This window comes from Cygnus olor, chromosome 16 (assembly GCF_009769625.2).
Source record: "Cygnus olor isolate bCygOlo1 chromosome 16, bCygOlo1.pri.v2, whole genome shotgun sequence".
In the NCBI taxonomy this organism is placed as follows: Eukaryota; Metazoa; Chordata; class Aves; order Anseriformes; family Anatidae; genus Cygnus; species Cygnus olor.
In genome coordinates, this window is record NC_049184.1 from 3,481,968 (window position 1) to 4,635,400 (window position 1,153,433).

Genomic DNA, 1,153,433 nt, shown 5'->3' on the forward strand with positions numbered 1-1,153,433 from the left:
CCTGCAGAGCAGACAAGGGTATCTCCAAAACAATGAATCCCTGTCAAAAGATTTGTGAGCAGCCAGCCAAACAATTCCAGCCACAGAAAGACAAGAGCAAGAGCATCGTTCCCGAAAGCGCTGCGTTATTGATTAAGCATTTGTGATCCGTAAAATAGTGTAACGACGTGAGGCTGGCTGCAGAACGAGTCCTGCCGAAAAGATCTTCGGTTATTGCCTCTGATCCTCAAGGACAAGGGTAAAATACATTTGGTACAGAGCAGGAATTAATTTCTATAATAATGGTTTTTGATGACTCGTAAAGGTTATTTTATGATTAGCCATCTAATTATAAAATGGCCAACAATTTCATCTTACCCGAATCTGCATCAGCTAAATTATGAAATGCCCTTGTTTTATGCAAATTCTGGAAATATTGCTTCTCTAACCTTCCAACCCCACTGTCTGTCAATAAGGCCTGCGTGGAGCATAAATCTTAGGGCAGTGCCAGAGCTTGATTCAGCTGCAAATAAACCATGTGAATTAATTCTGCGGGACCCCTGGAGGTGGGGAGGTGGGCAGCGGGAGGCCGCTTGCTTCTGGAGGAGGCTTCTTTGGCCACCAGAGGGGCTGGGCTGGAGATGTCCTCCTGCTCAGGCGGTGCAGGAAGACTCAGGCTCTTATCCCTTAGAAAACAGCGTATGGGAATGTGTGTGTGTGTGTGGAAGACCTGTGCAGGAATTGCAGGGCTGTCCTCCCTGTGCTCCTGGTGATGCCGCGGGGTGGCGGTTCTGTGGCTGGAGCCGAGGAGCCTCCCGTGCCCCTCCGGTGGGCAGGTCCCAGCCAAGGGGTAGGGAATGGGCATGGGAACCTTCAGAGCTCTTGTAGGGACTCTCTGAGCATGCCTTTATTGCTGCTTTGCTTGAAAGAGATGCTGGTTCCTCCGACCTGAATGTGGTGAAAGAGAATTGTTTTAAAAATACACGTGCATGTTCCCTTTTGACAAATGATAAGGCAAAAGGAATGTTGCTCCTGCCTTTCGGTTACAGATCCCTAAAGCTGAACGCCTCAGCTCCTGGTGGGAGCCAGCACTTCGCACTTTCCTAGGTTGCCACTCCTAGCATGGAGGAAGGCAGTGCTGAAATAAAAGGCCGGGACTGGTGCTTCTTGCAGAGCAGGATGGGAAAAAGAGAACACAACATGTTTGCCATTCGCCAATTTCCATTTGCCAAATCAAGTGTGGTTTTATTTTTTATTTTTTTAATATATTTTTTTTTCTTTTTGCTACCATTCCTCTTCCTGTTAACACCTTTATGAGGGGCTGTGCCTGTGTCCTGGGGCCCATCCAGGGCCGGGTGAAGTCCTGCAGGGCAGTGAGGACCTGCAGTGGGGAGCTGGGGGGGATGCCCCCAGGGATCAGCGGGGACACCTCCAGCTGGGGGTGGCTCCGGGACAGCCCCGTCCCCTCTGCGGCTGGGGAGCAGCCTCTTGGTGCTGCAGGGAGGGAGAGTGGCAAAGGGGAGAGGTTGGGAAAGGGGGAGGAAAGGAGGATTGTAAACATTAGGTCCAATTAGATACGTGCACAGCTATCAGATCCTATTAAACACTCCTGGTTTAAGACCGGGCCCTATTACATGGCTGCGGCATCCAGACAAAGCCCTGTGTTAAGGGGGGCTGCTTTGAAATCCAGACACAGCCTCGTGAAGCTCCGGCCCCGTTGCAATTCAGAGCCGGCACCCAGTGGCGATGGGTGCCCGTGGTGGGCTCCGGTCCCCCCCGGTGGCCTGCAGGGTGCTGCTTGGTGCCCTGGGGCGGCCCCGGGGCTGGGCAGAGCCGTTTTCTCCCAGTCCCTTCTCTGGTACAGGTCGGTCAAGAGCCCTCGAGATGCTCTTGCAAATGCTACTGGCGTCAGTGCGATTTGTTTCCAGGGGCTGTATTTGGTGCCGAGCCTTGGTGGCGTCAGGTAGATCCTAACTAGTGCCGGCTGCTTTCTTCTCTAATGGAGCAAGGGGATTTTGCCACTTGAATGTTAGCGTGTGAAATGTTAGCTTAGAAAAAAATATTAAATAGATATCTATTAAACATTATATAGCAGTATCCTATTAATATTAAAATTTTAATACAATGTAAATGTCAGAGTGAGTTCTAATGATGAAACCTAGATGAAATGTATTTACCTTGCTGTTTCACTTACAATAGCAAAAGATTTCCAAGTCAAAACAGATTTTTTTTTCTTTTCGCTTTTCACCAGAAGCGATGGTTCTTTGTTTCACCACCAACCCTTCTGCAGGAGGCTCTGCTTCTCCCCACTGCCGACCAGCCTGACTCAGAGACCCGGGAGCCAGCAGGTCTCAGTGTGGGGCTTACGGACACCAGGCTTCCCTCTCTTTTAATCTCTCTATCTGCATCCTTTTCTGAGGGAGCAGCAGATGAAAGAGCCCACCATTGGCATCAAACCCCTATCAAGTGCATTAAAGGGAATGCTTTTGGCTCTATGGCTTGCTTTGAAAAGAAACAGTGGTCAAGTGAGCTAGGAAGGCACAGAAAAGACCCCAGCTAGCTTTGCTGCATTTGCGATGTCCGAAATTTGCTCTCCAAAGTCATTAAGACGCAGGTGCTCCAAGAGGATGTGCGAGGTCCCATCAGTGCAGCACACGTCCTGCAGCCTCGGGGCTCCTGCGTAGCCGCAAACTGCCCGAAATCCCTCGTCTGCTCCGAACAAGGCACGGGCTTTGGGGCTGGCAGGGGCAAAGGCAGGGGTGCAAGAACGTTTCAGAAGGAGAGCCCTGAGCTGCGGCGTGCTTCAGTTGCTTGGGAATTTGGAGACACGAAGGCTAGCAGCAGAACTGACATCTCCTGAGGTGGGGGGTACAGCGTGGTACAGCGTGGTGGCTTGCACCTGGAGCTCAGCTGGGGTTACAGGGGAGCTGGAATTGAGCAGCAGCAAGGACAGGGCAGCCAGCAGCACACAGCAGATTGAGCCAGGCTTTGTGGGAAGCTTCGTGTGCGTGCAGGGTTGCTGGAAAAGGTCCGTTTTAAGGCTCCCTGCCCTCCTGCTGGTGCGTTGGGGCCAGCTGGGCAGATGTGCATGGGGCAATGCAGCTGCTGCTGCCAAGCTTGGCCCTGAGCAGACCTGCTGCTTTGATTTCCCCCTCCTCACTGCATGCCATAAATGAGATGCATCAGGAGCAGGAGCATTGCTGCCTGGGTTTGGCCCGGGCTGGTGTGATAGCAGAGCAGGGCGATGCACAGCGTGGTGCACGCAGGGGCCGTGCTGCATCCCTGGGAGCAGAGAGCAGGAGGTTGGCTGGGCTCTCCCACCTTCTAGGAAATTGCTTGCCCTGTATCAGTCTCCTTGGCACCAGCATTTAATAACGGGGCAGATCACACATCGTGATTGCAAATATCTTAAACAGGGAGATGCAGAGATTTCATACTGTACCGTGTGCGAGCTATAAATCCCAGCCCTTGTGTCCAGACACGTGAAGGTTGGTAAAACCAAATAAAAAATGAAGTCCGTTCAGCAGAGCTGGCAGCGTGAGCTCGGGTGTGCTGCAAACCCCGGGGGCAGGGGCTGCTGTTCCGTGCTCTGTCCCTCCCTGGAGGCTGCTGGAGCACCACGGTGGGAGCTGGGAGGCAAAGCTGCTCCAGGGCATCGTGTACCGAAATTCCCTGTGTGAGCATATCCTAGGGAGGAGGTGAGCCGTGCTGGTACCTGGGGGACCTGCTCTCCATCACATTGCAGCTGGATTTGGGCACGCAGAGGGTTTAGCACGCAAAACCTGGCCACCAGGGCCAACATGCAGCAAGTGCAAAACTGCCAGGTAGCTCCAAAAGATGCTCGTTAGCCTAGTGCTGTTCTCTGGCTGCTGCAGTTATTTTTGGGCCCTGTTTCTCTACTGCATGACCTGAGTTTTACCACTTGAGGCAATCAGACTGATGAAAACCCTCCTGCAAGGTTGTTTAAACCCCAAATTAAGTGGAACAAAGACTGCTGAAAACCGGCCATCTCTGATTTCCAGGATCTTACTTTGCAGCGTGCTTTGAAAAGTCGAGGCTGGCCGCACGCCCCCATGGCTTGTCCCCGTGCACAGAGGTGGGAAGATGCTGAGGAAATATTTGGCATCTTTCACCTTTTTGTGCTCCCTTTCCAAGTCTGTAGCAGATTGTTTCACCTCCACAGGGGCAGCAAGAGCCGGTCATGCGCTGTCAGCTGGGGTCACCCAGGGGGATGTGATGGGAGAAGAGCTGGCCCTGCGGGCACCTGTGCTCCTGCATGCACCAGGGAGGATGTCCTCGGAGCCGGTCAGTGTAAATCCACTGCTGTCTGACTTCTCTGCGTATCCTCTCGTCCTTGTGCTGCTGAGGAAATGCAGCCACCAGCTGCTGGTTGCGACAATGTCTGGTTTTCACCTGCTCAGTGTTAACTTTTTTTCTCCTCTTTTTCTCTTTTCACTTCCTGATAATTGGTGGTGGGTTGCTGGGGGGAAGCACCTGTGTGACTGGGGAGGTTCAGGCAGTCAGTAACAGGCGGGATGTTATCTGTGCCTGGTGCTTTAGGAGGCTGCGATAACCCAAAGCTGAATAAACCCAAATAACCCAAAGCTGATAAACCAAGGCTGGGCTGGTGCAGCGGGAAATTTGGGACGTGTTGGGCAACGAGCGGCCCTCTGCTGTTGGGATCGCCGCTGCTGGTCGGCTTTGCAAAAAGAGATGTGAGAAGGAGGAGGTGGGGAGCTGGGTCCCCATCGGGGCTGTTCCTGCAGGCACAGGGCAGGAGTTGCACAGAGCCAAGCCTGGCACCATGGTTCTGTGCTGCCCCTGTGAGTAACGCAGCCCCTGCAGGCCAAGCAGGTAAATCCCAGGTGTCAGAACAGGTGGTGATGTATCCCTGCTGGCGTAGAGAGGTGTCTCTTGCTTCTGCTGTGCTTTATTAACAGGTATCGGGGGTCTGATCACCGTCAGCCCCACACATCACCCCTGCAGAGGGCTGCTCGTTGCTGGCGGGCAGCGTGCGCACCGAGCAGCAAAGCCCCTGCCCTGCCACAAGGTCGCTGCTTTGTGAGGTCGCTGCTGTCAAACAGGACCGTGTAGCGGTGGGAGACGTTCCCTCAGGTGAGAAAGCATCCCGAGGGGATGGCTGCCCCCTGTTTGGGGGGTTATTGTTTGGGGTTATTGTTTTACTGGGGGTGGCAGTGGCTCTATAGGCTCACACGTGCTAAGGCTGCCCCGTATCGAGCTGTGCTATTGATCATCGCTTTGATTCCTGCTGGTTTATTTACTTGCTTGGTAATAATTTGCTTAATAAAGCACTGCTATGGTGATTACTGAGTCCCAGAAGCTTTTGATTTCCGATTGCGTTCCCAGCTCCAAAGTCACTGGAGTTTCTGCGTTCCCTTTGGGGTATGGTGGAGGGTTCACTTGGCACGATTTGGGGTTATGTGAGCTCACCAGTGGCCGATACATCCATAGGTTGCAGTAGATGAAGCTGGCGAGATGGTGCAAGTCAAAGTACAAGAAATTAATGTAAGGTGAAAAGGGCCACGTTTCATCCTCCCTGGCCCCTTTTCCCTGCAGGTGTTGTCAGCAAAGACTTTGTCAGACAAAGGCTTTCCTTTGTGTCAAAGAAAACCACGCCAAAAGGAAAGTCAGATCTTCATCAAAGCGCACAGCCTGTCTTTGGGGGCCGTTTCTTTGTGGGAGCAAACGCCGTGCGATTGATGCAGAAATGCTCCCAGGTGGGGACAGCTTCCTTCGCAGCCGTGCAGCACCCACAGGTAGGAACTAACGCCGATAAAAGAAGCAGAACTGGAGCTCGCCTGGTGCAGGCATGCCGGGCTTTGTCAGGAAAGGACGATGTGATGTGCAGGACCTGCACGGGGTCAGCAAGGGAGTGGAGATCATCTCCAAGTCTTTAACCAGGTTTAAAGGGTACAAGCACAGCTCCATCAATTGTAAAATCAGCTGGCACAGGGAGGCGCAGCCCAAGCCTGGACCCCACTGGTGGGCAGCATTTGATATTTTCTCATCTCATTTTCTCATTTAATATTTTTCCTGAATTTCCCATTAGCGGGGAAGAAAAAAAAAATCCTATTTAGCTGTTTCAGTCTAATTTGGGATGAAAATGAAATGCTGAAATATTCCTCTGCCCCGAGGCGGCGGCTGGCCGCTCTGTTACTGGAGCTGCGTGCGCGCTCACAGGCCGGCTGCGTGCCAGGGCTGCGCCTGATCTCGGTGTCCAGCCCGTGTCCCCCTGACCCCAGGAGCTCTGCGGGGCCGGGGTGAGGCACAGGGGCACGATGGAGTGTCCCCGCTGCGGCACTGGGGTCTCTTCCCCCAAAATGCCTGGGCCGCGTGGCCCCTGGGTGCTGTGCAAAGCCCGGGTGCTTTTGGATGCTTTCTGGTGCTTCGCTGCCTCTAGATGGCAGTGACCCAACGCACAAGGTTTGGAAGCAGGACAGCTTCTGAATTAATTTTTTCCCCCCTTTTGGGTTATTTTTGTTTCGGAATCCTGTAATAATGGATTTTTCAGTTACGCCAACGAGGTGATCAGCAGATCACAGAACCGATCGATGTCGCTGCAAGTAAAGAGCCGCTCGGGGCCAGGCTCTGCCCCGCTCTCCTGCTGGGTCCCCATCCCCTCGGGGTGTGCACTGAGCAGGGACATGGGCACAGGAGGCAGGGGTCCCGCTCTCCTCGAAGCCACCATCCTCCCCTTGTCCCCGGTTCAGTGGTGAGAAATGCAGCAAAGGCGGCAGCGGCGTGGGCAGCGTTCCTTGTTCTGCTCTCGGTTATCCCTGCTAGCAGCTTTGCTCTCCAAATCCCATTTTCCGCCTATTCCCACGTCCCTTGAGTCAGGCAGCAAGGCTCTGCCTTAAATCCTGAAGTAATGGGGGATCTGTGGAGCTTGGGGATATGAACACGAGCAGGTTTTCCTCCTTCCTTTTCACAGAGCCCTGCTTGAAAACCTCTTGTTCTTGTTTCCACTGCTCTGGCACGTTCACGACCACACAGGGCCGTGTGCCGTGGGGCTGGGGCACCTGCGGGGCTGCACGATGGGATGACGGACTGCGGGGATCACAGGCATGAGGAGGAAGGAGGAACATTTCCCATACAGGAGAAAACAGAGCTCAAGGGGAAACGGGATTGCAAGTGGTCCAGGAGCCCCATCCCGTCCCCTCCCTGCAGCATCCATGCCCCGAGAATCCTCCTCCCCTGCAGGGATGGAGTTGCACTTATCCCAAAGTGGGTCTGGCCTCTGGGGAGGACTTTATCACGAGACCCAGGCATCCAGGGTGCTGCAGGGATGGGGCAAGGACCTGAGCAGCCGCTGCAGCACTGGAGCCAGGTGGGTTTGGCCGTGCCTCCCGCTGCCTCCCTGCCCCGCGAGGCTGCGGGACTGCTCCAGCCCGGGGGGATTACTGCTGTGATGGGAGATAAAGCCCCAAGGTCACCCGGGCCGACAGGCTGCTTACGTTCCCTCCTAGGAAATAATCCCAACACTTTCCGTAGGTTTTTGTCTGACCTTGTGGATAATAACGTGTGGGAATGGAGCTCAGTGACACCAGCATGCAGCAGAGCAGCTTCCCATGGGTTTGTTTGGGATCTATTGGGGTCCTGGGGGGCAAGGAGGGGTTACTGGCCTGTCCCAAGGTATTCATGGACAGGGGTTAGAAAACAGCTCTAATTAAATGCCTGCTGTTTTTGCTGGGCAGCTTGGAGTGTGAGGTGGGGAGGATATATTTGTATTTCTTCATATTTTCCAGCAAGCTGCCTAAAGGACACTGTGGCATTGTTTATGCATATTTTAAAGGACAAGCCAGGGGAGATTTCTGGGAAACTGGGGCTATTCCCCGTGCAGCAATGGAGGGAATACTCAATTCCCTCCTTTCTAGCACAAATTAGCAACTGCGTGGTGCCTGAGCAGGAGGGAATACAATTTGGATAGGAAAGTTTTATAAAGCAGGCGGCAGCTCTTCTCCCAGGGACTGCCGTCCTCATGGTCCCTGTTTTTTGGAGCTGGATGTGTGCCTGGCTGCCTCACGGCGATGTGCCCCTGGAGCTGCTTCCCCAGCACCCTCGGGGCAAAGCGAACCCAAATCCCAAATTCTACCATGGGCCACGGACAGGAGCGCAGGCGGGGTGTGGGATCCGCTTTTGTGGGGTTATGTGAAAGCCTGCTGGGCTTCTCCCCCATCCCATGAGCTCTGGAAAAGTCTGATGGGCAGGCTTTTAACTCTTGGAACTCACCTCATTGCCTCCAGCAAGAAAGAATCACTGAAATGCACATTTTCAGGAAGGTTTGGGAAGGGGCACGGATGTCGTTCTAAGAAACACGGATGCTTTGCTTGGATGAGGGCTCATAAATTGTCTGGGGGATGGATGCATCTACTGGGAAGGAGGAATGTGGGTAAACCACTTGCACTATTTTCTTTTTTTCAGACTTATCAAGGACCCCAGAAACATTGCTGTTAGTATATGCAGTACGTATTTAACTCTTCCTTCGGCGAAGCTCAAAGGAAGGGAGCGGGCTCGCTGCGTGTCCCAGCACAGTCCTGTGGAGCTCAGGTCCCTGCTCTGATCCCAGTAAGGTTCCTTCTGCTCTGCTGATTTCCTGCTCTGCATTTTTTTTTTTTTTTTTTTGCAAGGTCTTTCCCTTTCTTGGAGATGTGAGGCCTCGTGAGCTGCAGATGTTTTCCTTGCCACCCCGAGAGGTGTGTGCCCTCGGGGTGGTCCCACCACTCCTCTGGCAAGGCAGCAGCTGCCGAGTTATTTCCAGGGCAGGGTGTGAGAAGTGCCCTAAAATATCAGGTTAAAGCAGCCAATGGTTAATGGCTTGCTGGTAATTATGCAAAATAAAAATAAAGAAAAGAAAATAAAGCAGCAGAAGCAGCGGGTTTGCCAACCTGCCGCAGCAGTGGGAAGTTTTTGGGGTAGCATGGCAGTGACAGAGCTTTGCATGCCTGCGTGTCCCCAGGGAGCAAGGTTCAGTGCCCTGGGCTCCCACGGGGAGAAAAAAATCCTGCAGCCAGAGTGATAAACACGAGGAAAACCAAACCAGAGTGTTTACATTGAATCGTAAATAAGCAAGCATGGGCGAGCTGTCTACACAGGTATGTAGCTTCGTCAAGAGACGCCAGCGGCCGGTGACGTGCTGATAATGGCTTGCGTGTAATAACAGGATTTAACAGCCACAGAAAGGGGGAAGGCAGTCCTCTGTTGTCAGGATGGCGAGGCAGCTTCTTCTTGTGTTACACCTTTACAAATCGCTGGTGAAAGGAGGTGCGGGGCAGGGCTGGCACCCTTGCAGCTGTGGGGCCACTCCCTTGGGCGCACTCTCAGACCCATTCCCAGCTCGTACAACCCAAAACACCCCGCACGGCCAAAGTGGGTGCTTGCTCGATATTTATCTCACCGCCCATGGGGATTTCAGACCTTCCAACCCTGCTATGCTATTGCAGGCTTCCCTCAAAGCTCTGTGTGCTCGGGATGTACAGACATCAGCAGCTCCCCCCTTCACAGGCCCTATCAAAGGGGTCTGAAGATATTGTGGTACCCACAGGGGTGAAACTTGATTAGCCAGGGCTGTGATCAATAATTAATGATGGTTATTTATTATTTGTTAAGTGCCAACACTTGTGTTTGCTTCCAAATCCCCCGACGTATATATAGCCTTGTTCTGCATCCCTCGGTTGCATTTCTATACTGCTTGTGGGTCAGAAAAGATTTCACAGAAAAAATATTAAAAAAAAAAAAAAAAAAGGTAATCCTTTGTACGGAAAGAACAGACACATCCCACTGCTGTAAAATGAGCTGTAAGCGGGGAGAAACATTCTCTTCTTTTTTTCTGGCAGTTGGATTTTAGAGCCAGCCCAAGATGGCCTAACCCATGGCTCAGAAGTTGATGCAGGAGCTGCACCAGTTCATCCCTGCCCTTCCCCTGCCTCACGTGAAGCCGGGGCTGGATGTGCCTCAGAGCAGGGCAGCGAGGGGTGTTGCAGCTGGGTTTATAAGATGTGAGTCCTTTGGGCACTGGGCAGAGCAGATCCGGTGCCTCTGAGGTCGTGTCAGTGCTGGGGGCTTGCGATTCTCCCTGGGGCAGGAGGTGCAGGAAGGACGTCAGCTGCAGAGGGACGCGGGCAGTGGGAGCGATGTCTGCCGGGCACTGAAATGCTGACGATGTTCATTTTCAGAGGGCAAAGGGAAATGCAGCCCCTGCTTTGCTTCCTGGCAGCAGCTTTGGGCAGGAGGAGAGGTGAGGGGAAGAGAGATTGGTGCTGGTGACAGCAGGGCAGACAAAACCCTTAAAGGCTCAGGAACTGGAAGGAACACGATAATTGGAATCCCTGCCTGAAACCTGGCTTCCTCTGGGCATCCTCTGTGGGCAGGAGCAGCTCACGCGGGCACCGGCCCGTGCCTTGCTGCTCCGCGCAGCATCCTCGGCACCTGCTGCTGCCGACCCTGCACAGCGCGTCTGCTCCCTGTCCACCCCATAAATCCCACCTGCCCCCATTAATCCCTGCTTCCCCCTTTAGCCCTCAGCCTCACTTCTGGCCTCACGGCGCTGCCTTAAACCAGCGTGTATATGAACAGGGCCAGCACGTGATGGATGCAGCTCACAGGTGCAGAACGAATGCGGGCTGGGCGTCAGAGACGTTTGTTACTGCCCGACTACAAACAAATCCCAATTTTAAGCAAACCCTCATTGCTCAGTGGCCCTATTGTTATCTCGCTGGTGCTGGCGACTTGGACAAATCACTTAAGCTTTGTGCTTGTGGTTTATAGTTTGTGCCAGCGAGCTTTGTTAGCATCCCATCCGATCCGCGTGTCGCGCAGAGGCAAAGTTAATCTCCTCTCTGTAGAGAGAGCATTTGGTACGTACAGAGTATTATTTGGCACTGAAACACTCTATTTAATCCCTGTTTTGATGCAACAAGAGTGGGAATGAAGGGTTAATGAACCCTCTCCTGAGAGATTAGTCTGGTGTTTTTAAGGCTTCGTTAGTCCCGCAGCATTTATTAAAGGCTCTTTTTTTGTTTGATTGTTGTAATGCTCCATTCAAAGAAATCCCTCCTGGAGAATTCTTTCAATTTGATCTCCAGCACAGAAATAAACTAGCTTATCTGTGATCTTTTAATATCATATTCAGGGCTTTTAATAAATGTGAGTTTCATCGGTGCCTTTTTTGTTACGTTCTTTTTACTTTTTTTCTTTCTTTCCTTTTTTTTTTTTTTTTTTTCTGGTGAGATAATTTAATATTAACACATCACACCTTATCACCCAATAACACTTAGTCCCCGTAATCTTATGACAGGCTAATTTCTGTAGCAACATCCCCTGTGTCAAATCTGCTCCGTTCCATTACTACCCCGGCTGCTTGTGGAGCTCGGGTTGGTAATGAATATTCTGGCTTCTAAGCTTTTATCTAAGGATTATGAAATGAATTTGGAGTTTAGCTTGAGGGAGTTACAGCTTCATCTTGCCTACTGGAGTTTGTTCGGATCGTTGGAACAAATGGCAGCTTTTAATGCTAAAAATATAAGATGGAGAACCAATAATATACATGCGCAAAATCCCCGGGATGGGCTGGGGCGTTAAGCGCAGGATTTGGGAAAAAGGGTTAATTGAAAAGAGAGCTGGGGAGGGGGCAGAAGGCGCTGCCTGGGTCCTGGGGAAGGTGAGCGCGGTGGCGTAGCCTAGCTGGGGGATGCAAGGTGAGGGTTTGGTGGGGGGAAGGAAGGGAAGGGGCTGATCCTGGCTCTTTCAGGCGGCTGTCACCCATCCGGCAGTGGCTGGGTGCGGGCAGGGTGGTGGCAGGGTGGTGGGGACCCTGCCAGTCCCCTCCCCATCCCACTGCGTAGTGGCTTGGTGCCGCTGCCCCGCTAACAGCTCCCACTTAATTTAATGCGTGCGGCTCAGAAGGCTGGGGCTGAGGTGAGCTCGTTTGGCATAATTAGCAGATGTGTCAGGGATGTGAAATTCCAGGTGGCGTCACTGTCCTGGAGCCATCACACCTCCGCCAGCCTGTTGGCTGTTGATGCTGCGAGGATAGGAAATGCACCTGCTTCCTCAAGCAGAAAATAGACTGTTAAAAAAAAAAATTGGCGGAGGATAAACTGCTATCGTGTCTTTACATTCAGCATATGCTCCCCGCACGGCGCGGCGGTGCCACCGCAAGCAGGAGGGTGACAGAAGCTGCGAGGGGAGCTGTCCTTCCTGGCCTGGAGCTTGGGCAGGCACGGGGGTGCCCTTGCTGCTGTGCCGACTGGTGCTCTTCTTGGGACAGGGGAGAGGATTAAGCTGCTCCTGGTGTTTCTGTGGAACTTCTGGTTTTCCTGTCTGTGCCCCTCACCTCTTGTCTTGGCACTGGGAGCCACTGGGCAGAGCCCGGCTCCGTCCTCTCGCCTCCCTGTGGGTGTTAAGGGACATTTAAAACCCCCCAGGTCTCTTCTCAGGCTGAGCTGTCCCTGCTCTCGCAGCCTCCCCTCGGAGGAGGGCTCCGGCCCCTCGGTCAGCTTGGTGCCCTCCGCTGCCTGTCCCCACTGTGCCCAGTCCCTCTGGGCCTCCCCAGGACAAGAACCGGGCACGCGTCCATGGTTTGTGGGGCAGAACTCCAGTGGCTGTGAGTGCTGCTGCGTGCCTCTTGGGGTTTTGTCGGTGGCGCCACTTCAGACCTCCCAAGCAGACCTTCCCAAGCTGGTGTACGTGCCTTCCCAATTCTTCCCATGCAAATACCCCACGGCGTGTCCCCATCCAGGTGCTCCTGGCCAAGGGCACCCATGGGTGCAGGTTAGGGGTGAGCACAAGTGCTGCTGGGCACCCCTGCCTGGGAGCACCCACTGGCCGCCACAGGCAGGAGCAGCTCTGCGGGGAGATGAGGCTGAGAGACGGATGGGAATGGGATGGCCATGGCGGAACAGGGCAGGTTTTTGTCCCGTTTATGCCCGAGGTACCAGAGGCATTAGCCAGCTCCGTCCCACTCATCCACACCGTGGAGTGCCCAAACCCACCGCTGCCTGCCTCTGCCTTCCCCAGCGAAGGCCGAATAATAAATTCAACAAAAAATAATTACCTTATCATAAATTAGGTATTAGCATATGAATTAGAGTTTAACATATGAAAGGGCTTTTGATGCCGGATAAAATTAATATAGAAAGCGACCGTGGCGGAATAAAAATCATGCCTTAAAAGCCAGCTCTGCCCAGCGTGGCCGGGGGCTGGGAGCGGGGGCATTGCCCCTGACCCCCCCCGCCGTGGGATGGTCTGGGGCTCGGTGCTGCGTTGGAGGTGGCCGTGGTGAGTGAATGGAGACACCCTCCTTAGGGCACAGCAGGCTGGAGGTAATTCGTGGAGATAATCCCCCCGTTGGTACTCTGGTGCTTGCCTCTCATTTATACGGACACGCGGTGCTTTAGTTTTGGTCTGCAGCTTTTGTCCAGAGCAAACCAAGCTTTCATTAGGCTCGGAAGGCACAGCGACTCGAGGTGGTTTGGGTATCAAGCAGTTTAACGCACTGCAGTGTGCTGGGCTGCACGTGGGCGCTGGGCGCGCTCCTAGCCTGACTCAGGTGGACGAGCTCTCCGCAACTTCGGTTTCTGCTCTAAATTGCAGGAGAGGTCACCAGCTGTTGACCACTTCCAGGCAAATCCCCACGTTTCTCAGTCCCTGCAGGGTTCTCCGCTGCATCTTCAGCTCCCTTGTAGAGTTTTGCAGTAGATACCAGCCTCCCTCCAGCTGTGAGCATCTCCTGGACATTATTCCCCCTCCATGCTGGCCTGGGTCTTGTTCATATTGCAACAAGTTCGTGGCTTCATGGCTGTTCCTTTCCTCTCTCTTTATCTTCTTGTCTTTTGTTTTGGCGTCTGTGTGAGATCAGAAATCCCTTAGGCTGTACGTATGCCTAAGATAGTAACATAATTACACCTTCCCAGCCGCTGTCTCCAAGTGTGCTTGCCATGAGCATCCATTGAAATAAATGCAGATTTGGGGGAACTTAAAGGACAAACAAAGTGCTTTTTGTCTGGCTATCAGCCTGAGTGCCACATGCTGAGACCACGAAGGTGTTCTGCGTTTACTACATGTATTGGTGCCCTTGGCAGGGAGAAAACCTCAGGAGGCTTTGCTGGGATGGCTTTGAGGGGCTGGAGGGGGGTGTTTGCTGCCCTGCCCAGCCCCTCGCTTCAGCTGGTGGGGCTGCCTGCTCTGGCGGCTCGGCATGAAGCAGGGATCTGAAGAGCTCACCTGAAAAATTCATGGCCAAGGCAGAGCAAGCCAAATAGAGACACCCGCCTTCTGCCCTCAGGGTTAACTGCCTGCCGCTGAAATACTAATTGCAGCGAGCTGTGTCTATCAGTTAGAGCAAAGAGGGCTCGCTTCCTGCAAGGATGAAAGCAGGGGAGAAGCTTGGATCCTCCGGTGAGATGCTGTGCAAAGGAGATTTCTGCTAATCAGCAGAGGGACAGCACAAGTGGGACCGAGTGTCCCTCATCTGCCTGCAACCAGCAGCTCCTCGGTCACCCAAAGCACCCGGTGGCAGCCGGGGGCTCCAGTTCTTACCCGCAGGACCCTCGTCGTGGCTGCCACCAGCAATTTTAATTGCAGTAGGGTGATAGCAGTGGCAAAAAGTGGGACTTCACGCTCACGCCGGCTTTGGGGATCTGGTGTTCAGGCTGTTACCTCCCTTTTTGTTCTGAGGAATGATTAATTGCCTCCTTGGACAAGGTTGTCCTCTAAATTATGCTAAATTAGTGGTAATTTTTGTTTGTCACTCTGTACAGCAGCGATTTGCTGTTTGCAGACGCTGCCGCCTGAGACTGCTTTCGGGGATGCTCGGCTCTGGCCGAGGGGTCCCCAGGGACCCCACCTGCATTTTTCTTTTGCAAGCAGGAAGGAACAGGTCTCTGCCAAGTTATCTTTTTGCTTTGTGCCTGCCTTGTTTCCCTAAATTCTTAAGTTACCCCTCATGAAGTTACCAAAGCACTGTATAAGCACCGTGTGAAGTCACATCCCTGAGATACTTCTTTCCACCTGGTTAAATACTCCAGGATTGAATTTTTGCAGACTTTTACCCAAGCTCCTGGTCAACATATTTCATGGCAGTGTTGGGTGAGCATCACCTCGATGTGCACAGCCTGGTCTTCTGCTGGAAGGACTCTCACAACCACAAGACTGGGTCAGACGTGGCTGTGCAGAGCATCCAACCTGACATTACATTGTACGTATTCGTATTTTCTTTCCTTTTCTTAGGTTTTTTTTTTTTTACTCTTCATTTTCTTGTTTGATCAAATATTCTCTGTGAAGGCTATAGGATGTTCTCTTTCCTTTGCTGCTCTGCTATTAAGGGTTTTGTTTTTAATTTCATTCAGTCCAGACTTTTTTCACCTAAATCAACAGAAGTATCTTTGACTGGTGCTTGATTAGAGCGGCGTTGCAGTGAGACAAACCCTCTCTACAAAAATTCTCAGTCCACTGTAATTGTGTTTCATGCGGGTGCGTTGCAGCCCTGTGTGTTCACACAGGCAAGCACATGAGCAGCCTGACTCTGCCCATGCAGGAGTTTGCCCAAACCCTCTTCATCCGATGGCAGAGGGTGTTTTTCTTTTCTTTGGCAGGGGATTTGTTTGTGTTTCCTGGTCCTCGTGGAGCTGTGATGGGACTCACAGCTGAGTGATGGGTTGTGCTGTCCCCACTGTGCTGACCCTGCGTCAGACGTGCAGGTGTGTGGTCATGTGGCAAAAAGGTACAATTACCTGGAGTTTAGGGCTATTGCAAAATATTGAGTTTTCCTATCTCTTGCCCCCTTTGGAAGCCACGGGCCACCCACAGGTCTGAGATGGGACCTCAGCAATGCCATGGGGTGTTGGAGCTGCTGGGGGACTACCGATTCAACAGTCCAGGCGCTGATTGCTGCTCCTTTTGAAGACAGGGAAGTGGCACAGAGCAGGACTTGGCTGTGAAGCCTGGGGCGATGCAGGGAGGTATTGGGGCTCTGGCACCACAGGACTGCTCGTCCCTGTTGAGGAGGTGCTGCGTACCTGGGGGGCCTTCCAGGCACAGCCACCCCCTCAAAGGCAGCCACCAGCTTTGACTCCACGATGAGGATGCTCTGCTATTTGTAATTTTTTTTCCTTTTATTTTTTTCCCCCTTTTCATTGGAGCCAGTTGCCCATGATGGCGTTTCTCCCGAGCCCCTTCCCACTGCCTCTCCCATCCTGCTTTTGCAGCCTTTATTCCTCATGGCCGAAAGCCGACGTTAGCAGCAGTCTCCTTTGATCAAAGGGAGCCTTATCTGGTCCCCAGGACAAGCGCATGCTGGGGAGATGACAGAAATTAGGTCAGCCCTCGTCGGGCGGCTGCGGCTGCCTCCTGCCTCGCCTGGGGCACGGGGCTGCTCTCCTCCACCTGTCGGCCTCCCCGGCTGCCTCCGGTGTCCTCGGGAGCTGGAGGCCAGCCCAGCTCTTTCCCTTTTCTCTCAGGGTTATCAAACGTCCTTGTTAAGGGCGATGCTGCGAGGTGGCGGGATGGGGCTCACTGGGCTGGCAGCCGGCAGTGGGCTGGGCTGGAGGAGGCTTGCGGGGGTTTAACGGGGAGGCTGCATGTCCCCCTGCCTCGCCCGTGGGGATTTCTGCAGCCCTGTGCTACATCACGGCTTTGACCTGAGCAAGCTGGGAAGCCCAGGGGTCTGATAGATACGGCTGTCTTACATCTGTGGGGTGGCCGTGTGCCTTTTGGGGTGCTGGGGCCTGCAGGGAGGAGGGAGCCAGGGCTCAGCTCCAGGAGCCCACCACAGCCCCGACCTTCTGTGCAGCTCATTAACAGCAAACGCTAAAGAGAAGGAGGGCAGAGCCATTATGGAGCAATTTATATATAAATGCCTGAAGGATCAAATAAAAGCAAGCCCACTGGCATTGATTAGTGAAATAAAAAAAGGTCCATTATTGAAATTTCCTGTATGTATTTGTGTTTTTTGTTTGTTTGTTTTTTCTCTGTCTTGGCAAGACAAAGCATGCTGTCAAACCACCTGTATGGCTTCTTGATTCTCCAGCTGCATCCCGGCATGGTTTCGGGCCAGGATTTCCCCATGCTGGGTGCAGAGGGGAGGGTCCAGACTCTGGGCTCCCTCATGTCCCCTGGGAGGGACATGCCACCTCTGCTGCCTGCCTGGGACACCAAGGCAAGTCCCCAGGGAGCTTTTGCTGGCCCTACGCAGCACTGGGTGGGCACTGGCCTGGACCTCATGTCCCACTGGGAAGGGGTTATGAAGCCTTCATCCCTGAGGGCTTTCCAACCTGCGGTGTTTCTGCTGCGAGGTTTCACCTCGCAGCCGGGGTCTGTTCCTTCCAGCAGCGACACAAACGGGGTGACACACTTACAAGCTGTGAATGAGACCATTTCGGTGATGGCCCCAAGTGGTACAGCTGGCGCCACTGCCGCTGGAGTAAGCACGCTTGTGTTGTGGTATACTTGATAAAGGAGCTGATTTTCTCCTCCCAGTGCTGCAGTATCTCTTGGCATGCTCAGGCCATGCACAGGTGAGTTTGGGGTCTCAAGCTTCAGCTGAAGGCCAGGGGAGTGCCTAGCTTGTGTCACAAGCCTGGATGCAGCTGGATTAGAGACAGAAAAACTCTGCAAAGATTATTTCTGGACTTGTACACACGCAGAAAGAGCTTCCTACAGTAAAACACACCCCTAAGCAAATGCTTTTGCACCAGCAATTGTGTCAAAGCCCTAGATCCTTATTCATCCATCCCAGCTGCTTTGTGAAGCTGCCCAAGCCCATGAACCCCCCCCACATCACCAGCACCAGCTGCAGCTGTGCTCTGGTGGAGCATGAGGACTGGCTGAGGAGGTTCAGGGAGGATTTTTGGCCTCCATCTCGCTGGTCTGGAGGAGGATGTTTGTCCAGCTGTGTGAATGCACTGCGGGCCATCCGCAGCCCTTCCCTCCCGCAGCGCAGTGCCTGGGTTCAGCGGGGGAAGCAGCAACACAACCCTGGGCTTGGGACTGTGGGTAGCCTTATGCAAATTCATGTAAATGGAATGAGACCTGCCCCACTGGAACGGCGATGGGATCCGTGCCTTTGTCAAGTGTTAGCTCCAACACGGTGTATTTCTATCACGCTTCTTGACACGAGGTGTCTGGAGGATTCTGAGGCAGACTTTCAGCAGCTGTGTGAGGGAAAGCTATTCAAATGGGAGTGTAGGAAAAATGGAAAAGCGCTAACATTATAACATCACTATCAAATATGTAGGAACTGGAAGAGATGTGTTCATTATCTCTCAAACCATTCTCCCTGTATCAAACACAGGATCTTGCTCCAGGATGCTCATTCCCATGGCCAGGCACTGAACGGCCAGGCACTGAGCACCCCGAGCAGCCGTGGTGAGCAAATTCGTGACCTTGGCCCTCCCCGTCCTGTCCCCCTAACAGCCAATTTACCTGTTTTTGTAGCTTGTACCAGAGCTAGAACTAATTCCCTGCCTCTCCAAGGGGTGTGCTGAGAGCAAAAGCGAAGCAGAGCCACTGTCCAGAGCTTCAGTTTGCTTCCAGGAGCCCCCATCTGCTAGGAAAAATAGTGAAGGGCAGGAAAAAAAGAATTTAAAACTTGCTTTTTGTGTGAATCTGGAGTGTGCAGAGCCCAGGGGTGTTGGCCTGAGCAGGAGGCAGGGCAGCATGCAGGGCTGGTGTGTTAATGAGCTGGGTAACAAGGAGCCAGATTTCCCAGGGGCTTGGGCACTTCTTCCCTGTGTACCTGCATTGACCCTCGGAGGTTAGCTAGAAAAAATCACAAGAATTCAAAGAACCCATCCCAGAGAGAGCATTCAGGGCAGAAGACTGAAATGATGACACATAATCATGTAAGGCAAGATGTCGATAAAGAATGACGCAACACAGATCTGGTGTGGTGAATCCATATCTAAGCACAAGCCTCCACTTTTATTGTGTTCTTAATATATCCCAATCGATACAAGACAGATATGATCGTAACGTTTAATCCTAAGGAGATAAAATAATGCCTGTTGACAAAGTGGTGATCCTGCTGTGATTCCCGGCCGTCTGCCCATGGGAAGTGCTGCCCCATCCCGTCCTGGCACACTTTCTGATCCTAGAGCTTCCTCCTAGCTTAACTAAAGCTGAGCTCACCTCGGTGTTTGTGTAAGCTGAGTGACTGCTTGCATCCTGCTCTTGTCTCCAGTGGTTACCTGACGCCATCTGCTTTATTACACCAAGTAAAAACCTTCGACTACAGATGTGGAGAGGACGAAACACCCTCAGCATCCAGCTGAGGTTTGCTCCTGCCCTTGTTGTCCCTGGAGGGGTGGGGTGACCTGCTGCAGCATCCTCCTCTCCTTCATCCCCACCCCTCATCTCCCTGTCATCCCCCACGCTCTCCCCATTGTCCCCCCATTGTCCCCGCCAGTGACAGGTGGCAGAGCCTTGGCAGGTCCCTGGGGCCACCCAGGTCCCAGGAGGGGATGAGGTGAGGGGAAGCTCCGCGCTTTACTTCTCCCAGCTGATTTCCAGCCCACAGTGGGGGACCTGGAGCGGTTCTTGTCCCCAGTGCGGTACCTCCTGGGGCACAACAATCAGTCAGTCCCCAGCTGCCATCTACCTGGGAATTAGCGTGTTTCCTGAGGATTAGCCTAATTGTCTAATTAAGTTACATTGCCTCTCCTCCTGCTCCACATCCACTGTGACATTGTTGTATTTGTAAAATAACTTCAATCTCTGGTATTTAAAGGCATTCAAGAGGCTTGTTTTGCTTTTACATCCATTCCTTTTCCAAGCAGTCCTTGCCGACACAAAACTCCCGAGAGCCAGGGCTGGGGCTGTGGCCCTGGGGCTGTCACCTCCCTCCCTGCCCAGGTGCCAGCCTCTGACCCCGTCTTATCTCTCTGCTCGCCTCTGGCTTCAGAGAGAGAGCACAAAGGGGATGCTCCTCTAGAGAAGATGCTCTATGAAAATACCTCGACAGGTGTTTTGGGGTTAGGGAAAATGCAATTTTCTCCTCCAGTGAGTGTTTAACACCTATGTTTGCAGAATCCTCTCCTGCAGGAGGCCGCAGCTGGCTTTTATCACATCTTATCTCTTATCTTATCTGGGAACTGCTCGGTGTTGGGATGGCAGTGTCCAGAGTTAAATGGGAGTTTAAATATGCATCCCGGTGAAGACAGAGTGCTTGCTCTTTACTCTTGGCTAAGGACCTTTAGTGGTCGTGGCGACGTTCAGGTGGCAGCCTGGCAAAGCTGCCACTGTCACCCAGGCTGAATTGCTGCTGCTAATGATCTGTTATTGATTTTTGGATTGTTTTTTAAAGTCACGTGAGATTTTTTCTCTAAGCAGAATGAGAAAATCTGACCCCCAAGAGGAGTCTTCTCAAAAAAAAAAAAAAAAAAAGGCAGAAAAATTAAACCCATGAGCAAACCATAAATAATGGGGAGAGCTGGCTGAGAGGGCTTTGATGTTAAAATGCACCAGATATTTGTGTTCCTTGCCTTGCGATTTTCCTGTGCTCCCTTTGCTAGCCTCTCCTGGGCAGGATTTCAGCACTGTGCATGGCTGGAGCGGGTGGTTGGGTTTGTTGGGGGTGTGCTCCTGTCGGAGCCTTCTGGGACAGGCCAGTCCAGTAGGGCCTTACCTACGTTTTGACGAGTTCCCAAAATACGTGTGTGTGTGCACGTGGCTGTGTTGGACTTGGATGTCAGGATGGATGGAGGCAGGGGTTTGTGAGTGCCCACCTGGTGGCTGTAACTCTGGCTTCTTGTGGAGCTAAAGGATTTCAGAGCAGGAATGAGTGTGTGCATGTGTGTGCACGTGTCCACACACTTGGATGGGCTCTGCACAGCCCGTCTGAGTGCAGCCTCTGCATTGAGAGCCAATTCCAAGCTGTATTGGTGCTGTTCTGCTCCTCCGAGTTGGTCACACAACTAAAAAGATGATGGCATTCAAAAGAAATAATTTATAAACAGCAGATATTTCATAAACTATGATAAAACAAACAAACAAACAAACAAACAAACAAAAAACACAAGCAGAACACCAGCCTTCCCAGCGTGTGCATGTGCCTCGACTTGGAAAAAGGTATCTAGACGGAGCAGCTGCTGAGCGAGCCAGGGGAGCAAGCTCGGGACCAGCAGGGAGATGCTCACACGGTGCCAAATGCCTAATGAGAAACTTCCAAGTGATACAAAGAGGGCAGCTGAGGGAAATTAAACTCATGCTTTTTTTTTTTTTTTTTTTTTTTTTTTTTTTAATAAGCAGTGGGGTGGTGGGAGGTGGGGATGATATGGAGTGGGGAGATGCACAGTGCGGAATGCAGAAGGATGACGGAAACAAGAGCGAAGACCTTAATTTTCACTCCCCCTCTATGCATGCCCCGGGCCCGTTGTGGTTTTGTTCTGCAGGCTGTGCATTTGCAGGCGCTTTATTCATACTTGCTGCTTGCAGTTTCCTAGAAAGACAAAGGATTCCCACAAACCTGCTGCTGTCGTGCCCAGGATCAGGGCTGAGAGCTCACGTTTGTACTCAGCACCGCTCCTGGGCTCCTGTTTTTATGGCTGAAGTGCTGATTGGAGGCTCTCCTTGGAGAGGTGCTGTGCGTCAGAGCTCTGTCAGGCAGGATTGGGGCTGTTGCTGTTACCTGCTGCTGCTTAGGATTCAAGCTTGGGCCTACATGGAAACGTATTTCTCCTGTTTTAAGGAAAACAGATTCCCAGCCTGAAGATATCTGTCATAACTCTGTCTGCATGGGCGCAGAAGGAATCCCTGCCTGCCTGCGATGCCCATGCATGGGTTGCATTTTGCAGAGCTGCTGCAGGACCTGGAGCAGCCTCCCACGTTGACAGATTTATTTATTTATCTATGCCCGTGGTTTTGTCTAATTGCTTTCTGAATTTTCGGATATCCATTTGTTAGCCTCAGCCAAGGAAAGGTTAATGAATTAGAGCCTTTAAAAGCACCCAAAGGCCTTTAAAAGAAAGTATTCTCTAATATTCCCTGGCCGTCATCAAGAGCTGCAGGGTTGCTTCGAGCCTGGTCCGTGAGAGTGTTGGGCTACCAGCCCTGTCCCCTGCCGACCCTTTCCTGACCAGAGAAGTGGGGCTGGCTTCTCTGGATCTGCCCAGACCCTGCCATCCCCATGAAAGCCATTTTGTTCTGTGTCTGGAGCATTTAATTTCCTTTTATTTAGTTATTTTCTGTCAGACGAGAGGTTGGACTTTTTATTTATTTATTTATCTATTTATTTATTTTCCCCACATATGCAGCCTGTAATATAACAGCTGCATATTATGGAAGAGTTTCACAGGGCCCAGAAAGTGAAAGGGAGAAGAAATCCAGAGTAGCAAAGCTTGGCAAGGGTGGGAGCGCTGAGCACGAAGGCAAGCCCACCGGAGGAGAGGGCTCCCGAGGGGATGCTTTCAGCCACATGGTGTCTAACACCAGAGGGGACAACTTACACAGGGAGCTCACGGGTGAGCAGTCAGCTCCCAGACCTGGAGGTTTGGGGTGTAATTGGGACGTTCTCCCAGAGCCCCCCATGATGGTGGTACCCTGGCTCCAGGGAGGAGGTATGGGCACACAGCCCTCCTGGTCTATACAGCTGCAGGAACCTTAAATGCGTGTGCACATTTAAATCACCTTTAAATGCACTCTATGGCAAGTGCCATGGGTCGGGTGAGGTTCACGTTGCACAGCTCGTGCTCGGCCCTGTCAGCCTGGGCAGACAGCAGCGATGCCCCAGCACCACAGCGAACGGGCACAAGCCCTCAGGACCACGAAGACGATGTCTCCTGGAGCTCTGCATGTCTCTCCAGGCTCTGCTCACCCTGATCAGCCTCACCTGGGCCTGCTGCCATCCACCCACCTCCAGCCCTTGGCCTGGGGCTGTATTTAAGCTCCCAGCTCTGCTCCTTGCCCCGGCTGGGTTGTGCTTGGTTGTGCTTTGTGGTTGCCTTTGGAGCTGCCTCATTTTGAGGGATGTTCCTGGGGACTGTCACCATCCCAGAACCAGCCCTGCTTGGTTCCTGCCTTCCTGCAGCTGCTCCTTGGTGTTTTATCCCCAGGTAGGTCAGGCCAGATTTTGTAACATCTGATTTTTGTTTGATACCTTTTAATGGAGTGACTGCTTGTGGTGCTGTGCGGCCCCTGCTCCCTGGAAGGAGGAAGCTGCCCAAGCAGGGAAAAGCTTTGGCTCAGGTTTCTTCTCCTTATTTTCCTGCTGCTGTTTGCAGCCTCTGAGGATGAAGGGGTTAGCTGCTCATTCCCATTCATCGCTAAAAATCCTAAGTCAGGAGCTGATTTCCAGGGCTCAGAGAGAGATTGTGCCTCCTGACTCCAGCTGCTGGCAGAGTTTTAAAGCACCAGAGGCTGCTGGGATACACTCAGCAACATGGCCACTGCTGGGGGCTGGGACCCACCATGGGGAAAGAGCTGAAGAAGCACAGAATGTGACAATAAAGATGAAGAACAGAGGTAAGGAGAGCTGGAAGCAGCTGGAGGAGAATTGCAATGAGGTGATGAGAAGCCAGCACTCAGCAGCTGCTCTGTGCACCCAGTAGCCCAGCACGCTGTGTGAGGCACTGTGTGCGTCTGGCTTGGTTACTTTAAATAAGTATTGTAATAATGTGGGGGATATTGCTCTGCAATGCATGGTTAGACATTCAGGTGGGACGCTGGTGTTCTAGCTGGGGTGTTGAGGTGCTGTTTGGGGAAACCTGCTGTGATTTTCACGGCTGCACCAAGGCTGTGACCAGCCTTGAGAGTGGCCACTGCGGCTGTGCTCAGCAGCAGGCAACCCCTCTCCTGGGAGGCAACAGGCTTGGAGACCCCCGTCCCTGTGGGAGACCCCAGGGCTCTTGAAGACCAAGAGCTGGGGATAACAGCCAGGTGCCTGAAACCATAGGGGAAGGTTTCGTGTCCTAGTAGCACAGCCACAATGGGGGGCGGGCCGGGTGCTTTGCTGCAGTACAAGTGTGGGATCGCTGCAGGCTTTATTGCTCCTCCGTGCCCCCTTGCAGGCTGACGTCCTCCTCCTGAGCTCTGCCACCAGCTGCAAAACCACCTGCAGGGGTTGAGGGGAGCCTGGAGACCAGCGATGAGTTAACCACAGCTCCTGGGCCTCTGCCCACAAGCACAGCTCTGTAATTCTTCCCCTGAAAAGTACTTGTTTATAGCCTGATTTTTCACCACGTTACCTCTGGTCTCTGTGGCCAAATGCTCACAGGCTTTACTTCTCAGAGCATGGTCAAAGAGGTGATCCTCCTGTTTCTGCTCTTTTGCTAAGGTGACGATTTTCTTCTGTAGGAAGAATACAGGTTTCTGCTGCCAGGGATTTACTGGGAAACTGAGCTGTGGGTTGGCCTCCAAGAGCTGGGCAGGCACCATAAAATTCCTCCTTCACTGAAATCCCCGTCTGATTCCTGCCAAATGCATCCAGAAGCTCGCCAAGCTTGCCTTACGCTGCGAGAGGTGTTTCATTGCACAGAGCTCTGGATGCCCAGGGCCTGGGTAGGGATGCTGTAATGCCACCAGGGCTGAGGGGTGGCTTACCCTGTGACTTGAGAGATTTGTCCTCTGCCAGCTTTAGAAGTTCCATGCTACCAAGAAATAATGAGATACCATCTATGTCCCTGGTGCAGGCAGGGGTTAAGGATTGTTCCTGCCCCAGCTGAGCCTGGAGGGAAGCAGGGCCCCCACCCAAACACTGCTGTTCACTCCAAACCTGCCTCTGGGATGTGTTGATCCACTCCTGAAGCTGTTTTGCCCCACTTCTTTCTGGGGCCTGGGCTCTGAGCTGGAGCCCTTGCTAATGCAAGGGCCGTGTTCTCCCCTGTACACCCCCATGGCTCTCTGCTGCCTTACCCAGGGCTTGGAGATGTGCCAGAGCAGCCTTAAAATAGAAGGTAAAAGAGAGAAGGTGCAAAAACTCTTTAAACCACTTCTGCGTAGCTTGATCTATTTTTAGTCACAATTTGATAAATGAATGTAGGTCAAAAAGTGGGGGTGTTCGCATCTTTCTTGCTTTGCACAAAATTCAAGAGAAGTGGAAGAGCTCGGGAAAGGACAAGATGCGCAGCAAGCACAGAGTTTGCTTCTGCTTGAAGAGCAGGTTCCTCACGTGGCAGGCAGGGATGTGTCGACTTGTATTTCCTTGGAAAATTTTCCCTTGTACACTTGTATAAAGTGTTACCCAAACCACAGGTTTCTACCTCATTTATGGAGATGGTACAGTGGTGCAAAGGTAACTTTTGAGCAGGATTTGGGTCTGGTGCAGACCTGCGTTGCCTGTGGCCAGCAGCCCATTGCCTGACTTTGCTCTGAAAAGCAGACCAAGCTGCATGCACCAGGGTGGCAACCCCAGAAACGGAGCTGAGGGTGGGATGTGGCCCTCAGCCACAGAGAGCTGCAGAAACCTCTCCTCGAGCCACCCCCTTCCAGCAGGATCAGGTGTTAGTTTGCACCAGCAATAGCTTAACTTGCAGAGTCAAAAATGAAGTTTCAAAATTGACCTGTGAGCAGCCAGTCTGCCCCTCTACAGCCTTGGGGTATGCATTTCAGTAAAATAAGGCAACCTAGAAGACCGAGTGCTCCTGCAAGGTTTGTGCCAAGCTGGTTCCCCATGCTGCTGCAGGAGCATGCCCAGGTGGGGCTGGGACCCTCGGTCCTCTCCCGCAGGGCTGTGATGCTGCTGGAGGGACCTCAGCTAGTCCAGCCTGCGTCTGCTCAGCTATTAATGCAATTAACCCTCTGGTGTCTATGATGAGAGATCATGGGCCGTGTCCCTCTTGAGAGGGGAATGTCCTTTAGCACACCGGGGGACTTTGTGTGCTCCTGGCTCTCCCCCTGGGGGTGCAGGGCTTGGGCGGACGTCGCTCCTGGGTGCGGAGACAGGCTGGGAGGGGGCTCAGTCCAAGCAGCTCTCCAGTGGTTAAGGAAGAACAGCAGCCTTCCCAGTACGTGCAAGTGTTATGTTCCTTATTATATCTGTTAGAAGTTATAATTTAACCTGCACTTAAAAAAAAAAAAAAAAAAACAACCAAAAAACTCCCTAGAACGGAGCTAGACTTAATCTCTTTTTTTCAACATGTTATTACTTGAAGTATAGTGCTGTTTGCTGCAGAGTGTTTGAGACACCCAGCAGAGCCCAAAACGTGCCGAGGAGCATTCCTGGGGCAGGGGGCCACTGCAGGAGGCTGGATGGGGTACGGTCCTCTTCCTCTGTGGAGCACTGAAGGAGGGCCTCGGTGTGCACCATGCTAGAGAGGGGCCTGCTGAATGCATGTGGACATTCCCACCTGGTGGACACAGACATAAAACTGTCTGGTTTATTCCTCTGCTATATGTTTCTCTTCCCCAGGGAAGTGTTTGAGGGTTGAGTTTATGCTGAGGGGCGAGAAGTGGTAGAGGGAGCAGGAAGGTGAATTGCTTTGAAATGGACATGAGCTTGATCTAGCCTCAGCTGGGTATAGAGAAGGTTTTTCACCAGGCTTTCTTGGTCTTGGAGACCTCTGGAGAGAAGGAAGAACCTCGGTATTGTGAGGGAGCGCAGCTGTATGAGGGACACCTGTGCCTCTTGGTCAAGAGGAGACCTGAGGATGGGTGTTCCCCTGAGAGGGCAGGGAACTGCCACGGGCTGCTGCAGAGGAACGAGCCCTGAGTGCTGTGTCCTGGAGTGATGCTCAGAGCTGTGTCCCTGAGCAGCCCCCATCCCATCGCCCCATCCTGCAACGAAACGCCTGATGAAATACCTCCTTTTAGCACTCCGTCGCCTTCAGGATGCTCGCTCGTTCCCCTGCTAGCTTTCAGGCGTATGCAAATGTAATTAATGTGTTCTAAATTTAATCCTGAGTACACACGGGAGAGAAAAGACACCACCTTCTCCCAGTTCTCCCCAGTCCCCTTCCACCTAATGACGGTGTGCAGTAACAGGGCTGGAGGAAGGAGCACTGACACCCAGCTGTGCCATTAGCAGGCGTGCTCGCAGCTCCCCGCGAGGCAGGGCAGTCGCTGCTCTGGCTGCTCTTGGACTTGGAAGTGGCTGGGACCTGCAGGAATCCTCCCGCCTTGCTCAGGCTCCAGCAAATGTCACCGCCGTGTGCCTGGGGAGCTGCGTGTCCCTTAGCACCTTCCCTGCTGGAGTTTCTCAGTTGGTGAGGAGCCATCAAAGTGCCGAATGCCCCAGTCCAATGCACTCTGGCTGGGGATGCATGCCAGGAAACCAAAGAACAGATTTTTTTTTTTTTCTTTTAAAGAAAACGAAGACCATTTGATGGAGGCTGATACAGTCCTTTCCCAGCCAGCTCACGGCCACCTTTGCTGGTGGGTGCAGTGCCCAGGCGGTCACTGCAGGTGTGTTCAGCCTGCCCTGAGCCTCCTTTCGCAGGTCAGTCCTGCTGCCTTGTGGTGCCCAGCCGTAGGGCCTCTTGTCCCCACTCTCACAGTCGTGTCCCGAGCTGCCTGGTGGCTCTGGGACCGGGGAAGCACTGGGAAAGGCAGCAGCCATGTGAAGTTGGGTGGGAGGATTCAAGAGCAGCAGACTTTTTCTGCTTTGTCTCATTTGTCTGTGGCCACTTAAAAATATTTACTTACTGGGGGAATATGTCACGTTGTTGTGCGTGCAAATTGCGTGCTTAATTATGCATTAACCTGCAACAATGGCTTTCTATCTAGGAGCATGAAAGCAGCTGGGGCGGGGGGGAGATGTGTGGCTGTAAGGGTGCAGGGTGGCACCGTGGGGACACGATGCCACGTGGGGCGGCTGCTGGGGACAGCCACCTCCTGTCCCCACGTGGCTGGGTGAAACCACTGCCCTCTGTGCATGCAGCAGCCTGGTGCTGGGTTGCACAGACCTGGCTGCACAGCACAAGCGAGAGTCGGGGGCTTCCTCGCTAATCCCCCCCCTTCGAACACTCCCTCTTGTTCCCTCATAGGGTGTTTTTCCCCTTGAAGGGGCAAATACAGATGGCCCAGCCTGCGTGCAGCGTGGTCTCAATGCATCCTTACGGTGTTTTCTGTAGATGCTCGCACAACAAAAGCCTCTGTTGCTTGTGGATGCTCTGTGCAGGTGTTTGCAGGCCACTCACTGGCCACCGATGGCTAACAAAGGGCTCAGAGGTGCCACCAGTGATGGCACATGCCTGTCTGGTGGCAGGAGGTACTGTCTTGGTCTCTCTTTTTAGACTCAGCTAAAGCAAGATGAATGAAAATCAGTGTGTGTGCTGTAAATTCCGTGTAGTTAATACAATACAATATTTTAAAAGTACCAAATAATAGAAAAGCAAGTAGGGTAAGAAGACAGTAATTGATGGATTGCTTTTGAGTTTTGTAGAGAGAATAATTGTGTGTGCGACTCCGAGATGAGGCACTTAACAAGCTGACATCATGTTCTGCAACTCTTCCATCCATTTAGTCATGAAAATCACTGTTTTCGGTGTACCTGGAAAGCTGCACCGGAGAACAGTGCAGCACATTCATTATCGAGCCTTGGAGGTGCTGCCGTACACGAGAAGCAGCAGAGAAGGCTGCGGATGGGACTTGTAAAATGCTAACCCCGTGGTTCTTGGAGGCAGGTGCTTTGTCATGTCCTCGGGTGCCGGCTCTCTCCCACTGCTACCAGTGCCTGCTAGGGGGTAGGACTTGCTTCTCCTGGTGCTAGGAGATCATACTGCCCTGGGCATCGCTTTCTTGATGAAAGCGTGATGACGAATGGTGCACTAGCTGCTAAATTCATGAAGTCTCATGGGATCTGATGCTCTCTATGCCTAACACTTTGAGCATAGCCTACCGGGGAGTGCCTGCCTGTCCCAGCAGAGCCCTGCTGCGGGGTGAGGAGCATGATGCATCCCTTGTGTTGGGCTGTCTGGGGCGAGGGGAAACACCTCTGACCCTAACAGCCGGCAGTCTGGGTGAGCAACTGGGCGATGTGCAGGTGGTGCGGGATGCTTTTATTGCCTGTGGTCCCAGGACCGAGCTGTCCTGAGCCAGGCAGGGGTGGTGGTGAGTGCTTTGATGCCCAGACAGGGTAAGTGGCTGGCAGGGAGACTTTTATTTATTTTATTTTTCCCCACCTCAGCTGTCCTAGTGATAGGGTGGTATTTACCAGCACAGGAGGATTTTGGACCTGCTGACACTCACATCCTCAGCCTTGCTGAAGGAAGCACGGGCGTACGTGCAGGCTCGCTGTGTAATGAATACTTAAATTTCAGGAAGAAGTTCCCCCTGGAGGCCCAATTTAGTCTCTAGGAGTTAGTGTACAAAATACCATATTCTGTGATAGGTGGCAAATAAAGAGCTCTGACAGCTCGCGGAGCAAGGAGGTCTATCAAGGGAAGACGCAGCACTCAATTTTCCCAACTTAAATGAGTTGCCAGACCTCCTGGGCAATGATCTCGTTAACTGGAGCCACACGAGCATCCCTGAGAAGGCAGGGCCACGTCCTGCTGACCCTGCCTGGGATGGGCGGCTGGGTGAGGTCCCACCAGCACCTTCCCGTGGCAGAGGAGGGCTGGGTGGGGGGAGTCATCTGAGCTGCCCTTCAGCCTGGGCCTGGCTCCGTGAGAGCTGCTGGGACTTAGAAGTGCCGGCACATCGAGCCCTTGTAAGCGAGTGCTGGCAGGTGTGGATGCTCAGAGGCCTCTCAGTGGGAGCCAGGGCAGGGCCTGATCCACGTCGCTGTATAGGAGCCAGCTAGTTTGCATCCATGGAGCAGGAGTGTGGGACGAAGGCCTGCTGAAAATTGCACTCCAAGGAGCTGCTTTTAGGAAAAAAATCAGGGCACTATGAGAATTTCAGGCACAGGAGCAGCTACTGCAGGGACACTGCTGCTCCTGGAAAGGCTTGTCTCTTCGCTTAAGATTGATTACCCCACCTCAGCAAGTGTTATTAAACGCAAAAATACAAGGATGCGAGGGAATAAACTCTCGTGTAAAAAAGCCAAAGATTTATGCTTGAGCTTTTCCACCCAGCCTCCGTATTTGTTTTACTGCTTGCTTGAGAGGTTCAGTTATGGCCTGGGAGAGCGGGGCAGGAGGCAGAGGGTGGGGAAGGAAGCTGTCACCGCTGTGACAAGGCACGGTGCTTCGCTGGGGCGCGATGCCTCCTGGCTGCCCTGGCAGCAGTGTGGGGGTGAGGGATGGCAGCAGCGGCCCTCCTAGGGCGTGTGGGGCAGAGGGTGAGGATCTAGGGCTGGGAGTGTGCCTGCAGGGACACGCATGCCTCGTTACCTGGGTGCTCTGCTGTTCCAAAAAAAAACCCCAACCACCACCAAAAAAAAAACCCCTTAAAGAACAAATATTAGCAATTCTTAGTGGAAAAGAAGAATAATCTCTTTTTTTAAAGTAGAGAATTTGAACTTTGTAATACAGCAGGTGATGGGGTCTGAGTTACAGACGTCCCCTGGACTCGGGATGTACCTTACTGCCTTAAAATCATCTCAGTTCTTCCTACAGCCGTAGGGGAAGGCGGTGTGCTCTTCCCATCGCAAAACAACCCCTCATGGCAGGAAGAAATGCTCTGAAGTAGCCAGGTCTGCGTGGGGAGCCGGCAGGAAGGGGCAGCCCCTGGGCAGAGCTGCTCCTGCCGGGCTGAGCAGGATGGAGCAGCGAGAGGTGGCTGGTCCTGGCCGCTCTGCCCAGCCTCGGCCAGGGGCTGGGGGCCCTGAGGACGTGGCCCCATGGGGACACATCCCGGGGCTGTGTCCCCCATTGCCAGAGCTGGGCTCTCTGTTCTCCCTTTCCCTTCCTCTGCGTCAGGAGGAAATCTCTTTGGTGCAGCTTTGGGCTAGAGCATCATCTTGGAAGTAATATAGCCAGCCTAAGTGATAACGGGGAGGGGAAATAAAAAAAAAAAAAAAAAGCCGAAAACAAATGCTCAAGATAAGACTTTCTGCTGCTGTTTGTCTGCACAGCAGCTGCGTTTTGTTCTGCATCCTCCTGTTTCTCACCTCCTTCATCCAACAGTAATTTTCCTGAGGTTAAAAAGGTGGTTGTTCCTGCTCTATACAAATGTACTTCTGTCTTTCAGACTTTCACTTTTAAAAAAAAATATATGTAATGGAAAAAGCACACGGAGTAATTTATTGCAGCTGTTTCTGTCCTGTCACCAGGGAGATGCTGTGAGAAGAGCAAGAGTGGAGCCGTGGGGAGGTGGGAAGGCTGGGGGAGAAAGGGAGAGGGAAGGAGTGGGTAAAGGGGGCCCAAAGCCCCCCACACCTGTGTGCATGTGTACATACGTGTATCTGGGGCTTGTCTGTGCCTACACCCACATATACGTGCGTGCTGTGTTGTATAACAAATATCTAAGCACGACAGACCATCTCAGGGTGTGTTTATTATCACTGTTATTGGCAAGAACTTTTTCTTCCTCTGACGCCTCTATAGCGAAGGGGGGAAAAAAAATCTATATTATTGTTTCATGCCATGTTGTACAAGATGCCAGTACACAGGTTAATGAAAAACAGGCATGAATTTGGATAGATATATAAAGGTCCCTTGAGTGTTCAGTCATAAATCTTTGTAGCTGGCAGGCAGAGCAGACGTAAATAGGCCTGATATAACCAGCTGTTTTACATACAAATGAACGCTTGCCTTTTATTTAGGTGACAATATTATTATTTTGAATCCAGGAAGAATATTAAGTAAATTCTGTTACGCCGTCTCCATTAGGAGTGATCCTTGATCTCCAAGCTGACTGTGGTGTTGCCTCTGGGCTCTGTGTAAGGCTGTACAGGGAAAGGGGGTGTGTGATGTGTGTGTGCATTATCCCTGACAGTAGCAGGGAGCTTTTAAATGTAAATAAATCCTCCCTCAATGCGAGCAGCCGGGAGTTGCTGGATGCTGGCATCCCGATCTGCTTTTGGAGCCCCAGCCCTGCTCACCCTGCTGTGGGGCTTCCCTGCGGTGCCACCCCGTTCCTTGTAGCTGCTGGGAGGCCCAGAAACAGAAGACCAGGTGTTTTTCTCATTGTCCCCTGACCCCAAAGCTAGGAAAATAATAATAATAAAGCACTTAGTGCGCTTCGCTGTGCGTGGACGTTTTAAATGTGTTTTACTGCAAAGGGTGAGCAAAGTGATAAGGCTTATTGTATGAAACTGTAGCAATTACCAGGACAAGGGGAAAGTTTTTGTTTATTGGCTTTATGTGGGCTGTTCTTTGAGCCATTTATGTGTCTTTGCATAAGTGGTATTGAAATGACTCTAAACACTTATTTTTTATTTATTTTTTTGATAGCTCACTGACCACTGCTACTGGGGTTTTTTAATTGCAGGGCACAGCATCTCTGTGCTTTTCTGGGAGCTGGGGCTGGTCATTGCTCAACTTACTGTTTTAACGTGTTTGATGTTAGGTCACTCTTAGGACAGTCTGGCATTTTTGAGGCTATCTAATAAGGTCCATGGTCTAATATCATCTCTGAAAGATTGAATGCATGATTTCCTCACTGTTCTAGTCTTCACGCCCACAAAGTCCATAGCAGGTAGAAAAGTTTAATTATCTTTGCAAATAGTAAGAAGGAAAACTTGAGTGGTGTGGTCGGGGCTGCACAGAGGATCTGGGGCAAACCAAAGATCTGAGCCCAGTTCCCCCCCATCCAGGGCCCAGTCCCTCCCTGTGGGCCATCCTCCACCTACAGGAGTTTGTGTGATTTCATTTTCCCATCAAGCTGTCTTTGCCGGGATACCACAGTACCCAAAAGAACCTGTGCAAGGGACTGAGCAACCCAAGGAAAACTTTAAATCTAAGAATCTATTCTAACCCATTGCTGTGCGCTGAGGGCGCTGCCATGTAGAAAGGATTTTGTTCATCCTGACTTGCTGCTGCTCTGTTGGATAAAATAAAGTAAGCTGGGCTGCCTGAGACTCCTTGAATCCTCTCTTTCTGCCCCAGCAGTGCCTGCTGCAGTGAGCTGACTTTTTTTTTTCCTCCTGCCCACACCTCTTCTTGCCCAGCTGATGCTGGGAGGTGGATGTTGTGCAGGAGATGCCCTCCCTGCTGCCTTTTCTATTTTTTTTTTAGCACTACCAGATGCTGCCTTTCTTCCCCAAGCATAGTTCAGGCTATTTCTCACCTCTTCAGATGCACAAAGCAAAACCCAGCGTAGTTACTTTGCTATGGGACCTTGGGGTTATTTTTTGCTCTTGGCTCACCTGAGCCATAGAGATGTAGCTATTGAAATCTATATGAAGGAGAGCTTAATTTTAAAACAAAGACTTCAAACAGTCAGAGCCAGCTAGCTTAGGGGACTGTACTTTCAAAGGAGGGGGGAAAAAAATAGGCATTTGAAAGCAGATCTCCCTGATTCTATATTAATCTGGAAAATTATGATAAAAAATAATTCTGGAGAACTGCAGTATTCTGTCAGAGCCGAGGAGCTCGGAAGTGGAGAGTGCTCCTGAATTTAAAAGCCCTGGTACTTCTAATTTTTTATTGGAGTTTTGTCTGTTCAGACAGCACCAACCCGGAGGTGGGAGGCGGGCTGGGGGCTCGGCCATCGCATCGCTGCGTGAGCAGCTTTGTGCTGGGGCTGAGCCCCCTGCTAACAAATGCTGGGAGCTTTCCTTTCCTATTGCGTGGGGTCTGGGGATGCATCACCCACCAGTGGGGCTTTAAACCAACCGTGGGGCTTGGCCTCGGGGGGGTTGTCTGGTTTGGCTGTGCTTCATTGGTGCAAGGGGAACGCAAGCTGGTGATAAAAGGGCTGGCAGGAGGAGAGGATGGTGGTGCTGTGCTGGGCAGTGCCCCCGAGGCCAGCACCACCTTCCTGGCACCACCACTTATTCCTCCTTTATTTGCATTTAATGTGCTATGGCTGAATAGAGATGTGAGTCTGCGTAATGAGCACAACTGCAATCTGTTTGTACAGCAAATGGGGGGTATTTTTTTCCTCTTATATGGTGCCCCATAGCTTCATTGCATGGGGTGCTCCGGGACTCGGCTCCGCATCTTGTGTGGGTGCTTTTCTGTGTCTGTCGGCACTCTGGTGTGGTTTCAGCCCTGGGTTTCTTGCAGATTTCCCACAGTAGATTTCCTTTGGTGCCCAGAGGTCCCGCCCCTGGGCATGCAGGGGGGGCAGTCTGAGCATTGCTGGCGTGGAGCAGGCGGTAATTAGGGCATCGGGATCTGTGCAAGGGCTGCTGTCACTCTGCGTGGAGCATCTGCTGGCACTACTGGCTTCAGCTCTTCTCGATCACATACTCCCTGCTGCTGGCTTCATTTTTTTCATGGGGTGAAAAAAGCCCAAACCCAAACACCGCTTTTGGTGGTGACCCTTCTGTACCCCAGCAGAGCTCATCACCGTGGGAGCAGAGCCAGGATGGTCCCTGGGCACTGTGTGAGTTACCTGCGGGCGCCCCGCTGGAGGAGGCGGCAGGCAGGGCTCTCTGTGCCACGGGAGTTAAATGCTGCTCTCGTGCACGTCGCTGTGAGCACGTGGGGAAGTGGTGAAGGAGCTCCAGCAGTCGGAGCCGGCAAAGGGCTGCTGCAGAGGCCTGTAGCTGAACAGGAGCTGCTGGCATCAACACCTGCAAGTGGGTCAGATACGTGGCTGGCTGATGGGAGGTGTCCCTTTAGGGACAGCAATCAAAGCCTTTATCTGAGACTCAGAGGCAAGGGGAATCTTGAAATTCTGCCCAGAAATAGTGAGAACTTCTGCAAGCTCCAGGAAGATCAGCAGGGCTCATGCCACGCTGGGTGTCCCCACAGCCGTCAGGGGGGCTCCGGGTGCAGCTCACCTTCTGCCAAAGGGCCAGGACTTGGTCATCTGTGGCCATGCTGCTGTTGGGTTGGCTGGGGTTGCCATCCTTGCTCCAGAAGTGATGGGTGTGGATGAGTTCAGAAATTAGAAAACACACAATTCATTATTTAGTTTTTTTTGGGGGGTGGAAGAAGTCATATTTACTTGTGTGCTTTTCTCCGGCAGCAGCTTTTTTTGCACTGAAGATGGGCACCTGAGCAAACTCCCTTGGGAAAACCTGCTGGGGACTGCCCATGGTGTTTGTCCTTTCCATAGCCAGCCCCGGCCCTCCTCTCGTTTTGGAGAGGCAGATGGAGCCCCATCCTGCACCTAACAGGCTGTGATAGATGTTATTAATTCGCTGTTCTGCATCTTTCAGTGTAACCCTCATAAAACAAGCAAACAATAAACCTGCTGTTCTTCCAACAGCGCTGGGGGTTTTCTTGGTTTTGTTTCTCTGTCCTGATGTTTTCTCCATCCCCCTTCCATTAGTTTAAAGAATTCACTGGTAAATGCTTGAGATGAAAAAAAAAAACCACAAAAAAAAACCAAAAAACAAAAAAACAGCTCACCCACTGGGGGCATTAGAACGCCCCCTTATTGACATCTGCCCTGTGTCTGCTCAAGACTGGTGGTCTCCAAGGCTGGGGGCAGAAGGTGAGTTCTCCTTTTGATTCATTAAAATTGGGAGAGCATCTTTTAAGATAAACTCCTTCTCTTGTTGTTCACTTGCTCACTGCTTTGCAAGAGATATTATTTCCATCTCAAGGAGGTCTTGGATTCCCCCTAGTTCATTCTAGAGTCTGGTTGAGCCTCTAGGGAAATGAGGGGCTCCTCCACGACCCCTGTCCTCCTTGTAAATTAATTTGGGTGATCTCTCCCACGTCCTGTGTTGCGGTGGTGCCTTTCACCAGGGAGTTCAGTCTCCTGATGAGAGGAGGATGATGCTTGGCGTGTTTTGGTGGTACTGGAGCTTCCCCAGATGTGCACCAAGCCAAAGGGTCATTTGTGCCCCTGTGGGCTCAGGGGCTGAGTTAAGCAGGAGGGGAGGGAACACTGAAGTCACCAGAAATTAATTTTTATTTCTAGACCTATCTGGTCTCCAAGCTAGGTGACTTTTGGATGTTGTTCCAGGCTGCTCAGGACCTGGGTTGTAGGTTCTGCCCGAGCTCCCTCCCAGCCCTGTTTCTGTGGGTGTTACTTGAAAGGACACTATAAATTAAGCAGTTACTCAAGTCCAAACCAATTTGCTGTACTGTCCATTTAATTTTCTCTTCCGAGACGATCAGCATTGATTTCTGAGGTCACCCTTCACTCCTCCAGTGCTGTGCACATGCACGTGCCTCCAGTGACTTCTGGAACGGGGTCTGAAGGAAGACTTCCTTCACAAAAGCTTGGTTGCTTTTCTTCTTTTTTTGATGCAAATTATTTTTCTGGTAGATCTCGATGACCTGGCAAAAAAAGCTTCAGACTTCAATACCGTTGCTTAAAGGCAGCAACAGGCTGGTGCAATAGCAAGAGCAGAGTGCAGAGCAGGGCTTGCTGCCTGCCTTGGTTGCCCGTTGGTTTCCACCATTCTGCAAATTTAGATTCGGGCAGGCGGCTCAGCTGGCTGGAGGCCTCTTAAGAAAAATCTGGGGTTTTGCAAAAAAGCGTTAGCAATTTGGCGTTGTTCCTCCTGGTCCAGTGTTGTAACGATGCATCAACAGAGTGTTTTGTTTTGTGTGTGTTTGTATGAGGAAAGCAAAGCTCTTGCTCCTTGTGGTGTGAGAGATGCTGTGGCTGTTTGCAGCAGTGGAGGCACAGGGCTGGGCACACTTTTGCACCCCTGCTCTGGCAATGGGCGAGCACCTGGCGGTGCTGCAGCAATAAAAAGGAAACCTCTCCAACCTCCACTTCAAACGGGGAAAGGCACAACGAGGCTTTTGGTCACCTTTAAAGCACAAAGTGTGGGGTTGTCACCCTGTTGCTGCTGCCTGTGCAGGGCAGAGAGGTTGGGGACTTCCTGGTGCGCGGCGTCCACCCATCCTTGGTGGGATGCAGGAGAAACGTGGGGTGGGGGGGTGAAGGTGGTGCTCTGCAAAGCATTGCACTGCACAGAGGGAAGAGAGTTAAATTTAAAGTTAATTTAAATTTAGTTATTAAAGTTTAATTTTCGTATATTAGGGTTTCAGGTGCTTTTGCACCTTTGCCATCCCTCTTGGCCTGGGTGCAGCTGCCCTGGCTGGTAGAGCGGGCAAACACCCAAGGCATCTAGATCTGGGTGTTGGATTCTCTTTTCCTGACAGCCCCAAAGTGTGTTCTGTCTGCAAAGCAATCTTCATAGGAAATGTGGCAGATAAAAATAGATTACTATAATCAGATTAAAAAAATCAGAATAAAAAAGTAAAAAACAAAACAAAAACAAACAAAAACAACAGCAAAAACCAAAACACACACACACAAAAGCAAAGCCCTATACCCCCAAACCAGGAACATGGTTTTCCTTCCATATTCTCTGAATAAAAACCTGGTGCAAGAAGATTTTAACTGTTAGCTCCAACATATGGGTAGTCTTAGCCCCACTTACTGGAAACAATCAGCTCAATTTTACTGACTGCATATAATTATTCTTTTGTATAGTAAATCAGATTTAAATGCAAAGCATGTTTTAATAACAATATTTTTATTACCTAGCACACATGAAGAACCTCTAATAGAAAGTTATATGAAATGCTGATCTGTTAATTTGCATTCGGTTCCAGCTTCTGTCGAAATACAGTTTGACACAAGTGGAAAAAATAAAAATAAAATCATTTAGTAAATAGTAAAGGCATCAATTCGCATTGATTGTCATGGCAAAAAAAAAAAGGGTAAATTCCGACTCTGCATGAATGCAGGTATCTGGCTTAAATGCCTACAGGTGCAGCAGGCACTGCTGGTTAAGAAGCAGTGAATTGAGTGTAAAGGCAAGATTTAATTGCTGTTCATTTTAATGATTTCCCACCTATGAGAATAAGCCTTTCTGCTGAACAGTAACTCAAGAGTGCAAACGGAAAATGGTATTGAGACCAGTGAAGCTTGCTGATTTGAAGCACTTTTATTTAAATCAACCCTCCCTGTCGGGAGGGAATAAAAGCTCTTTTGGTGATCGGTGCACGCAGAGGGCTCGGGGCAGCTGCGGTGCCTCTGTGGGGCGGCAGGGGAGGGATGAGCCTCAGGGAGGATGCTCCTGTCCCCTCCATCCAGGGCTGGAAGTGCCACATTTTCCCCAGCTCCAGGACAGCAAAGAAGGGTTCCAGCCCTTCTGAGGGCAACCAGTGAGAGACAGCAACTAATCAAAGGGTGCGTGATAGATTGCTGCTAAAGGAATAGAAACCCGCCCGCACTGATGATGAATATTGCAGCTGCTTCCAAAGTACCTCCCCAGGGCAGCTTGTGCAAACTTTAGGTATGCAAGAGAAATAGCTGCGCCCAGCAGAGCCAGCCCATGCGGTAATACCCAAAATAAATAAAAAAGATAAATTTAGAGTAATAATAACAAAACCAACCGAACCACCTCCACCAAACAAATGAACAAAGAAAAAAAAAAACAAAGATAAGGCAGTGCAGCAGAGTGGAACTGGTCTCTTATGGCTGTTGCCAAGGATGTTGTGCCTAAGTGACCCGGAGGTGCCAAGATGGGGGAAGTCCAGCTGGGTTCGAGCATCAGCTGCTCCATCCAGCTTGTCCTCCTCGTGTCCTCCTTGTGCCTGTTATGGTTTTTGTGTTACGTTTGGCCAGAAATTTCTACGTGTGTGCATAACTGGAAGGAGGAAGGCAGCCCATGGGGCAGCTCTAGCACTCTCTGTTGGTCGTGTACCCAGTGCTTGGGGACGCCGCCCTCGTTGCTTCCCCTTCTGCTCCTGGCTCCCTGCAGCATCAGAGGTTGGGATCTGTGTGCCTTGCTTTCCCGGATGGTTTGATAGAACAAATATTAGCTGGGAAACCTCCTCGCTGGAGGTCTGGGATGCTGGAGATGCTTGGGGCGAGGCAGGGATGAGGCTTTGTAATGATGGCTTTGTACCTCCTCCAGGTACAGAGCAATTGGGGGAAGATCCTACAGCCCTTTTGGAGACTTCTCTTCAGCATCAAGGGTAAAAATGGAAAAGTGTCTGCTCGCCTGTCCTCCCAGCTCCTTTCCTTCCCGCAGCAAAGAAGCTGAGGGCTTTTCCTCCTTGGAGCCTCAAGCACCAAAAGAAGTGCAAAACAGAATGAATCACACAATCCTTAGGGTTGGAAAAGACCTCCGAGGTCATTTGGTCCAACCAGCCCCTGCCAATAGCAGGTCCCTCTCACCTGCCTCTCCCCCCCCATCTTCGGGAGGTGTTTTTGGAGGCTCCTCCTCCTGCCCTAACAGTTCAGTCCCAGAAAAATTACATCCCCTAACGACGGTGCCTGTGAAATGCTATGCTTAATAAAATGTGTCGCACATCAATAATTTAGCTGCTTGTGACAACACGGCCTGGTATTCTTGGTAATTAAAAATGGATGAGATGGCAAAGTATGGTAGGTGTTACTTTATTTCAGATTTCACTGTATTTAAAACAGGGGCTATCAATTTAGAAATACCATAAAAATCGAGCAAGATTGCGCTGTTTTAAATATATCTGACATATTGTCCCATATATTTTAATTATTAATACGCAACACAGCCAACAGGAGTCTAAATTCTACCCACCACAAGCTCTAGGCAATCGTTACAAGGGGTTCTGGGTAAGCTACGGGGAATGGAGATAAACCTCAGCTAAGTAATCTCCTTCCCTCCCCAGGCTCCCTCCAGAGCCCCCTCTGCCTCGCTCCACGTGGAGCCATTTACACCCGCACTAAGCGGGGATAAAGTGAAGCCAATCTGAATTCTGCACTGCCTTGCCCTCAAGGTTGCATTTTACATCTGTTCGGCGTTTGCAGAGCCCGACTGCAGCCTTATCTCAGCTGGTGGAGCCCTGGCATTACAGCAGGGCGGTCAGATCCTGCGTTTGAGATTTGGGGCTGGGGGAACGGTGGTGGTTTTAGTGTGGGAAGAGGAAAAGAAAATCAGCTGCTCCGTGCCTGAGTGAGTGCAAAGCCAGGAGCTGCTGCTGAAGCCCTGCTGAGATGGAAAGGTAGGGAACAGACGTGTAAACTGAATAAGAGAAAGCGGAGATTTGGGCCAAAACCAGTATTTCCATCGGCCACACAGAGGTGCAGCATGCGCGTGGAAATGTGCAGAAATTCTTGGAGCTTGCTCCCTGTCGGCAGTTCCTCGGCTGAAGTTGTGTTCTGGGGTCAGTGCTTCTCCCAGGGTCACCGACATCGGGCTCCCTGCGGTGTCTGCAGAAGGTGGAGGCTTGGCAAAGCCCCACGAGGTTCAATATTATACGAAGGGCTAAAATAAAACAGTATGTTTCTTCTTCTGTTTTTTTTTTTTTTTTTTTTTTTTGGCCCTTGTTCCAAGCTGTGTCCTACTGCTGTGGCCCTCTGCTTTGGGATGAAACATGTGAAACAAATGGGTATCTAATATTTCTTGGGGTTTTTATTTAAGGCTGCCCACGGGCTCAGGAGGTCATCACCCCTGTGTTAATTCAGTTTAGTTTTGCATGTGGGCCCTGGTGGTGCTGCTTTCGGGGCCGTGTGTGTGCGGCGCTCAGTGTGCCCAGCCAGCTGATTCCTGTGCTCTCCCAAGGAGAATTCGTTCCTGGCGTGATGCAGGTGGGTGTTTGGTTTATGCCTTCATGCCCGAGGATTTACAGGGCTGTGCTGTTAGGGGAGCTGTGTGCGCGTTCAGAGCAGGCTGGATCCCATTGCTGTAGGGAGGAGCGGGAGGAGCCCAGTCCCACCTCTTCCTTTTACCCCTTTTCATTTTTGGGGAGTGATTTGTGCCCTCTCCCCGGGGCTCGCCCAGCTGCGCACATGCTGCTGGCTCTGGATCAGCATGCCTGTTACTCCTCTGAGAGTGCCGTCTGTAGGTGATATTCTAGAGCAATCAGTATGGAGTGAAAACGGGTAGCTTTGGCTCGGTGTGCAAATGACGAGTGCCTCATTATTGGCCCAAAGCTGCTTTATTTTTATTTTGGAGAAGGGGTAGAAAATGTCAATGTTCTGCTTTTCTTTTTAAATGGCCTCAGATTACTGTGGCAGTTATGGAAATGTATTTTATTTTGTGTTTAGCACCATCTTCATTAGGCACCAGAGCAATTCTCTCTATATAGCCAAGCACATCACAGAGAATTAATCGGCCTGTTCAGAGCTCATATTTTCAGAAGTCACTAATAGCGATGAGTGTGATGCTTCCTTCAAATGGCTTTATTTTTCCTTTAAGAAAAATAAAAGCCAGTAAGATAAATAAAGTATAAGGTAAAGAGCATCCTTCTGATGCGCAGCACACATCTTACTGGGCGGCCAGGCAGATATCTGGGTGCAAGGCTGGAAGTTTGGCATCCTCTCTGGGCATTGGTTTTGGTACTTTGAAAGCCCTCAAATTCAACAGGTTTTATTGACGCTTACCCTGAATGCACGTTGTTGCATTTCAGACGTTCGGTCTCGTTTATCATCTCGTTTATCGTTCAGTCGCCTGTTGCCTCCAGTGTGCTTGCAGCTCTTCCCCAGCTGACATTGTCTCCAAACTGTTTTACCAGGTCAAACAGTGAAAATAGTGGCCCAGCGCAAATCCTCGCCCAGTGCATGCTGCTGTGTCCCTCCAGTTTGAGGGAACATCATTGAAAACTGCTTTCTGAGCATGTTTTCCACCTCCTGCACAACCGCCCTAACTGTACCCCTGTGGCTTGCTTCAGACAACGTCCTGCCAGCCAGCCCCTGGCTGGGGATACCGTGTGTGACAACCACTGCCTGACCTCCCTGCAAGTCCTGCTGCCCTGTCGTAGCAAAAATACTCAATTGGCTCGATGTGATTTGTTCTTGACAAATCCATGTCGGCTGCTCCTCATTGCCTTGTTATTTTTCAGATGCTTGGAGAGTGTTTGTCTGATGATTTGTTCCAATATTTTTTCTGGGAATTGGAGCTAAGCTGGCTGGCCTGTAATTCCCCACTACGTTTGCCATTCTCCGCTCTTCTGGGACTTGCCACTGTCCCTGAGCTTTCAGCGATAAGCGCTAACAGCCCTGAGATTGCCTCCGCCGCTTCTAAGTACCTGGCAGTGAACCTCAGCAGACCCAGCTGATTTTGAAAACATGTAATTTATATAAATATCTTCCGGACTATTGCTTCCCCCTTGTAGTCCGAATTCTTACCTTTTTGTCATCAGTAACAACTGAAGTATCTGTATAAATGAATCAGTCACTTGTCATAGGGAGGCATTAGCCTTTGCGGTGACGGCTGGTAACTGAGCTTGGCTGAGTTACAGAGGAATTCTTCCCTTTGCTAATGCCTTATTACTAATTACTAACTTATTATTATTCAGGTTCCTTATAAGCTCTATAGAACTATGTATCTGGACCTGTTTGTTTGTTTTTTTTTTAAATATATATATATTCATAAATGCATGTCCTATTTGTTTATACTGTCCATAGCCATTTGAATCAGTTTTTACAACCTATGTTCACCTATCCTGCCTGTGCTCCAGGATGTCATCCTCGCCAGCTGCTTTTCAATAGCATATATACAGGGCTTTTTGTACTGTTTTTTAAGGTTCAGAAGCGGGTGGGCCTGAGGGTAGGAAGATTTTAGGCTGGAGATGGCAGGAGTGCCCTGAGGTGCCCCAGCATCTCGGCAGTGCCCTGGCAGGTGCCGGCAGCCGAAGGCTGGGGTGTGCTCCCTGCCTTACCCCACCAGCCACAGCACCTCGTGGGCAAGCTCATGGCAGCGAAATGTGCTGCTCTTCTCAAACACCTCACCTTTCCAGGTGCAAACACGCCTTTAAAATAGGCTGGAAGAATTTTCACTTTGGAACTCTTTGAATTTGCTTTGTTTGTCTACTGTTTTGTGACACTGTGTTAATAGTACAGAACAGATTCCACCAACAACGGCGTACGATGACAAGCTGTTAAATGAATCACAGTAATGTTTTTCTTGCATTAAGGATGGCTGGCATCTGGCTTGCTGAATGAAACCTCAGCTTTTTCCCGTGTTTCAAGGCGTTTCCCATCTAGTTTGCAATGAAATGGCTTGACAGTTCTCAAGCAGGCAGCTCTTTGATCTGTGTGTCAGCTTGCTTCAGCTTGCTTCATTGGAACAAACGGGAGATGTTTTGTTCTAGAGAAGCATTTGGTGTGTGCCGTCCCTGATATTTTAGAAATAGATAAGTAAAAAGCCAAGTGTTTCAAGTCATACATTCTGTTATGGCAGACTTGTCAGTCACAGTAACGAGTAGTATTAGGTATAGTGGACTTGTCAGAAAACAGCAAAAATACAAACAAATCTGTAGGACAGAATGACAATGAAGACCTCACAATTCTGAAATGAAGTTTTTATAGAAAATTTGAGACTAGATGGTGCCATGTCATTTCATGATTTCTTAATGGCATTGACAGAAAGGAAGATCCTTCAAACGGCTTCAGTTTCAGTAAAACTGAATCTTTTTTAACAGAAGAACATTTAGATGAAAGAACAAAACAAAGAACAAACAAACTGGTTCTTGCCTCCAACATGAGATGGAGTGTGACCACTGCGAGGCTATGGGGGTGCTAACGACTGGATTGTGTTGGGAAATGATTTATCCTGTGGCTCAGTCTCCTGCTTTACACGCTCATAGGAAGAGCCCAGCTCTCCATGGAGCAGCCTTGCTGGTGAACCGGGTGTTTCCTCACCCATACGAGTGCTGCCCTTGGGACAGAGCCAAAAGAAGGCTCAGGGCACTGACCTGGCTGTCCTGAGGGTGGTGGCACCATCATTTATACCTCTGAGGTTGGCAAGGTGGTCGCATTTCTTTTGCATAAGTCTAAGTGTTGCCTGTAGCCACCTTTCTGCAGGAATCCCAGCCTCTGAACCGCTGCCTGCTGGTGCCTCCTGGGACCTCTCGGTGGTTTTCCCTGGTTGGGAGAGGCCTGGAGGGAGAGAGGAGAGAGCTGAGAGAAGGGGAAACATGAACACAACACCCCAAAATAAAGGGAAATTGCCCCGTACTCCAGTTTGGTGCCATAGCAAAAAAAAAAAAAAAATAATCCTCTGATGATGTTCTATAAAGGATGATGATCAAGTAACTAATTAGTACCATTTAAATATATTTCTGCAAGACTGATTAAAAGATGAACCCCACAGAACTGATTCTTTATCTCTGCTTTTTGCAGTTCCTACACGTTGCAGAAATCCACTGGATTTGTTCGATCCCTGCCCCACCTGGTTGCTTGTGCCAGAGAAAATTTGTGTGTTTCTTTGCAAACAATGTGCATTGGAAGGTGGTGGTTTGATGAAATCATACTCTTCTACATGTGCAGCATGCAGAAATGGTATTGATTTGACAATTTTACTTCTGAGGAAAAAAAAGGCAGTATTTTGGAAGTTGACTGGATTCAAATGACAGGTTTTGATATTTTTAGTTTGAAATAACCTTTTATTTCAAAATACAGGCAAGCGAGAGGGAGGAGTCGTCAAGAGCCAAAACTGAAGAGGAACATGTCAGTTGACATGAGATTTTTTTTATTCCCTTTGGAAGGTATTTCACCATTTAACAAAGGAGAATAAAAAGATTTCTAATTTTCACCTGGGACAAAAATCCCAGCTCTGTCTTTGTGGGGAATGGCCAGCCTTACACAGGATGTTAACCAAGAGCAAAAGAGCTGCAGATACAAAGAAAAAGGGTTATTTCTGTGCTGTAAGCCCTTCCTTACCTTTGTTTTCCATGCAGTTATGGAGAATGCTTATTTTGAGAAGCCATCAGGATGGATTTAGAGCTGTTGTGACCTGGTGGCCATCCTTGAGACCCCAAGCAGCCCCCTTTGCTCCGAAGCCTGGCATCCTGCTGTCATGCTGCCAGCTGGATTACAACTAGTGCAAAAGTCTTCAGCTTTTTAGGCTCGGCACGTAGCGAGGCATTCTGGGGTTTGCATGGGAATAGAGATGTAGTAACGACCGTGTGCGTGAGCGTTTGTCTCGTGGGTAACCGCTCAAGCCAGCATCGAGCTGCCAGACGTGTGCTGTGTTCAGGTTATGCAGGGTTGGGAAGGATTGGGCCTGAGCACCACCGCTGGTGGGACTCCGCAGGGCCCATCTTAAGCTTGCAGGCTGGCTGGCTCTGTAAGCAAAATAATAATGAAGATAATTGCTCATAATTTCCACCGTCTTGTTGGTATCCAGAAGCCAAGCTGAATAACCAGAGAATCCTAATTTCCTTGGTATGATGATGCCCTTGTCAGGATTGGGCAAGCAGCGCAAATTGGTTTCCTTTCCTATTCCAGTCAGGCTCCTAAAACAGCTCCTCTCTGCTCTTACCTTTGATGAACAGGCCGTCGTTATTAATACTGATGCTTGTGGTGCCAAGGGGCTTCCGCCGAGCAGGGCTGCTTCGTGCTGAAGGGCGCACAGGAAAGCCTCCAGTGGCGCCTTGTCCCTGTCCTGTCCGGGGCCAGGACACAGCAGAAAGCTGCCCCGCAGTTCAGAGGTGGGGTTCTTTGTAATGGGGTTGTTCAGCCCAGGCTCTAGCTGCGATTTGCTTGCAAAAAAAATAGCGTGGAAAAATAAAAAATAAAATAAAAATGCACCCCTCCTTTGAGATGGGGATGGGGGATCTGGGAACGAAGCGGTGGCTGTGGCTGGCTAGGTGGGGCAGAGCTGGGACAGCTGGGACCAGAGGGGATGGGGCTTGTCTGGGTCCTGTGTGGCACCACTGCAGAGCACACAGCTGCAACCTTTTTCTTATAAGGCCAGAAAGGTGTCCCCTTCTTACAGTGGGGAAGGGAAGCTGTGAGTACCCTGCTGCAGAAGGGCACGTGGAGATATGGCCGTTTGCTGGACAACTGGTGTTTGGGTGTGTTTGCTCTGCAACTGGGGGGCGCACAGACGCTGGGAGCAGGTTTGCACTTTACACCCTTCCCCTCTGTCTGCTGCGATGCCAGCATGAGATCAGTTCCCTTCGGTCTTGAGAAAAGTGCTACGGGATGATTGTGAGCCATCAGGAGAGCATCCTTTTCATAAGGGCTTTTCTTTGCTATAGCTCTCCAAATATATTTAAGATCTCTAGCTCTTACCTTTGACGGTCTGCCTCCAAAGCCCCAAACTAGAAAATACATAAGTGTGTAAACAGCCTCACCCACACAAGGACCTGTGTGCATTGAGACATAACCCTCAGCGAGGGGTTGGGCTCTGTTGAGGTGCTTTTGGGGGCCGTGGGCTGATGCACGGCTGTGTCCTGGGACAGATCCCCCCTGATTTAGACCCTGGTGCCTTCGGCTTGGTGAAAGGAGCTCATCTGATTTACGGTGCTGGGAGATGGAGCAGATAACCACAACGAATAAACAGGCTCCTCTCTTCCTTGACGACCTGGAGGTATGAACTCATTTTAAGTTATGCTTTCACTGCTGCCACTATTTATTTTTTTTTAATTATTATTTCCAAACTAAAAAGTATAACAGGGGAAAGATAAGCCTGAAATCCATTAAAAGCTTTTTTTTATTATTCTTTTTATTCTGTGGATTTTTAAAATATTGTCTCACCTTGATGTTGTTTGAGTTCTTGGTGGCGAAGCTGAATTCTAATTGTGCTCTAGTATCTCTGCTGGCCAGCTATATCTTTCAGGCTCATATCACATGGAAGATTAAAAAAATCATCCCGATTTCATTTTTAATCTCCCTCTCACTTCGAACAGTTCATCCTTTTGGTGATACCTAATTACCCAACCCCTTTCAGATAACCACATGATGTGTGTGTGTGTGTTACATCTGTGATTGCAAACAGAATATCCGATCCCCGTGGAATAATCCATTGAGGAATGAGGGTAATTAGTCTCTAACAAATACAAATTTGGAAACATCTGTGCAGGCTTAAGCTTAGGGAACTGGACTTGGGAGCAGGTTTCAGCAATGGGAAGAGAGTGAGAAGGCAGAGCTGGAGGTACCAGGTAAATATTGCAATTAAATTAGTCAGCTTGAGGAAATTAAATCAAGGGAAATTGGAGTGTGTCATATTTTTCGATCTGGATTTCTGACTGTTATGAGATTTTGAAGAGAGACAGTGAAGAAAATAGAAGCTAATAAGTTTTAATTCTTTTCCCAATGACTCAGAGGAGGGCTGGATGAAGCCCTTTCTCATTTTGTGATAATTAATGTGACTCCCATGGCAAAGGGAAGTGCAGAAATTGCTCACAAGTCAGCTGAACAGCAGATTTTCAGACAACTTCTCTTTGTTTCAGCTTGCACAACAGTGTCCTATCTACAGGGCAATCTTTGCTCCAGAAAGTTGGGGGCAAACTTCTGGCAGCTGGTGAATGTTGCTGGAAGGGGCAGATCTTGGGCTCAGGTGGAGATTGGCGTTAGCTAATAAGCACAGCTGGGAGCTGGAGAAGCAGAGACACCTGAACCTTCTGCTGTGTTTTAGGAACTGGAGACTGCCAGTAGGGCAGCAGGGTCTCAGTTTGCTGGAGTTGTGTCTGGGGGTGTTTTTGGGGGACAGGCCAGAGTTGGTTGCTGATGAAAGTGCAGTGCTGCTTGCACCCTGCCACCTCTTCCCACAGCTCACCTTGCAGTAGCTCTGGGATGCATTGTATGCTTCCAGGAACCAGTTCAGCTCATTAAAACAGCAGGAAAAACTAGGGCTTGGCAGGATAGGTGAGCTGAATCAGCTTGGGGAGGGTGTGAGGGCTCCGGGGTGTCCTGAGATGGAGGATGGGGCAGAGCAGAGGGGCAAGTCCTGTCAGACTTTAAGGAAAGAAAGAACTTCCCTGACCTTTAGCGGATTTAGATCAAGCTCTTTTACTTGTGTATCAGCATTACTTATCTGACTGTTTGCCAAGGTCTGCATAGGGAAAAGTTGCTAAGCATGTGGTTAGTTTAAAGCGCGTGTTTAGGTATCGATAGATATGAATAGATGCCTAGGGGCATTCACGAAAAGGGCAGTTCTGAGTTGTGAATGTGTGGATCTAACTATTCCTTTAATAAAAAGTGTATAAGCTGCAACGAGTGCCTTTGTAGCAGTGCCCATGTAGCCATAAGTAAGTCATATGGTCAAAGCTGATTTTAAAACAGGCCAAGGAACTTCTCTTAAAGATTTCTGCTTTCAGTTTCTAATGTGACTGAAGTTTATGACAGTTTGGGTACAGCTTTGGTATCCTCTTGCAAGCCAAGAGGACCGTGGGCTCCCGTTATAACCCACGGCTCCTGGGCTCTTAAACTCTAAAGAATGGAGCAACACTTCGTTAGCAGTGCAATTCATTTCCCTGGTGCTGTACAGGAGAAAATGGCCTGATGTCCCCAGCAGATTTCAATTCAGCAGTGAGAGAAAAGGAGGCCAAAGGCCTTTACACAAAGCAGATGAGTTACTGCTTCATTTTTCATTATTATTCAAGTAGACAACGCCACACGGACAGTTAATATAGAAAATGGGGCATCTCCTCCTCCATGGAGAGAGGGCTGAGGAGGGACGGGATGTCGGAGACTCTGGCAAACCCAGAAAAGCAGCAGCTTTTCCTGTTGCTGTGCACTCTGGTTAGAACAAACGAACAAGAGAATTTGTAATTGGTATCCAAGGAGGTGTAAATTAGCCTTTCTGAAAAGTGTTACCACCAGCTCCTTCCTGAGCCTCCTTTCTTTTTGCTCTGGGATGATGTGGGAGAGGAAAACCACTGATGTACGTCTAACAGCGTTGTGCCTCCAAAGATCCACAAGGACCAAGCAAAAAGAGCATGTAGCAAAGCTGCTTAAGTTAGAAAGTTGGCAAAGCCTGAATGAGCTTGCTGACAGGGCAGGGAGAGGAGAAGGTGGCAGAGTGAAAGCAAAGGCTTAGTGTCTCCCTCTCCCAAGCACCCAAGCGGTGGCACCCAAGAGCTACAGGAGAAACGCAGTGGAGTCTTGCTACCTATGAACTTCTTTTGCAAGAGGGGGAGAGCAATGCACGGAGATACTGGGTGACCTTCTGATAGGCAGCAAAGCAGGCTGTTCTCCCTTAAGTGTTTTATTTTCACTTTGTTTGTTAAATCTGTTGATAATGCGAGTGGAAAGGCTTTCAAGACTTTGCGTCTACAAAAGGGAACTCACGTTCCTTAGATGAAGCATGTGCTGATGTTGATTCTTTGATGTTGCTCTTGTTCACTTCTTGACACAACCTGTGGGTAACTGTGGGTAAAATACCTGAAAGGCAACTTTGGGGTATTTTTGCACTCTAGAGGAACTTTGCTTTTGGGAAGAATAGGCTGGAAGAAACTTGAATTATTATTTTTTAAATGGTCAACTCAATCTCTTAGACTTTTTATTTGAAAAGACCATGATTCCAAAAAAACGCGTGCAAAATCTTTCCAAAACAAGCCATGACCTTGGCTGGGAGCCAGATTTGTCTTGCCCAAAGACATTTATGTCATTGCCTTAAAATGAACTAGATATGCTGCTCCTTGATTAATCATCAAGGTAGTGAAATGCTCACTTCCACAAGGTGACGCTCTTTCTGGTCCTCAGCTGAACTTGCAGGGAGAGCAAATAGGCCCAGATCCCCTTTTAAATCGACAGCAGAGCAGGTGAGGACGTCTGCTCTTTGTCCTAGTGTGGCACAGGGCAGCAGTGACGTCCCTTTGTTCCTTGCTTTTATTCTTTGCTCTGGGGGAGCAAAGCATGGACTTCAGTTCCACAGCTTCCTCTCGTGTGCCCCTTGTTGGTCTCTGTTGTGACAAATGGGGACAATCTGGGCTCTGAGGTGGGTTAGCACCTCATTTTGAGCAGCTGAGCTGGGGGGCCACCAGCTTGGTGGGGTGAGGAAGCTCCAGGCTCTCTCCCCAGCCTTGGCTGGCACTTTTTAGCTGATCCCAAATCTTTGCAGGCAACTGCCTAGGTGGAATCAATTTTGGTATCCATTATATACTAACTCCTGCTTGTAGAAAAAGAAAATAAATGCTTGTGGGATCACTGTGGAACAAAGTGAGGGGCTAAGTTTGTTTTCATGCTGCCCCAATGATTTAATGTTAATACATGCCATGAGATTGCTATTTATTTCTATTTGCACTTTACTGCATCTCAGGTATTTATTACAGGCTCTGAGAGCTATCTCTAGCTGCTTTAAACAAATGAATCACGCATTGTCTGTGGGATGCTCCCCAGGGTATGGAGCAAGCGAGGTACCATGTTCAGGTGGTGTAGGTCCCCGGGCAGCCCGCTGATTGATTTCTGCAGTGCTGGGGATGAGCAGCATCCCTGCGCTGCCGGCCGGGGCAAATGACCTGTCAAACTCGATGCATTACCTGGTGGAAATGCAAACCACATGGATGCGCAAAGAGAAGGCTGGGATGGTGCAGTCATCCGGGAAGGGCAAGCTCGCTTTTGGAAGTGTGTTGTTTGGTTTCTCCGTGCAGGCTGAAAGCGAGAAGGTTTTCCTATGGTTTCTGAAGTTCTGCAAATGCCTCTGTTAGTTTGGGCCTGACTTTCTTGGCTGGAGGAGAGTTAACGTGTAGCGGATGCTGCACTGAGAAGACAGAAGCAGGTGAATTCCCCAAGGAGACAGTGTGCCTAAATGAAACCAAAGGCTTAATTGAGACAATTAAATGGGAAAGTGGAGTCATCTTCATTACTGGGAGTCTTCAGGATAGGTGCCCTTTGGGAAGGATGGTTTAGTGCGCTGTCTCGCATCAGGGCATCAGTGAAGGCTGTGGTTCACATGGCTGCAAGCAGGTTTTGTGCTGAGAACTGTTCTGTCCCACTAAGAAAGAAGGAATTTCTGCTCGTTGCTGCACTTCCCTTGTTCCTTGGTCTTTGGTAACTAAAAGTGGTGACATTGGGAGCAGGAAGAACACTGCATGCTTCCCATCTCCTCCACTTACAATGTCATTTCTTTGTGAATGTTTGCAAGTAAAAATAGAAAAATAAAAGATGTTGAAGCGAACCCTAGATATGATCTGTAATTAGATTAAGACCCACAGTTATGGAATAATAAATTATCTAACTACCACGGTACAGCTTTACAACGCTTTTAAGATTGATTTTTGCCTAAGGCCCTGGGAAAGTGACTTCAACAAAACTTAAAGAGATTAAGTCTGATTATTAAGTAAAAATACTTTTTTGATGCCCATTCCAGACTCACAAGCAACTCTTAACGACCCTGTTAAAAAGTGATGCTCTGTGCAACTTTGGCAGCCGCTACATTGCGTGGAGCATGGCTTGGATATATGTGGCCAGGCACTGGGGAAGCAGAAGTCCCTGGGGAGCTGGGCTAGTCATCTAAATCTGGGTGAACTGTAGCACCAGTGGGTGCAAGCAGCCTGTTTGGGGCTGGAAGGGGACCAGGAGGCACGTGGATGGGTGGCTGGCTGGGTAATGTTATTTCTTTTCAAATAGATTGACTTGAGCCAAAGGGTCTAGTCTTGCTCTTTAGATAGAGATAATGCCATTTTCATTAACGACCCATAACTCCAGTCCCTCTTTTTTTTTTTCCATTATCTTTTATTTTTATTCTGCTCTGAGAACAAGCAGACTGTTTGGTTTAGGACATGCTTGCCATCCAGCTCCAGCCTAGACACTGTGGTGGTTACACTTGTCAGGGTCTCACAGAATTCATAACTCAGGGCTCTTTTACCTGTGCCCACAGCAGGAGTTAGCAAGTCAAATGCTGACCTGGAAATGTGACATTGAGATTTTTTTTTTTCCCCACTTTCAGTCCTTCTAAATTAAAATGCATGTCCTGGTGTTTCAAGTACGGGGACTCTCTGCAGTCCTGCCATTGTGTTACCTCTATAACTCAGAAGTGATTTGTGGCATTGTTCATCTCCAGTCTGCTACTCCTTTCAGGCTGAGCCATGCAGGGTCTCACCGTGAGATTTTGTTTCATCTCCCCCCTTTGTGGTGTAAATCAGCAGCACATTTGTCCCCAGCTGGTTGCTCTCCCAGCCATGCCAAGGGAGAGCTCATGGTGCACAAACGGGGAGCCCAAAACCAACAGGTCACTGCATCGCTCTGTGCATCGCTTCCCCCAGTCTCCATCCAGCTACTGCCCAGGCACCTGCTGTGCTGGAAGGGTGCTCGGGTGCTGCGTATGAGAAGATAAGCCCCTACTTGGAGTCTCCCATTTTCTGGGGGCTTTGGACGATAGAAATATGTGCCTGGCTCATAGAAGTGTTAACAAGCAGTAATTAGACCATGTTTGTGCAGGGCTTTGAGAGCTTGGTGCTATTATTTCTCACCTGCGGTGTAGTTAACAATCCATACACTTTTTTTCTTCACAGCACACTGCAAAGAGCGTTTAGAAAGGATTCACTATCTGCCACGCAGGAGCATTTGGAAGCTATTATTATTAAATTAATCCAGATGGCTTGACAAGGCCATTGTGTAGTGCATTGGCCTCTTACCTCTGGACATGCAAGAACACTCAGTCTCATAAAAAAACACATCGCTCCCTATCCATCTTCACTGCGAAACTCTTGGGTCTTGCCACTGTCCAAAGCCAGCCTGGCTCACAAGAGCAAGGGGAACCAGCATGGGGCAAGACACGTGGAGAAATGGTCCTGCCTGGGAGCTGTTAGCAAAACTCATCCTGATGTCCACACAGTGGTGACTTCCAGGGCCTTGAACCCTGGGCTCTGACCACACGTGCAGTGTCTGACAGCTAAATGCAGCTTGTTAATTGCCTGTCAGCATTCATTACTTAAAGGAGGTGAGCAAAGCTCGGAATAGCTTCTTCATGAAAAATCAGTCAGTAGATGGAGCTTTAAATGTACAGCAGGTATCTACGGGGGTTGGCAGATCTCTAGGAAGGCAAAGGGGCTTTATTTTGATGATGCTCGCTGCAGAGTCTGGCAGGTGCTTGTGGCTGAGCTGTACGCAGGCTGTGTAGCACCTGGCAGCAGAGCGTGTGGGAGGGGACGTGGTTTTCCTGCTGGGCAGGGGCTGTTCTCCCGATCTGTAGTACTTAAATCATGGCCAAGGAGTCAGCAGAGCCATCTGAAAACAAATCTTTATCTGTGTATTATTTGACATTGGCAAAAGTGACTTTTACCACCCTGCACACCCAGCTGAGCTTGAATGGTGCCTCTGAAACTCCCTGGCCTTTTCCAACAGTTGGTAGCCCCAGCAATTCCGTGTCACCTCTGGATTTGGCCTCCCCAGTTGTAGCCCAGGAGACAAGCTTGGTGGTGGAGCACCGTGCTGTTGCTGCCCTGCCGTGGTCACTGCTGCCAGACCCGAGAGAGGAGTTAAAGTAAAATAAAGGCTGTGGCTATGAGAGAGGGCAGTGGGCGATGGAGGGGTGGTGGGGCTGCCCCACGGCAAGGCAGAGGCTGGTTGGGCAACTGGGCCCTTTCTCCTTCAAGAAATCAGCTCTGGCCTGGGGCTCTGTACACCTCAGAGCCGTGTCACAGCAGCAGTCAGGATGTGGTGCTGAAGACAGTGTAGGTGGGCTCAGCTGTGTGCGCTGCAAAGCTGCTAGGAGCACGGGGAGGTGTCGGGCAGAAAAACCCTTGTGTCCTGGCGGCACCTCAGTGTCCTTGCCGGGCTTAGCAGCGGTGGTGGCAAGGCCGGTGCTGGCACCCCTTGCGCAGCCCAGGCCAAAGCAACTGCTTGTGAAACGTGGGTGGTTTTCTTTGCTTGCTGGTGGAGAAGAAATTCCAACCTGCTTCTGCAAGGATCTACATCTCCCCGCCTCTCAGGCGGTCCCGTGATGGGGTTATACGCTGCTCAGTCACAACTTGCAACGCCCAGAGTGCTTGAAATGGAGAAAAGTGAACAAATATCCCTCTGCAAATAGTTCCCAAAGGTGTTGGCAAGTTTGTGGTGAGAGACAGCACGTAATTCAGGGGTCTGTGATTCGGTGGTGTGGGATTTAGGTGCAGTGGTCAGTATGCGATGGGCTGGGGAAACGAAGGCCCCAGGAGGAGTTTGAAGGCCTCGGTCCTACGCTGGGTGCGGCTTCTGCCTGCGTGGAGCTGGAGCGGGCGTTTCTTTTTAAGCAATACTGAGGACAGGAAGGTGCTAGCAAGTTCCCTATGTGCTGCCTCTTCCAGAGCGTGTGGCCTTCTTCACAACTTCTAAGGCTGTCACAAGGTGGCAAAGCCAACGTGGAGGAGCGGGGCCCTGCTGCTGGCAGCGCTTGCTCGAGGCTGCTGCGAGCTGTCACTGAGACTCCTGCCTTGCTGCTGCCGCGGCGTGCAGGGGGAGGATGAATTGCTTTTTCTGTGAGTATTAAATATTTTATTTTGTGACCTTCCTCTAATCGGATGCTTTATCTCAACCATATATTAAAAGAAAAGTAATAAAAAAAGGATTTTAATAAACGTAACCTCCTTAAATTGTGTAATTGTCACTTTCCTAGGACATTAGGGAAGCTGTAAGGGGCAAAAAATATGTACAGAGCAGTTTTTGGTGCATTGATAATTTATTGTCTAATAATCTCTTCTCTTTCTTGCTATTCCCAGTTTTCTCATTACGGGTACATTGCAGAACGCCCTGTTGCTAGCAGCGGGTTGCTGTGCTCCTGCTGAGCCAGATCTGCTCTGTGCCGGTGTCAGGTGATGTCCAGCCTTCCTCCCCAGCCGTGAGCAGCTTTTCTGAGACGTAAAAAGGCAGCAGGAGGCTCAGATCTGCGCCCTTGAAAGCCTCCCTAGAGGAGCACAGGTTGCCCCCCATGCTCTTGGGTTAAGATGCTCCCGGGACCACACGTGGTGGGGACTGGCCATCATGTGCAGTGCTGTGTCCAGGCACAATTTCCCTTCCTGCGGCTGTACCTCGCAAAAAGGTTTTGCAGGTGCTTTGCAGCCTTGGGAGGAGGAGAGGAGCACTCCAAATACAGACCAGGTCAATCTGCACCTCTGCAAGCCTGCGGGGTCATGGGAAAGGCGAAGCTTGACAAGAATCCCCTGGGCTACATCCTAGTGTCCTGGGGCCATGGCTGTGCTGAAAGGAAGCACAGCTTGAACTTTGAAAGAAGTTGTGATTCAGGGGGTATAGCACACCCTGCGTGGATGTCACTGTAGAGAGGGCAACTAAGCGTGGAAGCAGTATGTGACTCTTCATTTGTCCCATTCCTTTCCCCAGCACTCCTATCTGGGCATAAGCAGGGTAGAAAAATGTACCAGAGCAGCTCCAAGTGTGGTTAGGCTCTGATCCTGAGCTGCCAGCAGGCAGGACTGTCCCCAGCTGCAATGAGCGTGCATATCCTCAGGAATGCACTGCGTGCTGGTGGTTTCTGGGAAGCTGCTAAGCTAGTTAAGGCTTGGGTCTGGATCTGCCCCTGTGGACCCCCTGTTTCTCCCAAGGAACCTGTCCCAGATGAGACATCCTTCAGTTTAAGGTGACTAATCTGATTGATAATGATGTGAGTTTGTTTACACTGTGTCGACCATTGCACAGACACGTAGAGAGCATGACATGCCTGCTTGGAGAGCTCATGGAAACCCCAAGCACAGGCTGTGCATCTGCTGCAAAAAAACTTGTGCTTGGGTGGAGGCAGAACCTAAGATAGCTGAGGATAGCAGGATCCTGGAGGAGACAAGGCAACGCTTTTGCTTTCTCACTGCTGGCTCCTGGAACTGCCTGGAGGAAGCTGGAATAAAAGTGACCTGCCTTGGTCTTCACAGGGATGTGGGTTTACCAAGTTGTCTTTCAAAATGTAAAAATGTGTCTGGTTTTGGAGTGAAGAGGTAGCTCCAAGACAGGTGATATGACGGGAAACAGAGGTGCAGATCGCAGGTGTGACTTCTCTTGCCAGCTCCCCATATTTTAAAGTGGAGAAGTCTCTCCTTTTACAGTTTACCTTCGTATGAGGATTTGTGTGACAGCTTTACCTCCCCCTGAGAGCTTCTCCCAGAGTTAAATACATGCAGCAAGTCACTTCTAAATCAGAAGGTTATTAATGAAGAGTGAGCATGGGTCAGATAGCTGATGCCTACTGCAATTTGCTATTATTTACTGCATTTGGGAACTTACATGAAAGTTTTACCATCGTTAAGCTTTGGGCTGGTCAGATTGATGGATATGATTTGATTGAAATTGTGTAGAGGGTGATTACAATAAGGAGCTAGGAAATTAAATGAAAATGCTACTGGTTAGGAACAAAATGCAAATGATTTGCTTCTGTTCTTCAAAGCTTTATGTAGGCTGATTTGCATCGGCATTGCCAGGGAAGGGCATGGTGCACAGGAAACAGAAGATTACATGTGCTGAAGGCAGATAAATGTGCTGCGGCTATGAGTTATCGAGCAGGAGCTCAGCTTTGACTGCCAGGCAGGCAGATATTACTCTTCAGAGAGCAGAGCCCAATAGCTGTGCCTATCAAAGAGGAACGCAGGCTGGTGCGGGGGCTGGTGGGGGAACTGGGGGACCTGGGTTTTGGCTGTACCCCGCTATGTGGTCACCGGGTGCCCCATCCTCCCCCAGTGCCTGTGAGCGGCCTGCAGGGCTTGGTGAGCTGCCGGTGCTGGTGGCAGCCCCTTGGCTGGTCCTGAGGGACTGCAACCTGGCCCACACCCCTGCAAGCACTGGGCTGGGAGATAAAAGCTCCAGGAGCCTTTAGATCAGGTTGTGTTGATTCAAGGTAGCCATTGTCTATGTTTTCTGAGCAATATTAAGGAATCGAGGTGAAGCGTGGCTGTGATTTGGTTATTCTGCTGTGGTCCTGAGATAGGAGTTAAATTAAAACAAAGTCTTTTTATTAAAATAAATCTCTGGATTTCAGGCGAGCAGAGATGTGCTGAAAGATGTGTCTAGCTCCGTCCTCAGGCTGACTTCTCAAAGTGGTTCTCAGTTTGAGATAACCCCCTGGAGGTACACAAAGGCGTGAGCTGGTAAGGACGGAGGTGTCCCAGCCCAGAGATGTCCCATTGCCCTGGTCACAGGGATAACCAAAGGACAGGGTCTGGGTGTGCAAGCTGCTGGGGCTTTGTGGGGGTTTATTTAGGAGTTATGCCTTAAACACACTGCAGGCAGCCTGCCTGATAGCTGGGGAAATAGTTGTCTCAGGGATCTGCTTTGCTTTGAAGGCACAAGTGGATCAGTGGCCAAGTTCAGACCCAGACCTAAATTCAGCTGTGGGGTGAAAGGACTTGGACCTTATCACTGCCCAGCCTGCCACAGAAATTGCTGCCTCTGCCCCTGCCCTGCTCTCCCCTCCATTCTTGTGATTTTAAAGTATGAGCAGCCTTATTATTCATGAGAAGCTGGGATGTCTCTCCCCATCAACAAATGGGATGCTGATAAAAGAGTCAATAAGGCTAATGTTGTTTTCAGTCACTAAATTTGACTCGAAGCTGGCCTAGGAAAAAAGGAATTCATCTCTGAATACATTAGTTGATGACTGACAGGAAAATATTGCAAATGATGTAGTTGGTGTGTACGACCTGGCCGGGCACCTCGCTGTGGGGTGGGGGAGCAGCGGCCCCACGGCCACGTAAGGGAGGTTTGCGGCTGGCAGAGCCACCCTGCAGCTGGTCTGGAGCAGGGGAAGAAGTCTTCTGGAAGAGTCAGTGAGAATGACAGCTAGAAAAGGTAATAGATAATATTGGCAGACGAGAGAGCAATGGAGTAGGGAGAGGAGGAATAATCCATGAGGCAGCTTGTGATGGAGACGGCGGGTCTCGGGGGATGGCCCAGCCTGTGTGGGCTGGATCAGCTCCTTGCCAGAAGGACCCTTTATTGAGCTTAAGACTTACAGAAACAGCTTTCTTCGGACCCTGGCCCCATCTGCAGCCAGGAGGGCAGCGGAGCAGTAAGGTTCAGAACAGACCTGGAGACTTCAGGTCAGATTTTCGCTCGCTCCAGTAAGGGTTTGGTGAGCTGATTCTGGCTCGGTTTCCCAGAGGAAAGACGTGATGTTTCTCCCTCCCTTTAACCCACCTGCTTTGCATGCTAGGGCTATCAGAAGACCTAAGATTTCTCCAGAGAGCCCCAAGGGAGAGCTAGGATGGGCTGCATGCCCTGCCTCGTGGACCAGGGCACGCGCTCGCTCCTGTTCCTGCTGGCTGGATTCCCACCACATGCATTCCCCGAGGTTGCTAATTTCTTCTCCGGGCTGTGTCCCCTGGATCCAAAATGAAAGCAGTGTAATTGGATGCACCACCATAGTGGCCAATGACAAAAAGCGTTTTTCTGAAAGCATTTTTCCCCCCTGTTGCTGAAAGATTACATCTGATGTTATAAACCAGCATCGCTCCCAGTTGGTACCACCGCTAAGTAATTTACCCTTCTGGAAAAGCTTCTTGTTATTGCAGCATGTTCACTGCAGCCATCTAGGTGAAATTATTTCTTTCAAGCTAGGAAGAAAAAAAAGTCAGGATTTTTGTCTTGTATCGTCCAATATATAAAAACCCTTGGAGAAAAATGAGATATAGATCCAGACCAAGAGGGGTGAACACCCATTGCTAAGTTTGGCTTTTAAAATAAGAGAGAAGCCAGGGGAGCAGGGTGCTGGGGGCAGAGGCGTGCGGGCAGCCCGAAGGGATGCTGACCCTCCTCGGAAGGAGCCTACGTCAAGAAACCTTGAATTATGCGATGCCAAGTAGGATTAGTGTAGGATTTATTCCTGACCATAGGTGGGTGTTTCAGAGGAAAGAAACCAAAATATCATCGAAGTTGCCTCAAAGGTTTGGTGAATGAATGTTTGTAGGAGAGGGGAGGTGTGATCTGATTGCATCTGATTGTCCTTAATTTCACCTTCCTTCACGCAAAGAGGAAACTTTTCTCTTTCCCGCAGACTCTTGTGCTTACTTTCTCTGGCTCTGCTTTTCCCCTGGGGACCTGGACATGATGTGAGATGTTTGTAGGAGGTGTCCGGCTGTGCCTACCTGATGCTCACAAATCTGACGCTGCCCTGGGTTCTGATTTGGGGGCAGCAACCCAAAAGCAGCTCGGTGTTCAGCGCCTGCTGCCGGTGTCCTGTGTACCTGTGCTGGTGCTGAAGTCCCCTAAATCTGGGAGTCCTCCAGGACAGGGCAGATGGAGCCAGGGTACTGGGGCCAGATCCAGAGGAGTGCAAGACCCAATGTCGATCCATATCAGGGTGCAAACTGGAAAGGCTTCTCTGGTGCAGAGCTGCTGAGGTCCCAATGTCTCCTGTGCTTCCCTCTGATTTGGGGTTGCACCCTCACGGGGCTGATTTCAGCTCTGAGGCCCCAACCAGACCTTGCTGCTCGGGGCTGCTGCCCCTGGAGCACCGGCATCGCCAGGCTGGCTGGGAGGTGTGTTGGTCGTGGGTTTTGTTTTGCTTTTGGTTTTGCTATGCTTCCTTACCAGCAAGAACAAAGGCTGTGTGAATACTAAATGCAAGCGTGTCTGCCTGTCAGGCTGTTCTTGTCACTTTCTGAACAATTGGCCAATTTTAATGCGTTTTGACAGGCAAGAGCTCAGAAAGGTAATATATTTCTGAAAAGCTCTGTAAAAATAGCTGGACAGGTGAAGAGGCTCTTCCATGGGCTCAACAGAGAGAAAACCTGCAGCATGAACTCGCATCTTGGGGGCTGCCAAAAAATCTGTTTGGGGCTTTCCATGAGAAAGTAGGACTTGGTCATTCTGCTGGCTATGCAGGGCCATGGTAGTTACCTAAATTAAGGTGGATACTGATAGGCAAAAGAATCAAGAAGGGGCAAGACCATGTTCACTGGGACGAGGAGGGAATAGTGGGAGTAAGTAATTTTAAAGGAAAATGAACATCTTGCAGTCCTTTAACCCTTCCCGTTCAAGGACTGTGTACCTGTTGTAGGAAGCTGCTGGGTATCTCTGTCACCTCTGTACAAGTGCAGAAATGGAGGCAGAAGGGCATGGAAAGTCTGTGCCAGCATCTGACATGGTTTCTGAGCACCCTGGTTCTCATCTCGGAGCCTCAGCCACAGGACACTCTGTTTTCTTGCAGCCAAGGAGAAGTTGGAGGTAGAGGAAATTAAGAAACTGTTGGTAGCTGCCATTTCTCATGAAAAAATTGAGTGGTATTGTCTATTTTTATAATAGGTTTTTCAGAAAGTCTGCCAGGATTGATTTCAAAACTGTAGAATTAGAGAATCTCTGACATTGCCAGGTCAGTTGCTCCGAAGGTTAATAATTTCTATTAAAAACAACCCTTTGCTTCTCACGCAGTGTTTGGGGATGGGGAGTGAAGGCACGGGTCTGCTCTCCTCTGTGCTCTTTGCTTTGCTGGCTGCTAAAACCAGAATTTCTTCCAGAGCCTCCACATACTGACAGTGCAAGTGCACAATTCAGCACTGCTCCCCAATGCCCAGATGTGATGGGGGCTGACCTCCCCACCTAAATAAATCTAAATAAATCTCCTCTGCCCTGCTAGGAGCTCACATGTGAAATCCCTGCAGCAGGGCCGGTGGCAGCCTGCCCTCCTAGGGGAGTATTTTGCAAGCTAGAAAAGAAAAGCTTAAAACCATCAGGATGTCTCACTGTCTGAGAAAATCTATCTGAGATTATTCCGAGCCTTGTTCCCAATCAACCCGAGGCGACGGGAGAATTGCATGCTCCTGTGATTTAATCAAGAAGGACGCAGCGTGGTCCAGCCGCTGTTCGGCTGCTGCTCAGAGCACAGCTGTGGCAGCCGGGCAAGCCCATTCCCAAAAAGCAGCAAACAGGCCTTGGGGGGACCAACCACCTGAAAAAAAGCTTAGGCTGCACCCTGCTTAGCCCCTCCGCTCACAAAATGGCCAGCTAATAACAGGCAGATCCTCAAATCACCATTGAAGGTGTTGTGAGGGAATGGCCTCACTCTGCTAACTTTCAATAATCGGCGAAGCACCAGCAATAGAGTTTGTGCACTGCGGTGGAAGAGATCTATTAAGAGTACTTTCCAAGTCTGTGCTGCTGGGGAGAAGAGTTAATTGAAACTATAGTGCTTATTTTAATTGTGTCTGTCCATAAGCTTTAGCTGGGATTGCTGTGCCGAGCTGGCTTCCCCACTCTGATGGCTTCGGCTGATGGTACAGTATCAGCAACTTTGGATTTATTTTCGTAAAGCGCAGCAGGACTTCGGGGCCGACCAGAAATCAGTCCTTGCAGAGAGACAGGGCTGCCTTCATCCTTTCCACAGCGGGCTCTTAGGGCAGTGGGGTTTTCCTCCATCACCGCTCCCACCCAGGGGCAGGGGGAGAGGTGGGCAACTAGCACCGAGATGTGCCAGCTGGGAGCCAGCCACAGCGTGGTTCTGTGGCAGGTTTGGGCTCACCACCGCCAGCTTTAGCGGCCGAGTGGCCCTGGCTGCTCTTGGCCCAGCACCGAGCTGTTTGCCAGGTGGATATAAAATAAAAAGGAAACCCAAGTCACAGTTCCTGTTGGGAAATCCCAGTGCCGGGGAGGTCAGAAAACAGGCTGCACGGTCCCTGTGGTGGGGTCCAGGTGGGGTCCATACTGATCTACGGGGAGAGGCAGCTGCTGCATAGTGATACCTACAGCGGTTACATTAACGAGTGAAGTTTATCAGTGTCCCGTGCCAGTCCATATCTCCACGTCCAGCCATGCCTCCCTCCAGGTAAATAAGGATTTTGCCCTCCAGGAGGGTCTGGCTGCTGCTGTGCAGGAGTGCTGCTCCCCATTTCCAGCCAGAAAATATCCACCGTGCCGCGGGGTCGCCTTTGCAAGTCACCTCAGCCCTGCCACCTCGCCAGGTGCCCGCCGGGTGCCTTCGTACCCCAGCTTTGCTCCTCGCCTCCCGTGCCCTGCAGGGGAGGTGGCACTGTGCAGGCAAGCCCTGTGCTCGCTCAGCCCGCGCCGGCACGGGGAAGGCAACCTTGTGCAAATTGCACTGAGTGTAAATTATCCCGATTTCAAAAGGGCTCTGCTGTGCTGAGAAAACATAAACTGGTTTTAAGGCTACCCGGGAACCAAGCTTGCTGTTTTAAAAATCTGATCACCTTGAGCTCGGGACCCCTGGGAGGTTTCCAAAGTCTCCAGCAGAGCCTTGCTTTGTTTGCGTGGATTAAAAATGTAAATATATTTAGGCTATGAATGCAGAATGGGGAGAAAAGAAAAGATTAAAAAATATTATGCATTTCCGATTTTTAGATTTATGCTCTTTCTCATAAAAGCATGAATGACATTTATTTGGCTGGCTGCATAATCCATGTTAACAAGACAATTAGTATGTGCTGAAAGTTATTATTTTCCTCGGCACGTCAAAGTCAGGACTGCTGCTGGATTTGGAATGGAGCCTTGATTCATTTCTTCTTTGTGGTAAAAGATAATATTGAATTTTTCTCCAAAGATCTTGACAGCATGTAATTAATACTTTTTTTTTTTTTAAACTTTTTTTTTTCTTTGGTCTGCCTTAAATAAAATGGAGCAAAACACAACAACCTAGCTGGGGAAAAATTCAGACCAAAATGAACATTTCTTTCTTAATTGTGTATTGAGTAAATTCCTTGCTTCCGAAAAGCAGCAGATTGGCAGCCACGGGTGGCTGCAACTCCCTCCTCGTTCCCCGTGCAGGTACGGGGCCCGTGTGTTCTCCAGGCACCGTGATGTCCCTAAGGGATGCCTTTGCTGGGGTTGCTTAGCTCTGCTGGAACCAGCTCAAAAACATTTCAGTGGCTGAATCTGGAGTCTGGAAAAAAAAAGCCTGGCTGCTGCCACGTTAAGTGATTGTGCATCATTTAAAAGAGCGCAGAAATCCTGCGGTCGCTGCTCGCTCCTGCCGAGGGGAGCAGCCGCTGCTGGGGTGGCCGCTGGTTTCTCCCCATGCCCGGAGATGCTGGGGCTGGATAAAAGGCCAGGCACAATGCCTGGGGATGCAGGCACTTGTTTGAGAGCTGCTCTGAGCAGAAGGGTGTGGGGATGCTGGAGAGCACCCGGATGTCTGGTTTGGGGGTTTCACATTCTTTTTTAGTATAAGGCTTTGTTTCCTGGTGGTAGGGGGAAGCAAAGCCTGGCTTGGCTGGGGAGCGGTGGCGGCTGAGGCCAGGAGGAGGCAAGCGCTGGAAATCCAGAAACGTTCCATTTAACTTCTGTTTGGTCTGACAGCACTGACCTGTGCCGGTCCTTCCCAAGACCCTGCCCAGAGCAAGAGCGGCGGTGCCGAGGAAGGGAACCCAGCCTGGCCAGCAGGCGAGTTGCTGCATGAGAACTTCATATAAAAAGGTGGAAAGGGCATAGAGAAACAGGGGGTTTATTCTATGCGAGGGTCTCCCTCTGTCCCTGTTAGGATGCTGGCTCTCCTGGGAAGAGGCAGCTCAGGGCACTGCCATCCTCATGGCTGCCAAAGCGGGGCGAGATGGGGCCAAGCGCCTCTGGCAAACAGCAGCTGTGGCGGGGAGCTCGATGAGAAACTTCAGGGAGGTGAAAAGACTTGGGGTTAAGGATGACAAATGGGAGTGCTCTGGCAGCACGTCAGTCTTCACAGCCATATTTCAGTTCCCAGATGGGTGCTTTTTATTTAGGGTCACCGGCGTTTCCCAGCTGGCCACCGCTGCGGCTCACGTGAGCGTGGGGCTGGGTTTGCCCCCTGGACACCCAGAGGGGCAAGCAGAGTTGCAGCATTTGTTTTCTTGTGGGCCCAAACCAATTCTTTTATCCATGTTCCCTGATTTTTCTGTGAATCGTTTGTTGATGAGGGATTTTCGTTGTCGCAGAGTGGGTGCCCTGGGCACAGCTGCATTCCCCCACCTGCCCCCCCCGGCTCTGGGAAAAGTTGTGGGGTGACAGGCACACATCGGCCCCGAACAAATGTTAATTGCATTCATCAAGACGAGGTTAAGCCACTTCAGCTGATACCTGTTGTTCTGGGCTGTGTCCACCCTGAACATCCACACAGACCCTTTCAGGAGGGGCGATTTCTATTTTCTCTTGCTGTCCAAACACAAGAATAAATTAGACCCCAACAACCATAAATGTAAACAATTCCTCCAGTGTTTTTCTCATATCTCAGCCCATCTTTGTTATTATTTCTGTAATGAGCCATTCTCTGTCTGCTGTATGGAGCTAATGCCTTGCTCCATCAGTCGCTGTCCCACCTTCCTGCAGCACCTCGGCAGCAGGAGCCTGCATGGTGAGACTGTTCTCCAGGCGTTTAGGCACCAGCTTCACGTGTCTGTCTGTCCATCCTCACCTGGTCCACCCCTGCCTCATCAGGGGAAACCGGGGTGCTGGTGGGGATGAATCCTGCGCCTCGCTGCGCTGTTGTTTCAGGGTGTGCCTGGGCAGAGCCACAGTGGCGTGCAAATGGCGGAGGGGGGCTTTGCTCTCTGGTTCCTCTCCTCCCCACAAATTTGAAACCTCTCTGCAAAAGGAACAGCCGAGGAGAACGCTGCAAGAGCAAGGCAGCCACTTGAGCCATGCTGAGCGGTGGGCAGGGGAAAAGCCCCTCTTTTCCCATTTATGTGATGATAGCTTCCAAAGAAAGCAGGGTGGAGGCAAAGAGCTGTCAGGTCCCTGCTGGGTGCTCCAGGAAGGGTCAGTTGTTGTTGCCGCAATTCTTTTAAATGAGCAGAATGCTACTAGCGTATTTTTTTTTCTTTTTTTTTTCTTTCTTATATTTTCACACTCTGGCATCACTGTAAAGGAACATGACCAAAAGCGAGGGCAGGGTTGCCGTGCAGGGACCCTGTGTGGGTGAGCTGGGTTTAAACGTGTCGCCAGCCGCAGAGCCTGAGCAGCAAAACCTGCTGCAGATTTGGACAAAGAAAGCAGAGCACGGAGCAGCCCTGCTCTGCCCGCCCAGCACCCAGTGGGGCTGCTCAGCATCCCCAGCAGCTCCTGACCCGTCCCACCTCTCCCCAAAGCTCGTTAGTGCAGCACCCAACCTGGCTCAATTAAAGGCACTTGGAGCAGCTCTGCACAGATGTACCCTAAGGGGAAAGCACGGCTTAGTTGTTCTGTGCAGCAGTTTGGATACCTGTAAACAGGCATGCATCCTGCTAAATGCATCCGTGGTAATGAGCTCTTACGTAATTAATATTTCAAGCATTCCCATGCTGGATTGATATACTGTAAATGAACAGTGTCAGATGACAACGGAAATTAGATAAGGAGCAGCTGGAAGTGATCTGCATGTAGTTAAGATCTAGCCCTGCTAGGAAACTGCTTTTATTAGCAGCAACCTGAAAAAAACTTCAGGGATTTTTGGAGCGGTGCCTTACCTGCGGGGCGAGAAGAGGGGCTCGCCGTCTAGCTCCCCAGTGCCCATCATCAGGACCAGATCCTTCATTAGCACCAAGCAGCATCCTTTGCGGCATGGTGCCAACCACGTTCGTTAGCTGCTTGTAATTGGCCCATGATTTGGAAATTGCATGCAGGATATGGGGGCAAAAGAGCTTTTTCTGAAATTCATAACGAAATGAGGAACTGGGTAGCTGAGTGCAGGGATTTGAATTTCAAGTGTGGATGCTCTGCTTAATGAAAGGTAGGATTTCTTCAGTGACTACTGAGGGTTACCGTCCGTGGGTTCCCTGAGCAAAAAATACAGCTGTGCCACCTGCATCCCAGTGACAAATTTGCCCATTTCTCTAAGTTATTACCCACCTTGGTGTATGGTTTGCAGTTCATTTTTGACATGTTATTTGTAGACTGTGGGTTTGGTTCTAGATCTTTGATTGCTAATAGATTATTCGGTTTATTATCATGTTTTATGTTGTGTGTGTTGTGTCTCCCTTGAATATTTGCCAGATTTCCATTATTTATTTCAGAGGAGATGCTATGGTCACTTCAACATGAGTGGTAAACAAAAGTTTGAAGGCTGGCTGATTTGTTTCTGTTAGGATGAGAAAGCAGTGATATGTAGCAGCTTCATTTTTTATGTAGCCTTCTTTTTAAATCATTCATCTTTTTTTTTTATATAAAAAAAAAAGGCACATCAGTCTCGTTTCCTTATGCACAATAGGGATAATTCAAGAAGATTTTCGAGCCAGAATTCAGTGCATCTGCTACACCAGCGAGTTCTGTGACAGGAAAGTTAAATGGCTCATGCCCCATACCTGGAACTTCCCTTGTCTTACTGCCCCTGAAGCGTGGAGCAGAGGGGCAGCATCCTGCCCCTGCCTGCCTCCTCCCACACCTCCGGTGGTCTCCTGGCCTGCAGGCATCCTGGCAGGTGAAGAGTGCCTGGCATAGCCTGAGTCTGTCTTAGAGACAGGCTTCAGGGTGCTCGTTTTGTCCCAAATTTTGGAAAACGCAGCTGGAAGATATGATTGTCCCATATGATGCCATCTACAGGATGGGATTTATGTCTCAATGGTCAGACCTGGAATATACGGGAATTATGATTGTTATAGGAGGCTAGGAGCTGCCTCCCACTTCACTTCTGATAAAATATATTCTGTTCAATCTTGGAAATGTATCTATTCTATGCAATACATGTGTAACATTATGGGCTTCAGGTGTCTGTGAATGTTTCTGGGCCCAAAATATACCTGCTGGCAGCCATTAGCCACCTGGAGCTCATGTCCTGTTGGGAAGCAAAACAATTCTTTAGTCCTTTACAAGGCACGGTATCAAAAAGAAGTAATTTATTTTCAGTTTGGATGAAGAGCACTTGCAGAAGAGAAACCCCTGTGATAGTAAAACTCATTTTACCAAAAAAAAAAAAAAAAAAAAGGAGAAAGAGAAAAATGTTCCTTGTATAAAATGTAAACTCCTTGCTGTGGAAAACTATTGAGGCAAGTAGATGAGTAAGATTATAAAAAGGATTAGATACGGATTATCCAGGATTAAAGCAATGAACTCTCTTGGATAAAATTCAGAAGAGATTTTCATCCTAGTGTGTTTAGGTCCTAGATAAGCTATTACTTCACGTTAGGAAAAAACACACCTCTCCTGCATGGCAAGGATCAACAGATTGTTTGGGTTTTCTCCATTGCCTCCTTAAAAAAAAACACCAAACCCTAAAGTGAACAAGGGCTGAGTATGAAGAGGCTGAACATGAGTGAGTGGCAATATGGTACCTGGTGGCATTCAATGTAGTTCAATATACAGTGAGCACATGGGGGTAAAAATACTGTTAACTGTATGTGTGTGGGTGTATACACACATATTTACACGTGTGTATGTGTAGCGATGCACTCTGATGGGCCTGGACCCAACCAGTGGCCTGGGATGCTGCATGTAGAACAGGCTGTCCCTGAGAAAGAGCCAGCTTGGTGCTCAAAAGCGATCAAAGAGGTAAATCAGGTGCAAGGTGTCACTGAGGAAGAAGCAGAAGGAAGCAGGTCTCCTCCCCACTGCAACAGCTGCTGCTGCCGCCCCTGCGCACAGCTCTGTGGGGTGCCTGGTCCAGGAGTGCAAAGGGCACAGAGGGGCTTCTTCCCCGGGGACTAGCAGTGAAGGGGCCAACAAGTCCAAGCTGGGAACAAAAAGGTGGAGGGGAGATCACGGTAGTGCTTGAGAAAATCAGGAGTGGCTTGACTTGGAAAGAGAGGGTCGCTGCCACTTCTAATGCTGTGCAGACTGCAGGTTCCCAAAACCCCAAAGAAGGGGCTGCTGCAGGCTGTGGATTGCTGTGGTGTGGATCTCCTGAGCACAGACATCACGATGTGAAAACCTGTAAAAGGCTGGCTAGCAAAAATGTACAGAGGAGATAAATCACAAAGGATTTCCCAGCCTAGAGGGCCACGGCCCCTGGCTCAGCAGTCCCTTGAGCCAGAGGTTCAAATAAGCCAGAGGCTTTGCATAAGCCATTCTCCAAGGCTTCCAGCACTGTCCCACTAGAGCAAAGGATGGTTTTCTGTGCAGGTTGATACAGAGCTGTAGTCCACAGCATCATCTTCCCCAGCTGTTTGCTCCTGGAACTGCACTGGTCCAAGCCATCAGCTCCATCCCTCTGTCTAATAAAGGAGCTGTTGCCTGGTTGTAGACAGTGAAAAATAATTTTCAGATGTTGCTGCTACTCTCAGCAGGGTGTAATAGAAACTCATTACTGTTCACAAGTCTAACTTAATTACATTTTTTCTTGAAGGATGTTATGCTGGCTCAGCGGGAAAGGGGGACTCATCTGCATACATTCAGGGTCTGTCTTCTCAAAACTTAGTAATATCCATGGTAAATGCTGAAGAAAGGTGGGAAATGACTGTAGGACCTCCTCCTGATCAGTGCAAACTGTGGCATGGATCTGCCAGACTCACAGGAAACAATATCCTGTACCCAGATCAACTGAGAATGAGACATCACCTTGCTTCTTCTATGGTTATTGTTTTCATCAGACAGTCACAAAAACTGAAAATTAGTGTTTTCTCCATTGCTTAAAACTTGAAGGCTTAACCTGGTTTATTCTTATTTCCTTTGCAGATAGAAATGGTGCTATTGAGAGGAGAAAAGAAAAGAACTGGAATTCCACCTGGGGTGATAAAAGCAATCTCAGGTTACCTATAGATGACGTGAGTATAATTTGGCTTTGTGTGTGTAGGGCGTGTTCTGGTATCCTGTTGGGCACTGACTATGGGGTGCATTGCTGCAGGTCCCTGAGCAGCTGAGAGCGGGGAGCCCTTCTCCACGGGCAGCTCCTCCAGAGGCTTCACCTCCAGTGGTGCTGCGGCATCTGGCCTGGCTCGCTGCAGTTGGGAGATGAAAATTCCCATGCTCACAGTGCCTGTGAGCATTTTATTGATGGTTGCCTATTCTGAGGGCCAGCACAGCCCCATGAGGAGCTCTCAAGGTCAGCCCAGGAGGGCTTTGAGGTCTGGCCTCACTCAGGGAGGCGATTGCTGCATCACAGTGCACGGGGTGCAGGAGATGAGCTTTGCTTGCAGGCTCCAAGACAGGAACAAAAAGGAGGTGAGAGGGGAAGAACCCACCCCTATAATTAGCTGTGTAATTAAGCTTCCTCTTGGGCAGGGAGCGCTGGGCCAGTTCTGCCTCCCATGAAGCGCGGTGACAATTCCGTCACCTCTCACTTAAGAGAAACAAATCGGTGCCCAGAAGGCTTTCTCCAACAGGGGACACGGATACAAAAACAATCCTTTTTGCAGGCTTAGCAAGTGTATTTGGGGTTAAAATGGATGGATTTAGCCACTGATATGGGATAGTGGATTGCCTAGTGATGCATGGGGTCCCAAAGGGGAAGAGAGAGAAAGTCTGAAACAAAGCAAAAGTAATTAAATAGAGGCAGAGCAGGCAGCACTTCTGCGCTTGATAATCTATGCAAACTACAAGGGTTCTTGTTCAGACAATCAATAAACCAGCCCGTTTCATTTTATTTTTGTGTGGTTGCATGTACTGGCTATATTGTGATGGAAACATTGTGAAGAATTGATTCACAGATAGAAATATATGTGGGTTGCTTGTGGTTTATTAAGAAGATCAAGATAACAAGTGCTGCATTATTGATCAAACCCAGAGGGACACTTCCTTTTTTTCTTCTTGTCGATGAAATCCAGTTGTAATTATTTTTTCCTTTTTCTCATTCTTCCTTTCCTCTCACCCCTCCCTATCCCTCTGGAGATGCAGTAACAAAGTAAGTGCAAAAAATGTCAGTCGGGGCTGGCAACGGGCAGGAGAGGGGTAGAAAGGAGACAAGCAGAGAGATTGGGAGGGAAGAAAGCATTTGTCAGCATGTATGAGAGTGCTTTTCTGCTAATGTTCATCACTGAAGCTTAATGCGGACAGGAGCTTAACAGGAGCCCAAGCAGCCTTTTTTATTTGCACTTCAGGAATCTTTTACCGTGGATTTAAATCGTTATTTATAGCACACCCAGGCCTGCCCACTGGCTCCTGTGCAGAGCTGGATTTACCAAGGATGGGCATTGCTGTGGGCAAGGGGAGGGGACAGCTGGTGTTTCGGCAGAAGAAAATGGAAGGTCTTCTCCTGGGGCCCTGCAGAGACTGGCCGGTGTGTGCTCACCCCTCCCGTGAGCTGGAGACCAGCAGATCAGAGCGGGCAGACCCTACAGCTTTTCCTTTTCCATCTCTAATTCTTGCACGTAGCTGTGGGTGCCTTGGCTGCTCTGCAGTGATGGGCACTCCTCGGGGACAGTGTCCAGCTCAGCCACAGGGCTGGTAAGTGCCAGTTATGCAGATCTGCTGTGAAGAAAACCATCAGGCCTTGGGCCACTTGTTCCTTCTCTTCTGTCTTTGCTCCCCCTTGCCTTCCTCTCCTGGAAGCAGAGGAGAGCCTGCAATTCTGCTGATTTGTCACATACCAGGGACACTATCAGCTGGGCAGCTCACTGCTGCTGTACAGCCCCTGACTACATCAGTGCTGCTTTTCCAGCTGTCATGATGAACCTGGAGCCACAGGTGGCTGGGCACTTCACCGTCACATCCCACCAGGACTGACTGCTATTCCTTCTGCTCCTCTCTTTGTTGCCCAATTTGTACAGGTTCAGCTCTCTCACCACTTACATCCCACAGCCCCCTAAATTTGATGAGACTTGGCTGGGTGTAACTGGGCTGAGTGCCGTTTGTATGTCCACACAAGCAGTACATGCAAGATACCAGGGGAGCAAAGTCAAGTGTAGCTGTGACAGGAAAAGGCCAGAATTAAATTGGTTTATATGCCTGCCTCGTGCACATAAGTGTTATGACCATGGTCATGTTTCAAAGCTCCCTGCTAGCACTTTGTGTCCCTGCCAGGAAGGATGAGATGCTCTGACACTCCCAGGGAGAGCATCACCAGCTGGTTTGGGTTTATTTTTAGCTTAGGAGTGATTCTGTTTGTTTGTTTTTTTCTTGTTTTCTGAAATACCTGACTCATTTTGGCTGAGCTATTTCAAACCTCTTCAGCCTGATCTGGGCACTCAAGATAGAAAATGTTAGCCTCGCAGAGAATTTGGCATTATAATGCAAAGCAAACAGGTCTAGCAAGGGGCACTTCTACCGGGGTGGTGGTTCTGCTCCTGATGGTAATGCTTGCAGCCGAAATATGTTTATGTATAGAAGAAAAATAAAGGCAGATGTTGGTCCTTAAAAGTCCAGAGTTCCCTTCTTACTTGAGAACAGACAGCGAAGTAGCCAAATGCTAGAGTAAACCAGTGGCCAGGAGCTCATAACACGACAAAGACAGATGGCACTGCACATTAACCTTTTTGTTGGGCTCAGCTTTGGCACGAACACCTAAAAGGCTTAGGAGAGGTGTTAAGACCCAGTGGTCACTTGAGGTTTGTCCTCCTGACAATGAAGAACAAGGCAAATCCTGGAAGCATTTCAGGCTTCCTCTCCCCTGCACATTTACGCTCCTAATTTAGGTTGCAGTCCCAGGAAGGTAGACTTACTTTCGCCTAAACAAAATGACTACAGCATGTCCTATAGCAGCTCCAGCATCACTAGCAGAGGTGGGAGAGGGCATGAATCAGAGAAGATAAATTTTATATTCAAAGGTAGTCTAGCAAGTTCTTATGGCACTTAATAGCTGGCATACTCCCACTGCAAGGGAAGCAGAAAGCAAATTCAATCATTTCTGTTACAAAAATCCCACCGCTCTTTATTATGTGCACAGATGGTGTCTCAGGAGCTTTGCTGCCAGTGCTCTGCATGCCTAATGCCAGGCAGGGAGCATTGCTTTTCCAGCCCAGGTGACAGTGGGAAAGCTTTTTTTTCATTTGCTCGAACCTTGTGGATTTCCATGCACTCCCATTTATACATTTCATCTAAACCAAGCAAAAAGTCCAAATATTACTGCGGACTATATTTAGTGGAGGTGAAAGCAGAGACAGAAATGAGAACCGATTATGTACCATGGAGGTGAAAAGCTGTTGCAAACAGAAAAACAAATAGAAGGGTATTGCGGGACAACCAGTACAATGGGAAATGGAGTTGCTTTATCTTAAATCCTTCCACATGTATCCTACCCGTAAGGGTAAAATGTGGAACCAGCTAGACCTTTGGAAATGTTTCTACTCCAGAAATGGAATAATCTCACTTAAATGCCTTCTTGTTTTTGATGGAGGCTTCTTAATGCAGCACTGCCTTTTGCAAGAGCTGCATTTCTGCAGCTATTTATAAACTCCCCTAAACTGGCCTTTTCTAAAAAGCACCATCTCTTTTGAGCTGGTCACTGTGTGCTGTAGTTGTGTATCATGAGTTTGTGTTACTTCACTGGCAGCTGGGCTTGGGATCTTCTTCTGAGTAAAAGTTAGAGGACTGTAGAAAGGTCAGATCTGCTCAGCCTCTTTTTTTAAGTGCCGTACTAAGACTACCATTTACTTTAAGCAATAAAACACTCTGTAGGTTTATGCATTCCCCCTCCAGCCTGAAGCTCTTCTAGCACTTAACAGCTGTTGTGTTATGATGTACAGCACCACTAGGACACAGCAAATCACTATCCCAGGTTCAGAGGTAGGAGAAAAAGCCACAGAGGACCTGACTGGCTTTTGAGAATCACAGATCTTATCTCAAAAATGCTTTGGGCCAGTAGGATCCAAGGTCCTCCAGCTGGCAGAATTTGCCATAGCTCCATCTAATTGCGTGCTGGTAGAATAACTACTGCCAGCTGAAAAATGGGATGGGCATGGCTTTTCTTCTTTTTTATTATTATTTTTTTTCTTCTTCCCCTTCTCCTCCTTCTCCTTTACCAGAGGAGATAAATACCCTCATGCTGTAGTTGGTGGGCTTTGACCTTGGCTGTGTAGGTTGTGTGTTGTTGAGTGGAAATATGCTTTAGAGGGGAAGATGAAAACAGTCAAAAATCCAGGCTACGTGAGTAGATATTTTGGGTTTTATGCACATGCCGGGAGTATCTTTATATTCAGGAGCTGGACTCGATGATCCCTGTGGGTCTCTTCAAACTTGGGATATTCTATGATTCTATATTTAATATGTTGGAGGTCATAGATTTAATGTGTGTGACATCTTACAGGACTGTGGCCCAACTGAGATATACTGACTGCAAATGATTTCAGGTGGAACAGCTTCTATTGCAGAGCTTCTGACCCTTGGTCAATTGAAAAACAAAGGATGTAGCACAGAGCCTCTGAGCTGCCTTCATCGTTCATCGCCTACATCTGGGCCAAGGTAAAACTGAGCTCCTTTGGAACTTTAGATAGAGTTTGAAAAACAGACCTTGAGTTTTTGATTCACCAGGACCAGTGCCTCTGCTTCCTGTAGCACGCTCAAGAATTCAGGTTTTTCTCATAAAGCAGGCCTAATGGTCTCCAGGTTGACCAGCCAGAAATGGCAATATTAGAACTTCCTAAGAATTTTATCCTAGATCTTTTACTACCAGCATTTGCTTCCAGATTGCTCTGCTGATCTTAATCAGTTAATCAGTTCTATTAGACAATTGCAGAGTGCACTATGGCTCTGCAATCTTTTTGTGTTTACTGCAATGTCATTATGCTCAGTGCTTTATTTTCCTCTTGGTCTTTCTTTTTGTTTTCTGTTGTTTGTGGATTAAAAGGCGTAGGAGTTGTTAGCCGTGCTCAGTTTGCCCTGCCCTGTCTTGGAAAACTGAAGTGGATGCTCAGGGAATTGAGGGGCGGTCATTTGCCTTAGCATAATTCTGCTGACTTCTGAAAGAAGTTTAACATTCCTCGCCTTTCACCTTCAATGCCACTAGCAGAGCTGACCTGAGATGCTGGCCCAGAGGAAGTTAATAAGATAGCTTGCACCACGAAGCTAAAGGAGTCGATAGTAATGAATATTTAAGTGGTGGAATTTTCCACTGCCATCACTGAACTTTTTTTCTACTAATTACTGCCATTAATAAAGTCCTGCCAACACCTGACTAATGAGGACTCAGCACCAACTTTACTTAATCTATGGCCTTTTGTCTTCTTGGTTGTGCAATGCGTGTGACAATTGCCAGGTTGCTGAGACAGCTTAAGGAGAGTTTGGGGATGGAGGTTTTTAGAGAGTTTAATAGAAAGCGGAAGCTGTCTTGCAAGAAGTCTATGTTGATGAAAATTAAACTGAAATTAATGTTTTCTGGAGTTCAAGTAAATGCTAGCTCTTCTTGTCTCCTGTCAGATGTTCAGAGAGATGGCTGATGTTGTTTCCTGCTTTCTAGGATGACTCTTGATGTCTGAAAGAGGAAGAATTTCCTGAGTTTGCTGACTGCTCCCGTCCTCTCCCTGCAGACACCTGTGAATATCTGCTCCAGGGAGAAAAGAGGTGAGGACACATGATGCTTTATGCATGCAAGGTTGGTGGCTCTCTACTGTATGGTAGCAAATGGTGAGGAGATGGAGCTCTGCTTTCTGCTGTCAGAAATCAGAACGGAGTCTTGAATTCTTTTGTTTCAGTTTGATTTACTGTACATGCCAGTTAAAGAAATGAAGTGCTCCCAGGAAGAAACAATTCTCCATTTGCTTAATTCAGAGCTCTAGGTTGAAGCTCTTATTTCATTTCCAACACAACTAACTCTTTTTTTTTTGTTTTTTTTAAGAGTGTTTAGGCAGAGGTGGAGTTCCTATAGTGCATGCAAGATCTTCCCCTGCCCCTAAAGATGCCTTACCACAAAAGTTGGTTTGTTGTGTAAAATTAGCATAGCTGCAGTTTATTGGTGAATCTTTTCAAAGAGGCAGTTTGTAGCTGTAGGATCATGATTTTTCTCATGCTGTTAGCTGGTATGTAACACACTACATGCAGTCAAATGCCTGGTATGTGATCCTCATAGGGAGGATGGTCTGTTTTGAAGGATGTGGCAGTGACCTGGTGGGAGCGCCTTCCATCTGAATTTTGGATGGCTTTAGGGGAGGCTGTGAAGAGCAAGCTGAGAGATGGAAGTCAAATCCTTCGCTCGGGAGCAGGTCTGAATCGTCTGAGTGTGTGGAATCACTGCCACCCTTGAGAAAAGCTGGGGGTGTAATTGCAGAACTGAAAAGCCAGCCTGACTTCAAGAGATGGGGTTTGGGACTGTGAATTGCAGTTGACACCAAGCTCTGACTCCTATCATTTTAGAGTTGTTTCATGTTTAAACACCGCAATTGCTGTTAAATGTGAGTTCTCTGAGCTTTAATAAAAATAGCATCACATTAACCTAACGAGTTTTTACAGACGAGATTGATAACATTTATTAAAGGGCTTATATAATGCATTTGTCTGCAATAAAGGATGATAGGACTCGATGACCTGAGAGGTCTTTCTACTCCCAGTGTTTCTCTTGCAGGCGGACCAGCCACGAGAGGGCAACAAAGGCTTGTGGGCTGTAAACAGGCTGTAATTAAAAATAAATTAACATATAACAAATCTGTCAGCTCAGGAAAAAATATTGCTACTGTTCACTGGAAGCTGGCGTGACAGCCTCCCTTATCAGCACCTCTTCACAGGTGCCTGTGGAGAACGAGGCTGGGTGCTGTCTGGAACTAAGAAGGAAATGGGCATCAGTCATCCTTTTCGTTGCAATAATTACCACTGGGAGCTTTGGAGAGAAATGTGTTCCCTGAAGTTGTCTTCTCCTTTTCAGGGGGTGACCAGAATAGTGTATCCCAGCTTGTGAGTCACTGCCCTTAGAAAGCAGGAGGGCTAGAGAGTGGAGAGCCATGAACTGTTCGTGATGATTTCCAGCCTTGTTTTCTCCTTAGTAATAATAATCAAAAGTCAAAAGACGCTTGTAATTGAAAAGAGCCTGATGGTGATGGGCGATTTCGCTGGACGCAGTGGAGCACAGGTCAGTGGTAGCAGTGTGGTTGTGGCTGGACCCTGTAGTATTGCCTCTATAGCAATCATGTAAGGTCTCCCTTCACAAATGCATTGGGCGTTTTTGCATCTCTGGAGTCCTTGGAGGTGGCAGTTAAAACAGCTTTCTGCAACTATTGGTGCTACAATTTCTTTAATCTCTGGATTCGTCTCTTCAGGTTAACATCCATGTAACTTTCGGGTTTTCTTCCCTGGATCCAGGAGCCCCATATAATTTCAGGAATTCCCTCCTATACTTGCCAGCGATTTGTGTGGGCTGCTGTGATATTGCAGTTGTTCCATATCCCCATACGGGCTGCAGTTGCCAAAGATGTTACCCTGAGGTGCTGGAGGGTTTTACGGGGTTTAATCCTATGCATCCTGTTGCCTAGCCTAAGCGCTGGAGAAGTGGTCAAAACTTGCCTCTGCTGTGCTAAAATACTCATTGCTAAGGCATGCACTGCTACTGAGAGTTTGTGGCTTGCATCTTGCATTTTTCTCTGGTGTGTTTTGTTGTTGTTTGCTTGGGTTCCCCCCCCCCCCTTTTTTTTTTTTCCCATTTTTCATGGAGCTCAAATGATTATCTCCCTTTGAATTTCATCAGCAGTTAATATACAAGGATTGCCCCAAACACTAACCAACTAACAGCTCCTTGCTTGTTGGTAGCTAGAGTAGTGGCATGAGGCAGGTCAGAGGGTTCCTTAATGGACTTAAAATCCTTTTTTTTGACAGAACTGAATAAAATGTACGTTAACATAAAATCACTGGAACAGCCTCATAAGGGCTGTGGTAGAATCCCCATCACTGAAAGCTTTCAAGATGCAATGGGACGGAGCTGTGGCGAATCTCGTCTAGGCTTCTTTTTCCCACAAAAGACTGGACTTGATGATCTTTTGAGGTCCTTCCAACCTGGGCTGTCCTGTGGGAGAAAGGGGGAAGATTGTAGGGAAAGGGAGGACAAAGAAAGGGTGCAGAGGGGGAAAGGTGGGGACTGTTGCTTGGGAAAATGGGGAAAGTAACTGGAAAAGAGGTGGTGGAAAGTTTATGCATCACATGGTGGACACTTTTCTGTCCTTGGTGGTCCAATGATGAGCAAAGTATCTGTAAATATTTAGTATGGAGGGTCTGGAGGGGAAATTTTCTGCAGCCTGTTTGTCTGGGGCAGTATTTGACCCTCTCCTAATGCGGTATGAATGCAGACAGCATACTGTCAGTCAGCTACCCGCGGCCAGCAGGGAAAGGACGTGACAAGGATTGTAACTGCAAAAGCTAAAGATGAAAAACTACTACTTCCACAGACTTGGAAATAAAAGCTTCATGTGGCGTTGTTTATTTCCTTGTGCTGTGTCTTTGTTTTTAGAGGGGGAGAGAAGAACAAGGTTATTTGTGGAGGTGTTAAGTTAAGCAACTGAAAAATCTCTGACTTGGAGTTGCTGCTAGTCTCTTCTCATTTTGTTTTTTTGACCCTGACACATTCCTCTCCAGCATCTTCATAGGCTAAGGAATAAAACATGACATAACTAAGATGTACAGTGTGCTTTTTGGCTAAACCGCGGGGCTGGCAAAACATTACCATCATTTTTCTGGCTTTTATTTGAAATCATAAAGAGTTAAGCGCATCAGTTTGCTGTGGTTATTTTTTTCTTCCTTTCCCTGAATAAAAAATGAAGGAAGAGCTTGGCAGTTAATTTAATAGTTTGTTGGGAAAATATACTGATCTATGACATCATTAATTGAAATGAAGGGCAGAGAACATTCAGAGCTGCAGGAAAAAAATATAAAGGAATGTTTGGCAAATGACATAAAAAATGAGATCTTGGGGCTCAAAGTTACTACTAAGATAGTTTCACAAGACTGTTCAGTGCTGAATGTGAAGGAGCAGGAAGCAGAACAACAGGAAGGGGTTTGGTAGAGGTTCTGATTTTGAGGTTTATTTTTTTTTCCACAGAATATCACAAATTAATAGATATTTGTCAGTTAATATTCACAGAACCCTTTCAAAGTAGCAGCCTTTCCCTGTTTTAAGGATTACGCAGTAGTTGCTGAGCCAGTTCCAAATGCAAGCATTTATTAAGGTAGACACTAAATCCATATGTAGATACTCAATATCTATTTTCAGTATTTTACCTTTGAAGAATGACTGCAAATAAATGATAAAAGGTATCTGCAGGTGTCTGGGATGGTTCTTTGAGCATAGCTTTAGACATGTCTGAGGACCTCAGATGCAAGATAGACCATGATGGGCTCATTTATTATAAATCACATCTGACTAATAGTACTGTAAATCCAAAGTGCTGCTGTTAAAGCTGGCTTATTCATCTTCACTTCTTTTGGTTATTCTTAATGGTGCTATAGGACTAAATAGAGAGTTCTGTGGTTTCACAGTACCTGCAGCCATGTAACAGTTCTTGTTTTTCCATTAAACGTCATGGAAGAAGGTAGCATCTACCGTTAAGACTCGATGTCATTTTTGTGAGTGATATCTGAGTTCAGGGAGAGAGGGAGGAATATTCACGTGGTGTGAAGGTGAAACACGTCCCCGTGGGCCAGCAGCCCGGAGCATTTCTTGGAGGTTTAACATCGCTGCCTGCGAGCTGAGTGCTGAGACCAGAGGGGCTGCTTGGGGGAACCAGGTTCCGCGATCGTGTTCCCAACTCTTCTGACTTTGAGGGCTTTATTGTCCCACTTCAGCGATTACTGACGATGCTAGATGTCTCAATTTGTTTTGATAAGTATTGTGCCTCATACTTCAGTGGCACTTCTTGTCTAAAGGCACCTGTACCTGGGCAGTAGCACATGAACGGCTCTCGTGTGCTGCCTGTGCCTTGCAGACAGGGTTAATGCCTACCAAGAGTAGATGGAGACAGATGTCTAGGAAACATAATTGTACACCTGTGTATCTTTTTCAGAAGATACTCTCCTTTGAAATTTAAAACTTTAAGGGGTAGGATGTTAGCACAGAAATTAATTTTTAGACATCAGTGCTATCTGGTTAGAGTAATTGCTTATTATCTACTTCCCCGGGGTTTTAAGCTCTTGGAAATGACTATTTGCATCTCAGTGCGTGCTTAAAGGAAGGAGAAAATTGCACTCTATCATTTCAAGGCTCTATTCTGGCTCTCTGATATGCTAGGAGGAAAAAAGAATTTAGAAAAATCTTTCTCCTGACCCATCTGTTCCAAGGAGTAGCAGAGTCTGAGAAATTTCTTTGACTGGTGGGGATGGTAGCTAGTGGACTATGAGATTTGCCATTATACCTGGCCTATCTTGGCTAAGCCCTGCTGGCAGCCCAAAATGATCCCCATGGGCCCTACTAATCTGTTAAGTTTTTTTTTTTTTTTTTTTTTTTTTTTTTTTTTTTTAATAAAAGGCAGATCAAATCATCATGTAGGTACTGTGGAAACTTGTCTCATCAGAAACCCAAGACAGGCAGAGAAATCTAAATTAGGAGCAAGCATTAGGCCTCTGGATAGGAAGGTGATGGTTCTCCTTGTGTCATCAGCAACTCAAATTTGCAGTGGGTTGTTGGAGGAGAATATGAGATCCTGTTTGTGTATATCCCAGCCCTGGTGTCAACCGGGCTTTCAAGCCTTATGACCAACAGGTAGGTGGCTTCTGGTGGCTGTGTGGGAGCTGGGTTACAAAAAGATGGCCCAGACCATTACCACCAGGCTCTCTCAATGGAAGAAAGTGGAGGATAAGGGTTAGTCTCAAGAATTGTTTGCTGAGAGTGTGTTATAAAAGCTGATAGAGACCAGAAGCAGGGTCAGGACCTGAAGTGCTATCCAAATGGATAAGTCAGAGAGATGAAAGTGTCAGCTAGGGAACCTGAGCACACAGAGGGAGAAACCGCCCCTGGATCACACGTGGAGTCTGGGGTGTAGGGAAGGGTCTGCATCAGGATCCACCAGCTATCCAAGGCTAGCCATGCCCCGGGCTCACCATGCTTACTGCAGTGCGTGCATCCTGGGACGTGAGGTTGGGAGTGATGTGGGACACAAACCCTGTTGTTTCCTCCTGTGTTGCACTTTCAAGGTCGGAATCCAGTATCGTTTGTGGTCTCTGATTTTTAATGTTGTTTAAGCAGTGATTAAGCACGGTGCAGGTTTGTGGGCTGGAGCCCCACTGGAGTGTGGGTAATAGAGAAGTTTTTGTCTTTCTTTTTGTCTATTTATTTGTTTCTCAGTCTAGAGTAAACACTGCTATAAAATATGCTGATGTAAAACAACTGCAAATTGAGGCATTATTTCATGGTATTTGTACCACAATTTTATTGCATTCATAGTTATTTACAGTATGTAAATAAGCTTCGCAGTGTAGAAAAATGTTCTGCTATAACTCAGTCGGTTGAGCATTTTTAAAAAAAAGGTGGGGGGGGAAATCAACCCAAACCCTTAGATGCAAGTAGCAAAACAAGATTATGGACAATATTATGGATGTCTTTTTTGTTACGGGATTAGGTCTGTTTGAAAATAGTACCCATTTCCTGAAACGCTGAAATTTGTGTACTTCAACTACCTGCATTGTGTTATAAATCCATAATGACTATTTTCCATCAAATATTGTGTTACAACTTGAATTATTAAATGCTAAATGGCTGCGTATAGATTGCAAAGCAATGAGAATTTCCTTCCAGTTGAAAGAGAGACCTAGTGTGGGTAAGAATATAGCTTTTGATGAGCATTGCAGCATCTGCAGACTCAAGCAATTATATGCAGATGGTGCACAGGCAGTACAAAGATAAATGAAAGGTCCTTTTAAATCCTGCTTGCAGTATTCCCTACATGAATATGGACTGCGATGTGATTGTCTGGCTTTCTTAAGGCTTAATTTTCATCCCACTGAATGTAATGGCAAAACATCTATTAATTTCAGTGGCAGCAGGGCAGGGTACTTTGGCTCTAGCAGTCTAAAAAAATTGTGGAGAGAGAGGTAGCAAACTACTTTGGCAGAAGAATATTGCTTGGGTGGCTGTAGTTTGAAGAGACTGTTCAAACAGGGAAGAGGCTTCTGTGTTAGCCCTTGTGCTTTGTATTAGCAAGTTGGGCGTATTTCCAGGACCATGATCTAGGCTACTGTTAAGCTTTTCTTTTTCTCTGCGGAAATCGTGATGTTTCACAAATATAGCATGAAAAGAAGCCATTATAATGCAGCAGAAATGAGAGATCCATTCTGGCTGACCCGACTAAGGGAGAGTTTTGAAAACTAGGTGAAGTTTGTTTGATGGATCCAGTGCATCTACTGCCAATAATGGACCAGGGACCTCCAGGAGGTCTGTCCTGCACAGCCATACGTGTTTGGGGGAGCAAGTGGCCAACTTGGAAAGGGGTGAATGGTGTGTCCTGTAGCTCCATGCGTGTTCTGAGGTTGCAGGAGGGTGTAACAGCTGCTGTATGGGATCTGTGGGCAGTCATAAGAGTGTGTTTAAGGAAAGCAAAGTAGCATGCCAGGCTGTCGTGGGAGATGCTAGATATCCTTCTGGGGTATCCTCCAGCCACTGTGTGTTTCGTGTGCTCTGCAGGGGTACAGGCAGGATGTGGTTGCTGTTAAACAAGAGCACAACACTCTTCATCCTGCATGAACTTTCAGCTTCCCTGCAAAATATTTAGAAAACCAAACAAATCCCTTTTGTCAAATTTAATAAGTAGCCACGGTATGGAGATGGCTCTTTTTGCCACCTCTCCTTTCCATTTCTCTCTGCCTTGCCTGCAGAGCTGACCCAGCATGCCAGGAGCGTGCTGGAAGCTGTGCTGTCTTGGAGGGACTTCAAGCCGATAAATCTCCTTTTTGACCAGCAGCTTTCCCACTGCTTTGCCCACCGGCTGGATGAGCGCACCTGAGCTCAGCGTGCTGTCATGCTGGTAGTTCTGGCTGGGAGTTTGGCACCTGAAGGTCATTCCCTTGGAAACGGAAAACCTTGAGGGCCTGAAAGGTAGCAAGAGCAAATGTGCTTAAAATTCAGCAGGGAGAGCAGGTGGAGATGGCCCTAGGGTCCCCAAGGGTTGGGAGGGTCTGCCCTGTTGTGCTTGTTTTAGTCCTTGCTATCCTTCTCCCCTAGCTTCTGCTTTAAAGCCCTTTGCGAAGTGCACAACAAGATGCTCCAGTGGCTGTGCCGTGCCCTAGGACAGTGCCAAATGTCTTACACCAACTCTGCTTCTGAACTTGGCTTCTAATGCGTGGAGGTGGGTGACCTGGGTGACCTGTGATGTATTCATGCTGATGTCTTGAAAGCAAATATATATATATTTTTAATGAAATCCTTCTGGATAAAAAATATGGAAACTAAAAAGCCTAGCCCTGAAACCAGCTTCCTACTCCCTCATTAGACTTGTGTCACCACAGCAATGCAGAAAAGAGTTTGAAGCGGTTTGGAGGCAGCCTTTGAAGTGCAGAAGGAAGCAAAGCCATTCCTTCGTTAATATTTTTTCATGTGGCACCTAAATGGCCAGGTGCAGGGCTACGTTTCCTTTCACCCTCAACTGCTTTCTTCAAACACTTTTTCTTCCTTTCCCTGGTTCCCAAGAGTCAGGGAAAGCACCCTCATTCCAAACCCAGTGTGCTGGGCTCTTAATTGGTACCAGAAAATAAAACAGCAGAGTAAGACGAGCTCTATCCAGGGCGTTTCTCTTTGTGTTTTCAGTGGTTGTCATGATCAGACCCCCAGTAATGTTCAGTAATGAATCAGAACCTTGCAGACGTGAAATAAATTAGACTTGTGAAAAGAACTTTGCCATAGAAGCAACATAAACTTTGCTATATTACCCTGAGGTGCCCGGTAATTGCTGTTGATTGTGGGGGGAAAGTCATCCAGAGGAGAAATGCAATTTGTTGCTGTGGCTACTAGCTCCCAGATTTATTATCTCTCCTCTTTCTCCCTGAGTGTTGTAAAATACACCACAAATTCAGCAGCTTCAATGGATTCTTTTTCTTTAGTGGCTGTTTTTTGTGTGTGTATTTTAGAGTAAATTCCATCTGCAGATCCACGACACTGGTGAGCGCAGCATCACTGTGGGCTTGTGCTGTGATCGGTCAGTGCTTGGTGCTGGCATCTGTCAAATGCAGAGGGACTTTGGTCCTTGTCTCAACATTGGTGCCAGCGCTGGTGTAGCCAGGGGCTGGCGAAGCAAGTGTCCCTGGAAGGCAGCCCTGTGCCGACCTCTTCCCTCCTGGGAGAAAAGCTCTGATGCTGCCTTGTGTCCCCTTCCCAGTGCTGAGGCTGCCAGGGGTGGGTGGGTGCTGAGGAGCGGGCTGGGTGCCCTGGCTGGGTTTAGGTCCATCTCTGCTATGCCTCCTGCACCTCTCAGTTCCCTCCCAAAAGGCTTCTGGATGATCTCCTTGACCTGCTTTCTGGCTGGCTGGGGAATACCTCCTGTGACTCTTCATCACCAGGGAGAGAAAGGGATAGGAGCAGACGTAGGAGTCGTTTCCAGCAGTCTCCTGCAGGCAGAAGGGGAGCATTCCTGGTTGGTGGGACTGAAGCAGCCATTCCTCTCTTCCTACCAGTGGCTCCTCTCATCTTCCTAATGTCACGTTACATTTTCTGGAGCGAGAACCACTGTACACAGTGGCATCCCACACCGGTGAAAAGGACCACTGCAGCCCAGGCTTTGCCACTCAAACACTAAGTTTGGTCATAGCAAGAGAGACTTTTCAATTTTTCAGAAAAAGGTGATTATTTCATTTTGCATACTTTTTATACTTTGTGTGTGTAGATGAATATATTTCAAAAATGTGCACTATATTTTAGGCATATAAAACTGGGAAGGCAGCATGAGACAGGGAATGTTCTTCCAGTGTGGGACAGCAGCATGTAGCACCAAGGAGACAAGGGGAGCCATTCCTTGCAGGATTTCCTTGCCAGGGAAGTCCCAGGGCTGCTTCTCCTCTTCCTCCCTGGGATTTCTGGGTGCTCCTTGGTGAGCCCTTTCAGCCCCTGTAAGGCTGAGGAGGGTGACAGCACTGTTCCTTCACGTGCTGCGAGGTGGCCAGGTGTTACTGTGATGGAGTTAAAGGTGACAGATAGGCCATTAGGGATGTTACTGCTTTTCTTTAATCTCATAAAATCATCTCTGGTGTCAGAAGATGACGGCAGTGTATTTCTCCTCTTCCTTCATCTGGATCTGCTTTCCACTGTTGTGATTTCGCTTTTCATGGGATGAATCTGAACACATGTCCTAAAGATATGGCCCACAGGATGGAGTCTTGTAGAAAACATGGCACAGAAGCTGTCATACCAGGAATGAGAGCTAATGCATCAAGAGAGCATACTGTTTTCTTCAGAGTCCAATTTGTAGCACAGCAAACAGGGAGAAGATGCTGTAGGCTCTTGCATGGTCTGGGAGTTGGGAAATCTTAGAGATCTCCTTGCCAGGAGCCTGGGAAACTGGCTCTTGATGCAGGAGCCCCCTTGGGTCTGAGACTTCTAAGAGATTCTCACTGCTTTAGTAGTTAAACTCCCAAGTATAATATCTTGACTAAACTTCCTGAATTATAGTTTTATTAAATGTAATTTCTTTATTTCCCACCCTTCATTATGGAAGAGAGTTTTTGGTTAGGTTGCCTTTGGAAGAGAAATCCAGTAGGCTGCAGGGAACAGCAAAAATGCTTCTCATGGCAGCTGCATAACTTGGCTGGAGATATGGGAAACAAATCTTTCCTGGATAATACACCTAACTTTCCCTTTATTGCATGTGAGTACTGGGTTCTTGTCAAAACATCCTTCATCTTCATCTGTCAAAGGCAGAGGCTAAAATCCCCCTGCTTGCCACTGTCTCATGCTGTTTGCCTGTTGTTTCTTTATGGTTTCTTACTGTTTCCTGCCTTGTGGATCCCAGCCTGAGTATACATCTGTTTTCAGGCAAGTCACGTTTGTTGTATCGTATCAGCCACTCTGTGACCTCTGTCTCCCAGCCTAATGCTTTCATCCTCAGTCCTGTTGCTTTGTGCAGCTCCCGGTCAGGTCAAGATGTGCCATTTCCAGCCCTGCAAACAATGAAGCTTTTGTCTTTTTGCAGCCCACTCAGCACTGCGGCTGCGTGCTCCTCCTGGAGAGCCAGGCTTTTTTTATCTCACTAACCATGGGGCTGGGTTTTTCCAAATGATTCAGATTTTGAACTGGTCAGGCAGCAGGAGAAATGCCAGTTTGTTGAATGTGCTTCACCTGTTAACGCCCTACGACAAACTTCATAGACAGGTTTCCAAACATGGGGAGCACAAGGAAAGTTTAAATGTGTAGATTTTTTTATATACATAAAATATGATAGTGATTTGCTCTGGTATCTTCATGGCAGCATGAACTTTTCTGCAAATGCATTATAGCCACTGAGTGCTGTATACTTGCCGAAACACGAGTGTTGATATGAGGCAGGGAATGGCTCTGCCACCCACAGCCAACGTGGCATGTTGACTTATGCATGGGAAGTTCACGTGAGCCAGAAAAATGGTCATCATCATGGTTCACTAATTATCCCAATTACTGGGAAGCTTCCTGATTCAGTGCCAGCTTTTCAGCTTGCTCCCTGATCCCTGTTTAATGATGGTGTGCTCCCGTAGTTAATTTTATATTTATGGCCCCTGCCATCATATTCCTTGGGTCTGTTAAATTTTATGTACTCTCAAACTGTTGGGTTCATGGTGGCCTGCGTGTTACTCTCGTGTTTGTGTACAACTGTATAGTTGGGTACTGAAACTGGAACCATCCAAGGATGCTAGGTTCTTACAGAAAAAGATCATGAAACATAAAACTCTCGGTATAAAAACTTGAAAGTTGGCAAACATGAGAGGTGTCTTAGGACTTCCCCCTCTCTCAAGAATTAGTGTCTAGTTCTGGTTTAGTAAAATGCTGTTAAAGGTTACATAAAAATCTTTTTCTTCCACTTAAAGTAGGCATTATTTTTTGTAGGAACTCAGTGTAAAAATCTGTGCATTTTGTCAGCAACCTGGGAGCTTTTAGATTCTTGTTTGGCTCATAGTTTTTGTCAGATACTAAGTGTAGCTTTTTAAAATAGTGCTGACATGCTATAATTTATGTATGGTCATGATCAAATACTATTTAAGCTGCAGTGGTAGTAAATTCTTATTTAATGTATCTAAAAACAATGACTTTTGTCTCGGGTCTCAATAGGTTCATAGGAAGAATTGCTGTTATAATTAAAATGAAGGCATTTTTTTCTATTCCAAATGAAGTTATTAGTTCAGTAATAGGTTTTTAGGAGAAGCAGAGATTACTGTTATAAGCTGGACTAATATCTTGTATAACAGAAGTCATAGGATTTCACTCGGTGTTATATCTATCCCAATAACTTCTGGTTGACCTGGAATGAAAATGTGTGTATGTCTATATAAAATTCAATCTTCTTTGAAAGATATGAAGTGATGGAAAACCTACCACATCCCTCAGCAATCTGTTCCAATTTGTAAAAATAAGTTCTCCTAACTCTTCTTCCAACCTTCATTCAGATAAGGTTGGAGCCATTTAAACTGCCTGACTCATCACTCCTTTGCCTGAAAGTGTTTTGTAGTTGCCAGCACTTCCAGCTGCTGTTCAGGTCGCTCTTATACTTAATTTCAAGTGTTCTCTGGAACGTCTCATTCTCTGTACAGCCTCTGGGGTTTTGTCATATTTGAAAAAATCAAAGAGTATTCGATTGGATTCACTAACAAAAAAAATCTCGTACAAGAAAACAGAGGACATCTCAGCAACTATCTGAAGGTAGAAAAACGCCAACTAACCTTAAACACTGCTGGTGAGATGCGTAGCAGAAGTGCTGCTCGTGACTGTGATTTTCCAACTGTAAATAAGAGTTGCTTTTGAAGGCCATGCATGATTAATCCCAGCATCTCAAGCTGTGCCTTGGTGCCTCCATCGGGGAGGCTGCCCTGGTTCCTGGCTGCTTGCAGGCTGCTCTCTGCACCGCGGTGTTCCCCGGAGTCAGGAGGGGAAACTGTTGGCATTGGTATTACTTAAGTTGCACTGCACTGCACTTCACACAGCTCCTGAGGCTGACCCCACCAACATCAGCATCACGCCTTCAAACTGCCGCGGTGCCGGCATGCCTGCTCTCAGTTTGCCCTGCTACTCCTCAAAAGCAAAGCTAGGTCACTTCATTTTATTGCACTCAACATTTTGCTCTGCACTTTTCACTTCGTTCTGATTCTCTCCAATTTTCATCTTTGCTTTGCTTCCAGGCCCTCCCCCTCTAGCCCTACACTTCTACTTATCCCTTATCCTCGTGCTCATGCTAGCTGTCCTTTGCCTTATTTTTCTCATAGTTCAATGTTTCCTTGTACATCTGTATCAGGTGATCTGTGCCTGCCTTATGCCTCCAGGCACTTCCATCAGCACAGTTTCTGAAAATTTTGTTGATGCTTCGATTGAGTTACCCAGCTGATGTGGGAGCTCGCTACATGAATTTCTTGTGTCTTTTCTTAGCTGGTCGCATTTTTTTTTGCTAAGCGTGCAGGGAAAACAAAAAAATTGTTACGTGGCACAGGTGTCAGTTTGTTTAGTCGTCTTCTACCTGGCTTTACCAATCTCTGTGTTGGCCGATGACCATGATAACAACATCTGCCTGATTCTAAAGCTGAGCATGTTATGATCTGAAAACCTGGGTATACGGCTTAACAAAATTTTAAAATGCTATTTTGTGTGTTTGAAGCAAAGTGTTTTTTTCCTCGAGCACTACAATTCTAGAACTAGAAAAACCCATCAATAGAATATTTAAACCCATAAATTATGTTGCTACCAAAATTGGTAGCCACTGCTGCTGCTTCCACATGAATTGCAGAGCAGGGATGCTTGCATTAGTTGACGCAAGACCTGCCCAATACCACATCTGCCAAAATACAAACAACGCTCTTATTTAACAATTTGGAACTGTCAAGGGATGCGCTGATGGAGCGTGCAGGCTCTGCATAACGTGACCCTGGAGTCTGATGGGCTCCCAAAGAGCCAGACCTGCTGTAGAGGCTCGGTGGACCTCCAGGGATGATCGCCGTGAGGAGCTCTGCCTGCAGCCACAGCGTGGTGATGCCTGCAAGATCCCCGTGGTTGCAAGGCTAAATGCAGTTCTGGAGAGGAGGCGAGTGCTGGTGTTCAGCCATCACCACTGAAGCTGATGGCATCCCTTGGGCTTCAGTATTTAAACGGCTGCTGAAGTATTTTATTGTACTTCTCTGCATCTCTCAGTAAAATAGAGCTGAGACTCGGACTCCCTTGAAGATCCCAGCCTTTGGCTATGCAGTCCTGAAGCGCTCTCCTGTTGATGGAAGTCAACAACAATAATGTTAGAGAATTCAGCGGAGATGCAGCTGCTGAAAATAAGCAGGGGAAGTCAGCATGGGATAAAGATTTAAGGAGAACTTGCTCATTTCAAGTGATAGACTGCTGCATCTCTGGGATTGTGCCATCCCAAGGTACAGTAAAGACTGACTCTGCAGAAGCAGCCATGATGGATGATAATGAATGCTTCTTTGCATAAGGTTTTCATTTTCTAGAGAGAAACATTTATTATTGTGAGTGATAGTGTGGCCTTTGATTTTTCACCTGTTATTTGCTAATCCACTGACAGATCTTAACGCTTCAATTCCTAGCTGTTCTTAATTATCTAAAAGTTCCTCTTCAAAGATGACTGGCATTTGGACAGGTTGGACATCCTGGCCCACCAGATGTGCTGGAAATCTGTTTCAAAGGGAAAAGCAGAAGAAAAGCAGGGAAGGCAGCTTTCAGGTGATGTGGAGTCGCTTCCTTTGGACCTTGATGCCAATGTCACCTTTGCCTTTGTTGTTGCAGTCCCCTGGGGCTTGCTGGTGCTGCCGAGATCAGCACGATTCCTGCAAGACCACAGTTAAGCCAGGGCAGGTTCTTGGGCACTTGAGTGGAGGAACTTGGTCCTGGTCTTTGTCTAAAACCCATCTTTTTCAAAGAGACTTTGGTTGCAGCTCCAAAGCTATGGTGTTGCCATCTCAGGAAAGGAAGGGGGGAAATAACCCCCCACTGAATCATAATCTTTAAATCACAAGATTTGGAAAACAAACAAAATATGATGAATTTTTATTATGTCTTTTGGCTTTTAATCTTCTTACTCTTGTGTGAGATTATTCTTCCATCTGAAATTAACCTTAACTGCACGTTCCTCTGACAGAGATAAGGATAATCCTTTCTGAGGGGAGTTACTGCACATTAATTGCCTGTCTTCACTCTTTTTCTTCATTTTTTTTTCTCCATATTCACCTATCTTTTTTGTGGTGCAGAGACCTGCACTGGAGCTACAAAATGTGTCTGCAGAAAATGACCAAAAAAAAAAAAGTATAACTACTTCCCACATATTATGTTTTCTGATTATTATTCAATAAAAAATTATCTCAGTGGCAAAGAACTTATACATAAGAGTATAAGAGTGTAATTGTATCATCAACCACTTTCTAATTGCTAGAAAAAAAATTTAGCCAAAACAGAGCTTTCTGCAACTTAGTGCTATAATTAGATTTAGAATTTTCAATATATTTTATAAAATATTTCTCACATTCAAAGCACTTAAAATAATTTAAAATCATTTTCATTTCTTCATATGATTTCTGTCAACTGCATGATGATAAATTATTCAGTAATTACAATAAATATAAGCTTAGTATGTGTGTATATATATATCATTGTAATTAACTGTCCATATAACTAGAAGTAGCATATTTTTGTTTTATTTCTCTTTTGATTTTGTGGCTTTAAGAGTTGCTCTTTGCTTCAGACCCAACATCTGTCCTGTAGCTTAGCCCCATCAGTAGGCAGTGCCTGATTTTTTTGCTCTTAATTAACTCTGGGAAGACTTTATTCTGTGGTTGTGGAAGCAGCTTGGCTCCTTCACCTAGAATCATAGAACCACTAAGGTTGGAAAAGACCTTCAAGATCATCTGGTCCAACCATCAAAAAAAAAAAAAGTGAGGTAGTCACTTTGTTGATCTGTTAGACAGTCTTGTTTTCTATTTTGCAATTATGGAAGAAAATCATATCCATAATGTTTGGGATATTTTATGTATTTTCCCTGGAGCGGGTATACTCCTTCCTCCCCCTTCTAACATCTCATGTCTCTCTTTAGGAACCATGATGCTGGTATGCTCTTTGGTTAGCCTTTAATCTTCCGTTTTAACTAGGAGGAACAGTACTTGGACGGTGGCAAGGCTACCCAACCATGCTCTGTTCTTGCTGCCGGCAAATGTCAGCTGTCCTCTGCTTGAGCAAAATGCCCCAGGAGCTTCGTGGTGCTTTTGGGAAGCCTTAGCCCGAAGTCTTTGGTGGCAGTGGTAGTGGGACAGCACAAGTTCAGGGAGCAAAGCGAAGGAATGGAGGTGGATCAGAAAAACAACTGCAATGTTAAACCCATCTAAAGCTGACAGATTTTTTATTTTTTATTTTTATTTTATTTATTATTTTTATTTTTAATTTCATGGGAAGGGGAAGGAGAGGGGGCTCCTGATACTTTTCTTCAGCTGACTGAAGAGCTCATGTCAACATTTGCTTTTTGAAATACAGTGTTGGTGCGTGTGTAAAATGAGCTTTGAAGTGCAGAGCTGACAAACCCCAGGGGAAAGCATGTCTTATATTAACAACTGCTGGTACATTTCAGGAACCTTATTTTAATGTTTAGTGCAAGCGTTTTCCGTGAGAGCATAAAGAATTGCTGGGCTGAGAAATCCCCTGGACATGGCAGGAGGCTCTGGTGCCCACTTGCCCTCCTGCTCCCATCTGTGTGATGGTTTGGAGCCACTGGAGGGGTGGGAGGAGGACCAGCCTGTGATGGCAATCGCTGCCGAGTTTCCCTGGATAAGTCATGGTGTGTTGTAGCTACCTGCATTGTAGGCTTACGATGTGGCAGATATTCAGGGGGACTTTTCATTTTATTGAGTGCTGAGGTGACTTAGGGCCCAAGGCTGACCTTGGGTTCCAGTGACTTAATGGGTTCTGGTTCTTCAAAAGGTGCTTAGGTGCTTCTGGAAAATGTGTTAACTAAGCAACAATATTACCGTGTTATTCATGTATACCTCTGCAGATTTATTTTAAATATATTTTTATAATGCAGCAAGTTAACCTGTTCTTTCCTGTCTTCAATCTGCCTCGCACAAATGTGGATACATCTGGGAGATGCAGGACTGTAGCCTCTTCTTATGCCCCCCCAGCAGTGCTGTGCTTCCTCGTCAGTCCCACAGGCCTCCAGTGCAGCGATGGTGCTGTGCGATGGTGCTGTGCTGGCAGCACGTGGCTGGAGCAGCACCCCCATCCCCTGCTGGTGGTTGTTACTGTGAGCAGGGCTGGAAGCTGGAGTGGGAAATAAATTATTTTTTTAAAAACGGTCACAGACCTTGATGTTTAGGCTCTGCAAATCAAACTCTGCCAGGGATGGTGGTGCTGTGACAGGAGGTGCACATTGCTGCCGTTCTCGGTATGAGGCCGCTGGTCTCCAGCAGGCCCTGTAGGTGTTGGTGTCACGGCCCCACTTCCCCACAGCTTCGCTCCTCGCTGCACGTCTCAGTCCCTCCTGCTGTGGTGGGATCTGTCTGTGTTTTCTGAAACTCAAGTAAGTTGCTGTAATCCTTCCCCATCATTGAACTTCTGAAACACGAGGAAGTTGCCTGCAAGTTGGAAGTGCTCCCCGTGGTCAGGGCTGTAAAGGTAAGGACGCACGGGCTCCTTGGCTCCAGGATTACGATCATGGGCTTGCTGGTGGGGCACAGGCCACAGCATAGCCGGTCTGGCTCTGCCCAGTGTCTCTGTATCTAAAGTATAAACAGTGCAAGGGACAAAACGTGCTTGCAAATTGTCAGGGCAGGGTGAACGATGTGGATTTCTACCTGCAAATTTTCAGTTGTAAGTCCATAGGTACCCCACAAAGCTAATAGCCAGAGCCACCAGGAGATGTGGACCTAAAGCGATCTCCTGAAAAAACAGGTGTAGTTTCAGCTCTCAGGAGTCCTTGGACCAAACACTGAGGTTTCAATCCAAAACTCCAGACCCACCGCTAGCTAAGTGCTCTCCTTGCAAGTGTCTCAAATTCAAAAATTATGTATGACCTCACAGGGGTTTATTAGAGAGATTCTCGTCTTAAGGTTGTGGCAGACTAAATGACTTCTCTGAGGCTGGAGAAAGAGGTCAGTATGAATGCTGTGATTAGACATTTGCCATTCTTGGCTTTGAGATTTGGGGATCAGAGAGTGGCTGATACAGAATGAAATACGAGCATGCTGAATTTTTTATGTTGCAGTTCAAGTATATTTGGGCTAGATTCATCAAAGGAATAACTGGGAGAGATATTTTTCATTTGTAGAATCTTAATGAATACATGACATTGCTATTCATTATTTATCTACTTTCACATTTTAATTAATAGTTCTACTGGCCATTTATGATTTTTTTTCTATATTTATAGAAAGACATCACTTCAAGAGTATTGAATTGTGCTGCTGGTTGTTACCTTTTGTAAAACTTCCTTAGTATTAGGGAGGACTAAATTTTGTTGTAACTTATAGGAGCATAAATGAAGGAGAAAAATGTCATATTTTTCTATTCCTTTGAGTCGTGTCATAAGTTTGTGGTTTTCCTTCCCCCAAATGCTTTTTACAGTGCAGCTGACATAAATTAGGCAAGGAATCTGGTGTTTCTTGTACGGATAGGAACCACTAGAGGACACCACCAGACGACTCATGAAGCAGATAAGCACAGCTATAAACTGAAAAACTGGGAAAAAAAGGTAGGGATGGGGAAATGCTGTTTCCTATAATTCCCTGGGGATGGATGGAGCTAATCCAGCATTTCCTTATTGTCAGCCAGCATGCAGAGGTTGGGAATGCACAGGTCCTTGCAAAACCTCTTCATCTCCTGATGCCAGAGCATATCTGCCTGGAGGAGCAATTCATTGCCTGGGCATGGAGAAAGTCTCCAAGCCTTTTCTGGCCAGAGCTGTTTCAGTTAGCTCAGAGGCTGCAGTTGTTGGAGATTCACCTGGTTTTGTTTTGATGTTTCCTAAAACATTAGGCTTAAATGAAATAATTCAGAAGAGGGCTGGGGTAGTGACATCTGACTTGGTCATAGGCTGAATCTGCTGCAGCCTGGGATGCTGCTGCAAGCATGTCTGAGAGCCTGCTGTGATGCATGACTGGAGCAGAGCATGGGGCAAATCCACGGCAAATGCAAAAAATCTCTCCTGGAGTAAGCCCTGGGGCTGTGGGACAGGGTTCCTGGGGAGGTGCAGAGCTTCTCCCATAGACCTGGGGAGGCTCTGAGACGTACACAGCAGACTTCCCTTGCAGGTTCTCCCGAAAAGCAGAAAATTCAAGAGCTATGCAAGGTTTATAAACTTTGAAATGACAAATTTAAAGGCCATGTAATGATGTCAACAGAGCTGTTAGGGCTGGAAGCTAACACCAATGTGAGAATTTACAAACACACACACTCTTGTGTGGTACCCATACAAACATTTCTTCCACTTGTGGAAGAGCATTCTCTGTGTGGTGCTGTGTATTTTAGAGGGGCAAGGAGTGCTGAGGTTTTCTTAAAGGTCTTTTAATCCCACAAATATTATGTAAATTGGGTGAAATCTTGGCTCTGCTGGAGATCAGGGCAAAAGCTCCACTGATTGCTTCAGTTGCAACAGGGTTTTGTGTTTGGCCTTTAACTTCCCCGCCTTATTCTCTGCATTGATACAGCTAAACCCCCAAATACCAGGGATTTCAGAGAGTGAAAAAGCATCTAGGAAAATGTTCCACTTATCTCCAAAATGCATTTTTAAATGGCTTTGAGTTTGCTTCTGAAAACCAAATAGCATACGCATGGAAGTACCTGTCCATCAAGAGCTGTTTTTAATGCACGAAGCTTTGCCCATGAGTGGCAGGGCTATGATGAGCCTGAGGGCATTTCTACAAATAATTTTAACCAAATCCACCAATACATTTCTCAGTATTTCCCCCAAGATGGCAATAAATAAATAAATAAATGTTGTGGTTATTGATTGCATTGTGTTGTTTGAAATAACCAAGTTTATTTTTGCTGTTAAACTTCCAGAGGTTTTCAGGCCTAAAGTTATATGTATAACAGAAGATTTTTAAAATGATTTCCAAGGTAGAGCTTTTGTGCTCTCTTTTAATTACCACACTAAAAAGCTAAAAGTTCAAAACCTTTTTTTTCCCTTATTTGAATGAAATGAGTTTGAAGAACATTTAGGTGGATTCTTAATGAATGTGCAGGAATGATGTGGTTTTCAAAAATATTACTCATTTTCTTTGTTCTCAGTGGAAGGTAGAATGGAGTTTTTTTCTACTTGCATCATAGACGGGGAACCCCCTCGGTAAATATTCCTCCACCAAATGCTTATAATCTCCTGGGTGCTTTGTGTACATGAAAAGTTGACCTAGCAAAAAAAAAAAAGTGTGTCTGTGTGTGTATATATATATACACATAATATACATATATGCAAACTTTCTTGAATGGAAAACTGTTTTTTTTGCTTTTCTCTGAGGATGGTGTTTGCTTTCCATGAGAACTATTCTGCCTTTCTTTAACTTGAACCGGAAGTTGGGGTAAAGCAAATCCTTCAAGATGTGGCCCTCAGTGGAGCAGCAATAACTTCCCCCAGAGGCTGTTGAGTGGCAGATTGCTCTTCAAAACCTTCCCAAATATGCTCACAAGGCATTTCCTGAAGAAGCAGAGCATTACCTGCTCGCTGTAGACCCAGAGCATCGTCTCTGCTTAGACTGCCACTGGGGAAAAAGCAAAGCCAGCCTCGGCACGGTCGCTGCCCCAAGGAGGTTGCATCACATCGAGCAATTTTTATATATATATTTTAAATTACTTTTAATGAGAGGTTGAGCTTTTTCTTATCTCTAGCCATGCAGTGCTCACGTCTCTGTGCCCGTCCCTTTTGCACGCCACCCGCAGCCCGGGCGGTGGGAGCCGCAGCATCCCCGCGGGCCGGGCTGCGCCCTCCGGAGCGGCTCCTGTCGCTCTGTCCTTCCGTGGGCCGGTCACCAGGGGGGGACAAAGCCCCGCGGACGCCGCTGAGCAGTGACACCCCCCCGCCCCCTCCCCCCCCCCCCCCCCCCAAAAAAAAAAATCGCCTTCAAGGAGCGCCGAGCTGGGAGCTGCAGGTGCCACTCGCGCCCCGGGGTGCCCCGGGGACCGGCCCCTCCTGCCATTCCCTGCCCCAACCCCAGCTTCAGCCTGGAAGAGATGCTTGTGCTTTAAAAACTAACAAAAAACCCCAACCGAGCAAGCAGAAAACACCACCTGTCCTTGAAACAGCTGTAGGTTTGCTGGGGTAAAGGAGATTGAGTTATGTTGCAAACTCAGTTTCAAAACTGATCGGTCTTCCCTTCCTAACGTTGCAATCACAGCGCTGCTTAAAAAGGGCTGTTTGTGTGCATAAAGGTAGCTGCTGCCCTTTCTGACCTGATTCATTGAAAGCTGGACTGGAGCTGATGCGCAGGTATTTAAGTTGGCACTGTTGGTCCAGAAGGAAAAAAATATATATAACTTTTGGCATTGAAAATGAGAGGAAAGGCAAATTTGATGAGTATTTGGCTTTTTCAGTAGCTAGCTCTGCCTGATTGGAACCTGTAGGGAAAACAACACAATTATTTGTGTGAGATTGAATTTCACTTCCAACCAAAAATATGAAAGCTGTCACCTGTGCATTCACTCTAAGCTGTGGTCATGGGCTGGAGGATGCTCCAGCAGTGACACTGGCAGGTACCTGAACCAGGGTGTGCACACAGGAGTCTGTGTCCTCCTGTCCTACACACATCTCCTAAAGTGGGGGTCACCCAGGTGGCAGGACTCAGCTCCCTCCCAAAAAGAACAGGGATGGGCAATGTGGGTCCCCGAGGGGTTTGCACCGCAGGCTGCAAGCCTGTATCTGGCTGCTTGGCCGGCCAAGCCTGCTTGAGCAAAGTCTGTTGTGAGACCCTAAGACGTACGAATTACATTTGGCTTGGGTCCATCTCCTCAGCGCCGGACAGCTTGCTGGTGAATTAAGTTTTTTTTTCCTCCAGGTCCTCAGAGTCAGACCCTCGCCCGGATCCAGCTGTCCCTAGTAATTAAATTTTAATGCCTCAAGCTGGGAGTTTGCATTGGCATTTGAAGCGAGGTGTGCGAGCAGCCCAGCGTGGTCACTGCAGGCTTTGAAGCTCCCTGTCTGACACCAAGGATGGGAGGGAAGGTGCCACCTCCTCAGTCCCGGCTGAGCTGGTGTGGCACTTCGCCACCCATCTGGGGAACCGAGGGCTTCCTCTCCTGCAAGTGGCAGGGACTAGAAAGCTAATGAGGGTTTACTCTGAAGAAAGATGTGAGTCTGAGGAATGCATTACGTTTTTCTGAGATGGCCACAAAGCGGTGGATGTCTGTCCTGGGTGTTTGGGGCTGTCTGGGAGGAAGAGGAGATGTCCTCCCTCCTGGCACAGCCTCTGGAAGGAGCCCTAGCACGGAGGCAGCTCGTGCTGTGCGTGTAGCGAGCTGACGTGGGCTATAAATAGTCGTTCTGTCACTTCGAGTCAAACGGTTCTTCCTCACGTTGTGTTTTGCTGATGGATCTAATTAGAAATGGGAACGGCGGTGGTTGCTCGGGCTCTGCGTGGATGGCATTTCAGGAGCTTGCTGGCTCCCATGCCTGCGGTGGCTCTGCCCACAGTGCTGTTGGGACACCCGAAGGCATCTTCCCAGCCTGCGTGGTGGCACCTGCGGAGGTGGCCTCAGTGCAAGTGTCAGGGACGGGGCACGGGGCCACCCACAGCCCGTCCTGGCAGCCCGTGGAGCTGGAGCAGGTCCCCGGGGCTGTGGCCAAGGGGGGCACCAGACGGGCAGGTCCCCTGGCTGCAGGGAAAGGAGCAGGAGCACAAAAGGGAGGTGACAAGAAAACCAACCGCACCGATCTGCTCTTTTCCTCCTTCTCCTTAAACCATTTCATTGTAATTACCGTGCGAACAGAAGGCCTGGGTAATTATTCCGTGGTATTGTGGGTGTAAATTTAACAAGTCATTCCTGCGCAGCTTCGCTGGAAGGGAAGACTTTTTCCTTTGAGTTTTTCTCCTTCGCTTGGTGCTCCCTTGGTTTCTGTATGGGTGAAGCACAGCCAGATGATAGGCCGAGTGGGAAATGGCTCCAAACACAGAGGAGTGGCGGGGACTGGCACTGCCATCAGCCAAACCCTGGTTGCAGGAGGATCTGAGAGCAGCAGCAAATGTGTTTGCAGATGCAGGATGTGACGCAGCCCGAAGCACAGGCTGAGGGATGCCAAATGTGGTTAGAAGGCTTTGCAAGGCTTCCGAGAGTCTCCTTGTCCCTACCCAAACCACTGTGCCTAACGAGATCAAGGGGACACTCGAACGAACAAGTCCCATGTTGAAGTGCTGGGGTTTATATGAGGACCCGAGGGAGGACAGCACTGGGGTTCACCTTGATGGAGCCCTGGTGGTCAGGGTTATTGAGTTGAAGCACCAGCCTCTTCCTCACAAGCTGGCAGAGAACAGGTGATGGTGAAAAGTATCTTAGCGATGTTCTTCTGCATTATTATTTCTGACTTCAGCATATTGCACAAAAAGTCATGGATCCCAGCTCACATTCCTTTATTGATAGAGAAGTTTGCATGGAACTCTGCGTTTCTCCTTTCAGCTGGTCATAATAATCTGTTTTTTTCCTGTTCAGCACTAAGCACAGCAACAAATCAGAGCAGATGAGGCTCGATGAAACCATCCTGCAACTCAGGATGAGAGAGGTGGTTACAAACAGCTTTGAATATGTGTGTACTTGTGTGTCTGTGTACAATATAGCTGAACAAACCTCCGCTGCTGTTGGCGCAGCAGAACAGATGACTTGGAAAAGGCTCTTGAGTAAGTTATAAATTGTTTCCTGTCACCGTGCCGCCGTCTTGTTCTGCTGCTCCGCTCTTTCCTATTGCATTTGTTTCCTTCCTCCTTCCCTTTCCCTATATTAAAGCAAAGCTGAAAGTGCCTGTGCTGGAGGTGCCTGTGCTTATGCCTTGCTCGCTGTATTGTTATTAAATCCCCCCGGGTGCGGGCTGCCCAGCTCTCACAAGTAAACCAGAGCCCATTGCTGAGCTGCTGATTTTCTGCTGGTGGGATAAAGATGCTGTCTGAAGCAGTTTTTTCTTTTCGGTTTATCTTTTATTTCCCACATGTACACTTGCTGGCATAACATGTCCTGCTGAGTATTAAGCCTGACAGTCCTGGTGGACCTACCTGCACTGCCATAGCTGATGTTTTGTTCCAAGTCCCATGTCATCCAAAAATCTGCCCGGCTTGTCATTCTGAGGTCCCCATGGAAAGCTGGAGGTATGTGGTTGTGCCACAAAGTCCTGGCTGTCCTCTGGAGTGTTTGAGGGTCCTTGATCTACACTTGGTGTCTGCGTAAGGACAGGCCTCCTGCATTAGGAAGGACTGGCAGTGGAACTGTTGAAGCTGAGTAGGTTGTGCTTTGGGCTTAATAAAGGAGGAATGGGGTTATGCTTTTCTTTCTCTTCTTTTCATTTGTGAAGTTCACTGAGTCCATTTTGTCCTTGGACCATGCAGGAGATGAGTGGAAAATTAACATGCAGAATACTCATCAGGGAAAACAAAACAAATAGTTTTGAAGGCAGAAAAAAATTTAGTTATGAATGGGAAAAGTGCTTTCAATAAGGGATTATGAAGTATGTTGACAGTATTTGAATTGGTAAAGTGTATGGGAAACAATTTTTTCTTGCAGGAAATTGTGTGATAATCTGGATGCTTTTGCTAACCAGTTAATTACTGTTGTTCACTTGAACAAGTTAATATTTTTCTGCAATCTTTTTAAAACAGTTTGTCTGACTTTAAGTATTTTAGTTGAACTTTAAATATACCTTTCTGTCCTTTTTTAAATCAAGAAAACTTATGTGACTCTTCTGATCACTTTCAATTTAATAGATGTGCATTTTTCAAAGGGAAGTTTGCATTAAACTTCTACTGGTGGCCAAGAAAAGCGACTGGCTTAAGTCCTGCTTGTGTTGGTTACCCTGTCTGTGGAGTAAATGGAGAAGCAGTTTTGTAGGCGACAGGATGAGATGGTGAAGAGAGTGTGAGATACAAGTCCCTTATACTGTTTAGATGCTGCTGTTATTTTCAGAGTTTGGGGATTTCACCGTGACTTGTTCTGGATTTGAACCTCCCCAAAGTCTGGAAGCTGCTTGCAGTCTGGCTGGGGCTTATCTCTGCAGGAGGCGAGCAGAAGCGCTCCGCGCTGCTGCCGTGCCTTTTAAATGTGAGCGCAGGGCTCTCTTGTTCAGTGCCTTGGAAAATAACCGATGACAAAAGAGATTTGGAGTTTGGATAAGATAAAAATTAAATTGAATATTTGTCCTGAAACAACAACGATCTTGAACTTTTCAGGAGATTTGAAAAGTTATGCTTGTTTCTAAGATAGATTTCCAGTTTTCTTCATCTTTTCTTTCTCTTTTGTCATGGCAAAACACCACAGGAGGAAAAAACACCACACATGGCTCAAAGCCTTTGGACATTTTTATAATTTGTAAAGGAAGAGATGGCTCCTCAAGGCTGCTAATTTCCAAGATGGACCCAAGCTGAAAAGTTTGTACTGTCCCAGCCTCTAAAGGCATTGAAGTGTGTACTCAGCTTTAAGCCTGTGATTCCATTTACCTGACTGAGCAAAGTCAGTATAATTAACCACATGCAAGTGCACCCCTGAATAGGAATTGCATGCTTCAGACCCAGGTCTGTATCTTTGAGCCTTCTTGCTTGAGTGAGTCGGAGTTTATTCCTCTTGGACCAAGGCCTAGTGCCTTCCTCCTTGGGGATGATTCCCATAATTCCTGTGTAATTAGATTAGCTCTGACTAGACATACCTACAACAGGCAGAATAAATTGTTTCTAACCTTCCCAGATCCTATGGAAAATGATGCCTGTGGTCCTGCCACATGGGAGCTTGTACTCTGACAGATCACAGATACAGAAAACAGCCTTTTTAATCACAGAATCACAGTATAGTTTGGATTGGAAGGGACCTTAAAGATCATATAATTCCAACCCCTCTGCTATTGGCAGGGACACCTTTCAGGAGACAAGGCTGCTCAAAGCCCCATCCAACCTGACCTTGAACACCTCTGGGAGTGGAGCATCCACAGCTTCTCTGGGCAGCCTGTGCCAGTGCCACCACCCTCAGAGTAAAGTATGTCTAATGTCTAAACTAAATTGCCCCTCTTTTAATTTAAAAGCCATAAAAGCCATTACTCCCTGTCCTGTCAGTGCACTCCCTGACAAAGAGTCCCTCCCCAGCTTTCCTGCAGGCCCCCTTTAGGTTTTGGAAAGCCACTGTAAGGTCTCCCTGGAGCCTTCTCTTCTTCAGGCTGAACAATCCTAACTCCCTCAGCCTGCCTTCATGGGAGAAAATGAAAGAGTTGTCATTTTTAAAATGAAGAGTTGTATAGCAGTAATAGCAGATCCAGTGAAGATTAAGAAAAGAGGCTGCATTAAATGAAAAGGGGTCCCTGTGTGTACCTGTATCCCCTAGGGCTCAGCCTGGTGGGCTTTGCATGGAGCCAAGGTGATGGGCTTCAGAGGATGCTTTGCAACCTGGCACACGTTTCCCCAGCTCTCCTGATTTTGCAGGGAGCCTTGGGAACTCAAAGTTGTTTTATTTTTCTTTTATTGTCTGAATCCGCTGAACTGAAGGCCAGAAAGAAAGAGGTTGGGGCAGAGACTGAAATAGACTGTTCTTCATTGCCTCTTGGTATTTATTTAGAAGGAATGATGCATTTTATGACAAACCTGTTAATGAATATACCCAGTAGGCAAAAAGAGCGAGCAGGATGAGGAGATTGCCAACACACCATAGTCATAAATGTTTGTAAGCAATTCAAAGTTACCATGTGATAGAATTAGGTGAGAACTTAAGCACTGAATCAGGGTCTAAAAACCTAGGGTATCAGTTGCAACATGCTACCTAGTAATCAGCTACAGGTAAATGCATCTTGCTCGGGTTGTATTTCTAGTTAGAACACAGTGCGAAAATTAAAGAATTATCATGTTTGGGGCAAATAAAACATTATGCTTTCATGCAAGTGACTGTCCTTATTTAATGTCTTGCTTTGTATTTAGGGTAGCTGCAAAGGCGCATCCTATACGTGCTCAGTAGAGCCAGCTGAATATGTTCAGAGTAATTCATCAGATAAATTCACGTCCATGAATAATCTGCATTCAGAGCACGACCTTTACCAAGCTGTGCATTTTCCAGGGCTCCAAGCTTTCAGCTGATGCTGAGTGGAGACAGAAGCAGCACAGGGAAACTTTCTCCCATCTCCACTGTTCCAGGAGCAGGACAGGACAGCCTCAGCCACAGGGGATGCTCCACAAAGGAATGAAGGATTTTATGAGCATTTGAGCACTGGGAGAGGTTGGAGGTGAGGGAGCTGCTCCCAGAGCCTGCTCCCAGCCAAGGGTGCTGCTGTTGCCTCTTGTCCCTAAGCCTGGGCTGCAGAGATGACCCTGTCTGGTCGATGGATGGTGTTGGAGTTGTTAACTGTTGTCTCATGGTTGCTGGACGCTGGGAAATGAGGCAGTGCACTCCATCCAGCTGGTGTGCATCCACATATGTTCATTCATCAAAACAGCTGGCTGCTTACCCCAGCACTAACCTGATGGGGAAAACCCTACAGAAGCAGCTCGCCGCTGATGGCAGCTCTCGCTGTGTGAGCTGAACTCATTTTGCACACCTTAGTGCATTACAGAGAAGAGGATAAAATTAAAATAGTGTCAGGTGCCATGGGCAGAACTTAGAGGAATACAGATGAGAGCTACAAGAGGTTGTAAGCCTCGGTAAGTTTTACTCCTCAGGCCAAAAATGAATAGCAAGTAAAATAGTCAGAAAGCAATGGGGCTACGCTGTGTCAGGAACAAGAACTGCAGATTTCCATTTAGCAAATATTGGTAAATGCCCTTGACCACAATGAGCAAGAGAGGTACATCGCCTTGCTGATATGGATTTAAATCACTCTGTGTTAGAAATTAAATAGCAGAACAGCTTGCATGATGTTCCTATAATAGTCAGCTGTGGAGAGGTTTCTGTCTGGCCTGTGTTGTGCTTGGACCTTTGCTTAATATTAAATAAGTTTGGTGATAGTGATTTTTAAAGTGAACTTTCACATTTTTAGTATTCTAGTATCAGTTGTTTTCAGTGGTTTTACAGTTTTGTACTGCTGTCACATAGAAACATCTTATCAATACTGCAATGTTTTTTTTGCTACTTGTTTTTAAGGTTGTCTGCAAGGTTTTGCATAGCTCACTGCTGTGGGAGTGGGGCTCCTTTATGACATGTTCCTCAGATCCTCTGGCTCATCTGGGTGAGGGACAACTTCAAAGGAGTTGTTGAATTATTTGGCAGGGGCCACAGTTCGTTCAGCTCTGGGGGGGACTTTAAAGGTTTGATAAAGCCGGTCCTGGTGGAGCCACTCCTGCGAGATGAGCAGGAAAACTCAGTGTTAGGGTTGGCTTAGATGTGGGGTGTACTTTGCAGTTCCCCCTCTGGGTAAATGCAGTGCCTCAGTTTCCCTGTCTGTAAAATGGGGGAGCAGTAATTATCTCTCACCATAACAATTTCCAGAGTGGATGAGAAGCTCAAAGCAAAAGATGTTGCTCTGTAGGAAATGTATGTGAAGGAAAATTGAAACGGATACAGTGCACACTGTATACAGCGAGGTTTATTTGATATTTCAGCTTGTTTGTTCTTTCATTAGGCAATTGAACGATAGCCAAAGAATGGAGAAGATCATATATTTTTTTACGGGATATTAATGTTCCTGTGGCTTTGAAGCCAATTAACTAGCAGCAGGTTTGTAGCGAAGAGTGGAACCGCTCTGGATTCTTCCTGTTGGGGCTTTTATGACTGCTACAAAACCATAACTGAATGAGGCTTTCATTATTTCATTTATTTTTGAATTTATTTTAGGTTGCTGAAGAATTAATGTGAATAATTTTCCTGTTTTACCATCTGCTTTAGACTCCATCTCAAAGGGTTCCCAATGAGCGCGGCACGTAAAACCATTTAAAAATGATCCTCTCCATATTTCCTGCACTCAGCAGTCTGCTAATGTGGCCAATAGATCTAGGTGATGGGGCTGCATGATTTAGAGAAGATCATTAGGGTTATGATGAGCTGTGCAACTGTCTTGTTTATTCACAGTTAGCTATTTTATTGCAGTGCCCCTTGTTTCATGAAGAGTTTTGCATTTAACCATTTACAGAGCAGTGCCAGAAACATCCAGCTGGTGACTCTTCCACCCTGGGCTCAGGAGGGCGAGTTGCTCCACTACTTTCCATTTTATTTCGCTCGTGATTAGACTGGAAACATTGAGGAGCTCTGGGGAGCTCCCTGTAAGTGATGAGAGGGTAAGCGCACGTCTCCTGCTGGCTTACAAAGGGTTGCTTGCAAACAGTTGATGTCCTGGCTGTCCAGTCTCTGTCTCCATGTATTTCCCACCCTTCTGGTCTCTTGGGTCTGAGGGTTTTGCCTTTCAATCTTTGCCTTGAACTGTGCCAAAGCCTCTATTAGATGTCCGTCTAGTGGGGCAGATGCCCACTGTCTCTGCGAGGAGAAAGAGGAGAGGAAGGCCGACGTATTTAACCTGTCATGAAAATTATTCATGGCAGGCAAGTGGCTGAGCAGTGTTTTGCAAATTCCCATGAATAATCCATCGATTGGTCAGCACTGGTGTGGGAGTGCTACACCAGCTGTAGGATGATTCACAGACCCGAAAGAAAAAAAGTACGTATCTTAATTTCCTTCATTTCCCGTAAGCGATAGGAGTGGAGGGATCCATGTGACCGTGCCCTCAGTGATGTGTGCAGATCGGTGAGTTCCTGAGGGGACAGCTTGATCTTAATGAGGTGATGTGGCTGTGGGACTGCACCTAACTCATCCCCTGGCGTCGTGGGAGCAGGAGGAGACGAATGTGCTGCCTGCCTCAGCTCTTCCCCCCTGTTCTGTTTGTGGTTCACAAGATAGATGGACGGCCATGTACACAAATATACGTGGATTTCTCCCTGAAGAATGATGTCACGGCAGGTTTTTTATATTCAGGGTAAAATATTATAATGGCACGATTTCCTTCCTTCAAGCAAGAAAATAGTTGAGCAGATCTATTCTTATGAAAAGCCTGTGAGTCTATTACTTTGCTGGGAATTGGATTGTATTTTATTTTTCTTGAAAGAGGCTGCTTTCCTCACCTAAAAAATATCATATTTTGGCTGGCATACAATTTTTACCGTGTTTTGTAATACAATGTATAAAGGACTCTGAATATTTTCACTTTTGATTATATAGACAGAAAGTCTTAGCTTATATTTTGGATTACTGGCATCACATAAATTAAAAACCAAAACAAATGAAACAAACAAAAAAACTCTTCCAGCTTTCTATTTTTATAAGCTTTTGTATTTACTTGCCCTTTCCTTGGGGCACCTATATCAGCCTTTTACTCACCCTGGCAATCCACGTGCTAAAAAAGGTGCTTGAAGATGGCCCCGTCCCCAGACACAGCCCTCGTGGTTTGCAAACCACACTTTGTGTACAGGTTCCTTAATGCTAACATAAACCTGCTGCAAAAGCCTTGATGCAAAGCCAGCAAGTCAAAGAGAGTCCAAACGTTGACCTGTTGGGCTTCGGCTTGGGTTCTTTACGTATAGAGGCAAAAGAGGCCAGGACTGATCAGGAGGCTGCGGTGGCCAGCGGGTGGGTGGATGTGGCTGCAACACGGGGACATTGGAGTGTGGCCTTTCATTTCACATTAGGATTCTTCTCGTATTTGTTAGATAGAACAATATTAACCTTTTGAATTTATTTAGAAACTCATTAGTGCTTCTTCTATAGTCCATTCTTTTCCTGATTAGCTCTCCTCATTACAATTCAAATTTCTTTCTGCTACATTTACCACATTGTCCTGCTTTCTCTCATCTCTATTGTTGCTCGCCTTAATTTATTAAAGCAATGAAAAAAGGCGGGGGGGATCGGTTGACATAGCAGCATCCCTTGGTGCGCCAGGAGGAAGAGAGGAGATGACTCCCCCACGTGCTCACCGTGCCCGGGCTGGGGAGCGCCTGGGCACCGTCCCTTTGCCGGTGTGGTCCTGCGTTCTCATTTCAGTTGTGTTCTCATTTCAGTCGTGTTCTCATTTCAGTCGCTCCCCAGTTTAAGGGGTTTTAAATAGAATTCACTCTGAAAGTTTGGTGTCCTCATCACAGCCTGGAAACATACGCATTTAATGCCCCACTTTTGGCATCCTGTTTTTAAGGTCATTTGAAAAGCATCTTGCATACCTTTAGTAGCATTTCTTTTGTGTTTTTTTCCTTTTTTTTTTTTTATTTTTCCTCAGGATCAAGATGCAAGTCTGGGAGCTGCTGTAATTGCTCTCGAGTTTGCATACCTCCAGTGCAACGTGAATTGGTATTTCTGGTCTGTTGTAAGAGACCTAAGCTGTTCTATGTTTTGGGGGAAGGTGATGCAGGGATGCTAAGCTTCAAATGTACATTTAGAAATTTTCTGCCCTGCTTTGCAACATATTTTCTGTTAGAAACAGGAATCTTTGCTCTTGCTTTATCTTTTAGCACAGTACTTGTTTCTCAAGAGGGATGCTGCTGTATCCCATGTGCTCGTGATTAAAGATGCATATGCTTTTGACAAGAGATGATTAAATGCAACCAGATGACTGTAACCATCCCAGTCCTTGTGGTTTTCTGATTATTGGTGTATTTGAACATCTCACAAATGTGAACGAATGTGTTTTCACAGCAGCTATCATAAAACAGGGAAGTTCCAAAGAAATTTATTTGAGGCACGAGGGGATTAAGTCACTCAGCAAAGGTTATAGAGGGAGGTTTTGGCAGAGCTACAAAGGGAATTTAAATTTCTAAATTTCTAGTCCAATGCCTTAATCATAAAATCATCTTTTCTCTGAATTCTTTTCTGTCTGTTGTAATTATAGTTTTGGCTGGTTTTATGTCCTTTATAAAAACCTGTCTTTCACACATCTTTTGAAACTAAAAAAAATAAGAAGATAAAACAATCATAATTTTCCAAGTGTATAATTTTGGACTCCAGCAGAGGCCTAAAACAAGTAAGGTAATTATTCCACTCAGCTCAGCACCGTTTGGAGAATTAGGCTATTTTGCGAATAGTGGTTTTAAAATAAGACACATGAACTGGAAAAAGTTCAATGAGCAACACGTAAAATAAATGCTTGCAAATATCAGCTGAAAGAGGAAAGATGCTGTCCGAAAGCCTTTGGCGTGAAGGTGATTGGAAGAAGATGAAAAGACTGATCATAATGGGGGAAGTTAAAAAAAATAAAAAATAAGAGAGAGAAAAAAAAAAGGAAAGATTTGATGATTTCCTTTAGGATATGGGGAAAATGCCAGGGCACACTATCTGGGCTGCTCTCATCCCCGGTGCAAGCTAAAGAAAAAGACTTTCCCCAAGGATGAATTTGGCTCCTGGGCAATTGCAGGAGGTTGGGCAGGGGAAGCTGCCAAGAGGCGGTGGGGCCAGCATCAGTGGAGTTGTTAAAGTCTAGACTAGACGTGCGTTTGTTAGTGATGGTTAATTAACTTGTTCCTGGCAATCAGCCACCAGGGCAGGAGGTGGACTTGATTTGCAAGTCGTGATTGCCAGGAAAGTCACCCATAATTGCCTGAGAACTTGTGGCTTTCTGCTTTTCACCTCTGTCTTGCGTTCCCCTGTAAATATTTGTGTATTTTTTTTCTCTCCACAGGTTCTTCACCTCATATAACACCATTTTTATGCTTATTACTGTTGATGCGATTGAACCTCTACCACAGTCTGATTTTGGATGCCTGTGCCCATGGAGACTGGAGAACATCAGCTGTTCATAGAGAGAGCAGAACTAGAATTACCTTTGGCTGCAGAGGGGATCTGGGACGTGGTGGCTGAGGAGAGCACAGTGTGCTTGTACGCAGGATAGTTTTATAGTATTTTTTTTTCTAAGTAGTTTCCAGGCTCTAACAGCCCCACCGGACCAGTTTCTACTCCTGTTCCTTATGCAATCCTTCACTTTGGTTCCACGTCCACTTTTTATTCTGCAATATCTGAACACCCCCTGGTGTATGTGCAGTAGCACCACTGCCATGCTGCTCAGTGCCTGGGGACAACACAGGGGCTGCCCACCGGGGTCGGAGCTGCTGGAGGATCCCACAGCAGCCTCCCATCCTCGGCTGCTCATCAAACTGTCCCTTGGATGGAGCACAAGGAAGAGCGCAGGCTTGGAGTCCCCACGTAGATGGGAAAACACTGAAAATAATTTCTGTTTCAATGGAGGCATAGGGGTGCGTGTAACAAGGTAGACTGGGCAATGCGCACGTAATGTGGAGCCAGAATCTAAAAACCAGGAGGAAAGGAAGTTTCTTTCTTTTATTCTTCTTTGTGTTCCTGGAGGCAGGACTCTGATGGAAGTTGTCATGCTGCAAGTTTCTGCTCAGCAAATGTCAGACTGTTTACTTTTAAGCAAAGCAAATCAGGAAAGGAGGGAAAAGGCGATAATGTTAATTGACTTTTATTACTTCTTGTATATAGAAATTAAAGGCAAGGTTAAGAAAGCCTGAATCCCTCATTGGGTCCTTCTAGCATCAGGTTTACCTCTGAAAGGAAAGAAATCTCAGGTTATGATCCACACTGAGGCACGGGCATGGAGAAGTCCCAGGGAGATTAATGCTGTGATATTGCAGCAGGAGAGGTTGCTGGATCCATGGTGAAGTTGTTGGGTCTGGAGTGCTTTAGTGGAGGCTGTTGCATTTTGATGGGGGACAGTCTCTGTCAAAAGAGAGTGGTGAAAAATCTGTGAGACAGTAGCAGTTGCAGATGTAGGAAGAGATTTTGAGGAGTGGGTTGTTGCTGAACTGAAGAGGAATAAAAGCAGGAGAATGACATTAGCATATAATTTCTGGCAGTTGTTACAGCGCATAATAACTTCAATTTAAAAGCTTCTCATTTCCCTCACTTTGTGCCTTATTAAGTCTCCAACCTATATTTAATGGTAGGAATATCACTTTTGCTTCCCTAATTCTGTGCATGCAATTGATCTCTGTAACCTGCTAGATCTCCACTTGGATTTCCAAAGTATACGAGGGCTCTCACTTGTGTCTCAAGAGGTGCAAAATTATAACTCAGCCCTCTTTTGTGGTGCATGTGCTACTTTGGTCCTTTGCTTCCTTGTGGTAGGAGCAGAGTAATGGAAGAGTGGTTTTGATGCATCTCAGATATTTGTCATGTTTCCAGGGGCGTTTTCAGCATGGCAGGTTTCCCCTATATGTATATAAGTACAAATTTCATATTTAAAAAATAAAATAAAATCCCACATTTAATTATTTTATGACACAAACTGTTTTCATAAAAATGAAGCTTGTGCAAATGCATCATTTGGCAAGTTTTCTTTGAATCCATAGGCTACTCACATTTTGTATAGATTGGCCGTTTCTACCCTTGCTGAACAAGTCAGTGCCAACTGCTGCTTTCATTTTCCTGTCTGTAGTTGTGCTGTAGATCTCTTCCAAGATATATTTTTTCTGATGTGACTCACCCAGCTTCGTATGGGAAAGTGCAGCTTATTCAAACTATTCTAAATCTATTTATCGAGGCAAATATTTGGACATCTGAAACAGTAGTAAAGTGCTAAGAAGTCTATCAGGGCAGGAGAGCACACAAAATCTGTGAAATTTTAAGTCGCTACCTAGTGTGCTTTATCTGGAGGCATTAATTGGCAAAGAGCAGTGTAGAAATTTTGATTCATACACTCACACGTGCCCATGCAGTGAGCGAAAGCTGTGTTTATGTTTGAGCTCCATTTTCCCAGCAATAAATTTAGGCTTACTGCGCTGTCAGATGCTTCACCACCACGAAGGGGCTTTGACGTTAGGTAGCTGCGTTTAGACCTCTCCTGTGTCACTGGTTCAGTCTCTAAAAGCCATGAGTTGTTGTGAGCTGATGGCTCTCTAATGGAGTCCTCAAAACCAGCTCGCAGCACAGTCAAACTCTTGAAATTATGTTTTATCCAGAATAAATTTGGTCAAAAATTCCAGTTTAAATTTTGTTCAGTTTCAATAGGTCTTGACAATTACATGCTCTCATCACGGAAGAAAGCTCAGGAGAAGATCCTCCTGTCTCCCAAGCAAGACTAACCTCTAGTTTCTAGAGACTCGCACTCTAAACCATTGTCAGAGGCTACTGGAGCCCGAACAGGGTGATGGGAGGTATAAATGGCCATGTAAGTGGTTAGGAATTTGACAAGATTTCCTTGCTGATAGGGCTACAGATGTGAAAGACTGGGCTTTGTTCTCCTGTTTTGGTTTTAAACTTCTGGCTGCCTGAATTCAAGTATTTCTTCATGATTCTGTAATGAAGTCAGAGGTCTGAATTCATGTGTTGTTTTTTATTTGCATTTTTACTACAGTTAGTCTCATTTCCTTGTTGCTAAAGGCCATTAGTGAGGAGTTGGATGGCTTGTCTAGGTTTCTGCTTTTTGTAATTTTCCAAAGCTCTATACATAATAAATCAGGCACACATTTTTGCTTCTGCAATTAACTAATCCACAATGCAACAGGAACAGTAGAATTGATTGAATATGTCAAGATTTAAGCCTCAAGAAAAAAAAAAAACACACCAAAAATAAACCTATTTGTGGCGGTGCTTCTCAAAATGGTCCTCATTCTTACACGGATCTAGCCATAAAATTAGGACAAGTAAAGGATTTTGCCACTACATCACCCTCCAGCCAGTACTAACCTGTGCTTGAAATGAACTTTTGATGTGAAACATTCATCTCTGCAGCACACATGGCTTCACCTTTCTATTCATCTCACCTACAGATGACAACTCACCTTGCTTCCATTAAGGTAAGATGCAGTCCAGCAGCAAAACTATCAGACACGTTGTCTAGTGTGGGTATCTTGACTTGCTAGTTACCGCTCTTCCATGGCAAGACCCTGTAATTTTGCCTTTGTGAAGACCCTTCAATCTCATTTCTTTGCCTTCCTTCCTCGAGTAAGGAAGATTGAAGCAAAGGATGATTGAAGACCCTTTCTCAGAAACATCTCTGAAGCTGCTGACTGGCAGTGAGCTGGGATATTTAGTCAAATGTGCATTAAGCTGCATTTCATAAAGGAACTGTTTGAGCTCAGTCTGGCCTCTTTTCTTAAATAAGAATTTGAAAGCTGCATAATGGGCTCTGATGGCACCGCACCCTGAAAATAAAGCTGCATACTAGGCTCCCTCTATACCAGTAAGTACTGATAGCTCAGAAGCTGCTAAACTGGAAACTATTTACTTACACTATTTTTGTCATTTATATGGCTAAAATACTGTCCTTTCTTGTGATATTTTACCCCATGACCCCCACCTTTTTCTCTCTCTCTCTCTCTCTTTTTTTTTTTTTTTTTTCCTTTAATGTACAGAAAGCCCTGGGTCACTTCTGGGTGTAGCTCCTGTTCTGGTATACTTCTGCGCCTTGCTGGCATGCTCAAACCTGAATTCCTTCTGCAGCTCAGCCTCAGCTAGCTTTTGCAGTTCTGCTTTGGAAAATTACGCCACAGAGACACTCTGCTCACACCCTTAAATGTGTAAAAGTCCTAGAAACCAGTCCTTACAGAAGGGTGAACCTGCAGGGAAAGAGCAAGAAGGTTCACATCAGCCTCCACATTCTTTTTATGCAGGAGCACGTCAGGGGACACTGCCTGTCACAAAAAGCATGTGAACTTCTCCAAGAGAGAAGTTACCCCTAGGGCTGGGTGCTGGAGGGAGCTCCTGCAGTGCTGCTGCACACTGGCCATGAGGTTTTGAGTTTTCCTTACAGAGGGACAACCTAACAAAATTCATATGGACAAAACTCATAATACAGTTTAACTCACTAACCAGCTATTTTCATGCAACATCCTTCCTCCTAAAGAAGACAAGTCATACAGCAGATGGAGTGCTGGAGTCCTCCTTTCTTCCAAAGGGGAAGAGCACTGGCAGTTCTGCTCTTTGTAATGGTTTCCCAGCTCCCATGTACACCTGCAAAGCATTGCCTGCAGCAGAACTTCAGAGACCATTAAAAGAACATTTTTTGCAACAATGAAAAATTTTATATGTATTTGGTGAATGTGAGAATACTAACTGAATGTGATATTAATTGTCAGTAAAAGATCAAATGTGACTTAAAAAGTACGTAAAGGTATTGGAACTTACAAATTATCTGGTAATGTTGGAAGCATAAAGCGCTAAAAATACATAATTAAAACACATACATTTGAGGAGGGAAAAATTGAAGTATTCTTGATTTTAATAGATGTATACTCTACTTCATTCATATTGTTTTGAGTTGCAAACATCTCATGTGTGCTGTATTTTCCATTTATTAAGCTTTGCCCTATTGCTTGTTTGCTACACTCAGAACCTGCTTTCTGGGCTGGAATTGCAGAATGGTTTCTGCTGAAGGTGTATGCAGAAGTTGGGGCCATATCCCACCTGAAACCAGGAAAACAGCAGTCATCGCAGTGAGGACCACACGTTTTTGTGCCCAAACACCAAATAGGAGATGACTACTCAGGGAAAGTCAAGGTAAGTTTTGCCTGGTCACGATGATGAAAACCAACCGATGACTTCAGCATTTAACACCCAGAAAGGTTAGGACGTGAGTCACACTAAATTTTCTTGTGCTTGGGTTAATCCCTTTGGCACTGCCACGGGTCTCTGGTGCGTGGGCGCTGTTTCAGGGCTCTGTTTCCCTGGGAGGTGATTTGCCTTCCCCTCTGGGGATCAGCTGGGCATTACTCATTGCTGTGCTGGGCCCCCTCTTTACCCTCTCTGGATAAATGGCTTTGGAAGAGGAGGGCAGGGCGGTGAGTGTTGGAGGGGTTGGGGCAGGCTGCTGCTGGGGCTGGCTGATTTACGGAGCTGGAAGGGAGCACTGGGGGCCAGCCACCATGCTAAGCAGGAGGCCAGTTTGTCTTGTTGCACCCCAGGGCTGATTTGTCATGGTCATGGATGAGGTTTGCTCCCCGGACATTGCAGCAGCTTGTGGAGGCTGTGACAGAGGGAAGTAAAGGTAAGCTCTCATGGGCAGGGTACAAGAGATCACTCTCTCTCTCTCTCCTATCTCATCAGTTTGTTTAGAAGCACTCATTAAAAAATGCCATCATCATGAGACAGGGTTCTTTTATGATGCTTTCCTCTTTCTGAAAGAAATGTCAGAAATCCTGCTTAAGCAGGAGATGAAAAGGCCCTTTACCTGCTCTTGTAGCTAGCAGAGAAGATCAGAAGGCTGCAGCCCCTTCCATGTCAGTGCTGTGCTGTTGTCAGGACCTGTGGCCTTACCCGATCTATTAGCATGGTGGTGTGAACATAATCCCTCCTGATAAAGTTTTCTGGGCCTGTCTGGATGTTTGAGTACTGAAAGGGGAATCCTATACGAACCTATGGAAACCAGCAGGTGTTTTTCCACGATTGGCTCATGCCAGGATTTCACCCTATGGTGTTTCACTTCCTTTTTGTGAACTTTTCGTTTCCTTTTTTTCCTTAAAGATGATGGATCGAGGCTTCCGCAGCCAGTTCATCTCTCAGTTGGCCCCTATACCCCTGGAAAACGAGAGGAAGGCATGCTGAAAAGAAATAACACGGTAACACCTTCTTGGTGAACTGCAATTAACCTCTGTGTCTTTCGTAGCTTAAACCAATGTTACACGTGAAAAAAAAACGGCAAATACTTTTCCAAAGGCAGTCAAACACCATTGTTCTTTATCAGCTCAGCTCTTTGTTGCCTGGGGCTATCTGAATCATTCCTCTTGCTAAAGCGCAAGGATAATCTTCTCTCTTTTAGCGTGAAAAGTTTACATTTACAAGATGCATGCGTGAAGGACTAAAAGGGGCATAGTTTGGCTGCACAGTAAAATGGTAGATTGGTGGTTTCATGACCTCATTACCCTAAGCTGGTTGTTACAAATCAGCCTCATCATAGCTCCTGCTGCTGCTAAAAACCAGTGGCCGGGTCTCTGCACACTGACACGTGCTGCAAAATGTCCACTTTGCACCTGTTGCTGGGTGTGCTGGTAACAGCTGCCATGTAAAATAATAATTAAAAAAAAAAAAAGTTCTCTTCCTCCAGTTCACGTTACTAAATTTCAGTTGTGTGGGTGTTTGCCTGTATTCTCCTATTTTAGTGACTCCTAAAAGACCTCATGGGGCAACAAGGATTATCAGGGATGTAATAAATAAGGATGAGATGCTTGGGGAGCGCAGTCTGGGGCACAGCAGAATAAACCTGGGAGTGGGGTGGGTCTGCCCCATCAGCCTGCCCTCCTGTTAAAGGAAATCTTCCTCTTCTGTGCACGGCCCTGCTGAGAGGCATTCCTCTGCACGCCTGGTTCACCTGCTCAATGTGTCACAGTCCTCTGCCATGCTCCTAAACAGGACGGGTTATTTTGGATGTGGGTAGCTAGTGAGGGCTGTTACAGTAAGACAAGGCTTGTGGGGAGAGGCAAAACCTTTTATTAGTTAAGGAGATATGGCTGGGGGGGGAAGAAAAAAAAAAGCATCTTCTGATGTAGAAGCCTGTCTGTCATATGCAGCTGGCTGTTTTTGAAGACAGTGTTATCCTTCATGTGGTGACTCTGGGAGATTGACAGGTAACAACAGCAGCCAGATTGGTAAAAGTTTCTGCAGATTTGCTGTCAATAGCACCTAACTGGCTTTCCCTGAGAATGTTTTTCCTTAAATCTCTTTTTCACTTCAACCTTAAGAATGGTTGGAATATTAGATTTTATTGATGGAAGAGTTGCACATGAGGCTTTGCTTTCAACCACATTTTCAATGGAAATAAGTCTGCTGCAACCTGGCTTCTTTTTCTGGTGGTGTTAATCAGTTTTGGGCTGGTTACTCCATGCAAACTGAAAAATAATAACAATTTTGTGAAAAGGGGGGGCTGTCCCTGAAACATGCCATTTTGTAGAAAGCTCCTCTTTTCTTTGGGGGTGGCGGGGGAACACTTGACTGGAAAACTTTCAGCCTGTCTTGGTTTGATTTTTGCCTTTTCTCGGTTTGGCTCTGGTTCCACATCAATTTATTCTCCGTGCCCCCTTCCTCCCCATCTGCCACTCTCTAATGGGAAATAAATCTCCAGGCTCTTCTATTCCTTGCCCTTCTGTAAGTCTTCAGTTCTCGCTGACTGACTGCTGGAGATCATACGTCTCCTCTCACAGAACACTAAAAGTACCATTCATATTTTTCCCCCCCCAGAATTCTTTTCGGCTGGTGTCAGATACAGAAATGCTAAGAAAATTAACTTCAAGGATTTAAGGAACCCCAAATCCTTCCAGTTCTATCCACAGTAATGATAGGATTTTTTTTTCAACAGAGGTTGGGTGCTCTGGCATCTCTCCTCCCTCCAGCCCCTTTCCTGTCTCACACCCAAGCCAGAGCATTTCAGTCCTGTGTGTGATGGGACAGAGGCTGGGTGCTGTGCAGGCAGTGGTGGCACAGCACCACATACCATGTTTCCCAGTGTTATGTTTTCCAGCCCAAACCTCTTCTGAAGCAGCTGGATCTGGCTAACCACCAGGATGAGCTGGGATGGGCCTTGGACCATGGCTTTCTTGGAGCACAACAAGCCCACACCAAATGTCAGCGTTGGTCCTTGGTGGGATTGGAATTTTGAAGTGCTTTGGAAATCCAGTTGCTCTTTTTGAGAGCTTAGGCTCCCCAAAAGCTGCTGTACCTGAGCTAAGTGTCTACCACAGGTCAAGGCCTTGGCCATGAAGTCCTCCTCTCCCCAGGGAGCACATCTCTTGGCACGCTCAGTGGATGCAGTGCCAGCTTGGGACGGGCTGACAGATCCCCGAGTGCTTGCATGCACTGGGCAGAATAATGGGACGTAGTTATGAGTGTGTGCAAGGCGTAGGGAGGTGTTGCTGTTCATTAACCTCTTTTCAGTGCAGAGCTGCTCTTGAAGTCATCTTCCTTGCTTGCATCTCCCCTGGGAGGACAAGCTCCCAGGCGGCACGGAGTGACTTCAGCTGGGGCACGAACCCATGGCTCCTGGAAGCACCTCGGCTGTGCCAACCAGACAGAGCTCCAGGACACGGCGTGCTGCGGGGAGCCACAGTGCTGTCAGGGTTCAAAGGCTGATGAGCCATCCTTCCTCTAAGGAAACGCATCGCAACCTTTCGGGCCACCATTCACACCAACCTCCTGGCTTTCCGATGGCTCTGGTTCATTTTCATCTCCTCCAAATATCTCCATCTGTTCTCAGAGGCGCTGAACTGTGCTGTGAGTGTGGGATGAAATGCAAAGGGAAAGGGGAAAAAAAATATGATTCCTGTCAGGTAGATGAAAACTCAGTTTCCCCCCTTCTCCTTCCTGCCTCCTGGAGAACACACCGTATGTGGAAGGTGACCTTTTGTCTCCTTTCTCTCCGCCCGAGCTGAGAGAGATTCGGCTGACACATCCGATGACAGATAGATACCAGCATGAGCAAATTGCGCTTGAACTTGCTCCAGAGAAAATTGTTACAAGGCGCGGGCACAGGCTGGGCTGCATTAGGGAGAGCACAGATCACAGTCAAATGTTTGTGTCATTTGCAAACGCCACTGCGAGGGGATGTGGGGGGGAGGGTGAACAGATGAACGTTTTGAACTCTAAAGGTTATTGTAGAGAATATGAAATAGGGCTCTGTGTTTGACTTTTGAAGAATATTCTCAATGTGGGGAAAGTTCAGGTGAAATCAGGTTAATCCCTACCACCTGGATTTTTTTCTTTCAACTTCTGTTTTATTTTTTCTTTATTTTTATTTTTTTCATTTTAAAGTTGATTTCTTGTTGGTACACCCCCACTGCAGAAGTTCCTGAAATCTTGATGTTCAAAGTAAAACTTTGGTCAATATGCATGCTGTCTTGCTGGTATGAGTAGAAGCCAAGGGGAATAGATTAAAAAATAAAAACAAAAAGAATCTGTTTATGACAATAAAAGTCTGATCACAAATCCCAGATGCAAAAAAAAAAAAAAAGAAATTTAAATGCAAGCACTTTGAAAGCACATCCTTGCCTGTCCAAATAGCATTTCCAGGCTGACCTATATGAATGGTTTCAGTAACTCATTAATTCATCAGGATTTAATGAAGAATTGTGTGTTCTGGCCACCTCCATCTTTCTGCCATTCGGGTCTTCCTGCAGAAGAACAAACCTGAACCCTGCCAAGCTCTGCCCTCAGGGTGGCAGAGACTACCTTCCCAGGTCCTTATTTAAGAGACAAAGAATATTTTAGGATTAAATTTATATCATGTTAATGATTTTTTCCCCTCTCTCTCCGTGTCTGTCATGGTGATCCCATGCCTCTCCATCCTTTGACCTCGGACAGACAGTCATTTATGGGGCTGGTAATGTTCACTCATCCTTCAGGATGCTCAGAGCAGTGGCTCCGCTCCCTCCGCCAGGCACCTTTTGAATCTCTTCGGGCCTCATGCATTAAAAACCTGGCCTCTGCAGCCTGCAGGACAGCGAGAGATGGATGGTGCTGGCATGAGGCCACATCGAAGGACAGAGGCAGGATCAGCCTGCCGTGGACAGGCACAGATGAATGGAACCTGCAGGATGGGCACGCAATTACCTCGTTTGCCAAACTCATTACAGGCAAGTTGCAAATTTCCAGCATGCTGCCCCTGGCCTCGGAGACAAAGCTGTCAGCTGGTTAATGAATAATTCCAGGCCAAATTCAGGTAGGGCTGGAGAAGGTGGAGGTTTTGATGAAGTTGGTTGGCTTGGCCAGGCTGATGCCAGGGTCTCTGGCCCCATGCATGGTGGCTCAATCCCCAGGAACACCTGGGACAGCCTCCGACCTGTGAGTTGCACGAGAGCCCTGAGGTCACCCTGGGTGTTTGCTCTGAAACCTGCTCGAGCAACATCCTGCAGTAGTGTCCTCACCGCTCATGCTCTGAGCCTTGCTGATTCCCAGGAACAAACTACAAGTCTGGGAGCAAAAGCCAAATCTGATCCTATGCCACTAGCATTAAAAACCAGTAAAATCCATAGCACGAAAAAAACCCTTTTGTCTCAACAAAGAAATACAACAGTATTTGGATGATTTGGGGAAATGCCTGTATTTCAGATGCTGGATGCTGTTTTGGCCTTGGCACATTGGTTAAAGTCCAGTTACAATTTCTCAGGGAGGTGCGTGGCCACACTTTGAGAGGGAATCCAAGTAACATTCCCTTTGTATGCCATAAAAATCTGCAGAAAAGGAATGACTGGTAGTGCCCAGCAGTATGTTTCTAAGCCCCAGGACTGCTGCTTCGTATTCCTGATTGCCACCTACAGGCACATACCCATTAACTCCTGACCCACAAGCGTGCAGGGCTTTGTGCCGTGGTACCCCTGCCCCACAGCCCCTGGATGGCTGGCAGGCAGGATGAGATGAGATGAGATGAGCATCCAGCTCCCGGGGGGCTGCCCGCAGGCTCGTTCCTCTCGCAGCCACCAGCCGTGGGGCTGCCATTGCTGAGGTGGTCCCAGCCAGCAGCCTGTAGCCTGAGCAGACAGCCTGGGGAGCCGTCTGAGAGACAGAAACATGCTCTGAAATGCCTGTCATGGCTGTGAAGGCTTGTTGGTGGGACATGCCCCCGTGATGGGCTGCTATGGGAAATGACACGTTGATTTTGAAAGCCTTTCATGTTCCTCGGGCATACCGTCAAAAACCACATGTTTCTCCTTAGGCTGCTGAAGCGAAAGAGAGTATATTTCATCTCAGCTAGTAAAACCCCATTTTATTTTATTTTATTTTAGTTTTATTTTGTTTGTTTTGGGTTGCTGCTGCTGTGAGAAAACAACCCAACTTCCCAGAGTGTACCAGAAGGCTGCAGATGTTTCCCATCATCTCAGGTTTTCCTCAGAAGCTTTCCTGGGTGCATCCCACCTCCTCTCACCCTTGCTATGGTTTTAATGCTGGTACCATGCGCTGATTGTCCTTTCTCCATCCCAGGGCCTGTTGTCACCTGGCACCCAACCTGCTTTAGGTGAAGGTGGAAGCTCCAGCCCCAGCCAGGAATTGCAGGACCCCAAAGTCAGCACCTGCTCATTGCACCCAGCAGGGGTCAGGGACTCTCAGGCAAGCTCCTGACCAGTTTTTCATATCCACCACTTAATTTATCTGCTAGTTCAGATGAAGCCCCAGCTGAACACTAAGGAAATGAACCAGGCTTCATTATTCAGCTGCAGAAGGCAGACACCAGAGCTATCTGTAGAGTTTCAGTGTGCTCAGAGCTGACTCCAGGTATTTGGAAATGCCTCACCTGATATTGTGTGTGTAACTTGAATTTGGCCCATGTGGTTGCATACGTGCACAGCAACGTGCAGCCTTTTCTGCTGAAATTTTGCTTTGTTCCTTTCTTGGGCATTGGCCATGCAGAGTTTCTCCCTGTTCTTCTGGGGTCCTTCACCACCCTCGTGTGGGATCCAGATTCACTGCTTCCTAGCTGTGCTTCTCTGTGCTTCATGGTCATGATGTGTTTTTAAAAGATAACCCAGAAGCATCATACATCCTCTTGTTTTACAGTTGGAGAACCAAGGAACAGGAGAGCTGTGAAAACTTTCCACTCAGGGTTGTTTTTTTTTTCTTTTTTTTTTTTTTCCCAGCTTGAAAATTGCTGAGGCTGATTATTTATCTGTTTACAGCACTCATTTTTTCTAGTGGGTTTTCACAGGCTTTTGTAAATTCAAATCTGGCCCTGAATGTCTCAAATTGTGGGATGTTTACTAGGGAAGAGCTTGAGACTGGGCATTTTTCTGCCTTGTTCCTCTTACAGCTTTATTGGCAAGTGACACCAGGGTCATCTTCCCATCAGAGCCCTGATCCGTGGCCAGCCCAGCCCCCGCTCTGTGCTGAAGCTAGGGCCTCGGGGCGTGTTGTGAAATGCTTCTGACAATTAGCAGTGAATTCGGAGGTGTTATTTCCCTCCTGCACTTGGCTCAGTGGTGTCTGTTCCTTACAGCTCACAGCCCACAAACTGCGAGGGCTTTGGTGAACATGATGCTCCCCCATGGCTCAATTTTGAGACATTCAAGCAGAACTTCACCGCCTGAGCTTGGGGATGATGTATGGGAATTTTGTCAAAATCTTGTTACTGAAACTGCTGGCTTGAGCTTATAATGTTTCCTGTCTGATTATGTACATGGTTGGAGAGTTAATTTACTCTGTAATTAACTGCTTGCCGGTTTGCCCTTGCCAATCTTCCCTCCCGATGTTGTATTTTATGACAAGGGGCTTAGTTTTGCAATGTGTATCATCTCCCCTTCATTTCTCTTTCTAGGCACCATGTAACTTGATTTTGGGGAGGGTGGCTGAGGCAGCCCACCCAGGCTGCAGCGTGCTGTGCCATACCATGCATGTTGCTGGGCCACTGAAGCAAGGCTTTGCTGGTCATCATTTTTTCTTATCTGGAGTTCTTGCAGAGTTCTTGCAGTTCTTGCAGAGTTCTTCTAGGTTCTTGCTTGAATTTTGTGCATTCAGTGCCCTGTGTGGTCTGGGCTGGAGTAGAGTAAGGTTTTCAAATGTCTGTGACTTCTTTGGCTGGGAATAACCCATGGTGATGGCAGGTCAGAATCCTCTAGTTCAGTTATCTTCTTCCTTCTTGAACTCCAATATATGTTTTAAAACCAATCTAACAGCTCACCCAAGCAGCTTTGAAACCTATCCAGCCTCATGGCCTTGTTCCTCTTCTACCTCTTTCCTTCTGAGCCTGCTCATCTCACTGCATCCTCCCTCACCTCCTTTTCCTGTGTCTGGCTTTCAGCTGCTCCAGGCTATGATGAGCCACCACTCAAGCCTGCCAGCAATTTCAAAGGATTTCTTGAATGTCAGTATCATTTAGGATGCTTTTATCCAAAAATATATTTGCTCCAGGAGGACTTCTGTGAGTTGGAAGGCACCAGGTGGCATTTTCAAAATGGTCTGTGCAGCATAGGGGCTCAGGTCCTAGTGAACAACAGTAATGAAGGGTGTCTTGATCACTTATATGCTATTTAAAATCACCGCCTGTTGTCTTGAAGAAGTGAAGGCAAATGATGGAACATCAGTATGCAAGGATTTGCATTTCTTTCCTGTTGTCCAAACCAGAAAATTATCTGTTTATGTAGACTGTGGAGTTGTTGCGTGTTGTGGTTACTGAATGAGTTTTCTGTTAGCTACGAAGTGTGGCTTGGTGAGAAATATGTTGGAGATGGAGGCTTGGGATGGAGTGAAGGTGTGGTTTTCCAGCCCTCTGGTCAGGAGGTTGAAATGACTGCTTTCAGGACATACCCTTCTTCCCCAGAAGAAACAAACCTTAGAAGTAGTTTCTAAAAGCTGTGGTTCTCTCCAGGACTGCAAAGAACCAAGCTGTAGACTGTGGGTTACGTGAACGTAAAGCTGCCCTAGAGCTGCTGCATGACAGACCAACAGCCAAAAACCTCTCCCTACCCCGCAGCAATCACGCACCAGTGACGAAGTACAGGTTGTGAGCCAGTGAGAGGGTTGCTTTAACATCTGAGCAGGTGGAGCAGAGGATGGCTTGAAACCTTCCAGTTATGGGAAATCTGACTCATGGAAACCATTGGATAAATTTAAATACATTATTCCAGGTTGGAGGAGGAAACCATCTGGGTAAGTAGAGGGACTTGCGTGTCTTAGTGAGGGAAGAGCCCATTCAAATGACAAAAGAACTGTCCCAAGCCTGAAAATCTGACAGACCTGAGATAAAAAGACCAGTTTGAATGTTATTGATTTAATGTTTGCATTTCAAGAATCCAGCTATGGAAAATAATATTTAAAACATTTCAAAAAATCATAAAAGACCTTTGCTGGTATTTGCCAGCTGTATGAAGCAAGAAGACCTCAAAATTTCATCAGAACTTCACGTTATGAAATCCTTTTTAGAGACTTTTGAAGAGATCTTGCATTTGAACTCCAAGTTCCATGAAAGCTCTGCTTTGAACAAAAAGCTGGGAGAGAAATGGGAAAATCTCCCCGTGGTCAGATTACAGTGGGCTGAAGCAGGTAAGGCAGTCTGATTTTAACTTGGTTTAGAGAGTCAAGACTCTGGTCTGCAACCTGGCTCATCCCTGTGGGCCAGGGTTAGTGCCCTGGGGACCCAGGTGGTCTTCTCATGGGCTTCCTCCACCTGTGTCTGCCCGGGTTCCACAGCCACTGGGTGCACAGCCTGGTGTCCTGGCTCTCTCTCCTGGCACTGGCTTCAGATGACATGCAAGTGGTGTGATAGCAGCACGCCTGGGTAAACTCCAGCCCCAGTCTCGGCGTGTCACGCAGCAGCTATTAATTTCACAACGAGTGGGTCCCACGTGGCAGGATCCCTCCTGGACACTGACTGAGGCCAGGCAGGGAGGTGGCAGCAGTGGAGGTGGCGGGGAGATGAGACGGTTGATGCGAGTAACAATGGAAAGGGGGGTGTTTGTGACTTACCCAGTGCCTCTGTGAAGATGAAGGCAGTTGGGGGAAGATGATCCAAAGTGGCTTGATGCCTCTTGCTGTGGTGATGGATTGACAGCCACAAAGTGTGTAATGAAAGCACCCTCTGTCATCATCTCCTGGCAGTGAATGCTGGTCCCGATGCTCCTGGGGGCTCGGTGACTCCAGCAGCCCCCAGCAAGTCTCAGCTGTGCCCAGCGTGGAGCAGTGCAATTGCTGAGGTGACCAGGGGAACCTAGGCCTGGTGCCCCAGCATCCAGATTTGCAAAAACTCCATGCAGATACTGCTACCCACGGGGCTTCCTGCCCACCCTGGCTTTAGACAGGAATGGCAATTTGAAGTTTTATTATGTTTTTCACAAGCATAGATCTCAAAGCCCTATGGTACAGACTCATCATTACCATCTTACAGATGGGGTCGCTGAAGCATAAAGAAATGAAATGACCTCCCTGGAACCATTAACTGGGCAAATGATAGGGCTAAAAATAGAGTCTAGATATTCAACCTTTCAAGCAACCCATCACCATGCCTAACTCGGAAGAAAGGTTCCATGGAAGTTAGTTAAAGCAGGTAACAAGTATTCAACTGCGTGTGGTTACTGAACCAGCTTGGTAAGAGGTGTTCAGGAGTACTCCACCTAGGATGCTCCAATAACCCAGCACATTTTTGGAGAAAAAACAGTTGACAGAAAAATCAGTGAGCCACATATGGCTGTGCTGTACGTCAGTCACATGAACCCTAATACATTCAGAAGTTCCAAATGCCTTTTAAAGCTAATGGTCTGTGCACTAATAGCTCCTGGCCCTGGCATCCAGGCTAGCAGCTGGTGCCGCTAATTGGTAGCCCGGAGGATGAGCACGTGGGCAGTGGGCAGGCGACTGGATTTCAGGAGCAGCAAAAGGATTGGGATTGCTGCCTTGCTAATTCTGTCGTTCACTGTAGTCTTTAATCAAGATGAAAAGTCAAGAGACCGTGAGGTGCTGAGAAACAACAGCTTTGCCTGATTACGGGAGCCCAGCTCGCTCGGCCCTGACAGACATTGCCTGGAATGGGCAGGCCAGCAGCAGCTTGTGAAGCCACCCGAGCTGCAGCTGCTCTTCTTCCCCAGCCGTGTCTGCTGGACAGCACTAGAAATAGCATCAGTAAATAATATGTCTCTGGCCTTCTGGGGGATGTGGGGTTTATTATTTGAGGTGTGGATGTCAAGTCACATAAAAGCATCCAGACCCCTCCAGCCAAGCCCAGCAGAAATAAACATGCTGTCTGATAAGGGCATTAGCATCTCTTCCTTTTCTCCTTCCTGGTCTCTGCCTTGTGCAGTGTTGGAGGAGCATAGCCCTCAAAGCCAGGGCCGTGGAGAAAGAGCAAAGAGCACTAAAATGGCTAAAGGAAGTTGTCAGAGAGCTGAAGCCATTCGAGGAGATGCCATGCGTTGCTGAAACCAGCACAGAGGGATCCAGCCTGTACCTGGAGGGCAGTTTTGGAAGATGGTGTGATGTCTGAGCTGTGCACAGTGATGGGTGCCACCTGGTCTCTTAATGGCAGGAGGTGACAAGGCATCCTCTGATAACCCTGATAATTAAGGTTTTGGTATTCCCTGTGAAGCCTAACAGACAACCTGGAATTAACCCCTCTGAGCACCATTTGTTTTTGTCCTCTTGAGAGTGGAGCTGGCCCAGAGCTGTTTGTTGCAGAGTCCCTGCAGCTGCTGAGAGTCTTCTGATGATCTGCAGATGTCTCAAGCCCACTCCAGTCTTCTGGGTGAATCAGGATAATTCCAGACTGGAAATCACTTGGGGTTACTCTCCCTGCTATGTTGACTGATGTTTTGTTACCCCAATACTGATCAGATCTCAAAGCTCTTGCTCTCTTCCCAGTTACTTCATCTTGTTGGATCCAGGTCATACAGTGGAGATCAGAGCATCCCAGTGAGATGATGAAAGAGATCACCAGCTCTAAGCATTCACGTAATTAACCTTCCCACCATTCCCCAGAAATATCCTTTTCCATTATACTTGTGACTGAGTCTGAACCTTGCTCCAGATGGCAGTGGGCTGAGGAGAAGAAATTTTGCTGTAGTCAGAGCTCACAGATACACAAAAGAGAGAAATTGTGAAAAATTGCAATGACAAGGTTGTTTGGATATCTTGTGATGTTCTGGCTTTAGAGAAATCCATGCCTAATGTGCCTGCATGGCAAGGTAAACTAAAGACCATATAATTCTATTTAAGCTTAACATAGCAGAGGAAGAAACCCATGAAACCCACATCTCCTGGACTCCTTGTTGTCTGTGAGCATTGGGGCGTACTTTTACATGTGCTGCTTAGTCACTTGATGCTAAAGAATTTAGGATAAAGTATTTCTGGGATTTTGTTGGTTACTACAGAACTTAGGGCACTGCCTCTGCCTTATTCATACTTTCTTTGAACCATACCATGATCAGGTGCAATTTCAGGGGGACATGGAGGAGAAACACCTCCTGGTTTCTTGCACCTCCCTGTCCTCCCTTCCTGAACCCATGTTGCTGTAGAGAACCCACTGCTTGTTCCTCTAGTTGTTGTGAGGCTGAGCTTGAGAGAGAGGAGGCAAGCCCCTTCCAGAAGCCAAACTGGAACTTTATATAGACTTTTTCAGGCAGTGACAGGATGAGAATCTGGTGTATGAAGTGCTGGGGTGAACTTCTTATCTTGGGCAAGGCGTGCACAAGTGGGTAGTGTCTCACTGAGCTGGAGGCTCAGAGGGGAGTAAGAAAGCACCTTCCCACTTGTGGGATGTGGTGCGGTATCACTCTGCGTTGCGGGATGGGTGTCTCATGGGGGCTGAAATCCTGACCTGGATGACAGACAGGGAGTTGGTAGAGTCTGGACAGACCTGAAACTGTCTCCATACATTCATTTCCCACCTCTTTGCTTCTACTTCATTTTGCATCAGCATTTGTCACCGCTTTTTCTCTCTTCTTCTCCCTAAATCCACTCCCCCCCTGTTCTTAACAATCCTATTTCCAAGCCTAGAGCATGTAGGAGTGCTTGAACTTAGGAAATATATCCTATTCTGTTCAGTGTGGGACTTCCTCAAAGGTTAGCTGCGTTTTCAAACAGCATCATCTGTAGCAGTGCATTGAGGTTTAGAGTGTTGTATATTAAACATGCAAACAGATACTTTTCCCAATAGCTGCCTCATCTTTCACCAGATATTAATAATGCAGGGAGTTCTAGATCATCTGTCCCTGTCATTGCTGTTGCATATTGATATAGTCACAGTGACTAGCTGTTAGCAAAATGTGTGAAGATATTCCCTGACCTTTTCCCTTCTCCCCACCAATAAATCCCGTATTTATCGTGGAGGCAATCAGCACCGTATCCTGGCAGCAGTATTTTGGTAACATCCATACTGTGGACTCTGGATACAATCAAATATAGGCCTCAATACTTTTCAGGACGGTCACTTTGGTGCAGATCTCTGTGATCCCCTGACTTATTCATAAGATCCTCCTCTTTGCCAAACAGCAAAATCTAATTCCCGTTCCTGTCTCTGATCTCTGACTCACATCACTGCAGGGTACAAGTATCCATCACCAGGCATGGCCCTGCCTACAAAGCTGTAGGATGGCAGAGAGGAAACTTGAAGAGGTCTGGGGGGTTTTAGTCCACCCCATAACCCTGGAGTTGCAGGGGGCCCCCACAGGATGACCCAGATTTTTTAAAGACCGAATTTGTGGAGAAGCGAAGTGGTTTATGTCTCCCTTAACAACTCTCCCTATTGCAGAGGTAGGAGGGAGTTGTAAGGCAACCCTCTATTTTTGTTCCTGAAATTCAGGCTCACTCGGATACCTGTGGGTGACAGAACTGAGGTGGATAGCACCCTATTGCGCTGCTGTCCATGTGAGCAGGGCTGGACCTCGTGGCTGTTCACAGGCGTGCAGCCTGTGTTTGGAAATGTGGGTCCTGGGGTGCTTCCTGCAGCTGGCAGGCACAGCCACCGCCTGCCTGCGTGGGCAAACACTGGCAGCTGCTGCTGCAATGCTCCAGTTCCCTTCTCCCTGAAAGCCATAGTGCAGTGCTGCTTCCTTATTCCAAACAAAATATTTGTTAAAGCTCCTCCTTCAGTCTGTTATTTTTTCCGTGTTGACGGCGCTGGCAGGATGTGGGCTCAGGGTGGATTTTCCCTTGCTGGTGTCAGGCAGGAGCTGAGCCCTGCTTGCAAGGGGTGAGCACGAGGAGACTCGTGTCCTCGGGAGGCAGCTGATGAGAAAAGTGACCTCGCTGGAGAAATGCTCGCTGGCACCCATGGGCAGGGTCATAGCAAGGGTGCTGGGAGCCAGAGCTGGGGTGGGAGTGCTGAGAGGCACCGTGGGCTTTCTGCAACGCTGAGGACAAGGACTGAGTCTCCTGGAGCTCTTCCAGTAGCCCCCAGACTGGTGTAATTAATGAGACATCCCGCTTTATGCAATAATGTGTTTTGTGTGACTCACCCTAATGAACAAAAGCAATTCTATGTGCCTCCTAATGGGACTTCTGGTCTTTATGTCCCCATGTTTGCTGCGAATTATTTAAGGCATCTGGAGGGATTTGTGAGTAATGAAATCTCTGCTGATTCTGTCTCGCCTTACATGACTCCAACGATCTGGTCAGTAGTTTAAGGTCTGTTTTGGGCTTGTACTTCACCTGCAGACCTGCCAGCTTGCAATTTAGTCCCTGTTCTTGTTCTCTGCTTTCCTTTAGCTCTTGACTGCATTTCCTTTTGCCTTCCATCAGCTTAAAAAATGTGTTCTTCTGTATTACATGTCTGCCTTGGGTTTGCTGAGGCTGGGCCTGTCAGAAAAGGAAGCAAAGCAATTTAGCTCTTAAATTTAAGGATGGTAGCAGTATTCATGGCATGATCTTATTCAGGCAAGTGTGTGCAGTGCATGCAAGGTGTGCCAAAGTGCTTTCCATAAGTCAGCTCTTGGACCTCACAGACCCTCTCCCTCCCATTGCAGGCAGAGGATGAGGGAAGAAAGCACGGGACTTCTTGGCTTTGATGGTCAAAGGAATAAGCAGATCAAGTGTCTTCATGGGTGGAGATTTTGGTAGTCATGTCAGTTTTGTGGTAGGTTTATTTATTTATTTATTAATCTTTCATGTTCACTTTTTCACTCGGTGCCCTGAGGTTGCATTGCACTTTGGACTTTGCAGTTGTGTGAAGACGTTCTTCTAGATGCAGCCTTGGAACAGGGAGGCCGAAGGGGACTTTGGGGAGATTAAAGATTGCTTTGAGAGAGTGAATGAGAGGAGACAGCCGGTATTTCCCAGAGCTAAGAGCTGGTGCAGAGCCTTAGCACTTGGTAACAGCTCTGAATCTGCCACTGCCAATGGCCAAAGGGGATAAAACCGAACATCTGCCAGCTGTGACTTTTGACCAGAGAGGGATGATCCTCCTTATTCCAAGGAATGAAACTCTGATTTAAAGAACTTCAAGCCCTGCTTTTGCTGGTATTAGAATGACACAGATGTTAGGGTCATGCCTTTATTTTTAGGAGCCTGCTTGAGATTACAAGCCTACAACAGAGCAGTCGAAAGGGAACCAGTTTCCCTTGAAGGAAGTGAGTTAAGAGGCTTTTGTGGAAGCAAAACTGAAGGGGTGAAAGTTGCAGTGAGACACAAATTGCACTTCCATCGGACACAAGTGCCTCAAGTTCTTGACCTTTTCTCTGATTCAGTGCACATTGCCTAAATCCTAAAGTATCCAACTCATGAAATGTCAGGAAATAGTAGTTTAGGGGACAACATCTTGAAACACCTCTTCTCAGAAAGCAGTGGCTGCTAGAAATGGTTAAGGTAACCAGGTGCAGTGGGATATTTTTATCTTCTCTCCCTGAGTAGGAGGATTTAAGAAGACTTCAAAAAACAGAGCCAATTTTATTTCTAAGCACAATAGTTTAAATAGGTTGGGATTTTTCTACAGCCATTATAGACCAGACCTTTGAAAGATCCAACCCCTTTGTCTCACTTTTAAGGTCCCAAAGGGGACTTTAAAGCAGAAGCCAATGGGGTTGGCACGTCAAAGTGGGTGAAGGGGACATATCCTGGATGGTGGTGTGGCATTTGGCAATGGTTATTTATTGCTAGCAGTTAAAGAAACCTGGAAGTGTTTTTAAGTTATAGCAGGAGCCAAATGAGGAAGAGTGGTAAAAGCTGCCCTTCACCTCCATTTCCCCAGCATTGCTGAGCCCCTGATGGCAAGGCTCGGAGGAGTGGCTCCATGGTAGCCTTATTCATACATCTGTCTGGTCTCACTTTCTCATTCCTTCTCTCTTCAAAAAAAGCCCCAAGAATATGAATGTCTGCATGTATAGTTAAAAGGAATACAAATAGTCATGCTAATAAGACTCGTATGTATTCATGGTGTCCCTTTCCCTACTAGGGAAAAATTCGCTTCTGTAACAGACTGCAAATGCTTTGTCTGGTAGACTATTGTGCTGTGTGAATTTACAAGTATTCGTTAGAGATGACATGGTCATGTTCCTGATGAAAGCAATAGAAACGTGTGATAACACATGAAGAAAATCCCCCCCAGACCCATAGACAATAAGAACAGGAATCCACCAAAGCATGACTGCCAATTCTTCCCAAGATGCAAAGTTTAAAAAACATTTAGATGGAGGCACAAACAGTGCAAGCAAATCCATTTCCATGTGCAAAATTTTCTGTTAGTAATTGTAAATTGGACAGTGAGTTGAAATTCTCCCCAGTGGAGAAGGGGAAAGCACAAAGGCTTCTTCCCCTCTAAAATCTTGTTTGTCTCTGTGGTACTTACAGAGCCCTCATTAATGAAGTATTTAAGCATGTTACAACCTTATTGCAGCCCCTGAGAATAACATTCATTTTACAGACAAATTAAAGTGCAGGAGCTATGTTAACACTTACCTTGGCTCAGCTGTCCTGGGAACAGCAGCCTGCAGTTTTCCCAAACTCACATCTGCTCATCCACGGTGCCCTTGTGGGCAGGCTGCGCTGCAGACCCCAGTGGCTGTGGTGGAAGGTAACAAGATCTGCTTAGGATCCTGGGGCCATTTTATTTCCCCAGCCTCAGCCATCTGGTGGCTTTGACAAAGCAGGTATGTGGGGGTCAGGCACGGCCCCGGCAGCCCATCTGCCTTGTAATCAGAGGGTGAGCACCCAAACCCCCTCCAAGTGAAGAGCACAGTCCTTGGGGCTGGCCTCTGTCCACGTCTTGGGGTGGTCTGTCACTTCAGAGCAGATGCAGATTGAAAGTGCAGCTTCTTCAAGGTTATATGGACTGGCTGTGGGCAAATCTGGCTTCAAGTCCTTGAAAGCCCAGCTAAGCAGCAATGTCATAGGTCCTCGGCTCTGTCTGCCAAACGAGGGGCCCTTTTTTCCTTGCACAGGTCTCCCAGGTACGGGATGCAGGCAGAGTGCAGCTCAGGGGCGATGCTCAGGACACAGCCCGTTGGGAAGAGGAGTGGGTTCCCCAAGGTGAGATTTGGCTCTTCCCAGGCAAGAGCCCCTCAGAGCTGAAGAGGATCAGGGACCTCGCAAGGAGGAGGACACGCTGTGGGGCCTCTGCCCACAGCCCCCAGTCAGGATGTCCCAGGAGGGTTTTTTCCAGTTCTGAATTCCTATAGCTATCTATCCTCTTTTCAGAGAAATCTTACTTCAACCCTGAATTGAGCTGTCTGGGGACAATTTTCATTCTCTTTGTGAATGCCCTCTTGCTTCCAGTATCGCAGGTGGCTGAATGCTTTGCAGATGAATCGAAGTGGAGGAAGAAAGCCCTAATTAGCTGCTTGCTTCACCGTTTCAAGTCATGACAAAGAGGTTCCGAAGTTGTGGCTCAAAGGTACTCCGTAAATAAGATAACTAAATACAATGCTTTTTTATCTCCATTAAATGATATGTTAGATGGCTTTGAAGAAAGTCTGAAAAACAACAAGGCAAAGATAGAACAGTGATGTTGGTGACTTCACATGGAAGTCAGGAAATTCCCTATTTATCCCACAGTGCTTCCCTGGACTGCTTTAAAAGCCAAGAATTAAGAATCATCATTAAATACCATCCATTTTCCATTTCTGGCATATATTTAACAATAAATTGAACATGAATTTTCAGTCCTCAACGTTCACTGAGTATTTCAGTCCTGAGATTTTCTGCCCAGAGGGCTAAGGATAAGACAGTTAGTTCAACAGGCAAGAGATTGTGTAAAATAGGAACCAGTGACTTCAGGCAGAAGTTTTCTTGTGTATTTGAGCGTGAAGCTTGTTTACTGTCACTGACTTGAAAACTTTATTTAACTAGTGTGTGCCTCAGTTTCCATTCTGTGTCGAGGAAATAAATGTTTGTACACCTTTGGTAGTTCACAGAACTAAATAGAAAAAATCAACCAGAAAAAAAGAATGTGGTACCTAGAACTTGCAGAGTTGACACCTCTGAGCAGTCCAAATGTGGTGTCACTCTACCAAAGGTGGCATCCTGCTCTGGGGACCTCTGGGGACCTGGGGGAAGGGACAGCACAGACGGGGCTGCACAACCTGACCAGCTTGACCAACTTCATGGCTGCTGTCGCTGCCTTTCATTCTGGTTCAGTTTGATCACATTCTGTTTTGTGTTGTTTCTTGTTGTTTTGCTTGCCTATTTTCAAAAATTCAGTTCCTGTCCCAGCTAATTCAGAATGAGGAGCGCTGGGGAAGCTTTCTGCAGCGTCTCTAAGCCAGAAGAGAAAGCAGCATCCTGCTAGGGAGGGAAACACAGTCTGGGTGTAGAAACACCTGAATGCTGCAGATGAAGTCCAAATTAAAAAGCTTATTAAGGAGCAGGGGAGAGCTTCCTATAAGGAGAGCAGTGGGAGCCGTCACTGGCAGGATACCCTGCGCTGGCAGGGGGAACAGTGACTTTTGGATGGCTTCTCGTCTCTAACAGGCACTATATTAAATTCACCTAAATTCCACAGCAGCCTTGGGCTATGAAATTAAACAGGTCTGAAGGATGCTGTGGGGAGAGTAAATGAGGAGAGTTCATGGAACTATTTATTGCTGTAGAATATATGCTTTTTGGAGCATGATTATGAAGAATATAAAATAAATTATTAGCAGACTAAAAATCAATTTCCTTTCACGTACAGTTATTCTTGGTTGTGGTAATCCCTCCTCTCAATAATTTTAAAATCAAAAATTGGTTCAAAGTTTGCTCTTCACTGGGAATATATGTCTCTACGAGGCATTGGAAATCTTCTTTACTACTTTCCTATAAAGACCAGTTGACAAATATATTAGTCATCATGGGAGTGGGAAAGTATATTTATATTTTTCAAGACATAACAGCAGCTCCCCCCCTTCCTCCAACTTTGGCATTCCTTTTTTTCTGAGCTTTTTGTTGACACCTGGAAGGGAAATAAGAAAACGGGAGGAGCGTGTGGGGCTCCAGCAGCAGAGCTGCACCTGGCTTGGGGATTGGGGCCAGGTTGTGCAACATCGTTTGTGTACAGCTGTTTTTGTGTGTGCCTGTCACAGTTGCAGACAGAAAGGTATTCTGGGTGGGGGCTCTGAATGCTTCTCCAAAATTATTTTTTATACCCACTGTATGGCTCTTAAGTCGCAGGGAGTAAGGGGATTGAAAATGGCTTTATAGTAATCGAGACTCAGGCCCTACAGCTCACAAGAAATTTGTTAGCAAACTCACCAATGTTGTAATTAGAGGTGTTCAAGTGTTTGTGTATACAGAAAATGCATTTTCTGTAATAAGATCATTTTTTTCCACGGAAAAAAAGTGATTTTAAAGGAAGTGCATGGATATTTCTGTTTTGTCAAAAAGATTTAAATGGAACACATCATTCCTGACTAGCAGATCCGGATCGACCTATCCCGGCATATTAAGCCAAATCAAAACATGTCATTTTCAGTTAATTCAGTGTTTCTTTGTGTTGGCCAGAGCTGGCTGAGTGCCTGCGGGAGCTGGGGTTCAGATGCTCTGTGCTGTCCTCCCGCTGCCCGACAGTTCAGGGGCTCTCGAGCCCCTGGGGTGCAGAGCAGGGCCCCAGGGCGGCTGGGTTGGACAGAAGGACAGACGGCCAACGGACGGAGATGGCATTGAGGTGGAGAGCCCAGGCTGGGCACATAAGCTGCTTGGCTGCTGCAACAGTTCAACCAGGCAAAGCAAAACGTTTTGATTTATGTATGTACAAATCTTTCTAAACAAAACACATTAAGGTAATCAGGTTTTCTGATGGATGGGAGCTGGGGTTTGCAGTGTTCTCTTACACTTGCCTATGACTCACATTTGATATACCTTTTCTTTGCACAAAACTCCCTCTCTGCTGCCTCTTGCTGTCTGGTTGTTTGAGCTAGCACTAGATGGACCAGGAGCCACCACTTACCCCTTTTTTTTTTTTTTTTTTTTTTTTTTTTCAAAAACGGAATCACTGTCAGATTCAACGTAGCTGAACTTCTCTTTTAATCTCCTAATTTTCAAAGCTTCACAGATACATTTCTGTGCCTTTGTTTCTGGGAAAAGTTTGGGTTCCTGTCTTGATCTGTATGCTCGTATGGTGTGCGTGATACTGGAAAGCACACCACCTGCACTGCTAATAGTAAGTATCTAACAGAGACAGAATAAATAGTTCGTGTGCATCTTGTAGACTGGGAGAGTCAGATCTACCTCTAAGTCACTCTTCTTTAAGTGAGTAAAATACTCTCTCTCTCTATGAATTTGCATGAAGACAAACCTGAAATATTGCCATGCCTGAATTAAGTTGACTGAGTCCATCTAATTAAGCAAAGGCTTTTCCTTACAAACATCATTTGTAAACACCGGTTGCATTCAACTGAAATGTGAAACATCAATTGACTTTAACTCAAGCTTTGCCCTCATTGAGGAGGAATGCTCATAGAGTTGCTCATGGATTTTGGTTTTGTTGAATCAAAAATTTAGCAGGGCGTTAAAGGTGTGAAGGACTGGGATGGCTGGCACGCACTGGGATTACCTAAGGGTGATGCTGACTTCCCTTCCAGGCCCACTGGGTGCTGAGTGCGATTAAAGGCACGCCAAGGAGGGCTGTGTGCTATTAATTCTATAGAGGAAATGTCTTGCATTATTCATCAGATGTATACAGCCTATTCTAAGAGCAGAGAAAATAGAGAAGCACCTTTAGATGTATTGTAACATCTGTGAGTACAGCTGGCTCTTTTTCTGTGTGTTCTTCTTATTATGTGCAATTTGTATGTTTTCTTCTCCGTCTTCAGAAAAAAAAAAAAGAAAAAGAAAAGAAAAAAGAAAAAATCTCTGAAGAGAAGAAACTTGCAAAGCTTGTTATTACCAGGGCAAAACTCCCACTCCTCCTGTAGAGACAGGAACGGCCAAGCTCTCATTCAACCTTGGCTGTAATACCTGCTATCATTTGTCAGCCTTCACGTAATCAGGTAATTTACTATAATTCCTCCACTTTCAATCAAGCCTGGTGAGCAGATGGCAGAATTCAAGCCCATAGGTTTTGTCGGATGCCTCAGCCCGGCTCCAGCCCCGGTACCATCCCTGCCCTTACGGCAGAGCCCAGCTCCGCTTACACCATAGCTGGGGGGCCTGGGCCAGGCAGCCCCACCTGGATGGAAATGACATTAGGCACCTTATTCTTAAATTGCAGGAGCAAAAATTTGACAGTGTCTCCAGCACCAAATAAATACTTTCTGAGAAGCGTGTGTGAGCTGTTGCTGTTTCACAGGCACAGTGCTGCCATGTGGCATCTCAGCAATGAGGAGCAGGTACATGGGGATGAAGGAGAACAGACATTGGGATTTTGTATGGGATCCAGTCTGTGAAAGGTTTGGCCAGAAAATGCAATGCCCAGTGTCTCTTTTCTCCTGTCTCTGAGTAGCAGCACCAACCTTCCCCACTGAAGATGTGAAGCCTAACGCACAAATGTCCATGAAATGTTCAGATGAAAAATAGTGAGCAAATCTGAAATGTTTATTATTATTATGCAAGATTTTAGCAGCCCTTCCCAGGCGGCTACTCCAGAAATAATGTTTGACTTTTGAAACAGGAAGGCCTTGTGTGCACTGCCTGTATGCAGAGGGAAGGCGGACCAGCTTCTCCCAGGAAGCTTGAGTCAACCAGCATCCTCTGGGATGTGCTGTGAGGGCTGCATCTCCATGAAACACAAGCTCTCCTTCCAGGTTTACCAGGCGTCAGCAGATTTGTGGATGTTTTTGCCCAAACTGCTGAGGGCTTCCATCAGACAGAAGCAGTGTCGGATCAGATGGACTCACTGCTTTAGGACTTCTTTATTAAGAGCTGCTTAAAGATGTGTAATCCTTTCATGCCTACTCCCAGAGGAGGGCTGGAAGCGGGTGCTTGGCTTGTTGCATTAGCATCACTTTTCTGATTCAGAATTGCTAAGCACCCCAAGAAACAATGGGAGAGCTACCTGGAAAACCTAGGCACATCGATGCAGCACAAACATCGCTGACAACCTGGAAGGCTTGCACCATGCTTGGGATGAACGCATGGTGTGTGGCACTCGTCTGTTGCTCCTTGCAGCTGCTCGAGGACTTCTCCTGTTGAGAACTGCCAGTGCTGCTGGAGCACCACGGCTCTGGGGTCTGCTGAGCACCAAAGCCTGGTTAGAAGGGCTGAAAGGGCCTCCTGGGAGAACTCATAACTCCAGCACTGGTGTTTTGGAGTGACTGGAGCACTGTAAGTGAAGAGCAAGAGGTGCAGTCCTGCATGGGGGCACGGTGACCCAGATGCCTGGCTGAATTGTGGCAGAACTGTGTTCTGCACACGTGGGTGCTGAGCTTGGGAGCTCTGCAGAGCTTTACCAGGCTGTTGGAAATGTTAACCAGGGGCAGAGAGAGACGTATTTTGTCTGGTGGGAAGAATGAGAGAAACAGAGAGGGAGATGAGCACATTTCTGTGTTGCTTTTGTTGCGCGTGTTCATGTTCTGATGGATGGTCCTTCTGCTCCCTGGTGCCCATGGTGCCCATGGTCCTGATGTGCATGGTTTGAGGGCTGGCAATGACCAAAGGCTTGCTCTAACACCCCTTTCCCCTCCCTCCTCAAGCCGTGGAGATGAAAGATGACTCCTCAGCTCTGATAGCCATTGTCTCCTTCTGCAGGTTCATCAGGTGCGACAGGGACTCAAGCTTGTCTGAGCCTTGATGATAAGCTCTCCTTGTTAAAAGCCATTATATTCGCTACTAGCTGAGTATAATTCTGACTGACTACTGCAGTTCTCCTCTGCATGTAATTGAATTCATATTCATCATAAAGCAATGAAAAATAAATTGTGTGTGTGTTTTTTCCCCCTCATAAAGCAAGGCATGCCGCTGGCTCTGCCTTCTCTGTAATCTTCCCCTTTGCAACATATTGTAATAGAATTCATGGGAACAGAACAGTCGAAATAGATTGAGCTTTTTTGACCCACCTAGCAGAAAAAGAGCTTTATTTCAATGCTGAGGAGGAATTGATTAATTCAGTTGGCTTCGGGGAAAAGCTAAAACCTTAGTTTAAGATGCTTCAACACCAAAGAACAGAGCTTGCTCAGTTGCAGGCTGAGGTGGTGTGGCAGAGGCCCTGTGCCACTAATGAGTTGGTTTGAGTCTGAGGTCTTAAAGGCTTAATGTGTTTCCACACAAAGTCTCCCAGTTCAAGCCTCTGTACTTTGTGTACTTCCAGCAGATGAAATATTCCAGTTCAAAAGAACTTCCCAGTCCTGCGTGTGGTACCGTTGGGACCAGTTCAAGGAACCCATCGTCCCAGAGTCCTGGTGGTCCTTTGTGCTGCTCTGCTAGACATCTTCCTCTGAAAGAAGCTCTCTAAGTTCTCTATAAAACCCTCTCACCTGGGCATCCCACAAATGACAGCAAGTTGGTGGGGAGCTAGCCAGCTGAGGCTGTTGCCTCCTCCCCACCTTTGTTTAACCTTTTGTTTTGTTTCTCTGTCTTTGATAGGATCCAGAAACCAGGATCTGATGGTGCCTGTGAGCTGGGCTGCTACTGCACTGTAGAAGTCCATCAGAAATGCTCTGACAGGAAGAAAATATGTTTTCTGCAGCCCCTGGCTCCCTGCCAGCTGTGGGATAGCTGCTACAGACACAGACTAGCCCAGACAGTCCTAATACATCATAATATTAGTGAGTTTTGTTCAACAAAGGGTTCAAATGTCTTTCCAGTTAATTATTAATTTCATTACAGCAAAATCATTAATTACATTTTAATACTGAAAGACGATGCTTCGGCAAATTATGAAGCGAACATTAGGACAAGGAATAAAGAGGAACTCACTGGTGATGAGTCCTGAGAGCTATGTGAGTGCTCTTTGGGAGCTGCAGAGGCTGTGGTCCTCTGCGAGGCTCCCACTTCTTTGCTGGTCCTTTCTCCACTGCCTCCTCCCAGCATTTAAGCTGACAAACACGTAGGATGTGGGTGCCAGGCAGGGCAGATGTGTGAGAAACTGCCCTGCATAGGACATAGTTTCCATCCTAAATCAGTGCTATTGCACCCCAGGAATTTCCCATCCTTCCTTAACCTCACTCAGGTTGGCTGACCTCCCAGAAAGCCCTTCTCTCTTGCAGTGAAACCTCCTCGAAGCAATGCTAAGATAATGTAGGGCAGGATTTAGTCTGTGGGCTCCTGAGGAAGACCTCTGCCTCAGATGAAATCTGGACCCATGGCTGAGGAGCAACATCTTCCTCTCCCACCACTAGGAATGAAGGTACGTGGCCATATGATGGGGTGAGGAGGGTTAATTCTTGACTACACTGCAAGACAATACTAGCAGCACCCTCCTCTGGGGACCAGGCCTGGGTCACCTTTGCTCTGGGCGGTTTGCACTGGTGGCTGTGTCATACCCAAGGGAAGAGCTGAGGCTGTGATGATCTAATTACAGTCAACAATTGTTAAAATAATTAATCTGTTTTCTGCCTTATGAGGGAAGTCATGAATTAAAACCTGCAAAAGGAAAATCTGATGCATGATACGGTAACCCTACTGGGCATTTGACACTCTTCTGTAAATTAGAAGTCTATTTTGAAGGCTGTTCCTTGGAGTATCATATTCTGCATAAATACTCTCTCTGTTTTCACCCTTATAGCTTTGATATTTTCTATAGCTCAGTAAACATTTGCCACAGCAAGTAGGAATTACCACGCTGGATCAGAGAAGTGGTTTCCTCAGGTCAGAAACCCATCCCTGCTGGTGGCCAGCAGCTTTGAGAGGGGGCAAGAGGAAACTGCAGAGGAAGAGGTGCCAGAGAGAAAGATGATGTCAACGTGCACATTAAGTATCAGTTAGTAGCTGTCATCTTAGAGGATTTCTTACACAGTTCTTTCAGAGCATGTCCTTTGAAAATGTCATTTATTCCTCAGTTTTACTGAAGGGGAAACTGAGGAGTAAAGAGGTAAAATAACTCCTCTGAGATTATCCAGTCTGTGAAAGACAGTGGGGAAGAGAACCCAGACCTCCTGTGTCCCTTTCCAGTATTTCATCTGTTAGATGTTACTATCTCCTGATTCCTGTGGGTTTTGTTCATATGCAGGTCCTTCTAAAGCCATTACTTCTGCTTTTTTTTTTTTTAACAAATACTGCTATTTTTTTTTCTATACAGCTTTTGAGACAGCATGATCAAAACCAAATGCAGTGCTCAAGTGAGATCATGTCGTTGGTTTATACAACCGCACATTGATATGGGCATCCAGATGCTTTGCTTGCTTTGATTCCTTTGAGTTGTCTCATGCTGGTGCACAGTATTTTTTCCAATGGCTTACAATTAATTTAGACCCCAGCAGGAGGTCTTGATTCTTTTCAAGAAATGTTGGGAAAAAAAAAAGAAAAGGAAAATTCATTCAAGTAATGGCTGTGTCTAACTGACAATGGCTGTGTTCTGACAATGGAAGTGAACAATCTCAGCTTCCCCTCAAAAAAAGAAAGCAAAGACAGATATTTCAACTTCTGATAACTTCAAAAAGGGTGATCAAGAATGCACACAGATGCATACAAATTGCTTATAATAATATAAGCATAATAGATAATTGCTTATAATGTGATTTTTAAAAATGATTTCCTTTTTTTTTTTAATCTCGTTTGCCTCACCTGTCAATGAGACTGGATGGATAGGGTCTTCTTTCCAGGGTGCTTCAACTGTGCCTATCCGCAGGCTTTAAGCTAATGCCCAGATTTGTCCAGACCTGCTGAAGTCCTTAAAGCACTCTCCAGACCCGTCTGGGCTTGAAAAGGTCTTGTTTGAACTCTGGTGAGGGGTTTCTTTTGAAGACTGATGGACAGAGATGCAGAAGGTGGCCCTGCAGAATCCCTGTCACAGCTACTGATATAGAGGAACAAGGTTTGCCAAAGGGAGCTGCTGGCAGTGGCCACCAGCAGGACATGGACAACTGAGGTCTTCAGCAGAGCAAATACAGAGCAAGGTTGCAAATCAGAAGGCAGGTTCACTGAGGGCAGCTCACTTTGGTTATGGAGATATTTACAGGGATATTTAAGCTCTGCAACAGAAGGGGTGCAAAGTCTGCTTGTGCAAGGGCACCCATGTTAATAGTTCAACTGACAGGAGTGGGGATATTACAGCAAAAGGAGGCTTCAGGGGGACTTTTGTCTGGAGAGAAGGCAGAAACTATTCCTCCCCTAGCCACAGTGGGATTTCTGTAGGGCCTCAGTATATCTCGTGCTTCTACTCGTCTGTGAAAACTGGCTTATGCTGAGGATACTGATGTGTTTGTGGATGTATATGTTATGTTAGTTCACCAGAAGGCTGGTCAGGAAATGAGAAGGAGACTGGGAAAAGATTTAGGAGGCAGCCAACTCTGAAATGTTGCAAGGGTTGTGGAGGGCCCGCATGCTTGCTGGTGCACCAGGTCTCTGCCCAGAGCTTGGTGTCAAGTGCTGTGTGGCCACCTATCCCTCACACGTGTCAAATGGGGTTCTTCCAGGCCAGAGAAGAGGGTTCAGATGCCACCATGTGTAACTCAGAGGAGCAATTTAAAATCAAATGTATTTGCAGGGTGAGTGTGTAATCTTATGGTTTGGTCAGTGCTCAGGTGGTCATATTTTATTTTATTTTATTTTATTTATTTTATTTTTTTCAATAGCCCTCTATTCTCCCTAGCAAATGGGCACTTCCAGCACTGCTGCAAACCAGAGACTGACTGGATGGAGAATCCAGTGACTGAGCTGGAAAAAAGAAGCAGGAGCCCTAAGGCCCAGCTCCTGCAGATCATGGCAGGAGAGGGAATTACACAAAGTCCTCTCTGACCTTCCGAAGTTTGGTTTAGTTTGATGTTTAGGAGGTAGTGACAGAGCACCTGGGATTTCCCCTGAAGCCACGAGACGGGTTAACTACAACAAATAGGCAAATAGCCAACCTGATGCTCCTGTCCTAACTCGCAGGACGTGTATCCTCATCGGGGACAGCAGCAGGGAGACAGCCAGCCATCCTCCTCAGAACCGCAGTGCTGTTCAGGAAGAAAACCAGCACTTATCCTCAGACGCTTAAACTGATTGCATCCATGCTCTGCCTGGTCAGCCTCTGAATACCACTTCCCCTCGCCTGAGTCATTTAATCACCGCTGCCAATCAGCACCATTGAACAGAGCAACAATACGTCTCAAAGCTCAATCACCTTCATAATCGTCTCACTGTCAGCACATGTGTCTCCCTGGAGGGCAGAATTACCGACAGATGAGATGCAGGGTGTTTTTGTAATTGACATGTTCCCTCGGGTGTGTGTGTGTCTCGTGAGGACATGTGGTTGCGTGCACATACACGGGTGTGTATGCTGTGGTTTTAAATGTAGGTGTTGGGAGCAGCATGCCTTCAGAAAGGGAATTATGTATTTAAACAGAATTTGCAGCTTCTTAACTGGTCAATCAGTTGAGAAATACATAGAAACAGCAGTGGTGTGGCGAGGCTGACAGTGATTCTGGGCAATATTTAAATATTAAGTGGGTCCATGTGGAGATGAGTCCATGAGAGACGATATGCTGGAAGGTCTGCGTTGTCATCGCGTGGTGCAAGCTGCTCGTGTTTCTCTTTTTAAATTCAGCAACTTTATCTGGAAATTAGCTCATGGTGAGGGGGACTGAAATCTGGAGAACCTGGAGAACCATCTGGTCAATCACTGGACAGTCCCTTCCAGCCTGCGTGGATGCTCCAGGGAGGCTGGGCAATCTCCCTGCCTACCGCCCCATCTGTCACCCTTTCCTTCCCAGCAGAATGGATCCCTGAAGGCCTGCAATTCCTGTAGAAACTTCCAATTTCAAGAGATGGTGATTTTCCTGCAAAGAACCATTTCAACTGAAAAATTTCCAGCACTAATAGCTATCCCTTCCTTATTCTTTTTCCGCTTTCTCTCTGCTTCATCCCTCCTGACAAGCAGCAGCCGGAGATAAACCTTCTTCACCTTTGTGCCCTGGAGCAGCCTGTCTAGCACCCTTCACAAGTCCCACCTTTGCTTTCCAGGAAAGTCCAAGCAGCAATGTCACCCTCTAGCTGAGATGTGACAACAGGCATCCGGCCCCGCAGCACTTGTGCTGAATGGCATCGCTGGGATCATTAGCTTTTGACCCACTACATAGTGCAAGGCTGGTGGTGTAAAATACTCTGTTGTGATTCATCACCCGCAAGTCTAGGTACTAATTATAATCCGCCTCTTATGTATTCCAGTAGCCTATAATTTTAATCCCAAACATTTGTGTGTGTAATGAGGCAATGCTTTTATGGCATATATCCTGGTGTAAGCCTGTGATTTGTATCATGCTGGAAATACAAAATCAAATAAGAGGGAATAAAAATAAAACAACGGCAAACTTTTGCCCTTTGAATTTGACATATAAAAAGTGTTATGATGACTTTAAAGTTTGCGGGGAAAACAAGTGAATGTGCATGTCTCCACAGCTGTGTTTCTGGTTTTATACATTTATATAAAGGTAACATTCAAAGCCTAGGCTTTCTTCCCTGATGCTCAACAAAGCAAATCTTGATATCCATTGACCCACGGGAATGCTGTGAGCAGGATCAAATTGGAGTCATTTCTGCCTTTGACTTACCAAGACAGAATGCGAGCACAAGTGCCTGCATGCAGACCTGCCTCCGGCTGGCTGTCCCAGAGGCTCCCAGCAAAAACTTGGCTGTCACATCTGGAAACTTTGGGGCTGCCACACAGCCAGTGCTGGGACCCAGACCGAGGGATGTGGAGTTACTTGCTGCATACATAATTTTCAGGGTACAGATGCTGCTCCTGTTCTGTCATTGCCACCTCTAACAATGCAATTCCTCCAGTAACCGTGATAAGGCCTGATGGCCATGTGAGCTGATGGACTGTGGGACATGTGGGCAGAAGATTGAAGAGGTGGGAGCTGTCAGGAAATGTGCTCTTATTTAATCTGTACCAAATCAGAAAAATTCCCCCACAGGGTGGAAGATCATCATGAAGGATCTGGGGGGTTCTGGGCACCTTTTCAGTGAGGAATGGTGACATATCCGGAAAGGGGGGGGTCTGTTTGGGAGCTGGATGCCACGGTAAGAAAGGGAGATGAGATGAGGAAGACCAGTGAGCACGAGGGCAAAACCCTGTGAACTATATCCTAAAATTTCATGCGCTACAACCCACATGCACACACTGGATGAGCTGTGAACCTTAGGAATGGTTTTTGGGGGAGGCTGGTGCCGTGGGTCCTGCTGCAGCATTGCAGACTGGACTGGTGCAAATCGCCTCAGCCCCTGCTCATTGCCTTCCCTCAGCTGGGGCTTGAGCTGAGCCAGCCCCAGTGCCAGCAGAGCTTCCCCTGGTCTCGTGGTGGCACATGCTGGGAGGTCAGCAGTGTGGGACCAAGGCTGGAGGCTCAGCAGCAAGGAGCCGAGGGCTTGAAGTGCTGGGCTGTGCTCTTCTGATGGCTTTTTTAGGTTTGGGGGAAAATCCATGGTGCGTTGGACAACCCATCAGTTTAACAGGCAAGTAATCTGAACAAGTATGTGGCAAAGGAGAGGAGTATGCTTTGTTGGTTTATGTTTTTCATAAAGAATATATTTGATGAAAAGCTGAGTTAACGAAAGAGGCAACAGGCAGGAAACAAGAAAAAACAGTGGGGTTTGAGCAGTGGATGAAGAAACCAGCTTTTCTTTGAGAATGATACTGAGAAGGAAAAGAGAAAGTACTGAGCTAGAAACAATCAAGGTTATATGTTTTAAAATAGCAGCAAAAGCAATAAACTATTCCTTTTGGCTGCTTCTTCAAGCAAGCCACTTTGGATGGAGGTTTTTCCATGTAATGAAAATTATATGATTTCATCTTGTAGATTGAAGTGGTGCAATAATCATGTAGGGAGTATTTTGGTGTCTTGCATGGGTCATTGAAAAACTGCCTGGCAAATTGGATCACGAGCAATAGGGAACATTCCTGCCACAGCAGGAAAATGCTCTGGATATAGCAAGTGACCAAAGGGCTTTGAAAAATCCTACTGCATGTAGTAATTGTTTCTACTTACATTCACAGAAATATCTATTTTATTTTCTCTCTCTGACTTGTTGTTTTTATTTTTTTTTAATAATAGCCTTTCCTTCGCATTCAATAACCCTTCTTATACCTTCATTTTCCCTCTATATTAAGACCTGATGATCCATTAAGGCAAATCCTATATTTTGAATTGCATCTAAATTGATACTGGAACATGGACTGCCTGCCTCAAAACCACTTCCATTCTCTTCTGCTGGAGATTAGATGGATTTTCTTTCTGAAAACAAATGAGAAATTTGATTATATGTGTCATTCAAACTGCAATTCCATCTTATTAAACAGTTCCAGGCAGTTGGTGCTGGGAACATTGTAATAAGGACTCCAGCATCTGAGACTGTTTGGCTGAATCTGTTGGCCAATTCCATGCACTTAGTCAGGAAATTTTGGCTGTGGCTAAGTGTGCAAACTGAAAGGCATATGAAACAATGAAAATACGTGTTTTATTATGTCACTAATATTTAAAGTGCTTTAGGGTGGCAGCTGTTCATTTCTGCACATTCCAATGCCTTAAGGAGAATTATTCTCCAGACTTATTTTTGTCAGTGTGTGCCTTGGTGTTGCAACACCATTTGTCTTCCCTCTCTAACATCCCAGATGTCCCTGAAGTCACTGAGAGAAGAAACCACACATGAGATAAATGCTGGCTGAGACTAAAAGATTGTTCGAGTGTGCATTAATCTTTTTTCTTTTCCCAAACAGGTGCCAATTCATCAGCCCAGATCCAAGGAAGGATGTGGGCTCTGCATTCTTTGTTTCCAGGCATTAGACCTTTCAGAGAGACCCAGAGTGCTGGGAAGGCGCCTGGCTCCATACAGCACCTGAGGAAGGTGAGTCCCCACCTGCGACAGGAAGACCTGCATTTGTCCATGGAAGGCCCACAACCTGCAGTGCTTTCTGAAGGAAGGTGCTTCCAATTCTTTCCTTAAAGTAATATAAATCTGTCTTTTCTTAATTCATATATAAATGCACATCTCCAGCCACTCCACAGATTTCCATGGAGCAGCCTGGGCTGCAGTTTGAGTTCATGCTAAATCAAGGTTTTTGTGCAGAGAGGGCCGAGATTAATGGAGGTGGAAGGTGAATGCGAGCAAAACGGCAGTATAATGTGACTGTGGGTTTGTGGAGGTCAGATTAAAAAAAAGTAGTACAGATTATTTTGGTTAGCACAGGTCTCACTCAGGTGAGGGCTGCCTATACACACCTGCTGTGCAAGCAAGACAAATTTCCACTGCCTTTTGGTTAGTTGATCCAGCTGGGTGGAAGGTAGATTGCTGCTCTAAGGGATGGGGGTTGTTTTTGTTTCTTTTTGTTTGTTTGTTTGTTGTTTATTCTGTGGTGTTTTTTTTTTTCAAAGGCTAATCACTACTGAATGCAAAATGCAACAGCTGCTGCTGATGAAAGCCACAAAGGGACCAGTGCAAAGGGGATGTGTGATGAAGCTACGCACTCCATCCTGGTTTAGGGGTTGGTTGAGTTAAGGAGACTGCAGTCACCAGAGGCACAAAACCAACAGTCTCAGCACTTTTGTGGTTTCTTCCTGTAATCTTTGCAACAGCTTCCAGGTTAGACCTAAGGTGTTGGTTTTCTCTTCCTCTCAGCTTCCCCTAAAGCCCCATGCAGAAGTACTTTCCTCCAGAGCAGGCTGGAAAGCCTCAACTGGTGATTAACCAAAGGTGCCCACTGCAGAAAAACCTGCTCTGCAAATTGCTCCAACTTTCTCCACCCTAGGCAAAGAGTAATTTTTAGGAACCTTTCTTGTGGTTTGAGTAAAATCCCATTAAAAGGCCACCAGAGGGGGTAGCTTCCACTGCTGCACAGAAGACCCAGAGAGCTGGTGCCAGCATGGCACACATTACTGTTATTATTTATAGTACTCTACCTATACTTATGTAAGTGGTGCTAATTAGTAGATGGAATTAGCCAACTGCTCTCGGCAGCATAATTGTAAATAATTTCCTAACGTTTCACTCACTGAGTAATGAGTTTCTCCTGGAAACACAAAAGATGAACTAATGATAATCTGGCAGTTTCCAGCAAGATGACAAACATTAATTATATGGGATTAGGATGTGATCCTCCAATTTAAGTCAGTTTGGCATTTCTAGGCAGAGTTGGATCTAAGAACTTTAGTGGACTCGCTCGTCTGCAACATTTTATGTTGTTTTATTTTTCTTTTTCCTAATTTTAAGCTGCCTTTTAGCTTTATGTTTTACCCATATATCCAGCCACCATCAACTGCTTTGTGGGCAGAACTGCCAGGCCAGGCTTTCTGACAAGATAGTCATATAATTGTGCATGAAAAATATGTACAGTGTCAGGCTAATTTGCGTTTAAAAATGACTGTGCCAACAGACTGGCCCAATGACCGTTCGGGGCTGGAGCTGGGCTCTTGGTGCCTTTATGATTAGGCAGATATGGGATGCTTAAACGTGGGGCATGCAAAGTACTCAGGTTAGCTCCAGAAGAGCGGTGCCAGTAATACTGGGACACAAAATATTCATTGACCAAGGCCATGTCAGCAAACGGGACCTTTGATGCTTTTCAAGGGGCTCTGCTAACTGCTGAATGTCCTTGGAAACTTCCTTTGAGCTAAGATGTGAACTCTGGAGCTAAGGTGGAATCCTAATCGCAGGGACAAGCTTCATCTACTGATGCAGCCTTACTTCTTCCGGATCCAACAAAGTTTTTCACACAAAACACTGACCAAATCCATCTTTCCATCTACATCTACAGAGATGTCGATATGAAACTGGGAGTAAGGATGCAGACTCGAGCTAAAGAAGTTCATTTTAAAATTTCAAACTGAGTTCTACTCATCCTTATGTATTCTGAATAAGATGCAGGCCAATTGCAGTTTCCACATTTGTGGAAAATGGAATTTGGTATATGGTAATCTTACTGTTTTCCTCATATTCACTAGTTTTCTATAAATAATAAAAATGCATGATAATCACCACTGGAATTGTTCACTAAAATGAGAAAGGAGACTTTATTCATTAAAATAAAAAGAAGGATATTCATAGACACTGGCTGGAATGAAATCCCCAAGCACCAGGATATTCAGAAGCAGTGTTTGGTTTCTGAGCTTGTGCAAACAGCCAGTTTCTATTCCTGCCGCCGCTGTTTGCCACTATGCCATCTTGGCCCTGTAACAATGTCTTTTAATTTCTCCTTGTGTCCTGGGGATAACAACCTGGTGCCATTTACACAGCTCTCCACCACCCTCTCCAGGTCCCAGGGTGGTGAGCAGGGATGTGTGATGCTCAGTAATTGCTGCTTCACTGCTGGTGGTTGCAGGCCTGAGCCACCTGCGTGCTCCTAATCCAACACCTGGGCTGCCACTGCTTAACCATTTGCTTTCAGGTCCCACCAAGGCACTGTGGAACTGATGGCTGTTAAAATTGTGTGGATCTTAAGCCTTCCTCCCAGACCTCTTCCAGTGCTGCACTGGCTGTGCCCAGGTGGCCAAGAAGGCCCATGGCATCCTGGCTTGTGTCAGGAATAGTGTAGCCAAGCAGGAGCAGGGAGGTGATCGTCCCCCTGTACTCTGCTCTGGTGAGGCTGCACCTTGAGTGCTGTGTTCAGTTTGGACCCCTCACTACAAGAAGGACATCGAGGCCCTGGAGCGTGTCCAGAGAAGGGCTACGAAGCTGGTGAGGGGCCTGGGACACAAGTCCTGTGAGAAGAGGCTGGGGGTGTTTGGTCTGGAGGAGACTCAGGAGAGACCTTATTGCTCTCTACAGCTACCTGAAAGGAAGGTGTGGGGAGCTGGGGGTTGGCCTCTTCTCGCAGGTAACCAGGGATAGGACTAGAGGGAATGGCCTCAAGTTGCGCCAGGGGAGGTTTAGGTTGGAAATGAGGAGACATTTCTTCTCAGAAAGAGCAGTCAGGCATTGGGACGGGTTGCCCAGGGAGGTGGTGGAGTCACTGTCTCTGAGGGTGTTCAAGGAAAGGTTGGACGTGGTGCTTAGGGACATGGTTTAGTGGGTGACATTGGTAGTAGGGGGATGGTTGGACCAGATGATCTTGGAGGTCTTTTCCAACCTTAGTGATTCTATGGTTTGGCATGATTCGGTTATATGCTAGAGGTCAATGATCAAAGTTTCCAAAATACTTTGGTGCCCAAGTCCTATTGATTTAAAAGGGAATTAATGGCTTAAATGGTTTTGAAGATGTGCCTCTTGGGACCTGTCTGCACAGATACATCTGCAGGCTCAGCCTTAATTACCAGATTCAGCCACCAGTGTCTAAACTAGGGAGCAGCAAGGTGTACCATCTCACACCGTGAAAAAGAAGGCCCCAACCCAGCCTCAGGAGCTGAGGTTTTCAATTCAAGAACTGTTATCAGTTATATTCATGTCTGCTGCCTGAAAGCCATTTGGACCTTTATATTTCCCTTTGTAGCAGGTGGGGTCCAACAACACTGGGTCTGCTCTGGTGTTCACAACTGCTGCCAGCTGCATGGTTTCACCTGGTGCTGCAGGGTGCTGAGCTCTGGCACTGCACCAGCCAGATTCCCACACCTGCCATGTGCTCCATGATCTTCATCCACACAAATAAATAATGGTATTAACTTCCCTTCTTGTGACTTTTCAATCAGTAGAAACATCTCTCACCTCAATTCACCTAAGTAAGTGTCAGGAGTTGATCTTTGGGCCAAAATTGGTATCTGAAGTATGAATGTGTGAAAAAGCTTTACTGATAGATTTTGTTATTTATTGGCAAGTAGAATACAAGCTGCCAGAGAGCTGGTTCAGCTGGAGGTTACTTAATCTCTTCTTTGTTTTTGTTGTTGTTGTTTAAATGTAATAATTAGATATTGAGTTAATTTGTTTACTGTGCTAGCCTCAGTCACATCCCTCCTTTGGGGCCAATCTTTTCTGACCCCTTAAAGTTGCTAATAAAAGCAATCTTTAAATTTACCTCTATCTTTCAGTCTCCGTCCACTCCTCAGCCCTCCTCTGCACAGGGCATTGCCTGCCAGTGAGTCCCCAGGCACATCTTGCTGCGGGCTCCTTGTAATGCTGCCAGGCTTTAAGTATCCAGTATTCATAATGAATATTGCATTCATGAATGGGGATGTATTCAGCTATATGAAAGACCTTAGATTTTAGATTTATAAATTGAATGCATTCCTATAACCGAATTTAGCCTGTTTAACAGAATGTTTACCCACATATTTTTCAGACCATTAACTAAACCTCCATGTATTAACCAATTAGTTAATGAGAAATGTTAATAGGAAACAAAGACATTTTTCCAGAAACCTGAGAAATTGTGAACAATGAAATAGCAAATCAAAATAAATCAACCAACTTCAACCCTGCTTTCCCAGTATTTGTTAATACACAGGACTGTAGACGTTTTCTCCAGTATTTATCTTTCTCCCTTTATCTCCAACTCAAAGGGATTTGTAGCTTGGGTGACTGTAATATACTGCACGCTAACACATTTGGCCTGAAATTTCCAGTAAGGCCGGCAGGTCTTTTTGGCTTTCTACAGGCATCAACTACTAAGTCTTCTAGGCCTTTCTGTAAATCTCAGTCTTTAACACTGGCAGATATCAAAGCATGTATATAAATTTACTATTGTAGCTTTCTTTAACCAATCAAAAATAAGCATGACAATACGACGTTGCCACTGCAGAATATGGGCTGCTACAAAGAAGACGTGTACTTGGCCTTGAAATTAATCACTGATTTCTTCCAAATTTTTCAAGTTCATAAGGACTTACCTAGAGAGGAAAAAGCCAAGGGGGGTAGAAAGAAGGACGGTTTGTAAATGGAGACAGATCCTACTTCAGATGTCATTCAGGAGATATCTGGTTTCACATTGGTCAGGTACAGTTTGTCTAATCCGACTTCAAAATCGTTGTTTGCCCCTTAAAATAGCTTGGTTGCATGAGACAAGATATGAGTCTTTAGGAGGCTGGCAGAGTGAAGAGAGGAAGAGAAAGAGGAAGAGAGAAAGTCAACAGATCAATAAAAGCACTTTAGGATAATGGCTCTACCTTGAGCAGACCAGGTCTGGATTCCAGGCCAGCCCCGGCACTGCCAGGAAACGTGCATTTGCGTGAATGAAACGTTCAATCTGCTGCATCGCAGCAGAAGGCTGAGATACCGCTTGTGTCACCATCCTGCTCCAGAAGTGTGCTTCCCTTCCAGCTTGTCCTTGGGCACAGCTGGTGTCCTGACCACGGTCACCAATACCAGAGACAAAGGGTGCCTGCAGAGAGTGAAGATTGGGGTCTTCTAAATGTGAAGAAGGACAGTAAAGGAAAGCGTTCGGACAGCTTTCAAAAAATGCTTTAAACCTCCACATCAGTATTTGTTAGGCACACATTTGGAGTATCACTTTAGCTACATGCCTTAGCCAAAGAAAGATGGTAGAAGACTGCTGAGACTCCTAGGAGGAGAGACAGGCAGCAAAAATTCAGACAAGTCTGTTAGTTTTAAGTCATTACAGGTTTTTATTGGAAACGTGTTGTGCATTGCTGCACAACACAGCCTGTGAGGGCTGCATCTTTGTTCTTTCCATTGCATTCTGTGGTTTCAAACCACTGCGCGTTGTCAGCCAGTAAAGCAGCTTCTTGCTGGTTTGGACGTCTTCGAGTATTTCTTTGATTCTTGTGGATTTCATTGGTGATCTTAAGCCTGGAAGCTGCGGAATTGATTTTCCTTTTAGGCTGGCGCAATGGCTCTCCCTTCCGTGGCTCCTGAGGCTTAGGGAGCACCTGGTCCGCAGAGAATTCACTTCTTCGACACTTCTGAATTGGTGCACCAGCTCCAAGGTGATGTGGACATCTTACAGCATGTTGCTGATTCTTGATGATTGCATTAATAGCTTTGATTCTGGAAGCGGCTGAAGGCATTGTATATTTTGGCTGGCATAGCACTTCCATCTTCTGTGCCCCTAGAAATGGCTGGTCCATACAGCCTTCAACTTTTTGACACTTATTTTCACTTCTCCAACGGACAGATTCTGTGCATCTGAGAAACTGATGACAGAAAATACACACATTTAGAGAATGAAAACAAGGAAAGAAGAGATTGTCTTCAGCAGAGAAGGAAAGGAAAAGCAGAAGTGCTTATCGACTTCTTCTTCAGTTGTGTTTGTCACATAGTAGAAGTACTTGCTGAATTACAGACTGTACTAAATACTACTTTATGTGCCCCTGATTGCTAAGCTCCGTTTATTCCCACCACTTTCATGGGTTACATTTTAAATTGCAACTCCATAGTGAAAATAGAAATTCAGACTGTATTAGACAAACCGATGTCTAATCTTACGCATTTCTAATTTACACAGGAAGATACCTCTAACTAAAAGCACAGACCTTTCCATCTTGCACAGATGTTGCAGCCTCCCTGTCATTGTGAAGAGCCTTTTCCATATTACAAATCTGTGTAGAAATCTTTGGGACCTCCCCATTCATAGTTGCATTGACAACTGTAAAGGAAAAAATACAAAAGAATACAAAAAAAAAAAAAAAAAAAGGAACAGAATGAAGAAAGTGAAGAGAAATCAGTTGTTGAGGGACATGGGACATGGTATTGCTTGCTGTTTTGCCATACCTGCATTGCCCGGGCTCAGAGTTGACTGAGGTCTTTACCTAACTAACCTTTGCCTAGGTCTTCACCTAATTAACCTAATACGTGAATTCTAATACCAGGACTAAACTGCAGAAGCAGCGCCTCAACACAGTGCTCATGGTCTCCAGGCCTATTCTGCTGGGCTATAAATCGAGCCTTTATCATCCACAACTTTGTCTATACAGGGGCAAGCGTTTGTGTGCGTTTTCAGACAACTCTTAAAATGCCCAGTTCTTTTCAGCAGTTCCACACATATTTGAAGCCACCTTCTTATCCCAAACTCCTCTCTGTGTACCAACATATAAACCTGTTTCTTAAGTCCCATTGAGATCAATAAATGTGCTTAGCTGCAGAAGGAGGCAATGAATAACTTGGAGCAATGTCCCATATCTGTATCCTAAGAGCAGTCCCACATTTGTGGGAGTGAAGACAGTTGCCAAGGACTTGGTCCATCGTGCTCCTTTGTGAGTCTTCACTCTCAAGCCACGTCTTACCTGTTTCATCAGCGTGCTGCACCACTGTAGAAGCCTTGTCTCCGTTTGTCTCCAGAGTAACCTTTTCCTCGTGAGAAACCTGTGCACAAAACCTTCGCTTTACTGGGGGATTTAGTGCAACACGTAAGAATTTTCCATATTTCTGCCACCGTCTTTGAAACATTGCAGAGAAGCATGAATGGGAAACCCCATTCATTACCACATTCAAACAACACTGTATAGGACACCATTCTAAAACCATTATTATGCACTGCCAAATGAGGACGGCTATCAGCAGAACATCATTATCTTGCTGTACCAAGTAGTGTTGGAGTAAGACACAAAGCAGATAAAGATCAGCATCTTGGTATACTTGCCAAATGATATAATTAATTGGTAAAGTTACCTCTTCTGTTTGAAAGGCGTCCACGGGGCTTTCTTTGGAAGCCATTCCACTGCAGTCAGCTTCCCTGGTGCTGGTTGATACCAGGGGCTGAGTGGTAATTGAGGTCTCCTGAAGACAAATACAAAGAATTGCATAATTAATAGTAATCTGGATTTTTGTTTCTGCCTGTGAAGGGCTGTCACAAATCCATTCTACTTTAAGTGGTGTAACCCCAAACGGTTCTTTTATGGCAGTGTACCCTGATGATTTAGCGGGTTACAAGCACCGCAAGGGACCCTATGTACCAAGAAGTTTGAACTTGCGAAGGTGGGTAAGGCTTGAGGAGGGCAAGTCAGAGCGTGACGTACACGTGCAAGCTGTGTCTGTGTAACAGCTGAGAGAGCCACACAACACGAGGAGGTACAGAGTTAACACCCTAGCGAGTTGAAAACAGGGTGCAAATTTTTCCACGTCTTCTCTGTTTAATGAGGATATGTGTACTAGTTCTGGAATAAAGCAACTAATAGTATTTTTCCCTCAAGCTCTTTAGCATGGAAGACCTCATTTGTGAGTATTAAAAATGGCATTGTTACCTGTGCAGATTTCTGCTGGTGCTGGGAACGAGCAACAGTGATCCTTGAAGAGGTGGTCTGCCCGTTCTCAAACTGTCTCCTGACTGCGGCCAGGCCACCAGGCGCAGTGCAGGACTTGATTTCCTCTGAAATCTAGAGTGATTAAATAAGGCCAGGTGTTTTCCATTTGTAGTATGAACATACTGTCCATTTCAACAAGAAAGGGCAAGGTGTTCTAGAGTGTAAATGAAGCAGTTCATATGTTCTCAACACGGTTCAGTTAGGCCAGGCTTCCTACAGTTCTTCCTTTTGGGGAGAGAGAGCTAACTGCAGCATTGTTTGCAGTGTCAGGAGGAGGGAATTTCAACCTTCTCTGCCCAAGGAACCGCAGGAATCTGCTCTGAATACGCAAAAGCGATTAGGGAATAAAGAAGCCAGTGGGCAGGAATTGTGTGGTTTGAAAACACTTGGACTCTTCCTGTACCTTATCTTAAACAGCCGCTATTTTATAATGCAGCAATTTCAAATTCTTCAGTTTGAGCAGCAAGAGCTCTAAACTCACTGTGCTTCTGAATATGATTTTATTATTTGTCAATAAAGAATATTTGTTGTGATAAAGAAACTGCTGTTTTTTGTTATCATGAGCAAATAGGATAACCACATTGCTGATCTCTCTCACGCCTATGGCCCTCATAAATGAAGTTCAGGCAAAGGTGGACTAAAAAGAAGAGTAATTCCATGAATTAAAGGGGATTGTCCAAAAGACCAAAAGCATATAGCATGAAAAATATCATCTGGTAGACAGAGACTGAAGGATGACTATGTTCGCTATGTAAGTTTCCTAATTTTGGATTTAAATTTTGATCCACCCCATGATCCATCTGATAGCTTGCTTGTAGAAATAAAGACAGTTAGGATCTGACCCTGTGCAAAGCAAACGTAGAATTAAGAAGATAATGAGACATTGGTATCTTACATTAGCAAAGGAGTTGCTCTTCTCTGCCTTGGATGCTGCAGCCTGATAAAGAGACAGTTTATCCTTCAAGGAGACATTCTCCTGGAAGACCAGCGGTGTGTTGCCAGTCTTGGGAGGGCTCTCTTCTGGTAGTCCTCCTAGAGGTTTGCGACCACCCACTGAAACTAAAAACAGACGTCATGGTTGGGGAGAGGGAGATGGGTGCATGTGTTTCAAATCTTGAAAGAAAAGCAGTAGGCAAAATGAACAGTACTGCCAACTTTTTAGCAACTGTGTCGTACTTTTACTTTAGAACACATCAAGAACAGAGCATTCGAATTTGTGGATTGTGGAAAGCCACAATCAAAAGTTAATGTGTTGTTATGGAAGCAACACATCACCAAATCCAAACTATCTTCACCAACTGAGAATAGGAAGTTACCACTTTTTCATAATTGATGAATGCTGCCCATATTTTTGATATCATAGATTTGGGTTGTCTTCATCAAAAGTTATCTTCTCTAAACATAGGACACCATTCTGTTGTGTTTTGTTCAAAAAGTATTTAATGGGCTTTGGGTACTCCTCCATAACACAAAGATAAAATGGAGAAAGCTGGGAAGCTTGCTTTGCATTGATAAGAACACCATGTTCTTTTCCTGGGCGGCCTGGGGACTGCCCTGATGACATGAGTGTGTTTGTCCCTCGTCACAACAGAGATCGAGTGCACTGAACTAAAGCGAGAAATCAGATCAAAGTGGTAAGACTAACCTTCAGCATTGCTGTTTTGTCTGTTTTCTGAGAACATCTCGAAGATTGCCCTCCTCCTTTTAACGCTGGACTCCGTTATGTCTGAATTGCTCCCAGGCTGACTAGTCCGAGTTGGTGACAGTGAGCTCACCTCACTTTCTGCTCCCTGTTAGAAGATGTCAAGGGGATGTGAGTTGGAAGCTACTGGTAGGAGACTGATAGGGTTCTCGGGGGTAGAAATGATATGAAGAAGCAGCAGATTGGAAGGGGGTGCTGTTCTGGCACTAGTGTTCTCCACGATGCTGTATGGTGAATTTCTGTGGCACTGCAGGTTGTGAATTGTGGATTCATGTGCTGCTTAGCTGATAGCTCATCGCACCATCATGCTTAGCAGTATCTTGCACTTTCCATTTGCCGTGGTCTCCTTGCAAAACAAGGTTATTTGGCATAGTTGCACATGCTTTCCTCATGTTGACAGAAGTGCTAGAATCACAAGTCCGCAGTGTTAGTGGGGGAATCATTCTCAACTGCAGAACCTTCTTGCACTCACCTTCGTGCCACCCAGGCTCTCAAAGTGGCTCTGAAGCTCCTTCATAGCAATGGGGAAGGTTTCAATCTCGCGAGGGCCGCCCAGGGGCTCTTCCTTGATCATGTCCACGCTCCCGCTGTCTGCCAGGACTTTTTTCACAGTGCTGACATGGCAGCTTTTCTGTCGTGCCAGGGACCGTGGGGCTGGTGGGAGCTGGAGCACCAAGTTGGGTCTTGGAGCACTGGCAGACTCCCATTTCTCCATGAGGAGCTTGACAGAGCCCCTCTGTGGGGTCAAGTCAGGCGACTCCATCGTGCCCTGCCAATGCAACAGGTACATCATGCCATAGCTTGTATTTCAGACTGAGCTTCAGATGCTGCTTCTGCCTCTATCTGGTGACTAATATTCACTGGCCGTGTTTAACTAGAGGATCTCGTCTCCACTAAAGACTCCCTGAAAGTGCACGTGAGAGCTAGCTGCACGCTTCGGACACCATCACTTGAAGAGCTTGCAGTTTCTTCTGCAGGTAAGCAGAGCCTCAATTATCTGCAGCATTTCACTTTTTTTTTTTCTTTTGCCCCCTTTTTTCGCCTATTTATCACATTAACAGTATCAGGCTTTGCACTAGACCATCTATGTCCAAAAAAATGCATGAACTTGTGCATTTTTAAGGAGCTAATCTTACCGCTAGGGTCTTCTCAGTTGAGTTTTCATCCTGTGACATTGCTGCACTCATCTCGTGCCTGTTAAAAGGAAGGCAAATTTAAACATTCTCTTATTCACTGGTCACATTTGGCTAACAAACGTGAAGCTTGATCAACAGTTCACAGTATGCATTGGAGAAAAGCCTTGTCCTACCTTGTTCGTCACAACTGCACTTCCAAGAAGTGATGACTGCAGGAAGAGGCGCTGCCTTTTAACCTGCCTGTCTGCATTATGGGCACATAATCAGTCCACCGTTGCCAGGGTACTGTCTCCATCTATGGGCGTACGGAAACCAAGACAACCAAGCTGGCACCCCGGCTTTCCTTACCCCAAAAGACCGGCCAGAGACTCCCCGGGGCAGAATCATGCCCAGAAAGAACTTGGTGCATAACCATGCCCAGAAAGAACTTGGTGTCCTTAGAGACAAGTTCTTGGGCGGACCATTGTGGTAGATACTAAGAGCCCTCAGAGACAGCATCAGTTTTTCACTTTTATTCTCCACTACTTAGCTAACTTCAAATTCTCTCTTAGAGCTAACCAGCAGAAGTGTTTGACCAGCTCTGGCACGCCGTGCTTGGTTTTCTTTCACTTATGCATGTTGGCGGTTTTGTGTGTGTTTGGTTGGTTTTGATAAGTAAGAGAAATATCAAAATGTCAGGTAATTTACCCTTGGGGATGTTCTTTCTTGCTGTAGTATGACGCAGGCTTCTGACTTTCAGGCTACAGCTCTTTGGCCAACAAAACTATCGAAGGACTCTCTAATAGGCCAACCCATTCTTTCTGAATGGGGAATTAAGGGAGAAATCCGACATGGACATTTTTGGACCTAGAGAGAGAGAATCAGCAAGTGAACTCAGAAGTTTGTAGTTGCAATGCCCTACCTGGAATTCACAAAGCAACTCGGTGCTCAGGGTTGGGCTGAAAGGTGACGCAGAAGAATCTGCTGCCCGTCTGTGTTGGGGTACCCTCTGTTGTGTGTTTGCGTTCAGCTGACAGTTACTAAATGTCCTTGGAAATACACTGCAGGGGGAGAGAACAGAAAGAGCTTCCCACAGTGTTTCAACCAAAGCCCTGTTGCTTGAGTTTAAATAATTATTTCTGAGTTAGGCGCTGGAGTTCTGTAGATGTGCTAAGTTAGACATATTACATTCATAATTGTTCCCGACTCAGCTGGTGGGTTTCAGAATGGATTTCTGAGCAAGCGAAACAGAGCCACGAGGAGGAGGTTTCATCGCCTTATGAGGAAGAACTTCTTTACGGTTCAGATGACGGAGCACTGCAACAGGCTGCTCAGAGAGGTTGTGGAGTCTCCTGCTTTGGAGATACTCAAAACCCGTCTGGACATGATCCCATGTAACATGCTTGAGGTGACCCCGCTTGAACAGGGGGGTTGGACCAGATGATCTCTGGAGGTCCCTTCCAACCTGTGACACATTCTGTGATTCTGTGACAGACTGGAGTGAAAGGAAGTGGGTACAGAGGTACATATATTGACTTGCCGAGGCGATCGGCTCCGGGGCAGACACGTTCTGCAGCGGAGCCGGGGATTGGGACAGGCAGGGCTTTTTTTCCGGCATCGAGGCCACTCGAGGCAGCCGAGGGAGCCGCCAGGATCCGGCAACCCTTGTGAGGGAGGCTGATGATGCGTAGGCGGAGCCAGCAATGCCCCTCTACCCTGACATTCGAAAGCAGCCCCTTGGGAGCGCGAGCGACCAGAGCGCAGGGAACAGGGCAGGCAAACAGGGTGTGGCACGTCAGAAGGGCGGGGCGCGGCAGTTTGGGCAGCAGTGCGCGTGGGCAGGGCGCGCTCAGGCAGGGCAGAGCGTTCCCCCCCGCCCATAAGAACAATTCATCTAACGGCTGTCTACCACTAGCTAGGCTGCAATGGTCTACACTAGGCAGAGAGTTCTCTCTAGAAAGTCTGTAACCACCCAGACTGACTGCCCGCTCAAAAATGCGGCAGTTCAGGTCTCTGGATGCAGGGAGTGTCTGAGCTTGTTGCTGCCATCATTGCATCGTTGCATGCCTGAGGGAGGCAGAGGGACTGTGTGTGTGAGGTGCGAGCAGGTGGATGACCTGGTCCGCCTGGTGGCAGAGCTCAAGGAGGAGGTGGAGAGGTTGAGAGCCATCAGGGAGTGTGAGCAGAAGATAGACTGGTGGAGCAACTCCCTGCAAGGCCTGAAGGAGAGGTTCTGCGGTGAGACACCCCAAATGGGGGTGGACCCCCTGCCCTGTCACTGTCAGGCAGAGGGAGGGGACCTAGGAGTTGAGGAGGAATGGAGACAGGTCCCTGCTCGACCTCGCAGGCAACGCTTCCCCCCCCCCCCCCCCACCGGCCCCACCTTCCCAGGTGCCCTTACACAACAGATTTGAGGCCCTGGAGCTTTAGAGATCGGTGGGTGAGGATGAGGTAGAAAGTCTACCCAGGAGGATGCCTAGGACGAAGAAGTTGATTCCACGCCTCAAGACTGCCTCCACCAAGAAAGAGAGAAGGGTAATCATTGTAGGCAACTCCCTTCTCAGGGGAACAGAGGGCCCTATTTGTCGGCCTGACCCTGCCCGTAGGGAAGTCTGCTGCCTCCCTGGGGCCAGGGTGAGGGATGTTGCCGGAAAGCTTCCCAACCTGGTTTGCCCCTCTGATTACTATCCTCTTTTGATAGTCCAGGCTGGCAGTGATAGTATTGAAGAGAGAAGCCTGAAGGCTATCAAACGGGACTTTAGGGGACTGGGACGGTTATTGGATGGAGTACAGGTGGTGTTTTCGTCTATCCCAACAGTGGCAGGGAGGGGTACAGAGAGGACATGGGAAGCCCACCTGATAAACACGTGGCTCAGAGGCTGGTGCCAACACAGAAATTTTGGTTTTTTTGACCATGAGGCGCTTTACTCGGCACCCAGCCTGATGGCCGCAGACAGGTCTCACCTATCTCTAAGGGGAAAACGGATCCTAGCCCAGGAGCTGGCAGGGCTCATTGAGTGCTTTAAACTAGGTAAGAAGGGGGACAGGGCTGAAATAAGGCTTGTTGGAGGTGTGCCGGGGGAACGATGGCAAGGCCGGGGGAGAAGGCAATGGCCCAGCTGAAGTGCATCTACACTAATGCACGCAGCATAGGTAACAAACAAGAGGAGCTGGAAGCCATCGTGTAGCAGGCAGGCTATGACTTGGTTGCCATCACGGAAACGTGGTGGGACCACTCTCATGACTGGAGTGCTGCAATGTCTGGCTATAGGCTCTTCAGAAGGGACAGGCAGCACAGAAGGGGTAGTGGTGTGGCTCTCTATGTTAGAGAGTGTTTTGATGTTGTGGAACTTGAGGCTGGGAATGATAAGGTTGAGTCTCTGTGGGTTAGGATCAGCGGGAAGGCCAACAAGGCAAGCATCCTGGTGGGGGTCTGTTATAGACTGCCAAACCAGGATAAGGAGATGGATGAGGAGTTCTACAGGCAGCTGGCAGAAGTTGCGAAATTGTCAGCGCTTTTTCTTGTGGGGGACTTCAACTTCCCAGACATACCCTGGAAGCACAACACAGCCCAGAGAAAGCAGTCTAGGAGGTTTCTGGAGAGCATGGAAGATAGCTTCCTGACGCAGCTGGTTAGTGAGCCTACCAGGGGAGGTGCCCCGCTAGACCTTCTGTTCACAAACAAAGAAGGACTGGTGGGAGATATGGTGGTCGGGAGCTGTCTTGGGCAGAGTGACCACGAAATCGTAGAGTTCTCTATTCTTGGCAAAGTCAGGAAGGGGATCAGTAAAACCGCTGTCTTGGACTTCCGGAGGGCTGACTTTGAGCTGTTCAGGACACTGGTTGTCAGAGTCCCTTGGGAGGTGGTTCTGAAGGGCAGAGGAGTCCAGGAAGGCTGGGCACTCTTCAAGAAGGAAATCTTAATGGCTCAGGAGCGGTCTGTCCCCACGTGCCCAAAGACAAGCCGACGCGGAAGAAGACCAGCCTGGCTGAACAGAGAGTTGTGGCTTGAGCTTAGGAGAAAAAGGAGGGTTTATAATCTTTGGAAAAGAGGGTGGGCCACTCAGGAGGACTATAAGGATGTTGCGAGGCTGTGCAGGGACAAAATTAGAAAGGCCGGAGCTCAATCTGGCTACTGCCGTTAAAGATAACAAAAAATGTTTTTATAAATACATCAACACAAAAAGGAGGACTAAGGAGAATCTCCATCCTTTACTGGATGCGGGGGGAAACTTTGTTACAACGGATGAGGAAAAGGCTGAGGTGCTTAATGCCTTCTTTGCCTCAGTCTTTAGCAGCAAAACCAGTTATTCTCTGGATACCCAGTACCCTGAGCTGGTGGAAGGGGATGGGGAGCAGAATGTGGCCCTCATAATCCACGAGGAAATTGTTGGTGACCTGCTACAGCACTTGGATGTACGCAAGTCGATGGGGCCGGATGGGATCCACCAGAGGGTACTGAGAGAACTGGCGGAGGAACTGGCCGAGCCGCTTTCCATCATTTATCGGCAGTCCTGGCTATCAGGGGAGGTCCCAGTTGACTGGCGGCTAGCAAACATGACGCCCATCTACAAGAAGGGCCTGAGGGTAGACCTGGGGGACTATAGGCCTGTTAGTTTGACCTCAGTGCCAGGGAAGCTCATGGAGCAGATTATCTTGAGTGTCATCACGCGGCACTTACAGGGCAACCATGCGATCAGGCCCAGTCAGCGCGGGTTTATGAAAGGCAGGTCCTGCTTGACGAACCTGATCTCCTTCTATGACAAAGTGACACGCTTAGTGGATGAGGGAAAGGCTGTGGATGTGGTCTACTTTGATTTCAGTAAGGCTTTTGGCACCGTTTCCCACAACATTCTCCTCAAGAAACTGGCTGCTCATGGCTTGGACTGGCGTACGCTTCGTTGGTTTAAAAACTGGCTGGATAGCCCGGCCCAAAGAGTTGTGGTGAATGGAGTCAAATCCAGTTGGAGGCCGGTCACTAGTGGCGTCCCCCAGGGCTCAGTACTGGGGCCAGTCCTCTTTAATACCTTTATCCATGATCTGGATGAGGGGATCGAGTGCACCCTCAGTAAGTTTGCAGATGACACCAAGTTAGGTGCATGTGTTGATCTGCTCGAGGGTAGGAAGGCTCTGCAGGAGGATCTGGATAGGCTGGACCGATAGGCTGAGACCAACTGTATGAAGTTCAACAAGGCCAAGTGCTGGGTACTGCACCTGGGGCACAACCCCAACCAGAGCTACAGGCTGGGAGATGAGTGGTTGGAAAGCTCCCTGGCAGAGAAGGACCTGGGAGTATTGGTTGATAGTCGGCTGAATATGAGCCAGCAGTGTGCTCAGGTGGCCAAGAAGGCCAACAGCATCCTGGCTTGTATAAGAAGCAGCGTGGCCAGCAGGTCTAGGGAAGTGATTGTCCCCCTGTACTCGGCTCTGGTGAGGCCGCACCTTGAGTACTGTGTTCAGTTTTGGGCCCTTCACTACAAGAAGGACATGGAGGTGCTTGAGAGAGTCCAGAGAAGGGCAATGAAGCTGGTGAGGGGTCTGGAAAACAAGTCTTATGAGGAGCGGCTGAAGAAGCTGGGATTGTTCAGCCTGGAGAAGAGGAGGCTCAGGGGTGACCTTATTGCTCTCTATAAGTATATTAAAGGAGGCTGTAGCGAGGTGGGGATTGGTCTATTCTCCCACGTGCCTGGTGACAGGACGAGGCGGAATGGGCTGAAGTTGCGCCAGGGGAGGTTTAGGTTGGATATTAGAAAAAACTTCTTTACTGAAAGGGTTGTTAGGCATTGGAATGGGCTGCCCAGGGAAGTGGTTGAGTCACCATCCCTGGAGGTCTTTAAAAGACGTTTAGATGTTGAGCTTAGTGATATGGTTTAGTGAAGGACTTGTTAGTGTTAGGTCAGAGGTTGGACTAGATGATCTTGGAGGTCTCTTCCAACCTAGACGATTCTGTGATTCTGTGAGTCTGTGATTCTTCGGAGGATTTTCCTCTGTCTTGAATCTGCACTAAATATGTCCCCTCATGCATTTGGAATAATGAAGATTTGCAGAGTCTTTGCTGCTGCAAATGCCAAATCCCCGATTCATTTGCAGCAGACGTGCTGAGGTGTCGCAGGAGGAGGACCGCTGCTGTGGCTGTGACCATGGGACACCAGGAGCCTGCAGAAGCCGAGAGCATTCATGGAGCAAGGAGATCTCCCCTGCCCTTAAGGCCCCTTGCTGACACTCAGGCAGGATGAAATGAGAAGTCACCAGTTTCCCCTTTCATGCATTTTGCATCCTGGGGCTCTGTGCAGGGCGGTAGCAGGGAATGGGGATTTTGTGCAGGTTTTCCATCAGCAGCTCCTCCTGGCTGGGGGGTACCTGCTTCCCTAGTCCTGAGCCTGTCCTTTCTTGGCTGGGGACAGGTCTTTATATGCTTTCTTGAATAAGAACTCAGACCTTTAATGCTCATTGCTGAACATCTTTCATAAACATGCAGGAAAAATTTACAAAGTACACAAAAACCAGGACCTTAATTCTTATTTTTACCTGTTGGCATTTTCTGTTATCTCCTGTCTTCTATTTGTGTTCCATTTCCCTGTTTTGTGCTCATCCTGAAAGTACCTAATAACTAAATTGATTTAGTCTCGACCCATACCTAAATGAGAACAGTCCAATCTCAGAAGCTGAGCTGTCAGTTCATTATATGTCTCTTTAATTGAGTTTGTTTGGATTAAGGGAGCTAGATTCCTTACTTGTAGAAACTGTTGACACTAGAAGATGATTTGGACTTCAAATCCATGTGCATTTTATTGTTGTATGTTATTTACTGGCTTGTTGAGCACCTTTAGTTAAATGTCACTGCATGGTGATGGATAGCCATTAATTTTGCATTAATGAACACCCCATCAAATGTGTTCTGGAGTCTGGCACTGGGCTGTCTTGCTTCAGATACCAACTTGCTTTGACCTTGGGTGTGTAAGGAAAACATCCTGTGTCTTAAACGAGCACCGTAAGAGAGTGGGTTGATGATACCTACGTCAAATGATGCTGTGAGACTTCATCAATTCACACTTTCACAATAGCACTCAGAGATCTTTCATTGAAAGTGTAGTATGAAAACAGTATTTAAATCTGGATGGAGTTGTTTGATAACCCTTGGCATTCTGGGTGCTGAACACTTCCCCAAATAAAGGCTAAACATTTGTAGGGGAGGACAAAAAGGTCTGCAAATATTTACTTACACTTCTAAAAGCTCTCAGGATACATCTGCAGAGCAAAGTACTTAGTACTGTGCTAAATAGCCGAAGGGGCAGCAGAGGTAGAGCACAGCAGTGCAGAGCAAGATCCCAGACTAGCAAAAAGGCTTTTTTCAGCATGATGAAGATGCAGTCCTGCCTCTTCCAGGTCTGGCCATCCAGTGCATTTGCATTTGCTGGATGCCATTTGCAGGCATCCAGGCAGGTCAGGTTTTCTCTGTGGAGCTGCCCACAAAAAAAGAAAATTGAAACTGAAACTCCTGAACAGATATTCTATGGCAGGGGAATTTAAAATTTATTTCATTCATGTCCAAGCAGGGACTGGAGGAAGAGTCCTGTGTGGGCATCTGCCCTGGGGCCCATGTAGGAACATGACTCATGGCAGGTCAGAGAGGCCTGGGACATTTGGATAAAGAGTGAGTGGCCGAACAACAAATGGTCCTGGTATGTTCATTGGCATTTTTGAGCTGAGTGTTGTCTTGGCTGGCTGAATGCTTATGGATCGTCTGCCTGCCTAATGGAAAAGTATTTATTGCACTTTTGTTTATGGTCAGTATCTCCTAAGATTCGTTTTCTGGCTGCCATGTGGTAGTGTTATGCTATGGTGTTTGGACTGTGGAAATAATGAGGTAGTATTTCACGCCTTTGCAATACAGCTCGAAGCCCCAGCACTCCTGAGCACCATGGAAAGATACCGTGAACCCTCGAGGGCCTGGGACTTCATTCCAATCCCTTCACTGAATGTCTCGTCTTTATAGAACCTGGAAAGCTTTCTTATAAAGATATGCTTCTGAATCAGTCATGAGGTAGTCAAAATGGTCTTTTGATTCAGCGCCCAACCTCGGTGCTGATGGGCACGTGGAGAGACTGCGAGCAGGGTGGGTGAGGAAGCCTCATGTAGCCTGGCAGTCAGAGCCACCGTAGGCACCAGTTTATACCACCTGAGGATCCAGCCTGTGCAGTCTGGTCGAACCTTAATTTCTGCTCAGATTCTACCTTCCATTAGCACTCTGTGAGTATTTCTTTGACAGGAGAAACTTTTCACTGTCTTAAAAAAAGCAGCTGTGTTTTGGGTAAGGCTACTGCGTTCAGTCCACCTGCACACCCGCATGCACTCCCAGGCATGCATAGAGCTTAATTTTGCATAATCACACTGGGTTTTAACCACGGCAATATATTCAGATCTTTAGACACCCGAGTGTCAGATCCAGCTCCCTAAATGCCTCCCTCCTGGAAAAGCAACTACATTTCTGCAAAAATTAGAGGAGAGGAGAGAGGAGAGAGGAGAGGAGAGGAGAGGAGAGGAGAGGAGAGGAGAGGAGAGGAGAGGAGAGGAGAGGAGAGGAGAGGAGAGAGGAGAGGAGAGGAGAGGAGAGGAGAGGAGAGGAGAGGAGAGGAGAGGAGAGGAGAGGAGAGGAGAGGAGAGGAGAGGAGAGGAGAGGAGAGGAGAGGAGAGGAGAGGAGAGGAGAGGAGAGGAGAGGAGAGGAAAGGAAAGGAAAGGAAAGGAAAGGAAAGGAAAGGAAAGGAAAGGAAAGGAAAGGAAAGGAAAGGAAAGGAAAGGAAAGGAAAGGAAAGGAAAGGAAAGGAAAAGGAAAGGAAAGGAAAGGAAAGGAAAGGAAAGGAAAGGAAAGGAAAGGAGCCATTTCTCTTACCCACCTTCTTTTCTGTGCAAACCAGAATGCAATAATTCTCCCAAGCTTTCCCCACTTCCACCTCCTTGGGCTGAGCCAGGGATAATTTGATCTCCTGCTCTCAGCATCACTTTTAAGAGACCATCTCTGAAGAAACAATCATGCCCAACAATAATTATGCTTTCAAATTAATAGTCGCTTGTTACTGGAACCTGACATACTTCATCGAATTTTGGTGCTGTTCCCTGTAGTCTGACTGAAGATGTGTGCGGCTGACATCTGTCAGGGAAGATGCAGGGAGGGCTGGTCCTGCCTTGGGGCAAGAAAATAAATGAGATGATCTCCCGAGGCCCCCTTAAGCCCTGTGCTCCCTCCTTGCAGGAGTCGCACACGTGCTTTGCCAACCTCTTTGTATTTAACAAGAGAGAAGAAAAAGCCCTGTCATATGACAGTGAAATGGCACTGCCACAAAGCTGAGAAAACATCGTTCTTCAGTAGAAATGAAGAAGAAAAATGCAGCTGTCTGTAATTCAAAGTTTTTATGGACACTGGAAGGTGGTCTCCTTTCTATCCTCATGTGATCCGATACCTGAAGCCATTTAAATGAGAAACTTAAGAAAGTTATAAGAGAGGAAAATATTTTACTCATTTACCCCCCCTTTTTTTTTGAACATAAATTCAGTTGGGGTACAATAAATATGAAGAACTTTAATACTCTCTCTCCCTCTCATCTACATTCAAAAAAAAAAAGGAAAACATTTAGGGATGGAGCCAGAGTATGATCTTGATTAATACATCCAGATGTAACGCTGAAGTAAATCTCATGCTATAAATACAACTGCTTTGGGCTCCCACTTGTGTAACAGATAGAAATCTAACACAGGGGCTCCAAAAAATTCTCCTGCACCTTCCAAGGCTCAGTCAGGCCCACATGCAAAGTCCAAAATAAATTGAATTTACTGGAAAATTCCCAAGATTATGTCTAGAGTGATTCCAAGACTTCTCTGTTTTCCAATTCAAATGAGCCCTATTACACATCGGGAATGTCTGGAGGAGAAATACAGCCTATTTCATAAAGCCTTATTATATATTTTAATGCACACAAGGTAAACATGAAAATGTCTCTTGGGCATTTTGTTGTTTCAGTTGTATAATTCCATGTGCTCTTTGGTTACTTATGAGAAGTCTAAAAAAAAAACAACACTTATTTTTTCTCTGCAAGGGCTACATCTGCCACGTCAGACAATGTACTTCATGGGTGTGTTTTAGTCACTTGGTTAGCTTTGATCTGACAAAAGCATAACAAATTGGGATGAATCAAGTAATGTCATTCAGGAAACAACCCCCAACCCAGGTGGCAATGAGCTTGCTGCAGGCAGCCATCCACCCCAAAACTGATGCTAAAAACTTTCTTTCCTGGCTTCGCGTAGCCTCCGACATCAGCAGATATGAGTTCCCCTGGGCTTTGCTTCCATCGCCAATGGATGTCCAGAGCCACGTATACATTTGTGTCACCTTTGCACCTAAGATGGGCAGTGCAAGGAGAAAATTTGTTGAAGAGATTTGTGTTTCAGGGGCCCAGTTCCTCCTTCACACAATGCAGGGAAAAACATTCAGCTTCTAGAGAGATACCAGAAACAAAATACATGTTCCTCAAGCACTGCATTAGTGATAATAAAGTATGCAAATAAGTCAGTTACTATCATAGTGCCCTGCGTGCATCAGCAGGCTCTAATCACCCTGATGAGCCTCGCCTGGGCCACCAGCCCTTTGCCCAGGGCTGTATTTAAGCTCAGGCCCTTAACCCTGCTCTTCTTTTGGAGCAGTGCTGTGTATGTGCTGTGCCTTGCTCTTTGCTGTCTCCAGCCTGACTGCCTGCTGTGGTCTTGGCACTTCCTCACCCTCGTGGACTTGCCTGGTGGTCTGCAGGTCCTGCTCTGCTTTCTGTGCTTGGGTGGCTCTAGCTCAGCCCCTTCTGCAGAGCATCCCACTTGCTGTACCCAGCAGGTATCTTCTGTGATGTTTCCTGGTGCTCCTGTAACTCTGCTTGCTAGGACAGAAAGCATTGGGGCATCGCAGGAGCAGGTATGCAGACCTGTGGAGATTCAAATGCTGGGTAGGGAAACACCCTGACCTCTGGGAGGTGTCCTTTCCATGTGCAGTGTGAGAAATCCCCATGGGTGTGGATCTCCACAAAGCTATAGTGAAAAGCAGGAATGAATGGTAGCAGTCCCCTGAGCTGGGAAAGTGGTATTTTAACACTTCCCTGGCAGTGAGCTGGGCACGGGGTGGTGGTGCTTTGTCTTGGTACTGCTGGAGGCTGGTGACCTTCTAATAGGTTCACTTTTTAGTGGCAGTCGCATTGCATAGACAGCTTCCTAAATGCAAAGCAATACCCCTTTCTTTAAGGGGCAGAGAGGTACAGTACCAGAGCGCTCAAACATCTGTTTCATTTTGCATTTTCAATTCTAGCTCAGATAATGGGAGCTTTCACACAGGACTGAAAAAACAGCAAGAGTCCCCATTATTTACCAATCTATAGAGGTATAAATCACAGAGCTGGTAAAGCCCTATTCCTGTGTGATTTGGGTTTTATGGGTTATTAGTGTAACTGGCTTATGATGCTCTTCTTTTCACATAAAAATGGCAACGCTTCATTTATTGTGGGTGGGATTGATTCCCCTCCCAAGGGGTCCCCATTGAACCTAGCATTATTTGCACCAAGCATGGGAAGAGAGGTGTGATTTCTTTAGTCCTGTAAAACCATTCTTTAAGGCTTGGCTTTGTGTTTTCCACTGCAGAGCTTCCTCGCAGGCTGATAGTTACTGTGGCACTAGCGGCTCCAGTAGGAGCTAAAGGGCTTGTGGAGGTGGGAAAGCTAAATATCACTGCCCATGTGCCTGCTTAGTTGTGCTGAAGTTAATGCTACAGGCAGTGCTGCCTAGCCTGTGATTTGTAAGGGAGTTTCAGGGTATGTTGGCAATATAAAGAATAACTCTTCTAAGAATCAAGGATTTCTTTTAGCTCCTTTAAACATCTCTGAGTGAGTTGAAGTCCTGCAGCATGAATTCTTTGCTTTTTTTTTTTTTTTTGGCAAGTGGTTGGGAACCTCAGGGTCTGCCTCTGCTGCCAGCAAATGGCTGTGCGATGGCACTGCAGGGTGCAGCTCACCTCTGCGGCGGGTCCCTGGGGGTCTGCAGGTGCAGTGTGTTCAGGCAGGGGTTACACCTGGGTGTGCAGACTGCCTGCTCCAGTACTCATGGGAAGGTGCTGTTAAAGCTCTTCAGGGATCTTTGTTTAGGATTTTTGTTTTTGCTCTTTCACCTTGGTAGGTTACAGGACATCTGATGTTCTTGGGTCTAGCGTAGGGATGCACTGTAGTTTCCTCTAACCCGAAGCCTCACATATATGGCGTAAGATCCCTAAGTGATTGCTTACTTAATAAATTTGTGCAGCTGTTCAGCATATGGATTTTCTCTTGTGTTCTTCTAGAAAGGGATAAATTGAATAGCTTCCAAAAACCTGTACTGCAAACTCTGTCTTACTTTAAAAAGCAGATCTAAAAGGGAGAATTTTGTCAATAATGTTCTCTGCAGTGGAGTCTCATTGAAGATGCTTAAAGGTCTTCCCAGATAACTTTTTCAGTGTGAAACAGTGACAGATAAGGTAAATAAGAGGATAAGTTATAGGAGCAGTGAGAGGGGCAGGAAGGAAGCTGCAGGAGCGGAAAGAGTGATGATTTGTCTTCAGTTGAGTCAGTTCTGATGCAGCTTTGATGCTTTTCACTCCCCCACAAGGGGAATGGCAAGGGCTGCAAATATAAATATTCATTTTCCTTCTCCAATAAAACTGTCACTGGACAAACCAATCTCAGGAAAAAAACTGCTGTTTTCCAGGTGGGGAAGCAGCTCTGTGGTATGAACCTTGTCCTGAGAATCAGGCACTGAAGGTGATTTTTTTTTTTTTTTTGGAGTAGAGTTGGCCATACATTGCACATAGATTACAACACCCTGCTGAGCAGCAGTGAAGCTGCACAAGCTGGTGATCTTGCAAAGTGGACAGCAAAACTGAGGGTACTGGGGGCATAAAGTTGGCAAATAATTGCACTTCTGGCATGTTTCATAGCAACACCAAAGATCCTCTGTGGTTTTATAGTCAGAGTGTGGATTATACACAAGCCTGCTCTATAGTTGGTGAAGAATTACACCCGAGAACACAGAGTGAGCAGGCCAAAAACAGCTAGTGGACTTCTTTACTTGCTGTGGTCTTCTATACTGGTGGTCAATGTTTTCATTGATCCCTCCTGAAAGCCTGTCCTTGATGAAGGTGTTAAACTAAAACACAGTCCTACAAAGCTGATGAATCCTTCCTACCCAGTTTGGCCAGGGGGTGAGTCTTCCTTCCCATCACTGCCTGTCTCAGAACAGCCACCAGTTAATCCATGTTTCTTCTGAAACACAAGATGCAGGTTGACATGACCGTGCCAGCACCTTCTTCACCATCATCTTCCACTTGGATTTTCTCCTGTATTTTGCTGTAATCTTAGTCAAGTAGGGGTGTCTTTATTCTGCCAGCAAAGTACTGTCAGCTCATTCTGTGCTCAGCAGTGAGTTTAAATGATATTCACTAAACTCTTCAAGTCAAAAGCAGCAGCGAAAAAAGTTCCCACACTGCACTCACACTTCTGCACATACTGACTGTTTTGATTCTTACTGCAAATGGCTCTGCTTTGGCATGAGGCATCTTGCGTCCTGCTGACTGGCTTGAGACTGCACAGGCTTGGAAAAAGACGTTTTCAATGGCCTCTCCTGCACTGCAGTTAAAAGGGCAAGGTAAACACACAAAGGAATTTTTCTTTCCATTAATTTTTTTTTTTTTTGGATCGGATCTTATGTACATCAGTTGGAGATTGCTTTTGTGTAACCTGAAACCACTCCAGTGCTCAAGAAAAAAAAATCCCCAGCTTAAAAACACTGCATGTTATTGTGTTGGACATAGCATTCTGACTCCTACTGTGAAGGTCAAAAACCGAAAGCTTAGTCCCCCTGCCAAGTGTCATGCTAACAAAAGCTAACACTGACAGCCCTGGAAATGAAAGCTCAGCTTATGTGGTCCAGGTGATGTCAAGTTGGTCTTTCTCATGTGTGCATGTACAGAATGAGAGCCCTGACTTAGCCTTGAAAAGATCTCCTCTGGGGGTGAGCAGCCCTGCTACAAAGGTGTCCATTCCCTCTGTTTGGCTCACAGCTCTGGCAGAAGCTGCGGGTCACCCTGCAGTTGGAGTTCTGCAGCATCAGGACACGAAGGGATGCTTGGAGACCTCCTTTGGCTGGTTTCACAGCTCCCACACAGGCACTGGGTTGGATTCACAAGCAGCTCCTACTGACTTCTAGTTTTTGGTCTGAAAGTTCAAATTTTTACACCCTCTTGCAAATATTTTGTGTTGAATTGGGTGAAACTCATGACAGGCAAGGGAAAACCACACAGACTTTTTCAGTCTTCTGACTCCAAGTTAAGGATGTTCAAATACTTCATTTCTCTTAATGCAAGGATCCTTCTAATTTCCAGCCTAAACTTACTCTCCCCCCAGGCCATCATTTTTCATTTGTTCTTTTGTCACTGTTACATTTTATATCTGTGGTGAGGACAAATTGTAGATTTAATTAGCATTGCTGCGAAGTTTTGCACTAGGTACAGATGGAAAAACTCACTTGCAATAATCACAATATAGTTACTGCTTTCATATGATTAGCTGAAATTACATTGATTTTCCTCTTCCCATACTCTGTGTAAAAGTACCTTTTTATCAACAGCATACACAAACGTTACTCTATGGGGGGTTGCTAGTGTTGCTCTGATTTAAAACAAACAAAAAAAATAATAGCTTGTTTGTAAATATGCCTTATCATTTATAACACTGTCTATTACTCCCTTTGTGACAGTTTGGAACAAAACAGCTGAGGAGGACATAGAGATGTGTAAAATTACAGGAGGGAGGGAGAAGATGGATAGAGATTGATTGCTCGCTATTTCCCCTGGTGCAGGAATTAGAGGACTTCGCATGAAGCCACAGGAAGAGGTGATTCTTCATCTCTCACACCTGGGTTAGCTCACCTCCAGGGAACAGGGCTGCAGGCACGGCAGAGCTGTGATGGCAGCTGGGGCTTTGCAGGCCTGGTCTGCAGCAGCCTGGTTGCAGCTGACACAGTAAGTTCCCCCCTTCCAGACATGCAATGAGCTTCTTCACTTTATTACGTGCATATATCCTTCCTCTGATGCTATTCATATACGTAACTTGTCTAAATGGAAGTAAAGCCCTGAGGTTAAGAAGTGTTTTAAAGCCAGAAGACTTACAGGGGTGGATGGGAGAAATTTTAAGAGCATGAAAGCACCTCCATTGATTTCAGTAGCAGTCGGCTTTGTAAAAGTACCCAATTTACAAGTGTAAATAAATTATTTCAAGTGTGAATCATTGCAGTTGTATATATCGAAATTCCAACTAAAGAGGGTTCTTTTTGCTCTGACAACTTAAAAGCATTTAGAAAGTACTAAAGAGCTATTGTTTGTGCTATCACAGTAAAATAAAGAAAACAAAGTTTACTGAAGCTATTCCAAGGTTAACTCTTGCTAGCGACATGTCATCGTTCCCACATTTTTCCTGAATAAGCTTGATTAGAAAATGTCAGAAAATCTCTTTTCTTCCCAGTACAAGCCTGTTCCCGTGGTCCTGCTGTTAGGCAGGGGCTTGTGCAAGTGCCGTTCCTCCCATCCCACCTTTGATGTCATTGTGTCAGTGCTGGCTCACCGTCTGATGTTACATGACTCGGGGCAGAAAGCCTACAAGTATTCAAGGAGAAAAGTGTTGATCCTCCACCAAACATGGAGAGAGGCGGATATGATGCTCCTAGGCACAGCTGTTCATTTGATGCTCAGGAAAGAAAAAAAAAGGAAGGAAAAAACAAAGGTTTCTATGCTGATGGTTTTCTGCAAATGGACTTTCTCACAGCCCTGCTTCCTTTGCTAAATCTTCTCTGAGGCAGAGCAAGGGGAAGTTAACTCAGTAGTTTACTCTCTGAGTAAAATAAAATCACGTAGTGTTTCTGCATGCAGATTTACACCAGTACAGTCTTGTTGGCTTCTTCTAGAAACTCCCACTTTCTCTGCAGAGAGCTCAGTAACAGCTCTGGCTTTGTAAATACAGAAATATAGCTTTGGTGCAAATGCTTATGAGCCTCTGCTGCTTCATATACAACTTTGGAGGTCTGGTTAATGCTCCAAAGCACAGCATCAAGACCAGTGTAAACTTCACGGTTAATGACTGGTAGTAGAATATATGCTGGTATTTTATTTTATGAAGGATTGCTGGAGTGGGAAGTAGGATGGAGAAATAGAATTAATGTGTGTGCTCCGGTATTAAGGGATGGCTGTGACTGAGGAAGCTCCTGTGAGTGAGGAAATGGTGGTCTTCACTCATTGCTGGCCTTTCTCTGGCCAGGTAAATTCAATTACTTGAAGATAATGAAGTCCAACTCTGGAAGCAATTATGTGGGATCAGTTCTCATTGAATAGATTGAGAATTGTTTCTGAAAAATCCTTTGGGAATCTAGAACTGGCATTTTCAGGGCAATATAGTAGCTGGCCTTTCCATTTGATATCGGTGGCACATTGGTGATATAATAAGTGATAAGGTGGGTTCACAGGTGGGGATTTCTCTGGGAGTTTTATGGATTCAGCTAAGGAGGTATTGATCTGCTCAGTAAATGCTGAATTTTTTGAGATTCTTCACATAGCTGCAGTTGGGAGAGCTGATGTCCAAAATATTAGATGTTTCCCTGATATGTGCAATATATTTTAAAGACTATAGAACTATTTATATCTTAGTAGTTTTTTCCATGGTATAGGCCAGCTTGAACATGAACTAAAGCCACAACACACTGTAAGGCTGTCCCACGACTTCCCATTTTAAGACCTTTTAAGCTGCTTTTAACTGAAACTTTCTCTGCTGGGAACCTCTCTGTCTGAATCCTTTTTGAAAGGTCTGGGCAAATGTGACTGGGCAATAAGTCAATAGAGAAAGTATTACTTTGTGAGTGTTAAGGGTGTCTTCTGGTGCTGGTGAAGGAAGAGAGCTATATGCTGGAAAGTGGTCTTGGAGTTTAAGGGTGACCACAGCCACGACAGCTCCACCCGACCCACAGCTGGGAGGGGGACAGCACTGTCCTGGGAAGAGGGATTCTCCGTCACAACCTGTGCCCATGGCCTGGATAAGGAGCCCAACACCTTCATGGAGCAATCCTGGCTCTGCAGAGAGACCCAGCTGCTGGGCAGAGGGCAAGCTGAAGGTTTGGCACAGGGGGCACCTGTCGAGATGCAGGGGGAAGCTGGCACAGCACGGGGGGGCCCCAGAGCAGGGCTCCACAGGGGTGGAATATTTCACTTTGGGAGAAATGGACAGTGGAAGCAAGAGGTTTATTTTTAGTATTTCTGTTGGGCTGGATCCAGAAAGCCAGGTGAGGCTCGTTCTGATAGGCAAATGTGTTTTAACTGGCTTCAGCAAACCCATATGTACATCCGAGGAGTTATGTTTCCCCAAAGTAAATTCTCCTGATGTGAGCTTCCAGTCTGAAAAAGTGGTTTAGATACAGGACCTTCTTGGTAAGCACATCTGCTCTACAAATTTGTGCAGCATCACATCTGCCAGATAATTTAGCAAAACCTGCAGAGGTCTGGGAAGGGAGGAAAAAAAAAAAGATGGATTCATTCCTGGCTTGCACAGTGCCAACAGAGTGAACTCAGGACAAATTGTGGCTTGAAGCTACCTAGAAAATACCTTGATTTTATCACCATACCTAGCTTTTATTGCCATGCAACTGGGTAGTTCTGCTGAGCAGCACATTGAGGGGAAGAGGAGTGCCAGAAGAGAGACCTGAGCTAGGATCTGAGCCTTAGGGACACCAAGGAATATCCTGCAGCCCTCTGAGTACAGGATCACTCTGCTTCGACCTTAAGCAGTGGTTCATGTGCTGTTACAAGGCTTTTTTGTAAGAATCTTCGTAAAGGAAAAACCTACCACAACTACTACCAGCACTCAAACTGTGTGCCTGAAGACCAGCTTCTCACTGACTCCTGTCTGACCCCAGTCCTAGGGGCATCTCAGTAGCTTCTGTTCCAGCTGGTCCTTCACCAGACTGCAGCAAATTCCCTACACCTGGTGCCATATCTTGGCTCTGCAGCTCATCGGTATCTCTGGGCTGATCCCTACATTTCCCCTGCTCTACAACCCAATCTCCAACATGAGTGCTGGAAGCTGACAAGGAGGAGGAAGAGGAAAGGTGCCATCATGGGAGCTTCAGTGGGGGCTTTGGGGCAGAGCTGGAGGGAATGAGAAATAGGTTGTGTTGTCAGTGCAGAGATTTCAAAGGGTTTCTTGTAGAGCTGTTTCTTCTGCCATCTCTTCCCAGTTATGCACACACCCGCATGCAAGTGCTCCTGTGTCACTGTTTACTACTTAGCCTGTGACAGGGAAAGTATTTCTCTCCTCCTAGGCTACAACAGCCGACAGTTAGCCTTCAGTAGCATAATGACCAGCCAGTGTGAAACTGTTAAAATTGCCTCATAAATAACTCTTAATGCACAGAGAACCAGGAGTTGTTGTTGCTCATAGATAAATTACTTGCTGCCATTATGGAGCATTAAACCATGGCTAATACGGAGGTCTCTGTAGGGGTTTCATTAAACACCAGAGGTTTCCTATAGATTTAACCACTGGGGAGCTACACAGCTCTTGCTGCTTGTCAGCTCTACTGTGTTAGAGGTTATGCACTTCTGCACAGGAGGACCAGGGACGCTAATGGACAGGAAAATACCTCCTAATGAAAAAAAAAGAAATAAAAAATCCCAATATTGCTAAGATTCAGTGACAGAATATTGTTTGTAGCAAGCTTTTTGTTCTCTGTATAGTTTGGAAGGTGTTTCTTTTTGCACTGAGTGTGATCGGAATTGGATTTCTTCCAGTCAAGAAGCAGGAGAAGGGTAACAGTGCAGGATGGTTTTTAACATGGCGGTTTCCAAATCTCTGCAGTTAGCTAGGTTGGAAGAGACATGCTGCGATGTGTTCGTGTGTTGCCAGCTGCAGATCAGAGCTCCTGTCGAAATGTCTACCCATGCCCCCATCGCGCCCCCACGCTGCCTGGTAGAGGCACCCTCTGCCATCTCCTCACCTACATCCCCATGGCTGTGCGATCCCCCTGGCCCAGGGCTTCAGCCACTGGCTTCCTTCCACCCAACCGTTGCCACTGAATGGTGTTAGAAGCCCCCAGGCTCCCTGGGATCAAGGGAGATGAGAACTGAACCCCTGCGTGGTCTGAATTCTCCACCGGCTGTGGACTGCATTGCGGTGACGGTGCTGTGCCCAATGTCACTGCTCCCGGACAGGTGCTGGGCAGGGCAGCTTGCAGCGTGCAGGCGGCTCGTGTGCGTTCGTGCTTGCAGAGCACGGATGCCCTCCTACAGCTAAGGCCAGAAGAACAGATGGTGCCCACCAGACGAGATTTGGGAAGGCTTAATGACCACTATGAAAGTATTTATAGCTTCCTCTTGTAAGAAACTTTTGGTAAGCAATTACCACTGGTACTAACTGTATTTCTAAAGTGTGCTTTTCCATTTTTATGACCTTTTCTATTGCTGCTGTAATATACATAATTTTAATACTAAAATCTTTAAATCACTATTTATTTTTTAATATGCTCAGTATTAGTGTTATATCGAATATATGTTGTCTTTGGCAGTCTAGTGAAATTGTTCTTATTCTCAAAGCTATTGTAGCTGTCATTCACATGTAATTAATGTGACTACACCATTGATGACTCTACTGACATTAATTAGAGGTGTGAATAGGAATTCACACCCAGCAATGTTCCCCATTGGGTCTCCATTTCTCTCATTCCAACCCACTGTTTCAGCTGAACAGTGGGTGGACAACAGCAAAGTAAGCACATAAGTGTGATCTCATAGTGGCTCCATGAGCCCTGCATCCACGGGAAAACTATAGCTTTTCTTCTGTATGGTTAGTACCTGCTGAAAGTTGTACCATTTTATGGGCTGAACAATTCACTGTGCAGTGTTTAGATAACTGAATGCAAAAAGGGGAGAGCTGTCGTGTCACCAGCACAGCCCTGGTGACATTCAGCCATCCCTGTCTTTCTGTGTTTATATAGGAAAATTGATGAATAAGTGAGCCTTGCTCTTGTGCCTTTCTGTGCAAGGAGAAGGTGTAGCTGTGGTTGGGATACTAGTGTTACGTTGGATGAGTGCAACCACTGTCACCATTTTACAGGTGTCAGAGCACTAGCTGTTGGGAGGGGATTGGTATTGATTGGCAGATAGTCTGAATCTTATTCTATGATTGCTTAAGCTCTCTATAGACTGACCAAGCATTCATCTGAGAGTTGTTCAGGGCACCCATGCTCCAGCCACCCACGTGAGCTGAGCTGGTCCCCATGGCAGGGTGGGAGTGCTCGTGGTGCACACCTGCCTTGGTCTGCTGGCTGGAACCTGCCCCTGCTCCCTTCTGGGCAGCAGAAAGGGCTGTGAATCACACTGGAAAAGGAAAAAGGATCAGGATAGGACATGGCTGGGCAGTGCTTATGAGTCTCATGGTTTAGGCATAGTTTGAGCCTCCCTCTGGAATAACCAATTTGTTTCATTGATCATCCAGAGAAACCCAGCTTCTGGCATTTGGAGACTAAATTAGGTGATGTGATTACTCCTTTAAACCCAAATCAGATGCTAATCCTTCAGGCACCCTGATCTTTCCAGCTTCTCTTCCATTGCATCCTCAAAGTACAGATTAAAAAGGTGAACTATTATTACTTAAACAGTTTTAAAACTCTGATTATTCTCCTGACTCTCCATTTCTGCCTCAGCAGGGTAGAAATAATGTCCACTGAGTCTGGAGCAAACCAAGCCCCTTCCAATAGAAAAAAGCCATGTGAGATCTGATGGGAGAAGATAGATGGACGAATAATTAACTGTGCTACGAAGTAATCAAGAATTGTAATCCTTACCTGCATCTGGGCTGTGTTTAGCTGATATGAGGAAAACATCATTCAGTTTAACCAGTCCCACAATATCCCCCAGCGTCCTGCCAAGCCCTGCCTGAGATTTTGTCCTTGGTTCCATTCCCTGGGCTGAAGGGGGCAGGGTCTGGCCTGGTGTTACCAATTCTAGGTGATTTTTTCCAGTTGTGAAATACTTATGTACAAAGCAGGTAAAGAGAATGTGTAGAAATACTGCAAGTCTTCAGAAGTGTTTTATTCTGGTATCTGCATAACACAGTCTGCCCTGGTGAGGTTATTGCAAGGAATAACTTATGAAAGAGCATTCAGTGGCCAGTTATTTTAAAGTGCTCCCAATCTTGTTTAGTTGTGATAAAGAGGATAAATAAAGAAATGCACATATTCACATCCACACAAAAGCCAAAATCACATGTGGCAGAGATAGTCAGAAACAATAAAGTCCAAGATTGAAAAACGAAAGAGAAGGACAAAGCCTTGTGGTTTAATATGAAGGAAAATATATGGCAGAATCTTTCATCTCTGACCATGTTTGCAGCAAAGTAATAAGATACATTGGCTCTGAATGGAAAAGATAAGAGACTAGGATAAACAAGCTTCAGTACAACAATCATGGGAGCTAAATTATTGCCTTGTTTTTATTACTACGGGCACAGAAAAGCAGTGGGAAGATGGAGCTGCAGGGAAAAACTCCAAGAGCCAGCAGGATGGGCTGCTAATACTTGGGTATGTTTTTAGAAGGCTGAATGTTTGAGATTTTCCTCCTGCAAAACCACTGGAATAATGCTGCCTATGGATTGCTTGAATGCCTGGAAACAGTGGCTGTAGGTTACGAATTGTTGTACTTTAACCTGGCAGGCAGCTGAGCATTGCAGAGCCAGGTGGGGGAGAGAATCAGAAAAAGGTAAAACTTGTGGGTCAAGATAAAGGCAGTTTAAGACAGGAAAGGCAGGGAAAATAATAAAAATGAAAAAACAAAACAAAAAAAAAGTGATACACAATGTAATTGCTCCCTGCCAGCTGACTGAAGCCCAGCCAGTCCCCCCCAAGTTTTATTATTCCCCATGGTGCCCTGTGGCACGGGATGTCCCTTGGGCCAGCTGTCCTGGCTGTGCCCCCCAGCCCCTTGCGCCCCCCCTGCTCGCTGGCAGGGCAGCATGAGAAGCTGGGAAGCCCTGGGCTCTGTGCAAGCACTGCTCTGCAGCAACTGCAACATCCCTGTGGTATCAGTGTTGTTATCCTAAATCCAACACACGGCACTGTACCAGCCACATCAAGTTTATCCCAGCTGAAACCAGGACATAGATATGAATAAAAATGTTGGGAAAAAGGGCCTTCCTGAAGCAAACTTGTAGACCTGTGCAGAGTCTGGAGGTTTCTTTCTCTCATGTTAATGCTAGGGAAACAGAAATTAAGCTAGAATGATGTTTTCAGATGTGGAAGCATACTGCTGAGTTCCTGACTTTTCATGCAGTTTCCTAAACAAGTAGGCTGATTTTTCAACATGCTGAGCATCTCGTGAAGCCAAGTGGAAATCTGGAAACTGATGGGTCATTAATGTGAGAAGGGGCTGGGATGAAAGGCTCCATATGAAAGTTGCTGTCGTGTGGTTGCTTTGTCTCTATTGACATCCAGTCTGCCCCTGGACCGTAAGCAAGTGTAAAGATACAGGTATTGGGCAGCACTACTGGGCTTCTCAGGCTCATATATCACAAGTCTGAACTTCTAAATTTTACCTATTATAATAGCTAAGGAAGAGCTTCACCTCACTCCTAGGACATGAGTTTCTGTTTGCCTGTGTTTCTTAGCTGGCTGCTGGGGGAAGAGTCAGGAAGCTCGAGGAGGTAGACATGTCAGGTGCAGCAGGGAGCTTTAGACTCACAGCGAAACATTTTGGCTTTGAGCCTCTTTTGGTAGCAGGTCAGACCAGACTTTGGCCAAAACTTCTGTGCTTTGTCCAACCCAGTTTAGGGGATGTCTGGATCCTGAGGCAACGTCCATCCATGCTCTTAATTCATTCCTGACGTGGTCCCGTTGTCTCCACACCAGTCCCCAACACCCACCATTGTGCAAAGTCCCTGACGTTGTGCTTCCATCCACACTCAGTGTGCTAAGAGGTACCTGAGGATGCAGTTTTCTGCGTATCATAACACAACTTTATCTCTGGGTGAGGAAACTTCGGAGCCCAAATTGTGATGTAGCTGATACTGCCTTCCTGTTATGTCGTGTCTTCTGTCACAGCAACTGCAATCTCCCAGGTTCTTTCTTACAGGGGGTCTCTATTTATCAGGGGAGAGAGAATATGACAAATTCAGCCAAATTTTGTCACAAGGAGCATGTAGAAGATTTACCTAAAGAGCAAATCTTCCTGCTTTCCCCCTTTCCCACTAGTGCATTTGAAGATCTGGCCTCTCCATCTACCCGAGGTAGGATTGCTCAATAACAGCGTCTAAGTGCTTTCAATTTGGGCCATAAAATATGTGGATTAAAACAGCATTTCAAACACAGTCTGAGAAAAAATAATAATAAAAAAAATAATTAAAGAAAAAAGCTTCCAAAGGGACTACTGAGATGAAAAGAGTTCCTGGAACTGAATGCGTTTATATCAAGTGGTGCACTAGCACTGACCAATCTGGGCAGCAGTCCCCGAGGTTAGGAGCAGCTCCAGCCTCTGAGGCTGGATGGACCCTTCCTACATTTTTTAAAAGCAAAGCCTGCCACACCTCATGACCTGTTGTTCATGCCAGGATTATTTGATCCCAGCATCCCAACACATGTCGCTGTGGTATTTCCAGGAGTGACTTTTCCATTAGCTCATGATGCTCCTTTACCTGATAGTTTCTCTTGTTTGAGCTTATGTCCACGATCTACAGTCACTCTTCTAGGACAGGTTGGCTGGCCTCTAAAGGACAATATAGGTAAGTGTGGAATGTTATATTTGGGTGCTAAAAAACAAAGGGTTTTTTTTTAGGCAGATTTCCTCGTTTACTGAGAGTATCATGATTTCAGGCATCTCAATTCCAAAGCACTAGAGCTGAACATATTTTTTCATGTGAAGTGATTGTTTCTATGACATCAAAATATTTAATTCCAGTTTCATTTTTTAAAACCTTTTATTTCTTTTGAAATGCCCATTCAAGAAAAAAGCTAAGCATTTCATTGTACACCACCTCAATCTTATCAGATTGCTTCTTTTGTAAAACAAAGTTTTGTGCGGTTGACAAGCACGTTTAAATTTAAATAGCTTCTTTCAGTTTGAGATTTCTTTAATGAAAAAAAAATCCTGTGGGTTCTATTTAAAACCTGCTGTTATGTGCATTTAAAAAAAAAAATCCAACCAAAAAGTGTCATGAACCAGAATGTGTTTTATTCACCCCGACATAAATTGCAGGTATAACAATGCCCGTGAGAAACAGTGAACTGGAGAGAATTTTTCAAGCACTTCACTGTGCCAAGAAAACTGTATACTCATCAGTTACTACTGCCACAGCTCAAGATTTTTGAAGTAGAGATATTAAACAGTTTACAATAAAGTCCAGAGCTAGAAATCACCTCGTGTAATTCTGAACAGGAGGTGAAGACCGGGTTCTCTGAGAGGTTAACAGAGATTCCTAGCCTGTGTGCAATGGCATTCTCAAAGAGGACTTTAAGGTCCTTTACAATAGCATTGGTTGCTTTCATATATAGAGATATGGGGTGGCAGAGGGGGGGGACGAGAAAAGAAGTGGGTATAACCAATGCTGGAAATCAGTCTGGCCCTCAGAAGTCAGAAATTGAGGGCATAATTTCAGGGAACTCCAAATTGTGGGTGATAACACAGATCTGGGGCTTCAATCCATAATTATCAAGCCTGTGAGGGTTTGCCTGGGAACAAACTTCAGTTTGGAGCATCACTGTGATATGCTCCCCCACAGTCAGGAAGGTTATTCCTCAGATGCTTCTTCCCTCAAAGACTGGCACTAAGCATCTTGACATTAAAGAGTGTATTCTAAATATATTGAAATATATATATTGCATACACTGGAATGTGTATTTCTGAATAGCATAAAATCCTGATGGTTTTCCAACATTTTAAATATAGGCTCATTAGACTGTTTTGCAGGTGAATGTTGTGAAGTTTGGGACGTATCTTGTTTAGACAGAGGAAGGTTGGATAAGGTATCCTAATCGCTTGGAGATTTCATAGTGATTCCCATCTAGACTATAAGTACTACATACCTTTGCTCTCATGCCTGCACCTAATCATTTTGACTTCAAATGAGACTTTCTATAATTACAAAGAACTCTGCAAATGGGGACGTGGAGCAGGGACCACAAGATGCATCACTGGAAAAAAGTCCTGGCCAAGTCTGCAGTAAATCTTAATGCTGGCTCCAGGTGTGACAAGCTGGATTTTTGCTTGTTGACACTGTTGATTCAGGCTCATTTATTTTCATCTCTAAACAGATTTCTAAGTTTTACCTGGACTGAAACTACTTCCAGAGAAGGGGTGAACATCAATGGTAAATGGAAATTATTTTTAGCCAAATTCTGGAGTCTTGATATACCTCAGTTTTCACTTTCTCAGCACATTTGTTCAATTTTATTAGGTCATTTAGCAAATAATTTTAATTTTCTGCTTAGATCTGAATTTCTGAAAGTAATGTACTGATGTACAGTTAATGAGTCTGCTAATAAGCTCCACGAAAATGTGATTTGCAAATCATTCCAGGACATAACTGTCACTCAGACCCTATGCCAATTAGCATAACCATTAGCAACTATCCCTAAGAGGTCCTTGAAATTTAAATGAGATTTCCTAAGATCCCTTTTACTAGGGACGTTGAAGATTCTGCCTCATGGGGAAAATGAAGCCTGGTAAAAAGCAATAATTCATTAAAGGCAGAGTACGTCTTTATACGTAAATGCCCACCTGGGTTTCTGAGAAGCAGCAAACACTCGGTGTTTGTTTGCCCTTACAATGATGTCAAGATGTGCCATGGCTGACTGCATCCCTGAGCTGCAAGGAGTTGCTGCTGAGACAGGAATACAGCAATAGAACATATGGCTTTTGGTACAGGTATGAAAAAATGTTAGAAATCCAGTGGCATTTAGGGAGCAATATTTTACCCGTAATGGTCCTACTGAATCTTGGTGGATTCAGTGAGCTGGTGGTCTTAGTGTCTTGGTGGATTTAGCTTTCTTGCAAAACAGCTGTATAAAGGTTGCGTCAAGCTGTGGCCGATGTCGCAATGCTCTCAGGTGCTGCAGGGACCAGAGTTCCTCTGGGCACAGAATTTCACCTGGCTGCAGTTCCTCCCAGATGCACATCCCAAAGGCTGTGCTCTGACAGCTCCATTCCAGAGAAAGCACTTTTGTCAAAACATGGCTTGTCTGATCTGTCCTTCTCCTGTCTCCTAGTTCGTTGGGTTCCCAGAACCAATTCTGTCACAAGTTTTAGGAAGAAACAGAGCTTTGAGGCTTTAAGATAACAACCTGACGGAGGTCTTGCACAGCATTGCAGAGATATCTTGCTGCTGGGAACGCTTTAGCCAGATCTATCAGGCAAACACAGCACTGCAGATGGGATGCAAAAGCTTTTGACTCAGGAGGAGACTGCTTTGGTTTAGGGGTATAAAACAAACAAAAGCATGAAATTTTAGGCAACTTAAAAAACCTAGCAGAGGTATTAGTGTAGTCACTCCTCTTTTAATCTTGCCTCATCTCATTTACAAAATGAGAAATCCTCATGCCTGCACCTGATTTCTGTCAGCTTGAGCCAGATGGTCCTTCAAGGCTCCCCATGGCCAGAGCCGGCTCACAGAGTGATGTCCCCGAGCCATATCCTTTCCTCTCAGCAGCCCCTCAGGATGCAGGGAATCACCTTTCATGCCACATGTGCACCCCAAAGCTGCACAGCTCTGCTGATGTCTGTGTATGTGTGTGATGGAGCATGTGACACATATGTGGTATGTATATACATATATACAGCTCTAACAGGTGATGTAGCATTAGAATAGGTTGCCCAGAGAGATTCTGGAGTATTCTTCCTTGGAGATCTTCAAAAACTGCCTAGATGTGGTCCTTGGCACCCTGCTGCTGTAGGTGGCCCTGCCTGAGCAAGGGACTGGGCCAGATGGGTCCCTTCCCACCTCAGCCAGTCTCTGTGAGGCCTGCTGCATTCATATAACCCATGAGGGCATGGCCTTCATGAATTTGTCAGACATGAAGCTGAAAGCTCTGCCTGTTTGATTTTAGCAGCAGCTGTAGAGTGTGATACGGAAGGATGGAGCTGGGCCCTGAGGGCGAGGGTGCAGAGGCCTCCTGAACTCCTGGCTGCCAGCCTGACCCCAGCTCACTTTTAGCTGAGCAAGCGGACATGAAGCAGAGGAGTAAGGGAAATAAAGATCTAGCAGCTGATATGGGTCATCTGGGAGAGATTCAGCCAGCTAAGCAAATGAACAAAGCAGGTAACAGGCTCAGGTAAAAGAGGGGATAAAGTTCATCAGGACCAAGGTACTGCCTGTAGCATCAAGCCAGGACCTGACTGATTAGAGAAGGCCTCAGAGAGCTTTCCAGGCTCTGTTTTCACCTTTGCTTCTGGAGCCTGAGCATCTGTGGGGGGGATATTTGCACAGCCATGTCCCCCTAGCCCATGTTATGTCTTGCCAAGGCTCTGCTGGGCAGGAGTAACCCTTCCTGAGCTGTCAGACAGCAGCTGTAGCTCACCAGACACCACAGCTCAGGCTTGTCAAGACCCAAATATCAGGGCTCCTGATTTAATAAGGGCACCCTATGGAAATTCCCTTTTTTTCTGTAGCAGGCCTAGGAGGATGGTTCTTTGAACCATTCCCAGTTCAGGCCTTACACTGTGGTTGTTGTCATCTTGGACGTGTTGGCTATTGATGGATGATCATTTGCCATCTTTTTTTCTCTTGAAAGGAAAAGCCAAGGGCTTATAAATCATATTTTCATGCAAGAGACCAGGTACAGATTTTTTGGTATTTGCCCATAATTGCCTTCTCAGTTTTTGTTAGACAAGAAAGGATATTAACGGGATTGCGCAATGGCCAATTAGTTTTAAAGGTCTTTAGTTCCATTACTTATCTGGAATAATTTGTAATCTTCCTTTGACAAAGGCAGCCGAGGAACCCTTTTTGATAATAACACTAAATCAGGCTGCTAGAGCACATACCGATTAACATATACAAGGGATGTTACACCAAACAGAAATTCAATTTAATAGATCTCACAGCTCCAGCCATATCCCAATTATATTTCTATTCTTCTGCAGACTTCTCTGTTTTACCCTCTTATCCCCATCTTCAGAGGTCTCAGCATGAATTTATCATGTTTCCTCTTACTCTTGTTCATATCCAGCTTGCTTGCAACCTACCACTTTTTTTCATAATGTTCTCTGATCTCTTCTTTCTGTACTGATCCCTTATGATAATGCTAGCTGCAGAGATGAAGGTCATCGTGTCACCAGGAAGGTGGGAGACGGCAAGTGCACACTCGGGCCGTTTCCTACCTCCTAGAGATATGGTAAGCATGCTGACTTGCTGTTGGTAGCTCATTTGACAGTTAGAAGCTGTACTGGTAGAAGACGACCAGTTCAGAAGAGGACTTCTACCACCAACTGGGGCTCAGGATCCTGGGGAGAGGTGGCAGCCCTGGGCCATGGCCCTGGGAGGACTGGTGGGCTATTCTGCAGCTTGAGCAGAACAGAAGAAATTCAAGAGCAGACGCCTTCACACTCAGACATGGCACCAGCTATTTGCTCAAGCCCTTTCCAGCACTGCAAGCTATCTTGGGCATTTTCCAGCTGCCAGGCTTCATCTCTGTTTTAAACCATTAGAAAGAAAGATGAATACCTGTAAATTGATGTTTTGGAAGAAGTATATCACTGCCATGCTCTAATACAAATAGGATTTTTATTTTTTATTTTTTTTTTCCTTTGACTACTGGAAAGGGTTTGAGACAAAAAAGCATTGAGAGGAAAAAAGAAAATGAGCACAGGTTGAAGACTCCCTAAATAGAACCAATAGTATCCCCTAATAGGAAGTAAAATCCTCATTAACGAGCTGTTATTGTGCTAAATAGTAGAGGTTGAAATCAGTTCAGAGGAGCTGAGCCACTGAAGTGCTTCTGCAGACAAAGCACGTTCTTGTGATGGGACCTGCCCATCTCTGCCAGCTCCGAGTACTCCTGAGCTTCCTCTAGGCATAGCAGCATAAATTGGTTTTGTCAACTGAGAGTGCTGTTTTCAGTGGAGGTTTTCTCCTCTTTATGGTGTGTAGATTGCATCAGCTTTTTATATAGCGTGGGAGACAACTAAATGCTGTCCAAGCCCCATTTGGCCATAGCTGCATCATGAAAAAGAAGACAAGGCAACTTAGCAGCCAAAAGTGTCAGAGGGGTTTAAGTCTGTGTCTTCGTCTCTCTCTCACTCCTATAAACCTATGCTGGGGAGGGCAACGATGTGACAATACTTCTATGTTTCATTTTATTTCCTTCTGTTTTTTATGTATTTGTTCATAAGCCGGGAAAATTTCTTAACAGCACTTCTGAATGTCAGCCATCTGAATGCAATGCCATGGGGAACGAAGTTGGCTGTCACCTCTCCCTTGCTGATAGTGAGCAGCTACCTGCACACCCAGCGTTCAGCTGGGGTTGGGTTCTGGTGCCTGCTTCATGCTGACTTCTGGCTCTTTCTGTAGGTACACAGGCAACGAAACCTGACAATTTATAAATAAATAAATAATCAATCATGCAGAAAAGTGTTGAGTCAGCGCATCTCTATTACCTGGTGGGTTTGGAGGTTTGTTGTTTATTGTACAGATGTATGAATTCAGAGCAATTTAAACATATCTGTGTGCCAGTGAGCTGGCAGAGAAAATGAGGATTTAGTTTTGACTTTGAGTGCAAAATGTTTTTTTCTTGTTGTTGCTTACCTGAGGAGTGACAGGAGCATTTCTTCCCTTTGCCAGCCTTCCCTGGGCTTCTCTAACTGAGCAGTGGCTTCTCTGTGCCAGAGACCACTTCTGCTAGTAAGCCTGCCCTGCACAGTGCTTTAGTGCTGGGGGCCAGATGCCTCTTTTGGGACCCACCTCTCTCTGAGCATCCCAAGATGTGTCTGGGCACTTGGGGCCAGGTGGCCACACAGCCAGAGTGAGCTGCTGGTGGAGAGGTGCCATTGGAAACGGGCTTCAAGGCTCCTCCATGCAATGCTCCATGTGTGGCTTCAAGTGTTGTCTCATGCATGAGGTACCAGCTTTGCAGAAAGTACAAATGCCACCTCTGTGTCTTGAGAGGGAAAGCCAGCTGCAGTCTGAATGGTTTCATCTGTCCCCCTGGATGTGGCCCATGGGCCACTGCCGGGCTGTGCTGGCCCAGGCTGCACAAGAGGCACTGGCTCTCTGCCCACACAGCCCTAATGGGGCAGTCTCTGGCTAACCCAGTTGCCTGACAACACAAAGTTTATGGGTTCATGCCTGTCTGCCATGTCTCCCTAATGATTTTTAATTCATCAGCTGATTTCAAGCACATCTGACATCAGGTAGAAGATCTCAAAGATAACTACACTTCTGCAGGTTTCATGAAAATAGACTGTTAGGTTAAAAAAATTTTAAAAATGGAAAAGAAAAAGAATGACTATGAAAGTGCTGACAGAAGGAAAGGCTTCTTGTTCATGAGCTTAACCCTCATAAGGCACCTAAGATCACTGGGTTGCATATCATGACTGCAGAAAAAGCTTTGGCCAATAGTCACGCTTCACAGCCATCGGCAACTCCAAACTCCAAAAGCTCCACAACTGTAGGAACCAGGCTTTATCAGTGCCACACCTCATGAAGTTTCTTATTATGCCCCGTGCCTTGCAGGATTTACTGTCACCTGGTCCATGTACGATGCAGAGCATTGACTTGGGAGTCATGAATCCACAACCTCCCTTTCTACCTCTTCCATGGTGACAAGGTGGACTGATTTCCATCCAAGTGATTTAAATGAGCCACCAGGGAACCTCGATTTAAATCATCAATGTTTGCTTTTTACATTGGCAGGAAAGGCAGCTTTAATGATGTATGGTCCTACTGCTGTGGCTGAAATCTAAATTCCTGGAATATTCCAGCTAGATAATCTCTAAAGTTCATGTATTTACCTCTGGCTAGCGAGCTGCACACACGAGGGAGTGAGTTGTTGGCAGGCTGGGCTTGGAGCTGCAGCACTTGTATTGGCAGCCTGAAATAGGCAGCTCGGCATGGGGCTGCCAGGCAGGGAGGTGTGCAGGACCTCTTGGCTTCTGCAGAGCAGAGGACAAAAAGGGAGAGGGCTCCCAGCAGAGGGAAAGTGCAGGCAGGGCTGTGGGAGGAGGAGGAGGAGGAGGGTGTGTGCCCAAGCCATGCCCACAGTGTGGAGCAGGGACCTGCAGGGGCAGAGAGCAGTCCGGATGCTCACATAGGAGCAGCACGAGTCGCGTGCAGCCTATGAATTTTGGATTTCCAACCTGGATATGAAGGTATTCAGAGCAAAATTTCAAGTCTGGATGGATGGGCAATTTATAGCGTAAACGTGTTATGAAATGAAAAATGGTGTCTTTTTCATGGAAAACCTTGACATTTCTTGATACATAATTAGTACACAGATGGTTGATACTCAAGCTTTCTCTTTTCTGCTAGGTAGAAGACTGCTGTATACCTAGACAAACTTATCTGAACAAGTGTGTTGTTTCACCATATATTAACCAATTCTTCATCTTTGCATTTTGCGGCGGTAACTGACATACTTTACAAGTGAAGAATCAGCTTCTCCCATCTAATTGTTCCAGATTGTACTTGGATAGGTAGTGGGAGTCATGAATGTGAAAAGACAGTATTTTATCTCTGTGTTTTATTCATTAAATATCAGTTCATCAAAGCCCTGTGTGCGAAAGACAATGAAAGAGGGCAGTATTTCTGGTCATCTTGTGATGTGACTGTAGGAAAGATAGACCTTTTTCTCTCACCCTTATTTTATACTCTTGCATTGAACGGATTCCTAACCACTGGTTGAACAAGCTGAAATCAAGAAAAATAGTTCTTTATTACCTTAAAAAGTGACGGTGAGTTTATGCACTTTGTGAACATCAGTTCTGGGGGAGCCAGGTTAGTCGGTCCGACCTCCTCTTATCAGCAGTGACAAGCATGGGGCATCCAGATGGAGCACTTTTAGCTTCAAGTCTGTAATAAATCATAGGAAGCTTACACAGTCAATGTTCTGTCTTTGAATACACATGGACTTTTTTTTTCTTTTTAAAACAAAAAGTATTTATGGTTTGAATATCCGATAGTGCTTTTGAAAAGTTGTCTTTTAATTTCACCTTTATACCTGCTGGTGAGCGTTTGCAGCCGATTTATCTTCTTTCATATTTCAATTTCTCCATCCACAAATGTGTGGATGGATGTGCTTACCATATGTGTACAACCCAGTGGGATTCCCTAGGTCTAAACCTTCAATTAATCCTAACTACTATTAGTTCTTTATTGCAGAAGACACTTTTCACACTGTCCATTATCGAAGCAGCATGCTGCACAGCTCATTGTCTCCTTTCTGTTGCATGCAGCATCCCCTGCCATTCCAGCTCATGCCGAGATGATTAGCACCACCTGACACAACAGCTTCCTGAGGAATTTTGTGAATGTAGTGAGCTTCAGAAAGCCTGGCAGCGAGGAGAAACACAAACACTCCTCACCCGCACCTCGGAGGGTGCTTGATGCCGTGCATTTTGAAGCAAAGCACTCGATGAAGTGGAGTACCCTGGTCTTCTCCATCTCCTGGCCCCATCCCTGTAGCCATGGCAATAGTGTGTCTTGCAAAGCATGGGGCTGGCACTGAGCATGGCGCATGCCTCTTATCACCGACAACAGGTAATCAATCGGAGGAGTGGGAGTCTTTTCTCTCTGCCGTTGCAGCAGTGCAGGGTGTGGTGGAACTGGCAGCGCTGGTCCCCCTGCGCCATTCCCCTCTCCTCCTCAGCTGCCTCCCCTCCTTGAGCCGTCCTTCACACAGGCACCAGCCAACAGGAGGCGAAAAAAGACTAATATTAATAATTGAATTATGAGTTCCAAAGCCAGGAAGCTTGACTGGCCTTTTTATCACTGATATGATAATGTGGTGAGCAGAGAAGATACCATCAGAAGTTGCTTTCATCTCTGGAGATATTTAATAAACTAGATATCTATTTTGGTCTCAGCAAGGATTCTCATTGAAGGCTTTTCTGAAAGTCCTAATCATTCTGGTTCATATGTGTAGTTTGAAACTTGTTAACACCACGGTCCCCCTCCTCAGCAGGGTTCAGCAGCACAGGGCTGTAATTGTGGAGGAGCTTCAAAGAGCTCTGTTCCTGCCTCCTTGTGATGCTGAGGGAGGCTGGGCATCAGCGCTCATTTACCAAGCTACCTGTTAGCAGCAAACATAGCTATTAAAGGATATCTATTTCAAACACTGTGACCAAAGAGCAGAGTAACACTTTGGCCTCTGTGACTCTTTTCATGTGTGGATCTCAAAGTGCTTTGGCGTCACTAATTTGAAGCAGAAATTTTGCTAATTAGCGTGGATGTCTGGGATGGAGGGCTGTGTTTTGCAGATCAGCTATGACATGCACAGTTCTGATTTACCACCAGATGAAGGATATCGTATGGCTTTGTTCATTTGTCTAAAAAAGCGCAGTTCACTCTGGTTACAGGGAAGGATCAGCAGCAGTGCTCTACACCATCAGGTCCCTCACCTGAATGGGAAGCTGCAGCTCAGTTTTGAAATGTGTGTCCAATCCCTCTCTCTCCCCAGAGTTACATGGGCGTGGAGGAGGTGACTGATCTCTAAGTGGAGACCTGATTTTTCCCCTCTGCCATCTCTAGTGTCAGTCACTGGCAATTTTTCTGCAGATAACTTGGGTTCTGAACCTGACCTAACAACCACAGAAAGTTTTGTGTGCTGTATGTTGAAAAAGAAGATTTTGCAGAAGCCGTTGATGAGGGAACATTTTGGGGAAGGAAAGGTGGGTCCAGCACCAGCGCTTATTACTGGTTGCTGGTGTTTACTGGCTTGTGCAGGAGCTGCACTCACTAACTGACGATGGGTTTTACAGCACAGGCCAAGAGGGACTGCAGTCCCCTGGGTGCAAAGCCAGACCCGCTGTGCAGCCTGCCCTGCCCAACAGCTCCTTAAACCACTGCAGCACTTGGCAGGGCAATGTGGAAGACAACAAGCTGCTACTTCACCTAGAAAAACTAGTTTGCATTCCAATTCCTTGGCTATATCCTTTGTTTTCAGCATCTGAAGCAGAAGTTTGCTAAACAACACCAAGATCTGCATGGGCAGCTGAGAGAGAAGAAGTCTCTGGATCAGGAGGGCTGGAGATCTTGACGGTGTTTCAAAAAATCATTATCTCTTCAAAGTCTGCCCCTGGGGATACCAAAGCATGACTTTAAATGCAGTTGTGCAGCGATTCAGCTGGCAGAACTGCTGGCTTTGCTATGCCTGATTCAAATCCTTTGCTTCAATTGCTAGACCCAACAAGCAAAGCTTAACAAGTCCCCAAAAAATACAGCAGTATAATAATGAAGAATGCTGTGCAGCACATAGCAATAGAAAAGCATGGGTAATGAGGGACTTAATATGGAACATATCATTTGTCAGATAATTTGGAAGCACATCTCAAAACAGTGCATAAGAATGGAGTTTGCTGCACCAGCTGAAGTCACCCCAAATGTTCTTTCTTTGTTGCAAATCCCTTTTTAAATCTAAGCCTTCAGAAAAGAACCTGGAACCAATAAATGACATAAAAGAATAAATGTTCGCAACACATATTTTGGGTTTGGTTCAAACACAATATTAGAAAGCTGAATTAATTATGTTTGTATCAAACCCAAATATATTTTATGAAACAATGAGGACTCTTAAATGACTAACTGCTGCCCAGAATATATTTTCCCTGAACCAAACTGGATAACTGCATATCCCTCTTAAATTGGTCAGGAGAACTGGCTGCCAAATGACAATTCTGTGCCCCATATTTATTCACCATCTGTGACTTCCACATCAATTTGCTCATTTTAAAAATCAAAACTTGATTTTTTTTTTCTCCCCCCACCCTTCTTTTTTCCCTTCTCTGCCAGATTTTCAGGGTAAATCCAAAGCCTGAAAATCAAACTATGTTGGTCTTCCTGCTGCGGAAATGGTTTCTGCTGTTGATGCATGAGGCATGGTGGAGTGGGGCTGGTTCCTCTGCAGCTCTGCTGGCTTTGTGGCGTGTGCAGTAGTCAAGGCTTATTTATGCCAAGGAACATAGAATCATAGAATGGCTCGAGTTGGAAGGGATCTCAAAGCCCACCCAGTTCCAACCCCCTGCTGACATGGGCAGGGACACCACCCACTACATCAGGTTGCCCAGGGCCTCATCTAGCCTGGCCTTGAACACCTCCAGTGATGGGGCACCCACAGCCTCTCTGGGCAGCCTGTGCCAGGGCCTCACCACCCTCTGAGTGAAGAATTTCCACCTAACCTCTAATCTAAATCTCCCCTCTTTTAGTTTAACCGCATTCCCCCTCATCCTGTCATTATCTGACCAAGCAAAAAGTCGCTCTCCATCTGTTTTAGAAGCTCCCTTTAAAAACTGACAAGCTGCAATGAGGTCCCCCCGGAGCCTTCTCCTCTCCAGTCTGAACAGCCCCAGCTCTCTGAGCCTTTCTTCACAGGAGAGGTGCTCCAGCCCTCTGGGCATCTTCGTGGCCTCCTCTGGACCTGCTCCAACAGCCCCACATCCTCCTGGTGCTGGGGGCCCAGAGCTGGACTCAGGGCTCCAGGTAGGGCCTCAGGAGGACTTGTTGCACCTCACTAGGTTCATGTGGGCCCACTTCTCCAGCTTGTCCAGGCAGAATGTGAGGAATTCCCTCAAGTGACCTGTCTTTCCCAAAAAGAATGGTAGAGATTGTAGGAGGTAAAGAGGAAAGGGGACGAGTAACTTTGCCTTTTTGTGGCATCCTTTACCAACCTGAAAAGCTGCTTTTGCTTAATAAGTGCCAGTTTATGATGGATGCCACCAGCTCCTAAAAGGAGGAGAATTAGGAAAAATTGGTTCTGGGTACTAGTGATCCAACATCACTACATTCCATCTACTTCTGTTCTTAAAAAGCACATGATGTTATATAAACAAAGTACTCGTGGCACTGCATAGCAAGCCTCTGAGTACAATCCCATGCTTGTTATCCAGCAGGCGTGGGCAAGGAGAGGGCAGGCCCTCTCTGGGACAGGGATTAAGCCTGGAGTGTGGCACTTGCTGATTATGCTTTTTTATCTTGTAAGACAAGAAACATTGGGGCACTCAGGGACATTAATGGCAGCTAAATCTATGACAGGAACCACAAAATGCTGCTTCATGAAGAACGCAATCAGTCAATGAAAACCCTGTGCTGCTGGGAGGTCAAGGAGCCAAACCTGGTGCTGGATTTAGGGGTGATTCTGGCACCATGTAGTATATGTGTAGTTACAAGCACTCATCAGAGTAGCCAAAGTTCAGGCTACAAAGGAATAAAAGAAACACAAATCCTCAAATGGAATTCCTCATGCTCTTCTATCTCCTTTTTTTTTTTTTTTTATTGCATCCATCCTTTTGCAGCATTGCACTCCTGTTACTATAGTAGCAGACCGGTATTTTCACCCTGAGCTGATATTGGCCACTCTCAGAGAGTAATCAATCCACTACAGCAAAGCCAGCACTCCTGCATTTGAGAAAAGACAGCTGCTATCAAATTGTCAAAGTAGTTCAGGCTGGGCTTAGGGGTCTCAAATTGTAAATAACACCAGTACATTTACATCCCGAGCAGAATTTATGATCAAGCTGCAGATAGACACATTCTCTGGCAATTACACGTTACTGCTAGGCTGATCTCTTGCAGTTGCGGAGGGTGGGTCAGTTAAACTCTCTTTACATTTGTTTGTTTGAGCTGGAAAGCAGGGCTGCCCAGTGCAGGTTTTACCCGAGTAGCTTGACACGACGCCGAGCTTCATCCAGCCTTCTGGTTGTGTTCGACGTGGACTTGTTTTGAAGCAAGCAGGCAACTCTCTCTCTCTCCACACAGCTTGCATGAAATGCAGCCCTGAAACCTGGGCTTAGGTTTTATGAACCTTTCCAAATTGCTCTGTGAAACGATGTAAATGTAAGCATTTTTGACAAACCTCAAGAACTGATGTGTTTTGCTTTGGTTTTATGTCACGCTGCAAACACTTTTGATGGCTTTAAATCAGAAACCTACCTGAACTTTCTTTGCTATAGACATGGGATGGAAACTTCACAAGAAAGAAGGTTGTCTTGTGCCTTTTCTGGCACTTAGCAGGCTTTATGGGAAACATCAGCAGAGCCATTTTTTTCTCGGAAGTATTTGGATACTTCCACTCCTTCCTCTGTTAAGGCTATTTTTTAACTGTAGATATGAATCAGAGCCTGTCTTTTGGATGGAAGGCTCATGTGGTTGTCCTTTATGTTCACCGTGTCTACAGGGCTCCTCTGCATATGGCAAGAGGCACATCCTCTGGAGGCAGCAGCTGGTGTGATGGAGACTAGGTGAATGTGGGAGCTGGGGTGCTGCTCACCGGCCTCAACTGGGCTCAAGTCAGTGGGCGAAAGGAGACTAAGGAGGAAGGAAGCACTCTCCCAGGCAATTTTCTGGGAGGAATAAAATTACATAAGGAATGATTGACAAATTAGAAGCACTCTGAACCTAATTTTAATGTGTTTGGATCTTAGGGAGGAGAAATATGTTAAGTTTCAAATTACCCCCTTCACCAGTTGCTGCCTTCTCTAAAATCAAAATCAACCTAGGCATTTGGTACTAAATCTTAAAGAAATAAATTACTTTCTAGGGTACACTGCATTCTTAAAACAGCTTTATTTGAAAGTCCAACTGAGCAAGTTAATTTAAGTGGTGACATGGTCCGTGACAGCCAAGCACTTGTTATTGAGTCCAGTTACATATATGAGGACAAATCACACTGCCAGGTAAACTTAAGCTAAGTCTGACCTTGGGCTCTAATTCAAAGCCATCTGATGTCCATGAGAGACTTTCAATTGACTTAATGGCTCCTGAAGCAGCTCTCGGGCAACATCAGCAATCAGTGGTGGCCCCGGCTGATTTACTAGCCCCAGTGACCTGTGCTCCCAGAGGAGAAAGTGCAATTTCCTCAAGTCCTCTTTCCCCCTCACCTTGCCAGCAGCTGTTCCTGTGCCAGCCCTAGCACCATCCTGCAGCTGGAGGCAGCCCTCTGCCCGGAGGGAAGCTCCTGGGGGAAACCTGGTGTCTCTGAAGGCTGTATCTTATTCTGTGTCTACGTATTTACACGCATTATTCCCAACAACAGAACTTCAAAGGCACAAAGAAGACGTGAATCCTAGCTTTAGAGTGCCTTCAAGCTGGACTGCTCGGTCCATCCTTGAAGCTCTTGCCCATGACTTCAGTCCTTGCAGACCTGATGGCAATATAATGTGTCCATTTTAGTTAACGTAAGTGATCTGAAATAGCCAATTCAACATCCCCATTTAGTAATGAGACTTATTGAAGCTTATGAGCTGCCTTGGCTTGCAACACAATTAAATTTCAGGAAACAGAAAATATTCCAGTGAGGCTGGTGGATTTGTAATACTATTTGTGGCTTAATGCATAATAAAAATCTGCCACTTAAGGTTTAATATAATATGCAACAGTCCTAAATGACCAGTAAAAAACATTATGCAAATTTTTAAGGAAGTTATTGCCTCCTGTAAATGATAATTTATCAATGGCTTGTATACAAAGGGCTTTCCTCATGGTTATGAACAAACGAAAATGCAGAAATGAGCAGACCTAAGTGGGTTATAGAAACAGGAGGTCAACACAAACTGTACAGTATGAATGGTTGTGAGCTTTCTTGTCAGCCAGGGGAGTAATATAATGCACCATTATTTTTGTGTGCTAACAGACTACATTCAGGCCCCTTAACAAGATTTACTTAAAAATAATGAGATTTTTAAAACATAGCATCTTCAATTTATTTTTTTATTCTTCCTCTCTTTTCCACTTTGAGTATTTACCAAACATTTTCAGACCTATTTGTAAATACGAGCATTAGAAAAAACAAACAAACAAACAAAAAAACTTTTATTGTCAGGAACCTTCTCGTATTCGCATTCAAATCTGAATTATGAAGCATAACACTGCAAGATTCTCATTAAAATGTCCAGCATTGGGGTGCTCAGGGGCCCTCTGGGGCTATCCGCTGCCGTGGCCACCTTTAGGAGAGGCAAAGCTGCTCGGGTGCCAGCTGTGGGGGACGGAATAAAACCTCAGCAATTCCCAGATTTCTGGGGGGTTAGAGCCCATGTGGCTAGAGCCGCACCCCAAGAAACACTCCCACCATAGCCAAGCGCCTAACATTATAATGGGCTTTGAAAAATGGTTTGACTATTATGGAGCCCTTTTAGCAGTCACGCCATCAATTCTGTATGAGGAGATATTTTATTTTAAATGTGTTATGAAGACACGAAGGCATTTGCATTGTTAATTTCTCAGATGTCAAACAAACACCATTATTGCAAAATGAATGCAGCTACCCAGCTGAGAAACAGACCCATTCACTGCAAATAAGCGAAACTTAAAAAATGAATGAGTTCTACTGATTGCAAGTATCATCAGAAATTAATAATACTCTAGGAATTTTTCACACAAAAGATAATGAAAGTGTTGTAACTATTTGTTTCCAGTTGTCGATCTCCATCCCTCTCTGAGGTGCAGGGGATCATCGCCGGCTCCAACGTTAAGGGTCCTGGCCATGGGTGCTGGAGCAGCCAGGGGGTCATGACGTGGCCCTCAGGGCAGCTTTGGGCTGCCCTGACCAGCTGGGCTCCTGTGCGGGGCACTTCTTTGCTGTCATTATTTCATCCATGCTGGATCCTTCTTGATTTGCAAGTATCTGTGAAATGTCAAAACCTGCTTTTTCAGCCCCATTCTTCCTCTTTCCTTCCTCTCGAGCCTGGACCAGTTTTGTATCCCTCTTTCAGCTGCTGCTGCACACACTGCTGTTTCTTAGGTCCTTTTCTTAAGCCCAGTTTCTTCTTCCCTCTCCTACTCCATGGCCACGGCATTCTTTATGTCTCTGTGTTTGCAATAACAACTTCAGCTCTTGGAAAATTAGGTGAGATGAACTTGTTATGTGACAAATTAAACATAAACAGCTCCAAAAAGCATTTTGAAGTATTTGTCTGTGTCTGCATATTCATCTGCCAGATGAATCACTTGAGTTATAAAAAGTGTGGAAGAGAAAAATCTAATGGAAATGATAATATGATTACTGCCCATAATTCTCACAAATCAAGCATATCAGTTACGCACAAGTAGGCTGTCTGAATGTCTGTGTGCTTTTTTTTTTTTCTTTTTAATTTTATTATTTAAAACTGATTAAACAACTGATTGTAGGACCCTGTATGCCTTTCCACATAGTTAATACTTGATGCGGAAAGCAACGGCTAGACACTTATTTATGACTATGCAACAGTTGAGTCTCACAGAGCTGAAGGCTGTGTGCCCTTCTCTGTATCATCTTGTTTCAAATATTGAGAAAACACAAGAGACACATTTATTTGCAGAGGTACTTACAGAGGAGCTAATAAACTGGTCTCCATGTCAACCTGTATTTTACTTATTTATTTGGCCTTGGTTGGAAAGCCTTTTTCTCTGTGTGTTGAGCAGAACAGCTAAGGAATTAGCAGCTTTATTGTACTTTTAATGATACTATCAAAGCATGCGGCTGAAATAGAGTGATCACCTTGCAGAATTAGTGACAAGATTCAGACTTAATGTCTTTTATCGGGAAATCATAATGCACCCAGCAAATGCTATTTAAAAAATGTTCAAGTACAGAGACAAAAGCCCACTGTAATGAGAAGTTACTGCAGGAAGAACGGATATTAATTGTTAACAAGGTTATAAATCCTTATGTTCATGGACTGAACACATAAGGTAGGTGTTTAAGAAGGTATTTATTCTTGGTATTAATTTTTAAGCTGAAATAATTCATTGCAAAACAACCTAGTTATTGTTCCAAACTCAAACATTTTTTGGAACAAAGTGAGTTCCAGCTTTGTCCGCCTTGCTCGCCAGGAACACTGTCCTACTTGGAGCAGGCTCTAGCACACAGCACAAGGCAAGACATTATGAAACCCTCAGTCCCAGCAAAGAGGGCACTTAGCTGCAGCACCACGAGGCAGAGATGGAGGTTCTCTGCATCATGCTGCATTGAAGACACAAAAGATGAGTATAAAAGCTTGAAGAGTTATTTCTGCTATAGACTGAACTATTGTTAGAGTGCTAATTTCTACATCTATGCTTTTGTAGACTGAATAGCATCCTAAGAAGATGTTCAAGTGTCTCCTGTAGAGGGCCCCTGAACAGTCCTTTGGACTAACCAAGGGCTTGTCTCTACATAAGGAAAATGGTTGGTTTAAATTTCAGAGCAATCCCTATCTTTCCCTGGATAGCGTTTTGACTTACTGAGAAGCAGGCAGCTCATATTTGAGAGTAATTAAAAAAGGAGGGTTGTCTGACAATGGAGCTGTGGGACACTCAGAGGGAAAGCAAAATGTTCATATTAACTAAGGTGTAATCCGTATCAGCTAGACTACTTACACTACTCCAGTTGTGTGATTCAGTAAGCATAGTTAGCCAAGATGATCAGTTATAACCTGATTCAATGCACACTTTTCCCACCTGCTTTTAGAACAGACCCATGGTGAAAAGTAGAGCCAGAGAGCAGTGGAGCTGGTCATGGGCACATCCAGGCCAGCACATCTGCTCAGTAGTCGTCTTCGGTTGATTTCAGTAGGGTGAGGATGGGAGCTATGGGGCTCCAAGTTTGTTATTTCAGATGAATTTCAAAAATAGCATCTTTTCATTTGTTTTATTTTGCCATAAAGTCACTGGCTGCATCCTGCCAAAAGCCACTGGTAATGAAGCGCAGACTGAGTGCAGTGCACACACATTAAATATGTAGCAGGCTCATCCTGACCTGGGCACCAGAACCTCGGTACTACACATCATGTTCGTGTGCCATTGCGCTAACAGGAGCATTTTGGAACCGCTCCATTTCTGACTGAATCCAGATTTTAAAAGCAGGCTCCAAAAGGTATCTGCTCACTTAATTCATTTGTGGTAATAGCCTCAAATGAGAGGCATTCATTTCCTCTTAGAGTAACTATATTATGAAATTCTATTGTGAATGAGGCACTTGAAGGAAATCTTAATTATTTTTTAAAGCTTTACTTCCTCTCAGTCAGGCAGATTTGGAGGATACATTTGCCCTCATACAAGTGAGCCTTTTCTGTAGTTCTGAGCAGACTTTCCCAAGTTTTATTAGACCTACAAATTGCTTAGCCTTTCTGGGGGGAAAAAAGATGAAAAAGAAAAGAAAAAAGGCCCACTCAGTTTTGTGAGTGTCACTGCTTTCTCCTAGTTGATAAAATGGGTAAATACACTATATTTACATAAATAATTTCTTTTCTACAAAAAATTGTGCTCTTTTTCCCCCTACAATATTAACAGATGTAACTCGACATTTTTGATAATGCCTAGCACCACCCAAGTGACAATAGGACTTGACAGCAACTGGGAACCGTAATAATTTCATGAACTCTCTTCTGTTGTCCTACAGCCCAGCAAATTGCTGTGGGCTGTACAATGCAACCACTGCTTGCCAGGTGTCTTCTCCCATCATCTGTGCAAATGTGTGGCTACATTTATTAGCTTTCTCAAGGGCTATGCTAACATTTTACTTTACTTGTGGGTTGGGCTTGGAAGTGCACATGCAGACAGTTCAGAAAAAAATATATAAATCAAACAACTGCTAGTATTTTCTTTGTACTAGACAATTATTTGCAATGCTTACATGTGCTTTAAAATGTTTATATGCCAAATTGCAGGGAAGACCTAGTGCAGGGATGATCAGTCTTGACTCGGGTAGTAGATTGAAACCTCCTACTGGTGCTGGCCAGGATGCTGAGACAGAGCCGTACCTCCGTGCTGTTCTTTATATTGCCCAGTTTCAAGGGAAAATGCTCCTGATCTGCCAGGTTTAACTCGAGTTAGCTTTGCAGGGACATCCAAATGTCTTTCACTGAGCCGGTCTTGATTTTGCAAGAGTTTTATAACCAACTCGCATAGCATTTTTTTTTTTTTTTTTGCTAATTTTTAAGCTATGTGAGTCATCAGAAGATGCATTTTGCAGTTTAGATGTTTGTAGTCGGGGTGCTAAGATCAGATTAATGGACTTTTTTGCACCCTGATGGTCCTTAGCATATCCACTAGCATTTGCTGTAGTGCAGCACTTCAATTAGTCACTGCTGGCAAGGAAACCTAAAATGGTGCCACTGAGCCACGAGGTTTGGCTTCTCTGCTGCTGTCAGTTTGGTCCCGCTCTTCAGGGAAAGGTGGGCTAGCAGCTCACCAGCTCCCTGTGTGGTTGGGAGCTGATGAGATGGAGTCTTTTCTGAGTATCTGAAGCCTTGGAAACTGCTAATGGACCAGTAGGTGATTTTCCTCCCATCAGGAAAACCATTTGTGACACCAAAGGGCCATTACCTGCTCTCAGGCCCTCCCAGAGCATGTTCCTGGGCAGACTGAAGGAAAAACTGGGGCAGCTCTGCATGGCTTTATGTTGTACAGGCACTATTTTGGCATGTGAATGCAGTGGAAACTTGGCGCTCAGACCGCGGCACGCCATCTGCATGCTGCTAAAATATCGCCCACCGGCACTAATCTTTATGTATCAGTTTAATATTTACATTGCAATTCAAGACAGACATTTCTGCTACTTGCATTTAAACTGGAACAAGGAGGAAAAGCAAGCTAATTCCTGGCTTTAGACTTGTGAGCAAATCCTAGTTGCAGCCCTGCACATGCACAGGAACTGGCTTTCAGAGAGCAAAGAGGGGGTCTTCCTCATTCCTGCTCTGTGGCATGCATTAGCCTGCTCTCTCCAGGGACCAAGAGCAAGTGAAAAGTCTACAGAAACACAGTTCCCAGTGGAAAAGTGCTTTTTCATCAACTCCCTAGCATGCACCGTGAGAACTCAAGGCCCATTCCCTCCAGCACAGTGGACAACCACTCCCATGCAAGACCCTGCGTTGGGCTAGGAGGAGCTCTGGCAGCTCAGGAGTCTGTCTCTTTTTGTCTTCCTGACTGTTTTGAGCCCTTGTTATTAAGCTTTTGCTGCCAGAGGGCTCATTGCATTTATTTGATAGATGTAAGTACGTCCAGCTAAGGGAAAGGTGAGGGAGATGGGTCAGGGAGGAGACAGAATTTTCAGCTCTGGTTTCAGTGACAAAAAGGTACAGACGTGTTTATAATCCAGAGGGTTTTTTATTTTAAAAGTGCTTGAAAGATTAATGGCAGCCTGGAAAAATCAATAGTAACTCATCACAGGCAAAATCTTCTGGAACACAAAACCCCACTGGGGGGACAAAGCAAAATTATGGCAATCTGTAGAAGGGCTAATGAGCCTGTGATTAAAATGGAGAAGCAGCTGTGTCACCCTGCATCTCTACCACAGGCTCCCTGGGAAAACTGGCCCATCAGAGTACCAGATCCTGAAAGTGATTTATACACCATTAAAAATAATAATAATAAAAAAATATATAGGCAACTTAGACCTCTAAATATGATAAGAGAAGGATGGCCCATAATGTCTTCCTGCCTCAGTTTCCCCTCTCTAAAATTGTGAAGTTTCCTTTGTCTCCTACTGAGTCTCTTTCAGACTGTAACCTGATGCAGAGAGATTTTGCTTCCTGAATACACAGTGCTTCTCCCAGGAGAACCCTGGTCTTGGCAAGTGCCTTAAATTTCCAAGTGGAAACTCTGTCAAATGAGTTGCTTAAACCTCATCAGGGAAAAGCACAATATTAAAGATAGCTTCGAACTTGTTGGACATGGAGTTGTCTTACAACATTTTACAGCAGTCATTAGGTGTTCAGGGTGCTAGCAAGTTATATGAATTGGTGAGATGATCTTTCTTCCAGGAGGTCACCTGAAAAGTGGTAGCAATTTAAAACCACCAGATAACCTTCCTAATTTCTGTGAATGCACAATGAAGGCAGAAACAAGGTTGTAGAGCATTTCTGGCACCACCCCTATGCAAGGTCCTGTTGGGAAGGACAGAAGGAAACTGTGCATGTGTTGAAAGCTATTCTAATAATATTTATCAGAAGAAAAAGCCTTACAGAGTCAGCTGCCAGGGCTGAATCAGAATGTGTCAACATCCTACTGCCTGCGATCTACATTAGATCTAAAAGATTTGGCAAGAAATTTGGATCAGAGCAATTACCTATGTGGCTATTTGTTAAGGGTTGTCTCAAACACAGCACTCAGAGAAATTGAACTGTCAGAAGCTAATACAGGAATAATAAGAGGACATTTCATCTCCATTGGACACCAGAGATGAATTGTAGGTAAGACTGAATGGGAAAAAAAAATAAATTGAATATGTATTTGGCTTTAGTTTTTGTTAAAGGACTATAACATGAATAATGAATATTTTAAGGAGAGAAGACTGGGCCTTCAATTTCTTTCAATAATATTAGTGTTGTATATACTGTTTTGAATAAAATACATTTCATAAAACACCTACACACAGCTCTGCAATGCATTATGGATGGCCCCTCTTGAGAAATCTTACATTGCTTTCAATTTTGACACAGTGATATAGTAATAATAGAAAATTCAGGTATAATATTCAGCCTGCATCTTCAACCCTCCCGCCCCCCCCATTTGTTATTCTTCGCCACACCAGGTGAGCACAGATACACTTTTCTGATGCTTCCTTAGGCAGCTCCCATGGCACTGTGGTTCCTGCTGGAGGAGGTATCTGATGCAGCAGGAAGGTCATGTCCTGCATTGTGTGGACTGGGCGGGGAGGATGGAGGTGAGGTTTTCACCAAAAGCCTCCCAAAAGTGAGTTTCTGTACAGGAAGAGGAGGTGCCATCAAACACAGACACGCTGTGCATGATACGAAGTTGAGTCACATAGCCCAGGAGTTGTCCCTATGGAGTGATGGAGGAAACCAGAGTGCTTGGACGTTGACTTTGCCCTTAGCCCTCTCCCTTGTGCCCTTCCTGAGAAACCTTCTGCATTTATTTCCTGTCGGTGTGCTCTGGGCTCTTATCTGCTGTGTGGGGTGGGCTCTTGTATTAACAGCAGGGCAGATGCATTTGGCTTCCTGCTTTGCATGCACAGCCTAATTTCTAGGCAACTCAATTATGAGGGAAATGTTGAAATGCTGTGGTAAACAATCAGGCTTTTAAACTAAAAAGAAATCTGTTACTGAAGAACAAATGGCAAATCAGGCAGTGCCATCCACCCTCAGCCGGATCCAAACCATGGGATTGAGCAAAGATAGCAGGAGGGCAGTAAGACAGGAGTAGGGTTGGAAGTGGGAGACGCATCCCTATCCCCTCCATGTGGGACTTCATTGAACCACGATTTGCAGTGTTCATTTATTGCTCCCGTGATAGACTGATGGCACCTCGGGCTGCATATCTCCACTGGTACAAGTATCTCTCGGTGTGCTCCATGCTGGGGTCCTGACATGGAGCTCTTGGGAACCCAAAGTGGCTGGTGCTGCTTCTGTGCTTCTGCAAAGCAGTCCCAGCCCTAGCAGGCTGAGTTTGTGCTCTACATGTGCTCTACAACATGGAGGGAGAAAAAAAAAACCTGAAAATGAAGGCAAAGGCAACCTAGGTAGATGTACCTTGCTTCTGCTCCTAAGGATGGCATCTGCTGAGGACCTCCAAAAGGAGAGGAGCAGTTTAATATTTAGAAAACTCTTTTTCCCTGATGCCTTTAGAAATGCCTGTGTTACCTGAGTGAGAACTGTCCAGGTCCACAAGCCTCTGAGTGGATAGTGGATGTTGGATAGTGCGTATCTATGCGGACAGTCAGTGAGCCATACAACCACTCATTTTAGTCAGTCAAAGTAAAATCAGCAGAAGGGAAATGTACACCATCAGGCTCCTGTACACCATCACATACAGTGGCAACTACATTAACTGTTGAGTTAATATGCAGTCATGTATACAGGTTTGTGCTGCAGGTGTTTATTCCCCTGCTGTTGATGGAGCCCAGCAGGCGGAGGAGCAGACCTGAGGCTCCTCTTTGTCCTTCAGGAGCGATGTGACACAGCATGGCACCTGTGGACCTCCTGCTTCTGGCCCAGGAGGGCAAATGAGCACTTCTGTGCAAGTGAGAATAATTACAAATAATTATTCATTATTTTGATTATTCTAGTTATCAGTTGTCATCAAATACTGTCCTGTTGTGAAAGTATTAGTCACCCAAGTGGGGAGAATAGGTAATAGGAGTGGCAAGTCTCCAGGCATGCAATGGATAGTAAGTATTCCAAAATAAACTGACCCCATATAGTATATGGCAGATAAAAATAGCAAACAGCCAACAAAACCAAATCAGCTTTGGAAATGCTGTTACAAGGAGCGAAAAACATCATAATCATGGAACCTAAGGACCACACCACAGAAATTGGGCACTAAATGTACCCACAGACCCGCATCCAAAGGTAAAAAGCAGCATTCCTTCAAACAATTAGCAATCACAACATTATGTTCTTACCCATTACTGTCAGCCATGCCCAAGCCACCCACCAGGTAAAATTACAGTGTTAAGATCACAAGTGTATATCAGCTGATTAGCTGAGAGCTCCCTGAGAGCTGTGCTACACGGGAGGACAGCGTGTGGCTGAATTGGCACAGGAAAGAAAGCACATCAGCCCTTTGGGGCAAGTCTGCACACACACACACACACGCGCGCGCGCGCGCGTACAGAGTGTTGAAAGCACAATATCATGGAAGGAAGCCACTTCTAGAGATGGGCAGAGGGAGTGCCCAGGGAAGAAGGGAAAATGGGGTGCTTCGGAAAGCAGGAATAAGGGAGGCTGGGAGTGATAGGAGCTCTCTGATTTGCCTTTGCCTTGTGCAGATCACCAAACTGTAAAGTTTGGAGAGCTGGTTTGGGACCTCTAGACATCTCCAGGGTACTTAGCCCCGCTCCTCATTGAATTTCATCCTCACTGCGCCATTCGTTTTGCATTGCTGCTGCCTCTCCAGCAGTCCCCACTTGTGTTGTCTGCCGTGTGTGTAGATGTGGGAAAAGGGAAGAGCAAGAGTAGAAGGAGGGAGAGAGAGGAGAAGAAAGGAGGTGGGAGTGCTGCGTGGCCACAGGAGAGCTGCATGGAAAGGGGATCCCACAAAGCCCCATTTTCCTGGGAGCTGCAGGAGATGACCCAGGCTATTGGGTATTAGTGCCCTCAAACAGAACAGGTTAATAAAGTGAAATAGAGCTCCTTTAAATCCTTCCCAAAAGTAGGACAGATTTTTTTATTTTTTTTCTGATGAAATGGAAAATTTGCCTCTCACAGTTTGGTATTATTTGTGAAAAATTATCTGTGGGGAAAAAATATAATTTGCTAGTCAGCTTTCTTGCTGAATCTCTCTCCCTGGTAGCCAGCTGTCTGTCAACTTTTGCTAACATCACCAGATCTAAAATTATAGTTGTGGGGTAGATTTTGCTGCCTGCCTGCAGTTCACAGGCGTTGTCCAGCTAGATCTCAGCAGGGGCTCATCCTCTCTAGTGCTCTGTCTTGATGGCCATCAAAGCAAGATGCTTTGGGGAGCTGGCTCTGGTCTCTGTTTCCTTATTTCTTTCCACTCAATTCTTCCCCTACTTTCTTTCCTGCATCTGTCAGTCTTACATTTTCCTTATTTCACTGCCTTATTCCTTTTTTTCTGTCCTCACTACCTCCTTTGCTAAATCATTCTTTCTCTTCCACCTCACCATCTCAATAACCATATCCATTTCTGCCCCAGTCCTGTGGAAAGCTCCGTGGTCTTCGAGTGGGGAACAGAGCCCCTTCTCCAGCTTCCATGCCTAGCACGAGCTCCCAGTAATGTAAATGTCTAGGGACCAACTGGAACTGGGAAACAAGCTTCGTTTCAGGTCTGCACAAGGACATTTAGAGCCAGCACTGTTTGGCATTATTGTTTGAAGTGCCAATAGAAAAGCCAAGGACTGAGCAGGCCATGGATGTTTTCATAGCAATCTGACTCATTGTGATGATATATATCTTAGAGTAGCAAATGCACTCCTTGAGATAGCTTCGGTCTAAGTTGAGTAAAGGCAATAATAGACCTGTGGCTGCAAGAGATTCTGATATTTTTTTAAAGAACTTAGACCAAATAGACAGACAGTATTTCAATTTGTTGTTTTCCAGATACTACTGAAGCTTAATGAATAAATAAGTACAAAATTAAAGGCTCATTACCCACCCAAAAAGTCCCTGTCATTTGTTAAACCTTTTAGAGGAAGCAAGGAAAAGGGAGAAGTGCCCATTAGAAGGATAAACATATCACAGATCTGAATGTCAAATTAAATTGAGCAAAAATTAATTAACTCGGTGAGCATTAGAAGGGAGAGCCTGGTGTCAGCAGAGACGATGTTTACCTGCTCATGCTTTCTCTGCTAGCTCAAAAGGCACTGGAGGCTGTGAAGGAATTAATGTGTGCCAGGTGCACGCAGCTCACTTTCGTGAAAGAAACCCGTTCCTCATTTCAGAAACCACTTTTCTTATGTCTTGAAGAAATTGTCTGTAAATGGGCCTCTCCCTCGAGCCAGATGCTCTGAGAACTGAGACTTCTCTCAAGCTGCTCTCCCAGCTGGGGACTTATTAACCCAAAGTTCTCCCTGTAATTGCTGTCCGAGTCATTTGAGTGAGTTTTGGATCAGGCCCCCAGTGCCAGCTGGTTTATGGCTACAGCTTGGCTTACAAATGATGCCCTGAAACTGAACTATCTGTAGCTGAGAGTTAATCCCCTTGAAATCAATAATTCCTGATCCCTGAAGCTGCTGTTTCGGTGATGGACGGCTGGCAAGTGAGAGCCAACTTTGTGAAATCATCCCTTTTTCCTCCCCTCTCTGAAACAAGACTTCTTCTATTATTACACCAGCTGATAAAACAACTGTAATCAACTCTTTTCTGCTCCATAAAATAGTTACTGCTAATTACTAATTATTGGGAATAAGCTTCCTACCATATCTGGAAGCATTACAGTGACTGAGAGTTGACAGTGATCATTACTTTTGGAAGAACCACTATTCACTTGTAAGGGGTTACATATGGTACACTGAAGAGTTTTTAACTGATGTGAGCCAAATAATGTTTGAAAAAGAGGTTGATGATTGTAAGATATTAATACATACACATTCTAACACGTGTTTGCATATGTGACTATTCACAGCAAATTGAAATTCAAGCCATTGCATCCACTAGATGCTTACTGGCCATTTGCATACAAAAACACTTGATTTGTGTAGACAATCACTGTAATTTCATGGGCAAAGAGTTGCTGCCTTGTGCTTTCCTCTTGCAGAAGTTGTTTCTGGGCATCAGTAAGTGCTAGCAAGCAGAATACAAACTCACTGGGAAGTTGAACCCCTTTGTGGGGAATGAGAAGTTTGCAGTATTTCTTCTCTGTCACTGCTTCTGGGGAGAAGAATTAATAATGATCAAACTAAAGTGACCCAGCTACAAAATAATGTCATGTCCAGGAACGCTCACTCTGTAATCTTTGTATAAAAACTAATATCAGCAGCAGAGGGGAAAATCAACCGAATGGATAATGCCATATCAGAAAGTCCTGTTAAAGAACTGAAGAGTACATTTTTGCATCAGTCCCAAGATGCTAATATCCTCTGGGCAGCAGTGAGGGAGCTGTAGCCTGGGCCAGTGCAGGACTCCAGGCACTCAAGTCCCACCTCTCCATCCTGGGTTGTCCTCAGGAACAGTGGAAAGTGGGAAAGGTCAGATAAGAGCTTACCGGGATACTCATCCACAACCTGAACTGGAGATAGGCCAGAATTTTCATGGAAGTTCAAAGAAAGGACTTATTTTGTGCTATTTCACCTCCCTTTCATTGATATTTCCTAAGGTAGCCAAATTTCTGGAAGTTTTAGAATTCATTTGGGACATCAAGCCTACCTCTACAGTCCCAAAAACATACCCTCAGATGAAATTGCCAAGTCATTACGCAGCTCAAGAGAACCCCAAGACTGAAGATTTGCTTCTACTGGTAACAGAGACCCACAGATTGAGTATGCTTTGTCCGTCTGAATCAGCACTTGTTTATGGGGTGTGACGGTGGCCAGATTCTGTTCCAAACTTAATTCAAAGGTGATACTTTCTGTATGAAGGAACACAAAAACTAAATGCTCCTTGCCAGGTGTTTTAATCAGGTGTAGGAGCGCATACAGGAAGAAAGCAAAGTTCTTGTTGCTTCTGGGTGCTGATATAAACCTGCAGCGGTCATTGGCTTCACGACCAAGACACTTGAAACCAAGACACTTGCATAGAGTTCGAGCACTCACAACCAGCTGCTTTATCCCCTTCCCCATTTCAGCTGTGGACACTGAAATGAGCAGTGCCCTCATGACCCAATCCCTCTGGGAACTCCTTCCTCCCTTACAGGAGAAGTATTTTCTTCCAGGATAGGCTGTCATCAAATTGCTTGCTACCCCTTTACTTCTGTAAATGATGCTCTGGTGGCTGCTTAAGCTCTTTTCCCTCTGAGCCATTCCAATCTTCTCCACACTCGGGTATTCATTCCTTCCTAGGCACATGCCTCCCTTCTCTGTCCAACCTTTCCCTCCACTCTTCCTATAAATCCCACTGAAAGCAATCCCTTCCCTTTCTAAATCTATATGAAGAAGCACATAACACTTTTTCTCTTTCTATTTCATTATTTTGCAAATGCATTAAATAAAACACCATCTTGAAGTCTGAACAGCAGCCTGAAAGCACTTTGAGCACAGGCTGGGTGTTTTTAATCCCTTCATCACATCTATAAAATAATACACAGTATTAACCAAGGTGCAAGCAACCCACTTCAAAAATGTACTCTAGTTTATGTCTTTGCAGCCCCATTAATTCTACTACTTAAATTCCCCTGAGGAGAAACAGAAAATGTTCTTTCCATGTAGAAGAGAGGAAAATCCATCCATTTTGACTTTCAGGAACTAGTACAAACTGTAGATAAGTCTTAGTTATGGCAAGTGAGGCATGGACAAGAGCTCCATCAGTGGTAAAGAGCGTTTACTCCCATTCAGGTGTGATAAACTCAGAGCTTTTTTGTTGTGATTTGCCATCAAGAGCAATGAATGAAAGAAGCTGTAGCACAAAGTTAAGTTTGATGCAAACTCCCTCTTTATGCAAAGGTTTGGGCTTTTATATATTTGGATTAATTTATCAAATTATCTTGCATTTTTGCAAGAAAAAAATGGAGTTTCAAGAGGAAACTGCTCATAGTGTAGTGGGTTCTGGATATATATATTTTTAATTTGGCTAACATTTTTGCTGTAGAAGTAGAAAAAATAGGAAAAAAATGTACTTTCAAAACTGCTTATTTTTTCTCCAACTTCTAAAAATAAAATTGGCATAGATTTTACAAAGTTAAAAAAAGGCTTAAATAATGAAGCAATGAAAAGCACATTACAATTTTTAAGTTTGATGAAGGGTTCTCAGTTGATCCAAAACATTTTTAATTCAGATTGTTTCCTGTTTTTCAAAAAGAGGCTAGTTTCATTAACTCTTTCTCTCCCCATCCCTAACAACAACAACAAAAAATCTCCCAAAACTCAAACCATATTCTGCCTCAGTTTGACTGAAATAACTTTTTGTCCGTGCTATTTTTTTATTTTACCTATGAACCCTCCTTTATCCTGCCTCTGGACCAGCTCATGTCAAATCCTACAGTTTATGAAGACCTTGTCTGACAGCAGAGATGAACTCTACCTGACTTGAAGAGTGGAGCCAGGATCTCTGGGGGTTTGGGTCCATTTTCCAGATACAAGTTTGAATCCAGAGTTGACGACCTATCTTGATCCATACACATCTTAAGTTTGACTCGGCCAAAACTTCAGCTGGAAGCTTAATGGAATATGAAAACTCTCTACAGCTGTAAACACAAGTCAGCCATCGATCTGCATTGTCTTTATTATTTTCTATTTGTTCCAGCCTGGAAGAGTCTGTATAACGTGGAGCTGAGTCCAATAAGCAGAGATAGTCCCCAAATTCGTTCCTGTGGGGTGCTACGACCTCAGCCAGTATTTAATTTCCTTGTGACTATCAACTGTGAAAAGTGTCTTCAGGCAAAAACTCCCATAGGTATGGGATGGTTAAAAGATGTCTGTGGTCTGTGGAGACAACTCAGATAAGTGAGGAAATGTGCCCCAAACAGATTATTCTTCCCAGGTACTGTAGGTGACAGCTGAGGACATCTCAACTGGCAAATCTAATCCCACCAGCTATCTTTCTGTACGGTCCTTCATGCCAGTTGTCTTAGGCAAGTTCAGATAATAGAATTATAGAATATCCTGACTTTGAAGGGACCTGCAAGGGTAGAGACCAAATCCAGAAAACCTGTTTGAAATCCGTTTCTTTAAAACTTCTAACAGGTTCAGCCTCACAATTTGCCAAAGGGTAGTTAATCAAAAGTCTGAGGACTACTGCTCCTGAGCTCCGACATGTTGAACAGACGTGGAAGAATCACCAGCTTGACAGTATTTATAACCAGTCCTGAGAACCATAAATCACAACACCATAAATCCTGGGGTAAGAGGACCACAAAAATGTCCAGGAACTGAGCAAGCAAATAATCATTATAATAATTAATAGTGATCTTGTATAAGATGCTCTTTTTCATTAGTAGATTTCAAAGCACTTGACAAAGTGTGTTATTACAGACCTGGTCAGCATATTTTCATCTAAGCTGTTTTCCACTGGGACATGGTGTCTCAATAAACCTGCAATGTCCTATTATGTGCTGCCCAGTACTGCTAACACATGCTGAAATGCTGTGCAAAAATAGAATGATTTAAAAACATTTTATTTTTCATCTGAGCCATAAATTATGTTTGAGATGATATTTTCAGAAATAGCATTTTAGGGAGTAGGAAGGAATTTATAGTTTACAACAGATCTTGTAAATAGCTGGGTGTTGTTCCAAGCCAGAAGAAAACATGTCTTAAAACATTTGCCACAGAATTATCCGCCAACCCTTTCAGCAGCTCTTGGTAAAACAGGGACAGGCCAGGAACAAAGTCCATGTCTTGCATGTCCTTGACCTCCGAGGCACATTGATGCCTCGAGCTCACTGTTCTGTCAAGCAGATGCCCTCACTGCACGTTTGCAGCTGACAGTACCTGGTAGAAAGGGTGTCCTTTGATAAGTTTGCTTTGCACGCTCCTAATTATATTTTGCAAAAGCTAAAGGGATATCGGTGCCTGTTAATGAAATCAAAGACTCTTAAAGCCCTTTGTGCCCTAGGGTTATACGTTTATAATTTACAGAGATTTTGCTACACATTCAATCTTGCCTTGCGGAAAACATTTTTTTTTCTTTTCTGAAATGCTGCTGCATATGCAGTGTACAGATAGCTTTTATTTATGTCTTAAAAGACAGTTGTTAATCAACTACAGCAACCAGTTGCAAAATACTTTGAGCCAACTGGATTAAAGTGATTATGGGATTATTAAATGGATTAAGTTCTATCGATAACTGGTTGTCAGCCAGAAGAACTGAAGTCCTAATCAGCTAGAGAAAAAAGACCACTTACAATTGTGGTTCACCTTGAACTTATCAGTAACTTCTGCTTGTTTCAGTCACGTTTCTATAGCAACCAGGGTAATTGACATTAATTACCATATTTTGTCTGTGGTTATTTTGTGCTAATTTCATTTCTGAATTGCTTTGAATTTCTAATGCGAGACCATAGTAACAGTTTTGCACTCTGCTTTTTATAAGGTTGTGTGGACATTAAGATGCCCGCCCAGTATAGCCTATTGACATCCTATGTACATACACGGGGGTCTGAGGGATTGGCGTTTGCTCAGCTAGGAGAGGAGAAGACTGTGGGGATCTAACATCAGCCCCCCCCAGGACCTATTAGAAGGTCATCAAGAAGATGGGCCAGGCTCTTCACAGCAGCAAGTAGTGGGAGGATGTCCTGGTTTGGGCTGGGATGGAGTTAATTTTCTTCCCAGTGGCTGGTACAGTGCCGTGTGTTGGATTTAGGATGAGAACAACGCTGATACCACAGGGATGTTGCAGTTGCTGCAGAGCAGTGCTTGCACAGAGCCCAGGGCTTCCCAGCTTCTCATGCTGCCCTGCCAGCGAGCAGGGGGGGCACAAGGGGCTGGGGGGCACAGCCAGGACAGCTGGCCCAGATGGCCCAAGGGACATCCCGTGCCATAGGGCACCATGGGGAACAATAAAACTGGGGTAAAGAAGATGAGGATTGACAGGAATACTGGGAGCTATGGCATTTGTCTTCTCAAGGAACCAGTATGTGCAATGAGCCCTGGGGGAGGGGGGGGGGGGGGGGGCGGGGGGCAAATACCTGCCTGCCCCGGGGAAGTAGCAAATAAATTCCTCGTTTTGCTGTGCTCACGCACGTGGCTTTTGCTTTACCTGTAAACTCTCTTGGTCTCACCCTCGAGGTCTCTCAGCTTTACCTTCCTGATCCTCTCCCCATCCCACCCACCTAGGGAGAGTGAGCAAGCAGCTGGGGGGGTGCCGAGTTGCCTGCTGGTGTGAAACCACAACAGAGAACAAGAGACAAAGGGAATTTTAGGAAATGTTACCCTCAGCCAAGGGAATTTCATGTGCTATAAACCGATCACAAGGAGAAATAATTAAATTTCACCTATTTTTATTAATTACGATTCATTAAAAATACAGGATAATAACCTAATATTCTCATTTTGGGGGACCTTGACTTGATGAAATGTTATGTGTCCCAGAGTTCCTGTGACATTGGTGGAAGTTGGAGGCACATGTACCCTGTCTGAGTTTGTTGTTGAACATCTTTAATAAGTTTGGGCTTTTCATTTGCTAGAGAGAGACCCAAACTACTGTAAAATGCTTTTTCTCCTTTCTGAGCTAGTTAACATATGCTATAAAACTACCGTAAAACATAGCTGCTGTCAGGCTGGTGGGAAAAAAAAAAAAAAAAAAAAAAAAAGTTGAATCTAACCCAAATTGCAAAATTTGGATTTTCACATAAGCATGAAAACTTCAAAGCTCCTCTAACAGCAATGGATGAGACTGTGTTAAAATTGATGAAAAAAAAGAGGATCCTGCAACTCTTTGTCACTGAAAATATTGCCAATGCACTACAGAGATGCAAGTTCCAGGTCCAAACTAGAGTTTAGATTTCTTGTTCAAAAATATCAGATAATACTGTATTATTCTAAGGTGTGCTGGAAAGAGACTTTCTAATGTGTGTATACATGCACATTGTTGGGCAAAAAGATGGTGTCTCAGGCCAGGAATAGTACATGACAGAAATATGTAGAGACGTGCCAGTTCACCAAAAGCATTAAAGGTTATTATGCTGGCAAAAAAATAAAAAAATAAAAAAATAAAAAAAAATAAAAATAAAATAAGTTACCTTAGTAATAATTTTTGAAGAACATCAGAATGCATTTCCTATTTATTTCTGATAAGCTGGGAGGTCCTGAGGTTTACGTAAATGACGATACTCTATCATTTTAAGTCCAAAACCATTTGTCCTACCAAGCTAGATTCCAGGCTGGGCCATGATTATTGCCTTCTTCACTGTGAAGGAAAAGATGGGATTTTTCACCTTTGGATGCAGCTGGAACACCGTGAAGCTCTGTGGTGTTACTGTGAGGGAAAGGTGTGACCTCAGCAATGATGTCTTCTGCAAAGGTCCCTTCCTTTAGCTGGCCTCATGCTTTGTCTTCCTCGTATATATCAGTAATCCCTAAGTCTGAAAAAAAAAACCCACCATTTTTGCTCTGAGAACTAGGTTTATGGAACTGCAGAGCCCCATGGACTTCGAGATGGTAGGAGAGCTTAAAAGAAGTATTGGGTAAGCAACAGACCTTACAGAGAAGACAAATGTTCCAGCCTTTCCTCTGCTTAGTGCTTTGTGACATAAATGTCTGTGCAAGGATGTTCTGATACAGCCTCATTCTCTTATGGTAACAGATCATAACTCCTTAGTCTTAGCAAAAGGACTCAGAGGAGCTTCACAACAGAAAATGAGCGAGGAGCACTTCCTAGAAAAGCAAGATTTAGGCAATTAAGTATTTGGTGAGACTTCACTGAGTTTTCAGGGTATTTAGATGAGGCCTGTCTAGTTTTACTAGTAATTTCAATTATTTTTTAGAAGCGACAATTTTTGGTGTTTGGTGGAGCTTGTGCAGCTCCCAAACAAATTACAATCCCAAACCTTGAAGCAGGGGCACTGAAAGACAGTGCATTTATGGAGCTCAGGCCTTAAGTTGCTACAGTCTCAGAGAGACCATTAGTTTTGCTTGGAAGTCTTCACAAGTATTTCCAGAGTCTCAGTTAGATGATTGCCTGTACAACTATATGGATACGTGGGTCTTCCTGAAGTGGTGCCTCTAGGTCCCAAAAACCATGGCTGTACAAGGAAGAGGAAGAGGAAGGGAGGAGGCATGAGACGCCAAACTGAACCTGTTTGGAGCTGTGGCCTGGAGTCATTTCGCCACTTACAGCCTTGCTTGCAACCTTCTCCCTCGTTTGAATGCTTGGAGATGGCCTTTGTGAGGTGGCAACAAACCCCAAAACTGCCCTGCAGATCTCTCAAAGGAGCACCTCTCTGGCTGTAAAACCAGAGCAGCAGACCCAGCTGATGGGTACCAGAAGAGAGGAAAGTGACACAGACTGCACAGAACTGCTGAGTGCCTTCCCTAAGCGAACAAACACAGCTATTAAAAAAAAAAAAAAAAAAAAAAAAAAAAAGTATACATTTCATAATAACAATTCAGTGCTGCAGTCAGATTCTCTGGTGTCTGAGTGATGGTTTATTAACTCAGACATTGAGCATAGAGAGCACTTGCAGTCTTTGGCCTTACACTTAATAACTCACTAAGCATGAATGGGTTCAGTAATTCACTCCTTGTCTTGTGCGGCTGCTCAAAAAAACACCCTCCTTGGCTTGAAATTTATGGCTTGTTCTTGCAGGACTGTGAGCACCTCCTGCAGGTCTGGGACAGCCCCATGCTGCTGCTGACCTGAGCCAAGTGCTGCAGGTGGGTGAGCACCACCAGGACCAGCACCCCTCCCTTAGCTGTGCTAGCATGGGGTATGTCACATTTCAGTTAGGCTTTGGTGAAGATTTGGGTCTGATTATACCCCAAACCTGCAGTTTGGTCCTCTGTGACTTTTAGTCTCCCCTCTTCTTTCCGTGTCTGATAGCGTGTGATTGTTGATTATAGCAGTCTGGAGAGCAAGCAGATTGTAACAGTGCAGAGACAAGAAAGTAAAGCATAAGCAGCTGAAGGAAAGAGTGCGCACATCAGAGGTGCATGCAATAATAGTTTGCTTTCTGGAGAACTTTTTGTCAGACTCAGTCTGGGCTGAGTGAGAGCAGCACACCCTGCACCGGGGTGGCAATGCTCCCTCTCTGTTTTAACTCGGGTTCTCCAGCAAAGTGAGGCCAGGTTTGGCATTTGCGATGGCTGCAAGGCAAAATCTGGAAGGGAGGAAAACACAAACTTAAAAAACCCTCCCTCTGATACTTAATGAACACAGAGTGCTCTACAACCCAACAGTGCAACCAAGGGCACGGCGAGAACAGCAAACATTATTTCTTCCATACCCCAGAGGGTGTCTGGGGTCCTCCCTGAGCATCCCATGCAATGCTGCAGTGACATATGGAGAAGGATCAGGCCACTCCTAAGCACTTTCAGCTAAAGCACAATCTTTTGCTGGCAAATTGTGTTGCCCTTGAAAAATCCAACTGAGATACAAGGCGAACTGCGCAGCAGTGCAGTCAACAGGCTCTGCCTACAGATGCGTTGTCACTTGGCACCAGGAGACCACAGCCCTGCCTATGAACAGATGTGGGCAGATGAAAAGTGACTCTTGAGGGGAAACTTGAGATCCTCCAGTATAAACATAAGGCAATTAACTTTGCCTATGATGTTTTTCTGCTGTCCTTTTTCCAGTTTTTAAAGATGGGAATGCCGAGTTGAGTGACAGGCTCTTCCTGCCTGCACTGGACCCTGTCTCTGTTTCCTTGCAGTAATCTCTAAAATTGGCATTTTCAAAGAGACTGAGGAAGTGAGAGTCCCAAAGGGAACATAAACATCCAGTACCCTCGGGACAGCCCAGGCTAGATTATCTATGAACATGAAAGCATGGAGCCTTGCAAACCTGCGAGGCAGCAACATGCTGGATGGCTGCAGACAGGAGGGATGTGATTTATTCAAGGTCATTCACAATGTCAGGTGCAGAGCTGGGAAACAGCACTTGTATCATCAACCTCCCAGTTTGTATTTCAATCACCGAGCATCCTTCCTCTTGTGAACACGGGCTCTGATTCTTCACTCGACCAAGCTTGGTACAAATCAGAAATAATGCCATGCAGGTCCCCTGTGCTATTTCGTGAGCGAGAGGAGAGTTGAGGAGTGTCTAATGCTTAGATTCACCAGGGATTTCAGCAGGAGTCGGATGCCTAAATGCCTTTGTGAATTGAGGCTTGAGCGTCTTCATTCATTAATGAAGCAAAGAAAAAAAGTAGCTGTAATTAGAGCAAAAGGAATGCCAGAAAGTAGCTGCATGAATAGTCTCATATTGAAAAAGATTGGCTTTGAGCTCACTCGTGCTCATTGGCATGAAAGGGAGTTTTGTTCATCGGTGCACACAGGAGCACTCTGCAAATACAGGAACCATCACAGGCAGTCCTGCAGCCATTTGGAGGGTGAACCTTTCAAACCGGACAGCCTGAATGGAAAGCCTGAATGGAAAAGAGTCAGTCCCCATGGGAGCACACGTGCAGTGGCAGTGTCCGCTGCAAGGGCCAGGAATGGGGAGCTCCATCTGCCATGTGTGACCATCCAGAGCTTTTGAAAACCAATTATTAAGGGCTCGCATTCAACCCACACGACAGTAATGATGTGGAAGGGATGAGTCTGAATAAAGCTGAGCAGTGAGGGGAAAAAAAATGACATCTCGTGACCAGTTTATGGGTGGGAGGATTCTTGACTGTTAGAAAGAGCCCATGAAGTCTTAATCACCTGGCCCAATTTAATGGTGAGCAGTGCTCTACTGGGAGCAAAGGATGAGAGTGCAAAGCAACACCTGCAGCTCCCCACTTCTGCAGCTGGAACCTGGCTTGCTTTCGCAGCAAGACTTCAGTAGATCATACATTAGCCATGGGTCTTTGGAACACCTTTGCTTCACCAGGACTTTAGTAATAGGCACCTCTTGGATTTTCTGGGGAATTATTTCCAACACAATGCTTGTGGACAACATGTCCTCTAACCACCTGGAAAATAGTCATCAGTCCTTGGTGAATCGTGTCCTACCAGGCCACATCTAATGAGATTTGCCTGTTTGGAAACCCATAATGAAATATATCATTGGCCAAATGATCTCTGCAACTGCAGCCACAGCAGTGGTGGGTGCCCTCTGTTTGCCCTGTGAGCCCCATACTCATGCATACACACTGCTGTCAATAAGCCGAAATTCTCCTGCCAGCTATGGTGAGGTGAGTAGAAAGAAATTAGGCACCCAAGGGGCCTCATCAGGCAAGAGCTTTGCTATCTGCAGTGGATGTGGGAGCAGGATGATTTGCCTTCAGCACAGAAGCCACTTGTTTATTGTTATGTGGGCGTAAGGCAACAAAACCATGAGCTGGGCTGAGACTGAATGTTAAAATTATTTTGAATAGACACTTGCAATGTCTGGGATGCTTTGATGCTGGCAACTGTGATAAATTATTTGTAAAGCTCCTGTGATCTTAGCAACATAAACTGATTGTGATTTAACCAGTAAAACAAAGATCCTCAACTAGATGGTGTGGTTTTGTACGTAAATCCAACAGGCTCGGTTACAGAAAAGCACATTTCAGGAGTTCTTTGCAGCTATCCCCAGGACAGCACCTGCCCCACCAGCTGTAACCCCATTCTGCCAGTCTGGCTGGTGCAGGTGTGGAAGGGCCACCTGCTGCCAGTGGGAGGGCAGCTTTGGTTTTTTGGGGGCAGAGCCACAATGGGAAACAGCTTTCCTCTGAAACTCTAACACAGGGGGAACACCAAGCAGACTTTCAGAGTTGCATCCCTTCTTTGCCTATGAACTAGGGATAACGGTAAAATGGTAAATGGTAAAAACTATAAGAACAATTTCTTTAAATTTATTTTAATTAAATAATTTGATTTTAATGAATAGCAAATGCTAACATTGTCTCTTGATAGCTTCTGGACAAAACCTGTGAATTTCTGAGGGAATCAGAGTCTGGCTGGTGAGATCTAAATGTACCCCACATAACAAGTACCAACCCCTAACTAAACCTGGGCTCACCTGACGGCAAACCTTGGCATTTGTGCAAAACCGAGCACCTTTGCTATATTGCCTTCTGCCCAGGTGTGTGGCCTTGTTTGGGCACTCAGAGTTCTCTGGGTAAAAGCATAATTTGTGGATGAAACAGCTTTATAAATGTGCACCAGGAAAGAATCTGCTTTATAATCTTGTCACTGGGAAAGCCTCTGCAGCATTTGAATCCACAGTCTGAGAAATGAAAACAGTGCAAAGGCTGAAGCTGTGAACCTCACTTTGTTAGCTGGAATTTGTGCTTTTTGCCATCGTGGACAAGGACAAATGACCTGAAAGGCACAGAAGACATCATAGGTGCAGCACAGATGGGCAGGCAGCTGGGCTCTTTGCCTTGGGGCTGCAGAGGGATGAGAGATGCTTCTTGCTGCCTCCAACCGAGCCATCTTTCCCTGGAGGAAACACCAGCCTGTGCCACGAGCTCGCAGGGCTGAGGCTGCAGCCAACAAAGGCTCTTCTTTTCCTCCTAGATTTAACTCCAGTCCACTGCTGAACAGGATGCTGATGAGGGTCACTAGGAGGGGACAGACGAATGTGGATGCCTTAGGCTTCCCCAGCCGTTTGCATAGAGACCTACAGCAATCAGCCTTGCTCATGGATAGAAAGGTTAACTCTCCCCCACCAAAAATATTCGCAAATATAATAGAGCAGAAATACATACCTTCAAGTAGAGTGTTCTTTTCCTGTTGCCTACACAGTAGATTATAGTTAATTAAACCTCTGCTCACATAAACAGAGCAAGAAAGGATGTAAAAGTAATGAGCTGACAACACGGTCTGTATTATGTTGGGCTTCTAAGAGAATTTAATTTGGAGAAGAATTATGCACCGCCTGAAAGACAGTCCATTAAACTGAGCCAACTGTCTGGAAAGAGATAAAACAACCCCCCCAAAAAAAAAAGTGCTCTGCCTCCTGTGAAATAAATAGCACACTGTGCCTTGCACTCACCTCGTGGGCGGCAGGGCTGCACGTGCTGGTGCCAGCGGCTGGGAGGCTGCAGCCTCCCCACGGGGATGGAGACCGCCTGGCCTCTCCCACCCAAAGGAGGTGAGAGCTGTGGCAGCAGTGGTGTGAGAACTTGTGAATACAGCAGGGTGGAAGATGGCTAAGTCTGGAGAAATGGTGGTGGTATTTACTCTGGTAAAGCCCTGCCCCAGTGTTATATCCCATGAATATCTTCCTGTGCTTAGTGCCACACCTCTGTGCTGAAAGTTTCTGGTCTAAACTTAGTGTGGTCTGCAAAGGAGAGTGGTGGTGCTCTCTGTTATGATCAGCTGTGATAAGTGTTTTGTTTTACTATTAATTTTAATCATAAGGAAAGTCAACAGATCAGCACAGTACATAGGAGGTAAACTGAAGTGGTCCATCCTGTACTCACAAACTAAAGCAGCAGCATCCAAATCCAGCTCTCAGCCAGTGACTGACAGAGCAGGTGGGGAGAGGAGGAGGCCTGTGACCCAGGTGGGGACGGTAGATGGCCACCTGGAGCAGAGGAGGGCAGCAGGGACCTGCCCCTCTCTGCCCCACAAATATCCCACATGCCTCCTGGGGACTCACCTGTTCCCACGGGTTAACACAGACTTACCACACGTGACGCACAGGTTCTTCTCCTGGCTGTTGCTGGCATCTCCCTCTTCCTGTACCACTCACAGGCTGTTGATTTTATTTAAAGAAAATAAATAGAGGGAATCAGCAAAACAACATGGCAAAACATGCATGGCAGTATTACCTAATAAGCAAGCCTGTTTGCTCACGGGACTCATTTTCCAGTTGTGATCTCCTTGAGACAACTGACAGCTATTTAAAATAATCAACATCTAAATAAATCTTCTCTTTAAAAATAATAAAATGTAATAATAAAAATTAAAAAATAAAAAGGGCTTTTGAGCTAAAGTGATTTGCACCACCTATGGATTTTCCCCAAGTTATTTAACTGTACAAGGTGAGAGGTTGTGTCATTTAATCTCTTCTCCTTCCCCAGTCCGACCCTTCCCAGCAGCTGTAAAGTAATAATCCCTTCAAATGCTTTCTTCGAAACATTTTGCTTAAGCCTTGGGGGGGATGTTGATGAGAGATGAGAAATTAAGGGATTTGTTTTCTTTAATTTTGGGAAAATGGGAAAATAATTTTGAGTGGAATGAAAACAGGGTTTTTTGTTTTCTCCAAGCAAATTATAAAAAAAAATAAAATCTTTAACTCAGATCAAATGAAACTTTCCATATAACATCTTCTCCAGCCACTCTTAAAAGGAAGTGCAAAAATATTTCTAAGTAAATCTGAACCAATGTTAAAACACATATCAACTAATGCAAGGAAAAAACAGAAAGATACAAGCACAGACAGGGTTATTTTCATCTCGGTAGCCACAAAGTGATTCACCTTAAAGAGTTTTCTGTCATTTACCCCAGGATTGGTTCTGAATATGCCCATTGATTTCAGGACAGGTACTTCAGGTGTGCTGCAGTAAATTAAAAAAAGTAAAATAAAATTGTTTGTTTCCTATGTCTTTGTGCATCCCTTTTCCCTTTCCTGTGCTTTTGGAGAATTTCAGGTGGAATTACACTATAGAAGGGCTGAAGCCATGCATTGGCCCTGAAAAAGCAAGGACCAATCTGAATAGAAAATGAGTGAGAACATTTCAATTTGACGCACCTTTGCCAGCTGCCCGACAAGAAGACTTGAGGAAGAGCACAGCGTTGCATGCTCCGGATTTGCACAAGATTTGTGAATGGGGATGCTCTATCTGCTCCCGCGCAAGTCCTCTTGCTTTTGTTTGCTGCCCGTTTGGGTGGGCAGGGCTGACTGCTGTTCCAGGAGCATTATCTCTCTGCTTCCAAAGGGATGAAATCTGGCAGAGCCCATTTGTTTTGTACATTGACAATAATCCCTTCGTTTCTGAGAACCGCAAAGGCCTTTAAAATAAATACCAAACCCGAGCAAAATCAAACTGTCAACATTTAGACTGAGATTCTCAGAAAGCTGAGCACTCCCTCAGCAAAGCATTTATAACACAATCACGAAAGGCTGAATGCCCCCCCCGACAGGCTCTAATCAGCCCCTCGCACGCACAGCTGCCTGCAGGAGGCTTGGGGACACGGCCCTGTTCCTGCACCCCACCGCTGCCAGCTCTCTTCGCTCCATCCAGATCTCTTAGTTTCTCCCACAGATAAATAAGTATACGCTAGGAATGTGCTGGGGTGTTTTCAGAGATGATAGACATGGTGGTGTCTTGTAAAGCCTGATGTGCAGCAGGTAGTGGACCGCACAGGCTTGGGGGATGCAGTGGCTGCAGCAGAGGAAAGAATGGGATGCTGCTGAGCACAGCTCAAAGAATAAACCTTTGCTGAAGAACATACAGAATAACTCCAGGTTTTTCTCCTCTTCTTAGAATACTTGGCCAGTCACAGCTGTATCAGGCCCTGGCAGCCCTAGAGCTGGATAGAAATGAGAGCATGGCGTGGAGCAGCGGGTGGCAGAAGGGGTAGGGGGGCCCTGGGTGGGCTGCACCCATCTGCTTTATACCTCCACAGCTGAGGGAGCAAAGCTGAGACGTGCAGATGACTTGCCTTGTGGGATCGAGCCTGGGGACATGCCGACACACTTTTCAAGGCTCTGGAGGCTGCAAATAGACTGAGACTACTTCCAGAGAGCAAGCTACACAGGAGCTGTATGACATGAGTTTGTGGGGCCACATCTGTGACTGGATGTCTACACAGCAGCTGCTGCTTGCAGGCTTGGAAGCCAAGCTGGGACAAGCTCTCTGATGTGACCTGGCAAATCTGCTCTACTTTGTATAAAGGGTTGTACAGAAAGAATCTAGCTCAGTTTCCCAGCCTTGAAAGCACTCACTCATGCCCAGATCTCTTCTATCCATTTCTTCTATCACTTCTTAGTCACCTCCCATCACAAAAGGTATTCCGTTCATCCTTTCCTGTTTGCTGTCCCCACTCAATACGGGGTTGACGCCTTCCAATATCCCTTTTTTTGCAGTCTTACCTCAAATTAAGCTCAGGGTTTCTTTGGCTTCCCTGCAGCTGGGTGTGCTGAATGAACAACATTACGGTGATGGCATGATGCTCAAATGCAGCCCCAGCCATCGGAGAGGGAGCCCAGGCTCTTGTGCATCCCTACCAACGTTATCCTGAAAACAAACAAAATTCTTGGCTGCGATTATTCCAAAAACCATAAACGCTCAGAAAGCTCCTGCAAAAATGAAGCATCTCACGCTGCTCGCGCTAACTGGAAGCCAGTCGGAGGCTCTTACCAATAAACACTGATTTGCACTTGGCCTCGGTGTGTGAGCCGAATCCTTCTGGGCATCTGCGTTTTGTTCCTGCGTGGTCTCCGGGCTGCCTGCGACTACTCTCCAGACGCTGGCACGCTCAGTGCCGCACCAAAGCTATCGGACATCCTGTTAGATCCTTCGCTTGCCAGGCCATTGTCTTGTTGTTATTAGCGGGGGATTAGAAGTTTAAGGCCTGAGAGCTTAATGGCCTCAGCGGGTGGAGAGCATGGCACTAGCTGTGAAAATGACAAAAATCAATAGCTAATCCAGTGCAGTCAGTCAACCTTTTCAAAGCCTCATCCGTATTGATTTCCAAGTGCTGCTCTTCCTGTCCCTTGACGTAATCGGTCTGTTTGCTCAGCGGACTGACTTGCTCCCTTCCGCTCTCCCTCCATATTTTTGGGCTTTTTACACTTGGAAATGGATTACTTGGATCCCCCCAGCTTTTCATCTCTCCGGCTGCTGTCAGAGGAATGATTAAAGGTGAGGCAGGCTGGGCAACCATCTCCCACAAATCAAGGAAGAGCTGACCTGGAGCGTGATGGATGTTGCAGGAAAGGAGCAGGCAGGCTCTGATGTGGGAGGAATGGAGGACATCTGGTCAGGTTAGATAGCTACCATCCAGGTAGTGAACACAGGAGAGAAAAAAAAAGTCACTCAGAGTGATATCAGAGTCACTATTCTGATGGAAAAGTACCTGTGGCATTATATGAATTTAGGGATTAGGATGCGAGTGCTTTGGAGCAAGTTATTCCCCTCCTGTGAGGATAACAGACTTCCTTCTCACACCTTGCTCCAGCTATTTGCAAGATAAATTTTAGGGGCATCTAAACACCCCTTTCAAAACCACCAGCAAAAGAGCTCCTGTTGCTAGAAGCAACCCAGTGTAGTGGTGCTGAGCTGGGCACCCTACTGCTGTGCACCCACAGCTCAGCACTGCCCACCCCTGAAGCACAGAGGCACTGAGAAAGCAGAAAGGCAGAAGGAAACCATTGGCACAAGCTCAGAGCAGGCTCAGCTGTGAAGGTGCAGTCTTCTCAGCCTGGATGATGGCCTTCCAGTGCCATTAAATAGGGGTCAGCTTGTAGGAAACTTGAGTTGTTTAAAATAAGGACAGCAATTAATGGATGCATTTGGGGATGCTTTGAACAGCCTCTACAACCTGAATCACCCTGAAGAGTAATATTAGAACAAACATATTTAAAACTGGTAAATTAAAAAAAAAATGGCTAAGACAGTTCTGCAGTGGCTGAGCCACACAGCCATCCCCACTGCAGCCAGGGCACCTGCAACGCTGGGCTCACTGTTGTGCATCCAGCCCCAGAGGCTGACCAGTGGCTGGCACTGCTTTTTGAGCTTGGTGGGAGCTGTCCTTTCGAGGACTTGCTCACTCCCCACTCCAAGCTGACCTGGCAGTGTTCACATAGGCAGATAACAAAGCATAATTTGCTGTAATGTTTTTCTCCCCAGGCTGCTTCGTTGTGCCTCAAACACAGCAGACAAATTCTGTCTGTCAAATCCAGTTACGTTTTATTCCATCTCTTGTAGCTGGGATCAAGGGGCAGACATTTATCAGACAAGCAACTGAATTATCAAATTACATTCCTAAAACAACTGAACAACAAAAAAAAACCCTCTGCATGTGACTTTATCTTGGGGAGACCTGAAGGGGGGGGGAACACCCAGTGTTTTTCCTTGAAAATTACATTGAAGCATCTGCCATCATTAGAGCCACCAGAATGACTCCAGAAGAACAGCAGCTACCAAAGAGCAAAATATTCTCAGCAGAGGCCCACTTCTTAACAACGCTCTTAATGCTCTCTCTTCTGTAAAAAATTATGCCAGCCACAAAAACACATCGCCAAATGCTCCTGAATCAACAGGTTTCAGTAGCAAAGCCACCCCTGCACCTGCTGCTCTGTTTTGCCCCAGGCTAACAGGAAAGGATAGCTTTGGGCTCCCCAAAGACAGCACTTTATTACACCTGCAGATGGGACAATCTGGCAGCAGAGGCCACTGCTGGTTCCTGTCCTACCCAGTTTGTGCTAATAGCCTTGTCTGGAGTCATCTGGTACAGAAATTAGAGGAGATGCTGAAGGTAAGCTTTGCAGAGCCATACGGCAAGGTCTGCTGGCCAATATGCATTTGTTTTAATGAGAATTCAGTGAGCAAGTCCCATAACATCTTCAGCTGGCATGATCCAGCACACCAAAGAGAAGGAATTAGCCTGAAACAACGCCTGCCTTCATAGGCTATCTGGCAAACTTCTGACAAAGCCTTTTCCCTATAAAACGTTTCTCTCAAGAACCCCACTGAGTGTGCAGCAGCAGCAGACCACATGGTGCAGCAGGACAGGCTGTGGGTTTTGCACACATGCCCAAATGCCAAACCATTGCCTGTTGGCTCCCAAACCATTTCAGTGCTGCACTGCAGCCAGGTCCAGGCTCCTCATCCCAGCAGTGCCAGTCCTGGTCCCTGCTGCAGGCATCTGCTGCTTCACATCTCCCCTGTGGCCCCCAGGGTTGCTCCCTCCCTTTTGCATGACACTAGCAGACACTCCTCCTTTGGGACTTGCCAACTGTATTTTCTGATTACGAAGAGACAAGTCTCTCCAGACAAAGCATGATGTGTTTGCCAACAGGAGCAGAAGGGTGGCTGGAAGGAACAGAGACATGCAGCAGCACTCACCCTACTCCTGAAGCTCGGTAGCTCCTGTAGGAGCCTGCCGTGGACTGACTTGTCCATGGAGTTCACATTGCCCAGGGAACCGGAGCCTTTGCTCCTCTCCACCTGCCCACCTGCTGGGGCTGGCAGCCTCCCTGCCCACTGCTCTTTCTGCGGGCTCAGCATCCCTCTTTGATCCTCAGCTCAACCCTCGGCAGGCTGTGCTTCAGCAGCCTGGAGGGAGAGGCAGACGCAATTCCTCATTAGCAACTCCTCTCTTTATTCTTGTAGGACTTGTACATTTACTGGTCTTGCTTAGCTTTAACAGTGCTTTCGATCTCACTCCCACACTAGTAACTCCTCGGACAGGAAAGGAAGATAGGCAAACAAAACCCATTGAAAATAAATGCGTTTCCTCCAACTGCAGGGGAAACAGCCCGTGCTGGCCTGAGTGACTTGAGAGGTAGCTTGTCTTTGGATCCAGTCTGTGCCAATATGGGCTCTGTGCCCTCAGCCCCCTTTCACCCACCTTCACACAGCATTTCAGGAGCCTCATCACCTTCAGCCTCCTGTGGTCAGGCTTCCAGCAGAGCATGCTGCACAGCATTTCAGCCTCTGCGCTCTCCAGAGACCAGATAAATGGAGCAGAGTTATAAGCAAAGGTGGCTGAGATTGATACATGACATAGCCGATGTGATCTCCTCTACAGTGTTCAAGAAGGTGCTGTTTGTCAGCTGAGATGCCAAAGCAAAATCTTGACTACTTGCAATAAATAAAAATCCTTTTTTTTTTTTTAATATTCTGCAAAGGGAAAGTTCTTATCCCAAGGGTAATGACTACATTTTCCTATGAGTGGCGGTGTTAACCTTGTTGTGCTGACTACATTTTAGTCTAAATTATTGCTAAAAAGTGAGATTTTTTTTTAAATGATGACGACCTTTTCCAGGAAAACTTCGTAGTTGCTGCACAATGCGTAAGTTCTACAGTAAGGATCACCAACAATACCTAGACCAGGCTAGAAAATAACTTTATGGCTTAATAGGACAAAATGGTCTTGTTGAAGTGCTGAAAATTGGATTTCCAAATCTATATTTCGGCACTACATGGAAGTACAGCTGATTAACGAACAACGCATTTCAGAGCCCATTTTAGCCACTTACATTTGCAAATTCAATCTTAGTTTTCCAGTGGACATAACTAACGGTGATGGGATTAGTTCACCACTACATAGCAGTAAATAGGTAATTACTTTTTCATGCATTCATTAAACATTTAAGCAGCATTTATACATATAAGTGACATGTAACAAGGTGTTTTTAACAGGTTCATTTGGGATTCAGATTGCAAAGATGTTAATTGGCATTTAATAGTTTTGTAATTGATCTCTGTCATCTTACCGTGTGGAAAAATGCTAAAATGTATTTCAGCACAATGGAAAACAGTACAATGTAATGTAATATTAAACATATCATCAAGATACACATTTATTGCAGCTACATAAAGCTAAACTAAGCTATGCAGGAAATAATTTGCTAATTCAAAACTGTATTAGTCTTCAGTATTTTGTTTCCAACCACCCACAGAATTTTAGGAGGCAACGATTTCACACGGCAATTAAGAAAATGTGCTTATATGTAATAATGGGTCTCTGCAGTCATATAACACACACCTAGCTCATTGCTGGGTTTAATAAATATATATCAGTATATTTACAGAAGCACAAACACTGACTTTTGTGAGTGGCAATGTCTACGAAAAAGCTCTGTTTGTTATTATAATCATCTGATGCTTATACATTATAGCTCTCTTCAGTGACCCAGAGCTACATTAGACTAAGTTGAAAGCCTCTATATTGCTCGTCCAAGTATTTCTGAACAAATACACATGTATTTTGCCCAGGTAAAATATTTCCGGTACCTTGGAGCAAGGCACTGAGATTTACCATGAGGCTGGCTTTTATAGCAAGATACATCATTTGTCTTTTTTATGGCAATTGAGCATAATTCAGGACATAAGGGGCACGGTGACCTAGGGAAGATGGAAAGCTGTTTCCACTCTACTACAAAAACAGTAAAGAAGGAGCTTTAATAAGACTTGACTGGAGTAATTATTTCCAAACATCACCACACATTACTCCTGCTTACCTCACAGTGAGCAAAGCATGCAGGTAAGGCAATTCGTGGTCCAGCACAGGGTGTCCTTGAAGCCCAGTCCCTGAGATAAGCACAAGGCTACCTGCAGGAGGACCAGAAAGTGCCCTGCGCAGAACAACGGCTCTAGAGGAAGGGCCTGAAGTAACTTCACCAGTTTAGCATCCTCCGGATCTTTAACATCAGCAGAGACAGGGCCTAATTTATCCAAAGGTGCGTGAGCTGGATTGCTGCTCTGGGGCTGCAACACGTGGCAGCCTCGCTGGTTGTTCTACCCGATAACATAGGGTGCACTGAGCTGTCAGAGGCAGCACTGCATACCCACATCAAACCATCTTCTGAGGCTCTTCACTTAGCTCACTGCATTGAGCTGTGCTCTGATTTTGGAGTTTTCTCCCCAACATAAATAATCTGTCCACAATGACTTTTTTTTTGTGGCTTTTCCCTCACTGTCTTCTGGTCCTGCAGAATGAGCAGCCACTCCTCATCACCCAGAGATTTAACGTGAAAAGCCATAGGGCAACAGTGCTTGCAGAATACTGTTTGTGTGGTTTTTTTTTTTTTTTTAAAGGGGTACTGTCAAACTGAATCTGTACAGCCTGAATTAGACTCTTTTTGTATGCGTTGTGAAATTCCCATTATTTGCCAAAGGAAATCCTAGTAGAAAGGATTGATAGAGGTCAGTAAAGAGCTGGAGGATTAATACATCTGAGTCATTCGTTTCCCATCTGCCCTGTGTTAGTGTTTAGCCGATTAGCTGATAGAGAAAACATCTCACATAATCTGGAGCTTGGGTGTGATGTGAACATGTTCAAGATTTTAGCATTTACAGATGTCTAAGCCTGGTTTCCATGCCTCTGAGACAAATGCACTCACTCTGCCACACACATGCAACCTACCTGAGCAACTAATTCTGAAAGACAAACACAGAAGTGCTTACCCACTGATGGCCATTTGTTTACTTTCAAGAACTCCTGAACGTATTAAAATATTGACAAGGCTGGCAAGTACCAGGATTGTTTGGGGAATGCTAAAAGAATCAAAAATTCATTATGATTTGTGTTTATTTGTTCTTGAGTTGTTTGCTTTAACTTTTTATGAATGCTAGCGAATGTTTAGGTGTAGGCATTTAGAAGAGCTTTTTATGCAAACAAATTATTGTAATTAACTGCTCCGGTAATACCACTGTAAATGAAGAGTAACCCAGAAACAGTCCAAATATGTAGACAACTCATCAGGATACTGCTTTTCTCAGCAATGGTCTTTGGAAGTGGAAACTTCTAAAGATCAGCAGATATGGACTGTTTTCAACAGCAGAAGGATTTGACTTGGGTTGCAGACTGGGCAGAACACAGACCTGAAAATATACAGGAGAAAGCTGCAATGCCCTTATCCTCTTCTCTGGCTCTAGTTCATACCATTTTAATTGCAAGAACAGGAGTACAGCAGGCCTCTGTTAATCTGAGGCCTATATTGGTTGTTCAAGATGAAGGGGAGGAATAACATCCAAAATCAGTGTCATGGATGTAATGGGGACAGCTGGAGCACCCCTGCTACCCACAGCTGGTATCGAAGGGCACACATGATAACCAGGCAGATAGTCATCCACAAATACATGGTGTAATCAATATCATGTGTGAGCTGTTAGCTGAGCTTGTACAGAGGTCTACCTCCCTCTTTTTAATATTGCCAGATAGGAACTGAATGGGCTAATGAGGAGAAGCTGTTCCTACTGGGGGCTGTTGGAGCTGAAGCACATTAGTGGGGTCAGATGGAAAATACGGAAGTCATTCCTTAAGCTACAAACATACAAACGTGGGAGCCTAATGCCTCATCCTGTCTATCAGTGGCATTTCTCCTCCAATGATCTGGAGCTGGGCTTAAGCATTGGCCTTCGTTTTATATTTACATATATACCTATACACATACAAACACAGTGAGCAGTTTCCATCCACAAAGCTTTCAGGGCATAAATAATGACAGCATCATTTCCCCCACTGACCAGACAACATCGGACAGATGGTCAGTACAACACAATCCATACTGCCCATCTTGAGCTCCTGACTGCTCTGGGGGAGAATATTATTTTGTAGATCAGATGAAATGCTCATTCTGTTGCAGCACTGTGCAATGATATTTATACTAATGCAGTGTATACCTGCAGTAGGGTGCTCTGAACCAGACTGTATGTTGTTGATGATTGAGATATAAAGTCTGGGCAAACCAATAATAGAGTCTTGGCTGAGATGGACAATTGCAAACTCTACAGGTTTCAGGAATTCAGAAAGTCACTGACTTTCACTCCATTAATGGAGACTGGTAAATTCTCATAGGCAAACCTTATTTATTCCTTGTGCTGGTCTATAAAATTCTGGTTAATACCATGGCATTTCACAGATGTTTTCTACTCAATGGGCCATGGATGTTTGTACTTCTGCCAGTTGGACGGGTGCTCTAGGGGAGGGACAGGTTGTAACAGATAAAATAAAATAAGCATACCCATGATGTAGGGTAGAGGACAAAACCACTTATACTTTGTTAGACTTGTCACAAATTTAAGAAAAACACACACCTGGGCATGCTCCTGGTAATCAAATCAGAAAGGTCACTTAACTAAGATGAAAATCTGAAATTTTTAATTAAAAAATCTGTTTGATGATTCCTCTCCTGAGTTTAGCCCATTCCTCAAGATCTCTGCACAGTGGACACTAGCCATATCCTCGCAGGTAGAATTGGACCAAAAGAAATATAGGAGAAAAGAAAGTGATCCCCTGGTCAGATTAAAGAGGTTATTTTCTTGGTGAGTGCTCTGTATTACTTCTCACTGCCCGCACCCTTGTGCAAGTAGCTATTGTAGTCTGCTGCACTGGGTGTCACTGCTCGAGAGCACTTATGCTTGGGGAAAAGACTGGATCGCAGTGAACCTTCCCCATTTTCAGAGTTTGTGCAGAAAAGCAGGTGACAAGACCACCAGTAGCAATGTACTGCTCAGTGCTTTGGTGCTTTTCAGGTGCCTAGTTGCGAACCTTTACTTCTGCCTTTCTGAGGCCAGCATCCCAGTAATTCATCTTGCCTCCCTGAAGCCCCAAACCTCCATTTAGCAGCGTTTTACCCCATGAAGGACCATCCAGCAGCATAGAACAGCAGCAGCAGGGGACCTTTCACAGAAGGGGATCATTAAACACTTGACTTAAATGAAACTTAAAGTTGCTTTGAATACCAGATTTCTTCTCCCTGACTCACCAAACATCTGCGATGCTACCCCCAGGTGGAGAGCTTCCCACATTTCTCTCATCTGATTTTTGTTACCTCCATATTTCAACTGTGACCAAAGTGACTAGTGCTGAATATGACAAAGTTTGGGTTTTGCATTCTGATATCCTTTGAAATGCAGACAAGTACTCTGGCAGAATTTAAATATTCACTGGGACATTGTCCTTAACAAACACCAGTATGAAATGCTCCGGTGCTGCCTTCTGAAGGATGTGCCACAACCTTCACATGTACGAAGCGTGCAGGTTAAATGTAAATAATTATCAGTTCTCAGATTCTTATCCAGTCAGGAGAGATGCCAAGAGCTTGTGTGTTTATCTTCAGATCTATTGGGAAATTTCCCAAGAGCGTGAGCTCTCAGACATTTAGTCAAAACATCTACTGATGACTGTCTCCAGAACATTCAGTAGCAATTTGATTGACATATTTCTCATCAACAAGTTGGCTTTGTTTACACATCTCTGAGAAGTACATAGGCAATGACAGAAAAAAATACCACCAGACTTTTCTGTTCTTAGACTTTCTTCTTCTGGCAAGAGGGGTTTTATTTCAGGAAACGTTACCAGCCCAGATTTGCTAGCATTAACCAGCTGGGCCGTGCCGAAATGGCCATGCAAAACAGCTTGCAAATACTCCTCGAGGAGGTTTCCAGCAGCTCTGATCTGAAGCAGGATCAGCAGAAGGCAAAGAAAGCCACTTTTTTTCCTTCAACCCACCCCTGCTTTCTGCACTGAGCATATTTTTGCTGCTTCTGATAATCACACTTTTAAGTAAGTAGATTGTGTCTCCCAAAAACATGCATGCAAGGCCCAATACACTCCTAGAGCTGTTGGATGCTTTTCTTTGCTCAATTGCACACAATTGTTTCTTACCAAATTGTCCTACCCTAACATCTCCCCTCCTTCCTCAGCAGTCTTGCCACTTCTGAAATCCCAACAGAGTGCCCAGGCTCTGCCTCCAACACATCACCACCTTCATCACCAGGAGCCTAGCTTATCCATCTCAAACATTCCTATAATGCTGACTTACCTCATGGGGCTGTTGCAGAATTTATACATGGACACACAGAGTTTATTTTATTTATGGTTACAGTCATTCGTCTATCTATGCTTTGTTGTAGCACCTCTCAGTACAGTACCCAAACATGCACAAATCCAGCTGCTGGAGGGAGAACTCTGTAGTTCTCTTCTTACAACATTAATTCATGCAGCAGAACCCTAACCAGTCTGAGGAGAACAGTGAGTATTGTCATGAATTCTAACTCTGAAACGCTATTTCCCATCTACTGTCTTCTCTGGATTTACTTTTGCCTGGGTCACAGATTTAATAACACACAAAACAAAGCCACCAGGCTTGGAAATGCACAGTGAGAGGAGTGCAGCTGTAGAAACTCAGACAGAGGGGATCAGTAGATGGCTAAACACAGAAAAACGCCTATTAGAACATTAGTTTGGAAAACATGGAAAGTTGAGGAAGGAAAGCAAAGAGAAAGCAAAATAAGGCCTCCTCCTCCTCCTCTCACCTCCCTTTCAGCCCAGTGGGACTCAGTAAGCAGATGCCTTCTGCTGGTAGGACAGCTCCTTCAGGAAGGTTCAGGAAGGGTGGAGGCTGCTCGGCTGAGGATGCCCTAGGAAGGCTTCTCAAGCCTACAGCATCAAATAAAACCCTTCCAAAGAGATGGGTGAGGTAGCTTAATCAGCCTTGTCTACAATCACACTGTGACGTCTTTTACCCCACACCAAATGGGTTTCCAGCTGCTGCAAATCTCCCAGGTGTGAAACCCTGAATCAGAGCTGGTGGCTTGCTTTCTGGAGGAAGGAGGCATTTGTTTTTCAACCCACACACCTGAGAGTTGCACCACGTGTCAGCCTAATGTTGAGAGCACCAGAAACCATTCTGTCAATTATTGCTCTTGGTCAGCCCTGGGTGCTGTCTGCCTGGGCATCCCTGCTTGCTCAAGCAACAGCACTCAGGTGCCTGTCCCTCAAAATAAACCAACAAACCCCCAGAGTTAATAACCTTGAAATGCTACAGCAAAGTCTACCATATTATCCAGCAATTAGCAAGATTTCTGTTTTTAAATCCAGCTAGCAAGAGTTCTTGAAAAAAAATAAATAGCTGTTTTGGAACAGAAAAAAAGGACAAGCTGTTTCAGTCATCATTTTATTACTGCCTCACAAGGGAAATCAGTGAATCTACCAGTGGTTCGTGCAATTCTGTTGCCAGCTTCTCAGAAAGGAAATGTCATGTATAGCAACTTGTTTTTCTGTTGCAGCAATTAAAGTACATAGGAGGCCACAACAAAATCAATACAAAACTGGTAAATCCTTAATGAATGACAGCAAAATACTGATCTTCTTGCCTTAAGAAATGCCTGTCTATCTAAATGCCACCATTTTCAGGGTTCAGCAGCAGAAGGCTTTTCTGGTTTATCTTTGAAGGGTCTGCCATATTTTATCTTGCTGTATGGATCACCAAGCCTCTTGCTTACTGTGTTTGAATTTGCTGGGAGGAAATTATGTTCAAGTGCAAATTTTCAAGGATTGAGACAGCCCTCAGGCGAGCGCAGTGGATGCTCTGCAAAGAGCATGCCGGGGGCGCTGCTGGTGGAGCCCCCGTGGGAGCCCGCCGTGGAGCCAACAAGGTCTCCTGGCTTTGCTCTGGATTTGGGCTCCCACCGTCCTTCCCCCTTCGTGTCAGGATGACGCTCATTTCGGTTCAGCCACCTGAGACTGGCGAGAATGCTTCTTCTTCCAGCGAGCCATGATTGGTGGGCCAGAGATGGATAGCAGCTTCCAACCTCACAACTAGGATACGGCAATTTTTAAAATTAAAAAGATTTTTCAGCCAGTGAGAACTGCCTTTGCACATGAATTTGTGGCATCTCGCTAGCCCTTGGAAGGTTTAGAAGGCCCCGCTACCCTAGCCTTCTCCACGGGGCTGTCCCTGTAGTATCCTGTCTGTTCCAAGCCATCCCTACAAGGTCCTGTTTTCCCACTTACATTTACTTTCAAATCACTTCTTTGCTTCATTTCTAACAACCAACCAACCAAACAGCCTGAGTCCCTGTAGTACTTTTGTTTTCCAGGACTGAGGAGTATTCCCAGCTAACAGTGCACATATATCCCCTCCCCATGGTTATTTATCAGTAATTTACTTGGGTAGAGACTAGCTCTTGCCTCTTACAGCCCCTACCTGCTTGAGAAGCGACAGGCCATAAGAGTTGCAGTAAGCCAGTACAGCGTGATCTCAGTGCCTAAGTCAAATACGGTACACATAAATAACTGCAGATCAGCCCTGTAGCCTTCACAGATGTAGCCTCATTTGTTGCCTGATTTTAATTTTTTTTTATTTTATTTTACTGTATTTTTAATTTCCACCTGGTCTACCTTCAAAACTGTGACCAGATGCAGAACCAGCTAATGCTTTCGATTGTGGCCAGGAATTCTGCTAATTCAGTGCATGTTACAGCATTTGTGTATTTTTTTTCTTTGGGGGGTATTTTATTTTATTTTATTTTATTTATTTTATTTTATTTATTTTATTTTATTTATTAACAGCCAAGTTGTTTTCTAGTGCTGGAATGGCTTGATCTGCTGTACTAAATGCTCATTGTGTCTGTCACATGCTTATCCTATTTCAGCAGCCAGAAATCAATGGGAATTGATTTGAGAATGTCCAATCTTATCAAGTATCGAGTAGGGCGCTGGGACAATTGCTGAGCTGATGGTATAACATATAGATTTTAACAAAGCATGTAGCCCCAAGTATGACAACCTTGTTTAAAAAAGGATGTTTGGACTCCAAGGTGTTAAATATGTTTGTTTCTTTCTGTGCCCTCGGCTTTCAGATGGTGCCAGTTTCCATACCAGCTCTCTCAGTTAAAAGCAGAGTATAAGCACACGCTATGGTCCTAGCAGAAAATTACGTAGGGAAGAGAGAAAGTGTTGCATTTAGAAATATAAATGCTGCCAGCAAATGCTATTTCAGCAATTACCTATGTTTAGTAATTATGCTAATGATGATTCTCAAAAGGCTGTTATTTGCTCAGCATGTTCTTCATACTTTATCTCTCTACCTGCCTAACCCTTTATTTTCACTGTAGCTATTACTGGTTGTTTGTCAAGTTAAGTGATGTTTGCAGTGCCAAGTGTTGTCAAGGTACTGTTGCTTTAGCTGAATTCCTATTTTTCCAACACTGGCTGCTGTGATTTTCTGCTCATCACTGCTACGAGGCTTCGGGGATTGGATTTCACTGCTTTCAAGAGGCCTTGGGTGCTGCAGGTGTTATTGGTACTTTGGGCTGCAGGATGAATGAATGAGCAGCTCCTGGGGTTGGAAACAACACATTTGACAAAGTGTGATGGGCGCCAATTTGTAAGCATTGAGCCGACACGCGAGGAACCTGTGTGCTCCTGCCCTGCTGTATCAACGTGCTCCACAATGAACCATGAAGAGCCCCATGGCACACGCTCCCATGAATATGCCCACACCAAAATCTGAAGGGCAGAGATCACGTACCTGGAGGAACCTGCTGAGTTAGATTTGAGGAGATATCCAGTGAGATGTGTATACGTTTAGATGTATAACTGATTGACAGCCCACAGCCTGTACAGGGATATCTGTGTGTGTGTGTGTATAGATATGTGTATGTATATATGTGTGTATACATGTAGAAGTACATGTGTACATATGTCTTGTACGTGGGTAACAGGAAAGTGCTTGGCTACCTGTAGGTGCAAAGCAAGATGAGACTACCGAGGGCAGCACACCTTCAAGTGGACGAAGCCAACGGAGTGCTATGGGTGAGCCCCAGAGGCCATCTCCCCGGGGACAGGCAGTCTGCTCGCCGCTGGCCTCAGCAAGGTGCTCGCCCAGAAGATGTGGCGACAGAAAGCTGTAGGGTTGTGCCTGGGCAGGGAAAGGGAAACGCTGATTTGGGGGAGGAAAAGGGAGAAGTCTGACCACGGAAAGCCAGTCCGCATGCACGAGGCTGGGACACAGCGCATTAAAAGGATCCTGTTTTGGAGGCAGGGCCATGTCAGTGCTATGCAATGCTACATGGTGCGTTTCATTATGAATTGGTATCAGTGCTCAGCTCTCCCTAATGTTAAGCCCGTGCTGCTTCCAGGTCCTAACCAGCCTCCTGCCTTCCTCCATGCTACTTGACCAAAATTTTTACAGCAGTCCCCAGTTTTGTCCCAGGTCTGCAAACCCATTTCTAGACATTTCCCAGGCAAGATTTGGGATTCAGTACTTTAGGGCCATTTCAACAGGCATCCTGCAAAAAGTAGCCTACACTGAAGGAGAAGAGAGTTATGTGGTACGAGCACGAGCCTGCCAGCCTCGCTGTCAGAGACTAACAAGGGATATATTTAAGCTACCAGTATAGACATGGCTTTTGAGAGCTCGACTCCTTGTTCCAGCCTCTGCATAACATACAGCAGCCTCAAAGACAGTGTGCTAGGTTGTACACATTAATAAACTAATTTACTATGCAAGCAGATGCTGGTGTCAAGTAACAATTGTACCTTGCTTGAACTTCATGGACTACAACTTCTTTCTTTATTGATTTTTTTTCTGGTAATTTTCTACCATGTTCCTGCGGTTCAGGGAACAGATCAGGAGCCCTCCTGTGGTTAATTTAGCATCTATTAGCTTTTTATCAACTTATTTGTAAATTAATTGCTAGAACTTCCTTAGAAGGAAGAAATTACATCTGATCCTCTGCACTCTGCATGGAGCGAAACCCAACCTGCCGAAAGGAGCAGCGCTCCCACGCCGAGATGTGCAATCTCTGCAAGCAGAAGTGTTAGCACAGAGCCAGCTTGTTTAAATGGTCAAGATAAGCAAGGTGCAGATAGGGCTGACTTGGCATATGTGCTCATTAACTGAGATGTGGGAGCTTTGAACTGAAGAGAGAGGCGATTAAGCTCTAATTGTATCTTCTTTAAGGGGGCATTTTGAACAGCTAACCCTTTTGTAAGGTGGCTCTTTCTACACATATCACGTCTTCCTATGGATAAACAGCCCTTTATCTCACTTGACTTTTCTGTTTTCTTTTCCTTGTGAAATGCTGGATCTGATTTAGGTTCTAATGTAACACCCAGCATACAGTGACTCAAAATTCAATAGATCTTTCTTGTTGTCTCTTTCCTTTCGGAAAGCCCTCATCAATGAAACCCTTGAAGATGTTTTAAATGACCCATATAGAGTAGTGCTCTTTAACTGTGTAATCAGAGATGATTTACTGAATTCATTTCAGGGTGATTGTAGCATGTGTTAAAGGATTGATCAAGAAAAAGAGGAGAAAGTCACTAAGGTTTGTTTGCCTCCCCCCAGAGGGCAATGCAAAGATGTAGAAACACGAACTGTGTATGCCACTATCATTCTGGAATACGGCGTATCCATTAAAAAACAGAAAGCTCAATATGTCAGGTATTTGGAAACTTTCCACTCGCTGCAGGACCAGCAAAAAACACAGACAGCAGTGACAGATCATGTGGGCCTGCTTCCTAGACTGGGTACTGAATCATACGTGCTACTTGCACACTCATTTTTTACTTTTTTTTCACCAAAAGCATCTGCAGATGCAGTTATCTGCTTTGCATATCCATTAGGAGCTCAGTTTAGGTGCTGAAATGTGCACCTCTCTTGTATTAAAGGCAGGTTGTCCCTACAGCATAGTTTTTTTGTTTTGTTTTGTTTTTTTAATTTTTTTTTTTTGTCTCAGGGCCAGCAGTCACCCTACAGACTTGTACAATTTAATTAGGTTAACAAGAAGGAGCAAGAAAATATACTGATCAGTTGCAGATCTCAACAGGTACACTTTAGATTTGCTCCATCAACTTTGGCTCAGTACAATTGTGCCTGTTCCAGCAAATTGAAGAAGCTTAAATCAACCTTTTGCCTATCCTGTGAGAGCATCTTGGACTGGGAGTGATCTCATGTGTCACATATATTAGCTTCTGCAACACTCAGACCCAGGAGATTGCTGTAATCACTTTCTCACTGCTGTTTCTTGGCTTCATGTATTTAAATCAACCTTGGAACATTATACGATTGAATCTTCTTTTAGCTTAATCAGTTTCAAATATTCATTTGTCTTTCTTCTCTGACTGTCTTTCTGTGCCTACTTATCACCTGAGCTGAAGCCAAGACCAAGTTCTCAGCTGTACATATCTCACAAATGAGCTTGTGTAAAAGAAAAAGGAGAGAGAGAGGGAGGGAGCTCCAGTGGTCTGTGTGAGGATTAAGGATTACTCTAACAGCATTGAATTTACAGGAGCTTGAAAATGTGGGGGAGATCTGATTCAGGAAAAAAATGTGATAATTTGTGGCCAGAGGGAATCAGCGAGGGCTTTAGCCAAATTGGAAATTACCTTTTGGTGCTCCTTTACTACAATTCCCGTAACTCCAATTACAGTAATACACTCAGTTGTTTAACTCTTGTCTTATAGCACCAGGCCTTGTGCATGACTTAATCCATCCAACACCTCTTAATGAACTCATTATTCTTATGATGCCTAAGTACGCACGGAGACTTGCTCTAATTTGAGGACCAGTGTTGAATAAATATATGTTTAGGAGACAAGGGGGGCTATTATAGCTACATAAATACAAAACTTTATCCTTGGGGGGATAAGTACATGCCATCCAGGTGGCAACAGTTAACTTAGTAGGAGGAAATGATGCACAGGGCGATATTGGGGTTACAAAGAGATTTGGGCATTTGGGGTGTGAGGCAAAACTGAATACTCTGTCTGACCTGGGCTGAGCTGCAAGTCCTAGTGGTACACAAAAACTCTGAGCTCACACACTGTGTACTAAGCTCTCTGGGACTTCCTAATATTTATCTGAGCTTGAGCCAGCTGGGCAGTAAAGCTGAGCAGAAAATGTGTTTTTTTTTTCCTCTGCTTTTTGTTCTTAAGTACCTGTATCCTGAGGTTCCATCAGAATGCCCCAGACGAGATAAATTGTTTTGAGCTCTGAATTTGTCTTACCAACAGGAGTACCTTGTTTTGTCATGTTTCCAGGAGCACCACCGTACCCTCTCCTTCTGATGGAAGCAGTGCATAACAAAAATTGTAGTGTTACTGTGTGTTTTGCACTGGAATTCTGCCTGTGAAGCCAGAACTGAGGGGCTGATGGAGGTGAAGCTATGATCACGCACTAGCTCTGGTCCACGCTGTGTGGATATTGAATGCTGTGCCTCCATGATGTCTTTGATTCTGGGAGGAGGTTCATTTTTTTTCAATGAAAACTGGTTTTGTTTGTTTGTTTGTTTGTTTTCTAGAGAAATCTATTTTTTTTAGTGAAGATCTTCATTTAGTCACTGAAGTGAGGTTATTTTTCTCCAGGGAATGACCCACATGATCCATCTCAGTCTCTGCTAGATCAAATCTGGATTAAGCTCTTTGGTTCTCTCATACTGCCTTTCCTTTAGGACCCACTTCCACAATACATGGGTTTTCCTCTTTATAAACAGACTCTACATTGGGTTCCTTCTATCAATGTACTACCCTGCAGTTCTCAATTATTTTCTGTTTCCCCAAAGAAGAGGATTGCTGCCACTCATCTTGGAGTCTTCACACCTTTGCTCCTGGGATGTATTCTCACAATCTCCTGCCCATCAGAACTGTTAGATTTTCGAAGAAGTTCAAAACAGGAAAAAACAAAACAAAACAAAACAAACAAACAAACACACACACACAAACTTTGGTCCACAGTTTTGAAATGTTTCTTTCAGAAGGTCTCTCCCACTCTCAAGGAGCAGCCGGTAAAGCCGCTGCAGGATTTGCAGCCTCTGACAGCCTCCTCCTTGCCTTCGCCCTCTGCTCTGCTTTCAACCAGTTCAGACTTTCTTTCCTCTTTTTTTTTCAGAAATCCCCTGCTGCTGGATGGCAGCAGAACAGATGCTACAGAATTATGTTTTAAATCTATCTTTAGTCCCAGGCAAAACTCAATATTCAGGGGCATGGTTGGGTCAAAATTATTTCTTCATGGCCTTTGGGTATTCATTAAATACATACAGCTCTGGCATTATTATCCCTTTTCAGTGATGTTATATTACTTTCAATAATAGCTACAATTTAGAAAGTGCAGATCCACCAAAGCAAAAACATACAATAAAAGGTTATAGCTAAACTGTAGCTCCATGAAGTTAAGGGGTAAAAAAGGCAGAGACTTTATGGTTGCATTAAGCTACATGGTACGTGGGAGTTTCAGTACATAGGTCTTAATTCTGGAGAGCATTCAGCCTATGGAAGCCTACATCCATTCCTCACACAGACACCAGCTCAACGTGGTATTGTTTTTTTATTAAAATATAAGCCTTTTTCCCTCGTTGGGGTCTATTAACTTCCACATGTTAAACACATGCTCAAGCTTTGTTCAGGACAAGGATGCTTAGGGTGTTTTCTAAGTAAAACCCCGAATGAAATGATCAAAGTTTCCAGCTGGTCACAAGAAAAGCAGCACAAAGACAAAAAGGTGAAATTATTAAAACATTCAAAGCGCTCAATCCACTTCTTTAAGTGAAATCAATACTATTTTGAAGCAGTGAAAATTGATGTAAAACCTTCTTGCACCGAACTTCTGAATTTCCCATTCTGGAGTGGGTGTCTAAACACCCCTGTGATTAATACCTTCATGACTGCCCAGCCAGATAGATGCCTGATGGAAGACAGAAACATAATAGCCATGTAAATAAAAATGTCTTTACTAAAGGCCCTACCAAGGCCGGGAAATTTCCTGGCCTGAAAGAAAAGCAGCAAAGCTTAATGGAGGAAAAAAAGTAATTGTCATATGAGTATTTGTAGAGATGAGGCTCAGCAAAAAGTGCTGAATAGTCAGAAAGTTGTGGGAAGCTTTGTTGCATATCCAAAATAGTGTTTTCCAACATTAATTGAAAACACGGGTTATTATATGGGGCTGCTGACAGAGCACCCACGAAACAAAACACTGGTCATCTGGACAGATGCATTGGGGCACCAGAGATGCTACTCAATATCACTTAAACCTTGTACGCCAGTTTCCTGATATTGTCATTCGTCTTTTATTGCTTTGGGGTCTGGCATGGGCTTCATGCCATTCAGCTCAGCGATACCTATGTGCACATAGTAATCTTCCAGGGTGAAATTCAGCTCACTTTGTAACAACTCAGCGAATGTGAGCTGTTTCCACTGGACTCAGAGTGCCCTCTCCAAGTGAGGACTGTGCCTGTCACCTTCACAAGCTCACTTCATTGTTCTCACAAGAGACCTGCGGCTCGATGCTCGCTGAGTTACCCCTATGCAGACAAGAGAGGCCCAGGTGCGCAACCCAGCAAGCACGCAGGGAACAGAAGCAGCGCCGAGAGACGCAGGACCCTGCCTACGGCCTGAACAACCGACTGTTAAAATACATCAGCCTGATTTTGCAAGCCAGCTTCTAGGCTAAAACATGTGTGAGGGAGTGCAGATGGACTTCGGCACTTAACAGGCAAGCACGAGAGACGGGCAGCTCAACAAAGGGAACCTGCCTGCAGACAGGGTAAAACATATCAAACCCGCCTTCTGCTCTCTTGATATTGCCAGCTTTTGCTGCCCATCAGTTACATTTTCCAGCAAGCTTTCTCCTTCTGTTTTGGCACGTTAACGTGCTGCCCATGGGAGGAATGCAAAAGGCTGTTGTTCTCTTCCAAATATCTCATTACATTTCACCTATGACGAGACGCCTACAAAATGCTTGCTAACAGCAAGGCAGGTTGTGCTGTGACAGCCACTTGCCACCCCAGCCAGGACTGCTTTACCTGCCTCGTGCTCCCCGTCCCCACCACCCCTGCCTGTTTTGCTGGCCTCGACTGAAGATGCTGTGTTAGTGCAGTTATGTGCACAGCTTAATGCGGCACAGCCCCGACCCGTGAGGAGCCATTAGAGGCTACAGCAGTATAAATAATACATAAATCATTCATAACAATCAATAGCTATATTCCTCAAATGCTTTATTTCCAATGAATAATTCCACCAGTTCAAGTTGTCAGGCATGGCAGCGGGCAAAAAAGGCTGCAAGCGGCTCTGAAAACTTCCCAAATTGTGGCTTCCCGCGGTTCTTTTACCTATGGTAGCTTTTGACGGGCTTTCAAAAGCAGATGAAGAATACAGGAAATCCACAGGCAGCGTGGCTCTGGTGCAGTGCTGACAGCCCGCACTGGAGTCAGGAATGGCATGAATAACAGAGAAAATGAGTTGGCAAAGATAAAACGATTTCCCCAAAACTGAAGAGAAGGAGATACACACAGAAGAGAAAAGGGTAGACACCAGGGGAGTTAAACATCCAGGATATACATGTGCCTCCTGAGGTTTACATGCTACTTCCTGCAGTTTCAGAAAGGTATCGGGGAGATTGAGATTATACTAAGAGATTTGGAGGGGAGTTATTATTTTACTTTTTATTTTTTTCTCAAATCCTATAATCTGATACTGCATGAAAACCCTTCAAGCGTGGTTTCAGGACAAACTGTAGCCAACACATAGAAGTGTGTCGTGGCCTGCAGGGCACCAGCAGTGTCTCATGGCTCCCAGCCCAACAGGGAGCACCTGCCAGGCCACACCAAACTCACCCGCAGAGGGAGGAGGCTGCAGCTTCTGAGGCCCTGCCATGGTCAAAGTCCTTCTCCTGCTCAGTCTGGTCCGCGTGACAACAGCTTTGCTCATCCAGCCTCATTCACGGGGCAGAAACCTTGGTGCTCTGACCATTTGCGCTTTTTCTGGAGTTAAGCTGGCTCCAAGGCTGTGATAAGTCACCGACCTGCTGTGGCCAGAAAGAGCTTTTGTGTTTGGATTATGAAGAGCAGCACAATGCAATGCAGTCTCCGCCGGGAGCCCTCGGTTTAGGTATCAGGGAGCAGCAAATCCAATCCGAACAAACTTCTGCACTGGCATAGCATCAGTTCTTGACCTTGCCACTACAAAAATGCTTCCTAAATGCTAATTAAGCCCTGCAGCTCCTCTGAATGGTGGGTAAAGAAGCACATGTATATTCTTCTACCAAGAAAGCTTGAGACACTCACAGCTTGAAAAATTTGGCTAAGGTGACATTGTGAGCCTGTGGCAGACACAGTGTCTCCTGCTGCCGGTGCGTCACCTGCTACCTTTGTGTTTTGGTCCATACCCATAAAACCACTACATTAGTAAGAAATTAGTAAGAAAAGGCTTCTCCCCAGCATATCGCCATTTGTTTCTGAGGCCAGTCACACATACTCACAAGTACCTAGCTTTAACAGACGTGGTTTCATTGTTTTGCTGGATGGGGGTTGTTTTCTTTTTTTTTTTCCTGGAAAATCAGTGCTGGCCAAAGTGGTCAGTTTCTGGAAATGGGATATAGTATGAAAACTTTTTTTTTTTTTTATGAGTGATACAAGTTCTTTGTGATGCTTGTGCTTGTTGGTCACAACCTTATTAGAAAAATTGCTAAGGATTTGGCAACTGCGTTTCAGTTCAAAGCCTCTCATTTATCTGCCTCTGCCTGCCAGCATGGTGACACTCCATCACTTCTGGGAGCCCCTGACACCTCCTATCGACTAAGTGCCACCCCCGCTGCAGCCACTCCAGAGAGAGTGGTGACAAGCATCCTTTACCCCGCAGATGGACCACAGAAGCCACATCGTCACGGTACCTCTTTTGCAACACCAAAGAAGTTTCTGTAACAATTTCAACAAGCAGTGCTTGCAGAGGCCATTTTTTTAGTCGGGAGGACATCATCCACAGTGCAAGCAGAACGGGATCTCGGCGAGCAGGCACTGCCATCCTGCTCTGACCTACACAAAGCTAAATTAAGTCTACCTACTGGCCTTCTCACAACACTGGTGTGACTCCACATATGTTAACACTGACGCCTCCACCATATGCCCTCCTCTATTTATTCCTGTGCATCCTGGGGAAACCCAAGCAGTCATTCCTTAGCAGTTCCTCATCTGATTGCAATGCTTAGGTCTAAAAGCAATGAGATGAATTGCAGTCTAAAAGTGGCTAGGGTTTTTTTTTTTGCTTGTTGACTGCAAAGGGAGCCTAAAGGATCAGTGCAGATGTAGATGTCTAAAGCTGGGTGAGCTATCTCCTCTCCCACCTGTGTGCCCACATGGAGTGCTACGCAGAGACATCAGCCTGTGCCCCAGTCACCAAGTGAGGCACATTAACGCTGACTCTGCCCAAATTAACAGAGCGTGCATCGCAAAGAACAGGCTAGTTGTCCAGCCACATGAACGAGGAAGCACAACCCCCAGGAACCAAGCAAGGGGTTCCCAGCTAGACAAGCCCAAAAGAAGCAGCTTCAGGCCAAGGTCACGCTATGATGCAAAGACCTGCTGTGCCCCAGCAAGAGCTCCTGCCTCCCACTCACCCTTTTTCACCACTAAGCCACATTTTCTATGTAACTGCACCAGTAGCCTCTGCCAGGCTTCTACCATTCACCCATCATCCATCGACAGTCTGTTCTGATTTCTGAAGTACTTTTAATCTTCTCTGACACCCCTAATTTTCATGTTACCCCTTTACTGAGGCAATTAAATCTGCTTCCAACACATTCTTTTAGGCTTTAAATTTATATTTTTAGTACTAGTTTTCCAATTGCCCTGGCTCCTTCACAGTTGCAGCACTTAATTCATGTTTATGTCCAGCTCACGTGGCACCCTCACCACTTGGGTTATTTCCCTCAGCCACAACTCCCTGCAGAATCTAGACTGCAGCCCAGATTTGCTTTGCACCTCCACCACAAGAAACATCGAAGTGCATGACCAAAACTGGGATGATTCCTTCAAACTTTGATGGTTTGTGTTCTATAACATTTTACAAGAATTATTAAAAAAAAAATCCTATGATGGTTATAGTTCTTCTCATTATAATGCATGTAAATTCATAATCCAGTGAGTGTGAAAAATACACAGATAGGGAGAGAGAAAAAATCCTAATGAAAAACTCAACAGAGCATGCAATGCTTCTGTCTAGCATTTTTAAAAAGTTGTCCATCTTTATGGTCTTCAGAACCACTTATAGTTTATAGCAGAACAGGTCAGTGAATGCTTTTTCTTGCATGATTTGGATAATAATAATAAAAATAAAGCTAACATGGAAGTTTATCCATTGCTGCTGGAGTGGGTTGTCGCAACAGAGCTTGGACCTCCACAGCAGAAGGCAGCCCCACCTGGCTGCTCCTCCTTGCCCTGTGAGTGCAGGGCATTGGCACAGAGCAGCCAAAAATGCTGGATTGTGCAGGGAAGCTCCAGCAGAACTCCTTTACTCCCCCCCATTTGCACTCGTAGCTGCTAACCCCCACCTTGGGATCGCTGGGCACAAACACTTGCTGCCTGCTCGCCAGCAGCAGAGCTGCAGCTGCAGTTCCCCAGCCCCGGCCATCCATCAGGCTGTTATTACCACCGTAAACACCGCATTTGTCAACAGCTAATGTTTTGCACAATCAGGGTGTGATGGATTAGGCTTCATTTGAAAGGAAGGGTCAGGCTTATGAGGATTAGATCAGCGTGCCTTGCGAGAGTCCCGTGGGTGCTGCCTGGTCATGACAAAGTCCCAGTCCAGCAGTTATTTTCCCATCTGTAGGACAGTGACCAAATCCCTCAGGGAATAGTTCTGAAGCCACTTTCAAACCTGGCTGTGAGGGATGTTTATCAAAAAATATGACTATTTGACATTTATGCAATGCTACCACTGCTGGACCCTAAAGCAGCGTGTGATAATTCCTGACAGCCAGCCACCATAGGCTACACAAGCGGGACCAGCCACACCACAGCACCTCGCTTTCTATCTACCCTCAGCTTCTGACATCAGGCACAGAGCCCTGGGAGAAAAAGGAAAACAAAATGTGCAAATCTCGGTTCTGCTGAGCATCAGAGCAGATTTCCTGATCACACCCAGCAGTGCTGTGTGTCTGCTGAACGCAGGGGACGAGGTCATCCTCTCAGTCTGTCTGCAAAGACCTGTGCTTAGGGAGATCAAGAAGGCCTTGGTGATGCTCAGCACTCCTCATGCTGCACGTCTGCCCCCAAAATGTTTTGTCAGACAAAGCAGGGGGTGCTGAGTGCCTGTGTGTTCCTGCTCCACGGCAGAGCTCAGCTCCATGGGTCAGTTTTGTCCCAGCACGGGCGTCTTCTCAGGTCCTGGGGCAGAGCTGATGCGTGGCTCTGTTCTTACATGGGCTGCAATGGGTCTTTTACAGAGAGGCAGATTTACTGAAGTCGGTGTTTTTGTGGGTTTATGATCATTTTTGGTGCAACAAAATCATAGGGAAAGCCGCAAGTCTCACCCAGACTAGCTCTACCAAACTCATATTTTTTGACTCAGAGGAAACATGAAATCTGGATTACAAAATGGACTTGTCTGAAACCACACCTGTGTTACTAAAAACACATCTCATCTGCCTTCTGCTTTGATTTTATTTGCAGAGCTCTGCTGGCAACTTTTTTTTTTTTTGGGGGGGGGAGGGCGGGAGGTTGTGGGTTTTTTGTTTATTTGTTTTTTCTCTCTTCTTTGGATGGCTCAAAAGGCTGCCCCAAGGAGCTGTGGGTGCCCCATCCCTGGCAGTGCCCAAGGCCAGGCTGGATGGGGCTGGGGGCAGCCTGGGGGCAGCCTGGGCTAGTGGCAGGGGTTCCTGCCCATGGCAGGGGGGTGGAATTAGATTGGCTTTAAGGTCCCTTCCCACCCAAACCATTCTGTGTTTTATGATGGCTTGGCAGCTTCATTACCCACACTGACTCCCTGGGTTCTTCCCTTGGTTGCATTTACCTTCTTCTCTGCTCCACAAGTCCAGTTCCCAGTGGCTGGAAGAGCTACCAGCTGTGGACACGTAGCCAAGAGAAGGCAGATTCACAGCAAAAACAAGCAAGAAAAAAAATCAAGAAAAAGATTGAGTTACATTAATTCTTCTTTACCTCAGCTGGTGGCTGAGGCAGGAGGGGAGTGTGGAAGCCAGCAAGCAGCACAGCCCATTTTGGCCTTCTGTCCTCGGCTGGTGGGCCAGGCTTCCTCCCATCGAGGGCTTGGGGAGTGTTTGAAAGATCCCAAGCAAAGCTGCTCTGGCAGAGCACGATCGCTGCCGCAATGCCTGTCCCTGCCCAGGGGCAGGGCTGCACACTCGGGCAAGCAAAATGGCCTGGACGTGCTGCCCGTGCCTGTGCCAGAGCCTGCAAAGTGCGGCTGGCTGCGGTGCGTGGGATGGGGAGTGCACAGGCTGGATGGCAGCTCCCCAGCAGCAGCCCTCCCTTCTTGGAACAGCAGGAGCTGCATGTACGTCTCACACCTCGGCCGTCCCCACTCCAGCCCCATGCCACGCATCCCTTGGCCTCGCAGGGCTTCAGTTTCCCCTGCACGGCCCAGACGTGCAGAGCATCGCTGGGCCCCAAGGTGCGAGGGCTTGGGGAGCATATATTGCTGCTAGAGCATGGCAGGTGGGGATTCGCCACACCATCCCGTAACAGCCAAACCAGACCTTTTAATCACTTCCCACAATTAATGAGAATGTTTTTACTAGATATTAGGTGAACACTGATGCTGTCTTTTTTAAATTGGATCGGTGATATTTAGCAGCCCGTTGTTATTTAGAACCAAGGGCTGCTATATTAGTATTGTCATCTTGTCATCAATTAGCTTTTAATTAACATGAATTAAATCTTTTTTTTCCCCTAACTGGGGAGGAAGAAGAGCGGAGTAAACAGCAGGTGTATGCAAAGTGGCCCCAGCCACAATTTCATGGAGCAAACTATGAGCCACCAAACACTGGAGGCACTTTCCAATGCACACAGTAACCATTAGGAACATGAGGAGCTGAATTAATTTCTAGTGCCCTCTCTACAGATTTGACCTAGAGCCACTGCCTGGAGCTGGGATTCCCCCTCTGCCCCCAGCACAGCCAGGCCAGATAGCCACTGAGCAGTGGGGTTTGTGCACTTAGCTTGTGCAGCTAACTCATGAAGTTTGAGTGGGGAAGTCTATCTAGAAAGGGGAAGTCTACTCTGATGTGAGTAAAACAAGCACTGAGAGAGAACAAGGTTTTTCACCTTAGATTTCTCACCTTCTCTCCCATTGTTAAAAAAGTAATATGTCCGGGGAGGCACTGTCGTTGGTTGTTTTTTTTTTTGTTCATTTGTTTGTTTTGTTTGTTTGTTGCATTTTTATGCTCAGCCTGCGTGAAAATTTCTCTACTACTCAACTGTCATACATGGGCCAGCTCCCCTGTTAAGCATTTGCTATGGATTGCCATTTGTGCAAAGCTCTCACAATGGAGAGTGATGCTGAATTTTTGAGTCTATTCATGGAGGAAAGCTCTGGTTAGAAGAAAAGTAAAAACTGGTCATTCTGTGGAGTTTGGGTGCCTGGCCTGGAAGTATGCTGGGGATGACAGGGTGAGGGATGGTTGGAGGAGGTTGGAACCGTCCTAGGGGATTGCTATTGCAGTTTGGAGAGAGGGTTTTAATCCTTTGGAGGAGATACACTAGGCATGGAGCCACTTGTTTCTTCCAAGTGAACCAGCGATTATGTTTCTGTCTTTAAGCACCATTTCAAGGTGAAGGAGAGAGACAAAGCAGGAATTTGGGGGAAGAACCCAAAGCATTCCTAAACCCTTTTGTTTTAAGCATTTCTGGTGTCTGCAACCTTAGATAAACATGGTCGGAAAAGCTTATATGGTTGTACAAATCAAAGTCCTTACCCTGAAAGTAATGCTGGTTGTACCTCCGCTGAATCAGTCTGGTCACTGGAGTTTCCTTGCAGGACTGGTCCAAAACTCCTCACCCATCTGGGTAAGCCCATCATCTCAGCTTGCCCACAGCAGCGTCCCCATCAGCCTGTCTTGGATGCAAGTCCTGAAGAAGGACAGAACTGAAGTCAGACACAGTCAGAATTAAATAAAAATATTGGGTTTCTCCCCACCTCTTTTTGCCTCTTGAAATTACCTTTCAGTTCAGTCCCAGACTGAATAATTCAAAGCTGATGGGAAATGAAAGTCACGGTCCGTGGAGAGTTAATGGCTACCTAAGAGCAGCAAAAAAAAGTAGGGGGAAGATTTATCCTTCCCTCACCCCTAAATGCACCTGAGTTGAGAAGAGTGATAAATCAACTGCTCTGCTGATAGTTTCTCTTTCAGAGCAAGCTTATCATTCCATTTTATCCACCTCATCATCTTGTGGACCTACAGACTGGCAACAAATAGGCAGCTCCAGAAAGCCTCAAGTTGACATTAAAGAGAAAAATGTCTCCCATCTCTGTGTTTGTTTATGCACACTGATTCCACTCCAGAGTCATCTGTACAGCATTCCCCTCTTGCCACCCATCTGAAATAAAATAAAAACCAAATAAATCCCAGCAGCCTGAAGTTAGGGAAGGCTCAGCAGTCCTGAGCAATGATGCCGGACACAGACTCGGGGGAGCTGACCTGAGAACCTGCCCAGAGAGATTTGCTTCAGCAGCTCCCCGGGAAGCATCACCCCCAGCTCCCCCCACTCACAGATGACTGTGCCCATCCTCTGCTTTTCCCCCAGGATGCGTTGCTGGGGAAAATGAGTGATGAGGACAGAAGGATGTTCCCTCCCCTTCTGCCTCTTGGTTTCCCTCTCTAGACTCAAATTTTGTCATATCCGCTCTCAGACTTGTCTTTTTTACAGATGCAGGAAAAGTGTCCACCTAGCCCTGCACGTTGCCGAGGGTACCACCTGCAGCCTCACCCTCTCTTTTAGCTCAGGAACTTTTTTGAGACTGACGTAGCCTGTGGATTCAGCAGCCCCCAGCGCATCCCCTGTATTCTTTGCAGAGAAAAATTCAGCTCGCTCCAAGCCAAAGCCCTACAGCAACACTAAGCCCTCAGGCTGGCCCTGGTTCTGGCCTTTCATCCCTGTTAGCAACTGCTATCAGCAAAATTAAAAGCGAGGTGCTTCTCCTGGGGATTATAATGTATTTGGAGCTGTGACCTTGCATTATGGTTAGCCACACTTGCGAGCCTGTAACTCTTCCTGAGTTACTTGTGTTGTCTGCATTACTGTTGTGCTCATTTGTCCCCCAGGCTCTAACAAACATCTCTGCAAGAGCCTCGCCAGCTGTGAGCTCACCGTGATGGCTGCTTTACGGGGAGGAGAGGAGCAAAGAGTCGTATTTGGCTGAGGCTGCACAGGAAATACAAAGCAGAACATAAAACTGAAGTCTGCAAAGTCTCATCTTAACATCACATTGCCATGTCATACTGAGGGTAAAACACAATTCCAAACCTGTCATTTGGAAATCTGCTTATAAATAAATATTCATATATTAAGTAAACTTTTTATATTGGGATTTTCCTGTGAAGAGCCTAATTTGGTAGGCATTTCTGCAGACACTTAGCTAGGGAGTTACAGGAGACACTTCCCAGTAAATAAGTTTGATGCACTGGACACGTTCTGAATGTAAAGCACCAGGCTGTTCTAGTTTGCTCTATTTTTCTCCCTCTTCATACTGCTGGGTTGAAGTCACTCACACCTTTTTGGTTTCCGATGTAGTGTTGCTGTAAGAAGTCCCATTGCCTGCTTTGCTACAAGAAGTGCGAACTTTTATCTCCCTGCTGCAAGAGAGCAGTAAATCAGAGCGAGCTGACAGCTTTGTCTCGCAGCCTGTTATCCATAGGCGAGAGGATGCCTCCCCCGAGATCCCATTAGGTGTACTGTCTCCACCACTAAACTTTCAACAAGCACATTGGCAGAGACCTGCATGTCAAAGAGAGTCCGCCAGCTAATGATCACTGGGAATTCACTGTCTCGTGCTCCTTCTCTCCTGCACCCACCTCTCCTTCCTTTCTTGCTCACACTTTATTCTCAAGTTTATTAAATATAGGCTCTGTTTAGTGAAGTTTCATCACTTAGAGCCCATGTAACTGCTTCTGTTAAACTGATGCTGTGTGTGGTATTGCAAGCAGGAGCAAAGCCTCCTCTGCATGGGCAGTTATAGGACACCATGATAAGTGACTATAAATCCTATCTTTCTGTTGCTGATACTCAGAAAGAAAGCAAGGCAGAGTGACAGGGTGAAATAACTGGATGCAGCAAACCCTCATTAAGTCTAATAAGCTGCTCGCCTCCCAGGTACAATGCAGCCATCATTCACAGGCACAGAGGGAAGGCACATGTGGAGCTCCTCTCCCCCTCCCCAAAATTACAGGCACATCCCCAAGACTGAACCCATCAATGGGTACATGCAGTGGGGTGTGCGGGGCAGCTGCAAACTGAAAAAAAAAAAAAACAACACAAAAAACACCAACTTCTTCGGAGGAGGGGAGGCTTCTGCCATTGATAATATACCTGTAGGACACCACTGCCCAAGGCTCCTCAATAAAGGACGTGCAATGGAGCCTTGCTGCAGTTAGCAGTCCCAACCTTACTGACTGGCTGTCAGCCCAGCCTCTGAGGCCCCTTCCTCTCCCCCGTGCTGGAGGACAAGAACAAGATTTGCAAATTTCCCCACGAACCTGAGCAGAGCTGCGGTGGGTGTAGTGGCCCTGTAGCACCCCGTCTCAGCCACAGCCTCTCCTTGCAGGAGAAAGGATGGTGACCTCTTGTCAGGGAGCAGTTACAAGAGCAGCAGCATGGTGACGGCAGCAGATCCCATTTGATGACCATTGCGCATGTGGTGAAGATGCTGGAAATGCACTCACTCTCTGGGAGGGGAGCACACCTTGGGAAAAGCGCAGCAGGTACCTAAAAAAGCCAGTGTACTCGTGGCAAATGCGCTAGCCGTTTCCATCAGTGGATGTGGCACACACAATAGCTAGCACAGTGGATTTCTGTCTGAGCGCTCCTAGCTCAATAGGGCAGAAGCAGCCCTCGATGAGAAAAGCAGCACAGGAAGCATTTCAGGACTAAGAAACTAAAACTATGAAAGCCCTTACCAAGGTCAAAACAAAGGTGCCATGAGCAGACGTGAGAAGAAAGGGAGGGAGAAAAAGCTTACAAAGCATTTCCTATTGCTGTTTTCTAAAACACGTGAGAAGTTTTAGTCTCTAGGAGCCTGTGGAAAAGAAGTTTTTAGCTATGTCTCTGCTTCCACAAATAGTTTTCCAAAAATACCAGAACCCAGCAATTACCACTGGAATTATTCGATATTTATTGTCATTCACATGCTGATGTAGACAAAAGGCACTTACTAGATGTCAGCCAAACCCTGGACCTCTTTTTTTTTTTTTTCCTCTTTCTGTGCTCTGGAGAAGCAGATCAAATGGAAATCTCTATCCCTGCTATATAACTTCCACTGATTAGGCTCAGCAGGTGCAAGACAAACTCCAGAGCACACTCACTCCAAATTTTACACTCCACTGATTAATCCAACCTGACATAAGTCAAAAACTCACAGAATAGTTTTGGTCCTACATGCACAGCATCATTGCAAGCTAGCAAAAAGTGCGTTAACTTTCCTTGTGGGCTTTTATACATAAGTGCTATCTGCAAAGCCAGCATTATGGCAGGGACAAGCCTTGCAGTGGGGGGTTCAGGTCTTAAATCCAAAACTGAGGTTGTGCCCCTTCGCGCGGCACAGTAATGCTGAATGACCCTCCGAGCACTCATTAAAGTAAAGCCCAGCGGATAACAGAGAGAACAAGGCAATTAATCCCTGCTGGAGCCTCTGGAGCCCAGTGAAGAGGAAAGAGCGAGTCAGTAAATGATGCTCCCTCCTGACAACATTTCCTGAGGTTCAGAGCCAGCTCAGAGGTGTCGCTGCATGTGTGTCCCTTCGCAGAGTGCAAACAGGGAGGAAAGCAAAGCCCCGAACATAAGCATGCTCTTCTTCACCGAGATTTATTGCACGTAGGGAGTGGAAACGAGGATGAACCAAGGGGTGCTGAAGAGAGAGAGAGGGATGTAAATAAGGCTGTTCTCAGCCAGGCTGGGCTGTCACAGCCCAAAGAAGAAAAAAAAAAAAAAAAGTTGTTTTCACATCCCCCTTATGAACCTCGACTGGCTTCATCTGAAGGCTCACACCTGGCAGCGTTTCCCACCCACTTTCCCATCACTTTGCACTGAGATGTGTGGGAACATGGCAGAGACACACTGGGCTGCTCCCTGAGAAGTGAAACAGCTTGAGAACCATTTTTCTCAAGTTTAACAGAGTGGGGAAATTATTTTCACCTAACTTGCAGTGACTTCACAGGACAAACAGTCATTGCCTCTGCTGCAGAGTCCCTGGGGCAGCCTATCCCAAGAGAGCTGGATTAAGCAAAAGACGCAGGAGGCACTGTAGCTGCAGAGTGCAGTGGTAGCATTGCCTTGCAGCAAATGCAGCAGCCTGTTGATACATGCTAGCATGAGAAACTAAGCCTTTCCAAGGTGCAAATTGGCTGTGAAGAGTAAAGTGCTCTCTGACTTCTCTGCAGCCTGAAATATCCCCAAAATACACGAGAGAGAGCAGGGAGCTATAGAGGAGACACTGAAAAGCAGAGGGAGATGGGCATGTGTGAAATGTTTCTCTTTCTCTGACACAGTGGCTTATTTGAATTGAATTACTTTACTAAACTACTTTTTTTACTCCTTGTAGCCACTCTCCAACCGAACCAACACCCTCAGCCCACAGGAAAGCCCCCACTAGCCATGGACTGCAGGGTGCCCAGATGCCCACGACAGACACACACCTTCCTGAGGAGTTGTACCAAGAGCTCTTTTCCTCAAACCCAGCCACTCTGAAGGCACACAGACTTTTCTAGCACAAGCCTGTCCCACCAACACATGAATGAGATCCCAGACGTCCCAGCATCCAATTCCCAAAGCCCTGTGGACTCACCTGGGCTGGTTGGCTTCTCTGTAGCTCGCGGTGATGGAGACGAAGCCAGTCCTCCTCTAGTGTTATTTTACACAAAAAAAATAGAGTTGCAAGGCACAATCCTGACCTTGACTTAACCCTTTCTAGAGATGTGTGTCAGAATAAGAGCTGTATTTCTAAAACTCCTAAGTGGGATCCAGAGGGAGGTTCAGATTTGGCTGGGAGGTGTGGCTCTCATTTGGCTCTATGTGATCAAGAAACAACCCCCAAAAAATTACAATTTAATGTCTTCTATCTTGTGTTTTGCTGACAGCTCCATAGGGGACCTCAGGAGCAGAGTAGCAGCAATATTGCAGGCACAGCTGTGAGCAAAATGGATTTTTCAGTTCATTTGGAAAATAAAACAGAGCTGTTCTGTGTTGACCTGAAACATTTTTTCCACTATAATGAGAGAAAAGGAGCAAAAATTCACCTTCAATCAACTGCAACATCCTGTTTGACCCAAAATGAAAGCTTTCATTTTGTTTTCATGGTACTCAACCATTTCTTAATTCATGCTAAACTCAAAACAAAAAACATTGTCAAGGAAAAAGGTTTTGCCTCTACCAAAATAGATTTCCTTACCCCTCCCTCTCATCTGGAGCTCTCTGCACTAAATGCAAGTGGAGCTTGTGAACTATTTTGATTTGTTTTTGAACTACATGGAAAGTGAAGGGAACTCGTACTGCCGGTCGAACCTCCCTGGCCCCATAACCTTGGCTGAAGCTAGCGGATCATTAACAGCGCTGCAGGCACCTCCTTGTGCAATGCCTGCCTTCCCCACCACGGCTGTAATAACAGGAGCAGCTCCCGCAAATTAGCAGTTTTAACCTCCTCTCCTGCCCCATCCAAATATCTATAATGAAGGCAATTCTCAGCTCGGGAAAGGTGAACCCTCTTTCCGCTGATGGCTACCTGCTAATCAACTGCAGAAGTGCCCCCTGCTCTACATCTTAAAAAGTGTTATTAATGGCTTGGCGTCCCCTGGAGAACAGCGGGAGGACTGAAAGTAAACTGTCAGGATATGTCAGGATTTGAGGCGCCGAGCAGCTCTAATTGAAATCTTCTCTGTCATTTGCTCATCAGGAATGTAGAGCTTCTTCTTTGAATGAAACATTAGACACCGGCCTGACAGCTCCAGGTGGAAGATTATTCGGCAGACTAATCGCTCCCTGACAGCCCCTGTTCCTCCCACATCAGCATCTATTAACCTTCATTTTATTCAGACCCTTTTATGTCTTTTTAATCTGTGGCTCTGGGTGTTTTGGAGCAAGAGCTGACCAAATCCCACCTGGGACAGGTGAGCTGTGTGCTTCATCACAGCACAGCTAGGATGCCAATCAGCTCTGCTCTCTTGGATGGAAATCTCCAGGAAAGAGGTTTCCTTGCAAAACTATTAATCTGGTTGGGAAGGAGACAACTCTTTTGCCAGCAGTTGTAATGTTATCAAAAGATTTGCACTTTTGGGGTGTACAGTTTAAAGCCCCAAGTCATGGATGAAGAAGTCACTGTGAAAAATTCAACTTTAATTTAATTTAATTTTTGTGATAAGTCAGTAGTGAACCTTTATGTTTGTAGAGAAAAGCTGAAAACCAGATGCGAGTGCACCCTCAAGGCTCAAACACTGGAAAACAGATAAAAAGAACCCAAAGTTTATCCTCTCTAAATCAAGACTGGGTGTCTCTTGAAAATTGATGCTATAACTCAAAGAGGAGTTACGGGTTTGATGCAGAAATTATTAGCTGAGGTTTCCTGAGCTGTATTATGCAGGGAGTCAGGCTAGATGATGATAATAGTCCCTCCTGGCCCTCAGCTCCATGAATCCTTCTCCTGAGCGCTTTGCCATTGTCCCCAAATTGTCCTTCCCTGTGTTATACGCTTGGGTCCAGACTCTCAGAGGCATTCAGATGTCTAGCACCAGGCAGGGATTTTTCAGGGGGAAATAAAGGCATTTTAGCCCTCCATAACCTTCCCTCACCCGTTCCAGTTCTTTCCATTCACTCCGAGCCCCCAGGCAGACCCAGGGAGGCAGAAAACCCGTGGCAATGAGCAGAGCGAGACACTTTGGGCATCGAATTAACCCACCCCAGTGACACAGGTGCCTGTCACCAGCACCACGCTCAGGTTCCCCTTGTGGATCCCACAGGTCTGCCTGCCCCTGCTCAGCTGCTCCAGACCACCCACTCCTGCCAGCTCCATGACAGACGCTCCCCAAGTAGATGGGCAGCCGAGCGGCTGCCTGGAGCTCTGTAGAAGGCTCATCATTTCAGCTGCCGTCTCTATCCCTCTAATCCCACTTGGAGCTCCTCCTTGGGTGCCTTCCAGCTAAGCAGCCTCCCCTGCAGCATGGTGAGGCTGGCCGGCTGCTCCTGGTTGTGGGTTCTTGCTGCACCACCTGCTGCTCCGCTTGACTCCTGGCTGCACCGTGTCCTTGCGCCATCCATGTGCCCAGATGCCCAGAGATTCAATCCTCCTTTCTCATGCGATTCTAGCAGATTTTGCTTCAGCCTTGGTCCAGATTGCCTTTGCTGCCTCCAATTGGCTCGGCAATGCAATAGTGGAGCCATCTCCCAGATACATCTCTCTTGTGAAAGGACACCAGCAGGCCTACCCCTACACTCTGCTGCTGTGTGCGAAAGTCAGGACCAATGAAATGTGCCCCGAATCGTGTCGGTGGGGAGGAGACACAGCCTTCAAGTGGTGATGCTGTACTTCTGCAAAGTAGTCCTGGAAACCCGTAATTCAGCCGCCCACCAGGGCTTCCCAGCCCCATTAATAATCTGAAATAAGATTGAGCCCCTGCCCAGCAGAGCTTCCAGCAAAGTCAGATGAGCCAAAGCAGAATGTGGATAATAGTTGAGTGTTGGAAGGAGTGAGAAAGCCTGGGTAAAGGGCAAGAGATGGAAGGATGGCTGGAGGGAATGTGGGGAAACTGGATTTGAGAGAAGAGAGAAAAGGCTGCCTGGTGAAAAGGTGAGGAATGTCCAAAGCAAGGAGAGCATGACTGAAGGTGTAACAGCACGAGTGAAGAGTGAGGGAATAGGAGAATGAAAGGGCTGTGAAATACAATAACTAGACATACAAACAACAGTCAAGTTTCATTTTCAATATGTAAGGCTGTGTACATCAATACAAAGGTGGTCTACTGTCAAGACATAAGGATGAACACCCCTCCTCCAGGGAGAAGCTGCTGACTTTCCAGAGGAGTTCTCGTGTGAAAAGGCTCCATCACCATCCATCCAGTCACTGAGATACATGAGCTCTCTGATGAGCCAGGATCAGGTGAGGGGGAAGAGAAGGGCAGTAAGGTGCCAAGATGAGACTGCTACATATACAAAGAGCAAAGGTAACCCTTAATCCAAGCACTCACAGAAAGCTTCTGGAGATTCTTTGCTTTCCAGACCTGTATTTATCAGGCAGGGGTCAAGGCACAATGCAGTGCAACTTGAGGAGGGCAGCATGGGATGGAAAGCTAAAAAATAAAAAAAAATTGTTGCTTCATGGATCACAGATATGTTTCCTTACAGTACACAATTGCCACTTCCCCTTCCATCTCCCATTTCCTTAAAGGGAAGATGCTAGAAATTAAATTAAATTAAAATAAAATAAAATAAAATAAAATAAGAAAAGCATTAAGCTATTCATTTTCAGACACCATCACATCACATCAGATATCTATATATCAGTTGTTTCATGGGAAATATTCAGATTTTACACTGTTAAAACATCTCAATCAGTTAATGCATGGTACCGAAAGATTTTTAATTGTTAGGCTTGTCTTTATTTAATAGAATATATTTAATGGAGTCTGCAAATCTGCTGAAATCACGGTTTCCAGTATATAACAGAGCACAAAGGAAACTGGGGGTTTCTCATGCCAATTAACAATCAATAGCCCTGGATCTGGAGGTCTTCTCCCACGTCACAAGACAGAATTGGATTTTGGCTATGCAGCTAGTGAATAATTGCACCAACACACACACACGACCCCAACAAAGGAGCCCTGCTTCACCAATAAAGCAGACTGGGCACAAGCTACCACAGTTGGATAGAGATCCAAGTTTTCCCACAGGTCAGTGATACTTAAGGGCTTGAATTTAATTCCAGCTGACTTCTAACATGGAAAGAGAGGATATTGAAGGAGCACTCTTGGATTTAGGTGTGGCAGCAGTATATTTGCTGTTGGAGGAGGACAGAAGCCACCTGAGAATTATGAGAGGAGGTTAAGCACGTGTATCAGGCACAAGCCGACTGCAGAAGATAATTTACTTGCTTCCAGTGACAGTGATCCCAGCCCTGCCCCCTGCATATGTTCAGAGAAAGGATGAATATGTTTGCTGGCAGTTGATGTTGAGATCTGAATTACAGGAATTTGACATGCTATGACCCCCTGCTGAACAGTAAACCTAGAAACAGGGTCAGGAGTACTTACTGCGAGGTGACTTTAACACTGCCAATTCTATCTGCATAGTAAGCATTAAGATTGTAATCATTATTTATAGCCCCCACAATGCAGCTCACCTGAGTAATGCAAGTAAAGAAAAGGCTTGGAAAGACAACTATTGAAGCTTATTTACAATGGTTCCATTGGATTGCAGCACTCTCCAGATGCATGTTAAAATGGCAATAAAGGAGGCAAAAGCATTTTTAAAATCTGCCGTTATAGCTTTGCATTGGTGACATGTATTTAAATCATCTGCATGCCATCAAACATGGGTTCCAATTTAAATGTCACTGTGGAAGCTTTCTCTCATCCCCTCACAAAGCCATTTGTCACCTTCCAATTCATGGCAGTGAAAGGAATTGAGCAGAAGATTAGACAAACAAATGAAAAATCTATGTTTTTAATGTAAAATACAACCCTTGAAACCTCTTACTGTATTTTTTTTTAATATCACCATTCAAGAAAAGGAAGGAAAGAAAACTAAACACTACTATCATTAAAGGAAACAATAGACAACGCAAAAGCCTTTCTCTTTGCTTAAATGATGGAACAAATAACCAAGTGAAATAAGCATTAAAGCTGATCAGCTGGCTGCCCAAATGCATGTTTACCATTCAATTTATTACCATGTTGTGATGAACTTGAGTAAGTTACAGTGGAAAAAAAATAAGTGATAGAACTTTTTCCACAGTTCTTAATATTATCATCAAGAAAGCAGTATAATCTTCCAAAGTACAGAAATGGGTTCTTATTTTCTGGTAATCTGACAAAGTATCTTATATATCCCGTTATTTTTTCCAAGAATTCCCAGTTTATGCCGCCCCAAATTATAACATTCCTATAAATGTGAAAATCTTTGACACCCTAATGCTTCTTTTGAACAGTAATCTCATTTTTGTCTTAGGCAAAATACTATAAACATAATCCATAAGTAATATAATATGGTCCCCGTAACTGAAGACACTATTAAACCATTGTTTCATTTTTATGTTTTAATGGCAACTATAGAACAGCCATACAAACATGGATTATATGATAGCAATGATAAAAATAATGGTTACTTACAGTCAGAGTGCCAAATGTGTGAGTCCTAAGTCATCCAATATTGCTCCTGATGCCAAAATATAACTTTCTGCCTTTTCACCTTAAGGGAGAAAATGTTTCAAGTCAAAATAATTTTAAGACTGGTTGCTGGTAGACACAAAATTTGTCTGCAGTTCTTTACTATCAACTGTGTATTTGGTTTGCCTTATCAGAATGAGAGTTTTGAATCTTTCCCCCAAAAGCCCAGATTCTGCAGTCCTGTGGTTGAGATGAGTATCACTGTTCTTGCATAAAAATAATCAAGACTGTAACTTGGACCCAGATGGAAAATAAAATGCCTAGAAAGTGTACATCTCAGGTTATAATACCAAAGGATGCGTTAAAACCATTCAGAATGTCCTTTTCAGGAGTCTCATCATTTGACACCCAACCCAGGCTTTGACGGAGCCTTGAACCATGGGTGCACTCACAAAGTCTACTCACTTGAGCAAAATTACTTATAAGCTTCAATTTAAAACCAGCTCAAACTAGGAGGTTTTTGTTCTAGTAATGTTACCAGGCTTTGGGTCAAGATTAAATTTCAGACAAAGTAAAAAACACAATTTCACCACCAGAATAAAACATGAGTCAAAATCAGTGCTGGAAAGGGGATTGGGACCATGCTGCCTGGTACACAACTGCTGCCACTGGTACAAAGGCAGAGGCAGGAAGGTGTAGAGCTGGGAGTGCCCTCTCTATCCTATTGTCACTGATTATGAAACTGCACCCAAACACTTGGTTTTGCTAGTATTGTGGCCCTAATTCATCCATACTTCTTAGCACATGCATATAGCTCAATCTGTCCAAAGCTGTTTACCTAAATTTACAGTCTCCAGGGCTAAGCTGAATACTGAAAACAGCCATGCCAACTGACTTAGTCCTGCTCAGCCTTCCTACTCAGAGCACCGCCGTAGCTGCTAGTTTTTGCAATGCAACTCTTATGGTGTTTGATGTTGTTGTTGTTATATGTTTTTGTTTGTTTGTTTGTTTGTTTTTCCATCAGGGACCTAACTTTTTTAACACATAAATTAAGAAATCAGTTGCTTAATTTGCAATCACTCAATTGGCATATCTGTCTTTTGCCGTTTCTACACCAGTTACAATTTGCAGCAACAGAACAGCAAATGGCACTGATGTCAGAATACATTTTTCCACAGTCCACAAATTAAAAATTCTCACAAGTAACCTGAACGTGTGTGTGAACATACTGGTTAGCTTAAGAACACAGTTTTAGTTCTTTGCAATCTGCTGAGGCATTTGTGAATGAATTTGGCATTCATAGAAACAAAAGATTAGATGTCTAGATCAAAGACGAGCACGAGCAGGTCCCATTCAGCATTCCCAACAGAGCTGGATGAATAATCCACTCTGCGAATTTGGCCCCTTGTTCTGTTCTCCAATTATCCACAGGCAGATGGTGATTTTGTTGTACTTACTCACTATTTAAATGATTTGCTGGATAACCTCAGTAAACAATTCTCGCTTGGTAGGTTGCCAGTGAGCAGTTCGCCGAGGATGTTCAGTACTTGCTCCGGTTCTGTAAGAGTCAAAGATCACCTGGGATCACTGTGGTCTTTGCTGGGATGAGCAGAAGAAGCCTTAGAGACTGGTTTCCAATGCAAAAAGCTGTGATTTGAGTTTCGACATTCCCTTTCCAGAAATGATTTTGTAAATTGCCCTTTGACCCATGAGCATGTCCAGCAGTCATCCCAATGGCCAGAGTTAGCCTAAGGACACAACAAGCACTTGAGCTCCCAGTCCAGCTGCTGCCCTGTCCCTCACCAGTCTCCTACTTCCCTTTCCTACCCAAACCTGAGGCTTTGGGCTCTTCCTTCGTGTGGCAGGCACTCATCTCTACAAACATGGAGGAAATTTAAAGCAGCTTCCCTGTTCTGCAGGAAGTTATGCCAATGACCTGTGACTGGCTACACAGTCTTTTAAAATATTTTATCCTCCATTAAGAGGAAAGCTTATTAGACAAAAGTTACTTTAAAAGCAATCAGTTGAAGATGCTTGCCAGCCCGCTTCTCCCCATTGCCTGGCTCCTTCTGACTCTCCGCAGCCTCTCTGATGACCCATGGCTCCACAGGTCCCCAGCCTCCTCCTCCGGCTGGGAGAGGCTCTTAGATGCTGAATGTTCCTCTCACTTCCACGTTCCCCCACTTCTGAAAACCCACACTTGCTACTTACAGCTTATCAGTATTAAAAGACAGATGCAGGTCCATGAATCCAGAAGGTTATCCATTGTCTGTCAAGCAGATGGCTGAATAGATAATATCTGAGAAGCTGTTTAGTTTCATGCTTGAATTCCACTGCATCCAAGTATCAGCAAAATATTATAAATATTCCAGTGCTCCAAGATAAGCTAAATCAATAAAGTCATAGAGAAATTCCCATTGGGTGTAACAGCTTGTATAACTGTATCTGTCTTACCAGGCAACCTAAAATATCCATAAAATTACCTCATTTGTATATTTTGGGATTATTTGCCTAACCTGGAAGACTCCACTGATCACAAAGATTCTTTTGAAATGTGCAAACCTACTTATACAAATATTTTGCACATTGATTTTATACTATATAAGTTCCCCAGTGCCTGCCAATGAATTGTGAGCCTACCCCATTTTCCAGATATGGATTTTCACCAGGCAGAAATAAAGTATGAAATGACATTAGAGTAGGTTTTTCTTATTTTATGGTCCATGAGAAAAATCACTGATCTCAGGACTTAAATGTTGGCCAGCAAAGCAAATGACCATTCAAAGGAGAATTATAGAAGCGTAAGGCATTGCCAATAAATAACACCGATACTGAAAGCACAGAGTTCTACCAAGCACATCAGAGGAAAAAAAAAAAAACAACATTCTTACCACTAAGATCCTAAAAAATCCAAGCAGCATCAGACAAGAGGACAAAACTTGATATTCCAGAGACTCTGAAAAGGGCATTCAGGTTTCTTGATCAATGGCCTGGAAGTCATCATATATACAAATGCAGAAACATTAGATAAAGCCAGGAGCTAAGGCTCACGAGGTTCCTGTTGAGCTTAAAAGTAATGCAGAGATGGGCCGAGCTGGCAGTTTCCAGTGTAGCACAGGACAAGAACTGAACTGGCTGAATTAGTGAAAATTCAGGGTTTGCAGCTCTGCATTGCATAGGTGTGGATGTTGAGTGGGAAAGACAAAGTTACTTCTTCTCCTTGAAGGTTTGGAACTGCAAAGGTCTGGACAGTCGTGGGGACCCATCAGCATGTTCTCATGACTTGGCTTCGCAATGGCTTTTAGCAATTTAACAACTTTGTTGTTAAACAGAGGCTTCTCACAGTATCATACTCTCATGCTTGTGCCTGATGGAGCAAGCTGCAGTGGAAGCCAGCATATATTTATGGAAGGAGGACTCAACTGTTGAAGTCTTCTCATTTGGATGCTAAAGGTAAGTATATGAAAGCAGGAATTCACACCGCCCATTTTCAGATGACTAACTAGCCTAATTTGACTTTCTCTGTAATTAAAGGAGAAACTCGGCCTGCTCTGAAGGAACATTTCAAACAGGAACCTAATTTAGCTGCCTTAAGTCACACTGTAGAGGAGCTCTCCCTGCTACCCATTGATTATAGAGGGAACTAGAGGAGATCAGGTAGCTAACTTAATTGATTAAATTAGATGTCTGAAGTTGCGTGGTACGAATGCCCTGCAAAGTGCCCTAGAACAGAAGGATTAGCACAATTTCCAGGGCTGTGTAAAAGACGTTGAACTGTATCCAACACAAATTGCAAAATCTTTCCAACAGCTCCTGTTCTTTGATTGCTGACGCTGACAACAATTCACTGCAAGAAATATAGTTAAAGTGCTGTAGAATGGCTTAGCATTGAAGCAAAATACAAGTCACAATTAACACTGAATCCTGGATAAATTTTTTTTTTCTTCTTAGTGGTACTGGAATACAAAGTAGAGCAAGGGGGTGATAGAACAGCATAACGGATGTGCTAAAAGGGAGAACTCGTGGTAAGTGTAGGTGTTTGAAATGGAAAATTTGGATGTTTGATAAAAAGTTTCTAACCATGTTGGAAGATGAATTCCTCCTTCTAAGATAAAAGACCTGGTGAAACAAAGAGTAAATAAATACAATTCAAAACAAAAATAATAAGCATAATGATTAAGCTTTCAGCTTCTACTGCAGCCTGACAACTGATCTGACAAGTTAACACAAGGGATGGAAAACAAAAAAGTTGTTGTTGTTTTTGTTTTTTTCCTCTAAAAGAATGAGAAAATGATTTTGACAACACTGCAAAGTTTCCTATTGATTTCAATGCTACTAGCTCATGAGCGGTCTTTGGGTAAGAACTTTTAAATGTATTTTTATGATCAGAGAGTTTACCACTCCTTCAGAAGACATAAAATAACATTTTCTTCCATAACTAGATACCATATAGCAGCTCCCTTCTTTCTTCTCACTTTGGTGTACCTACTGCTTGGGTAAAAGGTCTGGCCTAGGTTCAGCTTTTTTCTGTGTTCCTACAGAAAAAAATACTGAAATATTATGTTTTTAGATACACGTACCAGTCTGCATTAGCTTTGAGCTGTTTGGGCTAATCAAGCTCCCTCGGCACTGCAGAGACACTATGCCCCAGAAAAACTGTCCCAAGATGGCCTCACTTTCACAGCTCTTCTCTTCTCGTTTCATCCCTGTAGAGCTGCAGCTTACAGAGATTCATTTCACAGAACAACTCTCAACTGACAGATGTGGCCACCGCGTTGTCCCTGTTCACTGGAGCAAAAGCATTTTTCTGCCTTCTCCAAGTCCTCCAAGTCCTGTTACTGGAGATGAAGTTTCGATGTCTAAGGCACTGGAGCAGTTGCTGCTGCCTATGGAAGATGGAAGCACTAAACTGTTAAATTAACAGCTGCAAATAGCTCATGGAATTGGGATAAAAGCAAATGAATGTGACTCCGACACATTCCTCCTGAGCAAGGCAGGCCCCCACGCAGCCCAGGGCAGAGGCACCGGCGCTCGGGGCACAGAGCAATCAGCCTGCAAAGCGCCCTGGCAGGGGCTGTAACTCCACATACTACCGCAGCCTCCACCTCCGAGACCAATCAGTTTGGATAAAAAACACTTATGGGGTGAAAAAATTGTCTTGCAACTGATGGAGAAACCTTAAAAAACATTGTGGAAGTGAGATTTTTAAGCCCCATATTACTTCTCAGCTGGGGGTATTTTTTTCTGGACTGTTTCACCCATCCCTACATGATGATATAAAAGTCAGCGCTTCATTGAACTTTCTAATAGCCAGGACATATTTCCTGTGCAACCCCAGCGCTCGCTCTCGCTATGAGCTTTCTCCTAAGCAGCATGACACAACATATTGTAAAGGGAAAATGATAATTAGAAGGAACATTCGAGCAGAGGAACTTGTCTGGAAAAATGCTTTAGTTAAATGAAGCGGTAAAGATTGTTTTTAACTTAATCTGTTAAACACACACACTCGCATGCACAGACGCAGATCTATCCCAGTACGAGAGTGTCTGCTCTCCACAGACTTGCAGCTCATAGATGGAGGACAAACACAGAAGAGGAGGGGAAACGAATTCTCATTTTGATTTTACAAAGGTTAAATTGAGGTTGAGAGACTTAAAGGCACACCAAGTACCCAAACTCAGGAGCGACGTGCTGCACGAGACACACGTCCCCATGCTGTCATGCAGTGCTGGTGCTGCCTGCTCCTTCCCCCCAGCCCAGGAATCTCTGCAGGTAGCACGAATGCACACAGTTCCCCCCAAGGAAACCTGCATCACCAGCAGGAACTGAATGCAGGTTAGATGCCTGAATCTCACCTGCGTCACACAGCCCTCCTTCTCAAAGGCTACTGTTAAAACCATTGGTATTTTCAGACAAGCACGTACTAGGAATGGGAGCTAAAGAAATGTCCAATATGAATTACAAATACTGGAGAGAGAAATAAATAGAAAATATTGTCCTGAGGTGAAAAGAAATAATCTGTTGCCCTGACAGGCAATTTCTGTTCAAGTCTTTGGCTAATGGGAGCAATGGCAGGAGATAATAGCAATCAGAAACATCCAATTTTTCAATTAAAAATTCCCAACCATATTCTTATTTCTTTCTATTACATATTGTGAAAATTCCTAGATAGGTAATAAGGTTTTACTTAAACTCATATCTAAATCCATATATACATATCTCTTCAATATAATGCCAGGGCTTTAAAAATCCTCAAGCCCAACCACAGCGGCCTCTGAGTAGCAAAAATATATTTCTGTGGCTTGCTAAGCATGAAGAATCACATCAAACACCTTTGAGTCTGTTTGCTGTCTCCACCATACTCTGTTTTTCCTCTGGGATGGTAACTGAGCATCATTTGTGGTGAGGTTACCTCTGTGGTGCTGCCTCAGGCAGGAAAAGCCCTGGCTTCCTGCAGCATCTTTGCAACAGCAGCAGAGTCGTGGGGCCAAGTTGCTCCTCAAGAACCAAAACCTGGTGTTTGCTCAAAGCTTCTTGAAAGAATGACAAGATCGGTTTGCTGATGAAAGAACATCTCTGTTCAAGAGCTGGTTGAAAAGCATTCTCAGATGATAGAATCATCTAGGTTGGAAAAGAATTTCAAGACCGAGCCCAGCCACCAGCCTGACCTACCAAATCCCATCACTAAACCATTTCCCTTAGTGCCACGCCACACATCTCTTAAGCATCTCCAGGAATGGGGACTCCACCACTCCCCCGGGCAGCCCTTCCCAATCCTTGACCACCCTCACCGGGAAGAAATCCTGCCTGATACCTAAACCTCCCCTGGTGCAACTTGGCACCATTGCCTCATGTCCTACCACTTGTCACCTGAGAAAAGAGCCTGATACCCTCCTCACTGCAAGAATCAAGAAGGTTCTCACTGTGGAGCTTTAGGAATGAGACGGTGAAGCAATTAGTGAGTGATTACGACAAACAGAAGCAAGCAAGCAAGCAGTATGGAAATTGCAGCAGGACTGCACAGGAGACGGAGTTTTCCTGCTGCCTGTAGCTCTGCCTGAGCCTTCCAACACAGTGCAAGGAAAGATTAATAAGTCAACGTACGTATTCCTCCGGAACAGAGATTTTTTCTCTTTTCTGAAATAATGTAAGATTTCTTTGCTGGTAACTGTCTGCTTTCCTCTTTCAGCCCTTGGTTCCCTTTTGTCTTCAGCACAGGGAGAGGAGCATTTGAAAGAGCTGGAATTCAGTCCTTTGCTGGGAGGCACAGGGCAGGGCAGCACAGCTCAGGTCTGCTCAGGCTCCTTTCAGTAACACTGCACAGGCAGGTTGGGACAGGACAGCTGTGGGGCAGCGGTACGGCCACTTTGTCTCACGCTGGTAATCAAAATCTTTCCAAGTAACATTAAAGCTGCCAGAATGAATAAGAACCAGTGACCGTTTCACCTCCTGACTTATCTCAGAAAACCATCAAAGAAGAAGCTTCATGGGAAAATACAAAAACCAGCCACCCAGGAAAGTAATTCAACAGATCCATAGCATAATATAAAATATGTCTAAAAAAGGGCCATGAAACTCCTAATACATTCAGAAGCACCCCTCATGATTAACTATTACAATTTTGGATATCTTAATGGTCCTCTTTGGATCTAGCCATTAAAACTACTCACTTCTGCACAGGAGAGGAAATGAATGTGGTATTCTGGGCAAATCTCACCCTCTGCATTCCCCTGCCTATTGCTCGGGGGATTGCCTTGCCCAGGAAGACGTTGGAGACTGGGTACTGTTCACTTATCCTAATGCCTGTCTACAAACCAGCTCCTCACATCTAAGTGATTCGTTCCACCCTGAAAAAGCAACCAGTTCCTTGGGGCCAAACTAGAAGACAAGAGGATAACCCAGCAGTGTGGATGTGGACCCTGATTAAGCAGCCTTTCTGGATGGAGAAACTATAGGCGATCCTGCATTAGGAGGGTACGAGTGATGGGAGGTAATATTCCCAGCAGAATCTCTGTAGCAGACTATCAGCACAAATGATACATTTCTCCTTGTTGGATTTTATGTTCCCGGTAAATTTTGTTTAGGTGGGAAGTGCCACCTTCATAGTCCTGGAGGCCCAGGCACTGTTGCAGAGTTTCTTTCTTTTCCTGACACCACCTATAAACAAGCATGTGTTTTTTTTTTTTCCTCCCCTCCCCCCCACCTTTTTTTCTTCCCTTTAAAAGGGAAGAAAACTTTGTCCTACCACAATGGTGCCTAAATTCACTCTTTATGCAGGCAAAACATGTTCATACGTGGGAGAAATGATGCTTCTGCTCAATGACAAATTCCCAGTACTTTTAGTCATGCCATAATTTCATAGTAAGTGTAACCACTTGGGTTTAGTTGTATCAGGACATTAGTATCCAAGTAAAAAATCAAATACCTCCCTACAAAGGGAGCATCTGGGTGCTGCAGGTTGGTTTATTTTAGTATTGATGCAAGTTTCCTCATTTGCCCTTCCAAAACCAACTTTTTTTTTCTTTTCTAAAAGAATCTGTTTCAGGGTGTACTGTAACAGCACCCACTGCCAGCACTGCACAGCCCTCATTTTTAAGCTGGGCTGAGTAAAACATAGTTCTGAAAATATATCTAGCCGTGTGGATACCAGGTTGTCTCTGAAGGCTCAGAAAGTCCATTTTCTGCATCAGTGACAAAAAGACAGGGCACAGGATGGTCACTGACTTTAATAGGAGCAGGACAGGCTGCAGCTTAAAAGGAACCTGCTCCAGATGATGCGTCTGAGCTTGTGATTTATTATTAGTCTTGCAACACCAGTGTTGTAACAGATACTGCTTTTGGGTGAAAGTCGACGGGCTGTCAGAGAGCTGTTGAATGTGTGCACAAAGCAGGAGTAAACAATCTGACACCCTCTACCCAAGAATATTTACTGCTAGAGCCATGGAGAACCATCAAATTTACATTTTCCAACAGAAGTAAGATTCCTCCTATCCTATTAGAGCATTGCAGATTTACTCAACAACAGGTAGGGAACTTCAGGCCCTCAGCATTCATTGTTAGGTTTGGTTTCTGGGTAAAACACTAAAAATAAAATTCAAGTTCAATAACCACTCTCCTTGCAAAACATGTGTCACCTATAAATATCCATCACATATGGCTATGTGCTACAGCTCTCTCGTTTACACTTTGTCTGCAGGTGGCAAACTAAACCCAGAAAATAAATATACTCTAACAGAAGAGTTAAATGTTAAAGAAAAATTTAAAGTCAGACAAGCATTTTCACATCAGAGGAAATCTGACTTAAGTACCATCACCTTCACCAGACTACCACACAGAAATGTTCAAAAGGACTTGAGCCAGTGAAGATCCTACTGTGATTGACTATAAGATTGACTGTAAAATATCATCCTCCCTTTAACGGTATCTTTTTCCCTACCTCTACCTCCATGATGCCAGTGTAAGTAACTGTACTGCTGTCTGTGTTTCTGCTCGTAAGGGAGTCCTGGCTGCTCCTTCGCCTTCCTACTCCTTGATAGCCAGGAACGGCAAACAAAAGCAGTGTATTAAATTGAGATGTGCTTTCCTGCAGACATCACTCATCTTTAAATGTAAAGGACAGTGACTAATCTCTTCCATTCTTTCTCTTTTATTAGGGAAATAACTGTCTGTACTGGACAAATTGTAGAAGTATAATATAGAAAAGAATAAGTAGGTATGTGAATAAATGGAATGAGTCAACATAGCTTTTGTTGCGTCAAATTGTGATCAGAAATCTACTGGAGTTCTTTGAGAGTGTTTATGACCTTGTAAATAAAAAGGATTGGTCACTGTAGCATAGATGGATTTCAAAAAAGGTTTCATTAAAGTTCCTCAGTAGGGGTCTTAAAGAAGTGAGACCACCCCTGGATAAGAGAACTGCTTGTTTCATGGACTAATGGCTGGTTATAAAATAAAAAACAAAAGGTAAGGATGACTTTCGCTGGTTGCCAGTGAGGTCTTAAAATGATGTCTGCTAGAGCTTGTTTTGTTCAACAACTCCACACGGCCTCAAAACAGGGAAGAACACTAATATGGCAAATTGCTGATGGTAGAAAATTATCTGCAATAACCAAAGCTGAAGTTCATTTCAAAGAAGTGCAACAGGCTCCCATGACACTACGTAATAAAAATGGTAGGAGAAAATTACTGGGGGGGAATCTATGACTTGATAGCTCCTGGAAATCTGAAAGTTCAGGTTAAATAGACCAGGATTATGCAGCTGGAGTGGATGAAGATGGATAAAAGGTGAGATAAACCTAAAAAATTATCAGTTGTGTGGAGAAGATGAACATGAACTGATTATTCAGTTTCTTAAAACAAACAAACAAACAAAAAAAAAACACAGGAAAATACCTAAAGAAATGTGTTGATAGTGGGGTTAAAACATGCAATTTTTTTTTTTTGCACAAAATAAAGAATTACTCTGAGGATCACTCATTGTCACAAGATATTTCAGAGGCTGAAACCAAGAACAGATTGGAAGAAGATCCATCAAGATAAGTTGTTATCGTGCATTGTTATTACACACATTACCTATTTATCTAACTTTCTTTAAAAAAAAGTGTCCTTCATTTTAATGGAGCTGTAGGTGTGAACTAGTCAGTTGTTCTCAGCTGAAAGGATGAGGCTATGGTAAGGTCAAACTTAGCATGGGAGACTGGGGATGGTTATCTATAGAGGCAGGGGGGCTAAAGAAAAGAAGATGGAGTCCATGCAGAGTGACCGTGAGCCTGGCATCTGCCCTATTTCAGTTCTAGCTCTTCCTTTCCTGATCCCATAAGAGCATTAGCAGTTTCTTGGAAAGGTGCTTGGCTGTAAAGGGCATCCAGAAAGCACCCTGCTCCTTATCAAAGACCACTGAAGTCAAAGGGCGTTCTTTTCTGCAGCATTCTGGGTTTGCGCTTCAGCTCCCAAAAAACATTATCCATGGCAGATAACTGCCTGGGAAGCGATGCTACTCTCTCTCAGCCATTAATTGCAGATCCAAATCAGCTGCCCAGATAGCAGAGACAAGAAATGTTTGACGTTCCCTGAGGCTGGGTTAGTTCTTGTGCTGAAGCTGCACACAGTCATGTGATACCCCCTCCCTGCTGCCTGCTCTGCACAGCTAAACTGATCAGACTTGGGCCAGTTCTTCAAAGCTTCCATATGTTTCTGATATCTGCTGAAAACCACTCCCCTGATAGTTGTCACTTGTACATTATTAACGAACAAAGATACCATCTTTTTGCATGCTAGCTATCCGCTCCATCCCATAAGAGGCTTTCTTTTTTTTCCTCTTTTTTTTTTTTTTTTCCCCAGAGTTATTTAAGAGTGTGTGGGTTGCCTTGTCAAATTGGTTGGGTAATGAAAGGGTATAGAAAACAGCCTGAGACCTGGTACTGGAGACATGTAATTATTTCTGATTTTAAGAGAGCTTGTAAGTTGGATTTTTTTTCCTATTATTTGTGCTATGACAATCATATCTGAGTGTTTACCTTTTAGCCTTATCCCATATTTAACAAGCTAAAAAGATGGATGCATTAGCAGGGTTTCTAAGGGGAGAAGAGTGTAATAGAGTTTCTAGTCCCCTTTGCAGCTATGTGAACCTTTCAAAAGCACAGGCCACAGATGCTTGCAGTTTGCCTGAGTGACTGTTTAAGTTTGTTTTCATTCCGTATTTTTTCTGGTGCTGAATATTGTGGAACATGAGCATCATGGCACAAAGCTGTGGTCTGACAGGGCCCTTTTTACGCAGCAGTGTCAACTCCGTATTAATGGCTAGCACAGCTTATGCAGGAACATACACCTTTAAATTCCAAATACATCTCCACTTTAATTTAGCTGTGGCAAAACAGAAGATCAGATAACTCTCAAGCCAGACAAGAACACTCCAGGTACCAGAGGCCATGTGTTTCCCACCAGATAATTGAAATCCTCACTGTAGGCTGGGGTGAGAGCCAACCTCTCTGCCAGGAATTATTAGGAACAAGATATCAGTGTTGATCTACAAATGTACATTAGAAATGACAGTGATTTCCACAATACAGATAATACTACTCCATATATCCACTTAAAGGGGAGAGAGCTAAGTAAAGCTTTAAGCTGCGTCCCTATATTCCCATGAGCCTAGCTGGTGTTCATTTTGGATTGCAAGGCAAACATTGTAGTATTCATCGAGACCTGCAAACATCAATCAGCTCATGTTTCCTGCAGTGTGAAGCCCAAGGATGAACCCTTGCCTTTCTTTTTCCTTTATCAGTCTCCTATATCTTGAGCCAGACCAAAGTTATTAAACATAGAAAAATATCTACGCAGAGTTACCAAAACACAGTTTGACTTTCAGAGGTGATCTTCTGCAGCAAGTACTATGTGTTGGACTGACCATTTTGTGCTTTCACAGCATCTAAAGGTGAGGAGATATTTTAGATGCCTCATTTCAAGGTCATAGGACTTAGAGACATTAATTCAAAAATCTGTGACAGTTTCAGTGCAGATTTCCCCCCACCACATCCTGCCCCCATAATACACTTGGGTGAGCTAACGGGTAAGTGACTTAAATCCAACAAATATTGAAGTCTGGATGAGTTCACTCACTTTTACTTGTTTGTTTTTAACAAACAGAAAAACAAAACCTTGTTTTTTTTTTTTTTCATTCTTAGGAAAATAATTGACATATGTGATGCTGGAAAATTTCTGTCTGAAAATCCACACATCTGAAAATCTAAGGATTTTAAGGCACTGTATATTTATACCTTCAGCTGCCACTTCAATTAAAATGCCCTGTTGCTGTACAAAAATAGCTTGCCTGTAATTTGTCACCTGTTTTGAGCTGGATTCCAGTTACGTACTTCTGCAACTGCACTGAGAACGGGTGTCAAGAGGCAAGCAACAGCCTACATAAACTGACGATGGTTTGTGAAGGCACACAGTGTATTTAATTTGCAGGAAAATACACCAGAGCACAGGGCTGATCACTCAGATTTTGTCACTGAAAAGCAGAGGCTGTTCTAGACGTTGCCTGGTAGGGAACAAAGGAGGAAGAAGGCCTCAGAGTTAAGAAAAAAAGCAGATTGCATGACTAAACTAGGGTGAAAATGAGCTGTGATCCATTGGGAGCAAGAGTCTGGCACTTGCCTTACCTTCACCCGTGCTGTTTCCTCTCCTGCTGCTTGAAGATAGCCAAGAGCTTCCTTTTTAATCAAGGACCATTGGAAAGCACCAGCGGGCTCCCACTCACAACGCGTTGATTGGCTTCCAACGGCAGTGACAATTGCATCCTGTAATCAAAATAGCAATCATTAATGGCACAATTATTCCCCCCCTCCCCGCTCCACACGCGTGCACGCACGCTTGTACCACTGAGTAATGACTCCAAGACACAGACTACAAACAATGCAAAATGCACGCCTGGCTCTGGGAAAGACAGGCACCGGGCAGCCTGGTTTTCAGAGCATCAAACACTTCAGGAAAGCAGGTGTTGATGGCAGGGTCTGCAGACCAAGGACCTGACTGGAAATGTAAAGGAATTGAGATGGGGATCCGAGGTGATGGAATTGGTTTTGGGCAGCATCCCTCCTGAAGTTTTGCTCCCTCCGGCAGCTTCTCTTCCCAGCACTGAGAGTGCCCCATGGCTATCAGAAAGTAATATTTGGGGGGTGACTGATTTTCTGACTGGTCTGAACACACAGTTGGGGTACTTTATTCTGGAGATGCCTACCCATGCTGTCAGCTTTTCCTTTTTGTTTTACTTCCTGACCTGCTTTCTGCTCCCTGATGCTTCATTACTGCATAGGCTCTTCCCCATCTACACCCCGCACACGGATAGGATCTCTTCTCCCACTCTGGACCATGTGCTGTCTTATTTGGTTATTCTCCTCCATCAGTGGCTCAGGAGTCTGCTACTTTAGCACAGCTGCCTTTTCCCTTCGCTTTGAGAGTAAAATAAATCTCTGTAGAAACATATCCAGCTGAATGATAAATTCTTTTAACATTAATACTTGTAAACCAGAAGAAAAATAGAGGTACTAAAGAATCAACTAAATGACAATTTCCCTTCTCAAATTCAATTTCTTGCTAGAGCTGGATGGACAGTGGACTTCACAGTTTGCTATAAAGGTAGAAATAAAATAGTAATACTAAAACAAAAAAAAAGTATGTAAAACATGTATGTATTTTACATTGGGTTGTATTTGATGAAATAAAAATTAAAATAATTTTCTTGACAGCCAGTATATAACATTTCTTTTGCAATTTGGTTTCATTCAATTCTCAGGTTATTTTACTTTAAAAACATTTACAATGAAGATTAATTTTTAAAAGTTGCTATTTTAAGACAAAGAGGTTGCAAAGTTACACTCTCAAATGTCAAAAAAGAAAGCTGTTGACAGTCTCAAAATCTGCAAATATTTTCTTGTTCCCCAGCAAAGATTTGCAATGAGCTGAAGCCCATTTTGTGCATAAATCTCATCCCTCTAATTTTCAGTTTAGTTTTTTAGATTTACTCCTCATAACCAATCATTCACTCCTAATGTTTATGCCATTTTTCTCCCTTTATAAGCATCCTTAAACATCCTTGAGGGAATCGAAGTCTGGAGGAGTCCAGCTTAGAGCAATTAATCTAAGAGATTCTCTATAAATACAAATTGGAGCTCTTTGTGGAGCAGTGAAGATCCCACTAGCAAACAATGCCCATTTCCAGTAGGCACAGATAATGCAGAAGGTCTTACCACTCATGTTTGGTGACAACAACTGGATATTGAAGCAACGGACATTTGCTCATCTACCACTGGGTTGGAACCGGGACCTACAGACAGGAAAAGGTTTCAGTATAACGGGTGGGTAACTGGAGGGGCTGAATCTATTGATGGCTGCAACATTCAACATTCCACCACCACTAAACTACCTTCATAACAGCTTGATAAAAAAAAAAAAAAAGCGAGAGAGAGAGAGAGAGAAATTGTTATTTTCCTTTTCTGGGAAATAATGAAGCACATCCTAGATAGTTTATGAAATGCTACTCATGTATAAATCTTTGAATAATAAATTCATGGATTCCATTTACTCTTCTGCAATGCATTTTCTGGATATGCTCTCATGGCATCATATTTTGGTTCTTTCTTTCCTTTCTCACCTGATTTGCAAGTGTCTGCTGGTAAAGAAGACACTGTATAAAGTAATCGGTGTAAGACACAAACACAGGTCCCTCATGTTGGGAAAAGCATTTCCTTGTCAGCCTGCATCAGACTGACTTATCAGCAAATCGTTAGCAAGAAGTAAATCTCAAGAGTTTGGAATTTCATTCAGTTCATTCCAGATAAATGTTTAATTGTGTTTGTCTTTAGTACTTTTCTCCGGGATTATCCCAATATATTTGGGATATATTTGGTCTGGAAATGAGACTGAGGATTTGGGAGTCTGAATCAGTTTGGCAGAGCACACAAACCAAATGCAGAATAAACCAGTGATGCTCACTTGTTGCACTTGGTAGCTTGTCAAGGCATGGTGTGATTGGATTTAGGACCTACAGTGGAGGAAAGCAGAAAGAAAACTTGTTTGTACCTACAGGAACTGCACGGACAGACTCATTAGGTCCAGTTGCCGTTTTTATCAAGACTCGTCTGCCCATGGTCATTTAAAGCCAGTTTGAGGGTTGCTTTTATTATTGCCAGACAGAGGCAAAGCAACCCTGGTGCAAAGAAGAGCCAGCCCCGTGGTTCGCTCACAACTGAACAGGGCCAGCGTGGAAGCTCCTCCACTAAGGTCCTGCACATCTCCTTCCACCCACACCTTCACCATCATCCCTCAGGCAGTCCTGCTTCCAGGGAGTGGGTGTTTTTGGGACTGAGACCGAGTACAGGAAAAGCCAAGCTTTCCAAACCCCAGAAATAGTTTGGGACAGTTTTAAGAGCTTCTTTTGTCACAGCTTGCCCACCTGTCTTTAGAGCCCTGCAGCAGAAAGGAGGACCTAAGGTTTAAGAAGAGGAAAAGTCTTTCCCTGCTTGATTCTATTAATAAGTACTTTTTTTTTCATTTCTTTTTTTTCCCCAGGCACAAGCACTTTTATTGTCAGCAAGTGCTTTTGACCTATATCAGGGATTTCAGCCAACGATGGCTATCAACCAGGGCACATACCAACTCTCAAAGAGCATAACGGCTCCCTAAGCCACAATTTTCCAGCAGCTGGACTGGTGGAAAGAAGTCCAAGATCTTCACAAAAGCAAACACTGTCTTACAGAGGCTTTGCCTTAAGGGGAACTGTGCGCTGCTACAGCCACTTCAGTCACAGGGTCCAAGGCAATTCCCAGTGCAGAAAAAAATAAATAAATCAAAATAATAATTGGCTGGCTCCTCTACTACATGAACAGACACAAAAGCACAAACGTGCAGCACCGCCTTTTCTTAAAGTGCATTATTATTAATGGGAAATAGCAGCCAGATCCATCATGTTCAGCATGCCCCACATCACCGCTTCACTAAACACCACAGATTATATCCCTATAATTGCCTTCCTGAGCTGTCTAGCAGCCTCGATTCATTTCCATTAAGGCTCAGAAGGATGAGATCATTTAATATTTCTCCATCACCCCCTTTATATTCCCCCCCCCCCCCCCCCCATTTTTGTAAATTTGGCAATTATGTACTCACTGCCATCCCCTCAGTCACACAAGTTCAAGTTTAGCACTTGGTATTGCAGTGCAGCAACTGAAACAACAGTGAAGTAAAGACTGAAATTTTCACTGTGTGCTTTCCCCTTAACTTGAGAAGGAAATTTTATATTTGCGTGCAGCAAAATCAGGCGCACAACAGCTATATTTCTGCGCACTTTGCACAGAACAGCTCAACGGACTAGTGAAGAGGAGTGAAATAACCCATGGAAGAAAGCATGTAGCCTGATATCATCCAAGAACCAGCACCAAATTTATAAGTCTGCTGATTTTTGGCTTTGGCAGCTGCACAACATTAATTAAAAATGTTCTGGATGTAGATAAAGTTTCTGCACTCAGAAGTTATCATTAATGCCTCATCTGCGCTGAAAGGTGAACTGCACATTTTTTGATAAAATGGATAGAAAGCTTTGCCCAGATTCACCAAGCATCTGCATCTGCCTTTTGAGGATTCATTCCCCGAAGTCTGTGTCATCTCCTGTGCTGTAACTGTGCACGAGGAGTGTGGTTGTCCTCCGGCCCTGAAAGAGCCTCCACCTGTTCATATCGACAAGAATACTTGGATGGGTTAGGATGAGATTGGATTCGATGCCAGGATCATCTCATAGAAACATAGATGTTAAATGAGCAATCCCCCCATCAGACATGTACAAATCCTTGAACTTCTGCCAGTCTGGAAGGATTGCTAATATCTGTATTACAGCTTCAGTGCTGGCTTTGTCTCTACGCAGACACTCACTGATGCTCTGCTTTTGAAAACGTGATTCAAAATGCCATGTTGCCATTTCTGCTCCCTTCCTTAATTTTCTGCATATGAGTTTTTAAATTCTGATTTTTTTTTCATTCTGATAACTGGAAATCTCATAAAGGAGCTATCAGATATTTTATATCTCTCCTGTTCTGGCAATTATTACCCTTTGATACAGAGATCTTTGATGTTGCCACTACTTAATTTTTTTTTCATTCATTCCCCATGTCCTTGCTGTTAGACTCTTCCCTGATCTGAACCCATACTCCCCCAAAATGATGAACCCGAAGGGTTCAGGTGGGGCTTCTTGTTCTCATTCCCTGCCTGTGAAAGAGCCAGATAAAACCTGGACCTAAGCTCTGTCATCCCTGGGTGCCAGCTGATCACATCAAGCAGTTAAAGCCCACTTAAATGGCCTGCTGAGACAGCTCGGAGAACTTCATGCAATCCAGAGGATCCCCATTAGTGCAGAAATGAATGGCCCATATTGGCAGCTCCATGGGGGACACGAGCAGCAAAACTTTGTGCGCTATTGGTATATGAAAGAAGGCACAGAACAGGAAACATGAATACCAAGAAAGACAAGTCTTACAGGAAAGGGATTTGCATGATTCACCTCCAAAAATAATTAAATAAAAATAAATGACCTAGCACAGACTTACGCAACACTCGGCCAGCTCCTAATTTTGACTTCAGTGGAATGTAATGATTTACATCAGCTGGATGTCTGTCAGTATATAGACACATTAGGATCTGACAGAGAATTATCAGTTTGCCCATGCTTAAAATACCCTGGAGATGAGGAGGAATTCAGGTATAACAGAGCTAAAACATTAAACTGCCTCTTTGAAGCTCCAGGATGGAAAGCCACCCTCTAAGGACCCAGTTGTACATCATTTGGGGAGCAGCACGAGATCCCCTTGGCTTCAGATCCCTGACAGAGGTGTGAGGGCATTTTTAAATCGAGGTACTCAGAAGCCAGGGTCTGCTTTCTGTCCTTAGAGGTGAGACCATTCCCTGAACCCTGCCATCCCAAGGCAGGAGGGAAAGGTGAGAAGGCACATCATTTCCCAAGGACAGACATGAAGGAGAACAAGTCAAAGACGCAGGAGTGGGCACACCGACATTTATCAGCCCGCATGCTAATGAGAGGAAACACAAGAGGTGTTAGAGCAAGTGCCATGGAGACAAATGTAGCAGGAGGCTCCACAGGAGCTCCACAGGGATGATCTTCCTGCAGCCCCCTGCTGCCTCCTGCCTCAAGGCAGCACCAAGGCTCAAGAGACCCAAACTGTGTCGGGCTGTCTCATCTAATGGCTAACAAGAAGGGGCCACATTTCCACTGCATAAAGCCTTTTATTTAATTTTTAAGGCAATCAATAAGCCCCTAATTATAATGTTTCCTTCCTTGCCCTTGCTCAGATCTGTGTCAGCCGAACAATATCACCAAGTGGAATAGACACAAGTTTTACTAGTCCTTCAGGGCTATTATGCCAAATGAGGAATTGCTACATATCACTCGCAAACAGCTGCTAATGTTTAATTTTTTACGTAAAATGCTTTGGAAATAGAGATGCAATGCACTGAGCAGCTGTTAATGCTCTGTTTCGCTTGTGCACGGGCTGTAGAGTGGAGGGCAATGCTTATCTCCAGCATCACTGCTGCCACACTGGAGTGAATACAACAGCGTAGGGTGAGGCCTCATCTAAACCCTTGCTCATATCAGCTCCAGCTGTTGGGCTTTCAAAGAGTCCTGGAGTTTGGGATCACATTGCAGAGAATTTCCAATCTTAAATCTGTTGTCAAAAAGAAGAAAAAAATCACTTCCAAGCAGGGAATGCTTTTTTGTCTTCTTTTGTTTCTGCATTTCAGAAGGAGATGGATTTTGTTTCCTGTATCACAGGAAGCCAAACTGTTTTTTTTTTTTTCTGCTTTCCCACATGATTTTTTTTTCTGATTTCACTTCACAGCTTTCCAGGTGGGGGCCAATGGCTGAATGAAGCTGGACAGCGCCAGCAGTCTCCAGGCACAACTGGCTTTCACCTCTTTCTCTAGGAGTACATATGAAATCAAACCAAAAACAAACCAAACAAATGAACAAAAAAAACCCACAACACCACCAACAAAAACCAAGCAGCCAACTACAGGTCTCAGGAGGACAGAGAAAGTGGAATTAGTCACCCTTTGAAATATGGGGGCCATGACAAACGAGAATAGATGGGCTTTGATGTCAGGAGGAGAAGCTGGCAGTTGAGCTCAAACTCTGATAGCTTCTTCTCAAAACCTGGCTCAGACTGACTTTCATCTTCAAAAAAGCTTCAAAAAAGCCTTTGAGGGATGTCTCCATTGAAAGGTGAAGCATAGGGAAGGAACTGGAGAAAGGCAGCCACATCAGCAAGTCCAGCCTTGCTCAGCCTGTGAATCGACGCCAGCCAAAACCTGCGTGTTTGCTCAGGGAATCTGCACATGAGAGCTGGAATTGGGAAGCTCAGGTTTGGAAATGGCTGCTGATGCCCTTTAACTAAGAAGAAACTCTTCTTACTGTCATCTTGACACTATTTGAGCACAATATCTGAAACTATATGGCCAACAGATTAATTAAGCGTCCAGTGAACAAACCCTATAGGGAAGGTTTATCGAATCAAGGCACAGAGCAACAAAGTGATTTAAGCAAGGCTATAGCTAGGGCTGGTCCGCTGAACTCATTCTCTGTGCATGAGACAAAGCTTTTTTTTTTTTTTTTTCAAGAGCACTACCACCATGTCTACCTTTTGTACTGCAAAGCCCACAAAACTTATTAAAACAGGTCAGCTAATGCACAAGCATTCTGAACCGCTTCCTGCTAGGTTTCTTCAACTAAGAGAGCAGAGTTTGGCTTTAATGCCTCAGGGCAAATGTCTTTGAGCGTGTGTGTGTGTGCATGAGACAGAATAAATTTGATCAGATTTGGTGTGACAAAATTATCAAGGAAACATTTGCATTGCCATTTATGCAGCAGGCTGCACGATACAAAACAGACCGAGAACATGTTCAGGGTGTCAGGCAGCTGTACACCACAACTAATGGGAACGGACGTGTGAGCTGGAGAATGATCATACTCATTAACAGTGACATCCAAAACTAACATGGACAGTGCCTTCTCACCAAGGGCAACTAACGTGTCTGAAGCTCCTCTGACTTGAGCCGTTTCTGCAGTGGAGCTCAGGGCAGCTGAGGTGCTGTAGATGTGTCCTGACATCCTCCCTTCCCTGTGCAGGACCCTCATCTCCGGCTCACTAGGCAACACCCTCAAGATACGGCCACCACAGAGATTAAGGAGACCTACAGCCTTTTGTTTCTTTGTGCCCACTTGGGACCAGGACAGCAGAAAAGGAACTGCAGCCTATTTATTACCTTCACTGTTTAAAATGCACCTGGAAGTCAGAGCAACAGATTTGCCCCATTGGCAAGCAAGCACTCTGAGATCACAGGTGATCCTTTAGGGTGTGACATGCTCTAGTGGTTCTAGGAAAATTTAAGTGCACTACCTTTTTCATTCTACTTTTGCACTCAATTACAGGACTGAAGAGAGTGCTTCATATATATACAGGAGATATTCTGAATGGGAAAAAATGTAGAATTAAGTCATTTTACATGTCACTACATTGCCTAGGTTTTGGTATAAGAGCTCCCTTAAAAAAGAGGTTCTGTCAGACCTCAAAATCTGGGCATTTTGTATGAGTATGTGTGTGTGTTAGTGGCTCCTTTGTCTTCAACCAGTTCTTCCTTTTTATTCCTATAAATACACCAGGATTTGGCAGGGAGAACTTCACAGGGTGGAACTGAGTAATGGCTTTCGGGGTTTCTATAAATTAAGAACACCTAACTTGACAATGTACATGTCGTCTTTATCAATTTACTCTCCAAGCCCATGCCAAGTGTTCTGCAATAAACTTCCTCTCCATTTCACACCTAATCATGTGTGGCATAAATCCCACAGATCAGAGGCTGCTCATAGGGCTGAGGAAGGATCAGCCTGGGGTGGTTGTCTTCAGATGTGATCAAGCTGAGACAACCATTCTCTACTTCTCACCCTCAAACATAGCAAAGAAACCTCAATCCAATGATTAATCAGGGTCTGGGTTATTTTCTAATCCATATGCAAAGCATCTGGACACCCCTATTTGGTATGCTGTCTGCCACCTTTCTTTCTGCTTTGCTTGTAAACAAGCTGCAGGTGAAGAGTGCTGCTCAGCACTTTTCTGACTTTATCCCACTTTTTTTAAATACAGCATAAATGTGATTAACACATCGGTCTGATTATCTCCAAAAGGGTTTGAGAGGGAGACTGCCAGACAGCTTTGAGTCTTTGAAAATCCTATTAAGGTTAAAGAAAGCAAGTAGGGTTGATAGAAGCAAGTGAGGATGTGGAAGATTACTACGATAGCTCGGGAGAGGTGTGGGAAAGGAAGAGCTGCACCTTCATACCCTGCCTCTTCATGTCACCCCAACAGAACACGTTATCACAGAGCAATGTTAAATCTGGCCCTTTCTTTGATGACAAAGGTAGGTGTTGTACTAGAAACAGACTGAAATCTCCTCTCTTGACCTCATGTGTCATGTTTTCTCCTTTGCTCACAAATTACACTTCTTACAAGCTTTTGACTTCTTTTCTGAGCTGAAAGCCCCTAGTCCAGCTTTTTTTTTCAGAGAGCCGATAGCACGTGAGGGGCAGGGCACGTGAGCATCTTGTGACACCACACACAGATACTTTCAGAGGTGTTTGGGTATCTACAGTCCTGAAACATGCCTTTCTTGGATTCAGGGGGCTGACTCTGCAAACCTAGCACAGCATCTGCACTTCCATCTGGGAAGCAGCAAAGAAATCTGGACTAACATATGGGAGTCACTGCTTTTTTAAATTTCCGACATTGATAGTTCTGCATCTGAATTTTCAATAGCGGTGTCCTTGGACTGAAGGGTGAACTCCATTTGCCCTTTCTCTGTTGGATGAAATGGACTTTCAGACCAGTACTACATTGATGGAGAGTCAAGGCTCCTCTGTGGCAAGAAAAGTTGTGTACTCCCTGCCGGGAGGCCACACGGTGCTGCTGGGGCTCACTGCTGTCCTGATGCAGCTGTGTAAGAGCTCAGGACAAGAAACAGCACAAAATCTCAGTGCTTTAGTCACATGGAGATGTAGATGTGACAATAAGGATGTTCCCTGTACTACTTAAACAAGATGTATCTTTAAATCAGTTCTTCATAGACCTTTAGGAAAGTTTTTTTTTTTTTTTTGTCCTTTTCTTGCCCCATGCTCCTCTTATATTCCTTTTCTTCAGATGTCTAGAATAATCTATCACGCTGTTAGTGAAGTGCAATTGTATAGACATAGATACGCATGTGTGCATATACATGTCTACATATATGTATGTGTCCCATTGCAAAATTTTTACATCCTTGCAATCTCCTGGAAAATTCCCCAGCAGGCATTAAAAGGTAGAAATCTCCAGAAAGGCTAATAAATCATTCTAAGTATGATGTTTGTAGGGGAAGACATTTTAGAGATGATAAAAAGAAGCACATTTCAAAATGTCAATGAACCCACAGAAATGGTGAACAGCCTTTCAGATGTCTGCCTACTTATTAGAGGCGGGCAAAGTCAGGTACCTGAAATATTTGACTGGGAAAAGTCAGAGTATAAATGACTGTGTAGCCTTTCCAAGCCTATAAAAAGGGAGACAGGGATCAGAAATGATTGGGGGAAAGAATGAGTCTCCCACAAGCCTATTTTTCAGCATCTGGAGTTCAGCTTGTCCCTGAAAACTGCGGGAAGCATGGCACAGAGAAGTAATTGCTCATGAGAAATTCTTTTTGAATACATAGGACAACATTACTGGGCAGCCAGGTAGCAGGAGGCACAAACACCACACCCATCTGCTTCTCAGGAAGCTGTTTGTATCAGTTTCTACATTTCCATATATTTCTGTTATATAAATTAATACGTGGGAGGAATGTCACCAAAATCAAGGGCTTGGTGTGTCTATTTAGACTTCCCAAATCCCAGCATCTCTCATATGACCATACATGGGAGGCATAAGAAGCACTGAACATAAACACAAATGTAGGATATAATTGCAGGAATGAGATGTGATGATTACTGTTGCTGATCATACATTCATTATGTTTCTGCTTTTGAGTGCTATAGGGAACAGGAAGCTCACTTCCCTCCTCAGCACCACAATTACAGAGCATTTTACAATAGTATCCTTGCTCTTTTTTTTTTTTTTTTTTCCTTTTCTTTTCTTAATGATTGGTAGAGTTACCAAGTTACCATTTGGAAATGAAACTCCTACAACCTTTCATTAAAGGAGATAGGAAGCCAAGAAGGTAGCATTATATATGGCATTTTTATGAAGCATTAGGCACAAAGTGATAGCCATATTATTGTATATTAGAGAGCCCTGAAGGATGCTCAGCCAACATGATAGCTTGATTGCATGTACATTCAAATAAATCTTTTTTGGAAAGGAGATATGAGCTAATGGAACAGCTAAGGGGCCATGTTCTGGCAGGTGAAGGGTTGATTTTTTAAGCAGAGCTATGACTGATAGCTTTAGTTTCCTAAAAATATGGCTTAGTTTTGTAAGACAATTGAAACATTCACAGCTATTTTCTGGTACACCAAGGACCTGATTCTTCTCTCACACGTAGCACTGGTCCCTGGGAATTTATGCCTGATTCATACCCATGTAAAAGAAGAGAAACCCCAGCTGTGTGCTTCTTTATACAAGGTATTTACGCACAATTTTAAATCAGCCCGTATTCAGTGAAGACCAAAGCAGATCTTAGGCTTTCAGTAAAGATGCTTGCTTAAGTGCTTTGCTTAATAGGAATGAACTACAAGCCAGGGCTTTAGCAGCTGCTTTAGGTTTTAGTACCTGCACCTTCCTGATGAACCTTGCTACAGAGAAAAGACGTTATTTCAAAAGAAGGTATCTGTAGTACAAAGCTAAACTTAGCCTCAGTCTGCAAAAAAATTCATTATTTGTCTGCTGCATCTCGACATAAAAATACTTTATATTGATGCCCATCTACCCACTAGGAAAAAAAAAAAAAGACGAAGAAGAAAAGCAACATATTAAATCACAACTTTAGCAGACTTTCCTGACTGCATCTGCAAAAATTCTGTCTGTTCTGTGAAAGGACAATCCTCACTGAGACATACTCCAATAGGAGTCCATGTGTGAGCTCCAGAGCTTACAAACTGCTGTTTCAGTAAACCCAGACACAAGCATGCCCTTCTTTGGCACAGCTAAGATATGCTGGTGCATTTTATAGATGCAGTTACAAAAGCCAGCTGGAAACTTAATTCACAGTGTTTCACATTAAGAGCATGTTGATTGTAATTAAAATAATTTATATCTTGCAAGGGCAGTTTTGTAATGCTCTCACTTCCACCAAGGGCCATGAACTGCAGCAGCAATTAGTAGGAGACCTGACTGATAGAAGTTACAGTTTCAAAAGGTCAGAGACAAGTTTTCATCCTCACAGTATCTGAATACAGCATCAGATTTGATAGGAGCTAAAACCTAGATAAATGGGTTCATGTTTGTAACTGTCAGATTGGACCCAGGTAAACATACGTGGTATGAACAGACCCCCGATTCCTATACAATAGCCAGTTCCAGGGGCTCATAGATCCTGCTGATGAAACCCCCTGAAGGGCTAAAGCCCTTCCTGGTGGATGCCTGCGAAACCACCCACACCCTGCTGGAAGCACTCCCGCAGTCAACACACAGGGGCTGCCCTCGCCCATCCCAACACAGCAGCCCACCTAGCAGCTTCTGTAAACACACACATAAATACTTTTTAAGATAAAAAAACAAAACAAAACAAAACAAACTTCTAAACTAGATTTGTTGCACTGATAGGTACTTCAGGCTTAGAACATTTTACAATATTCAAAGCTCCATTAGGTACACAGTTAACTATGGATAACTGGGATTTCTGTAATTATATCTGGACCTGAGCTTCCTTGTACTGAAAAAAGCATTAACAATTAGCAAAACAACAAAAGAAGAGTGCAAGAAAATGAATATACGATTCTTCTAGTTCTGTGGTTATGAAGGAAAGCTAGAAAACGCCACCTACCTTTAAGGAACCACTGGGGTACCGTAGAGTATTCCAGCGACTCAGTGCTGGGGGCCCCAATGGGAAACCCCAAGGTGGGGCAGCAACAAATTGCACAGCTCCTGATGTTCCCTAGCTGATGAGATAAACGGGAATGGATGTGTCCTGGGAGGAGAGGCAGACCTGTACCCCCACAGGCAGCACCACCAGGTCGTCCTCTGGACTATGGAGCACCCCGGACCGTCACCACCCATTCAAGGCTCTGCAGAGGTAGGCACAGAAGTTGTTACAGAGGTCACAGGCTCTCCACCTTCCATAGATACTTTCTTATTCATTTGGGCATTGTTGCTCATGCTTAGTAATGACTATGACCAACTCAAATTCTGCTTTCTTGTACAGCTGCTATAAAAACAGAATCAATCCTCTGCAAGTTTTCTTAGGTTGATAAGAATGTAGCAGGCAGAAAGGTCAACTACTTTACTCTTTTCCCTGCTGTTCTCTGAATGCAGCAGCAGAGAAAGCATAAGAAGTCTTTGACATTTCTTGTATTTCTTTATTTACTTTTGTTGGAAGTAAAGCATTCCCCATTTAAATCCCAATTTCCTTTCTCCTTCTGCAATTGGGGTCACCACGGCAGGGGTGAAGGCAGCGTGTATCTGGCTACATACAACAGGCACCAGGTCAGCAGAAATAAAAGACAGCGCTCAACACATAACTATAATTGTTAGAGCAGAAATGCACCGACCTAAATGGAATTTCACCTTGGGAGTTTCGGCTGAATTGAGTCTAAACAGAGGTGAAATTCCCCAGGCATATGGCAAGTCCTCTGGCTGGTGTCGGCAGAGACCCGCATCACTTCATCAGCCCTCGGAGGCCACCATTAACTCTACGGAGTGCTGTTATTAGGGAGACGAGAACAGCTGTAAGTGTCTCTTAATGCCAGTGGGGAGCTGGGGAGTGCTAAACTACTGAATGTTTAATATAAAAGGAAGAGGAATATAGCTCCACTGAATTAGTTTAGGCCACGGAGGTCTGTTTGTTTCAATTATCACTGGTATAGTCAAGTCCCCTGAAATCCCCCATTAGCTCCTATCGTGTTCTTTTATACAGAGGGACACAGGTCTAGGCTGACTGGATCAAATACCTCTTGCTTTAATTAAGCTTTTTTTTTTTTTTTTTTTTTTTTTTAATAGCACACATTGGATCAGATACCAAAAAAGAGAGTGTGAGCACTTAAAAATAAATGGGTCAAATGCGTCACCGGTGTAACTCGATGGGATGTATCGATACTTTGTTTAGATCTAAGCTGCTGGGCAAGTGAAACAGCAGTAAAAAGGGAAAAGAACAAATAACTGGAACTAAATAAAGAGCTGCCTTACCTCTCTTCCTGGCTTCCCTTCCACAGAAGGTCAGCACGTGATGTTTCCACTCTGCAGTGAGGCATTTGGGGAGAAGTAGTTACATCTATCATCTCCTACCTGTTAATGCTATTTACCAAACCCTTCCTAGGAAAAGGGTTAAATTCACGCCTGGTGCCTCCCTCCAAGCTCTCATCCATGCCACTTAAGTAGATTGAAAAAAATAGCCTCCAAAAAGTAGCATAGTTCCCTGTTTCTTTTGCCTGGCTGCTGCAACCACCTAGGGAAAGGTTTGAATTTGTTTTAGAAGTTCAGGATTGCACCTCAATTAAAGTTCAAAAAACATCAAATAAAGCCAAAAAGGCAGAGTTCAAGTGCTCTGCTCCCTTCATGCATCTGACAGAGCTCTGGCGCGAGCTTTGCTCCTTGCCCTGGGGAGGGAGGGACGTGCGATCACAACCCGTAACGCTGCAGAGGGGCCGGTGCTGAGGGATGCAGCTCGGAGATTTCAATGGCCACATGAGCGTGCCAGCAAGCCAGGCTCCCCCCAGCACTAACACACAAGGAGAAGTTCTCACTAAGAGCGGAAGGAAATTCTTTCCTTTTACACTACCAAACCTCATTATACACAATCCACTTGCAAGCCCACAGCTTGCTCTGCTCAGCCTGGCTGCCAGGAAATGCTGTCTTATTTCAAGGCTGAATTTCTCCAGGCTCGGTTTTCCAGCCTTCTTGTTAGACTCTATTTTGCAAGGTCAAAAAGCCTTCGACTCTCAAGACTCCTCTCCATGTACATGTTCTTAAAATGAATGGTAGAATCTCCTCTCAATCTTCTAATGAGCTAATGAATAGAGTTGTCTGTGCTTCAGGTCATGTAACTCATTTCCCAGCATCTGAATCATTTTCATAGCCTTCCTTTGAGGTCTCTGTAAGATCTTCATGTTGCTTGCCAAGAAGCCACGTCGGAATTGCATGCAATCCTCCAGCAGTTATCAGAGCTGTCTTGAGGACTGAGGTTTCTCCCCTCATTCCCTTGATGCTTTCTTTTCATGTGCACACAGGGCTGCCCTTTTGCTGCAGTGCCAAGAGCTCGCATTGCAGCTGCTCTCCATGATGACCCCAAATCCATCCCAGAGCCACCATCTTCCAAGATGGTCTATTCTATGAGTCTCTCCTATAATTTTCCTTCCCAGGTGCATCAGCTGAACTCCGATGACATTCAGCCTTAGACCTGGTGCTATTTAACCATAAGCACTCAGACCACCACCGCTGAACTGAGCAACGTGACCGCTTCTGCAGGAGCCTCTCCTGCTGCTGTCAGGGCTCTCCCCGCAGCAGATGATGAAGCAACACAGTGTAAAGGCTGGACTATTTTGGTGAACCAGAACAGGGTCCGCATTTCTTCATCATAGACTGGGGCATGTCAGTGGCTGACTCCACTGAGAAAATAGCAGAGACCTTCACGGCATGGGAACGGGCAGCCTGGGGAAGGTGCAGGCAGGCAGGAGCTGGAGCTGCTGCAGGTATCTCACATCAAGCCTTCCTCACTGCTCATCCTGGTGCCAAAGGAACAACGAAGAGGAGCTCAGCTTTATGTGTGGATGTGCACGAAAACTGCAGGCAGAGAGCTGGTGCTAATTACCAGTCTGCTTTCTAACAATAAGGGGGAAGGCTTCAGTGCAGGGGGGCCTTGGGTGCTCAAAGGCTGGAGGAAGAGGAAAGCTCACCATAAACCAACACAAACATGGTCAAGCATCCAGTAACTCTGAAGAGAATTTTACCAAACATTTCCCTTTTCCCGAGATTTCTTTTGAAGAGAAAAGAAGAACAATCTTGTCCTTCTGCGGAGATATGTTCCAGTGAATAGACTATTTTTTACAGTAGCTGATGCCCCTGCCAGCCCACAGGAAAGCAAATTGAGTGATTAGAAGCATCTAAAAACTATTGCTGCAAGTGAAAAAGGACATAGAGCAAGGACAGCTATTTTTAAGCTATGCAGCAGTGTTGCCTGCTGATTCCACAGCACCGAAGTTATAATTTCTTGTTCATCATGCAGTTACTTTTTCCTCTCTTCAGACCTGTAACCAAACTTGTAATCTGTGCCCTGTGAATTGCTACGGTGGCTACCAAAGAGAAAGAAAACACAAGTCTGAGAAAAAGATTCATGCACTGGCCTTTAAACTGCGGAGTTTCTGAGCGCAAATTGCATTTGCAGATCTTAATGATGAATGAGAGGAAGTCCTAGGTTATGCTGGCAAAAAAAGGCCAGATGATTTTGGACTTACAAGGGATCTAGAGGAGGGGTGACTGCACTAGCTAATGAAAATACACGTCAAGCACATCGTGATGACGGAGCCAAGCGTTTCTGTTCATCAGCCCAGGTTCTCCAGCTAAGCACTGAGGCCAGGGAAGAACCAGAAGCCAGACTTCAGGAGACGGCAAAAACTTCTAGGCACTGCTCGCAAAAGTGGCCGGCTCTAAGGTCGGAAACATGTCCATGTTTCCACAGGTGGAATTTGAGCAATCCCTTAAATCCCAGGGAAGCAGAGGTGAAGTTGAGTGCTAGCCTGCTGGATTTTTTTATCAGTGCTGAACTGCAGGCACTTCTCTTCAGCCTGTAGTAAATACAGAGGATATCTCATTAGCCCAGTTTAAAAGTGGAGGAGGTAAGAGAAGATATATCCACCGGTGTTAAGTGGAATAAAGAATTATACACAAACAGCGCAAGCCTACAGCAGCTGCAGTCAAGAAAACAAATCAACCATTTATTACTTCTCCTTCAGTGTTCTTAAACATTTACGGAGTGCCATCAATAACCAAGTTAATTGTGAATGGCTGCTTGTGTATTTGCAAGGCCTGCTTTAACCTGCACAAATCAGAACTGCCATGAAAGGGACTTTTCATCAATGACAATAATTATATGGCCCTTTAACTGCTTTCTGCATACCTCATGGCATGATCCCGTTCAGCGAGTCACGCTGGGCTTTGTGCGGTATTATCAATGAGTGGAGCTGAAGAAAGCCAAGCAAATTGGAACAACTTATTTCTTTGTGTTTGTGCATGCTGGATGAGTGCCCTCTCTGGAGAAAGGAAACAGACACCATTTTGCCAGGCAGAAACTCGTCAAAACATTAACAGCAGAGCAAACAGACATGCTCAACGCTCCCTGCCATTTAGCAACGTAGAAATTAATCCTGAGTGACCCCATTACTGCTTGTGGCACCTTTCTTAATTATCTAAACAAACAATAAAAATAATAATAAAAAAGAAACAAACTGCATACTTGTGCAGTGACCTAGTGTCAGGAATGAGGAATTTGTCTCCAGACTGATTTAATCATATCAGAAAGATGGATGCCAGTATTCATTACTGTGACAAAATGCTTATTGCTTAATCACATTATCTGCCAGCTTTCAGCTAGGCTGAGACAAGTTTATCTGACACTGACCTGCACTGAGGATCTTATGGAGCTGCCTCCTGGCTGGGGCTGCCCCAGGTGCTTGGTTTCATCAGGATGTTTCTGGAGTCTCTGGGGATGCACCATGTACACCCCTTCAGATTTAATCTGGCTGCCTTATTTTATTTATTCCCACCCTTTTGGTTGGCTGGCCCATGTGGATGCAGCCTTTTCACCCAGATGGATAGAAAGAGGGCAGCAGCAAACAGGTACCACACAAAAAAGAGTTTCTGATTCCCCCTTCAAATGCATTTTTTTTTTTTTTCTGTGAAGCCCCCTTACTTCCTGAAGACAAAATCCGAAGAACATTGTTATTTTTTTACTGACTCACCACTTTAACAGGCTAACCCCCAGTGACATCCTCCAGACTTCCTCCAGTCAAAATAAGAGCTCATAGAAAAAAAAAAATCTGTTTAAGGTGTTTCTGAAATGTTTTCCACATTGGTGACATTTAACAGATTTTTGTGTTCTGCTCAGCTCTGGTGAGAAATGCAGAGAACAAAGCAAGCTGGTGCTCTGACCGGCTGATTTAAGTGAGGATGAAGATACCGAGAGTCTTTCCAAGAAGTGGCCAAGTGTTAGGTCCTGCTCCTAGCTAGCAGGAGAGCTGCATCCCACCCAGGATTTCTGTAACTACTGCACAGAACATGAATAGGTCTTCTACAGACCTTGCTGAATGAAGCCGTAAATACAAGCATGTCCTACAGACTGCACATCCTCAAGCTTATAACTTCTGTTGGAGCTATGACACATCTTTCACAAAGACATTTAGCCTCCAGCTAAAGACTTCAAATGATGGAGAATCCACCTTGCCGCCGGGTAATTTATTTCAGTGGTTAATTACTCTCACTAAAAAATGTGCGTCATATTTCTAGTCTGTGTTCGCCTAGCTACTGCTCTAGTGCAAGTTTTTAAATGAGTTTAAATGCATGCTGGAACAGGACTTTGGGAGTTAATTAATACTGTTTGGATAGCCAGACAGTGGAGACATGTTCAATAAAGCTGACATTTATGTATCACTATCAATTCACAAAGATGAAACACACTGAGCTCCCTGCAAAGCAACAGGCTCGTGCATTTTTAGACATCCTTGTAGAATTTCAATAAAGTCATAACAAATAATCTACTTAATTTCCTCCCAAACCTGCTCTCTATAATATCAGGGTAGAACAGTTTTATTTCTCATCATTTAGGGGAAAATATTCACTCCATAGTCCCTTGCAAGCCTGAGCTGAACAACATTTATCTTACCATTTTCATTTTTTTTCTCCATGATTTATAAACTCTGATGTCTTTCCCTAGAGATGGGCATGAGTTTTGGATTCCTGACGTTGATTGATTCATGGGGAAAAAGTATGTAACATTTGATCTGACAAGGCAAACACACGCACTCCTTGGGCAGATGTACCATGGAGAGAGGTAATATTTGGAGCCCTGGACAGTTCTGTTCAGATGTTATACGAGTTCAGATTCTACACGAAATGACTGTGAATATGCAAAGAGAGATAAAGTAGTGGGAGTAAAAAATCCCCCCAAATACTGCACATGCTGAATAGCTCTGGCCAATTCATTTACTGCAATTCTTCCTGCAATTCCATACCTTGCCTAAAGTGAACGGACAGGATCCAGATCAGTTCAGACCAACAGATCTAGGACACAACCTAAAAAATGCTAAGACATGCAACCTTTTTTAAAACCATCTTTTTTAAACCATCAATGCAAATGCAAATATCTTTTTTCTTCCCCCTACCAACAAGTAAGTCATTGGAAAAGTAAGATTACAGGGAATTTCACACTTTCAAAGGAAAAAAAAAAAAATCAAATATCTTCTGCCTGTTGCCAGTCTGTGCTGAGGTGGCCACTAAAAAGGGAACTGATTTTTCTACTTCACAGAAACTGATAGTAGATATCAACATTTTCCTCCTGTTAGCTCACCATAAAGCTTGAAATTCAAGTCTGTTCTGAAACCTCAAGATTCTGAGGGAAATTTTTAACTTTCTTGGTCTGGGCCAAATCAAATAATTCAATTTAATTAGAATCAGCTCAGTTCATTCTGTTCCTCTCTTGTTTTGCTTTTTTTGTATCCATAATATAATTATGGTTAAAGACAAATGGATAAAAGCAAGTTATTTTGCCCCAGGAAAAAAAAGCAATAACCATAGGTTAAAAACTTACCTTCAGATTATTAAAAAAAAAAAAAAAAATCAATAGCAATTTCTTTCCATGAATGTCTTCATTCACCTTTAATGAACAGACACATTCCAAACTAAAAGGTTTGTTCAAAACCCTCCCAACCAACCAGCAAATATTTCTTTCTGTATTTCTAAACTCTTTTGTCTACCTCTGCAAGTGCCTGGTGTGGTTCTATGACAACCTCCTCTCTTACCCCAAAAAATTCAATGTGCCCATCATTAAATGTCGAAGAATTTCAGCATGCAAGCGTGTATCCAAGTAAAAATGAGTTCAACAAACATCTCCCTTCCATTTTACCGATAGTAACCTGACAAGCCTTCCAAGGGGCTGACTCTGACGCAAAACAAATGCGCACAGCCCTACATCGTCATTTAAAATGCAGTGTTTTTAGAAGTGTGGGTGTCTAATGGGGCTTGGGAAAGCCACATTTTCCTTCAGCTACACCCTCAAAGTAAATCAAGAGTGTTGAGTAAAGAGGAACTAATTCTATTTTGCTTGCTTTCAATAAGAAGGAAAATAGTCTCTCCTCCCCTTCTCGCCCCAAGCAACAGTCTTGGCAGCAAAGAATATTTTTTTCATAAAGCATAATGCAGGAGCAGCTCTCATTCACTCCGGCAAATCCTGTTTAATCCCTGGATTTGTATTGTTTGCTGACTAGACTGAGAAATTTGGCTGCATCTAATCCTTCAGCTTCTGAAGAAAAATGGCTTATTTAAATATTTAGCTGCACTTTGTCAATATCAGCAGGGCAGGGGTGATGGATGACAGCAATTATGCTGGGTGCATCTCCATTAACATGCCACTTTTTCCAGGTATGGAGTCTGCCCCTCGTATGGTTTGTTTAATGATCAGGACTGAAAAGGAATTTTAATGACCCCCTTAGCAGCTCACGTTGATTTGAGGTTGGATGTTATTTAGTGGAGTACAAGTATCTGGGATGATCAGAACAGTGCATTAGATGCCTACTTGGCAAGCGAGTCTTCTCCATACTTCATGACTCCCTAATTTGCAGCAACTAAAGCACACTACAAGATAACTGCATGTCCAGCCATAAAAGTTTAAGTAGCTCCCAGTGCTCTTCAATATAAGGGATTACGCTTTTAGTGCATCGTGTGATGGGAGCTTACAACACTTAGCATCAAATGTCTGTCAGTGGTATATTTCTGTCCTTAAATATTTTATATAGAGGAGGATGGATGGATGGATGGATAGATAGACAGATAGATAAATAAGGGATAATCTTAAGGACGTGTACCTGTACAGATGTCTCCCACACCTTGGGCTGGCGATAGCAATGTGCTGACTCCACAGGCATCAGGCAGGCATTTACCAGGGGTGCAGCTTGGGTCCAGATATGGGCTGCCTAGTTTGTCCTTACACACACCTTGTTCTCCATTGCTTTCCAGACTGTGATGTGAGAGCCCTCACAGCCCCGTGAAGAGATGCAGTCTGTATGGCAGACACAAAGCTGAGAAGGCGCAAACACTCTTGGGCTTTCTCGGTGCCAGGAAAAGTAAGTCCAACACAAATCTGAAGCCATCCACTGTTTTTCATCCTGGGCATGATCATCATTCATATTAGAGTGGCTACAGTCCTACCTTGCTGACTACTGTAAGGGTAAATGCAGAAGAGACCATAAAGTGATGACAACAGGGGTTACCTATGTACTCATCACACTAACTTGAGTTTGACCATCAGGTCTTCTTCCCTGGCCTCAAGTCTTTTCCCCTTATGTCTGGGCCAGGGGTCCTGTTCCTGCTACCACTCTACCTGTTATTCATAAGATTTTTCCATGTAGGGTGACTTTATTTGACTGCTATTTGGAATATTCATTTTTGCTTTTTCGTAAGCTCCTGAATGCACATAAGCCCCATTTGAACTTTTCCCTCTCGGCCAGACCAGCACACAAGAAAGAAATAGTTGTTCTGGATGGATTACCATGTGTTACTGTGAAATCCGTAAGGTAAGGTGTGCTAAGCTAGTAAACCCCAGTTTCTTTCTGTGCTTCAGGTGCATGTGGCATAAACCACATGAATTCAGTCAGACGCCCAGAGGACAGATAAAGGCAACTGAGATCCTTGTGTATAATAACATTCTCAGGTAATGGACATCCTTTTAAAAATACAGTGTGCACTATAAGCTGTATATTAAATTGAAATACTGAGAGCACTCCTGACCACTAATAGGGCAGTAACGAGGGATGCCTACAGTGCTCAACTCCCTCAGCACAACTGGGATCTGGAGCCAGAAAAGGCAAGTGCTCAGTGGCCCCTCTGTCTTTTGGATGGGGGAGGAAAAAAATATAAAAATAATCTATTCAAAAACTGCTTCTTCACAAACGCAAGCTGCACCAACGTGTTTGTTCCTATCTATCTCTTCTGCTGCAAGGCATTATTTGCATTGGAAAGCTCCCTGTACAGAAGGTGTGACGGGCAGGTTTAATCAGTCAGCCCACAGACCTGACCTCTCTCCGCTTCAGCCTTCGCTGAAGAGAAACATACAGAGGCCACCTTAAAAAATAATTAAAGGCAGACCACAGAAGGGATCCACACAGCACTGCCATCTATTAATGGAAATGATGGATGCTCTGTATTAACCTTTCCACAGTCGTAGCCCTCCACACACGCTAAGAAGCAGCTGAGCGAGTGATTCAGTGAGGTTACCTCTTGCAAATTGTATTAATAATTCACTTGTCTGTGTGAAAAAATCCCTCCTTCCCAGGCTGAAGGCCTGGGCTAATCTCATGTTTCGAGGTTCAGATAGCCATATGCTCCTCCAGACAAAGCCGAAACAGAAAACCCGGAGGCAAGCAACCACCTTTCCTGGGCTGGGTGCAGCATCACAGTGCTGCCCAGCCTTTCTCGTGGGATGGTAGAAACCGAAGCTGTCTGTAGCCCTAGTGCTTTGCAGCCTGGTGATAGCCCCCAGAGCTGGCACTCATTAAACCTCAGGAGCAGATGAATAGCTCAGCCCTGACAGCATCAGTCCCAGCAGCTGGCACTCGCACGCAGAGTTTGTGATTGCTTTGTTGACCACAGACCAGAGTTAGAGAAGAGGAAAGGGATGTACGACTGAATTAATCCTTTGCTATAGACAGATCTATTAGCTTTACCTCTCACCGCCTATAAATTTTCTATGAACAGATCACCAAACCCTCAGGTTGGTTTGTTACTCGGAAGTATTTAAGCAGTTTCTATAACCTGCCTGGCTCTCCCTGTGCACGGACACCCAGTAGGGTCAGTGGCACATCCACCACACTGGCCTCAGTCAAAATGGAATGATGTCCAGCTAAAAAGCAACCTGGTGCTGAGCAACGTTAATAAATATGCAGACGTATAATGAATACATGCCCCTGGTAAGTATCCCCTGGGGCTCATGGCTGCAGCCACTAATGGCAGCAGAATGATGGGTGCTATACAATTGCTAGCAAGATTGCGATGCTCTTTTGAGTTTGTACTCCTTTGCTGAATGTTTCCACCTGTTTTTTTTGTGGCAATCTGTAAAGTGTTAAATTTCCTTGCCTTTCGCCTACCTACACAGTCCAATTTGGAATTACCTGCTAACAGTAATTTAATACACTACTGAAATTTCATACCTTTTTTTTATGCACTTCTGGAGCAGTCATTTGACAGCATGTGAAGTGGAAGCCAAGCACAGCTGAGACTGAGAAATCCTGTCGTCCGAGTTAAATGGGGGTGGCAGAAGCAGGGAATCTGGGAAGATTCAGAAGCAGCTTTCAACTCCACACCATATCTCCCTGCAAGCACAGAGAGACTTAGGGACCAGGGTCACTAAAAGCACAGATCTGGAGTTTTAACCCCGAAGAAGAAGAACATTATGGTCTTAACCAGGAAGGGCTTAACATGATTGGAAACTGCAACTCTTACTGTTTCCAGCAGCACTGTATATAGAGCTGTTATACCACCCGAACAAGGTATGAAGCAGAGGAATTCCCCATGTGACAAAGAAAACAGAGCGCAGGATCTGCTCCAATTTACCTCGGTGACGATCAGAAAAGAAAAGAGGATGGTACCAGATTGCAGGGCGGAGAGGTAAGAAATTATTGCTTACCTGAAATGGTGGCTCAGCCCAAGGCACAGGGAAAAGCAACGTGTGCCATTTTCACCAAGGAGCAGTAAGTCTGATATGTTTTGAGAAGTGATCGTGCCCATGTAGAAACATGGGGACCAAGGTCCAGACCCAAGAAGGAAGCAGCCATAGGGGGTGCCCGGGGGAGCTTTTCCTCCTGTGGCTCCAGCTCCTTTGGATGCCGTGCAGTTTCCCTCAGACTCCCCAGGTCTGCCACCTTCCCCCTCTGTACTTTTTATATATTCTTGTTTAAAAGTACCTCCTTGCTCTGTTCCCTACACCCAAACCTCACCAATATTTGGTACCAACTCTGTTGTATCAAACTATGAAGTTAATAGGCTAAATTTCAAACTGACTCTACAACAGAAATAAGTAAATGCAGTAAAACACCTCCTCCTCCTGAGGCACGTAGAGCAGGCAGTGGCAGAGCAGATGACTTTTCCCAGCAGATCGTAAACCATGCAGAGGGTCCTTTGCAGAACCTCTAAGAGTTTAAAGATGCAGGGAGCGAAGACAGAAACCTGGACGTTTTTGTTTATTCAGCAACACGTGCCAAAGCCATGGAGGAACTCCTCACAGCTAACAGACCTTTGAGGCCACAAATACAGAAGAAGGCTGTGAACTGATGAGTTTCTTGTTTCTAGGTTTGCCAGGCACTTGCAGGACCTGAGGAGTGCTTGCCCACAACAGGACAAATGTGAGTCACCTGTGGCAGCTCTGAAATTCTTTACCTTTTTTTTTTTCCCCCCCAGTCTTGTTTAAAGTCAAATCTGCACCTAAATGTGAGAGTTGTGGACTTGGGAATCTATTTTCAATGGCTGATTATTTGAAGAAAACTATGCCCACTTTCACCTCACTTCGGAAGAAATATTTTTTTTTTTTAAAGGGGCAAAATTATATCACAATCCATTGAAGAATTCCTACTCAGCAAACTGCTCAGAGCACCACCTCACCATGAGCGGCTGTCATCCTGGTACCATTTACTTTGCACAGGTCCGCTGTACAGAGCTTTGACCCTATTAATTTGGCTCTGGCTCTATCATATGAAGGAAATCATAAGACAGTGGCTTAAAAGGGAGCTCATAAACTGCCAGCATATTATTCACTCATTTAGATGAAAATACTAATGATTTTTTTCCCCCAGAAAACCTGATGGTTACTTATAGGCACATTTAAAAGGGAGAGAGAGGTGCAAAACCAGAAGAACTTATTACCTTGCTGACATCAGTGGGAAAATAACAACAAGTAAAAATGCCTGAAGCCCTTCAGCAAAAACACTTTCAGAAACAGGCATTAACATTACAAACACTGCAGCGATGACAGAAGAAGGATCTCACAGATGTGGCGTTTATAATTTGAATTGTGGTGTGAGCACTGTTTATGAAGACTTCAACGAATACATGTCAGAGCTCTAATTTGGGCCTTTCATTTTCACTTGGAAATCTAAAAACAATTATGTTTGTTCTCTCTCTGGCTGCTCCCAGGTACCTTTCAAGTCAGTCAGTTATTTTTAATAAGAAAACAGTATTTATTTTTTTTTTGTCATGAGAAGTTCTGAATGGAGCACTGTTCAGAATAGCAAACAAATAGAAGCATCTTCTTCTGGAATAACCAGCAGGAAAGTTTAGCAACAGCTGGTCTGACTTTGAGCATTTTTACCAGCCAGAATACCCTTTGCAGCCCAGGGCTGGATTTCTGGGGGCAGGAAGAATGACTGTTTGCTAACTTCATTTTAGAAGTACTTGTCTGACAGAAACAAACAACAGAGACAGCCAGAAACAGTGGGGTAGGTTCACCCTGATTTTGCTGTGAACGCAGATCCTCTTTCCTCCCTCACCACTACAACCCTCCCCAGGCACCAAGGACAGCAAAGCTCTTTCCTCCACAGCCACCTACGCTTTCCTCTGCCCTCTGGGCCATGACCAGGGCTTTACAAAACACAGAAGAACACAGCAGTGTGGAGATCTAAGGAAAGCAAAACATGTGACTGCCACAGAAGAGTAGGAAGAACAACCAAGAAGAAAAAAGGCGAAGAGCCCTCACGGGGAATGCTCTGTGCTGCCCCAAGAGACTCGTGACACGTTGCGTAGGTGGACAGGCAATTAGACAGGTCGCCCTTGAGGACGACCCATTTAGGGCCTGATTGCTATAGAAAGTCACTGCTGAGACAGGAATTAACTTGGTTTTATGTCATGCCTTTCACAGCCAAGCTATGGCTAAGTACCTTGAGCAATGAGATGCACCATGGTTTGTGACTGCTGGGAAGAAAAGGTGTTATGTGCACAGCAGTACTTCGCAGGCTGCCTCTGGCATGGAGCTAATTCTGCTGAGCAGGAGGATGCTGGAGCTGGAGACAGGAGCAAGGCAACTTGTTCTACTGCCTCTTGCGAGCATGCTCTTCACAGCCTGTCTCCTCTTCCCCTAGAGCTGCCATGCAGCAGCAGCAGTCCCACTGCAGGGCCAGCACAGCCATCTAAAGGGAGGGAATGAGGAATGCGTCCAGTCTAGGTCCTGTCCAAAAAGCTGAGGCCTGAGCATCCCACTGAGCAAACGTGCTTAACACCTGGGAGTGTCCACTGTCACCCACTGGAGCAGTGTGAGCAGTTCTTAGATCTGGTTGGCCCTGCTCAAGTGACTCTTGGATCATTTTCATGAATGATCATCTGGGCTTTTCACAGGTGGGATGGCTGCAGGCAGAATTGCTGGTCTGCATTTGGAGGGAGAAGCAACATATTCCCCCTGCATCTGATTTCCAGTGTGTGTTGGCTTCTCCAGGGATAGACCTGCACGACCTCGACCTTACCTGCAATCCCAAACAAATCTGCTGGAAGCAAAACTGGCCACAAACTTAGGCTGGGCTGTGTGAAGCAAGGCTACGTATGAATATAACAAACCAATTTGTTACCCTGTATTAAACCCTCTGTGATTTCAGCTGAGCTTGACTTGATATGGGGTTTCATCAAGCCCAAAGTTCAGGGTAAATATGGCAAAAATATGTGCGAGAAAGCCTGCAAGTCAGAATGATTGGCTTTGTCTTGGATGAGGAAAAATACACAGGCTGCACTCTGCAGAGGAATGGATGTAAATTATTATAAGAAAAATCTAGCAGCTTGTTTACAGGGAGTGTTACCTAAATTATGTCAATATTTCTCTCATTCTTTGTCAAGCCCTCCTTCAAATGCAAACAAATTCCTTTTCCAACCCCTTAGCTTTCAAAAAAAAAAAAAAGCAACCACGTATCGTCTTAAAGTGCCAGTTGATTACCTTTCAAAGTGTAAATATAGAAAAAACACCTCTCTTTTTGTTAAAAAAATGAACACAAAATAATAATAATAATAATTTTAAAACAAACAACCTGCAGCATCAGAACATCCTTAGTATTTCACCAGAAACATGAGGTTGGCCTTCGCTCGTCACTAATGACAACTGCAAAGCCTGCCTCGGCAGGTTAGCACAGGGGAGCTCTCACAGCTTGATGTGCACAGGGGTTAATTAATACTCTCTGTGATCTGAGATTAAATTTATCCTAGAGGATCACTCTACCTGACATGTCCAGGGCCATTTTTTATGCAGTCTCCTGAAAGGGAACAAAATTACAATGGATACCCTCTTCTGCTTCAGTAAAGTAAAGCAAGTAATGAAGGGAGTTGTTTTTTGCTAGACAATCAGGAGGTACAGCAATAACTCTTCTCAGCAGCCAGAAAGTTCTGGAGGTATATTGGTTTCCTGAGCCATCTGAATAAATCCTGGGGGATAATTACAGAACAGAGAAATCAGACATAAATCCTGCTTAATTGACAAGAAGAAGAAAAAAGAAATGTGATAGTTTTGTTCCTCCTCCTGCTCTCCACAGCTTGTTCTTAATGTCTTTGGGACATCTGGAAACCAGAGAGGACCAGACCCAGAAATCAGCATCTTAGCAAGAATCTACCTCAATGTAAAGCCGACATGGGAAAAACCCCTTTGGGAAAAGACCTCTACCTCAATCTTTGGTAATGGGTTTACAAGGAAAACTGACAGAAGAGAAAAGTGGTATCAGCCTCGATTATCTCAGAGCTGTCGTCCCCATCATCACCCTCCTGCTGCACCACTCAGCCCACACTGCCTGCACCATGGTCCAGAGTCACGAGTTTTCCAGCTATGTCCTCCAGGCACTGAGGGGCCTGGGAAGAAATGGCTAGAAAGGTGTGCAACTTACTGTGCAGAAACCAGCTTTTTAAGGCAAATTCCTTGGAAGCAGAAAAAGCTGTGTGCAGCCTCCCTTCATCAATCAGTCTGTAGGTAATTCAGTGCTGGAAGGGGCAGCGTGTCCTGGGAGCAGGACAGCCAGCTCTATTCTTGCTGCTGTCACTAACTTCTACACACGCCCCTTTAGGAAAAATGCACCGAACAAAAGGGGCTGGCAATGAACTGGCTGAAGGTGGGCTCAGCGCTGCACACGGAGCATCTACTCCCTGGCACTGACATTTGAGAGTCTCAAACTCGCTGCTCCTGGTACATGCAGCATGGGGCAGAGGGAAGTGCCGAGTCGAAGACCTAAGGCCAGGCATCCATCTGCACAAGCATCTCTGCTGTACTGGCTACCAGTTGGTAAAGCAGCGCATCCTTGCCTTGCTTAAGAAGTCCAGGATGAATGATAGCAGGGACCAACTCTATGACCCCCAGCGCCAGTAAAAGATGTCTCCATCCTGAGCTCCACAAGCTACTCGCAGTAACAGGGTTGTAGCCTTGGAGCTGAAGGAAATGGGATTACATTTACTAAGCCAGCACAACCCACTAAGACTGATTTGACACTACCCTGGCACAGAAGAAGCAAGATTGCAACAAGCCTCCTGTGAAGGCAGCGTGGTTTTGGTTTGTCTCCCTTCAACCTGAGGGAGCACATTCAGTGCGACTTGGAGCCAGAGACACGCTGCAAGGTCCCAGGGCACACCTTCTATAGCCCTTTGGTGCTGGCTTTTCTTTTTGGTGATGTGATGGCTCTGTGAAGCTTCTTCATACATTGAGAGCTGAGGGATCTTCAGCAAAGCCACACTGCAGTGCTCAGAGCAGTGTTCAGCCCATCTGGGCACATATCTCCACTTCGGTAGTGCAACAGCCATTCATTTGTCAGTCACAATCTAATCTGATTCTTTTGATTACTGCTATTTGCCCTAGAGATAGTCTTGCAAGCTGCTAGCTATGATGATAACCTGCTATCCTGTGTTGTCCTGCTGCCCACGTGGAGAGGGCAAGCAATGAAGGGACCCTGCTGTCCTGCCTGCAGGGAGTGGGCACTCCCTGCTCTCACCTCCACCTCTTCCTTTCCCATCTGACCTATGAAGATTAGTCAGACACAAAAGGTAAGAATGCACATTTTCATTACTGCCATACAGGCTCATTGTACAGACAAAGCAATAAAATGTCCTTAAAATACATTACCATGGAAGCTGAGAGAAGAAACAAAAGACTGCCTACACTAGTACTGACCTTTAACCACTGGGACCCAGCAGAGCCCTCTGCTCAACTTGCAGTGCACCAGCGCATGGAAAACCATCCAGTTTTAAATGGCAGCCTGGTACCAGACTCACACAAATGTGTTTTACACCAGCCTGGCCCCAAAAACAGTTTATTAGAGAAAAGACTGCATAATGACAGTTATACTTCCCTGAACATTACAGAGATGGATCCAACAGCATGCAAGAGAGCAATGCAGCATGCCTCACAGCCCTCAGTTACAGATGGGCAGGCTAAGGCAGAAAGGAAGAAAGTCACTTGGTTATGTCCACACAAATCATCTGAGAAGAGAATATGGGGCTTTTCCAACCTTAATGATTCTGTGGGTTTCTGCATAGCCCCATCAAGCGTACAAGCCCTGGGATTGCTCTTCTTCATCAGGCCACTTTGCACCCATTTTATATGGAACAACCCTGAATCACACGGAAGGCATGAAGCTGAAAACTGATTGGTGGAGGGAATTAGTAATCAGTGAATACAGGTCTGAAAATTACCACCTGAGTCTTCAAGTCCATCCCTGGCAGTCACAGGCACTCGTGTAATCAATCATTTAAATCCAGTAAGGTTCACAAAACATCCACTCTGCTGCGCAAGACAGCAAAGAGATTGCAGGGCAACTCATCGCAGCTTCAGTCCCATGCACAATTTTCTGGAGCCAACCCTGCTGCAGTGCAACCTTTCGTCTGCTGCACCACAACCCCACGCACCTGCAAAGCAAAACGTCACCCCACACCATGATGCCTGCAACTGTCTTTGCCTCTTCCTCTCTGCCCCAGCTGGCAAAGAGAAGCCCTTTCCCTCAAAAAGATGCAACCTGAATGTCAATAAATGCAAATGTCAGCATTGATACGATACAGACACGTGAGCAGACTTCTTTCTCCATGGCTGGGCAGAGAGGTGTTGGCAACAGTTGCCACTCGTTCTTGTAACTTCTACCATAGAAGATTAACTTGTGGTGCTTAGGAAGAAGAGAAACCAGATGGCAGGAGGAGGAAAACATCTGGAACAGGAACCAGGATGTGCTTTCCTCCTTTCTCTCCAATGAATCTTCCCTGCTCACACTTCTTTTGTTTGTTTGCTTGTTTGTTAATAGATTACCAGATTTGAAACCATAAAGTAAAAAGGGAAATTTGCAACCTTGTCACCAAAATCAGTGGGATTACTCAGGAGTTTAAGTGCTGAATGAAAAAGAGATGGAAACCCAGCAAGGTCCTCAGAGCAAATACAGCTTCTTCTGCCCCTCTCTGTTTCTCCCCTTGGTGTAATGCAGTGAGACAAGACTGCTCTTGCTTACTGTGGCGATCCCAGGTCTCCCCTGCCATTCACATGAAGACCCCAATTCACTTCACGCCAAGTGGATTCACTCTGGATTTCTAGGGAAGAGTGGGTTGATTCTTTTTCTTCCTATTTACATTTTCAGACTGACATCAGCTGCTGGATTAAAAAGAGGATCCAGTTCCCAGGGCAGCCACAGAACCCCAGGGACAGAGCCTTCTGCCTGTGAACACTGGAAGGAAATCCCATCCATTGCACTCAACGTAGGATCAGATCTGGGACAGCAATGGCCACAGGATTTTCTTTACAAAGCAATGTCTACTTAAAACCATTCCCCCCACCCTCATTTTTCTTTGACTGTATATATATATATATTGCTGCACCTAGACTGCACCAACATAGTCCCTTCTTTTTTTGTGGCCGAACACATTTCATCTTCTGCTGAATCCTGTAGCATCCTCATTCCTTTTCACTTTGCTTTCTCCCCATCTTTCCTTTCATCTCAGTTTTATTCACTTATCTATTCCCTTTTCACTATACTTTCCTCTTTTTTATGTGCCTTCCTAGGTGAGTGTCTGGTTCTGAAAGCACACTCACGATGCTGTGTACTCTGGGAAGTTATATTAGCCTGTATTCTTTCAGTAATGCCAATGCTTTTAAAGAGGCAGCCTCGTTTTCATTAAAGCAATTTGCATTGCATTACCCGCATTTGCATTCAAATGCACTTATCTGGATCCTAAAACATAGGTGTATTTGGGAGTAGATTAACAGTATGTTTGTAAGTAGTTTAAAATACAGCAATCATAAAAATTCCAGCAGCTTTGGGAAATAGTCTTGCTGGCTTTTGCTGCCTGGGCTCTGTGCTAGTCTGTGCACCAGGGGTCCCAAACTGTTTGTGATAATGGAACAAGTCGTTTAAAAGAGCTGTCACAGTGGTGGATCATATGGTTTCCAGTGAATTAAGCAGAGTTGCTTAAATTTGATTATCCCTCTCTCAGTTAGTGCACCTAAAAGTATTGGGGAAAAGTTATCCAGCATCCTACTCCTTCCATTAAGCCATTTTGTGAGTCCAGCTTTCGAACATGGTTGACAAAATTAGTGCCTTTATTGCTGCTTTTGTATGTTCTTCCTCCGTTCCTGGGCTATCCAGAATGGAGGTTATAATGGCCATACCTGTTTTAGGTATTCATATTCACATGCAACAACCAAAGCCTTTCAAAACAACAACAGCAGCAGCAATGATAGCAAGACCAATTTCCTAGATATTATTACCCATCCAATTTAGTACAAGTAAAAAACGAATTAAATCTAAATACAAACCTATCCTCAGCACCCCAGTCAAACTGTAATTCCTTTTGAGCATCCTCTAAAAATACACCTCTCTCTCTCCATGCCCTGGACACACAAATTTAAACAAACAGCAACTTTGGGGTGCCTCCAGAGGAGACAAGGCAGCACAAGCAATGTTGCTATCTGCACAGGGGCTGAGGACTTTAACACACAGGCCTTGTAACCACAAACCGGTAAGCTTGCACAATGCCTATCGTACCTGGGAGCCCAGCTGGGTATGGAGTCTCAGACAGCATGACTGGTTTCTCCAGTTTGAGATCATCTCTGAGATTGGCTTCAGTCGATTAAATTGTTTTGCTGATGAATGAAAAGGTGGCAGCTCTTTTCTTTGTTGCTGTGTTTTTCATGCCAGAGGCAGAGAGAACAAATATATAGATATCAAAAAAACAACAAAACACACCACCAAAAACAAAAACAAAAACAAAAAAAAAAAAAAACAAACCACACACACAGGTAGTCCTGTGTGTCTGCGCGTGCTGTGTTAAACAACTGCAGCACAGCTGCTCAAAGGTCTGTCCCCACATCCCCCTGCCACGCTGTGCATTAGAGATGCAGGGCAATGGCTGGGATGAGCACACACACAGAAGTGGCCACTGGAAATTGGTGTGGGATGGGGAGCAGAAAAGAGAACAAGGAAAAGCAGAAAGCTGGAGCACAGCCAATTTCAAACCGAGATGGATGGTGCTCCCTGCTTGTGCAAGACGAAGGAAAAAAATCAAAGATTAATTTGTGAAGGCCCAGCAGGAACTGTGCATGCTGGGGATTGGGGTGGAAATAAAGTATGTGAAAATACAGTTTTACTGTGATATGAGAAAGCCAATAAATCAAAGCATATTAGCAAGTATCAGATGTACGAATAAACTGGCAGAACCGTTATGTTATACCAATTTCATGTAGTTGAATGCAGATTGAGCAAAGTTCTTTTCTGCAAGGGATTTGCTGGTCACAAAGCTTAAGGCTCATGTTATCCTGAGGAGAAAAAAAAAAAAAAAACAAAAAAACCAACAGAACTTTCATCCTTTATCCACCTGACTAAAAATGTGATTGCTTATTGGAAACTAGAATGAAACTTACGGACCTAGGTAATAACACCTACTCCAGCATGCACATTTTATTTCAGTCTGAGTGAATAAAAATACTTCTTCAAAATGTTGGTGTGGTCTTTCCCCCATTGCGCCTTCAGAAGAGCACACATTTGCCCAAGCAAATGTGCAGCAACATAATGAAGAATTGGCATAGGGGCTGCATCATCAGAGATGCAGGAGAACATCCTTTGGAGTTATTAGTGAGTTATCTGGACACACGAATGAGTGAAGCTGAAGGTGGGCACGGAGCGAATGGCTGAGGGGCACCTTCCCGCCCTATACAATGAGCGACGTCCAGCAGCTATGAGCAGGTGCTGGAAACACAGTGCTCTTCTTTGGGAGCAAGCCGGCAGAGACAGATGCTTACATGTCTTTAACAGTGCAGAAATATCACAGAATCACAGAATCTTCTAGGTTGGAAGAGACCTCCAAGATCACCTAGTCCAACCTCTGACCTAACACTAACAAGTCCTCCAAATACGATGCTCCTAACCATGGTTGAATGAGACAAAACTATCTTTCCTTCAATTTCCTGCTAAATACTCAACTATCTAATGCATAGTTGTGTGGCATCTGTGTGGAGAAACAGTGTTTTATAGAATCTTTTTATAAAAGCAGAAATGCTACAGAGACTATGCAAAATTAAGCATTAAAAAGTCCCTATCCTGCCCTTTCTTATTATCATTTACATAAGGTTGATTTTTTTTTTTTCCCCAAACTGCTGACTTTCTTCTACTGGGAGTTCTTTTAATTACGTTTATAACATGAGGATCATTATTCCTATAATACAAAATCTCTTGATCAGAAGTTGTTGTTTTAATTCTCCATAGGCTTGAGCAGTAAAGAGACATTCCATCCATGCCTTGTTGAACTAAGGTGCAAGGCAGAGGGAGTGAAAAACTTGTAAACTCCCAATTACTTTTTTGCTATTTTAACAATGCTAATGAAAAGGAACTTGTGGAAAAGGCAGTGTTCTGTCCTTTGGGAGAAGAGAAAGACTGAGGTTTGCTACTTCTTGGATTTATTTCGTAAACTCCAAGGCATCAGAATTTGGTAGTCACTTCTGAAAATCTAAGCTTTGAACTCCTGCCAAAGCATCTCCAAGGGGAGCAGGCTGCAAACAGGATAAGAAGTGTTGTGAAGTCTCCGTAACCTTTATTAGGAAACATGCAGTGCTCTATAGCCTTGTCCCAGAATGCTACAGGTGGGAGGCTCAGTGGTTAGGGAACAACACTGGGACTGACTCAAGACTGATTTCCAGCTTTTTCAGAATCCTCATATACCTTAATGAAAAGAGCTTCCCTTTACAGAGGTGTCTCAAGGACAACTAAGAACTTTATGAGCTGTTCAAACACTGTATTGATAAAGGCCTTGTAAGAAGTTAATAAGAAGTATCTCTATAACTCTGCATGCTGGTGTTATCACAGAACACCAACACGTCTGAACAGGAAAAACAAACAAACGAAAAAAAAAACAACTTCTTTCCTCCCAGAGCATCACTCAGGGGCATTTCTGGACCTCCTACACCATGACCTGGCACCTAGAGACAGACTGAGCTGACACATTCCGATCTGGAGGTGATGTTCCATAACTCCACAGAAGAAAAAAAAAGCACACACACAAAAATAGGATTTCAACCCAGTGTTGTAGGAAACACTTTTTCCCTACGGACAAAATGCAGATGATTGCTATTGTCAGCAAAAAGTAACTGCGAATATATATTCTGATGGCCTGGATGAAAGCCCAGGAAAGCCATCAAGAGCTTCCCAGGGCCCAGACTCACCTCACATAATGTCAGCCACGTAAACAGTTTGTGAAAGCCCCATGGGCTCCTTCAGCAATTGGTGGAGGAGAGGCACACGTACCTGGCCATGCCCACACTCCCTCAGCATCAGAAGTGGCTTGAAGCTGATGCCTGACCGGGGGCTTACCTGGGGTCTGGAGGTGTCTCTCAAGCATGCTCTGGAGGGCAGCCTTCCTTCCTGTTCTGGGTCATTCCTGTGACAAAAATGAGAAAATAACAGCTCTGGTTAAGAATACAGCAAATTTCCATTTTCCAGCTCTGTGAAATACATGGGAGCCCATTTGATTTGATATCCACAGAAGGTGGGAGTGACCAGGAAAAGGAGCAGTTCAATTTATTTATAACTAACCATTTTGTTTAATGCTGACGTTCAGTACAGGAAGAGTTCAGACTCTTTATTGAACTTTGAAACAAATTTTGGCAGAATTCACAAAAATGCTTCCTGAGAGCAAGTTCAGTTTGTATTTAATGCTACCTCTGAACTGATTTTTCTTCAATGACGTTATTGCAGCCTTTTCACTTCCCAGGCCATTTAAAAGGATTTGTCTCTGAATACTGTGGATGCATCCAACACGAAGTGGTCTAACACCACAGGTTCAAGAATCATGCAGCTGAGATAAGCATCCTCTTCATTTGTGAAGGACAATCACATTTCAAGTTCCTGTGCATGCACTGAAACCTCTTTCTTCTGTTGGTATTTACCACTTGCCCTGTGCCATCATTTAGCTTGCTGGCAGAGAGAAATTACCCTTAATACCCAGAATGGAGTCTTCTGCTTGGAGATCAATAAACAGCAAACTGGAAACATGGATTTAGACCAATACACTATTAGTTCTCTGGTAAATTCTCTCCACACAGGATGGCAGAAGCACAGTTATTACCCCATCATTACCGCTGTGCCCCCACCCAGCCATTACAAAGCTACTGGTATGACAATGGCTGGTGACACCAAGTGCCATCACATACCGGTAGGGCTTCTAAGTGCTCCCTTGGGAAGGCAACTGCCCACTTGCACGAGAGTCCTGGTTTATTACTGCTTCCTCACCCTTGTTTTATTTCTCTCTAAAGCACCACTTCAGCCTTTAGAACAAACAAGCAGATTTTTAAAATAGCCAGTGCACTTTGCCCTCACCCACTGGCTGTCATTTTATATGAGGTAAACTTTGCAGATCTTCAGTCATTTCCTCAGAGAAGACGTAATTCCTGCTTTCAAATCTTTCCTGGCTTTTCACTGGCCTTATGGCGGCCTGGACAAAAATGCTTCCAGCCCTGCGGCCTTACAGCAGAACAGGGGTTGGGCAGGGAGGGTGAAGCTGTTTGTACGGGAGGAGCTACCTGGCACACAGGGAAAAACAAAGCTGCCTCCCCCACCATTACCTTGGATGGAGCCAGTGACATTTTCATGGGACAGGCCCCATACTGCCTGTATTGTGCTTTAAGGGGATGTGACCCTGCGCCCTCCCCCTGCCACCACAGGCCCCGTGGTTTCCTCAGCCTGTTCCATACTTCATCTCCGCAATTTGGATTTTGGTCTCTGCTACCTCCCAGTCACCTCAGCCAATCGCGCCCACCAGGACCTGAGCAGTCTGGCCTCAGATCACCTTCTTTTGGTGCACAGTGGGTCGCGGGCACTGGCAAAGCGCAGCTGCCATCTTAGCCAAAGCCACGGCTCTCCCTGTGCAGACACATGCGGTGCCCTGCTCTAAAGGTGTTGCTGTCCCAGTCACTTCTAGCAGCCCACTGCAGGGAGGTCCTGCCCTGCTGGCCCTGAAAGCATCAATGCTTTCGAAGCATCAGTGTATTAACAGCCAAAAAAAACAGCTTGTCTCAACCTTGCACCTAAACCAAGCTTATGGATGAATACAGCTCTCAAGGACAAAAACTGCACAAGCTAGAAAATGCAGGGTCTTCCCACAGGAACGCTGTTACCCCATTTGGCTGTAGAAGCTCTGTCCATTTTTCATCGTCTCTGTTGTGCTGCCTCTACTTCCCCCTTCAAAAAACCAAGGCACCACGCAGCAGGACTGAGGCAGTAGTAGAGACAGCCAGGGGCCCCTGAAACTTGCTCCTCATCTGTTCTGCTCTCACGGCTGTAAGCACCCCAGGAACAGGAGGTGAAGCCCCACCTTGAGCCCCCAGCAGCCGTGTGTTGCCTCCACAACCCCCAGCCATAAGCACCTCGCTCCTCTTTCTGTGCCTCAGCCAAGGCTGAGCTGGCAGACAGGAGGAGTTACTTCCTCCTGGCTCTGAAGGTCAAATATCAAAACAGAATGATGTAATGAGTATTTCCACATTAGAGAGACAATCATGCTTTTTTTTTTAGGAATTAAAAAAGTGTTTCTAATCAAAGAAAAAATTATTAGATTTTTTAAGAAGCCCAAAAATTTAAAAAATACAGAGGCACAATTAGTTTTTTTCCCCCATTTTGGTGTTGGCTGAATGCTATTTGTACTGTGCCATTTAGAAGATCAAGCAGAAAAAATAAATCACTTTCACTGTTTTGAAAGTTCAAAACAATAAAGCCTTTTAAAACATCAGAATATTCTGATTTCTTTTCTAATGAATAATTCTGCATCAGTTGAATAGTTTGGCATAGATTTTTAAAGCATCAGCTTTTGCAGAAATGGAAATCTGACTTTTTTTTAAATGTTCTGACAAAAAAAGTTCACTTGTCAGCGGAGAACACTGCTCTCAGAACTGCAGTATGTACTGTCCTTCTTTATAGGATCTCCCTACTATACATTTTAGATCATACGCACTTCGGAGACTAATGAAAAATTGGAATACTGTTTTCAAAGACTGTTTCACAGGGACTTACCTTTTGCTAGAAATGAACTTCATAAATTTTGAACCTCACATAGGCATCAGCCACATAGGGAGGGATGCAGTGAAGCCCCTAAAAATGCAAGATGATGCCTGAGAGCAAATGCAAGCACCAAATTGATATTCCAGTACTGTACCAAAAGTGTCCCCTCTCTCATGAGGTGTTAACCCAACTTTGGCCACTTAAGACTGTAAGAGATGCTTTGCACAAAATGGTTCTGAACCATGGGCTCCTAAACAAATTCCAGTTGTGTCTTACTGTGTTCTGCTTTTCTATAAACCCCCCAAAATCATTTTAATTCTTTGTCCTAAATGGCTTACGATGCTTCTAAGTGATCTTTCATAATTGCTATGGTTCCTCTTAGCTGTGCTCCAGAGGGAAGATAACCAATTCTTGTATATTTTTAGTGTAAATCAAGAGTAATTCCCTTGAAGTCAAGAGTGCATAAAAGCAAAGTGAGAAGACAATTAAGTCCTGCTGTTTTCAAAGTGCTTTGGAATCTTTGGGAATAGGAAGGTGCTATATAAATCTAAGATATTATTATATTATTTATTAGTGTATAATAAATCCATGTAGCACAGTAACACATGTACAAAGTTTAAATACTAGACACAGGTCAGCAGGTTCTCCATATGTCTATTTTCTCTCTCCCTGGAGAGCTATGCCTTGTATAACGAGAAATGAGTAGCAAAATAAAAATGTGTAAGGGCCAATAAAAACAAGCTGGTTTTTAGCCCTTATAACTGAACAGTTTGTTTCAATAGCATCTTCACGTAATACTTCAATTTTTTCTTGCTTCACAAGTCCACAGAGTAATGATGGACTACAACAGAAAGCTTCAGTGCTAATTTCAGAATGCCTGAGTCAGCCACTTATCTTCATTTATCCTCTTCTGCGGGAATCTTGTTTAAAAACAAAACAAAAACCACTGCAAATTCATAATCCTAAAATAAATAGATCCCCCCACCCTCTCCGAGTTTTGCTGGAAATTAAACTATGTCACACTATCTTCCTGCAATTTCTTATTACTGCCTTTATCCCTAGCTACAGTTAGTGCCAGTAGTCATATTGGTCTTATTGTTAAAGCACTAACAGCTCATATTTAGCAACTAAACTATGATTTATTTAAAGATTACAGCATGCCAAGCACAACAGACCTTTCCTTTCACAGTAGCTTGCAGCTTGTTGTCTGTCCCTGTGGTATCAAGTCTTGTTTTCCAGTGTGGAAACCTACTCGTTAACTTTGTTTTCTTACAGAATAATCGTCATGCAGCCCAGGACTTCCCACGTGTTCTTTAAGTGGCAGCAGGCACAATGGGTACACCTGCCTGCCATCCCCTAGGAGGGCCGTAAGCCTTCCATCATGATGCACGGAGACTTGTTGAGCTCTGAATGTCTCAAAGACTGAAGGTTTCAAAATTTCCTGACTCTCTTGATGTCCTCCACCAGACTCACGCCACTATGCCAATATCTTCCTCATGTGGAGGCACAGTGCTCTGTGCTTCATTAAGGCAATTTACTCTAATGACCTTTGTCATTCAAATAGCCACAAATGGCATCATGAGTGCCAGGCCCTGATGCATGGACAAGACAGCGCAGGCATCCCAGCTTTCTAGGGGATGCAGGCACCAAACCAAACAAATGTAAAGGTAAAACTGATGTGCAGAGGCTGCAAGACACACAAATGATTCACCTCATATAACAAAAGGGTCAGAATCTGTCTCCCTGTTTGGAACAGTCTGGAATCGATGAATCTTTGGCCTGTTACTATATTCAGGAGAGCCAAGTAACTGCTGGGATATTTCTTCCCTGTGCCCTGCACTTCTGCATGTCTTAATATTAGCTGTGCTTTCTGGAAATAGCTTCCATTTTGTATTCTGTTCAGATAACAGCAGAGCAGAGCAGAGGAGACATATGCTGTGCTGACAGGAAAGAGATTGTTGGAGCTGCTCTCAAAGCTGGAAAAGAAAATAAAAGCAGCAGAAGAGGAATATGTTCCCCTCAGAGGAGTTCGTCCCCTTAGAGCATGAACAGATATGTACTATTCTTGGTTATGATTTGTTCCTCACTTGAAATCAAGCACAAGTTTTGTACTGCTGCCCATCACTGTGCTATCTCATCCCCTGACTCTCCACATGGAAGCAGCTTTCAGAGCAGTGACTCCACTGGAGATCTTTCCCATTTGAATCTGTCCAGCCTGCATTTTGTGCATGAATGAAAAAGCTGTCGATGTCTACATCAGTCTCTAAAATTTTCTGATCTCTCCTGTGTGATATGTCATTGGGCAGCTTCTTCCAAATAGGAATGGTTTTCTCCTCCTCTCCTCCCCACAGCACATACTGCTACGCAATTCTGCTCGGGGTTCAGAGCAGCTGGCATCTCAGTGGCACCAGGCCATTAAAATCTCTGATCAAATCTGTATTGTAAAGTGATGGCCAAGTACAACACGGGCAAATTGTCATCACCACCTTTCTACCAAGGAACTACCAACATGTTCCAGATATCTTGAATGTTGCATAAGAAGAACCTGGAAATGAGTCAAAGGATGGATCACCGCACTTTAAGTCTGCAAAGTTTGAGCCAATGGCCATCACATGAAAATGATAATAAAACACAGAAGCATGCTGGCATTAACAGAAATGTGTTCAGAGGGGTTTGAATCAGGCCCAAGGTGAACTCTACAGTGCATCCAGCCTCAAGGTGACCTCTCCAAGTTTCCTCTTGTTTTGTGTTTGTTTTTATTTGATTACAGAAAATTGAGCCACAAATATTCCTGGGTTAAAAAAAGCATCTGCATCAGATTTGGCTAGCAGAAATAAAAAGGGAATTGAAATTTGAACTGTTTTAAATATCACATTTTATGATATATGGTCTCCGACAACACATTGTCTTTCTGTGGAGTCTTCTGTGTGTGGTCCTTAAATCCCTTTTCATAAATAAAGCCATCTGTCTCTTTTGAACTATAGTAGCTCTAATTTAAAAAGTCAGTATTTGCCAATGTCTACAACTCATTAGCTCCAAAGCTGTGAAAAACTTGCATATCTGATGCACCATTCAGCAGCGTCTGGCAATTGCTGTGTTTTTAAAATTATGCCCATTAGTTGTAAACACCCGTTTTTATGAAAGATGCATTGAGCCATAGATGTAAGATTAAGAAAAAGAGCCTAGCACTCAACCTCCTGTCCTCTAATGAAAAAAAATCACACTTGGGGATCTACCTGGATATAAGTGCTGTGACAGATAAATATTTAGTTTATTTCTATGCATGTGGTTAGCTTCCCTTACAATAAAGAGATAAAGGGACAGAGAGAATAATTCTGAATAAGAGAGAGATTTGCCTCTGAATAGACCTCATTACCAGGATTTCTGGGGGCATCCCAGGTTCTGTAAGAGAGGGCTCTGAAAGAGCTGGGTGGTTGTCCGCAGGAAGACTGGCAGATGGAGGACAAAAGAAAACATCCATCTGGGAACAATGTTTTTCCCATCAAGATGCATTTCTCCAACAATACCTTCTCCACAAAACCTTATGATGCTTAGTTGCCAAGATCAAAACCGGTAAGTACGTTTCGATGACAGAAATATTCTCTGGTGTAAGATTTTCTGAGGTGCTGAAGCACTTTGCTGCCTCACCAGCAATTCCCCAGGACAAAGCAGAGTGCCTTCTCTCCGCCTGCTCACCTGGCCCTTTGAAGTAAAGCAACAATCCAATCTGCATTTCTTTGAACCAAAGTAGCCGTGCAAAGAGGATCGCAAGGCTAATGCTTTTGTGGACTAGAAAAGATGATGGAAAATTAGAAAAAAAAAAAAAAAAAGGTGGGAGGAAAAAGCATATAGTGTATCCAACTATTTAAATATACTACTTGTATAGGAGAGCTCTTCTAAAATCGGATTCCAGCAACATGACCCTGCAACAAAAATTCACAAGGCCTTGCACACTTACAACTTAGAAGCAAGTTTTAAAAACCTTTGGTAAGAGAAAATAATTCCAAACCTTCCTCCTGGGTACGTGGGAGCCAGGAGGTCTGTGTTTTGATGTGTTTCAACAAACACAGAGCAGATTCCCAGTGAGATTAACAAAAATTAAACATATTCATGAGTGGTTTGTTGAGCTGGACTTTGTTACAGGAGATTTTAGAGAAATCACTTGTTACTTCTTAACTCCTCAAACATCTGCAACTTGGAACTGATGCTGATATATGACAGTATCGTGCCTCCCACGGAGAGGTCCAAGGTATAAATAGCATTTCTTTCACCTCTTCTGAAATCTTCAAAGGAATTTCTTAAGAAGAAAATAAACTTGCTCTAAACAGGGATAAGCCCCACAGCCAAAGCCTACTGGAGGAAAAAGAAAGACCCTCCTTGATTTCAAAGGGCTTTGAATGATACCCTGAATGTGCTTCTGAAGGCTCTCTGAAGACATGGAGTATCATGAAAGGGGGTGCGTGTGTGTGCCTGTGGAGGAAGGGGATTAACTATCGGCTCCATCTAAATAGACAACCAGGCAATCCTGAACAGGCCTTGTGGAGGCTCGGGGGCTTAAGGCAATCCTTATCATACAGCAAAGATGCAGCTGGGCAGGCAGAGATGCTCCTACCTTGGAGAACAGCAGCTTTTAGTGGAGGAGAAAGACGTTCAAAACGGTCTCCCTCCTTAACCTCCTTTCCCTTATTACTCTCTGTCTTCCAATTCTCTCTAACACTTTATTTATTTATTGGTAGCAGATTCCTTTTCTCGCCATGAAACAAAGTTTTTTTATAAAGAAATCTGGGATAGAAAAAGCAAGTGCATGCCACCTGCTTCCTCAATGACCTATCCTGCTTCCAGGGCTGACCACATATGTAATGAGAGACTTCTCAGAAAGGAAGGAACGCATTGCAAAAGGTTACAAACCTCCATTTGGCACTAAAATTCTGGGCTAGATCTTCTGAATATGGGGCCAGCAAAATTACTTTCCTCGCACTGGGTAAAATACTGACGTGAGTTGAGACAAACCTCCTTGAAAACAAATTGTACACCCTGATTTTAGAGGGCTGCAGTGAGACTTCCCCTGGCCAAAGCACCCCCATGTTACAGCCGCACAGGCTGGCTCGTGCAGAAATGGAGGAATGCACTTGGAGGACTTCACTGAGGGTGTAGCAGGGTTACAGATGTCAACTGGTGGGATTGTTGCTTGCTGGAGGGTTTAAAAGCAGAATACAAGAAAGCAAGGAAGCGTCAGAGACAGCTATAAAAATACCATGGGAGGGAGACCTCAAAAACACTAAAAGGGAGTCTGGTACTGTGGGGATTCAGTCTCAGGTAATCACTGAATCACCAAATTGTAGGGGTTGGAAGGGACCTCAAGAGATGATCAGGTCCAACACCCCTGTCAAATCAGGTTCCAAACCACCAGATTCTTCTGTGATCAAAATTACTATTACAAATAAGAATTCAAGGGTCGGCTTGTTCCAAGGCAACCACCTCAAAGTCAAAGAAGAGGGAAACGAGTTTGTAAAAAGCATATTTTTTTCCCATTAGATTTGGCAAAATCTTTTCAGCTGGCATTGCTGTTAGCAAGGGAAAAGATGAGGTGTGGATGAGCCTACCTGCTGCTGAAGCCACAAGTCCAGGATAGGGAATGGAAGTACCACGTACCCATCACTCACAGCACAACAGCAAGGAAGGGGTGGCTCGGAGTGCCTGCCTGCGCTGTGCCTCTCCTGTAGGCACAGGCATTTCTCTCTCCAGGGCTATTAATAGAGCACCTTTTCAAAGACAGAGAATTCTCTTCAGAAATAGGGAGATAATGAGCCTGTATCCACTCAACGTTGTATTTAGATAGAAAAACAAAACATATAACGCTGTCAAGATTTATAGCAAATACATTATAAAGGGCACTAGGACATTTGTATAAAGAACAGAAATGGACCCGCAGTAGAAAACACACTTTACTTTTATGACTTTAACTTTAGGGCATGAAAGACACCTCATTAATGATTAGCGGGATACAGATGAGCCATAACAGTCTATATATCCTTATAAATGATATACAGGGAGAGCTAAAAGACAGCAAACTACACTGTCTGGTGCCAGGCTGCTTTTTCCCTCATCACCTCTTTCTTTCTCAGTCTTCCAGCTCCAATAAGGCAATTAAAGCTTAAATTGACCAACCGTGTATTAACTTAATCAAACAACTAGCCACTTGTGGTGGGTGGCATGGACTGGACAGGAGCATGACAGCAACACCCAGGGACCTGGAAGGAGCCCAAGGCCCCATGATGGTGCAGCACACACCGTGGTGCTGACACTGGTGCGAGTGCTGCCAGCGGCCCATTGGCATGGTGCCGGCTCGTCCCTCGGGAAGGATCCCCCCTCAGCCAGCTTGCAGCCACCTGCCTGGTTTTGCTCCTTATCTCTAAGACTTAACTGATGTCCGATGAGATGTTCTGCTGCAAAGCAAGGTCCTGCCGCTGCAGGAAAAGAAGGTGAACCTTCTGCTGAAAAGAAGCTTTTATGCTTTCTATAAATGTTTTAATTTGGGGTTTTTGCTCCTGTTCCTCTCCTTCTTTCCTAATTTCCAGTGCAGAAGAAGTAACTCTATTTATGGCAGTCTAAACCACTGCCTGTATTTGCCAGCAGGAGCCAGCTAAGCACACACGTACGGCCAGTTATTGCTGACAGACAAGTGACGTAATTAACTCATTAAGTCACAGTAACTCGGTATCTTTGGATCATTTGATTTTATGCTAAAAGACTACCCATTCATCAACGAATTTACCTCCTTGTGGACAGGAAGGAAGGGAAGGAAGGGGGCGGACAATAAGGCAGAGCAAAATTAAGTGACTCGCTCAAGGTCATAAGAAACCTGCAGGACCGGCACAGCTGAGCTCAGTGTTGGACACCAGCTCAGAGACTTAGTGCCAAGAAAACGCCGCCTCTAATAATCAGACAACCATGCATTTCACATCAGGTGGCAAACCACCAGTTTCCCTTCAAGACAGGGAAAAAGGTGGTGCTAACTATGGGCCCTAGCTGCAGCTCAAACCTTGGCTAACCCCTCCAGAACGGGGCTCACAGAAAGTCTCTGATTTCTTTGCGGTGATCTCTGCCTCCAGCAGAGCAGCTGGAGTAGGAACGAGTCTCGTACTCACTCTAAAGCTGTGATAAAGTGGGAGGAGAGCAACCAAGTGCTTGCCACCTGCTGTGGGGCACTGACTGGAGAAATCCCATCCCCAGGCGCATCGCCGCAGGCTCTTCCATCCTTCTCCCTGCTCACGGTACTTCTGATGCAGAGGTTCTCCAGGCACAGCTGAGCACAATGGGGGTCAAACCCATGGCAGGGATGGACAAAAAAACAAGGGGTCAAAATGAAAGCAAATTTGTTAAGTATATTCTTGACTTACACAGCAATTAATTTTACCAGAGGAAAAAAAACAAAATCTTTCCAACCATGGCAGCTCAAAGTGGAGAAGCAGAGCCTACACCATGCATCAATCTCCAGGTGTGTGTTTTAGGGGGGTCCTGCAACTATTAACCAAGTTAAAGCAGTCCTGAGGCTGCTGTAACGCAATGCAGCTCTAACAATGCAACGAGGCATCTGGAAAACCTCGCAATCCTGCATTGCCTTCTGCAGTTTCTTTGGCCTGCAGATGACGGACAGGCTCCCAAACTAAGGTCAATGGCTCCCCAGGGCTTCTCGAAAGCTGCTGTTGCACAGGCACCTTTTGATTTTGGAGCTGAATTCTCCATTGCCTTGCTGCGTAATTCTCTCTTTATGGAGTTTTTACCTTGGGGGAAACGGGTTTTATTGCAAAGTCAAAAGGTAATTTTTGCATAGACTCCATTACCTGTTTATAATTAAAACCATAAAATCCCTTTGTAGGAGGCTTAATAACTTCCCCCCACACCAAAAGAGCTTTTCATAAAAAAGACTCATTAAAAGTACTCACAGCTAATGCTGTAAAATGAGGAGAAATATGTAAAATTATTGGGATTTATTTCCCCATTACAAAAAAAAAGGTGGTTTTCCCCCATTCATTTTTGTAGCTCAAAGCGATACAAAAATGGCAGCCAACCTTAGCCTTTCTGGCCCTCCTCCCTCCCTTTTCCCTCTTCCAGGAGATTGTGTGCCCACCTTTGGGACTTAGCAGCACCAAGAGAAGCAGCAGTGATACCTGGCCATGAGACAGCTCTGGGAGGCCCAAGGCCAGCTGTTCCTACCAGCTCCATGTCTGGTTCACTTGTCTTGATCTCACTCCATTCCCAAGCACGGCAGGGCAACGTGAGCAGCGTGCACAATTCCTCTGAAGCTTTTTGTCATTTGGGACCCATGCAACTGAAAGATGGTTTTGATTTCTGAAGGCTATTAACATTTATATACATATATATATATTTGAAGGGCTTTAAAATATATGGATGTAGAGTAGAACTGCGTGTTTTATTTTGTGGTAACAATTGTCTAGGAATATGGATGTGGAGGGTTACCTCAGCTTGGCTATCAACTGATCACGTGCTGAGCAGCAGACCTCAAGTGACCCCAATAGTGTGCACGCTCCTTCGTCACTTAGGTAAGCCCACAGTCCAAGCAGTGCGTCGGCACAGAGACAGCTTCAGAGCCTTTCCTGATGGCCTCTGACTGCACTGCAGCTGCGATCCAGGATCTGTTCATCTGGGCAGCAGAACAAAAGCTGGAGCATTGTGCATTTTCTCCAGGACAGACAGCCGACTGGTCATGGAGCAGATCACACTCCAGACATCCTCAAGCTGCATCTGAGCAAGATTCTTGCTTGTTGTGTGACTAAGAGATGCTGCCCTATCAGCCACACGCAAGTGTTAGCAGCCTCCAGCTCCCCAGGTCTGCTGGAGCAAGGCAGCACAGCCCCACTACCAAAGGCATTTCCAAATCAGTTTACAGTGGGATGAAAAAGAAGCACAAAGATGAGAAAGTTGGTAATGTGCAAGAAATACCTCTAATAGTCAAAGCTTTTATGGTTGTAATATTAAGTAAAAAATATTTTAGAGTACAGGAATTAGAAAAACAAACAAACAAAACATAACAATTTGATTACACTCTCACTCTGAACTGGTCCTGGGCTAGTCATTGTCCTCGGAGAGCTTTGTTGGTCTTCTTCCATCTTTGAAGAATAAAAAACATACAAGGAAAAATACAACAACAAAAAAACTTTTAAAACTACATGGCAAAAATAAATCCAAACCAAATATCAAGCAAGGTTTCTAAAAAGTTATGGGTATCATACAAGCAGTTTGAGCTGCATGGATTCATGACCCACAGGCATCTCAAGCAGAGACCAAACAAGCCCTACCCTACAACTATCTTCATGTTTTCTGTTCCATTGTCCCTTCAAACGACCTTATCTCCAGCTCAGATTTCCAGCCCGTGTTTATTCTTTTTCCCTTGCCCTAAGTAACATGTCCTCATCATCAGGAGCACTTGATAATGTCACCTTGGCAGCAAATTATGTAGCCAAATGAGCTAGAATTGGATAACTTAAGTGCTAGCACAGCAGAGGCCTGTCCCTGCTCATGCCAAGTTCATGGGTTAATAGGCAAGTGTCATCGCCCTACCCTCCTGCACAGGAAAGTGGATCTATTCGAGCCCAGGAAAGTCCAGACCCTTGGGAGCCTGGCATAAGACGTATATTGCCTTTAGCAGAAGCAGAATGAGCAGAGACTGTCTGAACTCAGGAAGTTTGGAAGCATTATTTGGAGAAAAACAAGCTCTGAATTTTGCCTCCACTCACAGGTTAATGACTACATAGCCTTGTTTAACTACAGAATCGTTGCGTCTTTTTCCATCCCTCCTGGCTAATCACTGATTTTTTTTTTTTTAATTGCCTTCCTTATTTGCAATCATGTCTCTAATATCTCTATTTTCTTTTTTTTTCTTCTTGTAAGTCCTTTTCAGTCAGAAGTGCTGACTCATGGGGGAACTGAGGTTAAAGAAACTTTATTTATGTCAAAGAAATTGATCCCTGGTAATTTAAAGCCTTCCTGCACCACTATTTATCTTATGCCTCTTACTCCAGGTCTTTGTCTCACATCTGGCCATGGCAGGTGGAAAGCCATGCATCTGTCAGAACAGCAAAGCTGTCTCATTGCTCATTTTTGGCCTCCTTGACCTTGCTGCTCACCTTACTTTATTAGTGCAGTTCTTTAGAACTTATGACAAAGCGAAATATTCCCCCCTTGATGCCCTCCCTCGTTTAGTCTAGTAGCACTTCAAATGTCTTTTTCAAGTTATAGCAACCTTTCACCTCCCTCTGCCACCTTTTCCCCCTTTTTTTTTTCCAGGTGACACTTGAAGCCCACCTCTTGCCTTTTAGATTCATCCCGATGTCACTTTGGCATACAAATAGCTGTTTTTATGTTAATCCCACTGATTTTTTCCTTCCCTCGTGGGCTGAGTTACTTCTAAAGTCCTTGTAACCCATCTTCATCCCTGTGGTAGAGAAGCAAACAGGACTTACTTCACCACTCGAGACTCCTTTGTAAAGGACCGCCGACCATGACTGAGGGTTTCTTCATTTTGTGCTGTCCTCCTCGATCTCAAGGAGTTTCTACTCCTTGAATACATGCCCGTTGGCTATCTTTCAAACTTTAAGGCTTTATCTTCATAACCTATGCTACAATGATCCCATCACTCTGCACTCCCGAGGGAAAGTAAGCCAAACCAACAAACTGTGGGCTGGCAGCATCATCCCTTCTTCCCCACAGGACCTCCTTGCTCCAGAATGTCTTAAATGTGATGGGAGAGCAGTGAGCCCATTAATACGGGCAGCCTTGGGGCTGTGCCTGCACGCCCATGTCCCTGAAAGGCAGAAAACCTGTCCCATTTGCTAACTGATGCAGTAAGTCAGCTGCTCCCAAAGCAGCCAGGAGATGCTGCAATGATGGCTGTAAAAAAAAAATGCTTTCTATCTCATTTATCTGTCCCTAGTACAAGAAGGTGCCTCGTAATGTTGGTTTGTAGCCTGATGGTTTTTCTCTATTATTTGTAACTCACTCTTCCAGAACCTTCAATGCAATCAGCCTTGGTGGGTTTCCCCATCAATTTATCTTTCCCTATGGCTTAACTCTCTTGTGTACGCAGACTTTAAAGACTCTGTAGGAGGGACAATGCCCTCCTGTCTGTACCGTACCCAGTTCAACAGGACTGGGATCCAGGTGGGGCTCATCAGCAGCAATGGCGCAATAATGATGAAAAGCCCTCTCCAGCTGCACTTTGGGTCTCAAGCTTTCCTTGGAAGGATCCTGAAGAATTCATAGAGAAATGTGTGACACGTTACATTGCAGTAGTGAAATTTATCAGCTGTACACAACAAAAAAAGCAATCACAGTGAGAGAGAACTAAAAATTAGATGGGGTTAACGGGTCTGGTGATGGGGGGAAGAATCACTCAAAGACATTAAACAAACCAGTCGTGTTACAACATCGCTTTTGCTGCAAGTTATTTGTAGTTAGGGTGTTTATACTTGTTTCTAAAGAAAAGGACATTAAAGTTAATAGAATACAGTAAACACTAGAGGAAAGTCTGAAACTATTTGAAACGCTACGCAGCTGCTGTTATTATTTATGGGAGAAAGTCCAGCTTGCGGATGGGAATTCAGAAACTTTTAGTTATGAGCCTGGCTTCAGAGATCTGCCCCTGCACCAAGGGAGCTGGGAAAACTCACACACACGTGGCTCAGCTCAGCTGCAGGCAAGCACTAAGGATGGACTTCACTCATCAAATGCACGAGGTACCACCACGTTCAATAAAGCTGATATATCATTTACAAGATGCTGTGAGATAGAATATGCAGTAATCACAACCAAAGCACAGCAAAAGAGAGACAGGACAGGTATAAAAAATTGCAGACATATTAGCAATTTGTCATAGACAAGGAGTTTACCAAAGTTGGAAGAAATGGAACAACGTGCACTTTCTGTGGCTTCAAACCAAGTCAGACGTTGAGCTCTCCATTCCAATTTCAGGGAACTAAATAGCAGTGATAATTGATGAACAGCACTGAGACGTCTTCCCATGCCTTTCAGTCCCTGATTCTATCTTTCTGGTAGGAGAAAATTTCCCCAACAAACAGTTTATCGATTGTCTGTTACACATTTTTTTCCTCAGAAATTGTTAGAATGCCATCCAGACAGCAGACAAGATCCTAAACTGGAAATTGAACTAGGGAAGAAAGATCGCTGACTGCTGCAGCGTTGGGTCTGACATTCAAGAATCCAGACCCAGTTGTTACCTCAAGAGCCAATGATCCACACCACGACATTTCACCTTGCTGCCTTTCCCCACTCCTAACAGCAAAGTAACAACAATGCCAGCCTCCATATTCCACAGCCTTTGCTATGAAGAGTGCCTAAACCAGAAAGGACCGCATTTGGGGATTGCAGAAGTGACTGCAATACAAAACAATAAATAATAATAACAGGCAAAGGGTGTTGTAAGTTCTGTATCGTGCACTCTGCCTCCTGTCTTGGATGGCTCCATATTTTCATTTTTTGAGTTTTGTTGTCGGACCCTTGCAGTCTGCAGCAATATTTATTTCTCCCTCCATAAAATGCCTTCACGTAGCACTAAATGATGCTCAGCAACGTGAACAAGTAAGCCAATAAAAGTGTCAGTAAAAGACGTGCAGGTACCGAAACACAAACTTAGGGTGATTTTGTTATTATTATTATTTTTGAAAGACTAAGCACTAACATCTACTAAGTTTTACACAGTGTGGATTGGTGCTCTTAAACTTAGTAACACCAGCTACTAAATTGCACTTAAGCCACAACTGCTTTCCAAAAAAGCCTGCTTGTGATGGGTTCTGCCCAGACACGTCCTTCCTGCCCCCCTCAGTGTGTGGGGAGGGAGATTCCTTGGCCACTACCCCGGTGGTCACACACGGCTGAAAATCTGCCCCCTTGCACATCTCAGCCCGAGCCCAGCACCATAAGGCCACGCCACTTTCATCCCAGCCTTGCACCCCAGTGCAGCACCTTGTTACTTTTGTCCTTTAAAAAGAACACCCTCAAAATGAGTAGGAACCATCTCGTTTTTCCGCACAAAGGAAGGTGAAAGCCCAGAACAAACAGCTTCCAACAGGATCCCCAACCACCCCGGCGTGCGCAGGGCGATGTGCATACAAATGGTGCCTAATTAACTGCTTAAGGACAGATTAGTTGCCATATGGTGCCAAGAATGATGGGTGTGCTTCCAGCGCGGAATTGACAACAAATATGCCATCTGATGAAGCACACCGCCGGGAAGATGAGCTGCCTGCACCCCGGGGAGCAGAGGGGAGGCGGGCACGTGGTGAGGTTTTCAGAGCTGCTGTGGCCGAGCACGAGGCGAGGGAGCAGGGGACTGCAGGCACCCGGGTGCTGAGGCTTCAGCTGCTTGTGCCTAACGCTGCCCCAACCACCTAGGTCTGAGAGTTGTCAGCAGTGACCGTGTGGCGAGAGGTTCTGCTCTGCTCTTGTCTCAGTGGCAATTACGCCGCACCCCGCAGTAGTTCAGGGACTAAGACACCAGCTAAGGAGGCCAAGAGGGAGGAAGAGATGGGTCTGCGTACTGACCTATTTCTCCGCCCAAGCCAGATGCCTCTCACAAAGGAAGTCTTCCAGTTTGAATACCGGAAAGGGAAGGGATGCCCTTGGCTTCCATCCCTGGGGCAGGAGCCTGCCCTCGAAGCCCCACCTCACCCTGCAGTGCCCTTTGCTGCATGAAGGCTGACCTGGGACAAGTAACGTTGTTCTGCAGCTCAGAAACATGATGGGCTCAGTAAGGGTTCAGCCACACAGCACGGACGGTGTCTGGGCAGAAGGAAGAAAGGATGGGGAAGGATCACACCTCTGAGCTGTGACAAGCCGTTTCATCAGCTCAGCCGCCTTCTTCAGCAGTGCCTTACCCTGCACGTGTTAATCAGGAGAAATCGTTTAATCTTTCTTACCTCCTTTTTCTCTAAAATGGGTTATTGATATATCCCAGCCTCGCACGGTTTGGCATGGATAAATCCATAACCAGCACTCTGTTGTCATGGTTATGGGACTCTCCGAACGGGTGTGTGCGAGAAAGAAATGCAAACTGTAATTCATACAGATCCTCTCTTTCTAAAATCCCAAATTGCATCAGTTGAAGTTGAAGCAAAGTCCCTGCAAATCAATGCTAAGGCTCCACTGTAGTGCAGATCAGCTTGTTGAAGCCTGAGCTCCAATATTTCCCCAGAGCATTCCCAACACCTGCTGAAACTGACAGCCCTGAAAGCAAGAAGGACCCTGCCCCCAATGTTGGAGCAGCAGATTATTCTGCAAGCATTATACTACTGAAAATGGTGTTGTAATGAAGAGTAGCTGACAAAACAGTCACTGTGAGCACCAGAAGTTCAAGAGACCCTGTGCTTTTATAGGAGCAATTTACGCAGGGCTTTGATTACCTCTGAAATGGAACAATCTTGAGTAGGAACTGAGAGCTCTCCTTCTGCTCTTGCTTGGACCGCAGTAGGAGCTGGAAAACCGAGGAGATGGCTTACATGTTAAACTGAAGCAAAAGGAAGGACCCTCCCGCCTTCACAGAGTCTGTTCACCTCCTCCTCCCAGCACAGCTTTAAACACCTGCCTGCAGCCTGCACCTCATGCCACTCCCCTGCATACACAAAGTGACATGGCAAGCGGTGTACAAACGCCCATCTGCCTCCTACTGCCATGCAGCACTCGAAAAATAAGAAAGAACAAATACCAACAACACTGATGATGCAAAAAGACACGATAACACCGGATAAAAATCCCTGATGCTGAAAGTGGACTACAACCCACTGAGATCTCCAGCTTTGGCACAGCTCTGGAAATCTGAACTACAGAAGCCTGAGGAGCTAAGAGCTGAGAATTGCTAGGCTAGACGAAAAATCTACTTTAGTGCAGAAAATGTTAAAGCAACTTCTAAACCACAGCCGGGAGGCACCTAACTACTGCATTGCAATGGGCCATTGAGCATCACAGCAGCCCCAAAAGGAAAGTAGCTGGAGCGCAGAGAGGAAAATGGAAAGGGGCAGAGAGAACTGCAAGGTAAGAGACTTGCTCCTGCAGAAGACATAGCACACAGACACACAGCGTGCCTCTTCAGCAGAAAGCCACCTGCCCTGACCATCAATCCAGCCTTTCAGAGCCCCACCGCTCTGTGCAGACGCTGCATGGTCGGGAGCAGGTTGGGAGTCAGCCCTCCACGTGCCGTGTGTCACGACTCAATTATCGGCACTAAATGCGGGTTCCACTTTGTCACCGCTGGGATCACGTTGTGGGTTTTAAGTAGACAGAAGCACTAACAGACTGAACTCCATCAAGTAGTATACTAGTCTCAAATAACTTCAAAATTATTGAAGTCAGGCATACGATTAGCTCCAGAGGCAGGCAAAAAAAAGTTATTACAAGATCAGCAAAATCCCACAAAACTGCCGCTTTTTATTCAAACGCAACTCTATCAAAACGCTTCACACAGCAGACTGGATGCCATTTACAACACTTCACTGAGAGAAACAACGAACATGTTTTTTAGAAGATAAGGCTTTTCACACTCTTCTTTATTATCATTACACTAATTATTCTGGGATAGTCATTCCTTTCTTGTTCAAGAAACATGGAAAATTCAGAAAGAAAATGCAGTACAGTATTCCCCCCTCCCTCATCCCTTTCCTTCTGAGAGAATGGTTAAAGGCTCTCTCTTAGGACTCTAAAAGTAAGACACTAAATACAGTCAGACAAGAGATTGTCACTTATATTCAGTGTTTTTACAAAATCCAGTAATTTATAGAAAAGCAAAGTTCTTCAAAATGACCTTTTAGGTACTAGACATTTTATCTGAAGTGGAAGAAAGAGGAAAAAAATCAAGAGGACTTTCTCATGATAGTATGAAGTGCACTTAGTAAGAGAAAGCTGTTGAAAATACTTATGCTCTATTTTAGGCCTTTCTGCTGTTGCCCATCACCATGGTATCAGAACATCTGAAATGTAAAGCAGGCGAGCGACCTCGGGGTCCCCGTGGGGTTTCTGGCTCTTTCTTGTTTTTGGCAACCACAGAATCCCATGCCAAGTGAGCCCACGTGTGCTTGCTTCCAGTGAGGGTGACAGCATGTAGCATTTTTCTGCAGTGCTACGTATGAGGAAGGACCTACAGCAGTTCTTAAATTGGTCAGAGTTTAGCTTTGTCCATTTACCTCTGGAAGTATTTTCCATAACCAGGCCCTTTTTGGACATGGTACCTACGCTTCAGAGTTTGAAAGTGGCATGTTAGCTTCTCTGAGGCCCATGTAGATGTCTTGAGGTGCAAATACATGATTTACTGTAAATACCTCATTTCGAGGTCTGAATGGGTTAATTTTCTTCTTTTGGTAATTCTGTGAAACTTCTCAAATGGATGTAAATTCATGGCATATACTTTTTAAAGCTTTTTCTTTTACCATAATAAAAACCCAGTCCCTGTCACACTTCTGTGTCTCTCCTAACGTGACAGCCAGGACCATCACTGTCACAAGTTACACGATGTAGCTATTATTACAGCAAACATTACGTCTCAAATGATAGGATTTTGTGGTCATCTGGTTGTGCTGTGCAAAATTCTGTTTAAACAGAGCTAACGATGAAACATTTAGAACCATTACATAATGCGTCAAAGAAATGAAAGAAAAAAGTTATGAAGACCACCAAAAAAAAAAAAGGTGTGGGGGGGAGGTGGGGAGAAGTACCTGAGGACATTCGACATTCTCCAGTGCAGCTCTTACCTACACAGCAGTTCTAATTTCTCCGACAACTCCTACCAAGGCTTGTGGTTAGAGCTGCACAGATGTCCTGAGCTAGACCATCTTATCTGGCTGCATCCACATTGCCACACAGTCCTGGAAACCAAACTTCTGCAGATGAGTTATCCCACCGATTGTAGGGACTGGCGTAATGCACCATCAGCTGTATGCTGGGAATGCAGATATGGTGCTCTGACAAAGCTCGACAGCTGCTTGGTAAATCCATGCAGGCTCCTGCCTTCTCCTCCTTGTAACCCTTCTGCCTGGCCGCAACTGGCAGCGTACAGATCTGCATGCAATTTCCAGGGACTCAGCAAACTAAATTGCTGGCTCAATCCCCCACCAAGAAATCTGGGAAAATTAAATCAGACCGGAGTCCTCTAGGTCATGCACCAAATGTCTCCGTGCTGCCCTGGGAAGAGCTGTGGGCATCACAGAGGTCTCCTACCTGCTGGGCTCAGGGCAGGCAGACTCCAAGTGGTGCAGGGTCAGCACGGGGAGGTGCAGGGGCAGCCCAAGGGGGCTCACCCACCCCATGCAGGGTGCCTGAGGATGGCAGACAATTAGACAGGACAAACACCTCACTTCAGGCCCCCAAGTTTTCTGTTGCACCTCAACTTGTATCTTCTCAGCAGGGCTTTGCACAAGCTTCTTGACAGATCACAGAATTCTTCTTTATCACCCACTCTTAGATACCACTAACACAACACGTAGCAAACAAACACTGTGTCCTCAGAACAAGGCAACAACCAATTACTGTAGTTTATATATTCAGTGAAACTATTAACACACCAGTATTTCAAAAAAAAACCGAAACCTTCTGAGAGTGCAGGGAGAGTTATACGTAGAATGTTTAGCCTAAGGTTTTTACCATTTTTTGGCACTCCATGCAAAAGTAGTGTCTACTTAAAATAATTGCAAAGCTGGTGTAATTCGTTCGGAATCACCACAAAATAAGTCCGAGTAGAAAGAACTTCAAAAAATTTAGAAAGGAATGAAATCGATGCCTTGAAGACAAATGTAACTGAAAAAAGTGTAAGACAAAATCATTACTCAGGGAAGACAAGTCAAATTATTACTGCTTTGATGCATACAGAAAAGCATCTTGATAACTGCAAGGCAAACCAAGGTGTCGCCATTATTGCTGAAGAATGTGTTATCAGAAGAGAACTTTGTCCCCGCATCCTGGGACCTTGGATAGTGGTGATTTGATTGAGCTGGCCTCAAAAATGGGCGACCACACCTGGACCAGAAAGGCAGAGGAGCTGATGAATGCAGCAGCAAGGGTGCAGCTCTGGAAGAGCTCCCTGAAGGCCGAGCCCTGCAGCTCCACACATCTCCGAGCAGATAACTACAGATCCGGGAAGCTGAGGGGGAGCAGGTATTTCTGCACGTCCAGCCATTACATCAGCTGTGGCATAACAAGTTGATAACAAGGATGTATTTTGAAGACGATAAGGTAAGAAGAGCCTAACACCAAGAGTCAGCTCCACAAAAAAAAAAAAAAAAGTATTTATACGAGACTTATTTCAAAGTTACAAAGAATCTAAAGGGAGATTATAGAGAAGATGGAGAGAGGTTTTTCTCAGAGGTGGACAGGAGGGAAAGGGCAAGAAATAACAGACACAATTTGCAGCAAGAGAAAATATCATTGCATATAAGAAAACATTCACAAAAGTGGTGCAGCACTGGAACTTGGGCCCAAAGAGTCTGTGACATCTCCATTGTGGAGATCTTCAGACCTGGACTGGACAAGGTCTGCAGCAACCTGATCTAACCTTGAAAGTAGCCCTGCTTTAACCAGGAGGTTGGGGGAGACACCTCCAGAAGCCCCTTTCTGACCTAAATTAGTCTGTGAGCTGCTTTGGAAAGGTGGAAGGAAGCAGCCCATCTCATGCATGTGCTTAGATAACCGTAGCTTTTCCTAAGCACGTCCAAGGATACCAGAGCTCCCGGTGGAACTGGACCAGCTCGGACAGAGAAGCCGCCCAGGCTGAAGGAGCTCACACACCCTGTGAGCTCCCAGCATCTTACCTGGCAGTTCAGCTGCCCGTTTCAGGCCCCGTTTTTCCTGCAGCTCCTTCCTCTGATCTGAAACCCCAAGACTCACAGGGGACCCAGCTGCTCTCAACCATGGTGCTGGACTCTGTGCACTGGGAGCCTCCGGAACGGCTGCTGCCCTGGGGACAGGAGGGAAGCTGCCCATTTCTACACAGTAATTCTCATCAGCCATGGAGCTACATCTCTGTTTTAGCACTAGATGTGCTAAGGTGCATCCAAACCTCGTGTCTCGCTGTATATTCAGAGAGCAGGCCATTTTCTGGCATCACCAGTCCCCCTGCCTCTTTACAAAACACTGCTGACAAAATGTTTCCTGTGGTCAAACAGCTGTAAAATGTCTTTAAAAACATCAAGCCATCCATCATACTCACTCCCAAAATAAACGGTAAACTAAAAAATATTCAGTAAAATTAGGTGGCTTTCATTGGTGTGAAACAGTATTATTCAGTATGTCCTGATCCTCAGGGCAGGGGACGGGCAGAGGAGATTTCTCACACCGACACCAAGCTGGAGCGATGCGGAGCAGGACCAGAGCTGTGCCAGTCCAGCAAATCCCCCTCCTGCTGCCCCCGTGCTCCTGCCCAAGCTCCCCCCATCCCTACATGGGAAGGACTCATCTCAGCTGCCTCCTGGCCCCGGTACTGGTGTCCCCTCCCCTGCAGACACAAAAGCCATTTTGAGGCCACTGTTCACTGCCTGAGGTTAGAAGGTATCTGTACACACCTAGCGCTGATTCCCTGTTCATGTGCCCACTGACACCACCGAGGCCACGTTTGGGAGGTTTATCAGACTGACCACAGCTCATCCAGCTTTAGATGATGGTCCTGCTGGAGGTCAGGCAGCAAAGGCGACCCTCATGTCCCCACACCTGCCTTCGGGCTGGGGCTGTGGTGACAACACACACAAGATTCCCCTGCATGCCCACAGATGTCCTCCCACATTGCTACTTGCGTGCCTGATGTAAGGAACTTCCTTGCTGACAAATTCCCAGGAACAGCAGCAAGAGGAGAAGCGGGGATGTGCAGCCTGCAGAGGTTGCACTGCTCTGCATCACCTCTCACTCCCCTGGGCTCCTGGCACTGCTTCAAGTTCTCCAGGCTCCATCGAGGAAATCTGGGCAGAAAGCACATGCCAAGTTTTTAGCTTGGCCCGGCTGACCAGAGCACTCAGGCTCACTTTCCAAGTCTGCTCATTTTTGCAATTTAAACCAGACTCCCGGTGTTGTTCCTGCCCATCTCTTTGTGGCTAAAGACTACAGCCTGCTCTCTGCTCGTCTTTCCAGGTCTATGCCACGACACAGGTGCTCCGGTGGCATATGGTACTGATAAGACTGCGCAAAAGGGATTTGCGTTAAGGAACAAATAGCAAAAACTCCGCAGATAAAGAAAGAAAGAAACCAACCTCCTTCCAGCGGTGGCAGAGAATGGCACGAGGCCGCCGGAGGTGGGGTCTGCCACCTGGGATTTTCCATCCCAGCAAGCCACCCGGGCAGGTTTTGCTCTTTTCTTTCACCGCTTTTGCTCAAAAGCTGAAGAATGGTGAAGGGGCACTGGAACATGACGAAGCACTGCCCCAAGAGACCTCACCGCCTGGACTGCGGTACCTTTCATCGTATATTTAGGATTGCTCTCCGGTTCCAATACATTTAAGGTTGGAGGGAAGCCAAATGAAGGGGCTAGGGTTGTCTTCCCAGCTCTCTCCTTGTGAAAGCAATTTCCTTTATTGGCATCTTCAAAGCAAAAGTAATCTTTCTGAGGGAGATTTGGCAAAAACTTGGAAGGTTTTTATAGCGATGGGGCCAAAGGTTTACAAAACTCCATCGAAGGCACTGCAGTCCAAGGTAATAGGTAGCTATAGGCTCACGGGAGAATTAATAGAAGGAAAGCTGGGTTTTCAGTAAAGGAAAAGGCAGAAACCTTTGTTTGGTTTTCAAAATTGATTTTTCCCTGTACTTTTCCTTTCCAATGCTCACATATCAACACCATCAAACACCAATATTTTAAAAGGGAGACGTGATCTTGAAAACAGTCATTTCAGAAGGTTTGCCATGATTTCAAGCAAAGAATTGTGCTGAAAAGTAATTCCTGCTTACCCACCGATCCCATATAATGCTACATTTCCCATCATTAGCATCTGGATATGGAGACAGTTCAGCATGACAGCTCAACGGAATGCTATTCCCAAGAGTCCTTTTGTATTTAGGAAAGAGTCAGAGCAATGGGGGACAAAAGAAAAACAAGACTGTGCAGAGCCTAACATTTCTAACCAAGCAGAGTAAATTAAAATCAGCAGAAAATGAAAGACGGTCCTTACACGTGGCACAGCAGAGTCCTTCCAGCGCAGATGTGGGACCCCCCATTCTCTGGCAGAATCAGCTCTTCCCCTGATCATTTGTGCTAGAAGCCAGGCTGAGCTGTCATCCAGTGAGTTTTAAAGCCAACAAATGTTCCCATCTCCAATTGTTTTTCATGCCTGCAATTGCAAGTGTATTCAGAAGAGAAAGCAGGCAGACAATAGCAGAAGGATTATATTTCTTAGGCGTACGTGCTGCAGGGATCGTGAAGCTGGGACAGAAGCTGAACACCTCTTGGCAACTGTATCTCATGGAAGAAGCCAAAATCCTCATTCCTTCTGGACAAAGGGAAACTGCAGGATTTATAAAATGCTATTGTTTATATCCTTTAAAAATAAAACTATGTCATTTTCTGCTTCGGCTATAGTTTAATTGGTACATTGAGCTGAAAGGGAGCAAAAGTGAAGCTAGCAAAACTTTGCCTGGAGCAGCAGTTTTGTTCTTAACTATGCTCATTACTTCATTTTTAACATCTCTTTCTCCGCTGATGTGACAAAAGAAGCCATCGGCATCTCCTTCTCATTACTTAGCTCAAGGATTTCCCTCCAAGACCAGAGGTAAGAGGTTCACCCCACCAATGGGGGTCTCTGGACAGATAGGGGCTGGATCCCGCAGTGCTGTCAGTGGCAGTGGTGCTGGCAGCACCAAGCAGGCACTCAGGGTGGACTGAGATGCTCTGGCACATTGGGGTAGCCTTCATGTTGCCTCCCATCTAATTAGACATCACATATTTGTGCTTTGAAGTATCCACAGCTAGATAAATAGATATGCTCCTATTTAGCTCGTATTTATTCTTTCCTGATTCCCACCATTTTAGCAGCATTTCCAGGCTCTGCCACCTCCTGGGAACATCCCAGTATTTCGTTCCAGGAACACAGCGATGGGGTAATGCACTTGACCTTATACATACAGTCTTTTCCTTTACCTTTTCAAGCAGTTTTTCAAATATCTTGACAGAAAATTCTGGCTGTTAAATTTCTCAAGGAGCACAGCTAAACCCGACTTTCATGTTATTGTAGTACTTTTGCAACCAGAAACTACACTAATACGTTTATTTTTTTCCCATGGCATTACTATGACCATGGCTAGACTGTACCACTTGGATTGTACAAGCAGCGCATCAAACACAACTCAGAACTTTGCAGGTAACCCGTCTCAGAGCATGCAGGGAAGAAGGAAAAGACAGAGGGTACACTTGCCAGGAGGCGTTTTGCTGAGTGATGCCCAGCATGCACACATGACCTGGGGACGTTTGCTTTGTGCATATCTGCAAAACCTGAAGCGGTCACAATTTCACAATATGCTCATGTTCTCCTTCGGGTGGAAGTCAGCATCTCCAAAGTTTTTAGTTCTGTTAGACTCCCACTCGGCTGCAGAGCCAGAGAAAACAAAGCCTTTATACTGCTGGAATTTTGGCAGAAGCCCAGGCTGCCTGCTGTTACCTGCTCACACCGACCCAAACAAGTCTCCGAGCAGCAAAACAAATCCACCTGCTTCCAACTCATTGCACATTTTTATCTCCAAGAGAAAGGTAAAGGTCAGTTTAGGCACAGGTGTTAGGTTAATGCCTCCTTGAAGGAAAGATTGCATCAGGGAACAGTGGACTTTAGTTCATTTAGAGGACACTAAAATCTGCAATATCCTGAGACTAGAAGGTAATTGAGGGAAAGTAGCAATGACATTTGAGGCAGCCAGATTCACTTGGTCAGGCTGTTCCTGCTTGCTCAGATTCCTCCCCTCCCTTCTGAATACTTTTGATTTTTTTTCTGTTTGTAACTGCAAGCACACTACACAAATCATCCTTTCAAACTTGTTCCTACCTTGATTAAAAAAAGAAAAAAGGTGTTTTACAATTCTAATGCTGTAACTGCTGTGCGTATGCCAGAAGTTTGTTCCTACTGTGTCAGCCCATACAACAGCTCAGCCTTATCTGCACAGCACAGAGATTTGAACAGGTTTAAGAGAGCTTTCAGAAATTTAAATTCTCTGTTTACCACCCAGTAGCCTCCTCTGCTTCTCAGCACACACCGTGCTGACAAACAAACACAGCCCCCTCCTAGTGCACACACATCCCCCCAGAAGGAGTGGTATGAATTAAGGTCAAGTCCTAACTCAACCCAGCTTGAAGGAAGTGCCCGGCGTGGTGGGCACTAGATAGAGCAGAAAGGAGAAAAGGTTTTAGGTCCGTGTGATTTCCCACAGGGAACGGGGAAGTCGTAACAAACACTAAATCATCGTCACCTCTTCAGCCAGGTCCTCACAGTGCTTGCTAAGGGAGGCAGCAGCCATGCTCAGAGGTGTCAAAACAAGCAGTGATGTTTGGAAAGATTTGGGAGAAAATTCCAAAGACATGAAATTGTGGCCTTTTCGATGACAAAAGACACAGCACCCCACGTCTCTTCCAACAGGGATCTCTCCAGCACACATCCACCTGGGCTAACTCTTCCCCAGATAACATACACAGCTTCGAGCTTCCTAGAAAACCCTGCGTGCAGTAGCATAAAAGCTGTTTACGTATATATATATATATTCACACAAACACTTCTCTATATACACACATTATATAAGTAGAGTTTACAAGCTGTATATATATATATATATGTATGCCCTATATAAATCTATATACACACACATATATATACACATACAGTATATGCAACTGATACAAGACTCATTAATTACAGAAGTTAAACTTGTGAGAAAAAATTAAGCCTAAATTTCCCAACAGTGAAGGTGCAAAATGCCAGTAGAATTAAAATAATATTTAATCTAAATGATCATGAGTCTCCCTTTCCAGGAGCCCAGGCTGTGGGAGCATCCTACGCAGTGATGTTACCTTGTCCATCAGTGAGGCGGGGGGGAGGCTTGAGGCAGCTCTGATGGCCAAAGAAAATTGCTTCCCAATGAAGACCACCAAACAGCGTAAGGAAAAAGCAACAGAAAATGATTTCAGTGCTTAGGTCATTTCAAATTGGATAGAACATGTTAGCAAAACATTTCATTTTGATCTTTCCACTCCATGGGAATTCATTTACCAAAAAGGTTAAATCTGTAATTTTTTTTTAAAAGCTTGCCTGTTGGGTTCAAAGGGTGCAGCTTGTTCTTACCACTACCTCAGACCTTGATGTGTGACTGATAACTTCTAAGCCTACGCGCTTTTTTTTTTTTTTTTTTTCAGAAGTCTGTGAAAATGCACAAAAAATGCAAGTAATTGCATCCTGAGGTGATGGAGTTATCTCCCCCAAAATCCAGGCAGATTCCCTGGAATAAACTTTCCTCTCTGAACTCCTCCTGGTCCCTGCCTGCAAAGACTTACCACTGCTTACACAGTGTCGTACTGGGGCCACAGTGGGAAAATCATTTTAAAAGCAGCAGTCAAAAATGACGGAGCAACAGCACTGAAGCAATGGCAGTGTTTTCCCCAGCCTGACGCATACAAAATTCTGACATCGTTCAACATGCTTGCAGACCACAAGCTGTTACAATATCCGGGATGGATAGAAATCCATTCTCTTTTAGCAAGCTGGTATCTGCTTGTATTTCCATGCTGCTGGAGTGTCTTTTAAGCCTAGCCTTATCGTTCCCAAACTGCTCTTTTCAAAATTAGTCTCCAAACTTGCAAAGCAGATTCCTAAAAGCAACAGTAGCAGCAGGAGTCTGCCAATGAGAAAACGAGAATTATTTGCATGCTTATAGCCCAAACTGAGTTTTGAGTTAATACTTGCTCTCTGCTTGATATTTTTGCAGCTGTTCTGCTTACCAAGGGTGTGAGGCTGGGAGAAGGAGCCTATTTGCCTTGGACACTGCACATTAGTTGTTGGCAAGAGGCTGTGATGCATCTGAAAGGTGCTGGGCGGGCTGGAGAGGGGCAAAGGGGGCTGCCCTGAGCCCATGTGGGATCCCACCTCTGGCAAACACCTGGGAGGAGCAGGCAGGAGGTCCCTGGCCACCTTCAGAGGTGAGTAAAATGAGAGAAATCCCAGAGGGATGAAATTTGTTGTAGCCCTGGAAAGCACTGGAAGTTGTCAGGACCGAGGGAGGAGCCTGCTCCAACACCACTATGGGGAAAGGCACTGTTGGGTCAATCCCCCCTCATCCCCAGACATGCTCACTTCTCATTTCTCAACTCCTGAGCTTGGGCCAAGCCACCAATTCACACGTCAGTCCTGACCCTGCTGCAATGTAAGCAGATCTGCACTGAGAAGGATTTGTATTTATATAGGTAGGGTTTTTTTTATTTCAACACCTGCAAGAACAAGGACACTTATAGATGATGGAACTTGGAGTGAAGCAGATTAAAATAAAAGGGTGGTATACCAGTAACACAGCAAGCAGTTAATGTATGGAACAGCTACCATTCATTAAAAAATGCTTGCAGGCTTTAGAATTTAGTGTAAAATTTTACTAGGAAAAAAAAAAAAGAAAGTGGCACTTACATTTTTCTGCACCTGGATACAAAACATCCATGAGCAACACAAGACTGAAGCAATGGGCCTCAGCTTTGTGTAAAAGATGGCTTCACGCATTTCTGGAGAACCTCCATGGCCAAAAGCAGTAAATCCCCCCACATACCTTAGATGTTACCAATGGTGTGGAGTAAACTCAAAATCGGATCTGTAAACACAAACGTAATTTCCACATTCATGTAATTTAACGAAGATGCAAAGTAGAAACAAAAAATATTTGCTTATTTTGGCTTTTGGTACTAATTTTGACTCAGTCCACAGCTAATCTATCCTTCAAACTACAACCAACAGAGGAACTATTACTGCGTGTTGTGTTGCTTCTTGTCATACGAACATGCTGGGAGCTGGCTGCTTACTAGAGGTGTATTCACACAGTCAGCCATGTGGTGTAATTACAGCTCAATGGCATGTACACAGAAGCACAGAGAACTGGGGTTGCTCATTACTTCCTTTGTTAAAGCCTATTTTTTGTTGCAAGATAGTTCTTATGGCATGAGAATAAACAATAATTTTCTTTCTTTGCACGTCATCAGCATTTTCCTAGACAACTCGTTCCTTCATCGTCAGCACTCACGACTGTACTAACGCTGCCAATAACCCCTTCCAGTAGCTCTTAATTTAGAGGAGTATTTGTGCCCAGCTTTTAGCAGGAGGACAAGGTGACAGGAGACATGCACGCACACAGAGTTGTGCACACAGTCATATCCCTGCTCTGCTGATGGGACAGGCTGATTTGCAAGAAAGATGCACAAAACAGGACTGTCTAATCCTGAAGGGAGACACCCGCTGGATGTGCTGTCGGCATGCTCCAGCACTGGGTTAGAAGCCCTACATAGGTCCTATGGATGGAGAGAGCACAATTCAAAACGTTACCTGGAAGAAAGATCGCTGTAGATATTGCCTGATACATTGCCTGATGTTGCCTGGTACATTGCAGGTAACTGGGACCCTCTCCTGTCTGCTCAGCGCACTCCGTCATGAAACAAGTGAAATGATAGTCCTAGGAACACCTTCAGAGATTTCAAAGAAAGGGATGTTTAGTACAAGCTCTTCAGCCTCTTGATCCTATGTGGACCATCCTATACGTGAGCACACTGAGGGAGTTACCGCTAGCAACTTCTGGCCTTACTTTTCTCCAGAAAAATGTTCTGCATCTTTCATTAGTTTTTATATGCAAGCCAGACTTTCTTTCACAGATGTTTTAGAGGGAACCATTTATACAAGCACAAGCAATAAAGAGCTATTTTATCACATTGCCGGAAAATCCATCATTGCAGCATATTTTAACAGCATATCATTTACAAGGTATTAATAAAGGAGAACTAAATATTATATTACTTCTGGTATAAAGAGTCCATTATAGGCGTTTATAAACAGATCACTAAATGTTACGAACTTAAGTAACCCTATTGACCTGCACCATAAATGCTCTGTAGCTATTGATTCACCATATACTAACACTTAGTGGATAAACTTTTACAAGCGAGTTACAAACTCTCTCTTCATAAGAAATATGACATCCTCCCAAACACACACAGAAATGGCTCACACACACATACACAAACCACAACAAATGCACAAAACCAAAACACAAGAAAGAACAAAAGCCTTTTTTTATTTGGTTTACCTCCTGTAAAATTAAAGTTATACATTGGTGTACAAAAGTAAAACACAGAACAGCCCTTTTCTTCTTCTTTTTTTTTTTTAAGAAAAAAAAAAAAAGTTTTCATAATTTTTCAAATGTGGAACTTGACAAAAGAGAGGGAGGACCTGAAACGGCCAACCTAGATGGATCAGAGGAAGAATTTCCAAGAATAACCAAGAAGCGTTAAATCTGTTCCTTCTCTCTTTATGCCATTTTATGACGTAATTTGCTTGCAGTATATTCAGTAACGGAGGGAATGCAACTCATCTAACCAAAGAGATCTCAGAATTAGCTGTCCAAGTTGGTACTGGTCACCTGTCTAACTCGATCAGTGGAGAAACCAGGAACATCCAGAGGACAACCCAACACATTTGCCTTAGATGGCTCTATCCAAGGCAGCTTCACGCTCCGGAGAGGCCTTTTTCTCACCATCAAGGCCATTGTCCAGGTTCCCTCTCTAGAGCTGGATGACTATCATGTGGACAGTCATGCCTGAATAAGACAAGCCCCATTTTTAACATCTGCTTCTATACAACAGCTGCATATTCAGCTCAGCATAATGTGTGGTATTTGAAGGTTTAACCCGTGAAAATGAGAGCTTCAGCTTAGGCAGAGTGGTATCAATACAAAGATACTGGTTATCATGGGAATGGATGGAAAAGTAGCAGCTGATACTTGAAGGCATTGACTGAGCTGGATTAAATCTCTATGGGTTCGCACCCTGCAATGGTAACACTATGGAGCAGGGTGTGAAGCACTTCGAACCCCAGGCACTTCTGGCTTCTGCATTCCCCAGCACATAACCCATTGCTGTCTTATGCCGGGAAGACAAGAAAAGAACAGAAGGGTAAACGTGTTTCTAAATGCTGGCACTTCAATGTGTATCCTTATAGGACCACCTGCAATACGTCTCTTTCTCTGCTGTTTACATTCCGTAAGTGCAACCTGTTGTTAATATCAGGTGCCTGTAAAATATGAACCAGGCTCAAGTACCAAGACGAACTGTAATAAATCACTACCAATATACAACTGTTTCTATTAAACACTCAGGACTGCACCAGTAAAGTTTCCTCTCAAATACTGGTGTGGAGCTTGCTCTGGCATCAACTTTTTCCTCTTAACTGGCTCCCCACCATAACAATAACTCTGTGATTGAACACCTTTATTTGAGCCAATACCTAGTGCAGTTACAGAATAATTCTTCATACCAATGAAGAATTACAACAAAGTATTTGGAAAAGAAAAAAATGAATCTATACAGAAATGAGTACAAAACTATGCTTCCAAGATAGATTTACCACGCTTTAAGAAAAACAAGAGCTACATCATCCTTGTTCAGATGCCTGATTTTTATTATTTTTCTTCTTAGTGAGGCTAATTAACAATGTAAAAGATATCAGTTCTTACCATTTGGGTTGTATGAGGGTAGCAAGACAGGACTTTCTTATTCTGACACTAAGCTGTGAATGTGCTTGTGCTTGCATTGGGGGAACAAAGCAGTGTTCAGAGCACAGGAGCCTTGTCTACTTTCTTGCCTACAGCCTCCTACTTTGCATAAACTGACTTGGATGGCAAGCACTGCCATGTGGCTGTTGATAAATGAGGGCAGAAGACGTCAGCCTGCTGGTAAACGTGTGAAAATATTTGTTACTGACATCCGTATCCTACATTCAAGTTTGGCATGCAACACCTGCACACAAAATACCCTCATGTGCCTGTCTATAGGAAACACCAGAAAAATCGCAGTAACATTAGCGATCTCTATTCAGCTCTTGAATACCAAGGAAACGAGACAGTAATACCTGTTAGAAGGAAAACACTGCAAGAATATGCTTAGCTTTAACTCATGCTTCAAAGACCATAATTTTAAAAAATACTCAGCTCACATACACTGGCTTTCTGCGAGGGCTGGCTCAAATTTTTCAGCTAAATTCTTGGCAAATTATCTTTGCTGCTGTTAAGCTACTTCTGAATGATAACCATAATGTAAAGCCAGCTGCCCATCAACGTGACAAGAAGCTTGTCTGGATTTTTCATGTGCCATCACCCCGCCATTGCTAATAGTATTACTTGCTATATATTGTCCCCTGTAAGTGCAAAGAAAAGCACAAGTACAAGAGTCTCTTAGTAAAACATTAATCTCAGATCACAGATTTATTTTATGGATTTGCAACACAGCCCATATTACAAACATTGTCTGGGAACATTTACAAGAATAAATAAGATGGACTCGCAGTTGTAAAAAAAAGATTACACTTCACTGTAATGTACAGTCAAAAAATATATCTGATATTCATTGACTTGACATTATTTACCTTCCTTCTTTTAAGCTAGAAAGAAAAGACACTGAATGCACAGTGTTGAGATTTTTGTATTTATAGTTTTTCCTTTTTTTTCCCGTACGTGCTTTATCTATCAAACATCCAAACTGTACAAGTGAGTTTCACCAGTAATCCATAAAGGCCAAAGGAGGGGAGATGGGGGCAGAATTGCAACAGCAGAGACTTGCTCTCATGCAGCATTCCTCCCTGCTGGCAGAATGCATCCAGGGAGCTGGATAGGATCCTGCTGATCCAGATGCAGCTGCAGCATTGCTGTCTGAAGTAGTAACAAGTCTGGTAACAAGTGATGCTAGTACATTTTAATTTCAACAGGATTGGCGCAGAGGGGAAGGAGGTGAAGGAGATTAAATCAATACAGGAGTGAATTTTGTCAATGCGGTTAGTCAGTATGGATTAAACGTGTCAAGGATGCAGCCGCAACGTTCGGCATGGAAGAGCAGCGTAAGTGCTGAAGACATAAGAAAGGGCTACCAGGGGTGATGAGGGGGATGATGCCAGTTCTGCTCCAGGTACACCGAAGTCCAGCACATGAAGCGTTAGAGCTAGTTACACTTTCAGCAATGCAAACAACCCATCATCATCTGTCCTCAGGAGTCTTTTAGAATAGCTGAATTCATGAAAGCTTATAAAGTGTTGGCCACACTCCCACTTCCACCCCTGCGAATGCACTCCTTTCTGTAACTTTGGGTAAGGAAGATTTCCTGGAGGTCCCCACTGAAAGATGATGTACTCACACAAGGAAATAAACCTCTGCAGAGCAACATGCTTGAAGCATCTCACAAAGACCCCCAAGCAGTAGTGTGCCAGGATATCAGATATCCCAGTAAAAAGTCTTCACTGAAACCCTGTCATTTTGCAACAAGTACTTCTGCTAAAGTGACCCCTATTCTGTTGGTAACCTGTATCGAAAAGATCAGGACTGGTTCCAAAGGTTACATCTACAGTGTACCTCCACCTTGCAACAACAAGCAAATCCTTGCTCCAGACGGAACTGTCTCCGACTACACTGCTTAGAAACAGCTCATGCTGAATTGACTTGCAAGAAAAAAGTTTTCTCCTCACCCCCCCACCAGGAAACACTATGGGAACACCAGCATCTGTCATTCAGTCTGCTGCACTATTTTGTTTTTTAAGGGTTAGGTTGAAAACAGAAAATAAGGGTGAAAAATCTGTTAGAGGCACTGGGACAAGGCTAGGAAGGCTCATTTAGATCTCTGGTTTTTTACAAACAGAACAAGCTGCCAGGTTTTCACAATTATGCTACTCCAACCTGAAACTGTAGGATATTCTAAGTGTAGTCTATTGGTTACAAGGGAGGCATTTAGAATCTGTTAACACAGGAAAATAAGGATTATAGACTAGAGGCCACTGGAACTCAGCAAGATTTTTGTCTTTCCATAAAACTCAGTATCACCAGGATTTGGTCTTGACGTATAAAAATGCATGAATTTACTTAACTGCTATACCAAATTGTATATTCTTCAAATACGTATGAGGAGGAAGATGACTAATATTTTCCAAGTCAATAAACAGATACTACATGATAGATTTCCCTAGCGGCCCTTGCAGAAAGTGCGCTTTGCTTGCTTGCTATGCTGTAGGAAGAACTACGGGTATTTTGGGGAACAGGGAAAGAAAGGGCACTTGCATTTAAATTGTGTATCATGTATGTATGGCTACAGAAGACTGCAATCTAAATAAAATATGAACACAGGAGGGTTAACAGAGTACTCATTACTCACTTCTGTATACCTAACTTTAATTAGCTGGCTTCCTCAGTTCCTGCTCCTGAAAAGGTCTGTGCAATGAACATGTAATACTCTCTTTTACCACTTCACAGTTTTCTAAGAGGTATACTGAGTTTTAGACCCAAGAGTCACGCTGAATACCTTTTGTCACATGGTCCCATTTATGTTTCTAATGGGTTGACTGAAGCTTGTTCACTTCAGACAATTGGAAGGATCTCAAATGAGAACCAACAGGTTCATACCAAGTTCAGAAGATGCCCTTTCCAACAGCTAAAAGGTAACTTGACTGCCAGTATAACACAGTTGATTGTTTAAATGTATTATAGGACAAAGAAGTTTTCTGAGTGCAACATTTGCACTGTATTGCACATGCAGGAATACGCCAGGACTGTGCACAGCTCTCTGATGACTTTCAAAGAACCCTGCGAGCGTGACAGATAGGGGCACCTCGTACTTGAAGGTTCCTCTCAAGAAAATCGCCTTTTATCTCTGTCCCTCAGGATTTATTCCCTCCGCTACACTGACTGCTCCATCTCTGGAGAGCTTCACAAGGTGGAATGTGCTACCACCTGTTTTTTTTATGATCTTGGCATGAACTCAGAAAAGTAGGAATGACATAAGTAAACCCCTGCGAGAATGAGAGGGAGAACAAAGTGGAAGTTTCCTACCTGGTTCAGGACTCCATGTAATCTTCCTTTACCTCCAATGTTTGTCTTTCTCCAAAGGACATTTCTTTTCCTTTCCCTCTCTTCCAGATAGCAATTGGTTGAAATGCCTTCGGAACCGCCCGCTGCAGGCAGGAGCCTCTCTCCTTTCTCTGCCTTTACAGGACTCACAAGCAGTGACCCACGCTGACTGGCCTGTGGGCCTAATTCTAACCTAATTCTAAAGGACCTGTGAAAAGTAAGTGGAAAAACAAGTCTAATATCTACAAGCCTAAATCTACTACTGTGGGGTCTATATTGCCACTGGACATTTTTACAGGGCATTTAGAGATCCAGACTAAAAGGTAGAAACCTACTGACACACAAATCCATGTTTCTCTGCCCAGAAGCTACGCTTTGGGATTCCCTCCTTTGCCCTACAGAGTTACATGGACCAGACTGATTAGGGGTCGCAGCATTTCCCAAGATATCTGTCTACTTTCTGGGCGCGTGGGTGTAACATGGGTTGGCGCTGAGCAGGAGAGATGGGGTACAGGAACTACAGCTTGATTTTGGGGGGGGGAAAGGTGACAAAGTCTATGGCTTTTTCATACGTGTAAAAATCTTTCCTTCTAGCCGCCTGTTGACTGTGGACTAAAATGGACAACTCTAGCTCACATAAATGGCTGAAACGTGAATAAATTAAGTGGGACCAACCAGTGTTGGAGCTAAGCGTTGACAAAAGCAGACAGAACTCTGTGCAACTTGGCTAAAAAATTTCAGTCATGAACTGAAATGCCTCCTACTCCCCACAGACTTACTGGATCAGAGAATACCAGTTATTTCAATCCACAGACCTAAACCCGCTAAATCCCCATCTGCTTGTTTGCCACCTGTTTCAGTTGCCTTCATACGGACACTATGCTCCCATCCATGGTCTCTTTTCTTCACATTAATAAACAAGTACCTCAGGTCTACTTACAGGTCCTCAAATACCTTTTTCTTTACAGCCTTTTTTGGGGGTCTGGGGGTGAGGAGGTGCCAGCAAAGGATGCAGCTCCTGCAGAGATCTTAATTTTGAAAAAAATAAAAAATTTAAAAAAAGATTTTCAAAACCTACTGTACCTTGCAGGGTGTTTAGTCTCTCTGTCTCTTTTCTGCAACAACTCAGGGTCTCCTTTCTCCAGCAGCCAGCCTCGATATCTCTTGCTTCAGTTACACCCCTTAACAATTTAAGATGTTAGTTACCCTGTGTATGAGATAGTCCCCATACCCCCAGCCTTCTTGACTTATTTCCAGTTCCCTGAATTTCAGATTACACTTCAGATCCATACTATGCTATCAATAAACAATTCTCACCCAACTCCGCCAGGATGCTGGAATGGGAATAAACGTTTTCCTTATCACCATTCAAATATTGTCAAAATCATATTTTTCCCAGCCTAAAATTCAGTCATTGAAGAATTCACCTTTTCTACCTTACATTACTGCTCCCCAACCACAGCAAGTAATACTTCGGTTGGGAAATTTGTCCCTGACTGTTAACCCTACGAGGAGTGAGAAAGCCTCCTTTACCTCATCATTTCTCTTTCCCAGTGAAAACAAACCCAATGCCCAGGATCTTGCTTCAAACACGTTACCTATTTTGCTACTGGCTGTTCTCTATGGTTTAAAGAACCTCAGGATAACAAGGTTATTTAGAGCGGCCTTCTTTTCTTTCCCTTCATCATTAATTTACATCCAACATATATGCATTGAGTAGCAAAGAACAGTGTAAATCCCTGAGCCAACACAGACCCAGGTCAGCCCCCTGAAATCAATGCAGCTGTGTGCTGATATAACAGTTTGGGTCCATAAGCAGAACCACCTGTAGTGTTTGCTGAGCATCCTTCAATGCTGATTGTCAGCTGAACATTAGAAGAAAGCTGAAACACTGAACTGAGCTGGCACGTAATCAGTTGTGACTAACAGTTGGGCTGTGCAAACTCACAACATTTGCATTAAACTTGTTTCTTGAAAATACAAGGTAAGGTGTAGCTTAAACACCTTTCACTGCTAACATCACTTTGCATTCTCAGAGGGCTACAAGCACACGAAACACGTCAGCTGGTACTTGCCACTGACCCTGTACTAGTATTTTTCAAACCATGAAAATATGTTCAGACCTACCTCAAGACCTTAAACAACTTCACTGCAAGAGCTATTCTGCTCTGCTCATCTAACACCTGCTTCTCTCCATGTATACATCCCTCCTCTAGGCTTACTTCTGGCTTTTAAATCTACTTTCCTCTATGCTATTGTTAAGCCTGGAATCACCTCTGACACTTATTTTTTTGGTTATATTGCCATTTCTTCTACCTCTCTATTCCCTTTATCCTGGGTATTAACCTCAGAGCTTGAACTAGTCCTTCAGTAGCTAGAGGTATGCTAGCTTCCACGTAAAATTAACAGAATGTTAAATACTAATTAATATTTCCAAAGCTTCTACAGGGAGTGAATCTCTCTGGCTTTCTGGAGCTGGTGAAGTCATGAACATTTCACTGGTAGTTCTTCCTTACCTTCTTTCAACCTGGGCAGTTGAAAAATCCCATCCTGGGATCAGGATTCCCTCCTTCCTCTTCTTTGCAACTGGCCCCCAACTACTGACCTATGCTGTTACAGCAAGCTGTGGTTACAGCAATTATGCCTGGAATCCAAACAGTTGTATTTTGCCTTCCTTCTAACTTTTATGTCATAATTTTGCTTTGTCTTCTATTCTTTTGAGGAATTGCTTGTGTAGCTTAGCAGAAAAAAAAGTTAAAGAAAAAAAAAAGTAAATCAAACAAGTAATTTGTTTCCTGTAACACCAGACATTCACCTGAAGCCCCAATATAAACTAAAGGGGATTTCTGCAGGCAACAGAGAAGACCAACCTGAAACAGAACAGAGGAACTTGTGAGGGGGTTCTCATCAATACTTTGTGGCACTCTAGCTACATCAAAGGATGCTGTAGTCCACCACATTTAAGACCTTCAAGATTTTCACTTGTAAGAAGCCAAGAATCCAAAGCTTCTTGGAAAGAACATGAGCTAAACAGTTCAGCATCCTCTGCAAGCCCCTCCTCTGCTTAGCAGGAAGGAGGATTATTGCTGTTCCATTTGCAAATACCAAGCATCCTTTCTTAAGTCTGCTGCAGGTCCTGACAGAGATAACAACTTTTTGGTTAGATACTGGTCTATTTACGTCGAGTTGCTTTTATCAGATTTAATTTTCATACTTCATTGTCAAGTCAAAGGTATAATTTTTTAGAAAAGAATGTCTATGAAGCAGAGGTGCCTTTTCAATTTACACGTGGAATTAGTACATTTTTTTTGAGCTTCTGGCATTCTCTATGCCAGGCATTAACACAACAGAGTTCCCAGCACAGTCTCTGAGTATTTACTTGGGGGTGGAAAACTACTAAGTGGTAAGAAAGTGGAGTTTTCCTTAAACTCTTACATTCAGTCTAGCTTTTAACAAGTCTGTATTTGAAGAAACCTGCATCTCCCAGAATCTAATTTACACACAGAGCAACCCTGTATCCCCGCACCCTCAAGAAAAATAAACAGCTAAACTGAAGTACTGAATATTGCAGTCCTTGTTCATTTAAAATTCTCTAAGATTATCCTGCAGACCTTAGTGATCAACTACTTAAGCATACTCTTCTAGAAAAGCAATTTCTTAGCTTCTAGGAAGTCAGAATGAGATCCAGAACCATGGCAAAACACACCTGATGTTTATTTCAAAGAAGTAGAGCTGCACGGGCATTTCTGCAGAACAAAACAAAAGCTGTGTTGCTTAAGATGGAAAGTTGCTGTGCTGGTCGAAGACTTTTCTGAGCACATGTCAGAACAGGTTTCTGTGTATGTACATCACCTTTCCTACAGCCTGGATGGGTTACCATTTTGAAATTTGCAGGGGCTGGAAATGTGAATAAATCACCCAGCTACACCTGATCGTAAAACAGTTTGGAAACAGTGAGGAAACCTCGATCAAACCCAATTTTAAGATTACCTTCAGATTCTAAGTTCTTGAGCAGGAACCTTCTTTGTTCTCTCTTTGCACAGTGTCTAGTTCAGCAGGGTCCTGTCAGGACTAGGGGTCCTAAGTTCTACGGCAATACAAATAATAAATAAAAAAATAATAATACATAGTATATGATCAATAACACCTACTTTATACCCTGTTTTTCAAAGATACACTGCACCCCAGCAAATACTTGAAAAATATGGTAACAAAGTTACCAAAGTTGCAAGACAAATGCAATTTGTTTGATGCAAATATTTAACCTTAGGGTTTAAGTGGCTGGGAAACTCATTAATGCTATTGCTTCACCAGCACTGAAATGAACACGGAGTAGAGATGTAACCAGTTCATGCACACAGCCTTGGGAGTCTAGCAGAAACTGGGAGGAAACATGTAGAAGCCGAGGCAGTGAATCCATGAACAACTTCTCATCTCCATCATCTATTTTCATGCTAAGAGGAACCAGATACAGAAATATAATTCCAGTGATTTTTGGTGTTGGCCTTTTCATTTGGAAAATAAAACAAACACAGGTAAGGTAGGCAAATTGTAATGAAACATGTCATAGATCCCCTATGGCTATCTCATTTTTCCCAAATGACTGCTGCATGAAATTCAAAAATTAAAGACTGAGATTTGAAAATAAAAATATAACTTAAAAAGGAAACATTTAAAAGAGAATTTCCTAAGGGTTTCATTCTTTCCCCACTCTGCGGCAAGGAGAGCAAAAATACAATCCCAAAGAGGAGAGAAGTCAGAGGGGATTAGAAAGTCCAGTCTTTCAGTCTGTCTCCCATTTTGCTAATTCGTACAGTAGGTTATTTAAGAAGCGGTAGATGCTCCAATAGAAAGCAGGCAGCAGCAAACACAGGCATCATCTCCTCCTTCCAGCGAGGTCTGTGCAGTCTCAGTCTCTTGCTCCGGGAAGGAGAGGTTTTCCTTCCCACACTTGTTACTGCCTTCTAACGTGGGAGAGGGGAGAAGCGTCTGCCAGGGGTTGGGGTCTACCATGTCGGAGGCTCCCCTCCCTTCGCTGGGCTAAAAGGAACTCAAGTATTCCAGTGCAACCTCGTATACAAATTTATACTGTTCCTGAAAGACAAAACAGAAGTCAGTGATGCTGGGATGCAGATGAACTCTTTGAAGCCTCATTCCACAAGCTGCCAAAAATACCTCCTCTCTCCTTCTTAAACATTTGGCAGGACCAGGCAAACATTAATTGTATTTCTATGTGATACTGAACAAGCATTACTAAGAGATGTTATCATCAATGGAAGAGAAAAATGCTCAAAGAGACAGCCACCCTATGGACTATTCATTAGTTCATGTTCCATGCCCTCACTGCTTTTGAGGAAGAATTTAGTGTGATCGATTGAGATGTTTGAATTCAGGACAGTTTCATCTCTCTGGTTGCAGGGAGCATGGTCTGAGTTTCAGACTCTTCTCCCTGCCTGGTTTCAAGGCATGTAACAGCAATAAGCACCAGGCTATATGCATATGCAAAAGGACAAATCCTACCCGCTTCCCATAGCCATGGTGACAGCAACTTGGGGTTTGGCCTCCTGGAAGCAGCTGGGTGTGGGATGCTCTGCTCCCCATGCTGCTCAAAATGAGAAGTAGTGGGACTGAGGGACTCATTGCATACGCTAAAATAGGACTGAATTTAATTCTGCTGGCTTCATATTATGCTTGGGTTTGATTCATGCTGGACTAAGCCATGAAATTTTGTACCTATACTGAAGTCCCCCTGCATATGCTGGGTGGGGTGAAGTGTAGAAAAAAAACTTACCAGTGACTCCACCATGTTGGACTTGTTATTCCGTAACGTTTTCACTATGTGGAACACGTCAATGATATTTTGCTGTTGAATCATCTCACACACACTGCAGATGGCACAGAAGGTGCCACTACGTCCCCCACCGTTCCTGGGTGCAGAAGAAAAGAGGCAACAGATGAAGCCAGGCAAGGGAAGAGAGCACTACTTACACAGCAGCACGTACACCGAGAGAGCTCTGTATTCAGCAATCTGGTTGACAAAGTTCATGGGTTTGTGGAAAAGCAGTTCTGCAGGGGCAGTGTGAGAGCTGACAGCGCTGTGGCACGAGGGAAGGGCTAAGCTCATCCCTGGCAGTGGCAGAGAGGAAGCCCTGGGCACTGCCATGCTCCTCTTCGCTCCTCTGGGGCTCCATGGTCAGAGCTGATCACAGCAGAAAATAGCAGAGACTTTTTGGCTACTCCTCACCACAATCAGTAAAATCTCTGGGCCAGGAGGTAATATAGCACAATATTCAACTTGAAGTGTATTACAAATGTAATTTAACTTCGTTTTCCCCAGCTGAAGCCTGGCAAGCAACCAGATTTCCAGATCCATAATCGGTCCTTGTCAGACACATTTTGTGAGGCTACAGACGTTTTCCAGTCCTACTTACAGGCAGTGAACAACAGTGCGGCCGTCTCGCCCATCGTACTGCTCCTGCCACTTCTCCAACCTTCTGACCACCTTCAGGAGGGAGCGTTTGGAAGGAGGGGTGTCCCTGTATGCTGGCCAGCCAATGTATTGCAAGTGCTGAACTATGCGATATCCATCTTGGGGCTGAAACAAAGAGCATTTTCAAGATGCTAATGGGAATGTGGCAGGAAGCAGGGGGTACCAATTACATGACATCTTCCCCTCTAAATTTCATATCATTAATGCTAGCATCCTCCAGCTCTGGGTATGTGATGTCTGAGTCGCGAATGAAGACTTTGCAGTATTCTGCATGATAACCATGATCTCAGATACTACAAAGTCAGGCAGAAAACATCTGCTAAGGATCCCTTGTTTTGTTTCCACTAGAGAAAAAAGTCTCATCAAATTGTAAGAATATACTTTCCTGGTAGCCTCTGCTGGAGGTCAGGTGTGCCATAAAAATTAAAGGCAAAGATGGCCCTCAGAAAAAATCTCTGGGGACCATGGTAGAAAGGACCCTCACAAGGATTTTAGCAGTGGCTGTTGGTGGTGAATACAGACAGGTGCAGAGAAGTACGACTTCACAGCATCCACCCTGCCAGCACTGCATTTACAAGCCAGCTTTGGTGTGAGTCCCAGGGCCGTACTTTTATTAGCTGTAGGACTTCATGGCTGTCCCTGGTTCAGAGGCAATTGGCTTGGGCTATGGGGTGGTGAATAGGTAAGTGATTTAGCCATTCACGTAGTTAGACCTCAAGGTTCACTCCATAATGGCGTAATTGAACTGCTGCACAGGCTCTGACCACACAATCAGAGACAGATGTGTTAAACAGTATGGAAATGTAATTTTTGGAGCCTGATTCCACTTCTGATTAAAAAAAAAAAAAAAGGAACAACAAAAAAGAAGAGATATAATCAATCTGGGGAACAACTAATGAGAGAAAAATTCCCTGCTGAAACCCTCCCTCTCCCTGTAGCCCTGAAGTTGCATTGCCTGGGTCCAGCATGCAGATAAACTTTGTTTCTATCATTTCAGCTATATTGGAGATGAGGAACACAGACAAAAAGTTGCTTACAGAAACAGTAGTTGCTTATTTATAGGAAAACAGTGGCCACTGAGAGTCCAGTCAAGCCAGTAAACAATGCATTTGTCTTCAGAGACGATGCACAGTAGGTAACAGATGGAGAGCATTTGACACTGTCTCAGTTTATTTCCTATGATACTGATGGTTTTATATTGGCTACTAAGTGATTAATTGTTCTCAAATATACATAGAAAAATGAATTCCATTTAAATACAGATTTTCACCTCATATCATCCACTTTCTACTTGCAGCCAAGAGCCTTTTACCAATATAGACTGATGCAATTAAATGTTAATTAAAGGAAGTAGCTACTACATTCTGCAGTGGAATTCTGTTACTAGGTGAGATATTCAGCATCTCTAAACCATAGTCTAGGTTCTGCCTCCTCCCATTCCCTAAATATATATTTGAGAATAAATAGGGAATCTGATATTTTACTGATCTTACCCTGGCCATGTTACAGATCCGGAATATCCGGTTTATGATGTCTTCATCGATATCTGCTGAAACAAACTCTACTTGAATGGGGCCATAACAACAGGACGTCTTCTCTGGCCAGTACTGCATGCAGAGCTAGTGAGAACACGGAAAGGAAAGCAGAAAGCACCTTAATATTAACAAGGCAATGCATGATCGGTCTTCTTTCACTTCAAATTCATAACCAGCTCAAAATCCATAGCAAATCCCTTATTACAGAATGTATTTGCTCAGAAAATACCTCCTTCTAGCTCTGTGAAACTTCTTTATATCATGAATGTGAAGACAAAAACAAACATATTTTAGACATTTGACTTTTTTCCTTTTTCAGTATGAACACAATTTCTGATTGAATTCTGGGATGTAAAGGTGCAGAAAAGTGGCTGGCAAACAAACAGGGCATAGATTTAAATGAGCATTAAAAGACCAGTGTCTGCAGGTAAGTGTAGTAGGAATCACATAGGTTTGAAGTTAATGAGGAAACTGTACACACATCAACAAAATTAATCTTAAGCAAAGTGGAATTTTTCTGTGCAATGAACTTTTTGGCATTCTGACTCTGCCAGCGAGCAGGGGAGAGAAAACGAGTTAGCTCTGAGAGCAATCAGAGCAACTTCAACTTCTGGGTGAACCACAACTGCACCTCTGAAGTTTGTAAAGTGGGCTGGAAGTCATTTTTCTTATGCTGATGCTACTGAATTCAAAGCATAAAAAAACCACACTACTATTCACAGAAATTACAATCTAAGTATTTCAAACCCGTCTGGAAATAGATCATGGCAAGAAAATATTTTGCATGAGATCTCATTAGCAATTTCTGCTGAGATTGTATTTTTCTGTGTTTTTTTTTTCTTCCTATTTTCAAGTGTAATTTTTCAGAAGTCTTGAAACCCCTAGATGCTCACTTGAACTTGATCTCAGGCTTTTCAGGTTCAATCACTGTCAGTAACATTGTCATGTGTGTGCATGCTACTGCATTAATTCTGTATTCCTGTTATTCCTTTGATCATATGGGATTGAATTGGGTGGGATGAAATTGTATGCATCTTTGCCCTTGTTAGTTTTTCAAAATTAAGAAGCAAGTCAAGACCACATAAGCAAATCCTCCTTTGAAGGTTGTCTTTACTCTTCCTCCAGACTTTCAAGCAGCCTACAGATTTCCTCTCAAAGCATTTGTCCAATAGACAAGGAAATGGAGATGGGAGCTGAACAGGTGCTTTAGGAAACAACCTCAAGGTGCAGCAGAAAGAAGGGAAAGATTAAACTTTACCTGAATTAAAAAAAACCCTGCTTCTCATAAAGCAGGTCTGTGAATGACCATCCACCCAAACGCGTATGCTTGCTTATACAGTGCTTAAAACAACCTTTTATGTTCTCTGAACTTCAAATGGTTTATTTGTACTTTTTTCTTGCATAGTACATTACAGGCTCACTGACCTATTTATTTTAACCGCATTTTTATTTATTAACCACTTATTTGGTTTTAACTACAGCTTTTGTGTAAGTAACTTCTTTGTGTTTTATTCATGTAGATGAGTAAAACATCCTGCTTAAGCACACAAGTGTGGCATTTGCATGCAACCATACACTGACAGTTTTGTTGTGCTTATGGTGTCGTGCTTGGATTAGGCAACGATGAGCAGCTAGATAATAACAACATTGTTGTACAATAACAGTGCAAGCATAATGTCGTAACACAGTTAAGCTTCCTTTTCAGAAATCTCACTTTCACAACTGATAGCAAACTTTCACACCCTGCCTTGAGAGCTCATAAGATACAAACTTCAAAGCTATCCTTAACTTCCAGTGCTAGCTGGGTGTTTTTGGCATTGGCTGCAGACTTGAGGTAGGTGACACCATGCTAGAATAACTGTCAAAGTGACTTAATTCACTGCCAAATCTCCTTTTCCATGCCTGAAAAATACCTCATAAAAACTGAAATTTTCTAGGGAAAAAAAAAGCAGGTAAAGTCTTCTGCAGAAAGATAGTCGGCAAGAATAACACTGTCTGAGGCTGATAGGTTTCTGAGAACGAAGTGTGAGAAAGTACGCTTGGTTTCCAGAAAACGCTCTGTTTTTCTTTTAAAGCGTCTGAGAAAAAGGAAAAGATGAAATCCGCCTCCGGATGCCATGCCAAGACTCAGAAGCAGGCTGGGTAAATCAGGCAGGAGGCAGCAAATGCACAGGACCTCCAGTTCTTCGCACAGAGGGCTGAGACTCAGCAGGTCACCAAGAGAGCCCACTTCTGAGCAGAGCTCTCACCACAGACAGAAATGAAATCCCACAGCTTCCACCCTGAAGGGAGCTCCCCTCAATGACCAGGTGATTGGTTTCTCCATTACCATCCAAAAAAAAGAGACCAATAATCCTGCTGCCTTCGAGCGTGGTAAAATTTTGAAGACAGCGAAGACACAAATGAAAAATTAATCCATGAAGTACCAACTACTTGAGAGTTCTTCTCCTGTTTAACAAGTGCTGTAATGGGTGAATTAGCAATGCCAAACGTACTCTTCACACAAATTGCATGATTACGCCTTTTTGAAAGCTGTTATCTTCTGCCACTCATCAGCAAGGTGGCTGGAAATTCTGGAACAGGAGCAACAGCAATGGCTCCTCCCCCTGCAAGCTCAACTTCTGAAAATAACGGTGTGTTTGGTGGTCAAGAAACCAACTTACACATGACACTTAAAAAATAATAATAAAAAAAAAAATACACAGCACAATGTGCTTCTCCAAAAATGGTGCAAACCGCTCCTCTTAGTACTACAGAATTTCATTGGAAAGCTCAGGGAAAAGATCCTTCTTAGGTTTTCAGTGTATCTCTGGGTTTTATTCTTCTGGAAATGCTGGGTGAACAGGCAAGCATGAAGTACATATTTTTAGGGAGGAAACAGGAGAAATGGAAATCGGTTTGGGAGGAGAATTTATACGCAACAAAGGCAGCATACTAGATATCTCATCCCTGTTAAATGCAGTGAGAATTAGCTGCCTTAGAAAGAGTCAAGCATGTGGACCTGGTCCTTTATCCTTCTTAATACCCCAAACCATTACCTATTACATTCTGGTTCCCATCCTTTATTTTATTTATTGACCACAAGAAAATGGCAGCAGAAACCCTCTTAAAACCCTTTGGATCTGAGAATAAAGCTACATGACTGAATGATGAAAAATCACTTACCTGTGCTGCATCCATCTCATTCAGCATCACGACAGAGGAGCAGTTATAATCAAACACCAGCCTCCAGAAGTCTGCTACGGTGTTGGGCAAAGGGTGCTGAGTTACAATAAAGGCAGCAGGTTGCTTGTGGCTCTAACAAAAGAATAAGATTAGTTAAAAAAAAAAAAATCAATCAACTTTTATTCAAATGAATATTATACCCGGGAGGCTATGGCTAGGCAATCTGAGCCATTTAACCAGATTATACAAATCACATATCTTTCTCCTTGTTATCACTGTGCAATGAATGAATGTCTCATAATGGGATTCTTTTGCTCCCAATGAAGACATTTCATTAAAGAAGCGTCACAAGAGCAGAGATTACCTAAATCAATTATTTATATTTTGAGACTCAGCAAATAATACTAATTCTACTATTACTACTATCAGTAATAATAATAATGGGAAACAAAACAGCTGGAAGCAAACGCTCTCCTTTTTGCTGCAATGGACTCCAGTACCTAGTGGAGGGATTAGCCCCATCTGCCATTGCTCCTTGGTGGCATGGTGCTCCGGAAGTGGCACAGCTGGGTCACAGCCATCCTTTAAAAGGATAGGGGGGAGTATTCAGAGTCTGCACCACTGGCATTCAACTTCTGTTCCTACTCTTCCACCTCAAAAAAGCCTTCTGCCCTCAATTTCCCTAACTATGAGGGGGGGAAACTGTGGTCCTAACCTCTGCGGGGCTGTGTTAATGAATGTTTGAGAGGCACTTGGAGATGAAAGGACAGAAGCTCAAAACTATCGCTTTCCAACCACAGCAGGCAATGGTCAGACGAGCCTACAAATGCTACATCCTTTGTGCTGTACTTCTGTGAAGCAGACATGAATCAAAAGGTACAATGCTTGGTTTTAAAAAACAAGCAAAGACACAGATTAAGATTTTGGATTTAAAGTAAGTAAATAAATAAATACCCATTGTATTAAGATGGCAGCTGTGGGGGCTTGCCTTTTCTCCTCCACATGAGCCAGCTGTGAGTGCAAGTGTGAGTGGCCCAGGGAGTGTCCCCCTGGGAGGGGGACACGGCATCGTGCCCTCCACTGCTCTGTGGGGTGGCTGCACGCATGGGCAGGGTGATGGGAAGTGAAAAATTGATGGGAAAAGGAAAGCTGTTGGGAAATGATCAGTCTGGAAGGGATTTCCCTCTTTCTTCATACAAAGTTTCTATATACAAAAAAAACGCAATTAGGAATTTTGTATGGAAGGATACAAGTATTAGCAAAGTGCTTTGTGGTAATGAGGGCCAAAATGTGCAAGCACTTTCCCAGTCCCTAAGAAACAAGAGAATTGATTCTACAGATTTGCTAATGCATGAAACACACTTTAAAAAAAGAAAAAAAAAATGTTCCTTGGGCATATTTGCAGTGAAGACATCACAATTTTCTGAAGAAAAAAAGAAATTCTCTAAAATTAGTTCTATGATCATTTGACTTAACCTCATAAATGCAGTACTATCACTGTTCCCCATAGACTGAAAGAACAGACAAATTTAAAAAAAAAAAATAATAAATGACCCTATTCAACATCACTTGGGAAAAAATGATGACGCTTCACCCCAGACTGTATTTACAGACACTCCAACTGCAATAATTAGTGCCTTTAAAGGCATCCCTATCCAAAGGCAGCTAAGCACCACAGCAAAAAGAAACCATCAGCATAAGTCACCCCATAAAAATGACCTGTGCTGTGAGGTTCTAGCCTGTAAACAAAGCGAGGGAAAACACCTTCAGACAGATTCACATCAGTTTTACTCATGTCCTTCAGCCCTGAAGTTTTCTGCACATCCAATCCCTGTACTCCCATATTCTTAACTGCAGTAGCTCAAATAAATCACTCACTCCACACTGCAAACTATTCTTTTCAAAGAGCTGACCTGGCAGCTCCCCGTGAACGTTTCTTTTCCAACTTATGCATCAACCAGTGGGAAGAGTTGGCCCACCACTTCTTTGTTCGTCTGCCTTTCTAACATACAACCTCAGACTGCATGCTCAAAAGCTTCTTAGACAAAATTTTTGCAGCAGCCTGAGGCAGAATGACATAGACTGTGATTTACCACATTACCAAGTGACACACTTCTGTAAAGCAGAGAAAATCCATGTGGCTTTGCCCAGCCTGGACAGATCAGACTCAAAAACTGCAGGGAAAATAAAAGTCCTTTTGCTTTGGATCCATTTCTCTCAGAAGAGAAACCCAAGAATGAATAAACCTGGTGCAGACTAGCATCAGTGGGGCCCGCGGAGAGCTGCTTACATCCATGAGTGCAGCATTGATGTAGTTACTTGACTCGCCATCCACCGAGATGAGGAAAGGCAGGCACCGGTCCAAGGGCAACACATCCATGCAGCGATTCTTGTCATGGTTCCTTGGCAGAAGCCCGATGCTGCAATCTTCTGGCCGAACACGTGGTGTCACAATATTGAGAGTCTGTGAAAGTGGGGAGGGAAGAAGGGAAGGAAAGACAGAAGCAGGCTGAGTGTCTTTGAATTCACATCCAAAAAGGATGCCATCTGCACAATATGTTTATTCTGAAGGTACTTAGAAGAGCAGATCTTTGTGATCCCAGAGAATGAAAAAGAACGAGCACGGGGGAGCTTGCTGCTGTTATAATACATCGCAGTTTGCACATCCTCCCGAGGTGCTCTTCCAAACACCGCAAGCTCCAGCAGAAATGCAGGGCACTAACCACCTTCTAACGATTTCCAACTGTAAAACCCCACAGCAGTTAGTTAACGCTTCTGCTCTTTCTAGAGGTTGGAAATAGCCATCACCGTTACAAGCTGCAGCTTTGACCTGGTCATGGAGTGAAACCTCCTCATGTTTCTGCCATTCCTGGGGTGGACAAGTTGCAGCTTTGATCTGCTCATGGAGTGAAACCTCCTCACGTTTCTGCCATCCCTGGGGTGGACACACACGTCGTGTCCCTCCAAGTGCACCCTGTGCACGAGCACCTTGTGCTCGCCCAACCCGTCTGACTGGGTTCATGTCCTCTGGTGATTCCTCGGTCAAACTATTGATTTGTCTGAACAATACACACAAAAAAAAATAAGAGAAAGGAGGTGTGTGTGTGTGTGGAGGGGAGCTTTAGTTTGCTTGTTTGTTTTTAAACAGGAAAGTCGAGCTGTTGCCTCTATTATTTAGATTGCTCCTTTCCTTGTGGAGAAACACACGGTATGCTTCTGTTACCTAGCCATACCTTATCTCCGGGGTCTTGCTGCCGGTCTTTTACCCTTTATCTATCCTTCCCACAGCTTGACAGAATGTGTTTCTTTAAATGTAATTTTCTTTTGTATTATCCACTACGGATGCCTCCTGACAAACCAGTCCCAGGTTACTCAGCAGGTGTCAAAAACAGCAAATCCAAGTGAACTCATCTTAACACTGTCACTTAAGCTGTGGTAGATCAGTGGCTATCTGATGGCATTCCTCTTTTACTTGTCATGTTTTCCTCTCCTAAGCAAAGCCCACGCAGTCAAACAGTGAAGTCCTTTGCAACCACCAGATGAACACAAAATATTTAGGGGCCAACAATTTTTACAAAAAGATTGACTTCTACAGGGAGGTTATGAATGGAGAAAGGACAAACATATAGGGACATACACATAGTAAGTAAAATTTGAAATAATATAGTTGCTCTAAATTATGCATAAAGTAGATGCATAATTTTTGTATTTATGCAAAAACTTTATTCTACATAAAGTCCCCTTGTTTAGAGATGGGAAGCATCCAGTCTGGCAGGGAAAGCAACATGAAATTTGAAATCTCTGACAGTGCAGATAATTAGGCAGGTGACTTGTTAGTGATTTACTCCTGTCTATTTTATGTCCTTCCCCTCACTCCCTTGTATTTGTGCTTACTCAAATTATGAAAGCTCTCCTGAATGAGCTCTTGTATGTTTAGGCGATGTGTAGTGCATGAGAAATCCATCCAGTCTTACCTGAGGGACAGTGAGACCTAAATAATACAAATTGCACCAACACATGTAGTTAGATCAAGTGGTTCATAAAGATTGTAGAAAAAGATACCATCTTCTGCATTAAATTCAGACAATTAGGGATGGAGAATGCTCCAAGCTAAAATCCTGTAAAAATAACATTGTACAACTAGACAGCAAACAAACTTCTTATGCAAAGTACGGAGGAGCATTTCCTTCCCAAAGGAGCTGCCAGCCCCTGGCAGCTCAAAAGAACAAGCACACGGGCAACAAATCTCACTTCGTATCATGACAAAACAAGCACACTGAATGGTGACATTTTTTTAAATAGCATAACAGCATTTGATGAAGTTAGGCTTTGGTTCCTTCACGCCAAGCATCCAGAACCAGAAACACTTTTACAGATCTGATATCACTTGATAAAACCAGATTTTTTTTTAATTGAACTGTCATCAGTTGAGATCCACATACTTTATCTCACTATATCAACCCTGATGATTCTCTGCAAGGTTTCAGATAAAACACATTCTCTTGTTGCATAGAGAGGGAGCAAAAGAGGCACCTGACTCAGACTGGGGCTCCTGAAAAGGCACTTTGCTGGGAAATGGAGGGACATCTCCCACAGTTAAAGGAATCTCCATCTTTTCACTGTTGATTTAGAACAGACTCTTAATAAATAGCAGAGGTGTCTCTCTCTCTCTCTCCTTTCAGTCCAAATCACCTTCCTCCAAATTGCCCACAATATTACATTTTTCCACATGCTGGTGTTAGTTGAAAATCCTGAAGGGACTTAAAGATATACTGGGAATAAGGGTAGAAAGTTCAGCTCACAGTTCTGGAGGGTGAGTTCTCTGCTGTGCAAGAGGAACAACTCCACAGAGCTCGTGGCTTGTGTGTCCCAAGCCTCAGTTTATCAGGGTGGGATAAGCAGTGGTGTTAGCACAATGTGGAGTATTCCTCATTTCATCGCTTGCCCCAGGTAAACAGTGCTACTCCAGCACTTGCTTTATTATATGTCATTCCCGTTCTGACCACCAGGTACTTGTAAAAACATACAGAGTGAACTGAGGGCTTCAGTTCATCAAGAATTAGTACTAGAGAAAGTAATGCTCACTGAGCTCACTCTTCACTCTCTCTTTGTATGGAATTACATCAACAAGTTGATTGTCAAGACTCTGAAGCAACATACAAGCCACAAGAACAGTGCATAAGGCACCTTGAAGCATAAACGTTTCTGCATAAATTACAGAAGGAAATGAACAACTGAATATTTGCTGAAATGAGAAGTACAATGTTATCTGTGAAAATTAGTATCCTTGCTCTATTGAAGTGATGGGAAATGTTCCTTGCCAGAGACTGAAAAACCCCAAGCTTAAAAACAAACCTCTGCCTGATCCAGTAGTAACACAACAAAAAACACCTGAAATCAGACCTCAATTCAGTGTCCCCCTTCCCTGCTGTGATGGAAATCATAAAATGACACACAGAAATTGTGAAACACCTTCAGTACACCAGCTGCAATGACTGAGATAGATACATGAAATTACCTGAAACTCATCTTTTATCTGGCTGGAATTAGTCTGTGGATCTAGTCTGCTGATGTTGTAATATATGGATCTGAACTCACAAACTGGAATGGCCGTGTTGCCGCAGAGACATGCCTCCAAAATGGCATCATGGACAAATACATACTGCTCCTGTACAGGGGAGGGGATAAAATATTAAAGTTGTATTTTCAATCTAGATCATGAAATATCACACTTTTTTTTTTCCTTAAGTCATGCCTGCTATGCATATTTGGTGCTGTTTCATGTGGAGACAAATTATACAATGTGCTATGTGACAGCTTTGTGAGCATATTTAATCCATCATTGAATGTGAGGTCTCATGTATTCATTTCAAATTTACAAGTCAAATGGGAAGTCACCAGTCTCAGAAATGCTGGGACTAAATGGGATTGGGCCAAGGAGGAAATCAGGGTGTAAAGCTTGTCTGCTGGCAATCGCTAGGCAATGGTCTCTTCATTGCCAGGAATGGATTGTGCTTAAGACCTATGATACCAGCAGCAAAAATTACAGGACTAACAAGTCTGTTCCACCTGTCTTTTCAAAACTCTAGAGAATCTGGTTTTCTGGAAAAAGTTATTTCCCTTAACAATGGGATATGGGAAGTCCAGCAAAGTTTAAGTCCTTCTCTGTTCCAGATGACCGCTCTGTCCCTCAGGAGGGGAAGCACACATGTAAAGCTTCTGTAGAGGAATAGCAGTCCCATGGGAGTTTGTGTAGCTGCTAAATGGTATGTGATGGAGCAGCTTGCTTCATTGGCACCCTAAGCTTAAATCAAAGATGCTTCATTTTTTTTAGCTTGCAATTTATACAAAATGGGTACTATCTGAGTCTGCAGTACACCTATGAATGAGCCATGAGAGGATTCAGGAGCTGGCTTTTCTACTGTGAGAATAAAAGTAATCAGCAATGCTAAGAACTAAACTTCAAGGTTTGCCCTCCTGTCTCGAGACCCTGAGTAGTTGCGGGTGAATGTGATTCAGCGTACATCTGGCTATGTTTAGCAAAGAAAGTTGTGTATAATCTCATCACAGAGGAGGCAAGTGTTGACTTAATGAAATGCTGGGCTCCTGTCGAGCAGAGGAGCCGACGGGAAAGCAGCACATGGTAAGAGGAGACCTGCTGGCACCTACCTCCGTCTGCACCAAATTGACCCTTTGGGAGCGCAGCTCTCGCACACAGTTAAATATATCTACCACGCCTTCGTTCTCTGCCATGTCAAGCATGATGTCGATGGCAATAAAGCACCCTGTTCTCCCGGCCCCGGCACTAAAAAAGAGAAGACAGTGAGGGCCTGCATGATCAGGGGACTGTGGAGAGGCAGGGCTTTATGGAGGAGAAAATAACTATTACAAACACAGCTGTCTTCTGGAAGCTGCTCCCCTCTCGTGTCCAGTTAAATTGGCTTAGGATTTAAGGGAATGAGGTAAAAGAATGTTTCTTGAAAGGGAAACAGACCCAGGAAGGGGGAAAGAAAGCTTTGTTTTCCGGCAAATCAACAGAAACATTATTCAGAAAAATGTTTATTTTGGTTTTATGGGTCAGTTCACGTGCGCACCTCTCATCAAACTGTGGGAGAGCAGCCTTCAGGTTGCAAAAAGATACAGCCTGGGAGGGCAGGGGAGCTGGGGGGGTGCTTTTCCAAGGGTTTTCTTTCCATGGGACTTGGAAAAGGCATGCCCATTTATTCAAGTGGGCATGATGAAACGGTCCTTTGCCTCAAACACTTCTTTTCCCTTTTTAATCAGGAGGAGGTTGGGTCCCAGGCAGGCTGATTTCGAGTTGTGGATTTTAAAATTACAGAGAGGGGAGCCTGAGGCTACTCAAACCCTTCAGTTTAGAACTCCCAGCTGCATGTGAGAATCGGACCATCTCCTGCAAAGTGTGTTGTCATTGTGTCCTCCTTCCCTCCTGAAAAATCATCCAAAGCTGTTTAGGTGCGAAGGATAGAAAGAGGAGAACGTCTCTTCACATTATGCTGAAGAAAGAAGGAAAACTCAGCTTGTACCAGGGAAACTTCAGTTGCATGAAAACTCCAGCAGAGCCAAAAGCAAGGAGATATGAATGACCATAAATTAATGGACCAGATTAATCAACTGCTGAATAGAGAGAAGATATTTTTCATTTGCAGAATTTTAATGAATAAGTGGCATTTCCTCTCTCTTTATCTCTCAGCTTTTCAGAATTTTAACAAATAGTTATAACATTTCTATATTTAGAGGACCCTGGCACTTCATAAATATCGAATAGTGATAATATCCAGCCAGGCATCGGTAGGGAGAATTTGGTAATTACCACTTAACACAAGTCATTAAAATTCAAAAGCAGATAAATAACGGAGAGGAAATGGCATTTATTCATTAAAATGTGAAGGATGAAAAATTTCTCCTTGCTTTCTTGGTGACGATGAATCAGGTTCAGACTCCTTCCAAGGCCAGACCCATGTCACAGCATCAAGGCAGCAAATTCAAGCCCTGAGATCTCTGAAAGAATTCCCTTCTGCCAGCTCCTCTGGTTTAGCCATATTTTATTATAAATCTGATTCATCACTTGCTCATTAAAAAAAGAAAAGAAAAAAAAAAAGAACAACCACCAATAAACAAAAAGAAAAACAAAAACCACTCCAAACTGTTGAAAGATTTAGCTGATTTTCCTTTTTAAAACGATTGTGGGGCATATTCTCGCTCTCTCCTCCTGATCTCAGAGCGTGGCACTAAAAGGTAGGTGCCTGTGGGGTGCTCAGGGTGAGATCTGGGGGCAGCCAGCTCTGCTCTGTACCCTCGTGCTCCGTCCATGGCTCCTTTCCAGAACAGGTGCACTGAGCTCTGACCAAAGCACTGCACAAGTAGCTGCTCCAAATCCAAACTTGTTTTCTGCAGCCAGGCACTCTGAATTTGAAGTCATATAATAACGAGAGTTTGCTTAACTATGGTGTGTTACAGGAGCAATCATTTTATCTGGAAAGCCAAAGAAAGGACACCTACCTATGTCCAACACTCAATAACACAGAAAATTCTTTCTGAGGTCTGTTACTGTCTTCCGATTCACAATGCATCATCCACATAAATTATATAAACTACTGATCTAATCTAGCATAACACCTCCCCCCAATTTTTCCTTTGCTGCAAGTTGCTGGTGATAAGTATTAGGAGAGTTGGAAGAAGTCAGGAGAGCTGGTTTCTCTTCCTGGCTCTGATGGCAGCCCTGGGAGTCTCTGCTCTCCCTCCACCATTAGCATGTCTGATTGCATCTCTGACTGTTAGTTCTGCATGTCAGGACACTCTCCTACATATGCATGTACTGCCTTGCACAGTAGGGTCTTAAGCTCAGTTGGAAGAAGATGGTGCTGAAAGAGCACACACCAGTAGCAGCAGCAGCCGGGGAGGTAGCCAGCATGCAAATCAATAATCTGAATTTTCATGGCTGTAAACCAAGCAGTCAGTTTTCCTCAGGCATTCGCCTCTTATTTAGCTGGAAGACACTGGACTTGGACTGGTTTTCAGTCTGAAATCCCCATTCCAGATCCTGGGCTTTGAGAAAGCTAAGATGCATATGGCAGGTATCCAAACCAAGGAAGACAAAAAAAAACATTTGAGATAAAACCTAGTGTACCCTAGTACAAAGCTGAACTGCAGTGCATGTGGGTACAGAAAAGCAAAGTTGCTTTAAAATTCCCTGTCTGCAGACCTCTTTTTTTTTTTTGTAGGCATCATCCCTACTGCCACGTGAGGTTTCTTGTAGATAATGACTAGACTGGCTGTCCCAGATATTTACCATTTTCCCAGCTCTACTATGAGCATCTAAGAGAGTATGGGCCACCAGAGAGTCTTCTACATCCGAATAGCCCTCTCTGACCTACTTATATCATCTCCAGTTCACGCCAGCTAAGCTCCAGAGCTGCCACTTTAGAAAAGAAAACTGGATTCTACTTTGTTTCCCTGGGAGGCCCACAAATTACACTCTTAAACAAACAAAACATGGTTATTATCAGATGAGAAGAAGGAAAAAAGCTGAAAAAGCTGATGGATGAAAGGCTCAGACAGAGAGTTTGCATACCTGCAGTGCACAACAATAGGTCCTGCTTCTGGGGGGTTGAGAAACTTCACTTGCCGAACAAAGCCTAAGAGGCCCGTGGCATAGCAAGGAACCCCATGGTCCGGCCAGCTGGTGAAGTGGAACTGCCGAATCTCTCGGATCTCGTGGTAGCCTTTCTGAGGAGACAACACAGCCTCTATTTTTCTTCCATCAGACTGCAATCAACATATTCTCATCAGTGCTCCCTTCCCTCGTGCAGAGGCCTGAACAAGCAGCTAGCTCTAATTACACGCAGGAACATGTCCTATACCACTTTTCACTCCAAGAGATTTCAAGGTGAAGGATCGAGATGCATTCCAACTACAAATGAACCGGGTAACACACAACCGAGGACTATGAAGGTGAATGTCAGCACCTGTGTCAAACCTGTGGTCTTAGGGTTCAAAACCAGCTGATTAGGACCCTTACAGAGTGATGTCAATCCCAACATACCAGGCCTGCACTTATCCAGTCTGCTTTGGTGATATCTCCAAACCATCACTCTCAAATCTTTCTTGAGGCATCGAAGCAACAGACTGGGGAATGAACACCTAAATAATACACACACCCTAGGCAACAGGAGATTTTCTGCTACCTCCTACCAAATAGGGCAGAAACTGATACTCAACCCCATCACTTGGCCTTCCTGGTAAAACCAAGTTAATGGTGCAGGAAAACTGACACCACTTGTATACGTCCTGCCAAGGGTAACACAGAAGTGTCAGTTAGCTGTGACATTTTATTGCACAGAAAACGTATGTGAGAGTCCACTAACCTGTCAGATTTTGTCATTAGCATTTCTTACCAGGTTTTTTAGTGATTCAGTGGAAGGTGGACCTGGTATGTTAGTAAACTGGAACAATATTCCCATTGTGGTTAAACTTAAGTTGTCTTAGTAGGAATTTTTGAAAAGCTTTAAAACCACTTAGTGAGTGTTTGGAGAGTGATTTGGACAGACCTGGAATACTCTGATATTTAGACATCTGATTTCTAATTATATATAACAAATCTTCCGAATCCTGCTGATTTAGGGACAATTTTTGTAGTCCAGCCTGTATCATATTTTATTTCTATTGAAAAGGGATCATCTCTGGCATCAATTTAACTGGTATCTTTTCTTCATCTATAATTTTCCACTGTGAAATGGGATAGTTATTATTCCTGGCATACAGTCAACTACCTGCTGGCTTTTGGATGCATTTAAACTTCATGCAATGTGGATTCTACTTTTGTGGCTACATCACAATATTTGAGTAAAATCATTTGTCCAAAATTGTAATACCTGTCAAAAATTTAGGTTTCTGAGGTGAAACCTAGCCATACTGTAAATGTTCCTATCTCCGTATCTCTGGATATGCTTCCCAGAGTTCACGTCAGATCAAAAATTGTGTGTTATAACAAAATTTTAGCTGACTGAAGATTTCCTTACCTTTTGTACAGTAAATGTGCGTATGACATACTCTGCCAGTGGTTCTGTCTCAATTAGTGTGACTTTAATATCGCCATAGACCTCTGTGTCATCTGGCCAGTACCGAACACACTTCACCTGGCAGGAAGGAAAGAAAATGTTGAGAGAAAGTCATTCAAGTTAAGACAGAGCTGACACATTTTACTCCACTTTCAAGCTGAAGATGACACAAAGTGGACTTTCTCGTGATGTACAGACCATGCCAAAACTGAGTAAATAAATGAGATCAAAACTCCCTTACCAAATACAGAAGTTTCCTCTGTAGTGAATACAAATTAAAGTATTCATTTAACTTTCTTTTTTTTTTTTTTTTTTTTTTAGGATAGCCTTTCTTAAATTTCCACAGAAGCCCAGACCATACGTCAGGTTTACAGAACACCTGGCAGTCACTACCATCACCACCTTTAAGAAAAGAAGTGTTCTTGCTATTGTTACTGTGATTTCAAATGGTCTCTGTACAGCTAAAGAATTTCAGTTCATAGGGACTGTGCAATACTTGCTGATGCATTAAATTTATTTGAGTTTAAAGCATCCCTTATGAGATAAGGACACAAATTTGACATTTACGATGTGCCTGATCTTAGGCTCCTGAAAGAAATCTCCTGATCATGTGAACACATCCCAAGCTTAGCTACTTTCAGAAGCCATGTGCAAAACCAAATAAAAAATAAAAACTGCGGCTGTGAAGCTTTAGAGGGGACATATAGGATAACAAAAGCTATCAAGCTATTAAATGCTGTAGCATGAAAGGGTGAAGCAGCACCTAAAAGCTGACTAGTTACTGCAGAGCAGCTTTCATATTCCAGTTCTAGTCATAAACGGAAGAGGATTTATAAATATAAAACATTATTAATTTAGGTTTTTTGTTTTTTTACACAAAAGAGTTTATTTCAAATTGAAGTGTCAGTAGAAAGTAAAATAGAATAAATAACAATAAATGAACAGAACCAGGTGGCATTCAACCATGAGATCTAAAGGAAATCAAATAAAAAGCAGCTGAATTACTAACAGTTGTGAATAATCAATTGCTTAAATTTTTTTTTTTTTTTTTTTTAGTACAACAGGAATCGAAGGTGAGAAACAGAAGGACAACATTTTAAAGTGATGGTTTCTGTCTGAGAATCTGTCTAAACCAAAGAGACTTCACTACCAGGAGTGGGGAGAATACACTAAGGAAAGCACACCCCAGGTGTGCCTTTTTCTTATCCCCTAGAGCTGGCCACAGTGAGCCCGTGCCCTTTGAGTTATTCACATTTGCTCCCACCCTGGTCTTTGGCAATCGCTCTGTGCTTACACAGGGACTCCTGGTCCACCTGCGTCCAACAGAGTGAAGCTGTGGATGGTGAGGAGGCCCAGGGTGCTGGGTGGCCCCAGGATGCAGCTGTGCATGGTCTCACACCACCATGGAATAGTGATATTCTGAAATGATTAGAAACTCTTGGCTTTGAAGCGTCATTTAAAGAGCTCTTTTGATCAGCTCAAACACCAGTCACATGTCCTCTCCCCTCTGGATTTTTTGTGGGTAGGGAAGTATTCAAATTATACAGATAAAGAATAATTATTTTAAAAGCTCATTTTTCCCTCTGTACTGAAAAGGAGACAGCTCCTCAGCTAGCATAAATTTGTGTAACTCTGCTAAAGTCAAGACTTACACCAGAAACAAGATCCTTATTAGTTTGGAATGGATGCAGCTAAGTATTACAAAATCTAGCATTTTAAAGGAAAAAAACCCTGAGTGGATTAATTCATTCCCTCACTACAGTAAGCAAAAAGCATTTCACTTGCTGAGTGTGCCTGCAGCAGCAACATGGCGCTATACTCAGCGCTGGTTTGGTTGTATTTGCTGGGAAAATGGTACCCTTACCCTGCCCACTTCCACCAAGTTGGTGACCATGACAACACTTGCAGAGTTTTCTTGCCAAATCATTCTCCAGAAATCCTTCACTGTCTCTTGCATTGGCCCTGGGGCAACAGAAAAGACAAAAGGACATCTTCAGAGAGTGTGTTTAATGCCAACAACCCATTTCAGCTATTTCCTAGCCACTGCCCTGTTCCAACATGATCCTCCTCTCCCTTTCAGGACATCTCTCCACAATTCAGGGTTATAGACACTAAACAGCCTAGAGCTCTTTGAGGCATCAGACACCTCGTCCTTCCTCGCAGCAGGTATTTAAAGTTCTAGCATGCTGGAAATGGAGGTGATGGCTGTATTGTAAACAGTGGAGATAGCTCCTGCAGGAAACCACATATAAGCAATGGGAGTTGGATGCACCATGCAGTCACTGTGGAATTAAGGCTGTATTGAAATTTTTTCATGTGATGCAACACAAATTCCTCTATTTCACATTTTAATATTTACTAATTATGAAGGAGAAAACATGCATAAATCCACCATTTTTTGAAGTCCTCCCAGAGGAAAAAATTTCAGGCTCCAACAGCCAAACAGCAACAGATTTATTAGACTAGAGGCTCTCTCTGACTTTGTTTCCTTCTTAACCTCTATGCTGCAGGTGAAATCCTTCACCCAAACTTCACCCAATCCTGTCCAAATTCCATCCTCCATGTTCTTTGCATTGCTGCATTCCCCATACCCTTATAAACCCATACACCAATTTCATTCTGATATGTTCCTTTACTCCTTCAACAGGGACAAACCAGCGAGAAAGTCACGAAGTGGAACTTAAGAACGGGGTTATTTATAGTAACAACACATTTGTAGGGAAGGAAGGAATGCAGCAAAATGAGAACAAATAATGGTAGAGGAAGTGGTCACAGCAAAACAGTTTGCCCAGCGATGCAGGAAAACAGCATCCTAGTATATGGAACAGGAGTAGGGAGGCTCATCAAACAACATTGATAGCTCTCAACATTGAATTGTGTTGGTTAGCTTCTTCTTCTTTTTTTTTTTTTTTTTAAACCCCTAAAGGCAGAGGAAATTTCAACTAATTTACAGAAGATGGTGTTCTAATGCATTTTCTAATAGTTCCCACCAACAAAAATTCATCAGTCCCAGGCATATTCATACTGCCTTCCCCAAGCAATTTCACTCCAGAAGGTAAACCCAAGCTCCGTTAAGTCCCTTTTAGTTTGAAACACATACTTCATGCACAAAGGGCACATTATAGATCGCACTGCCACCTCTAAGTCTTACACCTGCAGCTGAGATTTTGTGTTTGAGTGTCTTAAACATCTCGGAACTTCAGATGTTCCCAGAACAGAAGATGTCACCCTAGAGATAACTCCTACAGCAATTTAAAACAGCAGAGGTTTTACAAATATATAGACATACAAGAATGAACTTGCCTTGAGTTGCAATGTAATGACGAGGCCGGTGGTACCCCTGGAAAAAAAGAAAAATATGGTGATGGTCTGAGATCACAGTTAAACAAAGCACAAGAGCATGCATTTTATACCTTACAGATACCAACGACTGCCATACACTTAACGATGTACTAACAATGGTTGTTGAACACATGAAAATAAAGAACTAGGCTGCCCGGTGAGATTTTAAGTGATGGTATCTCACTCAGGTTGAGTAATAAAAACCCCACAAAATCAGAAGATCTCATCATAACAAAGAGAAAACAGGAACGGTGCAGTTTTCATTATTTGTTCAAAGAAGTAAAAGTGCCATAACAAACCCATGGTCAGCTTTGAAAACTAACACAGAAAAAACTGCATCTTTGTGTTTGAAAAATAAGAAAGGGGTGGGTTTGCCCCTGTATGATAACACTGAATGCCAGTGGTATGTAACTTTATGAAGTGCATTTTTCAATTTCTTCTATTAAAGAAACTCTTCTGAACAGCACCATGTTCCTAAGCATTAGGAGATGCATGAAAGAAATACATGTTCATTTGACCATTCTGTGTGTGTGCAAGAGTTTGCTTTTTAAATGTTATTTTACAATACTCAAAAAAAAAAAGTCAATCCACTTATGCCTTCTGTCCTACGACTTTGTACACAGTCAATAAATATCAGATATCTGTTAATGTTATTGTGAGGGGCTGATATTGATTTTCACATACATCGTGCATTTAGCCCACATTCCACTTATGTTTGTGGATCTGTCAGACACAGGAAATCTCCATCTGTCTAGACTGGTCAGAAAGAATAAACTGGAGGCCAAGAACCTTCTCCCTGTCACAACATGATGTCTGTATAACTTTCAGCTGTCATTCATATCAGACCGGCAGTCTGTCCCTACATGAGATGCACCAAATTGGTAAGCAGACTTGTCAGCAGGAGTGTTTGTCACTTCAGGAATGTCCATGAGCCTTACGTCGATGTAATTGGCGTTGATGTAGTCAGAGTGAGGGTCCCCATCCAGCAGTTGCAATCTCACCCTTGAATGATCATCTGAAAGAAGGAAAGAAAAAAGTGACAGTAACAATAAAGAGGAGTTTGTCAGTGCTTTATTTTACCTGCCGATTCCTTCAAGTGGGTAATTGAACACTTACAATAGTAAAAAATGAAAGTATCAGAGCTATTCCTGCTCCTACGTGCCCTTTTGTTTGTACTTAAGATGTAATGTTTAGATCTTTAAGTTAGTGTTCGTTCAAACTCAACGTTCATTAAATTCACTGCCATCTCTATAAATTATTACAGAGCTATACACAGACCACAGATGTTGCTTGGTTTGGGGTCTTTGCAGGAAGAGTATCTCCCTTACCAGAGCCATCATCACCCTGGGAAGTAACAGCCTCCTTGGATTCGTCAGGTTCACATAAACTGAGGCAACAACTAACAGTCAAAACTAGGATAAAAATGAGGTTGTGACAAAGGTATAAAAGATTAAAGGAGGATAAAATGACAAATGAAATCCTACAACTAACAAGTGGGGCAACCCAAGGAACTGAAAGAAAATACCAAAGGAAATCAGAGCAATGCTCTTTCATACAACCCACAGAAACCACTGCAGCAAAATGACAGCAAGGCAAAGTGTGAAGCTGTGTTCAAGACAAAAAAAAAGTTCATATTTTTAAGGACATTCAAAGTTACTTTAAATAAGGCAATAAAATAACAGGTATCAGTCTTTTGATACTCTCCCAGTATGTTCTGCAGTTCAGGCACAGAAAGGAAGCACCCCAGTGGGCAGATTATGTCATAATTGTCCACCAAGGGAATATTTCGATCTTCCTCTGGAACAGCTGGTGCTGAGCTCTGTCAAAGGAGGTACTCAGCGAGCTGGGCCATTGATCTGATTTGGTCAGGCAATCCCAGCCCCGGTATCCAATTCATTGCAAAAGTGTTATCTAAGAACCAATTGCTTGGGAAAGGCAGCTGAGTTACGGAGGTCACAGCCAGGCCTGCTGGGCTCATTTCTGAAGGGTTTTATAATGAAGCAGAATACAGATTCCATTAAGTTTGTTTCCTCCCTACTAGCTATGTAGACAGTAGCTCCTACGCAGTAAAGCATTAATATTTAGAAGCACTTTGCAAAATATGGACGTAGGCATGATTTAGATTCAATTAAAAAGGATCATCACAATAAAACATAAAAATCTGAGGTGTGATTCTGCAGTAACTCAGTCAAAAAGGTTTTAGTTGTGACTTAATTAAACGTGGAATCAGATAATAATTGTGAAGACAGATGTACATACAGTTCTGAAAAATGGGATTTGGATGTATATTAAATATTCATTTGCTCATGTAAAGCAATGATTCTCATACTCTGCTCATTGTTTGGGTGAAATTTTCACACCCAAAAAAATACAGCCACATTGTTGTATTTATCAAATGCCATATTTGCATTCCAAAATGGTTTTGCTGGTGAATCCTTCAAAAGCTCTGCTATATCTGTATTAATAAATACAAACTTTGCAAATGCAGGAGGTATCTTTCTCTAAGTGCTGATGTTGCTCCCAGCTCCAGACAATTACCCATGCTCAAGGCAAGCACACTAGGAGTTGCACTAAATCATGTGTTTAGACAGACAACAAAGGAATTTATACTTAGAGCAATTCACACAGACAGACAACGAGCTGATTAAGCTGGACATCTGATGAAATACACAAAATCTCCTGTAGACAATTTCACACTTGCAATTCAAGGCAGGAAACTAAGCTAGTTAAGAATCACACAGAACAAAAGCAAAGAAAAAAGTCCCTAGAGCTAATGGTTGTGAGGAGAACATTTGCTAATCCTTCCTGTGATGCCACAGTATAATAATGTTATGAAAGTCTGAGCTTATTGCAATAATATAACTTGAAAAGTCATGAGAGCCAGAATGACCCTAATGACAGGTGAAAAGAATCTCAAGTTAATTGTTTAAGTGGGACCAAGACACTGTCTACGTACAGTGTGTGGCTGAAGTGCTCTGAACAGCCCCTTAAGGAAGAACGAACTTCTCTTCAGTTAATAGAGCCAAAATCACAAATCACATTTCAGCTCTTTGAGGCACTCCTAAATTAGAAACTTAAAACAGACAGGATGAATACATCCCCAAGGGACCTCACTGTGAAAGACCTGAAAAGGATATAGAATAGGTCTATGAATTTAAGACAGTTATGCATAAATAAAAGGTGCTCTGTAGCTATTAACAAGTGTTTCTTTTGTTCACTTGAGCCAAAGACAGTTGTCCTATCTATCTATAAAGAACAGGAAAGGATGAAGAAATGACCATTGGAAATGAATGATTAAAAAAAAAAAAAAGATATTCAGGTTTAGGTCATCTTATATTTTGGATTCAAAAGAAAAATGTTTTTAGCTGAGCTTTGCTTCAGGTGGATAGAATCTACAGTACGTCATCTCATGTTTTATAAAAATGAGACAATACATGTGGGAGATTTATTTCTCTGAAGAGTGTGAACGGTGCAGCAGAAAAACTGTATATGTGTACATATACACAAAATATTAATGATGTGTAAATGGTGTCTTTAATCATAAGTTCGTAAGTTTAGGAGACCGTTCTGAATAAACGTTCATGAACTAACTTACCTTGTAAATCACTTTCTTTCCAAAACTTTTTTTTTCTTTTTAAATCAAGAGCGACAAAAAAACAGTGCAACTTACTATACTATTAACAGCGGTAATAATTGTCTTGTACTCAGTCTTTTCATTTACAGACTTTAAAGGGCTTTTTAAAGAATGGCAATTATGTTCATTATATCTACTCCCAATGGCTAGAATGTATTCCTGATTCCACATCTTTTCCACTAGACAACACTAGCCATACAGACAACATATTTAAGCATACTGAAATGTAAAGTGTTGCTCAACTCTTCTGCACATTCATCAGACGTCATAAAATCACCATGTGGTACAAATGCATCATGAGAAACTTTAAAAAAGGAGAGTAACAAGACAAATTGTATGTCTGTAATATTCAAGGCTACAAAAAATGGGAGTAGATTTACAGATGTATATTTGATTTTGTTTCTCTCTGTTGGGTATAGTTGGTATGCAAGTTAGCAGAACTCTGAATTTGTATGAAGAGTACTTTGACTGAAAATTGGTCTTAAAACAGATTTCAAAAATGACAAGAATTTCACTGAAAAACATTGTGCTCCCATTTTAGTACAAAGATGTTATCATTCGAAACTTCTGTCAAAATTCCCATTAGTGATCATTTGAAATATCATTGCAATTTTTCCACATACCATTTTGACACCAGCACTGGATTAATCTCATGCAACTTTCGCCATCTAAATATTATGCAGCTAGTCTAAATTGTCTGTCATGGTTCCCCACATAGTTGATGGACAAATGCAGACATCTTTTGCAATGAATCAACACAGTCCTCCAATCCCATCCCCAGCGATCCCACATTGTGCCTTGGCAACAGGATAACAGCAAGGTGTGAAACCTACCACACTCCCAGGATCACATACCACGGACACTGCACAGACAAGCAAGAACTTAGGCACGACAGAAGAAACCATGAGATAAAAATGCTTGGAAGATAAGAGATTTGCATTCTAATTCCAAAACTGACATTTGTTGTTATTGTTTTTTATGCATTATCCTTGTTCATGGAGAAGAAGTCCATTCTACCTACGTTTCAGCTGGGAGCTCTGTTATCCTTCTCTAGTGTCTGTCAGTTCCACCACAAAATCCTGATTAATTTGCAGTCTTCCAGCCCAAAGCATATGGCAGTCAGAGCACAAAGAAAATGAAGCCAGTTTCTCTACTGTCTTTTGTTACCAACTCCATAGTTTTTAATGGACCATCACAAAACGTTAGTCATTGCCTAAGTGGGAAGATGGTGGAGCTCCACTGCAGATGAGAGAACTGTCTAAAGAAGCACTGGTACAAGCATCCCTGTGAGTGCTAAGCTCCTTCTGTAATAATATGCTCAGAAAAGGGATAAAACAAAAGGGAAAGATGGTGCTCTCCTGTAAGTTAAAGTAAAACACAACCCTACGTCTCTATTTTCTCAGCTCTCACCTGAGTGTTTTTACACTAAATTTGGGGATGAGGAGAAATAGAAGTAAAGATCCCATATAGCTTTTGGATGTTTTCTTTTCTATGTAATAGGTCCAGCTCAACTCGCGAGTACAACACCTCTCCCCTAACCATCACCTGCTGATGCACTTTGAAAGCCTCAATATCAATTAAAATTGCCCTAAAGCAAATTTAAATAATTAGATTCAGTACATATATGCATCTACTACCTGCCCTTGCTCCCTAAGCTGGTCTGCAAAGACAAACTCACCAGTTTTTACAACTAAAGCACCAGTGCATAGACCATGGACCCTGTTGACATATCATAAACTTCAAGTAGAGCACTCCCTAAAGCATGGTGAATCCATGAAATTACAGCAAAAAGAAACCATCTTTTCACCATCAGCAACGGATCTCTGTGGTCATACAGACACCAAATCCATTCCCTGGCTTTCCCTTTTCTCTAAGATCATGCCAAAAGTTCCAGACTGAAGGGAGCCCTGAAAAGTCAGGGTTTAAAGAATGAAGAGCTTAGGGCTCTCCTGCATCTCCTCCCAGTGAACTGATACACCTGCAGTTTTGGTTTGCAAATCTAAGGAGAGCAGTTGTTGGGGCTGATCTAGATTTTCACAGAGGCACAGCGTTAATACAGGGAAATACCACTGGGAAAGTGGTGAGCTGAGTAAAATGGTCCTGTAAGTGTACTACTACCCAGGAGGCCGTAAAGACAAGATCTAATCTGCTGTGAATCACTGAGCAATGCTACTTGTTGCAAGACCTTATAAACCCACATTTTAACAGAAATCTCTGAAGCAGTTACAAAAGTTAGATTCAAAACCTGACTATTCAATTCAGTCCCCAGAAAGCACGCACTATGTTGTTTCAGGACTAATGACATGGTGACTGTGGTTAAACAAATAATGTTAATTGACATCTGCAACATTTTACCAAATGCACCAGTAAGAGCAATCAGTACGTACTCTGGGTTTTACCAGCAATTGCAGCTCTAGCACAACAAAGCAGCTAAGGGTATAATTGTTTTCCGCCTCCTCTCCTCTGCTCAGGTGTTTGCACAGTCCGTACCCACCAAGCACAATTCATTTTCATGATCCGCACGGAGGGAACTGCTCTCCTGCTATTTTCAGCTCTGCTGTCAATTCTCTATTCTGGATCCTGTCACTGCCTTTACTCGGGGAAGTTGCCCAACGTTACCCACCAGTATGGTTTGGCTCAAGGCTTAGCCAAAGACAGCAGTGATAATTTCACACTGGTTTTACAAAACATCTGATGAACATTATGCCCCTTCCTTGGGCATCCTCTCTTCCTTCTCCCCAGCACCTTCAAACAGAGCAGATATCTCAATCCATTTTACTTCATCACTCTTTATGGCACGTTACTAAATTCTCTGTGCCATCTTTTATAAGTTAGTCTCCTTCTCGTAGTCTTTCTTTCATATTTATTTGAAGTGAAGAAAACCATCCCAGCCTTGTTATTTACCTTCAACCCTTCTGCACCCCTGCTCTCTTTCACGACCTTTGCCTTCCCTACTATGCCTTTCCATCCTCTCAACCTCGTTCTGATTTTTTCCCCAATAACAAGCCCTCAAACCTGAGCTTTTCTGATGTTTTGAACTATGCAGATACTTCTTTCTTAGCTTTGATTACATTTTGCATTTCCCTATTCAAGAGCATCTCCTCTTATCTATATTCCTACTGTATTTATATTTATAGCAAAAGGCTAACATCATTCTTTGTTAGACAACAATTAATCTTTGTGAACACCCTCCCTTTGGATAACAACCCATTTATCTTCCTTGATTTTGCTTCCTTAATTTCTTCTCACGTTTCACTTGGAGTTCAGTGTTTTCTTTGTGACCACCTTCAACACAAATTAAATGGTGGCTCTTGCACAGTCTTGCCTCTTTTCACCTCCACTTTGACATTATGTCAACCGCTTCCTCAAAATCCTGCAGAGACACACAGTCTTTCATGCTTCTTTCCTTATATCATACTATGGCACTTCCACCTTCAAACAAATGTGTAGTTGTTACAGCTGGATGATTCATCTCTCAGAACAATTTGATCTAAGCTAATTGTCTAGACATGCAAATGGAACCTCTGTCTGGAGGTATCTCTCTGCCACTAGCAACACGGGAAGCTTACAGCAAGGCTGTGCTTTTTGGCAGCTGAAGATAAGGGGGATGATTTCCATGTTATCTGTAATATTCTAGTAGCACCACTTCCATTTTCCACACGGAGAAACAAAAAATTATGGGAACTGGTGGCCTGCTCACAACCAAGGCAGAAAGGCAGCAAGCAGAAGTGGGATCAGATCAGGGCTCACAAACTTCTGACCTTCATTTCCAGACTTCACCTTTGCCATAGGATTTCTGATCTGTTCTATGCCATTACCCCAAAACTGTTACATGAATCACTTCTTTCAAGTCTTAAAAGAACGAGAGGAAAGTTAAGGTATGTGAGAGAGATTTCTTTGTGACAAGTTTTTTGTTTGTTTGTTTTCCACTTCTTTAGTAAAGTCTGTTTGTCCTACAGGAAGTACACATTTAACCTGAGAAAAAATATACTATTAAATATGTCACTCCATGTGACTTAATTTTGCTTTTGTAGTGTTCCGTAGAATTATCCAGTCACATAAATCTATGGCATAACCATTTATATCCCTATTTCTTGTTCTGATGGTCTCAGGCCTGGTTTCTCCAATTTGATGCTGCTCAGCAACCCTTAAATAGGATGATTTATCACACCTCTCTTCCTATGTCCCAGTCATTATAGCAAATAATGAAATACTGGGGTAAGCTTCCTGGAGAGTTTTTGGAAAGCTTAACTTTGGAGATCTTTAGGAAAAGGCGTCACAAAGATCTGATAAAAATGACAGAGGTGGAGCTAGTCCTGACTTGGAGACTAAAACTGACCTCAGTGGTTTTATGGAGTCTTCCGTGCCCTGTAGTCCTGCAAGTGTTAATATCCCTATAACACCACCACTAATTGGTTACTGAAAGAAGTAAAACTAAGAAGCTTCCAGTGCATTTTCAACTGCCTTACTGTGATTCTGAACCAGAAGCTAAGTTTGTCCTAGTCATCAAACCAGGTATAGATAAGTAACAACTGCTCCACTGGTTACTGACCGCAAGGAAGGAGAAAACCTGACATCTATCTATATCTTTCATATCTAAAAACCTGATATATCCACATCTCCTTTTTCACTCCCGCTTGTGGCGCTGAAAGATCTGGGTTAAGTAATAAAAATGCATAGAAAATGGGCATCGTCATCCACTGTGAAAATCTGACAAACGGATTTAGTCCTTAAATTACAGACATCAAATACAAAGTAAGGTAGATTTTACAAGTATTAAAAAGGGTAAAACCATGCGTTGATTTTACATAGAGCAATAAAAAACCATAAACCAAAAAAAAAAATAATCCTAGAAATAAACATAGCACGTAACAATCCAATTGAACTACTGAATGCTCAGCAATGTAAACCAGTTTTTAGTGAGGTTCTCAAGCACACCCTGTTCCCACAAGATGCTTATAAAACCATACAGAAAGCTCAGTGCAATGTGCATTAACACCTACAGGAGATTATGTTTCCGTATCTATTCTTATTGCGGTTTTCGTCTTCCTTGGCTGTGTCCCAGGATGCCGTCTGCCCCTCGGGTAGTGCCTGCAAAATAAACAATAGTGGAGTGTTTATAAAAATCTGGCCAATGCCTTCAGGTGGATTAAGATGACAGACGAGGGCAAAAATAAAGGCACTGCATAATTCAGTAGTCCACTAAGCAAACAGCTGTTCTCGAGGAAAGGGCACATCTACTATCGCAAAAAGCAGAGCTTGGTGCAGTCCATTTGCATCTCTTGGCTTTTGCTAGCTGAGAATCATTTTCCTCCTGCGAGTTCAGATCTAAAAGGATCAGGAGAATTTGTTTCTGGCTGCACAGACACAGGTTAACCTCATTTCTCCCGTAGAATGGGGTTTGTGGAGATTTCACATATGTACACTGCAAAGAAAACCCAGATGGCAGAAACACGGGGCTCAGCCTCTCAGTTCAGCACGTACAGTGGTTTAAACTATTTCTATGTTAGCGATGGGGTGATGTAATACAAATCACTAGCTCGTTTTCTCTGAGGAAAAATAAAAAGCTCAGGGTTTTAGATTATGTCTAAAAACAAGAGGCAAAAGGAGGTAAAACATACTCACGAACTATGGAAATAAATCATCATTTTCCCCAAATTTGCCCTTTTGGTTGAGAAAGGATGGGTTAAGGAAACCAGCAGCAGACAGCGCTGCTTTACCACGCAGCTTGGTCCTAGAGCTATTCTGAACACAAGCGAACGAGCCACTTTCTCCTTGACACTAGTCCAGGAAGGATTGGAGAGGCAGAGCCAGGAAAACGGCAGCTGTGCCGGGGTCTGGCTGGAGGACAGTCCTGCCTTCCTTGGAAGATGGCCTGGACTATCCACCCACAAGCAGGACGACCTCTCTCCCTGTCTCAGGACCGCCGGGGATGCCAGCAGCAGCAGCTGAAAGCAGCTGTCACAGCAGTGCTCGGCTGGAACCGCAGCGGCACCGGCCGGCTGGGCACGGCTGGCACCACAACTCGAACAGAAAGCCACCAACGAGCTGCAGACAATTGACAGCAGCTGCACCCAGCCCAGCCACCATTTGTGCTGAACACACAGGTGGGAAAAGAACGGCTTCCACTGAGTTTTCTCTATAGATCTGCCTCCTTCAAGATCTACTCCCTAACACGAGCCTATATTACTAAAAACAACAGCAACGTTACAAATTGCATTATTTATGGTCCCCGGGGAATTGCGGAGTTTTTATACTGCTCTCATTGGGGAATCATATCTGCCTTAGCTAGCAGCAGGTAGTTTGACACAGCTGTACTGGAAAATGAATTTATATTCATCTTCACAAGCCATCCAGGTCTATTATGGTGCCTGAATGCAATAGCAGAGAGACACAATTATTAGGATCTACAACACCGGCATTGCAATTAAACTTAATATGAGCAATCCCCTGGCAGACCAGATAGTTGCGAATTTCCCCCAAAGGGGTTCCAGGACAGAAAATGTCGGGCAGTGCAGCACTGCCACAAGCCTTGCTGACAAAAGACAGGGACAGCGAGTTCCTATTCAAAAGCCCAGGAGAAAGAGTAATAACTGTAATTGGTGAGGGCTTTGATCGCACATATATTTCCTTTACAGACAGCTGTTTCCAAATAGCAGCTCATCTCCTGAGCACAAAAAAAAAACCACAAAACAAAACACAAAACACAAACCAAAACAAAAAGCAAAACAAAACAAAACCCACAAAAACCTACACACAATGACAACAAAAAATCCCTAAGTAAAAGAAAAGAGGTGAGGAAGGTTCATTTTCATCTTCAAATACTAAGGAAAAAAGTGCCTTATTTTTCTACTAATATCAAATTACAGCAGATTGACCAGAGAATGGCAACAGTCAAACATGTAATCACAGCCATCTGAAAAGGGAAAATAAATAAGTAAATTTCTCCCTCATCACGTCCACATGAGGGAGGCCATCTTGGCCAAATAAAATATGTTTAGGTCCAATAAATCCCTTCTCAACCAACCTTGTCCTTTCAGGTGATTTGAACATGAAAGTCTCCATTGAAATTCATATTTTTATATTTGCCTGAGATAGCCTCCAAAGATTTCAGAACGTGCGATTTTTCATCTCACTCAAAACCAGAGCATTCTCTGTGTTTTGTGAAACTACCCATCTCTGAAGAAATGAAGGGGGGTTCTGGTTGGTGAGGAACAAAAACTGCCTTTGCAGAGTGCACCCATACCCCTGCTTCTATAACACGCCAGATGAACAAATCGGAGTAACTGCACACAGCCAGGTGGTACAGCATTGACAATTTTGTTGTGATACCACTAAAAACTGAGAATTGAAACTGCATTTGAAATACAAAGGCAAAAATATCAATTATAATTAATATAATTTGCATCCAGAAAAAGAGGAGCATTCCTAATGTTTTATTTCTTGAGTTTAGGTTTGTACAATACTTATTTCCATGATCTCAAAAAGGAATATTTCTGTTTCTTTCTGCAGCATCATTAATAGCAAACCAGGATAGATAGATCTCTTGGCTATCAGTATTTGACCCATGTGTGATGCTTCTACAAGAAACACTCCCAATTCTTCTTTGTTCAATTTGTTAACTGCAAAATTCTGGTGTTTAAAAATCTGGGTTTAATTTTTAAGCTTTTCTTTCTTTTCTTCTTCTAGAGAAGTTTGGTAAAATTCATGCTGAAATATCATCTCAGGAGTGGAATTTATGCTATAACGAAGCTTTTAAAACTAAAATGATCTAATTTTTATCTGAAATTGCAGAGCCATATCTCTAAAAGTCCCCTTATCTCAATTAAAATTTCCAAGCACAATGGCCCAAACATAACCAAAGAGTTCACATTCAATTGAGACTCAGTGCAAGCCAATAGACATTTCCAATGGATGCATTTAGCTAATTTGCAGTTTGTTTTTCATTTAAGTAGGAAAACCTGAATCATTCATTTGCTCTGATGCACCCCGATGCTGCTGTATTCTTGCCAAAGGCAACACTATCAATTAAAAGCCTTGCTGCTCATCTCAGAGCTCACAACATAGTCCCGAGCATTTCCCTGCAGCCTCCAGCTTCTCAACACGGGTGGCAAAACTCTTCCCATGACTCTGCTGTGACCCAGGATAAGAAACTGCTTTGGCTGAAAAAGAGAAAAAAAAACCAAACACCCCAGAAAGCCCTGAAGAGAAATATTTCAGCCAGTTCAGCTCCCCAGTCTGGTACAGAGCAAGGACATACAAAGCATTAAGCCAACACAGTCCAAGGACAGCATATATAGTGACAACCCTACTGCCAAACATTTTGTAATGTCACATGATAGCCTGAGCTCCCGGATCTACTCTTTTGACCAGACAAAGGCTGTGCAGCCAGCCAGAAACGAGCGGGTTAAAATCCAGAGGTGACTTCAATCCCCTGAAGCCTGGCAGTAGCAAGATGCCTGAGGAAGGAGCCACAAAATCCAAAATAACTAACAGTCTCAGTAATGCAGCAAGTGAAATGTACGTTAGTGACATCCTAAATCATATTTGAGAATGAGTTTGGATACTTAAGCTTATTATCTCTGCAGCCAGTAATTGGTGCTCGCAGTATGGCTATGGGACCAGTCTAGCAGCTCACAACAAATCAGGGCTGATATGTTCTGAAAAAGGAACAGGTGACAGTTAAACAAGCCCCGTGTAAATGTTTATGGCCGTGCCTAATCCCAAACAGTGCCATCTACATCCAGTGTCAGTGATATATTTTTCTCTTGGGGTGCACACATTTTATTGCTAAAACAAACAGCAGTCACTTTGGCCTCAGGTGCAGCAGGCAGACCCCAAATAACACACATGCTGCAAGTGCTAACAGGTTCCCATGTTCACACACACAGTTATCAGCCAGTTCACAGAAGCAGTGACACCACTTACACAACCACATCTTGGTTTTTACCTCGGTGTGGAGTTAGATGTAAGATGCAAGCACCCGAAAAATTTTCCAAGATGCCCCCAGTAAAACACATTACCTGTGCCCTAGTGCTCTGCAGGTGAAGGGGTACCAAACAAATCTTGAATGCAATTCCCTGGTTCCTCAGTGGAAATGGGAACGTACAGAGATAAGAGATTGTCATGTATGACTGATACATTCTGTTCAAAGTGATTTTTCATGAGAGTAAAATTGTTTGCTAACATGTCACTAAGTAGGCTCTCATTTATGCTATCAATCTGCAAAGTAAACAGAAAATCAGCTTCTTAGAAGAAAAAACATACAGGCAGATGACACTAATATTAGTGTTTAAAAACAGATTTTAAGAGACACAAAAATAAAATTTCAGGTCTTTTCTTTTTAAGCTTTTATCAACCATTTTGCAAAATGTTTTGCAAAGCAGGCTTTCCAGCTTTGCATTCCTCAAGATTTCAGCCAACTTAAAACTACCCTTCCTACCTTCCAGGATTTACAACAGTCCTCGACATCCTCCCTGCAATTTGCAGTATTGCTGGTGGTGGCTGAAAGCTGCTTGGAGCCAAAGTGCTACCTGCGGCCCATGCTCTGAAATCCAAATTCCACCATCTAAAAGGACTGCCACTTAGGGCAATTGCCTCTGATTGAAGGGTAGAACAGCAAAAGTGATTTAAGAGCTTGTGGCATTCTCCAGGCTATTTCTTGTAAAGAAAGGAATTATGCAAATGTATATAATGTCATCATCATTATATACGTATGTAGATAGCACTTTCTGGGAAACGCAGAACTTGTGGAGCTGAAAGTTGCATTGACATTTTTCATGCTAATGTGTTATTTTGATAATTACCAATGCCAGTGCCAGAAAATTACATATATGCCAGCACCTGTTTTCTTCTTGAACATCAAGAACTAGATCTTAGGGCATCTGTAATTGAGCTGAATTCAGCTTTGGGTACTACTCATGGACGTGGAGGCCAAGGGGGGCTAAGTAAATCTCCTAAGAGAATTAATACCTTTTTTCCATATTAAACCAAGCTCTTTGTATTGATACTTTGATTAGTGTCCCTGATTGTGGGGAATGAGTGACTAGCCCTGGTTAACATACAGTTACCAGGATCATTTGTTATGACAGTCTTTGATGCTGATTAAAAAAAATACTCCCTGGTGACAACCAGGAAAAGATTGCCTCTCAATTACAGCAAACCCCAGCATCAATGATATAAACCCCATGGACTCCAAGTTGCAGGGTGGGAAAGTGAGCTGTTTTCATTAAGTAACTTATTTTTCACAGCTGTTATGTTATTTTTAAGTAGTTTTAATGCCACTATGCATATTAATTACTTATTGCCTTCCCACAAGCTTACTACATTCATTATAATTATCGCTTGCTACAGCAAAGTCTCACATATGTTTGATGCTATTTCCCTCTTCTGTTCTCTCTCCTCTAAATGTATATTTGTCTTCCAACTCCTCCCCAGTGCCACACTTCTTCTTGGCATTTGGATTAAATTCCTGGTCACTCCAGCTATTTGGCTGCAGGGTGGAAGGGCTGCTTTCATATTTTCAGCTTACTCCTTGCCCCTGTCTTCACACAGAGTTGCAAGAGTAGGTCTGCTGAACATATTCTGAGCCAGAGGTTTAAGCATACTGGAAAACTTCATCTTCATTTAAGCTACACAAAGCTGCTGCCTTTGCCTTTACAGTTCTGTGTGCAGGTCATTAAGCTGCGATTTAACTTGATCAATTGCTACAGAGTATTTGGGGCTCCCAAAAAAAGCAAAAACCCTTCCTTTTCATAAACCCTGCTTTGCCCTATCGTCAACTAAAGCACACCAATAAGTAAGGGACTATGGGACTCCAAATCCTTCATGGAGTTCAGCACCTATTAAATATTTACTCTCTGCTCTTTATTGGAGAGAGCGCACACGAACACAATGTCATTCTCTTACCACTGTATTAAATGCATTTCCTCTGGACCAGAGAGCCACCAAAGATTGCTAGTGCTGTAAAATCCTAGCCTTATAAACAGAAATAAGATGGAGGAAGGAAAGGATTAGGAGGGTGAGTGAATTTAAGGAAAATAAGCTTTTCTAAATGGTTATCCTCCCCTCCCAAGCATCTATCCCTTAGGACTGCCACTCCTCAACTTATTCACGTGAGTGAAGGTTCCTCTCACCTCATACTCCTCTTTAAATCCATAGCCCTGTCCTCGCTTCATCTGGGTGATGTGCTGCAGCAAGTCGGCCACTCGGATGGCTGGCTGGAACTGCCCCCGGGGGTAGGACATTTCCACCGGCTCACAGCTCCGGTACGGGTGGGTCTGGATAGTCAGGGTTGGCTGGGTCATCTCTCCATGGCTACTGTCTGTTTTAAAGACAGGGAGGCAAAACAAGCTTTCACCTATCTGTGAGTTCCACTCTCATTCCTTCTCCACTTCTTTGTTTCTCCACCACCCCATAGGTTGGTGCACACAAAAGAAAGTAAAGAAATAAGTAAGAAACACACTTGCCTACAGCTGCCCAGAAACACTAACTCACATTCAAATATTTTTTGAGTCAAGGAGACAAACCCAGAGATGGGACGGGAATAAACAGCCTGTCAGGCACAACAAGCATATAGCACGTATAGTGAAATAGCGAATTTGTGAGTTCTGCGTAACGACTCCCCTCGAGTTACATACCTTTCTTCACAGACCTGCAAAGAACAGGACCAAAAGATACATACAGATGAGCAAGATATTCAAGCGAGATTTGAGGTGTACAATATGAGATAAGTGAAAGGGGTCCAAGTTAATAGCAAACAAATTATTAGCATTTCAAATAAACCACAAAGGATGTTAGAAGCAAATTAAACTGCTCTGCAAATTCAAGTCTAAAATTTACATCAATTGCAAAGATGTGATGTTATGAGAAAGAATAAAAGAACACAAAAATAGTTTCCTTGCATGCACAATCTTAAAATTCAGATGTATAAATTTAACATAAAGCATTCCTTTTTGATAGAAATATTTTTAAAATCTCTATCACTACATAGACGGAATTGTAACCTCTTATACTCCCTGCAAAACTGCAAATACATAGCAAAATACTCCTGTTGAACTAACAGCAAATAACATGAATAGCCAAACAATTGACTACCAAAATATTTATTTTTAACAAGAGAAACTAAGAGTAGCTGAAAAATTTAGGTTTTTATCTACCAGAATTGACCAGATTTATAGTTGGCCAAATAAACTGCTGTTTTTTTCCCTATGATTACAGGTATCTAAAGATCATAGAACCATAGATGGTTGAGGTTGGAAGGGACCTCTAGGGTCCATCTGGTCCACCCCCCCACCCAAGCAGGGACACCTGTGCAGTGGTGTCCAGGGCCCAGCCCAAGCAACTTTTGAAGATCTCCAAGGAGGAGACCCCACAAATTCTCATTGCAACCTCTGCCAGTGCTCTGTTACCCACACAGCACAGAAGTACTTCCTGATGTGCTTGGGTTCTTTGGCCTTAACATCCTGCATCAATTCTTTCTGGTCTTAGCCAAAGCCAGCCTGTCAGCAAAGAGAAAATATATCTTCCTCCAACCGCTCAAAAAAAAAAAAAAAAAGTTGACAATCACATACACAAGGCTCATTTCATACAGAAAGCTTACTGAAAAGGAGCCTGAACACTATCCCCTGTCAGCAATACTACAGTCATGCTTTAGAAGGGATAAAGAATGAATAAATCAAGTTGCAATTTCAGGGTGATTTTTAGAGACAGAAATATGGCCAGTGTGCTATTGTAAACATTACTATCCTTGAGAAATCACCATGAAGATTTGATCACAAGCAGTCAGGATCTCTGCTCTGTCCCTCATTGCAAAATTGGGCAGGAGCAGACAGATTAGGGCATTAGAGCGCCTTTTCAGCAGATGGCAAAACAATGACATGACAAAACATGACAAATAATGCTTTAGCTGGTTTCCTGTTATATTGGAGGGAAGATATCAAGACAGGCATATGCTCTATTTTGAAGTTATAGGACTATGAGAAGGAGAAAGGAATGACAGCAGTGGACGCACGGCCACCGGGCAAGCTGTGAGATAAACGAGACTGGTGGCTGAATGATCACAGATGCTGAACATATCCTGCTTCTTCTGAAACAAATTACCATCAAAGTGACCACCTGCTTTGAAGATCAGGCTACTGGATTTAAGGATTTCTGAAGCCCAGTTTCTCATAAACATAGTCACGTTCCTTGGACACTCCAAGATTTATAGAGCTATGTTTCTAGCGAAGCAACCCTCACATACAAAATGTGAATAAATTTGGGATTTAAGGAAGAGTAACATCCAAAGCATTTGTATGATCATCCCTAATGCTCCAACTAATGACAGTGTGAGAACTCTGAACAGAGGGAATTTCAAGGCTTATTAATTCCCCTAGTTGGATTCGCTTTCCCCGTGCATCTTTCCTCCCCTATTCCCTATTAACCTCCTGTAATGGAGAGGAAAAGATTTTTACTGCGGACCATTTCCGACAGACGTACTATGCTTAATTTTCCATCATTAGGTTTAATACAAACCCAATTTCACAACTGGCTTCTCTGAAGAACCTACATGTAATGCCACATTTTTATCAGCCCCAATTAAAAAACATTACAATATCCCTATTCGAGGGGGAGTCTTAAAACTAATGTGTGGTTCTAGTGCTAATACAGTCAGGGCACACGCAGAGCATAGGCTACTTGTAAAATGGAGCTCAGATCAGTCAGCTCCTTTGTGGGATATTATTCGTTTGTCTTCTTCAGATCCTTTAATTCTGGTATATTTGGCTCTCTTCTCCCAACAGTATCCTAGGGAGAGGTGAAAGCCAGAAAAGCAGCCCCCTTTCCAGAATAACTTCCTCCACCCATGTTCTGAATCTGGAAGTAGAAGATGCTCAGCAGCAAAGAAGGGTCTGACTCTGGCCTCTAAGTTTACAGTGACAACTGTGCTTCTGGTCTCTTGGGTCAGACAGAAATATTACAAAATCCACTGATTGTCATAACAGCTCTTGCAGTGTGGTCTGCAGCATCACCTTTCACCCAGCCAAGTGTTTCTCCTAAGAAAAACCCACGTCACACAATCTGGGTCATCCTGCTCTCAAGCCTAGAGCACACGGAGCTGACACTGGGAACATCACCTCTGCTGGATTTCTGTAACAAAAGCATCTTGAATGCCCTCTGTGCGCTATCTGATCCAAAAGAAAACCACAGAAAATCGGCACAGAAATTTGCACCAACTCAGGAGGGCTGCTGGTTCTTTCCACAAGCATCTTATCTGGACAAGGAAAAGATTGGAGGGGTTTTTATGGAGATAAATTACAACGTATGAGGTGAGTCTAGTGTTCATATGTTCTGCTAATAAAGCCTGATGCATGAAACATATTGTTCCTTCCCGGTCTGATCACACCACGAGTCTGAACCTAAGCATGGTTAATGAGGCACTCAAGCAAGGCACTACACCTTCTCTCAAGATGTGCTGTTTACAGCAATTTGTGAACAATCCAAAACGCAGGGAAGGAGGGGATGTAGCAGCAAACCCAGCTCTCACCAGGACAATCAACCGAGTCTTCAAATGCTTACAACCAGGCTATGCTTTTCCTGCAGGCTGCAGCAATAAAAGGCATCTCGTGCCTTTTGGCACTGCTACTACTGGAAAAGCCAACCAAAATACCAGCCCCTCAACCCCTCAGATTCTGCTTTAATTGTTGTACTGATGGGAAGTCACAGCACTCTTCCATAGTCCCTCCTGTCTGTCCCCTTCTCACATCCACCCTATTCTTTTGCAAATAGGGATGAGGTTGTAGGACCAACTGTCCATGACCTCCGCTGAAGTTATTCTGGTGCCTCTAGAGCGCTTGTGCCTTTAGTGAGTTTCAATGAGAAAAACAAATCAAGAAAACAGATTTTTTTTTGGAAAGATGCTTGAAATAATTAACTGAAATTGAAATACTCATAGTATTACTCAACTAGTAAACATAGAGTCATGCATCAGGTTTTTTTTTGGATTATATTTCATATGCCCATCTTATTTCTAGCAATATGTCCTCATTCCGTTGATAGGAACACAAACCACCACACCTGACTGCATACCGAAGATGGGCTACAGCATCGAGAAATAATCCAAACCCAAAGATTGCAAGAGATGGTGATTCCATCCTGACCCTAAAAGTTGTGGCAATAGTTAATTACCCCTGTTGTCTAAACATTTCTTAATTGCAATTTGATTTTGTTTAGCTTCAGTTTCCAGACACTTATTATACCTCCTGTTAGATTAAAGAGCCCCCTGAGTATTTGGAAACTTGACCTATGTAGGCACTGATCAAATCACTTCTCCAGTTTCTCTTTAATAAAGTAATTTGATTGAGAGCTTCTGAAGTCTCATTAGGGCAGAGCGTTCAGGGCTCCAGTTCCTTCCTAGACCCACTTCTGATTTTGCAAAGTTCTTTTTGTGCAGATGTAAACAAAACAGTTATTCTGCATGTTGCTGGAAACACACTATTGGTAATAGGCTTTTTTCTAATATTAGCAGCTGCAACAGGAAAATACTTTGTCAGCTTGTTTGTTAACCCTTCTTAGTGCAACATGCTTTGTTCCCACACTAAGATGCCCATTGCCAATGCAGGTATTTTGTTTTCTTGAAGCTGACACTTTCATTACCAGCCTAATAGTTCACAGAACACCCTGAAATTTTGTAGAAGACATTAAATCAACAATTCACTGGCTCCCACATAACTTCCTTGATGGTGAAACTCTTCAGGCATCTCAACTTACCCGTTAGAGGTGTAACTGCAGATAATCAAATTTAACAACACTGACTACACTTATAATATTCACAAGCTCTCCTTGCTTACAAGAAATGGTACTTCTGTGACTCTCTCCTTTGCTGGAGAAATAATCATAAATTTGCTGAAGTAACCTGTGAGGTTCTACTCTGCTAAGAGAAACACAAAGGAGTGCTATGTGCTGAGAAAAGCCCCAGCAGAGGCTGGCAAGGTGGCACCTTCCCTCATTTGGGGAGTAGCCCTGAGGGTGAGATATTATTGCCTGCCTGCTGCTACACCACCTTCTATTATATACTTTCGTTGCTGCCCAGACAACTAAAATAAATGTCTCCCTCCATGGCAAAAAATGATACATTTTTCTGTAGATGTCAGCAATAAAGTGAAGAGCAGCTGAGAAATTCAGAGTCGCAGCCTGCAAGTGGCTGCGTACAGCCAGAACCCTGTGCAACATCCCAGTAAGGCTGTTGGGAGAGTCACCTCTGGGGCTGAAGCTCTGGATCCTTTTACAGACATTCTCTTGTTTCATAAACCTGGTTTTGGTACCCTGAGAGAGAGATACCTAGATACATATTACGGTGTTGCCCTCAGATTAGAAAACTAACCTAATGCCTCAAACAGCTGAAAGCAATGCTGTGCTGATGTGCAATCTTCAGTATGTAGGGAAGTTTCTTTCAAAACTTTTACTTTAATATTCCCAAATTCCACTTGTTACTGAAATGACAGGCGTATTGTCTCTGTTTATATTTTTATTCTCTTAGCCTTGGTAAGTGTGTAACACAGTAAGACATCCTTTGCACAAAATAAATTGTATTTTGAGCGGTGTTTGTGACGGATTTAATTACACACATCCTTAATTACACACATCCAATCTCTCTCTACTAGAGCAATGGCTGTTGATTACTTGACATCTTCCAAGTACAACTACAGGACAACTAATCTCTCTTCCCTACCACCAGGGATATGGTGGTATCTGGTAAACTAATTTGCTTTTTGAGTGCATCAAGGCTTTATTATATGATAAATATACCACACGCAAACCAAAGTCAAAACATCATCTGTCTTATGATATCAACTGAGCTAGAAAAGGCAAGTTCCTTAACCAAAAGCCTTCTTGACAGAACAAATCATTCATTTCACAGGCTAAGAAGAAGCCACGTGGCTGGAGAAAATAATTTTCTCTAAATTTTAAAGAATCACTTGATAAATACTAGCAAAAGTATATTCTAACCTTATAAGAATTTATGATTTTTTTTCTTTAGTATAGAAAAAAAACACTGTTTTTAGATGTGAGGAAGATGCTTTGGTGATATGGGCTAAAACTTGGGACTACTGGGTACCTGTATAACTGTGCAGCTGTTCAGATTTGTGGGACCTCACCAAGCCAAACCTGACTCGTAGGTGAAAAGATGCTGTCAGATCTGCCTTCCTTACAGAGCAATACATTAGCTGAAAAGCTACTGGCAACTTCAAAACAGCACAGAAAACCAGAAGCCACTAAAGAAGAATTTTCCAAGCCACAGGATCATATGCAGATGGAAAGAAACCTAAGGGAAACTCGGCTCAAGCAACAGCCCTCAGTGGCATGCTCCTCCGCTGCACATCAACATTAGCACAGTGAATGGACGTGAAAGCCTCTCCCACAGCCCCTTACAGACTTACATGGACCAGAAGGCTACAGATACAATTGAACAGATCAAGCCACTCATTTTAAAGTTTTCAATATGTAAAAATAACTCATCTTGCAATTTATGTCAGTAATGTGAGACAGTAATGAAGCAATATCAGCTTCTAAATATCTTTTTAGTTCTTCAAACATTAGCTTGTGGATAAATCCAGAGCAGAATAGGTGGGCATGGGCAAAAGCGCACCCATGCTACAGAACAGTGAACTTCAGAGCAAATTTTTGTCTTTCTAAACGCAAGCCATTGTACAAGACGTCACAACAGTGACCTTTCTCTGCTTCCACCCATCTGCAAGGAACTACGAGGCATCACAGTCCATCCTCTCTGGAGGGCAGGGACTCTTATCATCAGGATATTCTTGATTTAGTGAAATGAGAATGACACAAGGGTGTAGTGGGTTTATGTGGCAAGGTTTTGGTAGCTGGGGGCTGCAGTGGTGGTCTCTGTGAGAAGAATCAAGCAGCTGCCCCACGTTAGATAAGGGCCAGTTTCAGCCGGCTCCAAAGGAACCCACAGCTGCCCAGAGCCGAGCCAATACGCGATGTTGTTTGTGCCTCTGTGAGAGCAGATTTAAGAAAGGGGGAAAAAAACCTGCTGCTCAATAGCACCTGGGAGTGTGAGGAGTGAGAAACAGGCTTACACCAAGGTCACTGAAGAAGGAGGGCAGGAGGTACTCCAAGTGCCGGAGCTGAAGTTCCCCTGCAGACTATGGTGAAGCAGGTGGTCCCCCTGCAGCCCATGGTGTACCTTAGTGGTGCAGGTTTCTAGAAGTTCCCCTGCAGCCCATGGTAGAGCAGGCTGTCCCCGTGCAGCCCACGGGTCCCAAATGGAGCAGATCTCCACACTGCAGCCCATGGAGGAGCCGCCAGTGAAGCAGGTGGATGTGGCCTGGTGGAGGCTGCAGCCCATGGAGAGCCCCCGCAGGAGCAGGCCCCGGGCCGGAGCTGCAGTCCGCGGAGAGGAGCCCACGCAGGAGCAGGGGGTCTGGGGGGAGCTGCTGCGCGTGGGGGACTCCTGCTGGAGCAGTTTGCTCCTGATGGATGGACCCTGTGATACGGAGCCATGCGGGAGCAGTTCTTGAGAAGCTGCTGCCTGTGGGCAGCGCACATGGGATCAGTTCAGGAAGGACAGCATCCCGTGGGAGGGACCCCACGGGGAGCAGGGGCAGAGAGGGACTGAGAAGGAGCGGCAGAGGTGAGTGCTATAAACTGACCGCAGCCTCCATTCCCCATTCCCCTGCAACACTCAGGGGGAGAAGGTGGGAGAGGGTGGATGGGGGGAAGGTGGTTTTAGTTTGTTTTCTTTGTTTCTAATTTCTCTAGCTTGTTAGTAATAGGTAATAAATTATTTAATCTCCCTATGCTGAGTCTGTTTTGCCCATGATGATAATTGTTGAGTGATCTCCCCATCCTTATCTCAACCCTTGGGCCCTTTTCATCGCATTTTCTCCCCCTTTCCCTTTGAGGAGGGGGAGTGAGAGACTGGTTGTGGTGGAGCTCAGCTGCCCACCTGAGTAAAACCACCATAAAGGGAAAGGCACGCTGGCTCCCCTGAAGAACCTACCCTGATGACATATGCTGAGTATCTTTGAGAGCCACTGGCCATTCACATTTTCTCCCAAAACAACCTCTACTGTGGTATTATCTCCCCTTCAGACTTTACATTAGTGGTACAACATGGGCCTTACTGAAATATTAAAACCAGGGAAATTAACTCCTTTACTTTTTAGTATTAAATATTCACTTCCCTAGCAAAGATGATTGTGAAAACCATTAAATCCAGAGATGTCTACAACTATAAGGTAAAATTACAGAGCTAAAAACATGCATTACATAAAAAAAGTATTAATCAGGCACAAGATAGGGTAGAGGCAAAATAAATAAATAAATAAATCCCCTGTATCTTATTATCAACAAATCATGTCACAGCCAAGCCTAGGGAGTCATCTACTATTGCAGATATAGAACATTTATTAGCAGAAGGCATAACAGATGGGAACAAATAGCACTGAACTGCAGGTAATGCCCAAGGACAGATATTGGTGGTGGGATAACTGATGCCCTTTTTAAGATCTTTTTCTTTCCAAGGAATGAATATTAATAAACGTCGAAAAATTAAACTTATTTTTCTCATACAGCATCACCCAATGTCTGGTGAATCTGTCTGAGAAGCCAGAATGCCATAGTTTTCACTTGCCTTCAAGTCATAAGATAGAAATTTCTTCAATGCTATGGGCTGTTTCACAGCACCTTTGGCTGTTATAGTCAGATGCAACTGACTGAGGGGGCGACCAGTCTGTGTAAATCATGTCTTGGAAATGCACTGAGCTTAACTTCCCATGTGTAAAAACAGGGATATTAATCCTTGCTCAGCTCAGAGATAGTGGTTAGAAGATGATAAGTTTGAACGAGTTTTGAATACATAAGTATAAGACTACTTTAATTCTTATTCCCCCCCCCCCCCCCCCCCTAAAATTTGGGGGTTTGAAAGCTTTTGGAGGTTTTTTGTTTTTCCCTGTAAGAGACATAGTTGAATCTGTCTCACTCCTTGACCCATTTGGTTCACTATCGGGGCACAGGGGTGAAAACGTCTCCCTCACATGAGGGTCCCCATTTTCACAGATGCTGAGTGCTGGGTTGAGAGCAGTTTGACATCTTCCAGCAAACTGCAGGTCTGGGCCCTGCTTCTAAAGTATAGCCAAAAGATTAATCTGCCTTTAGACTTCTCTGTTGACAGCACTGAGTCTCTGGGGAACAAGAACAAACCTTCTAGAAAAGAAGACTCCTTCTCTACTGTTTCAGAAGAGGGCTCACTCATTGCCACCGGCCATGTTGATATACAACAGGATAAATGCACATATTGTGGCAGACCCTCTGAGCCTCTCTGCCCTGGCTGTTAGTCTGTAAACCAAGGCACTTAAGTGCTTGGTTGTAATTTCTTCCTGGTCTAACTATGGGCCTTCAGTGTGCTGAGAGTAATGTTTAAAGCAGACACGGTAGATTACTGTGTCTGGAAGTGAACATTTACTGTAGATAATCCAAAATGACAGGTCTGATAAATACCACTGGTTAGATTCTGATCAACTACACATCATCTTTCTGATTCATAGCAGAGGAATTGCCTTCTTCAAATTCCGCACACAGGCAGCATCCTCCAGGGAGAGCCTGAAGTTGTAGGTTGTTATTACTCACTTTCAAGGGTACACCTCCAATAAGTTTCTGAATAACTTCTTTTATCAGCTTACAGTTTCTGCCAATTTTGCTCTCTCTGTTAACTTAATGTAAAAACATTTTATTTCTAAAAATCCCAAAGCTAAGAGCTCCACACTCTATGCTTTATTTATCTCCTGGACAAGAAGAGATAATTTTCAGAGATGCTGAACACTAACATCTTCCTCTAAAGTTACCAGCAGCCACAGCACAGCCTCCACCTTTCATAACCTGCCTTTTTATTATCCTCTCAAATCTATACCAGACTGCTTGAACATTTAAAATTTAATTCTAAGCATAAGCAGAATAAGGTGGGGCCACTTGCCCAAACTCAGCCTCTGATTTCTCCAAAGAAATTCTTATACTTTGAACTGTTTTTTCCTTTAAAAAATAAAATAAAAATCAATTAATAACAACAATAAAGCACAAGTGAAACAAAAGGCTTCCCAATTAACAGAACACATGACCGCAGGATTAATTATGATTTTGGAGCCCAGCCACTTTGTAGCATTCTCTAAGTTATTATCAAGATGCAATGAGTGTGTTTTCTCTCCAATGAAGTGCAGTACACCATACCTGGCTTCTTACCTAACAGCGTGGTCGATGGAACAGTGTCTGATGATACTTTGAGATGGAATTCCGTTCACCCACACGACAAGGATCATTGAAAATCAACAGAAGATCAATAGGAAAAAAAAATTACAAAAAAATGAAAACAAGGTTAGCTGTATCTAACACTCAGAAGATTCAGTCTATAGGTCATATTGGGAAATGTACAAAAGCAAAGAAAATTTAGAAATGAAAAAAAAGTCTGGCACTAGTACCTGAGTAGTAGGAATTCAACAAAGATTTGCTCTGAAGGGTTTTGCTTTGGACAGAAAATGAACAAGGAGAGGGTGATGCTAGGTAGGAAAGACATAAGGAAAAGACTTTAGACATATATTAAGAGAGAGAAAGAACAGGGAGAATGTTCCTCAAAGAACACAGTAATATGGGATATATAACACTTATCAAAATGAATTATATTTTTCATCTCAACATGCATATTACATTTATTACAATGTCATAATGATGGATTTTCTTTAATATAAGCACTCTAGACCCCAAATATAATATTATAGTTATTGTAAATCAATGTGTTCCTACACAGGATACATGTATAGGACTATATCCTATATATACCTTTTTTTTTTTTAAACCAAAGGAACATCTAGGAGAAAGATCCTTAAAAAGAACACCCAAAATACAAACTACAGAGAATCAAATGCATTAATAACAGTAAAATAAGCCTGCTCAAACACAATGTACACTAGTACCACAAAAATACACAGGTAGGGTAGCAAATTCTTTGTTAAAACCATACAAGATAACAAGGGAATTGTTCTTCAACCCAGAACACTTCATAGCAAATCCTATAATATTTTCCCCTGAGAGACAGGTTCTTTTAGCAGGACAAACTTTCTCCCATTAAAGCATTAGCTTTCTCTGGACAAAAATCCACAAATTATTCCCATATTACTCAATTATTTATGGAAGAGAGGCAGGGCTCCACATCTTCACAGCAGATTCCTTTCTTGCTAGTAAATTTATGAGGTTGCTTTATATCTACAATAGCATACACATACATTCTTGTGATAATCAATCATTTCTGAATGCATATTCTTCTATTATCATTCTGCATTCATTCCTAAACTTACATTTATCTCCTCCTCAAAATGTTGGGAAACAAGCTAGTACAAATCTCAGTACATCAGAAAGATGACAATAGATAACACACAAAAAACTATTCCATAATCCAATATAAGTAGACAAAACTCAGTATACATCAAAGTAATTTCAGAAGCAGTTTTTCTTTTTTTTTTCTCTAGAAAATAAAAAAAAAGAACACCTCTTAAAAATTTCAAGTCCTTCTATGAAGTGAATGAAAGGTGTCACTAGTCTAGGAAGTTTCATAAGGTCTGCAGAATTACCTCCTAAGCAGTTTGTAATCATCCAGTAAATGAACTTGCTCTGGTTTTGCATTCTCCTGCTATATTTTCAAGTTTAAACCATTTGAAAACACATTAAGATAATCAAATTTCTCATAGCTTAGTCTGCCTTCAGTCCATAACACATCTCTCATTTGGGACCTCTTTCACTTTCTTCTGTGTTTGTTAGTCTAAATCAGACCCTCTCCTCTACCATACTTGGAACATGGCCACTTTTGCAGATGTGCAGGTAAGGCCTATGAAGAGTAATTTGGTTGCCCTGGGTCACAGAGCAAGTCAACAGTCAGGACTTGGAGCAGTATTGGAATTTTCTGGAGTTTGGGAGAAAAAAGAACTTATGGGGCCACCCTGCCTTTTCAGGAATTGCTAACTACAAATTACTTGAGAATCTGAAGGTAGACGCCTCACTCCAGCGAACTTGATTTAAATTGTTACCAACTGAGGTTTCTGAAATGAACAATACTTGTGAGACAGAGAGGCGAATTTAGACTTTCAAAGAGATCATTTTCAAAATCAGTATTGGCTTGTGTAACAAGATACACACTCTGGGCCACCACCTCACCAGAGGTTCCCACCAGGACTAGTGCATGCACATCACAGGAGACACTTCCAGACAGGATTTCACATCAGGGTAGATATTAAGACTTCATTTAAAATTCCCTCTACATGATCTGGAATGGCATGGGAGCCCATACAGCTCCCTCTAGTCATGCAGAATGGTGGAAGCTCCTCCCTATTCTGGAAATGATTCTCCCTACTTTTTTTTTTTTTTTTTTTTTAAGCATTTGTAAAGAAACCAACCCTTTAAACATTCCAAACTGGCACGAAAAGCAAGAAAAGGGATTTTGGTATTTTGCCTTTTTTTTTTTTTAATTTTTAAATGATGAAATTTGGCTTTATTACTCTTTATTTTAGGTTTTTTGGCTAAAGAAAATGTCTCATGGTCATGATCCTACAAGTCCTCAGACTGCATTTAGCAGGCATCCTACCTGAGAATGAAAAAATTATCTATGGGGTAACAACAACAACTAGATCTTGATTCAACTGTTTTGACTTACAGCAAATCTTTAAGGCCTTTGCATTTGATTCATTGCAAAAGGATGTGGGATATGGAGAGGTGTGAATTTAGATGGTTCTTGGTTAAATATGATAATTAAAAACCTGAGTGCCACTCACCTATGAGTCTTCCTCTTGTTTTTGCTAGTAAGAGCACAGTAACTTGGTAAGTATATAATAGTGCTCACTCATGCAATCTCAGTTCCCTACAGCTTCCTAAATGCTGTCTTCACACTGTGCCTCTGACAGTAACGTTAAGGCTACCTATCTAATAATCTGTATCGAAGTCACTCCTTTAGATTATTTGGAAAGCAGTCTTCTCCCAAACTGAGATGTCACAAAAGTTAAACATACCCTTATAACCAGTCTCTAGCAAAACTGGGTGCATTTTAAGAGATCAAATCCCAGAATCAAATAGTTCCTGACAGCAAGCTCCCAAGGATGTCAAGCTGGTGATGCTGGTGATGTAGCATTCTCCCTGGAGAGAATCTGCCTGATCTTTGTTATCTGCAGCCCTATCCATGGCATTTTATCATTGCAAAGCTGGAAGAGCAGTTCCTCTGTGCAGGACACATTAGCACATCGTTGCTGATATGATATACTACTGCTTCTCCCATCACACAGATGGGCTGCCAAATTGCACAAAATTTATGTGCAATAACAACCCCTTACACACCCTTCTGGTCAGCACACAGATGCTGGTGGATAATTTTAGGTACACCTTGTCTCCCATTTGTCACCTCGTTTCACAATAACCCTGCACTGAGTCAGTGCCTGCATGTGACTGTGCTGTGCCACTCCAAGGAAAATGACACTGCTTTCCAAACCCTCCTGCAAACTGAGCAGCAGTCTCAAATATTGCAAATACCATCACTTATTTGTAATGGATTTAGGATATATATCTATATTAAAAAAAAAAAAAAAAGGCAGCACAGTATTTGAGAAAAATGAACAATTCACCTTCACATGACCCTTTGGTAAAACTAGATGAGCTGGAATAATGCTGGACTAATTTATCTTTCAGCAAATACCTATTCTGATTCTGTATCATGGGAGATACACAGGCTGAGTCCATAAAATCTCTCCAGTCAAAACTCTTTTAAGTACCAATAAGAATTCTGCATGAATAAGGGCTATCAGTGTGGGACAGAAAGAGGGACAAAGAGCTTCTTCCCTATGGTCCAGAAAAGACAAGGGCCTATTTCTGTTACACTTTTCAGTAAGACCTGATGTCTCACTGCTCCAGCACAGTTCACAGAATGGTTTGGGTGGGAAGGGACCTTAAAGCCCACCCAGTGCCACCCCCTGCCATGGGCAGGGCCCTCAGCCCCATCCAGGCTGGCCTTGGGCACCCCCAGGGATGGGGCACCCACAGCTCCTCAGGGCAGCCTGGGCCAGGGCCTGACCACCGCCCTCAGAGTAAAGAATTTCTTCCCTATATCTAATCTAAATCTATCCTCTTGCAGATTAAAACCATTACCCCTTGTCCTGCCACTACATGTCCTTGTAAAACGTCCTGATGATTTCGTGTAGGCCCCCTTTAGGCACTCACTGGCAGGCCTCTATCAGGTCTCCCCAGAGCTTTCTCCTCTGCAGGCTGAACAACCCCACTCCCTCAGGCTGCCTTCACAGAAGAGGTGATCCAGCCCTCTGATCAACCCACACCCCCAGTTCATTCTCCTCAGGGCTGCTCTCAATGCATTCTCCACCCAGCCTCTGTTTGTGCTTGGGACTACCCAGATGCTCACAATCTCCCAGGACATAATTACATTTAACAACAGCAGACATCTCTGTCAAGTGACAAAATTCAGAACTGCAAATTGCCAACAGGACTGCGTGCTCCTGCTGCAGTGCACTGGCCTCTACAGACCCCATTTCAGCCTGACTTTACGGATGGCACTATTTGCAAGAGCTGACACTGAAAATTTAGAAAGACATTCCCTCTAAAGCACTGAGATGAAGTAGGTGAAGAAATATGCATTTTTACTAACAACAGAGGATTTTTTTTCCATGTTAGTGCTACAGCAAACTTGGACTCTCATAACCGAGGTCAAGATGGAGAGGACAATTCCCTGTCATGAGATGTTCACAAACAGTAGTTCCTGTTGTGAGTAAAAAGAAAATTTAAGAAGGAATTTGAGAGAGAGAGATGATTTCAAAAGCTAAGATGAATAACCCCTTGTAAAACTCTATTAGTTAGCAGAAAGGTTACAAAGTAATCCTATTATGTTATTCAAAAGTTAGAGTAGGCCTGTATAGAAACCCTCAAGTATTAAACTGCATTAAGGCATTTTTTTTTTAAAAGAAAGGCTTTTACTCTTTTTTTTTCCTATCTATATCATCAGGGCCAAACCCATAAAATTCCTGTATCAGCATGTGTACGCTACTGCACCGGAGAGAACTTACCTCCAACACCTCGGCATCCTGGACTTGGCGGAAAAAAATGTGGAGAAATCATGAAAGCTTATTGGTAATCATTTCTCATGGATATAAAGAAGAAAAAAAGAAAAGAATCAGCCCATGACTGTGTTACAGGCTTGTGTTACAGAGGGAGGTGGTGATAAAATCTGCAATGATGTCAGACAAGCAAAGGACTTACTGAATTAAAAAAAAGAAGGTATGCTTTTTTTTTTTTAACAAAATTAGATACAACATTTTTTCTAGAGTTGCCATTTCAACTAAGTGACTCAGCTGTTTTAATTAGTCTCTCAAAATACCAAGAAAAGAAAAAATGAGGTCACAGTATAGGCTCAACTCTTCTCTTATTTTCTGGTGGAAAAAAAACATTTCAAAAAGCCAAAATCTGAAGAAAGTATGAAAAATTTAATTTTCCCCATACATTTCAAACGAGCTACCTCTGCTGTTTCTAGGCTGCCTGTTACAATGCTGTGCTATCCTGTCTTTCAAAGATATGAGCCACTGACAACTGGTGCTGTCTTCTTTAGGAGATATAGCTACTCAGCACCGAGAAAATTAGATCTTGACTCAAGTCAATTTAATATCAGAGAGAAGTGCTCACTGCTAGCCTTGACGGTCCCAAACACCTATTTATCCATCTCATAGGTACATTACACAGAGTGACAGTAGCAATGCATGCAGATGGAATTTGACATGACCTACAGAGGGAAAAGAAAAAATTCACTCAGCCTGTCCCAATCAATCTGAGATTGCAAAGCAAGGTTTCAATGATTAAAAAAAAACAAAACAAAAAAAAAACTTTTTTATCATAGGCAAATCCTAGTTAGTAATTAGGGGAAAAACACTTCACTACAGATGCTTAAAAATGACAGAAGAGTTCTAGCACGTTTTGTTTTTAAAGCTGGTCCCTCTTCAAACTATAGGCTAAGTGTCAAAAGAAGGAGTGACATTCCCATAGTGTCTAAGTTAAAATTTATTTAATACCAAAAAGTTTACAAATCCACCATGCAATCCACCATGCACTCAATCTGGATCTAGCAAGGCTAAATTATAACTTTGTGCTGCTTTTCCCACAAAAGTCTTCCAGCTACAGAGGTCTGCATGTTTTACAAATATTAACTACAATTATTTTTATGGAAGTGATGTGAAAAATAAAGTGAGAACACAGGCAAAAGAAGAAATGCTGTCTTTCCATTTCAGTTCTCTAACCATGAGATCATGCTTTCTTTCATAACAACTTCATACAGAAAATATTACTTCCACCCTAGAAATCTGCTAAGTAATGTGATTCGACTCTTCTACTCACAAAGGAAAAACTATATCTGTATTTCTGAAGAACAAATGATCACGTCTTTTTGAATGTCTGACGTAGTTTTTAAAACAGACTTTATAAATTATTCTTGGTAGATTTAGAGTGAGAAGGAATGCTTTCCACCCATCTGAGAGTTAGGGTAGGGGCAGTGCGAGAGAATTTCAGACAACTGATTTCTAACAAGCTTTCACAACGAACCCTCACACTGTCATTCCTAGCTCCTCAGCATTGTGCCCATAGGAATAGGTCCTTTCAAGAACCTAGAGCTCTCCAAAGGGGACATATCCACTGCAAGCAAGTTAAACTTACTGAATCCATTAACATCTTGGCAGCTGGAAGAGAAAGCTTCTTCACTGTGAACAGCACTGAGTTTGGTAGAGGTCTTGTCTGAAGTAGCCACGGGACCCATCTCCCTCTGTGTGCTGGTCTGGGTCTCCTTCTGCTTCTTGGCTAGCTTCCTTTAGGGTATTTTGAAGAGGGGAGAAATCAAGGTCAGTTTTCCCTCATTAGAAAGAAAATAATGAGAAAATATCTTGAAAAATCACAATTATCCCACTTGGACAGACATGCAGGGCACGTGGCAAACCGCACAAGAGGAAACCCCACAGCTTTTTAATATAACTGATGTGGAGTACAATAAACGATGATGCCAGTCCATGAGCCTAGCTGTCCCTCCCAGTAGCTTATCGTGCACAAGCCTGCATCACCCCAGCAGTAGGAGCACTACGTCACCGTTGAAGAGGGTGGCATAAGGAAAGCCCCTGGAGCAGGTGACATCTGCTCCAGGAAGAGCAGAGGACACTGGGTGAGGGCAGTGATCAGAACAGCTCGCTAGGAGGTACACGGGATGTCCGCATCCATCCCATGGGGCCATCTGCACCTGGGACTTTCTCTGACGGCTCCGGTGAAGAGTGCGGCCTGACCCTGTGCAACCTGGCGGCTAGAGCAGGAGTCCTGCCCTGTCCCCGAGCAGGGCACTGAGGGCAGCAGTCTGTACTAGATTTTGACAAACACCCAAACTGCACTGAGGATTGACAGTCAGAGGAAGAGTGGGGCAAGTTAAAGGCTGAAGTAATTTAAAAAATGACTATGCCCAGAGACGCTACTGGGCCTCTTCTTATTTTGTAGAGAACTCAAAATGCCCCATCCCTGGAAGTGCCTGCCCAGTCCCTGAAGTGTTGTCCCATCCCTGGAAGCGTTTAAGGTTAGGTTGGATGGGACTTTGAGCAACCTGGTCTGGTGGGAGGTGTCTCTGCCCATGGCAGGGGGGTTGGAATTTGATGAGCTTTAAGGTCCCTTCCAACCCAAACCATTCTGTGACTGTATGATTCAAAAACATTGGTGAAAGTAGAAACAGGGCCAGCTCCAAAAACAGTAACAAAGCCAAGAACGAGGCTCCTCTTTTGCAAACACAGCTAATAATAAGGAAATGGAGAGAAGCAGGAAAAGTGAGCTGCTAAGCTTCCATTGACATTTGGCCGCCCTGTGCTTCATTCGTATCAGAGAGCAAAACTGTTTAAAAATGAATGTGTGACATTCTACAACCCGCACCTTGAAAAAATATCACACAAATCCCTGGAACCAGCAAAGAACTTTGCTTACATGGCTTCCGTATATAAGAAAATAAAACAAAATAAAAGGGAGAAAAACAGATTACTGTAAGTAGGAACTTTAGTTTTCTCTTTCCCCCCCTAACTCAAAGAAAAAAAAAAACTAGCAACTAAATCATTTTGCAAAGAGGTTTTTCTTCACTGAGATGACATGCTTATGGTAAGTACTACCCATCTTTTAAACTTCATTAGACTCTTAAAAGGATATTCCTTGCAACATATTTCAACAGGCTTTATTTATTCACAGCACATGTCAGAGTGGCATTTACTAGCAAGTTCAAGCACACAGCTGAGCCCCAGCCCTTCAGGAGGTGGGGCAGCTGGGCCAGCGACATTCATTTGCAAGGAAAGGTCAGAGAACTAAAACCTTTGTCCGTGTCTGGAGGAAACGACTATCGTAAGGCAAGCTGCATAATCCAGACCAGGAGAGCACAAAATTGTGGAGAAATGTCTAATGTCTGTTACAAACTTCTGAACATCTCTCTCATCTGCTCAGCCAGTTGAGGTTCAGTGTTGTGTTTTCAATTCCAACTCATAGCTATTCAAATTCGGTATGTAATTATAGAGTGCATATTTAGATCTCACAAAATCTCCATGATGTATCCACTTCTGTAGATGAAGATGCAAACAGAGGAATCGGCTTTGAATGATGAAGCAAAAAGCTGATGTTTAATGATGTTAAAAGCTTTGCTTCCAGTACATAGCAATGCTAGCACAGCCAGATTTATTAGCTATGAGCTACAGCCATGTGAGCCCCCTTTTTTTGTGCTGTGGTACCTGAGGTAACGACAATAGTCTTGGAGTGTATTAACCCTGCTACATGGTTATTTTAATCCTTTAGATTTGCTAATCATACATGGCTATGTGAATTCTTTGGCAACAGGAATTAAAATTTCTCAGTGGGAGGCACTAATCCAAGATGCACAAGTCCTTAATAACAAGCACTCTGGACTGCTGGGGTGAGCCATTACACACTACCACTACTGATGTTTAAAAATAGCGAGTCAAAAAGGGTGACTTCCTTATTAAATCCAGATTAAATTATTTGTGGCAGTAATTACCTCTAAGTCCCATTGCTCAGTTTCTTTTCAGAAATGCCAATAAGCTACAAAGAGCTGGAGCTGGCAAACTCCTCTTTTCTTTCAGTGGACAAGCAATAACATTACTGCATGTTCTACACAGGAAAAAAATCACCCCAAACCCAAGCCCATGAGTCCCCAAAGGCCTGCTTACAAAAGCCCTGTGCAAAGCAGTTCTACCTGGTCCTGTAGAAGACAGAGAGGCCCCTAAAACATTGGCTTGAATGCCTAAAAAGAAAAGGTGACATGAGTTTAAAGTTCTCGACCTAACTCGCACGCACAAATGGCAGCCTCTCTGCGCAGGCTGCTCACAGGTGGACCAGCTGAAGCTGATGCAAGTTCAGAGAGAAGTGCACAGAAGAAGCCACACGGAAAACTGTTTGGCATCTGACAGCGCTACAATTTGCTTTCGACATGGCATTATCAGTTTCCACCTTTTTTCCTCTCTCTTCCAAGAATGTAAAAATTCTTCATCTAAATTTAGAGGGAAAAGAAAGACAGATCTCTTTTGAGGATTTCAGAGCTAAGCTTGCCAGACACATCAAGGGGCTCTCAGTTTCTAAATGTGCCTTTTGTGTCTCAGTTACGTGTCTGGATAGAGTGGCAGCACAGGACTAAGCCTATTTGGTCCTTACCATCTTTATAATTCATAGAAAGGATTATAAAATCAAATGACTAGCACTTTCTAGAATGTTAGGGATATGACTTAAACCCACAGCTAGGTAGAGGTTTATTTGCCAGCATGTCAAAATGTCTTTGGAATTGGAAAAGCATTTATCTGAAAATGCTGTTTCCAAAAATAGGGCACTTCAAGAGATCTCTGTGAATCACTGACAAGCTGCATCAGTGACACGGCTCCTGCTCTCCTTACTGACCAGCTTCCCCTAAACACAACAACGGCAACATCCCAAGGAAACTGCTATCAGTGCATTAGTGTCAATCACAGGCCAGCTGCAGGCTGCCTTGAGCATGTAACCAGCACAGTCTGTCACCAGGCATCGAGAAGACACTTTCTGTCTCATGCATTATGCAGTTGAAAAGGGGAAGAAATAAAGGACTGGGCAGATACTTGGAAGAAGAGTCTGATACAATCAACATAGGGTGAAGAGACTGAAATGTCAAAATGTGAGTACGGCGGTATTAATGGCTGTTTTACATTTAAGTGTAAGGAAGATGTGCCAAGAAGAAAACAAGAATCCATGGATGGGGTTTACTGGGTTGCCCTTTTCAGTTCAAGAGGGTTTGTAAATGAAGAGATGATGTTTATGGGCATTATACACACAAAGGAGTGATGAGACAGAAAGATGCTCAAAGCAGAATAAAAAAAATGAAACCAGCTGCATAATCAGGCAGTTGAAGCTGACCCAACTAAAGCAAGGACAAGAGCTATTAGCAGTGAACCTAAACTAAGTGCAAATTTAGAAAAAAATACGATGGAGATTTGATTTAGCTATTTTTGAAACTTCTACTCATCAGTGAATATATATAAAATGCTGAAACACTGTATTAAAACTGTGGAGCTTCCAGTTTAACAGTCCAGGAATATAAACCTAGTATCAAGTTAAAAGCATTTATTACCATAGGCATTGATCAGAAAACTCAAGGAATATTTTCAGTTAGAAGAATTCATAGGATCAGATTCCAGTTTTGCAGAGGTTTGGGTAAACTTCAAGGATTGCATTTTTAAAAGCAGCTCTTCTCTAAATTTTTGTATCAATTTTACGTGCATGAATGTTAAATCTGTAACTGCCACTCCTAAAAAGCTCTGGTACGTGTACGCTGACAGATTTAATTTTAGATGTTTCACAAGGATGGATTATATATACCATAACGTAGATTTGCATGCACAGGTAATTTAGACATTAGGTATAGAGTATGTAAGTTAAACATGAAATTTCCTCCTACAGACAAAAATTGCATATTGCCCTCATTTCAAATAAGCAATTTAAGAAAGCTACAAAATACAATTCCTATTAGATATTTGTGAGCAGCAGCCTGCTGGGAGTACGCACACTATTTATTATGGAACCTGCAGAAATGTAGGGCAGAGATCAACCATGCAAATACCCAGTTAAGAGCCCTGGTTAAACAGCAGATCTACTGAAAAGGATGTCTGTCCCCTCGATCTGTACTAGATCATACACTGAGCTTGAAAGAACAGTTTCATATTGGTGCGAAAATGAGGCAGGGATTATACATGGCTCTATGGTCTGCAGGACACAGGTAATCCTTTTGCTCTGATGCAGGAGTGGTAAAGCCCCTGCTGCAGTATAGCATCCAGTTCTGCACTTCAAATAGACGTGTACCAAAGGGACATACAGAAAAGCAGAACATGAAAGGTAAATCTAGAAAACGTGACCTACAAGCAAAGGCCAGAAGAAGCATGGTTCTTTCATCTAGAGCAAAGATGATGGAATAGAGCTGACAAATCTCTATGAGAAGATAGCACAGCAAAGCTCTTCTCCCAGTCTATAGGAGCTGGGGAAAAAGGTAATGGGCCTAAATTACAGGAAAAGGAGTTCATTTTAGACTTTGGGACAACTATACACCGCAGAAACTGCCCATCACTCAGACAGGTTGGGCAGGTAGACTGTGAAATCTTCTGGCAGCCGGGCAGGTGGGTGTCTCTCCCTGTTCCGGCACTCTGCACTGTCATCTTCATGCTTAAAACCACAGCACATCGCACGCTCCCTTTCTGCCTCCTGTAGCCTCAGCAGAGCTCAGAAATAGCCTCTGCTCTAAGGGCACAGGCATCTCACTGGTTCTCACAGCCTCTGTAAGGGCAGACCCTCCACACCGGCAAGCACAGAGTCAGTTTTGCCTGTTCTTCTTTAGTGCGTGCCATGGCGAAGCCAAACTCAGTGCCTGAGTAGGAGGAATTCACCAAGGCAGAGACTGTGAGGACTGCACCACTGCTGCTTACAAGGCAAACACTATTTGACATGAGAAAGGGCTGTAACGTAGGTATAAGTCCAAAGATGCTCTGAACATTTTTGACTCTGCATATACAAACTCAGCACCAGGGAAAATGGAGGGCTACACTCTCTAAGCTTTACTTGAGCAAATTAATCACTGTTTGTGGAAGACCTTTACTCACAACATCATCAACTTTGGACAAGGCAAGTGGACTTGAGAGCCATGCAGAAGAATATACTGATATAAACAGTCAGCAAGCACAGCTCTCTGCAAAGCTGCAGTTTGCACTCACCTCACAGACATGTTTAAATAAATGCTCACGTACTTTCTGAATTTTCTTTTAAAATTTGCTTTAATTAGCCCGACATGGCCACTGATTTATGACTTTGTTCTTCCAGTATCTAATGAGAAAATTTCTTAACATTCTGATTTAGCAAGATGACCTGTGCAGGCAGATCCCACCATCCAGGGAAATATATGGAAATCTTTAGGCATGTAGGTATTTATACGAAGGCATACCCATAAATAAAATCAATGTTTTATTTCTTTTCAAATGTCCTACAGGCAGTGGAAATAAATTCAGCACAAACTGTTATTTCAGAAAATGCAAGTATAAATTCAGCTTGCTAACTTGGATGGAATCTGTCCCATGAAGAGAAACTCCCAGCTGAAACCACCACCACAATTAAAGTTTGTATGAAATTACAATGGGAGTTGAAGGGGCTTCCTGCAGTGCCATAGGGTCCTCAGTACTCTGGCCAGATCAGGGACAAAGGAAAACAATGTATTGGCTATTGAGTGCCCTTTTCTTATAAATAGCATTAAACAGTGCTTGCAATACATACATGAATCTACTAATTTCCAGAAACACTTCTCTGGTCTGATAGCACTCTTGATTAAATTTCAGTCTGCAACCATTGCCCAGCCCAGTAGAAGGGGGAAAAAAGCAAGCAAACAAACAGAAAACAACAACAACAAACAACTGCACACAGAAAATAAAACATTTCCACTCCTTTTCCTGGGTTTGTACTTCCACTTTATACGTGTTAAAGATCTTTATGGTCTTCTCTTTCAGTCAGAATAATATCTGTTCCCATATGTTGTAGGAAGCTTTTAATGAAGTGTTGCCATACAAAACTCCCATAATAATTCATCCAATATGCACAAAATAGCTGGAAGAAGCTTCTCATAAGTGGGTATTTTTGATGGTCTCATTGAAGCAGTGAGTACTTCAAATCTCAGTGGCTTAGATATATCATCAAGAACTGTTAAGAAGAGTTAGGGTTGGAGATTTATGGTCCCTAAGAAGAAGAAATGGCAGTGCAGCAGATGACAAAGGGGTAAAAGGAATTACCCTAAAGCAAACAAGGATTACTCCAAGAACAAGAAATCTGAAGTCCAGAAACTGAAGCTAAAAATAAAGTGATGTAGTCCATATGGTTGTATTTAAAGGTCTGCCAACAGATCTATTTGAGAACCTGCTTTTCAATACTGGTAATTCATTGAATTCAATTTTGCTTCAGGACAAGGTCATAGCATGGAAGCCAATTCTATTAAAAAATCTCTTTATATACATATTGCTGCTCTTATTTTCACAACACTTCAAATAAACTTAAATCAAACCTCTCTGTTCGTAAGAGGCTGTAGCAATTTCTATCAGCTTTTGCTAAGAATTACACAATCCTTAGCAATTTAGGATTTTCATCTGCAATCATAATAAAACACCCTATTTCATGTGAAACTTGAAACATGAAACTCAATAAAACTTCATCATATGCTCCCTGATGGATTCTCCTGCTTTCTTCCCTAACTTATTGGAATGTCCCTCATATGCTGACAGTTGTTTGGGAGAAAAATAAAGAGCTTGGTTTTGCAGATCAGCGTACAGGCTAAATGCCAATACGAACCCAAATGCTGCCAAGCACAACTTGATGCTGGAAGTATATATCGTGTGACAACTATTTGTGTGTTACCTCTACCACAGAGACGTTCCAGCTAGCAGAGCTCATGCTTGATGTGGTAACTGGGACACCGTAAGCACGGAGCTAAGAATAACCTCTCTGCAAATAGTTTTGGGTGCAGCACTAGAGGTAGTTCTATGATTTCTGCATCCTGAGCTAAAGTCTCCATTCAGTGCTTCAGCGAGGTGCTATGAACATGTAAGCTTGCCTGATGACACCTCTGGCTTCCCTGTACTGTGATATGCTGCGTGGTGCACATCTGCTTTATTAAATCTTTGCAGCCCATTGCCACTTGCTCCTGCTACTGCTGAATTTCACTTCAACCTCAGGCTTAGGTTAGCTGCAGCCTCTTCACTTTTCCTGAGTCAACCTCCTGTAACCCAAGAAAAAGTACTAGTATATTGATCCACAGAAGCCACCGAACGACAGCAAAGAGACTGCTTAAGAACACCCTTACTTTCTCTGTAGCAGAGTAATCCTCAGCTGACTACCTAAAGCAACATTGTGGTGCAGTTGTAAAAAGTGGTCATATAGGGCTCTGAAGTTGAGTCATGTTTTTAAAGGCACAAATCTCAAAATATAATTAAGGCAGGAAACATTCTGACCATATACTGCCTGCAGGAAAAAGACAAAACTGTAATGGTAAAACGGGGACTGCATTTTTCAGGCAATGGTGCTGACTGGTTGTGAGGAAATAACAGTAAAACAGCGCAGATGGAACTTTTTTGATATTTATGGGAAACATGGAAAGGCTGTGGCAATAAATGCAACTAGCTAGTAGCACCTACATGCTAAAATGTCCTCTACTTTAACACTAAGTTAAACCTCTGTTGAAATCTTTCCATTTGTGGTCAAATTCTATTCTTGGTGAACTAGCGTGGAATTTAGACAAAATTGAGTTACTCCACATTTACAGTTATGTAACTGGACAAATCCAAGTGTCACTAGGGTGTCTTTTGGGCCCTTACAAACTTAGCAAGTAGAGAATGTTCCTCTTTCAATTATTTCCTGATAGGTCATCGAGCAGCAAAACCACTCTAACAGGTGAATAGGGATCCTAATACTTCTTTGCCCTGTTCTTAGGATGGATATAAATTTGACTCTCATGAATAAGAAGTCAACTTCCACTAAAATGGTAGAACATAAATGCATTCATTTCACTGACCTACTGAACAACTTCCAGATGAATTCACAGCATAAAGGCACAAGATCAAGACAAAGATGAACTGCAGAAACAGCCAAAGGAGAAGGCTCCAGGGTGGCAGGCTCAGAGGCCCTGGCAAAACACACAAGGCCCTTTTGACAACTTTGTCTATGCTAGAGCCCTAGAAAGTCAGGCAGGCTGCTGCTTTTGAGGGCAATATGGTTGATGGTTCTGAGAGATGGAGAGGAGACCTGTTTTTCTCAGCAGTAACAGTTGCCTTCTCCATCCCTCCCAACTCTCTGGTGACAGCAAAGGCATCCAACTCAATTCTTCAGGACTCCTTCATCAAATTATTGATCCAGTCCTCCCCTCCTCCTCATCCTCAGACAACTGTTATCGTGGCAGAAACAGCTTGGCCCTGATTACTTTCCAGCCCTTCAACCTTTAGGCAACAGATGGCTCCAGAAAGTACTGCTGTGTGAAGCATTTTCATGTGCCTTAACTGCCCTAATTATGCAGCATTGTCATTAGGATCTGAAAATCTGAACTGCTTCATCATCCACAGGTCTAAACTGGCACTCAGAACCTGGGAGCTCCAGGAACAGGGATATTGGCTGAGATAACATCAAGTCCTAATTGCCAAAAACCTTACATTTTAAAAATACTTATATCTATAGCTGAGAAATTCCCCTTTCAGGTGTGAATTTCCCTGCAGTCTGACTAAATATAGTGGACAATTAAAAAAGGTGCAGTTGGGACATTCTGTATTTGTTTATTAGCATTTGAACATCTATAAATCATAACTGACAAATCTATGGACGTTTATGTGTTTGCAGGCATAGTTAAAGATGAAATGGTGAAACGGGAAATATAGCAGCATGAAAGAAAAATAAAACACAAGCTGCTGGAAAGACAAGATGAAATGGTTAAAAAAAAGTGATAAAAGAAAAGAATACAACAAAGCACAAAATTACCACCGTGAGCATGCTCAAGAAGCATCATCCCCAGCTAGGTACTTACAAGTAATAGGAGTAGGAGTATGCATTTCTTCTAAATATTGATGGCCAGTCAGATGAACAAAATATCCAAAATAGGAAAAAGAAAGAAGAATACATAATTAGATTTATATGGCCTCTTTTTTTATTATTTTTATTATTATTATTATTAAAAGAAAATACAAATTATTTGTGCTGCCATTGGTACTGAGCTACTTTTTTTTCTACACATTTTTCAGGAGGTGTACGGTCACAAGGAACATGTGCTGAACTGAAGACAGAGCACACGGGTGCGTTTCCACTTCTGCTGCTGACTCACATCACACACATGAATGAATCCCTTCACCAATTTCTTCCTCAACTTTGCCATGTCAATAACACAGATAATGAGACTTACCTTTGCCTATAAGTGCTTTGAGATTTTTGGAATGGAAAGGATTACCTAAGTGCTATCAATTAAATAACAAGTACTAAAATGGCAACGTAAAAATATTTCAATTTCAGAATGTTTAGACAATGAACAAATTGTGCAATGATAAACAAAGCTTCAAACTCTAAAATGCAAATAGATCATTAACAATTCAAACACCACTACATATTTATAGATGATCACTTGGGTTATATATTAGCTTTCTGCATCATTGTGATTTCAGAACATTTTAACAGAGCAACATAAAATGAGTCCTGCCAACCAGTTATAACTTAACGGTGATGTTTTCCCATTTCATAACTTAAGAAGAGCTTCTCTGAAAATGCTCTTTTGCAACAGATATAGCACATGTTATTACAGATTAACAGCAAGGCACAAGGCAGCCTCAACAGTGGCAGTCACAGTCAAGATGGAGCAAAACAATGAGAAACCAAATTCAACCTCTTACAAAATTTTGAAGTCCCATCTTTGAAGGGACTTCAAAGGACTACAAATACTAGGAAATGCTTACAAGTATAGACATAGGATTCAAGTATTTGCTTTTATGGTTGCTGCGAATACAACTTTCATAAGTACATGTGGAAGCTAGATTCAGCAGGGTTACTCTCTGGGCACAACCGCTCTCTTTGCTATGCACTGACTGAGCATATCACAACTTGCACGACTGGCATTTCTCTTGTTAAAAATACAACCTGCCCCATTTCCTCATACATTTCCAGTCTGTTGTCCCATGAAGAGGTTTCCCCTGGGAAGAGACAGCTGACTACAGACATACGAGAGGATTACACTGAAATGACACAGTCTGTGGTGGTGGCCCTTGCTATAGACCTGAAATTCAGGTCAGATTCCTGATAAATGCCAACTTACATGAATGACTGAGTCCAAGATACACCCAAATATATTGATAACCTAATGCCAGAATCCCCTGAAACTCAGAAATTCTGCATGTGACAGCAATGCACCAGTTACGGCGTAGCAATTGCCACTGAGCTACACTGAGCTCCTCTGAACCTCTAAGCAAAAAGAATATCACCAGGATGTGGAAAATGAGAGCCCACACAGCTGAACCTCCCCTCTACACACCCCAAAATATTCCTTAATTAAACTCCTCAGCTACACCAGCGTCAGGTTTCACAGAGCCCTCCCAGCTGCAATCTCTCTGTTGAACATCTCGCTGTACTTTCTGCTTTTCTCATGCTCAGCCACTGGGCAAGTGTGATCGCACGAGACCCGCTTCTCGATAAAAAGCTGAGCATCCCTCAAGGCTGCTGAGGAAAGCTATGTAAGATTTATTCCGTAAGGACAGGAAATAGAGGAAGGCAAACAAAAGAAGGTTTTTATTTTGGAATTGGACATGCCATTTTGGCTCAAATTCTGCCATAACATGCAACCTAGGATAAGGACTTCCTAGAGAATATTTCAGAGCTGTTAAAACTGGTCAGAATTAGAGATCACTAAAAACATGACTTGATCCTAGAATGTACAACACAAGCTGAAGAGCCTGCCTACCATCTGTCTTCAGTAGGGACACAGAAAGGACAGGGGTCTCTGAATGTGCAAATATGCCTATAGTAATTCCATCCTATAGCTTGGATATGTCCTGCTCAAGAGGCTCTTGAGTCTTACTTAATTAGTTTAAGCTAACAATCTAAATCCTAATCAAGAATAAGGAGCTAAATTTTCATAGAAGGCACTAATCCTAGACCCTACATAGCCCCAAATCTCACTTTTTGCTACCAACAGCAGTTTAAAGAAATTTATTTACAGTGCACCCGTGACAGGCTGTCTGATCCAATTTATTCAGTCTTATACTTAAAGGGGTCAGTAGAGACTTTGTCCACTCAAACACACAAGCCTGAAAAGTGTCACATCCTTTACTCGAGGGAAATGCAAGTCACGATTACAGAGGAGTTAAGGCTGTCCAGATGAAATCAGAATCGACCAAAATCTAATCCTTCTGGGGCGCAAAGTCAAAGGGTATTTCCTCCACAAAGGAGGTTACAAATGCCTTGTTTTTCTTGTTTCATCGTGTTTTTTACTAACTGGTCCTATATAATCTCTTGCACAAATATGTTTAATTAATATTAAGTACAAATAAACAAGCTCCTTAGAGCATTAGCAATACCTTGATACAACAAAAATAAGGTATTTCAAGGTATTCTGTATCTATCTGTTCATGAAAGGAAGTGGCACTGTTCAAATGATCACCAACTCGCATGCTGGAAATTAACAGGCTCAATTACACTGCAGGAATTTGTATGCCCTTATACATACGGTGATATTGGAGCTGCAAAAACGTAACTCATGTAGCCAGTGGGTCCCCAAATCCAGGAAAACAAATTTAGTTCACAATTTTAATTTTAAATCCTGTAGGACAGCCATTTTTAAAAACAGAACTCTATATACTTACACAGATTTTCAACATAGATATACACACATGCAAACACATAGCAGACTATGTGATCCCAGGGTTCAGCTAAAAAACTTCAGACAACGCATGTAAAAATCACTCAAATTGTCCACTGTATAAACATTCTGGCTGGCTTAATTTAGCTTCACGTCTGACTAAACCCCATGAAATATTGGCAGCTCCCAGGAATTTCCTGGTTGCTTGAGATTCTGAAGTGCATTCTACTGAAACATTTGCTACCACATTACATACGAAAGGCTCAAAAGATATATTGATTTGAGGTGTCCCGCACTTGCTGATGATCTGTCCAATCCTAATCTCAGATCAGTTTCCTTCTCAGCGCTTTCCCCTCTTCTAATCTCTCCCCTTCCATCAGTCTTTGTACTGGTTAGCGAACCACTTCATTCAGGATATCCATGTCTGTGTCTATTACCAATGAACTATGATGTCCTGAACCATGAACAAATGCCACTGTGATATTTTCCAGCTCCATTTGAAGAAAATGCCTCAAGTTTGTCTAATTAAATTATTTTTCTGCATTGTTGCCTTTCAAGACAACACTGTCTTGTACACAGAGGCATTAGCCTCAGTGAACTGAAAAGGGGATCTCTTTTCAAGTAAGGTTAATGCAAAAATCGAATGCCAGAGCTTAAGCTCCTAACACTTCTCCTTGTAAAATAGAAAAAGAACAATTCTGTTGTTAAGCTGCTCTCTCAGAGTACGACTTTTCCATTGTGCTCCCCCAGAAATTCAGATGAATCTGTGGCCCAAAGCGGCCTTTCCTTTTATAAAATCTGGCCCCAAACCACATTAGGTTACAGACAAAATAAGCCTAGCGGGCTTAAGTTAATCTTCAGGGAACGCTTGTCCACACGCAGCTCCAAGCCTCAATTTGAGGCGACTGGTGGTGCCCATTCGACGGAAACCCAGAACCGATAACATCAGCAGGTTCATCAGTGATGTGGAGGAACGCTACACAGACCTAGAGAGCACAAGCCTCCCAAACCTCTCCATGCACTGTTATAGCTTCTAAATGGGAAACGGTTTTAAAGTCGATGAGCCAGATTATTTCTTATAATAGTGTTTATTCCAGTGGGTAACTTTGCAAATGACAGCAAGCAGGCAGAGCTACAGACTGCAGTGATTTTGCCTATTTGCATTCAGAAGGGGGGAGTGTGGGGGCTCCTAAGAGTATCCTCACCTCTCTGACTTAGCTCTTGGCAGGCTGCACCACAAGAAAGACTGTTCTCAGATAATGAATTTCCGGTCGTCATGAAAAATCATCATTTGTTTTCTGCCCAGCGATATACATGATTTACAATAATAACACATTGTGGAACAGAAATGAAAGATGTTATCAACTCTTAATAGCTTGTGAAACACACCAGGATGTTCAGATGTAGCATTACTCTGCACATCATGACAGCTTTCCTTATAAGTCTTCCCTTTCAAGCTGTAAAAAAAACTTTTCTTAAGGAGTGTTTAGGAAGGTAACAGGAATGGATGAGAGCTGGGCATTATCAGAAACCTAGGTCAATTTTTCCTGAAACCAGTTTTCTGATTTTTGTTTGGTTTTAATTGGAGATATCAAATTTTCTCTGCTTATGAACTGAAAAGCTCCTGGGAGACTGGAATCAGAGACCTCTATACTGTAAAACTGCAGTAGACAGGACCACAAAACGCATGCACATCTGTCCACAAAATCTCAAGTGTTTGCACACAATGAAAATTGGATTCAAAATGTAGGTTATCCACACCTCCATTTAATTCAACAGAAATTCACAATAGTCAGTACGTATGTGGTCGGTTTTAAAAAATCACAGAATCGCATCACTTGGAAAGGCCACTCGAAGGTAATCTAGTCCAACCTTCTGCTGAAACCAGTTTCCCTTACAGGAAGCCCCTCGTGGCTTTGTCCAAGTCAAATTTTGAACTTCTCCAAGGATGGAGAATCTCCAACTCCCAGCCGTTCTGGTAGCCCTCCTCTGGACTTGCACTCTTCTTGCACTGAGGTTCCCCAAACCGGACACAAGTACAACCAGAGCAACCTCACCAGCAGCAAGAGAATAATCCCTTGCCTTACTCTCGTGCCTACACTCTTGCTAACGCACACTGCTGACTTGTGTGCCACTTGCCCACCAAAACCTCTAGGCCCTTTTCTGCAAACCTGCCTTCTGGTCACCCCAGCCTGCACTGTTGTGTGGAGCTACTCCATCCCAGATGCAGGCCTTCGCCTTTGCTACACCTTGCATGGTTCCAACCAGGCCACTGCTCCAGCCTCCCAAGGTCCTTGGGAATACCAGCCTCCACTCCAGCATCTGTATCATAAAATTATTCCATTTGCATGTGTGCCCTGGATTATTATAGAGGAGATCATATCTAGATTTAACTGCTACTCCTATTTTTGTGTGGCTAATACGTGTGACTGTTTGTCATCGAGATAAGAGATCTTAGAGGAGCAGAGTTTTATTTTGCCAAGCCTCACTCCTTGCAGCAGACCAAATAACATCATCAAGGCTCTCACATGTAACACTACCTGCTCCCTAGGCAAGGGGCCACCAGGCTAGCAAGCTCACGTTTCTTGTAGAATCAAATTACTGTTGAAAAAGTACAATTCACCTCAGAAATGTAATTGGTAAAAATACATACAGAATGCACCCTTTTCTTAAGAAAATCTCTTGCCTAAGTGGTTTGCTGAATCAGTGCATTGCACTGTAAATGTGGAGCTCTTCAAACAGTAACTGTTACAATGGCCTTCTACAAAGTGTAAGTGCAAATGGTCCACAGAAAATCACACGAAATGAACTGTTTGAGTGAATTTCATTACCATACACAATTTTTTCTTAAGTTTCATCCTCCTATGAACTAAATCTAACTCTTCCAAGGACTTCTAACCCTTGGCAACATATCATATTCCAGCTGAACACTGGCCACAAAGGAATTGCTGTGTGGAAACATGTCTCATCAAGACTCACTTGGGAACAAGACCCCCAATCATATCATTTTAAGACATCACTTTTCTTGGCTGTTAAGAAAGAATTCTTCTCTTCTGCCTGCTTATATTGGCTCATTATGTCTTTGTACTTGTCCCTGCATTTTCATCTGCTGTCCCTTCTCTTAGATCATTAACTCTCTGGAGTACCAACCATTATTTTGTTGTGATAAAGTATCTGGCAGAACGGGCATCCCTACTGGGACTGCAACTTTAGTGGTAGTATTACATATGTTAAGTGCTGCCCCCTGTAACACAAATGGAACGATTTATGTCTGCCAAACTTGTTGTTCATATTAAAATAGCAGCACTCTAGCCAGGAGGACCAAGATGGAGGCAAAGCAGAAACTCACCTTCTCTTGATGGTAAGCATTGCTCCTAAGAGGATGATAACAAACATCAGAAGCCCAGCTATAACTCCGGCCATTTTTACTGTGCTGTCAACTTGCTTTTCGGGTTCCACTGCATTGGAATTCTGGGTGGAAGCTCCTTAAAAGATGGAGGGAGAGGAAGGAGAAGAGAAGAAGAGAACTGGTAAAAAAAAAATCTTGCAGTGATTCTGTTTTCACATTCATTTGAAAACCTAAAAATATATTTGCAATTAAATTGCAATAGACCTTCTAACCTAACTTTTTGCCTTTAATAATGGCTAATACCAGATATTTCAGAGCAGTGGTAGGGTATAAAAAAAACCCATGTAAAGCAACTGACTAATATTTTCCTATATTATACTGTTTTGGGGAATTTAATGTTCTGATGCATTCAGCATACACCCAAAAGCAGAAGGATTAATAGCAGTTATAATTTTTATCCCAAGCAGCTTAAGCCACGTTGCAATCCTTACTCATCAAAATGCTGAATGTGAAAGTTTCCAGTTATATACCCCATATTACTATTTGCAGAAACTTTTTCTTCTAAAACCAGAACGCATTTATATTTCTCACTATACCGAAGGCCTGGCTTGTATAAACATACAACTGCAATTATACACGTAATAAGCATTAATCCAGCACACAGAGCACCCTCCTCCTCATCTAATGTATTCTGTGCGTGGGTTCTGTGGCCCAGGCAAGGCAACAAAATTTATACCTCAATTTTTTTTAAAACAGAACATCCTACACACCTAAAAATAAAGCGTATTTAGAAACATGATTTGCAAAGCATTTCTTCTTTTACTTGTTATGATCTGACTTCAATGGTCCTTAGCCCGTGCAATAACTGGGCCTAGCACGATGCCACCCTCTGCCCCTTTGCTGGGACTACTCAACATGATGCTTGTTACATCCCTTAGCTTTACAGACATCACCGCTTGCTGCACAGAATTTTCCCAGATACAGCTTAAACCACAGAGCTTGATTTCAAAAGCCCTGGAAGATTTGAGTTGTGGCTACTCTAAAGATTGAGTTAGCCTATTTTTATTACATTCCTAATATACTTTACTACCACTAAAAATACCACATTTACATCGGATGGAGTTAAATGAATTCATTTTACGTGAATCACAGCCTTATCTTGGGTTTCACCTTTGCTGCTGGAGTCAGCCACATCTTCCTCTACAGTTTATACATTGTAAGAAAAGGCAATAAAAGGTGAAAACAGTGTCATCACTAGAAGACAGTAATGTTTTGCTCTTTTCACAGCTGTGTTGCTGACCTTCTGGAAAAGCTGAATCACTTCTGTCCATGCAGTCAGTTGTTTGTGGGAAGGATATTCAACCGAGTCTGTATTTTGGTGAGACAGTAGAAAGTCTCACTGCACTTTTTATTTTTTGCCCATTTGTCACTTTTTAATCTGTGTGTGGTTTAAAAGACCTCTGTTTGCAAAGATGATTCCCAAAGGTGACCATGATCAAATCATGTCATTTAGGGCTTTCCAATATGTTCTGAGTAGGGCCTTAGCTGATGGACTTCCTTGGATGAGGATCAGCTCTTGAATGACGTATTATAGGCTCCTCTCATCTTATCTTGAAGGGTAAATATGGAACAATGACGCTATAAATGCAAAACAGTAAAACACACCACATGCAGTGATAAAGGAATGATTTCAGTTTTCCTAAAGCTAAGCTGTTAATCTAGTTTGCCACAGGAATACACAAAATTTACAAAGAAAAATTTTCTTTGCCGTTTTAAGCACACGTGTAATTTTCAGCTTTTTGTCTCTGACAGCTGTACTGCTCTGCTGTGTCCACCAATTTTCCCATTCAGTTAAGAGTTCACCAGTAACTTCTATGTACGTATCTAAAATACACTAAAAGGACTTCTGAGCATGAAAATAAAATAGCATATCAGCTGCATATTACCATCTTTGTTTGACAACATGTCTTAGAACAAATCTGTCCAAGAATTGAGCTATATGCCATCACACAAGCAATCCTGACACTATCGCATAACAAAACAAGTGATAAAGGTGCAATTGTTATCCTGAAAATGGCTGAAAGTGTTTGTTTGATGTGCAACTAAGAAGTAGTCCAAATTACCCTTCACTCGAGTGGCAGTTACTCCTATGACCCTAAATGATAAGTGTTGGAGAATGGCTTTCTACCAAACAGCACAGTCAGACCCACCCCCTTTTTTTTTCATACCATCTGAATGCCCTCATGAATTGTGAGCCATGTTATAAAAAAAAAAAAAAAAAAAATCAGAATGTGCTGTCAACTCCATCCTCTATTCCCTGGATTGGTTTGATTCTGCCAGGCTGTTGCTTATTACTACAGGCAATGTGTGGTGAGCGTGTTTTTATTTGATATTTCTCCTCCCATTGTAGACTACTGCAGTTGTAGAAACAGAATAAAGGCTCATTATCCATCCTGACACCTACACACTGTAGTGACTGATTCACTTGAATCTTCTATGTAACTCTTTCTATCCATCTTGGCAAAGGCCAACAATTCCTTTAGGCTACTAGTCCAACCATTTGTAAGTTGTCTTAGCTGATAGCACCTAGGAATTGATAATATGAGAGGGTAAGTAAATTCCTGAGTCTCAGTTCTTAAATCTTTGCACAATGAAGCAATCCCATGAAGTCCACTGTTTTCCTGTCATTCCAGCATAATTTTCTTGTAGATGCCTAAATCTGCTGTGGTGGCTTATACTCCCACCTGCACCACCACCAGCTGTAGGCAAGCAGAACATTTCTATCCTGGGAGCAGGAGGTCTATGAGCTGTTAGTGCAGTTGCAGAAGATGACTTCTGCTGCTCCTGACAGTAATAGTTTAGAATTCAGTTTTGCTTCTCTCCTTTACAGGCATGCATGCAGACCTGAAATCTTCTGAGCACAGGAGCCCATAAAAACTGCTCTATTTCATACAAATGTCTTTAAGTACAATTTTCTTTCTGAAAAACAGTGTTTATATACTGCTCATATCAAAAGCAGAAAAAAAAAAAAAAACAAAAACACCCTATAACCACAGTTCCTAGCGGTGACTTCCACCACATTTCCAAGGATAAATTGTTCCTCGTAACTGAAGCTGGATACAGGTATAATAGGATATAGATGGAACAGGTCACTACTGTTATTACTGTGTGTATTTCAGTGGCACCCAGAGGCTCCCACTAAGGTCAGGACCCCATTACAGTGCACTAGCATGAAGTAGGACAATTTTCTGCCCTAAGCTTGCTTTCTTAATAAGGAAGGCAAATGATGGAAGACAGACGGAGAAGTGAAGACCACAGCTCCCTTGACTCCCTATCTGTGCATTATCTACCAGACCAAGTTAATACTTTCAGGGATTTACGTTTAATTGCTTTTATGTACATTCATGTACTGTACAAAACACACTGCCCTTAAAGCTTGGTCAGTGGCATGAATCTAACTTTCACAGGTATCATCATTCACCCAGCACTCCGTTATGTGTTCAGAGCTATTTGAAAATCATAGTCCTTCTGCACTGATCTAATTTTTTTTTGGTTTTTCAACCCTTTCAGGATTCTCATAAAGAGGTCCAACATCTTGTAGACAGAACCATGTATAAGCCATGTATTCATGGGAGATACTGTTCTTGTGACACTGCAGAGGTGCAGAGAGCAGAGCACGAGCAAATGCGCTCTTCACATGTGCTCACCAGCCCACGAGAAGTCAGGTTTATGGTTCATCGAGCAGGGACAGCTTCAGTAATCCGCTCACAGGCACCCAACGTCTAATCCGGCTGTGCTGCTGTGGATACAGAGATACCTGAATTCCACACTATTTCAGTAAGGTGCAACGACTGAGAAAATGGTTTGATGTTGTGCCAGATTCTTGGGGCTTTCACAGTCTTTTAAATTCCCCCTTGCTTCAGATCACGATTAAAGCCGGAACTGTTGTGGCTGATAACTTAAGGACAGGAATTTTGAAATCCAAAATGAATTCCAGTGGAGAGAGCTGCCATTCGTATTCCAGAGTTAGATCTTTCAGAAGGTTTCTTCAGCTGAAAGTGTTTCTGTCCGCAAGGAAGAGCTGACATGTTTAGCTACTTTGAGCTGAACAATGGCTTGCAAGTGATTCCAACAGCAGAAATTCAAGTTTTTGTCAGTAATAATTGAAGAGGAAACTATGCCCTTCTATGCTCGAAAGTGAAAAAGCTTCCACTTACCAGCAAGTATTCATTTGTAGCATTATACATTTCTAGAGTGAAATTCATATCCACTTTAAACCCTCTTAATGCTCATGCAAGGTAAGTAATAAATTACACTATCTACTTTACAGATCTGGAAAGATTAAGGATATGCCTTTGGTATCACACAGCAGAGCTGAGGATTGACATTTCTGGACCGACACACTGTGACAGTGCTATCGGACCACACAACTTCTCACAGACAAAAGGAAAAACAAAAAATAGGGAGAAACAGAAACGGCAGCTAAGTGAAAGAAGACACAGTGGCAATCTTTCACCTAGCAAGCTGGGGACAGATATATTATTTGAAAACAATAAGCCACAAGATATAAAGTGACCTTCTCTGCAGAGGTGGCATACTAAGAACATCTAGGAAAGAATGATTATTAAGTGTATATAGCTAAGCAGGACTGATAACACAAGTTTCTTCTATAAAGCCTACTTCACGGAGTCTCATTTGAAACAGTAAAGCAGCAATTACAAGATTGCATTAAAAATGTAACTGGCAGGGAAAAGAACTCGAAAAAGCCATAGGCAGGAGGTAAAGACTGGTATTTAAGTCAAATTTCCAACTGGTGAGGGCATAAAGAACAAAGTCCCACAATGGAAGTGGTACCACAATCAGCAGCAGCGCCACTGCATAGGAGAGAGAAGTATCTTAGACCACAGCAAGAGTAGGAAAGAAAGCAAATGAAATGGCACGGGACAGGTGGGTCAAACACCTGGGGGTAAACAAACAAACCAACCAACCAACAAGGCAGAGCAAGTGTAAATAATGGAGGGGCAAGTAAGCCTAGCAATGACTATGTTTGGTCTCAAAGTTGTAACAACAAAGGATATAACTCCTCTGGGCAGAAAGTCACTGTTGAAACAAAAACTAATCAGAAAAATCACTTCAAAGCAATAATTAACCCAGAAAAAATAATGAAAAATAACAGGTTAAAAGTCATTATGAGTTCAAATGAGCTGCTCAATTAATCAGAGTAATTTCTTTGCAGCATATAATGTCTTGGCAGCATGCTGAATGTAAAATTTCTTAATGGACCTAGAGGCTGATTTTCGAAAGACAGTTATTCTCAAATCACTTGTAAACGTTATTTCCTTTTCTTTTTCTTTCCTTTCATGGCACTTTCTATGCAAGTTGCCTACAAATTACTAAAGCATCTCCACATGTACAAATGTTTTCCCCTGTTTTCAGGGTCAGATTATATCTAACCTCTGAAACACCATCTCAGATAGCCAGATACCTCTAACAATAACATTGAGACAAAGGTAGAAGGGCACCATTCCCTGTCTCGATGAAGAATACCTGCTAGATAGCCCTCTGCTCTGGCTGCCTCATTCATGGGCTGTGTCAGGCAGAACTGCCTGCAGCTCACCAGAGCACTGGGACGAAGAGCTACCTGCAGTGCCAGCGCTTCTACGTATCGTAAGGGACCAAAGTGAGATGGAGTGTGTCCAGAGGACGGCTACGAAGCTGGTGAAGGGCCTGGGACACAAGCCCTGTGAGGAGCAGCTGAGGGAACTGGGGGTGTTTGGTCTGGAAAAGAGGAGGCTCAGGGGAGACCTCATTGCTTTCTGCAACTACCTGAAAGGAAGGTGTGGGGAGCTGGGGGTCGGCCTCTTCTCACAGGTAACCAGTGATAGGACTAGAGGGAATGGCCTCAAGTTGTGCCAGGGGAGGTTTAGGTTGGAAATGAGGAGACATTTCTTCTCAGAACGAGCAGTCAGGCATTGGGACGGGTTGCCCAGGGAGGTGGTGGAGTCACTGTCTCTGAGGGTGTTCAAGCAAGGTTGGACGTGGTGCTTGGGGAGGTGGCTTAGTGGGTGACATTGGTAGTAGGGGGATGGTTGGACCAGATGATCTTGGAGGTCTTTTCCAACCCTAATGATTCTATGATTCTAAGGCAGATTCTACTTCAGCTGCAGCTTTGCTTGTTGCAATTCATCAAAAAGGAACACCCCCAACACGATCACTAGACATCACGTCACTACGCCAGTCTTCCACCTCCAGTTATTGAAGACTGCAAACAGCACAGGCCTACTCACTCTGGCTTACGAGTACAATGAGACATTCTCATTTCTTTAAAGAAGCTCAAAAGGAGTGGAAAGAATGATGAGAGCCAAAAGCTTTCAACCATATTGTAAGTGGAGAGAGCAACAAAACAAAGCAGTCTTGGAGAGAAAGACAGACCTGAATTTATATGAGGGATTATCAGGCATACAGGTTGAATCTGTAGGAGGATGAGGGTAAACACACAGCGAGGAATCAAGATTAGTGTTACTAAACTGAATGAGAATTAAAAAACAGCAGTAAGAGAATAATTGATTCTAGAGATTCCAGGCAAATCTACCACAAAGGCTTTTCTTCTCTCCTTCTGTTTTCTTCCTCTCTCTTCAGAACAGAAGCACTTAATTTGTGCTAAAGGCAGATATATGGCCCCAAGAATGAGAAAGGTTACTACGTTTACTTGAAAGAAGAGCTTGGATAAAGAGCAGCTGTTGCGATGTCTACAAGTGATGTGATGGTTCAGAGGGTGATAGCACATTTCCATTTTAGCTCTCCACTTTTGCAGAGCTATTTAAAATTCAGCTTTCAATTATAAAAATGGAAAAAAGAAAAAAAAAAGTCGATGTTCCAAAAGTCCAAATTTACAGACGTGACTTAATTTTTGTATGGTCTTATACACACAGAGAGGAGAGAGATCAATCTTTTGACCAATACAGACAAAAACATTACCGTGCATGACGATGCCGCGGCTGTGTAACAGACATCACAGTCTACGAATAACAACTAATTAACCTTTGCACCAGCCAGTTCCCGTTAAGCACCTACTCTGCTCTCATCATGGTGATCATTAAAAATCCACAGCCAGACCAGCTGCAGAAATTACAAAAACAGTGAGCAAAGTCCAGAGGTGGGTATATAATGAACGCTGGAATCAGGCCACCTCTGAGCCCGGCTGGTCAAAGGTGCTTTAAGCACCACGGTGGCCTACAAAACCTGTGCCGATAACACCTCACCCGCAAGCGGACTGAGCAGCATGCAAAGGAGGATACTCGCCATTTTACAGTAAAAAGGGAGTTGTGTAGGCAATGCATTAGGGAGTCTGCATATACCCACTCTACGTGTGCTGCATGAAATACTGGGAAACCTTCTGTACTTTGCGGAGTTGAAGCTGCACTTTCAGACATGTCTTGAATGAAGATTTTTATTTTCCGTCTAACAGTGGTATTAAGAAATGGTCTGTTCCACACATACCACTTTTATGGCATTGTCACCTATCCTGATGCTACTGTGTAGTTTTTTAAACGTCCAGTTCCTGGAAGAAACGGAGAAGCTACTGCGTTAATAATAACCTGATTCTGAACACGGGCTGAGAAATCTATTTAAGGAAAAAGAAACAATCTAATTGTAATAGCCTTGGGTTTGTTCATGCCTTTGAAAATGCTATTTAAGGACGCTGACATTAATAATTGCTCATGAAAACCTTTTTAAATGATCCACAGTACCTGAGCAGCAGTCGCTGTTCGTGTCATGCCTCAGCTGCTTCCAATGCATCTCCAACATATAGGGAAATGCAGAAGAAATACCAACCACCCCACTAAGGTGATGGAAACACATGAGGGTTAGGAACGTGCAACACCATTGCCCTCTGAAACAGGGCCCCCTTCCTCCTGTTCCTCTGTCCTCAAGCTCCCCCACCTCCACCCCATCACTCAGGCCCTGTGCAGGAGGCTTCAGGGGACATTCACACAGAGAGGGAAAAAATACCTGAATTTCACAAGCAAGTCATCATCCATTGCTTCCTGCGTTCAAAACCAAACCAAACCCTTACTGATTTGCCCGTCACTTCTGGTTTTAATGCCTAGCTTTTTCTCCTCATTTTTAATGCCTTTTTCTCCTCTTTTGCCTGGCTAGTGGTTCAGCTGCAAACAAAGGTTTGATTGTCTGCTCACAACCAGCCACAACCACAACACAGGGCTAACAGCATCCCTTTTCACCAGGCAGTCCTGCTGAAAGGGGACAACAACCCCCAGGGCACCCCAGGTAAATCCATGCCTGCGCTGATTCCAGGAGGACTTGGCTCCCGCTATAATAACCACTTTTATCCTGAAAACCCTTCTTTGCTGGAACAGCTCCAAGTATCTCCCAGCAGTGGACGCTTTCAATTACAGAGGCAATGTTTTCCACAGTCTGCTGTTGCTAATCTGTTCCAAATCTTACCTTAAACATTGTGCCTGTCTTTCAGCCTCTCCCTTCCCACTGTTTATTTTAATCGTGGAGCCCTGGTTTTGGGGTCTGTCAGCGCAGCAGAGCTCTGGAATAGACAACGTCCTCAAGAAACTGGGCCACAGTTACCAGACTCAGTTCACTTGTGGCCTCATCCAGTTCTGCACCAGCTTCTTCACTCATTAAGTGAAGTTGGTTCATTAGCTCCCTGGGTTAAAGATGCCCCCAGAACAGAAATTTTAAATCCCTCTGTGTCAGTCTCAGTACCAAATTTGATGAAAATAAAGATGCTCACTAGTTGAATGGGCATCAAAATGCCAGGAAGTTTGATTTGTCTTCCCAGCAGGGAATATTTTTCAGTAAGAGCAACATAAGTGTGTCTGTTATTAACAATTAATTAGAGTGATACATGAACTTATGCTAAAAAAATAACTTTTAGAAGGCTGAAACTTGTTCAGGGTTACAGAAAAAAAAAACAACATTTTCATGCCTCCAACTTAAGAAGTGTGATGAAACTCTCTGAAATAAATAGCACAAAACAGAATAGACCTGTCACAGGAATAACATTCCAGTGTATCAAAAGACAAAATGCAATAACAAACAGAACTGAAGTGGGATTAGATCTGTTTAAAAATACATTATCTGTCTACAAAACTACAATATATTTCAGAAAAAAAAAGAGCCCTCTTAAATTTGAGGGAACAAAAGCTATTAAGAAACAGCTTTCATATGCAGCAAAATTGGGTACAGTAGGAATTTTTTCCTCCTAAATTTTCCAATTTTTTGAACTTTTATTCCTCTATGATTTCATTGGTCACCTTTCAGACTCAGGCTCATGTCCAAGGTCTCAAGATTGCTATACACTCATCGTCAAGACAGTTCCCTTTTGCTGGTATTAATCCACTACAAAAAAGCAAGACTATTTATCTTAACCTTAAAAGCAATTGAGCTACAGAGTAATCCCAGTACCTTTTTGCCCCATTATCATAACAGCCACCCTTATGTGTAAATTAATTGTGGAGTAATAAAGTCATATATGTGTACATATACAGAGGGATAACCACGCAGCACTGGAAGAGGAACATTCATACAAAAACTTAATCCATCCCTAAACTGAAAGAACACCCCTCCTTTCCCATCCCTTTACATTAATCACACAAAACTCCACAATGTCCCAGCATTTCATCCTATGCCTATCAAGTTAAAGCAGCAGAAACTGTTTGTGCAAGCTGATGCGTTTCTCTTCTAGACTGACATTTTCTGGGGTGAAGCAGTGGTACTGGTTCTAGTGTTATGCACTATGAGGCAAGTTTAGGACACACAGACCGTCAAGTTCAAACTGCAAAATCCTCAAGAAGCTCTGAGCGTCTCCATTTCTGTGAATGAGCTTTATACCATGCTACTGAGGCTCGATTCCACAAGGTCTCTGATTCCTGCAGAAGTTTGTATGAGAAGGACTTACAGAATCAAGCCTTCATTTTCCTGTCATCACCTCTTCAACAGCAGAACCAGGCTGTTGAAGCCTAAGTGTAAGCAGCAGCCCCACGAAACGCAGTAGCTACTTTGATGCAGAAATGCTAGATCATCCCCACGCATGCTCAGGGAGATGCTCAGCCTCTGCAGAGGGCCAGCAAGGGGTCCCTGGGCCTCTTCAGCCACGCTCAAATGCTCGTGTGAAGGTTTACGTGCTGCCTGGGTCCCCAGCTGACCCTCTGCTCAGGTGTCATCTGATTCACATCAGTGCAGAAGTGCTGCATAAAGTAAAGCCCCCTTTATAGCGTAGATTTAATAATTGTAAAAGCATTTTCGCATGCAAACAAAATATGAAATGAGAAGTCAGGAAGCTGCTCAGACTTCTGGAAGTTTCAGCAGTCTTCCTTTCCCTGAGCTGATAATCACCTGTGCTCAAGAGGTTGGGTGGGTTTCGCGTGGTCACCTCTTGCCTATCTATTGCTGCTAAGAACAAGCAAAACCGTTCCCAGGCAGCATGCACAAGAAAAAAAAAAAGGAAAAAAAAAAATGTACCTCATAATGGTTATTAAATTTCCATTCTTTAATTTGCAAGAACTCACAATTTTTAAAAAAAGCAGAAATAAATATGAAGAGATAAGGAACCATTAATGAGCCCTCTGCCTTGGTTTCAATTACACTGTGAAAGTAATTTAATGCACTTTAAGAATACAAGAGGTAATCGCTCTCTTTGGTAAGAGGTTGCAATTTTCTCTAATAAAGTGTCAATATAAATACGTTGTTTTAAAACAAAGAGAACAAGTAAGTTATTTCAGAAAGAATGGGACGTATTAAAACAAATGCCATCAAGGAAACCAAATGGCAAAATTAATAAACAAACAGGTTGAATGCAAATTGTATGGCAGAGAGCTAATAAATTGGAATTTAATTATAAGCTTATTTTTAAAGAGTGTTTTATGCTAATGATATGCATCCAAGTGACTAATGCTATGAAAGATGACATTGCTCCAGTAATTTAAAAAGAGAAGTAGCACGTCTGAGGAGAGATGTTTATGGCTGGAAGTGGTCAGAAATCTGAGACCAACGAAACTGAAATTAAACACATATGTAGACACAAAAGGTTAATGTTGCTTGTGGATTGAAAACTCACTGGCAAAACATAAAATGGCTACACGGACTGGACAAACACAGGGAGCTCTCTGATGGACTGTCGAATGTCACCACAGCAAAGGCTGATGACAAGTCTCTGCCACTGGCCCCTTCCACTGACATCAGCCACTCGTACCGAGATGCCCGACAGGATGAAGCGAGCTCAATCCATGCACCTGCCTGCCTGGGCACCCACCAGCTCTGCTCTGGAGGGTGCACTACTGGTGCCACGACCTCGTGCTCTGAAATGCTGACACCCTCCCTGACACTGAAGCCAACACACAAAGATATAAGAGCTTTCTTGGGACCACGAGGATCAAGTTCATCTAACAAGGAGCAGCACACAGGAAAAACCTGCTGAAGAGGGCACCCTATGACAGATGAGAAGTAGCTCCTGTGTGGAGCTGAGCTGAGCAGGGGTTGATGTGAGCAGTCTATGGTGAAAATGACATCTCAGCAACGCAAAACGGGAGGAGGACAAAGTGGGAAAAATCCAAAAACTCTTTAATGGACTAGAACACTTTTTGAAAGAGTTGTCTAAATCCATTTTATTGGTCTTGAGGCAATGGGACATACAAAGCAAATTGCCTCTCAGCCTGCTGAAGTAGCGACAACAGAACACCCTCACGCACTTCTTGAGTAATTAAAGCTCCTCAGCTTCTGAGCAGGTGCCTTGCAGCAACACCCAAAATGTGTTGCAATCCCCCAGTACCACACTGCCTAACACTTTTTATTGCTTAATTACTCCCACACTCATGTTTCCTGCCCTTGCTAATCCAGCACTTCAGGAGAATACTTGCCACGCTTAAACATGATTTGATTCTAATCTTCCTGTTACTGGTGTAAATCAGAACCCATTTCACTAACACTAATGGAGCTACTGGGGTGTCAAATATCTATGAATGGAAAAAAACTACGCCAATAGCCAGAAATGAACTTTTAGTTTGGCACCAGTAGTATGCGTCTATTTCCCTGCATCAATTTGAGAAAACAAACAAACAAACAAACACAACCAAAAAACCAAAACTATTCATTTTCTTTTGTACGAAGTCCAAGTGGAGCTTTAGAGTTGTCAATGCTGAGATTAGCCTAGCTAATTTTAGCCTAACTCCAAAAAGTTTATTCTTCTTGCCTCTTACTGAAGACACCACAGTGGTATCTTTGCTAGCAGCTCTGATCATTTTGTTCAGGGGAGAACACAGGCTCGCTCATTCCATCCTCAGAGACAGCAATGCAAATGAAGGTAAATACAGGGCAATGCTATTAAAGATAATCAACCTAATGAGTAGACAGAAGACATCACAGCCAGAGTAGGTCATCTAGAACATCCCCACTCTCAGTCTTCGGTCACATCATAGTGTAATTATAGCTCTGTGAGTTCCTCTGTTTCTCCACCCTGTAGAGATGGTGCAGACACAAAACCCCTCTACAGGGGTTTGGATGCTGAGTGGCTGAGTCCTTCTGTTCATACACAGTTGATATAAGAATGGAATACAGCCAGTTGACATACAAAAATCTTAAATTATGGAAAATCCACAAACCACAAAACCATTGTTTAGCTACTGTTCAGCTGCCAGCAATGGACCGTTAATGGGCTGTTAAATTATTAAGGCTATAAATCTGCCTGTGGTGCTATGTTGCTTGTGTGCTGCAGCCAGCACTATATGTTTGGAAAGCCAAAACTGGTATAAAATTAGCCACAGCTACATTCCAGTGTCAGTTGTTAACGGTCAGACATTAGGAAATACAAAATTGCCACACTCAGAGCAAGGACAGGGAGCGTGGAGATTTCTACAGAATTTTCCACACTCCACATATAAAGAAACAAGATGTGCCTATAAATCAAAAGCCACATCCATCAAGACAGTAATCAACACTAGAGCTACCATAATTTTTTGTCCTTTCCCACTCATGTCAATCAAGAAAAATCCTAAAGAATAAGATCACCAAAAAGTTCTAAGCATCCTCAGGCTCTAACCCTTTCTTATTTTTCTTATCAAATTAATATTAGTAAGAGATCATTTTTTTAAAAGGAGCCATCATTCAGAAACAATAGCATAAGGGTAGCTTGCTGGCTCTTCTTCATGACCTAACAGGTTAATGAAAATTAAATCCATTAGCAGAAGTCAGTTCAGGGTCAAACACTTATGTGAGCCTTGTCTGAAGTACCCAAATCAGACAGTGCAAATCAAAAGATCACTTAAAAACGGAACTTTTCAAGCTATCACGCTATGTAGCTGTTGTTTTTTTTTTTTTCCATTTGAACAATAATCATAAAGCAAGTATCTTTTCTGTTAACGTGACAACACTCACCCACCAACTCCAAAAATAGCAACCACTAAAGTGGGAGAAGCTACAGGTTTCTAAAAATGAATCAATCCAGTTTCTCTGAGCTCACGAAGAGACCTTCAGGGATGCTCTGGGCAAACCCTGTGCAGACTCTTTTCACCCAGACTTTACCCACTCCTGCTCTTTATCTTTCTACCACCAGAAAGCCAAAATAAGATGCCCCAAATGGTCACACCACTACCCATAGACCAGAAAAACCAAGGGGGAATGGACAGGAGACTGAGACACACAGAATGTCAGTAACCCAGAGAATCACAGAATCACAGAATTGTCTAGGTTGGAAGACACCTCCAAGATCATCTAGTCCAACCTCTGTCCTAACACTAACAAAACCTCCACTAAACCATATCACTAAGGACTACATCTAAACGTCTTTTAAAGACCTCCAGGGATGGCGACTCAACCACTTCCCTGGGCAGCCTGTTCCAATGCCTAACAACCCTTTCAGTAAAGAAGTTCTTCCTAATATCCAACCTAAACCTCCCCTGGCGCAACTTGAGTCCATTCCCCCTCGTCCTGTCACCAGGCACGTGGGAGAATAGACCAACAATGAATTAAGGAACAAATGAATTAAAGGAAGATTTTATGAGGAACTTCTAAAGAGGAAACAACAAGAGGATATAGGGACCATCAGAGCCATAAATGAAAGGGAGAGAGGGCAGAAATTGGCTTTCCTCCTTGGCTTTCAGTGGTGACACAACCGCTTACAGCCCCCCACCCCAGGCTGCAGCACAAGGTCTCAGCACTGACTGCAGCTGCACAGGTGGGAACCCCACACACTGCCTGCACCCTGACGTGCTGCCCTCAGGAGTACACTGGGCAGTGGCTCCACATCAAGACAGAAAATGCCCTGCTGCTACCCAGCAGCTGTTAGCTGGGGCTCCTTTGATCCCTCCCAGCTCCTCAGTAAGTGCACAAGTAGAAGTGAACGGGAGAAATTAACTAGAATTGACTCCTGTTATTGCAACAAGGCAGGAGTAAGGAGAAGGAAGAGTGGAGGGTGAAATAGGGTGGTGCCTCTTAGGGAAAAGGGCCATGGGTTTCTGCCCATTTTTATTTTTTTTTTAAACTCTAGAAATACTCCCCAGGCAGTAATGGTTCTTCCACATTACAACAAAGAAGTGAGAACACAAGATACATTCCCCTGTTTGGGAAATGGAGAGCTCCCTCTAGCATGACCCATGGTAATTATCCTATAATTTCCTTCCAACTCATTTTGAGACTTGATATGTGTTGAGGAAGTCTTTTTACAGCTACTCTGTTTGTGTTACAAGTAAATTGCCTTACCGACACCTTTGCTGGCAAAGTGTTCCCTGGGGTGATTTTGAAGTCCTTAGAAGAGTTGTTAAAAGCATCTCTAAACTCCAAGAAGTAACCCAGACATTGTCATCATTGGTCCCCCAAGAGCTACACCTTATGAAGCAGCCTGGGGATCAAAGCATTGCATCTTAACAACATTTTGCCAAATCATTCATATCTGGTTTGCTCAGTGATAACGCTAGGTCTATTCTGAATGTAATGCAATGAAAATAAGAAATGTTCTCTATGACTTTGCTGAATTATACCATGAAAATGGTGTGATATAAGAATTGTGCCCTGCTGTGTTCAAGGTCAGGATTTTCAAAACCTATTAAAAGTCAGGCTTACATGAGATCTTCTTTTACTTATCTACTTTATGCAGTTATGGAGAGAACGAAATTAATCGGAAGCTTTTTCAGTCACATTCTGCCAATAGCAAGAATGGTCCTCAGGGCACGAAAGCTGTCGATAGAACAAGGGAAAGGAGGAACCACAGAGAGACAGAGAGAGATACCCTGTCTTCAAAAATAACAGGGTCTACACACATAGTGAAGTGGCTCTGAAAACATGTTCGGTCTTCAGTATCTTCCTTCAAAAATAAAATAATAATGATAATAATAAATAACAACGATAATAATAATAATAGGCTTCCTCCATGAATAGTAACTGTAATCAAGTTGTGTCACCACTGCAGCCTTTATATGACTGGCATTGTGCTTCACAGGAAAGAGAGACCCACGTACCTTTCGTTGCCAGCCGGACACAGTTGATTTTTGTTTCCTGCAAATAAAAAAAAAAAAAATAGAAAAAGGAAAACATCAAGGTGTGTAACTTGCCCATCTGCTACAAACATACATTCCTTATATAAAGGTACGAAAACAAATAAGCATTTTTATAATACTTCATCTCTGAAAATACCACCAACAGTTTGAGTTGCAGAAAATACTCCATCCTAATGGACTCGCACACAGCTGCTTCTCTAACTGTTGGGAAGTTAGAGTGACACGTGTTTCCACACTCAGTGTGTGAGTGATGGGTCCTGCATAACTGCCTGATTAACTAATAGAATTTACCAGCTAAATGACCTGGTCTGTAATAGGCAGACAAGCTTTGGGTCAAAAGCACATGCATCTGTACATCTAATTTTCATGCACCATTACTGCAAATTGGGTATTTATTTAAACACATGGCTAACAGACACCTAAACAGTCATTTGAATATTTCAGCTCTCTGATATGTATGTGAAGCAAAACAGCATGTTGTATGGCTAGTTCTGCCAAATGAGCCATTCAAACACAACCCCAACCACTGCAGTTTTTCATTGCAGAGCTGGGATAAAACCCAACGCTTTTGTGCAATCCACCTCAGAGTCCACAGATCTGTGTAAACAGGAGCTTGGATCTGAACAGCAACACTGTATTATTTGGCTTAACTAAAAGCTCAAATTCAGCAGCCTTCTCAGGCCATCTCCACTGAAAATAAATCCTTTCTGGTATCCCAGACTCCCCATCCTGCATCACCTACTGCCATGCTTCTGTCCAATGCACCACTGCCATCTTAGTGTGTTACCTTGGATAAAAACCTGACTTTGTCAGGCAGGAATCTGCTGCTGGGTTTTCTTGGCACTTTATGCCTTTACATGCTCCTGTACATGTCTCAAGTGTAATGAATACTGCATAAATTACTGTACAGAACAATACTACATTAATATGGATACTGTCTGGGCCCTGGGAACAACATCCTAGCAAGCACACTGCTGAGCACCTTGTTCCAGCCTCAAGCAGTAAGATGAAGACCGTAAAGTCTGAATTTGTTCTTGCAGAGAGGGAAGCTGCTCCACCGGCAGCAGGCCCTCCTCAGCTCCAGCAGAAATGGACAGTCCCAGCGTGCTGCTCCCCCCACACTTACATTGCATGCAGGATTGGGAAAAGTGCAGGACCCACACGCTGGGGAACACAAGACCAATTTCCTCTGACCTCTTTTCATGCCCTCCTCACAAAAAGCAGCCTCACAACTGTTCTTTCCCAGCCACACAGCCCTCAGTGAGGCACTGAGTTATTGTTTGTCCCAGCAAACTGGAGGCATCTCTTTGGTGCACTGACCTTTCTTCTCCCTCAAAAAGAGCTCCTCTACACAACCTGCACAGCTGTTGACACTGCAAAGTCAACATGACCGTACAACTTCGCTCCACGTTCATCTCTGCCTCATGTATAACCAGCTTGAACTGCCAGCTATTCTTGAAATCAAAAATCTTTATTACTAGTGATGTTATATGAAGCAGGAAAAACACAGCTTTATTTTCAGAGCACAGTCTGAGCAAATAATGCTGGGAATCAGAAGACAGATCTGATGTACTTTGCAATCTGAGTAAAGATGACCTGGAAAATCAGTAATGAAAAATAAAATAAATATAATAAATACCAAGATAGCATTTTTTTGCAGTCTGAGTCAGTAGGCACTTGCACACATTGTGTTGCGGACAATTTTCTTGTGCATCTATTGAGATCTGCTAGCTCCAAAGTGCAACGAAAATCTGGAGAAACTCGTCGATGTTGGGAGAAGAAGAGGTGAGAAAACAAAAAATGAAATCTCGTCAATGATGCTGTAACTGATCTCATTTGAGCATGTGCATATTCCTGAACATTACCCTCCCACAGGGTAATTTGAGCAGACAGGATGCAGTGTGTTCTGTTTGCATTTACATCTACTAATTGCTGTATTTAGCACAGCTAATCGCCGTTATTAGAAGACAGTGATCTGGCACTGCCAAAAGCAAGGGTAATCAATCGCCAGAGGAACAAGACATCTGGACTTCAGAAATTTATTTCAAATTGTGTCTTCTGAGAAGGAAAACATAAAAGAAACCTGCACAGACACCAGGCATCCAGCTACCAGGGATGCCAAGTCTGAAGAACAGAGCTCAGCCCATATTCCTGATTAGGGCTGATTATTCCTTTGATTTCCATTGACCACCTCATTGATCAACCCACTGCTCATCTCTTTGGTGTCTCACAAAAAATGAGTTCTCTTTCCATTTACTGTATTTTTCTTTGATTGGTACTGACAATTGTCTGTCTGAACTCTCTTGCCAATAAACAGAACACATTTTTATCTCAAAACAGTAAAAACCATTTTCCCATAATCACATCTGTTTTCTGAAAAAACTCTTCTTGATTCAGACAAGGTGTTTACCTCTTCACAGTAAAGATGCTTCTGTTTAACCAATAGCAAAACAGGAATAAATAATCCATCCAGATGGCTTAAAGCCATTACGCGATAAATAATGATAAAGGGATAATAAAAAAAAAATCCCCAAATTTCAGTCTCCTGATTGTATCCGTATGTTCTTTCAAGCATTTGGATACATAAGTCCCATTTTATTATATCACAGAAGTTTTACAAGAGCTTATGCCTACAACAATCTCAATGATGACCCAAGATCTCACATATCTGGAATAAGACGCCTGCTTTGTATTATGGGTTAAGTCACAGGAATAATGCAAATTAAGGTCCTGGTATCACCGCTGCTTTGACTCTATGGCACTGCCAGGTTATGGAATCTCAGACATTTTATTTTCAAGCAGTAAGAGAACTATATAAGCATATTTTAACCGACATCCTGGAATTAGAAAACAATTTCATTTTCACCTGCATGGATACAACCTACATCTCTTGATCCGACCTTCATTTTTCCAACTTGCTTCACACCCAGAAAGCTGACTGCGCAGTATAGCTATCTACATATTTACTATAACATAGTTACATAGGTTAGTTTTCTGGAACTTACTTTAATATGAACAAGACATGATTGTAATGTGCCTGTACTCAAGGCTGAACCCTAAATTTTTGAGTGCATGTACCATGGACATACAGCACATGAAGACTGTGTTTGGAAGCACTGGTGGCCTGTTCCTGCAGGGCAGACCTGGACCTACTGTTAGGATGAGCTGGAGACTCTGAAGAGGACATAAATGGTGCTGAGAAGCCAGGTAAGCAGTCTTTGTCAACAGCTCACACAGACAGACTCACATCTACATGCCACGAGTCTGCTTTAGCATCACTCTGAATTTTCATTCCTTTAATGCAGTTTGTTTCTTTCCATTTCAAAGAAAGGGAGCTGATGCCATTTACTAATTACTTAGGTTCCTAAATGCACCTTTCACTGAAGTGCGCAGGATGATAATAAGACAAGTTCTGCCTCTGTCTCTTTAGTGTTTGGATGGGAACAATTTTCTGCAGACAAGGGCTAGGAGGGCAGCAGGACATATGTTTATGTGACAGCTGCATCTTCACAACCTAAAAGGCCAAATGACTTTTTTCTTTTCTTTTAAAATGACAGCTTGCTGTTTACAGCCTATGAACAATGAAAGAAGCAGAGCTTCTTCATCCATCTGTTTTCACAGCCATTTTTTTTTTTCCTCTCCTTTCCTATTATTATGACCCTGTATTAGTTAAGCAGTGCCTTCCTTGTCTGAGGGAGAACCTGCCGGCACCAGGGTGGAACCGGCTGTCCCCAGACGTCCCGCTCGGCGCTGCCCTGCCCCGGGCACTAGTTTCATCAGGCAGCTCACACTGGAGACAGGTAACTTGAACTTCTGCTGGTGCACACACAGGTAATTACCGACCTCCCACTTGGCCTCAGCTTCAGCGCCCTGAGTCCCAGAGCCATACTGAGTGTGCTTGTGGGCTCCCCATGGGACAGGAACCACTCTTCTGGCTGCTGAACACCATCATCAATTTTGGGGGTGTTGTTCTTAACAATTTTTTCCCAAGTTCAGGGGAGCTCTACATTACGTGTTTCTTTTTTTATTCCACTGAGGCCGACTGTTTGCTGTCTTTAAAATCAATCACGTGTACAAATCTGTGCAGGGTCCACGCTCTCCCCTATAATTTCTACTGCCAACTCCAGGAAACTGCTAGCTCTCCGTGAGACTAAGCTAAGCCTAGCATTGCCTTTCCAATTACCAGCTATTTTTAGTCTGTGTTATTTGGAGAAGCGAGCTTTAACAAAATGGTTTGGACTTTTATTATTTAACGGAAAGTTATTTCAAGCATATTTAGTTAATCATTGATTACCCGTGTCTCCCAAACTTGAGGCCAATTACAGGATTTTATTCACAGAACTAATACAACTACCAAGAAAAGTCTCAGGCCCACATCTTCTGGCCCAAGATGGCCAGCTGGATGTGGAAACAAGGGCTTGCAAAGAGTGATGTATATCCACAGCTGCTTCATTTCTGCCCCAGAAGCCCCAACATGATAGTAAGGAGCCGTAAACATGATTGGGCAAAACTGTACGCCTGAAATCCCACTGAACACTGAGCTCCTCAGAGCCGTTCGACAGTTGGCAAAAACAATGTAGGCAGCCTTGGTACCACACTGGTTTTCAGAATAGGGCTCGTGCTGAACTGAAGTACCTCACTGGCTTTTTGTGGGCCATCTCAACAGGGATCAATGTCACCTCCCTGCTGGCAGCTCTACTCATACCTCCAAAATCGTCCATACGAAGTATGCTGTATACTGTGAGCAGACCTGTCAGCATCCAGAAATCCAGCCTGAAGTCCCCTGGCAATAATGAACTGCCCGATTGTGCATGTAGTACAAGTCATTAGAGAGGAAAAAAATCAATGAGAAACTCTGTAGAGTCTATCATTCCTTCAAAAATAATATTCTCATTGATTCCTGTGGAGCTACTTTTCACAATTCTGGCCTGAAAACATCATTCACCTGTTGGACCACCAGGCTGCAGGAGCAGCTGGCATCATCCTCCACATCATCTCCAGCTGCGTTACAAAGGCTCCTGCTGCATCTCCCATTTCGAGGAAAAATGGCCAAAGATTATTGATTGCAACTGTGCCATTACGGATTTCATTTTAACTCAATGAGGTAAAATACAGCAACTACGGAAAGGATTTCTAGGAAGCTCCATTTTCTGAGCTGCTCAAAAATTCAGGCAGGCTTAAGAGCAGCAAAAAATCCTCCCCACCTGAGTGTGTTTGCTGGATCACTAAGCAGAGACAGCCACCCACAACGGCTCAGATAAAAAACATGGGCAACATTTAGCTTTGATTATTAAGCCTGTATCCGGACAAGAGTAGATAAGGGGTGTCATGGTGTTGCCACCAGGCCTCACCTTTCACAGGTGAAACACTGCAAGGGCTGGTGCTTTAAAAGGGCTGAACACAGGGAGGTTTTACAGGCACAGACAGCTTCATGCTCTGTCAGACAGCTATCTGTAGCAGGTGGCACTCAGACAAACAGCAGATGTCCCTTAGCTACCTGGATGGTGGGGACGGTGTGTGTGCAGGTCCTGCCAGAGGACAGCAAGGCCAGCTGTCTCCTCCTTCTGTGTCCCTTCGTGTACTAACTGCTCCTAATAAATAACCAGGAACTAATCGTGCTTCTCACCCGCCCTGTTGCAAAGCCCGGAGCTTCTGTTTACTTTTTCTCCCCCCCCCCCCCCCCCCCCCCCCCTCCTTAAACTCTGACATTTTTCAGTTCAGCATCTCACTTTCAACAGCCCAGGAGGGAAATTCACAGAATTTGGAAGAGTTTTGTACAACAAAGCAGAAAACTACTTTGCTGCACACATGCTCTATTCAGACCCTTGTCTGGAAGCAACACCACGCTGACCACATTTCATGCAACTTTCCACAGAATTCAGCAAGTTACAGCTATCTTATTCAGGCTCTCAAAAAACGAGTACAACACCGCGCAAGACAAGGCAGGAAAGCTCGCGATCTGATTTTGCAGCAATTTGCTACACTTGTTTTGCATCCAGCTGTTAATTATGTTCCTTTCAATGCAACAATCATGGCTAATGGTTACAGAGCAGACAAGAACACCAAATGAGCACAACCCTCCACGTATGGAGGAGATGAAACAATGCAGAATTCCTGTAACACCACTACCTCCTCCTAATCAAGCTTTTTGACCAAACACAGAATGTTTCCTCAAATTAAGCTCCCCCTGGAGCCCTACATTTCCAAAGGAAGACGTTATGGTTCACTGCACGAAGACTTCTCATTGCAAGTTCCAGGTGGGGAAAGAAGTTTCTTCATTCCAGGACTGTCAGTGATTAATGAAACTATACAATGTCCTAATTAAAAAACGAGTGGCAATGTTCTATTAAGTTTTTCATGTGCAAGGGAACATAAGGCTGTATTTTAATTGTGCTAAATTGTCACTATCTCAGATATTTCGCAGATGTGCAAAAAAAAAAGCCTTATTGCAGCCACAGATTTTGGTAGGCTTTATGAAGACTACAGTCAAAATGGCTCAGGTTGTTGAGCTAAGTGAACACCCAGAACTCTTAAATACATAATATACTTGTAAACAGCTCTGGGAATGACAGGAAACTTATTATTCATGGCTGCAAAACACTATGCAAATCAGGCCCAAGTGTTTGAAATGTGGGCCCTTAAGGATTCTGTCAGAAAAAAAAGGAGGTTCCACAGCTACTCATCTGAAGACTCAGACTGCACTCTGGGACAATTCATCTCTATTTTTCCCAGTACCTCTGCACTTTGAGGATACATACCCATATACTGTACTAATATAAATTAGTAACACAAGAGGCAGTTGCTTGCTCAACCGTGAATGTCTTTGTCTGGCAGGATACTTCTTATATATACCCTCACAAGCTATGTATTACTGCATATAGACTTAATTACTTAAGCCTAAAAGGTCCTTTACAGCCTTATGTTCCTATCTGAACAGCCCAAGCAAGCCACACTTAGTTCTGAGTCCTTATGACCTTGTACATACAGAGTGTGGTGCAACCTGTCAGCTACAGAGCTCCAGAAAAAGCAGGAGCTGCACATTATTGCTGCCTTAATCTAGAATGCCAAGGGAAGCCTACATTTCCATTCATATTACCCAGTTATGGCATATTATATTGTACTTGAGCAAATAAAGGGTTTTTTTCCTTCCCTGGGGATCCATTCACTAGCAATTAACTATCACATAAGGGGGAACTAACTAGACACAGAGAGACATGTACATATATTTCACAATTTCCTTTATAAAGGCAAATCCAAAATTGAATTAATTGAGTAGTGCTGAATGGAAACTGTACCAACTAGAAGGGAAACCAAGGTGAAAAACAGCACAGTATTGAAGAGATTTGTGCTTGTCAGCCACACAGCAGAAACTCTGCAGGAGAATAGTGATAAATGGAGGCAGTAAAACAGCAAGATATGTTGTGAACACTCATTGGCATTGCTAGCCTGCTAAACAGCGCACAGTTCTCTGTGATGTGTGGCTGTCTCTTGGGTATAAAAGACACTATCCCAAGTTGAGATCAAAGCCTACACCATCCACCTTTGATTGACTTTTCTAATTTTGTTCTTTCAGAGGTGATGTTTTAGAGAATTTACCCATGTAAAAACTGGATTCATGAATGCACTGGCAAATGCACTAATGACACAGTCGGCAGCCCAACGTCCTTTTGACAGGTTAATGCTGCCTTTTCAGGAGGCTGGAGTGTCAATTTGTAGCATGTATGTGTTAAGAAAAAATGATTAGGGGAGTCAAAGGGGAGGAAGGAGAATGACCGGACTGGATCTGGCCTGTACACCGTTAGCAGAGCAGACCTGTGGCAGGGGAGTTAAAAGAGAAGGTCACAAACTACTTTAGGCTGGAATAAAAGAATTTAAGTGGGAAAAGAGGCCTTCAGTTTTTCTGTGACTGTACTTGCTGGGCATGACATGTGTGGCATTTGAGTCTGAGAACAGAGCAGACTGTTTCCAAGGCCAGGCTGGATGGGGCTATGGGCAGCCTGGGCTGGTGGGTGGGGTCCTTGCCCATTACAGGGGGGTTGGAGCTGGGTGGGCTTTAAGGTCCCTTCCAACCCATACCGTTCTGTGATCCTATAAAGTCTCCATTTTAAACTTTGTATCACAGAATAAGTATATATAAAAATATAGTCCAGGATATCCCAAGGGACTAAGAAAGACATGCACATAATTCCCTCTACATTATAACTTACATTTCGCTCAAGCTGAAAATCTCAACCATAACTGCAAAATTATAGTGCAACCAAATGCAAGCTACAAGGTAATGCAACTTCATAGCTTTTGGGTAGTTCTCGTCTCATAATATATCTTGAAAAATCACAAGCACAGTGAGTTGACAATTGCCAGGATGGAGCAGTTATGTTTTTTCATAACGACAATAGCCCCTACTCTAACATTAATGCAATTGCAAGGAAAAAAAAATCTAAACAATTCACTTCATAAACCAGGTGCCCTTCTCATCGGCTGGCTCCCCTACAGGTTTCTCATTGCATCTAGGCATCAGAGAGAGGCTTGAATGAAGGGCAGGTAGTGGCACATTTAATTTTCATCAAATTTCTGCAAAAGGTTGGTAATGAGGATTTAAACTGACATCTGATGGAGAGGGAAGGTGATAGATGGGGAGGGTAGAGGTAGCCATTTGTACAGATCCAGCTTCATTTTTTTCTACACTTACTCCGTTTGCCTTGCTTAGAGCCTGGAAGTATATGCTGTAGCTCTTCAGGGGAGAAAGCGGGGCATTCCAGTAGCCATTGTAGGTCTTGTTGTCGCCCACTGTGAACGGCTGTGTGACGGGCAGGTTGATGGGCTTCAGCTCGGCTGCAAAGTAGTGCGGGGAGTCCAGACTGGAAGCGTTCTTGTAGCTGACGGGGATAGAGAAGCATTCAATGATGTCCGCAGCTCTCCGGGCTTTCTGCAGCTTCTCCTCCTTGACAACAAGCTGGTAGACACTAAGAGAGCAGGGGGAGAGAGGAAGGTGAGATTAGAGCCTTGTGAGCCTTAGGTATCAAGAAGGTTTCCAACAACAAAAGCAAAAGGCAAAGCAACAAAAACACAGCTAGGGCATGACAGCAAACAGCTCTTGGCACCCCGTAACAGGGGCAGCTGCCGTTATGTGGGCAAGGCACTGGTTCACTTGCTCTGTTGATTTAGTGAAAGTCAGAAAAGACTTCAATCACGTCACACTTTGGGAAAAGGAGTAACTACCCCAACATCCAGTCAACAGCAAATTTTTAATGTGCTGAATATTAGAAAGCAGATTGTCTCCTTTCCAGCCACCAGGTTGAAACGTGAATTGTTGGCTTGGGCCAAATGGTGACTGCATTGGAGGTGGGCATCCACAAGTGGCAATGTCCACAGGTTGTCAGCTCCCTTTTGAAACAGTTTCAGGGTGCAAGAACTGTTTCAGATAAACAAAAAAGTGTCCCGTAACTTCTAAGACTGTACCTATTTCTGGCTCTGCCTCATCTCTTTTTGAGATATATCCTGGAATAAGAAGTTCTCTAGCAGTAATTCCTGGTGTGCAAGTCTCCTCCTACCCTCCATCACTAAAAGGCTGGTTATATAGCAGCTTATATGAGCAGGTGGCTTCATCTCTCTTCCAATTCACTTTTGTTTCAGGAAACAACAGCAGCTCTTGATATTCTTTCTAGCTCTATGAAATGTTAATACTTTTCGATTTCTGCTAAGCCCTTGGTCTGTATGACACGTAATAGCAATCTTGTCATTTCTAGCTTACTCCTGCAGGCTCAAGGAGGTTGCATTCAAATGCACTCTGCTTTTTCCGCAGACAGTTAACAAAGCCCTTTAGTTCAGTGCTGCTACAGCTGAGGCAGGTTTACTGTCTGCTCAACACCTCTCAGCCCTTTGACAAAGAAAGATAGCGCCGCAGTCATTTTACTTTTTGTCAGGGTATTCACATACACAGCCCTCACCTGTCTGTGTCAGACTGGTCCTTTGTTTAGCTGGACAGGGGAGATCGATTAAAAGATTGGAAACAGCCAGCAGCGGATCACTGTCCCTGCTTTAACAGGCTCATTGTTGCGGGAAGATTGCTGTGAAAAATTCCTAGCATAGTAATGGCTCACCAGTGCTTCTGTGGGAAGCAAAGTTCTGGCACCTCCAGCAAGCAGGAGGGAAACAAAACCTTGTTCGTGGTTTCGAACCCACTATGATTTCAGGACTGCGGGTATCTGGCACGCTCACTGCTCACAATGAGGAGGTCAGCAAATCATTTGGCAAACTCGCAGCAAAGCAGGCTCCCACTGCTAGACACGAAAGCAAATAAACTTTACAAATATGACCAATTTATGAATTGCATACAATTTAAACTGTCCTCGTGGAGGATGCTATTAATGTTCGCTAATGGAGCAGGAGCACCCACCAGCCGTACAGACTACAGTCTTTACTGATGTCCTGTCAGTGCTTTGGAAGACTTTCCTCAATCCTGCTGTTATTGGAAGTCTTAATAAAATATTTTAAACCTTCTCCGGTGTTTATTTGCTGATTTCTAAAACGATAATCAGGTTTCTCAGCAACACTTTATGTATCCTCATCGAGGACGTAGTGGGAGCTGTAAGAAAAAGCCTGTTTAACTTAAACCTAAACCTTAGCAATAGAAACTTGTAGTTTGCCATTTTGGACACCCTTTACTAAGAGGTGATCTGCAGATTCGTATTCTGACACTTCACTTTGGCAATAGTAATCTACATTGCTGCCAAACAAAAGGAAGCTTTTTTTTTTTTCTGACAAAAACATGCAAAATTGTGGCACACCTTTCTATTGGCATTTGCCATATGCCTTCTTACCTAAGAAGCGGTTGTTTTCTGCTGTATACAATCATAAAAGTCTGTCTTTGCCAGTTATAGAAAAAGTTTTCTTTGTAATACACACGCGTATATAATCATCATATAAACATAATAAAAATCTCCTTTGAGCCTAAACATGGGCCAAGGGTTCCCTCTTCCTACCTCCCCATCCCTGCAGTGTCCAAAGGACAGCCTCGTTCTCTTTGTTACCCCCTCTTGCACGTAGTGAGCCCACAAACCTTTCTCTTTTAGAAGGGGAAGCTCCCAGGGACATTAATGGCCAGACAAATGAACTCCTTCCATAATCAGAAAACTTCTTTATCTTTGAAGACATTCTCGGTTTCACCCTTGACTGTTCCCATACCTACTCCACTATTATATGCAGTTTTTATCATGAGCAACAGCTTTGATGCACACCGAACCTAATAACAAATACTCTTTTGCCTCTATTCTTTCACGTTTTAGCTTTCCTACTTAGCCATTAATGCATAATTTCTTCCTTTCATGAGGATAACTCACCCTTTTAATGACCTGAAATTTTACTTCTTATTTTTAATGTTTTTTTTTTCTTTTCTTTTGGAATCTTTTCAGATGTCTCTGGAAGCATAACGGCATGTTCATGAGCATTCAACTGAAATGTAATAGATATCCCATTTGTGTTCACGTTAAAACACCATTAATCTCCTACTCAAATACTGCCTTCTTTTCCTGTGAAACAAGTATTTGAGCCAGCATTGCTGTCATTATTCCCTCTGTCTAAAAAACTACTCTCTGGTGAAACTTAGAATGAGTTACTGATTGCATTACTTTGCATTTTTTCCTCTGTGCCCTCGCTCACACCACCTGATACAGCACTCGTACCTCTGTGTGCCCTACCTGCTTGACTCAGTGACCGTCATCCTTCAGCCTCACTCTTCTCAGGCTCTCCGTTATTTGTAGCAGTCAATCGGGCACTCCCAAAGGTAAAGTGGCCAAAAGAGAGGCCACTCTCAAAGATTACTCTGCACTGAAGATTATGACTCTGGGAAATTGTTTCTTTACCAAATGATTACTCTGCGTCTCATTTTTTGATCCAGATATTTTGATCCAGTCCCTCCACAACTGCAGGATTCACAATTCAACCCTAGCTAGTAAACAGACAAGCACAGTTTCTTCTTTTTTTTTTTTTGTTTCTCTTCTGCCGTATTTTTGTTTTCCAGGTTATGTTTTTTTCCTCATGTTTTGTTTTTTTTTACCTAGGAGCAGAATTTTCCTGAACTACCTTCAGGACATTTCCAGATATCAGCGTCTCTGCATTAAACAGCGAGGTGCTGTAAGGCACATCGAAGGCTTCCGTGCCTGCTACCAGCAGCACTAAGGCTCCCTCCTATTTGCCTTTTCATGGGATCAAAAACCAACGATCCTACAACCAAACGACATTCCTGTGGGAATTCTGGGTAGCAAGCATGATGGCCAAACCATGTGCATTACCACAATAATTCTTAAAAGAGCAAAAGTAATTCAACTTTGCTCAGCAGACGATAACTTTCTGTGACAGATCGTGACCCCTAAGATTGCAGCCAAGCACTAACTCAAAATAAACTCCGTAAGTATGATCTGCCCTTTTGGTCTGCAAAAGCACTTCAGATGCAGACCCATTTCTGTTTCGATGCTGAGCAGGGTCAACCATTTGCAGCTTGTTATGACCAACAATTTTGCAATACACAGCATTGTGATTACAAGCAAGAAAAGAGGAGTACTTTTCTGAGAAGAAGTGCTAGATGGAAGGCAAAAAGGGGGCAATGGAAATACTGTGGAGATATCCAAACCATTCTATTAGCTCTTATTCTGGCTACCAGGTAGGCAGTAACATAGATCTCCTGGGGCTCTCCTCCTCTCAAGCTTCAAAGCTACTGCTTCCAGCCAGAATCAGCTAACACTGCTTTCATAGCAGGAATCAATACATCAGTTGAAAATGCCCAGCTGGATAAAAGAAAGTTTCACTGTCATACATTGAAATCATATTAAAAGAGACAACAAAAGCAGAGCATTAAAACTAGCAATACAATATAACAACTTCAGTACCAATAAACTGGAAGCAGGCACCATTAAACTAACTATTTCATTTTAATTTTTAATATTCAGGCGCATTTGCAAACACTGCAATCAAAGCCACACATCTGCATGCTGCAGGGGAATAGAAGCAGGGGTCTTGCCTTCCTAGTGCTAAGCTACTCCCAGCCACCTCACTGCAAACAAGCAACACTGTTATCCTCATAAACAGCAAGAAAAGAATGGTTTCCAGATATCCATAGCTTTGCTCTTGAGAGAAAACTCTCTAGGGATTCTCAAATCTGGGCTGCTAATCGAATGCCTGACTTCCTGAAAGGCTGGAGAGCTCACTGCCCTGTTGTGCAGCTGCACACACTTATTAGAAAAGGAGGCCAAAACTGACTTTCCTGACAAATCTCACAGGTTTTATATAGATAAAACCACATTACTTTAATAGAAGCTTTTTAAAGTTTTTGACAGCTCCATTCTAAATCACTGATAAAAGCACCAGCCATAATGGTCGCCACAGCACAAATGTTGTCTGCAGAGGAAGAAAATGCGCTCTTATCATCATCTACGAGGTAATCTCTTAAATTTTGAGTTCTCTATTCAGTGTAGAAGCACAAGTGTGGATAATCAACATTCCAAATCACAGCCCCGTCTCTGTGCTACTGAGAGATCTCTGAGCTCTGTTAGACTCCGCTGTCCCCTGCTCTTTTCTTTTTGTGCTGCTTGCAGCACAATTTGAGGATGGTCTGAGGAAGCAATTGTCCAGAAATCTATCCGTGGATTTAAACCAGACTCAAGTTTTGGATGTATGATGCACTTGAATGCAGGAAGGAAAGCTGTGTCAGAGCTTTCCATAAAATTTGACATCTGGTCTGCACTCTTCGGTATCCTAGCATGTTACTTCCCATCAAGGTGAAATCTTCACTGTACCCCTGATAACGATAGGATATGATAATTAATACAATTTCTTCCTAATGTTACAGTGATCTCCTCACCTGACTTATGAACGCTTTTAAGAAACAATGCTTCAGCAGTTAAGCAATTCCTGCGGACCCATTTTCGTACTGAATTTTCTTAAATTTAAAAGATTTAATTTTTTTTTCATTTAATTTTAATATTTAACACACAAATACATTATCAGCCGTATATTATTTCCAACAGTATTTTCTCTTGGGGAACAAAAACAAGTGGAAATTAGTACAGCCTGATTTTGCAATGCATTTTTTGCAGATTATTCTGAACAAGTGTTGTAGTTCACCCCACAGAGAGCAGGAACTTCTCATTTTTAGTTCAAATGAATGCAGTATTTTCAGGATAACTGTCTCACAGGCTACAGGAAATAAGACAGCACCAAACGGTAGTGGTTTCCTTATTAACAGATACCTTAATTCAAAGATGAAAGACAAAAAGGGCAAATGAATGGGGCAAGTCTTTTCCGTCTTTTCCATCCTAATAGCTGTGCCAGCTCAGACTGAACGCATGCAGCAGCCCATGTGGAGCTATACATTGCATTTCCCTTGTGGCACCTCTTCTGTGGAGTTAGAACATGCAGCACTTCTGAAAAGGCTACCCAAACACATGAAAATCAACCCCAAATACTGTCTGACCAATCTGTGAGACATAACGCTGCACAGAGACGAGCAAAATGCATTGAGTGCATATGAACAGGGTCAAAGGCATGATAATTAGAACGGCCAACAATCAATCCAGCTTCTTTCCTCCAATTCACAATGGATTGTTTTTTTAAGATTCATACTCTTAAGACCATGGGAGTATTCTCAGCATACTCGTTCACACCCTCGGTACGCATCACACAGAAACCCCAGACACTGCGGGCTGATTTCCCACTGTGGAGCACTCCCAACCCACAAGAGGCAGAGATAATGCCAGGCTGACCAGACATGAGGCCTCACTGGAAACACTCCCTGAAATCCACCCTTGGACCATCTTCCCTGTGTGCCATTTAAACATGGCAGTCCTGACCCCAAGAAGCCAAACTTTCATTTTTAGATTGACAGTTACGGCAAGGCATCCACGCTACAGGTACTCACGCTAGTTTCTTTCCTTATCATTTAACTTAATGCTCTAGTAAATTTGGTTGAACAAATTTAAACATATCTGCGAATATATTTGTAATATAACCAGGAAGTTCAGTGCCTTTAGTCTGTCAGCAAGTAGCCATCTCCCAGGATAATACTAGGATGAGAGGGTTGATGTGGTGCCTGATCCTCCATTTAGCACTTAGGTTAACTATTGCATGTGCATATGCTTACTTTATGGCCAAGTTGATTTCAGTGATGCAAACTGAGATAGAAAGGTAGCATCAATGTCTTTATTTTCTGTTTCTTAAAGGTATCTACTAAAAACCTGAATTCTGCCACACAGGCAGCAAGAAACAAGATTGCACCACCCACAAAAAGTAGAGCTTGTAGCAGTCGCAGACAGAAAACAGAGGTTCTGGGGAAACTGGGTGTTTCTGCGAGCCAGAAATACTTCAGTATCCAGGCGTACGTTTTCTCTTAACGGGAAATGTGATGAAATATAATACGGATGGAAGATAGAAACATCATACAAAAATCTACCCATTCTCCATAGAGCTCACACTAAAAAAAAGTAACATTAAATAGTAAACGAGACCCTTCTTAAAGTATGCCCCCAGCCTTCCCATGAACTTGCACAGAAGGGATTTTATAATAAATTCAACCAAAAAACACTAACTCTAGAAAAGATTTATAGAACATAAGTGATTTTCTAATAAAATTTACAAGAACTGAGTGTATGATAGTCATAAAGCCAGATGCTGAGTCTCGCTGGTCTGAACATACACTGCACCTACAGCTCCACATTACTTTGGGTATAAGGGTGAACATCTCAGTAGCCTTCTCCCACAACTTTGTAATCAAATGCTCAGCAATTAGAATCGACTCTGCAGACAGTTTCTAGGTTCAAACAAGTGCCAGTATACTCCTGGGAATCGAGTTACCTGCTTCATACGTTCCAAAATTTCACCCTTAATATCCTCTGTGCACCTTTAATCAGAAGCTCTGAAACTAATCTACAAAACATAATGAACTGGGTTTCACAGCCATCTAGGATGTACATACAGGGACCCAGTACACTGTTCTCCAATTTTCTCTCTATTTAGGGGCTGATTCTAACCCATTAAAATCAATTAAAGATTGCTACAATTTCCAAACGGCTTTGAAACAGCTCCATGCGGAACACAATATGCTGAAGTTAAGATTAGCTTTCAATAAACATTTTTATGCAAAAAAATATGAAATAAAGATTTCCTGCAATGTCATCTCCTGCAATATGCTTGGCTATTTCAAAGATTCAAAAACTAGTCCATTATGAATATTGGGCTGCACTGCCATCAATATAATCATTAAAAGAAATCAGCTTCTTGGCATCTGCAAGAAGGCATTCACAAAAATAAAGCTTATAATAGTGGCGCTACTTGAGGAAATAGTCTCTCATATTGCAGTTATTACACGAGATCCTTCATTTTGAAGTTATTTTTGCGTGCTCTTTTAACACTCATTTAAATTAACCAACTCTTCTACTATATTCTCTGAAGTTGAAGAACACCAGGAAAATATCAGAATTTAGCCACATTAAAAAAAAAAAAAGATGGTAATTACTGACACTGCTATGGAAAAAAAAAAGCTGAGATAGAGCCAGTAGTAATGCAATCCATTTAATCAAGAAGTCTGATAAGAGTCTCTTATTCACTCTTACATTCAGCTCAGCGCTCTAGATTTACTATCCTACCAAGGCACGTTTTACCCTGAAACTCATGAAACAAAGGGTGGTGATTTCACACTTGGCTAACCCTATGGGCATTCTTCTATCACTAGAACTCCAAGCTTTGGTAAATTTCTATGGTGACTGAAATGGATACTAGAAAAAAGGTAAGAAAGTTTAAAGTCTGAGCCTCTCTCTGCATGCTCTACGTAAAGAGAAGAGCCATGGTCCCATATTGTCCCCAACCAGAATATGTGACAGCTACCTGTGGGAGTAAGTGCACCGGGCATCCTGCCCAGTGTCACACAGCATCAGCTGCACGTAAACAAATCCCCATACTCCTGTCCCATCTTCCACCTACGAGGCAGTACATCCTTTCTTATGCAGCTTGGAGTTTCCAGTCTGAACACACACTAATCCTAAACAGTCTTCAAAAGAAAGACAAAATCAAAGACATGCTACTTCTGTGCATCCCTGGAGATGCGACATGCAGAGATGGAGCAGCAGCAGACAGCAGTGCTGGGGAAGAGAGGTGACCTGGAGACAGCCTCTCTCTTAAAACTGTACCCCACAAAGGTACAATGCCTCAATCTTCCAAAATCACCAGTAAAAATGTTGTGTCGCTAAGCACATACAATGATGCTTTAAATAAACAGCGATGTTGTGTGTCTGTATATATCTACATATATATATGTATACATACATATACATATATATGTATACACACATTAAAATTAGTGATTTCAACCTTATAATGTTCTCCTTACCATTACTTCCAACGGTGACTAAAATCCTTTCGAGGAAGGACAAATATCTAACGAAATCTAAAACCATAAATATTTCCCTATAGTTGTGAGCAAGTTTAATCATCGCAGCAGTACCTGTGCATGGCAAACAAATGTGGTAGCACGCACAAAACGTAAACGGTTGTCAAGAAGACAACTGTATTGAGTCAGTATTTACTGACCAAAAGAAGGATTTGCTTGCTTAAAAGCTCATTTTTTCCAGCTATAACATTTGGTCTCATAAAGATGCTATCCATACTCACAATATTGCCTTCCTTCCATCCCCAGACCACTGGAACACTGCAGCTGCATCTATTTACCTGAATTATATATGCATCACTCTTTTAAATGCCTTAAATTCTCTCAGTTTAACCTTCCTGGAAATCATAATAATAAAAAAGTAAAAACGAATAAAGAACCAGAGGGCATTTCAAAGCTCTGTGTTCCATTATCTCAACCATCTCCATAAGCCTGACCTGGCTTGCAACACAGATTAGACATAATAACTGCTGTTCCCCCGTGGAACAGGCCCAGTCCCTATCTCTCCAGTTCAATGTTATTTTGTGCTGGCAGATTAAAGATAATGACTGCAGACAGATATGGCTTTCGCTGCAACAGGAGCTAATGTGAGTGGCTTTGGAGGTGTTTTTTCCCTCCTGAACCACCTGCCATCTGTTTGATCTGGAGAAGAAAACCATACACAACCCTTTTGTGTTAATGTCGCTTAGCATTAAAGAGGCATCGCTGACTGAGGTCTTACCATCCTCAGCAATCACTGGTCTGTTCTGAGACCAGAAGATAGCTGCAAGGACAAGAAAAGCCAAAGCAGTTCTTTAGCAGCCTGTAGGATAAGGATAGGAGGTGGCAATCCCTTCCTGGGACTACCCAGCACGTTCTGCCACGTCCTTCATAAAGGCGGTGGCTTGGACAAGGGATGGGTAATATTTGCACATGTTCTCAGCTGGAATGAGACTAGGCCATTTCCAATGGCTTCCATGAAATTATGCCAATTTCCATACAGAAACAATCTAGTGTGCGTTTTGAAGTTTTCTCTCCATTTTACACAGCCACAGCTACTACACTACATAGGGAAAACCTATACATAAGAATCTAAAATATATATATTTTTTTGAACAGAACAATAGCATTTATTTATTTATTTATTGGCCTAAAAGGCTAAGAAAAACACAAACAAGGAGAACTCTCTCTGCTTCCAACCTCAGGAGAAGCTTCATTACTAGGTAAGGCCAACATGGTCAGCTAACAACCTACTCGCAGTCATATCATCAACATACAATAGAAAAGATGAGCTCCCCTGGGAAGCAATAATACACATTTCCAGCATCTGAAAGCTGCAGGAATACCAGCCAGATTCTTTCTGCCTATTCTGGACACTTTGTACTTTTTGGAAAGTGCAAAATGATTGTGCTTCTGCCACTTGGGGAGGTCATAAGTGGCACCTTCACTACATCTTCCCTGATCACAAGTAAATTGAGAACGGAAAAAGGGGAAAACGGAAGTCCCGAGGGCAAGGGCTTCTCTGCAGCAGCTCGCAGCTGGCCTGTCGTCATTTGTAAACACCTTTGTGAATTCCCACCAGAGTGGGAACAAGGCAAATTTAAACAACAGGAGTTTGTATCTGATAAAGACATGTTTCACCAACTCCCTTCAAAGCTAAGCATATTTTTGATGCAACAGAAAACATGAAATACAGGGTGCACCCTTTGGGAGGAAAAAAAATACACTTAACTGGCATCAACATCAGCTCCTGCAATTACTTTGGAATCTGCCAAGGTGGGTACCGAGGGAAGTCAGCATCGCTTCCTCGTCTGTTTTGCTGCTTGACCTTTCCAGCAGAAATGCTGCTCTCCTCCTCTCTCTTCACCTTCCTCGTCTGCGCCATGACTACTTTTAATTAAACCAGTCCTATTTCCCCTTTCTTCTGCACAGTAAGCAAATCTCACACCATCTCCTAGCTCTGCCTTTTGCTTTGGAAAAGCGCTGTGCAAGGGGAACTGAAATTACAGAGAGGCAGAACAGCATCATGGCTGCAGAGGTTTGCTCTTCTGAATTGTCTGGCTGCATTTATGATAATCCCTTCATTCCATCTGCAGCCCACGCACTGGTGCAGCAGCCCCCTTTTCTAGTTCCAAGAAATTATGCATTCATTATGTAGGAAATTAACACCTCAAAGCAAACTATAATTAGGAATTCTTCAATTCGGTTTATGCTTTTTCAATTAGGCCCTCTATAATTTTAATCACAGGAGCATTAACATGTTTCCGGAATTTATATACCTGTAGTATAATTAAATCCTGAAACGCCTTAGTCTGCAACAGCAAAGCAGAGCTTACTCATCTTCCCTTTTATTGCATTTTTGTGGTATTATAGACACATTGAGGGGCACCTGCTAGTGCAAACACTGCTTGCCACACGCAACAGAAAGGAGGACGCTTGCCCTCTGAACTCCTTGTCCCTGCTCCTGGTGGAGGGACTCGCTGGGTAAAGCTTGTGCTCTGTTTCCAAGGGGTGGACGCTTGCCAGGGACTAGTGCCCAGACTCATTCCATTTAATTTTAAGTACCTAAAGGAGCCGCTTCAATTAGATGAATCTTCCTCGATGGTCCGTGAAGAGAAGCACCCTTCTTCCTGTGGGCAGCTCCCACCCTGGGTAGCTGTGGTCAGGCTCAGCTCACCCCATCTAAGCGTCTGACCCAAGGGCTGTCGTAGGCAAAAGGAGGCCTGTCGGCATCTCAAGAAATTCAGATTACAATTTTTAAAATGTTTAATGCAGTTTGCTATTGTTATTGTATTCTGGGATAACACGGGAGGGGCTTTGGGAGCTGTGAAACACATAGAGAAATGTCTTGGAAAAAGAAACTCTCAAACTGGCAACTGTGGGTATTTTCTCCTGTTCCCTCCTTGTCTTACCAGTTGACAGCTTGATGTGAGAAAATGGCCATCAATTTGTGATTCTCATCTTAAAGTTCAGACTTCATTAACCTTTTGATTGCTGGAATTTAATCTGACAGTTTACGTGGACAGCATAGAAGATTTATGCAAACACACTCACTCCCCCACTCTCAATATCCTCAGGCCTTCATAAAACACTGAAAAATGTTAGCAAAAGCTTCACCGTGCAGCTAATAAAATGCTGCTTGACACAAAAAAATTGTCCCTATGTGTAATTTGATTGTTAAAATATTATAATTAAAATATATGTAAATTTCATGTCTTTCCTCTCCCATTTCCAGCTACTGCCAAACTCTCAGCGGAATGGTTTAGACAGACACAGCAGGTCACCCAGGCTCAGAGAACAGGCATGTTCCTAGGGCTGATAAATGGGCAAAGGCAGTTTTATGACATTTTAAGGGACAGTACACTCAGATGTTACAGCAAGAAAATGCATTTTTTGTACCAGATGAGACAATTGACCAAAACGCCACTTATCTTCACTTTTTAGGGCCAACACCTGACTCTCCAGGGGAACTAAAAATCCTTGGAATATCAATTCAACTGGTTATGCCATGCTATACAAAAAAAAAAAAATTCCTTCCTGATACTTAGAATCGTCACCTTGTTTCCTGACATATCCCTACATTTCCATCGCTCTTCCCTCCTGATACAGTAGGCAAAGCACTTTTAAGATCCAGACTAACTCCAAGTATCACTGAAGTCATCCTATAAGATCTAAACCCGCCATGCAACAACTACAGCTGAAATGGAAGTGTATGCTCAGTCCTGCTGTGCTCTGGTCAGCTCACCAGGGTTAGGACACACTGATGAGGTCAAGCCTGAAAACGCTCGCTGCAACTCTTCTCTGTTCCTTTTGGAGGTGATAATCACACCCATCTATGCAGCTGCCATTATTCCTAACCTTTCCTGTAAATTCTCATTCTCTTTCGCACAATCACATGCTATTAATGAAAGAGCAGACCTGGTTTACCTTTAAGAGGAAAGAAACTGCTCATTTACCTTCAAACTATTGCCTAAATTAAAGAGAGAACGCTATGCAGGAGAAGCCCAGCTTGAATGATTTCAGAACAATGTCCCTGAGGTATATTATGGGAGATGTTAATTAATACAGATAATTAGTCTTATAATATCAGAAGCCTAGATTGATAATCTCATTCCTCATTAGATACTGCAAAATTAAAAGATCTGATGCGATGACTGTTTGCCCTGCATTCAATCAACCACGCAATGTGATGCATACATTTGAATATGAGTTTAGAAAAAGCAGGCCAGGACTTTTATTTCCTAGGTATTTATAACATGCCTATCAATGCAACTGAACTTTCAGAATTACCAAGGGCATGATAATTTGTTATGCTCCCCACAGCTTTCAACATTAGAACCTTTTTTATTGTTTCGCTGATCCTTGACTCCAGTCTTTATTTTCAAGCGAAAGGTATTCTGCGTGGGAGTTTTAAGAACAAGAAATTGCCACCCTTTCCTGGCATTAATGAATTAATTATCAACATAAATGCCTGAGGCAAACTCATGCAATAACACTAAGAAGCAGCAAAGCAACAAGCTGAAAAGCATCGCTCCCTATGTAGCTACTGAGATGTAAACACCAAAGCCCCTATCTGCAAATCAAACAAAAACCCAGCAAATTTTATAAGTTTATAGCTTCTTGTTTGTAGATCCCATTCCTCTTTCACCACAAAATCAAGGTCACGAGGCTTGCAAACCACTCCTTTGTAGGCATGGAAAGAACTAATATGCTTTAAAAACAAAATCAAGGTGCCAGTGAGAGGGATATACGAAAGAGAAAGTCAGCCTGAATAGATGATGGCCGAAACCACAAGAAGAGAAGAAATTATCTGGAGATTAAAGTAACAGCCTATAAATTCAGAGATTCAAAATTTCTACTTTGTTGCAGACTGAAATGGAAGGCAAATTTTATCCAAAGCCTCAGTTCTCCAACATAGGATGGAAGCAATGCCACTGCCCTGCATCACAGGAAGTTTTCATTTGTTACTATGTGTAGGTATAACACAAATACACACATACCTCACAAATTGTTTTCTTGGAAAATACCTAGAGCAGAAAAATAGAAAAAAAACACACTTCTTAAGAAGTGTGTTCTTAAGTGTTGTGTTGAATAGCAACACAACTGTATTCTCTTGATCCATTTAGCAACACATAGACCAAAAATATTTCCTATATTTCATACTTCGGAGACCAAAAACCAGGTAATACTCAAGAGTAACATGGGGCTTGGTTAATATAAATTAATGTCTCCTACCAGCTGGCTGTTGATATGAAAATACTTGTTTCACCTTTGCTCAGTGCTTCTAAATATACTCCAAATATTTAAAGTCTCCTTCTCCTATTTAATTTCCTTATTGCTTTTAAGATGTACATTAACACAACAAACCACCCATCCTCACCAAAGTGACTATGTGTATCCAACTATTGCACACATGCATCATAAATGACTCTGACCTGAATATATTTGTCCAGAATCACTTATACCAACTCCTTACACAGCATCTACACATAGACACACACATGTATGTACGCATGAGGTTATGTGCAAAGTTTGAATACCAATGTTCCAAAAATACTCCTCTTTAGCCCAGTACAGGTTCAGGTGCCTAAAAGACCATCAGGTACCTGCATCCTGACAGACATGCCAAAGAAAAATCACAGATTGTATACCGATACACCTTGGACAACTGCAGCAAGATAGAGAGATCAAATCCATCTTTTTCCAGCAAAGAAGTTCTTCACGTTCTGAAACCCCAAAATATAATTGCATGCTCTTCTCTAACATCCTTCTACAGCGCCCTACAGCACCAATACATAGAGCAGCATGCCAACAATGCAATCACACTTAAGGTGAGCATTTATTTAAACATTGAAATCCTTAAAACATGCTCTGGAAATTTGATTTCCTCCATAACAGTAATATAGGTAGACTGATACAACCAACAGTATGCTAATAAACCAGATGGACTTTCAAATATCCAACACACAGCAAACATCCCAGTAGACTTGTCATGGAGATAAAATCCTTCACAGCAGTATTTTCAAGCAGTGAATGAGATATAAATTCTCAAACAGAGGTCTGAAGATGTCATATGTGAATAATCTATGAAGGACTGACTCAGCCCTCCTGACAATAACAGATTCAGAGGCAGAATTATCCTCCAAATCTCACTGGAGTTTTTTTCAGAAAAGAGTCGAGGACTAAGAATTGGGAACACTTGCATTCTTCTTCCCTCTTCTGAATCTATTATAGATGAATGTCAGTCTTCAGCAATCAATCACAACACCATTCACGGGCTTTAGATTGATAATAAGAACACCTAAAAGTTATTTTTAAAGGGCAATACGGAGTCAAGCTCTGCAGCTTATATCATGGAAAATAAAGGCATGGATGAAGTGCCCAGACCACAAGGGAGAATATTTATGGCTTGCTGATACTTCACTTTTTTTTTTGGCAATAGGACAGAATATATAAAAGAATATCTAAATTTACATTATTCCTATTAGTTCATATGAAAGCATCTTGATTGTTATCTATAGATTGTTAACAATGTCAAGTTCATGATCATTAGTTTTATAAACAACCTCATTTAAGTTATTTATCCTGAGCACTGGGAAACATCAGAAATGTCTTAATGTTGAAAGTGACTTTGGATTCAGTGTACCTGCATTTCAAATGAGTGGAAGTACAATGAATCTTATTTGAAATATTCTACAATATTACTCTAAAAATGATCTTGCAATCCACACTCCATCTGTATGCTGTTCAGGCTACAGCAGAATGAAATTACACAAGACAAAGGCACAGAACTATCTTATGTATAGATACTAGCTCACAATCGCATCCCTGTGCATACTCTAACTCATCCTCCCTAGCATCTAAGAGGAAATATTAAAAATAATTACTGTGTACTGAGGTTTTCTCATTTACACAGTTTGGAAGGATTATATTGAAAACCTGGGAGCTGCAGCGCAGAAACTGGCTGCCTGGAGAACTGTTGGGACAATGATATGAGGGGCCTACCTCTTCCTGCACAGTGAAAGACCTGAAGATCCAAGGTTTTATGTGATAGTGTGAGGAAAATCTATTTCAGCCTATTTTAAGTAGTATTTCAGAAACATACCAGGCAGGTTGGGTGGTCAGTGTGCAAACCAGAAAGGATTTAGGAAAGCACAGCCGTGTCTACAAGGGGGGCCAGGAGCACAGAGATCCTACTGGCACGCTGCATCCTGTGGCCTCCCCTCCACCTACCACTGTGCAGCCTCGATGCTTAGCACCAAGACTGCCTACAGACATTTGTCTTGACTCTGATCCTGTATTTTCACTAAGGCCCTGGGTAACTCAACGGAGGATGGCATCAGACTAAAAGGGGCTGGAAGTCCTTTGGGTTTGCATCAGAATTTAAAAGCATTTTGAAAATGAATTTGAAGATATTTAGTGGAAGTGAATACAAAATACTATACTTGTGAAGGAGAAATAAACATAAAACAGAGAACAACTAACCAAACAACAACAAAGGGGATATCGTAGAATCATAGAATTGTAGAATCATTAAGGTTGGAAAAGACCTCCAAGATCATCTGGTTCGACCATCACCCTACCACCCATGTCACCCACTAAACCATGTCCCTAAGCACCACGTCCAACCTTCCCTTGAACTTCCCCAGGGATGGTGACTATCCTCCACACCCCCTTTATACCACTGGTCACACAAGACAATATATTGGCTCTCGGCTTGAATATGAAAAACAAAGATGGGGCCGGGGGAGGAACACCTCATTCTTGTGTGTTAAGAGTGTCACAAACAGTTCACAAGACAATGTTCTTCTAATCTGCTGGATGCTGTGGAAGCCCCTGAGGCAGTGCTACCTGCTTTTGGATATTATGTTACAAGAGGATTTACACAAATTGGAGAGTGTGCAGAACAAACTGAAAGAAAAGAGGTATGGAAAATATGATACGAGGTTGCTTATAATAATATTGCTGAGATTAGACTAAAACCAGACTATTTGTTTATACAGTGAAAGGTATTCACACATTGTGAAGCTGTCATATCTAATAAAATGTTTAAAATCTCCACAGGCCTCCTCCCCCTGCCACACACAGTTCCATTCTGTTTTTTATACACACACCTAAGTCAATGAAATGGGCTCATTTTGGGAAATAATCTTATCATTTAGACATGGCATGTAAATATTACACTCTGCAAATGTGTGTATAATAGACTACAATACAATTAAAGAAACCAGACTGAAAAATTATAAAAATCTTTACAGTTTTTTGTTTGTTCTTTATAGTATACACATTTGCTGGAAAAGACATTATTCAGTGAATGAGGTTAAAGTATGGTAAATTGACTTCGAGAAAAATTTTCAATAAAAAGACAAAATAGTAACACTCTTAAGACAGCAGGTGGTACAACGAGATACAGGAATGTTCCCCCATATAAAGAAATAAAACAAAACAGAGCTGTGTGATTTTACTGCTATTCTCCAGCAGAACAACATCCCTAAAGGACTCAGAAAATAGGCTCCTAAATTCACTCATATGGAGTACCAGAGATTAAAAGGGAAACATTAAAGCCCATCCCTCAGAAAAACTAGAAAGGGGGTGGTGCTAAGTTTAAAAAAAAAAAAAAAACACAGATTTTTTGCTTTAAAGTATCACTGCAATTTGGAGGAAAGCTGTGATGTACGTTGGACAACTAATTCATATAGGATTATTAAATCAAATAGGTTTACATGTGAGTAATCTGCTCCTAAATATTTCGTGGGACATACTTTAAATAGCACAAAGAACCTAGCAAAGCCAAGTCATTTTTGAGAGAAGGGACTATGTGTTTTTAAAATATCATCCAGAGGAGAAATTTCAGAAATGTCTTGTGTAAACCTGAGGTAAATCCTGAAAAGCCTACAGGAAGGTAATGGCTGCTGAATACATCTGCAAAGCAGTCCAGATCTTCCTAGGTAAACTAGGCAACTATTTTTATTGTAAGTGGTTATAATTCATACACTCAGCTGAAGAGAATGGCAGGATGAACGACTGCCTGGCATTTCTGCCAGACAGGTAAGGCAGCCATCAGTGCTGGCTCAGAAGGGGAGTTTGTTCTGTGCTCATACTTTTCACCATGTATAAATTTACCAAGGCAAAAGATGGCAGTGAAGTACAGGCTTCTAAGTCATGTTTCCACAGTCAGGGAGTGATCTGCAATGAAGTGCCCCATTTCAGCATTGGACATCTTAGTGGTAAGAATGTGATCCAGCTCAGGATTAATCAGAAATGTTTGCTACAAGGTCATTCTGTTCCACAAGTTTCATCTGTACTGCTTCCTGCTCCCTAAATCCTCCACTCTGCAAATGGAAACTGTGCTCACCTCCAACTGGCGAAGTCTCACTAAACCAGTGAGATTCCTCCAGTCTCAATCACTCGCTAACTCTGCATCCAGCCTGGTGGCAACAGCTGGATTACAACATCGACATACAAAGAGTCTGGCTGGATGTAAAATTGAACAAATGCATCCGCAAACATCAAAAATATTTCAGGCATTCATCTTACAGAGCTACAAAAAAGGCCTTGTCCATGGCAGGAACGAGGGCAGGAGACGGAGGCCTGAAGCCTCCTCCACCCTTGCAGGGCGATGCGGAATTCACACCACAGCACACAGCTCTGTGTACTGAAACTCCAGTATTGCAAAGGCATCTGAAGTGATGCTGAAAGAGTAATAACCCCGTGCCATGCCATCAGCAATCCTTCCGGGAGGTTACCAGTGGGAGGCAAGTAGATTGAGGCGTTTATAAAAGTAGACCGTGAAAGGCTGAATCAACAGCAGAGCTGGCCTTTTAGTAAGCGCTTGCTTTCAGCAGCTACACTACCAGACAAGAACGAAAGGCATGAGTGAAACCTGGGGAGGAAGGAGAGGGGAGAACTGTGAAAAGGGAAGACAAAACACCTACCTGACAGGGGCTCCCCGGGACTGAGCAGGCTTCAGCATAACAGTAATGGTGGTGTCAGTCTCGTTCAAGGGGGAGTCAGTGTCGTATTCTGGCATCGATGGTGCTACGGCAGAACAAAGAGCAACGTGTTAGTTATACACCAGTTACTGCCTTTGGTAGTGATGGCAACGTAATATTAACATTTCTTGGAGACTGTTTAACATTTCTCAAATGAAACATCAAAATACTTTCTAAATGTTATGACCAAAATTGTCAAAACTGTTTAAAAATTTGTACACTCATTTTCTATTGAAATTAAACAGGAATCGGACACCCAAATCTTCAAGCTGGCTTTGAAAATCCTCTCATGATTTTTTAAGACTTAGCAATCCTTTGAGATGGGATTATCTCTTCAATTTTAAAGGTGAAGAAAGTAAAGCATGTGGAAGTTGGAAGACACCACCTAGGACCAGTGGATCAGTGGCAGAGCTGAGACCAGCACCCCAGGAGCCAGGCTCTTGTTCACTGTTCATGTCAATGATTAGACTTCCCACACCTTAGGGTTTTTAATACTTAGAGTTTTTAATACATAGGCTTGAGCTGTGTCTCCTTGATTAGCTGAGGGTACATTATGAAGCGGGAAAGCATCAAAGGAGAGGAGCATGGAATTAGCCATGTTGTTTTAGCACTCAAATCCACGGTATTTAACCCCAGTGCTTTAGTGTTGTTGAACACTGAAAGCAAGAGGTGGCTGCACTGCTTCCAGTGGTATACTCGGACAGCAACCAGCCATGGCATCCGTCGCTTCACCGAGTGTTCCTCATGACAAAACAGAAAACCACTGAATGGTCACACTTAACCAAAGTCTAGCTCCTACTTTTTGCTTTATCATCTTCTACTACGGTCATTTCATAAAGGCAGGATAGGTTTCCTTAGGAAACACATTTTACTTATCTGTTACTTCTTCCTTCCCCAATAGCAGACATAATTTTTACTGTGGAAGAACTGAAGAGATCATGAGATCAGAGCAGCATCATGTTTATTCCAAAGATGCAGGTTTTGTTGAAATACACTTAACTATAAAGCAAATAGAAGAATTTACACAAAGAGAGTAGTCCGCTCAGTTCAGCTGTAGCTCTCAAGGGCAAGCTGCATTGCGGGGGTCCCATATTTAATCCTCTCACAGAGATTTTCACTGTAATCCTGTTTACAATCAGGATTTTTATCTAAATGCCTGAAAACTGTCAAGAATCGTGTTTGCTACTATCAGCTCAGCAACTGACTTCCCCATCAATAAGCTAGCAATGAGTTCAGAATGATGCCAATTCCTTCGCAAGGATTTCTCTGAAAAAATTGCTCTGCATCGAGGGGAGTCATTTAAAAATGATGCCTGCCACCAGCAGTCTTCCATACCAGGTACCACCATACTTACAGTGAGAATTGTTCAGCACCTGCTCCGGGCAGAAGGGATCGTGCCACAACAATCACAGTGCCACCAACAGGTTGCAGGGCCATTTTAGACACCAGAAACAGGCTGGGCTGTACCTTTGCAGGTTCCATAATCCTACTTTAAACAGAAGCAGCAGCTTCCCTTAGCCTGGCTGCAGCACTGCACTGCTGCGACTAAATTGCTTCTGATGTTAGCTAGCTCGGATGGCTCCTTCTGGCTGTGTGTGAGACCTGTTTAGTTATCTTCTACCCAAAACATTGCACCTGCTGACGCGAATTTACAGTTTTACTGCCAGACACCACAGAGTTGAGAAGTAAGTGGAAGAAACATAGGTCTCGGCAGGACTAGCTAATGCTATCAGGTGTAATTCAGCAATCGCTCCATATTAGTCGTGTAACACTGCAATACAACCTAGTATTCTCGTGTACCCAACACAGAAGAGTTGTGTAGCACCTCAATGAACTGACACTTGGCAGTGACTTTTTTGAAAGAGCAAGCACTGCTCAACAATTTAATGCTGATTTTGTTAAGATTCCAGTCCTGCCCAAAGAGAAGTCCTCTGTAATTCTGGCATTTAGGTGTGATTAAGAAATAAACAAATGTCACCCCATATAAACACATACACTCCTAGAATATAGATAGCTTTTCATTTAAAAATGATCTATTTTCAGAAAGCCTTACAAGACCATTCTTATAAGCGAAAATAAGTCAATGCAAAAATCATTTTTCTCCTTACTTCCTTTCTGACTGCATCTTAAGTTTAATAGTAACTTCAAAATTCCATGTATAGGGCCGACCATGAGAAAATCTCAAGTCAGAGACTACACTAATGCCTGCATGGAGTCTGTGCCTACCTATTGTGAACCAGATGTTTAAAGGGCAGAAAAAAAAAAGAGACAATAAACTGAGCTCAGTGTGCATACAGTTAATAATCATGCAGGCTCCTAACAAGATTTGAGTACTCTCTGAATAATAAAATGAAAAGAAACTGAATCAGAGAGAAAAAGCACAACCACTCCTGTGCTGTTTTAGTCCTCTGGTCACAGGTGAACAGAGGGTACACCATGCCTTCCCTCCGCAGGAGGGCTGCACAAACCCTAACAGCCCATGGAGCTGTTACAACAGTTAATGCTTTACTTCAAGTGGTGAAACGTGGGCTTTTGCACTAAATCTAAAGGTCTCAAACCTTGCTGACAGTCAGTGGAGAGAATGGACTTATTTTACTTCCTTAAAGTTTACACTGTCACTTATTGCTAACAACTTTTTATTAACATGTTTTGAAATGGGGTTAAGGAAAACATGCAGTGCTGCTTATTTCAGCATTACAAGTGTCCTGAACGTCCCAAAAATTAGGTTTGGCTTCACTGAGAAAACAGATAAAAGTTAAAATTTAAAATTAAAGTCCACATATGTTTGTCCAGTGTCCCCTCTACCACCCCCTTATCAATTTTTTCTTTTGTTAGCTAGACCAAGTTTCCTTTTTCTTTTTTTCCTAGACACCCAGGAACTTTCTCTTTGCAGTGCATCATGATTTCAGTGCCTTTCACGTACCTGTCTACCTACCTCCAGCCTTCCCTCTGTTCTTAATCAGAAAAGAAAACAAACAAAAACCACATAAAAACAGTTTACCTTCTTTATTTTAATCTCCTACCACTATTCATTCAATTACTTCATTACATCCCTTTCTGGTGCATTAAGATAAAAGTCACACTTTTAAAGGAGCTTCTCTAACTAAGCATATAATTCTAACACTCTGTTGTAGCAGCAGTTCATCTGAAGAACTAATCAAGGTACTCACTTCCAATGCTCCTAACACATCCACAAATTAACCACTGCATTTGTAATCTGAACAAACACAAATACACATACAGACTGCAGCCCCCTGAGAAATTTGCCTTGTGAAACTTGTGGAGGAGACACTAAGCAAAAAGCCTTTTTATTGTTTTACGCATCAGCTGTGGGTCTAAAGAACAAAGCCCTAGAAAGTGTTTGTTTGTTTGTTTTTGTGGTTTTCTCCAAAGCAGTACCTGAAATCTTAGTTGCAATCCGTGTTGTGATGGGTGGCCCAAAGCCCTTGACTGTGCTGGCTTTGATGGTGAATGAATACGTAGTCCCTGGGTATAATCCTACAAAGAGGTGATGTGTTTCATTCCTTAGCTTGAAGACTTTCCCTCTTTGGCTGGACAGGTCAGCACTGGGATCCAGAGACCCAACGGCCTTGTATGTAATCTGCAAATAAAGAACAACGAATGTAAGGTGATAAGGGGCCTTCTGCACCTGGCCTTCCTCTGCTTTCCCCTACTTTGCTCCCTCTTGAAATTCAAGATTGAAAACGAAAGGACAGATATTATTTCAGTATCCCCAGCGAGCAATCCTGTGTTTGGATACTGGCAGGCAAACATGACAATTTTTCCAAGGCTTTACTTAGGAAGAAACTAATTTCTTCTCTCCACTAAAACCTCAGCATGTGCTGATTTACAACAAAAGATGCAAAGAATTGCTTTTTGTTCCGAAATTCAGAACTTGTGCAGGTGAAGCAGCACGCACATCACGACCTGCACAATTTTCATGAGAATTTCCCATACGATCCCCCACCGCCCAGGAAAACTTCTGGTGCAAACTTAGATACATTTTCTATCAAGCAGTTTTTCTCCCCAAAAGCCACCTGAAAACTACAGGAGCCTTTTACTGACAACAGTTTTTTGAATTCTTTTCCTATGCTAAAGAGATTATGCCAAAATGAAATGCTGAAATTAAATGATAGGTTTACATCAAATATATATCATCAAGTGTTCAGAAAAAAAAAACCCTCAGCTTCTCTGAGCTAGTGAGACAATTCCTGACAATTTCTTCCCCGTTTTTAGCCTCGCTTTGCAAGCTTACACGTGGTACCATGCCCAGTTTTCACCTGAGAAAACAAGTCAGTGGGGTTACAGACCTGGAGAGCTCCTCAGGAATACATACACTAACACATCTTTAGAGGGATCCAAGCTGAACGCACACCTTTGAAATTCTGCTCGAGCTTCATTATGCTTACCCACGACAACCATGTTGATATACAGACACTTGCAAGGAGAACTCATGACTTATTTACCAGCCAATTCCTTCCCCACCTTCCAAATTCAATCCAAAGGCAGCTCAATTTCAACTGAGCTGTCAATATAATATAACGTGCACCACTGCTCTCCTAACCTTTCCTGATATTATGGGATCCTCACTTATTTGTAATGAAACACTATGAATAAATCAATGTATGTTAATATACAAAGTCTTCAATTTTTTATGAAGGACTCAATGTGAATCTAATTCCCAGCTTTGCTGAAAGAGTCTTTGAAAAATTTTAAGTTGCTTGTTTCATGACAGGAGGAACATGTTGTGATTTGAGAAAAAATACATATACAATGTTTAAAAAGATGAGGCTTTAATAGTAACAGGATAACAAAAAAAAAAAGGAATTATAATAAGCAGCTTGTAGAGGTGATTTCATTGAAAATTGCTAATTTTTCCAGGATTTACAAGCTGTTTTTGAATTTTTATTACCTGCCTGAAACCTGAAAAGACACAGATCTTAACACAATGTTCATTAAAGTAAGAAAACTATTTGCAGGGAGGAGAAATCTTTACTCTCGCTCCTTGTCTTCAGGCTAGGTGAGGTCCATGCAACGCACCTCAACATAAGACAATATTTGGACAATTCCTACTTCATGAAGGCACTTCAAGGCAAGACAATCTGTGCACCACCATCAGAATCTGAATGGGGGTCAAAGCTCATAAATTAAGAGACGTCACCCAGTCAATGCCATTGCAAATTCCAGAAAGAAAAAATGTATCTATTATGTTCTGTAGGAATAAACCAATGCCATCTGTATGCTCTTGTTGAGAATCAAGTGAGAGAGAAATCTCAATTCTAAAAACTTCCAGAGGAGAATGAACAAATCAAAAATTTGGGAAAAGGAAAGAGAGCCTCCTACCACTAGACCACCAAAAATCACGCTCACATGATATGCTGTTAGTTGTCTATGCAAAATTAGTGCTATTTATTTTTGAACACATTATACAAAAGGCTGCAAATTTAAGTGGAAGATGAAATTGTCCTTGATCTGCATATAAATAACAGTACTCACCCCTACCTATACCAGTTCAAAAATTACAAAATGAGCCATTTTTCTTCATTAATATGTATATACGCACAAATCCTTAAAGCAAACAGATAGAAATGTTTTGGAGAGAACAGAAACAACAACCAGGAAAGTCACTGACGTAAAAAAAAAAATTAAATAAATAAAATCTTTTTTTTGCTGCTCACTATAGCATAGAAAATGAGGACAAGGGACCTTAAAAGAGCCTAAGTTCAACCCATGAAAAGTGAGGTAGGAGAAAACAATACTTGAGAGAGAACATGCCCAAGATTTGACATTAAAGTTTGGGTCACTTTTCAGAAAGACCGCAAACTCAGATCAGACATATTTCCCCCCAATTTTTTTTTAAACTGCAATAAAGGCCCATTCATGCAACATCTAAACTGTGAGTCTGTTACTGCAGCAGACACTATTCAAGTGGATACGAACCCTGTTAAACCAGGTGACGTGCCAACATTGAGAGAAAGCAAACCTTGTCCCCAAAACTTACCACTTTAATACACAGAGAGCAGAAAAGCAGTAGTACAAACCTGGGGGTGTTTATGTGGGTCCTGTTTCATTCAGCCCATAAGCAGAAATATTTAAGAGACTGTTACACATGACTGTGTCAGCAGATACAGCTAGTTACCTGCTTATTGCTCTTGGCAGAGTTAGTCTCAAGCTTTTCTCTGCTTTCGGGAAGAGCCCTGAACAACTGAAGTGGTGAGGAAGGGATCTGCAGCTGCTGCTGGATGGCCCTGAGCTGTGGGCCGTGGTCCCACCGCTGCTGCTCACTTCCTTCGTGGCCACGTCAAGCTGACGTTCCCTGAACCTCCTCCTTGCCATTTGAGAGCTGTTACGCTCCTCTATACCAATGTTTTTGCGGCTGAGGGATTCTATAGACTCCTGTAGTTGCTGCGTGCTGGTGGCTGAGCACCAAAACCATAGGTGAAATGTGAAGAAGCCCAACAAAGAGAGCAATATTTGGAAAAGGAGGCAAATTCTCTTCCAGCACAGATACAAGAGAACCGTTTTTCCCTCCCAAGTAAGGTAGCTGCTGTTTCTTAGATATTAGCACTACCCAGCGAGGACTGCTACCTGAGAGCTCTGCTCAGCCCGGTCCTCCCCAGCCCTCCCAGTACAGCTGGTGGCTCCAGCTCCCTCGGGGCCTGCCAGCACCAGCTCCTAGAGCCCTGGCTGGCCTGGCACCCATCCGCACTGTTCAATGCCCAGGCTCTCCATCCAGCTCTGCAACATTTCTCATAGCCAGGACAATCTCTAGGTACAGAAGTCTTGGTATTTCCTCACCAAAATATGTGAAATATGCTACTGTATTTGTCTGCATGCACGTGTCTGTCAGCAGATTGCTCCTTACAGAAAGAAAAGATGCTGTAACACATCACATACATCAGGTTTTATGTATAAATAATTCGGGGGTGGGGTGGGGTGGGGAGGAGGTTGTTTGCTTGGTTGTTTTGATTATTTTTGCATACTTTACACTCAGCACCACTGCTTTTCTTAAGACCTTGATGTACTTCAGCTGGCTGATCTAACTTAAGGCAAAGCATCTTGATGGGAAAAGCTCCTGCAGGGAGGGACTGCATTCTCACCCCCGTGCTCCACTACGGTTTTACCAGTGGAAGGAAGAGAAGAACATGCTGAACTTCCTTTCTGAGTCTGGACTGTTTGTCAGGTCAATCATATATCAGGTCTTGCACCATGACTATTTAGTAAGGATGACGAAACACAGCTGTGAACACTCTGATCAGATTATGACCAGGGGAGACAAAGACACCAAAAGTTACTGCTCTTCTCCTTAATCGATTTAAACTAAAAGTTCTGAAGCTAGTGAAATTTCAGGGAATCATATGTAGAACATTTTTCAATATAAAGCTATGGAAATTTCCAACTCTGGAGTCATTTGGAAAAGCACTGAAACATGTCTGGAGAAGAAATACGGCACTTCCTTAGAATAAGAAGGATGCTGAAAAAAGCACCTGCTCTTCTAGTTGGTATGCTGAGTATTTATCTTCATTTCTTGTTCCAAGTGTCAAACCATTTCATTACAAAATAAACAAGAGATTCTAATCTAAGAAAATGAGATGACTCAATCACTAGAAAGCAGCTGCTCTAAATTATTTTAAAATAATCTATTTTAAAGACAAGCCATGTCATATAATCCTTCTGTATTCTGAAAAAAGGAGACAATAAAATTAATTTAAACATTTAAAAACCTAGACAGAAAACAAACAAGAAGAGGCTCAAAAATAAAAATTTCACTTTGATTGAAAATATTGAAAATATTTGTTTTGATTCTGATGCAGAATAAATGCAAACACAAAGATGAGGAAATTTCTCACAAGACTGAAACTCTATGTTTTTTTAACCAGCTCCCTGGTTATCTCCTGCACAGCAGACAGCTGTCATCATCTGAAAGTCCTCTCTCTCCTCTGCAAACTGGAACGGTTGTCCTGAGTTTGCATATTTTTCTTAGAATTTACATTTTGGCTCCAGGGCAACTTGATGGTCTCGTGGAACAGTTTTAGTGGTCAACACTGCTACAGTTCTAATCACAGCAAACACCCGTCTCGGCGAAAGCACAGTGAGATCAATAAATATAGACAAATAAATCCTAAATCTTCCCGATTTGCAAGGAACTGAGCTAATGAAATGTTTCTTAAGTTGAAGCAACAGGAGCAGTAACTTTGAAGTAATCAGGAAATCACAAGTCAGATGGCATGGAAACTCAGGAAGATAAATAACAGCCACGTTGCCACGAAAGAGGAGGGATGAAACCCTGAGCCACTCATTCACCCAGTCCCTGGTCAGTCCAGCGTTTATCCAAACTGTGCAAAATTTGGCAATGCAAGTCCAAATCTTCATGAGTAAAATGTAAAACAGGTCAAAAGTACAAGTTCAAGCCTACTGGAAATTACCAGAAAGGGGTTTGTATATTTAATTTCCAAGTGTTCAGTGACATACATCTGCTGTGATAGACTGTGGAAAATAAAACAAGAACAGATCAGCATCAGAAATGGGATGGTCAGTGAGTTCACTCCTTGTTATTTAAGCAGACATCCAACATACGCCAGTGCACTCAGTCCCCACTAACCGGAAGTACCCTCTCTTACTCCATCCTCCCCTCTGTTTTATATACATTTAAAAATTCAGAATATTAACCCCTTAAATCACTGTCCAAATGCTACATTAACAACCACAATGATGAAGCTATAATATTGAGCAGAAGTACAGCTCTCCTCTCCTTCACAGAGCCTAATTTAACACAATTTGCTAGGGAAATGTGAACACTTTACCAACTGTCATCATCTATAAGTGTAAAACTATTACAATACAAGACTTCTAAAACTTTCATGGTGGAGGGAAAGACCACAGCAGAGATATTAACTAGATTAGGAAGCACATTAGGAAGGCCATTTTCCACTGCAATTCTTTCTTCAGAAGAAAGCATGTAATAAAATAAACTAACAAAAAACATATATCCTTAACTTGCTTGATCTTCCCATACATCTCAGATGTATGGGCAACTGCGTGTCCACACAAGCAAAAGGATATTGTAATAGTGAATGTATTACTATATGGGTTCATCAGGCATATCATATAAAAACACTAATAACAGTAAGCATAGCTGAAAATTGAATGCTAAAAAAAAATCCCTGTAGAAAAAAGGGTATATATATTATTAAGAATGTGGTAATTAAACAGTGAAACAGACCATTAAGGGATGTGATCAATTACCCTTCAGGTTTAGACATTCCTTTGGAAGGATATATTATGGCATAATCTTGAGGACCTAAGCTTAATACAACAAAGAACCGTGGTAAAGAAGTCATCACTTTGCTCTAACAGTCCTTCTTGCTCTCCTCTACAGTGCACTAAAATCCCTTGGGAATCCTGGGTGGCTGCTCAGATGCTCTCCAATACTCAGATAAATAAAGAAGAAAATATTCTGCTCAAATCACGGTTGATGTATCCATTTAGTCTTCCTGTACATTTGGTACATTCAAGTAAGCTTTCACGCTGATGAATAACTGAGTTGTCAGGATTTCATGTGTGCATAACCTTAAAACTGAGGGCAGCAAACTCTAATGTTTCCGGATTGAGAGCTTTCCAGTCAAGGCAAAAAATGTACTCAGATGTTTCTTTCCACTGCAATTGATACTGCTATACACAGCACTTTGTCTTACATCTTTTGTCATATAGAATTAATAAACCGTGGTGAGCAAAACTCGGTCTCTACAACCATCTTCACCATCAAACATCAGAACTTTGAGCTTCCCCTCTAGACTTTAGCAATTGCAGCCTGTTGGAATGCAAATGCTAAGTACGGCTGTTAAATCAAACACTACTTTGTAGATACATTATGCAACTTCATATCTATTTTCCATTTTAGTGACAGCCTGCATAGCAGTTTGGGGAAGGCATCTGAAACCTATAAATCCATTGCATTATCCCCAGTGTTCCCATTGACGTTTCATATCCCTGTCTCTATAAAACAGCCTGTTCTGCCTCTCCATTCTCCCTCGTACAACACACAATCCCTAACTTCAGGGGGTACTTTAGAGCTGACAGACAGTAGCATTTATTTTTTTTTCCCTTTTTTTTTTTTTTTTCTCCAGTTAGTAATGCTCCGAGACTGAAACCATTCCTTGCTATGGACAAGAGGGGAGCCAGAGCTTGGGATGTCACCAAACTGCCATATGCATACCCCCACCAAGCTCTGGGTCTGCAGGGACACCCTGACTTGTGTCTTACACTTTATTAAGCCAAAAGAAAACAATGCTTTTCCCAAATTACTGATGGGTTTTGAACTCCTGTCGTGTGGGGACGTTTTAATTCATTGGTTCTTATCCCATTTGCTGTCTGGCTGAACAGCCCACGAGCTGGGAGCTGCATCCCACACTGGGGCTCGCCTCTGCTACCCTGCAGAAATCGGACACTGCCAGCACCCCCCAGCTCTGGCAGTCCTGTTTTAGCTGATGGAAAAGGCCGATAGCAAAACCACTGAAATAAGAAAATAAAGCTGCTGGCATCCCAGAAAAGTAAAAATTGCAGATCAGCCACAGCTGACCTTTTCTAAAAGGTGCCCTCTTTTGAAAATTGTTTAACTAGAGAGATGTTGCTACTTCCCAGTGCATAATCCTTCCTTGCATAAGAATTGCATCTATTTAACCAGAAGACAACTAGGCAGACTTCATGGTGTAGGTTTGACTTAGCAGTGTTTAAATCTCACCTGGTGCAGCTTTAGAGAGGCTCAATGTGCAGCTGCCTGGGGCCCAGCACCAAAGCACCGACCCCAAAGCAGGGCAGCTCCTCTCCCAGGGCTGTGCTCCCACCTGCCTGACACCCGCAGGCTGCACACAGAGCGAGCCCCCCAGCGCCTTTCCATGCCACTTGCTTCAGTTTCAGAACAGCACTGGCACAAAACTTCACAAGCAGATGAGAAGGAAGTTTGTCACGGGCAAAGCGTGATTTTCTGGGGCTAGAAATCTTTATGCAAGCCATAAGGGTGCAGAGATAAGGGAATGGGATATCAGCACACAAAGTTGGCTGTGCGTCACCGGCCTTGGCGTTGCAGATGGAGGGGAGGGGGAACCAACTGAAAAGCTCCATGATTGAAAGCACCTTGGGAAACAATAGGCAATTTAGTTTTTAATCTTGCTTTACATATTCCACTCCATGCTCTAATAAAGCCTGCAAGCAAACTTCATTTTTCCCGTTTCCCAAAAATAAACACAAATAAACTGACGCACTAAAGTCTGACAGAAATATCCTTGAACTCAAAGTTATCAAAACATTTCCTTCATTTCCCGAGCCACTGCCTGAGGGAAGCAGTGTTCCCCAAGCCAGGTGTTAAGAAGTCATGTGCGTTACAAGTTAACTGTGCAAATGACTTTATTTTATTGCAGAAGGAAACCAGATCGAGTTCATGGTGTCTCCTGGAAACGTTCTCTTCAAGTTCAGCGTGGCCAGAGGGGGCACCAGGTGAAGCTGTTTTACTGAGCAGCTCACTTACTACCATTTCAGGGATCGCTGACCTCAGAAAGACCAGAAATTTTGCAAGGCTCTTCCTCAGTTCATGCTACAGCTGGATTACTCCCCCATAGATAACCCAAGTTCCTGAAGTACACCTTTTTGAGCCTGAGTGTGCAGTACTCATAAAATAGCTAGTACCAAAAACAGCTTCAGATTTCAACACAAATGAGCAAGAAATAGCCAGTCCTAAACGCAGTTTCTCCTCCTGCCTTCTAGCTGTACCTGACAACAAGAGGGGTAGCAAGATGCTCCTAAAATTATACACATCCCTTACACAGGTCAGCCCCACAACACCACTGAGCTGGATCTGGCTTCTCCCTGGTCACTACATGCCAGACCAATCTACGATGATTTAATTGCCCTGTCCTCTTCAGTGACATCTTATAGGATCAAAGCTTAAGCTGAGTGAAATAATTAATATTGCCAAATTCAAACCTGCCAGTCCAACACTGTCACCCAGCCTGAAATTCAGTTAAGACTGAAAATCAGCTATTTGCTTCTCCACAGTCTCTTGCTCAGGGGCATCCCGAGAACCACCCTGCCACGGCACAACACCACAGCACGGCCAACAACCAAGCATTTTAAGAAGCTGATGCAATACAGGGAGCAAATTACAAAACAGTGTCACTGTCCACTGTCAGCTTAACCCACCAGCAAAGAGCAGTTACAGGTGCATGGGACAGAACCCAAACTTTTGATACACTGATTTTTCCGCAAATTACTTACCTTCTGTTACTAATTTTATACTTAAATCTTGGCAAAACTGCAGTTTCAGCAGACAATTAAAGATACTTTCTTTTGCTATCTAAAGGTGGAAAAACAATCGTTACTTTGTAGAATTGTACACAGAATATTCTTCCTGATACAGATTCTGCTCGAGGTTCCCAGTGGCATGAAAACCCGCACGCTCCCCACTCCTGTTTACAGCCTCGCTGCCTGATAACCCTTGCCACTTACATTTCCAAGGCTGATATCAAGCAGAGTGCAAATCATAAACAAGCAGGGCTCTGGATGTGGGCTACACGTTTGATTTAAAGTTCAAAGCTGAGAGTGTCAAAGGTGGGGGCCTCAGCCCTGCACTTTTTGTTCAAAGCATGCAAACATTTTATCTAGCTCAACTCTCCATCCTCACATTGCAGTGTGAGCATCTTTCATGGCCAAGCAAGAGAGAAGACATGAAGAACACAAGGAACCCTTTCTTTTCCACATGTAGTAGCAGAGGTGTTTGTTTCCCCGAAGGGAACACGAGAGGGCCATGATCCCTACACCGACGTGCCACCCAGCGATGCTGCAGAACATCCTTGCTTCACAGATTAGGAACAGCAAGAAGCAGTAAAACCTCAATTCATTTCATAAAACAAACTAAAGCAGGCATCTCTTCCATCAGCTAACTGGAACAGGTTATCACAAGTAAGGCAGAGGGGAAAAAGGTACCAGTTCAGCTAACTCAAGTAACGTGCATACCCCCAGCTCCTACAAAGTCACCAACCCCGCAGCAGTCAGAACACGACCCCCGCAGGCAAAGCAGCGTAGACTGGTCAGATCATGGCTTCAACCCACACCCGGCCACGTGGGAAGTCTTGCAAATGTCTTGATATTCGTAACGAACAAAAATGTAAGAAGCCTGATTATATACCTGAATACATACCAGCAACATCTCATTAGCTGACAATATTTTATACAGTACACAAACTAGAAGCACCTAACCAAACGTTCTGGGCTCAGCAAACCACTCAGGCATAAATTTGGCTTCCTGTACTGCTAAAGCAATATAAGTACATGACTACATGCTCATCTCAAAAGGAAAGGACCAGTGAATCAAACTCAAAGATGAGTTCTTAGGGTAAGAAACATCAGCCTATGAAAACTTGTACCAAAAAAAAAAAAAGTAAAAATTTACCCTAAAAAAAAGGAAACAGACAGAACCAATGATCAGAACTCACTTGTAAATCAGTTCTGACCAGGACCCCTGTAATTCCTTTTTCACACAGGCACCTGTAAAGCAAACTTCATTTTTATATGTTGATTGTCTGGTGCTTCTCTTTTTGCCTGGATCTTTCAATTTTCAGATTTAGAGCAGAATTGAAAACACCGGCATCTCAAACACCAAATACATGTGAATAAAAGGTGTAACGGTTGTCATGCTTTGCTACTCCTCCTCAAATAATCTGCTTGTCTGTACCTAGCCATATTCTTCATGCACTATTAGCTTTCTAAGATGAGTTTTCCATAGCATGCCAGAATGCATTAAAAGGGATGGTAAGACTTTTTTTTTTTTTTTTTGGCATTGTTTGTTAATAACAAAGACCCTGGATTACAGTTTTGCAGTTTATACAGCTCTCTCTTAAGTCATGCCATCCATCTGTCCCAGGTTTGGATTTTCCTCATCAGAAAGATGAAAAAGCTGTTGTACACAGTAAGTGAAGGCTAGAAATAGGCTGTGCAATTTCCAAGCCCATTTTTCTATTTTTTAAATTGTTACCTCCACACTTCCCGTCTAGCATAATTCCCCAAAATATAGGTTGGCCAGTTACAAAGATTCTGAAAACTGCTACGAGTCAATCCATTAAAATTCAGCCGCATGAAGCTGAAGGGAAGACAGCCTGGCTCCCCCACAAATGCATACCTGCCATAAATAAGAGGGACAGAACTTATTGCTGAAGCCAATGTAAAAATCCTTGTTTTAATGTTCTAGCTAATAGCAAATAAATCCACCTGAACCGCTTCAGCCAGCAAAAAAGCCAAGTTGATTTTTGCAGAAAAATGGCCAGCTTTGCCAGCTAGATAACACGGACTGAATAAATTTTTACATGCTAAATATTTGCTTGGGATTTAGTGGTTAAGATGCTGTCTTGCATAATAGTATTTTTAGCAAGATGGAACATATTTTCCTGAGTAGCTTTGCAAAGGTAGGCAAGGTTGAGGTTCCCATGAATATTACCTAGCTCTCCATGTAGCTGCAATTTGAAGACCACACCTGCTGGGCCGGTCCTGCTAGAACAGGGCTGTAATGTGGAAGGATCCAGGTCCATCGCTCAGGTGGGCAGTTGGGGAAACAGAGGAGGGATGGGCAGGAGATGGTTTTATCAGTACTGCAGTCAGAGTTACACAGGGAACGCTGCCCACCCTCTCATTGCACTATCATCCCCTCTGAAACTGGGGGAGGACCCCAAACTGTGAACACCTGCGAGTCCAGCAGCTTGTGCCATCTGCAGCTGGAAGAGCGCCAGGATAAAGCATTAGGAGCCCTGCGGCTGCATGAACACGCACACAGAAGTGCCACCACAGTTGAGGCCCCAAGCCTTGCTGGGGTGCAACGCACCCCCACCTTTGTAGGACCCTTTGCAATGTGTGGACATGAAGCACCCCTAAAAGCTTCAGTGCAGGATGAGGAGGCTGCACCGCATCCAGGCTCCGTGGAGAGGGGGGCACAATGGCACTCCCACCACCACAAACCCTATTTCAGAGCAATGCAGAAGCCAAACCTGTGGGGCACACAGCCTACAGCCCCTCAATCCCCAAAATCTTTTCTGACAATCTTGCTACAGCTCACTAAAATACTTGTTTTATATCATCTAAGCCCTAAAGGATTTGTCCTATGTTTTCATTTGAAAAAGCCAGGCAGTTCCCCTAAAACCATGAATTCCTAATCACCACCGCAACACCCTCCCTCTTCCCACCCTTGCTGCAAAGTTCCTGCTCCCCTTCTCACTCAGGGGCATGAGGCTGTGATTTTGCTTTCCACACTAATCAAATTCTTTCATCAGAAAAAAAAACAAATCTTGTGCCTGATGCATCAGGGCCTTTAAAGAGACTTCACAGCATTTACACCCGGAGGGCTTTCATTTGTGCACAGACTGTTTATGACTTTTACCGAATAAAGGCCCTGTTGCTGGTTTCCTCTTGAATAAATCCTGGGCCTAATTTTCTAATGTCCTGGGGAGAGTCCAAAGTCAGAAGAGAGCTGGAAATCTTCCATCACCTTGGAAAAACAACATCTCTTGCTCCTCAAGACATAACTGCATTAGAGGAAATACCTTGGATGTATTTTTTTGCAGATACATTAGATGCTACATGAATAAAATCCTATTACTATCACAGAAGAGGCCTTCTCCAATCAGGTTTACCACAGTTAAGTTTTCCGGGTTATTCACCTGAACTATATTTTCACAAAAGCCACAGGCCATAAAACACACGGTGTATAAAGCAAGTTAAAAATTCCCACCAAAAAAATGAATGTTTCAATTTTTAAGCGACTTTCCACATAAAGGTGTCTCTGAGCTATCTATTAGCTGAAAATGAGAAACGTCTCAGCGAACAACTAAACCCCCCACCCCTCCCCAGCTCTTCCAAGGGCTGGGTATCAGCGGGGGAATCTCGCACAACCTGTGCCCACACAGTGGGAAGAACTGGGCAGACTGGGCTGTGCACAGGGTAGGGCCTACAAATCAAGCATCCACCAACCTTGGACCTGCTCGGAGAATGTGCAAAACTTGTAGCAGGACCCAGGTTTCCTTTGAGGGTCAAGCTGTAGCTGCTTTCTCCAGGCAAAAACTCTTCTGTTCCCTCTGACTCTTCTTTCCCACCAGACAGCCAACAGCAAAACCATTGCACAATGCCCAAATAATTCTTCTTCCCTATCCAAATGTCACCCCGGCTCTCCTGAATGCGCTTGCTTCTCTCACCTGCTCCAAGCAACTGAACCAGGACCCCAGATGTACTTCGGAGCACAGTGCAGCCTCTGAATGCCATTGGACGTGGAAGACAGCTGCAGGGGGAAACTTGTGCAGAGCGAGCTCAAAGGCAGTTAGTTCTCACAAGCACTGAAATCCTGCTTTCTTCAGATCAAACTGCCTGGCCAGAAGAGACGGATACATATCTGAAGGGCAAGTTTGAGAACAGCATCGCTGCAGGCCTCGCGGAGAGCACTCACGACAGAGACTGAGTCATTTTGTCTGCATAAGGGCAAACTAAAGCCAACTTTATACCTTTGTCCCCAGGTTATATTTATTTTTTTTAATTGAATTTGATAAAATACAGGCTTTCACTCAAGTACTGACAAGAGCAGAAGTAACTGGGTTGTGCACATTATGGTATATTTTACATTATAAAGCTTTTGTTGGAGCTGTGTTATTTTGTTTCCTGAATGCACATTGTGGCGACCACAAGAATAAAAAGTAAATTGTTAAAATCTCTAGATACCTCCCAATTCCAAATCCAAGGTCTTATGGTCCTGCAATCAACTTACAATCCACATGATAGCACTTATATTACACTTTTAAAATATTTAAAATGTTTCACAAAACTCTTGGTTTAACACACTTGCTGTACTTCATTATACTTGCTAGCTCTTGTGTTCAAAACAAGAGTAAAAAAGATACACTTCTGTTTTCTTGTCTAATGGTCTGCTGGATTTTCCTTTTACATCATCTGCAGGAATGTAGTCATCTTCCCTTATCACCAACCATAATTTGCATTCACTGGATAATACACAAGAATGGCTCAATCTCCTTTTCTTTGTTTTTCATGACAGTAGTAGCAATATTCCAAGCAGCCTCCATTCCAGCCCTCTTTCTTATAACTGCATTCCTCATAATGCTCCAGATTCTTTGAATTGTTGTAGGCTACATTAAAAGGCACCACAGTTAGAAGAGTCTCAAAAGATGAAGTTTATAATAGTCCAATTTATTCTTTCAACTCCCTCTTTAGAATAATCTAGCTCTGCTTCTTCTTTCCCTTTCACTAATGAGCTGGAAAATCAAGCACCAAGCTGTCAGGCGACTCTGACTAGCTCCAACTCTGCTTTATAAATAAGAAGCAAAATATCTATAAAAGCTCTGCCCTGGCTCTTTGGTCCCCTCTGCTGAGAGCCCTCCACTGGTGCTCCATTAGCACCGACGGGAACTTGCACGAAATCTATCCTATTTGATGCACATCTACTCATCATTCCTACCCCCAAAACTCTTGAAGCGTTTTGAGCGGCCAGAAGTACAAGAAAAGAGCTTGGCTTCTCAGTGACACTGCCACAAAGGGCCAGGAAAGAGGGCCAGGAAAGCCACGTCGCCAGCACTGCCGCTGTGTCACCGCCCAGGCACAGTGTGGGAGCGGGTGGCAGAGAGGAAAACAAGATCTGTAACTTGCCATGGTGAGGAGGCAATCAAGGTTAACAGGCGCAGATGTAGAATTAAGCTTTGCATTAAACTTTGCACAGGCAAGTACAGAAAGGACACTAAATCATGGGGACTCATACAACAGTCCTAATGCCAGAGTACACCTTCCAAATCCTAACAAGTTTGCTGGGAGTGGTTCCTGCTTTCCCTGGATGCTTGACACTCTGCAGGCTATTTTAAAGGTAACGAAGAAAAAGCAGATCAGAATAGTTTAAATTGATGCAGAGTGGTCTGTGTCTCCATTAAATAAATAAATAAATAATCAGGGAAAGGCATTAATTAGGCCAGGGGCTTCCACAAATCAAAACTAGGTAGAGTACATACACATTACTGTAGGACTCACAAAAAAGAAGGCTTCAAAAATCTAAATGACAACTGTACAAAAACTGTCTTTCCAAGCTTGAGCTGCAGTAATTTAAATATGAACACGTAGTAAATTCTTGATTAACTGCAGGCCTGAAGTTTCTGATAGTCTCAAGTGATTCATGGTTTCAGTCCAAAAGCCTGTAGTGGGTTCGGCCCCAAAACAGCATAAGAATAATTGCTTCTTACTGGACACAACAAAGGTGAATACAGAGTTTTGTACTAAGTTCTTTTAGCCTGATTTCAAGATTTTCCAGACCCCTTGTGTGCTCTCCAAATCTACCCTATCAGCTGGTAGGTGGCAATAGGTCTTGAAAGAGAAATGTAGGGACACCACATTTAGCCACAGTAAAAGGTAACAAGAACTTATGGTGGGTGCTGCCTGAATTTACCCTGAAAAAATATCAGCACAGGCATTTTATAGAAGCAAAAGGCTCCTGCACTGACATCTTAAATCATACTTTGTAGCAAGCTCAAACAGATTTAGCAGCTGCTCCTGAACTTCATGCAATATTACTGCCTTTTTACCAACAAGTATTCAGACTCTGAATAGTAATAATGAGAATGCAAACTTGACTGTGGCTCAGCTTAGACTCCTAAGTATGAGACATGAGTAGGTTAGCATCAAAATGTGTCAAACTGGAGTGCAGACACCTGGTCCTGAAAAGTCATGCAAAAAACTTAGTTTATACTGCTTCTCCTTGTTCCTTGTTAAAATAATTTGGAGGTTTGAAATTGAAACAGATTTATGAATTCACTGGGGAACTGGAGAGAGTCATCACACAGTAATGGATAGGCAGATTTTTTTATTGATTCAAATTAAGGGTAATTTATTGAAAAAAAAAAGCCATGATTTGCATGAAAGATGTTGCCTAAAGACACAGCAGTCTAAATGTGTTTTGATATATTTCACGCATATGCATACACACGTAAACTGTTTGGTGCAACTCACTCTGCTAAGTGAATTAGCCGGCAGCGCCAGCAAGATAAAACCCATCAGTCGTAAGACTTTGCTCTGAGATAACTCAATCCTCATGCACTTCAAGTGAAGCCTCTCCTCTTACTTTTAGTTTATTAGGAGCAGTCTGGTCATTCTTACCAAGCCTGGCCCTCCCAAGCAATGAAATTTGGCTTCTGTTGACTCCGAGGATCCCTCCCCTCAGCTGCTTTTGTCTTTATAGGCAATCTGAGGAGCCTTTGTTGTGCAGCTCTTTACCACAGGAAACAGAAAGCAAATCTGAACTACTCCCAGGGAGTTAGCGTTAGTGTAGAGGACATCTGAGTGTACTTCTCATTCCCGGCAGTATTAATCAGAGTTTCCCATATCAAACCGACTTCCTAAGAGAAGCCTCTCTCCGTATGGAAGCTCAAGTCTTCCATTTCCTGGGGTTGCCCAAATTTAGATTTGAATCTTCTGAGATAAACCTAGACAAATTGTGACACTGGAGAGTCACAGATTTAGAGAATCTCTGGGATACTCATGTGCATCTCAACATGCCAACATTTCCTAGCCTAAATACTCTGTCTCCTTTCCAGTATCAGTATCCCTACCGCCAGAGGTATGGGGACACAGCCGCAGGCTACAAACACCAGGATTTAATGGGGTGCCAGTAGGACCAGGCAGGCACAGCACTGGTGATCCAGAAGAATATTTCTTTACTCACTGTCCTTGACTGAGGCAAGGAGCAGGTTCCCATGTGCTCCCACCACCAGCAGCTCTGGCAGCAAGCTGCTGAGGCGCAATTGAGGCCTAAGCTGCTGAAATGCTGAGGCCTACCCCAGCTCGCGAGTCGCCAAGCCCATTTCTTCTGGAGCTCTTCACTGCAAAGCAGTCATGTTTGCAAGAAAATTTGATGTCAATAAACGAGTGTAAAATACCAAAAGAAACACTGCATTCACCTGCCTTCACCGCATGTTACTGTGCTATTGTTACCGCTGTCAAACCACAAACAAGTTTATCAGAAATTTAGGCTCTGTGAACAGGCCATTTGAGGAGTGCACTGGGCAAGCATGCAAGTTATTGATCTCAGTAAGCTAAATTTTCACAAGGGACTTAAGCCAGTTTTCATTTGCGTGTACATGCTCTGAGAGTTCAAGGATTTGATGGAAGCAATTACTCTCGCTGAGGCAGAGCAGCTCGTTTGAACAGACTCCTAGGTTTGCATTTTGCTATTTGCATACACCCAGTTTAACAGCAGAGAAGCAAGTAAACAGAAATGTTAGGCAGCTTTATGAAAATATGACTTCTGGGGGAACTGCTATGTGGAAAACAATAGTAAGAAGCAGGATCCAATGTAAATCTTACAGTGAAGGAAAAAAAAAAAAAACACCTTGTGACTAGGAAAACTGCGTGAAATGCTGAGGAGCTTCTTACAAAGGCAAATTACCACACTGCAAAGATGGCAAAGGGAAAATTTACATTCCCTGTTCGTAAAAAGGAGTAATTAATACAGTTAGAGAAAATGTAAAATTTAATGAATAACTGAAGTGTTCAAACAAATTGCCAGTTTAATACAGCTGAATGACAGAGCCAAAGTGTTGGGAATAAAATCCCAAGGTTCTGTTAGCAGACAGAAAATTTATGGATCAAGTGAGAAGAAAAAGTGATTTAGCATCAAAGGAAATAATTACTCTTCAGATAAATAAGAATTAGAATGAACACTTATATTGTCTCTTCTCCCCCTCTGAAGGCCTCCAAAACTCAAATTTATTTCAGTTTACATACTTAGATAATTAAAGCTCTAAAAATTATATAAATTTTTATGGGCCATTTCTGGAGAAAACTAGCACAACTTAAAACAGAGCCAAGTACTTTGATTATTGCATCAAGTTGCTATTAGTTTTCATGGTGCAATAAGTTCAAAAAATTGCCTCCTGCTGATATAGTTATGATCCTATTTTTAAGCAATTTCTAAAAATTAGAAATGTATTACAGGCTTTCATACTTAATTGCTTGAATTTAATAAAAAATACATTAATAAAAAATTAATTTAAAAAAAATACTGAACCAAATTCTCATCTGCCACAAACGGGAAAACCTTCCTGAAGCTGCAGAGTTGGTGGCGCTGGGCAGTTTGTAGGAGCTGGTCCTCTTGCAGAAAACCCCCATCTCTCCAGCTGCCAGCCCTATAAGTTCACTTTTCACTGTAAGGGCCGGGCTGGGTTCAGCTCTTCTCATGTCTCACTAATGGTAATTGCTCTGCAGGCCACACCTCACCCGTGAGTCTGTTTTCAAACCCTGTTGCTTTTAATCAAGTCACACAAACCCAAAGTGATCAGAACAAGACAAAGAGCGATGGAAATACAGGGCACTGCTGCAGAGCGCTGGTTTGGTAAGGCTAACAACCACAGTTTTTACTCCTCACCAGCTAAAATGAAGCTCCATGAGGCTAAAATGGCCATGAACCAGACAGGTCTACTCCTTCCAGAAGCACCAGTTCCCAGTCTTTTCTCACAACTGCATCTACCTGCCCCAATGACAACCAGCTGCTCTGTTCGTGCTGATTCGGACCACTAGTGGACCCACATAGATCTGCTCTTCATAACTTACATTCTGCAGGTCCAAACATTGACAGACTATTGAAATGAAAATGGTGAGGTGGGTCTAACCACAGCATGCCTAGAACGGCATTGCACAAGTCCAGATGCAACCTGAAAACATAGCCACACCACGGAATCAGACTGACCCCAAAACGCCGACAGTGTTAACAGAAATAAAACAAGCCAGAATTACTCTTTAGAAAGGTATCACTTTGCATTCATTCAGCATGTCATCATAACCTCAGGATAGCTCCTAAAATAAGAAACACTGCTCCTACAATTAGGATTTAGCTACGCATTTTCATGCCGGATATGTTTATCATGTTAGAAGAAGGGTACAACAAGTACTCTAAGTGGGAACAGAAGAAATGCAAGTATGAGAGCGCAAGCTACACTCTGACAGCAAGTTATTATTTTTCTGTTTCTGTTTTTCTGCAGTTTCTGATGTCTGCATGACCTGCTCACAAACTTCATCTGCAGAGAGAGCACACTTTCCCCTCTCAGTGCAATGAAGACCTATTTAGTCTCACGTCCTGTCAGGTGTGTGTCAAGCACAGTTACTGTTACCTTTACTATAACACTGAAAACTAATCAACGACCTGAGGGCATGGTCACTAGAAACACTGGATGCAAGATAAGGCCCTCTGCACAGGCTGTCCCTTTGCAGCATCTCTAACACGTGAACAATGCTAAAGTTGTAACATTTCCAAGGGATGGTACTGGCCAAGGACCATAGCTGCACACCAAGAAACGAGGGAAGAAAAAACAGTTTTGGATAAGAGCCATGTTAAACTGACGATCAAGCTTCAAGTCCACTGTTACTAGACAAGTCTCTCACCATAATTAGTCAGAAGTTGGATGCAGACACAACCCCCCCCCAAAAACCACCAACCACCAAGGCTGTTCTTAGAGTGCGTCTGCTCGGAATGAAGGCGATGGCCTCGAAAATCTCTCCCGAGGTTGGGTTGGGGTGAGATTTACCTAGAGTTTCACAGACACATCTACAAAGAGATTCAGGGTGCTGAGCTACAAAATTGTACCCATCCAACAGCCAACTTTCCAAACTTTTTGCCCGAGGGCAGGAACCTGTCAGCTGTTGGGTGGTCGTCTCCTGTCCCTCCCTTGGATGCACGACATTGGCTTCTTAATGCAGCAGGCTCGTGGCACTGCTGTTAAGCTTCAACTAATAGCATGAGACTGCAACGATACCCAGCAATAGCCCCATCCACTGAAGCATATTTCACTCCAGGGACTTCAGTGTGAAAAGGAAATGCTGTTGAAAAGAAGGTAACATATCTTCCTCTACATTTAAATCCAGGGACTTGTTTCCTCGCAGTGGCAAGTAGTAGAAAACACAAGTGCCACCTTAGAGAAGAGCTGTCACCTCGTCTGCTACCTTGTTTAAAATAGTGGCTCTCTAAGGGGCAGCTGAGGCTGAACGGGTTGTACCAGACTGCAGCGCATTTAGCTGCTGGCAGTGTTAATAATCAGTAAAGTTTATAAGCAGAAATATTTATAAGCAGTACATTGAGAGGCTGACGTGCTAAAAGCTGTGCTGAACATGACACAGTACAGCGCCCAAATGCTGCATCCCCTTAGGTGAGAAGGGGATGCTGAGGAAAGCGTTCATCACAAACTAATACTTGTCCTTCTTTACTATGAACTCCCCCAAAAATATTGGCACGATCTCCAAAATTTTCTAAAGGTAACTAAGTGAAAAACAATACGCGTTTGTATCTTCTAACACTCCACCTTTCTCTTCCAACAGTTAATATGGTTCATGAAAATTAACTCAAACCTGTTAATTGCTTTTGCAATTATTTTACTTCACTCTGCTTGTTGAGGGAAGCGGGTAAGAGACCTGCACTGCACACGATGCAAGCGCTGAGTGCTCAGGGACAACGTGCCAGCATTGTGCTGTGAAGACACGCAGCAAGCAGCTCTCCGATTGCCCAGTGTCGTACAACGGTGAGAGCGTATTGGTTCAGAGTTTGGTTTTCTTACCTACACTGACACAGCCTGTAAATTCAGAACAGGCTCCTAACAGACTTGGGAACACACCAAGAATCTCCTGACCAGATGGCAAGTCAGCCAATCTTGCCGAGGACTCAACTTACAACGCCCCATTAACACAGATCAGCAAACGAAGTGCTTTCTCTTAACTACCTACGCACACACCTCCACACAGACTCTTTGATAATACCACAAAAACACTGCTGTGCTGGTCTGTGGCATAAACATGACTATTGGCACAACCAAGTAGGCATCTCCAAAAAACAGATGTCATCATTCTTAAAGGACCTGCTGTGCACAGCAACAATTGGCAGAGTATTTTGTTCTGTGCTTATCTAATTTGAGATAACCCTGAAAATCCTATGCAGAACTGCAGACAAGTACAGACGCATGTTCAGCTTCAGCATGTTTCTGACTGTCTACCAAAACAGAGGAACCGCTGTTGGGCTTCTGTTATTCTTAATTGATTAATCACAGGCAAGGCTTCCACAAGCAGTGTGTGCGCCCAGCATATCATTAAGGATTATGTTCACAGATACTCTGTTTTAGACAGCACTGCATTAAATCCCAGCAAATAATTTGGTCACTGAGATGTGTGTGGATCCCTTTAGGAGCAAAGCTGCTAAAACAATTATGTAATGACATGAAAAAGCAGTGGGTAAACTGCACGACTCGATTCTTCTCAGGCACAAAAGCTTCACCAGGGCTTCCTCTTTGTCTCAGGTTTATTTGAGAAAAAAAAAAAAAAAGACAAAGAAAGGCCATTGCTACCATGCTTCCCCCATTAGAAATGTCAAATACTTAAACACTTCCACATCTTTCTTCTAATGCCGCTGAGAAGCTCAGAGTAACAAAGGAAAACGCCAAGATCTCCATGCAGCAGACAGAACTGCAACTCATCAATACCATCTCTTCTCATGACAACTATTAGCACACCGTTGTAGCTGTAGGGAATTTCTCATGGTCCAGAAAGGCTGTTGCAAATGGCCACAAAGTCTTTATTTAAAGCTCTCAGTAAAGCAGCTAGGAGTAGATGCCCCTCTGCTGCTGCTGTGGTTCTGTTGCTGCTGCTGAGATTATACAAGTTAAACTAGTAGCAGGTAACAAGGGACCTCCTCAAAACTCTTTCAGAAACAGCTTTCTTGGTACCTGATTACCATGACAGAGGGTACTGAGAGCCTAAGAAACTCAGCTGACAGCACAGCAGACCTTTGCCTCAGGCAAAGCAGAATGAATTCCCCATGTTCCCAAGTCAATGCAATTTATAGCCCAGGGCTATGTCTCATTACTCCTGCCCAAGCCAAGGTTGTTGGAACTTCAGTGTCAGTTCAGCAACAGGCTTGTCTCCTGCTGGCACTCCTTCTAAAGCAGTAGCCTCCTAAAACAGTTTTATTTAGCTGGAAAATATGGTCTACTGTGTAGAGAAGTTTAGAAAGAAAATGCTTCTGAAAAGTGAAGCTATACAAGACAGATTTTACATATATATAAATATATATATATAAAAAAGATGACGGTAGCCAGGAAAAGGATTGAGTTGTATCTATCAAGAAGTGCTGTTTGCTCAGCAGCAGCAGAGACAGGACCACATAGTTCATCCTTAATAAGGACAGTAGCTAGGTAAGGATGTAAACTTTTGTCTGGAAACCTTGTACAACTTGGATAATTTCCTATTTGTCTGCGTCCTAAATAAGAAAATGGCAAGTTAATAATGCTGTATACACATTATTGTCTTTTCCTCTAAATTTAATACAAGTTTCACACTGTCACAAAGACATGGATAATTAAATAGCTTAGAAAGTCTTTTAGCTTAGTGGGAAAAGAATCCAAGCACTAAAAGAAACAGTGTCCTAGACTGTAAAATGAGTGAGGTCTAGGTACACAAGTTGTGTTTATATTTCTCTTTGCCGATAACCAAACTATTAATCTGCAGCCACAAGCCTTCTGTGGTCTGTGCAAAACAAAACAAAACAAGAATCATGAAAAAAAAAAAAAGGAAAAAAAAAACATACTACATGACATTGCTCTGCTGCCAGAACTCCAGCTACAGGAAAGCTGGGGGTGGCACACACATAGCAATGGGATACCCAAAGGAGATGACAATCCCCCGGTGCAGCTAACACTGACAGCACAGCTCAGAGTAACCATCACTTGCCTGTGGGAGCAGTTCTGTGCAGGAGCTCATGGAGATGGCCTGGACTTGCCCGGCATTTCAGAGGACCACATTTCTGACTCTGGAAAGTTGCCAAAATGTGCCTTAGAGAAAGATTGTTCATTCTAAAAGACAACGTAAATCTAGACAGAAAGACCTTTTACTATTTCAGTGTTTTTTCTAGTTTTTTTTTCCACCTAAGATATGGGCCTCGTAGGATTTTAAGGATGACAACAATAGCCTTACCTCTCGAGTCCTTCTTGCGAACTTTACAATTAGCCCATGAATGCTCAGGACCTAATGAACTGCTTCCAGTACAGGACACATTTCAGACTGATTTAGGAACGTTTCAACACAAAATACAAGAATGGTGACAATGTTGGATCTCCTAGGGACAGGACTCAGGATAAGAAGGAGCTCCTAGAATTTTCATAGGTGGGTTAGATTTGGGATTTATTTTGAATTGGGTTTCACCTCTGTTGACAAACCAAAATATTCCTGAAATGATGGAGTTTGAAACAGGAATCAAATTCTCTGAAGACAGTGCCACACCTTCTTTGCAGATATCTGAAAAGGAATACTCTTCATTGCCTCAAGACTGTATCTACCCCACATCCCTTTTTTTTCAGCTCCAGAAGAACAGAGAAGCTGACTCCAGTATCCAAGAGGAAAACAAGGACACTATATTAATGAGACATTCACTCAGCTCTTCTTTCTATCAGACTTTTCTGATTCCTCTTTGTTTGGTCATGCCCACCACTGGCTTTGTAATTCATCCAGGCTCCCCTGTACGTAGCCAACAGCCTGGACATCTTTCTCCTAAATCACCATGATTTTCACTGGATGATTAGGAAAACAAAACAGGGTTGGCTGATGCTGCTATGCTCTCAAATTCTGATTTCAAGGTGATTTGTGCTCCCTTCCTCCTTGGTTTGTAAGAATGGGAGGGAAAGGAGAGAGCTCTCTTTTGTGTGCTTGGAGCCAAGTAAGGAATTAACTTGCCTCGCACAGTATCTGCTCCGAAGTGTACGGTACGTCAGGGGGACAATCAATTTCATGGTTCTCTAAAGCTGATTGAAACATGATTACACAGCAAGCCATAGGTTCTTTTTTCTAAGACTTGCCAACCGCCCGTGCTTCTTAGGAACAATTACTACTGCAGGTGAATTCGGATTGCTGCTGGGATGGACATTGGTTTCAATCTTATCAGGAAGTTTCAGACATTTGGGGGTACAAGACTAAAATTAATTGTGCCAAATGTTACACAGAAGAAATAATTTGAAGAAAGTTATCTTCTAATGAACAGGGAAAAGCAGGTTAGTGAACAATCTTCTGCCAGCGCCAGACTTCAGAACTAAAGAATATATTTTATGACTGGATGATTGGGAACATTTGCCACTTTAAAACTCAGCTTAAGCCAGATGATTGTTGTTACTTATGACCCTCCCCATCCCAATAAATTTCATCCAGGAGATGGGAGGAAGCAAATGACTTTTGTTCTCCCATTTGTGTACTATTTTTTTTTAATGAAGGTTAAGGGAGAGTTAAATGGCATTTTTGGAAGTTATATTTAAGGCTGGCAACAAGTGACAGACAAAAAGCACCAAAGAATAAAGCCCCTTAATTCAGGTACAGCAAAAGCACAGCGTGGTTAGTACAACAGGATGAAAACCATAGTACAACTCTAGGAATAACTGTGGAGGTTAACCCAGGGAGACCCTGCGAACAAAAGAGGTCCATTTGCTCCCCAGCCTGTTTACTGTGAGTCACACAAACAGGCAGCCAATTAAACCTGAATACAAACACAGACAACATGCATACAAGAGAGGATGTAACATGGTCCTATACCCAGCCTTCCTCTTCACCAGGTACAGGGATAGTAGGGCTGGGAAGTCTCATCTGTTCTCCTTCTTGCCCAGACTTCTCCTTCCCATTCATATTTCCTTCGGACTTTAATGCTTTTTGTTTTCTATAAATAAAACTAAATTTAATGTCTATGAGAAAGGAAGGAAGAACGGAGTAGGTAACAAAGCAATTGGGAGCACCTCAGTAATGTATTCAGGCCATTAAGGATTTCATTAGGTTTACTAAAAGGTCATTAATGATAAAATATCTTCTTTTATTTTACCTACTTTCTAAACATTATAGTCTATTCTGCCATTCAAGCTTGCACCCCACTGACATTAATTAGCATGCTATATATTAAAGAGAGTTTTTAATGAGCTGTTATTTCATATGATTTTATTGGAGAGCCTCATTGTTCAGTTTAATAGCAGAAAATGACAACTGTAGAAATTGCTTTGATAGGACTGCAGCATCGAGGCGGTTATTCAATCCCCATACTCGTTCCTCAGTTAGTTCTTGATGCTGAAAGCACTGCTTAATCTCTCTCATAGCTGGTTTGCTGTGCTACACTTGCCATAGTGAAAGCTGTGGGCAACGAACAAAACCCCAAACCAACACAAAGGAGTAACAGCAACATCACTTAGAGCTGGTGTTTGCTACACGCCACAATGTAACAGAAGCAAGAACCATGTGCACATAAAATGTTTTCGCCACATTTATTGATAAAATATAATTCCTTGCTATTAAAGTAGCTGAAAATTGTAAGACCACATTTTTTAGTGATGCAAATATTAAACTATCCATTTGTACTTATTTTCCAAGTCAAGCGACTGCCTCATTCTAGGTTGCTTTACAAAATTTCAGACAAAAGCAGTTGAACTAGAAACAGAGAGAAGCAAGGAACCCAAACAATCCTCATGCTAAAATCTTGCAGCTGCCAGCATCCTCCTGGAAGCTGTCTCAGCCTTGCTGTCAGTGATACCACCTGGACAGCAGGGAGAATAGGAAGCAGGAAAAATAGTGATGAATGGAGAGGGCAGGAGGAGGAGGGAAGAGGTTGGTAATGAGAGTGGGGCACAGGAAACTAAAGCCGAAATGCAATCCATCCTGTCCACTGGATAGCAGGATCATAGTTAAAACTCTGGGTCTAACAGACATGCACCAAGGACAGCAATAACATTCATTTTCCCAAAGGAACCATAATGCTGGCATCTCCCTTTGAAGGCGATGAGAACATCACCTTGACTGGCTTCTCCTCTCCTTACACAGTTCTTCAGCTGCACCAGTTCACAGAAGAAAGCTAAATCTGATTTTTTCAATATTGCCTATTTTCTAAATCAAGCAGTACTCAAAATGGAAGGGAAATAACCATCTCAGAAGCAAGTATGAACCTGTATCTGGACTTTGCTTTCAAGGTATTTACCATATTTTGGTAAGCAAGATATTGAAAGATCTGAATATGGATTTGTTAAAGAACTTCCTATTACCATAACTGCACAGTTACACTGCCACTTGAAAAGACCAGCTGGAAGAAACGGGATTAAGAACCAACTGGTTTCCTAGATGAGCGATAAAGGGAAACAGCATGTCTGAAAGAAGAAAGGAGAATAGACCAAAACTATTTTTTTTTCTAGAAAGAAAAATAAAGCATTGGAAGGCAAAAAGAAGATGCTCACAAACCTACAAAAGGATATATATTTTCTTAATTTCAGCTTCATTATAAAAAGAATAAGTGATGTTTTTTCTGTTCTTATCATTTGGCTTAGAATGAGTCCAACATACACAGTAAAATAATTCAGTTCCTTCTTAAAAAACTTTTTTTTTTTTTTTTTAGCCAAACACCTTCTCTCATTTGCATTGGATTTATATTGCTGTAAGTCTATCGGCTTCAAAAGAACAATAAAAAGGTAATCAAAGAAATTGTTGTGCTCAGGGGACTGTATTATGCTTTTATTTCTGGAAAGCTTAATCAAGCAATTTTTTTTAACAGTTGATTCATACTATTTATAACGTGAGTATGCTATTTACCTCGAGGTTGTCATACATTTAAAAAAAAGCCCTGACATCTGAGTTTCTCAAAAAAGCCTCTCATATTCATACTAGAAACCATACAATTTAAAAATGCATCATTAACTGCTTCTGAGTTAAGTGTATCTTGCGAGTAACAATGAGTGAGCAGCACCTGATTAAGAATCCTATGTAATTTGAAGATATTTGTTCAAAAGTGCTTTAAGGTGCTTATTCCAAAAAATATCCCTAACTAGGAAATCCTTTAAACATGTCCTTGATTTTAAGGCTGTGTTAAACTAACTAGGACAGGATGGAGAGAGACCCCAGTGACGAGGATGGGCCAGGCTGTGTCCGACAGGAGTTATCCCCTGAGCACACAGGCAGACTCCGGGGCTGCAGAGCAGCCTGCATCTGCTGCATCCTCCCTGCTGCCGTCCTCCTGGGATGTAAGGAGCACAACAGCCCCAGGAAGCATCACACAGATACAGCAAGGCTTAAGTCCTATTATCCCCCACAGGAGCTTTAAATCAACCCAACTGAGTTCAGTCCTGCCACGGCATTTTGTTTCCAAACGTGATAGCAGAAGAAAAGCCATCCCTTGCTTCACCAGCACGACACCTGCACACGTTGGCTCCTGTACCCCTGTGCATGGGTAAAGCTGGCTTTCCCTGCAGCATCAGTGAAGCTACTCAGTGCCCAGAGCATGGCTAAGGGGTCTCTCAGGCTCACGCTCAAATTCTAGGTCTGACAGGGAGCTTAAAAGCTGTATTAGTCTATTAAACAATGTGAGGGCATGGTGAGAAGTGGGAAAGACTCTCTATGGGATTCTGCTGTCAAACAACTGGACTGAGCCAGGTGCTTCTTGTGAGCTCACGCTCCCCTCAGACCTCAGCAGAAGTTTCTCACTGACCCCAGCCTTGTCCCAGAGACAGAGCAACACAGCCTGTGCTGACACGGCATCCAAACCCGCTAGGAAAGTGAGCAGTGCTCAGGTTTACAGGCCTTCCCAGTTACCAAGAAGAGAGAATAGATCAGTGCAATCAGCACCATTCATTTTTCAGCTTCTGGCCTGAATCCTGGCTAAGAGGGGAGCAGAACTCTGGCAGTCTCTGCCCAACCTGCCACCAAGTGTTCAGAAAACACAAGTCAGCAACCACACAAAAAATAATTCATGTTCAGACAGTCCAGCCCTCTTCCTGCACAAAACCTGTTAACTACGGCACTACTTTAGCTGTGTACATGCACAGCTTTCCTTACATGTAATCAAGAGGATGAAGCAGCCAACTGTAGAGCAGACAGAGCTCCAAACTTAAACAGATTATGCATGGCCATACAGTTTCATTGCTACTGTAGATTAAGGGATTCTATTCAACGTACCACAGATGCAGTAAAACACTGATTCTTCACATAATTGACTTTCATGGACTGTGGACAAACAATATACTGCAGCACATGACACTATATAAAACTAGTGTCAAAGGAAACCATTAGTCCTGCAGATGAACAGAGAATAATATCCAGTTGTGGGAAGATTGCATTGTCAAATGCCCTTACAGAAGGGTGATAAAGCTACAACCAAATATACAATCCTTAACTGATCTTTTCCTGGGTTTTGAGCACTTAACTGTGTCTCCTTAATGTTCTCTGAATGTTCAGCTAAATGCAGCAGCCAGCTGTGTGTAGCATGGACTTCCTTCAGTGCACACTTAGTGAGTTTAGTGAGCAAGCTCCGTCCCAGGAGTATCATGCATCCACAGAATGCAATTGAGAAGCGGTAACATGATTGATTTTCATGGGAACATTCAAAGCCACTTCTCACTGAAGGCAATTTCTGAGAATCGTCATTTTTCTACTATTTTGACTGTAGACCTTCATATAAATTGGTTGCAAGATTCTGTGGTTGTTGCTTTTCTTCTTGTGGGAGCCATTTTTCACTCTTAACCAAAAAAAAAAATCCTTTAAATAAACAAACAAATGACTCAGCCAAGTTCAGATCCCAACCCTTTCATCTTTTCCAGGAAAAGTTTATTTGCTACACCTTTCGGTAGGGAAGATTTTATTCTAAAAAAAATCAGGTTTCATGAATAGCTTAAAAAAGGGTTATGAAAAGAAATGCAAGCATAACCGTGCAGTGGATAGCTATCACATCACATAATCATACTTTGTGTTATAGCAAGCGTGCACTTCCAGGGGTCAAAGCCAGGAACAATCTGTTCCCACTCTACTGTAAATGCAGACAGTGCTTCCCACAAATATTGACCCTATACATGACCCTTTAAGAGATGGTTTGCATGTAACGACGTCTCCTGCAGAGAAAAAGTGAGTGAAGGGATTGAGAAGAAATGGCATATTGGCAGCTGGAGAGATGAAGGGCAGACTGCAATTTCACATGGAAAATCAGAGGATTTCTGTTACAGAGGAAATCTGTAACCTTTGATGTGCAATTTAAACTCACATCCACTGGGATTAGGGGAACTAGTCTCAAGCATCCTATTAAAGAGCTGAAATTGTTTATGAAAGCCCTTTGTATTATTATTCCTTGCATCTAAATAGATATTTGAAGCATTTCAAAAACAGTGACCAAAAAAACTACCTAGTTAGAAGATGCAAATGCATCCTTATTTTCCCAAGACCCCATGTGCAACCCACATGGGACTTAATAATCGTAAAGATGAGAACATAAGTGATTACAAGACTACACCTTGCGATGTTTAAAAAGACAGTTTACTGTTTAAATGTTGCCTTTAGGCATGGCTCATTTGTAAGGACTTCAACATGCTGAGAGTCATTTTTTCTAGCCAAGGAACTAAATATCATGGGGCCACACTTTAAATGCTTCTAGGATTGTAATGCGTTATAACAAGGCCTCCCCCTCCAGGAAACATTACAGATATTTCAGACAAGAATGCTAAGGTGTTTTTATTATTATTATTAGTAGTAGTTTTTCCTTCTTCTCCTTTTAAGGAAGAAATATTCTAAAAAATGACAATTTGGAAAAAATGATTACACACACAGAACATATTCACAATGGTGAGAGCCAATATCACTTATTGAGTGCACCAGTAAGCTCCCAGTTGCCCAAATAAACAGCAAAATGCAGTTACAAACAAGTTTTGTGTATTTATACTTTACAGACTTAATACAAGTTCGCACAAAATACCTGGGTCCACTTGTGTACATGAAGCACTTCAAGCCGGATTGTGGAACAAATGCCTGAGACAACCTCACATGATCTAGAAGCAGGAAAATTTAAGTGCCAAAGCTGGTCCGTGACCTTGAATTGGATTGCTTGTTCCTGCATTACAGTGGCAGCATAGGTCTTTCTAGTGTTTGATGCTGGTTTGACGTTACACACGCTTAGGATAAAGAAAGAAATCTTTGTTGCATGTCTTTGTACACAAAGGCTTTGAAGCTGAACTCCCACATGGGCATAAGCACAATAAGCATCATTTGCTTATTAGGGGTTTTAAAGCATAGCAGCTTTTACAGGATCGGTTAAAGATTCAACAGGTTGTGGTGCTTTCAGTCTGCCAGGAGACTGGATGGGGGACAGGGCTCATTACAGAGCCGTTAGATTCTGCCACTCACAGCTCGCTACGAGACAGCTGTAATAGCACCTCGTTCACAACAGCACATGCAAAAACACCTCTGCAGAGCTTCCTACCCGAACCAGTGTGCCAGCAAAACCCATTAGCATTGTTTAGCTGTGTTTGTAAACACGGATTGATCTACTTGTCTCCATGCATGCCTACACACCTTGAAGCTACTTGGGGACTTGGCTTTAGCTAGAGCTCTTCAGCTTATCCCCACTGCACAGCTTGCTTTCAACAGCATCTCCCTAATGGGCTGCTTGACCTGCCAGACAGACTGACACCTGCTAACTCAGCACACGCTCCTTACATTAACTGCCTCGCTGTGCTCCCTCAGCATCCCTAGGATGATCGCTAGGCCTTCTGCATGGCTCAGATCCTCATCTTTCCAGCACGTGGATCAACTGACTTGCAGTTCCCTAAGCTTTCCATGTTCCCTTGAAAGAGCTTTCTGCTCCCCAGGAACAGACTGCAATTACACATTGATTTAGGGATCTACAAGATTCCTTTGTTCAGAATTCCAGCTGTGGCTGTACCCAGTGAAACAATTAATTCTTCCACTGAATACAGGGGGCTTTTTTTAACCCATTTTAAATGCAATGCTATAGGCACATTTAAGACTGCAATAGCAGTGTGAAGGATAGATATCAATCTGAGTACTCTTGTATAAGTAAAAAGAAAGGTTCATTAAAGTCCTTGCATTTTGCTTAGGCTCTTCATAAACTATTCAGTCATTATGAACTTAGTGATTCTGCCTGCCAAATGACTTGCTGAAGACTGTGCTGCTGGATCTCAGCCCAGTTGGCATGTGAGCAGTGTGCGTGCAAACTGCACTGGCAACGTGTGTGACATGGAAGTCTGTCTGGCAGGGAACTGCAAGAATGATTAGGGATCTGAGGAGAAAATCTGTCCCAAGGAAAAGCAAGTGGGATGGAAGTAGAATAGACAGTTTGTTTATTTGGAAGCATTTGGAAGCTTAGAGACTTTTTATTTTTTTTTATTTTTTAAGAAGAGAAAACAGAACTAGCAAGAAAATACAGTGCAGAAAATACAACGAAATACAGTTAGAGCATTGTACGGAAGGAACTATTAGTTACTTTGGGGGAGAAGAGGGTTTTATTTGTATTTTTATTAGGAGGGTTTGTGCTCAAGGGCATTTGAAAGAGCGTCACCTGCAGGATACCTTTGTGTGAACTGAGCCAGTTGTTCCCAAGTGTAATGCGGAACTTGACATCGCTAGCTCAAATTCATAAAGTGGTAATTCTTGATCTGCACCTTGGAGGGAATTTTTCTTTCATACATTTTAGTAGGTTGTTCGGCTTGTTTCTCCCTAATGACAGCAACAATTGCAGAGTTTCTAGATAGCTGCAGATCTGCTAGCACAGCTCCAAGTTTCCCTGCTCCTGTTGCTGATAGGGTAGCGCTGCCAGTACTGGTTTTCAGGAACTGTGCTCCCTACAGAGACCTCATTAAAGTAGCACTGCACAGGTTCATAGTTTGACCTTTTTTTTTTTTTTCTTTTTTCCTGTTGTAGTTAAAGCCTTCTATTTCTACCTGGATCAGTACTACAGACCACAGATATCTGTTAGAACTGAAAACCTATCACAGACTAACCACTAGATTTTTCTTTCTCTTTAACCAATAGGTCAGGTGAACTCTGTTAAAGCAGCAAAAGGCCATGATGATACTGTCTAAAATAACACTTTAGAGGTTATTACTAGTGAGGAATTACATTGGTCCTAGGCACATGGCGTGAAGTCTTAAAACAATACCAGTAGAGACTAAGTTGCAGGTTAAAGTAACCACAGTGGGCTAGGCATTAAGTAAACAATACAAAAGATGCAACTACCAGGCAGTATCAGAGGCTTCTTGGTATTTCTAGGAAGATTAAACTTCAATTTCAGGTAGCAGGATGAGACTTTTCTGTTCAAAGACCTATGCTTTATTTACCGAGCGATTTTAAAACCAGAATCTCCTGCTACTTGGAACAGGTGCTCATATTTGTTTGTGACATGGACTTCAACAGCTTGACAACTACTCTGAAAATGCTCTGGCCATCTCTCCAGATGACAGTTAACTGCTTATCTGTATTTTGGTCTCCAGCTGATGAATTCCATTCACATCAGCACACTTGTCTCAGTGTGCCACAGAGAATGGAAATGCTCTGTATGAATTGCTTCATTTCCTGGCAAACTTCAGGCACTCCACTTCCCCTGGTACTTTTAAACACTTGGACTTTCATCCTTTTGGGGAGGAGGAAAAGGAGGAAAAGTGGAACTCACCTTGACTTCTCTTTGGCTTCAGCTGTCAAATAAGCGTAGAGTCATTATCAGAAAAGAAAAAATTTGTTTGTGCCTCCACTGAGACTCGAGCAATGATATGACTTGAGGGGCAAAGGCACAGTCATGATGCATCACTACCCCTGGAGGCATTGAAGTATCTCTACGCAGCTGCTGAGCCAGAAAAGCTATTGGATTGCTGAAGTTCTTTCAATGAGCTGAGCCCAAGGCAATATTTTAGCAGGAAACTGCCTCTTTAAAAATTAAAAGGAGTTATTTTTGCATCATTTGCCTGGGATTACTTTAAATGTGTTCCATTATAGGTCACCTCTGTTGCCAGAAAAATAACGCATTTGCAACTGACTCTATTCAGATTAATTCCTTAAAAAATACAGAGGGGGGAAAAAAAACAAACACTTTATTACATGATTCCTTACACTTATACACAGGATAGCCTGCTACACCTTCAAAAACCATAAAATTGTAATGGTTCGCTCTAGTTCTAGACAGGTGATACGCAACCTGCACAAGTTTTCCCAAGTGTCTCCAACATTGACCAACAAAACGTGACTCCTTACATTAGTCAAGGATCATCTCTTGGCTCATTTTGCCACAATAATGGTGAGGAATTCCTCACCCTTCCCCACCTGCCTTGAACTGGAAATTTTTTTCAGTGACAGCAGCAGATTATCTTGAAGATTCTTATCTATTTTAATCAGGCTTCTTTTAGCACCTTCTGAAATCTCTCAGAGCTCACGATTGGCTTACACACATATGAAAAGGGCCCTATGGCATGTATTCCTTGACAACAATCTGTTCTCCTCACCTCATAGAGTGTAATGATGCCATTTGTCTCATTTGGAGGCTTCCACTGAACATAGATCTTCTCTTCAAAAGGTCCTCCCTGGATGGATTCCAAGGGAACAGGTCCAGGAACTACAGAAAGATTAAAAACAAAAAAAATCACAACGCTGCGTTAGAAGCTACCACCAGCTCCACTGAATCAAGTAAGAAAACCGCTAAGTGATGAACAAAATCAGAATCCATGAAAACATGAAGCTAGCTCCAGTATGCCCTTATTCCAGCACAGCATAGCAGAAAATCAGTGAGTACTTAAAAGGGAACTGAAGACTACAGAAGGCGAATTTATTAGTTTATCCAGTCAATCACCTGAAAGTGTCTTTCTTGCATAAATACATAGATTTGTTTCCTGACTCCATGACATCACACAATGAATGTCTAATTTTACCCCCAAATTATGCACTTTATTACCTCAAATCAACAATATTCCAGTATGTGCATATTTTTCTATTTAAATATAAAAATGCAAAAAGGTACCTTTTAAATAAAGAGAACTTCAGCAATTTAACTTTGCCTCAAATATAGCTATTTGCACTAGTAAAAATAATAGTAATTAACATTCTGCAGATAAGGATTCACGTACAGAAGACGATTTAGGCAGTAACACTGGCAGTTCTCCGAGACAAGTCCCAATGCATGAAGATCATAGTCCTGCTTACATGTGTTGCCGCACCACTGGAAAACCTCAGAGCATGTCCGTGCAGCACAACGCAGGAAGGCACTGAGACAACTTAGCAAACTGGCCAAAGGAGAATACCAGTAGTGCTCACTGATCCATTTGGCAGTGCTACATCCCAGCTGCACTGCTTTTCCAGAAGTCTTGTGAGCCACTGAACTGGGAACATAACCTAGGACTGTCCCAGTGGTATAAAGGAATGATGACATTACATACTGGTCTTTTACTCCGAGCTTGAATACAACCTTCTGATCATTTAAATGCCATCTTCTCTTTTCTGTCCTGAGCTAGACTCCTCAGGCCATTCCATCATCACTCTAAAATTACAGAAATGTCCACAATACCACCAGAATGTCAAGCAGCGAAGTAATGGGCAGCCTCCTCTCTCTTTAAGCCTTTCCCTGTTCTGGACCTCAACATCCTTGTGGAGTAATACACGGGCATTTCCAATAGAACCGTGCTTTATCCAGAAAATGTTCAACACCATCAGGCCTTTAACAAGCCTACACTCTGCTGCATCAACAAAATGCTCCTCCAGAGCTGGAAGAAAGGCACAAACACAAGGAAGCAGGATTTGCCCTTTCAACATGCTGTAAAGATCACTAACAATGTAGGCAGCGTAGCCTCCTTCAGAAGTTAGTTTCAGTGAGCAACTCCAGCTCTTCTTTCACTTTCTTCAGCAAATGCCTTCCCAACTCCCATCCCAGCTCATGCCCTCCACCTGGGAACAGCAGAGATGCACATAACACCTCGAGGCATTACAAAGATTGGCAAGGCAGGTTATGTACAATGCCCCATTTTAAAGGCCTCGGGTGCTCTCCCCTAATTTGTAAGACTGCAGTGCTAGGTACTTACATTTTATTTACAAGCTACATCTTGTCCATCTACCAGTCTCCTATCAGATACAGAGGATGGTGAGGGTTTGAGGACAGAACCTCTGTTTGTAATGCCAAAGGATAGTTAGACACAGCAAGGAATTGCATGTGTTCTCCTTTGCCCCCACAACAGCAAAGCTCCATCTACCTCAGCAGCCAGATTGCACCTTGGCATAAAGATCTACTGGGCTGCACATCCTTATCAATATGATAGATTGATTTCCTCAGTTAAGTACAATGTAAGATTTATGTTTCATTATGGCTACAAGGCCAGCTAAAAATCCACCTACTAAAGCAAAATTTTAATGCTGTGAAAGATAACTAAATACATTTCCAAGCCTGTCTGATAAAAACCCTGTTCATTTTTCTGAAAGATCTGCCATCCTTTTATGTCCCTTGTATGATATACTGGGCTGCTAGAGCCACTTTCAGCTGACAGAAACTTAGGACAGCAACTCCTTATGGCTCTGGCAAAGGAAGAACATTCCTTTTTAACACATTAGACAAAATGGAGGCTTGCAGTCTAGGAGAGTCCTTGGTCTGAAATAGCTCAGATGGGATAATAACAGTTTAAAGCTTTCCATCAGTACTTCTGGAAAACTGTTCTTTTGTATCTGGAACGGAAGAGTTAGCACCAAATGAACTTAGCATCTGAGGCATATGTTACATCCAGAAGATCGAGCATTAAGAAAAGAGACACTCCGGAAAGGAAGACATCATAACTCTTTGGGGGACAGTGATGTAAAGGCACAAGGAAAAAAGCAACTAATGCCAGAATCACATTTGCCCATACGATAAAGAAACATGCTCTGGGGGTCCTGGGTAGTTCAGGACACAACTTCTATAGAAAGCAAACCTACTGCTGTTCAGTAACAGCTCAGACTGGCGCTTGTCATTTCCAGACACTTCAGGGAGCCCTGCCCTTTCAAGAACACTGCTGTGAAATGGAAATTATTTACACCTACAAATTTTACTTGCGTAACACACATCCTGTCCAGAGAAGCTGTTTATAAGTCTTGTGGGACAGGGGATTATGCTGTTCTTTATGACTTGAAAGTATTACTGTGTCCCCACAAAAACCAAGCAAGTGAAGCCAACATAACTTACCGTCCTCCTCAGTCTGCACAACCAACTCCTCACTCTCCATTTTGCCCTCTGGGTTAGAGAGGGCCAGCCTCAGCCTGATGGTCATGAAGGGCCGAAGACCTCGCAAAGTGTAGTGGGAAGAAGTCTGGATGAGTTCCTCTGCCTCGAATTTTTGCTGGTTAAAAACATACTGGTACTGGACTGTCAGATTGTAGCTATGGCAGCGGGTCACGGCGTAACCAAAGGGCTCCCACTGCAACGTCAGCTGCCGGGAACGGATGTCAACAACTTCCACATTCTGTGGTCCGTGGACAGGATCTGTGGAGAAAAGAAGAACAAAATAAATAACTTAAGGTTGAATTAATTTTTTTCTTCAAAGTCATCAGTCATCCATTCATATGCCTCTTTTTGGAGATGAGGAACAAGTACATGAGAGGTTAATGTCCAGTCCACACATGGATTCTGGCTCCTGAGCTTTCACTGGAAATCCTGTCAGAGGGCACTGACCAGAGGTCAGGCTTCCGATTCCTGTGAAACATCACTGAATCCAACAGCGGCAGCACGATTTAAGTAGCGTGGATGTTGCACTTCATTTTTACAAAACTCCCTCCCCACCCAGTAGCTTGGTGAATCCAGCCCTAAGTGATGCAAATACACAGGAGATGGCTGTCAGAGGAGAAGGAACAAACTTGTCATCTGGTACAAGAGTACAAGAATTGTGGGGCGGGCTGTCGGCCTGCCCCTGCCCCAGCCCCACTGCCTCTCCAGTTTTCAGCTCCTGGCAGGCACTCTTAAATGCTTCAGCAGTGGGGCCTACGAGCAGGCCATGCCCCTCCTTCAGTGAGCTTTCTGAGTCATCTCAACCTTGTGCCGATAAAAGTTTTATTTCAGAGCATATCAATGCCTTGGCCTCAGCAAAGTTTCATTGCTCTTTATTATTCTTTCTACAGTATCTGTCTGAGGTAAAGTTTGAATATTCATGTGTAAGAATCATTTTCACCTGCTGTTCCTTAATTTATTTTTAACAGCATAACTCAAACGCTCTGACTACAGACTCTGCCCTTTACATAAAATATAAATGCACGCATCGCTAGACATGCAGATATAAAGAATGAAGGATGAGTTAGTAAAATCAGTGTTTGAGATATGTCAGATGGTAATAATACTACACATGTCACAGTTTATCTGACATTTCTTCAGCTTGTACAGCTCGTTTGCTTTTTTGATCAATATATATCTAAGCAAGGTAATTAGAAAATACATAATTTCACAGTTCCTTGATTTATAGCACAATTTAGCGTCTCCCACTTCTCCAGTTCTGTTCCTTTCATAAGTTGAAATCATGAGAACATTTTAATGGAAACAAAACAAGTCATATGGACTCCTAAATACCAGTTACACTTCTCTGGAAGACATTCAAAGTAGAGAAAAAGCCTTCTTGTAATTCTTGAAAGTAAAGTACACACCAGCCACACTGACTTTAACCTACTAATGCATGGGCAGAAAGCATACTGTAACAACCAGTATATTCCATGTTACTTCTGAAAAAAATAAAAATAAAAATAAAAATAAAAATCACACCCTAGTGACTAGCACAGTAACTGTCAATGGGAAACAGCTACTTCTGAAGTGAACATTATTCTGGGTGTTTATACAGATACACACATGTGCAGCCACTTTTGGATTAGTATGGTTATTAAAGAACCAGGGGTCTAAAGGTAGTGAGTGGTTTAGTATTCCACATAAGTCATGTTATTCCCCAAGCATACAGAAAACACTTCTTAAATAAGGATCTTTAGCACTTTGTGTCAAAAGTGTATATATATATATATATATATGTATATATATGTTGAAATTAGAAAGCTTGTATGCATATACATACCCACATACTTCTGCATAGGTGATAATCATCCCTTTACTCTAAAACCACAGAAAGAGCATTTCTGTAGATGGCTCATATACATAATTAAGGTGAACCAAAGAATGGCTATATGACAGCTTTCAGCCTCTAAAACTATACGAGTAAGCACAAGATGCTTTAAGATGTGTTGAAAGAAAACCAAAACGAGATGCAGATGCTCGTCCTTCAGAACTTTCTGACGTAATCAACCTCAGACTCCACATTGGAATGGGGCTGAGACGCAGCAGAAACATTTCGTGCCACAACAATGGTGCAGCTGAAGATTGCAATTAACCTCCATGTTAATGTTATAGCGTTTTTTAAATTAGTTATTTTCTTTAAGTCAGTCATGTTATAGAATGAATGGGTAATGAGAGGGTGTTTGGTTTATTGATGTCAGATGTGTCGACTCTAAGGAACGGTAAGGACTCTAAGGGTAAGGTGTGACTGATTCAGCATCACTTCATCAAGCTGTATGTCCAAAACCTGGACTATGGATTATTACCTGAATTTCTCAGTTATTTCACCTTGTTCACATTTGCCCTTCCCTTTCTTACATAAAACTAAGTCTCACAAGCTGGTTCATGCTGACTAGTTTCTAATTATAACTCAAAATATTACTCTAAATGCTCTAAGATATACCCTGAGACTTTCATTACAGTAACCTGCCTATAAACAGCAGACGGGTTACAGTTACAAAGCAAGAAGTTAAACTACAGATCTCACAGACAGTCCAGAGACCCCCCTACATGAACGCAGAACATCCTGCACATGTATGCTTAAAATATGAGATTTGTCAGTCCGGTGGGGTGGGAAGAGCTGTCACGAAAAGAGGAATGGGATGCACATTTCAGAAATACCCATAGCCTCAGGAGTTTTCAAGAGCAGGTGTCGAGATTTGACATCTAATGGCCTTACAGATTCTTGAACAAAGGGGAATGAATAAATAAGTAAAAACTATTTAAATGTTAGGTTCAGAGAGAAACAAATGAGACTGAAATTAAATAAACAAATTGAAGCAAGACCTACAGAGCTTTATATTCACTCTGGCTCCCTCCTCTCACTTTCAATCACCTTTTTCTGAAAACAAACTATATAACTTTGAAAATGTTTTCCTGTAGTCATACACTCCAGCATAAGCCATTGAAACTCATTTTCATCAATGAGATTTTGTATTGTTTTTAAAGGATGGTGGTTCTACTAGATTCTCTATTTAATTCCTTCTGCACTTTAAAAGTGTATGTACCTTTCTGTTTCAATCTTAATCTCAAAATGTCTGTAGTACCTCCCCTGGGAACCTACTGTATAACATCAACTATTTTTCATATAATCACTTATTTTCCCCAATTCCCCAATTGAATATTGCATGCAATTCTGGGCTCCACAAGATAAAAAAAAAAAAAGCACGTTCAAGTACTTGAACATGTCCAGAGGAGGCCAACAGCGCTGGTGAAAGAGCTGGAAGGCACGTGCTGAGGAGAGGCTGAGAGAATGGCACAGAGCTGCACCAGGAGGGCTTCAGACAGGACATCAGCAAAAAGTTTCTTTACTGTGAGGGTGGACAAACACTGGAAAGGAACGGGCTTCCTAGAGAGGTGGTGTCCCATGCCTTTCAGTGCTCAACAGGCATTTGTACAATGCCCTCAAGAATTTGCTCTGATTTTTAGTTAGCCCTGAAGTAGTCAGGCGGTTGGACTCGATAACCTTTGCAAGTCCCTTTGAACTGAACTATTCTATTCTATATAATCCTCTACTACTGTAAGTATCTGAAGACTGGATGACCTGCTCCATTTCTGTATTCTTGGAAGTATAGCTTCACAATAAAGCAAGGAGAAACCTAAAAATTATTACTTGGTTAGTTTAAGAGACGCCGCTAATATAGATCTCAACTTCAGCTGCACAAAAAAAAACTACCGAAGCAAGACAAACAAACTGACCCAATTTGAACAGTTATGGATATATACATACCCATATTAAGACATCTGAGTAACCTGCATAAATTGAAATTTCTAACTGTCCTGAGACCTTGGAAAACCCATGGAAATTCTTAGCAGGCAGCAGTGATGGAACAGCTGTCACTGACGTATTAAAACTAGTCTTGAATCCATGCAAAGAAATCATACTCTTTGGGATTTCACTGTGCAAACATCGTATTTTCATTTCAGCCTGGCTGAACTGTTAATTACATCAAAACCAAGGACTGAATAGCATTTTTTAATATCACATCTCCCACCAATGCTTCAATATCTATCATTACTTTGGTAGGCTGCAGCACTTTGCAGGCCAGGAACCTTTCTGAACTGGTCGTGATGGGCACGTGGCCAGGATGGACACAAACTCTCCCGACAGGTCCTTTGGGTGTGCTCCAAGTCCTCGGTCCATGCAAGTGGAGGGTTTTGACCCAACAGCAACCTGCAGTGTTCAGGGACTGCATCTCCTGCTATCACCATTTCACAGAAAGTTGACTTTTACGACCGGTTTTATAATTTTCTTATTGAGTTTTACAGATCTAATTTTGTTCGCTGTAGTTGCCTTGCTCAAGGTGAGGTGTGGAAAAGGCAAAGGTTGATTTAGGTTATTAATAACAATTGTCTCTACTTCATACCCCACCATGCAGGGCAGAACAGCAAGGAAAGGAAGTAACAGCAAAGCACCAGGGTTTGAACACGGAGCTAAGGCTGAGCAGTGAAGTTAAACAGAGACAATCAGCTGCTGCCCTTCAGGTCAACTACCTGCTGCAGGAGCCTAATTGCAAGAAATCGTTACTGTCAGTGCAGACATGACATTGAGTGGAAGATGTCCATACTGCTCTGAGGCCCCATTGCCCATGTCTGCTGACCCTACAGAGAGCACGAGGCAGAGTTCGTTAGCAGTGCAGGTGTCCACTGATTGAATTCTGTTTCCCCACAGTGGGTTACAGAGACTGAGAATGCACAAAGGGAAGAAAGACAAGCATGACAGGTGTAGCAGCTTTCCCAGAGTCCTAACTGATGTTTTCTGAGAAAGCAGAGAAGGAAAACACGTGCAAGTCCAATTCCTGCCTTCCACTCGACACACCCACACCTGAGCTCATCGTCAGTCACTCCAAGGAGTTGAGACAGTGACTACTTTCCACGCAACAGCAACACAATTCTGATCATCAGTGAATCAGTAAATAGGATGTTTCCCTTTGTAGATTCCTACCTGTTCCACAAAGACATCATTCTCGTTCTGCAGATAGAAAACCAAACAGTAATATGTCTGACAATGATTCGATTCCAGGTACTCTCTATCTCACCTTTATCTCCTATTTCTCATCTTCCTCTTTAAATTTCCATAGGATGAAGCAAGCCTAAGGAAACATACCTACTAGCAAACTAACATAGCAAGATAAAACAAAGCAAAAGCATTCAACTGGTATGCCTTAAATATCCAATTCAATTGTGTGATGGCTCAGGATAAAACAGCCAACTCCACCGTGAGTGCCGTTCATCTCTTCAAAGACACGCTGACAGATGAGTTGCTCTATAAACGCCTTCCTTATCAATGTCCTACATGGGGACATTTCAGAACATCGGACAACTCTGTGCATTCCTGAAGTGCGGCATGTCTTTTTGGTGACAGAGATTCTGTGCTGAGCATCACAACTCATTCAGATGCTGCTCATCATATTTCAATGCCTTCCTAGCCTGAATGTGGTCTAAATGCCTTTTCAGACACAACAGATAAAAACACTGATTAAGCAGAGTTCCTTAGTCTGCCAATACCATAAAAGTGCTTTAGCTTTGCCCTTTTTTGCATAAAGAAAATTTCCCTACAATTTGAAACTTTTTTTTAAAACCAATTTGGGTGCCACTGCTCAAAAGACAGTGCAGACAAAGCTGAAGGTGATTATAGAGAAATGCACGTTCTTGCTGGTTCTGAGAGAAGAATCCTAGAATCACAGACTTCCAACATCTTCAAGACTCCCAACAGAGAAAAGACGACAACAGTCCAGACTAAAACAACAACATGGCCACAGAACAACCTGTTTGTTGAGATATCTACAATCACCTAAACCCCAAGCCACACAAAAAGAAATAGGTGTCATTACGCTGATGAACTAAAATAGGCCATTTGATGGCATTCTCTGAGACATATAGAAGGAGCACTGTCACATAGCTGAAGCTATTGTAAAAGAAAGATAAATAAGTTAGATAATGGAGTACATGCTTAGATAAGCTAGGGACTGAGCTCTCGCAACAGTTAACATGAGCATTTCACTTCAGTTCACAGTACATTTTCTTCATTTTTTTATTGATCTGCTTTTGTTTCAGTTGCGAATTTTACTTTGAATTCTGCATCAAAAGAAACCCAAGATTTCAATTTTTTTTTAAAAAAAGGAAACTTATTTCATGGGTTACAAAACCCATAAACATCCTCTAATCTCATAGAGATTGTTCAACAAAACCAAGACCAAAAAAAACAAAAAAAATTGACCCAAACACCCTTAAACTCAGCTGAGATCCATCTTTTTGAGAAGTCTGAGACCTTCCAACCTGTTCCCAAAGGCACCTCTCATACTTGCAGACCCAGGTCCGGCGCACCAGCAGGCAACTCAGAGCCTACCCCAGCACCGCGGGTGCTTGCTCTGACCCACACCCACAGCTGAGCTGCCAAACCTCCACTTGTAAACAACTTCAAGATAATTAAGCACTACCTTTTGTAAAAAAATAAAAAATAAAAATGTTTATTAGCATCTGTTTAAATGGAGTTTTTCATTAGAGTTTGAAAAAAGAGAAAGCTTTTGTCTTCTTGTACCTAAAACTATTGTTCCCTAACAAACTTAAAAATAATCATTTAAAGCAACAATAAAGGGTAATTACTGATTTTATTAAAAACATCTATCATGGATACACTTAGTGGTGGTATTCCATGGCTGGGAACAAAATGTACATTACTGAGCATTCTGATGATTAAATACAAAAGCATAATTAAATATGCTAATGAAAGTGAAATTACAAAGCAGGTAAACCACTTTTTTGGCAAGCACAATAAAATGTTTTTTTCCCCACAAATCTGTCTATTATGTATAAATAAAATATTTATTTTAGCTATTTTATTAACACGCGTGTGCATTTATTTTTATTACCTCTTTCCATGTGTACTTCTGCTGTTAGCTTCAAACGGAATATGTGGAAAAGATTACAATAATATATATAAGCTAGTTTCTGACAAAAAAATAAATTATCTCCGTAAAAATAAATAAGGTAATCAAAATAGTGGGTAAGCAAATGTTTGAGAGGTTTCCTCTACACATTCGCGGGTCTGTTGAATTATTCTGAAGAGCAGAGAGAGAGGCATTGCTCCCACAGATAGGTTTCCTCACATTTGTAACTGCAGCTTCCTTTTATGTCTGTGCAATCTGCAAGAGAAATTCTCTCGACTCTTTTGGAAGCCTTTCAAAAACAAACAAAAGCCATGGAAAATATTTTTCCATTTCCACTTGTCAGTCTAGTAGAAGGAGCTATCAGCTTGTGAAGCATAGGGTCTGTGTGGGCTATTGAAATACCTTAATTGCCCTAAGCCACTTGGGGCTTGTCCGGTTTTCTCGAGGTTCAAGAGAAGCAGCAACTCCCTTTTTCACCAGCAACAGGCGGTCAGATTCGATGAATATCTATATGATAAGGACTAGCTGATTTCCCTGTACTTGATGATATCTAAAGGGATTTTCTCTCTACAGCATACCATATTGACAGGAAAAAACGGTATTTTCAATTGCTAAGAATGCTAAGATTGGATAATTACTTAGGCAAAGTAGATAATGTCACAACTGTAAAAATAAGGCTAGACAAAGGAGAAGTCCTCGGGAGTGGGTGGTTGGATATTCAGCTACTGTAAGAGATGTCAGAGATGGTATCCAGAGATGTCAACCAGTTTCTTCCCCCAGTTTCTCCTTTAACTAGACCAGGAGTCTTTCAAATTCCTGCGGCTGCGTACTGGTTGCAAAGTATTTCAGAAACCTATTTTTAAACAGGGTCTAAATGCAATTTATGGCCAGCTGTTTAATTCTAATTTCATGCTCATGTCTTCCTTACACTAGAGTGTTGAAGTCAACAATGCAATACCATTAATGCCATGGATGGTTAACTATTATGTGAATGTACATATTTGAACAAATGTTCATTTCAAAATGCTATAGATACACTTTGGGACGGTGGAAGAAAGATAAAAGTTTGCTCTGACCAAAATGAATGCACTGTATTTAGCCCAATAATTGCCCATTTCCTAGGATATGGTTGCACTTTTAACTTACACAAAAAATAAAACAGAATAACTTCCTCCCTAAGCTTATCTGGTCCTAGAATTTCTGTTCAAAGATGTCCATGTCCCCAGGCAGGAAGCCATTCCCATTTTTTCTGGATTTTCTGCTTCAGTTAATGAGCCAGACTTGTTACATTGCATCAGCAAAAATCCAGCTGTGCTTCAACACCTGCTCACAAGAGGGACAGAAGAAAAAACTCTTCCAGCATCTTTCTGTAGGTGCCAATTATCCAGCACTGAGTTACAAACGACAAATGTCCCCTCACTTGCTTTACAATTGGCTCCAAGCACTTAACTCAGCTTTGTGAACTCATTGGGATGTCATTAGGCAGTAGCATCAACATGCAACTTCTCCAGGTATTTGCCAGAATCACAGCAGCCAGACACATTTTAGAACAGGGTTGATCAAATTTTTGCCTTTGGGACTTTTTCCACCAATAGTTCATCTGCTTTCAGTACAACCATAGCTCTCAAATGGCACAGAGAACCAGGATCACTGCTTTTTCTGCATTTTTTCATCTTTGCAGTGAAGAAGCAAGCAAATGTCTCATGAAAGGAGGAGTCCTGGGAAGAAGCGAGAGAAAAACTCCAGGAGAGCAGAGTACAAGGGGCAGGACCAGCACTTCTTTACCACCATTTATATCTCATTGGTGTACCACTAAAAAAACCTCAGAATTTCAGTGCAGACATTATGCACAAGAAAATACAGATAAACTAGTTCTTTAGGAACACTGTCAAGCCTATTAAGAGAGAGCTTCTAATGCAGGTAGGGCTCTTAGTGTAATCAGAACATACAGGCCTTTGTGTCAGGATTACAGCAGCCTTGTTAATAGCCCCAACACTCACTTTTTAAAGTCTCATTGAAATCCAAGTCTTTCTTTTTGCCCAAAATATCTTTTTTTTTTTTTTAAATGCAACTGGATTAATAGCCCAGAAGCGATTCAGTTCTAAACAATTCTAACTTGTTCCCAATACCTGTAACCTCCCTGCTGCCGCAGGGCACCACTGCACTGCTACAGGTTCCTGCCATCAGCCATACCCAGAGTTCATCCACTCCTTCGTGCTCCATGCTGCAAGAGGTGTGAGTCTGCAGCAGTCGAGGTGCTGCTCCTTCAGGAATGCTACCAAGCGGGTGAGCTCTCCTCTGGGCTCACGGCAGAGCTGACTTTATCCAGGAAGATACCCCAGGGAAACCTCAGACCACCTTATTGTTAAAAGCGAACCAAAAAAAAAAAGAGTAGGGTTGTCCAACAAATATCAAATTACTGCTGCTTTCTTTTGCTCAATACTATTTTATAACAGAAAGCTGTTAACTTCCCATTCTTAATCCTTATTTGCTGTGTAGGCTGGGACACATCCTTTAAAACTCTTCTGAGCTCATCCACATAGCAAAGCAAGTGATTAGCAGCCAGCTGTAGTGTTACAAGGGTATTAGCAGAGGTTTTTTTTAATAGTCATGGAAGGCACTTCCAGGGGACAGCATTGCATGAACTTGTGCACACCTACACATGTGCACACATCGTCCCTCCACATGGCCAATTCCATGCTAGAAGCATTCACCCATGCTGTTTATAGCTTGCTCAGAGAATGAAACTAGACTGTCATGAGGAAACTTTCTGCAGTCTTCAGAAGGGAAAAAGGTGAAGAATATAATGAAGATTTGAGAGCCCTGCAGAGGATGCTGGTGTTCAGTTTTTAAGCTTCCCTACGAAGTCCTATACTAGTGCATTTCTCTTGGAACTAGAAACCTGAGCCTCGGATTTAATGAAGGAAGGTCAACTCTAATGGACCTAGAGGTATAGAGGCATAAAATGGACTGTCTGTATGACAGACACTGGCCATGTCCTCATCTACAGCCCAATGGAAACACAGAGGAAGATTTACGGCTCTGCTTACTTTCTTCATATCATTGGCAGTAGCAGGCAATCAGTCCTCCACCAGCAGGAAATGAGCTTCACCATGACCAAAGAGCTGTGCTGCTACAACCAGCCACTCAGATACACAACACTGGAAGACACTGGGAGACTGGTGGCTTTCACGTGGATCCCACGAGGCTGGAGTGCAAGACCTGCATCTGGTTCTGGGGGCGCACTGCCCTCTCTTTGGGTTCCAAAACATAGGTGGTGAAACGACGTCTGGAGGTTACAATGCTAATGAGCAAGTTAGTTAGTCGTGCCCTAAAAGTGAGGGCAAGGCTTATTTGTCCACATCAAGATCTTTATACTTTAAAGTGTTTTGTTGTTGTTGTTGTTGATTTTTTCTGTGTGAATGAAGCTCTTGCACTTGCCATTTCTTACTGCATACAAAAGAAAGAACCGAAGTGGAAAAAAAAGCAGCGTGTTTTGTTTTCGGCAACTATGGCTTGATTCTTTGCTGCCATGGCTTTAACAACAAGGCTTGAAGGAAGTAGATGAGCATTCATGTGTTAAAAAAAAGCCTATGTTTTTAACAGAATTAGGCAGCTGAGCTCATTTCCACCCCATTAGGATCAGTCTATGAGACAGTGCTGCCAAATGAAAGCGCAAGAGATTAGTTTTCCCCTCACTAGCCTAAGCAATGCTCTGGGCGCCAAATACAGATCACAACACTTTTCAGGGATATTGCAAAGCTCGTGCAGGGAACTGATCCAGATCCTGCCTTTCAATTTCTCAGCAAAGCCATTTCCACACAAATACACCACTGTGCCCTGAAAGAGTTTATTTTGAAATGGAAAGAGGAGAAAGGATGTAGATTCTTATTGGAAATCCATTTGCTGAAAGTGTGTTAAGGAAGCTAAGTTTCTAAGAAAAGATCTGTTAATATGTCACTGAAACATTCCAATAACCACTGCCACAGTTTGGCATCACAGGTCTGCTAGTTGTAGCAGCATTTATGGCGAGACACCCTTTTTGTTCATTTCATGTAGCCTTGAATTAATATACAGAAAAGACTGTGTTCCTAATTTCTTTTTCCTCTAATACTCCTACCTAAAACAAGTGCTGAAAAAAATCACTTTGATGGTTGGTTGTCCTCCAGCTGTTAATGATTTCCTTCTCTTCAGAGCAAAGGGTAATAAAGAAGGGCAGAGAAAAAAATAGTTACTGCTTTACTATTAAAATAACAATATTCCTACCAGATAGGCATTAGCATTTGCTCCCTAGATAGTTATAATTCATCTCAAGCAGCAGAATATTAGATATGTCAGGGATCTCCAACTGGCATCCACTCAGCTCCACTCTCTCAAGACTTAAAGATGCAACCACTTTCTCTTCCCTATTAATCTTCAGAAAACCTCCTGTGAAGCTCAATATCCAAGAGCATTACAGCTACAAAGTGAAGCAATCAGTTGTTGGGACCAGCTGGTATTAGGGTTGCATGTGCAATGTGAACGTTTATTATTTGTGCATACATACCGTGCCTGTGGTGGGCCTGAGATTTTTAAGCACCTAAGGTATCAGGGGACACAAAAAGAGCTCGTCTAACCCCTCCAGTACGAGGGTGTCAGCCTGATCCCCATCAGTGCCTGGGTCTTAGTCTCAGACCTCCTTCATGCATTCCTCTTCCATCCTCAGAAGATGTCCCAGCTCCCACTCCCCATGCCCAGCTGCCCTACGCAAACATCTACTTTCCTACCCTCTTCTCCCAATTCTTCTTTAAAGCCACCTCCCCATTTCCCCTCTGCCAACTCTCCAGTGAAGAGTTCAGCTCCAGCAGATTTCTCCTCCAGACCGACCGAGCACAGCAGGGGACACCTTTTCCTCTAGAGGCCTAAGGATCCTTTCACTTCCAATCCTGGGCTCAACCTTGGACAGGCCAAGAGCAACTCAGAGAAACTGAAGCCTTTTCAAAATTTAGCTATTACCATCTGTGAACCTTCTCCTGCATATACACGGGCTATAATTTTTCTTCCATTTCATCTAATTTAATTGCACAGATTGTGATAGGTTTTCAAGTTGACAGGAGAAAAAAAAAAAAGGCAAACTACACCACAAAATGCAGAGTGAAAGGTTAGCCTTAGAGATGGATCAACTGCTTCCTCTGGAAGATGTAAGCTCAAGCTTAAAAACTGAATAATGGTTATGGAAATGGTCAAAGATTTCCAAAGCATTCACCATGCTGCAGGTTTCGTACTTCTAACATCTCAGCCCCAATAACACAATTTGACAGGCCCTAACGAGACAGTCCTTACAATGGACCACAGGAAGCTTCAGGCCACAGACGCTGCTGCCTGCTGCACCTCCAGCCCTTCCTGGTGTTTCTTCTTTACGTCATGTCTAGATTAATCTATATTCCCAGGCAAACTCTCCTTGTGTACATAACAACATAGTTAAGGTTGTATATACAAGAGTAACGTTCAGCTGGTTTTCATATCGAGGCTAAGATCCTGGAGCACGGATTCCCTTTCTCTACGTGCCTATCATAGCACCTCACACAAAACGGGAGGCTTTCACAATATTTGCTGAAGTACGCATATGAAATTGTTAAAAAAAAATCAAGACTGTTAGATAGAAAATAATGTAAGGCTCAAGATCGGTGGAAAACACTGCAGAGAAAAGGACTACAAAGGACCCAAATTCCTCTGCACATCACAGTCAGACATGAAAACGCTCAACACAAAAGGCTTGCCTAACGACTGCCTACTTTCATTACCACTACATCTAATGGAAACACTAACCCTTGCCTTCATTATACTTCCCAAAAGAACACAAAAATAAAAAGACAATGACCAGCTCTCAGCACCAAATTAAAATTTAGGAGGTCAATCACAGCAGGTAAAAAGCTGTTCTTGTTTTCTGATACTCAGTGTATCTGCCTTATTCATTGTCTATGTTCTCTAATGCAGACACTGCTAGCAGTATTAAATAGTACAAGACCACCTAATGGAAACCTAACAGCTCGGGGAAGCGTTCGGTACCAGTATACTCATCAAAATAAAATTCTCCGGTGAGAGCAGTTTATTGATTTGTGTATTTTACTTTCTCTGGGATTATTGTTCAATTACTTTTATCCTTGGAGATGAAAGCAGCTGAATGTAACATCAAAAGCGGACAGAAAAAGTCGCATGTTTCAATTTTTCTTTCAAATCTGCATAATATCCATTACAGATCCGATTTTCAAGAGAGCCCCCTGAGAGCAACAGTGGAGGGTAACTGCATCAGACATATAACCCATCCACATTTTCTCTTAATTATTTTGGCAGAAGCTAGCATCTTTTCCATAAAGCAAATGACAGCCTGCAGAAGCCACCTGACCACAGCTCCCTTCATCAGGTGAGCTGCTTGCTAATCGTTGATATGATTAGTAGTTTATCACCACTTAATAAATACAAACACAGCATAAAATTTCTACTACTAACTTGTAGTACCATTAAAGAGCTTTAAGCATGGTGGTGGTCAAGAGACCATGAAAATGCCATTTTGCTGGTCTGCATTCATTCTTCACTAAAAGCTTTTCATGCTCTGTTTGCATGAAAAAAAATTAGATTCTTATAATTGCCAACCCTCTGTTCTTACTATGGGACATAGTCCCTTGTCATTTTTGTTTTGCTACACACATCACGACCAGCGCAGCAAATGGAATCAGGATCTTGCTGTCTTGTTTGAGAGGCGCACGTAAGAGGAATTGAACAGTGCTCCTTTCCACCCGCATGAAGTGAGCTTTGCTCCGCAGCCATCAGGTGAAACTGGTTTGAGGTCTTCAAATATGAAAAGCCGCATGCTCTGAAGTTAAAACTCCACAAGGATGACTTTATAATGAATAGTGAACCAGCAGAATAGTTGCTGTGTTTTATGCGGCAGGGACACTAGCACCATAGTTCAACTTGCAAGTGGTACCCTCAGTGATCACAACCCTCAACTGTAAAACTCATCAGACAGACGACCTTACTAGCAACCACATAGCCACTGACAGCATGAACATACATTTTGTTAAAGGCAGGAGTGCAATAAAATTGTGAATTTAAAAAATACACACACTTCCCAACTTACACTTTTGAGGAGTAATTGTTTCCTTAGCTGTAAGAGGTACTATCCATTTTAGATACCGATAGTTCAGTACTGTGACTTGGCTCCTAGCTGCTCCTCGAGCAGACTGTGTGCTTGCCTACACAGGTAAGAGGAAGAGTGCTCCCTGAATTCACAGAGGAAGCATGTTTAGCTATAGACTGGACCAGAAAGCCACTCTGAGACCAGACAGAAATGGAACACTGGAGGTCCCGACCACTGCAGATGGATTTTTATTGCAGTTGAGCTACTCATCTGCCGAGGTGTTTTGTCTTTTTACAACAGGCTGTTGTACAATGAGGTCCCTGCAAAGCTATTTCAGAAAAAGTTGGAATGTCAAGCACATTGCTTTTCTTTTAGTGATGCAATTACAATCCTTAAGTCATATTACTGAACTTTAAAATATTGTTTCTAGGGGCAATAGATTTTACCCAAAGTGATATTAGTGCTCCACCTCTACATTAAAGAAAAATCACTTGAGAACTTGCAGCAACACATTTAAAGTCCATTAGTATGCGTTTTCAAATGTCATGCCTTGAATGCGACAGTCAAATTCCTGAATCAATCAGCCAAAGGGAATTATTTTACTCAGAAGTTATGTGAATAGAAAGTAGCAGAAAACAAAGTGTAGAATAACTTTACATTGGAACTTAAACACTTAAAATAGGTGTTTTGGTGAAATAAGAAGCAACAGACTATGTGCACCTGCCCCATGGGATGATGAATTGCAGAACATTTTAGTTTAGGTTGGTTGTTTTTTTTTTTTCCTGTAGTAGACCAAGGGTTGGGTTTTGTTCTGCCCTACAAGTATTGCCCAGGATGCTGTTCGGTGCCTGAACACTAGCTCGCTAGTTGGGTACGCACCAAACACAAGGACAAACACAGCATTTGCCAGCTGCAGTTTGTCTACAGGCACAGTCTGCATCTGTATTTTTGATGTCGTGCTCATTCTCAGCTAAGTTTTCAAATACATGCATGAATCGATATGCAAAATAGGCAACGCATAGTTTCTACAGTTAGAAATTCTGCTTTGGAGTATCCTTGTACACTGGCTGACTCACACGCATGGCAGATTCTGACCTCAGTGCTGAAATAACATTAGAGGCTATGAATCCCTTCCGTCCTGGCTCACATCCCATTATCCCAGCACAGCATATTTAACATATTCGTAAGATAACTCTCATTCATCTGAATACTTTGCATGCTTTGATGGCTTTCAAATACAAAAGTGAATGAACTCAGCAGGAAATCTCCAAAAATTTACCATGACTCATACTGCCCTTCATTTCCAGTGTGGCATTTGCGTTAATATCTTCTGTTTGTTTTTACCTGCCAGCAACTCCACTCAAATCAGAGATATTTTTTTCCCCTGCAGACAGACAGTAGTGGTGATACCTTCAATGTGAAAGACAGACGGTATATAAGATCAATCAGTATCAACAGTCGCTGATTTTATTTCTTTCACGCAACCTCTGAGCTGGTCTGATAAGCATTTAATCCAGAGCAACCACTGCTGGTGAAGCATCTTGTCTAAAAGCAGACAACTAAATAATCTTGTGACCTGGTCCTGCATAGAGTGAAGATAGTTGATGGGGAAAAAGTCACCTACCGTTATTTTCATATTTCCTTTTATAATGATGGGCCAGTAGTAACCAATAGAGCATTAAAAAATACACTCTGTATTAGCAAATGGCAAGGGAAATAACCTTCTGATTAAAATGTAGCTAAGAAAAATCTATCAGGTTTTAAAGTAGACCTCTGTAATTGTACAGAGAAAAAAAGATTTTACATCATAATGAGTAGCAAAATAAGGCAATGAGACTTGTTAGTCTAAGAGACCCTCTCTAGTTAGATGAATCACACTGAAAATATTAAAAAAAATGAGAAAACACCTTGAAGCAAGTCACAATTCGTAGCAGACCCATTCATTCAAAGCTCGAGCCTTTTGCACAAACTACTTTCTAATTATTCCATATTAGAACACTACACTTGGTGTTTGCAGAGATTTGTGATAACGCTGGGTGAAATCCTCTGCAAAACTCGAAAATGAAACACGGAGGCTCCCAAGCACCATATACAGCAACAAGGAAACATCCAACCTAAGACAGCCATTTAAATGGGAACTGAGATTTACATGTTTTGCTGGAAAGACAACCATTGCCATTAGAATCCTAGAATCACTAAGGTTGGAAAAGACCTCCAAGATCATCTGGTCCAAACATCCCTCTACCACCAATGTCACCCACTAAACCATGTCCCCAAGCACCATGTCCAACCTTCCCTTGAACACCCTCAGAGACAGTGACTCCACCACCTCCCTGGGCAACCCGTCCCAATGCCTGACTGCTCGTTCTGAGAAGAAATGTCTCCTCATTTCCAACCTGAACCTCCCCTGGCACAACTTGAGGCCATTCCCTCTAGTCCTATCACTGGTTACCTGTGAGAAAAGGCTGACCCCCAGCTCCCCACACCTTCCTTTCAGGTGGTTGTAGAGAGCAATGAGGTCTCCCCTGAGCCTCCTCTTTTCCAGACCAAACCACCCCAGCTCCCTCAGCCGCTCCTCACAGGACTTGTGTCCCAGGCCCTTCACCAGCTTCGTAGCCCTTCTCTGGACATGCTCCAGGGCCTCGACGTCCTTCTTGCAGTGAGGGGCCCAAAACTGAACACAGCACTCGAGGTGCGGCCTCACCAGAGCAGAGCACAGGGGGACGATCACCTCCCTGCTCCTGCTGACTGCACTATTCCTGATACAAGCCAGGGTCCTGTGGGCCTTCTTGGCCACCTGGGCACACTGCTGGCTCATGCTGAGGCAAGCATCAGTCAGCACCCCCAGATCCTTTTCCTCTGCACAGCTTTCCAGCCATTCTGCCCCAAGCCTGTAGTGCTGCATGGGGTTGTTGTGCCCCAAGTGGAGGACCTGGTACTTAGCCATGTTGAATCTCATCCCATGGCCTCGGTCTATCGACCCATCCTGTCCAGGTCCCTCTGCAGGGCCTTCCTGCCCTCTGGCGGATCGACGCTTCCCCCCCAGCTTGGTGTTGTCTGCAATTATTTTGGCACAGAAGAGGCTCAGGCTGAGTTTCTTTAAATAAATGTGCCGGGCATCAACTAGCTGGAAAAAAACAAAAGTGCTGCTTTCTCACACAGTAACTATGATGGGATTATCAATTTAAGAACATGTATATTAAGAAGGATTATATTTACAATTGAACTCAAGCTCAAAACTGATATCGTGTATACAAATAAAGAAAATCACTGGACTGCCATTTCACTTTTGCTGAACATTTTTCTGGGTGCTTCTTCATTCTCATGCTGTACTTTGTACCAAAGTCTACAGTGCCTGGGTACGGTAAAGGTGATTCCAGCTCCATGTATATAATAGGAAGCCAGATGGCCGCATAAGGGTTAATGAACAAGATTTAAAAAATCCTAAGAACAGTTTCTAAGTTAGAGATTACCCATACAGTATTAATCTCTTTATATACTTCCATAGCAGCTGCTACAAAAGTACACCAAAAAAAGTTCAGTGTTATTATACAGGAAGCTGTATAAGGAGATTTCTGTACCAACTCATAGCAGTTCAAATTTGTAACTTCAATTTTTGTTAAAAGTATTACTGCAACGAGACTTGCACTTGATTGGAATAAATTCATCAGAGTCAGTTTGAATAACACATCCACTTGCAGGTAGTCTCATTACAGAGGCAATGCATCCAGCGACAGCTCCCAGGGTGTCAGACTGAGAAAAGGAAGCAAAGCAATAACCTTTTCACAGTGCAGCGGGGTCTACCATCTAGCCAAGTTCCTTAAAGGTATCAAGGGCTTCAGGCCCATTACACCTCAGCTTAATAAATATAGGAACTTCTTAATGCCAAAAGATAAAACTCCAACCCTGCAAACAGAAGACGTCATTGTGCCGGATGAGATGCAAGGAATATTGCTGTTACATGTAAAATCCTCTTTCACATGCCCTGCATAAAACATGTCAATTAATACTATTGCTTCATTTATAGCCAAAGCAAAGCAGTATGAAACAGAAGCACTGACACTGCAACAGTCACTGGCGATCTCCTGGGAAAACCACAAAGCAAGGAAGAACCTCCTCTCATAATGCATCACACTATCGATGCAGAGTTCCACAAAGCACAAACTCATCTTGTAGCAAATTATTGAGTCTTTCTGTTTCTTCCTCTAAGAATAAAATTTTGATCTCTAGATAAAATCTCTTTTGTCTGTCTAGGACAAAGCAACACACTTGTCATCTATTAACCACGCTTACCTGCTTGCTTATAAGTATGTATCCAACCTAGCTTTAAAATTGATAGTTTGAGCATCATTAGCAGTGTAGCTACTGAAACTCCACATATGCTGCAAAGCCTACTGCATAAACTCAGTAAATACTGGACTGTGAACTCCTGCTGAATCCCATCCTCTTCTGGGCCACGCTTCCAAGAGGTAGTTTAACACTAGCTTGAGGACATCTCCAAAACCAGCAGGCAATAACACTAAAGAGCAAAAAAGTATAGGGTATTCTGTAAATGTATAGTCGAACAGCCAGAAAACAAGTAATGTATGAGGAAAGAACCAGAAATTAAGAATAAAAAATCAGCTACAGGGTTAATATTCTTGTGAAGCTAATCCTCCTATCCAAGACATGACAAATCCAACTTCCCAGGAGATGGCTTTGAGACGTGAAATAAAGCTGCATTCAGCAGCAATGGACAGAACATGTCTGGTGCTTCTATAATAAGCAGAAATTAATACTCAGGTAGAAATAACCATAAATCAGTCTTACTTAGCTCATCAGCTGAAATACCAGCCTTTACATAGGAATACTTTTTTGGCATTGCCAATCTTACACTTCATTGTGATAAAAAGCCAGCCTTGTCAGTTAATCCTGGTCTGCTAATCAGGAAGGGTGGGAACCTGAGAAGTGGAGCTTGCATCCAACTGCTCCCATCTGAAACGCTGACGTGCCAAAGGCTGCTCCACTCTGTGCGTGCCCTTGTCTCCATCTTAGAAGCTGGGAATGATATGGAACAATATCCTGAATTAAGTATGAAAGTAACAGGCTTCCAAAATGGTAATCCCAAAACTGCAATTTTGATGATTTACAATCATCAGTAACAAATAGCAGATGACCCCGAAGCAGATCAAATGTATTGCTCAGCATTTGAGGCCTGATTCACAAGTGGAATGGATTTTATTATGCAAGTAATCATTATATATGCATAAAGATCTACAGAATTTGGACAGTAAACAATGGTGATGAAAACTATTCCGGTATGTTAATATGAAAAGAGTTTTCATGGGAAGACAGCTGCTGTATTTTGGATCAGACTATACTCTGAAAAAGCAGTCCTGGATGTTTTTGTCCACGATACGTGGTGTTGTAAAAGGAACTATGAAATTTGATGTCTCTACTTTGATTAGAGGTGTATAAGATCTAACATATTTGACAGAAAGTCCATAACTGACTTTTTTTTCATATGTTTATGCCTAATGCTTCAAAAGAAATGAAAACCACCATCCTGAGTTAGGTGCACAGCACAGTACAGAAGGAGGCATACATGTGGGCTGCATGGGCAGAGGCTGAAGCTCTAATGAACAAGTCCCATTCTTGGAATAGGAAGTAAAGTAAAAAACCCTCTCCTAATTTTTTCCCTAGAACTTCTCAATAGAGTACTTGATAATACTAAAAAAAAAAAAAAATCTTAGGTTTGCTATTCATCAAGTGAGCATGACATGAGAAAAGGGAACATTCAAATGGATTTCAATTTCTACCTATATCCAGGAGGAAAAAATATCCTTGAAGTTGAGCAGGAAAAAAAACCTTGGCCCACAGATACAATAAATACATGGATGAAGGAATCCAAAATCATTTTATTAGAGACAGCCATTCTCCTTCATGCTTGGAAGCTTCCAACTTATCCTGACACAAAGACTGCTGTAACTTGATATTTCTGTTTCAACTGACGTTCTTGTAAAAGGTCAGTCAGTTTGGGAAAATCCTGCTGCTGCAACAGAAGCAATAGGAATATACACTGGCTATTTGTGGGGATTTGCTCCCCTCCCAGTCCCTCGACCATGCAAGGGCTGAGGTTTCTGCCTCAGCTACTGCAGCACCAATAAAGACTCACAGAGATCCACCCATAGCTTAGTGAAGACAGAGGGAAATCACTCTCATTCATTAGGAAGTTTGCTTTCATCTCAAAACTTTCATTTCATAGTTCAAAATTGCAATACTAATCAAATGGGAATAGAAAGGAGTTTCTTTAATGAGCATGCTGTACTAATGAAAGGCAGCTGAAGCCCTCTATACAGAGGAGAACCACAAACATTAAAGACATTGGTCCTGTGAGTTTCTCTCTGTTGTGGGTAATTCCTGAAAGGCCCACTTTTATGAATGAACTTTGGCATAGAAATGGAGGTGCTGCTCGATTTCTGCCTTGCTGGAGTTCAGCTGCTGGTGCTCAGCTGCAGGTAGCTGGAACCCTGGATCGGCCAAGAGCTAACATGAGACAGACCTGTGAAAAACCACGAGGGAAGAGGCTCCCCTCCTTTGCTTGGATGTTTTTTTCCCCCTGCTCTGTGTTTGACCCACACAGCAGCAGCATCTTTGCCCCACTGATCTGGACCCAGCCCACCTCTTGCTGTTCCATTAAAATTTCTGTGTTTGCCATTGAATTCTGAAATTAAAACAAACCTTAATATTCCTTATATAAATACATGGGCAGTCTTTTAGCTTCCTTAGATGCTTTTTGTTTCCTTTGAATTTTTAGCAAACTTTTGTTTCATCCATTCTCATTGTTTTTAATAGCAAGGACTGAGCTTCCTATCTGGATGTTCTTTCGTCCATTCCAGGCAGGGCTTTTGCCAGCTGATAATCACAGTTGACATGTTTATATTGACCTATTTAGAATCTCAAATGGTTATAAAAGACTGCAAAGCTTTTTAAAAGGCAGAAGTGTTATTCAAAAGTATAATGGTCCCATTTGTCAAAAATGCAAGTTTGCCCTTTAGCACAGACCTGGTGCATCAAATAGTCTCCAGACAAAGTCCTCCTTTCAGAACAGCTGCGCTCTTCAGGTTTTTGCTGCTGACATTGAAAATCCACTTCAACCCCAGTTCAGAGGGCAACCATTTTGCCTCAGCCTGCTCAAGAAGAAATGAAAGTTGATTGTCCCCAGCACCAGCAGCCACCATTGAACATGCCTTTAACATATCTTCACTCTTTATAGATTTTCAGACGCAATAAGGAAGAAAAAGGAAGGAAAACCCAGGGAAGGAAATGCCTGTGCTGGAGATGGAGCACAGGATAAGCCCTCAAGTGAGAGCCATTGTCAAGTTTCTGAGGTTTCCATGCTACTTATAAAACATTTTAGATTGTGTTTCAGTACAACCTCTGCACCTTTTTTTTCTTTCCCTATGACAGGTAACCTTGGAGATAAAATTGTTCGTGAATCAGCAAATACTTGCATGTGTTCTTAAGATCTGCTGAAGTGAGATATTTACATCCTTATATAATCCTAAGAGGAAACAGGTGGCTCTTCAATGTACTTGTGGCTTTTTCAATCACATGCTTAGGCTCACAGAACAGGGACTCGGGGTGGGTGGTTAGTTGCTGTGTAATTGCCCTGCTATGGTAGGCAGCGTTATAGAAGCACTGAAATCACCCTCACTAAACAGGAATGCATTGGTTTTCTTGTATGCAATTTGTAGTATGGTTTTTGTCTTGAATAGTTTTCCTTTTGCATTTGAATGCAAACTGAACACATTTATTTCCATCTACTTTCACAGGTTACTTTACATTCAAATTATAGGAACTCATATGCACATTATGCTACAGACTAAACAATATAAATGGGGTGTGTGCTGGAATACTTAGAGCAACTAAAACAAGAAACAAGTCTAAAGTTCTCGCATTTCTCCCAAAGTAACAGAAAAACTGCAGCCCACATGTGCACTATGCAGACAATACTGAGATCACTGCATCAAAAACACGACCAAATAGATGGAAAAACTCAGGGTTAGGAAGCAACACAAAAAATTATTTCTTCCAAGGGGCATTATGCAAGCAGTACCGTAAGGCAGGGTTCTCTGACACGCTGACGTGCCTGCCTTCTAATGGTCCCTGGGCAATGCCTTGGCTATTTCTCTGTTGCAGTCAAATTAAAGCACTCAGATTTGCTCATTATCTAATGCATCCAAATGAGTTTCAGGAGTTCTGGAGACTGAAAGCACACTTGCAAATTAGTAGCTACTGACCCGTCATTGGCCTTCAATGTGTGATCAATAGTGTAGACAGTACCAGAGAGGATAAGATTGAAGATGGAAATTCTTCAAGATGTCAATGAGATCAGTAGCATCACAATCAGAAGTCGTCAAACTGCATTACAAGACATATACTTTTAAATACAGCTTTTCCTTAGAATTGTTTTAGGCCACCTGTTAGTCAAGGCTTTTTAACTCAAAAGCTGCTCTAAAGTGAACTAGCTCAAGTGTTCAGATTATACACCACCATCATTACATTTCCGTGCAAGAGGTTCAGTAGCACAATCACTGTTCCCAAAGCAACAAGTTTTGAAATGATATCCTTCTAACTTGCCAACACAAATACTCATACAGTCTCGGACATCAACACATAGCAGAAAAGGTGAAAGAAAAGTATAAATACTCTTCTTTTCCGAAACATCGTGTTTACATGAACAAGGGAGTTTAATTTAGATACGCCTCAGAGGACCATAGATCATTAAGATAATCTCTGTCTTTGTAAAGCATGCTGTAGGAAATGAGCTGGCACTGCAATTTCCATTCTAAGCTTAAATGCCCCAGGCAGATACTACAAATTTTAATATATTTCCCGAGACTGAGGTTTAATAGAATTAGTTTGCTTTTTCCTTCTTAATTTCCATTCAACTATTCATAGCCATATTCTCGTTATCATCCCCAATTCTTCTTCCCCTTAAATATTTACAAATGCCTAAATTATTATTATTTTTTATTTTCTGCCCAGATGTTGGCCAACAGAAGCGCTATATGTACATCTAATTACCTCTTCACAGCCCATGTCTCTTTCCAGTTCCTGGAGCATTTTGAGTACTATTATATCTAATTCTTCCAGTTTTCAGCATGTTGAAGATACCTACTGATTATTATAGCGTGTTCAGGAACATAGTTTCTCTCCTTCACATCTCTACACGCTTTCATCCAGAATGAGATATGCCTCCTAACTCATAAGACTGGTAGGTCCAGAAGTCATATCCAGAATGCCATGCGAGTAAATGTGAAAAAAAACAACATTCTAAATTCAAGTTGCACAAGAAAAGACAAGAAAATAAATCAGCTGGCACAGAAACACACTCTTGCTGATTACCAGCATTTTAGTTATGTCAGGATCCGCAGCATTCCCTAACTGCTCTGCCTGCAAAGTAAAACGAATGCAACAAATGAAATCACCTTACTTAGTAAACGTCAGAAAACAATTTAAGTAAGGTTAAGTGAGCAATGGATGACTCAATTATTATCAAGCAGCATTTATACTGTCTTTCAGGAAATTCTTGCGCACAGGAAAATTTCTGAAAAACTAAGGGAACTAGTATGTACGCCATTCATGCCAGAAAACAGGCATTTACCTGCCTCTTTTTGCCCTAATTTTGAACTCAGGATCACAAAATACTCTCAGAAAAATATTATCTGAAGCCAACATTTCAGTGCACAAATTTAGGCATTATTTTGGGAATATGAGTAAGCATAAAAAATTGTCACGAATAAATCATGAGGAAATAAATTTAGAAAACAGAGGGAGATGAGATGAGAGCTAGGCAAACATTTGCAGAACCACAAGAGAAAGGGTAAGATGTTTCAAACACTGCAGGCAGAAGTGGAGAGGGATTTGGAGGATGTTCCTTATCGGAGATGGCAAGGAAACTCTCATCTTTCCCTTTCAATCACTTCCCAAAAACCCTTCCAAAGTTTGTTTATTCAAATTAAGCAGAACTTGGGCCAAAATGTAACCAAAGACATTTACTGCATCCCAAATCTCAATTCTAATTCCGAAACAGCAATTACATCTGTGCTGAGATATGCCAGCTTTGCACTAAAAAGCAAAATAGAGGACTTTGAATAAATTTGATTCAACTCAAAAGTTTCCGTGGCATTGTATATATCTTAGCTTCATTTCTTTCTGTAATATTCAGCATCAAAAATAAGCATGCCTCTTATCCTGGGAGGATGAACTAATTACTGCTTGTTTCCTGGTGATCTTATTAAGAACTTTATGAAACTTCATCCTCACTAAACACCAAGAGCATGAGACCCATGCTTTCTCCCATTTTTATAGTCTAATTAGCATGCCATTGCAAGAGGTTAATAATCTACTTTATTTCAAGGAGATGTTTGTTTAATAGTCAAAAATCTGCACATGGTACACATCATTCATTGAAGCAATCAAAAGAATGCGCTCCAGTCAACACCATTTATCAATGTCAACCAGAACAGCAATTACATTTCATCCAACAAAAAACAGACAGACAGGCATCACATATTTGATGACAGACAAAAATATCATCTGGAGGGCTCCCATCAAGTCCCCACTGACACAAAATTGTACATAGCTATTTGTGATAGTAAAGAAATGTATTGCTTTGGAGTAGTCAGAAAACAAAATTTTAACATATTTGTCCAGGGGATGGGCATGAGAGCAGGGATAGATTAAGAACATAGATCTTGAATGATCAAAAGAAAAAAAAAACAACAAAATTTACAATGGTTTGATTTGTCGAACTGTATTACAGTGATTTGTTTTTTGTTTTTTTGATTTCTGTAAAGCCAGAGTAACTCCATTAAAATATTAGTTCTCTGGTGAAAAGCTGGATGCAGCAGAAGAGACTGTGATGCAGGTTGTTTTATGAAGCGAACGCATGGAATCACAAAGCTATTAAACATTCAGCGCTCTTCTCTGCTTAACACCAGCCACAATATGCTTTATTGCCTCATGTTTATCTCAAAGTGGTACCTAGAGTATCCAGTCAAGGTTAATGCACTATCACGTGTACAGAGCTCCGTGAAGTCATAGGGGCTATCCGGTGACTTAGAATATATTAAGAGAAGTCACACACAGTTAAAGACAGAACCTATATATAAGGAGCATATCATTAGGTGGAATACATGCATATTTCTTAGGTTTTTCAAAAACCGTTAAGGAAAGTATGAGAAGTGATAAGGAAGTGAGGGGAAGTGAAGGGAGAAAAAATTATCTTCGCTGAGGGTTTTCAGTATCATACTCATCAACGTTGCACAGCTTTGGTCTACGGCCATCTGTTGAGACCCTTAAAAACAGCATTGTCCTTTTAGATTGTCTTCCTAAACAAGCACAATAAAGCCTGAACCAATCTTCTGTTAGAACTAGATATGCCAACTGTTGCAAGAACCTTAAAGCCATCTTAGCCACATTGCCTAAAATTCCCAGTAAATAGACCTGTTTTCCTTGCTTTTATGTATGAACCTAGTTCTCAATAGCAACAAAACACTCCAAGCAGCAAATTTCTAGATATTAATGAATTTCTCAGGTGGTTTAAGCCACTTAATCTTTGGCCTCATGCCTTATAGTAATACCCAAGACAGACTATAATCACCCAGAAATGCATTGCTTGATGTGTCTTTATTGCTTAATTATCAAGGTGAGATGCTCATATTTAATTAGGCATTTAATCATAAACACAGATCTCTAAGTATTACTACCAAAAAAGTTTGCTTAGCTGAATAATATCGTTTATCTTTTGCTGTTGTTGTTCCGTTCTTGCATGATATTAAATTATACTTTGGAGTATAGTTGTTAACTTTGCCAAATGGATCTTGAAGCAGAAATTATATAGCAAGCTTTGATTTTATGTAGTAATGTTGGGTCAAAACTGCAGGGCTCTCCTCAGCTAGCTTTCCTATAAGGTCAACTCAAGGTTATCACAACCTCACCTAGTCCTGTGGATCGAATCCAAACCTGTTTTGAGTGTTAAATCACAGAATGGTTTGGGTGGGAAGGGACCTTGAAGTTCACCCAGCCCCAACCCCTGCCCTGGTCAGGGCCCCCTGCCCCCAGCCCAGGCTGCCCCCAGCCCCATCCAGCCTGGCCTTGGGCACCCCCAGCGCCTCGGGGCAGACCAGGCCAGGGCCTCACCTCTTTCAGACTGAAAACTATCAATGCGTAAGTACTACTACAGTCATCTTGGTTACGCTGGATAAAACCATTTATGAAGTTTTGACCTGCATAGGGAAGATGTGGGTCTGTCTGTCAGCTCCAAACAGGTGGAGCATGTCCTCCCAAACCCTTCCTTCCTAAGGTTTACCAGCAGGCCTCTAAGGCTCAGTGTGAGAAGGCTATAGAAACATATGACGGGACAGAGCCTTGAAACATTATATACTCCATTTCTTAGCCCCACGCCATAATTACCTCTACCCGTGTTGTTCCTGACAGATGCCTGGTTAAATTCTTCTTCTTCAGTGGTGTGATGCCTGTGCAACCTCCTCACACAGTCCAGCCCCGTGCTTCAGTAGCCCTACTGTTACAAACTTTTTCTTAAAGCCTAAGCTGAATCTTTCTTGCTGCTATTTAACCCAATTACTTTTCTCCCTGTCCACTCCAGTCATGGGAAAGAGATTACTCTCTTCTTTCCTTTTACGTTCTTGAAGAACATTACATTCTTCATACCCTGGTCTCCAGTTGAAACCATCCCTACTGATTAACCTTGCCTTCCAGATCTCTGACTGTTCTTACTGCTTTCCCTTGGGCTCTTCCTATTGCCTTCCATGTCTGATTTTACTGCGTCCAAAACTGGATTTGATTCTTCAGCTGAAGCTTTATTAATGCCTTATTACAGCCAGGAGGTAACAAAGTTAAGGGGCAACTCAGCTCAACAGCTTCATGTCACAAAAGAAAACAAAATTTGTCCTCCACGACAGAGGACAAAATAATCAAGGTTAGCATGCAAATACCATGCAGCTGTTCAGGCAGACCTGCTGCTAGGACAATAGACAACATTTTTTTATTGGGTAAAGGGGTGACAGACAATTTCTCTCCCAGCACATTCAAACTGATGCACATTGTACCATAAGACCTGGGCAGCACTGACTGTGGTGTCTGAAGTTTCCCTAGGAGCAACAGCCGACAGTAAAAGTGATGTACAGAAAGCCTTGGGAAACGACTTATTCAATTGTTGTTAATATCATGCTGTTTCCCAAACACCCGCAGGCCAGTTTTCACATAGGAATATTTTTTGCGTTACTCTTGAAAGACCAGTCTAAGAGTGAGCAATGCTATCTCTTTAGGATGTTTCAACTATTACACAAGTCACGTATAAAGATGGGAGGAAGGAGATCTGCTTGAAGAGCTCAAAGGCTTTACTGTAAGAAGCCCGCCATAAAATACATGCTGCCAGAAGTGCAGCCATTGGTTGGTGAGTTCTTTGCTTTTGGGGCTTTTCATGGTACTTATTTTCTTCCTTCCTAGTTAATAGCTCACTCTCCTGAAAGAGAGATCAGTTTAATCATTTCAGACTTTACAGTATGGTGCAATGAACATATTCCAGACACCTCTGTGCTGGTAACACAGCACAGAAATTCACTAAATAATGCAAATCTTATATTTCGTTAACATATTTAACCAAAGAGAGCAAGGCAGTCCTGCAACACCAAATGAATCATATGGGGCTGTTGTTTTTCTAATGTATCAGGAGAACACCAAGAACAGAAGAGCTTCAGTCCTCATACTCTGTGGCAGCTAGAATACTAATGACCCACTTTGCATATTTGCAAGATTCAGGATATATTTTGAAAAAAGGAGCAGTAGACTACTTGTAACAAAAAAAAAAAGCTGATAAAATAGGAAGGAAGAAAACCGATATTCTATAGCATCAAATGAGGGGAAAAAAACACAAGCCTCATTTCCACGTTCTAGAGCAAGCAGGAACTCTGAGAGGAGAGGGGATAAATCACGGTGGGTTTACTGAATCAGTGACGGATGCTACCCACCTACCCCTGACATTAGTGCAGCCGTTCTGCACAGTCCTTTCTCTTTTCATGCCCCTACAACTACACTACAAGTACAGGCAACACAGGAAAATAAAGCCTTCCTTTCGTTCAAGTCACTGCTTTTTCACCAGACACAGTGAGCCTGAAGGGGACATGGCCACGTTATGTTTAACCTGATGCAACTGCCACCCTGAGGACCAACCGGGCACCCCTCACCAACCCTTTACCCTGTGCCCAGCTCCACATTTGCAGCAATTTCCTTGCATCCCATCCACCCACCAAGAAGCCAGCTGGAAGTTACCACAATGGATAATCTTCCCCACCTACGCTTCTACCTTCCAAATTTAGACAGAATGGAGTGAGGCATAAAATAGTATTTTAACACCTCCTTTCCCTTCCCCCAGTATTTTAGGGTCCACACTTATCACAGATTTGATGATCTTACAGGTCTTTTCCAACCTAAATGATTCTATGATTCTCTTCAAAGTTTATGGTAAGCTGAAATACAGAGCTGCAAGTGAGGCTGTTACTCTGGAGGCAGTAACTCTCACCTCAAACCACATACTGCACTGTGATATCCATAGATATGCATTTTCTATTGGAGTGATTATTTTTTTTTAATTCTTGTTAATTGCATCAAGAGCTATCACATTTTTGCTGGGAATAAAATTATTTTATTAACCACATGACTGCAAGCAAGAAAACAGTTACCCAATTTACATTAAACTTCCACCAGAAGTTGGAAACTGTCCCTAAAACCAGGTGTATGATCTCTACTGAACATGGAAGCACCACATGTGTTCTGTGCATCCAGTGCTGCAGACGAGCAGCAAAAGTCAATCAGACAGGCTGTGTGAAGGTAGGGCAGGAAAACCACTGAGCTTCAGGGCACTCTACCACCCCTGGACTCTTGTGTAGTTGAGTTTCTTAACATTTTCCAGTGATTCAGGTGTAAGCTCAAGATCTTTGAGACACGAGGTGAATCCGTGACACCACTTTATTGCAAATAATATGCGTTTTGCATCTGAAATACCAGTCTCTTTCCACATTTATCCCTTTCTTCCCAAAACACTCCAGACAGAACTCTCTTTAGTACACAACAGTGAACAAATGTAATCTTGGGAAGCTATTTTTAAAGAGATTTTCATTCAAAGCACTGCTGTCGGTGGGTGGGGTGTTATTCTTTGATCAGCTCAAGATGACTTACTTTGCCATGTAAGACAGTGAGTTTGATATTTAGCAATTTTACATGTAATCCTGGTATTGCTTTAGGCTGAGTGATCTGTTGGTTTTGACCTGGTAGGCATTCAGGACAGTCCTTGAATGAGCTGTGTATTTTCTCCCAAGAAGTAACTGAATTAATTTTAGCTCTGTTGTGAGCATTAATAAGGACAGGCACTTTATTTGTGCGTAGATAATGAAGTTTCATTTATAAAAGCACCTTCCCGGCCTGCTTCTCTTCTTTGAAGAAGAGAAGCAATGGAGCATACTCCACTGTATGCTCTCTTCTTTGAAGAGAAGAATGAAAAGAGGGACCTGGTAATAAACCACCTCCTCAAGGTCAGAGGGAAAATGCATGAATGTTCAAAAAAAATAATAAAAAATTATACCAGGTCCTGCTGTTTTTTCCCCATTTCAGAAGGAGCCCATCTGGTACCTAATACAAAGTACCTCTCCTCAGCTGACTGTATCGCAAACAACAGGAAATAATCCTTTTTTTTCCTCCCCTCCCTTAAATGAACATATATTCCCCAAACACGTCAAGCTGTGGAGCATACAATGGAGTATGGAGGTTTTAAGTTGTGTTGCAACACTCTGACACTGACTTGTCCCACGCGCCCCCAGGCACAGAAGTGCCGAATATACCCTTGCAGCTTGCACAGATGTGGACTCATCTTTGCCTCCTGCCTTTCCTCCTCTCTGGTGGATACTCTCATCCCTGCCTCTGAAGAGCTGAGAAAGAAGATTCTTCCACTTCACTATGACTAAGCCTATTACAGCTGACAAATTTAGCATCCCAGTGACCACTAAGCAAAGAAAATGCATGCATATAAAGTAAGAAGTGAGGAAGCGAAGTACCGTTCCTCTAGAACAAAACCACTTCAGAGAAATCTCCATTAAAAACACTTGACACACAATGTTAACTTCGTAAACACTCTGTGTCCTTCGCTACAGACTCCTGAGTGGTGCAGAGACAAATCTTAATTCTGTGCTCCTCTGCATCTGTGCGCAAGTCCACCACCATGTTTTAGGCTTCTTACTTCCACATCTTTTCCTAGACCAGAACAAAACCCCGAATGCATTTTTCTGCCACCAAGGCATGGTATAGAAAGAGGTAATTTTTCCCAAAGTCAGTTTATACAGCCAGATAATTGTATTAGCTTCCTATCTCACAGGGAATGAAAAAAGTGGCATACAACACCAGGTCAGCAACATAATCCAGTTTTAATGATACTACTACATATAAGGTCTGAATAGTCCTGGTACATTCAATGTTGCATTTCTGTCTTCAATGAACAACTCTAAAAATCGAGTATTGATTAATAATAATGTCAAATATAAAGTTGATAGGATTTGTTATATACCTACAGTTATTCTAGGGAAAAATGCAACACAAAGACAAGCGCATAGCACCTTGTCCTTCAGAAACAAAAGCTGTTTCTAAGTGGCTTCATTTCCTTTGTCTCCAGTTTTAGCAAGAATCTCTGCATACAAGCAGGTTGAGGGGGACAGATAAAAAGGCAGCCATGAAAAAACAATAGGGACTTGGTGCACACAGAGGATTATATCCATAGAAACAAAACTAAGTTGTGAACCTCGTGAAGTTCGATGGCAGGAAATTTCTGCTCTTCTTCTCTCCCCCACCCTCAGTAGGATTACAGAAGTCCTTGGATGGAAGCAATAAGGATTCTCTCGGTCACTACAGCCATTTAGAGATGTCCCATTGAAATCAGCACCCTAAGTTTGGTGCCCAGCCTTTACCTTTTCTGCAACAGAAAAGCTTAAAGTCTTCAGCTAGCTTCTTTGTTCAGTAATGTGAAGAACTGCTTACAAGAGCATCAGCTGATAGCAGATTTATTATTATTATTATTTAAAACCATTCTCAGAGAGGTACTGGAAAACGTGTTAAACAGAATGAGTGCAGACGGGGCAGCAGAGGGACACACAGCAATGCTCCAACATGCACCAGCTCATTTGGAAAGACATTTCCAACTAATCTAGCTTGACAGAAGGAACCAATCTCATTCAATCTTCCCTCTTCCTCCCAAACCAATCACCTGTAAATACTCCCACATACCTCCGACCTTGTGGTCCAGGATATTACTTTGCAGCCTTTGAAAGCAATAAGCCTTCATAAGACAAGAGAAAAGCTTCTGGGGTGATCCGAAGGAAAGGAAATAAGGTTTTTGGCTCAGGCAGCGAGAAACGTAACTAGATCAAGCACCTAACCATCTTTTAGCATTCGCACAAATGCCTGACAAAGGGAAGCCCAGTAATGGGCCAACCATGGGTGACTGCAAGAGCAGACAGGAAGCCAACAACCTGTGCTTTCCATTTATCACACCTTCCTAACTCCATTAATGCCAAAGGAGAGGTGTTAAACAGATCGAGCAGCTTCTGGACAAGATGTGTGTGGGGAAAATTAAGAGGAATTTTCTCATTTATAGAAGAAATAAAACCAGTGGATCACACTGCTTGTTGCTTCTGTAGGCCAAGCTGGCAGGGACACTATGCCAGAGCCAGCAGCACAGCTTTACAGGGTACAGCTATTAAACTGGCATTTTACTGTCAAGTTGTCAAAGCTGTTCCTTCTCTTCTTTTCACTCTTTTATCAGTTTAACATCAACATCTTCCCCTGACATTGCCTTTGTGGTGCTGCAGGCACAGAAACTTGAGCAATAGGCACAGAGACTAAAACAATTTGAAAATTATCCAAAGGAGAAAAAAAAACAACAGAAAATATCTGAAGTTCGAGGAACTGGCATTTCCCTTCAGGCACCTTGCTTTGGGGTGACACTTGCCCAAAGTGCAAGGCAGGGGTCAGCAGGACTCTTCCCCAGGTGGTACTGATGCCACAAGCACCCTGCTGTGCCTCATGCCCAGGACACCACCGCCTGGTGTGCAGCGGAGCCACAGCCCTACATGCATCAAACAGAGCCTCTCAAGAAGTCCTAATCACGGTTCCAAAGACTTCACCCAGAAACATCTCATTTTGTTCTCTCCACCAGGCCCCAAACTCTCCAGGCACATACAAACGCTGAATAAGGATGTTTTGTTGCAGTCCAGTATAGAAGTTACCAGTGCTCAGTAACACACAAAAAGGCATTGCACCTGAAAAATAAAATCCACTTCCTTCCTCTGGTAGTACCAACACTGGGGAGCTCTATTTTCCAGGAAGAATTGCTGACCAAATCCCTTTTGCACCTCCAGCAAACAAAACACGATGCAGAAACCACGGCTACAGTTCCTGCTGACGGTGCCCCAACCTTGTTCCCTGGCAGCCCTCACACGTGTAAAGGGTCCCTACAGCACCCAGCGCCCGGTTCCTACGTGCAACGCCTGAAAAGGGGAGGAATTGCTGGTGTAGACAGAGAGATCAGACCCTCTATCAAACCTACATGCATCCAGAATTCAGTGAAGTGTTTATCAAGATGCTGTTCCTCCAGTGCTGATGATCCCTTTCAGACAAGGACAGACAGCAGGCGTGCAGCCCCGCCAACACGCAGAAAATCGCTCCCCTGGGCTGCCCCTCTGACGAGGGGCCTCGAGAGCTCCCATCCCCTAACCGACAGACCCTAAAGGCACCCTCAGGTTTAAAGTTTTCAGAAACTGAGTTTGGAGCACCACAAACAGAGTTCGACCAATAAATTGCTCTTCTTGGTTCTGCTCTTCAGAAACAGAATCTCATCAAAATAAAACTAGTGGCATAAGCAAAAAAATAAGTGGCTATTGCATAAAATACCCTTAACTCACAGAAGTTAATTAAAGCAAAACAAAAAATGTCTTCCCATACCCAGTAGTTAGGAACACATCTTAAGATAATCATTACATAAAATATTGTCAAAGCAGCATTTCACTCTTCTTTGATGAAACACCTGCACTGTTAAAACCACAGGTTCAACACAAGGGACTTCTCTCTGCATTGTACTGAGAATCTCCTCTCGCTGGCCCTACAAGATCATTGTCTCCAAAACAAAGATTTAGTAACTAATGTAAGGTCAAATTCACAGAGCTACGTTTCTCTTTTTCAATCTGAAAAGCCACAGAGAGGAAAAAGTTCATAAAAATACAATGAGAATAAAATGTGCATGTCCTATTAGCATCAACATTAATACTTGACTGCCCTGATACAGCAGTGAGTCTGTGGGAGAGAAGCAGAAGAGTGGGATGCAGGAGTTAGCGGTGATTTTCTACACTATCGGCAATCTGTACTGCCCCTGACATCCAGCTCATGGAAGATGTTCCTCCTTCCCTCCCATCTCAGCCGAGCCAGGCACACATCTCCTCCCACATGGCACAGAAACTAGAAGCCCAGAAGAATCACCCAGCTAATAAGCACTACCCCTATGCATTTAATACTGCACTACACTACATAGCATATAAAGTACCCTCTCTACAAGTATATTGACACGTGCCATTAATAACAGCATACCGTAGTACCAAGATTAACAACAATAATGCAACTATCCCAGCTGCTCTTAGGGCAAAGGTTGCTAGAAACACTCATGACCAGCTCTGGGACAAAACAGACTGCTTTTTTTCTGGGTTTGGAGCAAGAAGGGCTGCCAGCTGTATCCCCAAACGTTTAAAAATGTGGAATTCAAGAAGAACATCTGGTGTCATTTAGGATAACTATTGTTTTACAATTGAAATGTAGAATTTTGCAGAAAAACAGTTAAGTATTGCACATCCTTTTACGTTTGGGTGGCCCCACAGTCAGAAGTAAGGTGCTCGGTACAGAGGAAACATACAGCAGTTGAAGCATTTCAATTTATGGGCAAGCTGATATACTCAAAAAAAAAAAAAGCCTTTGATTTTTCTTGGGCTGATATTTGATGTTGATGCCACTGCAGGTTACATTTGCTGTTTTTACATCTTCAAAGGCATCTAAAAACATCTCTGTCCAAATTTTCCTCTAGCAATTTATTTGTGGAGAAAGGGGGAAAAAAAAAAAGATGAGAACTGTGTGAACAACCAAGTTGCTGGATGTAAATGAGCAGCATCCAAATGTATTTTTCCTCATCTTCCAGGAAGGCGAAAGGAAAACAAAGCGAATACCTCGGTTTCAAAGCTGTGGCCACCTTTCCATATCTGAACACCGCTAGGCTGGCGTGTTATTCATGCCTGGATTCTCTATGGTAATACTCTTTCATTTCAACATTGCTGTCACATAAGAGATCCAACAATATCAAACAGAATTTATAGAAGCATACACTGCTCTTGCCAAAGGCTACAGCTATAAAATACAGAGATTGTACCCACCTTTTGTTTAATTTTAAATATATAGAGAGCAATAACAAAGTTTTAGTCCATCTATTCTAACATTATTAGAACCAAATACTAAACCAGGAAGCTCAATTAGATTTCTGTTTCAGCAGATAGACATCTAATGTCATCTGCAGCAATACAGCATAAAGGGAAAAACATAAAACAATACCAGTCAATAACGAGGAGTTCTTTGCTACACAGCTAGCCATTTGTGTTTGAAGGCACTGTGTCAGTAGGCAGCTCAGACACCTCCTAATTAGTCACAACGGGCAGACCGAATATTTGCTTGTTGGCTGGGCATGGTTTTATAAAATATTTATAGCTACTCTTATGGCCTAAACATTTTTTTTTCCGTTTTCTAGTTCACACTAGAGAAGTTCATTGCCCTAAATGCTAAAAAAACAACAACAACAACAAAAAAAACAACAACCAAACACACACCCACAACAGTATTTTGGTCAGCAATTAATTTACATCTCAAAAGCTAAAAAACCCTGAAACCACGCCACTGTCTCCTTTTGAAATGCTGGCCACAGATTACTACTGCTTTCATTTTCCAAGAGATACAAGTTCTGCAGGTGCCACAGCAATATTATTTCTGATATAGGAGAAGGACAGGGTGGAAGAAGAAATGATTCATGTGACTTTAATGTGATGTGAGGGAACTGTGAGATATTAGTAAGATACAGTCCATGCCACAATGGCTGGCATACCTTTGACATATCTTAACATATCACCTTTAAAACCAGTTTTTAAAATAAGATCAAGTGATATGAGAGAGATTTTGGGCTAAAACATATCTACCACATTTGTGCTGAAGTCTGAACAAAACAGAAACAACAGAAAAATCAATATGAGCATGCTACAATGACGTACAGATAAGAGGCATCTCTACAAGTACCCACTTTCATATGCAGTTGTCTGTTTTCTTCTCTGTTTTTACCTTTCTTACATACACATCTTTTTCACAGCATCAAGCCAGCTAAAGCACACTATTGACATTTCTGTATCTTGTAGCTCTAAAGAAACTTGAGGATTAATTGCATCTATAATAAGCAGAACTGGAAAAGGTTAGTTATCTGAAAAAATGCTTTTTGTACTTAATGCCCTCACAACGATTGAGTCTTTCAAATTAGTGGTAGGAGGACTTCGGTAATTTCACTGAAGAGCTAAAAAAACAAAGCCATCTGTTGATAAATATTTGAGGGATCTGCATTTTCACAGTAAGGATCACTGAAAATGCAAATCCTCTAACATATTACAGATCATGAATTTGGATGTTGTTTATAACACAGTTTCTAAGTTTTGTACAACTAAGGAGAAAATAAGTAACACCTCACAGACATCACCAATCGCCTGAACAAGAAAGTTTGTGGCCAGTAGCCCTCAGATAACAGCCAACAGCCATTTCCACAAGAAGGGCTGGTGCATTGCCACTGCGTTTTTACTTCTGCAGTCTGGGTGCTTCTGGAGCTGGGAGTTATTTTGTATTCCAGGTCTGCCTGGGGGCAGCCACGTGGAATACTGGTCGCTGTTCTGCAACTGAATAAGGAACACCAGTAAAATTACTGAAGCTATTTTAAAAGAATAAAAAATAAAAAAGTCACCTCTACTTGATACTACAAATCCCAGAGCCTGGCCTTTCCTCATTCTACATTCTGTACCGTTGATGTCTCTGCTCTCTCCATGAAGCACTGGAGCACTCAGACAGCAGCAGTCCTTTTCTGGTGTGCAAATATCATTCCGGGGACATTTTCCCTATCTTCTGCTCTGCTGCTGAAACATTTTTGCTTTATATTTACAACATTTATACTTTAGAGCTGCGTATGCTCCCAGTACTGTGGTATATTGTGATTTTCTCTTTGCAGAAGTTGTTAGCCCTTTTATTCACTTTCAAATTGAATTTCATATTGATTAGAAGTCCAGGCAGACTAGTGATGTCGAGTTCTCTCTTATTGGGAAATACCTAACAAAATATTTAATTTTATTATGTTCTATATTCAGTGTTTTCATAACATGGCATAGAACTTAATTTTATTCCTCTTACAGAATTTTATAGGGTCTTAAAAAAAATGTTAGTAGACATTCCTTATTAATTTCTACTGGCTTTTAAATTCCTATAGGACCTCTTTGGTTTCATCCTTAATAAATTCTTCAGCTACAGGTCATAAAGGTTCACTGAACATGCAGAGAAGATGTGGACCACGGTATCTTCAACGTCCTGGGATGGGACAAGCCACGATGCATTACAAAGGGTCACTCAGTTCTTTGCCTAGTTGCTCTGATTTGCAAATAAGAACCTACCCTGGTGTTAAGCTCTGGCTTCTTTAACACAAAACAAAACGTTTTCCTTTCAGAAAGGACATTCTCTCTCCAGCACGTGACTTGAGATGCTACTTCCCATCCGGTTAAGTGTTGAACAGACATTGCTGACTCTATCAGAGACACCGAGCCTTGCATGCCAGTTCGTTTACTGCATGCTCAGGAAGAGTCCAGTTACCCTCTTGTACGATATATTGAACTATATCCTATTTTGGGCCCTCTAAAATTGTTTTTGTCATCCTACAGTCTGTACTTTATGAATACTACGATCACAAGGGGCTAGCTATCATTTTACATGATGAGTAACTGCTTTAAACAAATATTATTGTGGCCAGAGGAAAATATGGTTATTTGAACAGAACAAATTGAAGCACTCAAAAAATTCCGATTTTTACATCACTGGATTTCCAAACATTTAAACATACTATTTAGGAAGTGGCAGATCTTTCAACCAAAAAAGTGAATATTTACAGAGTTTGTTGACAGACCACAGGCCAACGAGTAAGGGCCGAAACTGTGAAACAATGAACCTGTACCAAATCCTTTTCTGACCAAATGACAGTTCCTTTAAAAATGATTGATGTGTCCCTTTCTTCTAAATACAGTTTGAAACGCAACTGCTAGGAGAAACATAGAACGAGATATGAAAACAACCACAATCCATTGCATAATTTAATATGTAACACTAGAAGAAAAGGGAAACCTTGCTTAAAACTCAGCCATGACTTCGAGGGATGGATGGGAAAAGAAAACAGTCCGTACCATTGACCTGCAAGGGCAACTAAATGACTGCCCACTTTAACAAAAAGTATTTTAGAAGAATAAGGTAGTGCAATTCAGTTGGGCTTCTTCATCAAAATACAATCAACTTCAGCCATCCTCAGAAGCTACGAAAATGCATTACTGAATTTTATTTTAATACCAAGCTTCAGTGACAGGGAAAGGATGGTGCTGGCAGGGTGGTCACCACCCAGCTCCCTGGCAGCACACACTCTCTCTTCAAACATCTTTGTCATCAATGACATTTTGATTTTCTATACTGCAGGACTGGCGTGGAACCAAGTACACAGAAAAAGGGAAGATTAACAATATAGGAAAGAAGCAAGCAGCCCTAACATTATAGTAGTGGCCTGAGGGCACACCCTAAGTGTTTTCAAGCATTTCTCCAGTGTATTTTTCAAGTATCTCATGCTTCCAGAAGCCTCTATAAAATGCAGCCAATGCTCTTACTATATTGCTGTGGTCACTGCCACAAGATTTGTTCTGGAAACAGCTGGGAATGTTTTATTGCATGGCCTTAATAGGAAGTAGCCTAAAGGTTTATAGGCTTAATAGTGAAAAAGAAATCTGCTGTTCCCTAGCCTTGTTTTTCTGTGCATTCCCATTACTGATGGCTCCATCACTGCGCTATATTAGCACTGCAGTGTTGTACATTTGCCTGCACTGACACAGCCAATCTATTTCTTCCTTCTGCCATTTTTTCCCTCTTCCACCTATCTCCACACCATCCAGCACCATACTCATTTCCCATTTAAATCCCATCCTGAAAGTTTAAGGAACCAGCCCAGATTCAGGGTCACTGACTCAGGACCATTCTGGGTTTTCTATTCAAACTACGTTCTATTCTATTCAAATACAGCTTTTAAAAGGAATTCTACATTCTTCTGGGATCTCAGAGATGCAAACACAACCTAGCTCTTCACAGCGTGTGCGTAAAGGGGCTTAAAAAAGCCAAAGTAGCTGGCTGCATGCAGGATACCCCCGGTAATGGGGCTACAGGACACCAACCCAACTCCAACCCAGTGTTCCTGAAGGCACCGTTTCCCCTTCTCCCCGTGAGCTGCCCTGCCCTGTCACTGAGTGGACCACTCCTCCAGCTCCTCCTAACTGCTCCATAGCTCCTACCAGCTGCTGTGCACAGCAAGAAGCCACACGTTCAGGATGACTTCTGACCAAGCTCCGACCTGCCTCCAGTCCCACGACCACTGACTGTCTGCGGGCACTGGTTTGCTGCCCCAGCTCGGGCAGGGGCAACAAGCAGTCAGTGCAGGAAAGCCTGGAGAGCACCACGCAGCACCTTCACCCCAGAGTCTCCATCTAACGCCTGGTCCAAGCAGATTTCAAACAACCAGTCCTGATGGTAAGGCAAGCAAAACCCCGAAATCCTTGATGTGGGTCTTTAGTGTTAAGGGCGAGTGCCATTCACGGACTGTGTGCACATAGTGAGGCCTGGCAGGGGCTGCGCACGCCCCAAGCCCTCAGCACAGAACTGCCCGCCTGTGCACCGCTCCCGCCTGCCTGATGCTCGAGTCTTCCTGAAAGCTTTGCAAATTACTGAGCTCCTCCCCATAGGCTGGTATGCAGATTACACGCAGACTTCCATCAACAGAACATCTACAGCGACAAAAATGAATCAAAATTCAAAGCAGATGAATGTCAAATTATCTGCACCTTCATATTATCCAAGCTCCTCACAGGAACTGAAACTTGGTCTTTATGCGACTCCTCTTAGCACTCGCTTGGCAATATTCTCAGAGCCAATCAAACACTCAGGGTGTGCTCTGCCAAGATCATCTCTGTTCCAAAATCTCTTTTCAGCAATGGCTTCAAGTTTCAGAACATGGAACACCACCAAACCACAAAGTTATCTAAAGTGTGTCAGGTCACATTTACTACATGTCATTGATTTTCACGTATAGAAAATGAACTATTAAAGCCCACGTGAACGCACGCATGCCCATGTATGCCTGTCTGCATGTGTCTTCCTATTTTATTTCTTCAGCAAGCCATACTATACACAGAAGTCTTAATTCCTTTAGGTTTTGGCAGAGGAAATTAATCTTCATGGAATGCACGAACACCTAAGATATTGTTTCCAAAAAGAAAAAAAAAAAAAGAAAAAAAGAGTAAGCTCATGCCTGTCACGTCTGCTGTACGCTAAGTTACAAAAAAATCAAACCAAGGATTGTTATCACCCCAGATTCTTCTTTCTTCTGATCTGTGGAGGTGACATTAGAGGACTCTGTTCTGACTCTTGTGGAAACTGATGTCAACAAAGGGAGCACATGAGCAACAGGAGGTAAAAATCCTCCACCGCCCTATGCACACTTTGCTGGGATGCTTCAGCTTACTTTGGATGCAGTTCTGCCAGAAAGGACAAGTCATTGCAGCCTCAAGAACTTGCTCCTCACTGCCCTTCCTGCTGTAGCAGCCTGTAAGTACACACAGACTCACGGGTCTTTAAGAAATAGCATCGAGGTCACAAAACTCATTTCATGTAAGGGAAAATGTGGGAGGTATCGGTCAGTGTATGTAAGCTTTTCATTATTTTTTGTTAAAGTACTTTAATTATTTGGGTCTTTTAGCTTTTTGTTTGCTTTTAGTTTAATTACAGATTCTTCCAGGCTATTTGGTATTTCAAGCACTACATACTTGGCACCTTTTAAACAAAGCCAAATCTCAGACCTAAGTCCCCCACTATTTGGGAACACGGTTGTTTGAATCTTCTGAGCAGCACAAGCTGCAGCAACTACTGCAGGTGGCAGGCAGATGTTGCAGCCATGTCGCTCAGTGGGACACCTCAGTCAAACTTAGGTATCTGGGTGCTGAGCTTAGGAGGAAAACCCCTCTCAGTTTTCCTTTGTGTAACTGCAAAACAAGGCACAAGAAGAAAAGTGCTCCTTCTGCATTCTCGAGTCTCCAAAAATAAATTATTATTACTTACTACAGATAACAATTCTAGAAAAAAAGCATCCTTGAATGCAAACCTGGCTTTGTTTTTCTCCTGTAGCCAGCTCAATCACATCTACCCCAACTCTAAATTGTCAATCTTTTTACTTCTAACAGTTTCAGCTGAAAATATCAGCACTTGTCTAAAGGCAGAGTCACGTAAACTGCAAATTCTAAAAATTAATCTTGCAAATAAGAACCATAACTCATCCTTTTCTCAACCTTGTAAAAAACAACAATTCAACAAGTCAATAAAGTCAAATTAACCTTTTCACCACGGCCTGGTTCACAACCTGTGTGATGAATGGGGCTCTGGGAACTGAGTGAGTTTTGCAAACAGGCAGCGTCGACCTCTGCCAGGGCCACACAGGAGGCAAGGACGTAACGAGAGGGACATAATGACCTGGTGGTATCGGCTCCTCAGATTAAGGTGCTTTGTCTCTAATGGTGGCAATTCTGAGTCAGAGCTTGCAGCCCACACTCTGAAGTGCTGCTGCTGCCACCACCACTGAGGGGCTGACAAGCAGTGGAACAGCACAGAACAGCTGTGGTAGGGGCTCCAGTGCAGCCAGTCCTGCTGTCCCATGGCTAGCTGGGAAGACAGGGAACTGCTGCTCCCTTGGGTGTGCTGGGCCAGCCAGGTGGGAAGAAGGCTCCAGGGTGGAGCTTCAGGTTTGCTTTCTCTGCAGTCTCGGTTGGATGAAAACAGCACATCAGTGTGTCCTTGGTTGGAAGGCTAACGATGGTATTTAGAAAAGGAGAGACGTAACTGGAACATATTGCAAAATAAAATATCATAAAGTAGAATGTTAGTCTACTAGGAAACCTCCTGGGCTCTTTAAATTTGTGCTTTTTATTTCTGATTCCTCAACAGAAAATCACAGACTTGCTTTATCATTTAAATCTCTAACACAGCAAAGATCAAAGTGTGGTGCTGAGCAGTTGATATGCTTGATGAGCCAATCAAGCAGAACTGACTCAAGTTTTGGGGGTATGCATAATGTAAGCAACAAAAGCAAAAGGCCTAAAAACCAATTTGTATGAGAACATAGTGACAACCCCACCGTTTTAGCAATCTAAAACTCAGCTGGATGCACCACAGAACAGTACAGCTTTCTGTACTACCAAGAAGCACTGCGATCCTTCCAGGTCTCTTCCATCTCGGGTTATTGCAAAACTATTGTACCTATAGCAACTGCTTTTCCTGCCTTCGTGGACTCATTTACCTCACGTTAGAGGCAGGACAATGAACTCTCCCACGTCCCTTGGCCATGTTCACAAAGCTTATGAGATCTCACCCTCAACAACATTCCCTGACAAGTTCAATGATAATATTTATATATGCAGGCTCAAAAAGACGTTCTTGCTTTGAGGAATAAAAAAACACTACTGCCATCTCACCCATGGCTTACTGATGTGTCTGCACAGACAACTTCAGCAGGACTTGACCAGGTTACCTTCCCAGAAATGTGTAACCACACATTGCATTTATGTCCTGTTAAAGCCATTCAGGCTGCAGTTGGTATTTCAATATTAATAACTTTCCTCCCTTTCCTTTTCTGTCTGCTCTGCAAATGACCGATAAACCTTGCCAACAGCCATTTATAAGCAGGTTAGGACTACGTTCTGCAATTTGTATTAAACCGAGAAGCTCCCAGAAAGAAGCAAGAATACAACACAGCGCTGGTTTGGAAGGTGGCTCAGAGAGCATAAATCCAATTTCGTGACTTTTCAGTCACCACCCTACACACATCTTAGGCTACAGAGGCAGGATGTTCACATGCACTTTAAACAAATGAAGATGCTGATCAGCAAAAAATAATAAAAATCTGAAAAAACATAAATTCTCCCTATCAGAGGGTGAATTTCATTTTTCTTTGTATTATTTTAAGCTACCTAAAAGCACAACATGAGCTGCCAAAGTCCTGGTGTGCGGGGCTGATCTATCATTCCTACTGGATGAAAGCTGAGGCTCCAGGCTCCAGCTGCACATCACCTAAACCTGGATGAAGCATGCATTAAGGCCTTTTCACTTTGAAAGCTGTTGTGTGAAAATAACAAAGTGTTTACCAGGGAACAGATTGGTCCATATTTATAAGTCACAAATATTTTGCAATTGCCATTCCAGAATCCCAAAGCTGTTCATAAACATTAAGACTACAAAACAATGCTAATGTGTATCAGAACATCGTACATATGAACAAGGACACGAAGACACTGCAGGACGAGTTTTAAGATGGAAAAGGCGATGCACGTTTTCTTTTCTACCATGAAGTAAAATAGACCATAATTACAAACTGGGGTACTTGGCACCTTTCTGTAAATGTAGTTGTGATATTGGGCTGCCAAAATTTGTGCGGACACCAACGTGTACAGCAGTTTGCACGTACGGAAAACTTTTGTTCAAGTTCACAATGTTCCAAGAGGCAGAGAAATGTCCCCAGCACAAGTTCTGATTGAAAACAACCAAGAAACCTCATTGATTCCAGTCTGACAGATAAAACAGAAAAAAAAAGATCCTGGCTACCACAACAATGCACTGAAAATCATTAAGGTTATAATAAAGCCAATGCAATAACAGTGAAATTGCACTTTAAACTTCCATCGAGAGCCTGCTTCCGAGTCCCAGCCTGTCTGGACAGCCGACCCTCCGCACACCGTGCGGCAGACAGCGCGGCAGACATAGCTCGTCTTCCCTCCGAGAGACCCAAAGCAACAGATGGAGCAATTAGCTCCCTGCCCCACAATATTGCTTGCTTTTCGAACTGAGGGTGCCAGCGAAGATAATTGCTTTCCCTGCTCTCTTGGAATATGCTGCATTGTTTGCTGACAAACTCTCTTACTCAAAACACACACCATAAAGCCCAGGGCAGTGAAGCATTTGTATGCCTTTGTAAACGTATCTAACCACAAAAATTCATCCCTAGTGCAACATCCAGCATTTCGAGGTAAGTCTCTAGCCATTCCGGCTGATACAAAACACAGTTATTAGACATGTTGCCTTTTGGGTTCTAAAGCAGAGACTTAAGAGATGTTTTCACTGCATTTTAACTTAAATTATTGGTAATTATATAACGTTTGTAAAGAAAAATGCCTGTAACGGCTTCTCTTAGTGGCCACATTGCAGCGGTAGGCAATTTAATTTACTTCTGGCATTGTGGCATGGAGAGGAGATCTGGATACAAAATGATAATTAAGCATTTTGAATTAATTGCTATTATGGCCTTGACATTTAAACTTGTCAGTTCCCCGTAAAAAAATATGACTGTTATGGCTGCTTCAACCTACGTTTCTTTATTTTTCTCTTCTCCACTAGATGTTATTTCTAAAATTAAAGAAAACATTTACAAACACTTTGCAACCTACACATTTCTTAGTACACCACTGTACACAGTACGCTGTTAGGACTGCACACCCTTTGTTTTAAGATCATTACAGGTTGAGAACAACATACTTTAAAAATACTGGGTCATGCCACACACCTCAAGTGTCAGAATTTACCCTTCTTAAAACACCTTTATGCACTGCAAATCCGGGTTACGGTGTCAGGGAGCGCTGGGTGCTCTCAGGGACAGGTTCCCCGCGCGATTCCCAGGGAGGGCTCCAGCAGACAGCTACACGTGGATCGTTGCTCTCAGAGGATGACACAGGAGCCTGCGAGTATCTCTTGACAAAAGCATCTTTGCCTGGTGTTGCTGCTATCTCCATACCTCAGACAAGCTGTTCCTCCAGCAGAACACCAGTAGTGTTTTCTTCCAACTGCTTTAACAAGCCATGTGTGATTGATCAGGCACAACACAGCCAGAGTTTATTTCCCAAGACATTTTATATTGGGTAGTTTCAATCCCCTGCTTTGCAGCATCCTAATGAATATCACCTATAACGTATTCTGTCTTGAGATTATTTATGCAATACCCCAGAATTTGCTAAGTGCCATCTTTGATGATTTGCAGCCTCAATGGGAACCGATCACGTAAACCAGACTCGAGGAGATCTCCACAGGCTTGGATAGAACTCAGTGCCTGCCAAACACTGCTCGTATAAATCTATTAAAGGACTCTCACACACAGGAATAATATTATTTCGTAGCAAAAATTACATTTTACATACAGCACATTGCATGTTACTTCTCCCCAGTGGAGCTATCCTCTCTTGTACCACTCCTCACCTGCTCCTTTAGCAGCCGGTGAATTCCAGCCTCCAGCCGATATTCACTCACTCGCTCGCTGAGCTCCAAACTTTTATTTCTTTTCAGGAGAACCGAGTCTCTGCCAAATGGAGTTTGGTCCCTTGACTATAGGTTTTGTTTTAATGCAGCAGGAGATACCACAGAAGAAAAGGAAGCAAAAGCCAGCTGCTGCAGGAGACACTCAGGTATGCCATGCCTAACCCATGCACTCGCCATTTCCACCAGCCCAGCCACGTGTCTCTGGAGAAACTGCTCTGTTGGGCCTACAGCCTGTCAAAAATGAGATGTTCTGCAGGATCTGCACAGATGCACAGAGGAAATAGGGCATTATTTATTGTAAGTGGTAAACCATTATTAATTTAATTGGCATTGACTGTAAAAACAAAATGAGCCGTTATGACATTCAGAGGGCTGTGCAGCACAGCTCTGCTGCGGTTCAACACAAAATACTCTGAAAGCCTTTGACAATTTTCCACACTGTGAGAATGGTTTTCTAGGATGCGTATAAACAGCAGGATATTAGTGGAAGAGGAATCCACCAATGCTATTATGTTATTGCTTTTTCAGAGATGCTTTATTGCAGGACCCTTACCTACAAAAGACAAAATTACGAGCAGTGGCTAAGGGTCAGCCAAACCCTGTTCTTTGCCATACTGTGTCATCTTCTGCTTCCGAATCGTGGCATCTAGCTTCCCATGTGAAGCCACGAAGGTGTTTATCTGGAAGAAGGGATTTTTCATACTACCAACTTCTCCTATGGAACGCCCAGTAAGGAAAGCATGCGGTATGGAAAATCCATAATGAGATGAGGCCTATCTCCCCCCTGCGCCAGCGAGGGAAACCCACGTGGGATGCACGTATGAGTGCACAGCGCCTCGAGTGCTTGGACCTGCCAATGCTGAGGGCCCTCTGTTAGCTACACCCAGCAGGCAACACCTCCCCGTGCCCAAACTGTGCACCAGCTGGCACAAACCGGAGCTCAAGCTGTTGCAACCAACAGGGATTTTGATGAGGTCCCAATGAAAATCGCACCATTATAGGACAAAGTATTACAGAGCTTCACTGCAGAGTGACACTGAAGGCACACTAAAGACACTAAATCTTTCTGCATGTAAGCCTGCCTCAGCATCCTTTGTGCACCACTATTACACAAATTAGGAAGGGAACAAACACCAGAACAGCGCCCAGTTGAAGAACAAGGTGACAGTGAACACACCGGTACCACTGCAGTAACACGCAGTTGATATTTACCATACCAAAGAAGAGAGGATACCAAGAACTACAGCTATTGTGGGGTTCCTGCTACAATTGCAGTAGCTAAAACAATAAAAAAACCCCAGCATGCCCCACCATGCGAAGCAGAACCATTGCTAATCCTTATTTACAGATGGGAAGGTGAAGCAAAGCAATTACTCTGTATTTTCACAATCGGTTCCAGGCCCTCCCAGGTCTCTCACCACCTCAGGCTTACACCTGAGCCAGCTCCTTCCCACAAACCGTACCCAACTCACAAGCAAAGGAACATGGATGGCAAGGACACTTTCTGCCCCTTTTTCTCTTCACTGCATTAGGAACAGCACTTGGCAGTGGTCCCAGGACAGGCAAAACAGACTGAGATGTCCTCCGTGCACCGCAAGATTTCAAAAGCCAGTTTAGACAGACTTGTATTCCACCACCTCTGTAACATACATTACAATCTTACCCAGGCAGATTCCTTCGCCCCAGGTACCTGGACAGACGCATCTTGGCAATCCCCTTTGCTCTCTCCATTCTGGAGCTGTAGCAGGAAGGAGCAGCTCTGAGGGTTATGGCTGAGCCATACCACTGCACAAAAACACGACAAAACCTGCCTCGGGCTTACAGCAATGTGCATGCACCCGGCTGTGCTGCCGGGTTAGGGGTGGAAGCGTGCCCAAGCTAGAAAAACTCATCTATCCCAACCCAGCATTAATGTTAAGTACTTGGAGAAAGAACTAAACTCCAAACAGGTTTAATCTATTTTCAGCGGTGACTATTCACTTGAAAAGCCCAAGTTCAGGAGCTCAGGCAAACTCCCTTAAAAGTGATAAATGCCCCCATTACAATAAAGTACTATTGCCTCCTCCGTGACCGGTCTGTAACTATGGCCTCTACAGGACTGCTCAAGGTCAATGATCTACTGCTTTGCTAAATATTAATCATGTTGATTTCTGTTATAAAATATGAGGCTATTGAGTCCTCATCCACATGCTCACAGACACAGCGTACTTGACTGCTCAGCAAAACTACGATCAGCCTAATAGAGATTTTTCTTTCCTAATGGTAACATGAGGTTTTCTGTCCCCTTGCAGACTTTCCTGTGGTTAGGGATTTCCCCCACGCCGATTATTTTTCGCATCACTCAGAAGCATCTCAGTCCAGGCTGTACGTTAGCTATCCGCTCCTATGAACGCTTGCCACAATGGATATAAAAACCTCCTACATTTATTTTTGTATGTCAGGGATTCCTTTCTTTTATTGTAATCTTTTATTAGCTTTCATTCTCAGTTGTCCACTTCGATTTAAGGTACATCTTCCTCTAGCTTGACAAGGCAGCATGAAGTAGGCATATCAAAGCTAAAGAGTTATTTACTTGAAAAATGCCAGCTTTGAAGATCTCTTTTTCCCTTAAATGGAGTCTTTCAAAGTCCAGTGTCTGCAATTCCCCATTGAGTAAAATCACAGCACTCCTCATATAGCTGCTCTTCAGTAGTCTGCGATCCATCTGGTAGCTCAGGCAATTTATAAAGGTTGCATAATACAGTTAACACAAAATGCTGTTGCTTCAGAGTTAAAAACACACAGTGAAGTTCCACGAAGAGCAGCGTAAAGGAGGTATTTGCATGAAGAGCTCTGCAGCAGTTCTTCACGCAGCAAGGCCCTTGTTCCTAACACCTATGGGAGAACAGCTGCCTTTGCTTGGCTGGAATAGAACAGCAATTCTCCAGCAGGGTGACCTCAAAGCCTGATTTTCTTCCCCAGTTCTCCTCAACCCTTGACTAAAGTCCTCAGGTCCTTGATTTAGTCTACAGCTTCCTCACTCATCCTCTCACCCCCACCACATACCAATAGCTGATATCGCAAGATTAAAAATGAAGGATGAGAGAACTCAGACTCCTGATCAGAAGTATTGTCCTGCTCGGGGATGGGCTGGGCATCCGTCTGCAGGTGGTGAGCAATTGCATTGTGCATCACTTGTTTCGTACACATTAGTAGTAGTAGTACTATTACCATTATTTAATTTTTTTCCTGTCTTAATAAACTGTCTTTATCTCAACCCACAGGCTTCATTTTCCTATTTCTCTCCCCCATCCCAGAGAGGGAGGGGGAGGGGGAGCAAACGGCTGTGTGGTGCTTAGCTGCCGGCCAGGTTAAACCACAAGTATGAATTTGTTGAGTAAGAGGAACGGTAAATTAAAGGTTCCTGTTAAAGGAAGAGACAAGAGAACCTGTGATATACCCCACTAAGGTAATGATAAAGATGGAACAAAATCAGCCATGGAATCACTCGGGTTGGAGGAGACCTCTGCAAGTCATCTGGTCCAACTCCCCATCCAAAGCACAATTAACTTCAAAGTTATACTCAACTTTGAAATTCAAACAAATCTATTTCTTCTGAGCCTCCCACGTGCATCTCTAAGACATTCTGGCTCTGTTCTCTTTACTACAGCTCATTAGACAGTTACAACAGCAGTCGGATGCCATTCCCCACCAGCCCCACGTTTTCAGGTGGAACGAACCCATCTTAGCTTGTCATATGACGCAACGTTCTAACCTTTCTGGTGGCCCCCCAACATATTACCTTTAGCTTGCCTTTCACTGGGTCGCTCTGAACTGGGTACAATGCTCCAAATGTGAGTTGCACACGTGCTGCCCAGAGGGGATCAATGTCTTCTCTTCACCAGCTGGCTGCAGCCCAGCACGCAGTTACACATCACTGCTGCACTGAGTAGGTCTGTACTCCTCCTATGCAGCACATCCCTACTTTCACCTCCTAAATTTTGTAGTTCAGCTAGGGCAGGAGTGCATTAAGATTAGGGAACATGAGAACAGACAGCTCCTACACTTTGAGGAAGTTGTCCCTGAAGATTCACCAATTCCTCTGGCCCTCTTTGCCCTACATCAGTGCAGCCGCCCATCATATCACATTTGCCAGTCTCCTGATCAACCAGGGTCCATACTCCTACAGCCAAATGTCATTATTCTGCCACTCATCTGCCTCACTTCCCTCATGACCTTAAATAACACCATCTTATGGTCACAGCAGCCAAGACTGTCACTAATTTTCAGAGTCCCCAGCTGTTCATGAATAGCAGGTTCGACAGAGAACATCATCTTTTCAGCTCATCCAGTACCTGTATCAAAATTGTTATTGCTGCACTCCAAAAACTTCTTGAAGTGCTAAAGTCCTGCAGGCTGCCCTTCCAGTAGATGTTGGAATGATTAAAGCTCAGACTGAGAAGAGCACTTCCAAAAAGGTCCAGTAATCCACAGGCTTCCGTGAGGCTCCACAAAGAGACTTCACACCTGGAGCCCTGCCGGTCCACAGCTCAATGTTATCACCGTGACCTAAAATTCATTACACAGAAAGACAACACTCCCTATTAAAACTACGTTAGCACAAATATTAAGTGTATACTCCTTTCCTTCACAAGCAAAGAACATTTTGGGGAAAAAAGTCTTTTTTTTTTTTTTTAAACTCCCCAAGAAACAAGAAAAAACAGATTGAACATATGTTGCTGATGATCTTGGACAGGAGGAAATCTCTTAACGCCCTTCTTATTCCTTAATGTCAGAGAGCTTGCCAGGTTCTCCTTCCCATTCACACCAGTGTTGTTTTTTTTTCTTTTTGTAGCAGAAATTTACTATATGAAGTTTTGACAGCCTTGACAGCATTGTGTGTCATCCAAAGCTTTCCAGCACAAGCAAGAAAAAAAGTAAAAATGGAAATTGAGTATTATTTCATGACTCACTAAGGGACGATTCGTATGCAAGTCTGCACAGAGGTTTGGTTAACTCATCAAAATTTTACACCAAAACAAAGCTCTTACAACTCTGACCTTCTGATCTCCAAAAAGTAGGGAGGGTTCTTGCATCGCTTTTGACAGCTATCCCTTAAAAATGGAAAGAACTGCCTTGCAGACAGAATTCATCCTTGGAGGATGACAAAGTCCACTGAAATTAACAGAGTTGGTTTATGTTTGTTTGTTTAAAATGTCATGTGTCCTGCTAGCAGTCTGGAATAGAGAGGTTTGGTGCCTACTTTGCTGTTCATTTCACCATGCAAAGAGCAGTTGGCTGTGAATACCTTTCCCTTTGGAAAAATGCTGAAACAAAGCAGGCTCACAACTTTAATGCTGGAACCATTTAAGTGATTTTACATGGACAAGCTTTCCACAATCTGTGACCAATTGGGTGATGCAGAATTTTCCCAATCACAACAGATCTCAGAAACACAAAAAATGCTAGGTCAAATCCATTACTGATATATGGCCATTGAATTCCATGACACTGCATTGCTGTACGCCTGTTAAATATGGGCTATCAAACCCTGGAAATGCAAATGAATCTTGCCAGATGAGTAAACACATTAGAAAGACAGAAGTTAAGAAGCATCTTCAGGAAGCAAATAAATTAACTAATACAGAACAGAGTATCAGGTGTCTCATCAAGAATGTAAAGCAACATTCCACTATATTTCCTTTCACTAACTTCTAAATTTAACTATACACTCAACAATTAAAATTCTATCATTAAACAACTCACATTAGCATACAATCTGCATTCCAGATGTCTAATTATGCTTTCAGATATGTACCAATAAGACTCTAGTACACTAGGCCAAAATGTAGCCCAAGTTTATCTCAAAAAAAGCTTAATCCCAATTTCCAGTGAAAGTTGTATATCCAGTTAAGGTCAGTGCTTCAGCTGTGGTGTGACAGTTGATTTTTCAGGGGGAAAAAAAAAAAGGCATCTGACATGTAGGAATGGAAAAATTATTGGAGGAATTAGCTGGAGAGAATCATGTCAGTCCAGCCAGAACAGCTTTCTGCCCGACATCCCCAGACGGTGGAGGACTGAAGATAAAATCAAGACGACTAAGTACCACAGCGTGGCACGAAGGGGAACTGAGTGTCCAGCACATTAAACGTGAGCAACCCTGAACACATCAAGGCCTGGCTGAGCACCGGGGCTGGCAGGAGCACAATGACATTTAGAAGAGCCAGTATGGGGAAAATTACTCCTGCCACGCAGCCATCATTTACTTACAGGTAATTGCCTGTTCCAGCTGGTTATTGCAAGGACATAGGGAGCTCCCACAGTGCTGTGATGTGCTACCTATGACATGCACAATAACCTGTTTTCTTTGGCTGTTGTATTTTGATAGACACACTTTTAATGTTTTCATATAGAAGGAGCAGTATTCTCTGGCAGGAGTTTCTTTCGCCAGGACTGCTGGCAGGGCCACTGAAGGTTCATCTGTATTTCCAGAAACACCAGGAGGTTTAGTCTATCTTGCAGACTAAGCATACACGTGCAAGGCCCACACTCGTGACAGAACCAACAGCAACCATCAGCGAGTCTGAGCAGCTCATTGCAGCCTGGGCTCTCCTGCTCAGCGTTCCCTAATTCCCCTCCCAAAGGGGCATGTAAGCCCTGCCTCGCTGAAGGCAGTAAGCTCTCAATTTGATATTGCACCAAAACCTCGGGGAGATGAGGCTTGGGTAACCAACCATACTTTTCATCCTTTTGAGAACACGGTCGGTGAAAGGGGAATTGACAAGCAGGGCTGCCAGGCCCATGTCGCCCAAGGGACCACAGCAGCACCGCTGCCTGCGGAGCACTGCAGACCCACACAGACCATGGTGGTTCCAGCCCACCCCAAAAACAGTCAATGAGTCACCACAGCTGCCAGAACATCTTCACCGCCAGCCATCTGAATCGAGCAGAGGCATTGTAGGCACAGAAATGTACACAATAGTCTACTTCCTTCCTTCTGTGAGGGTTCTGGTTTAAATGGCAGAAGATGTTTTTTCCCTTAAAAACACTGGAAATGTAATGAATGGCTAATGAGTTCCTGCGGAGTTCTACACCAAGTTTAGGATTATCCAAGCATACTGCAAAAACGTCTATACTCCACAGAGCTAAAGAAAGTAACCATCAGGCAAACTGTTCTGTAAATCCCACAAGTCTTTCACGACTCAATGTGTTTAATAACAGTACTTCAACTCAATGAATAATACACAATAATGACGACACTAATATAATAATTAGTTTTTTGCTTCCCATCTATCTGCCACTACATAAAGTAGAAGTTGGATCTATGCGTTTTTTGACAATTACCGTTTCTTTTCCTCTATTTAGAAACAAATGTAATTACTTCAACTAGAGAAGACAGAATTACTTCTGCAGCAGAGTCAAAACATGCATCAACACTCATTTTCTATAATTATTTCACAAGCAGTTCTGTCTGGCGTCGTTCTCAAATGAAGAGTTTTCAAAAGGCCTTTGGCTACTTAATGAGCAGCACACAATTACAGGCACAATTGAAGAAAAGAATAAAGGAAAAAAGAGGTTCTCACCATTTATTTAACTTTCTTTTTTAGTGCCTGCCTTTAAACACAAAGTAACTTCAGAGAACAAAATGAACCTCCGGATACCCTCTTTTCTACTGTACTTGACAAACAGGGAAGAATTGCCAATAATCTGTTCCATGACCAAGAAGCATCACACCTAGGGTACAAGTACTTGCTGTGTATACCCATGTTTCACTTGCTAGCAATGTATTATTGTAGCATCATGAAAAGAGTGTTGTCATTAACCTTACATCTTTGAAACGATCATTTTTAAGGTTTTTTGTCTAGACGCAGAAACCACATCCCGCTCCCAAATCCCTGGTGAATTAGTGCGTCCCAGAACATCCACACTTGAATCAGTTGTGGAGTTAAACAAAACTAGTAAAAACCAGTTTGTCTTGGAGCCAACTTAAGAAGAAAAGATTAAAGTACATCAGTGCATTAGTTAAAAGTCAGTAGTACGAGCAGGGGTTGTTAGCATCGCAGGCCAAAAGCAAAGCACCCCACCAGATGCTTTTGCTTGGATTAGTTAGAGCTTTGCCTCTTCTGCACACTATAAGGAGGAGCGGAAACTGAACACTGGAGGAACAAGAAAAGACAGGCAAGAGGAGACAGGCTGCTCTTGACAGCCAGATTGCTCTCTCTTCTCATCAGTCTTAAAACAAAATAAAATGCGACACGCGTATGACAAAAGGCCATTCCCTTTCCACTAGCTTCCCAAAGAAAAGATGCGCAGAAAGTCCTATGTATTCTTCTAGCCTCCACACTCCCACGCAAATTCATCACCCTTCTGACACCCAAAGCCTGACAACTCCTGCCATGAGCATTTATGAATTAAAAAAAGAGCTATTTTAAATTCAAATAAGGTGGCACAGTTATTAAGTTATTTTTACACTCCTCTGCACTTCTAAGAGGAACTTGAAGTCTCTTCACTTCCCAAATAGGTGCTCTGAGGCAGGGATGAGTAAACAGTGCACTCCACTTCCTCTCTCCATTCATTTTACAGATGATAGTCATTAGCACCACAGAAAAATGTATTAAACTGAAGGACTAAGGAGTCAAAATACGACCAATGTGAAGTAAAATAAGTCACAATAAAGTGTCCTAACAGTGCAAAACTCTAATAAAGAAAAAAAAAAAGCAAAGTAGTTGCTTCAGGTTTAAGTAGTTCTAAACTCCGTTCATAGCAAGATTAGCGTTGATTTGGCAGAAAAAAATTAAACTTCTAAAGATAAATCTGTAGAATCACGGACAATTTGAAAAATGGTGTCAAACAGTTTGCTATAAATTTAATGGATATTCGGTGCAGTGAACAATTGTAAGATCTCCAATCCAGATACCTAAGCAGAACAGAAATTTGGATGTTTCAAGAACCAAAGATGAATTTTAATGACTTAAGAGAAAATTGAGAAGGGAAATTGCCTTTCAAATCTTCTTCCACAGCAGTTAATGCTTCAAACTGCCACCTACTACACAAGACGAAACCTCATTTTGTCTCATCTTGGGATGGCAGCACCAGTAACTAAGAATCCAGAAGAGAACCTGCACTGCATTTTAAATGCAATTGTTATTGCTTGGGCCAGGAGTCAGATTTAAAACCATGTTTACCACAGATTATTTTACTTTATTTTTTAGATCCTAAAACGGATTATTTTTTTCAATAAAATTATTTTCTGTACCATGTGCAGGGACAGGAAGGAAGCTGCTGAGTTTTCTATGTAGGCTTTAGAGTCTGTTTAGTTTTAAGAGTGAATAAAGGCCACAGCCTGCTGACCCTGCAGTGAGTCGCATCCAAGAAGAAAGAAAAAGGTCTCTGATTTCAGTAAAGCACAATGCAGAGTGTGACAGACTCAGTGAATGGGCTGCATGCCAGAAAGAAATCAATCAAGGCAAAATGGCACTGAAAACACCAGTAACAGACCCTGGGGCTAAAGGACTGGGACAGCTGCTGTAGTGCATGCCTTTATCTTCCTTCCCCTTGACAGGGACCCTCCTCTATCCCCTCCTGCTGCCGAGCTGCTCCTCATGGCTGAGCTGCCCTGGAAGGAAACCTGCTTGGTCGCAGCAAGCCTGGGGCTGGCTGCACTGCTTGTGTTGTACCTGGTGTCCAGCCAGAGGTCCTCTGTTCTCCAGCCATGGGCCCACATCGCGGTCTCTCGTCTGCCAGCATGACCTAGCAGTCGCTGATTAATAGAGGCAAGGCTTGCCGCAGCTGTCTCAACAGGGCGTTTCAATGACAAACTGGTCCCCTGCAGAAGATTTACCAAGCCGAAATGTGATACATCACTGAGTTTCTACAGCCAACAGCAGTGACAAGTGTGTCCCAGAGCGCAGAGTGTTAGTTATGCTGAACATTGAGGCCAACATGTTCTTACCGTTTCCATTTCCAAATCTGCCATAATATTTACTGCTACAATATCCTTCCCCATCAACTCCTTAACTATCTCCTATGGAGTCTAATTAAAATGAAGTATTGTAACATACAATAAACATTTGCACGCTATTGATAGATACTTGCAGATGTTATACAGAAAATAGCTGTTCAGTACTGAGTCTAACAGAAAGTTTAACAAAGTTTCTGTATTTTCCTCATTACGCATTAAGCTTAGCATTTCTACAACAGAAACGTTTCATTGCTCCTTCTTCATTTTAATTACTTCACTAACACGTCATACTTGAACACCAATGTTGAGAATTAGATAATTAGTAGAGTCTTCCCCTTCCGCATGTTACTGCAACCTCAGCTACAATGAAAACAATAAAAATCTTGAGACTGAGTTTAGATAATGGTCTTAGCATGTCAGTGAGTACAGCAGTGTAATGGATAAGAGTGATTATCAGTAGGGGGAGAAATGCCACTGAAATGAATTGCAGCTTCTGTTGAGCACTTATATATGTATGCGTGCACACAGAGAATATGCACCAGGGTTTCTATACAATATACTGCAGAAGCAAAATGTCTCCAACTTGCGTTATTATAAAGAATACACTATATGGTATCAAATAATGAGATCTTCCACAAAGCTGCTACTAAGCAAGTGACATTGCTTAGATACTTAATTGCCATACATTTTACTCAGAGGTTTTTTTTCCCCCTCTTCCCACACAAACAATTTTTAAAGTTTAGGTTCTCAGGCAATTTGACCCCAAGTTATGAAACTGTATCTAAGGAACATGGTTACGGTTGAATTATTTGAAAATGCCTTGTACACCATTGGCATGCAAGCTCCTAAGGAGCTTAATTACAAGCCAGAGGTCTTACAGATGACACAATCTGCAGAATGAAAAACCCTATTCCATGTCGTCTCATCCTCCTAGGACAATATCTAGAATTGGAAGGCAGCAGGACTCACTACCCACCTAACACACCAGTCAAAGCAAGCAGGCACTCGAGAGCTGAAAGCTGGCACAGCACTTAAAGAAAACAGAGATCTGAGACTGTGCTTTGAGGGAAGAGAAGCTGAGCTCTCATTCCCACAAGGATGAAGCATCAGCTCAGCTCTGAAATTCAGATACTTCTTTTTCACTAGAAGAAAGAGATAATAAAATTTAGAGAAAAGAAACAAAAGTGAGAGATGATAATGTGAAAGTTGAACAGCACTCAAGCCAGCACTGCTGTATCCACAGTGAACTCAACAGCATTATAGACGTCCACTGTTCCTCTCCTCTAAATTGAACACTGCATATTAATACCATAATAGCTCTGAAAAAAAAAAAAGTAAAAAACTGGTACAATGCAATGCAAAGGCTGCCAAGAAGCTGTGCTGTTCTGAAACTTCATGTCAAACCTCCTCTTATAAACGTCTCTCTAGTATGGTACATCTTGACACCCATATGTTGTCTCAGCAATGTAGGAAATGTAAAGCTTTGCAGATCACAGACTGGCACAGTTCCTGAGGCTGCCATGCTTCCCTTCAAGAAGACAACATACTACACAGAACAAAGCTCCCTAGATAGTCTAGGATAATATTTTAGTGCGAGTAAAGCTAAAATTATTGCGAGATATATGATTTGGCAGTTACCACTGCAAGAAACCCAGAAAGCTCAAAGGAATCGCTTGAGCTAATTGCAACCAGTAGAGGCCCCAGTGCTGCACCTTCCCAGCAGCAGCAGCAAAGATGTCCCTGGTGCCCCACGTAGATCTCAGGAACTGGTACCAGCCCTCCTGCCATCACCCCTCCGGTACATAGACACAGCACACATAGTGGCATGGGAATCCTGCCTCCTCAGCAGCCTTTGAGGCTGGAGAGCAGCACCCCTACAAAGCTCTGGCTGCACATCCTGAGGCTGGACACGAGGGCAAACAGGGAGTAGATCCAATAAAGCACTTGGAGCAATCTGCCCTCCTTCTTCACAGAACTAGACATGTAGCCAGCGCACGACTAGAATGAACTCCCATTTTGCTCTGCTGCTTATCCTCAGGGTCGGTTTTACTCCTAGAGAAAGGTTTTCAGTCCTGAGATGGAGCAACACAAAAGAGAGGATGAATGTAGCCTGGAAGCATCAGGCCAATGCCCGTGCTTTTGCACAGAGAATGAATCACCAGTTTGTGATTGTAACATACATGTGAAAGGATCAGCAAAAGGAAGGTTTCAAAACAAAAACTAGACCAAATTTCATGAGGTTCCACTATGCAGGGAGTGGGGAAACAGAAGCTGGCTTCTGACTCAGAATTTTTCAGCTCTTGGACCAACAGCACTGAACTGTCATAAAAATCACAAAAGCAAAACAGGAAGGGTTTTTAAGGATAGACCTGTCAACACAATCTGGGCATCGATCGCTCAGCTTTGCTGCCCAGAATCTGATCACGTTATTGTTACTTCTGTGCTCTGAATACACAACAAGGCAACCTGCAGCGGTGCGAAGGGTGCCCAGAGCATCTCACACTGTCCTTGTGCTCTCAAGAGGGAACAGATGGAGTGCTGCAGGCTACAATTTGCTATTTTTCAGCCTGACTCCTTTGAGCAAGACCAATTTAAAGAAAATGCTGAAGGTGATACACCTTCAGTGCCCTGGTCCTTAACCCAGGGGACAACCTAAGGTAGCATCTTTTTCATAAACTCTTAAAGCTGTTTGGGTTCAAAAGCATTCCTGTCTGTCAACACGTTCAAGTACATTATCTGAGGCAATGCCATTTCACGATTCCTGTGCAACTATCATGCACAATGTGGCAGTTTTTGTCCTCCTGTGGAGGACACGGGAGATTTCTGCATGATGTTCATGAAGTCTGACTCAGGCAGCAGTTTAATCATGCCCTGCTTTAAATTCCAGTCCCTAGAGGATAAACTGGTTTTAGTTATTTACCCGCAATGGGAAATATGTGGTCAGCAGACAAGCGCCTGTGTCTAGGTAGGCATGTCTGGGTATACGAGAGCAACTGTTATGGTGCTGACAAGTGTCCAAGCGATCCAGCTGAACTTGGACAAATGGATAGAAGCGGCCGTGTCAACTGGGCTGGTGAGCTGAGGACAGGTCCCGCAGCAAGAGAGAAATTTATCCCTGAGTGTGGGCAAGCTGATTACAGGGACTGGAGGTTACGGATTTTAGTCATGCAAGAGGAAACTCAGACCCAGATATTGGAACTCAGAGACAAACGGAGAAAACACGGTATGAAGGAGAAGGTGAAATTTGCTGAAACAGCCTCACGTGCAAAACCTGTTTAGAAATGAGGCAGAGACTGAGGAGCAAATAAAAATGCGTATGGATGTTTAAATCTTCATACTCTTTATAGCAGCAATTACATTAAATTTCTTTTATAAAACCCTATCATATGCCTTTTGAATGATGGACCATTCCCAACACAAAAGCTATAAACCCTGAATTCCCCCAGCTGGGAGCTCTGAGAAATCACACACTTCAACTTCAAACACCAGGCTGCCGAGGTTAGGGGTCAGCATTAGCACCAGCTCCTGGGATGGCTGGGCCACGATCCTATTTTCATGCAGTAGTAACACAGAGGGCACCCGCACCACGGCTGCTAGACCCTGCTCTCCAGATCAGGGAAGAGGAGGGCTGTTTCTTCACCTCGAAAAACCAATGCATGGTTCTAGATCTTGGACGCGACTGCAGAAACCTCTGGTGCCTCCTCCATAGTGGGCTGTGGCATCATATACCTCTAGTATTATCCTTTCTCCCACCAGAAGCGGGTGAAAAGAAGATACCCTGCGGCTGTATTCCAGAACCTAAAAGGAGCAAATGCTAGACTACAGCTGTGGATGGTGAACCTTTAGACACCTATCATGAAAAATGAGTTTGTGCTCTCTCATAAAAATAAGAAAGGATCTGCTGTGCCAGGCACCACACAGATTCTTCCTGGCAGACATTCTACCCTAACAAGCTGAACAGACAAGACAAAGGGCGAATATTCACAGCTGTGGCTGCAAATGAGGAGTTGGTCAAAGGATCTCACAGCTACTGGAATATCATAGCTTAAGGACTAATATATGAGCAGAAGATTCTTCATTTTTAATTATTGTCTTTAGGAGAAATTCTTGATGAAAGTTAAATTAAAAGTTAAATTGCTCTAACCAGAAGAAAAAAAAAAATCCTTTTCCTGCAAAATAAACTTAACAGCACTGAAGCAATTCAGGACAAAAAACATACACCTCCAGCACATAGCATGTGATTTGACTAGACTTTTTAGAATATTTTTCAGTAGAGAAAAATATTCCTCCACTCCTTTTTTTTAGGTTCTTACATTGCATTTTTGCAAACGTTACCTTTGCTTAACACATCTACATCACAAGCAACACTCTGCCTTCCCCTCTATCATCAGTGCTTGCTTTTAAAACACCTCAGCATCTTACTGCCAAGGGACCACCCTGTCACAAAGAAAAGGCAGGAATATTGAGCTGATCCCGATAACGCTTTCAGCACCCAGGTACATCTCTACAGCCCAAAGAGCACTGACACTAACTAACCCGAGAGCCTCGGTCCAGCTGTGCCACCAGCAGCCTGAGAGGCTTGGAAGATTCAACAGCAATTCCCGATTGGCTGCAGCATCACGTACTGGTATTATAGCAAGCACCTGTTTGCACAGAACGCAATTCCAACTCCTTTACACCAAGATATTTGCTTCTGTGTGAAAATTAGTAAATATTTGCTCTGCTGTGCCAGCTGGATCAAGGGAAAGCTACAAATTGCCTACGCCTCTCATAGACAGGAGAAGGCTGGCAGAAGGTTCCTATCTGGAGTTCGCATGCACAACACTAGTTGAAACCAACTACTGTTGAAAACAGCCATAGATCAAGCAGAAGCACAAGCAGCAGACAGAAGGCTCATTTTTACTCCATGGGTTTTAGGTCACGTATTTCAGAGTTTATCTTCCAACTCGGTGTTTCCTGATTTCTGCAGAAGAGGAGGACAGAGACGGAAATCCAAAAAGTTGAGTTTTCGCATAGGAAAGTCTTTCCACTGAAACTAGCATGCATGCACTGTTCGAATGCTTTAGAAGACAGACAGACCAGAATACGTGCGGAGGGATGAGAAACCATGCTCACAAGAATCAGAACACATCCATTACCCCAAACCCCGCTATCACCACAAAGCAAGTTATAGAATGTAACGTGCAATGGTGATACAAGTGGACATTACATCAGTACCTTAATGTGACTTGCACCAGACAACTCAAAAAACGTTTGGGCTCTCTTAGAGCATTAAGGGTATGCATCTGAAGTGGCATACCGCTCTTTTAATTTTGCACGAAAGAAAAAAAAAAATCACAAAGACTTGCTTTCAGGTTTCATTTTAGCGACAATGGGATTCTGCTCAGGAGGAAGAATCACATGGATCTTTTGGCAAGGGAACGTGTTATGGATGTAAAAATAAACAGTCTACCAAAGTGACCCATAAAACAGCAGGTGGAGAGATTTGCTCCTACTGTAGTTTAACAAATAATCCATCTGAGAACAAACCAACTGGGAAGAACCGGTTATTAATATGTACAACTTTGTCCATCTGCAGAACAGCACTTTGTACTTAAGACTGCCTTTGGTGCAGCATTCATTCTCTTGAATTTGATATCCCACTCCTTTGGCTCACTCCCTCCTCCAACAAAAACAATTTAATGCTAACAATTTATCTACCTATTAGAAGCATTGCTAAAATTTTAGAATTATTTTAAGAATTCCAGGTTGGACAAATCAATCTCTCTAAGGCTTTATCTTAGAAGTGATGGACTTCCTTGATAAATAGTCTAATCTTTCAACCTCACCAAATATTTTCATCAACCTTCCTTTATTGAAAAATTAGCTTCTGGAGGTTTGGGTGAATCTACAAGCCCTACTTCCCTACTGTGTTTTTTTCTCATTCTACAGTAAAAGCTGGAAAATCTTTCGCAGTGCCAGTGGGGCTGTGATGTCAAGGTTTTCAGATTTTGTTATCTTGTGAGTTGTGGTCTTACTATAAACCCCTTTCCAATGGTCTCTGCACCAAGATTTTACTTTAATAATTTGAAGGATCATTGGCAGCTAAAATGAGGATTTGTGGACCTTGAATGAAATACATTGTAATAACAACTGTCAGTCTGATTTTGATGCTCAGGTCTGTACGCCTTTCCAGCAATATTTGAATACTTTGATATGGTCACAGCTACGGTCTACTTGAATACTATTTCCAGAGTCATAAAATGTTCTACTGCTTCATATTTTTAAAAGCACAGCTTTAAAAAAATTAATAAAAGAAAGAAAAGAAAGAAATCTTTTACAAGTTTTTTTTTTAGCTCATAAAACTAAAAAGCAAAATTAAGTTTAAAGGACTCAAAAGCGTTACCCTTTTCTCTCTTTGTTCTCAGTGGAATAACAAAGTCTTAAGATGGTGACTAAGTTTACATCCCTTACCAGTGCCATGGTCTTGGCAATCATGTGGATCACAACCCAAAGCCTGTGAAGAACGAGGGTCCCTACTTGTCTGCCTAAGAAATGTGAACTGAGATAACAAAGGGATCCCTGTAACCCGCAAGGGGGAACAAGAGGTTGGATTCACTCTTGGGTACGTCATGCCGTAACATAACAAGTCACAGAAACATCTATGAACAAAACAGGTTGTTAAAAAACCAAAACCACCAATGTCCCATTTTCAAGCTCAACCAGTATGAAAACCAAACAAAAATGTAATGCACTTATGCAAACAAATGCACAAACCAGCACAGAAAAGGTTTTGTACTCTCATACTCCATCTGCTGGTTCTGTAACAGTATTTAAGACCTCAGTGGGGTTGAGGTGTGTTTTTGTTTAATTCCTTTCCCCCTTTCCCTCTCTCCTCTCCCAAGCTGTGCAACAACAACCTGGCTGATATGGGTAAGCTGGCAAGTGTTAAACAAGAAGCCGTGTTCATCTTAACTTTTCAGTGTCCACTGGGAAAAAATAAAAGCGTCAAATATTTATGACAACGTGGAACTAAAAATATAAGGAACAAAACTGTTTCCAAATGTCTTACAAATATCTCAGGGTTAAAAGCGCTACACGAGGTTAGAGATGTAGTATTCCGTTCAATTCAGCCCCTGCCTTGCTTTTGTACTACATGCTAGAGCTTCCAAAAAAGCCAATTAAAGTGCCTTTTATTCTTCAAAATGTTTAAAATTGGGCACTTCCAGTGTATAAACTCTAAATGCCTCTTATTATTTGAGTGCTTTTTTAATGCAGACTTGTGTACATTAAAAACACATTTAAAATTGAAAGGCATTTATGTTTCAGCTGTCTTTGGAAAAGCAAAAAGAGAAGCACAAGCAGGAAGCAGTGAGCAGGGTTTGTCCCAGGACAAAGATAGGCTCATGACTATGCAAATCCATAGAGCTTAATAAATGATTTGCAAGACTGGATCTGTCATTTCAGTCCCGGGATGAGTTATAGTATATATTACATAGAGAAGGAAAACAGACACCTCCCTTTGGTTGCTCCTCAGTGGAAGTTCAATGCTTAACACACGCACTGCAGGCACACACACAGAGCATTATCCTTTCCAGTTTCCTCCCACTAACTGGGCTTTTCACTCTCTTATAAAGCGACATCTGGAAACGATCATCTCATCGCACCCTCAAAAAGCTACCAGAAGCAGTAATAATATGGTAATAAGGGATGAAATTTTATGAAAGATGGCACTTAACTGAAGACTAAAAGACACCATGCAATTTAAATAAATTGCTTTTAGCAGAGGACAGAGTGACAATCAAGAAAAAATGCCTGGCCCGTTTTTGCAAATTGGGGGCTGGATTTACAACTGGTGTAAAACGGTGACTTTGGTATAGCAGTGCCAGTTTTACACAAACTACGGGTACAATTTTGTGGAATCACACTTTTAGGACCACGCTGCAGAGACCCTCAAATTGAGGATGCTAAAATGAAGCTGCATAAGCGAAGAGGAAAGAAGCTATTAGCACGTCAAATATCTGTTCTTTTTGTGTCTCTCCTTTCACAATTTAAGTGAACTGCAAAATAGGAATTGTACAACTCTCTCTCCCCACCACCACCACTTTTGCCTCTTCAGAGTAGGAATGCTCGGTCTGTTTGGGATGAAACCTGGACAGAACTCGAGAGCCACAGAGTATCAAAAAGAGCAGTGCCCTAATTCCACTGGCATGAAAACAGGTACTAGGCAGGTTCAATTCTTTTGGAAAAAGTCATGAGGTCCCATCATGAGCAAGATCTATTCTTAGCATGAAAGCCTAATGCCTTTATGAGAGTTGTCATCTTACTGGTCAGCCTGCCCACTCAGGATATAATGCTGTATTCAAACCACATTATAGAAAGTCATTAAATTAAACACCAACGCCACCAAGCAGAAACAACATCATGTGGAAATGAATAACTAGACTTCATACTAATAAATAAAAATAAAAAACATTACTGGATAACAAACTGCCTTTGCAGATAAAAAGAAATAAATCCCTAGAATTTAAATCCATCATGAGCAAAATCCCTCCAGAAAAAACTCCAGAGCACAGCACTATTATGACTGCCTCTACATTCATGACTGTATTTATGCAGACTAAGATAAGGGTAATCAATCCACGTGCCTCAGGACAAAAGCCGATCTCCTGCCAGGGTCAGAATAAAAAAATTCCTCACCACATGTGCCCTGGTTCAAGGCAACAAGAAACACGCTTTGCGAGACTTGGGAATTGTCTGGCACCGGTCACTGCTAGAAACAACCAGCAGATTTATGGCACGCCGACCTGGTTCAGCAGTAAATCCCAGCTTTCCCTCTGCACACTACCACTTCCCAATGCACTGAATTTCATGCCTGAACTTTGGATGGACTGGGCTCTCAAGCCAACCCAGGCATCTTGTCAGCTCCAGTTTGGCGTTTCAGGAGCCCTGCACTGTGTCAGTCACCCACAGCGCACCAAGGCACCTGCTTCCTATTTCACCATCTGATTACCTCCTCTTCCGCTCCCAAATTCTTTCTGTTCCATATTGGTTGCTGCCATTGTTATATCCCAGACAACGTAGCTGTTGTTCTGGTTGGGTTTTAGTTGTTGTTGTTGTAATTCTTTACTGGTAACTATAATTCATAGTTAGACATAATCTACCCTCTATTCTTTGAAAGCTGTCATTCCACTTTGATCACATTTCTACAGCCAGTGCATCTATAAATTTATATTGGCAGCTCCTCAAAGAGCCACCACCAGCAACCAGCTACAGCTCTGCAGCTTGAAGAGAAACCAGAAATACATTTCTTACAGAGCTCCACATTACAAACTGGGAGTGTCTGGATGGCCCAGAAAATCTGAAGTTATGCATTATGGTCTAACAGAAATTAAAACCTGACAAAAGAGACAAGAATTGTACCCCTCCGACACACTCACAGCCACAAAACGCATGATCAGGAAATCACAGAATCACAGAATTGTAGGGGTTGAAAGGGACCTCAAGAGATCGTTGGGTCCAACCCCCGTGCCAAAGCAGGTTCTCTAGAGAATAAATATTGCACCCTTTCTTTCAGCTGTTATTTAAAAGGTAAATGCCGTCTTTCTACTCCCCAAAAATTAATAAGTAAAGAAAAAGGATAAAGTAAAAATGAAGAAACATGTTAACTATTTAATCAGTATCACAGAGAGAATTAACATCTCATATGTAAAACGACTTAAGCTAGTAGGACATGATACAGATGAAGCTCCTATCTTTCAACAACACTGTCAGTCTGTTTCCCAAGCACAAATTAGGGATCAAGGATCAAAAAGAAGAAATATCATATTTTTCTAAGCCTACTCTTATCTCTCTAGCTGACATGCCAAAGGCTATTGAGGTGGAATGAAAGCAGAGTTTCAATCATCAACAAAACGCCGAAGCTAACGGACAAAGTCACTAAAACAGGTAGGAGTCCCACAGGCTTTGCAGGATCCACATATCAAAACTCAGACACAAGATTGTGCCGTTCTCAACAGCTCACCTGCAGTGCTCCCTGGCTCTTGGGAATAGACGCTATCAAGAGCAGAACAACTCATTTCATTTTGCTACACAAGCCTTTGTTTCAGGGAATTTAGCAAGAGAGCAAAACTGAACACAAACTGAACATGTGCCACAGAGGCTTGTCTTATTATAGGCAAGAAAAGAATACTTTTTCTTTTTTTCTAGAATTTTGCTAATAAAAAGAAAACACTCAAGTGAGGATTTCTTTCACTGCTGATTTTTTTTTTCAAAGCAGTTTTCAAAAATAAGCATTCCTCCTAAATAAGCATTTATTTTCCCTGTTGTCTACGTTTAAAACTATGGAAGACAGTGGATCGAAGAGTTGAATTAACTTCCCAATTAATATTAATGACAAATTCATATTTCAGGGAAAACGTACAGCAACTCTAAGCTGAATTAGTCTGTGAATGAGTTATTCTAACAACACCTACACATCAGTTGTACAGGGCCCTCTTTCAAATCATTTGGTATGCCACTGGTACAGAGCTTTGACTCATGTGTTGGATTTTTTGCTGTTTTTCCACAGTTCCTGTAAGCTTGGAAAAAATTAAAGCCACCATAAATCTTATTTTTCAACATCAAGATGAAACAATTCCCATTTAAGGCGAGCTATCACCTTAAAATTAAATCAGAAATAAATAATTTTTGAAACTACTGTTGTAACAATTCATAGGTTGGTGACCTTACAACAACCTAACTTTCCTGTTGTCCGGTTTGTGCATTTCCTAACAGTATACAAATACCTACTTTTTCTAACATCCGTAAAAGAGCAATACACACATTGCCATTAAATATGAAACCTCAAAAAATGGTAAAAGCAGCTTATTATTTGTAAGCATTGCAAGATTTCATGGCAACAAAATACCTAATAACTGGAGGGAAAGGTTTTCTGACTACTTATGAACATCTTATCAAACTCTGAAAGTACAGATTATTTACATTTATATCAGCTGCTTTACTGTATTTTAAAAAGAAGCATTTCAGTCACAGCGTTCAAACATAACTTATTTCTCTAGTCCAAGAACAAAGACAGTATTGATCCTCACAACCGGTCCTTTCTCCAGGAACTGGATCACGTTGTCTAGCTGAATAAACCAGTCTCAGCTGCTCAGCTTAAAAGACAAGCTGCATGTGATCCCTGTGAAGTTTTTATCAGGACAACCTTTTTATTTTCTTATGCTTGTTCTATAAAGAATCATTGTCACACCTTTTTTGGGGGGGGATTACAGCATTTCTGAGGACTTTCTTCTGCTGGACTGGAAAGTTCACTGCTTCCAAGGACACAAAACCCTCCCTCTAGCAAGTCACTTGTTGCCATAATCCACAAAGGCAGAGAAGCAATTGTTCACTATACCTTTTCAGGCAGTATTTTAACCAGCTCTAAATATTTTTAAATAAACTCTCATCTGCCCCTACTCTTCAGCCTTGCTTTGCAAGCAAGTTCTTCCACTTATGAGAAGAACACATTCCAGATGAGGTTTTCTTTCCCCATAACAATGACCCCACCTGCAAGGTCTTCCCTTCTCCTTCCCACCCACCAGAGGAACAGAGACTCCCCAGTTCTCCCTTTCTGTGGCAACTGGAGGAAGAAAAAAGCAGAGGACTGCTAAACAAGCACACAGAAGAAAACAAGCCCCAACGTTCCCAAAGCACAGCTTTCCAAAGCACATTCTTTGGAATGAAGCCCACAAAAAAAAAAAAAAAAAAAGGATTTTAAGGAACTTTGTTTTAACTAATGAGGATGGCTGAAAAAAAGCTACACACTGAAGACAGTGCTGAACAGACCACTACTAGGAACTGCAGTCCAACAGTTATTCTGATCCTGTTATCTCTGGGGGAAAAAGCTAGTATCTTATGTTTTCCTTCCCTTCAACTACCCCTCAACCCTGTGTCTAGTTTTAACCTTACACAGTCTAGCTTTCTGTTCTCCTCGTTCCTGCTGTGCAACTCCTCTCTGACAGTTTACTGCTTCATATGTCTCAAGGCCATGTATTCTCCTGCCCTAAGTCACGACCTATCACAGTCTATGGAAATAAAAATAAAAATTACAGAACAAAAGAAATACATCATTCCGTTGGAAAAACAAGGTTTGCCATATTTTCTTGCAGTTGGCTTTTCCTCAACAGAGGCAAGATGGGGTCCAATTTTCAGTATCATTTTCAAAAATCAAATAATAAATGAAGTCTTGTAATGCTGCCCTGCAGAAAACCAAGAGCATCACCAGAGGGATAATGGATGCCCAGGTACATACTGTTTATACAAATTTAGATGAGATACTATCCAGTTTAATAAAACTTCTTTGTGCTCATTTAAAGCAGAACCTTTCATAATTAGTTTTTATGGATTTCATTTAATCAAAAAAAAAACTTTTAAAGTCTTTGTAAACAAATTCCATTCACTCTCATCAAAAAATCTGAAAATCGTGAATGATCTTGATAACAGTTTTGTCATGGTGTAATAACTTTCTGAGCTCATGCTGAGCCATTCCGGTCACACAGGAGCTTTGATGCAAGGCCTGCAGTCAAGAAACACCAGACAGCTGCAACTTCGTAAATGAGCTTCTAGCACTTGAATTGAAGCAAGAGAGAAGCCTGATCCTTCCCAAATTCTATTCTAACTCAGAGTTGGAGAAAAAAATAAATCATTTTAAGGTATGCTTTAATTGATAGCTCTCCCAGGACATACTCGGACTCCCTAGCACACAAGTATATGATGCATATGTGAAAGGACGGCACGGAGATCAGTTAGTAAAGAGGGTGTTGGCTTCTGATTCTCAGAAAGTCACCAACAAGTTCTGTTTATGGTTACACAGATTTCTTGCGATTTCAATAACTAAGTAAATATTATATCTCCAGTATAGGTGATATTCTCTGCTATTACTTCTGCACTCAATTTTGCTACCTGTAGTAATGGGCCTAATAAACACAGTATCAACACTGTAAAACAGAACTACGTCAGCCATCTACTAATCGCCTATAAACCTCCCTCCTTGCCAAGAAAACGCAATGACAAAAAGAAAAACAACAACAACAAAAGGGAAAAAAGAAGTCCAATGTTTTTCCAGTGAAAAAAGCAGCACAAATCTTCACTCACATATTTAAAAACAAAACAAGCCTCAATTTCAGTTGATGTCATTCATCAGGCACTCCAAGAAAAATCAAGGAGGTTGTGCTCCTTTCTTGGTTTAACGTATTTTTGAAAATCTTTATCATGAAAGATTTGTGTAATTATACTGGAAATAGAGCATTTTAAAGGAGTTCTACCACCACACATGAGAATTGGGATAATGACTTGCATTTTCTTGTTTAACTTTTCAGTTGGTATTTTCAAGAAGCTGTGTATCTTCAGATATTGTGCAAGTCCCTTCCCTCCTTTGAGTCCATGTTTAGATCAAGATCATTACAATTTCACCCACCCAGTGCCCTACACAAAACATAAATGTCATCACCATCAATCTCAAGAAGCTTTGTATGCCAATTAACATTAATAGAATGACCTTCTCCAGTTAGATTTTCATTAGTAAATTAGGGTGGAAAACAGTAAGTAGCACCACTTAGCCAATTTGAACAGATTATCTGCATCATCCTTCATGATGTCAGTCAATACCCAGTTGGAGCAAGAAGCTCAGCAACTTGAGATCCAGTACAAGACATCATATTAAGCACAAAGTTAACGACTTTTTTTTTTTTTTTTTTTAAATCCCTGTAGTACCTGGAAAGTATTACCAGACAAGTTTGCAAGCTTGGCTGCTCTGGAAAGCGTGCCTACAAAGCTGCAAGGCATGAACAAGAAACCAAACCCCAGCATGCCGCATTTCCGTATGCATATGCATAGTGTCAGGTCAGGTCTGTAGTTATTTCTGATGAAGGTTAGAGAATTTGACCACAATGCTAGTGAATAAGGAGACAGCCAAAAGCTGGGTAGGAGAGCATGTGCCAATTTCTCAAACAGGCCAGGACATCCAGATCACAGCCTAGCTGCAGGAAAGCCTCCAGATATTGTCTTCTATCAATAGACAAGTGTTGAGTATAGCAAACACTTCCATGCCAAATCTTCATGCTCAGATTTTTTTTTTTAATTTTTATTTTTAACAAAATCTTCTCAAAGAGACACTAGATGTTCACATTGCTGCCTAACCTGTACAGAAAAGGAAAGGCAGTAAGGACGTGCTCCCCATCCCTGCCCATGCGTTCGTGACCTGCCGGGCTTCCTTTCTTGGCAGATGAAGAGTGTGCTGCTGGGGATGCTCATGCTTTGAGAGTGGGTGAGGAACACTAACGTTGCACTGCTGAACCCCATCCCAGGATGGCATTTGTCTGTTCTTGATGCATTATTTGTTATTTGGTCAGAAAGAGTAACTGAAACCAGAACACTTTTGTGTAAGCTCTCCACTGGTTAAATCAACTCATTGTAAACCACCTAATTTGTGGGGAGAAAAGGGAAGTTGTAGAAAGCGGAGAGCAGTCTTTTAGTCTCTGTCCTTTGTTCACACCACAGTAAGAATCTCGCAAAAATTACAAAAATGAAAACCTTGAGAATACAGTTGTGTGGTAGAAAAAACTGCTTGGTAGTGAACTACTTTGTTCACTCCCTTGCAAGGCACAGAGCTTGATTTCCCTTAATGGCTTATGACTGAGCTATGAGAACAGGATGAACAGCCGATATACCTGAAACATGAGGAACATGATCCTTTAGTTCTTCCTGAAAGGCCAACATGCTTTAGAAAGAAGACAGACTTCTCCTGTCCCTAGATCAACATTGATCTGTTCCAATATGAAAGACAAATGGAAGACTGTCCTGGTTTCAGTTAGGACAGAGTTAATTTTCCTCCTAGTAGCTGGCAGGGTGCTATGTTTTGGATTAGAATGAGAAGAGCGCTGATAACATGCTGATGTTTTAACTGTTGTAGAGCAGTGCTTACACCAAGCCAAGGACTTTTCAGCCTCTCTCTGTCCTGCTAGCGAGCAGGCTAGGGATGCAGCAGGAGCTGGGAGGGGACAGACCCAGGACAGCTGACCCAAACTGGCCAAAGGGGTATTCCATACCATCTGACGTCATGCTGAACAATATATAGGGGTGGCTAGCCGGGGTGGAGGGGGGGCCGGCTGCTCGGGGATAGGCTGGGCATCGGTCAACGGGTAGTGAGCAATTGCATTGTGCATCACTTATTTCGTACACATTATTACTATTAATACTATTATTATTATTATTGTTGTTGTTATTCTTTTCCCTGTCTTAATAAACTGTCTTTATCTCAACTCACAGGCTTCACTTTCCCGTTTCTCTCCCCCATCCCGGAGAGGGAGGGGGGAGGGTGAGCGAACGGCTGTGTGGTGTTTGACTGCCAGCCGGGCTAAACCACAACAAAGACACTCCACGGTGTTTGAATAGGTTTCTTCATCAGAATTGAGAGGAAGAATCAATACAATCAAATAGAATACAAAAATGTTTACCACTTCACACCATTGTACTGAATAGCCAATGATAAACAGCTACCCAAGAACAACATATATTTCGCCATGTACCTGCAAGGTGAAAATTTTATAACAGACAAGTCCTAAAATCAGTTTGCCAGCATGAGAATTGGTTGGAAAACTCTCATTGACTTGCCCTTTTCAACAGAAAACAGCCATACACTGTAGCAGAAAGTTTATCAAACATACTACACTTAAAAAAACCAACACTCTTAAACATTTGCCTATGGATGGTAAAGTAAAAAAACAAAAACAAAAAAACAAACAACACAATACATTAAAACTCAGTGTGAATTCAGATCTCTAAAGAAGAATATCTACAGTAAGGATAGGTGGAGTACCAGTTGTTTATGCATTAGTAACTAAACCAAAACATCCATGCAGTATAATAAAACAGCAGAAACCCTACCTGCACATTTTGTCCTTGTTGTGAGTGGTGGCCCAGGTGGCCCTGTGCCTCCTTCTCCAGGGCGAGTCAGCAACACTCTGATCTCATACTCCACATCAGGGTCCAAATGCCACAGTTTGTAATTAGGGGAATCTACAATGTGCGTTTCTGCCCAGTTCCCAGTGGTCGTCCGATATTCCACCTCTTTCAGTATGATGGGCCCATCTCCAATGATGGAGTTGGCGTTGGGTTTGATCCACAGGTAGGTGGCTCCGACCGCCAGCAGCTCAGGAGGGGCAATAGGAGTTGGGGGTTCTGTAGACAAACAGAAATCATGAGAGGCCTGAAGCCACTTTATCAAAAGGATTAACTTTTCACAATGTACCTGTATAGCAACATGATCTCAATATCTTTTGTTAGAAGCAGAGTTCCTCCTGTCATTTAATGTTACTCAAAAAAAAATCTGACATCTTATTTGCTCTAAAGATTCTGCCCCCTTGCACTCGTATACCAACGTAGTTGGTAGCAGGACCAATTCAGAAACATATACTTCAAAAATACAGTGCCCACAAGGCAACTTCTGCTGAAAACAGAAAGCAACAGTCACATTTAGAAGATCAGAAGGTTATGCTTATTTCCTCTTTCATGCATATGCATAATGGTAGTCAATATAATCATATCATAGAATCTTACCATAGAATGGCTTGGGATGGAAGGGACCTCAAAGGTCCCCCCAGTTCCAACCCACTGCCGTAGGCAGGGATGCCACCCACTACATCAGGTTGCTCAGGGCCTCATCCAACCTGGCCTTCAGCACCTCCAGGGATGGGGCACCCACAGCTTCTCCGGGCAACCTGTGCCAGGGCCTCACCACCCTCTGAGTGAAAAATTTCCTCCTAATCTCTAGTCTAAATCTACCCTCTCTCTCTTCTAATATATAAGATACATATATATATATATATAGTTATATATAACATATTATATATTTATATAATATATCATAAGGTGAGGGAGGAAAGGAAGTCCTGCATAACACAGAGTACACTCAGACCCCACGTATAAAAATGCTCCAGCACAACAGTCCTTCTGCTCTGTGACCTGACACGGCAGGGTATCGTGATCATCGACTGTGCTATTGTAATAGCCAAAGGATACTACCCAGCCAAAGGGTAATGCTGAACATGGCACAACTACCAATGAGTGGAAAATTCAAATCACTTGCTCATTACAGGATTTTACTGAGCAAAATAAAAGTTAAAAATGGAATGTATTGTTAATTAAAGCACTGGCTAATTGTCTGAGAAGATACTAGTAGATTTGAACACTGGGGATCTTCCAGGGGTCTAGTAGTCCGGATGCTGCTAAAACTGACTGGTGGTTTTGGTAACAAAGAGTTAAGAAAAACTAAGGCACCAGTGAATCAACACACGCTGTTGTGTTTGACTACAAAGTTTGCTTAACTGCATGAGCACAATTACTCAAGCAAGTCTGAGACTTGAAGAGTGCCTAGATGTCTGAGAAGCATCATGAGGAACCCAGCCACTGAATATAACCTGTGTGGTAAAAAAGAAAAAGCAAGCCAACAGAAGCCATCTCAGCAGCACACTGACAAAAGCTACAAAAAGTCTACTGGGCTTTGGCTGCCTGCCTGATCCCCCCACCATGTGTATAAATAACACTTGCATATTGGAAGCCACATGAATAGCATATGCCTTGTGGTTTTGAAAACCTGAGCCGAACTGTGCAAGATTATGAGCAATTTCATTAATCTTGTCTAGCTTTCCCTCTGTCACACTCTAATGTGGTTTGCCCTCGGCACAAAGGACACAAACTCTATTGTCTTGTGAAAATAAGGTGACAAAAAGCACATTTCTCTCTCAGAAAAATAAACCTATGAATATTATAGCATGATATTAATTTTAGAGTCCTGTAGGAATTACTACTCCAGTTCCTGGAGGAATTACTCTAACCCTTCCCCTGACCCCCTTTCCAAAGGTGTTTCCTCAAAGAGCCCAGAAAAATGGAAGATTCCAGGACCCACAGAAACATGGAAGAAAGGAGTTTGAGCACCAAAGTATGGGAGGATCAAAGGGCTTTCCAGAGTTTTTCCCTCCAGAGAAGTTTTGCCAGTTAACATCTGCTCAGTGAAGAGAAACAAGCGCACAGAAACCATTATTATACACAATTACCAACTGAAATGGTACTTAATTTCATTTCCTCTGGCTAGCTAATTACAATGAGCTACACTATCTCTGAGATTGATTGCAGTAGGTGCACATTGTACCTCCAAAAAAGCCATCTGCACTGTAATTGTAGCAGGTATCCAACATGAGCAAAAACTAGTGTCCTGAGCTAAATTTTTGCAAGAGTATTTGTTTCTGCCATTTATATTTTGCAATGTTCCCCTAACTCCAGGCACTTTTTTTTTTTCTCCTGATATGAAATGTCAGGCTGATTATGTTTTGACTCAGTAAGGTTATTTCTCCAAGAAATTTGTTTTCGAGAAATGCATGTAGATACATTTTCATTAAAAATCAGATTATTATAAATCACAGTATATTACTTGTTTCTTGGTGCAAGACCATTGAAAGATAGACTTAGTGATTTTTATTCCCAATGAAAAAATGACATCTTACAAGTCATGTCATATCTGAACACAAGACAAATGAAATATTAAGCCCCATTCTCCTGGGCTGCAGATACTTCAACAGCAACATGATCCAGGTTACTTTGGGATTTGATTGCAAGTTAAAAAGAGATTTATGGGACTGAGCTTAATTAATAGAGCAGTTTGTCCTGCTAAACAGACATGAAAGTCTTGTCTAGCAAGTTTAGAAACTAATATTGCCAAAGCAAGTTAAATTAAGACACCCAACAGTGATGTCTTCTCTATTTTAGGCCAGACCTAAACCAGCTCCCCTTATCTCTCCCCAGAAAGAATAGTGGTTTCCAACCCCAGCCCCAGCTCACCCTCCCTCCCTCCCCCCCCCCAACATTCTTCCCTTTCTAAGCACCATTTGAGAAACAGGTGTTGCAGAATACTGAGAAATTAAAAATTTAAACTCTTGCTCCCATTTTCCAAATTCAAGAAACTAAGACGAGCAGCAGTTATAGCAATTTTTCAAGGCTGGATACCACCTCACTGAAAATAATGGGCTCTTTCCTAATGGCACCAAGTGGATGAGAAACTATTCCTCAACATCACTCTGTGCCAAGTGATTGCAAGTGATCTAAACAAATTATTGATTTAGCAAAACTAACACATAAATAAGGACCATTTTTTGGCCTTTGTAACTAAACACACTTGTCAGTTACAGATGACCAGCCTGATTTTTTAAGCTCACTATTTTAATTAAAATCTCTATGCGATCTTGATTAAATAAACACGGTGACAGATTGGGCCTGTACATGTGTAATTGTGATCAACCGTATTTTAAGCCCCATTTGATCCATCCAACCCATATTTTATCTTGCAGGCTTTGCCTAGCCCGGTGCTCCTCCACAGCCCTCTCCCACCTCCCCCAGGCCCCTCAGGAACGAGACGGCCTGCGCCCGGCCTGCTGCAGCTCAGCAGCCTAGCCTGGACCCAGCCCGAAACCCAGTCTCAGGAAGGACAGAAAAAGGGGTAACCAGATGACTTCTTTCACAGAAACAAAAGATGTATGGAGTATGAGCCACAAGGGGGGGGGGGGGGGGGGGGGGGGTGTTACTGAACACGAGTAGATTTTATTGTATGTGCCAGGCTGGTCCGGTTATGGAGTCTGGACAGAATTCAGGCTGTGGCTGCCTGCTCCCATTACAAGAGGGAAGATGTGAAGTAACACATGCACTTTAACCTTGGACAACTGCTCCTGAGTGTTTCCACCCGACTACTCAAATATTTTTCTATGTGATTTTCTGAAGGGGAGAGAAGAGGACAGGCAAGTGCTCTGTGACAAAACACAGGATGCAGCATGAGTGGAAAAATGAAGTATGAAAGGAATATGAATTCTACATTTAGTTTTCCAGATATCTGTAGTCCTGTGGTAAAACATCAGAAGGGAAATGACCAGAATTTGGAGAAAGTCAACAGAAGTCAGCCAAACTCTGACAGTTGGGATCTATCAGGAAGGAAAAAGATGTTATAGAAGACAAATTATTCATTCCAGTCACCTTCACTGCACAATTTATTTTTTTTTCCCTCTCCCATAAAGATGATGTACTGTTAGTAAGAAAATCTTATATTGGAGAAAATCAACAAGCCCATCAGAAACGTGGCAGCAAGCAGCTGGTCTGTCAGTCCTCGGTAGTGGTCTCAGCTGTTTTGGAGCTCCTTCATGGAACCAAGAGCTCCTCAGGAAAAGATGAAATGCCTCAGATTTTGGCTACTATACTGCAAGAAACTACAATTTTCCCTACAGGAAGTGTTGGGTAATCTTGTAAGTAATATCAGTAGATCTATGAAGTGTAAGCAACTATGAAATGTAGTAGATTGACTATCATCCAAGTAAAAGGTGTGGAAGTTGCTCTCCCAGCAGTGTGACAAATACTACCCAGCCAGCAATGACTTTCATCTCAGAAACGCACCCAGAGGTACATTAAGATTATTTCACAGAGTTCTTTTCCTGAATTCTTTTTGCCAACTTTAACCCAACTTACCTCTCACATCTAAAACCTCTGCTTGAAAGAGCACAACGAGATTGCTGAAAACTAAGCAGACTGATTGTTCAAAAGCCACAAAGAACTAAGGAGAAAGCTCCCTTTGGGCAAGAGCATATGATGAAACAGACATGGCAAAAAAAATTTACTTGAAAATGCAGTTGCAAGAAACATGCTCAGTCCTAATTGAAACAAAGCTAAAGCTATTTATTTTATTATCACTTACTAAACACAGAAACCCATGCTTATGTTCAATAAGGAGATAACCTTCTAAGATTAGGACAATTAAGAAGGTATCTAAATGTCTCAGTGACTGTCACCTGCATTAATTCTGTGTGGAAGTTTCTATGTGTTACAGTTAGAGACTGTGCTGGCTTGACAGTTGATGAAGTCCAAACTATCCACCAAAATGACAACTTTCACTGAAAGCTAAAAAGATCTAATGGATTGATATGGAAGGAAACCAAAGAAAGACAGGAACAGAATGTTTGAATGAAATGCCCATCTGCCATTCAGATTCACTGAATTACATTAATGTATTAGCAATAATTTCTTTACAAGCGATGATTACTTTTGTGAGTGGATAATCATGGTTCATGGTTGATTTTGAAGTTCCAGGTCAGCCACAAATTTGGAAAACAGAACAGTCTTATCTGTGGAATGGAAATACTATACTTTTATTGACATGGCACAGATCAGAACAGTGAGGTCCTGATCTTGGCTGAAGTTTCAAGTTTTGCTATGATACTAATGGTTATTTTAATTTTTGTTTTGCATGTCTGAATCACAGTATGATACAGAGATCCATTTCACAAAATTTTTTTGGAAGTTTATACCTTCTCTTTAGGATGCTCAAATTGGAAGGTTCACTTAGGTTTCTCACATGTGCATTTCTTATTACAACTGAAACAAATGTGGCAACATCAGTGCAAATACTGAATACTGACAGAAACTAAAGGGTATACCTGTACACTAATCTATATGAAGCAGATAAACTAAAGCTCTGTGACAGTTTGTGTATGGCAAATACATTTACCTTTTTTCAACATGAAGAGCTGTCGCATCCTACACGTTACACTTTGAAATAGTGTTGCCACTTAGTCTTGCTTATAAATATGAGATGTGAGAAAATATATTTAAGGGTCTACTTCATATGATTGGGGTGGGAACACAAGAGACAAGAATTTCACCTCATACAAATTCCTGAACATGCTCCTCCTCAGTGTGTGTTCAAAACCACTATAGTCACAGACGTCAAGTAATGACTTTCAATCTAAGAAAAAATTCCGGAGTGTGAAGCTGGAAATAAGCACAGCTGAGAGCTTGCTGCGCTTGCCATATCAATCCTTGCAAAAGAAGACTGAAGACCCATCACCACAGCCTATCCAAAGAAAAAGGTCACTCATTCCCAAGAGACCTTTAGAACAACTCTAGTGTTTTGGACACCGAAAAGGAGCTGCCAAAGAAATCAGGCCTGAAAACAGTAGGGTGTTATGTTTTTAGTTTTTTCCTTTGGGGGGTTTTGTTGTTGAGGTCGGGGTGTTTTTTTGTTGTTGTGTTTTTGAAATTTCATGTAAGCATGCCATTACAGAAGGAAGAATAGCTGGTCTTTAATGTGCTTTTGTTTGAGCAGCTTATAACAATTGCAAAAGATTCAGTATTAAAAAAATGAAGCCATTTTATGAATGAAGTGAAGCCATTATACTGCTTTTTCAACAGGGAAAAGGCAGAGGCTGCTCTTCCAAGAGTAAAAGCAAAGAGAAACTAGTTGAGTTCTTTAGGGAAAGTTAGTGTTAATACTGGGTACAGTACTTTTTTCATCTTGTCCTATTTTATTAGGATAGTGTGTGCTGTTTCATAGAAACAAAACACACAACTTGAGAACAGCTCTACCTGCTCAGACCAAAGGTCCATCACACCCCATACCGCCACTCAAACTGCAGCCCCATGTGCACTTCTAGGGAAGTTTAAGAACAGCAGAATTACACATTAAATTTCTACATAGCATACTACCACTTAAGAACTTCCTAAAATAATCTTTCAGCACCTGTATCATCACTTCAAATGAAGTTTTACAGGACAGCTACCTGCTGCCTGAAGAATGTGCTTGAAGCTTCAAAACACATGAATTGCAATAAGTGAGCTTAGAAATTCCAATATCTGAAATTCTGAAAATCTTTTTTTTTTCCTCCCCAGTTCTGTGCAATTCCCAGTTGCATCTGAATAATAAGACAGACTGAAACATAAGAGAGAAATACCCAACAACACTGTCTTCTGTAATATAATCTGTAAGAGAAAAGCATTATAGAAAATTTAAAACAGCTGGACAAACCTCTTAAGTTATGGATTTTATACAAAGAAAATCTTTAGGTTATTTGAAAATTCATTCCTTACTCATAATAATAATTGTTCATAACAATAATCATATAACCTGAAAAAATGTACAACCAAGGAGACCATGAACTCTCACTTGTATTTGTTGGTCTACAGATGGTTTTAGACAAAAACCCCTAACAGAACTGTTTGGGTCATCCAGCCTGTACCATTCACACTGCTTGATGACCCTTTAAATCATCCCAAACCATCAGCTGTGCATGCCTCATACATGGCCAGACCTCCAGAACCGCAGGAAGATAGCTACAACGTGCCCACAGACAGCTCTCTTTTGTTTTCTCATGTGAATAGAACAGAGAGCACAAGTTCCAAAATTAAGATCAGAAGACACACAATGTTTTTCATTCTTTGGGGTTTAAAAAGGCAGGGATGGGGAGCTGCTATCTAAAGACGCTTGCCTGACAAGCAAGATCTGCGTTTCCAAACCTGATGCTGCTTATTCCCCTACTAATGGGAACTGTAACACAGCAATTTTCTCACAGCATCCTAAATGAGCGGCTGTAGACTGTGTGCGCTAAATAGGTAAAGATGAGACTGGAAGGCAAATTTCAAGCTCCTCAGAACATTTAAAAATGCAGAACAAAATATATTTGTATAGTTTTTTAGACAATATCCACAAACAGTATCAATTTAAAGCTACTGAAAACACAGGTAATTAAATTACCATTTAAGAAACCCAGCTGTTTTAAGAAAAAAATGCAAAGTGCCCTTGTTCTAATTTTTTTGAATCTCTATCCTTGAAGATGAATTTGTCACCTTTGCAGAACTGTTTTGTACACCTTGTTTATTGCTGGCTGTTAGAGCCAGTCACCTTACTGTCTGAGCAGCATTCGCTTGCACCCTTTCTAGTTTTACACCTCTGTAATAAGCAATCTGAGCTCTGAATTGTAGTATTTATATTGCTTATTAGCACATTACCTACTACTGTTGCAAACACAGAAGTTGAATTGTTTTCCAGTGACTGTCTGAACTTCCAGTTCCATTTACTGCATGAAGAAATGGCACAAGGATTTTTCAATATTTAGCATGACACTATTTCACTGCACTGACACTGTACTAATAGCTCTTTTGTCTAGTAGAGAGACATTCAGATCTGTCTCACAGTAATGTAATAGGCTGACAGCAGTGGCACATGTCATCTGTGTTGAAGAAATGTGCCCGTGGCATTAATAAAGTGATTCATTAATTCACCTGGATGGGTAAATCGCACCAGTGAGGGATATGGTCACTCTACTTCCAAAGACAAGTGCTCAGAACCGATTCTGAAATCAATAATTTTGAATATTTAATTAAAGCCAAAATCCAGGAAAGTGAGAGAAGAGGAAGACGTAGGATTTCTTCACTCTACACAACAAGGCCCAGTTGTGTCACAGATTATACATTTTACAGGCACAAAAGCTGGTTTTGTATCCCATTAAGAAACACAGCAGTCCCAGCAGGCAATCACCACCCTTAGACAGAACATTTAGTCTCTCCTCCCCCATTAGCCCTCCTACACCAGGTGATATATGCCTGTGGATATTCTAGTTTCTTCTTGGCCCTGTTGAGGCCAACCCTACAGACATGCTTGTGAACCATCAGAAGATGCTTATGTGCTTAAAATCAAAGACCGACAGAAAAATGGAAATCTGGCAGTTTAGTATTTAGCTGAAGATCTAGGACACTGGAACAGTAAGTTGGGGGTTGCATTTAGACACTATTTTGCTCTATGGATTAGCAAATTTAGTGTCAGCATGCTCTGATACTCCTTCCCAACACAGAACTTACACAGTGATGAGTAACTGCAGTACTCTACAATATAAACCACACACATCATAGCATGTCATATGCTTTACTTGTTCTCCCTTCACAGCTAATACTTTTGTCTACATGCTAATATTTTTGTCTACTTACTATCAGCTCTCTGGTATCTTACAACAAAAAGTTGCCTACACATATTATCTGTCATGTGCTATCTTAAGAGGCAGGAATTTCTTCCTCCCCCAAAAATGAAGTTGTAAATGACCCAGTCAGAAGTAGTGGTACCAATGGAATGGGGAAGCAGAGGCAGCAGCGTTAACTTCTATGTGACAGACTGAGCTGGGAAATCCTTTAGTTCCATGAAGCGCAAGAAATGGAGTGGCACTTCTAAGGGGATGGAGCCACTCCCAGGAGGCTGAACGACTGGCCAGGGGAAAGATCATTTCGAGAGGAGTGGAACCAACTTTGACACTGTTTTGAGCATGAGGTTGGAAAACTGACCTACTGAGCCTCCTTCCAACTGGCAATAACCTATGATCCTGTGAACAGCCACCAGATGGGTCACAGGCAAATGCTTACTACAAAATGGCTTTGGAGTCAGAATGGGAAATTAAGGATCTAGAGAAGCATTTCAGCAATATGGACATAGTAAGGCCGAGCCATAATAATATTGCATCAATGAATAAAGCCCCACAAGTGCTGAACCAAAGTTTGATCTGTGAATGGCTTGTAGATTGCTGATATTTACAGTGGGAAAGGACTGTTGCTTCCGTTCATGTAGCAAAGGAATCGCACGTTCACAGCAAGCTAATCAGAGAGAACTGGCTGAGAAGGAAACGACAGAAGAGAGAACTGAAACAGCATAAGCACAGCAAGTCACCCAGAGAATAAGAAAGTTGAAGAAAGCCCAGCAGTATATGTACAAGAAGCAGGGGGGGGGGAGAAAAAAATGATCCAGAAAGGTGTGAAAGAGTTAAGCGCAGTGGTCAGAGAATTAACACAACAGCAATGCAGAACAAGAGAAGAGCAGACCTCAAGGGATAGCAATTGATATCACCAGAGAAAGCCAATGGAGCAAGAGACCCAATACTTGACAGGATGCTCATCTTCCAGCATTCCCAAAGACCCAAAATTCAAAGACTATGGAATAGACCCTTTGCATCTCACAGCAGTGTAGGTGTAGTGCTTATGTTCTAAAGGAGAACCTGATGCAGCCTGACAAAAACGAAGAACGCATTATCTTTGTACTTTTCCCTTAAGAAGCAGTGAAAACATTCCTTAGTGATTTGAATACATGTGTTCTAAATTAAGCAAATGGACTGCCTGGGTTTAAAGAGAGGAACTCAATAATGTTTGTAAGAGTTAGCATGAAGCAGCAGAAAACCTCTTAATCCTTTCCCAAAAGCACTGCAATCACCATGCAAGGCAGATGGAACACATCCTGGTTTAACAGAGTTGGTCTGTAGAAGTGTCATCTCACTATACAAAAATTTATGAATTCACCCTGTGACCAGAAAGAGTTGGTACAGGCCCACTGCATCCTACCAACTCTTCCCCTACTTGTATTATAGGTTAAAGAAGAGGGGCACCAGATACCAATTGGGAATTACCATAGTGAACTATGTCATTAGCCTTTCATACTATTTGTCTCTCAGAAGCTTAGTCTGAATCCCACCAGAGCCTCCAAGGATGCTTTCATTCTCTAATAAAGAAGAAAAGAGCATCGGATTAGTTGAACAGTATCTCATTTCCCAGAGTAAATTAAGTGAATTAGATGGAAGACACTGTGCTCTAATTGTAAAGCTTATTACAAGAACTCACAGATTAGAACTGAATGCTTCTCTTTGAGTCATCATTTGTACTGTAAAAGAAGAAAAAAGAAGGTGATTGTAGACTCTCCCATGGCTCCCTAATGATTCAGCACTGATACATAGGAATCTCCACTACCATACCAACACATTCCTAAATCTTGTGTTCTGAGAGTGCTGGAAGGCAACCTTTCCTTACATGGGTACATGGGTAGGAGAGCTCCCCATACAGTGCACAGCCAGTCTCTAGCTAATCTCTAAGAGTGACAAACTCCCTGAGGTTGGGAGTCAGAGACATTCAACTCTCATTTTAAAAGTGTGTGTGATTTTCTGACTTTTTCAACTGCAGAACAGCTACAGAATGGCATCATGAACAAGAACAGTACTATACTCCTTGTTGCTTATGGAGTGACATTATTATGGAATATAACTGTTTACAGGGATTGTTCGTGAACCATGAGGGGCCCAACACAAAAGGAGTTCTGTGTATTAAGAAGTTAGGCACCCATGAGTTGGTGACAAATACCCTGAACTTTTACTGTGTAATGTCTGTATGTTCAAGCCTGTGCTAGTGGTCTCAAGTTCCCTTTATAGTCAATAGAGAGAAATGAACAATTTCAGAGAATGTACAAGGTAAGTTTCATATCTAAGAAATACAAAATGAATCAATTTCTGAACTTTCTCTCTTTTGACTGGTACTCAAATTTAGGTGAGATGGATTGTACTTCCTTATGTTTTCAGCGCTTGGCCTTCAATGTGCAATACAGTGAGGTATCAGACCAGTCAGTCCATTAAAGAGGAAGCCAAAAAGCAAGCTGAACAAAACTGCTTGTCAAGAAGTAATACTTCTGTAAAAAAAAAAACTGTGTGCCCTTTGCATGTTCTGTGAATACTCTCAATTCAAGGCAGCAGAACTCAGGTGCAGCAGTCCAAAATCATCACAAAGATATATGATTATGCTTTTCTCTGGAAAAGATAGGCACAACTCACTTTCCTTTTATATATGCAGCCAGAGCACGCACTAGTGACTGATGCCCTTTGATTTAATAATTCAATGACTAAAATGCTTGTCAAAGAAAGAACTTCCTTCTCTTATGCAGACTGTTCTGAAGCTAAGGCATCTCAACCTCATCTGTTGAGGCTGCATCACACAGAAATAAAAAGTTCAATCTTCATTTCACACACAAAAACAATTACATTTTTCTAACTGGCATCTAACTGCTCTGTTCTGCTTCTCCAGGAGCACGTCCCGGGCACTTGAACCAAACCCTGATGTCCAGACATCCTTAACATATTTTCTATCACAACGATTAGTCATTTTTACTTTTACTTCTTCCTCCGTTTGGGGGAAGACAGACACATCAGAGGTGTGGATTAACATTTCAAATTGGTCTGCAATCACCTAAGAAGAACACCAGGTTAGGGTTTAGAACAGAAGACACAAATGTTGGAATGCAGCAATTACAAAAGTAACACAAAGCATGAGAACTGAGCATTGACACTTTTGACAAGGGAAATGAAAATACTGGACACTGGTGAAAATGTATTGACTTCTTCACCAGAAACTGCTGCAACTGTGCATGCATCAACAGCCATTCAAGTTGCAGCTCATTTCTGAACCAGCGTCTAAATTCTGTCTTTCCAATGTGAGAAGCCCCAGGGTTACTATAACTTGTATGCATATCTACGTGCATATCTACACTCCACATCGCCTTGCTGTCAAGTCCAAACCAGTAAAATTTGCAACACTGCTCTATGGGAGGCCCTCCATTCTTATGGCTGCACCAAGTCTACACTGCAATACTGAGAACTGCATCCACACCCTACCAAAAATAAGGTGTTCTCCACAGTCAGTAGTCAGGACCAGCTTTAGCTCCACCTCATGATGCTAACTCCATGGACTATTTAAGCTCATATATCATGTGCTATTAAATCTATTTCAGCTTTCTGCATGAACAAGCTGCTAATCTCCCATAGGGACTGCAAATGTAAACTCAACAAGCACCAAAAAAAGCAGAAAGGCAGGAGTAAACACAAACCGTGAAACATGTAATTTCAGGTCAACTCAAGTTCAAGCAGCTTCATCAGTTGCTATGCTACCAGCTTATGATGGTGGGAAAGGATGAAGGCAACGAGATTTTATAGCTTCTTCTAGAGAGGCTATTTAGCAACTTTTGCTTTCTGGCACATCTCTGTCCGCAGAATGAAAGATCGTTTGTCTCTAAGCTGCTGAAATGGCAAGTGACTGGTGGTATTGACTACTGTGAGCACCATGGAATGGTTTGTCTGGATTGATTAAGTAGCTTAATCCATAGCAACCTGCTGGGTTGGCAGGAAAAGCCTGAGGCAGATTTTTCATTTCATTTAAGGCAAAGTGGGGAATACAACATCCCACTGCCCTCTACCACTCCACTCACGACCTAGAGATACACCGAAGAGATGAAGAGCAGTAAGGAGAGCTGAGACAACAGCCAAGCTGGAGTTTAAACATAAGAGATCATGACCGCGGAGACTTGTAGACTCACCAGTGTCTGTTCTGCTGTTGCACCACCAACAGTAATCTCTCTTCTCACAAATACTGTGCGCCCCCAGAGCTGGGTCAGCATAAAGAGCAAGGACACTGGTGTGTGCACAGGCAGGGCATTTCAAGGAACCGTATGCTCACAGTTAATCCTCACAACGTATTGGTGAAGCAAGTATTAGCATGTTGTTTTATAACTGGAAATAATGATTAATAGATGGCTGTAAGGCCACAGACTGAATGTAGTCCTGTGTTCCAGCCAACAGACTTCACAACCCCCAACAAGAAGCACATGCCAAGCTTGACGTGCAAATTTAGTTTTTTTTCAGCCCATAAAACAAAATGTTCTCATTTAAGCATTTATTTTCCCATGACAGACCCGTGAAAAACACTAAACACACTGACCATTAAAAGGCAAGTCATCTGACATAGCCTGTTAGGAGCTGAGGCTGTAATAGCAGTACACTGCAACCAATGCTAGCAGGGATCATGGTCAGCCACCATGGTGGACATGCACCACAAAAGCAGCAACCTTGGGGCTTCTAAACAAGTGCACCTGTGTAACACAAAGCAGCATCCAACAGACTATCCAGGAGTCAAGTTTCAGAGTGGACGGCCACCTGTGTGCATGCATTCTTGACATTTATCTGAGCAAGAAGGCAATTGAGAGCTCACAATTCATATGAAACATGGATGAATCAGAATTGACTAATTTTAATAGGAGCTTCACTGAGTGCTTATGTCAGGAAGTCACTCTGCATGTCTTAAAGACCTTACTGAAATGACATTTACACTTGGGCAGACTGTGAGGAACATGGTCAGCACAAAGAAGAATAGGCTCTCCTGTTATCACAGTTATGCTTCATTCAAAGTTAAAAGTTCTCTCTCTTTACTTCTCTTGCTGAAAGTAAGCATAGATTTACACCCTATGAAACTTAAAGAAACTACTTGAATATCTAGATATCAATCCAGCTATTCCTTATGCATATTCCAAAACCACGTACATTAATAATACCTAAATTTTACTGTGGTTTACATCCAAAGCATCATTTTTCATCCCAGAAATTCAACATAGAGATCAATTACCATTCCACTTTTTCTGACAACAAGTACACCACAAAGTGTGAAAAAGCCAATTAGCTGCCAATAGCCACTGTGCTGCCACTAAGGCCACACCTTTTACACAGCTATTTGAGCAATCCAACCACTTACAAAAATATCAGTATGGCAAGGGTCATTGCATCTGGTGGCATGGTATACATTAAGAACAACTTGAAGCTCCGTGGTAATTTCCAGATCATAAAGGGATCTCTTCCACCCTTAAGGTATAAGCCAGTCTCTTGTGCACGTCTTACACTAGCCACAAAGAAATAAGTCTCCCTACTAGATACAGAAATACTCCCGAAATTGAGTATTTACATCAGTATTTATGAATTTCGGTGATTTTTTTTTTCTGAAAGAACAAGTTTTCTACTTCTGAATATGACTGAAAGAATACCTGAGAGTCAATCGTATTAACCCCAAATATGCTCCAATACTATGAGGAATTTTTCAAAAAAACTATCTGCCTAGTCCATTTTACCTCAAATGTAAGTTGAACAGAGCTTTTAGACTGAGATCTTCTCCCTACTAAAATGTTACAGTCCAAAAATTATCTGACAATATCCACATAACCCTAAAAGCCTTGCTGCTTTAGAGACAACGCAAACTACACTCAATTTGTTTTCTTTTTTATATTCTTCTTAATCGCATATAGAAAATAAGATAATTTCTTGAAGCACGGCTTGGTTTGGGGCATGGGAACCCACGTACGGCAAAACCCATACACTATGTGCACAGCTCTTAGACAGCACTGTACTTGGGAAGCCGTGCCTGTTGACATCGGGAACTTCAGGTCTGATAAACCCCCCATTTTACTTCACGAGTCTCACCCTGTATCACAACCTTCCCTGTGAAAGAGCATAAAAGAGACATTTCAAAATCTCTTTTGTGTATGAAAGAACCTATTTTGTAGCCATTAAAGAAAAGAGATTGAAGGCCTAAGACAGCAATCTACAGTGGTGAACAATGAATGACATTTCTGCTCATCTATTCTTAGAGCTACCAACTGAGTGAGCAGCCAATAGCAGAAAAATTACAGGGGATGGGAAGTGAGAGCTGGTAATTTCCCCAGCTGCAGCACAATGGAGAAAATGTCCCAAGCACAGAGTGCAATTCCCTAACCAAGAGGCCAGACCACATCACTAAATCTAATAGCCCAATTAGGGAAAGGCAGACAGGATATTTCCCCTATACCTGAAGACCACCAGAGAACCAAGATCTCAAATTAGATGTTACAGTTTTACTGTTTTTTGTTTGTTTGTTTGTTTTATAAGTCTCCCAATATTCCCAAGAATGCCTGCAATTAGTTAAGAAATTTTATTCTATTTTTTTTGTTAAAGTACATGTTCCTTGCTTGCTGTTGTGTTGTCCCTACAGCAGTTAGTACGAAACAAGATCTCCAACCATCAGACAAACCTGGGAGTTTATCTGGACGTTTACAGGACAGCTATAGCACGGCCTCTGGAGATTAGACTCCAGAAGCGTTTGGTTTTTTTTGATATAGCGTCCTGTATCTGGAAACCAGTGTGAAGTTGGCATTAACCCAACCTGAGTCCTGCATAGGCAGGATTCTGCATTTAAGCTTAAGCAACAGAATCCCATTCTTGACAGGTAGCTATTTCTAGTTCCTGTTATACCACGTTTTGTGGATATCCTGTAATACCTCACATCAACTTCCTTCAAAGAAAAACTCTATTATAGAAATGTGTGTTCCAGGAGTAGAAGTGATAAGTTAAAATGATTTACAGAGGAACTAACAGACAAAATATTTAACTTTGCCACCAGTCTTCCCAAAACAGAACCTGCGGACGTCAAAGAATTATCTGCATATATGGCTACATAGATTACTAGTAGTTAGTTCACTGAAGCACCTTCTCTGTTCAGGGTTTTCTGCACAAAACATGTTATTACTCTCCTTACCAATGCAAATTGAACCTAGGCTTTCCTGAGTACATTCAGAATCAATTTGGATTTACTGATTTAATCAGCTGAGAGTTTCCTGAATAACTTAGACCCCTACAGACATACATACTGAGATTCAGTGTGCGCCACAAAAATTAAAACCAAGGAAAATAAGATGGGAAATCTACTAAGATGTGGAAAGACACCCGTACACATACCCCAGAAAAATGAAACACCACACTATCAACAGCCTAAGGATTCACCATCCTTTCAGGACAATGCTCTATGGTGTAAAAGCTTTGGCATACAACCTGCCAACTTCTAATAGCAGCATTCCCTAAGAATGGCTATCAAACAGGTCAAGAATCATCAAGGAACGGCAATTTGCCCCTGCTTTCGGGCTGAAACTAGATCTGATTAAACACTACACTACTCCAAAGTGTGATTTGAGTTTCCTACTGACTGAGAGAAGTGGATTTTGTACTGCCACAATGTCTCTAACATTGTGGTGATAAGCACTGTACAAATAAAACAGCCTCTATGCCAAACAGCTCGTAACTGCACACACAGACAGGAGAAGAGAGAAACTCTGATGATTCTTGCCAGCAAAACAGGCTGTAGTCTTTATGCGTTATCAGCTTGTTACCAGGTACTCTGTAGTCACAACAACAAAATTGAGAGCTGTCAATTACCATAATAACTAATACATAATTATCAGCAGCCTCAACAACATGTCATGCTGTAAATCTGAAGAATCAGCAACTAAAATGCAAAATGACCAACATACTAGTAGCTAAGAAAAGTTTTATTCCTATATTAGAAGGAAATCATGACTGGAATTTTTTCTTTTCTTGGTAAGGAACATTTATCACTTTGTACAAGAACTGTACTTTTAACTCAGTAGAGAAAACATCTTAAATCTCATTATGCTGTGGTTTGAAGCCTTGATGGATAAACAAGTTTGGTTAAAAAGCCACAGAATATGGAAATGCAAGCTTTGAACTCTAGAGCTGTCTCTTCACCAGGAGGTAATCTGAGATAAACAGCACGGCTTCACCAAGGGCAAATCCTGCCTACCCAATTTGGTGGCCTTCTGTGATGGAGTGACTGCATCGGTCAACAAGACATTGGTCAGTCTTCCCATCTAACTGGACTTGTGCAAGGCCTTTGACACAGTCCCACATGACACCTTAATCTCTGAAGTGGAGATAGATGGGTTTGATGGGTGGGCCATTCAGTGGATAAGGAATAGGCTCGACAGCCGCACCAACAGAGCTGTGGTCAATGGCTCTCCATCTAGGTGGAGACCGGTGACAAGTGGTGTCCCTCAGGGGTCTGTCCTCGGACCAGTGCTGTTTAATATCTTTATCAATGACACAGACAGTGGGATCGAGTGCACCATCAGCAAGTTTGCAGATGACACCAAGCTGAGTGTCGTGGTTGGTACAGCGAAAGGAACGGATGTCATCCAAATGGACCTGGACAGGTTGGAGAAGAGGGCTCACGTGAACCGAATGAGGTTCATCAAGTCCAAGAGCAAGGTGCTGCACCTGGGCCAGAGCCATCCCAGATGTGACCACAGATGGGGAGAAGAACTCACTGAGAGCAGCCCTGCAGAAAAGGACTTGGGTGCTCTGGTGGATGAAAAGCTCAACATGAGCCAGCAGTGTGCACCTGCAGCCTAGAAGGGCAACTGCGTCCTGGGCTGCATCAGCAGAGGGGTGGGCAACAGGGGAGGGAGGGGATTGTGCCCCTCTGCTCTGCCCTCCTGAGGTCCAACCTGGAGCCCTGAGTCCAGCTCTGGGCCCCCAGCACCAGGAGGATGTGGGGCTGTTGGAGTGGGTCCAGAGGAAGCCACGAAGATGCCCAGAGGGCTGGAGCACCTCTCCTGTGAAGAAAGGCTCACAGAGCTGGGGCTGTTCAGCCTGGAGAGGAGAAGGCTCCGGGGGGACCTCATTGCAGCTTGTCAGTTTTTAAAGGGGGCTTCTAAAAACGATGGAGAGCGACTTTTTGCTTGATCAGATAATGACAGGATGAGGGAGAATGGTTTTAAACTGAAGGAAGGGAGATTTAGGTTAGAGGTTAGGAGGAAATTCTTCCCTCAGAGGGTGGTGAGGCCCTGGCACAGGCTGCCCAGAGAGGCTGTGGACGCCCCATCCCTGGGGGTGTTCAAGGCCAGGTTGGACGAGGCCCTGAGCAACCTGATGATGCAGTGGGTGGTGTCCCTGCCCATGGCAGGGGGTTGGAGCTGGGTGGGCTTTGAGGTCCCTTCCATCCCAAGCTGTTCTGTGATTCCAGGACATTGAAGCAAAATAGCAAAGGCCATATGCTGTTTATTTCAGCATTTGTTAGGTATATAAAGCAGAGCTAGGACACATAAGGGTGGTGTGGTTTTTTTGTTGTTTTGTGTGTGTGTGTGGTTTTTTTGACCATTATTGTGTACCTGTGGAACTCCTGTTAATGCCGATCAATGGGAAACTTTAAGCAGAAAAGTCCCCAATGAGCTGTCATTTATATAATCATGAACATCTGTGCTAAAAAAGTCCAGAAACTTCTCTCTACATAATTGTTAAGCATGGGGTCAAATTTCACCTTAACTACTGCCAGAAATACCTGCTAGGTATCTGCACACCTCCCAGCATGAAATAGCATTACAGCATTTCATTGAAACACAGGATCTATGAATGAAGAACAGCAACACACAATATCTGGAATAGACTTGCATGATTATATGAAAGAACCTGACCTGATTATACGTAGTAAAGTGTTCAGTTCCTTGACTTTTTTCTCTTTTTCTATCTTTACAAGCAGAAATCTACACTGTCCAAATAAACTCCAGTTAATACCCGATGAGATCTTTCTTCAGTGCTACAGAAAACCATTTATTTCTCAGACTTGTAACTTTATATTCCCACAAGTCCAAATTACAAGTGAATTGTTACAGATAATCATGCCCTTTAGAAGAGAGAGAGTAAAATACTACAGGTCAAATCTTACCCTAAGTACTTGCACCAGTGAAATCTATTGCTTTGTAAGGGATATTTAATCCAAAGTCTTTTTGCTTCACTCAGAGTTCCTCTTTTTCAAAGTATATCCCTAAAAAAAACTCCTGGGTTGAGAAAAGGAAGATACAGATATGGTATAACATTTAGTTTTAATGAATAGCATTTGATCATTTCACTCATTTGTTAACCATTCATCAGCCTAGCTCCTTGTGGATTTGGTTAATTATTTAAGAAACACAAAGATTATTTGTCTCTGTGCCTAATTCTCCCCTAGTTTATGCTGGTACAAATCCAAAATAAATGGAGTTACCACTGTGATGCAAATAAGCCAAATCTCTGCTCTTTTGTCCCTGAGTAATCTGAAATGTTGATGATTTCTTATCCTTCACAGGCAAGCTGATAAGAACCAGCACTAGACGAACTGTTTTCTACCAGAAACTGCACTGTGCCTGCTCTGAACCCATTTGTTGCTTAGTAGGACCCTGGCACAGCTCCACAGTCCAACGAACGTGATTAAAAATGATTTGATGAATTTAGTCTATTGAACAGGTGGCTATAGCCAGCCTGGAGGGAAACAAAAACCATTGTCTGCTAGATAGAAATATTTCATGCTTTCTGGAAATGTTTGAACGACAGCCTGTGGACATGAGTACAAACGGATCCCAAGCATCCTACTTCCACTAACCAAAGGCTGTCAGAAACTCTGCAATGACCAGTGGCAAAAAGAGGGGACAAGGGAAAAGAAACCACTGCGTGGCTTCCTGCACTTTATACCACAACATGAATACCCGATTAAAACTTGGGAAATAGGAGATGAGAGAGTTAGTTAAGAAAGGATGCAAACACAGTTGTGGCAAGCAAGGCAGTGGAGCGAAGCCTGCCTCTGAGGGCCTGGCTCAACTCCCTAGCAAATCCAGGGAGAAGCAGAGCCAGCAATTTGGAGTCAAAACAAGCAGTGCCAACTGGATAAAAAGTGACTAGAGAAAAGAAATTGCTGGGGAGCTGCTCAAACTGACAGGCACACACTGACGACATCTAAAGCTGGCATCTCAAGGCCACCAAGTTAAAATAACAGAGTTTTAAATAGAGCTGTCCATAGACATGGGGTTTTGTTTGTTTTAAGAACAAAACCCTGATTTTAAGAACTATGCAAAAATTTTGTAAAAGGAAAAATATCTGGAAGCTAAACCCTTCTGGACCTTCTGAGAAACTATGGTTTATATGCAGGGATTATACACCCTAAACAAAGCATTACAGAATTTCACTTCCAGGAAAGTTAAAACTATAAAATAACCAGAAAAGGATACACTGGGACTAATGGAACAGATACAGAACCAGTCCCAGAACTGTAACAAAACCTTCTGGAATCAGCTCAATTACAAGTCATCTTGATTATTAAAAGTGAGAGATGAAAAACAGTGGAAATTAATCTGCTGCTGCTTTCATCTAGCAAAATAAATTTCAGAAGTTTTCCACGAGGCATCAGCTCTTTAATATATTATGCCTATGCCTTCAACTCCCGCTGGTGATGTTGACAGCTGCACTTTAATTTATTTGTGTAACTGTTATTGGAACTTGTTCGAGTAAAATACAGAATACAGTGAATCCACACAATGATTTAGAACCATTACATACACATCTGTAACAAACTGCCAGTTTGAACGTGATCTGCCATGCAACTGGCAGGCAGGCATTTCATTGTTAATAAAATCTGTGGCTATATTTCCTTGGGATCTACCAATATTCATTGCATGAAAGCAAGCTGCCCTGAATCGTGGGCAGAAAAATTAAGATATATTCACACAGCTTCAGTTACGAAGATAACAACGGTCCACTTATTCTGATATTGTTGCAAATTCCTGCACTATATCTAAGAATGTAAATCACCTCTTTATGTACATTAAGAAAGTCCCAGTGATGCAAAAGCAAATACAGTCTAGAACTAAGAGGATATAACTTATGGGGAGAAACAAGCAGTCCACACACGCACTCTTTTTTTTTTTTTTTCTTTTTATAGGGTTCTTAGGAGCTCATTTGGAATTTACCGTGCATGTAAATGCCAAATGAATTTCAAGTACTCTGTTAGCTGCCAATCCATTACACAACCCCTTGCAATTTTAACTTACAATTCTTAACTGCCTGTGGTACCGATTTTGGATTCTAGTCCTTAAAGCCCATTGCTTACTATTTAGACCATCTTGTTATCCTGTGGAAATCACAATATTAACGTTTCATACTATCTCCTAAATAAAGGTGTGCTTATAATGGAACATTGCCCAGTGTTTTATGAAGGAAACAAGAACACACAGGAAGCTGCAAATCCAGCACACTGCATTTGTAGTAGGACACCCTCTGTTATTCCATGATCCTGAGAGACAGAAACAAGGCATTAAAGCAGGATCATGCCCCAGCTGTCAGGAGAGCAGGCTTTGGCCTGTTCAATGACCTGCTTGGAAGAATCCCATAAGTCCTGGACAAAAGCGAGGTACAGGTGAGCTAGCTGATTTTTAAAGATCACATCCATGAAGCTCAATGTTAAAAGGAACATAAGCTGCTTGTTCAGTTACTAACCAATGACATACAACTACTGGACCTGGCTTTAGGATTCTCCAGATGACACTGCTCAGTGACACAGCACAAAACTTCAAGCACACGTACACATCAGCAGTCTGCCACAGTTCAGGCAGAGGAAAGAATACTGTACCTAATGAAGCCACCAAGGGTTCAAAGCAGCGTAGCTCGTTGCAGGTGGTTCCGCAGACCGTCAAATTGGAGCTTGCACTATACTAAAGATTTTCTTCATCAGAGAGACAAAATTTTCATGACAACTTTATGTACTTGTTTATCAGAATTACTGTTAAAATTTAAACTTACACATATAAGCCTACTTTCACTGCAGGCTTAAGCAAGGATTTTTTTTTTTCTTATTCTTTTGTTTTGTTGAAGACCTACCTGTTAACACCTTCTAAAAGGAAACTGCTAAGAGGTCTGCGGCCCCTTGAAAATATTAAGATTAAAAAAAAAAAGCATTTCCTTACATTATCTAACACAAGGAAAAATAAATTTGAATAAAACAAACCTGAATTATGGCACACAGTTTGTCTTACCAGTGTATGGTACGCAAAGGCTTTCACCAAGCTTTAATTGTGTAAAGACAGCAGGAAGCATAACAGACCATGAAGAAAGGAGCTCACACATTGCTCCCATAGCATGCTCCCACAGGTATCCAAAGCTGTGCCTGTATCATTTGGCAAGAATACAATCCACAAGTTAATATCTACAATTAGCTAACTTGACCCACATGGCTTTTCAAGTATCTTTTAAGTGCCTTTTACTTGAATTGTATGTTACAAACCCCTTCATTTCTTTGATTCATTAAGTTCAATGCCTCCTTCGCACTTCTAGTAACAGCAGTATCTGGCTCTTCAATCAGTGTAATCCTTAAGGACACCTAAGCTAACCACATGAAAGGAGCACAGGTACGTGAAAGTTCAGATTTTAAAAAATTTCATCTGATACAATTAATTACCTGGCTAGGCAAATTTAACACTGACTTGCACCCTATTCCTTTCTTCAGAAATCACAGTACAGACTTACGATGCTAAGCGTCAACGTTCTCCAAATGAGTCATATTAACCTGACATCAAAGACCCAGTGATGAAAATCTATCCCTCTATTACCTCTGCAGGACAAGCAGCTCCTGCAACTGAGCTTAGGCAGAGCAGCATCAGCTCACTTGCCTATGGGCAGACTGTCTTGTTTTCAAATCATTGGAAGTAAAAGAGAAAAAGATATCCCAACGTGATGTCAACTTAAAGGGAATTCATTCTTCATTGTTAAGTTAAAAAGGCCTGGACATTACACTAAGTTCCATTTATATGTAAGATCTCTCATTGAAAACTAATTTATGTGGATACTGACAGCATCTTACAAGCTGTTATGAAATAGATCTAAAGGCACCATTATCTTGTATGTGAACAAGAAAAAAAATACCTTATTAGCTGCATATGATGAGGAATCAGCAGCCCAGGGATTCTTGTGTTCCTTGTTAAAAAGCAGCTTCCAGAACGTTGCTACAAATCGTGCAGTAGAACTAACCGTAGACTAGAGTAATACAGAAGGTAAATGCAATGACTCAAGCAAGCACTTTGACACAACAACTATCCTACACAGAGCCAATTTCAAGGCAAACTTAACAAGTCCTGTCTATAAAACACTGAGAATCTAGATGAAGGACGTGTGAACACAACAGTCGAATATAGCCGTGGCTAGATAAGATACAAATGTTGACGCCAAAAGAAAAAAAAAAAACAAAACACACACACTAAAGAACTGCCATATGGTTTATACTGGAAAAAAATATCTTCTCATTACCTCCACCCTAAGATTATCTGTATTATAGGATTTACAGGATACACTACTATTGCTTCATCCGTTGGAAATAGCAGTGGAAAATGTGATCGTGGATCATTTATGATTGCTCAAATGACAAGCCACCCAGGGAACAGTTAAGAATTGCAGAATGAATATGCAATACACATACAATCCCTTCTTTTCCCACCATCAGGACTGGATGATACACTAATGCACAAAAACTCACTCTGTAACTGATGAATCTCATGACATGCTTTAGCCTAAAAAATACAACAGGGAAGACCTGTATTATGCCATTCCTACTTATCTGGTTTTTATAGTTTCTGGTTAATCCACGTCAGTGTCCAATTTAAAGTCAGGTAGATCCAGCCTTACTAGCTAATTCAACCCACCTACGTTAAACATCATACCTTTCCTTTTTTCCTACAAGGCTGACAAAAACAGACAGGGATTCGCTCATGGTGCCACAGGAACTGTTCTGCCCCGTCTTCCCAAAGAACCAGATGACCTTTAAGGCCCCTTCCAACCCAACCCCTTTTTATGATTCTATGACTTAGATGCCCTGCCACCTTCCGTCCGACCAGTCACTTCACAGCTGGGGCCATGTATTTCATGATCAACGTTTTCTCATCACATAACCAGCTATATACCCACTACATAGTCATATTTACAAGACACATTTCCGAATACCAAAGAAGAAATACCTGGTGCAAACCTTGAGCGCCTCCACGCAGAACTACACAGGCCCACCCCGGCCAAGCAATATGTCGTCTTCCTTTCCTTCAGCATGTGGCATTAGGGACTGACAGGTACACTCGAGGATTTATGCCTGTAATGGGCAATTTTAAAGCCAGACGGCTTAGCAGGTTATCTTTTCTGATTGTTTGCCAGAGTTCAGTGTCCCTTGTATACAATTTAAAGAACTGCAATGGTTTCAAGGACTGTTTGTTTTACTTCCTTTAATAAGACAGATACCCAACAGATGAATGAGTGAGGACCAGCAGTATGTATTTGAAATGGCAACAACAGTTCCGTTTTAGTAATTAATAATATGGCAGGTTCTGCTACTGCAGCTGTGGTCACACTACCATTTTTTACATAGATATTTTCCCAAGCACAGGCCTGAGGGATCTAGACCTTTAGCCTTTAATATACATTGCCACATCTGGCAGAATTCACAGTAAAGGGGCAGCTGTTAAAAATTATGCCATGACAGCAATGTGAAGGGAAGTGTTAGAATGGTTTACATTTTTGACAGCCACAGAGTAGCCTCCCAAGTGCATTTCCTAAGTCTGTGCATTCTAAAATATCGGCCCTATTAACCTTTCTTGTTAAAAACACACACATGCAAAAAATCCATGAAGTAAAAAGGTGATTTCCACACAGCAGAGGTACAAAATGGAAAACAAAGCTTCCAAGGAAGCTCTCAGAGTAGAGAAAATAGGACTTATAATGAGGCAATCTAAAGCTCTTCTGAAGAGCAGAGATGAGGAGGGAGGAATATAATTTCCCATGATCGGTTATTTCCTTTAAAAGCCCCCTCAGAACGAACATAGAGCTGACTGTATTTGAGTTCTACTCCATCTCATCAAGAAAGTAAGATACATGAAGAAAAAGTTTAGGAAGAAAAACACTTTTCATAAAGCATTAAGTGAAAACTTTCAGTGAATCAGAGCCGTATGTCTTGTGTCCTACACTGAGAGCATCTAAATTCTGGGGGTTGTAGAGTCCAAAAATTTGCAGAACAGATTCAGGAAAGTCCTGAGAGAGAAATAATTTAGAAAGCAATACTACCTGTGGGAAGCAGCAAAAGCCATGACATGAATCAAAATCAGAATTAGAATTCCCCTCTGTGTCAGCTAAAAATATAACTACTTTTGATGACATCTATTTTAAACATTTCCAGCTCCTGAATTCTGCCAGGAGAACAGTGAGGGACAGCAAAAATGAAACAAAAAACAGAAAGCTTGAGGGGCGCATGTAAAGAAACTGTGATAAAGAACAGGCTGATCCAATTTTCAGAGAAGCAATCCTAACTTATTGTGAGGTGTACATTGCAAAACAGAAAATGCAGTCTTACTTGCAATGGATTCATTCTTATCCTGTCTGCATCTCCTTGCCAGTCAGCACGACGTAGCCAGACGGAGTGACTGCAAACAACAACTGTCTGGATAAAGGGTAATTGGACAGGGAGTCGCTTTATATTATTTTCACTTCTTAGGCTTCATGATGTCTATTTCTCTATAGCTTCATCTTCTCCCTGCCTTGTGTGTGGACATGGACAAAAAAGATTGGTGTCCTATGGGGTTTGCTATTGATAAACAGTATATGAAGTAAAACACATTACTACTTAATATACTCTGTATTTCAGTCTGCCATCCTTCCCATCAGCAGCAGACACAAAGTATAAATGTCCAGCTATCACAGATCAGCAGTGTATCAGCCATGGCACCCTGCCCCAGTACTGCCTAGATGTTGGCACGATCAAAGATGGATATAACGACACCCCTCTATTTACACAATACTTCTAGAAAAAGGAAGAGAACCTTTGAACTCAAAGAAATTTATATCCCAAAGAAAGCAAGCCACAAGTAATTGTTATGCTACGAAAGCAAAGAACTATAGAACAGCTCGGGTTGGAAGGGACCTCAAAGTCCACCCAGCTCCAACCCCCCTGCCATGGGCAGGGACACCACCCACTGCATCAGGTTGCCCAGGGCCTCGTCCAACCTGGCCTTGAATCCCCCCAGGGATGGGGCGTCCACAGCCTCTCTGGGCAGCCTGTGCCAGGGCCTCACCACCCTCTGAGGGAAGAATTTCCTCCTAACCTCTAACCTAAATCTCCCTTCCTTCAGTTTAAAACCATTCTCCCTCATCCTGTCATTATCTGATCAAGCAAAAAGTCGCTCTCCATCGTTTTTAGAAGCCCCCTTTAAAAACTGACAAGCTGCAATGAGGTCCCCCCGGAGCCTTCTCTTCTGCACGCTGAACAGCCCCAGCTCTCTTCTCAGCCTTCCCTCACAGGAGAAGATGCCCAGAGGGCTGGAGCACCTCACAGCCTCCTCTGGACCCGCTCCAACAGCCCCACATCCTCCTGGTGCTGGGGGCCCAGAGCTGGACTCAGGGCTCCAGGTTGGGCCTCAGGAGGGCAGAGCAGAGGGGCACAATCCCCTCCCTCCCCTGCTGCCCACCCCTCTGCTGACGCAGCCCACCAGGAAACACTGGATGCTGTTTCCTTCTAACTAGAGGAATTCTGGTTGCCCCGTATCTAGTAAAGCCGAGCAGACTGTTCAAACAGGAAAACACATGAAATAGTTTATTTCCCCATAGTCAACCACCCTCCTCCTATTTCAATGACAGCTCAGACAAATGCTTGTACTCAGTGCCCCAGCCCCAATTGCATTGCACCCTTCACTTCTTTATTAATCAGATGGGCTTTATTTTCCATTATTTGAACCACATAATCCTTCAGCGTGGGTCACAGTTTACCCTCCTGACAGCCTTCCAACACATCACAAGTACCACAGGGCCGAGTACTGATATCCACACTGCAACATGCAGTGCTACTCCAGATTTGCCAGCATCAGATGCGCACACCCTGCGAAGAAGGCAGTAGTACTTGCAAAGAGCACCAGAACTTGTGAGGAAGTAGCTAAGACTGATCCAGAATGCTGAAAATTTACAATTATCTCGAAGTGGACATTGGTACCTCCTTCGCTCCACCTTACACCTCTGCAAAGGAGGAATTTCAGTGTCTTGTAAATACACACAGACCCCAAGTGACTTGGGTTAGGAGAGCATCCCAGATCATCATTGCCAGCTTGTCCAGGTTATAATTTTCTTTTTTTTTTTTCTAATCATCACAATGATATTGTGTATCAGTTCTCACAGTTTAATTACACCACAGGAGAAAAACTTGTGACTTCGCTAAATTTTATACCTTATCTACCCTTCACTTCCACTTGCTCCCAAACCCTTCTCTAATCAAACAGAGAGGACAGATGGGAAAAGATCCCCTTTCAAGTACAACAGTGGCTACAGAAAGGGATTCCAACTAAAAAAAGCACCCATCAAAACATTCTGCTTTCCTATGCATCTCTTTAAAGAGTCTTGCAAATGCCAATGGAAATGATGGGGCGTCTGATGTTTTGACAGAAGCAAGAACATCATTAAGGTAAGAGCTGTCAGCAGGTATTTTATTTTCTCCCTGAAGAAGTAATGCCTAAACAGTAGCCTAATTTTTTTACTAAACCTTTTTTTCTTTATTTCCATTCTATAAGGCAGTCCTGAAAGATGGCATACTTTATTTGCCTGTGAACTAGATGGATTAGAGAGTAATAGTGACAGCTTGTGAATAAAAGCACTATAACCATGCAGGATTCAAAGGTAGTGTCCAGTGGGGAGACACTAATTGCCCTGCCACCGGGATAACTGAGGAAAACTATTCCATACACAAGTGCTTCCCCTATTAATACACCCAGAAACATGCCTATTATATACAGGGTTTGGATGAAACTGTATAACAGCAAGATAATAAAAAATCATTATTTCATACACATTAACTAGTGCCATATATAGCATTACCAGAAAAAGATGGCTTTCTGATTCTATTTACACACATCAGATTCCAGATACGAATATGATGGGAATATGATGGCATGATGAGCAAAACACAACCAGACAGGTGGTGACATGAAGCGCACAGGGAGCAGAGCGTGGGCAATCTCACCCAACGGATAGCAACGGGGTCTTCAAGGTGAAAAACCAGAGCCAAGGTACCACCCAAATCAAGCAGCAGGCTTAGGAAAACAGCCACAGGCTGTGGCAGGACCTACAGATGCTGTCCCCAGCAACAAGGTTTGGATGGTGAGGAAATAATCATTACTGTAACCCAGTTAAATGGCTTTATTAATTCAGTAATTACTTAATAGGCCTCATCTACAGAAGAAAACTCTTGGAACTTAGGACCACCCACAAGCAAGCACTTGACATGAACAAAGGGAAGGAAGTTCAGAAAGACAGCAATAGACTTTGGAAGCCAAACGGTGACATGAAAAATACAGGAACAGGATCAAGAAGCCAAATCAGATGAACTCTAGAGGGAACAACATGGAACACATCATGCGAGGCCTGCAGAAAGCCAGTGGATGCCGAGCAGATATGCCCCATGAACACAAACGGAAGGTCAGCCCGCTGCGCCAAGCGCAGCTACTGAGGGGCTCCAAGCGGGACAATTCAGGTCCAAACCAAGCAACCACGGCTCCAACAGAAACCCACATTCTCGAGAGACAGGGATTATCTAAGGTTCACTCAGAGGCAATTCCTGGCAGGTGCTCAGAAACTCAGTTATTAAACTTATTTAATCCACCACACAGAGTAAGGACTGAAACCCAAGGACACGCTACGTGTCAGTTCGGTACAGCAGATGAGAGAGGTCAAGCAGGTCTGCTGGGACAGCCTCCTCGGAAGGCATTTAGTAATAAAGGAAAGGGCTGAGTCAGGAAGTGGAAGTATAGGGTATTCCTTTATCAGGAGCAATGCAATAAATGTTTATGTTCTGTACTAATTTGTTTAATGGTACTTATTCAGAAATCCTTATTTAGTTATTAAAGAGACAAGTGGCATGTGAATAAGTATTGTTAGATGCCCTGAATACTGAAGAGAAGGCATTTTCTATAGAAGAACAGCAGACGTATGAGAGAATGAGTCAGATATTTGTGTTCCCTTTTTAAAATAAAATTAGCAAGCTTTTAGAGGAACACACTGTATCCAGATATGCAAAAGCATTCACGATTATATCTGCAATTTCCAACCAATGCAAGTTTTACTTTTTCTATCTGATACGCAGCTTTCATTCCCATTCACGTGGCACATAATAGTGATGAACACTACCTCAGAGAGTGAAAGATTTTCTACAACCAAAATCGTTTTACTTTCATGGTGAATACACTAGGGAAGAAAGTGGACAGATACATTAAAAATGTGCATTATACAAAGAAAAACTGTTTGGACAAATAAACTCATTCGTCATAGGCAGTACAGCAGGTTCACAGCTATTTCCATACTTAATGTTAAGAGATGTGTGAGACACTGCATCCTCAGGTCTACAGACCATGCTCTTAAAATTTCCTTGACCTGTGCTTTTTCAAAGCACTTCTCTCACACACACACAAATTTGGGATTTGGTGCAGGCTCTTAGGAAAAAAACAGTATCTGGTTCAATGCAATCAAATCAACAAAACAAACAACAACAAAAAACAACACTCTAAAATGACTTCATTTTAAACTTTTCAGCTTTTGCAGTGACATTCACAACCTAAGATTTCCTATATGAAACAGATGGCAGCGATATTTACTGCAGTTTTTTTTCCTTTTCCCTCAAAAAATCCACAAAGAAAAAAGCTGTTTTCAAGTGCTTTTTTTTTTTTTTTTTTTAAACTATTCAACAGTAAGGCATCTTGCACTAAAATAAACAACATTCTAGCTGACCTTACTAAAAATGAACTAACTTTAACCTGCTTGAAACCAGCACTCCCTAAGGCAAAGAACAGGAAAGGCTCCTATCAAAGAACAGGAAAGGCTATTGTTGACTAATTGGATTTGAAACCGTTTATTCAATTGGAAAATGAAATGCTAATTGGCCATAACTAATGTGAACATAGACATCCCAGTCACTATGCTAATGATCTGCTTGCCTTTCACTTGGAAAGGCTGGATGATTCAAACCTTCTTCCAGCCTGGTAGGATTAGCCTGTGGATGGCCGGTGCAGTGACTCCAACAAGCAGCAATATTAATCTAGCAAACACCTCCTTTGAGCACTCCCACTCCACAGGAACTTCTGCAATAGAAGCGATTCAAGTAAAAATACAAGGGTTTACTTTCCCAGAAGTTGTGGCTAGGGGCAGGAGACAAACACATTTTTCCTTGCTGTAGGTCAGTGTGACTACACGTATCTAAGCAGCCTCATTCCTTCCTAAGGGCATCACGGAGTCCTGGCTCCAAGTCTCATCTATTTAGTCCAGAACACCCAACAGAGACATGTTTTCCTTGTTAGGATACAGGAATAGGACCAAAGCAGAGTGAAGCAGGAAGAGCCAGGTGATGGAGGAGAGGTACAGAAGGAAGGTAAGTAATGTGGAAAGCTCAGGTTCTGATGGACTTGCAGAAGAATACAAGAAAGATAGATTGTCGTAAGTGCATATAGAGCCCCACACAGAGCTAGGAACGGCCAACACTCCTGCAGATGGTAGAAGCTGACCACTTCTCAACTAACAGTCAAGTCCTCCACCATCCACCTAGGCCTCATCCCAAAACAGTCGTTAGTGCAAATGAATTTGATGTAACTAAATGAAAAGTGAATTTTCTCACTGTAACAGGATAGCGTACATTAATAAGAGCATGGAGGGGGAGGCAGGGGCATGCAGGTGTTAAATGGTATATTTAAACAGAAAATAAATGTGTATACCTGCCACACCAGATTAACTTTCCAGGATCACAGAGGAAGTTGCATAGATTCCAACAACACACCTGTTAGGACTCGGGGATGAATCCAAATATGCATTACTACCAAATTCTGTTTTCCTTTTCTTCTTGGGTTTTTATTTCATGCAATATTAACCACACCCCATCCTTCACAATTTTATTACTCTAATTAAGTTTGCATTTGTTAATTTTCCTGAAAATTGAACCCAGCGGGGTTTTACTGAATACTTCTTTTTTCCCCCAAGGGACGGTTCCAAACAGGAATATAACAACACATATAATGAAAAGCAGGCTGCAGACCCTAGGAAGATATGTGACAACTCATTTAACATATAAATTGTTTGAGGTATTATTTCAGGTAAGTGATCCTAACACACTGCCACATTTTATGCCATTAGCCTCAGGGCCCCAAGCACAGCCATTTAGTCAGATACCATCTTAAAGTCCCCTGGGTTCAGTTTTTCATAAACGTTAACGAATACAGGCTTAGATCTGCAGTAGGTTAAACGCTTACTTTTACACATGTGATAAAAGGCAGAGTGAGATCTGTACCTATGCCTGTACTCCTGGATGATGGCATCCCCTGTCCTAATACAGAGACTATTTTAAGCTTTCTGTGGCATACAGCTACAGCCACTTTAGAAATAACATGCACATTAAGTGGTATGCACTACAGCATCCTTGAGGATGAGTTTTTGAGGTCTAATGAAACGGCCTCGGAAAGCAAGTGCCTCAGTCACTTATACAGTTAATTGTGAAAAGCAGATGCCTTTGAAGCCTTTGAGAGAAAGATCCAGTCTGCTCAGGTTTAGGTAACTCACCTCTGGTGACTGAATGCCACCTATTGTCAACTAACAACCAAATTTCTCTTTGAAAGCTTCCCAGAATTACAAACACCACAAAATTACAGTAAATATTTGGAGTTTGGTGAAAGCTTGTCTTCTGTCTCCATCTATTTACAAAGGTCTAGCAAATACTTAATTTGATTCACCACTGTGCATGTGGAATATTTCTTTCAAAAAAAAAAACACTATTTTTTTCCTTAAAAAAAACTGCCTATGGCAGGGGGTTGGAACCAGATGATCCTTGAGGTCCCTCCCAGCCCAGGCCAATCTATGATTCTTTAAGGAGCCTAAAAGCACAGAAATTCTTGAAGTGCAACATACATCCACTGGTGTCACATAAGGAATTTGGAAGTAGTATCTGCCACCCAGACCAGATACATAAGTGTCAGAAAATACGCAGTTAAAAACAAACACCAAACTGCCTAGGTCTCTAGTTATTACATACCTTGTACAAAGGTATAACCACTAGGTAATGTCTGGGGGAAAAGCACCTGAAGCGAGTTAACTGTTCTCCTCCCTGACATGCATACTTCCACTGGCCAATCCGTATACCACACAGCCAAGACTTGTAAGGTATAGACGCCTAAAATGAACTTCTAAGATGAGGAAATCAGGATGGAATCTGCAGCAGTAGATAGGACAAAAAGAACACATGTAGCTATCAACAGCTGTAGGTTAGATTCTCTCATACTTTGTACTTATATATATATATATATATATTTTTTTTTTTTTTACTCAGACATGTTGATGTAAAGCACTATTGAATCATTGTTTGATCATAAAAGTTGAGTCATTTCTCCCCATGGATAGCAATACACTATCTTGCATATTCAGTAACAACCTGAACTTGTCTCAATTTGTGATAGGACTGCCTGGAACATTAGTTTGTTGGACACAAATGGTAACAGAAAGAACACATCAGAGCCTGTAACCTTACAAATGTGACACCAAACTTTGCTTAGCAGTGCCCAAATCTCATTTAACAGAGGAACAAAAAAAAAAAGAGCATTTTGTGTACAATATTTTTATTACTTGTTTTGACATAAAGTCACTTTCCTCTTTTGCTTTTTGCAGAAACACATCTAAAGCAAGGGGTATCAACAGAGCAGCCCCACACAAGGAACTGCACCTTCTGTAATTGTAAATAAACCTCTGCTATTCTGGAGTAACCCTAGCAACTCAAGTGTCTTATTTGCCAATTATTAGTCATTTGCTCCATTCAGTTCTACCAGAATTACCTACTGTATTTTTGTTCAGATTGGAAACAGGATAAATACACCTTGCAGAAACCAGAGAGCCATTTGTCTGATCTTGCTGACAAAATTTTGATTGATGTAAGGAAAATTATCACCTTACCTGCAGCATAACGTTTTGATGGGGACAGACATGTTGATGAGTGGATAACATTATGGCCTGTCACTTGAGTTGCTGCTCTAGAGAGCAGCTAACAAGAAAGAGAAGTAGCAGGTGCATATAAAAACGTACAAACTGACCAAAAGATGTGCAATGGATTTACCTAGGATAGAAAAGTCCTCTTCTATTTTTAAGCAGGTAGATAGCATACACTACAGCATACATGCATTGAATGCAGTAAATCCTGGTGGTTGCTAATTTAGCATACACAAACCACTTGAAATAATTGTCACCTAGAATATCTCACCAACTATACAAGATTAAACTTCAGAAGTCGTTTTTTCATGCTCTCATGTGACCCTCTGCTCATGCTTTGAGTGGGACAATTTGTTTTCCTGTGGTTCCTGCCAGCATCATTGCGGAAGCCCTTACCCAGATAAGCAGCTAGTCCACTGCTGAAGTACTTGCCTCCATGCCACTTACCGTTTCTTGTTGAGACCTCTCTTTTCAGAGGAATCTGATCCGTCACTGCCATTCATTAGTGCTGCGGTGCTTTTGAAGCAGAGATGCAATCCTCTGCCAAAACTCGGCAACAACCCTCGCCACAGAAAGCCCTGGAGGTAGGTGCAGGCTCCTAAAGAAAACTTGACGGTCCCTGAGTAAAGACAGCACTGAGGTTGCTTAGACTTCATAGAGTTGAGCAAATCATGTATCTTACAAATTTTTTCTGAAGCATTTTGCATGCCTTTGGAGGTCACAGACATTCCAAGTTATGCATATGCTAATTCATATGCTGTTTCTGTAGAAAATTCAAGCCATTTCCTAGACAAGCCAGCTTGGAGAGTGAATACTAAGTTGTATTTTTCAAGTAAATACATCTGCTCTGTTCCTTCCCCTCAGTTTTGCTCCATTTGACTATCTTCTAGCTATAACAACTAGAGACACTCCACCTCACCTAAAAGCAAGTAGCATTGTGAGCCACAGAGAAAAAAAACAACAACAAAACTTATTTAAGGTCAGTTTTTAAGTCTACTTGCTTGAAACTTTCAAATCAAATTTGGAAGAAAAAACTAGCTAGGGCTGCTAACCTACTGAGTTTTGAGCAGCAGAAGTAAAACTTTATTGATAAAAAGAGAGTCTTTGTTATGCACCAGTAAGTTTTAGCTGTAAAAAATTTAGTCGTTAATTTCTGCAGTGAGCAAGCACTATTTAATGCTCATACAGACCCCAAGTTTTCCAAGACCAGCCCAAGGCTGGATTCTGCATGTCTTACAGTTTTGTTCTAAAGTTAGCAAGAGAAGCCCTTTAAGGTTACTGTTAACCTTAAGATTTTCTGACATGCTTGAGTTCCTTTCAGCACCTTGCACTGGAAGGTGACATAACCGTACCGTCTCTGCTCCCTTGGTCTGACCGCTCCGGCAGCACAGATGTCTTTACGATGTCTGCAGCGACCACAAAGGTATTACCCTGGCTCGGAACCTTCCCTTCTCCCTTCCCACCCAAAATGCCCCAATGGACCTGTGCCAAAGTCCACCCCCCCACACACCCACAACCCCCCTACACTATTTAGTGCACCAAATAGTATCATCACTGCTCCCTGGTAAGCTGATGTAATAAGCAGGCACACCAGAAGTGTGTGCTATCCTTTTAAGTCATCTGAAAATGAGATTAATCTTTTTTCACCACTCAATACTTACCTTTTTTTTTTTTTTTTTTTTTAATACACAGAATTTCAGAATACCCTGCAGATCACCACACTGTCCTTCTTTCACCTCACATGGGCTATACATCTGCTTATTTTCAGCTTTAAGCTCAGCCTCGAAACAGGTTTCTTGATTTAGGTTGTTCCCTACGAGAGACTCCAAAGTATTACACTGAAAGATCAATTCTTTCTCTTCCCTCGCAAAATGCATTCTGAGGCCACAATAAATGCTAGAAATTCCAATATCTTCACGGAGCACTGTTCTCTGTGATAGCTGTAATGGTAGGTGATAGGTCTTGGTATTTCCACAAATAGCATTCCAGTGCTCGACAGAAATTTGGGAAGATTGAAACCACCACGTAATACTCCTGCAAAAAGGAAAACAGTGGGAGAGCTAATTCCAAACAAGACCTGAGTCTCGTTTATTCCAGAAGCAGATGCATTTCATTTTCCATCATGGCCAGGCTAACTACCATTTCACCTAGTTGCTGGTGACAGATTGCTCACAAAAAAAAAAAAAAACAAACTTGTGCTTTATTCCTTTCAGGCTTAAAGCACATAAACGCAGAGAAAAACACCAGGAATCCTGAAAAACTTCTGTTAACATCCAGCTAATTATCCAGGAAATCTTCCTCCTAGACAAGGTACCGGTCCCCACTGCATACACCAGTTCATATCTGTCAGAGCAAGAGGGTCACAGACAATACCACTTCTTTTAAGTTAATCAAACAAAGCCAAGATCACGGTCAATACAAGTTTCCACACAAGGACAAAACATTCGATACTTGAAGATCTATTGTATTTAGCAGAAAGACTTAGGATCTGATGGTCAGATGCAAAAGCTGGAAGCATTGACTAGAACAAGGTATGGACACTAAGCAGTGAAGGTAATTAAGCATTGGAAGAGCTTACCTAAGGATGTTAAAATTCTCCGCCATTTAAACTCTTTCAATCACGATGAATCTCTTTCAAAAACTATTCTGCTTTATGCATATGGTATTGCACAGGATGCACGAATGACCTGTAAATTCTATGACTTGCATGTTGTAGAAGGTCAAATAATATTAAATATTGTTTCTATCATTACAGTTCCAAGTGACATGAGAGATATGAAAAATGACAAAGCTTTCTTATGACTATAGAACTGTTATACCTGGGGATGAGGCACGCAAAAAAAATTAAGATCTTCCAGTTTGAAAGTAATTCTTGAAAAAGGAAACAGTCTAGTTCCTACTGAAACTATCAAAGTTTTAATAAAGAATATAAAGATCCCCCCTGGCTCCCACCAATACCAATAATCCCACTGCAAAGACTATAACAGTACAGTAATTCCAAGGAGGAGACAGGAAAAGGAATTATGGAAAATTTGAGGATTATTTTATATTGCACTGAGTTTCCTCAGACTCCTCGAATAAGTGTAGTGTTAACTAATGCTAAATTATATCCAATTGGCAAAGCTTTTGAGAGGACCATGAATATAGTGAAAAGGTTCTATCTTGGAAAGAAAGAATATATTTTTCTTAATTATTGTCAGCGTGCAATCCAATTCTAGATAGTAAAGCCCTGTCTGCCTTCAACACGTGACAGCTGATCCATACCACTTTTAATGTAGTCCCCTGCCCTTTCTTAGTTGGCAGAAAATAAATAGAGCACACAATTGTCAGAGGCCATTTGCAAAATTAAGATTCACACTCAAAGCTATAAATATGTAATTTAATATTAGCATCATGTGAATATCCCCAATTTTATAACCTGAAAAAAAACACTGTAAAAACATTGTACTGGTTTAGGACTTCTCATTTTTAGATACACAAAAGTTTAAACAAAATACTTGCCCGCAAACAAGATTTCAGCTCTCGAGAGCATGGGAGTTAGTGACTACAGCAATCACACAACTTTCCATAAGCTAAGCATGACTCCTGCATGCTCTGAATGGCCTAGCCATTTTGCAAGAAAACTAATTTACCAAAATTTATTGTCATCCCTAATACCACATCCTTGACATAAGACAAACGAAAGTAAATGATTTGGCAAGACACACCAAGTGGAGCAAAGGTCTGTGGCAGGAGTGAGTTAAATAGAAGACTGATGGTAGAAACCAATGCAAGAGCAGGCACAGGAGTGCTTATATTGAGAGTTTTAACCTCAAAATCATTGAAAATACTGAAAAAGTGTTATTTAGTGAGCAGTCTGAGACAAAAGACTGAATAATACCACACTGATGATTAAGAGGCAATGTGATACTTTCAGCACTGGTCACAAGGGTCACTCAAAATCTCAGATGCAGCAGAAGTAACAAAAGAAACATTTGCCATAACATGAAGGAAGGCAAAGAGAAAATTCAGGAAATAAGCAACCCATTTTAATTTGTGTCTGTATCCTGCTGAGGGAACAAGCAGTTTGTAAGTTGTAGTCTGTCATGTAATTCAGTATTAGCTGCAGGCTAATAAATAGGACAGTAAAGCATATGCAAAGACTGATTTATAGGATCCAAAGACAGATAGCCTAAGTCTTGCAGCTATTTGCATCTTCCTCGCATACAAACACAGACTGATGTGAAGTTTCCTGGTGCGAGAGAGAGAGAGAGAGGGAGAGAGGGAGGCAGGGAGGGGAAGGGAGAGAAGAGATGCTCTGGAGAGAAATCTCATTGAAGAAAAGGAAAGGAAAAAAGAGGACTGGCATAGATTCTGGAGAGGGGTGTGGGGGGTGCTTCTTGGTTTGGTTTTGATTTTTAGATATATTATGCAGCATAGAGTACAATGCTACAACTTAAATCATTTATAATAAAAGGAAAAAAGTCAACAGGACTAGGAGAGAGATTAAGATAACAAGGTTTTACAAAGGTCCACCTTGAAGATAAGGGTGCTACGGCACAGTGGTTCAGAAGGCAGTACAGACTGCACAGAGAGCTAGGAAACTTATTATGGTGTGTTTTTTTTCCCCTCTCAAATTAATAGGCTAATGATTACAATAGTGTCAGGACTTGCTGTAATCATCCTATTTAACTGATGCTCAGCAGGTTTCTGCTCCTAGATCTAAAACCTTCTCTCAAAGTCAAAGACATGCGTAACAGTGAGGATGTGATGTGAACAAGCATCCCAGCACCAGTAAGAGGGGAACAGGTGGTGGTGTTAATCATGGCAGAAGGTTAATACACCAGATTAAAGTTAAAAAGCAGTACAACACATTTTGGGGTGGTAATTATCTGAGAACTGCATTTCCTCTCCTGACAGCTACAATGGATGCTGGGAAATCAGTTGCCCAACTGAAGAACTTTTCTGAGCAAAAGTGAAGAAGGACTGCAAAATTTCAATTCAAAACTACAACTTTGGCTATTTTCTTGCCTCAAATAATCTCACAGTTGAGTGGGGAACTAACTGCAAAGCGAGCATTCTTTGCCTAACACTGAAAAATGCTCTTTAATCCTTGAATTCAGATAGGACAAATGCAAAACCAACACCCAGCTTTTCCCTGGAGTTCAGTTCTACTGGCCTTGAAAGCAAAGCAGTTCAGCTCCATCATTCAGAGGTAAATACTATGCAAACTTTAAAAACCCCATTTACCTCAATACCTAGCACATGTTTGCTGAGTGGCCTCCATTCAGCACAGCTAACAGACTTCCAGAGACTTTTGTGAACTCCTAGCTTTGAAGTTGAAGGGAGACAGTGCAATGCAAACACCCTTAGCTCTGAACTCAACTATTCAGCATTAACGGGGTCCACCATTCCTTCAAACAAAACTCGCAAGCTTCTTTACCTTAGAATGACAGCTTCAGCTTGTAAATGCCCACCTCCAACCCAGCAGAGGAGTTTAAGAAGTGTCCACACAGTAGAACAGTTGCAGTGTATGTAGCAGTATGCCAAAAGAAAAGCAGGTAGAAAGGAATGTATTGCATGTAGACCTGGAAGTCCATAGGAGGGTTCAGTATGCACGTCGAAGACATTTTTTAAGAAAGGCTCCCACCTCAACACAACCAAAGGTGGTTGTAGGTGCACAAAGGAGAAAAAGCTAAGTAGAAAAGAAAATTAATGTAAGGTCATCTTTAGCATAGATCACTGAGAAACAATATATTTCTAACTGTTCTGTATTTTGGCTTGCAAAGTTTTTTTAAAAAGAAAGCTGGGCAAATACTCCATGCATCCCAAGAAGGCTGACTGCAACTGAGCAGACTCAAACCACGCTGCCAACAGAGTAAAGCCTAAATCAGGGCAAAGACAGCTGGGGAATTCACTTGCACTTTGCTCAGGAGAGGAAACTGTCACTTGCACAGGTGATTTTGAACTCCTTAGTTCAGTTGTCCAATAACAAATATAATATTTTTGCAGAAAGCCCTTTAGCTGCAGTAACCACTGCATTTCTGAAAGAGATCAGTAACTATGCTTCTTTACACAGTATGACTAGCACCACAATTTTCTAAAGCTCCAGTCATCTTGGTCTCAGTCACTTGTGTCCACAGCCTGAGTTTACTCCCTTCACTGGAAACTCCTTCTGTTCTCCTGTATAGATGGGATCCATAGGGCTCACTGTATTGTAAGCGCTTTGTTTAGCCTGTTTATTCTTGCAGGCTTTCACATTAATGACCATCCTTGCCTACTAAGAAATCCTCACCCACATTTCAAATTAAGTAAAGCACTACTTTTTAGCACCACCACCCCCCCACAAGTGGGCAAGTTAAGAATAGGTTCCATTCACCACGAGGTTTGGAAGCCCATCAATAACTTCTCTACAATTAAACAGGCAGAAGAAACGACCAGGAGAGAGTTAACAATGTATGTGACTCAGACTTCTCTGCTAAATCTTTTAGCTGAGTCATAAGCAAAAAATAGGTGTCATTTTGAATGGTAATGTCACATGGCATCATGAGCAATCGACTCCTATGAAAATTTGTACATCAGAAAGGAGAACAATGAAAAGCTGCCAAATACATTTTGCAATGGCACACATCTGGTGATCTGAGCTGCCAAGCTATCCACTGCGAGGAAGTTTTCAGTTAGCAAAGGCATTTGGGATATGCCCTTAGCATTTGATGTTTGTTTCTGATATCAGCACTCCTGCATTAATTTCTGTGCAGTTGCATTAATTTTTACTGATAATTTTAACTAGACATTGCAAAAGCTGAATGTTCTGATCACAGAACACGAGCCACAGCCATAATCCAGCAGAATCAAACCCTACTAGCAACAGCATCATAGGTTGAAGAACAAGTAACAAAGTGGTAATTCTGGTTCTTGAGTATGCCTGGCAAGCATGTGAGAAAGCTAATTGCAAGGAGAAACAGTATCGGCCAAGTAACCACTATTCCTTCCTTTCATCTCAAAAAGAAAATAAAAAAACAAAAAAAGAAAGAAAGAACTGGTACTTGCAAGACCCTGCAGACTGACAAACGGATACTACAGAACAAAGGAAGCCAGAAGCACGGAAAACTGGACAACTCAAATTAATACTCTTTGCACCCCAGCTGCAATACGCTGGGAAGTCACGTTACTGCTATCTTCCTCCAAGAAGTAAGGCAGCATGAAATGTATGAAATCACCCTGTCCGTACTTTTCAAACAGGAGTGTAAACCGAGGTAGGCTGGAACACATTTATTTGCATTTGCCAGCCTCCCTACTTCTACCAGCTGCACTGCTTGCCGGGAACTTCCTCTAAAATAGAAGTTATTAGGTAAATATGACTAACTGGAACAGCAACCAATAAATAACATCTTATTTCCACAAATTTTTGGATAACATCTTTCATCTAAAGACCAAAATCTTATACAAATTATTTAGGCATTTTATTATTTAGGTATTATTTAGGCATCTCCTTTATATTGTCTGGTGGCGAAGACACTTCTCAGAATTGCAGACAAGAGAACATGGTTTATCTTCCTCTCTACAGAGGTCCACCCTATAAGATGAATTCATGGAAAAGTCACGCAAAGCCAAAGGAGTCTAGAGAGCTGAGAAGGTCTACACCCAGCGACGCTTTTCATTTCAGTATTTTTGTTCTTTGGAGGTTCTTTCTCCTCCCTTAGAATGGATGTAAGAAAGTACAGGACAAAGTGGGCAAGACTTTGCCCTCACAAACAGGGCAAGAGGAAACAGCTTTCCATGACACCATTCTTGGGAAACAAAGATATTAACTCAGGTTCTTTCCCTTCAAAAAGATTGTTTTGTTTTGTTTTTTTTTTTAATACTTTCTCATTTATTAGTCTATTTATATCTTGTATTTGATCAAGAACTTGATATATACATCATGAGCAACATCACACTTAGAAATCCATACATTAAAAACAAGCCCAAGCAACTTCATCCCTTGCCTGCCCCTCTACCAGGCTCAGGTAGAGCTTCAGTCAGGATAAAAACAGAACCCTGGACTTACATTTGCCTTTGGAAGGAAAATAAACCAAAACAAAAAAAATTATATACATTATTAATCTTTCAAACAATTTCTGAAACTCAGTGGTGTGACATGAAAGCCATATGAATTTCCCAAGTGGCTGCAATGAAGATAAACTTTTACACAGCACTCCCTGCTTGTTTGGCATAGAAACAGAAGGCTACTGAAGAAACAAATATACCAAGTTAGGAAAAAACTGACACCTAACCATTAGTTTATGAACTTCCCTTGTATCCCAGCTGTGGCTTTGCATTCTTCCTGGAAACACCTTTTCTAATTTATACCTCCTTGGCTAACGCAAGCACAAGAAACAAGGAATACATGCACATTGCATGCGTGCAGTTCTGAAAATGGGATCCAGCCTACAAATGGCACATCAATCACTTCTCAAGGATAAGGCTTCATTTCCCAGTTCTATTTTGGACATTGAACAGAAGAAGGAAATGTTTCCTTTTGAAAGAAGGCACATCATTCTTCCTAACTGCCTGCTTCTGTGAAACAATGGCTTTGTCCTCATCTCTCTCCCCTCAACACAACAACACTAAGTTGGAGTGAAAGAAGGCGAAGGGAAGGTAAAGCTCTTGGTGAGAGGGAACAAGTGTTTGAAATCCCATCTCCCATTTTCTCACCACACCCCCAGCTGATACTGAGTTAAAGCAATAGCCAGCAGATGACAATGAACCAGACGGTTAAAACAGAACGAAGAGTTTGAGTAATTACTAGTCAGATGTGGACACCAAGGAAGCGAGCATTACACTCTTTATATCAGTGTGACTATAAAGAAATAAAGGAATGCAGGGAGCTTTTTCAGGTACCCTACAATCACAAAGCCATTCTCCCATGCTCTGTAATTTCCAAGCCAGCAAAACCTTCCTGAATGGTTGACATGGGCAAAAGCCCTCTGTGCTGGTGCAGGGTTTGGAGCAACAACATCATTGCACACCATACCAAACCTACACTTAACTTCTCCTGGTGCAGCACATGTAAATTCTGCAGACAATCTGGTTGTGCAAACTGGAAAAGAGAGAGAGAGATAGCACGCAGCCTGAGGGAGATCCTCGTAATCACAGCTTTACTGATACCATTGGCGGTGCCAGCAAGAGACTTCTTCCTGTTCACAAGGTGATAAGTTTGAGGACCTTGATTAACGTGCATTACTCAGGCAGACAAATTCAAATCTACCCAGCAACTTTTGCAGTCTGGATGAGTCTGATAAATAGCTGCAAGGCACAAAAATTGCTATCTGAACTTATTATGTATACTAGAAAAATATTTTTAACAGCAAGATCTAAAATGCATATACTTCTGACCATGGATGAGCTTATCTCCTAAATGGCTCCAAGTGTGGGACTGGGCTCGCATTCCAGCCACCCCCATGGCAGAAGGACAGTTGTGACGCAGTGGTACCTCTCCTACCTGCGCCCTCAGCCTAGGGGCTGAAGTACCACCAGGACAAGAGTTGCTGTACTACCCTGTGATGGCAAGGATGTTACTTTTAAGTATATTTCACACAAATAGCCTGGGGTATAGAACCATACACGTGCTGAGCAAGAAAATAAAAGAAAAAAAATCAAAAAATAAAAAGTTTTGAAGAATCTTGAACATCTACCACCCGTCCTGATAACTGTTTCATACAAAGTGAAAGACCATGGAGTTTGCAATCAACCTTAGCAAGTATGTTGAAGGTGATTGTATTTTCATCCCAGACACAGGCTCTACTCTAGAGCAGACGTATAACACCGTACAACATACTTTCACACCTACACTCCACTTCTTTTACAAGCATACCTATGGATGGCCTGATGTAACACTTCTAGGGCCAGCTCCAGCCCAACAGCAGTCTCAGCTGTACAAGTCAGATGTTTTTATTACTTCTTTTAAGCTCTAGAAAGTTCTTTCTCCTAGTAGTTCTTCCTGGTGTTTAATAAGTAACTGAAGCTATTCCAGATACAACAATACCGAGGCAGGTCAAAATACCTGTAGAGGTCAAGTCTGCCTTACGATTGCTAACCAGGAGTTTGTGTGGTGCATTGCATTCTGGAGCAGCCTAACCATACAGATTTTTTTTTTTTTTTTAATGTGTAATTATTTAGCATGCTTTTCACACTTGAATATTTCAGCTCTGATATCTGATAGCTTGACAGCTTTTTTTCTCTTTTTTTTTTTTTTTTTTTTTTAAATTCCAGGGTGTACTATGAGCACTAGGGCAGTTTTCACGGTGTACCCAGTGAGTTAATAAATAGATGGTGCAATTACAGTGACAAGCATCACACCAGAAAAGAACTAGAGAAAAAATAATAAGCAACTCTGGAAAATGAAACCACCTCTCCCTCTGGTGTCACTGAAGGTATCAGCTTCACATCTAAAAACCTCAAGAAAAAAGCAACTGATGAAAGACAAGCTGTCCCAAATACCACAAGGATTACAGAAAGCCCCTCAGTTAAGAGGCAGACTGCTTTTCGTCTGTGTTAACTAACCAAACACTTTGAAAAGCAGCTAAGACGAAACTGAAGAGTACTAGAACATATCCTAGGAGGTCTGAAAGAGGTACCTACTGTTCCAATTTAAGGTGCCGAGTAGAAGTAGAACATGATGTATTCCAAAGCAAAATTTCTCTTCCTGTATCCACCAAATATTAATCATGCAATATTGAGAAATGTAAATCACTTTCTCATTTCTATAATAAAATATCTTATGCCTAGAGAAGCAAACATCTTTACATGAAAAAGATACGCTGATCCTTTTTTAAACCTTAACCTTTGTTGAAGAAATCCCATATGATTTTATGTTCAACTGACTAAGCAAAAGCATGCAAGGCAGAGTATTAGCTTGGATTTAGTAGGTTTAGGGACAGGACTATCAATTGAGCAAAACTTCAATTACAGACTAATTTGATGTATACACAAGTACATACTGCAATTCAATAAACATCTCTTCAGAAGTAGACAATTCCAATTTGCTCTCATTTCAGCCTGTGTGCATGCATTACAGATTTGCTATTATCCACACTAAAATTAGTCAGACTAGAAGCATTCACCCATGCAATCCCAGTGTTTCACAGTGCTGCATCAAGCTAACCTCAAATGAACCACTTAACTTTGCCTGCTTACTACCCAGGAGCAGAGGAGTGTACCTTCCCAGAACAACACTACTCTCCTGAAGTTTCTTCTGGCTAGGTGTCTGCCTGGGTACTTCAGCAACAAATCTATCGATGTCTCGTGTTGCATGTCCAACCATTCATTTTTATAACTCATTCTTCCATTTTTCTCCTCCTCATACTGTTAAACATGGAAGTGTCAGGCACATGCCCAACTCTGCATATTCTGATATTTGGTTGCTCTGGAAGATCGCCTCTACTTAGCAATGATACAACACTAGATACGCCACTCTTGGCAACTCAATTCCATTTCAATTGTGAATTAACTTCTCCAGATTTGAACAAATACAATGCAAGATCATCCAGTGGGAATTAAAAGCACTTGGCATCTAGTGTGAACGTTCTCTTCATGATCTGTGTAGTCTGAATACCTACAACACTCAACACTTGATATTTAAGGCACTGTGAAAGCATTAGCATATCGATCACCAGGTGCCAGAGTAAGTTGGCAGAAAGTGATTAGTGGACAAAAGTGATCTCGTTTCTGCAACAGTCCTCCATTTTCATAGAAAATTAAAACATTTGGATCAGTAAAATTATACTCTGTGAGCAGACCCATACTTCAACTTCCTTCCACCCCACGTCACTCCCACCCCAAATACAGAATGAAGCACTCTTGGGGTGACTTTGCCACCTTCTGCTCTCTTCTCCTAAGAGGCAGAGAACGTCCCTGTGGTGAAGGCTCAAAGTAAGATTAAAAAAGTAGCACAGTAAATAACACCTCACTAGATGCCTTGTGGAAGCTCTTAAGCAAGTACCACCTTGCAAATGTAGGCACAGTATCACCTCCTGAATCACAGTAAGTAACAGGGCTAAAAACTCTAAGCTTCCTTAAAGAACTACTGATGTCTCTACTGTGTGTTTTAGGACATGAGCAGAATCATCCCCCACCATTTACTCCCAGCAGCCCTGAGCAGACTCATTTGACATGCAATGCTCCATCACAGGATTATTTATGCCTGATAAACTGTAAAGGAAGGCAGATGAAGCTGACGGACAGTTAAACTGTTCAGCTGACTACATTAAAAGTATCCATTGCTACCATGTGTTACTACTATAGCTTACAAAGAGGGATATATCGGTGAAGTTTTGATTCAAATACTTGTTTTAAGAAAATGATTGAAATTCTTGTCTCTTTTACCCTTTTCTCCTACTTGAATTTAATATGAATGAAAGAGGAAGGCCCAATACGATGTCAAATCTTATATACAGTTGCCATGTGGGAGGAAATACTCATCTTACATAAACTTGCTGTTTCAATGCAACCTACCTTTCACTATTAATTCTGCATAATTGGAAACTCCAGATCCACCATCTGAACGAATGACACATCGGTACTTGCTGATACTGCGTTGAGAGGTGTCAGCAACACTGACAGTAGCAGAAAAACGTCTATGGTTGACGACTCGAGTGACCATTAACGCTGTGTCCCGTCCATTCCACTGCTGTGAAGGCAGACAAAAATAACATATGTCAAAAGGCACACAGATGATTCATTCTTTGTTACTACTAAAATTGTTCAAACCTCCATGTTCACATTACTCTAGGTTAGGTTTTATATAAGCACAATTTTTCAGGGCAACACTGCTAGTCATGCCCCTGCAAAATGTACAGGGCTTTGGATTTCGTGAACTAATGGGCTAAAATATTCTTACAGGTATATTTGTTTAAGTTTTCATGTCTACTTAAATTTTGACATGTTTTTGTGCATTTGATGTGTTATATCTATACTGAAAAGTCTGGAGAGTGACAGTTCAGACTGCATTTGTACAGAGTATATCCAAAGACTTACCTAGGACATGAAAATACTACAAATGAACAGGTTTTGTACACCTACAAAAATGCTACAAAATCAACAAATTTTATAAACCTGGCATTTTCAGGTGTAAAACTTTGTTTCCAAAGCAATTTAAATAAATGAATTGGATGAGCAGAAATCCTTGTACACGCAACACTCCTCAAAAAACCTCTCTCCACCAATGCCAGACTACATTTTCCCAACTGGAAGAGTGACAGATGATGAATTAACTAGAAATCAGCATAAACACCTGAACTCGTTCAGTTGGCCTAGTTTATTAGGAGGCTCAAAGGAAAATACACTGCCATTTTGCCAATTTCCAGTAATCAATTTTGGGAGGTATTTCCAAGGCTATTTTCATTAAACACTTCAATTTTAAAGAAAGGAAAACAAGTCCCCAGTAGCAACAATGGTTTCCTCCCAAACCCCTGCTTCTCTCAGGAAAAGGTTCATACTGCTTCAGATCAGAAGTGTTTTTACACACATCTAATCATAACTGAGGAAACATTTCACAGAAAGAACTCGAGATATAAAATAAGCCAAAATATATCTCAGTGGATATACCTCAGCGGATGCTAGAAGTACAACACAGGTTAATAAATTTCAGATTAAAAGATAATTTTTAGGATAATGGCTGTGATAAGAGTACAGTTAAAATGACTGTCAAGTTATTTTTAGATAATGCCAACCGCATTTCTCACCAACACAATCTCCTTCCCAGCATTAATTTTAATTCTTAGTATTCGGCAAACTGCTTCCTCTCCTAGTATTTGGACTAGAATTTAAATTATTATTTAAAAAAAAGTTATTAAAATTTCTCAAATCAATAAAAGAATTTGAGAAAATCTGTAACTTACATCACCACAAATACCATAGAAACTATGACAAGGGTCTGTCACTGATGATGTTGCAGTTGTGGTTTTTCTTGTTTGATTTGGGGGCTTTTTGTTTGTTTTACTAGGCACCAAAAAAAAAGAGCACCCGAATTTTGCCGTCAGAACAGTAATTTAAGAAAAGATGTGTTTAAATTCTACTGTATGCAGAAAGTCCTTAAAGCACACTCTTGCTAAATCTGGTCCTCCATCACATCATTCTGAGCTGTGAATAAAAACTGTTGACTGGCTTTAGCATTTTGAAAGTATGTGTCAGCCCTATGCACATGCACAGTGCGTGCAGTAACAGAATCCTTGTTTGGGACATTAGGTGTTTCATGGTGCAGAAGTTTAGACAAATATGAGAGCTCCCTTATTTTTAAAGTTTCTGGAAGAACTCTGTGTATAGAACATGTTAGTTCTGGGACTCTCCACAGCCAAGCACTTGAATGGGCAGAAGAAATAACTTTGTTCTTCACTGGCAAACAGTACTCCACCCTTCTGGTTTGCTCTATGTTCCATTTCTAACTCTAGAACTGAAAAACAGTTCTTACAGTTACTATACCTACATGAATAGTACTACACAGTCTTGCAAGTCCAGCCAGCAAGATGAAAATATAGGTATTAAGAGAGGGAATGCTTTAGTCTTTTATTGAGCAACTAGAAGAAACGATCTGCTATCAACACAGCTAAGGGAAACTGAGAGGAAGAAACAAAGGGGGCACAAAATGATTTTTGCCTATTTTTATCAACCAGATAGCAATCTCAGACCTTATGGTAGGTTTCCATCTTAACTTATTGTCCTCAGCCCTTGTCAATGACACTTTTGGAGGGCAAGGGGGAAGAAGACTGCAAATTAAGCATGAGGGAGGAACTTCTCCACTTGCTCTGTCTTTTCTGTTTTATGCCTGAGTGCTTACAGGTGTGCACACATTTGTTTGAAACTAAAATTTTGCAGTAACTAGCCACCTTTTCATCTTCTGTAGCATGATTCTGTATTTTGTCACCCTAAACTCCCATCTGGAAATACTTTAAGGCAGATCTCAAAAGATCTCAGTGATAACATTTTGCCTCACTACCTAGTTGTCCTCCGTCTACTTATTTTACTTGAAAACACTGCATCACCTTACCTGGAGCCAGAGTTTGTCATGCTGCGACCACTTCCCCCCAGCAATGCACTGGAACGTCGCATTCTGTCCCACATTAACCTCCACGTTCTGAAGCCGTAGGAAATGCGGTGCTTTTCCTAACAAAAGATGCAAAGGATAGGAAGGGTAGAGCAAGGCAGCAACTGATTGTGTTACACCAACACTGACATAAACACCCGGCAAAGCATTAAGGCCTATCTTTGACCAGGCGATTTAGGAAAATGAAGCTGTCCTTCAGTACTTGACTATTCACTGCAGAGCAAGGTGGGTGAGCTTACAGAGAACAGCCCAAGATAACAATACAGAGCTCTGGCACATCTGAAAACATAGACTGTCAGATCACAAGTTCACGGTCATCAAAACAATTTCTTACTCCTTGCTATGAAGAGTAATTGAGTAAATTCTTTAGAAAATTGTGTTTTTATAAAGGTCAAAAAGAAATCAAATGTTTCTGAGGTTGTCAAGCATGACTGACCCAACCCAAATTCTCCTAAGTGCCTTTTTTGCCTTTTCATTTTTTTTGACTGTCAAATTTAATTGTCCTAGAATTTTAGGATAACAAAGTCATTGATATAAAATCATTGATACTAAATGAAATATTGGTATTACTGATAGTATTTTATCACCATATTAGTTAAGAACAATGTAATTTTTTTTGCTGACATTAAATTCAGTATTAGTTCAATATTAAACCACTGATACCAAAGTGGCAATATCATCAATATTAAATATACATTTGTTGACAAAGGAAAAAGATCAGAGGATTATCTTTTTGACTAAACACCACTCATCTACTTCTGTAAGAAAACTTACAAGGAAAAAAAATGCAGTGGTGAATCCGACACTTCAAAACGACCTTAGTGCTTGCAGGGCTTCAGAAGAAAGTTTGTGCTCCAATTAAATACTTTTAGTAAGACACACAGAGTCTTGTAGGACACTAAAGGTCAATCCTTTTCAACTCATCTTTGCATTTCCTAATACGATTAGCCACCAGAGAGATACAAAATTTCGTAACACATACTACCCTATATTCTTCTATTGGAAATAAATAACTTTGAAAGGGCGTGGGCACCTGTGCCCAAGCATATGTATGAGGCTTGGCATACAGGTAGGTGTCCACTACAGGCACGTGAACAGAAAACACTTGCCTGTACACTATGCTGAATGCTTTTATCTAGTTTCCTTATGGTGTTCTCCATGCACTCCGTTTGCTGACAACTCCAGCACACAGGCTGCAGAAACGCAGCGATTCTGTACTGTCGTGCTTTCTGGGGGCCAGAAACATGTCTCAAAGTTCACTGGAAAGCTACCTTTGGGTGACGGACGGGATGTACTGTGTGATATTTGCATGCCAATACGAGTAATTCCCGCCCACAGGCGAAGGTGTGTAGGTACACGCGGGCTCCAAAGTGGGCACCGCGCAGCCTGGGTAAGCGCAGCCCCCCCTGACCCCAACCCCCCCCCCCCGCATCCTTCGGGTCTGCCCGCATCCTGGGCACCCGGCCATCCTACCCCTGCCAGTGCTCACACACAGCAAGCCTGTGGATACTCCACTGCTTCCCTTCTCAGGATTTCAAAGTGGCAACACCATCTAGGAATTTTCCTCCATCTCTGTGTTATAAGGCACATTTTCCTGGGTTCTTTTTTTTAACTGCTACTGACGTGTGACTACTACACTTATCTATGAAGGTGAAGCAGAAATGAAAAAATAACACCAATGATTTCAAGTCACATTCATGCTCACCAGGAGCTACATGGTTCCTGTGTTTTGAGTTGTAACAATTGTAAAATGAACGCAAGGGGCAACGCCTGTACAAGTGATGGAACACGCTCTGGTGACATTTACCCTGGTGGCTGTCACTGCTGAACAACAAAGGCAACACTGGCGATCAGACAGGAGAAGCATTTACAAAGACTGCACAGAACTCGCTGCTTATGGGGAGCTCTGTACGCTGCAGGTTGCAAACTGACTCAAAATGCAGTGGTTACAGTTTGAATCACCCCACTTTGGGGTCAACAAGATTGCGCTCAGTTTTCAAGAGGGACCTGCATATACCTGCAGACATTGATTTAAACATCAGTTTAAATACTTCACTAAGCAGGGGTCTTTTTGTTGTTATTTTTTTAATCCCATAACCTTGCCTAGGCTTTGCCACACAGTTGGTTCAATGGCCTCTTTCCCAGTAAAGGGATCAGTCATCACCATGCAGCGGAATACATGCGCATCATTTGGGGGATTTGTTTGGATGCTGCCAGTTATCAGCAACATCTGGTCAACACAGATTGTAAGGATTTCTTAATGAAGTAAATGCACCCAAAGGCCTGAGCAATGAGCACATGGTAAATACAAATATAATTTAGTTAAACAGCAATTAACCATATTGCAGTTATCAGAAATGTCCTGTTAAACTTGAGCAGAGCCATCCATGTCTGTCACACTGAATGGTAGCTATTCTTTGAAATTCTGTACTGCAAGAATAAAAGTCTATTTCACCCCGCTGATACAATCTACGTGATTTTGTTGCGTGCAGCCACTGCTGACTTACTGAAACTACGAGCTAGTGAAAGGGGCTGTAAAGCACTGAAGTGGCAGGGTGGTGGGCTACCTTTCCAAATGACACCAGGCTACCTGGAAATGTTGAATTTGCAGCACCAAAATATAAACAAATGTAAACATAATCTAATAAATCAAAGCATCACCCCAGAAGTGCATTTTAGTATGCTACATAACAGCTAATAATTTGAGCACTAAAAGACACGGGGTAATTACAGATTACTTTTAAGAACATTAACGTTATTTGAAGGAGACGTCTAAACTCATTAAAGAACATGAAAGCTGTTAAAAATCTTTAGAAGGGACTATGCTCTACATACACAATATAGACATACAAAAGTCCCCAAGCCTCACTGTGCCTGCACAGAGAAATAAAAGAAGTTCATGCCCAAACGTAGAGGATTAAGGTCTAAGTACGAAAAATGTAAGCTGGACATATGGTAACCACTACAGAAGAAACATAACCCAAATACTTTTGAACAGTGCAATGAACCTGCATTAGTTTTCACTCTTGTGCAAGTCTGAATGAGATTTATTTTTAATATCCTCATGCAGATGCTGAGTGGGTTTAACATTTCTTTTGAGAGATACCTTTGGGATATGACCTTTACTAAGGAAATACTGAACCAATTTGATTTCTTTTTTTTTTGTTTGTTAAGTCAACCACACAGGGCATTATCCAAAACTTTTTAGATCTTTTTCTACAGCAGTATGATTCAGAAATAACAAAACAATCAAGAGTTTTGTGTTCTTGTGGCAGTATAGGAATAGAAACTTCCAGACATTCAGGTACTAACTACAGACTCAGTTTTGCTTTTTGCACAACTTGGTAAGTTAAGTAGTTGTGCAAGGCTGATTGTCATCAGGTGTCTCAGGGGACATAAAAAGAAATTTTAGAGCTCACTGAATCAGGTATATCACTACTTTAGACCACAAAGCCTGGTATATAACACACTGATAAAGTTAGAAAAACAAAGAATGCTCACTGCATGGATGGGCAAGAACTCTGACTTCATCCACAGCTATGTACCCTGGATGTCCTTTCAAAGAGACAGATTCAAATATCACCTGAAATACAAAATAAGAAAAGGTTTTCTGAAAAGAGAAACAGCAGTAGGCATTTGGCCAGTCACAACATTCTGCTCGTATTCCGATGTCTGATACATTCAAGGCATTTTATCACTAATAGTGGAGGGGTGCCTATGCAAATCACTATGCAGATGTATATCAAAGACTGAAAATCTGTTTGATATGGAAAACAAAAAGTTAGAGCAACATTAATTAGGATTAGCAAGAACTATTTCCACTTGGAAAAGCAAAAAATACCCTCTTTATATACACATACTCCTGTATTCACTATAAGCGCCAGTCCAAGAACATTACGTGTGTAATCATTTGACATCTTTTTCTAATTAGTGCGCCTCAAAGTTGGAGAATGTCATTCACAAGATAATGTTCTCATTGAATCAATAACTCTGCATGGATTCTTTTGGAGAAAACCTTGATTTGGCATGCATGCTCTTGCAGTATCAGAAAGCAGTAAGTGAGCAACAGATGACCCTGGATTCTAATTACTGGACTGAAATAAGATTCTCCCAGAAATAATAAAGTTGTTTTCTTCCGCCTTTCCCTGGATTGAACTAGCAGACTTGGAGTACTCTTTGACAACATATGTAACGCTTCTCTATATTAACAGTACACTACTTAACACTATTTTCTGTATGTATCTGGACAATGAAAGTGTTCTCTCAGCCTTTCTTCACAGGAGAGGTGCTCCAGCCCTCTGGACATCTTCACAGCCTCCTCTGGACCCGCTCCAACAGCCCCACAACCTCCTGGTGCTGGGGGCCCAGAGCTGGACGCAGGGCTCCAGGTGGGGCCTCAGAAGGGCAGAGCAGAGGGGCACGATCCCCTCCCTCCCCTGCTGCCCACCCCTCTGCTGATGGCCCAGGACGCAGTTGCCCTTCTGGGCTGCAGGTGCACACTGCTGGCTCATGTTGAGCTTTTCGTCCACCAGAAAGTCCTGAGTTAGCGATTCCCTTCTCAAAGGAAAGGGATGAAGTGCTATCCTTAACTATTTTAAAAAAGTCATGCATATGTAGAGATTAAATGGCTGCTGTCCTTGGCATTTCAAAGGGATGTTCCCCAGTTTTGTTTCCTCTTACTAAGGCAATGTTCACACTCTACTAACTTGCTCATTTTTGCATGAGCATACAGTAATGTTTTCAAGGACAGAGTTAATTAATGTGCTCAGCTGGCACAGTTACTACTGTTGCAGCAGCACTCTAGTGCAGCTACTTGTTTTGCAGGATAAATTATTTCAGTAATTCATGACTACTTAAATCATCACTAGAAAACCACAAAGTTTGTTAGCTACTTAAAGCCAGTTTTCAACACTTTTTTCCACTTTAAATAAAAGCTGGCATTCCCAGACTGCTACTGTTTAGCTTTTTCTTCATCTTCTCCATCAGAAGATTTAATACACTAAAAATTCAGCTGCCTGAATGCTGATCACCACACACTCATGCTACAGAAGTGGAGCACTGTGGACTTCATAAGCACCAAGTTGCTGTTAATTATTTTGCATTTGGGCTTCTGGAACTTAGTTTCTGCTCATGTTGCCATGACTTCGTAAGATCTGCTCCCCCACTTCACAGCACATCCAAATTGGAGATCTCCTGAAATATGTCCATTAGGAAAAAGCCATGATAAAAACAGGTAGAATACAAAAATAAACAGGAGAAAAATGAACTAAGAAAAGTTCACGACTTAACAATGTTTAGAAATAGAGTTCTACACCACTGGAAGGTGGACAAAAAATAGGCTGTCCAAGGGACAAAAAGCAGCACCAAATCTCTGGAAGATGATATAATGATCCCAAAACCATCTACGAGTGTTTCATGTGATCAAGAGTCTCAATAGACCTCAACAGACTGTATAAACCAAGAGTGTAATGCATGTCCTTAGCGTGGAAAGGATAATTTACCTTATAAATGAAAAAAATCTTCATGATAAAAATGGCACTTACTGGTAGCGTCACATAAAGCAACAACTGTGACTCCCTTCCGACTCAGATTGAACTGCAACTTACTAGCTATTAAAAACCTTATTTCTGTTTTCCATTTATAAGAAACTATAAGCCATGCTAAGCTACAACATAATTTCCTGAAAGCCAAGGACCTGGAAAGAAAAATTCTCCAACTCATTGGCTACTTGTACATGGCAAAAGTAAGTACCAATACACGGAGAACCGTCTTCTGTTAATTAGTGACATGTTTGGTGGTCTTAATACAGCACAATATAACCTAAACCTGGAATCAGTAACAACTGAGTCAGCTCCTAAAAAGACCATGGATTTAATCTTCACATTGGTGAAGAAACCACTGAGGAGCGAAGGGTTCCTCGCAATTCACACAATAAAATACTCTGTCAAAACAACATTGTCTGGCTCACTCTACACTCAGATCTCCTTATTTCCCAATTCAAAAATTCCACATGGTCGTCCCTCTATGTCTTTTTGCTGCATCTCAGCCCTGTTAAAGCAAGAAGCACAGAAGCACACAGGTTTTCCTGGAAACTGGGAATTGAGACTCAACAATGAGAAACAGGCAGAAATCCACGCTTGCAGGAAGCCCAGCTCTGCGCATTTCAGACCGAGTCTCTCTCATGTCCTTTTAGCTTCAGTTGAGATGTATTATAATGGTTGAGGAAGGGGCATTTAATACTCCTTCATATTTAAGGAAGCTCTCAGAACCTAATGTAGCTGGCAAAACGCAAAGCTTTACTCTTACACGTTTCTTAAACGCTCCTGAGAACTGCAAATACGAAGTCATTTCATGTTTCCTTCCCCATAAACAATCCTACATTTCACTGCTGCTATATACCAACAATGTCTGTGTTAGCAATGTAGCCTGGCTCATCTGTTGTGGTACAACAGTTTTCTTCAGGCGTGGATCAATAATGTTCCTTGCTATACATCAAAAAAACTCTTCCTGGCAGACTGTAGCACGGCACTTGGCGCATTCTGGGACTAAGTTCATCCTTATGGCAAGCAGTAACTCAAGATTACACGTATTACCTTTCTCCAAGTACTATTACAGCTTTTTCTCGCTACACTAAAAATGTATGCAGACTGGGAATCCAAGTGCGACTAACTCTAGGGTAGAATTTATAAATCTCCACCATCCCCATGTTTATACCTCAGCAGAGTGCTTCTGGAGCTGGATGACTCACACGACCCTTGAGCATAGCTGCCAGACCTAAAACATGACCCTCTGGCAAGTGGCTCGGTTACTTGTTTTCCACTGGCCACGTCTCCAAATCTCCGGGTACCTGTCAAAGCCTCAGACCCAGGGCAGATGGTTTCAGATTTTTTTGCCTAACAGAATTTTCAACGCACACTGCAATTCATGATAGTTGATCGTCATGTATAAAGAGAACAATCCGCATTTTGCCTGACACAGATTTCATAATTTTGGATAAATTCTATTTTTTTTCCCCTCATGTTACCTGGTGCTTTTGAAATACTTTCAGGCCTCTTGTGAACAAATTGTTCTCCAGGCACGCAGTTTTGATTTAAAGCTGACAAATAATGCTCCTATGGCATATCCTAGATGTGAGTATAAAATGAGACACTCCCTAAGCATCAGTACACCCACGCTTTGTCATCCTGCCACCTCTGGACTCCTTTAGCCAGACGCGTTACATTACATCAGGCTGTCAAAGAACAATCATTTTAACAGAAGTCCTTGATTGAGCTTTTCCCTTCGCATTTAAGAGCTTAGAGTCTTGGTTGTTGTTTTTTTGTTTGTTTGTTTTAAAACTTATATGTAAAGAGTCACTAGACTGCAGATCACCAACAGAAAAGTGGTTTATAAAATCAGGGACTGGTGATAAATCAGTCTATCAGATCCCCCATGATCTGTGGGACAGATCTCACTTTTTAAAGGTCACACTTAAGAAATAAAAATACAAGGAGAAGTAGAAGGAAACAAACACCCCATCCATCAAAAACTGAGGCTGGGGAAAAGAAAGAGAAGGAGAGAATCCTTGCATTTTGTGCAAAGGACTACTCCCAGCCAGTCACTGCTGGCTTCCAGGCTCTTCATTTTTGCGCAGCACGTATTACAAAATTCTTGTTTGAATTAAAGGATTTTTTGGCTCAGGAAAAGCAAACTTGACCTCTAAAAAGACTTGCAAAAGATGTAACTAAGGCTCAGGAAGTCTAGTATTGGCGTATCTAAAAGAAGGATCTCTTGGTTTGAGATCAGACTCTTTTCCAGGTTTTTCAAGCACTGACTATCTGGGTGAAAGATCATTTCTGTTCTCTCTGTAGAGCACCTACTACGAAGCAAATTCTGGTTCACAACCAGGTTCACGTTAATATGAATATCAAGCACTTTAATGTGATTTCAGAACAAGTTACAAGTTGTGCACAGCCCTTAAAACACCACTTTCAGTGCATTTGCATCTCTTTATCCCTTCCTCTCACCCTGCACAATGTGCTCTATCTATTCTGCTGATATTCCCAACTCTTTTTCGGAGGCAGAACATTAAAGCATTCTACTTCAGCTCAGATTTTATAGACCTCCTACCCAGTTATTAAAAGGAAGAAAAAAAAAAAGAAAAAGCTTTTCTACCTGCTGTTTTCTATCCACAGAGTATTCACTGCCTTTTCATAGTTTCTTCTATCATAATTCCTGTCTCACTCATGCTTTTATTAGTATCATACATATTTCTCCTTTTCCTGCAAGGTGTAGGGTGCAATTACCTCCCAGGCTTTTTTTTTTCTTGAATACAAAACAAGAAAAACCTGAAGATAAAAACCTTCAGTGCTCAACAAGAAGTGAATCCACTGTGTGCAACCTTCTCTAATTAAAACTAAAACAGTGACTCCGAAGTTGCTGCATGAAGTTTGAAGTAGCCTCACGAGGTGGTCTACTAACTAGTAGCTGTAAAATTAATACGACCAGAAAATAACTTATGCATTACTTTCTTTGACTTTGTGCTTGTTTAACAAAAATAGAAAATAAATCTCTAGACAGAACAAGTCAAACTACCTTACAGGCACAGTGTTAAAAACAGGAGGGATGGAGAGAGAGAATGGATCTGGTGAAGAGTTTACTTATGCTGATAACATGGTACAAGATTTCACTAGTATGTCATGTACTTACAGCCCTCATATAGGCAGCAATAATCCAGATGCAAGCTGAATGGAGAAATGTTAATCATTCCTTCTTACGGAATCAACCAAAGGCCAAAAGTAGGTCAGACAAGTTTATGCAGAGGCAGTTACACTTCTAGACAGCCTGCTGTATTTACTGTTATCTAGAACCATGGAAAGTGCTAGTACAAGTCTGTTTACATGCATACTTCACAATATACAAGTGGGTCTTAACTTTCCAATAATTTAACTTCAGCGGTCCAACTTTCTCTGTGACCTGACATCTTAAGGGTGAAGAGTGAAGAACTATGTCAAGATGCCTGTATCATCTCTTGCTATAGGAACTGCTATATGTAAACCCATTCTGATGCAAAAGGAGGAGGCAAAAAAAAAATCTGAATTTAATTTTCAGAATACCTATTGCTATTGATAGCTCATACCTAGAGAGATGATCAGAGGAAAAAGAGAGAAAAATATTAGAAACTCATACCTGATAAAAATGTGGCCAGAATGTACTGATGGCAAGTTCTGCCTTCACCCATCCTTCTGTAACAACCCCCGAGACATTCCATATTGGATTGCCCTGTGGTCCTCCATTCACTTTCACGTAGACATTCAGAGAGCCAGGACTCGAACGGTCTCTGCTGGATAAGTAATAGTGGAAGTCGATGCAATGTGTGTCATTTTCCTTTAACGTAGGCAGAAGCAAGTGAGCTTTCTGCCCAGATGCCCGTCCAGAGCTGTTCACCATCATGAAGGAGCCTACAGACAGAAGAAAAGGAAGAAAAATAAAAAGCATTTTCTTTTCAGCTCTTTCAGTAAAGCCAGCTTCCTTAGAAAAGTCAATGATTCCTTTAGATGCCAGGAAACAAAACATTTATCTGAAGAACTCAAACTAGCTATTTTATGCTAGTTGTTAGGTAACAGAAAAGAAAGGATATTAAAATTACAGGGTATAAATACAAATAGATTCAGGGCCAACTATAACCGCCTTAATTAGATAACATAAAACTCAAATTAAAAATACTACTTGGCTTTTATTATTTTATGACCGTGGAATAAAAGAGTCCCTCTAAACAAAATCATATTCGCCACAAGACTCTCCTATCACGTACAGTCCCAAATACCTAGTTTCCCAAAAGCACATTCAATACAAAGGACTTTAACAATGGACCAAATTCTTAGCTGATATTAGTCTCCATGGCCCCTACCCACCTCATGCCAATCTACACCTGTTAACTCTGCATCTTGGTACCGAAATCTTTTGACAGTGGCAATATGCTAAGAAATACACAGTTTTCAGAACCCACATAAATTAGGCTTGTTAGTGTACAGCAACATCAGAGCTAGAAATAATGCAACAAGGACAATTACATTTCTAGGAGGGAAGGACCGGCTGAATTTAAGCAGGAAGATAGATACTAAGGCAATTTATGAGTTTGTTAACCCCGAAGCTTGCATCATATTAACCATGGCACTGGATGTTGAACTCGTGTTTTGATTCATCAGGCAGTTATTTTACAGCACGTTGTGTCTCAACTCATCTCTTCACAGATGCATCAAGGTGACAAATGTTAGCAATAAGGAAAAACATTATGAGAGTTATTTGATTCAATTCTGTTTAAAGGATCTGCTTTATGTGTGTGCAGACACTTGCAGAAAAAGCTGAAGAATATACCAAGATTTGGGGGGGGAAATCTGTGTGTCAGCAGCCAGGCATAATAATTTCTAATCAAATGCAGCCCTCTTAACATTCTGAATTCTGATGCAGCTGCCAAGTCATGCTACAAATGTATTTCTCCACTGGCCTCTTGCAGTTCGCAGAAGATTGAGTCTGAAAAGCTTTGCCTCACTTCTAACCTATTGACTTTCCCTATTCCATGCCACAGCAGTGTGACAGACACTCAGATGAGCCAGATAAACATTTTGATCAATTCTGTCCACTGAACAGCCATATATTCTAATTTCTTTTTAATCAGCAGATACCAGCAACTTTCTCCCACAAAACTGTTTTTTTTCCTGTGTTTATGTGGTGTGTGTATACATATATATGTATATATATATACACACACATATACATACACACACACATATATATATATACACACACGCATTTTGTAAAGTACTGAAAAGCATGGATGGAAAAGAAAGTCAATCTTTCATAAAGAAATCACTCACTCTAGAGACCTTGGAAAATTCAAGTACAACGCAAGCACAGCTGGGGAAGAGGCTGTACTAAGAAATAAGAAAAGCTACAGGCAAGATGCTCTCTGGCAACCCTATCTTTCATTTTGATATGCTGAAAATCCCAAAGGTCCCAAATCAAGAAATTCCAGATTCACAGCAAGGACCTTGAAGAAACACATGAGCTGAATCCAAACTTTTTAATTTCTTTCAAATAATTGTAGTCTGCAAGACGAGATTTTGACAAATGTTCAACTGTTGATATGCTTCTGCTCCCAGTCAACCACAAAATCCCCTTCCTCAATTAAACGAGAGATTTCAGTGGGTGCTATATTATTCTTAAAAATACACCCAAATAAACTAAAGTTTTGAGAACCTGAAATTTGGATGCAGTTTGTATGACCTACAATAATTTCTTACCCAAAGTCCAATTACCAATAGGCTTGAGGAGGCAGCGCAGCTGGAAATCTGATGGGCTGGTTTCTAAGACTAATTACAACACTCACCTCCATGACCTCTGACAGTGTGTACAAGCTGCCTCATCTTCCCCTATAAATCAAGTAAGAACAGTAAAAACTGCTGCTGAGAATCTGGGAGAGAAGCCACTGTGTAACTGCTGATTAACAGTAGTGTATCTTTGTTTTCTGTGGAGGAACACAGTGGCTGCTGCAAAATGCACCACTTGCAGCGTTTCAGTGCCATTTTCATAAATAGTACAAAATGAGATGAAGACATGTTGTACGTTGACCAGATCTCACATTTGAGGATGATGGCACGGTTGATTAAAACACTCAGTAAAGCAAAGCAGAGATGCTGGGAATCAACAAGGTTTTGGACTAAGTGTCTGCAAACCCTGGGTAGGAACCCAGGAAAATTCATTTCTGCTCCACCCCCGATGGGATCACAAGGCACGTCGTTTCACCTCTGTTCACCTCCTCAACCTGTCTCTCTGTTGCATTTGGATAATAAATGCATCTCTACCCTGAAGATCTACTCTGAAGCTGTTCTGTGTGTAACGCAGTAGGGCCTTGAACTGTGCTAGGGTAGGCAAGTGTTTCAGTGATAGAGTTAGGGAATATTTCACTTTTACAGATTCATGTATAAAAATAATGAGCTTTCCTCCAGGAGAAAAACATCAGTTCTTATAAAAAGTTCAAAGCAATAATTACAATTTTATTTTTTTGCCACCCACCAAACAAGTGAATCACATGCTGTTCGCAGAATGACAATGGCCCTTTGTGCAACTGCTGACAATTCGAGAGAGAGTACGGAGCCTGGATGTAGTGACTGACAACAGGAGCAAGTGAAATAGCCATCCATCAAAAAACATCTAACAAAATAATTATAGTCTTAGTTTCTAAAAGAATAGCCTTACAAGTAATTGCCATATGCAAATTATTCCTATTCTCTTAGTTATAATTTATGGTTGCCTTTTTTTTTTTTTAATATTGCATACCTAGAGATAAATGAGAAAATACTATAAAAACTTAGTATCTCTTATTAGGAGTTTACTGGAGACAGTTATTTTATATGACAGTGGAAAAGATGAAAAATTTCCAGTTACGGTGCCACCTCTGGCAGAGAGAAGTACTCACACCCTTCCATCTGCCATCCGTCTCTACCTGCACTTATTTCCACGGAGATGTCACAGGGCAGCTCCCAAAAGAAACCCTTTCCCTGGCTGGTCAAGACAGCGCCCACCACGTCCAGCCTGGCCTCAGTAGGGGTGTTTCAAGTCCCATCAGTACTGAAACTGATACTGGGTACAATACATCCATCTACAAAATCTTGCTGTTGTGAATAAATTGTAATATAAATTGTTTGTATTATCAATTATACTACAAACTGGTCTCCAAATATCCCCAGCTGTACATGCTTTGCATTGTTCTCACAGTGTGGACTTGGATGGGCGTCCTGTCCCAACCTCCAGAACCTTCCAAAGGTTGCTCTGCATGCTCCACAACCTGCAGCTGGGAGCCACTGATCTGTTAGGAAGTCCGTGCCCAGTGAAGCTCCCGTGGGCAGGGTACATCACTCACTGCAGGTCCAAGAGCTCGAAAATTGTTCTCACTAAGAAAAAAAATAATTCCAAACAGCCTTTTAAGGACAAATGTGTTTTTCCTTATTATCTTTAAAATAAAGTGACATATTGTGATTCAGAGCCTGACAGCCTTCTTTAGAATGAATATAGAATTGAAGCTGATGGGACTTATTTTCAATTTATAGGCCTATATGTGTAAATAAAAGAGGTACAATCTGGTCTGGCACCAACAAGCCACTTGTCACATTTTCCACTCATATAAGGAACTAGGGAATGAATTAACATGTCACAAATGGAAATTATTGATCGATGCATGACTGAAAGCCACTTAAATGTCTCCAGGCAAGGATTTGAATAAAACAAAAGGTATCCTGGAGAAACTCTTATTTAGAGCGATTTTGAACAATAATAATAACGGAAAAATCATTTGGCTCTGTTTTTTTATTTACTTCCATCTGGAAAGTTCAAATGTCATAAAACCGACACTGAACTAAAAAAAAAAAGTTTGGGGAGAAGACATTACCTATGCTGTGTGAAAATTTGTTTTGGTTTGTTTGTTTTTATTACTATATATTTACTGGACACAGAAGCACACGCTCATTAAAGCAGCTGAATATCAGGTCAATTAAATTTAGTGCTCTTGGATCAACAGGTTACATTAATTAATATCTTGCTGATTTTACCAGCTTCCTGAATAACTAAAAATGAACGTGTTATGTTCAGATCAGTCAGAAGCAAGGAGGAAGGGAATATGGTAAATAAATTCATTTTTAAAAATCCATTCAAACGACAGGGAACATAAAAAGGCACTCTCTCATAGTTATTAAACATACCACTGAAAATTGGGGAATTAAACCATGAAGTGCTCTCTAGCTGGCCATAAATTTCAATTTTTCCCCTGCTTGGTGCATAATGATGCCTTGATAAGCCTCCTATTATTGATGCATCTGCAACATATATCCTCTTTTTGAGCTGAAATGCTACTTTGCAGCAGATGGTGGCTATTGTGTTTACACATCAGCACTTTATGATTGCATTTTCTCACGTCTGCAGTAAAAAGAAAGCCGTAATTGAGTTTTTAATGGCTTTGCACATTGTTCATTAAGATTACATGAGTGTGTTCTGACAAATGACAGCTGAAGAAATGAGCCACTGAGAAGCCCTCGTGATCACCACAGACCTCTGCTGATGCTCCTTCACTGCTGGCTTTGAAGAACTGTGCCGTTTAAAAAGGAAATTATAGCAACTATTAAAGACTGAACGTGAACTTGGAAAGAAAACTGTCAGAATGCTCAACTGCAAAACAAGGCTTCGAAAACCCTGAGAACCAAAATCTGGTACAGAACTTCTTTTTTTAAATAACAAACTCCTTCCCACAATCCGGGAAGGTTTTCCAGCAGCTCCATCGATGCACGAGCCTATTTCCACAACACACAGTGTTGCTTCTTCCCAAAGCAACTCTATCCTCAAGAAGGTATGGGTCTGCCATCTGACCTTGTTGACACAACAACGAACTCAACACGGAGTAATTCGGGTTGGAAGGGGTCTTGGGCCACACCTAGTGCAACCCCTGCTCAGAGCAGGGCCAGCCATGAGGCCCCGTTGGGCTGTCCTGGAGCTTTTACCCACGGAGTCTTTCCCAGCCCCCAGGAAGGCTGCCCAGCTCGCTGGTAACCAGCTCCAGCACCTGGCTGCCCTCTAGGGCTTTCTTTACAGCTGGTCTGAAACATCTCATGTGCAGCTACACCCTTTGCCTCCCATCCTCCAGACACTCCCTGAAGCAAAGCTCAGACCTCCTGAAATGCTCCGGGGGGGGGGGGGGAGCATTGGGGGGCCGCTGTTAGGTCCCCCCAAAGCCTTCCCTGCCCCAGGCATTGGGCAACTCCTCAGCCTCTTGCAAGAGCTCCAGCCCTGACCATCTCAGGGGCCTTCAGTGAACCACAGACAAGAGCCACCACCCGCTGCTACCACCCCATCGCCTCGGACCGAGCCCACTGCCAGCACCCGGCCCGACCACGACACCCACAGGTGGGAGGCCCCGTCCTGCCTCCCACGGCAGCAGCTGCACTGCACGGAGCCTCCTGTGGCTGAACTACAGTACCAGGAGAGCTCTGGAAACTTTACATCTCATAAAGATATGGAGAAAATGTAGCTGTTCTAGCAGGATGCAAAAACAAAACGTCCTAGGAAAGATGCTTATCAGAATAGTAACATCAGTTTACAACAGCTGTTTTACCCTATATACATACGTGTAGGACTAAACAGCTTTATGGTTTTCATACATGGGAAGAAAGGTCTATTTCTATGAACCCTCAATAAACACACAAAAAAAGCCACCCTGCCACACAGTCTGTGTGGATGGATACCAAAATGAAGGACAGCTTATGGCCAAGGAGACTGAAGTTATTTAGAATAATATTGATTTCAATGGCAGGTACGATTTCTCAGCATCCTTTCAAGGTTATTATGAGCGTGTGACAGAGCACAGACCCTATGGGGGCACCTCTGATAGCCCCCCCTACAGAGAAAATCAGTTTGCAGCTAGTCTTGGCTAATTACCTGTGCATCTTTAGAGCACTTTGTCTCTTCTACTGCAGCCTCACTTCTTTTAAGGAAGAGTCCTCTCAAAACTCCTTTTGGAAATCCTCTGCATTTGAAAGTCATTCTTTCAACAACAGCTTTTTAATTCCAAGTGTTCCAACAGACTGGTGAGCTGTGACTTTCCTTCGCAGGAGTGCTTTGACTTTCCCAGTATTTCAGTCGCACTGGATTAGGGTTGAAGCCAGGTCATTATCTTGTAAAACGACCTGGAAGTCTGTAATCATTGGCATTTTTACAGAAGGAGAGATCTAGCAAGAGGCACCTATGCCAGCCAACTACAGAAGCTCATGACTTTCCTAGTAAGATTCCCAAATACAAAACGTATTTGCACAGCTTTTGGTAAAGCACGTTTATAATGCTGTCAAGTCAGTCTGAACACCACAGGATGGATATTGAAAAGCATCTACACCGAGTATGAAATAAATTTGTATACGGACAATATATGAAAACAAGTCAATCTACCTCAATACTGGGCCTCCAGTAGTGACAAAGTGGCTATTTTGAAAAAAACTTAATCACAACAGTATGTGGTAGAATTTATCATTTCAGCATCTGCTCATCAGCTTTTTTCTTTTTTGGACTTGAAAAGCAGCATCTCCCCCTTTCATTGATTTGCCACAGGTGGATCTTCCTTCCACGATTCTTGTCGAGTCAGCCAGACATAATAGCCGGTCTCAACAAGCTCTACAGTTTAATTATGCATTGTGCTGCTGGAGGAGGGAAAAAAAAAAAAAGTATTTCCATATACTGGCTTTAAGCTACTGCCACGAAATTCACAGCTCTTATTTTATGCAAAGTTATGATTACCCACCTTCTTCATACTTCCCCCATTTTTATATCCCTACTCTTCATACTCCTGTATAACAACTGATGAAGGCTTAGAAATCTCTTTCCCTGACTGATGTACCCCAGACGGCAGCGCTTGTACAAACTCAAAATTAAACAAGGCATATCTCATAGCTGCTATCCCTTTTTCAAATATTAGGACAAAATCAGACCCCTGGGTTTTATTTCTCCAACATGGGCCACACTGAATTAATCTACCACGGAATAAAAAGAGCCTGATTCACAGATAAATATGAATATAAACTGCAAGTTGAGTTCCATATAATTCATGAGGACAATTCATTCACTTGGGAAACTGTTGGATAATAGGAAAATATTTTTTAAAGAGACAACCTTTATTTGTAAAAACCTTTTCTTCTGGAAATTTATGTCATGAAAAGAATTATGTTGCTGGGCTTTTTTTGTAAGAAAAATCTTCTCTGGGAACAAGACAGATCACATATTGCTTTAGCAACTACAGATATTTGCTGTACTAATTTAAAGGAAGTTAAGATTGCAGCATAAAACTTCACCAACTTTTACTGAATCACAGAATAGTTTGGGTTGGAAAGAATCTCAAAGCCCATCCAGTTCCAACTCACTACATCAGGTTGCCCAGGGCCTCGTCCAACCTGGCCTTGAACACCTCCAGGGATGGGGCACCCACAGCCTCTCTGGGCAGCCTGTGCCAGGGCCTCACCACCCTCTGAGGGAAGAATTTCCTCCTAACCTCTGATCTAAATCTCCCCTCTTTTAGTTTAACCCCATTCCCTCTCATCCTGTCATTATCTGATCAAGCAAAAAGTCGCTCTCCATCGTTTTTAGAAGCCCCCTTTAAAAACTGACAAGCTGCAATGAGGTCCCCCCGGAGCCTTCTCTTCTGCACGCTGAACAGCCCCAGCTCTGTGAGCCTTTCTTCACAGGAGAGGTGCTCCAGCCCTCTGGGCATCTTCGTGGCTTCCTCTGGACCCGCTCCAACAGCCCCACATCCTCCTGGTGCCGGGGGCCCAGAGCTGGACTCAGGGCTCCAGGTGGGGCCTCAGGATGGCAGAGCAGAGGGTCACAATCCCCTCCCTCCCCTGCTGCCCACCCCTCTGCTGCTGAAAACTGGGTGTTTAACAAACATGGGTCTGGTTTGCACATTTCACAGTTTCTCTGGGAAGGAGGATGCTTGCAGCTCTTCTGTTTTATACAAAAGCAAGTAATTGCAGCACAATATTCAGAAGTAGGGAAACTAGTGTCCCACAGTTTCATAATTGCATGCTGCAGACTTGTTCATTGATTCCACCAATTGAGCCACAATGTAGGCATTTTCAGTGGCATCCAGACACCAGTAAATCACAGCTATTATCAAACTCCACTCCTCTTACAAATGTTTTCCAAGGGCTGCGTAATGATGACCCACAGACATGGAAACAAGATCTAGTGACTGCAAAAGCCAACCAGAGCCTAATTAGCTGGATGATGGGATTCTGCAAAAGGCTGTAAAGCAGGGACTTTGGGATGAAATATTTTGTGAGAAGTTTCAGAACCCCAGCTCTCAACAACAGAGAAATGGTCTCAGGAAGAGATGACACCCAGAGTCCAGAAGCTTTGCAGCCACTCTGGGTTATTACAGAATCTTGCAACATACCCCAAATTTGTTTGCTCATTTTTCTTATTTCTATATTTTGTTGCCTTTTCCCCACTTCATGCTTAGGAAGGGACCTTATACGTTAAGGGAGGCACTTTTAACCTTACAAGAATATTTAAATCATCACGTGAAAATACCTTCCTCACTGCTCTATTGCTAAAAGCATTGTTCTTACAATGTAATGTGTAGCTCTTGTTCGCATAGTCCTATAGCATTTACCAAGGACAGACAGAGACTGACATATTTCCAATGGGAAGTTAGCATAGAGGATTCAATGTGAAGTTAACACAAAGGACTTCATAATTTCCCCACTTACAAATGGGGATTATTTCACTGTCCTGAAGAAAATTAAACCACAACGTGAAGGCACAAAACAGCAACGAAAATAAGCACTTGGGAGAGAGATAGCATCCAACATAGCATAGGGACTTCTTGTCATCTCAATTTCTAGTGAAGGCATGGTCACTGGGCTAGAAATCCTGGCACTGTACAACAACTGACTGCAGTGCTACACAAATGACTAGAAAAAAAAATAGACTTTTCTCTACTGCTAGTTTCTAGCCTCAGCTACAGCTCAGAGTGGTCCCTAGCAGCCTGTACTCAATACGGGTATACTTGTACCCAAACTACTGTTAGATTCGGCGTGGAAAATCAGCACTTAAAAATTAATTAGCATCTGTATAGAGCACAAACATCGAAGTGATACTTAACTACACTTCCCACTCCCAAAAAGCTCATTCTAAACCTTGGCTCAGATTCCTGAGAGCACTGACACCTAACAGTTTTGGTCTGTAACAAGGACTATGCAGTTAATCATGAAGATTCATGACAAAATTTCTCTCTTTGCTGCTGCAAGGTGATGTCCAGTGTTGCTTTACACCTGCACCTCAAGAGCAGGTCCTTCCATCACAAATCAGCCTAAGAGCATTTGCAGCTGATGTTTGCTGATGTTTGCTGGAATAGCATCAGTGGACAAATCACCCTCTCCTTTCCAACACCAAACTCAAATTTTGATTTACAAAGCAGAAATCATTATCAAATCTCAGATGAGAGCCATTGCTCTAAAGCTATCTTGCAAATGCTCTGCTCTCAAGGCTCCACAGTCAATTCTAGAATTTTCTTCCCATGTTTCATAAATGTTTCTTTAATAAAAGACTGATTGACACAGCCATAAGCCTAGGTTCACTGAGAAACAAACAGTGGTGTGTGCTGTAGAATCATAAACAATTCTATAAATCTCAACAGTGAAAAACTTTTTAATAGATTCATTGCCAGCATTCAATGTTGCTAAGGTCACTGCCGTAGTACACTTCAAGACTGTCCTTATTCCATTATTTATAAATATGGTATAAATCGCTTTGCAGTACTATAAAAAAACAGGTCCATTAGCAATGAAGCTATTCCAGTCTATCAGGTAAATGAATCTTGTAAAAATGAACATGTACCTGTCTACAGTCAACAGACCAGAAGTCTCTATAATTTTAATTATAACTTCTTGTTTGCATCATCATTTTTTAAAACACATGAAAACGTACACTAAAACTGAAGAGGTGTTATTGCTTTTCAATTCCAGGAGTCTGATAACTATCTATCCTATCAATTACTATCTTAACACCTAGATAAAATAGGCAATTGATTTAAACACTTAATAAAGTATAGCTTATTAAATGGGCAAATAAACAAAAGAGAGGGAATGGTCATAATTCAGCTTAATATCTTTGTTTAAAGACATTACAAATCTTGTTCTTAGGACCCAAGAGCTTTATTACAGCTCAGCCTTGAAAGAGAAGGCCCACAAAAATGAGCTGCAGGGACATTAGTAACCCTCAAAGCTTCCTGCAAATGTAGTTCCAAGAAGGCTCAGGATTCAGCAGAATATTAAGTATCTTCCTCACCTGATTTAACCTGTGACCAACTGGCTGCTGCCGAATGCCTCTCTCTCATGGAAATAGCTGGATGTCAATACATAGCCTCTGAATACACCCTCTGAAAAAACTGATCAATTTTTTAAGTTCAAGGCATACACCTACTTGTATAACGAGCATTGTTTATAAATAGATGCTAAAGAACTCTCTCAGGAGGAAATGCCAAAAAGAAACGAGTTTAGAGGTAGCAGTCAGTGAAGACTTTTCTGAAAAAGTAATTGCTATTTATTATGTGTGCCTCATAGTTTGTTTATAAATATGGTAAGTACTTTAAAAATAAAATTCCGAATCTCATTAAAACTCAATGGCTAAAAATAAAGTTCTCTCTCACCAAGTAGACAGATATTCAAGGAAAGCATGTTGTAGGTTGTTGATTGCAACCAATTAAAGAATTAAATCAGTATATCACAGCTACTGCAACATCAGCTCTTCTTGGAGGCAGGGGGCAGCAAGACAAAGGTCAAGTCTGCTGCCTCTCCGTACCAAAACAGGCAACTGAAACCTGCTTTGATATGCCTAAACAGACATGATACGCACAAAGTTTGCAATAACAGTTATTTTTGGTTTTGAAAGCTATGTCTGAATGTCTGATATATGTGTAATGGTCAACAGACATGAAATAACTAACAACTCATGATTATCCTCACAAACCACCTACTCTGCACTATCCAGACACAGTGGCTGACCAATTAAGACATCTAAAAACTTACCAACAGCCCCTTTCCAGCACACCCTTTATGTTACCTATTTTTATTTTGTCTTGACCCACGTTTTCCACTTCTGGTTTGTCTCTGAACACTTTTTTTTCACTTTTGCCTGCTTTACTTCTCTCCTCTGTACACATTTGGAAAGACGAAGCACACACTACAAACTCCATTACGCCTTCTCCTCCCTTTCCAGGTGAGCCACGGGTATCTGCTGGATGCAGGCTCATTTGAGAGAGGTGTGTGGATGGATGGCTTGAGGTTCATAAAAAGGTTCAGTCCAGTTTACTTTCATTTGGCTGCTCTAAAGCCACTGAGATTGAATGCCACCAGATGGTTACCCCGGGGTACCTGAAGGTTCCCAGACACCAATCGACAGCATCAGTGTGCATCAGACAAAACCTACTGCGCCTTCCAGTGTCTCAGGAGATCACCAGGTGGGACTGCCATGTTTGTAAGGGTCCTGTTTTTGACAAGGAAAGAAGCCATGCTTATATTTTTGCTGTTGTATTTAATTAAAACTGACATAAAATCTGAATTGCTGGGCGAGTTGGACCCCAAGGGTCAAAACCAATGTGGATTTTCTGGAAGACACTCTAGAATCCCTTGTCATATCAACAGGACAGCGACCGGAAGTATTTTGGTGAAAAATTTACTTCACTAGAAAGGATTGGACCCCAAGTTGCTCAAGCAGTCTTATTTTCATTATATCAGACTCTTTGTTTGCTTAATCACTGAAAACAAATGGCTGAATAATTTCCTACACAATTCCAGAGAATTAGAAGCGTTGTACACGCCAGCCAGAATTAAATATCTCATTAGCACACATGCAGCTACTACGTTGCTGGCCAACATTTATGGCCTCTGCGACTCATGTAAAACTTCCATATGTCTTACATATGTAACATTTTCTAGGCAACTGCAGAGGGATTATTACCTTTTATATTTGTGACAGAAAACACATACTAAATGCAATGCCAAAAGGCAACTATAACAACATCTGAAGAAGAATTGTTTCTGAAAGAGTTTGTTTTTACATAAGAATGTTCTAACCATATGGTCACTTATTTGCACATTTACGAAATCAGCACTACAGCTCTAAACTCCGAACACGTTAAAGGTTACACGTGGAGTTATTTTTGCAACAAATTCTCAACGCTGCTGAGCTTGGTTTCAGCAGAAAGTGTTAACTGCTGTTCAAGTCAGTGATGCTATTCTGGGTTTACCACAGTATAGCCAAGGATAAAGTTTGGCACAGGGAATTCAGGACATAATTAAGACCATCTCACAAGCCACCACACAGTATGGCAGGGCAAGAATTTCTCAAAAGGAGCAGCTCAAAGCTGCAAAGCAGAGGCTGATGCAGGCCACCGTGTAGGCGTAGTGGCACAGGAGAAAGATGCCTCAGTCGTTTCAATCCACATCTTTACCAGCTGCAATCGCTCTGATTTGCTCATTCCCACGGGAACTAAATAAAACCAGATTTTTCTTTGAAATGGCAATGTTTGTTTGCCTATGGAAACTCCTGTTACAATTACAGCAACCTAAACAGAAGAGTCGCTGTCAGCATCCTCATTTTCAAGTGTGTCGTCCTGTTAGGGTAGACATTTTTTAGCTAAACGTTACTGATTTCAAGAAGAGAAAATGAAATGCTACCTTGAAGCAGCTCACTTGCCAACGCTGGCTAATACCACCATTCAGAGAAGGTGCAAAAGTCTCCACAATAAAATACTAAGTTAATCCAAACAGAAGAAATTTCTCCATAACATGGGGAATTTTGCGACTGACCCATGATGACACAAAACAGTATTAGTGCTTAAACTCCAAACCATGCAGTTGCAATTGAAGATTATTAAACTGGATCCATCACTGCACAGAATTCTAATCATTGTCTGAGTTAACATCTGATAGCTACTGAAACTTGATAAATATTTTTACTCAAATAATTTGACAGTTGTGTTCAATAACAAAGCATTTGAGTAGCTTAAAACCAGTTGTGCCTTTGAGCCGCTGGACACATCCCTGTGTTTTAATCAAACAAATGCTCAGTGCATTTAATGTACAAATAATTTGGAATATTTTATCATGACTCACTTTTTGGTCTCTTTGATAGTAAGCAGAAACAGAATTATTAATATCTACAGAGTCTATTATTCACATGGGTTTTCCTGAGCCCAGCTGGATGCCTGCGTAATTATTATTTTTTTTTAACTGAATTGTCCAACAGTGGGTACACATTTATTTCCTGTGGACTGCAGTTCATTTGGAACTTAGTGTCATATGCACAATATTAAATTAATTAATTAATCAGAAATTAATGGTATCTACCAAAACATGCTTTCTGGCCATGTTTTTTCCAGGTGGAAAAAGTGGCTGTATGCTACCTCACCCATTCCAAGCTCAGCAGGTGGTGACAGACGGACCTGATACCATTTCTTGGGTAGAAGCTTCCAGTGTCGTACCTGGTGAGTCCCTGGATCCAACCAAAATGCACCTTTCTCCCCCTTGGGTAGCTTACACACAGTACCTGCCACACAAGACGACTGGCTCACGTGGTCATGAGTGCGCTGAACCGACCAGGACTTCATTTAAATGAAGGGTGTTAGTTAACCATATTACAAACACCACACCAAGTCGTGGCACTCTGGTTAAGTGGATGGAGCTAAAAGTCACAGAAGGACTGAGTTTACATGAACAGATTTTTAAGATGCAGTGTAAACAGAGTTCATAACATTAATCCAAAATCGTAAGACAGAGCCCCTATGCCACCCCAGCTATGCAAGCTGCTAGTTTGCCTCAAGTTCCTCAGAGCTCACAACAAACTCTGCAGTCAGTGCCAAGCCACTTATTTAATTGCTCGTTTCCTCCTACAGAGCACAGCTGAATGCATTCTTAGGAAAGACATTTGGGCCATCAGTTGTCAACCTTCTGCCATATTTGACTATTTTCAATCTTCAGTCTTCAAATCCCAAATAGAATTGTGCGTCCCGCTCCCCAAGGATTACTTTATTTAATAAACTCTCAGGAGGTATTTCAAAATCCCTGGTAAATCCATTTTTTAATCCATTATTACACTGGCTTCTAAGTAATTTCTGTACATTAGAAAGTCATAGCTGTCCCCCCCTGCAAGCACTCTGCTGGTTAGCCTTTCATGCTGGATTCACCTATGTGGATTCACCTATTTGTTATTGTTTAGGTCGTTTTTACCTCCAAGCCTTCTAGGATCATCCCTTTTCTTTTTGTTAAAGAAAAAGACTCCAAGCTCTTCTTTTTAGTAACCAATTAAACAGCTATGAAAGAAAACCCATTAGCAAATCATCTACCTCACTTCAAAATTTTCTCGGAATATCAAAAAGACTTCTTGTTCCTTACCAAAACCAGAACTGACTGTTTGACCCACAGTACATTGGTCTGACATCCATGAGGAAAGGTCCAAAGCAGGACAGAATAACTTCTAGAATTGAGACTAGTGCAAATAATCATTTAGATCGTCTGAAGAGTACTTTTTTTTTTTCTTTTTTCTTTTATTTTCTTTTTTTTTTCTTTTACAAAGAGATGAAGCTAATTACTGATATTCTAACTGACTTACCGGTTCTCATTTCCTGCAGCCAGAAGATTTAAATAAACCTAGTATTTCTATTATCTTTTTCTGAAATTATCTTTTCACCCCAATTTCAAGTGTCTATACTACAGCTCAAAATTATTCTTAATAGTCTTCTTTTCATTTATTTTTTTTAAGTGGAATGCCATTTTTATCTTCAAAGTTTACATTTATTTGCTTTATTTCAACATTGCTTTATTTCATTGCAGTGCCAGCAGTCACTCTCAGTAGGTACTTTCAATCTTCAAAAATGCCACCGAAAGTAGCAATGATTGAATAAGTTGCTCCAATATACAAACTACACATCGTGGTACAAATGGTAGCATGGTTTCCCTACAGATAAAATTTCTTAATTCTTCAACTGAAACCAATGGCAAGATACACGTGAACCTCAGTAGAAGGACAGTGCTCTGACTTGCTTTTACTTCACTAGTTCTTTGTATTAAAATTGCTGTAATTTAAGCAGGTATGAAACACCTTTTGGGACTACACATTTTAATCATTATCATACGATACCAGAAGATGTTCCCAGCATAAGCAGGAATAAAAGTTAAAACTCTAAATGAGAGTCTTGTAACAACTTAAAGTATTGTGACTTGAGTGGAGTGTCAGGCAATTACAGACGAACGTTTCAGATGGCCAAGAGGTAAAGTGAAAACTTCAGTCACATTTTCAGAACATGAAGGAAGTTTTCAGTACTGGTTTAAGTTCAAAAGGAAACAGATTTTTCCATAGGCAAGGCTTACCCTCACTATTTCAAGAGTTTGCAGTTCAAACAGGTTGTAAACACTTCACGTAGAAGGAACTCAACATAAAATATACTTGGAGCAGTTCTCCCGGGTCCTGATCCTCTCTTAAATGAAGCAGACAAATAAGCCTCCTCCCAAACTCAGCAGGATCAGAATCAGTGCCAAATTATTAACACGTAGTTTCTCAGTAGGATTATCTATCTGTGTAAAATAATTGCTCCTCGTGGCCTTGCAAACAAGCGAGCAATTTATGCAGGATTTACACTGAGCTAACTAGAATTTTCACAAATTCATGCAAACAGACTAACTTTCCAAGCATGTGGATGCAATCAAGCTTTCATTTTTCCCATTAATCTCTATTACAGAAATGTAGTCTGAGATCGTATTTCTATTCCTCCTGGCTTAATATATCAAATTGTATTCTTGCAGCAAGAGTTGTGTTGTAGACAGCTTCAACAACATTGTGCTGACACAGATTTGAGGATGGCAATTTCTCTGGCATCCACACCCTGCTCCTTTTTTTTTTTTTTTTTTTTTTTTTTTTTTTTTACGTTTAGATAGCTGAATGAGTTTCCAGAAACCAGGGATGATTTTCATTTGACTTCACTCGTGGTTTCCAAACACTGACAGTAATGTAGTAATTCCAGGTGTATATTAGTTTTTATCAAAACCATATGCTGTGTGACAGACATTCATACTGTGCTTCTACTACAATTAAAAATGCAGCTCAGTGTCCCTTTCCCCTTCAGTTGTCTTCAAGGTATCAAACTAAGCCTTAAACAGACAACCTGGCCTGCAAGGAAGTAGCTCAGTATAGTCTCTTAAAAACCATGTACATCTGCGTGCCTGTCATACAGTTAAAGATGCCGATATTTCCCTGAAGCGATCAATGCTTTTTCAAATGCCTTCAGACAAAAAAAAACTACCACCCTGAAAACTTTGTTTTGCAGATAAGTCCCCCAAAGCTTTATAGCATTTGTCAAGTAACTATTCAGAACTGTTTTCTAATCTGCACAGACAACAAGTAGCACAGGAATTGGTGGGATATTTGAACTGAAACCATCTTTGCATGAAAAGACAACTTGGAATGAAAACTGAGTGCCAATTCTGCTTCCCTGATTACATGCATCCAGCGTTGGAAACAGAATCCCAAAGAGAAATAAGAAAATCTCTCAAAACGCATAATTGAGATTTCTTCCTTTGGTGGTCATATACAACATAGAATGTATCATTATAAATTTTTTTTTATTAACTTTAATTAAGCTTCCACTGACCTGAACTCATTGTGATGAGTAATCTCATGAAACCCATAAGATTTTCCTTTAAATGTGAGCACACACATGTACAGGTAGCCTACAATATTGTCAGGATAACCAATTGGTCAAGGACAGCAGTAGTGTGTTTGGATAGCTTGAGTATTTCTCAGACTATCAGAATTGCTCGAAAAATAAAAAGGCACGCAGACTGCCTTCTCTAGTTCTTTGATAAAGCACTGAGATTCACTGGTATGCAGAACTCAAATCCTGCATTTGTCATTAATCCCTCAAGTGAGAAACATACCTGAGACAGACCACTGCTGCCTGTGATATAAAAACTACATTTAAAAAACAAAGCTTTTCCATTTGTTTAGCCTTCTCTATTACTTTTGGTATACAGAGCACCATGATGTGAGCCACCAGAGGAACGGAATTAGAGCAGTCCTCCTCAATTTCCTTTGCGAGTTTGCCTCTGTATACTGTAAGGAGGAATCCAATTTCCAAACCTACAGGCAGTCCATTTAAAACACATCTTTCCATTTTGAACGCATACCACTTGCAGCTTTTGCTTTGAGGACAAGCAATTATGTTTCACCCTGGTAAGGCAAAGGCTCAGCATATTCCACTAAAAACCAGTAACATGCCACGGGTTTACATTTTCAACATAGATACCTTTATGAAATTCTGATTTCACACTACTGTAGATACTCCATGCTGAGCGTAACCTTTCCTCCAAAAAATCTTTATGAATCCTACCCTATTTTAGTTTTCTTCTAAGGTATTAGATTCAGTACCATTTTTATTTGAATCAGTTCAAGATTCTTTAGCCACTGCATTAATAATAATGCATAAAGGAGCTAAGAAGAATTGAGATCATTTGCCCCATTTGGGTCAGTCTCTACCTTGCATTCATGCAGCCTCCATCACAAGGATGAATTTAGAAGAACAGGGGGAGACTGGCTTCTTCCTGGTCACTGAACTGGTTAGACTCAGCACGCAACAGTTTGCCTATCAGTTTTTTAAGCACTGTGTTTCCAACAAAGGGTATGCATTTTCAATCTTACAGGATATCTCTAGGCCACAAGCATACGTACGTTTTCCCTGGTATATTTCCATTATGTCTCAATAAGGAAGAAGGTTTTAACCTTTTGCTATTTAGGAAACTACCAAGTAACTCCATTTCATACACAATGATGCCAGAAATCAAATGTCAAGGAACATCTAAAATTCCAAATAGCACAAAGCAGCAAAAGTTTGTTGTTTTTTTCAGAAACATGAAATAAACTCTGAACAGCTAAACTGCCGCATTAACATTTGGTATTAAGCACCAGCAAAAATGTTTCCAAGTATTGATCAACGTCATGACAGTACTTAAATCTAAGGACACTTACCAAACACTAATAACATCAAGGAAAGCAAAACACTTTTAAACCATAAAATTGTTAAGGTTGGAAAAAACCTTTAAGATCGTCTGGTCCAAACATCCCCCTACTACCAATGTCACCCACTAAACCACGTCCCTAAGCACCACATCCAACTTTTCCTTCAACACTCCCAGGGACGGTGACTCTACCACCTCCCTGGGCAACCCGTCCCAACGCATGACTGCTCGTTCTGAGAAGAAATGTCTCATTTCCAACCTGAACCTCCCCTGGTACAGCTCGAGGCCATTCCCTCTTGACCTAAAATATGGTGCCCACATTCCTTACAATTCTAGACACCTTTATATCACATGTGGTACTACAGGAACAATTTTCAAGTGCCTGATTCAAGTGCCCATTTCTGCATTCTAAAGCACATATGCTTGCTGCATGGCAGGATTTGACATATTCAGTCACATTATTATATGGCAAAAGTCTCAGCCATATTTACAGTATATGTTAACATGTAAAACCTTGGTATAGCTACACATCTGCAATTTTGAAAAAAAAAGTGTGAATTCTAATTAGTCATCAAGCTTTTGAAGATGCTGTTATTACTATGATGTCTAAGATGCTCTACAGTTAAGTCATGCTACAAGCCTTAAAAAGACTCTAAAGCCTTTCTAAAACTTTAGGAGAAGTGCTGTCTCGTATTTAGCAATGGATGTCACTGAAGCATAAAGAAAAGCTGACCTCAGAGATCAAAACACAAAACTGGGAGAACACCAAAAGAAAGATTATACATGGCATAATTTACACAACTATTACATAGTTCTTTTCCTATTTCTGAATCAACTTACATTATAGTGAGCGAGTTTTCCATCCATATATAACATGAAACAGATTTTCATAGAAAAACAAATGAAGCTTACAGCTAACCCTCTAAAATTCAGTTTTCCCTCCTCAGCATGGTGCAACCAAGCATTATGTGCAGCAGGGCACAGGCATATGCAGACAAGGAAAGGCAGGGCCAGACACCAAGTCTCCACGGGAGCTGCTGGGCAGTTAGCGAAGGCCCTGCTGAGCCTCCATTCACTCACATTTCCCACACCGAACACCCCCAAATAGTCTTCAGAAGTATTTAAGCAACATGTTTTACATCAAATTTCCCTGTCTCAGCTACTATAGTTCAAGACCATGCCCAGCAACTTGTTAAACCGTGCCCTGTAACTCTCAGCTTTCAGCACATGAAGCTGTGGTGAGATCAGAGCCAAGGCACCCGGCCCAAGGAGGCCGCAGCGGCAGGGCAGCCTCTCCAGGCCTCACTCCTCGTGCCGTGTTCATGCCTCGTGTTCAGCTCCTGGAGTCAGCAGCAGGTACGTGCGAGGCAATGCTTGCTCTGCTCAGACTGAGAAAGTAGCCGAGGTGGCCACAGGGGAAACCACAATATGAGTTTAGCCTCAAGGCTGGCAGCGCTGGACCAGGAGCACCTGCGCCAGCTAACAAGGAGTGAAACAACAAAATAAAGGCCTGTTGCTGCAACCTCACAGAAAGCTCCTACCAGCTCCTTAAAAGCTAACACTTCCCTAATAAATATAAATATTGAGGATCAGTTCTCCCTTCAAAGGCTGAGTGAACATTAAGGTCAACCTGAGATCAGTCCCAGTAGTTTTAAGTTTCGTCAGTGTGAGGTTTATTTTTTAACTTCAAATATATATACAAATTGTCAAACAATATTAGATAAGCAACTAATTAGTTTGGTATTTTCTCTTTAGAACCGACTAGCCTGTAATACCTTCCAAAGAAAAAAGTACAAGGAATTTTATACTGAACATTTGCAGAATAACACCTTTTACAGAAACTCAGACTAAGATTGGGTAATTAGTTATCAACATTGAAATCTTTGAGGCTTACTATATAGGGGAAAAAAAAAAAAACAAGAAAAAAGAACAACACTTTATTCAGCTACTGAGAATCCCAGATTTGCTGCTGCTTGAAGATATGCTACCAGAGAACTGTTTCTAAAACAAGCTTTGAATAACTTAGAGTCCAAAGGCCACCTCCAACCCCATGAAATTCAGAATTTCCCTTCCTTTAACACATCAGGAGAGACACTTTTCTTATGTTTTATCACCCTGATACCTCAATGTCAATGGGGATTTGCCCCTACCCAGCCTAACCCATAAATGTCCCAAAATAGAAAGCAGATGGGAAAGGCATGCCAGCAAGACAAGCTATCCTTCATCCTCAGTGTCCAACGAGTGCAGCCTCCTCGACTAAAGGCAAATGGGACAGAATGAGTTCCCTAATTAATGGACAGACATGCGGTTAGTGTTCAAAAGTCTCGATTGCTCAAATATATTACCCCACCACGCAGTGCAGCAGCATAATTTAGTCCTTTATGACAGGCTTAGAGAAGAGTACACACTTTTATAGGGCTTGTTGAAGTATGTGCTGATGCATATGTTTGTGAAGAAACATGGATTTATCTCATCCTGTCCATATAGATTTTCTTCTATTTGATGAGTAAGTCATTAGGGATAACAATAGCTAAGTCCTACTGTTTACGTCCACAACAAGGACTTTCAAGGCTGATACTGTCTAATCTCTACGAACTAACTCATAAGCTTTATTTGTGATCTTTGGGACTTTTGCCTAACCTTGTTAACATGTGCAACACACTGATATACACTGATCTTTTACGTTCAATAATGAAATAGGCAAAAAATCCAGAATGCCTTTATGCCCCACTTGAATCTTCATTGAAAGTGGCCGCTAGTATTATTTACAGCGGCTGTTTGACCACGACAATTTGTGCTTGCTGGAAAAGCATCCTACAGAATTCATCAGAAATTAGCAGATACACAGTGATCCCTGTGCTCAAAATTCTGTTTACATGCCTCTTCCCTGCTTACTGGTATGGTTCCATCTTTCACACAGCTCAAGAGGGACTTAAAACACACACATCTGTTAAAAATCCAATCACAGTACTGACGCTACCAGAGGATATCAAAACCCAGGGTAAGACAGTTTCATCTATTAAAACGCAAGCTAAATTCAGGAGCTGGGAAAAACATTTCAGTGAACATTGTGTCAATCAGTTCAAAGAAAAAAAGTCATTTTTAATGAACTCTAACATGATATGGACAAAGACGGTGATAATATATTAGAAATCATTCAAAAATCTGAGTAGTTAGCTGCTTCTGCCCCTCATATGCCAACGCCTTCCTTGCCCATTTAAGGCCAGACTTCTGCTTATTGCTGCAACATCAAAAACAAACATCAAACTAAAAGTCACTGGAGGATTTAATCTCAGCAAGGGTGATCTTACGCTTGGCAAAAAGAGTAAAACACTGATATTGCTACTTTACTGTGTCTCTCAAAGAGAAAAAAAATAGAAAAATGTGTAAGTATTAGAAACCCATCCCTTCTTACCAGCTCTCTAAGCCAGATCAGCTTTCCATACCACACTGCTCTGCAAACCCTTGTAATGAATATGATAGGAAATTCTTTGCATTACTCTTTTTCTGTGTATATGGAAGCAGGATCTTGGGGAAGCAATGTAAGTGGCCATCCCAGCATGGACTAGACTCTTTTTTCCTGTTAGGCCATCTGTTCAACAGAAGATCACAGAGGTCCATGTCTCAGCTCCTTGTGAAATTCTGGTGGAGGGGTGTGGATGCCGACTGCATTCCTGACACAGCTATTCAGCTAAATTAAACAAAAAAAGCTTGCTTTGAATAAAAAGCAAAACCAAAAAACATAGTGATTGCACGAGCTCGGAAGTCACTACTGCGAGAAGGGGCTGAGCAGAATCTTACATGAGTGATTTACCCTGTAACACAGAAACTCTTCTTATTTATGAACTATTCACAAACCTAGCTTGACACCTATGAATTTGTTTGGGGTTTGTAATAGTTCGGATCCTGTATGTGGCATTTTTCAGCTGATGGGTTATTCACTGTTCATTTCTACTCATCACAACTTGTGCCTCTAAGCAACAAAGCACTGTTTCTATTTCTGGATCAGATCACTGAGCCTTTTATGAGCAAGGAACAACTGCTTCCGTAACAAATAGCAAATATACAGTTTTTTTTTTTCTTTAGGTTGGCAATAAAATTCTCAATATTACCCATTTGCCCAAATTTCTAGGCTTCCCACCACCCAAAAACCCCAAACGCACTCACGTTGACTCATTTCCCAATATTTCTCTTGCTTCTGTTTCACTTTTTATTTGGCCTTGGATCTAGAGAATAAGATGATCACCCTCCAAAATGCAGACAATCATTAGCCAGAGTCAGCAAGCTCTGACAGGAACGCCAGAGACAGCATGAAAGCAGATTTTGAATGGACGGTAGCAGTTTGGGGAGCTGGAACTGTATTTGCAGACAACAATAGCATTTCCAACTCCTGAACAAATCTTTGCCTTTAGATGGAGAAACAAACACCAGCCCTGTCTTACCAACAGACCCAATCCGAAAAAATACATAACCATTGATGCACAAGGAACAAAGAACAGCAACCATATTCCTCCCAACATACTATGTAAACAAGTTGCCTTCAAAATATTTTAATACAATTAATGCTATATTTGCTTTAAAAATGCTTTGCATTTGGAAGATACAATAACCTCAGAAGTATTTATATTTTAAGGGATTTCTGGTCTGAAATACAAATAGAAAATCTTTAATTTAGTGCTCAATGCCAAATTTATTTTAAGGACTACTTTAGCTGTGGATCTCAAGCAAACTACTGAGCACAGTGCTTGTCTCAAGTGCCCTTTTAACCTTTCATTCCCTTCTGATCCTTTTGCACCAACGTAGCCTACATCGTCATTCAAAGCTGCACAAGACTGCTACGACCCTCCATATCCGTTTTTCCCCTCTAAGGCAACTTGTTCTCGCCACTTACTGGAACATAAACAGAAAAGAAATTTGCCCGGTATCGTTGCAATGACACATAATAGCTTACAACTTAAGACAAATCCTACACAAACACACTTGTAAGTCATCTGAGCAGGTGTATCTATTTCTAACAGATCCAACAGGGACAATCACATGTAGTTGCGCCTCAGTCTCCTTCGGGATTTTGGACAACAGCATATCTATGCTGCGAGTGTCTCCACCATCACCATCTCACAACGACATGAAAAACATTTATGTTGTCAGCTCACAGAAGAGCAACCAAGTGTGGAAACACATAGAAGTTTTCTGTAATAGCTATTAGAAAACAAGTGCCAGCATACATTGCAGATGCTGTTTTAAGACACATGGAACAGTTTCTCAATATATTTCTAAATTGTGACACACTTCTAAATAGCTGTTTAAAACTTAAGGACTGTGACTTTCTGCCTCAACAGAAAGCACACCCGAAGAACTGTAAAAAGATTTAGCTATCAGAATCAACTATGTCACTCATCCAAGGTGATTCCTTCCTGATATACCACAGGTCCTTTCTAAGCTTCAGGGCCAGATTAACAGATATGTGCTTGTCTACATCTTTAAATCTTCCATTATATTGTGTCACTTTTTAGTTTTGTACATGTTTTAGAGAATTCAACTTCAGCTATAAAGTCACAAACAATGCCTCTGGCAACTTAAGTCCTATTTCTATAAAACAGAGGGATATCGGCCTCCTGTAACATTTTGTTCTTCTGCAATTTTATTTTTCGCTCAGCTTTAATTTTGCTCTTTAACAGCTCTGGTTTGGATACCCAATAAAGTCAGACCAAGCAGCAGTAAAAAATGCCAACGGCAACATAGTTCAATTAAATCTCTGGAAGTCCAGTTCAAGTGAAGCAAGACATATTGTACTTGCATGTGATAAATTGCAACCCTCTAAAGAGTCCTAATTCCTGCTGCTGCTGTAAGAGGAATTTGTCTTCTGATGGCTTGCCTCAATGTGCTGAATTCAATGACTGAGGTGGATTAAGAGAAACTTCCGCACATTATTTTCACCTTTTGTGCAAAACTGAACAAGTGAACATTGCTGTGACTGGAATGGACAGAAAAGGCCGCAACTTAAATGAAAGCATTTTTACAGGAATGAAAAAAAAAATCTGTAGACCTCCCTACCGTCATCTTTTCTCCACAAGCTGATGCATCACAAAGTACACAGGAGATAAAGCCCCAAAGGGTGCAGTGGTTTTCCGTTTAAGACATCAAAGAGGCCAGGGGGCACAGTAATTGAAGCATTAGTTTCTCAACTAGGTATGCAGAGCAAGCTGTAAGTAAAGAAGGATTGGTATCTTGAAAGTTACTCTTTTACCTCCACAGGTGGTTTCAATGCCATCCCAAGACACTTGAGAATTATTTTTTGTTGTTTTGGGGGGTTCCCCATCTCTCTTTTTTTCCCCCAGTTTTTGAGATACGGGCAAGTGTTCAAAACAATCTCTTTGCCAACTATGAAAAGGTATTCACCTATTTGCTGAGAGACAGGCTTGGGAAGCACAACTGCATGCTTAAGAGCGTCACAGTAGATTTCAGCAATCCAATTACAGTAGTCCAGCTGAGGAAGACGAGGGTCATACTATCCCACAGAAAGAGTCAGAACACTAGAATTCAGAACTGCTTACGTGGAAATTCAGTAAGTTCCCACACAGTCCTACTCATTCCAGCTCTCATCTGCAGAAAATGCCTATAGATATATAGATATAGATACATACAGTCATAGCACACTCATGCATAATAGAGTAACTCCAGTGACTGTAAACGACCACAAGGAAAAGAAACAAATTTCACAAAATACCATTAAGTACCAAGCAGCTCACTGACCTATGTGCTCTTGATAAATAATTTGTGTTTGGACAGTGCTTTTCTTCTAAGGACATGGAAGGCAGTGCTCCTTTCTCTGTTTGTCTACGATCTTCTCTGACCACAATCAAATTTTATCTGGTTTGTATTCTGGTTGTTAATTAGGAAGAACAATTACTTTTATATTGCAAGTATTTATTTCTCTCGTTACCTCAAATATGCACAGTTATTAAAACTTAAAAAAAAAAGACAAAAGTACATTACAAGCAGGCAGATGACAAAATTAAATAAATATGGGATATAGATTAAACACAAGCCAGTAATTTCTCCTGGGCATTTGAAGCAAATTATTTTATCCAAATATTTAAAACGGGTCTATTGATTCAACTCACTGTTCCGCTAATTCCATATTTTTAATTTTTCCCATCTTATTTAATTTCTGCCTAGACTCCCTCATCACGCAGCTTGCTTTCAGCTCTCAGAATCTGTAGTGGAGCTCACTGATGATACATGCCATATGTTGAAGTAGAAGTTATTCAAATCCTTCGCGACATTTAGAGCGTGCTAAGATATTATGACCTATGAAAAGCGCCATGAATGAGAAGGCAGGATGCAGAATGGGAAGAATGACTGTTCTTTTCCTGGGAAAACAACTGCAGTTGACAGAGGCATGCCCTTCAAGAAAAAAGTAAATCCTCAACTGACGCAAACTGGCCAGGCTCCAAGAAAGCCAAGTGAGATACACTGAAAACAGCATGTGCGATTCTGGCCTGTTGGGTAAGAGGAAAACTTAAGAATGAGGGAGAAAAATGACAGCCAAGAAAAAAAACAACAAAATCACATATTCAGAAAAGCCCACAAAGCTCCACTTCACTTCAGTTTGGTTTGAGGTACAATGCTGCATTTGTTATTTGCAAATACCACATGCCTAAAAGCAGTAACAAATCTTCAACACTTCCCAAGTACAGCTTCTTCCTTGCTAATGGGAGTTAAAACCTCATCCTAATCGGCGGACCTCAAATGGCAAAGAGGCACAACAAAGTTTGTGATAAGATTGCCCCAAGGTGATAAACAACTGATTTTTTTCCCCAAAAAATTATTCTTAAGAACAAATCTTTCTTCCTGGCTTTCACTAAAAGCCCACCAAAGCCTGTGGATCACTGCCAACAGTTTCTGAACAGCCATCTCTAACTTCCCTACCAGCACTTCTGCTGGAAGGGGAACGGACCACGGTAACCAGCTCTCCTTGGGACCAAGCTGCAAATTACTTTTGGAGAAATTACAGGATGCTCTCATGGCGATGAAATGAAAACACACTGAAGGATTAAGAAGCACTCCCAAACTGAGGCACTTTACAAAAATAGAAATTCTGAGGAGAAAAATCTGCACTTTTATGTTCACCGTAGCCAGGAGCACAGTGAGCAGACACGTTCCTTTCAGAAGAGATACGCGCTGCATTGCCCTTACTGCACCGGTGAAAAGCAGAGACTTCCAGGCCAGGGCTGAGGTGTAATTATTGCTGCACAACTACTTTTTGTTAACCACCCAGCTCTAGATAACGGTGTCAATCCCTCACATCTGTCAATATGATTTAGAAAAAAGTTGCCTAAAAAAATTAAATGTTCTTTCTACAGTAGAACACTTTTCCAAATAGATACAACTAAAGGAAGAAATATTTACATTGGATATCACATGGTGTTTTCTCTGAGTAAGGTCAATTTAAGCTGTGAAAGTCACGTGAGAAATGACAGAATATTTGCCGCTGGGGTCATTGCAATGGAATGGATAAAATATTCACACACATGGGGAAGGCAGGACAAACAGATGGAAAAGGAGGGATATTCCAATGACTAGTGCCCAAAGAAGAATCAGGTCATAGACTGTACCGTTTTTACTTGTAGGTAAAATAGTAGTATTTTACTCAAATACTACCAGACAATTTTATGGTGTAGTAATTGCATTCTTGATACAACCCATGTACAGATGTCAGTAACAGACTATGAATTTGAAGAACACATTTAGGAAAAATGATGGTTTCATAAACAAAAATAATGCTTCAGTGTTTAGTTTTTGCCTCCAAGAATTAGTTTGGCAACATGGTTAAAAATACTTTTTTTTTAATGTAAAAGTCAGAATTTGTAACTCAGTTCTACTTACCAGGATATGTTAATTCTAATATGACCAAGACAAATACTGCTTCAGCACAAAGCAACGTTTTCACAGTCTGAAAAACATCACCTGCACAACCAAAGCATTGAAAAATTTGACCTGTAAGCAGCAAGTATCTGGACAAATTAATGAGCAGAGTGTCTTTTAATCAAACAAGTGCCAAAAATTCATAAAATACCCCGATATGATTGTTCAGTGAGAACACAAAGACTGGCCAAATGTAATGCTTAGGATACACAGAATGTACCAAACCTTGTTTTGATGGTGGCTGCAGCCTAAATGGATGCCTAATTAAAGCAAATAATCAACTAAAAATATAGCTGAGAAAAACTAATAGTACTGTGTATGATACACGGCATGCTAAAGTAAGTAAATGCACACAAAGAAGAAACTTGGTTGGGGTTCTTTGCCTTCACACCTACTATAGGTTTTTCCGACAGCAGCACAGTGTTACATGGTAGTTCCTTAATAGAACAACAAACCCAAATGAGTTCTGTGGCTGGGGAAAGCTGAGTAAAAGACCAGGACTTAAGCAAATACTGGAGCACCGTAGCAAGTGAGCCCATAATCAATAAAGAGCTGGGACTGACCAGTAGGACAGGTAGAAATTAACTTCAGTCATTAAAGTTTCAGTTTTAAACTCATTCATCTTAAATTAAAAAGGAGTATGCCTATCTAGAAACTTATTTTACTGGAGAATGAATCCATCTGCAGCCTTTTTGGAAAGATTCTCTATGCTTGTTCCAAAAGTCCAGTGCTTAGTATTGCAGAAATTGAGCAAAGTTCAAATAATCCTCGTGTTTACTAACTTATATTTGGGTTAAAATGCCTCTGTCTTCAGAAAAGTATCTGCTAAAAAAAAAAGCAAAGAGCATCACACTTCTAAATCCGCCACGTGACAGAGACTTTGGGGGGAAGGTCCAGCTTAACAGCCAGGTCAAAAGGATGCTCATTCTCAGTATAACTTAGTGTCCTCTCTTGTTCCTCTCTTTAGCCTGGACCTTCGTTAACAATCCCAGTAGCTACATGAACCCTACTCCAACAGTTAGAAGAGCCTAGGATTGGAAAACTGGTAAAGAAATTCTGGTAAATCTTCACAGAGGAGTAAAGGGCTGGTAGAAAGCCACTTTCCTCTTCCTCCCCACACTCTGAAAGTTAAAGCTTAGCTAATATTTTTAAAGTGCTTGGAGCATTTACCCTACTCTTCTCCTTGAAAGTACATTTGATGTATTTTGCTTTGTTCTACGGAATTGTGATTAATGTGCACAGCCCCCTATCACTTCTAGTTCACAATACCTTGTTCTTAAACGCATCACCAGTTCAGATGTTCCTGTAGCATCTGCCCATTTTATTCCCAGCAGAGCAGTTTTATAATTCAATGTTATATTGAATGTTAATCGCTGTTCCCCCTTTATTTTCTAAATGCTGTTAGACCAAAAGATCCTCAGGACCCCAGACCATCCCAGGGCGACCCTTGCTGTACCCTTACCTTTTTTCTAAGTCTTTCTGTGATGGGGTGAGCTCCACCCCAGGAGCCCTGAAGATACCATTAAAATTTTCACTAGTTCTACTTATTTGTTCCAGAATTTGTTTGCTTTTTAGTATGCTTTTAATACTGCCAAGTAACACATTAAAGGCATCAGCTTTATCCCTTATAACCTTTTTTTTTTTTTTCTTATTACTGACTTTGTGTGCATCTTTCTGTATAATTACTTATATTCTGTTGGTTTTCACTTTTTAGAACTTTTGTTTCCTTTCACTTATCATCCTAAACTCTTGGCTGGAACAACCTCCCTTTTTTTTTTCCTTTGATTATGAATATGATTTTTAAAAAGCCTTAAGTTTGTATTTGCAGCATCCCGCTACAGACTTTTCCCATGTCCCAATGAAAGATCGCATAGGCCAGTTCTTGGAGTTCTCATTTTGATGATTTCCTGTATAACAAAGACCTAAAATACATACTTAAGCCTAGCTCACATACTAACTTTAGATCTTCAATGGATTTCTCCTCCGCAAATATTTCTAGTTAGTTTCTCTAACATACACAAACACCAACCATCACTGCAGAGAGTGATGCAATTCCTTCCCCTCCTTCAGACTATGGTCATTGTTCTTTTATCTCCAACACTGCACAAGAACTAATCCACTTCTTGTGCTGCCTGCTCAGTCCAGCTAGATTCAAGAATGAATTCAACAACTAATTTCCTCTTGCATTTAATATGTCTTCACATCTGGATAGGAAGGACAGAATATGGAAGAGTAGAGTCTTTTCACAGCTTCTACTCTCCCTTTTAAAATTTTCATCTGCATCTTCGAACGTTTTAATCCTGTTATAAACTCATTGATTGTGATATAGGAAATCCGTCAGTGGGCTCTTAAGATATGATTAGGAATTATATAAGAAGTATGCACTATCTTGTGGCACATACTTAAAACAGCCTACAGCTACAAATAAATACTTTATAGGTACCATTCTCTGAAAAGTACTTAATAGATTTTTAAAAAAAGATACCAACAGAGCTTCCACTTCAAAACACTGAGTCAGCTGTGAAAATGGCACTTAGGTACCTGAATCCCTGGAGCACTCGCCAAAAATTCTCTGCAAATTTCTATTACAAGATTTTTAAGTTGATACAGAAAAAATCTGCCTCAAAATATTAAATAAAGCTATTTAACATAGTCAGCACTGGAATGCACATTCTAAAAAAAAATAATCAAGTTGGAATGTGCATAGGAATATCTAAGTTTTTCAAACTGGAAAAACGTTCCTAAAGGTATTGGAATGAAACGATCATCGCTTATTTCTCACTTTGTAGTCCAAACCCCAAACTGATCACGGAGTAACTACCAAAGGCAGAACAATTCTGGGGAGGCTGCAGCTTCCTTCCATATCTTCCCGTTCCAGTTGAAAGGACTTAGTTGTGGATACAAGAGTACCTGAGACTTTTATATTTCAGAAATCAGTATTCATATTTTAAAATTCCTCATTACTCTCCTCATTGCTCAAAAAACAATTTTGTTTTAAACCACTACAAAATGAAATTAAAATTGTTCTGCATCTTCAGATTTACCACAGGACCATTACCTCCCAGCTGAAGGAGGGAGTGAGATCAAAGCTTCTGATGGCCATCTTCAGAGCCCAGAGACTCCCTAACTCCCTAGCCCGTCTTCAGCCTACAAAACCAAGTCAACTAAGCTGGCAGGGAGTCTCCTGCCTTCTGACGTGTATTCTGCGTTATAGCCCTAAATAATGCATGTGTGAAAACAAGAGCTCCAAAAGCAGAGAAGTCTGGTATATAGCAGACACGACATTTAGAGACAAATAACGTAGACTGTCCAAATGCAAAAACAGGACGTGCATTCTCCTGTTACATATTGGATGGTTAATATTCCATACAGATTAGGAACAAACCAGGTCCCTCCTGTACATCTTTGCCACTGAATGTCCACAAGTGCTGTCCCCAGAAGGATTCTATTGCCTTTCCAATGTACAAGAAACAGTACATGACTTTTGCCACCGGTTAAAAGCAAACAAGCCTTTAAACACCAAACCAGAACGATCACAAGTGGTACCTGGTTTTGTTGCTGTCTTTTTTCTTCTTTTTTTTTTTTGTGGTGATGTGTTTGTTGCTTTTTTTTTTAAGGAAAAGACCATGTCCAAAAAAAAAAAAGTATTGCAAATGGGAGACTAATTCAGGATAATTACCATCTGGTTTAACATTTGAAAGCTGTGCCTCCTGCATTTGAGACTCATGTTATTTCCAGGGGAGACATCTCATTTGGGCAGGAAAGAAAAGCAACTGGGTGACAGTCTCAACAGTTAACTCAACTGGGCTCAGGGGCTTTAAACACTCGTAGCAACTGCTGGGATCAAACAGAACAAGTGCTGAATTCCGCGGGCGTTCTAAGTAGTTCCAGATATCTGCTGCCACTTTAGGTGACACGGGCAATGCACAAGCTTGTAACAAAGAACCAGGGCACTGCTACCATTTCAGTCCCTCCTGCCCCACTTTTCCCTCAAGAAGAACAGCAGAGGAACCAAAGGAAAATGAAGCACATTTACAAACACAGCCAGCTTCCACCAAAACATCCCATTTTAGCTTACGGATAGCACTATCTAGTTTTTCTGGGAAGCAATACTTTAGGCTTGCAACCTAGTAAGGACACCTAGCAGACCAGGTTCTGTTCACATACTAGTATCCAAAAAGGTAACCTCCATCCAAGCTGTCCTCCCAAGTACTGGACCCTCTTCCTGCTCACACAGCCCAGCTCCGTGCATGGAAGCAGCCACACACTGGGCATAAAAGGCTGCGTTTGTTGTTGTTGCTGATGGTTTATTTCCCAAAAAGCATTCATTAAAAGAGACTTCTGGTTCCTCACAGAATTATCTTATCTGACCACATTGCATGAACCCGAGGTTTGAGTGATCACAACAGTGTTTGGTGATTTTGTTTCAGATTGCAAAGTACCGCAGGATAATTTCAAAATCAACACCAACGTACAAACATTACTCTTACAAACAGCAAGAGAGGTAGACCTGGCACACAGTTACCCAGGGCAATAGTGTTTAGCACCTTGTTACTTCTGAAATCATCTATCTACACTTTTACATCAATTTCAATTAGAAAAAAAATGGAGGGGGGGGGACAACAAGGAGGGTACAGTGAACATGGTTTCACTAGAGAACCAGTCAGTCTTGCAGTACCAAGTATTTCCTTATTCATTCCCAAGCAGAATTGGCTACAGGGAAATGATTTAAGCGGCAGAGAACCAGCAAGTGTAGTCTGTGATCTTTTTCTATACATTGTTCTATCTTTTATTTTTTATTCAGTTTCTGATACTTTCTGTTTATCTACCGATGTTTTCAGAGGCTCCTCGTGTATTTTGATGAACATCCTGGAACTGGGTTACTGATGGCACCAGCTGGGCCTCTGCCTCACTGAATCCACGAGCTCGTGGATCCAAATATGCCAACTCACAAGGGTCACAGAGCCGACCCCTTTTCCGCGTGTGTGCAAAACTTTGAAATGCCTGAAGAAACCCCTATGTCAGACACGTGCCTGAGCCTTCACTTCCATGATCCAATCTACATTCAATATGTTTTCCTACAGCATCAAACAGAGTTCATTATACAGATTAATGTGTTATCCACACTGCCAGCAAGGATAAACCAGAGCGCAGAGAAGGCAGGCTGCAGACAGTACTGCCCTGGGCACAGCGCTACAGTCGTGTAACTGCACAAACCCCTCTCCAGCTCAGGCACACAGGACATTGGAAGGAGAAAGGCTTTAAAAAACATCGCTGAATGTCCTATCACATCTGTTCTCAAGGTTCTCTTATGCTGAAGCTTTTTTTTTTTTTTTTTTTAAGATCTGTCTTGTACACCTTAAGACAGCTTTGAAGTGGAAGGGGATGTGGTGAAGAGATCCAGCTGCATTTATATTGATATAAAAGGAATGCTTCCCTTAAATGCTCAGCTCTCTGAAATTAAGAATAAGGTAAACATCTGTTTCTTCACAATCCTAGCATATACACCTGTGAACAGATCATTTATTGTGTATAGGACACAATAGGTGACTACAGGTGACTGTGACAGGTGACTACACAATAGGTGACTGCACAATAATATTCCACATCAGTGAAGAAATAAAGGAACCAGGAGTCAGTCATCCCAAAAGGTGTTCTGCTGCTCTACTAGAGATCACTAAGCTGAGTGAGATGACCAAAGTCCAATTCTATTCATTTAGTTTGTGGGAGAGTGAGTTTTGAGATAAGGCAGCAATATGGGGACACATGCAGAACCTGCAGTAGTTCGTAGCCTTTAACTGATGTTTACCACTGCTTTTTAGTATCTCCTGGAGCCAAAAACGTGGTAGTAGACCTGTTGGCAGGGCCCTGTTCCACCAAAACCAGCGAAGGCAGTTTGCTCTCAGCTACATTCTGCTCTACTGTGATCCTGAGATCTTCTGAACATACTTTAATCTGAAGCACAAGGGTTACAGGGTGATGGGTTACACTTGCCACAGAACACAGGCGACAAATCCAGTTCCTCATAAAAGAACAAATTTACAACTAAACAATTACATGCAGTATATTTATCCTAATCTCTCAACAACACAAATGTTTTCAACGACTTGAGGCAGATTGTTTCACTGGTAAGAGATAAACTGTCAGGAAATGGCAAAAAGCAATTAGTAAATCACTCTCTCTTTTGTAATCACTGATGAAATTTTCTTTTTATTCTCTATTGCTCATTCCCAGCAACAAGTAAGACATCACCTTGAAAATAAATGCAATTAATATTAGCTGAAGCTTTTAAAGAACAATGGCTTCTAATTTACATTTCTGGCAGAAATTCATAAGATTGCACCACTGTAATGTTGACTGACTGCTGTTGTGGTTATACCAGCATCTCCCTCCAAATTTTCTTTCTACTCTTCAGTTACAGATCTTTAGACCTAAGTACTTTGAACTGTTATGTATTCTGAAGTAAAGCTGCAATGAAAAGACTAAGAAAAACATAGCTTACTCTGTGTGGAAGGAAGATGGAACCATTTTCTTCAATTCTGCACTAAACTCTCCACCCGCCGTTAGCCCCACATCTAGCTACCCAAAAATTAGCTGAATCCTCTTATGTACCTAAACTAGCCCAAACGCCTCCCCAAACTTACACATTCTTTCACTTACACACCTAAAGACTTGCCCTCCCTTAGCATGGCAGCAGTCATGTTGGTACAAAGCAGTTACATGTGCATAGGGATTTCTTTATTGCATTTCGATATCAGCGTAGCAGCAACCACCACTGTACTGTTGTATTGCCTTAATAATACAGGCTAAAAAGTAAACAAAATAGAAATTACGGCACTGTCCTGGGTAACAGTTTTTGTAGTAAACTTTCAATTAGAGACTTCTGAAGACAACAGTGATTACACAAGCACTTTTGAAAACATAATTGGTTAGCAAAAACATTATTATTTGGGGTGATATAAACAGGGAGGAAAAACGTAGACTGCTGTTTGGATCCCAAGCTGCAGCATTAGGTAATGGCAGAAAAAAACACATTTAATTGCAAATTGGGTACACGTTCTATAGCCCTGTAATCGTTCTACTGCAGAATTATACTTCTACCATAGATGCACCAGAAGGCTCAGCTGTGGTCCAACTGTGCCTGATGAGCAGAGGTACAACCGAGGAGTGTGACATCTCTTAAATCAAACAAGCAGACGCCTACACAGTCAACAACTTCCCAGAAGTATATGTAAACCAAATAAAAAAAAGCTTAGTCGATGCCCTGTAAAAACCTATTAAATAAAGTATTGAATAGGCTCTAAGGCTGACAGGTTTTTATCACTTTTTCAAGTTCAAGCAGATGTAGGGGAGTACATGCATAAAAGACAGAGCACTGCACTCATGCTTGTGGAAACAATTTGCCATAGCTGGCTGCATTCTGTATGGGCTATTACATTGTACATTTATGACCCCAAGGCATGTTTCTTAGATTTCATATCTGAACTTACTTCAAGAAAGCTTTAAATACAGTTGTCATCAAATGAGATATTACTTATTGCTTTTATTTTGGAATAATGAAAAAGTATTTAGGAGGAGCAGGTGGAAGGATTAAGTATCCTGATATCTGAAGAGCTAAAAAGAAAGTAAGCATAGAGCTGTTAAGGGTTAGTAAGGAATCCTAGTGTTGGTCACCTTCCTTTAACTGAAGTAGTAGGGGAGAATCATTAGGTTGATTTCAGTATGAGGGGAGAGTTAATTTCAGTTAGAACTGTTGGTGGCTTCTCTTCCCCCATAAAGATGGGGATGGAGTAGAGTCCTTACGAAGGAATTGATGCAATGCTTTATGTTTAGTATGGAATGTATGATCTCTATTTCAGAGGGAGGATGTCAGTGACTGAGTTTAAACCTTTCTAAGGTGAGAGGAAACAAAGCTAAAGAGGTAGTTGAAGCAATACGAAACCCTAAATAATTTTTGGATCAGAAAGGCTCTCACAGAACTGTGTTTAGATACAAACAAGAGTTTATGAGCGGTTCACACTCATCTTCATTTCAGTGCCAAGATTTTAGCTAAATGTTTTGACTGTTTTGCTTATGGAGATTTCTAAGGAGGCTAAATACAAGCTCAAACCTGCAGGCTGGTGATATATCAAGTTTAGCAATAAGCCAGACTAGATGGGAAGCTGGAGTCTGCACCAGTGCTTGCCAGGGTCTCACAAGCAATGAGAAAATAGGTTATTTGATGTACACCTCACATATAAAATAATAGCTTAGCACTTTAACCAGAACAACCCCATGCAGCACTACAGGCTCGGGGCAGAATAGCTGGAAAGCTGTGCAGAGGAAAAGGATCTGGGGGTGCTGACTGATGCTTGCCTCAGCATGAGCCAGCAGTGTGCCCAGGTGGCCAAGAAGGCCCACAGGACCCTGGCTTGTATCAGGAATAGTGCAGTCAGCAGGGGAGCAGGGAGGTGATCGTCCCACTGTGCTCTGCTCTGGTGAGGCCGCACCTCGAGTGCTGTGTTCAGTTTTGGGCCCCTCACTGCAAGAAGGACGTCGAGGCCCTGGAGCATGTCCAGAGAAGGGCTATGAAGATGGTGAGGGGCCTGGGACACAAGCCCTGTGAGGAGCAGCTGAGGGAACTGGGGTTGTTTAGTCTGGAAAAGAGGAGGCTCAGGGGAGACCTCATTGCTCTCTACAACCACCTGAAAGGAAGGTGTGGGGAGCTGGGGGTCAGCCTTTTCTCACAGGTAACCAGTGATAGGACTAGAGGGAATGGCCTCAAGTTGTGCCAGGGGTGGTTCAGGTTGGAAATGAGGAGACATTTCTTCTCAGAACGAGCAGTCAGGCATTGGGACAGGTTGCCCAGGGAGGTGGTGGAGTCACCGTCACTGGGGGTGTTCAAGGGAAGGTTGGACATGGTGCTTGGGGACAGGGCTTAGTGGGTGACATTGGTGGTAGAGGGATGTTTGGACCAGATGATGTTGGAGGTCTTTTCCAAACTTAATGGTTCTATGATTCTATAAATGCAAGAAGACAGGGCAGACTGATTATTACAAAGATGCTAGCTTAACTTGGAAATCCAAGCAAGAACTAAGTAGGTAATCACTGAAGAGCTCCATTTCTTTCCACCCCAAAGAGTCTCAAAAATCTTACATAGTTAAACACACCTCTGCCACCCCTATGCACCTTGTAGAACTTATCTATGGACTCCACAGAAAGCCAGGCCTCACACTGTAGCTGCAGAACAGGGAGAGAAGCAGAGATGGAAAACTCCAGTTAGTGGAAGGATTGGAAGGTCTTCTCTTCTCTCTTGCAGGAGAAAGGTGGCAGCATGTTTTTGTGTGTGTGGATCTTTTTTATTATTTTTTTTTTTTCCAAACACCATTAGACCTGAAGCTGTATTTTAACAGACACTACTGGCAAACTTACTCTAACTGAAAAGTACTAGTTTGAGACAAACAAATCCACCCTGGTGGATGATTGGTTTAAGAGCTCTAAGACCCTAAATTATAGGGGAGTTGGTTTTTGAGAGAGTTTGTCACAGTCTACAGAAATTAAATAGCATGACCACTGAAGCTCTGAGATGCTTCCTTACCTTGTGTTAGAAGTTCAAGTATTTGTGGAGAAAAGGGCTTCTCTTCAAATGCAGGATTGGAGCATGCATTTTTTTTCCACTTCTAACAAACAAACAGCTTGAATAGAAGAGATTAAAGTGCTAAAACATGTTTAAATTTTAAAAAAGAAATCAAGTGGACAGAGGTACTGTGATTTCACAAATCAGGCCAAATACACATCTTCACAGTCCACCCTGCCAAAATACTAAAGCATCAGGGACAGAAGCAGCCCTATGTGTAACCACATGCACTTGTTTTTACAGTGTTACAGCTCATTCAGATTGCTTTGCTGATTTGGAGCAGCACACTAATTAATACAATCACAGGCAAAAGTTTCAGAAATCTCCCAACAGCACACATTAGCATATACTGCCGAGAGACTTGACAGAGTTCAAAGCTTATCCTGTAGCCTGCATACTCCATGTTTGCTCAGAGCAGCAGCTGGCCAAGTGATCTCCCTTCTTCTCAAAGAGCAAAAATTAAATTAGATTAGATCATCTTCTCTCCCTTGTAGAATTAAGATCACGCTATGAAAACAAGCAAATTAGCTTTTGAAATCCTGTTCCTCGCTTAAAGGATACAAGCCTGAGGGACACCTTCTGTACCAATTCGGCCAAGTTGCAACAGAGTGTGCATGTCCTCATTTCCTGGCAACCCAAAGGAAAGTTTTACAGATGCGTACCACTGGATTTAAGGCTGTGAGTGATCAAAAAGCTGAGGGATGAGGCCAAAGAAAGGGACAAGGAAGAACAGAGATAGACACAAAGTCTTAAGAAAGATGCGCAGGAGTGGTATGGTTTCCAGTACGAGCAGCAGGACTACAGAGTTTTGACAGGTGCTTTGTTTGCTACCATATAAAAATAGTCCTTAGTCCGAGAATAAAAGTTAGTTCCTGGAAGGGGTGGCGAAGGGGATAGAGAATGAACAATTTTGGTTCATATCTCACATTGATGCTAGATGTCATATTAAATGAAGCATAACAGTGAATGAAGTTCAAAAAGGGCCATACAAATCAGATCCTATATTTAAACTCAATTTTCTAGAGCTGAATCACTGCACTCCAAGCTGTGAGGTCAGCTGGCACAGATGCAGTTAAACAAGCCTATAAAAATGTGTCCCCATTAAATTACCATGCTGCAGCAATTAGACACACTCCAGAAGATCATCCTATGCAATCTGTTCTAGATGAACAGCTAACGAGAACTAAACTAAAACAGTATCTGGTTATGGTTCCTCCTTTGAATATTCCCGTAACTATACTACTAAACAACTTAAATCTATAAAACTGAAAGGGAGAAAAACATTTGTTTGAGATGGACAGATGGAGTAGTAAAACTGGCCCTGAGAACACGCAGCGATGCCTGTGGTGCACCTTCACTCAATCACCCTAGACTGCATCAAATTCAGCAAGTTAATTTAGGTGGGGTTTCCCCCCCCTTCTCTTTTAATCTCAGTTTGGCTAGGGGTGAGGGAGAATGTGATTTTGGTTTTATTGCCAAGATTCTTCACTACCGTAACTGCAGCAGAATAAAAGATGGCATGGGAAAAATACCAAAAAAAAAAACCAACACAAAAAACAACCTCTTCTACACACTGCAGACAGAGGGGGTAGAGTGAACGGGAAATGCTGAAGTGTTTATCTTTTCATGGGGTATTTGAATGACAAATAACTGAGCATCCACTTACAGAGCACACTGACTTGTGAGAAAACATTACTAAGTTATCCTATGAAAACGTTAATCATGCTACTTAAAGAGTTACTATCTTGGGTGTTAAAGTCATACGTGGTATAAAATTTAAATTAAGGAAGCACTGCTTAAACTCTCAGCACACAAAACAGTTGCTCTAAAGCATCTTAAAATTAATCAGATCTGCTATTTCACGATTGGGAAGAGGGCAGGCCATTTACTGCCCCTAAGTGTGTTCCCGCAGCATGCTCCCAGCCACAGCTCCCGCCGTGGTGTGCGCAGAGGCGCAGCGGGAAGGTCGGCCAACCACGGGGTGAGCTTACAGCCTGGCTCAGCCAACAGCCCCACACTGCAATAGATGCTGTTTTCAAAGATCAAAGGGATGTGGTCGCATCTTTAGTGTTGAGAATGGCCTCATTTTAAAAGAATTAGATGAACCAAGAAGGCTCTTAGACACCTGAGCTGTGCTGCACGTTTCCTATTCTGCTTTCCTTAGAATAAATACCCTTACCATCAACTCTGACATTTCCTTCATATTAACTCTCATGCTTGCACTGTAAGTAAATCTGAAGGGGAAGCCCACAAGAAAAACCTGTTGCCACATTTAGAAATATAAACCCTGTGTAGTGACAGTAAGAGGCTTTGTTCTGTTGGTACAAGGCCTATCGCTATGTACCATGTGTATGTACTGCAAATAAGGGCCTGACACCTCTCTATTGTGTGAGCTGTATTTTAAGACATTATGCTAAAAGTCAACCATTTCTCAAGGTAAATGAGGGCCCAAAAGGGCTTGTGTTACAGCCTGAAATGTCTCAATTTCCTGTGAATTCCCTGTGACTTGACTACTGCTATTTTACTGCAGCTGTTCATTCAATTCAGTGTTCACTTCATGAAACATGACAGTGAGAAAAAGAGCCGATGAGAACTCAGTGAATACAGCTTTTCAGTTGAAAAGATCCTCAAACACATACAATTGCTTTATTTTGCTTAATTTTCAACATTCATAAACATAATTGCATTTTATTTTTCCAGTCAGTACTGAAAACAAGCAATAATTTGTAGTATTACAACTTTCATCTCAAAGGAATACAACCACAACAGTTTCCACTCCTTCTAAAAGAGGTGAACGATATGGAGGAGGTTGGATTGCCTAATGCAAGAGACACATAAATTATTTTCCCCCCATGAGAATATGTCAGCAGTGTTGCCATCAGCTTGCTTTTTGTACACATACAAATGACTTTTGGAAAATACTTATTGAAAGCCAGTATTTTTCCTGTGTCAAATTACATGCACTAAATAACTAACTTTGGGAATAGCAAACGCTAGTATTTCTTAAGCATAAAAAACGACCTTGTTTCCCAGGGTTTCTTAGTAGCCACAGTTCTCAGGAGAATCACTGAACTGAGGATTTACCATCCCATCCAAACGACCTGCATCCTTTTAACTAAGTATTCGAAGATCTAGACTGTGTACACTGACCATTATGAATCCCCATCCCATTTATTTTGAAGCTGGGGGAAAGACTTCTGCTTATTTCACTACACACCAAATTGCGCCTGTGGTAAGGAGAGTGTTAGTTAAATAATTCATGACACTGAAATCTTAGATACTACAACACAGTTTGCTCTCAAGATGCTGAGAGCCTGCTATGCAGTGTGATGGGTTTTATGATAAAAGTAAAAGAAAAAAGAAAGTAAAAAGATGAGCTCATTGGGAAGAAACAAAACAAACGAGAAAAGTACTGCATTAGTCAGACAACCCACCACAGCATACAGTCTCCATAAGAGATTATAACCAGTTCTCACTGAATTTAAGGGACTTCAGGAAAATTTCACTGACTTGATGTTAATCAACTGCACAGAGCTGAAAATTCATACTGACAGACTTGGCCAGACTCTGCTACTAAAGCAAGGGACTGAATGACAACCTTGACTGTACTTTGTGCCTTTGGTGTACTCTGCCCAGCCTCTGCTTTAAATGCCTCTTCAAGGCTTTCAGCAGCTGCTTTCTCAGATCACATCTGAGGTGTAATTTTGCCTGCTGTTTCCTCAGCATTTCCTTTTGTAAATCCTTACCTTTCAGTGTTTGCCATCTCATTCACCACCTCTTTTTTTCAAATCTGCTCTATCTTAACTTCGGACCTCTGCCCCATGCAGACTGCTTGGGTCAGTCTTCTCTCAGACTTCTTTCCTGGTAGATTTTTCACCTCTGGCTTACTAATCAGCCTTCCAGGATAAAGAAGAAACACTTAATGGAGAGGAGGTCCACAGTTTGGAAATAACACAAGATACCATGGACTTAAAATTCACACTTGAAAGGTTGTAACAAATGCCTTAGCTCTGACTAGACCTCCAGTATTCCCTAATATCACCAGTCTACCTTCTCCAAAAAAACGTGTGTTCCTACCTTATGCACTGCTTTTCCTCCGTTCTTTGATGTCCACTACTTCCACATTTATCAATTTCACCAACCCAACTTCATCAGGAAGACCCTTCCCCATCCTTCTTTCTACCTCTGCACCTTATTTGCTGTTCTTCCTTCAGCATGATTCTTTTCTTGCTCTGAATTTTCTAGTAGGAGTGAAGGTGTATTACATTATCAATCTTCCCCTTACCATAGAAAGAATTTCCACAGAAATAAGTATTTAAAACAGATCACACAGCTTTTGTATGCTGGCCTTATTTCAATGCAACTAAATTTATTTCAATGGAATTTAAACTAGATAAAAGTTTTCATCTGCTTTGAAGAAATTTTACATGAAAAGAAACCTCCTTCTACCCCCAACTCTCAAACCTTTTAATGTTTTAAATTAGATTTTCTTTTTCCCCATTACCGTAGCTATACAATGCAATAACCTGGCTCTCAAACAAAAAAAACAGTTTTAATACCACCTGGCATCTGGACAGCATGCCCTAATAGAGCTCAAACTAATCAGACACAGTCTGCATTCTCCCTAATCTAAGATGCTGAAAGGCATCAGCTCCTGTTAGAGCCAACAGGTTCTGAGCAGGAACGTGTCTCAGCACTGAAACCATGGAGGAAAAACACGTACGACAATGGCTTTCCTGTCCTTCCTCCTAGCATGATGCTGAAAGATGTTACGGCGGTGCTTTACGGGTGTCACGGTCTCACTAATGGTGCTAATGGAAAGGTCCTGACATCCACAAACAGACCTGTTGCTGACGGCTTCCACAAAAAAGGATCAGAAATAGACTGACAACAGTCCAAATGGACCATTTAACACATCAAGGTGCAGGAAACCACAGACAGCAATCCCTTCAGGGTCATTGAAATGCCTTCCTAGAAGTCATTCTTTCAGATTCCTTGGATAACATTTTTTTATACCATGCATATCCAGAGAAGTCAACGCTCCCTCGGTAAGGAAGAGTTCAGTACCAAAGCACCATCTACATGGAAATACACTTCTGCTGTACTCTCTCAGTGGCACATAAGGAGGAATCCTGTTTCACATTTACAATATGACTGACAAAGTATTAAAAATGAAGATGTAATTTTCCTTCAGAGAAAGCCCCTAGAGCGGTTAACTGTTCTTAATGAAATCAACTCCTCTCGCATCTTACAGCACGAAATAGCTAACTTCTGCTCAGTTTTTCAGTGTGGGATTCTTAATTTACACATCTGTAATTTCACACGTACTTAGGTCAACCAGTCCACCACTATTTATGGTTCAAACAAAGCCAGTAAGCCTACCCATAGAGGACAATTTCTACTTGGTGTTAGAACACAGGCACACAAGACAGAAAGCAACCATTTGGTAAGAATCTCCCACAAAGCTTTGAGTTAACAACTTTCTGGATGCAGTTGCATGAAACAGAAGCAATTGCTCATTGCCTTCGTTGCTGTTTTTCTCTCTTTGAAAAGCAAATTGTATATTAACGCAGGTGTGACTGACAGGTAACCCAGACCTGATGTAAGATAATCAAAAAACATGGGTGGCAATACATTCCTCTGAGGGATAGCTGGATCCTAATACCATTACAGCAGCCATTCCAGAATCAGCTACATTAATGACTTTTGGGGGTCTTACCAGACAGCATAAGAAAGAGCAATTTAAGAGCCACAGTGAAAATAAGTTCCCTGTAGTTGCATCCTAAGGTTACATCCCTCCCAAAGCTATATTCATAAATAGTCCCAAAATCATGCTTTTTTTCCCCAAGAGTCTAAACATTCTTATGCACGCCCACCCAAAATACAACAGGAAAAATAAGGAAATCAACTTCTAACCTCAGGTTACTGTAAAATAGTGATGAAATTCTGGAAATGGAGAACGATTATTTACAATCACAACTCTATAAGTCAATCCCAAAACACAGACATGAAGACGGATAGTAAAGAGCAATATGACAACGGCACCATAGAAGGTTTCCACAGATCCCTTTCTGCTCAAACCTTAAAAGCTGAGAAATTACTTTGAGTTCATTACCTAATCCCCAGACTAATCTATTTACTTGTATGAAAGTCAAAGAGTGGGGACAAACATTTAACTCATTCTTAGTAATTTCCCCTGCAAAAAATATTTTTTGGAGAAACAATATACACAGACAGCTGAGCCAAATTTCCTTCTCCCCTCTCAGACAAAATTGGATCATGATTCATCATACACACAGTTGGATTTTAATTTATTCTTTTAACAATTTTGTTTATTTTCTTGTAAGCAAGTATTAATACATTGAGACATGGGAAAATGTTAATTTTATTGCGTTGCCTTTCAAATTTACAAATGCTGAGTCTAACTCCTGTCGGCATTCATTCTAGCCTGAAGAAAATGATGACAAACATCTGATCTGTGCAGAGGTTTTCTGTTCTTTGGAGAGGTTAACACTTAAGTACCCATCAGTCCTCTTCTGAATGAAATTAAAGGATCCTGTCCACCTTCAATGTGTGCATAGATGTGGAGTTTATCACCTTCCTCAGAGAAAGCTGGTTTGTAATTACTCATTCACAAAACTCCACGGTGCCACTCACCAAAAGGAGGAAGGTGACACAGGAAAGTATTCGGCCTATTAGACTAACGTGAAACTTCACTCAGTTCACAGGAGTCCAAGTAGAATTTAGCCATCTGGTATTCATCCATACATCATGCCTATGATGTTCGCCTGCTAAATGGTTATTTCACGAAACATCGCTAATGATGATAACCCTTCTGTTCTTTCAGCAAGATGCTCAGAGAGCCCTCCAGTTACTGAAACAAAGTACACACCCAATTACATGAGGGAAGAGTCCCCATGCCTTATCCCTGCTGCAAGAGAAAAAGAAATTCTGGTGCAATGCTTTCAAGGGAAGCGATGAGTTGCACACACTGAACATCTCTCAGGCTGTGTTCATTTCATTGGGCTAAACGACATGGACTCACATAAGAAAGCACTCCAAACCTGGCTGTGCCTTAACCTCACCAAATATTACCTCAAAGTGTCCACCATTGAGAGGACTCAGCAAAGACTTCCCCAAGACCACGTGAGGAACGCTTCAGAAGAACTGCTGACTGCCTCTCAGAAGGGCGAGCCTGACCTCAGTTCTCGAGCTGCCATCAGGGCTTCCGAAACACTAACGGTGTAGTCAGCAGTCACTTGGTGCTGACCTGTCCTGGCTCCTGAAGCACCACACAGCAGCTGAATTGCTTTGGCTCAACTGTTAACAGCGGAAGTATAAATGCACTACTCGCTCTCTTCCAAACCATGGTGCAACACAACTTGTCTGCTATTTAAAAAGCTTTACATTAATGCACACAACAAAACTCATAAAACCATGTATTAGTGGCATTTTTCCACAGCTATTTTGCACCTTACAAACCACAAGTTAGATATATCAAGCAAGTTCGGCTCTTAGATAACAATGTATCTATTTTTAGCATGAAAATACCTTTGATTGATAATGGGTCTTGTAGAAAATTTGTGGAATTTCTGTGGAATAAGCGAGCAAAGATAAGCAAACATGCACTTGCTATATAATGTACAAGTGCTATAACGCTAATTCTGATTGTTTTAATTTCTTCTAAACATTTCACTCATCTCCAAACTCAGTAACTAAATTAGTTTCCTAGACAAACAAGATGTGTAATTAAATAATTTAGCAAGAAACAGCAGTGATATTGCACATGCATATAGACACATCTATGTGTATACGTGTATACACAAAGTACAGAACTTGCATGGTGTAGGTGCTGATTTATACACGCAAAGCGCAGAAGATGGGGTCAGACCTTCCACTTCTGTGTGCCAGTTGCTTATCTGCTAACTTGGAACAAGAAAACTTCACACAAGCAACCAGGAGATTAACAGTAAATCTAACACTGAGGAACGCTGCTGCAGAAAGGCACATTGCACGACGGCTTTGTATTCAGAGTACGATCGTATTTAACACAATTAAAGTAATTACTCCAGTCTAGTCAGCCCTTGTTAGGTCTCCATTGGAGTTAATTAGTAAATGCTGGTAAAATACTTCAAATATGCAAATGTTACTTTCATAACATTAATATTGCTCTCACAACTGCTGCAGTGGCAGGCAGGTTCGGGGTTTCCTGGAATGCTGCAACATTACAACCTAAAAAGTAAAGCAAATATTTTTTCCCAGGCTGGTTTTAAGACAACACAAGCACTTGTTCTACTAACCAAGTGTCTAACTCTACAATACAGAAAAGCTCAGGCCCTGTTTACTTCACTACCAAGGAAATATCTTCTGCAGTCCAACAAGCTACAAGACCACGCTCATCTCACATCATCTAAAACCAGCACATAAAGACTGAACATTTGCGGAAAAAAGGAAATGAAAACTGCATGAAGGCAATGCAAGAAGGAGGAGGTAACTACTTGCTGTAGAGCTTGAACTTCTGGAACAGAACTGCAGCCTTACATCCTGCCAGCACTGTCACGCAGAGTATCGAGTCCCGGCTCGGTAATACAGCTTTAGGCAAATACCCAGAAAAGATAAGAAATAAATGACTAAACAGGGTAGAGGGAAGGGAGGGAAGGAAACAAGACACTGAATTAAGAAAGGTTAAAAGGGATGGGTCGTGTTTAGACCTAGGATACAAAGACTTAACTGCATACAGCTATGTAAGAGAGATAAGAGAGCAACAACTGATTATCCTCCCAAGTCATAGATGGAGCAAAGAATAATGAGATTAAGCCATAAAAGGGAAAATGGAAGATGAATACTAAGAACCTTTACAACTCAAAGAGTGGAACGAGTAGCCCAGAGGCTGCAGAATACTCATCACTGAGGGTATTCAAGCTTAAGTAAACACCCATCTGTTAAAAAATATTTTGTTATAATCACTCCTGTTACTATGCAAGGAGGTGGAATAAGAGTCCCAAAGTCTGGGGGGATTGGATACCTACAATTCATTTCTTTCAGGTTTTTGAAACATTTATTCAGAAACAACAAACATCTGGTTCTTAATCCTCCAATTAACACCATTTCCAGCCCTGAGGAATTAATCATAGAATTCAGGGAAAACAGTTTATTTGCTAGCAATGGTGTAAAACAAATTGCCTACAAACTTTTACATTACTAATAGGGCAGTTTAATTGCCCTTTTTTTTTGGCATTTTAATTCAAAAAAAATAAAGCCTAGGAAAGACGTCCCTTGGCAGAGACCTTTGCAGCAGTGTGTCAGCAGAGAATTACACAGTAGTACAGACTCAGGCCCTCACTCATGATACTGACCTCCTTTGAAGAGCACTCAGATCTAACGATGAAAAGTACTGTAAAAAAGTCCTAGATATTATCATTAGTATTCAGGAATTCTGTGGCTTGGTTGAATTCAAAGGGACCTGCTGGTGCTTATGAAAGCCGACATTTTAGAGAAGAAAATAGCTCTGACAGCAATGTTAATGTGGGCTGACCAGGGCAGGGTCAGGCCCCGCCTTTCTGCTGCCACCATCTCCCAGCAGGTTGCACTGCAGCCTTGCTTAGCATCATTGAACCAATTTAATACCTGCTCACTCACTTTCACCAATTTCCACAATATAGTATTTTGATCTATTTCCCACCACAAAAATTGGATAGTGGCTTAAACATCCTCCTGATAAAGCAAATTTGCGTTACCACCTGCATCGCCAGAACCCTACGCACTCCCGTCACTACTGTCCACGCTGGAGGAGCTTTCCTGCCTACGGCCGGCCACCAGAAGACGCTTATGCCAAACACTGTTACCACCTCTTACACCCTGTCATTCAGTGGATTTACACCCTGCTGCTTTCAGCTGCTGTGGAGAAATTAAATGGAATGGAAAGTCAATCACCAAATGTTCTAGTGCTCTGGTTTTAAAGCTGTCCCTGCTTGTAGGAGCGGAACGTGCTGTTCATCAGTTTATTCGGCTGGCTTTGCCACTAGATGAATTTTAAGTAAACATTCTTTATTCTCATGAAACAGATTTTCAATGAGTAACCAATACAAACAACAGGCATTAAGATTCCATCCAGCAATACAGCCTCTCAATAACAGCTCTAGCATCCCTGCTAGCTTGAGGCCATCTAATTGACCACTCTAATTTACTTCAAGGTTAGCATGATTTGGACAGCTCTTGAAAACATGTTTTTGTTACTGGAGCCTTCTATACACATTTGCTGTGGTCAGTCTTCTTTTTCTACCTACTGATTTCCCCTTTTGTTCTGTGTAAATAGTCCTGAGACACCAATTAGTAATGTGAAGCATTGAGTCATTTCCCCCCATATTTCTGAAGGTCTCTTTAGATAGTGTTTTATTAGCAGCACATTCCAGGTTGTTAGCTGCTTTACCTCTTCCATTTTTCTATACAATAAAGCTTTGTGCATTTTTCTTCCTTTTTAATATATAAGGTGTTAGAGCAGCTGCAAATTATCAGTGCTATTGGATATCATGGATTGAAGTATTAAGGGAGAGGGCCACATGTCTCCGTTTACTTAGCTTTAGGAGGAATAATTCTGAAAAGCTCGTTAAAAATCACACTGTACTGTTTTGGGGTTTGTTTGCCATTCCAGATTGTTGTTTATCTATCGATTTCTCCATGGTTCCAGCATACTTCAGATTATAACACACTTTCACATGGAAGCCAGGAAGATAGGTTTACCTTAATATTTAGAGTTGGCAAAGTGTTGAACTTGTACCAGTACAAGCCCTCCTATTTATTCCTTGCCTAACAAATGGCATCAAAGCTGTGGGTATTCCTATTCCTTCAGATCATTCTGAGATCCATAAATTCAAAGATCTGTCATGTCTCTCTAGTTAGGTCTACCACGGGCAGGGAGTGGGACACAAGAGGGTTGAAGCTGAGGAACTGTAGAGACAAAATCGCCCTCATTAAAATGGCAACACAACCAGAATGATGGAATACATTCTTACAGACAAGACCAGAAAACTAACTTCACAATTAGCTTTTGGAATACCAGAGCCAAATCAAGCAGCCCTAGGTGTTACGCAATTTGGAAGATTCTGTTCTGAACAGTTTCCAATTTAAGCTGTAATTAAAAACAGAAAAAAAAACAACAGCTAGCTTGTTATCTTGGGTGTTTGTTTTCTACTGACAGCTTCAACATACCAGGACGAACACCGGCCTGTCTATCCATGGCTACAGCAGGGTGCTATTGTTGTATCAGCTCTATGTGGTACCCTTAACAGGCACCTAGCAATTTGAAGTTCCTTAGCCCAATAATTTACAGGCATAAGAATACCTCTAGAACAACACAAAATGTTGATTCTGTCAACTAGCGCACACTTGTCACAGTGCAATGAATTAACTGGAACAAATACATTTTTAATACTGAAATCACACTGGCTGGTCAGCTCTGTTTGCCATTGTGTCAACTGCTTTACAGGGGCTTAGACTACTATTTTAATTTAAGAAAATTAAAAACTATTGAACTTATGAAGTTTAAGAAACACACATTGATTTTTAGAAGACTTTAGTGTGCTTTGTCAGAAGGTTTTCTTCAACGTGAACAAAGCATTCCAGAGAACTTACTCTGGTACACATCCACAACATAACGTTTATTTCCAATAAGAAATAAAACCATTGGAATCTACCATTACATTACTGTGAGCTCTTCAGAGAATATTGAAAAGCATCATATGGAAGACTATGCTATTATCGGATGTTCTCACTGTATGTTAGCAACCCATACAGGAAAAACAGCTGATTCTTACAAAGAGCAATACCTCCGCTGTTGCTGAGGCTTTTTACTTACCAGTTGGGACAGCAGGATCCATTGTTGGCTTTTCCCAGGTATTGATCTGCTCCCAGGTAAATCCATTGGTTCCCAAGGCCACACTATAACCACAATTACTATAGTGCTCATCAAATGAGCATCCACCTAAAAACAAGAAAAATGCATACATCATTACATTAATTATTCTCATTACAGTAAGTTCATTTACTTTAGTATTTTGTACCTGGGTTTACACAAGGAAAACAGGAAAAAATTTCCTGCATATAAGATTTCAGACAGCAGAAAAGGTATCCAGAAAATATTTTTGAATTTTCAACACTTTGTATCCTTTAAAAGCCCCTCTTCCCTCTCTAGACCTCTTCCCTTTATTTTAACCTACTAACATTTTCAAGGACAGCTGCACATGATGAGCAGCGCAAATCTTTGCATTTGGGTTCCAGTAATTGGTACTTCACAGAATTTTCCATGTCAGATATTCAAAATGAGAGGAAGAAAGAACCCAAGTAGCAAAGACAAGCATTGTAACACTGTTCCCACAGGGAATCCTCACTTCATTTCACTTTTAAGCCTTGAATTTCACAAGGCTGGGTTACACCTACAGAAAAGGCAACCTTCCTTTCTGCTAACTCTCATGCTAAGTAACGTGAAGCTCTATGTGACATACAACTGCTCCTCCAGGTCTCTCAGGTCAGCATTTTTGAGTGCAAGCCTTTAATTTTTCTACACAGAGAATAACAAGAAGTGGATGGGAATGAGCATTCACACCTTCCAGACTGCTAACTGATCTTTCCTCTGCAATTCCTGAAATACTTGGAAGAAGTGGTTAACTGTCACCCAAGAGCTGTCTGAATACTTGAGGATCAAGAGAAACACATTAACAGTGGAACAAAATTTTGTATTCCTACACAGACTTCAAAACTTGTTTCTCAGGCAGTCAAATCAAACTAGTTTAGTCCCGAGTAGGGTAGTCCTACTCTGCTGAACCTCCCTTCCATCAGGTACATTCTTCATATCCACCCAACTCAGTTTGCCAAACATATTACAGTACCTGATCCATTAGATCAGGTAGACTGGGTCCTTGGGTTTCGACCTTAATCACACCAACAGTGTCTCTCTCCTGCTTTGGCTTTCCCTCTTAGAGAAGCAAGGAGAAATTTCTCTGCAGTTATTAACAGCGCAAAGTCAACTGGACACATCTAACACCTCTGGAGCTGCAAGGACTGAGCAATGCTCAGGGCTACACTAACTTGCTTTGCCAGCCAAACTGCCGACTGCTCTTGACGCTAATCAGAGTTACATACACAGAGATGTTCCTGACTCTTTCCTCCTTCCCACAGGCTGCACTGCCTACACATGCACAATAAACTGTAAGTACATAAGAGATCTGTGGTTTCTGTTCAATAACAGTTACCCAACAGAGGGGACATTTAGGCACAATTTTGTTTTCACCTATATTTTCTCCTCTCTAGCTCTCAAGAAAGCCCAAACCTGTCTCAGTTCCTCATAAATGACAAACCCAAATCACTCCAAATCATTAATATTTACTCAATCCCTACTCCATTAAAGGACTTAATGTGTACTCCAACTGCAACTGGATTTCTAAGTTTCTACAAAACTTCACACAAACTATTTCTATTTAAGTATATACTCAAAGAATTTGATCGATAGAGTATCCAATGCCCCAAAATACCACATTGCTAAAGATAAGTTTAAAGATGTAACTTCTCTTAAAAGAAAAAATTAATATATTGTGTAATTTTAATATAAATAGGTCTGATGACAGATTTTATGACCCTTGCAACCTTGCCTGTTTCATCAGCCCTTGCATTTTATTTTTTTTTACAGATTAATTTTTGCTTTAAATTTACCATACTTGTGAAGCTTTCCCAGCTGTCAAAGTGAGGATTACACTTCAGCTGTTTCCCCAGTTTTAATTTAATTTAGGTGAAAAAGTTCAAGTTTAACATTAAATATGCTTATTAAAATGTCTAAGGGAAAACAGGTGTTCTGTGAGGAGTATGCGACAACTGAAAATCACCTTTTTCACAGTGAGCAGGTACAAGAGATGATATCAAATACTCTGCTCTCAGTCTCCACGTCAGGCATTCTAGTTTTGATAGATTCACTTTAATAACAGGACTTCAGACATATTCCATTTACACACAACCTCTGTTCAGTATACTACAGCGTACAATAAATGGCACTGTCTCTCAGCTATTACTTTGAAGGGTCTGTAAACAAATACTCTGATCATGCCCAACAATTGTACGAGGACTCATGTTCACAGAAAATTGCACAGGTGATGCTATAAAGTCCCAGAAGCAAAATAAGACAACAACAAAATACGGGGTAGGAGTCTTTAAGAGAGATTTTGCAGAGATTTTGATACAATCAGCAGAACAGGTCGTTTTATACATGCAGAGGTAGGTGAAGTTGGAGAACGAACTGAAAAGGGATACAGTGAGAGCTTCTGGAGGTTAATTGGGAGTTGCCACTGATAAGAGATGACACTTTAGGAAGTTTGAAAGTGTCTTGTCTGAAACTCATGGCTAACCTTGTAGTAAGACTGGATAAGAATGAAAAGGATAAACCATGGAGAGCCTTAAAAGTAACAACAAGACAAGCTACGTTTTTAAAGAAAGAAAAGTTAGCAGAGAAACTGCCAAATGCAAAGTGACAAGGCAATAAGCCAGAAGGATTAATTTACTAGAAGAAACAGAATTGGAATTTGGAGAGGTGAATTTGCAGGAAATGAGAACAGGGAGAAAAAGCTGAAGTCAATTTTATAGGCTTCGAAAAGCAGACTGGTTGCACAGCAAGCACAGGAAGGCTGAACTCTTAGAGTTCAGCAAGAGGAAAGGGTCTGTCCACCTTTTGCTAGGTGTGTCAAAAGAGAGGAGAACGGAAAGAGGGACCGAGCTGGGATCCAAAGCCATGTTAACCCATGAGCAAAAAGAGTCAGCAACTCCTCTGTTAGCACTGTTGAATACAGTATACTTTGTGTTATTAAAAAGGAATAACTTCAGAAAGTGCAGGGAAAGAATCACAACATCTGAAATACGGCATAATATCGGGTTACCCTAATAGCACAGGTTTTGTTCACATCCGCAAAACAAACATACTGCAGATGGTCTTAGCCTCATCTTCACAGAAGACAGACATGGCATTACAGCTACAGACAACTGAGTCACAGTCAGAAAAGCAGCCTTAAAATCCCACCCCAACCTTACCTCAGAAATTCAAGATTCACCTCAGAAGACTCCTCCAACACCACTTCCCCAGTCCCCCTCAGCACTTGGCATGCTGCAGCGAGCTCGCTCTCCTCAGAGTGGCCCCCTCCTCACGGAGCGCCCCCTGCAGGCCCCGCTGCCAGCACCCATATCCAGGCACCCAGTGCAGCTCTTTAAAACACGAAGTTCCACTTTAAACTGTAAATCTAGCCTCCAAGTCAGGCAGGACTGTTCCCCCACACTTCCCTGAAGCAGGGTTGGGCAGGCTGGGGGACCTGCAGGCTGCCCCTGGCCGCAGCCTCACCTGGGCCGGCCCTGCCCCATGTTCTGGGCCCTGTGTGGGGAAGGTAGCCTGGGAGGAGAAGGGAGAGATTGAGGAAAAGCCTCTTGCCTACACTGTGGAATATTGTTGACCCGGTAGTTGAAAAGTTCCCTTATGTTCAAGTGTGTGTTCAGGACAATGAGCTCCCGAGCAAGACAGTGAGGAAACACAGGGTAAAGGTGCATTTGATGTGACTGCGCTTGCACAGGCACTCCTCACACTAACCTGATGAGATCGAGCGATCCACTCTACTACACAAGCATCTAGCTGCAAGATCCTTGGAAATTCAATTACTCCCCACTAATGAACTTCAGTTTAAACTAGAAATTTAATTATAGTCTTTAAATGTCCTCTTAAGTATGGACTGTGACTCCAAAATGGCACAGCAGGCTAAAACTAACAGATGTATTATTTTCACTGACTTCAGCGTAAGCTTAATATTTAGCATGTCCTAAGGTATCACCTACATGGATACTAGAGAGCTACAGGAACATAAGGGGGGGGAGGGGGAAGGTCCATCTTAATACAAAACTATCCATCACAAATATAAGCACTTGGCAGCAGAACAGGGCTATTCATTAACAGAAAAAAATAATCCACAAATTGAGAGAAAAAGATACCATGCAGTGAATTTAGATACCAAGTTTGCATGTCACAGTTCTAGCCCCAGCATCACGCAGCAGCTTGTAGGAAAAGTAAAACATTTGCACATGAACCAAAAGGGGGTTCTACGTCTTCATTAACTGTTAATGGGACTGGGGATTTCAGGAAGCAAACTGGAATCTTTCCACTGATCAGCTAAAAATTATCAGTGAAAAATGCAGTTGCTAGGTAGTGCAAAAGAAAAGGAAATTGAAATGAGACTGATACTGTTAGATAATGCATGTGGTATTGACCTCCTCTTTTCACAAAATGAAACCTAAACAGGAATGAAGTCCTTCCCTTCCTGAAAAGGGTCATATTGAAGCAAATAACAGCTCACACAGGAAGGATAAAATATCCCTTGTTCTATACTGCAGGCCTGTAACAATGCCACTGCTCATCTGAGTGATGCTAATTAATCTTGAGCAGACCTATCATCAGTTACTGAATCTTGCCCCTGGATTAAATGTAAACCAGCCTTGCATAAATTGAATGCCTCCTTTGAATACATAATTGAATTTGCAGAACTGTGTGCCAGGGGAGTGTTTAAATAAGTGCACAAATATGATAAAAAGGACTTCACGCCATTATATCTAATTCAGTAAGCAAAAATAATGGCAGGGCATGTTCCAATTAGTGTTTGATTTATTTATTTTAACAAATCCAATTAGTAGAATGTTTTATAAAGTCATCCAATGTCAAACTCTCACGGACTCACCAGATAAAAAAACAATACTTCTAAAAAGGGATAAAGAAACATACTGATGGGAGAAACCTCATTGGTCATCCTGCGTTTCTAGATACACACAGGAAACAACAGCATCAGGCAGTTTGATCAAGCATTTACGGCATTGCCATGGTGGGGAAGAAAGCAGAGAGCAAGAATCTCAACCATCTCATTTGTCCTCCTCCAGATCTTTCTTCTGAGGCACAATTGTTAGCTTTCTCCCTTATTAAAAAAACAGTAAGAAAGTAGAAGTTGTGAAAGCATACATAATTCCAACCAAGGCTTTTCTCTGGAACATCACTTTTGAAACTCAATTGAAATTTAGTCCTTTAGTACAGACCATGTTAGCCTCACAAAATATGAAGAGCACAGGAAGAAACAAATGCTCTCATGATGAGGTAGTGCTTATGAATTGTAGAGTTCCAGAAATTAAAATATCACTTAGATAATTCATGCTTGTCTATTCCAACAACATTTTTGTTTACAACACTGGAAGAGATGCATTTGGCTCATTAGGATAACTACTTCTTGTATGGGATTTATCTCAAAAATCCATTTATAGTATTTTTCAGACTGCAGACTTCACACAGTATATCCTTGAAAACTTTATTATATATTATTATGGGGGTGGGAAGGAAAGGAGAATAGGAATGTGCATGTAATGCTTGTTCTGAGTCACTTCGTTTAAGATGGGATAAATCTTTTCAAGGGATATTGAGGTTTCCTCCCACAGAAGGAGTAGTGTTTTATGTGTCTTTTACTCTGCCCAGAAAGATTAAGACAGATGACACCAGACATATACATACACGTAACTGAAAAGGCTAACCCGAACCAGAAATCCAATCCAATTTCTGCAGACCAGATCTATTTCTAATGAGCACTGTTCAGTGACTTCAGCTCTCAACAGACATCATGCCGAAGAGGAAGACAGGTATTGAGGGACTGGCAGAGGGCACTTGTCACTTGAGATAACTTTTGTTTCAAATGTAACAGCCTGGAAGTGATATGCTTTGCATATTCTTAGGTACCTGCATAGTACAGGAAGAGAAGTTTCAGAAAGGCCAACAGTAACTTAGTATCTCATTTGTCAGAATATCATCCTTCTGCCACCATGTTATCAATCTGCTGATGCAACTGGCCAATTTCAATCAATATCTCATGATTTTATTAAACTACACTTATTCTGTATTCCCAGGTTTTCAAAGAAAACAGTCTCTGCAAAAATAAGATGCTATGACTCCTTAAACTGCAGGGAAAGCTCTGATCAGGTCTTATACCTCAGTCACCAGAGGATCTCCACCAGGAGAAATTAAGGAATAGATTCCCCAGAGTATAATATGGTACAAATGCTTTACATTGGAGCTTATAACCTCTTTTTCTTATGTCAATACTTTTGTCAAGAATTGAGTTCATACCTAGCAGAAATTCAGGTAAGTCACTCAACCATGAAACACAAATCCACTGAAAACCAAGCTTCTCTACCTCTGGTGCTCACAGAAGTGCTTCTCTCAAGGTATCCAGATGTTCTGGGTTTTATAAGTAAACATCAGTGATTTCTGCAGTGCCTCAAACACATTCCTTTAGTTTCTGCTGCAAGTACAATGACTTTTGTTGGCTCCCCACTGCACCTATCAGTCCTCATTGTTAAGGGATGATTCATCTGCCATTGCTCAGTTCCATTTCTTTTCTTTCCATATTTCTTTTAATACATAGTTATTTGATTTTATAAGCAAAGGTGGTTTTATCTACTCTAGAAGGTGCTACTCCTTTAAGTTATTAACAACTACCTTGCTTAGGTATGGATCATTCTTGTTGGATTTAACTCAATTTCATTTATTTTGCATGGTCTGTCTCACAGCAATCAGATCTTTCAGATGGGGGAGCAGGTGGGGAAGTGTGTGTTTTACTGCAATGATGAAAATAACTTCATTTTAGGATTAATATATATGTATATATAGGTTTTATTTGTTTTTTAAATCAGGATAGCCATTAAAAAGTGAATGCATCTTAAAAAGCATTTCATTTCAACTTGAATCTGTAGTGGTTCTAAAGTAGACTCAAGATTGGAATTTTTTGCAGTGCTTTCAAGCACCATCAACCTATTAAGAAAGACTACAGTACTAAGGATATACGTTTTTTGAAAGTTTTTTCCAAATTTATTTGCCACGAAATTGCTATCTGTTCAAGTTTAACATTATTTCAAAGTGCATGAGAGTAGATTTGTACCTTATGAGCACAGTTTACAGTCACACAAAACACGTGCCTGGATACAAACACTGTGCGGATGTTCCTCACATAGAAATCTTGCTATGAACCTGATATTGCTGATGCTGTTTAAGAGGCCACCTAGGGTCTTTCATGATTAACCTCACCAATAATAATAGCTCGGTGTTATGAAAGAAACAGACTGAATAGTTGCAGCATGGTCTAGGGAACACCTAAAGACAAAGCATCCTCCCAGTAGGAGGTTTTTTTTTTTTTTTTTTTTTTTTTTTACCAGCGCTACTCCAAAGAAATTATTGGCCTCGAATGTAGAATAAAGTCTGACAAACCTTCTCAGTTATCATCCTGATCCCATGGAACCACTCTGCTGCAAAATAAACACTGTGGCTAGGATCCTGTCACATATCGAACAAGCATTTAAGCTGCATTTTCTGGACTTGTCAGGTTAGGCTAAGCTTTCATTCTTAACTTCATTATTATAGGCTGCTCTTTGAAAAAGCTTGCCCACATGTCTCATAATTTGAGCCCTAGACCAGCTCATACATTCATTATTAATTCTGCACCTCATAATCCACCAAAAACAAGTGAAATCACTTTAAAGTATCCTAGGAGTACAACACTAAATGTCATTTGTTTAAATTGATACCTCCAAATCAATGATGACTCATCTAACTTCACTTGCCAGAATGCGTCCTTTGTTTAACACCAAGGATATAATTTTTGCTTCTGACCACTTAGCTGTCAGTACTTCAATAGCTCAATTATTTAACATTTTGTTGGTCTATCGAAGTATATACATACCTATAAGCTTATCAGTATTTTTTGGTTTTAAGCTACAGAACCAAGTCAGCTAACCCAGTGCAGTGCTAGCTTTGCAAATTCTAAGTTTAGTTTCAGTCTGCTGAAACAGAGATTTACTTACGCAAAGACTTCCTTATTCCCATGTAATTAAACTTGCAAAATTAACACAGGTTTTCAAAGTCATGCAAGATGCTTAAATAGAAGTTGCCTAATGGTTTTTGTTATACTTCCAGCTAATCATATCTTCTTAATTCATTAGTCAGGTAGCTTTCCACACTTGAAGCAGGCTCCTGCTTTACTCACAGTATGATGAAATTAAGAATCCTTTTTTAAAATGCAAATTCATAGCACCTACTTGCCTTTATTTTCGTAGCCTAAATATAACATAACCTTTACTTTGCTTCAATTTCTGTTTTTGTTTTGTTTTTAAAGTTACAGGACCTTTTTTTCCTCCTAAAATAATGCTGCTTTGTATTCCAAAATGATTACCTATGTTTGCTGAAGTTGTGCTTAGACATATTTGTCAGTAAAAAAAAAAAAATTTGTGGATATTCATTGTTCCTGGAGAGAAAAAAAAAACACATTGCTTAGTCCTTCCAACATCTGAAAACTCCTGGGTGTAATTATTCAGTATATCTAAACAGAGTTATCCAATGTTGTATTTATGGTACATTTTGACCAAATTCTACATCAGCTATTGCACTGGAGTCTTGATCAGTCAGAACACTATTCACTGCCTTCATTTCAGCATTTACAAAATGTCACACTGACTCTGTAGCTTGAATAGGTATTCGTTTAAATTACGTATCTATTTGACTTTTGCCATCCGCCATGGCAGCAAAAAAGCTGTCTGAAGATAGCACTCTCTCACTTATTCCATTAGGATTTATTCTATTAGGAAGCCTATCTATCTTAATAAGCTTTTTTTTTTTTTTTTTTTTCCAAACTTCGTATTAACGTGTTTGAACTTTAGGCAAGTAGTTGTCATTGACTGACTCATATTATGCTTGGTGATGAATGAAATACTGTCTGAAAAGATAGAATTTCAGGGACTCCAAGAGCTTCTCTAAGTGTTACCTTTCTCCCTTCTGTGTGCTACCGTCCCGGTAGAGCTCCCAGGGCTCCTGTTTTGGAGGAGAGTCTCCTTGTAGCAGAGATGCTTTCTTTGAAAACATCATGGCCAGAAATCATGAAGAGAGTAGCTTAAATTAGGGTAGGAAGTCTGGTTTATTGCCAAACCAGTGAACAAGGCATACAATTAAACACTATCTGGTTGCAATCAGAGGTAACTAGAATAGATTTTTATCATTTTAGAGATGAAATTAAGCACTTAACAGACTGACATTTTCAGAAGCATTCCATTAGCTCAATGCTCTTCCCAAATGAAGTAAATTAAAATAACACAACTTCAGGAAAAGTCACCTCTTCTCTTTGGTAGTTCTCATCATTAAGTCTGCAAAAGCTCCTGTAAAGCATTCTCTGAAGCTTCACTAAAACATTAGCAAAGCTAAACCCCACTAACACCTACCATAATCTAGGAACCACACCTCATTTCTGCACCCACAGAAAACTACCTACAGTAGAGAAAAGTACAGAAAAAGTAGTACTAGTACAGAAAACTACCTACAGCATAAAGACAAGAAGGTGTGTACACACAATCCGTAATCTAAGTGATTCAAAAAAAATGCCAACAGTTTAAAAGTTTTCTTGTAGAATACTGTGGTGGATTGATTCTTGTTGATCAACACTGATTTTGTTAAAATTGCATCGGAATAACACATGCAGTTTAATCTCTAGCGTTGTGCTGATCTCCAAAGATTGCTCCTTGAAATTTGACCTAGCATACTTAATATGTACTAGCTCAACTGTGCACTGGTCAAACATCAGAAATATATCTAAAAATGCATACCATCTGTTACTGAGTCACCAAATAAAATCTCGTTGACTAACACAACGGTACTAACTTGCAATGAGTGCCACAATTGACCTACCTTGTTGAATTTAATCTCATGCTTATGGGAAGCTATTCCCAGTGTCTGGCTGCAGAAATAACTTTTACTGAAGTCTAACAATTTTTTACAGGTACAAGTTTGTAGATTCTTCAGACTGAGGTTCACGAAATACCTCGTTGCTGGCAGTTACTGTTTCAAATTACAAATGAAGTGCAGTGTCAAGGATATTTGGAGATACACATTTTAAACTGTTTTCAGTTAAATCATGATCTTCATTCAATGTGTCAGGAGCAAGTCAACCCCTGAAATAACAGTGGCTAGCCAGCTGCTCTGTTTTCAGGTGCCCTGGAGTCAGACTAGGGGGCAGGATGTCAAATGCTAGACTATGCAGGAGACCTTGCAAAGTTTGGTCAGCTGACTGATGACTGAGACAGTAATGATCAGCTAGATTCAAACTTTAATAACCTGTTAAGTGATTTTTACTATTGTTTTCTTAAGTTTTAAGTCCATTTATTCTCTATTTTTCACACATTTTCTCCCTTGATGCTCTTGAGTGTACCACTTGCATTGCAATATCCAGGATGTTTTTCAGAATCACAGTAAAGTGGGGCAGAGAGCACCAGAAGCCTTGTTGTCCTCTGCAGCACATTGTAAACATGGGGATGATGGGAAGATTTACTTACTTTTAGCCTCCAGAGTCCTCTGTGCAAATTTTTTTTTTGTGCAAGGAGCAAAACATAGATACGTGCCAAGAATAAATAGATCCCTGCCTAACAGCACATGTGAGTTCTTGAAAATATATGGAGCTCCTTTTCTGTTTAGCCAAATTTCCTACTACGGTATGTGAGCATACATGCAAAAGTGCCTCTCTAATTACAGCTATGAATCTTCCACTTACAAGATCTGACCCAGAACATGCATTTAGCAGAGCCGCAGTTGCTGTGTTCTAAACTCCGTATTAGAGAAGGACAACAGGGGAAAGGAGAGAAAATTAAGGGCATTAACACAAATGCAGTTCTCTAAAACAGCCCATATTTTGTTAAAAAGTAGGCCATCACAACACATCTCACCGCTCCGTGTTGTTCTGAAGCACCCTCAGCCAGCTGCAACCAGCAACAAATCACAGATAATCTCAAAAAAAAATGCCCATCAGCCATGTTTTGCTGGGGCTGTTCCACCAAGGGAGTACAAGGCACCTTGCCTCCATCCTCTGATGGGGGGAAGTTATTTGCTAATAAGAGGTTGTGAGCAGTTCAATACTATCTGCTCAGACTGAAAACTGTACAAATAGACTAATTTTTAACATTTTAAGTTCACTATGCATTTCATTTAGAAACGGGTTCAGGCTGTGCTACCCTTATTATATAAAACTCAACTGGTATCACGCTTAGAGCAACAGAATTTGTATGGCATCATTTAAGTGCTTTTTCCTGTCTCTTGGATGTATCTTATCCAGTTTGAGGCTCAAATTTAGTTTCCATTTAAAATGTATTTGATCCATAAATAAGGATTTTCTGAATTCTCCAGTTTTATTTCCTTTTAAATATCGTCAAGTTTGAACCTGGTCAGGAAGCATCAAGCGCTTAAAGCATTTCTTCCTAAGACAGAAAAGGCACAATACGGAAGAATCTAAATGCAATCATTTCTCAGGATACTGAATGACCAAATTCTAATACAAAACCCTTTTCTGTCATATAAACTGTAATTTCAGTCATAATTTAATCCTCATTTCATTGATTTGAGGCATGAACCAGCCAGGTACTCTGAGCTTTTTATCCCAAGTACACACAGGTACAACACACACATCACACTGCAGAGCAAACGGACTTGGTGCAGCTGAGACAGCCCAGTGAAAAACAGGTTCTAAAAATTTAAGTTTAAACCATGGTTTGAAATAGCATTTAACTGACAATATGCTGATATTTCCTTTTAGTATCCTTCAAGGATTTTATAACACCTTCTATATAAGATGTAACACAAAACACTCCAAAAGTTTTTGTAGCCAACCTTCCTATTGCTGTCCCTACACTGAAATAGTCTAGGCTCACAGGTGCAATTCGGATGTACAAAACCTCATTTGATGGAATCTACTTCTGGAAATAAGGTCTTAGCATTAGTTTAAGAAAATAATTCCTTTGCTTAAAAGATTTCTCTTTACGCTAGGAGCTGAAAGACACTGTCTCTGTAGATTAGACAAACAGCTTGTGTATGATATTGTTCTATCCACATCCCCATCAAGCCCTATAAAATACCTCTCCCACTTGATTTTGGTACAGGGAAGGGTATTTATGAGTATAGCTGCATACAGTAGCTTCACCAGAAGCTGGCACAGGCAACTTCATTAAAATGTAATGCATTCCCAGTGTCCCCAGGTGAAGGTGCAGATACTCAGAGGCAGACATTAAAATGTCATCCTAAAGATTTCAGCTACATAGTTAAAATTGAGAGTAAAATTTCTAATAAACTCAGTGTTCTTCAATAACATCTTTATACAGGTCATTGTAATTTTAAAATAATTGTGCAAGAAACTGATTCATTAAATATATGATGCACAACATTACAATTGTAATATTAATTCAGAAATTAGATTCAGTTTCTTATCAAGTGAATTGGTATTAAGTATACCAATCCAATTAGAACCATACTGTAACTGTATTGATACTTCAGTTAACAACCCCACATTAGGCACTACTGCCAAAAATAAAAGAAAGTTAAATTAAGGTAATGCTTTCTTAGTGTTTTCCCTATGGTCCTTCTCTTAAGCTGAGGGAACCTAAAATCTTTAGGACTTCACGTGCAATCTTTAGCACATTGCCTAAAGTATGGTAATGACAAAAATAAAGCAATCTAGTCAGGTATCGCCATTTGTTATGCATGCACTTTGTAGCCTATGTGAACAAGTTTGGCGTAAGACCTTCTTTTTTGCCCTAGGGTCGCATCATCGACACCTGACCAACACATATCTGAGACAGGCAGAAGGAAAAGACAGTAAAGCATTTCACACAACTTAAAATCAAAAAAGAAAGATGAAAGCCCGTCAGACCAAAGGTCAGACAAGTGCTAGATGTCACTTGGGAAAGATGCAAGAGCAGGACAAGCACACAGTGACTCTTCCCTGAAGCACCTTCCCAGCCTCAAAAGCCGCCTCGGTCACACCAGTTGCTCTTTTTCAACAAATCCGCTGATCATTTTCATAACCTACACAAACTTTGGGAATCTGCAAGCACTTGTGATGACTTCTGCAGCTTAACCATCCTCTGACAGCTTCTGGCAACTACTTTCCTAGGATAGTCAGAAACAGAGAGGGGGCTGTTTCCGCCCTCACACAAAGCCATCCTAGCACAGGACATTGACACTGTCTTTGCAGAGATGGCATTTGCCTCGTGTGCTGAACTGGCACTCCAGTGATGAGAAAGGGATTACGATGTATTGTTTTCCCATGTAGGTGACAGTATTTGTCGGGCTGTACCCAAGAGGCATAACTGTTTTGTATCCCATTCTGCACTTAGGGACAAGACAGACTTCTCGCTAGGCTATCAGCCTACAGGGTTTTTTTCCCTACCTTCTAAAGAACCGTCTCACAGGAAGAAAAAAAATGGTACACTTGACTGTATTGCAGCAGTTCTAGCAGTTTAAGGCTATTTTAAGATTAGTTAATGAATAGAAACCTGACAATGAGGTCCCAGCTGGAATAAAGATGTTATTTAACTACATCTGAAAACACTCATCTGTGGCAGAAACTAATAGAATTTCCCAGAACTGTGACTACAATTAATATGGACTTTAAAAAGTAATATTTAACTAGCAGTTATAATTTTATTAACATAAAGAATAAAAAGAATCAAGGTGAAGGGACTTGGTTTCACATTTAAAGATTATACCAGATAGAGCTGCGTAGTTCGGGTTTTGTCTTTAATGAAATCATTCCCCTTTCCAATCCTGTTTTTTCTCAGAGAGATTATACGTCCATAAATCATCTGCATTCGACTGGGAACATTGACTTTACTGAACATATTTGACCTGACTTTTAATTATGTCACTGACTTCTAAAAACACTGTTCAACTTCAGTGATGCCACTCCTCACAGAATCGCAGCAGCTCAATGCAATCTTTGCAGTGAGATTTCTCATACACATAGAGCTAATGGACACATTTCTTTAATGGAATGTTATCATGAGCATTGAGTGAATTTGATTACACTCAACTCTGAAAACAAGAAAACGGAAACAAGACCTACTACAAAGTGACTTTCTCTTTCCTTAAGAGTTGACAGCACCCACTAAGAACACTGTACACATGATGGCAGCAAGTTACGAAGGCCTACAAGATTATATTGTTTGAGCCATTTGCCAGAAATAAAAATTGCATCATCTATCAGCAGATAATCCAGCCCAATTATCTGATTATCTTTTTACCTACACTCATTGAGGAAGAAAAGAGCAAGGTATACTCAAGAGAACTATGACCAATGGCATGTCATCCACTAGTAACATCTCATTTTCTTGTCAGTGTCACCAGAGACCATCTTAACGTGGCTTTTTCAGGCTGGCCAGGGGACACCATTATGAGGACAGAATAAAGCAGAACTGAAAAGAAGAAAATACGTACAAACCAGTTTCACTTTAACAGTTCTCAGACTGACCTAGAATGAGGTTTCCAGAGAAAGACTTGTCTAAAAGAAAAGACTTATCTAAAACCACAGTTGTGAGGATGCTATGCTCAAACCTGCAACAGATTGTTCTCTGCTGAACACAAGAGCTGGGGATGCAACAAGCAAGTTTACGTGTACCTACGCAACGACAAAGTAAGATACTGAGTTGTCTTAGCCCATGGAAGGCACCAACACAGGCAAACCACTGTCTCTTGTTCTTGGGCCTTTTTCTACCTTGTATTTTTTCTTCTGAAAGTCAAAGTGCTATGGCGATGATTCTGGATGTGTAACTAAGCACATAACTTGGAGACTGGTCAGTGAAGGGCTGGCCCATTAGAAAAAGGATGAATCTGGAGTGTTCAGAGCATTCAGTGATTTTCCTTTTCTTTCTGTATTTCCATAAGTAGTACCTCCTAGCCTCTGTTCTCTTGGCTTAATCATCATTATAGCCCTTCTTTGCACCTGTAACATACTCAATCTTTCTTCTAAAGGAGTACCTGAGTTGTACAGAATACTCCAGATTAAGTTGTTTTTGACCTAAATATCCTTATCTATCACCTTACACAATCACATTCCCTATTTCAGGAGCAAACCTCTCTGACTCACCTCAATCGCCTCTTATTAATGCTCCAACAGCTTCTTGTCACTTTCCACTGATTTTCCATCCTAAAGCAAAAAACTAATTAATCCCAAGATGCATGACCTTACACACTGCGATACTAAATTACATCCCATTTCTATTTCACCACGTTTCAAAGTCCTAATTCCTCCAGCCTGATTAATTATCCTCCTCCAACCACGTTTCATTGCCTATGTTAGCACATTCCTTTATGTTGGGAGCATCAGTGTAAAAAATCTCAAGAATTATCCTTTACACCTTTAGTTAGCCCAGCACCAGTCTGATATAGTAGAAAAGCATACAAAAAGCTAATAATACCCAGGTTAGTCCCACACTTACACATTTAACACAATTCTTCTGTAGCAATCTAATATTTTTATGGTAATATTATAAAACCTGAGTGTTAGATCTAAGCAGCCTATCCCTAGCACTGCACCTCAAGCCCACAAACAATTTTTCAGCAACATCCAGTCAAACAGTATGTCCAGGTACTGGCTCCTTCATGAAGTCTATCTTTAAGGATCTATGCAAATGTGTTTCCAAAAACCCAGACTTTAAATTAAACCTCTATCTAGCCTTACCAATCAACATTACAAGATTCAGTAGTGATTGAAAGAAATTGTACCAGCTTGAGCCAGTCTTTCATCCATCCAGTCCCCTAGAGCTTACTAAAGGTTTTGACAACTTTATTTAAGACCTTAGATAAAGTCAGTGGACTGTCATGCCGTTACAGCTAAAACTGGGTAATTATTAAACAGAATCTGATTTTCAGTACTGTCAAATTGATACAGTATTAAACAGATAGGAAAGTAATGATGATAAACATAAGAACAAGTATACTCGCTCTATACCCTTCATTTAACAAGTTCCTATTTGATTTTCTCAAATTTAAAGTTACTGTTTTGACATGAAACATCAATAATTTATGAATTAGTAAGTTGTAAGTACTTTTACTAGTTACTATAAGCTTATACATTCACGGAAATAAAGCCTTCCACTCAGAAGTAGTCTCTTCGTTACAGCTAAAACATTGCAAGTTTCTTCCTATCATTTGCCTATAGCAATACAAGCAAGACTTAAATACTTATTAATTGAACAGTGACATATCAATGAGAAGTATAAGTCATGTCTGATGATCATCTCCCTTTATTGGCCCACAATGCGTTTATGTGCAAGTGGAAGGGCTGTCTCTCAAGACAGTGAACTGAAAGCCTACTGTAAGGCTCCTCCACACCCAGTTTTAAACTATTAATCATTTAAGATTTTCTCAGAAAGGGGAGGCGTGCACATTGCACGTACGAAAACATAGGTTTTGTTTGTTCAATGTGTTGTAGGATTTTTCATTCAGCTTTGCATATTTCTAGGCTCCTGCAAAGGTCATTTAATTCTATCCATTACCATGCGATTTTCTATGATGGACGAAAAATGCTTCACCCAAGCTTTAACTCTGCAGACTTCATGAACTCTTAAGCGTCCACTAACCACTGCCTAACATGGTACAGTGAAAATGTTGCCAAGAGATATGCAAAACAGATTCCTGAACTAACCACTCTTTACCTCTTATTAAGATCTTTGTATTAAGTTCCTTCTCTGTATGACTTAAATAAGCATGATCTGCTTGAAACCCCCAAGAACACAGGAATGTAAAAAGACACCTTTAGATTATAAATGATTATATTCTTAATGTTTTAAATTATTAAAACTGCTGCCTTTCAGCACTGGCATTTCTGGGCAAATATAAAGTGCTTTCCAAGAGCCTTAAATCTCTTTGACTAAGATATCAATCACAGGTCTTTTCCAAAAATGTCTCCTGGAATGGATATTCATCCTTTTTCGTTTTGCCACAGATGAAAACTATACCCAGCTGAATATGCAACTTGCCATGTACTTGTATTAACACAGCACCCCAGAGACCTAAACGATGGCCAAGAGCTGAGCAAATTCATGTTATTGTGCTGAACTCCTTCATTTCTCTGGAATTTTTAATACACTGTACGCTGTCAAGTCCACACTGAGAATCTGTGATGGATTCCCTAGATAACGGATTTTGGTAATGTGCTGGGAGGCTGAGAATTAAGGATTAATCCTAGAAACCCAAATACTAGTTTAAGCCTTGCAGCTAGAATAACCCTAATTTATCTACTAAAAATTTGGTTTCCTGTAGTTTGACCAGAGAGCTCCTCCAGGAAACCCTCACGAGAAGGGAAGGCTTTGCAGGGGAGAGCTGAAGGGTTAGAGACCATCTTACTTTCAGGGTAATTTCATTTCTAAGACATGGTTTAGGTTTGACTGGTACCAGCCCAAAACAATGCTCAACTCCTTTAAGCTCATCTTTGATTCTCATTTTTAGGCTACGTTCCTGCACTGGCCCCACACGCACCAACAAGGCATCGTGGGGCAAGAGGTCACATAACCAGCCAGCTGCTAAGTACAAATGCTAGCGTCCGTTCTCTGTACTTACATCCCAAACAGCAGACCCCAGAGTTGCAGTGTTATAAATACAAGTAATTAAAAAGTGGTTTTACCTAATTTAGGACATTAAATATTTTAATTTCTCTTAAAAACTGTCATGGCATTGTTCCCACTCAAAACACATGCTTTACCTGAAGAATACAAAAGTCTCAGCAAAACCTTACTAGAAGTTCACCACTCCACCACCTTTATCCAGCGGTCTATAAAGGGAAACAGGTTGTAAGAGTAACGTTCCACTTTCTGTGCTGCTACTCCTGGAAAACTAGGAAGTAATGGATACGCTGACTCCCCTGGAGACCTCAAATGTTCACTGTGCAACAGCACACAGGCATTTTCAAGATAAATACTGCTTTTGAGGAAAGGGTTATTGTTTCTCCTTTATTGTGGGGTATATGAAACCCTCCCTTCAAATGAAGTAAATGCTATGATCCGACATCATTCATTTACTGTTTCTTTGGACAGCTTCATTTACAACGCACCAGAACACAGATTTCCGTCCACAGGCTTTCCCTCCTACATCTTTTTTCTTCAAACTCCTCAAGGAAATCTCCCTAGCAGTTAACGCGCCAAGCTTGCCCAATACTGCTGTTGCTCTACAGCTCGGCAAAGAGACCATAAGCGTTGGGTTTGGCAGAACAGGCAGCTCTGCTCCCACGTTCGACACAGCGGAGCGCAGCTGCAGGATGCGGCGTTTTTGTCTTCCGATGTAGGAGTGGATCCACGTGCACATCCTGCCATCACGCTCGCATTCCCAAGTGATCAGCCGTTTCACGCCTGTGACTGTAAAGCTTCCACTTACAGTTTAGGTTTAAAATTCCCTGAAAGGGAAATGATATTGGAAACATTTTCATGACATGGGATAGATGCATCTGCAGACAATTCAAATGCATCCTTGGGTAACTATGTTAAAATCAAGAAGATCAGTTAGCAAGTCAGCAGTTTCCGAAGCGGCAGAGTCACTTCCCCTTCAAATTCAGTCTTAGCAAAGAAGCCTAAAGAACAACCGGATTTCTCTTCCAGATGGAAAAGCAGCATTTCTACGAAAGGCAATATTTTTAGTCAATATTTGCTTTCAGTTTCAATTATGTGAAAAAGGCTTTTTTCTTTTTTAATACCTTTTCACAGAAGTTATCTGACATCAAGGATAATGCTGTAATAAAATGAGTGCTAAATCTTTTCACTTCACAGTGAGAAACTTAAATACTGATAGAGTTTTAATTTGGGCTTATTTGCAGAGAACTCTACATACCAGGAAGAGCTAGCTGGAAAAATAAATGCATAAAAATAGCCAAAGAAATAAGAAGCAGGACAGACACATGGAGAGACAAGAAATAATCATTTTGAAGGCTTCCTTTGACAACTGCTCAGTACATTACAAAAACGGAGCTTAGCCTCAGAACTGGCCTCTGATGGTGGACTTTTTGAAGAATGACTTACAACTTTCTGTAACTCTGAGTTGAATTAATATTGCTTGAAGGAATTATCTACCACTGAAACAACCGTATTTCCTCTCCTTTCCCCTGTTAACACTGAACTGACCACAGCCCAGACCTGCCCTCCTTTCACCTGTCGCCAGAAGTGGCAGCATTAGGTTTCAGCTCCTACAGCACCTTCCGCACACCTCCATCTTCTTTCCTATCCCAACAACATCACGCAGAAGTCAAGTCAAGAAATAACAGCAAAGAGCAACACTTGCGCCCCTCCCCTCCCCCTTTTAAGCAACATTCCTAGGTTGAAAAATCACCGCTCAGATTTAATTTATGGAGCTGCAAAGTTCAGTTAAAGCAGTGCAGCTACAGAGCCAGGACAGGAGAAAAATGAGATTGCAGCAAGTTTGAAACCCATGGCCTCGTCAGTGCTGTAAGCGAAGAAGCGAAGAAATGTTCTCACTGTACACTCACCCTAATAAAAGCAAGGGTTTAATTGCATTTTTTTCTCCAAGTAGCCATATTAAAACTACATGTGAGGAGAGACTTAGCACTTAACTTGATAAGTGCTCCAGGGCTGTGGAAAGGATGGTTGCTATATAAAGAGCAAGACACACACTATGGTGTGAGGTTCATCCCTTCTTGCTTACTCCCAGGGAAGCATCCCAGAGCTCCTACCAGCTCTAACTCCTTTTCAGCCTACACTGCTGTTCCATTCCAGTGTTCATGGGGCTCATGCACAGACCCCAAAAGCAACTTTGTGCTTGCTCGCACAGACCGTTTCCTTGTATTTCTACTCTGACCAGCAAAATTTCAGTCTTCCTGAGAGACAAAGAAAATCATACAAAAAAAGATTTCTTTGTGACGACGTAAGGAAAATGATCCCTGCTTCCAACTGCTGCCATTTGGCAGAGTGGGTAGGATGTTGGTCTTGAACCCAGTACCTGGTGTGATGCTGCACAGGAGTTCTTGCAAGTTCCTGACTTTTCCGTCTTTGAAACAGTATTAATGTCACCGAATCCCCTAAGAGCACTGCTTTAAAAAATCATTAGGTATGAAAAGCTTTCCAACAGCTCTAAGACATCAGACACAATCTCCAGCTCTGAGAGACAGGACCCAGAAGCACCAAACCCAATCTGAGCCCGTTCTGCAACTGTTTCGCGATTTCCTGGCATTTTGCTGGCTTCGCGATTCTGGCATACAGTTGCAGCACTAACCTCACACACAAACCCAGACCAGAGTTGCTTTTAATTCAGAAATCAGAATAGACTCTGGAATTTCTTGATTGTGCACCTGCCCACAAAGCTCGACCATACTCAGTAGCAACTTAAATGCAAAGCAGTCCCTAGGAGCGGTCACTCCACGAAGATCTCTTTGCTGTACGTTTAAGCAGTGACTCTAGAAACAATTTGGGGCTACAGGGGAACACAATGTACCAAAACCCAAATTTCCTGCGGATGCCTCATCCTGCTGCCTCAGATGGAGCCATCCTCTGCTCCACATGCAACATTTGCTTACTCAAAATCTCTACACTCTTTTCGCCCTATCCCACTTCATACAAAGCATCTGGAACTCTTCCCCCTCCCCTAAAACCAGATCTTAAATATCTGAAGATTCTTGAAGTTTAGTTACCAAAGGCCTGATAAAAATTTCAGCCAGCAGCTGCTTTTCGCAAGAAGCACTCTGGAGACAGCCCATTGTGTGGTTGCAGGAGGAAAAGGAACAGCGTGACAGTAAAACAGCCATTTGGTTTGGTGCAGCTTCCAGAGGAGCTTACCGCGTGCCACCACCACCCGCAGCTCTTCATGTCATCTGGAAGAGAAAGCTGCAGGGAGAAATAACCACAGCCATTCCTGCCTGGTGCACTCTTCCCTGCCACCACCCCGAGCTGTGGCCATCGGGAGCAGAGATCATCCTCCCTGCCATGTGAGCTGCTGTAAGGAAAGCCAGGATTTTGTCTACCTGTGCACGATGCAGGGATACAAGAAGCTTTTGCTTCACGAGAAGCATCCTCGTGCTCAGTGCATTCAAGCAATGACTTGCTCTTGTAATTCAAGAATTCCTCAGAGAAGGATTTGATTGTTCTAGAGGAAAACAAGTGACTATCTTTTAAAGGAAACAGCATCAGTTCCCCCCAGAGGTGGAGATAAATACGCGCCTGCTTTACATCACAGGAAACATCAGCTATAGCCACTGCTTCCTGGGCTGTACTGAGACAATCCACAAGTACTGTGGAAAATATAAAATTCGACAGTTTTCTAATGCTTCCCACAAATCAAAGCATCGTTTTGAAATGCTATGTTATATTTAAAAAAAAAAAAAAAAAAAAAACAGAATCCTGGGGCAAGAGCCCCAGAATGAGCCTGGTGCAGCCCCAGCAGGGGCTGAGGAGCAGCACACACCCTCAGCACAACAGGAAGGGGCAGAGCTGGCACCCTGGCTGGGCAACCACCCCTAAGGAGCATATATTCACCCCCAGAAGAGCAGCTGCCCCCATGCAGCATGCACCGCTATGATTTTAACCCCTTCTCCAGGGCCTGCAATTGCTGGCAGGACACAGGAGATAAAGCAGCAACAGTGCAAGAGAGAACGACCGGCAAACAGCGAACTGCTCTGCTGAACGCTCCGGGCTTCTACACGCTGAACTCTCTGACAATTCTGTACTCACAGCTGTGACCCTGCACATGCTACAAATGAAAGCACAGACAAATCCTAGCTTTGAGTGATTTTTACAAAGCCTTTAAGCCAGTAAAGCTTTGCCCAACTCAGGAGTCACAAAATCTATTGTTTCCCCGCCCTGAAACACTTCAGAATTTGTCAATATTCAGAAAATTGTCGTTCAGACCTCCTGCAGCTGCGAGTAACTGGGAAACAAAGCTGAGGGAACTGGGATTAGCTGGTTCAGGTGCTGAGAGTCTGTGGGGGCTGAAATGGAAGTGACAACATTCTAATAAAGACTTAGGTGAGAAATATTAAGTTTCTCTGAAGTCTCAAGGCAAACTGCATGCATTTGCAGGACTAACTCCTGGAAAGAATAACCACTGCGCTGCTCACATCATCAGGGATTTCTGGGCCTTCCTTCCCCACCCATACAATTGTTGCTGCAAGCCTTAACATCATGAAACTGTTCTGATGATTTCAAGAAAGTGCCACTTACTGGAAGTGCCAAGTACTCTTAGCAGCTCAAAAAAATCTGAAATTGTTACTTTGGATCCTTCTCTTTTCTCCTGTGTAAAATTCTCCATGTAGACAAACATGAGATGAAAACCTCAGATGAGCAAAGAAAATTAATTTCTTTGCTATGTGAACTGCATTGTTTAGACATCCTCCACAGGAGATGTTTCATTAGAAATGTCAGTCTCTCTATTCAACAGCACAACAAGCACATACCAGATCATCTGCTGTTTTCCCAATCTGTTCTGTAAACAGCAAACCAAACCCCAAGTCCTCAAGCTTTGTAGACCTGAACAGACCCTGGGGCACAGCCAGCAGGTAGTTTAAAGGAGAAAGTTTTTCCCGACACTGCGGAAGATAGACAACCCAAGTAATCTCGATTCCCAGACTTAAGTGACAAGAGACTGGAACAAAAGTACTACTACTGTTTCAGCACCCAAAATGAAGTTAGCGCTTCATTTGGAGCATTTACACAATCAAGCTTTTCCATTCATCATTCTTCATCACAGATTCAGTTACCTAAGGATGCTATCAGAGGGATAAGGCAGAGATGTGCAGGTTTGCCTTCAGCCTGCTGGGATTCTACTGTTTCTCAGCTGCCCCATCACCTCCATAATACTGGAACCAGAAGAATATTTAGCTCCGTGAAGCCGATGCCCTGTTTCAGTCAAATGGTTCAAGCTCCTGAAACGATGAGGATAGAAAGAATGGCAAGAGTACTTTCTTTCTCTAATGTCTACCACTTGTTCAGAATAAGAGGAAAACCTACTGCAGCCAGGTCTCTGCTCTTCAGAGAGGCACGGGACCTTCCAACACTACCCTTACTTGTTTGAAGAAAACAAAAAAGTGAGAATGAAATTATTTGGAACCAACAACTAAAAGTCCCGAATTCTGGGGCTATGGCTATAGAATTTTTCTAGTAAGCCACTTAAATATTTATCTGCCCAGTCTATTTACAACATCTTCAGACCTATTTAAACAAGAACTCAATCTTTACTCGAAGCAGCCAATACAGCACTCCCAGGGCCTTTACAAAGAAGGCACAATGTGCATTTACAGAAAGAAAACCAGTGCCACCATGGCAACAAGTGAGCAAACAGTGTAAACTTCTAAAACTGTGAAGCAATCTTGCTTCTAATTATATTGATTCCAGGTGTACAACTCTTAAATATAGTCATTCCTGGCACACACACTTTGCAGAAAAAACATTAAACTATGTGTACAAATATTCACTGAAAATATATTTACAGATGTGCACTTGCAATAAAAATTGAATCTGTAATACTGCCTGAGATGATTTTCATTCAGGTGGGAAATGATATGGAAATAATCAACTGTGTACAAAGCTAGGCTTGGAAATATGCACAAGCTTTGAAACAAATATATATATTTTGAAGCAAAAATACTAAGTGCTGATGTCTGTAGACAACTCCAGCTAAAAAAGCAAAAGTAATCAACTAGATTTGTTTCAAAGCATATGGCTGTCAGAGCAGAGCTCTTCTCTCCTCAATTAAATATCCCTAACCCCAGACACCCAGAAAACATGCAGACAGAAGGCTAACGAGATCACTTTGTCAAAAGTAAAGACTCGAGTAAAACTTTATTTGGTAGTTTGTATCAGAGAGACAAAAGGAGGGAAGTCTTGGGCATTTGATTTTTTTTGTTGGTTTTGTTTTGTTTTCAAGTAACATTAGGAGATGCTTACACAGAAAGGAGACGTGTTTAGCCATACTTCAGAAACAAAACAGTATTTTCTGTCCTGCATTCCCAACAGAGATACACAAAACAGTAAACATTAAAAAGAACAGAAAACACTGATCTGCTCTCATGAGGAAAAAAACAACAAAGCCTTTTAGGATAGCTCACTGAAGGCTTTGGAAAAGCCATTATCAATGTGACTTCAACAGGTGGCAGATCAACACTGTATGGTCCAACGTAACCCAAAACAGAAATCTCCAGGGATTTCATTGCCTTTTTTTCCTATTTGGTGAGGCCAAATAATCAGGTGAGTGAAATAGACTTTAGAGAAATAGCAACCATGACAGACATGGCCATAACATTAGATTTGATGACCTTAAAATAAGGAATCATACCTCAAGACAAGCACTACTTTATCAGGAAGCCAAAGACAGGCTAGAGGTCTTCACTGTCAGGAAGATTTCAAAAGCCCTTCAGCTAGAAATTGCTGGTTCTACACACTCCCAACCAGCAATTTCAGTCTCAAGTGTTCCAGCCAAAAAGAACTTCTTTTTGAGCAGTTGTGTTAAAGTCCTCAGGAGGATGAGTATACTCTGCTCAAACCCTCTCCACGTAGGAAGTCAAATATCCCTATTTTTAATGTGGTGCAACTTAGCCGCTAAATACAGAGCTAATTTGAAAAGAACCATAGAAACTGTTTCAGAGCTGGAGTTACCCTTTTGGAGTGCAGCAAAAAAGCATTTGCCATGTAAGACTGCAAGCCAGAATTGAATAAATACCTTCCCACTTCTTGGCAGGGTACACATACAGCAACAGAAAAGCAGAAACACATACTGACAGTGGTTGAAAAAGGAGAGAATTTCTCAAAAAAGGTCACAGTGAAAGAGCTGTTAGAAGTAACTAAGTCATTTGAAACAAAGCAAATAAATAGGGAATCATTAGCATCTTTAAAACACACCAGCAACAGGAAAAACCACCCACCAAACGCAAGACGCGATATTCAGCAGAAGCAAGCACTGCAATGCGTTCTCTCATCCCTTCACCTTCCCACAACTGAACCAGACACCTCCCTGTCCCCTCCCAAAGCAGCAGCTAACTGACCCGAGCCAGCTGGAACAGGACAGAAAAGCAGTGAGTGCCCGATAATTTGGGTTCCTCATTCCTGCCTGCTGCCATGCTGCCAAAAGCTTACTTGAGACTAAGTCCTATCTGGAATTTCTCTGAAATTGATAAGGTGATTCAGAAATCATCAGGAAAAAGTCAGAGCAACATTGGTAAAGTTACACTGTTTTGAACGTGAAGTGCAGGATTCTCAGGCTATAACTAAACCACAGGCTGTTATCCACACATGTAAGATCCTGTTCTTACTTTTTGGTCACAGAAGACACTGATTCAGAGCCAGCTAAGGATGTCTGCCGTATCTCTAGAACCCCTACAGGCTCTCCAAAATCCCCAAAAGTACTCAGATACAGTACATAGGTTGTTCTGCCTGTCCTAGAGCGGAGAGGCAAGTGTATGACCTCAGATGTCTTTACTATAACCACAACATGCAAACATATTTCTCGCTGTCTTGGGATTTTAAACATATGGAAATTCAGTGTGAAATTGCAAATGATTTCTACATCTTGCATCCAAAACACCATTAGGAACAGATCTCAAATTTTCTTTTGTGGCAAACAGTTCCATTGGAGGGCTAAAGCTTGAGAGCACACTACACTTCTGGTCTTCTACTTGCAATTTATGGTAAAGCGTTTCCACTGTCCTGTACGTAACTGAGGATAGTCATCTTCCTAGAATTACATCTGAAGAATTTTGCCCTATTTTCTTTACATGAACAGGGAGGAAAGAAAACAGGAAAACGTTTCTTTAATTGACCAGATGAGCTTTGAATGCCAGATCTCCCAACCTATACCTCCATTAGACTGCCCTCTCTCTGTTTCCTGCAAACCACATCTTTCCCTGCAGACCTGCAAGAAACTACCTCCTATATTTACACTTTCCTTCCTTTAATGAGTGCTTTCCTTTTGCAGAAATGACTGAACAGGATTTCTATTGTAATGCCATAAAAAAGCTGAATAAACCTTAACCCAGTGCATCGTGAGAAGGTGTTTATTACATCTTGTGAACAACCACAATTTTGCGGGTTTTTGGCAGTTTGCACTGGGAAAGGCAGTTAAACATAGCTGTTTCATCATGCCATGTGGCTGTAATTTTTTTTTTCTCTTTGAAGCAGGCCTTCGTACATTTCAACCATCAAAAGAAAGAAACCAAAAGGATCACGCATGGTTAATCTCTCTGCACCAGAGAACTTGCAAATTGCAATAGATGCTGCTTAACAGTGAAGGTTTTCATGGCTTTTAAAGTACAAAAGCTTTTGATATCATGTTAATAATTAATAAATGACATTGTTGATGATCAGTAGGCATAACTGCATGAAGGAGGACCCCATCAAAACAGCATTCATGCTAACAATAGTCATTTGTTGGCACAGGATTTCAGAGCCTTCCTACCTTTATCCAACTAATTCAAAAAGGTACAATTTCAAGCTATCTCAGGACTCGAACGTCATTCCTCTCCAAAAAAAAAAAAGTGACCAGCCCTTCCACTCTTCTGTTTTCAGGCAGGGAAGCTGGTGGGTTTCTTTGTTTCCACAAAACATATTTCAAGCTTCCCAAGTAGCATGAGTCTGTAACCTCTGCACCACCACCACCGTCTGCTTTACAGCCCCTGGTCTACCTATTGTAGGTTTGAACTTATTATTTATGACACTCTACCTCACCCAGTCCCGGTGCTGGGTGGTGCTGCTGCTGTGCCTGGAAGCACGCAGTTCAGTCCCCGTAGCCATAGAGAATACATTTCTGTGGCACATGGCACTTTGCATCATGCATTAACATCAGCTCTTTGATATTTTCTCCTTTCTCTAGTAGCTGTTTTATGTGTAATGACGTTCTGCTTGAAGTCTGCTCCGGGGGAGTGGATACTATGGGATGGATTTATACACACAAGTTCCAGAAGTAGGTCAAGGGCAGGCAGCAGTTCTCACCTTTAGCTGGCAACACAGCTCCTAAAGAGACATAGAAACCCACAGAGGGGTTTTGCAGCATTTATACCATGTTTGCAGCGGAGGCATCCATAGAAAGGGGAACTTATAGCAAATAAATCACTGGTCCCAGTTTACGTGCATATAAGCCATCAAACAGTCAGGCACACTGAAATAAGCAATGTGCTCTTTCGCTACTCTCACTGCTGGCAGAAGAGCTTGCTCCACACCTCTGGAGATATTTGACAGCCACATCTCAGCCTCCTGCTTACCTAAGGCTCACTAAAGCTCTTCAGATGGCATAGGGACTTGAGGGAGGGTTGGCAGCAGGAGCATGGCTTAAGTTACACATGCTTCAAGTAGAATTTCCACAAACTATTTTTCCCTCACATTTGTAAAGGCCCATAGGGAAGATTGAGCTACTGCAGACCCTGCTCCTTCCACCAGGAGGAGGCTTCGGTACAGTTTCCTTCACTGTATGCTGGACAGGAGAGCAGCCACAAAATCCAAAGGGAAGAAGCTGCACAGAGTTCCTGGTGATGACACCCATCCTGAACGGAAAGCATGGAGGAGGAGGGCCAATTTCTCAATAGCTTAATAGCACCTACATTTTAAATACTCTTGTGGCAATGTACCTCGTTATCAAAATTAATTAGAAGCTGCAGGAAGCAAAGGAGGATGAAAAGATGGTGCCTCAAATGAAACACTTCAACCATCAGAAAGACGCAACGGATGCTGTTGGTTATTGGGAAGGACAAACCTGCCTCGGCTCCAGCAAAGCGAGGATGTGTTCTGTCACAGCCAGAAGTGAGACAGAGCCAACAGTGAGCATCTCTCCGGAGAGCAGAGGGCCTGCAGCACATCTAGCTCGGGACATCAGGCTGAGACGGAGCAACTCAGCCAGGTAGGTCGGCCAGGCTGCCACCTCTGAAGTTTTTTGACACCAAGGATTTGCATATAGGCCATCTTTTTAAGCCTTGGTCTCCTACGCCATAAGGTGACCCAAGCTTTTATTCTTTATAGTGTGTTTTTTTGTTTGTTTTTTAAACAGACAACTCCACGTCCTACATGCCCCATTCATAACAGCTACAGGCACCGCACCTTTACGGGTCAGCCCGGGCAGTCACAGTAACTGCTCACATCCCAGATTATAAAGCAGGAAAATTGAGACACTGCCATGAGAGAGGCGGAAACTTGCGCTGTTGGTTCTGAGAGAACATCTCAACGCACAGAACATCAACCAGAGCAGCACAGCCAAACAACTGGTGCATAGCGGGTGACAGCAGGACACGTGTTTGCTTTCTGGTGTCTGCTGCAAGGGAAGGGAGCATGCACCTCAGCAGGTGTCATGAAACCAGCTAGTAACAAAGAAAGGTGGCATTTTTTTCCCCTCATTCTTCATAGATTTGTGTTTTCAACCACAGGGGTGGGTGAAGCAAGATCTCATGTGACCATAGCTGTTTCTAAACAAAGCGTGTTTCTGTAAACTAGAGGAATCCATTACAAAGCACAGAAAAATATTTTTACGCACAGTCTAATAACATGTTTTGTCAATTAGCTCAGTCGCCATTCAAAGGAGTCACAATTCTACCCTCTACCCCTTTTTTTCCCTCCCTGGAAATAGAAAAAGCAGCAGTTTTAGAAGCAATTCTTAAACTCAATTAGCATTTATTATAACTTCCCAGGTACAACCTACGCTTATCTCCCAACAGCATAAAGAGAGGTCTCGTTGAGAGGTTATGATAAAAGTAGTCATTTTACAGCTGATCTCCATACAGTGTCTTAACAATCCTGCCCATTTCTAGAAAATCCTGTCACCCTATAATCTTCAGAAACATTAAAGGTACATAACACAGCTTTAAAAACCCCTGTTGCTTAAGGTCTCTTATTAAGTCAGGTTTTCCCTAAACTCGCTGCTCATTATTTCTCAGGCAGCCACAAAGAGAAACGCAGTTCCTGTACTTCCAGCAACCTGTCACCCGACAGGCAGCGGCAAAGGGGCTTCCTGCCTGGCACGAGATCAAAGAGCGCACCGGGACCATCACAGGAAGAAAAGGTGAAAACAGAGCCAAACACCTACAAGCTTCTGAAGCAATCTGATGTACTCCTCAGTGAGCTCTAGATTTCCTGCATCCTAATCTTCTGTGTGGACAGGCCAGCCCCGTGGCTCTTGAAAATAAGAATGTCCAACTTTAAGGTAAAAATCAAAGCCCTGAGCCCTCTATAACCCACTGGCTAAAATATGCCCCCCCCCCGCAGTGAAACATTAAGCAGTGCTCCAGTAATTAGAAAACGGTAGCACATTCCCATTTTTCCTCTTCATTGAAAAGTTATAACATCTGCCAAAATCACTCTTTTTGTTGTTTCTGCTGCTGCTTGGGTTTTCTTTTATAGAATAGGCTGGTCCTACGAAGATTAAATAGACTGTACTAGGATAGGAACAGACCAAATGCCATGCTGAACTTCCAGCTTCAATATTCTGATCACTTGAAAATATTTTTTAAGTGCTAATAAGAAATACCCCTAGTAGCTCCCTGCACAGATGGCTAAACTAGGCAAGTGATTTTTGATTAGTACAAGGTTTTGTCACCAAAAACAAGCAGTGAATCTTCCTGCAACTCCGAGCACTCAGATTGGATTATTTCTGGTGCTCTTTAATCTCTGCAGGGGTAGAGGGAGCAAAAGGCTTTTTTTTTTTTATGGTTGTGACTAGAAGAAGGGAATAAGTGGCTGGCCCTCTACCCAAAACTTTCTCTTTTCTACTCAGTAAGGAGAAATTGTAGGCCCTACTGATTTGTTCAGCCAACACACGGACTCAGCTGAAAGCTTGTCTGAAACAAGTACTACATCCCTCCATTTCTCATCCTTGTCGCAATGGGATGGGCAGGACAAGAACATCCAGAAGGATCAGACTCAGATCAGCCCTGCCTGAAAGGATTCAGCTCCCAGCGCTGGGGATTGTACCCTGGCACTTCATCCGAGGGGGCCCTCCAGGTCTTGCAGAAACAAATCCTGCTTCGACACCAGTGAACAGATAGGTGCACTGATTTTAAGGAATCATTTACTGATGGATACTTTTCTGGAGTGTGACCTGCAGAACACACGAACTGTTCAAAACCAGTAACTGTACCATGATATGAAAGTACTCCACAAGGGACTGAAGTAAGAACCCAGCTACATGTGCTCGTCAGTGAAGACATTTACAGTTGGGTGTGACCTTTAGGTTTTGCTCTGTCCATCAGGTACGAGCAGAGAAGAACACTCACATGTAAGCTGCTACCTAGTACCTTAAAGCACCCCCTGCCCATCGGGCTCTGTGCCTCCAGAAGCCACCTGGGAGCAGAAAGAGACCCACGTTAGGGTTTGCCTGTTAGGGGTGCTCAGAGAATTTTCAATCCTGCCATGTTAGGGAAGTCTGCTATCCAGGGCACTTTTAGCCCAGCTCTGAAGAGACTCCAGGACACAAATTTGAGCACTTTGCTAAGAATCAAGATTTTTTAGTTTCACCTATCGCTTACAAAACCACATCAGACTGGATAACATGCAGGAGAAGCAAGCCCATGCTGCTGTCGAGTGGCAAGCTTTTCCTGGACGTTACAAACACCAGCTCATACATTACAGTTCACATCTTCATATTACTGAATGTAGCGCTGGGAGGAAAGCGATCCATTTTAATCTCTAATAGTTTTATGTTACCTCTTTTCCTCAGCAAGAAAACAATGTATCATCTTGCATCAAGATACCTTTCTTTTGTGACTACTTTGTGCTTTGTTCATTGCTGCCAATGAAACCGAGGCACACTTGGCAAGACAAGCCTCTTCCCCCTTTTCCACTCATTCAGCGTCGCAGCCAGCAGCAGGAAGATATGTGGAGAGCAGAACGCCACAGTCATGGCAGAAGTACAATATAATTCTTCCTGATATGTGGCTGGTGAGTTGTGGCAACATGCAAGCCGTTCTTTATGCAGAGATAACGAAACCCCAAGGTCCTTTTACAATAAAAGTTCACATGCCTGATATTATTTTTTCCTGCTTTTGTCCTTTCTCCCAGTAAAAGCAGCCACCAGAGCTGTGATGCCGAGGCCACTGGCAGCTGGGAAGGGGACCCAACGTGGCAGCAGACCTGTGCCAGCTGGGAGCTGCCAGGAGGCCTGCCAGGGCTTGGGCAGCCATAGCAAAGTGCTTACGGAAAAGCTTCGCCTTCCCTTGGTAAAATCACGAGCAAGACATTTTAGTCTTGTCTCTGTAGGCAGCCAAGAAGAAAAAACTTGTGATTCTTTTCCTTTCTTAACAGAGAATATATTAAAAAACAACAAAGCAGTACAGTTCTGACTATGGCTACCTAGATTCTGTTTATTTCTGTGGTAAAGAACAGACCTAATTATTAAGGCTCGCCCGTTTTTTATACTTCTTAGTATCCAGAGGTAAGATGTGCCAATTATTACCACAGCTTATTAGAAACAACTGGGATGAAACAACCTGGAAGTCACAAGGCAATGAGGTGACTGAGCTTGCAGCCATAGTGACTCAGAGTTAATATGAAATAATACCTTCTTAAAATGCCACAACGACACAAAACTCTGTGAGGAGGATAAGGCATGGCTTCCTGAGTCCTGCCGTATGCTTAACTTACCACCTGAAACTGGAACCCTGACAGCTTCGTTTCAATCTGCAGCCTAAGTCCTTGGGATGACATGCTGACAGCGGGCCACGCAGCGATGCTGCGCGCAGCTCATGGCAGCGCTCACGAGGCCATCCTACAGATCTGGGGCCAGAGCCTCCTCCAAAGACCATGGCTGGAGAATCCTGGGCAAACCTAAAAGCCTGGGCCAACACCTGTTCCCCTGGATTTGCTTTGGAAGGTTTGCCAGCCTGCAAAAACCACTGGTTGTCATGGAAACTGAAATACCCCAGTAAAGCAAAGGGAAGAAATATTCAATTGTCAGCACAGAAAGACTGATTGTTTAAGCTTCCCCCCACCTGAGTAAAACCAACGCAGGGCTTAGCGTCATTTACTCCCAACCTAAATTCCTCCCCGCTGGTCTAATCTGGTGTTTATGAGCGCTGTGATCCAGTAACCTCCTTCCCTGTCGTGGCGACAGCCTCCCTCCGCGGCAGTGACAAAAACCCCATGTACCTCGCGGGGGGGGAGCCCTGCGCTGCACACAACTCCATCAAATCGTGCAGGCAAAGTGCTACGGAAAGGGGAAGAAAAGGATAAAACGTCACTATTATTTTTAAAAAATTCCCTTTGGGCAGCGCTCCTTGAATACCAATGGCTGTGGCACGGCTCTTTGCTATGCAAGTGGCATAACCACACAGAGCCGCTCCCAGCAAACAGCGCGACCGAACCCACGGCTCCTCTGATGTATTATTCCCGTGGGTTGTAAATCACTCATGTTCCCTATTAATGAAAAGCCTGAACAACTTTATGACCAATTAATTGGTGTACTTAGGTAAACGAAAGCAAGAGGAACATATTGGATTAAAACAAGGGAGCAGCTTGTCCAGCGCTCAGCCCGCGACAGGAGCTGGCTGCGCAGGGAGGCAGGAGCACCGGCAGCCGCTGCCTTCGCAGTAACAAGGCTCGTGGGGAGGAAGGCAGCTCCGAACCCCAGGCGATGAATGGCTGGCTGGCATCCTAACGCAGGCGGCTTTATCTCTCTTCTAGAACTTCATCCTACATAATTTAACTGTGGATTTTCAAGGAAATGTCTGATCTTTCGCCAAGCCTAGCAAGTTATTTTCCTGAAATGCCTCAAGACAGAATGGCTCAAGTGTCCACCTTTTTTTTTTTAAATCAGTTTTAAATGCACTACTTTCCAAATTCCTTGCATGTCCCTTTGTTATTGCAAGAACAGTGAATAGCCACTAACAAAGAACTGCACAGCTGCTGCATTCCCTCTAATGGATTTGTACACATTTTAAGTGAGAGGCACAAAAAGTAAACACCACTGATTTGTATTTTCATTATGGATGATTTAATCAACGGTATGCACAGTGAAAAATGCAGTGAAGAAATTAATTTGGAAAAGAAAACTAGGCCAGAGAGGATGTTCAGTGAACACGAGCAGGATGGGGAAGCAGGCAGGAAGGCTGCTGCTGCAAAGGAAGGCTGCGATGCTGAAGAAATCCAAGCATGGCAGAAGAGATCACTTCTACCAGATTAAAAAGTGATGCAAGGAAAAAGCTCTTCTCCTGAGAATGGGAACGGGATCCAAGGATGATGAACAGCACAACAGGCAGTAAAAGTAAATTAATACAGATATAACAATCTGATGTACACAACAGAAAATCTTCAGTTTGATTAAGATGACATTATTGTTATACAAAGGGATCAAAATGCCAAGAGCCCTCGATTGTTTAGTAGATTGAAAGAGCCCACCAATGCTGTCATCCATGTAAAAATCTTATTTCTCAATTTGAGGTAACAGCAGGTGAACAGCAATGAATATCCGAGGGCTGATCTGCAGATTGCTGTCAAATGTCTCCACACTTACCTTCTCTGCTCTTACACCCAAGCCTCATACAGTGACCTGCCCCACTGCTCAGTTTCCTAATCACACCTCTGCGGTTAGTCTGCTCCATTGTAACCAGAAAAGAGAAAAGGATGCCATGGCTAATGGAACCTTCAACGGCATGCAGTGCACATCACGGGTTAGTCTCCCACTGCTATGTTGTACACACCTTCCAAATATATTACACAGGGGAAATGAAAAAGTACCCTATACGCCCTGCTTTAGGATAAAGTTCAGCTCCTTGAGGAAGCCACTTCCTAAAGTTAATGTAAAGAATTCAGAGACAAACGTGGTTGAGCTTTTTTAGAACCAGCACACAATCAGGAAGGATTGGCCAAAACTTGTCAGCTGTGAAAGATAAGGGAGGCTTTCTTGAAGCCTAAAGCACAAATAAAGCTCCTGTAGCATCCATTTCGTTTAGAGGCAGAATTCAGAGATGGACTGATGGGTAGTGTTTTCAGGGAAGCGCCCTTCTTGCAAAGGCGAAGGGCTAATCTTTTGATGCTGCAGAGCACTTCATAGATTAGCCAGAATTCCTCATACTTGCAGCACACTCCACTGTTTTTATTTGCAATAATCTGACATCACTCCTTTAAGCATAAAGGCACAGGGCGGTGCAGCACCAGGAGATGATTCCTTGCCCACCAAAGCCCATGCCACTCTAACAGCAATGAGCAGCACAACGCTTGCATTGTGTACTCAGCCTTGTTTTACTTCTGATTTAAAAGGTGATAAATTAGAAGAGTTTTTTTTTTTTTTTTTTTTTTTTTTTTTTTTTTTTTACATTTACAAACCCAGGCTGTATCACAAAAATAGGGAACAGGGACACTTGCTATACCTACACACATTTTTTGTTACTGCTTTGACTTGGCATACAAAATTTATTTTCATTTTCAATCTTCCTTTCCTGTATAAACAGGATTGATAGGTTTTCAGGGCATTTAAAATTGCAAGAAAGTGCAGACAGCTTTCAAAGTCAGCAAGGCGAAGCCAAGCTCTTTCTTAATACAAATGTTACCTGAGGTAATTTCCAAAAACATATTACATACAAAAATTCCTTTGTAGACAGACGTACATCACTTATGCATCTCCAGAAGTTTAAGTTAAAGAAAAGAAAATTCACTGCACTATACCATGTGATCAGTTGGCCTAATCCAAAATTCGACATCAACAATTGTACATCAAAAAAATCTAACTAGGATGCCCAGTCTCTTTGAGCTGGACTTTATTTCAGGAAACCTAAGCAAAGATCAATGAATTTTCAAGTGCTACCTCCATCTCCAGTACGGATGCGCCTTACAACTTTAAGTCACTTTTCATTCCAGTTCCCCCATCCAGAACCTGGAAGTTTTTTTCTCGTATTTCCAAAGCATTGCAAAGGTTTGGGGAAGGATTAGCTTGGAATTTGTGCGAGGCACTTTGAATATGAACACATCATGTGTCGCTAGACTATTTTCTTTGAAAAAGACCAGCCCCAAATCATTCTGCAGGAAACCCGCTCGCTGGTCCTGCACACTCAACCTCTTTCAACTCTGTGCTGTTTTATTTATGCACTATGGCTTCCTCAAGTTCTGCAAAATTCATGGACTTAAACTAATTTCAGTTTAAGAAACTAATTTCTGTAAATTTAAGTCTGCCAGGGTTTTAGGAAAAAAAAATGAAGCATTTTGTCTGCTAAAAGGAAAACTAGAGCTATCTCCTAGGAATAACTAGAATTGCCTAGTTTCTCTGCACACGCCCTGAGACAAGAGCAGAGAGAAACATACACGAGGGCAGGGCACAATCCACTCCCTGGCAATGGCCTCCAGCTCCAGAATTCACCTTCCTTAAGCCTCGTTACACTGGCAGCGGACTGTCAGGCTTATCTTCAACGTATGGGTGGCTGAACGGGGCAGGAGATGTTTCACAGAACAGTTTGGGTGGGAAGGGACCCTTAAGGCCCACCCAGGGCCACCCCCTGCCCCCAGCCCAGGCTGCCCCCAGCCCCACCCAGCCTGGCCTTGGGCACCCCCAGGGATGGGGCATCCCCAGCTCCCGGGGCAGCCTGGGCAGGGCCTCGCCGCCCTCAGCGGGAAGGATTTCCTCCTTACATCTAACCTGAGCCTGCCCTCTTCTAGTTTAACGCCACCTCCCCCGTCCTGTCCCTACCCCCTGACAGGGTCCCTCCCCCTCTCTCCTGCAGCCCCTCAGACCTGGGCAGGCCGCTTGCCAATTTATTAGTCCAATAAACTATCTGGCATCAATTCCTAGACACACATTTAGGTATATTTACAGTATCTCTATGTACAGAGATGTCTTCCCTGCCTTTGACTAAACCGTTCTGCTTTCAGGTAGGAGTGCAAGTTTGGAGCTGGCTCAATGCTGCTGACAAGTTGCTATCAATTCTGGTGGGAAATCTAATGGAGTGTGCTGGAATGGTTCAACACTACTCTTTTGTTTTTAAATTAAAAAATGGACATCAGTCATTACTCTGAATGCTCTATAGAGAACGGATTCTACTATCTGCTGTTCCCTTTCACTATTGTTTCTAAAGAAGCCAACTTCCATTTCAACATTGTTAGTTTTTCTGGACAAACCTTCCTAATATTCAAGGTCTACTAAAATTTCAAACAGTTTGAGCAGCTCTACATTAGAGTGTAGAGTGTATGACAGAGCACTGGGACAGGCTGCCCAGGGAGGTTGTGGGGTCTCCTTCTCTGGAGATATTCAAGGCCCGTCTGGACGCCTACCTGGGCAACCTGCTCTAGGGAACCTGCTTCGGCAGGGGGGTTGGACCCGGTGATCTCTGGAGGTCTCTTCCAACCCCTACAGTTCTGTGATTGTGTGACACACTATCAGGTTATAACAGTATAGGAGTACAGCATCCTTTCACACAACAAAGATCTTAGGGATAAACACTTAATCCAGAAGACGTTACCAAGCACACTCTGCGTTCTTTGCAAGGTATGTAAACCCCAAAGGTTAAAGGGAAGCTTTGCAAAAGGAACTTAACGGAGACTCAGTGGTGCATCCCAGTAAAATTTGAAAGACTGGTTTACCTCAGTCTCTTCTAAAGAGTTTCTTCTGTGCTACATACTCAGCACTTAAAGTACAAACTTTCCTGAAATTCATAAATACCCACTACACTCAGACGAAAATTGAAAAGTTATCAACCACTTCCAGAGTTTAACAGAAACAGCTAATTTCCGTTTTTCCCTGTGATTTATCCCAAGTGAAGGGGAAGAAAAACTCTGCCACTTGGTGTTAATAGAGTGTTGCACAGACTTTTGCCTGAAGGAAAAGCTTTTAAGCAAGCAAAACCAGAATTCAGCAAAAAAGAAACCCTCTTTACCTCAATTAGGAGATGAAAGGGGCCCTCTCAGGTCCCTAGAAAGCCAAAAGGGAGGGGCAGTAAGAGCAGCAGTGGTAATAAAGCTCTATGATTCTATTTTAAGTGATGCTATCATAATCAGCAAGAAAAAAAAATAAGTTTGCCAGACTTCAAATATTAAGGGCATGTTTTTTTTTTTTTAAACTGTTACATCACTGTAAACGTAGAGCCACTCCACTGATATCAATTACCTTACAAAGATAATTCTTCCATGTACAAAAACAGGAGAATCAGCAGTTGTGGGTTCTCATCCAGCCCTCATCACTGCTGTGTTTCCAACAGAGCATTAAGTATTGCATTTAGCTTCTGTCGCTCAAGCTTTGGTTTTTCATTTTCTTGTTAGAAAGTTTCACGTGCAGGATAGCGTTTTGTTTTTACAAAAAAAGCTTTCCTGGATGAAGAGCTAGGGAAGGGAAACAATGCATATTTCAAATGTCACCACATTAAAGTAGAATCCCAGAAGCCTCCCCAGCTCAAGTTAACCAAAGCTCAGCACTGCAGCCCACCAAGGACTCCCCCCACACTGGCTCAGGATGCAGGAACCTATTGTTGGAGTTTGTCTGTAGCCTATGCCCATAACTCAAAGCGAGGGAAAAAACAACAAGAATAACTAAATACAATGGATCTCTCTGAAAAATATACAGCCTCTTCTGAGTTTGGTTAAACACATGAAATAGATATTCTGAGTTTAAAAGGATGGCGAGAACAGGCCCAGGCGAGAAAGAGACAGGTGTAAGGCAAACGTGAAAGGTAAGAGAATTGACCTCTGAGCCGCAGATGTGTGCAATCTCACTGGAGAAAGACCAGAAAGGAGAAGAAAAAGCAAGCTATACTCTAGTTAGCAGTAATACAATTTTTTTTTTTTTGTCCTGTGTGTCACTAAAAGGCCAGGACTAACCCTTCATTCCCTACTTCATTTAACAAGAGCATCGCCATCCATCCAACGCTCCCGTGTGTTCTTTGTTACAGGGAGAAGGAAGACAATGACGACTTTCCGAGGCAGCGTATTATTCATTAATGTTTCTCCACATCCACCTTCCCTTTGTCACAGACTCTTCTCCCCACCGCACAAAGGCCTGGCAGAACTCCCCTGCAGTTCTTTTTGCTCCGTGCCGATTGAATGCCGCAGGATCACACTTCGCTTTTCCTCTTGACCACCTCTCCTCAACAGCACTAGTTTGTCATAGATGCCCTGGCTGCCACTTATGATTTCTTTTACATTTTCTTTAAGAACTAACAGCCTCCAGGAAATCAGCTGAATACATAGTGAAAAATCATTTTCCCAGGCGAAGCTGGCTGCCTGACCACAGAGCTCCCCGTCAGCAGACACTGTGAAATCCTATATAGCTTTGATTACATAGATCTGTCCCGAGCAGCTGTGCTTTAGGATACTGCTGAAGGTTCAAGCCTGTAGCAAACATTGTTTTGAATTAACCAACAAAGCAAGCAAACTTAATCAAACCAGATTTACCAATACACAAACCGACACAGACTGGGAAATGCAAGAAAAAAAGTGAGTTCTGGACTTCACAGGCTACAAAAGGAGATGACCTCATTCATATGACAAAAACTTCTCATCTCAGCTGATGCCCCATACATCAAAAATAAGGTGCAAGCATTTACCTAATGACTGCAGCCTTTTTCGCTCTTAGCAGCGAGCAGGTCCGCACCCATGGCAGGAAAAGCCTTGGAGCCTGTAGGCAGGATGTGCAAAGTTTCATCTTGACCTCCTCACATTACATGGAGCTTTTCAAAAGCAGTAATGGAAATTGCTTTTAAAAAGTAGTCCTCTCATTCTGCTTAGACAATCATTCCTTTTTAGGCTTTTTTTTTTTTTTGATAACAAGCCTTCGAGAATAACCATGAGTTCATTTTCATCTTCGATAGCCTCATCTGTGCACTGAAATCAGAGTCAAGCAACTTGTTGCCCAACATACACATATTTGACTACAAAGAAGGTGCTACGCAATATTCATTCCTAATTATCAAACTTCACCTCTTTAACTTTGGATCTTGTTCCAAACTTCGTTGCAAAGTTTATAAATTAACTTTTTCCTCCCTTGTTCTGTCAGTGGAGTGTCAATATTCAAAAGAGAGGTATCTGCAGTTTAACAGGGAAGCGTCACTTCTGCAGCGTATTCAGCAGCAGAGCTGACTCACGAGGTAAATTCCCTTAAAAATCCTCTTAGAACAACAATCAGATGGATTTCTAACAGCAGTAGTGAAAGGTGGGGGAGGGAGTATTCCCTCTAAACAATCCCTCCACTCTCGTGGATGAGACCCAGCAAGAAAATCTCCAATTCAGTACTGCCTCAGACGCAGATAATTAAAATTCCCGTTACAAAAGGACTAGGATTTCTCTTCTCCGTTTTATCCCAAATTGCAAGAAGGCAATGTGGTTACTCAAAGCACTTCCAAATGCTTACATTTCTATTCAAGCTTTTATTTCCAGACAGAATCATTTAGTAGGTTTTCTGCTTTAGGCAAAATAAACTGAAAACATCTGCTAGTATTTTGTTGGACAATGGGTGAAAAAGGTAAAGAAAGAGCAAGTTGAAGTAGCCAAAGCCAGTCTTGATGTAAATATAGTGCAGTAGCTACTGAAGAAAACCTGTGTTGTTCTGTCCAGGAATACAGTAAGCTGGTTCATACAGGTTAGATGTCTCATTTTCAAAAAGGCAAAAGTCTCCTGCATTTACTGGAACAAAACACATCCCATGAATTTACATTATTCATATAACTAGTTAGAGAAAACTGAAGTGGTGTCATCATCCATAAGCCAGGCTTTCAGATTTTTAGACCACCAATACACCACAGTTCATCACAGTGATTTGCTTTTAATTGGATGCATAAACTTCAGTTTAAAGCCATCAGACATCTCAACGTCATGGAGAGGGCTGCAAGATACAGGTTTTGTTTTTTCCCCCCTCAAAATATTGAGCTCCTGCATTTCCCAGCATGAAACGCCTCTGTCACAGATGACAAATCAAGACAGAAATGACAAGTCAATCACTTTGTATCTAAGAAATGGAAGGCCAAGAAAATACAGTTATCCAGAAAAATAATGAAAGGAAAGGTAGAGAAAATCAAAGACTATCCCTGACTTCCTTAATAAAAAGGAAAACAGACTTAGCTATCAAGGAAACATACAGCACATCTCCAGGAGGAAGCTAGGTTTTGAAAAACTGCAGAAAAATCTATCATATTCCCAAGACATATAAGAAATGCAATGGGTTATTGTGCCTTTGACATAATGAGATAGGTCATAATTCGTCATAATTCAACATGGGCCTGATCCAGCCACTGTCAATAACTTCTAGTGAGGATGAAAGTTTGTTCTCAACATCCCGCTAACAAGCCCCGTAAAACGACTGGACCCACCTAAGTCTCCTCTAGTCTTGGAGCTTCTTCAGCACACGAGTACATCCCGGGAGTGCCACGCAACACCCAGCTTCTTAAAAGCTGACAGAATGTGCTGACTTTGCCAGAGCTGCCCTACTTATAAAATACCCAGACACAGCCAAGATATTTGTATCACTGGGGAGACCTGGAAAACATGCACTGACAAACAGGACACCTCTACAACAGAAAAGCCACGCAGTTAAACAGAGGAAGGCTTAATGTACTACAGAATGATACAAGTAATTAAACTGATTTTTAAAAAGTATGAGTAGTCCACTTCAATTATGCACAAGGAAAGATCACTTTGGTAGCGCCTCCTGGTTGCTGAGCCTCACTGCAAGCTTGATTCAGCCCCAGAGGTTGGGCACAGTGAGGTCTCAACGGAAAGGGACTTCCTGGAACGAGCTGCATACAGAAGTGCAAACAGAAAAGCCCGACTTGGCAGAACAGCGAGAACATCTGGATCAGTCTTCAGGTCAAGTCTACTGTGGCAGTGCTTGAAGAGCAAGTATCTGATGCTGTGGTTGCTGGGAAAAGGCAGGAAATTAAAAAGGGAGATGCTGTGTCAACATTTACCATTATTTTTAATATACGACATGATTACGAATTCCAATAAACCCAACAGCAGCAGAACAAAGAACATTTATGCAAACTCCGCTCTATTTATTTGTTGATAAGGCAATACGTGAGAGAAGAGAACTAAGTGCATCAGATGAGACTGTGAGGCAAGGTTTCAGACTACAGTAACACAGACACAGCTCCAGTCCCTAGACCTTGCACTCAGTGGCAGGGACAAAACCACAGCCAGATTGGAGAGTCCTTTTCTCTGCGTGAGGGAAGAAAGAGCACAAGAGCAAGCACTCCCAGGTCTTCAGATGAGCTGCTGCACACTCTGAGGATGGATTCTCTCCCCTGGAGGCACATGATAAAGCAGTTGCCACCTTCCATATCCCTGCTTAGTTTTTGCTAAACAAGCGCCTTGAAACATCATAACACTTCAATATTTAAAGTGTTTGAGTCTCGATCTGTTCAGTGCACAGAAAATATACCCAGAGGATAACATTCTGCTTTGTTACAGCAGCACAAACCCAGATGCCTTCATTCATTTCTTTAAGTGGCAGCTCTACATCTGTACTAACACATTTCAGAATAGGACTTGGCTCCAGCGCATGCTGTCAGCCGTGGTCTTCCCATGCCCATAACAATCAGAAGAAAAGCTTTTCTCTTCCAAAGCAGGACACCAGCTAGATACCATGTCCCCTCTACGTCCCTGCTGCTCATAGTTCCCAACACCCCACAGTCAATGTCCCACAGCCTTTAACGCCTCCGTCCTTGAGAGCAGAGAGCAGGACACAGAGCTGCAGCCTCAGCTGATGCGATCCGGACAAATCCCACCAAGCACAGCCCTGCACCACAACTCCAGTGACTGGTTCAGCAGATGCCACCCTTGCGTAGCACCGGTTTTGAAGTTTGGCTGGTTATTTCATGAGAAGAAGTTGTTAGGTTCCTGAAATACTTCTGCCACAGCTGCTTTCGTAGCAAAGCAAACCTCGAGGCCTCACTACCGCTTCAGGAGAGGCACACTGCTCCCCGCAGCCAGGGCTCTGCACCGTGGCCAGGCTGCAGCCATCAGGGGCAGAACTGCATAGCACCACAAGTCCTGCAGCTATACGTGCATTTCAGTTTCTCCCCCAGCTGCTAACAGCAATTGCACTGAGAAAAACACACCTTTCACAGTAACTGGATTTAAGTTTCCAATTGCTCAATTGGTCAGAGTATCTAAAAATCATTAGTGGGACGATAGGCTCACATTAAAAAAAGGAAAAGTTTAAGAAAGCCAAACATAATTGGCTGTCTTCTTACTCAGGTTTTTTACAGGTATGCAAACATACTATTTCATTGGATGCCTCAAACTTCATATGAAACATTAAAGAATGGCTCTGAGCAAGAGAGCCCATAGATGAGAACTCTGCCCAAGGCATTTGAGTCATCTTCAACTGATGTCATGGTAGACGCACCAATAAAAAGTCTATTTCAGCAATGGCTCAAGGAGGATGTCAGCCAGGAAGCTAACATTTCAGTCACAGCAGCAGCAAGGCAGAGAATAACACGTGCACAAACAGATCGTCTTCCCCAGTAGATTTGTTTATGAGGAAATATGAAAATTCCCTTTGTATGGGTTTACTCTCCTCCTGCCAGCAGAAGTTTGAAGCTTTACCATCCGTTAAGCAGGAACAGATTTGTTCCAACAAGTGGAAATCCATCTTGTACAGCAAGCCATGACATATCCACTCAGGACAAGCAGCCCTGGAGTTCCCACTGTAATCTTAAACTTGACCATAAACCTCAAGAAGCACAGCAGCAGTTAAAAGGAAATCTTTACAAACAGGGAAAAAAATACTAGCCTGCACAAATTTTTGCCGAGTCCATAGTAAGGTTACCCTTTTTAGAGAATCCATGCACAGCAACGCGTAGCACAAGTTGCCGAAGCCGTGTCCTCACAGAACAGCATTTGCTCGGTGGCAGGAGGAACCTCAGCTGCTGGTGACAGCTCAGCGCCTCCGCAGCCTCGCCTCCCTCCCAGGCAGCACGAAGCCGTGCCGACCCGCGATACGTCTGTGCATCAGCTGCGTCTCCGTGAGCTCTCGCCTCAACCTGACGCTGTGAACACCGCGGGGCACGGATCCTCTCTTCACTCTGTGTTTGTATTGCACACGCCAAAACTTAATTGTGAATTATCCCAACTCGAGGTACAGGGAAACCAGCCACTGTTACAGAGGGATGCTCATCCTGATTTATAATCCAGGCATCAGAGGACAGCTGTCTTATTTATTAAGGAACAGGAGGTTACCAAAGAGCTGAGTAAAAGCATAATTGATTGATTTCTGGAACAGAAGTGAGCTTGAGCTGTTATTAACTACAACATATTTGCCAGTGAAAGGGCAAAACTCGTCTTTTCTTTGTCAGAGGCAGCTACCTCTGTGCCAGATGCTCATCTCACAACTTGAAGGTACCTGTGTCTATGAATCAATAGCAGTGTCCAAATCTGTCTGAAAAGCATGTTTGCCATTTCCATATTATTTTTTTAAACAATATACACACCAACTTTATAAAAAACCTGCTGTCAGATGTGCCTACTGGGTTCTATCTCATTAAACACTTGCATTCTGTACAGTTTCATGAAGTATAAAATAATCCACTTCAGCAGCCTTGCTTGAATTTATGGGATGGCAGTTGCAATCTTAAGTCTGTTAAAAAATTAAAAAATTGTTCCTGACCAATAGCTGAGTTCACAAACAGATGAATTTTACATTACTTGAAAAGTTCACTGTCTCCACACTTACCCAGAACAGAAAGAAAACTTCAGCTAAGACAAACACAGATTTAGGAAGTAAAGCACCAGCAAGCCCCACTTCTCAGCTCTTAAAAAGCCCCAACAGGTGTACCCAACACCTAGTGTGAAGAGCCACTTCTCAACCTTCCCAGACATTGAAGTAAAAGAAACTAGCTCTGCTACCGCTAGCACAGTTTCCAGTTTTCATCCCAGTAACGCAGGAAGCCTCACAGGTGAGGACTACGAGCTATGAAAAATGAACACTGCTCTGTCGGTCAGCTTCCACCTGCTTGAAGGGAACCTGCTACAGCGGTCATCGCTTCCTCCACTACAGAAGTTACTCTGCAGCATAGGAGAAAAGTGGAAGGTTTCCAGTAGAGAAATTCCTTCTTCCAGGACAGCCTTTTGAGTTAAGCTGACCAAAAAATCACAGGAAGGAACAAGGTAGAGGGAGAGCTGGTGTGAGCTGACTTCTGAAGTGGCACCAAAAACAGCACACAGATTCACTGCTCAGCTTTAATACTGCCTTTTCTAAATGCTTGACTTCTCAGACTTAATGTGGTGTTAAAGCTGGGTTTGCATGAAATAGATAAACACAATTATCTTGTGCTTCTACAGAACATTATTTAAAAAGTCTTCTGTATTCACAGTTCACTAGGATAAAACGGATTTGCGATGCTCAGCAGAGGCCAGGAGAAGTGAAAACGTGGGAATTAAGTAAAAATGTGGAGAGTGGATTCATCCAAAAGAGCATCTTGAAGATGACTAGGAAGGTATTACAGATTGCTAGCAAAAGCTTACTAGCTTGGGAAAGAATTTGAAAGGAAAATAACTCTTGATCTTGAGGCATGATAAAGCTCCTTGGTTCAGAGGAAGGCCTCAGCCCTTCACTCAGGGCTGGGCCGAGCAGAGCAATCCTGTCTCCTCCTATTCCCTTCCGCACACCTTGACCCCTACTCTCATTGCAAACCCAGAGCAACCTCCCTGCTTCTGAGTCAAGTCAGCTAAAGGGTCTGTGTGGCTCATTAAACCTTCATCTAATTTAACTCCAGATTAATGAACTATTTTGATAAATCCCCTGTGAAACATTTTAACACCTTATTTTCTTGTTCTGTAGACAGTATATTAAAGACTATTCCCTGTATCTAAATATTTAAGTAACACTTTTTTCCCTGATTAAACTGCAATATGTAGACCATAAATCAAAAGTAACAGCCAAATTAACGAAAACAACCCACATGATTTACCCAACTGATAAAAACCAACTGAAAATCCATACTGATCTGTAAGCCTGCTTAAATAAGTGGTTATAACTACGCTGCAGCCTTAGCTTTGGAAAACTCAACTCTAAGGATATACCCTGCATTAACTGATTTATCATCCACCAAGAATCAACACTTACCTAGGAAAATAACTAGGCAGAAAAGCAAAGCAAGTCTACATCCTGCTTGCCAGTTTACAATCACAAGTAGAAACTGAAATTAAAATGTAGAACTAAAATTATAAAAAGAACCAGCTCTAGAGTGGCACGATGAGTGCACGCTCTCTTGAGGCAGCAGGCTTAGGAAGCTGACTACAGCTTTGCAGGGGCCAACCTCTACAGCATGGACTTGTCCGAGCGTTCTTCATTAGCTTACATTTGCTCTAAATGACACCAGGGAGACTTTCACCACTGACCTTGACGGAAGCAGAATTAGTGCACCACTGAGCATATTTTTGAAAATCTTGGCCTCTGCTAATATTTCCACTGGGTGCTATGACTGTAGTCACCACATGTTACAGTTTTATCCTAGTTTCTACTCTGTTCCACAGCCACGGTGGTATTTCAGCTTTAATTGACTCAAAAAGAGCAATAAAATCTTACAACTCCATTTTAAAAACTGAAGAGGTTTTCTTAACATTTTGTATAAGGAGGAATAGATTTAGGCAGTTGCTCATACTCATGCTTTCCTTTCCAAACAAGCTCGTCTTTTTTAATGTGCATCCACGTGAAACTGAAGGAATTAACTGGGTCTCTGACTGCGGTAATAAGGGGAAGACAGATACCTGCAGGAGCAACTGGTCCCAAATGGCTGCACCATGGAAGAGCCTTCTGTGGCACCAACAAGCTGCACACTGGTGGGGCATGCACCTCTCCAAAGGTGAAACTGCATCGCTCTGAGAACCACTTAAGACCCTACTGGAGAACTGGGAACTTTCAAAAGAAAAACAATATTGGGAAAAAAAATAAAGACAACATCTCCTGTTTGTTCCTATCATGTGCCAATCAAGTCATTACCACCTACACAAATTATTCTTTTTTTTCCTGCCTCCCATCAGCAAATAGATGAAGGATATTGATTTGACTGGCAGAGAAACAAACAAAGAGATTCAGCTTCACTAAACTTTAATATAATGTAATTTCAAGTTAAATGCACTATGGACTGGTATCCAACAAAACAGCACTTCTAAGTCTGAAAAAAGTGATTCCACTTCAAGAAATATTGCAGGAGGATCAAGAGCAGGAATGGACAAAAATACTTCACCTGAAGACCAGATACACTGTGTAAAAACAAAACATCGGGACTGCATCTCACACCAGTGCCTGAAGAAAGATCCTCTCAGCTCATATCCAATATTGAGTTTTGTCTAACACTCATATTTATACATAAAAGCTACACTTCTACTCCATCACCTTCACAGGACAAGAAGAAATCAATCCTGGGGCATACAGATAATTACAGTGAGTATTCCAATACAAACATAATACTAGCATTAAAAGGAAAAGATAATCTTTATCACTATTCCTCTAATCCCATCCCTCCCAGAAGCTCAGCGAGATTGCAGAGATACAGTCTGTTAAGTATCCTGAAACAAGGTGAAATTAATGCAAGCATCCCCTCCCCTCTCAGTATCCTGTGTCAATTGTAGTTCTCTGTAGGATCCTCTACCCTAGTGTTTTTTGCTTGTTGGCCATTGCTCCAGGGGCAGGAGGAAGACAAACCTTCCATTTCTCATATATATCTCAACTTCCAAATGAAAGACAAGAAAACCTTTCAGGTGGTGCTGAGAAAACCAAGCAAGTACAGTTTATGAGCTGTGAAATGCTTATGATCAAGAGCTGTTCATGTGTAGTCTGTGATTCCACAAGATTCATGAACCTAACAACTTTTTGTATGTTCACCCTTTTATTGTGAAATGAAGAAGCATTCTATTGCACACACTATTGTACAAGTGAGAAATTGTCAAACAAAGGCCACAGTATGTACTTCTAAAGGTATACATAAAGCTATACACCTAAAAGACAGTAGTTAAGATCTGAAGCAGCAGCCAGGCATAACTCATACTGAAAATCAGTGGGAACTGAATCACTTAACACCTTTCTGAAACTCCCAATAAATACCTGTCTACCTCCCACATCCTTAACACCTTCAAAACTTTTTTCCTTCAGATTTGCACAAGATCTCTACAGGTCGTAAGAGAACAGGACCCAGATACCCAATGCCCAGACTCCTCTCCTACCTACCTGCCACCAGGTCACTTGGTCTTGCCCCAAAGCCGAGAGAGGACGAGATGGGGAGCACTGGCTTGTAGTTTACAAACCCAGACCAGAGTGACTCTACTCAGCACAGGACAGCTGTGTTGGAGCAGCCATCCCCAGACACACTCTTAGCCACAGCAGATGGGATAACAGCCTGTGCCAAAGGAGGGAGAAGAAAGCAAAAATCCTCCTAAGAAGTCCTTCAGAAATGGTCTTGCCCACAGTCACCGAGTCAGCTTCGTAATTTAGCAGATGCCAGTAACTCAGCACAGTGCTCAGCATTTGTGCCACCAATCCACAGGCCCTATACTAGCTCAGTGGCGAAGCCACGCATTCAAGGCAGGCTACCTCAAAGAGAAATTAATTTGAGAGCAGAAGCCATTTAGGAGCAAAGATGCTGTACTCAGAAGTAATAAAATTCTGGGACCGTTCTCTTAATTCTATTTTTCAGGATATTTCTGCACTTGTTATACCAGACACCAATGCTTGACTGCAACAGCCACAGCACCTTTGTCTCTCTCTGAGCAGAGCGCTCACAGTGCGAGGAACATCATTCGTCCTTGGTTTTAGGGTACTTTGAAGCAATCTGTGCTGTCACCCAAACCACACCACCACAAACACCACCCTGATGTACGACACTTCGGAAGAGCAGCACCAAGCGGTGCCGAACACTCTCAGTGCCAGCCAGGCACCCCGAGGCACCCCAGGCCCGCTCCGCCTCGCCTTCACACAGGGCCCTGAGCCCTGACTCCCTCCCCCTCGCCCCCTCTTGCCTCTTCCCTGCTTTCTGCAGGCAGGCACACAACTGACACCTCTGGGCCTCAGATTCTTGGATGTCACTCACGCCTCTCATAACCATGGAAGGAGCTGTGCTGCACCACACCGAGACGCCCCAAAGAGCCTCCAGGGCACCTCAGAAACCCAGGAGGACACAACGAGCAGCCTTCAGGCACAAGGCCTCTATTCTGCCCCCAAACACACACATCCCTCAGTACATAAGCTCTTTCTTGGTGCCACCAAAACTCTCATTTATGAAAAATATAAAGCACCACGAACGTCCTTGAAGCAAATCTATTTCAAAAATAACAGGTTTTTTTCCCCCCTTTAAAAAAGTCTTGAGCTCAAGTACTGCCAGGGCACACACCAGGCTTTAATTCTTACTTCTCTAGGATTGACAAATTTTGCAACATTTGCCCAAACCAAGTTACTGTTCTAGTCCAACATACTATTTACTAGTGCAGCAGGGAGAACAGGGAGTCAGAATGGACACAAGAATGGAGGATGAGGAGCACCACAAACATACCAACAGATATTCTAAAGCATAATAAATCTACTGCATACCTACCCAGACACCAGGCTATTAGCTGATTTTTAATCGGTCTCCAGAATGGCATGTACAAAAACGGGGTATCCTTTGTATTCAAACACTCTCACTGCAGGCTTGTAAAATCTTGGCAGCCCAAGTGGTCCACAGATGTTAAACACTATTAGATCACTTCAGGGAAAGATCATGAAACACTGCTCTGTCAGATTCACAGCTGCTGTTGCACAGAATTTCAGACAATTTCAAATTAGAAGGAAAGGACACATTTTTAATAGTAAGAGTGATTAACCACTATTGGAATACGCAACAGGCAGGGCTGTATCCTCCAGCCCTCACGTCTGAGATGAAGATTTTCTTAAAGATTTTCTTAAAGGAATGCGTAAGCCAAGAGGTAAGTTAGACTTTGGTAACAGTTACAGCTCATTTCTTGGCTTTAAGTGAGAGAAAATAAGTGAAAAATGAGTAAAAGCCCACCTGCCAGAAGTGGTACTAGATGGTCCCTCCTATAGCTAAATCCTGGGAACCTGCAAGTTTTAATGACTATGCTAGCACACAATTGTGCAAACGTTTGAACTTTCTATGCCTTAACAGAACAAGAAGAAACCGCTGAAACTGAGAAGTCTCCTTGGTGAGTCCGTACTCAATCATAACACAAAGCCCCTTGGTTCAGAAACAGCAAACTAGAGGAAAGTAATAAATTCACCATCTCGATGAAAATAAGAGCGAAGCCAAACAGCCTGGGAAAGACCATTTCAATAAAAATCAAGGCAGTCACTAAGTTTAGGAAAATTCATACAGGAAGATATTTACTGAAGCCTATTGGTTAGATGAAGAGCTTCAAAATTCAAGGCAGAATCTCAGCAAGAATTAATAGGCAAGCAGTAGAGCAAAGGAAAAGAGAAAGAAATAGACTAATAATTCTTCAGAAGATGACTATATGAGGGAAAAAAAAACTTTGATTTAAAGAAATAGGTAAAAGGGAGACCCCAAAGAGCTAACAAGGAGGCTTAAAAAAATGATTCTAATGAAGTTGCTGCTGAAAACGTAACCTGACTACTGGGAATAAATGTTACCATTGTTGAGATTAATATAGACATAAACCATACTAATGTTGTTTACACGCTAGCATACTGGGATTTATGTCTAGAAGAAAACTAAACAAAAAACATGCCTATTGATTCTTCAAATATATTGTTAATTCTGCTAATTCCTTTGTACCACTAAAGCAGCGACAATAGCGCAAACATGGGGTAAGACGAGAGATCCAGGAAGGAAAGGCACAATCTGACAAAAAGGATGCTCCAACTCTGGAGTACAGTCAAAGTTTCCAGAAGGCTCAGCTAGAAAATCAGGCGTTAGAGAGATTCTCCCTAGGGCTGGTCTATGAATATGATGCTGTTTAAGTGTACTTAAGTACACTAAAAAAAAAACGGGACTGGAAAGGTCAACAATCAAAAATGCACTAATCTAAAATAAATACACATGAAAAGCGATGTTTGTGGAAATCCTTTCATTCTCAAGGATGCCCTTCCCACTGTTATTTTGTATTTCAGGTATAGAGCCACGTGTGGGCCCTAGTGCTGAATTTTGACAAGCGCAAAGAGAACAGGTATCCCAGAGAAAGGAAGAAGTAGGAAACATGCAAATGCGTTAAAGCTGAAAATACTGGTGGGTGGGGGGTTCCTTCCCTAAACCAAAGAAGTAGCTTGGATATTATGAGAAATTTCTTACCAAAATGGCTGTATACCACTGTATAGACTGCCCAGGGAAGTGCTTGAGTCACCATCACTGGAGGTCTTCAAGAAACATGTAGATGCAGAACTTGGTAGCATGGTTTAGTGGTGGACTTGTCAGTACTAGGTTAAGGGTTGGACTAGATGATCTCAAGAGGTCTTTTCCAAACTGAATGAATCTGATTCTATGAAGTACAAATCTCACAGCACAACTTTAACACTAGATTGATACCCATTAGAAGCGTTAGGTCACAACATGCTCGCATGCTTCATCAGATTTTACACAATTTTCCTTGGGATGTTAATGTGCCTCAGTGGGCCACCAAAGGGAGCCCACTTTTGAGAGAAGAACAAGATCCATTTTATTGAGCTTGTGCATTTTATGAGAGTGAATTTTAAGGCAATATCTTGAGATGTCAAGTCTACAGATCCATAGGATGTCAATATGCCCTTACTTTAGATAACAATTCCACTGTTCTTAACAAGTGCTTTCTTACAGTATGATAAGCCATCGCTGAAGTCTGAACTACTCCTTTGTTTCAAATAAGTGGCTGCTATGGCTTGAGCATGAAAGCAAAGAGGATTCAACAAAGTATTTAATCTTTCAGTCTTCCATACACCAGTTCAAGTGTCCCGAGCTATAAGAAAAAAAAACAACCATTTCAATCTCACAGTTCCTGACTGCACCACCGTCCAGACAAGAGTCTCATTTCCAGTTCACCCAGCCTTGAAGGCTTGTATTTCTAACCTACAGCCAGCTTTTCCAGCTTCCTTCAGAAAGCTAACTCGTAAGCAGAGTTGCAGTGTGCTCAGAACGTGTCTGGGAACAATGAGCCTTTCACAGGATACCACAAATTCAAATATATAAAAAAAGAATAGATTTAGCCAGCAAGAACTATTCCAGACTGAACAAATGCTTTAAAACCTTTTTCAATGTAGGGAAAAAAGAGATTATTTGGCTTTGGACACATGTTTTAGTGCTGTTTCTTTCAAAAAAGTCACTTTGAAATTACCTTCCTACATAATCAGAAAAATCTTGCTAGTACAAAGCTAAAATATTCTGTTGCTTAGGAGTTCTCATTTCTTAAAATGAAAAAGGGTACGAATGGCCTTGCCGTGGTCTCAGATGCAAACAGTGCATTATTTCAGCACGCTTTCAGAAACAATCTCATCTGTACCAGCGCTGAGCTTTAGAGCTTATACATCTGTGCAACTGAATGTTTTTATGGCTCTTATAAGATCGTTAGACACTTTCTAATATTCCTCCTTTTCTCTCACAGTAACAAATGACCATGTCAGCTACACAAGAGAGGAATTCTCAAACCTTGATGCTAGGCTAAGCTTCACCTAGAAGCACAAGCACACCTCTAGTGTGCCTCAGGCTCACAGTTACTCACCTGCTCGCACGCTATGGATGCAAGGAACACTTTTAAGCCCTGACAATTCCTTCACTTCAAGAAACTGCTTGTAGATATAAAGTTTCAGGTAATTAACCCCTTAATATTGGGCCACACGTTTTTTTTCCCCACCTTGAAATACCACAATGAAAACTATAGATAAAGAATGAAAACAGAGTGCAGGTCCCAGAGAAGTGATAATTTGATCATTAAATGATGGACACTAGTTCTGTCTCTACTTAGCCATGACATACATACTGACAGGGTTTAGATATGCCTGTCTAGAGAAGCAATACTGCATCAAAGCAAGTTGTGGAAGACCTCGGGATTCTGCCTCCTCTTCCACTGTGCTGATGCTAAATAGTTTTGCGGTTCTAAAAAACTAATTTTTCTGAGAACACGAACACTAAGTCTTCTAAGTCTTAAAACTGTGGTATTTTCTAGCAGGTTTACTTTTTCTTGGAGCATGAGAACCAGTAAGTAACGTGGGAACAAAAAGGTTGGTTTTGCAGTTAGATTGTTTAAAGGGAAGGGTTGTGGTATTGAGATATGCTTGCAGTGATAAGAAAGCTTAGCAGACTCCTTAGAGCAATTAGGTGAAAATCAGGGTGTCAAGTCAGATAAGTGAAGAAACATTACCACTTCAAAGAGTAAAAAAGTGAAAAGAAATCTGAAAAATAACAGGCCAGCAACTGAAAGCCATGTATTGTCTGTGAAGCATCGGACAGGTTGTGAACCTGGATTACCCAGTCAGTGGGCAAACAGGGGAAGCTCCCAATCGACAAGAAATAAAGTATATAAACTGTACTATGTGACTGGGAGGTGCGCTCCTGCTTGTGGGATGCCCGCCATTGCAATCACGAATAAAATTGCTACTTCACTGAGATCCTTGCCTGAGCCTACGTTATTGGCCACAGAGTGTTTCTCACTGGAAGTTATGGCAAATTATTTGATTCCAAGTCTTTCAACTGATGTTGATATTCATTTAAGCTGTGTAAAGTGCTCTGATCTGAACCAGCAGGACTCAGGCAGGGCGCGCACACGCTGGATAGGATCAAGTTTTTCCTCTCCAGCACTGATCTTTACACACTATTCTGCTGGAGCCTACTCAAACGACGAAACTAAAGAAAAAAACAACAAAACCAATCAGCATCAGAAAGCCAGAACCTCTGCCATAAAAGCCAAAGGTAACAGATTTTTAGTGCCATGTTCCACTCCTCCCCCCGACCAACCGCAAAGTTCTGGTGGTTGGAACTGCAAAAAAGACCAGGTTTGTGCATCTCACAGTGTGTGTTTCCTCTACTACACAAATCCCAGCCCTGAAGCCCACTTCACATTGCATATCTGCACAAGTGCTCTCACAGCAGGGCTCTGCAGAGACCTAGCCCCGTGCCTCGGGACTGGCTGGGGGCGGGTTCAGGCTACAGCAGTAGCTGCAGTGAGGAAACTGACAATTAATTTATGGAATGAGAGGAGAAAAGTGAATTTAGCAGTGAACAGCTGATATTGTTTTCAAGCTACATTTCCCGAGCCTACAATTTCTGTTTATACGGACAGATATTACACGAATTTACAAGTCTCTCCATAGTAATAGTCATTACAAATTGACTTTATAAAGTAGTTGAATAGGCTGAGCAAGAAAAACTTGATGTGCTTCTCATTCACGAATGCAGAAAGATGCCCCAAACCGCGCAGAACTCTCATACCTGTTACAATTTCAGTTGTATGTGCATTTAATGAACAAAGGGGTTATTTTTCTCAGACTTCATCAGCAAAGGCTATCTTCAGGGTCTTGCATCTTTTGGGGCAGGACAGAGTGGTTTGAAGACAATTCAGACGAAGCCCTCCATACCATAAGAGAGGTACAGAAGCTATTATCCCTCCCTCCCCTCCATCTCCTAAGATTTCTCCCAGGATTTCTTAAGTCAGAATAAGTTTAAGCAAACAAAGACTACATCCAGCAACTGATTCAAGAAAAGATTAGATACTGACATGGATAATGCTAAACTCTAAATCCACCAGATAGGATTTATTTATTGAAGCTGGAAAGTGCAACAGCTCTGCACCTCGGAGCACGCAGCACGTTCCAGCCGAAGTGGGAAGGAAAGCGTCCCCAAGAGCTGCACCGTGACTGTCCCCCCATGTTCCCTGTGCCACACACCACCACAACGGGCGTCTGCAGCAGGAAGATGCTGGTCTGAAATAGTTACTGAATTAACAAGTTCTTTCCTATGAAATACAAAAGCAAAAGGATGTCATGGTTGACTGCCAGAGAATTATCCCCCCCCCCCGCACACACTCTGAACCCCCTGTTGCCCCCAAACCCAACCAAGAGACTTTTTTCCCTGCAAACATGAGATAAATATAGGTACTTATTATGCAAGATATTTTATCTGATTTATGGATTGTTGCATCTCTTGCTACACAAGCCAAAACCGTAAGAGTGATAAATTACAGGGATGCATGAAATTACAGAGTACAGGGGACATGTTGTCAAAGATGCCAAGGGAAGATGCAATGTGCATGCCTTCAGAACAGGCAGGGAGAGGGAAGCTCTCTGCATGAAAAGCTCCTGGATGTACAGATCCCTCTGACTGCCGACTTGATAGTTTGGGTTTTTTGTGGAAGAAGAAAAGGAGGAAAGGAAAGGGAACACTATTTTTTTTATTATTATTTTTTACTAACATAAACAGTATTATGAGCAAACGTTGTAACCTCCACAATAAAAAAGCCCTGCTGAGAGGTGAAGTGTGATTGCTCGGCTCAAGCTTTGCCTTGGTGCACTGACAGCTTCTGGACAGGCACGGGTTTCCTCCACAGCTCACACCACCAGCAGCCTGTGTCAGTGCTCGGCAGCCACCTACCCACATACACAGAAATGCCAGCAGATACATGACAGGAACAGAAGCCAGGGCCCTCCGAGGACCAAGTTGTCTGTGCCATTAATGCAGGAGGTGGAGGTCTCGATGGGCAACTGCTGCCAGAAGAGCACGCAGCAGGTTTTAAAAACCTCGCTTCTTCGCAAAAAACGGGTTAGAATTTTTCACAAAAGCCACACTGAGGTACTTCTGTAAGTCGGGTTGACAGGGCAGGGGAAAGAAAATGAAAAACTGCTCTACGACTCAAGGAAATGCACCCAAAGAGCCCTGTGAGATTCAGAAATCTAACTTTACGCTTTTAATATCAAGCCTGTTCGTTTCCCCCTACGCTCTGTGTACCATGCCTTCCCTCTCGCCAACCAGCACTAAGCCAATGCCAGGGGAAACCTGGCCGAATTCTCCCCAGGTTGTGGGGTTATCAGGCCCAGCAGCCTGGCCAGGACTGACCGAAGGCCCAAGGCTGCCACCATTAAACGCTCCCCTCCCGACCACCATTTCCAGGCGCCCTGCCCACCCCGCTCGCAGCAGCAAGGTGCCAGTGGCATCCAGCAAAAGGGAAGGGTCGGCTTCGGGAACTGAAACGAGCACAAAAGCTAGGTGTTAAAATAGCACCCCAGTGACATACAGGTGAATGGTCTGAGATGACCACACCCAAAAAGGTGGCTGGAGCCCTCCGGCTCCTCAGCAGGCGGTGCCACCAGCCCAGCTCCGGCCGCTCTGAAGTGGGCTCTCGTGACATCCACCTCGGCTCTGGCAGCCAGGTGCCTGCTGGTATGGTGCTCACTGTCTTCACACAGGGGCTGAAAGACTTCTGGCACCCCGACTTCTGCCGGGGACCTGTGGCACAGCACCCATTGTTTTGGCACAGGACCAGCCCGGGGACCATCCAGGCTGCGTGTTCCCTCAGGGGAGGCAGGCTGCAGGTTCAAGATCTGATAATGCCACTTACGAACTCTGAGCACATTTAGAATTAAATGGAAAAAGAAGCTACAGATTATCCTTCCGTAAACACTTCAGCAGCCTCCCCAGCCAGCCACTGGCTACAAATACAGGTGTTTTGCTGAGAGCAGGCTTTGGCTCTGGAACATCGTTAGAAAACTGCTGTGCTTTCCAGCTCATTTGGCCACAGCAACAGAGGCAGGTAACTAATGCCTCCAACTGTCACAGCCGAGTGAAATATTGTACAACTTGGACTCATCCAAGGCTGTCTTTGCTTTCCAGATTTGAAGGGATATGTTCCTTTGTCAATACAGTGTGCCAAAGGCATACCTGGAGACCCGAAGCCTGCCTTCTCCTCGGGGCTTCCAAGGCTCTCAAACATCTTTCAAAGAGAAATGAAAAATCTATCTAATAAATATGGAAAGAAACACTCTCACAAGGCTATTAAGTATAACAGCTAAAGAACTGGAGGGAGTGGGGTAGATTTTCAACACTTTTTTTTCCCCCCATAATAATGACCAGAATTTACACAATAGTCAGTCTCGCATGCAAATGCAAACATCACTATAATCCCTGTTAACAAAGCACACAGAAATTAAAGCAAGCTTAACTAAGCAGTGTTTGTGAATATTAATGAGCCTAAAAAGCTAAATCCAAGCTCTAAAAGTTTAAAAAAAGCAAAAAGAGGATTGTTTTCGAACTAATTTGTATTTAAAACTGAATGCTTTGCATGCTAAATGCAAGGAAAAGAATGAACTATCTTGCCCTAGAAAAGTATTAAAAAATGAATATAACAAAGATCTTTTAAAGTGTCCGGATATCTAGATATATTCAGCATTTAAGCTAATATACTGAGCGGTGCTCAAATGTCACTGGACAGTGGCTCGCTCCAAATCTCCACATTGCGTTTTCGTACAGAGATCAAAAGAACACATACTTTTTTTCCTTACTGTCAGAGCACCCAGCAGTAATGCTCTTCCACCTGACAAGTAAAAGCAACGCATTTGCCACCCACAGAAGTTTAGGACAAACGTGGAACGGCTTTCACATCTCTCACAGGCAGTTCAGGCTTGATTTTGTCAATGTTGTACATCCCTCACATCAAACTGAATGCTTTGAAATCCTACCAACTTCAGGGAGGAACGGAAAGCATGTCAGCTGGGATTCATCTAAGTCTTAAATGTTTGTAATGTAGACACCCATATCATCTATGCTGTCTTTACAGCTAGAGAAGAGAAACTAGTACTTTTATTCTGAATATCATCTCAGCAGCAGCATTCACGTAGATGTCTAGGTGAGATGAATCATCCTTGAGAACTACCTCTCCCTCTCCACTGACTCTAAAGGGAGCTGAGGACTCACTCCAGCACAGCTGTCTACGCTGCAGACATCTAAAAGCAAGTGAGATGAATCTCACCCTTCAAGTTTCGTGGTTCAGAAGCCCAACGCACCCTATCCATCCACTGAAATTTGGCCAAGAGATTAAACATACCAACTCATTTCTTACAGCAGTCATGTTCTTCCATGACAAGATTCCCTTCATTCAACTGTCTTGATCTAACATAGCTTTCTTAGCTTTATTTTGGATATATATATTTTTTAATATATATAATGTATATTTTAAGTTCATAACGATGCCAGATTAAATACTTCCCATTAAACTGAGAATTACTATTGGGAAGGATAGCAGAACAGCCTGACATCCTAACAACATATTTGCTTGCTGTATACTATGCTTAGAAACCTACAGTTAATGAGACAAAATCCATATACAGTGTAATATTGCTGAGTGGAAAACTGGACGGCAGAGGGAGAGATGAGAATCCCCGCAGCCTCATGAAGAAGTTATGGCATTGGAAGCTGGTAATTCTCTCTGCCAGATTTGAACACCAGACGTTACCAGGAGTGCTCAAGCGCCAGAGTGCAGGGAGCACTCAGGTTGAGACATGGGAATTCAGGGCCTTCACCTATTCACGCAGACACATATGACATTCCAGGGAGAAAAACATAAAAGGCAGTCACCAGACAACCTCAACAGTATTCTCATATCTCCTTATAAACATACTCCAAGTCCAAAGGGAAGCAAAATTCATTTTGAAGGGGCAAAGGACCCACACGGAGCTCTTCTGATTTTACTTTTCTCCTTCAATGGAAGGCAGCAACTCTACAGAATGGACTGTTGGTAAAAGTCATTGAAAAATATCCTAAGCCAGAAGGCTTCTGTGCGCTCCCCATCCCTCCTTTCCCTCCACCCATCCCCACCATATCACCAGCCCTTCTGCACTGATTACAGCAGCACCAACAGCTGCACTCTGCATCATTCAGCTTAAACAGAGATCAGTGGCTACTGAGTTCAAATGGTTCATTAGCCACTTGTGCTTGGACCCTGGAGATAAGAATCCACTCTCTAGAGCAGAACTGTATGAAAACAACAACAAAAAGTGATGAAATACATAATACAGTGAGCAGAGCAAGATGTTTCTGCCAAAGCCCTAATAAGAAAGATGCGGGGGGTAGAATTCCCACCCTTCCCCTGGAGAGACAAACACAGAAGAACTACGACCTTCAGGCTGGAATTTACCCCTTGCATTCATGCACAAATGGGCTAATAGGTTAGATCCCAGTCAGAATCACAGATGTGTGTATCCTAAACCACAACTGCTAACATGCTTGGCAGCCTGGGCAGCATTGGCATGAATAAGACATCCCTGCCAATTGGTCTCCAGTGCAAAGCAAGTGTGCACTATATAACACACTCCAATGTTGCTCTTGAATTCTGTTTTCCTGGTTCCACGGGAAAAGGGATGGATTTAAGAGCAGCAGCTTTGTCACAGCTTCGCCACCTCCTCCCATAGCACACAGCATCCAGCAACACCGTACCCAGATGCTTGAAGGTACACACGCTCAAAGCCCACACTTTTTTCAGTCCTGAAAAAAAGCAGCGACATTTGCCAAAGTTTCGGTTTAACTCATCCCAGGCTGTAAAGCCCCGTTCCCTGGAGGTACATATTGCTGTCTAATGAGCAACAGTCATGCACAATTACACTGTATGGCAGCAAATGGCTGAGGATTTTGAGAAAGCTGATTTGTTAGACTAATTCCTGGAGGTAAGAACTTTGGTAAGCAATGGCTCAAAACACAAGCTCAAAACCTCCTACGGGATGCTACAGCATATATTCTTCTGCTTGCTTTACCTGTCTCTTCTGGTCTACGCAGAGAAAGCCTGAGCAGCTTTCTGTCCCTGCTGCTGGCCCAGCTACAGTTCCAAATGCGTATCATTATTTCTCACAGGGATGATCCAGCATGAAGTTAGGACAAAGGAGAAAAACAACCCCACAGATTCTTATCACATAGCAGAGTCTAGAAAATTAGAGTGCATCGCTGACACAGGACGCACAGTTTCTCTGCCCTCTGAAGAATGCTTTCTTTCCCTGCGGGTACCCCTCTTGCATCTCATCCTATTCATCCTCACCTTCGAAATGTCTTCAAAATGTCAGTGCATGCCTACAAGAAACTTTCTGGCCCTTGAACTAAACCCATCTTAATATCTGGGTCTCATTTTAATCCTACAGGGCTTCTGAACTCTTTCCTTTACACCCATTAAGAGCTATCTCAATTCAAGAACACCCTTCAGTAAGGCGAGAGGGAAAGGGAACAAGAAACCCCCTTAGCAAGCCCAGGAGCATAGACTGCTGTAATTGATACAGGAGGGAGATGAAACCATAATTAATCCATTCGGGAGATGGGGATCTCAAACCCTTTTTTGGGGAAGGGGAGGGAGGGAACACCTGCTTATGCTCACTTAACAAACAAGCAAAATCTAATTGCTTCAGAGTGCCAGCAAAAATCCGTCCAGGGAATACATCCTCTTATCTAATGCCACCTGCAGCAGGACCGCGCCACTCTGAATCCTAGCCAAGATCAAAGAGCATCTGTGCATCGCATTACTGTATTTCCTCCTCCCCTCTCCGTGCTCCATGAAACCGGTTTGCATTTCTGCTCGCTCCGTCTGCTGAATCGGTACTTTTCATTGCGAGACGCTCCCACTTCTCCCCTTCCTCCCTACGCGCCGCGATGCAGCGCCCGCCACGTCCATCACCATGGGGAGCAGTGGGAAGTGACAGCCTCAGAGAGCAGCAGCTCGGGGCGAGCTGGGCTCCTTACGCAGCGCTGCTGCCAGGCCGCCTGGCTGTCAGCATTCAGAGCAGCGCCTGCAACCCGAGCACGCCCGCTTCCTGCTCGCTACTGATACGTGAATATAAAGTTTGCTCCTTTTCCAGTAATGTTTACAAGAGAAGTATTAGTAAGGCGGTTTGTGTTAATTTTTTTTTTTTTAAACCAACAGGCCCATGAAGAATTCAGAACACAGCACAAGGAAGCAGCCGATGGCATTCGTTACTGAACCACATCAGACCTAACACCTCCAACAGGATGCAGGCACCACCGAGAAACACCATACAGCAGAAAGCTTATAACAACATGCGTCGTATCTGTTAGGCATGGGTTCAAAGTTCCCTGCTTTGAGCCTCTTTCATTAAGAGGCATCTGCATTGGTGGGAGCTGAATGCGCACAGCAGCCGGCAGCCTTCGAGCACTGACCTCTGTCAAGAAGCTCCGACACGAGCATCCTCAGCCCAGCTCTTGCCGAAAGCAGAGCTACAGCACTGGCAGCCAGCAGTGACCCCACCTCGTAGAGCCCCGTCTCTAATTGTGTCTCTGTAGGTATCTACTTACCAGAAGCTACAGCAGAGAAACGACTCTAAAAATTATTAGCTGCCAAGCACAGCACAAAGACCTCCTGTGTGCTGGAAGAGAGACTGCGTCCTCCGCATCTTTGGTTGGCTTAAGGTAAAAATTAAATATCTCTTTGGAAGCTGTTTTAACATTTCCAGTCTCCACAGTCAGCTGGAAATCGGCAGTTTTACTTGCAACGTATTGGGCTTACGTGTCAGCACTGGCTTTGCAGTTTATTTGCCAACACCAAAACACTCAACATCTTTCAATGTAGCATGGCAGCGGGTGGCAGCACTAGCAGAGGACAAACCCACCATTTCGGCCCGTGGCAATTAACAGCACAGGACTACCAACACCCCCTGGCCCCACTGCCCAAGGGAGCCTGCACCTCGGCCTGTTCGGAGCAAAACCCCACGGGGGCATCGTGCGCTGCTCACGGACGGGGCAGGCGATGGCTGATCAGGGAAGGTTAGATTATGCTAACAGCAGCTGAAAAAGCACTTTTGTGGGTAGATCAGACTGTTCAGAACAGGCTGAAAAACTTTAAATACAGAGAGGATTGTATTGTTACAGACATTAGGACTTAGAGTTGCATCTAAGACCCTCCGAGAAATGTTTGCTGTACACTAGGAATCCCCTGGCATCCTCCTGAGACCCTTCCCTAGAGCCATCAGCACAACAGCGCGTCACCACATGGCACAAGCCAGAACCCCTGGTTCCCAGAACCCACACAGCAGATAATGGTCACCCAGGACACTGAAGCGGGGTGTGAGATCTGCAGCACAACTTACAGGTGTGGGCTTGGTTCAGCCGGCAGTTTACAGGCCCGCAAACCTCCTTCCTAGGACAGCCACTTTGTTGGGTGTGGGAACAAGGCTGGTGCCTCACAGCGAGAAAAGGAGTGGCTGCAAGCAGTGGCAAGGAGAGGGGGGAGAGGCTTTCATCTGTGCTCACCTGAGCAGGGAAGTGAAGGAGGCTGCAGGAAGATGCACCCATGTGTCACCTGCTGGGCAGGGGCAGCACTGGCACTGCTACCAGGCCACGTAAGGCACGCTCAGCTTTCTATCCATTTTGTGAAAGGCCTTTTAGTCCTGTAAGTGCAAGTTTGTACATACTTCATTCATTTGCCATCCCCAGTGGGTTTCATATTACTTTAAATGTTTATACAGCGCTTTGAAGATGTAAAGTACCAAAAGTGACAAGTACTTTCATTAGATACCAAAGAGCTAGCTATAACTTCTGGAGAATAAGTGGATCCATCAGCTGAAATAATTGGTTGCACTGAACACTGTGACAAAGTAGAATGTTATAAGTGTCATTTTTTTCTACTGTACACACACAGCAAAGCACAGAATCATTCAGATTCGCTTTTGGATGAAACACATCACAACAGGGTTATTTTCCCAAAGAATTACCTTGCTATTTTGGGGAGGAGCATTGTCCTTCTCTGAAGAATCAAATGTTGGGCAAGGCTAGAAATAAGACATTGAAGATGACAGACAACTGCTATAAACTGTTACAGCAAATACAAGGTCTTTGCTTCAATCCTGCTTTACCAAAGTTAGACTCTGCTGACTCTGCTATTTGTGGCTTCAGAAGCATACAGGTTAATGTGCAACTGAGAGAGCACGTGGAAAAATATGAAGAGCAGAATGACCTGTGATACAAGGGGCACGTTTACTGAGCTACAATTTCAATGTTTCTTTAGTACACATACCAAATACGCATGTTTTTCTGCAGTAGAAATACGCCCTGGAATGCTGATTCTTTGGATTTCAATATAACATTCAAAATTACTTTGGAAACTGCTTTTTCCTCCTCCCCACGTTACTCAGATTCTGGAAGAAGATTCCCATTTTACAAGCCTTCATCAAAATGGTTGCTGTTGTGTACTGCCAACTGTACTGGTAAGGTGGGAATAGACCCATTAGCTTCCAAGTATCTGTGCCACAGCCTCTAAATGCCAAGACAAAGAAAATAAACAGAAAACAATAGGCAGCAGATCAGCACTGCCACCACTAATTAAGCTAAAAATATGCCACCATGGAAATAAAGGAAAAAACAGTCAGTGGGAAAGATGTTGACATAGCAGCAGAGCGCAGCTCCAGCTGCTTGGGCACATCTGGCAAATAAAAATGAGTCTGCCACTGACTTATTTATCCCAGTGAAGGACAAAAAAATCCCCAGGAACTGATTTTGTGTGAAGTAGCTATATAATATATGGGCAACAATCTACAGATGTCCAGGCCCAATTCAGGACACCATTGAAAAGTTTACCCCGTCACCAAGGGTAACAGCCTATGGACACAGCTGAGGGGAAAACCAAAAAATAGCACACGAGTGTCTGAGTGTCATGGGAGGGGAAATACCTGCCTTTTTCCCTGCAGAGACTGAGACATTCACAGGCAAAACAGCTGTTGCCCTGTGGTTAGACAGAAGATGGAGCAGTGGCAGAACACAGCTGGTGAGAATCGACCCTAGAGAGGCCAGGGTGGAGGGAGCCTCACACCCTCCTACTACAGAAGGACAGGAAGAAGGAAGAAATTCTACCCAGCAGCCATATGACAAATATTTGAATTGGTTACAAAAGCAACAAAAAATCTGTGCGCGCACATGAGAATGCTTTCTGCAGCAGGTCCCACCTCACCCGTGTGAGCGTGCAACATGAGTGCATCTCTTACCTCAAGAGTCCCCTGTTATCATGGTCCTCTTATCATGGAGATTTGGGGTAAGATGCATGGAAACGATCATTACACTAGCACAGGCACATCTTCTAATCTACTCTGTGTTTGCAATGCATAAGCTGTGTTCACAAATGGAATTGAAGTTTCCCTCTTATTTTCCAAGTAGCAAGATACTGACCCATTTTCTGCCAACTCAGGCTGAGCATCGCAAGACAGCAACTGGACACATTTGCAGCATCAAGGCCACACCAGGCAGTAATGCTCCAGTATGGACATGTGCTGCTTCTGCCATTTCTGGACATTTTCTCAAGTTAAATTTGGCAGGTCAGAGCTGCAAACCTCTCTTCTCCTACTGCAAAGGGCAATCAGAGCCTCCTGAGCAGCTGGGGAAGCAAGGATTAATAACCCTTTCTCAGAGATGCTTTACAAATCCATGAAATGCAAGAGAAGTTATCATGGGCCTTGCAGTGAAAAATAGGGATTGGAGGATTTCCCTCCTCCCCCAGATTCTGAGCAGTTATTTTAAGAAATTCCTCCTTAGATATCCCCACGTTCTGATTAAGAAGTTAGGGCTGGGTAATTTTGTTTAGATTGGTTATATTGTGTCCTCATCCTAATTCTCCCCATAAACTGAAAATAACATTTTGGGAATCTGAGCAGCTCTGCTAATAACAGCTCATAAAGATTACTGAGATCATGCATCCAAATCTCTTAGCAATGTCACAGCCCTAAAACACCCAGGTTTATTTACACAGTGCTTTTAAAGAAGATAGAAATTTAAATTTTGATTATTTGAGATGTAATTGATCTTTTAATGTAAATACTAAAATAAAAAGATCTGGGAAATATTACCTTTGGGGGGGGGAGACAACAAAGCAGTAGTTCTGTGGGGAATTCTTCCCACCTTCCTGAAGTCGGAGCTCCAGCTTTACAGCCACTTAGTGTTACAGCATTTAAAAAGCCTTTGATTCACACAAATTGGCACCAGGCTTTCAACTACCTGTGACGGCGACCCTCAGGTACCTGCGTTTTAATGTTAGCATGCTAACTCCCACAGCTTGATTTAAATCTGTTTCCAGATTTGAACAATTTGACAAAAATCATACTCGTACAGCACTTCCAGGAGACAGTCAGCAGGAAGGAGCTGCGAGGTCACGGCAGCAGGAGGGTGTTTGGTGTCCGTACTGACCCAGGAACAAACTACCAGAGCAGTTTGGCAGACCAGGTGCTGTGGTTTAACGCACTAAGAGCTCTCCTGCATCTCAGAGGGTTTGGACAGCCTAGATCAAAGGAAAGTTGTCAACACACACTTTAGAGATGCAGGAGTATCATTTCAGTCCTGTGCCAACAGCAGGGTAAAAGATCAAGGAGCAGCAAGAAGTCTGAAAGCCTGTGAACTTGACAACAGCTAAGTGAAAAATTGTCCTGGTTTTGTCTGGGACAGAGTTAGTCTTCTTCCTAGTAGTTAGTACAGTGCTGTGTTTTGGATTTAGGGTGAGAATAATGCTGATAACACACCAATATTGCAGAGCAGTGCTTGCACGGAGCCCAGGGCTTCCCAGCTCCTCATGCTGCCCTGCCAGCGAGCGGAGGGGGCACAAGGGGCTGGGGGTGGCACAGGCAGGGCAGCTGGCCCAGATGGCCCAAGGGACATCCCATGCCACAGGGCACTGTGGGGAACAATAAAACTGGGCGAGTTGGCCAGGGGTGGAGGTTACTGCTTGGGGACTGCCTGGGCATCAGTCAGCTGGTAGGGGACAACTGCATTGTGCATCACTTGTTTTGTGGTTTTATTGCTGTTTTCCCTTCCTTTTATGTCTTATTAAGCTGCCTTTATCTCAACCCATGAGTTTTACCTTTTTCCAATCCTCTCCCCCATCCCAGTGAGGGGGCACAGAATAGCTGTGTGCTGCTTAGCCACCTGCCAGGCTAAACCCCCACTAAAATCCAGACAGACAGGAAGGTGAAGTTCCCCAAACACTGCTGCAAGACACAGCTCAGGGTGGTGCCTTTATCAGGCACTAGTGCTCCAGCTCTGCCTGCACAACAAAGCCGGAAGAGACACTGCAATGTTCCAGTGATCAACATTTTGAGACTGCAAACCATCGAGAGAAAAAGGGCTGAAGCACGTGCACTGCACGCAATACGGACGGACTGGGTGACTACGGAGAAGTCATTTGAATCTCACTCGCCTGCACATGCCTCTGCATGGCTGGATGTTCACAAGTTTCAGCACTTGTGCTTTCAACTATTCAGTTCCCATTTTCTCCAAGATTAAGGTAGTAAAAGCCTATTTTGAAAAACCTACATCACAGAGGAACTTCAATGCTATGCTCAGGATATTCCTGATCACTTTTTAAGACAAACATTGACTGCCAGGATCAGGGCTGCTTCCAGTTTTTACTTTAGTTTGCAATTACAGCAGTAATCTCCACTCTTGCAGATTTTGTTATCAAGGAATAATACTAACAACCCCACCTGAAATAATCAAAAATAGATGTTCAACAGATCTGATAGGCCATCAGTGCTATGTTTCATATATATTCCAGATTTGGCTATGTACAATTATTATAGCAAACCTGGAATATATTCTCAAGGGAAAACACTTTGACTTTCAGTCCTTTCCCACTCTCCCACAACATAAAATCTATTTCCAGCCTTTCCAGATCTCTCCATCACCCTAAGGAACCTTTGGTGCACAGTGCTTTGTCTCTAGGCATCCAGAGCCCCAGGCTACTGAAAATACATCACAGCGAGCTGCTGACGAAGGACGCGCATCTTGACTACAAAGTCTGACCCACATGCTCCCTGGGCAAGGCACCATCTCCCACCTCCCCACACTTCAACAGAGCTCCTTGCCTCAGCATTGGACCTCCAGCCACATCCACAACCTAGATAACCCTCCTGCCTTGTGTCCTCTCCACGCAGACACCGGCCACCTCCTCTGATGCGCCACGCACACCCCAACTCCTTCAAGGCCTTTTGTGTCACTGACTCTTTGCATTCTTCGTAGGTCCAAAGGATGAGAGACTCAGAGTTGGAATTGCTCAGCCTGGAGAAGAGAAGGTCCGGGGGAAACTCACCCATTGACACAACTACCTGATGGGAGGGAATAAAGACAACAGACCCAACTTCTCAGTGGTGCCCAGTCAAAGGACAAGAGGCAACAGGAACAAGTTAAAATACAGTAAACACCATTTAAGCATAATATCCTTTTTTTTTCAGTCAAACGATCTAATACAACCTCTCTGGGCAACTTGTGCCAGTGGAGCTTCCATCCTTGCAGAAGCTTCAAAGCAGACAACCTGCTCTAGTTGACACTGCTTTGAGGAGGGAGTTTGGACTGCATTTCCAGAGATGCCATCCAAACTCAACAATTCTGCAGTTTAATAATGTATGGAAAGGGAAAGGTCCTCACACCTCTCAGGAACCAGCTCCTCTGACCTCAATCCCTAAAATCCAAAGGAAAGTATTCAAGATGCCTTTAAGATGTACTGGGCTCCAAAAATGAGCTGTTCTCACTACTTCACCATAACTCCAAGCTCCTCTCTGTCTTTCAGCACCCCGTCCTTCTGAACCCCAGTGCCTTCCATGTAACACCTGTGTGGGAAGCAGTAAGTATTTTCCACTCAAATTCATTTGTCCTTTGGCTTCATTTTCAAAATCACTTTCCCAAATCTACAGTGAATGTCACATGTTAATGAAATAATCCTCCAGAAACTGAAAGCAGCAACACAAACATGAGCATCTTTATGATTTTTGCTGTTGTTTAGGGAGACTCTCAGGAGAAGAGCCATGGTTTAGTGGCTCCAAATTTAGCTCTCTAGTGTCTCCTCACAAATCTAAAAGCTTCTAGACAGCCTGCAGAAGTATATGGATTTCACAATGCCCACACTGGCCATTAAAAGGAAAGTTCTCAGAACTGCAAGTAGAATATAGAGCAGGCACTCCACTATATCTAAAGATTCAATTTCACAATGGCAGCTGGTGATGCGCTAGCAAAGGAGGGAATTCAGACATTACAGCACTCTCCAAGCAAGCACAAGATTGTATCAGGCTCTTCTTCCTACGGGGAGTTCAGAGCTCACTGAATTTGCTGCAAATAGCAGTGGCTAGCCCAGCCTTCTTCCAGCTAATCCAGGAAAACAATCTGAGAACTGCAACAAGAAGCTTCCCATGGTCCATTACAGACATATTTCAACTTGGTACCATGTCTGAGCTAAATGCACAGTACAGTTCAGGCTACAGGGTTCATTCAGCCTATGACCCCTTCTGACGGATGGCTTCTGCTAGTTGTTACGACATGGCCACTTGTCTGCATTAGGTTTCCATGTTAAAGGAAAAATGTCTTGCTCACTACTCCAGCGGGCTTTTGTTTTTCTTGAAGGAAAAGCAGCAACAGAAGTCATCTGAAACTCCTTGGCCAGAGCTTTAATAGACTTTTACCTGCTGTGTATCAGGCACAGAAGGCAACCCAAGGCACATACTTCTAAGAGGTTAGAAAAGCATAGTGTGTCTGCGACTCAGAGCAGCTATCCATCTGTAGTAACAGGAACAAGAGAGAATTAGTGTGGAACGCACTCAAAAAAGCAAAGAACCCATTTATGAAGAGAGGTAAAATCACAGGTCACATTTGAAATGGGTGTACACCAGAGCAGTATAGCACTGAACAGGTGCATTTATTTTTTAAGTCAGAATATATGAGTCAATAAATCATTTCTACATAGGCCACAAGACAGCTGTCAGATGGCCGTGACTTTCAGAGGTTACTGATCGAGCCTACAATCGGAACTGCAACTTTAAATTTAAGGGACAAAAGCCTGAACATCCCATTCAAAGCAACACTGCACACCAAGCAGCTGCAGGAGCAGTAGCAACACACTTAATTTACATCCTTTATGATCCATATCAGTCACTTCAGAGAGGCTGAGATAATTGGCACTTTTTCCAGCCTTTCCAGTAAAAGCCTCATCCCAAACTTCATCATGCCCAGTAAATGGCAGCGTCACAAGATGTTGGCAGAGAAGAGAGCATGCCCGTATGGGCTCAATCTATCCACATTATCCGTCTGTCCCTGTGTATGTCCATCTGTCCCTGCTGACCTCATTGTCAGGTACCAACCTGACCGAGGGTTTCAGGCGTTCCTGTTCACTCAGGGACCCAGAGGAAGCTCTGAACAGGTCTGCTCTCTAATCTGCCTTGTATTAACTTCAGGAAATGCAATGCTGCTACCAGTGCAATGAATATATCAGCTGCTGAAATGCCCAGACAACAGCAATATTCTGACCCACCCTGACCTTGCTCTGCTACTTACTGCCCAAGTCAGCCAAAAAAAGTTGGAGGGTTGTTTTTAAAAATCTATTATTGCAGAATACTGCTTGAAAGTTTGAAAGACAACTTATTTCCACTTTTCGCTCAGTAAATATCATTTCCCTTACATAACCAGAGAATTGTAGTTGTTTTGTGTTTTTTTAAAGCAAAGGTCAGGATGAAGCTGGCACGAGTACTGCTACTGGCTTACAGAGGGGAATAAAACTAAGACCACGTCAAGTACTTTTCAAATTCCACCCTAAACTGACAGACTGAAGGAAAAGATGATGAAACCTGGCTTTGAGCATTACTGTCTTTTCTATTTCTATGATAGAAGCAAGTGTCTGCAGAAAGATTAGGACATTAGCATTCCAGGGAGTTAAGTACTATTATTCACACTTTACAAACGAAGAAAGCAGCAGCGATTTAAGCAGCAGCGATTTGCCCCTAAGACAGACAAGGGCTGAACTGAAGACCCTACCCACAGCCTCGCCATCTGGTGTTCTCTTATCTGCTAGACAATGATAGGCTTTTAGGATAGCACCACCAAAAGGATAATGCAATCTGGATCTCTTCTGGTCTTGCTAGATTTATCAAAGAGGAAATAGATCTACATTGGAAAGCACGCATTGATTGTTGCCTCCAAGTCCCAAATTAGATGGAGAATTTCTCATCTGGATAAAGTGAAAACAGTCTTATCTTAACATTTCTCTATAATGAACAGAAGGATCAAAGATACCAGAGCTTTTTGCCAGGCTATAATAGAAGTTGAGTGGAATTCAGAATTTCTGGGCCAGGGGAGATTCAAACATTAAAATATCTCTTTGCATCCCAAATCAGGGTAAGGAGTTGAATTCTTTTAACCACTAAAATAGCAATTGTCATTTTGATGAAAAAGGTTCTCAAAACAGAATTTGACATTTTGGTATTTCGGCAATGCTTTTTTTCAATTCGCAAAACCACAAGGCACCGTGATACTATGTCACGTTTCCTACTGCAACAGAGCTCATCTCCTCACAGGCTGGCACCAGCATTGCTTCCACGGACACACTGCTGCGGCACCGGTAGTGCACTGGAAGCCTGCAACGTTATTACAGCAGATGAAGTTCAAGCCTTTCATCCGTAAGCCGATCTCTCAGCAGCTTTGCAAGATGGTAGATGGTAAGGTTCGATGGTAACGTACGTGTTCACAGCAAAAATAAAGCCACAGAGTTTTTCCGGTTCAAAAGGAAAACACTGGAAGACAGGTCAGACATCTTCATCTAAATGCCAATATTCTCCATACAGTGCTTGAAACGAAGTGTTCTCAGTTGTCTTAATTATTGTTGTCTGTTTGCTTAAGGGAGAGGGGGAAGAGTTTCTCCTTTGTTTAAAGATTCTGGGGCTTAAGACTTCCACAGGGAAGCTGACTTTACATATTAAACCTTCTACATTAAAATAATTATAACAACTCCTAAAAACCAACAGAACACAAAATTGCAAGGTTTGAGACACGGCACAATGCTACGTAGCTTCTCCAGCCAACAACAACAACAAAAAAAAAAAGGAGATCCAAAAGCAAAATTTTAAGGTTTTCTATTTCTCGGGGGCACCAGTCATCTTTTTTTCCACCCCAGTGGCACATTTGTATCCTGAAGCAGATTTCCTTAGCACCACAGTCCAGCACTGTCCTAGTAGTTGTTATTCCTCAACATTTAAACAAAGGCGGATGGCAAGTGCCACCGTTTTAGGCCAGGGCAAGAAAAGGAACGTGACAACCTGCCGAGTAAGATACAGAGCTCACTTTCTCCTCCCTAATGGTTCAAGTAGGTGAGATGAAGATGACCAGATGAGTAGGGTTTGTAACATGAAGAGGACCATGGGGCTGGTGAACAGGTGCCTGAAGCTGGTAGGAGGGAAGCAGGGGCCAGCAGCTGCCTCTTCTGATCACCACCAGAAAGCACCGCAGCTCATCCACACCAACGAGCCCAGCAATAAGCAAAGCACCTACAGCCATGTACTAGGAAAACTAACAAGACAGGCAAGCCTTGGTGAAAACCCCTTGATTTTAATAATTAGCTGTAAACGAGCACACAGTTACATGAGCTTAACATAGAACAGAAGCAAAATAGACCAGCATTGGCCTGATTTGCTCAAAATCTCACCCACTCATGTCTTTGTTCATGCATGTGCTACCAAACATGCTGTGAGTTACTGAATACAGCCTTTGGACAAAGCTGGAGAATACCTTTTGACAACACAGCTACCCGAGGTGCTTCCTGCAAAGAACCAGCGGGAATCAATCTTCAGGTCTTTACCCTACTTATCTATGAGCAACAAAACCACCACAAACGATCCATGACTAATTCCTCCCAGTAAACGAAGAGAGGATTAAAACTATCCTTACTTAACACTTTGGGATCAACCCATTGTTCAGGTGCCTTTTTGTAGAAGCTACCGAGGCACAGACTGCTACAGGCGAGGGGCTGAGGACGTCCCCACGCAGCTCCGTGGCCGTGTGCCCACCCATGGCCAGCCCCGCAGCAGCGAGGACAGAGATGAGCAGCCCCTGGGGCTGCGCTCCCGTTTCTTCTCAACCCACCGCTGAGCTCCCCACATACTCCTCATTTCTTCCTTAATTACTACAAGTAATTTTTATTAATATACTTTGCAGCACCATTAACGGTTACCTGAGGCTGAACATTAAAAAATGATGAGGCAATATAATCTTAATGGTATTAATTAATAGAAGCATGGCTTTAAAGTTTCACAGATCTAGCCAAAGCACACTTTTCTGAGGTAGCGTCTGACAACGCACAGGAGCGAAAGCTATAAAAGCAGAGACTAGAGTGGGTAGAGTAGGAAAGGAATTAAAAACAAGACAACTCTTCCCCAGGCATCGCTGTTACAAAACACAGCACTTTGTCCAACACCCTTTCACGCTGTTGTCAGTGAAGACAACTACAGACGTAAGAACCACTGGAAAGAGAGCAGTAATGTCCTTTCCTAGGATGTTTTTTCCCTCCTTTGTTGCAGTCTAAGCACAGAAGCAATCAGCAAGCCCTCTCTTAGCATCACTGCGATAGACAAAGATGTGTTATGACCACTAATGGGACAGCAGTGGTAAAGGCCTCCATAGCCACACAAGTGAACAGCTGCTGCAGTCAGTGAAGGGTGGCAGAGCAAAACACAAGGTGTTTGTTCCTCCAGTGACACATCCTAAAGTTAACCCACATAGCACCCCCTCTCAGAATAGAAAAGCCAGAATTATCAGTCCTCAGCACAGGTTTTTAGTTTTTAAAATAAGTCAGTGATCTAATTTATGACTTCCATGAGTAAAATCAAAAAAAATATCTGGCACGAAAACTCTACATTAGAGATTTGTATTCCTGGGTTTCTCCCTCTGCCTCTCAGATTGAGCAGGAGGATTAAAAAGGTAAAAAGCAAGCTTGCTTTAATCCCAACTCTGAGTTCATCAACTCCTCATTCAGAAAGAAATCCATGAACTGTAGGCACCACCGGTGCAATTTCCAGCAGCACCAAGCAAACAGCTCCAGTTACAGCTGTGAGGATCTACAGCTGCTCAGCACCACTGAAAAAAATAATTCTTGTAACAATAACAACGTACAGCAGTCAAATCACTCAATAGTTGTTATAAATTATATTGTCAGCTGAAGACTGATATATTTACTCTGCAGTGGTACTGTAATTATCTAGAAAGCGCCCTGCCTTCGCCTTGTAAGTACCATGTGCAGTAATTAATTTTTCCTCTGCATTCAGACATTTGAAAGTATTATGTAAATCACAAGGTATTTGCTACCTGTATTTAAAAAAAGATATTCACTATCACACTCTTGAAAACACCTAAAAATAACATTAAAGTCACATGAACATAGAAATAAGATGTCCTTCTTACAACTTTGAGCTGTTTTAGGAAAAAACAAGCCTAACATTGAGTAACACCCTGAAATGTATCCCTAGTTTCCCAATGACTAAGCATCACCAGTAACTTCTCATCACAGCCAAGAGGCTCAGAAACTTGGTACACAAGTAACCAGGCAAAGGGAAGCACTAGTCAATTTGAGAAACTCCAAAGCTGTGCCTGTGCACCCCACAGGACCACGCACGCTCACGTGCAGGTGCTGCACCTTTCTGCTGCGGACACACAGAACAGACAAAAAGTAGCCCCAGAGCAAGAAAATAATTTGTGGTATCATCCTTGAAGCAACAGATGTAAGCCTCTCAACTTCACCCACATCCCAGGGTTCAATCTCACCTTCCTACATTCCAGACATCACAGCCTCAGTTCAGAATTTGCCTTAGAAAAAGGCTTTTTTCTACTTCCTTGGAAGAGATTTACTTCTTGGCTTTACCATTTCTGAAGATATAAATACTAGAGGTTAAGTCCTGGAAATACCTAGAAAAATCCTAGGAAATAAATACCTAGGAAATCAAAGCAGATCTTTAGCTGTACAAGATTTAGTCCCCGTCAGCTGTGTCCTTTCCCCTCTGCTGTGTCCTAAGGATCTTAACCCTGAGCCGCACAAAGATCTCCTCCATCATATAGATATGCAATTAATTCCTCTATAGCTGAAGCAGGTGAATGTAAATCAGCAGTAAAGGTATTTCAAGAGTTCTGGGATTCCCCAGCTCCTGCAGCTGCAACAGAAGTGGCAGGTAGAGGGGAAGAGACTACAAATGAGATGAGAACTTGACATAACTCATCAGACCCAAGGGCCAGCACAGACCAAGTGCCTCTGACTCATGGGTTTGTCCTTATAGTGTGCAGCCATTGCTTCTTCGTTGTCTACTGCAAAAGGAAGACCTGTAAGATCACAGTGTTTGCAAGGACTCCACTCAAGATTCATCTACGTGGCTACACTTCACTGCAATTATCAACAAAACAATAAAGCCCCCAAGCTGTTTTCTCTTCCTCCTTTTCAAGGGCTCCGCATTTGAATTTTCAGGCTAATATAAGAATACTATACTAGTCACATCATGTTTTTATTGTCATCTGCAACTGGCTCCTGCAGGACCGGTCTTGTGTTTCTTACTCTGGAGTAGATCCTGATCTTCCAGGAAACGCCTTAGTAAAGGCTGCAGGAGGCTTCCATTGGGATTTATTCAACTAGGAGAGGAATTTCTTTTTCAGAAAAAAAGATGTAGCTTTTTTTTTTTTTGACAACGTACAGCTTAATTGGAAATACAGAATAAATTAGGACAAAAAGCCCAGGGATGTTTAAGGCAAAAATAGGCTTTAGCAGCTTTGCATACTTGACTATGAAGTAGAGACAAATTAACCGATAATCTTCTGTGCTAAATTTATACAGGAGACAAGCTGTTTTACAGAGAATTCTCTAGTGGTCTTTAAACAAAAAAAGAAAGAAGTTAGCATTTTACCTGACCAAAGTTATTTCCTACTTAAATAATTGTGATTATCTGTCTCCACATTCTTTACTCCTTTTGTGGTAATTTACAGAGTGTCCCTGCTTTAGGAGCTGCACAGCACTTGCAAGGTCAGAACAACTTAATGCAGTGCTGTAAATGCTTGATAGAGAATTTTTACAGTTACAGCCATTTAACAAAATCCAACAAAACAAGAAATAAGAATAATAAATAGATGTGTTGGACATTAATATGCAAGCTTTCCTAAATCTTTCAGTCCAGCCTCCTGGCCTTGATCTGCATAGAACATGAGGTTTCTATAGCTTAGAAAGAGATCAAATACACTTCTGATAAACACACTCATAGAAATGCTATTTATAAAATAAAAAAAACCACCACCGTACAACTTCAGCACACGAGGACTATAGCCCCATCTTTGTTTTCTCTGAAAGACCATGAAACTGTTCTTATTGTGCAATATTTTCCTCATTTCCCCTTTCCAGAGTCATAATGAGAAGCCCTTGGGCACAGAACACTGGCCCCCCAGGCAGGACAGGCCTCCCCCTGCAGCACTTCATCTGGCCGGTCATGGCTGGCCAAGAAGCTGCTTCCACAACAGCACCTGTTTGTCCATCCTCTTCTTATTAAAGCACTGCCACCATTTACCAAATAACACAGGAAAAGACCTGCAGCAGGTAGTCTCCAAACCAACACCTCCAGCATGCCGCTGGCCATGGCCTGCGCTCCACACAGCCTCTCCAAGGCAGCAAACATGGCCACCTGAAATAAATCAAGTTCTGAGGAGACCCCATTAGCATTCCAGACATCCTCCTGTGACAGCACCACTGGGGATTGAACCAGAGAGAAACAGAAGTCTTAGATGTGGAGCCGAAGACTCAGCTGGAAAAGCTGGGACATACTCACGCATTGTGACAGGCTGACCAGGGGGTTACACTCCCCCTTTTGAAGAACTTGCCTGCTAAGTTTTCCTCAGAATGGCTTTGCTTTCCGAGCAGATGCATCCTGACACAAAAGTCCCTTTGATGTGTCAGGATCTACTGAACATTAACAACCTGATTACAGCAGAGAAATCCCTTTATGAATTCCCCTAAGACGGAAAGATTTTCTTGTTCAGAAATATTTACTTCCACTCAAAACTATTTCTAACACAAGCTATCTGAACGCATCCAGAAAAAAAACACGTACGTTCCCATCAGAACATGCATTTTTTAATCCCTTCCTTCTCTACCTTGGTCATCCCACCAGGAACAAGACCTGGCCACAGGCTGACAGTCAGTTTTGGAAGATGTCACTTGCCAAAGCAGCGCAGAGACAAAAGCAGGCCCCGAGGGACACAAAGATCACCCCATGCTTGTCAATATGGCAGCTCACAAGGTCTGCAATTCACCCACTTGCTCCCCCAAGCTTTGGTAGCACTAGTTTAGCACCAAAAGTTTGTTACACTCCTCCGATTTGTTGGCTGATGCTGAAGTTGAAGAACTGATGCTAGACTTGCTTTTGTCACAAGGTTACCACAGACCTTGACTTTTCTCACTAAGGAAAATGAGTTTGTCATCCATTAGTGGCTGTTATTACTGAGACTTCCTATGGCCTCCTGATACAGATGTCTTTGATTTTGAAGGAAAATCATAACAGGCACTGGTAATATTCTGAGAACAACAGTAGTGGTGGGGAAGCAAAAAGACTACATTAAGTTATTTTGGCTGTAAACTCAGCAGAGCCCAATCTCAGAATTATTATGGTCTGTTCCAGTTTTAAAGTTCAGGTTTAAATGGATATGAGATTAACCATCCATGGGCTCAAGTTGCTGCTATGAATTCCACTTTTGCACAGCTCTAATGATTCCAAAATTTGCCTGGGTATAAAAGCAACCAAAAAAAACCGACCAAAAAAACCCCACAGCCTCCCTCCTCACAAATTCTTGAGCTTCCAGAGATACAACAGCCCTGTGATAGTATAACCACATATTCCTCTGCTAACCTCCAAGTTTCTAGAAGAAATCTTTTGGACTTGGCTTTCTGTTCACCCTATGAGCACTATTTTCTTTTCTTTCTCTCCCCTCCTCAGCACATTGCAAATAGCCTCCCTTTCTTATCCTACATAGGTTCCCATAGAAATAAACCAAAAGACACCTAGCCTGAACCCACACTGGAAGCCCAAAGTCTGGAATAACCCCTTCACCTAGGGCTGTGGCACCTTCTAGTCCTTTGCAGACAGAACCATCAATTAGAGCTTGAGTTTTAATACTACCATTGATTTTATCAGTGTTTAACACCTGCCTCGCACTCAATGACCACAGCTGTACCAAGAACCCATAAAAAATTCAAGGGGCTGCCAGCCACTCTTTATTAGAGCACAAGGTAAGCCCACATTTCCTGAGTAAAATCCCTGTTGAATAATTTAGCTGCTTTGCAGTTATGATCACAGATACGTGGCTACACACAGCGCATGCAGAATGTACAGCAGTATTTGCTATAGAGCGATTTTATAAGTTTAGGATTTTAGAGTCTACACATGTATAGATGATCAACTCAAACTTTAAACACAGATTGCAAGTACACTTTGCACCATTACTATAACATTCACAAATCTATAATTGGAAAGAAAACTATAGTTACTTTTTTATGCTTACAGTCTTAAATGAAAGGATTTTCAATAAAAAACAAGGTTATAAGCTTTTAAGGCAAGGGAAGCAGAAACAAATCCCTGCCAAGTAGCTATAAGCAAATACAAAGTACAGTTAAACCTTGGCAATGCAGGAGTTGCTTCTGGTCGCAAGGGCACGTACACCTAAAAACCGCCAATGCTCGCGGGAACGACCCGCACGAGCCACTGGGCAGAACACGCAGCACTCCAGTAAGGTGCAGCTGCACGCCAGGGCCTAGAAGGAGCCCCCTGGCTGTTCTCACAGCCCAGGAGCTGCAGCAGGAGCCGCGGCTGCCAGCGCCCAGCCACAACAATCCCGGCTTTCAGCGGCCAGAGCCAGGAACACAGCGCCACTGTGCCGGGAGGGAACACTGGGGCTCTGAGGGCACCACGCATCCAGCCTCATCCTGATGCGAGGCTCAACTCCAGGCAACACAACTGGGTGCTAAATATCACAGCATGCTTTCACGCAGTACCTTCCTCAGTTCTTTGAGAGCAACTTTCACGTTGAGTGCCTGGTGTTAAAACACAGGGTGTGAAGGTAGTTACGGGTTTCTATTTTATTTATTAGATAGAATCTTCAGCGTTCAGTGACTGCATGAACCTGAAACTCACTCTGCTTTTACACAAGTGCTTTTGCTGTAAGCGAGCAGTCACACATGTACAAATGTACAGGTCATGGATAACTGGGGTCTTGTTTTTCCCACCCCAAAACCATCTGCACAAGATACTTCAGCGCAGAGAAGCAACAATATCTCATGTACAAGGCAAGAGAACAGGGTCCCTGAAACACAGGGCTGCTGCAAACAAATCCAGAGCCCCCACCCTAACTGAGGAGTATGGCAGAATAAATGGCACTGTTTCAGCTTCCTATACTTTGAGATATGGACTCAGAACAATCTAATTGTGGTAGTATATTTATATTGTAGTGGCTGAGAAGAGGCTGCAGCATCCTGCTTCCTGTGCAAACAGCTGCACCTGCCCTAAAGATCTCACATCAGAAGTCAGCTTTATTAAGAGAAAAGTTTTTTTCAATTGTACAATTTGTTTTAGAAATCTTACTGTACAGGATACCAAGTGTAGTAACATCAATTGACACTTTCACAACATGTTGAAGAACAAACACTTGAAGGGGAAAAAAAAAAGCCTGTACCAAATACTGCGACTTCTCCCACACTACAGCAATGCTTCAGACATTTCCAAGGGTGAAGCTAGGACGACATCCTGAGCCCACCCAGAACAGCCTCAACTATTTCTTCACTGCAATGGCTTCCCTTCCACTCTCACAACACTTGTTCCAGACAAGCACCTGAAATTACAAAAGAAGTGCCAACTTTTCAATGTTAGTGGCTATACAGCACAGCATCCAGAGTATTTTTTTTTTTAAAGATGACGTTTCAAGGAGACAAAAGTACAACTCGATCTCTTCCCAGAAGTTCCAGTAATAGACATTTATTCTTTCTGGGCAGCCCGTGACAAACAAACTATATCATTTTTATACCACTGAAAGTAGTCTTAGCATCTATATTCCAAGAGATCTATAAAAATTTTTGCTAATTGTGCAATAGCACAGTGTTTTCTTGAACTGTTTAGAAAGCTATCTATTAAAGGGCTGAAAAAAATCTTTACTCAGGGATTTTCTGCTAGCATTGGCAGTAACAAAGAGATAGCAGAAGGTCATTTACTACTGGTATCGTGATTGCATCCGACGTAGATCAAGGGTGCTGAACACAAATTTTGAGGAAGGCAATACCTGTCTAACTGGCTTAAGATACTCAGGAGAGGCTGTAAGGGCAACACGACAGCGCTGCATCTGCACTCGTTCATCGATACCACTGCAAGCAGCGAGGCTGAGGTCAGCCTCAGCTGCCCATTCTCACCTGGAACATACCTGGCTGGTCCTGAGAGCTGCTGAAGACAGCAATGCAAATTGGTTTTGTGATGGACAGAAAATCCTAACCAGGGAAGGTGTTTTTTTAAAAAAAGCAGAATATTTGCTAAGTTGCTAGCATTACAGCCTGATTTCTAGCATTTATGCTTGTCTTAGACACCAATCATTCCCACCAAGGACTATGACATACTGACAAAGCTTAAATTTCACATAAGGATATGGCTGGAGTCAGTGCCACACAAAAGAGAGCAATATGAGATGCTGCAGATGTATCAGCAGAATCTATATCCCAGTTACACTTGTGTATGGATAGGTAACATAGGTATGGATAGGCTTTGTCCGTTCAGGAACATCCACACTTCTGTGGTGTTCATCAGCAAAACATTCCTTCCGCAGACATAAAAGGCTGAAATAAGGAATTGTCCTCATAGAGCTAGAAAAAGCACTTAGATCAAGAATGCTTAATAGACAGAAATGACACACTCAGGAATTGGATATCTCAAACACAGAATTTAAAGTCAATTAAAACAAGCTCCTACCAGCTCCCTGCACCACCTGCCATCACTCCAAATATCCCTAAGGTGCCATAACAAAACTTGTATAAAAAAACTAAACACCAACCTGAATATGAATAACCAACACAAGGCCATTCATATAAGTTAGCACTCCAAAAGAACGATCAATATCATTTCCCATTACTTGTCTCCACAGATTTATCAGTTAGGCTTTTCCTTAGCAGCCTTGAGGGGAAAACGAGATGTATGGGACTAGATAAGAACTAAAAAAAGACTTAAGGGCATTTAGAGCCATTATTATAATCATCATTTCCTTACAGCAGATGAATGAACCCAAGACATTACACATAAAGAAAACCCATTTCCTATAGGATGTTACCTATACGTTACGTCACAGCTAGATGGCTAACCCTTGGAGCCATGACCTGTCCAGAAGCCTCGAGCAGACACAGCCACACCAGGGCTAGGGCACCTCACCCTGCTGATGGGTACTCTCCATCTCAGGCCAAGCTTTACCCCACTGTGGGTTAAGCTGTAGTTTTCCCTCATGCCCAGCCTGAGTGCAAAGGCTGGATTCCCACCCCCACCTGCAACCATCTGCCCCAGCTCATACTTACCTCTTCACCATGGGACGCAGCAGCTACACTGCAAACCCTAGCCATACATGGGTTCTTATACGGTCAGAAAGCTTATATGGTCAAAAAGTTCAGCCATCCACCCTGCACCAAGCAGTGTTCTGACAGAGAAGGGGAAGCAACGTTTATAGAAAGCCTTGGGTACACCCTAAACAAGCTAATTCAAAGTCTTCAATAGAGCAAGACATGGGTTTTCCTTAAACAGCCACTGGACTCAAAGCAAGGCAGCGCTGCTGGCTCACAGGATGCTGCTCGAGCTCTGCTCCCAGACCTGAAGCCAGGCTGCATCCCACCTGCAGACCCCAGATGGATGTGACTTGGGTCTGGTCAGAAGTTTGGTTCAACAAGGCGCAGCCCACAGTGCTCTCGCGTAGCTCGCGTACTAAATGCTATAGCCTGTAGCTTACTTGTAAGGCTACCAGCTATTTGGGGCTTCTTGCCCCAGGAAGAAACATTCCACAGGATGTTTAATTGATGTTGTAGGGAACGTTGTGTGTACCACCTCCTCTAGAGCTGGAGAATTTTCTGACAATAGACTTTATTTCTTCTTCACTCTTTTCAGGAAAGTGAAGTCTCTACAACTACCTCTGCTAACTACCACATACATAAAAGCTAACCAAGTTGTCTCCAAAACAGGGATCTCCCTGAGTGATAGGACACAGGCACCCCAGCCCACTGAACCACGGCTGCAACAGCTCACACCAGCAGTACTTTTAGGCCAAAGGTTGATAGCCATCGCGTCCAGGCCCAGGGCTGAAAACAGTATGTAAAAACTTAAATGAGTATCACAAAACTAACTCCGAAAGGTAGGGAGCTGAAGCAGTTTGAAGGATGGTAACAACGCATGCTATAGACAAGAATCAAGCCAGCATAGCAGAGATCAACATTAAATTAATGCAAACCAGGAGTCATCTCTCCATACTACGAAGTAGATGCAGAGCTATGGAGCTAAGTAAGCCTCAGGGAAGTCAATCCTTACTATTTTATTTTTTTCCCTTTAGGCTTTGTTTTGAATAGCTAGTTTCCTTTAACATTCTTCAAGACAAAGCAGCATCATACGGCATAGGGAAAGAACAAAGCAGCTCCTTTTATCTGCCTCTCTCTTCTGAGTAAATATTGCATCATTGTTCTCCCTAGGTAGCATCTTTCATCTTTGTTTTAAGGACATGGGTGAGCTGATGTAGTTGTAAGTATCCATCAGCCTTTTACAACCAAGAACCAGAAATCTAAGGGCATTCTCTCCCCATAAAGAGAAAGCACGTGCAAACTTGTCCCCGTCATCGCCTCTCACCACACTGACATTGCTCGTTGCAGGTCAGCTCACTCCAGATTTTTGGCCACTGAGGGTAGCTTCACACTAAACTTTTTTCCCCGAGATAGTGTCAAAACAGCTCACAAAAATCGAAGCATGTATTTGCTAGGTGCCATTTGTTACCCTTTGCCAAATAAGGGTCATGATATTTATATCCCCCCTGAGAATATACACTTTAGCTCTAGGTAAAGATTCCATTCCTTACATATGACTCTGGACAGAAATAACAACAGCTGCAGAACTGGAGGTGGGGGCAGAATACAAGGATATTATCAGGACAAGCCCGTATTACAGAGAATAGTTTTATTCTTTATACAATCATAGGAGGACAGGAATAATTTGTGGAATCACACTGCAGCTTCTGGAAATTTTAAAGTTACATAAAACAGATATTAACAAGTATCCCTCAAAGGAAAAGGGCACGTTTATAATTTAAATGCTGCATATGTAAAATGGGTTAAAAGGAAAAGGATCACTAGAAGGTGGTAAAATAGTTGTCATCTTTGTGGCCCTTTTCATGAGTGACTCTCACTAAGTAATACAGTCACAGAGAGTGAACCCGCTCTGCTCTGGCAGTGCTCGCCTCTACCCTCAGCACATGCCTGGAGGTCTGTAGCACCCACCTGCCGCTGGCTCTTTTGGGCCCAATGCTTAAACTGAAGCATCCTTACCTCTTCAGTTTCTGGCTGATCAGAGGAGAAATATACACACACGTTCTTGGATCGCTTTCACCAGATGAGATACCACAGATCTTAAAAAGTGTTAGTTTTGTTTGTTTTTAATCTAACAAGTGATCGCCCACACCCCTGCTCTGCCACAAACACACACCTTGTGCAAGGCTTCCTGTAGAGGTACAGCTCAGCTGCTGTAACAAGCACTGGTAACCTAATCCAAAAGGACTACAGAAAAATCCCTACAAAGTTTAGTGCTGCCAAACACCTGACAAGTTTCTCAGTACAAAAACTGCCTCTTAGCTCCTGTTGGTTTGGAGGAGTCAGAAATGCAAGACAGAAGTCTGCGTTCAGAAGTCTAATCATAGACTCATAGAATGGCCTAGGTTGAAAAGAACCTTAAAGATCATCTAGTTTCAACCCCCCTGCTCTGGGCAGGGTTGCCAACCACTAGAGCAGGCTGCCCAGAGCCGCATCCAGCCTGGTCTTGAACACCCCCAGGGCTGGGGCACCCACAGCCTCTCTGGGCAATCCCTTCCAGTGCTTCACCACCCTCTGAGTGAAAAACTTTCTCCCAATTTCTAACCTAAACCTCCCGTCTTAGTTTAAAACAGCTTAAGTACAGCTAATGTACAGCTAAAAACAGCTGATGTGCAGCTAAAGGCAATATTCCATAAAACAAATCTTAATACACTGACCTTTTTCTTTTAGGGGTGAGGGCAAGGAGGTATGTTTATGTGGTTCCTTTGATCTAAAGCCCTTTTTTTGCTGTAGTTAGCGCAGTGGCAGCATTGGTACAAGGTCTGCTGTTATTAAGGATGCAGGTAATTCAACTTCACAAGGCAACCCATTGAGTGAAACTTTTCTTGCCTAATAATGACGAAGCAAATTATAGGATATGCACACAGTAGACCACAAACAGACACCTTTATGTAAGGAAAGAATCCTAGGAGAACAAGGAAAAGCAGGTAAAAATTCAAACTAGGTTTAGACCTCTACCTCCTACCCACGTCTATACCAGCAGAACAGAGAGGACACACCACACCTCCAGAAGCCCAAGATCTAGTATTGATATTCAGGGGACCTGCCAGAATCCCCTGCTTTTTGCATTAGTCCACACTATTAAGGGAAAGATCAGTGAGACACCAAAAGGAAACACCCACAGCTGCTCATAGGCAGCTGTCACCTCACCTGGCTACTGCACACAGCCACCACCTGTGAATGCTCAGCTCATAAATTGCTATGACAATGATCTGCCACAGAAGAGAGATGTAACAGCACCCTGAATTTGCCAGGAGTCAACCACCAGAACCCAGCTGAGAGACAACTCTTCAGCCAGGTGTCAGACCTTGAATTCACTGCACAGAGCACAGCTTTCGGAGGTCTCGCATACTTCCCCAAAGTCACTGGGAAAGCAGGCATTCACCCGGCAGCCCTGCCCCTTCCTTGCTATTTTAAGGTCAGCAGCACCCCTCTCCCCCCAGTATTCCATCCCATAAGGAACACACCTGTTCTGTAACCCACAGCTGAATCCTGATACCATACCAGGACAGCAGGGTAGAGCTGACAGGGCATCCCCAGCTGCACGAAGGGAACAGCTCTGCACTAGTCAGTTCAGCTGCCTAGACATGTGCTAAGCCCAGTGAGCTTTTCCTCTCTCTCTCAGTACTCATTTTATTGTTTTTGTTTTTAAATACACACCCTAAGACTGAAGAAACATTACTGCCCATCTTCACCAGTCAGCAGCAGCTCGGCTTTCCCCACTCCCCCTACCACATACTAATGCATCTGTTTCTGATTTCAAACAAAGTTCCATTTTATTTTTTTTTTAAATGCTTTTATCTTAAGGAAATACAGAAGCTTCAAAGTTCTGTAATTTGCAGTTCATTTTAACATTAATGGAAAGAAAGGTTCTTCCACTTCAAACCATTTCCCTCAGTCAATTAGACAAATCCTCTAAGTGGAGTTTGTGAAGCGGTTCGTGTCCAGGAACTTAATTAGTACTTAATGCCAGAACTTGCATCCACCTCTAACCACCCTGTGTGGGCCTTGCAGCTCACAAGACTGCCCAAGGATGTCACCTGGGCTGCCACGGGACAGCCGGGAACACCGAGGGGTCACTTCAGCCAGCACAGTAGCAGGGACACAAGAAGATTGTTAACAGAGGCTGCAAGAGGCAAGCAGTCAGAAAGGACCAGCTAATTAAAAATGCGCAAAAGACTCAGCAGAGGTCCCGCCAGCCGATGGTCATCGAGAAAACTCCTGCTGCAAGTTTTAAGAGTAACATTGTCCTCAGTGCCCCTGCTGAATTTCTTTGACATTTGCAAACTACTCCCGCTATATTCCTGTGCAGTTTCAATTGTATTGTCGCCTACATGTTTGTTTGCCCTGCTTCGCTGATCTGTTCTTAACCATGGCACAAGGCACTGCTAATTAGGATTGCTCGCACACTACCAGCACCAGAAGCAAGGCTTGCAATGCAGAGCTGGCTGGCCAGCCAGAAACCAGGGGGAACAATGCCAAAAGCTGAGCAGCTTTACACTAATGGGGCCTCAACAATATTTCACTCTCCAGGTAGCTGCACTTCCATGGTAAGAGTACTGCAAAAAAATTCCAGAGCAATTTCCAAAAATATTTAGGGTTTCTTTGGGGAAGAAAAAGGGCTTTCAACAGTATTTATAGAGAAACTGAGCTAGGATAAAAGGAGCAGCCCTTACTGTCAGAATGATGCTTTATGTCCTGCTGATAACGTGTTAGAGCAGAAAACAAGTAAGCTTCTTGATAAAAGGTTTATCTAAAGTCAGCTTGCCTCATACTAGAGGGTCTCATCCTAATTTCCCCACTAGCACCTCTACAGACACAATAGAGCCTAAGTGTTACCAACAGACTTTCAGGGCCAACACACCAGGCTAGCAAAAATGCCCTCACCTGTTCTTGCATTTCAGTAAGGAATGGTCTAGGATCCCCCCTCCTCTCTTTAATTTCTCTATCCTTGAAAAACAGTTTTTAAAAAGTCATTTGGAAAAAAAGCATGAAAAATGAGGTGCACATCGTCTGTGGTGCAGCAGGAAGACTTGCTGCTCCCCAGCACTGCTAGCAGCTGAACGCACGACGTTGCCTGACCCGATATGTAGGAGCTTTGTTTTTAAAGAAAAGACAGGACCCTCACTCTTGTTCTACAAGTTCGGCATTCCTACACACAGAGCCAAACAGAAGAGGCCACAACCACGCTCACAGATCCAAAAGCCAACGTTCCCTGCTCCCAGCTCTGCCCCAGATCACAGTCTATTAGTTTCCTTTCTCCTTCAAGTGAGGAGAAGAGTAAGATCATAACTACCTTGTGTTCTCAGAATTAAGACAACATTTCCGTAAATTTCACAGACGATGGATTGTGTAACAAACAGTCAAAAAGGAGCTATTTTTTTGAACACTCCTTCCACCAGCTCACATCTTTGCCATCTGTGGAGCAGCAGAACTGCTTTTTCAGGTCACACCCCCAAAAAGACCTGCAGCAGTTAGAGATTTAGGACAGATTATTCCCCACCGCCCTTCCTTACAGTTCACTTTAATTCTCACACAGGTAAAAATTCAAAGATAGCACCACCATCAAAACCTGCAAGCCCTGTAGTGCTCAGTCACCTCTGACTCAATGCAGTCTGGGAGCAGGAACACACACCCCCTCTGTATATAACGGACTGTTTGTAATTTGCTACCTAAATTACATAGTTCCCTACGACCACAGCATCTAGACACATCAAGTCCTCTTTTTATTAATTTGCCTGGGTCCCTGGACACGAAAGCTGCTTTTGATGTTACGCCTGTAAGGAAATCACAGGAACCATAGCTCTGATTGCTCCAGATAAGCAGGTGCCTAAGCACAGAGGGCCTCCACAGGCATTTCCAATAGCTCTACGACCTCAGTTATCTAAGATTAACCAAAAAGCCTAGAGAAAAGGCAAGTGAACCCAGGTCCACAGTTTAGCCTCATATCATTAAACAACCCTTTCATGCGGAAAGGCCGAATATACACAACCCGAGGAAGAGCCCAGAGCAAAAATACGCAGCTGACGTTTAGGTGCTTGATCTTGCGATGCAATAAGCTCTGCACTCCTCGGTGAAGTCTCTGATCTGCAGTCTCTTCTCATTGTGCCATGTCAATTTATTGGGGAAAACACACTGAAGTCAGCACGCAGCCTGGTCTGTCCCTTCACACACGACGTGCTTTGGAGGGCTGTGGGCAGCTGCCTGCCCTGCTCAGGAGGGGAGCAGCTCTGTGAGGGAGGAGCAGGAGCACCCCGCTTACGTGATGCAACCCAAGGGGAAGGAATCGAACGAACCCAAGATCTGTCTCACGGGTGGGAGCACCAAGAACCAAGGAAAAGACATCGCTAAGAGACGCAACAACTGAAACAAGCCCAAAAAGCATCCACCATTTTATTTTTTTTTTTTGCTGAGAATATTTCAGTTTTGTTTATTATCAGAAAGAAATACAATATATTTCCTATCCCATAAAAACATAATTTTCACAGTAATAAGACCTAGGAGAGACATAAATATTCCCAAGGGTTTCTGCAGTTCAGAAGAACACTGTAAAACAGTTTGATAACTTGGAGATTGCATTTCCCTCTGTTCACCATACACATACACACATACAAGAGCCTGCCAAGGGGAACATTATTGATGCTTTAGAACTACAGGCCAATAAACCTCCTGAATTTAATTCATTTGAAGGCTGCAATAGTAGGAGAAAGATAAGTAGCATCCTTAAATTTGGATCATTAATTCAACCCCCACCTTGCCCCCTACACACATCATCCAGCTTTCTGTGTTAATCTGTTTATGGTCATTTTGCCAAAAGCAAGCAGAACCAGTAAAAGGCATTTCAAGCCCATTTTCCAAAGCCCCTCCTGAACCATCCATACCAGCAACCCAACAGTGCTGTGGTGATGCTCTGGCAAAGCAGCTGTTTCACCCCCAAGAATCACTAAGAGGAAGGAGCACGGGCTTTGCCCCAAGCAGCTGAGCCCAGGAGCACCTTCCATCTGCCCTCACCAGTCCTCCCACAGTCACCAGCACCTCCCTGCTGGGGGGCTTGTGAGCAGAGTGGGGGGGGGGTCTCACCGCCAACTGCACCCACCACCAGCACAGGGAGGGCCTGGCAGCTCCTTCCCCTCGTGATCCCAGGCACACAGCATGTTTGGGAGGCTTGCAGAGCAAGACAGCTGGCATTGAGTCACTGCAAAACGTTTTCCTCCCCAAAGCAGCCACAGAGCTGACACGTGGCAATTCACAGCAGCACCAAGACCAACAGTTAAATTTTTTTATTAAAAGATGAACAAAGGTGATGTAGAAGTGTTTTACCATTAATGCCACGCACCACAGACACCCCTGCCTTACATCAGCTGCCTTATCTGCAGCAGTTGGCCCCACGCTCCCGCTGGTGAGAGCGCGGAGCATCAGATGTGCCTGCTCTGCATCGCAGTAACGCTGATCCACGTGGAAATAAAAGGTAGATCAAATCCTTAAGTCGTCAAAGGCTTCAACAGAGAAGAAATAAGATGCTGTGGAGTGGGGAGTGCCAAAAATCCATCAAATGCAGGTTAGCTATCTTGTCAGTGGTGCTAAATAGGTATAAATGGACATGTTCAGTCAGGCAGAGACAGCACTGTGGGAGCTCAATAAGGGAGATGGAGGAGGGCGGCAGCTCCCCTTCCAGATGAGATAAATCAGCATCTGTTTTGTTCTCAGCTCTGAATGCCTAAATGCATCTTAAAAAAACACCACACAGAGGCAAAGGAGTAGGAGAGCGGAAGGCAGGAGGGACTTGCTCGATCAGACAGCAAGCATTTTGGGTGATGCATCCAGCCAGGACAGGGCTGGCAATCCTTCACGACCTGGGCAACACCACTTGTTTTATCCTTCCACGTTCCCAAAGCAGACCCATATAATACGGGCGTGACTGCTTCGTTATGCAAGTTGCTCATAAACCATCCCGTAGAAGCGCTGTTTTCCCTCGACAGTGACACCCTTACAGAAGGGCCACCTTTCTCCCCTCTCTCTGCCCCATAAGCATAGAAAACTTAAAGCACATGACCCCGTTCTTTCAGCTTTAATGTTTTCAGACTACTGTATTTCTTTTCCATGAATCACCAATGACCTGCCTGGCCCCGCTAAGCAAAATAGAAATAGCAGCTGCTCCCTGTGCAGCGTCTTTGTGCAGCGTGGTTCTTGCTCCAGGAGGAGCAGCACGGCTCAGGAACACGCCTACAGGGATTACAATCATCGTGAAAGACATGTATCTGTACAAAAAAGTGAAACCATAAAGCCATTCAAGCTCAGGGCAAACACCTTCCCCTCTGGTAAGTAACCACAAGCACTGGCCATGCAGCCGCCAAAATTGCAGGGCACAGGGGAATTCATTTCAAAAACCAGTGATGCTCAGCTCTGTCTGCATTCTAGTGCCGTGGGGCTTTGGGTGTAGCTTCTAAGTGACCCGCAGTTCGTGCCTTCATATCCCATAGCCAGGACGGTCCCATTGGCTGGGCCAGGTGGTTAAAGGGGAGTTTGGAGGCCAACATTGCATATCAGTACCCACAGCTAGGTTTTCTTTAGATCCCTGTGTTGGAAAGCAAGTCTAGCTAATAAGTACCTAAGAGAAAAACAAGCCCTTCAACACACCAAGCACAGCATCACCCGACAGGCAGGAACCTATTAATTTATTCAATTACTTGATAAATTTATGACAATTCAGGTAAATTAAAACAAAAATTTGCACTTGAAATACACAAAATGATACCTTATTATCAAAATAAATTATTCAGTTGTTTTAGCTGGTATCGAGCCACATGCATCTCCATGAGGCAAAACATCCCTTCCCAGCACCACCCTTCCCTTTGAGCAGCATTCATCTTAATCAGATCCTTCTGGGACGGGGAGGTTTTAGTAAAGTAGAAGGGATCTGAAGTATTTGTTCAACTTCCTCAGCCCTGCCCTACGCCTCCCACTGGGGCTCAGTCCTGGGAGCAGCACAGGATTTGAACAGCACTGGATTTACAGGCGCCTGTCAGAACAAGGCGCTCAGCCCAACACCAACCACGCAGCATTTGTGGTCACTTGCACAGCTCGAATGTCAAGATGACAGCTCTGAGGCTGAGCCAACTAGACCTCTACTAGCAACACGGTCAGCTGCTTGGAGAAGCACTGCAGCCAGCACTAAGTGCTCCCTCGTCACCCATCTACCTCTAGGACCAGATGTATAGAACTCAAAGCAAGCACCATGGCACCAAAGTGCCACGAGATGCTTTTCAGACACTGATTTCACCTACAGATTCGGCTTCCCTTTTGACTGAGAGCCTGCTATAGCACAGAAGAGCCATTAATGCCTTTAAACTCCTGTTTCCAATTCATACTGCATCCCAGCTTCAGTCATTATTACTCAGCACTAACTATTATTCCTTACTTTTTAGGGAAAGAAAAGTTGTAGGCAATGGAACACGCACACGTATGGGACACTGTGAAACAAAGCCACCAGAACTGCTACCAAAACTCAGCAAGTCAAACTGACCTCCAGCATCACCTGCATGTCCCCAGAGACAGCTGAGGACATGACCCTGCAGCCATACACCACCTTAGGCCTGACCACACACAGTATTAGCAGTTCACCTGTTGATCTGTGAGAAGTGTTTTTCCTTAATACAGATTTAAATGGCTTAAAATTGAATAAATCCTGGCTTTTTTTGGGGGGAAGGGGAGGAGGGAGGTATCAAATACAGAGCAGACAAGAGTAAACCATGAGGAAACCAGTGACCAAGCCCCCAACTTCTGGCTACATTCACTGGTATCAAACAATCGCTCTCGAACATTCCTGAAACATAATGAAAGTGCCAGATAAAAGACTGGTATCTCACAGAGATGCTGGAGGAGGAAATATACTGGAAGATTTATATGTGTCTAGAGGTAAGTGGTGGAAAACAGTCTGCAGAAGGTGCAAATTTCATTTTTCCAGCTATTTATCACCTTGAAAGACACTTGCCTTGGGCACAGAGACATATTACAAATTTGTTACCAATTTCTCTTCAAAAACATCAAGACAATTTCATTTTCCAAAAATCAAAGGGAATAAAGCAGTATTGCTATCTGAACACCAATGCCAAAATGTATTTTACATGAACGACTCAGTTTCATGTATGTATTAAAAGTGTAATGAAAGTGAAAGGTGCTTTTCCAAAATTGAAACCTCTGCCTTTTTTCTTTTGTTTTCCTCTCCATAACTGTCAGAAACATCAGATGCTTCACTTTCCATTCATTTGCTTGTAGGATGGTCAATGCTTTGGTTTATAACAACGCTCTCAACTGAAGATTTTCAGAGCTTGCACGGATTAAGTTCCTAGTAAAATTAGTGAAAGTTGCAATCAAGAAATTGAGAAGCACAAGGGCAAGCCTAATTTACTGTTTGTTACTTAAACATTCATCACAAGTCAGAAAACAAAGGAAAGTCCTTCCGATAAGCCCAAGAAAATCCTACTCCTACAGCAAGTTTTAGATGCACTGCTACTGAAGGGTAGGTAACTGCGTGTTTTAGTCATTTGGGTATTCACAAGGTGTTCAGACATCACCAAGGAAAGGTTCTCACTGACCCTAAATTGAGAAGTGATTTGGATGTCACACACCAGATTTTCTAATCACAGGCTGTTCCGCCAAAGACAATTCACAGGAGCAGGCTGTTTCGCACCTGTATATCTATCTGTCACTGCTCTCGATGACCACACACCATTAACTCTTATCTAAGGCAAAAGCCAGCTTGCTGCCTCTACTTCTCAGCAAAGAGAATGAAACCGAGCACAGGCCATACCTCATCGCCACCCCTCTCCAAACAAGGGGCTGCATACCAACCAGGACAACTCTGTAGATTGCCCCCAAACCCCCAACCTGGTTAGAGGTGGTGACGCTGCCACTGGTCCTATCTTGATGCCCACTGCCCTGGCTGGGCTGCACAAAGCCATCAGCAAACATCCAGACAGCTTAACCTGCTCTTAACCAACAGCACAGGGCAGAAGGAACAAAAAGACTCTGGGAAAAGTCCCTTTAGTAGAGACCTTGAACCTACTGCATTAATAGAGAACATACCAACACCTGCAACTGTTCAGCTTATTCTGGGTTGAAGACCACCTCTCCAGAGCAGCTGCAGAAGCAGCATCCCCAGTAGCCACAAGGAAGATGAAATCTGCAGCCTTGCCTCCGCCCCCTCAGCAGCCAGTGCTGCTCCTCCCCAGACATGCCTGCTGGGGCAAGGTGCTCCAAAAAGCAGCCAGCAAGCACTGGAGATGGCACAGGTACTCTAACAGCAAGGAAGATCTCCTCTAAACTACATCTACACAACAGCAAAAGTGCGGGGACACCTGTGGTTATCTGAGGTGAGCCATATATTGTCACCTTGTTACAACGTCTGCCCCATTGGCCCTTTTCTTCATGGTGCAGTCTCTGTAGTGGCTTAGTGCTCAGGAGACTTTCCCCAGCTCTGGTCAAAAATGAGAGTTAAATAGCTCCATGAAAACTATTCACAGTTATGGACTTCTGTTCAATGACTAGTTTTCTTACGCTGAGCAGATAGCTGCTATCCTGGCTCTAAGGCCACTGCTTCAGTACATTTAGAGATCCAGACACTTTGCTCAGAGTATTACAAGAATACAAGCAAACATTTTTTACTTTAAGCTCCTTTAAATCCACTCCTTTCATGTAACTTGGAATAAAGCCTCTGAGTCAAAAACACTGCTTGAACCTCATTGTATTTTAAAATATCTTAAACTAATATATACACTTATAGGAAGCCTGGATTCAATGTCTGAGAGCCTGTAAATGATACCGATTCCCAGTCAACATCTTTAAGCAATAAGAACTGTATTAACCAACTTCTCGGTGCTTGCTCTGCCATTGCCTGCAGCACTAATCAGGGATGAATTTGATTTTTCATCCCAAGATGCAACCCCCAACTCTTCCTGCTCTAATTGCACCACTGGACCTGAAGGTGCACGTCAGATCTTTGAGCCGTCCTCTCTCCCTACCGCTGGAGCAAAACATACTAATAGGTGTACAAAGGACAGCAATTACAGTCCTGGGGATTATCGTATCAGGATTTAGCATAGCTCTCCTGGCTGTGAAGTGGGTGGCGATGAGCACTTCGGTGCTAAACAGTAAAAACACACGACACTTCCCATGGTGAGTAAACTAAGACTGAGAGCAGGCTGCTGAAATCCCGTTATTAAAGGCAGTACCCCCCCAATCCTGCTGCCACTGAAGTTGATTAGATGCCTACAACGATTCAACTGGAGACCTCCCCCGTTCAAAGCATTCAGTAGCAGCCTTTCAGCTGCTATCACCAATACAGCGATATTTCACCAACAGATCAGCTCTGAGAACTCTGTATAAGGATATTCAGGATGCTGGCCTGGAAGGAAAGCTACACAGCCTAGAAACAGCTGAGGATCAGCTGTGCAGTTCAGGCATTTGTTCTGGCCTAATTATTTCTAAATAAGCCCAGAGGGGCTTGGGTTGCTCTATCCCCACCCCCTCCAGGTAATGCTGGAAATCCTTAGCTGTGTTTTCGAACCCAATGATTTCTGTACACTTCTCAAAGTAGTGGTAACAGATTAACTGAGATAACTGGTGGGAGATGGTTAATTCCTTTAGATGCTCTGAGAAATTCGTAAGCAGTGATTTCAAACTACAAACCACTGACTGCCGGAGACCTGAGGTCCGTGCACACCAGGAACCACCCGCGAGATGTCCCCCAGCACCGAGGCAGTCAGAAGCGCATGGTCGGATGTCCACCAGTGGGTAGAAGTCCTGAACTGATGCTGATTAGCAGACAGATCCCAGTGTAACCCTGCTTGTTTAAGGAACAAAGCTGATTCTTAATATTTAAATTACCTTCCTTGTTCTTACTCTAAAAATAGTTAGTGCTAATGCTTGCCTTTTATCTGGTGGTGTACCACTCCCTGAAGACACCAGGTTAGGTCTCCCGGCTTTCAGACTTAGCATCTACTTTTTTTTTTTTAATCCAAGTCTCTAACCTTCACAACAGCCACTGTTCAAGAAGCCATAAAAAGCAATGAACTTACTTACACCCTTCATTTGTTTCCCATTACTGCTTGTAAAAGCAGCTCGTTAACCAACTGGCTGGTCCTGCTGCAGGGCCTGACCCTGCCCAGCACAACCCAGGAGGGCCACAGCAAGGTAACACAACAGGGATTTCCTCTCTCTCAAAGGTATCAAGAGGCAATAGAGATTTCTTTATAACCATCATAATAAGCTTTACACTGGCTAAGTTTTATGATGGTTGTATTTGGGGAGAGGGGGAAGCAGATGGTGGTTATATCCTGACTTCACTTGGGAGGAAAAAAAGGAAAAAAATCATTAAGTCCAAGCAGGTTTAGAGAATGGTACAAAGAGTTAACCATATTTCAACATGACTGGAAACCACTTCTGTCACTGCAGTCAGGGAAGAAAAGAGAGAAACATGAAAGAAAAGGCATTTCTGGATCTGAGGCATACAGAAAAGCAAGGCTTTTAATTCTTTTACCACACAGGCAGATCCCTAGCCCTGCAGGTGGGGAAGCAGAGGCAGCATGCAGCTTTAGAACACATGAAGCCCAGAAATGCTCCGTGTATGCACGCAGGAGAGAAGCAGGGAAAGAATTATGCAAACTAGTTTTATGTACAGAATAAAAAGCAGAAATTACGTCTTAACTTAGAGAAAATACATGCAGAGAACTTTTTTTGTTAGTATGTTTTTAAAGGGCAAATTAAATGACCTGAGCAGCCATGGAGTTGTCAGCTGGCATCAATCCCGGGTAAAAAATAATTGAACAGCTGATACAGAGCTCAATTAATGAAGAGTTAAAGTACCAACATAATTCATCCGTAAACCCACACTGACTGAAATAACAGGCCTTGGCAGACTAATGCAATCTCTTCCATAAAAAAATATTAAATACCAATAAGGGTAAGAGTTGGCAAAAATACTCCCCACTTTCACAAGGTGTGCACGTGGCGTGGTTCGACATCTCACCCCATTAGCCAGCCTGCCGAAAGAGCATGGTGCACACCGATACACCAGAACTGACTGCTCACCCTCATCTGCTGCAGTGAGGGCGTTCTCCCAGGGTCTGCTAGTCAGGACCCAGTACCAGACAGGCTGCTGTCCAGGTCTCCTTCAGGATCACTGGCACAAAACATTTTCTTGGTGCAGTCTACAACAGCGTAAGTAAAAGCAACCAGAGACAAACGCAATAATTGAAGGGCAGCTCCTCTTTCCTCAGCATCTGCTGATACAGAGCTGAACCGGCAAGTCCTAGGCATAGAGATACTGAGATATGCAGCTTAACGGACTAGGAAAAGCCATACAAGTGTATGCACATGGAAATAGGCATGGGATGGAGGAGAAATACAAGGAAGTAATGGAGAAAACAAGCTAATCCTGGTCAAAAAGGGCAGGAAAGGTAAATACTTGCCAGGGAAAGAAAACACATCAGCACTTTGATACATAGGAGGTACTTGTGAAAAAGTATGCCTGCTTTCCCCCCCATGTGTCTTCCCTACAACACAGCACTTGGGCATTATAGCTTGAGAAGAAGCCTCATAGCAGCCTGCAGCCTCCTCACAGGGAGCGGAGGGGCAGGCGCTGAGCTCTGCTCCTGGAGACAGCGACAGGACCTGAGGGAACGGCATGGAGCTGGGACAGGGGAGGGTCAGGCTGGGTGTTAGGGAAGGTTCTGCACCCAGAGGTGGTCGGGCACTGGGACAGGCTCCCAAGGGCAGTGGTCACAGCACCAAGGAGTGTTTGGACACCGCTCTCAGACACACAGTCTGATTTTGGGGTGGTCCCGTGCATAGCCAGGGGCTGGACTCAATGGTCCTTGGGGGTCTCTTCCACCTCAGGTGGTTTTGTGATTCCCACCGCTCCTCTGCAGTGCCTGCCCTTCCTCGAGCACCGAGCTCTCCAGCAGCGTGGGGGCGCACACAGGGGGCACTGGGGGCTCCCCAGCAGCACAGGGCACGCAGAGGGGGCTCAGGCCCCTTGGGACAGGGAGAGCAGCTCTGGTCCCCTCCATCACCCCCAGCACCAGCCAGCCTTTAGGACTTCGTTATGAGTCTTTTCTCCCACGAAAATAATAGAAATATTCCCAATCTCATATAAAATCTGCAGTAAACTCCATGGCATCTCTTATTTCCAAATGAATTTGCCTTATTAAAAAGGTAATGAGCTATTAATTAACTTTGCACTCATACAAAGCTGTTTAATTCTCAATCCAATTAACAGCAATCTGCTGAAGGATTCTAATGATTATTTTAAATTTGCTAAGAGAAACATCTCTGAGCCTTTCATAATAAGATATTTATAGAATGGCTTGGGCTGGATCTTGCTTGCGTTTTAATTCAATAACATTTTTATTATACTTCAACATCTCTGTACAACATTATCTTTGACAAGGTATCATTTAGATGCAAAGCAAAGTTGTGCAATTAAAATTGCTTATTCAGAAGCAGTTTGGGGAGGATGAGTTTGTTTTTAGCTCACCCAATCACACCACCTTTAGCACAGAGGGCTCCGAATCCTCGAGTCCAGTTTCTGTGCAGAAGCCTCCCACGGACTTCACGCAGGTGCTTGCTTTGCTAAGGGGCAGTGACAGGCCATTTACCACCTCTGCTGAATGCTACCAAATCCCCCAGTCTGCGCACACAAATCCACACAGCTGCCCACTGTGGTTTAAGTTACAGTGATGAAAACAGCGCTCACCTTGCCACGTCTTTAAGCCTAAGCATGGGCTGGTCTCACACGGCTGGACAGGAAAGATTCTGTGCCCACGGGACTTTATCTGTAGGTATTTTTCCCTTTAATACGCCATCAGAACACACCTACACGGAGTACACACACCCACAGCCACCACCTCAACTCCCCTTGCAGCTTTTCCCAGAGCCCCACGCAAATCCCCAAACCTGGCATTTCAAAAGCTGTCACTGTCCACTGCTGCAAAGATATTTTCACAGCCAATTGCGCCTTTTGATTCTCACTAAAGTTATACACTTCTCCACAATGAAGTGGATATTTTACTCAGCTCAAAAAAAACACTCAAAGATGAAACCTCACCTCAAAAAAAAAAGAAAAATATCAAACATCACAGCTACACATACAATTATTAATAACTGTTTGCCTACCTGCAATGAAAGCTACCAGAAAAGCTGCAGATTGATATTCAATTCCGAGCAATTCTGTGGCGCACCACATCACCTGGGTCCCAGACACCCAGCTTCGATCACAAAGCCACAGCAGGAAATAAAGGCATTAAGCCTGTAACCGAAGTTAGCAGGCGTTAACCCACACGACACAAAAAAACATCTAAGTTACCTTAGTAAGACTCAAACCAGTAGGTGTGTATCCAGTGGCATGATAAAACCAGAACGCTGATCTAGAAACAGCAGTGCTAGAAGTCAGTGGGACAGGATGCGAGGAAGGGGCACTGAGAAGTGCCACAGAACGCAGGGCTTTACTGGATTTCACGGTTCTACCAACATTAGTGACATCTGGTCAGTATCAGCATCTCTATAATCCCAACACAGGGCATTGCTACTGATGACGACAAGCGGGCCCTTCGGACCTTCACCCATTTCTGTGATGTGGGATTGCCCCACTTGACTCCCTGGGAGTGGGATTACATGCAACCACCATCCCCATACTGCTGGTGCCTGGGCAGGGAGCTGAGGCTACCAAAGGGCATACCAGCTAGGCTGCGAACAAGTCCAACAAGTGAAGCTTGCTGGCACATCAGTGAGTCTCAGATAAATTCAGTTCTGTAGCTCTGTCTTGGCAAGAGGCATGGTACAACGCAAGTGTCAGGCAAGCACGCTGAATTTTCTATGTTTTACATATTGAAGTAGCTCCCAAAGCAGCTGAGTTTGCTTGCTAAAGCTTTTGAAACGTTCACAATGGCAAAACAAACCAGATGCTTTGTGCTGCGCTAGGTCCTCCCGCACTTCCAAAATCCTCACGTGGCATCATGCAGGACAACAGCACCGTGCAGAGCAAGGACCCTTCATCTTACTGACTGATGGAGAACATCTCTGGGTTTTATTTTTCTCCCTTACATGATTCATCCTGTAGGGCTCCAGCGTTTGTCTGCTTCACAGCCTCCTGTGTCAGAGGGCTTGCGTGCTGCTGTTTGATGATTTACTGTTTGCCTTTGATAGAGGCTGAGGACATTTCATTTTATTTTATTATCTAATGTGTGTACACAGAGTGTATTTTAACTGCTGCATCCATACTCTTATTTTACAAATCAATGCTGTGCCTTTGCCTGTATCAGAAGAACCACCTGAAATTATCGATCTGCTCATATTTCTTTTTCTGTTGATCATGTCATTGACAGTACAATCAAGTTCCCCTTGGCACAGACCGTGTTCAGATTATGCATTTTTCCATGGTCAGTATAGAGACAACTGCTAGTAATTTGCCCCGAAGTAATAAAAGCCAAACTTCCCAAACACTTTGTGTACAACCCCCGGAAACACAGGACATCGTTCACCTTAACAGGGTCTCTGCCCATTTCCTAGGGACAAAACCTCCCAGGCTCACGGAGCACACAAGGGGCTCTACCCCAGACAGAATAAAGTAACCAGCTGGCAAGTTTCAGGATCTGAAAGGCCATATAGGAAGACAAATGGTTTATGCTTTCGTGAAGCACAGGAAGCGCTCTCAAAGCCACTGACGCATCTTGTTTAACCCAAGGCAGCCTGAATTTTAAAGCTGCTCCTGCTGAACTACTCAGCTAATTTCAAGGGATTGAAAGCAATCCTCTCAGCTTCTGTGAAAGCGGCTTCTACTAGTCATTCTTATCCAGAATTCTGTTCTAGAAGTTCTTACACTACTGAATTGTTTCCACCACTGGTACTAAATGGCTTCTAGGTACGAGTACTCATCACTGGGCATCTGTGCTCTTCCACAGCCCCTCTATGAGAGGGCAAAAGAACCCTGCACCACCATGCAGCCAAGTTTGTACACCAATTTTCAGTCCTCAGACACAGAAAATGGATCTCTCTTTAAAAGAGCACGGTTTAAATACATTCCTTTTACTTGGTTTGTATTTGACTGTGTCTTAGCAGCACAAAGGTGCTGGAAGTACTCACAGTGCCTTCCAGAACTCAGCGCGGTTGTGCGGATTTCATGGACATGGAAGCTGGTGTGATGTAGCTTCACAGGAGAGTGGGCAAGCACCTCCTGACCAGGGCTGTGCACATGTGTTTATCTGAAGCCTCACAAGTGCACTGGATTGCCTGTGCACAGGAATGCTACTTGCACAACACCTTTACCACCCATTTAATGCATCTGAGAAAGTCTAGATAATACACTTCATGCACAATATGCATGATCAAAGCGTCTTGCAGCCCGGTTATTGAACTGACCAGTCCGCAGATCAACTGGAAACAGGCAGATTATACCTAAGCCACCACCTCAAGCTCCACCACAGACAAGATTTCCACGTGAAATTGGACACATTCAGAGAATGAGAAGTAAGGCAGTCCCAAAAGCAGAGCCTCTGAGGAAGGGCTGTATGCAGACCTAAGTTCACTCCCAATGAAAATAAGCAGGCTGATGAAAAAAGATTAAATCTACATTGTGCTGTTATTTCAGATGTCACTTGCTCCAATATAGTCATGTTTAGGCTGTGATCTCAATTTTAAGCTAAGTCTGCAATATAAACTTTATCCATGCATTTTTCCTTATTTTAAACCACAGTAGCTACTGTGTAGTAGTATTACATATTGCTTGATATACTAGGCTATACTGTGTAGTATATCAAGTAATTGATTTATATTAATATACCTTATTTATATAAACACCAGAAAACAGCACCAAAATAAATGTTAGCGGGTAAGGTTTTGGTGCTGCAGAGAAAAACTTACTAGATTTGAGACATGGTCAAATTTAAATACCATAACTTTACAATCAACATCTTTGGTCATCTCAAGGTAAAGTTTACAAAAATTGATAGCATTATAACTAATTCACTTTACTGAAACAGATGTGCCAGGAGGTTTGGGGAGGGGAGGGAAAAGGGTGAGCCGGTTGCTAACGCTGCACAGAAAGAGTTTGGAGCAAGGACTGTAAAGAAGTGACAAATCCAACTGAAAGAACCAAATGCAAACAGGTGGAGACTACTACTGCTTAAGCCTGACATTTTCTGGGAAGGTCCACAGAAGCAGCATAATTTTTAAAGGAAATTTTGATTGAAAACCAGGCACAAGGTTCACAGAAGTGCAGGATCATTACAACTTAAATAATTACTGATGCACGAAATACCACATGGCTGTATCAGGTAAACAAAGCAGTAAGAAAGTCTGTCGCAGCCTAGACACCTTGCAGCTGGAACTGAAAACTTCTTTCCAGGGCAAAACGTTGTCACTTGTGAACTGAACAATCTGTTCTCCAAACAAAGGAAAACCCAAGGTCCAATCTGTGCAGCTTCAGCTTCTCCATGCTGAAAGACAATTCAAAGCAGCTTGAATTCACATGCTTAAAACCTAAGGATACCATCTGCAGTCCTACATTTACATTTAACATTAGATTGTGCTCCTGGCAAGCTTCATACTCTGCCTACAAAGCCTCAGTCTTACTCCAGCTACAGCTCCTGCACCACTCAACATCCACATGTTAACCCTTACAAGAAAAAGGATGTCTGCTCTTGAAAGTTCAAAGGAAAATACATCAAAATTAAAGATGCATCACAATACTTGATGTCGCTGCATCAAAATTACAGATGCTTCACAGCGCTTGATGTCCTAGGTTTACAACAAATGTGAACACACCAACTGCACAAAAGCTCCCCAGATAAAAAAGCCTCAGTTTTCCCTATGACTGTTTTTTGCTTGCAGTACAGGGTAGACATGGGGAAACAAATACCACCCTCATTTTTTGGTGCTGTCGCAGCTGCTCTCCTTCCAGGGCCTGAGCAGCAGTCTGATGCTGCCCACTGCAGCTCTGGTGTGGAGCAGGGGGCTGAAGCTCTCATGGCTGAGCCCAGGGGAAGCTACAGGCAGTGCTGAGAGCTTGTTGCCTTCCTGACTACCACTAAAGAGACCCCACAATCATGAAAAATCACTCATCTCTATCAACATATCCATCTACTGCTAACCGTATCTACTGACTAAAGTAATTCTTTTGATCTTAGTCCTTAAAATGCATAATTTGCATGCAGAACAGCTTATTATAAAGTCTTCTCACAAGCAAGAACAACTACAAAGTCACTTTTGTACAACTTTGAAAGTTCAGAGCTCCAAAAGAGACAAATCTGACTACTTGCAGCACAGGATCCCATTATTCAGGACGGAGATGCCTCCCCAGAGCTCATACATGGGTGCACAGCTCATACATGGGTATCCGTGTCAATTTGGATCGGTCCATGCAGTGGGTAACTGATTTTCTATAGCATATTTTAAGTGTAGTCAAACACCTTAAGGCCTCAATAGGTATTTTAACAGATCGAAAGAAACAAGCAAGTAAAGGTGTTTTGATGTTTGCCATCATTTACAGTTTAGAAGCTTTCGAGACACGTATGTTTAATCAGAGTTGGTTAGGATTATGGCTGAGTGAGTATTTATTGACATGTGCATAGAGGGATGAAACAGAATGGGGTAATTGGTTCCTTGCCACAGGAGCTGGCAGTAGTTATTGACCACTTTTTATATCTGGACATCATCCCAAATATGATGCAGTACATTCCAGATAAATCTTTACATTAGGAAAAGTGAAAGTACACGCATAGCTTTCTTTACATATGATTCATCCTTTTAATACCAGGCCAAGCTACTCCCAAAAACATACACAGTCAGAGCCTCCATCTGCATATGTTACAGAGCACTTACACATACACATTTTGAGCAATCCAAGCAGAAAAACAAGTTGGCATTTAAGAAGTGGTATTGCAATGCAGTGAATTCAAAAGCACAGTTAGACACATTTCAGGCGCTTGGTATGAAGCAGTAATCACAACCTCTCTCTCACAGCCCAATATTGAAACACAGGAAGAGCAAATGTTTGCTTTTTCTGAGAAAGGCAATATTCCAAGAGATGAAGAGCGTAAGAACCAAATATTGACAGGATGTGAGAACTCGCAATCAAAGCGGTGTAGGACCTCTGTCCCCACTAGGACTTGAGCTAAGCGCCTTCACCTCCTGAAAGCGCTCAGTCTGTCGGCAGAACTGCTGGTAATAATCCTGTCTAAGGTCTGCAAACAGAGATATCAGACTCACAGGAGAAGATCACATGAAGAAAGATGGCTTAAAGATCACCAGGACTCACCTGTTTCAAAGCTGGAAGTCAGGTTGAAGCTGACCCACAACCATTTAAGCCACAGGAGATTTTCCACATATTCTGAAGGGCTTGTGAAGCAAACCCTCAAAGGCAGCTGCTCAGTTGTTAATATGCAAGCCTTTAAATAGACTCAGAGAACACCTTCGTATCTCCTCTATATGACTGAAGAGGTGTACAGAATTCAGCTGTTTATATTTTATCTCCAAGCAGCAAAACAAGATTGATCAGAAATAGTTTTTTCAAATCTAAAAATTAATCTACCAACTCTACCCCAAGCCTCCTCTTAAGCAACTGTTCTCCCTTTCCTGGAAATTGCCAAGCACAAAAAGACACTTTGGCCCACATATTTAAACTGCAATCTTTTCAGACTTTTTATAGCACTATAATTTACCTTTAATAATTAATGGCAAAGGAATTCATAACAAAATCACAGCATTTGCTTACGGGGTTGCTAATCCCGTTTCCAGCTTCATTAGAAGAACTCTCTCAAGACCTTCCCCTCTTCTGCATTGGACTAAGCGCACAGATGTAAACACAACACTCTCTTTAACCTTTATAGTTAAATATAATGAAGACAGAAAATCCTGGAGCGTTAAGAAGTCAAGATAGAAGAGTGCATAAGATCATTTTGAGGCAGTAAGAAAAAATTTGCAGGAGGCCCCATGGCTTTGTGAGAGCAGGGTTATTCCCAGCAGGAATCACTAATTTGTGTGGAGAGTTTTAGTGCACATTAGTATCCTTCAACTCCAAGAGAAGCACAAGAGTATTATCTGACTCAGTCTCTGATTTGGGATGGAATTTACAGGGGTTTTGTTTTTTTCAACCACAGCAGAAGACACAAGATGGGACACGTAACAGAGCAGAGAAGCATGTTAAAGTCTACTTTCAAAGTTCAGTTTTCACCAGATTCCCAAAGCAAGCACAAAAGCACTAACTACCAAATTCAGCCTGTGCATATCTACAGTTAAGCACAAACACTAAGAGAGAAAGGTGCTGAAAAAAACAGAAGTCAGCTATATAAGCAAGGTTTTATTTACATGCAGAACAGTGCTATATAAGCTAACAGTTTAGAAGCTGACATGAACTCCTTTGCTTTAATACCTGCAAGTTAAAAAATCAATACATTTTAATTGCTCAGCGGAAAATAACGTTTTGCTCTGCATTGAAGCAAAAAGTTTTCATGTTCTCTAAAGAAAACTCCCAACAAGTATTTATTTGGTATTGATTAAGATTTTTCTCATCAGTAAAGTGAGATCAATTTCAACCTTGTATCAACTTTCAAGCATACAAAATTAAATAATACTCCAATAATATATTGGAAAAAAATAAGACTTTTTAGTCTTCCCCACACACACACAAGATCTCTAGTTTATCAACCATATTTTCACCATTATTACACACTAAGAGAATATGGTTCTGTCCAAGAGTCCCTGGGCAGCTGTTAAGATTCTTCAGAGCAGACAAGAAACAAAAGGATGCACTTCTTTTAACAGTTGTGGTGTTTTTTTTAATAGATTTAGTTAGTTTCAGTGGTAGGAAGTTAAAATAGGGACATTAAACAAGGTAATGCATCTCTGGATTCCCAATTAAAAAGACAGAAGAAAGCCTCTTAAGGAGTTTTACAACTGTAACTCTGAAATACCAACTTACAAGACAAATTATAGCTCTTTAATTACCTGATATCACAGGTCATTTTCAGCATTTAGTTTTCAAGACCACAGCTACAACACAATTTCAACATCCAGAACAGTGGTTGAGGTTGCATTTAACAGGTGGCTGCACGGCTGCTGTCCCAGGCAGGATTTTTATGGCCCCAGGACCCTCCAAGGACAGGACACCATGAGCAGGACTGCATCCACCTGACAGAGCGGGTAGGAGCAGCTCTGCCAGGTCTGCCCTCCTGTTGGGCATCCATCTACAGAAGGCTGGAGACTGCAGCTGCAGGTACAGGAGCGAGCTGATAACACAGGAGCACGAGCCCAGGGGAGGATGTTCAGGGATGGTCAGGGGCTAGAGCACTTGCCCTAAGTGTACAGGCTGAGGGAACTGGGCTTGTTTGAAATAACTCAGCATACCAGAATCACAGAAAAAGCCAAAATGTAAGTTACCAGTTCTCACCTATCTGACCCAAAACTTTGCATTTTCCTCTCATTTTTACCTCACTCCTCACTTTTACAACATGGTTTCCCTTCTGCCTCCTTCCCTTTACCAACCATCAGATCTAAGGAACCCTGAAGCAGCTTTACAAAGTAAATCAATCTCCTGCCATTTATCAGCATGATTGACATCTGCCTCCCACCCAAAAAGTACTCAAAACAGGTACAAAAACAGGACAGCTTTCAACATGCATTCAGAAGACAGACTTACTGAGCACTACCTTTTTCCCTCCTCCTATCTTCCACTCAGGAAAGGAACTTGTTTCAAGTCTGTAAAAAATGTTTCTTGCAGCATAAATCTTTGCAGGGAGCTCTCTAAATCATCTGTGGAACGGCAAGTCACCAAACAGACTAGGGATAGCCCAAGTCCTCATCTTCCTCCACCAGCACAGCTGCAACAGGTCCTATAGTGAGCCATACAAATCGGAGTATGGCCTGGAATGCTCTGAGAAAGAGGCATGGGACTTCGTTTAAATAGCAAAAAAAAACCCGAACACTAATAGTGCCTCAGCTCAGCAGGGCCCATTTTCCTCCTCATGACTCCATTCCCTCTCCTCCTCCTGAGCTTCTCAAGTCTCCTTGCACTTCACAGTTGGCACTTCTTTGCAGCTGTCCTTCCCTTTTACCACTCCTAAAGGAGATTAACAGCCAATATTACTGCTAATTCGTGACAACATTGCACAGACATTTGCAAGTTTTCTTCCACAGAAGGAAACTTGCTCAGTCTATAGCCCAAACTAAAGAGTTCACTCCACCTGCGAGTCAGACCCAAAGGCCTGCGGCTAGACCAGGCCACCAAGCTCAGCATTTTGCCCTCATCAGCCCCCTGGCAGCACTCAGCACCCATCCAGCAGCCTTACCTGGGTGAGTCTGCAGGAGGTCAGTACTATAAAAGCAAAGTTTAAGGCACAAGGTCTGCTGCCCACCCCGACAGCCCTGCATTAGTAGGCTACCAGCTCCCCAGGACGTGGGCCACAGGGAAAGAACAAACACGAACACTTTCATAGACTCTTATGCTAGCCATGACAGAGGACTTGTTCCTCTCTCTGCCCAGAGTGACAAGAAGTTCCCCAGTATGGCCAATAATGATGTAGATCTCTCCAGTTTTGAATAGAAGATAGGATATCCTGACTGGGGAGCATCCATCATCTGGGCAGACTCTGTGGCCCAGTGACGGCCATTACCTTGCAAGCACTTCAGTCAGTACTAACCAAAGCCTCTCTATAGCCAGAGAAGAGCCCGTACAACCTCCGCTATTGGCTGGACCAGAAAAAAACGATCATAAACCAGGAGATCATTCAGACTGGAAGAAGATTACTAAACTACTCAGACTTTTGTAGGCTTGTGCATGTAACTTGAGGTCATAAACCCCTACACCTTCCCTCACTAAAGCAGCAGGAGCTCACAGCAGGCAGAGGCCTGGCCTGCCCAGGGGAGCTTTGCCTTACTCTTCTTAATGCATGAATTTAAATACTATTCAGTGCGTTTCCAAGACTACTTGGTGTGTACATGCTACTGAAAGCAAGCAGTCAAAATCGTCATTTTGCAAAACATTAAATTTAATAAGATTGGCTCAAGTAGGCAATTCAGCAGTACTGTCAGTCCTATAACAGGAACTGGAAGTACCAATAGAGCTGCACATGAACACACAGAAGCGAACAGCCACAGGACAGCTAAAGTCACCATGGACTTGGGCAAACAACCCGTATCTGCATTACAAACAAGGAATCCACTTCCACAAAGTTCTGTAGCCATCTAAACCCAGCAATGAAAGAGCCCACCCTTTTTTCTTACATGGACTGTGACAATTTTTTTACGTGTGAAAAAATACAAGAATAAATTTAAGTACAGTACTGGCAGAAAAATTCTCCTACAATCTTGGAGGTATCAACTAAGTGACCATCACTTTGTAGCAGCACTCTCAATAAAAGAATTTAGTGAAGTTAAACCACAAACAGCCTTAAGTCATTCAACTGACCATAAAACAGAATTATTGATTTTTTCTGATTTACAGAATTCAAAGCACACCCCAAGTTTATTTCTACAAAACCATCTACCTGGACAGCAGGGATGCCTCCAGATTTTAAGGAGGTTCAAGTACTAGAAACCTTCACAGGTCTCCAAAAGAACCAAGTCATTCAAGACATCTTAGAAAAATTGCAGCTTCTAAAAGAAACCACTCCAGAAGTGTCAGTATTTCACCAACAAATCTCTCCCTTTTTCGCTGAGTGAATATACAAGTAATACGTTTTTCCTCAAATGAAAATATAATAGCAGCTGACAGACTGATTATTACCTTTCCATACCTAGTGGACAGGACTGAGACAGTAAATCAGGATGAGCTAACATAAAATACCAACTTACTCAAAGCCAAATATTTGATGAAGCACACACAAATTGAAATATAATCAGACAAGAACCACCTGGGAAATCCTGCCCTATGTATCAATCATCTCCAAATAAAAACCTTCATATGTTTAAAAGAACATATGCAAGTCAGCTAAGTAATACATCAGGACTACAGTAGCATGCACATGGAACCACAGCATGCATGTGCTCATGCACTAAGGACAGACATGGAATATACTGGTGCAAGACCAGCAGAGAGCCATGAAGGTGATTAAAGGATTGGAGCATAGAAGGAGAGGCTGAGAGAGCTGGGATAGCTTAGCCTGGAGGCAGGAAGGCTCAAGAAGGATCATATCAATCCTTATAAATACCTTATGGGAAAGAGTAAAGATGAGTGACCCAAACTTCCCACACTAAAACACATGGAGATGGTCAAACAGTGAAACAAGCTGCCCTTGCCCATAGAGGTTCATGGGTGATGACCCTATTTTGAGTAGAGGAAGTGGACAAGGTCATCTCCAGAGGTCCCATCTCACCTCAACCCAACTGCAATTCAATTCTGATGTCAATGCCATTTAACGGAACACTCGGACAGCTCTCTACATGTATCTTAACTGTAGATCAAGAAGGGGGAAAAGTAACCTTTTAGACCATCTTTAAACGTATAGTGAGCATGTGATAAAGCTAAGAGGAGCTACTTCTTGGTAATTTGTTGGGAAAATTGAGGTTCAGAAGCCTAGTTAGATGCTACTTTTACTCAGGAAGGAAAACAACGTACTCGAATAACACTGTGCTACACCACTCAAACTTATTTTATGACAAAATAACAATGACCTTGGTCCATTGTAAGTCCCCCAACGCCCAAAAGAAATGCATTAACTGCATTAACCTTTTCTCTGAACCATCTTTCTTAAAAGAACACTTGTCAACTATGTGAAAAATTGCCTGCCCTGCCTCAATGCTTCCCTCACCTGCCACTGAGCACCCTCCAAAAAGGCAAGTTCCAGAACCCAGTTATGGAGGAGCCATCCCCAGACACTGATCCTGATTCTGCAAGGTAACTTTGTGCTCCATTGCTCATTGAGGTGCCAGTCCAAAAAGCCTCCCTGAAGCTGTCCATAAGATCAGTCTGAGCAGCTGCACAGAGGAAAGGAGCACGAGCAGACACGTGGTCACGCACTCGGGTCAGGGGCTCGCTTCCAAGACTTTGCTTTTGCCTGAGGGAGCACAACAGCCTTTTCAGGAGGAGAAAAGCATCCACATCCTCTAGTGAAACTCTTTCATTTCTGCTGTTAAAAAGGTCACGTACAGCTCCTAACCCAAAGGAACTCCCCAAAGATTATTACAGCCTCCTCCTGCACACAGCTCCAGTTAAACCATGATCTATCTCACCTGCTTTGCACACAGGGCTCTACAATGAAAGCAGAGTTGCATCCAAACCTTGACTTCTGTGCTTTGGTTACAAAAAGCAACCAGGACAGGAGTTTAAGATACCAAGCTGTCACACACATTCTGGAGAACACTGGCCTCAGCCTACCATTTTCAACAGGTGGTGTTTTTTTTTTTTTTTTAAACCACCAGTGGTTTCAACAGGTGCACCGCTTTCTGGAGGACTTCTCTCCATCAGGAGGTGCCACACACTGCTCGCTGTGCTTATATAAAGCTTCAGCCAGGTAAGAGCAGCAGCTTTGATTTCATCCAACACTTGTTCATGTGCATCAGTCAAGATCTCACCAAACCTCCTAGGGAGCAGAGCATTCACCAACACTGGGAGAGACAAACAGCCAGCCTGAGAACACACTGCACTCACTGCTTTTCACTAAGAGACCTTGAAGCATTTCACAAATGCTAATTAAACTCCCCCAGGCCCCTGTGAGATGGAAAAGAAACATACCATTTACACTAGATTTGAGACAGAGAAATATTAAGTCACCCAGGGTTATAAAACAAAATGGGGACAAGGCTGGGAACAGAAGACCTGGGCCTCCAGATCCCAAATCCCTGATCAAAGCCTTACAAAATATTCACCTAGTCCCAGCCTCCCCAGGTGCCACACAATGTGGAGATCCCTGTGAGCATATGAGCACTGTGAAGGGAGCACGCTTCTCAACGGCATGATTTTGGTTCAACATTTAAAAGGCTTCTTTGCCAGCAAGAAAGCCTCAAGTTAGCTTTAAGGACAAGGTTTCATTTTCACCTGTGAGATTACAAAAATACATGCAGTGAGTCAGAGCTCTTTGGTTCTCCCAGAAAACCAGGGGCACAGAGGGCTGCAATTACACTTAATTCCAAAAGGTTAATTAACAGCAAGGTATCACAAGAGACAGGGGGGAGGGGAAGGCCTTGATTCATGTTCATCTTAAAATACATTTTAAATCCTTTACTTGTGTAATTACACACATTACACAGTGTTCTTGCACTCGATTTGCCTCACCATAAAGCGAGGGTGTAAACATTTTCTCTTCCTCAATCTCTCTGGAATAAAAATTATCTGAAGAGAGGTACCCTGGGGAACAGTACTCAATACAACAAATAATTCATCTGTATTTATTTCTTTTTTAAATACATTGAAATGGAAAGAAGGGAGCAGAGTCAATGTCAAGTTGTACAACCATAGCAGTTTGAATATGCAATTCCTGCCCTCATCACCTCGTGCTATTGCATTGCTGTGCCCTATGGGCACATACTATCAGTACTCTGCAGTTCAACTTTCCAGGCCTCTGTCCTGTCCTGAAATCCCATAAAAAAAGAGTAGATGCCAATTACAAAGTCACCATTCTGGCATATCCCAAAAGCAACAGCCTTCCTTTCCTTTGCAAATTAAGTAACAGTTGAAACTAAATCCACAGCAGCAGAAGTGCATTAATCCCACCATGCTTCTTCCCAGCCCGGTAGTGACCAGCCCCAACTCCCACAGCACCGGGCTCTTCGCCACGCGCTCCCTGCAGAAGATGTTCTAGCAGGCAGAGGCACTCGGGGCTCCTTGGGACACACAACATAAGCTGAAGCCTTGGAAAACCAAAACCAAACCTGTGAGCGGACACCGCAGCCCCCACCACCAGAAGACCCTCTGTGCTAGGCCTTCCCTCCTCAAACCAGCAGCATGGCATGGGGCCACCACAGTGCAGGCTTCCATCTATCAGACATACAACATTGAAGTTTTAAGACTGGATTCTTTAAGAAAAGTCCTGTCCTAGATAAAGCTCTTTTACAACTGTTTGAATCAGTGAATTTTTCTTACCTTCTTACTCTTCTTAGCAGAGAGCTGTTGCAGGGAAGAGGAGAATTTAAAGAGGATTTCTAATAAATCCATTCACCTTTATGGCCTCAGAATAGGTGCTAGTCTGCATATTTATTAGGCACATGTTGTGAGCACACAGGCACACACCTGCTGCCACAGCATAAGTTTCTAGAACATAACTTAGCAGCACCGAGGGGCATTACAAGAGGCACGCTGGACACAGAAGGAACAAATGGCCACTAGATATGGCTCGTGAAGAAGAGAGCAGAATAAGGGTAATGAATTGAAAGCCTGAGGGTGTATAAAGAAAGAAAAAGTTGGTCAAAATCCATACGTTCTCAACTGTGCGATAGAGTAAATAGAGAAAAATAAAAAAGGGAGCGGAATTGAAGCTAGTTTTCTGAAGACGTGAATTCCCTGAAGTTGACTGAAACAACAGTATTTTTCACCTCCTTTTTTCTTTAATGGGATTCAAATAATCAATTCACTTTAATTGCAACAGCACTATTTTCCCCACCCAAGCGAACAAAGCACAGGATGACCTTAATTGCATATAACAGGCTGTTTATGATTCAAACAAGTAAAAAGTGATTGCACCACAAAGCATCATGTAATAAATACAATTACAGACAAACAGTCCTACAACATCAAACCGCAATTCATTCCAGTCCAGTTGGCTGCTGCAGGTCAAGCCAAAGCCTCAACACCATCCTGCACAACCCTCCTCCAGCACCTTACAAAGCAGTTTTTTGCACAGCTTGCTGGGCAAGTATCCAAACTTTTGCTCCTACATCTACCTTATAGGTTCTGGGGTGATATTGTACAGGAAAAGGGGAGCAGGGTATTGTGCAGACCAGCTCACAATTGCAAAGGAGCAGAAAAAAGCCCCTGCCCACACACTCTTGCAGTCCCAGAACAGAAGCCCCCCAAATTACTGTCCACCACTGGCTGGCAATGGGCTTCCCCATCTCAAAGGGAGACTAAAATAGTACTAATGAAAACAGGGTTTTTGTTTGTTTTTTTGTTTTTTAATCAAGCTTTCTGAAGGGTATTAATTGCTCTCGCAGAAAGGTCATCCACAAAACCCTGCATCAACCCTTTTGTAGTTCTGACATTAAAGAAAAAAATTACCTGGTCACATACTCTTTTCTGCCATGGGACCTTTTGATGTTCTGTGCAAAAGATGGATGGTACTTGCTGAATGAGCAGCTATTCAATATTTTTGTTTTATTCTTATTGTTAGCTGCGTGACCCCATGCGTTATTTACTGCACACTATGCAAACTGATCTCTACAGAGGTAATTATCAATTTCCTCTTGAATTTCTCTATAGCTACGGAATTTCTATTCCCTCACAAACATTCGCTACACAGCCCTATAGCACGATCTCCCACTGCTCCCTGCTTTAGTGATTTGGGGATTAAGGGAAGATTTTAAGGGAAGATTCCCATTAATTCCATATTCCTCATTTGAAGCATTCCCATTAATTCCATATTCCTCATTTGAAGCACCCACAGCTTTGCAGAATCCTCAACCTGCAACATCGCCACATATGGGAAACAGCACCGCTGATTTCAGCTTCAACTATCTTATGTCTTCTTAAGCCCTTCAGATACTAAAGCCTGTGTCTAAAATCAGGCCCCACTGGGATGACAGGTAGCAGCCACCTACCAAAACTGTGCTTTGAACAATTTACCCAGAATCATTTGGGAACTCTGAGTTCCCAAGTTGTGATCCTGACCCAAAGTCCAGTGCTGTCAGAAACTTATTGGCCTCAGCAGAGATTTAATCAGATGAATTGAAAACAATTGGGAAGCATTGGTGTTAACATCACACTTCTTATATGCTTAATATGACATGCTCTTTTTCCTTAGGATAGCTCCTCCACCTTTCCCTCTTCAATAGCTTTATAAGTTAGACATTGGGAAAAAAAGCCTGCAGTGGATTAATCAATTTTTTTCTCAAGGAGTGCATTACTTTTTCTCCACAGAAGACAGTCAATTATTTTGTCCTGTCTCAATTAAAACGACTCAGGCACCAGGGTTTCCACCATCTCCTTTGGGATACAATTCTACAGCTGCATGGATATGTGAAAAGATTTTCCTAATGCTCAAAGTAAATTATGCTCTTGTTTCAATCTTATCCTATTACCCTTGGTGCACATTAAATAATTCCTCCTCCTTCCCTCCGAGGTGCTCTCCCTTTCAGCTCAATTCTCAGGTGCAGGTCCAGAAGCTAAGTATATTTAGACATTGTATACATTTGCTCAAAAGGGAAGAAACTGCTGGTCACTTCTAGGTCCTCTCAATACTTTGTCACTCTCAGGAATAAGATTAATGCCAGGGAATATTCCAGGCAGGAAAGGAAAATCCCAAGCATTTAGTAAAGGCAGAACATTTCACTTGCTGCGTATGCAGTTCAAAAAGCATACTTGCTTCTTCTAAAAGAAGTCATGCTCACACTCAAATATACCATCACCCATCAGTCCTCTCAAACTCTCAGCAGCACTCCCAGATTTTTCTCATACAACTCAAATTAGCTTTGTATACATTTATGCCAGATCTATACTGTGATTTTGCAAAATCGCAACTTCCCAAGGTTGGGGCTAAGTTTTTGCCTGTGATTAACTTCAATCTGATGTTAGCCCTCCACTCTTCGCAGTTTTAAAGTTTACCATCACTAAGAAAAGCTTACAAAGGAACTACTCCTGAGTTTTTCCTGACCTTTAATGAAGATTATACTTAAAGTGTGATCCTGACAAGTAATCTTCCCACCATCACCTATCCTACACCTACCATGTTACAGGTATGCTGCTATACACCAAATTGCTCAAGTGTTCATCTGCACTCTCAAGAGATGTTAAATGTTAAAAGGAGTCACACCAGGCCAGCAGGATAGGCTCTGAACTTGCATCACCTCTTGGCAGCATATCTGTTCTATTTCATGTGCTTCAGGTCCCAAACACCTGCAAGGCACCCTGAAGCCAGTAACCATGGGGAAGATATGAAGGGACACAGGGAAACTGAGCCCTGTCAAAAAGTTTGTGTGTATTTAACATGGTTATCAATAAAAGATCAGAAGGATCTTCTTAGGGGGTGAAGGAAAAGGATTTATTTTCTTACCACAGGAGCTAGAGCACTTACATAGATAGAGACATAGGAACCACTGGAATGAAGGAAGTCTCTTAAAAAAGAAAGCAGGGAGTGATTTAATGTGGCTAGCTGCTGAGTGACCTTCAGCCACCACCAAGACTCGGTTCCAAAGCATTAATTTTCAAACATTTTCAAAAATTACTTAGTACTATTGATAGATGAGCAAAGTGCAAGATTAAAGCATATCCGATGCAGCTATACTCAGGATGTTAATTCTTTACACTAAACATACAAAGAAATGTAAATAAGCATATTAGAGAACAAAGCTTTCCCATGTGCCAGAAGTTTTTATTATTAAAACGATGAGAAGTAGAGACTACTTTAAAAGGGTTACTTTTGCTCTGCAAGTTCATTTAAGGACAATTAATTATACTTTCTTATTTTTGCAGGCTCTGGCCTTGGCAGTCTCCAGGGTTATCCCTGTGCCAACAGAGACAGCATTTGTTTATTTCGAAGCTTTCCGCTTCTCTGATTATTGCTACCACGTGCTGATATCTGTTAGTATATAAACCATCTCCTGTTTTTAAATCATATAAATACATATATATATACACACACTGTTTCTCTAGGAGACCCTATTTATAAGGAAGGCAATTTAATTGGGAAGCTGGAACATTGCTTCGACCATTATTTTCATAGCAAAAATTCCTTTAAAAAGTTTACATGAGGCTTCCTACAAAACTTATGAAACCTGTTATTTTGCACTAGATGATACAGACTGTCCCCCCACTCACACATGCTGGAATGTTAGAGCCTCAAGAACAGCAGAACTGCTCATTTCAGAACAGCTCTTTTCCTTCAAATCAATTTTCAAAAAGTCAGGGTTTGGTTGTTGGCGTTTTTTGGAAGGAAACAGCAGCAAGGAACATGCAGCTGCCTTCGGCCTGCTGATGGGAGCGACGCCTCCCAGAAGTTCACCCCAGTTTGGCTGCTGCACGTCATAGCTGGGCAGGGAGGTGCCCGGACATAGCTGCTGGGGTACAGGCAGAAGCAGGTAAGTGTTTTAGAAAACAAACGTCAGCCTTTGCCTTTTACATGCTTATCCTTTCTCATTACTGAAATAAGCAGCGTGCGACCCTACCACGAACACAGGAGCATTCACAGGAAGATCTCTGAAGCATCAGTCGAAGAAGAGTAACACCAGGGAAAGCTTGCTCCTGTCGTGTTTTAGGCTCTTAAAGTGTCAGTGACTGGCAAATGTAACAGTGAAATTCACACTTTCCAAAGCAAACGTGGAATTGGTTGTTAGTAAATTAAAGATATTTGCATCAGCAAATACTTTTGGTTTGTGAAGAGAAGCTCAACCAGTTTGATAAAACACCACAGCGCAGCTGAGGAAGGACAACAAAAGCCAGGCACTGCAGCCCATGTTGTGGCCAAAGGGCCAATATTTACAGCAACAAGCTCTCTAGAGATAATTTTAGCTGACAAACTTACTGCCATCACCCCTGCCTTCTCCTTTCCATGACAGACATGCCCTGGACCTACAAGCATCAGGAACAGCATCCAACTTGTGAGCTGTAGCTCCTGTCTGCTCCCCCAGTCCTGTCCCATCAGGCTCCCCTTACCTTTCCCATTTCTTTCCATGCTTTGTCCCTTCCTCTTCCCACTGCCATAGCCCCACCACACACCACTTCCATCACCTCCTCAGAGCATCCCCCTGCCCCAAACATGTCAGCATCTCAGCTGCCACCCTCACTGCTCCCATTTTACAACTTAGAGATGAAAGCCTTCTTCAAGGGTACAAAAATGAGGCATTTGTGCCTCTGAAGCATTTAACACAGGTGGCTCTTCAGCTATTTCGGAGATGTTACACAATAAAGCAACCAAATTAGGTTTAAAACAATAAAGAGAAGGAAAAAAAGGACTGTCTATTAAAGATGCTCACTGGGGGTACAAGCTGACAGCCAGCTCTCAAGGTGCCACCAGGCTTCTAAGCATCCAAAGCACGCAGGTCTTCCTGCCAGCCAGAAAGGCAGGCACATGGAAACAGAGCAACTCGCACAGACAGCATCGGGAATAAGCCCAGCCAGGTTTACACAGGTGCTGTTTAGTTCTCGGGAACAAAAACTTCATTTCTGAAGATATAACTTCCATCCACAAATTCATAAAAAAATACCAAGACATGGCATATTTCCACAAGAAACAACTGACTGTGGTGGAAATAGGTTAACACTTCAGTTTCATCACCAACTGCTTCTATTAGGACATTTAATTTACACCTAGAAATACTGAATGAGATTTAGGCTGCTGGCACTAAGGCGGGGACATGCTGACAGAAAATCCCTGTTCTGGAGAGGTGAACCATCAAGTACAGCACCTTCCCATCTTGCTGACAGAAGTACTCTTCTGCTTACCCAGCAAGTACTGCTGCAATTCCAGTAAATATTCCTAGAGCGCCCCACCTATAGCAGGCACATTCCATTGATCCTCTTCTTCCCCCCAGCTTTCAGCCATTCTTCTACTGGGTATTGACAGCCCTGTGGCTCTTTCACCAGACACTCGTACCATCAGTCATCATCATTGTCTTAAAGAGAACCGCACAGCACAGATACAATCCTCAGCTTGGTGCTTTCTCGTTTAAAACAAGAGGAGCCTGAAAGTACTATGCACACAGCCGCTGTACTTGCCTATTCAGACCTTTCTTTCCATTTGCAAAGCTGCTGCCTTTGTCCCTGAGGAGCTGACCTTTGAGTTGATACTCAGGGAACAAAGCCGCACAGCCATGGGACCCTCCAGGAACAGGGCTGGCTTCAGCAAGTCACCAAAAGCACGTTTTGAGAAGAACAGACCCAGTACAGTGCGAAGGCCTACTCCTACTCAAGCAGGTAATAGCATTTTCTTCCCATTTGAGAAGGGATGATGCCCACATAAGAGATGAATGCTGGTTTAAGTGGCAATGCTGCTCTGCACAGTGCCACAGAGGACGAGATGAGCGGAACTCGGCCGTCGCTTGCCTAGCACGGAGCTGTACGGGCACAGTCACTAACTCACAGCCCAGGGCTGCTTCCCTGCAATCCAAAGTCGCCCCTTGGGATCAAAGCCAAGATAATGACAAGGCCATACATGAAAAAAGCCCATGGTAAACTCCACTCGTTTTGTTACGTAGGATGTGGAGATGTTTCAGCTAACCACGAGCTGCGATATAGGACACCGAGTGCTTCCAGCACACCATAGGCGGCACAGCTGAATAAAGACGTTCACATAACTGGAGGCTGCTCAGGCTGCAGCACTGCTCAGTGCCCACACATCATCAGCTGTCAAACCCCACAGCCTGAGAGATCAACTCAATATTCAGGAAACAAGAGCCAGGTCCCACCCGCCCAGAGCTCACAAGCAGCTTGGGCAGGAACTACACGAGCTGCGCCGCTCCAAGCCGCAGCACAGTTCCCTGAGCCCACCTGAATCCCCACACCTAGAGTCCCCGAGGTCTGTCTGGAGAAAGGAGGAAATCCAGCAAATGCCCTTGGAGCGACTGACAAGGGCTAGTTAACAGAAAACGAGAAAGCCAGAGGAGGCCAAGCACTAAGCACACTCTTCCTGGGGTTTCTTGCTGCCCCTTTGACTGGGGCTTGTTCACAGGTAGCTTACGCTCCCCCGGAATTATGTCATCTTTAATTAACCAGGGCTTTAAGCAACACTTACAGTCACCATCTCTGGAGGTCCTTCTTTCCTGTAACCGGCTGACCATGCTGTCTCTCCTGGAGCATGCCGTGCCCTGCCAGCCAGCCTGCAAAGCATCGGACATCTCCAGACCACGGTGATGGATAGAAGGTATTTACCAGATATTAAAAAACAAGTGGGCCTGATTAAGTGATGTATAGTCTGATTAAGACATAGTAATCATCCCTCCTACCATGAAGATATATGATCTTTAGGGCTTGCATGCAGTAATGAACACCAGAAGCAATTGCTCGCTATGTTGTTAGCAGTGTGCAGAGGGACAGGGCCAGGCGGTACAAAGCCCGTACGGATGCCACGACTGAGCAAGTGACATCCAGAAGTAAGAGGCAACACAGGGCCATGGAGGTCACAGGTCATAACATAAGGTTAAAAAAAACAAACAAGTATCATCTAAATGAAGTGATATCCAAGCAGTGCCAGACAGCAAACAGGGAGCGCACCAGCAGCAGAAAAATAAGAGAACTGGGAAACGTGAGTGCCACCAGAGACAAGTGACTCCTGTCCAAATACTGCAGCTTAAATGAGGCAAATAATACTGCTCCATAAAATGTTCAGAAACGCCATAAAAGCCAAGCACACCAACGTCTTCCCAGAAACGACACCACAGAAGCAGGAAGCATCAATCCAGGAGCTGCTCTTGGTGGAAGCGGAGTGCTCCGGTACCCCAAGGAGCCCGGGCTACAGCCCCAGCGGGTCCGTAACAGCAGGCGACCTCTGGACACTGCTGTTCTGTAAATCCTCTGCGAGGAGAGCCTCGTCCATCAACACACCTACAAGCACGTTTTTAAGCTTCAGCACATTGCAGCTGTGCATTACAAGACACTGGGGAAACACACTGAAGCGGTTTCCATAATAAATTAGGAAATCTCTTTAAAGGAAGTATGCTTTATACACAGATACAGTCCTGCTGCTCTTCACCCAAATACCATGAGTTTTTAATCAATGCCAGCTAAGCTTCAGGATTTCTACAGCAAAACAGGGGAGTACTGGTATTCCTATTGCTCACAGGAGCAAGCAAACCCACATACACCCCCACCACATTTTGGTAGCTGCATTTCAGACATCTCTGCTCTATTTTTTAGGAGGTTTCTGTTAAGTCAGCCTCAGATTCGCTCATTGCCAAAATATTTGAACTCGGGTGCTAACGTTGCACACCTCTCCATTTTATGCTCAGCACTTCCCATTGAGGCACAGAACAATGCCTGCCAATACATATCAGTGTACCTCATTTATAAAATTATAATGGAAGTTACCAGCCGCATAACAACTATTATGATAAATAACAAGCTTGAAGAAAACCAACACAGACTCAGCAGCACAGCAATCCTATGCTGAACGCTGTTCACAAGGACTGTCAGTGCAATGCTGAACAGATCGGTATTTTTTTCCTCCACTTAACTGGATTTTATATACAAGAGTAGTTGTTCCCGTAAGAAACAACCCTTGTGCCTATTTTTCTGAGGTTCACGAAGCCTCAGACCTACATCTTTACCACTATACAGGTTCCCATGGTAACAGATGGCGGTGCCTTCTAAAAAAATACTATTATGTTCTAGAGAAAGTATCCCAAGCCGTTCCCTTAATATTGCAGAAAGCTGGAGCACGTGGGCCTGCACAGAGAGAATTAGAGACTCTGAAAAAGTACAATTAAACAAGGAAAGCAGAGCTGAGGGGCTTTCAGGAGGGTGGGTGGTAGAGAAGAGCTCTGTTTGTAAGGGAATTGCAACTCAGCCTCACAAATGCCTTTGCGCTCCGTGACCTTTCACAGCCGCTGTAGAAACAGGCCGTTTCACAACATCACCTTCTTAATAATAATTGTTAGAAAACAAATCAAGGCAGCCAGGAATGAAAAATAAAGTTGAATCGTAGTGCTAACAGTTCCCCAGAGGGAGCAAAAAGTGATTATTTAGTTAAATGGCTGCATTGTTAACAATTGCCACACGCAGGAGCTTACTCAAAGATCCATTTTTCACTGCCAATTTACCAACAGCAAAAATCCACGACCAAATGAACTCGTAGGAAATGAATTAATTTTCCTCAAAAGAAAAAATTCATCTCCCCTCTTCCCTGCCAAACCGCACGTAACGAACTAACTGCCCCAGCTTCACGAGGTGCAGCAGCCTGCAGGCGGCCGGCTGCACACCCGAGCATCCCGGAGCTCTCCCACAGCGAAACAAGCAGTAGGAAAAAGGAAAGAAAATTAAAATCAACACTGACATCAGAAGAAAACCAAGCGTCCAAGCTGTCTGGTGCTCAGGTGAACAGTCCCAGCGTAAACCCACCGTCCTACTTTCCCCCAATGTCTTTTGCAGCTGGGAATGACTTGAGTCTGTTTCTCCACTCTCTGGCATAGAAAACACACAAGAGACTGGAGCGAAGTGCCCAGCAACTGCAAGAATATTCCGTGTACTCCGTGGGAGAAATGCCGCACACGTGCTGGCTGCAAACAGCATTTCCCCCTAAGCCAAGTGCCTTTATTTCTGTGATCTTAAGGAATCAGCAGTTACTAGAATTACCTGGTGCTACTTCTATTTATTCTGAGGAGCAGCAGAGGAATTAAATCAGCACCTGACGCTAAAGCTAACAAAAAGTTTAGAACTAAAAGCATGCCTCTACTTATAAATACATACAGAGCCCACGTGCAACTGAGAGCAATTGCTGAGGAAAAGTTATAAATAGAGCAAAAGCGACATTACATAAGGAAATAAATGTGAACCAGCTTCCTCGGTATGAAACTAGATACTCCAAGCAAGAAGCCATCAGCAGGCTGCTGTAGCTTTGGAATATTTCTGGTTTCACATGTCGTGGGTAACACAAAGAAGAAACTGTGTGAGTCAGGCAGGAATTTAATGCTATTTTGCCTCAACTCGTGGCTTTACTACTTGTTAACCCAGCTGCCAGGGAAGAAAATAAATTTAGGGAACGGCCAACTTCTTGCACAATGGTTTTTCGGGATGTTCGACAAAAGGCTGCTGAACAAACAGATTAGGCTTTGGGAGGAAAAAAACAATCAGGAGAGTGGAAGCATCTGCATCCTAATCTTATGGAGACAGCACCACCCGATGGACGATGCGGGGACGCACCGGTGGCTTCCCTGCTGAGGACCCGACAAACTTCACCGAAATTTAGGAGACAAAGTGCATCTGAGCAGCTTTTTTTTTTTTTTAAACCGCAAAACTCTCGACTCTATGGACAGAGTAGGGACCGCTACACTTAGACTCACAGCCTAAGAGGAGGAAAGTTCTATTTAGCTTAATTCACACAAGCAGCTCAGAAAGATTAAAATAAGCTGTCCTTGTTTTGAATGGTAAAAAAGTGCACTGAAATAGGAGGCAGAAGGTAATATTAACGATTATGAAATCTCACAGTCACTATTGCCACTGAACTGGTGATGGAAAACATTTAACGGCCTTCTGAAAATAGGGATTTGCCAGGTGTTTAAGTTCCCATGTGTTTAGCTCATATTATATTAGTTTCCCTCAAATTGTTTCTGCCCCCTAAGAAGTTTACCGTTTTCACAGATCAGCCTTTTTCCCAAGCATCTGGCTAAGTGATTTATCAAAAGCCAAGGATCTAATCTCAACTGATATGGCAAGTGTCGAGAAGACAAAAATGCAGTTGGAAGAGGAAGAAGAATAGCTCCACGTACTGCTTACTCAGTGAAGAAGCTATTTAACTAGGTTAGACTTCCCAGCCTCTCTAATAAATCAGCGGACCCGTGTGGCTGCCCAGCAGCACACGCAGGGCTGTGGTTTCCCAACCCGTGCTGACCGATTACAGCAGCCCCTCCGCTGAGCTGGGGGCTCCTGTGCCCGGCCGGCCCCTCAACACCAAACTTTTTTGGCCAGACCGCACTGGAGATAATTTGAAGGTATGCACAGAGCTGGCTACATGCTCAGCATCTGCTGCTCTGCGCGCCAGTTCTGTTCCAAAGCAGCGAGACAAAGTCATTGGAGCTCCCCGAGTCCTAAGCACGATCCATCGCTGCTTGAGACGAAGTGGGCTCCGGCGTGCTGCAGGCAGGGAAGCGAGCCTCGAGCACGGAGACTGCTCGCTACCAAGCAACATGGCACAGGGAGGGCTGATTTCCATTAAATATACAGACAGAGAAGGTTTTGACCAAAACTTGGAAACCTAAATACAGCAAGTCTGAGGAGCAGGACACGACAACTAGTTTCTAACAGAACGAAAAACCAGGGAGAAAATTCCGTATTACAAGAACCAAGGGAAGCCCAAAACCAGGCGGATCGCTGCTTTTACCCACGAAATGGCACGGGGGGGATAAACCTCGCACCTGGCGCCCCCCAGCAATGCGAGGTGTGCCCGCAGGAGCCGGGGGTGGCCCCGCTCCTCCAGCCCGGGGCCAGCCCGAGCAGCTCCCGCAGAAAGTTCCCGGGGCTGCGGGAGGCAGGGAAGGAGCCGTCGGGGAACTTGGGGAGAGGCGAAGCCCGCTGCCCGACGACGAGGAGGAGGAGGAGGAAGGCAGCGGCTGCTCACCCTCGCTAGGCTCCCGTAAAACCGGACTGGAAGCGCTGGGGGGGGGCAGGAGCAGGGGTGACGCTGCCCCCGTACAGACAGATACCCGGACAGGCACAGACAACTTCCCGAGCTGCCGCCCCCCCCGAACACCGCCGCGACCCCGGGCAGCTCCCAGCACGGAGCAAGGGAGCTCGCCCCGAGGCTGCCCAGGGCCAGCCCGAGCTCCCCGCTGGCTGGGGGGGGGGGGGCTTTGGGCGAGCTCCCCCTGCGGGAATTAGGAAGGTGGGGGGGGGAAGACGACGACCCCGGGCCCCTCACCTGCGAAGCCCTGTCCTTCCGCCTTGGGCAGGAGCTGCAGCAGGAGGAGGATCGCGGCGACGCCTGGCATCCTTCCGCGGGCTTCACCTGCCCCCCCCGGGGCCGCCGAGCCGCCGCCGCCCGCCCCGCATCCCCCGCACCGGCGGCCCCGGCAGCCGGAGCCGCGGCGCTGCTCGGAGGAGCCGCCGGAGTGGCGGCGGGAGGAGGCGCGGGGAGCGGCCGGGAGGCGGGCAGGGGGCGGGGGGGCTCCCCCCGAGCCGCCGCAGAGCCGGCCCCGCCGCGCTGGGGGCAGCGGGCAGGCACCCGGAGCCCCCCCCCCGGCCCCTCCCCTCCGGGTTAAAAGCCTCCCTCCGCCGGGGGGGTGCGGGGTTTTTCCTCCTCTTTTTCCTATTTTTTCCCCTTTTTCCTGTTTTCTCCTCTTCTCCCTTTTTCTCCCCCTATTTTCCCTCCTTTTTCTTATTTTTCATTTTCCTTCCACTCTCCTTATCCTTATTTTTTCCCCTTTTCCTATTTTTCCTCCTTTTTCTTATTTTTTTTTTTTTAACCCAAGCCCAGCTGCGCACACAAAACCCTGCTCTGGGCAGCAGCTGAAGCACAGCACCACACCACCGAGCTGCCCCTGTCCCCAATTCCGGGGGGGGGGGTCCAGTGGGGGCCACATCCACCATGGCTGGGGGTACAACCGCCCCCCCAGCTACAGCCAGGCCCCGAGAAGCTGCAGGTCACAGGGGGCCCCTTGTCAGCAGCGGCTTACTCGGCATTCAGGGCTGAAAATAGTAATTTTCATCATTATTCACTTTCAGGAGAGTTAACAGCTAAATACCAAGTCACGCCATGTACCGCCACGCTCGGAGGCTTTGTACACGGGCAGAGACACAATCTGGAGCAAAACGCTAGGAATCGCTTTCCACAGGCAACTTCTTCACCAAAAAAACATGCCTGGTAAGCACAAAAATCGGGACACATCAATAGCGATCAGCCACCTGAGCTCGGATTTGCACGGCGAGAGGAGAGCGATGGCCACCTCGCCCGGGATAAAGCGCCTCTTTAATCATCAGCACAACAGGAGATTATTTCCGACAGTAACTCAACTTCCCAAAGAAATTCCAGCACTGCTAGGTAGGCTTTTTTCCCCCGACTACTTGAGGTTTAATAGAACGCTGCTTCCTCATTAAATGTAATGCTGCTCTCGGGGCAGTTTCGTCTCCCCTCTCCCCGTGCCTCCTCTGGCTCCTTCCTCCCCCCTCCTCTCCCCCCCGCCGCCTTCCCCTCCGGCTGCCCTGGGCAGCCATCAGCGGGCATCCCACGACCAGCACCCCCAGCTCCCTGCTCACAGAGCTGTGTTGGGAGGGCAGGGAGCTGTACCTGCCAGCAGGACCCAGCCAGCAGTGCTGGGACCAGCACACAGGCTCCTCGTCAGCTGGACGAGCTCCTCTGAGCTTTTAGGGCGCTCTGCAGGAGCACCCCGATGTGCTGCCGGGTCCAGGCCAGGTCCCTGCCCCGGGAAGGTGGCTGGGGCAGGGCGCTGCAGCCCATTCCTGGGCCCTGCGGGCTGAGCAGCGGGGCCACGGCACCCTGCAACAGCAGGGAGGGGACACCTGCAGACAAAGCACTTGCCTGGCTGCCCCACTGACCAGCTCACCCACAACAGGTAGAGAAGACTCCAAAACCACCACAGCGTCGTTCAGGTGAGGTTTTAGCACTGCAAGATGTCAAGGTTGGCATTTTGAAGTCCCTGTTAAAGCATTTCACATCACAGCCCTGGTCGGGTCAGGTGAGAGCAGTTCCCTGCCAGCCAAACCCCACCGAAGGGAGCCCTCAGGAGCTACCGATGCCCCACCTGCTGCCCGGGGGAGGGAAGCAGCAGCCAACAGCCACCAGTGCAGGTGACTTCAAGTCCAGAGCAAAGCCAGGGCTGGCACCCGCATCCCACAGCTTGTTTCTTGCCGAAGTGCAAGGCACTACTTCCACTGGTGCAACCTTCCTTTCGGAGAGCCAGCAAGAAGACCTACAAAGAGATGAATTTACGAAGAGATGAACTTCCTCTTCCAAAGGGCGCGCTTGTTCTGCAGAGCAAGCTGTTTATTTACCCTCTCAGAAGAGGGAAGAGAGGAGCTCCCCTGCCCACTGCTGAGGCCATGTGAGGGCAGCTCCACTGCTGCAGGGTGAGGGCCTCACACACCTTGCTCACGGGCAGGATCGCTGCACCTCCACACAGACCAGACAGAAACAGGGGGCATGAGGAATGCAGATACTAGTTATTTCACAGTAGCAAAGGAGTAGAAACAGATGCAGAGCTACGTTTCACTAGCACCAAGCACCCCACTGAGATAGCGGTTTGAAAGGTCTGAGCATCCTGCTCATAACCAAATCCCCACCATTCCAAAAAAGCCCTCCATCACTGAAGTGCAGTCCTTTCTGTAGGTGTCAGCATCACTTCAAAAATTGTGGCGTGCCACTGTCTTCTGCTGAGTAAACGGGACAATCCCATAAACAAGTATACAACTGCAGATAAAGGGAAAGCAGAGCACAGAACAGAGGGACAAGGAGATGGAAAATGTCTCTAAGCTAAGTCACAGAAAGGATCCAAGCAGTCAAGCAGCGGTGAGCAGGAACTGCAGAAGAGGCTCTCAAAGTGCTAAGAACAGAGGCGTGAACCACAGAGGTGATGTCGAGAGTTGAAGAAAACAGAATCAGCGGGCAACTTGCAGAAAGCAACCCTAAATCAAGTGATCCCCACTTGTCTCCACATAAATTCAAGAAGCAGCACAAGCGAGCCTACAATGTGTTCAGAACAACAGCTTCATGTACTGATGTCCAAGGAGTTTAGGGAGTAGAAAGCAGAGAAGCTTTGGAAGCTTCTTCCAAAGAGAGGTGTAGAGGTGTTAACCTCAGAAGTGTGCATCCCAGGCAATGTAAAGGCACTGGAAGATTGGATCCTTACCTCTACAATTAGTAACCAGAAAGGTTAGAAATGAACAGCCTACAAGGGTCTGGAGAAAGGACTGTTTGGGAGGGACAGCCATGTCTTAAACATCAAAAAGTGCAAAGAAAGAACTTAGGCTGAGTTAAACACCTTATAAAAGGCTTGTCTGAACACAAATCCACTTTCTTGTGAGAAAGAAAAGAACAAGAACAAGAGAAGATGCAGGCTGATTGCAGAAGAGTCAGGATAAACTGAAGTTACACAGATATTAGCACAAAAGAGCCAAAGCCCGGTATGAATATTTCAGTTTGATTCCTGTTCATTACAATGCTGAGCCAGTACCAGCCTAATTGCAGAAGAGCAGACGCAGTACCCATACTGAGCGAGGGGAAGGGATGCGGCCAGTACTGGAGCCACGCGCCTTCAGCAGCATCCAAGGGCCTTGGCAGAGTATTACAAAGGAATAAAGTTGAGCTCAACAAAATAGGTTAAAATACAATACAACCGAATGGAAATTAAGCAAATCAACACCCCACCCCCCAAATTAAACAGGTAATTTTGTAAATACAAGTGTGATCAGGTCACGTTTATCAAGATTTTACCAAAGCATCCGATGGAATGGCACAGAGAAAAACCAGCTTTACTACAGAAAAATGCAGCGAGGAACTGCCCTGACAGAAAGGTAGCAAGACACAGGGCTGCAAGCAGTCTCCGGGATGTATGGTTAACAGGGTTCCTTTAAGAGTCTTGTTAAGGTTTAATTTTTAGATTAATAACACTGGTTGTCTTCCAATGAAGTGTACTGATGCCACAGCCAACAGCCATCAGTAACACAAGAGGACTGTAACAGGCGTCAAGACAACAGCAGTGTCTTTGAGGACTGGATGGATAGTAGAGGGATGAAATCCAGCCATAAAGTAAAAAAGTTGCATTTCTGCAGATCAGCAATGAGAACACATGCTGCAGACCAGGAATATATTTTTAAAAGACACGCTAAAATAAAGACATATTAAAATATCTTTAAAAGACGTGCTAAGTAAGTAGTTTACAGCCCTGTTTGAAGCTCAGGGGTTCACTCGGCTACAACAGCGGTTTGACAAGTCAAACAAACCAGGGACAAGCTGTGCTCCAAAACTGACACGAAGCAACAATTAACATACCTGATGTTATATGTACATATATAAGCAGTGGCCTTTGCAGCTATCACAAAGAAAAGCTTACAAAATGGTCTCCCTAAATCTTTCTGAGATAGTGTCCTATATGACATTATCTTGTAAAAATAGCAAAGAGGAGCTCTAATTCCATCCTGGGTGTATGTTAGCATCACTTATTTTGCTGTTACTAGCAATTCAAGCAAGGTCTCAAGTGGCTTAAAAAAGAAAACATTAACATAAGTTCTAAAGTTTTCTTGAGCCTGTCGCTTGAGGCTTCTTGACTCCACAAAACTGTTCCCTTACTGTGTCAGATAAGGAAATGTAATCCTTAGGTTTTACTCACCTGCAGACGATACAGCTTGCCCCCGGAAAACAAAGTGCTGAACAACTGGAAGCACTGCCACGTTTTGACATTAAATGAATTTAACCCCCAAGAAAAAAAAAATCTTCTCATGGACTTGAATCAATATATGTTTTTTAAATATTTAACAAACAAATTAGCCTTTAAGTATCCTTGTCTGCTACCAGGTTAAAAATAGAAACGTGTCCCCTGTAGCACGCAGCATCCCTCCTGCCTCCAACAGAAAGCTGGCTCAGGCAGTGGCCAGGCTGCTGCTGCCCCCCATAGACAACACAGCTCCTAAAATAAGAGGAATACTCTGCAACCTGTGCTGCTTTTAAGGATAGGAAAACATCTTTTTGCAGTTCAACGTACTACTTTGGTGATGCACTGGACACAAAAACATGCCTGCAACTGCAGTACCTGGGCACAGGCAGAGTCCTAGAGATGCCTGAGGAGCTTTGTTCCACAACCACATCACTTCCCCCACCAGAGCACAAAAATCCTCCTCTGCCTCGATAAGGCAGATGTGATGTTTGGTACGCAATCAGCCTAATACAATTTGGAAAACTTCTTTTCCTCCCCTGGGGCAAGTATTACACATACAAATTTACAAACACACCCCCCACGTGCAGCTTTCAGCACAGAACTACCTGTTACACAATCTCTTACAAGTCAGCCAGAATTCATGGAAGAGAGCAGCAGGTAAAACTCCCCTATAGCTCAAGGGGCAACGTGAAGTTTCCATTTCCTTCTATCATACCCCATAAATCTGGGTCTAGAGCATGCTCTGCTAAGTTTTGGCTATCACAGGTGTGTGGAAGGGCACTAAATAAAGGAAACCAGGAGAACAGCACAAGGTGTTGTGTCACTTCCAACTTTAACACATCTGTCCTTCCAATTTAAATTTATTATTAAAAACTGTCTCCAGCATTGTCTCCAACCCTCTGTTACACGTGCACACGTGCCCACGCAGGCAGCCCACCCCCAGAAAACAACAGCCCACACCACATTACAGACAGAGGAGCTAACAGCAGGCTAAACTCAGCTATTACTGGGGAGGAGACCCCTGCCCAGCTGCCTGTACCCTTCAGGTGTTAACTTGGTGGGAAGGAAAAATAGGTGATGCATCAGCACATTTGTAGATAACTATGTGCATAAATACAGACCCCAGCTGTCTTTTTTAATCTGGTTACATGATGAAATCATTAATCGATGTCAGACACATGGGCATTGATCTCTTATGCCTCATCCTCATTAAGTTTCTTCCTTTCTGAATAGAAAAAAACCTGAACTGCCCACCATCAATTATTCACAAATACAAGTTCACCTTTACACTAACACAATGACACTTTCCAGGAAATGCCAAAGCAGCCCGGACGTAGCAGTTTATCTTGACAATGGCCGTATCATGGAAAAGCAATATATTAAATAATGCAGGCAGACAAGCAAGCAGAAAGGTACAGCAAAGCAGCAGCGCTGAAAATGTCAAACAGCCCAACAGCTCTTCCCCATTAGCCGGGGATTTTGAACTTGGACATTTCCTGCATTATATAGGGAGACCAGGGGCTTCAGTGTTGGTGTCCTCTGCTAAGTGTCTTTGCAAATGAAACACCTGTTTGAGACTGCAGCTCAAAAATTTATAGATAATGAAACTGCAAAGACAGCTGTAACGCACAATAATTGGTTTGGTGTCTGCAGCTTACCAGTGTGCTGTTTTTGGAGGGCTGAACAGCAAAAAAGACAGCAGCTGGGTCTCTGCCCTGCCTGCTGACGCCAGGGGATGAGACCCTGTGCAGGGAGAGGCGATATTCCCTCTGGAAAACACCTGAACGCACGCAGTGGAGAAAGCTCATCGCGTGCAGGTCCAGGTAACAGGGAGAGAGAAGTCAGAGCCAGCCAAAAGGGAGCCCCCATCAGCAGCACAGCTCGGGGACCGTGAAGAGCAGGAGCAGATGCACAGCCAGGCACGGGGGGATTCAGCACCAAGCACCCAGCATAGATGCTGCAGCGCTTGCAGGAAACCACTGTATCTGCTGAAAGCAAACCCAAAGGACAAGGCTGACGCTGAGGGAACACGGTGTGCAGGGAGAGATTTGCTTAGCAAACTTTTTTTTAAACCAACACTTTCCAGATTAGCAAATTTTCAGTGTTTTACTAAGTCCATTATTCTAGCACTACTAACAGTGCTTCCATGGTAAAGAACAAAGACGACGGATGTTGGTGTCATTACTGCCATCTTCTGACTCAGTAGTACCTTGAGCATATTTTTCTACATAAAATATTTTTCCAGCAATTGTTATTTTTAGCAGTTTTCAGAAGCACTGCACAGGTACAGCTCATGCTCTACCAGGATTTCATTGCGTGCACATGCTGTGATGCCTTCCGAGCACCAGTCCTTAACACTGCTCCTTTTTCCCATTAAAATCCTCCATGAAAGTTACATTTGATGCAAAGTTTTCTTGTATTAACACCGAAATAGAGATCTGGGTTGCATAGGGATCACCAGCACACGGTTACATTTTACTCAACATAATTTTCCAGAGGATGCTGCCAGCAGATGGGGAAGCAGGTGCCTTCTCGTTAAATCACAGGGTACAGGAACAACTCCTCCAGGTAGGGCACAAATTTGTTGCTCATCTCCAGAAATAGATATCAAGTTTGTCAGCTCTAAGGAACGGAAGCCAAGCAGTTGCATTCCAGTTAAGGCTACTCCAGTGGTTTCTGGAGCGCTCAGCAGCACAAGCTGTTAACCAGCATTTCTAAAAATTTGTGGTCAAGGTACTTCAAGATCACTTAAATTCGGGAAAGTGATCTTATTTGAGTTCAGATGCAACTTCTCTGCTTTTGGGAGCTTTCTTCCCCCAGATATGACGACCAACCTCCCTTACTGCCATAACAGAGGTAAATAACAGAACTGGGGCGATCACACGAGCACCTCTGGATCAAACCATATTCCCCTGCCCAGTACAGGTTTTTACCCTTTGCCATGGACCTTTTTTTTTGAAATAGAAACTTTTCCTAACCCTTGTGCTTCAGCCTCGCATCTAGACATGCCATTAGTTTATCTCTACCAAAGGGGGTTCTGCTTAGGAAAAGGTGAAAGAATAAGCCATGCTCAGACACTGCACTCTTAGAGACAGTAAATACCCCATCTACAGGGAAAAAATAAGCCAGCTGAGGTACCTCAGCAAACTGGAACAAAAAACCCTACAGATATTTTGAGCTTTCTAGAATTTGTACCAGCTTTTTTCCAGCTCTATGCTAACATGGATCAGCTCTCACTTCTTCACTCTGTTTTCTTACCTTAATTCCCCTCACCCTCCAATGCATTTCCTTCTGCACTCTCCCTCCCCCTTTATTTTACTTACCTCAGGTGAATGTATTACGAATAACAGACCTCACACACCACGTGCTGTCACCGCAGCTAAGTTTTACAGGGCTCAGCCCAACACAAGCAACAATCAAGAGCCTCGCTGCCCTGGGCTGACAGGGGTGGTGAGAACAGGACTGCCCCCAGGGGACGGCTGTGGTTGTAGGGCAAATGCATTCGTCCCGGGAAAGAGCCTCGTCCTTCCTCCACCAGCAGCACACTGAGCCTGGAGCTGGAAGCTCCAGAGAACATCAACTGGGGCATAGGAACAGGGGCTGGGTTAAACCAAGCCATGGCAACACGTGTACTTTGTCACATCTGTCCCCGAAATAGGGGCTCCTCTGGCACAGAAACCCCGTGGATACAATGCTAAGGGTAACGGGCCCATCAGGAGCAACCCCGGTAAGCGGTCAGTAATTAACACGGGGTCTGTCAGAGGGTGACAGGGCAACCAACACTTCTGTCCCCACTCACCAGGCGTTCACGCTAACAGCTCTGCATCACACACTGCTGCACCAATAAAGCCAAACAACTCGTCCTTAGGAGCCAAGCAATCGATTAGGAAGAATATTGGGTGATATTGTGGCCAACACTTATTAAGGAGGAAGAAAGGCTCAACCTGGTAACCTGGGCTCCCCCAGTCACCAGCATTAGAGGATGTCCTACAGCGAGGGCAGAATAAAGGGGCCTTGGCTTGTTATGAGCCTTTATCTCCCACTGAAGTCTTATAGCTATTCTAATTACAGCTTTTAAAAATAAAGCTAAAATATAGCTATATACAGGCAGCTGAAGTCAAGGAGTGTCATCCCACAGAACAGGCCAGTGAATACAGCCTGGCATCAGGCATTGTACCCAGCCAGTAGAAAAAGACGCTTATATTTTGAGGCTGGACTTCATAAAACTATTAAAAGAGCTGCCCATTTCAGATAAACATGTGAATGAATTTAGCTTTTCAGCTTCCTAAGTAATCAAGTGTCTTTGCCTTAGTAAGTGCTTGTAAAGCAATCAAGAACTGACACAATAACCAAATGTTTCCCTAATACTAATTATGACTCTTTAGAAAAGACTCCTCTAATGCTAATTTTTCTACTTGAAAGCCGGTCTTGCTAGTTATTAGATATTCTTCTTGCTATCGCTATCAGTAAATTATTAAACAGCTGACCAGGCTTTGTTTTAAAATGATTCTCTTATGAAGCTCCCTAATATATTTACCATGAATACTGAATGATTCTGAGGCCTCTAAGGACACATGAATGATTTCTATTTACTACCTTTAGCAAAAAGCTTGTGTAATTAGCAGCAGGAATTTCACTTGAATCACTCGAAGCTACTAGTGATACCTCCAGTTCACTTGCACAGGGCCACAAAGAATAAGAGAACAAAAGCTCTAAGCTTTTAATGGGAGAAAACATTTCAGCCTGGGAAGTCACTAAGTGGCCACGCACTCAGATGTGCGAAGAATCAGTCCCCTACCAAGAGCATGGAAGTATCTCCGTAACCAGAAAGCATCAGCCTTACCACCTAACAGAGAAGAGTTTTATTGAGTTCCCTATAAAAGCATCTAACCTCATTCTCAACCCTCCTGCTACCAGGCTGTATGCCTATTGTACTCCCACTCAGGTTAAGAATACAAATTCCTCTGGTTACACACATGACATATAGGCATACCTACAGGGTTTTTTTTAAAGCTGCTTTTTCAGCCAGCATCCTTTTACACACACTCAAGCACCTACCTTTCTAATAACCCTGCTAAACAGAGTAGTATTGTTATCTCCATTTTACAGATGTCAAATGGAAGAGGTCAAGTTCTTCCTGCACACAGAAAAGGTACACAGCAGAACTAGAATTAAACACTATAATCATTATTGCTATTACAATGCCATCAGTATCCTTATCGGCTTATGGGCCACAGTAGTCAAACAAAAACCAAGGAATGAAAACAGCAAACAATCATAGTTCCTTTTCCAGAAGCCCAGCTCGCAGTAAGCACACAATATATAAAAATGTTTCAATTATGTGTTTACAGCAGCCACAAACAGATGGGCTTTCCATGCATCTGAGTCATTTCACAGGACAGATGCATGCAGCAATCTCACCACTTTCTGAAAGTAGCTCGTTGCACTGATTTCATACTTGGGGTTTCTTCTTGTGCTGTTGGTTAGCTTCAACCCACACAGATCATCCAGGGCAATCCTGCCTGCAGCTGACAGTCACGCTGCGTAACAAGCTGGAGTGCCACAATTTGGGTACTATTAACACAGAGCAGCATTCCATTAAAACAGCCACTTTTCAGGCATGCATATTCTAAATCTCATGAAAGAAAAATTATTTCATGAGATCTCACAAAACAAGAGTCATGCAAAGGAACTCAGAAGCAAGAGCTCTCCACGAGCATATTTACAAGTTAACATTTACAGAAAAAACTTGAGCATTCATCCAGTGTTTGTTGCACTATTTCTATCCCCGTAAGTAACTGTAGGCAATGGTGCAGTTGAAACCACTAAGAGTTGCACACCCGGGAACCTAAAAGGAGCACTGTCATTGATTTCTGCAAATACAAGATTGAATTCAGATCGGATGCTTAAGTAAGAAACAATCCTTGGCCAGGATTTCATCTTACCTTTGACTTGAGGATCAAATCTACAAATCAGCTCTCCAAGCAAGCCATCATACATTAAAAAATGAAAACAAAACTCAGTTGTACCAAACTTAAGGTCCCAAAAAAACCACCACCACCTGACTCCAACACGCACTAAGCCTCAAGGCTTTTTTTTTTTTAGTCCACCCTCCATGGAACAAATTCATATTGATATAATGCCACCAAGTTCTGCTATGGCATGAAAATAATCGGCCTGGAAATTGTGAAGTTGAATGTTCTAGCTCAGCACTCAATATTTTGGTAGCTGTAGTAATTGCTTTCTGTTGGAGCCAGAAATAAGCCTGTTAAGTCTTCAGTAAAAGCAATACCATGACAAGTGAAGTTGTAAAAGCACAACTTCCAAAATCTATATAATCAGAGAAATCTCTGATGGGAACGTTTTGCTAACTAAGTGTAATACCCATACAAGCAAGTGCCTTTCCAGTTAGGTGTTTCACCAAGCTTTGACTGCCCTGGCCAGCAGCAGAAAGGGATTCCTTCTTTTTCACCCACTTAACAGACCCCCCACTAGGGAAAGGACAAAGCAATCAAGAAAGAGCAGGTGATATTGTCCAGTACCTCCACCTACATAACACCCCGCATTACAGGATCTCAGTCTAGTTAAAAGTATTTAACTTTCCCCTTCCATGACAGGCTAACCGTTTTGGGCTTTGAGGTTAAACAAGCCAAAGATAATACTTTATCACAGACTGAAATAACAGCAGCAAAACAGCTGATGGAAGGCAGAAATCTTCAGTTCTGCTTCCCTCTGCAGATAGACAAGATTTCCTCTGAACTTAAGGGCAAACCCACAGCACAAAACAAGGTTTACAAGATTCTGTTCGCCCCACTAATAACAGCAAATTAAGTACTCCTAACAATGAGAGGCAGTAAAACCTCACTCAGCCCTCTACAATACCCAGCATCTCTTCCACCCCAAACCCCAGACACCCTGAAGACAGGCAGTGCAAAATGTCCCATCTAGAGCGACCCAGTTTCATCTCCTCCTAATACAAACACAGGTTTTGTGCTCCATGGAGGTAAGTGATAGACAATTGACTGTTCAACACCAGAAAGCAACAATTTACAGAAGTGGATTGTTACAATTCTGGAAGTGATAACAGAGCCAGAATTTTCTCATTGAAAGTCAACAGCACTTAGGCATATATTCATGACATTTGGAAAAAAGAGAAATTAGGCTGGGAGTTTAGAGAGACTCAGAGGTAGCATTAAGCTTCCACTAAATCCCAAAGTTAAGATGAATTCCCTTAGGTGACATTAAGAAAAAGAGACTTCTTAAAAGTTGATTTGCTCTAAAACAATGTTTTAAAAGCAGTTTCCAGCATCAGAATTAATGGCTAGCCAACACTTGGCTATCGCGTGTAATAGATCAGTTGTATATGGCATTGCAGCAATACCCAGCCATTTTCTTCCCTCCCTCCCATCAGGGCAGCTTTATCATCACCACCTCTGACATGGTTAACAAGGAGCCGACGTCCCTCTCAGCAAGAACCGGGAGAGGAAATCCATCCTGCTTCAGCTAAAACCAGAGGAAGCAGCTCAGAATAAAACTAAACGTTTACAAATGAACAAAGGGCAGTCAATGTATGTTAAAAGCTACAAAAATGTAGAATAACCGATAGGAGAATCAAAAGACACTCGGGAAAAATTCATGGTTAAAGGGCTGAGTATGATAAAGTCGTTGTTTAAAAGCATGATGGGATTTTATCATTGGCATAGGTCCATTACTGCACGGGAAGGGTAAAGTTATTAATGACAACAGAAGAGTTCAATAAATATTTCTAGTTTGCATTTAGAAAGAAACAGGAGGATATACTCGATACACTTGCATCACTTGAGAAAGATGAAGCACTTCATTCTGCAGTTGCAATCAAGAGCAACTCAGAAGGGATAACAACAGGAACTTACTGAAAACACCCTGGGGCATGTTTGATGCCCTGGTACTGATTTTAATACATCTCTGAAGGCTGATAGCATCATACCAACATCCAAGTAAGGCGAGCAAAATGACTCAGCTTTGCAAAAATTGGTAAGGTCTGGGCTAAGTCTTGCACAAAAAGGACAAAATAGCCCTGACTACTTATCCGAGGAAGAGTTATGGGACAGGAATCTACAGGAACTTGGGTTGAGTCCCACTCCTAAAATTGACCTCGATAGACATATTCCAAATGTTAAACATGATATATTCCAAATGTTAAGGTATTTGTTTTAATGACTTACATCATTCCTACTGCAGAACTGATGCCATAAGCTATAATGAAAGAACACAGTAAGCAGTAGGAAGATGATTGCTTTGATTGCTCCCCCAAAATGGGGGTGATCCAGGAAACCAATCAGGTTGAGTTGTAATAGAGTTCTCTAGCAACAGACAATAAGCACATCAAACAGCATCATATTTATCAATAATCTCGTATAAGCCCAAACACATTGACAGCAAGTGTTTGAAGGAATCGTAAATGATGATGGGAAGGACAGTCATGTAAAGCAGCCTGGAGAGCTTTGGTATGTGCCCATCCACTCCCACAAAGTTACACTTTAGTACTATTTTGTAATTTTGTACTACACATTATTTCTAGAAAAGGTGTCAGTACTTGAGGAAGGGGAGATTCTGTTCAGGAAAGCAGTCAAGAAGGACTATAGATGAGTAACAAAACCAGTACCAAAGCTAGCCAAGCAACTTTAAAGCAATGAGGCTGCCCAGGATATATGAAACAGGAAACAGCAAGTTAAAAACAATCAACAGCCGCTGCCACCACAGCACATGGCAGAACAGACACTGTTACTGGAATGGTGAAAGCTGATGGCCACATTCTGGTAAGACGTGAAAAAAGAGAGATGGTATGGCAAGTATCAGAACAACTGTTTTAAACCAGAGGAGAGAGTGTCTTATGATGGATATTAAGAAAGATCAGTCTGTTTATTTCATCAGAAAAGATTGAAAGGGACTTGATTACAGATGTGTCCTTGGGGACACGATATCAGCTAATAAAGAGCTTCTTACTGCAATAGAAAGAGACATGACAAGAAGCAATCTTTGGAAGGCCAAGCCAGGGAAGTTCAGGTGTTTGGCGAGTTCTGCTCCCCTCCGCAGCATCCAACCACTATGGAATAATTCCCCACACCCCCATTCCCATCCTTAATAAAAATTACACCTTCAAGCGCAGAGTGGCCATTAGGGATGCCATATCAGGTGGCTGAAAACTGGGCTGACAGCTTAACTCTTAAATACAGTGCACACAAACCAAAATGGATTTCTCCAAAGTCAGCAAGCTTACATCTACCGAAACTCATCACTCTAGGCCCAAGCAACACTGGGGTATTGCCTTGATGAACAAAGCTGGTTTCAAGATAAGTTTCTCTATTAAGAAGCTAAAACTATATACAGAGTAAGTTCACAAGCATCCTATTATTCTCTTCTGTACCCGCAGTTTGTAAACACACACTGCTTTGTCTTACTTTGCCCAGCACGTAGTGCCTTTTAGGAAGCAAAAAAAGAAAGCAGCCTGTGACATTTCTGCACCTTCATGAAGACGTATTTTATATCGCTAATACCAACCTAGTGAGAAGACTCAGTAAAAATAACAAATAATAAAGAGCAATCAGAGCATAAAAGCTCCCTCCTCGACTTCACAGTTCACCCACGCTCACCGCACAGAGCCTGTGCTCTGCTTTCCCCCTGCCCCTCTCCCCCAAGCCCCAGCTCAGTCAGTTTGCTGCAAGCTGAGGGCTGTCCCAGAGGCTTCAGCTAAGCACATACACCAGCTGTTCAGATCATTTATAAGTGCTGTATTTTCCAAGCAGGTGTATATTTCTTTTTTTTTTTAACGCTATTTGGACTCTCTTGTAGCATCTTACATGTGGAAGATTCGAGGCACACTGCAAGCACTGATTGGGTACATCCACAAGTGCATTTGTCTACCTTCTCCAAACTCCCACTCAGTTCAAAACAGGACTGAGGAACGCCGTTTTAGGAATATATTTCAGTAGAGTACAGGGTGCTTTTACCAGAATTTAGCCTCCCTGTCAGCCCTCAACTGCAATGTTGTACAAGCTGGGTTCCTGGCAAAGGCAAAGCCATTAATCCTAATGGCAGGATCCTACTGTTGAAGAAGTTCATAGCATGCCAGCATTGACCTGCAACTCTTTTTCCAGTTCCTAAAGGCATTCTGTAACCTCTCCCAACCCCTGCCTGTACAGCACCTGCCTTCACTGGAGCCAGAGTCCAACTCTGGTGAGCAAAAAGCTGCAGGATGTCACATACGGGGACTTCCAAACAGTGGTTTGTTCCAAACAGTGGTTTGCAGAGCTCTCTGGATCCAAGAACTATTTCTAATGCATCTCTAAAATGCACCACTCCATGTCTGTTCTCACTGACAATTCTACTGGAAGTTTCTAGAATACATAAATTAAGATTAACAGTAGATTAGTGACAGACAAGGGTTCTTCCTATGGCAGCTCAGCCACTTAGACTTGAACATGATGGGCTTAAGTTGATAGTCAGGGAAAGAACGCACTCCTGATCTTCTCCTCCCCTCTTCTCTCCCCTCTAGTCCTCCCCCAAAAATTTCACCACTGTCATGACAGCTTCTCAGCCCCCTCTTGCAAAAGTCCCGCTTGCCTTTTACCATTTAGACTGGTCACCAGGTTAAGACTGCTTGGTTTAGACTCTAGGAACAAACCTGCACCTTGGTCAGCACGTGACTGATCCCAGTTCTTCTAGACGATTGCATTTCAAAGTTACCACTTCTGCAGCAAACCTGCTCTTTGAACGAAAGCACCAACTTCAAGCCTTTTTGTACCCACAGTTGTTCTAGAGTGAGTGAGTAAAAGGAACACTTCCTTAAAACACCTTACCTTGTCCTGACAATAGGAAGATACTCTGTAGGATACTCTGTAGGCTGCTGAGTTCGGGAAGGATAAGAAGGGCAGTTATTCATCAGTAAACCACAGGCATCCAAACTTTTGCTGAGTTTCTGAACTTCCACTCGAGATGAGATGGATCTGGCATTTTCTGCAATGATGGATTTTGCTTCTCCTCTGAGGTAACCCCTGGGCTAACAAAGCAATAGTCAGTAATAAGAGATTTATGCCTTGGAGGGGCACAGGAAAAAAAAGCAACACTGGAGTGAATCCAAGGAGCAAGGAGACAAAGCTGCCTGCGCACTCCAGGTTAGGTCCTGTGGGTACCCAGCAGAGCTGCTGCACATCATCAGCTGATGAACTGGATTTCTACTGAATCTTTAACTAGTTTCTTCTCCATATAAAAGCAGCAAGATAAGTCACCAGTTAAATTGACTAAGCTTTTAAGAGCAAAAATAAATTGAAATAAAAATTACAAGGATATTTAAAATATATAGTGCATGCTATGGAATCATCCTGTGCCCTTCAAAAATTCACCTAAATAAGCATTAAGAACAATAAGATAAAACTTGATACAATTCACAAACAGCCGTACTTATAGTCTCCATGAAGAAAGTCACCAGGCTCTCCAGGCTCTTATCCAGCATAAGAACACTGACCTATTGACTATCTTGCCCTGTAAACTTCTAGTCTTTCTTACCAATAAAAAGAATAGAAAAGGAAATGGTCAAAGAATTTATTTAAAGAGGTACTGCATTACTTCAAACAGATAAACCCAATAAGTGTGAGGATTTTTGAAAGGTTACAGGGAAACCAAATCTTGATTTGAAAGAAAAATGCCATTAGAAAACCGTGATATTTTAAGAGACTAGATTAATATATTTGATATTTTGAGAATAGATTTAGCAATGCAAGGAAGTTAAAAGGAGAAACTGAAGGCTGCCTTAAAGCAACAAGGAAGGAAAACACATGGCAGGCTGTCACTTGTGCTTTAAAGTCCCTTTTATCCGAGACAAACACTGACACAGGCAAGCAGCTGCTTGCAGTAGAATGTGAGCAGAGAGACCCCTCACATTTGAGGGACATGCATCCACAGGATGGCTGTTTTACTGCACTTACCTAATTAAATCGTGTAGTATAATGAAACTGAAGTATGGTAACTGTGACCCAATTCAGATATAGATCGGTACGAGCATATATTCGGTCTGCATATCCGTATACACTGCAGACAAAAAAATTCGTAGCCAGCTCTATGATATAGAAGAGATGTCCACAACACTGTAGATTCATACGTACTGATAGGGAATACAGCTACAAAAACCATGCAAGATGTCCATTGGTGCCATGGCTTCAGGCTAAACAACACTTGCAATGGCATTTGCAATATAAAGTACTGAAGGAGCACTTACATCTTCTGCTTTAATTTTTGCCATGCCTGACTTCAGAAGATGCAAAGGAGAATAATCCAGCAGCACAGTACAGCCTGCATTAGTCAGGGTCTGAGCAATTAGCATCCTTAATAAAAACTGCTTGAGGATAAGGTATATTTGGAGGAAAAAAATTTAAATTATCTAATTTTGATATGCTCAGGATTCAAAGCAACGCTTCCTGCTGCCTTCAAAGCATCACTGAATGTCAGTAAGAGGAGAAAAGTATCGCCGTGTCTCTTGTTACAACATACATTCATTACCATCTATTCACTCAAATGTCATGTTGTTTCACCCTCTCATTCCTCCTCCTCCTCACCCACCCCAAAAAAGTAGCCCTGTCTGATTAATGCGTTGTTGCAATTTCTCTGCTGGAGACTTAAGGCAGAGTCCTGCACTGTGCTGCAGCATGATGGAAGGGTGTATGCACGTATGTACACGTTATAGAGAACAGAGCATATAATAAAGATAACCTTACAGATGTTAGATTTACCCCCGCTATGGTATAAAAGCAAAAAATCACATTGTATTTCCAACAGATAGCACCACTTACACCTGGTAATGTAATCACAGCACCACGGAATGACATTACAGAGCTGCACAGGGTTGCTCACTTTACACAACTGTCAATAGTTACAATGCCAGGAGTCCAGCAATAGACGAGCGTGTAATGTATTCTGAGCTACAGGGCTTGGAAAATTTACTGAATCTATTCCAGCTATTGAATTGTCATAAAGAGCTCTGTCAGACTGATGACATTCATCAGATCAGCCCGATCTAGCAAATTTATACATTATCCTTTCCCTTTCTTCTACTAGCAGAAGAGCATCACTAGGGATGGAGAACATACAAGCACATAGATGGGTACACTTATCCTTGAATTCCTCTCTCAATTAGCCTCTAATCCTACCCAACCACAGGATTGAGTCAAGGAAAACAAAGATGTGAATAGAAATGAGCACCTTCCAGTGAGACAGCCCCAAACACTTGTCTTAGGCAAGTACCCTGCTTTCTAGGAAGAGAAGAAAGGAACAAGAACAAAAGCACGATACATCAGAGTGGGGTGAAGATCATACCTTAATCATCCCCCCAGCTTTCAGCCAGCTGGGAGAAAAGGTTTATTAGTGAGGAAAGACCTGTTGGTTAGTAACGCTATTTTGTGACTATGAGAAATGGCACTGATAATTGGCAGCTCATTTTTAAGGGCACATGAAGTCAACTGACTTGTCCATTGCCAAAGGGAAAGCAAGCAATGAGTTTAAAAGAACACCAAAACCTACAAGTTGCGGCTCCTGGCCCCTGTGAGCACTGCAGCACCATACCCGCAGTCGCAGGACAACGCAGCCGCACCTCTGCTCAGACCGGGGGCAGCAGAACCCCATCGCCTCTGCTGCTGAAGCTGCAAGAGATAAAGGATCCACTGGGAAGGATTAAGGGCTCCTCTGTGCCAAGTGCTGCTTCCTTCCCCAAAACGCTGTCAACTTACTACAAGACAGAACAACTCACTGAAAAGCAAACATGGGGCCTGGGGGGAAGATCACAGCAGGGTGATGAAGACGCTCGCCCAGCTCATCTTCGTTCTTCCAATATGCCAAACAAGTGCCAGGGAAGTAGCAGCTGTATTTCACCACCCAGGTTGTTCTTCAGCAGAAGAACGCATTGCAAAATAATTCACATGGGCAAAATTCCCTACCTGCAAAGCAGCAGTATCTTCTACGGGCCGGTGTGCACACAATGCCCATGACTTACCCAACACTGAACCTTGCCCCACTGTATAAAGGTTACAACCATTTTTTGTGACATGGACACAGACATCAGCACACCACTCGGACCTCTGGGGAGGTGGCGCCTGTGTGCACACAGTTCGGTTCTAAGGATCTCCTGCAGAACAGGGAACACGAGCCAGGAAGGCTCTAAAACACATTGATAACTGCATACATGGCAGGAGATGATACAAAAGGAACGTGAAAGCTGGCTGCATTTATCTGAAAGGACAAAACAGTTGGAAGTATTTCCAGTTATGGAAGTTGTACTTTAAGAACTTTGTCATTTCAATTTTTCTTCTACACTTTGTGGTGCTCTACATTTTGCAAATTCTTATCTCTTCAGCCCAATGCCACAGGCTACAGGTCTGGAACATAGCCCAGTTCCCATTTTAGTCATAACAGAAAAAGGAAAAAAAATCATGTCATAGCAGAACTAAGCACTGCCACTTCCATCTCCATAAGGCTCTGCAGGATCTTCTGGTTCACTAAGCAAATGCAAATCTGAGGGGCATCTTCTGGTGCTGCCGCCACTTCCTTCTCCATCACCACTGCTGTTATTTGTCTGAGGAACTCCAGCTGAGGATGAGGATAGCAGCACAGCAAGTTGCTGGCTGCCAACCAGAGAACAGCAGCTCTGCAGCCAACAAAAGCCCGGGGTCCATCCTCTTGTTCCTCCAGGATCCTCCACTGCAGCTGGTGGACAGGAGAGCAGAGCTGTCCGTACCAGACCCCACCCCAGCAGGGTCACTCTGCTGTCCTCCTCTGCCCTGGGCAGCTCCCAGCAGCTCAGGGGGCTCAGCAGAGCCACGAGGTCAGGTCTCAACACGATCTGCTTGGCACCGTTTCCTTTCAAGCCAGGTTCACAAAAAGTCATATCGATTTATAAGCTCAAAGTGTAACAGAGCTCCTCCGGGTCTTCCCAGGAGCCCCCGTGGTCAGTGCTGGGGGAGGGGTTGGGCACAGCCTCCCACGTGGCTTCAGGCTGCTGGTGTCCCTGACACAGGAGGGACGATGATTTCTTCAATATTTGATAAAGCTCTTGAGATCCGAGCGTTATTCTAGTCTTGTAAAGATGATTCCAGAACTGTGTCCATAGCCAAAGCTGCCCCCCACCCCTTACAGGTTGCTCCACGCCAGCAGCCACCCTCAGCTTACCCACCAGCCTCATCGGGGCTGTGCCCTCTGCGAGGAGCCACAGCATGGACCTGCGGGGAAAGCAGATGCAAAACAAAACACCGAGGGGAGAGGAGGAAAGGACTGAACAAAGTAAGAGTCCTTGTAAAGCCAAGAAATTACTGCCTTGTCTTTTTATTCCTACGCTCCTAGGGACAGTTGAAGAGAAATAACTAAGTGTCCTTCACAGGGTGCTCGCAGCACAACAAAGCCGTGCTTTCAGGGCCTTGGTTAACCTGTGCCTGGGCCAGCTCTTTCAAACCGAGCCAATTTGGACTGGCTTCACACAGTTAGGCATCAGACCCACTCGTGGTGTAAGAGCACAACCACGGGCTGCACACCAGGCTGTTCTGCCTCCCCACACCACAGCTCCGGGCAGTCTCGGTGTGTCCGGGGAGAGGACCCCGGCTCCTGCAGCCGTGGAGCTCTCCTTTCAGGCAATGCAAAGCCAATCACTTCCTAAGAAACAAGAGCTGTTAGGATTTTCTTTCACATTTTCATTCGTTCTTGTTACACACAGACAGTGCCACCTCTTTAGAGCTACACAGAAAAATATATACAGTACATCAGAGCCTGCTTTATGCAGGGCACTTTCACTCTGCAGCAATCATTGCACTTAAGGACATGCTATCAAGCAGCTTAATATCCAAAGTATTATTTGTCCTCTGCTTTTCACAACTGTTCCAATGCAAGACCACATCCAGTGTTTACTGTCTAACGGGTCCCTCCGTGATGCTTACATCTCTCTCCACAGCTCCAAGGGTTTTGTTTGTTTTTTAATGTGATGCACAGCCCTTCCTTCCCATGGCTCGGTCTATGCCATGACCACCAGCTTCCTCTGCTCCACAGAAGCAGCATCCCTCCCTTACCAGAGGCCACTGTTTAACATTAGCACAGGTTTTTGCTGCTTTGTTCAATTTGTTTGCTTGTAAAGGAGCACTTTTGCCCTGCCTCCATGAGCATCGTTCTCGCAGCAGCCTGACACAAAGTCTATTGCATGATGTATTAGCCCTCAGTTACGCTCCTCTCCTTGTATGCTTTAATAATTCTACATTAGGTAGAAGTGACAATATAATCCCTGGACTGATTTTACCACTATTGTATTGAAAGTTAGTAAAGGTGTTTAGTAAAGGTGTTGTGGTTTTTTTGGACCCAATTCTGTGCTTCAAAGACCAAATGCAATAGTCATTCTCAGTAGCAGCTCCACAATCTAGTTTATGCCTAACCAGCATCCTGTGAAGCTACACAAAGAACACAACACGAAAGGAGTTAGGCAATCAGGTGTCTGCGTGTCGGGAACTTTTTTTAAACATACGAATATCAGCCCACCCAATACTTGGCTTACAAGAGGAGAGCCACTTCAGAAGACCTGTGCTACCTATCCACAAGGGAAGGGCTGAGCTTATTATATCCATTTTGACTTTTGTTAAGTGATGAAGTACGTGATCCCAGCCTTCACTTCTGCATGAAGCAGCCAGCCCTGCTGAGCACCCGGCCACCCCACTCCATGCAACTACAAGACCTGAATATGAAATCCGGTCTGCAGCTGTAAACTCAGCACCACTAACAACTGCACCACAAATCCTACCCAACATATCCAACGCAGGTGTGAAAAGGAGTGAAAGGCTTTTCCTCAGACACTGCACCCCATTTCTGGGGCAAATGGTTGTACTCAACGCACCCCCAGGCACTTTTACAGATATCTCAAAAGCACAACTTTGAGTACCAAGATCTAAACAAGGTAGGAGGCTTCCCCAGGACTGGATTATTCACCATCTCTGCCTACTGCAGGGTTATTTTGACATGCAGCATTTGTCATTGCCTGCTGTGTTAATCCAGATAAATGGTTGGTATCTCTGGGGGTTCTGCCATTTCTGTGTTGTTCACTACTAGCAACTGTCCTGTTGGCTCACTTTGCATGCAGGTATCACCCACCAAGGAATTAAACTCCCCCATCTCTCTCCATCCTACCCCCACAGCAAACACACTCCAAGAAGGTCCAAGAAGGGAAGTGGCAGTAACTTCATGCTACACAGAAAATCCCTTACATCAGTGGCACAACCTCTGTAAACCGAGGTGGCACCTCTGATTCACAGCCCACCATACACTGAAAATGCACGTGAGCAAGACAGACCTACCTGATGAACAAATATTAGGAGAAGAGGTAAAAAACAGAGGTGCAAGGGAATAATACAAGCTATTATCAACAGGCCTAGGAAATAACCAAAGGAACAATCTCACTGATGTTTAACAGAAAAAAGAATCAGGACCTCTGCCGGGGCCAGATGTGCATTTCAGTCCTGAGTCAACACTGGCAGTTTGGCAGGGGCTGGTGCGATGTGTTACACCTCTACCTGATGGCAGTGCTGCTCCTGGGCTGCCCTTCTCATCAGCCTCTCCTTTGTCTCCCAGATTTAATACGGGCTGGAAGATGACTGACCACAGCCAGGTTTACGTGCAAGAAAAGAAGCTGCTACTATGCCTTGCTTCTCCCCGCTGTGACTATAAGCCAGCACAATCTGTACAAGTATCAGGACGGGGATCTGCTCAGTTCCCAAGTATAGGATTTTTTGCAGCTTTCTGCAGCTCATCATGAAGCGTGGGGGATGTTGCAATGACAGCAGTTTGTACCAATTCTTGTTTCCTATTTAGAAACATACAAGAGGTGACTTAGAAAATCAGAAAGCGTTTAAATAAAAAAATCCATCCATTTCCCCCAAGACAAGACACTCCTTTTCAAGGTTCAGTTTTCCTCCCACAGCTGAAACGATCAACAGCTATCCAAGAAACACTGAAGCACTGCCAAGCATGTGTTTTTTCTTTTCTTTTTAACTGAGAAAACAGTTTGTTTCCCTGCGCTGATGTCTCCTGCTCCTCCCGCCTCAGGCTGATGCTCCTTCGTACGGAGGGAGCGGGTCCTTGGGTGCACGGTACAGCAGCACGCCAGGCAGACCAGGTCTGTGGATGCAGACACAGCATTTACACAACTGTTTGTTAACAGGTAGCAGCAAGAAGGCTCCATCCAACTGCAGTCACACGAACAGCGATATAGAAAGGCACCTCGCAGGTCAGGCTGGGTGAGGGCAGCCTTTACAGTTGACTCTCGGTATCAGTGAGCACCATTTCATGATGTACTGCCGCTGCGGGGAGATGCTGGCATCCACTGAGCGATGCCATTTCACCAACCTCTCCTAACTCCAGCACGTGGGTCCTTCTGCTCACACAGAGGCTGAGCAACTGCTCGAGAAGCCAGCAGTCCCTCGCTGCTCACCTCAGAGGGAGACGGGGGCTCCATGTGCCGTCGGGGGTGAGTCAGACCTCCCAAAGCATCAGCACAACCTGATTCATTTCTCCTCCGTCCCCCGTTTCCACTTGGCACCAGGACACGCCTTCTGAATGATTTTCTTCCTCCCACTTCAGCTTCATTCCAAGACACAACTTCACAGCAACCCGCCACAAATAACAGGCTCCTGCTTTCAGGCCACCACCACACTCTCCCGCTGTCAGCACCAGGGCATATGCGCTCCTCAGCTTCCTCGAGCGAGCTATTCTGAGCCCGCTAAGAAAATCTATGACTTTACACCCTGTCTGAGCCTCAGCAATCACTAACACTATGTTTTCAAATCTAATCTCATTTCTGATTAAACTTTTCTCTCTCCCATTTGTAACCTCGGCCAGCAGTGCGATTTGTGCAGCTCAGTATAACCATGGGCTTTAGAATTAAACTGGTTCAGCAATTTTGACAGTGATTTCTTGGAAATTAAGCCCGGACAATTTGTTTGGCTGAAGTAGAATCATTTGAAACATATATGATCGAAAGGCTACGAAGCACTTTGTAGTGCAGCTTGCTAATAGCTGTTAGCCGTGGAAATCTCGTTTGTGCCCCATTGCAAGGGGGCAGGAGGTGGCCAGCAGCACCGCGCTGCCCGCTGGCCCAGCGCTGCACAGCCTCCGTGCCTACACAGAACCAGGGCAGAGAGAAGGACTGCACGCAGCCAGCAGCTGCTGTCTCCTCCCAGTGGATCACCTCATCAGTAACAGCAGTTTAAAGGAGGGCTGAACCACCTGAGGAAGAAGACTGAAGAACAACATCCCCAATCAGTGCTGTCCCACTGCTCAGCACCAGCTGGCCAACTGCTCTGGGCTGGCTAAAAAACAGTGAATTTACACCGGAGAACAGTCTCCTCCAGAGCCCACAGCCCCAGGAAGCATGCAGCCTCTTCTGCCCCAAAACCAAGCCCCCCAGTGCTGGGGCATCCCCAGGGAGATGTGGTGCCCAGCAGGGCAGAGCCCGGCACCGTCCCTCACTGCAATGCACAGGTCCCCAAGGGGATCCTCAAATGGGAACCTAGGGGTTCTTCACTCACAGGGGAAGTGTGTTATAATTATCATTTCCTAAATATTCTAACCAATTTCTATGCCTCTAGTCATCCTCACTAGATCATTGCCTTTGAGTGCTGCTTATAGTAACTACTTCCTCAGCCTCACATGTGCATTGTTTTGTAGCAGCTCCTCTTGTCAACCCGTCTGAGTTTTCATTCTTTAGCAATGTTTGGCTTAAAGAAACAAAACAAGAACACCTTCCTCCACTCTTCCTCACACACTTTTAAACTCCCATTCTATTTTCTCAGGTGTGACCTGAGAGCAGGTCACCTGCATCACCTGGGAGCAGCCATCCCTTCTCAAACCCAGCTGGAGAGCCAGCATATCATCTGGTTGATGACTCCAACAGCCCAGCTCCTTCATCCCCATCCTCCCAGCAACACACACCTTCTGAATGCACCGGGACAGAGTGCTGCCCACATTCCCACACAGCCTCTCCCACTCAGCCACAGTATTAATGAAAGCAAGGTCTTTAAAATGAAAACAAGGTCTGCTCAATAAAGTCATGCACCCTCAAACCTTCATTGCTACTTTCCAGGTTTTTAAATAGGAAGAAATCCTCAGGTCTGCTGTAAGTCCTTACCATGCAAGGTCTGTTTGCTAACTACCACCAACCTGTGCTGTCGACTTGAAACACAAACACCTTTAGATCGAGGATTTTTCTTGCATGCTAATCAGGACAGATTCTACTCCCAAACAGGACCTGTAAAAACTAAAGAAATCTATTACTAATGGATGCTCCGAGTCACTGTCCAAATACCCAAATTTTAATTCTCAACTTTTCTCACTTCTCCACTAAGTATCTAGATCAGGACAACACCAATATCTTCTAGCATAGAAAAATTCCTGTTTATCTCCCCATAATTAATCCAAGGTACTGCCGGACAAAGATAAAGGGACTTGATTTAATTCTAGCTGAAATTTCTCTAAAATCAGTAATAACATCCTTACAAAAGTGCTGAAAAGACCTATATTATTGCTCCCTCCTCCCCCCGCCCAGTTTTGCCCTGTTCATATTATTGAAGGACTGACTTTTTTTTTAAACTTCCTATATTTCTCTTTAAATTTTAAGATTTTGCTGTAGTACCTATTTGCATAGGCAAGAATAAAATTGAAAATGTATATACAAGATAGCATTTCTTAACTATCTGAACCAGTATAAAGCTGCTTATGATACCCACACACCTTCACAGAACAGCTAAGTCTCCTGTCTTTCCACATCTTTGTGAATAGCTCCAAATTCTCCTTGTTTACCCATATACATTTACTGTATACAGGAGTGTGTGTGTGTATATATATATATATTAACTATATGAAGCAGCAGGAGAAACCATAACAGGGCCAACTTGCTAAGTAACACGTAGGAGGCTGCAGTAACAAGCTGACACAAAGGCACGAGGTTGCAGTTAGCACAAACCAAATGACGTGGAAAAGTTGGGGAGGGGGATTTTCCTCTGACCTACTGGCCATCCACCACTAGACCAAGGTACTTGTGTCCTGCTGACACAGCTGAGACACCCTGTGCAAAGGAGCCTTGCATCTGGGTTACCCACACCCTCCTGAAAAGCACTTTCATTCTTCAGAAGACACCAACAAGACCTCATTTTCAACTAGAAGGAATCATCCAGGCTGAAACCGGTTTCCGTACTGCCATTACCTAACAGCATTTCTCATTAGTTATCTTGAATTTTGAAGTGGTGCAAAGCATTTGCCTGTGCAAACAAATTCGAGTATGGCTCACTTGGTAGCACCAGCATCTTTCAGCTCTCCACTTTGCGGCAAGGTTTCCCTAGTTTAGCTGTAATGCCTTACCTAAGGCTTGAGAAGCTTTCAGCTAGATACACTGTAAAAGCAAGCAAGAGCAATAAGGTTGGAGGCACAAGTGAAGGATTCGATTCAGAAAGGGGACAGGTTATGCTTCTGTTTGCCACAAACTCATAGGCAGGTGCAGCAGATTAAAGCAGTCTATGCATTTTAATTTGGTTTTGCACATCCTGTTTAAGAGCACCATGAATTCCTGCGGCTCTGGAACCCAGTCCCCACCTACTTTAAGGGCACAAAACACGCCACCCTACCAGGACAGGGTCTGCCCACCTCATGTTAATGAGATGATTTGACCATATCTCAGTGTTGGCTCATCCACGCTGCACAAATAACACAGCTAGGCTCTGAAAAGCATTAGCTAGCTTTATCCAAAACTTCACCTTCTGCTTCCCTTTCCCCTGTTCCATATGGTAGAGTTAACTTAAATCCCGTGCACAGCTTACATCCAAAGCCTAGCATCAGCTCGGGATTAGGTGCTCACTTCGGAACACATCCCTGTTCCTACTTCAGTGCTCATGCCCTGAGCACGGTGCTGCCCTGGGTCCCAGCAGTAACAGCACGGATGGCACTACAGGCTACAAACCACAGCTAAGAGGTAAGGCTCCACCACACAAAGCTCTTGGCTGCCCCATCTAGATAGATCCTGACACCCAAACCATAGGTGCACCTACACCACACACCTATGAACATAGCGACATCTCCAGCTCCCCCACGTGAATCTAACCCCCTTACACTGCTTTTCAAAGAACAGCTACAACAATATTCCTGCAAGAAAATACGCCAAGTACCTTGGCTTTTGCATTTGGCAGACAGCTATCTCTGTGTGCAGAACTCAGGACTTTTGTTTACCGATTGATTTTTAAATAACATTTCCCATCCTGAATGCACAAAACAGTTCCCTGTAAATCTTCTCACTGATGTCTTACTGAGGCAGCTGACAGCCTGAACCAATAGCTCTACCAGGGCTATGACCTTCTCCATCCATCTTAATTAGGTGTTAACTCAAAAGCCTTTTTGTTACATGTTACCTGCCAGCATCAAACACAAAAGACAAACACCAGCCTTGAGTCATCAAAAATGCAATTACAGGCTCTTTCTGAGAGGTGGCTCTGCCTACTTCTCTAGTTTCAGCTCCAGGAATTTATAGCACAGGAACAGCACCGTAGCAATACTTAGAGCCCTACAATGAAAAATACCAACAGGCACTCACAAAATACAACTTGATTTCAAACCACCCCGAATATCAGGCACTCACAATGCTTATTTAGTGCCCTCCCACCTAGGCGTTCACAAGCCATGGATCTCCCCCCTCCTTTTTTTTGTTTGGAAAAAAAGCACAGGTTCAGACAGCACATGCAGACTTGGCAGTCCAGTCTGTTCGCATCCATCCATTTAATTACACAATCTCAAATGAAACAAGTGATTCCAGAGGAAATGGGTTAGCAGGCAATGAGAAGTTACCACGGCACATCAGTCGCTTGTCATAGGCCTTACAGACTGCCAGTCCAATACCTGCATCTTGCACACCTCCAGTGTGACAGCAGCACCAGATGCCAACACAGCGAGGAGTTCTGTTCAGACCTGCTGCACATGCAGTACCTTGATCTAGGTAAGAACTCCATCATGGGCCTTGCACATTGCCTTATGTGGGCTGCAATAATAAATAATTTCAAAAATAAGTGTGTTGAAAGTCACTCTGAGCACGCTCCATAGATGTAGTTCACCTGCAGGCTGCTGGGAACCATCGGTCCTGTTCCCACAGGAAAACTTGGGAAGAGAAACACAGGAGGGTAACATTAAGGGAACCTAGACTGGGGAACTCCTCCTAGCACTCCACACTTCACCCAGGAAGGGATCGAAGCTCAGCTGTAGAGAGGAGGCCAACAACCAGCTACCCAGGAGCAGGTTTCAGCTGGGGGAAGGGAGTCACCAGCTGGCCACACCACTAACCCTGTGCTCCAGGGCTCCCAAGTGTTTTCCAGTCCACACAGCCAAATAGCTCACCAGGGGCTTCTCACCAGCATCAACATTCTTCTGATATAAAAACTTGTTTTTTCATCCCACCAGCATCTTGGAACTGAAGTGACTGAAGCACAGGGGCCACCTGCATTTACCAATGTTCCTGCCGCTAGGAGAGAGCTCAGTGACCATGATAAAGAACGCTTTCGATCTGGCCCATATCAACGTTCTCCCACTTTTTACCCATGGGAGCTCAAACGTATGCACACAGTACTGCTGAATAAAATGAGTGTTTGCTAAAAAGCAGTTGAGGCTGCGCAACGTGCTGCTAACCCACACAACAGAACACTGACATTTACGTTTACAACTGAGAAATAGCTATTTTACAGAAAAGATGTCAGGATTAAGAGCTTCTAAATTGAGTATATCCTTACCTTAAGTCTACCAGCTCTCCCTGCTCTCATACATGAAACCTAAACTCCTTAAGAAGTGGCACAAAGCGCAGATTACAGTGGGAATCTCAAGAAGCTGATTTTCTTTCATCTGATCACTTCAAAAACGAACCTATGTCAATAACAGTAATAAAAGCATTGGAACTGAGCAACTTCTTACCGTAGGAAGGTGTTAAGCAGTAAGCAAGCAGTAAGCTTCCCCACTTCCAGCTGTTTGTGTCTTTTTTTTTTAAGAGACTTCTGCAACTTTGAACAAGTTATCTGGAAGCTACGCCTGTTTATTCTCCTGCCAAGTGGTTGAAATATTTTTCGCTCTGAGACAACACAAGGGAAATTATTTCACAGAAAGCAGAATAACAGAATTTAATGCTATAGTGAAGGCCAAATCAACTGTTTTTAAAACAAATCTTTAATCCACTGAAAATGTTCCATTACGATAGCAGTATGCTGAAGCAAGCAGGCGATGCAGATCCAGTCATTTAGCTGTCAGCGTGGAAGAACCACCACCATTCATTTCCTACGCAACGACTAACTTTTTGTTCTAAATGGACAGGCACAAAAATAAACGAAACTATTTACAAGAACTTCACCTGCAACTGTCAGACAACACAAGGTTAAGAGTTCTCCCTACTGAAGGCTCCCACAAGTAGTTACAAATAACCGCATTAACGCGGATCACACTCTCCAGAACCTTTAAACTGGTGAATGTCAGCGTGCACAGGTTGCTCAGTGCACTACGGATGCTCTGCTATGGGAAAATTTCTCCCAGCACAGCCAGTCACAGCTCGCCACCCTTCTAGTATTAACTAGCAAACAGCTTACATCTACTTTTAGGTAATGGGAAGTTGCTTATCTCCATATCCTTCCAGCAGGTATCTGTTTCCATTAAAGAGCCACTTAGCTGCCTTCCAGAGATCCTCTGCCTACATGGGAGCACTTCTTGGGAAACGTTTGTCTGAAAAAGGTTGTTCTCAATCTGGTACAGGTTCCTATTTACTCTACATACTCTGCTCTCACATATTAGAGCCAATGCGCAGTTGGCTGGCACATCATCTTCAGGTGAATAAGGTAATCGTACTCAGTGACAAATCTCAGGTCATTTCATGCATGCATTCATGCCTGCTCTAACTTACTGCTGGAGCTACTGGAGAAGGATGAGCATCCCAAGTGCAAGACAGATAACTTATGGGATTCAGCACAGCCGCTTTGGTGTGCTGGGCCCGGCCATCATCTTGTGGTCCAACCAGCCCACAGGTTAATTACAAAAATCCGGTTAGATCTGAGTTGCCATCTCAAGCCAGTTTTTGGACTTCATACACTCACACAGCACAGAACTTTCCAACAAACCCAACCAATAGCTCAGAATAGAGACCTCAATGTATGCACAAAGTTGTCTCAATCATTGTGACACAATCATTGTGACAAAGGAAGAGAAAAAAGAGGAGAAAGCCTTTATTTGCTCATAGACACACCTCAAGTCAGGGTGTGCCCCAGTGAGCATCTTGTGAAGGACACCGCAGCGCTGCTCCACCACACACCTTCCCTGCACAGCCTCGGGACATCTCCTGCAGGTTCCTGCCCCAGAACACTGTACCAAGCCTATTCAGACACTGAGCAGTGCTATAGCTGGCCACGCTCTCTCATCTCACCTCCTCCTGCTCCTCAACCCATGCCTTGAGGTCCCCATTACCAGACCACGTGAGCCCTGCTAACCCCAAGGCTTGCTACTGGCAGCCCTGTGACTGTCAGGAGGGTCACAGCTGACGTCTTCAGCAAGCCTGAGGTCCCTCTGCACTGCTTACATGTTGTAATCTCATTTACATTATTTCACAGGCCATTTCATTTTTCAATCTCAGGCAGCTTTCTTAAAGAAAAACACACAAACCACAAAAACACTCATTTTAGATGTGTTTTAAACTCTTAAAATTTAAAAAATGAACTTTCTGAAGCTGATCTTCATTACCTACATACTCCTTGAAGGATTTCCAATAGACTCTTTGCCAATAACCTATACCTTCGGGAGAAAAGAAGTAACTGCTTCACACGAGAGCTTGGCTGGCATCATTCGCATGCCAGCAAGAAATGATTTCAAGAGGTCCAAGGACCTTCAGTATTTTTTAGGCTTCTGGAAAATCCTCTTTGCACATGATACAGCCAAGCAGGTGGTGGATGTTAAGCAAGCTGAACACAGCAGATAGCTGCAATAGCAGCATAACCCATTTAACAAGCCTGTAGGGTACGTGTGCTCAGAGAGCAACACGGCTAGGGCATTGTGCTGCCCCAAGTGCATCCTTCCCTTCTCAAGGATTTCACCTCTGGGTCCAGGAAGAGTAAAAACTTGGTTGTCATCATCTTTGAGCCACCTCTTCCAGTGACGAATGCTCAGAGTCATTCCTATCAGGATGGAAAGCTTGTCAGAGAAAGCTTGTATGGAAAGCCTCGCTACAGAACAGGTCTTCCAACAGATTTCCTTCATCTCAGAAAATTCCAGGTTTCCCCTGGGATAAACCTTCTTATTTATAGCATTTAAACTAGATTAAACCTTGCCTAGCTGCTCACATGCATCGCAGTCAGCTGACTACCAGTTTTCCCCCTCCAGCCACAAGGACACTAATGGGTAGCGTATGCAGCAAGTCGGGCGCGCTCAGGGCACAGGAACCACCTAAGCTGAAGACTTCATTCAGAACAATTTCATACCCTGTACATGCTGAGGCACATCTAGCTCAGCTATCTGCACTGGCCCATTCATAACAAGCGTTCTGATGCTGTCCTCGCTTTCTGACACTCGTGTCTCAGCATTCTCCCTGAGGACAAGCAGCAGCCCTGTTTTCCAGCATCTCAGCTGGACCCCCGCCTCCTCCCCAGGTAGGCATCTCCCCCCCCCAGGTCTGCTCAGTACACCTAGCCTCCTTTACCCACAGCTGGCTGCAAGTCAGCTCTTCCCAGAGCCCTGGCTTTGGCTACAATCCATTCTGAAAGCTATCCCCAAAGGTAGTTTTAGTTTCTTGCAACCAGATTTGCCTTTGGCCCAGAATCCTTGAATTCAGCAATTTCCTTCTTTTGTTACTGCAATACACCCTCAGCAGGGACCAGCTCGTGGCTTATCCTCTGTTAGCATGCACGGCCACTTCCCCATTCACCGGGATATTTAATTTCTCTCTGCACTGCTGAAAAGCTTATTATTTGATTTCAACAACAAAAGTCCATATACTAACATTTTATGACCAATTCTATTGCTTCACAGGCTTCTTTCAAGGCAAGGCAAAATTCCTTTGTTTTCCCTTCTTGCTCCCAGTTTATTTACTTGAGCTTGTAAAAGCCAATTCTTTGTGCTTATAACATGTCATTAATACCTCAGTCCTGGACACTAGGCCATTTATGATTTCAGTAGGTGAGGAGACAGGAATTAATCCTTATCCACACTGGAAACACCCCTTAGAAACTTGAGCACTTTATAAGGGGAAGGCTTATTAACCCCTGCAGCCAATGCACAAGCCTCGCACATTACTGGCTTCTGCTGCCATGAATTCCTGCAGCTCTGAGCCCCTCTCAGCTGCTTCCTGCCAGCAGCCACCTGTGAATTCCCATTATAAATGCCACAGACTGGTCTATCCTGCAGCACATACCTTAATGAGCTGTGTGCTGCTTTTCTTCAAACAAGCTCTCCCCCATGCACAGCTACAGTCCCACCTTGCCTCCTCACCCGTTAGCTGACTTGAAATGATTTCCAGGGCAGCTCATCTGTGGCAGGTACTACTCTCTTAAGATCCTCCCCAGGTCTGTACTTTCATCTCCTGATTTCTGGGGCTGCTAGACTTCTAAAGAGGGAACAGCTTTTATTACCAGGCTTACTGAAGAAAAATTGATTTTTGTTTGTCATTACTTCATTCTCAAGAAGCTTGAGAGTATGGCTCTTACCTGCTCCTGTTAAACTGTTCCACCTTGGATACATTAAGCTCATAATTTTCCCATAGCTGTTATTTTCCTCATTACCAGCAGGTTCATTCAGCCATTTATTATACTACAGGCTCTGTTTATGGAGGCAACAAGATCACATTCCCCCTTCCTCTGTTTCCTACCTTGTCCTGATCACCTGGCATCACCTACACCCCCTCCCTAACCTTTAGATCTGGTTACATTCACACCACCTCTCAATTCGCATCCAAATCAGGACTGTGCCCTCAAAATACTACTTGAAGTCCGCTACTTTCTTATTATGCACACCAAGGCAAGGAAGGACAGCCAGTGAACAAGCATAAAGGATGAGGCAGTGTGGCTGGGCAGCCCAGTTAGCAAAGCATGAGTAGTTGCTGGTAGCATCTCAAAGATGGGGAGAGCTATTCAAGCATCACCTCACCCCAGAAGTAAAGAAGCAAAAAGGTTGCAATAGTGCATCTTGCCAGGCTAAGCACATTGTACATCAAACACAGTCATAGACCTAGGTCACAACATTTGAGCTCAGTCAATTAGATCGTTATTAGGAGGTAAATATTAAACTATGGCTTTAAAAAAAAGACAGTCAAAAAACAGCTTCTAAGTTACTTGCTTTGGTACATGTCTCTGATGAAAGGCATGTATTTTATAACCTGTCTACTTTCAAAAATACCGATATTTTCCTTTTTCTAAATCAGTTTAAATAACTGATTTAGTTTTCAGCCACAACGTCACCACATCAAATACATAAATATTCCTTGGACTGAGAGTTTGCTTTGGTAACCAGTAGATACATGTTCTCTGTATTACATTCAAGCTCAAAGTACACTACAACATCTAACTTGCTAGAAAAATCTCAGCTGAACCACAATACCAGAATGCAGTTCATTTAAATGTAGCAACCGAGAATTATTCTGGCTTTGATTACTAGGAAGACAGAAATACAGAGAGATGTCAGCATAGCAGCTTAAGGGCATCCAGTCTGCGGAAACGGGAGCTCTCTAGCAAGTCTTGCCATTATCCCTACGAAAATACATTTCAGCCTCCCTGGAGTCTTATTCATCCTCCTCACATCTGTCTTACAAGTCCAGGTTTAGAAGTAGTACCAGTGATAAATGAGATTTCCCCTATGCTAGTTCTCCTCCTCCCCAAACTGTTATATAAATCTAAGAAGAAAAAGATGCTCCCCTTCCATCCCCAGCTTCCCCAGTGTTTGAGCTACAAAAAAAAGCATGCAAAAACTGCTGGAAAGATATTAAAGTGCATAACTTCTTATACTCACCCTAGACTGTCCATCCACATTATTTCTGGCAAAACCACAGCATTTAAGGGACACTACTCACTTTCTAACCATTTACAAAGCAATTCAACAGTGCCCACAGAAAAGCTCTAATAGAAAGGAACATCATGCAAGGCTCAGAATGAAGTCTAAGGAGAAACTAACATCAGCCACCTTATTTTTCTACTCCATCCTTTTTAAAGCTGTGTTTTAAAGAATGTAACTTTTGTTATTCTTAAGTTCCAGCATGTTGCTCACAACATAGCGTTTGCCTTCCTGACGAATATATTTTTATTCTAGGCTTCCAAGTCCAGGAGCAAGGACCCCAGTGCACACGTGCAACATCTCCACACCTGAAGCACAGCCTGGGGACACGGTATCTTTTTTCTGTGGAGATGGGAGACCAAGTCCTGTAGCCTCTGAGTCCTCCTCCAGAAATCACAGCTTGCAGAAGGCCAGCACTAAAGATCTAGCCCAAAGTCAGAAACATTTTTTTGCAAGTTTAAATAAGTTATTCAAATTTTCAATTTCTGGTTTTGTAGCATAAATCCCTTCTCCAACTGCATTCAGAGGTTAAATACTTGCAAGAAGCGCCATGAGTTGAAAGGCTGCAGGGTATAGGATCAGTTACAAGAGGACTCTTCCTTCTACCTATTATTACCTGTATCCACCCAGTTAATGGAGGAAAATAAAGGAAAAAAGGGCTTCAGTACAGGCATGAAGTAGCAGACCACATTTATGCAGGCTGCAAGAGCTGCTTATCTATTGCACACCGGACCGGAACACCAAGCTGGTTTCACACAGGCCGTGCACAGCTACCACACGAAGCTTTTCCCTTCTCTCAACCTTGGAGAAGCTCAGCTTGGTGAGCCAGAGCAAGAGATTTTGCTTGACTAATAACAATGAGACTAAACTGCTTCAGAAGAGAGCAATAAAGTCACCAAGCCTGTCAGGTTGTTAATTCCATGCTGTTTCACCATTACATTTTGAAAATGGACCCAAAACTAGTTGATTTACAAGAATGATTCCTTTCAGTATAATATTCAAGGATTTTTTCTTAAGAAAACACTGAAAAGTTCCAAGCGACTTGTTAGCAAACACACGCTTTGAGATGTTTGCGTACCCATCACAGCACACAAGGAAGGGAGATTGCTCCGTAGGCAACAGCAAGGCTAGAAATTAAGAGTAAGAAACTTCTTACTCTTTATTTATATATTTAACTGAAAGTTGCCCTTTCAGAAATCCCCCATATGACAGAAGTGGCCCACAGGTAATTATCTCAGACTACACACAGCCCAAAAGCTAGACAGGTTTGTCAAAATGATTTTTTGCTCTTAAGACTTATCATCTTGTTGTGAAGATTTTATGAGAAAAAGATTAAACCACTGCTCTGATGTGTGCATTTCATTAAGCTTCTAATCCTTAAAGAGTCACTAATGCAACTAGCCATTGAAAAGCATTAAATCATAGTTCAGGCATATTGACCAAAATAATCTCCTAATTATTTCAGAATGGAGCAAAGCACCGAAGCTGTACTGTATATTACACTCCAAAACTCTTTTAGGCTGACATACAAAAGAAAATGAATAGAAAGGCAACTTTGATTACTTTTGGTACGCATGAATATGGAAAGGCAAGAGACATACCGAAGGAATTCACTCAAATTAGATTGGATTTCAAGGGTCACTATTCAGCAGCGTTCAGTTCAGTGTCACACAATGGGGCAGGGGATGTTGTTTCTGCTGCAGCAGATCAGCTGTTGCCATCACACCGAAGAACTAGAAGTGAGCAAGTGAATCCCAGGTACTAATGAATTATTAGTAAATCCCATCTACTTCTGAAGAAAAGCACCCAAAAAGCACAGCCAGTCCATCACAAAGCCATACAGTTCAAAGGACACGGCATTACTTACTTAAAGTTCTCTGTGTTTTTGCTTTGGCCACCAGCAGGGTGTCCAGAAGCACAGCTGAAGGCATCATTTCCATGGGCTGGAACTCGCTCCTGACTTCAACACCTGCGACTTCACACAGAGAAGCGGCACGCCTCCACTAGCGTGCCCCAAGACACGCACCAAATTTCAGCCCTTACACATCAGCTGACGACTTCCGGTTTCCAGAAAGTTCTCCTGCCTCTGCCATGCGCTCAAGGAAATTTGCTGAGGAGTCGAGAACAGGTAGCAGCTATCACAAGTAATGCAAACAGTAATCCAGTAAGGAAGGCTATGACTGATACAGCTTCATATTCAATGCTGAATTTACTATACCCTATGTGACTGTAGTCATAAATCTTTCAAGAAGAGCTTGCCTCGTAAAGCATGCTTTTGAGTATAATATTTGCAATTTAAACACTCAATAGACCAATAATAATTCACTGTCAACACTTATAAATCCTTTTGAATAACTCGCATTCTCATTATCAGAAAGGATCACTGGAAAGATAAAAAAGCTACACACAAGCAAGATGATGACCCTGAAGTCAGAACCTCCGTTCACAGACTAACTTCCACATCTTTGTTACATCTTTGACTAACACTTTGTGGCAAGCAAGGCACAGGACTGCCCTCCCAACCAGACACACAGCACAGTCAGAGCAAGAGACAGCTTTCTGGACCTCAAGAGCTTTGGAGTTTGAAAACCACTTTTTCTTTGAACAGGCAGTTGATGGGTGCAGTTTTAAAACAGAAGAAACCAACACAGTAGAACAGAGTAGGGTTTTAAAAAGAAGCCTGCTTTGTTTTTAATCTGGTTTAACAACTTCCAGCATTGGTGCCAACCCCATGAAACACCCTGTGTCTCCCAAAAATATTTGTTTTTGAGCCCCATTTCAGCATGCTCTAAGGCTGCCCAGGTTCCTCAGGCCTCCCCCTCGCCTTGCCCGGCTCCCCCAGCCCCTGGAGCTTCCTCTGCCCCCCTCGCCCTGCAGCTCTCCCCACGCGGATGGTGACATCCCTTTTCTGGGGGGGACTCTCCTCCCCATTTACACCCCTGCAGAAATACTGCCCCCAACAACACCATCTATCCCCCATCTCCACCGAACAAGGCAGTAAACATACACTGTTCATCACAGCAGGCTTCAAACAGCTGAACTGCTACTGAAGTTCGCAGGAATTGTTAACAGTGCTGGATGGACAGGGATTTGACTTTAAGAAGGGCAGTTCTGTGATGATCAAAAGCAAGTTATTTTTACATATATTTTTATCTTTACTTGTTCTCTACACTTTAGACCCCATTGGTCTTTGCTGCAGGCTACATTTTTCTCTTTAATTAACCAAACCGACCTGGAATGAGTTAGACTAGTATTTCATTTCCTTCCAGCCTTCTTTCATTTTGCTAAAATGCTATATATATATATATATATATATATATATATATATGTACACACACACACACACGCAAGTAGCACTGGGTACCAGCCCGCAAGTTCACATCAAAAATAAGGTAGGGAAGACAGGATCATAAATCAGACAAGGCTTTGAGGCAAGTTTACCTAGACCTTTCCCTTATTGCATGCAACCACAGAAAATATCTTTCAAGTTGAAAGAGTCAGACTCCCATAGAAACCAAGTTACACTAATTAATTTTTCTACAGCATCAAAAGCACAAAACACCAAAGACAAAACAAATTGTAAAGTTTTAAAACTTTCTCCTCCAGCCTACCATAGTCCAGGTGAGCTCTCCTCCTCCACAAACTTGGCTTCAGCTCACTGCTCTCTATGCTGCAACTGAGCCAAACCAGCCCTTTTCAGCTGCTGGGAATTTATTTCCTCTTTCCCTGATTGCAAACACCTGTCTCCCTCTGCTCTCTCCTTGATGCGATTCACTCTCCTGCCCTCCCCGTCTCTGTGCCCTGTGAGCGGCCTCCCCCAGCCCTGCAGGGCCACCCCTGTGACGGAACAACCCCATCCACCTGAGCGCACCACACCTTTACCCACACAAGCAAACAACCTCATGGTGTGGTTTTGTGTTTCCACAATGGTCAGAGAAACCTTGTGAAAACCTAGAGGGGAAGTGCAAACAGATTTTCTTTCTTATATCACCATGGCTTGGTAACAACTAAGGGTTTCTTAGCTTCTGCGCTCTGGCAGGGATCACTTCGTAGGTTATCTTGTAGACTACAAGGAGAAACATGCACCACAAGATTGCTGCCATCAAACCAAACTATGTAGTGAAACTCAGCTTTCTAACAATGGAGGTCTCTTCTCCTTGCCCTGGAGCCTACCAAGTGGGGTGACTTCCAGTGCTCAGATGCCTCCTGCTAGGCCTCATGCCATTATGGGGATTTCCTGACATAGCCATCTTCTGAACAGGCCACATTATGACAGAATCATCTAGGTTGGAAGAGACGTCCAAGATCACCTAGTCCTATCTCTGACCTAACACTAACAAGTCCTCCACTTAACCACATCACCATATCATATTTTAGAATATGAATCTTCTGCAGGAATCTTCTGTGGTGGGAGCCTCACTCAGAGGCTAAAATGCAGGTGCTGCAAGCAGCTGGCCCAGGTTTGCTCGTCCTCTATTAAAATTCTCTTGTTCAAGCACGTACCTGTAGACCAAAGCAACTTTACCAAGGCAAAGAATTTAGGTATTAATAAGTAGCTGCAAGGGTATTCACTATGCCTCATTTAGCTCGCAGAGAGCTCTTCTATAAAACTTGGGCGATTAAAATATGATATAGTATGTGATTTATTCTCATCGTGCAAGTCACAAAACTAGCACACAAATGCCAGCTGATACACTATGGCTGGCACTGAAGTAATGAATTTTGCAGTGTATTGCTTTTATGAAGGCAACTTCCCATATTCCACAGATATATTAAAACAGAAGGTCACTCAAAATACCTAGTATTCCCTCAGCTGTTTTTTTTTTCCTGTTTTTTTTTCTTTTCTGACAGTGAAATCTTTCTTCTTTGCCTACATGATAGCAAGAATGTTGCTTGATTGTTCATCTCAATTCCAAATTTATCCAACGAGATAGTGACTGAAGTATTTGCCTCTGTTCCTAATAATGCTGTCTGCTCAGTGCATTAGCTACAAGCAAGAATGTGCCAGTGCAGGTTATATTCCATTTTTAGTTTTTTATATTTTCCTCATGCCCTTTATTTCCTCATGCTTGTCAAACTACAGTTTCATTATTAAATTGCTCATTATTACAACTTCTGCACGTGACCCTAAGCCTACGGAAATCAGTAGCAAAAGCTTTGAATCACAGCTCTGTGTTGCAAAAATGTACAGCCCCTGAGCTCTGGGGTTGCAGGTACGCTGTTACTAACATCAACTCTTGCTGTTATTAAAGGTGCCTGCCACATTTTCTCCAGAACCTTCTACGTTCTGCTGCCCTCCACCAACACCAAGCAGGCTGTGGTTGCATCCTTGCAGCTGAGAAACCAGGCACGAACTGCCCCCTTTCCTCCCAGCACACGGAGTAAAGCTGTGCCAGTGCCAGGTCTGCCCACGGGACTGGCCAACGCTGTGAGCTGCTGGCCCAGGGCAGCACTGAAGCAGCGGGGGCCGCATTCCCCCTGCAAACAGAGAGAATGTTTTCTCATTGAGCACAGATTCAGTATGCTTTTTACCGCTTTGTAGAAGAAAATTCAGTTTCATAAAAGTTCGAGTTTAATATCTGCTGCAGGCCTGCAGGAGCTATTAGCTGATAATTCTCTAAGCTTTTGCTGTAGACTCCCTTACCAGCAGCACTGAAATTATCAAATTATAGCAATATGATGGAAAACCTTTGCCGCAGCAATGAATTTGTCTCTCAAGAGAGCTGGACACAGTTACTTACCTTCAGTATTCACATGTGTATTAAAGATCCTGCCATACAAACAAAAGTCCTGGGTCTCTTTTTTTATACAATTACAAAATAACCAACCTCCAGAGACCAACAATCCTTAGGACTCTTCAAATTTTTAACATTAAAAAAAGAAAAAACATAACAACAACAACAACAAAACCACCTAAAGTGCAAGTATTCTTTCATCTGCTTTTTAGCTTGTGCTTTGATTTTCAGGCTCCCTGACTATACCACATATACCCAAATGGACGCTTTCTGTGTTCGGAACCCCTTTTGCTGTTGTGTGCCCATGCACTGGCCTTCTGAACTAACAATAAAATGGTCAAACACTTCTCTGTCATGCTCCAAATCCTGCTCAACCATCATGGCCAAATTGCCAATGCCAGTGCAGCATGATTTAGAATCAGGTTAGGAGGGTGCCCAGTGCTCCCCTTTGAGGGAAGAGGAGAACTCGTTATGCCGCGTGAAACTTTCCATGAGTTCCTTTGTGTACTTTCAGTGCCTGGGAAGGATCTAGCTTTATGCTGGAAAATGTCATGGGTACCTTGAGAGCAGGAAGATGTGTTCATGCCATCATGGTTTCTGTAACTTTATAAAATTTTTAAAGAGCAGAGGCTGTGCTTCCACAGGGCAAGGCGCTGCCTTGATCTGAATGGTTTGTTGGTCCCCATGTTATTTGTCACAACTGAAATTACAGAATCCTTTTTATCAAGAGGTTTATATAAAGATGTATCACTGAAAAAAAATCAAATGCATATAATGGAAACTTAATTCATTTTATTTGGGGAAATAAATTGATTGAAACGATTCTTTATTGGCCCAAAAGTATATGTACAGATTAAATCTGTGGAGCTCTACCAAAACAGAGAAAGAACATCAGCAAAGTGGTTAAACAGTGTAGGAAGAATTTCATTCAAATAGTTTTTAGTCTAACAGCTTAAACTAAATGTTACCCCAGACTTTCCAGCTAGGCAACCTTCAGGAATTTCACAGGCTGAAATAACGAAGCACCAAGAACGTGTTTAGATACAAGGGAACAAAAGCGTAAGTTAAGCAAGAAAAGCAAGCAGTTACTCCTTTCTGTGCATCCTCCAAGATGTTAAAAATAGGTTTTCCCTTCCTAATTTTGAAATGCAATCCTTAGGAGGCTCTGAAGACTGTAAATCATATTTCCAGTGTTCTTGCTATATACACATTCAAACAAACTCTCCTGGCTCCTGCAGAGCATTTATTAGCAGCGCAGTAGCTGCCCGGTTGCTGGTTCAACAAGCACGTGGTGAGCTGATGGATTGAATGCCACAGCACCAGGACATTAGGGACACCAGGAAGCCAGGCAAGTGCTGAACTTTGGGCTTCAGAAAGCCCTCCTGAAACTGGAAGACACAGCTGTGAACTGTGGGATCAGAAAAGGAGACAAGCAGCTAATTAAAGAAGCTAAGGGCAGTTCAGCAAGACACGCTCAGGGTATTCACCAGCCTGGCCCCATCTGACACCGCACTGCTGGGGCAGGCAGAGCTGAATCCTCCGCCCAGCGCTGCTCTGCGGTGCCACGACTGCAGCACGGCACGTTCCACATTCACAGCTCCGTTTTGTTCTCCCAGCAGACAAAAGTTCTCAGTGAAGGAAGTGCTGCTTTGCAGTCACCGTTCAACACATTTGGGGTGCATGAATCCTTTTTACTATAGTTTTTCATGGGCTTCCTGCATAGATTTTGCTCACTGCTGCAAAGCCAAGGCTTTACTAAAATGCAAACCCTTGATAAGTTCTGCATCAAGCAAGAGATTTCTGAACACGAAATCCTGTATTTTCCACATGGAAGAGAACCTACAGAAAAAGTACTGCTCACCGGACTGCGATTTTCTGCAACATATTTTATGACAACATGTCCCACTTCGCAGCATCTCAATAAATGCATTTATCTATGGTACAGTATTTTGTTTTTTTTTATGGGGAGGAAGGAGGTTCCTGGGGCTGGAGGAAGGCGCTGTGGAAGGAAAGCAAGCCGAATCCTCCTTCTGCCAACGTGTGCACCCCTCCTGCAGGAGCCGTAGAGCCAGGGTGCCCCGGGCAGGGGATGCTGCCCCAGCCTGGCCCCTGCCCTCACCACTCCGAGGTGGCCAGTGGCAAATGGACTGAGTTAGGGCTATTTGGGTGCTGCAGCGAGGGTGCTGAGCAGTTTACGTGTTGAGACATAGCTCTGCGGACAGGGATAACTCACACTGCCACGTGCACACCAAGCACAGGTTATCCGGGTCAGCTGCAGGCCCATGGCTATCAGACCGGCCAAAGCTCATGGCATCAAGGTTCTGTTCTATGTGAGGCTGCTTACGAGAGGACGGATGGCACCTCGCTCAGCATAAAACCTGCTAATAGATGGCTAACTCATTACAAAAACTGTGAAGAGTCGCAGTCCTGGAAGCAGGGGCAGGGAGCGAGGAGCTCTGTCTTCTTTTCCAGCGCTGCCCCTCAGCCCTCGGAGGAGCGCAGGAGGCGGCCTTCATTCTGCATGAGCTGCAAATCCTGCTTCAAACGAGGTAAGGCAGCCTTAAATTAGCAAAAAGAGGGCCAGTAACTCCTGAGCAAGTCTGAAATAGATATGCTCAATGTGGGAAGCAGAAGATGCTTGCTGGGTCTAAGCTCCCCACCCTCTTTATGCCCCTGTACAGAGATAGCACATCCAAACGTAATCCACACCTCTGCCCCTTCCCCCCTTCACGCTAACACTGTATCTCTACAGCTATCGGTCCCAATAGAGAGAAAACAGCTCCTGCAGTACAAACATGTGTTACATGTATTCATTTTGCAATGTATATAAATATATATATATGTAGATATGACTGATAACAACAAAAAAATAATCAAACTTAGTCATAAATTATAACAACAGTGCTGCCAACCGGCAGCATTTAAGTCACGAGTCAGCCCTCACAAAAACATGAGGTATTATCTTTCAGAAAAATAATACATGATGAGTTATTTATCTTCTGCTTTTCTGAATCTCTAAAATGCATTTAAATCATATTTTCAAGCTTTTGTTCTTAATCGTGAAGTAGAAACTTACTTTTAGGGGAAAAAAATAAAAAAGCCGAGTTTCTCAGATGGCATAACTCCAGTAACAGGGACTTTGTGGGAAAAAGCCCAAACAAATATAACTTGTGAACCATATTAAAGCTGTACAACTTGGCAATACATTGGCATAACGGAGTATTTTTATGCCAAAACAAGTGTGTGTGCCAGGGTAAACTCGACCACCACCACACTGCCCTTCCCGCTTCCCACATCAACTCTTGGTGCAGCCCCAGCCTATGTTCTTTGCACAGCTCTTTGTGGATTTATTTTTGAAGGGAGAAAACGCCGGCGCGCTCAGGGTCAAAATCTGCCCTGGAGCAGTATCTGCAGAGTCGCATTTACAGATTGCACTAACCAGGTATCAGAGCTCCGACGCCGGAGATAGTTGAAAGTCATACGAGAAAAGGAGTCTCCTGCTAAAAGAAAATTAATGTAGAAGGGCAGAGGGAAAATTCATTAGCTGGTAGCGAAAAGAATAATGGGCCTTGGAGTTGATTCTTTAAGCTTGTTCCAGCATCAGCAGCATTAGTAAGTGGCAGTTGCAATATTTAGGGAAGAGCAATTCTATGGGGAAATGTTTCCCAGTTTTCAAATCTGCACATCAGTAGCTGCACGCGACTGCCTTCGGGTGCCTTCCCTGCTGCCTTCTATCAGGATGGGGGATTTGATCTCATGAGAGTCCCTTGAGTGTAATTAAAAGCCTGAATTCCTGATCCTGCCTCAGCTTGCTAAATGCAGCAGGTTACACGTCTGGAGAGAGAAACACATTTCTCAGGAAGGACCCAGAAACGATGGAAAGGACCATGGCCGACCACGGCCACCCCCTGTCGCTCTGTTCACCCACCACTCCTCACTGAGGTAGCCCCAAACAGCTGGAGGCAAAAAGGGCTCTTTTTCTTCACTTCTTTCTCTGCACTGAGTCCTGCTTCTGCACATCCGCACCAACGCCAGGACCTTAACTGGTGCCCCCGGCTCCGGTTTTTCAGGCAGTTCATCTGGAGCAGTTCTCTGGGGTGACTGAAAAGCCCAGCTTTCATTCCAAAAGTTTCTAGCTTGATCGCATCCAAATGATACAGCAGTTTCGATGAGCTGAGGCTCAAAACAGAAAGCAAATAGAAGCATGGAAATATGACTGTAAAAATTGGCTCTTTTAAAGTCAGCCCAGGTAGTCTGGGTTTCATTACTTCTAAAGGGTGTGTAGCTGATAATACTGTATCATGTTTTTTCTTGCAGAGAAATAAGAAATGGAAAATATAGAAACCTGTAGCAGTCTCCACAATGCACTCGCTAAGGTTTGCTTTACTCCGTTAAAATAAGCTAATGCAGTGAAACAAAAGAGAAAAAAAAAAAAACACTATTTGCTCAAATAATCCCCTTGGCTGCAGCACAATCTTTTTTAAGGAAATCCAATGCTGTAAATAACTGGAGTAATTTCTCAGGAGATTAAAGAAAATAAGCTCACTTTTCTTCCTGAAAGAAAATAAGCTAAAATATCATTGACAGACGGCAATCTGAGGCTGGAATACCTTATTACAGACCGATGACACCATTTTCTCTCCCATATTTACAAGTGTGCCGAGGTGCCTTTTGTACAGCTGGATGGAAAGAGCCTGTTTAGCCAAGTGCCGTTGTTTGGCTTGCTCTCCCCCTCCTCAGAGAAACACACCCGCTGTAATCTCACAAGAAGTCTGGTATCTGTGAAAATGAGCCCCAGCCAGGCCAGGCACAGCCCGGCCAGCACAGCACACGTGTCCTGCACACCTCCCTGAGCCCTGCAGGGCCCCCTGTGCAGCCTGCCCCGAGGCTGGCCGACACGGTGACATGAGCAAGGACACTCTCAGAGCGTCACAGATGCCTTTTTGGCAGCAACCCGAGCAGTGACTGAAGCCAGGACGCAGGGACAGCAGAGGACCATGCTGACCCCACCGTGGCTACAGGGGTTTTCTTCCAAAGACGCGTTTCATTTCTACTCATTTCGGTTCTGCAGACTCCTAGAGCTGTACTGTAGACAGCAGGGCAGTGGGAATGACAGGGCGAAAAGCCTGATTTCAGCCCAGTTTCTTAAGCTAAGCAAACAAGCTCAATTGACAGTGACAGTGAGTCCTCCCTGTCCCCAAACCTAGTCTTCCAAGACCTCCGACCACCTCATCCACATACAACAAGCGTCAAAGACGCTAGTTCCTACAGCACTCATTAACACGGGCAGTCTAGGTTTAGGAAACTTATCTTGCCGCTGACTACATGAGCATCTTATATATATGCATCTTATCCTATAGTCCTATAGGAGTTCCTGCAGACAATCTCAACTATTTTGCATGCAGGGATACACCTGAACTAGTAGACACAGCTCTATACCCAACTAGTTAAGCCTCTAAGTCTCAAGTAAAGCGGTGGAAAATTCCTGGCTTTGCAGGATTTTGCCTCCTGGGGTTTGTAGCATCCTTATGCACAGCCATCCTTGGGGTGCTGTTGCACTCACAAGCGTACCGAGGAATGCTATCTAGAAGATGTTCACAGCTGGAGGTAATAGCAAGCAATTGAGGTCCAAAATAGGGAGGCATACATGGGAAAAAAAAGTTACTTCTGCTCTTAACTGACCAGGCAGAAAAAGCTGGGAGGAAAAGGGCAAGTCATTAAATCCAAATCTTGGCTGATAAAAGAAGATAGCTGTATCTTTTCTTGCAGGATTTGTGAGGAAGGAAATAAGAGAGTAAAACACATTTTCAGCACTGCTGGTGTGTACCATCATTGCAATTATTTTGCAAAGAGGCATCGTAGCCTAAATAAATACTGCACTAACTTTGATCATGGTCCTTTTAATTTGTATAGGTTCAACCGTGCACTAAGGGCTATGGGCACAATTATTTTCAAAGAATACATTCTCTTTCATGAGACCATATACAGGATTTCTTTTGCTTTTGTCCCAAGGATAATAGAAAATAACAGAAGCTTGACATCATAATAGAGTTCAAGTGCCTTAGCAGTATATCTACTCTCAAAGAATTATAAAAAAGCTGAAGCTAATGTACTTCTCTGTGTGCATGGCACAGGCGGGCCATTTTATAGCTCTTGCAAATAACCAGGCTGTTGCCTCTCTTGTCCATCAATCGAGGCAGCTTTCGCGATGATATAATGCCATTGATTCAAATCCGATCAGCTGCTGTTGCCTAATTATACAAGCCAAACAAATCCAGACTGTTTAAGGTAGAAGAGGGAGGTGGGAGGGAGAGCTGCTATAAAACACTGAGGGAGAACTGTCTCCTCTTTTCAAACATGCAGTAAAAGCAGCAAGTTCTTTTCCCCTAAACCAGGAATACCGCGGCCATGATTCCACAGACCTATTTACTTTTCTTTTCATAATGTGCCAGTCTGCACGCAATGAAACTGTCAGGCACAACTCAAGAGCAATAAATATGAGGAAAACTGTTATTTAACTGGCCAAGAATCATCTTACGGCATCGCTGCGTATTCAGAGCAGTGCTCTGGCAAAAAGTCATTTTGCAAAATGACAATTTGTGTTGCATCTATTTTCATCTCTCCTCCCATGCCTGTTCACTCCAGTTTCTTGGCAGAGGTGGGGAGATTTCTTCCTCACCTCTGCTGCTAACAAAGCAGGCGCTGCCACTGCCCAGAGCACTAACACAGAAGGAAGAAAAGCAAAGGGCAGAAAGCTGCAGGGCTTCTGCAAAGGCTGCTGAGGAAGCACAATGGGAAAGTTACTCTCTATTTGAGCTGTCTCAGATACATAAGCCTAAGGATAACATATATTCATAGGCAAAGGGAATGAAAGGCTACAGCTCCAGCACACAAGGACCTCAATATGCATCTGCTTCAGCCACAACTCACGGAAACTGTTAGAGGCTGGGGTCCCAGTCTGAAAGAGATAGAAGAGAGTCTAAAATTGGGTTGTTGATAACCCACCACCACCAGGTCTGTACATTCAAGCACTTGCTGGTTCTTCTGGACAAATACCTGACCAGCCAGCCTCTAAGAAGTATTTACTTCATGCAGTCTCTGGTAAATAAATCTCATCATGCCCACCAAAAGCACAACCTAAATATGTGATTCCTATTTTAAGCTTCTCTGAAAACACAGTTCACCTTTCCAAGATGTTCGTTTCACAACTCAGAGGGATAAAACTGTTTAAAACAATTCTCATGTAAGCACTTGTCTTCATACCCTGGATCTCAATGTAAAACCACTACAGACTGCAAGACTTGGGGCAGACTCCAAGAGGTCCTGGTGACTCAGAAAAGGTCACTCTGTGCCCAGAGACCTCAAGAAAGCTGAATGGGGAGAGGCAGCTCCTGGAAGAAGGGAGCACTTCTGGTTGCTCTCCTGTTTGAAGCTGCTGCTGCCAGGTTTCCTACCCAGCTCGTGAGCTCACTGTTGTTGCACCATCTCAGAGGCCTTTTAAGCCCCAGAAGAACACAATGACAGGGTGCCAACGGTGCAGAGCCGCACTCCCCTTGAACTTTGCTGCCCATCTTCTCAAACTACCAGTTGCCATAGTGGGAAGGGGGCTGTCGGATGGAACAGTGAAAGAAAACCAATTACTGGGCTTTGATCTCCTGTCATGCTCCCGATACTGCTGTGTGATTTGCTCTTTTGAGCACCTCCAGGGGGTTAAAACACAATGCATTGTCTGGCCAGCCCCCTTTCATGAAAATAAATGGATTCCTGAAAAATCCTGATGAGCAACACTAGGTTTAACAGCAGTGTATGCGGGCAACAACCAGCCATCACAGAGATCTGGAAAGAACCCCCACCACTGAGTGGTTCAGGAATCATATTTATTTATGTCCTGCAATTACCAGGCGATACGATTACTAGATAAGTTGCGTTGTATCTATGGCCACAGACAGCCAACTGCGTAGATGGGCTGGAGATACACAGCATTTGATTCAGGACTTTTACAGCCACTTGGCAGGCTTGTTTTGCTGGGGGAACATCGGCAGCCCTATAAATAAGTTATTGATTTTAATTTGCAGACAGAATACTGTTTAATCTGTGCAAACCGCCTCCTGTTCCACCGTATAAAGTCAGCAGAAGGAAATAAAAGTATCAAATATCTGCTGAATTGCACTAGGTTAAAAATCTGCCATCAGTGACATTTTACCCTTCGAAAACAACAGCCAGGCGCTGCATCCCATTGGCCTAAATTGAGTTATTTCAAGAGTGGCAGCAGCCATCCCCATCCAGCCTCCCCTCGGGAAGGTTGTGGGATTTGAATGGTACCCAATAAACCGAAGACCTGGGCATCATTTTGGCTCGTCTGTGGGCTTTCTGTGGGGCTGGGGGCCAGCAGGGCTGATCATCAGGACCAGTGCTCCTGGAGCAGGTGGGGGCGTCTCGGAGAAACCTGCTGGGTTCTGCTCAAGGGAAACTTTCGGGACCATGGCTCACCGGCTTTCCCTTGTGGGTCTTTTTTTATCCTTTGATGCCATGCAGTAAATTACTAAAACAGTCACTAGTGACCAATTATATACTCTTATTGCTTTGACTTATGACTGTATGTTACTTGGAGTCAAGCTGGAGTTGGGCACAGGTCCCGGTCGGTGGAAGACTGGTGCATCCCTGCTGCAACACCCACCCGTCCCTCTTCTCCAGCCAGTGTCAGCTACTACAATACAACGTTTTCAAGCCACCTCACAATTCAGAAAATTTCTGTCAAGAAAAACATTTTCAAATTAACCTTTGAAATTATGGCTGCTCACAGCCTTTCCCCTACTCGACTCATGGAGCGAAGCCTGTTTCCCCTGAAATTCTATTAAAAATGCTAGCAAAATAAACCCATTACAGCTATAACAGCTCAAATTAATGTCAACATGTCAGGACATATGTCTAATTTCAGTTTGGAGACTTGAAGATTGGGATCCTCATTATGGGCACCATCAGCTGTTTCCAAACAGCCTTCAGGTCTGGAGAGATTCATTTTAAATGAGGAACATCAAGGCAGAGCAGACAGAGCAGTTCAGCTGGTGCATTAATTTCAGTCAGTTTGCTCAGGCTATGATTATCATCACTGTGAATTCAATAATTTCCTCAAACTTGCTACTGTTGCAGTTTCATCAGCCTTTCCACACATCTTTCTTCTCCATGGGAGACAGCAAGAAGCAGCACACACGGTGGCCTTCAGGTGAGGGTGATGAGAGTGAGGACCTGGGCAGAGGGGAACAGGGCACCCACACCGCCGAGCTGTCACGGAACCGTGCCCATCGAGTCAGCTGGCAGCTGTGATGGCTCGGCACAACGGGACCGCTGATAAGGTCCTGCTGAGCCGAAATGATGCTGAAAATTGAACCGAAATTATAAAACTACTCAAATTGCATGTTCTTTGGTGAAATACTAGAACACTGATCTACATGCATATTGATTCCAAGTACAGAGAAAAGGAGGGGTGAACTTGTATTACAACAGTATTTGGAAACTCCAGTTGGTATTGAAAGCCTTTGCATTGGCTGATATATAAACGCGAGGCGGCAGACAGGTCTTTTCACACTTCTCCTGCCGTGGAGGTTCAGATGACACAAAGGAAGATGAACAGGAAGGGAGACGGGTGGCGGTGACGTGAGATCTCAGAGCTCTGCATACCCACAGCATATGCACGACTTGATTCTTCACACAGCATGCTTATAATCACAGCTTAATCTTTCCTGTTCTGTCTGTTCTGATTTTTATAAGCTTTTTTTCTTTTTTCCAATTCTTTCCTCTTGATATGCAACTCCAAAAAAAGAAAAAAAATCAATTCTCACTTGTTCTTCTCTGTTGCCAGTGTCACCCACTGCTTTCAGGAGAGGTCTTGTTTTTCCCAAGGTTATACACATTGTATGCTTCCGAATACGGGTTTCCAATTTTTCTACAGTTGAGCCCCTGTATTCTCAAACAAAATAGCACCTCTCAGTTTTGTTTTGTCAACTCCTAAAATTAAAAAAATGACCTTTTGGCACAACTGAGGCATGAGGGCAGACTCCACTGTCTGCAGAACTGCCAGGACTCTTCAAAACTGATTTTTCTTGTTCTCACCAACATTTCAGTTTTTTAATGCAAACCTGAGAAATGCTGATGAGTTCAAAACAAATCTCAGTTGAAACTTCTCACAGTGAAGACAAGCTTCTCAGCGAGTTTTTGAGCAAAGCCCATCACGACTCCGAATGCATACTACAGAAAAAGATAATGTATTAGATATTAGGAAAAAAGAGAGTATCTAAAGCCTTCATCAAGGCAATTAGTCCTACTGGAAAACTTCTTAGTAACAGAGTTTCCTTGGGAGTAGAAGGACAGGTCCCCACAAAGCAGGGAAACCACCAGGACCCACTCGAAGCACTCAGGAAGCATTTGCAGCATGCGTGCATGTATACATCTGCATGCTTATATAGGAATGCCAAAGGTCAAAGGAAGACAAAGAAGCTCCCTGTCTACTTGAGTCTTCATTTTCTCATTTTCACTGCATTTACTGGATTATTTGGCTCAAGCTCTGAGGAGCTGACTGCAGCCATCTCCCCGCTGGATAGGCAGTGGTGAGGGGAACATTCATGGCAATAAAAAGCACCCTGAACTGCATTCAGTGCACTTGCCACCACAGTTCTGGTGAGCATTGAATGGAGTAGACCAAGAGGGTTTAATAGGGATTTAAGAACAGATTACCCAGAACATCTGACTTGAAAAACTTTTCCTGGAACAGCTCCAAAGGTTTCTTTAGAGCAATCCATCAGCAGCAAATTCACAGGTAAGCTTCAGGTGAGATGGTCAAGGTAAGCAACAAACACAGTTAACAGGCCACTACATTTCACAGCCCGTGCTGGGTAGCAGACGAAGTGGGACACCGCTGTTGTGCCAGGAGCAGAGCACAGGGCAGCCACGATGCTTTCCTCCACCTCGCTCCAGGAGATGAGCAATGGTCTACAACCCTTCCCTGGACGTGTTGTCTTCTTCAGAGTGTCCCCTGCACCAGCCCAGCTGCCTTGGCAAGGGCTTGGGAGAGAGCTCCAGCGCAGTTCCCAACCCTTCCACCTTCCCCTGAAGTCCTCCGCCACCAGGGGAAGCAAAGCACAGCAGGGGAGTACCTGCTCTGCCCATCCCCAATGCTGGTGAAGCAGCTGCAAAGCTGAACCCCTCAAAAGCTTTTGTGGGGGGACGGAGAGGGCTGTCCTGCATGCTCGTCTCAGAGACCACCACGTCTGAAGTACCCTTGGGCGAGATAAAAACAAACGACCCATTGAGAAGTTTCAGAGATGGCAGAAGCTGATTAAACCTCATTGTTTCTACCAGGAACTACTTGCCTAACAGGAGCTGTTTGAGCCTTGCTGTTTTACAAAGGGCTGAGAGGCTCGTAACACACGGGGGAGAAAGTAAGACAGAGACAGGAGTAGAGGAAAGAGACAGATCATCATCATCACCACCATCACCATCACCACCACCACCACCACCAGCACCACGGGCTCCAGCGGTGCCTCTGCTCCAGGCCTGCCGGCAGCACCAGGCCCCCAGGCCCTGGGCCTGCACTGTTTGCAAGGCAGTGCCATGGTCTCGCCTCCAGGCCTCATCCCACAGAATCCCAGAATAGCCGAGGTGGGAAGGGACCTCTGAACATCATCAAGCCCACGCCCCTGCCAAGCAGGATCACCCAGAGCACACCACGCAGGATGGCATCCAGGCAGGGTATGAGTATCTCCAGAGAAGGAGATCCCACAACCTCTCTGGGCAATGAGATTCCATATGCTAACTGCCTCTCATGTGCAGCTGGTGCTCCAGAACCTTCTGAAAAGAGGTTCAGGTGTGTGTGCTAAGATCTTCCCTTCCTCACTGGCAGAACCACAGGTGCAAAGATGTCTCAGGTGCTTCCCAGGAGGTGGGCCTCAGACAAGTGCTATCCTGCCTTCTAGACAGCCGCTTTTCTGAGCCAATTTAAATTGCAGTAACCCCCTTTTTTTGCCGAGTGTTTGAGACATCCCCCTTTTTCTCTCAGTCTCTAACAGCTTTTTTCTCTTCTTCTTGGCCTTCCCTTCATGCTATGTCCTTCTCCACAGACACAACTAAACCCAGCAGGGACAGCTCTGACTGAATGCAACCTAAAGCAGGACTATTGCATTTACTGCCATTGGCAAATATTCATTAGGTGAGGAGTAGACTGAGGGGAAAAAGTAGATGGGGAATACAAATAAAAGTAGGCTGGAGGTGAAAAAATGGGCCATCTGCCTGGTTCCGTATTTTATGCAAGTTTTGCATGTGTTGTACAGGACTAGGGTAAAATGGGTTATGCTGAGTATAAAACTGCCCTGAACACTTCAGCTATGTGTGAATGTAGCATTTCTTATCAAAACGTTGCCTGGATTCAGCAGGGGACTGATGTAAGGGCATGGGCAGATTTTGCAAACTGGAGTTCTCTCTGCTTACTGGCAGAATCGGTGCCTGGTGGAGAAGAGCAGGCAACTCACATCATGGACCATTTTAGAAGTGCTGTATCTGCTCCTCATTAATATCTGAAGCAGAAATATACTTGTCATAGTTCAATACAATGCACAATCCTGCAAAGAGTACTTCAAATCTGGATTCACAAATGGACCACCATTTCAAAGCTCCTGAAAGTCACTGTAGTGTTTTGCAGGATCTCTGTAAACACTGTGGCCATTTACCAGTCACCCCAGGCTATCTTCTCATCTCCAACATGCTTCAGCCCTTTAATGTAATATTTAGACCAATGTTGTTATTAGATTTTCCCTGGATGAAAGGCTCTATAAACGTAAATGCCACTTGCTAATTCTCACCAGTACAAAATAATAGTATTAGTACATCACACAATAAGAAAAAAATTAAGCTGGTAATTTATACTGCTGAATTAGATACACTAACAAAAGAGAGAGGCAATTATATACTGCAGTAAAATCTTCAGTGCACAGACTTAAGCATTCCTCAGTCTTCAGTGTTCAATTAGGATAAAATTTACTTTCAATACAAGACATAACGCCAAGGGCTCTCAGGCCCTCAGCAAAAATATAGGATTTCATCTCATCTGCATCCATGCAAAGTCTTTTTTATTCTGGCAAAGCTCAAGGTTTAGCTCCAAAGAACAATTAGATTTGCATTACACATTGCACTAACAGCAACACGCAGATTTATCTGCTGAATGAATATATTTTAATAGGTCTGATGATCTGTCTTTATAGTACCATTTGATTAACAACAAATTTATTCACTTGGCAGCTGTATTCCTTAATCAGGTATTCACTAAGCAATAGCATATAAATATGGATAAATGTCAGATTTATGGATCAGAGAGTACAATAATTTCATTTGAAGAAAGGTGGATTGTCTATACTTCTAATTAGTTTCCCTTCAAATAGGCTCATCATATGGACACATTTGTACACGTCCGGGGCCTGATTTTCAGCGCCAAGGGTGCGTGTCCCATCACACCGTATTCTCTCCTCGGAGCCTAATTGGAGCCCTCTGCTACGACCAGACAGCTTCCTTACACAAACATTTCCCTCCGTTAAGGGGCTTTACAAGGGGCGTTTTCAAGACGGGGTCATTCACGCGTTTGCACCTGCACAAACTTTGTGCCCAGCCAATCTTCACTTATTCCTCCATTATCTGGGCACGCCAGAAAAGGTGCTGGCAATACATATGCAAGTAAACTGGTGAATGGCAGCAAGAGAAATTTCTACAGGGAATATCTTCAGTTAAATGATAGTGATAATAATGAAAAATTATCATAATTACCAGGGAGAAATATACTGTCTGTGCAATTCAATCCAGGCTTTTAAGACAGGTTATAGACTCAGTTGACAAAAGTATTTTTACCTTTCTTTTTCAAGCAGATTCTCCCACAGCCACTCGTACGCTTCATGGGAGGCTGGAAGAAAAAAAAAAAAAAAGTGGATGTGAAATAATCCTTGGCTTATCAGGGGTAAGTGCTGTTATTTTGATATCTATATGGGAGGTAACAGGACTTTAGCTGTTGGACCCCAATTACAGTAAAAACTGGGCTGGTTGTGAATAAGTAAGTCGTTTGAATATTGTTAGCAGCTTCCGCTTCAGTGCACTACAGGTATCAAAGCTGAAGTTTAGAGCACCTACATTTGGAAGATAAAATGCTCTACAAAGAGCAGAGGGCTGTTCAGGGTAGCTCTGCAATACACCTGAAAAGCCACAAATAGCCTCAAAACAAGTCAGCTCATCATACTTGGTCTAAACAACTTCTGCGTTGAATTTTCCAGGAAACCTGGAAGAATTCTATTCCTCAGGGCAGGAAGGGAATATCAGGGAAGTCCTTCCCCTGAAGGATGCAGGGAATAGGGCAGCTTTTGTCACCCTGAGCCCAGAGCTGCTGCTCGCAGCTCTGCACTGTGCTGCCGGTGACAGGCTCGCAGGAAGCAAGGCAGTTTTATACCATGTTTTATTTTAATTAAGCACTAGGCACAAAAGAAAGAAAGAAAAAAAAATTAAGAACAGTGACGCCTTCCCTACTGGTCCAAATCCTTACCAGAGCACGCCAAACTCCTAACCTTGTGTGTGTAAACACTGTGCATGCTGAAGCTACATCTTCGCATCTCAACTAAATAACTTCCCTGTGGTGTGTCCTTTTTGTACAGCATGCCACACATGTGGGGCTTCTTTACAGATCATCTACGCCACTGCAGAAACCTGAAACAAATGTCCACAAGCTAAATGAGCTTGAATCCCAGCAGGATTTTCCCTGTAACCCCACGCAGGGCACGTCCGTGTTTTCAGAGCAGAAGGCATTACGGGGCTGGTGCAGCTTCCCTGAGCGTGCTGGCTGAACATGCTGCAGGTGGAGACCTCGCTCTAATCCTGCTCCCATTTCTAGCTCAAATAATTTCACACAGTGTAGAAAATCACATGTGAGTCTCAGAGCAGATCTTAACCATGCTCTGCACCGTTCTGGCACATGTGACCATGGCTGCATTGCACCCATGGAGGGGAGGAGTGCGTGAAGTATATTTTGCTACCCAAAAGTAATCCTGAAATAAATGAATAAATAAAAAACATCCTTCATGCAGTTCTAGTCAAATAGAAATTTATCCTGATTTTGTTTATTAATCAAGTTACTGATCTATTATCTTTCAGAAATGTGACAAGTGACTGACAAGAGACTGATCTATCACCATTTAATATTCAGAATACATTGCATGCTGAGATGAATATGAGAGTAACAGTTCCTTGCAATATTTAAGTCTACTGAGCCCTGCAAATATCACTTGATTTATCAAATCTGATTTGGGGCTTATAGCCTATATAGAGAGAGTTCTCCACTTCCTAATCCATTTGCCAACAAGTATTTTCTCTGCTTTCCTACTTCATCTTCCTTATTCACTGATCTGAAGGGCTGGAATCTTAAACTTATTTAGCTAAGACAAAAAGAAAAAAAAAAAAAGGATTTAAGGATTTTATTATAAGCTCTGACAATTATATATGTCCTGATCCAGAGAGTAAATAAAAGTAAGTGGCTGTTTGCTGTGCCACTAAATGCAGGCCACCAAATGGACTTTTATATGATGCCCTGAGACTGAAGCCATCAGACTTGCTGCTGAGTGAACAGAAGAGGCCACTGGTTTGTCACCCTCCCAGCTGCGCCCGCTTACGACGCCCGCCTGCCTTCCTCTGGGCACTCTCCCCTAATCCAAATGATCTCAAAATAAAAAAAAGGAACAACTTTCTGAGGCTGGCAACTTTTTCAGTTGTAATATGCTGTCTTTTAGCAAGTGAATGTCTGTCATTCTGCTTTTCAGTTAATGACTTAAAAATCCAATGAAAAAAAAAGTCAATAAATACAAAATAAAAAGTACCAGTCCCTTTATTTCTTGCTCAGAGGCAAATTGTGCAACCTTAATTTAACAGAAAATGATCAGCTTTATGACTAGATGTGTTGCAAATAAACTGACAACCTTTATACAATACAATTACTTTATTTTATGTGATATTATTATTATCTGAGCCATCTGACACTCTTATGGCTCATATAAAAATTCCTATTTTAGTGCAACTTTGAGCTTAAATAGATCTCTTTGTACTGTGTAAAACAACCCCCCTCCTCTCACTTTAGCACTTAAAACCTTCAGGATATACACAGCTCTATCATATTCCTTCCTCCTCGGTTCTAGCAGTTGGGTTTTAGCATCTTGGTCAAAGGAAGCATTGCCAGTGATTTAAATCACCACTGGATCATCCCAAAAGTACACCCATGGGAACAAATCAGTCCCACAGCACTGGAAGGAAGACTTCACTTAAGCTACCTGACAGTTTTTACCAAAAAAAAAAAAGGTATTTTTCAGGATGGAAAATCATGATAACCCAGCTATTTTGCTTCTCTTCCTTAAATAAATTCATTGAAGCGGCTGGCACTGTGCAGCCAGGCAGATATATCCATTCATTACCATCTTTCCTCGCTACATGCCGCACATTTAATTCTTCTGATCCTTCCGCCCAAATCTCTCCCCAGCCCTGCAATCCTGTTAGCAGCTCTCCCCCTTGCTCAGCACAAATCCCTCAAGAAAACAGGCAGGTAACTGCCATTATGCTTCACAATCACCGAAAAGCACGACAATTTCCCCCGCTGTGTTAATTCACTCTTTGCCACTTGGCAAAAGGCGGCCTCTCCCTCCCTCTCGCTGCCCACGGTTCGAAGGACCCACACTGTTTTTCTCCTCGCAGTGATGAAATTGCCTGGCATGTCAAGAAACGCACCTCTCCAGCTCATCGTCTTCCAGACACGTGGGGCAGACGCATAGCACCTGCCCTGTAGCACCTACCCTCACGGTTTAACTCCTCCACCCCAGAAGTACCCCCACGTGCCCCGGGGTTTAACCTGACGCTGGGGTTGGATGGCGAGGAGGCAGAAAACACTGATCAGATGACAGCTCCCGAAAAGTGGTGGGGTCTGAGGGAGGCTCTGGTGGGCTGAGCTCCCAAAAGGGCTCTTGCTGGTGGTGGGTGAGGGAAACCCAGCCCCATGGGTTCATCAGATCAATTATGCTGCATTAACAGGAGGCTGTGACCTAAGGAGACCTTCTCCAACCACGTAGTGTGTTTGGGTGCACAGAATCACCTGTCTTCTCCTATATGTGCAGGACTGAAAATTCATGTGTTCTTTACAGCATTTATCTCTTTCTGGCTGGTTCCAATGTGTGATCCAAACCATTTAGTCGTGTATCTAAAACCTATTTTCTCCTGAGAACGTGTGGAAAACGCTTTGCTTTTTTGGCAATAAGTGCATTGCTGCTGTAAACAAGATTTTTCTGAGCTCTTTTTAATGAATATAATTAAGAACACATTATAAAGCAGATTATTAGTAGTAAACAGCAAGTAGTAAATCCCATCTATATAATGTAGCAATATTATTACGTTTCTTCTAATAGAACTGCAGACACTTGCACCCTGGCCATCCTCCTAATACGATGAATTCCTGATATTTGTTATAGTTCTTTGCAACCTGTAACACAGAGGTCTATGGTCTAAGAATAATAAAGGGTACTTGCTATTAAATACAACTGGATGAAGAGGCAAATGAATATTTGTCATTATATAGCGTGTTGAACTGCAAAAGCAGGAAAAAATGACCCTCGAAAAATAGGTAAAGCCATCAGAATTTGGTGATCTTTAAAAAATAATAATAATAAAAGGGAGGTAATTAGGTATTGTGACAATGGATAGAAAAGAAGAGGAAGCACCACAAGAGCAAATATCATTTTCTGGATCCCTGATACTTTTGCACCTTCATGTGATCCTGAAAAGCATCTTGGCTGGTTCAGAGAAATTACATCACCGTCTCCAGCGTATGACTAAACCCTGAAGCCACCCTCGGAAGGAGAGCTGGTTCCTGCTCTCACCACTTGCCATATGTCTTCTCTTTCTTCCTCCACCATCGTAGCCTCATTTGCTATGGAAACAAGGCTCGTGTGATCCTGCTGCCTTTCTCATTCCCCTCACCTCACAACTTCTAAGCCTGTAGGACCATCTCAATCTCAGTTGACAGATTAGTAGAAAGCACAAAAATAAGTGGATCCTCAAAAGTCTTGTGAGGATAGGACACTGAGAGAAAGGGAAAGAGAAATGGCTTATTTATGTCCCTGTTCAACATCCCGTACGGAGTGAAAGGCTGGAGTGTAAACTAATGCCACTGGATACCAGGTGGTCAATGTATGAGAAGGGTCTTAACTATGCAAGACCTTCCACCATAAACTTCTTGGGCTAAAAATTCAGTCAGCCACCAATGAAAAAGAGGCTTCATTATTTTTAGTACTCACAGACCTACTTGTATTTTTTGTTCTTTGTTTCCACTTTCTTCTTCTAATAGAACAGAAAAGACAGCATCAGCCAAGCAAGACTTCCCTAACTCTTTTGCAGCATCTCTGTATCTGCTGCTGGAAATGGAGCTAAAAGCAAAGCCATCAGCTCACCACACCGGTGCTGCAGAGGCTGAGCAGATCACATCAGCACTGGTTCTCCACCAGTAAGACTGCCAGGAAAAATCTGTCCCATGGAAGACAGAGGATGCATGTTTTCTTTGCAGATCTCTTCTTCCTCCTCTTGTGGGAGTCCTCGGTTTGTTTTGTTTTCCTTCAAGGAAGCCAAATTAGATTTCAACAGGAACAATAGCAACAGCAGAAACATCGGCTCTGTTATCTCTGTTCATTGCTCTTTTCTCCCAAATATTGTTTTTGCACCACCTGAAAGTCTCCAACTTGGGCTTTCCTTAGGAAAAAAAAAATCTATCTCAATAGTTAAAGGAAAAAGGATTAAGGGATATTGTTAAAATGAAAGCCCTACTTAATACCCAACATCTTCAGTTTTGTAACTATTTTTCCTTTTCCTATATCTCTAATGAAAGGTTAAAAAGATCTTTAAGGCTGATTGTTGCCATGGGACTAAGCAGCCTGGAGTCTATTAATTCAACTCCCAGCAGTTTGTTTAACTAGTTAGTGTGCAACACTAGCAGGGTCATGCTGACATCCTTATTTCAACCCTCTTTTCAAGTAATATAATTGGACTACTCCTGATGACTTACAATTAAATTTAAACTGAAGTTCACAAGTGAACTTTCTATCTATTAGCCTGTGTCAAAAAGCTTGGTGTTCTGAATCCTTAAAAAAAAATCAAAGACAAATGAGAAAACATTATGTCTCATTAGATCAATCCTCTGCTAATTTAGGGCCTGATACAAAGTATTTGTTAATGCTAAGATTGACATTAGTTCTTTCCTTCATAAAAAAGTAAATAACATAAAAGATATTAATGGGTAATGCCTATTTACCCTGCCAGGTCTGGAATTTCACAATACTTTTCTCCATATGCAAAATGCTTTTAAAGTTGTCTTAAACTATGACTGACTCTGAACCCGTTTAATTCCTTTCCTCTTTTGAGCAACTGCCTCTTCCTTTCCAAGGTATGCCTTGGTATGTGGGACTCACCAATGAGCTGCTGAGGAGTCTTAAATAATTGATAATTTAATAAGCTCTCTGATGAGAGAGAAATTCAGTCTTGTACTCCAGCTGTACTTTAAAAATCTCCCTGTATTGTTCTGCTTTGCGCTGCCACAGGTGACACCAAAAGGAACTGCCTTTTGGTAAAGGCTGAAAAGTTGATATCTTATACATGGTGCATGTCAACACCAGGAATATATAACAAGTGCAAAGTGTTTATGGTATACGTCTTTACCTGATCTGTAACTGTTGGGGAGGACACTTAGTCAGCCTAAATTAGAGCTTTGGGGTAAAGAGGTTACTCATTTGCGTTTAATTTTCTGCATTAGTTCAACCTTTGCCATTTAGAAAAATTCACAAAAATCATAAGTATTTCATATGAACTGTGTGTCTATGTATACTGTATGCAAACTGTGTTGCAAACAATTATGCTTAACTCTGCCTCTAAATAATTCATGAAAATTAACTTAAATACATGTAGCTGTCAACAATGTCTTAACCACAAAGCAATCTAATCTTTCACTCACACAATTACTATAAATGTCAACCTTGAAAAGTAAGGCACTTCTGTAAGTCACAGCAGAGGAGATTAGAATCAAGCAAAGCTAAATTTTGTAACATTTAAAAACTTTAATGGAAACTCCTGGTGTGAACGGGGTGGGAGAGTTAAGGTGGAGTCAGCAACTGTGAGCAGAGCCTCCAGTCCCTTCAGCCTCCCTGTAGTGCTCCCTGCTCCGTAGTGGTTTTGGACAAAGATACTAAGCCATTAACTCCCATTTTAAACCAAACAAGAGAACAGGCAAGATTTCAGGCAGGATCCTCCACAACAGACCTCCCCTGTGTGATTAATGAAGTATTGAGGAAGATGAATGCACATAAGCTCACTCCAAGTAAAATGAGCACCACCTTGAAGAAAGCTTTTGATGAGAGGAAATTGCTCAGTATTAAGAGCTCTCTGGAGCCAAGGCAGAGACAAAAGTTACATTCAGTTCTCCGTAAATGAGTTCTGCTCTCTGTCTTCACAACTTTAACTAAACTGATGGAAATGGTCGAAAAGGCAGACTTGGTTGCTCATGAGACTCCGTAATTTGCTCCATGAATGCTTTAAAAAGAGATGGGCTGGTAAAGAAGATCATTGAATTTAAGCAAGATACAGGAGTCACAGCACTTCTAGTATCAGAGGCAATGCACGTGATTCGAAAAAAAAAGGAGCTCAGCTGTAAAGGTGGGAATCGAATAAGAATGAGCAAACATCTTGTGAGGAACAGTCCTCTGCGTATCAAGAGTACCATGTGTCTTTGGATAACAGGAAAGAATGCGGGTATTGATCATTAGATGGACAATTCCTTCAGCTATTTGCAAGGCAAGAGGAAGAAATTAAGATCAACAGGCTTACTTAAGGCAGGGGATGTTTGATGGAAATTTTGGTGCAACAGTCCTGGATCAAAAGGCTGCCACTGAGTTTACCGCTCCTTCCTTTCCTTCTTGCACTAAGGCTTCGTTTATCAAGTTCCTAGCTTCTCACAACTCTTCTGTCTGGAAATCTCTGAATTTTGTACACCATCTCGTAGTTAGGATGTTTTTCACCCCTCGTGTTCAGGACAGTTTCGCTGTGAGTGTGGGCCTGTAGCAGGAACCCATGGAAGCGGTCCTTGCAACTTCTGTTTTGGAATTGCTGTTGAACTTTTTATTTTATCTCTGTTTTTAATCAAGCTTGAAATTTTCTACCTTTAGAGAAACCTTTACAATCTTCTCATTTTCTCTGGATAATACATCTCTGAACTACGTTGTTATACTCTAAGAAAAGGACTATTTTCTGTCAGTTGGAAACCCATGCCTCATTTTGAACTAAAATAAACCTACTAATAAAATTAATCAGAAGCACTATTCCTCTGGAGAGAGTCAGGGAAAATATGAGGGGTTATAAACTGAACCACAGGATCCAATAATGCAGCACAGGCAATACTGAGGAACCAGACCTCCGCTAGCTGGGACACAGCACACCTCAGCAGACGGCTGTGGCACTACTGTAGGAGAAGAGCACAGATAGGGACAAAATGTAAGTGAAAGCCAGGTAATAATAGGTTGTAAGCACACTGAAATTCTTCCAGGTGATCTGCAAGGTTCCTTAAGATCCTTGTCCATCATTCAAGACTTAAGCTTCAGGTTTTAGATATGCTATTGTGTGCACATCCTTTGGGGACATCCCATTAGCAACATCCTGTCTCTAGGAGAATAAAGGAGCCATGCATCCTGTTAGAGTTGCTGATTGAACAGCAGCAAAACTCAGGCTGAAGTGCTGGGAGCACAGCTAACAAGACACCTAAATTACAAGCCCTGAATGAAAATTGGGGTATCACTTCAGTCTGAGTTTCCTATAGGCATTTCTGCAAATAGAGATAGTTACGGCAATTTCCCAAGTGTGTAGGGAGGGTCAGCTAGTGACAGCAAGGAGTTTTCAGGTTTGTAAAACACCGTGTGTGCCAAAAATTACTAAGTCAGATCCCCGTAATGAAAGTGCAGGGCGTCTCTAATGGAAGAAATAGTAGACAGACAGTGGACTTTGTTTTATAATTTTTATGACTGAGAGATGAACTGACAGAAGCAGACAGTGATGAAGAAAAGGTGCTGCTCTGGAAACTGGCCAGTGAATCTGAAGCTGTTATCAACAGAAAGGTAACAGATGTGGGGTTTCAGTAACAAGCCATGAGAAAATGCAGCCACCGCATACGGTAAGACAGCAACACTCGTTTAACCCCTTCCCAAACACTGAAAATTGCAGAATAACTAAGCTACAAAAGGAGGCCTAAATTTACGAGCCTGATAAAGAAATGGCAACTATAAAGTCTAGTCTAATTTCTGCTATGAATTCTACTCAACTTTGGAAGGCTTCTTCAATTTTTGCTGTTGCTGGTTTGATGCAGTTAACCTGGCTCCAAGCAGGAGGGAATGTTCTACCAACTCTGTCAGTATTTGTGCTATCGAGAACCCCCCAGAATTTTATCGTATGTGCCACACACACACACAAAAAAGGAGCAGAACTCAGGACTTCCTATTCCACAAGGCTATTGTTTCTCTCTGCTCTCGCTGAGGAATTGGATAAGCAACATACCTTGGTGCTCTGTCAGCTCTGAGTCTCCAGCAAGAGGGCCAATGACAGACACATTCAGCCTAACTTTTTACCTTGCACCACAAAAGTGTTACGAGATCTCTCACTCCATGTTTGCCCATTGCACTAGCTTTACTGAAGCTAACAGAACAAAACTACTTATTTTTACATTCCAATACGATGACACCCTTATCTGGGCACCCAGACTATGGTTTTTAACACAGCCTCGACCATGTGAGCTGCTGAATATTCCTTTCTTCACCCTTTCTTCTGCTGGTTGGAGGCCATCTGCTATGTGTTTCTTTGGTGTTTTGCTCCACGCCCCACCTAGTGCTTCTCCTTCAAGCCCCCAAGGCACCCCAAGCAGCAGCTCTGCTCCCTGAATGCTGGGTTTAGGCCCTGGCTGCACTGCTATTCTCTCATGATCTTAAGTACTGGGCAAAGATACTTCCACAGCCTTGAGGGATATAGGCGTTTCATTTTTACGTTCTATTTTAACATAGATTTCAAGTTGCTTCCTTTAAAAGCCCTGTCAAAAGCTTGAAGAATTGGACCATACAATAGAAATAATCTTCGTTTATTTATAGAGGCAGAGCTCCAAAGGCTCAGACGTTCGGTTTACCTGAGGAACTGGGCTAGCATCCAGGGAAGCCTGAGAAGCAAGTTCTGTAGGTACATTAACAAGGCTGGTTTATCTCGAATACAGTTGTAAGAGGATGACTATTAAAATCTTTGAATAATCAGGAAGAAAATCCTTGAATATTCGTTTCAATCACTCCTGTTTGGTTCGAGACAATCCATTACAAGCGACTCAGCACATTCATCTGCCTTCCGCCCGTTCCATTATTGTCACCGTGGGTCTGAAAGCACCAACCTGCAGCTGGGACATCGGCATCTCAGCAAAGTGCTGGACTCTGCAAGGCAACACCCAGTCAACCTCTTCCCTGTCCATGTCTCACCTGACAGGCAGCACAGAAATCCTGCTGGTGTGTTCCTCCAAGGCCACAGCCCAATTGCAGACGCAAGGTGGCATTTGCTTCCCTGCAGATTCATCCACATTGAACTCTCTGCTTTAGCAACGAAACTAGCAAATAGACAATGAACTACTTTGGGTATCGATGCACAGATTTTTCTAAGCAGGATCCTTTTACTTAGGTACAAGCACTAAAACACTGCAGCGATTTCAAAACTGCCATTTCTGCAAGTGCAGGACAAGACTTCCAGTTGGTGCATTTCTTAATAGCTCAGCTCTTGCAGGGAAAGGATTAAGTTAAAAAAAATCCCAAAGCCTTTTTTGTTTTTTAATCTTGCAGTTTGTAGGAAAAAAATGCAAAAAAACATAGCTTGCAGTTATACACAGCAGTAATGGTTTTTGTTTGATTTTTTTTAATCTACTGTTATAGTTTAAACAAAATTAAGACCAAGAGAGACAACTAAGGAAAGCAAATGAATCAGTGAAATTTCTGGACTCTGTATTCAATGTTAGCACAAATTGACATGCTAAACTACTTTTTTTTTTTTTTTCCTATCAGCACAGTTTAATTTAGCTTTAAATTATTTGCATGTAAGAAAGCCTCCTTCTGGATCCTAGCCTAGGCAGAGAAGGACAGTGCTGTTTTTTTAAAACTTCGGACACCAGAAGCATGAAATTTACCGGAGGGAAGGGCAGGTAACACAGAACACGTCCCAGCAATCAGAGCAAACCTCTCAAGCCCAGCACAGGACAGTTCTGGTCAACAATGAACATTGCCACCGTGGCTTGCATGCCATGTACTGATTCCTGAGTGACACGGCCCAGCAAATGGAAAACAACATTCCGCTTAGTATTGCCAGGCACGGGGCGGATACCACACTGCAACTTGTGGTCCTGTGAGGTCGAGGAGTGACCAGCTCTAGAACTGCCATTGCCACTGACCTCCCAAAAGTTCTCCCCAAGAGAGCTCTGGCTTTGACACTGGCTTTAAACCACCATTGTTCCCCTAGGTCACTTCTGCTTGGCTTTACTGATCCGAGAACATTGCTACGCTGGTCAGAGCCACAGGATCAATAAAGCAGAGAAGGAGAGAGCTGCATTCCCATCTGCCTCGTCCATCACCAGCAAACTTGGCAGCTGAATTTTGCTTCACGAATTCCATTTTTCACTTGACAAAAAGCCTTTCTTGAAGCCTGCTGGTGGAGGGACCTAAAACCTTATATACATTAAGGCAACTGAATTGATACCCTGTCAGATGAAGAGAATCTCTCTTTATCTGGTGAGAGTTAATGATGATTTATTAGGCAGAACAGACAGGTCCCAGGACATATTTGCAAGGACTTGTCAATCAGAAAAAAATTCCTCCAGAGATTTGGACTAAGCTTATTTCATACTTTTTATTTAGAAGACATGAGAAGAGAATGAGACTTCAGTTTGAAGTACTTCTTAGATAACACGAAGCTTTAGAAAGATAAAAGACCAGATGAGAAAGGACCTCTTAAGACACTGAGTACAATCCCATGTCATCACAGAAATGCCACTAAGGAAACATATATAAATTATTAGGATTTGTGGGACAGTGAAATAAACATGAAAGACTGTCGGGAAGATACCTGATGAAAAGGAATGTCTGAAACGAAATCAATGCAAAGCATACTGCCCTAGAGCCCAATAAAAACCAAAAAAATGCCTTCAAATAATTTAATTCGTGATCTCTCCATATGAACTTCTCTCAGAACAGCAGACTTATGGATTTGTTGGTCCATCAGGGTAGGAGTCTTTGCCCTAATGGAGCTAACATCATCTTGGACAGCCCTTGAAGTCAAAGGAGAGAAATAAGTATTTTTAGGGTGTGATGCTCAGTTGTTTTAGCACAGCTGGGTCAGGTGAATCACCCCATAAAAGCTCTAGTGAGCCACGGGTCACTCACTCCGATGACATGCCAACACCACGGACCTCTAAACCACAAATCCTGCTCAAGTGACCATCCTGCTATTTGCCAAAGACTAGTTCATGGGAAGCTATGGACTTTATAAGCCTCTCTGAGTTCTAGACCTGTCTAGTAGTTCTGTTTTCATCTTTCTAGATCCACAGCTGTTGCTAAAGGGAGGCTGGAAGGACCGAGGCGCAGCACCAGAGATGTCCTCCAATGCAAAGCACGACTCGAAGGAAGCAGGTGGTGTCGGAGACATGCCTCAGGATGTGCAGCAGATACAATAATGGACAAGTTCCTCCTAGACTTTGATTAGAAAGCACATCAAGTTAGGACCGTTCTCTCTGCCTGCTCCTCTCTCCAGACCAACAGCTAAGGAAAGCCAGCGGCGGCCGGCAGACAGCAAGTGCATGGGAAACGCTTCCCACGGCCAGTAACCTCACGCAAGGATCACCTCTCATCTCCATTTCAACTGACTGCTATCTTTACCACAAGGGACATGGTAGAAAGGCAGGCACAGCAGTAAGCCTGCAGCAGCAGCATCTACAGCTCTTAGCTAACAGTCTCCACGGGAGGGGAAACCACCAAATACTTGACAGGGACCCAGGCACATCACACCTCCAGCTCCCTGCAAGGCTGCGGCGGTGGCACGGCCACAGCAGCCCTCTGAGCACCAGGAGGATGCTCGTGCCCTGCTCCCCCAGCAGGCTGCTCTCCAGCTCTCAAACATCCCTTACTTTGAAACGAGCCCTGCAAGACAGCGAGTGCGTGGCTGCTCAGGGTATGGGAGAGCACCATTAATCACCTTTAAAAACCCCTAATGTTCCAGTGGCAGCAGCTCTGCACAAAACCAGAGCTGAGGCTGCATCATCCCTGTTTGCTGAGATTTATTGCAGAGCAGCAGGAACTTGCTTTGGGCTGCTGCAAGGCCCCTCTCACACAGTGCTTGCAGTTCAGAAAACCAGAACAGAGCCTGCCTTCCCTGCTTGAATTATAAATGTGAGCTTTCTCTCTGTACTCACTTAAAATGAAAATGGACTTCACAGAAGAGAGCACATGTTTGCAAATCTTTTTTTCACTCCAAACAGTTCAGTAGGTGAACCCTACCTTGCCAAGGGACACAGATTACGGGATTTGTAGTGAACAGAAAGCAGCAGTGAGTCCTACCAAAGGCACCGTGTTCTACAGCCCTCAGCCATCTGCGATCTCTCTCGGCAGGGAGTCACGGTGCAGCTCCCAGGACAGCACAACCCACCAGGGAAAACTCCTTGGCACTGATTTCATTTTCCTTCCAGTCCGGAGCTGTCTGCCCAGACACCTCCCCAGACAGCCCTGCGATGCCAGCAGGTGTGGTGTGCCCTGCGGCCGTGAGGGCACAGCCCTGCCCTCGTAAATGAGCGGTGAGGGCTGCCCCACGTCCCCCTTACGGAAAGCTGCGGCAGCCCCAGCACTGACCTTGTGGGGTGGTGTCAAACACCAGCTCTCGGCCTAGCTCTGCAAAAAAGGAGAAGAGCCCATCGTACTCAAGCCACAGCCCTGATGTATTCGTATTCTGCTGCGAGGCAATAAAACCCTAGAAATTCGGTAAAGGATGAAAGGAGGCACACACTTTCCTCCACGGCCTGTTGGGTAGAGGTATTCTGCTGTGTATCTCTATCCTCTAACCGGATTTACTTGCTCAACTTTAACATTTTTAATATAATTTTTGTGTCTGCAATAGAGATTTTCTTCTGTCCTTGCTCCCTGCAGTTACACAGCCCATTTCTCTTTGTCACTTGAGCAGCACCATACCTCCACGGAAGGTTTATCATCCCAGGAACTGAAAGGCAGAGAGAAGGACGCTCACCACTCCAGCTAATGGCTCCCTTGATCGATGCCAAAGGCAGCACCAGCTTAGTTTGGCTGTCCCAGCTCTTGCTGCCCCTGGAGGAGCACTGCTCTCGCTCCAAACACAGCTCAATCATTTCATGCAGCCCTGTGGGCTGTTTGAAGGGGAATTGACAGGGGACGACCCTCGCTGCAGCCAGCCCCCGGCAGCTGCTGCGGTGCCCCATGCGTGCAAGAGGAGGATGAGCAGCGACCAGCCCCGAGGGAGCAGGTGAGGAGCTGACTGCCAGAAGAGACCATCTGAATGAGCAGAACAAGCTGTGTTGATGGAAAAGGGAACAAGAAGGGAACGATGTCACTTAGAGAAGCACGTTGCTCACAGACCTCGCTTAACGGGGAGGTCAAAGCCACGCTGAATGCTGGCTTGGTGTTCCTGCTTGCACTGCCCACTACCGGGAGACCAGCAAGTGCTCCTGTCCACCAGGATGTCCAAAATGAATGTTAACCACCCTGAGCACCGTGCTCCAACTCAGTGCTGCCTCTCCCAAGAGCCCAGCACAGAACACAACGAAAGCCTTTCAAGAAAAACTTCCCTTTCCAGCAGGCGCTGAGGTTGTCTGGGAGATTGCACAGAAGGAATGAAGTTACCATGTCCATGCAACATCTTATGGGCCGCAGCATCTGCTCCGATACTTTTAATTGCTCCTACGGGAAGACAAATTAGTCCCTGCAACAGTGTTTCAGAGGATGATCCTTAGAAAGGAAGAGAGATCCACGCTAGTGGGTTTTAAAGGTCTATAGTAAAACAACAACAAAAATTATAGAAGAGCTTTTGTATCTGCGATAAAGCTGCTGCCACTGATCCAGGTGTAATAAAACAACCTCCTTCTTGCCTGGCTGGATCTGGTCCGTTACTTTTTACTTAATGCTTTTTTTATTTTTATTTTAGATTTAGTGCGCATTACAAACACCTTGCAGAGCGGATGTGTGAGTGCTGTGATTTAACACCGTCGGCACTACAGCAGCTTTGCCGGGCAGGAACGGAAAGTGACAAAGTCATGTATTGTGCAGCACATTTGCTTCTCTCTCTCTCTCTTTTTTTTTGTTTAAATTAAACTCTTTGTATAAATAGTCATTCTGGCTGATTATATAATCTCCCACATTTAGATCGTCTGTGTTGCAACCATGGCAACTCCCCGAGCCGAACGCATTCGGTTCAAACTTCGTTCTAAATTTGCTGATGAGGGTGAAGAAACAGCTCTGGAAGCCCTTCTCAGACAACCTACATTTGTTCTTTGCCTGCAGAGCTCAATCCAGCTTGGACTGAGAGCACCCAGTGCCCTAAATAGGTTAGGCACAAGCGTCCGTCCTGCTCCAGTTTAGCTGATTGCATCTCTGATACCAGACATGGGGAGCAGCAATGCCATTAGGGAAAATTACTATTTATATTATTTGATTAGTACTAAGTAAAAGAGATGCACAGTAGTAGAGCTGGAGAATGGCATTTCTGTGGCGCAGAACAGGCAGCGCTCGCAGTAGCTCTGCAGAGGTTCTCTCCTTGCCTCATCAGTGTGCTTCATCTTTGGTTTGGAAAAACAATACTGAAGCTAAAAGGTTCAAAAATCCTTTTCTCTTGTGGCTAAAAAACCATCTGAGGGTGAGCTAACTGCCCTGGGTGCTGATATTTGGTCCTGCCAAATGTGTCCCACTAGTCAGATGGACGGGAGCAGCTCAGCCACGGGTTTAGGGAGACTTTGGCCAAGCTGCCCCGAAACTGCAGGAATTTCAGACTGCAGCCAGTTCCTGACCCTCTGGGACAGGCAGCCCCTGCTGCTCTGCACTGAGTTTGCAGAAGTAAGGTAAAGCAAGGCCCAGAACTGTGTGCAGAGTGGAAAAAGCACAAGTGGGTTTTAAATAACAATTTGGAAAAAAAAAAGAGCAACTACATAACTGTTCTAATTAACCATTGTGCTCACCTACTGTATTTTTCTACTTATAATTCTTGGTATTTTCTTTGAAAGGATGAATCATCCCAATCAGGTCTTTATTTTTCTTGTGTCATAAATACAACAGATGAAACATGTGGCCAAATTTTCAAGTAACATAGCTGTCCAAATGTCCTATAGTGGTCACAAGCACACGAGCCAAAATCAGACACAGTGATTTGGGACTGGCAGCACTTCCAGATTTGCTAGGACTGAAACCCTGCTGTGTTAGGCACTGGGTAAACCCTACAGTCAATAAATTGGAGAGTTTATGCAAGAAGTTAAACTGTGCATATATAGTTGCCCATCTGTCTTGCACAACTAGCTTCTTCTGGGCTAGGCAAGTTCCTGTGGGCTTTGCCAGACACAGCCCTAGAGACTGCAGACCCATTTTGGCTCCAGCTATAAACCTGCCTCATGTCCAGAGATTGTTAGCCTCGTACAACTATGACAGAAACTGTAATCTAATCCAGGCAAGAGAAACGTATTCCTTCATGTTCTATTTAAATCTTCACAGCAACAAATGAAAGTAAGGGTGTCACACTCCTTATTTCAGACATTTTAAAGCTTGCACTGAATTTAATCTCTTGCTTCAATTGGATATTTATAACAATAAAAGTCCAGCCATGCACAGGCAAGACATGCTACAATTACAATTACACTTACAAAAAACAAGTGGCAATCAATATCTCATGTACAGTCTGATCTTGATTATACTTAGTCAAAGGTGATGCTAACAACTTACTTATATCATTTAATTTCTTTCCAATCACATCTTAATTACTAGCTATACCAAAGATGCCTAGAAATTGTACAACAAGAACCCATATATTTTTTTGTCTTATATTGACATGAGCTTTAACACCGTTAAGTGCTGGTTTGCTTGCTGCAGACTGAAGGGAGAACAGAGATTAAATGCAGTAATTAATTATGTGCATTTGAAATTGAATACGAAAAAAAAAAAACATAAAAAGTGAGGTTACTGAGCTCGTACATTAACAGTAGCTTGTTGCATTAATTTGGTTTCTCACTGATGCTTTCTAATTCCCTTTTCATTACATGAGGAGAAGGGATACATTCTGCCAGAGCTAATACTTTTGTGAAGATGTTACACTCATTTTAAATGTGTCTCTATTCTCCTACCTGTAGAAGATGGATCTCTTTGTTATCTTCTTCCCTGCCTGATAATCCCAGGGAGGATTGAATAAACTCAGACATTCAAGGGAATAATGGTAGCACTGCTAGCCTGACATATTCACACAAACCCACCAGGACTCAGCATAAGGTGGGAAGGTGCTTAAATAAGCAAATAAAAAGCCACCTGAGCCTCCTTTGCAGAATAATGTAGCAGAAGCTTCTCTGGGAGCCAAGCAAACAAATGAATTAATAGAAGTCTTTGCCTCTTGTTGGGTATTATTCACGACGCTTTATTAGGTTGCTCCCTGGAAACCAAGGTAAACTTTGACTGTGACTTTCTTTTTGATCTTCTATGCCCAGATCATCTGCTTTAATGTAATCCTGGAAACTTTTCAAGAAGTCTGCATTCACGAGCCACTCCGTGCTTATTTCCATTTGAAAGGACAGCTGGTGCAAGTCGGGGCTGGAGCAGCTCAGTAGGGTGCCCATAGGTGATCTGAGCCATGAAAGGGCAGAAAGGAAAGAGATCGGAAAGCTGGTGTTAAACTGCAAGTGCTTAGCAGGTATCCGGATTCATGATTTGGGAGACAGAGTTAAGAGGTAGCCTCCTCTGACCTGAGCTTCACCCTCTGACTGCTTGGTCGTGCCCAGGTTGTGACAGCTCACAGGAAGAAACGGCCACCACTGGCCCAGAGCCCGGCTTTGCTGGTTCAACATTAGGAAGCATCTCCTAGTGAGTTCGGGGACATTTGCTGATAATGCCTTAAGTGAAAATTAGGCAATATAAAGTCACTTTGCCTTATTGCTGGCATCTTCTTCTGGATGTTTTTCCAAGTCCGTATCCTTCTCCCAGGACCATGCCTGTGAAGCCTCTTGCCATCTGCAAACTGATGCAGGGCTGTTACAGGCAGTAGTAACGCTATCTTTGCGTGAGTGCTCTGAATATAGGCCCACAGGATTTGTTTAGCCAAGCTACAGTAACTATTTTAAGCTTTTTACATAAATGCAATGTCTCCCGTTTTACTTCTATCTTTTCCATTGCCTTGGATCCCCACTAGTCTGACACCTTCCCTTTTTTAGCAAAATTCAATTATAAGACAGTATTATAATGGAGTTTTTGATGTTCCTGTTCCTCATTTTTGCTTACCATGCATGCACTTTGCTACTGCAGAACCCATGCCATCTTACCGCAGGCCCCTGCCAGTGAGGTTACCTGACACAGCGCCATTGTCATCTGGTCTGTTGGGGTAAATCTAGAGGGAAGTACTTTGCATAAGTCTCAGTGTCCAAATTTAATGCACTCTTTTGGCAACATCTATATTTCTCTATACACATGACAAAGCAATCTTGTGATTAGCTGCAGAACACGCTCATTAGTGTCTCTGGGGAAGCTGCCCTGCATTTTGATATGAGACGGCTTGCTTCTCTAACAACCTTGCGAGGAAAGAATATTTCATCATGAAATATTTCAGTAGTGCCGTGTTTTGCTGTCTGAGCTTGTATCAATTTAGACTGCCTCAGACATGCTGGCAAAGGGTCTCCAGCCAACACAGCCCAGGTAGAGAGACTGAGAGCAAACTGCTATGGGTGGGTAGGGAAAAGGATATCGCTGGGCTGCAATGCTGAATTAACTCCTAAGAAAGGAATCACAGCACTGAAATCCAGCTATATATATATATTAAAAAAAAAAGGCGCAAGTAGTGTCTGCTGCAACAAGAACTGAACTTTTTTCTAGTAGTAAGCAACATGGTAGAGAAAATACTGGACTATTCCCCTATAATTTTTCCCCCTCTGTATTCATTCCAGAAGCAGGAACAAGGCACAGAACAAATGAACACAATTACTATGATAATTCCATTTTTTTCTAGCTACACCGAGGCTATTTGGATATAACAGTTGGTAATTACTGAGTTCTTAATGGCTAGTTTAAGGTTGGCCCAATAACACTACAAAAAGAAGTAGGTAAAAAGCATAGCTGTTTAGACATTCGCTGCTATTGTGAGTGGACCTTGCAAAAGGAATTAGTTTATGTAACTCATATTTCATGAAGGCAAATGAAATCTCAAATGTCCTATAATTATAATAATTATTTCTGCCTGATGTTTAATTACTCTACCTAATGAGCCAGCAGTACTATAATGGGCAGGTAAAGCTCTGATGAAATTGTCTTTCTCTTGTAATCTGGCTTCTAAAAGAGGACAGAGGTTTCGGTGTTTACAGCACCACTTGGTTAACTAGTGTCACATTTTCTGAGATTTCCAAAATGTGATTAGTTGTGGCCACCCTGCTTCTGCAAATTGCTGCTCCTATCACAGAAAAGTTGAGTTGAACTGTGCACTAAACTGTTCTTCAGGAAGTACTTCTTCTGATGTTGATTATAGTGCAAATTAATGATTGCTCATGTCTAAGCAAGGTGACTTTAAAGACAGGTCTGGAAAAAAAGAGTCCATTAAGATCGGCTAGATAAAGGACTTAATATATGAACATGGGAAACCATGGTTTGCATTAAACAAAATAGATTGTTTTGATTGGGGGTACTGAAAAAAGTGATGGATAAATGCAAGTTAAGTTAAACGGGGACTTTGCCACCACTTACAAAACAGGGGAAGCAGGATACAGCCTTTCTGGTCTTCCATCCCATTTGCTGAAGAACTCGTCTGAAGCGATGTAAGTTCAGGTCCAGACCCTAGTTTGCCCTGACTGCTCCTGTGTGAGCATCCCCATCACAAGACTTGCAAATCTGCTGCATGATCCCATGGCCAGGCTCCGCGGCCTGGTCCTCAGGCACTCCCGTACAGAGGAGTGCGCTGTATGAAGGAGTGCACTCGCGTTCGATTTCTGGTCAAAGAACATGCAACTCAGCTATTATCCTCCAGCCCAAAGTGTCCAGTCATGGCCATAACCTTGCCCTAAGAGCAGAGGCAGATAATGAGCTCCCTTCTCCCCATGCTGATGCTGTCCTTAGAGGAAAGCGTAGAGGATCTGTAGCATGCCTGTTAGCAGGCTGAGAAACATGTGTGAGCACCAAGATTCCTAAGGCAACGACTGATGCTCAAGGACTGCAGGTGGTGATTTGTTGTGTCCTGTTTTACAATGAAACAGAAGTGAAGAATACAAATTGTCAAGACTGAGAGCAGGAGGGTAAAGTGTCAGAGGGAGTAACAGCAGAAGTTGGGCATTCCTCAAATTTCCTATTGTAATACTAAGGGAAACAATAAGATTAAGGCTCATAATTGCATTGAATATGAGTCTACTAGTTGCAAAATTCCATACTCCTCACCCTGAAGTGAATATGAAACAGGGTGTGTTTGCCTTTATTTCAAAAAACTGTTCTGAAGCCTGCTGGGCTGTGGAAGGACCACGCTGCTGACGTAAGCAGGGAAGACTTTCTCCCTACACTTCAACATTTGAGAAATTACTCCTTACAGAAAATAAATGGACTCCATTCAAAGCCTGCTGCTTGGTTACCCAGAGCTCTAGGAGGAAAGAGCCCATTCATGCAGAACTTGTCCTTGCAACTTGCTGCTCTTTGAGCAGTACAAGCCTCTGATATTAATACCATCCGAATGCTCCCAGGCTGCAAGTGGATCTAAGCTGCACAAATGGAGCCAGGTTTCATTTTAGTTTGAAGTATCAAAATTGCTGACAATTAAACTTAATTGTATGAATAAGCTCCTTAACAGAATGCACCGCTGGGCCTTCATCCAGCCTAGTGCTGGCAAGAAAAGAGAAATCTATATGCAGAGTGTCTGTCAACGTCCTGCAACCTGGGACAGCGGGGCTTTATCACAGGTTAATAGAAACATACAAGGATCCTGGTCTTTCTGCCTTTCCAAGAAATTTTCATTTTTCTTTTTCATGATGCTTTGCATTAACAGTCCTTATCCTCAACAATCTGCTTTTCCCTCACCACATTTTCTTGAAGGTAAATTTCTAGAAAAAGGATTACATCTTTTCACAGGGTTTAGTGATTCGCTTTGGTCCTACCCACCCAAACAACAGGCATGAAAAGTCCTAACAAAAAAGGCCCGACATCTTTTTCCTGGAGATATCCTTTCTGAAATATTAATGTTTTGTTCCCCCCAGGGTGGCATCTTTATTTGCTGTTTCTTATACAACCAGCTTGTTACTGCATCTGCTTCTACAACCAGAATTGTAGGCAGCAAAGATGTTCTTGGGGCCCAGGGGTCAGTTGTTTTCTATTTCATTTCTCTTTGGTTTAATTTTAATTTATTTTCCCTTATTCTATCACTTATGGAAATCTGAGGGCAACTACTCAGGTTGAATAAATCTAAATACCATTACCAATAATTGGATGCAGCCTTAGCATGAGCTCCCGTAATGCTATAAACCCACCTATTTTCATGCTACATAAAGTAGGCTTAAGGAAGGGACAGTTGACCAACACGGCATTGTGAAGCTCAGAATTTTTGTCCTATGAATCAACAGATTCTGTCTCCGTGGTTTTTCATAAACTATGATTTTATCACATTCTTATAATTACAAACGGGACAAGTCCAAACCCCAGACCAAATGCCACAAGACTATGCAATGCTTTAGAAGCAGATTCTTGTGTTAATTGGTGGTTTGTTCCTATCCCTCATGGTGATAAATGTCCAAAATATCTATTTAGCATCTGTGAACTGTGGCAAAACCATATCCCTCAGCGTCCCAGCAAAGCATCTCAGAGCCCTCACTGAATTTGTCCCCTTGTTACCAGCTCAAGGAACATGGTGACATCGGTCCCATTTCACGGACCAGAAACCATGACAGAGGGAGGAGCCCAACCCACCTGCAACTTCGATGCCTGCTTCAGACAGGATTCAAAATGACTCTTCCTAAAATCCATAGGAAATCAGGAATCGATGAACGATAAGGACCCGGGGCTTCTGGGTCTTATACCAGCCTAGCCCCAAACATTCTTTCTGCCACTACAGCAGAAAAAAAAAAAAAAAAAAAAAACCCACACACACACACAAAAAACACACACAAAAACACACACACACACAAAAAAAAAACACTTTTGTTTTCAGATCCCTTACTCAAAAATGTTTTAACAATGACTGAGCCAGATCTCTGCTCAACTTGTTGGTTCTGGCATCAGGATTAAAACAAATTAAGGTGATACATCAGAATAGGATACTCAAAACCGACAAGAATTGAAATAAATAAGTTTTTGAAAAGCTACTCTCTGAATGTCTTCCTTTCTTGACATAAGCTGGATATGAAACACTTCGTGTATTTAATAGATTTTGGGTTAGTCTAGCAGAAGATACTAACTGTAATACATACACTGGAGGAATAGAAAAACTCCAGAAATTGAACATATGAGACTTACAGTACAGAGAGAAAATTTAACACAGTTCGTAATTTGTCTAAGGCTGAAGAAACAATTTTGCAATTTTTTATTTTATCCCTTGAAGGGAGCAGAACCTCAGAGTCCCCTACAAAATACAGATATCGATTGGAATACGGGATATGATATAAATCCAGAGGAACACTGGGAGAAACAGCTCTAACTGTTGGCAAAGGCACGAGGAGATGCCCAGCAAAGAATGTCGCCTGGGCCAGAGGGGGGTTGTGGAGCCAGGAGAGTGCTTGGGTACCGCGGCTGCTGGGCAGAACTTTAAATAGTCCAGAAAAAAAAAAAAAAAAAAGAGGTGAGGGAAAAAAATATCCAAAGCAAAACAAACCACATGGAGAGGTTGGTGCCAAAGCACACCACAAGTGCATGACAAGTAAAGGAACCACTGCTGAAGCAAGATAGGAGCCCTGTAGATACTTACGTCTAATTTGTTTGCTTTATGCGAATGGAGTAAGAAGTAAAATATACATAATTGCAGGCGATTACTAATCCTGTTATTCCAGTGGCACAAGGTCTAGAGACAAATAGAAACTATGATCCTTCAGTGGAACAAAATATCTGCATTACAGGATGCTCATAGGAGCAGAAGCCAAAACAAAAACAGTAGCAAATGAAAAAAGCCATCAGAGCCCCTCACCTGAAAGGAAAGCGACCTTGTTCCTGCTCTGGGGAGCCCAGAACCACTTCCCTCGTGTCCAGAAGTCTTGGTTCTCATCCCAACTCCGACTCCAGCATCAGCCATCTGCACGTGAGTTTATCCTTCCTTTGCTTTGCACAAGTAGTTATTATCTCATATTTTAGTTAGCTTTCAACTTTATTTAAAAACTGTTTTAGAACAAATCAAAAATCCTAAATTGATTCATGAGGATTTACAGCATTTTAATTATGGAGTGTGTTTTTGAATGATTTAAAGGCTGATAAGAGCTCGAAGCAGCCTGAAATTCTGAGGAAATGAGAAACATGACATTTTGAAAAGGAAACCAATTTTCCTCAACTTAAACTGTTGCTCATGTAAACCAAATTATAAATATACTCTGTGACTGTAATGCTACAGAGGACTGTTTATGAAAATATGATTAGTAGTGCAATTTTCTTAGGTTTCAGCTGCTTTCTTTTCTTTGCAGACTTTAATGCAGCAAAAAAGTCAACATCCTTCCTCTTCAACCATCCGTCTTTCTCAAGGAAAATAAAACAGCAAATCGACTTCTGCAGGACAGCTGGGGGATACCCTGATAAAACTCTGCCACGCAAAGAGAACTCAGGACAGTTGTGGGGCACAGAAGAAAACATTTCTGTATTAAATGTAAAGAAATTTGAACATGGCTATAATCCCAAGGTTATGCCTCATCCAATGCCACAGTTTGGCTTACACTGACATCCACAGCTCCTAACAGAAACAGAGACTGAGAGATGTGGCAACATGATCCAACTCTTCTGCTCATAAAATGGCAGTCAGACGGCAAGGGGGCACACGCTGAGCACATGAGAGATTACTTTTGAATACCTTCTGGTGGGTCAGGCCCGTCATCAATGAAAAAAGAAAGAAAGAAAGAAAACAGACACCAATAAAACCTACCTCGAGCTGCAGAATACCTAGTTACCCCTCAGCTGTCAGCATTAGATGGTGCTGGGACTGTGTGGGATTTGCAGTGAAGCTCATGACTTTGTCGCATTTCTTTACATCAGTGATCTACTCCAAAAGCTTTGTAGTTTTAGTGTTAGAAAACTCAGCACTGCTAAATTTCAAGTTAAAAATAGAATAATAATCTGCCTTGCCCCATCTGGATACTAGAGAGCTTTTACTACCTCTTCTGAGAAATTGGGCTCTATCCTTGTATCAAAGGAAAAAAGAATGCATTCATTGGCATTCTTCTTTCACAAATAGTGTGTATAGCACTTCAAAAAGGCACCAGATAAAAGTAAAATTATTTTATTTATCAGCAATGATGGGAAGAAAAATGCAAGAGAAGTACTTTCTTGTAAGTGTGTGGTAAGATGACATTGTGTGTTAAATATTAGTTTCTTGGAGCTTGGCAGGCATTTATTACAGAAGACCTACCTTCTCCTGAGTGCTATTTCCAACAAAACACGACTGTCAGTGACATATTTAAGGGTGCTGGAAAGTCAAGACTTTGGAAACTCACTTGGGAGGATCTCAGTTAAGGCATTTTAGAACCAGTTCCTGCTTTTGCTGGGCAGATGATGGACCCACCTCTCTTACCAGCACACCGCATGTACACTTTCTGCCTTTTATCATAGAATTTGTGTCTTTATACAAAAATAACTAGTGCTGAGAGCATTAAGGAGACCCAATATACAGAACAGCAATATCCTTTTAAGTCTTCTTTTTCATTTCTTTAACAATTCTCCTTGCTGCTTCTTTTTTTTTCTTAGTGCAGTCCTGGAGAAACAACGGTGTAACTTCCCCCCTGCCTAGTTTTTAATGTGTATTTAATCTCTCTGCATTCAAATGGTAATAGATTGTTAAACGTATACCTTCACCAACAGGTGCCTGGTGTGTATAATACCTCTTCATTATACCAGTGAGTGAATAGTATCTTTTTTTTTTTTAAATATTAATCTCTTTAGCTTTTCAAAAGCAGTGGCACACATCGTAATTTTAAGCTCCCAGCCGATGAATCATTTTATTACTCCCAAGCCCATGCAGAGCAAGGCAAGAGACTGTCTAGCTCAATGGCTCTGCTGGATAAAGCACCACGTTGCACCAGAGCTTTGTGAGGAGTCAGAGGAGGAAGCTACAGCCAAGGATGAAGCTTTGTTGAGACACAAAACTGGAACGGAATGAATAGTAAGTCCTTCTGGTCCCCCCCTGGCCTCCACCTGGCCTCACCTACCCTGTAGCATCTGCACACTGCTTGCTCCCAGCGCAAGCATTGAAATCAAGATATAAATAAGATGGGTTTCACACCAGGATCTCAAATTAGCTCAACTGGTGTAGCCATATTCAAACCAATTCTCTGTATCTGCTCTTGCAGAGTGAGGTAGCTCTGCAGAGAGGTTAGAGGGACCAAGGCCAAAGCCTCCCTCTAGAAGATGCAGCAGAGAGGAGGCCCAAGAGAGCTGTATCAGGAGCCCTGCTCAGAATGACCAAGTGGTGACCAGCGTTTCTCCCCATTTGTTATGCTACAGCTGTCTAACTTGTCATGGGAAGCACAGAAAAACCCAGGGAAGCTGCTGAGGTTGGAGCTGCAGCTCGTCAGAACCACGGCAGCTCAGCAGTGAATGCAGTGGAGCTTCACCAGCTTTGCCCACTATGGCCAACAGCTTCTGCCCAGCTCCCCGTGGAAGCATGGCACACAACTCAGCACAACGTACGTCTGACGTGCGTACGACACACTGAGACTGTTCTCGTTGGCTCAGGGAACCTCTGCAGACAGAGGGATGCGGCACCAGCCTTGTGCCTGTCCAGTTCCTTACCTGCTCTGCCCTGGCCCTGAGACGAATGGGTCTTACGGCTCTTTGTTCCCCTCAGGAGAACCCTCAAAAAGAACTCCTCCCCCCAAAACAGAGAATGAAAACTAATAAAGGTGCTAACTACAGCACTGGGGGCCGTAACTTAGACAGTTCTCACAACAGGGGTTTTGAGCATGAATTGCAGACGAAATTCCTACTCATTTAAACACAAGCAGTGGTGGGTGTGAGGCTGCACACAGAGGACCTGTTTCAAGAGTTTGGGATCCTGAGAAATTATTGAATACAGCAAGCTATCAGGTGGGAAGAGAAATTAAAGAAAATATCCCAAATGGAAGACAGGATCAGCAGAAAAGAAGTTCCAGCACAGCTGAAGCAATCTGAAAACATGGAAGACAACAAGAATGGATTTAGGCAGCACTTTGGGAGTGTAAAGCCGTACCGTAAATGGAAAGGGAGAGAGAGCAGATACATTTCTGACAGCAACACGTTCTTACAAGCTGCATGTGTAAGAGTTTCCTGTTCTCTCCTGGCCACTAGGATAACTAAAAACCTGGGTTACACAAATCTGAGCCATATTCCATGTCACACAAAACTAAAATACAATAGGTCATGTTCTTCATCTGTAAATACAAAACCAAAGCAAAACAGAAGAGAAAATTTGATACATAAAGTCTTGCAGAGTCTGTAATAAGAGATGAGAGTACAAACCAGAGGTGGAAAAGCCCAATTGTCCATTCACACCTGGAAATGAGTTACTTGCTGGACGAGAGGGACCATACGAGGCACTGACTCCAGAAAAAGTCAGAGCATACGTGTGGGGAACAGCTTCACTTTTGCACTTAGAGGAGCTAAATATATGAACAAATAATACTTCACTAATTTGGGGGTAACATTGCCAAGCATTTCTCTATGCCAGATGCGTTAGCTTAATTGTCAATTAATATATTTACTCTTGTGATGAGACAGTCTTTTTGCAAATGGCCTTTTGTGCTATGTGATTGTGTCTTCAATCCTCCCTAAAAAAATAAAACCAACAGCTGATGATCAGGTTGTACTAAGTTTATACAGAAATTGTTAACATAGGTGATGTTTTAATTTGTTCGTAGTGACTAATGTGATGTATCTATGAGAGAAAATAAATAAAAGAAAACAAATAAAGTTTTCTACATAGATGGCATTATACCCCAAATCCTCACCAGCTTTTCAATGCCAAGAACAAAAAGGATTCACGATTTCCATAATGGAGGAACTATAAAGGAAAAACGTGTCTGATCTAGTTGCTGGAAGCATACAGTAATAGTCTGCAAATATATAATAGGTAGGATACGCAAATTTGAATAAGAAGGTTGAGAAACAACACGGGTTAATTAAAAATACCACAGTATTGTATGCCAGAACAGTGAGCAAGGAAACAATCTCTGCATGCAGCTTGCAAGGTGAATAAGATGGGTGTCTTAAAATGGCACAATCAAGCTTTAGGACTAGAAATTCATTCACATACTTTACAAAAGTCAAGAATAAAAACACTAAAGAAAATCATGGGCAGTATGGATATAAATTATATCATGTCTTTGTTTATTAGAAGTCAGTGTTGGCTGAAACAAGCTGTAGCCTGCTTACAGTCATTGCTAAGAGGATCCCAGCAATCTCCTTTCTGCCCAACACGACAAAGACGGGGCGTTCTCATTAACCTGTGTGTCTACTGGAAAGGGATCGCACCTTGTCCATCACAGGTGCAAGGCGACAACATTGGATAAAGGTGAGGTACAGAAAGAATTTAAGGTGAAAACAGTTATTTGATTTAACACCACAAATACACACACCACCCCTGCAACAGATTTTAAGATCAACTATTTGGGATAGAAATACACACACACACAAAAAAAAACTAAGTTCAAGAGCAGCATTGCCTTTACACTGCTTAGTGAGCAGGGGGAGGAAGGGGAGGCTGCAGTCCTGGATGGGATTTAACAGTGCTGGAAGAATGCCCTCAAAGATGTTAGAGAATGATTGAGAGAAAGATTAATGGAAGGTGTTTTCAACTCCACAAGAAAACTAAAAGGAGAACCAGAAAAGCTATAAGGTAATGCAAGAGTTGTCCTATGCTCTATATGCCCTGTCAACTTTATTGGTAACATAGGGCAGATTATTTCCACTCCTTTTCCTTAAGTAAATCAGCATTTTAAAAAAGAATGGGAAATATATTACTGGACATGTTTGCTTGGAAACCCTGATCAAGACTTAACTGCTAAAATACAAAGTGTTAAGGAGAAACAGGGAATGTGAATGTTTAAAGCTTGAAAGTCTGGAGAGAGAACAGAGGGAATTCGCAGAGCACAGAGCGTCACCATAACTCTTATCCTTAAAAGAGCCTCCACGTCATGATTGGTTATAATTACTTGGAACTTTGAGTTTAATCATTTTTGTTTGCTAAGCTAAGTTCTGGCTGGGAAAGAAAGATATATTATTAGGCTTCTTCCCTGAAGAGGTTCAGTTTCCAAGACACTGGAAGTACGGAGAGACTTCCGAAGACAAATTTCAGTTAGGCGCAGGCAATTAAAACTGCATGACAGAAAAAAAAAAAGTCTGTTTCAATCACTTTTGGCCCAGGTGGTAAATGAATACTGTATAATTAGCATCAAGTTGCTAACTCTCCTTAGCACATTCGATAGATAAAACACTCCGCTACGATCTCTTTTCCTCGCCAAAGCCTACACTGCCCATGCTTGGTCCCCCACATTGCTGTAGAGCCCAAAACGTGTCTACAGAAAAGGAAGTATTTTTGCTTCCTACATCTTCTTGTCAGAAAGCGTGTCCTTCCTGGCCAGCTGATGGGGATGTTATCCCTCCAGTCACGTGCAACTTACATCTGGAACGTGTCCCTTCTGCTCCCCCAGGCAGCGATGCACAGCAAACCTCTCTATAAAGCTGCGCGCTATGCAGCTGCCTGCGAGCACTCACTCGCAGCTCTTGGGTGGCAATCAGCTATCCAAAATGACAATCATCTATCACTTTGTGCATATCTTTGGGAAAGAACTGAGAAAAACGTCATCCTCAGTATTTTGGTGAAGAAACCGCATGATGAGCAAAACCTGAGGCTGCACGCCACCCAGCCCAGCAGCAGGGACTCGGCACACCAGCCGCCAGCCTTCAGAACAGAGACTTCTCCAGCTGAAAACAAAGCTGGGGAGAGTTACTACACCCTGCAACATCCCCAAAAGGCAGGAAAGAGCGAAGTTACCAGGAAAATATCTGTTTTGCTGTCTTCAAGACTGGTCATAATGTAAGACAGGCACAGTACCACAGCACTTCCACCCAGCAGGAAAAGGAGTGGATGAACAGAAAACCGTCTCCTTAAGCTTTGGATGGTGAAAGAATAGATATTTTTTAATACATTTTTCCAATAACTCTGCAGCCAGTATATGTTTTTGTAGTGCTCTAGTCACAAATCATTTCTAAAGGGGAAATTATAATGTCACAAACTGGATTTCTGGTACTGGAATGAATCTGACTGGAAGAAATGGGTAAATCAATAAACCAGCAAAACTCCTGTGTGCAAATAGGCAGAGATTGCCTCCAGAAAAGCACTCCTGGCTGTGCTGGTTCTCTCAGTAGTCCAGTCACCATGGCAGCTTCAGATCTGCAGCGCTGGAGGTGAGGGGTGGGAAGGGTTGTGTGTGTACAGAAGTTACTGCAGTATACGGTGGGATGTGAATTTACAGCTTGCTGTCTTCTCCATAGTAACTTGGAATCTGCCCGCACACATGCTTTAATGCCACAGCTTTGTGTGAGGTCATTTCAGACATCTTACCACCAGGAAGAAAACAGGTGAGCTACATTGCATTTATCAGGAGGTTAAAAGCAGCTACAAGGGCACTTACACCAGAGTAGCTAACAAATTGCAAGTTTGCACCCTTGCTCACCCACAGTGACATCTCCAGGTGCTCAGCTTCCCTGGAAAAGACTAAAACGTTTCCCCTAAGCACACTGCTAATTGCAGAAATTGGAAGATATCATCGTGAACGCTGAACTAGCAAAAGCCCTGAGCTGGCCACGTGAATATCCCCTAATGTTCAGTTAAGATAAGGCTTCGTATATTGTTCAGTCTGCAGTGGACGTTATTTTTTCCCTTTCACTGGGCTGAAGCTTTTCAGATCAATAGAAAATGGAAAAAAAAAAAGTATTAATACAGCACATCATCTTTGTTACACTGGAGCCCTATTAAACAGCTGCTCTTCACTCAGCCCTTGTGCCTAATTGCCGCCTGCCAAAGCGCGTCATTTCTTGAAGCCCTTTTATCCTGTTTAATTTCTCCTTAACGTTGCTGCCTAGGAGGGTCTGGCTGTCACTGCTCACCCGAGGCTGGGGCCAGTTAGCGGCAGCAGGGCTGCAGCGCGCTTTGCACGGCAGGCAGGGCTCGCGCAGGGCTGCCTGCTGCAGGCTTGTGCCACGGGGCAGCAAAGCTCCGAGGTCAGGGCCGCTGCTGACAGGATGCCCCAAAACATGCCATGAATTCCAGTTTTACTTTGGAAACATGACCATAATAAAAGGAAACAAAAAGCAAGGTGAACCAATCTCCGCTCACTAGCTCAGCTGGATACGTGCAGTAGCAAGTCTAGCTTGCTTTTATTTTTTTTACTATATGCTCAAAACAAAATTTAATTTTGAGACTTATTTTAATGCTATTTCAAAAGTAGGAAGGGAAACTTGGAGCTTAAATGAATCTTTCCACCCAAAGTGATGTTTTTTCCTCTGCTCTCATTCACCAAAAATGTCGGCACACCTCTTACTGCAGCTCCACCCCAGCTGATTCCTCTCACGACCTTGGCCGGGACGTCAGCTGTTTGCACAGCCTTCGTCTCCCCGAGGTCTGGGAGCACGGCAAAACTCCCCCCCAGCTCCGCCTGTCCCCTCCCTGCTCCACAGCCCCCTGTCCCTGGGCACAGAGCTCCGGGCTGGGATGTACCTGTTGTGAACAGCCCAGCAGGAGATGACAATGTTTCCTTGCTGCCCTCCTGTGGCCACGCCACAGCCTGGTACTTTACCACGAATCCCCAAATTTTTACATGAAGATTGTTTGCACTTGTGTCTTAACCTGGATTGTTTTCTCTGCTCGGATGTAGTTGCATTTACCACGACAATTGGTGCTTTTATGTGAAGGGAGCATGGTTTTGTTTCTGGATCATAAATTTTAATCTGAAATCTCTCAGGTACGCAAGGATTAATATTTAATGGCTGTTCAGTAATGTAATTTCTACAGGCCAATCTTTCATCTTCAAAACTTTATCATCACAGACCTACAAAAGTTAGACTCCAATATGACAACAATACCTTATGAACACGGTGATTCTTAAATTCCCCAGCTGTCTCCTACAGGCAGGGGTGGTGCTCCTGTGAGTCTTAAAAAATGAGCTAACACTTTTAATTGTCTATTTTCTTTTCAACTCAAATCAGCACTGTTGAGTTCCAAGTGTGAAATGCTGCGAGGAACCGGATCACTCTCAGGACAAGATGACAGGTAATACCTTTGCAATTGAGGTCATCATCCCAAGATTAAAAGGAGACAGTGCTGACCTAATTCCATCTGTTAGGGGTCTTGGGACCCCTTGTCTAATACAGGAGAATGTTTGTGATGTCCTTATTATAGGAATGTCAGACAAACACTGCAGATGCTCAGTCTCTAAGACTTACAAACAACAAGAAAAGGCAACAGTCTGTGTACTGGATTTTTTCCCCTTGCTTTATAGCTGCTGTAATTTGTATTTCCCCAGACAGCACGAGTCTGCTTTTTCTCCATGAAAGAAGGGAGAACATAACTGCTCCAGGCTGCCCAGGAAAAGAGAGGACGAAATCTTAAATTGACTCATCATGAAAGTGTCACATTACCCCTGGTGTCACAGTCCTCTTGAGAAGCACAGGTGGGACCAAGCCAGCTCGAGACTGCCTGCTGCTTCTCCCCTAAAGGGAGACAGCAGCGAGTCCTTCTCGCAGTGCTGGTGCTCTCTCAGCCTCCTTTCTGTTCTCCCTGCACAACGCAATTCGAAATCTCACACCACAGAGTGTGAAGAGCTGCATGCAAGACACGATTCTAGGCACAAACCCAGTTAGTTAAAGACTTGATTACCTTCTTACCAGTAGTCACGTTTCCCTTGCTAGCAAGTAAACGATCACTCTGTTTCCAAGGTGAGATGTTCCAGCCACCCAAAAATCCTGAAGCCCCCCACTGTGCTTAGATTTACAGCAGGAACGTGTCCATCAGTTTGGAACAAATCAGCCTTGCAGACAGTGAGTGTTAGTACTGAGGGTTCATTTCTAATCTATAATAATTCGAGATTACGAATAAATCCAACTAGTAGAGGACAAAGCTGCTTATACAGTGACTTGTAGTCACAGAGCTGCTGTAATCATCTAGGAGAAAAAATCCCAGTACAGTCAAGAGCTAGGTATGATGCCTGTATCAACTCACCTTCTTCAAATAGAGTGTATCCATATGACAATTTTGGCCCCTGTGATCTATCAGGTGCACAAAAATGCACATGCCTAACTTCTGCCTTGTAGAAAGGCTTTCCTTAGATGCTATGTGAGCAGGTACCTACAGGTGACCCTCAGGTTTCTCCTGAGGTGCTGAACACAAGCCTGTGTGGGACAGGTTCATATCCACATCGGGCACTGAGCTTTGTAGTTTATTCTGGTTTTCACTACAAGACGGGCTGGATTTCAGTAATTGGTGTTCGTCCCTCCCCAGCCTACTCCACTGACTCTCACGGAAACCTTCAGCATTTCACCTTACTTCAAAGTTGGCCCATGACAATATGACTCCTTGGCTTCCACACAAGGTCACAGTTGGACAGAGGCGTTTCCCAGTTTTCCCCAGTTCAGACCACTGACAGATGGGAAAAATCCTGACATTTCATTCCCAAACGTATCTGCTATGCACAGTATTTCTAATACGGTCATGCAAAAAAGCTGCTTCCCTTGGGTGTTATCAAGGTTGTTTCAACAAAGAAAACTGTATCTAAGTTAAGCACACACAATAGTGCTTTCAAATCAGAAGTGACTCCAACACTCGCCTCCATCCAGAAAGCCAACAGCAACCTTACTCTTAAAAATACCACGATGACAAAGAATGAGTTACTTTTGTTTAAATTACAGTTCCACTGGTATCTAGGTTAATTGCCAAGTGGGAGCAACAGTTTGGCTAATCGTTCTTTATAGAAAAGGCCATGCAGTTGAAATGAAATCCCAACTGCAAGGCCTGGCAGTGACGCTCTAGGACCATAAGTCCCATATAAAATGATTCTTTCTTTAACAGCCATGTTCACCGGGTGTTTATTTCGCAGCTAGCTATGAGCTTGGATTTACCCTGGAAGCAGGAAGACATCACCAAAACCCATGAGCTTTACTTACTGTCGGAGCACTGTCTCCACCAGCTGCTTCCCTTGCTGAGGACGGACCACAGGAGCAGCGAGGGCACATGCTCTGGTCCCCAGCCTGCCTTCAAGCAATGGAATATCGAGTGTCAGGTCACCTCATTTTCAGGATGTGAGGTTCACTTGGGCCAGTGCAGGATGCAAAAACTTCTGGTTCTTGGAGCTCCTCAAGGGTTTCTGGAGAGGGAAAGTGGAGGGAGGTAAGGGGCAGGAGCTGTGTTCCTCTACAACAGCTGATCCTCAGTCCTTCACAAAGAGAAGGTGAGACAGAATAAGTCCTTATTACTTTACCTCTTATTTAATATTATAGTAATAACATATTGTTATACCTCTCAACACAAACAGGAAGAAATTCCATCCCCACTTCATCCTTACAAACCTGTATTTGTGAGAACTAATTGTGTCCCGAAGTCAATGACGATTTCATCAAAAACACTCCGAACGAGCAAAACTGGGGCCAAGTGCTTATCTAGTGATTACCCCTTTTGTTACTCTAGATTTCTTTGGGGTATGTTTTTCTTTAATATCTGTGTCTGAATGTTACATTTTTTTCCTCTGTGCATAATATTCTCTTCATCCCCCCAAATTTAATTTTCTCACTTTTTGCCTTTATCACTTAAATTTTTAGTAGGGAATTTGGGTGTGCTGCCGACAAAATAATAATTTATATTGTATCAGTCAGTATCACTCCATTGTCTAAATCTTTCATAATGGTTTTTCTGCAGCTTCCAATCTTCCTCAGAATAAAACAAATTACTTAGCAAGTGGAATATCTTCTTGTCATAATAATTTAATATTAAAATGTCAATAAGATTTGGTACACACAGCAGAGGGCACAGAGGTACAGAGACAGAGCAGAAATGAAGTAAACTTAATAAAGTGAGTGAGAGGGTACAATAGGGATTGAGTCTGGCTCCTGTACTTGATATGAAAGAACCTTTTTATCCTGCAGTGCAGTACAATCACTGTGTAAGCAATAATATGATTGCTGGAGCACTTATACCTGCTGCCTGCCTGCTTACACAGAGCTGAAGTCCAGCACCAGCCCTGGGGCTGTGTGTTATCGCTGGAAAAGGGATCAAGGAGCGCTGGATGGTGACATCACGGGCGGGCCATGGCAGACAGGGTGACACACGGTGAGGAAGGAGAGGACGGCCAGAGGCTGGTGGTGTATGCTGCTCTCGTCCCAGCACTGTGCAAGGAGACCCTTCGGAACCACCTCCACAGTGTTTGTGCCTGGGGGATGGGTGAAGGTCATGGTCTGGCATCCTGACCCCAACGCTGGGTCAGGATTCATGCCGGGGAGGTCCTTGCATACACGGGGTCAGAGCTTAGCACTCAGTTTTGCTTTGATGCAGCCCTGGAAGGCCAAATTTTCCTTCTGATTCTGGTACCTGGCCTTGCAGATTGCACTGACATTGAATGCCAAATACAGGGGACTTACATAGAGCATTATGAGTTTCTTAAAAAGGTCTGGAAGTCTCAGGAGCAAGTACGTCCCTTTTCTCAGGATGAGGTGGTCAGCAGGACATACTGTGGGACCAGTCCTGCTCTTCCTTGGGCAGTTCCGTCTGTGTCTGCAAAATGAAAGGGCAGAATAACAATCACAAAATCAGAATAATTCACACTGGAAGAGCCTTTGGATGTCATCCACAAGCCACTGGAACCCACTGCTCAGAGCAGGGCTAACTTCAAAGTATTGTAAAATCAAAAAGGAACTGAATTTTCATGAGCTTCAGGAACTTATTATTAGGCTCTGCCACATCTCAGACCATAGGAACACCATTCCTAAATCTAACCTCCCTTTTCTCTCCTGCAGCCACAGAAATGAGCATTCTGTAGATGACTCTTTCCATGCAAGTATGTTACTAAGTTTGAAGTCCCTGTGTTCAGTGCCTAATGTCTACTGCAAAAGGAAAAGGATGTAGGTCTTGCTTTAAACGCTCACTCTTTTCATAATTTTGGGGATGGAACAAAAAGAAAGACAAAGCCAAAGATTGATATTATTTCAACCAAAAAAGAAACAGAGGGCTACCCTGGAGTATCTACAAGAGGGTTCATTGCTGATGAAACCTGCCCCCCCCAGGACTGTCCTGGTGCTGGGGCCAGATATGAAGTTGAGCCCAGCATCGGGGGGATGCTCAGGACCATTAAGGGCTTGCAGTGTCTTGGGGGCCCAGTAATGCTGTAACCACAAATGTGCACCATGCTGAAATACTCCTACCTATCTCCTACAGCTTTCCATGAGCAAGCATGAAGGGCCCTGAGCCATCCAAAAGGGCACCAGGGAGTTGTAGAAGCATTCCCACCATCTTAGAGCTGCAGAAAGTTTAATAAAAGTTTGTGGAGACTTCCCCTGCTAGCAATTTTGCAAGGAATGAATAGGGGAGGTCCTTCACCTGCTCTGGGAGGCTTTTCCTTATTAACTGCTGCCCTCCTATGTGTAAAACTAAAAATGGTAAAAAGCAAAGTCCTAAGAGTCACAGTACTGAATGTCAGGATGACTTAACTGTCAGAGCTATAAACAAAACTGCTAGAAAAGGAGGATTTTTTAAAACTTGCTTCCAGTGGAAAGCTGTTTTCTGCAGTATGTTTTTTTTCCCCAGATCTCGGTCTGTACCAGTTTAAAACCACTCAGCACTTTTCTTGAGAGCTCATTCAACAGGACTAATTGCTCTGATAATAGGAAACTGATGCTGATGTTCAGCCAGTATTTTCCTATCCTCCCTAGTGAGCGCTTTCTGGCTGCCACCAAGAATCCCTGCCTCTTTTTCTATCTACATGTTAATACATCTATCTATATCTTAAATGGATGATGCTCACTATATTTCTCTCTCCTCCATCCAAATTTCAGCTCAGCAAAACTGCCATTATAAATCTTTCACCTATCAGATACCTTCTGTCACTCCTTTTTAATTACCTTTTATTTGTTAGCTTCTTACTGGTGTTGAAGTGGTCATAGCTGAATAATATTTTCTACTTGTGCCCAGCTGGTGCTTTCCGGACAATATTTACCTCCTTTCTCCCTTGCACTGCCTCTGCTCACTCAGACCTAACTGTGTGACAGTCTGCCTCGTGGCCATGCTGCCTTGCCAAAAACATACTCTCAAATATCAGCCATTTTGGACTTCCCCCATTGCCTCTTCTTCCACGTACCAACACCAACCAATACCACCCACCGATCCACCCATCCACAGATTTCTCTTAATTGCATCTTGCCTCATTTCTTTTCCCCCTTGGTCCAGCAGAGCTTTTTACAGGATGGTTCCCCATTGTTGTTTGCTATGCCTCCCAATTTAGGTATCATCTGGGAATTTAATTAATGTGCTCTTTATCTGCTTTTCCAGGTCATTAACAGTACTTTTGAACACGACTGGATATAATAAAAGTCCCCAAGGTACTCCTAGTACCGCTTCCCCTAACTAGCTACAGCATGCTGATGTCTGTTGTGCACTGCCAACAGCTTTCTAGATGCTTCGCAGTCCACGAGAGATGGCTTGCCTCCAAGCCAATTAAAAAGAGCCAGTTTTCAAGTGAGGGGTTTTGAGAGCCACTGCATAAAATTATTTACTGGAGTTCAAAGTGACCAAACCCTGTAAAGGTTTGATGTGTCTACATTTACAAGTTTCATAAAATGACTAACCCAGTGAATTCTCCTCCGCCCTGAGTTTTATGCAGATCCACTTATCTGCTGCACGTCGTTAACCTGGATGCTAGCTGCCTACTGGGGCATCTCAGGATTTCCCATTCTTGCCTGGATCTGCCCCCATCAGGCCCTGCCCAGGATCCACAGCCCTTTTGGCAACAAGGGGGTGACAGGGATTTCACACAGAGCAGCACTGCATCCTGCAGGCTGCTGCGTGCTCACCGATGGGCCAAGAACTGCACGTACATATAGCTATCACCAATTTGCAGCAAAGCCTAATAAGCAGTACTTGTAAAGCACCTGGGACCTTCAATTAAAAGCATTCCTTTTTATTATTTTCCATATTATAACTCTCGGGGGCAAAAACCATTAGGCTGGTAACCAACTGCAGAACAACTACATCCAAGCATATGTCCATGCAGAAACAATGGAAGTGGGTAATTATACAGGAGGAACGTCAGCTGGAGATTCTCAGCTCTGTGTCAATCCCAAATGGCATTCAGAAAACATTTCAAGGGGATAAAAGCTGCCTCACGGGCGCTATACAAATTTACCATCATAAACACTGAATAATACATTGCACTAATCTGATTGCTATTGACTGTTACAGTTGCATGTGTGACCTTGGGCATACATTAATCAAAGGGAGCCGTTCATATTTCCATCTTGTACCCTGCAGCGACGAGCAAAACTCATCACAAATCTCTTCTTGTCCCTGTGTTCCTTTCAGCTCCCTCTGATGTTGCTTGGAAATGGAGGCTGGTGTCTGGAGGGAAATGGCTTTTTCTACCTGCCCCTTTTTGTCTGAGCACAAACAAATGCTCCCATACAGAATAATAAAAACAGGCACCTTTATGTCCACCCAGTGCTCTCTGAACCCAATTTAGCAAGTGTCACAATCCTAAAGAGCATTCAAACTTTAGACTAATTGGTTTCTCAGCAGAGACTCTAACTAATCAGAGAAGCTCTTTGGACTTCCACCAAACGTGCTTCTTATTTACCCTAAGAAATGAGGCATCATCAAAATGGAAGATCCCAGTGCTTTCGTGTACCTCGGACAACGCAGTGCGTATAATGTGCTGCTCACACGAGGTGCCTGGAGGTTTAAACCAGAGAAACCAGTCTCTCATCACCTTCTTCTCCCTTTGTCATTACCAGAGGTTAGAGAATATAAGAAAGAGCTGACAACGTGTTGAAAACAAATTGAACGGGCATCACTTTGCCTGCATTGATTCTCTTCTTATCCTTCCCCTAGGCTATGAGATGATACTCAGGGCATTATATTGCAAAATTCTCATGCATGTGCAGTCTGGCATGCTGCCTCCAGCCCTGGGTTGGTCTTTGAGCATGAAGAGCCTTCCTCCAGGGCACGTTCCCAGTGGTGGAGCTGTCTCAAGGCTTGTCGTAAAAAGCATGGTATCAGACAAAACTTCAGAATAATCTAATGAGCCAGTTTCAACATAGTTTCAGACCATTGGCATGCAAATATATTTCTTCAACAGCCTTACTGTGTTTTCTGAGAGTTAAGCACGATAGTCAATAATTTAACGTACGGGATTTAAAAAGGCTGGAATTATTCCCAAAAGCAGTGTTGTGACTGTAGACCATTCATATTTAACAGAAATTTAGATAAATTATGGTAACACTAGTACTGTAAGAATAATCGGCTGTAAATCCACAGGTACCTGCTTTTTAAATGTTTGATATAAAAATAAATAAAACTTTCAAAATCTTGCCATGCTTTCATTAAAAGCTGTCTCTGTGCCTTGACAGCGAGCACCAAGAGGGAGATGCCGAAGAATACCTGGGCAGGAATAAGAACCAGTGAGGAGCAGGCTGTTTACTCCTGACAGCCAAGCAGTACTCCCTCCCAGCAACGTGAAAAAACACAACTTAATTAGAAAGGCCCATTTTGTCTACAAAGCCTTTTTACGGTCCATGGCCTTTGCTCATATCCACTTACTTTTTCCATCAGTCGCATCACAACCTCAGGGCTGCTGCTGAGAGTTGCCAGGGGAGTGCTGGAAGCTTTCTCCTTTATAAATTTTTCACCCTGGTTCTATTACTCAGAGTGGACTTCCACACCGTAAGAATATAGCCTGATCCCCCCAGACCTTCAGCAACCCTCGGTGCTCATGCCATGATGAAGAAAAATAGCACACCTAGACCACTCTTCCTCTCTTTTTCACTAGGCAGCACCTCTTCGGTACATAAGAGAGAGTTTCAGGACAAACTAATGGATATTTTAGGACATCCAAAGAGTGGTCTTAGAAAGACAGAGAGAATTTCCTAAGGAGAGTCTCAAGGCTGTAATAATCCCTTGGATAAAGCTATGAAACACCACTGAAATTGGAGAAATGTTAGTTGTTGAGCTACCTCGGGAATGAAAACTGAGTGGTTACAGAATTCTGTTCTCTTTGTGGGCTCTTGCCCAAATGACTCAACACAAAATGGTCACATGTCGAACATCATTCTGCAAAAGTAGTTTTCTTGTCCCTGCTCACTTCCCTCCTCACATCCCACCAGGAAAACTTAATTCAACCCCCAAGTGAAGTCTGAAAGGGAGGACTGCTGCCTACTGTGGGCAGGGATGTTTCAGGTTGAAAGACTAATGCCAAGGGAGAGAATCCAGGGATTAATTCCTCTGAAATCCAGGTCCAAGAAGTAAATAAAAAGAATGGCTGAAGACTGCATCCTGCAGTGCCTGGCTGTGCTGTACTCCCGTGATTCAGACAGCTAACGTTACTCAAATCTGCTTTCCCTTCACACCAGGAGAGGCTGAAGTTAAGGAAGCAGAACCTCAATTTCACTTACACAAGTTTAATGCCAGCCTAACTTCTGACTCCTGTGGGTGTTACTTTTGATTTATACTCATGACGCCAAGAAGGAAATCAGATCAAGAGAGTATAAATCAAAGAGAGATCAATACTGGGCATCAAGGTACTAATTCTATCTCTTGAAGCAGCCCTTCCAAGCCGCAGGAGGCCGGGGGACAATTCCCCTGGCTCAGGCACAGCAGATTTATGCTGAGCTCTGGTCCTGGTGCAGGAGAGATGTTGGAGGTGGAAGGGGATGGAGCTGCACCATGTGCTATTAAGAATCTGTGTCTGTCTGGTCTGTCAAACAGTCTGTGGGCAGCTCTGAGAGGTTGTCATAAATCAGCGCACCTTCGCTTTGGGGTCTGCTGATGAGAGCTAAGACAGTTTAAAATCATCTTTCACCAATGCTTTTCCTTTCAGCTATCACAAGTATCTTGCCTTCAGGAGCCACTACAGAACCTCAGCTTCACACTTCCCCTGAAGAAATGACCACAAGAAATAAGAGGTGGCTTAAACCTCTTCCTCAAAACCCAGACCAAACGGCACAGCAATGGTTTCTACCTCCTGCGACACGACAGTGGTGAAGCCGATCTTTAAAGCACGCTGAAATGTTTTGTGCCAGGAGCAGACGCGCTGGCTGGGGAGGGCTGGGCCACCAGTCCCCAGGAGGACACGGTTCAGCGTTAAGCACGCTCAGTATACAGCCTGTGAAGCACCAGACAGACATTCAACCAAACCAACAGCTTGTGTGGTGGAGCCTTCATTTGTTTTTAGGAGATATATTAAAAAGGATGAGGCGATTTGGCTGCTTGATGTACATATATTATGGAAGTCTGAAAATCAAAGGGTTCGGCAGTGGAGAAGTGGGCGAGGCATGGAAAATGGGCAAGAACTTTTTACTTTAGCAAATTTTACAAGGTATGGATCAAAGGACAAAATCTGCACTTCCTTCCTTCGTGGAAATTTGCAGAAAAGTGTGATTGAAAGGGGAGTTTTGTTTGGGGGTATATAGGGGGCTGGTATGGAGAGATTGATGGCATGTTAAATTGCAATAGCTGATACCATAATTAAGTAATAAAACTCTCCAAGCAGTAATTATAGGACATGTCAAACTGAGTTATAAGGCAGGAGGCCAAAGGCCAAGTGATTAACCATCTGAGAAGTGCAACAATTCCCTGGAAGTGCTCAGCCCACAGTGCCGTTGCTGCGATGAAAAATAATTTAATAAACGCCAGAGAGCAGGACCAGCATTACAGCTCCTCCCTGAGCCCACGGCAGTGCCCCATGACTCACATCAGTCTCCCAGGCTGCTTGAAACAGAGTCAAAGGAGCTGCTCAGGGCCCTCGCTGTGAAGCTGAGCACATGATTTTAGAATTTGTGCCTTCCTTTGACTGACCTCCTGTGAGCAGGCCCGCGGTACCCGGCGTGAGCATGCCGCACACACCCCTGCACTACCTGCAGCTGTCGCACCCCAGGGTGCTTGGGTTTGCTCAGGACAGGACCGCGAGCACCCGGTCAGCTGAAGCTGAGATGCGCTTTAGAAAGCTGCTCATCCTTTTAGCAGTCAGAACAGTCTCCTAGCAGAGATGGGGTGCCTTACTTAATGTGGTGTCTAAGATAGCTGCTGCACCAGCCACTGAGGATAATTCCTATCACTGCAGATTTCACACAGAGAGGTTTCCAGTTCATTAGCTCCAAAGAAATAAAGGGAGGGGGGGGGGACTGATCTCTATCTCAGTACAGAGATACATAAAATTGTATTTTTCTCTGAAAGTTATTCTGTCTGCTGCTTGAGGAGTGGAGGCAGCACATTTGTTAATGAACTAAGCTGCCTCATAATCCTTCGGACTTCAGGAACTTGGCTGGGCCGAGCTCAGCACCATGAGGGGTTTTATTTGTTATAGTAAGGTCAGTGCTCCCAATGTACACTCGGACACTTTACACAGATGTCAGTCTTCTGCAGGGTATTGCCACCTTGCTGCACGGTATCTATAAAGGTCTGAACTACTTGCTTTTTAATTTCATTTTATGTGCCTTCTGCTCAAGGAATAGGAGTTCTTGCCTTACCTTCTTTAAACACTTTGTTACTTTTTATCTCTCTCTATCATTACCGCTTACCCCTCTAACATCTAGGATATATGGTTCTAATCTTTTAATCTCTCCACACACTGCAGTTTTCCATTCTGTTCATCATTTTCAGTGCCTTCCCTGGACCTTTTTTATTTCTGCCCAATCCTTCTTTAAGACTGGAGAGCAAAACTGAGCAGTGTCTGTGTCCTGGTGTCACTTCATATAAAAGCTACAAAACAATATTGTACTATCAGCTAGCCCTTTCTTAATGCAAGCAAACATTCCGTTGGCTTCCCTGGCTGTTGTTTCTTGGTGAATAGATGTTTTGTTGGCAATGCTGCCTTACTCCTTTCCTGACTACCTACGGTTAATTTAACACCAAGTTCACATACGAGTAGTTTAAACTCTTCTCTTTTTCCTTTCAGGAAAAACGTAGCCTACCTAAGGGTCTACCAAAATTATTTGCTACCTCACTGATACTGTTGGCAATCTAAACCATTATTTTGGCTTGGCAGTGGGGCAGGTCCTGGAGCATCACTCCACTAACCTTGTCCTGACATGCTTATCAGTCATTCCTTCATAAGAGGACTGATGCCCACGTAGCTGCTTACCTCCCAATAAATGTTCGTAAAAAACCATTTAAAACCTTGCTGCAGATGGCAACGTTTGAAAGATAGTTTTTTCTCCACCTTGCTGCAGGAACACAAAGAAGTGTAATAGACTGGAGAGAAGTGGTTTCTTTCTTACAGAATAGCACAATTTTGTCCAGGAGATAACATTAAGGAGCATTTCATAACTAGTGTATTTTTAGCTCATTTATTTGATTAAAGTGAGTATTGTTTCTCTGTGCTGTCCAGATGATTCCTGACATGAGAAATTTGCACATATTATGTACTTGACAGTCCTTCACCATGCTATGCACCTCACGCTGTGTAAGTAAGCTCGTGTGATTGGCACTGACTTAGTACTAAACGCAAAGAAGTCACGCGCTCTGACTCAGTTTCCCTCTATGGCTAATGCAGATAATGATACCGACCTGTTTTTATGAAGCACATTGAACCCATCACACCAAGCACAATATAAAGCCCTTTGCCTCTAACCACTTGATGCATGCACATGCTACCATGTCTTTTTGTCTTTCCATAAAACTGATTCTTAAATCACCATCATTCTGATTTTTCATTACCCCTACTGACTGCCAGCAAACCCCTCCTCTTTCATCCCGACGTCAGTGACAGGAGGACAAGAAATTTTGTCGTTTAAAGAAATTCATAAACACAGCCTTCTGAACACCCTAGAGGGCTGTGTAGGCACCAGAGCCTGCCTATAGGCTTCCAGGGACCACAGCACTCACCACCTGCCTAAGCCAGCATGCGATAAAAGTTTTGGGTATCTAGCATCTACAGCTGCTTGCTGTAAGACCTTTAACCCATTTCTGGAGTGTTACTGAATGCATTAACATTGAAAAATAACTAGTTATATAAATAAGTTAAATGAATAACTGATTTCAATGACTTAAACTAACTCCTCACTTCAATAGGTAAGAAAAATACCTGCCTTCCTCTCCCTTCACACACTCTTCTTCAGCCTCAGTTATGAATCACTTCTTTGTTCCAGCCATACAGCTCCAGCGTGATTTCCCCTCTGTGTGCACAAGAAGCCTTTCTCTCCTTCCCTCTTGTCTCTCCTGGGTCTTATTAAATGAGGCAGAGTCACTCCGCAGTCCCTCGTTAGGGGCAAGGCTGGTGCAGATGGAGGAGCTGCAACACCTGGGTGAAGCAAAAAGGCAGAAGTTATCCCTGAAATAGCAGAGGGACGGAAACAATGCTCCTGTGTTACTGGTGTTCACCTCTGCAAGGGTAATTCTGCCATTATTTTATGTGAGCATGAGGAAGGGATTCTTTAATAATGCAAAAATTAAAGAAACTCAAAGTCTTATCATCACTGCCTACTAATAACCTCGCAGCACACCTTTTATGAAGTGGGTGCATATATCACGTTTCCAGATTGGAATTAGAAGCACAAACACCATTAAATGGAAACTTAATTATATAATATTGTTTTATGGCTGTTTTTATGTTTTAGAAGTGTATTAAGCAATGTTCCTGGATTTCCTCTCTTTGCAATTACACCAAACGTTAAATCATTACATCTATTTCACAAATGTTTACTGCAGAAACATGACAAAACCAGTCTGCAAGCACAGGATATTTAGCATGGTGGCCACACGCTTCATTTACATGGTGGACGTTCCAAATACCCACTTAAGCCTCAAAACTACATTTTAGAAGGTGCCTTTCTAAATGAGGCAACTTTTCTGAGCTATATGCTAAAGACTAGGCAATTAGGCAAGCTAAAACAAGTGCAAAGGATATTGGAAATATATTTCCAAAACTAGAGCTGGTTACAAAGCAGGGATGGCTGCTAGTGGAAATGGCTTCCCCATTTGGCACTTCTTTGTTGCTAAGGATACTGAGACTTACGGAAACTTGACCCTGGGGTCCTCACAGCCCCTGGAGAAAGCTCTGCTGAGCATCTTGGGTTTCTAGCAAGTGGTGAGCAAAGCAGAGTTTTGAAAAAGAGTTTTGCACATTCTTCCTCTGAAATGGGTATTTCAGGTATACTAGCCAGCTGCACTGAATAACAGGTTCCTGCCTGTTACGGTCTACGTGCTCCCCCAGGTGTTTGCTCTCATTCTCATGGTATAACATTGGCTACAAATTCCCTGTAAGTTTAAAAAAATCAGCAGATTTCAGCAAAATTTATATCCCATCTGTATTAAATGCCAAATGTCTCTCAGATCTTAGAAAAGATTTCCAGGTTTCTGATTCAGTGCCATATTTCTGGCTCTCTGCCCCTGTGTGAGACAAGAGAGGAGCTCCCAGGGTTGTTACTACCAACGTGGATGGTCCCCAGACTGCCGGCACCTGGAGATAACCTGGAGGGAGGAGGCAGGGGGTGCTTTGGCCTGCTAGTGCTCTTGGGCTCTGAAACACACTGGGAAGACCCAGGGAAGAATAAACTGCATCTATCTTCTTAAAAAGAGCCTGGTCCATGATGCTGGGCATCACAGAAAGTATTATAAATTGCGTGAGCTGGTCATTTGTGCCACAACCAGATGTCTCAGTAATCCATCAACAACTGAGCTCTAGCTGATAAACTTTCTTCTTTTTTTTGTTTGCTGCTTATTATCAATTATGGCTGAGGCGAGCCACATGCATTTGGCTGGAGGAGGGGAAAGTTTTCAAGCTCTGCTGCAGTGTCTGTTCTGGAGGAAGAGAAGCAGTTCCCAAGCTGAGGCTAAGTGCACTCCACGCGTTCCCTGACACCACCAAGGTGCAAGGTTTAGATTTCTGAACGTTTTTGATGATGTTCTCCATCTATTTTGCTGAGACAGTCTAGGCAAATCATTTAGACACGGTGCCTAAGTTTACTCAAGCCTTTGATGAGCAATGTGTGGTTTAAAGTGAGTGCCTCCCACAGACTCCACGAGGCTTTAATTTATGTTTGGAAGGGGACTTGGCTTGTTCCGCTCAAGAGTCTGTAACTGCAAGATCGTATTAATGATCCAGAAGGGACAAGTGGCATGAACGAGCCTTGTACCTGTGGAAAAACATTCAGATTTTTAGCAAATGTTTTTTACTTATGAAAATAGACATCAGGTTTGCAGCTCCAGGCTTTTTCATCCTGCAAATGCCTTGCAATGCCTCTCCCGACCTAGGCACTGGTTTCTGCTTCTGTCCTGCAGACTCCAGCTCCGTGCTCCTGAGCATGGCTTTGCAGCGACTAATCCTCTTCCTCAGCACAGAATTACATGGATAATTGTGCAGATACTGTCTTTCAGCAGGCTTACTGGAATATCTTGCATTACAGAACAGCAGATTTCTCCTGTTTAAAAACTTCACTTGCAGTATTTGATTTAACAAGTCTTTTTTAACATTCTTCAATCGATTCACTTAGGGAAATTCATAAGAAGATGCAAGAATACATTTTAGTTGAATTTCAGGGGATACTTACTGCATGTTAAATACCACTAGGCAATTATTTAATGAGGTTTAACAAGTATGTAATAGATAGATTACTTATGACCTATATGTGAAACCTCAATGAATATGTTTAATCAACTGGCATTCAATTAACATACATTAGGCTTTTCAATGCTTTATTTTAACTGTCTGGCTAACAGACCTGGCTTGCAGACTTGTTAACTACTTGCTGTCCATAATTCTAGGTCCAATATTGCACCTGTAATAGATAAATAAAAATTAATTGCAAAGCTGCTCTTAATGAGTTTATTGGCCTGTAATTATCCATTTAGAAGTGCAGGTCCCATTTGGTGCATCAGTATACTCAATTATCTTGCTGCCTTCACTAACGTAGGGGCCCTCCTGTGCCCCAGACAGTTGCACCTCGCCTTGTTCTGATTCAGCAAGGAAACTAGCTAGTGCCCTCCAGTGAATGTCAAGATTTTCACCAGGTATTAAAAGGTAATACAGGATTAAAGTGGAATATAAATGAATGCTGCTGATGGATGTCCTAGGATGGAACTGCTCTCTTGAAAAATCACAAACAATCCAGAAACTCCTGCATCTCCTTAGTGCTACTGCTTCATTAGAGCTTAGTAGGGAACGACAAATTTGTAGAAGACTCTGTCCAGTTGTATTCATTAATTTAAGTGTAACTTTTGCTTTTTGTTCTTACTGACAGTAGAAACATTGTCTCTCTCTGAAAATTGTCAGAAACACATAAAGCACTATTGAATAACGTCAAAAGCAAGCTCACCTAGGAGAAGTAGTGAGAAAGGAATTAATACCCAACACCCCTCTGAAAAGCACCTGATATCTTAGGCTTCCTTGAAAGATTTGGAAACACTAAGGCATTTACTCCACTTGCTTGAAAAGAGCCAAAAAGTCAAAAAACATGGGGAACGCTAGATAATATTTTCTGTAAACTGGTCAATTTTGCTACAGAGACCTTAATTTACACCTTATTTCACCCGAGCTGCTACATATTGCTCTGCAATACAGCTTCTAAATCTTGTCCTTTGATCCCAATCTATTTCCCCATCTGACACTGCAGGCTTCACATTGCCATGTGTTGCACAAGGAATAATGCAGAATTTTTGGAAGAGGGAAAATGGTTTGTGAAGACAGAAGCCACAGTGGGAGAAGTGAGAAAACAACCCAAATCTTGGCGAACTGCTAACTGGCTTAAGAACACACAAAATACCAGTTTCGGTTCAATTCCCCATCTTCCAAACAGAAGGAGCCTCGGTGCACGCTGAAGGCAGAGCTGGAGCAGAGGTTAAAATACTGCAGATTCCTCGTGCGTGTTCTCTGCACATCAACTAAGGCAGACTGCCTGCCAGAAGAATAGCTGTATGCCTTTGTCCAATTTTAATTCCTATCTTCATTTTGGAGTAGGTTTCTTTTTGGAAACTCTCTGTCTCTGGCTAATTTGCTGTGTTCTCTGCTGATAAGTGCTGCTTTCTAGCACCAGATATCATAGTCCAGGCAAACTTTGGTGTCGAGATCTGAAGGGCTAAAAAGCAAGAAGATACATTTTGTTCTTTCTTCTGAAGAAAGGACACCCTGCAAGATTAAAGTAACTGGATTTTGATCAGCATTTCCCATTTGCACTGGGCTCTTTACGAATTGAAATGTAAAAGGTCAAAGCTCCAAAAGCATTTTTCATTTCTAAAGAGGTTTGTTCACTACTGTAATTTAATAGCCATGCCAAAGCTGATAAGATTTTGGAATCTGTCCATGGCGTGTATTGATGTCACAGGTCAAAAATAAAGGCTTCAATGTAATTTATTTCTCCAAGCACAGTGAAGATAATAACTCAAGCACAGAGCAATATGTTAAAACTAAATTATATTCAATAAAGATGACTTATGCCAGTCTTCTAAAAACTAAATACACTTGGCTCAATTCAAATTTGCTCATCCCTATGGTATGGTAGCCTCCAAGAGGTTCTTGCGCATTGCACAGCGGCCAACGTGCGGTTCTGTGTGCTCTGAGAGCACTGCAAGGGGCAGGAGGTTGTTCCTCCTTTCTCTGTTCAAAATCTGGCTCAAGGGAGCATTTTCTTGCACCAGCTTCTCCTTCTGTTTTGCTTTCTGCTGGATGGAATGATGCATAAGAGCAAAAATCCTCTTCTGCTATAAATAGGGTCCGCGCATGTGATGCAGTGGGGAGGAGAGCAGATGCTGCACTCAGGGCTTCAGCTGGCATGTCAGCCTGTCACGTGCAGCTGGGGATGGGGGAAGGAGCCACTTCCAAAACACTGGGAATGACAATTCTCAGCAGAATAGGTAGAGCCTTTCCTCTACCACCCAAACTGCAAACTGAATGTAAAGCACTGAACTTCAAGGTTGAGCTGTTTGTCCACTCACAGTGCAGAGCTCTAAAGCTGGAGCTGACAGGGATGTTGTTCTTCCAAGCAGGTATTTACTGGGATCCAGAGGATGCAGGAAATCCATCCTTGTATGGAAGCCAGATCTTAAACCATTATCATTAATGGAGTGTTCAACCAGCAAATTTTAGTGCCAACCCTGACCTACCGTTTAGCTTTCACCCTCTATTGCAACTATTTCAGCACATTGCTTCTAAGAATTTCTTCACATGACAGAGGGTTTCCTTACACGCCTCTCATTTGAGGCAATGAGACTTGAATCAGGACACTTGCTTCTGACTGGATGTGATGGGTTATTTTAGGCAGTAACTCTACCCAAGAATTCATAAGATCATTAAAATGTTGTATTTGATTTCAAACAATTTTACAGCCTCAGAGGAGACATATCCAGGGAGAGGCAGAAAGCCTGTGATCCCGGTATGCAGGCAAATACCAAGGATGTTGTACTGGATAAATGTACAAGATCTGTGATGAGCTGGCCCTGTGATCCATAAAACAATATAATGTCTGCTGGTGTGCTTCTCAGGAGTTGCCCTTACTGCAACTACAAAGCACTGCTGAGAGCAGGAACACTTCTGCACAAGTTTGCAGAGTTTGAAATCTTCTTTACGTTATATGGATGATTCTGATTTTAGTACAACGTCTACACAACTAATAATTTGCAGTAATTTGCATGTCAGAAAAAATTGCTTATAATCTGGGAGGCAGTTAGGTGGTTGTAATTTATCTAATATCACACACCTATGGAAAGCTATGGGGATGAAAGTAAGGGTCAGCTCTTCTGTTGTCTCCAGGCTCTAATGAAAATCCAGGCATGACTTCCTCTAAACAATGAGATATTTCAGCCAGGAAAAATCAACCAGTGTGAGGGAAAAGCAATCAAATAGCAGTCTGGGTTATGAAAATCAAGACAGTGAAAGACTGGTGGCGTTTACCTGCTATCACAACCGCAGCTCCAGAATGACCACTGGCAGGGACAGAATTAGAATAGAAGGAATCATAATTTGCACCAAAAAGTTTAGTGTAACAAAAAAAATAAAACACCGCAAAATAACAGAACCAAATAAAATTAACAAAATCAACAGTGTAAGGTTGTAAGACAAGCACAGACTCAATGTCTGTTTGAACTGAAGAGTAAATCAGGTGCTACAAGTGTGTGACTGGCAGGTCACGCATCTTCAGCAGGCTGCTGTCAACCACAACAGCCACTACCAGGTTACAGGCAAGTAACCCTAGAGTCAGGGTGGGTGAGGCCATCAAGAGCATGTGGGGAACAGCTAAAAAGGCAACATCAACTTCTCCAACATACACTCACAAAAGCAGCAGGAGAAGCTCCCCACAAAATAAAGAACAATGCTGGAAAATGCCGTTTGAGTAAAGACCAGAGGAAGGAGATGGATCATGAAGGCAAAGTGGCTTCTCAAAGAAGTGACAGAAAAACCCTTCATCCACGTGCTAAGGTTGTAACTCTCAGGTTATAGCAGCTGGACCCCCTCGTAGGCCTTCACAAAGAAAGATTTTAACAGTTAAAAAAAAAAAACAAAAAAAACAACAAACCAAAACAAAAGAAGCAGCACCCAAACCAGTTTTAAAAAGCAGGAAGAAGCTTTTTGAAGCTATGTGGTAGAAGGTCCATGAAGGTACTGACCTTGGAAAATAACTCAAACTTTCAGCATTAATAAAAACAGCAGTGAAATATTACATAGAAAACTCAACAGCAGTTTTCTCAAAGTTGAAGTCCATCAGCATTGCTGAAATGGTGAATGTTTGCTGGAATGTGAACATGGTGAAAAAAAAATGACTGCTCTACAAAATGAGGGACTGGCAAAGCTTTGTAAGGAAACAGCAAAATGGCTCCATGCTCCAAATAGGAAAGAAAAAATAGCTGGTAAACTGGAAAGGTCTTCAGCAGTGTCACTTAGCAAAATGGAAGAGTTGGTTACGGTAAGCCCTGTGGGAGAAGCATTGTGTTTTGGCTCATAAGACCACGTATTTACCATAAGAACAAATCAAAACAGCACTGATAGTAAGCCAAAAATCAGTAACTGATACAGAGCAAGCTCTGGGGCCTCAGGGGAGCATCCTCGTTTAACTTCCAGATTGCAAAAAGCATTCAATGGTAATGGTGTCCATTGCAAGTGCATTTGGGGGGTCTGGAGGAGTAATGCAGGACAAGTGAAGATGTGTGTCTTCTGCCAGGTGCCATCTTCAGGTCCAGATGCAGGCAGGGGCAGATTGTGTGCCTGATGCTACAGCAATGCTGAAGTTGAAGGCGAGTTCTTCCACACCCACTACTTGGCATTGCCACCAGCTCCACTACAAGAAATAACTAACTACTTTCCTTATGAAATGCTTTCAACGATAGCTATACTAAAAAACAATCAAATATTGTAATGACAGCATCGCTCCTGTAAGTGACAGCTTAGCCAACACTGAAGTGAGGACCAGAAGGCTATGCAGAACTGTGGGGAAAATACTGAGAATTATTCAGGTTGAAAACAAGCCTTGCAAGAACTGCAGCAGTTTCAAAGTCAAGAAGAGCTTTGCAAGGTAGAGATGACAATCAAGAAACTTCTTTGCATATTCTGGCAGCAAGGCACAGGGCCATGGAGATTGCAGAAAGGAAATAATGCTGTGAATTAGAAGGTGGCCATTGCCTCTACCAGTTTGAAAAAAAAAAGATTTGGTTATCAAAAGCCTGCAACTTAGAATCAAACAGGGCATTTTTGCTTTTTTTTCATTTATTTCTCACCATATGGATGTGAAAAAATGGAAATCCGTAGCAGACACAGGCAGATATGATAGGCCTTTGAAAGCAAATGCCTTAGGAAGCTTATGATGTTAAATGAAATTAATTTCTTAAAAAAATGGAAATTCATCAGAACTCGGCAATCATGCTCTCAGAAGTTAAAACCAAAAGAAATGGTCTGACGTATCTGCTAAGGAGAAGGTCGGCACCTCTGCCTACATCTGGACTGCAGGAACAGCACGTGGTGCACGCAGCGCGGAGCAGAGCGCGTGAGCAGCAAGTCCCAGCGATGAGCCGACAGGGGCGGTTGTGGCTGCCCGACATCGCTCACACCGTGCGGCAGGGCTCAGCTCACACGCTTTTCTCCACGGTCAGGACGAAGCAGTGTTAGATCCCACTCCCATTACCAATGACCTTAAAGCCTTTTGGCTGACATCCTAGCTCCAAGACAGATGATCTACAAGGAAATCCAAGCCACAGGTTTTCCTGGTTTGCCCATTGATACTCTGAGTATTTTTGCCTCTCTTCGATGAACTCACCGCTCTGTTGCTGGACAGCTTTGGAGCATCTCCAGCTGCAAGTTAGTAGAAACTGTCTGTTAGCTCAGCCTATTCCTAATAAAAGATAAATAACAGCAGCACTACTGGGGCAAAGCCATTGTCCATCTGGTCCAGTTTGCTATAAAGAGGTTTAAAAACGCTAATTGGTGGAGTTGCTTCTCCTATTGGTATGAGGTGAGTGGTGGTCGGTGACCACATTCAGGTAAATTTCATAGGTTTCAAGCCATTTGCTTGAGGTCGTAATATATTTTTGCTGTCTATTATGTTCTTCAGCAGATTCTGGACCATTCAGTGACTTAACTGTCGGATCAATACTAGTGAAGGATATTAAAAACGTGTTCTTAAACAGAATGCTGTTGAGTGTTTGTTGACCAGCTGCTGGGCAAATGCTTGCATTGCACAGAAAGCAAACAGAAAGAGCCAGGATCCTAACAGAGCTTGGGGAGGATGAGCAGGACGACTCACGTTGGAGGAACCATGTAGCTCCACGAGGCTGGGGTTGTCGTAGGCAAACTCCCAACACGGAGCTGAGGTCTCCTTCCTGCTTTATCTACAGTTCATTATCCATTGTAGAGTTGTGGAATTAATAAGGTTTTGGTGACCCTGGACCATGCTCATAATGAGGAATGGATGTTAGCAACACTAAAATGAGCACAGTAATTAGCGTTGCCTATCTGCAGAGACCCCAGAACCCTCCAGCACAGGAAATACTCTGCTTTTACACGTGGATTGTGTTTGAGTGCCTCTTTCCTTGATCTCTGTTATACAGCAGGTTTGTGGACAGATGCCTCCAAAGCCTCTTTCCATCCCAATAAATTGCAATATGTCTCCTCAGCCAGCGTGCCCACAGCCCCCCAACGACATTGGATGTGAGGATTTTGGCTTTTGGTGAGCGCTGCCATTACCGCTCAAATCAAAGCACCTGCAGCAAGCTCAGAACCCCAGAAATCTGCACGTCAGATGGCTGTGCACCCAGAAGGGTCCATGGTGATAACTGGCACGAGCATCCCCAGTGCTGGGGAGCGAGGGGCTGGTGACAGCCTGATGGGAAAACCTCACAGGACATAAATACAAGGGCATCCTTCCCACCGCTGGCGGCTCTTTACAGCCCTGACCTGCAGGGATTTGGGCTTTTTTCTGTAGCTGGTGGAATGAGTGGTTTACATATAAATTATCCGATGAATGTAGCCTTGTTTTCTGTTCATGAATCATTCATGGCCTGAGCCCGGTTTTGGCAAATGCACACATTTTCTGTACGTATCCTCTGAATCCTTTGAAGAGTGCTGAGCTGACAGCGGTGCCCAGGCTGCCCCTTTGGGTTTTCAATACACGTGGCCTGCAGGCAGGTGAATCTCGTGGTCTCATTTTGGCCCCGTTCACTGCGTAACTGAGCTGCTCAGATCCAGGTGTAAAATGATAAAGCCAACTAGTACAGTGTCTTCCTTGGCCTGACCCCCAGCTCCTGTTGGCCACTTGCAGCTCCATTAAGAGAACTTTGTCAGGCACCGCTCACACACCACTGACACAGCTGTTTGAAGGTTTTGTCCTCACTTCTTGCTACGGAGATTTTCCTCTAATTTCAAGCCTAAATTAATTCCTGGCTTATTTAAATCATTTGTCCTTCCCATACTTTGCACACCCAGTCTTCACCTAAATCAACAAAGTGCTTTCTTCCTCTCTCAGACGAATAGTCCTTGTGTTCCTCTGGCTGTCCCAGATCCCTTCACTGGACCATTTGCAGTTTGAATTCGTAGCTCTCACACTTTTGGGAAGAGCTGTGCACGCAGTTCTGATGAGATGAGGCCAACCTTTGTCAAATTGAATTAGTGCTTCCCTGGACTTCCAGCACTAGCTAGAAATCCCACTTGGATATACCTCATCATTTTATTCTTGAGACCATATAATTGGCCATTAATGGTTAACCCGTGACATTCAAATACACTTGGTCACTTCTAACAAATAGCTGAAATTTTTGCTGCTGTTCCATAAGAACTTGTCCATACGTTATATACTATTGCATCTTATCCCACTTCTATTACTTCAGTTTTCAAGGTCAGTCGTCAGTTAATAGCCCCATCCTGGTGTGCACTGACGATGCTCCCAACATTGCGTGAGCCGTAAATGTCATTGGCACACTCCCACGTTCCCTTCCAAGGTCAGTGCAGAAATGAAATATGTTCAGTCCCGCTCCTGGTCCTGGGGGATGTTTACTGGTAACCTCACTTCAGAGCGATAATTCCCCTTTCAGTGTTTCCTGTCATTGGCCTCCCTTTAGCCAGTGCTGTACCCACTTTACAGTTCCTGTATAAATTGTCCACGCTTTCAGTTGAGCTGATAATTTCCCATGTGGCACTATATCAAATGATTTCTTCGGTCCAGATAGATGAGATATCCTGCATTTCCTTTGTCTACAAAAATCATTTATCTTATCAATTTTATCACAAGCAGACACAGCTTGCCCAGCAGATTTTCATCGCTGGCAGGACGATCATGACCACAACACAAAATTGGGGTGCTCTCTACAGCTATGCTGGACCTGTGCATTTGGAGAGGGGGCTCTAATTTCAGAGACAAAATCTCTTACAGTACTACCCCTGGAAATGACCCAATTTGCCACCGAGGCTCTGAATAGACGGCAACTCTCATTCCCATCATGGAGCTTAAAGTCAATGCCAGCGATGTATTTTCTTACAGCAGGCAACTACAGCCCAGCACAACAAGGAGAGAAGACAAGGCATTTGCCTGCTTTATTTCGCTTGCTGTTATATATCTATTTGTTTATTGTAAGGGAAAAGTGCATGTTTTTTACACAAAACTGATAAGTTTAGTGCTTTCATTTTATGTTCTGAGCAGTTAAGCCATTCAGTGTTTTAAGCATAGCATCGGTTCTTTATAACTCAGTGCTGACAACAGGAGTGTAAGATAATGGAGCCTAAAGAGAGAGATTTTTTCCATTCTTACATTGTTTCTGAAATATGGAGCGATCAAATGCACTCAGTAGAAGGTTTCTATCAGTAAATCTTCAGTAAAAGTGCCTTGAAAAGTTAGACAGAAAAATTGTGGAAGGGTAAAAAAAAAAAAAGGCTTGCGGTTTCAGTAAAAACTCACAAAAGTTTTCTGAAAATTCCTTACAGGCACTGCAGCAGGTTTTCTCCAATCTGGTTTGAAGGAAAGGGCTTCAGCCCCTCCTTATCTCAGCATTCACACAAGGAATGAATACCCAAAAATAATTTTGGGGGTTTTCCTCATCTGTGGCACAGCACTTGGGCAGAAGAGGGAAGGGTTAATTTGAGCCATGCTTTCCAAGCGCTGCAATTGCAAGGTGAGATCTGGGAAGCTGCTGCTGTCCCCTCCAGGTGCCTGCCGCTGCTACGGGCTGTCCTGAACCTGCAGCAGAAATACTCTCTCCATTTCTCAGGCTCATCATGTCCACAAAATCCTGCCTGCTGGTTACAGCCCGCATGTTCGTTGTTTCCAGATCGCTGAGAAGTTCTCATCCCTCCTGGGTGTCTGGTTTTAAATTCCTGCTTGGGCACATTTCCTGAAGTGAATAGAAATGTAGGACTTATCTACACACGCAGTTGATAGGATCTTCTGCAAAAACTGCCCATGGGCAATTATGCATTGAAAGGGCAATTACACACACAGCAACCCAATTTGCATACAAAATCCAGCTCATTGCCAAGAATTGTATGTACATTTTTATGCAGTATTCAGAAAATTGGGTCCCAAAGATATAAATCCCTTCTTCTGATATCAAATCACTTTTTACTTCTGCAACCAGAAATGGAATAAAGGAGACACATTAGAAAAATATTATCAGAAAATGAGCAAGGCCGCATCGAATCAGGCTGCAAGTCTGCCTGGCACTGGTCAGGGGTCAGAGGAGCCGTGTAGGAACAAGCCCAATGTGTCCCAGGGCTCGCCGAGCATCTTCTGCCAGCATTTTGTGGAGCAGTGACTTTCGCAGTCAAAGGAGGGCTTTCAGTATTCAATAGCCTGGATTATTCAGAAATAAATGGGTTATTCTTGCAGATAAAAATTCAAATAGAGAATAAACCAATTCTATTTGCTCACATATGTCCATATCAATACAGCGTCTGATGTGTAAATATGCCGCAGCAAGCAGATTCCTCTCCCTGCCTCTGCACAGTGCAAATGCGGGTGGCAGCGCCGCGCTCTGTGCTGTGTGCGCACCCGCAGCTCTGCCAGGACTGCCCGAGCCGGCACCAGCCGTCCCTTCTCCACAGCCCTTTCCTGGGGCACCATCGGCCTTGGCTGTAAGGAGGACAAGAGGCAGAAATCTCTGGTTTCTTTGCACCATCACTGAGACTTATAAACCCTAGGCCGGGCGACGTTTTCATTCAGCTGGCATGTTTTGATAACCCTACTTCCTGCTGTCACAGGTATTCAGAGTTGAAAAATAAAGCCACCCTTTATGAAAGTACATTTAATGAGAGTTTAATGTTCACACAGTAAATTTGCGAGCAGCTGGATTTGTTTTTAAGTTTCCTTGACGTCTTTTATTTGTTTAATACATGGGTCTATAAAAGCCATTTCTCTGCGCCTGCTAATGAGCAATAGGGGACTCAGCAATTTAAAACCTGGAATGTGGCATCAAAATGAAGAATGCAGTAAAGGCTGCCGGAGCGGGGAGCTCCAGATGTGACAATCGGTGCTTTATAGGGCAGGAAGATGGAGCACAGGCATGTGGCTGTGGTGTCACACAAGCTATGGGCTCACAGACCCAGAGCTGTGATTTCCATCAAGCTAAACGTGAGCTAATGAACTTGCTTCCTCTGTGCTAACGAGTTCAGCTTTAGTCCATGCTGCGATGGGAGCCTTGGCAAGGAAGGCCTAAGAGGATGGGTGGGAAGAAACAGGACATCTGTGGAGACCCCAGATGATCTGAAGCTGACTTCCACAGGTAGAGCTGGACTCCAAAATTTCTACAGTGGAGGTCTTCTCTGTGATTAAAAGTGGAGAGCACCAGGGCCACCATCAGCCACCCCAGGGACCCTGCCACCTCTCTGACACTAAAGCTGTTGGGGCTTTTACTAAGAAATAGCAATGAGAAGGTAGTGCCTACCCACGGCCATTGCACTGCACAAAGTGAAAGAAGCATCTGGGAGCCTCCAGAATCAGCTGGAGTTGGGGAAGACTTTCCTTGGAACATATTCCATCAGAAAGACAAAGACTGAAATTGAAGAAAAGATAAGATTCTCCTAATATATTTTGATTTGAGAAATTGTTTTGGAAAAAGAAATCGCTAGGAAAAAATATTTAAACTAGGGTACTTTTTCTTGATGTCTTTAAACAAAGCCTTTTAAGCTATATAACAGCAGGACATTGATTTTATTTTAAAAGAATTAAAAGCTGCATAATGAAAGTCTTTAATTTCACGAGAAATATTTTTTACTTTAATTTCACTAAGTGGATTTTATGAATTGCTTCAAGTTGATGTGGAATGATTTTCTTTTACATTTCCTTATTCAGGTTGTGCAATAGAGAGAAAAATCAGTTCTTTGCACAGCTTTACTCTTGAATATATTGAATTCCTCTGTGAAGATGGAAAGGATGGCAATCCTTGCAAACCGAGTAATTCAGATGAATAGTGTCTTCAGAGTCAATTACCACTGTGTGGAGCTGCTTCTCACTTCTGTCTCATCTGGACTCTCCAGCTCAATTTTTGCTCTCCCCAGAATTTCTTATTTTTCTTTTTTTTTTTTTTCCTTTTTTTTCTCCAGACAAACTAGAAAGGGATCCCCTCTGTTGTGCACATGGATTAACTAGAGCAAGGAACTTTAAAACAAGTCCCAAATCCCAGAACTGCTGTACTGCATTATAAAACACCTCACCAATACCTTTGTGCGCTTTGGTCCAAATGTCATCTTCATAAGGGAAGTTACTGGCAACCCCAGTCCTATCTGGTTTGAACTCAGCAAAAGGGGAGAAGAGTTTAGCTTTTCCCCAAAAGCAGATGGTCAAAATCCAGCCCAGCTCCGAGCCACCACACTGGGCCCATCCCCCAGGGCCTCCTAAAGGGTCACCGCTAGTTCCTTCTTGCAGGCAATACCAATTTAAGGGAGAACACCACTAAATGTATAAATATCATGAATACCACATACGTTACTGTTTGTGAAAGACAAGCATTTCATTTTCCTGCATTCATGTTGGTTTAAAACAGCAGAGCTGCCTGCAGCGCCAGTCTCTGCCTGCCCAAGCTACCTCTGCATAAGCAAAGCCATGAATTTAAAGCGCTTTGTCTGCCTGCTGTAACAGTCCACCACTGGCAGAAAAAACACTCTGTTACCTCCTCCCAATGTTGGTGTCCATTATATGCCTTCCTGTTTGGTCTGGCAACATGCCGGTGCACTTCCTATTCTCTATTGCTAGGGAGATAATAAATAAGGCCAATTATTCCTATCGGGGTTGCATTAAGAACCACTACTTCCTGCAGTGCAATGTAAATGCCACTTTTCATTCTTATTTTTATGATTCTTTAGCCAGTTATGGATCCATGTTGCTGTGTTTATATCAAAGGCAGTTTTAATTTATTTCAAGATTAAAATTTTATGAGAGATTGCATCAGATGCTTTTCTAAAATTCAAATAGACTGTGCCCACCACATTCCCTTCAGCTAGTAACTGTAACTCTATTTTAATAAGATATTGAATTTGTCTTCAAGATTATTATTTTTTTCTGCATAAACCCACCGTCAAAGGAATATTTTTCTCCTTTTTTATTTCAGATTTAGAAATTCGATGGATGGTAGCTGACTGTGTCATACTTTTTCTGATGAGTAGGATAGTATTTACATTTCCTCCTTTCCTATACATTTCCTCCTCCTATAATTTCTCAGAAATAACTCAAGACAAATAAGTGACTCCATATGGTAATCCCTTTATCATCTTAGGATGCATAACTCTTCAATTAGTTGGTCTCTATGCGTTTTACATTTTTCCGAGGATTTGATTAATTTGCCTTATCTCTTTTTTTTTAATGCTTTCTGTTCAGTTATGTATAAAACATCTTTAATATGAACCTGATTGTACTGCATAGACATACAGGTCATATTCTACCATGAAACCCTACACAAACCTGTTTTGTTCAGTGAAATGGATGCCCCTTGAGCTGTGCCACCTGCAAGGTTGGCCGCTATGTGCTGGCAGGGACATCTCCAACTCCATCTCCATCTCCCAAAACCACTCTTGGAATGACGCACATCAGGAGTTTGTGTTTCACTCCATCATAGCCTCTCCCTGAGACTGTTTCAGCTGTAATGTATAGCCTGATGTAAGGACATACATACCCTGTGTTGTGAGACTTTCCTCCGCAGAAGAGGAACCACCTCTTTCCAAAGAGACTGAATATTCACTACTGGGGAAGGACGTCCGTAGCCCAGCCTGTGGCCACTGCGCATCTGGTTCCCTGTTGCCTTGATTACAGCAGCATCTTCCTCATCTTAGTGTATTCTCATCTCAGGCGGCCAACTTGCTTCTGTCAATAATAAAAATAAGTAGCAGAGCATCCAATGTATTATTGATCAGAAAATAAATATTTTAGTGTTTTTCAATAATTCAACATTGTCTTAAAAAGAAAAAAAAAAAACAAAAAACAAAAAAACAAAGCCCCATGAACAATGAAGAAAATTCCCCAAGTCCAGAGAGGGCTTTTGGGAAAAATGTAAAAAGGATAAAATCTGTGTTAAAAGCAGACATGCCTCTCTCATTTTTTAAAATGTTTTCAGGTTCGATATAATAGTAGAGGGTTTGATGCACTTAATGATTTGCCTGAGCTGGTTGGGAGAGTAAAATATCTTTCCTACCTTAATAATTCATCAGAAATAATGTTGCAGTGGGAAGTATACAAAGGGTTGCACCCTGACGGAGCAAAGCAGCAAGTATCTGCTGCAATACCATGTTTGCAAGGGACTGTTTATTTTATATGCTACTTCTTTCTATCCTTAAAGAAACCACCAGCTCCTTCTCTTCTACCATAGCTTGTGCCAGATTTACTTATTTTTACACCTAGATGAAAAAAAAAAACAAAAACAAAAACAAACTTTCTTCTACTTTCTATGGCAACGGCCTGTAAAAGCACACACCTAGCGGTAGCTGGCTGAACATTAGATACTTGTACCACGTTTCTCAGTGCATTTACTGGGAGACGTATCACGCAAGCAATAAAGACCACTGCAGGTACTTTTCTACTCTTGAAAAGTGCCTTTGAAAATTGGCAAAAAGGAATTCTGTGGTTGCTGTCTTTTATCATATTTGCCCTGTTTACAGCTCCAGAGGGATGGTTTCCCTGGCGCTTAGTGCTGCATAGCCATCCATATCTGATCATTAAGTTTCCTTGGCTCTGATCCAGTAATCAGTCAAAACTTCTGCACTGACTGTATTTAAACGATGCCCCATTTCCGTATAGAGGTTATGAAGTGCTAATTTCATATAAAAAAAGGAAGGCTCTATCACATCGGAAGCAGAGGGCTGATGAAATGGGATTACCGTAAGCAAAGGAGGGAAGATTTACAAGAATCTCTGTCCTCCTCCAGTCCCTTAGCCTTCATGCCTCTTCCCATGCTCTTTTTCCAAGGGAACACTTGAATAGCTCCAAACAGACCCGAGTCTGCAACTCAGCTCAAGGCAGCTCATCAAGGGTGCAAGCCAAGAAGCAGTGGCAGTGCTGACACCTCACACGTCCCCCGGCTCTTCACACTCTGCTGGTGTGAGTCCACGCTGAACAGTCACCCTGCTGGCGCTAGGCTGCTTTTATTATCTATTATTTTTTATTATTATTGTTATCTAGCTAGAACAAAGTTAGCTTTGTTCTGCCTAGCCATTCTTGGAAAATAAGACGTGATTTGCTTTTATTCTAGATGCAGACATTCAGTTTATTAATAATTACGTGAGCAATGGTAGCGTGCACTAGACCTAGTTCACATGAATGGCAGGCTCACTGAAAGAACTGGCCTGGCTGCGGGGTGAATCACCATTCCTGCATCAGAGCTGTGAAGCTGGGATGAAATACGCTACTGATGCTGATTCTCTCCTCGTTTAGCTCCAGTTCCTAACGGAGATCAAAGATCCCATTAGACAGATTTTATGAAGAGACAGTCCCTCATCACAGACTTTGAACAAGCTGAACAAAAATTGTTTTAAAAAAAAAAAAAAAAGGGGTCTGGCTCTTCCTCCAGCAGGCGTGTGCACATCTGAAATGTCCCAAGTAAAGATTTTAAAAACTCATTTCCAGAATTCACAGGAGTTCTAATGAATCTCTCCAGCTCTCTGACGCAGAGGAAGGAATGCAGAAATACCTCGTTAGTTTAAATTAAAAACAAACAAGTGAGAGGAAAAATGCTCCAAAAAGGAGCCATCAAAGCATTAAGGCTGTGAACATAATTTAAGTAACAGACTTCTATGGGACACAAGTGAGAACTGGGGCAGTGGAAGAACTTGGGCTTTGGGGTTTTTTTGGGCTTGCACATCAGCCATGCTGTTCCTGCTGAGTCTCAGGGGCAAGGCACGCTCAGAAAGGACCAGGAGGAGAGCATTGGACAGGGGTGGATGTTCACTAAATACTCATACTCAAGCCAAACCTGTTGTCACTGACTTCCAGAGCTGCCACATCACCACTAAAGCCTCTGCTTGCCTTCCAAGCAGCCAAGTCACCTTTCCAGCAACACTGGTGCAGCCTAGGGCAGCTCTGAAGGTACTTTACCACTCCAAGATAACATCTCTAGTACTTTCCCTGTCCTTTCTCAGCTGCTGTATAAATATATGTAAGTGCTACCATGACTTTAAGTCCCATAATACTGGGGTTCCATAAAATTGGAGTAATTTATTCCATTAACCAGGCCAGCTAAAAAACAAGATTTGTATTTCCATGACAAACGCATTTCAAAACTTGGTCTCACTCTGCATTGCAACCCTCTCCACCTTCTGCCCATTTAAGTCAATATTCCTAAAAAAAAAAAAAAAAAAAAAAAAAGAGATTTAACAAATCCCACTTACAGACCAAAATCTCTGGTCTTCACCAACAGAAGTTTGCCTTGATGGTGGGTGTGTTGGCCGTCTGCTACCTTCAACTCCTTTTGATGACTGGAAATGGCTTTCCCTGGAGGGGAAAGTCCTCACCGTATTCCAGCTCCTGCTGTTCTGCTCCTACCTGGAAAGAAGGAAAAGAGAGAAACTCAGCGTAAGAAGCCTCCGATTTGTTCCTTGAGTGCAGCTCTGGTGCCGCAGCCTCAAACAGCTGCACGCCAAACACTTTAGTTAATTGGCAACAAATTGGGAGATATGAGTTGATTGCAATAAATATTTTATTAATTTAAAGAAACAAAAGGTTACATCCCTTCTAGCCCAGTTTGATTGTGCACAGTCGCACACATTAATATGTAATTGCCACATCAATTGGCAATCGTGGGCTCAGAAGGAGCTCATTAGGAAAAATACTTCTGCATGTATCCTCAGTAGGTGTCAATCAGCATCACGCCATTGAGATCGATGGAGCTAGGCTTATTTATAGTTAAAACAACAAGAATTCACCTGGAAAATAAATCCTACAGTATGTTTTCATATTTAAGCTAGACAGAGGAAGAACTGATTTTTCTCTGCATTTTTTTTGTTTACTTAAAAATGCAATTTTTTCTGTATCTCACCTATGCTTAGAAACCAGGTATTATTTTTTGTGCCTAACACTGTAACTAAAATACAAATATTCAAAACTAATAATGCTGTAGCTCTCTACATCCCATGTTTGCCTTCTCCACTCCATCCCACCAGCACAATGTGAGGAGCATCTCTGTCTGGGGGGCTGGGAAAACGTCTTACATTCTTTCTGTCTCCAGTTTTGAGGTTTTCATGATAAAATCAAATGCAGGCTATGGCAGAAACATGTGTGGCAAAGCAATGACAAGAAGTGGTTGAATTATTCATGGTGAATAAATTAGCGATGAGCACAGACCCTTCCCAGCACAGGAAGCCTCTGTGAGTTATCTCTGAGGTGGTAGAGCCCTGTGCATGTCCAGAGAAGCTCCACTTAACTGGACAGACTTTCTGGGGAAATCAGTGTCAGGATTAGACCTGTAACTTGAAACAAAGCACTAGAGCTGTCGCTGTAGTGATGTTTCATTAGCAAATGTGTATTTCATTTTCATCCAAATGTTGCACAGCAAACCACTGATTTCCACATAATTTTTGATGGGAAAAAGTCAAAATAAAGCACTTCTCTCTCATTCTGATAAGGAAAATAAAAAAAACACATCACATCACCTATTTAACTCACTTAATCCTTTTTTTTTTTCTTCATTTCCTGTGTGATTCTGATGTTCTCACATTTTAGAAAGAAAGAACCACAATTATATCACTAACGTTTTTTGTAACACTTTCATTCTGTCGGAAAGGTAAACAATTTTTCTCTTCTTTGTTTTTTAAACTCAAAGTTTTTCTGCAGAACAGAAAGTCCTCTTTCTGACCAATCTGCTGTGCGGATCACATGAATAATTTTCCCAGCTGCATTTTCTTCCTAAGTTGTTTACTTTGACTACTTACTAGTCATTCTGTGGGATATCTGAGCTGTCACTGAAGTCATTTTGGCTTTCCTTCTGCTCCTGGAACAGAGGACAAACTGTTTAAACAGAGGAATAACAAACGATGAGCAGCAACTAAAGAAATGTAAATAATTCATAAATAGTTGTTTCTGCGCATCCTGGCGCAGCCATTCCCCAACAGCTATGCAAACAGAAATCTGTTTGTGCAGCAATACTCGAGCCCCTTCCCATCGCTGTTCTCAAGCAGCAGCCTGGAAGCAGATTTAAGAGCTGCAACCGGCTGTACAGAAAGGGAGAAGAAAAGGCACGGCGAGACGGGTGTTCCCATCACGAGAAAGGGCGATCGGTCCGGTTTCATTGGCACTTCGTGTGATATGGAACCACAGAACGGCTTGGGTGGGAAGGGACCTTAAGGCCCACCCAGGGCCACCCCCTGCCCCCAGCCCAGGCTGCCCCCAGCCCCACCCAGCCTGGCCTTGGGCACCCCCAGGGATGGGGCACCCCCAGCTCCCGGGGCAGCCTGGGCAGGGCCTCGCCGCCCTCAGCGGGAAGGATTTCCTCCTTACATCTAACCTGAGCCTGCCCTCTTCCAGTTTAACGCCACCACCCCCGTCCTGTCCCTACCCCCTGGCAGGGACCCTCCCCTCTCTCCTGCAGCCCCTCAGGCCCGGGCAGGCGCTGGGAGCTCTCCCGGGGCCTTCTCTGCCCCAGGCCCAGCGCCCCCGGCCCGGCTCCATGGCACAGGGGCTCCCCCCCGAGACCCCCCCGGCTCCTCACAGGGGCTGCCGCGGGCAGGGGGCGGTGCCGCCGCCCCTGGCCCCGTCCCCATGCCGTCAGCCGCTCTCGCGATAGCTGCCGGCCCGGCGCTGTCCCGCGCTCCCCCGGAGCGTGCCCGGCTCGGCCCGGGGGGGCGGTTGGGGGGTGGCTTGTGTGTGAGGGCACAGAGCTGAAGGAATGCCCCGCGGCTAAATTCGTTCGTTTCCTTAGGGGGACTTGTAAAAAAGATGGGGAGCATCTCTTTGCTCAATCAGATATTGACAGGACGAGGGGAAACGGTTTTAAACTAAAGGAGAGGAGATTTAGGTTAGAGGTTAGGAGGAAATTCTTCCCTCAGAGGGCGGTGAGGCCCTGGCACAGGCTGCCCAGAGAGGCTGTGGGTGCCCCATCCCTGGGGGTGTTCAGGGCCAGGCTGGACGGGGCCTTGGCCAACCTGATGCAGTGGGTGGTGTCCCTGCCCATGGCAGCAGGGGGTTGGAGCTGGGTGGGCTTTGAGGTCCCTTCCAGCCGAAGCCATTCTGTAATTCTATGAAAGTCAGGACTTCGGTGGTTTTTTTGTTTTTTTGTTTGTTTGTTTCTCCAGCTCTGCAGACGGGAGGCAGCAGAAGCAGCACAGGGGGGTCTCTGTGGTACCCAGCCCACACCAAATGAGGACTACCCTCCACCAAGCACCACACTCCCCACACGGCCAGCCACCATCTCCCACAACGCCTGTCTCCACCTCAACTTCCAGAAACACCAAATTTGTCCAAGAAATCGTGCTGGGCGCTTACCTCAGCAGCCCCCTGCCTTTCCCAGGGCGCTGCGGTGCGGATGTAGGCCGCTGCACACCACCAGGCTGCCAGGACCTCAGCCCCGCTGCTCAGACCCAGCCCTGAGCAGGATCTGATGGTGGTGCCTGGGGTCCGCCATAGAGGTGCTCCATGCCGGCCCATGCCAGCAGATGGCTCTGGGAGATGCGTGCAGGGCGCTCAACCTTCTGTCTGAAGCTGTTCTTCAGTAAATAATTAATGAGGAATCAAGTAATTCAGACTTTTCAGTTTGGCACGGGGACGATGGGTTGCTCCCACCATATTGAAATCTCCATGCTATCAACTCAGAAAGTAATGACAATGGTAGCTAGGTGAGAGTGGATAAATTTTGGGGTGGTGCCCTGCAGACAGCTTCCCAAGTGACCATAGAATCATCCCCCAAGAAAAAATAAGTTTACCGTTGGCCCTCTTCTGAATCTTCTCTCTTGATTTTTTCATCGTTCCACCAGCACAGCCAGTCTCTGTGCTTTTCTTCTCCAAAGTAAAGGGCTGTTATTTACACAAGGTGAAGCAGGAACAGGGAGGGAAATGGGTGACAGGAACGCCTGTACATTCTTGCCCCATGGGTCTCACTCTCTGCAGTGTCATGGGAGGGTAACCCAAAACCCAAATCATGAGCAGACATCCTCCAGCAGAGGAAATTCCCAGCAGCCAAGCGTGGTGGGTGAGCTTTCCCAGCCTCACATCCCCCCCCCCTTACATCCCTCTTTGTGTTTAACCCAGCCTAATTAAGTTGCTTAATTCCATTTTGCTGATACATTGTGGGAGCAGAGCTCCGTTCCAGCAATACTAACGAGCCTCAGAGAGAAGTTAAAGCACCCACTAATGTGTTTAAATGAGTTCTTCCCTGGAGCTTTGCAGTCAGCTGGAAGATGCCAGCGGTGGCACAACGAGGCAGGGTCAGCCCCAAGTTAAGGTCCCTCTTCCTACATCAAGCTCCTCAAATCAATCAAAGCCCATGGAGACCACCTGACGGAGCTGACAGCTTCCCACATACCTCCTGAGCTTTGTCCTTCAGAATGCTGTGGAGCATCAATGTTTTTTTGGTTGTTTCTGTTGTTGTTTTTGTCCTAAAACAGTTCCTGGGACGCTTCTGCATTCCTAGGGAGAAGGGAGCTGCCTCAGACTGACCCCTCTAATGCTGCCAAGAAATCTTCAGCAGCTCCTTCACCCCCCCCGGGATCAATTCTGTGGAGGTAATGGATGGCTCCTTCATCAAGTCTTTCTTCTTGCAGTAAATACACTTCCTCGTAGCAGGCATTAGCATGGTCAAGTGAACTCTTTGCAATCAATGGCCGAGGGTGAGGAAGTTTCTCTGAGAAAAAGGTTGTGTTAGCAAACTTGGAGGCTTGCTGCTGGGGCAGAATGGAGGGCTGAAAGGAGCAGCACTCGGCTTCTCTTGGGCTGTTTTATTCCTACACTTTTTGTGTACTTTGCATAATAATGCAATAGAGCTGACAAAAGATTTATTCCTGGCGCCTATAAAATGACACAATACAATGAGTTTTAAACAGAGAGGAGAAAAAAAATCAAGAGAAAAGGTAATTATGCGGGCTCCTCTTAAAGTCTGTAAACGCTATGGACAGAAATTCAATTAGTGCAGATGAAACTGCAGAAGCATTCATTTTCTTCTTTCTTTTTTTTAAGCCTTTTAATGTCCAGGCAACAGGGTGGATTTAAAAGACACCACTTGTGCCTCATATGCATGCAGGCACATATACATGCATACATCTGCACACATATAACCATCGCTGCTCTCCTTTACATCCACACACAGCTACTCTCTTTTATGATGGAGCACTGCTTGCTTAAGCAGAAATATTCTTTGTAGATTATATATAATCTTAAACCAGTGGTGCTCATCCATGGACAACAGTGTGCGCATGTAGTTCATATAAATCAGTAACTCACTCACAGAGCACATTTAGATTAGAAGTACTTTTGAACTGAAAAGATGTTGATGGGAGTGCTGGGCACCCAAGCCTTCTGCAGCACATTTGTTTTTTTAAAGCCTTACCAAATTCTCTCAAACTTCCCAGCCCTGCTCCAAAGCCAATTCATGTACCACTTTCTACGAAGAGGGGACCAAAAAACATTAAAGCGGGCTGCAATGCAGGGACACACCACGTGCAGGACACTGCACCCATGATGCATTTTCTTGAGGTTCTAGCTTTCTTTTGCAGAGGGCCCTTTCCCCGAGGTGGAGCTTTCTGGGGCTGCCAGAAGCCCTGGAAAAGCTGCTTTGTTGCCTACATTGCATGTTTAGCCTCAGCACCTTCTTGAAAGACACAGTGGTGGACCATCTACATGGGCATTTGGGTGCTGCAGCCATCGGGAGGCTCAGCACAGCCCATAAAATGCTTGGGCATCTCCAGTGTTGCATCCAGAAGGACTGTCTCGCTAGGGACAGGCTGAACAGCGACCGTCTGCTGATGCTGCGGCTGCAGGCAGCTAACGCAAAGCACGAGCACCATCTACTGCTGCACAGCACTGGGCTGTTAGCGGCGTGCCGGGGGCTCAATAAGGCGCTGTTATTATGGACAGGTTTCTTGACGGTTGCACTAAATGATGCTCAATAGCTTATTAGCGTTTACTAATAAGGAAAGCTCACGGAGGAATGGATTTTTCTATTCAGCACATACACCAAGTGCAAAACTCAGCATTTACAGGGATGCAGCAAGCCCCTTCTGATGACACGTGCTGGAATACCACAATAAAGTTATTTTGCAGGGTACGATAATATGCATTATGCAATGCACAGCCCATTAAAAGGCTCCTAAAATGCTGGCACGCATTTTTCAGAAGAAGTAACATATTTGAAGAGCAAGCAGGAGCACGCTATCCTGCGCAATCCAGTGCACTGATTTCAGCTCTGTATAAGTAAACTTTTATAAAAGCAGCATATGAGTTGCATGTCCCAGTCCATCACTGAGAAGTGTTCACTGCCCCATGTGGCTGCTCCTCCCCGGCATTTTTCCCAATGAGAGGGCTATCAGTGCACGTTGGAGCACGGGGAGCCAAGGGGAGGCACTGCAGCTGGTAGCAGTGGTGCCATTCTGATCCAGCAGCGCCTTATACCCACTTTGATTTAGTGGAAAAAACAACCAAGGCACAGATCAGCTGGCCTCATTTTCACAGGGAGACTCTTAAACCTCTCCCCCCACCCCCACCCCAGATCAAGAAACACATTATTTCCAGTCAGTTATTTAACATAAATTTGTTTTGATGCAGGCTGTCACAGGGAGAGTGGAGGCTGAATCCCAAACTTGAATAAACTCTTTTGTTTCCTTTTCTACCTTTTCTGTTGCTTTGTCACCCTGCACGTTGCAGGCTTCAGCAGTTCAGAAGGCAATGCTGAGCGCTGTGGTGACTGCAGGGGTTTTCCTTCCAGCCCCATAAATCTCTCCCAATGGCTTTTTGTTTGTCTTGCTCTTGCAGCCCTGATTTGCCCCCACCTCCCCCAGGGACACAGGGGGCCGGTGGGGTCCGTCATGGGGCAGGGACCACCCATTTCACAGCGCTTGCAGCTCATACCTGCAGCACTATGGAGCACTTCAGAAGGCAATAATTTCTCTTTTTATGGGTTCTTAGAAAACAATTACCAGCAGGAGTGATGAATGCACCTCTAATTATATCTTCAGTCTCACCCACTCCTAGTCATGAACTCCTGTAATAGCAAAGGGCATTCAGGGAAAAATCAAAACGGTTTCATACAGGGATGATTAACCAGACTCGAAGGTTTCGTCACTGGGTTTGCTCTGCAGGGATGTCCGCAGTGTCCAGGGGTATGCTGTGCAAGGCTGAGGGTGGGAACCCAGCAGCAGGACTGACTCCCCTGAATGCCTGCATGTGTTTTGTATGCAGCTGCATCCCCGCTCCGCATGGCACTGCCACATCATTTGGGCCACCTAGCATTTGGATGCATGTTCTACTGCTTTGCCTTGCAAAAGTTGCTCCTAGTTAAGCAGAGAGACTTGCGCGGTGTGATACAGGTAGACAAACCAGCATGAGCTTTTAAAGCAAATCAGTTCTAGCTGTGCTGTGTTTTGGCTGTACTTTTTAGAGAAGGGTGAAAAGCATCTTTCAGATGTTGCTTTTTTGGCTAAAATTTGTTAACTGAGGGCTTCCTGTGTGTGTAGGGAAAGCCTGAGCAAGTCCCTGATGGGGGAGACATGTCTGAGGCTCACCCAGCCTGGTAGGTCTGTTAGGCAGTCCTGGAGAGGCCACAAAACCACGCGTTGTCAGAACACAGCAGCACTGCTGCTACCTGCCCTGGCTGTCAGTCTGACCCCAACATCTCTGCAAGGAGCAGCAGCAACGTGCAGCTCTGCAGATTTCCTTCCAAATTCCCACAGAGATCTTCATCCATCTCATTTTAACTGCCCTTCACTGGGTCTGGCCTTTGTTTCTCTTCCTTCTTCTCCCCATTGCATCTAAGTCATTTGCATTGCGTAAACGCGCTGCAGCACTCTGCTCGTACTGCACAGGCTGCACCATGAGCCTGCCTCTCTGCTGTGCAGCTATTGAATCAGCTTTCCCTTGTCTCAAAGTACTTTTTCCTCCTCCCTCCTGAAAGTCTTTGAGAGATGTATAATACCCTCTTGAAAATGGCTCATCATGGATGCAGCACCTGAGGATCTGTTTCTAACTGAGATTCACACCGAATAAGCATTATCCTTGATAGAATTTTTCATGCATTAGATTGGAGGCAAGCATTGATCAATACGAGTTAAAATATCACTAAGCTACATAAATATAGAGCTCAAGTTTGTAATTATTTGCAATACTTGACTATAAGCTGGAAAATAACATTTCTTATCTCATCATACACAACCTTCTCCACGTGACAAAGCCTGAGCTGCCTTTCCATACGGGCTTGAGCCTCCACTGCCAACGAGGAGCCTGCCTTCGGAGAAGGCACAGCCCTGGAGAAACGTCCCCTCTGCTAACCCAGGGCTGCAGCAGAAAGGGCAGCTGCAATAATTTAACGTTACCCCAACCTTTAAGAGACACAGGTACACAAAATAAATTTAAAACAGGTTTATAGCCCTGGACTGCCAAATGCCTGCAAATAAATAGAGATTATTCTTAGCTTTGGTAAAGGGCACAGAGCAAGGCAAGGGGGATGCAATTGGCAGCTCCCGTCAGCTGTGACTCCTTGCAGGGGGGCTCAGCAAGCACCAGCAAACATAATGGGGACATCGCAGCACAGCCCCACGACACAGCTGTCAGAAAAACATCTCTGCTTTTAACCCTGCTGATTACAGCTCCAGGGTGGCTGATGCTCAGCCCCAGCTGTTTTGCCATCACTGAGCCTGACAGAAGAATTTTAAATCTATTATCTAAAATATGTAGCACACTGCCTTTTATATTATAATTGAGATTTCTTTTTCTTCCCTCTGTGGATTTATTTTTTCTATAGTTGGCTCATGGCAATCAGATAGATCTCTTCATCCTCCCAGGAAAGCTTCCAGTTCATTAGAATCCACTTTTTTGGTTCCTTTTTTTTTTTTTTTTTTAATTACTGTGAGTCACAGAATATTTTATATTTGGAATGGCATTATTTGTAGACAGTAGTCAAGCACATTTGGTTAGCAGTCAGATGCTGAGCACATGCAGCAGGGGAGCGAGATGAAAGGTCCCAGGTAAGCAGAGGGACACGTGCTGACAGCAAGGAGCACATGGACTGACCCCTCCGCACCTCTCCCCTCCTAAAGCAGATGCCAGCACTCAAGCAGGCTGAAAGGCAAGCAAAAGCCAAGCTCAAATGGAAACCAGAAATAATTTGGAAGGTAATTTTTTAATTAACAGAAAGCAGTATGGGATAGCAAGTTTAGAAAGATTGCTCCTAAAAGCTTCAAGCATTGTTTCTCTGCCTTCTATCTTTAGCGCTTTTTTTTATTATTATTATTGATATTGAATGAGGAAAGAGCTTTTTCAGGGTGCTTTGTAGGAAAGTACCGTTGATGCTATAAGCATCTTTCTCATTTCTATCCACTATGACTGCTATGGCCCTTGAACGGCTACAAAAAGAACAAATAGAGCAGAAAGGGACTCTGCTTGCCAAGTGACACATTGCAAACAGATCACACAGGTCTAGAACGGCAATAGCTTCTAATTATCTTGCAGGGGTAATTTAAATTACTTTGACTCTTATTTATGGGTGTGACATTTATTTCTTTGCATTGCAGCCATTCTTGAATACCTTAACACAGGATCGATATCACTTTGTACCGAGCCAGACCCGCACAACGCGCTGCTCCCCACAAAACATTTGTTTTGCCAGCCGGAGCAATTTGCTCGACCCACCTCCTGCCAGCAGAGCAGCGAGGGACTGGGCCCCACAAGGGGTGAGCTCCCTGGCTGCTCGCCTGCACCTAGCTCCCTCCGGCCAGCCGGGCACCCGCTCAGCAATGCCACCAGCCTGCCACAGCACCTGGGGGCTTTTGCCGGGACGGGGACAGACAGGGGAGCGAGGGGACGTGGGGGTCACTGGGTGTATCAGTGCCGGGAGTATGGAGGAAGTGGGGAGCTGGAGATCTTCCTCAAGTAATCCCCCGATTACACACTCTTTGCAAATTCACAGCATAAATAGACAGCGAATATGCTGGAAACCCTTCTTTCCCATACAGGCAGCCTTTTTGTGTTCCGGTAACCCAGCCTGGTAGATGAAGTCAGCCAAGCAGCAACCTCTTGATGCTCGGCAGGTTTTCTCTGGAGCAGCAATGGCATGTGAACGTGGTGCTCCACAGACTGCGCCCACCTGTGCTTTGAAAAAGCTTTTGATTTGTCTCCTGTAGCCACAAATGGATGAGTTACTTGTGTCTTCATGTGACAGACACCACCTCTCAGCAGCGGAGGCTGGGGAAAACTATAACGAACGGTTTTGCGAGAAGTCTGAACTCTGGTCTTCCAGGATATGTGGTGCAGCAGACAGGAAGCTATCGTGTGAGAAAGATCAGCACCAAAAGCCTTTTTGTAGGACTTTTTTAGATCAAGGATCCCTCCCCACAAGATGGGCAGAAATCTGTGAGATTTGGTGCAGCGCTGATGTGGGTGGCTGAGGCTCTGCCCACCAGCACCGATACGGGCAGAGCAGAAGTAGCCAGGCTCTGCCCCTTGGAGGTAAAGGCAGGCTGGAGCTCCGTCCACTCTCCACTCATCCTCACAGGACTCGAGGCTAGACGAATACATGCATCACCCTTTGCCATGTTTTTCCAAGTCATTTGCCTCTGAGTCATTTTACAGCCAGATAGCCACATACACATGACCCGTCTTGGTCCAGATCAACACAGAAGCCTGTGAGCTTCAGGAACTCCCTGAGCTTCAGGATGGTCAGGGACAAACTCAGTACTTCACAGCAGCCACTCAGCTCAAGGCCTTTGCTCTTGGTGAGAACTCGTAAATTCCCCCAGTGCTGCACAGCACCTGTGCAGAGGCAGCAGGGATGAGCACTGGGGCTGGAAGCAGCACAGGACCAGCAGCTCCAGCACAGGATTTGCTCCCTGCTGCTGGCACTGGCCTCGGCTCCGCAGATTGGCAGAGGAGCTCTGGAATGCCAGGAGGGACCTAACCCCAAGCACTGCTGGACAAGCATGGAAAAATAGAGGGAGGAATAAGGCAATTGTGACCTTTGTAAAAGGATGAAACAAATGACATCACATTGCTTTGATATAACCGCAGATGGCAAATCTTTAAAGTCCAGAATATTTACAAACCCAGAGGCCCAAATTATCAGCCCTGGTCTATCCCAGTGCTAACTCCAGTTCCACCAATGGAATTTTCTCTATAGTTACACACCTATTGCTTCTCTGTAAAACCAAGCTGTTCTTTTCAAACCTTGGGGGAGATGCATCAAGTGAGAGAGGTGACAGCAGTGCTTTGGTTTGATCTGCCTTTGACAAGCCAAGAGCAAAGCACTGAAGTCAGATTGGCAGCCCAGCAGCAAGACCAGAAAGTATTCCTGGAGGCCATTTCACAACTCCCCCAACACTCCTCCCCAGCCTCAGTCTCCGCCATGAGGGCCTTTTTTTTGGTACAGGCAGAGATATTTGAGATCCAAGCGAGTGTGGTTAGCTAGCTCTGACTGGTCTTAATAGTCACCCTCATTCATGGCCTCAAAGGACAGCTGATACAGCCCAGGAACCTCAGAGATGAACAAGCTTGTTGATAAAGGACAAACAAGCATTATATTTTAATGATACTAAATATTACCATATCAAAATCTTGTTCTTTCAGAAGCCTGTGTTCCTGGAGAAGGGGAAGGAGCTGCCAAGCAGTGGTTCTTCAGCACTGTAATGCTTGTGTTTCTGTTCAGCCAGTTGAAGCTCTTCATCAGAAAACTTTATCTGAATTCCTAAGTAGCCAAAGCAAAGAACTGTTCATAGGGATGTGTGGCCATGCCTTAGGTCTGAGGATGCAGACTTCATCCAAGGTCTCCCCTTTCCCATTTAATTGCAGGGTATATACACAACAGAGGCCACTCACTGTCGAGATGAAAAACATTTTAGCAATTCCTCCTCGGCATCACTGCTAAAACACCTTAGGCATGTTTCACCGTGGCTATTTCAGGAGAGGAGCTGTATGCTATTCCAGTCCTTGGGCATAAAGCAAAGGCTGCTGGAAGTGAAGCAAGCCTGCCAGCAAACATTTTTGTAACTATCACTTTTGTTTTCAAATCCTGTGCGGTATTAATTATTTGCCCATAAAAAGAGCCTGCAAAGGAGACCAGATGAGAATTTACTGTTTTACGAATCCAGGTGGTTTCACAGCTCAAGTTGTAAGGGGCAGGCAAAAAGAAAAATTCTTGCTTTTCTGACTTCTGCCTGCAGGAACCCAAGGGGGGACGAGTGGGTGGAAGGGAGTTATTGGTCCCATTAACCAAGCTGCCAAAACTACCTCTATTGTATTCTTTACCCTCTCACCTACTCAACACAAAAAACCGCTGAAGTATGACTGATACAAGCTCGTGTCTCACCAGCCTATCTTGACAAAAGGCAACCTTGACATCCCATGAGTAATTTTAAAAACTGTTTAGAGTCAAGATTGTATTTTTTTTTATTTTTAGTTTATCCATTTAAAAGACAACTGAATTCATCGCGCTCTCCAGAAAAGTTACGTTTCCAAGGTTAGATTTCTGAGAACTTCACTCTAGCTATAACCTAATGATATTTTTGTTAAGAAATCAACACTTCAAAGCTTGAGATAGAGCCATTGTTTGAGCTAAAGCCCAGCAGCACTCACTGCTGAAGAGGATTTAATCCCATCCATCTCCTGAGGGAATGAGCATGTCCATCCCTGCAGCATATCAAGAAATTTGCATTGTATGCCCATTTGCACCCTATATAGAGATAGTCTATATTATATCTCCATTTATTTAGACGAATGTCTAAAGACAGACCTTAAGACATGAACCACGCACAAAACCCAAATGTCTGGTTGGGCTGCAGTGATACAATGACACCTACTGCTGCCTGAAGAATAAAAGGCAAGTTTTGTAGGGACGTATAAGACATCTTCTATTAGACAAATAATGATATAAGCAAACCAGAGACATGCAAACTACAAAGTGCTATGTGCAAACCGTTTATGTCTTTCCAGAAAATTTGAAAAAGCAAATAGATGCATGTTTCTCATTCCAACATGGCCCTTTCCTTACTCTCTACAAGTCATCTGCCAAGCTTACGGCAGGGGGTGCTTTAGCCTGCTGCTTACTCCTAGCAGAGCCGGGGTGTTTGGAACCTTCGCTTTCAAGTATTAACACTGCTGTCAGATATGCCGATGGGGTTGCAAAAGAAAGTATTGTGGTGAAGGCTCTCTGCTCAGAATTTAAACACGGCAATCAAATGCACAGTGGGATGTACCAGCCCTAGGAACTGCAGGCAGATCTTTGAGGTCTTCCCCCAGACATGCTGGGCACACTTTTCCACTTGGCCTTGAAAGAGTCAGGCTTGTTCCAAGTCAACCGAGTAAAGGTAAATTGTTGATCAGCATCCAGAGCAGACCTGCCTGGTTGAGGCTGCAGAAGAAAAAAGGCTTTATTAGAGGCTGTCAAAACATAACCCTGATCCCATGAAGAAGACACTGCTTTACTGTCCATGATAAAGAACCTCTCTGCAGTGACAGGCTCAACCCCAGCAGTAAGATAAATAGGCAGCAGAGCCCGGCTGTGTGCACAGTGCTGCAAGGACCTCCAGGATTTGCCCGTGGTATAACTAGGAGCATGGCCAGTGCTAAGTCGGACCTCTGAGAATAACTGACTCTGCACACCAGAAACCTCTTCACTTCGGGAAATGCACCCAAATCCCTGGGAAATGCAGTTGCTCAGAGGCCTGCAGAGCACAAGCTGCACTTGGTGGAACAGCTGCTTTTTAGCTCCCTGAATCCCCCTCCCAATCAGCTTTCCTACAATTAAAGGAAGCATTTCAAGATCCATCCTGGAAATACATTTTCAGCAATGTTTTGAACTCTTTGGGAAGAGACAAATAAGGACAAGCCTGGAGTAGAGAGAAAAGCAAATATAATTATCAAAGCTTCACTTGCTTCTGCTGGCAAGGTGAGAGCAGTAACAGCGACCCCGGGCTTATCTCTGTCTGCTGGAGGGTTTGGCTGGGGCCCAAGGCAGAGGAGGGGCAGAGGAGGGCAGCCCAGGTCTGAGCCTCGCTCTTCGTATCTGTGGCCTTACCACAGCATTGAAATAGAGCTCAGACCATCCTCTGTCCACATCTACAAAACTGAGAGGCAGAAAGGTTCTGCTCAGCATCAGGTGCATCCAAACAAACTGCATGATGTGCATCCATTGAACCAAAAATAATTTCAAAACCAGGTCACCGAGAGGTAGCCATGTGCTATAGCCTGTGCTGTTTTTCCAGCAGGGAGCGATTCCTGGTTTGGGCAGGGAGGAATTATTCAGTCGCGTATGTCGGGACCTGAGGTGGACGCAGCCATGCTCAAAACACACCAGCAAGGACAGATGCAGACAGCTGTTATCAACACTTTCCCCAAAACAGACAGACACAAGGCATCTCTAGGCCAGACAGTCCTCGTAGTCCTGTTAGCATGGCATGGAGCCCACAGTAATACGCCAAGCCTTTCAATTTATTCATGTACCGTTTATATGTTTGTAATGATAGAATCATAACTCTCTCCCATATTAAAAGATCCCAAACAGATGCAACAATAAACTGAAATTTAAGAGAAACAGATTGCAAGGCAGAGACAGCAAAAAAACAGTACTGGTGAATCACAAATACTGAAATAAAATAAATTAATCATCCTAAATAGTCTAATTAATAAAGGTTAATTTATCATCCTGGCTAACCTGATATCTCTGAACCCATTTAACTTAATGCAAAAGGAACAAACCAAAAAGGACAGCAGCAACTGGAAAGCCTCAGCAGAAACATTTTCCAGAAGCTTCTTTTTCTGCTCTGTATAAAGCATCGCAGGTCCATTAGTGCATCAACGTGGTCAAGGTGCATGTAGATGCTCGCTCACTTCCTTATGTACAGCAGCATAATTAACAGGACATGCACAGACTAACTTTTGATTAGGGACAGATCTTTCCCCTTCCCTTTGCCGTGAGCCACAGACGGTCAGAGACAGCCGCAGCACACAGCACAACGCCCCCACCGCACCCCGTGCAGCCTGCAGCAGGGAGGCTTCATCACACACAACAAAACCAGCATGGGACAGTCACAGGCTGAGAAATAAGCTGTTCACCAAGCCTAACTGCAGAGCAATCTCACTGTAACGTGCTACTTTTCCACATCCGTACCTACCCCCAACTTGTACCTAAGTGCAAACACCACTGCGCCTGCTGGCTCCCAGTGACTGGCAGCGCAGTTCCCTGCTGATGTGCCATACTCAGTCCTCACCAGGGCACAATCCTCCAGTGCTGATTTCTTTTAAAACAGTCAGTTCTTCCTTAAGACCCCAAACTCAGAGATAGAGGAGCTGCATGGCTCATCAGCAAGACCTTGGCACGAGTGCTGCACTTGGGGCTGGTGCAGGGGGCAGCATCCAGACCATTCATTCCTCCCACCACCCCATAAGCTGTCCTACACACAGTCCTTGTGACAGAAATCCTTACTTAATACTTCAACAGCAAAAAGAAAATCCAAGTGTTGTGCTTTCTGTTGCATAACTAAGGACACCTCAGCACACGTTGGGCAAAGCTCAGGTTTCCACAAATCAGTAACCCCTTTTTGGTCCAGGGGCTCCACTAAGCTCTCCACACCCACTTCGACTCCTCGGTGAGTTTTAAGACCAATCTAATATGTTTAAACTGGAAAAAGAAATGCTTGGAAGGTCTACAAAGACTGCCCCATAATACCGATTGTTGGGAATGTCCCAGTACCAGCATTTTGATGCCCCTCTGAGCTCCACATTCAGTTACACTCCGCAGCTTCCCTTCCCCGGGAGATGCTTTTGTCTTCCATAAGGAAGGAAAGAAGCAGCCCCTACCAAAAAGCTTTAATAACAATTTATGAAATGTGGCTTGAAATCTGCTGGTGGCAGGGGGGAGAGAAGTAGATTATACAACAGGCCTATGGTCATAAAATTGCCAGTTTTTCTTTCTTTTTTTTTTTTTTTTTTCTTGAAGAGGCCTTCTGGATTGCTAAATCCTGTACACTGTCGGTGGCAGCTTCATTTCTAAGGGCACTAATGGATGTCACTTAGCGAGCAACTATGGGAGGTGGTAGGAGAGTATGTCAAAGTGTTCGCTTTCAGATGGGCAAGTGATTTTTCATTACTTTTCCTTGACAACTCTGCAGCTGCTAAGGAATTCTGCCCTCTTCCAGAAGAAAGAACTCTAAGGACTATTTTCTTTTTTTTTATCAAAGAGGTAAGTGCAGGCTTTGGAAGTGCAAATAGCTTCCCACTGTCTGAGCAGACCTGGGAGCTTCAATGTGTCACTGGAGAAAACAGCAGTGCAATTCTGGGAGGTTTTAAAGGCCACAACTTAAATAGAATGTAATTGACTTTCAAGCATTGATCCAGTATTATTAGTGTTTGTCTAATAATCAAAGCTTATCTGAAGTTATTTTGCTACTCACTTTGGCTGCACTGTTTGATTATTTCACCAAAACAAAGTAATTTTGAGAAGCTTTTCTTCCAGTAATGCTGCTTTCCACCCTTATTCCTGATCAACTTTTCCATACCCAGATGATTGTGGAGACTTCACTTAGCTCTGAAGCAGCTTCTGCCTAGCTTTGGCTTCTTCATTGTCGTCAGTGCTTCTCATTAGTATCTGTCAAATCTAGAAGACTGCTCGGGTTCTGAGTTCTGGATGGGCACAACTAGGATAACCCCAGACCCAGCAGCCTCTCCTGAAGTATCTAGAAAATGCAAATCTTTTCCATTATCACCACAAGAAGTAAAACAGCTCCCTCCAAGCTCTGTTCAGTTCCACTGACCCGTGAGATGCGGTTGTGAGTTGTCACAGTGGCCTCAGCTTCCACAAAAGGCATGGAAACTTGTCCACGTTTCTGCGGGTCTGAACAACTCGATTGCTGCTATCTTCAAAGAGCAGACACCACGGCCAGAATGACCGGGTGGATTAGTGAGAAATCGTTTCCAACTGCTTCTTCATTGACTGTTGCAGGGAAGAAAGCTACAGATATTTCATTTGATAAACATCATTTAATCCATTTATCCAATTACTGGATAACAAAACAGTCTGAAAAATGTGAACAACTCCATAGCAAGCTAACAGACTTTCTTTGAGTAGAGTCATGATTATTTGTCAACCTTAGACTAAGATGAGAACTGGGACTAAGTCAATGTCTCCCTAACCTTGAGCTTACAAGAAATTCATGCAGGTTGCCAAACCCACTGGGTAGAGTCTTTAGGAGGTTAAGACTTCAAAACAAATCATGGAGATACCTTAAGTTTCCTTTAAAAGCAGCAATTTTCATATAAATACATGACTCCAGAACCTGGCATTTGAAGAAACTGGTCAAATGTTGCAAAAGAAAAGCTCTGAGCCACCACGATTGGCTACAGAAGGCATACAGAGTTCCCTGGAAATTACCCAAAACCACATCCAGGTAAATGAATGTAGTCGGTGCTAACACGCGTTAGTCTCTGGTGCAGGGCCAGTATCCTGCTCTGACTGCACAGCAGCCACCACAAAGAGGTCCTGGACCTGAGGCACAACAGCAGCATAAATGTAAATAATTTGGGCACCGACCCTCTGGGACTGAACCCAAACCTAGAGCAAGAGGAGCTGCTCTGCTGTGGGGGATGGATCCCTGCCAGCTTACGCTGAGGAAGTGGCCCAAGGTCTGATCGCAATTGTGGGAGCCAGATGGTGTCTGATGATTTATTTAAATTTTTTTGAGTTCTTCAGACTGGCAAGGGGAAAAGGCAGAGGAATGGCACATTGCATCAGGTTGGTGGGTGGTGATGGGGAGGGGAGGAAGAAGCAGGAGTATTTTCCCAGCTCTGTGGAGCCTGACGTAGGATGAAACAGCATTACAGACTAAGTGTAGTGCTCGATCCTCATGTGTATGAGTACGCATTTTCTCAGAGGGTGTTATTGGGTAGCAGCTCTTCCCTCTTTTCCACCGAAGCCAGCAGGGGACCTGGCTGGCTCACTCCAGCTATGGATCAAGTTCCAGTCTCCTGCACTTCCATCCTCTTTTCCTCCTCACTGGAGGTTACCAAACTGTTGAACACATTGAGCATATTGTTTCCCCTGCAGATTGTCCCTCAAATCTGCCCACGCTTCCTACATGGGGGTAGGGAGTAAGCTACCAAACTATTTTATTTCTATCCTTTTTCTTTAAAAGGAGGTTTACTTCAGCTGAAATGAACGAGAGCAACAACTCCAAAGTGGAGGCCAAGAACCTATTCGAGACCTTCCCAGTATCTTTACCTCTTGGAGAAAATTGATGAGCTACTGAGCACGTAGTAGCACATTGCAGTGACTTTTCAGACAAGGAAAGCTCTGTGGCAGCTCTGACAGACAGAAGCTCCCCTGGAGAGCTCACCTGCTGGGCGGACGGACAGCAGGAGGCTGGGCAGGGCAGCTCTTGGGTCACTGATGGTCCCAGCACTGCGTGCTCATACAGGCTTGTACCTTTCTTCCTCCATGTGTATATGCTGTTACTTATATGTATGCATGTGGATGTATATACATTTACAAGCTCTCAGGCAGGAACAGTTCTTCAAACATGATATGCAAGGATTTTTAATCAAATGGAAAGACACTTGCAGGCAACCCAGCTGAAATTTGCAAAGTGCTGGCAGCCCCAGTGGGTGCCAGAGACAGCAGCCCCTCACAGCGTGCCTGTGCAGATATTTTTCCTGGCCACATCTTGAACTTCAGAGCAGGCAGAAATTGCACCAAGACACCCCCACATGGTGATGAGAGTCACTCCTTCCTGACAGGAACCAGCTGATCCTCCAAATCACTTTTCCTTGCTAGCCTGAGGACAGCTCCTCTGTCATCCCCCCCGCACTGAAGACAGTGGGGAGAGAATCTGGTTTCCACTTTGGCACCCGCAGCGCCTATTGCCAACCACAGAGAGATTTTCCAGGTGGCTCAAGCACAGTGGGAGTTGCGTGTTCAAAGGCAGGGAATGGCATCAATAAATCCAGCCAGCCTCTCTGCTTGCAGCGGAACACTGTGGAGAGCAATGAAACCTCCGAAACAGCTTCTAATTGCAGCCTCTGCCCCTGGGAGCTGCAGTCTTTATTAATGCAATTATGATGTAGCCAAAGGCAGGGGATGCTTCTGCTGACCTTGGTAGGGGAATGGAGGCCTTTAGTCACCACAGGGAGATTGCTTCCTTCCCCGGTGAACAGCACATAACCCAGCGTGTTCCCGTTCCTGCAGATGCACCGCCTTGTCGTTTGACCAGAGCCTATGCAAACTGCTGCTCTGTGCCACCCCCCTCACCCTCACAAATCACAAGTAAAATTCAACAATTCCCAAGTTAGTCTTCTGGTAAAAGAAAAATCAACAGAAGTAAAGCTTAAAGTTACACTAGAAGCACTCTTACATCTTGATTTACACAAATTAGGAATAACAACCTTCAAAGCGCCCTGATTACAACAAATTTTGAGCTCTGATTTAACTGTCATTTGATGCTTTGGACTAATTAGCTTAAAGGCAGTCAATGTGGAGACCTGTTCTCAAAACAAATGCTTCCATAAAGTTAAGCTCTGGGAGCAAGGTGGTGCCATTAACAATAACGGGGGTGAGGGGGGAGATGACCATGTCTTAACCGTTCAGATAAGAGACTTGTGAAAACACCGTACAGACTTCACTGTGCAGACCTGCAACCAAAGCAGGTTCTAGCTTCAGAGCATTGTGTAGTTTTAGTCAAAAGAGCTTTTCTTAACATTACCATAGATGCTTTGTGAACATAAATCTGAAAGGGGATTACTAGCTGTGCTTGGATTGTAAAGTACCCACTGCCACCCCCCTTTGGAGATCAGTCCCAGCACTTTATACCTGTTAGCTGTAAAATCACACCAACCTGAGTTCCCCTACGTAGTGGATCAATCACAAAGTAAAAGACTGTCCTGAGACTGGGTTTCTCTATTTGACTACTCAAGGCAGACAGTGAATAGAAGAAGGAGGACTTATTACTTTACGTAATAGACACAGATCTGGAGCAACTGGGTAGCTTGGGCAAGGTTATTCAAGCAATCAACAGTTACAGAGCACCCCTGGGGCACTGGATCCACCTTTCCTGGTGCTGGCTGCGGCGCACTGCTGGTGGCCCCAGGACAGGCTGCGTGCCAGCCAAAGCCTTTGGCTGGGCTTCATAGCAGAAGCAAGCAAAGCCTCTGCTTTGCTGGGAAAAGGACAGAGACCTACAGGGTCTGTCTGCAAAGGAGCGGATTGAGACTTAAGGAGAAGGCATAGTGCATGTAGAAGCATGGAAGGCAGGTTGGGGCAGGTCGCTCGCACCTACCCTGAGGTAGGTACTTTTCCCTGGTACCACTTATATAGACTGTGACAAGGCCCCAGGGAACTGCATGCTGCCAGCCCAAGGGCCAAGGAGTGAGCATCCCATAGCTTGAGGGAGTAATATGTGACAGACACTTAGATAACATCCTCAAGAAGTCTAAGGGCTGGAGTTTTAAAAGCCAGTGCATTAGTCAACCTTAAAGTAACAGCCTCTGTGAGCCTCTATCTTAAAATTATGCTTTAGGGATTTGCCCAAGTTGCACAGAAACTGGCAGCAGGGAGACGCCTGCTCCTTTCAGCCCCTGACCACCAGGCTGCCCCTCCTTGAGGCAGTCAAACACCCATTAATGAGTAAAGGAGGATTTGTATGCATTTATCATACTGTGTTGCTCATGGCTCATAATAGCTTTCTATTCTGCATGGTACTATAGTTTAGTTTCCTACTGTTAAGCATGAAGAACTGCTATAAAGCAACAGCTGGTGCTAGCAATATCTGCTTAGCCTGTAACACCACCCAGCAAGCAGTAGCACTGAACAGTGAGGAAACTCAAATCTTATTACATGGTAGCACAGTGTGCTCCTTGCCTGTAGATTCCCCTTACAGCTTCTCCTTATAAAAGTAGATTCAAAATGAGGATCTGGTCCAACTTCCAAAACCCACTTAACCCAAGGTTTTGCAAAAACCCCATGGAAGGGTCTTGCATGACTCTGGGAAGGAGGGCTTCCTACTGCAGAAGTACAGCCCAGCTGCCAAGTGAATCCCACGTTGGAGGATGTCAGGTCTCGCTCCATCTCAGCATCACATTGCACCAAAGGGTGGTCTTATTGTCCTGATGACAAATTTACCACTTCAGAAAACAAGAGTTTCCCCACAGCAAAACTTACCAACAGAATCCAAGAGGAAAATCCTTGTTTATCAAATTCACTTTCAACTTGAAATCTTTTTCTAGTTCAAAACTGGAAGTGAAAAAAGGTGATGAGCTGCATTAGTCCAGAAATTTCTTGTTCAAGACTTTGAGTCTTAACCCTCCTCTGACCTAGTTGCAGCTTTGCAGCTGAGATCTTCTGTTTGACCTCATTTGCAAATTTAATAAGAACAATCTCTGGCATTTTCCAGATCATTAGTGAAAACACTGACTGGCAGTAAACACAGTAAACAGTTGCAGGACCCCACTTTACCAAGTCTTGTTTTCACAAGAAACAACTTTTTATCATGGTTTCCCAGCCAGATTTCAACCATCAAATGAAAGTTTCTTTAATGCAGTTTCCCTACCTTGATTATGAAAATATAATGGGAGAAAAATCAAAAGCTTCATTAATGTCAGGTTACATGATATCCACTGCTTTTCTTTAGAACATAAAATTGGATGATGCTGTCACAGGAGAAAATCAACACAGTTTTAAAAAGTGCTGCTGACCTTATATGCTAACTTTCATTATTTGTTACAGTATTTTCCTGGAAATTAAAATTAAACTTGCTGGTCTGTACCTTCCTGGAGCCCCATTTTAAAGAGAATTATTTTTTTATCTTTGCCAGGAGACATCCCTCATTCTTCATAAGGTCTCAAAAATAGTGGTGAACAGCTCTGAGGTTGCTCCAGGCTTTTCTCCACATACCCTACAGGTATTTTCAGTGCACCTAACTGATTTCAAAACAATCCATTCTTTTTCTTGCATTCTTCTGTGTTAGCTGCTGGACATTTCAGTTGCAGCTGAAGCCAATTCATCACGAAATACTTCTATGTGCTGGGCATCACCCAACCATAGCCTCCCCTCCTCACTGAGACCAACACTCCCTGTCTTCCTCCTGCATCTAATATGCTCGTACAGTAGCTTTTCATCCTCTCTGCCCTTCCTAGTTCTGTAATCATTTTGTGCCTGGGCCTTTTGACAGTCCCCAGCCTGTTCTCCCAGGCCCACACACTATTCTTTTGTATTCCTCTCTAGCAATCTGACCCACTTTCCATGGTCTCAACTGTTCCACTTTGCATTTGTGGTGACCGAAGGCACTGTGACTTAGTACCAGCAAACAAAGCCTGTTAGATGCACAGACAAAGCCAGCCAGAGATATCTGGGCCACAGCCCCCTGCCCAGCACACCCAATTTCTCCCCACGTACTGATAAGAGAAGCTTCTGGCTGCAGAAAAACAGGAGACAGGCAGCTTTCTCAGGGATGTAATTAGTAATTATTTGCACTAACACCTAAACTGGGCTCTGACTCAGCTGTGCTAGATACTCAGTGTACTGAGCAAGGACAACTTCTTCCCTGGAAGATGAAGGTACCACACGTGGAATTAACAGGGGGCAGAGGGGCTGGGGGCCAGACCTCACAGCCCGGGGCTGGGAGCAGCACGAGGCAAAGGGCAGGGAGAAAAAATAGGATTTAAGGGTACCCACCGACCCACTCATGCACAAAGACATCTCACAAACCAGCGATAAGTAGATGGAGCTCCAGACCCACTGCAGATCTGAAGCCTCCCCCTGCATTGTGCTTCCCTGGTAGCAGCAGAAGGACATCTGAGCCCTCGGTGAGCCACCAGGCACAGACACTTCTGTGTCTGCAGAGATGGATAAAAAGACAGCAGCAGGAGGCTGACCTGGATGATAACCATGGTACCGGAGGCAGATCAGGGAGGAAGATGGAGGGGAGAGCCTGGGGAGGAGACCGAGGGCTTGTTCAGCAGTGTTGGGATTGAGCTGGTGAGAGGCAGCCCCTCTGGAGGAGAGTCAGACAGCTGAGCTCTCCCTATGCACAGGAGACAGGACAGGCCTGAGGAGGTTCGGGGCATCAGTACAAGACCAGGAGCTGGACGTTTCCTTGCAGAAAGCTATTCCCGGGTAAGGCCTGAGGAGCAGATGCTGGTCAGAGGTGGATGTCCTCGTCACAAAGTGGGGCCAGGTCGTGCTGCTGCCGAATAGCCCCGAGTTGAGAACCACAGCCCGGCGTGGCCACATCACTCCAGCAGCGAGGGGCAAGTCACCTCGGTCTTAGAGCAGACGTGCAGAAAAGCCACAATGCTGTTTATTAAAGCAAAAATCTGTGGGAAGGTTATGCCTGAGAGACAGGGTTAGATAAATGAGGAAAAACGCTTTGAAATCTATAACTGATCATCTCTTACTGCTATAGCAACGGACCTTGAAAATCATTGTTAGGGCACTAGGAAAGGGCCCCGAAGGAGGAAGAAGCCAAACTTAGATTTTGGTATGTTATCAAATGCCACTGGTGTGATGTGTATTACCTGGCCAACCTGTTCCTCGGAATAAAAATAAATAAATAAATTAATTAATTAATTAAAAAAAAAGAAAAAGAAAAAGCCAAACTCATCTGAATCAATTAATTGTACCAATGAAACCTCATTGCCTCTGGCAGCCCAGCAGCTCTCCTGGGCACAGACACGAGCACCACTCAGAGCACACACCACTGTCCACACCAAGCTGGAACAAACCCCACACCACATGGGAACATGGGCAAAACCCCGCAGCTGCCACAGGTGGAGGTTTTAAGGACCCAGACAAGATCACCCTGTGCCAACGGGAAGCCCAGCCAGCAGCTACCAGCCCCAGTGTATGTACTGGAAGGCAAGGCAATCCATCTAGGGATGCCTCAGTGCACCCCTTGGCTCAGAACCTGTTTGGATAACAAACGGTGGGAATTATGCTCTGTAAATTATTCAGCCTCTCTGTCCAGTACTGGCTGTTACTGAGTCACTGAGGAAAAAGTCTTCCTTTGACTTCAGAGGGCTCCAGATCAAATCCCAATAACAAATTTCTACAGAGTGAACATCTGAAATTAAAATAAAGTTCAGGTTAGCATTTCACACCTGGACCTTTTTGTATTTTCTAGATTTTTTTTAAAAGCTATGATGACCCAGATGTTTGCTTGACAAGAAAGAAGTTTGCCACAGGAACCCATTTTGTTCATTCATTCACTTTGTAATACAAAAACCTTCTGAGAATTGTCCATATGTTTCATGATACTGATCAAAAGCGTCATTATTAATGAAGAGCATCATTTGACAGGACATGTTCAGAAAAACCTTTTTCTGTAAGAAGACTCAGATCAGGAACCCAGCATCAAATAAAAATTGTTCCAAAGAGCCCTCCTGTGCAGAAAGCATGAAAACAGAGGGGAAGGCACAGGAAGATCCCAGAAAAAGCAAAACAAAATCCCCAACCTGCACATCACGTTACTGCCAGCAAAGGGCTCAGCTGGTGACAACTTGCAGTAGCCCCCACATCACCCCCAGACAAACTGCTGGCCTTAGCAGCCAGAGGAGCAGGGCAGGGGTGAGCACAGCCCCCACGTGAGTGAAAATTCGGTGCATAAAACCATTTTAATTGTTAGTTCTTGTTACAACCAAACTTTAAAAATGATTAACTCATATATAACAATATATTCTTGGCTTTACTTACATATAAAGCGTGCTCTTTTCGCATTTACAAAACGTTGAGCCCAACAGCAGCAATTAACATGAGTGAACACAGGCTCAGCACAGGTCAATTAAGTACTTTTAGGGGGATTTGGTGGTACTTTCCCTCTGACTGGGTTTGCCCACCAAGACAACTCTCCCAGTTACAGCAGACACTGCTCGCTCCCCGTCTGCGCTCCCCGAAGAAACCTTTGCAAAGACCACGAGAAGCCTGCCGCCAAAGCCACAAATTAATTTTGTTGTGTTCAGTGCCATAAAGCCCCGTAGCCATGTCTCATTTGCAGTGTCCCTATCCCACAGCACCATCTCGTGGGAGACTGCAGCTTGAAAAAAAGGAACCAGCAAAACCACCAATTTAGATTAAATCTACTTCCAAGCATCTCATTGCCCTTCCCAAGGCTTCAAGTCCCTGCAAGAAGCTGCCGCAGCCCAGCAGGACCAACGCTGCAGGGCTCACACCACCTCCTGAGTGCATCCTAAAGGAGGAGGGACAGAGCCCCACCAGGGCATAGCATCACCAAGAGCATGTTTCTCCAGGAGAAAGCCAAGCATCCTGCATCACGCTGCAAAACCCATGTCCTTTAACATGCTGGGAAGGATCTGGGCTCAGAGCAGAAGCTTGAAGTTCAGCAACCATTTAGCCCATCTAGGAAGTGCCCTATTCTATTTTTTTCCTCTGAAGCCCTTTGAGCTCTGCATGCTCAGCTCCTGGGACACGATTAGTGGGAGGAAGAGCCCATGCAAGACCCCGCATCTTGCAGGTCATGCCAACAGCCTGCAAAGCCTCCAACTGCTCAGCTCATAGCTCCAAATATCCCTGAAAAGCCTCCCCAGTTTCATGAAGCATCTTTGGGCAGGTTGGGAGATCACACAGTCAACCCGAAAGCACACATCTTTGGGATATAAAAAGAAATTTGGATTAGAAAAGATTTTCATCTTCTGAAATATTCTGTTTATGGTTCTGTTGCTTGGCAGCCACAACTGAAGCAGAGCAGCCTTTGCTCACCCAGTTTCCCCCATTTTTAAGAGATTTCCCACAGCAGCACTCCATACGGCAAGGGCGAGGAACCCGGTGGCTGCTCCTGCCGGGGGCTGTGCCAGGGTCCTCCCCGACATCCCAGAGAGCACGTTGGAGGGTGTAATCCCCACCCCTCAGAGCAACAGAAGGGTGAAAAACAGGTTTTAACTGAGTTTCTCTTATTTTCTGCATAGGTTTATGGGAAAAAGCCTGCCTGCAGCTGCAGACAGTTCACTTGGACATGAGGGAAATCAGAGGAAGGTACACTCCAGGTCTCTTGGGCCACAGATCACTGCCTGGGTCCTACTTCAGGGCAGGGAGACACCTGTGGCTTTCCTCCTCCCAGAAAAGAATCACCTGAGGGTACTTCAATGACACCACTTCTCCTCATGTACACCCACACCAGCTCCTCGGCACAAACATCTCCTGCTGCCTTTTACAAAACATCTCCCTTATGAGCCAGCGCTGCAGTGGGAACACAGGAGTGGCAAACGGCTCACCGCCTTGCGTCTGCTACAAGCATTTGAGATAAAGCGCACCACATCAGCCCTACAACTCCGTTGTAATGCCTCAGCCTACCCCAGCCAGCAGCACATCGCCCTCAGCCACGTGCTGGGACTCCCATTTGGGGAGCAGCCATCTGCTCGGGGGCAGGAGACCCAGATGTTTGCCTGCATCTCCCACACACATACCCAGAACTCAGATTTAGCCTCTGGTTTGTGATTGTAGGAGCTCAGTGCTTCCAGTTCCTTTATACACCAGCCCCAAAGGGTTATCAGCATGCTCGATTTATACCAGCACACTGGAAGCGGGGTGTATCGAGCATCCGCTGAGCTTTCAGACAGACTGCTGAGCTAGCGTCCAGGCCGCTTTGTTCTTCTGAGCTCAGAGATCTTGGCCAGGGGAAAAGCACTGCACATGCTGGTCCCCAAACCAGTACCAGGTGCAGGCAGCAGGGGAAGCACCTTCGTTTCCCCATTTACACCTCCCTAAGGAGAGGGCCAGCACAGAGGATGCTGTGGCAGTGCTTTATCCTTCCCCACCAGATGCTCCGAGCTCTGCGGAGACTTGTGGCCACCACAAACCCACCCTGCGGGGCTCAGCCTGGCCAAAGCCAAGGTTCACCCCAGTGCTTTGTCCAAGCTCTCAACAAGCCATCCCTGGCAGATAAGTTCTCTCAGCTCACGTCCTGAGGCTGGTTTTGTACATTTTCCTTCAGCCCTGTGCACCTGTGCTCTCTACCACCCAGGAAAGTCTGACCTGCCTTTACAGAGCACTGGCTGCAAGCTTAAACCTCCCCAAACACCCCACGAGCCCACTCTCATGGGCTTTCTTCAAGTTTTATTAAACGATTTGTCAGCCTAGCAGCCCATCAGCTCCCCAGTGCTTCCAAACCCCAAACTCACAGCGTATTCGAGCCTGGCTCACACTTTGCTTATGGGACATGTGGCTAAGAGGAAAGACAGAAGAGGTTTGCTGTTGGCATCCAGAACTTTGGGAATTCAAATACCGCATGGAAAAGCTTCCACCCCACTTCAAACTCTGCTGTGATCAGGTGAGAGACTAAAGTTTCTACCTACGCCACAGGACTTGCTTAGAGCTTTAAAGCCGAGATTAGACCCTCCATTTCAGAAGCACAAACTCCCAGAAATTAACCCAAAATAGGCTTTCCATTAATGAGCAGTAATTAGGGATGATGCAGAGCCAAGCAACTCTAATTCTACCCAAAGCTGGGAGCTGTGCTCTTGTGCACTGGCATTACAGTTGCTTTATTTGCCATCTTCAGCACAAATAACATCAGAGACACCTCTCCCCTCCTCTGCCACTGGTCACCCAGTGGGAGACATGGGCCAGGCACGTTGGCTCCCGATGAGGCAGAGCACCTAGAACTTGGTTACACCGCATCTACGTATACATAAAAATACTTATGTACACAGTGCAGAGAAACTCCTGGGAACCCCAGCCCAGCCCCAGCTGGGGGCAGACACAAGGAAGACTCCTGCACACCCTCACTTCGTGCACTGCAGTGCCAGCACTACACGCAACTGCTCAGGAAGCCTCACTCACACCAAAACCATGCAGAACTGGCTCTGCCAATATCACTTCTTGCCATGGCATTTCCCCCACACCACAGACAGGGCCAGGTGAAGAGGATGCAGTAATAGAGCTGAGCCAGGTGAGATGGGCTTTAGGCTATAAGTAAGTGGATTGGAAGTCTGTTTTTTTTTTATCAGGTATTTGTTTTTTATTCCATATGATTGCTTTTCACAGCATCCCTTACTTTAAAGTTGTCTTGATTTTACTGATGTTTTGCACTCTAAAGGCTTTAAAATGCCTTAAATCTTAAACAAATCTCATTTCTTTCAAGTTCAAGAAAAAGTGATGCATGTGTAAATTTTATTCCTGAAGAGGCACTCCTCTAAAGAAACCCCAGATCCCCTATTTGATACCGACCTGACACAAAGCACCTTACCTTAGGAGAAGAGCTGAGAGCATTGGACAAAGCAACACTTGTACAGCACCCACTCACTGACAAGGAGAGAGAGAAAGGTGCAGGATCAAGGGTCCTGACTCAAATTGCAGAAAATTGGGCCTTCCTCGTACCCTGAAGGCAAGCACTTTGGGGTACAGAGGCTGCTGGTAACAAACTCACAGAGATTTGGTAAGCAGGCCATTCTCTTTGGCTGAACCAACTCTCCTTGAACATCCCCTTGGTCTCTGCACTGGCTCTCTGGATTTCGCAGCCTGAGCTCCACGCTGCTGGGGCAGCTCATGAAGCAGGTGTGAAAGGCAAGGAGGCAGTGGTGGATCTAGGGCACGTGGATAGGGCAGTGAAGGGCTCCCTCTCTTGTTCACAGACACCTCGCTATATTTAAAGTTTAAAGTCAATTTAAAGTCATTAGGTTGCTTCTCACTTACAGCCAGCCCTCCTCTTCCTCCCCACACACAGACCCCTCACTCCTCTTCCTCACGGGGATTCACTGCCAGCCTCCACCCGCAGCCCTCCCAGCCCTCTCCCCTTCCCTGCGAGGGCAGGAGGGATCTCCAGGGCCCAGATCAGCAATATCTGCCTGAACACAAGAGGCCCCAGGTATAGAGACGTGCAGAAACACTCACTGCCTTTTCCAAACCCTCATGGTTTGTGCCCGGGTTTTCCCCAAAAGAAGCTCGTGCTGAACAAGATTGCTTGCCCACTGAACTAAAACCATACCAAGACAACTGGGATGAGCCTCCCTAGGATGCACACCAGCACCAGGCACAAAGGCACAGACCACAGCAAGTTGCGGGGCTCAGGACAAGGAGCAGCAGCCACCTGAACTGTCCCATCAAGGGCCACACCTAGGGCAGCCAGCTACTCGAGGAAACCCTCCTTGCAGCTCAGCTTCCCCTTAGGGGCTCTTCTCCCGATGGGAGCCACACAAGCACACCCTGAGCTCCCCCCACCTTCAGCCTGGTAGCTGCAAACCTCTCTGCCACACACAGAGGTGGCTGCTCGCAAGCCAGCTGCTAAACCCCAGAGCCGCTACAACAGGGCTCACACTGCGTTCCAGAAGGGCAGCAGAGGTGGAGCAAGGCTGAAACAAAGGGCCCCAAGAGCAGAAGGCACCATAAGAAGATGCTCCTAGCAGACACCTCACTCAGGACACGGGAGGAACCTGGGTCTGAGCTTACACAGAGCTTCTGGCCCGCAGGTGGAGGGTGTGAGTAGGGTCCCAGGTGAGGCTCACCGGGGCAGTGCAGGTTAATTAGTGCCCTCTGGGCAGGCTGGCAGAGGTCTGGTAGGCAGAGGTGCTGCTTAGGTGAGTCTGGCTTGGATGTGCTCCTTCCAGACCAGCTGATGCAGCAGGTCAGCCAGGATGCACTGGGCAACCCAAAGGGAAGACTGGATACGGGTGTTTTTTCTCCTTCATGATCAGTTGTTTTCTGTATTCTGATATTAAACGTTGGCCTGATGTGATCTACTTATAGAGCTACAGAGTGCAACTTCTGCCTTTCCTTAACGGACCTCATCTCAGAAAGGCATTGGTGGCTTTTGCAGCCCTCCCTGCTCGGGAGTTGCCCCGTGCAAACCCCGGGCTGCAAAATCTCCAAAAGGCAAGCGTGACCACAGCGGGGCTCGCCCAGGGGTCAAACCCGAGAGGTCTGGGTGCTGGTACGGCTTCTCAACGGCCGAGTTAGTGAAGGAGAAGAATCTGTTTTGATTTTTCCTTATCTGTGTTTGACCCTCTGCCTGAGGGGTGGGTTTGCTGTCCCCCCCCAGCTGCTTTTGGCTGCGGGGAGCTGGAGCAGCCGCGCTCCCGGCTCAGCCTCTGGGCTGCCCTGGGCAGCTCCAGGCGCCAGCCCGGTCCTGCGAGCACCGATACAGGCCCATCTACGTGCATAAATCCTCCTGCCTCACTTCCCTTTGCTAGCTGGTTTCCGTGCCCTGTTTTTAAGGAACTGCAGCCGGGAGCTTGGTCCAAGCACTGCCGAGGAACCCGGAGGCAGCTGCGCTGCTTCGCTCGGGCACCAGGCGGCAATGCCGGGTGCGAAACGGGGCGGGAGCCGCTGATGGGGCGGGGATCGCAGCGCCCCCTTAGGGACCTGGGTTTGCTTTGGGGCCGGGAGAAGGCTGGTGGGTGGCGGGAGCCCCTGACCCCCGGCGATGTCCCTGTCCCCGCCACCAGCGGAGCAGCTCCCCTGGGGAGGAGCGAGGGGGGCCGGCAGGCTGGGAGCCTCCTGCTGCTGCTGCAAAGGGGGGCTCTGAGCGGCAGCAGCACAGCCCAGAGCCCCCCGAGCACACGTTAGGGGGAGCCCGGGGCGGGTCTTGTGTTTGATTCATCCCATCTCACACCTCAGGGCAGGCTGGGGAGATGCTGGTATCGTGCCTGGGAAACCAGGGCGCTGTCAGCATCTACGGGGCTGCTCTGATCCCCCCAAACCCCCGTGGCTGTTCCCAAACTCAGGACCCCATCTCCAAAACCCAGCAGCCGTCTGGATGAGAAACACTCTCGTGCTCTCTTGTGCCAAGCCGTGCTGGTGCTGCACGCTGGCCCCAGCGATGCTGGTGCTCGGCTTTTCCTCCCTCCTCTCCTCCCCTTGCAGGCAGGCAGCGCTCCCCACCCCACTGCACGGAGAGAGCCGGGCGGCGGGGCGCAGCTTAGGGCTCGGGGGGCACATCAGCCCCCGTCCCCTTCCTCGGGCAGGGGCTTTTGCTGGCGTCTTTCAGGCAGCAGCAAATTTGGGAGAAATCGGCGTTATCCGTGCTGGGAAAGGTAGAGAAGGGAGGCAGCCCGGTTGCTATGGCTGCCGCAGAGCCGGCCTCTGTGTGAGGCTGCCGCGAGCAGCACGGGGATGTGCACGGCTGGCACATCTGGGGGCGAGCACGGCACTGCAGTGTGGCCGGGCAGGGGTCCCAGCACCTCCGTCCCCACGGCCTCAGCCTCCCCGAGGTGCTGGCTGCTCCCCCGGTGGCACATCCCCATCCTCGTCCCAAAAAACAGCAAAAACCCCATCCACGCACGGCGCTTACGCGAGGCGGTGCGTGCGGGTGTTTGGAAATGACCCCCCTGGGACTTCTATCATTGAGATATTCACGTAGGTGCTCAATAGCAGTTTCAAGTGTAGTTGGTATAAGGGAGATACCAAACGTTAAGGACTTGTAAATATTTTTCCCCTCCCAAAGAAATTATGGCATCCTCAGTTCCTTGGCTTTGGGTCAAGATGGTAGGAACTGGTCCAGCACCTGGGGGCCTGCTACAGCCTCGGAGGCTACACCCACTGCTGCTGCTGCTCCAGGGCTCTTTGCTATGAGCTGTTCAGCATCTTAACCCAAAATGCACTTGACAGCAGCCTCAGAGGTCTGGAGGGGAGCCAGCAGGGAGGGAGCTGGGAGCAGTCGGTGCCCGGGGCCTGATCCAGCGGGGTGCTCGGGTGGGCAGGGGGCAGATGAGCGGAGCCTTGCTCGACGCTGCCCGGGGCCGTGCCGCATCCTGGCTCCGGCTGGCTGCCAGCCAGACCTCCCCAGGGCCCAGGGGGCTGCTTAAGCTCATTGCTTTTCTTCCAGAGGCTTCAGAAAGCCGCCCGCCCGCTTTTAATTCAAATTTATTGAATAATTCTCCCGGGATCAGCTAGTTCAAGGCCAGCCGCTAAACCAGCCCCTGGATGAGATGGGTTTGGCTCGGTGTCTCCCAGCACATCCCTGCCACTGTGCCAAGGGGGTGGTGAGCGCAGGACCGGGCGCCTGGCTCGGGGCGGTGTTGGCTCGGCTCTAATCCTGGCTGCCTGCGTTGACTCCAGCCCCAGGGAGCATTTTGAGGTCTGTTAGCGTCCCTCCCTCCTCCACCCCAAACATGTCCCTGCCTTTGAGTGGTTTTCCCCTGGGGCAGCAGTTCTGGCGTGGCTGGCTCCGCTCTCACCGGGCTCCGATGTGGGGAGATGTGGGGAGATGCACACGCTGGGTGCACAGCCTGGGGACACCCGGGTACGAGCAGGGCGTCCTGGATGTGACGTGTGCCACCGCACGCCGGAGCTGTGCACGTGCTGACACGCATGGTGTCCCCTGGGAGCACGTGGCAGCACTGGGGACAATGTGCAAGCCACGCACCCGCTGTGCTGCACCAGCCTGGCTGGCAGGAGGCAGCAGGGAGCCCCAGCCCCAGCTCACCCAGCGCTGGGCTCTCCCCCTTGCTGGGGGCAGTTTTGGGAGCGCAGTATGTGCCCCATCCTCATGGCACCACGGGGGCTGTCCCCAGTGCAGGGCTGGGGACATGGCCTCTGGCCCCTGCACCCCCCCCCCGCTGCGCCGTGGCTCAGTGAGGGCAGCACACGGCGTGCCTTGTGTTGTGCAATTAACCACTGCTCGGCGGAACAATAACGATCCTCCTTAATGAGCGCGGCACTGGGCAGTCAGGGCACGGCACCCCGCACAGGGCAGTCGTGCAGCAGGAGCAAACCCACAGAGTGATGCTGGAAGCCACGAGCTGGGGCCGCAGCCCTTTGCTTGCTGTCTTTGCACCGAAGCTGCCGGGGGGGCTGTGCCTTGTGCACTTTAGGGACAGAAGGGACCAGCACAGCCTTGCTGGGCACGATGCTGGGGCAGGTGAGAGTCCCCCGGCGAGGCTGGTGGAGACAGCACGTCGGTCACTCCCTGGCACACAGGGGTAGCCCGCAGTTCACATTTCACCATTACTCACAGCCAAAATAACTGCTGCAGACACGGGGACACCGTCCTCAAGGCTCTGAGGCAGGAGGGGGACATGGGGTTATGTCAGAAGCTGACTGAGGTCCGCGCAGGGCTCTGCACCCTGGCCAGGCTCGGGTTTGCCCCCCGAGCAGAGATGTTGGTGCATTGGGGTCGTGTTGTTGGTGCAGTGGGGTCGCACTGCCCGGCACGCAGAGCCCAAACCGCGCGCAGGGGGCCGGGGCTCCGCTTCCTGCTGCAGGGACGCGTCCGGCCACCACGCTCGTGCTGCGCTGCTGCGGGCGCAGGCACGCGGGAGCATTTTTCAAAACCAGCCTTTGGATGCTCGCCGTGGGTTTGGGGCCGGGTTGTTAACGTACGAGACGTGTGCCGCTGGGTGGGAGCGCGCGCTGCTGGCGCTTCCCCTCCCCCCCCGTCCCCCCCGAGAGGCACCGTGCAGCAGCACCACGGGGCCGCACGCACCCCGATGGCTTGGCAGGCGGCCCTGGGGTGTGGGGTGGGGGTCCCCAGGGGCCCCCACCCATGGGGTACCCCAGGGAGCTTTGCCTCTGAGGACGCCCTGTGCTTACAGTGGTGCCCTGGTGGACCCCCATGCCTGGGGGGGGGGGTCCCATTCATCCTAAGGGGACCCTGGGGACCCCAACCAACACCCTGGGACCTCGGGACCTGCACTGCTGAGGATACCCCAGAGACCCTCACCTCCAAGGCTGCCCCAGGGGACTCACACCTGCAGGGACACCCGGGGGACCTGCAGTGCCCAGGGGGACCCTCACCCTTAGTCATCTCCCAGGCCCCCCCAGCTCTTGTGACACCACTGGGGACCCTCACCCATGGGGGTACCCCTGTTCTTGGGGACACCACCAGCTCCCTGACCCACAGGGATGCTCGGGGGCATTGGGGGGGCACCCCAAAGACCCCCACCCACAGGGATGCTCAGGGGTGTTGGGGGACACCCCAAAGACCTCAACCCATAAGGATGCTCAGGGTGTTGGAGGACACCCCAAAGACCCCCACCCATAGGGATGCTCGGGGGGGTGTTGGGGGACACCCCAAAGACCCGCACCCGTAGGGATGCTCGGGGGTGTTGGGGGACACCCCAAAGACCCGCACCCCGGGGCCGCCCCCCCTCGCCCCGAGGCTGCCGGGGGCGGGCGGAGGGGTCGCTGTTGCCTCCAGCACGGCCCCCCCCTTCCCTCACCCCCCCCCTCCGCCGCCTTTTGTTCGCCGCCCGTGCGCGTCCCCGCCCGGCGGCGGGGGCGGGCGGAGCCGGGGCCGCAGCCGCAGCCGGGGCCGAGCCCAGCGCCGCGCCGCGGGGACACGGACATGGAGGCCGCGGGGCCGGAGCAGGGCCCCCCGGGGCTGCCCCCACCGCCTCCTCCTCCGCCGCCGCCGCCGCCGCCGCCGCTCCCCGAGAAGAAGAAGCTGCGGCGGGCGCCGTCGCCCGCCCGGCCCAAGGAGGTGCCGGGCTGGTCGCTGCCCAGGAGCCGGCGCGGGGGCTCCGCGCACCCCCCGGCGGCCCCGCGGCGGGCGGGCGGCGGCGGCTCGGGGAAGGAGGCGAGGGCCGAGAAGCGGCCGCGGGCGGCGGCGGCGGCGGCGGCCCCGGGCCGGGGCGGGGGCGGGGGGGGCGGCGGCCGGGGGGGGCCCTCGGGCCGCGGGGCGCCCAGGGCCAAGGGGAGGTGCCGCGGGGCGGGGCCGGCGGCCGGGGGGCAGCGGCCGGGGGGGTCCGCGCCGGGGTCGGCGCCGGGAGCGGGCCCCGGGTGCGGGCTGAGCGACAGCAGCTCGGAGGCGTCGGACTGCAGCGCCTCGGAGGAGGCGAAGCTGCTGTCGCTGGAGCTCAGCGGGAGCGACGGCGAGTCCCCCGGCAGCGCCCCGCCGCCGCCGCCCTCGGCCGGGGAGGCCTCGCCGCTGCCCGAGGAGCCCTCGGCCGCCTCCATGGCCAGCAGCCGGCTGCAGCTCAGCACCTCGCTCGCCTTCTCCGACCTCACCGAGGAGCTGCTGGACGCCGGCACCGACGGGCTGCTCCGCGAGCTGGAGGACCTGCGCTCCGAGAACGACTATCTCAAGGTGGGCACGGCGCCCCCGGGCCTGACGCGGGGTCCCTGGGCATCCCTGGGTGTCCCCGGGCATGGCACGGCGTCCCCGGGCTTCCTTGGGTATCCTTGGGTGTGCCTGGGCGTAACAGAGCATCCTTGGGCATGGCACAGCGTCCCAGGGCATCCCCAGGCATGGCAGTGTCGCCTGGCATCCCAGGGCATCCCTGGGCATGGCACAGCATCACTGGGCAACCCTGGGTATCCCTGAGCATGTCACAGCATCCCTGGGTATCCTTGTGCATGGCACAGCATCCCTGGGCATGTCACAGCATCCCTGGGCATCCTTGAGCATAACGGAGCATCCTCGGGCATGGCACCGGATCCCAGGACACCCCTGGTCGTGGCGCAGCATCGCTGGACATGGCATGCTTTGGCGTGACATGACATCCCTGGGCATGGCACAGCATCCTTGGGTGTAGTTCAGTTCAGCCTCTCTGGCCATCCTTGGGCAAGGCACGGCATCCATGGGCATGGCTCCCATCCCTATGCACAGCATGGGTCACGCCCCTGGGCATGGTGGGCATGGCACAGCTGGGCACAGCTCAGCTCAGCCCAGCGTGGCCTGGCCCAGCCTGGCATGGCATCGCAGAGCACGGCCTGGCAGGGCTCGCTTTGGTGTCATGCCCAGGGCAGGGCTTGGCTTGTCTGGGCCTGGCATGGCATCACCAGGCATGGCCTGGCTTGGCTCGGCTCAGCTCAGCAAGGAGAAACCCAAGCTCGGCACGGCCCAGCTTGTGGCATGGCTCAGCACAGCACAGGATGGGATGCTGCTGCTGTCCTCTCTGCCTGCTGACGCTGCCAGGCCCCGAGGGGGAGATTTTCCAGCTCATTTCCCTCCACCGGTCCCTGTGCTCGCTCTCCACAGGGCCCCCAGCTCCCTGGGGCCTTTTTCCAGCCTGGCTGGCTCGCGGGCACGTGGTGGAGCCAGGGCGGGCTTGGGGACGAGGGGTTGGGGACACAGGGAGGCACAAACAGTGGACGGGCTGCAGGCATTTTGTATCCTCTGCTCCTCTTCAGGGTGCAGCTCTGGGTGAGATGTTTGTGCCGTCACCCGGGCTACAGTAACACCTTGGGAGGGGGGTCAGGAGGCGATAGCAGGCTCGGTGGCTTCTCCTTCAATGTGGCAGGTTGGAAAATGGGCCAGATCCCAAGCACAGGTGCCAGAGTTTGCGAATGTCCTGGGATTAGTGCTGCGAGGTGAAGGCTGGGCGCTGGGTGCCGCGCCGGAGATGCTCAGCCAGGCCCTTTGTCCATTAGCAAAGCCCCAGCTCGCAGCTGGTGTCCAAACTCCTGCCAGAATTAGCAGCGAGAGCTTAAGGGCTTTGATTTACTGAGAGCTGGAAAAATACAGATGAGGCCCCTCCGGTTTCCAAGAATGCGTGTGAAAACGCTGCTGCTCCGGCCGAGCGCGCGCTTGCTTACTCCATCTTCACGTGATCTTCACGGCGAGCTGCGGGCCTGGAGGGCTCGGGGTATTTTGTGAGCCGTGAAGAGCAACGGCTTCAATTCCTGGCAGGCAGGGCACGGCACCCGGGACCATTGCAGGGACTTTGGTGTCCCCCCCTGCTGCGGTCAGGATGTCCGTGCAGGTCCCGCCAGCTGTCCCCCACGGTTCCCCGCTGTCCCACGGGGTGGGGAAGCAGCAGCTTCGGGGGTTTTGCTCCCCTCTCCCAACTCGAAGGCATGCCACGCCGGCTCCAGCTGGGCAGAAACCCCAGCCACGTGCACCCGTGGGGCTCCAAAAACCAAAGCAGAAGTCGCTGGGCAGTTTGTGCCCGGCTTCTCCGGCAAGGAGCAGAACATGGGGCTGGGCTGCAGCAGGGTACGGGGAGCTGCTGGCTTGGCTGTGAATCTGTGGATTTGGGGCTTTAGAGCAAAAAAAGCCAACCCCAAACCAAACGATAGTGGGACCTGTCCCTGTTGAGCAGCGAGCAGGGACCCTATAGAGGCAGCAGCTCCCCTCCCCTCGGATACCGATGAACCCAACTTGTCAGTGGTGGCACGTCCTGGGACTCATCAGAATAGCTGCAGGTGATGTTTTAATTTGTTGGAGCCAGGTGAAATTCGTGTTTAAAGAGGTGAGGGTTTGGGGCAGGAGGGCGTTCGGCCGCGCCCCGGTGTCCCTGGGGGCCGTGCGGGTGCCACCACGCCGCCGTGGTGCGCAGCGGGCTGCCAAGCCTCGGCAGGGCGAGGCGCCGGCTCGTGTCGCTTCCTTCCCCGGCCGTGATAATCAAATGTACATATTTAAGCACGCCTCACCCGCTTCCCCTTGCAGCCGTGATTTCACGAGGCTTGGATGAGGAAAAAAAAAAAAATGACAAAGGCTTTCAGAAAAACACCAGCAGTGCTGAAACGAGCCACAGGGCTGCCGCTGCCTGCCGCTGCCCTTGAGGCCCAAGCGTTGCTTTTCGGGTTGAGGATTTGGGTTGGGATTGTCCCAGCCGGCCTCCTGAGGCCCCGCGGTGGGCAGGGAGGCTCTGCTGTGCTGGGTGCTGTGGGGATGCAGCTCAAGGTGCTGATAAAGGGGGAGCCCCCCCAGCAGCCACCCTGCGAGGGGCTTGGCAGCATCCTGCCCGCCGGCTCTTGCCCAGTGAGCCCCCGGCTGTTTCCCTGATAATTTACTGGGGCAGGTGGAAAGCTGGGAATTGTATTTTTTTCCCTCGCTGCAGGGTGCAAGGCGAGGGCTGCTGCGCCGAGCCTGGCGCAGAGGGAAGGGAGGCTGATGTTTGCTCTCAGAGCTGCTGCTCTGCACCTAAAGGAACCCCCGGGGCTGTCCCGTGGGGCGTCCCTCACTGATCCCACACCTGGCTGGGGGCTGGGGGCGAGCGCTGTGCTGGGACCCCCTCGCTGGCAGGGCACCCTGGATAATTTCCCTTAGAAATCCAGTCTGATTTTATATTGATTTTTATTTTTTTTTCCCCCTAACAAGTTACAGCGTAATTCCCTCTTCTGTCTGGCGGGGGCTCGGAGTTAATTGGAAGCTGCTGCTCGTGCCCTGTAATCTTGGAGGGAGCGGTGCCTGTTGCTGCTGGGCGGTGACCCCGGCTCGGCACGGGGCACGGCAGGCGCCGGGCACAAAGGCCCCGATGCAAAACAAACCCACGGGTCGCATCCTTCCCCTCTCCTCCTCTGCATCCTGCACCGAGGTTTTTGGGTGCACGTGGTGCTTTTTGGGGTGCACGTGGCGCTGCTCCCTGGGTGCCGGCGGTTGCTGCTTGGCTGTGCCCCAAAGCTGGCGGTGCCGGCGGTGCCGCTGTTTGCGTGGCTCTGTTTTGCATCTCCCGCTGCTTTCTGCTTCTAAATAACGGGAGGGATCCTGCCGGGGAGCTGCGAGCTGCTCCGGCCTTGCCACCCTGCGGGGACGTCGCCCAAAGACCCGCTTGCTCTGAGGGTCGCGGGGGCTTTGGGTAAAAGTGGTGCCTCGTGTTACCGGGGGAATGGCCGAGCCTTGCAGCCCGGCGTGTCGGGAAGAAGTCACTCGTGTTGTCCCTCGTGTCCCCTTGTCCCCCGCAGCTGTGCCATCTCACTGTGTCTTCTGGAGATTTGTTCTCCCCCCTGCTTCTCCTTGCCCTCCTCGTCTCCATGGCTTTGTTCAGCATCGCTTTACGGTGCTCCACGCTTCCAATGCCAGCCCTGAATTCGGGCTGTTTCCGAAGGGTTTCTCCCAGCTGCTGGCTCTGTCCTTGCCTCCATCTGTTTTTTTTGGTTGGATTTTGCAAAGATGCCATTCCCGGGAGTTTTCTCCAGTGTGTCTGGTGGTGCCACGGGGCTGCTCTGCCTGCGAGGGCATCAGCTTGGTCATCCTAAGCTCTCTCCCAGCCTGGTGGCGTTTCTCTGCTCTCCCATCCTAATCCAGTTATCACGGCTCAGAGGCACAGCTGGCCTCGCGGGGCAAGACTCCCGTGCAGCGCCCCGGCTGCCCCAGCAGCCGTGTTCAGGTGTTCAAATGCCTTTGGTGGTGGAAGCTTTCCAGAGCCACCAGACCCCAGTCTGGTTTCATGCCCCCTTCTTTTCTCGCAGGCACTTCAGGGTGTTTGGTTTTAAAGTGCTCACGTTTTCCGTGCAGGATCTGCCCTCCAGCAGTCCCTGCTCACGGGCTGTTGTTTTCCCCTGCACTGTTGCAAGCTGCCTGCTCACCTGTGACGTATAACACGGTTTTTCTGTGAAAACTCCCAAGTTCTTCCCAACCCCACCCCAAAAGCTCCTCGGGCTGTCTGGGCTTTTGCTGGTCTCCCCAGGTCGGTGGTGGGTTTCCATCGGGGATGTCACCCCGGGGGGCACCACAGCCCTCGCAGCCCTGTCTCCTGACTCGTGCACATCCCGTGTCTCGTCCCCGTGGGGTTTTATGGCTGAGCCAGCCCGAGGGAAGTGCCCGCCACGTGCCTGCACTGATGCCCTTCGGTGGGGCCGTCCCGGCTCTTCCCAGAGCATCTCGCTCCCACCCTGCTCCCTCTCGGGGTCACCCCCGGTTCCTGCCCGCTCCGGAGCCCCAGCACAAAGCCACGCAGCTGGCATGGCGCTGGCCGGCTCGGGGATAATCGGGGATTGTCTCGGTGACGTCCCCGGTTTGTCATCTCGTGTTGAAATGGGGGCAGGGAAAAGGATGCTTGGGCCCTTTCAGGATCATACCGGGTCTTGCCGAGGCAGATAACACCCGCTGCCGTGGCTGGAGCATTTACGTGGAAGATTTGGGTTGAGATCGGGGTTTTTCACCAGGCTGAGAGGTCTGTCAGTGTGAGAGCTAATGAGGCCGGGCAGGAGGTGGAGGAGGACCTGGCTCGGCGATGGCTGCCCAGTGGCAAAACAAGGGGAAGCCGCAGGTCCCCGGCGCTGGCAGCCTCTCGCTCCTGTCCCCGCGTTGCCTCTCCTCTCCTCTCCATGCCTGCCGTCTCCTCCTTCCTTCTGACACATCTTTTCCAAGACGACCTACATTTTTCTCGCTGTGGCTGCTGCCTGGGCTGCTCCTGCAGTGAATCCTCTCCTCCCCCATCTTCCTCTTTATTTCAGTTTATTTAAGCAGGAGATGCCGGGAGCGGTGCACGTGCTCCTTGGCTTGCTGGGGCTTTCGCGGCATCACCGCAGCCCCCAAAGCCCTGCAAAATCCACCCCCCTTCCCTGGTGTGTGGCTCTGCAGGGCTGCGTGTTGTGTGGGGCTTGTATGGGATTTCACATCCACGTTGAGTGCTTCTGGTTGCTTCCCCGGTGCCATTACCCCGGTGCCACAGGTGGGCCGTGCATGGTGCCGGTGACTCCCCGGGCTGATGTGCATGGGCTGCAGGCGGTCCGGTGCCGTCCCCTGGCTCCGTGGGTGTCCCCACCGTGTGCAGAGCAGGGGGATGGTGTCCACGGGTCTTTCTGGTGGAGGAGGGAGCCAGCCGTAGGTCTGGGGTCTTTCCAAGCCTTGGTGTAAGCAGTCCTGCCCCGTTTGCAGGGACAGTGGGGGCTTGACCCAGGGGGTTGAACAGGAGGGATGGGGAGCACAGCGGGGAGGTGTCCTGGGGGAAAAGGAGGAGACCAAGGTGGTAGCCCCCATCTACAGGCTGAGCACTGGCACGTCCCATCCTGTCCCCACCAGTGCCATCCCAGGCAGCGAGAAACGGGCTGCGGGTCTGACGTGTGCCACGTGCATCTCCCCGCAGGATGAGATCGAGGAGCTGCGCGCCGAGATGCTGGAGATGAGGGACGTCTACATGGAGGAGGACGTCTACCAGCTGCAGGAGCTGCGGCAGCAGCTGGACCAGGCCAGCAAGACGTGCCGCATCCTGCAGTACCGGCTGCGCAAAGCCGAGCGGCGCAGCCTGCGCGTGGCGCAGACCGGCCAGGTGGACGGCGAGCTCATCCACAGCCTGGAGCAGGACGTCAAGGTGATGCTCGGGGGGCGGCGGTCCCCCCATGTCCCCAGCCCCAGGTGCTGGGGGATGCCCAGGAGAAGGGGTGGAGCAAGGGGGGATTGGTCTCAAAGTGGTTTGGGGTGAGATGTGCAAGGTCTTGGGGTGCAGCTCCCCCAAAAGCTGGGGTCCTGGGAGCTGCTTCTCCCTTTGGCCATCATGGAAACCTTGCAGAGCCCTGGGCTGGCATGGGGACAAGGTGACTGCTGTGGGGTGGCATTGCCTCGCCCTCCCCAGCCGCCAGCCCGGTGCCGGGGAGTGTTTGCTGAGCACTCCTTCCCACACAGCCGCTGCCGGAGGGGTGCCGTGGCAGCCGGGGACGTCCTGGCGCCGGGGGGTGGCTCGAGGAGCAGCTCGGTTTTTCGAGAGGTGACAGAGGAGCCCGAGACCAAGCACTGGGGGGGGGCTCAGGGGCCGTGCAGGGATGCTCATGCAGTGCTGACCCCCAGCAATGCCTCCCGCAGGGGCTGGAGCCAGGGCACGCTTGGCTCTGGGGGCTCTTGTGAGGTTTTTCCGTAACCCGATGCAGCAGCTCGCCTTTCCCTCTCTGCGGGGCTGCTCCGCTCGCCCCCCTCCCAGCCGTGCAGCTGCTGCGCCATGGCGAGCCCCCGGCTTTGGCGCTGCTTTTCCAGCATGGTGGCCTGGAAAAAAGCTCAAAAAGGCGACGAGCATCCCGCAGCACCGCGATACGATGGAGGAAAGCAGGGTTCGGCCAGTGGAAATAGGGGCAGGGGAATGGTGGTCACAGCGTGTGATGGAGGGGACACACGCGGTGTGCGTGGCCTGGGGACAGGGTGTCACCCAGCGCGGTGTCTGCTCCCAAGGGTCTCAGCAGCACCCTGGGGAGCTCCATGGGTGCTGTTTGGGGATGGGAGGTGCCCATGAGGTCCTGTCCACGTGTTGTGGCCGCAGTGTGCTGCTGTACCCGGCCCGATGACAGCCCCGTTGTGTCCCCAGGTGGCCAAGGACGTCTCCGTGCGGCTCCACAACGAGCTGGAGGTGGTGGAGAAGAAAAGGATCAGGCTGGAGGAGGAGAACGAGGACCTGCGCCAGCGGCTGATCGAGACGGAGCTGGCCAAGCAGGTGGTGCAGAACGAGATGGACAAGCTCCGAGAGGTGAGAGGGACACGGAGGGGGGACCAGCGGGCGGCCCCGGGGCTCAGCCCCTAGCAGGTGTCCTGGCCCTGTGCCACGGCAGCCCCTGGCCCTGCTCGCATCGCTGAAACCCAAACCGTGCTGCAGATGCTCGTGAAACTCGAGCAGCGCTGCCCTGCGCGAGGCGAGCGCCGTGATGTGCAGACAGCAGGGCTGTCCTGACCGCCCGCGGGAGGGATGTGGTCCTGCACCACAGCTTCGTGTGGCTTGGGCTCGTCCCCTTAGGGCACGACTGGGCTTGGCTGGTACACACGTGGTCCCCTGCGGGTGTCCTGCAAAGCCACGTGCGTGTCTGCACGAGACCAGGGTGCTCCGCACCGTCAGTCTGGGACAAGCTCCCAGCCTGGAGCGCTGCTGGTCCCCGTGCAGCAAGGGGACATCCCATCCACTCCATCCTCGGGGACAGGAAAGGCATCCCGGTGCCAGCACAGCCGTGCAATCAATCACGGCGCTTGTAACCCACTTCCCTACTGCCCCGAATGCCTCAGGTCCCTGGGGAGCCTGGGGAGGCGGCGCTGGCTGAGCGCAGGGCAGTGTGCTGGGGGGGGACGTGGTGGCATCGCCCAGCCCTGCTGCCTACTCGGGGCCACCAGGAGTGGGGACAGGGACAGAGGGCTGCACGCATGGGACAGGAGATTGCCCCTCTGCAGCCACGTGAGCCCGAAGGGGACGCTGCCGGCTTGCACGGGACCTTCTCTGGGGTGCTTGGGGCTGCTGGCAGGTCTGTGCTAGGACAATGCTGGGGACAATTCCAGCTGTCACTCCAGGCGAGCCCTGTGGGGACAAAGCCGGGCGTGCTGGGTGCTTCTGCAGCTCCTGCTGGGCTCTGCACTGAGCACAGGGGCTTGCTTCCACTCTTGGAAAGGGTGCGTCCCCAGGCGTTGGGGTTACTCACTTATTCCAGAGCGTTAATTAGGCAAAGGAGCGAGTTAACAGCCCTCAGCCGCCTCCTCCCTTCTGCCGGAGGGCGCAGGGCAGCACACAGCTTGTTAGCGGCAAGGCAAACAGGAGGAGGCTGGGCAGGGCTGGGCTTGCCCCTCGGGCTGGTTCTTTCTCGCTTCCACGAGGTTTTTCCGTGGTGGGACGTGCAGTGTGTCCCCCAAGGTGCCTTCGCCCCCCTGGGCTCGATCCCAGCCTCAGGGACCGCAGCACCTCCAGCGTGGGACACGGGGCAAGGGCACGCTCGTCCCCAGTGGGTCCGGGCCGAGGGATGCCGACGTGGCACAGGCAACCCCCGGGGGGGTGCAGCAGCTCCAGCGCTGGTCTTGGCCTTAATAGGAAAGCTGGAGCCCGGCACCTTGGCACAGGCAGCCGCTTACATTTCACAGCTGCTTTCTTTGGCTGCTGGGGCCTCAGCGCCAGCTTGGAAGCACGCCCGAGGCGGCCCCTGGCCCCTGTGCCTGAGGGGGCTTCGGCCCTGCTGCATCGCCCATACCGGCAGAGCGGGATGGGGTGCGTGGCTGGGGACAGGTTCACACTGATGTGGGTATTTTTAGACCCTTATGGCTCTGCCTGGGCTCCCCGTGTCCCAGCTGTCCTCGCTAGCCTGGGGGTCATCCCTTGTGCCCCCAGGGATGCTGGTGCTGACTGCTACTGGGTGCTTCTCGTGCCGGGGCAGTCCGAGGGACGGGAGGGTGATTTCTGGGGGATTTAGGGATGGGAATCCCGCTGTCACGCTCTCGCAGGCTGTCCCCAGCAGCGTGACAGCCAGTGGCTGATCCCAGGTCTCCGTTTGCAGCTGCAGCCAGTCAGGGAGAAAGGCACCAGGGACGTGTCCCCCCTGCTGCCTGCACGCAGGGAAGAGGTGGTGGGGAGCATCGGCTGCTGCTCCCAAGCTGGGATGCCCCAGAGCCATCTCGGCCTGGGATTCCCCGCTCCGTCCCGCCGTGACTCAGCCTCTCCACCACTCGCTTCCTGCTCCCTCCCTGCTCTCGTGCCCGCAAGGGTATTTCTGGCCAAGCCCCATGACACGACGCCTGGCAGGCTGGCTCCCCCGTGGTGAGGGGCTCATCCCATGGGGCCCTGGCATTTTTCTGGCTGTCACGAGCCGTGGAGCCGTCAGCGCTGCCCTGCCTGCGATGTCCCCAGCCCTGGGGGGTGGCCGGGTGGCTCTTTGTGTCCGCACTGGCGTGCCGTGCTGCATCCGTGGGTAACATCCCACTCTTCTCTCTGCAGAATTCCCTGAAGAAAAGGGGGTCTCGCTCCATCGGAAAGGCCGAGAAGAAGCCATCAGTGCAGGTACGGGCTGCGGTGCCCGCCCCAGGTAGCGGTGCCGGCCGGTGGCCGCTGAGCCTGGCACAGGGGGGAGTCCCGGGCAGGGCGGCGACATCCCCTCCTTGCAGGGCTTCTCTGCCTTCTGCACAAGGCAGGGATTGATGTGCTGGGCCATCCTCCTTGTCCTCAAGGATCCCTTGTCTCCTTTATCAATGGGGCCTCAGAGCAGGCAGTGGCTTGAACCTTTTCCTCGTGCTGGGGCTGCCTGTGCCAGCGGCTGGGCTGCAGGGTGGTCCCGGGGGGCCTGGGGTCCCTGTGGGGAGCAGCTGGAGGCCGCTGTCCCTGTCCCTGCCCCTGCCCCGTGACAGGCCGCTGGGCGAGCGCGGGGAGGGGGACGTGCCAGCAGCAGGAGGATTTCATCTGTCACTTGCTGTTGTGCTGAGCTGCTGTGAGTCCTAATGCTGTCAGCGGGGAGGGGCAGAGCTGCCTGCTGCCGGTAGGAGCGCGAGGGCTTTAACACCCCCTGAATCCCCTTCCGAAGGCAGACCCGTGTGATCTGTTCTGGGCAGCAGACCTGCTCCCCCAAAGCCTGGCGGGGAGCCCCGTGAAGTTGCTCCTGCTGAGAGGGTCTCATCACGGGGACCCCGGGGTTCCTGGCTGACCCCATGTCCCCATGTCCCTGCAAAGCGCAGCCGAGCACACACCCCGCTGCTCCCCTCGCTGTCGTCTTCATGGAGCTGAGAGCCCCGCTGCGGGGCCGTGGGGCTGGCCGTGGGCAGGGCAGGAGCGGGTGCAAAGCCAAAGCCATCCCCGGGTTCCCCGGGGTGCCGATGCCCTGGCAGCGGGTCCCCGTCCTCCCTCCCTCCCTCCCGCTCCAGTGCAGCCACCCGTGACTCAGCGGTGCCTTCCTGGGCCCCTTTCCTGCCCAGCCGTGCTGGGCTCTCACAGAACATGGAGCTGGGGCAGGGGCAGGCTCAAAACCAAGCTCCATCCCCTCTGTCCCCCACCCCAGGAGCTCTCGAGGTGCTCCCCGTGCTGCCTGGGGTGTGGGTGTCCCCCCGGCCATGCCAGGGGCAGGGGGAGGCGCCCGCTTGTGGCTTTTTTTTTTTTTTTTTCCTGGAAAAAACAGGAACTGAGGTCACGTCTGCCCAGCTGGGACTGCGGCCTTGTGGCGCTGGCCCCCCCCTCCACTGTCCCCGTGGCCATACTGGGGAATAAGGCAGCACCCCGAGCCCAGGGCAGCCCCTCTGGGCTGGAGGCACCACAGTGTTTGGTGGCTCCCAGAGCTGTGTGGGCACCGCTGCCCGTGCTGGAGGGGGACTGGGGTGCTGTGGACGGGGTGAGCTGGCGGTGGGTGCCACCAGCGGGTCCCCTCCTGGCGGTCAGTGGGCTGGAGTGACCCCGCGGCACAGGAAACCACGAGCTGGGCGTCAGGAAATCCTGGTCCTCTGTCCAAAAACTGCTCCGTAGCTGAGAAACGGTCTCTGAGGGCAAACAGCGGAGCTGGCTGTTGATAAATTTAAAAGCAGCCTGAGCAAAACCCCATGCACGGTTCCGGGAAGCAAAAGGGCTCAGGCAGGGCTGGGGGCTTGGCTGGGGCTGCCACCCCCGGGCGTGGTGGGGGCAGCAAGGACAGGGACAGGACAGGGACAGGGATGGGTGGCTGGGAGGAAAGGGGCTGGGTGAGGGGTGGGACCTGGGGAGGTTTCCAGCCCTCATGAAAAACAAAACCCGACCAGAAGAAGGCCTCGTTCCAGCCACTTCCGCAGGCACCCGGCAGCTTTCCCTCCCCGTCACACGTGGTGGCAGGGCTAGGCCAGGTCCCCACGTCCCACCTCGGTGTCGGTGGCTGATGTCCCTCAGGTCCACCAGGACCTTCCTAACGCCTGTCCCCGCTCGGTCCCCAGGAGGACAGCGCGGACCTGAAGTGCCAGCTGCATTTCGCCAAGGAGGAGTCGGCCCTGATGTGCAAGAAGCTGACCAAGCTGGCCAAGGAGAACGACGGCATGAAGGAGGAGCTGCTGAAGTACAGGTCCCTCTATGGGGACCTCGACAGCTCCCTGTCCGTGGAGGAGCTGGCCGACTCGCCCCACTCGCGCGAGGCCGAGCTCAAGGTCCACCTCAAGCTGGTGGAGGAGGAAGCCAACATCCTCAGCCGCAGGATAGTGGAGCTGGAGGTGGAGAACCGCGGCCTGCGGGCAGAGATGGACGACATGAAGGGCCAGGGGGACAGGGAGCTGCCGGGGCAGGACCTGCGGTTCCTGGCGTGCCCCTCGGGCTGTGGGGATGCGGGGGACACGGTGGTGGAGCTGCGCCGGCACCTGCAGTTCGTGGAGGAGGAGGCCGACCTGCTGCGACGCTCGCTGCTGGAGCTGGAGGACCAGAACAAGCTCCTGATGAACGAGCTCAACAAGTACAAGTCGGACCACGAGCTGGACGTGACGCTGTCAGAGGATAGTTGCTCGGTGGTCAGCGAGCCCTCGCAGGAGGAGCTGGCCACGGCCAAGGTGCAGATCAGCGAGCTGAGCGGCAAGGTGAAGAAGCTGCAGTACGAGAACCGCGTCCTCCTCTCCAACCTCCAGCGCTGCGACCTGGCCTCCTGCCAGACCACCCGGCCCATGCTGGAGACCGACGCCGAGGCTGGGGACTCAGCGCAGTGCATCCCCACCGCCGGCTGGAGGGACGGGCACGGCGGCGAGGCCGAGCAGCAGGACAGGGTGCCCGGCGGGGGGAAGGCGCTGGATGGCGGTCCCGCTGCCAAGCTCCTCAAGGTCAAGGACTTCGAGACCCTGCTGGGCATCCGGGACCAAGCGGCGCTCGTCAGCAAAGCCATCGACGTCTTGATCTCGGACGCCAATGGCTTCACCTCCAGCTTGAAGCTGTGCCTGGACAATGAGTGCGTGGGGGGGCTGCTGGCCGAGGCAGTGGATAACAGCAGCGAGGGCCCCAGCGACGCCAAGCTGATGAACGTGCTCCTCATGAGGCTGGGGGTGCTGCAGCAGGACCTGGGCTGCTTCATGAGGAAGGTGGACCACCTCGCCGGCGGCCTCAAGGAGCACACAGACTCCTTCCCCTTCTCCGGCAGCCACGAGGCCACCAAAGAGGGGCTGCAGAAGGAGAATGGCTCCGACTTCCAGGTACGGGGCTTCTTTCCACGGCCGCCCTGCAGCACTTGTTGGTTTATTTGCTGCTTCTTGCTCTGTTCTCCTGCTTTAACGGAACAAACCCTGACCCGTAATGTTCCCCTCCTCGTGGCTCCCCAGAGCAATCCCCCAACTAACGCTCCCCTCGCTGCATGCCGTGGCACCCGGGACAGGATAGGACTCTGCTCCAACAGAGTGTGCGCCGGGCGGGAGATGGGGCCGGGGGGCTCACAGCGATGTCCCACCCCGGTGGGGCGGCTTGGCTGCTCTCCTCCATCTGTGGCCAGGCTCCTCGCAGAGCCAAGCATCCCCACCTGTGATGCTCTTTGCTGATTGGGATGGGCCCCTGGTTTGAAAGACTGTCCAGTCGGCATCGTAAGAGCACCCCAAGTTCACAGAATCACAGAATCATTTAGGTTGGATCACCCAGTCCAACCTCTGACCTAACACTAACAAGTCCTCCACTAAACCATATCACTAAGCTCTACATCTAAACGTCTTTCAAAGACCTCCAGGGATGGTGACTCAACCACTTCCCTGGGCAGCCCATTCCAATGCCTAACAACCCTTTCAGTAAAGAAGTTCTTCCTAATACCCAACCTAAACCTCCCTTGCAACCTGGCTTGCAAGCACCCAACTTGGAAGGAACTTCATCCCCATTGGTGTGCACTGAGACGGTTCCCAGGCAGGGTAATTCGCAGAGCAAAAACCCCAAGGCAACTTTGTCTCCAGCGGGGAACCCTCCCATGGAGAGCAGCCCATGCCCTCCTGTCTGGGGAGGCCAGTTCATGCCAGGACAGCCAGGGATGGGGACCTGGCTGGGGACACAGGTCCCACCATGGACACAGGGCACCTTTCTGGAGCACACTCGCTTGTTCAGAGTCCTATTTTTCTGCATGCTGCTGGACCGCAGTCCCACCAGCCCCAGGTCCCGGTCTCCCCCAGTCACTGCATGGCACCGTAACTGGTGTTTGCACATTTTTTCCCTCTTTCTCTCTTTTTTCCCCTTCCCCAAACAATCCAGGCCACGTGTCTCGTCATCCTGTGTTTCCTTTTGGTTTCCACATTGTCTCCCACCATGGTGATGAAGTTCCTTCTCCTCACCATCCTTTTTGTTGTCTTGTAGTCCTTTACTGTTTCGGAGACCCATTGTTTTGTTTTCTGGCTTTCTTTTCTTCCCGCTCTTTTGGTTTGTTCTCATTAACTTGCCCACGCATGCAGCAGCCTGATTTTAGGGACGCCGACCCTTACCGCATCACCCACGCCAAGGACACGGACCCCGCGCATCCCCGGAGCTACAAAACCTGCCGGCCCGACGAGAACGACTCCTACGCCACCGAGGTACGGAGCCACCTGCCCAGCACGGACAGGGAGCCGCGCGTGTCCCGTCAGTGGGGCTGGCAGGGTCGGGGCTGCCCGGGGAGCAGCTCGGTGGGAGGGCTGCAGAGCTGGAGGAGGGGTGCTGAGCACGTCCCCCTGCCCGCTGGGCACCCACCATCCCTCTTGTGCCCTTGCAGATGAAGGAGCTGCAGCTGGTGCTGTCGGAGGCCAACGAGAGCCTACGGGGGCTGCAGGAGCAGCTCTCGCAGGAGAGGCAGCTGCGGAAGGACGAGGTGGACAACTTCTCGCAGAAGATCTGCCAGGTGAGCGGGCGGTGGTGGCCCCAGGAGGGAGGGTCCCCACGTGCACGGCCCCGGGCTGGTGACCCCCCTGGCGACACCCAGACCACACAACCTCCCATCCTCGAGGGACGCAGGGGCTGAGCGTGCCTCTCTGTGCACGTGGGCGTGCAGCCATGCAGGGCTCACACCTTTTGCCTTGATGGCCCCGCTGTCCCGGGGGATTGCAGCTACCTGTAGGCTGAGCTGGGGGCATTAAATTTGGGGTCCCATGCTGGGCTGGGGCTATGGGGAGGAGACACGACAGCCTGCACAGGTGCTGGTGGCTCAATGCATCCCTCCGCAGCTGAAGGAAGACCACCAGAAAGCCTTGCTGCGGCGTGAGTTCGAGCTGCAGAGCCTGAACCTGCAGAGGCGGCTGGAGCAGAAGTTCTGGAGCCAGGAGAAGAACCTGCTGGTACAGGAGTCACAGCAGTTCAGGCAGAGCTTCCTCCTGCTTTTCATGAAGCTCAAGTGGTTCCTCAAGCGCTGGCGCCAGGGCAAGATAGTGCACAGCGAGGGCGATGACTTTCTGGAGGTACCGTGGGCACGGGCGGTGGGACACTCGGATGTCCCCTGTCCCTGTCTGGGTGCTGTGGGATCCTCACGGGATCCATGGGACCCTCAGCAAGCTGCCTGTGCTGTCCCCTGCAGGTGAACAGCATGAAGGAGCTGTACCTGCTGCTGGAGGAGGAGGAGCTCGCCCCGCAGCAGCAGGCGGACAACAAGACCTGCGCTGGGGATGCCTGGACCCCCAACACGGTGAGTGGGGTGGGCAGGATCGGTCCCCACCGGGCATCACTGTTGGCCGGTGGGGTGATCCCAAACCCTGGTGGCACCCCATGTCCCTCCCCCCGGGGCTGGCAGCATGCAGGACCGGGGCGCAGAGGCGGCAGCCCCCGCTCACCCCCCGGTCCCCGGCAGCCCAACGAGTGCATCAAGACGCTGGCGGACATGAAGGTGACCCTGAAGGAGCTGTGCACCGAGCTGCGGGAGGAGCGGCGCGGCGCCGGCGAGCTGCAGCAGCAGTTCACCAAGGCCAAGGCCGCCTGGGAGATGGAGCGTGCCGAGCTCAAGTGCCACATCGCCCAGGTGGGAGACACGGGGGGGGACGTGGGGCTGGGGGGCTGCCCGCGCCAGGTGCCAAGCCGTGGCTGCTGGGGAGGGCTGGGAGGAAGGATGGCACGGCGGGAATCACAATGAGCAGCAGCTCCGGCAGGCGAGTTTCTATAGCAACGGGGCTGGCACGAAAATCCCGACTGCGGGAGCAGAGGATGCTCTTTATTCCTCTGCTGGGTTTGTCTGGGGTGGGTGGGATGGTGCCGGGGCTCACTGTGCTCTGGCCATGCACCACGCTCATCCCGTCCCCTGCTGGAGCAGCACCAGAGCCCTCTTCTCCTGTCCCCTCGGTCCCCTGGCCCGTTCTGCCCTGCTTTTGTGGTGGTGAGGGGTTTTGGCTCCCTGGTGCCATGCTGGCAGCAGCCGGTGGCTGTGCATCTGCTCACCAGAGCAGTGCCAGCGCTTCCCGGGCGGTGTTTCTCCATGGTGCCCATCCACGGTCCCCAATTCCCCTGTCTCCTCCCCAAAAGCAAGCAGAGCCACCGTGGGGGCGGCAGCCCTGTTCCAGATGCCTTCAGGGCCAGCAGCGGCAGCGTCCTCAGGGAGCGCTCTGCCAGCCCCGCAGGCAGTGCCACCCTCACGGGGCGGGGAGGAGTGCCGTGGGGACATCCAGCCCCCGTCCCGTTGGGTGACCGTCCGTCGGTCCGTCTGGCACGACGGGGCTGCCAACGCCATGTCCCCGCAGCTGGAGGCCAAGGCGGGCAAAGGCCTCACCGAGCGGGCGCTGCCGGACTGGAAGGTGGCCCTGAAGAGGGAGCGCGAGGAGCACCAGCACCTCCTGGCCGAGTCATACAGCGCCGTCATGGACCTGACCAAGCAGCTGCAGATCAGCGAGAAGAACTGGAACCAGGAGAAGGTGGAGCTGCTGGCCCGCTTCAAGGAGGAGCAGCAGCAGGCGGAGCAGCAAGCGAAGGACCTGCAGAACAAACTCAACCAGGTATGGTGTCCCCGACCGTGCACGTGTCCTCCAGCCTCCGCTGCTTGCTCGCTGTGCTTGAATGCTCCTGGGGCACACCTGGCGAGCGAGCAGCAGATGCTTTGCTTGCCCAGAGGGGCACATGCACACGTTGAGTGACCAGCGTGTTCTCCAGTTGCAGAAAGGAACCAACCCATGGGCTTTGAAGCACTCTGAAATGGAGAAGCACGGCGGCAACTGGAAAGAGGTGGGCAAGAGAGGGTGGCATGGTCTTTTGGCTTCCCATTGGGCTCAGGTCTGGGTTAAAAATTAGGGGGAGGTTGTGCGCACCCCAAAATAGCATCCCCTCAAGCAGCAGTCTCCCAGCAATGGTTGCAGGGAGGCCACCAGGGATTAGGGAGATGGAGACAGCAGAGAGCATGGCTCATCCTGCTGTGGCAAACCCTAGGGGCTTCAGACAGTTGATTTAGAATAGTTTTGGTCACAGCCAGCCCTGTGTAGCCTTGGGAGTGGGGTGCAGGACCTGGGGACGTTGGGGAGGTGCCTGAAAGGAGCAGGGTGCAGCCCCTGCTCCAGCACATCCGTGTGCTATGGGCCTGTGCCTTCTGCCACCAGAGCTTGCTTCTGTGTCCTCCTAGGCTCTCAATGAAAAAATCACAGACAAAGAGACAATCTCTGAAGAAGAAGCCAAGGGAACCAACTTAAAAAGGTGAGTGTGTCAGTGGTGTGATCCTCAGGGCGTGGAGGAGGTCAGCAGCCCTCAGAGCCAGGCCTGCCTCCAGCTCTGACTGGACACAGACGTGGCCCAGGATTGTCCCGGAGGCGAGAAGCAGGACTGGGTGCCCAGCAGGTCCCGTTGGGGTGGTGCCTTCAGCTGTCCCCACACCGTCACCCTGTCCTGCTGGCTGGGTGATCGGTGAGCCCTGTCCTCTCTTCTCCCGCAGGACCAAGTCCGTTTCCTCCATGTCAGAGTTCGAAAGCTTGCTCGACTGTTCTCCCTACCTCCCTGGAAAGACTGCGCCCGGGCTGGGCGACCATTCCCGAGGCAAAAAGGTGTCTGCAGCCGCCCAGCTGCTGCCCAACGGGATCCGGGACAGCACCGGCCTTCCTCCCCCGAACTGTACATATGTGAATATCGAGCAACCTGCCCCTGATGGCCTGGCCAAGGAGAAGCTGGGCGTCTCCTCCTGGGACTACTCGCGGGCCAGCAGCTTCTCGGGGCACGACCCGGCCCAGAAGCAGATGCAGAGGAGCTACACGGCGCCTGACAAGACGGGGATCCGCATCTACTACAGCCCGCCTGTGGCGCGGCGGCTGGAGGCACCTCTGGTGCACAACAAGGAGGGGAAGATCATGATCGAGCCCGGCTTCTTGTTCACCATGGCCAAGCCCAAGGAGCCAGAGGAGTCGGCCAGCGCGGAGAGCACGTACAGCCAGTGGCTGTGCAACTTCTCCAAGCAGCAGCGGGAGCTGCTGGATGGCGGCACGGTGGAGAGCGCGGTGCCGCCGGTGCCCCGCTTCCCGCCCTCGCTGCACGACCTGGAGATCTCTGGCAACATGAGTGACGACATGAAGGAGATCACCAACTGTGTGCGGCAGGCCATCCGCTCCAGCTCGCTGGAGAGGAAGGTGAAGAGCGCCTCGAGCCAGACGGTGGGGCTGGCCCACGTGGGGACGCAGACCATCCAGACGGTGAGCGTGGGCCTGCAGACGGACCTGCCGCGTGGCGGCGTGCACGGCAAGAGCTGGTCCCCGCGCAGCTCCTCCCTCGTCTCTGTGCGCAGCAAGCAGATCTCCTCCTCCCTGGACAAGGTCCACTCCAGGATCGAGCGGCCCTGCTGCTCCCCAAAATACGGCTCTCCGAAGCTGCAGAGGAGGTCTTCCTCCAAACTGGACGCCTCCAAGGACAGGAGCCTCTGGAACCTGCACCAGGGCAAGCAGAACGGCTCTGCCTGGGCCCGCTCCACCACCACCCGCGACAGCCCTGTGCTCAGCAACATCAACGACGGCTTGTCCAGCCTCTTCAGCGTGGTGGAGCACGCGGGCAGCACCGAGTCCATCTGGAAGCCGGGCTGCCCCGAGGGCAGCAGGGCCAAGCCCGAGGCCCCCAAGTACGGCCTGGTGCAGGAGTTCTTCAGGAACGTCTGCGGGCGGGCGCAGAGCCCCACAGGCCCCCCAGAGAAGAAGGATGCCGGCACTGGGGAGGAGGGTGCCAAGAAAACCGAGCACCCCGGCCCGGCTGCCTACCACCCGGCCGAAAGCGCCTCCCGCATCTTGAGTAAGAAAGTCCTCAAACAAAGCAGCTGCGAGGACCCGAAGCCGTCGTCCCCCGGCCAAGGGAGCAAGGAGGCGGCCCCCCCGGGACCCCGACCTCATCTCGGCTCTAGCCAGCGAGGTAACGAGGCGGGGTCCCCCCGTGCACCAGGGTGTCCCGCGGGGACGGCTCCGGCACCCTCTAACCGCCCCCCACTCTCTCTTTGCAGGACATGGCGTGCGACTGCAGCTCGCAGTCCCTCACCTCCTGCTTCGCCCGGCCGTCCCGCTCCGCCGCCCGCCACTCGCCCTCCAAGTGCAGGCTGCACCCCGCGGACCCCCCCAGGGTGGAGGAGAAGCCGGGGCCCCTGAGTGAGTGAGGACGGCGGGACGGGGCGCGCAGCCTTGCCTGCTTCCCACTCTCCTGCCCCGAGAGCGCCCGCGGGGCCCCTCTCGGGGACGCATCTGTCTCCTAACCGTCCCCTCACCCTTGGGGACGCTTAAGAAGCAGATGGCGAAGGGCGCCGGGCGGCGGAGGCTGCCGGCAGCAGCGGGGCGTCCCGCCGGGGTGGCCGTGTCACCGGCACGGGGGGGAGCGGCGGGGTCCCCACGGTGGCCTCGGGAAGGGGACGGCCGCCGTGCGAGGTGGCGGTGCTGCTCACCCAGGGGTGAAGCGCAGCGGGGTTGGAGTCGAGGGATGGAGTCAGCGTGGCTCCGTGGGCTGGATCCGGCCCCATGACCAGCGCCGCCTGCCCGGCATGTCCCTGAGGGCCCCGGTTGCGGGGCGGTTGCATCAGCCGCATCCATCGGCTGCATCCTGGAGGCTGGGGGGAGGCGGGGAGGGTCCCTGGGCTGGGCGGCACGTGGAGGCTGTCCCCATCTGTCCCCATCGCCGTCCCGCTGCAGGGAGGCTGCCAGGCTCCTCCGCTGGTGGGAAGGGTCTGGGCAGCCCCCGGCGTGGTGGGGAAGCTGGGTGTATGCGTGGCGTGTCCTCGTCTCCTCTCCTACCCTAATCCCAAGGGGCCTTGGCTGGGAGCAACGCGGTGGGACCCCCCCCAGCAGCCTCCACCCTGCAGAGCGCCCACCTCCCTGCCCGGGGCCACGTGTAGTTATTTGCTCCTCCAAGTGCTGAGTTTAAATATTCCTCCTTCCCTTCCCCCCCCCCCTTTTTTTTTTCCCCTTCTTCCTCCTCTTTTGGCTCTGCCCAACTCCGGACAGCCTGCAATGTAAACCAAGTGCATTTTTTGAAAACAAAACATACCGAAATGAGCTAAATTGGAGATGCACCGATTGGATTAAGAGATTGTGGGCTGGGCGGCTGCAGCACGGCTCCCAGCCTCCGCCGCACAGCGGTCAGAAAAGCCTCTTCTGGGGAGGGAGGAGGGCAGCATCCCAGCAGCGCTGGTGCCCCTGTGCGCAGCCCAGGGCGAGAAGGGTGATTTTGGAGATGGCTGCTTGACCTATTTTCAAGCTGCGTGCCAGGGGCTGGGCAGGATTTGCACAGATGGAGCTGCCTGCAGGTGCCTGTGCCTGCTGGGGCTCTGGGCGTTGCTCAGGGGGGGCTCTGGGCATTGCTCCAGAGCCTCTGGGCATTGTTCTGAGGCTGTGTACGCTGCTCCAGGGGCTCTGTGCATGGCCCCAGGGACTCTCAGCATTATTCTAAGGCTGCGGACATCACTCCTGGGGCTCTGTGCATTACCCAAGGGTGCTGGACAGTGCCCTGGGGGCTCTATACACAGCTCCAAAGGTTCCTGCATTGCTCAGGGGCTGTGTGTAGTGCTCTGGGGGCTCTGTGCAAGCCCCCAGGGGCTTTGTACACTACCCTGGGGGCTCTGCGCGCTGCTCCAGAGCCTGTGCGCATTGTTCTGAGGCTGTGTACATCGCTCCAGGGGCTCTGTGCACTGCTGTCATCTTGCAGCCATGCTTAAAAAATGCTCCTGCTGCCGCAGCTGCTGCCCCCTCCCGTCCAGCCGCACGCTGCCCGCAGCAGGACGGCTGCATCACTGCCACGTCGCAGCCTCCGTCAGCATCTCCGCGACAGCCGCTCACTGCCTGTGTCTCCGGACACACCAGCATCAGCCAGGGCCAGCCGGCCCAGCACCGATGGCCTTTCGCTCTGGGGGCAGCCGGCCGGCCCCCCGGGGCCCTCGTCCCCCGGGCGTGGGGTAGGCGCTGCCCTCCGTCACCAGCAGCCAGGTCCAGGCAGCGTCCCCGCCTGCCACCCCCACGTCCCTGGCGGGCGCAGCGCTGCCGCCAGCACTCTCCTGCTGTACATAGATCCTTTCGGGGTGGTTTTTAGCATTTTCATCGAAGACTAGGTTTTGTTTTCGTTTTGTTTTAAAAGACTCTCTACTTTTGGAATGTGGTTTCTCATTTTTACAACTGCCTTTTAATTATTTGTAATATCAGTCAGTTCTGTCTTAATCTGTAAATAGCGGTGCCGGGTGTTTCCCACGGGGATGGGGATGGGGACAGGGGGCGGCAGGGGCTTTGCAAAGGCAGCATTGCAGAGAGGCAGGAGCTGCTTTAGCCGAGCCCGGGGTGATGGGAACAAATCATTAGCTGGGGAGGCGGCAGGTTTGGCCTCAGCCCCTGCAGCCTCTGCCCTCGTCCTCACCACGGTCCCTGTGCCCACCCCAAGGTCGCATGAAGGGCAGGATCTGCCCCGATGACGGCGCCCACCCGCACCCTGTGCTGTGCCTGCTTGTCGTGTGATGAATAAAGGCCCTGCAGACCTTCACCTGCGCCCTCGGTGCCGCTTTCGCGGGCTGCGGAGGGGAGCGAGGGGTGGCCCGTGGCCGGGGGTGCCCCCAGGCCCCATCCCCGCCAGCTGCCCGCACACGGTGTCCCATCCTCTCCCCATCCCTGTGTCCTGATCCTGCTCTGCCACGTCGCCGTGGCTTCCCTGCCATCGCCCTTGGGTCCTCCATGGCCTCTCACCCCATGTGGGCTCCTCTCGGCTCCATGGTGGTCTTGTGACGCTGGTGCTCCCCACACCTCCCCTGTCCCAGCCTGCTCAGCCGTGTCCTCATCACTGCCCTGGCTTCCTACCCTCATGCCCCTCATCACCCAGAGGTCCCAGCCTCCTCCAGGCTCGCTACATTCAGCTGTCCCTCCCTGAGCTCCTCCATCACCTCCCGTGTCACACCCCTCCTTTTGCTCCTCCATCATCCTTTGTGTACCATCCCTTCTGTCCCTGCTCCTCAGTCCCCCAGCGTGTCCCATCCTTCCTTCTTCTTCTCCTCCATCTTCAGCTGCATCTCTTTCCTCCTGTGTGCTCTTCCATTGCCCACCATGTCCTGCCCCTCATTATTCTGCTTCTGCGTCAGCCACCCAGCTCATTCCTGCTTCCCATGTCCCACCCCTTCCACATTCCTTCCCTCTTCCTGTGCACTTCCATCTTCTGCCATGTCCCATCCCTCCTTCCCCTGCTTCTCCATCACCCACCCATCCCATTCCTCCTTCCCGTGCTCCTGTCACCCAGTGTCCCATCCCTCCCTGCCACATTCCTGTTAGCTGTGTCGTCCCACGTGTCCTTCCATCCCTGCCACATCCTCTTCGTCCTTAGCTCCGGAGTCCTCCCTCACATCCTATCCTTCCTTGTCCTCTGCCGTCACCCACCGCCTCCATCCCTCCTTCCTGTGCTCCTGTCACCCCTGCACCCCATCCCTCCCTGCCATGTTCCTCCATCACCCACCATGTCCCATCCCTCGTTACTGTGCTTCTCCATCGCCCATCGCCTCCCATTCATCCTTCTAACGCCCCTCCATCACCCCATGGTGCATCCTTCCCTGCCATGCTTCACTATCATCCGCCACATCCCATCCCTTGTTATCCTCATCCACCTCCCACCATCTCCTAATCTCGTCTTCCTCCGCTTCCACCCTGTCCTATCTGTCCTCACCTGCTTCACCTCCAGTCTTTTCCTCTCATATTACTCCTTTTGTCAACATCTCACCATCCCTTCTCATCATCCGTGAACTCCCACCATCACTGCAACCTGCTTTAACATCTTCCACTTCTCATCTTCTCCCCATCTTTCTTCATACTCTACTGCCTCTTATCTCCTCATCTTCCTCCACTTCCCCATCCAATCCATCCTCACCTCCCACTATTACCCTGTCCCTCCAGTTGTCAACATCTCCCAGTCCTCCTCTTAATTCACACCCACACATTTCCAATCCCCCTCCATTTCCTACCATCTGTCTGTCCTCCTCCATCTCTCGCCAGTTTGTCTTCCCCTACCCCTTAACCATGTCTCCATCTCTCCTTGTAATCCTCCTCTATCTCCCACCGTCTCCTCATACCTCCTCTTCTTCCATCTCTCCTTCCCTCGTCCTCCACCACCTACCATCTCTTCATCTCCTCTCATCTCTCCCCTCCTCTTCCTCTACTGTCCATCATTTTGTCAAACTCCATCCTTCTCCACCTCCTGCTGTCCCCAGTTCCATTCCCCAACATCTCCCACCGTTTGCCTGTTCTTCCTCATCTTCCAGTTCCCACCTGCCTGGTTCTCCTCATCCTCCTCCAACCTCCTGTTTTCTCTTTTCATCATCCTTCACTTTTCATATCCCGTATCTCATTGTCCTCCGCTGCTTTCCCCTATCTCCTATACCTTCTTCATCCTCCATCTCCCACCTCTGCTTCCTCCACCTCAGCCTCCCCGTCCATCCTGCCAACCTCCCCCTTCCATCATTCCCCATCCCTTTTCATGCACTTTCAGCTCTTGCCGTTGCCTGTCTCCTCACACCTGACCTCCAGCCATCTCACCATCCTTGGTTATCATTCACCTCCCGGTTTCACTGTTTCTTCTCACATTACAGAATCACGGAACTGTAGGGGTTGGAAGGGACCTCTGAGATCACCGGGTCCAACCCTGCTGCCAAAGCAGGTTCCCTAGAGCAGGTTGCCCAGGTAGGCGTCCAGACAGGCCTTGAATATCTCCAGAGAAGGAGACCCCACAACCTCCCTGGGCAGCCTGTCCCAGTGCTCTGTCACCCTCACCGTGAAGAAGTTCTTTCGCGTGTTGGTGCGGAACTTCCTGTGCTCCATTTTGTGGCCATTGCCCCTTGTCCTGTCCCCACAGACCACTGAAAAGAGGTTGGCCATGTCCCTCTGTCTCCCACACTTCAGGTATTTGTAAACATTGGTAAGATCCCTCCTCAGTCTTCTCTTCTCAAGGCTGAACAGCCCCAGGTCTCTCAGCCTCTCCTCACAGAGGAGATGCTCCAGGCCCTGTATCATCTTTGTGGCCCTCCGCTGGACTCTTTCCAGGAGATCCCTGTCTTTTTTGTATGTTCTTCCACCTCTCCCCATCTCCCCATCCCTCCTCATTGTCCACGTGTCCCACCTACCACACGGGTTCCCCTCCACCTCTTCCTGACCTCCAGCCATCCTCGTTTACCTCACCCTTCCCTTCCTTTCCACATCTCCATCACCTCCCAACTCCATCCAGACCTCCCCTCTACTCCCAGCCTGACCTCTTGCCATTCTTCCACTCCTCTGTTCTTCCTGCACTCTGTTATTCCCAGCCCATCTGGCCCCTGCTGTTACTACCTATTTCTCTTCCTCCTTCCCGTGCCTTGTATCCCATCCCTTACCAGCCCAGGAAAGCCACCCCCAGCACTGCCATCCCTGCTGCAAGCAGGAAGGGCCCTTACCACTGGGGATGGGATGTGGGGCTAGGACGGATGGAGAACCAGCCTCCCGCCCCATCCCCGCTGCTCAAGGCATTTTCATAGCAGAGGTAAGGGCCACAGCCTGCAGGGTGGGCGATTCCTGCTGGACGTCAGGGAACACTTCTCCCTGGGGCTGGTGCAGCTGGAACTGGTCACTGGGGAAGCGGGAGGATCTCTGCCCTTGGAAGGTTTCAACACTCAGCTAGATAAAGCCACCGGTGTCCTGATTCAGCATCAGCAATAACCCTTTGGAACCAGGGAGCTCAGTCTCCTGGGATCTCTTGAAGCACACCCATCTGTAGGAGACTTCTCCAAGCAGTGGGGGGTTGCCCAAGAGGGGCAAGACATGGCTTTGAGTGCCGTGCCTGGGATGCTGCAGGACATGAGGAAGCATCCTGGCCACTTGCACCTGCTCCATGGTGCTCATGCAGGACCACTCCATACTGCTCGAGCGGGAGCACCCCACACTGCTCAAGCAGGACCACCCCATGCTGCTCCCACAGGACCTTCCTGTGTTGCTTAGGCAGAACCATTCCAGGCTGCTTGAGCAGCACCACTCCGTGCTTCTCAAGCAGGACCACCCCATACTGCTCCAGCATGCTGCTCAAACACAGCCACCCCAGGCTGCTTGAGCAGGACCCCTCCATGCTCTTCATGCAGTACCATGCTTGAGCAGGATGACACCACACTGCTTGAGCAGGACCATGCCAGGCTGCTTAAGCAGAATCATCCCATGTAGCTCAAGCATGACATTCCCATGTTGCTCAAGCAAGTCCACCCCATGTAGCTTGAGCCGGACCACTCCGGGCTACTCAAGCAGGACCATCCCATGTTGCTTGAGTACCATGAGCCAAGCCAAAGTGGCTTCCTGAAAGACTGCCAGATCCCAGGCCAGTGAGATCCTCCTGAGATGACCCCTCAGACCCCAGAGCCAGGAACCCTTGCATCTCCTTGTTTTCCTTCCCTCGGACCGGGCCGTGCAGGGACAAGGCCTTTCCCTTCCAGCCACCTTACGGCTGCACCAGGGCACGGGGCTGCTGGCGCTGCTGCCAAGGGGAGGACAGGCCTCTTCTCCATCCCGTGGGAGCCCCAGACCCTGAGGGACCTTCGTGGAGGGTCTGCTCAGAGCATCCTACACCACTCACGCACAAGGGCCAGCCGGCCTCGCTTGACTGCAGACTTTGCCTTGCAACGTTGGAGGCTCCCAGCCATCCCACAGGGGACCTGCCACATCCCACATGCTGTGTCCTACTGTGGCACGGGCAGGGACAGGGCAGCCAGTGTCTTGGTGGGGCGGGGGTGACATCTGTAGAGCGTTCCCATGCAAATGCCTTCCTGGCTGGTGAATTTGGGGGAGGGTGGAGGGAGTTTGCTACCTGTGTTAGAAACTAGCTGAACTTACGTGTCTCCCCAAGCTGGATTTCTTATTCCAAACGTTCAAACTGTTGTATATTGTACTGGGATTTTTACATTGAATTATTGTAGAAAACAAAAATCTAAACCAAGTCTGTTAAAAAATAAACATTAAAAAATCTCTATGAAAAAAAAAAAAAAAGAAAGAAAAGCTGACTCCAAGTCATCTTCTCGTCGGTGTGTCAAGCAGTGGTGTACCTCCAGTGCTGCCTCTCCTGTTCCCTCTGCTGCTTGGCCCCTGCCTGCCACAGCCCCGGGGGACACTGACCACGGTGCAGACACAGCTCCTGTGGTTTTGTAACGTCCTGGGTGATGAAGGGCACAGTCCCCATCTCACAGTATTGGCCTGGCCCTGCGGAGGCCCTGAACCCCAGGTGCCTGGTGGCATGGGGGGGTTCACCCGTGCCTGCACCCAGGCAGGGCACAGCTGAAGCTGTGGTGAGCAATGCCTGGAGCCTGCTTTAGGGGTCCAGAGGACATCGCTGCTGCCTGTCCCCAATCTCCCATGGGTGCAGGGAGGCTGCAGTGCCACGGGGAAGGGCTGTGGAGGATGTCGTGCAACAGAGGTCCCTGCTGCTGCTTCAGGGACCACAGCATCCCCACCCAGGTGCCCCAGGGTGCACAGAGCCCAGCTGTGCTCCCTGCCTTCGTCTGCACCCATCGCTGTGGGGGTGCAGACCCTGTTTGCAGGGAGATATCTTGATTTCAGAGTGATGGAAGCAAATGTGGGACCTGGCCAGGCTGGTAGGATAGGACCATAATCAGACAGGGTGGCCCAGCCATGACTAAGGGCTTCACAGCAGCTGTGTCCCCAGTGTCCCCAGCCCTCGTGGTCCGAGCACTGGTGCAGTCCTGCCACCCCCCAGCTCCCCAAGTGTGGGACGGGCTCCTGTACACCCATACACAAGCCCTCACCCTTGCCCATGCTTCATGCTCAAGCGAGGTAGTGGGGTGGGGGGCTGGGCAGCAGCTCGGGGTCACCCCTGTGCAGGCAGCCAGCGGCCTTCCTAACGCGGGGAGCTGGAGAAGCACCCCTGTGCAGCTCAGCTCCTGGCTGCTCCGGGCTCAGGGCAGAAGCAAATGGTGCCGGGGGACAGCGCAGGGAGATGTGTGCCCAGATGCTGTGCCCAGGGTGTGCCCCACATGGTTGTCATGAGTTCATGCCTGGAGGCTGCATCTCTGGCCCCTTGGAGCCCACGCTGCTGGCACCGTGGGCCACGCGTTGCCAGCGTGGCAGAGCCCACTTCACTGCCACTGCAGACCCTGCACTGCTGGCACCCAGGGCCCTGTGTCCGTGCCACCACGGCCCCTGCAGGGCTGGCAGCTCAGCAGCAGAGGGCACGCAGCTGCCGCCTGCCTGCGCTGCCTGGGCTCCTGCTGCCCGAAGCCAGGCAGGAGCTCGCAGAGATCGCTCACGCCCAAGCTCAGCTGTCCCTGCAGCCCAATGCACAGGGAAATAAAGAAGGTGGCTGCGTTTATGACTGGGCAAGGACACTCTCTGGAGTTCTGGGTCACCAATTCTGGGACATCTGTCCTTATGGGGAAAGCAGCTATTAAACCCCAGCCTCTCTAATGTGTTGCTGATCGAGGCACTGTCTCTCCTGAGCCTGGTTTCCTTTTCGCTTTATCCCTGGCCTTCACTGAATCCCTCACCGACGCTCTCCCATCTTCCAGATGGAAAATAGCAGCAAGCAGCAGCACCCAAGTAAACAAACAAGCTGCTGTGAGAGGGGAGAGCATCTTTATAAGGTTAATTGGCCCCATCTAGGAGACAGACAGACATTTTCCTTTGGCTCGCTCACTCATAAAGCTCAGGCGAACAGCAGTAATGCATCTCCTGGGTTTGATTTATAACCATGATTGTGTTATTAGCTCATCTACATGCAAAATGATTATGAATATATTGTGTGTGCTCTGCAGAGGCTAAATTACCAGGTTCTGATATTCATCAGCTTCCCTTTGAAGCTTGCAACAGACTGAAATTCAGCAGTCTGTCTCCCTGTGACAGCAGAGGCAGGGATGGGATGGCTTGGGCCTGATTCAGCCCAACTGGACCCATTTTTGCTCCCCAGGCCAGTAGCAGGAGGGGGCTGCTAAGCTCAAGGGCTGCAGCCATGCCCAGAGCCGCAGCAGTATCAAGCAACTCCATTTACAAACAAAGGCACTGATAACTCCCAGCAGGACCGAAAGGCTGTTATCACGGTGCCGATTAAAATTTCCTCTTGCAGCCAATGCAGAGGAGTTAGATCTGTGGCAAAATGTGCACGCTCCAGCGCTTAACCCCACTGCAGCAATGTGCTGAGTCCTTCAGCACGCTCTGGGAGCTCTGGGACAAGTGGACAGCCAGCAGGAGAGAAGGTTGGTGACCTTGGTGCTGCTCAGACACCTCAGTGCCTCCCTGGGTTGCTTCCTCCACGGCTGAGAGCTGCTCCCTTTCTGCTGTGCTGCATCCTGCACACCCACATTTTAGCAAAGAAGACAAGACATCCAGCTGCAGAAGAGACCCTGTCATGGCTTTTGCTCAGAGCTGGTCCCAAAAGCAGCTGACCCCCAGAACACCCCAGAGCTGACCCGAACCATGCCCTGTACAGATCTCACACTCAGCAGAGCCTCGCCCCGAGCACAGCGCACCCTGTCCCCATGCACAGCCCAGTGACCCAGTCGTGCACTCCTGCGGGAGGACCACAACGCAGCCCTCCTGTGATGTGCCTCATCAGGGTCCTCATGGTGGCAGAGGGGGTGAGGAACACGGGGAGCCCCTTTAGGTGTACCAGCAGCGGGCACTCAACAGATTACGGGGTTTTAACTGCTGCTAGCTGACATGCATTTATCAGCAAGCAGATTTTAGAGTGACAGGGAGCTTGGATGAAGCAAGGAGGATGATGGGTGGAGGGCGGAGAATGCTGCTTGTTTCAAGCTACCACATATCTGATATGCTCGGTTGTTTGCAAGAATGAGGATGTGTCTCCCACCCATTTCTGGGTAATTAGACCAGCAAGAAGGACAACCCCACAATCCTGGCTGGAGCCACCCGGGTGAGGTAGTCAGCTGTTCTACTGAAGCACTGCTTTGTCCCAGTTAACACAAGTTCCCCATGCAAAGATGCTTCCCATGCACTGCTTCATACAGGAGGCCTGATTTTCTGTTATTCCAGTTTCTCTTTTCCCCCTCCAGGATCTCTAGGACTGAGGTTCTGCATGTCAGGAACCGTGGAGTGAAGTGTCCCACAGCCACCACTGAGCTGCGGTGGGAGCTGCACACAAAGGCTGCTGGCAGAGCACCCCTGCAGACAGGGCGAGCAAGGCACCACGTAACCTGCCCAGCATTGGTTTCTTTTTCCCTGAGTTTCTGCAAGCAACCTTAATGTGCATTAATGTATCTTATTTACGTGCTTTTTTTTTCCCTTTACAGGAAGAGGAAGCAAAGGGCCTGAAGCGAAGCTGATTTCCTGGGGTTTCCTGGTGAGTCAGGAGCAGAGCTGGGAGCTGAGCTCCGAGCACGCCCTGCAGCACGCAGCCCCACCAAGCTCCAGGGCAGGAGCCCAGCTGGATGCAAGCTGCGCTGGGGCAGAGGGAGCTGGAGCAGCAAAGTATGGTCACGCAGCAAGAAATCATTGCAGGGAGGCCAGGACATGTCCGTATTTTGGCTGTGGACCATTGAAATGAAAGTTTGGGAAGGGTCATGTCTATGCCATGGTGCTGTCTAAACAACAGTGTGGTTCCCAGCCTTGTGCACAGGCATTTGGAGGATTACCGGGCTCCTGTGAGACAGCATGGGAAAATGTGCCCAGGAGGCTATTCTCAGTTTTCCTCCTTGCAGGTGGTTTGCGAGAGGTGCAGTGATTGCTCCCCATCAGGCAGCTTCTTGGCCACAGCTGGGGATGGCTGCAGCACAACAACAACTCCTCCAGCCGTGGCAGCCCAGGCTGGGCAATGCTGGATGGAGGACAGCTGGGGCACGGTGCTGTCCGGGCCTCGGGGCTCTGTATGTCCTGCCCACAGCAGGCAACAGTTGCTTGTGAGAAATCATGCTGTCACTGAGCCTGGTGGAGAATTTCAGCTGGGCAAATCACTGGAAGCAAAAGCAGAAAGGAAGGAAGGAAACCAGAGGGTGCCTCCCAAACATGCAAAGCAGTGTCAGGGCACCTGTCCCAGGGCAGAAGAGCAAAAAGCCCATTCCCAGCAGTGGGGTGAACTGGGAGGGGCCTGCTTGGCACGTGGGGAGCCAGGAGGTTTGTTAGGGAACCACCAAGCCCTGCTTGTAAATGCAAAATCCTCCAGACTGAGGCTGCTAATACTGAGGGCTGGCAGTTCATAATGGAAAATGTTCAGTGTGAGGTGGCTTCTGAAGGACTTTAGAAGTGTCGGGCTAAGTGTAAGTGGGGTACACTGGCCCTCTTTGCAGGACAGGACCAGTCCACTTTCCAGCTGGAGCAGTTGAACAATGTGCAACGTGTACCCCAAAGCTCTTGGGGCTGTGCCTGGCCCACAACTCCATGGGGTGTCATAACCCCCATAGCTCCTAAAACATCCATGCCAGGGTGCCCAGGTTGCGGGGATGAATTCAATTTTTCTTCAGAAACATCTTTTTGTAATAGGGAACTCGGAGGAAACAATAGTGCTGGCTGGTGGTGGGAGATACCTTGCAGAGTTTCGCTGTATCTGTATCACATCTGCCTGTGGAGAGAGCCTGGGCTGGGAAACTGTGGGTTTGTGTTCCTGTAGTGTACAGCAACACGATGCTCCCAGGGAGTGCATTAAACATGGAAAATAGCAAGGATCCCAGAATAGGCTGGACCTAATCACTGACAGGAATACGTGCCAAGTTCAAGATTCTGGATTTTTATCTTCTGAGTGCTCCTGGCCCCCAGCCCAAACCACCACAGAAATTGCCTATGTCCCCAGAGTGAGCAGTTCCCCAGACACAGTCCCCACAGCATGGGCTGCTCAGGGGCTTTGTCCTTTGAGTGCTTTTGAGATAGCTGGAGGAGGATTTTTGTTGGGTGAAGAAGGATTTGGGGTGGGTGAAGGAGGTTCTCAGCCACAGCACCCTGTGCTGTTCCCCTGTGCCTGGCAAGGGGAGACCTGGCCCTGAGGGGACACGGCTCATGGGGACACTGCTGATGGCAGAGATGTCACTGATGTGGCAGCACTGTTAACGGGGGGGACACTGATGGCATGGTGGGACATCACTGGTGGGGGGACACCAGTGACAGGGGGACATGGCTGACTGGGTGGACTCCACTGACGGGGAGACATGGCTGACAGGGGGACGTAGCTGACAGGGGGGGCAGGGCTGACAGGGGGACATACTGGCTGACAGGGACATAGCTGCTGACAGGACGACACGGCTGACAGGAGACACCACTAACGGGGGGACACGGCTGGCAGGGGCCGCACCGCTGACAGGAGCACAGGGCTGACGAGGGGCACACGGCTGACAGGGACTCTCGACCGACAGCGGGGACGCGGCCGACGGGAGGCCACCACCGGCGGGCACACAGGCGGGGACGCGCCGCCGCGGGCCACTCGGCCATCCGTCCCCCCGGCCGCAGCCGGGTGCGGGCGGCGGTGCCGCGGCTGCGGGCGGGCGGTGAGGGGCGGTCCCCGCCGTCCCCGTCCCCGTCGCGATCCCCGCCCCCGGCTCCGCGCCGCTTTGAAGCGGGCTCGGCGGCGCCCTCCCGCTCAGAGCCGCCGGCGCCCGCCATGGTGCAGCCCGAGGAGCAGGCCCGGCTCTACCCGCCGCGGCCCGAGCTGCTGCCGGCGGCGCACGTCCCCTCGCTGCCCCACTACGAGCGCCTCTACCAGCGCTCCGTGGAGGAGCCGCAGGGTGAGGGGCCGGGGCCGCGGGGGGCGGTCGCGGGACGGCGCCGCCGGAGCCGCCCGGGGGCTGCGGCCTCGGTGAGGGGAGCGGGAGGGGGCGGCCGCGCTGCCCGTTAGTTCTCGGAGGCGTTCGCGGGGAGGCGAAGCGTTCTTGTTCTTTTTCCCCTCATCCGCTTGGGTTCCTGGGTGATATGCTCCGGCCGTTGCTTTTGCAGAGTTCTGGGGTGACATTGCCAAAGAGTTCTACTGGAAGCGCCAGCACTCGGGGCCGTTTCTGAAGTACAACTTCGATGTGACGAAGGGGAAGATCTTCATTGAGTGGATGAAAGGGGCGACGACCAACATCTGCTACAACCTCCTGGATAGGAATGTCGGCGAGAAGAAGCTTGGGGACAAAGTTGCTTTTTACTGGTAAATTCCCGTTTTTACTATGATGTGGGAAGTGTGTGAACATAATGTTGAAGTGTACAAATGGTATTGATTGCTGTTGAGGTGAATTAAAACACGATAAAACCTGAGAGGCTTTGATCTTGGCATAGATACAGCAGGTGTTTGCTCTCTGTGTGTTTGAAAGGGGCTGTGTGACCGAGCTGCGCTGCCCGGCACAGCGTGGTGGTGGGGAGCTCCCGGCTCTCCTGGGCTGTACCTGCTGGGAGCCCTTGGGTGCTCTCCTGGCAGGTGCCACAACGCCCCCGTGGAGTAGGAAGACAGGGATGGAAGAAATGGGGTCAGGAACAGCCAACATCCACAGTCAAAAAGCAAATTAAACCTGTTGCTGTGTTCTGTGGGTCTGGCAAGCTTCTATTCCTGTGGCAGAAAGGTACTTTCCCAAACCTTCTGTATTGATTCCTTGCACTTGAGCATATGTGATGTTGTGATACTGTCCGAAAGGCTGGCTTTTCAGACCTTACCTTTGGGAAGAAAAGTTAACTCCTAGCCTTATCTGAAACATACTTGTATTTTTTTTCTACCCCCGGAGTAGTTCATAGTTTGAAAAGCTCTGTGGAGTAGAATTTTTCATATTGATACCAAATAAGCTTGTCTAGTGATATGTGAGGTCTAGAACCAATGCTCCACTGCAGAATGAGCTCAGCTGGCATCACAGCTGTGCCCCCAGGTTGAGGACAGTGCCTTGCCCACTTGTGTTTGGCTGCTCCCTTGAATTAGTATGTGTTTACTCTGCATCTGTGTTCCCCTGACTGTGTGGGGCAGCACAGAATCAAAATGAAACAAATACAACTTGTTAGGATGCAATAATTTGTGTTAATCTGAGTCCCTTCAGAGGGGCTGCTGTAGAAGTCTTATCCTCACTTCAGTAAAAACACCAGGTGCTCTAATGGTGATCAGTGGTCCTTCTCTAAGTGGTTGTGTGCAGCTGAAGAGTTGTCCCCACCATGTGTGGCTGTTACCTTTAGGTGATTTGTGGCTACTCTACTACAAAAAGAAACATGCTCATAAAGTGTTGTTGTGGCTGCAATTATAAAACTGGGTTCATATAAGCTGTTTCTATCCGTACAGCTACTGCTTCAGCAAAAGAGAATTACACTTGCTGCCTAGCAAATAATCATACTGATGATAGTACGCAGGTGAAATGGTGGAAAGTATTTACTTCCCTGCTAGTCAAACACATGTGCCAGCTCACTCAGATGTAAAATGACTTCAGCTTCTGAATGAAAATGCCTTTGTAAACTCATTCTGGTAAAGGTGTGGCAGCAAACAGCACCATTTGGCAGGCTCCTGGGCAGCCAGAGCAGCCAGCTGTTCTGGAGGGAGTGGGCTTATCCTGCATCCTTCTTCTTGCACATAAATCTCCTTGTGGCAGTTAGGCAGCAGCCTACAGCTCTAATTTTGTCTTAGTAAAGGCTTTTCTTGTTAGCTTTTCTGGCAGCCTTAGCGGGGTGTTTGATGCTGAGCAATACTTGCAGTGCATAGGTGGGTGTCAGTTGTGGTGTTTACAATGCTAAAAACAAGTCTGTCTTCATCCTTAGCAGGCAGTTTTCGATGACAACTTTGGGATAAACTCTCCCAAGTTGGGTCTGTCACGAATGGCTGATTCTGTGTCTGGAGCTGTCAGCTGTGGAGGTAATAGTGCAAGGGGTGGAAGAGGCACACTGAGCATGGTGTGTGCAGTGTTGACCTGCAAACTTGTGGTACAAGGAGCAGGGCTAAGGGTTGTTAATTGTAGAATCACTCTTCTGGGAACATGCACATGCCTCTCTGGACACACGCTTTTATCTTCAGTAACAAAATATACTTGTTGTCATCTTGTCCTTCCGCATTTTGCCTTTAAAAACTCTGTTGAATAAGCCTGGCTTTCTAAAAACTCTTGAGACTTGTCAGACTGGTTGAAAGGTCAGAAGAGGAATGAGAGCCTCTGCAAGCCAAAGAGGTTTCCAAGGAAAAACTTGGGATTTTGAAGTGCCTTGGCCAACTTCTTGCTTCGAAGGATGTCTGTAGAGCTGGGTAGGAGAAGAAGGGGCTGAGATGACCCTGAGGTATCACTGACTGCCCCAGCTGTATGAAAGCTTTGAAAAGATGCGAGGTCATGGTCTTTGCTTTCAGAGAGAAAGCAGGAGAATGAATAGCATTTCCAGGCACCGCTGAGCGTATCTGAGGAGAAATGTGTCCTGACAAAAGTTAGAACAGCTCACTATGGCTGTGTTAAGTTTGGCATGGGCTGGAAGGAGCTGGCAGCTCATCCCCATGGGCTCTCGCCAAGCTGCTCTGAAGGCTCCTGTACCACTGCCAGTCCCAGAGGGCACAGCTCAGCCCTGCTTGGAGGGTCTAAGCCCAGGGATGTGCGTTGGCCACCAGGCTGTTGGAGCAGCGCCGTCATCAGGTTCGCTGGCGAGCTGTTTGACTCAGACGTGGGGCTGCTCTGTTGGCACAGAGGACGGTCCATGAGATTGCTTCATGCTGTGGGACTTGTACGTAGGTGACTCTGCTGTGGTATCACCCCCGGGTGCAGTTAGCACTGCTGAGTTCAAAATGACCACCCCGAGTTGTAGGAAATGCTGGTTCTCCGTTGCCTGTCTCGCTACGATATCTCTTGCTGCTTGTGAACGTTACAAGTATTTCTGTCCCTGCTGCTTTTGATTCCTCTTTCTGCTTGGTATTGCTGGTGTGGCCTAAAAAGGAACAGAAGAGCCAGGAAACGCTTCTGATAAAGTGCTGGTCTGAAAAGCGACATCTCTTTCATCGTTGCGTGGAAAGTCTGCAGGCAACAATGCTGCAGCTGCTTGCAGGTAGGTGCCTGCCCTGGCACTCGTGGGCACTGCACGCGCGTGGCTCTGCGCAGCCAGCTGGGACAGGGCATCTGCGTGGGACTCGGGGCAGTGCACAGACAAACCCTCACGTCTGTGTTGAAACGCCTGTTAATGATCTAGTATAAACCTCTGTCTGGTGAGGCTGTGGAGGTAAAAATATAACCAGGTGGGAATCCAAGAAGCCAAACACCTAGTATGGAGCTCTACCATATTTTTGCTAATTAGGCTCTGGGGTGCAGAGGTACGTAGAGGAAGCATGCTGTCTGTGTGGCCTGGGCACAGCTGAAGCACTCATTTCTGAGCTCTGTTTCCCAAACCAGTCAGCCCAGCTGCAGTCCTGGTGGGACTAGGGGGCAGGAGATGGAGCTCAGCGCGCTACTTTTTGTCTCCCCGTTGCCTAGGTGCGTGGGTTTAGCAGGGTGCTGGTTTCTGCCAGCTTTGGAAGAATGTAGGTTTTTTGTTTTCCTGTGTTTTCATATGGAGTAATGTGTTTAGAAAGGAGAAGCAAAGGGTAGTGAAGGCAGCCAGAGCTTACTGCAGCTTTATTTAAAGGAGAGAATAACTGCTAATTGATCCCAATCTGGATCTTGAGCAAGCGTAACATGCAAAGATAAAATGAAGCTGTTTTTCTAAATGTAGAAAAGGATTTAGGGGGTTGTAGTCGTAAGACTTCTTCCAATAAATCTTTCTGTAAGACATAAACTTAGAGAATGGTTTTAAGTAAAATAAAATCAACTGGAAAACAAAACACTACTCCCTGATCACTGCTAGATTTTTTTTTAAGAAACTGGAAATAGTTTTGTGGTTTGTGTTTTGTTGTTTTTTTTTCTTTTTATTTTTGGCAGCAGTCTTCCAGAGAGGATACAGATTGTCCTCGGTAGCTCAGTGCCCAGCCGAAGCTGGGCGCCTGTTCAGTGTGAGCATGCTGCTGGGGCCCGGTGGGACGATGTCTCCCCTGCTGTGTCCTTGATCTGGTGGCTGTTGTTAGCAGAGTGGCAGCCCACAGCTCACGGTGGAGTGCTTGATTCTGGGATGAGCCATCTCTGAGCCAAAAATGAAGCCAGATGCTGCTGTACTTCAGTTGCACTTCTCCTGCAAAGATCTGGATCTCTTCTGCTTGCAGGAATGAGCTTGCCTTAAACTGCTGAGAACAATCAGTGCTTTGCCTCCAGAACCCAGTGTGGGTTTGTGTTTTGTTTTTCTTTTCTGCCTTTAGATAACTTCATAGGTGTCAGTGTTCCCTTACTGTCATGCACACGGATGCTGTGACTGAAGGTGGTGGCTGTTCACACCAAGAGTTTCAGAGGTACTTAATCATAGCCAGCTTCTACACAGTGCTCTCAGCTCTGCTACTCCCGCTGGCTTCAGGACATCTGAAAGTCCTGTGCCAAACTGACTTTTCTTTGGTAACTTCCTGGATGATTTGTCATACTTGAGTGACACAGCCTCTTTCAACACTCTTCTGGTAGTGAGAGCTTGTCCTTGAATCACACAGCTGGTTTGAAGGGGAAAAATATATATATAATCAAATCAGCCCTGGGAAAGCTGTGTTTACTGCTACGCACCTCCAGGCGTGTGCCTGCATGCTGCTGAGAGCAGTCAAAGCGCGGCTGCCACCAAACAGCTGCACCCAGCGCTGCTGCAGGGGGGTCCAGGTAAGTGCTGCAGCAGCAAGGGCCATTGTGGAGAAGTTTCCGTGTGTTTGGGGTCTTACCCGGGCTCTGCACAGCTCCCTTCTGCCGGTGGGGATGCTCGCTGGGGAAGGGGGTGGCCCTACTGGTCAGAGCAGAGGGGCATTTTTGGGTACGTCCTCAGGGGGCTGTGTAGGCTCCCCGCTGTGTGCCGAGAGCAGTGTGATCGATCTGTGGTCTTGGCAGATCTTACCCTGGAGGCATCGCTGGGCAGTACAGTGCTCTGCTTCCAGCAAGCAGGTGGGTTAGGTGTCCCAAAAGTAGGTAATAACGTGCGGTGAGTGCACTCCTGCTCTATGAAGCCGCGTGTCTTGTGTGCTCCTTCCAGGGCAGCGACAGCCCTAGCTTTCCACCCCAGGAAGCAGAGCCGTCTGCTGGTGGGTTTTGTGGCCTCTCTCGGCGTGGCAGGGGGTGTTACAGAACTCTCTGTGGCAGCTGCACCTGAGCCCTTGAGAACAAGGGTCCTCCTTCCTTCCGACAGGACGCCTCTGCTCTGCGGGGCCCTTCCCAGCTCTGCTGCTCGGGGGCTACGGGGAGCGGCAGCAGAAGCCTGGTGTTAAAGGAAGGAGGTCAGATGCTTCCAGGTGTCGAGGAGGGGTGGCTTTTCCTTATTTCTTTGGAATCCTTCCCGTGCCAGTGCAGGGACAGTCACACCCCGGTGTGGTTAGTGCCGTGGCAGTTGTGCAAGCAGCGCCTGTTTGGATGCTCGTGTGAGTGCCGGCTAGGACAGGAGCGCTGGTAGCTCGTCCTCAGCTGCAGCTCTGGGGCCTGTCTCTCTTGCTGGATGCAGTCTGTCCTCAGCTGCGGGCTGCTTGGAGCCAGGCCGGGCTGCTCCGAGAGCTGGCTGGTGTCATGCTGATAGGTACAGGTGCCGTGAGGAGGTGGTGCTGCCCCAGGGCAGCCTCGTGAGACCTGCACGAGGGTTTGGCCCGAGGGGATGGAAGACACTGATCGGGGTCTGAAGCCTGGTTCTGGGGGCTGTGTGTTTGTGCTGAGATCTGGCATCTGCCAGCTTTCTGCTCTCGTATCTTGAGGTGGTTGTGTCCTGAGCGTTTCTGTTAATGGCTCGTGCTTACTGTGCTGCGTCCTACATCCTCTTTGTTTCTAGTGAAGTCTGAGGCAGTTTCCGCCTAAGAGATTGTGCCAAAGGATGAACTGAGCGTGTGAGAACAGCAAAATGCCTTCCTCGGGCTGCTGCTGTCCCTTCCAGTCACAGGAGCGATGCGCAGGCTGTGCTTTCCTGGGTGCTGTGAGTCAGTGCTGAAGCCCCGCGTTACTCAGACAGCAGGCAGGTGCAGGCACGCCAAGTTTGCTCCCTTCTGAGGGCAGATTTGGAAGCAGAGCTCGACTCGTCCCCATCAGGTGCACGTGCCAGTTGGCTGAGAGGTGCCGGGAAGGATGCTTTGCTCGTTTCTGAGATCTCAAGCCCCGTTCTCCCTCTGCAGAGCCTTGTCCCACTCAGGATGTGCTCTGGGAAGCTGGCAGGGCAGGAACAAGAGCGGGGAGAACTGGGACGTGCTCTCAGCCCGGAGCCTGTGCTGGTCCTGCCGGGAGGTCTCCGGCAGCTGGCAGGCCGCTGGCAGCGATGTGGGGGCGCAGCAACGCGCGAGGACTTCTCGGGCTGCAGCAGCAGCTGGCGAGGCCCAGGCTGACAGAATGGGGCTTTTTCTCCCCTTTTAACAAAAGGGAGCCTGTGGACAGCACGGGTGCGATTGTTGAGGAGAGAGGGGCTGTACGAGCAGCCTCTCCTGCTGGGGAGCACGAGCCGGTGGCAACGCCGAGCAGAGCAGGTTGCTTTTGGGCTGTCCCAGCTGTCTGTTTGCAGCCGTCTGCTCTGCAGCTCTTGGTAGCTGCTGCTGAGAGGGTTACGCTATCTGTCTGTATCAATATGAAGGAATAGCCAGGAAGTATTTGACAGAGAAACAAGCTGGGTGTCAGTGAGTGCCCAGGATTAGATGGCACGTGCTCCAGAGGACCGCAGGAACCTGAATGTGAAGCTGCGGGGCTGCTGGCCGGGGTGTGCGGCGTGCCGCTGCCGCTGGGGCTCTGCCTGGCGCTGGGAGCAGCGGGGCGACCTGCCTCGTGTCCCCTCGGGATGGGGGTGAGCTCCCTGCGCTGCCTGGGCTGCTGCGAGGAGAAGGGCTGCGTGCTGAGCTGCTGGGGCTCGCCGCGGTGATGGTGAGCGTGTGGACGGAGCTGTTGTCAGGCAGCCTTCGTGAGGTTTCCTGTAAGATATTAATCAAGAGGCTAATTTAGCCACGGATAGAAGAGAGGCCTTCTAATCAAGCTGGTTTAGCCTCACCCTTTGCTTCCTCTCTCAGGGTCACAGCAGGTTCCCCAGTGTTACCGCTGTCTGGTCTGGCAACGGGGGCCAGGCCCGTGTGCCCCCCCCAGCATCTCCTGCTGCTGCTGCTGAGACGAAGCCCGGGGCCCGGCTCTGACGGGTGCGGTGCTGGGGCTTCGCCTAACGGGATCCTGCCTGCGGGGCAAGCGTCCCATTGCTTGCAGTGCAGTGCTGCAGGGTGAGACCTGCGGCTGCTTCTGTCTTACCAGCTGGTATTTTTTTCTTCATGCTCATCTTTGGACTGACAGGGTCTGGCTGTAGCTCAGAACAAGCAACTTAGTAATTTTTCTGGAGCTGCTCCTTGTACCTCTGCCCTAACGCTGGCTTGCACCCTTCCCAAAGCCACCTCTGTGCGCGCTTCTGGGTGTGTAGTTGCACAATAACTACCCGGGGAAGTCCTGGAGCTCCTGGATTTTCTCACAGCCTGTGAAACTTGCATCTTGCAACTCTGGCAGACATTGTAGGCACCTGGGTATGTTCTTAGAATAGTTTGCTCCCTGCTGGGAGGGACGCTGGGGTTACGCAAGGGTTGCATGTTGTGAGGATTGGCAGAGGAACTGAAACTGCAGGTGGATAAATGGAGTTCACGGACAGAGAGGATGCTGACCTCCCGTACAGATCGAGGGCGTGCTCCTTTACAGGGAAGATCAGAGCCTTCAGTTTGCTCGCTGGACTGGAAAACCTGATTATTTTGGCTGCGTGGATGGTTTGTATGTTCTCCTCCAGCACCGCCGTGTGAAAGGCAAAGACGCAGGCAAGGAATTAGGCTTGAAGCGGATGAGGCTTGCTCGGAGTGGGGGCATTTACAGGGGACAAAGTGGTCAGGCTTTACAAGAAGTGCAAATGGGTACTTGTTACAAGCATGGCAGTTTGTTCGTGGGGAGCTGCGTTTGTTGTGCCTGCTGGGCTTTCTGTGCCCGGAGCTGTGAGGCTGCGGTATTGATTTACCAAGGCACTGATGAAGTCTCTCAGCAGCACAAGGAGCTGACATTCAGTCAGTCCCGCGTCAGAGCTGTTACACCTGGCCGGGGCAGGCTCTCCGTCTCCGTTTGCATTTCTGCACGCCGTTTGTTGGAGATGTCACCGGGTGGTGTGGGACGAAGTCAGCAGCCCTGGCAGTTCTCTGCGGGTTCAGAGCCCGTCCTGCTGGCAGGTGCCACCTCCCTTCTGCAGGGGAATCCCGCAGGGAGCTCAGCCGCCTTCCTGGCTGCCTTTTTGTAGCCGCGTACCCGGTGGTTCAGCCCTCCTGGTGCGACTGCCCATCCTCCGGGGGATGTTTGTGATACAGAGTGAGAGGGCAGGCCAGCAGGTGACATCTGCCCATCACCTGCGGGGATTTGAGGCGTGAAGTTGACAGCCCTCCAAAAACCTGACTGAAGGCACGACTCCTTATCGTGGGCTCGGTGGGTATCTTCTGAGCCCCACTGAAGCCAGCTTACTTGGCCTTCAGTGTTTCTGCGTCTTGAAAATCTGGCAGCATGCTCGCCCAGAGCTGCACCACTTTCCAAAACAGGGTGCTCACCGGCTGCGGGCAGCCTGTTGGCTGGTTTACTTACCCCAGCTTCGTCCAGGATACGTTTCATAGCCCGGCTGCAAACTGTTTAAACAAGGCATCAGCCGTGTGGTGCTGGAAATAAGCTCTCCTTCTGCTGGGCTGGTAAAAATAGTCCGTGCTCCTCTGACAATATTACTTATGGTAAACATCTAAAATGTTTCCTCCCGTGTCAAACTATCTCGCTGTCCTGCAGCACGCAGAGGGGTTGGCTCGCAGGGCTAGCGGTGGTGGCTGAGGTCGGCCAAGCTCTCTGACCTTGCACAGGAGCTCTGTCACAACCCTGTGATCCCCAGGCATTTTGTTTTAAGGGTAAATGGAGCTGGCTCTAAATGAAACAGGTAATAAGCAATTGCTGTTCTTCATTGGCTGTCTTGTGTTGTAAAATACTTAAAGAACTTAATTAGGGTTAATGCGTGTTCTCTTTACATGATGGTTACTCAAAAAAAAAAAAAAAAAGCAGGAACAAGTGAAGCTGCAGGACAGGAGGGCTCCCCTCGCTGCTGAACCCGCTCCCATCAGCGCGGGAGGACTGCTGGCACCACCGCCGGGGGATTCATCTTGGGGGGCTGTCAGCTCTCTGCCTTGTTTGAGCAAATGTGCCAAAGCAATAGAAGATCCTTCTAGAAAAGGGCCTCAGCAGCTGCTGGCAGTGCTAGAAACGTGCCTCCCGAGCATGAGGCGCTCAGGTGGGAACACGAGCAGTACAAGCCCCATCCGTCGGCTTTCCTCGCTTGCTGACGTGGGCTGGTTGACAACGACGGTGCTGTTAGTTGGTGGTGGTTCCTTCGGAGCTGTCCGAGCATCCTACAGCCTGGAGAAAGGGGCTTGGAGCAGGTTTTAGGGCACAGCCAGGCAGACGAGTGGAAGAATCGTGGGGAATTGTGTGTCCACCTCGGGCTGGGTCGTGTGTTGCAGGCGGTGCTCAGGGCACAGCGAAGCGAATAGTGTTTGGACTGCAGAAAATAAATATTATTTCTTTAGATGCCTCTGGTACTTGTTCAGATTCTGAAGGGCTGCGAGGAGCTGAGAATGTCCTTAACGAGAAGGAAGGACAGCAAGATGGATTGGATCTTGCTGTGGGACACTAGCAACCTCGCAGGGTGTTGGGTGTTTTCATTCCAGGCTGTTCCCATCCCGCTGCTTCCAGAGGCAATCAGCGGGCCGATTCCCTGGCCAGAAAGCAGGCGGTGGCCCAGGGTCCCTCTGGAAACGAGTTCCGTTTCGCTGCTTTGGCGCAGCGCTTGGGCACTGTTTGCTGGCCTTTCTTTGCAGCAGGAGGAACCTGTTCCCCATAGCTATGTGGTCAACTTCCAGCTGAAAAGGTTTGGCTCAGAGACAGATCTGGCAGTGGAGTTGTCTTAGGTCTTACCTGTGTGTATGGGGGCACCGGAGTGGAAAATTATAGGGTTTCTGAGTTAACTGTATGGATTTGAAAAGTGGCGGTGTTAAGTGGATATGTTTCTTTTCCCCAGGATTTGTTGCCAGGTTTGCCTAGCAGTCTTCTCGTGAAGTGCTGCCGACTGTTTTTGGAGAGGCTGAAAGCCCCTTCACCAGTCCCTCCCAGGCTATGCTCTGTCATTACACAACTTCTTCTTTCTCGATCCGTGTCATGACGCAACAGGAGTTGAGTGTGATTGCAGGGAATGTGGAGGCTGAGCTTTCTGGCAAACCTCTTGTAAAAACCTTCAGCCTTTCCAGAACTCCTCGGGGTATTTCCTGCCGCGTATCACCACTGAGGTGGGTGGTGGGGCGGTAAGCGTGGCAGGGGTGGGCAGTCTGTCCTGCTCTTAGGAAACTTTTTCATGAATGCTTTTTGCAAACCTGCTTGAGCTCCCCAGCTTTCTCCCGGAGTGCAGAACCCTGCCGGAAACACTTCTGCTCCGAGCGGTCTGTTTAGGAGCATTCCCATATTGAACGACCCATGTGCCAGCGAATACATCCTCTTTTTTCCAGCGAAGCTGTCTTGTTCGGATTAGCTCGCGCAGCTGGCCTCCCCAGACCTCCACTTCAACCTCGTCTGTTCTTGCAAGGAGTGAGACTTTTAAAGGGTTCCTTCTGCTCCGGCGCTGTTCCTGTGCCGTTTGGGATAAGCAGGGTGCGAACCCACCTCTCCTTTAGCCTCAGTGGCTGTCCCAAGCCACCAGGCCGTCTCAGGCCCTCCTGCAGGCCGCCGGCTTCCCGGCCCTCTGAGCGCAGCCCAGGCCAGATGGCACGGGGGAGGCTGCGAGCGGGTGAGAGCCCCGCTAGCTGCACGCAGCCTGCGCGTGTCAGCGCCGGCTCCGAGGGCCTGGGGCTCCGGCCGCCCACGCGGCGTGCACGTGAGCCCGTTCCCCAGACGGCAGCGGCTCGGCCCGGCCAAGCTCTGCCTGGCATTTCGGCGGCTCTAATTCTGGAGCCGGGGTGATCGGGAAGCCGAGGGCTGGCTGGCTGCCCGCTGCGGCCTCGCACGTGAGGTGGCCCGGGAAGCGCTCCGTCCTTCTTGTATCCCTGCTCTGGGGCCGGGCTGCTGGCCGGGGAGGAGCTGGGAGACTGCTGTCCGCGTCCCCTCGTGCACCAGCTCGGTCCCTCGCTCAGGAGGGGTTTTGGGCTCTGACCGTGCTCCGGTTTGGGCGGCACCGGGGGCGCTTTGCAGCGACCTTCTCCCAGTGCCTGCGTCCGCTCTGCGGGAAGCTTTCTGCGGGTCTCTGCTGAGCGAGTTCTCCCCATCGCACTGCATCGCTGGGAAGGGTCCTCTGCTCTCCCACTACCTCCTTCCAACTGGAATCCCTGTTTCCTGGAGGGTGCTCCCCCGCTAGCTAAGATGCAGAGCCTCTCCCCTGCACTAAGCAGAACTGCTCTGGGAGTTTCTGCAACCTCCCTGCTACCTGCCGAATGTCCCCTGCTGGCCTCGAGGTGGTTTGCTTTGCTCTGGAAACACCTCCCGGGTCCCCAGAGGGACTGGTTGCTGCAGGAGCATCCCCGGAGCACTTCCTCTGCATCGTCCGCACCCTCCTGGTTCTCCCCCTTCTTCCAGCAGGCCTTAAGGGGAGGTGAGAGGAGCTCTACCTGGCTCCTTGGGACTCTCTTCCTTGCTGCTGCCACCTCCTTGCTGGATTCTGCCCGGAGCCAAGCCATGCCCCAAACCCCGCTGTCCTCAGGGACTGACAGCTGGCAGTCCCGGTGATTTGGGACCCCTCTGCTTGTGAGCTCGGGGCCGTGCTCGTATGTGAGAGTAACACGGTCACAGAAGCTTAAGGGAGGAACAAAATAATCTTCAGCCCCTTTGGTCCAGAGGGGGAGTGTTTACAGGGGCTGGGTAGGCTCTGGCATTGTGCCCCACTTTGTTTGCAGTGGTTTGTATGATTTTATTTTTTATTTATTTTTTTCCTTCCCCTGTCTAATGTGACCTGACACCCTGCGGATCTGCAGATATTCTGGCAGATCTTGAGGACGCCTAACACTTCAGTTGCTCAGCTTCCATCATTTTCTCCTGCGCACCAGCTTCTCTTAGTGGTGTTATAACCCCTGTGAACCGCAATTATCATCAGCAATTACCCTGAAAACCGTAACTTCCACTGATGCAACCTGCGCTTCCTGCTGTTCCACACAAACGCTGCGTCAGCATTGCACAAGGGGGCTGGATTCAACCAGGTTATGCAAATAATTGTTACTTAGAAATGTGATGAAAGAGAAACCAAAGAGCGTTGGCTTACTGTTGGCTCCGCTCCCCTCGATCCGCATGGGCGCCCTGGAAGCGTGCGTTCCCTTGGCCGTGGAGTCGTAGCGGGTCCAGAAGTCCCCACCCCGTCCCGCTTGTTGTCCTGCAGCTGAGCTGCGCAGCTAAAATGGGCTCAGCTGGCTGGGATGGCAGCGCAGTGCCCTCTCGGTTATGTGCGGTTAGAGCAGAGCGGTGCTTTAAAAAACCTAGTAGTCAGTCCCGATGCTCGAGGGAGTGCCCAACTCCTTAACCTGCTGCGCCGCAGGCGCCCGGGCGTGGATCCGGCCCCAGCCCCGCTCCCACACCACTGCTCCTCAGCCGTCGCGGCTCCCCAGGGTCCCTGCTGGAGTCGATGCGTCTCAGGACGCGTAGCTGCTCCTACAACCCCTCTTCCCTGCTGTGCAGTCAATGTGCAATGCTAAATCTCTCGCTGGCCTGCGTGGTCACTCTTACGGGGAGGCTCGACCTCGAGGTAGCCTTCGCTACGTGTGTGCCAGGTGAAACACGGCTGCGGCTCTGCATCGCCAGCGTCGGGCTGCAGGCCGAGCAGGCAGCCTGTCTGTAAGCGTGGTTTAGCCGCGGAGGCGAGAACTGTTCGGGCTTCCCATCTGCAGCTCTCTTCCTCCCTTACATCGCAGCGTTTGGCCCAGCTCGGGCCCTGCTCGTGGCAGAGGAGCTCTGCAGAGCCCGCGCTGCCCCTGACGCGTGGCCGGGGCTCCGTTCTGTGCGGGGCTCGGTGCCGCTGTGCTGATGGCACCGGCTGCCCTCGGGCTGTCTGCTCCTGGTGGCAAATGGCTGCGGGCAGCTGGAAAGCCCTCAGCTGTGCACAGAGCCGGAGGTTTTCAACACCCGGCCTTGGAAGGGGCGTAGCTGGGGGTTTGGTTTAAGGCTCCGTTTACCTGAGCTGACGGAGGCTGGCTGGCCACAAAAGGCCCTTCTCCAGCTGAGCACCCGTGCGGCACGGGATATGTAAAATGGGGGCTTCTCCAGTGCTAAAAACTCCGGTGCATCCCTGCTGTGGTCCAGACGACCTTGTGACGCTTGGATCCCCCTAGCTGTTAAATGCAGGGTTCAGCTTGAGGGAGACAAGAAACCTGTTTGGCTGAAGCTGGGTTTTGCCGGGTGTTTCATCTAGCTGTGTGTCTGGGGGGTTGCAAATTGGTTTCTGTTTTCAGAGGCAGGCTTGCTTTTAGCTCCAAGATCACACGCCGGCAGTCGCGGGCACCACCACTGTCATCCATTTTCATCAGCGGTGCTTAAAGACATACCTGGGGACTTGGGCTGCTCAGAGGTGAGCACTCTGGTCATGTTTTTTGCTGTTTCTGAGTGCTATTTATTTATCTTTCAGTTGATTTTGGACAAGTGAGTCTGCGTGAGATGCTCAGGACTGATGGTTCTTGCTTTTACCTGCTGGGCACCGGAGGGAAGATGCTCACAGAACTTTGCTTCCAGGAATCCACAAGCTTCTTTCTGACGCACGCAGCACTTCTTAGCGTGAAAGCGGGCATTCCTTTAAATGCCCCGTCTGAAATGCTTCATTGTGGTGGCTTTTGTGCCAGAGAAGAGGGCAGAACAATTCCTGAGTGCTCTTGCAGCCCGTTGAGTGTAGCTGCGGGCACTGCGAGCTATTTTCAGACGCAGGGAGACTCGAAACAATCGCTTGCTCTTGAGAGGTCCGCGAGGTCCCCGCGGGAGGCGTGCTGGCAGCGGGCGTCCTCTGCAGGAGCGCGGCCCTGGCTCCCTGAAGGCAAGGGTCGCCCAAATCTGAATTCATCGTCCCGAAGCCTGAGGTTTCCCCCTCCTCGTGCTGGTGGAGCTCTTCTGCAGTCACGAGGATGGAGCCCCAGGGAGGACTCTGAAAAGCCCTTTGAAAACCCTTGCAAAAGTTTAAACTTCCCTCGGGCCTTGCACTCCCTCCCCACGTTTCTCTGGCCGTGCCCTGTGGGTGCTGGCGTTAGGGACGAGCCTGGCTGTGTGCCCTGGCCCCAGCCCCTCCTCGTGGCCTGGAAAAGAGTAGGACCTGGCTACGGGACGCGTGAGATGGGGGCAAGGACAGATGGGTGGGGTTGTGTCCCCAGCGGGTGCTGTGCCCGGGAAGGCAGCGTGGAGGTGCCAGGCCCGGGACGGGTGCTGCTCACCCCAGCAGCCGTGCTCCGCGGTGGCCCCGGCTGTGCCGTCCCCATTGGCCCCGGCCCCGGCCCACCGTCAGCTCATCCCGCGGAGCAAATGGGTGCCTGGGAGGCCTGGCTGTGGGCAGGGCAGGGCAGGCTCTGTCGCAACCCGCGGGAGAAACGCGGCCAGCGAGCGCTTGAGGTGGGGAGCCAAGCCTTGCCGGGCTCAGTCCTGAGGGCTCCCGGGCTGTACACCCGGAGCAGCGCCCTCCTGCCCCTTCCCGGGCCGCTGTCGTGGCACTGACCCGATGGGCAAAGCTGCTTTCCCTGCCCTGGGCAGCCGGCTGCTCTCTGCTCTGCCCCTGGCTAAGGCGGCCCCAGGACTCAGCTCCTGCCCCTCGTGCAGCCCCCAAACAGTTGCAGCAGCCGTGGGCTGCCTGCCCGAGAGGGGGAGCCGTCTTTTGGGGCAGCCTGCTCTAGTCCTTCCTCCCAAAGAGTTTCTCTTCCAATAAAGGTTGTAACGCTGTGCTGGGGCAGAGCGTGGGCACGGCAGGGTCCCCCCCTCCCCGCCATTCCTCAGGCTTGGGCTGGGCTCGGGGTTGCACAACGCCCAGCAGCCCCGGGAGTGAGGCCTTCAGGTGAGGGGTTAGTGGGCTGCAGTGCTCCAGCTCCTCTCGGGAAGCTTTATAAATGTACTGGAGAGAGATTTCAGAGCAAGGCTTGTCCCTGAGGCGCAGTGCTCCTGCGTGTCGGGCCCAGGCTGGTCAGCACAGTGCTCACCCCAGCGCTGCTGCCCCGAGGAGCCCTGTGCGCGGGGAGGGAAGGTGACGGGAGGAGATGCTCTTCCCTCAAGTCAGCCGAGCCACAGCTGCTCGGCCCAGCTCTGAAAGCAGCTCTCAGCTCTTTGACCCTCGAGTAATAAAATCGGAAAGGAAACCCTCTGATTTCCTGGTTTCTCTCCACTAGCGAGAGCTCCGCTGTGGAGGAACCCGTTGAACGGTCTCGTGTCACGCAGCTGAGTTGTCGTGAGGCGACGCTCTCGGTTATGGGAGGGGAAGGGGAGGAAGCTGCTCAGGCCAGGGCTGAGCTGCCTGCCCCAAACGCTGCTGCTCGTGTTCTCACGAGTCTTGGTATTCACGTTTCTTTATTCACGGTTCTTTCCTCTGTGCTTACAAAGGGCCAAACTTGCCTAAAGGAGCCAGCCGGGAATCCCCTTTCGGGGGCGGCCGCTTGGAGGTGTGCTGCACGTCGGCGCAGGTATCAGCGGAGCCGATTGCTAGAGCCCTGTGGCAGCCACAAGAATAAACGGGACGAGCTGACTTTGTAGGCGGCAGATCCGTGAGCAGTTCTCGACGGGCATCGTGCGCGTGTAACCACCAGTCCTGAAAGGCCCTGCACGGGGCAGAGGTGCGGGCCTTGTGTCTGTGGGGCTCCCCCAGCCTTTGCGCCGCTCCCAGCAGGAGCACGTCTGCCGGCAGAGCACGTGGCTCCCTGCTGCTGTCGTGCTGACGCGGAGCAGCCGTTCCCGGGGAATTACGTGAGAAATGAGAGTATTTCCCTTACCCGTTTCTGTGCCAGAACAGCTCTCCTTCCCCTTGCCTTGCTGGGGGAGGGGGGAGCAGTGGCTGCTTTTAGCTAGAATTTGGTGTGTCTGTGTGCGCTCGGGGCTGTTTGGGATGCTAAAGGTGTGAGGTTTGTGTTCCCGACTTAGAGGGAGCCTGGCCGCAGTCCTGAGGACGGAGCCGCGTGGAGGTGCGCCCTGGCCTCTCCCCAGCACTGGTGTTGTCTTTCACTCCCCTGCACGTAGTCGAGGGGACACTTCTCAAGGGGAACTGTCAGCTGAGAGCCGCAGCTATTCTTCTAGGGGTCACTCGTGTTGGTGTGCTGGCTGCCTGGGGAGAGACCAGGGGAAGTGTCTCCCTCCTTCCTGGCTGTGGGAGACCGCTGCCCTGCTGTGTGGGAGGTCACGTCAACTTTTCCTTGCTGATCTCTTGATCTGTTGGGGGTGCCACCTCGTTTCCTTCTCTGCAGTAGCTGAAGCCTTGTGTTGCGTTAAAACTAGGTGTGTTTTTATGTTGGTGACAGACCATTTCCCCGGGGATGTGACGTTTCTGTTCTATCTCTGGGTGCAGCTCTTGGCCCTTCTCGCTGGGGTGCCTAATGCCAAGGTCCTGCTGGACTGGCACCGCCGTTACAGGAGCCCGGGGCTGGTTCGGGGCGTCACAGAATAACTGAGCTAGGAAAGGACCCATAAGATCATCAAGTCCAACCATTCGTGGAGGACCACAGGCAGAAAATAATGCAGAGCAGGCCTGGCACTTAACAAATACACGTGTGTATAAATATATGACCTTGGAATATAAGACAGCCCTTGGCATCCCGTCCCAGTTCATCAGGCAGTAGGTATGTAGGGGCTGGGTGGTGCTGCAGGGCAACACTGGCCAATGTCTCATGCAGACAAGTCTGCAGGCATAAGTGTGTGTGAGCAGGGGTGCCATACCACAGATCCCAGCTTCCTCGTGACCTGTGCACTCTTGGCTTTGGTTCTCTTAGCCCCTTCTTCCTCCGTCTGCTCTCTGAAAGCACCATGTATTTACACTGTGGGCGTTCGATTGTGTTTAGTTGTAGTCGCTTACGTGGGGATGGGGACTTCGGACTAAATTGTCCCACTATTGGAAAACTTTAGTCCAGAATTGGATTTCTGGGGTTTGGTTACTCTGTGCTCGGGAGGGCGGGTGAGGACATCGGTGTTGCCTGCGAGGGTAAGTACCTCCGAGTCTGCAGGGTCACTGTTACGTTGTAGTGCCCGTACAGTAACAAACACCACCTTGTTTTTTTTCCAGGGAAGGGAACGACCCTGGGGATTCTATGAAAATCACCTACAGCGAGCTGCTGCACAGAGTCTGTCAGTTTGCCAATGTCCTCCGCAACCAAGGTAGGCGGCCGGAGCAACAGGAGCGCTGAGGACTGGGAAAGCATTAGGCTGGTTTTTGACACTGGGTCTGTTCTCTGCGTGGCTGCTAGTCTGTTGAGTCATTCTGTGCGAAGTGCTTCACTTCTCCGTTGGCTTCCACAGCTGTAGAGGAGGGTATAGGCAGGTTTGCTCTGCACGTTCATCTCCAGTTCTATATGTGAAAGCTCGTCAGTGCTGCTCATGTCAGCTGTACTAGGGAAGAACCTGTGCTCAAAGCTTCCTGCTCTTGGACTTTTCCAACTAGCAGTGGGCACTGGTTACATTTCTGCCTCCTTCAAGGGACTGAACCTGCCTGATCAGAACGTGGAGCATTCATTGCAGTCGCCTTACAAGAGCTGTGGGGCTTGAAAGGCAAAGTGCACGTGCCTGATGTTCCTGGACAGGCTGGAGCTCTCTTTCTGGTCGCCACTGGCGTAAAGTTCCTCACATTTCAAGTGTCTGCCACGGCTGCGTGGGCATTGCTGGGAAATGGCAGTGGAAGCTCATGCCTGTGGACGCTTGCTTTGGCCTGGAGAGCTGAGGTGTTCCACGCAAGGCTGGTTCAGCTCTAGCTCCAGCTGAAGCTTTATTGTGTGTATATAAACATTGACTTTCCTGTGTAGATGCTTCCTTTGATGTAACGTGTTCGTTTTGATGAATGACGTGTCCGTTTTCCCTCCACAGGTGTGAAGAAAGGAGACAGAATTTCCATCTACCTGCCGATGATCCTGGAGCTGGTGATAGCCATGCTCGCCTGTGCCAGGATCGGGGCTCTTCACTCCGTTGTGGTAGGAGCAAGCCCTGCGCATCGCTCTCAGTGCAGGGCTGTTGGGGGGGAGCAGCTCCTGGTTTTAGGAGGGTGAGGAGAGAAGCTGGAAGAGCTGAAAAGAGGGGCACTGACCATAAGATGGATGGAAACTAAAGTAATGCTCTGTTTCCTAGCCCTCTTCTGCACCATGGAATGAGCTCCTCTAGCGCTCTCCATCGATGCTGGGTGGTATTGTTTATGGTGGGGGAGCAGCGCAGCTGCGGCCATCCCTGTTGTGTCGCTTGTTAACTTGGTCGTGTGGTCTGTCAGTTTGCAGGTTTCTCAGCGAACTCTCTTTGTGAGCGGATTCTTGACTGCGGTTGTTCTCTCCTCATTACGGCAGGTAAAACGTGCTTCAGTGCCCCTGACCCTGAGCTGTTTCTGTTGGCTGTCTGAAAGGTCTGTATTTTAAAAGCCAGATGTGCTTGGAATTGGGAGAGAAAGGGGCGGTGCTTCAGCTGAGCTGCTGCGAGGCAGTTACGCTGCTTGTAGCTGTGCTTGAGCACTGTTTTCCCCTTTGAATGTACAGCGGAGCATCTAAGCAGCCCGCCCACTTTGTCCTGTACAGCATGATGTCACCAGCTGATAATAACATGTTTCCAAATGCTTCTCATCCATGTTTCTCTCCAAAATAAGCCAGATGTTTGCAAGATGTGTCATTTATGGGGCAGTCCAAATATGAGGATTCCCTCCCTTCCCAGTTTCTAGGAAATTCCTATCTCAACTCCCAACCTTGTAAAGCAAAGAATACGGAAAGTGGTGGTGTTTGCATGTAAGCCCACTGCGTTTTCCACAGCTGTTTTCTGAGACAGTGCTGTTACTATTAACAGATCCATGGCATGGAAAGGACCCGCTAAACTTTACAATCTGCGTTCTGGCCACATTGGATTATTCCCCCAGGATATCCCCAAGAGCCTTGTCGGGTCAAATCTGAACCTCTCCCAGGGAAAGAATTTCACCATTTCTCTTGGCATCCTTTTCTCTAGACCAAAGGGGTATATTAGGAAACCTTTCCCATCGGCTGCTTGTCGTCTTTCCCTCCCTCTGGTGCATGAGTTCTGCTCTGCCCTCGTGAAGCTGCCTGTTGTTTCTAGCTGTCCCAGGCTGCCTTGGCTGAGGAGCCTCTCTCAAGTTTTCCTTACTGTTTCGTAGATGCCTTTTATCGAGGAGACAAGCTGGTCAACTTGAAGCAGATTGCAGACGAAGCCCTCCAGAAATGTAAAGACAAGTAAGTTCAGATTCCTTTGTGAGAAGGGCATTTATTGGAATCTGCTCCCGCACAACTGGGAACGGAAACTTTTGTAGATTGGCAGACTGGAGCAGGTCTGACACAAGCTGCAATAAGCCTTTCAAAAGTAACACGCAGTTCAACTACCTTGTCTTAAAAATATTATCTTTAAACTTTGCCCTTGTCCATTCTGACCTGGAGGCCCACGTGTTGGATGGGAGGATGTGCTGGAGATGTACTGTATAATCCCAAATCATTGCAGCCCGTGGCAGATCTCCCAGTGCTGTAGCAGCAGCTTGTAGAGCGGGAGGGAATAACACACCTCTGTACACAGCGCGCATGGTCTGACACAATGCTGTGGGACATGCTGAGATGGGGCTTAAATCTTGCCTAAAAACCACTTGTTCTACAGTAATGAAATGGAACTATTTCAACTCTGGGAAATGGCTGTGTAACAGGAAGCAGCACTTTAATTGGCATGCACCAACGTGTGCTTAGGATCAGTGCCTGGCTGCGCACAGGTGCGTGGTTAAGCTGCTCCATTTTAAAGAAGTCTTTGCTGAAATACTGGTACGTCACAGGCAGGCAGATATCACCACGCTTTACAGAAAGGGAAATAAACAAGGTGAAATGACTTTGACAGTGACTGCGTCTGTAGGCCTGGCACACTGGAGACCACACCTAGATCCTTACACTTCCACACCAAAACTTCCTCTTCTGATTGCTCTCCCTTCTTCATTGACGAGAGATGCCGGTCACGATAGCAGATAACGTTCCTTGGGGGTTGGGATGGGGGAAGACGGGCATTGGTAATGACTTGTTTGTAACCTTTTGTTTAGCAGGCAAAGTGTTCCTGGCTTGGTAAGGTAGAAAAATGTTGTTGACGTTGCTGACGGTGTGGGCACACGGGCAGTGTATGATGCTTAAGAAACGCAGCTCAGGGCCTCTGCTCTGCCTTCAGTGCAGCCCTTAAAACCCCCGAAGGGCAGGCTTAGCTTGAGCAGCCCGCGCTGATGGCTCCTTTCCCTCTACAGGGGCTCCCCTTTGAAAAAGTGCATTGTGGTGAAGCACATGGGGAGGGAGGAGGTAGCAGCGGACGGGACGTGCAGCAAGTCTCCCCCTCTCAAAAGGCTGTGCCAGGACGTACAGGTATGCTCCTGGGGGCTGGGAATGGGGGCGTTTCGTCTTCTGTAAGTCAGAGCCCAGCAAATCGCTCAGTGTGAAACCACTGGAGAGCTTCCCTGGATGCTCCCGTTTTCTGACTCCTGTTCCTGCTTTCTCCCTGCTTGCTGTTGTTGCTTTGTGAGCGGTATGAAGAAGGGTTCCTTTGTCTTTCCAAGATCCCCTCCCTGCAGCTTTCTTTAACACCATCGCTAGCTGCCAACCTGCGGGATCCCTGAAAGCACAGCAAGGCGCAGCTTCCCCAGGCTGGATGCTGCTAGGACGAGGACAAGATGGTGTTTTCCTCTCTCCAGTGAGGGACTCTCTCATTTTAATCCTGTATCTATCTCCCCTTTTGTGCAAGGAGCAATGACTTCCTGCACTGTAGCTGTGACGGTGGGAACAGGAGAGAGAAGATTTGTTCTTGGGGCCTGAGCCCAGGCCCCACGGCAACAATCGTAAGCTGGGAATAACGCAGTCACTGTGTAGCTGGCACAGGAACTGTGTCAGCTGTTAGGGCTGGGGCTTTCCCTCGCAACTGAAACCAGATGAAAGGATGTGGGCCAGAGACATGTGGCGAGATGGGGGTGGAAGGAGGGAGGAGAAGGTGTCAGGAGTCATGGCATCCTGCTGAGCTCCTGGGGCTGGGCTCAGCCCTGCTGCACCTGGCAGCCAGGTACTGCCTTCATCCTCCCATCACCACCCAGCACTAACAGCGTGCTCCATGTCACGTGGCATTGTCTTCTGTCCCTAAATGTTTGGCAATTCCTAAATGTTTGGTAATTAATTCACAGCGGTGCATCGAGTTGTCCCTAGGTGCTGGGATAGATATGGCCCGTGCAGGCTGGCGCTTGCCCAGAGATGGGCTGTGGTTGGGGGATGCGTTTGATTGAGCTTTGGGCTCTGCTTTCAGAGGGAAGGTCCCTGCACATCCTGGCACAAGCCCAGCAGATGAAGTGTCTTTCAGTTCACTTTGCTTGTTCAGCTGTGTTAATTTTACTGGGGTGTCGCTCACTGTTTGCCAGCCTGGCCGTGTTATGCTGGCCTGCCTTGCCCCTCCTCTTGCTAGGAGAGGGGAGCTGCAAAGGGATGGGAAGATGGGAGCAGGCCGGCATTTGTTGTGCTTCCCCAGCTGGGAAGCTGCGGTGCAGCCAGCCCCCGTGCTGCTGCTGCTTTTGGTGATGTGAGGCTACTGAGCGGCCTCCCGGGCGGAGGCAGGAGCAGGGCTGCCTGTTGTTACCCTCTGGGTCTTGCTGCTGTTCTTGTTCAGACACTTTAAAAAAAGATCGCCCTCCCCCGTGAGTGCACTTTTACTGTTCCATTGCCTGTGTAACGCCGTCAGGGGGCTGCGTGCCTGCCCTGTGCTTCTGTACCCAGCTGGCCCCGAGACCTGCCTGGAGGTGACGGGTACCTAGGGAAGGTGATGGAAGTGGTAAGGCTGCTGCTTAGAGCGCTTCTCCTGGCCTGGGTGCTGGGGCGGTGCCCTCTCCAGCCTGCCAGGCCGATTTTCCAACTCCTTGCCTGCGAAGCCTCATCTGGATCCTCCGCTTCTCAACTTTCACACCCTCTTTGTGGATTTTTAACAGGAAAAAAAGGCTGAGAGCTCACAGAGACTCCATCCTAAGGTATTTACGCACAGCTCTGCCTTTCTCCCCTCGGCACCTCCCCTCTCCAGCCCTCCACCTTTCTAACCGCTCCGGCTCTGCGTGGCCACACGTGCCCCCCTAATCGGGTTGCCAGCAGTTGCATGTTAGCGATAGATCTCACTCGCTGCTTGGCTGCAGTCACCGGGCTCTGCCTCCCTCTGCCCAGCGGCACGGGAGCGATGAATGAGGGCGGTCGGGGCACTGCGGGGGCTCTGACGGCCTCTGGAAGGAGAAGCAGAGGGTGAGGAGGTGCGTGTGTGCAGGGCTGCTCGCCTGCCTTCCGTTTCCTCTTCCCTGGGAGCAGTCCAGCCCCCTCGTTTTCTTTCACGAAGGCCGCGTGGCACAGCCTGGGGTTAGCGGCACCGACTTTGCTGCCAGAAGCAAATCTGCTTCCGTAAAGCCACCTGAATGCACATGAGCGTGCTGGCAAGGTGAAGTGCAGAACCACTAGGACTTGCTGCCAGCTCTAGGATGACGTTTTACCCCTTTTCCTCTAAAAGCAGTTCTCGCAATGTGCTTCCCTTCGTCGCAAGGCTGACAGGAGTCGCGTGCAGCTCCCCAGCCCTGGCGGTGTGCTGGGGGCAGGAAGCCTGGGGCTCCAGGGCCCGGACTCTGCTCGTCGCGGCCGAGGAGCTGCAGCCTCAGGGCCCCACGTAAAGCAAGCACAGGCCTGCCAGCACGGGTGCTCTGCTGGAGCACCTGGAGAGCCCGGGCTTGCGTGCTGGGATGGGCTGTTATTGATCAGCATCACCGCGTGCTGTTGGAGGCTCAGGTGTTCCCCAGTTCTGCTGGGGCCCCTCAGCATCAGCCACCCCAGGGCCTCGCTGACTGCCCAAGTGGGATGCCTCCGGAGAGTGCTGGCTCCTGGCCTGGCTCCATCGAGCTCTAGTTACCCAAAAACCTACCTAGATCAGGGCAGCCCGGCTTGCCCAGCTCAGGTGTGTGGGGCGGCTCTCAGACTGCAGGCACCTTTGCCTCTGCTCCATCCCTCAGCTCTGGGTCTCCTTCCTTTTTAACCTGACAGCTTAACTGGGTCGGGGAGAGGCAGCACGTCCTGCTGGGCCCCCTGGTTTGGGAGCTGTCGGGCAGGCCTGGTTCCAGGGGCTGTGTGCTGTGCTGCAGCTCTGACCCGCTCCGTGGGGCGGTGGAAGTTTGGTGCTAAAGCTGAGGGGGCCTTGAGGGAAGGGTGCCGGAAGGCGACTGCTGGGCTGCTGCGAGCTGAGCTTGGGAGTGTTTGCCGTGGTGCCTTGCTGGGAGCTTGCTGATGTGCCAGAGGCGTGGAAACTTCTCTCCCAGGTAAAGAAAGCCCAAACAGGTGCCCTGGGGATCCGTGAGAGCTTTCCCAATGGCCTCAGCTACGCTGTGCTGTCAGCGAGGGGCCGGAGCAGCTGGTGTTCCTGCACCACGTGCGCAGGAGCCGCACGCTGACCACCGCTGCCATGTGGCTGTGGGATCCCAGCGCCTCCAAACGGTGCACGCACAGCTTTGGGGATGCAGAGAGTCACTGTGCCACCCCGTGGCTGCTCTCTGCACAGAGATGCTCCAGCTGAGGGGATTTTGGGGTGCAAGACTTGCAGCACTGGCACTTGCTGCCCTCAGGCTGCTTCGTGCAGCCTGCAGCTCGGAGCCGCTGGGATCCAGCTCACTGCTGAGGACCTTACACCCAGAAGTCCACCTGACTCGACAAGTGCCACAAGCAGGCCACCGTGTCTGCTCAGCCACAGCATCCCGCCAGAGCCAGAAGTTCCCTTTACCCACGTTTCCATCCTGCTTTGCTGGGGTGACGTCCTCCTGTTTGCGTTTCTGCCCCTTGGATCAAAGGCGCCCTCCAGCCCTGTCCGCTCGTGGGGCGGTCTTGTCCGAGGGGCAGCCTGGGGGCTGTGCACGGGCTGTCCCACACCACGGACCCTTGCTCTTCCCGGAGATGTGTCCCAGCTGTGAGCTGGCCTCCCGGTGCTGAGAGGCTCGGGGTCAGCGTGCCTGGCCTCGCGGAGGTGTGCAAAGCCGGGGGTCTGCTCTCAGGCTGAGGAGCGCTGCCCGCGCGGCTGTCCCCAGGCTCCTCCAGGGAAAGGAGAGAAGGTCAGGTGGACTCGGGTCTTGCACTGAACCGTGCCATCCCGGAGATGGAGCCAGCCAGCGCGGCTCTCAGGGTGACCTCTGCCCGTCACCCATGGGTGCTGGTAGCCCCATTGCAGCTCTGGCACCTTTGGGCAGCCGCTGCCGGGTGTTTCCGTGTCAGGGCAGTCACTTCTCATCAGGGTAATTAGCTTAAAATCTGGATGTAACAGATTTTCTGGGCTGCAGGGCCAAACGGTATGAGCCTGATGCGTTTCTGTTGGTCTCGGGTCGTGCTGCCATGGGGGTCACTGCCAGGTGGCCGGGACCAGGGGCCACCAGTGGGTATGCGGTGTGCTGAGGCTCGCTGCTTTGCTGTCTGACTGCAGCTCGGAGGCAGGAGAGGGCCTGTTTGCTGTGGAAGCGCAGAGCAGCTGGAGCTGCAGCACCTCTCCTGGCGGCTCCTGAGAGGGGTTTGTTTGTGTTGCCAATGGTTCGGAAAATCTGCTTCAAGTCTTGCAGCCAGACAACGTTTAAAGGTTTTCCTTGCTGGCTGCAGGCTGAGAAAGGAGCTGCTGGAGTGGGAGTTGCAGCTCCGATGCACGGTTTGCAGCAAGCAGCTCTGGGCAGAGGCCATGCTGTGAGTACTCTGGGCCAAGAGGGGTGACGAGGTTGGGGCTGCAGCCCCCTTGTCCCCTCTCTCTGCTTTTTGGGCCAGGGCTGTTCCTAATCTTGTGCTTTTCTCAGACCCCCTGGAATCCAGGCACAGACATGTGGTGGCACGAGCTGGTGAGCGGTGCCAGCACGGAGTGCGAGCCCGAGTGGTGTGACTCGGAGGACAAACTCTTCATCCTCTACACCAGCGGCTCCACGGGGAAACCCAAGGTATGCCTCGCCTGTAATGCTGAGTTACAGCAACCCCTCGGTGGCGGGAAACGGCGAGGGTTGTGCTGGGAGGCCCCGGTGGGCAGAGGAGCTGTGGAGGGGCTCTGCTGGTTGTCCGGCTCAGCTGCTCTCGGAGCTCAGGGGACCGGTGGTGTCAGCTCGGCCCGGGAGGATGGGGGCCTTGGTGGAGCTCGCCCTGACGGTGCTGTGCCTTCTCCCCGCAGGGCGTGCTGCACACCGTGGGCGGATACATGATTTATGCTGCCACCTCCTTTAAATACGTCTTCGATTACCAGCCTGAGGATGTGTACTGGTGCACGGCTGACATTGGGTGGATAACGGGCCATTCCTACCTCACCTACGGACCCCTGGCGAACGGGGCGACTAGTGTGTTAGTAAGTGCTGGGCAGCCTCTGGGTGCCTGACTCCAAGGAGCTAGAGATGGTGGCGCTGAGCTGCGTCCCTGCGTTGCTCTGTGATAACGCATCAGGACGTGCTGTTCTCCCTCGTGCAAAGCCCCATCGCGCTGTCCGCCACGTCACAGTGCGCTGTGCTCTGCACAGAGAGGTGGCAGTCCCCAAGGAAGATGTGGGCGGCTTCCCAGTGGTGCTGGGGAGTGCTAGGCTCTGCGTGGCTTCCGGGTGGTTAGTTTTGCAAATGCTCCCGTGTTTCTTTCCCTTAGAAATGCAGGCCTTGTGTACTGGGGTGCCAGGGTTGCTGCAAACTAACGTGAAAGCTGGACCAGGAGCCAGGGAGTGATGTTATTGACATCTGAGGTGGATCTGGCAATCTGCATTTAATTCCTGTGCCTCTATCTCCTTTGGCAGCGTACAAATCGGGAACCAGAGGCCTGTGTCCGAGACTCCCGTGAGGAAATGCAAACAGGGAAATGTCATGCTGGGAGAACCCTTCGTAGTAGGGTTCTGGGTGCTTTTGGTTGTGGTTCCCTCACTCTGTTTGGACCGATCACCTGTGCCACGCGATACAGGCAGTGTCATTTGGGCTGATGGGACCGCATCACTGCGAGAGCCACCCAGCTGCCCTTGCTGGTAGGGTGTTTTGGGGGACAATTGCTAGGACACCAGCAGCAGGAGGGTGCTAAATCCATCCTAAGGAAGCAGTACAAAGAGTCCTGAGCTGGACTGGTTTCACGCATGGTGCCCCTGGCATGCCTCTGAGGACACTGCTGGGGTCCAGCTGTTCTCAGCTGCTCGTGCTCGAGAAGGTGCCTCGGGTCGCTGGGAGGGAGCAGCAAGGATCAGCTGTGTCACTGCCCTCTCTCGCTCAGTTTGAAGGTGTCCCCACCTACCCGGACATCGGGCGAATGTGGAGCATTGTTGACAAGTACAAGGTGACCAAGTTCTACACAGCACCCACAGCCATCCGGCTGCTGATGAAGCACGGGGAGGAGCCCGTTAAAAAGTGAGTCAGTCCCCACTGGCATGGGGGCCCCTGGCTCTGGCGTAGCTTCCTCTCCGAGCAGCGGCTTCCCCACTGCGCTTTCTGAACAAACCAAGACCTTTTGCCTTCAACCCAGCAGCTTGCAGGCTGTGTTGCTTTGCCCCCAGCCCTCCCTTCAGCATGGCGCTCCAGAACAGGCTCTTCTCTTTCGCCATGAGCTGCAGATCAGCTTGGAGGCTGCGGCTTTTCCCTGCTCCCCACCCAAAGCTCACGGAGGTGGGCTGGGCCGATAGCCCCTCTGTGCTGCAACTTGGCCAAGGGAAGGGAAGGAGCAGAGCCAAGTGGGACCTTGCAGACACCAAAACCACAGAGGTTTCCCCTCTTCCCCCACGGGTGAGGGCAGAGAAGGGGCTGAACCATTGAAACCCCAGGTACATTAGGGAGGCCCAGGGATTCCTGCAGGCTCTGCAGTGCCATAGGCTCAGCTGCTTCCGTCCGTGGCCTGCTGAGCCCCTGCGAGCCCCCTCCTCTCTGCAGGTACAGCAGGAAGACTCTGAAGGTGCTGGGGACCGTTGGGGAGCCCATCAACCCTGAAGCCTGGCTGTGGTACTACCGTGTGGTGGGAGAAGAGAGGTGTCCCATTGTGGACACGTTCTGGCAGACAGAGACGGTGAGTCCTCACCTGGGTGCCTCTGGGACTTCTCTTGCCCTTGTGCTTCTGGCAGGCAGCAGGGTGTCTCGGCAGGTTTGCTGTGATATTTCTGTGGTGCTACGGGGACTAGTTGTTTTGCTTGCCCAGGAGCTTACTCCTATAGTGGCTGGTGTAGCCTGCAAGTGTTGGTTCCCCTTCTCTCTCAGGGCCTCAGAGAGTCTGTGGGGAGACCTCAAAAGGTTCCCTGCCAAGGTCTGCTCTGAACCCTGTTCTCTCTGTTTTCTCCAGCATCTCCAAAGCTTTATGCCCAAACATGGGCTCCCTGTCCCCCGCTGTATCCTCCCCAGCAGGCTGGCATCACCTAGGCTCATTCCTTTTTGCCTCCCTTTACAGGGTGGCCACATGCTGACGTCTCTCCCTGCTGCCACCCCCATGAAGCCAGGCTCTGCTGTGAGTACTTTCCTTCCTCCCCGGAGGGAAGGATCCCCACTCCCTCTAGTTAGCACGTTACAGTGCCTGGGCTCACCACCCTGTCTCTTTGCTGTCTGGTCCCCATGGCAGACGTTCCCCTTCTTCGGCGTGGTCCCTGCCATCGTGAACGAGTCGGGGGAAGAGCTGGAAGGAGAAGCAGAGGGCTACCTGGTAAAGAGGGGCTGATCTCCCCCACCCTCCCCTTGTCTGTCCCCCACCAGCTCCAGGACGTTCCCGCTACCGTGAGCACCTCTCTGCTTACCCTGGGCCCAAACAAGGCACGCTTTGGGTGGCAGGAGCTGCCCTTCACTGGCAGTTCTGTGCTGTGAACAAGCTGTTCAACTGATCCATGAAAGCACTTGCACACACGGGCAAGGCAGGAGGAAGGGAACAACTTGTCAGCCAAGCTCCTTTCCTTATGCCAAGTGTGGAGAGACTTTCCCAACAGATTAGCACAGGGCAGCAGCTGAGTGTCATCGCTTAGGGCTGCCTCTGCAGCATCTCTGTAGCTGCACAGCACTGGAAAGACCAGGTTATTTTCCCTCTCCTTACAAAAGAAATAGTTCATAAAATCCCTGGGGGAGGTAGAAAGCAGCGTGTATTACCGTGGCCTTTGGAAGAGCTCCTCAGTGAGGTTATGTTAAGCTCGACAAGCCCTGGAGCAGTGTGGGAACTGAACTTGCTGGCCACTGATGGTTGAATTAGATTTAGAAACACTGACCAACAGCAGAGGCCGAGAGCTGGCTTGGTTAAGAGTTGGTTTTGCTCCCACTGACTCAGGTTTGCATTTCTCCTTGTAGGTATTTAAGCAGCCCTGGCCGGGAATAATGCGCACGCTGTATGGAAACCACCAGCAATTTGAAACCACCTACTTCAAGAAGTTCCCTGGGTACTACGTGACAGGCGACGGTAAGGGGGTCTGGGTGGCGTGTGGGTGCAGAGGCCTGAGGACAGCAATTAAAATCTTGCAGTGCCCTGGCCTTAGGATCCCTTATCGGTTGCTCCGAGGACTGGCACTGCTTCCTCACGCTGTCATTTCTGGTTATTTTTAGGTTGCAGGAGAGATAAAGATGGCTATTACTGGATCACAGGGCGAATTGATGACATGTTGAATGTTTCTGGTAAGAACAACTTTTGTCTTCAGTGGGAGCCGGTGCGCTTTGTGACGCTAGTTAAAGAGCCGCCTTGCTTTTATGGGGGACAGCTCTGCACCTGTGAGCCTGCCCAGCAACCTGTCCCCAAGTCAGACAAGCCTGAAACTTGGTGACTGTGGTTTAGTGCCTCCAGACACGGTGCACTGGAGGGAGGGAGCCTTCTGTAATCTCTTAGAGGAGGTCCTCAACCAGCATATGTGCTTCTGTGTTGGAGCATGTGGGGCCATGGGGAAGCTCAGTCAGGGAGGGCAGGACCTTGCAGTCTCTGATCCAAGCTGTAGCTCCAGGTAGGGCTAGCATCAAAGTTGCATCAAACTGCTCAGTGCTGTGTCCCCAGAGACGGAGTTTTCCCTCCAAGTCCAGCTCCCTCTCAGCCTGTGCTTTGTTTAATCCTGCGGCCAGAGACAATTCACAGACCTGTTAAAGAAAGAAGCCTGAAGATGGGAGGGAGAACAGCCGGGGAGGTGGCCTTGCTCTGCAGCCTGTCCTCCTGGGAGTGATGCCTGGCAGCCTGCTGGGGCAGCCCAACCACTGCACTGCTGGAATGAGTTTCTCCAGCTGTTTTCTCAAGGAACTGGAACCCGACCTCTCAAACCTACAGTTCGGGGCCTTTTGGGCTTGCAGAGCTCTTCCTGCCAGCTGCTGGGAGGCTGCAGGCCCCCAGCCCCACGCAGCTCTGCGAAGCACTGCCGTTCTCCTTCCAGGCCACTTGCTGAGCACTGCGGAGGTGGAGTCAGCCTTGCTTGGGCACGCCGCTGTCTCTGAGGCTGCGGTGGTCAGCCACCCGCACCCCCTGAAAGGGGAATGTCTCTACTGCTTCGTGACCCTGAAGGATGGCCACGAGTTCACCAAGAACCTGGCAGATGAGCTGAAAAAACAAGGTAGGAACAGCCAAACGTCCGGGAGGCTGTGTAGCAGGGAGAGGGAGGGCGGTGCTGGGTAGGCAGTGGAGGGGTTAAGGGCTTGGGCGCTTAAGGGTGCGTGTGTTCTGGGGAATGCAGCACGGACAACTGTGACAAGGTGCCCCCTCTGATTAGAGAGCACGGCTGGCAAAGACTAAAATTAGTTCTGCCGGCCTTTGGCTGCTCATGTGATGCCATCTCTGCCTCTCGGGAGCTGGCGGCCGTGCCGAGGACTGGGGTAGCCAACGGGTTGTTGTTTGCAGCTGTGGGCATGGCTCCCGTGGCTCTCCCTGGTGGGTTGGGACTTGCACAGGAGCTGCTTGGTTACTTTGGGTGGGAAAAGGGCACGTTTGCAAGCCTGTCTCCTGCAGCCAGGAGGTGCTGGCAGAGCAGAGGCTAACACGCAGCGTTCGAACATCAGCTGTAGTGCAGTCCTCAGGCCAGCGTGCTCCTGCTTTGGGTGTGCAAAGCAGGGCAGACTGAGGTAACGGGGTTTGTGCAAACTGTTTCAAATCCAGTCCGCTGTCCCCCACTGCTGTAGTTAAATACGTCCCCGCCTAGGGTGGGGCTCTGGTGGCTTGTGCTCCGGGCTCGAGACAGCGCTTACATTGCCACAAAGGACTGCAAGAAATGCATCCACGGGAGTTTCGTCTCTGCAGCAGTCCAGTAGTGAATCAGTGCTCTGTCAAAATGGTAACAGTGCTTACTACGGCCATTATAGAGGGCTCTTGAAAATTGAGGGAATGAAAACAGGAGTGTTGCTGCCTTTGGGAAGATGTGCTGCACCCCTGTTGGCACTGCCGGTCTTGCTGCCCCTTCCCACAGCTCTGAGGCTGGGGTGCAGCAGCCCTGGGCCCTGCCCTGTGTGAGCACCGGGCTCCCCGGGAGCTGTGCTCTGGGTGTCTGAGCTCAGTCATCCTGCCTGAAAGGGATGTGTGGGATCTCCTTGCACCTACAATTAAAATATTTTTTTTCTCTCCCTTCACCCCTCCTTCTCGCTAGTCCGGGAAAAAATTGGACCGATAGCAACGCCAGATTACATCCAGTATGCCCCAAGCCTGCCCAAAACCCGGTCAGGTAAGGGGTCCAGTTACTGTGCCGGGGAGGACTGAGCAGTTCTGCCAGTGGAAGGGAATTATCCCTAACCTCCTTGTCTGAGACTACTCAGATCCACGGGGAGAAACCCCGGGGCAAGCGGGATGCTGTGGGTTTGGGCACCGACTTCTGCTAGGGCTGCTGAAGAGATCCTGAGTCCTGCTTTCCGTTTGTGGCTGTTTTCACAGGAAAGATCACCCGACGGATATTAAGGAAGATTGCCAAAAATGACAGAGATGTGGGGGACGTCTCCACCTTGGCAAACCCAGGCATCATAAACCACCTTTTCAACAGCAGATGCGACACTAAACTGTAGCAGCATGAGCTGTCCCAGCTGAGTAGGGCTGTAGCAGCAGCGGTATCCTGATGAGCAGGTCCCTCAAATAACCACTGTCTGCCCTGGGAAAGAAACCTTCACCTGTTGAATCGAATGTACAAATATTAGAGACGAAGGGAAGGCTGGCCCCGGAGAGGCAGCATCTCGTAGGCATGCCCATGCCTTGGAGGAGCACGCGTGTTGTGTCGCAGGTGGGAATCATCCACCTGAGGTTCGGCTTCGTTCACGCAGGAACTTGTGCTCCTCTGTTTTTCATCACCTTGTTCTTGATTTATTTTTATTCTGTTCTTTTTGGGAGGGGAGATGGGGTGTTAATAATTAACTTTATGTAGTTGAGGGGCCCTGCTCTCTTCCCCTTAGTGGGGAGGAACTGGGGCATTGTAGAGGAAGTGGTACTGGAGTTACTTAACGCCGGCAGACAAGGGAGGTTCATCTGCCACTGCCCACACACGGAGTAAGCTTCCTTTTCTTCTCAGACTGCTGTGAGCTGAGGAAGGACTTAAAAACACTTTCACATCATAACTACAACTGAGTTTTAGTCTTGCATCCACTGTCCAAGCTGGTTGCTAGCGGAGGTCCCCTAGCCTGAAAGGGAGTGAGGCAAGGCTTGAGGCAGCTCTGTGCTTTAGGGGGCCTTTATAAAGTTATAAAGCTCTCTTGTACCAAGATCTGCTGTCTAACTGCATGGTGTCAGCTGGTTTATTTTTTCACAGCCTGGGCTCCTTTGCTCTGGCTGTGGAAATAAGGAGCCAGAGGAACGGGGCGTGATCTGACGTGCTCCACGGAGCGCTGCTGCCACCAGCTGTGGGCTCAGCCTGGCCGAGGCAGCACAGCCCGGGCAGGGGTGGGTGCTGCTGATACCAAAGCAAGCAGGGGCACAAAGCTGTCCCCAGGCACCTATCCCACTGCAAGCAAACCACGTGTGGGTTACAGTGCACCATGACCCTTCCAAAGAACCCAAGGCACACAAGGCTGTGTTAGTCCTAGGTGATTTCTCATCAGGGGAAAAAAAAAATGTTTAAAGCCATCTTTTGCTTTAATCTGACATGGCTTTAGGATGATGAGAAAAAACACTTCCAGCTCCAGAGTCTGAGCGTCACCCGGGTACTGCCACAGCCACCCTTTCCTCTTCAAATCGCTTACGCTGACCCCCAGCCCTGGGCTGAGCTGGGAGCTACTTCCTTGTACTGTCTGTAATGAAATCACACGTGAGCTGTTGGAATTCCTATACTCAAACCAAAGGAGAAATGGGCTTTAAATCTTGCTGCAACAGCTGTTTAGCAAATGCCACCCTGCAGCCTCTGCCTGTAAACTGAGCTGACTTTTGGCTGGGCTGGAAAGGAGGAGGTGGCTCTTCCAAGGCTCAGGGTTGGTGCAGGTGCTCTGAGGGCTGTTGTCCAAGCCTCATTTCTTACCTGCTGCTCACACGGGCATGGTACTTGTCTGTGATCTGTAATGTCAGTCGTGTGTCCCGTGTGCCACCCACTGCTCTGTGCCACCTCTTTGACAAGAACTCCTACATCTGCTCTCCTATGTTACTATTGGTCTGCTACGTAATTTTGGCTGGAGACAGCTAGAATTCTATGCAAAATGGAATAAAAATGCAAGGAAACAAAATGGAAGCGGGCTTAGAGCATGTGTGGGGGTTGTAGGTGCTGGGCTGGGGGGGAGGCTGGTCTGGTCAGAGGGTGCTTTTGGACCTCAGGGCCATAGGCAGGGAATGCTCTGGAAGTCAGAAGCATCACGGGGCAGAGCCTTGTCCCTGCACCGGGGCTGGCCCCTGGCAGCTCTCCTGGGCTCTGGGCTGTACGGGGGGAGGTGATGAAGGCCGGGGCTGGCTGTGCTGTCCCCTGCCCTGGGCAGAGGTCAGAAGCTCCGGGGCCAGAGCCTGAGCCTTGGCTTCTCACGGGTCTCCAGCCATCGTTGCTCTACCGAGGTGCAGGGAAAGCACGAGGCTGTGCCACCCGCCTGTCAGCAACCCCTGCATGCAGGCTGGGTGCGGGAGCAATGCCCGGGAGAAAGCACGTGCTGCGAGCAGCTGGGGGGGGGGGTGCGGGACTGCTGACGGCTGCTGCTCCCTCACAGCAGCCCGGGGCTTCACCTGGGCACAGTGACAGGCAGCAGCCTCTGCACCCCCCCCGCTCCTCTGCACCACCATCCCCGGCCCCACCTTCAGCTCAGCCTTCCCAGGCAGCTGCCTCCAGCAGCTCAGGGAAGCTCCAGTGCTTGCATCCTGCCTCTCCCAGCTGCTGCTAACCTCGTGCTCTTGCCGTGCATTGCTCCAGCAAACCACATGCCCGCAGACCCAGGCCAAGGTGTTTCCTCCTGGAGAGCATTCACCCCCCCCAGCGCCAGCAGCTGCTTGTGCTGGGCTGGAGCTGCAGAGCTGGGTGCCAGGACACCTCTCCAACACAGAGCTGCGCACGCTTGCATTGAGCAGAGCAAAAAACTGCCCCTACAATAAAGGTTTGTGTAAGGTCTGCGCGCAGGTGTGCAGCTGCCCAAAAGCCAGGCCTGGCCCAGGAGCTGCTTAAAGGCTGAGCCCGGCTCCTGCCAGGTGGGAGAACAGAAGGATAACGAGATGCTGAGGGGCTCCAGCGAGCTCGCAGCTGGCGCTAGGGCTTTTTGGATCAAACTGGGCTTCGCAGGGGTCATGTCAAGCAGAATCAGCTCCCTAGAGTCCCAGCAGTGAGTTCAACCATCTTGACTAAAATTGCTGGGAGGAGGTGGGGGTTGTCTGAGCAGGGCCCAGAGCCCCCAGCAGCCCCCAGCAGCTTCACCTGGAGCCTCAGGCACAGCTCAGCTGCGTGGGCACCCACACAGCCGGGGGCAGCTGTGCTCCTCTGTGAGTCGGGTCACTACAATACAGCCGGCAGTGACAGACTCCTCTAGCTCTAACCCCAAGGACACAAAAGGCCCCAATGCTCTGGGCACCCTGCAACGAGCTAGGCACCCCTCTTCCCATGGCTCCTGTCAGACAGAACTGCCCCCAAACCGGTGTTCAGATTGAATGTACGTTTTAATCTCCGTTTGGGGGTAATCAGCCCCCCCAACATGAACCTCAACGTGGGAGTTGTGGAATTAGCCACAGAACTGAACCACTGCAAAGGGCCAGGTTAGTGACTGACTGAAGCACCCCGACGGCTGGGTGGCCGCGCAACCAGCAAGGTCGGTCCTCAGGAACAGTGGCTTTACAGGTGCCACCGAAACAGCAGAGCTCAGGCTGCTTTACCAGGGCACTTCCTCGGCTGAGGAAGGGCTGGGGGGGGAGAGGGGTGTGCTGGAGGGAGCGGCACAAGCTTGCGGGCTGGAGCGCCCGCACTGTTCCCATTGAGTCAGGAAACCCAGAGAGAGAGATGCGTCCCCCCACCGGTGATGGTCCCACAGTGAAGCCAAGCGAACGTGTCGGCTGTGACGGAAGCTTGGCAAAGTTAAACCAGGGCAGGCTGCTGTGCAGGAGCCAGGAAGATGCTCAGACACAGGGGAAGGTGGAAATCCGAGGAGCAGCGCCTGAGCCAGGGCTGGAGGGGCCGGGGACAGACAGAGCTGGTCTCCAACCTTCGCCATGGAAGCAGCAAGGCAGAGGGAGGGGAGGCACGAGGGGCCACGCGTCCCACAGCTGAAGGCTGCTCCTTGTACCTCCACCTTCCTCCTCCCCTTCCCTGGGCTTTGGGTTTCGGTGCCTGCAGACAGTGCGGCACGAACCCGAGACCAGCGCAAGCTTGGGGCAGGGCAGGGCCCAAGGGGACACCCCCACCCCGTGCACAGCCCAGGGCCGGCCCCAGCCCGTCCCCCCCGGTAAGTGCACCCTGAGGAAAGCAGCTCGGCGGCGGCTCGGCCCTGGGGGCAGCGCAGTGTGGCGTTCACACCAGGTAGGGGGTGTCCAGCACGGCTACCCCAGCCGCCACCCCGCCGTCTGCGTGCTCCACTGCCTTCGTCCGCAGGAGGTGGCCGGCTGCCTCGTTCATCACCAGCTCCTTGCCCTGCCTGCAAAGAGAAGAGCAGCTGGAGAGCGCTGGAGCAGAAAGCCCACGGTGTTTCCACCACCGGGACAATCTGAGCCATGTTCCCGTTCTCGGCTGGGGCACTGCAGGTGGATTGCTCTGCCCGTGAGCAACGTTGGGCTGCGTGTGCTGCCAGAGCGCTTTTGTTTTAAATTGCACGAGAGCTTTAATCTACAACCTATGGAAACATTTCTGTGGGCCCAAGAGAGTTTTAAACAAAAGCGGCAGCTATTCAGGGTTGGGCACAACCACGTTAAGCCTTCCCATATTTCTGAGCTGGCCAAAGCATACAGCTGCATGCAGGTCCCAAGAGGTCCCCCCAGCGACCAGGGATGGGACACTCCAGTTCATACCAGTAACCACCGGCTCTGCGGCTGAATGCAGAGCTCAGAAAGCTGCTGGCAGGTACAGAGACCGAACAGCCACATCTGTCCCGTCCCTTCTCCGGGACACCTGCCCTGCTGCTGGGCTCAAGCAGCCAAGGGAAGATGTTCCCCTGCAGCAGGGACACGAACCGCGCCGTACCACGAGCTAATTTCTCACCTGACATAAACACCGAAGATACCAAGCTCTGAGATGCACTCGGATGCTTTTAGGGGACTGTGAGCCCTCAGCAAGTAATTCCTTGTTGGCTGCGGCTGGATCTTATCCATCAGGATGTAGGAGGTTCTCTCGGGGCTGTCTTTGATCTTCTCCAGAACCTGCCTGAGCTCCTCGCCATAGAGGTTGTTCCCTGAGCACAGGACGGGCAGGTCAGGCGCCTCCCAGCGCAGCAGCAGCCGTTTGCCCCAGCAGCCCGAACAGATGCAGTGCTTGCTCTGCACGTGCTGCCCGTGTTCCCCCCCAGCTCTGGGACCTGGAGCAGCGCTCCCTCCCCGCTGTGACCTGTCCCCATGGCCAAAGCAGCTACAGGCTGTCCGAGCCCTGAGCCACACCAAGACCCCACTGCAGCTCATACCTCCGCCTTCCCGCTGCGGCTTCAGCACAAACTGGTCGGGGTTGGCGATAGCCGTAGCAGCTATCTTGTCGCCCTCTTCACCCTGGCAGGAAAGAAGGCAACAGCAACGCATCAGGGAGGAGCAGGAGCTCCTTGATGGACTGCTGTGAGCAGGACCACCAGGGTCCCGAGGCCACAGCAAAGCCCCTCGTGTTTCTTAACCAAGGAGGAGCGCCACGCATGCCAAGAGCGCCTGCACCCTCGCTCCCGCCCCGCTCACCATGTCCAGCGAGTAGAGCCCGGCAAACGTGGCTCGGATGCGAGCAATGGCCTCGGTGCGGCCGGGCAGCAGCTTCTCCAGGGTCCCCGGTCGGCTCAGCTCCTGCTGCACCTTCTTGGTGCCGGCCAGCTGGGTGGCGATGTCGGGGCACTTCACTGCCCTCGACCTCTCCAGCAGCAACCGTGCTTCCCAGTTCTGAGAGAGAGGGAGAGCGACCGGCCCATCAGAGCCAGGTTCTCTCGCCTCCTTCCTCTTCAGTTTTTGACAGACAGACAGACAAGCCCTGCCTGGCAGGGACGGCAATGGCGTGCTGGAGACAGAGCGGCACACGTGGGTCTGCCACAGCCCCGGGGAGCAGCACAGCCAGGCTGCTCCATTGCCTTCCCTTGCACTCCCCTCCCCTGCTCGTCCAGTGCTGATGTTTTCAGCCACCAGCACGATCTGCCATGCGTTATTACCACCTGCAGCCAATAGTCCCAGTGCACAATCGAGGACAGAAAATTTGTAGTTCAAGCCTAAACTCTTTAAGCAGGCGCTAATCCGTGTTAACCCGTATCACACAGCCACAACTTAGTGCTGCAGACAGGGGGGGTGACCACACACGTGGTGACTGGAGAAGAAATCCGCTCATTTTTCTTATTACAGGAGCATTGCATGAGCAGCAAAGATGTGTCAGCTTCCCAAAGCCACTTGGGTGGGACTGACCCGCCTGGGGCAGGACCACAGGGCGTTCCAAACCCTCTGGCACTGCCACAGAGCTTCTGAGAGCAAGCAGTGGGTGCTGACCTGCTGATCGTAGTTTTTCGGCACGTAGCCCTCTCTGTAGTACACCACTGCTACCTCCTGGCCATCCCTGGAACAGAAAGCAGCAGCCATCAGAGCCAGCAGCCACCAAGGGGGCTGCCAGGGCTCAGACAGCGTTTGCCCCTTCTGCTTGGCCTCCTGAGCTGCTCTGCTCCTCCTCGAGAGCGCACCAGCCTGAGGCACAGGGAGCTGGCACCAGGCCTCTGCCCTAACCAACGTCTCGGTAATTCAGGCACCCAGCCCAGGAGGGAGGCGAGAACCTCATTTTTCAGTAGCCTTGCATTCTTGCAGCTGGGGGGGGGGGACAGGATCCTTCCTGGATGGCGATTCCAGGCAGGACACAGCAACCTGCCCCAGAGCAGCCTGCCAGGCAGCCGTGGTACCACACACACGAGCCACAGCAGAGGAGCACGGGCAGGGAAAGCAGCACAGATGCTGCCAGGCAGCACGACGTAACGGCATTCACAGCGAGACAGGATGCTCTGGAGGAAATATCTGCAGATACTTTCCCCTTAACTGTCTGGTGATGACAAACGTTCGTTAGTTAAACATGGCAGAGGCGCCAAAGGTCAGAGCATGGAAAAAAAAAATTGAAAATCAGCTAACAAGAGGAAAAACATTGGCAGGCAACCAATCTTCCTCGTGCGGCTCCAAGCACGTTAGCCTGGGAACGGGACGAGCGACACGCCTGGGATCAGCTGCCGGCACGGGCAGCCCTCTGCGGGGCGAGGTCCTGAGCGCGCTCAGAGCCAAGGGAGGCCGCAAGGACGCGCGGCGCTTCCTCCTCGAGCACGGGTAACCCAGCCCTGCTGCCGGCAGGGCATCACGTGAAGGCCCAACAGGAAGCGTCTTGGAGGAAACCTCTGAAAGAGCCAGGGTTTCTCGCTGCATGTGTACGTGGAGCAAGAGGAGACCATGCAGAGCTCAGGAGGCTGCGGTTTGGAGGAGGGAAATGGGGTTTCCAGCTGTAAGGGACTGAGGTGCGTGTGCAAAATCCTAGCACACTGAAAACAAAATCATTTCAGCTCTAAGGGGAATTAGCGGCAGCAGGCTGGAGCAGGGAGAAGAAGCACATTCTCAGAACGCCACTATTTACACTCAGAACTATGTCACTGGCTGCGACTGAACACTGCCAGGCGCAACCCTGAGTGCCAGCACAGAGCCAGGAGCGCACACACAGCTCGTACTCACATATACAGCCTCCTGGCTTCGTCCAGGGAGCCCTTCTCAAACACATCTCGGAAGCGCTTCCTGATGACCCGAATGTTCCTAAAAGAGGAGCGGGACGGTCACACACCAGGCTGGGCACGGAGGCACTCGAGGAGGAAAGCTCAGGTGGAACCAGCAAGGAGCTGCTGCTCCTTCACCAAGCACCTCGGCACGCACCCCGCGGAGCAGGCAGGTCACAGCAGCTCCTGCTGCCCGCACCCAACCCGCGTCCCCAGACCGAACGCCGCAGGAAGCAGAGCGTGTGCCGAAACGCCTGCGTTCACCTTTCACCTCCTGAAGCGTTTCTACTGGAAGCCAACAGGCTGCTTTTTTATCCCTACAGGACAGAGTCGCTCAGTGCCAGCTTCCCAGCCAGCAGCAGCAGGCGTTGTGCTCCCTGTGAGCGCCTTTTATCGTCCTTCTCCACACAGCGGCAGTGTGGCCCCGCAGACCCCACTGCTGGTGGGGCCGGGGTTCTCCCCAGCTCAGCCTCGGGGCTCGACCTCCTCAACGCCCCCCTTCTCCAGCCCTTCGCCCCACAGACCTGCTTACTTTGTACAGATCCTCCACAGCGGGCTGGAAGCTCCGTTAATGAAGCTTTTATGGAAGACCCTCTGGCCAATCCAAGCTAGAGCGAGCAGGACCCCATTACCCCCGCTCTGCTCCTTGTTGGCTGGCCCACGGGACTGCTAGTCCCAGTGTGCTCTGAGGACTGCGTGGGGACCCCATCAGCAAGGAACCAGCCCCAGACACCAGAGGCTTTGGAGGCCGCTGGTGCTTCCAGCAAAGAGCCAGCGAGGGGCTCTGGGACGTTCGGGTGAAGACGAAGGTGGGCGCTGAGGCTAGGCAGGAGGCCGGCAAAGGAAGGCTGAAGAGACCCCGGAGGGAAGTCCAGGGTAGAGGCTGCCCCGTTACCCACCGAGGCGTGCCCCCTCACAGCCTCGGAAACCGTGACGTGTTCTGGCTTCACCCTCGTGTAGGTGACCACGTAAGAAGCAGACGGACTCTGCTTTACCTGTTCCATAGCTCATTTTCCACGCATCGCTGATCAAAGATATTCCTTTGGACCTCCTCCACCAGGAACATCACCACAGCACTAGAAGAGACACGCAGAACACCGTTAAACCCAGAGACCCCGGGACCCCCACCCACTGATCTCTGTGATCCAGGCTTCCCACAAGCCTCCTCCAGCATTTCCGCGGGCTGGCACAGGGAACAGGACGGATCCCGCGTGATTGCCACACGCCGGGCACGTGCACAGAGGGGAAGGCAGGAGGAAGCTGAGCTCTGTGCGGGGCCGTTATGCCGACAGGCACCGTCCACAACGCACGGATGTAAAGCCTAGACAGGCTCCTCACCTCCGCGAGCCGTACAGCTCCCAGGCCTTGGCAATGCCCGAGGCCAGCCCCTCAGAGGGGTTGTTGGGCAGCAGCCGCGACGCCTCCTCGGCCATCCCCAGCTCCTTGAGCACCCGCCTGCGGAATGAGAGCGGTTCCCAGTGCCTGGCCACGGCAGCCCCACGGGGCTGGGCCGGGGCACGGGGCCGCGGCTGCTCCCTCACCCGTGCACGGCGGCGGTGCGGGAGGCCAGGCCGCCGAAGCTGGCGGCGATGGTGTTTATCTCGATCTGCTTCAGCGCCGGTGCCCCGGGCGCCCCGCAGTCGAACATGTAATCAGAGCGGTTTATGCCTAAAAACACGGACTGAGACGGGGGGGGGGGTGAAGTGGGACCCGCGCCCACCTCCGGGCCAGCCCCACAGTTCTCCTGCTGCCTCCGACCACACGCCCTTGCGGTGGCCGGGCCCCAAGACCCTCCCGAGGCAGATCTGGCCACCCTCGCACTGACCAACACCCACACGTGGTGAGCCTGGGGGTGCGGGGGCCTTGTGGAGCCTGCGGCAAGCACAGCCCCGGTGCCCTGCAGGTCCCGAGCAGCCACGAGTCCCCGTGCGCTACCTGCGCCAGTCCTTCCTCCAGAACCTGCAGGTGGATCCTGAAGAGCCGGGCCGTGAAGTCATCGACCTTGACGGTGCTGGAGGAACAGCAGGACAACGTCAGCCCCCTCGCTGGGGGAACGAGAAAATCAGTCCAGCAGACGCCCCGCCGGGGACGTTCCCCAGCACAGCCCGCGGGGCAGCGGCCAGGCCGAGCCCCGCGGTGTAACCGAGCGCCACGAGTGCCTCGAAAAGCCCCTCTGTGCAGAGGGGACGTCGGCCCGCAGGGCAGAGAAGAGACAAGCAAAAGAAAAGAACTACAGCAGAAGTCCGCGGATACGGGAGAGGAACCAGACTACAAGAGCTTCACTGGATCGCCCCGACCTGCCCGGCTCCAAACCCCACACACCGCGGTGCCGAGCGCTTCGCGGGGGTCGGCCGGCCACCGGCAGAGGCAAAATGAGGCCAAAGCAGGCTCCTAAGTCCGGGACTCAAAGAAGCCTCTGGCAACTTGAATTCAAAGCCCTGGTGCCAGCACGCTCCTGAGCGAGAAGCCACAAGGCTCAGACACTGGCAAAGCGAAAACAACTGCTGGCCCAAGGAGACCCCAAGACTGATGGAGTTACGTGAGGACAAACAAAGCAGAAAGGAGAGGGTGCCTGCCGAGGGCAGGAGCGCACACCGCACCCCTCAGCTCGAAAGACGGAGGCAGATGGAAGGCAGGGACGCCTGGAGGGTGACAAACACTTCCCACTTAACGAACCTCATTAAACACCGTTAAGCACAAAGCGTTACCTGGCCAGAGCGCGCTCCAGGAACTCCCCGTCCTGGCTGATGGCGTCCACCAGCAGGTTGAAGTCCTGCTGCACGGCGTACGCTTGCCGGAACAGGGCGCTGGGCACGGCCGAGGGCAGCAGCGTGAAGGGCGCGTAGCTCACCACCTGCGCGGGGAGCGGAGGCAGTGCCACCCCGATCCCGGCCGTCCCCCCATAACCAGCCGAGGCCCACCCGGCGCGAGGCTGCGCGGGTTCGGAGGCCGGGGGAGGCCGGGGGAGGCCAGGCTTACGTCGGAGGCGTTGGGCTCGGCCTCGGTGCGCATCAGCACGCCCTCCAGCAGCGCCGCATCCACCGCCGCCAGGGCCGCCCGGCGCACGGCCGCCTCGCCGCGCAGCGCCGCGTCCCACAGCCCCGCCATGGCTGGGGCACAGCAGCGTCACCCGCCGGCCCCGCACCGCTGGCGGGGGGGCACCCGCCGGCCCCAAACCCAGGGTCCCAGCGCGGGGGGCAAGGAGCGGCAACGCCTGCCCTGCCCGGTGCCCCACAGAGCCCTTGCCCTGGCCGCACGGCCCCTTGCGCCCCACAGCCCACTGCACCCAGCCCCCTATAGACCCCCGGCATCCTGCAGCCCACCTGCGCCCCGTAAGCCACCTACAGCCCCCTTGCACCCCACAGCCCCCTTGCACTCTATAGCCCCACAGTCCCCTATAGCCCCGCTGTACCCCACAGCCTACTCAGTCCCTTGTAGCCCTCCCCGACCCCAGGGCCCCACAATCCCCCATAGCCCCCCTGCACCCCACAGAGCCCTGCACTCTATAGCCCACCCAGTCCCCTGTAGCCCCCTGCACCCCATGGCCCCACAGTCCCCGTGGCCCCCATGCACCCCCTATCCCACCCAGTCCCCTACAGCCCTCCCGGACCCCACGGCCCCGCGGTCCCTATAGCCCCCCGGCCCTCTATAGCCCACCCAGTCCCCTATAGCGACCACAGGATCCCATAACCCCACCATACCCCCCCTGCACCCCATAGCCCACCCAGTCCCCTGCAGCCCCCCCAGACCCCGCGGCCCCGCGGTCCCCGACGGTCCCCCTACACCCCACAGCCCCCTGCACCCCATACCCCTATAGCCCCTATAGCCCCTATAGCCCCCATAGCCCCCCGAACCCCCTCCCACCACAGCCCCGCCCGCCCCGTACCTGCTCCCAGTGCTCCCTGCCCGCCCCGCCCCCACCCCACGCTGATTGGCCGCGCACCGCTTCCTGCCCCGCTGATTGGCAGCCGGCGGAGGGAGAGGGGCGGGGCTTAGGGCGTGCGCGCTCGCTGGGCCCAGGGGGCGGGGGCGGGGCTGGCGTCACGGTGGTATGACGTCACGCCGTGACGTCACCCCGGTCCGTGCGGCCTCGGAGGCCCCTGGGGGGGGGGAGGGTGAAGGCTCCGGGTTGGGGGGGGGGGGAGGCTCCGGGGGGGGGAGGCCGGCGTGAGGTGGGGGCTGTGGCCGCGGCCTCGCCTCCCTCCTGCGCCCGGGGCTCTTCCTTTTTCCTCCCTTTGGTCGGGAGCTGTGGGTCCCTGCCTTAATTAACGCCGTTAATCAGCTCAATTAATCAGCCGTGGGTGTGGAAGGGGAGGGCCGGAGGGCCTGCGGCGTCAGGGGGGCGCAGGGCGGCTCGGGGGAGGTTACTGATAAAACGCGGCAGGCTCGGGAAGCATCTGGCACGTTCCGCGCAACAAAAGACGAACAACGGCAACTGGGCCGTTATCTTCACGTGCTAAAAATAGAGGCGAGCGAGGCTGAGAGGCAAAGCGCCCTGCGCCTGCAAGCCTCTCCCCTGGCCGCCACCCAGCCCGCCGAGGTGGGCCTGGGGGCTCTGGGGGCTTTCGGTGCCGCGTCTGCCCTCAGAGGCAGCCCGGGGCGCAGACAACGGAAACTCAACACAGCATCAGCGGGGAGGGAATAAACAGCTCGGGCGCTTTGCCGCTTTCCTGATCCTCCACAGCAGCCCCAGCGGCAGGGCCACCCCAGCGGCCCCGTCCTGCACCGGGGTGCCCGCGGTGTGCCCAGGTCCCGGGTGCGCAGGGTGCGAGCCCCCAGAGCGTGTGGGTCGCGTGCCGGCCGCGCTGCCGCGGTACGTGTGGGCGTTTGACGCAGCGCAGCTGCCGGACGGGTGCCTGGCCGCCCGGCCGTGCCTTCAGAGCATCGCTCGTCCTCCGCGCTTGGTCCCCCCGGTACCCCGTGGAAAAGAAAAGTGGAAAAAAAACCAACAAAAATAAACATTCTGCTTTGTTCTTCCAGCTGCAGAGAGAGTTCATGGGGCTTTGGCCAATGGTCTCATATCTCAAGATACTTGAGCACCGGTGCTGACACGCATTTTGCAATAGAGTAGGAGCAGAGCTGCTGGCCTGACCCCACGAGCAGAGGGGTTGATGTGGTGTGTGACACCAGCCAAATAAAGACAGAACAATAGGGCTATTTTTGTGGGCAGAGCTCAGAGGGCTCCCCGGGGAGCCCAGCCCCTCACTGGCCCGTCCTGCAGGAGAAAAACAAGGCAGAGCTCCTGCGCCCTGGCTTCTCTGTCGTATGAATGCCAGCTTCAGCAAGGGTATGAAAGAAATCTATTGTCTCTGAGGCCGCGTTTCAATGCGAAATGCTCTGCTAAGGCCAGCAATCTTAAACCCCCCACATGTGTGCCTATTGTTTGAAGTGCAGAACAATTGAAGGGTGCTCTCATGGGCTAAAGATAGCGAGGCAGCTGGTGCTGTCCTTTTCGCTGTAACTGAGAATAAAACAATGCCCAAGTATTGTCTGCATGACTGGAGCGATGACATTGGACTCTCCGCCAAGGGAGCATCCACAAGATCAATGAAACCCGGGTTATTTATAAACGGGTAGTGTCATTTCTTCCCCGAAGTAATTTCACTTCCTTAGCTTTTCCACCAGGCCTTTCTGCGCCGTGGAGAGAGGTATAAATAGCACCGAGCTGGGCTGCGAGGGAGCCAGCGGGACCAGTGGGTGGAAAACCAAGCTGGGGCCTTCCACCTGAGTTTGGCTGCGCTTTTGCTTCCCGGAGCGACGCCCGAGCTCCCGGATGGGGACACGTGCGGACCAGCGCTCTGCCCCGCTGCACAGCCACGGATGCTCACCCACTTCTGCTGGGCTCAGCCTGCGGGGAGCAGCTCCCCAGCGCCAACAGCCACCATGCTGGCCATGCATGGACCCAGGGTCCCTCCAACACCAGGACTTGATCCTTGAGGGTGCTTTTTGGGAGGTTTGTTTCATCCATCCGGTAACAAATGAGGTAGCACAGGCTGTGTTCCGCTCAGCTGCTGGTCTGGGGGTGCTGAGAGTAGCCCCTGAACCCAAACCCCATGGGTCTTGCCTGGGGACAGAGAACATCTTGTAGAGGAAAACTGCTGTCTGCAAGCTGGCAGCCTACCAGGGTGTTTCCAGGCTGGTGACTGGAAACCTGGAATCCACGGCCAAAACAGGAGAAGTCCTGGGGTGGTGGCCACCATCTCCTGCTGCCCTCACCTGGGCAGGGCAGCCAGGAGTGAGCCACCTCCTTGCTGTGACCGCCTGATGGGCCACAGCGACGTGGGGAGGTCTCCTGGCACAGCGTGGGGACACACGGGAATACTGCTCCCTCCTAGGTGGCGGCCAGGCTTGAGGAAGGCCCAAGCCTACCAGGTCCCATGGGAAAATCCCACGTTTGTCGCCTCTCCGCCTTGAACTGTTGTCCCCTGTCATGAGCTGAGCTGAGGTTGATCAAGTGGGAGGCTTGACAACCAAACGCGGAGAAGGCAGGCTGAGCAGCCCTGAGCCTGCAGCGAGCAGAGTGCGGGGTTAATGGACCGGGAGGGCAGAGCCATGGCCTTTGCCAGGCTGAGGAGACAAATGCTGAAGTCCCAGCCTGGTATGGCCCCTTCCATCAGGTATCTCCTCACCATGGCTCTGACTGAGCTTCCCATTTAGCCAGGGAAGTGTGCGAGGAGCAGAGAGCAGGGGGCTTGGCTGGGCTGGGCCCGGGGACCGATGCTCTGTGAGAGCTGGGTGGTGTGGGCTCAGTGTGTGTCCTGTCCCGCACCGTGCTGAAACACCTTGGAAATCAAGACCAAGGCAGCTCTTGGACTTCATTTCCATAGGCTGCTGTGTGCCAGGGCCTGTCCCGGCAAGCCAGTTGCAATTGAGGTGCTATTAAGTGTTCAAATGAGTGGGGCGAGAGGCTCTTTTCTCTCATCTCTTTTTGTAATGCATTGCCAAAACCTCAAGCATCTTCACTGAAGTCGGCTCACACATTCCTGTAATAGTTGCAGAGTTCGTTACAACCTTTGTTCCTAAACAGATGCTGGGTCTTTCCAGTAGCCATCCCTCTGGAGAAGAACATCCCTAAAACCTCAAAGCTGGGACATTAAATGCAAACAAATAAAAACACCCCAGTTTTCCCCATCTCCAGGTGACCTTGCTGTCTCTTTGCCTGAGTGGGACCTTCCCAGCACGTTGCTAACTAACTCTGGCCCCTGATTTCCCATGTCATGCCTCTTCCAGGTACATTCTCACTCCTGATCCTCATTTTGAATGCATTTTGTACATTCATTTCTTTCACTCACTGTGGGAGTACGGTGCCCAGAGGCTCTGGTGTGCTCATGCTGCCCAAGCCTCATGCTACAGCAAGCAGCAGCATTATTCCTGAAGGCTTTTTGGTGAAAAAGTGCTTTGCAGGGAGCACAGCCAGGGTTTTAGAGGCTTTGGAGGGAGCCTTGCAGCCGCAGGCTCGGGGGCCAGGCTGAGCCAGAAGGACACTGGCGGGTGGCAGCGCTGGGCTGTCACCTCCGCCTGTACGCAGTCATTCCTGCTGCATGGAAATATGCCTGAAATAGCCCCTCTGCAGATTGTCTTTATCTAATCAGACGCCTTCGCACTCCCCTCCAGTGCATTTCAGGGAGCTGATAGCAGTGATATGTTAAGTGTGGAAAGAAACCTCTAGCGAATGGCCCGACGGGGAGAGTAATTCTCCTTCCTGCCACTTATCAGAGCCTGCTAATGGGAAGCATTCCTCCCGCAGGGTAGGGGAGCAGCAGGGAGGTCACGGGGGTGGCCGAGCCCCTGGCACCCCCTGGCTCTCTGGGACTGATGAGGAGCTGATCTGACTGCAAAACACCCAAACAGTTTGGTGCTGGTGGTGTTCTGGCCCATGGGGAGAGGCTTGTCCAGCCCTCAAGGGCATGCCCAAGGAGCCCCATCCTCATCTACCACCTCACGGGATGTCGATACATCAAGCAGAGAGCTGTAGGGGGAAGAAACGGGGTGCCTCAATGGCAGGGGAGATGCTCACAGGGCTGAGGGTGGTGGTGGAGAGCTGGTGGGATGTCTGAGCAGACTTGGCATCAGGCGATAGCCACCTACAGCAAGTCCTCTCTGCTCCAGCTAAAGCCGTGGGCTCCTCGTCGTGCCCTTGGGGTTCTGTGGGAGGTTCATGGAGCCCTCTCCAGCCGCTGCCCCGCTGAGGGTGCCGCGCTGCACCTGTCTGAGCAGGGCACAGCTCACGCCTGGCCAGGAATGGGAGGATGAGCTTCCTACCACCCTGAAAACCACATCACAAAGGCCAGCTCTGAAATCACCCGAATCCAAAGGAAGTGCATTTCAGCAGCTGCTGGAGTGACCATTCCACATTTCCCTTTCTACAGATCTGCTCGGCCTTTGATGGACCCTGCTGGAACATCTTCAAAGAGGGAGAGAAACTAGGGCGAACAGAAGGAACTGCAGAAGGAATCTCCGAAAATAAAATCGCTTTAAAGATAAGGCAGGGAGGGGGTGAGCAGAGAGCGGGGTGGGTACGTGCCCTGAGAAGAATGTGCGAGGCCAGGCCAGCTGGTAGGCCCTGCCCGAGCGCTCGTCCCACTGCCGGGGCGCTCGTGGCAAAGGTACTTGGCACCGCACCCGCCTCAGGCCTCGGGCCCCTCCAGGGCGTGGGTGGAAACCCGACTCCGAGCTTGGGACGGAGAGGCAGAAGACCACCAGGCTGACCTCAGAGGAACCTGTGGCCCACCACCGCCTGTTGCCCTTCCAGATACTGCAACTCTGCCATCTTGGCGAGGTTGAACAGCTCTGCGACACCACAGCCAAGTGGGGTCTCAGGACCCCTGATGGTCTCCCCGGGGGAGATGGAGTAGACACATCTGTGGAGTCCAGCTCTGCAGCAGCTGCTCTCAAATCCCGATGGATGAAGACATGGACTTCTGGCCACCCTAGTGGGGGAGTGCCCACATGGTATTTGGAGATGGGGGCTTGCAGCCTGCTTCATCCTGATGGGCTCAAGGTCACCATGTTAGTGACAAAGCAACATGCCTTGGGCACCAGGCCACAGCCTCCTCTCCATTTTAATTCATGGGAAGACTGGCACCATGCAAAGTCTTTACATTGCACCATGCAAAGCCCTTACATTACACTGTGCAGTCAGTGAAGGCAATACCGACCCATCCCTGAGCCCAGCCATCCCCTCCACCAGGGCTCACACCCCAGGGGGCAGGTCTGGAGTCCTCCTCCATCCCACGAACCTCCCAGGCTTTACTCCAGAGTCACCTTGGTGGGATCAGTTGTCATTTCTGTGTCCCCAGGACATGACCACAGGACTGGGCAGCCAAGAGGCAGCTCAGCACCGAGGTGTCGCCAGCTGAGGAGGGGGGCAGCAGTCAGCTGTTCCTGGCCAGGCACCATCCCCATCACCTGGCTCTGGTTAGACTCATTTCCAGCTTTGGAGGCTGCTGCAGCTCCTTTCCCACCTGTCTGCATTGAGGCCCACCTGCTTCCCCAGGGGGTGAGGTGGCCTGGTGCCTGGGACGGAGCAGAGCTGGGCTGGGGACCAGCTGCCAGCAGGCTGGGAGGAGGTGTGGGGGTCTTCTGGGGGGCAGTGCCAGTGCCAGCCAGGAGGGCAGAAACCACTTGAGATGCCAGCAACTACATGGCTCTTCCTTGAGCCTGGCACAGAAATTCCTGTGACACAGCCATTGGGTTGTGCTGCTCCCACCGGGCCCATTCCCATCTCAGAAAGTTCATGGTGCTGCTGCTGGGATGGAGCTGTGCTCTGAGTGGTGGTCACCATGTTGTCCATGGGCTCTTTGAGGTCAGCATGGGTAAAATGATGTGGAGGAAACCCAGAAGTCTCTCTGTACAGAGTGATTTTTCATCTGTCTCAGCCATGGACATAGCTCCTGCACTGAGGTGAGCATGCTCTGGAAGCAGGACCCAGGGGTTTAGTGCTGGGCAGAGCCCGTCCAGAATCAGCCCCTCCAGCAAAACCATTGCATTTCCATTGCCTATAACCAGAAAAGAAAATTCATGACATTTGGTGTTAAATGGGAAGCGGCTAGTGTGGTTGGGCAAACCAGCCAAGCCCGTGGAGAAGAAGGCAAGGGGGTATCAAGGGCCGACCCCAAGGTCCTTGCCCTGGTTCCCTGCTCCCGGGCAGTCCAGCGAGGAGAGCCTGGACCAGAGCTGAGCCATAGATTTGGATGTGCCAGCCTGGGAAGGCGGAAAGCAAAGATTTTGATCCTGCACTCCCGACGGAGCAGGCTCACGGAGCTGTGCTGCCTCCCGGGGCTGCAGTCCCTCGTTCTGCCTTTGTGCTCGCCTGACAATACAGGAGTAAAAATAACCAGGCTGCATTTGCAGGGAGATAAAAGCGAAGTTTGCCTTTTGTGTCTCTCCGGGCAGTGGGACAGCAGCACCAATGGAGCTGTGTGGACATGACACATGGGAATTTCTGACATATCTTTTCCCACTCTGACCTTGACAGACACAATAAAAAGGGGCTTTGCGGCACGCACACAGCCACTCAGTCCTATCACCAAGGTTAGTAAGAAAGAGCATGGCTGTGTGCACGCTTCTCCTCTGCTACTAACCCGCTTCACCTCTGCAGGGCGGATGTTCCTGGAAGACAGGAGCTGACTGCTGGTACAGGGTGGGACAGACCCGAATCAAGAGTATTTTTGCTACGGTTTGTGCACTTTGCCAACTCGCCGGCTAGCAGCACTGGTCGCGTTCATGACAGCGGCGGCGTTTCGGCGTCCTGCTGCGGGACACTGCGTTAGATGGATGTTAGAAAGCAGTGTCATAAAAGTGCCTTTCCAAGCAGCTGTCAGCGCGGTCCTCTAGAAGGGGTCTTCCAAGGGATAATGCCTCCGTTCTTGCTTTTATTGTCCTGCAATATTGCTCTGCAGCACGGACACGGGTCTTTGCAGAGGCTTTGTGCAGAGCAGCAGGGCTCCAGCAGGTCTGCAGAGCTGGAATAGCTCTTAGCTGGGCTCATCAAGAAAAGGGGTGCTGCTGATGATCTCTGGTCGAGCCCTAAATGCGAATGATTTTGATACCAAGGCAATGCAGGCTCACATAGCGGGGACTTGCAGTGCGAGACTGATAGCAGCAGAAGGAGAAGTGTTCAGTGATTGTGTTGTTATTAGGGTTATTATTAGCTAGTATTGTCGTCGCTGTTTTCTCTCACTCTCTAAAATTAAAAGGACTTTTGGTGACTGTTCCTCTGGGTTAGCAGCCCAGCGGTGGATGCCTTCTCTGTGCACTGACTTCTTGCCCCTTCCCTCTTTTCAGCATTCAGGTGTTGTTCACTCTTCCTTTGCTGTTGGCAAGTCCTCCTCCAACCGGGCAAGATGTCTATGCTGGACATGAGCGAGTTTGGGGAGGCTGCTGAATACCTCCGGAAAAGCTACACAGAGCAGCTGAAGCTTCAGACAATTCCATTTGACGGTAAGCCCCAAGGCACAGCCCCAGAGGAACCCTTGGCCATGGCTCTCCTTGGAGATTGTCCCCATCCCTTCCCCAGGGCTGCTCCCCGGGGCATTGCAGGTGCTGCAGAATTGCCCCCAGCACCCTAGAGGACAGGAGGATCTCAGAAGGTTTCTGACTGTCCCCTTCTCTTCTGAGGTGTGGGAGGAGGTGGCCCATCATTTCCCCTGGCCCTGAGGGGCAGAAGGGCTGGGGAAGATGGGCTGAGGGACTGGTGGTGGCAAAGCCTTCTCCAGCTCCATTTCATTTTGGAGGTGTGCAGAGCTTGCTCTGAGGCAACCCGCTCTATCCCACACTTCTGGGCACTACAAAACTACAAACCAGGAGAGTGTTTTGTTTTTTTTTTTCTTCCTCTCACCTTCCTTTTTTATTAGACTTTGACTGCAAGCACATGGGAAGCAGCAGACTTCTGTCACACTAAAAGTTGATACAGGCAAATTAAACAGCTGCCAAACATGGAAAAGGCAAATAAATCCCCACTCCTATGACCCAGAGCGTAGGAAGGATTAATCGCTGTCCTGCCATGTTATCAGACTTCATTGATGCAGCTTTCAGTTGACACTTTCAATATGTTTCCTCCTTTCCTTTCCTTTCCTTTCCTTTCCTTTCCTTTCCTTTCCTTTCCTTTCCTTTCCTTCTTTCCTTTCCTTTCCTTTCCTTTACGCTCCTTTCCTTTCCTTTCCTTTCCTTTCCTTTCCTTTCCTTTCCTTTCCTTTCCTTTCCTTTCCTTTCCTTTCCTTTCCTTTCCTTTCCTTTCCTTTCCTTTCCTTTCCTTTCCTTTCCTTTCCTTTCCTTTCCTTTCCTTTCCTTTCCTTTCCTTTCCTTTTCCTTTCCTTTCCTTTCCTTTCCTTTTCCCCCCTCTAGGAAAGAAGCGTGCTTGGATCCCAGATGAGAAAGAAGCTTACATTGAAGTGGAAATCAAAGAAAGCTCCGGTGGCAAAGTCACTGTGGAAACCAGAGATAAGCAAGTAAGCAAAATACCTTTCCTTTTCCAAGAGCCAGCAAGTGTATGCAGAGGGGGGATATGCGGGACAAGATCATGTCTGGACCTAGCCAAGCTCTCCCTGAGAGCCCATCCACGCTCAGCAGTCAGTTGTCCCCTGAGGGCTGGCCGTGCTGTTTGTCACACCGCAGTGTGTTGGCACACATAGACCAATGATTTTTCTGAGCATGCCAACCGTTCAGTATCCCCCCACCGAGGGGTTGCTTTCAAACCCAGTTTACCGGGCAAGGTGGGTGGACGGGACAGCGGGCCGACTCCAGCACAGCCCCTTGTGCTGCTGAACTGTTGCTTTGCTAACCTCGAAGGTTGAAACCAGAGGTAAGGAGCCAAGTCCTGCTTGTTTTAGCCTGAATTTGCAGCAGCGACAGCGGTGCTGTTGGGGGAACAGGCAAAGAACAACCGTACAGGGGCCATCACCGTGCCACTTGCTGCGTGAACATGACTGAAGATTTGTTCTTTGCCAAATGCTAGTGTAGTGTTGGGCACTGAGGGCCTGATTCTGAGCCCTGTGCTCCCGCCCGCAGCCCAGTGGCTGCTCCCACCGCTGCCATGGGGAGCAGGGCTGAGGCTGGCGGGCTGGGGAGGTGCAGCTCCAGCTCCGCAGTAGTGGGGGGAAGGCAAAGCAGGCAGCCATCAGCTGGTATTTCTCAAGATAACATCCATTATGAATAGCCACAAATGGGCTTAATTAATATTCCCTTCTCGGCTATGGGAGTTGCATGCCCATGCAGCGTTGCTGCTGTGCAGAGACTTGCGCTGGTGTAAAATGGGGAAAAGAACAAGGTGCTGACCTGGCAGTAAATGATAGACGTAGTTGTTTTTATTTCTTGTCTAGTCTTAATGACACTGAGAAGTGCTCATGTCTGCCCAATTTAAGTGTACACAATTGCCTATGAAAAGTGTAAAGGTTTTAAAAAGATTTTTGAAATTGGGGGAAAAAAAAGAAAACAAATTTCCCTCCATGAAAGATAATTTACTGTGGAGGAGGGCGTCAATTTGAAAGGTTTATTTTGCTGTTTAAAATGCTCTGGTTCGAGATCTTCAGATTATGCAAACAAAAAATTTTCCAAACCCCGTTGCTGTTCCCTCTTGGAAATATTTTTTTTAAATTTGTCATGGATTTGCAAAATCTCAAGCTATACCTGCTGCCACTGGATCCAGGGCTCCAACAGAAACAGTTTCAAGAGAGAAACCCCACCCTTGTTCTTCTATTCACTTTCTGGCTTTTAACACCTAACACCTTTTAACATCACATGCTCAATACCTGTAAAAAAAAAATCTCTTTGAAAGATTTTGTTCATATGCATTAACAAGCCCTTTTGCTAAATCCAGCTCCTTCCATCCAGATATGTAAGGTGATAGTTTCCCAGGGCTTGGATTTACAGGATTAAACAAACCCAGCTAGAAGTGGTAGGGTCTCATTTCAGCTGTTTTCCCAAATAACCAGAGACCCCTCTGGTGGGCTGATGGGTGCTGAGCACCTCGTGGAGCCAGTGCAGTGCCATTTCCCCTGTCCTGTGTGTGGCCATCCTGGCGGCACCTCTGGGAGGGCAGAAGGAGGCACCTGCAGGGGAATGTCTCCATGGGGGAGCTGGGACAATGAAGGGTTGAAGGTTGGGGGGTGGCATCTTGGTGCCCCCAGGCTTGGAGCCCTCCTCAGCTGTGTCCCTGGGGAGGGACAGGTTCAGGGCTGCTCCTCCCAGCCTGGGGTGCCACCACCCTGCCACCCCAAAATGGGGGGCAGCCTGTTGGTCTGGGGGAAGGGTGCCCTGGAGCCAGGCCCAACGCCCCCATCCCTGCTCTGGCAGACGCGGGTCGTGAAGGAGGACGAGTTGCAGCCCATGAACCCCCCCAAGTTTGACATGATTGAGGATATGGCCATGCTGACGCACCTCAACGAGGCCTCCGTGCTCTACAACCTCAAGCGCCGCTACTCCCACTGGATGATCTACGTAAGCCACCGCCGCCCGGGGGGACCCCGCCACCCTCGCCCCGCCATGAAGGGAAGGGGTGCTGGGGCTCCCCTGCACCTCAGCTGCCCCCTTCCTGCCCGCAGACCTACTCGGGGCTCTTCTGCGTCACCATCAACCCCTACAAGTGGCTGCCCGTCTACACCGCGCCCGTGGTGGCAGCCTACAAGGGGAAGCGGCGCTCCGAGGCCCCCCCTCACATCTACTCCATCGCCGACAACGCCTACAACGACATGCTGCGCAGTAAGGGCCTGGCCGGACACCATGGCGGGTGCTGAGGCGGCGGCTGTGGGGCTGGGGGTAGGCTGAGGCATGAGGGGGGCACTGCTGCCAGCCTGGGGGGTGAAAATGGTGGAGTGGGCAAAACCCTCGGGTATCCCAACTGACTGCCTGCTCCTTCCCTTGCAGACCGAGAGAACCAGTCCATGCTCATCACGTAAGTCTCTCCCTGCGCCTCCCGCCCCCGTCTCGCCCCCAGCCGCCATCCAGCTGCCCTCACCAGCAGCACCCCCTGCCTCAGCAGGGCCCCCGGCACCTCACACACCCCCCGGCAGCTGTCAGCCCGTCCCACGCTAGGTGACAGTGCCAGGCTGCCCCGCACCCCAACAGCTGCCGGCGGACTCCCCATCCACCCACCGGCGCCCGTCCCTGGACCATGGCAGGCGGAGATGGAGGCTGAGGCCAGAGGGAGATGGCGGCATCGGCAGGCGGAGGGGCGGTGGGTGATGTGGGAGGATGTAGGCCAGGTTAATTTCAAGTGACATATAGATAAGGGCTATATAAAGGACTCTAAAGGACCCCCGTCCGCTGCCAGGAGCCACGGACATTTTTAGCCTCGGCCATAGCCTAATTAGGTAACGCAGGGGCTGAGGAGAGATGCTTGGCTCTGGTCCTGCGGCGCTGCGCTCCCCAGCTCCCCCCGCTCTTTGTCATCTGGGATTACAATAGGGGAGCGGCTATCTATAGGGATGAGCTCACCGGGCCTGTGCAGCCAGCCAGACCCTATGCTCATCAGGCCCCGTGTGGGCACAGCCTGGGCAAGATCAGCCCCGCCGCAGCACCCTGGCCGTCTCCAAGCTCCCCCAACAAAGCGGGGCGTGCTGAAACCAGCCAGCACACGGCCCTGTGCTGATCCAGGACAGCTGAAGCCCCAGGGCGAGGGCTGTGTGCCCGCCAGACAAAGCTCGGCACTGCCTCGGTGTCTGCTGGCACCCCCTGACAGCTGGCTGCGTGTGGCCCCGCAGCAGAGGCAGGCAAAGCCCAGGTTGGTGGTGGGTTTGCTTCGGAGGACGTGGAGCAGGGTTTTGCTTGCCTCTGCGGGGGCCCAAAGGACACCACGTTCGCCCTTGCCTCGAAAACTGCTGCCCAGGATGGCAAGTTGATAGCCCCGTCTCTCCCTGGTGCTCTGCTTCTCCTACCTAGCATGAGGCGTGGGGTGGCTGGGCAGCCCCGGCAGGTTGGCAGGGTCTCTGTTTGAAGTGTTTTTGCCTGTTCTTTGCCTCATGTCCTTGATCTGTGTATTTCTGTTACTCTAAGCGGAGAATCTGGTGCTGGTAAGACTGTAAACACCAAGCGGGTCATTCAGTACTTTGCCATTGTCGCAGCCTTGGGCGACACACCGGGCAAGAAATTAGTAAGACCCTCTTTTGAAAGAAATTCTTGCTGTTTTCTTCCTTCCTTTTTTTTTTTCCCCTTTTTTTCCCCTTCCCTCTTTCTTCTTCTTTTTACTTTTGTTTTTTTTTTTTTTTCTTCCCCCAACTTTTTGCATTTGGAAGCGTGTTTTGGTCTGACCCACCCAGGGCTTGGCTTTTCCCTGACTTTTGAACAAGCAAGGCTTGAAACAATCTTGCTCAAGGGGGAATGGATGGTTTTTTAAGTGGCTGCTCAGACGGAGCAGCCTGGAAGAGGTGCGTTAGATGCCCTCTTCATCTTCTCTTCCTTCTTCCACACCCTACAGATCTTCTTAAGGACCATTAAAGAAATGGAGTAAAGCTGCCATTACCCACCTTGTCTCTTTTAAGCCTTGCTTTTCGTCCTTTTATCCTTTTTATTTTTTTCTTTTGTTCATCTTGACCCTTTTCTACCTTGTGCTTTTCTTGCTTTTGTTTTGATTCTTGCATTTCTTTGGTGCTGGTTATTTTTGAGCTGCTCTTGCAATTGCTTATTTCTTCTTGACACGTTGAGGCTCCAGCCTGCTTTTCCCTTACAGAAGCAAACTGGCTGCTTTAGGTATCAGACAAACCATACTTCAGCATTATTTTCTTTACTCTTCTTTGGGTTTGGATTTAACTGTTCTTGCTTTTTGATGCATTTCTTCATTTTCTTGAGCTAATCTATTTAACAACTTTTTGGCATATCTTAAAAAATTTAATCCTCCCATTTTTTCTTGGACCGTTTTTGACACTAAATGGCCGTGTCCTGCTTTTCTGACCATGCTTCTTGTGGTTCTTGCTTGGCTTTTCCAGACTCTAAAGACAATTTTCTTTCTTTTCTCTAGGCAAGTATTGCCACTAAAACTGGGGTAAGTGTTATAGACTCTTAACCTTTAATGCTGAGGGCAAAGTTCAGCTGCACCAGAGCTACAGCAGGACAACGGGGAATGCCAATGTGGGACAGCAGTCTTGGCTCAGCCATTTCAGCAGCTCAGTTCAATGCCCTTGGCCCCCAGCTTCTCCATCCAACACTGAGGGGTGGCTTTAGCTGATGGACATGGCCAGCTGCATTCATGCCCTGTGTGGTGGGAGATGCTTGTTAATACATGAGGCTCAGGCCACTCAGGAAAACTATTAGTAAGAGCCAGCTAGTTGGAGGACTGAGCCTGTGGTTCTGGGGCGGCCCATGGGGCAGCCCCCCTGGCACCTCGTAGGCAATTTTTGATGAGATTAAAATTAAATACAATAGATCAAAGGGTTTGCTAGTAAAGCCGTGATTCACAACAGCTCCCTGTCTCTTTTGCCCTTTACACGCCTGGAGCTGCAGAGGTGGGGACCAGTCATGGCCCCAGCCTTGGAAGCCCAGAGCTGGTGTTTCACGCCCAGCAGGAAGGCACTGTGATCCTCATGTCAGGGAGCGGGCACTAAAAGGCTCTCTCCTGACAAGTCCTGCAGGTGCCTGTGCTACCAAACTCTGCTGCAGTTGTCAGACCCCACTGTCCTTCATGTGGCTTGGCAGGAGTCTCTTTCTCTCTCTTCTAATTCTTTTCCTGCTTTGTCTGTGTTAGGTGGTGACTGTCTCTGTCTCTTTGAACTATGTGTATGAAACATGAATAGAAAAACAAGGTTATGGGGAGATATATCTTGGGGAGATAAATCTTCTCCAAAGAGCTCCAGAGAGTTCAGAAGATGACGCCAGCTGGGACCTGCAATGTGTCCCCATCACGCTGTGGCCCTGCTGTGCATTTTGTTAGCACAGGGAGTCAAGCTTCTTTTCTGCATTATTTGCAAATGTTATTTGCAAATTATTTGCAAAAATTATTTGCAATTTGCTGTGATTGGAACTCTCCAATACTTTGGTTTGGTGGAAGGGGAAATGCCTGGCAAAAAGCCTGAAATGCTTCAGACTGTTGTGGTGGCAATGTGTGCTTGCTCTTGGTTTGCATGTTGCAGCAGCCTAGGAAAGGGGCTAAGGACCTTGTGCAGAAAGGTGAGTTTAGGCAAGGAGAATCTCCGAGAGAATTTTGCTGCAAAATCCAGCTCTTCTGCCCCTAAATCCAGCTGCATCCCCTCATGAGAAAAGGAGAGGCCTCAAAAGCAGCAGGCTCTAAAGACAGTTAATGAGCATAGCACGCAGACAGGACAAGGAGCCTCATGCTCCCTTTCCCTGCAACATTGGTGACAGATCCCCTCCAGCTGGGCGGGAGCTGACACATCCTTTGATTTTGTTTTCCAGGGAACCCTTGAAGATCAAATCATTGAGGCTAACCCAGCTATGGAAGCTTTTGGCAATGCCAAAACCATAAGAAATGACAACTCCTCGCGTTTTGTAAGTGTCGTACGAAGACAGAGTGCTGATGTGCAGCGTTTATGTAACTGAATGCATAATCTGTGGTATTAGTGCTTTTGTTCAGTGGAGTATCTAGCTGCAGAGCAGACACCTAGCTCTTCCTCTAGTGGGGTTGGACTGCTAGGGCCAGGCTTCTGCTGGCTAACTCAACGCAGTGGGTGGTGCGGCGGTCAGTGTGAATCGCCTGTGTCACGGCCTGGGGCTGCAGCCAAGTCCTTTACAAGACCAAAGCTGAGGGGCCAGAAAGCACAGCTTGGAGTGTTGGAGTTGGGGCAGACAGGCATGCCACTTCCAAGCAGTATCAGCCCTTTTGCTAAGCCCAGACTGGGTCTGCACTGGGATGTGAAGCTCTTTGACCACAGGTGGCTTTGATGGCTGTTTGTGTGCCTTGAGAGGAAAGGAGGGGCTCAGGGGCTGAGGTTGCCCAGCACATGATGAACAGGAGGCTGTGGACAGACTCAGTGTCATATTGCCCTGCAGGAGGAACAGGCCTGAGGACAGGGATTTATCTGTTGTGAGTGGAATTTCTGCCTACCCAGTGTTTAAAGACTTAGGCAATACTGACTGACCCTCAGCACCTTACAACCAAGAGAACTTCACCAACCTATCCCTCACTGAGCACAGTACTTTGCCTGGCATCAGCAGAAACCTAAGAAGTAGGGAATTACCAGTGTCCTGTAGCTATCTGAGGTTTCTAGGAGCTGCCTGGAATCGTGCCTGTGTAGCCAAGCCCAGTGCTTACCTCCTTGTAAACGTTTTCAGGGCAAGTTCATCCGCATCCATTTTGGCCCCTCAGGGAAGCTGGCCTCTGCAGACATCGACATCTGTGAGTAACACGTGCCAGCTGCAGTGAGGAGGGATTTCTTTCTCACTATTTCTGCTGATGCTGGGTCAGCTCCAGGGAAAAGCAAGTCCTCCTTTAACCCCTCTACCCTGTTTGCTTCTAGATCTTCTGGAAAAATCAAGAGTGATTTTCCAGCAACCCAAAGAGCGAAGCTACCACATCTACTACCAGATCCTCTCTGGGAAGAAACCAGAGCTGCAAGGTAAGGCAGCAAAAGCTGCAGCATAGCCTCTACAGTGTGGCAGCTTGAAAATAGCCAGAAAAAGCTCTGTTGTCAGGGTCCTGCTCTCCACAGAGCTGAGCAAACCCAGCTTACCATGCAGGTATGGCCCTCAAATGCTCTGATGGCTATGCAGGACTGTAGGATTGTTGGATAATTCAGGGTAGAAGGGATTTCAGGATGTTGTCTAGTCTGGCCTCCTTTATCTTCACAGACTGAGAAACCAGTCACTTCAGTCTGAAAATTAAAGCCCTTTCTGCAACTGTCTGGGAGCAGGGCAGACATATCCTAAATGTGTTCCCCAGGACAGTCTCAGCTGACCCTGATTTTGCCCTGGGGCCACTCTTGTGCTCTGGGCAGCCCTGCCCTCCAGGTGCCAGGTTGCACAGAGTGCACAGGAAACCTTTGCCCACTGCAGAAGGATGGCTGGCATGATGCCCTGGGGTGGTCAGCCTTTTGGCTGCAGGCTCTTGAGCCTGCTGCTGGCTCCAGTACGATACCTTATTAGGTAGTTCTGGAGAGCTGTGCTGAGCAGTAATCTTATCTGGTGGTCACAAGGGCATGGATGGCCACTTCTAAATCAGTCTACACCCAAGACATCTCCCAAGATAGCAAGCAGGAGGAACATCACAGAAGGGATTGACCCATATGAGGGCCTGCCTGGGCTTGCAGAGATTGTCCCACTGGTTGGTGCCATCTAGTTGAGGCCACTGCAGCCTTACCTCTTCATCTACATCCAGTGTTACCCCTCCTTTACCCAGCTTCATCTCTGTCTGGCCTCACCCCCTGCACATCTCCCCCCCTACAGATATGCTGCTGCTCTCCCTCAACCCCTACGACTACCACTTCTGCTCTCAGGGTGTAACAACCGTGGACAACCTGGATGATGGCGAGGAACTCATGGCGACAGATGTACGTGCGCTTCCTTCATGCCACAGAACTAGAAGTAGGGGCCTTAGGGAGGGCACGGCCTCACAACCACACTCATAAGGACATGTCCTGGCTTTTCTCTGTCCTTCTCTAAATTAGCTATGAGCTCCCTCTGGTTCATTGGCAGTTGCTCTGCATGTGCTGTGAGCCTACAAGAAATGGCAGGGTGATTGATCCCCTGTGAACAGCCTCTTCCAGGCACAGAAGGGACAGGAAGTCTCTGCAGTAAGAAGAGCCTGTAGTGCATAAGCACTTCACAGAGCTTCCATGAGAAAATGAGAAATATGGTCCCTAGACCTCAACTCAGAAAACCTCCTAGCTGTGGATGCTAGGCTAGTCTTTTTATTTTCAAATGGATCTTGTGAGAGTTGAACTCACATTCGAAATCCTGTGGAGCAGGATTGCTCAGCTAGGTGCCCACCAACTAGAGCATCCTGCCCCACTCAGCCGGTAGAGCCTCAGGATAGGGAGAGCACCTTAGGAGGCAGTAGGAGCACCGACCCTCATCTCAGATCCGTGACTTCATCCTGTCTATGCTGCTTTGTCTCTCCTCAGCATGCCATGGATATCTTGGGCTTCAGCAATGATGAGAAATACGGCTCCTATAAAATAGTGGGCGCCATCATGCACTTTGGCAACATGAAGTTCAAGCAAAAGCAGCGGGAAGAGCAGGCAGAGGCTGACGGCACTGAAAGTAAGTTTTATTTATTTATTTATTTATTTTCTCCATGATACCAGATTCACCCAGTTTGGCTTTGACATGCAAAACTCTCTGAGAGCAGACTGTGATAACACCCCTGGTCTGTGAAGGTCCGTGATCACGATCCCTAGCAGTCAGATCCCTAGCAGTAGGTCTTTGGACCTACTTTGTGTACACAGAGGGGCTTGTCTATAAGCAGGCATTTTTGGGGACAGACTCTTGCAAGAAGTAGGTGTTCTCATTTGCATCAGATCTGTCTCAGCCACAGCCTATCACAAAGCTGTGATTGTTTGCTGGACAGATGTTGAGAAACCTGCCAGTATTTCACCTTGTTCAGTGTTCTCATGCCCTTGCTCACCAGGAATGTGAACACAGGATTCTGCTGCTACCTGGTAATTAAAGAAAATTGTGATCTAGTAGAAATTATTTCCCTACAGAGCTGTTTTTCTTGCTACAATCTACTATAAAGAGTCTATGAAAGATAAGCAAGAAAATTGCTTTTCATCTGATCAGTTGAAATTTTCCGCATGGGAGTCCAAGCTCCCACTGGAAAATGCACAGAGATTCCTGGATCAAGAAGACTGGAAACCATACTGGGGGCAGCAGGTCTGTTAAGGCTATCTCCAACAAACTCTAACTTCTCAGGCAGGAGGTCCAGACTTTAAAAGTAAAATATGATACCCAAAGTAGGAAATCACAATACAGAGACTGGAGCAGACTATGAAGCAAGTGGATAAAATGGTATAGTTAGTGTTGATCAGCAGAAGAGCTGGTAATATATATTTTTTTCATGGCTCACTTGCTGGCTTCCTCATGCCTTCTAATTGTTTTTCAGGTGCTGACAAAGCTGCCTACCTCATGGGAATCAGCTCAGCTGACCTCATCAAGGGGTTACTCCATCCTCGTGTGAAAGTGGGCAATGAATATGTGACCAAAGGTCAGAATGTGGAACAGGTGGGTGTTGCAGGACACAGGCTCCCTACTCATACCGGTATGTGTCTCCTCTGTGGTCAGGTCCATTGTGTAATGTTTTCTGTGCAGGGTGCATTGTGCTTCAGTTCACTCTCTTGGGTTTGGGAAGAGACTCCAGAGTGCCATAACAAAATGTGTCTACAGTTACTGGCTTTTAGTAGCTGCAAAAGTTGGTGGCAGGGCTGGCAGATAATTTTGAGTGTTAACCAGGGCTGGAGTTTCAGTTCAGTGTCCTTGCAATGTGGGCTGGATCACAGCCAGAAGAAATCCAAATTCTATGGATCTTCTTCAGGGTCAGTCCCAATTCCATGAAGAGTTCAGCTCTGGACAGTAGAAATCTCATCTAAATCACTGATCTTGTGGGAAACTCAAATGCAGCAAAAAGGCATCCTGTCGGCCACATCACAGTTAGGAATCTGGACCTGGCATGGGTGGTCCAAGCTGATCCCCAAATAAAATTTAAGAGGACCTTATGGACTGGAGTCCTGTCCAAAGTCAGTGAGGTGTAGTCTCCAGCCATGCACGAGGCTTCTGACGGTATCACTTGGACTGAGTCTGTATCCCAAGACCTTGGAGGCTGTCTCAGTGCTCACGAGGCCAGGGGCACAAAAACATTCTGGTGAGCATGTGAAAGCTAATCTCTGAGCATATACGGCAACCGTGAACTCCCTAGATCTGTCAGTCTGTCCCCTCTGCGTACTAAGAGGAGCTCTCTTCTGCAGCCTACTCCCTACAAAACCAGGGAGAAGCATGAGTGCTCATGACCTCGTCTCTGTTTGCTTCGGCAGGTTGTCTATGCTGTGGGAGCCCTGGCTAAAGCCACCTACGATCGTATGTTCAAGTGGTTGGTGACTCGGATCAACAAGACCCTAGACACCAAGCTGGCCAGACAGTTCTTCATCGGAGTACTGGACATCGCAGGCTTCGAGATCTTTGATGTGAGTTCTGTAGGCCCTCTGCAATCAAGGGAATGTTGTAATGAGACAGCTAGGTCCCCTAGTGTCCGACAGCTCTATCTCCTCCAGGAAACTGTTGGCCTTGATAACAAAAAGAGCTCTTGCATGAATTCATTTCTCTAGAATAAACAAGTAGCTCACTACTACTGTTCTAACATTGCTGTGGGCCCATCTCCAGTGAGCTCCTGGCTACTCATTCATGTAGCAATCCAGCTGGTCCTAGCAGAGATTGCTCTTCACACCCAGACAAAGCAGAACAATGACTCCATTCACCTCTGGAGCTCCTCCTGCTGAAGCAGGTTGGTTTTGTTCTTGCAGTTCAACAGCTTTGAGCAGCTGTGTATCAACTTCACCAACGAGAAGTTGCAGCAATTCTTCAACCACCACATGTTTGTTCTGGAGCAAGAAGAATACAAGAAGGAAGGCATTGAATGGGTCTTCATTGACTTTGGCCTGGACCTGCAGGCTTGCATCGACCTGATTGAGAAGGTAAAGCATGAGCCAGGCCACGAAATTGGTATTTCTGGTAGGCAGCTTGTTTGCAAAGACTGGAACAGTGAGAGGTGCTCTGCGACCAAAAATGAAGCAAGTCTCTCCCCCGGTCAGTAGCAAGTGCACAACTTTGTTTTGCCTGCATTTATAACTCTGAACCTGCAGCTCATTAGACCCTTTTTGAGACAAATTTTGGCTTTGTAAAACCATGGAAATTCCATTCCTACTCACTGGTGAGCCTGGTGGGGCCTACTCACCTGGTGGGGCCTTTTCCTCTAGAGAACAGTGGTCTCTGCCCCCTTTTCCCCACCCTCATTGCTTCTCATTGGGGTGTTTACTGATTCAGATCAGCTTGTATTAAATTTTGGAAACCTTTTATGGAGGACACCCATCCTTTTTTGGAAAGGGGCACACCTGCCAGGATACAGGAGAGGGCCTCCCCTACAATAGAATGGATCTGGGCAAGACCTATGTCTTGCAGGCCTGGCCAGTTCCACTCTGACTGGAAAACAGCGGCAGACCATGCAGCCTGAGGTACACCAGAGGAGCAGTGAGAGCTTGCCCCGTGGTAGATGTCCTGCACTATTTGTATGAATGAGGATATGACCTCCCGGGTTAGACCTTGCCTCACCTTGCCCAGGAGCACAGAGAATCCCCCGTTCTGGGATGGCACCTGGCAACACTGAACTCAGACCTATTTATACCTCCTTTTCCCTGCAGCCACTGGGAATCCTGTCCATCCTCGAAGAGGAGTGCATGTTCCCAAAAGCCTCTGACATGTCGTTCAAAGCTAAGCTCTACGACAACCACATTGGGAAATCACCCAACTTCCAGAAGCCCCGTCCGGATAAAAAGCGGAAATACGAGGCCCACTTTGAGCTGGTGCACTATGCTGGTGTGGTACGTCCCTTGTAAGCTCTTCTGCAGCACTCGCACTCCTCCTGCACAGCTGTGCTTACCTTTGCCTCTCTCGTTTGCTGACAGGTGCCCTACAACATCATTGGGTGGCTGGACAAAAACAAAGACCCCCTGAATGAGACAGTGGTGTCCGTCTTTCAAAAATCCCAAAACAAGCTCCTGGCTTCCCTTTACGAGAACTATGTGAGCTCCACTTCAGGTGAGGAACAACTTCATCTTCCTTCTAGCTGTTCCTCCCTCCCTCCTTTTATAGCAAAGCCTTATCATACACACACCCAGCTGTGGGTGCAGCATTCCTGCACCTAGCAGCCTGGGCAAAGGCAAGACCCACATCGGCTCTGGATAAGCAGTGCTGGCCTAGGGGCTTTAGGCGGGTGGGCAAGACCAGGCTGAGCCAGTGCAGTGCTGTCCTGGTGGCCCTGCCAAAGGTAACATGGGATGTGTGAAGGGCAGTCCTGTTACCCAGAGCTGGGTGCTGTGGGAGGAGTTTTTGGCAGTCTAAGGTTTTGCTCTGCAGTGTGGTGCTACCATCTCCACTTTACAGAGAGCAGGGGCTGTGGGCATTTCACTGACATTTTCATTGCAGGTTTGCTTGGAGGTGCTCCTGAGTCCTCCAAAGCAAGCTGACATGTAATTATTTGTCATTAATTGCATGTTTGGTCATGTAATTAATCAATATCTCAACCCTACAGAGGAACCTCACAAGCCAGGGACCAAGGAGAAACGTAAGAAGGCAGCTTCCTTCCAAACAGTGTCCCAGCTACACAAGGTAAGAGCCAGGCCCTCATCCAAGCCCACGAGGGGAGCATGTTCAGAGCATCCCAGTATCAATCCCGCTTCCCTTTCAAGACTCCAGGGTGTCTTACACACCAACTCCTGGGCCTTGAAGAACCCCAAAGCCTCCAGAGAGTTGTCTTGGCTAGGCAAAAGCTCCTGAATATCTTCTTGCCCCTGGCAAAGGTTGGCTCTGATCCTGGCAGAGGCCCTGTCCCCGTGCTGCTAGGGAAGGACATGAGGCTCCAGGCTGGGAGAGTGATGGCTCCCTTTGAACTGGGGCTGGTGCTGCTTCTGCCTGCGTGATGCCTGTGCTGCCCGGCAGCTCCTTCGCCTTTGAGAGAGCGGCAGTTAAGACTTGTAGTGATGTTTAGATAATGTATTACATGAACATCACTTTAAGTCTGTGCTACTTCTCTCCTCATTCTTGTCAGCGGGAAGGCCAGCCTTTGGGCAGAAGAAAATGGAGGAGCATCTTATGGGTCTCTGAGCAGGCGGCTCTCTGTTCTCCTGTTCAGGGAAGGATATGTGACAGCTCAGGATAGCTCACACCCCTGATCCCATGCTCAAAACAGGAGTTATTTGTCCACCCCGGAGCTTAAGCAACTGAAAAACAGCTCAGGGGTGTCTGTGCGCCCAAAGTTGAGTCCTGCTGTGACAACTTTATGGTTCAAAGAGGGCAGCATTTCTGTTAGGTCCACTGACAGCTCTGGTAGCCAAGGAGTTTCCTGAGGGCAAGGTCCCTGACCCAGCCCTGTCCAGGGAAGCATGTGATTTTCTTCCTTCTGGACAAGTCACAGACCTTGGGGAAGGTGTCTGTGGTGAGAAGTTGCCCCACACTGAGGCTTTCCAGAGCTGGTCCTGGACAGGCTGAGCCTCTGAGGAGGGAAAGGCCGCCTGGAAAGAGATGCAGATATCTTTTCCACAAGAAAAGGTAGATCCAGGAGTCATCCCAGAATTCAGGGCCCATCACGATGCTCTGCAGGTCTCTAATCCCAGAGACCCAATCCCACAGTCCAGCCAGGGCACACAGGCCTTGAAGCAGGTGTTCACAGAGCAACCCCTGTGAGCCAGACCTGGGACAAAGCTGGCTGGCAGGATGCAGAAGGCCCAGGCTGGCTTGGCAGGGCCTTGTCACAGCCAAAGGGCATGGGCAGCGCTGTGGGGTACAGGGAAAACACAATGAGATGGGGGCTGCAGGCAATGTGGATGCCAGCATTGGACTTGCAGGGTGCTGAAGGGAGGGCTGGTGGACACCAGCAGAGGTGTATGCCAGAAATGTGCTCAGTCCTGTGTTCCTGGCTCTTCCCTGTAGCCAAATTTTACTTACAAATACTCGCGAAGCATCTGGCTCCTCTCTGGCATAGCAAAACCAGCAGGTGCCTATCGGCACGGCTGCCAGCCCAGTCCTCGCTGCTGTTGCACCCACCTTGGCAGAAGTGGTGCTGCTATGGGGCAGGGCGTGTCCAGATAGCAGAACAGCACTGAGAGCAGCGAAGCAGGGGGAAGTCCCTCCTCTCCCATGAGCGGTGGTAAGGGGCTCACAGGGTCTGCTCTCTCCTGCCTGTGGGGGGAAGGTGCTAGAGAGAAGTGTTGTAGGGGCAGAGACATTGCCTCATGCCTCATCCCCCATGTCTGCCCTACAGGAGAATCTTAACAAGCTGATGACCAACCTGCGCTCCACTCAGCCCCATTTTGTCCGCTGCATCATCCCCAATGAGACAAAGACCCCAGGTATGCATGGCACAAGAGAGCGCCCTGGCAGGTCCCTCGGGTGACATCCCTGCACAGCAGCTGGCAGGGTGTCCTGCCCAGCTCCTGCACCCACCAGCTCCCCAAGCCTTTCCTCGCAGCAGTTCTGCTGCTGCTGAGCCCTGGCCCCATCTCTGTGTGGAAGCCACTGTGCCCCTTGCCAGTCTCTTTTACTGGGGAACAGGAGTTTTGCCAGGCTCCCAGCTGGGCTTTGCACTGGCAGTTGGGCTGCCTTGTGCTTGTCTGGCACCAGGCATAGATGAATCTTTCAGACCAACTTCCATCCTGCGGGGCCTAGGCTGCAGCACTGGTGCTCATCATAGGCTTGCAAGACAGGTTAACACCCCTGCTCAAAACCGGAGGCTGTTTGCAGAGCTCAGGCCCATGGTGCAGCTGCACTTCCCCATCTGCTTGGGCTGAGCATCTGCTCCATCCCTGCTCTCCCCCCTAGGAGCCATGGATGCCTTCCTGGTGCTGCACCAGCTGCGGTGTAATGGTGTCCTCGAAGGTATCCGCATCTGCCGTAAGGGATTCCCCAACAGGATCCTCTACGCAGACTTCAAGCAGCGGTAACTGCCTCCTCTCCCCTTGCCAGCTGCCAGCACGTGTTCTGGGGGGAAGCAGGCTGCTGTGGCTCTGACTTGCTCCTCAGCTTGTGCAGGGCTGCTGTGAGCCACCACCACAGGGTGTGCGCAGCTCAGGAGAGCTCTGCTGTTGGCTCTGGGGTGCCAGTCAGGGGTAGTTTGATGCCAGGCCTGATGAGACAGCAGGGTTGCTGATATTTAAGATGCTGAATGCAGGGATGATGCAGGTGGATGGTGGAAAGGCTCAGGACCTCTGATCCTGGTTCTGATTTCCCTTTGCACTTGGGATCCTTATCATTCCCCAGACTGACTCCATCCACCCTGCTTGGGCTGGGTCTGGCCCAGGCAAGGTGAGGCCAGTGACCTCCTCCTGCATAGGTCCCCTTGGGCACAGGGACTAAGTTCTGGCTGGGATCCCTGGGGTCTGCTCTGCAGTAAAGCCCATGCTTCACTCTGGAGCTCCAGCACATGCTGCAGTGACAGCTTCCAGGGGAATTGGCATGGCCCGGGTACAGGGACAGTGACAGAGCCATCAGCTCTGTGCTGGGGTTCTCTTGCATGCCGTCCCTCTGCTCTGTGCCTGCAGCTACCGTATCCTGAACCCAGCAGCCATTCCAGATGACAAGTTCGTGGACAGCAGGAAGGCCACAGAGAAACTGCTGAGCTCCCTGGAGCTGGATCACTCCCAGTACAAGTTTGGTCACACCAAGGTGAGGTCGGGCAACTGCTGGTCCTCAAGAGGGAGACCTTGTGGCTCCTGTTTCTCTGCAACCCCAGCTTGCTGTCATTGCCCAGCCTGCTCTCTGCCTGACCACAGCTCTGCTGAAGCTCTGGATGCTCTGCGGGCTGAGTGTGGCCCCTGAAGGGACTGAGGAGGGCAGGGGGAGAAGCAGGTTGGGCAGAAACAGGTCTGGGCAGAAGGTCACTGCTACCTGAGCTTGTATCATCCAACACAGTGGCTAGTCCCTGCTGGGTGACGTGAGGGGAAGGGCACAGGGCCGGGAGATCTGGTGCCCAGCTGTTTCTGTGTCCTGTGTGGGTGAATCTTCAACCAGTTCAGAGCGTGGGTGCCTGCCCATGCAGGGCATATTCCTTCTGCTCTGTATATCCCTGCTTTGGGTCACGTTTTATAGACCTGTCTGAAAGGTCACGTCACCCCTGAGCTCTCTGTCCTCTGTGCCACCGACTCTGTTCTCATGCCCTTTCCTGCAGGTGTTTTTCAAGGCTGGTTTGCTGGGCTTGCTGGAAGAGATGCGAGATGAGCGTCTGGCCAAGATCCTGACCATGCTGCAGGCCAGGATCCGTGGGCACCTCATGCGCATTGAGTATCAGAAGATCATCAGCAGGAGGTAGAGTTCTGGGGGGGAGACAGAGCTTTGTGAGCACCTCTTCTTGTTCCCTCTGTGTTTTAGTGGGTTTGGTTTGTGGGTCTTGCCTGTGGCTGGCAGTGGGTGGGAATGGAAGGGATGGAGGTGGACCTGCAGGGTCCGGCACAGGCCCAACAGGGAGAGTCCCTGTATCTGGGCTGGGGAAATTTGGCTTCCACTGGGAGGATTCAGTGAGATGCAGATGGAGGAGAAGTGGCAGCCAGGCCACACCATTTATCCCACCAAGGCCACTACAGTGTGCTGACGCTGTGCCGTTTATGCAACTCTCTGCCACTTGTCCTGCTGGTGGGGAACAGAGCCATCTCCAAAATCCTGCAAAAGCTAGGGCTCTGCTGCAGTGAGGATGGGAATCTACACCCATGACGATGCTGTGCTTGTATCCCTGCAGAGAAGCCCTCTACACTATCCAGTGGAACATCCGGGCCTTCAATGCTGTTAAGAACTGGTCCTGGATGAAGCTGTTTTTCAAGATCAAGCCTTTACTCAAGTCTGCTCAGACTGAGAAGGAAATGTCCAACCTCAAGGAGGAGTTCCAGAAGCTGAAGGAGGCTCTGGAGAAGTCAGAGGCTAAGAGGAAGGAGCTGGAAGAGAAGCAGGTCTCCATGATCCAGGAGAAGAATGACCTGGCTCTGCAGCTGCAAGCAGTGAGTGCCTCACCGTGTGCCTGGCAGCATACAGACAGCACAGGGTCCATGGGTGGACGAAGGAGCAGAGAGCACCAGATCCCTCCTTCAGCCTCTAGCAGTTCTGAGGCCCACTCATTGCCACAATCTGTTTGAAGTGCAGTGTTGGTCTCAGTGGAAACCTGAAGTTACATCACAGACTTGCTGTCTTAGGGCTGCTATGGGAATTCATGGTCCCCTGGCTCTGGAAAGGGTGATCTTCTCACATGGAGGTGGGAGGGATGGGAATATTTGCTCTCTCAGTTGTGGCTAATTGGTGGCATTTCTGTGTCACAAAGTGTCAGTCCAGTGTTTCCGGCTTCTGGAAAGATTTGGTTGCCATTAGCTCTTCACCCCAGTCAGTGTTACTTGTTGTCCCACGGTCCTGCATGGATCTCCTTCTGATACACCTGAGAACCTCGAGTTTGCTCTGCCCCTTCCACAAGGAGAGCTTGACCCTTAGCCAGGACAGTGTGGCTGGTCCTGCCAGTATGCTCTTGGGGCAGTGGGTGAGCACTTGCTCTCTTTTGCCTGTCTTAGGAGCAAGACAACCTGGCGGATGCAGAGGAGCGCTGCGACCTGCTGATCAAGTCCAAGATCCAGCTGGAGGCCAAGGTGAAGGAGCTTACAGAGCGTCTGGAGGATGAGGAGGAGATGAACTCAGACCTCACCGCAAAGAAGCGCAAGCTGGAGGATGAGTGTGCAGAGCTCAAGAAAGACATCGATGACCTAGAGATCACACTGGCCAAGGTGGAGAAGGAGAAGCATGCCACGGAGAACAAGGTCAGTAGCCCTTTCTGTAGAGAACAGCCTCATTGCCAAGGGGCCTCAGTGCTTGTGGGAGCACAAAAGAGAATCCCTGGGGACGAGGCTGCTGGTGTGAGGGCGGTGAGGCTGGGCAGAGGGCAAAAAGGTGTGGGAGAGGGCAAAACCCTCCAGTGTCCTGCCTTATTGCACAGGAGTGGAATGAGCAAACGGTTCTGTGTATTGGCAAGTGACTTGGGGTTTTGGCAGAAGCCTGGCCAAGTGGAGAGGAGCTGGCTGCTGCTGAGGTGCCGAGCTGTTGTTGAACGTGAACTCCTGCCCTTCATGGGCCAGGCTGCTGTACTAGCTTTGCATCACTTGTCTCAGAGAAGATGCACTCAGTTTTTGACCTCATTGATCTAGGTTAAAAACCTGATTGAAGAGATGGCTGCCCTGGATGAGATCATCGCCAAGCTGACGAAAGAGAAGAAAGCACTGCAGGAGGCCCATCAGCAGGCCCTGGATGACCTGCAGGCTGAGGAAGACAAGGTCAACACACTGACCAAAGCCAAAGTCAAACTGGAACAGCAAGTGGATGATGTGAGTCATGGGCCAGTGACAGCGAAGTGGGAAAGGTTTGAGTCACACATCTCCGGGAGAGCACAAAGGCTGCCTCTGAGTGGGATCTGGAAAGTGTGATCATTATTAGATCCCTGTTGAATATGGCCAGGTGATAAATAACCCCATTGCCAAACTTCCCCTGAACCACGAGGTGGTCCAGAGGACCCCATGGAGAGCAGTCCTGGGCTGAGGGAATGGAACTGGAGTCTAACTGGGAAACAGCGGTGACTCTCAGGGCTGGGTGAAGTTACCACAGCAATGGACAAGGGGGAGGTCAGTGGCTACCAGGGGTCCTTTCCCTCCCTAGCCTGTCTCCCTTCATCCTCCAGCTGGAAAGCTCTCTCGAACAAGAAAAGAAAATCCGCATGGACCTGGAAAGAGCTAAGAGGAAGCTTGAAGGAGACCTGAAGTTGACACAGGAGTCTATAATGGATCTGGAGAATGACAAACAGCAGCTGGAGGAGAAACTCAAAAAGTGAGTGAGTGACATGTAGTGGGGCTGTGTTCTTACTCTGCCAGGCCAGTGCCCACTCCTAAACCAAGCGGACACGTGCTCTCTGCAGGGTGTGTTGGGATGTGGCTTTGAGCAGTCCAAGCAAATGGGCTTAGTTTTTCAGGGTACTATGCAGTGATGATGTGGGAGTTGATCTCCTGAGGAACTCAGCTGCACAGACGAACAGATCATGGTGCTATAGCACTTCCTCTGTACAAACGTGTCTGGCAGGATCCTAATGCAGGGCTGGGACCTCATGTCCAGTTCTAGCTGGGGAACTGTGGAACAGTACTGAGGGACATCACAGGGAAAAACTCAGCCAGGCTGTCTGCCAGTATGGCCACTCCAAGCCTCCTTCAGAGCAGTCCATGCACTGCTCTTCACCCCAGCGGCCACTTTCCTGTGTGGGTTAGTTTGTTTTGACTCTGGATCTGGGCATCACAGTGCAAGGAACAATCTTCCTCTGGCTTCAGGACCTGGAGGGTCTTGGCAGGACAGTGCTTGTCTGACCAGAGGCTCTGCCTTCTTTCCGTACAGGAAAGACTTTGAAATGAGTCAACTGAATTCGAGGATTGAAGATCAGCAAGTGATTGAGGCCCAGCTGCAGAAGAAGATCAAGGAGCTCCAGGTATGGTGGGAAGTGTTCTCACAGCCCAGGAGTCCTGAATTCTCATCAGACAGAATGTGCGGGGGGAATCTGCATGGGCTGGTTCCTCTCTGAGCATGGGGACATCTCTTCAGCAGTGGAACTATGAAAAAAGCTGGCAATGTTAGTTGAAGGAAAGCCCTCAGTCTAAATGTGGTGGACAGAAAGATGAAAGAATGAACTCATGAGGTGAGCACTAGCACCAGCATGAGGAACAGCTTCTGGGGTGTAGCTCTTTATCCAGACTAAGATCATGAACACAGTCCCCAAGCTCTCCAGACCAAATCTAGTATGGTGGGCTTCCTTCTAGCAGAGACAGATGCTCAGATTCAGGCTGTTTGCATGGAGGCTTCCCAGTGATGAGAAGCTAATATCAGCCTGGATTGCAGGGTACAGAGGAGAGCAGAAGCTCAGTGAAGTAGGCTACCAGGGGGCACTGGGCATATTGGCCTCTGAGAATCCCAAAGCAGCCCAAGCATTTGCTCTGGGCCAGTGCCTTGCTGCTCCCCAGCATCAGAGGAGATGCCTTGCTCTGTTGTGGGGAGCAAAGATGCTGGAACTTCAGCTGGTGCTTGGAGCATCTGCCTCATCCTGTCTCTGCCAGGCCCGCATTGAGGAGCTGGAGGAGGAGCTGGAGGCTGAGCGTGCTGCTAGAGCCAAGGTGGAGAAGCAGCGGGCAGAAGTGTCACGGGAGCTGGAGGAGCTCAGCGAGCGCCTGGAGGAGGCTGGTGGAGCAACGGCTGCACAGCTGGAGATGAACAAGAAGCGGGAAGCAGAATTCCTGAAGCTGCGGAGGGACCTGGAGGAGGCGACGCTGCAGCACGAGTCCACGGCGGCCGCCCTACGAAAGAAGCACGCAGACAGCGTGGCGGAGCTGAGCGAGCAGATCGACAACCTGCAGCGCGTCAAGCAGAAGCTGGAGAAGGAGAAGAGTGAGATGAAGATGGAGGTGGACGACCTGTCGTCCAACATCGAATACCTCACCAAGAACAAGGTGGGTTCCAGCTCTGTAAAGGGCAGCTTCAGCTCCTTTGTGAACAGGTAGCTGTGACTCCGGCGTCAGTGCGCCTTGCTGCAGTGTGTTCTGCACGGCCATGTCCTTGGGCTGTTGTCCTCTCTGCCATGGCCACGTCCCTCTTACTCACGAAGTATAGCCTGTCCCCATGCCACTGTGGCCGTGCTTGCAGGATGCTTTGCTTGTCCTGGTCAAGTCTGAAGGACTTGGGGAAGACACTACTTGTGAGAGTGACTGCAGAGACGTGAGAGCTCTGCCGGGCTCCTCCTCTCTGCATCGTGTGCACGTGGGATTTGCTGAGCAGGGCAGCGAGGTCCCAGGGGGATGCAGTCACTGAGCCCCTTGGGGCAGAGCTGGGTCTCATGTGGGCCTTGCTTGGTGCACGCAGGCCAATGCCGAGAAGCTGTGCCGCACCTACGAGGACCAGCTGAGCGAAGCCAAATCCAAAGTGGACGAGCTGCAGCGACAGCTGACTGATGTGAGCACGCAGCGTGGCAGGCTGCAGACAGAGAACGGTAGGTGGGGGCCATGTGGCTGCTCCTGCGCTGGGGCATCTGAGTCAGGAAGCCGTGGTGCATCTGTGCAGGCTGTCCTGCCTCTCCCACGGGCAAATATCAGGGGGAGCTCCGTCTGGCGGGGAGGGGGTGGGGTGTCCATGCTGTGCCTCTGGCCAGGCCTTGCAGGTGCCGTGTGGCTTGGGAAGGGAGGGGACTTCTGCAGTGATGCTGTTTTGACTGGTGCTGGGAGGGACGTACTGTGATGTCTGACATCAGAAGGAAGGGTTCCTGGCTGTCTTGCTTCGTCTTTAGCTGCAGAGGGTTGCCTCTGCCCACGGGCCCCAGCTTGCCTGACTGGGGATACAACGCGGGGCTGGAGGTCTCCACACAGCTGAAGGCCACAAGCTGTGCGTGGGCTCATGCATGGGTGCTCAGCCCCAACATGGCTGTTTGGCTCTGTTTGAACCCAGGGGAGCTGAGTCGGCTGCTGGAGGAGAAGGAGTCGTTCATCAACCAGCTGAGCCGCGGCAAGACCTCGTTCACACAGAACATCGAGGAGCTCAAGAGGCAGCTAGAGGAGGAGACCAAGGTGAGGCTGCTGGGGCACAGCTGATCTGAGTGGCTCCAAGTGACACAGATGTCAGGGGAAGGGACACGCGTACCCCTGTGGCAGTAAGCCAGCTTCTGGTACTGATGAGGTGGGACACATGGTACACGCACAAGCCCCTAGCCTTGGGAAAACAACATCCTCCCCTGCTGCCCCAGCTCACCCCTGCATCCCAGCACGTCCAGGAGCTGCTCTATTCATGAGCTGTCCTTTCCTCAGAGCAAGAACGCCCTGGCCCATGCCCTGCAAGCCTCCCGCCACGACTGTGACCTGCTGCGGGAGCAGTATGAGGAGGAGGTGGAGGCCAAGAGTGAGCTCCAGAGGAACTTGTCCAAGGCCAACGCAGAGGTGGCCCAGTGGAGAACCAAGTACGAGACAGATGCCATCCAGAGGACGGAGGAGCTGGAGGAAGCCAAGTAAGTCTCATGCCAGGAGTAGGTTCCTTACAGGTGACAGGTTTCCATTCAAGGATGGATCTTTCCCAGGTCCGAGGCTGTTTGAGCAGGCTGTGGCCTTCCCTCCTCAGAGCAGCAGGGTGGGCTGGCGTTTGGGCTGGGAGCGCTCACCCCTTGCTGCTGGCTGCAGGAAGAAGCTGGCCATCCGGCTGCAGGAAGCGGAGGAGGCGGTGGAGGCTGCCCACGCCAAGTGCTCCTCGCTGGAGAAGACCAAGCACAGGCTGCAGACAGAGATTGAGGACCTCTCAGTGGACCTGGAGCGAGCCAACTCTGCCTGCGCTGCCCTGGACAAGAAGCAGCGCAACTTTGACAGGATCCTGGCTGAGTGGAAGCAGAAGTACGAGGAGACCCAGGCAGAGCTGGAGGCATCACAGAAGGAATCGCGCAGCCTGAGCACAGAGCTCTTCAAGCTCAAGAATGCCTATGAGGAGTCTCTGGACAACCTGGAGACCCTCAAGAGGGAGAACAAGAACCTGCAGGGTAGGGCTGGGCTAAGGCTCTCCTGTTGGGCTGTGGGCTCCCCGGGGCCCTGCTGGCATGGGCAGCCTGTGGCTCCCATGTCTTCAGCCCTGAGACAGATGTGTGGTGGGATGGGCGTCCTTCTGGGCAGGGAACAGACCTTGGTGCTAAGCCACATGTGGCCCATTTCCTTCAGGCTGGGCTGTGAGGCACTGCATCCCTCTGGGAAACCAGCACAGGTCCTGTCCTCTTGATGGGGACGCTCTGGGCAGATGGAGAGTGACAGCTGACTGTTGTTTCCAAAGGGTGTATGTTTTGCTTCGAGGGCTGTGGCTGTGGCATGTCACTGCCTTGGGAGTGTTGCTCTTTGACAAGTGGGTCTCCTTGGCTCCTCACACCTCTTCCCATGCCCTTTCTCTCCCTCTCCTTCACCGTGGCTGCAGGGGAGTGCAGCAGAGCCTAGCAAAGGGGGCCAGTGCCCCTTCCCTAGGCACAACCTCAGCACCCAGACTGACGCTCCCGGAGGGGCTGGGGGGATGTAGGCCTAGCCTGGGTGGGGGGATAGGGAAATCCTGCGAGGGGCTGGCCCCGCAGACTTGCTCCTGACCAAACACCTTCTGCTCCTACCAGAGGAAATCGCTGATCTGACTGACCAGATCAGTATGAGTGGCAAAACCATCCATGAGCTGGAGAAGCTGAAGAAAGCCCTGGAGAGCGAGAAGAGCGATATCCAGGCAGCGCTGGAGGAGGCCGAGGTGGGTGTGTGCTTCCCACCGATGCTCACAGGTGCTTGTTGCTCCTGAGAGCCCCTGACCCACCCTGCAGTGCCAGTGGGGTGGTACTGGAGCAGCAACTCGCACCACTCTGATGATGTGACAGTCCTGAGAGCCAGGGTGCTCCCCGGGTCCTGCTCATGGGGGCTGTGCGACCTCAGCAAGGCACTGGGGTGGCTCCCTGCAGCTCTGGGCTGGGGGCTGAGGGGTGGCCAGAGAGCTTCCCCAGGGGCCCCTTCCCACAGCTGCTGCTGTCTGCAGGGAGCCCTGGAGCACGAGGAGAGCAAGACGCTGCGCATCCAGCTGGAGCTCAACCAGATCAAGGCTGACGTGGACAGGAAGCTGGCAGAGAAGGATGAGGAGTTTGAGAACCTGAGGTGTGTGTGGAGAGGGGACAGGCTGGGCCATCGCTGCGGGGCAGAGCTGGCACCATGGCCACGATGGGACAAGCACGGCTGCCCCGGGCCGGGTGTCCCCAGGCAGAGGGGGCTGATGCTTCGTCCCTCCCGCAGGCGCAACCACCAGCGGGCCATGGACTCCATGCAGGCCACGCTGGACGCTGAGGCCCGGGCCAAGAACGAGGCTGTCCGGCTGAGGAAGAAGATGGAGGGCGACCTGAACGAGATGGAGATCCAGCTGAGCCACGCCAACCGCCAGGCTGCCGAGTTCCAGAAACTGGGCCGCCAGCTGCAGGCCCAGATCAAGGTTGGGCGGAGGGGCTGCTGCTGGCCCTGCTGCCACCAGCTCGGGGCCACCCCGTCACCCCCTGTCCCCACTGACCCCACGCTGCCCCGCAGGACCTGCAAATCGAGCTGGACGACACCCAGCGCCAAAACGATGACCTGAAGGAGCAGGCGGCCGCCCTGGAGCGCCGCAACAACCTGCTGCTGGCGGAGGTGGAGGAGCTGCGGGCGGCGCTGGAGCAGGCCGAGAGGAGCAGGAAGCTGGCGGAGCAGGAGCTGCTGGAGGCCACCGAGAGGGTCAACCTGCTCCACTCACAGGTGAGGGGCTGCCCACCCACACCCAAGAGCCAGGAGCCTGTCCGGCACGGCCGGTCCTCGTGGCACTGCCTGTCTCTGCCTGCAGAACACCGGTCTGATCAACCAAAAGAAGAAGCTGGAGACCGACATCTCCCAGCTGAGCAGCGAGGTGGAGGACGCCGTGCAGGAGTGCCGCAACGCCGAGGAGAAGGCGAAGAAGGCCATCACAGATGTGAGAGCGGGGTGGGGATGGTGGTGCAAGGGTGCCCAGCACCTTCATAGGGCTGGGGGCTGGGAGGAGAGGGGAGGGTCTCAGAGCTCCTCCGTGGAGTCCCTGCGTCTGGCAGGGCTGCCCGGCCTCAGGGTGATGTCTGTGCCCTGGCCTTGCAGGCTGCCATGATGGCAGAGGAGCTAAAGAAGGAGCAGGACACAAGTGCACACCTGGAGCGGATGAAGAAGAACATGGAGCAGACCATCAAGGATCTGCAGATGCGCCTGGACGAAGCAGAGCAGATTGCTCTCAAGGGGGGCAAGAAGCAGATCCAGAAGCTGGAAGCCAGGGTAAGGAGGCAGGGGGCAGCCCCCAGGTCACACTGGGCTTTGCAGGGTCCTGGATCTGCCCCATCCCTCCTGCTGTGCAGTGAGGGGCAGGCCCCAGGGACTTGTAAGCCTGGGGTGGCTCAGCCTCAGCTGCAGCTGGGAAAGTGGCATGGCCTTGGCTGGGGCTGGCACTGGGTGCCCCGCCTCGGGAGCAGATCACGAGCTGGCCTCTGCCTCCCACAGGTGCGTGAGCTGGAGGGAGAGCTGGACATGGAGCAGAAGAAGATGGCCGAAGCCCAGAAGGGCATTCGCAAGTACGAGCGGCGGATCAAGGAGCTGACCTACCAGGTACGGCACCACCCGGTACAGCTCAGGCCTCGCAGGCATCTGGGCTCAGCTCCCCCCATCTCAGCCCCTGACGTTAGCCAAAACCCCCAGTCCAGCCCCTGGGCTCGGTGCTGAGGCCTGCGGGGCAAGGGGCCAGGCTTCTTCCAGCCTCCCCCCATTCTGTGTCCCTCTGCCCCCTTTGGTGGCACCTCCTTGGCTTAGGGTGGGACACACGGGGGTCGGCCCACATGGCATGGGCTTGGTGGCTGCAGAGGGCCCTGGCACCGCTGGGACTGCTGGTATTGGGGCAGCTGGAGCCCGAGCAGGGCTGAGGGGTCTCGCACCAGCACCGGGGTCCTGCTGACTGGGTTGGGGGCACTTGCAGACTGAAGAAGACCGGAAGAACCTGACACGGATGCAGGACCTGATTGACAAGCTGCAGAGCAAGGTCAAGAGCTACAAGCGCCAGTTCGAGGAGGCGGTAAGTGCTTGTCCCCTGCTCAGCTCTCCTCGGGGAGCGCCAGGCAGCGCTGGCCCTCCCCGGGGCTGCCTGGGATGACTGGCACTGGGGTTGGTGGGGGGAGCGCACCCCACCCACCCTCACCCCGTCCACGGCCCCCAGGAGCAGCAAGCCAACTCCAACCTGGTGAAGTACCGCAAGGTGCAGCACGAGCTGGATGACGCCGAGGAGCGGGCCGACATCGCCGAGACGCAGGTCAACAAGCTGCGTGCCCGCACCAGGGAGGCGATCACCTCCAAGGTAAGGCTCAGCCCTGCAGCCCCCCCCCCCCCCCCCGCCCCCCCCCACACTGCAGCCAGGGGAGCGGCTGCACAGCGCTGCCAACACCCTTCCTGTTTTCCACCAGCACGAGTAGCAGGCGCTGGGCTGCCTGTCCCCAGCCACCTGCTGCACCTTGGAGGCCAATGGCTGCAACAGCCACTGCCAGCTTTGCTCTGAGTGAATAAACATAGCTCTGCCAGGGGCGACTCCTTCGTGTCTGTAATGGGTACCGGGGCTGCTGCAGCGAGCAGGGATGGGTGAGCTGGGGTCTCTGGGGAACATGCTTTGCAGCTGGGCAGGGGCAGAAGGGACACAGGCCTCCCCGGGCCCTGCTCTGCTGGTTTGCTCTGAGCTTCAGCTGGGCTTTGGGAAAAGCCCCCCCCCCCCCCCCCCCCCCATTCCCCACATCAAAACTCTCCAACCCACTCTCAGCAAGGGAGGGCCAGAGCCAAGGCAGGGCAGGGGCATGGGGGCAGAGGGCAAAACAGACCTTATTACACCCATTACTCCCCGGGAGACTGTAAAATACAGTCCTGCAGGGCAGAGAGAGTGCTGATTGCTTAGGCAAAGAGACTACAAAGAAAGACATCGCCACTTGTTTCTTTAAAATAAATTTCTTTAATAAGTTTCCATTTAATATGTTTATTTGCAGTTAGTAAATTGGCATTTATCTGGGCAGCACGCACCTCAGTGATCTGTGGGGATAGTGCAGACTTCCAGCTGTAGGTTAGTGACAAGGGTCCCACCTCCACCCCGTCCCTGTGCAGAGCTGCTGCCACCTCGGCTGGGGTCAGCGAGCGCCCCCCGGCCCCGCGCAGGACCCTTCCTCCCTGTGCTCTCCGTAAATAAGACACAACAAGGACGGAGGGGTCTGGTCCCTCTCAGAAGAGCTGCTTAAGGTACCTGGCGTGGACACATGAGCTCGCAGCAGCAGACTCTCAGCGTGCTCATGGCCGTGCCCTCAGTGGGCAGAGGCTTTCCGCGGAGCCCAGCGCGCTCCCTCCCTGGAGGAGCCGCCGTGGTTTCCCTGCCCGTGCCATCTGCAGGCAGCCAGCTCAGCCTCCTGCGCAAGCCTGAAGGTGAAAGCAAAGCCAAGCTGCCTCTAGCAGGCGAGGACCCAAAATGCAGGACCAAGGGTAACTGGCCGTGCTCCCATGCTGGGGAGGAGGGATCCATGAGCTAGAAGGCAGGCTGGGGTCTTTTCAGCTCAGCCTCACGCGGGCCCATAGCCAAGGACAGACACAGCTTGGCGCTTAACGGTACGTTACATAAATACAGAGATGTAAATGAGACTCTGCAGGTTTATAGCAGCAATCACTGGATGCACCAATTAACTAGACTATGGAAAAGGCATCCCTTAACTTAAAAGCCTTTTAATTTGAAGCATTTATTTTAAGTGTACATCTATTACAGTTAAGAAGAAGCAAAGATACACCAAAAACACAAATACCCAAGAACAAAAAAGTACAGATGAGAAAGAAATTAGCTGGGGGGAGGGAGGGGACAGGCTGGGGGTGACCTGATGAAGAGCAGGGAGGTGCAGCTGCCATTGGAAGAGGTCCCCGACACAAGGGTGGTGACTGGGGACCCTCACCAGAGCCGGGCAGAGCCTGCCCCAGGGACTCAGCCCCCGGACACCGAAGGCTCCCCAGGGGCTCCCGCGAGGCTCCAGGCTTATGCACAAGCTCAGCAGCTCTGAGCACCCTGCAAGCAGAGTTCTGACCGCAGGTCCGCAGCAGGACACGAAGCGTGAGATAAGCAAGAGGAGAGGGGTGACTGCTGGAGAGCAAGTCCTGCACTGGGGGCTGGAAACCTCATCCGCTCATCCAGGCCCCACCACAGGGACCCCTCAGAGGGGGTTTCATTCCGGGGCAAGGATTAGAGACAAAATGCTACAGCTCAGGACCACCCTAGAGAGAGCTGAAGCCAAATTGCCTCATCAAATAACAGATATTTTAAAAAATTCAGATGCATGTTTCAAAAAGAAAACCGGCTTCCTTTTAGCTGGAGCTGCAAGATTCATACGTTTTGACTTAAATGCAGTGGCTCAGGACTTCAGGCTGTATTTCATTCCTGGGAATGTGACTGTCTTGGAGCAACACGATGGTGAGCAGGCAGGGTGTGCACAGGTCTGGCAATCGTGACCGCCAAAACCTGCTTTCTCCCTTTCCCAACACATCCTGCAAAGTTACTTTCAACTAGGAGTGTTTATTCCCAGCATTTAACACATTCTCATTAAAACAGATCCAGGAAAAACTGACATTTCCAATAAATATTGCACTTCAAGATTAATGTGTGTGTGTCGATATTAAGGGCTGAAAGCAGACTGACATAAGACTTCCAGGCATAGCAGGTTAGCATTAAGAACAATGGTCCTGAAAAGTATTTTAAAACCCAATTAGTTATCCAAGAAGGGACAAGCCCCAAGTTTAAAAAAATTAGTATATTTTAATGCTAGTGCTCTGTGAAAAAGCCAACTCCTGTTGCAATTCCACCACTGCTGAAATGTCTCTGTTCTCTGCACCGTTGTGAAACACCTTCAGAGAGGAAGGATCTGCAGGAAAGACAGCAGGAGCAGAGGTTCTCTCCTAACACATAGACAGCGGCTGAACAGATTTAGTACCAAATGATCCAAAAGTAGATGAGAAAGAGGTGACTGGAGCTAGGGCTCTCAGGAATTAAAAGCGCACACACGCGTGCGCACATGCACACGCACACACACACACACACTAACCAACCCTAAAACCCCGATTCCAAACCCCAACAGAAGAGGTGCACCTGGAGGGAGTCCTCGTGGTGGCTCTGCATGTGGCTGCTGTGTCAGGGTCCCAAGCAGACTGGCTCCTTGGACCTCACGTTTGGAGGGCAATTTCTGTGCTTTGTGACTTGCTAGTCCTGGTAGCCGTAAAAAGGAGCCATCACTAAGTTGGCACGTACAGAGAATCCTCGTCCGTCAGCACAAAGAGCTCTGACCAGCCACATTTAACGGGGCGGGGGGTGGGAGGAGGGAAAAAAAAAAGATCAGTTTTTGCGGGTGATTATTTTTTATCCCAGAACAACTGGAAGATACATCCCTGAATGTGTTGCCCAGAGAGCTCTCAAAGTCTCATCCATTAGAGATCAGAGATGGGGACCGGGGTTTTGACAATGCAGTAACGGTCAGCGGTTCCAAGCCGCACACGCGCGCACACACACTACACAGCGTATCCCTGAAAATCCACGGGCTGCAAGGTACCCTCCAAGCGCTGTCCATCAGAAGCCAGAGCGAAGAATTACTCCTCAGAAAAGTCTCTGTCAATGTCCATATATGCCTCGTCGATGTAGCTAACTATGGCACAGGGGGATGTCCGGTCCGGACTGAGCAGTATAGATACAGTCTCTTTCCAGTAGGTAAAACTAATACATGAGCTCTGCGGGAAGAGATGAAGAGACCGGTTAGCGTGCTCAGCAGGTACTGCCATGCAGCAGAAGAGACATCTCACAGGCATTCAGCAGAGAAAACTGAAAATTGCTTCCTATTCAGCTTGACCTCCCCAGCCACACACTTTAACCCAGCCCCTATTCCCACCCAGCCTGCCCTCCCGGGGCAGCAGAGCAGGGTGCTGAGCCTGCCAGCCTCCCACTGCCCAGCTTCAGGCAGGGACGCCCAGCAGCGGGGGCAGCCGTAACCCTGCTGGGAGCAACCCAGGGCAAACACCACCCGCACGGGTCGGCAGGCAAGGCCGTCTGGGAGCAGTGCGCACACACACAAGCCCAAACTCCTCCTCTGTTGTCCAAACACAAACTGGGACACTGCAGTGCTGCAGCTGAAGCCAGTGCTGGCAGCAGCTCCCGCTCCTAGGCAGGACACAAAGACAAGACAGCCTCCCTGCTCGCATCCCCCTTATGTCATTCTTTTAAGGCCAAAAAGCCTCTCCTGCAACAACCAAGTGCTGGCAGTCTCACTCTACACCATGGATTGCCCAAAACCTTTGCACCCAGGACAGCTAGCCACTTCCAAGTGCCAAACAGCAGCTGAAAACGGAAAGTACCGCAGCACGCAAGCACAGCACCCTGAAACGCAGCAACGGCGGCCACTTTGCTCTCAGCATCATCTCCTGCCTGCAGCCCAGGAAGCCACAGAAGGGTCGCTGCAAACCATGGCACAAACATTGCAACCCAGGGTCCAGGCACTGCAGGACCCACAGCACCCTGCCACCCCATTTTTGCTAGGTGGCTAATACGATATTGCTATGGTGGATTCTGGTTACAGTAAGAGGCTCACGTACATTTTCTAAGCAGGTGCTGTCTTTATCCTTGTTGAGGTAATGCTGTTGCCAGAATCGCAGAAGACTATGGAAGTTGTTCAGGATGAAACCTGGATATTTTTCTGTGTATTCCATCTGTTGCAAAGTGCGCAGATAAAAAGGTAGCTTTTCTTTCCTTCGGGCCAGCATTAGGATAACTAAACTTGTGTTCAAACAACTGACGTTTTCCTAAAAATAAAAATGACAGTAGGTCAAACAACAACAACAACAAACCCTGAGATATCAGTTGTATACACGTCCTTACAAAACGTGCTCACAGTAAGCATGCAGAGGAAGTGCTCCTATTTGTATCAAGAAAGAAGGGACACGGGTCTCCTCAGAGAAGCCAGGTTCCTCCCTGTTCCCAGCCCAGTTCATCCGTACACAGTACCAGCAAGATAACAACGAAGTTAGTGTCAGCTCTTTACCTGTGTAAGTGTCTGTACATGAATAATATTAATGAGACGGAAAAGAAAGGACATTCTCATGGACATCTGGGACATATATGATAACAGGCGGCACTCTGATAGGACTTCTGCAACTGCAGCAAGAGGAAAAAGACAATCATCAGGTACTTAACAGTTCAGACACATTGATCCAAGCAACTCAGCAGTAAGAACCGGTGCTCAGGCTGTAGGAACAAACCTGCAAGGTGACCTTTTCTCTGTTTGATACCAAAATTTTCAAAGCCCGGGCTTAAAATTTGAGTTCAAGAAGCATTTGGACAATGCTCTCAGACACATGGTCTGGTTTTTTGGGTGGTCCTTTGGGGACCCTGGAGTTGGACTCGAAACTCCTTGTGGGTCCCTTCCAACTCAGGATATTCTACGATTCTATGAAATGAGCATTATCACAGCCACATACCCATCCACGCCATTTCTTATTCTTTACCTTTAGCATCAGACTGATTCTCAAATCGGTCCAGGGACAGTGTAATGCAGCGAACCAGCATGTTCGAGTCAACCAATGAACTGTTGATCTGATTCAAAAATATCTGGAACTAAAGAGAAGAAATTCATAGTGTCGCATTAAAAAAAATGCAAAGTCATTGTACACGAGCACTCAGAAGAAAAAAGGCCTGACGGAACAGCATGTCATAACATTTTCAGAATGTGTATGGCCAAGAGGTGCACTGACCAATTACCTCGTTGGCACAAGGGGAACAGGCTAGTGAACCTGAGCAGGAGGAGCTACAGACAGGATTTGGTGAGTCGAGCAGTCAGTGCATTCCAGGTTCTCAACATTGGAAGAATACAGTTCTTGAAGGTTACAGGATAACCACACCTTGAATTTTGAGCTCCAACACCTAAACCACACACATCACCAACAAAAGCAAACACTGATGCACACAATTTCCCTTTCCCTTCAAAAAGGGAGAGCAAGACCTAAGGTAGGTTCTGAATGCCAAAATACACCCGGTCATTTCTTTACCACACCAATACATATGTTCGTTATTTTTTATTAACTCTAACAAGAATAACAGGAGATACACACTCCCGATCTGCCTCATCCGGCCGAAGCCAATACTGGCAGTGAAGGCCGTCCAAAGGATCCCTACAGTAAGTACCTTAAAAACGTTAAGGAACAGAAAAACCTCCAAGACAGTCCTGGCATTACTAAAATCTATTATGAAGCTATCCCTGTCATGTCAATGACATCAGGATTTCACACTTTCTTCTGAAAGAGACAAATGAGACAGAAGGCTGCTGGGCTCTAGTTCCTCTAGCTCCCTATTTCCCTACACCTGCTTTGCACATCAGATAGTGCTGGGGAGGAATACAGTGAGGGATTCTTACCAACCCAAAATTTTAAGAATTTATAGATCAGAAGGTAGAAATCACGAAGTATATAGATAGATTCTCTAGAATGTGTGAGGCCAGTTAACCAAAGAACAACCTGATATTAAATACACCTTTCTTGGAAATGCATCTCTGCTACTGTTTTCCAAGATCTGCCAGACCTGACAGCAACCAGAGAAAAATTAACGTATCATAAGCAAGAGCGTGAGACCATTCAAAACCTTCCCAACAGCTGATGTTACATACACAGAAGTGCATAAAAACAAGAAATCATTTTGCAGAGAGAGCTGCCCATTCTTGATCTACATGCACAACTCAGTTTTCTAGGTAATTATGTCAACCATGACATCTTAAAATGCCCAGAACTTCAAATAATATCAAAGAAAAGGTATATAATTTTACATTATCAAATATTAAATAGCGTTTTAACTCATGTACATCAAATCAGCCCCCCCCCCCTTTCTTTTTTAAAGAAGCTCCAGCGAAACAATTTTTGGAGCCCGTCTGAGTTTCTATAACTATCAGCTTAACCCCAAACCAAGTGATATCACAGGAATTGTTCTACCATCTTTGAGCCCTGACCTTGGACCTGCGTGATCATGTAACGGGCAACATTTTCTGAACAGCTCAGCACTTGCTGACTCAGAGCAGCTGGGAACACTTCTAAGAACACGATTGTATGCAGCAACATACGCACTTGTGAAGAGACTTTGGCAGCTCACTCCTCTGTGTTTATTGTGCACCAGGCTCAACAGATGCACCAAAAGCAGCAAACCAATCTGAGTTTCCTAGTGCTGTATTTGGTTATAAGAGGGTGTAATTTGACCTGCTGGGGACAACACAAATATTTACCTTCTCATCTGTGTTGATGTACTTGTTGAACCTCTTGAATGCATCAATATTGAATTTCATCAGTTCTCCCAGAAGGTCAAAGTAACTCTGAAGCACATCCCGTGATTTGCACTCACTATCAACAATGCAGTAGAGAATATGCTGTCATGGGAGGAAAACATGTTATTGCCATGGTTTAGCCCAAATACAGCACAGACTGATTTAATCACTATTTCAAACACTTATCTGCAGGTTTAGTTCTTAAATAACAGAACTAAATACAACAATTCAGACAAGTCTTTTATGAAATTAACTTCCCAATGATGCAGGCTATAGAGCTGGCCACCCCACACACACCTGGTTGCCACAAGTAGAATTCACAAATACCTTTCAAAACTTGCCTGATAAAAACTGTATTTTTACCCCCCTTTGAATTCTTTACAGATAAATCCTTCTTGATTGCTACAGAGATGTGTTACAGAAGAAGCTGGATGTGCACGTCATTACCTCCAGAAGTCCTCTCTTTAGCAGAAACATCTGGTCTGCATAGGAGGTGGTGCCTCGCAAAAAACTTTCAACTGCCCTTGCCTGCCAAAACCTAAGAAATGGAAGAAGAGATTTTAACTCTGGAGCAAGGGTAGGAATTTATCACAACTACAATTTAAACCAAATTTCCTAACCAGTTTCATTCCAAACTGAAGCTGGAGAGAGATCTGTTGATCCTGCAGAAAATCACTGACCGTATTGGGTATGAGGTCCAATGCAAACTTTGGCTACAGTGGTAGTGCAGGTGAGGAAGAATGCCAAGTGCAACAAAGCCACATGCTCTTCACAGCTTATGGTTTTCAAGCATTTTCAACTGTTGTGAGCTGTATGAAAACAAATTGACCTTCCAATCAACTCAAAACAGCACACAGCAATGTAAAATGAACTTACCTGAAGGAGGATTCAGCTGGTTCCTTCTTCATGACCTGAAGAAGTCTGGTCAACAAACCTCTTTTCCCATCACAGACAAGACTCCTAAAGGCACATGAAGAAATGACAGCATGAGTGGAAGGGCTGTTTCTACTGCCCCTTGTAGGACACTGAATCCAACCTCTTCTCCAGAGGTTGGAATGATAAATTAATGACTAGTATTAAATATACAACATGAATATTCATTAACTTTTGTGACTTAGCTCTACCAGTGGGAGTGTTCTGCAGGGCAGACAAAGATGCTGACACCCTTGTTCTACTTCCTTTCAGTGCACTTACAACAGGGTGAATTTTTCCCCTTAAGTACTTATTCAACTTATTCCAGACAAAGTCAGGCAGGTATCTGTGCTTAGAAGGAAACGATCCAAGTAATACGGATGCCATTTCTTACCAATTAGGCAAATTATTATGATAATAGTTATAATCTAGAAATCTCAGAGAATTCCCTTTCAAAGTGAGTTAAGTCTGCTCTGTGCAGACCAAGTCCCTGCTGGTAATCTAGGAGTATTCTGACAACCGAATTCAACAAAATTTTTCACTTTGTGAGGTCTGTGCATCAGAGTTGTGTATTAAAGTGCTCATTAAATCAAAATAGTCGATTGAATAGATAATCAAATATAATACTAGAGATTCTGTAAGGAGTTTTAACACATTAATCTAATTTAGCTTATTCTAGTTATTAGCTGTTCTTAAAATATGCAGACCTGTAATGGACATTGTGTATGCACTGCTTCTCAATCAAAAAAACTAAGATTTATTCACAGCAGCAATTCATGTACTGGAGGGATCACAGCTTACTTTCCAGCTGTGTCTGCAATGCTAGTAGTGAGAAAGGCCAGACAAACAGGAAGACTGAGCACACAATAATGAAGTCCGGGCCATGAAACCAAAATCCCCATTTTAAGTTGCTTCTGTTTTTAAAGGGCCTTACTCAGAGAACGCAACACGGTTTAAATTTGCTAATGACCACACTGTACAAACCCAGCTAGACACTTCCTGCTGAAGCACATTACTGAAATTAAGGCAAGTGTTGCAGACCGTGGGATCTCAAACAAAATAGGTGACCCAAACCTCCAATGTGTTTGCACAATCCTAGAAGCTGCTGACCTTAAATCCTGTATCCCTACTCACCTGTCGGTGTTGACAACTGCATCAACTTCAGGGATGTTGGCTTTATGGGAGATAGCACTCAGCTCATTAAGTTCTTGACTGTTTAAAAGGAGATATTTGTTCCTAAAGCAAGACAGTTGGGGAGTAGGGGAGAAAAACATGATGAATCCATTCAAGAGGCAGACAAGTGTGCAACTCTATGAAAAGAAATGCCACAGGCCTTTAAGGGCTGCAGGACTAGGCAGTAAGTTTTCACCTCTCCAGCTCTCACAGCCTTTCACACTCTACTTCCCCTTCACCACAGCACACTCCCAAACTAGGCCAACTCGCTGCTCTTTTGTAAGCTGTCTTTGAAATTTGCCAAACACAATTTGCCAACACCAACCCGCTTTGAGATGCCTATTCTTTGCTGATCTGTTCAGGATCTTATGGTTTGTTTTGTAAATATTTGCTTCCAGATGGCACAAGTTTCTGAAAATCTCAGCAACAGTTTGCTGAATTTCAGTAGACTTAAACAGCAAACTTTTTCACAGCTTCCAACACTTTTTCTCTGCCATATAGTGATCTTGCTGTTCATCAGTAATTAGCCTCAGTTAGAAAGAAGAAACTGCAAAGGAGTACTCAGTCTTCCTAGTATTTTATTACTTTAAGCAAACTGTAAGCAAACTGTTTACTCTGGAAATATTTAAAGGCTTTATAAAATATAGAGAACAGGAATGGATATTAGAACAAGGAATTTGCATAAAATGATTTATCAAATAGAGATTTTTTTTTTCTTTATGAAAGCCAGTGAGTTTATCTGTGGAACAAATGAAGTGTCCAGAGTTTAGTAGGACAGGTCTGACAATGTAGAAACGTACTCCAGATGCTCCCACTGCCCTACTCCTTCCCCAGTTCCAGCATGTTTCCTTAATGCCCTCCTACTGCAAATTGCTCAGAATCGGCCAACAAAGTTTTATTTTCAAGAAACCAAGGGGAGCATATGATGCAGTGGTGGGTGTGAGGGTGTACAAAGTAGAACCTATTCATCAAAACACAGCAACTACAAAGAAGGTAAGCTATTAGACCAGAGAGGCGACAGGGATGCCCTCTTGCTTCAAACACTATCTTCCACATTAGCGCCCAACAAGTGTCATGTGAAGTTTCTTTTGATCTGGATCAACAGGTCTCTGTAATGAAAACACAGCCTCTCTCTCCATGCACGAACAGTTCTGCAAGTTTAGCTTATTCACAATTTTACTGAAGTCAGTACCAGTATATAAGCACCTACTCCCATCGTGTTCTCAGCTAACTCCACCAGACTGTAATTTCATAGAGTTTATGCAACCACTTGTTTAAAAGCCTTAACCAGATTCCACACATTCCATCCGCTCAAACACTACAGATGAAAGCTGTTTTCTATTTAAACAAGCCTGACGTCTTTGTAGTAGTCACTTCAGTAAGAACATAATCTAGAGAGATCTTACTGGAAAACGTGGAGTGATTCCTCAGCAAACAATGTCTTTAATGAAGGATCTACGACAGGTCAGCCTTCCCCTTGCATGTGAAATATGTTCAGCAGCTCCCCACTCTTATAACTAATATTCTCTAATCAAAAAGACGGCCACTTCCAATATGCATATCTAAGAAATTTAATGGGATTTGGTAAATCCTATAAAAAATATTACCCTTGGCTGTACACAACACCAGCTAGGCAAGAAGTGAATATGCACATGCATATTTAGTGCAATATGCCTCAAATGCAGAGGTTTGCTAAGGAACACGAAACCATCTTGCGGGGCTGAATTAGAGCAGCAGGACACTTACAGAACGCAAAATGCGATTCTGCAAGTCAAACTACAGCAGCAATTCTCTCTGCATCAGAGGAGGTACATCTCTTGAGTAAAGGCATTTAAAAAAACCCTACATCACCCCTCAACTACTATGGCAGAATCAAGCTTCACAAGTATGCCTTCTGAAGGCAAACAGAGCCATTCTTCCTATTTCCAACCCAGCTTCCAGATGACTACCTTCCAGATAATTGTTCCCCTAACATTTTCCACTGCATAATCAGGCTTAATCAGGTCTTCCTCCATTGCTGGTATTTAGACAGCAATTGCATCTTCCTCTTCAGGTTAACTTCAGATGTGCTGTCTTTCGCCCTGATCTTTCAACAGACTTTTTTTTGGCTTGTTCCACTCTGAATTAAGCCTGAATGTGTACACACAGGTAAAAAGCGTCTTGTGAGCACACTGCCTCACTACCGATTCTCAGGGAAAAGAGAGAAACGGCATCATGAAAGCTGCCACCTTCATCCTGCAGCCACAAAGTGGTAACTCATCACATAAATGTTTCAGTTCAATTCAACATTAAGCAAAACAGGCTCGTCTTAATCATCAGTGGACATATTAAACTTGCCCACTGGAGAGCACAGCCTTTTCATAGAGGAGCTGGAAGGCACGTAACGTTGGAACAAATGTTTAAGGACAGTGCAATGTTCCATTCACAGAGCAGGCACTGTGCCTAGGAGACCTGCTGTAACTGCAACCAGACAAACAATACCACCGAGCCACAATTTACTGGAGCTTTTCATACTCACTCATGATGATCACTAAAGCTCTGAAGAAGCCTCAAGAACTGTATCTTTAAAGTAATGTCCTAAAAAAGAGAGAATAACGGTCAACAAAACTGCTTTGGTATTTTTGGCCATCATTAATTTCCACGCTGACATGAAGCAGCTGAATTGAAAACCTATCCAAATCAAACCCATTTGGACAGTAGAGCAAATGACTTGCATAAAAGGAGAAGGGTGCACTTTGCAGGCTTCCCAAAAATAGAACAGAAGAGGAGGCTACTTGCAAGCCTATACATGTAACAGTTAATTTCTTCTCACCACAAAGACAAAAAAACCATCCTCACTATACTTACTGGTTTAGGGTATCTAGCTTTGAATAACAAAAACAACTCAACTCTTTGCAATTCGTTTTTTGCTCTGTGGCTCTCCTTGCTAGACCCAGCAGCTATCATTTTGTTAGTTTTGGTCTTTTCCCACTTTTGCCTCCAGAGACAAAAAAATTTACCCCTTTCACAATTCCCAAACTGAGAGATTGGAGAGAGGCTAAATTGCCCTCTGCTAACTTGTTAGAATGAACCACAGATAAAGACTTCAGTGAAAACAGTAATTTGCATTAGAAAAACCAAAAAACCTGAGTCCTACTGTACCTCACTTAACTTATACAGGCATTCAGTTACTCAGTACAATTCCTCAGAGTTATTACATAATAACATCAAAATCCAACACGGTACTTAAAAAGTTACTCACTGGGCTACAGTCACAATTTTGATTGTGTCCATGCAGAACAAGAGCTGATGCTGAATGCTTCCTCCAGATCAGTTTGTCAAACAAATTATTGAGGCCAGGAATCAGTCTGAACTCCGCTATCATTTTATGAACCTGGAAAAGAAGAGAAGGAAGTACTCGCTGCAGCCTCAAACACAGATATAACAGTCTGGAAAACAGATGTGCACAACTACATCATCCTCTGACAACAGAAAGAGTCAGTTCTTTATCGAATAGCATGTGTGCATGGTAGCATGCATACTGATCATGATGCATCGTTAGCTTCAATCTGTTGGTCATGGACAGGAAACACATTCTGTGAGAAAACTGTGAGCTGCTTTTTGAATTAACCACTCTGACTCTAGGACAAGCTTTGGAAATTGGGCGATCACTTGTAAGGCACTGAAAATACATCCATACCCAACTTCTGTGCATCACAAAACCAAGCTGCAAACATTCTGCTGCCAGTCACCCACTGAGCATCCTCTGCCTTTCTAGTTCACACAGCTAAAGCTGAGGCAGCCCTTTGAAGACAACAAAATACTGACACACTTTTTCTGCATGTAACCTAGGCAGGAGTCCTTAGCAAAGCAGAGCCTAGCAGTAACACAACCCCAACATAATTGAAACAAACTACAGAGCTAATAATTCTGGTGCGAACGGCTTGCACCTACAGTCCAAGCTTTGATACTTCTGAAGTAAGCACTTAGGAGGATGAGGAGTATGAGAAATATGAAGTGGGATCCTCATCAGTTGGAGGCCTATGACAAACAGCATCCCTTGAGAGGCAGTGTAAGTGAAAATCATGCACGACTGTGAAGCCCAACAAGCCGTAAAAATCACCTGCCCAATGCAGTAAAGGCTATGTTCCTTAAAATTAAGTCACCTAAACATTAAGCTAGGCCATCCTTGAGATGTAGCATCCTAACTAGCAGTACTTAAGCAGACCACTCAATTTTGCTCTGTTTTCCTCAAGTACCTGAATGAATCAAAAGTATTAAAGCCAGCGCTGTTTTACAGCTTTTCATTCTCATTCTTGTTAACAGCATAGCTGATGGGCTTCTGTGTTCCTTTTGGCTGCAGCCACCAACTTTCCCATCTACCTGGAAATCACATTCCCGCTTCTGGGCATCTCTGTGAGTATCACATTGGAGGAAGCACGCAGCTCCTTCCCACCGCACTCATGCCACCCTGACAGACTGTGAAGTTTGGAGTCCTGCACTCCCTTATCTGAGGGCACTTTCTACTCCTCTGATCCAGTCACAAGCCTCCAACAGAAGCAGCTCTGAGGAAAGCAGCTCGTAGGCCCTGGGCAACCTGATCTAGTGGGTGGCATCCCTGCCCATGGCAGGGGGGTGGAACTGATGGTCTTTAAGGTCCCTTCCAACCCGAGCTGTTCTGTGACTCTATGAATGTCTGGACAAAGCACTCCCCTGCAGTCCCATCCCTCAGCAGCCAGCTTGGCACAAGCCCCACAGGATGAAACCAAGTGTGTGAGCTGCCTGCAAAAGCCTCAGTCCCCTGCTACAGGAGGAGCTCTCTGCATTCCTTGTTTCAACTCGGGAACCTGCTCCTTCCCACACAGAGCATTAGCCACTCAATCCAATTGACACCTCCCTGATCTGAAACGTATTCAGATTACTTTTAGTTTGCTGAACTCTTAAGCTCTTCCCTGACAGACTGCTGCGTGACAAAGCTCCTGAGTCACAGTCACTGCCTTTGGATCATGCTCCCCCCACGACCCCAAGCTCATTACAACTACTGCATCCAGGGATGCCAAGACAATCCCTGCTCCATACCCATCCTTCAAACTCCTTTGCCTTTCTTTCCCCTGTTGCTGCCCGACCTCATATAAATTGCTCTATTACTTTCTCGCCCCTAAAGCTATTACGAGCTTCTACTGTACATGGTTTGTCTCCCTGTAGCAGGAGCAAGTAAAACAACTGATTATCTGTCACAATAGAGACATGCAAGACAGCCTAGAAAAATGTATGAGGAGAGTAATTTAGGGTGTGACCATAATGAGAAGGGAGCAGAGGCAGAGATCTGCAGTGACACACCACTTATCCCCAAGGGTGTGATCATTCTCAACATGGCAGCAGGTAGGAGCCAAGTCACTGTGAGCAGTTTTCAATTTATGCAAGTCAGTCAAGTTCAAACCAAGGAGTTAGAGTAAACGTTCAGCAGCAGGTTTAGTTTAGGAAGCTGCATCATGCTTCAAGCAAATGTCAGACCATTATATTGATTACCACAGCGGACTGAAGCAGATTTGTGACGCCCTTTAGAAACTGCACAAAATTATTGCAATATTAAACTATTAAGATCTTTGCCTGCTCAGACTGGAAGACTGATGTTACAGATCCTATGCTTTTATTTCCCGATAGAAAAAGAGAGCAGCTGAAATGCTTGTCAGTACGAGTGCTGTCGAAGACACTGCCACTACCTGCTTACAGAAGCTCAGCTCAACAAGGAACAGCTCGGTTCTGATTCTTAATCTGACTTCCTCTCACGAAGGGGAATAGATTTACATCTGCCACACAAGTCCCTGAAAGTTTTATGCAGATAAAGAACGATGGATATTATTACGTTCAAACAGAAGTAGTGGATTTTACAAAAGGACCTGACTCTGGACAAAAAACATTTGGGAGTGAATAACTTTAAATCTCGCAACAATTCAACTCCAGTCCTGAATGAACCCTGGAGAGGAAGAGAACTGCATGCCAGTTTTACCCTTTTTTTCCTCCTAAAAGGACTAACAACAGGAATAAAAGTTTCTTATGGTAGCAATTGTGGTTTCTGCAAGAATTGCTAGCTTCCTCTGGCTAGTATTAAACAGAATCTATTTAATTTTAATGCTAAGTATCCATTTGTAGGTTCACTGTGAACAGGTTAGTTATGTTGCAAAACCGTACTTCAAACACACTTTTACTTTGAATTCAGACTAAGAAATTTAAAGGACTGCCTGTAATGAGTATTTGTGAGTCCTATAGGGTGGGAGGTTACTAGCAAAGAACAAAATGCTCAGGATAAATGTGCTCAAGCAACAGCCCCCAAACACAGCTACTCTTGCCCAATACAACAACCCTGCAAGAACTTGAAAAAATGTGATCCTCCCAGTCTCTAGGGCATCCTAATACCCAGCTATTCCAAGCTGCTCTGCTGAGCTGAGCAGACTGCCAGCACTGGAAATCTGTCAAAACTGCACCAACAGATTGCTTCTCCTTTCCCTTCACAATATGCTTTTGACCTGTTTAAATCCCAACTATAGCCAAGCTGCAGTGACTGGTTCTCCAGAAGTTACGTAAGGTAGGGAACAAATTATTAATTTTTCACTTCAAAGGCAAGAAATGCAAAAGGAACAGATGAGTGGGATTTCTATGCAGTGAAAAGTTAGTACTGACAAAACTGAAGTGTATCCTCTCAGCTGAGAGTTTAACAACATGCTCACTTGGCTGAGGCACGGAAATGTACTGCAAAAGTCGCCAGTGTAAAAACGACCCCAGAGGACTTCCAAAAGTGAAAGAAGCCCAAGTGGAATGCCCGGTGGGGTTCTGTCCAAGCAGGTCAGCAGCACGTTGGGAGGAGGAGGAAAACCCTACCAGGCAACTCCCGCAGGTATGGCCACACACCTTCTCAAAACCAGATCCGGGAGGCTTCCTGGATGAGGCACTTCTGTCACTTAATGCTGCAGATTAGGGCAGCCCGTGAGTACCTTCACGTATGTACCAGGTCAAGGCCTGCCATTAGCTTTTGTTGCTCTGCATCCATCTTGCACCACAGCAGCAGCTCTACAGCAGCTCTCCACCCCCACGCTGTCACAAGCTGTGCTCAACAAGTCCTGCCCAATGGCTCATTCTCAGCAACAAAACACTGCCTATTTGTTTGTGCATCACTGCAATGATAGGATTTGTCCAGCTTTATGCCTTGAGCTTTGCCCTTCATGTTTCTGTGTCCATGACCTAATTAATAAGCACTTAGGTTTACAGAGACATCATCAACTTTTGCATGTGTGATCATTTGCCAATGCTCACCTGATTCCTTTGTCTCCCCATGAGCAACACACAGAGAACATACAACACCTCCAGCTTATACATAATCTCGTGCATGATCTTCATAGACTGTGGAAGCTGTGTTCGTGTTGAGGTGTTGGCCAATCCACTTTCATCAGAAGACTCTGAACAAGATGGCAAAGATGTGAGCCTGAGGCAGTTTCAACAGGAAAGGATTCGTTACAGTTATTACTTTTACACTCAGACACTACAGATGTAAGACCAGCAAGTCTGCCTGAATCCTCTTCACAACTAAAAGTATTGGCATACAACAAATAACCAATTTAAATTAAACGCAAGAGAAGAGGAAAAATATAGCTGGAACTTTAGAAGAGATAAAGTTTGATTTTTTAAAACTATTTAAGTTTTCCATAGTAAGGTAAATGGCATCACCTACATAAAGTAACTAGGATCACCTAATATGAATAATAGAATACTGCATCAAAAAGAACTTGGCAGAAAAGGTAATAAAAATAAGTGTGAGATTATCAGAAGCATTTATTATTCGCCTACTTCCATTTTGTACCTCAATACCAGCATACTTAGGCCACAGTTAAATATTTTCATAGCCCTATTACATTGCTAAAGGGAGAAATTGGATGTAACATGCCACAACTGTAAGTAGAAAATGTGATGAAATCATGAGTGACACACAGAAATGGGGACAGTGAAATCTTCAGGTTGCAGTTCAGAATGGAGTTAGCTCTTTACAAAATTCATAACTAAGCCACGAACTGCCCTGCCAGAGGATAGTGTAAATGCTTTTTAAACCCATGGGAAGGAACAGTCACCAGACAAGAACACAGAGGAACAAAACCATCAAAGGCTAAAAAGTATAGACACTACCTTTGACTCATAAATCCGTACGCCACAAGCCACTAGAGACTGAGGCAGTATTCTGGGAAAGTATGTCTAGGTTTGCTTGCTAACTGATTTTGTGGGTCAAGAAAGAGCTGCAACAGGGCACGTTGCACCTCTGCGAAATTGCCTGGTGAATTTTGTTTCAGACTACTAAGCGGTCTCCAGTTTGCATCAAGATGGTGTATAAAGGTATGTACAAGATGCTGTTGGAGCATATACTTCATTTTTGTGCACTTTCAATTTTTTAAAATAGTTTCTGCAAAACTAACAAAGATGGATGAAGAAGAAAGCTTCTAAAGAAGTAAAAAACAAAGATTTAGCTATCAAATTTTGGGGATAATTTTCATTTCGTTATTTAGTGCTTTGAATTAAGTAAAACGTACATTGCAATTTTGTAATATTGAAGGGTGAAAAAACAAACCAGGCACTTGCTTTAAAGCTTTTTCCTAAGTTTGTATTAACACTTCCATACACTCCTCTGGAACAACCTTTCCTTTTTAAAGGAGGGGTCACTTCCTTGGTATGAAGTATATGGAATAAATTCCATCAGCCTAAGTTTTAGAGCAAATTCTGGTAAAGTCACTTACCTCAGACGTGTTCTTGTCACTCTGGGGGAGACTAATTCTAAGGATGTAGTGTTACAAGTAAGTGTTATAAGTAAGCGTTATCCAGGCGTACAAAGGGCACAGTTTATCCTGGAACGCTTTTCCTTTTGCTAACTTCAGCTCATGAAAATTAATCAGTGCTACATGAGAACAAAACAGAGTCAGACCTAAATGCTGATATGGCAGTCTTTCATGCAAGAAAAGTGGAATCAATACTGGTTGAAAGGAAAAGCAACAAATGACAAATACTGAAGAAAATAAAGTATGCGTTGCTAATGGTGGCTAGAGGAATGCAAGCCAGATACCTGTACTGCTCTGCTCTGCCTCTTCATTTGCCACTCTCATCAGTGCATCAAGCACAAGCGCATTGTCCAGCCAGGTATACCATTCTTCTAACTCCTGCAGGAAGCTAGAAGTACCCGTTGTTTCAGATACCTTCCGTGTTGCCAGTTTGCATAATCGCTCAATGAAGCCTGGAATATTCAGAAGCGTAGCTGAAAAAGAAAAATTATATTATGACTCAGGATCACCAACAACAGTCATCAAAACCTCTCTACTGACAGGTACCAAAATACCTACATTAGAAATACAGAAAAGTACAAAGGAACAAATTCCATCTAGTTAAAAAGATCCAAAGATTGAAGTAGTTGGTGCACTCTCCTCTTAAGAGCTGGGAGAGAGCGTACATATGCTAGGCATAATTCCATCAGCACTAAACTGGTCTACGTTGGACTTACACTGGATAAAAAAACAATTCTGCCCTATTCTAACTGCTTGTTTCTGGACAATTCCCTTTCACTGACACTGCTGTTTTCTAACCCATAGTGAGTCAATATCAAGAAACCAATCTGGCTGAAAATTAAGCAGGCAGAAATAAAGCAGCAGCCCTTGAAAGGGCCAGCTCCACCCTCCTCCTTTCTGTGTGTGATGCCACCTCCTTCATTTTGCCTCCTGCGGTGTTTGCCTCATAGCAAACTGAACTAGCCCACTTCTGTAGCTGGCTAGAAAGCTCTTCGCATTTTAAGTATTTGCTTCCCAAACTAGTTCATCAGAAAGTAGAATAGGAGGGGAGCACATGATGGCAGCCCCAAGTTAGAGCGTTGTAATTGTTGTGAACTGAACCTTTAGAAACAGCAGTTCAAGGACAGAAGTCACTGATCTGCAAAATCTTTGGGTGGCTTAGAGTGTGCTAGTATATGCATTTTGTCCTAAAGTTTTCACAGAATGACTTAATTACAGGACCTGTTTATTATTTCATAGAACAGCTTGGGTTGGAAGGGACCTCAATGATCATCCAGTTCCAACCCCCTGCCATGGGCAGGGATGCCACCCACTATACCAGGTTGCCCAGGGCCTCATCCAGCCTGGTCTTGAACACCTCCAGCGATGGGGCATCCACAACCTCTCTGGGCAAAGAAGTCAAGTTACACTGAGGTAAATACATGGCTAAGTCTTCATACTTGCACATAACGTAGAAAAGGACAAAGAATTTAGCCATGAACACTATGTAAAAAAGCTGTGATTCTGCTCACTAGTACCATCTTGGAAAGAATAAACTCCCTAATAAAGATTTTTAAATGGAATATGCTTTTCAGTCTTAGATACAGTCTCTGACTGTGCAAACAAAAAATGGTCAGTTAAACATTTGCTCAGCCAAGTTCAGCTCTACGGGGTCCAAGCTTATTCAGTTCAACTAATTTAAATTAAACTTTGTACCCACACCCAGACATACTTGTGCATTGCTCTTCACAAGCAAGCTCTGGTGATCGCAAGGCAGAAGACAATACACCACCACCCCCCTTTAAAGTTTCTCAGCTTCCGCCTGCCATATTATTCTACCCATCTTTCACTTGGATGCTCTATAGCTGGCAGTGGTTATGAACAGAGCTTTCTTCTTCATGGCTAATACAGAACATTAGAAGACAGGAAAAACAGCTCCAAAACCCCTTTTTGTGCATCTTGAAATGGTCTGACCTGGACCTATGCAAATGTCTGCTTCAGAAGCTCAAAAGATTTTTAGTATATCAAGAGCTGAAAACAGCAGATTCCACCTTTGATAGTATTTTAATTTAAATGTCTTGCCTAGAAGGTTGAGTATGAATTTAGGACTTCTGCAACTGAGCAAGGCTCCTGCGTCTGTACTTGGAAAAATAAGAAAATCTGCACTCTGCCCACAGTTAAAGTTTAGATTAGACCCACAGATTTCAAAGGCTAGCGTGGTAAGGGTAGACAAGTGACTAACAAACATACTTTTCTTGTTGATAGACAGACATCCTGCTCATGACAATGCCCGATAAAAATCAGAGAAGGAACTACTCTGACAGCAACTGTGACGGTTGTAGAGATTTAGTTCAGGAACTCATATGTTAAGGAGAACATGAAATTACTGAGAGCTGCTAAAGGGAAGGCCATGGAAGCAACCACGCAATAGAAAACAAATCCAATTATTTTAAGCCATTCAGTTGACCAAAGATGGCTGAAATGACTGACTCAACTCACCTAACTACTAACTGCATCTGAAACTGAAAGCTAGAAAGTTTCATTAACAGAGAAGACTGTCTCCAGGAATTGCTCAAAGAAACTGAATAAAGACAAACACTTTGTAAGACAGAATGCTTACAGTAACTGCTAAAAACACACACTATAGATCTAAGGTTGAGAAGAGGGAAATTTTACATTATTGTGATTCTTCTGCATTTGTTCACAATGTAACAGTTACCTTGATTAACTTCAGCTCGAGACGGTCCCAAGTTTTTTTTTCTGCTGAGCATTTTTGGCAAGCAGCGTGTGCTTGTCATCACTTCCTGTGTCAAGTTCAGAAATTGTGACGGCGAGGATCCTGCAGAAATTTGCAAGCTGCTGCTGATCAAAACTAGACACAAGGCTTGCAAGATTGGGTATATCATCCAGTTGTATCATTTCCTGGAAGAGGCAATGTAATCTAAGTTGTGCGTGATGTTCAATAGGAGAATGTACAACACAGCCTGAAATCTTCATCTACAGCTTCTCTGTGGTGAGATCTGTGTTATTTCAATGTTAGTAAAACAGAAGCACACAAGCAGTGGCAAATGAACTCTGCAAACAGCTGTTACTTTACAACTGGTGTCATTTATGTTTATTAATTCCAGAAGCATATGTATCTATCCTTTAAAGACTTTAAGGGCTCTGCATTTAAGTCAAATTTGGGGGCCTTTTTTCTTTTTTAATCATTTAACAGACCATTTGCATTTAAAGTTTCAACTCTGAGTTTTCCACTTCTGTCTGTAGTTTCTTAGAAGCTTACAGATGAGAACAGGCTCCTAGATTTCGCTCCCTCAGTCTTGTTCATTAAAAGATATAAAAATTATTTTGAAAATTTGTTATTTACATTCAGATAAACTAAGCTTGTTTACTTCTTTAGAAGTGCAATATCCTCAACTTTACTCTGAAAAAAAAACAGTAACAAGCTAGCTACAAGACCCTGACCCTCTCCACATAATGTACATTTTGTTGACAATTTTCCCAGCGTTACACCTCTGAAGTTTTCTTTGCACCACATTAGGGTACTACGCTGTAATGACATCAGCAAGGTTTTCAGTACAAGTTCAAAAACCCAGCTCACACAGAAGACCTCACTGTCTGTTCCCCCAGCCTATAGCAAACAACCTCAAGTAATCTCAGGGAGATAACAAAACCCAAGGTAAGGGAGAGAAGCACAGGAAGCTTTCTGGATGTCTGCAAGACTACTGAAATATCTGGAAAGTAATCAAAAGGAAAGGACTAAAAAATGAATTTGGATGAGTTCCATTTTCTTTATTTGAAATATTGGCCATGATTTAATAATGAGCTACGTATCCACTCCCCCCATCATCCTCTGCAAGCTATGCAAAAGCATTACAAATATGATACCACATACATAGTTTGGCTTCTGTCTGAACTGTGATTAAAGCTAATGATCAGTGTAAACAGGCATGCTTCAAACAAGCTACAAGAAGTGAGAATGCTAGCTTTGAGAATTATTTTCAGCAACCCTTCACAGAAACAGCTACATTTTCTCCACTGGCCTGAAAAGCCATGCAAAAAGAAGAAACCAGTTAACAAACCTTTTTTACTCCCAAGATATCTTCAATGAGTGTTGCAGTTTGCAGGAACGTCTTTTTGTTTGTCATCAGTGTAAACAGGAACAGCACAAAGTCATTTCTTTCTGCCAGTCGCCTTGTGACTCCTTCCGTCTAGAAAGCAACAAGAAGCACACAGAGTCAGAGCCCACCTTGACACATCATGCTACAGGCACATGCACAACAGTTTTAAGATGATGTATTATCAAATCCTCTGTTCCTGAAAACATTGTGTTTATAGTGACCAAATCTAACTCCAATCCTTGCTTGAAGTTAACAAGAGCCTTGCAAAAACTACAGGCTCCAGGATGAGAGCCTTCACTCAAGGCAGAGTCGTTTACTTGCTTAAATCAAGAGTAAACACTGAATGCCTGGAAACATGTCAGAGAGGCTTGTCTCTAGTTTCCCATACAAATTATAATCAGCTCCATTTCATAATATGCAAATGCAGTCCCCAGATTCCTCCTTAACTGTTAGCATTCCTCTCAGCTGGGCAGAGTTCAAGCAACCAGAATCAAGCATCAGCCTTAATGAATTCAGTGATGAACACATCAGTCATGCTACAGCACACTAAGGCATGACTTTTGGGTTCATCACAGAGTTAGGTAATGCTAGCTTTCATGCTCTGATCTCTGCTGACAGCACGGACAGTCTTTTCTGGAATTAAACGTAACTTAAACTACATCCTCAGTGCTTGCAAAATTGGCTATTGTGACTGACCTATCACCACTGCTCACAGAAATAGACTAGCTTACATTCTTCCTAAATATTTACAGATAAACATAAGAACAGTTTATGTCGCACACAGAAGACCTCTGTGATCCTGAACAGTTCTCATTCAAATGAGTGGTAATAATAAAGTGAATCAAGTCAAACAGCAGCTAATCCAAAAAATGCAAACTTGTTCCTTCGCTATTACAATAATCACGGTTTGCAGAAGTTGCATTACCTCTAGTTTAAGGAAAAAAAATAAAATCCTATTAAGTCAAGCAGGCGGTGGTGCTCCCTCTGTTCTCCTTCCCATCTGTATACAGATACTTAGTACTCAAACTCTCGAGATAAGGTCGATGTCTTTGGAAGAGCTCCAGTCCAGTGACTATCATCTTGTTTTTTTTTTCATTAAACAACGCTCCCTAGGTTATGACCTAATAAACTGTGTGATTAACTAAACAATGCTGAGGATGTTCCCTGTAAGCATAATCAGAGGCATGCCCTTCTAGCTCTCCATTAAAATTCTGAAGCTATTTCAATAGCTGGCACTGATCTGCCATCAATGCGCAACTGGACTGATATTCAACATACAAAGAATTTGCAGGATCAAACTTAAAGAGTTTGCCAGCACTGTTACTGAACAAGATGAGCTGTAGCTTGGGTTAGACTGTAGGCATCCATTTCTAGTTTCAAATTTTAAGCCTGAATACAACAAACGCTGACATGAATTTCCTATGGGAACACAGACACACAAAGATCCAAACAAGAGAGATTAAGCTTAACAACGTGCCTAAGACGACACAAATTATTTGAACAATGATCCAAAATACAGGGTGGTCCTATATTTAACTAAAGAAATTCTAATGAAAAGATTCAGAGTAAGTTTAAATTATTTTTAAAAGAGTCTGTCTGTTGTCTTGTCAAGTATAAAACAATCACATCACTTGAAAAACAGCAGATGTACTGGTCAAGCCAGAACGCATTTTCATAGCAGTTGCACTTACACATATACACGTGTTGTACAGTATGCTTAAACAGTCCTTGATGAGGTCATCGCTTACTGCAAAGAAGAAAACAGACATTCACTAGTCTTATCTTGACAAGTAATGTTGCTCAGTAACATCCACAGTAGTGACATGAATAGCTATAAACTGAGTGAGAATTCCAGGCTAACTACTGACTTGGATCATACCTGCAAATGTCTTGCAGATAAAAAAAACAGTAAATTACTCTGTAACTGCTCTGTTTGCTTGCTTTCTTCCAAAACTACCACTGCCTAGGACTGCAGATAGAGATGTACCTGAGGTCTAGCACACTTCTTAGTCATGCGCAGAAAATTACAGGGTTTGTAAACAGTATTTTAGAGAAGGAAAGAAGTCATAAATCAACTCAAAATTTGTCAATATGGAAAAAATGCTATAAGAGACAAATTAATTCCAATTATTAAACATGAAAAGAAGTCAGTCTTTAGTTCATGTGTTTTTCTCCAGGCAGCATCAGGAATCGGTAGAAAAGCTTTCAATCTGATTTATTCCAGCATTTTAATATTTAAAAAACATACGGGCATAGAACACCTGCCTCTAGCTCAAGTTCAAGTTACTTCACCTTTGAAGTTCCCTGGCTGGTGGGCAGGGAGCACGGCGCATACCATGACATTTTCTTTCCTCAGGAGAGTTGCAGGGAGTCAACAGAATCACAGACAAGAAAAATGGAAACACTAAACCGAAGCTGCTCCAGCAGGAAAGCTGACCTGAAGCTACTGCTCCCCATTAGCAAGTTCTCTTTACAACAATTTGGAAATTACTAGTCACTGTGACTTGCTCAGGAAAACAGCATACTTTTCATTATCTCACAATCTCTATAACTCCTATGACATAAACAATGCTTTGTGGTTTATTGTTAATAATTGTTAACAGTAGCTATAGCCACAGTAAGATGAAGTTTCAAGTGACTACAGATTTGCTGCATTGAGAAAAGTTATGCTGACAGCATGAATACTCCTGATTTTGCAGCAGGTTACTATCCTAATTCTCAACATGAATCACTACTACAGAGAATAAAGAAACCAATGATTCATTTTGGAACACGAAATCCCTGGTATAGAAGGAAAAGAGCAACAGAAAAATAGAATAACTCCTGCTTCAAGAAGGGTAAAAGGCAAAAACGGAAAAAAAATGAGCAGATCTATTTACTTACTTTTTTGTTTCTTCTTTTGTGTCATAAGGGTTGGTCTCATGAGAATTTCTACTAAAAGCTGTAAAACAATAGATAAAGAATTAAGGGAATAATCATTGGGACACAAATAACCAGTTAATTTGTCAGTGACAAATTCAAACTTAGACCCATCTTTGTTGAAGTCACTAAGATGAATGATGGGAGTTTTACAATCAAAAACCCGGTGGTGTCAATATTACGTTCACAAAAAATAGTTGTATTTACCCTGCAGAAAGAATAACACACTTATAAAACAGGCTCCCAGCGGCAAGTTTTTAAGCACGAGTCTGCAAAGAATGTATTTTCACACATATCCAGATAACATCAAGGATGACTATCACACGTTTCCCAAAATAATGAATCTTTAGCAATAATCTGCAAAGAAATGAAGATTTTGAAAGGGCTCTTCCTAAATCTTGCTGGATTCCAAAATATATTTCAACTTGAAAGAGGAAAATATATTTTTCAGTGTTTGTTAGAGCAACTGTTGAATTAATAGGGTAGCAAAATGACAGCAGCACTAATGTAGTGCTCATATTAACAGCTTAATTTTTAGGAGGAGAATGCACACCTCAAGGCCAGGTATCCAAGATAAGCACGCAAAGACATCCATAAACACTTGGGATGCAGACCACCTGCTCTTCTCCTGGGAAAGAACATCTACTGCAAGCAGTGTGTCTTTCAAGAGTGGCTGCAGTAAAGATCTCTTCTATCCTGCCACAGAAGCATACCCTATCTCTTTCTTTTTCAGTACTATAACCCACCACGTAGTTATCATCTTATCCTTGAGCACTGGTATGCTTCGCACATACACTCCAGGGACTGGACTGCAGTGGTGTCAGACAATCCTTGGAGAGGGCTTTCTTCAGCCATCCTACTGAAACCACAACAATATGCGGCAAGAAGTGCAAAAGGCCAAAGGCAGAGAGAGAATAGGTAAGAGGGTGCCTCACTTACTCAGAGAAAAAAAAAAACAAACAAACAAAAACAAACACAGAAATGGAGTTATGAGATCTAATTTCTTGAAATGGGCTTGCATTCATGTCCAAAGTCCCTAAAGCTCATGTATTAATTGACATGCTCGCGTACTCTCAGGCAGTATTTTACAATAATTCATATAAAGGGATGATGCACAAATGTGCTTTTGTTCTTCCTTGATGTAAAGGCTGTCTGAATCTGAAAGTATCTACACAAACATGCTATCACACATTATAGTGTGATGCTATGGAGTACACTGCAAGTCTAGTGTCTTCCAAAGTTACTGATACTTCATGGTTTGAAATATCCCAACTCAAAATCAGTACGTGGCACACACAGAACTAGTAGATCAGACTAATTGCCTTTCAGGTACTAAAGTAGGACTTTCAAAAGCACCTACCGCTACCTTCTAACACTACCTTTAACCAGATTAAACTCACTTGGACCAGCCAAATCTCTCACCACAGGCACCAGGTAATTAGGAACCAGGTATCTATTGTTATAGTCAGAAAGCTGACTGTTACCCAAGAAAGCTAAAAAAAAAAAAAGAAACAGAAAACAACCAAACAAAAAACCAAACCACCAAATCACTCCCCTTAACTATCAAAAAAACAAATATACATTCACATTTAAATATGAAACAAGGCCTTTTTCAGTGCATTCTTATGGTAAAAACTCTTTAATAGAAAGCATCACTTTCTCTGTTTAAAAATAAAAAGTATTGTTTTTAAGCATTTTCATACTATGTTCTAAATTGTTTGGGTAGCTGAAGAACGTTGTCCTCAAATGACATGATTCCAGCAACTAAGCTAGTGTTATTTTCAAAATAATATATCCTAAATAGATGTCTTGTTGAAATAAAGGCCCATTACGCGTAACAAGAGAGAAGTAGCAACAACTGCTAGACAAAAAAAAATAAAGTTCATCAGTTGCCTGAAAAACACAAATCATACATTTCTAAGGAAAGGCAAGATCCTAGTGTCTGTCACAATAAAATTGAGCAAACTTGGATATATTTGTAATGTCAAATTACAACAGATAAACAAAGAGATAAATTGCCAAAACATCTACACATAAACCTAGCAGCCCTGCTTAAAAATTTTTCATAGATGAAGCAGCACGCATTGCATGGCAGCAATAAAGAGACAACCTTGCCAGAAGTGTGCTAGTGTGCTTAAAACCAAAGACATTCCCTTCAGTAAGTGTCATTCTTGGTGCTTTAGTAGTGACTATGGTATTTAACCTTTCAACTAGAAATCATTTGAAACCGTTGAAGACCCTAGAGGTCTTGTCTCTCAAGTTACAAGCAGGCTACCTGAAGAAACAATCAAATTTACAACATAAAAAACAGCATTTTGCTTTTGATGATGTAATACATTGGAAAATACACCTTTTTCACATTTTGAACGACTCAAATAGGCACAGTTGTAATTACTAACATCAAATCAGTAAAATGCTTCTGTAGCTTGCATTTAGAAACTTCACGAGTCTCAAAGGTGTCATTTACAGATTTAGCAACGGCATGACTACCATGCAGAAATCTCTTGGTATCTTTGAAAAAAAAAAAAAAAAAGAAAAAAAACAGCAACAAAACCAAACAAAAACACGACCAGCCACACTTACATCAACTCCTCCAAACAAGTCAAAGGTGTACGTATTTGGGAAAGTGGACTCTTGAGCAGCTTTTCTATCTTCTGTAACAAATGCCATGGCTTCCATCGAGAGAAGCGGAGAAATTTCCTGTATGCAGTTTAAAAATACAAACAAAAGAGATGATTCATAGAGAAAACTATTCATCAGTATAAACACAACTTTCTCAGACTATCCATGTGATCTAGTGACTAATCAATTACACACATTCCTAGCTATTATTTGCATCCAGTTCACAGGTACTATCATGCAAACACTTTCAAAAGTCGCAGTGTATCATCATACTAGCCTTTAAAGAAAGTTAACAACAAAAAAACCACCCCATTCCAGAACACAGCAGACAATACCTTTAAGATGCTTTGGCACTGGGAGAAGTCGCTGTTTGGGTGGCTATGCTCGTACAGCTTTTGCAACAGTAAGGGAATCCCATTCCATTTTGCTTGTTTATCTCTTTCCTTTAACAAGGCCTCTGTGATCTGCAACAAAGGACGAATATAATTCCCACACGTCCAGTGCATAACACCCAGGAAAACACCCTGCCCATAATTCCAATATTGGAATACCACAGACAATCACATGTTGTAGTCTGTACCATTAGAAAATGCAGCACCTCTTCCCAAACAGCAATCTATCCAGGACTGGTAGCAGCAGAATTTTACAGATGGTCGACGTATCTCATGTGGGACAGGGCTTACAGCAGGTGTTATCACTTCAAACACTTACTTATTCGAATATATACTTAGTTATTAGTTATTAGGGAAACATAATCATCTCTAAATAATTCCACTAGTGTAGCTCTGATTGACAGGTCACTGAAGGAGGAAACTGGGGACCTTGACACTATCACAAACGACACCGGACTGAAGCAGAGAGCACACACTGAAGACAGAAAGACTTCATTACTCGTTACGTTCAACCAGTAACGAGCATTTCCTCGGCCAAATCCCTGAAGCCATTGCTGGTCCTAGCAATGGCCCAAACCACGAAGATGTACAAGCACTCCTGAGGAACGTATCAACACCCCAGTGAGAAGTCCCTCTGCAGCCCTGGGCTGCTTGTAACTGCAGACCGACAGCTGCGCCGGCAGGAGAACAGCACCGCCGTTACCCCCGGAAAGCAGGCTGCGATCACGAACAACACCTTAGCATTTGTTACTGCAGTTTGCAAACGTCCTCCAACTTTCTTCCTCCTCCACAGTATTTTACACCTAAACAAACGAAGTAGCAGCACAAGACTAGTGAATATTCTGCTTAGAGCACTGAAAAATTTACAGCAGGCGTTGCAAAGGCTGAACGCTGCAGGTTAATTCCAGTGGGTGCTCTGAAGGAGGAACTCTTCATCAAGTCCCCGGTCCAGTTAACGTGAACCAGAATTTAGCCCCTCTGCTTAACGTTACTTCACTGGAGGTACTGAGACAAACCTGAAGTGAGCATTTATCCTTGTAGAGAAGGGGAGAGGAGACAACAATAATTAAAGCCAGCAAGACCTCTGGCTGGTTTTACAAAATTTTATATACCTTTCAAATAAAAATAAAAATTAAAAAAATAAAAAAAAAAGCCAATCCTCAGGCCAGCAAGACCTTACTTCAGTGCCAGGCTGGTGAATTTTCCCTCACTCCTAAACCCACACTTCTCAGCTGCTCTCACTCTGGGTCAGTTAACCTGCATTGTTTCCTTCCAGCCTGCTTTAATGCTCATTGTTAATAGTTAACAGCCAGGAAATCGCCTTCCTTATTGTTTCAGCCAAGACATCCTTCTCAGCTACACCTCAGCATACCATTCCAAAGGGATGGGCCATTCGGTTCCAATTAGACAATTATATGCAAATATCCTCCCATTTCTGACTGAGAATTTAACCCTTTTCTCTGCTTGTAAGACAGCATACGGGAAGGCCAGAAAACTGACGCAAGCACATGAAAAACCTCAGACTGACACTAGTTCCTACGGGTCCTCTCCCGTCCTAGCTTCCCAGATCCTTAGGGCTCTTTTCCCGATGAAATACTCAAATTTGTACTTTAAGAATTTCAAGGTTCGTAAGCACCAGTTTTTCTTGCTACAAGGAGTGACTGAAGCAATACAAGCAAGCCTGGCATGTAACACTCTCTCCAGTTTTAAACTTTTCTCTAATTTCTGACTTTGGAGTAAGAGTCATCAACCAACATCGCCGGAGAATGCGGCAGAATTCCTTCTGCGGAGGCCGCCCTTACAAGAAATGGCAGGACAAAACCAGAAAGTCGAAATGGCTTCGCATTATTTGGACTGTGAGTAATGGATCAGCCTCTTTGAAGTCACCAATCCCCAGTTCTCCCTGTAACACCCAGCGCAGAGAGGGCGAGGAGCTCTGCCACTACCCCGCTCCGCCATGGGAGGAGCACACAACCCCAACCCCACGAGCTGCAGGAGGAACCGGATTAATTGCTGGGTAAAGTGCAAAGAACACGCAGCAAAATGCCAGGGACAGGATCCAACTATCTGGCTCCAGCTGATGTGGGAGATACCACAGGCAGCGATGACGTGAGCAGGCTGCAGCCTGAGCTTCCAGCGGCGCAGCGCAGAGTTCAGCATCCAAGCGCTCTCAGAACAGGCCAAAAGCCCTTAAGTGCTGTTTTGTGCTTAACTTTGCCCTGGGCTTCACGCTGCATTTGGTAATCACACACACACACACTTGTCGGTTTGGGGCAGAACCCATCTCCGTCCTCACTTCTGTACCAGCAGGGCTTCCTCTCCCCGTCCTGGCCTCTGATACGCAGCCGCTTGTGCTGGTCTGCAGAAAACTTCCAGACGTGAAATTCTGAAAGACTGAAGTAAATGTTTCCTTGCTCTCATCTCCTTGTAACTGCTTTCAAAAAAGAAATAAAAAAAGCTTTTCTTTCTCTTGATTTAATGCCCGACTTTGGTTTCGTTGCAAGCTCCAGCCTGTGGTCCTTATGAGGCTGCCCTGGCTCGGAGTATTTCCATTGTGGCGGGGCGGCATTTGCCAGCGGAAAGACTTTGGATTCTGCGGAGGGACTCAAATTCAATTAAATGGGATGGAGCTCTCTTTCCCTGCAACCATCTTGGTTAACAACCGCATCTCGTGAGTTCTGTAAGAGCAGTGAGTCACCGTTTTTCATTTACAAGCGGAGTTGGTCTCCCTCTTGCTCTCCTGTTGGGCAGACGGCAGCGAACACGCATTGAATTGGCAGCGGGTCTTTTGGGGCCCCCTTCTCTCTCCATTTTTTTGGTCTCACCCGAGTGGAATAAGCCCAATCCAACACCGATATTTCAGGACTTTTCTTCGCTCACCGAGTAGCCGTGGAGAAAACCTCGGAGATCCTGCACACAAAGCTGCACACAAAGCCCATGAAGTTAGGTCCCAGCTAGCACGAAGAGGAGGTTGCAGAAGCCCGGCTGGAAGCGGCATTGGGTAAAGTAAAAGGTTTACTCGAGGCCGGGGGCAGGGGCTATCAGCTGTCAGGCCTTACCAGCAGTGGGAAGAGACGGCAAAGTATCAGTTACTGGGAAAACAAAAGAAACAACATCAAAACTTCCCTGCCACCCACGCACAGTTCACCAAACCAGTACCAACACCCAGGCAGCGCACGTTTCCCAGAAGTTTGCTGTAACTCATCCCAGCTCAGAGCCCCAGCTCTCGGAGCGGTTTTGTTCTGGGCAGCCTCCGGGACGAGGCGGCACGCACGGGCTCAAGCCTGAGCACCCAGCTGCCAAACCACCTCACGTCAAGCACCCAAAATTGCCTGCACCGAGCTGGCTGGACTCTGGAGGTTCCCCGCCAGGTGGATGCACCCCGGCCACCCCACACTCCTGAAGCCAGCATGGGCGCACTGGGAGGGCACGAGGGATCCGACTGCCGAGAGGATTCAAGCACGGAGCTGAAATGGTCGGCACGTCCACCCGTGCCTGCAGGTAGAGCACACGGAGCCTTTTCTCTTCAGCCTCTCCCACAGGGCTGCAGCCCAGCACCTCCAGGGGATTATTCCAGAGCCCGACAGCTACAGCAGGAATACTGCACAGTTTAACCTGATTGTCGTGCATAATTTTTCCTCGAAGTATACAAAGTACTCAACATAGAGACCGTAGATGAGCGCACCTGTTTTAAATTTCTTTTTACTCCTCCTGCGTTAGAAATCCTTTATCCATTAGGATTAAGGCAAATCCAGCATCCACGAGCAGTTCCTAATGGTCAACAAGTAATAACAGACAACGCTTAAACCTTCACCAAGCCATATGCAGCTCCACGTTAAAATTTACCTAAGTCCATGCCTTCCTCTCACCCCCACCTACAGCGCTTGCTGCTTCGTGCCAGCGCCCTCGCACACGCACAGCGCTGCGCCACATGCTCAAACTTTTGTTACCAGCCTAAGGTCTCTCCAAATTGTGACTGCTTCCCCTTCCAGCAACAATTTTCCCTTCTGATTGTGTTCCTCTTCTCCGATGATTTTCACCACCCTACAAAAGAAGCCCTTATTTTTGCTAACCTGGCCTCCGCCGCGTTTCTGAGCTGCGGTCAGGGACACATCCATGCCTTCCCGCAGGTGCTGACGAACCGAAGGCTGAGGAGCCCGCGACAGCAGCTCCAGAAGCACTGTGAGCCAGCCCCTTTGCTCTCCAGAGGGAGGGTAAGAGTTTCCTAATAAAATCATGTCTTGATTTCACGTTTTACCCTTCAAAAACATCACTGTCTTACTCAACGCTCACTACAGGAGAGCGTTCTAACTGTCTTCTGCGAGGCTGATCTCTGAAAAGGAAAAAAAGTTCACCCAGGTGTCCAGGCATCCTCTGCACTCCTACAGCATTCGTTCTGGGACAGATTTTCAAGCCAAGACACATCATTCGTCATTTTTTAAATTCTTTTTTCTTGTCGCTATTTTGCATTAAGCTCAGATCAGAAGTTCTCTAAGGAAAAAGAAAGGCAGAATTTCCATTCCCAGTATTCTTCCTGATCACTTGCGAAGCGCGTTCAAAAGTTCTGCAAGTTTACGAGGAAATGAGGCGTAAGATTCTGGATCTCAACAAACATGCAAGCGCGTGGCCTCTGTATTTTTAACAAAAATCAAAGCCTTTCTATACCCTTTCCATCAAACCTTTTGGGCTGCACCTTTATAAAAACAGGAAACTAGTATTTGTGCAATTAAATATTTAATTTTCCTCAGAACATTAATAACTGAGGAAGTTGTCTCTGACACACTGCCAGGAACATGATTATTCAGTATTTCGGGGACTGCCCAGTCATCTCAGTTCTTTATTATATTTTCCTTCCCAGTCACTAAAAAACCATGCGTTTGGCTACGCCGTCTCTTTCCTCGCGTGATGTTTCACGGAGAAGCCTAGAACCAAGGCAGCCCCCACCCCATTTTCACGTTAACACAACAGCACACAGGAATACAACTGCAGGCTGACGCAGCGATTCTCAGAGTGTTTTAAGGCAGAAGTGGTGAACCTGCACCTGCAAGTGGTCACCCTGCAGCTGCAGGACAGTGACTGCTGCCAGTTACCTGCCGGGTCTTTTGCACGACTCCCCAAATAAGAACAAGAAAGAGGCCCCACACTTATTTCCAAAAAGAAACCCTCTGCAGGTGGAATTAACACAGTGAAAATCCACACAAGAACCCCCCCCACTCCCAGCCTCCCGCCACCTCCAAGATCCCTCAAAGCACGGCTCAAGCTTCCCATCACCACCGCTTCTCCAAAGGCCTTTCTCCGGCCACCCCAAAAGCAGGGGATGAACCCGGTGGCACCGTGCCCCAGGACGAGCCCTGTTGCAGCTGCTAGCCAGGTGTAAGCACCCCTGCAATCCCCAAGACGTGTGCCACTCGCTGGCACTGCAGGAAGAGCTGGCCTACCAAGACAGAACAGGTCTGCAAATCCCAGAGAGCCACAGTCCTGCGAGCAGAGCAGCTCCGGAGCAGATCATCAGCAGCAGCAGTTCTTCAGAACCACTGCAGAATTTCCTGGCTAGGCTGCTGGTGTTGTTCTGACAATCTTACGCTCAGAGAAAAATAGATCAACGAGTATGTAAAATTATATTAACTTTTCAGTGATGACTCTTTCCTTAGAGCTTCCAAAGCTGCTTTTTAAAAAAATAAAAAACTTAAGGATAGCGACAAAAACACCAAAGCAAGGAACTATCGCATCTGCAACAGTTCTCTTCCCACTAATCTTCAGTCAACCAAAATAACATTACCAAAGTCTAACACTAGCACTTTTGAACATTTCCAGTGTAAGACAGAGCTCCTGTCCCTGTTACATAAAAAGCGTGTCCAAGCTTTCCAATACCAGCTAGCTGTCCTCTCCTCAAGAGCCATAAGCCTGCTAAGACCCATACAATTAGAGCTACTAAAGTGGATTATATTCACGTGAATGTCAGGAAGAAACAAAAATTGATTAGAAAAGTAAGTATTTTCTCAGACTTGGAGAGAAACTACTCCATACAACTGATACTTTATGGTGGTAGGAATTGGAAATCTGAACGATGAGGCGGAAAATGTTTTCCTTTCACGGAGAGATCTTTCAGAGTGGTTAGGGACTACACTGCTAAGGGAAGCATCTACTCCTAAGAATAGCAGATCATGAAATACAGCTGGAAAAATGGACTCTTTTTCCATTCTGATTGTTTCAGCTAAGCCTTGGCAATCCTGAGAGACTGTGAGACCAGCGCTGGCGACCTGCTCCTGGGGCTGCACCAGAAGCATGCTAATTTGCCAGCAAATCTCTGGCTAATCCGTCATTATACTACTTCTCCACAGGGATTCACATAGCTGCACCTAAACATCTTCGGGTTTCATGTCACATACGTGCTTTTCACAGCTGGCTTGCAGCAGATGAAGTTTGTGCCCTCTTGCCACAGGGATGAAGTCCTGCTTTGAGCTCGACCAGGTGAACCAAAACGTTCCTTTGCTTTCACAGCACAGCGGCATAAACCCCACCAGGTCTTACAGTGCCAGTGCGCACAGCACAGCTGTGTGAGGCCAGCCAGCTGACAAGCAGTGTTTTTCCTTATTAGAAAACGCGTGTCACTTCTGGGAAGTTGGCCCACTCCTAGTTTACCGGTATCTGAAAAGCCTCTTTCACTCGCTCTGCGCTCAGCACAAGGTTACACAATCTGATACCGGTGATTGATGCTTACATCCAGGGCAGCCGCTGATGCTAGCAATACGGCTAAAATGGATATACGAACGGATAATGGCAACGTCCACTAAAACCTGTTTTATCCATCAGTCTTCTTAGCCCTAACGCTGACAGACCAACCGACAAGAAAGCCGTGACTTCGGGTAGGTGAGCACAGCAGGAACACATGACAAAGATGCAGATTTTAGAGGTTTAGCTGGCTTCAAAACTGCCAGACGTTCAGGTGGCTGTTGTTGTCCAAACTATTTTTGTGTCCTTCTAAGATCAGACTGATGAATGTTCCAATACAGGCCTGTCGAGAATTATCCTTACTGTGTCGAGGATAAGCCCCCACTTCCCTCAAAAAATTGATTTTGAGATCACCTGAAGTTAGTACTCCGAGCTTCACTAGAAAACAATTAGTACTGTTGCCTACAGAAGAGTACTAATTGCCTCTCAGAGACCAGATGCTAAAATAGCAACAATATGGTGGGAGAACAGGACTTGGATGGCAGCGCCACGACACAGAATGGTGTTTCCCAATCTCTCCGAAGATTTTGAAGGGTTTCTCCTCCTCACAGGATGCCAGGGGTGCAGTTCGTGCAGCTTGTGACTCAGAACTTCCCTACAAAGGACAGTACGACGAACTGGAAGGACATTCTCCTGACTTGTTCTTGGAGACCCCAACACGGCAGCATGGAAACTTGATCTGCTCTCATGCTTTTCAGGAACAAATGAGCTGAAAACTTAAGCAAGGGCTCCACGCTGCTACTGAGGAGTCAACAGAACGAAAACTGTTAACATCTTGATAAAAATAAAACTTCAAAGAAGAAAGTACCCCGACCTGCCTCGTACTTCTTTAAAAGTTACGTCAAAGTGTTTTATATTTAGACCTTCTACAAACAAAAAACTGCTTCAAGGTAACAGTACAGAGACAATTTACAAAGTTGAAAATCGTTCAAGGAGTTGATTTTTTCCCCTCAGTGATTTAAAAATGCATTCCTACAGCACTTACGAAGCACTGGGAGCCCAAGGTGTCCAAGTTTCTCCCAGTGCAGCATAGCGACACTGAAATTTACAAAGCAAACCAACAAAGCAACAAAATCCACCCCAAACCAGGGCCTTATGAGAAGGAGAGCAGGGCGGGCAGAAGTTTCCTTGATTTCTGTGAAAGCCCTGTCGTTTGCTTCAGCAGTTGTTTCAAACAATTCACAAAAGCCCCGAATTAAAACCCAGCACCACTGTGCTTCCCGAGCAAAACAAAGCCTGGAGCGACAGCAGCCCAACGCGTTACTGGCACACGACATTGTTATGGGTTTATTTGACTTAAATCGCTATGGGAGCGAGCAAGCAAGCCCACAGAGGTGGGCAGGCATGGTAGTGAGACAACACGCTGCTGCGTCAGCCTGCCCTGCAAAATACGTTCCTGAGACAATCCCACTGAAAGAGCTTCCTAAAAACCTGAGAGTTACGGGGTCAAATTCAAGCAGATGATTTGCTTTTCTGAAGTATTTACCAAAGCAGTATCTGAGTGAGTGGTACAACCAGGGCAAAAAGAGCAGTTAAAAATCACCCCCTGCTCTTTTACCTACCTCACCTATGGGTATGGGCGCTTATTTAGGTAAGCACATCTTTCTCGTAGAAATTGCTCAGAATCCTCATTAATCGAGGAAAATACTCAGTTGTCTGTACCAATGAAAACTACATAAATAAATCTTTTTTTTTAAATTAAATTTCAACCCTTTTATAATACCTTAGCTCACTGAATCACCACTAAAATGTAAATTCTTTATCCCATGCTCCAGGTTCCAATTCTTTGCACCGTTTCACGTTTAATCTTTAAAATAAACGCCAGCTGTTCCTCATAAGAAGAGCCGAGGCCAGTACCCACCAGCAGCTTCTTCAAAAAGCAACCTATGCTAGAAACCGAGCTGATTTCACTCCTCGGTATTTCCCAACAGCATCAACTGGGAAAGATGACGATTTCCAAGAGCCCTGGAACGGCTTCGTGGAAAACCACCAGCACGAACCCTCGGCCGCTCCGGAGCCCTCCCTCAGGAGGCTCCCCTCGCCCCGCACACACGGCTCGCGTTTTCCCGGTGCGCTCGGCTCGGTTTGCGGGACGAGCTGCCCTCCTCCGCCGGACAACCCCCCCCCCCCCGGTGCCAACCGGGGCACAAACGGCTCCGGTAGAGCAGGGCACGGCTCCCCCGGCCCCACCGCCTCACAGCCCGGGCGGGTAGGAAGGGGTCTCCCTCCCGGCCCGGGGGGGGGCTGCGGGGCCGCCCCTCACTCACCGGGCCGGGGCCGCCACGGGGGGAGCCGGGGGAGGCCGCTCTGCAGCCGCTGCCTCGGGGAGGGTGGGGGGCCGGTAGCCACGGGGGATGCCCGGTAGGCACGGGGGAGGCCCACCAAGCCCCCAGGCCCACCAAGCCCCCAGTAGCCTCGGGGGGGGGGGGGGGGGGGGGACACGACCCACCAAGCCCCCCGCCCTCCCCTTCGTACCGCCAGAGCGCCGCCGGGCCCCGCACCCCGAGCTCCGCCGGGCCCCACCGGACCCTCCCCGCCCTCCACACCGGGCCTCCCCCCCCCCCCCCCGGGTACCTGCGCCCCCCTCGTGAGGCCGCGGCCGCTGAGCTGCCCGCGGCGGAGCTGCGCCAGGATGTTGGTGGTGGGCGCTCCTCGCCGGCTCCCTCCCCCCCCGCCGCCGCCGCCGGGCCCCGGGCCGCCCCCCGCTGCCGCCGCCGCCGCCGCCGCCATGGCGCTGCCCCTCTCGGCCGAGACAAACAGGAAGCGCCCCCTCCCCCCGCCGCGGACCGAGCGGCGCGAGGCACGCTCCGCAGCGCCCCCGCGCGGGCCGCCGGAGGGGGAAGGGCGGCGCCGCGGGGGGTGCTGGGAAACGTAGTCCCGGCCCGCCGGGTTGGAGCCGTGGGGCAACCGTGGCAAGCACCAGGGAAGCTGGCCATAAATAACATCAGGGAAGCCCAGACGCTGATAACCTCGTCTGCTCAGCCAAGATCTTCCCTGGCTCGCATCGTGCAGGCTGCTTGTCGGCCCTCCTCCCGGCACCTTGTTCTGCACAGCACCCAGAGCAGTCAGGATGGGGGAATCACACCTTTGTCACCACAGCAGCTCCACACCCTGTAAAGCTGTTACTTCAGCTGCAATCCTACCAAAAGAGAGCTAGCTAACACTTACAAGGGGCCTGTTTTGATACATTTCTTTCTAACAATCTAATATCCTTATTACATAAGCACATGGAGAACAGTCCCTATGAAGAAAGTAATATCAGAAACAGCCTGGCCGTGTTACAATAACGTGGTTATTTCCGTTAAAATACCCACATGCTTCCCTACTGCTAGCTGAGGGGAGCAATTCAGACACAGAACTGAAATCCATAGTGCAGCACCCCAGGAGCTTCTTGACTCAAGTACAATATAGCAACTGGAAGAGCCCAGACCATAAGACAGGCCTTCGTGACAAAGCTGCTCTGCCCCTGGAAGAAAAGGGAAAAAGTTGGATTCGCACATACTGCTAACCAGGCGCGAGGAAAAAGGAGGGAGATGGACTCTTTACTTGTATAGATAATGATAGGACAAGGGGGAATGGTTTTAAACTGAAAGAGGGGAGATTTAATAGGGTGTTAGGAAGAGGTTCTTTACTCTGAGGGTGGTGAGGCCCTGGCACAGGCTGCCCAGAAAAGCTGTGGGTGCCCCATTCCTGGGGGTGTTCAAGACCAGACTGGATGGGGCCCTGGCAAACCAGATCTAGTGGGTGGCATTCCTGCCTATGGCAGGGGGTTGGAACTAGATGATCATTGAGGTCCCATTCTATCATTCTATGAAATACTTGAGGGTTAACAAAGCAAGCAAGAACAAGCCAGAGGTCACAGGACTTTGCAAAGGCACACACTTGAAAGCATGTTCTTGACGCACATACAGACGGCGGCTCCTTATTACGGTCCCCAAGATCACTGGCAGCTGCCCTCCTCCTTTGCTTGCTTCAGTTTCTCCTAGACTTTTACTACTGTCTCCTGCCCAGCAGAGCAGCGCAGATGGGCTTCTTGTGAGACAGCAAGGATTGCAATGTTCCATTTTAACTTGCCCTTGGTGTACAAAGAACAATGGAAAGTAAAGACACCAGGGATTAATATATTGCTTAACAGCATTGTCTGACCAGTGGTGTGAGATCCAGGTGAGGTATTTTATAGTTTTACAGCATCACACCTTACCTCACTAGTCACCAACATGAGTAACCTGTGGGCCTTGATCACAGTTACTGGTAAAATGCACGATCTGCTAATGGATGACTTGCTCTTTACATAAATTGCTGTTCACAGAAAACCACTGAGCACTGCATTTGAAGAAATGCAAGCACAATAATCTTTTCACCTACTACTTAACTCCCGCTGCTTCATAGATAAAAAAAAAAAAAGACAGCTCTCAGTCCACTTTCTTACTGCTTCCCCTACTTCCCTTCCCCCTTCCTTTTTTTTTTTTTTCCAAATGAATGTGTTTTTGCCATTTGCCAGGAATCCATGTGAAGGTCTGACTCATTTTCCTCCATCTTCTCCTTCGTTAGCTCCACTAAAATAGTCTTTCACAAGATGCTTCTCTGACCTTTCACCAATCCTGCCACATCCCCAGCCCCTCCAAATCCAAACAATTCCTTTCAAAATACCTTGAAAAATCTGGTCTTAAGCTTTGCAGGCTGCCTACAGTGGAGAAAAATAATAAGACAATTACAAGGACAACATCAATAACAAATGCTAAATTTGGTGTCTTTGCTGTCTTTCACAGCTCAACCAAATCCGCAGTTTCCTTCCAGCTTTCAACAGCTGCCAGGACTATGCACTGTAGGTGGGACCTTCTGAGTTCTGACCTGCCTCACTTGGAAGCCATCCAGAATTGCCACTACCCATCTGTGTTTCATGCACATCTCATTTTGGATTCCTGACAAAACTCCTCCACGTTCTGCTAACGTGACCAAGTGCACACCATATTGCTTGGCTGGAGCTCTCCCTCCAGCTGGAATATGCCAAAACAGACCTGCCATCTCTTCTCACAGATGTCCTTCATCATAAGGCTCCTGGAAGGAAAGGCAGCAGGATGCCACAAGCTGCATCTTTCTTCTTTTTTAACTGTCTTGTGATATTAATTCTGAATCCGACTCTCACTAAGCACAGAACCTCTCAAGCTACGCATACAGGGAACGGAATCTGACCTCTAGTGGGACAGTGAGACACCAGCCATTTCATCCTGCCATCCCTTAGGAGGGCTTTCCAAACATCTGTCCTTCATCACCCTGCCTACGAAATAGTACAACTTGCACGTCAGCAAGGTTCGAGCATGCTGCCTGCCTTCCAGCAGCTAGGCCAAGTCAGACAGTTTTCCAGTTAAAGAAAAGGTTTACTAAGGATCCTACGAAACCACATCAGAGAACTTTTTGTTAAATAAAGTTTTACTAACATGGTAGTCACTCCAAACTGGAGCATGCCAAAATTGAGGTTGTATTATTCTAACTCGTATGTCCTGTAACGCTAATCAAGACCTAATTACTCACAGTAGAACAACATCTATGGACAGATTAATTCTTTCAGCTGCAGCTGTGCTGAGGAAAGATCTTACCTCCTAAGGCTATTAGCCCCTGCTTCTGCCATGGAGCCTCTTAGGTGAGGGTACCGAAATTCCACTGTTACCACACAGCTACTGTGTTGGTAATCTGCAGCCTATCCTGCAAGTCCTTCATTTTCCTCAGGGTGGGGCAATGCTGAGAATCAGGACTGAGCACTGAGTGAAGCTGTTGGAGAACACCTGTATTTTGTTGTTCTACAAGCTGGGCAGTGAATAGTGAGAGATGTGAACAGCTGGAAAAGAAAAAAATATAACCTTGTGGTTACAATGAGGAGCCACAAGCAAAGCCCCATCTTTGTCTAAAGATGTTTTAGGGTGCTCCACTCTCAGTACCTGCCTGCAACAGTTGCATGCAGTATTTCTAGAAGGACAGCTGTCCTATCTGCTGAAAAGCACATGACTAGAAGGGACTGTAGAAGTTACCAATGCATCCAATACATCTTCTGTGTCTGTCCACAGATGGAAATGCCTCTTACTGTAGTTTACTCATAACTGCAACAGGATTTCCATCCTTGGTATAGGAGTTCAGGTTTTATCTAACTTTATAGCACCAGTGCTGCTAGAGACAAGAACAATAGCTCCTCAAAGCAGTAATCCTGCCCCACAAGCAAAGACTGGGCCCTGACTCGGTTCCATTTCAGTATTTCACTGGCCAGATGGATTTACTTATCTGAGTGGGCTAGGTACAGGATAAGAGGCTACAACACACCTCACAGAGCCATGTCAGACTGATAGCATTGTAATAGACAACACAGAGGAGGAAAAAAATAGCGTTAGATGCAAAACCAAACATTCCTGGGCTGCCAGGGGTGCATTTTAAAGACACACAAGAAACAGCTGTAATGCATACAGCAGTGAGGCAGCAGTGGCTTGCACACAGGGAGGCACAGGACTTTCCTGGTTGTCTAAGTACTAATCTATGCAAAAGCTTCTGTAAGGCCACCAGATACCCTCTTACTAGCTACCCATATATTCTTTTCAAACTGCCAGCTTGGAGCTTCTCTGCCAGATTCTGGCTTCTCTGTGCTTGCTCCGGGCTGCTTGCCATCCAGCAGGCGTGGAGAAAGACCATCATTCTTCTGCCCTTTTTTATTCTCTTTAAAGAAGAAAAACCTCTTCACAACACTACTGAGTTTGCTCTCTCATCATTGCATGCACCTGTTGAAAGCAGACACTAACAATAGTTTCGGTTTGCCAAGTCAGCTGAATGCCAGGAGTTTTCATGCTTTTCACCTGTTGCAGCAGTGATGGAAATGCAGCTTGGTTTCCATTACAGGAATTACCAAAAACAGCGCTCTCAGTTCCTCTTGCAGGGAGCAGCTCCTGAACTTGTGTTCAGCTGTCTCCTGCATCAAGGGCAAGTTGCATTTCAGTTTGAATCAAGTCTCCTTCCATTTTACTCTCACAGGTGCTACACACAGCTCAGCAGGCATGCTCTGAGGCTTACTTCATTGACTGGGGTGGCTGATGTGGAGTTATGTGAGCGAGCCCCCAAAGGGAAGTTTAAAAGAGGAAGGAAATAGGCTTTTTCTATGAAGTTTCCCTATCAGGTTCTGTAAGAAGAGAGCAAGCTCTGCTACAGGGTAAATCAAGCCTGTGCTATCCACGCTCGGTTTGCAGAGGCATTACCTGGACGCTTACTGTTTCAGGGGGGTGGCACTGATCCACGCTGATGCTACATATGGAGGCACCCGGCAGTTTCCTTTGTCACACGTCCCTTCCTCCCACCACGCCACCCTTCGTGCTCGGCAGACATGCCAGATCTACAAATCTGAGCCTTCACCTCACGAATCACAAGGTTTTCCTGACTAATCATGGATCTCACAGGCTAACCACATATTCACAAAGAGGGCAATGATAAAAGTAAAGCATATCACACAGGAGACTCATAGTCTCAGAATTAAAACTAGAGCTAGTAATCCCGTGCTTCTTCCCTAACAACAGGGAGCCACCTAGGCTCACTTTTATGGAGCAGGGTAAGCTGTGAACTCTGCGTAAGTCTGTAAAACTTCAAACTCAACATGAATTGAACACAGCACCTCTCAACCCTGGAGAGGCTTTCCTTCTGAACACGTTTGTTATTCACGCAACCAGTCGGATTGAGGCTAGCAACTTTACATCATTAACAGCTGACGTCTGAATCACATTTTACAAACCAACAGCAGCAGAATTTAATGGGAAGCTGCTTCACTTCATACAATTCACATTGTGAGGTACGACTTTTTCCATTATGAAACTATAAAAATATATTCCCAGAGTCTGAATCAAGTTCAATAATTTAAACTGACAATAAAAATAGGATCAGGTGTTGTCTAGGAAGACCTGTCCCAGTACTGCAAGCTTGGAGTTAAAAGACTGACTGGGGCAACTCAAGAGGGAGTGTGAGCTCTTCTTAGAGGTTCTTTTCTCTCCACCTGAAGAGGCATCTGTGGCATCTTTTGTACTTTCCCCTTCACCATGTTCAGACGCTCGCTTTAAAGTAAATTTCTTGTTTTTCTTAAGCGAGTAAAATTCCCGCATCAAGTCTTCCACCTCCCACTGCTCTTCTTTCCGCTTCCTACAGCAATGCAGTGCAGCAGGGTCGATGGGATGAGCTTCGGTGTTGAAGATGTACCCTCCAGCATTCAAGACGCATTCCCCATATGGTGTGATCACCACATCAAAGACCGAGCCATCATTGTGAATGAAGTTGTCTGGGTCAAACAGTAGATACAAATATTTCACTGTTTCAGCCAAAAAGAAGGATTCCATACGATTATCCAGTCTGTGATCTCTCAAGTCTTTGATCTACAGGAAAAGAGAACCAGTGGGTTAGTTATATCAAATTCAAGAAATTATGAACTTTGGGGAAAGAGTAAAATCAGCTTGCAATTTACTTAAGTCAAACAACACAGTGTGGTATCAATTCACTCCACATTTCAAGTGATTGTATGCAAGTACATCAACAAATTTTCCTGTGTTTTGAATTAGCATAATTTTCAGTACCTAGTCACTAGACTAAGTCAGGAGAAGGCTTTACCTACTTCCCAAATCACAAGGCGTTCCCAATATTTATAAGGAAGTGGTTTTTTTTTTTTTTTGGTAAAAGAGCTTGATAGCATGTTTGAAATCTTTAATAAAAGATTTTAAAGAAATCCCTTACTGCAGATCTCTTGCCCTTGATCAGATTTTCAAGGTATAATGGGAAAGCAGAATCACACAACTGGCAGGCAGAGAATCCCTGCATTTCTACAGGGCACATGAGCCTTCCTGCCAATCCGGGACACCTCGTATCTACCAAGATACAGGAGAGTAGAAAAGATTCTGATGCTTTCTCATGTTTTGGGGCTCTGGTGTGACAGTCAAGTGTAGATTTTGGCCCACTTTTCAGGCTGTAGAAGTTACTCCCAGAAACATGACCAGTAATTACCCAAACAGCTTCAGAGGAAAACAAGATTTCTTTGAAAAAAAGAAGCCACACTGCAGCTGAAGTGATCATTTAACTCAATGGCAAACCATCATTCATGAGAAGCCTTTCTACCTAAAAGCTGATACTTAGCAGCCACACTTACAGTTGCAAATCCACAGTCCACCTTGCTAATTTTCTCTATCGACTCCACTGCATCTCTTCCCAGTTCTAAGAGCGTGGGATCTCGTGTAGCACGGTACAGGTACATTGCACTCTCAATTAGCTCTGAAAAAAACAAAAACCAAAAACAGTTTCAAGCATATATATTATCAACCATGCATATGGTGAAGAAAAGATGCTCCTTGAATTCATTTAACAATACTATTTTAATAAAGTCAGGTAGGTAGCCTGGTTTGCCTTGCTTTTCCTCTGGTTCAAAGAACACAAGCTTTTACTGAGGATGTGCTACAAGGAAAATCACTCTAACAATGTTTCATCAACTCAGGTAAGACTGAATAATGCTCCCTCCCACATTCAAGAAGGGGAAGAGGAGCAACAGAGAAACTCGGAGCAACTGAGAGAATTCAGTTGTTAAAATTGGCAAACAAAGATACTTTTAGAAAGGATAACAAATATAAAACTCAAACTCCCAAATATAATCTTTAAACAGTGCTGTAAGCTTCTGAAACAGGAGTATCTAAAACACCATGAAAACAAGCAATATGGAAATACTCTATGTAGGTGACACATACGCTGTGTTTTCTTTATGATTTCTTTTGGATGCTGTTAACACTAGTGAGTATTTTTGCTGGAAGTGTCTAATGTGCATTTCATCTTAACACTCAAGGAGAGAAACAAAATCAATTTACGCACATTACAAAGCTTTACTGGCCTAATAATCAGGTGTGAAATTTTTGCCAGAAAAAAAAAGCACAACAGGAAAAGGATAACTTCATTGCAGTATCACAGACAACATTAATCCAATTACATACTGAACTCTACTAGTGTAACTGGAATTAGTTTATTTCAGGAACTCAGAAGAACTAGAGTGGTCTACTCACACTCACTTTCACTTCCTAAATCTAAAGGATACAGTCACAGTAACATTTCACATGACTTTAAAAACGTCCCAGTACCAGAAAATCTAACATAAACTTGCCAAATCCTACATTGTGAACACAACTCATTAACAAGACCCCTTTATATAGTAACACTTGCTTCCTTTAATAGGTAACTGTGCCTTTGTGAACGATAGAAACCAAAATATTCCGCTTTGACCACGGAAATCATTGGTAAAACACACGCAGGAACTAAGCCAAAGCAAAACTGGGGAGGAGCTTTTGGAGGGCAGTTATCGTTAATGTCTGACCTCACCATCAGAGCAAAAGCAGAACTCTACGTTCCTTTTTATTTCGTTTCTGCTTACCTGGCCTGAGTGGATATCCTTCTCTCTTGTCCACTGTATAGCCCTGGGGAATGTTGTAGAACTCAGGCAGCCCACCGAACTGCTTCCAAACAGTGTAATAGTTGAGGAAGGTCCGCATGGCATTATCTACATCCCCTATTAGGCTCTGGAAGAGGAGCAACATCAGGGTGAAGAAGAAACAACATAAGAATTTATTCAATAACACTGCCATAGTCAAAGCAAGGGGTGGTGAAATGGGTTGTTCAGGAAGTCTGAATGGTACGATTAGTATTTAGGCATGATACCTTAATAGCAGCTAGTACCAAAGAGGAGTTACATGCTGCTTTTCTGTTGGATCACATTCTGTACACCTGAGATAACATGAAGTTGCCTTGATTTTTAGTTTACGGAAAGCTGGGTTTCTTCAGTCTAAGTTTCTTAGTCAGTCACAACATCCACTCTGCTTCAGTGGGGATAACCAAGTCCCAGACCAAACACAAGCGCCGATGGGAAAGCAAACCTCTAAGCATATTTTGGTGGAAAGCATTCACAAAAAGAAAGTATGTACGTTGTGGTGGTAAAAGAGCTCCATTTTATTTTTCCTTTAGGTTCCCATCTGGATAATGAGACCACTATCAGTAGAGCTTGCTACAACTGAACTGCTCTCTTGTCATGTTATGACGACTTTTTTTTTTTTTTTTTTAAATAGACCATAGATGGAGTCAACATTTACTCTTTTACACACTCAAGAAAACCACAGATTTCATCAGAGATTAGAACAAACTTTTAAACTAGCACAGTATTCATAATTTTTATTTTAAAGGTTGACCTAAGACAGACAAACAAAATCACTATATGCCTCCTGGTATGACAGCTCCTACCTGTAGGCCCGGCCAGTAAGCCTCCAGGGACTGAAAAACAGGCATGGACACCGTTCCTTTGTACATCTGAACCCAGAGGTACCAGTCATCAAACTTCGTGTAATTTTTGATAGCTTTGTTATATTCTATTAGAAGGAAAAAAAAAAAGCATAGATGGGTAGGTAATCCAAAAAAAAATCTTTTAAGGATGAGAGAAGTCCCTGTTTCACTTGAGCCATGTCAAATGAATGTCTCACACTTTCTTCCTTCTCAGGATGTGCGCTGTGATAATTCTGTTACCAAAGATCATTCCAAACCCTTAAAACAAAGACTTTGGGAACAGTCCTTAATGGAACCTATTCAAGTTTTCTTGTTCTCCCACTGTCCCACACAGTGGGAGAAGAAAAACTTTTACAGGTGCAGTCAAGGAGGCATTACTGGGACCCCTCACACAGGAAAAACTCTGCTCACCTAGGAACATGGACATCAGCTCCTTGTCCTGCAGGAGAATGGCTCCTTTAACAAGGTATTCAAAGTAGGAGTCCACTCCTGCCCCAATACCAGCATCTTGGGCCACCCATTTGGCAGTTACCACATCGATGTGGTTGCCAACCTGGAAAAAGTGCAGAGAGAAGGAAAGAGGGAGTTAAAGTTAAAATAAAGCTTGTCATCTAAATGATAATTAAAAAAAAATTCCCACACCACCACCACACAAGAAGCCCCTGACCTTTTTCAGGGGAACAGACTCAGAATAACCATATCAATGAGCATTTTCTTTAGTACAAGACATCTTTATCAGTACCACAGAAGTACAAACCGTAGAAAATAGTCACTCCGGGATTTTACGCTTCCGGTGTAAACACTGCACTGGCCAAAACAAAATGCCATTATGCTACTGTAAAAATCCACTCTTTCAACATGATGCATCTGGTACCCATTCCCACGTTACAAAAGCATAGAGAAGAACGAAGAGGTACAGATAAAGAAAAGGATGCCAAGGTTGTCAGAGGCATGAGACAGCTGCCATGTTAATATTTAGATAGATCCTTCACACCTGGGACTCTTCAGCCTGGAAAGAGGCCCAGCTGCTGAAGAATTCACCACACAATTGCTACTTGCCTTGCATAGATGGAAAAAGCCTCACAAAACAACAAATTTATTTTCTTTCCAGTAAAAAAAAAAAAAAAAAAAATCAGGGCCAAAAAATAAACAGATCCCAAAGCAATCAGAAGGAAACACTTCTTTATATAGCGCATGAATACATCTGTTCACCTCACATATGCAACGCCCTAGCTCACATTAAGTTCTAAAAGCAGGTAGGTGCATCAACTGATGGAAGACTGATTGAAAGACAGTGAACACAGAGTTGACACTTCCAGCTCTGGATATCCCTCAAACACCAAAGCTGCACAGAGAACACACAACTTTCAGCCCAGCTATTAGAACTAGACAAACAAACACAGTGCTGTCCCCTCTCTTTGTACTTTTTACACTTGGAACTGCATCCCTCAAAACTCTACAAAAAGTAGCCTGTAAGTTCAGAGTCTGTTTCCTCACTCACCAGTCCAATATCAGAGCGATTTTTCCACAGTGCCTTCAGAGCCTTCCTGGCAACATCCTCAAACACCGGGTCACCAGTAAGGTGGCTTAAAGTGGCAAATTCCACTATAAACGTACCAATCCCAGCAGTGCAGGTAACTGGGGTCTCCCCAGGGTTTACTCCGTGCAGCAAGTTCACTGTTCCATATGGCATCCCCGTGGGAGTCTGAAAAGCTGAAACAAAGTTTTCGGTTCACATGAGAGCATCCACTGCTACACCTGACAAGCTGTCAGGTCCCTGTGCCTCGCATTCCCCCGCACCTACAGTGGTAACAAATGGAGCAGTTGCAGCAACTGCAAATGAGAAGTCCAGCGTGATCCTGCAGGGGACAGAGGAGGGGGTATCTCAAACTACACACGCAGTCCTGGGAAGCTACTGATATCTTCCATCTCTTCCCCCCTGCCCAGCGCAGGTGACTGCAGCCCTACTTTTTTTCCAGCACAAGCAGAGTAGTCAGACAACCGCACAGGCTGGTCAACAGCATATAAACACTGAGCTCATGATTACTCAGGGGTAGCCCAGGGCTCACAACAGACATGGAAATGGTGTCATGCTATCAGAGCACACATCCTAGCAGCAGCCCACAGAGGGGCAGTCTTGTCTTTACAAGCTGTTGTTTCAAAGCCTTTATTTATTATGTATATAAAATATATTTCCCCCCAATGAGCAATTAACAAATTGATGTGTTAAGCACATACAACACTTGGCACACACGCGGACAACTGGTGTTATGTGCTTACACGATGCTCTCCCACATGCTGAACTTTCTTTGAGCTCAGGGAACATGGGACTGTTGCGTGAGCTTACGCATCAGGCAGTGCCATCTTCCTCAGACGCACCAGTTACCTCAGGAGCTACAACACAGCAGCGCAAAACAGACAAGTTCTCACCTGGCAGGAGTTTGCGAGCTGCTTCCTCTGCCATCCGCAGGAGAGGTCCAGAGCACGGCCATCCCACTTCCACTTCAATGCCAGCCTTCTTCGACAGCAGATGAGCAGAGAGGAGACCACCCACCACTGGAAGACAAGCAAGAAGCCCATTGAAGAACACTTTGGGAGGGGAACAAAATCCAAAACCAGATTTATTTTATTGTGATGCAGGGACAATATTCATGGAGAAGAAAAGTGAGATGGCTTATTTTTAATGGCATAATTCAATATGCCACAGAAGAAGAGTCATTTGTTTCTTCCTGTCTGTTTGCAGTAGATACCCAGATATATTACTTCTATTAGAATATGCACATCAGACCCTATTTGCCCTCCTACACCTGCACTGTTCTGCAGACAACCAAAACAAGATAAAAGTATACTGACTGTGAACCTCTAAGAGAGAAACTGTGTTTCACTTCTTCCAGACAGCTTAATACCATGTTTCTGTAATGTAATACAGCATACCTTCCTAATTCCTTACGGGAAAATGCCTAGGTCAGAGTCAAGAATTTTAGTGTGATTGACAGAGGCAGGGAGTTTTTAATTCTTTTTACAGCCTTGCTTGCTGTTGCATAACGAGCAGGAAGAGAGAAATTACAGCTGCAAAAACGGTTTCAGTAGTAGCTGAAAGGAGAAACAAAAAAGCGTAACTGACAGTTGTGTTCGCTGTCTGTGTTTCAGAGTTGCACGGTGCAAAAGCAGTGAGGTGTCAATAGGGTACAAGATTCCTCCGCGGTGCAGGCAAAGGTCTTTGTGATTTTCAAGGAGAAAAAAAAAAAACAAAAAACTTTCATTTGACAGAGCTAAAGCAATAAATTAATAATCTCTGACTCAAAACAGCATGCAAAGAAAATAAAGTATTAAATTTGTACCATTTCAGCAGAAAAATACATCTGTTTCAAAGCTTAAAGCTTGGCACCAGAACATTGAAAGCGCCACATCTGCATCCGTTTATATTGAGGCAGGAAGCAGAAAGGTGCAGGACAAAGACAAAAAGGAAGTGACACTTGTTTAGTGTTTTTCTGTGCATTTACATGCCGTATTACACTGCATTACAAACTCCCTCAGACCGCTACCTTGCGTTACCCCTGCCTACAATCCCAAGAGTTGTACAGACAGGTAAAGCAGCACAACCACAACGGACAACCACACCTCACCTCGAATGTTAGTTTCGAAGACGGACGCATTGACATCGATGTCAAAATCCACCCCTTCCTGCAGCACGGCGACGACCCTCTGGAACTCAGAAACGTTTCCCAGAATCTGCAGTGGGGCCACAAGAGAACAAGGCTCAGCATCCAAAGCAAGGAAAACAACGGTGGAATTTAACGCTAGGGGCTAAGGTTAGATTCGTTTCAGGGTTTTGTGCAAGAGTTATCATCACTTGACGCCGCACGAGCAGCTTCCCCCATCCCGAAGCGCCGCAGGCCCTCACACCGGAGCAAGGAGGTGTCGGGGCAGCGAGTCCCGGCCTCCTGCCCGCCGGGGCCGGCTCCTACTCACCAGCAGCGTGTCCAGGGCATCGATCAGCGTGAGGGAGAAGCTGTGCGGGGAGAGGGCCGAGCTGAGGCGAGGCCCAGCGGCGCCCCCCCCGGCCCAGCCCGGCGGCCCCTACCTGCCCCAGGTGTCCTGCCCGTCGCAGGTCAGCGGTCGCAGCTCGTCGTAGGGGAAGGCGCTCTCCAGGTAGTGCTCGTAGGCGTGGTAGAACATGGCGCGCACCCGCTCCCTGCGGCGCGGCACAGCACGGCTCAGCACGGCTCGGCACGGCTCGGCACGGCTCGGCCTGCTCGCACCCCCCTACCCCTACCCCTACCCCTACCCCGCCCCTAGCTCGCCGCCCGCCCCGCGCTCACCGGTACGAAGCCACGTCCAGCCCCCGGGCGGCCGCACCGGGTCCCGCCGGCGGCCCCGGGAGCCGCAGGGCGCAGAGGCACAGCAGGGAGCCGAGGCCCCGCAGCAGCGACATGGCCGCGCCGGGCACGGCCGGGCCGAGCCGGGCTGGGCTGGGCTGGCAGCGCCTGCGCCGGCAGCGCCTCAGCGGGCTCCGCCCGGCCGCGGCTCAGCACCGCCGCCCCGGGGCCGGCGGCCGCGTGGTCCGAGGGGAGAGCTCAGTGTACATAAATATCTGGGGGGAAGGGCGTCGAGAGGATGGAGCCGGTGTGCTTTCAGTTGTGCCCAGCGACAGGACGAGAGGCAACGGGCACAAGCTGAAGCACAGGAGGTTCCGGCTCAATATGAGGGGGCACTTCTCTTCTGGGATAGTGACAGAGCACTGGGACAGGCTGCCCAGAGAGGCTGTGCAGTCTCCTTCTCTGGAGATATTCACACCCCGCCTGGATGCCATCCTGCGCAGTGTGCTCTAGGTGGTCCTGCCTGGCAGGGGGATGGACTAGATGATCTTCAGAGGTCCCTTCCCACCTCGGCCATTCTGGGATTCTGTGATTACCATTGGGACAGGTCATGGCTGCCCTGAGGGGAGGTGCTGCTGGTCGCTCTTTCTGCCTGGAAAAGAGGCTGGGAACGGTGCAAAAATCCTACAGAGCAGCTGTTAGTGGTCTGTCAGTCCTCCTCCTGGCAAACTGCCCCCAGACTCTTCCGCCTCTTGCTTAAAACCCTGTTTTCTGTGAGTTGTGTAGGGCATCAGATGCCTCAAAATGGGGCCATGTCACCCTTCCACCTCAGGGTGCTGCTGTGGGTCACCCGATGCCAGTGGGATTAGCTAACATGGTTTAGGACCGTGCTGTTGCTGCACCAACAGGTTACATTTAACATCCTTTGACTCTTCTTTGGGGTTGCAGAGCTCTCTCTGCTCCAACATTGTTAGACTTTGATTCACAACAAATCCTTCCCTCTCTCCCCCCTCTGTGCCTGAGGGCTGGGGGCAGCGAGGTGGGACCCTGGCAGGGAGAACAGAAGTAAGGAGGAAGGTGGGAGGCGAGGCCTTAGGCTGGCAAAGGTGCAGCGTGTAGAAGTCAAAGTCAAACCAGCCTGCTCACAGGAGAAGGGACACAACCTAACACTTTGCCACCTCATGCTAGCATTTAGCAAGGCAGAGGGCTGTTGTTGATGTTCTTTAGCAAAATAAAACCTCTTTATCCCGAGGCAGTGCTGCACAGCAAATTCTGGTGAGGTAGTGGGAACCAGGGGCCTTCCTGCACCAAATTCCTTGGGGCAGAGCCTTCCCTGCAGGGTGGCTCCAGGGCAGTGTGGGGCTGGTTCCTCGCGCGGCGCTATCCCACTAGGTGTCAGTGCACACTCGTGTACCGCCACGCTGCCCTTGGCTCTGCAGGGTGGCTGCAACAAAAAGCCACGGAGTAATTTCGATATATTGTTCGTTTGCTGCAGCTGTAATTTAGGTTTCTAGGGCCATTTATCACAAAGCTGTCTGCTTTCTTATTCCATGGCTCAAGGCTGCTGGAGTATATCTATCTCACTGCCTTCCTGGGAGAATCAAAGTATTGGAGTTGATTTCACCAAAAGCTGTCACAATACATTATTGGAGCACATTTTATTAAAGTTCATTTTCCAGACTTAAATTTAACAGTGTTCTAGACCACTGTCATTTACCATATACTGGAACAGTAATTTCTCTATCAAAGTCAGTTATTGAATTCTAAAAGTTGACTGTTTTTCAAACAGATACAGCATGTGAGTTGAAAGAAAAACAGGAGGACGGAGCTGTGCATGTCTCCACCAGCTTCAGAAGGAGAGCAGGGAAGGCAGGAGCATGTTGCCACCATGGCCACTGGGTAGGTAAATTCCATGGGTGCCACATTATGGGCACTAACTGAAGCCTGGTGATTAGTCACTGCACCACACTAAATGTTTGGAAAATATTTTCATGGAAAAAGCATAGCTATATCCTAACTATAACAGATTTGAGCAGACACAAAAAGAAAAGCTCACAAAAGAGCTTTCTGTCTCTAAACCTGTGAGGGCTAGTGGGTGTCCATGACCAAAACAAGCGGAGGATGGTGCAAATGAGACTGTCCCTGCTCCAGGGACACCGATGGGCAGTGGCTGGGAGAACCAGCTGGATCAAAATTGAGCTGGCTGTGAAAAAGCCCCATTTAGTGCAGTGCTCATCACCTTCCTTTTCTGAGAGTACTTTTGGCTGCTGCGCACCCTGGGGCAGATTTGGGAAGCAGAGGGAGCTATCTCCTCGTGCACCCTTGGTGTTCTGTCTCCTGACACAGCTGCAGCTTCACTGCAAGCGCCACTGGAGCAAGGGGAATGTGCTGTTACACCACGAGCTCCACAATACAGAGGCTGAGAAAAGTGGCTGTGGCGAGCCAGAAAGGAGCAGCTCCCATTTCCAGAAACAGCGTGTTGTGCTGGGGCTGGCCGGGTTGGAGAGCCTGTGCAGCAGATGCTGCACGGCCCCTCTGCTTGCAATAAACTGGCACTGCGGCAAACACCTGCATGTAAATAAACACAAATACAGCCGGTAGAACAGAAATTACTTGTAGGAATAGGTGCTTTCTGATGTGGCTGTAGCATATACTAGAGGAATATTAATGTAGTATGCATATTTCCTCAGATCATGCAAGTTATATCGGCCTTCATGCCATAAATTGGAGATGTGGGGAGTGGTGCTTTCAAATGGACATAGCACGTTAAAATATTTAGGTTGCATCAGAGATAAGTGGTTCTTCAGATGTCTCCAGCTCATCAGGCATTCAGTCTTTATGAAAAGGCCACTGGCAAAATAATACAAAGTTTGATTTGGATGTGGGGGAGAGTGTAATTATAGGGGCGTTTAACACAGGGTTCATGACATCTTTAGGATGACGACTTGTTTACTACTTGCTATTACTGTAAGTAGAGCTGTTGCCCTGCTTGCAATTTTGATGCCCATTAAGACGGAAACTATATGTAAATCAAGATCAACCATTAATATTTATAATTCAGGGTGGAAGGTAGGAGTTTGTCTGTTATGAGAAGAAACACAAACAGGAGTTCTATGAACACTGAAAACTGTTGCTAAGGTGCTTCTCTTGAAATAATTTTCCTTTGCAACCAAACATCAATTCTTAATTTTAGTAGCACGCATAGCGGGATGGAAACGATGATTGATTTTTCTCCAAGTGCTGTGGGCTGCTGCAGTTGAGATTTCACTATAAAAGACTAGACATTTCCAATTGCTTTTTATAAGTTCAGAATTGATTTTATTTGTTTAGCACCTGACTAACATAATAAAAGAGTGAAGACATACGGCCAAACAGAAGACAGAAAACTCACAGGCTGCCAGGTTTCTGTCCTTCCTCTTGGCACTGTGATATCAAGTCATGCTGCAAATTCAAAAAGAAAGATCTGGGATCTGAACTCTAGCTATGACTGGCAAGGTGTCACAGTGCTGCGCAGCTCCACACTCCCAGGCAGGTGAACAGAGAACATCCCACCGAGACAGCATTTAGAAATGACAGCAAAAGATGAGAAAAGGTGAGCTGATGCTGCAGCGCTCCACTGTGCAGCTTCCCTGGCTTCAGCTCATTTTCTTTAAATCTCCCCATCCTTGCTTCTTTTTTCACTATCTTAACTAACTTAACTGACATGTAGTTGCAGAAGCTGTTGGTGGGCAGCAAGCAGAGAATTAATGCAGTGAGGGCTCCTGTTCCAAATGGGCTCGTGCAGGAGCTGTTTGTACTGTGTTCACAAAGAACTATGGCTCCATATAGAATTGAATATCTTATGCAAGTCTGGCTTACTGTTGGGATTTTGACAAGTGAGAAAGCAAAAATAAAATGGAGTTAACATCAATGTGTCTTGGTTTTTAGTGTGGGGATTTATGGCACCTGTGTTACATGACATCGATAAAGTCCAAAGCTGCCAACTTGTGCGAATGAGGTTTCATTTTCTTGATCTGAGTGCTAGGATTTTCCCATAGGGATTGTGGCTTTGATATTCTTTTACCAGGAAGATTTAGAGGTGTTGAGTTGATTGGTGTCTGTAGAATGCAGATAGGCAAAGCAGAGGACAGACTGCATTTCCCTTCTACATCAGTTCATCATGTTCCCAAATGACGCGGCCGTCAGGGAGAGGTGTGGGGCTGCCTGTGGTCAGCAAAGATATAAAAAAAAAAAGGGGGCCTTGAGACTGTAGAAATTCAGCCTTACTCCACGCATGGTGGGAAAGGGTTGGGAAATCCAGTTTGGTTATCAGCTCCAGTGCAGCTGGGATTTTGACCTAGAAGTTCAAAACACTTTTTTTTTTTTTTTTTGTCTGGGAAAGTCACCCAGCTTTCACATTCACATGTTGAATGTGGTAAAAAAGATGGAGTTTACGGCTGGCAAGAAGCAATGAGTAAATCCTTCCGTGTCTGTAAACATGGAGAGATTGCAGAGACATTTTATTCCCTAGTTCATGACCGTGTAAAACAAATTCACTGAAACTTGTCACAGAACAAGGGGGCTCCTGCTGTTAGGTAAAGGTCAGAACAAAGGTAAGTTTGTTTTTCAAAGCAGGAGACAAGGACCACGTGCATGAGCAGGTAATGCTGCCTGAGGCTGGGGAGCCAGGGCAGGTGGATCTGGAGCTGCTGTAGGAGCTGGGGAAATGCAGATTTTGTCCCGGGATTCCTGGGGACTGGAGCCACTTCTGTCCAGCATTCTCCTCCTTTTTGATTTCCTGTTTTTGTTTTCAACCTAAAATTACTTTATTGCCACGACACCGGTTATGTCACGGTACGGCTGGTCAGGTGGCAACCCGATGGCTGCCTTCTGTTGCTGGAACTGTTTTTTGACAGGAGTGAATAGGAAGCTCCTCCCTGGTTGTATTCTCTGTGAAAATCACTTTGATATTAAATAACTGCTAATTTTGTGACGCTCAAATTACCGTGAAGACGGCACAATTTGTCTCCATAAGCGGTCATCAGCAGAAGCGACTGCCCTGCGGCGCTTGGGAGTGGGGTGGCTTGCAGGTGGACATCAGAGCAGAGGGAAGCCCTGTCCCTGCTGAAGTCTGCAGGGTTTTGTCACAGGTTTCAATGGAGCGAAATTGCCTCTCCCACAGGGGTTTTTCTTCATGTTGCCTGGCAAAGCTGTGGACCAGGACAGCTTTTGATGGCCAGAACCCACCCGGAATTGGCCACTTCTGCAGCAGCTTGGACAGAGGTGCCAGCCAGAAAGTGAGCTGCTCACAAAGATGTTTATGTTGACAGCTCTCTGCCACACTTGGTGGCTTATAGAGAACAGAAAGAATGAAAAGTTCACTTTAAAAACAAAACTTTCAGTTTTCAGTTGTTAGTTTGGTATTATTGGTAGGAACTGAGCATGCTTTCACTGACAGGGCCTGGCCTGGGCTCTGCTGGTTGCCTGCAGACTCTTTCATGGAAGGATGATTTGGCAACTGCTGTTTATTTTAGCTTCGTCTGAAGCACAAGAGATTGGCATGTGTAACACAGGGGTGCTGGTGCTCCAGTTGGTCTTAGTATCTCTTTGGAGTAGCGCTTGTGCTCTTGGGTATTGGCAGTGACCATTGGGCTCTTCATGTTCTGGCCCATGGGCGCATCACTGCTCTTGCTAGGCCCTGCTGATGCTCTCTTCTCTTCTCCCAGGGAAAGCCTGATCTGCCACTGTCTGTGTGCGGAGGGACGGCCACAGCACTGCAGAGAGCTCAGGCAGCCACCAGAATTGTCAACGTGGAAGTTATTTTTAAAGAAGACTGCGTGCATTTGTTGTTGTTATGAGTGGTCTGATCATTTCTGTGTCTCGAGAGGCCTGTTTTCCTGGCAGTTCTGCTGCTGCTGTTTGCATCCTCAGGTGTCACTGGGCTGAAGGGCTCCTGCCTCTCTCATTTGAAGATGATATTTATTTCTACTCTGTTGATGTTTTTCCTAGAGCCTGCTAGAGAGGCTCAAAGACAAGTGCTGGCTCTGCTTTCCCTTCAGACAAAATGCATGCATTGAGGCATCCTTCCCAGCTCCAGCTGCAGAGCAAATTTGAGACAGTGAGTTGGCACATTGGCAGTGAGCTTCGAAAAGACAGACTTCCCGATGGGAAGATGACGGGCTGGCAGTGTGAAGGGCTGTGCAGAACCCCCTGCCATGACCTCCCAGCTCCACTGAAACAGAAGCAGGCTCCTGTTGATGTCAGCACGGCAGAAGGTCTGACATCTGGAGGTGGGCCGTGGCTCTGGACGTGACTGAGCAGAAGACAGAACCACCGCTTGCCTCTGAGCTTCTCATCCACGGTGAGCCCAACCATTTTGTTTAGCTGTGTACGGTGAAGAAACCAGCAGTGGTACAAGGGGGCATCCCAGCTTCTCCTCCGTTATGGCATGGAGGTCTGAATCTCAGAGCAGGCAGAGGACACTGTGGGCAGTCGGTGCACAGAACCTTCCCGCAGCACTTTGGGGGTGCAGTGCATTTATACCTGATCAGTTGTTGCGTTCGTGAAGTCCCCATTTCAGCCTGTGCTGCATCTGTTTTTCTGTGCCAAACTTATTAGCGCTGTGGCTTCTGTCTTTCAAGTTTTTGGTTGTGATTTCTCAGACTTGTTGGATGAGTACCAACAAGCAAATAACGACAACAACATACCAGCCTACTGCAAAAATACACTGCAGTTTTGGGACCAGGTTTCTTTGGATTCTGCCAACGGATCTGAATTGATTTTTGCTCATTATGAGACCTAGTTGTTGGGGCTCGTTTCCTGTCTTCCTCTTCCTTGTTTTCTCATGATGTGTCAAAACTCTGTGAAGCTTAACATTAGAAATGGGTTAGGGCTTTACTGAACCATGCTTGGAGGTTTTTTGGAGAACATCTTTTGTATCACTCACTCTCAAAATGTAGTGAGCTTAGTTAAATGTAGTTAAAATTCAGCTGACTAAGCTTGGCTGCTTATCTAGATTTTTATCTAACAAGCCTTTGTGGGTAGTATCTTGTACCAACATATACTTTCTGTATTTGTATACATGTATTCAGGTGAAAGAGCAGTTTTCATAGCTGGAAGGGGAAAATATGACCTGTCCAAAATTCTGAAACTTCCCCCTTCTTTCCGAAATAATAATAATAAAAAGTCCAATGGAAAACACTCTGAGAGGTTTCTTCTGTAGTTGAGGGAGGGATCTGTCAACCTGTAGTCAGAGAAAGCCCCAACTGCGTTCTGCAAGAGTTCGTAGCAGGCCATATTGAGCTGATGATAAATGATCCTTAGGCTTCGGGACTTTGAAATCAGGGAATGGGCTGCAAAATTATGAAGTTTTAAAATTTTTGAGCTCGTCCTCTTTGTCTCCTTGTTTCAGAGTCTTGAAGGGTCAAAGACTGAAATTTGTCCAACTTTCTCTTGCTACCCTCAGTGTCAGAAATATAACATTTTCCTTACTGACAGATGAGAATTTTAACTGACCCACAGGGCTGAGATTTTAGGAAAAAAAGCTAGTCTCACAGGAACCATTAGTACTTGCCCAAGGCAGAAGGAATTCGGGGCACGTCACGCTGCCTGGGCCTCATCCAGAGCCAGGCACTGTGATGTACGGGGCTGCACCGACACCCCACAGGGCTTGGAGCTGGGACTTTTTGGGTGCAAGCTGGTGTCACCTACACTGCCCCGTAGCCGTGTCACACCTGCCACCACCGGAGCTGCAGCAGCGCCTTGGGGCAGCCTGGCCAGCTCATCTCACAACTGCTGTCATTGCTGCACGGCGCTGGGAAGCGAAGCAAGGCAGTGATAGAGATCAGAGGTGCTCGTGCTCCATGCAGCACCGCGGGCGGGGGGTGAGGAGCGGTTATTCTGCCCTGCGGCACCCGTGTGATATCAAACACCTTCCCGTGATGGGCTGCGGTGGAAACGTGGCTTTCTGACTTTTCTCATGAGAAGCACGACTTGCCCACTCCAGCCACAGCACGGCCGGTGGCCAGGCTGGGGCTGTGCCTCCTGCGGGTCTCCTGCCTCCTTCCAGACCCACCGGGAACCAGGGGGTCCTCATGTGGTGCTCCCCAAATCCCCTGTGAGGCCCGTGCTGTGGTGAGGGCCTCCAGTCTCTCCGTGTCATTAACAAGAAGACGGAAATGCTCTTTTGCTGGAGAAGTCAGTTCAAACTTGGTCATCAGCCTCCATAATGAGAGCCTCTAAGCAATGGTGATTTTGTTTCTGATTTTAACCAGATTGTCTTCTCAGACCAGAGAAACCTTTTTCAACACAAATTTCAGAAAACTTAGCACATCACAGGTTAAAAAAAAATCCAGTTGTAAAAAATCCATGCTTTCCAAAACCTCAAAACAGGGTAATTAGGAATTTAGCAAGGCTTCACCTTGCTTGGTCTTACTAAAATAGAAAGTTCTGGGTTTGTATGTTTACTCCACTAAGAGCGTGGCTGCTGCCAGGCTCCTCCAACCTCAGTGTGCTGCTGAGGCCAGCTGTGCCATAGACCGTCTCCGGATGGTGGCATTGCGGGGGCTGGTGCCATGACCTGCTTTGTTTGTAACCATCAACCACACAAATTGTCTTGCCTGACCTGGACTTATGAAAAGGTCAAATTATTTAGATAGGTATGTCCCGTTGGTGCAGCTGCAGAAAACATCACCAGTGATGAGGAGAGAAGGAGTGAGTGAAGAAGAATGGGGATGATTTGTTTGCAAATCACTGTTCCTTCACATGGACTTGAGCTGAAACATGTCCATGAGCTCATCATGGCTGCAGAGGCCATGCTGTTCATTTCCAAGAGTCCTTGCTGTTCATTTCCAAACTTTGCTGCAGTCCATCAGAGGTCTGCTCCGGCAGGGACCGGGGTGTTTAGGGACCTGGTTTGGGACCATTGTCCCCTTATTACAGGGGATGACTTGGGGACCAATGGCCAACCTGACCAGTGCCCAGGTGGGAATCCCTCACCGACCACTGAGGAGAAGTGTCAGAGGATGAATTTTCATCAAAAGCCATGCAAAGACTTTTCCCTCTTCCAGTCTTTGTCCCGAGTCTCACTGAACACGTGCCCAGCAACCATTGCACCAAGGCCTTTTATCGCACTGCCATGGCCTGACACAGGGAAATGCAGTCGTACATCAAAGCCAGCAAACACGAAATACAAAACTGATTTTGAAAATGGCTACTGAGGAAACAAAGCTTTTGGATCCTGTATAATGGGCTGGCAGCAGCTTATGAGCTGCTATTTCTAAGGCGCAGGATTAAAAGATGCATTACAAAATCATAATGAACTGGTGGCCCTTTCTTTGGGCATTTTCAGCAAGGCTTTGGAGCCTGGAAAGGAGTAGTCATTTTGCTATGGGGATGTTTTGCTTTTCCTATGGAAACACGTCACACTTCTGCTGTATCGCAAACCTTTGGGGAAACCACATTGCGCATACACTCAGCAGGGGGCTCGGCAATAGTTCAGCAGTTAAAAACTCCATAGCTCCTGTCTGCATTGGCCAAGGCTGGGAGATGGGCTCCCATGGGTGCTCCTGGCCCTTTCCTGGGTACCGAGCAGGAGAGCTGGGCCACAGCAAGGAAGAAGACGTGGGAAGGGGTGGAAGAAAAAAATCCCAAGCTTGTGGGGAGCTGGGGCTGGAGCCGGGCAGCTGGGATGTTGTTTGGTAAGGGAGCTGGGGCTGGGGCAGGAGCGGTGCTGGCGAGGTTCAGTGGGACCCACAGCTTCCTCGGCGGAGGTCTGTGAAGTTTCCAGCCCTGCTAATGAACCACACGGGTGTGATTATAATGACAAAGGAAATAATTACTCCACTTCATTCTCTTTTTCAGAAACCCATCTCTTCACACCCTGGTGCCTGTTAGCAGAGTGTGCAGAGTTATCCAGAGTGTGGGAGTGAGCCCAGCCTGCTGGCGCACGTCGTCTGCACCATCGGTGAGGGCAAGAGCTGCAGCAGCATGGCTTGAGTCCTGCAGGTCGAACAAGGCTGTTTGGAAGTCAACATGGGTTGAAAAAATCCTGTGAACCAAATCCTGCCCGGTGCTGAGACAGCTCCTCATACTGTGGCTAGTACCCTCAGGTCAGCCAGCTGCCTCTCAAGACCTGGTGAGCACCCAAAGTCAGTAGATTTTGGCCGTGGCCATCAATACTAAACCCTCAGTGGGTCAGCAGTTTCAGAGAGCTGATCTAAGCCTGGCCACTGTGTCAGTTTTATTGAACATGCATCTATCTCAACCCACCGTTAGGTGTTACAATTGTTCTTTACTGATGGGAAACAAAACACGGCTTTGAAAAGAAATATATCCTGGTGATGCGTTTTGTTTTGCATTTCTTTGTGACAAAAGTGATTAAACTGCTAAATCACAGCTGCTTTTCTCATAAAGAAGACAAAGCATCTTTAGATCCCTACATCATTTCAAGAGTTGCAGAAAGCTCAAGGTAACTGGGAGTGATTAGATATATCTTGGTTTTATCGCTGTATCTCCTACACCCACAGGCTCCTGAGCAGGGTGTATTTGCTGTCTCATGGCTTAATAGCTTCCTGTGTTACTCATAACTTAAACACCGAGGGAGAGATAAGGGATTGGGTTTGGTTTGTTTCCTTTAAGAAGAAATGAACATTAATAAATATCTCATTACCAGAAAGTATCATAGTGAAAGTACAGCGCTTTCTCCTGTTCCTGGCTCTTTAATTTTCACTGTGGTCAAAGAACAACATGAAAACCCTGAAAAATGATCCCAGTCACACCCAGCTGAGTTTTCAATAACTGCAGGATCAGATAGGGCCGAGGGCCAGTCGTGGGAGATGATCAGATAGGGGCAGCAAACTGCTGCAGCCCTTGCTCAGCACGAAGCATCCTCTGGTGATGCCCATTGAAATGCTGAACATTTGCAGCACCTCGGCAAGGAAACTTTCTGCTCTCCTCGCTTCAGGTGCATGCGGGACGTGAGACCACCACTGGTCCGCAAGTCCGGCAGCTGTCATGGGGAAGGGTGATACCAAAGCCATGGTGAACACTTGGGGCAGGAGTGATTTGATGCCTGGGTTTGGATGGCAAATGCTTTGGGGCAAACCATGTTCTCCAGCCCCTTGAGAGCAGCAATGAATAAGCAGCGTGGTGACGCTCATGTTTGAAAGGTCCAGGTATGGGAGTTAAGAGGTCTGAAGTAGACCCCAGCTTGCATTTAACGTGTGGGAGTACGCTGCCAGGACTAGAGGGTGGAGAGGAAAGCTTGAGAAATAGGCAAGTGAACAAGAAAGGGTCACAAAGCAGAGGAAGGTCCACCTCCTAAACTGCTAGAAAAGAAAAATCTCATGATTTTTAGGCCAATCTCCTAACACATGACTCCAGGTTTTTGAGCATGTGGGCTTGGCAATGCTGTGGATTATTTGTTACAAAAGATTTACAAGGCCCTTCAGAGGGAAATAAATTTCACAGGGCAGTGCCTCCAGGGAAAATAATATGTATTTGGATGGGTGATCCATCATTCTGCATTAAGCCCAGAAGCTCAGCTGACATCGACGTATACCTGATAATCTCTTATCTAAATAATTTCCCCTTGAAATCCTCCATCTGTGCAGCTTTGAGTTGTTGATGTGAGGATAAACTGTTGGGCCAGAATTTCTGTTGGGGAAGCTGGCCTAGGAGTGGCATGGTTGGGATGGGGAGCTGCTGAGGCCTCCCTGGGAGATCACCCTCCCCTGCCTTGTTCTACGGGAGGCACTGGTGGTGCCAGGTGACCCCAGAGGGGTGGTAAAGGGATTAGAGGTCAGCTCTGCGTTTTCTGGGAATTTGGGTCACTTTAATGCTTTTGAGGAGGACCCACCTGGTCATATCTTGGCTCATGATCTGTACCAGAGGAAGGCTGAGAGCCTCCTGCAGAGCCTCCTTGATCTGGCTCGGCCAAAGGGGAGTTTTCCCCAAGCTTCAAGAGACGGCGGTCGTCTTCACTCAGACACTTCAGCAGACTTCACATCTTTTATTTGCAGCTCTCAGTCCGGTTCATCTTTGTTAGCCATCCTGGGATGAAGTCAAGCCAAATTTTGGACTTCCAAATTGTCTTCCAATGGTGATGCTGCAAAACTAAGAAGGATACCCCAATATCTTCCCCAAACTCCTTTTTTTTTTTTTTTTCCTTCTGGTTTTACTTCACCTCTCCGTGGTCTCTCCATCTCTGGGGGCTGCTTTGCCATGGGGCTGCTGGCCACGTGTAGGTTGTCATTGCTGCGTGCTGTGTGCTGGGGCAGGACAGCCCCAGCTGTGATGAGAGCAGAGCTAGGAAGGGTTGTTGTGGGTCTGGATGTGAGCCCTTCGGGGGTCCTACAGCCCCATAGCACCCTCCTGTCGTGTGTTCCTACAGCCATGCTGTGAAGCAGGGACACTAGAGGTGGGATGTGAAGCATGCAGTGTCCTCTGGCCAACCCGCCACGTGGTCTGCATGCAGCCGACTGGCTTGGGAGGGCGATGTGATGCTCGTGCTACCGAATTCAAGAAATTAGTTGCTAATTATAGCAGCCGCCCACAGTGTCCCCAGTAATGAAGTATCTGAGAAGGTCACGAACCCCGTGAATCACCTCAGAATCCGCATGTAACTCCGGTAAAATAACAGGAAATATAGGCATACCAAGATGTCACCCCACTGCTGACTGTGCCGACGGCATGCACCGTGCTCGGCCCTTTGCCACGGGAGCAGGTTTGGATGGGACCCAACGGGGCGAATGCTCTGCAGATACCTCTCCCCTGAGCTCAGGCTGCAGGCTTGCCTCCCTGCTCGGCTCACCGGTCTGGCGGGGAGGACTTCAGAGAGCTTCCACCCAGCCCTGGCAGCCGTGCTGAGCCTGGAGCTCCCATCCCTCCATCCCTCCTCTTGGAGGGGCTCCAGGCCGGAGCGCTGGGGACCCTTCCCGGGGCAGCTCGCTGCCACTGACACAGTTTTTGTGCCGGCGCCGCGGGCGGTGGCAGGGCACGGCTGCCGGTAAGCAGCATCGCTACAGCCTCTCAGATGTGGTTATTTTGTTTTTCTCCCTTCTTTTTTCTTTTTTCCCTCCCAGGGGAAAGCTGCGAGTTTGGGTGCGCCATGAGAAAGGGGCTCACAGCCCGGGGTGCACGACAAAGCACGGGTGCCTGTGTGGCTGCAGGGACCTGCTGTCTGCTGTCCCGCAGGTGATGGGCACCGGAGCTGTGTCTTAGCCCCTCTGTGTCTGGCCCCATTTGGGGCAAGCCCCTCTGCCCACCGTGCCCCCCCCGAGCCCCACTGCCCTGCGTCTGTGTTGCTGCCCGGCTCCCAGGCTCCCTCCATCCCTACCAGGAGCCCCTCGCCCCCTGCCCGCTCCTCCCAGCCTCTCCCCACCACTCTCCTAGCACCCCAAAAACCGCTGCCCCCCCTCGTTTCTTCCTCTCCCTGCTTCCTAAAACCCCACCTTGCCTCTCCCGCTCCTCCCTGCCCCTTGCCCAGTGGCAGTCTGTGTGAAATTCAGCAAAACCCGGGTGTTTTGTGAGGGCTGAAGGGATCTGCAAATTTGCTTTGAATATAGCAGCATGTTTTGGCTAAAGGGAACAGGAGAACATTTTGAAAATGTCAAAATATTGTGTTTAGGCATTTTTTAAACAAAATGTTTCACTTGGTAGTTGACAAAAATAAAAAATAAAAAAAAAATGGTTCAAAGTCTCCAAAGCAAAACCTTCCCACTTGTGTTTAGAGATGGCACCTGCACGTGTGAGCTCAAACTACAAAGGCACGCCGGCAGGTTTCAGATAATGCCCAGGCACTGCATGGGAGTTTCTCTGGGGGAAGTCAAAATGTTTCCATGGGAGTCAAAACATTTTCAGCTTTTTGGCCCTGTTTCACTGGGGAAAAAACAAACAAACAAACAAACAAAAAAAAACCACCACCACCAACAAACCTGTCCTTGCGGGGCTTGAATCAAGGACTGCTGCTCACTTTTTTCTTGGCTGCTAAGTAGGAATATTTGTGACAACACGTGTGGCTCGCTAGCTGGTCAAATCTACTTTGTGGAGGCAGATTTAATCTGGGGTCAGGTCCTCTGCTGTGACCCTCCCTCTCTGCGGCTGTCTCACTTTGGCTTCTCATCCCATAGGATGGCATCCCACAGGATGAAGAAGCCAGAGGAAATCTTTTTGTGTCCGTTTGCTCCAGTCCATGGTCTACCCTGCACCTCCTGTAGGTTTTTCCCAAGCAATTTCTTTGGGTTTTCCAAGCCTTTCATATTCCATAACCTGTCTGGCTCTCCGGTCCTTGTTCTTTCCATCCTCTCGAGCGCTGCCGATCCCTGTGGTCATGGTCCAGCTCCCCACCACCACTCTGGCTGCATCAAGCCTTTTCTAAAAAGCCTCAGGACAACACACATCCCATTTTTTTTCTGCTTTTCTGAGGTGACAAAGCGCTGCAGTCGTGCCAGCTGCCTATTTGTCTTTCTGCCATCTGTCTGTCAGCCCCCCACTGAGCTTTTAAACCCAATGACTAATTCCCAGCCAACTTGCCCAAAGCCTTGGAGGCACAAAGTCCCAACAGGCGCAGGGACCAGCGTTTTGCCCTGGGTTTCTGCCCATAATGACGTGTGGTTACCAAACCCCGTTGCAGGATGGAGCCCCGCCGGGCGTCCCCTCCAGCCTCACGTCCCCAGGGCCGGGGGCTGCACGGCTGCTGCAGCTCAGCTCATTTTTCAAGCGAACACCCAGCCCTTGAAGCAAAACCCACAGCCTCTCTGTGCACCTTGCAGGGAGGTCGGGACTGGGGCAAAAAAGGTGAAACCCCTGCGTTGAGGTGAGCGAAGCTCAAGTTTTGCCAACTTTGGCTGCTAGAATTACAAATATTTCAAGCCTAGTTTAATAGTCACCAGGCTGTAGAGACCCACAAATGTTTATCCACTGTCTCTAGTGTTGTTCAGGGGGTTCAGTGGTTTGGCAGATCGCCTTCTGATGAACTGCAGCTTGCCCTTGGACCGTGGTGATGTGACAGGAGTTTTGAGCATGAACCCCTAGGCAAACAGCCCCTCTGTCCTACCTATCGATATACCTGGTCCTTGGAATTCCTGAACTGTCCAGTGATCTTCATGATATCCAGTAATTTTCTTATAGCTGCAGCTCCTGAAGCCGTAAGTGTACCAAAAATCCATATGCAGCTGAAGAAAAAATCCAGTAGAGCTTGGTGAATGTTTTTGCACAAAACTCTCTGGTGGTAACAGAGTCTTAAAATTTCGGTCCATCAAAAGTGCAGCTTTTTTGTGAACTAGAATGGTTCATTCCTAAAGCATCCAAGCTGGCAGGCACCACCAAGATTCATTTTCTATTCTGCATCACCTCTGTGTCCTGATGTTTTCAGAGAAAAGCACAAAGTGATCTGGGTGTAGTTTAAAGGCTTGGAACCCAGAAGATGATGAGAAGAAGCCCGATGCATGCATAGATATGAAAAATGTTCACGTAGATACCTCGCAGCAGCAATTAGAGATAGACCATATGAAGTTTATTATCATCTTTGATTAATAAGGTTAATTACTTGCCACAATGATATCCAGACTAATGTGCTGTGGTTTGAAAGATATCTTTTAATTTCTCAGGCTTGACTTGTATCACCTCTCTTGAGCTCCCGTTGTGGAGAAGGGCACTGAGATGTTCCTGCCATGGGGGGAGGTCTGCAATGTCTGGGAGAGGGCCAGAGCCGCTCTGCCTGCTCCACATCCACCACATTTCTTCCTGCTGGATGTGTCCTGTGCCTCTGCCCCCCGCCAGGTGGGCCTGGTGCTGGTGAGCTCCCCAGAGGAGCTGGGCAAAGCCTTCGAGCTCAGCCCCGACCCCCTCACGCCAGCCCAAAAACCCTTGCACACACTTACTTAGCGCAGAGCTCCGGGATCGGAGGGTTTCACTCTTTTGACAGTCCTGCAAAGCAGGGGACAGGGCAAAGGACTCTGAAAACACCACCTCAGGGCATTGAGGAGGAGGTGGCCAGTGCACATCTCGGTGTGTGCACAATAACAGGAGAAAAAGAGCAAACACAGCCCTGGCACCAGCCGGGTACGGCAAGGAAGGCAGTGCCGCCCTGGGTTATGGAGCTGCCCAGGGTGTGCTGTCCTTGTCACACCACAGGTAAGGGGAGAAGCTGTGCAGAGGAAATTTGGCCCTGAGGTGGTGTCCCCTGCTCACATTTCAGCTTGCATTGTCCAGGCTCGTGGGAAGTGAGCACTTGTGCCCAAATCTGCCTCCGGTGCTGCCACGTCCCTGGCTGCAAGCTGATGTTGGGGCTGGGGTGGGGTGTTCCCCCGGAGAAGAGCCCAACAAATACCCGAGGGAGCCTCAGCATCACTGCAGGAATCACCCCAAACTAGCTTAATGTCAGGAAAACACTGCAAGGAAGAGTTTTAGGGATACGAGGTCAGTTCTGGCTTTGGACTCAGTGTGAGAATGACGGGGATGGGCTTGGAGGTCTTAGCAAGGCGCCATCTCTGTGTGGCCATGAGTCGTAAAGTCCAGCTCGGAAGGGGAGCCCAAGGATCTTTGCCAATTTAGTTTCATGGCAAAAATATTAGGAGATTCATGCCAATGTCTGGAAATGTTTAATAAGGGAGAAAAAGAATAAGTAAAACCAAGTGTTTGGAAATTGAAATTTGACCTGTCTAGCCAGGATGTGCTGGGTGAGGAGAGGGCTCTGAATATGCCCTCCCACCAGAGCTTTCTCTTTCTCTTTCTCTTTCTCTTTCTCTTTCTCTTTCTCTTTCTCTTTCTCTTTCTCTTTCTCTTTCTCTTTCTCTTTCTCTTTCTTCTTCTTCCCTTCCCTTCCCTTCCCTTCCCTTCCCTTCCCTTCCCTTCCCTTCCCTTCCCTTCCCTTTCCCTTCCTTCCCTTCCCTTCCCACTGTCATTCTGAAAACATTAAATACTACCTCATCACACTGCTATTTGTCCTGAATTTCACGGGAAAAGGTGTTTTTTGTTTTGTTTTGTTTTGTTGTGTTTCAGCATTATAAGCTCAGGCCAAAATTGCTTCCAGTTTTGACATACTGCTTTCCAGGGTTTAGCCAAAAGGAGACTCTTCCAGGTCAGGCAGTGAGAGGGGAATTGCATGCCAGGGTGCATCGCAGTTATGCATGCCATGCATAGAATATATGTCATATATGTGTCCATATACAAATAAATGAACAAATACAGAGATATATGTGTATATATCTGTATCAACACTATCTGTACCATTCGTGCTGCCACCCACCGAGTTGTATCGCAAAGGGTTCGCCTATGCACCACTAGAGGCCAGTGTGCACCTTAAATCCAGAGCCCGATGCGCTAATTAATAACCGCCTGCTGGGAGGACAACGCTGCCTGCAGGAGGGGGTCTTGTTGCACAGGGGGTGCTGGCCGGGACCCAGGAGGCGGCTGCCCAGCATTAGCAGCGTGTCGGGATGGGGAAAACCTTCCAGCCTTGGGTCCTGTGTAATCTTGGAAACTTTTTGCGAGATCCTGGAGCACTGTCACAGCCGGAGCCTGGGCTCGGGACCTGCCGCAGCGTCCCCATCCCTTCCCACCACCCGTGCTCGGCAGTGGAGCTCCAGGCTGGAGATGGGCAGACAACTGCCTGCCTGCTGCTCCGGCTGCGCCCTAAATGCGGACGGCCCCAAAAAGTAAAGTCAGCTACTGAGGCCATTGTGACCCTTGGCTGAGGTTAAGATGGAGAGTTTCACGTTGTTCTGCAGCAGCTCTTTCATCCTGACATTGCCAGCAGCAAACCGAGGCGCCTTTCTCCCTACAAGTCCATTTTGAAGCAATAACACAACCTTTTTTTTTTTTTTTTAACCAATCCTCCAGATGAAACGTGCAGCTTTTTAAAATATGTCCTGTGATGAGCGCATCTGAGCTGGAGCTCCCTGTCAGCCCCAGGCCCCTGGGGTCCCAGGTCGGTGGTGGGAGGCACAGGCAGCACTGGGATGTGTGCTGTGCTGCGTGATCGCCTCCTTAATGCAGCTGTGTTTGGGGAGCTCCTCCTTCACAGCTGATATCACATCAAACCTTGTTTATTGCTCAGCTGCTTTCATTTTTGTGAGACCAGGCTTCCAAAATGTTTTCTTTCCTCCTCTTAGGAATGTTTTTGTCTTCCCATTCACAACCTCTTTGCTAGAAGGTATTCTGCTTACTCAGAAATAGGCATCTTCACTGGGCTGCCCCAGGGCAGCTGATGGCAGAGAAAGCCAGGGGTGCACTACAGCCCCGTGCCACAGCCACGTGCGTGGGGTTAGGTAGGTGTAAGCCACCCAGCGTTCTCCTTGTGCCAAGCTGGGGCTTGCTGCTGCCTAGAGCTTTGGAGACCCCAGGGGACCCTGGTTTGTTTAACCCAGGACATTCCAGCTGGGAAATGTCAGGCTTCATGAGCCGCTTCTGGGCCCCTCATGCCTGGTGGCACAGCTGTGGGGGAGATCTGCTGGGTCCCAGGGGATCTGCAGGGCATCACCCCGGCATGCTCTGCAGGACTGGCCTTGTCAGCCTGCACTCTTCTGCTGGTGCAGAAAGGGATGTTGTCTCTATGTGGCGGTAGGGTGGCAGCCTGAGGAGCACGTAGAGGTGTTCGTCTGCCTTCGCCCAATGTCTGTCCTCTTGCAGGATCTGCCATGGTGCTGTTCCTGTGAGCTCCTGTGTTGTGGAGGGAGCACGGAGCTGCATTAACACGGGAAAACCAGGCATTCCCCTCCTCATCCTCCTCCAGAGACCCACTGAGGAAAGATGTCCAAGAGCACCATGTGGGACATGCAGACCTCTGCCCTCCTGTGCTCCCCCCAGCCCACCCAGGAGCACGGAGCCAGCACAGGAGCTGCAAACTGGCAGGACAGGCAGGGAGCACCGCTGAGAAGAAACATCACCAGACCCGCCTCGCTTTCCACCCCTGATCCCAAAGCACGGTCCCATACCCCACCCAGAGCTTCACCAGCGCCGCAGGAAGGTGCTGGACCCTGCTGGGTGTCCCGGAGCGGTGCTGGCATGCAGGGGTTAGCCAGGACTGTCCCTCCCTGCACCGCTCTGCATCCAGTCTGCTGGAATCTGCTGACAGGATTGGCACTGGGAATTCGTGCACTGCACCGTGTTAGGAAAATAAGGGCATGAAATATATTTAGTCTCTCATTTTCGAGTTGTCTCTGACATCTAAGTTAAATAAAATGTTCCTGAGGTCATTAAAAATCAGAAATAGTACAAGATTTGGGTTTACCATAGTTTCAGAATGAATCAGGTTTCTGAACTTGTTTTAATCTGTATAATTGCTTTTCTGTATACGGTAACCTTTAGAAAATGAGTTTAATAATTAGTCATCTCAGCCTAGTTAGAGACAACATCCTGCCCTCAGTTCAGTCTTATTTTCAGCAACAACAACAACAAAAAAAACAATGTCAAAGTGAATTTTCACCATAGCTGGAAACATAGGTTCAGGCTCCATGTTCAGCAGGTAAAATAATTCATGTGTTAACCTTCCTAGGAGCCTGGAAGCTTAGCAGTGCTCGTCTTGGCCTCCAGGGAGATGGCTTTTTCCTCTTCCTCTGCAAGAGGAACTGGAAGTTGAAAACCTCAGGTAGCAGCACCAGCACAGAGCCTGAGACCAGCACCAGGAGGGGCTGTCACTGGGGTTGAAATGGGGACCTCGGGCCCAGACCCCTCGTTTGCAGGACGGTGGGGCTGGGCAGAAGCTGGGCTCAGTTTCTGACTCCTTTGGTCCTGTGCCCAGTGCCTGCATCCAGGGAGCGCGTTTAGGGACAGAGGCACGGGGGCTGGCACTCTCAGGGGACAGAGATGGAGGAGGCAGCTTTTCACAACTATGTGCTGAGAGGAGTTCTTTTAACTTGGGAGCAGAGAAATAAAGGCAGTTCTCGCTGGACAGACCTTTCACAGATCAGCTCAGCTCCTGAGCATCTTTCACTCAACAGCTCACCCCCCGGGGCCGGTCCTCGGCCGGGTGCAGTCTCCTCGGTGGAGCCAGCAGGTGCTGGAAGGGTGATGCCTGCCCCGCGCTGCTGCTGTCTGGGACTGCCGGGCACTTCTGACAACGTGTCAGTAGTGTGGTACCAGGGAAAGTGTGGGAGTGAGAGAGAAATACTGCCAGGTAATTCACCATCCAGCATGAGCTTTTCCCTCTGCATTGCCTTGTGCTTTATTTAGTTTAAATCTCTAAAGTGATGGACCTGCCACTGTTTCCCTGGAGAGATTATTTCAACAGCTGTTAGATCTCACTCTGGGAAATGCTTCCTGCTACTCACCTCACATTTTCCCTTTCTTAACTTATCTCATTATTCCCAGCTCTAACCCTGTGGCTGATAGCCATCCCAGTCCTCCTTGCTGACAGAGCCCCTACTTGGATTTGCAGGAGCTTTTGGAATTTGTGGGCCAGCTCATTCCCTCTGAAGTCAGTGGTTTTGGTGGTGTGCAGGGCAACAAGTGCTCTGGGCTTGGAGAGACCTTCTTGGTCATCCTGTTCCCCTTGGAGGAACTGCAACCCCATGCTGCTCACCTGTTGCATCCAGAAATGCATTAACCCCACCCTGGGGTCTCTGGGCTCCCACTCCCAGCCCTGCCAGCCCTCAACCACCCACTGTAATCAGTGGGAAAGCTCACATCTGCAGTGGGATGAGGCTGCAATCCCACTAATGTGCTAATCTTTAGATCGGGAGCACTCAGTGCTTAAATGTTTCTTGCAGACAGCTGAAGATGTGTTTTGCTAAAGCAAACTGCAATTATGCTTAGTGTTTTCAATTGAGCTTGACATGTTGCCTCTCGAAGGAGGAGATGCTTTGCACAGCGGGTTCTGCAGCACAGGCAGCCCCTCCAGCCCCTGCCCTGTCCCCCTGCAGCTCCCCAGGCCGACGAAGGCAGCAGGCAGCCCTGGCCTGCACGAAGAGGCTGCTAACGCTCAGCTCTTTCCATCTCAGCACAGAGCACTGGGCAGCTCGGACCGAGGAAAGGAAACCAGAGCCCCTGTGGAGGCCAGAACAACTCCAGGAGAAAAGGCCCATAGGAACCAGCTGTGTCACTGCAGAAACCAGGGGAAGAAGCTCACCGGAGCGAGTGGTGAATGACTCTGCTAGTCAGCACATCTGGGGCTGTGGGTAGGAAGGCTCTGCCCAAGCTGAGAGCCCACCAGTAATGGAGGTGGTCTTTCTTTTCACCCTCTTCATGGAGTAAAAATATATTTAACGTATCCTCCGTATTGCCCATGTGCCATGCATGTGGAAGCACGGCTTGAACTCCTCTCCCCAGAAACCTTTACTGGGCTCAGAGAAGAAGGATGCACCCGTGTTAGGGTTGTGGTCCCAAATATCCCTGCACAGCAGAAGCATCTCCAAGGATTAAGGTCCTCAAACATCTGGTTGCTACAGTGCATCCCATGGAGACACTGACACAGGGAATGCTTGGGAGCTCTGTGGAGTAAAGAGGAGCACTGGCTCTTGTTTCAGAGTAGTCCGGGAAGGCAGGAATATTCACCCTCCTCTTGTCTTGGGGTCTGAAGAAAAACTTGCATGGAAAACCTAGAGAAAGAACTGGTTCTAGTCATAAGCTCAGAGAGATGTTCTGGATGAGCCCTGAGACCAGGTACTGACACTCCTCTGCTTCCTGTGAAAGATGCTCAGAAAGGCAGGAAAAGGTGAAGCTCTCCTCTGATATATTCTTGGGGAAGAGCAACAGGCTGGAGACAAAGGTGATGAAGAAGCCTGGAAACATGACATGAACAGACTGCACAATGGGTCAGCCAACAGTCTCCTAATCCAGCCTCATCACATCAGTCCAGCGTCCCTGCAAGAGCATTTCTGTTGCCAAGACTTTCTATGATATTATTTCAAACCACTCATAGCTTAGGTCAGTGTTTGACCATAGTCCTACCCCACGGTCACCTCACAGCGCACCCACTGCATGTGTTACACAGATGTAAGGCGTTAACACGTTCTCTCTGGAAGCCAAAGAGAAAACAGCAGCTCAGTGGGAGCAGGTCGCATGGGCTTGGATGGCTGGGGTCCGTGGTGGGGATGGATGTAGTGGAGGTGGGAGGGAGAAGCAGGAATGCCACCGTCCTTGGGCTGTTGTCACTCTGACAGGAGGCTGCTGGGTTTAAATATACGCCCACAGGCTCCAGAGCTGTGGCTGGAGGAGTTCACCAGAGTCACCACCTAACGAAAGAAATGCTGGATGTGCCCAACACACTTGGTCCACAACGCACAACATCAGCAGAAGAAGGTCCCTTCCCCCTCCCTCCACTGCATTAACTTCTGCTTTCATTTTACCACTGAGCAAATGAAGACAACAGCTGTGTTATTTAACAGTGTGTTTTACTACCAACAAAGAACGGTCCTTTAAAACATGCAAAATGCTGTGTGCCCTTCCAGCGAGAAGTGGAATTGCAGGTTTGGACAGAATGACCCAAACAATAAAAGTGCAGCTGGAGCATTAAAAATATAGTCGGTGGCAAGGATGGTTGGGTTTGGCTTGACTAATCTGAGTGATGATCAAAAGGACGATTACGCTGAGCTCTTTGCCACGTATTGCAATAATGGCAAAACTTAAGGATTGGTGGTTATTCAAAGAAGTGAGCCAAAGTAAGAAAAAAGCAAAACAAAAAGCGTATCTTTATTGTTACTAAATTTCTAAAGGTTATTCAGATCTCATAACAGTTGCTTTGCAATGAAGACCTTGGATGCAGTAAAAGAACAGAGGTTACCATGCCTGTGCCGAGTGAAGGAGACAAAAGCAGCTGCTGAGGCCAGATCTGAGCTGGCCTGGAAATGGTCCCCGTGGGCACCAAAAGCAGTGAAACCACAGCAGCACGCAACTCAGCACATCCTTGCTCAAGATATTTCCCCTACTTTCAGCTTACTTCTTGGGCTTACCTCCTTGAGCTGCCTTAACCCCCAAACTGCAGCGTGGGCTAGCAATGAGGCTGGGGAAAAGAGTAAGCTTGAATATTCATGCTGCCACGGCAAGGAAAGTTGTGCAGAGAATTCCTGTCTGACATGAATGACACAACACATCCAGCGTCTTGTCTGAAGCACTCAGAAATGAAGCTGGAGTGTGCAGGGCATTTTGAAACCTAAATGGGAGTGTTTGCCAAAGCTCAGGTGACAGTCAAGGGAGACGTGATGCATCTTTGGGGTTTGTTTGATGCAAATGGGCACTTGAAAAGAAATGTGATGGTTGGTTAGCCAAAGGCAAGCAGTAATGTGTGCTAAAAAAGCTATTGTATTGATTGAAATGCATCTAGAAAACATCAGTCTGATGTAAAACATGAGTAATCATCAAAAGCTAAAGGCTATTCCATAGAGCTCCCAAACATGTGTTTCTGAGCACCCTTCATTAATAAATCAATGAAATGTTCGTGTTGGCAGCGGGTTCAAAGAAGCCCTTGGTGAGCTGCCAGAGGAGGTGGCTGCATCTCGGGCTGCTGGGGGAGGTGGCTGTGCCTCTGATGGGGTGGTGAGGACACCACGGGGCACCCAGGGACACCAACACCTCCACTGGTGTCCAGCAGCCACGCAGGGTCATGGCCCTGGGAGCTGGCTGCCAGGGACACGGTGCTGCAGAGCACTGCCTGCAGAGCGAGTGATCTGTGGGGTGCACACAGGACCAGCAGCCCAACTCCTGCTGTGCTGCTCTCATCCTGTATCTGCTGTGTAAAGAAGGTCTCCAGGGGTCTCTTTACAAAGGTCTATAAGCCTGGCAGACAGCTGGAGAAATGCTGTGGGTCAAGGGAGACAGAAATTTAGAAGACACACACAGGGCTTGCATGCCAGAAGGACCTGTGAAATGTCCCTTTATAAATGTAAGTTTTCTTATAATTGATTGAACTTCCACTGCCCCTCTTGGTGCCTCCCTCCAGTGGTCTCTCAGCACTTCTGCTGCCACGGACAGAGATGGTTTCTGTCTGCAGGACCTTCTGCACACCCAAGGGACCAAGTGGGCTCCTGAACCCTAAAGGATGGGCAGGAGCCCTCCCCTGTCCCATGCGGGGACCTCACAGAAACCCTGGGAGGTTTCACCACAGAGCTGGCAAGCTGCTCCTGTCCTGAGTTAGCTGTGGGTTGCAGATCCCTGATCTTTGCCTGAGTGGGCTGGGAGCAGGCCCAGCCAAGGACAGAAATAAAGGTGCTTTCTGGCTGCCCTCCCCTCCATGGCAGCCACTGCCTGCAGAGCAAAACACCTTTTCAGTACATCCTGGGTGTCTCCGTGCTTCTGAAGAGCTCCCATCCTGGCAGCAGTTTTAGCTATAGCATCCTTTCACTGCTGGGATTTTCAGCTTGGCTACCCTAAAATATGGACTGTTGTGAACTGCAGTTCCTTGATCCTGCCCGTGGCACAGCAGCAAGGCTTTGGGATCAGGGGAACACTGCCTTCACTGTGCTGTTGGGCCATGCCGCACGAGCTGCAGTCGAGCTGCCCCCTGTGATCGTAACGTGGGCTGATGGCACTGTCACGGTGAGCGGTTGTGACACTGGCTGGCTGACGTGGCCCTGGGCTGTACCCACACGGTGGGCATGCGCCGCGGCTGTGCCATCACCGCGAAGTGATGGTGATGCTGGGGGACACGAGGTCATCATGGCGAGACGGCGATGCGCTGTGACGTCTCCTTCGCGGGGACTGGCAGCAGGGACCGAAGAGCTCAGCAGGATGGTGGAGCGTGGTGGCACCGCAGTGTCCGTCGTCTGTGGTGGGTGGAGGAATGGATGGGGTAGGTGTGGTGGGCTGCCAGGACCAGCCTTCTCCAGCAGTGGGTTCTCTGTGTGACCACGGGCATGGCTCCAGTGGGGATGTTAGCTGGCAAATGGTTGAGCCATAGCATGTTGCTTGCAGAGCTTGAGCCACCCACCAGCCCCAGGTCCTCCAGCACAGGGCATAGGATGCACGCCCTGCATTGCTCTTGTGGCCATTATCTCCCTGAGTTTGTAGTCTGAAGCCTGTGAATTTCCAAAAAATGCTAGAAATTAGTGTATAAGTAAAAATTAAGTCTGGTGCTCACAGCCTCGTGCCTCGTCAGTGAGAAAACCATGCGCCAAGGACTTGTGTCTGAGCAGCAGATCTCAGAGTGCCTCTCTCCATGGTCTCATCCAAGCACAAGCAGCACCACCTGATAGCAGAGCCCCCTGTGAGCTCGGCTGGTCGTGGCTCAGCCCGCAGCTCAACCCCGCTCCCCTTGGCAGGGGGCTTGCTCCAAGCAGAAGCATCTGCATCCCTGGGGGCAGCAAACACTCAGCACCACGACCCTGGTGCACACACCACAAGGGTAGAGCCAAGCCCTCTGCCCAAACCCTTGTCCCAAAGCCCAGGCGGCTCCTGGCCAGCCTGAGGCTCATATTTGCACTGAGAGCCAATGGGAGCCCCTGCAGTGAGGTCCTGCTGTTTTGCAAAACTCTGGGTTTTGGGTCTTTCTGACCCAAAAAAGTTTGAGAGGGGAGTTTTTTGGAAAGAGCTGCAGTTCTGCTGCGTCTGTAATGTGCCTTGCAGGGACCACTGAAAGCAAGACGATGAAAAATGCAGCAAACCTCCCTGTGCTCGGCCCCCTCTTTCCTATTACCACCAGTTCGTACAGTAGAGGTTTTACTTCAAGAGCTGTGCATTTTTAATAGATTTTATTTACATAACTCTTCTGTCTATTAAGATGGGCTTTAAATGCATTAACTGCAGCATAGTTACCTCAGACCTTTGGAGAAAAGAAACTACAATAAAGATTCTTGTCTCTTAATGCTCTGGGTTTCAGGCAAAAATTATACTATAAGATAGGAATGCTTAAAAAAAGCTGCCATAGTTCCACTGAACAAGAAAATCCAGTTAGAAAAAAAATGTATTGGAAAACATCTATTTGCCCACAAAATAATGTAAAAATAATGAGTCCATATTCCTCTTTGATGTGTGTGGCACATGCTCCTTTAAGGAGAAATTCTGTATTTCAGAGATAGTGTGCATATCGTGGAATGAAACGGTTGTTATGGCAACAACTCTCAAAAGCAAGTACTTAACTGAGAAATGTGTTCCACATAGCCATAGAAAAATGAAAACATGAAAACAGAGACAGGAAGAATGGACAAACAGAAGCAGTATGAGACGGCAGAGACATTTCGGATTTTCAAGCACACAGAGAAGCAGCACTGAACTAGCTTTTTGCATTTATTTTTTATTTTTTATTTTAATTTAAAGCCAAAGTTTAAAGCTGCATCTGTTCCTGGAAGGTTTAATATGTCTTTTACTTGCTGTTGGTGATCCAATAATTAAAAATGCCGTATTGTGTTAGGCCACCCTTATTGCTGTGGAGCTGAATGATGGGCTGCAGATGGACTGGTCTTTATTGCTGCTGTATTCAGACAGCCCAGGACATGGGTAGCCAGCGCCACGGGCGGCTGCATCCCCAGCATCCCCAGTATCCCCAGCATCCCCAATATCCTCAGCATCCTCAGCATCCCCAACATTCCCAGCATCCCCAACATACCCAGCATCCCTGCATTTGGTCTCCTACAGCTCAGAGACAGAGTGCACTCCTCATCCTGCTCCTGAGCAGCAGCACTTAGTGCTGCTCTCTGGCCTGGGAACTTCATTCCGCACAACCTCTTTTAACTGCACCCACATCCACTTGGTAACTCCTGTCTTCATTCCCAGAATCTCTATTGAAATAATAATTTCCCATCAGACTCTGTATGCAATATTTTGTTTAAACCTAGACAGATTAGCTCCTCTGCTCCTGTCTGTTTTCCTATTGAAATTATATTAAATTAGTCTAATGTGATCTACTTTGATAAAACCTTCCTGCATTTTTTTCCTCTCATTTTGTATTTGTCTTCATGTCATCCAAGGTTCCTGTCTTAACAATGTTTTCTAGGACAAATGAGAGGGCCTGAAACCAGAAAGGGAAGCAGCACAGAAAAAAACAAACAAACAAAAACTCTAGCATTTAAGCTAACCCAAACTGCTCTTCCTGCTTCCTTTACCTATGTTGGGTGCATACTGCTTATCCAAGCACTTACAGAAATGACTGAGCTGTGGGAACTGACTTAGTTGCAAAGTGAGATATACCGCTCTGCCAGCCTGCCTGGTTCATGAGGTTTTTTTGCTTTGGGGTTGAGATGGGCTGGATGCACGAGCAGAAATCCTGCTGCAGGCCTGCTCTTACACCCTGCGTGTCCATCCCTGGCCTGACTTTATCTGCATGACTGCCCCTACCTCGCAAGACCCAAGCCATGGTGGAAGAAGCCTGGCTTTGGGGGTAGAAACCTGGGTTTGTGCTCTGGGTGACTTTGCCCAGGCTTGCACTGACCGTGGGGGAAATGGTCACTGCTGGGGGGTGGCAGCTTGGGCCTAGCGACACGCGGCGTGTCCACGGCTGGGGGACCCCCCTGTGGGGGTGTCACTGACAGCCTCAGGCCAAGTGCTGCAGGCTCACGTCGAGGGCACGGCTGAGGCCTCTCTGCAGGGCCTCTCCTGCGAGCAATTTGTCCCTGTCCTGCTGTGGTGGCTGTGGAGCAGCGGCACCTCCACAGCGCGGGTGTCCAACATGGCGCCTGAGCCAGGAGGCTGCCACCCCTGCGGAGCCGCCGTTCCTCTCCATTGACTTCTCTGAGCTCGTTACAAACCCCAGGCTTCATCTGGGAGACGGATGTGGGCTGGCTGGATGAGGGTTTATCCTGTGCTGCGTGTGACGATGGAAGAGAGGGATTTCTCAATCCAACCCAAACGGCGGCAGGCCTGCCGAATCCTCCTTTGTAAATAAGTCACTTACGTGTCCCAAAGGCAAAGCAAGAATTTGTAAATGAAAACTTTTTCAGATAAATCTTTTGTAGGATTTACAAACCTTCTGATCGGATTTGTAACTCCAGACACAGATTTGTATACTTGCTGTGAGATTTGAAGGATTTAAAAATCCATCTCTTGACTTGTGAAACAATCTAACGTTTTAGAAACCAGGTAGCTAAATCTAAGACTAAAAGCACACAGCACTTGGGGCTGAAGGTTTAGTGACAGGATTTATACATTAGAACCAGGAGATAATGTAACTCAGGTGTATTAAATCCTGATTTATTAACAAACTCAGAAGTAATAGCTTTACAAATAACTCCCAAGACATTTAGAAGAGCTTAACCCTTAGAGTACTAGCATTTGTCAGGCTGCCACTTCCACGAATGCCAAGCAACGTGTTTAAATATACCAGGGAAAATTCAACTGTGTTGCAGACGAGCCCTCCAGTCCCTGTTGCTGGCATTTTCCTCCCCAAGGGACCTCCCCAGGATGCTGGAAGGAGCATCCCTGAGTGCTGGGCACCTCTGGCACACTCCTGGGGGGCTCTCATCATGCTCAGCCACCAGCCATGGCTGAACGTCTCTGCCTGGCAGCATGAGTCCCCCTCCCGACATGTCCCAGTGCCACCTCTGGGGACATCATGGATGGGCCCAGGAACCTCTGCTAGGACGGGGGGCTGAGACTCATTGGAGAGGGCTGATAGTGTGTGGGGACCAGGACAAGTTGTTCTGCTTATCGAGGGCTCTGAAAAAAGGCTGGTGGGCTCTTTCTGGGGATGCTCTCCCTGCATCATCACTCTCTCCTCTTCAGCAGTGTCATTTTTACTTCCTATCCAGGCTACACAGCTTTGAGCTCCTTAGGGGGTGGAGATGGAGGACTTCCCCTTTGGGATGGTGAGGCAGGATTTCATCCAGCTATTTAAGGGCTCTGTGTGCTCAGGTATCTTTAAGTCTCATGGGTCAGGCAACAACCAAAAGCTGATTTCTTCCTGATGGCAATCAGTTCTGCAGTAATTTTACCTTTGCCAAACCTGTTCGAAGATAAATGTTTTTCTGCAGAACCAACTCTTCTCCATTCATGTTTATGCCAAAAGCACCGGCATAACAAAACAGCATTTCCAGAGCAGTTGTAATTTTTAGACAGAAAAACCATAATTACCTGGAGGAGTCTGACAGGGCTGCTAATTCCCCTTTCCTCTTCCCTCTGGTGCCCTATTAGCTTTTGTTTAGCATAATTGAGTTCTCACGGCAGCGGCATGCCCCAGCGAGCAGCGTGTTTTGGGATTGCCCTGGGCACTTGACAAGCTCTGCGGGTATCTGAGCCCTTGTGTGCGGAGAGGAGCCCAGTGTGTTTTCAGCTGGTGAAAGAGCTGGATGCTGTTTGTGTCCAAACTTGCTTGCAAACAAAATGACCATTCACAACAGCTTGCTCCGTTAATGGTACAAAGTGCACTAGAAAATGATTGTGAAAATAATAGCTACTTCTTAATGACAGAGCCAAGAACAGCAAGAAGGGCCAGAGCACTGCATGCAGAGAGCTGGAATGGAAAAGGCACTTGACACCTCTCGTGGGTTCAGCTTGCACAAGCAATTAAACATTTTAAGAAATGTAACTCTTATTCCCTTTGGTGAGCTTTTCTCTCTTCCTTCTGTTTGACTCTTTGTCAAACGGCTGCTCATTATTTTTGGAACGCTTTTCCCTCCTCCTTTGATCAGGACTGAATGCATGTGGCTTGGGAGCACCCAGAAACCGAGCCCTGGAAAGATGTGGGCGAAGCTTCCCTCCAGCCAAGGGCTGTGTGCTGCTGCCCCACCAGGCACCATTGCCACCCCTCTGGGCACCACGTCCTCACCTCCCTACATTTTTTCAAAGATCTGAAGTAAGTTAGGGACGAAATACCTGCTGTGCTTCCCTTTATCCACTTAGCTCTTGCATTTTCAGTTCAGACGCTGAAACGCATTGGGAAAGGGGCAGAGGGTGGGGTGGGGAGAGGGGGCAGTGGGAGTAAAGGGTCTCCCCCTCCCTCCACCCAGCTGAGCCGCCCCTTCCAGCCCCACACCACCAGGCCTGAGCACTGTGGGTGCATGGGGCAAGCAGAGGGACAGTTGCTCTGCCCAGGGCAGCAGGTCAAGAGGAAGAAGAGGTGGTGATGGCCCTTGTCAATTCAACCAGGTGTGGGCAAAGGGCCATTGGGTCACCCAGGCACATCCCGCTCTATCTGGAGCATCTCTCAGCTGTGATGGTGGCAAATGCTTGGTTGGGCCCAACAGCCCTGCCTGTGCTTCCATCATACTTCTCACAGTTTAGGTGACCAGAAGAAGGGAAAGGGTTAAAAACAGAGTAATTAGTATAAGAAAACTGTTCATTATTATGAGACGTCTGTGTATCATTAAATTTCATTTGAGCTTTAATTAGACAATTTTTTTTTCATATAAAAGTCTTTGTTGTGTCAATTAGTTGATTGACTATCATCTGGTTTCTGGGTTAGTGAAACCTGATCTGTTGTGAATGAATTTGTTTATCAGGGAAAAGGGACCAGGGGATGGAAAAAAAATCAATTAAATGTCAATGTGTGGAGTGACAAGCAGTATTCGATAGGGCTTTTAGTTTAATTGCTTGTATTTCATTAAGAGATTTATTTATCAAGAGAATTCTTCATTTTCAAAAGATCTTGGACAATTTCTTGTTTGCTTTTGGCTTCTTAGGTGCTCTTGTATTATTCCAGAAGCATAGAGATCTCTCTTTTAATTAGGAAGAGTACTTTATTGTGACATGTCCTGAGAATGTCACTTCACTGACATGCAGTGGGAGCCTTTTGATGAGATCCACATGCAAATTGCTGAGGACAGGGTGTACCCCTGCAGCACTGAAAGGCTATCATTGAAGATCTGCCACTCCCTCTGCTGTTCTGCAGCCCGCGACCACGCTGAAAATAGCGTGTTAATCCTGAAAGTTTATGTGAGGAGAAAATTATTTAGCTCCCAGCCCTCAGAACATTTTGGAAGATCTGTTTTAAATCTTCGAAAGGCTGTAAATCCCTTTGGGAGGGATGGTTTTCATTTGTGTTTTATTTGGATTCCAGCTCATCACTTGCGGTTGACAAATAAAAATGAAATAGCTTTTGGTAGGGGGCTGGCAGGCACCCTCCCAAGGCAATGTGCTTGGTTTCGTTGCATAGAGGCATAGCCTGGAGGATGTGCACTCACACCAGTTAAAGCGCTGAGAGCACTGAAGTTTATTATGATACCTTTCTGTTTATTTCTAATCCAGCCTAAAAACTACGAGTAGAAAACCATGCAGCTGACTTGTTTGAGAGATGGCATCAGGCTTCCAGCAAATCTTCCAAAATGTTAAATGAGTGGTTATTTTCCTGTATGTCCAGGGAAACTGCAAGAGCCATCCCTGTGTGCAGAGCTCGCCTGCAGGAGGCATGGTGGGATGCTGCTGGAAGGACACGAGCTGTGGTGGCAGAGGACCTCCAGCAGGCCTTTATAAGCCTCGTTGCTGAGCCAGGTATGAGCTAGCTCAGAGCAGAGGTGCCCGTGGATCAACCCTTTGCTGCTTTCTGAGGCTGCAGTGCAGTTTTCTGGCTACTGCAACTCTTCTGCTTGCATGGTCTCATGTCAATATCGGGGGGTCTTTGTCCACTCACCCACAATTGCTCCAAGGGCCCAGGGTTACCTTGTAGAGCACAAGGGATGGGATCCCAGATGGGATGCTCTACTGGATGTAGAACAATGGGGCCAACAGCTTTTGTGACAAGAAATACTTTTTTGGCCTGGGTATAGGTAATTGCCAGGCCAAACAATCAATCTAGTGGGTCTGGAGGAGAACTGGAGCAAAGGAGCACCATGACACCAGCTCCTGTCTTCTGCTTCTCCAGGAAACCCTGTTGTGTGTCACATTGGTGAGCTGACCAAGATCCACCTTAACACTAGCTTTTCTGTGCCCTTGGGAGATTTCCTTTTGAGACAGCCTGGGAGCAGAGAGTCTCTCTCCATGGACTTGCTCAGTGCCCAGCAGAAATCCTGGCAGGGCCTCTGGGAGCATTTGTATGATAAGTGGCTCTAATGAGTACTAATTACACCCAGTGCACGGGTGATCAAGCTCTTTTCTGAAACACGTCAGTACAGTTCAGCATTTTCTGCCATGTCTGTATTCTGTGCCCCCATTTGCTCAGAAAGTACAGCCAGGACAGGTCTGTTCTCAGAAACTCATTTCTCCTATTCTGTGATGAGAAATCACTTTCAAGGAGTTCAGATAATAAGCTGGGAGGCAACACATGAAGCAACTGGCAATTACATCCTCCCTGAACATTTTGTCTGCAATGCTACACCAGCATCATGACAGCAATTGGGAAGCCTGGGCTGCTACATGAGCAAAAAAGAACAGCAGGACACCAAGAAATGCTCCAGGTTGTTCTCTCTGGGGAAGCTTTATAAATGTCCTTGGAGAGGCCCCAGGTTCAGCCAGGGCGGAGATGACATGGGTGAAGAGGCTATATTTCACCTAAAGCTACCAAGGAAGGAAAAGTGAGCAAAGACCAGCCTTTCCAAGGCTTAGTAGCAGCAGAAGAGGAAGAGGAAGGTGTGTGATGTTTGGGAATGGCTATGAAGAATTCTGCCCTTCCCGATGCTGGACAAGAGCTTTAGAAGGAGCAAAGGGAGCATGCTGTGAACATCACACACCTCCATCAGATGCTCCTCCATGCTTCCAGCTGGGATGAGCTCAGAAAACTTTGACTATTTGAAGGATAAAGGAAGCAGCTTTTGGTCATTTAAGTCTTTTGGCCTGGCCCTGCTCAGCATCTCCTCCGCTAGGAGGACGTGCCCATACCAGGCTCCTGGGAGGGGTCCCTTCAGACCTTGCTCACGCCATCAGTTTTAGGGTCTCCCTGGGCAGGGGAAGGAGGGACCATGTCCCACAGATCACCTACTGGGTGTCCTCACCCTGTCCTTTGCTCCACAGGAGCTCCATGGAGCTGTCCCCTGCCATCGGGGCTGCAAGCCCACAGTGGGGAGCGAGGGCTGGGAGGTGCTGCAGGAAGCTGCTTCAGCGTGCAGAGCAGCCCCAGCCCGTCACAAAGGTTTTGTTTTCATCTTTAAGTAGCTGAAGCGCGTGTGCCTATCAGTAAATCTCCATCATCCCAACTGCAGCGTGTTTCCTCAGATAAGGGTGCTGCGTGATGGCAATTATGTTTTCATTGTTATGGGAAAAGTTAATACGCAGAGTGGCAGAAATGTTATTCATCCTCTGTTAATTATGAGCTACTTACTGGAGGGAATCATGCAAAAATAACAACAAAAAAAGTGTAATCAAATAAAATAAAGGGGAAGCGTGCCTCCGTGCTGGGTGGAATTACTCCTGTGACGCTCTGCCACCAATTAACGCTAGTAACACCGTGTGGCCCCGGTGTGGGACCTCGCTGCAGCTGGGCAGCACCGTAAATACCCTGGGAAGATCCACGAGATCCTGCCGGTGGGCAGGTGCTGGAGACAGCCACCAACACACCCCTGGGACCGGGCTTGCCCCAGCTCTGTCCCTGCATGTCCCAACGTGGGGCCGCACATTGCTGAGGGGGAGCTGCAGGAGGGTCCCAGCAGAGCCCCCAGCTGGATCCAGGAAATCTAGATGTTGCTTTTTTCATTCACTTATTTATTTATTTTTTCCACTTTGCTGTGATTTTCCCAGGAAAGATGCAGCGGGAAAGAAAAGGGTGGGGTCACTATTAGGGTTGCCACAGGGCTCCAGGCCCAGGAGCAGTGCCAGCTGGCCCTGTACACCCAGGGCCAGACACCCAGCCCAGCACCACAGCTCCCACATGGTCTAGCGGTTAGGATTCCTGGTTTTCACCCAGGCAGCCCGGGTTCGACTCCCGGTGTGGGAAACCCCAGTATTTCATATTGCTGTGCCCATTTTGGGGCTTTGCAGGATGAGGAAGACACTGGTGTGACTGGGGTGATGGGCACAAGGTGGAGCAGGGGAAGCTGGCAGTAGGATTTTATCACCAGGCGGTGCTGAGGCACTGGAAATGAGTCCCAGGGAAATGGGAGTCTCTGATCCCAGAGGTACTCAGAACCCAGCTGAACAAGGCCCTGAGGGAGCTGTTCAAGATGGACCTGCTTGGAGCAAGAGGTTGCAGAAGACGCCTTCATAGCACACTTCTGACCCAGATTTTTGTAAGATTCCCTCATTTCATGGCTTCAAGAGCCAGCCAGCAGCTACCCCCTTACAAGGGCTGTTCTCCCAGCCCTTGAGGTGACTTGTCCTAACACTACAAGGTCTTACCATGGCCAGGTGAATAGACACTGGAAAATAGAGGAGCTTCCAAATTTCCTTAAAGGAAATGTCACCATGGATCGTGCCATATCAATGAAAACTTCCTTCTGAGCTCACGCTGTTAGGTGTGTGATAGAAGGGACACCACCTGCATTTTGCGTCCCCTATATATAAGTATAAAGGGACATGCTTTTACAGAGGTACCCACCTAACGCCTCTGCAGGGTGTTATAAAACCTGGATTTCTCAGAGTTCAGTGTCACCACCAAGTAACTTTGCTTTTGTCTCAGAAGTATTTGCAGCCAAGTTCCTCAGACCATAGAGGACTCACCAGACCTAAAACCTTGTGAGCATGTTTGAGCCTTAAAATGGACACAAGCTGCAAAACTGTGCTATTTGAGTCACTTGAATAATGACTAAATTCTTGATTACTTCCAGGAATGACCAGGAAACAAAAAAAGAAGTGAGATTCATCTTCTCAGCCCTCAGCTGTGATTTTTTTTGCTCAGCTCTGCTGCTGATACTGAGAGCAGATGCTTCCTTACTCTGCAGAAACGCAGCGTGTGAAAACAGTATTTTAACAGCTTTATCTGATATTTTATATCTCACTGTCAAACATAGCAGTGATTCCACTTCTATTTGGGTAAGTAATCTGAAAAGAAGGCAGCAATAATCTCTCAGGAGAGCCAGGCACGGGACTAATTACTCCAGCTAGAGATTTGTAAAGACACATTTTCAGTGCTGGGATTTTATCATTCCACAGGGTAATTAAAAGACAGCCCTGTCAAAGGAAGTTTTGCAGTCTTAAATATTCTTTTTTCTCTATGAAGAATAACCCTTTCCAGGCCCAGCAGAGGGATGGCTTTATTTACCAGCAAGAAGGCTGCCCGTGATGTGTGCTCGGGTGCTTGCAGCGGCTCGGCAGAGCTGTGGCTGTTTCTGTGTCACCTCCCAGTGTCGGGCATGTGGAAGGAGGGATGCTTCTATCACCTATATATATTTCTATAATCTATTTATGACCCTATAGTGGTCTCAGGTTGTGCCGGGTGGGGGGGTTAGGTTGGATATTAGGAAGAATTTCTTCACAGAGAAGGTGGTTAAGCACTGGAAGGGGCTGTCCAGGAAGTAAGTGGTGGAGTCTCCGTGCCTGGAGGTGTTTAAGGGACATGTGGATGTGGGTACTAAGGGATGTGGTTTAGTAATGGCTGGTGATCGTGGACGGTGATGGTTGGACTTGGTGATCTTGAAAGTTTTTTCCAACCTAGATGGTTCTGTGATTCTGCAGAGGGCTGTGGACTTGCTTATTGGAGGCCGGACACCCAGGCAGAAATTATCTGGCCACTTTGCTTGTGTGTGCTGATCAGATTGCGAAGTGCTATAATTTGGAGTCATGCATCAGGGACTGACCAGAGGCAGGATTTCTGCCTGAAATACGTTTCTTTGGTGAAGCACCTGCTGAGACCAGAACAGGGAAACCTCATTGTGGTGGCTTACAGCTCGGCCACCTCCTGAGCTGGGATCCGCAGTCTGGATCAGCAATGAGATCCTTGCAGGAGGCAAGGGGCTGCTGTGTGCTGCCACGCAGAGATGTTGCCCTTGGGCACCCTGGGGTGGGGAGGAGCTGGGCACAGGCTGAGCACGGTGTTGCTGCTCAGATCGCCCCTTCAGCCTGTGCCGGCGGGCTCTCTGCCCAACACCCACAGTCTTCTCCGCAGGCCAGGTCTGGGTTTTCCAGAAGGCATCAATGAGTCATTTACTCTTCTGGAGTACCTTGAAAATCCAAGTACGGGTGTTGCCGCCAGGTCTCTGTGAGCCCCTCCATGGGGTGCCTGTGCACAGAATGGCAATGATACAGGGTGGTCCGTGCAGATGCAGGCAGGAGGTGGCCTGCTGGGTCAGCCCAAGTCCTCTGCTTTGTGCCAGTGTCCCACGCAGCCCCTTTCTGCGTTTTACTCCTTAAAAAAATGTCTTTTAGAGGGATTTTGTGTCCAGTTCTAATTCTAATGAATTTAAGGGTTTGGTATTTAAGGAGTTAATTTTTTAGAGAAACAAAAACTTCGGGGCTGATTCAAGTGTCCTTGAGTAGAAAAGGGAAAACACTGGCCATGGTCTGAGCACAAGGCGCTGCACCTGCACCTCCTCTCATTCCCAGCTCGTCCTTCCCATCCCCGTTAGTGCCTTTTGATGGATACGGGGACCACGGATGGTGACAAGGCAGTGAGCCTATGTGACGTGTGATGAGAAAGAAGTATAAAAAACAATGGTATTGCAAAATTAGCATCTCCCAGCAGCCTGTTCCTTGGCATCATGCCGGTTTCCATCTTTATCTGGGTGTTGTTTAATTGCCTAATGTTATACTTAATTTATTTATGTTTAACTTGCCGTGAGCATGTAGAAATGTAAATTTAGTGTAAGGAGATCACTTAACAAAGGATTCCTTTTTAGGGAGGTTCACTTCTCATATTGCAGCTTCCAAGTTTGCCTGGGATAGGAATTTTTCCTCCATTTCCTTCATTTTAGTCAGGCTGAGGAGCCTCAGTGCAAATGGCATTAAGCTACACAGCCATTTACTGATTTTTTTTTTTGTTTGTCTGTTTTTGTTTTTTCCAAGTCAGTGTTTAGAAACTTTTCATGTTTCTATGAGGACAATTCCTGATCCCCCTCTTTATCTGCTAGAGAGTTCTCTGATCAATGGGAACTTCATGCTAGAAATGGCCTAATTAAGGAAAATTAGCATTCTATCATATAATACTGGCATTTAATCCTATATTCAGCCTGTTTAAAATATACTCCCTGCACATCCCTTCCTGTAAGTCTCTCATGCTATGCCAGCTCCACTCTGTTTTTTCATAAGGAGTTGAGCTCGTACCTGTGACAGGTGCAGTGTGTGTTAAATCTTTTGATCATCACACACACCACTCATCCTCGTGTCCTTTAATCTAAGCAATGCAAAGAAAATCCTATGCACTAGCTTTAGGCTTCTTCCATCTCCCCGAGTTTAAACAGGAGGCTCCGCAGCTCCAGATCAATGGACCTAAATTGTTTGTCTTTAACTTAGGTGGGTTTAAAGGAAAGCTGCTCAGCCCAGCTGTCTGGAGGTTCACAGGATGGGAAGGGCTGCGTGCTGTCTAGTGAGGAGGGAATTGGAGTTATCTGTCTTTGAAACTTGGTTTGGTTTTTATAGCAGTCAAGTAATTAAATGGGGAAAAACACAACAAATCACTTACTGAGAGATCTTCCACAGCTTTCTTGTTGTCCTGAAGCTAATAGTGGAATTCTTTAACTTACCAATTGTTAAGAATTTCTGCAATCCACAAATGTGGTCGGGAATTTTTTTCTCTCTGGGAGTTATTCCCGGATAATTCACGTGGAATAGTTAATACTCAACTATTGCTATTGGTTCACATAGGTGGTGTGAGCCATCTGCCCGTTCCTGTCTGTAGCCTGGCTGATGCTGGTACCCAGCCAAGGAGGCGTGCGCAGTGGGGATCGTTTTTTGCCCTTTGATGCTTTCCTAGAGGCTCAAGCCCCTGGGCACCACCACATTGTCAGAAGAGCTTGAAGGGATCCCAAAAGAGAGGTGCCATCAGGTAGCATCATGCAATCATCTTATTTCTGCCCAAATAAATGCGCATGCACAGAAGATCTCAGGAGCCCCCCTAGACTGCTGTAAAGGTGGCCCACTAATTAGTCTTATAGTTAACTGAAAAGTTACTTTGAAATATAAATATACTTCTGTACATTTCTCACTATGGGACAAAAAAAAATCGTTTTCTAGCAAAAATAGGTGCTGTTCCCTTTAATGTTGCCATCAGGATGATACAAGGAAAAAAAAAGAAGAAGGAAAAAAAAGCCCTCCATGCTATGCAAAATATCACAGAAACCTTTTTTCCATTACAGTGGTCACAGGCCATTTTGCTCTTCACTGGTGACAGGGGACCATTAGAACACAATCCCCGATGCCTGCATATCATAATGAAAATCATATTTCTTCCTGAACTGGTACATCAATTGTCTTTTTAGTAACCTGGGAAGTGCAGCTGTATGCAAACCAGGGAACGGTCTTCACTCCTAATCTGTTCTCCTGCAAGATAAGTGATAACTTCTTAATGTAACTTTCCAGTCTGGTAAATAAGAAGTAGCTACAACATGATCCTGTGGTTTAAATAGAATCGTCTTCCTGAGACTTAGGAGCTGCTCCCTGGGCAGAAAACTGGTTTTGATGAAATCAAAGTGTTCCTTTCTGTCTCTTTCTTTCCCCGAAAGTCTGCAGGCACAGTCTGTGGGAACACACTGAACAGCCTGGCTCTGCACAAGTCCCCGTCCCAGTGTCCCAAACACATCAGGCAGCACGAGGGGAATTTCTGGTGGTGTGCTGGCCGTGGAAGTGGCCACCAGTCCCAGCTCTGCGCCTCGTGGGGTGTCCCGTGGGATGGGGACACCCTCCCAGCAGAGGGACAGGCCCCAGACTGAGAAACCAGGGGAAGAAATTCCAATCTGAGACATTTTACTGGGGGCAGCATCGCAGGCTGGCTTTGGAAAGGCTTTCCTTCTGGAGGGTTTTTCTTTATGCAGTTCTTTTTTAAACGCACCTTTAAAACAAAAATATAAGATTTCTTTCTGCAAAAGCTGCTGTGCGGCTCCTGGCCGTGACCCGTGAGGTGTGCAAGCACCACCAGCAGCAGCTCCCCAAGGGCACTGGGGGCAAAGCAGCCTCAGCTCTAACAGCAGCTGCAGGCACCTGCCCTAGCCCAGGGACACACCAGGCTCCTGACATCTGGGGCAGAAACTTTTCTTTAAATCCCTTTTTCAGGCAGCAGCACTAGGGAGGAGAGGACATCTGAGTGCATCTGCCCTCTTCTCTCTTCCTTTCCCCCCCCTCTCGCTCACGTGCACAGGGAAGCTCGAGGAACAAATGACCCAATCTGCTGCTGGATTGCCCAAGACTCTAATGAAAGCGCAATTTATTTAGCATCATCTGCACCACATCTCCAGCAACATGGCAGGGGCTGAGCAATAACAGGCCTGGAAGCAGAGCGCGGGGAGGAGAGTGGCACCAGCACAGGAGCCATCCCTGCTCCAAAAATGTACAATTTCAGTTCCTGCTTTAATTAGAATTTATTTTAAGCGGGTTTGCATCAACTAATGAAACAACTGGCATTGATGAACTGCTGCCGGGCAGGCTCGAGTGGGTTTTAATCTCCAACCAGCAGCTAGTGTGAGGGGAGCCCGAGGAAAGTCTATTAGAGATAGACATCAATTCAAAATCACTCATCATAAGGCAGTGTCAATGCAGAGGGTGCAGAATACAGAACTGTGTCATTAAATAGCCAATCCAGATTCGGTGTTCAGCCCTAAAAATGAAACGATATTGTGGTCAGCTTGTTGCGGTAGCTGCCGAAAGGGGATATTTCTTCCTGGGTCATCACACCTCCACAGTTCGTGCTGTGTTTGGGGAGGAGTTTTGGAGACCTGTGGCAAAGGGCCCCCCACCAGCAGCCCAGGGAAGTCATGCCCAAAGGAGAAGTGAAAATGCTGTCCTGCTGGTGGGGAAACTGAGGCACAGCAAAGCCTTGCCAAACCCTTGTCGGTAACCCATCCACAGCTCATCACAGGAGTAAACCTGGCGGTCCTGAGGGTTGCTCCTGCAGGCCAGCACCTGTGGGATCCTTGGCCCTTCAGCAGCCATATGGCTGTGCTCTTAGTCATATGGTCTGAATTTCTGGGTAAACCTCCCGGTGCCAGGAGTTGGACTCGATGATCCTCGTGGGTCCCTTCCAACTCAGGATATTCTGTGATTCTAGCCTCAGGTCCTTAACCCCAGCTATTAGGAAGCGGCTGGTAGTCCTGTGCTCTGCAAGGGGCCCCGAAGGGCATTTGTCAGACCTGAAACTCACCGTGCCCTGGGTGTGGGCTGGCGGTGGCCTGATGCGGGACTCTGCTATGAAATAGCCGAGGGGACGATTTAGGGGGCGAGCACCTAAATCGCCTTTAGTTGATCACTAAATTGCCATTTCCCCTTCGCTTTCCACTGCGGCTTGGGCTGAAACCACCCCCAGTGCCCCTGGAGCCAGGTCCCAGAGGGGCCGCCAAGGTTCCCCCGGGCTCCCAGGGGAAGAGGCTGGTGCCAGCGGGTCCTGGCGCCCTCCTGCAGGGCTGGGGACAGCAGCTGTCCTGTCCCGCAGGGCTGGGGCAGCAGCCCCCTCCCCAGGCTGGGCTGCTCCCACAGGGGGTGCCGGAGCTGAGGGTCCTGCTCCCCTGGCAGACCCAGGCAGAGGTGGGGCAGGAAGGCAGGTCACCCAAGGGACGCTTGGCAGAGGGGAATTTGTTTTCACCTCTTTCCTTTAAAAGCAAGGCAAAGCAAAGCAAAGCAAACAAGCTAGGAAATTACAGGCGTGCTTTTGGAATGAGACAGTAGCTCAGGGTCATCTGTGTTTATTTCCAACATTTTATCCTATTTCCTTGTTCGCTTTTTCGAAGTGAGGTTTTTTTTTTTCTTTCTTTCTTTCTTTCTTTCTTTCTTTCTTTCTTTCTTTCTTTCTTTTTTCTTTCTTTTTTTTTTTTTTTTTTTTTTTTCTCCTTCCATTCAGTCTGCATGCCCAGCAGCCTGGGCTTGCAAAGGGAACCCGGAGCTACCAGAAACAACCCAGGACTGCCCAGCAGACACACTCCTTCCCCACGAGTGTCCCCCTCCTCCCCTGGCCACTTGCACAACGGCTTTTCCTTTCACCACTTACAGGCCTGGAAAACACATCCCGCAGTATTTGAGAGAACCCCGTTGACCCCACAGCCCCTGCTGTCCTGCTCCCTCTGAAAAGCCACTTTGGAGGGGAAAAGAGTTGGGTGTTATTTTATTATTATTTTTTCATCAGGGGAAAACATATGTTATATTTTTTTCTTTCTTTCTTTCTTTCTTTCTTCTTTCTTTCTTCTTTCTTTCTTCCTTCCTTCCTTCCTTCCTTCCTTCTTCCTTCCTTTCTTCTTTCTATCTCTTCCCCCCCTTTTTTTTTGGAATGAAATGGAGTTTTTTGATATATTGAATATATTTAATATTCAAATGCAGTGAATTTGCAGGACAGAGCAGACAGAGACTGCCTCTTGCGATAAGAGACATTATTCTGTTGTGAAGAATTCCTTTAAGATTCCATCTTAATCGTTCTGCTATTGAAATGGAAGAATAAAGTAATAAAATTAGATGTTTTGAAAAGACTTGATTAAAAAAGTAATTATCCACTGGCTTGTGGGCTCCCACTTCCTGCCGGATTCCTCCAGCTCCCCTGGCTCTGTCTGCTCGTGGCTGGGCATCTCCAACCCACATCACCTTCTTTCCCTGGCCAAACTTTGGGGCTGTTTTGGGGCTGCTTGTCTGATGGCCCTGTCCACAGCCTGGGCACCCCTGCACCCTTTACCTCCCTCTCCAGTTGAGGTGTCCCTGCCCAGGCTGTCCCCCAGCCCGCTGCAGGTGCCGTCCCCTCACCGTGGCCAAGGTAGGCAGGGGACACAGGACGATGCCCCAAGCCTGGGAGCATCCTCCCTGGGATGGCTGCGAGCTGCCGTCCCTCCCAGAGCCTCGCAGCTGTGGCTGTGGAGCTCATTCATCCTGCATTTCTAATGGGGAAACGCAGATGGTGACAGCTGAGTGCAAAATGCATCTATTAAAATCTGCTGCTGATTGTTCCTCATAATGGGCTTTGGGTCCTTTGAAGAATGCTGCGGAGGCACGTCCTCATCTGGGGATACAGCAGGTTACGGAGACTTGCGCCTGGGTCTGCCTTTGTCTCTTGCCCACTTCTGGCCATTTGCTGACCATCATTGAGGATTTTGTAGTAGAATAACTGGGGCTCCATCTCCACAGGGATGGGAGTTACTGATGCTCGGTTCCCCAAACAGAGAAGTGGGGCTGTGCGGGGAGGACACCCTTCCCCAGAGAAGGGCAAGCTCTTCTCAAGGCCACCCTTCAAACAGATGGAGGCTGCCGAGGTGAGGTGCTGGGGCACTGCGAAAAGAGAAAACAGGCAGCAAAAAGTTGCTGTTGGAGACCTGCAGTGCTGAGAAGCCTGCTCTCCCTGCTGAAAGCCTGACAGAAGGGGAGGAAATCCTCCACGCCCTTCCACCGCCCACAGGTGAGACCAGACCCCATGGGGACCAGATGGAAAACCTGTCAGGCATGGAGAACACCCGAATGTCCCCGTGTGTCAGAGCTGACAGCACGCCGGGGTCCTCGTGACCGGACCGGGACGTCCCGGCCGCCCCGCACGCCGCCAGCCCCACCGCGGGGCTCTGCCTGCAGCCCGGCAGCGCCGCACGGCCCCGAACCCTGCACCGCACGCTCTGCTCCCTGCCTCCGGCCACGGAAACCACGGCGTCGCTGGGGGAAGTCTCGGAGCTGGCAAGGTGCCTCCCCAGCGGGAGGCTCAGCAAAGCTCCCACCGCTCTGGCAGTGACCCTGTAATGAAGCGGTGCAGAAGATGCTGCTCCCGGCCAGCTCCCCGGGTGCTTATGTTTCAGTTTGGGCTACATCCAGCTCTAGGAAATCCATTAATTACACTTCATACAGTGGCATTTACTGACAAACGAAAGATTTCATTAAGTCCTACTGCTTCCTAAAGCACGGCAAGACCTCGGAGAAGCTCCCCCGGCCCTTGGCCCTGGTTATTTAAGCAGCGGTGCGGTGCCTCCTCACGACATCCCTCCTCACCGGCGGGCAGGATTTAACCAGTGGTCTTTCATCACAGCCATCCAGCTCAGTCCCAGGCAAAAGGCAGGGCTGGATCTGGCCATGCACCTTGCTTTTGTTCCGTGCAGGACACCGGGAGCTGGCTCACTTCCAGGGAGAGAGAAGAGACGTATTAAACTTTCATGAAAACACAGCTGCGATGAAGGCAGGACACGAGCTGTTCCCTGCGGTGGCTCAGGAGGACTCTCCGGGAACCGGCCTCGCAGCACAAGAACCAGGCACAGACGCAAGGTAGCGCAGCCTCCTGACGAGGCTCTGGTCATTCTGCTGCAAGCTTGGACACCAAGGGGTAAGAGAGTGTTTAGCGCTGCTTTATCAGCCAGTTCTTCTTTCAGGGACCTGATGTCTCCATAAGGCCCATTCCAAGCTTTTCTTCCCAAGCAGGAGGACCACTATGGGAACAACCAAGCTGGGGCTAAAGCCCAGAAATCTTCGAAATTTGCTGGCACCGCTCATTGCTTCATCAGGCTCCAGGCCTGGGAGTCCTCCCCAGCTCCCAGACTGCCACCCCCCCGCTGCAGACCCTATGCACCCTATCCTCCGTCCGAACCCACGGTCAGGCTGGGAAAGGACATCCCCTCATGCTCTGGGCACACTTTCCTGCAAATATCTTTAACAACTATATGGTGGCTGCTCAGGGGGAACAGCATCACAGCTGACACTTTTTGTGATTTCTGCATTAGCACTTGGCTTTAGGAATGAATGCTGTTTCCTCTGCTCCTCCTGTGACGTGGTGGCCAGCACCAGGTGGTTCAGCAGCTTCCCAGGGCCTTTTTTTTTTTTTTGGTGTGGGAACGGCTGGAAGCAAGATCCAAGAGTAAGGTAGATATGGCTGCTCTGCCCTCTGCTAAGCCCCAGCAGAGATGTCCTGGGGTTAGCACCATCCTGCAGCTACCCGACGGTATTACTAGAGACAGAAATGTCCTGACCTCTGGCTACCTGACTCCAGGCTGACAGAGGCTTCATGGGGCCCAGTAATGGTTAGGTGAGATTTTCTTCTCCCCAGGTTTTACCTGAGTCACCTCCAAGCCTGGATGTGAGGGACAGACTATCCCACGTTGACATCTTCCTCAGTAGGGTGGCAGTGAGCAGTTTGTGACACTGATGAGTAACACAAGGTCTACAGGAGCAGGTTGAGATCCATTGGAGCGTGGCTCCACGAGGAGGATGTTTTCCAGGATGGGATCCTCATGTCCTTTCTTCCCCTGCTTCTCCCCAGAGGCTGCGCTGCCCTCTGCCTCTGGCAGGGATGCGAGGTGATGGGATGTACAAATACCTGCCGAGCATTACACCTGAGCAGCCTGTGTTTGAAGCAGCATCCACAGCAACTTTGAACTGCCAGCCACCAAACCACCTTCAGACCCTTTCATTTGGAGCAATTTTCCACATTTTTCACTGCCCAGAAAGGCTTCGTCTCAGCTCCTGCCAGCCCTGCGCCCGTCCCCTTCCTGGGGTCCCACCACACCTGGCTTGCCCCAAGCACAACTCATCTCACATCTTCCTGGCTTCATTCACTCCTTGCCCTCCCCAGCAGGGATGCTGGCAAGAATAAGGCTGTCCTTAGGGTGCTGGGCAGGGGCTTGACTTCCCGGATCACTTCGTCAGCATCCTCAGCGACACCGTGATGCAACATGAGGCCTGAGAGACAGGCAGGACGCAGGAGGCTTGGTATGAAGGTGCCCAGAGGAGAGATTTGGCAGAGGTGGGAATGGAGGAGTCAGGGCAGGAGGGTTGGGCTGCACCTTGATCACCGCAGAGCCAGGGTGATGGGTCATGGATGCATGGTCCTGGGGCATATTTGGGCTAGGGACTAGATGTGGAGGTGATGACATGTTCTGTTTGGTGGTTGCAGCTCAATGCATCTCCAGAAGGACCAACAGGGACAAGAGCAGCACAATTGCAATAAATGAATGTGGGAAATGAGGCTGCCTGCGGTACAGCTGACCAGCAACTTCCACACGAAGCAGCAGAGCCATAGCAAAACCTCCACGAGCTCCTGCACCAGCATCCGAGGTCTGCAGTTAAAATGGGTGCCCAGACTGCTTGGCATCCACACCAGTCCCCTTGAATGGGCATCGAGCAGCCCTGGTTGAGGGAGGATACCCACAAAATGTGGTCATGCTGTGTTACCAGCATTATGGGAATGACACAGCAGGGAACCAGGGTAGGTGGGAGGGTGGCATGTAAAAAACATGCATTAAAATGCTAGGTGAAAAGAGTAGCCCTAGGGAATCCCTGTGGGTGGAAAACCTGAGCCCTAGCAATAAAACTGTGCTGCAGGACTGTACTACAGTGACAACGGTGGTGAGGAAACAAGAAGTGGGCTGAGCAAAGCTGCAAATTTAGGCCAGGCAGCGACAGTGGGAAATGTCAGCTACCACACACCGACCATGTCAGTGCCTCATTGGGTCCAAAGGAAGAGATTGCACTTTGGGACGTGATAGAAACTGTGTCCTAGGGCAGCCCTATGACCTGCAAGGAGCCATGCTGGGCTGATTTGGTCTGGACTCACCGTGTACCTGTGGGACATCCCTCTTGCATGGGTGACCGCAGCTTGGTCAGGCTTGGCATGTTAGAAACCACCATGCTATGTGGATGTTCAGCTTTGGAAAGAGAATTATGTAAAAATGAGGTAAATTGGTTAAAGGAGCAGTGCAGAGAGCAAGAAGGAGCAGAGTGGTGCAAGGGGAATTCGATAAAGCAGGTGGGAGCTTAGTGTTAAAACAAGAGGAAACACAGCTTTCCACAGCAAACAGTGAGGTTTTGGAGCTGCCTGCCTCATGAAGGCAGGTGATATCAATAGGGTCAAAAGGGGCTGACACAAATTCATGGCTGACAAGTCACACGAAAAAAATAACAGTTACCTACTAGATTTATAGAGCCAAATAGTGGGCAGATGCTCTCCTGGTGAGAGTGGAGAGGGCTTGGTAAATCCAGAGGAGCTGCACAAAGTGCCCCAAGCGCAGAATTTGCAACCTTATCTCTGCTGTTAAATAAAACAAAGCAAAACAAAACAGCAAAGGAGAAAGCAATCCTCTCCCCTCTCTCCACTCTCCTGTTTGTCACCAAAGGCCTCATTAGCCACGCAGGCTCCCGAGGTGCTCGTTAAAACCTCGGGGCTCCAGGAGCGGCTCCCTGGGTGTCTGTGGGCATCCGGTGCCACCAGCGCAGGTCTCCAAGGGTCCTACCCATCCCCTGTGTCAATGTAAAAATGGCATTCCTTGTGCTTCCCCAGTCTTGGCAGACTGGTCCCGACACTTTGTCCCTCCTCAGTTCCTTCTCTTCCTCCCTGCAAAAACTACAGCGACAACGAAGCCTCAGTCCTTCAGCTCCAGCCTTTCCATGCATGCTTGCAGGGCTCTGACAGTAAAAAATGGTCTTTTACGTGCTGCAGAAGTTCATAACGTTCCAATGTTGATAGGAATTGAGTGCAAAAGAAATAAAATCAATAAAATATTCAAAGCTTTCACATTATAAGCTCGAGCAAAACTTTTTACCAAATGTTTACTGTATAATAAATTCTATTAAAAAGCCCAAGCTTGCATGGTGAAGAGGGGTGGAACATTGTCACTTTAATTGCAACGGCATAAATATTTGATATTCAGTAAATTAGATCTGTAGCTCTGAAAACATTCTTGCAAATGGATTTTACCTGTAGCACAGTGCCATTAGCAGGAGAAAGTCAACACAGCCCCAGGGCCTGTAATTAACTCAACCCAAGCAGAACTAAACATTTTTGACAGTTTTCCTGGTCTGGAATTAACTGTCATAGCAGAGAATGAAAGGAAGTGCATTGTCACATTATGTTTACGTAAAGTCTGTAAAATGCTGTGTTTTGTATTTTGTTTTGTTAAGTCTGGGTTTCATGCCCCATTATTTTGTTCATCATTAGAGACATGCTTAAAAACAACTAATGATGTATTTTATATCCTCAGACTAGTAGCGAAGCCTTCCAAAAAAAGGGGGAAGACATTAGCTGTAATTCAATTTTTTTTCTTCTCTATAATGAAGCATGGTACACTGTGTACTGGTATAAATCATAATGCTGTGACATTTGAAGACATTAGAAACTCTGGTTTTCCTATCTGATTCAAGGTTCTTAGATAATAAGCAGTTGTCTAGCCCATGTCTGTCTATTTTACTGGGGATGGGGGAAGGCATTATGTATGTATTTTTTTCCCTTCTTTTCTTTTCTTCCTTTGTGTGTGTGTGTGTGTATTTACAAAAATAACTGTCACTCTACTGAAATGCAAACCCTTGAGGGCAAATCTACTTAATGCTTCCCTGAAAGCTACTTATTGTCCAGAAGCTCAGAGAAAATCTGTACAGCAGTAATTGAAGGGATGTGTTGAGCTTTCTGACATTTTGTCCTAGAAATTATCTTACCTGAAAAGAAAGGGATGTTTAGCAAGAGAGCTCCCATGCAATTTGGAAATGTAAGGATACTCATAAACAAGCTGATTAAAATAGATGTAGCTTGCTACATCTACAGTAATAACTTGGGCAAATGTGAGAGCTTACATTAAAAGGGAAAAACCAACCTGTTTGGATGGCAAATGTATGTCTTTTGCTGAAAGCGGGGATTGTGTTATAACCTTGTCTGCTTCCTGACATATCGAGAAGACAAGCAAATAAGGAAACAAAAATGTCAAGATATTTTTTTCCTAAAGATTGTCAGATAGAGAGAAAGAAAAATCAAGGCAAAATTAACACTGCTCTCAGGTTCTGTCTGTGCTGTTCTGCCTCGACGCTCCCCTAAACTAAAAGCTTTTATTTTGAATTTCTGAATATCTCAGGGAAAGAAGAGAAACCCCTCTTTTCCCAAGATACATCATGCAAGAAATGACCTCAGCTAGATGTAATTTTTATTTTGCAATCCATTTCAGCATAGAAGTCCCTCTTGTTTCCTACACCGGTGCTGGTCGCAGAAGGGATTTTAATGGTCTCTAATCAGCGTGCGGTTGCCTGCCACTTCGGTCTCCTATTATGGCAGTTTCTACATCTTCATCCATAGCCAGAAACACTTTTTTGACGAGCACGCAACATTTTCATTCAGAGAGAGAGAAAGAGAAGTAAGGCAGGAAGGCAGCCTCTGGAAGAGGGGGATCTGTGCAAAACCCCTTCTGCCAGGAGCTTTCTAATCACGACAGGAAAAGGACCCTAGCGCAGGGAATAAACAAGCGCCAGCAGATGAGAGTTTAACTGCTCTTGACAATCAGAGGCTCGGTTTCAAGTGACTTCATTCAGGTTAGAAATTGCAGCCTCTGCCACGAGGAATATTAAATGTTTTTATCTGTATCTGCACATGGACCAGGCACGGTGTGTGCTGATGCTCGATGGGCACTGATGCGCCCAGTGGGACCCCGGGGGCTGTGCAGCCGCCCAAGGGTGCTCAGCCCCTGGCAGGACCACAGCCCTTACCAGCAGGGCTTTCTGCTGCTGCGGATCTTCTGACTGAATTAAGCAAATTACGGTGCACTGTGTCTTCGCTAAATTAATTAGCTCAATTAGGCTGGGAGGGAGGGAGAGGCGTGCACGCATGTTTCTTCTCTCTCCCTCTCCGATTGCTTACCTGCTCCTGGAGGCCCTGAGGGTATGAGGAGCACACGCCAGCGTGTCGCTGTCCCCCGTGGGACAGTCACCTGCGACGCCACCCGCTGTCCCCACCCACACACCTGTCCTCCCCCACCAGAAGGGGGCTCAGGGCCCCCTCCTCAGCCCATGCTGGGACAGCGCCGAGGTCCAGCCCCTGCCCACTCCTCGCGCCAGCTGCTGCAGGAAAACGCCCCAGGAAGCTGCTGCTCCAAAGGCTCCCGTTTCTCATCTTGGGCACGATAAAGGATTCAGCACATGGAGGACAAACCCAGTTCTGATTTATTGGTAGCAGCTAAACGGTAAAAGACAGCGCAAAGTCCATCAATACTGCTTAGCAGTAAAACCTGGTGTAATCCGCTGCATGGCAAAATAATCAAGAATGTCACTTTTCATAGGGTTCATCAGAAACAATAAGGCATTTCACAAACAATCCTCACCCAGCTATTAATGATCAGGTGTAAAGAGGCCTGAGTGCAATTACTAAAGAAAACAATTATATGTCAGCAGATATATTCATCTTCATTTGATTTAAGCACCCGCCTTCTACAGCTATGAAAGGTACCTGAATGCTAACCCAATCTACCCTTGTCAGCATGAATCTGGTTTCAGCAGGGCGCTGGGAGGGGAGGCAAGGGATGGAGCAGGCACACGGATGATGCCACTCCAGGATGGACACCCCACCTGGGGGGATCTGCACGGGAGCTCCTTAGAAGTCCTGGCGGCTTTCCTTCAGCCAGGTTCCTGCCTGCAATGGGTCAAGCAGAGGGTTGACATGAACCCCTGCTTTCAGATGTTTCATCACTTTGCCTACCCTAAATCACAATTTTCCTGTTTGGATATGTTTGGTGAAGTCTCGTATAACTGGGAATCCAGTTTTGGATCAAAATCAATCTCCATGAAAAGAAATCTCTTAAAATCAAAAATTGTATATATATATGATATATATATATATGTATATATATACATATATTATTTTTTATTTATTTTTTGGATAGGCAAGAATAAAACACTTGCTTGTGTTGGAAGAAAGCAGTGCTTTCAGCAGATCTTTGCCCTGGTCACCGCCCGGAGGCTGAGATTCACAGCAGAACTGGGGCTTTCTTGTTCTTGGGCTCTGATCTTCAGATCCATGGGCACTCAGGCACATTCTCCAAATCTTGAATTTCTTCTGCTCCTCCAACACGCTGCTGTTACTTGCTGGGGTACCAGCCCCAGGTGCCCCCTGTGCTGTAGAAGCCACAGCGCTGTGCCTGTGCAGCCTGCTCCGGCCCACCTGTTTGAATTTTGCTGCCTCCTCTCATTGTGAGCTCAAACCGTTGTGATCAGGTTGGAAAGAAAAGGAAAGTAGCATCAGAAGGAGAAAAAAGGCTTTTTGTTTGTTTTTTCATTTGTTTTGTGGGACTGTCACTCTGAGTCCCATACAGTCAGTTTGATTTTTGTTTTTGCTAGTTTAGAATACTTACCCTCTCCTAATGATTACCTCTACCTCACCCTGGCATGATGCTCGGGTTTTTTCAACCCCCTACAATCAATCACATGCTAATACATCTTCCTGCTGCCTGATCCCAGCCCCATCCCCCCGACATGCCCCAGCACAATATTACCTCTCTGAATGCAGAGAGAAACGAGGAGAGGCTCACAGAACATGTGAATCACAAGGAAGTGGTTTCCTAGTGACAGTAACCACATGAAAGCTCTCACATTTACTCTCACGGGACCTTTTAGCACTTGTGTGATGTGGGGAGAGAGCAAGAAAGCCGGTAAAAAACGCTGTGGTTGGTAAAAACAAGCTAACCCTGAAATGCTAAATGGTATGGGCAACCCATGAGAAGATACCAGCTCCTGGGGATTTTCACGAGCTTCACTCGTGCCCTGCTGAACTGCACAGCTGCTCTCAGGGCCCTCCCAGCAGATCAGAGACCTCCGAAAGGGGCAACACTGCCTGCGCGGGTTCTCACTCCCATGCACAGTGCCGGCTGGGGTGGCAAGCGGCTCCCCGACACACACTTGGCTTCCTATCCTCTCCCCTTGTTGGCATTTCCCCCCGCGGTGCCGTATGGGGAGGCTGTGGGACAGTGGTGGGGCGGTGAACGGGACTGTGGTGGCACCGGCACCAGTGCTGGGGACACCGGGTGTCTGCGTGCTGGGGGACAGCACGAAGCCTGGCATGGAAAGAATACAGCAGTAGACAGAGAGGCAGATGGAAAGGGTGAGTAGGCAGATATCAGTGTCTTTGGCTCACACCCAAGAGCTTTTCCTCCTTGCTCTGAAAAGTCTTTAATTTTTCAGAGCACCTTTGAAAGCCATGCTCTGAGCAGTCACACTGAGAGAGCCCAGAGAAGTGGTGTCCACATGGGACAGAGACCATGAAGGAGGAAGTGTCCTCGGCTGAAACACAACTGTCTTTCTCTCCTGTCTTGCCACCCTGGGCACATTAGCTTAATAACGAGCTTTTTAGCAGATTTCAGTGAACAAGAAGCAATTTATTTGTCGTCATGGAGACAAAGAAGACCTTCTGGAAAAGAGCTTTGAATGGAGAGAAGAAGGTTTATTGTGCAGAGCAATGAGGCATTCACTTGGAACATTAGCATCACACAAAGCGGACCATACAGGAGGTCTTGCTAACTTCTGGATGCATGGTTGGATGCATTTTGGGTCCTCACTTTCCCTGGATAAGCCAGGGAACTGGCACTTGGAGTTTTGCACACGTTATTTGATGTCCACCCCTGTTCCTAGACGACTCTGGGGGAAAGACAAATGCTCCTTGTTGGTAGCTGACATGGCTGAACCTCACTGGTTGCATTTCTGGTGGGTATTTCCATGGACTGAATTACCAGATTCAACTGCCAACTGAATAAACCCAAATAAGCCAAGAGCATGCATCTCAAAGTGTACTTTGTTCATTTATTTTGACAACTTCGGTGTTTCTTTAATTATTTATAACACTTCATACTGTACTGGAGTAGATTTTTGTAAAAATAATGAAGCCTTAGTAGTATAGCATCTACAATCAGATCTGCAGGGGAAGGGGGAGATAGGCAGAGATCGCTCTCTGACGTGAGCAGAAAGTGAAATGTAGGTTGGAAGCAAATACTTCACTGCAACAGTTTTCAAAGACTAAAGCTGGGGAGACCCAGTGCCATGGGGGTTAAAAGGAGACTTTGGGGGTGACTTTTTGGACCTGAAGAGCAGCTTCCTTCGGGAAATGGCGATTCACTTGCTTGCCCGTGCCAGAAGGTGCACAGGGGCTGCGCATTGCCACATGGGCAACGTGAAACCTGTCTTTTTCTCCCTGATTTCTGGGGTTGCTTCTTTCCCAAGGCAGACGGGAGCACCGTGGGTCTTTACTCCTTGTAGCACATCCTGATAGTGTCTGCCCCAAAGTGTCAGTGGAAGAGGGAAGGTCCCAAGGGAGGTGACACATCGCCCAGAGGTCATAACAGACCTCTGGTAGAAACTTGGCCCTGGAGCAGTGCAGGGAAATGCTGGCTTCAGCCATGGGCTGCTGTGTGCCACAGGTCCTCCCCTTGCCCTGAGGAGGTGACTGGGGACCCAAAACCTCCCCACCAAAAGGCCCGTCTCCGTCCCACTTGCAAGGCATGCTCTTATTGGAAAGAAAACTCGTTCTAGCAGGCACATGCTAAGAGAATGCAAAACCACAAAGAGTTTATATATTTAACCCACCCAAGGAATATAATTATTCTTTTAATCAAGTCTATTCAAACCATTTATTACTTTATTCTTCCATTTCAATAGCAGAATGATTAACATGGAATCTTAAAGGAATTCTTCACAACAATAATGTATCTTATCGCAAGAGGCAGTCTCTGCTCTGTCCTGCAAATTCTCAGAATTTAAATATTAAATATATTCAATATATCAAAAACCTCCATTTCACTCCTATAAAACAATTCAGAGGATATGAGGAAGAAACAGAAAGGGTCCCATTACAATCTGCAAACAAATTCAAAAAAAGAGAAGGGAAAAACTCCAGCATACATAACAAGCTGCAAATGTAGCTCCTGCACCAGAAGTCCAGCTTCACGGCAGAGCAGGCCTGGGGGATAAGGACATTATAATTTTGAAGACTCATTTATTTCAGTGCATGCTGTACATTATATAAGAGCCAAGCTTTTTTTTTTTTTTTAACTCACAATTTGTTGTCATCTTGTTTTTCAATGCCATACATTGGTAAGAACAAAATTTCATCTGCACCCTGTCCAGGATACATTTTTCAAGCTTTTCAGAGCACATAACAGAATAAAAAAGGCAGAAAGTAGTGAGCTATGAATAAAATGTGTACTATCTCCAGCATGAAGGGTTTTTCTCAACAGGAAAGTCACAGACCCTGCAGTGCAGCACAGGGTGCCCAGGTGGTTGCTGAGAGGCGACATGGGCCAGTCTGGCTGTCTGGGTGTCCCAGCCCTTTGGGACCACTCTCAGGACACAGGTCATATTATATTCTAATTTTAGGTCCTTGATAAGCTTAGGTTTCAAAATGTAGGTCTTCTAGCTGAAAAAGAAGGCATGGTGGATATGTTTTCTAAGCGAGTTTTCATTCTGCTTTTGACTGTGAAAAGAGGTTTGGGATACTATGAGATGTGTCTTACATAATTCCAAAGAGGTTGTTTTGGGGATTCAGTTAACGATTTTTTATATCAGATTACTTCATGTATGGTGGATAAAGGCTTTAGAATCACTGAGTAAATGATAAACAATATAGGAAAGAGCAGGATTTTCTAAGCTTCTAAATTTAATTTATTAAATGCTGGGACCAGCTTCCATCCGTTGCTTGAAGGCCTGGCAGAGGAGTTTCAAAGCTGCAGTAAGTTTCGAGAGGATGACAGGGGCAGGGGGTTGGAACTGGATGATCTTTAAGGTCCCTTCCAACCTGATCCATTTGATGGTTCTAGGGGTATTCCACTTGAACGGTGACATGAAGGGTCCCGGGCAGGCCATGGACGCGTGCTGGTGGCCCTCCTGCGACGCTGGCGGGAGTGGCCCAGGCCATGCCCCTCTGACAGCTTCCACAGAGTGGTTGTTGGAGCTGGGTCTGAGCCAGGACACGAGATCACCTCGGCAGACTCCACCATCAGTACAAAGAGCCCAAAGCTTGGGCTTGTAACCCCCGCCCTGGCTGCAGTCTCAGTGTGAAGAATGGCAAGGCCCAGCCCTCCACCACCACATAGATGTGTCTGAGCACCCGAGCAAGTGCTGATCCAGCTCAGTTCCTCTTAACATGCGAGTGGAGACCCTCAGAGCTGACCACAGATGCTGCAGCACCTCCCAGATACTCTCAGCAGAGACCCAAAGAGTCAAATGTTATAAAATGTAAAGCAATAGGAAGAGGCTGGCCTGCTCAGGCAGAGAAGAAAGAAATCTTTGGGGCGCAGTATGGGTGCTACATTTCCTTGGGTGATTTGTGCAAAGAGGAGAGTTTCTGGAGTAAAGGGGATGATTGCTGGGTGCAGAGGGACTCCCTGAACCAGAATGTCTTTCTGAGGTTCAGGTAATAGAAAAAGATCAAAACAGACCCAACACATCTAGTCTAATCTACCTAGCACGCAGCCTGGTTTTGTGCGGACAATGCAGCAGCTGCAGCCTGAGATATAAGAGGAGTACCTACAGGGACCCCCAGCCCCTCAAAGCACCCATGAATAAATCAGTAAGGATAGGGTTAATAGGCAAACGGTGAGACTATGCGTTCCACCCGGGTGAGCAGAACTTTCAGTGAAATGAGAAATCAAACATTTCTTCAGCAGTCTTTGCCAGGCTCCTTCCCTTTCCGTTATCATTATCTGTATTGATTTGGTATGTAGCGCTCAAGGTTAAACAAACTGTCTCCACCGCTCGGCCTTGCTGGGGTAGGTGTGGAGGAGGCAGGCCTGGAGACCGACCTCTGAGGCGGAGGTACCTGGGCTGAACATTGTGCTGCCTTTGCTGAGAGCTCAGCTCCCTTCAGCCCCAACCTTTCTGCCCCCTCTTTGCTGGCAGTAGCCTGGCCCTGACAGCTGGAGCCCTTCCTCCCTTTGCAGTTTGAATCCAGATCACAAAGGCTCTGCCTGAGGTCTTTCATCTTTCCTTTCCTCCTTCCCTGAAGAGCTGGGACGTGCCCTCCAGTGAAGCTTCAGGACAGCACTGTGTTCAGTGAGCCTCCAAGACAGGAATGTGTCCCCACCATAGGCACTCCACTGCAACAAGCACTGAAAAAGTGCCAAAGAGCCAAAAGACACTGAAACCTGCAGCTCCCCCAAAATGTCAGTCGCTCCCAAAGGTGTATTCTGCCTTTTTAGTCAGAACACCTTCACAAACCACCACCCCCTTGCTGTCTTCTACCATGTCCACCTACAGAGTTTCTCTGCAAGACAAGAGGAAGCAATTTTCCTTCAACATGCCTCAGAGCGGATGAGTGAGCATCAGACCTAGGATCAATGTTTGTACTGCTGCTTCTGCCTAGCCTGCCTCCAGCTGGAGCCAGAGGTTTCCAGCATGGTCCCAGAGCAAAAATGCTATCAAACATTACAACAGCTGATGTCACAGGTTCTCACACTCCCTAGGATGCTCTGCTCCTCTCAGACCACTCAATTACCTTGGAAGATGGGGCTTGGAGAGCAGGTGAGCAGGTGGGTCATCATGTGGAGATGAAGAACAATGTCATCTCTTTGCACTCAACTCAGCCTTCTTTCAGCCAGGACCAGTGGGGAGGAAGAAAACAAAGTGAGTGAAGTGTTAAAGGACGGAAAAGAGGGGATTGTGAAGCAGAGGGCAGTAGAAAATAAAGCAGGGAGGAAGGAGATGAAGTCATGGGAAAGAGCTATATGGGAAACTATAAACAGGAAGGAAGACAAGGTCATCTCAGAAGGGAGCATCAAGGTGCTGATGGGGTGCAGGGAATCAGGAGCTTTTTCAGAGACATCCCCCTCCCACGGAGCTGCTCAGAGGGAGACCACCACCAGTTGTGCTCTGAACTAGGGTGAACATCTTGGTGCCTCTAGAGAAAACGGAAAGATGTTGTCATCAAAGCTGACCAATATGGGGTGACTTTCAGCACTTTTTAGACTGAGTAATAACTGTGGTCACTAAAACTCTGACTGGGAGAGCTATGGTCCTGAAAAGGGAGGAGACAGGTCTGACTATGAGGAAAAATAAAGTACTAATGAGAAGAGAAACACACGAGAGAGGAGAAAGGGTCAAAAAGGACAGAACCTGGATGGAGCAGGGCTGGGAAGGGGAAAGGACCAAACCCTGCTCCTCACTGCACGAGAAATATGGAGCACAGTCACAGGCGATGGATGGGTAGTAACATCAGCCCCTTCATTCTGCACTGCTGTCTGGGGATATTTCCAAGCAGGTTTTATGCCAGTATGGCAGAAAATAGATGCAATTTTTGTTCTGCCTCTCAGGAAACAGCAGGGACATGCCTGTGTAGGAGGGAGCTTCAAGTGCGAAGGAGCTCCGAGTGTGGGGGCTCCCAGGCTCGGTGGGCCCACACTTTGCACAGGGCTGCTTATCTCTGGTGGGAGCAGCAGAGCATTTAATGCAGAATAAAAAGGGCTGAAACTCTTCTTGCTCCTCCTGGCATCAACAGGAGCTCTGGGCATTCGACACTCTTGAAGCCTGAGCCCAGAAGTGGGTAGCAATAGTCTCAAAGTGTCTTCCTCAGGGAAAAACCCCAAAAAGGGGTGCACAAACCAGGCTCACCCAAGTGCTTGCCCAGCTGTATACTGAATGCTCTGTTGTTACTAATGATCATAATCACAATTCAGCCCATTACTATTATCACTGTTTCTGTGGGGAAAAAGAAAAAAAAAGAAAGAAAAAAAAAGCTGAAAAAAGAACTCTCGAACCTGGGTATAGTTATGAAATTTTCTTTTGGCCTCCATAAAACATTTCCAAGTAATTGTACAAAGAATAGAGTTGAAAAGGATCTGCACACAATTGTCATAAAATGTAATTAATTTTGAGTAATTCACAATGGAGAAAAAGTGTTGTAGAGAGTAAATTGGAGAGGAGACTTC

At 45.3% G+C, this 1,153,433-nt stretch overlaps 8 protein-coding genes, 6 long non-coding RNA genes and 1 other non-coding gene across 30 annotated transcripts; 9 read left to right on the forward strand and 6 right to left on the reverse strand.

The window, feature by feature from the left end:
• Positions 1-22,913: 22,913 nt before the first annotated feature.
• On the forward strand, positions 22,914-39,226 carry LOC121079078. The gene is made up of 2 exons (XR_005824856.1): positions 22,914-23,042; positions 38,759-39,226. It is a non-coding gene; the product is annotated as an uncharacterized LOC121079078 (long non-coding RNA).
• Positions 39,227-72,271: 33,045 nt separating this feature from the next.
• Positions 72,272-114,882, forward strand: LOC121079163. 2 transcript variants are annotated; one of them, XR_005824912.1, is made up of 6 exons: positions 72,272-72,312; positions 73,622-73,725; positions 106,020-109,152; positions 110,688-110,854; positions 113,528-113,618; positions 113,808-114,882. It is a non-coding gene; the product is annotated as an uncharacterized LOC121079163 (long non-coding RNA). The 2 variants fall into 2 exon arrangements; XR_005824914.1 differs by lacking the exons at positions 72,272-72,312; positions 73,622-73,725 and adding an exon at positions 96,955-97,095.
• A 16,973-nt stretch (positions 114,883-131,855) lies between these two features.
• Positions 131,856-135,429, forward strand: LOC121079211. Its single transcript, XR_005824939.1, has 3 exons — positions 131,856-132,150; positions 134,681-134,862; positions 135,304-135,429. It is a non-coding gene; the product is annotated as an uncharacterized LOC121079211 (long non-coding RNA).
• An 11,604-nt stretch (positions 135,430-147,033) lies between these two features.
• On the reverse strand, positions 147,034-154,712 carry LOC121079298. Its single transcript, XM_040576360.1, has 9 exons — positions 153,193-154,712; positions 152,529-152,825; positions 152,000-152,144; positions 151,250-151,413; positions 150,295-150,426; positions 149,723-149,830; positions 149,338-149,416; positions 148,588-148,700; positions 147,034-148,248 (listed from the first exon to the last, which is right to left on the reverse strand). The coding sequence occupies exons 1-9, from the start codon at positions 153,241-153,243 to the stop codon at positions 147,721-147,723; spliced, it is 1,617 nt and encodes a 538-aa protein (XP_040432294.1). The 5' UTR covers positions 153,244-154,712; the 3' UTR covers positions 147,034-147,720.
• An 8,659-nt stretch (positions 154,713-163,371) lies between these two features.
• Positions 163,372-184,812, forward strand: LOC121079152. Its single transcript, XR_005824902.1, has 3 exons — positions 163,372-164,048; positions 182,657-182,810; positions 184,771-184,812. It is a non-coding gene; the product is annotated as an uncharacterized LOC121079152 (long non-coding RNA).
• Positions 184,813-291,519: 106,707 nt separating this feature from the next.
• Positions 291,520-324,695, reverse strand: LOC121079252. Its single transcript, XR_005824961.1, has 3 exons — positions 324,555-324,695; positions 303,049-303,115; positions 291,520-291,579 (listed from the first exon to the last, which is right to left on the reverse strand). It is a non-coding gene; the product is annotated as an uncharacterized LOC121079252 (long non-coding RNA).
• Positions 324,696-340,400: 15,705 nt separating this feature from the next.
• Positions 340,401-905,945, reverse strand: PTPRT (protein tyrosine phosphatase receptor type T). Of its 13 annotated transcripts, XR_005824772.1 has the most exons (41): positions 905,820-905,945; positions 905,044-905,102; positions 903,505-903,658; positions 900,801-900,988; positions 876,671-876,803; positions 875,204-875,403; positions 842,394-842,445; positions 669,320-669,445; positions 620,512-620,783; positions 614,845-614,926; positions 611,287-611,402; positions 608,757-608,931; positions 563,104-563,397; positions 492,324-492,620; positions 489,631-489,740; positions 456,701-456,902; positions 453,245-453,347; positions 434,589-434,862; positions 425,861-425,897; positions 410,379-410,514; positions 404,219-404,248; positions 397,358-397,405; positions 394,798-394,946; positions 388,539-388,616; positions 388,303-388,338; positions 378,201-378,388; positions 372,069-372,156; positions 364,370-364,446; positions 363,393-363,429; positions 361,954-362,051; positions 360,051-360,167; positions 358,604-358,758; positions 355,681-355,816; positions 354,530-354,679; positions 351,302-351,475; positions 349,012-349,143; positions 345,805-345,930; positions 344,253-344,416; positions 343,613-343,748; positions 341,528-342,915; positions 340,401-340,558 (listed from the first exon to the last, which is right to left on the reverse strand). XR_005824772.1 is itself a non-coding variant. In XM_040575465.1 (40 exons), the coding sequence occupies exons 6-40, from the start codon at positions 875,270-875,272 to the stop codon at positions 342,862-342,864; spliced, it is 4,518 nt and encodes a 1,505-aa protein (XP_040431399.1). In that variant the 5' UTR covers positions 875,273-875,403; positions 876,671-876,803; positions 900,801-900,988; positions 903,505-903,654; positions 905,044-905,102; positions 905,820-905,945; the 3' UTR covers positions 340,401-342,861. The 13 variants fall into 13 exon arrangements, 12 of the variants coding, with proteins under 12 accessions (XP_040431399.1, XP_040431397.1, XP_040431398.1 ...); XM_040575465.1 differs by having other exon boundaries at positions 340,401-342,915; positions 903,505-903,654; XM_040575463.1 differs by having other exon boundaries at positions 340,401-342,915.
• A 31,930-nt stretch (positions 905,946-937,875) lies between these two features.
• SOGA1 (suppressor of glucose, autophagy associated 1) lies at positions 937,876-958,985 on the forward strand. Its single transcript, XM_040575740.1, is given in 16 exon segments — positions 937,876-938,253; positions 943,922-944,146; positions 945,128-945,286; positions 947,501-947,563; positions 949,447-950,676; positions 951,904-952,023; positions 952,200-952,325; positions 952,648-952,878; positions 952,995-953,102; positions 953,265-953,432; positions 954,145-954,396; positions 954,551-954,622; positions 955,014-955,084; positions 955,320-956,730; positions 956,732-956,770; positions 956,859-958,985. Coding segments are annotated over 16 exon segments (4,557 nt in total). The 5' UTR covers positions 937,876-938,121; the 3' UTR covers positions 957,009-958,985.
• Positions 958,986-965,803: 6,818 nt separating this feature from the next.
• LOC121078982 lies at positions 965,804-968,641 on the forward strand. Its single transcript, XR_005824816.1, has 4 exons — positions 965,804-966,754; positions 966,894-967,029; positions 967,131-967,180; positions 967,539-968,641. It is a non-coding gene; the product is annotated as an uncharacterized LOC121078982 (long non-coding RNA).
• A 674-nt stretch (positions 968,642-969,315) lies between these two features.
• Positions 969,316-1,002,566, forward strand: ACSS2 (acyl-CoA synthetase short chain family member 2). Of its 2 annotated transcripts, XM_040575547.1 has the most exons (19): positions 969,316-969,548; positions 969,757-969,952; positions 987,049-987,140; positions 987,843-987,946; positions 988,237-988,309; positions 989,119-989,194; positions 990,229-990,343; positions 991,942-991,980; positions 994,804-994,941; positions 995,166-995,336; positions 996,230-996,363; positions 996,880-997,012; positions 997,388-997,444; positions 997,556-997,636; positions 998,266-998,374; positions 998,518-998,586; positions 999,324-999,500; positions 1,000,524-1,000,598; positions 1,000,805-1,002,566. In XM_040575547.1, exons 1-19 carry the CDS (start codon positions 969,425-969,427, stop codon positions 1,000,930-1,000,932), a joined length of 2,091 nt encoding a protein of 696 aa, XP_040431481.1. In that variant the 5' UTR covers positions 969,316-969,424; the 3' UTR covers positions 1,000,933-1,002,566. The 2 variants fall into 2 exon arrangements, with proteins under 2 accessions (XP_040431481.1, XP_040431482.1); XM_040575548.1 differs by lacking the exon at positions 991,942-991,980 and having other exon boundaries at positions 969,317-969,548.
• A 1,387-nt stretch (positions 1,002,567-1,003,953) lies between these two features.
• Positions 1,003,954-1,012,155, reverse strand: GSS (glutathione synthetase). The gene is made up of 13 exons (XM_040575549.1): positions 1,012,094-1,012,155; positions 1,011,187-1,011,317; positions 1,010,916-1,011,061; positions 1,010,143-1,010,218; positions 1,009,749-1,009,888; positions 1,009,546-1,009,662; positions 1,009,203-1,009,283; positions 1,008,170-1,008,247; positions 1,006,961-1,007,027; positions 1,006,175-1,006,369; positions 1,005,916-1,005,997; positions 1,005,501-1,005,690; positions 1,003,954-1,004,940 (listed from the first exon to the last, which is right to left on the reverse strand). Exons 2-13 carry the CDS (start codon positions 1,011,313-1,011,315, stop codon positions 1,004,817-1,004,819), a joined length of 1,425 nt encoding a protein of 474 aa, XP_040431483.1. The 5' UTR covers positions 1,011,316-1,011,317; positions 1,012,094-1,012,155; the 3' UTR covers positions 1,003,954-1,004,816.
• A 7,063-nt stretch (positions 1,012,156-1,019,218) lies between these two features.
• On the forward strand, positions 1,019,219-1,047,096 carry MYH7B (myosin heavy chain 7B). Of its 2 annotated transcripts, XM_040575723.1 has the most exons (42): positions 1,019,219-1,019,649; positions 1,020,553-1,020,656; positions 1,022,500-1,022,643; positions 1,022,748-1,022,904; positions 1,023,070-1,023,097; positions 1,024,198-1,024,294; positions 1,025,159-1,025,182; positions 1,026,550-1,026,642; positions 1,027,426-1,027,489; positions 1,027,611-1,027,709; positions 1,028,536-1,028,639; positions 1,029,213-1,029,351; positions 1,030,193-1,030,311; positions 1,031,118-1,031,267; positions 1,031,604-1,031,774; positions 1,032,498-1,032,677; positions 1,032,762-1,032,894; positions 1,033,388-1,033,464; positions 1,035,116-1,035,203; positions 1,035,673-1,035,790; positions 1,036,392-1,036,515; positions 1,037,018-1,037,154; positions 1,037,582-1,037,837; positions 1,038,396-1,038,638; positions 1,039,023-1,039,199; positions 1,039,550-1,039,695; positions 1,040,251-1,040,341; positions 1,040,964-1,041,353; positions 1,041,763-1,041,889; positions 1,042,342-1,042,460; positions 1,042,698-1,042,894; positions 1,043,064-1,043,413; positions 1,044,023-1,044,147; positions 1,044,427-1,044,542; positions 1,044,678-1,044,870; positions 1,044,963-1,045,166; positions 1,045,252-1,045,377; positions 1,045,536-1,045,706; positions 1,045,929-1,046,033; positions 1,046,398-1,046,493; positions 1,046,635-1,046,772; positions 1,046,879-1,047,096. In XM_040575723.1, the coding sequence occupies exons 1-42, from the start codon at positions 1,019,553-1,019,555 to the stop codon at positions 1,046,885-1,046,887; spliced, it is 5,826 nt and encodes a 1,941-aa protein (XP_040431657.1). In that variant the 5' UTR covers positions 1,019,219-1,019,552; the 3' UTR covers positions 1,046,888-1,047,096. The 2 variants fall into 2 exon arrangements, with proteins under 2 accessions (XP_040431657.1, XP_040431658.1); XM_040575724.1 differs by lacking the exons at positions 1,019,219-1,019,649; positions 1,020,553-1,020,656; positions 1,022,500-1,022,643; ... (3 more) ...; positions 1,025,159-1,025,182; positions 1,026,550-1,026,642 and adding an exon at positions 1,027,098-1,027,177 and having other exon boundaries at positions 1,046,879-1,047,095.
• A 303-nt stretch (positions 1,047,097-1,047,399) lies between these two features.
• Positions 1,047,400-1,084,162, reverse strand: LOC121078968 (transient receptor potential cation channel subfamily C member 4 associated protein). The gene is given in 20 exon segments (XM_040575725.1): positions 1,047,400-1,050,203; positions 1,051,062-1,051,268; positions 1,051,508-1,051,620; positions 1,051,971-1,052,079; positions 1,053,731-1,053,871; positions 1,054,217-1,054,307; positions 1,054,646-1,054,729; positions 1,055,816-1,055,917; positions 1,058,373-1,058,431; positions 1,059,096-1,059,227; positions 1,063,145-1,063,287; positions 1,064,934-1,065,122; positions 1,067,348-1,067,382; positions 1,067,384-1,067,550; positions 1,068,711-1,068,839; positions 1,070,441-1,070,496; positions 1,071,633-1,071,690; positions 1,074,252-1,074,368; positions 1,074,626-1,074,754; positions 1,083,989-1,084,162. Coding segments are annotated over 20 exon segments (2,355 nt in total). The 5' UTR covers positions 1,084,145-1,084,162; the 3' UTR covers positions 1,047,400-1,050,065.
• Positions 1,084,163-1,089,163: 5,001 nt separating this feature from the next.
• LOC121079079 (ER degradation-enhancing alpha-mannosidase-like protein 2) lies at positions 1,089,164-1,097,217 on the reverse strand. Its single transcript, XM_040575940.1, has 11 exons — positions 1,097,053-1,097,217; positions 1,096,815-1,096,925; positions 1,096,703-1,096,742; positions 1,096,357-1,096,462; positions 1,095,161-1,095,286; positions 1,094,232-1,094,443; positions 1,093,142-1,093,283; positions 1,092,692-1,092,816; positions 1,091,832-1,091,976; positions 1,090,569-1,090,690; positions 1,089,164-1,089,804 (listed from the first exon to the last, which is right to left on the reverse strand). The coding sequence occupies exons 1-11, from the start codon at positions 1,097,163-1,097,165 to the stop codon at positions 1,089,319-1,089,321; spliced, it is 1,728 nt and encodes a 575-aa protein (XP_040431874.1). The 5' UTR covers positions 1,097,166-1,097,217; the 3' UTR covers positions 1,089,164-1,089,318.
• Positions 1,097,218-1,130,620: 33,403 nt separating this feature from the next.
• Positions 1,130,621-1,130,692, forward strand: TRNAE-UUC. Its single transcript has one exon. It is a non-coding gene; the product is annotated as a tRNA-Glu (tRNA).
• Positions 1,130,693-1,153,433: the final 22,741 nt, after the last annotated feature.

What these genes read in the sequence shown, in the direction of transcription:
- ACSS2 (XM_040575547.1), top strand. Translation starts at nt 969,425, where the DNA reads ATGGTGCAGCCCGAGGAGCAGGCCCGGCTCTACCCGCCGCGGCCCGAG. An exon ending in CTCCGTGGAGGAGCCGCAGG is followed by an intron (nt 969,549 to 969,756) that starts GTGAGGGGCCGG and finishes TTGCTTTTGCAG; the next exon opens with AGTTCTGGGGTGACATTGCC. An exon ending in TTCTCTCCTCATTACGGCAG is followed by an intron (nt 988,310 to 989,118) that starts GTAAAACGTGCT and finishes ACTGTTTCGTAG; the next exon opens with ATGCCTTTTATCGAGGAGAC.
- LOC121079298 (XM_040576360.1), bottom strand. Translation starts at nt 153,243, where the DNA reads ATGAGTGCAGCAATGTCACAGGATGAAAACTCAACTGAGAAGACCCTA. An exon ending in CAACTGAGAAGACCCTAGCG is followed by an intron (nt 152,826 to 153,192) that starts GTAAGATTAGCT and finishes TTGCATTGGCAG; the next exon opens with GGCACGATGGAGTCGCCTGA. An exon ending in ACAAAACAGCAATGCTGAAG is followed by an intron (nt 151,414 to 151,999) that starts GTTAGTCTTACC and finishes GTCTGTTTTTAG; the next exon opens with TTTCAGTGGGTGGTCGCAAA.
- LOC121079079 (XM_040575940.1), bottom strand. Translation starts at nt 1,097,165, where the DNA reads ATGTCGCTGCTGCGGGGCCTCGGCTCCCTGCTGTGCCTCTGCGCCCTG. An exon ending in GGGCAGGACACCTGGGGCAG is followed by an intron (nt 1,096,743 to 1,096,814) that starts GTAGGGGCCGCC and finishes CTCCCCGCACAG; the next exon opens with CTTCTCCCTCACGCTGATCG. An exon ending in CTTCGAAACTAACATTCGAG is followed by an intron (nt 1,095,287 to 1,096,356) that starts GTGAGGTGTGGT and finishes CTTGTCTTCCAG; the next exon opens with TGGTGGGTGGTCTCCTCTCT.
- GSS (XM_040575549.1), bottom strand. Translation starts at nt 1,011,315, where the DNA reads ATGGCGGGGCTGTGGGACGCGGCGCTGCGCGGCGAGGCGGCCGTGCGC. An exon ending in CCGAGCCCAACGCCTCCGAC is followed by an intron (nt 1,011,062 to 1,011,186) that starts GTAAGCCTGGCC and finishes CTCCCCGCGCAG; the next exon opens with GTGGTGAGCTACGCGCCCTT. An exon ending in GCCGCAGCGGGAAGGCGGAG is followed by an intron (nt 1,005,691 to 1,005,915) that starts GTATGAGCTGCA and finishes TCCTGTGCTCAG; the next exon opens with GGAACAACCTCTATGGCGAG.
- MYH7B (XM_040575723.1), top strand. Translation starts at nt 1,019,553, where the DNA reads ATGTCTATGCTGGACATGAGCGAGTTTGGGGAGGCTGCTGAATACCTC. An exon ending in AAGGTCAGAATGTGGAACAG is followed by an intron (nt 1,030,312 to 1,031,117) that starts GTGGGTGTTGCA and finishes TTGCTTCGGCAG; the next exon opens with GTTGTCTATGCTGTGGGAGC. An exon ending in ACAAGTTTGGTCACACCAAG is followed by an intron (nt 1,036,516 to 1,037,017) that starts GTGAGGTCGGGC and finishes CCTTTCCTGCAG; the next exon opens with GTGTTTTTCAAGGCTGGTTT.
- PTPRT (XM_040575465.1), bottom strand. Translation starts at nt 875,272, where the DNA reads ATGTGCCCTCGCTGCTCCTGTGGTCCGTCCTCAGCAAGGGAAGCAGCT. An exon ending in TCAATGCTGCACTCATGGAT is followed by an intron (nt 349,144 to 351,301) that starts GTAAGCAGCTCT and finishes TTCTTTTGTTAG; the next exon opens with AGCCACAAGCAACCTGCTGC. An exon ending in CCAACATGGTGGAGTCACTG is followed by an intron (nt 342,916 to 343,612) that starts GTAAGTTTTTTT and finishes TTTGTCTTTCAG; the next exon opens with GAACAGTATAAATTTGTATA.